The sequence below is a fragment of the Hippopotamus amphibius genome, chromosome 6, assembly GCF_030028045.1.
Source record: "Hippopotamus amphibius kiboko isolate mHipAmp2 chromosome 6, mHipAmp2.hap2, whole genome shotgun sequence".
Classification (NCBI taxonomy): Eukaryota; Metazoa; Chordata; class Mammalia; order Artiodactyla; family Hippopotamidae; genus Hippopotamus; species Hippopotamus amphibius.
In genome coordinates, this window is record NC_080191.1 from 82279506 (window position 1) to 83170000 (window position 890495).

An 890495-nucleotide genomic window follows, 5' to 3' on the forward strand; every position below is an offset into this window, starting at 1 on the left:
GGAACCTGCAGTTGATATCTGGCAAAACATAGAACACAGATGGCTGCCAACTGACATGAAAAGTAAATTTTATTAAACATGTTTACATACATGAGTTGGAAGTTCATTTAAAAGCACAGGGGAGTGTTAAGACAAGTGGTCAAAATAGAAAGATACTACCCAATTAGAATCAGTTGATCGTTGGCCACTAAGACAGAACGGAATCTAGTAGAAGTACACCAATGCTTCAGTCTTTCCTGCTCAGCATGGTGACCAGTGGTCAATCTGTGCCCTGGGAACAATGGGCAAGTCATTCTGGCGTGTGTAAATAATAAATAATTCACTTGGTGCAGGCAGTATGTCTATGGATTAAAACCTATGTGTACACAGTGTCTACATGTGTTACAGCCCCACAGGAGGAATCTACACCAAAATATTTATTAGAAGGAATTTGGTCCATACTACATCACATTTTCCAGAGGGTAAAAAATAAAGTCCATCTATAGACATTTCACCCCAGACTCACAGACTGAATCTGGCTGAAACCTGCAAAATGTCTATAACAAAAATGGATGGCTTAGATTTCTTGGTTATTTCAGTAGAGTAATTAACAAGCAAACTGTACAAGTACATGCAACATACAAGCTGGCTTATGTGGAACTAACATACATCATTAAATAACCTTTTGTTTCTTTTCTTTTCATTTTTCTTTTTCTTTATTCTTTCTTCTTTTTCTTATTTTTTTCTTATTTTTTACAAAACGTGCATGCAGCTTTGAACAGTTCCAAGTCATGCTGCTCTATTTGTGAAATCACAAAAGTGAAGGAACGCGTAAAAGGAGGGAGAAGGTCTCAATGCACCTGCAGAGTCTGCAGTTGGTAGCACATATACAGAAGGTCACAAGGGAATTCAAGGCCGAGAAAACTCAGATGAAGAAAATGCAAATTGAAATTGGACTTGGTTTCATTTTTGCCCCCCCAAAAGTAAAATACTTTGCATTAAAAAATCAAGCTTTGTGCTTGCATCAATCTCAAAGAAATGTAAACTAAATTTTGATAAAAACATTAGTTGAGTGCAGAATAGTTGGACTGGAATTTCCAGTGGAATATTCACAGTCCATACCATGCTCTTTCCAGGTCGGGTGGTGTGTCTACACCGAGACATGGCCGAGGAGCCCGGGCATGGCTCAAACTGTCTGAGGCTCAAATCCATTTCTAGTCACCACTCTGGGAAGTCAAACATATGGTTTATACACATGAGCATATACTTGTTTTTTTTTTTTTTTTTTTTTTTTTTTTTTGGTTTTTTGGGTTTTTTTTGGATGTCAGGAAGGAAAAGGCATTACAAGGAGTGTTTCCAAGGTATAATGATGCGGTTAGTTAAGTTCCCAGCACTAGCTGCAGACTTGGTTCTGTAAGAGTCCTCCATGCTAAACAGTGGAAAACATAAATTAATGTTTGAGAAAGCAAACAGATATGCGCTTCATTCAAAAAAGTGATTCTGTGGTTGTTTTTGGAAGATAACTTTTTTGTTTTCTGGGTTTCTGTGCATAAGAGCTTGAAGAGTTATACAGTGAAAGCCAGTGAAACCCTGCACTGGCCCCATCTTGTCTTTCTGTGCACGCTCTGTGGAGATGCTACAGAGACTGCTTCAGCCCTTTTTTTTTTTGGTGCTTTTGGAAAAAGAAAGGAAGGGTCTCTGTAAACATCATGAGGCCTGTCATGACACAGCTGAAAACGAATGGAAATAACAAATACAGTGAAAACCAACCAAAATGAAACAAATCAAGAAACCAAAATCAACAAACAACACAAATAAACAAAACTTCTCAAACACCAGGGAAATAACACTGCTTGTGGTTTGTGCAAAAAAACACGTAAAATACAGCTTTTCACAGAGTGAGAGTTTCCAGTTTGTTCAATTTGGGGTGTGTGTGTGTGTGTATGTGTGTGTGTGAATTTGCAGTTTCCTCTCTTTCAATTGTTAGAAGCATCAGTGATTCTCACTAGCACGTTGACTCTTCCTGTATTTGATAGACTGCCTTGTTCTGTCATGTGAAGCCAGGTTTTAAACAACAATTGGGACATATTATTGAAAAACGACTACAGGCAAAACACAAGTTGATTGTCTGTCTCCAACAATGCTTTTGATCATGAAATATCTGGTTCAGATTATTCTCCTGAAGTTAGAGTTTTACTGGTGTGAGTTCATTAGGACCGGATGCAGGGGGGCCCAGTGGAACTTTCCAGGGAAGATTGGGAAGCCCGGCGGGTCAAGGGGGTGAGTGTGGGGTCCACCAGTGATGACGGAGGGAACAGCTTGTACCAGCCGATGACCATGCTGGAAAGATCCAGTTCCTCCAACAAGATCTGGGCCACACCCATAAAGCATTTGTGGTCCATCCTGCCATAGTCCCCCCAGACGATCACCTGTAGAGACAGAGAAATGCAATAAAGCCTGAGCTTCTCTCCTTCATGTTTGAAGAGTTGAAAGCAAACTGTTGTGTAAAAGTGAGCCAGTGAGGGAAGCAGAGGAAGTGAATGTAACTAAGACCAAGGAGGCATAATAATAAGAAGAGACTAGCATTCAGGTACTCTCAGAGACACGTCACCATGATTTGTAGATGTGATGGAATGCAGATAATGTTTCCCTAGTCAATGAGGGGTACTGTCTACATAAACCGTGTTAAAAATAAATACACAAGTTTATTCATATATAAATTCAAAACTTTCTTTAACAACTACTATCTAGTAAGCAAAGTGCAGGGTCACAGAGATATACAGATGAAAATATGTGCAAGCTAGGAGGGCAAAGCACCCCAACTCCCTGTACCATGGTGTGCGTGGATGGTGGAGTATGTACAAAGAATGAGAATATTCATTAAATTTCTTTTACATTATAGACTTGTTAGTGAAGGCGCAGATTGAATGATAATTGTAAGCTGGTGCCTTTTGAGGATTTGTCTGACAATTTTGACTGGACCAGAAGGTTAATAAGTCAGTGGGCTTGCTGAAAATTACCACAATCTGGCTCCCTTTGGCATCAGATAAGATTTCCATTACACTTATTCCAGGTTCTGTTTCCAATCCACTAGTCACCTGTGGAGGTTCCCCAAGGAACTCACCTGCTTTACACAGGCTGTGGTGGTGAATCTTGGCTTTGCAACTTACTGAGTAACCTTGCCAAATTATTTAATCCCTGTGGTCCTAAGACATAATCCTTAAAATGGGGATAATGGTGGTCAAAACATCTAGAAAACATAGTATACAGAAGCACCTAATAATGCATCTGACCTTCAACCAGTCCTGAATATCTGCTGGTCCTTTCCTTTCTTCCTCTCTCTCTGTATCCCATATCTGGCTCAATATATTAGTATTAGCATCGGTCACCCTGATAATCTATCTATCTATCTACCTATCTATCTATCTATCTAATCTATCATCTATTTATCTATCATCTATCTATCTAATCTATCTATCGAGAAGAGGGAAGGGGTGGGAAATAGGGCAAAAGTAGAAAGAGAGGATGGAGAGAAGGAAGAAAAGGAGAATGAAAATAAAAATTTTGTTTTCCATTAGAACCAAAAGACATTTTAATACTATATATTACTTATATTGTAAATTAACAATTTGGACTTTACTCTCTTCCTGTTGGACCACCTCTTCAATGTCGATATGGATAATGGGCATATTACAGTGCAAAAAGTCAAACCAGCTATTACTGACCTGAAGGACTTTACCCTGTGGACTTTCGTCAAAAACCAGGGACTGTTGATACAAGGGGTCAAGGGTCTTTCGTGCAATTCTTGTCTTCTTCTTCGCTATGCAGGCCCCATTCTCCAAAAGATACACTTTGACATATGGAGCTGAACAAAGGTAACATTAAAAGATAAGAAGTTAGTTCTTGGATTGGAAGAATCAACACTGTGAAAATGACTATACTACCCGAAGCAATTTACAGATTCAATGCAATCCTTATCAAATTACCAATGGTCATTTTTCACAGAACTAGAACAAGACATTTTACAATTTATATAGAAACGCATAAGACCCTGAACAGCCAAAGCAATCCTGAGAAGGAAAGACAGAGTTGGAAGAATCAGGCTCCCTGACTTCAAACTATATTACAAGGCTACAGTGATCAAGACAGTATGGTACTGGCACAAAAACAGAAATATACATCAATGGAACAGAGTAAAGAGCCCAGAGATAAACCCACATACATATGGGCACCTTATCTTTGACAAAGGAGGCAAAAACATACAGTGGAGAAAAGATAGCCTCTTCAATAAGTGGTGCTGGGAAAATTGGACAGCAACATGTAAAAAAATGAAATTAACAACACTTCCTAACACCATACACAACAATAAACTCAAAATGGATCAAAGACCTTAATGTAAGGCCAGACACTATAAAACTCTTAGAGGAAAACATAGGCAGAACACTCTATGACATAAATCAAAGCAAGATCCTTTTTGACCCACCTCCGAGAATAATGGAAATAAAATCAGAAATAAACAAATGGGACTTAATAAAACTTAAAAGCTTTTGCACAGCAAAAGAAAACCATAAACAAGACAAGAAGACAACCCTCAGAATGGAAGAAATTATTTGTCAGCAAAGCAAGTGACAAAGGATTAATGTCCAAAATACACAAGCAGCTCATGCAGCTCATTATCAAAAAAGCAAATACCCCAATTCACAAATGGGCAGAAGACCTAAGCAAACATTTCTCCAAAGAAGATGTGCAGATGGCTAGCAAACACAGGAAAAAATGCTCAACATCACTAATCATTAGAGAAATGCAAGTCAAGCCACAATGAGGTATCAGCTCACACAGGTCAGAATTGTCATCATCAAAAAATCTAGAAACAATAAATACTGGAGAGGGTGTGGAGAAAAGGGAACCCTCCTGCACTTTTGGTGGGAATGTAAATTGGTACAGCCACTATGGAAAACAGTATGGAGGTTCCTTAAAAAACTAAAAATAGAACTACCACATGACCCAGCAATCCCACTCCTGGGCATATACCCTGAGAAAACCATAATTCAAAAAGAAACATGTACCACAATGTTCACTGCAGCACTATTTACAATAGCCGGGACATGGAAGCAACCTAAATGCCCATCAACAGATGAATGGATAAAGAAAATGTGCACATATGTACAATGGACTATTACTCAGCCATAAAAAGAAATGAAATTGAGTTATTTATAGTGAGGTGGATGGACCTTGAGTCTGTCATACAGGGTGAGGTAAGACAGAAAGAGAAAAACACATACTGTATGCTAACTCACATATATGGAATCTAAAAAAAAATGGTACTGATAAACCCAGTGACAGGGCAAGAATAAAGATGCAGATGTAGAGAATGGACTTGAGGACATGGGGTTGGGGGCGAAGGGGAAGCTGGGACAAAATGAGAGAGCAGCACTGACATATATACACTTATACACTACCAAATGTAAAATAGATAGCTGTAAAATAGGAAGCTGCTGCATAATACAGGGAGATCAACTCAAGGATGGGTGATGACTTAGAGGGCTGGGATAGAGAGGGTGGGAAGGAGTTGTGGGAGGGAGAGGATATGGGGATATATGTATAAATACAGCTGATTCACTTTATTGTGCAGCAGAAACTGGCACAACAGTGTAAAGCAATTACATTCCAATAAAGACCTTAAAAAAATTAACTTCAAAAAAGATAAGAAGTTAATCCTTCAAGTTAAATTGATTTTATTAGAGAATGCTTCCTTAGACAAATAGAGATGCTTGTTGAAAGTATCCCATTGATTATTTAAACCATTTAAAATTTTCAGTGCTCCATGAATTCTCTCTTAAAACCCATATATTGCCACTAACGCCATTTTCCTCATTTCAAGTAAATGTGTGCAAAGTTATCATAAGATTCTGACTTATTTGCTTTATGGCTGGCAATACAATACAGGTTTATATCTTAATGCTCATTTTATATCTAGAAGCTCATCCTTTTTATGATTAGAACTGAATTTTTATCCTGTATTAATAAATGGGCACAAAAAAATAACTGACACAAGCTAAGAAGCCATCATAACAAAACCTGTCTTAACATGACAAGACTCTAACGCTTTCTGACAGAATAATTGTGTAAGGAAAACCGACATCCACTTTTATAAAATCAAAGAACATAGAAAAGCTGCCTTTTTAATCAATCAGATAATGCAAAACAGAGCATGTGAAATTCAAGTGCAGCAAATGTTTCGAGGTTTTGCCCATGTAAGATTCTCTTGTCCAAACAGTAACACTGCTCCTTACCAGGTGTGGATTTGGAACCAGGCTTTTGCGTGAGGCTTCGTGCCCTAATCACTTCAACTTCTAATTGGCCCTTTTTATCTTCCATTCCAATTTGTATATCACCTGCAAATGGAGGAAGAAAAATATTTCAGCTGCTTTGTAGTTAAAAAAAATAGACATGAAGTAAAAAAAAAAAAAAAGAGGTCCATAACAGACTCCAAATTATGATTTTCATAATCTTCATAAAGAACAAATATTTAGAGCCCCCGACCCCACTTTTCTTTCCCTACCTGCAAATCAGATTTTGAAATATTTCTCCTCATTTTTCTGGTACTCATCTAACTTACGAGAGTCTCATACTAGTTTATAAATTGCTTAACTGCAAAATACTGAAATATTTAAGTGATTCTTGTACTCTAGTAAGACTTCTTATACTTTACGTCATCTAGAATATAATACTTCCTTTCTTTTAAGCTCTTTATTGGAATATAATTACTTTACATTGTTGTGCCAGTTTCTGCTGTACAACAGAGTGAATCAGCTGTATTTATATACATATCCCTATATCCCCTCCCTCCCGCGACTCCTTCCCACCCTCCCTAACCCACCCCTCTAGGTCATCACCCCTCATGGAGTTGATCTCCCCATGTTATGCAGCAGCTTCTCACTAGCTATCTATTTTACACTTGGTAGTGTATATATGTCAATGTTACTCTTTCATTTCGTCCCAGCTTTCCCTTTGCCCCTCACCTCATGTCTTCAAGTCCGTTCTCTACATCTGCATCTTTATAGAATATAAAAAGTTCAATTATCTGTATTTCCATTATCTAGAGAAAACCTCCATTAATGTTTTGGTAAATATCCTAGCAATTTCACAAGTTCGCTCCTTCCTTCCTTCCTTCCTTCCTCTCTCTCTGTCTATCCATCTATCTATCCCTCTATCTACATTGCTGTAGTCATAAACAGCACTAGAAAGGACAGCTTTAAAAAGGAATTTTTGAACCCGTCAATTATTTTTTGAGCATGAATTCCCAGATTTTTAATTATTAGGGGTAATTGAGTGTACATTTAAAAATTCCACACATATTGCTAACGATCCTTTAGAAAGTTTGTGCCAGTTTGCACTGTGACCAGAAGAATTTGTCTTCCCATTTTCCACAGCCCACTAATACTGCTATTAGCAATGTCTACTTTTTGCCAATCTGATGTTCAAAAGGTAATAATTAGCATTTCTTTGATTATTTGGGAGGTTGAACACATTTCTAAATATTTTCAGTTTGTATTCCTTCTTTTGTATTGCCTGTCCATGCCCTCTACCCATTTTTTATAAGATGTTCAACTTTTTTCTGAATGATATGATACTTTATCTCTGAAAATGTTAAATGTAATTATTTCTAAGTTATTTTTTGTTGGTTGAATCATCTCCATTTTCTCAGTTGTGAATTCCTTTTATTTGCCTGGCCCATTGATCAATGTTGTGATTCTGGATTGTTTATTAGTTTTATAATAATTCTTGTTTCAAACCTTAGCTCCTGGGGGCTCAGCTTTTTGTTTTTGTTTTAATCACATGCACACATAGTTTAAAGAGTCAAACTGTTTTCTAAGGTTTGTTATTAGTATACAATTTTCCCAGCTTCTCTCTCAACCTCTTGCCTTCCAAAGGTCGCTGCTTTAAAAATTCTCAATACTTTTACTGATTTATTTTTTACTTTTTGGTATTTACATCCCTATCTCTAAATACCATACATATATTCTATTCTTTTTTTTTTCAGTTTTAGATATTATTATTGACCCCTAATTTCACTCTCTCTCACTGCCTTTCTGCCCCCACCATACACCTGAATTTTCTATTTTGTTCTGCCAATATTAATATTTACGACTACATAACATTATTTGTAACTGAGCGAATAGAAATACTATGATTACTTCTCATTTCTTGGACACTCTTCCTTTTCCCTACACTCACTAACTCTCTTTAAAAAGCATTTGCTGACATTCTTATGGACTTATCACTAATTCAACCCCTCACTCTCTCCTGGTTGTCTACCTCTTCCATAAAATCAAACACATTAGGTTTTCTATAGATTTCATCCTACGAATCTGACATGCTACAATTTGGACAGGTTACTTTTAAAGCTCTCTGCAGCTGTTTTCTTACATCCATTTCTCCCTTGTTTTGAAGCATTTATTTACTGGATCTCATATTCCTCTTTGTTTAGTTCAAAATGTTTAAGTTCACTTAGTTCATTTTTGTTGAAGTATATCCTCCAATAGTTTTCCGATTGATGCTGGGGATAAGGAAAATCTTTTGAGACCCTGCCTGTCTGAATATGTATTTATTCTAGCCTCAAACTTACTTGATAATTTGGCTGCCTGTTGTACTCTTCACTGGAAATCAATTTATACTCAGAATTTTGAAGTAAGATGAGCAATGCTCATCTTCTGGATTCCAGTATTATTATTGAAGAGTCCAATGAGAATCAGATTTTTGATAGTTTGCATAAAGTTATTTTTCCTCTTAGCAAACTTGTCGGGTTTTCTATCAAGCTCTGGTGCTGTAAAATTGCACGACGATGTCTTTGTTTTGACCTGTTCTCATGCATTTTGCTGACTACTCCATGGGTCCTTTCAAGCTGGAATCTCATGTCCTCCAGGAAATATCTATTTCACATGTTACATATAATTTTCTCCATTTATGATCTTGTTTAACTTTATATATGGCATATTTTGCTAACAGAAGTTTTCGATTTATCTGACTTTGGTTTGGAAGTTCTTTCCTACTACAAGAGTGTAGAAACATTAACTTAAGGGTTTTTCAGTATTTTCTAGTGTCTTTCTCCACCCCCTGCTTCTATTTTACAATAAAGTCCAAAATATTATTTTTTTTAAGTTTTGAAGTAGGGAGGCAATTTCATTAAATTTTTTTGGCATAGTTAGACACTTATGCCAATCTCCTTTACTGAATAATCCATCGTTTTTTCCATGCTATAAAATGCTATCCTTCTCCTACATTTGGATCTACTGTAGGCTCTCTATCTTAACAGAATTTTGATAATTCAAAGATTAATGACTATTCATTTTGCATAATATCTGAAGTTAGAAAAATGCATTAGAAATTAGAAGTCATTTGAAACCAGCAACACCTGAGCTAAAACATTGCTTCTCACTAGTATTACTATTATGCTATTTTAAATGGTCTTATCAACCATGAAACATTAGTTTTCCTGCAGAAAAAAATTATTCTTACCCATCGCAGGGGTGGCGAGGGTTTGGCGTCCAACAAGCTGGGCCGGACCCAGTCCATCGAGAAAATCACTGAATTGACTATCTGCTCCTAGTCTCACTCCAGGAAATATTAAGCTATTAGCAAAAGGACAAACATCAAAACATTAGATCTTCTAGAATTCTTTTCATTAGTTTCCATTAGATGACTGGTTCTAGTCATGAATCAAACAGTACTTAGGCAACTGGTTTACTTACTGATTCTTTGCATTTCCCCTGAACCAAGCATATGAGGCTCAGCGCTGATTGAGAAAAGGTCTGAAGGTTCAAATGAAGACCTGATGTTGTTACATAATATTGAACAGACTTCCCTGTGCTATGCAGTAGGGTCCTTGTTGATTATCCATTTTAAATAAAGCAGTGTGTACATGTCAGTTCCAAGCTCCCTCACTATCCCTCCTCCTCCACCATTTCCCCCACTCCGAAACCATAAGTTCACCTGAAACTAACACAACATTGTTAATCAACTACACTCCAATATAAAATAAAAAGTTAAAAAAAAGACCTCATGCTCTATTCAGGAGGGCTCAGTCATAGTTTTTAATGTAGTAAGTTTCTTGCACACTTTATATGTACAAATCCCTACATAAATGTGTCACTGACATAAGATACAAGATGCAAAATTTCATGTCATGAACTACATAAATAATTGCTCATGAACATTAAGCAGCATTAATGCTAAGTGTTAAGAAATCGCTAATAATTTCTTGAATAACTATTATAGCATAGTACAAATTCTTATTTACAAATCAAAATGTTTAATTTCTTCATTTTTGAATGCGTTAAAATTTCATATTATCTGAGATTTTTATTTAATTCAAATGGAAGTGAATTGGTTAAAGTATGTTAATTTCTCACTACACCACAAAGGCCTGAAGCCCCAGGCTTCATGCTTCCCAAGAGCAGTGCCTGTGCTCTTATTTACTGATGTCTCCTGGGTAACAAGAACCAGGCTTGTTACATTGTTGGACTTCAATAAGTATTTTTTGGAATAAAAAGGTCCTATAAAGATTGGTGGTTTCCAATGTGCTTTCATACATATTATTTCTTCACAATCAAAGGAATTAGGGTGTCAATCATGATCCCATCCAGAGACTATAAAATAAATCTATGAGAGGTTAAGTGGCTCCTCCATGGTGGAGGTAAATATTATTAGATTTGTTAATTTTTATTTATTTTTTAAAATTTATTGGAGCATAGTTGATTTACAATGTTCTGTTAGTTTCAGGTGTACCGCAAAGAATCAGTTATACATAAACATATATCCACTCTTTTTTAGATTCTTCTCCCATATAGGTCATTATAGAGTACTGAGTAGAGTTCCCTGTGCTATACAGTAGGTCCTTATTAGTTATCTACTGTATATATAGTAGTGTGTATATGTCAATCCCAATCTAGATTTGTTAATTTTTATATCAGAAAATGTCTCCAGTTTTTTATTTGCACATTGCTTCATAATACTTCAGCAAATATTGGTATTTTGTCAGCAAGTTTAACTCCATGAAATCCCTGCTGACTTTTGTTCTTGGCTGTCTCTTGCTGGGAGTATGCACACCAATTCATTGGATCAAATAAAGTGACTCACTACTTTCAGGAATGGGAAAGCGTATTGTGAACATAAGTTGGCAGAATTTATTTCATTTTCTGAACAAAATGGAAAAATGCCAGTAAACTAAAATAAATTATTAATATTAGATTGGTAAAATATATTTGAATGGTAATAAATAATTATGGAAAACTTGTACATGGTCAATTCCCAAGTAACCCACTATAGGATAATAATTACTTATTAGTAATATCTATCACCTCAGTAAAAGTTCAATTTTATCAGAAAAATTCTCAAGCATAGGAAGATGCAGGTTTTGTGAAGGAGCTATATGAAATAGTAAAAATCACACCAAGTTAACAAAAAAATTAGTTATATTTTTCCAAAATTAATTAATTTCAGGATTAACTAAAACTCTTCCATCAGAAAAATAATGAAGTAGATAGATCCTGGGCTTTTTTCCTAAGGTAAAAATGAATTTGTGATGTTTTAAAAACAAAATTTAAGTTGTAATTATGAGAATGTTAGACTTACAACAACTTAGAGCCCAAAATAGTTTGGAGAAAAGTAGGAATACGGACAATTAGTTCCACACTTCGAAGTTTTAATTCAGATTTTGGCAACTGGGCCAGACAATGAATTTCCCATATGAAATAATTCATTAAATGTAGCATTTCTACAATAAGCCTCAGGTCATGGACTACTCTGAGCTTTTCTGGATGAAAGAAATCAGTTTATTCACATTAAGCCGCCATTTCGTCATCCCTTTGAAAGTTCTGGGTGACCAGGTGCAGAGGTGTGTCCCCCTGTGTGTGTCCTAAGAGGTCAGGCTGTTTTAAAACAGATGGCTGACCTCCTGGTTGTATAAAGAAGCTGCAGGATAACCCTGGGGGCCTTGTTATTTGCCTTGTGACCGCAGGGCCCTTGGCTCCGGGACACGCGGCTGTGCAGAGGCCACTTACTTTCCCTCGGAGCTGTAGCTGTTGATGCTGCCGTCCGTGGACTCCCGGCTCGGCTGCCTCACCATCTTCCGCATCTCGGCTGCCATTCCCGTCTCTGTGCTTCTCTGGATGGTGCTTTTTAACTTCTTGTGGCCTGACTCTGACAGGAGAGAGTAAAAGAAACTCTAAGTTTGTTTTAGACGGTTCCCCCCGAATACTGATTGATTCTGTAAGCACAATAGTTAATTATGCAAAAGTTTACTCAGAAAAATAATGCCTAGAAGAATATGTTGATTAATTAGATCTCTCTGCCAAAGGATGCTTTGGCCAAGGGGGTAGCAGCAGAAGGCAGACCACTGGCCAGTTCCACAGACTGTCTGAATCCCAATGAGCCAAAATGCACCCCTTGTATTACTGCTGCCAATGTTATCGACTTCAATGAAAAACTGGATTTTGCACTGAACTGTTCTGTGGAAACTATAGGTTTCTCCTAATCTGGAATGCTCCAACTGCATGGGGACAGACCTAAATGAATGGACCATGTCCTTTAAAGGAGAAGAAGCACTTGGAACCCAACATGAAAAATACCACTGTTTTGGAACTGCCAGCTATCTGCAATGCTTATAAAGAGAAACAGCAGTATTTTATTTAATGATTTTTGCAGCACCTTAACTTACATGATCTCATTTGACATGACACAGAGGTCTCTTGTCTAGGTAGAACAGGCACTATCCAACTCCAATGACTAATTCCAAGCTTCACAGCTATGCATGGCCTTTTGACTCAGCTGCAGCCCTCTGACCGCAGTATGGGGCTGGATATCTTTGCCCTGTGAATCATACTAGCTGATAATTTTCTTGATAAACTCTAAGTTCAGAGCAACCTCCTCGAGTCCCTTGGAAGTGCACTAGCCAGCATCCTAATGATATCAAGGTTATGGAATTCTAAAACATTTATTTGATTAGAGCAATATGGAAAGGTTAGACAAACTTTCAGACTTTTATAAAGTGCCATGCTTTTTCTACCTACACATTCTATATGCATTTCTATTTTTCTTTCTGTTTTTTTTTCACTTAGTATCATTTAACCCATAAACAATACATGAAAAATGCTCTATGTACATAACCATATACATAAAATACAGATATGTGTATATACACATAAACTTCTCGATCCTCATAAAACCCCTTTGAAGAAAATGCCTAAAAACACTCCTAAATAAACCATATGAAAACTGAACATTTTCCTCTCATTTTGGGTCACTGCGACTCATCAAAATTGTCTATAAAAGATGTCATGAGTTATGCTAATGCAGAATAGTCTCTATATAACAGCTATGCCGAGTTCTTAAAAGCGTAAATCAGAATATGTCACTCCCTTGAATGTTATCTTGTGATTTATCATCAAAATTAACAGAAATGATCATGGCTCCAAAATGCCACAGAATCTGGCCCCTGGCTGCCGCTCAGAACTACCCCCATCCTACGTGCTGGCTGCCCTCCCCTCACTCTGCCTTCCTTGCGTGTGCCTGGACACCCCAAGCACGCTGCTTCTGGGCCCTTTGCCGTCCCTTTCTGTCCTGTTTATTCGAGGCTCTGCCCTAACATCACCTCCGCAGAGAGTGTTTCCTGGTCCTCATCACTCTTTACCCCCTTGCCATGTTTTATATTTCTTCATGGCACTGCTCCATCCGCTACTAAAGCTTCATTTGTTTGTTTGTTGTCATTTCACCACTTTGAATTTAACTTCTATGAGGAGAGGGATGTGGGGAACATTCCTCTCCATCATCCTAGCATCTATCCATTATCCTAGCATCTGGATCAGGGGTGTGAATCACAGCTCTCATACAAATGTGCGTTTTCCTCATCCCACTTAACACAATTATAATACAATACAAACACATCTATGTTTATTCTTTTAAAGATTGTACTGTTTCATTGTATGGTCATGTGGTATCATGATTAAACCATCTCCTTACTGATGAGCATTTGGGATGTTTCCAGTTGTTACAGGAGTTTTTATAGAATAAATTTCTAAAAGTTGAAATGCTAGTGAAAGGGTAGGAATCTGTTTGATCTTATTAGCCGTTTCTACCTTGCCCTTTAGAAACCTTGTAGCAATTTGTACTCCTACCAGGCTTCACACGGATGCCGCTGTTTTGCCACCTACGGCTCCGGATTCTCCGCTTGCCATCTTTCTGGTCTCTGTCTCACCCACTGGACTTGTCATCGTAGAATGTATACACTTACTGCACCTATGGCCACTCTGGGTGCCGTTTAGTTTAGTTTGGGTGTTTATTTGTGTGTGTCCTGTGCCTCCTTCTTACATGTAGTTCCTGTATGAAGCCACTGTGTAGAGTAACATTCCATCCCTGCACGCATATTGGCCGCATTCCACCTGGGGGGAAGCGGCAAGCCCCCAGGGCATATTATTCAAGAGAGCCAACTGGAATCACAGCAAATGTTTATCCCAGGCAGCCTGAGTCAATAAATGAGGGTAGAACACCAAATGCTATTGAAAATAATGAGGTTCATAGCTAGAAAAGTGAGGGCAAGCTTTAAAATGGTGGAAGGATGTTGGAAACTGGAGAGAAACAGTTAAGAGGATCAACTGCAAGGAGTTCAGGTTAGAGTATCTGTTCATTCAGTTTTTAACTAATTCACTCATCTATCCAACCATCCATCCATCCATCCATCCATCCATCCATCCATTTCTCCATTCATCCATCCATTTCTCCATCCATCCATCCATCCATCCATTTCTCCATCCATCCATCCTTCCATACATTTGTCCATCCTTCCATCCATCCTTCCATCCATCCATGCATCCAACAAGTATTTACTAAGCACCAGGTGTCCCACACTGTTCCAGGTGCTGGAGATATACTGATGAGTAACAAATTTCCTGCCATCATGGAGCTTACATATCTTGTGTATACAAGAAAGGCAATGAACAAATCAACAAATATATAACAGGCCTGGTAATAAGTGCTATGGATAAAAGTAAGCAGGAGAAGGGGGATGGAGAGTGTCGGGGGCAGAGCAGCAATGATTTTATTAAAAAGGGGTCAGAGTGTCATCTGACATCCATCTGGAGGATGTGAGGGGACAGGACGGTGGCCCCCATGGCTGGGTTGGTCCTGGTGGTTATGCTGGGGAGGCTGTGAAGGCAGTCAGGAGGAGCCGCTGTCTGGTCAGCAGCCCCCAGTCCTCAGGTTTCCTCTGCAGTGTTTCCGGTGCTGATGCTGAGTCCGTCCAGGAGGCTCTGTGTGCCTGGCCATCCAGATGATGGGGAGGGGCTGTCAGAGCCTGGCTTCTCCTGCATTTTCTAACACCTGTTACACGTGGTCGTCATGACATATTTGTTTAATGAATGAAAAGAAAAAAATTAAAAATGAAGAGTTCTTTATCAGCTTATATTTTTAATGGTGATATCAAGTTTTCTCAAAGAAATGCATATCTACAGGGTGTCCCCAGATCATTACAGAAGTTTTAAACCTTCATAGCTTTCAAAATGTAAGTGCTACACACTTTGCAAAAACACCATTGAAGAGGTCGATTACTGAACTTTTATACTTATTTAATTTTGTGGATTTGAGTAATAGTTTTTAATTTTACAGTTTACGTTTTAGTCCTTCTGAAGATGGCAATCACTGACCGATATCTCTTGTTTTACTCTTGGTCATAAATATTCATCACCAAGAGTTTTGCTGCACTAAACGACTGTATAAAGGCCCAGGTAACAGCTGGATAAACAATTCCAGCCATGAATCTGTCTGACATATTCAAAGGGCTTGCGTATTATCCAGAATGTAAGGGTTGGAAGGAACGCGGAAACTGTACCTTGGGAGTAGTGAAACTCAAGAAGCAAGCATCTGTCCTGCGCTTGCACTGGTTCCCGCCTTTTCTGGATGCTGATGATACAGCAGTGAATGCAACCCACACAAACCTCTGCCCGATGGAGCTTACATTCTAGTGGGAACAAAGGCTTGTTCAGCATCCCCCTCGTCAGCCCAGACGCTGGATGAGAAACCTGACTTTCTGAATCACAGTCCTGGGATCATTCCATCATACCACAGTTTAGGAAAACACAGCATCTGATCTGATTGATTTTATAAACAGAGCAGTAGTTTAGCTACACAGATAGTTTCATGTATGCCTTTTCATATGGGCTTACAAGTTCATTTGAAAACATTGTTAAAATCACATATATTCTATACAAGTGTATATAATTATCTGTATTCATCTCTCTATGCTATATTTATAGCATAAATATGTAACATGTCATTTTAAATACTAATATAATGTATTAAACCATTAAATATTAGAAAATTCTATTATGTCTGTTAAAGATACCACCAGTTTTTAATAATTACTTGTATCCACTGAAGAATCATTACCAGATAAAGACATGAAGTTTACTATCAAATGATGTCATGAAAATTTTGACCTGAAACCACTGTCCCAAGTATCACACAAAGAACAAAAGGATTAGAAAACTAGCATATTTTAATATTCTACTTTCAGAAATACACAAAAATTAGTAAAATTCATATTATTGGGTGGGGAGGATATTTTGGAAGCATGAACTCTCACAGAATGTTCCAAAATGTGTCCTATTTATATATGAGCTCTCACTTTTCATATTTAGAGATGCTATATTTAGAAATAACCCATTGACTTATTAATTCATTCTGTAAATACTCAATAAGCACCAGGGGCCTATAATCTAATAGGCATCATTCTAGGTGTTGGAGCTACACTAGTAATAAAACAGGACAGCACATAAAGTAAACAACTAGAACAGGTCAGGTAACATGATAATTTTCGACAAATATCATGTGATATCGCTTATATGTAGACTCTGAAAAAGGATACAAATGAACTTATTTACAAAACAGAAACAGACTCATAGACACAGAAAACAAATTTAGGGTTACGAAAGGGAGAAGAGGGGAAGGCATAAATTAAGAGTTTGGGATTAACATATACACACTACTATAAAGTAGATAAATAGCAAGGACCTATTGTATAGCACAGGGAACTCTACTCCATTTCTTGTAATAATGTATAATGGAAAAGAATCTGAAAAATAACAGGTAGATAGATAGATATATGTATAACGGAATCACTCTGCTGTACACCTGAAACTAACATGACATTATAAATCAACTATGCTTCAATTAAAAAAATAAAGATAATATAAATTTTAAAAATGATAATTTTAGATACTGGTAATCATCATAAAAAATAAAGAAGAGCCTGTCTAAGTCGAGGAGTTCCTTTTGATCATCTGGGCAGGGCAGACCACCTGTAGAAAAGGAGGCCACCATGCAAGGGTCTGAAGGAAGGACATTCCAGGCAGAGGAGTAAGATGCAGATTCTGAGGAGGGCCTGACCTCCCCTGGTGAATGTGAGAGGATGCACAGGGAGAGGATGGAGGGGGAGAGGCTGGTGGGGCAGCCCTGCTGGGCAGCTGCCTGGACTCTGTGATGAGTGTGAAGAGAAACCAAGGGGAGGGTCACGATCTGATCTCCCCTCTCGAAGGGTTACTCGAGCTACTGTGTGGGAATGGACTGCAGGAGCAGAGGTGGAAGAGGAGAAGGACGGGGATGCTTTCCTCCCTAAGGAGAGAGAAACGGTGGCCGAGGTTAGGGGAGCAGCAGAGGCGATAAGGCCGGAGGGGCTTGTTTTGCAGTGGAACTGACAGCCTGCACTCTGGTTCAGAAAAAAAAGAGGGATCAGGAATCTTTAGGTTTTCAGTCAGCATAACTAGTTGGATGGCACTGTCATTTACTGGAAAGGGAGAAGAACTCGTGGGTGGTGGAAATTCTGAGTTCTCTGGTGGACATTTGAGGGGTACCTGAAATAGCCATGTAGAGAGTAAAGCAGGAAGAAGATGTATGAGTCAGGACATGAGGATAAGTCAGGGTCAGAGAGGTGGGAAGGTGGGTAGACAGACAGACAGACAGGACACTTGGGCATGCAGATGGGAAGAGGGAAGGGATATAGGGATCTATGTATAAATACAGCTGATTCACTTTGTTGCACAGCAGAAACTGGCACAACATTGTAAAGCAATTATATTCCAATAAAGATCTGAAGAAAAAAAAAGAACCCCCCCCCCGAAAAAGATCTATGGTACTAGTTTATTAACAGTGAGGGAGCACAGAGAGTAACCAGAATGGAGCTCAGGATATATCCATATTTAAAAGTCCAGAAGAAAATCAAGACTGTTAAGGTGTCTCCAAGGGAAGACCTTTCAAGTTTCAGAGAAAAAAGGGCAATTGTCATGGTGCAGAAATCAGAAGAATAAAATGTTTCAGGAAGTAAAATAATTAAGTGTTGATTACTACTTAGAATTTTAGTACAAAGCAGACACTTAGACATGATGACAGCGTCTGCCTTCATATAGGCATTGCTGATTTCGAGGGGGTATGGGGGTCTGAAAGGAATGACCAATCAGAAGAGAGAATGAGAGATGAGGATGCAGAGCAGCTCCAGGACCATTTCCAAAAGGTTTGCAGTGATTGAGAGAGAGTATCTGGAGAGTCACATAGGATGAGGGCAGGTTGTCTATTTTTTAAGATGTGTGATAGAGCTTGTTTCTATGCAGATGGGAATTAATAAATATATAGGGTGAAACACAACAGTTCCAGGGCTAATATTATTGGTTGGAGAGATGGATAAAGATAGATCATGTCTGATAAATCCTCTTTCAGTCCAAGCAGTCTCTATTGCCAAACGAAGAGTCAATTCCATTCATTAACTGGAAAAATCAGTAAAAGAACCTCACCTAATGGATTAAACAATTGGAGTCCAAAAGATAAATGTAATAATGTCCTATCAACTCACACAGAGAAACTACAGAGTAAGTGCAACCTTTTGGTTACCCTGAAAGTAACAACTGAGATCAGTGATGAGATTTATTTTTTATATGTACTGTGACAAAATTCAGTTATTTTTAAACAGAAAAGCTGTCGTGGTTAATCTGATATGTTTTGTCCATTCACTCCTTTACTGACTTATTCAAGGAACTATTTCCTGAGCGCTTTGGGCCAGTGCTGTGTATGTAAACATGGAAAGGAAAGAGGCGCTGATTCCTAGTAGCTCATAGCCTCGCAGGACACTGGCAAGGACATGTTTAATTGTGATTCAGTGTAAGTGCAACACGGAGGATTTATTTTATATGTATTTGGCTTTAGGCATTTATCTTACATAAACCCAATAATACAGAGAGAGAAGGCAAGAGAGAGAACAGTTTACACAGTGAGAGGTCTGCTGCCTGCTCTGCTACTGAATGAGCAGATAGCCTGGTGGAATCAGGAAGTGAGAAATGCAAAGTTTCTCGTCCTTCACTTTGTTTCAGTTCCTCAAGAAAATTCCAGAGTTTATGATGATCTCTAAAATCAGCTGCCTAAGCACAAGCCAACTACTTCATCTGGTGTACAAACAAAGCAGCAGCAAGGCAGCCCAACTGACAGTCTGGACACCCAGAGAGACTATACAGGTTGGAATCCAAGGGATTTTCTTTCTTTTTTTTTTTTTTTTTAATTTTATTTATTTATTTATTATTTTTTGGGGGGTACCAAGGGATTTTCAAAGGAAATTTTAACTCTATGCAGATGGTGAGAGGGGTGGGGATTTCTGTTTCAGGCCAAGAAAGCAGCATACATAAAGGTTCTGAGGCGATGGGGAGCATGGCCCCTTGAGACGGGTGCATTTCCAGGGTGACCCAAGTTCAGTGAGTGGTGGTGCAGACAGAGAGGCTCCCATGTGACCTCTGACCTGATGCTCTCAGGGCGCACAATTAGGTACCATTGGGGCTTTTGCTTTATTACTATTGATGCTGTTCTTATTGACCTCAAGGTCTTGGTTCTTCCAGTGCCAATATTAACCACACACAGCTGTGTGTACTCTGTATTATGTACAACACAGATCTCCAGTGACCATTCTTTACAAGAAAAGACCCAGCAGTTCTCCTGTTGGTGTCAGATGCTTTCAATGTTGTGGTGACCACACAGTCGGAATCTTTTATTAGGCAGTCGGTTCCAACAGTGCCACAGTGGGGTTTAGGGGTAATTTTTAAACAAACAAACAAAAATGTTCCTTTTGTGCTGGGCCAAGGTTCCTGAATATATTTCATTCCACGCCAGATAAGTACAACTTGTAAAAGTTTCATAGGTCTGAAGAATATTTTTAGAACATCGTATGAGGATTCTTGGACTTTTATGGTTTCCCTCATTCATTCTCCAGTTTAATCCTACAAGCCATAAAGTCTACTGTTTCCCTTTCCTTTTCCCATTTTCCAAAGAGGTTTATAATAAAAGATACACAGTGGTCGAGAAACTAAAAATAGGATCATTCAGAATCTTTTTGTGAGATGGATGGAGTAAGCACCCTTGATGATATTTTCAGAATTCTTCCAGTCTTTCCCAGTGATATAGCCAAGTTCTCTTATTCTATAACCCGAAAGAGGCAATGTGTGTCCTTTGATGCAATGCACCTTAAGTTCTCTGCAGATAGGGCTTTAGAAAAGGGGCTGGTCCGTGCTGATCACGGACTTTTGCTTTTCAGCTCGTCCGAGGCTAGTAGCGGTTCTCTGGTGAGAAGCTGGCATCATTCTGAGCGCCCTGAATGCCTGCCCTCAGACTGGCTCAGTCCATTCACCCACACTGAGCTTCCAGCAAAATGTTTGTTACTGTGACCTCAACATTTCCTCTTGCCCAGCTGGTGAAAATGAGAGCAAGAACAAGTCCAAGATGGGCTCTTAAATAATCTGCATGTTAAACTTAATAAGGCTGCCCCCAAAATATTTAGGTAAAGAGGTGGATGGTCACTAAATCACACCACTTGCCCCACATCCTGTTCTGGCCAAAACCCATCAGGGAGGGGCATTCACATGCTGGACACCTCGCTGCTGCAAACTGCTTGACTTCACAGCCTCCATGTGCCCAAAGTTTGCCGTGGCCTGGACTGAACTGTGTCCCCCCTGCCCCCCCAATTCATAGGTTGAAGCCCTAACCCTCAATACCTTACAATATGACTGTGTTAGGAGATAGGACTTTCAAAGAGATGATTAGGTTAAAATAAGCCCCCTAAGGAGGCCCTAATCCCATGTGACTGGTCCTTACAAGAAGAGGGGATCAGGGCACACAGAGAGAGACCACAATGTGAAGAGGCAGAGGGACAGCAGCCACCTGCAAGCCTAGGAGAGAGACCTCAGAGGAAACCACACCTTGATCTTTGACATCCAGCCCCTAGAACAGTGAGAGTATAAATTTCTGTTATTTGAACCATTCAGTATTTTGTTATGGCAGCCGGAACAAACCAATGCATCTAGGGAGTTGATACTGTAAAAAGTCATCTTGTTTAATAAATGAGATGACTGAAATACAAGTTAAAGTACCTGGGGATAAATAATCACCTAAGTAGTCTGAGGATGAGATCAAGCCCCCAATACTGGGATGGACTTATTTCACGTTGTCTTGATTGAAAACTTGTCTAAAGTGTTACATGGATATACCTATACTGCTTATTAACAACTTGATGTTCAGAAAATAGAGCCTCAAATTTATTGCAACTGACAAGGGATTAATCTTCAAAATATACAAACAGCTCATGCGGCTCAACATCAAACAAACAACCCAATAAAAAAAATGGGCAGAAGATCTAAACAGACATTTCTCCAAAGGAGACACACAGATGGCCATAAAGCACATGAAAAGATTCTCAACACCACTAATTTTTATAGAAATGCAAAGCAAAATTTCAATGAAGTATCACCTCATTGGACAGAATGGCCATCATCAAAAAGTCTACAAACAATAAATGCTGGAGAGAGTGTGCACCAATTTACATCCCTATACTGTGGGGATATAAATTGGTGCAGCCACTATAGAAAATAGTATGGAGGTTCCTTAAAAAAATAAAAATAGAGCTACCATATGATCCAAACAATCCCACTCCTGGGCATATACCCAGAGAAAACCATAATCCAAATGAAACATGTACCACAATGTTCATTGCAGCACTATTTACAATAGTCAGGACATGGAAGCAACCTAAATGTCCATCAACAGATGAATGGATAAAGAAGATGTGCTATCTATATATCTATCTGTCTATCATCTATCTATATCTATCTATCTATCTATCTATCTATCTATCTATATCTATCATCTATCAATCTAATGGAATATTACTCAGCCATAAAAAAGAATGAAATAATGCCATTTGCAGCAACATGGGTTGACCTAGAGGTTATCACACTAAGTGAAGTAAGCCAGACAGAGAAAGACAAATATCATATGATATCACTTAATTGTGGAATCTAAAAAAAGGTTACAAATGAACTTATATACAAAACAGAAAGAAAAAGACCCACAGACATAGAAAACAAACTTATGGTTACCAAGGGGGAAAGGTAGAGGAAGGCTTAAATTAGGAGGTTGGGATTAACATATACACACCACTATATATAAGATAGATAAACAACAAGGACCTACTGTATGGCACAGGAACCTCTACTCAATATTCTGTAATAACCTAAATGGGAAAAGAATCTGAAAAAGAATTGATACATGTATTTATATAACTGAATCAGTTTGCTGTAACCTGAAACTAACACAACATTGTAAATCAACTATACTCCAGCATAAAATAAAAACTAAAAAAAATTTAAAAATACAGTCAAAGTCATTCTAGCAAAACAAAACAAAACAAAAAACCAACCTCCGTCCCACCCCCAAAATAACCAAAAAGCAAAAACAAAAAACCTCTATATTCAGAAAATAAGACCTCAGATTTATTTGCCCAGGAGTAAAATATATCATATTTAGATCAAATATATTTTTTTAAACTCTTCTTTGTTCTAAATTAACACCTTATTTTAAGCTGGATTTCACTTGCTGAGCGTAAACCCTAGAATAGCTCCTTAACTATCTGGCATCCTGACTGTAAAAATAAAACAATACTTCAGACTGAAACCTACAGAAAAGCAAATGTTTCATTGCATGTTTCAGGTTTTCTCTTTTTAAAAAAAAAATTGTTTAAACTCAAAGTAATACTATTTAGGGGATCTTTCCTTTTTTTTTCAGTTTCAAAAGGCAGCCTAATACACTCAGTGTTGGCTGGGTAGGAAATGTTTTGAGGTGCAACTGTGGAATCGGACCATATGGCTTCAGGTCCCAGCCCCACCCCATACTAGCTCTGAGCCTGCAGGTGGCTTATTTAGCCTCTCAGTGCCTCGCTTTCCTGGTCTATGAAATGGGGGGATTGTCTTGAGCAGTGAATGAGCCGATCACGTAAAGCTCTCCTGTCCACGTCCAGCACTACTGAAGTTAGCTCCTCTTACATTGTAAGACATCAAGGTATTCTGCATAGGTTAGGTCTCCAAGCTGAATGCGCTAATTCCCCGTGCTCAACTCAAAGCCCATTTCCCTGTATCTGTCACATATTTAACTCAAAATGCTTCAGAATGAAGCTTAAGTAAGTGGCAACATGTCACAGAGACTATTCGTGTCCCAAATATCCATCTTTACCCTTCTCTCCAGGGATAGAACTTCCCCCATCCTCCCAGCTAAGGGCCGGCCGCATTTTCCTTGCCCTCTCCCCTCTGCCCTCCCGATGGCATGGGGACATGTTGGAGAGAGAGGGAGCAGCCGCTCTGGACCTCAGGATGGGAGCACGTGTTGAAGGTGGCAGAGCCTGGGCCCCTGACGTGATGGAGTTGCTATGCCAGCCCCAGACGCCAGCCCACCTGCGCTATTACGTGAGGGTCCTGATTAAACCACTCTGTTTGTGGGTGTCAAGTTACAGCAGCCCATCCTTACCATAGTACATAGTATTATAAACCAAATTCAGTGTGGATTAAAAAAAAATAAAACTAGTTTTGTGAATTCTCTACCTTTAGATCTGAGACTTGAGTTACTGAATTAATCTTCGACAGTCTAGAAAAATAAGGCTCCTCTTCTAACAACAGAGTGAGTAGGAATTTTTCCTCTCTGTGTGGTTTCAGAGAATGTGGGGTTAGAGGGGGAGAACCTAGCAATACATAATGTTAATATTATCATTGTGTCATGTACCCTGCAGGATACACTATATAGAGGGGTCCTTTCCTAGTAGCTTAACATTCTTAAACAAACATGCACAAACGAAGTTCCTAATTATTGTGTGGCGATGACTGTCCTGTACTGGTTATTATGGGCAGAAAAGAGAGTTTGAAATTACAGAGGACGTGAGAACTTTTTCCTATATTATGTAAAACGAAGTAGGTTCTCTGCTTCTGACCACGTTCCTTCAAACCAATTGGATAGATTTTCATCAAAATCAGGATAATCTGATTTGAAATATGAGCTACGTGGCACGTATGGAATTCTTGTTGGGAATTTCAGACACCAAGGAGGGCAACTTAAAGAGACAGGCGGGAATTCTTGAGAGAGTCTGAGTTAGGGGTCAGCTGATATTGGGGAGACTTGTCCTATGTAACGAGTTACACTGACAGAGAGGGCCCCACACTGAAACTCAAGGTGGGGCCCTCTCTGCCAGTGACTTATGACAGCATAAGTCTCCCTAAACAGAGGGTGATGGGGCAGTTGGGTTGTTTCTTACTGGGGGACTCAGTGTAGCTTGAACTGGCCACAGAGTGGGAATTCACTGCATTCAGGCTTAGGGTCTTCCCAACCCACAGAGGAGAGTCAGGTAGCACGTGTGTCTGTGCATCTCTGTACAGAAGGAAAGATGTATAAACTTAGAACAGCTGACATGGCAATTACTGTAAGGAGTGAGTAAATACTGTCCAGAGAAACAGGACAGAATACAAGGAGCTTGACTAGCTCTTAAAGGCAGAGTTCATGTGACGAGGAATCTGTGGTTCCCTCCCACCTTTTTAGTTATGCAGGCACATTTATCACATCAGCATTAGCTATGATTTCCTAACGAAAGGGATGGATATAAAGGGTCTGCATATAAAACAAAATTTAATAAAGATCAAATTACAAAATGAGTTAATCAATACAGTTAATAAGAATCTATGACAGTCTAGGCACTAAGAAAAGATCATCTCAGCAGGACCCTAAAGTCCTCCACTTGTGCCTTCCAGGACAGTGCTCAGTCCCTCCTATGGCCCTGCTTCTTCAGAGAGGATGGGGTCTCCCCTGACTGAAGATCAAGAGGATGTGGCCACCCACCTGCCCACATGTCCCCCCTACACTAAGCCTCCAGATCCTTGGGAGCCTAGAATTTCCCACGTGTATTTCTGGGGTCCGGCCTCCTGAGGATGGATAGCACCACTAATGTGGGTGTCCCAAAGTCCAGGAGGGCGCAGGGCAGGGCCAACGGGTGGGAACAGAAGCGGGTGGGTGGCAGGTCGCGCCCAGCAGGAGATGGGGGTGCGCCACGGTCAAGCACAGAACTCCGCACAGTCAGAATTCTAAGTTGAAACTTGACCTCCTCGGTTATTACAAAGATCCTTTTGTCAAAGTAGGAGACTAAAAGGCCTTTTATTTAGCACGTTGTTGACTTGGTTTTTAACCTTTACGTGACATAGGGTATGTGGGCTTCTGTTTCTTGGTCAGGCCCAAGCCTAGAGTCTCTCATGGATAAAACCGTCTCACGCTTCGTAATACAAGGAAAACCTTAGTTTGATCCACTGGAAGTATTATCATTAGAAAAAAATCTGCTGGCTATTTTTATACGGAGTTTTGATCAGACTCTGGAAAACCTGCAATAAATTTTGATGATAACCCCCCCAGGGAAGGACTACGGGTGTCACAACATCCTCTTCTCTTTCAAGGTTTTCTGTCCCATCGGTTCAGGAAACTTCGGGGGAAAGTAAGGAGGAGACGTGCATCACAACAGTTACTACAGTTAGCAATCACTGGGCGTGCGTCTCTCTGGAGACCCGCCACTCTGTCCCTCTGGCTGGTGATCTCCACGATGCTGGGACACTATAGACCTAGAGAGAACATTCCTCATGGAAACGGGTGGCATAAGAGCAGGGCAGCAGGACTTACACTTTGCAGAATAACAAGGGATGTGCCAGCACATACTGTAATGTCTGGTTTATGATCCTCATATACTCTGGTATTTCTCTATGGATTTTTAATAGTATGTGAGCGCATTATTCGCTAATATTTGACTAAGCAGAGAATCCAAAGAAAACTGGGGTACTGGGATCAATATTTTTGAAGCTATAAAATAGGAAATCATAGTCTTTTTTAACTCCAAAATTTTCAGGAGAAAGTTAATTCAGAGGTGCTAACAGCCATCTCTTTTCTTTTTCATTTATAAAATTAAGAGCTAAGAAATACAGGTGGTCAGAGAGACCTCTTTCCTACTAGTGGCTTTTAAAAATAATCCAGCTTCCATTTTATTAATAAGGATATTCAGAGCTTCATCGGTCCAAGGGATGCTTTCAATTCAGTAGCAAAGATTACAAACGTGTTCACTAGCAAACTTCCAGGGGGTCAGCGGCCAGAAAACACTGGAGGAATCTCACACAGGTGGTAACTTCACTACAAAACTATCTGTACTCACTGCTGTATCCTACCCGAGCCTTGCCCCACCACTGCAGAGACCTGCACACCAACATCGGAGGTTTTGTGTGTCATTGCAGAGGAAGGAAAACCAACTGTGAGAAAGTAAGAACTGCTCAAAGTGGCTGTAATTTCCTGAAATATTAGCCTCTGGAAATGTTTCAATTCAGTTTGTTATATCACAATTGGAGGTTTACTTGAATTTCTGTTTACTAACTATATTTGATTGTACAAATTAGTTTAACAGCTTAATTTCTAACACCTAGAGGATGGGAATAAAAATTTTTTAAAAAGTAGTTATATCTGTTTACTGAGTGATCAGAAAGGTAATTTATGTTTTAAGAGGAGGTAAAGTATATCAAGATTACAAATAGGTACAGAAAGAGTTAAGTTTGTTGATTCAAGAGAAAATTTTCAGATTCTGAGAGGAAAGAGGAGAGTGAATTATTCACTAAGAGAGGGCAGAGGGAGACAGAGAAGAGAGACCAATTTTCCTGGGGCAAAAAGGACCACACCAGTGAGGGTGGCCTTCAGCACAGTGGATTCCGAGCAGCTGGTCCTTGTAAAGCAAAGCACACTGACAACTTCATTTCAGGCTGGCAGGGAGATCAAATCACGCCTCAGAGGATGAACAAAACAAGCCGCAAAACGGGCAAGTTAAGTAAACAGTGGTAATTGGAGGCCTGGCCACACAGGTCCTGGGAGTAATTTGGGGGCTGGCTTTGCCCCAGTGATGCAGGGTCCATGAGTGACAGGGACATTGCTTATGTGCGAAAGGGTCAACGTGGGCCATTTGAGAACCTGCTGGCTGGCAGCTTCTCCACTGACTGTGGTTAGAATGTGTTAAATAAATACCATACGATATTACTTATATGTGGAATCTAAAATATGACACAAATGACCTTATCTACAAAACAGAAACAGATTCACAAACATAGAGAACAGACTTCTGGTTGCCAAGGGGGAGGGGGGAAGGGGGAGAGGGGTGGATTGAGAGGTTGGGATTAGCAGATGCAAACTATTCTATAGGAGAGATAGATAAACAACAAGGTCTTACTGTAGAGCACAGGGAACTATATTCAATATCCTGTGATAAAACATAATGGAAAAGAATATGAAAAATCATGTAAGTATGTATAACTGAATCACTTTGCTGTAACACAACACTGTAAATCAACTCTACTTCAATAAAAAAAGAATGTGTTAAGTAAAACACAAAGTTGCATATCCAAAGAGAAAAAGAAAACCCTTAGGAAATAAAAAGAAAATGTATGATGGTAAAAATTGGTAAAACAGAATACTAAAAATTTTGGATCTTCAATTTTCACCCTTCTACCATCCACCTTTAGAAAATTAGATGAACAAGAACTTGAAATACACAATACAATAAAAGCCTAAAATGTGTGCTGGTGATGGGAAACTCTGGTGACCAAGGTTCACCAATCTACAGCACAGTGTTTCCTATATCTTAGGGCAGATGAGGAGTTTACGGAACTATGTCAAGCACAGTATTTAAAGATTCTGTGGGTATATGTCAATGCTACTCTCTCACTACGTCCCAGCTTCTCCTTCCCGCCCCACACCCTGCCCTGGTGTCCTCAAGTCCGTTCTCTACGTCTGCATCTCTACTCCTGCCCTACCACTAGGTTCATCGTTACCATTCTTCTAGATTCCATATACATGCATTAGCACTGACATATACACACTACCAAATGTAAAATAGGTGGCTAGTGGGAAGCTGCTACAGAGCACAGGGAGATCAGCTCGATGCTTTGTGAAGACCTAAAGGGGTGGGATGGGGAGGGTGGAGGGAGGCTCAAGATGGAGGGGATATGGGAATATATGTATACACATAGCTGATTCACTTTGCTGTACAGCAGAAACTAACACAATATTGTAAAGCAATTATACTTCAATAAAGATTTAAAAAAATTAAAAAAAAAGAAAAAGATTCTGTGGGAAAATAACACATGTGCCTAAGCAGATATCTAAGCGTTAACAGAGTGAAACGTTAACCAGGTGAGGGATAGGAGCTATGCACATATTGTTGGTATTAATTTGACATCCTTAGCAAAGTCAACTACTATCTGCCTCTCATTTTTCCAAATATTGCTTATTATTCTCAAATCACTGTCCTGACTAACTTGATTGTAAAAGAATGACAGTCCTGAGAGTTTAAGCAGTTAGAGACGCGTTAGGTGTTAACGACACACAAATGTTTGATTTTGGTTAAGCTACACGCTGTAGACTGAATGTGTCTCCCCTCCCCCTCAATTCATATATTAAAATCTACAGTGTGGTGGGACTTGGAGATGGGGCTTTGGGGAGGTGATTAGGTCATGAGGTTGAAGCCCGCATGAATGGGGTCAGTACCCTTACAACAGATTCTCCAAAATGCTTGCTTGCTCCTTCTACCATGTGTGGTTACAGCAAAAAAAATGGTCATCTATGAACCTGGAAGCAGACCATGCTGGTGCTCTGACCTTGGACTTCTGGACTCCAGAACTGTGAGAAGTAAGTTTCTGTTGTTTACAAGCCACTCCATCTATGGTATTTTCGTTATAGCAGCTCAAATCGACCGAGACGTTACACCTTTTCGTGTGGGAGCAGATGAACACAGCCAAGATTGTAGAGCTGGTAACTCTTTTCCAGAAGGAAAACACCCTGATATAACTGAATACAAACCTGACATTTTTTTCATTAGAGCAAAAGTAATTTTATAAGAATATTAAATACTTTTCTTAATATATCATGAGGCTTATGTGATATGAAAGCTGTAAAACAATTTCATATTGGCAATACTTATTTTCAGTCCACAGAAATGAAGAGTAAAAGAATACTAAAAATAAACACTGAGCTGAAATCCTGAGATGGATATGATTCGTGGATTAAACTGGTACATTTTAGAATAGAATAGATCTGAAACTTAGCACCGGAACTTTAAAAATAAGTGATCTCATCTAAACTCTTTGTTCAAAGAACCCAAGGTATAGTAAGTAAATCCTTATCTGGTGGTCACACGGCTTCTAATGCCACAGGGAAGATTAAAGCCTGAATCTTTCTGCTGCAAACTCTCTCTTCTGGTCTTTCCTGTAGTTGAAACTTCAATTTCCATTTTGTAAAGAAAAAAAAAAAGGAGTCTCATCATGAAAGCAGTGAGGCAGTGAGTGGATTGTTTGTTTTAGAAAGAGCAGACACTGTCACACTCCATTTACTCACACTTTAACAGGCCAGGTCCAAACTCCAGAGACTTGAGCATCTCTCGTACAATAATTTGTTACCTAACAGGCAGTGCCACCTGGGTACAGCCGTATATAGTGGACAGGAACCAAATCACAGCGGATTAGACACGGTCCACAGAGATGGCTCTCAGTTCTGCAGTTCTCTTTAAGGCAGGAGGATTTTGTTTGCAAAGCTAATTCTGAAGTACTATAGTAAAAAGCTCTCAATAATGCTTCTCAAAATTGCCCCTAAAAGAAAGTACAGACGGAGAGAAGTACTGTATGTCCTTGGTACCCTAAACTTGTGGTAAGTTGATTTCTGCTGTATTCCTCTACAAACCAGTAAATTCACATTTTTTGAAAGAGAACAAGCAGTCAAGTTATAAATCCATCTGAGAAAAACACCATTTTTATAGATTTGAAAACTTCATCTACTTTTTGTTAAGTCAAAGGCAAAAACTTTGGTGAAGAGGTAAAGATAATTATCTCAAGAATAAATAAACAATTCTGATGATAAATGACACCTGCTTTTGTAAAAGTTAAATACTGCAGAAATAGAGACCAGCAATTTCAATTGTAGAATGAGATATTTCTCTTGAACATTTATATTCCCCTCAAGGGCACTGCAATATAACATTGACATGGAAAGTCATTTTTCCGGTTTTCTAGCAACCCACAGCATAATAATTATATTCACAATTCCACTATTTGCAAAATACTTTCAATTTGTTGATGAGGGAACCGTATTTTGACTTACCAGCATTTGTAACCAACACAATGATAGCGTACGGCTCAGGGGAAACACAGGTGAAATGTCAGTTAAACAGAGTGTGTAAGAACAACCTGTAATAGACTGTCAGATCTCACACACACACACACACACACATGGGATTAGCAGCTTTCATTGTTATAAGCCCTTTAAATGCTTTAGATCAAAGTAAAATTGACAAATCTAGTTTAAAAATTTCAAGTTTTTCACATCAGGAACAATGTCCTCTTCTTACTTAGAAGCAGGCACATTTCCCCTCACATTCAATTGCCTTTTATTTTTCTGGGAAGACAGATTTCTCCCATCCTTCCTCTCTTCTGACTCCATCCTGATCTCCGCCAAACCCCTCCTCCCACTTTTCCATGTTAGGACCAAGGTACCCACCCCGCCCTTTGCAGCATTCCTGCCATTCACTTTCCCTCCTCTGCTTCTCTATCTTATTCTCTCTCTCCTTTACTCGTTAAACCTCAGAACTCTCAAAGTTTCTGGTTCCATGAACAGTTTATAAACACATACAGGTCTGCTTCTACACACTCTTCTCCCATATACACGTATACCTGGTCATTCTTCATCTCCCAAATATACATCAACACTTAAATGGCATTATTATCAGACTGTGGACTCAAAATTGAAGGAAGCTTACCATATGGTAGGGAGGAAATCATATCAGCAACTCTAATTTGGCAGGATAAGAAGTGCGAATATGCCCATGTGAGTGACAGGACAAGGGATGGAGGTAACACCCCTGTTGGGGTGAGTTAAGGAACTTCCCGCAGAGGAGGAGACCCTGAGCTGTGCACTGAAGGTTAAAGAAACTGTTGCAGAGATGGGCAAGAGATAGGGTACTCAAAACTGTGGGGGCGAGGGTCTCCAGAAAGCCTCTCCGCTAAGTAACCAGAAGAACTGTGCCTTTAGTTCTTCATTACCTGGAATATGCATCTGATTCTTTACGTCTAATACCTGCCATCCAGAATGTTCTATGTTACTTCGATTGTACTTTCAAAGTTCACAGTTAAAAACACTGGCCTTTTCTCAGTGCAAATTCTGTTTGGATCACAGGCAGCAAGATCCCCCAATACAAGGCGGAAATCAGGGGACCACAGTGTTCCCTGCTCCTTTGGAAATCTTGGGAAATTAGTGAGAAAGTATAGCAAAGAGATGGACAGCCAGGGCCATACGCTACTATGGTTTTCTTCTTGGCTCTTTAATCTTTTTTGTTTTCTGGTATCTTTTAGGCACCTCTTCTTTCTTCTGCTCCTTAAAAATGGTTTCTCCCAAGAATTCATCTTTGATGTAGACGTCTCCAGCCTCCTCTGAGGCTCTCCCAAACTCTCTGGACTGACATGGATATATCATCTCTACGTGGATGACTCCCACAGTGGTTTCTCCAATCTCAGTACCTTTCCTGAATTTTGATTCTGAATTTCCAATATATTTCTGCCCATTCTCACCTAAGGAATCCCACTAGCCCCTTAGAGTTCATAACAGGTTGGAAGTTTCTGATGGTTTTATGATGTGTCCCCTTGGCTAGGCTAAGTCCCTGGTCATTCAATCACACACACGTAGGTGTTGCTGTGAAGGTATCTTGTGGGTGCGGTTAGAGTCCATAATTAGTTGCCTTAAATAAGGGAGATCATTTCAGATACTCTGGATGATTGAAAGGCTTTGGGAGCAGAAGTGAGGCTGCCCTGGCGGAGATGCCCCACGTGCAGGCTGCAGCTTCAGCCAGTGCCTGCAGCCCCGCTGCCCTTCCTCAGGGCTGCCCTGTGGATTTCACATCTGTCACCGCAAACACATAATATATACCAATTCCTGGTAATAAACCTCTCAATATATGTCTCCTACAGATTCTGCTCCTCTGGTTGAGCCCGGGCAGGTAGAGGTTTACAGATGCCAAGTGGCCTTCTCTCCTGATTTCCTGTTTCTGTTAAAGGGACTGCCATTTCCCCAAGATCAAACATGGTTATCTTTGTGCTTCTCACTCCCTTATCGCCTGTACCTGTTCCTTCCTTCTTGCTTCACTTAGTCTCCTCATGTTCAGATTTCAGTTGAGTTTGTACAACCACAGCAGAATAATTTTCATAAAGATGTCAGTCTCCTGCTCCCATGTGACTGGCCCATGTCCCCATATTTTATCACCACCAACTCTGCCTTATTTGCTTCTGTTGACTCCCAGGTAGCAACCTTCTGCTCCAACCAGGCTGGTTCCAGCCTGTTCCTGATTTATGAATCAACATTTTCTGCCTTCAAGCTTTTCCTTACACCACCCCACCTACCTGAGATGCCCCTCCTGGCTTCCCTGCCTGTCCTTTAAGACCACCTCAAGCATCTGCACTTACAACCAAGTCGGACCAGCTTAAGCTGCGGTGACACTGCTCTTTCGACTCCTGCATTGATGGTGTCCCCGTAAGCTGATTGGTGATTGACTGTGAGCTACTCTATGAAAACACTTAGATGAATGTGATAGACTTTTAATAAAATCTTTCACTTATATATAACTTTTCATCTGAATAGATACGCTTTCCTATCTCTCCCCTCAGCATTCTGCTGGTAAGAGTGCTTTGTGAGACATCGCTCTCTCGCAAAAATGTTTACCGAGTGAGTTGCGGACTGAATCTCAGTAACTAAAGCTTAGAGCACACCTTCACAGAAGCCCAAAGTGGTTCCTAATAACTGGCCAATCAGATAAAAAAATATTCCAGACCACATGGATTCTGTACTGCCGGTCTTATAGCGAGTTTAAAGTGTGAAGAAAAAAATACACTTTTTTACTTGGGTAGAAAAATAACTTCTTGTCGCCATTAATAATAAAGTACAGATAAGAAGCAAGAGTACATTTCACTCCGTTGGTTACACGTGAGGATGGCGTGAAACCAAACAAATGCTAAGATTCCTTTTGAGATAAATGACAAACTAAATTGGGAATTAGGGGAGGGAAAAATATAAATCGCAACGTATTCCAGCCATCCTAAGCATATTTATGCCTTCTTTCCAGGCATGAGCCCCGCTTCTGAAGTTAAGTGTGAAGTGTTAATTGAAACTACACTTAGAAATTAGTTCACACAAGTGTTCCTCAGAACATAAAATAAACATATAACAAAGACACAAGCAGTGTGTTGAAGACTTTGCTAGTATGTAAAACCCTTCATATGCCAGTGTCCGCCATCAGATTTTGATTTAGAAGTGTTTGTTTTTTTGGTTTTTTTTTTTAGCAAGAAGCAAGAGAGAAAGTTACAAGTGCTGATTTTCCCACACAGCTTATATACACTTAGTCTTTGGAGAGCAGCGCTGTTTTTGAATATATATATATAAATAAGACTCCCTTTTTCCAGAAGATTCTCAGAATGGCTTTGACACAAGCTCTCATAATGACAATACTACATTTCCAATTTCAGCCAGACCTTTTGTGACATCAGCATATGAGTGAATAAAAAAATAAATTAGGAAAAAAAATTAACAGATTACACTTCTCCACGTGAATTATCTGAAAGCAGAAATAAGTCTATTTTTGAATCTTCTTTAAACTCTTAACATGCATGTTTTCCTTTAATCTAAAGATAGTTAATACATACTTATCATTTGAGAATTTTAATTAGTTTCTCTGAAGTACTGCTGGGAAAGATCTTCATAAATAAGTAGTCTTAGAAAAAGTACAAACTACCTTAAATAACACAGTTATGAGTCCATCATAAGTTAGTCACACAAAAAAGTTGCATTTCTCTGGTCCTTGCCCGACTGTAACACACAGAAGGCAAAATTTTTGGAGCCTTATAGGATTTATAATTTCAAAAGGTAATGAAAATATACTTCAAAATTTCCAAAACAAACGTCCATATAAAAGTATTTGTATTTAAATGTGTGTAAAAGGGTTATGTGATATGAAAAACAGCTGATGCCATTTTAAATACAAATGAAATTGCTTTAAAGAAAAATATAATTTTGTGATCACATTAAGAGGTATGTTTGAGTTGAAGCACTGCTCAATTTCAAATCCAGCTTTAAAATCCTATAAGCCTAGGTTTAAAGTTAATCATATTTAGACATTATAATTTTATACATATACTTAGAGTAGCAACATCCTTCTAAAAGAACTTCATCCACTGCTTGATTTTTACATTTTTTCTTTTTCATTCAATTATTAGTAATCTCAAGTATAATACTACCTTTGTTTGCAAACTGTTCACACATTTTTAAAAGCTTCAGACAAACAAGAACTTGGCTTTTGGCTTTACTTTTATGAGATATTACACATTAACTAATAAACTCTTATTAGGACTTAGCAAACTCATATACAGAACATAGACTTACCTTGTGTGTCTTGAAAAAATGAAGAATCAGCATTAAGTTGTTCTCAGAGGAAAACTGAGGCCAAAGAAGCTCTGACCTGGTTTAAATAACTTGTGCTGCCTCGGGGAGTAATATCGGAGCTCTGGAAAGCCTTTACTTTCTCTCTCTCTCCCCCTCGCCTCCCCCCTCCCCCAGCTCCTCTTTCTCACACATACACACAGGATGATTAAATTGCTTCTGCCAACAGCATTTTTTTCTGGAGCCTATTATATCATACGACCATGAAGTGAAAAATCACTCAGTAAATTTGCTATGCATCATCTCATAAATTTGAAAAGCTGATAAATAGCCGCAATTGAAAGCTTCTACATAGTCACAAAATTTTAAACAAACTATATAATGAAGACATATTTAAGTCAAATGAAATGAAAATCTGTCGCTTACTTCATGAAATACTGTGTAGCTTCTCTGGTTATGTAAGAAATATTAGAGTAGTAAAGCTCAGGGCTAACAGATGATTTCCAGAGTAAACCTGTTCAAAGGGCTTTTACAGGGGCAAGAGGAAGGTCCCATCTGGATGTCTTCCCCTGCTCCCACCTGGCACTTGTGATACATGTATAATACACTCAAGCTGTCAAAATCATCACCTTCAAGGTGCACTCAGAGGTTTCCTCTGCTTCCTCTGCATCCCACCCCCTGCCAGGAGACAGTGCTAGGGCAAGGGAGGTGGTAAAGTGCAGAAAAGGAAAAGGGCCCAAATTTTGCTGAGTGTTTTTTACACACCAAGCCCGATGCTCAGTGCTTTACACACATTTCCATTAAGCTTCATCACGATTGGCCAGTATTGCTAGGGTTGCTGTATTTTAGAAGTATCAGAACCCAGGATCCAGACTTCAGTAGCATTTAGTATATGGGAAAACTACCACCAGCAGCAAAAACCAAACCCCCAAACAAAAGCAAATTCCAACTAAGTCCTGTGTCTTTTAAACATAAGTGGCTCTTTAAGCCTTTTTCTTGAAGAAGGAGAAATGGCAGCAACAACCATTTTACCATGACAATGTTGTTTGTTTGGTTGGTTTTGTTTTTTTGTTTTTTTTTTGGTAAGAAACAACAATTACTTGTAAAATATGACTTTTTTTAGCAGAACCATTTCAGAGTTGGAGATAAATTGTAAACAAAACAAACCCCCCCAGAACCCCCCAAATACCCCCCAAATTCTTTACAATGCTGTTATCACAATCTCCCCAATTGTATATTTCCTATAATATCTTAACACTATTTCATAGGCAGTAAATGTATTATCCTGGTCTATGAAATTGACTACATGTAGCTGCTTTATTTGTTTCCTTTCCCTTTTTCTTCTTTTCACCACGACTGTGTTTTTTCCTATGGTCCCTCCTCACTTCCAAAACGAGCGTGAATAGGTAAGAGGCAGCAGGGTGACTATACTCGCTGGTAACTCAGGACCATCCTTGTTTATGCCTGATGCTGTAGCATATTATTAATAATGCTCCCCTTTCACTCTCATGTATAAGAAGTAGAGCAATAACAAGTTAAATTAAACTAACTCCATCTGAAAACAGTTCCATGAGATATTCTGGAATTTCATTTCGACAGTTATTAAAATGACAAGGGATGGAAATGGAGAAGATCAGAAGCCCATGGAACTCCAGAGTTTAGCCTGGTGGCTCCGTGGTGGACCGTGCATCTGCCTCCTGCAACCTGCGGTGTTTACCTGGTCTCTTGCACGAGGAAACAGTGACTGCGCGTGACGGAGGCACCTTTGTTGGCACAACTGAAGCAGTTAACTTGGGGCCAGAGTAACTGAAAAGGGACAAGATCATAACAGAACTTTCAAAGATAAAATGGCACACGGACAGTCTGTCCTGACCAGCGTGGAACCCCGCAAGCTGCTATTTTCCTTCCTTGGATGTTCTTAAGGGGGTGCTGGGGGTGGCAGGCCATGCATGACCGCTGAAATCCCGCCATGAGAACTTGATCCCTTTGATCAAGTGCAGCTGCCCTCAAACGAATGATCCGAAGTCATTCAACTTTGGACAACGTAACATGTCTGTTTAGAGAATCTCCTTAATAAGAAGTGTTCCCTGTGAGAGCCAAGATGAGGAGTATACAGACAAGTGACCAAAGGGGTTTGGAGATGGGTTGGCACGAGCCTTATTGAAAACAGCATGCATCACGGTGGCACGTGGAGGGGGCCGACAGATGCTGGGAGGATTATCCGTGTGGAATGATCTGGCCAATGAAGGAACGTCAAGAGTGAAGTCGGGCCTGAGCCCAGCGGGGAATGGAAGGCACAGAGAGAGGAGGCAGAAAAGGGGCCTCCACGAGCAAACCCTGCATGTCTGGGAGAACCAGGACCAGTGGAAGTGACCTCACCAAGCGTGCAGCTGCCACGGTTGCCCGCCTCTGCCTGTGCCGGTGCTGCTGCGGGAACCCACAGGCTGGGTGCCCTTCCTGCAACTCTGGGGGGAGACCCACAGGAGCAGAGTCCATGGGGGCCCTGCCCGCATCCCCTTAGCAGTCCCTGTTTCTGTCTGCAAGGATGCTTTCTCCCTGCAGGACACGTGACTCTCTACTAGGGCTCTGGCTGCAGTCAGCTGGGCCCACCTGGAAAAGAGGCTTAAAGTTCCAGGAAGCTGAGGATCCTGGAAGCAGTGCCTTGCTGGATAAATGCCATTGGCTTCACCCTCAGGGGAGATGCCTCTAGGCTGTCTTCAAGAGAACCCCAAAGGGATGGAGCCCCAATTGCCTAAGGCACTCATCCGCTGAATAACACACCTCACACCAACTTCCTTTTCCTGTCTCATTGCCCTGGGGTCACCTCTCAATAAACTACTTGCACTCAAACCTTTGTCTCAGGGTCTGCTTGCAGGGAAACCCAACCCACACAGCTGCCAAAGAGAAGCTTACTTTATTTTTCAAGGCTGGAGAGATACGTGGTTTAGCCAATGTTTGAAATATGTGGAAAATTTTTTCTTAACCGATTGGTTAATATTTTATAAAGATCAGAATAACATGTTTTACCTGATGTAAACTATGAATGACAAACTTTCCACAGATAGCATGTGAGAAATGCACATACAGTTTCCATCAGATATTCTTCCTCTACAGCACGGACATTCTTGTAGGCTGTCCATCTTGACTGTTTCTAAAGGTGTAAGTATATTTCCGTCAACAGAGAAATATATGCCAATGGTCGATTTCCTTGTCATAATGTAGCAGACAGAAGTAGAAACTATATCAGAAGAGAAACTAGGGTGAGACAAAGTTAAAGATATGCACAAACCACACAGAAAACATAAACGATGCCTCTGGCAATCTTGGGGCAGAAAAATTGGGGCTCCAGGACTGAGGTATATTAATGGGAGCAGGGAGGGTGGTTGGCCTGTGGCCAGGCTTGAACCAGGAGGGGAGATGCTTGGAGGGGAGAAGTCAATGCCTGACTGACGACAAGGTGTGTTTCCTTGGAAGATGGTGGGGAGGTGCCGGGAGCTCCAGTGACCAGCAAGTCTCACAAGAACCGGGGCTGTAAGAGGAGCGTCCTCCCCACATTGACAACAACACAAGTCCGAAATCGGATAACCTTTACAATCAGCTAAAGAAGGCCTGGTCCCATTTGAGAAGGAACTTTCTAACTCTCCAGTTATCCCATTAACCAGTTCATTGATGCCCCAATTGCCTGTATTTAAGGAAACTGTGTTCATTACACAATTAGAAATAAAATGCAAACACCTGATCAAAGAAACCAGGTGTACATGCATCGCTCAGCATAAAAGCAATCAATCATACACTTTCTATCTTTTTTGTATGCCTTAAATAGTGCTTAATGAATAACATTTTTAAAAAGAAAGTCATTGTCAATGAAAAGGCATAGATGTCAGAAACCTTTTGAAGAGAAGATAGTTAATCAGTCTTCATTTCAGATCCAAATACTTGTCTTTAACCTATTTTCTTGTATCTACTCTTGCTTTTCCCCTCTTTCTGGTCCCATGTTCCAAACAAACAAGAAAAGCTTTCAATCTGTTAACTGGATCATTACGTATCTTTGTTTAAAATCCTTCCATGGTGTTCTGATGCATTTAAGTTGAAACCAAGGTCCTAAGTGTCGTCCTGGGGCCCCTTCGGACCTGGCCCCAACCTGCTCTCAGGAAGGGTCCCAAACCACTCTCTCCCTTCCTCCCTAGACTACAGGGTCCTGACCTTTCACCTCCTCTCTCAGCTTTCCCATCATAGGTCTTTACCCATAATATTTCTTTTGCTGAAATCTCCTTCCCCTGCCCCGCTCCCCTCTGCCTGGACCACCCTGTCTCATCCGGCAGGTCCTGGAGGAAACCTCACTGCCCCCAGCCCAGTCAGCCCCCTTGCAGGGCTCTCCTCGGGCCCTACAACCCTTCCTAACACCTGATGTGCTTGAGATGACCTTCTGTGTTTGTCTCTCAGTCTGTCACACTGTAAGATCCTGAGATATCCATCCTGCTTATTGAAGTCATAATTTTGGCAAGGAATCTACCTATTTATTTTTAATTCACCCCAAACAAAAGGAAATTTTGAATGAGGCATTTTTATCATGTAGCTGTTTTATCTGATATGTGGATATACAAAACAACTGAGGATAAAAATAGTATAGGTTAAGTTTGGGGCATATTTACGCAGTTTGCTTTTTTAAAAGGTTTGTATTTGGTGTCATTTTTTTCTCATTATATATAAGTAGGTGCTGTAGTGTCCAGTTTTGCACCTGTAATTTTGTTTGTTCATTTTCTTAAAAAAGGCTTTCCATAAAATTTGGACCCTATAAAATCTAAATATGCCTGTGATAAGTAGAATAATGCTCCTTCTCATCCCCCAAAAGATGTTTGCGTCCTAATCTCTAGAACATATGCCCCATTACATGGCGAGGTGGAATTATATTTGCAGACAAAATTAAGTTTGCTAATCAACTGACCTTAAAATAAGGAGATTATCCTGGATCTTCAGAGTGGAGGGCAGTATAATCCTAAGGGTCCTTATAAGAGGAAGATGCAGTTCAGAGTAAGAGTGACGTGATGGCTTTGAAGATGGAGGAGGGCTGCGAGTGAAGGAGTGACAGCAGCCCCTTGGTTCTCAGAGGCAAGAAAGTGGATTCTCCCCTGGAGCCTCCAGAAGGAACACAGCCAAGATAATACATTTCTGTTGTTTTAAGCCACTAAATTTGTGGCCATTTGCTACAGCAGTGAAAAGAAATTAATACACTGCCCCTACCAGGAGATTACTCAGAAAGTTATTACTCTGTAAAAGAGACCTCCTTAAAATTTTCTTTCATCTATAAGATGATCTCATCATCCAAATCCTGAAAGTAATTATAGAAGATTTCCAAATAATTTAGAAAACACTAACATTTATAAGGAGGATTTCTTAGGACAGGAAATATAATCTACTATAAATGCTATTAAGTTCACACTTATAGAAAGTAGAGTCATCTGTAATTAGAGCTCATTTAGTCAAATGTTTACTAAGTTCCTAAAAAGAACTGTACACAAATATAAAACACTGCCTTTTCTCCTATCTTTGGATACACACACACACACACACACACACACAATTTCCCCTTAAGACTACAGAAACCTACATTTAAATCCTAACACTAACACTGCTATAATTTTTGGTAAGTTGTTTATCTTGTTTCCTTTTGTGTAAAGCAGAAACAGCTTGGTTTTCTGGAAGAAGTAGAAATGATATATGTAAAGTACCTAGGGCAGGATGATATCTACAAGGCAAGCAGATATTATGTTAATAATAACTTGGTATTTACGGATTTTTCATGGAATAACATTGTACTGTCGACCCTCTGTATTTTCTCACAAACAAGGATTTTGACTAATAACATTCCCATGTATGCTTGAAAGCAGTTGTTAATAGGAAGACTATTGCATAAGGAAGATAAAGACATAGTGCTCAGGTCAGAGGCTAGGTGATAAAATATAGCATAAATGAACCTTACACAAAAGGGAACTTCAAATTAGCATTAATTGGTATTATGAAAGGATGTTACTAACCCATTATTCGACAAAAATTAAAATATTAGGAAGGCTAGATGCTATTTGTTGCTTTGAAGGGATGGTGAGGGGTGGGATGAAATATAGGAAAGTGACTAAGTAGGAACTACTAACCCTCTGTTTAGGAATCTTGAAGGGCTGTAACATTTGAATTTGAAAAGTCAATAAAACTCTGATGTGTAGATTGTTCTGCTTTAGCCAAGTCACTCCCATTAAAGCTAATATACCTGCTTGATAAATTTTATACAACTTCTGTAAAAACCCATGAAAATGATTACACATTAAAAGTCTCTTTGTAAGGTTGAATACAGAGAATACAAGATGCTTCCATAAAGTTTTTTTTTTTTTATGTTGGGTCATGATTTTTAACAATAATTTTTCAGATATGTACCTATGGGAATAAGGTTACTTTAAAAACACAAGGCAATATATGTGAAACTCAACCTTGGGAAGTATTTTGCCTTTGTAATTAATGTCTTAAGAGAATTATTAACTTCACGTGACCCTTGAAGGAAAATTCCTGTCACCTAGACAGGTAACCTTTGTTTTTCTACACGTAGATTAGAAGAAATACAAGTCAAAATATAATAACTTCCTTGTCCTAGAAAGGTTCGGGTGACTCCATGGGTGCTAAATGTTAATTTAATAAACTTTGCCATTTATGTTACTACTTGAAACACTCAATATTAAGGAGGGCCATTGAAGATGTGCTTAACTGGCCATGTGATATTTGGGAAAGTCATTTTTAGAAAAAAAAGTGAATTGCTTTCTAATGATGTAACAAAGTGGAGATGCAGCTCAGAGAACACAGATAGATGAGTGGTGGGGACCCCGACTTAGGTGGCTTCTTAAATGCGTTAAGCAACATATTAGGTTGAAGATGTATCATCTGGTCTGATATTAATGGCTGAGTCTGGGTTATGTACCTGGAGGGGCAGTTACCATGTTCTTTGACGATCCATTTATGGATGTAGATGGGATACAAGAGCGTGATAGAGCATGCTGGACCAGAAGCTCACGGGCCCCTCAACCTCCACGCTCACCTTTTCCTTCCTTCTCTCCTCCTCCTCTCCTCGCACAAGGCAAAGGTGTCTCCTCTTGTCTGATCAGATGCTGCTCCCTCCTGTCTTCTCCAGGACAAAGCTTCGTTAAGTACATTCTCTCTCCATCTTTTTATCTTAAAATTTTCCTTTCATTAGAATATAAGTATTTCAAAACCTATACTTTTCCCTGACAAACTTAACTAGCTTCTCTTCTGTGTTCACATCTCAGGAAGTTACATTTAAATGTTTCCTTTATCTATCTTCATATAATCTCTAGGTAAGTTTAATATCTTGCAAACAAGAATTTCTCCTGAATTTATCAAAGTAGCCTTGGCTAATCAGAAATTCTAGAATCTCAGCAACCACTTTGAGGTACTTCTTCCAGTTCTCATGCAAACATACAACATGGCTCTGCATTAGAAACACTCACTGGAAGGTTTCTGAGACAATGATGGTCACCCAGAATTGTAAAGATCTCTCCATCATTTTCATCACTCCACGTCACCTATGAGGCACTGTCTTTAATTATATTTTGTTGAATTATATTTTCTGAAGCCTACGTTTCATATCATCTGTATTAGCACTATTTTTCCCTGACCCTAACCCTAACCCTAGACCCTAACCCTAACTTCACTCACTTCTATGAAGGGCAAAAGAGCAGAACATATACCTATAATTGCACAAATCCCACTCTTGTTTTGGTAACTTACTGTGCTGTGCAGCCAAGGGGGTGACACCCCCGGAAATGAATCTCCCTCACAGGCAGCAGCTGTGTTTTGGGGAGTCAATGAACGACGTGTGAAGGTTAGGGCAGCGCAAGAGTGAACCACACAGGCATAAAAACCACTAATGGTTTGTTTTCTTCTTTTTTCAATCTCTGTAAATAATCTGATGCAATATATTTTTGTGCTTAGAAAAAATCAACAATACCTTTAGTGGAATGTCAATTATCAATTTCAGAAACATGGGATTATGCCTGAGATGGTTATTAGCATATTTAGTTCAAGGCTATAGAAATATTAAGTGTTGAATAGTACAAACCTGTAAAACTCAAGTAAAGCAGGTTGGAATTAAAGTCCTTGAGACTTCCTGAGAACCAGGAAGGCAAAGAGGAGTCTTTTCTCAGGAAGATTCGTGGAAAAGAAGCTTCAGTCTTTAGGCTACAGGCTAACCTGACTGAATGGGAATGACCGAATTAGCTTGGACAAGTGGCCTGTGGTGCTGGATGGTCCCCAGCTTGTCACCTCTGCTGTCCAGTTAGTTGTGCTTTACTTTACAGCCATGGACGGCACTGAAAACCTCTGCTGTTTAACCTGCAGTGTGGACGTCTGGCCTTCAGATTCTGGCCAGTGATCCTGGGGGGATGTAAGCAGCGTTTTAGAGGATATTTGAAGATAAAGAATAAGCATGGGATTTAGAGAAGCATCCTCTTCAACACTTACTAGAAGCTTGGGGTAAATTTTATCGTAAAATAAACATGAGTATGTAGTAAGTGGAAGGCTAAAGTCTCATGAATTTTGAAGCTAAAACTCAAGACTTCAAATAATCTTCCTCCTTTACTGCTGTTTCAGGCTCTGGCCTCTGTCCTTCTGAAGATGGCCACAGCTTTCCTTTGCCACTAGAGGCGTTTCCGGGAAGAGTTAGAGAAACGTGGACCATTTCTTTATCTGCCCCAGCAGTGCATTTCTGAATTCCTGATGGCATGTGATAGAATTTCAAATCTTCTTGGAGCTTAGTGATTTGGAATTAAAGTAGTTCTCAGTTCATGCATTCCACAGATAGGAAAGAATTATGTCCTGAAGATAGCAGTAAGGTCTGGAATCAGCACAAAATGGACATATCTTAGATATCAAGTCAACTCACTGAATGGAGAATGTCAACCCATCTCTGGGGTATCACAGGGCAGGTTAATACACTGGGCTGGGATCACCTTCCAGTTTATGTGGGAGAATTAGGTCGGTGATGATATCCAATCTCTTTTATGTGCGTTGAGAACCATCTAGTACATAGCAACCTAATCTTCTGGGAATCCACCAGGCGTTTATGTATATGATAAGAATGTCAAAAGTGTGTTTTAAAGCTAAAAACGCATTGCCTTATGACCCAGCAATTCCACTCCTGGGCATATATCTGGAGAAAACTCTAATTTGAAAAGATACATGCACCCCAATGTTCCCAGCAGCACTATTTACAATATCCAAGACATGGAAGTAACCTAAATGTCTACTGATGGAGGAATGGATAAAGAAGACGTAGCACATATATACGATGGAATACTACTCAGCTATAAAGAAGAGTGAAATAATGCTATTTGCAGCAACGTGGATGGACCTAGAGATGATCATACTAAGAGAAGTGTCAGACTCAGAAAGCGAAATATCATATATCACCCATATGCAGAATCCAATTAAAAATGATACAAATGAACTCACTTACAAAACAGAAGCAGACTTTTAGATATTGAAAACAAACTTATGGTTACCAAAGAGGAAACGTGGGGTGGGGGAGGGATGAATCAGGAACTTGGGATGAACACACACACACACATTACTATATATAAGATAGACAACCAACAAGGACCTACTGTATAGCACAGGGGCACAGGGAACAGTACCCAATATTCTGTGACAACCTATATGAGAGAAGAATCTAAAAGAGAATGAATATATGTATATATATGTAACTGAATCACTGCTGTACACCTGAAACTGATACAACTTTGTAAATCAACTATACTCCAATAAAATTAAAATATTAAAAAACATGATACCAATGAACTTATCTACAAAACAGACTCACAGACACAGAGAACAGACTTGTGGTTGCCAAGGGGGAGGGGTTGAGGGAGGGATGGACTGGGAGTTTGGGATTCCCAGAAGCAAACTATTATATATAGAATGGATCGACAACAAGGTCCTACTGTACAGCACAGGGAGCTATATTCAATATCCTGTGATAAACCATAATGGAAAAATTTATAAAAAAGAATATATATATATATGAATATATGAATCACTGTGCTGTAGAGCAGAAATTAATACAACATTGTAAATCAGCTCTACTTGAATAAAACACTGTGTTTTATCAGCAAACATGAGGGTACGCTCATTATGACTCAATTTTTGAGAGGGGGGAGGAGAAATGGATATAAATCATGGGTATAGAACTTGAGATATAAGAAAATTATAAACAGCCCAAAGATTCATTTAACTGTAGCAATCAACTACCAGGAAAGCACAGATGGTAGACATATATATTCACCAAAATGTCATGCAGTCTGAGAAGTGGGAATGTCCAGTGTCTTTTGACGTGGTGTTCTCTAACCTAGAACATCACTGCAGCACTGTTTATCAGTATGAAAAATGAACTGCTCATGAGAATGGTGGTTTCAGGCATCTTTATGCACGTAAAAGATGAGAGGCAGAATTAGGCTCTTGCATATACAGGAAAGAGAAACAACCAGGGGACAATAATTTTAAGAATTAAAAAATCTTTTCAAGCCCAAATCAATTATAATGGCATTGCTTTTCTGTTATTTTTGCTTTACGTACTTTAAGCATGAATACATATACTGTATTCTCTTGTTTTGAGGGTTAATTGTAATGGCTACACCAAGTGAAATCCTCTATAATAAACTAATGTTCAAAAAAGGACATGTAAACTGTAATCCTTAAAGGATCTATTCATAAGTGCATAACTGTGTAAACTTTATGAGGAGCACAAAATCCAGCATAGATTGGCTAGAAAAGAATCTCACTCTTCTTTACCCTTGTATCTGCATTCTGTCAAAATTATAAAGTGACACATAACTATCATTTAAGAATTTAAAAGAAAACTTTAGCTAAGCTTACAAAGGGAAAATATTCCTTCTTCTCTCCATACTGCACTATCTTGGGACTTAATGGTGATACTTCAGAGGTAGAATCACAACATATAATAGTTTTTTCCCTCCTAGTTGGTTATGTAGCTTTCCTTAGATGTTTACTATTTGAGCATGCCACTGAGCGCACAAAAAGTGGATTTTCAGAAAAAAGAACGAAAGCCAAAATTGGTAGCTGGGTTCTATGCACAAAGTAGCAGCAACAAAGACCTCGGATGGTGTCTGGACTCACTTCTGGTCCTTGACTGTGTGACAAGCCCCCAAAAGGTCTAAAGAACAAAAGGGTTTGCCAACTATGCAGGGTTATGGCTACATGCTTTACAGGGGGTACATACACAAGGTGCACAAAACTAAGCCCATCCATCAGAATCTTCATTCTAAACCGTAAAATAATACTAGGAAAATTGCAAAGAAACCCCGTATGGTTAAAAGGATCAATAGCAATCCTCACTCTTAGGAACTAACACTGAGCACCGGTTACAGAGCACATAAGGAACAAAGTGTAACAATATCCCTGCTGGCTGGCATAACACAGTTTCCTTTTTGGCTAAAGTGCAGGAAGTGCTATGTGGTCCTTACAATTACATTAACCACAGCAAGTGTTTAAGAGCTCAGTTAAAACTCAGCTTCATATCAGAAACAAAGTTAACAAAATAGAGTTCGACCTTAAGAGCTGGCACCAGAATGTTCCTTAGGGAGAAGCTGTCCCTGAAGACAGACAGAATAACCTTGTGGCCAAGAGGGCAGATTGTGCAGCCAAACAGTGGGGGTTCAAGTCCCAGCTTAACCACTTACTCCTGTATTGCAGTGTCCGCACTGGTAAACAGGAAAGATGATAACAAAGCCCACCTCATAGGCCTGTTTTAAAAATTAAATAGATATTGATATGATGAAGCAACTTGGAAGAGTGATATATAAATATACATGCTTGTTGTTTAGAGATATTGACTTGACAGATTCCAGGAGAAATAATGGAGGAGCAAAGCCAAGAGAGAGAAGACCAAGAGATAAAAGTGGCAAATCCTGTGTGTCTAGGGATCTGACCACTTCCCATCATCACCTCTCCTCCAATCCCTTCTCCCAGTAACATCTTCACCAAAGGATGCTAAACTCACGCATGCTGGCGTAGGCCAGTTTTCTGTTTTGTTTAGTTTTAAAAAGCAAAGAAATGGGATTAACATATACACACTACTCTATGTGAAACAGATAACCAACAAGGACCTACTGTATAGTACAGGGAACTCAATTCACTATTCTGTAAAAACCTATAAGGGAAAAGAATCTGAAAAAAGAATATATATATAATATACTATATATATTATACATATAAAATAAAAAGAATAAATAAAAAATATATATATTTGAATCACTATGCTGTATACCTGAAACTAACACAACATTGTAAATCAACTATACTCCAATAAAAACATAAAATTAAAAAAAAAAAAGGAAAGAATTGGCTGAGCTTTTCACATAGTGGTCTATGTAAAATAGGACAGAGGAAGCTGGACTCCAAGAGTCAGAAGAGGCCAAGAAAACGTAAAACTGAGGAAAGAACAGAAACGCTGGGACCTTTGAAGCTGGGAGAAGGAGGCTCCTGGATCATATGGGCTGTGCACAAATAATGTAAGAAAGCACCAATATTTCCAGACTCTACTTAAAAAAAAAATTAAACTCTCAAATGTTTTCACTGATTATAACGGAAGGTATCTGAAGACACGTGTGTGAGAGCCAGCTAGTGGCTGATCCCCTTCCACTGCATGAAACTGATGCTAAGGCCTCTTCAGCCAAAATCCTACTTCCCAGGACCCATCCCCTCTCAGGGAGGCATGGCCATGTGGTTTGTGACGTGTGGCCATTCTAGGGCGAGGCTTTTCAGAACAGATGTACTTTCTCCATCTGTTTTCATCCTTCTGCCATTTGGATTCAGACGACGCAATGGCATGAAATGGGAGGACACGGGTACCTGAGCCACTGTGTGGAAGAGAGTGATGTCAGTTCTGAGCACCTGCTCACGTTGTTGAATGAACAATAAACAGCATTTTATTGAATTTGAGGCTTTATGCCTTTTAGGGTCAATTTTTATAGCAAGTAGAATTATTTTAACTAATGTATCCAGTTATTTGAGGATGACAGCACAGTACAAGAGCTAAGAATGTAAATGTTAGCATCCTGAATGGACCAGTTATTGGCTATGTGACCCTGGGCAAATTATTTAGTCTTCCTGAGCTTGGGATTCCTCATCTAGAAAGTGGTGGTAAGAATGGTACCTGGTTTAAATGCTAGAATGTACCATAGTTGATGTATCCAGTAAACTCAGCCTTTATTAATATCTTATCCTTGTAGATAAATGAATCAGTTGAGTAAACAGAACAAAGGAATCCAGCTTTCCTGTAAGTACTCAGAGGCACTCGTCAAGGTGCAAATGATTTGCTTATAGTGCCTCCCATCTTCTCCAAACACAACGGTCTTGTTCTTGACTTACTCTGGTGGGGGACCTTGTAGATGATGACCTGATGCCTTATGGCCACACCCCTCCCCCATAGCAGCTTCGTCGCTTCTGCTGGAGCCTGACTGCAGGCAGGTTAGACATGGACCTCAGGGCACCCCCACACAGGACAGTCTGTGAACTCCCTTCTCCCTTCCCTTCCCTTTGTGAGCTCCTTCCCACTACCCCAAAGAAATCTTTTCTTCTTCACCCACCCCCATCAGTGCTCAGAAAGCAGTGACTGTCGAGAGAAAAGCCAGCACCATTCTGAATATGACTCACTGTTCTCAGAGAAGATTATATAATTTGAGATATGACCTCTTCTTCATATACTCCCCTCCCCACAGAAAAATCTCGTAGAATTTACTAAGTCTGAAGATGTCCAGCAAATTCATGTTTCTCTGAAATGAACAAGAAACAGGGTACCGTGTTGAACCTTGGCACATCTGAAGATAATACTATCTGGACGAGCCTGCCAGGTCACTGGTGGCCCTAGAGCCACCCAGCTGGCTGACACCATCCCCTCTGGGGAAGTCGGACCACAAGCCCCACCTAGAGCATGGACTCCTGCCTCCCTGCTGGGTTCAAGTCCACCTCTGCCCTTCCTAATGTAAATCTGGGCAAATTACTTAACCTATGTTTCCCTTTCCTCATGAGTAAAAAGGGACTAGTAACAAAGTAATATATATGAAAGTAAGAGTCGATGTACATTTTATAATTTTCTCCCTATAAAGGAAAATGAAATCAGAATGAAATATTTTTCCAGTTATACAAACTTCTATAGAAATGACAAAATGCTAGCCATTAACAGTGGGCATTCTGGATATTTATAGATAATTAAACACTTAACTAACCACTTAAAAATGCCCAGACCACGCAGTATAGTGGTTAAGCACTGTCTTAGTCCATTCAGGATGCTACAACAAAAATATCATAAACTAAGTGTCTTATAAACAACAGATGTTTATTTCTCACCATTCTGGGGGCTGTGAAGTCCAAGATCAAGGTGCAGGCAGATCTGGTCTCTGATGAGAGCCCACTTCCTTGAAGATGCTGTCTTCTTAACGGGGAAGGGGCCGTTAGTCTCTGGGGTCTCTGTTATATGGGCACCAATCTCACTCATGAGGCCTCCACCCTTATGAGCTAATTACCTCCCCAGAGCCCCATCTCCTAATACCATCACCTTGGGCATCAGCTTTCAACTCATGTGAATATTCATCCCATAGCAAGGACTGAGGCTCTGGGCACAAAGATTCAAATCCTCTCTGCCACTTACTAGCTGTGTGACTTGGGGCAAGTGACTTCACTTCTCTCAGCTTTTGTTTTTCCCTTGAAAATCCAGAAAGAGTCACCGTACTAAGTCACAGCAACCTCCCAGGATTGCTGAGAGAGTTCATTGTGATAATGCCCACCATGTGCGTTGCGCAGGACCAGTCATGGGACGTGGCCTGAACAAGTACTGCCATTCGTATTAGCTATTGATAACCTCGAGATAGATATCTGTGAAGTGAATGAAATATCTGTCCTCACACAGCACGACAGTGCTGAGGGGGGAATAAAAACGGTCGCCCCTTAAACTCACTGGGGAGCAATTGCTGGTTTCAGGCACTGCTGACCTAAAGATTTAATGGTGGGAAAAAAGGTAAAGCTTAACACACAAATGATGGTTTCATTTTACCCTGGGGAAGTTAGTATGGCGTAGCCAAGAATGAACAAGACAACTGTTAGGATGGTATGCTGCTAAAAACAGACTCTTCTACAGCTTAAAGAATCTGGCAAAGAATAGATACATGTATATGTATAACTGAATCACTTTGCTGTGCACCTGAAAGTAACACAACATTGTTAACCAACTATACTCCAATATAAAATAAAAATTTTGTAAAAAGAAAAAAATTCAGGTAATGGGTATGTAAGTTCAAAATATTTATGCTCCTTGCAATTGTATTTAATTCCCACAATTATTTTCTGAATGGAAAGAAAGGAAAATTATTATGAATTTGTTACGTCTTATGAAAAATTTGAGGGGTGAAGAACATATTTTTATTACATTTCACTTTAAAACTCATTTTATTCAGGAATCCTTCTTCAATTAATACATTTCTGATCTTTCCTCACACGATCAGGCTCTTATCCTAAAAGCTTTTGGAAACTTTGGGCTCATGAGACAATAAGCATGAAAGGCTTTATAAACTGTAAAATTTTATAAACAGATAGGACGGTCCCTTGTCTGTTGATATACTACTTAGTGAATGAGCTTGCAAACAACTCAAGGGCAAGGAAAGTGCTTTCCCTTTCTTGTGGACCAAGAAGAATACCCAGTGCAGAATTCTAAAGGGCTGAGGCTTTTCTCAAATGCTTAGCTGAAGGGCATGCAAGGAACGACAACTCTAAAAATACAAAAGCAGAACAAAAGAATAAGGCAACCGGCATTTACTTTGAATAGCGTTATGAAGCCATTTACAGAGTGAAAAGATGTGCACCTAATTGTCAGACTGTGCTATCTGGGCCAGAGAATCTAGGACGTGTGGAATATGAATTAAAAAGCCCAGGCAGGGGTCTCGGGGAGCAGAGGGAGTCATCAGACCCTGGTCTTCACTGAGTTATTACCACTGGGATCCAGGCACTTTCACCAAGGCACCCAGGATTCAGGCCACATACACCTTGAAATGGAAATCAATACTTGCAATTGCATTTAGGCTAAATTCAAGCACCTCTGGAAAAAAATGCTTTATCATCCTGGTCAATGCATTTAATGCAGCACTGAAGTCTATTTGAATTAAGCCTTTATTCCTTCATGTTCCTGTATATAAAATTCAGATTAAATTTTCAAGATTATTTACATAATGTATGTGAGTAGATGGGTATTCCCCACAAAAGTATAATGCTTTTGAGGTTTTACTTCAAAAGAAACAATAAAGAATAATCCATGAGAAGACATAATTATTATTAAGCATTATAGGAAGCTGAAGAATTCAAAGTAAATTTTTACTTTGGAGGTAAAAATTTCCTACTCCGATCTTGCTATAAGTCTCCAATATATGAGGGTGAGTCAAAAATTATTCTACAAACAGAGTGTGGATAATTTTTGACTCACCCTTATACATGTCAATGGTATTTTTTGGTCAATGATTTGCTGAAGATCTAAGAATCTCCATGAAATTTTATGTAATCTTTCTTAAAATGACTTTTTCTCTTTTTCTTTCTCTCCCTCCTTCCCTCCCTGCCCCCCAACCTCCCTCTCTCCCTCCCTCCTTTCCTTCCTTCCTTCTGTTTTCTTCTCCTTTTTTTTTCCCTTTTAAAAAACAACTGAATAATTGTTTTAGGGAACTTCCTGACATTTTTAGCAGCAGGTTGAATCGCCTAGTCAATTTAGGATCTCTTGGATGTATTTTCCTGTGGCTTCTAATCAATAGGTTTTTCTCTGAAGAACACTCTCTCATTAGCAGCTTTGCATCTATTTCCAGTTTCCAGAATACAGGGGTGCAGATCAAGGATTCTTTCTTACACTTTCAAACTCAGAGCCATAAAAATATTAAACTAACATCTTCATCAATTTGCCTGTATTTCCCAATTAACATACCTCTACTTCATCAGATAATAAATAGCATATTGTTTCAATGCACCTATATGCTTATCTAAAAACACAAATTTACTTAGTTATTACATACAATTTATAACCTTTTTCATTTGAAACTTTCCTAAGTATAATGTGATTATTTACTTACTATTTGATAAATTGTCAGAGGTTTTAGAGTTTCAAATTAAGAGCTAAAGAAATGTGCTGTTTCCATTTACAGAAACATCCCATGGTATTGAGTTTGAATCTGGAATATTGACTATTATTTCTCCTGCGGTCCTAGAATATGAAGTCTGTTAAGCCTCACTGCAACTATGACTAATCATTGCGTGTACACATTCTTTAGTTATAAGAAAAGAATCCTTACAATGTAAATGATTTTATAATAAGTATCACAATGTACTGGCCCAATATCAGAAGTTTTATTTTCCACGTAGGAATTCACTAGCTGACCTGCAAAGTAGTTATGGTAGGTCAATTATGCAGAAGGATCCTCTGTTTCCATCCCCAATAGATTTCTAAAAAAATTGGACATTTTTGTATTTCTCACCTAAGTATTTTCACAAGGTTAATAGGCAGACCTTTATTAAATGAAGTGATATACACAAGGGGGTGTTGAAAACTGTAGCATCATTACAAATTATCAATGCAAATTTCTGTCCCTCAGTAATTTTCTAATAAAATGCTACTTTATTTGACTTTTACAGTAAAGAAGTTACTATCACAACAATTCATTCACTGTCTCAAAACCTTCAAATGATAATTATCTATTGTTGTTTATAGAAGGGCTAAAACTTAAAAGTAAAAATGTGGAATTGCCCAGTAAAATGTATGCAGATCAATGTCCAGGTGCTTCTGAAGTGATGTACAAGCCAAGAAAAGAAAGAAAGGGGAAGGGAGGTAGAAAAATAATAGAAAAAGCACTTCTATTTATTAAAAAAAGATGTATGGATTTTCTAAAAATAACAAAACCCAACAAAGAGGAAAAATTGCGTTTGAAATTTACCCACTGAAAATGGCAGGTTGCAATGTTAAAGGATCCATTAGTCACCATCTGAACATGATGTTCTGGCTGAGAAAGTATCACGTCCATCCAATAAACGTCTACCAAGATCCTCCTGCATTAAAGGCAGGAGGTTGTGTGAGAGCAAAACATCCCTGCTGCATGATTACTGCACTGGGGCAGCTCTGAAGTTTTATTTTGTGATGAGACTTCCACAGACACATAAGGGGCAGAAAGTATTTAAACAGCAACACAGGAGAACCAAAAAAGTCTTGCAGGAGTTCAGAGATCACTTCTAGCCCTATAGGAAGTTGGGATTTGGGTAGGGCTTGAATGCTGAGAATTTTGACAGGCTGAAAAATTGGTACCAATGAACTTATTTACAAAACAGAAACAGAGTCACAGATGTAGAAAACAAACTTATGGGTACCAGGGGCGGAAAGCGGGGAGGGATACATTGGGAGATTGGGACTGACATATACACACTACTATATATAAAATAGATAACTAATAAGGACCTACTGTATAGCACAGGGAACTTTACTCAATACTCTGTAATAATTTACATGGGAAAAGAATCTAAAAATGAGTGGATATATGCACATGTATAACTGATTCACTTTGCTGTACAACAGAAACCAACACAACATTGTAAATCAACTATACTCCAATAAAAATTAATTAAAAAATAACTTTCCAGCTCCTGTAAAGGTGCAAAGGAGGAAGCTTTAAGGCATATTTCATGAACCCAAGGAAGGTGAGTCTGGCTGGAGCATGGCCAGAAATGAAGTGACACATGAGAGAATCATTTATTTGTGTCAAATAAAAAATAAATACCTTTACCAATATTTTTCTGTTATACACAACTCCTTGGTTTATATCTGCAGAATACCTGTGACCTATACTGTTAGTTACATTTTATCCAAATCAAATTCATGTCTATGGACTTTCCATGACCTTGTAGCAAGAACAGTTTGGGGAAACTGGGTGGGTGTAATTCAGACTGGTGTAGGAGGGGGACTCAGCAGCTTGTGAGGAAAGAGACAGAACAAAGAAAACTCTTTCCAAAGTTTCATTTACTCCAGACAATTCTGTGTACTCAGTCCAGGCCTTGTGCTAAATGTTGGGCATGTAATCACCAGTGAAATAAAAAAGTCCCTGAGCTCCCAACTGGGAAAATGAAGTGCTTTTGAGGGTAAGTGCTTTCACTACTCTGTGTCAACAGCTACATCAGGGATCGATTTTTAGGGCAAAGTTGAAGATCTGAAGATTCTTATCCTTGGTGCGGGGAGACAGGATACACCATCATTCTGGAGAGTCATTTTGCCTAATGAGAGATGTTATCGATGAGTCCATGGTATAAATGTAAACTCTACAGGCTTTATAAGGGAAAAAATCAAACTCATGGTAGTAGTGTAAATTAAGCCCTGCCTCTGAGATGAAGAGACAGTGTTTAGGGACCTATAGGACTGATCCCTGTTCTCTAATAGAAACATCTGCATTCTGCACTGCAGGCATGAAATTCTCAGGCCTGAACAAAAGTCACAAAACTTTCTCTTTAAATGATCAGAGAGTTAATATGTGGGCTGTGCGGGCCAAATGGTCTGGTCTCTGCCTTTGTAGCAACAAAGCCACCATGGACCACATATAGGTGAATGGGCCTGGCTGTATTTCAATAAAACTGTATTTATGGACACCAACATTGAATCATTTTCATGGGTCAGAAAATATCATGATTTTTCCCAATGGTTTGAAAAATCATAAAAAGCATGCTCGACAATCAGCGACAGAAAGACACTGGAACTCACCAAAAAAGACACCCCACATCCAGAGACAAAGGAGAAGCTGCAATGAGATGGTAGGAGGGGCACAATCATGTTAAAATCAAATCCCATAAATGCTGGGTGGGTGACTCACAAACTGGAGAACAGTTATATTGCAAAAGTCTACCCACTAAAGCAAGGGTTCTGAGCCCCACATCAGGCTTCCCAACCTGGGAGTCCAGCAACGGGAGGAGGAATCCCCAGAGAATCAGACTTTGAAAGCCAGCAGGATTTGATTGCAGGATCTCCACAGGACTGGTGGAAACAGAGACTCCACTCTTGGAGGGCACACAAAAAAGTGTGCTCACCAGGACCCAAGGGGAAGGAGCAGTGACCCCATAGGAGACTGAACCAGACCTACCTGCTGGTGTTGGAGGGTTGCCTGCAGAAGTGGGGGGGGGCAGCTGTGGCTCACTGAGGATGCAGGGGCACTGGCAGCAGGGGTTTTGGGAAGTGGTTATTGGCATGAGCCCTCCCAGAGTCCACCATCAGCCCCACCAAAGAGCCTGTGGGCTCCAGCACTAGGTGGCCTCAGGCCAAACAACCAACAAGGTGTGAACACAGCCCCATACATTAGCAGAAAAGCGGATTAAAGTTTTACTGAGCTCTACCCACCAAATCGGATTAAAGCTTTACTGAGCTCCGCCCACCCAGCCCTACCCACCATCAGTCCCTCCTATCAGGAAGTACACAGGAGGCTCCTAGATAGCTTCCTCCACAAGAGGGCAGACAGCAGTATCAGCAGTATTTTGTCTTGTGGAACTGAAAACCACAGCCACAGAAACACAGAGTAAATGAAAAAGCAGAGGACTTTGTACCAGATGAAGGGACAGGATAAAGCCCCAGAAAAACAACTAAATGAAGAGGAGATAGGCACCCTTACAGAAAAAGAATTCAGAATAATGATAGTGAAGATGATCCAGGACTTTGAAAAAAGACTGGATGCAAAGATCGAAAAGTTTACCAAAGACCTAGAAGAATTAAAGAACAAACAAACAGAGATATGCAACACAATAACTGAAATGAAAAATACACTAGAAGGAACCAATAGCAGATTAACCAAGGCAGAAGGGCGAATAAGTGACCTGGAAGACAGAATGGTGATAATCACTGATGCAGAAAAGAATAAAGAAAAAAGAATGAAAAGAACTCAAGACAGCCTAAGAGACCTTTGGGACAATGTTAAACGTACCAGCATTCGCATTATAGGGGTCCCGTGAGGAGACGAGAGAAAGAAAGGACCTGAGAAAACATGGGAAGAAATTATAGTTGAAAACTTCCCGAACATGGGAAAGGAAATAGCCACCCAAGTCCAGGAAGCGCAGAGAGTTCCAGGCAGGATAAATCCAAGGAGAAACATGCCAAGACATATAGTAGTCAAATTGACAAAAATTAAAGACAGAGAAATGTTATTAAAAGCAACAAGGGAAAAACGACAAATAACATACAAGGGAACTCCCATAAGGGTAACAGCTGATTTCTCAGCAGAAACTCTGCAAGCCAGAAGGGAGAGGCATGATATATTTCAAGTGATGAAAGGGAAGAACCTACATCCAAGAATACTCTACCCAGCAAGGATCTCATTCAGATTTGATGGAGAAATCAAAAGCTTTACAGACAAGCAACAGCTAAGAGAATTCAGCACCACCAAACCAGTCCTACAACAAATGCTAAAGGAACTTCTCTAAGTGGGAAACATAAGAGAAGAAAAGGACCTACAGAAACAAAAACAAAACAATTAAGAAAATGGTAATAGGAACATACATATCAATAATTACCCTGAATGTAAATGGACTAAATGCACCAACCAGAAGACACAGACTGGCTGAATGGATACAAAATCAACACCCATATATATGCTGTCTACAAGAGACCCACTTCAGACCTAGGGACACATACATACTGAAAGTGAGGGAGTGGAAAAAGATATTCCATTCAAATGGAAATCAAAAGAAAGCTGCAGTAGCAATAGTCATATCAGATAAAATAGACTTTAAAATAAAAAATATTCCAAGAGACAAGAAAGGACATTACATAAAGATCAAGGGATCTATCCAAGAAGAGGAGATAACAATTATAAATATATATGCACCCAATATAGGAGCACCTCAATACGTAAGGCAAATGCTAACAACTATGAAAGAGGAAATGCAAGGCAGAAATAGAGACACAGGTGTAGAGAACAAACACATGGACACCAAGTGGGGAAAGCGGGGAGGGTTGGGGGGGAATGAATTGGGAGACTGGGATACCAAATTGTACACTCTAAATATATGCTGTTTATTGTCTGTTAACTGTATCTCAACAAAAGTTCTTAAAAAAAAATAAAAAGCACATTTAGCTCATGGCTCATTAAAAAACAAGAGGCTTTGGGCCAGAGTTGCTGAACCCAGACCTTGTATAGAAAAGGCTGGGTAACAGGGCAGAGGGAAGAGGCCCTGCAGCAGGCCTTGTAGGTCAGGCCCACGAGGCTGGGATAGCTCAGGGAGCCTGCCCGCAGTTGTCTAGTGTGTGTACAGTGTGGTGGGCGTGTTCCCTGAGGCCAGGGCTGACAACATCACCGGGTCCTCAGAGGGGGACCTGCCAGGAGGAGCTTTAGAAGCACTGATTAGAAGAACTCAAGAGTTCAAGTCCCCTCACCACACCATGATCAGTGCCACTGACACCTATTCTCTGCCTACTGCCTTTTATTTGGTTTCTCAGAATTAATAAAATTGCTAATTATTATTATTGAGCCCTTTCTATATGCCAGGTCCTGTGCTCAACTGTTATTATAAATGTTCATCTAATCCTCACAACAGTCTTCTGAGGTCGGTACTGTTTGTTATTCCATTTCATAGTTGGGGAAACTGAGACTCAAAAAGGGCTTCCACTTTTTGTTTTCTTCCGTTTTCTAGATCATCTTTGCTTGTATTCTGCATCTCCTTGCTAGGCAAAGTCACTGACCCCAGTTGCCATTTATATGCTGATGATTCCCAATTGCCTTTAAATCCTTCCAACCACTATTCCCACCTCAACCGGGACAGAAGTGACAAATAACATCCTTTCTCGGCAACTGCTTCCTCAGTAAACAGCAACATCCCACACTCTCATGACTGACACCCCTCCCCACTGACCTCTGGATACGAAGCATTGTGATTCCTTTTATGTTCACCCACCTTTCTACAAATCCATCCCAGATAAGCCTTCTGCATTGATGTCCAAAGTGGTCATCCTAATGAATGTTTTTGTAAAATAAAAAAGCAGCATCTTACAGAAAAATCTGAACTTTCTGGCCAACCTAATATTATGAACCTATGACTGTTTTTAAAGAGCTACCTAAGAAAGGTATCTCTCCATGTGTCCATGCAGTTGAATGAGATTACAGTGAAGTGGTTACAAACACAAGTTCCACTTGAACTTCTAAGGGTTGTGTGGCCTCAGACAAGCCGTGGAACCTGTAAATCGACAATAATAAAGGTGTCTCATGGCTCCGTTTTGTGAACTGGATAAATTAATACATGCAAAGCAATTAAAACACCAGCTGGTAGCTTCAATTACTAATGATTTTATCAATAGTAGTAAAAAATGCATGAAAGATTAGCTAATAATATACTAATATTTTGCAGTGAATTTGCAATAAGTGGTGGTATTGCGGGAGTTTGATGGGAATTCTTTTTGTTTTTCTGTCTTTAAAGCTCTGAAGAAAATCATTAGTAAAATAAATCAACCAAAAAATGTTTATTGAAAACCAGTCTACATTAAATAAGGATGCACTGAAATTGGTCCTCTGCTGGAAAAAAAAATCAGACACATTTCTTATTACATGTGAGCTACCTGAAGTGTTTCATAACACTCATTCTGAGATTGATCTCATGCTTAAACATTATCTCAGTACAGTTAACAAGAATTATCACCATATATAATTATTTGAATTCTTAGTATAGTTCTTTGAAATTACTTAATAAACACGAGTTTCCTTTCTTCCTCCAAATCTTAAAATCCAAATTAATTATCAAAATTAATTCCACTCAAATAAATATTTTTTCCACCCTGCCAAGCTAAAAGTATATCTACATATTAGCCACACTCAAAATTTATAGTTCAGAGCAAGGAAAAGAGCAAAAATAGAGCAGCTGGCATATGTTTGAAAATACTAATCCTTATTAGGGCATCTCTTCAGCAGATGAGTTACTCTAGCTGCATTAAATCTCTATTAACAGTAGTGAATTCCTAAGTCAGACAGCAATGGTAAATAAAAGAAGCCGTGCTTACATTCATTTGATGGTTTTGCAGACTCGAGAATCATTTCTGGCACCACAATTGTGCGTTCAGGAAACAAAGAACATGAAACATGATGTTCCTCAGAATGTTTTCCTTGTGCTATTAAATGAATCAAATAAATGAGGCACAGACAAGGAATTTCGATTTCAGCAAGATTTTCATCCACAGTAGCTCTCAGTTTCTGAAACTTTTTTTCGGGGGGGGAGGGCGCCCATCCTTTGTGAAAATGTTTTGTTCTGTTGTTAAAATCAGTGGAGCCAACAAAACTTTTCTTAAAATGTTCAAAAAGACCCTCGTAGGCCCCCCTTCCCTGCAGCTGTATAATTACTTGTGCAAAGGAACAGGCAGAGAGCCTGCTCCAAGAAGCACTAGATTTAGAATACAAAGAATAGTTTGGTAAACTGGATTGGTTGAAAAGATTAAAAACAAGGCAAATTAAAACAATCATTTTCTCAAGGTAAATAAAGTACCCCATCCAAGCTGGTGCTCGCTTGCTTTATGTGAGAACTTGCCTTAACTGCGTGACTTTGAGGAAGAAAACTGAAAAAAAGATCAGCAGAAGAGGATTTAATAACAGTTAATAACTTGGACATTTTCTTGGAGTGGTTATTGCCTAAGGACAATGTAAATTTTAAAGTAATATCTTGAACTCATGGGAGAATTAGCTTATTCAAGCACCATCCATTTAGGTATAAAGTCAGAGTTTTATATATGTTATTCTTTTCTTGACAGTGGAACAAGGGCACTTTGGTTAGCTTCGATCTATGACTTCATCTTGAGACGTTAGTGATATGCCTTGGGAATTCGTTAACTCTTACTAAGCTATTTTGAAATCAAATATCCATAAGTGTAGCTAGAACTTCTTAAGAATACTTACGTTTTTGCCTATATAATCTTCTAGGATAATGGACTAAGTATTTTTAACACTCTATGGCCCTTCTGAAATGTGTCATTCCCATGATTAAAATGGAATAAAAAAATGTGTTTTAGACCCATGTTCTGAGCAAGAATAAGAAAAAGATCTGCTCTCTGCCTTGGGAAGGGGGAATAACAATAGATACGAGAAAAAGCAGGGCTTCCGTTTTCTGCAAAGAGACTAAATTTCACAATGGAAAGAGTCAAAGTGAGCAGATGCCAGCCCAGGACAGGTGAACTTCCAACATGAGCACAAGAGTCTAGATCTAACCAAATCTCATCTCAGAACCCATGATCTCAAAGACTTTGCAGTGATCTCAGAAATCCTGGGAGGACTTGGAGATGCAAAAACTCAGGGGATGACTTGAAGGACCTAAGATCAGCCAAGATGAACCAGACACCTGCAAGGGTGACGCTGATCCTGGCAGATGTTTCTAAAGCTACTTTCAGAGATTTTGCATCATCCAAATTCAGGTGAAATGCAGGCGTGGCTCAGCTATACTTTAATCCGCATGAATGAAAGTCTCACCACACTCTTCACCCCGCACCCTCTCTCCCCATCTGCATTCGCCCTGGACACAAGCTCCCTCGGCTCTCAGGACTCCCACTGCAATATTTCTTGGATCGCAACAGTTCCTCTTTTCTGTCAAACTCAGGGAAAAAGTCATCTTTCCCCCTCTCCAAGAATAACCTTGTGTCCTTGAATTAACTTCTTTGCTCTTTGGGATTTTGCTCCATCATTTAAGATTCTTTGCATCATTCCATCTCTTCACCTAGAAGTGCTCCTTCCACATGTCATCCTGGGAAAACACTCGGATTCCCTTTGTTCTGAGACACACACACATACCCCTTATTTATTTCTAATACTCCCTCAATTACAGAGTCTGATACATGAAATATACTTAATAAATGCTGGTAGAATGAATGAAAGACAGACTGTTCACATTGAGTTATTTTCTTCATCATGCTTTCTGAAGGAAAGTTCATAATAATTGCTTGTCTATCCATCTTTCCAGACCCATCCATCTGAATGGGTGGCGGCGGACCCCCTCCATCCCACTGTAGACCCTCCAGCCCCACCCTCTTGGGATCCTACCCAGGACAAGGGCCCCACCCCAAATCTATGAGACAATGGTCCCAGCTGGAATGAGGACAGAATGCAGAGAGGATCGGGCTCCACCCCCGGTGAGTAGTCCACACTGAGGCACGCCTGTCCTTCCTCACTGGTCCAAGCAGACTGAAGTCAGGAGCAACCATGCAGGCCCCAAATCCAGTGGCCTGTTCTCACTCCCTGGCCTCTTCCGTTTTTCTGGGGATTAAGCAGCCACTCTGGGAAATCCTCTCCCCGCTTGGATCTGTTTCTGCTCCTCTCTGCTCACTCCCTCTTTTCCTGGATCCTGCCCCTGCCTCCCCACCCACCCCCTTCCCTCACCAATTATTCCTGAATGTGGGCATCTCACCTTGTCCTCTCTTCATTCAGGCCCCCCTTTCTCTGAATAGGCGCATCCCTGTGCCTCTCCACGGCTCCGTCTCCATGCACATCTTCTCATTTCATCCAGCAGCTTCACCTGACCTTTCTGCTTCCTCCCTGATTGTGCACATCTCTCTTCCACTTAAGTTTCTGGGAACACAGCTTGGTTTCTCCTAGTCTCTCAATTCAAAGTTCTCCATCAAAGAGTGAGCAGAGTCCCTTACAGGGCTTTTAAGACCTGGCCCCAACCTTTTTTCCTCAACATATTTCCCACTACAGCCGTTCCACACACTTTTGCTTTAGCCAAACTATGTTCATAGGCTAGGTAATTTATTGAAATACCTATTTGTGTTTTTCTCCCACTATTTTTCCTTATCCTTTTCACAAAATTATTAGCCTCTTAATAATTTCCACAAAATTATTTTATGCTTCCTTGCTTCAGGGATTTTTGCAGGAAAACAGGGCAGCAGGAAGGCAGCAGGAAATCTTCAGTCTTGTAAATGCCTAAACCCTAGAACAGGTGATGCTAAGTGTGCAAGATCAGGTGGACAGAAGGACCTGGTGGAGCCTGTAGGGACCTGGGCCCTGCTTCACGCACCCTGGTGTAACATAGGGTTTGAGGAAGAATATACCAGAAACGTAACGTGGCTGGAAGGTATTTTTGTATATAGACTCAGATTCCTCTACTCAGAGGGCCTGTGAGTCACTTTCAGGTCATTGGATTTTTTTATTTGTTTATCTGTGTCCATGTGAGATATATTTCCTTAACCATTATATCTTTATTAATTTGCTCATGGCAGTGGCCCCAAAATGTCTGTGTTTGCAGCAAGTTGACAGTGAAGTCAGGATCTACAGGAATTCAGAGGAAAAAGAAACACTAGAAAATCTTGAAATAACAGGGGATGACAGAAGATTTTGAGCAGGTCTTGAAGGAAAGGATTTGCACAGGGGAAAAGAAATGTGAATAGTGGGAAATGTTGGAAAGGTACAAAATATCTACTCTTAAAGAAACACAGAAATTATTTTTTAGTATGTTCTTAGTACATGATAATTGACTCTATTTAACACAATCCTGCAACATTTTCCATAATTTAATCAATGCAAATCACTCAAACCCACCAGTATGCAGGAAAAAATATTAATCTAGTTAACAAAGTATCATCAGCTGTTAATAATATAATAATGACTATATTAAATGGTTAGGCTACAATTAGCTACCAGTTCTGCATGTGTTCTTATCCTGGGAAGTTTAGACCTTTGACCAATTTGTCTTTTGTCTTTTGTAACACACATAAATGGCACTGGGTTTTATTATGTTTGGCATTTGCTTTACATTTTTTCTTATTTAGTTCTTTGGTTCTTGTTTCTTTCAAGCGCAAATGATTTCCTCCCATTGGGGGTGACACTTCTAATTTTGAAACACCCACTGTTCTTAGTATAGTCCTGGAGATACAGTTATTCAACAATAGAAGATAAACGAAGTAATTTCTAGCCTATAAAGCTGATGATACTTTTATATTTATAGGTGTTTTCTTCAAAAAGTCTAAAAGTTCTAGTCAAAATTCTTTTGTGATCAATCATAGAGTGAAGTTATACACACACGTGTCATGTATAACTTAGGGGTGCTGAGAAAAAGCTCTGGAAATGCGAAAATATTGGCTTTGGTCACTTAGACACACGAATGCTTATCATTCTTATGATACTTATTATCATAATTGTTTTCACTTGCAGGTAATTACGAGGACGTATGTAGGGATGAGCCTTCTCAATAATGCTTTCCTTCATAGTGAGGAAAACCTCACACCATACAGGTTGGGCATCTACACCTACATGAGCTGGAACCTCCCTCACGTCCCAGAGCCTGGCCGTGCGTTCACCCAGAGCTTCCTTCAATCCCAAGACACTCCTGGATCAGGAGCCGCTTCTTAACACTTCCCTTTCCCTCCACACCTCACGCCCTTTTCCATCTAACTCAGCTGCTGTGGACGGAACAGGTTTTGAGTTCTGTGCCTGATTGCCTGAAGCCATTTACCAGCAGTAGCATTTTGGGAAACTCTCCTGTTTATGTCACTCTCCTAGTTAAAAAATATATGAAAAAATGTATTCCTACTTTCATTATGAATAAATAGTGTGGTAAAGGTGATTTTAAAATATTAATGTTATTTACACTTAAATATTCTACATAAATAATTATATATCATTGAAAAGCATAGTGAATATTTTGAAGCGCACAGTAAACTACATATAAGAGCAAAGCAAGTTTAATATATTTATATATCACATATATATTTATGTAATAACTGCCAGAGAAGCTCTTAAAGTCTTTTTTTACATTAACCACAAGTAAACCTTTACATTAAACACAATATTCTATTCTATAGAATACCCAGCTTGTTTTAATAGGTAAGCAATGTTGTCTTCTTCTTCCCATCTTTGATTACTTGATACCATTATAAAATCTGTATTAGACAAAAGGATAAAGAAGAGATGTGTGTGTGCATTATCTATATATGCACAACTGAATACTACTCAGCCATTAACAAGAATGAAATAATGCCATTTACAGCAACACAGATGGACCTAGAGATTATCCTAGTAAGTGAAGTAAGTCAGACAGAGAAAGACATATCATATGATATCGCTTATATGTGGAACCTGAAAAAATGATACAAATGAACTAATTTACAAAGTAGAAACAGACTCACAGACATAGAGAAGGCAACCTGTGGTTGCCAATGGGGAGGGAAGGACTGGGAGTTTGGGATTAGCAGACGCGAACTATTATATACAGGATGGATAAACAACAAGGACCTACTGTATTCAATATCCTGTGATAAACCATAGTGGAAAGGAATATGAAAAAGAATATGTATATATATGTATAACTGAATCATTTTGCTGTACAGCAGAAATTAACACAATATTGTAAATCAACTACACTTTAATAAAACAAATTTTTAAAAATCTGTCTTAATTATCTGTGCATTTAGAAGGCCCCCTGAAAAACCTCACCAATCAGAGACTAATGGATTCACTTCATACTAAAGACATTTAAATCAATTATACGAGTGTTTCTTAAAATTGGAATATCACATAGTTTTCTCTGGGATGATGGGCCTGGGGAAGAGAGAGTTTAGGGAGAATTTTAAAAAGTAGAAAACTCTTCTAAGGGTTTGTAACTATAAAAACTGTGGTATTACTGAAAAGAAGGGCTGGGATTTGTGGAAATGCTATGCTTGTTTAAAGTACACCATCCAAGAGGCTTTCTTATAGGAAATTAAAGTTAAGGAATATTTCTTGGGTGAGGATGAATCTGGAAACAAAGATTTGATGATAATATGCAGAAGCTGAAGCAATAAAAAATGATTTCTTAGAATGAGAATTCTAAATGTTGGTGACTCTTTATAGGAGAGAGAAATATAATCATTGATAAAGGGGAAAAAATCAGTTGTAGAAGAGGGAAGAGGGAGAAAAACCAGGCCATGCACTGAAACAAAGAGCAGTGATAACTGAAGTTTGTCACCATTGGTCACTTGCTTTGGGAAGATCAAGAAGGAGAAAGCAGGTCATCAAATAAAAGGTAGAGGGGCTTCCCTGGTGGTGCAGTGGTTTAGAATCTGCCTGCCAATGCAGGGGACACAGATTCGATCCCTGGTCCGGGAAGATCCCACATGCTGCGGAGCAACTAAGCTCGTGTGCCACAACTACTGAGTCTGTGCTCTAGAACCTGTGAGCCACAACCACTGAGCCTGCATGCCACAACTACTGAAGCTTGTGCACCTAGAGCCCATACTCCATAACAAGGGAAGCCACCACAATGAGAAACCAGCACAGCACAACGAAGAGTAGTCCCCCGCTCGCTGTAATTAGAGAATGCCTGTGCACAGCAATGAAGGCTCCCCGCCCCCCCCCCAAATAAATAAAATACAAAAATAATAAAAAAAATAAAATGAAAGGTACAATTATGATGCAGAAAGAGAAACATTAACTCTTATAGCTGGGAAGTTCAGAAGAGGGTGTTCAGTCCAATCCACCCATTAAACAGCAAACCGAGCCCCAGAGAGCAAGTCAAAGTTCATTCCTTGAGTCACTTTGGAATAGAACTATTTTGTGTTTTTGGCTCTGTCATCATTTTTGCCCCTACACATTGCAACCTGATCTCTGAAAGTAAGGTATTCTGTGGAAGTCACTAACAATGCAAATTTTGGGAAGGTGCATATTATTTGAAATTGAGCAATGACTATAGCTGGGATAAAACTGAAACTAATAAAGCAAGGGGCTGAGTGTTTCAATGACAAACATTTGAATCTCTTACCTACAAAGCTATGCCTCAGGTATAGTTCTTATGTTTAATTATTGCTGTGTTTTAAGAAAATGTAATTCTACTCAACCAGGAAATGACAGAGAGGGAACTAACTCTGCAGAAAATGAGAAGAGACAGACTGTGGTGGCTGAGGAAGAAGATAAGCCATCTCTGAACCTGCAGGAAACCCTGGTTCCCTAAAAGGACTTCAGAGAGAATTTCCATTTCATCCAAGAGATAAAGTAATCTGACATCTGGTGGTGAAAGCCTATCCACACCCCACACTGGAAAGCGTCATTTATTACATTAACACTACAAACAAGAAGCACCACTGTGAAAAGCAAGACAAGCAAAACAAATGAAAACCATCTTCTACTCCTAAGGAAGAACGCTGACCCCCAGGAGACAAAAGATTCCCCTTCAAGATGAACAGCTCATCCCCTGGGATGGCGGAGGAAGTACCACCAGAAATGCAGGCTAATCAAGGTCCATTCTAATCCTATGGTTTTCAGAAAGACAAACCTCTGTTTGATAAACAGCTGTGTGCACTAGTTCAATTTTTGAATGGCTCAAAATTTCCTACCTCTAATTTATTGGTCACTTTGTCCAGTAAAACGCATGATTTAAACATGTACTTTCCAGGATGCCAAGTTAACTATAAAAAGGATTTCATAAAAGTTTTTTAGTCTAAGTAAATTTTGTGACAAGACTTTTGCTTTTAGGGAACAATAAATGGAACTAAGATTACTCCAGGAGAAACAAGTGCGGACAATTGAAATCAGTTCAATATTTCACTTACCTTTGGTTTTCCTCAGTGCTGAACCTAGTAATGAATGATCTAACATGTATGATCAAATGTTATATAATTTTAGGCAGTTTCTCATATTTTGCAATATATAAATAACCATCCTCCCTTCTGTGTTTGCTTTTTTCTATATACCTTGAGGATATAAAGCTTTTAAGATTTATAAGCCGTAGAAAATATCTGAAACTCAAAATCGTTTTAAAATATTATTATTTGCATGAATCCACTGACCCATTTTTCTAAAGTAAAAATAACTGCTGGGTTTTTTACTTGCATTGAAAATACAACAATCACAGTTCAATTATTATATTCACACAGTCCCTTGAAGACTATATTTCAAGTTGCACAACTGACCTTCTTTTCTATAACCATACGGAGATAGCATCAATTAGAAGAAATTGTATTATGGAACATTTTGAAAAGGAGAATCCTGTTGCTTTTCTTGCATTTCATTTGGTTTTTCTTGCAATCAATTTGGTTCTTTATCACTTCTTTGCATTTCCTTGCATATTTGTAAACATGGCTTTAATTTTTTTTTCACTTAAAAGAAAATATCTGACCACTTTAGGGATTGACAAGTGATACCTTGTTAGACAGCTGTACAGAAAAAAAAAATTAACCCACACATGGAACAGGTTTCCAGAAACAGAGAGATAAACATTCTTTGCAAAGAAGAATCCATACCCTGTACCATCCCATCACAAGCCACAGCATGAAGGTCGACTTTTGTCTCCTCGGCAAGAACTTGAGATGTGTAAGTTGAATTCACTTCACTCACCTGTTTGGCTTAGTTGGGATGTGCTTCTGCTCCTTCGAGACACTATGGCAACCACTTTGGCGCTGAGGCTGGACCTCCTTTTCTTCCCACCTGCTCCGACGGTGCCCACAGCCGTGTCCGACTGACTGCCGTCATTATGCTCCAGTGTATACATCTCTCCACTGACACTTGTGCTCTTGGTGATGGCTCTTCCTGACGTCCCCATCCGTCTGCCTTGCATTTTAGGGGTAAATGAACTATATTTACAAAGTAAAAACATATATACATCCATAAATTACAGGTCAGCATAATTGAAACTTCAAATCTAACTTATTTTGAAATAATCCAGGCAACATTTTAGGGGGAAAAGCCAGTTGAGTAGTAGTCCCACAGCTATGAATACCCTAGGGTCACATCACCACCCCCAAATATACACCAGGTGTGCCTTGAAACAACAGCATTTCAAGGCAGCGTCATCTATAAACTCTTTGAAGATGGTTAAAAGAAATGCCACCGATGCTACAGATGGGGAGGTAAGTGTTATTGACCAATTTTGTAAATAACTCCTCTGTTACTTTCAGAGAAAAGCTAAAGCATTTCAGGCAGTGAGAAAAGTTCATATACATTCCTGAGAAAAAAATATTGTTAACAATGGATACTCACTCTGTAAAGCAATTATACTCCAATAAAGAGCTTCACAAAATGAATACTCTGAATTTGCCACATGACAAAGTTTAAAAGATGAAAACAGTGTTTGCTCTGGTTTCTCTTTGGGATTCCAACTAAGAGGCATCTCTTTTGCTACCTGAGGCTGAAGGAGTCTAGGAAACGCTGCTAATGAGGCAAAACCCCTGCATCTCCCTCCTCTTTCCTCACCCCTCCTGCTCTGTCTCCTCCACTCCAGTTTCCTCTCATTTCCATCTTTCAACTCTTCAAACTCACAGGCTCTTGGTCCAGATGTTCCTTTTTTTGGTGCTCTTTTCTGCAAAACTTACTTGTTTATGTTCTAAGATTGCATCAGTTTATCTGAATAGATCATTGTACTTCTCTTCCAAATGAATAAATTACTGGTGAAAATTTCAGGCACCGTAGAAGGTGGAGGGAAAATATTCTCTCTATTTGCCAAAGTAAATGTGTGTCTGTGAGTTGGACTTACAGGTAGGGCAGGCGAGAGGGGAGGGGGCCAGGGATGGTAGGATTCTTCCAGTCTTTTTGATTGCGCCGCCTCTGCAGTTATTATCCACCTAGACTATCTCCTTTTTGGTCCAATACAGATGTGGTTTGATATCTCTGAAATGACCCTCTTAATTTTATGTCCTTAAAATACTTGTAAAAACTGGCTTACATGACCTTCACCACCATCTTGATTTTCTATTTCTTGTTTGGAAATACGAAATATATCATCGAATATAGCATCTTTAAGAGATGACATTTCATACGCAAATCAGAATAAACCCTAATATGATTAGAAAAGATAAAACAGAAAGTCTTGGGATCACGTAACATGTTTGTGGCCACGTACACACTGTTTCAGTAGAAAGGAAAATTGGTGTGGGGGCTCAGGGTCCATGGAAAACAGAGGACTGTTTGGACCTCAGCATCTCTTCAGGGACAGTGAACAGAAACTGAGACCTGCTTTGACAGGAATAATTTGGAATGTTTCATCCCTAGCTGTGTTTCTTTAATAGGTCCACATTAATATTCACCTGACAATAATAAAGTATTCATATTCTTTGGATTTATTCTAGTCATCTTTTTGTTAACTCAAAAGCTTTTAAAGCCATTTGCAAATCTGGTAACTTTGCTATGCATTTTATGCAGTCTTTTTCCTAACATTAATGATGACAGTTTTACCTATGATCGATTCAACACTGATTCCTGTGGGGTTTATATTCCCAACTCTGGTGGACTTTTTTTCTGGATAAATATTACAATTAATTTCTTTCGTGTCCTCACCAATTTCTTTGAATGCGTTTCCTAACTCTACCACCCTCCTTAAATCTACTCTTAGTACCTGATTTTTCTACTACTTTACGTGCACAATTCTGCTGAAGCATATACAGAACCAAAAGGATTTGGTCAATTTCACCATCATCATGTCTGTCTTCAATCAAACACCTGGGGCTGAGAAATCCATAGTTTTTCATCTCTGATCAGTCTCCTTAGCACACTCCCCACAGTGGTTATTGAAAACCTCTCTTCTGGTGATTTGTTTTCACCTTTCCAGTAAAGTGTGGATAAACTAACACGTACTCTTTTTCTACACAATATTCCCATGAAAATAGAATTGCCTCACAACTCTCAATTTGTATTTTAAAAATCACTGCACACACACAAAATACTACTGTGAAATTTTAGACAGTGTTGTTTAGGTTATAGAGAACTTCAAAATAACAGGGAAATGTTTTCTATGCTAGTTCTATTATGAAATGTATTCAAGATGAGCTAGGAAGTTTCAAAAATTTTTTCATGGATATTTAATTACAGCAATGAAATGTTCCACAATATCAACAAACAAAAATTCTGAAAAAGAGCAATCTGTAGAGTAAATGATTATCATCTTGGGGGGCAGATTAAGAAATTATGTTAAAAGTAATTTTGTGAATAAGCAAGATACAGTTTTTCCTCAAAAAATAAAATATTTTGTTGAGAAGCTCAAAAGCATTATTACATGATCTGAGGGTTGCGCATAGCTTCCTGTAGAATCTAGAACACCGTATTTTAAGTGGAACATGTTAGGGTGTTTTCAATTCTTCTGTTACCAAATTGAGGGGAGAGGTTGGCGGGGGGGTGTTTAACCAGCCAGATTAATTACATTAATGTGAAGATCACAGTCTTTGCACAAATATATTTCTATTCTCCTATTTCTTAGCCTTTTATTAGTTCTGCTTCCATTGCCTGGAAGACTATTTCTGTCATTTAGATGTGCCTGAATCCTTTAAGATTCACTGTAAGGCTTTCTGTCCTATAAAGCTTTTCAGGTTCTCTCCAGAGTCATGACTGCCGCCTCCAAGTCCTCTGTTTTATATTTTATAACAGTTAACGTTAAGATTCAGAGAGTTTATACCAGCACACACCTTACGCATCATTAAATCTTTGCAGTGTCCCTCCCATTGCTGAGTGAATTGATGAAGTTAAAAAACTGATTCCTCACTACACAAATAGACTGTGATATAATCCATCTTTAAAGACCAAACAAAAACCCCACCTTTCTTCTTTGATATCCTCTCTCCTAACTACTTCCTTTTTGCTGAAAAACATGAGTTGTTTGTACCTCCTCTGTTCTCTTCTGGACTAATCATAATGGGGCTTTGACCCTGCCACCTCCCCCAAATCGCCTTTTCCATTCGTCAAAGTCACCAATGAGTCCTCTGAGCAAAATCCTGTCATTTCTCAGTCCTTATCCTCTTGACCTCTCAATACGTCACACATGTGACAAAGCACTTGATGCTTTTGACCTTGAGGCACTATGTTCTCACAGATTCTCCCACCCAGTGCCTCCTGGCAGGACCTTTGTTCTGTTTCACCACTAAACACTGGAGTTCTTCAGCCTCCCCAACCCTGACCTCTATTCCCCACATGAGATCTGCTCCCTTGATGCGTCACCTGGTCCTGAGCTTTACATTCTATGTGCTGCCGAATCCCAGGGCTTTTCTCCACCTTGTCTCAGCCCTCAACTCTAGATTTATGTATCTCCTTGTGAACTGCTTGGGTTTATCTGGTAAGGCTCTCAAAAATGCATTCAACCCAAGGGAAAAACTGCTCCTTCTCTAATCTTCGTATCACATTAAACACACTCCAATCACCCAGTTGCTCAGAGTAATAACTGCCTCGTTTCTGTTAAGAAGAAGGAAAAACAATCTAAACTTGGAATTGAGATTAAGAAAAAAATTGCCTTACCTGTTAACGCCATGTTTAAAGATTACATAATAAGCTCCCTAAGGGCCTAAGGACATTTGACTTTCTAGGAGAATGGAACATTTTTTTGACTTACTTTTTACTATTTACTCATAATAATTTGATCCAAAAATTTTACAACTCTGTAAAAGTTAGATATTAACTTGAAGATAACTGATAAGGCCCAAATAACCACTCCTTAGTAGTGAGGGTAGCCCCAAAGGTTAGGGTTTTATTGACCTAGAGAACATTATCCAGTTTTGAACTGAACTGAATAAAGTTTCAGCATTCCCTTTTTTTTTTTTCAGTGACTATATATGTGTGTTTATAAGTACGTCGTCTTAGGAACCAGTTTGTCATCCTGTCAGTTTTCTCACTGATGAGTTAAAAATTTGAAATATCCTATTTTTCTGGCAATAAGGTGTTAAGTTTGAAAATTACATTTTGAGAATATTGGAGGTCCCAACAAAATGCCCAGATGGTCTTCTGCTGGACCTTTGAGCAGGACACCCCATGAAGGCTCTGAGCCCAAGGATGCCTCTTCCTGGCTCCTGGATTTAATATCAAGAGGCAACAGAATATTACTTTCAGTCTCTGTTTCTCTGTTTTCTTTTTCTTTTTTTGACTCTGGTTTTGTTTGGTTTGCTGCTGGTTCTGGTCCTTGGTAAATTTGGCTCTTCACAATACATCTATGAATGAAATCTGTCAGATGGCAGACCTCAGGGATGTATTGAGAGCTGGGTGGCAGATGACAGAAAATCTGGTTTGTTTGTGTTTTTGCATGTCTGTTTGTTTGCATGTTACTAAAAGCTCACATCATTCAAGAAAATGTCTTGTCCACACTAAAGAACAGCCCTTTATATTCTGGGGTTAGGTTTCTGTGTCAACTTCTGTATATGTCAAAGTGATAAAACAGAAACTGCTAGTTCTCCTTCCCTGTTTAAAAAAATAGCCTTTCCAATTCGTGATAAAAATCTCTTACTCTCAGAGCACCCTAGGATAGTGGTTTGGGCAGATAGATATTAATTGAACAGAGCTCCTGTTCTAATTGATCTATGTAGACATAATTCTCATACAGTTAACTAAAGAATTCCCAGAGAAAAAAAGTAACTGAACTTCTAATACTTTGCATATGCTTGTCTTTCAAGAAATATCCATTTTCAAGAAATTGCTAACCCAAAGAATTTTAATATAAGAATCTAAATCCTCAATCAAAGTGAATCCTTTGACATATCAAACTAGTTTGATAAATTTGGCTTAAAAAGCTTTATGAAAACCACGAGAGGCCACTTTGTATGCACAGGATAGCTACAGTAACAAAGAGACACTAACAAGTACTGATGCTAATCTGAAGAAATTGGACTCTTCATAATACTGCTTGTGGGAGTGTGCAATAATGTAGCCACTTTGGAAACAGTTTGGCAGTTTAGTTAAACATAAACATAGTTAAATTAAACTTAGAGTTGCCATACTACTCAGTAATTTCTTTCCTAGGTACATACGCAAGAGAATTGAAGACATATATCCATGCAAACACTTACATAGGAGTGATCTGATCAGCATTTTTCATAACAGTTAAAAAGAGGAAACAACCCAAATGTCCATCAACTGATGAATGGAAACAAAGTGGGCTTTATCCACATGACGAGTACTGTCACCCATAAAAAGGAATGATTCATGTTACAAACATGGATGAAGTTGAAAACATTATACTACATGAAAGAAGCCAGATACCAAAGGCTGTATGATTCCATTTGAATCAAATGTCAAATCCAGAGACAAATGTAGATAAGTGATCACCAGGGGCTACAGGAGAGGAGAGGGGCATGGTGCTAAGGGTTATAGGTTTCTTTGGGGGGGAAGATAAAAATGTTCTTGAATTACACAGTGGTGATGGTTGCACAACTAATTGTGAAAATACAAAATGCCAGTGAACTGTACAGTTGAACAGGGTGAATTTTATGGCATGTGAATTTTATCTCAATTAAAAAAAAAACAGCTTTTATGTCTTCTTCCAGATTTTATCAGTGTGGTATGTAAGACAAGCACAGAATTTTATTTATTATATAAGATTTAGGTTGGTTTTCTTATGAAGAGCCTAGTTAATCTGAAATTCCTATATTTCCAATATTGATTTTACTTATTGGATAAGCTAACATCTCTCCAGTAACATTTAAGATTGTGAAAATGTAAAATTACATAATAACTAAATTGACCTCAAAAAACTCTGATATCAACAGTTACTAAGTTGGTTGGAGTGTCAGCTTAAACATAAACTGAGTGATTAATTAATTATACAGTGGCTTTGCCTTTGGATGATGCAAAGGTTTATCTTCATTTTTGAAACTTTACAGAAGTGGGTGTAGGACATTTTATTTTATTTTTTATTATTTATTATTTTAATTGAATTATAATTGATTTACAATGTTGTGCTAGTTTAAGGTGCACAGCAATGTGATTCAGTCATAGACACATATATTCTTTTTCATATTCTTTTCCCTCACAGGGTATTACAAAATATTAAATATAGTTTCCTGTCCTATACAGTAAGTCTTTGCTACCTATCTATTTTATATATATACTACTGTGTATACGTTAATCCCAAACTCCTAATTTTTCTCTCTCCCCCCTTTCCCCTTTGGTAACCATACATACGTGTTCTAAGTCTGTGAGTCTATTTCTGTTTTGTAAATAAGTTCAATTGTCTCATTTTTGTTAGACTCCACATGAGTGATATTATATGCTTTTTGTCTTTCTCTGTCTGACTTCCTTTACTTAAGTATGATAATCTCTAGGTCCATCCACGTTGCCACAAATGGAATTATTCCATTCTTTCTTATGGCTGAGTAACATTGTATTGTATATATGTACCACATCTTTATCCATTAATCTGTCAATGGACACTTAGGCTGTTTCCATGTCTTGGCTGTTGTAATAGTGCTGCTATGACATCAGGGTGCATGTATCTTTTTGAATTAGAGTTTTCTCTGGATAGATGCCCAGGACTGGAATTGCTAGATCTTATGTAGTTCTACGTTTAGTTTTTCAGGAGCCTCCATAATGTTCTCCACAGTGGTTGCACCAATTTACATTTCCACCAGTGGTGTAAGAGGGTTCCCTTTTCTCCATACCCTCTCCAGCATTTATTGTTTGTAGACTTTTTGATGATGGCCATTCTGACAGGTATGATGTGATACTTCATTGTAGTTTTGATTTGCATTTCTCTAATAATTAGTGATGCTGAGCATCTTTTCATGTGCTTTTTGGCCATCTGTATGTCTTCTTTGGAGAAATGTCTATTTAGATCTTCTGCCCAATTTTTTGATTGGGTTGTTTGTAGGATGTTTTATTATGTGTGCTGTGTATCTTGCTAGGCTGCTTCATTGCTTGCATATGACAGACAGCCTGTTATGCTCAATTATCCACCTCCAAGTTTTCTCTATGAAATAGAAGCTTATGATAAAAGTTGCAATTAATATGGATGGTTGATTCTAAACTAGAAACAAAAGTGACAAAAATATGTGACATTTTTGTCACACATGTGACGTGTTTTTACTTAAAGAAAAAGGACATAGTTTCTTACAGTAAAATACGTGGAATATGAATGAGGATAGCAAAGACAGAACTTGGGTGAATACTTTAAATTGTAGAAGGTTTGAGGAAAAGTGTATTAGTTACTCTGGTTTATTGTAGTTGTAAACAGTAAGTCTAAGGAGCAAAAAAACAGAACTTTGACTAACTGGTTCTATTTGATGCAAATATTCATAATATAATAGGAAAGGTCTATGAATCACTAACTGAGAAATATTACATTAATGCAAGATTAGAATTTGGTTTCCTGTTAAAAGGACTACTTGATCTTAAATATTTACCTGAGAACAAGTTTCATTTCATCAGGGATGGCAAGCTCACCATTAAGGGACAAGAGCTGTACTTCATTCACAGACCCCATATATACAAAGGCTGCATAGGGAACTGGTCTAGTATTTTTTCGATGGCTTACAGGATCCTAGAACTACAGGCAATAAGGAAGGTCATACCTTGACCTTGAGCAGAATTGGTAAGTACTGCAAATACAGCCTGGTGGTGATATCACTTTGGCTCACATTACAAATTACACATATAACTTGGTGGGACGAAACTCACCATAATATGGCAAAGGTGGGAGGAGAATCTATATGCACTGAATCAATTATGCCATCAATATCAAGATACAACATTATTTTATGTATTTTTAAGAAAGAAACATACTTTTAATTAAACTCTGCCATGCCAGCAATTGTAAAGTACATATGGTTTCATACATGGTAAAGTAAAGACCAGTGTGCATTGTAGGATCAGTGAAATTACAGTAATAGACAATTTAGAAACCCATTTCAAACTAGAATTCTTTTAAAGATTGATAAAATAAAATTGCAACATTGTGAGCTCACTTTCCCTAAAATAGACAAAAAAATACTTTGTATTACCCAGAGCGCACAAGGGATCAATCACATAGGCAATTAAATCTACATCTTTAATTGCCAGATTTTGGTTCCTTAGTCTAATGTAAAGTGACTGGCATGCGATTTTGGAATAGAATGAAAGAACATGGGCCTGAAATACCTTCTCATTTTCAGGAAGTAAGGATGCTTTCAGGAAAGGTCTATGAGGCACTCTGCAAAGATGACAAATTTAGCTTAAAACCAATTATAATCAATTTCTATATCTTCAACACACCAAAAGAACATAGACATCTACCACTACTCCACAGTAAGTCCAAAAAGGGACAGGTAATCTAAGGCATATGAAAAGAGGGCTGTAATACACAAACATTCACTGTACTGTTTTCAAAACTGCTATACGTCAACTCAAGTTATTTGAGTTCTACACTTAATTTGGAATCAATTCACAAGTTACTAATCACAAAAGGTCAATACAAAAGGAACTTGCTGATCAAGAGACCACCCCTAGGCATCTAGCTCATAATTAGTAGAAGTTAGTATTCAGGGCCTGATGACTGATAACCAAGATGGCAGCAAATTCCTCCTAAGGGCGTCTAGCAGACCTATTCTGATAGCAGCATCACTTAGAACCAAGGGATGTGTTCAAGTTAGATCACCATTTATATTCGATCCCCTCAAATAGCCAGACCTTCAGAAGTAGTTGCATCTGTGTAATTCTTATTGAATCTCACTCACACACAACTGTGGACTTACCTATGAGGCTGCACGTACTCTTCATATCGAGGACTTACATATTGTTAACTTATTCCTACTTATTTAGTTTACTTCTAAATAGTTTACCTACTTAGTTTAATTAGGTATTAGATTTATTCCTAGGTATTTCATGTTTCTGATTATACTATATTGATGTATTTTATAAATTTCATGTCCTAGTGTTTGTTGCTGGTACCTAAAAATACCATTGATTTCTGTATACTGACCTTGTATCTAGCGACTCTGCTAAATTCACTTATTAATTCTAATAATTACGTTGCAAATTCCTTTGAGTTTTTACTTGGACAATCATATAGACTGTGAAAAATGACTTCATATTCTTCATTTATAATCTTTATTGATTTAAAAAAATTTTTCTTGCTATATTGCCACACTGCCAGGTCCAACACCAGGAATCCAAATAGGACCAGCCAAATGATGTTGAACAGAAGTTGTGAAAGTGGCCTCAATGAACTCAGGGGAAAGTGTTCAGTATTTCACTATGAAATATGATGCTTGTTTTAAGATTAGTGTAGATTACTTGTATCATTTTAAGAGAATTCTCTTTTTACTCACTATTTTATCATATATGTGTAATGAACTTTATTAAAATTTTTTCTGTATCTATTGAGATGATAAGATCATAGGATTTCTTTCTTTCACTCTACAATGAATTACATAGAGATAATAGTAAACCAATCTTTCACGTACAGAACAAAACTGTTGTCTTCATAATGTATTCTCATTTTCTCTCTTAAGATTTCTCTCTCTCTCATAGAGATGGATAGAGACAGACAGACCGATAGACAGATCGCCCTGTGCCACAGACCAGTAGCCTCTCTTTAACCAGACACTGTAGTAGCTGCAACCACCTTAGTAACACTGGCCTGAGGTGACCAAGACCATGTCCAGCCTGGCTGGGTCCCACCCCACAGGGAGTCTCCGGAGAGGCCCCACCGAGGTAGAAGAAACCCTCGATGTTCAAACATGTCCAAAAATCCCACAGATGGAATTTCACAAAGTGATCTCTTTCTGCATCTGGATTCAATTTGCTAAAATTTTGCTTGAGGCCTTTTGTCTATTTTAATGAGAGATTTTGGCTTGCAATTTTCCTGTCTGGTCCTTACACATTTATCAGGTAGAGGCTTGCCTCACAGAGAGAGTTTGAAGTATTTCTCCTCTTTACTCTCTGGAAATACTGAGCAAGACTAAGAGCATTTATTCTTTAAATTTTTGAAATAATTTACTGGTGCATCTACCTGGGTCAGCAGTTTTCCTTGTGAAGAGGTTTGAAGCAATTATAGGATCATCTTTAAAAATTTGAGGGTGAGTCAAAAATTATCTGCACTCTGGTTATATTAACACTTCTGTTGGTTGCACTCTTACCAGTGCTTTCCGTTCAAGGCTACAGTCTCCCCAGTCACTGCTGTGCAGGTGTGAACATGTTATATCAGTTTATTTTTAACTGTGGTGAGAGCAAAAATGGATGTCCCACTTGTGATTTGCACAAAAGAAAAGCAGGGTGCAGTGATTCGTGATTCATTTTTTGTGGTCTGAGGGTGTACCTGGTGCTGTTACTTCTTAAAGACTTTGTGGGCAGTATGGAGAAAGTGTTTTGTCTCGAAGAAGTGTGTATGAATGGATAGAGATGCCTATTGAAGAGCCGAAGCCTAAACTTCAGAAAAAAGACAGAGGACTGCCATCCAAGGGCCTTGTGATCTTGCATGACAATGAATGTCCTCACACTTCTGCCCACACTGTCGACACTCTGCAAAAATTTTGTTTTGAGGTGTTACAGCATCCTGCCTATAGTCCTGATCTTGCTCCATCAGACTTTCACCTGTTTGGTCCCCTGAAAGCAGCCCTACAAGGACAAAGATTCACTTTTATTTATTTATTTTATTTTTTGGGGGGTACACCAGGTTCAATCATCTGTTTTTATACACATATCCCCGTATTCCCTCCCTTCCTTGACTCCCCCCTCCTCGAGTCCCCCCCACCCTCCCCGCCCCAGTCCTCTAAGGCATCTTCCATCCTCGAGTTGGACTCCCTTTGTTATACAACAACTTCCCACTGACTATTTTACAGTTGGTAGTATATATAAGAAGTGAAGAAAGCAGTGCATTTGTGGCTTGCAGTCCAGCCTAAAACATTTTTTAATGGGGGAAGACGAAAGCTTGTTGGCAGATGGACAAAGTGTATTGAAAAGCAAGGTGATTATGTCGAAAAATGATGTATTTGTCTTGTCTAAAAGTTAATTAAAATAAATTCTACAGTCAGAGTGTGGATAATTTTTGCCTCACCCTCGTAGATATAGGACTCTTCCAAGTTTTCATTCCTTCTTACATTAGTTTTAGTAAGTTGTGCTTTTCAAGGAATTTGTACGTTTCCTCTAAGTCAGGGTCAGGTAAATTTATTTTGTAAAGTGCCAAATAGTAAATATTTTAGGCTTTGTGGGCCATACAGTCTCAACTTTGCTATTGTGGTGGGAAAAAAGCCGCAGACTGTATATAAACAAATGGGCACAGATGTGTCCTAAATAAACCTTCATTCACAAAAGCAGGCAGTGGGCCAGATTTGGTCACAGTTCGCTGATGCTGATCTCAGGTATAAAACTTATTGGCATAAAATTGTTCATATCGCTTAAATATTTGGTTGCCTGCCCTGATATCTCCCCTTTTCACTCCATGATATTGGTGATACTCACTCATTCAGTCCACTTACATTTGAGGCAACTACTGACACGGCCAGAGTGAAGTCGACCCCTGGCTATTTATTTTTAATCATCACATCTGTTTGTTTTTTTCACCTCTCCTTTTCACCTAGCTAGATTAGTTAGGTATAGTTTCCTCCACTACTAGGATCTGATTTGTGTGTTCTTCTAGTATTTGTTAGTGGCTACTCTAAAGGTTAAAATATGTGCCTTATCAGAATTCTTCCTTAAGTTAGAAATGTTACCACTTTTAGAATAATGTAAGAACTTCACAGCAGCTTGGTTCCCTTGCTCCCCTGCCACCTTTCAGGTAGGGATTTTATAGGTTTTACTTCTACACACGTCTTAACCACCACTGGGTACTTTTGTTGTAAATGCTATTATTACTAACTTTCCCTGGTTGCCGTTGTTGTTACTTTTATTCTTACTAACTCTCCCTGGTGTCCTCTTTCTCTACCCCTTCCTCCAGCTCCGGGCTTCTGACTGGGGACGTTTTCCTTCCATGTGAAAAGCAGATCTGCTGGTGATGAATTCTTAGCTGTTTCATTCATGTGTCCATTCCCTGTTTGAAGGATTTTTTCTGCTGTGTAGCATGTACTAAGCACAAACAGTAAGTTGGATGCTGTTATTTTTTCCCGTAGCATTCTTGCTTTTGGTCATTCCATCCGTGTGGGGCTTGGATAATATCTGTTGAAATTTCAGCCAAAGTCCTGCTGTTGCTTCCCTGAAGATAATCTCCTTTTTTCCCCTTACGATTCTTTTCAGAAAAGTTTTTTTTTTTTTAATTTAGTTTTCAGTACTCTGATCATGATATTGCTAGACTTATTTTTCTCTTCGTGTTTGAAAGGAATTTCTTTCATATTTCTCGAAATTTGAAAGGTTGTTGGATTTATACTGTGATGTATTTCACCACTTTTGGAAAGTTCTCAGCCAGTCCTTCAGGATTCAAGTATTTTTTCTGTCATTTCCTCTCCTTCTAGGACTCAGTTACACACTCATACCTTTCCATCACATCCCATGTCTGTCCTGTTCTCCTGCAACTTTCCTCCTTTTTCCCTCTGTGCTTCAACTTACACACTTTCCACTGACCAGCTCACTAATTCTCTGTTCTGCTGTTTCTAATAAGCCATTAATTAATTAATCAAACCTACCTATTAAATGTGGTACTTTTTTCAGTATTTTTTAGTTTTAAAATTATCACTCAATTTATAAAAAATGGATGGCAGGTCTCTGCTGAAAGCATCCATACTTCTTTGTTTTCTAGAACATATTAATTATGGATATTTTAAGGTCCCTCTTTGATAACTCTGTTGTCAGTTTTTAGTTGGTTGGTCCTTTATGTATTAATTTAAAATTTTTAGCATGCCTTGTAAATTTAAATTAGATGCCAGATATTGTAGGTGAAAACCTAGCTACGGAGGCTCTGGGTGATATTATTTTCCTCCAATAAGGCTGAAATTGAGCTTCATACCAAAAAAGCAAATAACCCAATCCACAAATGGGCAGAAGACCTAAATAGACATTTCTCCAAAGAAGACATACAGATGGCCAACAAACACATGAAAAGATGCTCAACATCACTCATCATCAGAGAAATGCAAGTCAAAGCCACAATGAGGTATCACCTCACACCAATCAGAATGGCCATCATCACAAAGTCTGGAAACAACAAATGTTGGAGAGGGTGTGGAGAAAAGGGAACTCTCCTGCACTGGTGGTGGGACTGTAAGTTGGTACAGCCACTATGGAAAACAATTTGGAGGTTCCTTAAAAAACTACAAATAGAACTACCATATGATCCAGTCATCCCACTCCTGGGCATATACCCAAAGAAAACCATAATCCCAAAAGAAACTTGTACCATAATGTTTATTGCAGCACTCTTTACAATAGCCAGGACATGGAAGCAACCTAAATGCCCATCAACAAATGAATGGATACAGAAGATGTGGCACATATATACAATGGAATATTACTCAGCTATAAAAAGGGATGAGATGGAGCTATATGTAATGAGGTGGATAGAACTACAATCTGTCATACAGAGTGAAGTAAGTCAGAAAGAGAAGGACAAATATTGTATGCTAACTCACATATATGGAATCTAAAAATGGTACTGATGAACTCAGTGACAAGAACAAGGAAGCAGATACAGAGAATGGACTGGAGAACTCGAGGTATGGGAGGGGGCGGGGGGTGAAGGGGAAACTGAGAAGAAGCGAGAGAGTAGCACAGACATATATATACTACCAACTGTAAAATGGTCAGTGGGAAGTTGTTGTATAACAAAGGGAGTCCAACTCGAGGATGGAAGATGCCTTAGAGGACTGGGGCAGGGAGGGTGGGGGGGACTCGAGGGGGGGGGCGTCAAGGAAGGGAGGGAATATGGGGATATGTGTATAAAAACAGATGATTGAACCTGGTGTACCCCCCAAAAAAATAAAATAAAATAATAAGGCTGAAATTGTTTTTGGTTGGCAGAGAGAATTAATCCTGTTCCTGTTCAGAGCTGGGCTTGAAGGCATGCCATTACTTACAGAGCGTACCCGGTAGCTGCTGGAACCTCTGCTCAGAAGCTAATCTTCCAGCTGCTGCTGTTTGGTTAATTTCTTAGCTAATTTCCATGCAGGCACAGCTCAGCAGTCAACAAATTACTTTCTGGGAATCTGTAGCAAATTTCTGGACCCTCCACACACAGCTTCCAGCTTCTCTGCCTGTTCCTGAACTGTGACACCTGTCTCCTCAGCCTGGGAAGATGCTGCTCTCTGCTTTGCTCCCATATCTGTGTTACTGGATAGCAAAGTCACTTTGTGTCTTTCTCTTCCTCCAAGGGTTGCAGTCCCTCCAATTTCTCTGTCTGCTTTGTTGCTTCCAAGTGCCCTCAAACAGTTTTCTACTTGTTTGTTTTTTCTTGTTTAGCTTTTGTAGCTTTGCAGGTGGGATTGTCTATCTGATACAAGTTATCCTGTCACACCTGCAACTGGAAGGGCTGTGTCATTTTACTGCTTATTTTCAAATAAGATTAGCATCATCCCCGCCAGTGATGTTATCACAATCTCCACGATTAGTAATGAAGATGTATGTGTTATAAGGTGCTATAGCAATTTATCTCTTTGCAAACTACATTGAGTAGTGTTTCCCAAATTGATTCCTATTTACAGTCCAACAGCCTGGCCGACTGGCGAGCCTTCTTCTCTGAGCAGATGTCAGCTGCTTCTCTGAGGTATGAAATTGTTTCAGGATGTCCCAGGTCTAGAACTTTCCCTAGTTCTCACAGATCCTAGGTGCACATTGTTGGCTGGGCTTTTAAAGTTTGTGCCATTTTTTTTTTAGAGACTCTACATTACATCCAGTAGCTGAATAAGTCAGTGTCTACTCTTGGTATTTCTCCTCATTTTAGTCCAGATTTCACTGAATTTGAAGGCTGTTTTCTATAGTTTATAACTTAAGGATGTAGTTGTCTCCTAGTTTCATGTTAGATGAAATTTTTAATCTTTTTCTTATTTGGGTAGTTTTCAGTTGGCAACTAGAGAAGAATAAAAACATATGTTCTTTGTAATCTTTGGTCTGTGATCATGAGTTCTATGTAAATCAATACGATTGATGACTGATTTTAACACAAATGCTCAATGAGAGTGATAAGCCCCCAAAGGTGATCCCTGGTTCTTGGTGGAGGTGAGAGGGATGGAAAGATCTCAGATAATACAGTGGTTGTGGTCCTCTAAGGGGTCAGTGTACAGACACAGAGTAGCTGTGAGGTTAAAATGTCATGTGGGGAAGGCTTTAGGAAAAGAACAACCAAAGGTCTCCTTGGGGGCTGATAATGGTATGAGGATTGAGAAACAAGGTATTACAAGGAGGATTGGGGGGAGTTAAAACTAAGGTGGCTTCCAGCTTTTTGATTTGGAAATTAAGTGGAAAATGGGTTAGAAAAATATAATTACTCTGTTCAAATATTAAATAAGCCAACAATTTGCTTATATTTATTCTAAGAAATGTTTCAGGGACCTTAGTGGCTACAAATGATCAGTTAAAAATGTAGATCCATGTATTTCCGATCTGTTATAAATTCAATTAAACATATATGTTTACACACACACACACACACACATGATTCAACAAAAGCTGGTGTACAATATTCAGTAAGTACTGAAACATTAGAAAACCATCTCTCAAAAGGGACCCAAGGGATATCTCCTACACTGTCAGTGGAATGTAAATTGGTGCAGCCACTATGGAGAATGGCATGGAGGTTCCTTAAAAAACCAAAAATAGAACTACCACATGATCCAGTAATGCCACTCTGGGGCACATACCCAGAGAAAAACCATAATTTGAAAAGATACATGCACCGCAATATTCACTGCAGCACTGTTTACAACAGCCAGGTCATGGAAGCACCTAAATGTTCATTGACAGATGAATGGATAAAGAAGATGTGGTGAGATACACACACACACACACACACACACACACACACACAGAGGAATGTTACTCAGTCATAAAAAATGTAATAATGCCATCTGCAGCAACATGGATGGACTTAGAGATTGTCATACTAAGTGAAATAAGTCAGACAGAGAAGACAAATATCATATGACATCACTTATATGTGGAATCTAAAAAAATGACACACATGAAATTATTTACAAAACAGAAATAGACTCACAGACATAGAAAACAAATTTATGGTTACCAAAGGGGAAAGGGGGAGGAAGGCACAAATTAGGAGTTTGGGATTACACACTGCTATGTAAAAATAGATAAATAACAAGGACTACTATATAGCACAGGGAACTATATTCAATATCTTGTACTAACCTATAATGGAGAAGAATCTGAAAAAGAATAGATATATGTGTATATATAACTGAATCACTTTGCTGTACACCTGAAATGTTGTAAGTCAACTATACTTCAATAAAAATATATTAAAAAAGAAAATAATCTCTAATATCATGTCTGAACCATAAAATAGTATAAATGAGTCACACAATGATAAAGTCATAAAGCTGAAGACAGACACAAAGTGATTTCTTGATATATTTGTTGTTTTAGTTTACAAAGGAACAAAGAAGACCACTAATTATTTTGGATGATTCAGATAACTTAGAGAACATTTTCACTAATTATATGAAACTAGCATTTATGAGAATCTTTCAAGGTCTACGGTTTTTGATTCACTACGCTGGGTATGCTGTATGTATTCAATCAGTGAGCACTGATTTATACAAATTTGGTTATTGTGTCTATGCTTTTAGATGGTTTAGTTGAAAACAAGGTAATTGTATTTAAAATGAGTAAAGAAACATAGCTCTAAGTGATAATTTTCTAAAAATTAAAAATGGTGAAGTAAAAAAAATCCTTTAAATTTTTACTGTATTGTTTTAAATTTAACAGATACCAAGAGTGGTATGAAGTCTGTTGACGATGCGCAGTGAAGCAATGGATTTGAAAGCAAAATATATTCCTTTGGTTAGTCTGTTACAGACTGTGTAAAGCTAACGTGCTAAAAAGCAATCCCAAGTATTTCTTCTACTGCACACATCAAGTGTATGAGTAATAAACAAAATATGCAGTAGGAAAATAGATCAACTAAGCTCAATATAGACCAAATGTCTGCAAGTTTTCTTTTTTTCTTTGAAATTGAGTTTTTTCTTAAAGTATTATACACCAAAGACTTACAACATAATACACAAAGCTTTGGCCAAAATCATGATATAATCTGAATACAAAATACTTAATAGCTAAAGAATTAGAACCAGATATCACATTTTCATTTTCTTCCTGCAAATCACAGCACCAGCATTTATCGTGCCACACACTTTGGTTCACAGTATGCTTTTAAGGCAGCAATACTTCCTCTTTATTTTTTAATAATATACTTCATAGGTCTTGAATTAATGAAATAATTACTAGTAAAACAGCTCTTGTGGAAGGTAAAGCCTGGAGTCCTGCTATCTAAGTCTCCTCCTCATCCTTTAGTTCTTCTCCTGTTTCAAACATGTACTTGGCAATTTGCAGAGACAGTAATGTTCCTTAAGACACCAACAGTCCAAAGGCATGACTCCAAAAACCTCCACACTAATGAAACTGAACTTCACCAAGCCAACACACATTCATCCAGCTCATCGGAAATCACAGTCAAGTGGAAAAATCAAATATTAATAATCAAAATGCAGATTTTGAAAGGTGTTGTGTCATACCCTATGGTAGTCACCTGGGCTGTGAGACACGTAAGGATAACATTTTTTTAAATTAAAAAAAAATTATTTACTTTTTGGCTGCGTTGGGTGGGCTTTCTAAGGATAACTTTTAAAAGTACAAAGTAACTCATTGAAGCCTTTGCATCTTGTATGCAGTAGCTGAGCTATAATCATACAGCATAACTACCCTTCTGGAGTATCTGATATACACCATCATTTTATTCTCACACAGTCCTGTGAGGCAGGAGTGGCTGGTATAACTCCCATTTCTCATATGAATAAACACACACTCATATTACATATATATTAAGAGTCACTTAAAAGCACAGAGCTAGGGATCATGTCTGTTTTGGTACCTCCATATAAAAGGCACCAAATAAATGGTGAATGGATCAGTGAGAGAACGAATGACTAAACAGGAAAAAAAAATTAAGTTCTACAGAAGCGGTGTACTTGGTGAAGCTCTCAGTACTGGTTAGTGATAGAATAAAAGTAGATATAGATAGATGGATAGATAGATGATTGATAGATACTAGGTAGATAGATGGCTGGAAAGATAGGTAGATGGTAGATATATAGAGAGATGGATAAATAGGTAGATAGATAGATAGGTAGATAGCATTTTTTTTTTTTTTTTAAGAGGATAGGCTCAGTAGTTGTGGCGCACAGGCTTAGTTGCTCCGTGGCATGTGGGATCTTCCTGGAGCAGGGATCAAACCCGTGTTCCCTGCATTGGCAGGCGGATTCTCAACCACTGCGCCACCTAGGAAGACCAGTAGATAGATAAGTTGGCAGATGATAGAGAGATAGATGATAGATAGTGCCTGCATATATTTTCAGTTCTTTATTTACTTCTGCATATATATTCAATTTACTACTTTACTTCCTACTAAATAATCATATTAGTTTTCATATTTTTCACACCCTCTCGCATCCCTCAACTTCCTCACGCTTGCTCTGGCTATGTTCCCCAATGTTCTTTTTTCATATCTGATATTCAGACCTGGCCAATTTCCAGAACTAGAAACTTCAATTAGATAAAATTATGACATAAGTAACTATAGTTTAAACTAATGCTGTAAGTGTGATAATATTAATACAACTAAATCATTTTTATTATTTAACATACAGGAAACATAATCACTAAAATTAATATTTAGCATGTATTTTATATCACTTAAGTCAATGTAAATAGTAAGAATCTTTTATAGCTTTATTTTTTATACATCATGATAAAATCAAATCAAGAGTTTATGCACAGATAGAGAAACATATTTGGGCCAGATTTGGTTAAACGTTTTAGAAGGAAATAGTACTTGACAATGTTTTAAAAATAAGGGTAAATCTCTTTGCAATGATTTGGTTGATAATTAATGACCGATCAGAGTTCTCCTCAGAACTCTGGTTTCACAATGACATGATAGGTTCTGCAGGCACCTTCCCATCCATTCTAACCAGAGCCTGACACGCAAGGGTCTGTCAACCCTGTCCCACTCTAAAGGGGCCCGTAGAGAACTCTGCCTAGAAGAGTGATCTTTCCTAAGTTTGGTGTGCTCCAAGGGCGAAGAACAAGGCAGACACAAAGGGCCAATACTGCCGGAATAAAGAGTTACAGGACTCCTATAACTCTGTACAATGCAACAATTGCAATGTCCCAAACTTTCCCAAGCAGCATGCCATGTCCCTTGCCCATCCCATATAAGGAAAGATATTTGCCCCGTTCTTCTCCCGCTCAGCACACTAAAAGTGTACATACTCTGCCCAGTCAGCATATAACTGCAGGTTCCCTGGCTATAAAAACAGGCAAGCAACCCATGCTCAGGGTCAGCTTCCCCTGGCTTCCAAGAAGTCGACCCGCTGTTCTAAACAGCAACCTTCTGTCTAATAAACTCTATCTTCCCTGCATTCTGCCTTGTGTCTGGAAATTCTTTTCCAACCTGTGCTCCGGCCAGAACACTAAGGGTCTGTAAAACACACTCTTTCAGAGAATTCTTGAATCTGGATAAGGCCTCCTCTTCTTGATCATTTTCAGTGGTCATACATAACACCTCCTTATATACATCTACCCCGATCATAAATGAATAAGATCTATATGACCTGCTGTCCCCATCGGCTTTCCATCCCCGTTTCCAGCAAGGTTTTCTCCACACCTTAAATTTGCACTTCAGATCAAGGATCTAAGTGGCTGTCTCCAGGCTTCCATCCTGGGTTACAACAGGATGCACCTGACAAAGGGCCAGGCAGCCTTGATTGGCTCCTCTCTGGACAGACTGAAGTCTGGGTGATCTCTCACTCCAGTCAGGGGTTTGGGGGGAAAGGCTCACTTCAGTATTTCCTAGAACCTGTGGAAACAACTGGACACCTGCACAAATTCACACACTTACATCCAGGGTTTCTCAGCATCACTCACTGCAGAGTAGGGACCTTAGAGAGGGGAAGGCTATTGGACAAAACCTTCTGAAGACATGAAGCTCCAGCATTTGCTGGATTTCTCATCTGTCTGAAGAGATGTTGGAAGGGGAACTCTAAATACACCCTGGTTTCACAGGTCTTATCATTGAAGTCATTTCAGCACTGAACTTACTTTTTCTATTTCTGCCTTCAAAAACACCAGTTTTTAAAAATACGTGTGCAGAATAAAAAATAAAATTAACAACAGCAAATCTATGAGCTTTAAGATAAGAAAGACCTAGATTCCAGGGACAGAATCATTACCTGCTATTCACAGCCCTGGACACTTTCTTCAAATCTCAGATATCTCATTTTCTCATTTACAAAATAAACAAAAACATCTACTTTGTTGGACAATGGGAAATCGCCTTTGAAAACTACCTTCAATAGTAAAATAAATAGTAGCGTCCAGTATTATTATTACTGTCCTCAGTACCATACTCTCCACAAAATTCTAATTACTTTGGTGCAGTGATCATTCTTCTAGGTGCAGCAAAATGGTTGTGTATCAATCTATGGAGTGTGAAGTCCTGATATTAAAGGTTTGGGCTTTGTTGTTGTTGTTGTTTTGCTTTGTTGGTTTGTTTGCCTGTCAGCATCCTGCACGGGCCATGCTCCCTAGGCACACTGCTCCCATGTGAATAAAGGGGCCCCAGGCATTCATCACGCCCAGGTTCACGTGCTTGGTGTCCTGTCACCTTGGCCACAGCAGACGGAGCCAAAGATTAGCCTCTAAGTCCAAAGCAGCCTCTAAGGACCTCTTTATTCCAAGATCACTAACCTTGTCCTTAATCTACGGCCCACCCAGGCTCCCATCTTAAATTCCAACATCCCCAGAAACTCTGCCTCCATCTGGGCTGTTATTTGCCTTCACCTCCCACATCATTTATGCATTCCCAGCTTCTGTTTCTCCTTACCATTCAAGGGGCCTTTCTCTGCTGGAGCTCTCTCCCTCCTTCCTTCTTCCCTTCCTCCCTCTGTCCTTCCCTTCTTCCCTTCACTCATTGGTTCTTTCCTTCCTTCCCTTCCTTATTTCCTGGTCCTCAGCTCCCTCCACTTCCCCCCCACGCCCATCACTTTTCCTCCTGTGCCTGAGATCGCACCACCAGTTCAAGATGCAATTCTCTTTGCCCTGCCCTGGCATTCACCCTCTAACTTGGGATAAGGTCCCTGCCACAGTTCTTCTTGCTTTGTATACCTACAAATTCTTTATTATTATTTATTAATTTTGTTTTAAATGTTATCCTTTTAAGTGAGTATTTTTTTAAAAAACTAAGAAAATAGTAGCACACTGAATATGAACTTCTATTTCTAGCAAAGTGATAGATGATATATTCTGAAAAATCCTTTCTCTCCTCAATACGTAGAAATGATGGGAAAATGACAACAAATACCTGTTAAAATACAAACCTAAGTTCACAAGAAGGAAAGGCAAATCCTTGTGGCCTAAAGACCAAGAGAAGACTGAAAACAGGTTGCTAAGTGAGTTTTGAATGTCTTGGGAGGTTTTGCAGATGAGAAATTTAGAGCCTTGGGTCCAGGAACAGAGGGGAGTGAGAACTGAAACCCTTCCACAAGCCAAGACCCTTGGAGAACAAAGAAAAATGTGGGTCTGGGTCTAAGTCCTAAGGGACCTTCACTGGTGGCATTGACTTGCATAAGTAAATAAATGAATAAATAATTTAAAAATATAATGCATATATTTCTGGAAGATGGAAAATGCTCCCCAAAGATCTAAGATGAAAGAAAAACGGTTAGCAAAGGAACTAGAAAACATGTGGGTTACTCTAAAGCATTTAAAAAAATAACATCTTATAATGGGAGAAAGCAAACAACATATAATTAAAACATTGAACAAAAAAATATGTAAATGGTGGAGGGATGGTAGAGGAGCTTCCCTTGAGGAAGCCCTCACGTGCTGTGGAAATTACACAACATTGAAGCACAATTAGTCAACGTCTTAGCCAAGGAGTGCTTCTCTTACATCCAAGCCTGGTCTGAATCCAAAGCTGGTACTTGTGGGCATCGGTCATAACCTCAGGGTGAATGCACAGCTCCTGGCCTCTGTGTCGAAAGCCAAGATCACAGCTACAAACAGATCCCGTACAGTGAACAGGATTGGAAGCCCAAAGTTGAAATGTTTTTCTCTTTGAAAACTATTCCTAGGGAATGAATTGGTTGTATTTGAGAGCTGCCTTAATATCGTTAATTCACTATAGGATTTATCATCTATGCTATTCTCCTTGCACTTAAAAGATGTATAAACTTTATACCTTTCTAATAATCTATTACACTGAAGATGTGCTGTTAGCAGTATGTACGTTATCGATAATTTCTTGTATATTGTGGGGAAAATAATAACTAAGCAGGGAGAATTACCTTCTTATTTTACTTAACGACAGAATATTAAACTAAATGTGTAGCTTCTTTTAGAATAATTAAATAAAATTGGAAATTTATACTCATTTATACACCACCAGATATGATTTAGCCAACATCAAAAAGACTAACTTGTATTACAAGTAAAGTTATTAATATAGTTTGATTTTGAGCTTTCAAAGATTTTATTTCAGCTTGACTAAGATACATTTTTATAGACTCTTCCAAACACACACTAAGACTTATTTTTCTCATTAAAGAAAAGTTCCTAATTACCATTATCTACAATTTCCATTGAACATGCTCTTTAAAATATTTTATATGTTAAAAATGATCTAATTTAATCCTAAGAGAAGAAATAAAGCTACAGGGAAGTAGATTTCTACAATAACAAAAAGTTATGACAGACTTTAAAACTCCATGTACAGTGTAGTTACTTTTTCCCAAGAGACAGACATTGTCTCTAAGATATAGTTACAAATGATCATTTCAACAAATAACTCCCATCTTTATACGATATCCTGGGTTTCTATAAATTTTGAAAACTTCATTTATTATCACTGACCATTTTCATTGTCTATTATACAGGAAGCATTTCTCTAATATTCTGCTGACCGTCCCAGAATTTAACTAAACATATCTTAGTAAATCTAAAATGAATTGACAGAGTAGAACAGTAAGAACAAAGCAGGCTGGAGCTGTTCAAACCGGACCAATGCTGCTTGCCTTCAAACTGTCATCTTAAAGGTTGGCAAGGAAGGCCCTCACCAGGAGAATCTACTCACTTGCCCCGAGAGCTCTAACTGGCTACTCTAAGGACCATCATGTTACTTACAGTCATAGGTCAAGAGTAGTTTGTTCATGTCACGGACATGGCACGGGATAGCAATTCAGATGCATGGCGTGTTCAGTCATATGGTATACTAATAAGTATGGTTTAGTGATTTTACCATGAAGGTGGAGTGTTTTTAAAGGGCACGTGGCACAGTCTTTCCATCTCTCTACAGCTTTAGTCTAGTCACAGGAAATAATAATAGCCCACTCATCAGCCTTGGACAATCAAAATGAAGAAATGCCATAAAAGAAGCCACTAGAAGATCGCCCAAATATATTTCTTTCTCAGATATTCAATATCCAGTTTTTCACTGTGTCCAGTGAAAAAATCCAGATTATTTAAAAATGGTATCCTGTATTCCCTTGCTGAGTTGAAGGACTATCGTGAAAAGGGACATTTGAAATTTTCTGTAATATTTTTCAAGCATAATTGCAACATCAAGATTAATTTTCTGGAAGATATTGACCTAGGCACTCATTCTCTATCACAATTTAAAATATCAAATAATTTAACCTACAATGTTTTCAAATGGCCCAATAAATATAAGCAAGTGTCTTTCAGTATATGCTTACTAATTATTATGCTTAGTGACATCAGCTGCCAGATTTTAGTAAATTTACTGTTGCAAGATTATTTGGATAGAGAAGATAACTTCTCTTAAAAAGTTCTCAAATCTTTCAAACTGTGAATATAGAAAAACATAACTGCTTTTGAAAATATGCTTTCAAAAGGAGATAATAAAAAGACCGAAAACTATTTGCATCAAATCTGCTCTTCAAGTTTGTTTATCAAAATTCACTTAGATATAGAAAGGCAACCTTGTAGATTAAAGCGAACCTTTGTCACAAATGTGAATGCTGCTGGGAAATTGTTGGTTTTGACAGAACTTCTAAAATTGTATAACATCTGAGAGCAATTATAGGATTATGCTTGCGTTTGCTTTTATAGCTTGATTTTGTATAAAACATCTGAAATTTGTCTGCCTGGAAAGAAATTGTTATATGATACAGATGAAAAAAAATCAGACCTATATCATGAAAATTCAGCCTCTTTTGGGGATGAACTTCTTTGATGTTAAGAAAAGCATAGAGAACTCAGAAACTCAACATATTCCTTCTGGGCTTCCAGTTACGTGCATTTTATCATCAACTATGCCACCTCTACTAATATACTTTGCATATTTTGTGGTTGGATGAGAAAACACTCTTTGAGGAATATTTAAGCCAATACTAAATTAAACTTGTAACTCACACATAGAACAAATCTGAAAAACTAGGAACTTCAAATCTTTATTGACGCTTATTATTTTGAAGTAGTGTGTTGATTTTGTCCTGTAAGAATCATCCTAGAAATTACTGGGATTTTAAGTAGTTTTAACCCATAACAACAATTTTAGAATAACTTTTAATGATTTATATCTACAAAAGGTTAATTACCCTAATATAAACATTATAGTGTATGTTTTTCTACTATAATTCCCTTAGATATAGAAAGGCAACCTTGTAGATTAAGGCGAACCTTTGTCACAAATGTGAATGCTGAAAATAAACTTTGAAAATATGAAGTATGTTTTGGGCTATTTTGAATGAAGCATTTACAATGCATCTGGGGGGAGGGATGCCCTTTCTTCAATTCACACAGAAAAATATGGTTTAGCTAGTGCCATCCTTGAGCGATCAAGGTATTTTCTGCCTAATTATCATCTCAAACACAAAAGATTCAGAATACGGCCCATGAATTCCTAACATTCTGAAAATGATGATTTAGAGATTGCTAATCCAAATATATTTATATTTTTCAACCTATACACCTCTTATAAGTGTTTAATTTTATTCATCCCCCAAACAGGCATTTTTTTAAAGCTTTCTTTACAGCCTTTTATCTCTTAGGCAGAAGGATACTGATTGTCTAAATCAGAATTTTTCAAACTTCACTCAAAAACTATCTGGCACATGAATGGATGTCCCTGTGAAACAGGCACTCCAGAATGAAATAACTTTGGTACATACTGGAATAAACAAAGATAAACAAGTTGTTGCCAGAGAGAATTTCTCAAAACCTTAAAAACAATAATGTGTACTCAATTGTTAACAGGAAAGTGTAGCAAGCAGTGCTTGGGAAACACTGGCCTATATATCACACTGCGCAGACCACTGCTTATTTCAGAGGTGCTTATCTTGACATTTTCTTGGTTCACAGCATACTTGGATAGAAGGAATCAAAACCATACGTGATTGAGGATGGATGATGCCTTGGAGGACTGGGACGGGGAGGGTGGGGGGGAGTCGAGGGAGGGAGGGAATACGGGAATATGTGTATAAATACAGATGATTGAACTTGGTGTACCTCAAAAATCAATAAATAAATATATCTTACTATAGGTAGTATTCGGGCAATTACTTTGCTCAGTAAATGATAGTTTAACATTAAAAAAAAAAAAAGTATGTGGTATTTTAAGTGCCTACATACTATGGTTCTGTATGATACGTATAAGACCAAGTCAGTGGTTTCTCGCTATGGTCCTTCGGGAGGATACTGGACATTTGTTTGACTTTTAGATACTGAGCACTGTCTTCAGGGGCTGCAACAGTGTCTCCTAAATCCTTTTAATGACTTCCAGAATAAAACCCATCCAAGGCAATGTAAAGAGTATCATTCCTTGTGTCATAGGAAGATCTGAGCAAAGACATATATCCCTGAACAACGCGGGTTTGTACTGTGTAGGTCCACTTATGTAAGGATTTTTTTCAATATAGTACTTGTGTATTCATTCCATAGATCTGTAAAGTAACAGTGGGGAAAAAATTTGTGTTCAGTTAGAGATCAAAACATGTGGAATCAAAAGAACTAGGGTTTGAGTCTTGATTCTATCCTAACAGTTGTTCAACGGTCAGCTGTGCAGGGAACCAGGATATAAAAATACATTTTAAACTCTTAAATAAATTATAATCTCCTTGAGTATGCAGCCTAGATATTATACTTCCATGAAGTCTTGGGAAATTATTAATAAAGTCCTTATGTTTGATAGGAACTGAAAAGTTTGCTGGTACCTATTATGAAATGTAAATATATCTATTATCATAGTGACCACATTTTTCATCTTTTATCCATGAACTCGAATAAACAGAATGTTAAAACCTATGCAGGTGTTAGTTACTAAAAAAAAAAAAAGGAAATGCAAAGCAGTACTATATTAAGAAAAATCACTATTAACAATATTAAAAGAATTGGGACTGTTTAAGGCTGAAGAGCCTGAAACACTTTGATGTCATTTTGTTCCTTTTTTTTTTTTTCTTTCATTACAAACCCTCCTCTCAGGTTTTTACCACATGGCTGATGGTGGACACAAAGTCACTCTGTGTGTGTGTATATGTGTGTGTGTGAGAGAGTATGTGTGTGTATGTGTGTGTCCATGCACCTTTGAGGATATTCAGGGGTTAGAACACACATGAAAAGATAACTGGGCTCTGAGTGTCAGAAGGAAGACCTGCTCCTCCCATAGCTCATCTTACCTTCTTTATTTCTCCTAAAGTGTTCTAAGAAATCAAACATGCACCACATATGAAAAATCCCTGACCTAAAGTACGGGACTAAAAGAAAATACTTCTTCACATTAACTTCAGTTAAGCCATTAGCTTAACTGCCTGCATTGAAGTAATCCACTTACATAATAATAACTCAGCGCAAATGTGCTCTAAACCACTGAGAAGGGAAAGGGAAGCTTAAAACAGGCAACTGCCTGGAGAAAATGGATTTGTCACTAAGAAATTTATTTGCACTCTTTCTAGGTCTACCCCATTCCCACTCTCAATACATAAGAAAAGTCATATCAGTCAAGGAGGTAAAAAAAAATCCTCTATCTTCTGCTTCTTGTTGTGATATAGATACAGTGAGTGTGATTTGATAAACTGGTGTTTTCCCACAGAGTAACTTAACCTTGGCTCCAATCACTACAATGTGGTTCCTACTCATCGTTTGTATAAAATCTTAGTCCTTTGCTGTTGAGCGACCTAAAATTTCTCTTGTTCTTTGCTTTCTTCCTCAAAAATCATGCAGCCAAATTTTTCCGAAGATAATGTAAAAATAGGGATGTGTATTTTGTTATCACATCCACCTGAAGGCAGACCAACCGCTATGCAATTAAAGAGGAGATCAGCAAACCACAGCCTAGGGGAAAATGCAGCTTGCTCTCCATTGTTCTGTAAATAAAACTTTATTGGAATAGGTTCACTGTGTTCACTGGTTTGCAGAGCTTCTGTGCCTCAATGGCATTGTCACACATTGAGACAGAGGCTATCCTGCAAAGCCTGAAATATTTACTATGGGCCCTTTACAGAGAGAGCTTTCTGACACTGGATTAAAGAATGCTTTGTGGATTTAATGATATTAGAAGGAATTTTAGAGCAATCTCTGAAATACAACTCTGGTTACAAGCCCCATTTGATAGTAAGTACCAAAGAGTCCAGGTAAGGTTATACAACAGCCAATCAATGCTCAACCTACTCTAGTTCCAGTTGTTTCAATGAGATGTTTCTGCTACTTGACCTAAACTCTAAGCAAGAATATTCAGGAAGCAAGGCACACTTTTACATGGCTTGTACAAGTGGTGTCCACTCACCTGATCCTACCCCGGGGCCGCTCAGACTGCTCGGACAGGAAGCTGGTGCTGCTGAGGCGGGAGGCACTGCTGGTTCTGGAGACGGCGGACACGTCGCTGACATCACTGTCTGAGGACCTGGCGGAGACGTTGTCGCAGCTTCTGTACTGATCTGTATGTACGTTATACTAAGGATTAAAACAAGAGAGTGTGAGCTCTGTCATCGGATGGTGGGAAACAGAGACATACACGGTGAGGCTAAGGACTACTCAGCCCACATCAAGCAAAAGTGCACTTTCGTAAACATGGGTGTGGAATCTAAAACAACCCAAACACGAGCATGATATATGGTTTCCAATATAACAATCCTGCCTCCTTCGAATGGTAGGAAGTGACTTTTAAGGACTGAACCATAAAATAATCAAAAGTGTCAATGCTTGGGTGGAAAATTCATTCAAAACTCATTGAGTAAATGATTTGCACATACGTAAGACCTCAAAATCGTATTATTTATTTTTTCTAGTACATCTATCTCTCTTTTCTTGCCTGGGTTTTCATCGCTGCCTACAAATCCTACTCAGCTTCTACTCTATCCATGGAATAGACTGCTTCTGTCTGTCTGTGCTTCTTGAGTCCTTCTAAAACTTCTATTCAGCTTACCTACACATCTTCCTTGTTCTAAGACATCACATTCTTTCAAATTTCACCAAAAAATATAACTCTTTACAAAAAAGAGCTGACATGAAAGCAGAGGGATCGTGCCAAAGACAAGTAAAGCGATGAAGGCAGAGACTGCACTTTGACTTTCTTGCTATTATGGTTTAATTAGTCATTTTCAGGTTTAGGCTGTCAACTAAGTGTTGAAAGTAAAAAATGGAATCCTATTAAAATTTCAATATACACTACATCTCATATTTAAATGTGTCTTTATATTTGTCTTTAGTGTTTATTACCTAAGGTCTTAGAAATCATTAGATAAAAGATTAAAACTTGGGAAGGTGTCAAAGTGGTTACTCTTTTTGTTCTACTTTACTCCCTTCTTGCAACAAATCATACAGTGAATAGATTTTACAGTCTATATTTTTGTTTTTATATATGTTTTTAATCATAATAATTAGGTTATATAAGTATATACAATTTTAAAATAAGAAATATATAATAGATTTTCTACTGTTAGGTACTGGAAGGTAAGATAACTTCTTATATAAAATAAACAAACACATAAACTAAAGGGACGCATGACCAAACATTGAGTATGTTTAAGTTTCGGTCAAGCAATTTAATTTTGCATTTATGCGCTAAGGTGTGAAAATATCAAATGTTTGTAAAACTTGTAGAAAAATTCATCCATCTTCTGTGCTTCATATCAGATGAGTTTTAATGACTCCAAAATAATCCAAGCACTCAATCTCTAAAAATTTATATAAACAATTGTCTTGCTAAAAAATACTAAATAAAATTATGCTAAAATGTGGATCTGTATCAATAAAAAGAACTATAAGACAATAGCATATTTTTAAAATCTTCTAGTGTAAGGATCACATTTGTTTAACAATTGTTCAAATAAGAGTAGTTCAGGCCTAAGGTATTTAAATGTTAATTTTAATTTTCCACCTCTCATGTATGCATTGGGCAAAGAATTTCACATAAAGCATGAAAACAATTCCAAATTTATAGAATATCTATAAAATAATCTTTCCAAAGAATTTTTTCATAATTGCATGATTTGTGTTTGGAAGCCGTATGCTAAATTATAATCCAAAAGAAAATGCATATATGTAATTATGTTCAGAAAGGAGCTATTTATACAACTTTGTGTATAATCTAAAGTTAACAGGATTTATGACAATATATTCAAAGTAACTTGAGAATTTTTACCACCAACTTCTGTCATATCTGATAGCATGGCGTTGAGTGACAGGATTCATTTCAATCAGAACTGTGTTTTTATTTACAGAATAGACGTAAAAACTTAATATGCTCACATAGTGGAATCTGAATTTAATTCTGTGACTGGGGTATAAACATAATTCCTATATTACCTGTTTCTGAAGCTATTTTGCTATGTGACTATATTATGTAATTATTGTAATGTTTCCAAACATTGAAATGATAGCTTGTTCATGAGAGAATATGAATGAGTTGGCTTCTAATACAGTAAAAATTTACCCAGCGGTAGGAGATTTTCTGGTGTGACCCCAGAACAAATGCTCCCCTTATTTGGCAAATGCCAATAATGAGCAGGGTCAACTATAATATAAGGGTATGGGAGTGTGCTTGGAATTATTTCTCCAACTAAAGAAATCCTCCTTTTCTATCAGTCATGTCTTTTTCCCCTTTTTGTCTGTAGACTTTTTCTATTCCAGTCAAGAGATAAAACAAGGGGATTTTAAAATATTGTTTGTCATATTAAAAATCTTTTATATTGGAGTAAAGAATAATCTATCATTCTGACATGATATCACAGTTCTCTTCTTCACACTGGTTATTTGAAGGAAAGGAAAGGCTTTTATACTCACTTTATACTACTGTGTCTACTTATTTGCCAAATCTGTTAAAAGTTTAAATAATCATTTTGACATTTCATCATGCATGATTCTTGACATTTCCTATTTAACAATTAAATATTTTAACGGAAATATGTTAATTATATGTTGAGAAATGTAGCATCCTCAGGGAAAACTTACACAGATCACATCACAGGGAAAGACGTCCTTGATGTGAGGGGAAGCTCTAATAACAGGGCTGCTATTTTCATAAGTAATAACAAACCCTCAGCAGCTGCCTCCAAAACCCATCACGTCAACCCTGCAAGTCCCTCGGTTCCAGAAACATAAGCACTCTTTAAAATGGGAGGCCAACATGCAAATTCACTCTCAGGTTATGAATTTCACGCCATCACCAAGGCATGCGACTCTGCCTAACATCAGTGAGAAAAAAGCGCAGGGTCACATTTCAGGGGTCCTCATGCAGTTTTGTGTTTTCTCCAAAGCCAAGTTAGTACTCATTCCTTACTCAGGATGGAGTTAGGTTCATTTCACACTTTAAAGGAGGTGCCAGGTTTGAAACATCTTAGGAATTATATATACTACATCTGCCTGGCAATTCTTTGTCCTGAAGAACATCTAGTTCTGTTGGTGTTTGGTTATAATGTTTTGAAAGCAGTTAACCAATTTCTAATTTGCCCGAATCTCAACTAAGGTGCACTGCTTCATCCAAAATGCCAAAAGGATTAAAACACTAAAAATAAGTCAGTAAAGGAATAAAGTTCAAAATTTAATGTATAATTAAATTTATGAAAATACTGATTCTCAACTATATAAGTAAAAATAGATCTTTGTAAAGTAAATCGTAAAAAAAGATGAGGTAAAAAGATAAATTTAAGAAGAGAGAGGTTTAACTGAAATTACCACTGGAAACCATTTAAAAACTTTATTGTAAGCACTGGGAATACTAGAATTGCAGAGAGTATTTACCTTTTACTTACATAAAATTAAAAATAAGCTAATTATTTGTTATTTTATCATATATTTTTCCTGTCCTATAGTTTTATGTTTTTAAAGATACCATATCTTCGATCTCACACTTATTGATACAATTTATAATAATTTTATTTATGTAATATAGCAGTATCAATGTATGCAGTAAGAGCAATAGTAATATCTTTGAAAGTAATGGTTTTTAAATTAATATTGAAATGCAATGAGAGAGAAAAGGGAAAAGGATGCCTGTGCAAATAAGGAAGGAATGATAGAATATGATGATTTAACTACATGCAAATCAAAAGCCACAGAAGAAACTCTGATTCAAACTGGAGTCATGTGTACATTTCAGTGATGTCAGAAAAGGAACACAGGGCACTGAGCTTCCAGATCAGGAGCTGGCGGGCTCACGACTCCCCAGAAAGGGTTTGCTAATATTGGGAAAGCACCTCCTTCCTTCAGGGGGTGTAAATAAAGAGAGCTGGAATAGATCATTTTGAGGTATTTTCAAGTTTTAAATTTCTACCCATCAGAAAATTTGGAATCTCCCAATGAAGATAAGCCTACTTTTGATCCGTTATGAATATGCGTTAGTGGTGGTTTAGACTTCTAGGGTACTTCATTTTATAACTTTTTTGATCAACAGATTAATGATTAGAGGGCCTTGTTCAGAAAGGCTTTCGGTATTTTATGCTGATTCTTTATTTACCTCTTTCTTGTCTCCTACACTGGCTCTGCCTCTCCCTGCTGTTCTATTTGACCTCATCCTTTGACATAATGCTAAGACATGGAGAAAGCATTCCAGCTTTAAAGATCCTTTCCAAATAAGGACGGGCAACAGTGGAAGGAGAAAACCTAACTTGCTCTGCTTCCTAATTCTTACTGCATTTGTGGTAACACTAAGCAAAAATGGTGATGATAGCCATAAAGACAGACGAATAGCTGATTAAGTGATAACATCACAAAGAACAAACCGGAGGAACAAAATATGTGGAGCTGGAATCGGCAACTCTGTGCAACATCAAGATATTTTGCTCTCTGAGTTTTTTTCTTTATTGATTTTACTTTTTAAAATATTGTTTCAGACTCCTAGGGAGTTGAGCCCCACTGGATCACAGCGACCTTGGACATTGCCCAGTTGGAACCCTTCTGCAGCTAAACTAAGATATAAACTGATGAGTGGGCGTCCAACACACGTGGCTCTATGGTGGGCTGGTGACAAATCAGGTTTTATATTTTTGTATTAGTCTCTGAATATCTCGCTATATAATGAACAACATCCAATATTTAAAAATGAGGATTTTCTAGGTTCATATAATAAGCTAACAACATTGACTTAGTATAGTTTTAATTTTACTTTGAGTTCCTAAAAGGTCATTACTTCCAAAAGTATTCTTGACATCAAATTATAACACGGGTTGTCCTGTAGTGGCTGCTGCCACTTTCGTAGTATTTTAAAAAAAAGGTTTTAAAATAAACCAGGTAATATATTTAAAATTGCTTCATGCAGTATCAAATTCTATACATATTTTAATCAAAATGATCAGATTCTAGTTAGCAGTTTATAAACTCCTTATTGCATTCTTACAAAATAATATTGAAATGTAAATTAGATTTTATGCACTTGAAATTGTGTGAATTTCAGTTTCTAAGAGTTTGAAATAGTTATTTTCTCACTAAAGACAGATCAATAAGAAATCTCACATCACATAATTTCTGTCATTCACTAAAAAATCTCCATAGTAATATCAACCTCAAATGGCACTTAAGAGTATAAACCTATATCTTAATATTTAAAATCCAATATTAAATGATATTCAAGCAATAAAATGGCTTCACATATCTTGCTTATTTATGTGAATTTGACTACTGACAACTGATCATCAAGTGACTTTCATATCAGGTATTTCCATTTTCTTTTTAGATAAAACATTTAATCCAAGTTAATAAATAATATGTCACTAAACTTACATCTTATGAAAATATCAAGAGGAGAGAGGTCATGATGCAAGACCATCATCTGAAGGGTAACTTCTCTCCTGTAACTTGGTGCTCACTGGTTCTACCTGCTACACACACTGTACTATTTTTACCAGGGAAACTACTGGTTGGTTATTACTGGTTTTACCTTGGAATATTGCTCGCGATCAAGTTCTTGACTAGAACCAGACCCTGTTGTCTGCTTAAATCGATGCACTTTCATTTTCATCTGTCTCGTTCGCTCCTCCACTACTAAGCTTGCTGCAAAAACACACAACGGGAGTCTGTTAAAATACCGAAGCACCCCTGAGGAACCGAATGGTTTAAGACTGTAATGCTTCTGATATGACTTCAATCAAATAAAATTTCGAAAACACACGATTAACAAACAAAAGGCAGAAGATATCATGCTAGCAACTGTCGCTCTAAAGATGAACATGACAAATCACACAGAATGGGGGACACAAAGGTTAGTAACAAAAGCTAAGGACCCTACGTTTTTATCGGATATGAAATAATCTCATTCACCAGTGATTATGTGAAACCAAATTTAATTGTGAAAATATGCTTCCTGTTGAATGAACTGGTTGTTGCTTGTACATACAGAGAGAACACATAACACAGAGACACATGTGTTTATTTACACGCACGCACACCACGTAACATCCTCAGCTGCAGCCGTCACCTAAAAACTCTTGTGATGGAAGACTGTCTGCTTTTCTGAGGCATGTTTAGTAAATCCTTCATTTCTACCAGCCACTTTTCATGAATATTTGCCGGTCTTAGAAATGGACTTGCTAAGAGAAAAGATGTGTTTTCTATTTCTGACGGCTCTGTCTGACCACATAAATGAAATTCATACTGTTTGAAAATGTGACATAGAATTTTGGCTTTTTAATTTAAAGATGTAAATAAACAAATGTATTCCAGTTAAGCCTTTATTAATCTCCTAAGTAGCAGGTGTGATTGCTTAGATGGGAAAAACTACAGTTTTCAATAAGGTATGAGTTTTTTAAGTCAGAATCCATCATAAGCAGCTGAGCTTTAAGACCCTGCCTTAATTTTTGCATTCTTACAAATGAAGAGCTAAGAATGCAGTTGTATACATATACCTGTGTTGTATGAGACCTATGTTTATTTTTTACAGTTCATCTCTTGCAAACATCCCAGACTTTACAACCTCTGTAATCAGTGCTACAATTTATTTTTAAGTTGTGTATATACACATATCTCTGACCAAAACCCCACACTTTTGTAATTCATGTACTGGGGCTTCTGCCAAGAGGCCCTACGATTTAAAGGACAGTGGACATTTTGATACACCTGATTGATGTGACTTTTGATTTTCTCCCTTACAAGGAGTTTATGAAGACATTTGCTGACACATATTTTCCATTGCAATGATTAAACATGGCCTGTGATCCTTGATAAAAGATACTGACAGTCATTAGAAAAATTCAATAAATATGTAGCTTTTACTGTGTATTCAAATACAGGCTAATAGCCCATGAGATAAATTCATGGTGTGAAATGTGTGGGTGAATGTTTTAATCGTACTTTCCACACCAAGTTATTAGCTGTTTAGCTTTATTTAAATTCAGTAAATTAGACAGTTACATGAATGAAGCAATGACTCACACTTGCTTTGAAAATGTTGACTTGAGATCATAAATGATGGCTATTATGATTAAAGGATGCTTTCATAGAAATCTTGAGAAAAGCCGTTCAGAAATGTATTAATGATGACAATATATAGTCATAATAAGTATTATAAAGCAAAATGTTGCTCGAGAGTAATTAGGAATTGAGACAAGTTATTGAAAAATGTGAGTTGTATTTATAGAAGGTCATACACAAAACGAGAAAATGTACACCTGTCTGCTCTCTGCCATCTGCCTGTGATGTGTGGCATCTTTTGGGTTACCTACCTCGAGCTTTGAGGAAGCAAATGAACTGTGATCAGCTGTACGCTACAGTTAAAGCTTAAAGCAATTCCACATAATCTCTACTTGTGATAAAAACAGACAAATGATGTTAACTTAATATTCTCAGCAATGACATTAATTTTAAGAAATGTTTGACGTTGATTAGCCCAGAGCTTTGTGACTTTCACATTTAGCAACATGCAGTTCTTAGGGGGACAGTTACTTGACACTGAAAAGATGATCTCTCAAGAACTACTGCCTGAAGCAGTCTAAAGCAGTTCTGGTGATTTTACCTGGCCAGGGGACAGCACCTCATTTCTTTAAAGAGGATTACTTAGCTTATGACATGGTTGAATTTATCAAAACTAAATCATAAGAACACTGTGGTAGTCTAACTAAATGAATCCTAATTTTTTTTTCCTGAGCTTGGGAAAAAAAGCTTATTAAGGAAAGAAATGGGGTGAATTCCTGGGGTGAGCCTGAGGGACACAGCAGGTGGTGGCCAAGAAGCCAGGACAAAATTAAGGAAGAGGATTTAGATTCTTTTCAAGGCCCTGTATGATTAGCAAAGTACATGTGGGTTACAGCTGTCCCTTAGAGAAGACCATGTTTTTCATCTCCAAGAATTAAGGGTGGCTTTCCATCTAATGAACGTGGAAGACTCTCTTGGCAGCTTGTTTTGTCATAAACTAGTTACACTTTGCTTTTATTCTTTCCTAAAACCAACTCCATCCAGACTAGCAATTCTGAAGATGCTTCTAAAGATTACAAAAGCAAATGAGATTTCTTTTCTTTCTTACTCTCATTCCATTTCTTTCTTTCCCTTTATGTCTTTTTTTTAACTCTTGGACAAAGCGGCACTCTGTGTCGCATTGCTCTTAAGAAGACCTGCTGGTGGTGACAGCTGTCTGTCACTCTGCTTCCAGAGTAAACTCACTGGGTATTGAAGCACTGGCAGGACAGGACCAAGGCCAATACCAAAGACAAATGGCAGCAGTAGCAGATTTTTTAAAGCCTTAAAAATACTAACAACAAACTGAATCCTAAAATGGTTTTAAATGACTTCGCTTTTACCTTCCAAAAATGATTAATATACTATCTTTATTCCTAGACAAGTGAAAGTTGACATCTTCTAATCTGTCAAAGAAAGAAAATCTCCAAATTAATTTTTGTTTTTTTTTCAAAATCATGATGAGACACCCTTGAGTTGCCAGCAGAAATGTCCTTTCTCTGCTGTGTCCTCATTGCCTGCTTTCGGATTACAAGATCAGAAGCAAAATACAAACAGCTTATCATTGACTTACATCAAAAAGCCAAATAATTACATATAATTCACATTTTTAAACAACATTTCTCATTTCCTAGTGATGTGTACACTAGTGTATATTCTAAAATAATTGTTTATACATGTGATCATGTTTCAGTAAAATTGTTTTTCATAAACATCAGTGAAGAGGCTTCAGTGTGAATCTGGCAGTTTAACTTTTCTACAGATTTTGTTGTTTGCATTTTATTTCTCAAGTGTATATTGTGGAATAAAATGAAATAATTTCTGGATTATTGTTGTGTCAATTTAAATAGTAAGAAAAGTTTATGAGCTAAAATAGAATATTTATCACAAATTTGACCCAGAAGACATGATTATTAATGTACATGATTTATAGAGAAAATAATAGATACTTGGTAATGATTAGAAATGAATTGAATCCTTGAAATATGATTATCTGTTGAGTATCTGGCTAAAAGTAAAATTAATCACAGCCCAGAGAGCTCAAATATCTTACTTTGAAAAGAGTGATTACTAATCATGAAAAAATTTTATATTAACCATTTTAATGCCAATAGCAAAATTAAAATATGAAAAAAATATTTTCTAATTCTTCCACAAATCCTAGCATTAAATTCACATTTCAGAAGCATTCTGAATACTGGTTGCATTGGACAACAACAAAATCATTAAAGTACCAGTTACTATTGCTGTATAAAAAGATTTTAAATTTGGGGAACTATTTTTTTATTTCAAAATGGCCACATACTAGAGATTTAAATAAACCCTTTCATTTTCTATAACAAATATAATTATCATGTAAATTCACTGTCTTTTAATGAAAATATAGTTTACATATAGTAATTTCAGTTATAATTGCCCATAGAGTGACAGTATCATAATTAATTTCTCCTATCCACTAGAGTGTAATTAACATTGTAATTTTGTACAGAAGATTTTTTTTTAAAGCTGGAATTTTTCACTATGCTTTCTACAAGCTGACTGATGTATTTGATGAATAAATTGTGATTTTGAAAAAGCAGATATTAATTTACCTAAAAGATATTTATTGAACTTAATCCATTCTCTTTAGCTCAACCATACTCTATATCCACTGTTATTTTTAAACTCTGGCATTTTGATCCAATGAATGTACATATATCAAATATAACTCAACATTACAATTAAGAAAGTACAAAACTAGAACTTTCTTTAACAATACTTATGAAATAATTTCTTGTCTTCTAAACTCAACAAGAATAACTGGAGTACGCAAGGTGAGAAAAGTAGATATAATTTTAAAAGTAATTTATTAGAGTTTTCTAACGGAAAGTTTTAGATACTATTAAAAATAAAGATTTTAAAATAATTACTTCTCTTTTCATGCCCCATGTTTTGCTATAAATTTTTTATCTAGTAATTATAGATGATCTTTGGTGAAACTATGAAGAAGCTTGAATCATTTGCAAATATTGTGTCTATGCCTATATGTATTTTTCTAGATCGATCCCTTTCATAAGATTATTAAAAAGGCCTGTGACTTAAAAAAAAAAAAAGCATAAGAATCATTAATAAATCTCCCCTAACCCACCACTGAAAAAATTTCTATAGTATTTCCTCTTCTAAAGAGAAATGTGAATGTGATTTTCTGGGGAACCCCTTTGACTTAGCAGACATTCGTGACTTGCTTTAAAATATGAAAGTTATCTTTCTGTTTAAGATGATTATAATTTAAACACTAAATTTTCAAAGATGTATTTTAAATATTATTTACAAATTTACAATTATATAAATACAAATTTGCTCTGCTCTTTAAATTCGTTAAATCTTTCACTTTTCTCCCTATGCATCTAGAAATTAACATGAATCTGAAATTTCAAATGCTTGTGTTTATAGGCAAAAGAGGTAATCCATAAGACATATTGTTAAACCTATATTTTCAAGTTTTTTAGGTGAAATATGAGGGTAGAAGAGAAAAGGAATAATGAAAATTTCTATAGTATTAAGTATATTAAAGTAAAAAAAGATTACAAGTATTTTATTTTATAACAAGTTTAGCTGGTATATGCTTCAAAGTTGAAACACGGTAACATATGCACAGGATAACTAGGCTTGCCTAGTTAACTACAAAGTGCTATCACACTTTACGAATAGAAAACTTAATGCCTCCACGTCCTCGCTGTTAGTGATCCAATGCGAATTTGGCAACAGTCAAGCTCTAACCTTGGCCCAGCGCGTGTCTCAGAAAGAGCGATGATAAATGGCCACACACCTGGTAGCTGTCGGGTAGCACTAAACATATGAACGAAGCACCTGCAATGCCTCAGTTACTGACAGTGCTAACCAAATCCCTTCTCCGAAGCATCTTATTGTCAAAAGTCACTACTAGTGGGCACTCAAATACAAGAAACAATATAATAGGAAACGTGGAAATTATAAAGTAATAAAAGATGAAAAAAATTAGCTGATTGAATCTGTAACCATTAGAAGCTATGCACAGCCTGAAGAGAAAGAAAGATGGTTTTATGTTTGAAAATTCAAGACTGCAATGCTAGTCTCTATACACAGCTCTTTAGACTTTAGAGGAATACAGATTGTTAAGATATATGAACATTTTCCATACACCTGGAAGCAATGCAGGAAAATGGTCAGAACTCAGGACTGGGAAACACTCCGCAGAGATGACACCTTAGAGGCCTCAGCATCCATCACCGTGGGCTTGATCAGTCCTAAAATCCTCCATTACAGAGTTTCCATTTCTAAATGGAAGAGGAAGTAACTTAGAATAACTTCCCGCTGTTGTATCTATGACTGTATTTCAATAGGGTATTGATATTTTTTTCACATTTTCAAAAAAAAACTACAATTCTCTCTCTTGCTCAATTAACTAATTTCCAGCATTTTTACTTTTTTTATTCGCCAACTTACCAAGACCATAGACGTTAAGGGGAAAAATGTACTGGTTATATTTTGTTAATTTCTATCATTTTTTTTCCCGTTAAAAGATAATGTAGCCCTTTCATGTTCATCCTTATCTTTGGAATCATACAAGTATAATAAGCAACTTTGATACAATACTTACACATCATCTCCTCTCCCCCCACATATACAGTATGTATACTTAAAGATTAAATGTTTAAAATATGTTGACTATACAGAAATCCCCATCATCTTCCTAGAGTAAAATGCATTTCAATTTGCAAGGATAGAAATGTACAAAACTGTCTCCCTGCACCCTTGTATGATTCTCTTGGATGATAAGGATTATGCTACAGTAATATAATAAAATAAAAGATGACATTTATCCAGTATGAGAAACATAGAACAAAACAAGAAAATACCAGGTTAAGTGAAAAAACCACATCGCCTGTAAGAAACTTTAAAGAGCCTGTGTTTTAGTATAGATAATTGAAATGGAATATTGACATAGGGGAAACAGGTACTTTGTATCATTACTCAAATCTTACTGCAGCCCAAATCCCAAGGCTGTCTCTTGTTATAGCTGATTTTCACTTAACTGTCTAAAACAATGCTCAGGATTTCTAGCCCCAGATATCATTTTCAGTGTCACAGCTGCCGAGCGCCAAAGTAACACTAAAAATATTCATCGGATACTGGGCAGATAAGGAAGTCAGACGAAACTGTTATTTTACCTTGCCCTTTTGTGTTACACAGGGTTAAACAGCTTTTCATTTTTATTTATTTATTTTTTAAGCTCTTTATTGGAATATAATTGATTTATACTCGTTTACCAGTTTTTGAGGTACACCAAAGTGAATCAGCTGTATTTATACATATATCCCCATATCCCCTCCCTCTGGTGACTCCCATCCACCCTCCCTGTCCTGGCCCTCTAAGGCATCACCCATCATCGAGTTGATCTCCCTTTGTTATACAGCAACGTCCCACTGGCTATCTATTTTACAGTTGGTAGTATATATATGTCTATGCTAATCTCTCACTTCGTCCCAGCTTCCCCTTTGCCCCCCACCCCCCCCACCTCGTATCCTCCATTTTTATTTTTTTAATTTTTATTTTTAGACTTAAAGAGTTTTATGTTTTATACTATTTATTATTTTCCTATATCCTGTCTTTGAACTAAAGGTTCCTTTTCTAAAACAAAACTTTTGCTCATGGTGGTTTTAAACAGAACATAGGTGTTAAAAACTGGCTTTAAAATTTTTCTGTTTAAATCTTCACTGTAATATCTCTCTGCCCTTAACCGATGGCTGCTTTTAGGCACACGATTTTTTTTTTAACCTCATACCGCTTGTTTTTATTTTTATTTTTGTTCATTTAAAAATTTTTCTATTGGAGTATTTACAATACTGCGCTAGTTTCAGGTGCACAGCAAAGTGAATCAGTTATACATGCACATATATCCACTTTTTTTTAGATTCTTTTCCCATATAGGTCATTATAGAGTACTGAGTAGTGTTCCCTGTGCCGTACAGTAGGTCCTCATTACTTACCTATTTTATATATAGCAGTGTGTATGCATCAATCCCAATCTCCCAATTTATCCCTCCCCGAAATAATGCCATTTGCAACAACATGGATGGACCTAAAGATTGTCATACTGAGTAAAGTAAGTCAGACAGAGAAAGACAAATATCATGTGATATCACTTATATGTGGAATCCATAAAAAGGGTACACATTAACTTATCTACAAAACAGAAATAGCGTCACAGATGTAGTAAACTTCTTTTTAAATTTTATTCCATCTTGAGAGGGAGCACTGTCCTCCTTCTGGGGCATTGCTTAGAACACACCCTGCAGGCAGATTAGTCCATGGAATTAAGGCTTCTTTGGGGAATAACGATCGCTCCCCAAGGGGTCCTGTTTATTATCCCCAATGTCTTGAATATGTTTATCCATCATTTTTCATTATTCCAATTACACTGATGGCAACAGACTCTATCTTGAAAGGCTTGATGTGGCATAACCACTAAAGCCAATGTCTCTTTGTATTTTTCCTGTAGAAAGTGTTTACAAATTTTAGTTTGCAAAAAAATTTACAATATTTAGGGGAAATGTACAGCTTTAGAGCAGAAAAACCCAACAGTCTATTGATGTCTAGCCATCGGCCTTCTCTCAACACTCTCTCCTGCCCGACCCACAGACCCTGGGGATGAAGAGGTGATGCTGTTCTCCCTCAAGGGGGCACTGTTGGCAAGTTGATCCTTGGTTGATCTAAGTGTTAATTACATTGAAGTTTCAAAAGTCCTTAATACTATTATAAATAATCACATTTGAATTAGCAGAATGGCAAAAAAGGGTCAAAACCAAGAATCTGGAACCGTTTTACATGGGCGGCTTCACTAGGTCCCTAATGTTTAAAGAGAAGGCTAGAATGACAACTGCAGTTATGGGTTTGTGACAAAGAGAAATGGATCAATTAGACTTTTTTACTCATGCAGCTCTAAACATTTATGAATAAACATTCATGAATATTCATAATAATTGTTCAGGAAAAGCAAAGCCCTAGAAGATTAAGGAGCCTGAAATCTTAATACACAGTAACGAATAAATCACCTGGGTAATATACACCTACTCAATACGCATCTAAGAAAAATGTGGATAAACTTGAAATCCTTTTCTACTTAATGACACTGAAAATAATGCTGCCTCTAAAGCATATGCAAATTAGTTTACTTATTTTGACAAAAGTCAAGTTTTGTAATTTTTTTCTTTAACGTGTTTCACAACCACAATGTACTAGTAAGTGTACAACTACCTAAATAAATAGTGTAACAGAAAACTATTAAAATAATGTTTTTCACTTTTTAATATGAATTACACCTAATTAAGCTTCATGCTAATATTTCCATGAAAATTATATTTTGCATGACTTAGCATTCAAACCGCTTTTGTCAACATTTCAAAAAGATATAGGTAATTTATTTGAGCATTTTTTTAATAGAATCTTAAAAATTCAGTTGACTAGAGATAATTCTTAAATGGCTCCTATGACCTCGTTAAGATAATTATTATAAATTTTATTAGTGAAACAAGAAAACAAAATGCAACAGACGCTCTTTGCTCTTTATTCCTATTCAAACCATTTAGTCACTTGAACTCCAATCGCCTTTCATTCTGTATGTGTAGATTACACATTTTTTATGATAAAGGGAATTCATATTTGTAGAAAAACAGTATAATGTGTTTTGTTATGATTCCAAATTGCTTCCAAAAGGTGAAAAGTTAATGCACTTAAGAAATACTATCTTAAAAGCATATAAATTAGAAATGTATTATGATAATAACATTTTTTCTCACCTTGAAGTCATTTAATTTCTGGTTCTGTTTTGATCTTCTTATATCATTATTTCGATGCCCCCAAACTACATTCATGGGCTCTTTAAAACTGTCCAAGAAATGTAGCAGAGAGGGAAAAATTGGCTTACTTTTACAATGAATGATTTAAAATATGCCTATAAAACAGTTTGTGAATCCTAAAAAGATAGTCTCTCAGCTTCCAACATAAAAGGGGGAGTAAAAGGTAAGTAACCTGCTATGAACATTTACATTCCCTCAGTTAACTTTTCAACCCAAGATTGTGTTATCTTTATCCAAATATACTGGTTTCCTGTTCTCAAGGTACAGGGTTCATTTGAAGAGCAAGCCAAGGATTGGAAGATTTAGATGAGTGGCCCCAAATCAGGTCACTGGGGGAGTCAGGGCCCCTAAGTGGGCCTCCTGGTGCTGTGAGTGGAGGATGTGACAGCGGCACAAGGTCGTGGGGTCACTCTCCAGCTCGATCCTATAGCAGCTTTGCTACTGTGGGCATCCTCGTAACCCCTTTGCCATCTTTCTATAAAAGGAGACATTACACCTTCCTTAGGGGTGTGCCCGTGTTATTACCGTAATTACGTGGTGCTGAGGCACAACGGGTGCTCGGTAAATGCTGAATGTGGGAGAGGCCGCCGAGCAAAGTGGTTCAGAACCAGATCTCTGGAGTGAGGCTCGAGCCCAGTCCCCTGTCCTACCACTTCCCAAATGAACGACTGACACAGAACCAGGTTCTGCATCTCTATAAGCTTTAGCTTCCTCAGTTGGCAAATGAGGACGTGAACAGTTATGTCTCAGGTTGTAAAAATATGATGAGATGAATACATGACACCGTCAGTCAAGTCACTGACATACAGGAAGTGCCCTATAAATTCTATCCACAATTTAAAATGTTCATGGTATTTTATACCTCTCTGGATGTGCTTTGCAAAATACACTGGACAATTTATATGCTGGTTCCTTACAGTTAGGGTGACCAACCATCCCAGTTTGCCCAGAGCTGTCCTGGTTTTAGCACTGAAAATCTTGCATCTTGTGAAACTTCTTAATCCTTGAAAAACTGGGAACATCTTACAAATCTGTCTGCAATTCATCAAAAACCAACTCTCCCTAGCGGCCTGGTAGCCTGTGCTTTTAGTTCCACGTGGCTGAGCCAGGCCTCATCACCCAGGAAGCACTCAAGATAATCCAAATCTCCAATACGATCGACTCCAGAAAAGATCAGCTCACAACAGCTGGTTTCTATGCATACAAGACGTTTTCTTTCCTATGGGGCAGGTGAGCCTAAAATTTGACTCTAAAGAAATCCCTTGAATTTGCTTCTATCTTTTCCAGGCTTCTTGAGTTTTCCATGCTAAGCTGTACTCCCTTATATCCCAGGGGAGAGGTACAGCATCCTGTGCTGGTCTCTGCCTTCCTGGCGGCATTTTGGGATGCACCTCTTTGGTTGTTTTCAGCCCCGTGGTCCATCCCGTAAAGTTTATCCACATCTTGTGTCCAAGGAATACTCAGCAGAGTGACAGCACACCTCAGCCAGGACACAGTGACCTTGTTAAAACGTAACAATCTGACATGCTCTGTAGTGAGGCTGTAATGGTGCACACTTCACGCGCTTGAGGTTGTACAACCCATGAATTTTGTCTTGTTGTGATTAGCAAGTTATAGCTTTGGGCTAGTAATAATATAAATGGAAAAGCTCTGCAGACGAAGAATTATTACACTTTTCTTCCTTTTGGCTAAATGAATGAGGTCATGACCCATCTCCAACATAAAATCTTAATGCTTTCAGCAAACTAAAATTTATCTTGCAAATCTAAATAAATTCTTCTGAATATAAGTACAAATGCATTGGCCATTTTTGTACTACTGAACCTAAATTGTGCGTCTGATAGCTGAATTAAAAATGCAAGATGGCCAAAAATCTATGCAAAACCTAGGGACCAGAGCATCTTGATCTCACTGAATAACATTTTATTTTTATTAATATCTACTTATTGCCTAGTATGGCAGACACTTTGCCAGAATATGTTATGTGCCAGAATATAAATATATTTTTATAAATTCAAACGAACATAAGTAATTGAATATTACCTCCCATTTTCAGTCTAAGATATTGAGAGACAAAATACATACCTCAATGTACTTGGCGATAGGGGTATATATTTGGGATTTGTGCCTATTAAAACAGGATGCACTACAATATAGATAAAGGAGGCCCAAAGTAAGAGACCTGGGCTTGTAGTCTAGTTCACATCACCAGTGTGAACGGGTAAATCTCTTAATCTCTCTCAGTCTGAGTTTCATCTTTCATAAAATAAGGATGATGGTCCTCTCAGGACTAACTCTGAGGGTTACTTCAGACAACAAATTAATTCAATCGTGAATCTATAAATATTGAGTAAATACTTTTATTAAATTATACATTATATAATTTTAATATTGCTAATAATATTATTTCATTAAGCTGAAAACTCATATTCAAATAATTAATTATCAAGCCAACAGTAACACCAAATAGGGTGGCACATGACACTGGGAGGAGGTCTGTATCACCGTGTTTGGTTCAAAGACCCAACATCAAACGTGATCCACGGGACCACAAGACAGGTCAGCAAGGTGCTGACACAGCAGACTGAACGGTTTCTGTACTGTGTCTCCCAGGAAGAAAGAACTGATGGGTGTGCTAACCTTCCTGAGGCCAAGAGGAATAGCATCCTGGCAGCTACTTCCCGGATGCATGATTGCAAGGGGCCAAATAGTCCATAAGGTCACTGCTATGCAGAAGGAAAACCCAGGGCTCTTCTACTCCTTTACACCACAGAAAGGAAGACTTAGACCCTTTATCTATGAGAACAGGGGAATCCAAATAAACAAAAACATGTAATAAATATGCTATTCTTTTCCAAAGAGAATCGTTCTCTAGTTGTCAGTTCAGATAAAAGAATTCTGAAGTAAAAATATTCTTAATTTTAATCTTCTCCTCTTTGATACAATACAAATCAATACCAAATGCCCTACCAAATCACTGCAGAGAAAAAGCTATCTGTTAAATAATTTAGCTCATTATTTCAATAAGTACAGTTATATAACTCATATACTATGAGAGAAAAGGAACAATATTAAATTGTTAAAAACTTACATTAATATTTACCTTTTGTGGATGAGTTATACTTTTCTTGTTCTTCAATGAATTAAATGCACATAATGATGGAAACAAAAGAAAGAAATCAGCAAATTTACAGTTAGGCATGGGAATGTGAATAAACACAATGGCATGAATAATAAAAATATATAACATATAATGTGACGATAAATTGCAATGAGAAACCATGAGGAAGTCTCAAATATGGTATTAAAATCAATCAAAGAAAGAATGAATACAACAATTTAAAGATTTTAAATAAAAACAAACACTGGGAAATTAATATTGTATATTTGGCATTTGAAAAGTATATTTTGTGTTATTTTTTCTTGCCTTTGAAGAATTGCAAAATATATCAGCACTCACTTTACTAAGACATTTTAATCTTAATCCATTGTGATTTTGTTATTGTAAATGTATTTAAAAGCATATTTAATATTCATAATTGACATTTTCATTTCAAAAATGATAGCATTTCAGATAATTTGAAAAATTATATAATAAAAAAATAAATTCCATTTTTTGCTAGATAGTAGGCATTTTCTTTTCACTGTGGAAAATATTCTGGAACATTTTCCACCTGGAAAAAAACATTATAATTTAAGTAATCTTTTCTTCCTTCTCAAATTACTGTAATTATATTAAAATATCTCAAAGTGAAATTGTTCTTCGGAGACTGTATTTCTCAGACATTTCCTAAGCTTTTCTCTACCTCCTTGTTGGTAAACCATTTACTGAGAAATAATGGCCTATCTAGATATTTTAAGGGGAATGCCCTTACTTTTAAGTAGCAGAATAACAGAACACATAAAACGTAACTGGCACATCAAGTGTTAGTTTATCAATGATCTTTAAATACGTCTTCTTCAAAAGACAACCAAGTTGCACACACACAAGAATCACTTGGTTGATTTCAGAAAACCATACATTTTTATGCAACCGATTATATTGCTTTCAGTCTCACTCTACCTAAGGGCGACATTGTAATACAACATTGGAACATACCCAGAGGAACTTCCTGAAATTTTTGCTCTCAATTATCACGTACCATTACAGTTACCTAAATTTTAAGGCTACTTTTTCAGCTACTTTATCTCAAAATCTGAATTGTAATCACACCCCTTCTTTTCCCCTAACTATACTTTAATATAATCAGATTTCATGCAGCAAATAGGCTAGCATTCCTAATTTTTAAAAGAAACTGTAAAATACTTTTTCAAAAATTAAATGTATTTTTTCAAATTATATGTTAACTTTTAACATAATATATATTGTTTTATCGTACAGAGAAAGAGTAGTAAAACTGAATTATAAGAAAAAAACAAAAAGCAAACAAAAAAAGCATCCAAACAATCTACGGATCCCAAACAAAACAATGTAGATAATTGTATCCAGACTATGTATGAATACAATTATTTTATAAGTTCAGCAGCAAGTTATATCACTGTTCAGGAATCTAAACCATTTGAAATGTTTGTTCTTAACCAACAACTGCTTATAAACTCAGTTTTTTTTCTTTTTAGAGAAAATTATCCTTTGTTAAAAATAAGAAAACACAAACATAAAAGAAAACTGGAAAGAAAGAAGTCAAGTGCGGCAGAACTTTCATAGACTGCAAATAAACTGCATTCTGCATCAATCTTCAGAGAAGACAGAAGTCAATTTTAACATGTAATATGAAAAGAAAAACATGACATGATTCTACAGCCCTAAGAATATCAATGAAATCCATTTTAAACAGAACGAGCTAAATTCTGTCTAATTCCTGAATCAAATTAGAAGTTGACTTTTAAAAACACATTCTAGGACACACAAAGATGTGATGTAAACTGTTCAGTTTGAAATAGATTCATAATAAGATGAAGGAGGACAGTATCATCATTTACCAAACGTTCCAAAGCACATGGTAACATCATACAGTGAACAATATCCATTTTAATTATAGACGAATACATAGATACAATCATACGTTTGTTGTCATCTTTTTAAAAGATTGTATCTATATGACTCTTAAGGTGATAAACTTCAGGAACCTCAAGCAGCAAAAGTTTAGGAATGTATTTGTGACATTAACTATCAAAATAACTCCACCAATTTCATCCTCAGTCACTCCTTTCTTCCCACCTCAATTCAATCCTTACAAATTGGTGATTTCTCTGAAAGACAACTGTGAATATGAATATCAGTAATGTTGACTGATATAAATGGCAGAACATGAGCTTTTATAAGAACCAAAGTCCAGCACACAATCCATCTGACTTTGTAGAAGCAATTCTTATTTCCACAAAATAACAAAACTATAATCTCACTATATGAGCATTATATGCAATACCCTTATATACTTTTGAACCGGAAGTATTTTAGCAACTGGAGGAAATGCAAAGAATTTTAGGAACAAATGACTTTTTGGATATCAATCTTTAGCACACTATGGCCAGTAACACTGAGTTTATAGCTGAACACTAGAACCTGTAGTTCTTTTAGTTGTGCAACAGGAGTTTACAAATGGATAATTTAAATAAATACCACATTTAAAAAAATAAATTTTAAAACAATTTCATCTAGGCTACTGCTAATTACAGTCTTAATAACATTACTTATGAATTATCTTCTCAAAATGTTCCCAGATAAGAGAAAATTTGTTACACACATGAATTGAGGATTCCAATGAATTAATTGTTATTTTTAGAAAAGAAAGTCAGAGTTTCACATAGCCTCATATTTTCCTGATTAACTAAACGAACACCCTTATAATGTCTCAATACTAAAGCATGATATATCAACAGGATGTACGATTTTAAAAATTGATACAAATCCAGAATTTATTGTAGCAGCATTTTTCTGTCAATAAGCTAATATTTCTTAAAATCTACACTAATTTTTCTATCACCAAGTACTCTGTGTACAAACTCTGCCATATCAGCCTTTGAAACAATGTATTTATCTTCTTAGATGGCTAACATTTTGGTGGTACATTCAGTAAAGCGCTTTGAGTGAATAAAACACATACCCAGCACCCTCAACATAGATGGAAATATACAAGTTTTACATCAGCAACAACCAACACTGTTGAAAAAAATATTCAAAATGTTAACCTTTCAGTTGTTTCATAGGGATGGAGATTTTCAATACGTTTTAAATATAAGTCCACTGCATTCATATTCCACCCCCAAATTAAACATGATTTCAGTCAAATGCTTAACAAGTCTCTGGTAAGATTTATATGATAACATTTACTGATAACAAATCACTTCACTTACTGAGAAATGGGATAGCACCTTGGGTCATATGAAGAAAACAGTGACTCTTTTAACCGCGTATTTAAATCTTTTGGGCCAGGTAGCTTAGTGAATTTAATTTCCACTAGAAACCCGCCCCCCCAACCCCCCACCATCCCTGGCCCCGACCCTGACCCTCTGTCTTTCTAGGAAGGTAAAACACAATGTATATATGCTTAAAATAAGGGATATTTAAGTGATGTTAACTGTTAAAAACACTAAAATGTGTGTTCTCAGTTTTTCATTGTCAAACTTATATTAAAAATACAAGATATTGCAATACATTTAAATAAAAAAACCACTAGCAAAGCAAAGCCTTCAATATGATTGTTTCATCTAAAAATATTTTTAAAACAAGGTTAAATAAGTCTTCCTTTAACACATAAAATACCATATTGTACTGAGGTTTTTAAAGTTGTATTTTCTTCCTTTGCACCTTTGGAGAAAGCATCTCTAGAGCTCAATCTGTTCTTCCAACTGACCATCTAAAATTCATTCATTCACTCACTCATCAAAAACAGCATATAGGCCACACACTGTTGTAAGTCGGTGCTGGGAATAAAACCGAGAAACTTGAATTCTTAGGATTCATCAAACTACATATAATCAAAATAGGCCTCTTTTAATAGAAGGGGTCTAAAAAGAGGTGACTCTCAAACCCCAGATTTTGGCAATGCTCTCTCTGCAGATACCTTGTTCTATACTGCCGCTCCTCACTGGCACCTGTGGGAGCTGCCTTCCCCGGCGGCCGCCGAAGGCTGAGTCTGCGGGCGGGGACTGTGCCGGGCTGGCCTGCCGGTGCGTTCTGTGGGGAGAAAACAAAGTAGGGCCAATGAAACGGAGAAATCCCAAAGGGCCTGACACAATCCTCTTCCTTCTTCCTCCTACTATTAAAACGCACATAAAACCCCTAACTGGGCCTTTGGAAGCAAAATCAAATACTTTATATGACGTGTGTAAAAGGAATATTACAAAAAGGGGGCTAAAAGAGACAGGAAAATGTCTGCCACATATAGTTCCACAGTATGAATTCCTGAACTAGGCAGACTCAAATGTACTTTTTTTATTAACTTTCTATGAAGTTGTGACTTTCTGTTAAGTTATCCATTTTTGGTAGTGCTGGACCAAATACATCAACTCACAGCCTACGAATCTTAAAGATATGGGTAAAGTTATTTAAGAAAGGCTGTTGCCTAAATTGCTAAAATTAAATCCATATAAGTTATAAGAATAGCTCTAGCTGCAGACTTTCATAAATTATCACTCACTTGTACTTTATTTTTAAATAGGAAAAATCTGAAAAGATATTTATAAAAATAACCTTGCATGCATGCTATGAAATATACTGGTGAAGAGATCAAAATTACAAATACCAATAAGAAGTGTGCAGATACATTACTACTATACAGGACTAAGCTGCCCTCCATCTGCTGGCATTTAAACTTTTTTTTTTTAACTTAAGAACTTTAAAACACTCTCAGCTTTCACTGAACAAAGATGAAAGATTTTTTTTTCTAATTCCTCTTACACTTTTTAAAGCAAATACATATTTAATTCCAGGTCATTTCTTATAAAGAATTTCACATAATTTAAAAAATTATAAATGAATATGCCACAAACAGATGGAAGGACACAACACAAGCAAAGTTAATTATCAGTGATGGCTGGTTGGCAAGAAGTATAGAAGAGAATGCTACCAGCACAGTGAAGGTAGATGTAGGTAAGGGAGGATATGGGGAGGTTAAGTGTCACAAAGAAAGGATTAAGAACTATGGTGTTGTGATGAGTGACAGTGTCGAGAGCTTAGGAAGGCACAACACCACACCGACACCCGGAGGCAGACATGGAACAGCGACCTTGTCAGGAGCGGAGAAGGTGGCGCCGACCCTCCCGGGGCAAGGTGGTGCATAGAACACAGTGTTCTGACACTAGGGTGCTCACTCGAGCGGGAGCGAGCGGGATGTTTTCCCCTAAGGACTGGCTGATCAGTCGCTCTCGGGGCTGCGTATCCCCTTCTAGAAAGACATGGTGGGAGAACCCTAAAACATTAGGGTCAGAAAAGATCTTCAGTCAGCAGGTCACATCCACTTTGATACCAGCACATCTGTCCAAGGAAAACCTGGTTACTCTTACAAGACAGTGATTTTAAAACCCAGGAGCAAACCCATCACACAATTACTGAAATGGACTTCACAACAAATTGACGCATCATCGCAAATGTGCACGCCCAGTGGTCCTGAGCGGGCCCATCTAGGCTCCTCCAGCATAACAAGTCTCGCAAGTCCCACAGGGGCAGAGACTGCTGTCTCTTGTTTCTTACTGAGCTGTATCTCTGGTGCGTAGAACACAGCAGCACACAGAACAAGAGCTCAATAGAGAGAACTGGATTGAACGAGTGAACACAGTCGGGACATTGAACTCAGGGACACTTCAAGCACTTGCCTTCAAGAAGAAGCAATGCACCGGTGAGCTCTGTGTGTACTTTTACAATGTTCATACTTTATTTCTGTAACAAGGCAGTCCATACCAAATAGGTAGCAAAGGGAAGCTGTCTTCTGAGGTTAATTTAAGTAGACCAACAAATTAAAATGATGTGGTAAGATAGGGAATGCTTCATTTTTGAACTAAATGCAAATGGCTAATATATGAATAAAAATGTCCTCTAATGTATAAAAGGATCTGAAAGGATATTTGTCCATGTATTCAGCGTTATCTTAATATAATGTTCAAAATTATTACAAAGCTAATTTCTGAATTAAGGATTGATAATTAAAAACTGATGTTTATATGTGAATGTATACATATATATATGCATGCTTGTTTAAAACAGACACGTTTTTGTTTTAATCATTTTTCAGTATGTATTTTAAATAAAATGCACTTTTAAGATACCTAACCTGTATTACTTTTTACAGTGACAGAAACCACAAAACAACACTTCATCCTTTTGAAAACAATGCTGGAAAATTCATTTAAGTAATTTAAAGTGTGGGAGAGTCAAGAATCCATATTGATCACAGGAAGTACGTTAATTATTGAGTGCTTTATTCGACTTCTGTTCGGATTGACAATTTTTTGAAGCATAATGATTTTCGCAGCTATAATTATTTTGATTCAAGATATCTCCTCTATTTCCAAAAATAAAATGGGACAATGTCAGATTTTTAGAGCATAAAAAGGTATGCTTAGGTCTATTATTAATGTGCATCGTATCTTCTTGAGCTCTGGATTAATGTTTCATCAGACCTGAAGGCAGATCCTGAAATCTGGACGGTCACATCAATTTCCAAATTAAAAGAAGAAAGCACTGACAGTACACATCAAAACTGTTCATTCATTCTGGATTGACTTCTCACGTGAACTCAACTCTACAGAATTAATTTATATGAGAAAGACCAAAGTATGATCACATCCTTTCCAATGATAAAGAATGAGGTTTTATCTATTACTCTTTAAAGGCTATTATCATAAGAATAAATTTCAACACTCTTTGTACAAAAGACACTCTAAATGTGGTCTAAAAGTTGAATAATGCAGTTTTTACCCCGGTCCTGTGACATTTCATGGATCTTGCAATTTCACTAAAATCTTGCTTCATTTCTTAAATGCAATTCATAAGCACTGAAAAGACTTCTTAACCATGACTTGAAATGTGACTAACTTAGGTGGGCCATATGTGGCCCCCAAATGGCAAAAATATAAAAAGAAATTTCAGGGGTAAAAATGTGGCCTTCTAGATGCACGTTACACAGATCTTCTCAAGCCACAAACTTCCAGGGCCCGAGAACAGTGTGTCCTGTTGGGAGTTAGTCCTTTAGCACGAGGGCTGTTTTTCCTTTGATAGGAACTAAAAGTCCTTCAATAACAAAACAATTCCTGCCACCAGCCCAACTATGACCAGTATGAAAGCACGGACCCAGGGGGAGGCATAGAAATGTCTCTGCCTGAGGAAACTGCGAGGGGGGTGGCAGCCAGGCTGGACCACGGGAGGGGAAACGGAGGAGAGTGAAAATGCAGAGGCTGGAGTGAGACAAGCAAGCGTTGGAGAAAGAGATGGTGGGACCAAGCAGAGATTGTTTCAGGGGAGAAAAGAGGAGAGTTAGTCAAGAAATGCTGATGTCCAGGAGTGAAATGTGAGAGAATCCAGGCTTTCTGATGAAATGGGTTGTGCTAAGGATGTAGCAAGGGGGAGAGAGATCAAGAACGTTAGAGAATGGAACGGGGAGTGAGTGAGGGAGAAGGAGAACGAGGGTAACAAGTGTCCTCACTGGGCAACCACACGGTGCCATCTACACACGCCAGCCACTGGTGTGTGTGTGCGTGTATACACGTGTGCGTGCATGCTACACACATACATACGTGTCTTTTTTTTTTTTTGGCATGCTCACAACCGCTCTGAGAAGTGTTATTACTCCTATGTTATAGATGGAAAAATGGGGGTCACAGAGTGACTTGCAAAAAGATGAAGAGCTAACGTGATAAAGGCAGGACCCACGTGGGTCTATGAAGCTCCAACACTGCTCCCTTTTCTGCCTTTGAGACGGGATTGGTTTCTACATCTTGAGAGGAACATGGTAATTTCACATCCCCAGAGGCACTGTTAATCTTGTAAAGCAAAATATAAATATATGTCCAGGTATCAAATTGTTTGATGAGATTTAACAGAATTGTTTTCTGAGAGTTTATAGGCACAAAACATATGAAAAAGGGTATTTAATGATTATCTACTCTGCTTTATATGTCTATACGTAATATATTTTTGGAACAAAAATAATGAGGGTTCTAGAGAAAAACATGAATTCCAGCCTAACCACGAGTGACTCCAGTTCACAGCCAAACCCATTTCTAAATGTTTACCACTGAGTTCAACCTACACCTTCTCTCTTCACCTAAAGTCTTATGTGTTGTGACTCGAACTTACACATTTCCCACCAAAACCTTAGGTTGTTCTGTTGCTGCAAGAAGACTTGTAGTAAACTGCTTCTCTTGCAGCTTAAAAATAGAGTTCTGTTATTTTTTTTAATTACTTGTTAAAGGATAGACATGTATGTGATATTTAAGATCACCATGGTTCGTTCCATCGTGGCCATTTCAGGCATACACGGACTTTTTTCAGGAGCACAAGCACAAAATAAAATGCATATTCAAGCAATTCTAAATACCAGTCCTGACCCAACATCCCTCAGTTAGGATGCAGACAGCAGGTTCCACAAGAAGAAAAGTCCCCAGAGGAGGATGACACAGTGGTACTAGCAGTCCACAAAGCTCAACTCACGCGAGGGTTAAAAGTTACACTTTTATTTACTAAGAATCTTCTTCAGAGGGTCTGAAGCTCTATTTCAATGGCGAGGTACCAAAGTCAGAAGTAGTTCTGCCTTCCTTCTATCTAGAACTGGTCATCATATCTTTCAAAATATTTTCTTACAAGCCTATTTCTCAAAAGGTCAAAATTTTTGAGGCCAAACACCTCAAACTTTGATTATCACACAGCACATTTTGCCAGGGGTACCAAGGTGTGTCTGTGGACAGGGGCTCCTCTGGGGGAGGCTTCAGCTCCTGAAGGCCAAGAATCAGCAGGCAACGCATTGGTACTGTGGCCTCAGTTCACCTGTAGCTATACGTCAGCTCAAGGTATCTTCTAAAGAAATGAGAGCTAATGCAAGCCTAGAAAATCCAGGCCAATTATGCCTTTGTAACTAGCTATTCAACAAGTCACTCACAAGCTAAGCATGTGATTTACACGCTAATAAAAATCAACGAAGAGCTTTAATTATAATCAAACAAATCTGCACACTTAAAAGGTTTGCGTTTTCTACATTAAACCTACAAGCAAAGTAAGTAATGTTAACAGCCATGTGAATACGGTCCTTAGCAAACATTTGAAGCTGGGAGTCAGTTGAATCCCTGCTGTTCTTAGTGAGGGGAAGATTTGTGTTTATCTACAGACATGTTCAGTGTGGCAGGGGAAGTTGTTCAAATGTCTCTCATTTGGAGGGAAGCATGATCAGCTGATTCTAGAGTCATCTAACATTTTGTAAAACAGTACCTTACTGTCAAAAACCTTGTTCATTGAAACTGTTAAACTGCACCCAGTAGCCACTCAACTAGTAATTGTTAAATGAATTAAAGAAATCTGAATGGAATATAAAGAGTATGAAGCTTTGAGGAAAATTTTCAATCTTATCAAAATAATTGGAATGGTGTGTGCATACAACTGGAGGGTGTGAATGATGGCTGAAGATTTAAAATGTGTCTAAGGAACTTAAGTCATTTACATGCTGGTAAAGAGACTGCAATTAGCTGGGCTGACAGTAAGGAATATGTAAACAGTGACATAAGCAGTATTGTTTCATTACATGCTTCTCATCTAGCTGTCTAGCTGTCTATCTAGCTGTCATCTGTCTATCCATCTGTCTGTCCATGTATCTGTCCATCTATGTATGTATATGTGTGTGTGTATGTATGTACGTATCTATCCATCTATTACTATCTATCTATCTATCTATCTATCTATCTATCTATCTATCTATCATCTATCTATCCATCTCTCTCTCTCTCCATCTGTATCTATCCAAGTCCTCTGTAAAACTGAATTTCTACTCAACCCTTTTTTTGGTTCCCAGAATCCTTGTTCCCTTGTAAGTCAAGTTCCCTAAGTAGTCTATATCTCTATAAACCATTAGCCAGGAAGCAATCCATCTCCCCTTCACCCACAACCCTTGATGTGACTAATACCACGCCGTTTTCTGACCTCAGCTCAGAAGTAACATCCTCTGGGAACCTCCCCTATTTTTTGCTGCTCCCTATTTTATTCCTTGAACTTAACACATTAGCTGGGCACATATTTGTTAACTGCATGAATCACTGAATTGTACAGATTCCCTCTCGACCAACCCTATTGTGACAGCCTAGCTGGTGTCTCACATCTACACCTGGATCTTTCAAGCCCCCTTCCAAAGTGTTGTTAAAGGGAAACCCCTGGTGATCTAGTGGTTAAGACACCGCACTCCCAGTGCAGGGGGCACAGGTTCGATCCCTGGTCCAGGACTAAGATCCCACATTCCGTGAGGCACAGCCCCTCCCCCTTCCCCCCCAAAAAAGGTGTTGTTAAAGTGATCTATCTGGAACTCAAAGCCAATCATCCACCCCCACGTTTAAAGCCTGCCCGTGACTCATGGATAAATAAGGTAGAAGTTGAAATTCTACACCATGGCACACGAGGTCATTTATTACACTCTGTAAAGGTTTCTCCCATTTTGTTTTCAACCCTCTCTCCCATCTCCTGAGTCCTCCCCAAACGGGTATGGTTTCCCCAAACTCAAGAGGATATTTCAAACCTGTGTTCTCTCATACTACTCCTTTCTCATAAAACACACTACTCTTCACATGTATTTCACGCACCTGGACTAGCTCAAGTGCCACCCTTTATAACTATTTCCTAACCTCACCTGCAGACCCCTCTTCTCCCTGCGTTCTCACTGTACCTTGTGCGCGCCTCTATGGCAGCTCTGACACGTGAATGGATGCATTCGCTTACATCTACGCCACCCTGAGTACTCTCAATACTGGCTGGATGAGTGGGTACATGTTAATTGGATTTTTGGTGTTTCTTTACAGCTATGTAAAAAATCTGTCAGTATCTCATACCTAAAAGTATTTTAAAAGTTTGTGGAAATGAATGAATTGCAAACAAAAGATCAGTAATCCCTTGATTTCTACATTATCTCAGCAAATAGCTTAGGTAGTAATTACAAGTAAACTCTTAGATTATCCACTTGTAGAAAAGAGATTTTTAAGAAGATGGTGTCATTCAGATAAATAACAGATACTCAACATATTTGTGTATTTCAGGTAATATATTCATCACCAATATTTCAACAATCTCAGAAACAAAATATTAATGTCTTAATATGTATATTGGAATGCACTGAGTTTAATCCTCTTTAGTAATCAGAATGATCACTAAGAGAAATGCATGAGATTTTTCTTAGCCCAGACTTAAGAGCTGCCTTCAAATTACCCGTCTCTTGTTTTTCGAATGAGGCTCTACCCAACAGGAGATCTCTTTACATGAATGTCTTTAAGCATCACAATTGTGTTTCAGCAACAATCATATCAAATGAGAGCGAAGGTGCCCCAGAACATCTTAGTGAAACAGAAGATGCCGCACAGCACAACACCAAGCCTACCTTTCTGCATCAGAGGCAGTGCCTTTCCTAGTCTGTTTTTGGATGCTAGATCTTTCAGACTTTCTGGAGTGCCTGTGGAATGAAATGTTAAAGAAATACAAAATATATGATGAATCAAGCTACGGTCATCTCATACAATGATAAAGGCAATAGACATGAAAAATGGCAACTGTTTTACCTAAATGATTTTGTTAGTCTGTACTTTTAAAAATAAAACAAAAATAAAAACCAGAACTGGTGCTGTGTGGAAGACACAAGTTTCCCAACAGGAGACACAGAAGCTGACATCCCATCAGGGTAACGAGTGGTCTACAGTCCTGATGTCATGGGGACTCCTGCTGGCAACTGTGCCTCCCTGAGGAGGAAACAAACTCAATGGTGAAACACAGTGATGGTAAACGGGATGACAGTCGTGGTCCAGGCACTGAAAGACCACACACGGGGGAGTGCCCTCCGCTCTGACAGGCTGAAACTTGGTGCTACAAAGATGTTTTCCTTTGCCTTTTTTTCTCCCCCAAAATTATGAAGAAAAGAGAAGAAAAGTGCTCTAGGGAAACGTGTTTGGCATAGACAAAAGTATTAAAAAATCAACTACTCAAATTACTTTTAAAATTATTATAAAGATACTTTTACAATCACATAGCATTTTAAAAAGCTAATCATACATCACAAATCAAAGAACTACTAAAGTTCCCGATTTACTCTGTGTTCCAAAAATACGTGTGTACATCGAACATTTCAAACTTGAAATGCATTTTCCCATAGGAATAATGTTTATACCTAGAGTTTACCTCCCCAAGGCAGCTTACATATATCTATTCAACCTAAAATGTTTCTAGACTACAATATATTTGAAAGAAAATTAAAAAAAAAAAATACTGTGGTCAAGAAACTCATTTAACAAACAAAAAAACAGAGAAACCACAAAAAACAATATACTTTATCTTGATAACTGATTGTTTCTACAATTTATCCTCATTTTTATTTCTGGCATCCCTTCATTGCAACAATGTTAAGAAAACTGTCTTTTTTTGAGACATTATTGACATATACCATTATATTAGCTTCAGGTGTATGAGGTAATGATTCAATATTTGTAAATAAGGCAAAATGACCACCACAATAAGCCTAGTCAGCATGCTTCACCACTCGTTAGAAATGTTCTCTTCTTGTGATGAGAACTTTTAAGATCTAGTCTATCTCTACTGTTTTTACTTATTACTGCCAGGTGCTCTCATGTCCAGCAAAGCCGCAGTCCCTTCAAGCACAGGGACGCACATCAGAGCCAGGTCCGCGTCCCAGGGCGCACGCGCGTCTGGAGATGCTCACCCCGCCCCTCCTCTCTCACTACTGCCACACACTCAGCTCACACGAATTTGCCCTCAACCTCAGATTCCGGGTTTAGAATCTGGGTCCCAGCTGTGTGTCCTTGAGGCTTTCGTGACTCTGATGTCTCACTTCTGAGGAGGAGACAAAGGCACGTGACAGAAGAGGAGCATCTCTCGCTTACCACGTCCCTGGACTAGCCGGCAATCAGGCTCTTCTCCAGGAAAACGCTGTGCCAGGCGCTGAGCGAGGCACTGCTTTACTCACACATCACGACCATCTTTCGGGAAGGTGTCCGCCTCACAGAGGAGGAAACAGGCTCAGTGCAGGCCACACGGCGGGCGGCAGAGCTGAGGGATAGAATCTAAGTCCGGCTCCTAAGCGGCTTCTGTCACACGCTGTCCAGCAAAGAGGGTGCAGGGGCTGACTCTGACGCATGCCCTCGGGGTGCGCCCTTGTTCACAAAGGGAAGAGACCCTGACGCTCGGCACAGGCTGGGGCATGCAGGCACTTCCTCCGACACTAGGGGGTAGTTCTTAGCTACCTTGTTGACAGCATGGTTGGGAAAGGGGACCGCAGGGTGCAGGGGAGCAGAGGGGTCCTGAGCACACGCCTGCACGCAATGGGGGGAGAGAAGGGAAGCTGTTCCGGAAGCAAAGGGGCAAAGGGAAGGAGCAGGTGCAGGGCTGGAGGCACTGGGGGCGGGGGCGGCATGGGAAGAAGGTCTGCAGACCCAGGGGCCTGAGCTCAAAACAAAACGTCCCTGGAGCACCTGGGGAAATTTACGCTTGGCCCCAGGAGTGCCCAGGGATGGGGAGGGCCAGAGTCCCTTGTCCCCTCTCAGAAGAGCGAGAGCCACGTGAGAACCTGGAGTTTCAGGCCAATCAGGAAACTCACTGTCACTGAGGGTTTTCACTCACTCACTCACTCACTCATTCATCGACAAATATTTGCTGCGTGTGTGTATATGTCAGGCACTGCTCTAGCTGCTTGGAATATGTCTGTGCACAGAGCAGACAAAATTTCTGCCTTCAAGCAATTTGTGTTTTATTGGTAGGAGACAAACAAAAAGCAAAACAAAAACAAAAGCAAAAATCCCTGGAACAAGTAAACTGTATAACATGTCAGAAGGGGATCGATGCTAACTAACAACAGCAACAAGAAAAAGTCAGCCAGGGCAGGGGGTTCAGAGACGTGGGGGAGGGGTGGGGGGTCTGGGGACAGGTGCAGGCTACAGTTTGAAGGAAGATGCTCTGAAATGTTCAGGTGGCAGTAAGTGGACCACAAAGGAGAGTGCTGAGAGAGAAGCGTTTGTGGGTTGAGGGCAGGGACGAGAAGCACCTGTCGGCCTTTGTACCAACTGTCTACCTCCCTGTAGCAAAAAGGTGATAGGCATGCTTCAGAATTTCTCTCCTTTTCTTCCATCCCTAATAATTGCTATAAGTCTGTCTAGACCCAACTGAGATCTTATTTCTTCTATAAAACTTCCAACTCTTCCCCTTCTCATCCCTAAACTTACTGGGTTCAGATGCAAGCTTGGTCATCAGAGTGCCTGGTGACGGTGATGATGACACCCGTGATGATACGGACAGCATCTCACATTTAATAAGAACTTGCTGCACTATCTCACCTAAGCTCACCAATCCAACGAGGATGCACTACGCTTCCATCCTTTTTAAGAATAAGGAGACTGACACTTGGAGGGGTTCGGTCATTTGCTCTCACTCATGCAGTCCTTACACGTCAAACGATGAGGTAAACTAAGAGTCTATAATCTCAGTATCCATGAATATGGTGCATCTGTGGCATACACGACACCGGGTCATAGCAGCTAAAAGTACAGACTCCAGAGCCAAACTGGGTTTGATCTCCACTCTGTTTCTGAAGGGCTGGGTGATTTCAGGCAAGTTAATTAACCTCTCTGTGCCTTAGTTTTTTTCCACCTGCAAAATGGCAGTAATAATACTATCACCTTACAGACTTACTAATTCTAAATATTTCAGTATTACCGAGTATTTGTATTGTAGTATTTGTAGTTTTTTGTAGTATTACATAGAACAAGGATTTGAAGTGCTTTTAGCATTACTTAGAATAGGAAGAGATCAATGTTATAAAAGTATTATTTAAAATGATAATAATATATATTTGTTTCTTGAAGATAAAGACTCATTCATCCACGAGAGTATCAAACTCAGAGTCAATGCCCCATAACTGGATGTCAAATATTCAGGCAGAGGTGCATGCATCTAACTTTTATTTTTAGTTTTTAACCCTCTTGTCAAGGATGCCCTTTTCTTCTCTCTTCAAATGCCATAGAAACTTACTTTATTGAAGATACTTCTAAAGATTTCTATAAAGGACATGTCTTTATAATTCTTCTAACCACTTACAAGAATCCTCAAGTTGAGTTAAAATGACATACACTCGATTGCAATAATTCACTGTAAAGCAAGAATAGAGAAGAAAATAGAAAATCCTACTTTCTTTTCCACCCCAAATCCTAAGTCACAGCTGTGAATATATTGTATGTTTTAGACACAGCTTCTTCTTGGAAGAGAGTCCTGTAATATGTAAAAAGGAGAGGTTAAACCCATCTATTTATATTCATGTACTATTTTCCTGAAACTATTGAGCATGACTATAAAACGGACCACAGTAAGAGTGTAAAGCAATTATATTGCAATAAAGAGCTTAAAAAAAAAACAAAAAAACGGACCACAGTGAAAGGAACTATCTTTCACTACTCTTTCCTAAGTTCCTCCTGGGCAGGAACTGTGTCTGTTTGAGTTATTACTGTAACATCAACACCCAGGACATAATAGTTTCTCAATAAATATATGTTGAATAGGTGGTTAAAAAGTAATATTTTGAGTATTCTACTGGAATTTGAGAGTCTAAAAAGTTATAACAAGTAAAAACCTAACTAGGGTTATACAATTCAGTTTACATCAAATCAAATACATTCAGACATAAAACTTGGCATTGTTTTCTGATCTTTGGTAAAACATAGATACCATAAATAAGAAATGCCCCCTGGTTATTGACTTATGCATTACGAGGTGTCAGTCATCACTAGTGGCCCAATGCATGTTCATCAAGAGGCAACAGGCAGCATGGACTCAGTTTTAGAGTCTCGAGGGACATCACAATTCAGCTAGTCCATCTACAATGTCCTACATCTACAGATGAGGAAAATGAGTCCCAGGATGGTTAAGTGACTTGTCCAAGGGAATATGGGCCATAGCTGGTGAGGACACCACTGCCACGGCCCATGGCCCTGGGTTCCCACCCCCTCTGCCACCAGTGACTTTGAATGAGTTGATGTTCCTTGGAGGGATCCCTCAATAAAAGCAAACAAAACAGTGACAGTGTCTCCATCATGTCTTAGTTATTTGGGAGTTTTAACATGTGTTCTGTTGTATTAAAATTTGTTATCATTATTTTATTACTCGTAAAGAATGTTTCTTTGGGGACTTCCCTGGTGGTGCAGTGGTTAAGAATCCACCAGCCAAAGCAGGGGACATGGGTTCGATCCCTGGTCCGGGAAGATCCCACATGCCTCAGAGCAACTAAGCCCGTGAGCCACAACTACTGAAGCCCAAGTGCCCAGAGCCTGTGCTCCGCAACAAGAGAAGCCACCGTAATGAGAAACCTAAGCACCAAAACAGAGAGTAGCTCCCGCTCGCCACAACTAGAGAAAGCCTGCACGCAGCAACGAAGACCTATGCAGCCAATAAATTAATTAATTAATTTTAAAAAAGTTAATTTAAAAAAAAGAGTGTTTCTTTTCTTTGGTATAGATGTGCAAGAATCAGAGCTACTGAGTCTTTTTTGTTTTTTTTTTGTTTGTTTGTTTTTGTTTGTTTGTTTTACTTCACAACTTACAGTTGTATGATTTTGGCTTGATGTCTCCCAGTTCACAGGGCACAAATTAAGTTCCTTAAAAGCTATAAAGGTATATTCAAATGTAAGGTATAACAGTTCTTGTATTATTAAATGGAGGCAAAAGTAATAATCAAAAAGTGGGGGGTGATCCTAATTAAATCACTTTTCTGGAAGTTCCATTTTTAATTATTATTCTTTATTAGATTAAGTGTGAAGCATTATAAAATGTACTACTGAAAAGAAAGGCAATCGTTAAAATCTGTTTCTGTGACCCTTTCCTTTCCTCATCTATAACTAAATTCAGTTAGGGCAACTCCCTGAAGACATTAATAAATAGAACTTTTCTGAAGATATTACAATTCTATCAAAGTGTAAAATTAACATGTTAATAAAATGAAAATATAGTATGTTCCGTTTTGGGGAAAATGTAATAAACTCTACCATATAATGTTTTAATTATAATTAACACTGATATCATAAGAATATTTCTGTATATATTCTAGTTGACTACCCCGATGTTTTAATGTGAAATGCAAATCTCCATCATCTTGTTTCCTCATAATTTTGGGAATAAAAAATTAAATGTAAACAGAACCTACCTAAATAAGAAATGTTCACATGCAGTGAAGATGGATGCATACAACCAAAATATGTTTACCCCCCCCAAAAAAAAACATTTAAAAATTAAAAAAAATAAAAATATTTACCCTTTTGTTTACAGATATTTACATATATGACTATAATCATTAAATAACTCACTAAGTATTTCAGTACACGGGTATATTTCATTCATTTAAATGAAAGGCATTTTTGAAAAGCATAGATAATGAAGGCTGTTACACAGCAAACAAAATGATTAGTAACATTCTGAATTTATAAGAGGTTCTACAAAAACTCTGCATCTACGTGGCAAGTATCATGAATTTTGGAAGTGAAAAAGTGGGTAATTTATCTCAGAAATATTTTCAATGGAGAAAGAAGATTTGTCCACGTTGAGTAGAAGAAACCACTTGATATTTAAGGATAAAGATTCCTATAAGCAAGTAGCTGCTTCCAAGCTGCAAGTGTGGGAAACTATACAAATCTGATAACTTGCAAAAGAAATTAGAACTAGATTAGCAGAATAATTCAAGACAATTTTAAACACAGTGGGATACTTTACTTGCTCTAATAATTTAAACTCCTGGAAAATAATGTTATTTTATCAAATATTTTCCATTTTATTTGTCACATTGATACATTGTATCCTTAAAAATACAATGTACACTGATGCAAAAACATTCTTAATCAGAACACTGGAGTCAGTAACTTCAAGCTGATGAAGTATTAACATACATTTCAAAATGTATCAAGTAAGAACGATCACCTCACATTTACTAGAAATGGTCACTATCAATTTTTTTTAATTTAAAAAGAATATGTTGTGTTTTCTTGAAAAAACATTTACCAAAAATTTGAATTAGATGATGATAAAAATAGTAATAATAACGGTAACTTATACTTGCCTTTCATGCATAAGGATGATTGGTTCAATTGTAAGCACTAAACTCAGAACCTTGATGCTTCAGGGGTCTATTAAAATACATTTTTTCTAACTTGCTACTCACAAATTTTGGTTAACTTGAAGCCACAAGTAGCTCTCAATTTTATTAAGATTCATAACAGAATTATGCACACACAGGTTCATAAAAGTTACTATTTATATATTAAAATAATGCCATTTACAAAGAAATACTTTGTTATTGGAGTGATGATTCTTAAATTTTTCATTGTTTTTAGCAATAAAATTGCAAGAGAATTTTCACTAGAATTTTAAAGTCATAAACATGCCTTGGGAATATAAATTTACATATTTTTTCCTTGTCATTGTTTTAGAAAATCCTACAACTTCTTAGGAAAATTCTTCCATCAAGATAAACATGCTTCCATGTTAATTCCAAATAAATCTATTGTACCACTTGAGATGACATGAAGATTTCTTACTGTTGAAATTACATTATGGAGAAATGGTACATTAAAAATTGTGTGTGTGTGTGTGTGTGTGTACACATGTACTATGTGAAATGACTGCAACTCAATACTTTCCAACTTACTAGCGAGCTCTCTTAAGCAAATATTTACTTATTGTATTACTACGCTATTTTCAAAATAATCAAATATGACTTGATACAGGACATCCAAAGTCTGATCATATAAATTGTCATTGATTTTAAAGCATATTTTTAGCAACCAGTGACCTAGGGTAAAAGTCACCTGAAGGCAAAATTCTTATGAACATTCACTGTCTCCAAATCTGATGCCATGTTCACCTTACTTGTGAATTGGTAGAAACTTCCGAATGAGTAAATAAAGCTAATAGAAGCTGAAATTCAAGTGTTGTATTCCCCAGTGGTTGCCATGGTTACCTATGAATAGAGCATCAGCTGAGGCTAATTTCTCATTTTCATGGGCAAATATTACTCATATATTCTAATAACAGCTTATTGTAAATAATATTCTGTTCTTGACAGTAATAAATCATAGTAGTAAGCCATTTAAAATGTATTTCCTTTTGTTGAACACAGAATTTACTTACAAATAAATCATAACAAAAAGTACAATATATGTTTAGAATTATGTATTAGGAAGAGTTCCCTTTAATAATCTTATCTAAAAGGACTATTTCTGCTTCTAAAATCTACCTTTAAAATTATACATATAATCTATGAAATCAAATGATGTAATTAATTCACACATTATTAAAAGACAACTAATCTTCAACTAATCTTTATCTCACATATGTAAGAACTATTATTTGGATTTCCACGTTGCTTATTCTAAACCCAGAGAAACTTACGTTTATATTCACTACAAAGACCATCATACTTAATTATCTTATACTCTAGCAGTTATTACATACGATGAAATCCAGAACAGTCTTTCATAAAAGGAAATTCTAAGTTCCTTGATGGCCATGACACTATTTTTCTTAAACACTGTTGTGACTCTAGCCATTAGAATAGTGCACACGGTAAGTGCTCAATAAATTTTTGCTGAATGAATTAGTAGCAATGTGGTTGCACATTTTAAAATTTAATTTACACTATTATATTTTTCTTTGAAAAGACTTTAAGTTTATAATAATGTTTAGATTGGATATTTTACTAATTTTTCTAGTCCCGTAAAATCTATTCTAGAAACCAGTTAGCAGAAGAAGGAATTAAATTCCAAATATGTAAGTCATATTAAGAGGTAAAGGTCTTAAAGATTAAAACATAATAAAGTATTCAAAAAGCCTCCATAAAATACCACCTTGGGGTCCAACATTTGTAAGATGACATTAATTAATTTTTTCTGAGTGATGGGGTTTAGTTTTTCTTTCCAATTGAAATCCTGAAGATATCTTGACAATTTACAGACACAGAAAATCAGATTATATCACTCTTAACCTAGGGTACAATTCCTTTACACACACACTAAAAATTAAATTAATAAAAACCTGTATGCCGGCATGACTAGGTGCTCCATTTCTGAGATACTGCATCTAAATACTTATCTACTTAATAAATGTTATTCGCGTGTTGACTGAATTGCTGCTTCACCAGAAGAGAAGCAGCCAGAACACCCACTTTGGTGGCCAGGTGGGAGTATATACGGCCTGTATATAACCACCATCACAAAACAGGAGACCTGGGTGAACTATGCCCAAGAAGGAAAACGCAGCAATGGAAATACACATTGTAGCACTTCTCACATCACAGCACGAAGTGGATTCAAAGCACTGATATTATTTTTAAAAACCTACCTTGTTGACTGACCCTAGCCCTTGACAATATTTGGCTTAAAAACACAATATTCATTAAATAGATAATAACAAGGTATTCTATTGTAAATCAGGGAATATGCCCCAAAGCCTAAACTTCATTATTCACAAAACAAGATGACAAAGATCAAACCATCAACCAGTATAACAAAAGAATAAGCTCTGTGACAGATTTTAATATATTTTAAAGCACCTGAGAATTTTAATTTAGTCACGTGTAAACAAAATCAATAAAGATGTTTCTAGAAAATCAAAACCCTGAAACAAACGCTCAGTGAGAGAGAACTCTCCCATTGGACCCGACTTTACTGTTTAAACAATGCCCTGGGTATGCTGGCTTCACTTCAGGAAACATTCTGAGGTGCTTTATCAGAGGTGGATGCATTTAGTTTTGGAATCACCACCTCTTTGGCTCTGGCCCCTGAAAGGAAGGCGTCGTAACCACATGGCTCTTGGCTACCCTCCACTTGGTGGCCTGCCAGCCTCTGGAAGCCACTTGTCTGTGAGGAGGAGGTGACTAGTACCTGTCATTCTCCGGAGATGCATGCTGGATTTGAATCCTGGGGCTAGGAGGCCGTCTCCTATCTAGAGAGGGGGACCATCTACCCCTGTTTGCCCAATGAACAAGACAGGAAAAAACAGGACATTTAGTAACTCCTAAAATAAAAGAATATATGGAATAAGAGGACTGGAAAAGCACCCCAAAAAGGCAAAGTGTAGCTTCTTTGCTCCATAATTTACTCTTCATTTTTACAAGCCTTGGAAAGATAAGTGATAATATTGTAAGAAAATAAAACTTGTAGCCTTATATGTGAAGAGAGAAACAAATTATTTGGCAAGATGTTTGAAATATATTAAGTGTAATTTTATTCTTTGAAATGTGCTTGTGTGTGTCTGTATATGTATACATACACAAAAATACATTTATATTTATATATAACTTTACAAAGATGCATCCTTAAGAATCTGACAGATGTCTGAATAAAATAGATTTAAGAAGCTACCAATGATCATTTGATACAATATCTTGAAATTACTGGATAAAGTGTCAAGTATGAGGTGTGTGAATTTAATACAAAGGAAAAGCATAGTTTTAAGTGGAAGAAATAAAACTATTCTCTAGCGTGGAAACAATAATGTGAAGAAATAATTCATGGAAATGCTACCAGTGAAGTCTTAACAAGTTTTCTTGATGAAAACTGCAGGGTTAATAACTGAAATGAAAAAATATTGGGAGCAAAAGCCACTGATAGATAAAAGTGGAAAATACAGATAGCCATGGTAAAATAGCATTACCTTCCTTATCTTTACTTGCAAAAGTATCTCTCAATGGGTTAAACGGTTGTTTTCTTATTTCTGCACTTACAAGAATACTGTCTTACGATTGACAGTTAAATAAATGTTTGAAACTTGGTTCATTCTTTTGTTAAACTATCTCGAGATTCTATCTCTACATTAACCACAAATTACAAACATCCAGGCAAATCCTGAAAAGAGGCAGTAAGGGACTGAACAGCCCAAATTTTGAAATTTTAATACATTAGATATGAACATTTTAAGCAGAATGATTTCTCTGCATATTGGCTTTCTCACATGCAACAAAGGATCACTGAATGGTTTTTAAGAGTCATCTAACTATACGATTTTATAATAATCCAAAGAAGACCATCCTAACATCTTTTTAAAAGCCAGATTTTTTTTGCCATTAATAATTTGGCTTCATGGATTTATTAGACAACCTGGACAAAAGCATCAGAGGGCTATCAACATGTGACCAGAATACCTTTGGTCAGCAGTACTCATCTCTGGAAGCCCCTGGAAGCCTGTTGGCCATCACTCAGCCTTGGATGGATGGAAGGAGGGCTCTGAGGAAGCCATGAAGCAAACAAAGATACTTGAGAGAAGAATTTGGGCAGAAGAGAAAACTGTGGGGCATGTCCTCTGAAATGCATGACGTGTTTGTGAAATTAAAAACAATCTGCATTCACTTCAAATTATTTAATTATTTTAAATGATTATATAGTTGGTCCTTCCAATTGGAATGCTTGAAAATGTCATCTTGTCACTTTACCGGCTTTTGTTCTGCAGACACAATACAGAAAAATATTTCTAAAATAGTTGAAAACAATTAGAGCTACAGTGTTTTCTACATGAAATTGTACTAAGTTGTAAGAAAATATAAGGTGTTCTTTAAAAATACAAATAGAGTCGATATATTTTCCTTTAAACATTTTTGAAGAAATAAGGAATATTCACTTGACAAGATTATGAATAACCTTGCTTCCTGGGGCAAAATTCCAGTCCTTGTGTTTATTTAAACACAAAAATTAAAGAAAAATGCTATAAATATGAAACATGCAGTGAAAGCCATGAGAAAGAGAGGTGCACATTTAGCAACAAGGCACTGTGAACGCAAGCTATGAAAAGGTAAACGTTGAAGAAATATTTAGCATCATACATGTAGACCTGTGCACTCAAAGTCCTTCTAAATATGCTGATATGGAGTCCCAATAACAGAATTGTTTGCTTTCCCTCATATCTTGGATATGATGAGAGTAGGATCAACTTATACCCAATTTTTGTCCAAAGAACAGATTTTACCTGTTTTACTATCATGCATTTGTGAGCTTTAAATATACTAATGTTTTATGTTTTTAAAATGCGTGTGACTTCTTTCTCTGTTTCTCCTATCACACAGAAGAAAGGGACCAAAATTAGAATCTTTATTCTCTTATTACTGAGCAAAACACACACCTTGCACGTCCATTTCCATGCTAGAAACGGAACTAAAACAGCCCCTTCTTGATTGCTCTTTCCAAACCGTCTTGCCTGCAAGTTACATTCGTTGCATTATTAGTGCTTTAACCTCAGGTATTCGAAACTCATCAGTTCAGGAGCATCTATTTGTTGGGAGCCCACCCTATTAGCTGTTTCACTGTGCTCAGAGCAGGAGGGCAAAGGTCACTCTGGTGGCTCTGGGACTGAAGGCACAAGCTGGGGGGTCCCCAAATAAGGGGCTGCAGTGTCTTGTTTTGCTTTGTTTTGCTTTGTTTGGGCAGTTACATCAACGAAGCCCGGCACAGAATAAGTAATGAATAAATATTTGCAAATATTTAAGTAGATAATAAGAGGATACGATTTGAGGTTTGGGTGTAATACTGGTAAGACATCATGAGAAACTTAACTGAGAATTCAACAGTGGTGAGCGGACCCACTGAGAAGACACAAGGACTTACAACTGACAGTCCTCAATAAGCGATGAAGCAGTTCTTACGTTGGGGCTTTTCCCCCAGCAGGGATATACCTTACAACACATGTGCGTGTGTTTAAATGTGCAATTAGCATATATGCTTGCACAGGTACACGTCGTTCAATGGTGCACATCTCTTGGCAGCTTAATTATCTAAAAGAGAAATTATATGGAAATGTAAACCATTCGTTCCATAAATAGCACACATAAAAAAAATCTGTGAAGTCCTGTAATATTAGAAACCAAACCTGAACAGAGGAGAGAACTGATCATACAGTATGTATTTTTATTATCTATTCTCATTGTTGACTTAGTCATCTAAAACATTTTCCACAATACTATTTAAAATTAAAATTAATATAGGTACTTGTATTTTGGAATTGTCTTATTTCAATTCAAGTTACAGTTGTTAAGTTTTAAGTAGGAACTTCCTTTCTCTTAGGCCTCATGTTTCCATGTGGAGGGAAATTCCTTCAAGTCCTGCTTTGGGTCTCTCTCCACCCCAAAGAGGGAGGAGGGGTGACTTTGTGCTAAAGAATCAGGCACTGCTGACTCAGCCCTTTCTGCATTCCTCCTTCCAAATCAGTCTGCCTGCAAACAGCAGACACCACAACAAACAAACCCACACAGCAGCCTTCAGACTGCAAAGCCTCCAGTGGTTCAGAAAGCATGGCAGCCTCTTGGTGAGTCATCAGCAAGCCTTTAGCCTGAAGTCTAGCTCCTGAACTTGTTCACTGTATTTATGGTGATAATTAGATCTCCCACCTTGCCGTCCTTGGGTCTAGCTCACAATTTGACACAAGTTTGGGAGCAGAAAATAAGGAGTGTTTTTTAAGTTCCCCCAAGTCCCCAATTGGAACGTTTACTAAGTAAAAAATAATAATGCTATTGCAAGGGATGGCAAGGCCAAATATGATCCCTGCCCTCCAGAAGTACAATGTAGTGGAAGAAACAAAAACAGGACTAAGTGAAATAAGGGTGTATGTAATATTATGTGGGCTCAGAAAAGAGAGTTAATAATTCTGCCTGGCAAAGAAAGAGAAGCAGGTTGGGGGAGAGGGGGAGAGAAGTTTTACAGAAGAAATGGCTATCCAATCTCTTCTTTTGAAGAATGAGGAGAATTTTTAGGCAGCCAACAAAGGAAAAAGGCCATTTTAATTTTAATGGAAAGAAGTCTGGGGACAAAAACTAACAGAACAATTAATAGAGCTTATGAGAAATTAGCGGGGCAATAATGACATCGGAAGTGGGGAAGGGCTATAGTATAATGAAGGGGGGGAGCTATTTTGGGGATTCTCGGAGGAGAATGGATAGGATTTACTGTCTCATTGAATGAGACAAAGCAGCAGGAGAAGTATTTCCAGATTACGTGGCTGGTTATATGTCAAAGCCGCCAAAGTGTTTCGGAAGAAAAAGCATTTTGCTGGCAAAGGATGTGAGGGAGAGAGTGCATTTGATTTAGACTTTTGATGCACTCAAGGTCTGGCAAACACTGAGAAATTAGGGCTCGAATGCAGGGGAAGTCTGTCCTGACTAGTTACAGTGGAGTGTTGTCTTCACGTGTATTAATGTGGAAACTTTCGATAGAAGTATAATTTTAGGAATGAGAGGGATGGGGCAGAAGAGGAAAGCTGAGAGGGAGGCAGGGAGGAAAAGCAGCCTGTAAAGGAGACCGTCTTAGCACAGAGGCCTTAGGGAATTTGTAGAGGACACTGAGGAAAGCAGAGGTTCAAGGGGCAGGGCAGTGAATGTAAGACGTTGTAAAATGCTGCTGGACTAAGTAAGGACCGAGGTAACCCACAGTGGGGTTTCAGCACAGCGGCAGGATTGCAGAAGTCCCCCGGGGAGGTAAAAAAAAAGGAGATAAGTATAGACTATCCTCCGATGGCCTTTAGTAAGGCAATGACTTCTACAAAGTGTGGAGGAAGAAGATAAAACATCCAAGGAAAAGAATCATTCTCCAGTGGCTCTAAAAATCAGTGCAAGCAGCAGTCTTTTGTAAAACTCGGGAAAGGAAAGGTTAATGCAGACCTGTAAGTCACTCCTTCCAGATCAGGGAACAAGGGGGAACTGATGACCTCAAGCTGACCTTGACATAGATGAAGGAAAATACAGTGCCCTTGACCAGGCTTCCTTGTAAGCATGCAGTGAGTGGTATTTGCTACAGAAAAGATAAAAGAGAGTCCTTATCTACTTGACATCTTCAGCAGGATCTCTCTAGATCCTTCACTGTAAATAAACCACAAGTTTGTTGACTTATGGGTCATGACTGGATGGGGCAATGGGGTAACCTGTACGAATTTTTGCTAGTTGTGTAATCAACAGAATACATTATATAATGGAGGCTCAAACATGGAAATGACTTCCTTTGCAAACAATGTTTCCACATGCCTGTCTCAAAATTCCGTTAACCTGGGCCAAACCACCCTCATAAAGGAGAAAAGGTTGGCCTGATGGTTTTGGGGTCCTTCGGGAAAAGAACATACTAGCTGGGCCTGGTGCTCCTTTATCTTGCAATCATCAGTGAAGTGTGGTGTGGGATACTAAGTCTGCTTCAACAATTTCATCCTTTGTCCTAACACAGAACTTCCTTTGCTTTCAGGGTTAATGAGGATACTTCAGAAAAGGGCATTAAATAGATATAACAGTATATACATGTTCCTCAAGATGGTTTAGAATCAGCAAATTGTTTGACTTCAACAGGTTACAAGGCTGCGGAAATATTGATATGTCACTATCTCAAAAATATGAAGTATGTCTTTAACACCTTTTCGATAATATTTTATCTACTATGCATATATGAGGCAATAATCAGCTCTCTGGTCAATTACAAGAACTAAGCAACCTGGAAAACCCTCAAAGCTTCCCCAGTTCCCACTGTCCTCAAGTTCTGTCTGGGGACTCTAAGGTGCATCTTCCAAAAAGCACAAAGCCTCCACTGCTGGTCCTGTTCTGTGCTGTCTCAGAGCTGCTCAGAGGTCTGTGCACAGAAGCACAGCTGCCTCCACACAAAGATGCATCTACAGCATCTGTAGTTTTCCTGGGGAAAACTCATTTTATTTTATTCTTGACAAGAAGTTGACTCCAATAAATTAAAGATCATCTATAATACCAATTCCTGTCCCCTTTCATTTTTTTAATGGGTAATGCCCTTTTATTCAATAGATACAGAGAATGGAGGTTTCAATCATACTTTCTCTTCGTCTATCAAAAGTACTATAGTGAGTGCACTCAGATTTCACTATGATTTGTAAAAGAATCGTGGCCAGATTATTGGTCTACAGGTTGGCCTGTTCTAACAGTATAATCAGAGATTAAATTCACCAATACATGGATTTGTGAACTCTGCAGCTTCAGCACAACAAGAAAACATGTGCTAGACAGGCTCCAGCAAAAGAATAAAACTGCATTGTCCCATGCAGTCGCCACAAGTGGCCATGGAGCACTGTGAAAAAAGGAATGAAAAATATCTCACTAATAGTTTTTAGTTGATTCTATGTTAACATGATATTATTTCAGATATATACCAAAGTATTAAAGTTAATTTTACATTTTTCATATGGCAAGCAGAAAATTTTAAATTATGCACGTGGCTCAAGTTGTATTTCTATTAGACAGAACCAGTATAGATGATATCTAAGATGTTAGGGTGTTGTTGTAGTCAGAAGATTCCACTGACTTTATTCTCTCCTTGTTTTAACACTAACCAGAAACATGTGAGGAAATAATAATAAGTAAAGAATATAAAAATATTTTTCTTGCTACTCTTGTATTTATTTGGGGGGGTAATATATAACAAACAAGAATAATGCAACAATTTCAAATGTGATTTTAGAAGAGTCCACAGTCATTTCAACTAAAATTTCTTCTACAAATGTAAAGAAATACAAAAACTTAGATTCCATTGTTTTCTATTACAAATTTTGCAAATATAAAAGAATACAAAATTAAAATGTAGATTTTTTTAGTACAGTCTTATGAAGACACTAAAAAATGAATATATCTACCTATACCTATCATTCAATTCCAGAAATAAACATCTCATAAAGAAATGAATAGAATCAGACTAGAAAGATTGCTAAAGGAAGGCTTTAAGCAGCCTCTCAAGAGGAAAAGTGGGTTACATTAGCACAACTAAACATTTTTCTTCAGGATTCGTGAAGAGGTAGTATGAAAATTTCCAGTGAATGACCTCTAATTGAAAAGAGGTAACAAGTATAACCAAGACTATCAATTATAACCAAGTTTACTGGGGACAGTGTCATACATGATCACTGAATACCTTTAAGTTAAAATCAGAATTATTTATTAATCAATCAATTAAAAATGTTAAGCAGAATTACATGTGTGTATATAATGTGCCTTTATTTTTGTAAGCCACCAAGAAATCTGTGATAAACATACTATTTTTTGTTGAAATATAATTAATGCAAAACCATCTATATCAAAGACCAAGTTGATTTTAAAAAATGAATGTAGATGCACAAGGAAAGTATTCTATCTAAATAAGATTCTTGTTTTGCATTTATGGGAGATTGCTGTTGAACCTATAAACACTATTTATCAGCAGAAGTACTAGGAAGGTGACCTCCCCCTTCACATAACTCTCTGGCCCTCACAAGCATATCAGCGTACTGAAGACGCCCTGAGCAGGTGTAAAGAAAACCACTGAACAGCAACAAAAGGGGAAAAGCAGCAGCAAGAAGCGGTTACAAATCACATCACGCCATTTGCAACAACATTCACGGAAATATGTGTATGTGTGACCTCGGGCTCCACCACATACACACATCTCCACACAGACGTGTACAGAAGGGAGGGGAAATGCACACAGTCAGCAAGTGAACGTGGATGAATAACCTGTGAGACTCAATGACACAAAACAAAGTGATGGGGAAAGAAAATGACAGTACAAAATGATAGGAAATTAAGAAAGTCTTTACTGTATACCTTTCTCGTTCTGGTGAATGCAAACTAGCATCTGGTCTCAAGCAGTTGGTACTAGCACTCCTCGCCCTGTCAAGGGAGGGCTGCAGGTCACTAGTGCCAGTGCATTGCATCCAGGGTGGAGGAGAAAGACAGAGAAAACAGAGAGAGGAAGACCAGTTAGAGAAGAAAGCATCGAGTCCTGTCCCCTTTACACAAAGTGCAGAATCACTGCGCGTGGGTTTATAAGGGTGTGAGCGCTGACAGGATGGCCGTGCACAATTTTGTTTAGAAAATGACACTAAACAAAGATTATGCTTGAATTGCTTTGCATAATTTTTTTTAAGAAAAGGGTCTCAGACTGAAAACAAATGAGACTAAGTCACACCTACTCATGAAAAAACTGGATACAGAAAGCACTGAAACAAAATGCCTAACGCTTCGTTACCAAGGACAGATGCCACACCAAAACAAAATGAAGGACAGCAGAGGAGGAAAATTTTACAACTCAGCTATTTTGGTTCAAACACCAGACAAGGGAGGTGGAAGGTATGACGTCCAAACGTCCTTACCTAACCAGAATCTTATCAGTAAACCTCAGTGCTCTTGAGTGAAAGCATTCATGGTGAAGGGGTTTGGTTTTAGAACGTGCAGGCAGAATTGAGCTCCACAAAGTAAAATTATCCAAAAATAAAATAATGTAAAATTAATTCTCATAATGGAAATCAACAAGTAAAACAACAAATAAATGACAAAGAACACAATTAGAAATCTGACATTTGAGAAAGTAGATTTCATTTGAAGAAATATTCTAGCATCGGTTTCATAATTAAAGCTATTTTTATTTTTTTATTTGTAGTTTTAATTAGTTTTTATTGGAGTATAGTTGATTTACAATGTCGAGTTAGTTTCTGTTGTACAGCAAAGTGAATCAGTTATACATATACGTATATCCACTTTTTTAGATTCTATTCCCATGTAGATTATTGTAGAGTTCTTTGTGCTATACAGTAGGTCTTTATTAATTATACATTTTATATGTAGTAATGTGTATATGTCAATCTGAATCTCCCATTTTGTCCCTCCCCCCTCCCCCCCAAAGCTATTTTTAGATATGATGAGTTTTCTTTGTATATAATTAATTTTAAGAGGAAATGCTAGTGCTTTATTAGAAAGTAAGTTTGCTATTTTTAGTAAGCGAGGGATTAGGGATTAGTTTATAACTGAGACTCACTGCTATGACTCTTACCTGTAAATATTCCAGTGAGAACAGTTCTCTAACAAGGGCATCTTGGGTGGTAATGTTTTATAGTGCCTAACAAGATGTCTGGAACGTGGCAATGCAGACACACAGGAAACAGAAAAATATATATGAAGTGAATTTTATTAGGTTATGAAAAAAGTAGGAGGCCTAGAAAGCTACAAACACAGATGGATCCTTTGTTTTTCTCAGAAGAACCACAATAACTATTTGAAGGTATAAATAGAACTATTAAATATGGAGTCATAGACATCTGTCTTCATAATTAAGATAAAGGCTCGACATTATAGTTTAAAAGCCTTATTTGAAAAAGATTGGCAAACTACATTCTATGAAGTAACCAACATGAAACTTACTATTTAATCCCTGATTTAATGTTATACATGCTTCTATGGAAATAACAACTCATAGCTAAAAGTACTAATCAAATAATTTAGGAAATTTGGGAATTAATATGACTAAAAGTTAATATTCTAATAACAAGCAAACTGCTGATCAGCATTGCAGGGACAAGGCTGGTCACAGTACTGAAGGCAGTAAAGGAAAGAAGATCAAGAGGTGACTGCAGTGGGCAAGTCCTTTCCATTTATCAGCTTCTGGATACAAACCCAACCATAGGTTACATTTATGCCTGGAAATTGGGTTAGATGGGTATTAGCTACAACCAGAATATGAATTCTGATTTGGCAGAAAATTTGGCAGGAAGAAGGCCCAACATCATCTGAATTCCTTTAAAGCCTATGAGGGCTTCTGGACTGTCTATACCACCAAGGGCAAACTAGGTCCTGTCAATTAATTTTTTGATAATTTAATAATGTTTCTATAAATTTAACTGTTGCCTATGAAAATCTATTGTTCTTTTTGGCTTACATTAAAAATAATAAACCAGGAATGGAATAAACATTTGCTGAGGACATATTAAATATCAAACACCCCTATGGTGTTTATCCTAATGGTTGAATTAGGAAATCTCTTAAAGCATTGGTTTAAAGATGTATTAAAGTACCACATTCGAGCACAGATAGAGGACACTTTTACTGAAGCAAAGGATTCAGCCTGCTTCACAGACAATAGCATCTTCTTTTTGACTCCTAAACCTTAGGCGACTATCTTTAGTAACAGGTTACTATTTTCTAAGCAGTTGGTTCAAAAGTGATGTTTTGGGGGGTACACTCTAACAGGGGTCAGCAGAGAACGGAGACAGAATGAAAAGTGGCATACAGTTTTTAGTACGAAGGTCCACACTGGCTTTATTGGTGCAAGTGTGTTAAAAATACCCACATGTTGGGGCCCAGACACACACCACGTGCCTAATAAGTATGAAACTTTTGTTTTTGTGTTACAGTTGTAGTCACGTCAATGGAACTATGAGAAAACTTTCTGAATCTGTAAAGAAATCATTCCTATTAAACTATTTGCCAGGACAACCAACAGTAAGGCTGGAGACTTTCAAATTACAAAGAATTGGAGCTGATTTTTACAATAGTCATGATTTTACATTAAACAGAACTAACATCCCTCATTTTTCCCTGTGGCACTGCACACAGGCAGTAGTTATCACTAGGAGAGCTTTATACCTGTAAAAAGTTAGTTCTTATCCATATGATCATGTTCAATTCCTGAGTGGAAGCCCATGTCAACACAGACACAATAAACCCACATTTGTGCTTGCATCGTGGGTTTTCCAGGTATAGCTCTTTCCTTCTCTTTCCTATTTACTCTTTACTGGCCAAAATATTTGAAACAGTTTGTGTGTTGGTTTGTTTGTTTCACCTAGTTTTTACTTCTTTACCTTCTTTTAATTCCATATTGACAAGAAATAGGTACAGACTGTATTCTGTGAGTAATCTATAAGAGGATTTATTTGGGATATGAGATCTAAGATGTAATGAGAGGAAAATAAAGCACTAGGTTCCAAGCTCCAATTTAGAGGACAATACTATGTCCCCTTTTCTTCTCATCTTTAAAGAGGCATCATACCATTATGTGCCTTTATGGGAAAACTTGTAGTGTAGCATTTCTGACCTGGTGGGGGCATGAAGGAGGGGAGGGCTTAGAATTTAATAGGTCAAATATCCTCACTCTTTATCAAGAAGGAAACTGAAGCTCAGCTATTAAAAATGAACTGGTGAAGAGTTTATTAAAAGCAAACAGAAAGAAAACAATAGTAGAATCAAAAAATAAAAATAAAAATAAAAAAGGGCTAAAACAAAGTAAACTTACAATCATGAAAACAGTAACACTGCCACGCACAGCAGATCAGACCTCTGTATCTAGATGGGTGTGTGCGTGTGGCGGGGCTGGGCTCACAGCGAGGTTATAGAATTTTAATTGCAGAAATTGGTTCCTCAGTTTTAGAAATGAGTCCCACAGAGACTCAGCAGCCTCTGGATTTTGAATATTTTGATAAAAAAGCAGTTTGCCTGGATCAGAATTCAAATATCTTTGGAACCTTTTCCACAACCTCCATATAAAACAAAACCAATTTTGAATACTGGGGCAATTAATTTCATGTATTCGTAATAATACAACTGAGAGGGAGACGGAAGCAGAGTAGAATGGAAAGAGTCATCACACACAGTTACCGTCACCAAATTCCTGTATTTACCTGGTGGTGTGTAGGCATTCTGCACTTCGTCCTCGTTTTGCTCTGGGAAGCATGAGAAGCTCACTGCACAGACAGGATGGGTGGTGAGTGAAACAGATAAGTTATGAGGCATTAAATGACATGGGTTATGCCAATGGTATGCCGATGACAACACGAAAAGGGAAGAAACCAGATTGTCTGCACTAGCATATTTGCTCAAGAGATTAAACAAAAAATAAACATGACAGTATTTTAAAAAATTTAAACAATAAAGTACAAACATTATGGTCAAAGTCCTAGCTGTTGCTGATTTGCTATTGAATTTCAAAGTGCTTTCAAGGAGTATAGGGACAAAACTAAACTAAACTGAACTTTCCCCAAATAAGACATAGAAATCTACTTCCAATTCTAGACATTTGGGTATTTTAATAACTTTTAAAAGCCCTATAAATCCAGCTTTTCTGATACTAAATGTGAACACTAAGTTTTTTAATTCTTTGTAGCAACTCAAAGCATGACAGTTTTCTTAGCTTTCATAGCCACTATAAGTGCAATATCACATATTCTGTTTCTCCTTTACCAAATAAGAACGTTTTATCTTAAGAATTAGGAATATTTTATCTTCAAATTGATACTTTTTCTACACTCAAATTAATTTCACTCTATTGAGTGCCCTGGTCAAGAAGCCCTTTTTTCCCCCTCTTCACCTAAATTCATGGTGGCTCCAATCAATGTCGACAAAGGGCCCCTCACCCGACTCCACTCCATCTGAGCAGCAGGGACCCCACTCCTCTGAGCAGTGCTCTGTCCCAGTAAGTACCACGACCCCATCTTCTGAAGGTCATGGCTCCACCTCCCCTATGGCAGGATGACAGGGAGCTAAGAGGCTCTCCTTGAGTTCTGTGTCCTTGACTACACAGCAAAAATCAATCACTGAGTACCACCCTCATTCTTTACCCTTTCCTAAAAGTTCCTACACTTCGAAAAGCCAGAAGACACTATTGAACCAGCTGGGAGTTCTAACAGCCTAAATCAGATGCTGAGCTTGTGGGCAGGCACATCATACAGGAAGGGGGTTGGTCTGAAGGAGCGAGTTCGTGGGCACGTAGAACCATGGAGTCATAATGATTTTTAGTAACTGTCCAGGAAGTACCTTGTTCATAAATAAATTCAGAACTAAGCCTAGGTACACATCCATAGAAGAAAGAATCCATTCCAATATTTTATAATTTATAGACATTTTGGGTAACTACATTTTATGAGAAGTAGGTATACTAAAAAATATTACTACTGAAGTTTTTACAGAAACTCTGCGATAGTAACTGTCTTTCAGATGACCTGTACCCCAAAACTTTTTATTATAGAAGAAACATAATTTTATAATTACATATGTAATACCCCAAAGACTGCAACTCACAAAAAATAAAATATTTGGAAATTGCTTATGTTGGTTCCCTTCCATAATTTAGGTGAGTATCTAAGTTAATAACAAACTGTACATTTAAAACCGGCTTAACATAAATTCTGATTTTGTAAAAAGAATGCACATTTTATAACAATATATAAGTCAAATATTTCTTAGATTTGCATTCCTATTAGAATACCTTAAAAGACGTTCCTTGGGAGATCAGTTTTGAATGATGAAATACTTTTACTGTCTTTTGCACTATGCCAAGATATCTATCACATTCGAAAACAGAGCAAAGAAAACGTACAGTGTTGAGATCATAATGTGAACAAATACCTGTCTTGTTCTGATAGACACTGACTGTCCACATCTCTGGATCTGTGATCAATGGGGCTGCGAGAGGCATCGTGGTGTCTGGTTGGAGAACGTGACCTTCTTGTTGGATGAATTTCATCTAAACTCCTAAAATGATTACAAAAATTCATATACATCAAAATGCATCATCTTTCCCCAAATCGTGGACAGACTAACAGGCAAGAATTGACAGTAATTGGCAAACAACTGACATGCTTTGAAAAATGCTGCCCTCATCACCAAATACCTGTTTTAAATGTATTTATTCTCTACCATTGCTTTGCCTGAGCTGTATTTCTCCAATCTCCTTTTTTTCACTTCTATCAAAAAAGGACCACAATTTTCATCTGCATGAAATACAGAAGTGTATTTCAGGGTAAGATGAAATAGAGCATGACATTACAGATGTTTTATATGCTTTTCCAAACATTTAAAATGCTTCAAAGAGACAATCTTAAATTTCTAAAAAATACATTTTGGCCCTTGACCTTATCTTCTCTGTCTCTTCTCTCCACAAGCTGATTTATTACCACACAATTTCTCCAAACCGCAGAAAAAACTAGCAAACAAAATACAAGACAGTTATCCAAAAACTGTGCTTGCAACATAAACTTCTTACACTCCCTGGGAGATTTCCTGAGATTAGAAAACAGAATGATGCATAGGTTGGGTAATGAACAAAAAGGCATTTTGCCTACAAGGGATTCTGAAAAAAATAAGTTGACCAAACCGTTATTTCATTTCCGTTAAGAGTCTCGTGGCAGTTTGCACTGTATTATAATAAAGTACTGTCAAGGATGCTAACCTCTTCTGGAAGCCTACCTCTGTAATGGCACATTTGGTAAACGTGAACGTGGCCTTCCCTGATCATCGGCGCGATGAGGAGACACAGACCGTGAGCGGTGATGCGTTGTTCTCTGCTGCTCTGGCACAGTTAATGTTGAAGGTTTGCTTTCTCTAGCACTAGACCTATAACCTACTGGCAAGAGTACACACAAGGAACAAGTCAGTATTCTTCTATAGCATCAATGCCAATGTGGAGACATCAAATTATGCAGAAAGCAGACATTGACCTATGAGGACAACCGCCATGCAATCAGTATTACCAGCCTTATCTTCAAAACTACTCAATATATGTACAGAGGGTAACTAACATACACATGCATGAGGACTGGGTACAGTTTGGCTGAAAGGTTACCATGGAGATACTGACATGAATACAATAGCTGATGCCTCAGATATCAGGATGAGTTGGGATACTAGTTTACTTTGAAGAATGAATGAGTTAGTGATTTTTCAACAACACAAACCAAGCAGTTGACAGCGAACTGTTACTCATATACAAGTCAATGCTTAGAAATCTGGTGTCTCTTGAAATGGTATTTGAATTTTTCTTTCAAAGCATAAATTATATTATTGGGATTTCAGATGGCTTCGCTAATAAGAAAATAAAAATGGTATCATACCAATTTTAATTTTCAAAGAAGAGTAGAAGGTCTTTACTATTACAAATGCTGATTGTGAATTTTGAGAACCACAGATAATATTGCAATTTTCAAATGAAAATAAGGTATGGGTGGAGATAACTATGAAATAATGCAGAACAAATTAACCCTCCTAAAGAAACAATTATTGAACCTACCCCAAACATCTGAAACTATTCCACAAATGTGTTAGTGACCTAACATAATTAATAGTTAAATAAAATTAAAAATAAATTCTAAAAGTCATTCTACCTTGAAACCAAAAGGTCTCTATGATCTCTGATTTAGTTAAGATAAAACAGCACTCTCAAATCCACAGTAACAGCTAATTAAATTTTTTCACAAGGGTCACTGTTGCTATTATTGGAAGGAAAATAAAAAATTCTGCGGCCAAAGGAAAAATAATTATTTTTACAACTACATGAAATGTACATGAACCATGAAAACATTAAAGTTAATTGGGCTGCTTGAATTGTTGCTCATGTATTTACCTGAAAACTCCCACATTAGTTTTAAAATATGCCATGTAACATCATTAAAGGCAGACTAAGTTCCCATTTTATTTGTTGTGATTGTATAATCTTTCGACTAAGCTTCGAGTATACGGAAGGTCTTTAAACATTTCATAAAGGCCAATTTGACAATATTGACACCAAAGAAGCTCAGCCATTTTGTCACTCTCTAAAAGCATCAGTAAAGGACCAAACAATATTAAACATAAAGGTTATAATTTATAATTTCATTTTATGACCAAAATAAGAGCAATTCAGGTACTATTTTGAATTTCATGTAGAAAGGTTCTTTGTTGTTCAGACATACAAATTGTAATATTAAGTCTAGAAAGATACCAACTAAATTTACATGTAGTGAATTTATTTAATAGTTCAATATTAAAAAATGGTGGCTGTTTTTAAAGATAATTAATCCAAAGACTGAATTACTTAAAGATTTCAAATTACCATTTGGTATCATTTGAAAACATCTGGTATCAATTATATTATAATTATGGAAGATCAGTATTGAACTGGGAGCACCATTTCAAGATTTCAATGAATATTCAAGGTATATAAATGGAGCTTTTAGATTTGGAATAATTAGTTATCATGAAGCAACTTTTAGAGAATTTAGACATCTTCTGTAAAAGGGTATAATTATTTTTTTTCTTGGGGTTGTCTGTATTTACATAGAGATTAGTGTCTTTTTTATCCTATCCTAATATGCACTCATAGTCCTTTGTCTGCTTTTTCTAATTTGTTTTTTTCATATTACGTTTAATTTATTGTTGATAACATGCACTTTGCCTTCATAAAAAGGTAAGAGGGAGCTGCTATTTAATGCTCATTTCAATGTTTCAGTTAGCTCAAAGTTATAGGGTTGGTTTTGTTTTTGTTTTCATTTTCTGAATTTGCAGTAATGGCCTGAAAGCTGAGGTTGCCAGATGCCTGGCCTCAGATGAGGGCATTCTCTGTGTGGTTATTTTTATTCTTCTAAAGCAGCGGAGATTATTTATTTTAAATAACAATAAGGCTATGATAACCATAAAGGTAATAAGATGTAGCTCTGCAGGTCTCAGCTGCTTAAAGGTGGTAATACATTAATGAAGAACATAGAACCCCATGGTCCTAGAGAAGCCAAGTATTAGGAAGTTCAAGGCTCAGCTGCGATAGAACAACTAAATGACACTGTCCAGCTTCTTCAGGAAACATACAACCAGAAGCTTCACTGAGTGTGTTAAACATACGTAGAACTAACTGGTATCCATGGGTGAACAAAAGTCTTCTCCATACTGGATGCTAGGAATTCTGTAATGAGCCTCTTAGATTATACAGTAATGCATCAACACACTTGTTTATTAACTTATCCCCTCACTTTATTTTAGCTTCTTGCCCTTATTTTACTGTCTTTCCTCTTTATTTAAAAAGTATTGCTTATGACGGTGTGTCTTGCTATACTGTATTTGCCACACATATGTATCCTTAGAAGCTACCATATACACATTTTGGATCAATGAAGAGTACCCCTAAAATATAAGTCAATTCCATTATCTCCTTTATTAATTTATGAAGAAATCTCTGGAACATAAAATATTACTGATTGGCTTATGTACTTTATTAGTTCTATTCTATTAAACATTCATCTCATCACATTTTAAATGCTAAATGAAAATGGATATCATTTGAAATGACCATTTAGACACTGCTTCTGTATGGTAAAAGGGATTATATCTGTTTGCAAATACCAAGATATGGTATATATCAGGATGGAATATAGATATATCTAGAATTAGTGTTCTTGGGTGGTTCCAGGCACTATCACCACTGGGGGCGGTCCTATAACTCCCATTTTGGCTGTTATCCACATGAAGAACAATCAACTCATTGTGTATGTAAGTATTTATTGAATTAGCTGTTCATTCATTCATAAATTCATTCACTATCCTGCCACATCATAAAAGTATGAAATTTTAGGTGAATAAAATGTGAGAACCACCCACAGAAGTAAAATCTATTTAGATGAGCTAGAAATGACAACATGAAGGATAATTAACAGCCAAGACTCTTGTTAGAAAGGTTTGATGACAAGATCCCTTTCCTTATGAGGAATCATCTGAATTCTATTTAAATATGCCAATGGATACCATGTACCTTCCCCCTTTCAATTGATGAAAAAAATAATATTCTATTAAACTTTGTGTGAAAGTTTCTATGTAGAGTGGGTCTAATTATTCTGATCCTTTTAGAAATCAACAAACTCAGAAAAGAAAACATGAACTGTTATCCACAATTATCCACTATTATTTCAAACTCTCCCTGAGGGTCTGATATCAAGGAGTTATATCTAAGTACACAGATATGCACAGAACCAGATTTATTGTTTTTAAGGATGTCCACTACTTTCGTAAAGTGATCAAAGACTATATTTTCTCTGAGATACAGGGGGCAAATGAAGCCTAATTTTAGGGAATTCTCCATACTTTTCTCCCAGGTTTAATGAAGTCATATGTATCTCTCTAAATGGTGACCTCCGTCACTAGATTCGGTAAAGTCTATTAATTTTACCAAAATCATTGCCTTCAAATTAAGTGCATCCCCATCATATAAATTATGTAAATTAAGGGGACATCTGTCAATACTGTCCTCAAGAAATGTCTTTAATAACTCATATTTATATATCCCAAGATTTTTTCTTTAATTTCTTAACTGAGTATCTCCCTACTCTTCATTAGTAAATAAAAGGAACAGGATTAGTGACAACAAAATAAGTCTTTACTGCTTGGTTTTACTTGCTTTCTGACTAGAGTCAGATGAGAAACAATGTCAGTATTTTACAAATATTTACAAAGATTTTACTAATATATTCAATGAAAAACAGGCGCTGACTTACTAATATCGAATCTTTCTAAAGCATTTCCTTATTTTAAAACATACAGACACATTCTAGGTATAATCAGTGCTGCGTATTTCACAAAAGCATTAAAAGCTAAGCCATGCCACATGCAACTTTAAGCCCTGCCATGCACGTTTCTCGGTATATTCCATGGAAGGCTACATTATTTTCAGAAACAGAGGAAGGGAAGTCATAGACATACAATATAAAACATAGGACAGTGGAATTTTTTATTAAAACCTTTATATCCTTTCAAGATTCGTATTTTCACTTCTGCTCCAAGCATCGTGAAATGATGGTTTTAACCTCGCTAGCTTCTAAGGGGGACCCTGACTAATTTAAGTGGGGATGTTAATGAGTAGTTACTAGTCCATCTCAAACTTTCTTAATTTGGAAGACAAGTCACCATGGAATAGCATAACCCAGACTTCTCTGTGCTCTAAATCTCCAGCGTGGGACCCGAGGAAGTCTGGAAGCTGGCAGGAAAGCAAGCACGGAAGCACAGTGAAGCCGGCCCCGCCCTCCCCAACGCACCTGGAGGGACCACTCCAATGGCATCATCAACCTCATAGTCTGATATGTCACTGTCACTGATTCGCTGGGACCCTGCACGACAGGAAGGCAAACAGATACCTCTGTGTCCGCTCGGGTCAGGAAACGTGGAGGACACGGTCAATTTTTTTTAAAGCTAATTACTTTATTACTAAACACTTTCATTTTTAGTGAAGTATAGTTGATTTACAATGTTTCAGGTGTACAGCAAAGTGATTCAGTTATACATACATATACTACCAAGTGAATATAGAGCTGAGTTTTAAAGAAATACTTGTTCTCCAAGGATAACAATGTTCTCGGTATCCTTATAATCACCAAGACTCATAGAAAGAAGGGGATTTCATAGAAGAGTATTTTGACTTTTCAAATTATTTTTATAAGGTCTATAGCAAAGTGTATACTGTTTTCTACCCAATTACACGTGCTCCTCTGCAGTTCAGGGAGGATGGGGCTGAGTGGAAAGGTTCAAAGAGACCTTCCTTGGCTGGAACTTTATTGAGTTCATATTATTGAAAGGGCATCAGGGCCCTTTATAAAATAATTATGTTTAGCCTTCAAAATTAGCCATTATACTGCATGAAACATTAATTTTGAGGAAATGATTGATCAGAGAAGCAGTAACATGAAATATTTAATTATACGAGGAAAACAATTTGGTTCCAGGTTACCAAAATAAAGCTTCTAAGTTTCTCCTGTTCAATGAGAGATTTAGTCATAATTCAAAAATTAATGAATAATTACAGAAAAAATACTCTTTTCCCCAATCAACAGATGGACAACAGCAAACAAACTTTACAACACTTTTGAAAAAAAATGTTTTTTATGAATAATAATACTAAAAATATGCAGGAATTATACAGTTATTAAGATGTTCTATGTAGCAAATCACCATTAATGATGAAAATTACTCCATCAGTCATCCAACGAACAACTTCATCAGTATTGGGCAAAGAATTATACTTGAGAGTTTTTAAGCTTTCAGCTCTGGAATTATTCCACTATATTGTATATATTATTTTCATTGGGAATATGCAGAAAATGGTTTTGCCAAGTCTCTTTATATAGGTGATTAATTTTTCAATATTTTGATCTCTAACGAACATTTGAAAAAACACGTTGAATGTTAATCTCAGATTTGACCATGACGACACAATCACCTCTGTAACTGAAAAGAGCCTTAACCTACTTTGCAGTTTTTTGCTGGCGCTCTCCCCGTGCACGTGTCGCCGTGGCATGAAGGGTGATGGCTGAGGCAGAGGTAGTGAGGATTCATCGTGAGTCTGAAGTTTATACCAGTGCGGCTCATCATCTAGAAGTGCCGTCTCCAGCTCTATGAGGATCTGAAAGGGCAGCTCTCAGGTTAGATCAAGCGCCTTTCCCCAGATGTAATAAAATCAGTCACAAAAATACACATCACAGAAGTTTCACGAGGCGTCTGATTCAGATCTCTATGACAACCTTACCTCTCCAAGGAATTCACTCTCCTCTTCTTGCACCCTGGGCTGGTCCCACACGGTTATTTCCAACATCCGTTCTCTAAAATCTCTACGATGCACGTGTGAATAGACAAAAGTCTGATTCCATTTTGGTTCTAGTACTTTCTTTACTGTTTTGGTTCTTCTTTTACTTTTATCACTGAAAAATAAGTATGTTTTTTAAATGAAAAGCAAATGCAAGTACATGCTGCCACCTACTGTACTTACATGCAGTACTGCTCTTGGGATGTTCACTCTTTTTAATTCACAACTTTTAATATAAAAGTCTGAAAAAACTGTGGAGTTTAATACAATTCTAGTTTTAACTACAATGTAAGCAGTAGTTACGATTATAGAAACACAAACACAAAAGTACATTCTAAATGATGTAGCTGTCAAAGACCAATAGATGTACAAACAAGGTAATAAAACTTTTTTAATTGGCAGGTTATTTTAAAGAAATACAAGGCTTGAGGGAATTTTTGGGGGGATAATGTAGTTTATTCCCTCATAGAGAAGTATCTTTTTTTTTTAAGAACTTTTATTGAGATACAGTTAACAGACAATAAACAGCATATATTTAGAGTGTACAATTTGGTATCCCAATCTCCCAGTTAATTCCCCCCCCAATCCTCCCCGCTTTCCCCACTTGGTGTCCATATGTTTGTTCTCTACATCTGTGTCTCTATTTCTGCCTTGCAGACCAGTTGATTTATACCATTTTTCTATAGTCCACATATATGTGTTAATATACGATATTTGTTTTTCTCTTTCTGACTCATTTCACTCTGTATGACAGTCTCTAGGTCCATCCATGTCTCTACAAATGTCCCAGTTTGTCTACTAACTGGGTTTTGTTTGTTCTTCTTTCTCTAGTTTCTTGAGGTGTAAGGTTAGATTGTTTATTTGGGATTTTTCTTGTTTCTTGAGGTAGGATTGTATTGCTATAAACTTCCCTCTTAGAACTGCCTTTGTTGCATCCCATACATTTTGGATCATTGTGTTTTCATTGGCATTTGTCTCTAGGTGTTTTTTGATTTCCTCTTTGATTTCTTCAGTGATCTCTTGGTTACTTAATAGCGTATTGTTTAGCCTCCATGTGTTTGTGTTTTGTACAGTTCTCTTCAAGTAACTGATTTCTAATCTCATAGAGTTGTGGTCGGAAAAGATGCTTGATACAATTTCAATTTTCTTGAATTTACCAAGGCTTGATTTATGACCCAAAAATGTGATCTGTCCTGGAGAATGTCCCATGTGCACTTGAGAAGAATGTGTAATCTGCTGTTTTTGGATGTAATGTCCTATAGATATCTATTAAATCAAGCTGATTTATTGTGTCATTTAAAGCTTGTGTTTCCTTATTAATTTTCTGTGTGGATGATCTGTCTATTGGTGTAAGTGGGGTGATAAAGTCCCCCACTATGATTGTGTTACTGTCAATTTCCTCTTTCATAGTTGTTAGCATTTGCCTTATGTATTGAGGCGCTCCTATATTGGGTGCATACATATTTATAATTGTTATTTCCTCCTCTTGGATTGATCCCTTGATCTTTATGTAATGTCCTTTCTTGTCTCATTTTTCATTTTAAAGTCTATTTTATCTGATATGAGTGTTGCTACTCCAGCTTTCTTTTGATTTCCATTTGCATGGAATATCTTTTTCCATCCCCTCACTTTCAGTCTGTATGTGTCCCTAGGTCTGAAGTGGGTCTCTTTAGACAGCATATATATGGGTGTTGTTTTTGTATCCATTCAGCCAGTTTGTGTCTTTTGGTTGGTGCACTGAGTCCATTTACTTTCAAGGTAATTATTAATATGTATGTTCCTATTACCATTTTCTTAATTGTTTTGTTTTTGTTTTTGTAGGTCCTTTTCTGCTCTTATGTTTCCCACTTAGAGAAGTTCCTTTAGCATTTGTTGTGGGGCTGGATTGGTGGTGCTGAATTCTCTTAGCTGTTGTTTGTCTGTAAAGCTTTTGATTTCTCCATCCACTCTGAATGAGATCCTTGCTGGGTAGAGTGTTCTTGGTTGTAGGTTCTTTCCTTTCATCACTCTAAATATATCATGCCTCTCCCTTCTGGCTTGCAGAGTTTCTGCTGAGAAATCATCTGTTAAGCTTATGGGAGTTCCCTTGTATGTTATTTGTCGTTTTTCCCTTGTTGCTTTTAAAAACATTTCTCTGTCTTTAATTTTTGTCAATTTGACTACTATGTGTCTTGGCGTGTTTCTCCTTGGATTTATCCTGCCTGGGATTCTCTGCACTTCCTGGACTTGGGTGGCTATTTCCTTTCCCATGTTAGGGAAGTTTTCAACTATAATTTCTTCCAATATTTTCTCAGGTCCTTTCTCTTTCTCGTCTCGTTCTGGGACCCCTATAATGTGAATGTTGGTGCGTTTAATGTTGTCCCAGAGGTCTCTTAGGCTGTCTTGAGTTCTTTTCATTCTTTTTTCTTTATTCTTTTCTGCATCAGTGATTATCACCATTCTGTCTTCCAGGTCACTTATTCGCCCTTCTGCCTCTGTTAATCTGCTATTGGTTCCTTCTAGTGTATTTTTCATTTCAGTTATTGCGTTGCATATCTCTGTTTGTTTGCTCTTTAATTCTTCTAGGTCTTTGGTAAACTTTTCAATCTTTGCATCCAGTCTTTTTTCAAAGTCCTGGATCATCTTCACCATCATTATTCTGAATTCTTTTCCTGTAAGGGTGCCTATCTCCTCTTCATTTAGTTGTTTTTCTGGGGTTTTATCCTGTCCCTTCATCCGGTACAAAGTCCTCTGCTTTTTCATTTTCTCTATCTTTCTATGGCTATGGTTTTCAGTTCCACAAGATGAAATACTGCTGATACTGCTTGATTCTGCTGTCTGCCCTCTTGTGGAGGAAGCTATCTGGGAGGCTGGTACATGCTTCCTGATGGGAGGGATTGATGGTGGGTAGGGCTGGGTGGGCGGAGCTCAGTAAGACTTTAATCTGCTTGTTTGCCAATGGGTGGGGCTGTATTCCCACTCTGTTGGTCATTTGGCTTGAGGCCATGGAGCACTGGAGCCCACAGGCTCTTTGGTGGGGCTAATGGCATACTCTGGGAGGGCTCACGCCAATGAGCACTTCTCAGAACCCTTGCCACCAGTGCCCCTGTCTCCTCGGTGAGCCACAGCTGCCCTCCCCCTCTGCAGGCAACCATCCAACACCAGCAGGTAGGTCTGATTCAGTCTCCTATAGGGTCACTGCTCCTTCCCCCGGGTCCTGGTGAGCACACTGTTTTGTGTGCCCTCAAAGCGTGGAGTCTCTGCTTCCCCCAGTCCTGTGGAGATCCTGCAATCAAATCCCACTGGCTTTCAAAGTCTGATTCTCTGGGGATTCCTCCTCCTGTTGCTGGACTCCCAGGTTGGGAAGCCTGATGTGGGGCTCAGAACCCTCACTTTAGTGGGTGGAATTCTGCAGTATAACAGTTCTCTAGCTTGTGAGTCACTCACCCAGCAGTGATGGGATTTGATTTTAATGCGATTGTGCCCCTCCTACCATCTCATTGTGGCTTCTCCTTTGTCTCTGGCTGTGGGGTGTCCTTTTTGGTGAGTTCCAATGTCTTTCTGTCCTCCTCACAGAGGAGTATCTCTTAAAACTATGTCACAGGTGTATGCCTATGTGCCAGCTCCTCAAAATATATATATATATATATATATATGTCTGTTGAATTTTTGATATATCAATTATACCTCAATAAAGTTGTAAAGCATACATGAAACTATATCCCAGGAGAGGAAATTCTACTTTTTCTATTAGGAAAGATTTTTGCATATTGTTACTAAAATTATTCCATACCTTCTATCTGGAAGAAAATACATTTTTACATAGGGATTCCTGGGACGCCCATCTACTCTCAGGGGTAGATCTGTTGCTTGCAGGACATTTACAATCAGCTGGTGGCCCACTTTGTCATACCACAGCTTTACCTAAGAGCAATGGAGAAAGAAATTAGTGTTTGCAAAAATCATGAGGTCTTATAATTTCACAAAAAACACTAAATTAGTTTTGAAGAAGGAAATTTCAAATTGCAAAATACAACTGAATTATAGATACTATTTCTGCAAAGAATACCAACTTGAAAGCATTACCACTTTAGAACTTGACTTTTCGCGCGTTTTAAATGTGACTTGCAATAGGCAGGCCTGCAGCGTCGATTTATACCCTCTTATATCATGGGATGAAATAAAACGAATGATACAATTTTTAGAAAATATTAAGGGAAGAGGGGGGATATTGAAATAATTATCCTTGTTTTTAAATGCTACATGCAAGTGTTTGGTGATTATAAGTATCTTAAGAATGATTACAGCATGACTAAATGCACTCTGTAGTTCCACTTGCAGTTGAAACAAAATGCCTGGTGTTAGGAACAATATATTCAAGCAACTTGGAAGAGATCAGGAAACACATTTACTGCAGGCCTCCTCTATATCAGGTACTGCTGTTTTCTGCTATTTTTTTAATTTAATTTTTACAATTAACCTATTAAAGGTTAATTTTCATGAGAGACGGGGAAAGGAACAAAGGAAGGTACAGTGCATAAATGATGCCTTTAAACCAAGTGAAGACTGAATGATATTTCTATTAACTGATGGTGGTATGAATAAAGAAACCCAGGAAAATGGCACATGGAAATATTACAGGCGAACTCCTAATGCAGCCAGTGCAGTCTATGTGCTGGCAGGTGATGATATTAACTTAAATTTTTTTAATTTAGAATTCAGTTTGGGGTGTGTGGTTAAATAAGAATGCTGATCATGCACTGTTTAATAGGTACACATCAAAATATATTTGAGTCATAACAAAATAAACTAATTTAACATGGGAGTAGTAAGGGGCAATTAAGAATTCAAACCTAGATCTGTATCAATCCATCCCTCTGCTCCCAATTAATACCAGAGGTGCATTTTTCCTAAACCTGAAATGGATTTTTATCCCTCTTAAAACACAGGTGGAATGCATGAGTGAGTCCCACATACACTGAAATAAAAAAATGGCAGGGCAGATAAAATAGCACAGGGACGAGACTGAGATCTTCAACCTACTAAAAATAGAAGCTAAACCAGGGAAGGTTTTAATACCATTACCTTCTTTGTTTAATTAAAACTAAGAGAAGAGCAGCAAAAACAGACTATAGAAATCCACATGTTACCAAAGTAGCAAAAGATCAACTATTTACAGAATGATGTGAAGCAAGATTTTCTTTTACTTATTAATACACATCCTGTATTCTACCATAATCTGAAGAAATGTAGCTTTTCCTAATAATTAGCCATGTCTTCTTTACTCCACCTTTTCCCAGATCACACATACAACAACAGTGAAGAAAACTGTAGCTTTTTCACACTAATATCAGCAATGAAGAATTTCATCAAATGTCTTAAGAAGTTAAAAAATATTTTAAATTTAAATGTCTCAAGATCCAGGTTCATGAGGTTGTTAAGTAAACAGAAGACGACTCTCTGGGTTTGTTACATCTAACCAACTACTTACCTTAGAAACTTTTATACCGCACACAAAAAATAATTGATACTTTCTTTTCTTATGTTATTTATCATTTAGTGTTCAGCACACCTGGCACACTGTAGGCACTCAATAAATGTTTTCACATAAATATGAGTAAAGGAACAATCTAATAAATTAGTGAAAAACTGATGAAGTAGGTTATGCTTTTAAATGACTCTGACTGTATCACAGGCTTCAAAGAAAGCCACATATTTTAAAGACAGACTCAGAACAGGGAGCTGATACTAATGGTCTCCAACATGTACCAAAGACACATACAGAAAGTTGTCCTGGTAAGACTTGTGGGGCATCTTTGAGAGCTCCAGGGCTTGTTGGAGAAATTACAGAAATGGAAGGCCTTTCCATCTTCTGAGATTCAAAGGAACTGGAACCTAAAATGAGGAAAAATTCAAGTAATTTTTTAGTAACATATTTGTAACTTATGTGTGAAGAATACATATTTTTAATGAAATATTACATGCATCTGCTACTGGTATAAAACCATAATTTGGTACCATCCATAAATGTAGGACCCGCTCTCAGTGGGATAGTTCTAGAAAGCTACCATCGTGCTTTCTTTGGTTAATTGTCTATTTTAAAGATCTTTAAAAGTGATATAATAAAACACTATTTATTTACTTCACCCTGTAAGTATTGATTTTCTACATTTCTAGAGGCATTGCTCCCAGTATGCTCTTGTACAGCCTCACATACAGTTAAAGGCTTTTAGTGATAAGAAAGATGGTACCCGTTCTGTTAATTATCTTAGGAACATCTATGATGAACTGTCCTCACTGAAATTAAAATGAATGCATGTATCATATAATTTATGAGCTGCATCTAAGCCTAGATAGAATTCATCACTGTTTTAAAATACGATTTACATCTCTTTCTGTTTTGATCTTACAGACCAATCTCCTGTCTGAGGATGCTGTCTAGAGATTCACACATGGATGAGGGAGGCTGGTTCCCCACTCAGCCCCTCAGTGAGGCTCTTCTCCCCCCTTTTTAAATGGAAGTCTTTTCTTCCTGGGTCGCTGATAAAGTGTCCACAGCCAGCAGTATGGATATCTGTAGAACACTATTACCCCAGTAAGTATGACCTTGACCCCACAGCCATTCAAAATTTGGCTTTATTGAGAAAACACTATGTATGGACCATTTCCCAAGAGTATATCATCCACATTTTTTCCATACATGCAAATTATGTTTAAAAAATCACATAGCGTCATTCTGTACCCTCCAAAGACTTTTAACTATATAAAACAGTGCTATAAAATTTTCTGTTACTATGTCTCTTTTATGCAATATTCTTAGGATAATTTTTTCTTGGGTCTCAGTACAATGACACTAATGCTTCTGATAGTACATTTCTAATATTATACCTGTTTTTTTTTAATAACATCAACACTATAAATTATGCAATTGGTCCCATTTCTCTCTTTATATTAGAAAACTCAAAACCAAATCTGGGCTCATGTCTAGCAGGTATGCAGAATATGATGCTATGCATTTGATTTACTAACCTAATCTCCACTTCCCACCCATATACTTTCTACCTTCTTATAACCATCCCTTGTTTTCCCCTTAAATCACCTTGCATTTTTTTATTCCTAAACTAGGTTACATAATACCACTTGGTGATCAAGCCCAATTATAATTAATTTAACATCGATCCATTGCAAAGTAAATATCTGAGTCACTTCCACATTGTGCTTGGAAATGTCATTACACACATCATCATCTTCTTTCACCCGAGTCCCTTTAATGCCCATGTAGACAATTCAACCCTCCAGCCTCAGTCCTCTGACACTTTATTTCCACTGAAATCCCCCTCTACTCCACCCACCCTCTTCCATGATCATATTCAACACTGTTACACTGTATTAAAAATATTTATGTGCCTGTTTCCTTCACTGCTCATGACACTGAGCCAATTTCCCGTCAAAGGGAATAATCCAGTATCACAGCACACGTTTATGTACAGCAAATAGAACTGTTACTGGTATATTATTTTAGCTCGGGGCGCCCTGATTGCCATTAGACAGAAGGGTATTGCCAATAGACTTTTGAACTTTTGATACCCACCCTCCACAGACACAAAGAGAAAAATCTTAAAGCAGAATATCTTTGGATTTCCCATGCTTGCCAACTCATTTATATCAAATAACTAAAGAGGACAGTAAATCTTATACTTACTGGATTCCAGTGGAGGATGGGAGCTCTCAGGAATCCGTGGAATGTCACTAAAAGAAACAGGGTATGGTGAAAATCCCATTAGCTAAGCCACCCTGCCTGAGGCAATCACAGCCACCCTTTATCTCAGTGGTGTGAAAAATCCTTTTGGGTCTTTGCAGGTGTGGAAATGGACGGGAGTTACCATTAAGGCAATTTCTAATGTGCATGAATGTAAAACACCACACAAAAAAAACTGCAGTAAAAATAAGTTTTCATATATTTAATAGCAAAACACTTTAACATGACAACAATCAGAATAATATTGTGGCTAAAATCACCACAATATTTTTACTACCAAAACAGCAGGTTTTGGAAATAAAAAATGTTAAAGGCAATATTGTATTTCAATTCTAGAAAATCAAAATGACACATATTTTACAAATCAGTAATATGCTTTACAAACACATCTGAAAGAGTTTACTGAATGAAAGGGATGGAAACATCTCTTGATATAAAATAATATGGTGAATATCATGGGCAAAGTTAATAAAATGAAAAGGATGGATTGCTTTGGAAATTAAAAATGGTTCAAGCTTGCAACAAAAAAGCCAAAACATTTTATATATGTGAATATATAATTCATATACACATATATAACCCTATACAGAGATTCATATCGCTATGCTGAAGTTAGCTAAATATATGGCCACTTACTAAATGATTAGAAAGTGACTTGTGAGAACACCCACTCCTGACACACTCACAAATTATTCTGAATAAATATTTAATATGACCTCAGCTTCATCCATTACCCACTGTGGCCTTAGAACCCTGGACCAGCTTGGTTTGGGAATTATACTGTATTAAACTATTTAACCTTGGTTTCCCACGATATTTTAGTATCAATTTAGAAGATTAACAATATGCAAGTATTAACAGGACAAATTAAAGCAGACTGGAGTTAGCTAGTCCCAACAAAATTATCAGAATATTATTTAAGAATTTCTAACCACTTACCTTGTGAACTAACTTCACTTTGATTTTCTTTGCACTTTTGGGGAGGATTGAAACAAAAACAGTTTTCTGTTTGATAATTTTCCTGACTCTTCATTTTTACTTTTTTGTGCAAAGTAATTCTCCTAACCACCTACAATTTATACTTCTTACAAATGACAGTTCATCCTGTATTATGTATTTTATAAATACATTTTATTGTATATTTATGTACAACTAACAATTTGATTGAAATATACATTATGTGATAATTAGACTAATTTTCAATACCCAAGACACAAGAAACCAACTATTTATCTTCTGCTACCTTATTCTGAATTCATCAAGGCAAATAAAAGTCAATTCTTAAAAATCTAGAAACAATATTTTTTTAGATAGTACAACTTCTTTGAAAATCAGCCTCAAAGTCAGCTATGAAAATTAAATTTGGAACTCCAAAACCGGATACAAGCTTTGAATTTTATGCATCTGTGAAAGAAGAATTGTGGAGAAGTTGTAAAAGAAAATGTTTCAGTGATTTTGAATTAAAATGTATTTAATGTCAATTGCTTCAGTAATATTTTCCTGCATAAATGTCCTCTGACAAATACACAAGCCTTCTTATATTGTTCTGCTAACAAATAAGGTGGTAAAATAGTTTTAATAACAATTATAAGCATAAAGGTAAAGAATTTACATTTGGTAGGTTGACAAAAATGGGCAGTGCCTCAAGACAGCTGCTGTCTGTTCCACCAGGCTGGTCAATGTGCACATAAGTTACATTTGGAAGGATTCTTGGAATCTCTATCCCATGAAACTATGAATACATATCTGCTTTCTGCTTTAAAAATTATAGAACTACATTAAACAATTATTAAATATAGCTATAATTATTCTTCCAGGATTCTAATAATTTCCCTCTTAACTGGAAAGTTGATGACAGATTTGATTTTTATTTAAATACAATCTTTGTTTTCCCATATTCCTTTGAATTCCACAACCCATGACAGCTTAGGTGTGGCTATGCAAATAACAATTTAAAATTAATTTCTCACAAAAGTAAATACAATGAAAATGTTATTCCAGTCCACTTTAATTGTCTGTTAGTTTTTCTTTTTTTTTAGTCATCAAGAATCAATGGTATTTCAGCTGATTACTTTTAAAACCACTATATATTTGTAAGTATTTGGCAATGTGCACAATGCTTGATTTTAAATTTTGTTTTTTATACTTTTGATGCATTTTCCAATTTACTTACCTCTTTTCCAGCCTCATATTTACCTCAGCACTAGAACACGTCATGTAAAACTAGCATTATATAGTGTTGCTATTTTTAAAAAACTGCATGGAAATGTACAATACTTCTGCAAATGTCTGCAATATTTACTCTTAATAATCACCACTTAAAATTGGTTATAAGTTTGCCTTTATTTTAGAATTTTATATATATATATATATTATTCTATGGAATATATAATCATACAGTTTCAGTTCTTTGAGAATTAGGATAATTATATTTTCTTGTATGTTTTGCATTGACATATATTCATGAGAACAACAAAGATTTAAGGTTACTACTCTTCCAACATAAAAAGTCTTGAATTAATGGCTCTGTAATTTTTCAGAGAATACAAAAAAGGGAATAATTTCCAAAAATATATTCAAATATTATGCCAACTATAATGAGACAGTTCAAAATGCCTTCCAAAAAAATTACAGACAGGCAAAACGAATGTTCTGGACTTTGTGGATTTGTTAAGAAAATCTACCAATATGGGAACTCTATATACCATATGTAGATATTTTCTCAGATAAAGAAAATATCCCACTGGCTGTAAATAATTAAATTATGATGAAAACTTGAGTTTCAGAAATATCATACCAATTATTACGGCCAATTAAAATGTTTAAATATTTCACACTTGCTTGATTTTACATAAAATTTGGAACTACCCATGGGTAAAGACATAGAAAAAATATTCCATTCTTAGTAGAATAGTAAAAAGTTCATGTAGACGTATGAAATGATTATTATTTTAAATGTCACAAGAAGATGAGTTTGTTAGTGACTCCCTTTAAGGAAATACTATAATAATTTAGAATTAATAAAAATAAATAGTTCTACCATTAAAACAAAATATTTTTACTATATAGTCCACTTCTGAAAAATACATAGCAATGCTTTTTGATACTACAATTGTTAAATTGTGGAGCTTCTAAAATGTAGTGAAGAAAATTCAGTTTTCAAGTTTAAAAATTAAGAGATTTTAAAAATCTAAAATGTATGCCCATATTTGAAGAAAAAACTATCCATGTTAACATGTACTGTATGAATGTATAAACTTCTTTTAAAAAACCTTGCTAATACATGTAATTTACTAAACTTAAGAAGTAAGTTTTTTTAGCCTTACCCAATAGGCCTTGAAACAATAATTTCAACTTGAGGTTCTGATTTTGATTCTAAAATAATGTTGTAAACTTCTTCATTTGTAGCTCCCGGCAGGGGTTTACCATTCCATTCTAGAACTTCATCCCCTTGAATTTAAAAAAAAGGGTATTTTTTTACCTTATATATTCTGTTTATTTTTCTTATCTTTTCTTGCTTTTTTTTAACAAAGAAATGCAAAACATATACAAATAGTTTAATTGTCTAGGCTCTGCTCTCCAAAGCAAATTGATTGCCATATAATGTCAGCTAAATGGTTCTTCTAAACACTTTTTTCTTTTCTTCTTTTTTTTTTTTTTTCTTTTTCTTTCCCGAATAGAATATCACTGGTCACTGGAAACAGTACAATACAAACTACTTTTATCTTTTGAGAAATACCAGAAATAATGTAAAAATCATCTCATGCTATGGGATGGAATTAGCACAGCTCATTTGGAAACATTAAAAAATAATAATTAGCAGCATGCCCTCCACATAATAAATGTAGGCGGCTCTATACGTGAAAGATTATTAAACGCTGCATAAATCCTGCTTCATTTTTGGTAGAAAGAGCAATTCACATTTGTTAGCATGAATTTTCCAACTATAAGTCATGCTTCATTGCTTTCTCCAGATGCACAACAGAATAAAAATGCATGGAAGGATTTGAATTCACACCCAGAGGGGTAACGCGGGGAGCTATGGCGAAGTTACAAAGCAAGCAGATGTAAAACTGTTGCATGACAGTTAACCCACTTCCAGATGTTCATAACACACACGCTCTATACATAATACATACTGTGAGCATTAAAGTGAAATTAGAAAATAGTTTTAAAATAATAAAAAGTATAGTACTTATTAGGTTGTTCAATAACGGAAGATTCATCAAGAAGAGTAACGCGCTGTTAAATTACATGGGCTAACAATGTTACATGAACTTGAGTTTTCACCAAAGAACATTTGGGAAAACATTACTTATTTCCATAAATACTTAGAGCAGCTTTAAGTCTTAAATGCCTCTGCCCAGTACCCTTCACTTGACAACGGAGGCTCAGCTGAAATATCCCAGCCTCAGTGATACTTTGAGGTGTTTTAGATTTTTTTTAATGTTTCTGCTTATTTTGTTGTTCTCAGTGCCTATAAATAGTTTAGTAGCAAAACAAATATGTGTCGAACTAATGGATCAATATCATCATTAAACACTTTAAAGCTAACAATAAATATGGATTTTTTTAGTTTTTGGTTATGCCTTTAAAAAAAAGTAGAAAAGTTTTGTTGGAATTATTTAAAGTAATTCTTCCCCTCCCCAAGTGTTGTTTGCTTACTCAAAAGTAAAAAAAGCAAATATTTGAAAAGCATATAATGCTGCTTTGGTATGACAGAAAAGCATGGTTAGTACCAATAGTTAAATCACTTCTGATCCTGTGACCTAAGATGTTTCCTAGCAGGTTTTCAAACAGGCAATGAATACACTTCACTATATTAAAAAAATCATAATGCAAATTGAAAACATATTTGGAGTCTTTTAAATTTATTGACAAAGAAAAGAAATACAGTTTCCACCATGTGAATGTATACGTGTGTGTATGAAAAAATATTGTCTAAAACAACACTTACCCTGATATTTCCTATTCTATCATGTTCTATTTCATTTTTTTTAAATAATGGATGCAACTCATTAAATAAACTTTGCTACCCAGTAATGTGCAGCAATCAACATTTTGCAAAAACACTGCATTATAAAGAGACAGCAACCTGGAAGCGTAACTTTTAATATCAAATTAACTGAATGCAACGTAGTTACTTATTTACAAATCAAGAACTCAAACTAGAAGGTGGTCTCCTTAATGATATTTATTTATATTTGGGGATACTCTTTTCAGACAGGGATGTAGATTATGAGGATACAAAGATGAAAAGAGACTTTCTTCCTGTCCTTAAATTTGGTGGAGGAGAAATACAGAAATGGCTACCTTTAATAACATGTTATATGCAAGGATAGGAATTCATCTGAGGAACAGAAGAAGTGCCAGGGAGCTCCAGGGAGGATGTCATTAGTTACCACTCAGGGGAGATGTCAGGAAACACTTGAGAGCAAGGCAACTTTACATGAGCTTTGAAGGATGGCAATGACTTCAACAGGCAGAGTGCGGGAGCAGCAAAGCCACCGTGGACACGAGAGGCAGGTCCTGCAGGTGGAAAGAGCTTCCCAGAGACACCCAGGTGGACCACCACGGCTTGGGGTGAGGTGAATGGTAAGGCGGTGGCTGGAATTGTTAGGGGCAGACTACAGAGCTTTGGCCTGAGCAGATGATGCCTGAGACACACTGGTTTGATAATTAAGTCAGGTAGTGGGGCAGGGCATGGACTTAAGGGAACAGGCGTAGAAAAAAGCTACCACAAGATTAAAGCAAGACTGCAAATGCTGGACAAAGGTCACACTAATAAAAAACAAAACAAATGAATAAAAAAAAAACTGTAGTTTTGCAGGTCAATGCTGCTTATATGCAAGAGAAGGAAAATAGTTCCTAAATAATAATGTAAATCAAACAGAATATATTACCTAATTTTTAAAAATCTGTTTTTCAAGTACATCAATTGCTTATATGTTTAATAGTTATTTAAGTTGAGCTTCTAACATTTTAGTTTTAAGTTTATCAGTCTCTAGGCACATAAGGGTGTTAAATAAATGAAATTAATCACTAAGGTATATGTAATATAGAAAAACCCCGTCACTGACTTTAAGTAATCGTCTATTAAAACACATAGACAAAAATCAAAAGGTATCATGTTTATAATCTGATCTGCAAATTCAGATTTCTGTCGTTAAAGTCATCTTACACTTGAGTAAACAACAAGGGATTCTTATAATTTTCAAGGCTTCTTTTCAAGTCATTAAACAAGCAAAGACTCAGTTTATTGACATAGTTACTCCTGATAGTTATTTTTTTACGGAATCATAACTAGTCCCTGATAAGAAACAATAGCGTACAGTACACATTTTCAAAGCTGTGTGTATAGAAGATGGAGAAAAATCCCTCATTTGCTTTTTCTCCCCACACAATATCTGGAGAGCACGTCCCTATTAAAGAAAAAATCGAAATGACTTTGAACTAATATCTGATCATCAATTACAATAAAAATGTCCTTAACAGTCATAGAATATTTTTCTAAAGTTCTGAAAATTATAACCTTAAGGTATAAAGCCTGAAAACACAGTTTATTTTTCTTTCCACTTGCTAAGGGTTATTAATCCTCACTTTGACAAGTCAGCCTACTCTGTTTTCTCTATAATTGGCAAATGGGTAAGCAGACACTCTCACCAAAAGATTTCTACTAAACTCTGAAGTACAGCAAACTGAAAACAATATGTTAATGTGAGTTTTACTAAGAAGAAAAATAAGTAATTTATCAAAAATAAATTTTAAAGTATATTGCTACCATATAGCACATTTCAATATAGTAAACGATTTTACTATGTCATATTAAGGTTACAAAGTAACGTAATGTAAATTTCCAAATACCAAGAGCTAGCACATCTACAGGAATACAATATATGTCACATTTAAATTAACAAATAACAAATAATATACTACATAATCTGTGTACGAAATGAGATTATGATTATATTTTATTAAAAACACCAGTACTGAGTAAGTGTTTTGGGACCACTGTGAAAAACTTTCAACATTACTATGGCTTATAAAATAAACTAAAGGGCTAAACAGTGATTTTTTTCCACAGGCTAAACTGTTTTGGATTTTTGTAGCAACATTATGAAGCCATCTACAAAAATTATTAGTCCTTCATCATTTTGCATCTACTTATTTTTATATAAATACAAAGGTTCCTACTCATTCTCTCCAAATGGCTACCAATGTATAATCACCTATTTTTACAATCAGTTAAGTATCCACATCAGGAAAAATATCTTTATGCATGCATTAAAATTTACTGAATGGACTTATACGTAACTTACCCAAAACTGAAAATCACCAACTCACGCATAGAGCACACATCATTTAAATGTTAAAAGAGAAACTTTACCTGCTCTCAAGTGTCCAACTACATCTGCAAGGCTACCCTTCTTTACTTTGGTGATGAAGGCACCGAGGCGTCCTACGTCAGTCATTTTTCCTCCAACAACCTGGAAAATTATAAATTTATGAGTTCCAAGACTCACACTGAAACATAAGTTTCTTAGTTTGAGGAATTAACCCTACAGCTTTTGTGAAGTGTTTAGGATTGAGGGAAGGGACAAAAATGAAGTAAAATCCATTTTTGGTTAAGAAACCTGCGGTACAGTAGTGGTAAGAACACATCTCATTACATGTGAGATGATGTGTCCGAAGAAGTTTATGTATTTGTTCCTCACCCCAACCTCACACAGAAGGGGACCAAGGACAACATACACCAAAAAGACAAGGTCTTTCCCCCTCACCATCAGACAGCAGGTGTTTGATACTGTTTACTAATTGGGGTTTATTTTTCCTTACCCTCTAACTTCACTTGGACGTCTACATCCAGATCGTGCCCCACTGTGACAGGAGGTGCTGATCTCTTTGTATATTTTTAGTAGGATGTAGGTCTAACACAAAGACTGCACATTTAAACCAAGAACAGGTCACTTTGGGGAGGCAGTTCACCATGTTCTGGAGTAATAGCCTAAGTCTATCCCAGCTCCTGACCACCTGAAAGACCCCCTCCTCTGAAATATCAGTACATACAGGATTCAACCTAACTCTCCAATCTGAGTTAGATCGCTAAGTAATTAACATGCTCACCTGGATTTTCCTCCATACCTAAATGAAACACATCTGAAAGTTTCGAACTTTAATTTCTCTCAATGCAGGGGCTCAGTGTGTATAATTAAAAATGGGAGGGATGTTGTCAAAAGTTGAGGTTGATCTGTATTCTCAGGGACACCCAGTAGTGGAGGTGGTCAGAACTATTTCACAGCAAGAGCAACTAATGATAATAATCACCATGGTGGCATTAACTGAATAACAAAGTTTAGTTCGATTAATACAATCTCTTGGTAAATAATAATTTAAAGCAACATCTGTTTACGTTTACGAAAGCAAAACCACATGACGATACTCATACACACGCACACACATAATAAAACAGAACGTATATATGTTTTCCTCTTACCAAAATCATAATCTTTGTAATTTATTAGTTTTTTAAAAATTATATCTGCTTAAAAATTATATCTGTTAGAAGTCAGTTAATATTTTTAAAAGATACATGTTACTCTTTTGGTATCACCATAAATTCTATTGCACTTAGGAAACAGTCTCTTTAATGATGTTTGATGTTGCTTGTCAGGATATAATAAAATTGTAAGGTCCATGTTATTTAATTTTACTACTTTCCATTAAAGCCATTTTAAGGTAAAAATTGTCCTTGAACTTTATATTCAGAGAAAAATTCTTTAATTTTCCTATATTTTCGCTGCTTCCTAAGACACCTGTATGCCACTTTAGCAAAGTGATTTTAAAATACTACCCAGATAAAAGTACTAAATAGACTGTAAGAGATCAATATATTAACAAGACATATTCACTAGAAGAACTTTATTTGGAAGAGAAGATACTTAAAAATCATTGTCAAAACTGCATTTGTTGAATGCAGTCCACGCTGTAATTCAACTTTTAAGAAACATTATAAAGCAGTATACTTACTTTCAGACCCAGTAATGCACCTGATTCTTTGGGCATGGTTGTTCTCTTGTTAAGAATAACACGTCCAATTAATCGGTCCCCCTCTTTAGATGGCTGCCACGTTACAGGATGCTATTAAAACAGGAACAAAGTTAAAAAAGATAAACCAGCTGTTTTCTTTCCTACAGACACATAACTATTGGTTGAAGCAAGGTACGCTCTCCTCACTTAAGGACACTCTGAGGGAATTCTTCATTCTTGGTGGGTTCTATTCTTGACTTATAGCAATTTCCTTTTACACCTATATTTTCTTTGCAGTAGGTACTTACTATACTAAATCGTTCTAAAAGTAGTCAGCAACTAAGTACATCTCTAAAAGACGGTTCTGAAATGAAATGAATTGAAATTTTAAAATATATCTGCTTACATAAATCAATTCTATATTTTGAGTTGTCCTTAATGTCGACATCATTAACCAAATAACACCTCATTTACCTATAGCCATTATTTAACACTTGATTTTACTTACTTTAAAATTTGTAAATAGTTATTCAGTAATAACTTTTTTTTTCTTCAAAACTGTACTGTCTTAAATGAAATCAATATTTTCTCAGAAAACGTATAATGGAGCAGAATTAGATTCCTGTCTATCACATACCAGCAAAGGACGACAAACGGCACACGTACTCCCTGAAATCCCACATCTGCCTCCCAGGATGCTTACCGAGCTAATAGGTGATGTTTCCCTGCTATGCCACGTGGCGGGATCCAGCCAGTAATAATCCAAGTCACCTGCACAGAAGGCAGAGAAGGAAAAGCGTAATGGCTTTCACGTGGAGAAGGCGTACTTCACACGCCACTTCTTCAATCCACAAAGTAAAGGGTTATGAATATCATAATCTTGAGCGTGTACATCTCAGGATGATACAGACCTGCACTGCAAAGGCTGTGACCCGAACCCCCAGAATGAATGTGTGTCACAAATGCACGCCATACGAGGGTAGGGTTATCTTCTAGTCTAGAAACACACAAAGAGTACAGGAAGAACTAGGTTCTCCCACTCCCCACCCCTCAAAGGACTATCCATGCCAAGGCACAGACTGACATTAGTGATATTGGCTAAAATGATATTCACTGAACTAAGTATTAAAATTTTGTGCCTCCTCTTCGACTCTTCTGAACTTCATCATATCTTTCAAAATTATTCTCTGGTTTCTACAACTGGACACACATTTTTTAGGACATGGTGTTGAAAGTTAAATATCTAGAATAACGTTTAGCAAAAGAGGACATACAAGTGACAGAGTATTCACTTTTACTAAAGTCATAAAAAAAGACTTTAAAAATCCTAACTTTGTACACATCAGCTTATGAACCTTTTCTTTTCATTTTTTTGGCTTAAAAATATAATGCGAAAGAAAGCATTTGACAAAAAAAAAGAAAAAAGAAAAAAAAAAGGAAAGCAGCAGTGCTGTTAGTATTTGCATAGGAAGAAAGGCCAGAGTGGGTAACTGCATGAGAATAAATGACCTTTTACATTTTAAATATCAGATTAAATCAATGAAAAAAGTTCTCCCTGTGGATCTTGAAAGAGAAAGATATTAGGAGTGAGTAAAGCATGCCAGCTAACAGTGAGATGTCTAGCTCACTGTTAGGAAAATTGGTTTGGATGCTATCTGTGAAGGTCATAAGTAAAGAATTTTATACAGATGACAGGCATGGCAAATGCAGGCACCATAAAAGAAATATCATAGAAAATGAAAAAAAAAAGTTTAAAACCTGCAGGCACACAACAAAAAATCCATATACTTCAATTTCTTAGTAGAATGTTATATCTACTACAATAAATACTAAAATGCCCTTCAAATAAGGCATGTGGATAACAGCCGTATATTCTATAAAACCCTATTCTGTTAAAATTTACTCCACATGGACGCCATATCCGTCTCAAAATCACATACTTTAAAAGGTATATGTGGCTTTGCAACTATAGATTTCTAATCTTAGTTAATGGAACATAAGGAAAGTTGTAAAAGGAAAGGTTTTTTTTTCCTCCTTTATTTTTACTGTTTGTGAAACTTCATCTGCTTATTTTTAAAGCTGTTTCGTTTTTAATATTATGACACCATTCCTCTTGAAAGAAACATTTATAATAATAATAAAATTAAAATTACTACCCAGTAATAACTACAAATATTATTCAAAAGATTATCACAATTCATAAAGCTTTCTCCCTAAAATTTCAAATACCTAGTAATAAGGCTGATGACTCCTTCAATGTTGATTCATTCTGAAATACTGTAATGAATTAATAGACCCACTGCGATACTTGTGGGGCTTGAAGAAGAAAATTAGCCTTTAAGTTGGAAGCTTTTTTGAGAGTCTTTTTAAGGTTAAAGAAATGACAAAAATCCTTCCTATTTTAAAGGCTGCAAGGAGACAATTCATCGCGTCCTTCAGGAACTGACTTAGAAACTGGATTCTTTGGGGTCCTTCTCCTGCTTATCCTCCAACGGCTTGTTGGGGGTGCAACCTTGTTTCAGTCACCTTTTCCTGAGAAAATCGAGATATCGGTATCTGGTGAATGTCTGCTGTACAAAAAGGGCTCTTATATACAAAGAGCCAAAAGCTAGTGTTTCTGGTACAATTTGGTAGTGATACTGAGCATACTTTATTTTGAAAAGACTGCTTTCAGGCAATGGTATTCTATCATTGAGAAGCTGCGTAGGATAAAGATTGCGAATGGAGAGTCTAATTAAATTGGCTTAAGACAGGAGATACACATGTGTATGGGTATACACGCAGCTAGCCAGGCCATTCAGGCGTGCAGCCAAAACTATTTCTTACATTAGTGCTCATGTGGATGGAATAGATCTTGCAACTTTAAAAACTCTGTTTTGTGATTTTGGAAGTCTACTAAAAATGACTAATAAAAGTAAATCTAAAAAAGAAATTAAATACTTCAGCATACACTAATACTGGCATATATTTTAGTACATAATTACCCTTCCCTCACATTCTGAACAGTGTTTAACAGCTTTCTTAGTAGTTTCATCACCATCTATTAAAATATAACATTTTTGCTTAAAGATTACAAAAAATACACCCTAAAATCTAAATATGTAGTTCTAAACTATATGCGCTGTTTCTTTCCATGTACTATTAAGTTGTAAAGATATTGAGTTTTTAAGCGCTCTAATTTGTCTTTATAAGACACGTTTCTCTATTATTAATAGAAGTGATGCTCAACAAACTCCCTCCTAAAATATTCAGACTCTAATATTTCATTAATATGAAACATTTTCTTTGATTTCCTAATAAGTGATTAAAGATGTTGATTGCCAGGTGGCATAGCTACAAAATGATAAATTCACGGTCCTTGCTCATGGAATTGATGCAAAAGCGTGTTGGTTCTAATGTTCAATATAACCATAAAAGAGCAAAGTTACTACTATCATTAACTTAGATCCAGGAAATAGATGTTTCACTCTACTAAAATGGCTCAAGTTCATAAATATCCAAGTCCAATGAAGTGTTATCATTTGAGCATCATTTTTTGGGGGGAAACCATTAAAAAACAGACTTTTATCCTATCCCTCGTAAAAAAGCAGGTTAATGAAACTTCGTAAGTAAGCACACAGCGTTCATGGCACAAATAAAAGCCAGCTAATGACACATGAGCTTTCTGTAAAGAGAACTAGCTTTTCTTAAATCCAGGTGGCTATGGTAAGAATACGTATAACAATGCATAAACACGCATCTCTATGACTTAAGTTTTTGTACCTTGTGATGGCTAACATCAAAGCACACTGGATTCCAATAAGAGCAATCAAAGTAATGAACAAAAATACCTTCTAAAGAATACAGATGCATGGTTGAGTGTGTATGGGTATATTAAAACTGTAAGGAAAAAACCTGATTTCACACATTAAATATCTATTTAACAGTTTACATAACCACACTTGACCATGTGGAATGTATACCTAATGTGCAAGTAGTAAAGGAAAGGTTATGGACACCAAAGCCTTGAAGTATTAAAAAACCTGGACTTCTCCATCACCAGAAGACATATACAGTATACGAGGGTTAGTCAAAAATTGTCCGCACTCTGACTGTAGAATTCGTACAGCTGGAGTGTGGATAAGTTTTGACTCACCCTCGTATTTTTAATGTCATTATAATGATGATAAAAGATAGGACTCAAACCAATTCCAAGACCGATTCACAGTAACTCTGAATCATTTCTAATACTTATCCATAATATTGCAGCTTGTCATCTCAAAAAATAAATTTATCTTCCTACACAGAACAGATCATCATCATTCAGAACAGTTATAAAAGTTATGGACCCAAAATCAGAAGATTTACCCTTCCCAGAGGTTTTGTACACTTCTTTAAATTTTTATTCTTTTTTTTTTGTTGATAGCAGGATACAGGTTGAGACAATAAAATTAATGAATCCTAAGGTGTTTTATAAAAGCACGGCACTAGACAAATTAAAATATTGGGCAAAAAAAATGTTTATTGTATGTTTATACACAGTGCATACACTAAAGTGCTAAGAATGAGGTTTTAATTTGAGACAAAGTTGGGTATTGTTAACACCATGTACCATGGTCAGCGCACAAGTTAATAAACACCACTTTGGTTATAACATAAGAAAAACATTTATCCATTTTAATTCATTTAAATACTTTGCAAGGGCAGTCTTTTCACAGACAGGAAATAAAATGTGAAGTCTAAGACTGAGATAAAATCTTAACTTCTGATTGATATAATGAAAATACCATTTTGACATAGTTTCCTCATGTTTTAGAAGTTTATTTTAGAGAGTTCTATGTCTGCCAAAGGCAAGTGTCTTCACTCCCACCCCTAAAGTATGTCTAATAATGGAGCTGTATAATAATTAACCGAAGTTCATTTAACAGTCAGGGATAAGAAACACATAGTATTTAATAGGACTTAGTATCAAGGCATTAAAATAAAATGGGAACACACCCTTGTTAAATTTAATGATTATCCATGTAATCTGAGAAATAATAAATGCTATGTGTCTGGATGCAAACTCGGTAACTTGTCATTCACAATCGAACTCTGGTCAGTCTAAGTTCCTAGTAGAGTAAAAGCATTGGCCCTCAAATACTTTGTGGTGATTTCATTCAAAATCCACACCAGTGTCCACTCCACGATTTGATGGCAAATGCTGTGTAATTAAGTAGCAGATTTGTGTCCTTTGAACACAAAGCCTTAGGCAAGGCTGGGGGCATCTCCAATCTATTTGGTCTTCAGCAAAAACCTCTTCAATAATTCTAAGGAACTGAAATTCCAGTTTCTGGTGTTGGTCCAGGATAAACTGTCATTCCTTGGAATAATTACGGATACATTATCTCCAGCTTTGGAGTTCTTTAAAAGTGGCGGTTCTCCAAATGTACCTTAGAAATTTCGCTTTCAAAGCCCCCATTTGTTCACAGTGTGCTCTGTTGCTACCATAGAACCAATAGTACCACCTCTCTCTCTCTCTCTTTGGTTTATTAATTTGACAGTTCAAGTAAATGCATCAAGTATTAGTTATTAAGTTAATGAGGTGTGAAAGATGTTTGCATTCACAAATTATTTACACTCAATAGAACCTCCAGAGTTGAATTACCTCTAGAGAAAGATGAAATATTGGCTTGAGGCCCTGTGATGCTGTCTCTGTGATTTATAATCTTAGGGCACAGGCAAGAAGGCTGGTAGCTGATGTGGAAAAGGAGAATTTTGTAAGCATATTTGGTAGAGGTGGTACTTTTCTAGCTATATGTATTGCTTGGTGAATTTGAGAGCTAATTTTGGGAATGTCAACCTGACCACCACACAATTGTACAAAGCAGTTATGTGCAACTTTGGAATCAACATTTCTGGCTGAACTCTGAGCTGCATCATTTTGATTAATCCCTCAACTTTGGAGATAATAATTCCTGTAGATCCCAGTGTTCTTTCAAGGATAGGATGAGATAATGCACATGAAATGCTGTATAAACTGTAAAGCACCCAAAAATGCCACGGGTCATTAGAGTGTAAAAATATACACTGAAAAGTATTTCCAATAATAATCCTGGTAAGTATTTCTGTCGATTCTAACATCATATAATAATTTTTTTCTGCCCCAGAGTTTACTGTTTTGAAACCTTGACTCATCAGAGAACCTCCCTATATTTTAATTTCCCTGTTAACAGTATCATCTTACCTAATATTTAAAATTATGTTGTTTTTATAAAACATATAAAAACCAGCTGTGGTGTAAAAAGAACACTGCCCTCGAAGCTGGAGACCTGTGACTCTCATTTTAACTCTGGCATTTTAGGTGCAGTATCTTGATAGCATCCCTTCATTTCTATAATCTTTGTCCTCTTCTGTAAAATGGGGATGATGCCACTTCCTCACAAAAGTTCCATGGGGCTTACATGAGATATACCAGTTTTGTAAACTGTAAAGGACTTTAGAAATAGATTTTATTGTCTAATTACACAATCAAGATTAGGAATGTGAAATTACAGTGTTAGAGACCAGATTGATAGTTAGATAGTCATCATAGCTAAAATACATGTAATATCAGTAATCTTTCCAAAAGATGACTTGAAATGGGCTTAGAAGAATGTTAAAGTCACTCTGCTAATAAAAACTATTAATTGGCCTAGTATACAACAGGTACTCAATTGTCCTGAAGGAAGGAATATTTCTTTAACCGCGATTGCTACAGGGTAAGAAAAGGAATCAACACACACAGAACCAGTGGCATGAATCTTCCTGCTAATTTCCACAAAGCCAGTGGGAGCCCAGGGGATTGAGAAGATGGTTACTTTTTCAGTGAGGTTGTCTATATGTTGAGATGTATTTAGATTAACCTAAGCCCAAATATCTGAAGTAACTAATTTGGCCAGGTTGCACAATGGATCCTTAATCTGAAAATAAGCATTTTGTCATTTCTTCTTTGTATGATCATATTTTCATGTGAGGAAATAAAACACTTTTGGTGTATAAGCAACATATTTGTTACTGAAATCTTCCATATCACAAAACAAGCAGGCTATTTCATCCCTTCACATTTTTTTCTGATGACTCAAAGATATCCCTGAAAATGTTTTTTTTTTTAAACCAGCCTGTATTATTTAAAAATTATTTAGTACAGACATTAGTTATGGAATATATTTTAATATTTATATTCTAATAGGTTATAAGATTCCTAACTTTCTAATATTTCTTTTTTTTAAGCTTATATTCCTAACAAAATAATCTAAATCATAACAAGATTGATGACCTTAAGAAAAAAACCTGTAAATTTAAATCTGTAACAGGGTCACTCTGGATGCTGGGGCTTCGGGAAAGCATAGAAAATTTTGTGGTTTAATTTAAATGGGCTAAAAGGCATGGAGAAATAAAAAGCTATTTCAAATAGTAAGTGGTTTGATCTTCCTAGTTTTAAAAGTCACTTAAATTTATATTTTTGAGACTATGTGAAGTTTTAGGGCTCAGAAATACTCCCTCAACAGTATTATCTGTACCCTTGACCTCCACATAGGTCTGATGCCACAGGCCTCCAAAGAAGTCAGTAAATTAAATTTTCTGAAAGTTTTGAGCAACAACAACAACAGAAAACACAGAGACATACACACTTTGTGCCTTAGAATATTGATAATAAAATAAGGATGTTTACAGTCTTCAGGAAATCCAGAGCAGACTGTATTTATTATTCACATTGAATAAAAATAAAAATGTATCTGAAGAAAGGTCTGAGGTCACTGATGACAGGGCACAAAGATGTCCACACAGAATAGTTTAGAGAAGAATAAATTTCGTGTGTAAACATGGCTTGAGGCCCCAGGACTGAGCCACTTCTTCCCCAGAATCTACGCACAGAAAAATAGTGAAGCACCACTGGGGAGCAGATCCCCAAATTCACAACCGTAGGGACCCTGCTTCCCTTCTCCCAGTGCAAGGACACTTCACAGTTGGACGCGGTGGGGTGCTGCCTACGAGAGGGAGGTGTCCCTGCCACTTTCTAACTGACCAGGCTTCCTCTGTGACACTGAGCACTCCATTCACGGGCAGACCGGCTGTCACGTGCAAAGTCTCGGAATAACCAGCCAGGAAACCCTGTGGAAAAAATCGGGGTTTATTTGTTTTCATTGTCTGGGCACTGGGTGTTACCCGCAGGTTTCAGAAGCTGTAGCGCTGGGCGAGGTCATAGCACAGACGTTACAAGAAAGAACTCTGGATGCTAATGTCCCTGATCAAGGGAAACACTAGTCTTTATCCAGACCTCACACCCAGGCAACACTAGTAAAACAGTATTAACCTGCGATAACCCTGATTGCACAATCTATTTCCACCTGCCTTTACATCCCAAAGACTCAGAAATGAAAATTAGGGAGATCAATGGAGATCAATACACTATCCTGGTTTTAATGAAATAAGTAACAAGAATAATACTCAAACGATGACAGAAATGAATTTTGAGGGTGTGCAGAACAAACCAAAAGTTCTTATGAGGGTCTGATGCTGCTCACCGTTTAGAAATATATTGTGAAGCTATTTGCAAAGCAGAAATAGAGACACCACTGCAGAGAACCAATTTACGGACACCAAAGCGGGAAGGGAAGGTGGGATGAAGTGGGAGACTGGGATTGACATATACACTCGACTATGTATAAAGTAGATAACTAATGAAAACCTACTGTACAGCACAGGGAGCTCTACTCAGTGCTCGGTGGTGACCTAAATGGGAAGGAAATCCAAAAAAGAGGGGATATATGTACATGTATAACTGATTCAGTTGCTATACAGCAGAAACTAACACAACATGGTAAAGCAACTACACTCCAATAAATTTTTTTAAATAAAAATATATTGTGAAGCTATAAAAAAGTAGAAAATAAATTCACCCTAGTAAACATTTTGGTAATAGAAACAGATGTTTTGAAACCAGAGCTCCCTCCCGCCAAGTAAGTTACCATAAATATTGGGCTTTTTCCTACTTTTTTTCAAACTTTTATTAAGATATAATTGACATACAATAAACTGCCTATATTGAAAGTGTACAATTGGATATATTTTTTCTTATTATTAATGTATATATGGCAATCCCAATCTTCCAATTCATCTCACCCCCCGCCCCAACTTTCTCCCTTTGGTGTCCATATGTTTGTTCTCTACATTTATATCTCAATTTCTGCCTTGCTCCTCCTTTCTTTTTTTCTTTTCTTCTGTTGTTCGTTTGTTTGGTTTTTTGTTGTTTCTTGTTCTTTGTTTTTATTTTGGCTATGCAAGCAAATAACTTCTAGATCTATCTATGACAGGACTTTTCTTAAGTTGGAAATTTCTTGACTGGCAGTGGAAAATCACTAGGCATAGTAATTTGGAGAACATTTTATGCCTCCATGTTATTCTAGAGAAAACTGTTAAGTAACAACAGTCATACACTTTCAAAATTACAGCCACGAGAAACCAGCTTGCAAGACACTGCAAGGTCACTGGCTAGATCTCTGCTGCGGCGCCAAAGTGGTCAAGCTGTCCAAAGGCAAGACCTCTCACCTGGGCTCCCACTCCAGGTGGTAGGAGGAAGCAAGACAAGTAACAGAAAGCACAAAGCAAACGTAGGGAAGAGGCTACTCACAAAACAGGATACGTACTTCTAAGTACAGAGACAGCTCAGTTCAGGTTGGTCAGAGACAAACCCACTGACACAGGAAAGGAATTCTCTCCCAGAGGCCCTAAATACTTAAAGTCTGGATAAATGAGTCCAGAATTACATTTCCAACATAATAATTACAAAATATATTCCTCTTAGATTAAACCTTCATACCAAACCCTGTTACTTTAAAACATCAGGATGCCTCGCTGGCCTTTGAAGTGCTCAAGGTGGTTTCTTGGCTGCTTACAGGTCAGGTGCCGTCTTGAGGAGGACTGGGTCCCCCTCAGGACCCCAGGCAGCCTCTGCCCAGGGCGCTGGCTGTTTAAAGCCAGAACTCCGCAGCCACCCAGCTGCACGGACCCAAGCGCAGCTCAGGGAGGACATATTCTGGAACACCCCATTCTTGAATATTTCTGAAATGTTTAATTCAAAGCAATAATGTGGACAGAGGTCTTGGTGAGGGAAATCCATTTAGCTGTTCTAAAATCTAGCCGTGCTTTAACCCAGACCACCAGCCACGCGCCTGGGCTGCACTGATTCCCTCCTCGACCCCACTGTTCTTTTACCGTGCTGTCCTGCAACCTCTTATATATTCTACAGATTATCACCCAGACCGCACTGCTGCTACTGACCCTCTTCTCCATGAAACCACACGGAAGACCTGTCTCTCTCGTGTCCGTATCAGGACAGATCAGTGAGCACTTCAGCAACTAGTTTATTTTCCTGTTATGGATGCTGTACATTTTTAACTAATGACATTTTTCTCAAAGCACATGTTAGGCTTTTTATGGTTAAATCTACAGGTGAAATGTCTACCCTTACTCTCTCTCGCCAATTTTTTCTACATGCTTTTCACTGATTCCATGTGGCCATATTTTAACATTTGGTAGAAATGTCAAGTCACTTTTGGTACAAAGGTAGACTTTAAAGTGGGAATTAAAATAAAATTGAAAGAATATGCACAAAACATTATGTAATATATGTACTGTAAACCCTACTTTCATTAAAATATAGATTTTTCCATCCATCAATCTCAAAATATCTTTGCTGCCGTGAGAAATAACTAAAATGCAATTGATATACAGATGTTAGTTTATTCGGAGCTGAAACCACAGCATTCCGTAAACAGCAAATTATTGTACCTTACTTGGGGATCTTGCCAAAGAATGGAGAGCAAGTGAAAAAGGCTTCTCTTCTGGCAAAAACCAATGTCATAAATCTGAGCTCCTGGACTTAATACCTTCAAAAACCCAGTGCATCTTCACTCATAATTTTACAGTCACAATCATAAGACAGTTTCTCTGGCATTTGACCCCAAAGAACCACTGAAGATGCACCTTGTAAAAGAGTAAGAGGGTTGCTACAGATGAACACATGGGCAGCGAAAAGAATTCGCAGAGAAAGGGACAGAGAAACGTAAAAAAAAAAAGCACAAAAACAAATTAAACAAATTGGTAAACACTCAACACTTTGATAGTGTGGGGAGCTCTGAGAACACAACCGTATTATCAGGCAACATAATAAACCAATGCTAAAACAATATCCATTAGGCAGCAACTAAAAAATTTACTTTATGGTGTGTATAAACTTTTAGGAAAACAAGATGAAACCCTCTTTTCCAGCTTCCTGCTCTAAATCAACAAAAAGGACAGTAAGCTGCAATTCTGATGAGAAATATTTTAATTAAAATAATATAAATGAATAGCATCAATAACAAGGTGGCTGGCAAATAGTGAGCATATTTGAAAACTCAGCCATCCAGGGACTGGAGGCTAAGTTTCTACAATTTGAAAATTAAGTCATTACTCATCAATACCAGGAAAAACAGAAACATGTAGTAACTTTATCAAATACTATTTTAGACTTATGGTGTATTAAAGTAAGGATTCATGCACTATTAATATTATTTTTCTCTCTTTGAATGTTATATTTTGACATTTTGTGAATGTAGTACAAAAAAAAAAAACAAACTGGAAATACAGGATTAAATGCTTTTTGTATTATGTCCTATACCCAGAGTGGCTGAATCGTCCTCTGAAGCTTCTTACCAAAATTGATGTCTCTCAAGTAAGAACAAAGCAAAGCAAACAAAGCTATCTTTTCTTGGGGACTGATTAGGTAACAGAATTAAATTATGAAATTAACAGATATTTGGTGAAAAAATTGAAACTATATACTGTTAGCACTGATACCTAAAATTTTCAGTGATACCAAATCTGAAAATTGAAATTACCTTTAACACTTTCATAAAAATGGTTAAGTTGAATGTTACTTCAATGAGGTTAAAATTAATAATTTTTCACGTGTTTTCTAATGCAAATTTTATAAACCCATAAAAAATCTTTAAGTAATTTCTCCCAATAAATATGAGCCCATCTAAGATTGATCAGATAACTCAATGATCTTAACAACATAAGACCATTATACTGCACCTGATTTCTATATAAAGAAATCTAAATTTCAGCTAATATGCCTTACTGATCACAGCAAGAAGGAGCTGGAGAAATGAACAGAATCTACAAAAAATACCAAATTACTGTTTTGATTATAATACTTCCAGTGCTAAGAAAAAAATCAGAGTTTACCTTAAACTTTCCCCAAATATACAGATGTTTATTTTATACACACTTTAAATCAAATTAAAGGCTAATCTCCATTTTAAAATGAGTCAGTAGCATCTCCCAAATTCAACCTCATTTTCTTTCTACCTGACAAGACGGTAAGTTGCATTTAGTTTCAGGTTAAAAACGGCTTGTTATTCATATCTGAAATATATGTTTTAAAGAACTTGGATTCAGGTAGTTGTTGCAACTGTATTTTAATGGCTAAATACTTATTTTTCAAATGAGAAACTCTCTGTTAGTCTTGCTTGGCTAGTTTGCATCTTCTACTGTAGAAAGTGGCCAAAACATTTAAAGACAACAATTTGCTAGCATTTACAAGTTTACTTTTTACCAAGAATTTTTGCAGCTCTGTTTGTTTTCCAAAGCGATGTACTAACAGTTTCGATGACAAAAAATTACACACACACACACACACACACATCTTTGGGCTTGCTATCATCTCTGTTTGATGTAATTATCATTGCAATACATTTGAGATCAAATATCCAGGTGTGCTTTTAGTTTACAGACACAAAAAATGTACCCACTGCAAGTGACCTTTGTAAAAAGCAGCCAGCACTGGTGGAGACTAAACACAGTGTGTTCAGAGATTCTGTACAGCAAACTCAACAGGCACGACTTCAAGCAAAAAATCCAAAGAGGGATCCGTCTCAGGATAAAACATGGGTTTCTCATCAATCCTCTAAGGGCCTTTCAGATTAAACCGACATTTTGGAGACTTTTAGTTTGTGTTCAATTGTTGTATCATTTTCATGCCTTCACTGAATAGTTGATTACAGTAAAATCTCCTAGACCAAAGCAAACCTTACAGAGATTTCTGTAACTGTGTCTGAGCTAGAACAAGACTAGCCTCTCAAGTCGGGGCATCACAGCATATCGGTCAAAGAGACCTACTTGTCAGGAAAAAGTAGTCTCTGTCAAGTCATACTGAACAGAAACAAGCCCTGGCCAGCCCTCTAGGTACAGTGAAATAATGTTGGCACGCTTTGTTATAGTTGAATTTTCAGTCATTCCTAATCTATTTACCTACCTCAATGTATCTAATCATTTATTCACTTTTTAGAGTTGAGCTTGGGCAGGATTTTCTCACTATGACCTGCGATAACGTAGCTCACAAAAATATCAAATGGTAATTCAGTTTTTGTTTTTTGTTATTTTGCCTTGTTTTTTTTAAAGCAATAGCATTCTGAAGCAGGTCTTCCCAGGCGGCGCTTGGGGCCTGGCGCCCACCCCCAGCAGGTCAGGGTCTCTGCTCGCCCCAGCTAGCACCCATGGGTGGGGACCCTGCCCCCTTTCCCTGCTGCTCCACCATGGTTGGAGGACCTTGCGTTTAACTACTAATGGCATAACAGAAATGGGTGCACTTCACGTAGGCAGGACTTTTTCTACCACCAAACGTCAAGTACTTTGTTTTTGTGATCTTTAAGGCAAGGTGTATAACCTGGGTTTTGTGAGCCTTTTTACATGGTCTCTGATTAGACTCAGGGGGTCAATGTGCTCCCTAAGATTGTGTGTAAAATTTTGTGTGCAGCAGTATTTTTCTGGAGAGAGCCCGTCGCATCCTCTACTTCTCTGAAGGGCCCATGATCTGTATCCAAATTAAAAGTAAAGGATTCACGCGTCTGGATGAAGGAGTGACTCAGCCTGGGACCTGCTATACTGGCCGGGTGCCTCACCTCTAGCTCCTGGGATGATCCTCTCCTGCAGGGCCCCAGCCTCCGTGGGAGGCTTTCATCAAGATCCACATTTAAGCTAGACACTCAGGAAATCCAGAAACCGTACTCAGGGAAAATGAGCTTTGTGGTTACCTACAGAGGGCGAGGCAATTCACATCAGAAGGCACTTTTGTGAGCTATCAAGACTCTAATAGAACATATTTTAAAAACCTTCAATATTGACAGGCAGGAGAAATACTGTACACCGATAAGCCCTGATGAGTGCCTTGATTTCAAAGACATTTGCTAAAAGGGAAAGTACAGAAGAAATATTAAACTTTATATAATCTAAATGTTATTAGAAAACATAATCTGAAAATAAAAGTAAAACTTCAAAGTGGATAAAAATCATTCCAATTTGGACCTGCTTAGAAGTTAAGAGAAAACTTCAAGGACTAAGCATTCTTTAGAGAAAAAAAAAGAAAGAAAGAAAAATAACAATGCAAGGCTAACAGCTTCTTGCTACAAACAAACAAACAAACAAAAAAACACCATCTACAAGGGAGAGTCAAAAATTATCCACACCCAGTTATATTCAATCTTCAGTTGGCCATACAGCCAGAGTGAGGAAAATTTTTGACCCACACTCATATTACTATTAATATGCCCCCTTTTTCTGAAGTCAGCTTTAAAATTTGTTTAAAACCTTCTCTTAAACAACCAGTTTAAATTAACTAGGCATTCAAAATTCTTGGCTGCGTTTCTGCAACAAATTGACCAACTCATTATACAATTACAATTCCCTTCTTTATGGCCTGCTTGAAGCAGGCTGTCCAAAACCTACATCCATTTCATTAGCCTGCAATTTACAGGTAGGATCCTTTATTATTGATGTTTTTATACTTATAATTACAAATTATTTCATTGATTCCTCTGTGTAATAATTTGACATGTTTTCTTCCCAATCTCCCTGGCCTTAGAAAATTGAGAAGAACAGAAAGTATTTCTTTTACTTATTGAACGTGTCTGTGGATTACCTGGAGAAGTACAGCTAAGAATATATACTTGCTGTTCACTGAGATTTTCATCTTTGTTTCCCAAATGCCTTCCTTCACTCCTCTGACAGAGTTCTGCTCAGGAACAGTCCCAGACAGTACTTAAAAATGAGAACATCTCCTTCTCCTGAAGAGCTTTCCAACCACAAGCAATGGCTAACAGCCCAGGTAAAATCAAAAAGTCAGAAGAGACCTGAGTGGACCATCTTCTGCCTGATGGAGACTCACTTTACCATGAAAGGCACTGCCCTCCTGAGTGCACATGTAGAGATTATAGATCACACAGATGGGCTCCTCGGAGCTGGACAGAGGAGTCCACCACGCTGCTCACCCTTTATCACTCATGCACACATGTGGGAGCAGGAACCACCCCTGGCCTCAGCCCTCCCCTAAGGGTGACTGTCTGTCACGCAGACCCAGTAATGATGATCAGGAACACAGCATTCCCCATCCTCGTCAGCAAGGGATGATCAGCCACGCTGCACGCACGTGGCTCCATTTACAATCAAATCCTCCTGTTCTCCCCAGAGCAACACCGACTGTGTCTAGACGCATGGATGGGAGCCAGCCCTGGACAGGCAACAATCCGATTCACACTTTCTCAAGGCGGAGGTAGCTGGAAGCTTCTCTTCCAGTTGCCTCTGGTCTTTGGATCCTAAGCTTGCCCTCAGCGGAAGGGGGACCACTTGAAAGTCCTCTGCTGAGAAGAGCAGGTGGAAGCTGCCCTCAGCTGCCCTCCGAGCACGTGCTCTGCCAGGGGTGGGGGTGGGGGTGGGGGCCGCATCCCTGGCAGGCGTCCTGGGAACCAGCGCCTCTGCACCAGCGCCGCACTGCTGCAGTGGGTCCGCGGCGCCTCCTGCCCCTCCCCGGCAGCGGTCTGCCAGCAGGTACCCTCAGGACACCGCAAACCCCTCAACGCCTATTTGGCAAAAGACTTATTTTACAATGCAGCCGAGAGATTTACCAGTTCAATAGAAAAGAGCCAAATAAGCTCCCTTTCGGAAAAGCCTCCACCGCTAAAACACTGTGAAGGGAAGGAAAGACTCAAAGAGCTCTATGCCCGCCTTTATTATGAAAACTGTACACGTTTAAAAACTTTAGAGTAGGGTCTTTTTCTGCACAGACATCCCCATCAGACTATCTTGAGCACCTGCAAAATGTGATGCCATCCCTACAAAAGAGCAGCAGAGTCCTTATGAAACTGGCAGATGGAAACGGGCCAGGAGGGGTTACTCTGTCGTCCAAGGACACACACCCAAATGCCTGACCCAAAGCACTGCCTTGCCCTTTCCTTCTTTCTGTCTGGGCTCTCTGGTCCCCTTATCTAAGCAGGTTTCCCTTCAGTCCACAGTTTAACGTCACACAAAAACACGGCATTTCCATGATGTGCTCTAAAATCAGGGCTGTCAGTCACAGGAAACTCAACAGCCTTTGCCTAAATGCTTCAAAATAACAATCTATAGATAAACTGACACCTTTCTGCTTCAAGAAGATTAAGCTATGATGCCTTCTGATTTCAGTAAAAAGTAGGTAAACAGGGAAAACAACTGCCTCGGGTCAATCAGAAAAGGAAAATGCATACTTTCTGAATTAACTGTATATTATACATACATCAAGTTGAGAGTTAAACTGTAAATTGTAGACCTCTTAATGCACACTTCAGATATTCACTTAAAACATGAAACATGGAAATAACTTCATACAATGCAATCAGATGATTATCACTGCATTCCAAAATGATTATTTGGGTAATCTCCATGGTCAAAGCAACTATTCCTTATTCTCTACTGACAGAATCTAAATGAAGCATTTTAATATCTTAATTGGATAATTAAACAAATATTCCATTAATTTTACGTTTATGCATAAGATTAATATGAGAGCTTAGTTTACCTGTTCTTGAGTGCAACGTATGAAGGAAGACAAGCTGCAGAAACCCAGCAAACATACCAGCAGCATCAGAGGGGTTAAACAGAGGCTGCTGGCATCAGATCACTAAATTCTAGCTAGTAATGGCAGCAAATCCACAACACAATAAGAATCCACCAAAATGCAAAAGAAGTGCTAAATAACATCCCCTGAGGTCCTTGCATTCTAAACCAAAAAAAAAAAAAAAAAAACCTGCAGTGTCCAACATTACACAATGGTGACACTAAACAAGGCATAAGTATTGCTGTCATCAAAACAGATCTCTGCAGTGTACTGATTCTCATTGATTTCCTCATTACTGATCTATAGTGCTCTGTGCTATGCTAAAGAGGCCCCCACTGTAGCAAACACCAAAGCTCCGGTAGGTCTGTGATTAACTATTTCCTGAAACAATGCACAGAAGATGCTACCTTCCTGCAGGCAGACACTTGAAACGCTGTGGTCCCTTAAAGCCAGCACTGGAGAGAAGACTCAGGAAGGAGCTTGAAAAGCCCCTCCTCTCATCCCCCCAGGGACATTACACTGAGACACCCAGGAGCTAGGATGACAAAGGCCAGCAGCCCCTTGCTGGCTGGTGGACCCCGGAACACTCACCTGAGATGATGTGGTCCCATTCTCAATCCCTAGCTGTGGTCCTGCCAAGCCCAGTGGAATCCATCGTTTCCTCTGCAGTCTCCCTACCTGAGACCTTACTCAGCCCAAGGACAACTGGCAGGAGGAAGCGTAAACCAGGAGTGCCGGGAGCACAATGCAGCGCCTTGTCCCGCTGTGCCGGACGGACGGACGGCCAGCCAGGCGCTCCTGGGGCTCGTCTCCAGGGGGCAAAAGGGCAACCCAAACTGGTGTAGCCCGGAGTTCTGGGGGATGGGGTGGGCTCACAGCTCTGGTATTTTTAAAGATGCAGGTCTCTGAAGACTTCAGAGTCACAACTCATGGTCCACTAGACTTTTCTCACTGAGACAAGATCACCATATTCTCACTAAACCCCCTACATTTCTTGATCCCCCCAGACCATGTATTACAGAACCGCAATGATAACAACAAAACTAGCTGTGTTGAAATGATGTCACCCCTCCAATGTCATGTTTAATGTGGTATACCATTCAGTTTCCGGAAACAATGAACTTCTCTAATCTAATCTACTGGGGAATATTATTGAAAAGTCAGGGCAGATTGCTTCTAGTTTGTTTTAGAAAATGAAATGGTCAAATGATAATATAGGGAGAACCAAGGCCCAGGTTTCATTTATTTAAACTAAATGTACTGTGTTTACCTAAATTATAGATACTTGTCAAAAATACCGGATAAGTTAAAAGTCAATACTGAACTATGGCTCACGGATCATCACCAAAGTAAATGCAACATATCAGCCTGAAACAAATGGACTAATCTACATGTTGTTCTCTCCTCTTAAAAACAGATATTTTGGGTCTCTACTCAGAATCTTTATTTTTTTTCTTTGCCCCAAACTTCCAGGTATGCCTTAATAAACTGGCATGCATAAAAAATTGGCCACATGGTTGCTGATTGAAAAGAGAAAGGGAAATAAGCATTCGCTGAATGATTCTTTGTCAAATCTTGTGATAAATGGGCATGTTAATTGTATTTAATTCATTTATTGTTCACGGGCATACGGCAAAGTCAGTATTACTTACCCCATATTGCAGACGAGGCTCAGAGAAGCCAGTTAACTTGCCCAAGGTCACGTGGCTTATGACTAGCAGAGCTGGGATTTGAACTTGGCTTCCTGTGACCGGGAGGCCCGGCTTTTCATGACCCCTGGTAGGTAGGAGCTGCTGTGATTATTTCCACAGATCACCTCAAACTCGTGGCAGTTTCTGGTAAAGTGCCAGTGATTTGGTGTGGAAACTGGTGAGGCAGGAGGAGCCCACCTTGCTCCACCTCTGTGTCCCCCGTGTGGAACTGGGGATGTGGAGCTGGGGACAATTCTCCAGTCAGGTTTACGGGGCTAAACTTATGGGGCTTGGATTTGTTTCTTTCACCACGGCTCTGTAGAAAGACACACGACCATCAGGGTCTAGGGACAGAGCTGCTGGCCCCACAAGTATACCAAGGAGAACCAGTGGAAGGAGAGTCAAAACCTTCAACAGCCAACGTACTCACGTCCGCCAGCTGAGCCTGGTACCGCAGAGTTTGATTTGACCGAAATATAAGAGTCTGTGGATCTTATAGGCCTATGTAAGCTCAACCTACTGAATTCAAAACACTTTCCTACACCACACATGGCTATCATTGTGCCTGACTTTTGAGATATTCCTTTTTTATAGTTCTCTTCTTCTATTTCTTTTTTCCTCATTTAGCACTTGGAATGGGCTTGTTTCAAATAATAAGATCATTTCAATACTAGTCACCTAATATCTACCCCTCATTCCATCTTATAGGTTTATGTTAATTTCATGTAATGATCTTGAATTCCCTACATGGTAACAAATTGTATTTCTAACCAAAGACATTTGATAAATCAAGGGCGGTCTCTGAAATGGTACACACAGCTCAAAACAGAAAATCAACATTAGGAAGGGCTAAGGTTGACCTTATTTTAAAAGACCGTTTCACTCATATCTGGGTACCACATACTCCGAGATCTCACGAATGGTAACGAGTGTCCTTCATGGAGGCCACTGTCCACGTGTAAGGAGGAAAAAGAATCCTATTTTCATCTGTCAATTCAGAAATTTATGTCAACCATATTTACTTATTGAAAACATTTCTACCACTCTATCCACTTGGAGCCATGCGTATCCCTCTCTGGGGCTATGTGTTTCGTAGCCTCCCACTCAGCTGTGACACCACAGCCACTCCAAAGACCAGCAGACCGATTTCTCTTAGGAGAGAACACATAAGACCTAACATCAACTGCAATGTTGAACTTGCTTCACATTCACCATCGACTTATGGTACTGCAGTCAGCGTCCAGCCCTGTATTTGTGGAAAGGCTTCAGCTCTTTCACAACCACTCAGGATCCATTACTTGGAAAAAGTGACACAAACTTCCTATTTGGGGACTGATTTCCCACTAATAAGGACTCCAACTTATGTCTTTCTCATTCTTTGAACATGTGATCACAAAGCACAGAAAACATGGACTACAAACAAAACTCATGCACAATTAAACGACTAGCTATTGTTTTTCCTTATTTTCAGAGAACATTGACACATAATATTTACAAGTTTCTTGACTTAGCTATTACATAAGAAAACAAATCACAAATTTGATTAATCATCTTAAAATCTTTAGGGCTAGCCTGTAAGCCTCATCACGTCTTCAGAGAAAAAGACTGAGATCAAGTTGGTAGCTGGAAACTTTGCTCTGCTGAGAAAATGGAACAAAATCACATCTTACCTGACATACACTGGGAATATTTACACAGGAAAGACAGATATAGAGAGCTTGTTAAATACAGACTTGTGAACAACCAGAGGAAACAACGAGGTGGGATTCCCATGCCCCAGATTCGGGTCCAGCTTACCGGCACCTGGTCTCGGGGCCTCCCTGGTCCCCTCTTCGGGGTCTGCAGCCCTCACATCTGCCCACCCTTCTGAAGACACAGGTATCCCGGGAGCACACATGACAGCAACTTGTGGAGAAATCCAGCCTGGAGACTGTCAGCCTGGCTTTGAAACAAGTTCAAGATCTCATCCAAGAAGCGCACACGGTGGCCCCTCCAGCCCTCAGCTTAGGCCGCTGAACCACAAGGAGGTCAGGAGCAGCAGAAGATGGAAACGAAGGGATGTTGATGAGAGCAGGAGAAAGTCTCACTGCATGACTGACTCAGGTCATCGCAGGCACTGAGCAGCTATGCAGGCACTGCCTGGACAGGACGCCGCGCACGGCCTCGGTGGCCTGGTGGCCTGGAGCCTGGTAGCATTTACTGAGCAGAAGCATATTGGCATCTCTGTTGGGTTTTAACCAGATCTGCGGGATTCAGGAAATAAGCTCTCTGCCAGATGACACTCTGCTCCCAGCCATTCCTTCTGTTTACTTACCGCCCCCCATCACTCTAACTAGTGTCCTTTCTCCTGCTGTGCGCTTATTTGTGCAGAGGGCTAAATAAAGGGTTTTTATGAAAACCAAATGGCCTGTAGCCCATAGGATGACTTCTTACGGCATAATTCTTCTGCTTTTGGGCAGTACTATTAAAATTAATTAAATGAAAGCATTCCTTATTATCATAGCTCTGATTTGTGAAGAAAGATATTTTTCGTTTCTTCCTGAAGAAATATTTGTTAGGCTATTTTTGTATATATTATATATTCTTTATATAACGTTTTCCTCTTATTACATAAACTTTTAAAGCTAGATTCCCTCTTCCAATTCCTGTATTTTCCTAGCAGAGGCAAATATATATATGCGTGTGTGTGTCTCTTAGATAAGATGTAAACTCCTACTTTTGGGGGAAAAAAAGGAATTAAAGGATTATGTTTTCCTCTACCATAACCAGAACAACAGGGCCATACAATTTTAATTTCATCATACTAATGTGCAGGTAATCATTCCTTTTTTTGGATTTTAATATAGATAATGTTGTAAAACATGCAAAAACAATGTATAAGCAGGTATTTCATACTTCCTAAAGCATGGACACGGGCTGTAAAACAAATCTGAGAGGTGACCAGGATAGAGAGCATTACAAGAGGATCAGCCACTTATAGACACAGATATGGAACAAATACCAAGCCTGGTCTGCCCTGGAAACCAAACTTCTAAATCAGCGCCCCAATGCTTCCACTTCGCCAAACTTTTATATTCAGGCTAAACTTCAGTACTAATATAACAGCTAGAAAACAGAGACAAAAATTATTAGAATCAAATGCCAATATTGTTAGTGTTGAAATATTAATCATATACAGTACCCTGGAAATTAGGTGGTTTCTGCCCACCCCATCCCCGCCCCAAACACACACAGTCCTAGTAATTAATACAAAAAAAAGTGATTTCCAATCCAAACCTCTTACTAGTGCACCTGGAAGTAATACGTGTCATATGTATTGAATTTCTAAGTTCCTTGTAATACTAGCATATTAAGGAAAGGAGTACTGAAATACTGCACAGTAAATGTATATATTATTTCCCAACAGACTTGTCTATGCAACGTCCATGGCTGCTCACAATCATATCTTAGAGAAAAAACAAGGTATACTTCCACATACACAAATACAGAAAGTAATTTTAAATAATGAAGTTATAAACTACATTGCAACTGATGGGATGTAAGTAAAGCATCTACTTCTGTATGGGGTACAGACTGAAGACCATCCAGGTGATCTTGGCACTGGACCTTGGCACTCTCTCCATTCACCTGTTTTGTGAGCCACATGATATTGTTTTACTGCATCAGCACTTAGGAATCAATAGCAAGACAAACTTTGGGCATGAGAGGGTATATATATTGCCTGTAATGTCATTTATACATGCGTAAGCCCCATACCCTCTTAGTAACATGAAGCTTCTTAATCTTTACCAGCAGCAGAATACACTCTCTGTGAAAGGTTATGCCGTAAACACAAGTTCAGGCTCTGAGATATTTCCATCGACTAAACCGAATTCACATGGATCTCTTCGTTGTTTTTCATCTCCCTGTAGGTCTTAAAAGGAGAGTCTATGTTGGACTTTATCTTGTTATTCTTCCCAAGTTTCATTGATCCTTGCATGCATACATTCAGAATTTCTTCCATCCAGCAAAAATTCTGAACATTGAGTATACTAAGCACTAAAGTAAAGAGAAGAAATAAGCCAGGTCTTTGTCTTGAAAGGTGAATGCTATTATTGTTCCCATATTACAGAGGAGGAAACAGGTTTACATATGAGTGATTCATCTCATCAGTTGCAGAGTAAGAATTTGAATAACAATAATAATCAAATTTAATCTTGCCTTAGAACACAACATCCTTAAGTTTGGAAACTAACTTTCCCTAGCATCTTTCCCTAGTATCAAGACTGTGCTCTTGGTGGGTGGTTTGTGATTAAGGCCATTGAAGCTACCCCAGGTGAAAGGCACAGGATGCTATAGGCTGAGGTCCTTCACGAGGCCCTGGCCTTGTTCCATGCCTTGACCTCAGAACACCAGTTTATGGAGATGTTAACAGACGGTGCACGATGAAAGGGACCCCTATTAAATGTATTCAGGACACACCGCATCCTTGAAAGGGGGTGAGAAGTCCTACATGAAGGAAACTTTTATCCGAAGTGAGCACCTGCCATACTTCTTGATATTTGAGCACAAACACTTATTTTTGTCACCACACTTACAAAACCTGTCACTGCTTTGCAGAAATACTAGTTGGAGAAATGCTATGTTATAAATACTGCTTATTTTGATTTGTTAAGACACCCTAAGTAAAAAGCAAAGGAGGGAAGTGCTGGATTCTACTTTGTAGATTCAGAGCTCAGGTCCAGAACCATATAGATCTTTTGGGCAGTTTCTGCAGCGACAGGCACTGTCCCATGTCCTGCTTTGTCACCGGGATGTCTGTGACTCTGCTGTCACAAAGCACCAGCTCAGACACCTGCTTCTTGGCCCACGTGCATACACTACTGTATCAAGGTCTTCCATTTACTTAGATCTACATACCACAGGGAGACCACTGTCCTGGGGGAGTCTAAGCTACAATGAAACAAACAAACAAAACATAACACAAAGTTCAAACGATGTCTTCAGGGAAATCCTAATTGTATGTATAATAAATCAATAAATCAACACTCAGAATACAGCTAGGGGCCTTTGTGGAGTAACAGGAGCATCACAGCAGGCAAGGTTAGTTCTACAGCCATGAGAGTGAACAAAATGTTAGGATGTGGGGAAATCACATATCTAATTCAATTTTTTTCCAGGACTGAGAGCTTCTTTCATACTTGCCACTTCCTGAATCATAAGGCTGCAACCTATCTTGTATCAGGATTCATAGGTTTCCCACAAGGGTGTGTTGGATTCAAGAAGCAACTCTGTCTATAAACTGTCCAGCCTGAGAAAGTTTAAAAAGTAAAAAAAAAAAAAAAAAAAAAACACTGGAAGAATCTGATGCTAGTAAGGATCTCTGGATCCCAAATCGCTCTGAAATTCTGAAATGCAGGTATGGGAATTATTGTTTTCAAGTTGTTCTAATGAAACTATTTGCCATATAAATGAATCCGGGCCCCCTAGGAACATCACTGTTCTGTCACCGTGTGTGTGTGTGAAAGGGATCTTCCAGGGAGAACTGGTCACACAGCCTTCCCTGATCTGTGTTGTCTTCTAAGCTGGCAGTCTTAGGCCTCCCAGACCACCATCCATACCTTTATTTGGGCCTAGAACAAAGGGGACCAGAATAACAAATATGCCAATATGTCAGGTGGTGGCAGGAAATGGGCCAGCATGGCCTGGGAACACTTCAGAGAGGATCTCTTTAAGGAGACTAGGAGAAAAGATGACTGGGTTATAAAAGGGAGAGTCAAGAGGGAAAGAAAAGGTAAATCGATGTTATGGACAGTGATGACTTTGTAAGCCAAAGTCACCCACCACGGAATGCTTCTCCCATTCATACCCTCTGACCGATCCTACTCAATTCCTAGAGGAGACCTAGAAAAGTAGGACGATTGGAAATTGAGTGCTAATGCCATCTGCAGCAACATGGATGGACCTGGAGATTCTCATACTAAGTGAAGCAGGTCAGAGAGAGAAAGACAAACACCATACGATATTGCTTATATGTGGAATCTAAACTATGACATAAATGAACTTACCTATGAAACAGAAACAGACTCACAGACATAGAGAACAGACTTGTGGTTGCCAAGCAGGTGGGGGCTGGGGGAGGGTTGGATTGGGAGTTTGGGATTCCCTGATGAAAACTATTATATATAGGATGGATAAATAATAAGATGCTACTGTATAGCATAGGGAATTATATTCAATATCCTGTGATAAATCATAATGGAAAAGAACGTGAAAAAGAATGTATATATGTATATAACTCAATCACTTTGTTGTACAGCAAAAATTAACACAACATTGTAAATCAACCATACTTCAATAAAATACATTAACAAAATAAAAGGAAATTGAGTGTTTTTCATGGTGCTGAGATATTTTAAAGGATAATCAGAAGTTGACCATTTCAGCCTAAAGCCTGGCGTAGATGCTTTAGCCATTACTGCCTTGCTCTGCAAAAGACAGAAAACATGTCAAAAGAAAAAGAAATCCAAATGTTAAAGCCAAAATATTGGTTCTCTGAGGGCCATTTCTTAGCACTTGTCTGTTCTTCGGAACGTAAGCCATTGATTGCAAAGGAATGGAAGGCTTTTGAGCCTGAAGCTAAGCTATCACTGACAGGGCTAAATATACTGTTAATTTCTTGCCTTGAGATTAAATCACAATGTAGGTGATATCAACTCAGTCTACAAAATCCACCTCAGGAGCAGAATGAAATTTCTATTTCTTACAAGAGATTTACTGGTTTTTTATCTCGGGTTCAGACAAAAACAGGTTCCTCATTTATCTGAGCTGTGTGAAGTTTCATATTAATCTTCTTTTCATTGTGGGGGAAGCTCTCTGAGGGTCGTAGCCTCATGCAGAGACCCCAGTTCCAATTACCTACCTCCTGCAGGGCACCAGTGACCCTCAAGGCCCCAGGCTGCTCAAAGCCCCACACACCAGGAGGCTTCATTCAACCAGGGGCTTTGCTGAAGCATCACCCCACATTCTTATGTATATGGTTTTTTCATTTCATTTCTGGCATTTAGATGTTTCTCTTTTATGCAAACTCAGTGATGCCTTTTTAAATAAATGTTATCTAGATCCCCCATTTATAGGTTTTGCCAGTGCAGGTTGGTTCTGTTTGTTTTTAATTTATTTAGCTTAGGCAGCCTTGTGGCCAGAAATGAAATAGTTTCAAGTGGTGTGCTGTTTGGCTTTTTCACTTTGATGTGATGGCAGTTTAAAATCTGATTGGTAAGTTCAAGATTCATTAAGGGGGTATATTTATTTGTCTGTATAGGACTACAATTCAAGCAATGCTACCTGGTGAGTAATGATAGCTTTTTCTGTTAACCTGTGGCCCAAATACCTAGCTTCCTGCAGTCATGGACATGAGTTATTTCTCCAGTAAGAAAACAAGTAATGCAAAGGGCTGAGTAGAAATGTTAGGAATGACAAGACTTCATATGGCAAGTTATTAAAGAAAGCACATCATTAAGGAGAGGTTGCTAATTAACTAAATGCTTCTTAAAGCTAATTAACTAAATGTTGCTTAAAAACGTATAGTTTTACTTCATTATTCCTAAACCCCATTTCCTCTTCTGTTTATTTTTATTCCACTTGTTGTCCTTTTTCTATTTTTGTTAGAACTTTTCAAACCCTTTTAGGAACTAAACAAAACAAAACATTTCAGAACCAGTGATTTCCCAGAATAGGAGGTTCCTTAAGTTCTACTTCAGTTGAGTTTCTAACCAAATCACACAAAAGGCCAATATTTTCTCTGCTTTATACTATGCCTAAAGGGCCACAGAAATTTTGGTTTGTTTAGTTCTCCCTTGATTAATTAAAAAAAATTTCTTCTTAAAACATGTTATATGTGCTTCAGGTCAAGATAAAACACACTTATAATCCTCCCTTCTCTGCTGTAAATGTAATAAAATATTTACTCAAAAAATAAATAGTATTTTTACTACCTCTTATCTCTGTGGGAGAGAAAAAGCCTATGCTGTATGCCCAGCTGGGGCATCCTGCAAGAAATGATAAAAAACAAATGGCATTTTACCACTCCTAGACTCTTGCTGGAAGAATGAATAAAAGATGGGCTCTGACAAGAAGAAAAATGAAGGCGAGATGTAAAAGTTAATGATGAACATGAAATCAGTTAAACATGTTAAATGCACTGGTCAATCTAAATAAGCATTAACTACAAAAATAATATTAACATCTATTTATAAGAATGTGTAAGGACCATCTGAACCTATTTAGATAAAAATAACATCGACAATAGAAAAAACAGTAAATTTTAGAGGCAAGTGAAAGCGTGCTACAGTCATTTTTCATGAAGATAATTTAACTTTGCATTTTGCTAAAAAATATATAAAACTAAGTATTGCACAGAAAAGTTCAGCTTTGTATTAAAGAATACCAAAGGAATGCATGACGCCCTAAGCTCTAAAATAAGTGAAAAAAGCATATAAAACAACCTGATCAACCTAATGGAAGGCATAGAGAGAGAAAGCAAAGCAAAGGAATGAATGGTAAACAGAAAACTCAAATCAAGGTCATACAAAGGAATATATTTATGGTAGGAGTTTAAAAATACAAAGAAGGCAAAAGGAAAAACAAAGAATGTGTGCTGTTTCATCGTCTGGATATAAGTATACTCAACACTTTGATGTACATCCTTTCAGTTTTCTTTACACATACTATGTAAACTTTTTTCAAAAACATACCATATAGTATACATACAACCAGGAATGCCTTTCTCTCAACTATCATAAACATTTTATTCATCAATAAAAGAATATACGAGGATGAGTCAAAAATTGTCCGCACTCTGGCTGTAGAATTTACTTTAATTAACTTTTAGAAAAGACAAATACATCATTTTTCAACATAACCTCCTTGCTTTTCAATACACTTTGTCCATCTGTCAACAAGCTTTCATAGTCCCTCATTAAAAAATGTTTTAGGCTGAGCTGCAAGCTACAAATGCACCGCTGTCTTCACTTCTTCATCCGAAGTGAATCTTTGTCCTCGTAGGGCTGCTTTCAGGGGCCCAAATAGGTGTAAGTCTGATGGAGCAAGATCAGGACTATAGGGAGGATGCCTTAACACCTCAAAACAAAGTTTTTATAGAGTGTCGACAGTGTGGACAGAAGTGTGCGGACGTGCATACCGTCAGACCACAAAAAAACAAATCACTGCACACTGCTCTTCTTTGGTGCAAATCACAAGTGGGGCATCCATTTTTGCTTGCACCACCGTTACAAATGAACTGATGTAACACATTCACACCTGCACAGCAGTGACTTGGGAGACAGTAGCCTTGAACAGAAAGTGCTGATAAGACAGTGCAGTCAACACAAGTTTTAATATAACTGGAGTGCGGATAATTTTTGACTCACCCTTGTACAACATAATTTGTATGGTTACTAAGCATTCTTTTCATCAGTGCCTCTTAACCTGAAAATTGATGTGGCTTCCAATTTGTATATTATAAACAGGGTTATAATAAGAAATATTTACCCATATCTATCGTAAACTGTTTACTGTGCCAAGATACTTTTTGAGATGCAATCAGATTTTACAAACTAAACATAAAGTAAACATCCGGGGAATCCCCAGATTTCCCGGCTTGTGTAGCACTGCAGTGTGCTTTTAGTGAAAGAAATCTGTGTACAAATGGACCTGTACAGTTCAAACCTGTTATTCCAGGGTCAACTCTACCTCGGTTGAAGCTTCGAAGTACACCTGGACACAGCCAACTCTTTATTCCATCTCCTAAACATAAGTGGAGTCATTTTGGATGCTATTCCAGTCAATTGTGTCCCGGTATGAATAAGCAACTTTTTTCACGGGAAGCTCATGTGATACAAAATAACAATTTTCACGGAAGCACCAGCACTTCATCATTTATGAAGGGTCAGGTTTGAGACTTGGAAAGGTCCTTGAAGATGATGAGGCTCTGTAGTCATAACCTTGACCTCTCACTGGAATCACCAAAGAGAGGCTAAAAACAATGATGATGCTTGGGCCTCAGCCCAGAACCATCAAATCAGGAGCTCTGACTTGGGGACTGAACACTGGTATCTTTTGTAGGAAGCTCCTCAAGTGATTATAATGTGCTCTGAACTAATCCTACAGTTCTCAGTTCAGCTACATGCTTTAATAAAATAGATCAGGGCCCGGCCCCGCACTCACCAAATCAGAATCCCTTTCGGTGCTGCCTCAACACTTTGTTTTTCTTTACTGAAGTATAGTTGATTTACAGCATTGTATTAATTTCTACTGTACAGCCAAGTGATTCAGTTGTACATGTATATGCATTCTTTTTTCTATTCTTTTCCATTATGATTTATCCCAGGAGATTGGATACAGTTCCCTGTGCTATACAGTAGGACCTTGTTGTTTACCCATTCTATACAAAATAGTTTGCATCTGCTAATCCCAGACTCCCAATCCTTTCCTCCCCCGCTGCCTCCCCCTTGGTAACCACAAATCTGTTCTCTGTGTCTGTGAGTCTGTTTCTGTTTCATAGGCAAGTTCATCTGTGTCATATTTTAGATTCCACATATAAGTGATGTCATATGTCATTTGCCTTTCTCTGTCTGACTCATTTCACTTAGTATGACCATCTCTAAATTCCCCAGGAGATTCTAAAGTGCATCCAAGGATGAGGATACCTGATGTACTCTATCCCTCTCATTCTGCTGCCCAAGGTAATCCAGTCCTTAAAACTGGGATCAAAGCTGTTCCCCTGATAGGTGGCCTCTGGGCTCTTCCTTCCATGGGTCTGGAAGCTTGCTGCTCCCAGACATGGGTGTCTTCCCATCTCCCATTGCTAAGGCCCACCTCTCGGGCTCAAATGCCACATTAATTCTTCCTGACAAATTCTACCCCAGGTCCAACACAAAGCCTCGGCATCCCAGCTTTCCTCCTAGTTCCTGTAACATGTATTATCTACACATTCTATTTGGTGTCACGGAAGCAGAAACACTTATTGAGCACTTGCTGTGTATCAGGGACATAGAGCCATACACATCATCTCATTTAATCTTTACAAGGACTCCGTGGGATGTGTACAGTCACTTACTCCAAGTTCCTGAAAGGATGAACTTGAGGCTAACCGAGGCTAAGAAACAGGGCCAAGGGGGTTAGTCTCTGGTAGTGCCTCAGACTGACTGTGTCTTCCTGATCTTGGACAGCAATCCTCTTCACAAAGGAACTACCCACTAAGATTCTTGATGCTCTTCCATTTTTCAGAGATGGAAACCAAGGGAGACCGACACCAAACGTGAGTATTTACCATGCATGTACAGGCATGTGGATGCCTTGGTCTCTTCCCTCCTGCAAAAACTGTTACTACGAACTGAATCGTGTTCCCACTAAAATTCACAAGTTGAAGTTCTCACCCCAAGTACCTCACAGTGCAACCATATTTGGAGACAGGATCTTTAAAGAGATGATCAATTTAAAAGGATTTCATTAGGATGACCCCCAATCCAATATGCCTGCTCTCCTTGTAAGAAGAGGAAACATGGAAACACACAGAGAAAAGACAAGGTGAAGACTCAGGCAGAAGACAGACACACACAAGCCAACTACAGAGGCCTGGACAGGTCCTTCTACGGCCCTCGGAATGAACCAACCCTGCCAACACTTTAGACGCGGCAGTCCCAGACTCCAGAACTGGGAGAAAGCAAACTTCCGTTGTTTAGATCACCCAGTCTGTGGCGCCTTGTTACAGCATCCCTAGGAAACTGATATAACGATTATCTTGCACACGCCAGCCTCAGAAGAATTTATCAGAATTAAAATTAGATCTGCCCCCTGGTATGGAACAGGTGCTTTTAAAAAGGCCCAAATGAAGAAGTTCAGCTCAGGAGGTAGAACAAGACATTCAAAGAAGATGGCCACAGGCAGTAACTATTCAATGCAGAACAGCAGTAAGAGTCAGATAACCCGTAACATAGGAAGAAGAATCATACACAAGGTAACATCCGGGTTTCCAATCTGGAAGTTAGCATCGGGGAGTCAGCATCCGGGTATCCAGCTCCTAATTCCTAGAAGGGGATTGGTGAGGGCAAAGTGTTCGTTCCAGAGGGACTTGGGCAACAGATTTGGACTCAGCCACAAGGATCCAGGGATGTGGATCTAGTAACCAAATCTCGGCACAAACCGGGGGCCTGGTCTCAGGAGGACACTAGAAGCCAGATTGCTAGGGCTAGGCCTCCACTGAGGACAGCACAGCAGCAGGACTAACTGTTCGTCCTCAGAGGTCTGGCGGGATGGTACGGGGTAAGGAGGCATTCCAAGTTCTCCCAGCTGCTAATGGAAAATGGCACTAGGGGCAGGGATTCAAGTGACTTAACACCCACCACATCCACTTCTCTGTTCAGCAGTGTGTGAAAGGAGAGCTTTTCTTGTTTGATTGCTTCAGAAGTCTCTCCCAGGCCTAAGATTCTGTTATTCTGTGCAACTGAACCTAAAGTAAGGACAACCTTTTCATTTACCGGATAAAATGGGTCACAAACACTGCAGTATGATTCTGCGTTTTAAAAGGATACTGAAGCACAAATCTATGAGATACAATTTGTGGCACTGAAATCTTCAATATCAAATCTCTTCCTAAACACACTTTGAAGTAAAAATGTTTCCCCTTAAAATGTCCTTCAATTAGACATCCATTCAAACACTCCAATTTTAAAATTGCTAAGCATACATGTCAAATTTGTATGATTAGTTTCGAAAATGAGATGTAACCCAGATCTTAATTGAGTTGCTCCTGATTCCAGAATAGAAATCTCTTTCAGATGTAACTAAATGACTAATATTTCTAGGCATGGATAAATTTGGGTGAAACATTATTGAGTATTATCAGGTTAGATTTACAGACTTAATTTCTTTTCTTTTTATAGAACTTCTTTTTAGTCAGAGATCCTGTTTAAAATCAAGGAGTTTTTCCAGTCGTTTACATAGTTGGCAGAAGTTGTAACTCTGAAAAACCCAGCTCCTCACCCCATGATGCTTCCCCAAATTTTCTTATCGCATATTCTTAGACTATTAGGAATTAGCACGTTAGCTCAGATCCCCCAACACACAGTTTTCTGTGTCCCCTCAGTCTCTTTCTAAGATATAAAATTACACAGATAGTTAAAACAGCCAGTGTCCATTTCATACCCATTGTAAGAAGGAATGAGTTCTCAGACTCCCTCTAAGGCATCTAAACCGAAGCATCTAATGCTCTAAATCGTGGGGTTTTGGGCAGTTGAAAGAGAGAATTAAATTTCTCTTCCCCACTGCAACAGTAGGAATCAGGGAAAGATTAGTGTACCAAAGGTCAAAGAGAAGCCAAGGCTGTCAGAGTTCCACGTAGATCCACCACTGTTCTGAGGTTCTGGGGTAGAATTGTGAGAGGCCCCAGAAGACACCAAAACTGGTCATTTGCAACTTAACAAAGGGAGCGTTAGACAGCAATGTTCTGTTTTCCTGTTTTAATGGATATCAAGTGAATGCGTGTACATGATGAAAACTAAAATAAACAAGGCCTTGCGATGCAGCTACAATAACTCATTTTCCCTAGTGGTCTTTCTGTCCACACTGTCAACTCCACTTCCCAAGCTGATTTTAAAGTGTTTATTTTCTTAGTCTTTCTAATGGAAAGCACTCCAATTTTTAAATAATTTTCATCTATCCATTGACTGCTTTGTTTAGGATATTATCCATTTATTTCTAATTTTATGATATTATCTACAGTAAAAATCAATGAAAGAGACTTTAGCTCACGTTATACTGATACTGTTTTGCTTTCAAAAGTCAAGTTTTATTTCTCCTTATATATTTCTATATTTAAGTAGTCTTAATCCTCTATTTCTTGGCCTAAAATTTGAACAGGACCTTGAACATTTTAGATGAGAATATGCATACGCTTACCTCCAACTCTCTGCTCTCAAAATTCTTTCATCTCTCATATCTGTCAGTTTTACCTTTATTTTAACATGGACAAAATATTTAAAACAAACAAAAATATATATACATATATTCAATGTGGAAGAGGGTTTATTCTAAAAATTGAAAACCAGTAAGTGGCATTTACAATATTATTACATGTAAATACTCTAAGACCAAGTAAAACCAATAATAGGCAGAGGTTAAATTTCCTTTTCTACAGATAAACTGTCAGGCTTCCTGTTCACTCAGAGGAAACATTACCTAGGGTAACAGTCAAATGGGCTGTATGAATTAATAAAATAATGTCACATTCTTGTTTGCTCCGTGTTTGGACCATGATTTTCCTTACAGATTTTTTCCACTCAATTTTTGGTTGCTCCTCTTTATCGTTGAAAAAGAGACAGCCTTTCTTTATCGGGTCAATAACATCACATAACTCATTACTCATTAGATAGTTCTTGGAATCCATGATATTCTTCTCAATAAAGATATTCTTTTTGGAGCTTCCTGGAAATGATCTCCAATTTTAATTTCTACAGATTGCTCTCTGCGCGTAGCGCCATTCGGGGATTTCTTTGCATTGAGTTCCTGGGTCAGCTCCACTATTTCTTCTTTCTCATTTGCCCCACTGTCATGACTACTCTTCTTGGTTTTCTTGAGTGCATACATCTTTAAATAGTTTTCTCAGAATTCCTTTGAGATTGCAGAGTAGGTTTTCTGAGAATCGGGGGTTGATTGATGGTTTAGATATGAATAGAACTGTAGTCTCAAAATGGTTTTGCTCCAAACTTTGAAGGCATTGGTCAATCTAGAATCCATTACTGATGAGAAGTGTAAAGACAGGTTAACTCTTATTGTTTTGTATACAATCTGGTTTATTTTTTAATCTTTGAAAGTTTATAGATTTTCCCCTTTTTCCTTGGCATGTTTACTGTTGTTGAATTCCCTCTTATGTTTCACAACTGACGTCTGGACTCATTCTCTGAGCATCCCCAGGGTGTACGGGCTTCCCTACAGGTTCTTACAGATTTTATACCAGCTTTTATCTTAAGGTCTCAGATCAAGATATTGTACTTCCTGGTTAGAATTAACGCATAATTGCAGGCAAGCATCTTATTTTGAGTCTGGCTGCACAATCTTGTATTTTGTCCAAATATCTCTGTCCAAGTATGACAATGCAATGTGTTTGGGTACCCAGAGCTTCCTCTTTGAGTTTTGTTAATAATATTATTAATTTTTAAGTTAATTATTTATTAATTTATTTTTAATATCAAAAATATTTTTGCACAGAACATCTGTACGTCTGGGTAGGGATGTTGCCCTGGAGGTGGAGGCTGGGCATTTCAGGATGTACTGAACTTGACGGGTTCCATTTGGTTTTCAAGCACACCTCTGCTCTTCAGTTATCGCTTACTTCTAGGGTCAACTTGTCACCTTGTTTATCCTCATATCTCACAGCCTTTGGTGTTCCTTTGTGTAAGACAGAGTCCTGGGTAGACTTTCGTGGTGGGTGTCCATGCAGGTCTTTTCAGCTGGGCTGCTTCCGTGGACACTGATGCCGCCTCTGATTCTGTGAAGGATGGAGCCCGTGAGCTGGCAGCCCTCCCTCTACAGTGAATGAGGCGTGAGCTCAGCAGGACCTGGTAAGGGTGGAGGTCCCAGAATGGGGAGCACCTCCTCCAGGATCTCTGGTTTTGCTGGGACAGTTTCCTGAATTTCTTCTTGATTTTCCCTGGGAATTGGATGCTGGGCTGCTCTGGCTATGTGTCAGGGGGTAAGAGGAGGAGGGAACGGTAAGAAGGATAAAGAGTGTGTTGCAGGAGTTCTGTCAACAAATATTGAATAAGTCTATGATCTGAAGCTCTGCTTCTCACTCCCAGGTCCACTGACTCTCAGGTCTGAGCCTGAAGTCTCCGCAAGGGGGCCTTATGGCCGGTGGTCCTCCCTCCACCCCAACCCCTCTCGCCTCCTTGGTAAACTCCTCTGTCCCAAAGCAGGCTACTCTCTCTTCCCATCAACTCTTCATATTTCACTTCCTTCCTTCTTCACTGTTATCATGGGGTAAGAAAAATAAATGCTTACGTTTCAGCAGCCATTTAAAGAGGAAGCCCTTTTAGGTTGTAATTGTTTAAAGGTTATAATTTTTTTAGCGCCTATAGCCAAATTCTTACCACGGAACCTGATTTTATCTTGGGATGTCCTGTATGTAAAGTCCCCAATAAGAGTCCTCTGGATAGTGCATAAAAATGTCTTGGGGGAAGGAACGATGGCTATAACTACATGTATCCATGTTTATGTCTGTATTTATTTAATCACTGTACCTCTACAACCTAGCACTGTGTGCCTGGAATGTCGCAATTCCTTATACATAACTTGCTTAATATCAAACAAATCATGGAATATTTATGTAATGTCACATAGAAATTAAAGCATGATGAAATAAATGATGGCCACCTTCTTTAATTGCAGATCCCCTTAAAATTACATGAAAAAGCACTAGGAACATTAAAGGAATATAAAATGCATTTTCTGCTCTCAAGAAACCGAAGTAAACCTACAACTTCTGGGCAGAATTAAAAAGTGCTATGTGAACAGTAGGCATTATACTGCTGGTGCCCAAAGAGGAAACTCTCAATAGTTTTAGTTTAATGATTAAAGAATAATGTAAACTGTTGCATGAATTATTTACATTTAAATAAGTTAGTACCTGATTGTTGCAAAGGTTCTCAACTCTTGCTCCTGATTCCCCCATGTTCAACTTGTCAGGTACCCAAACTTAATAGTGAATAGTTCACACTGCCCACAACCTATGCCCTGGTCCCCTGAAACTGTCTTTGTCTTTGGGGGAAAATTCAACCCTGTGATTAAGGGTCTTCAGTCTCACTTGTCAACCACTCATTGTTTGCTATCCTTGCAGGTATCATTTCTTAAGAGTCACCCTGGTAACAAATCCTCCTACAAGGACTGCTAAAGGATGCTCAGCAGTAACAGTTACAAACAAACCATTTAGCCCTTTGTTACACAGGTTGACCTCAGAAGCCATTCACAGAGTGCTTTACAAGTTCAAAGGCAGCATTAATTTGGATTGTATTTCTCCCACTTACTCCAAGTCAGCAAGAAGGAGAGAATTAAAAGGGAAGGAAATCCTGTTATCCAATGCTAGGCTCTTCTTCCAAGAACTTATACTTCAAGTCCCTTGTAAGTTTAAGTGGATTAAACTGATCCAGGCAGCAATGCTCTGTTTATTCTCAGCACTGGTGCTGTTTCCTTCTCTCATCCACATCAGCACAGTCTAGGTCTCTTTCTTCTCCCTCAAGCCCCTTGACTCAATTCCTTAAGGGCACAGATCTTCACTAGACTTTGTCCCAATGGATCTTATTACATATTTCATGTAATTCAATTGCTATCTTATTACAAGTAAGATTTGGTTCACTGTTATTCTTCTATGTACAGAGATTTATATTAGGTAATACTTACAATCTAAGAAATGAGAAATGCCCAATTTTCCCAGTTGGCCAAGAGCAGTATGAACATTGAACAAAGAGCATTCACTTTGAAACATATGGTAGCTGACTTCAGTTTTAAAGAACCCCACCAGATAGAGCTCACTGCTAATCTGTGTGTGTGTGTGTGTGTGTGTGTGTGTGTGTGTGTGTGTATACTTACACTACACACAAAGCATCATATTGACTATCAATGCTGTGTTGTCTTTCAGATGCCATTTGTCCAGGGAACCTTTTTTGGTTGAATGTCTGGACACAAAGCAAAACCTTATCAATATATCTTGTTGATAAATCAGCATATCAACAAAGGAGTGTTCCTTTGAGGCATTTATTCAACTGTACTTCATTGTGTAATTATTCTTTATTGTTTATTTCTCTCAACAGAATGTAAGCTCCATAAGGGCATGAAGCATATTTCTTTATTTTTGACATCAGTACATCTACTGAAAGTGTTATTCCATATTTGCTAATAAACATGCAAACCAACTCAGCATAATAACAAGGATAAAAATATGAGTGGCAAGAACAGTATACATATGTTAAATAGATGTCTTGTGCCAGTGCTACAGTCTGAATGTTTGTATCCCCCCAAAATTCATATGTTTACATCTTAACCCCCCAAATGATCGCATTAAGAGGTGAGGCCTTTGAGAGGTGCTTAGGTCACACGGGTGAAGCCCTCATGAATGGGATTAGTGCTCTTATAAAAGAGAAGCTGCAGAGCTCCCCAGCCCTTCCCCCCTCCCCCCATGTGAGGGCACAGCAAGAAGGTGCTGACTTCACATGAGTCAGGAAGAGGGCCTTCACCAGAACAAGACCATGCTGGCATCTGGACTCTGGGCTTTCCAGCCTCTGAGACTGTGAGAAATTAAATTTGTGCCTTGTATAAGCTACCTAGTCTGTGGAATTTTGTTATAGCAGCCCAAGCAGATTAAGAGAGCCAGACATGTGTTAAATATTTACTTTATACGTGTAACTGATAAACTGAACAAGCAAATGCATGGGATATAGGTGAAATGCAGCTTTTGTCTCCTACTGCTCTGTACATTTACTCCATGGGGATAACCTTTTCTGACCCTGAAGATCACAGCACGGTGTCCACCCCCTCCTGGGAAGACAGCTCTACCCCGATCACTCTTCCTATCCTCACCCCACTGGAGCCTATAAGGTAGAAAATGGGTTCTTTTACCTCTTCCTTGTATATTTATATGTGGGTGATGATTTCACTTTCTCTGCAGTATTAGATCTACATATAGATGCCACAGGCACATCAACACAGCAAGAATGCTAACTTAGCATCCTGTTGTAGACACATGAGCTCATTCAGACCACTCAATAACCTGACAAAGTAGAAACTCCTATCTTCACTGTACCAATAAGAAAACTGAGACTTAAGGAGGTTAAAACACTTGTGCAGGGTCACAGGGTGCTGGAGATGATCATGGCTGGTCCCCAAGTGAGCCCTTGGTTGTCAATGGTGGGGCTTGGCAATAAAGTCTTTAGTTAATACTACAGATGATAGAATTTCTAATAAAGGCTGAAACAGGAAAACCTCTCTGGTACACTCATAGACATTAAGAATGAGACTGTGTATACATGAAGAGAAAACCGGGCAGTTTGTATCCGATGATGGCTCCTCTGTTTCCAGATGCGAAGACTGAACCCCAGCTTCAAAGGTATGTAATCCCCAAGTGGTCACTCAAGTGCCCAGAATGATAATTCCCGAGAAAGGCGGTAAGATCCTCACATCACACCAGCCCCATCCCTCCTCTCAGCAACACCACTGGTCCTGTTTCTTTCATAATCTGTTGCTACCATGAATAATTTTGAGTTTCAATTCTAATTCCATGCCGCTTGTGATTCATTACACATATTCAAGAGGAGCTGGGGTAGACCCTTCTTTTAAGGAGAGGAAAAATACACACATATAACTATATCTGTACCATTCCCATTGGGGGTTATCTGCACATCCATTAGGCATATCCATGTACATTTTTATTTTACACTTACCTTACGACTTAAGAGAAAAAACAATATGTGTTCACAAAACAATTCTAAGGCATGGAAGGCAGCAAGAGTCTACTCACCATCTGACTTTTAAAAAACCTGTAGACAATAGGCAACTTATAAACATCAGCGATGAGAAGCTGAGTTGAAAAAACCAAACTCATCCCAGACACACACACATTCTAAAGACATCTATTTCCACTTGAGTCATAATAATAATGGCGATGGAATGAGCTTTCTTAATTGTTCCCCAATATAGTATAAGATTGTTGGGGATATATACATATACACACATACACACATATTTATATATGTATGTATATAGAAGATGAGGAAATGATTGTTTTTTATAAAACATAATATTAATTATATAATTTACCACTTCTAAAGCAAGCCAAAAAACTGTAAAAATAGTCAGCTCAACATATAAACTCATTAAGAAAGACAAAAAGAACTCCAGCACTATAACCACAACCACTGAATTTACAGCAGTGGCCCTTTAAAATCTAAGTGAACAGCAGTAAAATGAGGAGAATCTTCAAAATAAACAATTCATTTTAACATTAAATTGAAACATTTTCTAGACCAGTGTCATCTAAGGACATTTTCTACAATGATCGCTCTTGAGCACTATTGGGAGTGGGGAATTGAATTTTTAACTTTAATTTTAATTAATTTAAATATCTACATATAGCTATGGTATTGCTCAGTGCAGGTTTAGACAGAAAAGAAAGTCAGCCCAACACGAAACGTTCCAAAATCTTTTGGACTGTAATAGGTAAAACGAAATTTGCACTCCAAAGTTACTACCAAAACACGATATATAACATCTGCATGATAGAAATTTGTAACTTCTTCAAAAAGTGTAAGAAAGATTCATTTGAAAGTTGAAAAATGCTACCTCTGTAACTGGAGCATCACACCACTGAAGCGTAAAAGAAAATACATTATCCTTTTGCCAGGCAAATAAACCCACCCTTGAATAATCACTTAAAAACACAAGACTGTGTACTGAATTTCCCAGAATGACAGGAACCAAAACCATGAAGAACTCTTGTAACCCCAATTTGGTGCATAATGGTTATGTTTTTAAATCCCACATCCAAAAAGAAAACAAAACAAGGGACAACCTTCCATCCCATGCGAGGCTAGCTGGAGCATTCAGGTCCTGCTCCCCACCCCACTTTTATTGAGACATAATTTACACAAAAGTCTGTGCAAGTTTAAGGTGTAGCCCTAACGACTTGACATACACAGCATGCCAAATGACTACCACAGTAAGTTTAGTTAACATCCACGGCATCATCCACTTACAAAAAAAAAAAGAAAGAAAGAAAAAGAAAAAAGAACCCCACCAAAAAAGCCTACCTAATTTTCTTTGACGAGGACTTTTGGGATTTACTTCCTTAGCGAGTTTTTAAAATACCGTAGAGCAGCGTTAGCTACAGTCAAAGTCACCGTGTTGGACATTACCAGCTGCGCTTCTAAATCCTGCACGCGCGCACCTGGCATCTCTGCGCACAAGCCTCCGAGCCCTGCACGCACACGTCGGATCCCGGCACACACGCCCCCGAGCCCCCCGCTCGAACCTAGGATCCCCACACTCTCTCCGCCCCGCGCGCGCGCCTCGGACCGCAGCACACGCGCCCCCGAGCCCCGCGTTCACACCGCGGGTCCCCACACGCGCGCTTCCAGCCCCGCGCGCGCGCGCCTCAGATGCCGGCACACGCGCCCCCGAGCCCCGCGCTCGCGCCTCGGATCCTGGCACACGCGCCCTCGGCCCTGCGCTCGCACCTCGGAGCCCCACACTCGCGCTTCCAGCCCCGCACGCACCCGAGCCCCAGCACCGCCGCTTACCCTTCTCGCTGACGCTCTCGCTCTCCAGCTCCACGTCCTCGCAGCTCGTGTACTCCGGCGTGGACACGCCCTCCTCCTCGGAGCTGCTCACCGACATCTGGCGCCGCTTGCCGCCCCTCTTGGCGCGGTGCGGCTTGGGCGGCGACGGCCGCACGGACTCGGACTGGTCTGAGCTGAGCGAGTCGTTGCGCAGCATGGTCTCCACCTTCTCACGCTTGGCCTTGCGCACGAGGACGGCCGCGCCGGGGTCCAGGCGGCTCTGCTTCCGAAGCTGCTCCGGGGCCCTGGGCTCCGGGGCGTCGGCGGGGCCCGGGCCGGGCCGGGGAGTCGGTGGGCTGGGCTCGGCGAGTGGCTGGGCGCCGGGCGCCCGGGCCTCCGCGGTCCTCTCTGCCGAGTAGGCGCGCGGCGAGGCGGGCGGCGAGCCCCGGGCGGCGTTGGGCGCGCGCGGGCCGGACCTGCCCTCGGGCCCCGCGGCCGCCTCGGTGCGCGGCAGGGCCACGTCGCTGTGGCGCCGCTCGTGCCTGGCGCGGGACACCCGCGCGTGCATGCGCATCTGCTGCTCCTCGGGCGGCGGTTTGACCGGGTACCGCGCCAGGTTCGGGTCGCTGCGGTACCGGGTCTGGTACTCCTCCTCCTTCCTCTGCTTCTCGCCCTCCGCCGCCGGGCCGCCCTCGCGTTTCTCCGGCACGTCTGGGTAGTCCTGGGACCGGCCTTTCTCGAGCCTTCGGCTTTCCCGCCTTTCCTTCCTCTCCCGTTCTTCCGCGGGGCCCTCCGCGGGCTGCACCGAGGACCTGGGCGCGCGTTTCCGCTCGCCCTTCGGGGCGCTTTTGCCATTCTGCTCCGGGAGCCCTGGGGTCTTCTTCCTGTGATGCACAAAGGAACGTTGAGAAGGACAGCAGTGTGTAAAGCGCAAGGCGAAGACCAGACCCTAGAAGCATCCTTGGAAATAGTTATACTTCGATGTCTAATTAAAAAGAGAGGTGATAAAGAACCACATCAAACCTGTATATCTGAGTAGCTTTCTAAATAAGGCTCCTTTGCATCACTGCATATTCAGGGCCTTCACAACTGGCTTTCAGATTTTAAATTCTCTATAAATTAACTAGATCATGTAAAAAATCAATTAACTCAGTAAATTAACAGATTTTATGCTAACCTCTGTTTGTGAATCAGACCTTAAAATGTTCTCGATACAAATAATATAGGTAATAATCGAGGAGCAAACGATAATATAAATAAAACTAAATATAATATCTGATGTATTTGGGCAAATATATATATCTGATGTATACGTATATCTCAAAACTAAATATGTATCTGATATATATTTGGGCAACGGTGTATTAATATCGTAAGTAAAACTTTTAAAGCAACATGCATACAGGTGTGTGCATTTCAGAAATCAACTATAAGAACATTTCTTCAATAGTAGAACGAAAGTACTTTTTATGAGATCATGTGCACCCCAACCCCAACGCTTTTTAGGGAATTGGTTAGGAAAAAATATGGCTGAACCTTAGCCTTCATTTTACCTTCCCTAGGCAAAAATAATAGAAATGTTGACATTTTTGAAATTATTATTCATTTTTCCTCCCTTCCCCCCTCCTGGGCTTTCTCCCCTCATTTCAGAAAACAGTCCAAAATGTATAGCACAGGGAACTATATTCCGTATCCTGTAATAAATCACACGGAAAGAAAAAAGAAAAAAAAAAAACAGTTTTGTGTTCTACTTTTCTCTCCATCCTGTGGGAGGCATTGGCAAAGGTAAAGTAAAGGGAAAGTGTTTTGCTGTGTGAATCTTTAAGACGTATTGTTTAAGATGTCCCTTCCAGCCCTTTCTGTATGTACACTGGAGTCCATCTGATTTGGGAACGTTCCAGCAACCACACCAGAAATTATAAGAAGAGGATGCCTCAGCTAAGCATTCAGACACTGTATCCTCTACTATACAATTAAAACGGGGGCAACCAAGGCTCTTTTTGGAGTCCCGAGGTCCATAGAAAGTGCTTTCCAGAGAGAACATCGTTTGATCGAAAGTCCAAAATCAGATATCATGAACAGACGTTGAGAGTAGTATGCAAGATGGGGAAAAGTAGGGCAGTTTCTATTGTGGTTTTCCAAAGTAGTAGTTGCTAAGATAAGTTGTGGGGTCAATTTGAGGAGAGTCTGGTGATGATGAAAAAGTAAAGGGTTTCCAGTGACGCAAAAATGCAAGATAGAAGCATGGCCGATTCTGATTGAGGCATTTAGATCACTGGGTCCTTTGAAGTGCAAGGGATTTTCAGGGAGGGAGGAACAGCAAAGGTAGCATTGCCGTGTTGCAATGTAAGGGATCTGCTATGAATACAACCTATCATCAGATAGAGTTTTCATAAGACTGATGAATGTACTGCAGACATTTAGTAGCTCATTAAGGCATAGTTGTATTTGTTGGAAGCTTCTATTGAGTCAATTTACTTTTTTTTTTTTTTTTGGAAATGCTGATAAATGATGCTTACCTTGCAGAGCTTGTGTGAGGATGAAAGGAGACACCATCTGTGAAAATGCTTTATGAAAGGATAGGGTATTATGCAGATGGGATTTCTCCAGTCTCTCTGAGTCTTTGCTTCACTGAACTGGCCTTTTCTCACCTCTACCTCAATTGTTCCATTCCTACTAGCTCCTGATGAGTGTTCAAAATAGGATCAAGAGTTCTTCAGTAGTTTAAACAGACAGCCATTCCTTCCATCTTCCTTCTCTCTCTGAAGAGGCCCAATCCTGACTGCTACCCGGCTCTCCTTTTTCCTTCTCCTCTACCTCCCAGAGTCTCATTGTTTTCTTAAGTATTTATATAATAAGTCATTTATATAATCAGAAAGCCTATTTGCCCTTATCAGTCTTTTTCAAATTTCATCAGAAACCTCTTACCAGTCCTTACTCCTGAATTCTTTGTAGTTTTTTTAAACAGGACTCATATTTTCTTTTTAGAAACTTTACAGCTCCACATTCTTTCTCTTCTTTAAAAGAGATCATTTTCTGACAATCCTTAACTGCCCCTTCGATATCTTTACCTCTTAAGTTGCAACAGTTTGTCACCAGTGCCGTGAGTCCTGCCACCACCGAGGTGGCTCTGGTGTTCTTCCTGTCATGGCCTCTCCTGTTCCATCTGCCCACCCCACAACTCCTGGATGTCCTATAAATTGAATTCAGAAGGCATTTCTCTTTTCTGTGGCTCCCAAAGGACTCATATTTGTATTTCCTAGTTCTGATCACATCAGCCTTCTGGGCCAGTTCACTGCCCAGGGCTCTGCCTTCCCTCGGAGATGGTGTGATCTCTTCCCCAGGATCTGTGAGAAAAGGGACCCTGTACAAAGCATGCTTATGCCGTATGGCTCCTGGGAGTGTTCGCAGATGGTAAACGCAGTAGCTACTGGCTGCATCCGCCAGAGGCCGCCCATGGGTCAGCTGCTGAGCACAGGTGCTCGTTCAATCCCTGCAGGGTGCTTGTAACAACTCCTGGTGGCAGAGCCAGGCCTGGAATCCAGATCTGTTCAGCTTCAATATCTTTTATCTTATTGAGTGGGTTTTGTTTGAAAAGGAGAGCAGAAGTCTTCCTTGGATCCTGCCTTTGGATCCTACCCTCGCATCCAGTGGAATACATAAAGGTCACACAGGCAAAAAGCAGCCACACCTAGTGCTAACCATCAGGTCCGCCAGACTCCCAGCCTTAGGAAGAAAAGAGCCACGCCCTCCTTGTTAGCACTGTCCCCTAGTGCACGGCATGCTGTCTGGCCATAAATACACTGTTTCAAATGAATGACTCAGTCAACAAGTTGAAATAAATAATCTGATCCTGTTAGCCCAGGCTTATAATCCTCTGTGGCCCTCCATTATTTCTAGGATAAAGTCTACAAAATTTAACCTGGCTAAAAGACCCAGTGTGACCCAGGCGCTCAAACCTCACTGATCACCTCTCCCTCACTCACTCCCCATCTCTGCTACTCACCCTCGAGCCCATAGCATCCTTTGGGTTGTCCCATGGCCTTGTTCCTTCCTGCCAGGTGCCAGTGCCCTTACCTGGAGCACGCATCCCACCCTTCACCTGGCTTATCCCTAGTCACCTTAAAAGCTCAGTGTTAAAGAAATGTCCTCCGGGAAGACTTCATTGATGCACCCACACACCCCCCCAGGGGTTGGTTCCCCATCCTCTTCTCCCAGAGCACACTTTCAATTCTAGGACTCACTCAAACAGTAAATAAATGGTCCCAGAGCTGTTCTCAGTTCAGGGTTGGAAGTTAGTGCAGTTGGGTGATGGATGAGTCAGATGCCTTGTTTACATCCGTGTACGATATGAAAGACAATCTTCTCAGCAAAGGTCTCCCAAGGAAGGATACATTCTAGACAGAGACAGCCCAGGCCCAATGTTGCCTTCCTCATGGGGCCTGAGAAGTACCCCTTCCACAGATCTTAGCAGGTAAATTCCTGAAGATGGATTTGCTCTCTGTTTAAGACTTTGCCTTTTGCTTATGGGCTGAAGACCTCTTACCTGTCTCTGGGAGGCTCACTTCTAGACCTGGAGGAAGCCTGCTTCTGCTCTGCACCCCCGCCTTGCTGAGAGGGCTCAGCCCCCTTGCTCCTGTCCAGCTGTGCACTGGGGGGAGCCTGGTCCTGGGAGGAGGCAGCGGCTGTGCTCAGTGGGGTCTGAGACCGCGATCGCTCCTGAAGCCGGGCTTTCTTTTCTCTCTGGACCTCAGAACCAGCACCTGTAGCTGTATCGCTGAGGGTTCCATCCTGACTTGGCTGCTGAGGGCCGCTTCCGAAGAACCATGCCCCAGATTTGGTTAAGATTTCTTGTTGCTTTCGGCACAAATTGCATACCCACATCACCTATTTGAAGAAGAGACAATGATATAAGTTTTCTGTGCTATTTGGAAGTAATATATTTTCATCACACTAAAATATACCTTAAGGAAAAAAGAACAGTTGTGATTTTCATATTTATCCTTGTACATCTATTATGAAAATTATCCTTGCACAAGTGCCTGTCAAGTATACAAATGCCTAAACTGAGACCCATCTGAAATCGTAGACTTCTGGTAACCGGAATAGAGTTTTGCTTGATATTTATAATTCTCTGATTCTGAGTTTCCTATGACCATGTATCCATCACATTTTGAATGACTGACTCTGAAGTTTCATTTAAAAAAGCTTAGTAAAAATGGTCTAAGCAGAGTAGCTGATTGATTAGGAAAATGTAGGGCACCAGAGAATTAATATTTATGTACATAAACCTCAGTGTGTCAGAGGATTTAGAAGATATCAGTCTTCTCAAAAACCATCCATCATTAAAATCAATATTACAACATATTCATGAGGAACAAACAATAAAATGTAGGTGCTAAAGAAAAGTTCAGGCTGTATATTTTATCTAGTTTACTAGCATCAACTAACTTCAGCTAGGAGAGCTATTTTGGAGCCATCATTTGGAAACACATCCGCTGATAAATTATAAGATATATCACCACTTAAAATAAATCTGTATAGCAGCTCTCCTCGTGGTGAAGCTTACAATGAATGTAATAATGGGGACATTATAATAAAAATAATGGATAATACACTAATAACAGCAATGCCTGCCTCAGTGACTTTTCTTGGAACGCACTTCAGTTTTTTCTTTGTATTTCAGAAACAGCACCTCCAGGAAAGGCTGATTACCTCATTTTCACTAATACTGACTCAGTCAACAAATTACTCAAACATATCACCTAAGGATGAATAAATCCTAGATACATTAAGTGAGAAACAATATAAGAGAGTAAAAGAAGAAGCATTGTTTAGTCGGCAAAAAGAAGAAAATGTACCACTGAAAACATTCAGATGGATACGAGGAAAACTATCACTTGTTCTTGTTTGTAAGAGAAAGTAAAAGCTAAAGTGAGAATAAGAAAAGGAGGGAGAAAAGGAATATATTTTAAAAAAAGGAAAATACTGCAGATGAACTGCTAAAACTGCTCCTTTCCAAGCAAAAAAAATCAAGTGAATTTTGAAAACTAAGAATTAGCAGAGATATTTGCTATAAAATGTTTAAGCTCGACGGTGCTTAACTCATTCCTCTACACTTTCTTGGGTCATAAAACGAAGAAAACTTGGTCCACAAAAGCAGTTAATTATAGCATCTGCACAATGTATTATATCACAGACTTCCCATCTACTAAGAAGCCAGAAAAGATGAACGATGCATTGTATAGGCCTGTATCAGAATAAAGGAACTATGGAATGGAACTTCAATTTAACATGCTTGCCAAATACGGCTATACTGTGCACAATGTATTAATACCACCATCTCTTAGATGTCATTAATAAAGTCCCTCAGAAGTCCAGATGGACTGAACGTGGACATATCAAAGATAGCAATACCCTCAGACAGGACATTCATCAGTAGTGACACTGAGTGTCCTCTGCCCAGACCCTGGATGGGGACAGGTGATGTGCTTTCTCTTTGGCTGTCTCTTTGGTTGACAAGACAGTGATGAGAAGGTCTGAATTCATGGAATTCAAGGAGATTGGTATGAAACTTTGACTATTTTATAACAATAGGTAGAAATTAAATTTGTATTTATCACGCTAATAATAAGCAAAATATTACTCATCATCTAATTAAGTCCTTTTCTACAAAAATACTAAGGTGGATAAATATGAATTTCCTTTAAAACCATACAGAACACAATAAAATTTACAATGATTACAAAAGTTCCAAAATGGAATTAAGCTGAATAGAGACTATCATACAGAATGAAGTAAGTCAGAAAGAGGAAAAGAAATATCATATATTAACACATATATGCGGAATATAGAAAAATGGTACAGATCAATAGGTTTGCAAGGCAGAAATAGAGACACAGATGTAGAGAACAAACATATGAACACCAAGTGGGGAAAAGGGAGGGGGGGTTGGGATGGGATGAATTCGGAGATTGGGATTGCCATATACACATTACTAATAAGAAAAAATATCAACTTGTACACTTTGAATATATCCAGTTTATTGTATGTCAATCATATCTCAATAAAAGTTCTTAAAAAAAAGAGGCTGAAAAAAGCAGAAAGGAGACTCTTCACTTCATTGCACATCTGCATATTTTCTAGAAAGTTGTTATCACAATCTTAGCTTGATTGTTTCACATTTTTAAGTGTTATAAAAATGGATCAGTAGAAAATAATTACCAGATTGGGGCAGTTTCCAAGTTTCGAATATGTGCAAAATTGCTACAGGATTGATAAAAACAAAATATATTTATAATGAATTTTAATAAGTTAAAATTACAATTAAATTGTAATTAAATTACATTAATTAAATTTGAGTTAAATTTTACAATTCACTAAATTTCATTTTTAATTTATTCAAAAGGTTACAATCAGTGGTTAAGTAGAAGCAGCTGCTTTAATTAATATTTTAATGTTATTCATTCTTTTAAATCTGTGATATTTCATTAATTGTTGTCAAATTTTAACAGTTAGGAAAACTATTGTTTAATTCCAAATTTTCCTGTGTCTTATTTTCTTGGGCACCACAGTATTTTTAGATTTGTATTTAAAAATTAATTGTAAGTGTGGTCAACCTATCCTCCAAGTTGAAAGCAAAATTAACTGTAAAAAAGTTAAAATATTTTTATTGAAGTACTATCTCCCAATATCCATTATTAGTTATAAAATTACTCTTTACAAATGAAAAAGAAATTGCTTATGAGTTGTAAAAAAATTATATGAGATTACAATAGAATATTAGGTATACCTTTCAATGGAGTTCATATAAAACATTGCAGATGTATATAAATGAGCCAATTAGTTGCTAAAAAGCAACACAGTTATGTGTGCTTAAAGATTCTGGTTTTGAATTTAATATTAAGTATTATGCTTGCTTGGAACTGTAGAAAATTCACAAGTAGATTGAGGAGCTTTCTTAACTTATTTTTTTCAAAGAGGATAAGACATACCTATTTCTACCAAAAAAATGCTATTTATTTAGTGCTATTTATTTACACATACCTTTTAGAGATTGCACCATACAGGATTACATCCCGATTAAATACCCAAGCTAATCTAAAGCAAGTCCATGTGTAATAATTTATCTTAACAACTTACAATGTTAAGCAACCAAATATGAACTAGAATGAAAGGTTATTGTGAAGTTACTTGGCTTCTGAAACTCCATACCATACATCAGATATATGAAGAATATTTGAAAATTGTATTCTGACCTGTTACTCTAATAGCATTTTACATTTCATCTCTTCCACTTAATGAAGCTTTAAGAAATACAGTAAGTAGGTCATTTTGTAAAACCCACAGGAATATTTTACCCAGAAAAATAAAAATTACAACACTCCCTACTATATGGGTAGTAGGGAGTGCTATAATTTACGTGAAATATATATATATAAACATTATAAGAAGAAATACTTTACATTTGCCTTCACATGAAATGTTTACAGACCCAGACACAGAGCAGAAGATATCTACCTTAGATTTACTTTGGATGGTATTACTAAGGTGATTCATGGCAATGAGGTATAGAATTCTTATATTAACACAAATGTTTCACTTATCCATCTGAGGTATTTAATATTTTAACATAAATAATAAATATAAGCATGAATAAAAAAAACAAAAAAGATATCTTGTGATTAAATTTCCATTCTGTATTTTTACAGTTAGTTTTGAAATTGACTTTCGTTTAATCCAGTACTGTTTCTCAAAAATTGTTATGCTACCATTTTGAAAAACATGACAAAGAAAATGGGAGATATTCCATTTCATTCTGCATTTTCTTAATACTTTTACTCATTTTCCTTACTTCCTCTATTCGGTAAAAGAACTCACTCTAGCAGAAACTGGGGACAAAATTAACAAGATGATATTTTAACTTTGATGACAATAGTAGATGAGGAAGTAGAAAACAGTTGCTAACAGAGGAGATGATAATGAATGTTTTCTTTGGTGCTTGTTTTGATGTGTGTGTGTGTGTGTCTGTGTGTGTGTGTGTGTGTGTGTGATGTGTATATGTTTCTTCTAGTCTTTTGTTACTGTTTTTGCTATTTCATAGGCTTATTTTTTCCTTTTGGAAGTTTATTAAATACATAATGTGGATTTATGAAATATAAAATATGATATAAATTGCTTCTTTTTAAAGAGTAAAGCACCCCAATCCTACTGTCCCACTATTAAGATTTCAGTTTAGTTTTTCTATGCATATTTAGAATAAATTCCACTAAATTGGCTTTCTATTTATGCAATTAATATTAGAGCACATATATTTTCCATGCATTCTAAATGTTTCTAAAACATTTTAATATTACAAAATATTTTATAGACAGTGTATATCATTAGTCTAACCCTTAAACTGGTTACATTCTTTCACATTAATACAGAACTCTGCAGTAAAACACTGTTGATGAAACTGTTTTCCTACGTAAAGTCATTTATTTTTTAGAATGTAACAGAAAAATCAAATTACTGAGTAATTTTAGAGCACATGTAAGGTTCTTCTGCTGTAAGCACTGTACAATAGTTAGGACACTTTATTTTGCAAAATTGCCTCCCAAAAGGGTTTTACCAAAAATTGTAACCAAAAACGTGACAATATCAGCTCTGGATTTTAAAATCTGATGATTTAATAATGCCCCCAGACCCTGTACTCTCACTCTCATCAGTGTTTCAGATTTCAGGCAACATAATGAGATCTCACCTAAATAATTGCCAAAAGGCATCTAACAGTCATAACTGTACACTCAAAAACACCCCCATGTAAGCATATACAAACACACACTAAGTCCCAATCACCCTTTCTGATGCCTTGTTTTCGTCTTTGTGCCTTTTCCCCCTTACAGATAGTTAATCATGGGGCACTAAATCATTAACAAAACAAAACAAAAGAAAGCCTAGAGCATTAAAGAGAAAGGCCTAGATAAATGTAAAGGAGAACTGATGCTAGAAAAGTAAGAGATAATTCCAAGAATAGAAAAGAAAGCTCAAAATAGTCTCTAATTAGTATTCAGATACCAGAACAAAAAGAGCTCTTGAAAAACAATAATCAGATTGTCACAATAAAAAAGGAATTTAAAAGAAGGGATTTATTAAAAAGTCAAGAGATAAAAAAAATATGAGACAAAGTCCAACTAGTTCCAAAAAGAGAGAACAGAACAGGGCAAAGAATGAATGTTACAAAAATAATAGAAGGCAAAATCCCAGAGTGGAAAAATTCACCTCATTTTTTATTTCCACTGTGCAATAAAGTGACTCAGCTGTATTTATACATATATCACCATATCCCCTCCCTCTTGAGCCTCCCTCCCACCTTCCCTATCCCACCCCTCTAGGTCATTACCAAGCATGGAGTTGATCTCCCTGTGTTATGCAGTTGCTTCCCACTAGCTATCCATTTCACATTTGGTAGTGTATAAATGTCAATACTACTCTTTCAGTTTGTCCCAGCTTCTCCTTCCCCCCTCCCCATGTCCTCAAATCTGTTTTTTACACCTGCGTTTTTATTCTTCCTCTGTCACTGTGTTCATCAGTACCACATTTTTAGATTCCATATATATGTGTGTTAACATATGGTATAGTCACTGCATTTTAACAAAAAGAATGGAAAAAGAAACCACAAAGACACAAAGTCTCTATAAAATTTCAATACACCAAAGATAAAGAGAAGATCATAAAAGATTCCAGAAAGAAAAAATCAGATCCCCTTCAAATATAACAGACCAGACTTCTCATCAGCAATACTGAATGTTTGAAGACAAGGAGAAATACCTTCAGTGTTCTTGCAGAAAACAGGGGAGCCTGCAATTCTGTAGAGAAGCAATTCATCAATCAAGTGTAAAAGCAGTAAGCCATATTTTCAGCATTTCGAAGATCTTGGAAAATGTACCACTCATATAGCCTTCCTTAGCAAAACAAAGTCTGCCAAGAAAGAGGAGGAAATGGGATCTAAGAGCAAATAGTCTTTTTCAGAAGAGCAGTTAAGGAAAGTCCCAGGATGGACAGCCTCTTCTGGGAGCTTAAAGATAAACTTGGAGCAAGAGGATGAAGCTCTAGGAATGGGATTCCAGGAGTAAGAATCAAATATATGAGAAAACAAGAGAACAACAACAAAGGAACCTCGTGGAATGCACAGTGTAGTTTAGACATAAAGAAACTTAGCTGGATAAAAGAAGAACCCATTTGCATTTGAAGGTAGGAACATTCTCCACCAAGTGGAACAACATTTTGGTCCCCTAGAATATCATGTATAATCTAAGCCCACCACTCAGCTCTATGGTGGGTAAGAACTGGATTATTTCAAGTCACAGAAGTGCCCTGTGGAGGAAATGAATTAATGATTGGGGTGGAAGGACAGAGAGGGGTCTAAATGAACCTTGTCCTTCTCTGTCACAGCAAGAGTATACAGCTGGGAGCAGTGTTTCCATGCCCTAAACTTGAATGCTTGGTCATGCTTTGTCTCTCATGAATAGACTTGCAGATGGGGAAGAATAGACTTGCAGAGAATTCTTATTTTTATTATTGATATAATACTTTCTTCTTTTTGTTTCATTTTTATCCACATATACATAGTTACATAGACAGTTACATGTGGTTTTATGTCTAGTGGTGTATTTACTCCTCAACTATGTTTATAACATATGATTAAAAGTAGAATGTCAAAAAAAGTAGAATGGCATACCATGACCATTTACTGTCATTTATTGATAATTTTATCACTTTTGTCCATTCCGGTTGTACTAATGAGAATGAATGTTTTCCCCAGTGTTTTCCACATATTCATTAGGATATTAAATGACCCAGCCTTTTGTGCATTTATCAATTGAATTAATAGTATTTTCCTACCCATTTTAATTGATCTCTTTGATAGAAAGAATTTTCATATTGTTACTTGTCATATCAGTTATTTTCCTCTTTGTCACAAAGATGGTTTTTCATTTTATATAGTCTAATTTATTGTTCTCTTCCTTTGCAATTCTTCTATTGTACTTTAGCTCAGAAAATGCTTTGAAAAATATCCATTTTTATTTCATTGACTATATGAATTTACTCTTGGTCCCTCAGAATTTATTTTGATGTGTGACAAGAGATAGGGATCCAAAGTGATTTTTTCCCTCATAGCTAACTATCTCAACATGATTTACTGGATAATCTTTCATCTCATCACCAACTTTCAAAGAAGACTATGGTATCTAGAGCTAAACAGCTTAGATCCACCACTTATTTGCTATTTACTCAGGCCACCTCCCTAACTCAGTGCCATCATCAGTAAACTGAGGATGCTAACAGTTCCAAAGTCACTGAGATGTTTTGGGCATTAATGACATAATTTATCTGAATCACTCGGCATAGAGCCTAACAGATAGGTAGTGCTTATGAGGCACTAATACCATGATAATGCCTAATTATTACTAATATCTAATCATTACCATCATCATTACTTTTTTAATCATACATATATAATTTTGGGGGAGGGCTCTCAGCTTCATACAAAGCTAGCAAGATAAATTTTGTTCCTACAGAGATAAAGACATATAAATGTGCACTTATTAATCCAACCACATCAGTCGCATTACATTACACAGTCCCTACATCTTGAGTTGCTTTCACATGGGCTAGTTGGTGGTGTGACTCTCACTGCTCTTGTCTATAAAAGTCAAACATTTTTATTATCTTGATTCTGTGTAGGTCATGGCATGTCATGAACATTGAACACCATGAAAAGAACAGAAGTGGAATAGCCAGATCATATGGCATTTCTATTCTTAATTTTTGGTGGGGAACTTCTATACTGTTCTCCACAATGGTTGCAACAATTTACATTGTCACTAGCAGTGTGCATGAGGGTTCCCTTTTGCCTACATGCTTTGATTTCTTTGTTGACCCAATAATTGTTCAGTAGCATGTTGTTTGGCCTGCATATTTTTGTGATTTTCCAGCTTTCTTCTTGTAGCTGATCTCTTTTCATACCCTTGTGATTAGAAAAGATTCTGGATATAGTTTGAATCTTCTTAAATGTATTGAGACTTGTTTTGTGTCCAAAAATATGGTCTATCCCTAAGAATGTTCCACGAGCTCATGAAAGAAATGTGAATTCTGTTCCATTTGAATGGAATGTTCTGTATACATCTATCAAGTCCATCCTGTCTAATGTTTCATTTTAGCCCTCTGTCTCCTTGTTAACTTTCTGTCTGGATGGTCTATCCACTGATGTACTGGTGATCCTATATTAGGTGCATATATATTAGTAACTGTTACATCTTCTTGGTGAACTGTCCCCTTTATCATTATGTAATGTCCATCTTTGTCTCTTCTTACATTTTTTGGCTTGAAGAGTATTTTCTCTGATGTGAGTGTGGCTTCACGCACTTTCTTTTGGCTACCATTTGCTTAGCATATAGTCTTTCATCCCTTCTCTTTAAGCTTATGTTTGTCTTTAGAGCTAAGATGAATCTCCTGGAGGCAATACATAGTTTGGTCTTGTTTTTGAATCCATCCAGCCACTCTGTGTCTTTTGACTGGTGAATTCAATCCATTTATATTTAGCATGACTATTGATAAGTGAGAACTTAGTACTGCCATTTTATTTTTTGTTTTCTGGTTACTCTATCTTCATTGATTCTTTTGCCTTCTGTTTTTGTCTGCCATTTTAATTTGGTGATTTTCTGTGTTTTTTTTTTTTTTTTTTGGTTTCCCCTTTTTCAATGTTTTCTCTCTGCTCTGGATGTATGTTTTGTGTAATAGATAAGATAGTAATTTTTTCTGCTGATAGCATCTTATTTTCATGTGCCTATATGGATTCCATACTTTCTTCCTCCTTTTTTATGTTTTTGTTGTCTCAAATTATCCCTTTATATGTTGTAAGTTTGTTAGCAAATTGAAGTAGCTATAGTTACATTTATTGTTTTTTCCCTTTAACCTTTATGCTATAATAAATTGTTTAACGACCTATACTGATATAGAGTTGTAATTTTCTGATTATATGTGTTGATTTATCATCTTACTCAAAGTTTTGTGTACTTTTGAATTTTGTTTCTGGTAGAGGAACTTCTTCCAACATTTCTTGTAAGGCAGGTCTGATGGTGATGAACTCCCTCAGCTTTTGTCGGTCTGGGAAAGCCTTTATTTCTCCTTCATATCTGAAGGGTAACTTTCCTCAATAGAGTATTCTTGGCTGACAGTTTTTATCTTTCAGTATTTTGAGAATGTCACTCCACTATTTTGGCCTGTAGAGTTTCTGCTGAGAAATCTGCTGGTAGCCTTGCAGGGAGGGTGTTCCTTTGTAGGTGACCATCCTTTTTTACCTGGCTGCTTTAAAATTCTTTCTTTGTTATTGACTGTCAATATTTTTAATATAATGTGTCTTGGAAAAGATCCTTTTACATTGAGATTATTAGTTGTTCTCTTAGATTCATGGACTTTATCCAATTCCTTCCTCCAGTTTGGGAAATTCTCAGCTATTATTTCTTTAAATAAGCTCTCTACTTGCTTTCCTTCTTTTCTTTCTTTCTTTCTTTCTTTCTTTCTTTCTTTTTTTCTTTCTTTCTTCTTTCTTTCTTCTCCTTGTGGGATACCCATTACCCTAATAATGCACTTTCTAATAGAGTTGGATAATTCTTGCAGAATTTCTTCTCTTTTAAAAATCTTAATTCTCTTTCCTCTTCTACACATATCATTTCTAGATTTCTATCTTTGAGCTTGCTAATTCTTCCATACGGTCTGCTCTATTTCTAATGCTTTTAATGCATTCTTTATTTCCTTTATTGAGGTCTTCAGCTCCCAAATTTCTGTTTGGTTCTTTTCTAAAGTTTCCATCTCTTTGGCAAAGTATTCTTTCTGTTTGTGAGTTTTATTCCTAAACTCATAGACCTGCCTGAATTCTTGCTCCTTTGCATCTCTTATTTCAATAGGCTCCATAAGAGATGTAAAAAGATCTCCATACATTCTGATCACAACTCCTTTAACAAAATATTTTTAAAGCCTGTACAGTAAATAGGTATTTGTTTAATAAATTGTACTCATGCATACTAGATTAACACAGGATTTGCATTATAAAACATGAAAAATATAAATTTAAATGAATGAGATAAAACTAAAATAGAATATAAAATTTATATTGTACAAAATTAGAAAATAATAAGAAAATAATAAAATTAGAAGTAATAACAAAAATTCTGGGAATAGCCTAATTTTGGAAATTAAGCAACATGTATTTAGATATGACAAGGTCAAAGAAGAAATCACAAGAGAAATTAAAATCCATTTTTTATCTGAATAATACTAAAATACAACTTAAGTTTCTGAGATGTGGCTAAACTACTTTCTAGAAAATTATAGCTTTATTTTTATTTTTATTTCTTTTGGCGCATGGGCTTAGTTGCTCCACGGCATGTGGGATCTTCCTGGAGCATGGATCAAACCCATGTCCTCTGCATTGGCAGGCGGATTCTTAACCACTGCACCACCTAGGAAGCCCTAGAAAATTATAGCTTTAAAAGATCTATTCCAAAAGAAACAATTATAAAATCAATGATCTGAGTTTACACATTGAAAAGAACAAAATTAATAAAGTTAACAAGAATAATGAAATATAGAATAAAGAAGAAAACAATAGAGACTGGAGTGGAAATCAGTTAAACATAAAATTTAAACATCAATAAAACCTAGAGAAAATCAATGAAATCAGAAACTGGCTTATGATATCACTTATATTCAGAATCTTTTTTAAAAATCATGCAAATGAACTTATTTACAAAACAGAAACAGACTCACAGACTTAGAGAATGAACTTATGGTTATCAGGGGGAAAAGTGTGGGGGGTAGGCTATACTGGGAGTTTGGGATTGATATGTACACACTGCTATATTTAAAATGGATAGCAAACAAGGATCTACTGTATAGAACAGGGAAATCTGCTCAATACTCTGTAAAAACCTAAATGGAAAGAGAATTTGAAAAATAATAGAAAAAAAAAACTTTTGAAATTAAATTAAATTAAATTTAAAAAAAAGAGGAAAGCTGTAACATTCATTTCAGGGACCAACTCCTATTTCAAATGTGTCTAAATGGATAGTTATGCATTTAAAATGTGGACTATTTTCATGTAAGGGAAACAAAATGAATTGTACTGAGACCCAGTTAAACACTTAAAAAAAAGAAACTGGCTCTTTGGAGGGACCAATAAAATTGATGAACATCCCACTTGACTAAGAAAAATAACAGTAAATAGAATTATGAAAGAAGGTAAAGTGCCACAGATCTTAGATTCATTAAGAAGATAAATAAGGAAATATTATGAACAACTTATGTCCATAAATTAATTAACTTGGATTGGAAAGAGAAATTTCATTAAAGATTCAAATTACTGAAGCTGACACATAAAGAAATAGAAAACCCGAATAGCTACATAACTAGTAAAAAGGTTGAATTCATAATTAATAGACAATTTACAATGAAAATGTCAAAACCAGATATCTTTACTGGAAAACTCTTTTAAACATATTTAAAGAGTAAATTATATCAACATAATATGGACTTTTTTTTTACTAAAAAAGAGGAAGATGGACCACTTGCACTTCTGAACTCATTTTATCAGGTCAGCTTAGCATTGAAATTAAATTCCTGATACAAGAAAACCTTCCTGTAGGAAAATAAAGTTAAAAACCACTATCACTCAAAAACATAGAAGCAAAAAATTTAAGAAAAAGTTTATCAAATATACAGAAAACCTACCACAAACAGTATATTTATTGCAAAAGTCAAATATTTCCTACCTAAGATCAGGAGCAAAGCAAGTATTTCTGTTCTAAACACCACTATTAACCATTGTAACAGAGATCATAGCAAATATAATAAGGCAACAAAAAGAAATAAGACATAAATTTAGAAAGGGAAAAGTAAATCTATCCTTATTGTCAGAAGTCATAATACTATATACAGGAATTCCTAAAGAATCTACAAAACACTACTAGAACTAATATCTTGTAACAGGACACAGATGCAATATACAAAAATAAATTTTAATACTTAAGAATAAATTTAGCAACAATATGTGTAAAAGCTCTACACTAAAATTTATAAAACATTGCTGAGAAAAATTTATGAAGACTGCTACGGGCTGGACTGTGTCCTCTCCCCATCCCTCTCAAACCATGTATTGAAGTCCTGACCCCTAATGTGACTGTATTTGATGATAGGGGCCTGTAAGAATGAGATCACAAGGGTGGGACCCTGATCCCCAAAGGCTAGGATTAGTGTCCTTATAAGAAAAGAGATCAGAGAGCTTCCCCCCAGCTCCTGCTCCTGGAAGCATAGAGAGAAGGCTAGAGGGGATATGGCAAGAAAGTGCTATCTGGAAGCCAGGAAGAGAGCTCTCACCAGACCCTGACCCTGCTGACAACTTAACCTTGGACTTCTCAGCCTCATGATAAATAAATATCTGCTGTTTAAGCCACCCAGTCTGTGGTAGTTTGTTATGATAGTTCAAGCAGACTAATAAGTGGAGACATACATCATATTAATGATTGAAAAACTCCACATTGTTAAGATGCTATCTCTCCCAAATAAGAAGCATGAGTGGGAGACCAGAGGTCAGGAGAGAGAAGTTTGGATATTTATTTTCTCTGGTAGTTTGGACAATGACTTCATCCCTCTTTGGGTCCCCATGGTGGCCCCCTCATTATACTCCCCTCCCAGGATCCTAGTAGCATCGTTTCTTCCCCTGACTCCTCTAGACATAAATGTGTTCATGGCTTTCCAACTTCAAGCCAGCTCAATATCTGATTGGATGAAAGCTATCTGCCTCTACCCTTACTTCCTGGAAGAAGCAAAAGTATTTGATTCTGATGTATTATAACATCATAAAAGCTTTAAATTTTATCTATAATTTTTTCATGAAAAATCTAAAGCATCTATCCAAAAATTACGACATATATCAGGAGAAAGAGATGAATTCAGAGACAGAGACAGGTAGAGAGAGAGAGAGAAGAAAAAGGAGAAACACATAATGGAAACACATAATGGAAACAGGAGATCTCAATACTGGAGTTTTAAGACAGATACTCCCATATGGTGTATATTATGTTCCATAAGTTAGATGACAAGATGAAGAATCTAAATAGAGAACTGGAAACTATACAAGAAGAAATGAATTTCTAGAACTGAAAAAATGTGAACTTAATTAAGAACTCAGTAGATTGGTATACTTTCAAATTAGAAAAATTAGAAAATAGGATTAGTGAACTCAAATTAGGATAAAATATGCAGGGTGAAATAGGGGAGAAGTAAAGATACTGAATTATAAAATAGGTATAATCATAAGAGAGATATGAACCATGGTAAAATGGTTTAGCATATGTGTAATTGGAGACCTAGAAGGAGGGAATATAAAGTATGGAGCAGAAGCAACACTTTAGACCATAATTTTCCAAAACCAACTGCTATGGACTGAGTGCCTGTGTTCCCTCTATATACATGTGTTGAAGCCCTAATCCCTAATGTGATGGTATTTGGAGGTAGGCACCTTGATTTTGAAATGTCCAGTCTCTAGAACTGTGAGAAATAATTGTCTGCTGTTTAAGCCACCCAGTCCATGGTATTTTGTTATAATAGCTGGAACTAAGACACCAATGAGAGACATCATGCCACAGAGTCAAGAACTGCTGCAAACCCTATGCAGAATAAACACAAAGAAAACAACACTTAAGCACATCATAACACTACTACAGAAAACAAAAGACAAACTTTTTAAAGCAGCTGGGGAAAAAAGAAATATTATTTTCAAAGGAGAATGTGTAAGATTGATAACTGACCTCTCAACAGAAGAGTTAGAAGGAAGTACAATTACATTTTGGTAATGAAAGAAAATAAATGACAAATGGAATTCTATAATAGTGGAAAATGTCCTTAAACGATAAAGCGATTCTTTTTTTTTTTTTACAGTGCATGCGGGATATTAGTTCCCCAATCAGGGATTGAACCCATGATGCCCCCACAGTGAAAGCATGGAGTCCTAACCACAGGATCTCTAGAGAATTCCCCAAAATAAAGCCATTCTGATTCTGTTAAAAGGGAATGTGTTACCAGCTGAAGAACAGAAAAGGAAATACTAAGGAGAGGTTTTTAGGAGAAGGAGAATGAGGCCGGATGAAAACCAAGATACGGGAAATAATGGAGAGCAACAAGTGCTAAATCTATATAAATATCGATGGCAAGCAAGAACCATTTAAAATATTTATCTTAGAATAAATCACAATAATAGCATAAATGTTGGAGGTGATACATTACATTAATGTGGTATAAGGTCTTTGTATTTTCCAGGAAGTGGTAAATATATTAATATACATTAAGCACTAATAATATAATAATAATATAAGATTTTATGGATAACAAATAAAAGAATAGCAAAAGAATATGCTACTAGCAAGCTAATGGAAGAATAAAATGCTAAATATAATTAATTTAAAAGTAGGTAATAATGAGGTAAATAGAAAATACAAATCAGGAGGGTAAGTTTAAACACAAATACAGTGCCACTACATAGAGTGTAAACAAATTAAATGTTCCAATTGAAAGAAGAAAATCATCAGATTAGATTTTGTAAACAAACTAATCCAACTATTTGCTAGTTAGAAGCAATACGGAGAGATTAAATGAAGAGAAAGTAAAAGAAATATCATGCAAACATTGACCAGAAGAGAGCTAGTGTAGTTATACTAACACCAGACAAAGTAGACTTGATGTAAGAAATCTTATTATAGATAAAAAAAGGTGCATTTCATTATAGTAAAAGATTAATCCATCCAAAGATACTAATCTCAAATTTTATATGTATTAACAATATAGTCTCAACATATAAAGCAGAACGTGACAAATAAAGAAAAATAGGCAAATCTCAAGTATAATGACAGAAATAAACACATCTCTAAGTAAGTGACAGAACACATAGAATAAAAATCAGTAAGGGTATAAAAAGTTGAACAAAATTTGGCCTCACTGTTACATACAAGCAGAAGTGTGCTCATTGACTGCAGAATCACAAATGCGTAAATGTGTAGGTCTAGAAATGCTCTATGTATCTGATACAATCCTATCCCTAGCACACAAAAACTCCCACCAAGTTTTTCTGGAAATGCATAAGGAGATTCTAAAATTATTGTAGACTACTAAAGGCCAAGAAGAACCAAGACAGTCCTGAAGAAGAAGAAAAATTTCAGATTTAGACTCTTTCTACTCCATTATCCCAAATATCAGGTGACTGCTTTTTTTTTTTTTTAAAGCATCAGTGTCATAAGGCCAATTGCAGGGTTCTTTCTTTACTATTTAGGCAGACGATTCTTACCTATTCAAAAAAAATCAATATAAGATACCTGTAGTGTAAGCCCCAACAGGTGTTTTAAAATTTTTTACAATGAAAATGCCTGAATTAAGCTTTGATTAAGGAGGCATCCACTTCAAAAGCAGCTGTCTCAAATAAACACCTAGCCAGCCACAAGGCAAGGTAAAAGAGCCAGGCCACCTCTTCCAACTAAGACTCCTCTGGTTTAGAGATCTTGGTTGATTTGATACCTGACCTTGTGGGCTCCTTGTTTTTTCTCTTCCCATGCTTCAAATTCTCCCTCTTCTGTTTTAAATTCACCAATAAAGAGCAGCTTGGGAAACCCTATGCCCCCACCCCAACCCCAATAAAATCAGAACCTGAGGCCAAGCAATCTTGCTGTCTACCTGTCTACCCGAGACCACACTGTGTGGCCCCAGGTGTGTCATGTAATTTCCAGGACCTGTAAGTAATAAACCTTTTTTTTTGTGTGTGTGTTTCCTGATGGTCATTTCCCAGGGCATCTTTCAATCATAATAAGAATCACAAGGACAGGTCCAGCCACCACACTGGGTATGGATTAGCTGAAACAGTTATATATAGCTGTTTCTGTAAAAGATTCACAATGACCGTATGTCTTGGATTTTCTGATAGTCTTGTATTCATGTACTTTAATGATTTCAGTAAAGGTAGATTAATAAAATGTTAATTACAAGTAGACAAATGATTATGCGTTTGTAAGAATTTTCACATTAGTCAATTGACCAGTTTTATTTTCCTTAACTTCTCACATGTTGTGGATACATTTTTGCATTCATACGACTCTAGCTTTTTGCTGTTATCATCTCTATTAAACTGCAGCTCCTTGAAAGCTGGGTCTTTTTTCTTTTCTTTTCATCCTATAGGGTGACCATCATATGCTCTAGGCAAAATTGATGCTCAATCAATTTCTGTTGAATTGTTTGCTTCCTTTTCATTCTACAAACTTGTACAATTGATACATCCATCCATCGGTCAGTTGTCAGTAAGCACAGTGACATGCTGCTGCTTAGTGGGAAACAAAAACTTCAAGCAAAAGAAAAAGATTCTGCTTTTTGTAAAAATGTGTAACTCTTTCCACATGTAATTATCCTCCCAGCTTGCAAATTTATAGCTGTTATAGAAATATATATGTATGTGTATATACATATATATTTCTTTCCGGGAATCAGGCAGTGTGCCAAGCAGAGATAACTCATCTCACCGAACAGCAAAGATATTATGAAGCAGTATAATCACTTGCATATTCAAGCTTATAATTAATTCTGTGCCTTCATTAGATAAGAGTTATGTTCTCAACAGTTTCCTCCTGCATCCTTCATGCCTATTGTTGCATGCAAATAAATTCTGTCCCTTTTATTATGCCTTGTACATTTAGAGATTTGATCATATTGAAATGAAAAAAAAAGTATCTGTAGCATTACAACCACCTGTACAAGCAAACACAAAAATGCAACAGCTTAACACAACATATTTCCCAAAACAATACATTTAAGGAGATAGCATCACAGATTGGCAGGACCCATCTATAATCCTCAGTAACCTCGTCACATAATAATATGACGTCAAAATAAGCGTCACATCAGATCAAAAAACAGGTCCATCACATTAGCTCTGTTTTCCCCACCCCCTCCTCAGGATCTTTCCTAAGTCTCCTCTAGAACTTTCTCTTTCAGGGCAGCAAATGTGTAAACCCAATTTTGTTTGACTGCAGGTGTGTTGCTGCTGGTTTTATCTGTTTGGTTATATAACAGTGTAAGTTTAGTTTTGTTACATATTTTTTTGTAATAAATGTGTAAGTTATTTATTTCAGTATTTTTAGAGCTAATAGAGACTAGAAAGTGGTCATGTAAAAATTTCACTTATTTTTTAGTATATTTTGTTATGAGAGTCAGATGCTATTGTGGTTTTTGCAAACTTAGGGTTTTATTGAGGTCTTGAGTTATTGTTCTTTCAAATGTCAAAATCAGCTCGATCCTGAAGAGAAATGTCCTTATTGGCTGCTTTAGAAATCAATACATATCCTGTTCCAGGTCTAGAATTTAAAGATAAAAAAAAAATCAAGTCCAAATCCCTTATTTTGCTAACGAGGAAACTGACTCAGAGTGGTTGCTCAAGGTCTCACAATGCAATTAGTTAGGAGTTTGTGTGTTTGAGGGGGAAGTTGTTATATATTCCTTGCTTCCTAATTTAAGGTTTCCCAGTGCCAGCATCTCCACAAGTGATGTGATGATAACAACACACAACCAACAAGTGCACACATGCCCACACTCCTGCACACATACAGCTGCACACACCCAGACTGAACCCGTGTACAAGCCCCTGTGTCCCTGTCCTTTGAAGTAAAAGGCTGTTGTCTTAGTATCCCAGGCCTCCCCTGAGTCTCTAAAGGCTGGTTCAAGAGTTAATGATTAGGGGGCTTCCTAGGTGGCTCAGTGGTTGAGAATCTGCCTGCCAATACAGGGGACACAAGTTCGATCCCTGCTCCAGGAAGATCCCACATGCCGCGGAACAACTAAGCCTGTGTGCCACAACTACTGAGAGTGCACTTTAGAGCCCGTGAGCCACAACTATTGAGCCCATGTGCTGCAACTACTGAAGCCCATGCACCTAGAGCTCATGCTCCGCAACAAGAGAAGCTGCGGCAATGAGTAGTCTGCACACCACAACGAAGAGTAGCCCCCACTCACCACAACTAAAAGCCCACGCACAGCCAAAAAGACCCAACACAGCCAATAAAATAAATAAATAAATAAATTTGCTTAAAAAAAGAGTTAATGATTAGGAACTTGAAGATGTAGACAGAAAGAATAGCTATTGGGCTGGGGAACTGGTAACAATTTAGACTATAAACCATCCACATAGCAGAATCGCCAAACTCCCAGCTCTCTGAAAGATATAAAGTCCTGACGTATTCCTAAGTTGTTGTCATAGGAAGCAGACCCCAACTGGATGAAAGCTGCTGACCGCAAGCACACAGACACTGGGCTAGTTGAAACCAGGAGGTTGATGATGCTTGAAACCTCACCTTGATGTCAACCAATCCATGAATGTGTACCAGCTGCTCAGACACCCTGCAGCCCCTTCCCTCCCACTGCCGTTAAAACCCCTTCCTGAAAGCTTTCGGGGAGTTTGAGACTTTTGAGCATCAGCTCCTTCCTTGGTGCCCTGCAGTAAATTCTACTTTCCTTCACCATAACCCGGTGTCAGTAGATTGGCTTTGCTGGGCGCCAGTGAGCAGACCCAAGTTTGGTTTGGTAACAAGGGCAGACACACACTGCGTGAGCACCTTAGGATATCGGTAGTAAGTGATACTGTTGGGGATAGAACACAGTCAACACACGAAAGATGTCAGAAAAAAATCACACAGAAGGTTTCACGGAGAGGAACACAGTACAGTGACTGAGAACCACCTTGGTCGCTTGTCAGTCCTTGTGACCCGGGCAGGCTACCCACCCACTCTGTGCCTCAGGTTCCTCGTCTGAATCATTGGCTCAGTAACGGTGCCTCCCCTTGGGCTTGTTGTGAGGGTAGTAAATGAATTAACATTTGTGAAGCACTAGGAGTAATGCCTGACATACAGCCAGTGTTATAAAAAATGTTTGGTAAACAAATAATTGTGGGGTTTAAAAAAGACCATTTGCCACCCAATTCACACTGTCTTCCCTTATACCTAGGGCCTGTCTTATATGTAATGTCATATTATGACACAGGAAAGAGAGAGAGAGGTAGGAGGAGAGAGAGAGATTGTGATGCTCTTCTTGGCTCCAGAAGAGGGCATTAGAGGCAACAAACACATATTGCGATGCCCAGGATTAGCATCTGATACAAGGGAGAATTTATTGACAGTAAGAGAAGCCAAATCTAGCCCAGATCATCAGGATGGCATGTTTTCTCCCCCATGAACATAGTTTCAGCTGCTAATCTGAGCAGGTTGTGATGAAGTCCAGAGAAAATTAGAAAACCTCAAGATCCCTTCTTTGTAATTTTTAAACTCTGATACCACTTCTTTCAACATTTATCCTGATTCAGCCGACTACTTTCTCAATTAAAATAGAATATATGCCTTTCCAACTTTAAGTTCATTCAGAAACCATAGCCCAGAGCGACTGTTCACTGCATTTATGACTGTCACCAAGGTCAACCTGAACCCAATATAACAATAATCCTGGCTGTCATTATGAGGTTGCAAAACCTTGGGAAGAAGAAAAAAAGTCTCGGAGGGCAACGATACAACCTGGACCCTGTGGCCTGTCACTGCAGAGCAGCTGTCATTAATTTGAGGGCCAAGGCCCCACATGGAAGCCTGAGAAGTAGAATGGAACAAAAACAAAAGTTCAGCCTTAGGAGAAGACGTATGAATGGTGAAGAGCAAACAAAACAAACAGAGAATTACCTCCTGTTTCTGTCTATGTCAATTCCTGCAAAACTATGGTGGAGACATTAGAATTCTTGTAAAGTGAACAATTCTGGCTATGCTAGCTTGAGAGATTTCTATGCAATAAGACATACTTGTGATTTGTGAGAAGGTCAAATAGTCTTTAATATCTTTACTCATAAATAAGAGAAAAATCTTCATGTCTCAGCTTCCAAAGTTTTATTATCTCACATCCCGACATGTGATTAGAACAGGAGGCATCTCCTTTAGAGGTAGAATCTCAAACTCCTTCTCTGCCCAGGAAAGAGTTCAGTAGAAGCACACTCTGCCTTGTTAATCCCGGGCAGAGAGCAATCAGCTCCTTTACTGGAATTCGGGACCATTACTGCACTGGCGAGAAGTCATTGAGTTATTAACCTTTGTAAGAACATACATGGCTTTAAACTAAACCATCATATTAATGGCCAACCACTTAAATAACACTTAATGAAGGCACGGTGGATGGTAATACAAGGAAGCTTTGTTAATTGTTTCTCAGCTAATGATTTGCAGCTTCAGGAACATCAGCAGGGGAAGACACCAGGCTCTCATGAATGTGTCCCCAGCCCACGTTTACTCTACTTTAAAAATTTATCTTATTGAAATATCGTTGATTTACAATGATGTGCTAATTTCTGCTGCAGAACAAAGTGATTCTTTTTCATAGTCTTTTCCACTATGGTTTATTACAGGATACTGAATATAGTTCTCTGTGCTATACGGTAGGACCTTGTTTAACCATTCTCTGTATGTATCATTTAGCTCACGTTTACTCTTAGTTATTTCTGACTTTTCCTTTCTTCACTTTCCCCATCCCTTTTTCACTCTTTCCGGGATCCATGCAATAATGTTTTCCTTTCATTGTCAAGCTGTGGATGGCTCAGAATCGTCATTTAAGTCATAGGGCCTTATCCAATGATGCTTCAGGTGTTGCTGAGGTGTCACACTTCTAGCAGGAAAGAAGTAGAAACGTGATCATGTAGAAGAGGTGTTTACTGCCTTGTAGAATCATTTATGTCCCTTTGTTATATTCTGGAGGCTTACGCTGCTCAAAACGGGATTTGGTCCTCACAGGCAGCCCTGCATATCAGCTGAGCATCCACACAGCCTGATGGAAGGAAGGCCAGGTCCTGGGATCATCACCCAGGTTTCAGTGTAATGCCTTGCTCCCCTGCGCCTAGAGTCATAACCCAAGTCCATGGAAGCTGTGAAGTTCTGCACACACATCTACAACCCAGTGTTGGCAGCCTCTGGACTCCATCCCTTCACTTTACACTCTCTAAAACTGGCCACTCTTCCCAAACACCAGGGCCTCACGGTAGAGGCTTTGTTAACCCAGTATTTTCCTCTGGAATCCCTTTGTGATTCCAATTTCCATGAAACAATTAAAACCAATTTCTCCCCCAAAACTATGCACTTAAATAATTCCCTATTTTGATATGCTTTATTCATTGAAAGTGAAACAGGACCAACTCTACTACCAGTTTTTCTAAATTATCTTCCTTCCTCTGAAAAACCACTACCGACCAGGAATTACAATTCTTTCTGCTCATTGTTTTGAGATAAACATATTCAAGAGCATTTTATGACTGGTCTACATATTAGAAACAGATTGAAACAGCTTCCAATAAAACAAAAAGAAAAACACAGATATACCAAGTCACCATGGAGAAAGCTGTTTGCATAAATTCTCTTATTTCTAATAATTAACATTGAACTAGTTTTCACCACGTATTTCATGTTCTAGGTGATTTTTGATCTCCTCCTAACTCTGTATGTATTATTCCTGGCGGCAACGTTTACCAAAAATGTCATCTACTTTCAAGGTTTTATAAAGTTCCTGTAAAGTGTTCTCCTGCTGTTTATTTCACACCTGCTAACATAATCCTTCCTTTATGATGCTCTGTTTAGTTACCTTGGAAATGATGTCATAACAGAGCAGAAACACCTGTCATTGCAAGATGATTCCTGCTTAATTTTAAGCTGGAGTTAACCTCATTTCTGTATACATAATGGAAAAATGTGACTTGACTCAGATTTCACATTGACAGACGTCTGCAACCACTCATTAAAAAGTGTTTTTCCTTATTATTTTATATGATCTTGGAGTAAATTCTGATGGATATTAGAAAAAAATACCAACAGTTATCCATTTTCATCAGTTAACGGAAAGATATATTACAGAGGAGGAATTTACTGTCTAACCTGTTAAAATACATACTGATTATTTTTAATGTTCTGCCACTTTCTGTTAGAAAATTACCCTTAAAATGATAACCAAGTATCTCATATTTTGTTCTGTGGAGTCAAGGAGGTGTTTTCATTTAAAATGTTACAGTGGGGGAATAAAAATCGTCTTTGGAGTTAGGTGTACCGGATATTGTGCTCTTTGAAATACAGGAAGTCAATTTTCATTTATAGACTTAAGTTTCCTCCCTTGTTAACTGAGGACAATAATACTCAACTTGCTAAATTTGGGGCGGGGGCTGGAAAAGAGAATTTCTGTAATGTGGCTAGCACAATGCTTGATATTAGAAGCAGGCTGAATTAAGTTCATTCCCTCTCACAAACTCAGTTTACAAATTTTAAGATAGTAATCTCTTATAAAACATCATAAAAATTTAAGAGACCCACTAACAAATAAGGCAAATGCAGAATTTCACTTTTAATAACTGTTTAAAAAGCATGATATATTTCCTCAAAAGAATGCAAACTGTAAATATTTTAGTACCCGATGTGAGAACTTGAAGGAAGTTTATAGGCCACCTAAGTCAACACCCAACACTTCCCAGGAAAGGAAACTACATTTAGACCACTTGCCCACAGTGATACATTTTGATTAACAGCTCAGCTGAGATGAGAACAGACCACTTTAATCAAAGTCTAGCGATTTATCATTTTTATCACCAGCCTTATGCCAGCAGTACTCTAAGCTCTAAGCACATTAAATTCTGAGATATATATATATATGTGTGTGTGTGTGTGTGTGTGTGTGTGTGTGTGTGTTTAAAATATAAGACCAAGAATCCTTATCCTTAAATGCCTATTGAAAAATTTAGAATGTCAGTCTTTACTCTGCCATGGGTTATTTAAATTGTGTGGTAAAATTTAAGTAACTTCATAAAATGTCAAAATGTGAGGAAAAATTAATTGGGACCCTCTTTAATCCCCTTCATTTGAAGGAAATTAATACAAAATTCCTTTTGAATACTAAGCTTACTGGTCCTCATTCAATATGATCATTATTTGAGAAAATGTAACTGTCTAATAATATTTTTGCCACAAAATACAGCCTCCAATTTACCAAGTGTAGCAATTATGGTTTCTAACAACTACTAGTCGTTTGACTTAAGCACACAAAGATTGAAAGTATATTTAAATACTTTTTTTGGAGGGGGGTGATTGGGAATCATTAATAGCATAAAAGTCCCAAAGGAGCTGGACGGCCGCCATGCACAGGTGACCTGCTGGACATCACTGGTCAGAGGAGGGATTAGCACTTCACTCACATCATTCCTGGCCTGTGTATCTTAGACCACATCGCTTCTCAGAGAATCATTATCCAAACTCCATAATTGTGTTATTTGATGGCTAACTTTATAACTGTTTCAAATAGTTTATTAAACTAATTTGGAAAACATCACTGAGAAATTATCTGTTCCTAGAGGTTGTGTAGAATGGTCCCATCAATATGGTGTTGGCAATATTGGAATTTGCATCAACCCCCGAGTATGAGACATTTGTAACTTACTGCTCAGCGACTGGGAAAATTAGTAAATTACTGTTTTTACTGCCGTCTTCAAGGAACAGCTCCACCCTAAGGAATGTCCCTTTTAGACTTGTTCCCAACTTTCTTTTCTCACCCCAACACCCTTGGGAGGAGTATTCGGTTTTACTGAAAGGTATACTTTTTCATCTATGTGACAATAGGAAAAACAAGCTCATGAAGTTTTTACTTTATATATTATATGTGTTGATGTCTCTTAAGGATGGGGATACACATATGAACTAAGATGGTGACTTAATCTTTGATACCATGAAGAAGGGAAATGCAACTCTAGATGCCTTAATTCTTGGTCTGAACTTCTCTGGTCTCTGAGGGGTCTGATAACACACACATATAACAGGAGTCTACTTTCCTGTTGGAGAAATGAGGGTGACTTTTCTCATAAACTCAAACAAAATAAAAATAATGATCGTAAGGAACTTAAGGCATTAATTTTTAAATATAATAAGCAGACCAGATGGAAATATTAAAGCATAAGGTATAATACTAGGTGAAAGGGATATGTCTTCTTCCCAATGCTCTTCTGCCAGGCAAAATAATAAAAAAATTCTTAAAAAATTCTAGGTGTGCTGAAATACTTTAAACTTGTTAGATTTCTACATTTCCTCGTTGCAGACTGCTCTGTCTTTGTTTATCCGCACTACCCACAGAATTTCTGATTCTTACTGTGTCACCATCAGGCAGGTAGGATTACACATAAACTAGAACAATAGTGTTTCTTGCTGCCTTTAAATTATAAATTTAAAGACAATAATATAAAGAGAAGAAAAAATCTTTTAAGAAGAAATGTTATGTCTACATGATTTTTTACGTCAGAATGTTGCATAATTATTATTTATTGTAGATCGATAAACATTACTGTAGAAATAATTATTGATTATTGTAGATCACAGATTAGAAGAGTTTGCTAAACCAATACAGCTCCATTTACTCTGCAATCGCCTGTCCATAAGAATGAGGAACATTTTTCTTCTAGCATAGAAAGAAGGGAAGCTGTCCCCAGACTGCCTGGACCAATGCCTTACTTAGTTCAATACAAAGTTAAATACAGACATGAACTTGCTGTGTTCTTCATGAATGTTCATGTAAAACCTTAACGTTCCAATTTCTTACCTTATTTAAAACAAAGGCCTTTAATTTATTTTAAGCTTGGACTTGTTTAGATAATTTGAAGAATGTAACTAAAAATACATTTCCTGGGTAAATTTGAAAGGGTGAGAGATTCGGAAAGGTGAGAGATTTAATCTGTAATTTTAAAAATAACTTAAGACAGCAGTGCACACACGAGGGAAATACATTCTTTCTAAAAAAAACACCACTAAAAATAAAGAATTAAAAGTAAAGATAAAGGTTATAATTGAGACTTGAAATTTTCCTTTCATACACTATCTGATAACTATTACAATCTAGGTCATTCATTCAACATTCAACACATATTTCAGTGTCTATCTTGTACCAGGTATTAGTCCAGCCTTAGGGGAGCAAGAAGTCCCCATCATCATGAGGCTTCTATGGAAGTAGGAAGAAGCAGAGGATAAAGGACACACTGACAGTACATGCCATGTGTCTAGGTGAGATAGATAGATAGATAGATAGATAGATAGATAGATAGATAGAGTGTGTATGTGTGTATACACACATACATGCATACACATATATGTTCCTGCATATAGGCATTTTTATTTAGCTATTACAAATTACAACAGTGCTCATATGCAATTTCCCTAGGATTGAAGGGGGAGGGGGCTAGGGAAGGGATGGATTGGGAGTTTGGAATTAGCAGATGCAAACTATTATATATGTATAGCTGAATCATTTGCTGTACACCAGAAACTAACACAACATTGTAAATCAACTCTATGTCAATAAAACAAATTAAAAAATAAAAATATAAAAGTAACTCATAGTAAATTTCTTTTAAATGTTCACAGATGCTAACAAATTGCCCTTCAAAACAGGCTGTACTAATTTACTTTCCCACCAGCAAAATATGAGAATGGCCATTGCTCAAAATCCCCAACAATACTGGGTGTCATCTGTTTAAGGATTATTTGTCAATCTAATAGCAAAAACAATAATTCAATGATTTTTCTTATTGTACTTCTATGTTATTTGTAATATGCCTTATGTGAATTTCATGTTTACATATATTTTGTTGGGTTGTACTTCTTTTTTTTTATTTATTATTTTTTGGGGGTTACACCAAGTTCTATCGTCTGTTTTTATACACATATCCCCGTATTCCCTCCCTCCCTGGGTTGTACTTCTTTTGTGTCAAAAATTGCTTATTTGGTTGTCTTTGTTCTGCCTCCCTTGCTCTCACCCCAAACCTCTGATTTTTAACAAATGTCAACACCCAGATGTGCATCACTTCTCAGCTTTCTCCCTGTTCGTATAAACATATGCAAGTCTACTTTCAAGCATATATAGTTGTTTGGTTTCATTTATTTGAAAAGACCAGAAAAGGCAATTTATGGAGACAAAAAGTAGATTAGTGGTTGGCTGGGACAGGGGTCAGGCACAGGGGTTAATTGCAAATGGGAATGAGGGATCTTATTGGGGGGATTAAAATGTTTAAAACTGATTTGTGATGATGGTTTCACCACTCAGTACGGGTACTAAGAATCATTCAGCTGTACATTTGAATGAGATGGGTTTTATATGTATGTAATTTTGCAGACATATTTGCACCTTACTTTTAGCACAGAAGAGCAAAACAACAAAGCCTTGAAAGCAAAACAAAATCAGTAAACAAGACATCAATTCAGAAAATAAATATACCTATATATATTTACACTGCGTTTAACAGATAGAGTGCTAATATCTTTAACACACAGAGTGCTAACAAACTGATAAGAAAAAGACACACCAAAATAAAAATAAGCAAAAGTTATGAATGAACAATTCTCAGAAAATCAAACCCAAATGGCCCAAAATATATGAAATAAATTGTAAGCTTAACAAAAGTCTAAGTAATACAAATAATTGAATTAATAATTAAATGATTACTTATATGCATTGTGTTGACAGGAATCAAGAAGAATGTCAACATTTATTACTGGTGGATATGTGGGGGAAATGTACTCTCAAACATTTCTTAATTATTAAAACATTTTTTGAAAGCAGTTTGTAAAACGAATTTTTTTGAATCTATCCCTAAAATATAAAACACTAAAAAGTAAGACTATATGCAAAAGGATATTCACTATAGTATTATTCTTAGTGTGAAAAAACTTTGAAACAATAAGAATATAGAATAAGTTATGATATATACATATTGTCTTGCATATTTATTTTACATTTAGGTACCTTACTGAATGTCTCATTTCCATTTTGGTATACAATCTAAGCCAAAAGATACCTCCTTACTTTTTTTCTTTTTATTTTTATACAAGTGATTTTATTTTCTTGTCTTATGATATTCACCAAAATGTCTAAGACTAAAATAACAATGGTAATTGTCCTGAGTTCTGACATTTATTGATATGGCTTTAATGTTTCATCTATAAAAATAATAATTGTTGTTAGTTTCTGGTAAAAATTCATATTCATATTTAGGAGACCTTATTATACTTCTAGCTTTCTTAGGGTTTAATTAGAAATGGTTGTCAATGTTATCAAATGCTTTTGAAGAATCTGTTGATATGATTATATGATTTTCTCCTTTACTTGTTTGATACACTGAGTTACGTTAGATTTCCTGATAGTAAGCCACTCTTCTATTCCTACAGTGGATGTTACCTGGTCATTTTGATACACCAAACCCTAGAGTGATTATTTTAGAACGTGTTTGTAAAAGGTAAACTTTCTGAATATTTTTATATCCCAAATGTGTTAATTTTATACTCACAATTAGTTATATATAGATTTCTAGGTTCAGAAAATTTGTTTCAGAACATTGAAGATATTGATGTCAAGTCAGATGACAATCTGATTATCATTTTTTTTGTATATAAACTTTTTCATTCTTTCCTGAATTCTTCTAGGATTTTTATCTTCATCTTTGGAGTAATGAAATTTCACCTGGGGTGTCTTTGTGTAAATCTTTTTTTCAATAATTTTGCTTAATACTTGATATTTATCCTTTCAATATCAAGATTCGAGTCTTCCAGTAATTTGGGAAGAGTTTCTTCAGTTTTCCTATTTATGTCCTCCATTTTCTCTTTTCTTATCTTCTGGAGCCCCTGTTAATTGTCATTAGACTTCCTTGATTAAGTACCTATGATTAACTCTTCTAACGTACTTTCTATTCGTCTTTCGCTCTTCATTAGGTGAAATATTACCTGGTTTATATTACAGGTCACTGATTCAGTCTTCAGCTCTGTCTGCTGTATTTATCAGCTTTATTGACTTTTTAAAATAAATTTATTTATTTATTTATTTTATTGGCTGCGTTGGGTCTTTGTTGCTGCACTTGGGCTTTCTTTAGTTGCGGCGAGTGGGGGCTGCTCTTCATTGCAGTGTGCGGGCTTCTCATTGCAGTGGCTTCTCTTGTTGTTGAGCACAGTCTCTAGGCACGCATGCTTCAGTAGTTGTGGCTCGTGGGCTCTAGAGTGCAGGCTCAGTTGTTGTGGCACATGGGCTTGGTTGCTCCACAGCATGTGGAATCTTCCTGGACCAGGGCTCGAACCCATGTCCCCTGCATTGGCAGGTGGATTCTTAACCACTGCGCTGCCAGGGAAGCCCTCTATTGACTTTTAAAAACAATGTTTCCAAACATGTTTTGATTCCTAACTCATTCTTTTCCACTTACAGCTCCTTTCCATGGCAAAGTGTTTTCATTCATGTACACAAATCTCTCTCTGAGTTTTATCAAATCTCACTTAATCCTCTCAGGTCCTTCTGGAGTGACATTCTTCTGTCATTGTGCAGGTCACAAGGTATTTCCCCATCTTCTAAACAGGAGAGTTCACTCTGGGTTTGGTGCAAGTGGGTGAGTGTGTTGATTGACTGGCTTGATTTTCATTACCTCAATACCTTCAATATTTCACTTATAAAAGGAAGTTGACTTTATTAATTTCCCTCTGCTGTAGATGCTCTACTCCTATTCATGTCAACTTTGTACACCAAGTTACTTCAGGCTCTGTCTGATTCCCTCTCAGACCCTGACACCTCTACTAGACATCTTCCTCAAATAAATAAATACATTTTCTTAGAGTGCTGACAAGTCCTCCCATATTAGAGGACTTGAGCTTAAGAGCCAGCGATGCCACTGCCTTGTTTTGTTAAGTGCACGTGTATAGGAGCAGAGCTAGGAGTTGAGGTAGACCCAAAAGTCCTGGACATTCTGAATGATAACCTCGACTAACTGCACTGATGTTTCCCCCATTTTTATATTTTTATTGGATACTATGGAACACAATAATTAACTCTCTGCTTTTTATGTTGGTAATAATTTTCTATTGCTTATGTTTTGGGCTGGCATATTGTTTGCTTCTGTTAATTAATTCTTTTGGGCTTCTGCTTCCAGACCACCACAACAAAGTGAATGTGGCAATAAGCAAGTCACATGAATGTTTTGGTTTCCCAATGCATATAAAAGTTATCTCTACACTATACTGTAATCTGTTATGTGTGCAATAGCATTATTATTATTATTTTTGTCAAGGAATTGTGTTTGTTGATGTGTCTTGGGAACTACAGGCAATGTGATGGATATTTGGGGGCCTGATAATATTGAACAGCACCCCCTTTTTTGAGGGAGCAGTCCTAACCTGGTAATTTAAGTTCAGAATTCATGGACCCAGATTCAGTCGCATTATATCTAAAAATATAATGCACATACCTAAATTGAAAACTACTTTACTGCTAAAAATGATTACCCTCATCTGAACCTTCATTGAATCATAATCGTTTTTGCAGGTGGAGGGTCTTGCCCAGATGTCTTGCTGCTGATTGATCAGGGTGGTGGTTGCTGAAGTCTGGGGCAGTTAGGGCAATTTCTTAAAATACAAAAACAATAACGTTTACCGCAGAAATTGACTCTTCCTTTCATGAACAATTTATCTGTAGCCTGCAATGTTATTTGATAGTACTTTACCCGCAGGATAATTTTTTTCAAAATTGGAGTCATTCCTCTCAAAACCTTGTGCTGCTTTATCAACTAAATTTATGTACTATTCTAAATCCTTTGCTGTCATCCAACGATCTTCACAGCATCCTCACCAGGAGTAGATTTCATTTCAAGAAACCACTGTCTGTTCATCCATAAGAAGTGACTTCTTATCCATTCAAGTTTTATCGTGAGATTGAAATAATTCAGTCACATCTTCAGGCTCCACTTTGCATCCTTTTTCTCTTCCTGTTTCTAGCACATCTGCAGTTACTTCCTCCATGGAAGTCTGAACCCCTCCAAGTCTTCCATGAGGACTGGAACCAACTTCTTCCAAACACCTGTTAATGGTGCTATTTTGATCTCTTCCCATGAATCACGAATATTCTTAATGCTATCTATTATGGTTAATCCTTTCCAGAAGGTTTTCAGCTGATTTCTTACCGATCCATCAGAGGAATCACTACCTATGGCAGCTATAGCCTTACAAAATGTATTTCTTAAATCATAAGACTTGAAAGTGTAAATTGCTCCTTGATCTATAGGCTGCAGAACGAATGCTGTGGCTGGTTTGATCTTCTCTCCAGACCAATAAAACTTCCTCCATATCAGCACTAAGGCTGTTTTGCTTTCTTATCATTCATGTGTTCACTGGGGCAGCACTTTTAATTTCCTTCAAGAACTTTTCCTTTGCATCCACAGCTCGCCTAAAAGTTTGGCACAAGAGGTCTAGTTTTCTGCCTCAGCTTTAAACGTGCCTTCGTCTCTAAGCTTACTCCTTTCTACCTCTTGATTTAAAGTGAGAGATGTGCAATCCTTCCCTTCACTTGAACACCTACGGGCCATGGTAGGAATATTAATTGGTCTAATTTCAGTATTATTTATGTCTCAGGGAACAAGGATGCTGGAGGAGAGGGAGAGAGACAGCTGGTCTGTGGAGCAATCAGAACTCACACAACATTACTGATTAAGTTCAGCATCTTATATGGTACTGTTCGTGGTACCCCAAAATCATTAAAATAGCACCATCACAGATGACTGCTCACAGATCATGAAATATAATATATTAAATATAACAATGACAAATTTGGAAATATTATCAGAATTACCAAAAAGTGAAACGGACACATGAAGTGAGCAAATGCTGTTGGAAAAAATGGCCTTGACAGACTTGCTCCACGCAGGGTTCCCATGGACCTTCAATTTTGTAAAAAAAAGCAATATCTGTGAAACACAATAAAGCAAAGTGAAATGAAATGAGGTTTTCCTGTACACAGACATATATTTATATATTTGTGTGTATACATATGTCATGAGAAAAATTCAAAATATTAAGTATGTATTTGTTTTCCTATGTGAAGGTAAAGCTTAAATATTAGCCTATCAAGTGAAACTATAAACAACCAGAACCTTAATGAATAAATTATGTTGAACTACTGATGATTTCTTCTTTGGATCATATTTGTTTTGTTTTTGTTAGTTACATATTAATGTTTGCCATGTAGGGTACAAGTTTTTCCAAATTGTCTAACCTACTTGCAATATTGTCTTAAAAGGAAGGTACTGAGAGAGAGACACATATAATTGTTATAATTATCATTTACTGAAGGTCTAATATAAGCAAAATGCTACATTGTTGATAATGCTTATACTACTCAAGAAAAAAAGACATTAGATGACTCTATTTTGCAAATGGGAAAACCGAGGCACTGAGAGTTCAAGTAGCCTGCCTGTCACCCAGCTGATCGATGGGCGGCCAGCATCTGAGCCCTGGTCTGCCTGGCCCCACCTCCTACTCACTCCATCCTTCATCCCCTTGGAGGATGGCAGAGCAAGGACCTAGGCCCCTACTGTTCACTAGGCATCCTGCTAGGAACTTGCCCATCTACTTTATGACTGCAGCTGGGGAGGCAGTTGCTATGACCGCCTCACAGATGAGAAAATCTGGTTGCAGAAAATTTAGTCTCATCCACAGCCAGGAAGTGAGGGAGCTGGGATTTGTAACTCCTCCATTTGACTCCAAACTCCATGTTCTTTCCTATCCTACAAGCTGTCACTATAAGGACAGGTGGACTTACTCGTGATGTAACCAGTGAGAATCATAGTCAAGTCCAATTGCAATGGGCAGGCCAGCTGGATTATGTTGTCCATTGGGATTCTTGTGTCTGTCATTCCAGTATTCAGTGACTGCTGAAGCTGCTACACACTTCTCACCAGGGCACCTGCTACACTGGAGTAGGCTTTCTTTTTCCTTCAAATCCAGTTTTGCAAACTTGAAGAGTAAAAAGCAAATACAGCTTTTAAGAGCTCTGAATAAACAAAGAGACGCTAAGTTCTCTTATGAATCCATAACATGGGTTTAATTGTTTGCACGTGGTAAAATCATTTGTGAAATTCCACATTACCTTGTTGCTTCCTCCCTGGTTCTTATCTGCTTTTCGGGAAGCTGAAGTTGTTAGAAGACTGAGATGTAGATGAACGAGGTGTTACTGTATTACTAAACCTCATGTTGTGTTTAGGATATAATATGATAGTGCACAGCAATGTTTATTTTTTATTTTTAATTAATTAATTTTTATTGGCTGTGTTGGGTCTTCATTGCTACACATGGGCTTTCTCTAGTTGCAGCAAGTGGGGGCTAGTCTTTGTTGTGGTGCGCAGACTTCTCATGGCTGCGGCTTCTCTTGTTGCGGAGCACAGGCTCTAGGCATGTGGGCTTCAGTAGTTGTCGCACACAGCCTCAGTAGTTGTGGCTCTCGGGCTCTGGAGTGCAGGCTCAGGAGTTGCTCCCCGGCATGTGGGATCTTCCCCCACCAGAGATCGAACCTGTGTCACCTGCGTTGGCAGGCAGATTCTTAACAACTGTGCCTCCAAGGAAGTCCCACAGCAATGCTTAACAGTGTTACCTGGACCAGTGCTACTCAAAGTCCACGGGTAGGTGTCTCCTGAGAGATGGTTAGAGATGCAGATTTGTGGTCCTCCTCCCAAACCTGCTGAATTAAAATGTCTGGGGATAGGGCCCAGAAATCTTCATTTAAGGCTGCTCCTTGAGTGATTCATTTGCTTAGATTTTTGCATTGGCCTAGATTTTATTTTTTTATTAAATGTTTTTCAATGTAATTTTTATTTTATATTATAGTTGATTTACAATGTTGTGTTAGTTTCAGGTATACAGCAAAGTGATTCAGTTATACAGTTTCTTTTCCCTCACAGGTTATTTCAAAATATTGAGTGTACTTTGTGCTACGCTGTAGGACCTTGTTGTTTATATACAGGGTAGTATGTATCCATTGATCCCAAATTCCTAATTTATCCCTCCCCTGACCTTTCCCCTTTGGTAACCATAAGTTTGTTTTTGAAGCATTGGCTTAGATTTTAAAGTCCACAGATTTGAGTAGCAGCCTTCTCCAGCTGAAGCATGGAGCAGGTAAGCATGACCTTGAGCTGTGATTCATCTTCCTTACCAGTCCCATGAAGATAGGACTAACATTGTCTAGATGATCAAATAAAATATATGAATGTAGTACACACACACACACACACACACACACCCCTGAGAACACCAGAACCCTGACTGCAACAATATGAACCCCAAATTAACCCCAAGTGTCTGCCTCTACAGCTGGTGATATTTTCAAATGCTATGTCCTGCAAATCAACTCTGATTATAATATTATTGCTGTCACTAATGCTAATTGGGTCACATTTGGGCCATCCTCTTCCTATTCTATCTTCAGGGAGAAACGGGTCACTTCCCTCAGTACAGGAGGATTCTAACCCCTGTCACATTTGAGAATGCAGATTGATGACACTCTCCCTGCTAATCACAGTTTGTGTAACCAGCAGATGTAGGGAACAGGTCTCTCTATTAGAAGAAAGCAACAGAGTCAAAAAGATGTATTGAGAACACGATAGGTAATTAATCAATGCCCGAGAGACCAAACTGATCAATTCCTATTTCCTTCTTAGAACCCTTTCTCCTTTTTAATTTTGTGCTTTCAGGACTGTCAAATTTCTCTGGAATAATGGTGTGGAAATGTTCATAATTTGGGGGAGTCCCGCAAGGTTATTTTTTAATATTTTGCCAATTTCCTTGTTTTAAAAAGAATTGCCTGGTCTTCTTTTCATGGATTAGCATGGGCTTGGAAATTCTTTTCCAGTGTTTTGGTGCATTTTCCTCAAGGAATATCAAAATTTCAATCCTTTGACCTTTTTTACAGCTTCCCATAGTCAATGGGACAGAATTTTGCCGCTTCAAGATAAATGGTATCAGGTACGTGGTCCAAAATATGTTTAAAAACAATGTGCTATCTGTGGAAGAATAAATGATCACTAAATAATAAAAACACTAGGATAAAAAAATGAATGTACAATAGCAGAATTATGTTGATGCTTCTGTTGGAGTACTTGGTAGATCAAACTACACAATATCCCCAAACACATGTCTCTAAGAAGATTATCCATCATTATGACTTACTTCCATAATCAGGCTCTACCTTGATATTTTACTTTAAAAATGGATGTGGAATATACACAATTTATGCTTAACTGCTGTAGCAGCATCGATCAAGTATTGACCTAAAAATAATCAAACCTCACAGCAAAGGAATGAATATATGAATAAAGTAAAATATGCTTTTATCTGGAAAATAAAGCTGGTGTACAAAATAAATTCAGAAAAATAAGTAGTTGGGAATAACTTATACCACATAAAAGGAAATGTTATCCAAGCATATTAAATAATAAAGTTACTGTGGTAATCACCTAGTCAGAGAATTTGGGCTGGCACACATAATTGACAAAGAGAGAGAAAAAAATAATTTTAAATTCAAAACAGCAAGCAAGAGAAAAAATGAATAAAAAAAATGGAATACTTTTGAGGACAACTGAAATAAAATGTGGGAAATTCCTAATAACTAAAACCAACTGGTTGAAATAGTTTTTCATTCTTTCTAATTATTTTGCAAGACTCAAAATGATCTTATCCTATAGGATAAGAAATAATGTGGGTAGAAGAGAAAACTTGTAATGGAGGGTCATGGAAAAGTCATATCTTAAAATATCTGAACAGGAACCATAGGTAACAAACAGTCTAGTTAAGGCTCTTCTAGCACGAACGGCCAGGCCATGTTTGATTTATAACGATTCATGGATGTTTCTTGAGACTGTGTGAGTAGGCACCTATAACGTAGAGATTGGATGCAGTTACCATTTTACTACAGACATCACAAGCAAATAGAGATAGACTTTTCAGCAGTTTGCAATGAGTAAAAGAAATATAGTTTAGATTCCGTATATGTGAGTTAGCATACAGTATTTGTCTTTCTCTTTCTGACTTACTTCACTCTGTATGACAGACTCTAGGTCTATCCACCTCATTACATATAGCTCCATCTCATCCCTTTTTATAGCTGAGTAATATTCCATTGTTATATATATGCCACATCTTCGGGGCAGGGAGGGTGGGGGGGTCGGGGGGGGAGTCAAGGAAGGGGGGGAATACAGGGATATGTGTATAAAAACAGTTGATTGAACTTCGTGTACCCCTAAAAAATAATAAATAAATAAATAAATAAAATAAAAAAAAGAAATATAGTTTAATTAATTTTGAGAGAAAAAAATCAAATAGAGACCCAACTGCATTTAATCAGCAGTAAACATGAATGCTCACCTAACTCTCTCTCTTCTATTTACAACCCATCTTATGTAAAAAACATGAATAAAAAAGACTTATACTTGTATAATTTTCCAATGCCAGAAGTTTCCTAGTATGTTTTTTATTCAATAGCTCTGAGCAGCAGGTAATGTGTAATAATATTATTTCCATATTACTAGCAGAAAACTAAAGCCAGAGAAGCTGTGATTTTTTTTCCAGGTCATAGGGCGGCAACTCAGACCAAGATGACCTGAATCCCAGTGGCCTCTGTTACTGTCACCCCAAACATGGCCATTTCTCACAAGGAATGAAAATCATTTGTTCTATCATACAGTGAATTCATAGGCCATTTGTGAATACATGTTCACATGTTACTGATTTATTTATGAAATACTGTGATGCTTCACAGATAACATATTATAATGGCACATCAATATAAATGGTTCCTTAACCACATGTGAACTTGCCATCGGTAAGTTTAATTCATCAAAGATCACTTTAGAGATTCTTGGAGTCAAGAGAGGGTGAGTGGAGAATAATGAATACAATTCTGGAGAAATTTTAAATGTGGAGGAAACATCCGTAAATTTTTTCAGTGGCAGTAATGAAATGGGAGCAACAATTATGCAATAGTACTGACCCTAATGAGTTACTTTAATGTCATAAGATGATTTGGAATTATCACATGCCATGTAGGAATGCTGAAGAGAGAACATTATACTCACAAAGGAAGTGATGACCTTGATTATGCGTAAGGTGCTAAGGCTAAAGAAGGGATGAATATTTACACCACACACACACACACACACACACACACACACACACACACATCTTGAGATCAATATAATCTGGTCAGTCCAGTTCACTTCAAAAAATAAGGAGTGAAAATGATGATAATAGCGTGATTATTCTGTGTTTTTGTCTCTGGATTTCATAGCCATCTTCAAATCAGGCTAACTCTTCTCTGTTTCCTTTTCTTGGGTTTTGTTTTGTTTTTTAATAAGATAAAGAAACACACTAGATTTTCAGAGAGGAATCCTGCAAGATTCCAGAAGACAGGAGGTTGCCTGGCAGCCATGGGGGTGGGTGTAGGGTAGCAGAGACTTACTCAGGGCTGGTTGACTAGTGAGGCCCTGGGCTGGGCATACGGCAAAACCTTTAAGGGGGTGGCTGTGTGTGGGTCCAGGGAGGATGTGTAAGGGCAAATATACATTTAGGAAAAAAAACAAACAAACAAACAAAAAGAGGCATAGTTCTTCCTGCTGAAAATAAGGGAAGAGACTTCCCCTCTTCTACTTTTTTTAAAGCAGTCAGAATTAAGGGAAGTTAAGATGATTCAAGTGACTCCATGTTCTTACTGCACAGTTAATATCACTAAAATTTGGGAAATCAAATGCAGTTGAGCAGAATATTTGCATGCAAGATAATACACACAAATTAAGGGGAAAGAAAACCTTCACAACATGTGCTGGTATTAGCCCAAGTGCATATATTAAATGTGGCCTGATGTCTTTTCTTTTTGTTGACAGGAAGCAAATATAAAGTATTAATGTTAATAATGCCATAAGCATCGAAATATCTGGGAAAAATATTTCTGGTCTAGGGGTGTTATGCATTGGGCTGTGTGCCTCCTCTCTGCGAGGAGGGCAGTTTCAAGACATGAAAGCAGAGAAGTTTTGAGAAGGAATTTTGGATCTTCATCCTCAAAATTATACAAGCTGGCAAAAAAGATCCAGAATCATGTTCCTATTAAATATCAGAATATTGCTTTAAGCAAGAAGGCTACATATAAATGAAACTTGTTAGAAAAAAGAAAATAAGGAAATCTGATTATTTATATACAGTTTTTATAATTTTCCACTATTGAAAAGCAACTCTCTCACACTTAGAAAAGGAAGAAGTGATCTTTAGCATTCATAGTTTCATAATGCTTGTAACTGTAAAAAGAAGATTCTTCCTAAATGCACCTGAGAACTCCGTCTTATCTTTTTTAACTTGATATGTCACAATTTATCAATTTTAATGCAATGTTAATAATTTAAGAGCAAAACCAGGGATATGCATTATAATGAGTATATTGTCAAGGAAATAGGTTTCTGTTTTGTTTTGTGATAAAATGTAGATATCTTACTTATCACAATAAAAAGTTTAAAATGCTAATCATACATTTAGTTTTAAAAATTTATACACCAAGCTTCTTAGGATAATTTCTATTACTAATAGAAAGGGATTCCAGTTGGCCCGTATATTCAAGAATCCATGATTTAACAAAAACAATCATAGATACATAGATATATATATATATACATACACATACATAAAATGCATTATATTAAAAATTACTGGAACTTCCTTGGAGGTCCAGTGGTTAAGACTCCACACTTCCAAGGCAGGGGACGTGGGTTCAATCCTTGGTTAGGGAACTAAGATCCCACATGCCTCGCGGTGTGACCAAAAAAAAATTTACTTAACTATATATTATACATCAATGTTATTTATTGTTATATGTGTGTAACATGTTATTAGTTTGTTAACATTTATTATTCACCAGATATTTTGCTAAATCTTTGACTTATAATCCTCTTATTTAATATTCATGAGCCAATGAAAAATGTATCTCTCTCTCTCACACACACATATACAAATACACCCTATTAGAAATAAGAGAAATAGTCGATAAAATTAATAATGCAGTGAAACTAATTGCTCCTTTTGGTCCACTCAGGGCTGGTCTGTAGTACTGATCAAAAGATGGTCCTAACCCAATGTCAGCAGCCTGCAGTTTGAATCCTGCCTGCTGCCTCTATTTGAATGTCCTGGGAGCCAAGAATAACAATTACATTTTTTAATGGCAAGAAAAAAAATCAAAATAAGAATATTTTGTGACATGTGACAACTATATAGTGTTTCAGAAAAGTTAGACCACATCAAGCCGCGTCGACTCACTTACATAGATTTGAGTCGCTGTGAGACACCTACAATGTTTACTATCTGGTCCTTTACAAAAAAAGTTCTCTGACCCTTATAGCATATGAAAATTCTGAGAATTAGGTAATTATCAAAAATGTAATTATAAGGAGGTTTTGAAACAAGAAATCCTGTGGCTATGAGTCCTTAGAAATGCATTCTGTGTTACCTCATCTGAGTACAACACAGTAAAACTGTCTTCAATCTACTTCCAGCTCTCTTGGTTCTGACAATGATCTCTTGATGGAATCCTCATTCCTCTGCTTTTAATGAAATTTCAGCCTACACTTCGGATTACAGATTCTGATGTGACACGGCCCTCATCAACATTCGTACTGACACATCTTGTTGACTCCTATTAGCAACCTAAGCAGGACTCCACAGTCCACGCTAAGCAGTGAGTGGACAGGTCCTGGGACAGCCCACTGCCTCCGTGAGTACTATACCTGAAGGCAGGTGGAGTTCAGGTGGTTGTACCTACTAGAAGATAGGTTGGATTTTTGCCTAAACTCAGACTCTCTAGCCTTCACTCTTGTGCTCCTCGCGCTAGTCCAGACTGCCCAGTGGTCTTCTCAGCAATGCCTCAGGAAATATATTAAGTGGGATTAGAAAAAGATTCATCTGCTCCCTAAACAAAAATATGAAGCAATTATATATTTACATTCTGTCATTAAGAATCACTCCTTTGCAGCAACATGGATGGACCTAGAGATTATGTTACTAAGTGAAGTAAACCAGACAAAGATAAATACCATATGATATTGCTTCTAGGTGGAATCTAAAATATGACACAAATGAACTTATCTACGAAACAGAAACAGACTCACAGACGCAGAGAACAGACTTGTGGTTGCTGAGGTTGGGGAAAAGGATGGAGTGGGAGTGTGGAAATCAGCAGATGTTTTGTTGGGAATGCAAACAAAAAATCAGGTACAGGAGAAAACATCTTAATACAATCAGTTAAGAATATGAATGATCTTCTTGCTGAAGTCATAGAAAGTTATTTGCGTTGCATAATATAAATTAAATGACACTGACGACACAGTTGACTAAAGAGGAGAAAATTAGCTATTTTCATAGCCAACTACTTAAGTAGTAGAATTAGTTACACAGTTTTAGCTTTCTGAAATAAAATTAAAAAGAAATAGCACCTACAAAAATTCTTAAAAATCATAAAAACATGCAGCAACTTATTATGGAGGGGTACTATATTAGCACAATACTCTATTTTTTGCTTAAATATTTCCCAATGCATTAACCAAAAATGTAAGTAGGGAAAAGCTTTTTCAGAACACTGACAAGTCTAAATAAAGACGATCTCAAATGTCTGGAATAAATATAAATCACTTTATAAATCTAACTTGATATTGTTTGTTTTAATTGGCTTATGAAGGATGACAAAAATACTATTTGCATTATGTATTTGGGTCACATACTTCTAAAAATAAGCTCCTTACAACAAAAGAGTAAATTTGGAGAACAGATGAAATCAGCTTCTAATAATACCATACTTTTCCAATAACATGTTATTTATTCTATGCATATCTAAGAAAATCAATGCCTATAGTAAGTATTTGACTTTCAACCAAATTCATATGCCTACCAAAGATACAAATCAAAGTAATTTATTCCAATTAATAATAAAGTACCAATCGAGAAATGCATGATTAAGAAGCATTCATGAGATGCAAACTAGATGACTTGCAAATTTTGAATGAATAGTCCAAAACAGAAAAATCTATCAGTGCCCATTCCTCATGCATGTACCTTTTACTACTGAGGTTGGTTCAGATTTGTACTTGGATAAGGCAAAAAGCTTATGGGGAGCCTCCTTTGATTTTTTTCAACTCAAGTATCTCCCAGAAAAATAAAATATGGTCCATGTCATCCAAGCAGTTAGAGCAAAGTGAAGGAGGTAAAACGTGTCCACGAATAAAATGTGAGATTTACTCTTCCCTTTAAAATCTGTTATAAACAGTAGAGACTGTTTATAACCAGAGAATTTGTCTTGGAAGAAATTAATCACGTCATCTTGCCATAAAAATCACGAGCTCTGAAGCAGGTACCTTGGACTTCCAACCACATCCTATCAACATTTTGATGTAGAGAAAAATCACTAAACTTTTTTGGCCACAGTTTTCATCTCTACCTGTAAAGAACTACTGTGACTATCAGTGTGGTCATAATTCCATGAAGTAATACAAGTTGGAGATTACTTTGCAGAACATTTGAATGAATGCTAAGCTAATTAAAAGACAAATTATAAAGTATATTTTGGTTCATTTGCATTTGCTAAATTGTGCAAAGTCAGATTCTAACTCTCTCATTTTTTCTAGCTATCACAATACTTTAATTAATGAGAAAGTTTCAGGTCAACAATGAGTTTACATAATCCAAACATTTTTCTTTTTAAAAGAATTTCAAGATACATCAGAGAACAATTACTTCAACTGTTCATATGATGTTTGATATAATAATATTTCATAAAATATTTTCATTATTACAAAAATACTACAGATTACATTATTTTGTGTCTGTATATGTGTTTTAGGGCACAGAATAAAATGATCAAAATGTGTCTTGCATTAAGCACTTATTTATATAGCATGAGCCACTTAAAATTTTTCTGTGATATTATAATATCATTGCACTTTTGATGTGTATCATCTCACTGCAGTAACTAGGACCCAAACACATTACTGGACTTCCCTAATGGGCCAATCAACCCAGTAAAAGTTGCAGGTGACAAGAATTCAAGAAGAAAAACTATTCAGGGTTATATAAGAAAAAAGTAAATGTACTAAATTTTTGAAAATATTCACCAAAAAGAGTATTTCAAAAATCTTTTCTGTTGACTATTCCAGAATAAAATTAACTTTAAACATTATTCATGTCAAATGTCAGCATAAAGACTCATAATTTATAAACTGGGTGAGCGTTTATGATTCTATTTAACTTCTTATCTTATTTATGTAAAAGTTCAGCCTTATCAAAATTACTAGATAAAATTTCAATTCTTGAAGATGATTACCTAAATCCTCCAAAGGCTATAAAAATACAAAAGTAAGAATGGCATCTGAATATGTTCTGTGACACAAGCATAGCTACCATGAACAGGTTAGAAACTTTGAGAAACTGTTGGAAGACACGGTCCAGATAAGAATCAAACTGAGTAGGACGTGGGTGAGCCGATAGAAACAAAGGGAAGGCTGGGATGTGGACAGGTTCCCAGAGGTGCCTAAGCTAAGGAGCACGTGGTTGCAGAGCAAGATGGGCCAGGGTGCAGCGGGAGAGGGCAGAAAAGGGCTCTCAGACTGTGTCATCACTTTGCACGCTGCCCTGGGGCTGCATATTTCACTCCCCACTTTACCAAGCAAACACAGCATACGAAGTACAGCGGGGCTTTGCCAGCGACATGCTCAAGGCAGGAAGGTGGTGCTGAGTGGAGAAGAGGTTCTCAGCTCTGCTGACATGCAGCTCGCACTACTCACTTCATCACTGCCGTGGGTAATGTTACCTGTCAACTTGACCAGGCCACAGGGTACCCAGATACTGGGTTAAGTATTATTTCTGGGTGTGTCTGTGAGTGTTTCCAGATGAGATGAGCATCTGAACTGGGAGACTGAGTAAAGAAGACAGCCCTCCCTGGTGTGGGTGGGTCGCATCTAATTCCTTGAGGGCCTAGATGGAACAAAAAGGTGGAGAAAGGGAGAATTGCCTTCTGCCTGACTGTTTGAGCTGGGGCTTCAGTCTCCTCCTCCACTGAGGTCAGGACTCAACTGCTGGCCTCTCTGGTTCTCAGGCCATCCAGCCTGACTGGAAGTAACCACCGGCTTTCTTGGGCCTCCCTAGGGCAGACAGCAGGTCCTGGAGCTTCTCAGCCTCTGTAGTTGCATAAGCCAATTCCTTATAATAAGTCATACATATTAGTTCTGTTTCTCTAAGAAACCCTACCACTATCACATGATTTGTAAGGTGCCTAGCTAAGTCAGGCACTGCTGTTGGCACTGGGAATACTACACAGAATGAAATAAAGCCCCCTCTTCACAGAGCTCATATTGAACAAAGAAACAGGAGGGAAAAGTACTGCAGAGAAAAATCAAACATGACAAATGGGAAAGGACAGTGTGATAGGAGAGGTGGGTGCAATTTTATATGGGGTGATTAGAGAGGTAGTATTGGAGCAAAGACCAGAACAGAGTTCAGGACTGAGGTATTGGAAGAGTGCTTCAGAAGTAGCAGCAAGCTATGCTAGGACCTAGGCAGGTTTTTGCTCCATGTGCAGTAGGGGCAGGAAGAAGGCAACCAGCAAAGGCAGTGGGCAGGTGGGAGATGGTGGGAGATAGTGCCTGTGTGTGTGGGTACACATCACATAGAGTTTGGGTACCACTCTGAGGGGCTTTGCTTTTACTTTGAATGAGATGAAAAGCCATCATGGGGTTTTGAGCAGAGATGTGACATGGTCTGCTCTACATCTTAATATCATCGTTCTAGCTAAGACTGGGCTTGGAGAGTGGCATTTTGGGGGCAGAAAGGAGAGGTCGGTTAGTAGACCAATGCAGTAACTCAGACGAGCTGGTGTCTTGGGGCAGGCTGGAGAAATGTAGGTGGTGAGAAGAGGTTGCATTCTGGATATATTTTGAAGACAGAGCCAACAGGATTTCCTGATAGGCTGGATATGAGATATGAGAGAGGAAAGGAAAAAAAAAAAAAAAAAAAAAAAAACAGGTCAGGAGGATTCCTGGGTCTTAGGTTTGTGCTCCTTCAATAATGGAGTTGCTGTGTCCTGCGGTGAAGACTGTGTGGTAAGCTAGTTTGGAAGTTGAAAACGGGAGCTGCATTTTGCCTGTGTTAGGTTTGAGATGCTTATTGAACATCTGCAGATGCACCTGACTGCCAAGGTGAGGCCTCCCCCACCTGGAGGCCTCCTCCCTGTTCATTAGGAACTCTGACCTGTCACAGACACTAGGAAGCTCAGAGGAGTCTACAGTGGTCGGAGACAAGTATGAGAAACAGAAGAATTGGAGAGAAAGAAATTCCATCTTGAACAATACTGAGGATACTACTAAAGGAAAGAGGGCCACCAGGTGCTCAAGTCTGAGTGGCAGAGAGTGGTGAGTGGAACCAAGGAACTTGCCCAAATTTCCTGCTGCACGGCTTCCCCCCACAGCACCACACTCACACCTTCCCCAAAACTGACAGATGGGACTCTTAGAAAATGAAAGCTTGCTTCTTCATCTAAAACTAAAATTTAGAAAAGGGCTCAATCTCAAATTTTGAGGGTGAAGCAATGGATGAAATTTTCATTTGAGAAAAGTGGGATTTTTGTGAGGAATTGGAGCAAATGTTTCCATAAGAAACCACCATATTATATATTGCAAGAGTTGGGGGGAACTGACATAAAAAAGAAAACCCACAATCCGTGTTGTTAAGGAGTTTTGAGAAACCATTTCTTGCATAGAAACAGGACAACCTGATACAGAAAATTTTGCTTTCAGATAATTTGAAATTCAGTGGAAGGATTATTATATAAGAAAAGCTTTCAGATTCTGAAAACAGTAACGGAAGGTGGTGAAGATGATGAGAAAAAGCAGGAGAAGATAGGTACAGGAAATTTAATATGCATATAACAGAAAAGAGAGGGCAAAGCAGATAGCTGAAAAACAATGACCAAGGAAGTAGTCAGTGTAATCAGCTGAAGAAAGACATACGCCTTAAGATCAAAAACACACATAAGGAACTAAGCAATATCAACAAGATACAAACAATTGTCCATGTCTTTGTAAAATTTTTGCTTTCATTTTGATGATAAAACGACTTAAGACATCATCAAAATTGTTTGTTTTTAAAGAATAATTTTGCGGTAGAAACACAAGATGTGTTCATTGTATAACTTGTTAATTTATTTTATACAATCCTTACTATCTTCTTTACACCATGTCCCATAATTCATCTTACCACCCCAACTTTACTTTTTACTAAAACCTGAAAATAAAGCAAAGACAGAGAAAACAAGTGAGTCAGACACAGGGCAAAATGAGACTTCTCCACTTTTACTTAACCCACAAGAAAAACAGAAGGATAGTCCTTTGTTCTTTAATCTCCAAGAGAATAGAGAACTCAAAGAAAAATAAGAAGAGAACCTACTATCCTGGTAAATAGAAAGAAAAGGCTGAATTGGGAGGCAGTGTTGATATGTTCACTAAAATAGTTCAGTGATTGTGATGATGCTGTGGTCCAAAGATGATTAATTAAAGACTGAACTCGGTTGACACCAAAAAACACTAACACTGCTGTGAAATGTCTGATATAAACTGCACAGGAATTAGGGCTGTGATCCAGCGTTTGAGAAAGACAGGTCCGGTAAGCACTAGTTAGTTTCTAGGAAGGATTTGCTGCAGCTACTGATACTAACATTTCAAAGAAACAGAAAATATCAGTGTTGAAGAGAAACTACCTGTTATCTCATTGAATTCATGTTTTTTCAACAAATATGAATTGGGTACCTAATGTGTGTCAAGCAGTGTCCACATCATTGAGTATTCAAAGCAGTATTTATTATGTTCATACCTACAAGAAACACAAATCAAAGCCGAATATATTATAATGAAGACGTGTAAAAACTGCAGAAGGAGCTGACTCTGCCTGAGACGATTGGTGTGTGTGTGTAGGGGGTTATGTGGGGGATGATATTTGAGTTGCTCCTGGCATTCGTCAATTAGATACATAAACTGCTCTTCCTCAAATAGAAAAATCGAGCAAGGTTATTTTGGTACTGAAAAAAACAAAGGTATAAAAATATAAAAGAGCAAGATATATAAAAATAAATTAACAGCATTGTTAACTAATACCTTAATCCAAACTGCATTTGACGGAGGAATCTTGACAAAACCCCCAATAAATGGTTCTTTGATATCTAGTAACAATTTAGGCATCTCTAACAACTCTAAATTTTAAGAACTAAAATATACAGATATAAGAAGATATATTCTTATGATACACCAACAAAATAATTGTAATGAGTAATAAAAATTTTAACCATGTCTAAAAGTAAACAACAAAAAACAAAACAAGGAAAACATCAAAGAATGTGAGTAAACAAGAAATCTTTGTGATCTATTCTAATCACCAATCTGAGGATTTACTTACTACCCCAAGTGCCCCATGTCCCTGAGGTGATCATATCTGGGACAGCTTGTACCAAAAAAACATAACTGTATACTCTACTTGGTGGCTGGCATGCTTGGTCTTCTGTGTTTATATGTCATTTAAAAGACACAGACATTTTCAAATTCCCTGGAAGTAACTGAAGAGTTCAAAGGTATAGTATTTTCCCCAAGGAAGATGAATCTTCTACTTTTACCCATATTCTTTGCTACAACAGTATTTTATTGGTCAGTAAAAACACTTGATTGATTTTTATGAAAATTAAATTTTTGACAACACGGATGTTTAGAAATTAAATGCACAAAGTTTTTTTTTACCCTCCATTATGAAACAATTCGAATGGAATTTTGGAAACAAAATGTTTTCTGTTGATATTTATGTTAAGTATCCATTGCATGTACATATTACATAGCAACAAAAATACTCAATGAATACATTTATTAAATGCCATAGTAAAGAAATGCATGAAAACAATGACTTCTTAAGATCAACGCTCCTAACTTCAATTATGACTACAAGATTTAGAATGTATTAAAAATTTTTAAGTGTCTGCAAAACTACTCTAATAAATTTAGAACATATTTTATAAACTTTTAAAGATCTCTCCAAAACTGCTCTAATAAATAGAATATGGGAAATGATCATAGTCTATTAGACTTGTGGCTTTTAAACAAACAGGCACAAGATATTTTGGCACTAAAAATTTTGAGTAGGGATGTTTACAGAATTACCAGATACTTGTCATCCTATACACTAAGAGGAAGCTTTTGTGAATCTTATTTTCTTTAATGTGGTGTTCCATAAATATTATTATGCACCAAAAACAACACACACACATTTTAATCTGAAACTATTAAATAATAAGCTCCCAGAAAGAATTTTATGTGAAATTAAACAGAAAAAGTGAATCTTGCCATGTATCACCATAAAAGTTGCATTTGTTGAGGCAATTAGTAGTTGGTTCTAAAAGAACAAAATTATATATAGACATCCTCATGGGGAAAACATAAAATAATGAATGAAAAAAATAAAAATGAATTAATAAGTGGATAGATGAACGTTAACATTGAACCATTGAGCCTCTGTTTGAAAGGCACTTCTAGAATAGTTATGTGAGGAGCTTTGTAGACTTCCACTCCATAACTGGTGAAAATTACTTTTTAAAAATAACCACTTAAAAAAAAAAGATGGCGGTGAAGTAGAGGGATGTGGAATGCATCCCTCTCCACAGATGCATTGGGAATGCACCGAAGGACACAATAATTCCCACAGAGAACCAGCAGAACACCAGCAGACGACCTCGGACACCAGAAAGGACCGCAAGGAGGCAGACATAACTAGTAGGGAGGTAGCTACAAGGGCTCAAAATGGGTGAAGCGGCGGAGCCGTGGCAGACGGGAGGGAGTGAGAAACATAGGGAGGGTCTGCACCGCAGCTCAGCGTTCCCAGACCGAGACGTCGATTCACAGCTGAACAGAGGGTCCGGGAGTGGGAGCGTGGGAACCGGAGAGCTGGTTCAGGGTGAGAAACATTGTTGCCAGTAAGGTGACGGACTGAGAGGACAGGAGAGAAGAGGTCCTGGGCGAGGAGTACCCACCCCTGAGAGCTGCCCGGCCATGATGATGGCTGGAGGCTGCAGGCTCAAGGGCGGGGGGGGGGGGAAGAGCTGCAGGCATAGCCTCTCTCTTTCGGCACCTCTGCAACAGGCAGTGGAGAGACACCCTGTGGGCCACTTAAGGCGCTCAGGGATAACAAGCACCCTCAGGCACTTGGGCGGGGCTAGATTAAAACCCCTTGGAACTCCAGCAGCAGAGAGGCTGCCAAGAAAAAAAAAAAAAAAAAAAAACCTGAGAGAGGCCCAACTTTGAGACTTTCTGTTTACACCTGAGCCACCAGCGTCCCTCTGCAACAGGCACCACCAAGCCCTACTGAAACAACAGTGCACCACTGCTCACTCACTCCCAGGGAAAGGAGCCACTGTTGTACCCTCTCCCTCCCCACACACCGTTGCTTACAGATGAACAATAAAGGAAGCTCTGCTGGTCACAGAATAATGCAAAAAAACCCAAGGCGAGTAGAAGGACACTTACAGCTGAGACTCTAAGGAAACAAAAATATTAGTATCAATCCTATTGAACTGATCCATTCTGGGATCAGTTCTGGATTTGTTTTTTCCTTTAATAATTATGATCTTAGTCCTAAGGGATCTACAAGTTTTATAACATAATTTTTAATGCTATTTTTTATTCTATTTTTTTTTTTGCCTTTTTATATACTTCTATTTCTAGCTAAGTTTTTGGTAGTACAGACAATATATCACTCATACTTTCCTTTCATCTCTATCTTTTATACATTTCTATTCCTTTCTTTTTATTTCCATATTTCCAATCACACTACACTCTTCTGTTCCCCTTTCTTCCATCCATTTTTAGTTTATTTTATCTTAACATAGTTATAAGCAACACTATCGATCTGCTCAGACTCCTTGCTCTATTCTCCAGATGATGCACTGCCTTGGTATTTAATATTAGGTTTTTGTCTTTATCTCAGTTTTTAGTACAATTGCCTAATTTCATTCTGATAATCTCCATTCTGTCTGGTGGTACTCTAGCTCTTTCCTATATTTGATTCTAGCTTATAAAATCTCCCTGGATTAGTGTTTATATGTGTAAGGTGTTATTTGTTTGTTTGTTTGTTTGCTTTTGTCTCTGATTTGTTCTGTTTCAGTTGTCAATTTCTGTTGGGTTTCTCTTTGAATATCTGATAGCATACTGGGGTTCTGCCAGGTCTTTCCAGAGCCTTATGTCCTAATGAATTCAGTAATTGTGTGTCTTATACATGTATGTGTTTCCTAGACTTAGTATCTGTTTAACCCAACACTTGGACATTAGTCTGAGGCTTGGACAGTCTTCTATAAACACCTCTATCACCAGGACAAGCAACCCCAAAAGTTTGGACAACCATGAGGAAACAAAGAAACACCATGCAGCCAAAGGAACAGGAAAAAAAAAAAAAAAAAAACCCACAAGACCAAATAAATGAGGAGGAAATGGGAAAAATGCCTGAAAAAGAATTCAGAGTAATGATAGTAAAAATGATACAAAATCTCGATAACAAAATAGAGAAAGTACAAGAAACAGTTCATAAGAACTCAGAAAAACAAACAGAAATGGATAACAAAATAACTGAAATTAAAAATACTCTAGATGCTATAACCAGCAGAATGACTGAGGCAGAAGAACGAATAAGTGAGTTGGAAGATAGAATGGGAGAAATAACTGCCACAGAGCATGAAAAAGAAAAAAGAATAAAAAGAATAGAAGACAGTCTCAGAGACTTCAGTGACAACATTAAACGTACCAACATTTGAATTATAGGCATCCCAGAAGAAGAAGAAAGCAAGAAAGGGTCTGAGAAAATATTTGAAGAGGTTCTAGTGGAAAACTTCCCCAACATGGGAAAGGAAATAATTCACCAAGTCCAAGAAGCACAGAGAGTCCCATACAGAATAAACCCAAGGAGAAATACACCAAGGCACATATTAATCAAACTAATGACAATTAAACACAAAGAAAAAATATTAAAAGCAGCAAGAGAAAAGCAGCAAATAATATATAAGGGAAAACCCATAAGGATAACAGCTGACCTTTCTGCAGAAACTCTGCAGGCCAGAAGGGACTGGCAGGATATACTGAAAGTCCTGAAAGAGAGAAACCTACAGCCAAGAATACTCTACCCAGCAAGAATCTCATTCAGATTTGAGGGAGAAATCAAAAGCTTTCCAGACAAGCAAAAGTGAAGAGAATTCAGCACCACCAAACCAGCCTTACAACAAGTGCTAAAGGAACTTCTCTAAGTAGGAAACACAAGAAAAGGAAAACACCTACAAATATAAACCCAAAACAATTCAGAAAATGGTAATTGGAACACACATGTCAATAATCACCTTAAATGTAAATGGATTCAATGCTCCAACCAAAAGACACAGACTGGCTGAATGGATACAAAAACAAGACCCTTCTATATGCTGCCTACAAGAAACCCACTTCAGACCAAGGGATACATATAGACTGAAAGGAAAGGGATGGAAAAAGATATTCCATGCACATGGAAGCCAAAAGAAAGCTGGAGTAACAATACTCATATCAGACAAATTAGACTTGAAAGTAAAGACTATTACAAGAGACAAGGAAGGACACTACATAATGATCAAGGGATCCATTCAAGAAGAACATATCACAATGGTAAATATCTATGCCCCAAACATAGGAGCACCTCAATACATAAGGCAAATGCTAACAGCTCTAAAAGGGGACATCGACAGCAACACAATAATAGTGGGAGACTTGAACACCCCACTTACATCAATGGACAGATCATCCAAACAGAAAATCAATAAAGACAAACAAGCTTTAAATGACACATTAGACCATCTTGACTTAATTGATATTTATAGGACATTCCATCCAAAAACGACAGACTACACTTTCTTCTTAAGTGCACACGGAACATTTTCTAGGATAGATCACATCTTGGGTCACAAATCAAACCTCAGCAAATTCAAGAAAATTGAAATCATATCAAGCATGTTCTGTGACCACAACACCATGAGACTAGATATCAATTACAGGAAAAAAAAAATGCAAAAAATACAAACACATGGAGGCTAAACAATTCACTCTTAAACAACCAAGAAATCACTAAAGAAATCAAAGAGGAAATCAAAAAATATCTAGAAACAAATGACAATGAAAACACAACAACCCAAAACCTATGGGACGCAGCAAAAGCAGTTTTAAGAGGGAAGTTTATAGCAATACAGTCCTACCTTAAGAAACAAGAAAATTATTGAATAAACAACCTAACCTTACACCTAAAACAATTAGAAAAAGAAGAACAAAGAAACCCCAAAGTGAGCAGAAGGAAAGAAATCATAAAGATCAGAGCAGAAATAAATGAAAAAGAAAGGAAGGAAGCAATAGCAAAAATAAATAAAAGTAAAAGCTGGTTCTTTGAGAAGATTAACAAAATTGATAAACCATTAGCCAGACTCATCAAGAAAAAAAGGGAGAAGATGCAAATCAACAGAATTAGAAATGAAAAAGGAGAAGTAACAATGGACACCTCAGAAATACAAAAGATCATGAGATACTACTACAAGCAACTATATGCCTATAAATTGGATAACCTGGAAGAAATGGATACATTCTTAGAAAAGTACAATCTTCCAAGACTGAACCAGGAAGAGAGAGAAATTATGAACAGACCAATCACAAGTACAGAAATTGAGGCAGTGATTAAAAATCTCCCAACACACAAAAGCCCAGGACCAGATGGGTTCACGGGCAAATTCTATCAAACATTTAGAGGAGAGCTAACACCTATCCTTCTCAAACTCTTCCAAAATATTGCAGAAAGTGGAACACTTCCAAACTCATTTTACGAGGCCACCATCACCCAGATACCAAAACCAGGCAAAGATGTCACAAAAAAAGAAAATTACAGACCAATATCACTGATGAATATAGATGCAAAAATCCTCAACAAAATACTAGCTAACAGAATCCAACAGCACATTAAAAAAATCATACACCATGATCAAGTGGGGTTTATCCCTGGGATGCAAGGATTCTTCAATATATGCAAATCAATCAACATGATACGTCATTTCAACAAATTGAAGGATAAAAACCATATGATCATCTCAATAGATGCAGAAAAAGCTTTTGACAAAGTTCAACATCCATTTATGATAAAAGCTCTCCAGAAAATGGGCATAGAAGGAAATTACCTCAACATAATAAAAGCCATATATGAGAAACCAAAAGCCAACATCATTCTAAATGGGGAAAAACTGAACGAATTCCCTCTAAGAACAGGAACAAGACAAGGGTGTCCACTCTCACCATTGTTGTTCAACCTAGTTTTGGAAGTTTTAGCCACAGCAATCAGAGAAGAAAAAGAAAGAAAAGCAATACAAATTGGAAAAGAAGAAGTAAAATTGTCACTCTTTGCAGATGACATGATATTATATATAGCAAACCCTATAGACTCTACCAGAAAACTGCTAGCACTCATTGATGAGTTTAGTAAAGTAGCAGGATACAAAATTAGTGCACAGAAATCTCTTGCATTCCTATACACTAACAATGGAAGAACAGAAAGACAAATTAAGGAAACTCTCCCATTCACCATTGCAACCAAAAGAATAAAATACCTAGGAATAAACCTGCCTAAGGAGGCAAAAGATCTGTATGCAGACAACTTTAAGACATTGATGAAAGAAATCAAAGACGACACAAACTGATGGAGGGACATACCATGTTCCTGGATTGGAAGAATCAACATCGTGAAAATGACTGTACTACCTAAAGCAATTTACAGATTCAATGCAATCCCGATCAAATTACCAATGGCATTTTTCAGAGAACTAGAGCAAGAAATCTTACGATTTGTATGGAAACGCAAAAGACCCCGAATAGCCAAAGCAATCTTGAGAAGGAAAAATGGAGTTGGTGGAATCAGGCTTCCTGACTTCAAACTATACTACCGGGCCATAGTGATCAAGATGGTATGTTACTGGCACAAAAACAGAAAGGAAGATCAATGGAACAGAATAGAGAACTCAGAAGTAAGCCCAAGCACCTATGGGCACCTTATCTTTGACAAAGGAGGCACGAATATACAATGGAAAAAAGACAGCCTCTTCAATAAGTGGTGCTGGGAAAATTGGACAGCAACATGTAAAAGAATGAAATTAGAACACTTCCTAACACCATACACAAAAATAAACTCCAAATGGATTAAAGACCTACATGTAAGGGCAGACACTATCACACTCCTAGAGGAAAACATAGGCAGAACACTCTATGACATCCATGAAAGCAAGATCCTTTTGGACCCACCTCCTAGAATCATGGAAATAAAACCAAGAATAAACAAATGGGACCTAATGAAACTTAAAAGCTTTTGCACAGCGAAAGAAACCGTAAACAAGACTAAAAGGCAACCCTCAGAATGGGAAAAAAGTAGTTGCCTATGAAACAACAGACAAAGGATTAACCTCCAAAGTATACAAGCAGCTCATGCAGCTTAATACCAAAAAAGCAAATAACTCAATCCACAAATGGGCTGAAGACCTAAATAGACATTTCTCCAAAGAAGACATACAGATGGCCAACACACACATGAAAAGATGCTCCACATCACTACTCATCAGAGAAATGCAAGTCAAAGCCACAATGAGGTATCACCTCACACCGATCAGAATGGCCATCATCACAAAATCTGGAAACAACAAATGTTGGAGAGGGTGTGGAGAAAAGGGAACTCTCCTGCACTGTTGGTGGGAATGTAAGCTGGTACAGCCACTATGGAAAACAATTTGCAGGTTCCTTCAAAAACTACAAATAGAACTACCATATGATCCAGTAATCCCACTACTGGGCATATACCCAAAGAAAACCATAATCCCAAAAGAAACATGCACCATAATGTTTATTGCGGCACTATTTACAATAGCCAGGACATGGAAGCAACCGAAATGCCCATCAACAAATGAATGGATACAGAAGATGTGGCATATATATACAATGGAATATTACTCAGCTATAAAAAGGGATGAGATGGAGCTATATGTAATGAGGTGGATAGACCTAGAGACTGTCATACAGAGTGAAGTAAGTCAGAAAGAGAAAGACAAATATTGTATGCTAACTCGCATATACGGAATCTAAAAATGGTACTGATGAACTCAGTGACAAAAACAAGGACTCAAATGCAGAGAATGGACTGGAGAACTCGAGGTTTGGGAGGAGGCAGGGGGTGAAGGGGAAGCTGAGACGAAGTGAGAGAGTAGCACAGACATATACATACTACCAACTGTAAAATAGATAGCCAGTGGGAAGTTGTTGTATAACAAAGGGTGTTCAACTCGAGGATGGAAGATGCCTTAGAGGACTGGGACAGGGAGTGTGGGGGGGACTCAAGGGAGGGTGGGTGGGGAGTCGAGAGAGGGAGGGAATACAGGGATATGTGTATAAAAACAGATGATTGAACTTGGTGTACCCCCCAAAAATAATAAATAAATAAATAAAATTAAAAAAAATATTAACCACTTAATGTCCCTAGAAGTTGTTCAAAGGGCATAGAGCAAATGCAGAAACATATACGCAAGAAACTTTACTAAATATCCAAAAGAACAGTGAGGGTCTGTGGCATTTGAGCAACAACTCACTCCCTTTCTTCTCCCTTCCAAGCTGAACAAGGTGAATGTTCCACCTGGGTGTATGAAGCTAAGCACATGGGCTCCCTCTTATCCCAACCGCCAGTCAAGGGTTATAGTATCTGCCCCATCTGGGAAGGCCAGCAGCACTTCTCATCCCCACTTCCAGCTCTAGGTTGTAGAAGTTCTATTCCAGGCAAGTGCTGTTGAGTCCTCAAGTTTCCCTTCATCCACCCATCTGCCAATCCTGGGTTAAAGCTCTACCCCTGCTGTGGCAGGCCCAGATTTCTGGACCCAAAGCACCCTTGTTCCAGCTTGCTCATAGGGTGGAAGTTCCACATCAGGAAAAGTACATCAAGAATACCAGGGATTACTGACCCCATCCAGTGCAACACTCGTGGAGCAGGAGTGTCTATCTGAGAGTAGCAGCTGCTGTCCCTAACCTCAGCTCCAGAGCAGTGGCACAGAGTTCCAACTAGGGGAAGAGACAGTCAGTCCTAGTAAGAAAGAGTTCTATATTTTTCTCTAAGGGAATTGATTTTATTGGGAACAGAGGCTGGGAGCACACAAGCATAGCAGCACTGTCAAAAACAATGCAGATTTTGGTGCTGAACCATAAGGAGAATACTGACAGTGCCATGAAAGTAACAAGAGAAACAAAAGACAGCAAGAATCTTAACAGAACCAGGGAAACAAGAAGAGCTTGGAATTGAAGCAGGCTTTAAAGACTGGCTTCAATACAAGCAGAATATTAAATCTTAACTAGGAGATCAAGAAAAGAGAGTGATGGTTAAAGACAGCCTGGTTAAAAACACCAGCATCCATGGTGGGGAGGCTAGAATGATGTGTATATGCCAAAGCTGTGCCCATGAGTAGCAACATCAGAGGCTTCACACTGCAGGGGAAATAGGTTTCACTGAAATAGTACAGCCAACTCACTAAACAAAAAAAGAAGCAAACAAGCAAAAACAGGCCCCAGGAGTGGGAACTGGGACCCATATCCAAATTTGTTAAATATATTATCTAAAATGGCCAGTATTCAATTACAAATTATGAGGCATGCAAAGAAACAGCAACATCTGATTTATTTACAGAAAAACAAACAAGCAAACAAAGAAAAACAAAAAAGCAAGAACCCATCTCAGAGAGGGCCCAGATGTTGGACATATTTGACAAAGACATTAAAAAAGTTGTAAATATTTTCAAAGAGCTGAAGGAACCATGTTCAAAGAATAAAGTGTTATGATAGCTTCTCATCAAATAGAGAAGATAAAGAGATATAACTTATTAAAGAAATAAAATGATTCTGGAATTGAACAAAACAGTAACCAAAATGAAAAATTCACTAGAGGAGCTTAACATTAGATTTGAGCTGGCAGAAGAAAGAATCCATGGACTTAAAGATAGATCAATAGTGATTATGTGACTTGATGAAAAGAGAGAAAAAAGAATGAAGAAAAATGAATAGAACCTGGGAGAAATACAGGAAACCAATAGCTTCACCAACATATGTTTAATAGGAGCTGTCATAGTGAGAAGAGAGAGAAAGACAGAAAAAAAAAAATCAAAGTGTTAAGTGCTGAAACCTTTCCAAATTTGATGGAAAACATTAATCTGCATGTCTAAGAAACTAAGTGAACCCAACTAGGAAGGACAGAGTAAACACAAAGCAAAAGGCAAAGAGAATTCTTGAAACAAGAGAAAATAGGCTCAACACGCACAGGAGCTTTTAGTAAGATTAAGAGTTGATGTCTCATCAAAGACAGTGGAGGTCAGAGGTCGTGGGATGATGTATTTGAAATGCTGAAAGAAGGAAACAGAAACCATTAATCAAGAATCCCGCAACCAGCAAAACTACCTTTCAAAAATGAAGATGAAATACATCCCTAGGTAAATAAAATCTGACAGAATTCATTGCTAGAAGACTCACCTTTAAGAAATACTAAAAGAAATTCTCTAGGCTAGACAGTAATATGAATTCACATTAAAAAAGAAAGAACTCTGATAAAGGTGATTATAGGGGTGATTATAAAAGCATTATTTCACATTTGTTCTTTGTTATATTAAATTATTTAAAACATAGTATAAAATAGTATTAATACACTAGTATTGTTAAGCCTATAACATAAAGAAATCACATATATTTGGCAATAACATCGCAAAAGAGATGGATGGAAGCAACTTTGAATTGGAGTTAGGAAATAACACCAGATGGTAACTTGAATCCACAGGAAGAAGTTAAGAGAACCAAAAATAGTAAATAAGAACGTTATATAACAGATTCTGTAAATATATACTTGCTCTTATTTCTTCTCTCAGCTTCACTAAAAGACAAAACTATATAAAGTGATAGTTACAACAATGTATTGTTGGACTTATATATGGATGTAAAATACATAAAAATAAAAGCACAAAAAATGGAGAATGGTGAATAGAGCTATGTAAAATTCACATTTATATCTTTCACTGGAATTAAGGTAGTATAAATGTGAAGTAAATTCTGACAAGATGGATGCAATAGATACATGGATTAAATCATCACATTGTATACCTTATATTTAAACAATATTACATGTCAATTGTATCTCAATAAAGCTGGAAAAAAAGATGTATACTGGAAACCCTAGAGTCACTGAGAAAATAAATCAGAAAATACAGTTAAAAAATCACTGAAATAATTAAAACATGCCTAGAAAATACTCATTTAATACAAAAGAAAGCAGTAAAGGAGGAACAGAGGGGGGAAAAAGAGATAAAAAGCAATATGTAAACTAGGAGACAAAAATACAATCATATCAATAATAACATTAAATATGAATGGATTAAAAATCTAATCAAAAGGCAGAGATTGTCAGGCTGGATTAAAAAAAAAAAAAACCCAAACCTAAGAATATGTTGTTTATATGAGACACACTTAAGATTCAAAAATAAATGTATGATTAAATTAAAAGAAATTGAAAAGGATATACTAAGTAAATAGGAACCATAACAAAGCTGGGATAGCTATAGTAATATCAGATAAAATAGGCTCTGTTTGAGACTAATAATTTATTCCCCACTAGTGGCAGCAATGATGGGAATCTACTTACTGCTAAAATCTATTGGAGGAAGACCTCAGGAAGGTACAGAAAGTTGGATGGCAGATGACAGAAAATCTGGTTGTTACTGAGTCTCAGTGTGGGTCTGTTTGTGTACTGCTGAAACCTCTCTTCACACAAGAAAATATCTTGCACACGTTTAAAAAGAAAGAATAGTCTTTTAAAATCTGGGCTTAAGTTTCTGTGTTAATTTTTGTCCTGTGGCTGAATGGTAAAACAGAAGCGGCTAGTTCTCTCTGCACGTTTAAAAAATAATCTTTTCATTTGGTACTGAAAGTCTCTTACTTTGTGTGCACCCTAGGGACAGCTGGTCTATACAGACAGATATTAGATTCCAAGTTACTCTAAACTCAACAGAGCTCCTGTCCTGATTAATTTACATAGATTAATAAGTACTTATGTAATTGTAACATGAGACATAAAGAATCACCAGAGAAGAAACCAAACTTCTAATGCTTTGAATATGATAGCTTTTTTTTTAAGCTCTTTATTGGAATATAATTGCTTCATACTCTTGTACCAATTTTTGAGGTACACCAAAGTCAATTCATTCTCAAGAAATCACTAACTTAGAAACATTTTCATATAAGAATATAAATCCACAAAAAGTGAATCCTTGGAGATATCAAACTGGTTTGATGATTTTGGTCTAAAAACAGCTTTGTGAAAAGCACAATGGGACACCACATCACTTCCCATGCAACATGTTGGCTCTAGTATAAACAAAACCAGGCAGTAATATTGATAAGAATGTGGAGAAATTGGAACCCATAATACTACTATGCAGCTGCTTGGGAAAACTTTCAGTTCCTCAAATTGTTAAATATAAGGCTATCACATGACCCAGTAATTCCACTCCTAGTTAAATGGACAAGAGATTTGACCACTTAGATTCATGAAAAACCAGGGAGTTTGCCATGGGTTACTCTTTAGCTTTGTGAAAGCTCTGCCTCCTGCAGTCTCTGTCCTTAAACTGGAACGGTTTTCACTACACCCTAAGATGCATCGGTATTGAACACTGGCTTGTGAAGTTGTAATTTCTGGAGGCAGATTATATAAAGGTTTGAAACAATAATTTGCAGACTGGGGAGTGGGGACAAAACCAGGACTATAAACTTCATAGAGATTATTAATATTAGCAAATGTTTCCAGAATAGTAATACTAAATTCAAAAGGTTAAAATTCCATGGCCCTGAAAGGAAAGTGTAGCAAATCCCTAAAACTGATTTGGAATAAAATTTTGATTATTTTATTATTTTCAGTGTCTAATGAAAGTTTTTACAACTTGATGTTTTACTCCTCTCTCAGATAAGCACAAGACAATTAGAGAAACCTTGAAAACTCTAGTTAATTAAATTGTCTAATAAATGTATCCTTTCAATGCACCTTACCATTTCCTTATTAATATGTTTATCTATATTTTTAAGCTTTTCTGCTTAGGCCCATACTCTCTCTCTGGGCAGAATCTCTAAGAGAACAGTCTTACAAAGAAATTCATCATCAAAGCATCTAGTTACAAGAGACAGAGAGAGAGAGAGAAACATGAAAGTGGGTCCAGGCAAACACTTACAGTCATTTTTTTCAAAAGATTGAAGTTTGAAAATTTTGATTAGATGACTCATCATACCATGGACTAAATATGGATAATTCTGAGAGATTTTTTCATAATGAGAATAAGTATTTAATGCAATCATGCAAATCATTTTTAAAAATGGATATGTTTCTACTAAATTGCCTATCTTTATCTAACCCTAGTGAGAGAAAAAAACAAAACAAAACAGTTTTAGTATTTACGAATAAAGTCTGTGACAGCAAAGTTCTTTATGCTGCCAAGAATCAGTCACCCCACAGATAACACCCTGGATTGAGGACAGTTCCAAACTCGGCGCTGTCCCATTTCACCCAACTCTTACATTTTGAGTTTTTCCTATACAAACATACTTTATCAGTATATCAGCATGATTTCTATAAACAAACACCAATGAAAATGTATGAGGAGCCAGTTTAAAAAAATCGTGACTTTGTACACGATGTTTAAAATGTAGATATGTGCAGATTTCACACTAAAAAAATAAGAAAATGTTCATTTTCTGTTTTTCAGAATATTGATGACATTTATTATAAAATACTCTTAACTTACAACACTGACCCTTTTTTTTTGCATGAGAATAAAGGTTAACTAGAAAGGTAGCAAGTTCATTTTTAGTTGCTTTATTCATCAGCTAATCACTCCCACGAAACAAGAAATACTGATGAAAATTTATGGGAAATTCCAAAGGAATTGAGTTTAGAGGAATCATTTCAGCTGACTTAGTAAGAGCAAGGTGTTAATTTAACAAATTAGTTATCTAAATTCAATACCCTGCCACCAAACAGGTGATAAAACAAAGACAAAACAATTTAAACAGGCTGTGGGGAAATCCGCAGTATCCCTATATATTTAGGCTTAAGAGAGGGTTTTCGATGTAGCAAAAGTTATCATTTGACCTCTGAGAGTGTGCACTTTGCACCTGATACATGTAACAGTTTATAATAAGAGATTACTTTATACACGTGTCAAGTGCAAAGTGATGCTACATGACAAGCCATTTTCTTTATAAGCAAGTACGCAATCTCCCAAATTACTAGAGGTGGTTTAGGCTAAGAGTGAAGTTTTAAAATAAAACATTGCCAGGCTGCAAAAAATATGATCATTAATACTTTTCACTGGACTCAATAAAGAAATATTCATGTCTTAGCCATCCTTAAGTTTTCATATCATATACACTAGTATTTGAGTCACTTTATTCACCAATTTAACAAACTAAGTAGATTTCATTATTATTCTATTGATCAAGATGCAGATGGCTTTTAGGAAAGTGTTATTCATCCTTACTACTCTTTGCTTTCCTCTCATACCAACCCCTCCCACACATACACATCTGTTAAATTATAATTTCTCTATGAAAAATAAATGATCTCAGAGGAATAGGGAATGAAAAAGCAATCGAGTGCTTTGCTTAATACTCAGCCATTCTCTTTAACACAACTAAGACAAACCCAACTTCATTTTCCTTGGATGAAAAAGGTAATTCATTGAACAACTCAATTGGCTAAGAAGGGTTTTAATGAATTTATGATAAGGTACTTAAAGATAAATTGTAGATACATGCATTCTAATCAAAGTGAAGAAAGTGATTGAAAGTGATTGTATTTTACAGGTCTTTTCATTCTATTTTTAGCCTGAGAACCACAAAATCCACCTGAATTCTTATTATGGAGTCAGTAATCATAACAAGCATTAATATCTTACTATTATGGGAACAATCAATCTGGCCAGTCCTATGGGAGTAGCCCAAGTCTGCACAATACCAGCATTATTTATGTACTTAAACTTTTATTCTTTAAAGGATTTTAAAATTATCTGCATTTCAAATGTGGACTCATCCAAAGGAATAGTATTCATGAAACCAAAGTGTTTTCTAATTATATTTTTTCTAATATGAAACATTATAGGTATCCCCCGCTTTTTGAAAGTTGACTTCACGTTACTTTTACGAAAGACCTATGCTAGTTCCTGTTTTCACTAAATGAAAGAAATGCAAAGAAGATTCTCACTTTTAAGGAAAAAAAAGGTGAGGTGTGAAAATAGCATTCTGTGTTTGTTTTGGAGTGAGCTCTTATAGAGGCAGTGCACACCCTTAGCAGAGAGAGGAACCCCACCAAGATCCTTCCCGGGAATCACACTCAGCATCTAGCCACCAAAGCTTTGAACCATGTCTGTGAGCATCTGTGTTTTATCTGACTTATTCTGTGCATTGGTTAGTAAGATATGTCCAGAAGTAATTGTTTCTTTCCTTTATGCATTTTGGACTTACAAAAGTTTTTGTAGAAAAGCTCTATTTTTAGATAGTGGGGGAAATCTGTATTGCATTAAAATAATAGCCCCTAAAATTATCTCACACACCACCAATAGTACAGGCAAACACACAGTGTAAATAACTACCTTATATGATTTTCAACCTGATTTCTTTTTCATAGAAAAACTGACAAATACTTGCATCGAGTTGAAAAACACAAATTAACATTCAATTTAATGTCGGCTTGCTACCTACACACTGCAGTACGTAATTTAAACTTTAAAACAGTTGAATAGAGGCAGCTGAGTTGCTATATTGAACCCGAGATACTCATTACCTCAGTCTTATATTGGGAAATGTCAATTTACACCAAATGAAAGTGTATAACATATCTATCTGCAAAAGACAGGCTGATGGAAGATTCCACTTGTCTCTGTGGTTTCTGAGGCCAAGAAGTGTTAAAGGTGACCTTCTACTCCCCTAGGGGGTGATTTCAATGCATGATGGAAAAGAAGAGAGCAAAACTGTGGTTCAATATGACAACTCTGCTAGCTGTGTTCTATAGAACAATTATTTTATCCTGAGCTTTTGATTTTAATTGGATCCATTCTTTCCACTAAATCAGTACATTCCATTCCTTCTGCCATGAAGTTTCAAACCATCTGCCCATGCATCCAATGGGAGATGAGAAGGGTAAGGCCCCTCAGACTTCATTATTCCTGAAGAAAGATGGGTCATCTTCAAAAGTCAGGGTGCTAAGAGGACAAATGAGTTTCGTAATAATTTAAATTATATTAAAGTATCACTATTCTCGTGAACTCAAACTACCCAGACTTGATCTATTAATACAAAACTCTGTAAAGCTCCTAGATGTTCATTTTATTTTTCCATAAGGACTGCGATTGGGCTCTTCCTAGCATGTAATTTCTTTGTGAAATATAGTGATTAACAACACTAGGTGAAACATTCACTTAACAAAGTTCACAACATTGTCATAACAAATGATAGAAAAGAAATCATGAATTCTAACCACTTTGTCCTCCTTTGGGCAAGCATCCAACGAAGCGGAGTAAAAAGAGAGGGAAAAGAAGAGAAAAACAAAAATAAGCCATATATTTATCAACAGATTTTAAGAAAACAATTATGTGTTACTTTAAAGTGTAAAAACACAGGTACTTTGAAAAGTAAATGTTTATTCTTACCAAAAAATAGTCATTGTTCAATCTTTCATTGAAAATGCACATATATTGATTCTGCTATATGCTAGGTACAAGAGTTGGGCACTATAAAATTCAGAATTTGTGAGAACTTGGATTATTAAATCTACATTTAAAACATTCTTCAGAAAGAAAATTTACTACCATATTTACTCCACCTATTATTGAAAAGACAAAATGCATAAAATTTGAATGAATAATTGTATGAAATTACTCTTAAAATATTTATAGTTACAAATTGGAAAAATCTAAAAATGGAAAGTGTTTTCAGTAAATAAAAATGAGAAAAGAAATGTGTTAACTATTTTAGCCATAAATCATTCCACAAGGAAGATCTATTTGTAACATGCATTTTAACATTTACATCACAGGAAAAACCAACCTTATACATTTTTTTTTGTATTTTGCCCAAGATTAAATATTGTAAGTTCTGCTTTCTTTTATTTTGTTTTCTGAATATTTTTTTTCCAAGATTGGATAGATTTAGTAAAGATGAATGACTGACATTAGGCTCAAAAGCATAGGTATGTCTTAGCTCAGTTTCCTTTAAACCTCTCTCCTGTTTAAAATATGAATTTGACCCTGTTATTGGCTTGCCTCAAACCTGTAATGTGAAGTTAAAATCATTCAACAGCTATGGACACTCTGCCCATTTGCGTCCTACCACTCAGGGCCAGCACCCTTTCAGATTGGACAGTACCCTTACTGCATGAGTGGTTAAATATTTTGAATATCATCACAGGTCTCATTTGTGAGAATACATTCCAACATAGTATGTTCAAGAACTAAAGAAGGGGAATTTAACAAATAGGTCCTGTGCACTGTTTACGTACCAGACACGCTCTCAATCCAAGGTTGTCCTAGAAAGGCTTTAAGGTGGCAGGTGAGGATTAAAGAACATAACTTTTAGGAGGAAAAAAGAAAACTTACGTGGCCATAAGAATGACCTCCCCCCAATTAAATGTGCATAGATTTCAATGGTTTTAATTCTCATAACAACCATATACAGTAATTATTACCATCCAGTTTCATAGATAAGAAGCCGTTGTTCAAAGAAGTTAAGGTTACAAAGATAATAGCAGGCCCATCTTAAATATAATGATGTATCTATTTTACAGAATGTCTTGATTCCCCTGGAAAAGATTTTTGAACAATACCCTACTTACAACTCAAATACACTATCAAAGAATACAATGTTGATTGGTAGGTTCACTTTAATTTTAACTGTGATTTTCCAAATTAGGAAAACATAAGTGTAACCTCCCCTCCACCTGAAATTAAAATTTTGACACACTTTAGCCAAACAATTTTCATGAGATAAAACTTAGCACTTTTTTTTTTTTAACACAATAGCAAATTTTAAGTTATTCTCACAGAGGCTAATTGTTGCTTTATTCATGATTGCATTGGGTTAAATTTACTGCCACACGATGTAACCTGATTGTAGGTTCATTCAATCTGAAACACATGTTGTAGAAACTAAAGGTAGGTTGTTTTGTTTTCTCTGTACAAGAAGAATTGGCAGTAACATGCTTCAAGAGTTTCATAATTCATGATACTAAATCTACATTCACTACCTTCTTCAGAAAATGAACTAACTCCCACAGGTAATCTGTTGGTTTTGAATGGGAATCATTTATCGAGATACACATACAGAGAGCATCTTTTATGAATTAGTTGCATCACTCGTCCCCCGCTCTGGTCACGGCAGGGGCAGGGCGCATCCACCTTGCGCACGGATGCTCACGGGTGGCTGTACTCACGTTGTTGGACCGCAGGGACACGCGGCCCCCGCAGCGCGCGCAGAACTTGGTGCGACAGTAAGAGCACAGGTGGCCGCAGCCGTCGGCGAACTTGGTCTTGTGGCAAATCCCGCAGGTCGGGGCATCGTCTTTGTGCTCACCCTGGTAACGCCGTGCTTCTTCTCCTATTTTTCTCACTTGTTCCTTATAGCTTTCGAATTGTTGATGCAATCTCCTGGGCAGAAGAGAAAATGGGAGCCAACTACGTAAATGATGGAGACGGGAACAAAAACACTTTTTCATAGCAGAAGAGACATCTAACTTTTGAACTAAAGCAAAACATACAAAGCCACTTTCCACACTAACCTTACCAACAGAGGTAAGAAATGTATTAACCTGTCTTCTTTTAGTTCCAGTGTTGTTTACTAGCACTGAACCATATATAAATAGACTCTATATAATCACTGTATATGATTTCCCAACAGTGGAATTCCTGTATATACTCTGAGCCTCTGCTTCGTTGACAGGTGATTTTCAAAGTATTTTACTGGGACGCAACATCTTACAACCACACTCATGTGTGTATATAACTAAGCAAAAGTTATACAAGATTCTTAGCCTAACTCTATAGAATGTGCTCTGATATTTTGTCTTATTCTGTTTGAAGTTTAAGATTGATTACTGCTTTAAAAAAAAACTGTGGCAGTAAATTGTGACAAATCCCATAACGGATGGTTGAAGCATGCTGCATACTTGGGAAATGACTATTTTAAACTGCATTGCTAGGTAAACTGTCTTCCACAAATTATCTCCCTTCACCTTCATTCCTGGAGGTGTTGTGTGGCATCCAGTATTCCATGCAGTCCAGTCTGCAGTACACAGACTGGACTCGTTACATATATGTAAACATATATATGTTTATGCTATAGTTGAGCTCACTTAGATCTGCCACATCACACTGCAAGTTCTAAACCATCCCTTGCCAATATTCAGATTTTTACATGCCCCGGTTTTGCTTGATCTCTCCCAGGTCACATGCCTGAGAGCTGCTGTTACTCTTTATTAATAAGTACTGGACATGGGGCAACTGCATTTGTTGAGGCAAAGCATTTCCTCAAGAACATTCACATTTAATATGATTGAGGTTTCCTCCCCTCCCCATCAGTCCAAACCCCTCTCTCTCAAACTGCTACAAGCAGAAATGGTTCCCTGTTCTGTACAGAGCACTGTGACACCTGGAGATTCTCCAGAGGAAGGATGCCTTCCTTCTGTAAATGAGAACTGAGAGAGTTATCCCAGACCTAATAGTCATTGGCTCTTACACCAAAAGAGAAACTCATGGGAAATGTCTAAAGAGATGTGCCTGTGTATCTGAGCTCGTTTGCTGCGTTTTCCCAGGATCAGAGAACCCACACGCTATTGTCAATTAAGGCAGTTAGCGTGATGCTACATGTCTATTGTAACTGTGGGGGAACTAGGACTCCCTGGAAAGTGAATCGAATAAATTAAGTCCAAGCACTGTAGTGTTTGACGTACTGGGATTTCATTATATTTTCCTTTTAACATCAGCAGCTATTGAGCAGAACTTTAATGATTACTTTAAAAATTCTGACATCGCTTTCTTGTTTGCCAACTGATACTTTTTCTATTTAATTCCCATAATTAAAGCAAACATAGTTGCACTAGCACATAAAGAGGTTTAGAATCTGAAACCTTTTGCAGTTTAAAGGCCAGCTAGTTTCAGTTCAGAGAAGAATATTGTGATATTTTATTTAATGAATGCAAGAATATCTGATCAATTTATTGAAGAGCTATTTGACCCATTCCAAAACGCTGAGCAGACAAGGAGTGCATGAATAAATATTGTGAGAACCACCAAGTCAGATATATTTAAATTACATATATATATATATATATATGAATTACATGTGTATATATATATATATATATATATATATGAGAAGGGGAAAGCTAGGTTAAGGAAAAAGCTTCTCTATAAACATATAATGATACAGAACATGTTTTAGTTTGGGTGCTGGCAAACTTTATGGTAAAAGGTCAGTTTGTAAATATTTCAGACTTTGTAGGCCAGATAATCTCAGTTGCAGCTGCTCAGCTCTACTGTTGTAGCAGGAAAGTAGCACAAACAATAGGTAACTTGTAAACATGGCTGTATTCCAATAAAACTCTATTTACAAAAAAAGATGGTAGGCCAGATTTAGCCAAGGTACTAGGTTGTCAACTCCTGATTTAGTGTACGATTTATACTAAGGCATGATGCTTTGAAAAATCAAAGTTTTTCCGACTTTTTAAAATTCAAACATAAAGGACGTTTATCCATCCTATAAGGGCCAATCAAGAGGCATCTGTTTCAGGAAAACTTTGTACAATATATTTGTGCAGGGCCTTGACCACTGAGATGAAACCTTACTCTACTGCAATCACATAGCATTTCCTTTGATCCCTCACAGGCTAATTGATATTATTTCTACCATATATTATTACTGTTTCTATACATGACACCTCTCTTCTACCAAACAGTAAATAGTGTTAGAAATGCATAATTCAGCCAGATAATAAAGACATACATCCCCTTAGTAGCAGCGAATACATCTTTGCTGAATGGAAAAGTCATTTTTTATGTATATATATATATATTAGTCCATTTAGAGAAAAAAAAAAAAAGCTTACAAACGAGTTTATCTGAAGACTAAATATCCTGGAAAATCTTACTGCCACAAAATGCTAGAAATGCTGGATAAAATATTTAAAAGGATAACTTTTAATTCACGTTCGAGCTGAGGAAAGAGTATGGAGATCCTCAAAGAAGAAACATGAAATGGGAGTAGTAATTGAGAGATAAGATAGCTTTGAACCAACAGCTGCCCTGGGGACATGGATGGAGGCTCTGTGACCAAGAACTTCAGTTTAGGGGATATACAAAAACAGGGAACGAAAAAAAGGTCAATCCAAAGAAGATAAGAACTGAAACAAACATAGACAATTAGAAATACCGGGAGGGATGGTAGAAACACTCTAACATGGCAGGAGTCACAGTAAGTGTAATGGACCACAGCCATATTAAAAGACAGAGATCACCACATAAGATTTTAAAAATTCAGCTAAATGAGCTTTATAAGAGAAATACCCAAACCATGAAAGCACAGAATGTTTGAAATAAGAAAATGGAAAAATACACCCGGTGAAAGATGAACAACACTAACAGCAACAAAAATAAAACAAAACTGGTCTCATACGTAAGGCCAAAAGCATTACTTAAGATACAGAGGCTCACCTGCTAGTAAAGAAGTGTTCATTCCATGCTGTAGGTGGCAATTCTAAACTTGATTGCATATAAAAACATGTAAAGCCAAAAAACTGATAAAAAACTATGAGGACAGAGAAATCTACTGTTCTAGTAGGATAATTTTACACACCTCTCTCTATGTAGTTGACAGATCAGACAAATCAAAAACAAATAATGATAGGGGAGATTTGAACCACACATGGAACAAGTTTATATATGTATATGCATATATCTGCCCAGTAAACTAAACTTGTATTAACTTGCTGAGTGCGGTAAATATACTCAACAATGTGTACTCAGCAAATAAATATTTTTTCATGGAGATATGAAAATTTTCCCACTCTGGGCCTCAGAAATATTGGAAATTTTTATATCTTAAGCTGCATGGTGGATGCATGATGTATGTTTTGTTCTTTTTCTTTATGCTTTACATATATGTTACATAATACTCCTGTATGTATGAAATATTTTATATTAAAAAAGGAAAAATTTAGTTATATATCGTTAGGTATCACTGACTAACAAGTGAGTGCTGTAAAGAACTGAAAAAGTGAATGTATTTGATAGCATTAAAATATACAAAATAATTGACTATTTATGGAATCTAATTAATTTTAAGAAGAAATGCATATATTCAACCACATAATGACTTTATTAAGCAGGCAGTATTATTAACCCCATTTTATTGATGAAGAAACTAATTCTTGTTTGGAGCCTTGCCTTTTTATTCTGCCTGAATCTATCATTCTAAGTTCGCAAAATTCATTAAAAAAGTAAAATTAGAACATTCTCTAACATCATATACAAAAATAAACCCAAAATGGATTAAAGACCTGAATGTAAGACCAAATACTATAAAACTCTTAGAGGAAAACATAGGCAGAATTCTCTTTGACATAAATCGAAGCAATATTTTTTTGGATCCATCTCCTAAAGTAACATAAATAAAAGCAAAAATAAACAAATGGGACCTAATTAAACTTAAAAGCTTTTGCACAACAAAGGAAACCATAGACAAAATGAAAAGACAACCTACTGGGTGGGAGAAAATACCTGCAAATGATATGACTGATAAGGGGTTATTATCCAAAGTATATAAACTCAACAGCAAACAAGCAAACAAACAACCCCATTAAAGAATGGGTAGAAGAACTGAAAAGACATTTTTCCAAAGAAGATATACAGCTGGCCAACAGTTACATGAAAAGGTCCTAAACATCTCTAACACCAGGGAAATGCAAATCAAAACCAGGTTGAGCTATTAGCTCACACCTGTCCAGATGGCCATAATCAAAAAGCACACAAATAACAAATGTTGTCAAGGAAATGCAGAAAAGGGAACCCTTGTTCAGTGTTGGTGGGAATGTAAATTGGTGCAGCCACTGTGGAGAACAGTATGAATGTCTCTCAAAAAACTAAAAATATAACTACCATGTGACCCAGCAATCCCACTTCTGGGTATATATCTGAAAAAAAAAAAAAAAAAAAAAAACAAAAACTAATTTGAAAAGATACATTCACCCCAATGTTCATTGCAGCATTATTTATAATAGCCAAGATATGGAAGCAACCTAAATGTCCATCAACAGATGAATGGGGAAAGAAAATGTGGTACATATATACAATGGAATATTAGTGATAAAAAAGGAATGAAATGTTGCCATTTGCAGCAATGTGAATGGACTTGGAGGCCATTATGATAAGTGAAATAAGTCAGACAAAGAAAGACAAATACTGTGTGATATAAGTTATATATGCAATCTAAGAAATAAAGCAAACTAGTGAATATGACATAAAAGAAGCAGATTCACAGATATAGAGAACAAACTAGTGTTTACCAGTGAGCAGGGGGAGGGGCAAATAGGGGTGGAGGAGTGGGAGGTACAGACTATTGGGTGCAAAATGGGCTACAAAGATGCACTGTACAGCACGGGGGATATAGCCAATATTTTGTAATTACTGTAAGTGGAAAGTAATCTTTAAAATTGTATGAGGATAAAAAAATAAAAAATCAATTAATGAATAACTTCACATACTTCAGATCTTATACTGAGGTCACACAAAGCATGAGAATAAATGTGGACTCAACCTGCAAATGGAAGGTTCCTGGACTTAGGAAAGTGTTCACGGGGAGGAAATGTCCACTTTTGATCTGGCTGATTGATGGTATGTGAACATATCTGACTATAGAAAAGCAAAAGTTCTGCTGAGGAGCTCAACCTTGATGCTTCTACAGACCCTATACTCCTGCTCAAGTCTACCTCCACTCCTTTCTCAAGTCCTCTATGGTATTTATTCCCAAAATTGACTTTGAGCGACTCTGTCCTTCTGAAAGACTCAAAAAGCTATTTTGGTGACTTGGGAATCCAGTGCTGGTCCCCCAAGTGCTGGTGCATCTTAGACTGAGGGGTCTTCCAGGCCATGCTAGGTGGGCAGGAAGCAATGATCCTTTCCCCAGAGGCCACAGCAGAGGGTTGGTAAGATGAGGCTTCTTGATTGGGGTCTGAGGATGAGGTCTCTGGGTTCTCATTTTCTCCATGGGATGCCTTAGAGGGCCTCTCTCTTCCAATCTCACCAAAAGTAGGGAAGAAAATCCAGCCCACAAAGTAGTTTCTATGGACAAGAGCCAACAGGGGGCAGAGCTCTTCTCCCAGAAGGACGTACCCAAGTGCCTCACCCCCAGTTATCACTCCAGATCTGGCCAGGACTCACACCCTCCTGGATACCACACCTTGGTGGCCTGGACACATGTGTGCCCTCTTCTTACGTGCATTTAAAATTCTTTCTTGGTTCCAGCAATGGGCCATGTTTACATGACTGGTTTGGGCATCACGACGGGGAGCAGAACGAAAGAAGCAAGGTCGTGCTGTTTCTCAGCACAGAACTCAGTTACATCCTCACATCTTTTTCTTCTTGGGCTTCTTCCTCTACTTACAGACAGGGCTCCTTTATTCTGCACTGAAAGAAAAATCCCAACCCAAGTCCCCATCAACCTCTCTGGCTAATTTTCCAGTGTACTCCTCCTTTTTTTACCAGCAGAAATTATAAAAGAAAAGCAGGAGAGAAGGCAGGCAGGGAGGGAGGGAGGAGCAGTCTTCATGATTCCCACTTCTTCAAAATCTACTTATTCCATAACCCTCTGCAATGCTCTACTAAACTGTCTCTTAAAAACCAACCTTAATGCCCTTTACTCAATTCTTATTCCCCTCACATCACTCTGATATCGCTCACTGTCAAGATGTTGTCCTCATAATAAAATATGCTTTTGGAATCAGGATACTGGTAGTGAAACCATAAACAGTATATTTATTTTTTGTATCTGATGTTTTAATGCTTTAATCCATATCAAATATGTGACAGTGTTCTATTATGAATAATGCATGTAAATTCGTATTTGATTATATGGTATTATAGTAAATGCAGGACTGCAAATGTAGAATCTTTTTGTGAAATTTATTTTTACATTTCAATTTTAGAATTAAACTATATTCTTATTGATTAGCAAGGTTGACAAAATATGTGACTACAAATCTCTGATATAAATTTTCTACAAAGAAACTGGAGAGTGTTCAAAAATATGCAATGCTATCAGAAGAAAAATAGTGATATAGAAACCTTGGTTTTCTCCCTGGATGTGATGTTTTCCATTGTTTCACTATGCAATAATCATTTCCTTATTTTATGTGCATCCAGTTCAAGAAACTCCAAGATTCCAGTTGTAAGCAAGTTGTTTGCATGATTGAAAGCACATATTTGAAGGAAATAAAGATGCATGCCTAAAAAAACCCCCTAAATATCATTCTCTATACATCTACAAAATAAATATCATCCCATGATGCAAAATAAATCATTTAAAGAGGAAGTTATTAATAACATCCTTACCAGTTAATGGGTGTTTGTTGATAGCTTACTATAAATAGGGCACATAGGCAGATGTTGAGAGACTGGTGATGAGGGGATGAAGAGGAATCTCTGTAATCAACATGGCGCCTGATTTACTCCTGTTGTGTGTTTCTCCTTCCTCCATCCCCGAAGTGACAGTCAGAAGCCACAGGACCACAATCCCACCTTTCTTCCTGGCTTTGCTTTGTGAAGTCTAGGCTAGATTTCCCCAGAGTAGGAGTGGATGGGAACCTGTGCTTTAGAGTTTCAAAAGCCAAGGTTACAGATCCTGAAGGAAAGTGAGGGCTTTCCCCAAGATGAAGGAAAGGACAGAGACCAGAGCAGCTTGCACATAGCATCCCAGATGGATAACTGCTTTGGGATGTACATACAGGTGTACTGAGAACAGCAAGCATGGTCTGTTCCCAACCCTGGCACAGAGCACATACAACAGGGTACCATCACGGCCCTGTGCTGGTAGTGACAGGGAGGTTAAATCCAGGAAAATTCTTTTGAGAATGCTGGATTGCTTAAGTGCCTCCGAAGACCTGGGCGATGTCTAGGAAGGAGCTCTGATGTAGACCAAAATTAAACATCTGCTAGTCTGATATGCTGAAGGCTTGCTTTAGACATTTTTGACATCAAAATCTATTGTCAAAAAACTCACACTAACCTCAACTCTAAAGCACATTTCTTGACTCCAAGGAATATATTCTATTTAGAAAGTAAGTTATACACAAATTGAAATTACCAGTGTATGGCAACATATACCAAGTGACAAAGAATGGAAGGACACTGTTCAGTAGAGAGTAATGATTCTAGGTGAAACGATCAGGAAGATTTATTTGGCTTAGTGAATCAAAAACATTTTCCTAGATGATTTGAAATTGGACTATTCTCTGAAACAAGAAAAATCTGGCTAATGGTGGTATGAATAGAAGTACTTAGGCAAAGAAATAGGAAAGCATGCTAAGATAATAATAAAGTCATTCTGAATGCTCTCAAACTTCTCAGAAGTGTAGTTGAAACCAAATCACCTTTCCGAGGCTTTGTGTATCAGCAAACAAGCATCAAGTACGTATGTTCTAATGAATGACAGCCCAGTAATAGTGCATAAGTGATCGTGAAGTCAAAACACAGGTGCAGCTAAAAAATGGTTTCTTGGCCACCAAACACTATTAACCCCCTTTTAGTGAAGCTGTCTCTTTGTTACTCATAACAGGGAGGCAGTATAATCCGACTGCATTTCTGTGGTGACTAATTAAAAAAAAAAACAAAAAGATGCTTGGAAATAATGGCCCTGTGTATCAAAGTTGATTTGAAAATAACAAACATCACAGTCTTTTAAGCAATAAGGTTAATTGTTGAAAGGGGGATAGAAGTGGGTTTTTGGCCTGATCTCCAGGAACGACCCCCCCCCCCAAAAAAAAAAAAAAAAAAAGCATAAAACCAGCTACTAAAAGTTCCACAGACAGGAAGATGTAGAATCAGAAAGCCACTGTCCAAATGGTTGGTGCTGGACCTCCCACATCCTCGGCTGAGATGCTCTTGTGCGGATTCCTCCACCAGAGCCACACTGAGCCACTAGAGAGACCAGCAAAATCAATGCCCAGGTGCCACATGGCCCTCCATCAACTCAGCTTCAGTTCAAGTCTCAGGCACCTACATCTGACTGGGGGAGCCTAAATCACATCTGAGATTCCAGCTGCTAGAGAATCTGTGGAATTTAGTTGTTAGGTTTCTGGCTTCTTCATAATACTCCCTGGAAGGATTCTGGAACAGATGTTGTGAGGGTCAGTCTTCTATTTTACCTAAAATCCTCTGATTTAGGTCAAGTTTCTTAATTCCTTCCCCTGCACCTGATGTGAGCAATAGCTGAGTCTAGGAATTCTCATTCATCTTCATCCTTTCTCTCTCTCTCTCTCTCTGTCTCTCTCTATCTGTCTTTCTCTCTCTCCCCATATACTAAGCATCTCTACTGCCTACTATGTGAAGCATTTACCCTCCACCAAGAATTTTCTTTTGATAGATGCTGTCCCCTAAGAAACTCACATACATAGATGTATACTTGTGTCTGTCCAGTGCGTTTCATATAGTAAACAAGCCACAAGGACTGCAAATCAAGGTGAAACTCAGACTTGAATAAAATCAAACAAATACACAAAACCTTCCTTCTGTGATGATGAGATGCACAGCCCAAACCTACCACCGGTGATGAAGACCTTCTCTATCTTTAGCTTGGATTATTTCATCAACTTTTTAACTAGGCTCTGGCCAATAGGATCCCTCACTCTGGTTCATCTTTCATACTGAATGATCTTCCTAATAAACTGAACCAATCACATCAATCCGTGGCTAAAATATCATTTCTAAGATAGTCCATTCCTTATCCTGGGGTCCAAGGTGATGCTCCCTAGTTCCGAGTATCTATCAACATCTCTCACAAACCCTTCTCATACACCTTACACCTACTATTACATCAGACGTTCTCCCTAGTCACCAAACACAGTAAAATCTTACAAACACAATTCAACAAACCTTTATTGAGCTCTAACTGTGCAACAAGCACTGCATGAGTCCCTGGGGGTACCAAAATACAAACAAACAAACAAACACAACATAAAACAACATAGGAAGATATGAGTTTCACTTATTTTCTTACCTTATTTAAGGCTTTTTGATAAATATCAGAAAATGGTTCTTTTCTTTTGTACAGGGAGCTCATCCTCCCTATATTAGAGATTATTTTTTTTCTCTTCAAAGCCTAATGTACACTGTTGGTGGGAATGTAAATTGGTGCAGCCACTGTGGAAAACAGTATGGAGGTTTCTCAGAAAACTAAAAATAAAGCTACCACATGATCCAGCAATCCCACTCATGGGTTTACATATCCAAAAAGTACAAAAACACTAATTTGAAAAGATACATACACCCAATGTTCATTGCTGCACTATTTGTAATAGCCAAGATATGGAAGCAACCTAGGTGTCCATCTGGATAAATAAGAAGTGATATATGTCACTTCTATCATCTGTCTATCTATCATCTATCCATCTATCATCTATCTAATGGAATATTAGTCATAAAAAAAGAATGAAATTCTGTCATTTGCAACAAGGTAGATGGACCTAGAGTGTATTATCCTTAATGAAATAAGTCAAAGACAAATACTATATGATATAACATATATGGAATCTGAAAAATAAAACAAATTAGTGAATATAACAAAACAGAAACAGACACAGATATAGAAAACAAACTAGTGGTAACCAGTGGGAGGAGAGATGGGGGAGGGGCAAGATACAAACTACCATGAATAAAATAAACAACCGACAAAGATATATTGTGCAGCACAGGGAAATATAGCCATTATTTTGTAAAAACTTTAAACGAAGTATAATCTATAAAAATATTTAGTCACTATGGTGTTCCCCTGAAATATCATATAAGTAAGCATAAAAATAATATTGTAAATCAACTATACTTCAGTTAAAAAAAGACATGCTGAAATCTGAAAAAATTATAATTTGATCATGAGAAGAAAATGATTTATTTTAACAAAATGTAAACTTTAGGCTCTATTCACAAAATTAAGAAAGGTTTATGGTTTGCTATTATTCTTGACTAAATTAAGTAGTTTTTTTGTTATTCAAAGGAAAAATTGGTCTTGGTTAAAATGTGTAAATGTATTTTTGCAAAGTTTTCAGATTGTATTAAACATATATAATGTAACAAGTTTACAGGTGTTTAGCACATACACATATATACATATAATATTCTTCAAAAGGAAATGATTACAATTGCAAATTCATATAATTCGAGAGATTACTTTTACAGCAGTGTATTTTCCTTCTAGCCTTGAACTTCCTTTTGCAACTTGAACCCTTACCAAGTATTATAAACCTTTAACTTATCAATAACTTGTTAATCTAAATTTACTTAGGTTAATTTTTCACTGATCTGTAGGAATACAATTTACTAATTTTCTATATGATCATGTTAGCTTTCTTTGATACAAATTTGAATTATTCTACATTTCACCTTTGTTTTCTTCTTCAACTCTTGTGAATTGTTCTTGATATTTAAAAAATCCAGTTGTGAGGAATTCCCTGGGGGTCCAGTGGTTAGGACTCCACACTTTCATTGCAGAGGGCCTGGGTTCAATCCCTGGTTGGGGAATTAAGATCCCACAAGCAACGTGGCATGGTCAAAAATAGCCCCCCCCAAAAAACAAGAAAAAAACCAATCGTACAAATTTGAACCAAGGCTCTTGCTTCTTAGCCAGGACTTGGGGTTCACAACTTTGGAATCATATAAACCCCATTTTCAGAGTGAGAAGAGATAAAGGAAAGATTTGAAAACTTGGTTTTAAGTGGAAATATTGATATTTAGGAAAATAGAGACATAGGAGGGACTCTGAAGATCTCTGGGGACAAGTTTCTCATTTTATGAATGGAAAATCTAGGCCCACACTTTGAGTTACTTGCATAAGGTCTCAAAACTGGTTTGTCATAATTAGGCCCTGTATTTCCAACTTTCCTCTACACTTTCCTATCTTCAGATGCTTATTTGAATTGGCTGAAGCAAAGGAAATTTATCAATTCATGAGGGACAAAACATCCTTGGTGTTTTCAAACATAGTAGGTATCAAAATTATCTAACGGGCTTATTAAAATGCACCTTAACCTCAGATGCTTCTGAGTCAGTAAGTGTGGGTTTTAACCCACACATTTATCCCAGGAAACCGCATTTTTGATTGTCAGACCCAGGTGATCCTGGTGCAGATTTTCTAAGGACTATAACATAGTAGAGATCCTTACATTAAGGTTAAATTAGAAAATGAAGGCATTTTTTCATACATCTGTCACATCACTTGTTAAAAATAATCATCACATAATTAAGTTTTAATTATAAATGCAAAACTTGGGGGACTGCCTGTGTGAAGATATACTGAAAATGTAAATATTATGTTATATAATTTAATGTGATACCCACCATTGTTTAAAACTTACAATTTTATGAGTAACAGATATGTACATATTAGGATTTGTACGTTTTAAAAATAATCATGGTAGAGGTTGTGGGGAGGAAGGGATGAATAGGCAGAGCATAGAGGATTTTTAGGGCAGTCAAACTACTCTGCATATTATAATGGTGGATACATATCTTCATACGTTTGTTCAAACCCATAGAACGAACAGCACTAAGGGTGAACCCTAAGGTAAACTGTGGACCCTGGATGTGTGATTGTAGGACATCGCTTGTGAAAAACACACCTGGTGGGGGATGTTGATGATGGGGGCGGAGGGAGTCTGTGCACGTGTAGGGGAAGGGGGTACATGGGAAATTTCTGCACCTTCCCCTTGATTTGCTGTCAATCTAAAACTGCTCTACAAAATACAATCTATAAAAAATTTACTATCAAAGAAAGGTTATAATAATCTGTATTATATATAAAATGAATCTATAATACATTTATATACATATAATACTATACATATTCTAAACATTTCAGTAATTCAGAAATTTATCCCACATATTGTTGAGTGATTTAACAAATTACTACAGGTGAAAAAAAATATTTTTCAGTTTGTGTTTAAAACCCTATTGTCTTGACAATGAGTATGCGTTTTACTTATTGCCAATGTCCAGCAGATGGCACTAAAGATTTTTATTTTTATCAATACATTTAATTCTTAGTTATTGAAACTGTTTTTCTTGAAAATATTTAACGTATTAAAATCAAACTAGACCAATCAGCAGGAGGTGTAAACTGTTAGGAAAAAAAATGTGTTTTCAGAGGTGGCTGAAAAAGAACAAAAGAGAAACGTATAAAGTGTGTCAATTTCTGCTTTTTCATGGAGGACCCTCATTCTACATGCCCTTCTAGAAATTATGTATTAAGGGTTTGTCCTATATTTTTCTTCCTTGTTTGTTTTGCTTTGTTTTGTTTGTTTGTCCTCCATTTAGCACTGTTAAAGATGTAGTTCACCTAATCAGCATCCCATGGGGTTCTGAAAGCCCAGAGATGACACTTAGGAGAAGGAAGAGCAGTGCTGCTGATGAGCTGTGAGTGTTTTATAGCCTGTAACTTCAGTCAAGCATTTATTTTTAATTCCGTTTTCAATTTACCACAGGAGGCCACTCCTGAGTAATCATTAAGTGAGCATCTCAGGACACAGAGGCCCCCTTACACACTTTAAAAATTTTGTTCCACTTCATCTCTCAAGAAACACCTCCCCCCTCACACCCCACCCCGTGGTTCCTGAATGTTGAGTCCCTGCATGTGTGGAAGCTTACGACTTAGATGGGATAATATCACTGCTTTCTAACACTTGAGATAGACCAGAGGCCTAAAGCTAAAAATCTGGCCCAAGAAGGAATCATTTTAATAATTTGATAAACAGGTTACTCATTCACAGCAGAGTTCAAGAGAAGAAAATCAAGTGAAACGGGGAAGAGGAACCCTAAAGTACTATAGTAACTGGGGATGAGACTAATTTTTAAGAAAATAATCAAATAGGTAACGTTGGTGCCATCTATGTGATAAAAATGTGATTGATCAATATTAAAGACATCTAATTACATTCCACGTGAATTTTCGGGACCATGTCATTTGATGCTAATCCACCTGAGACAGCAAGGGCAAACTCCACGTGTGGACAGTTCAGAAGGCGGGGGGTCTAACCTATGATAAAGCCCAAGTGCTGGGCCCTCCATTCACGCCTGCATCTCCCAGGAAGCACAGCCCCTTCAGCATTGCCTCTGCTGTGTCCTGACCATCTCCACCTGACTGGCTCTGGTTTACTAGTGTAGGGAGGGCAAAGATGAACCAACTTTACTCCGCAACTGAATGCTTTTTGGAAGGGATTCAGAATCACAGTTAAAGCATAAGTCTAAGGCTAGCCTGCTCAGGGTCAAACCTAGTCCTTAGCTTCCTGACCATGAAGAAGTTACATAAACTCTCTACTCCTCAGTTTTCTCATCTATGAACTGGCAATAATAACAACCTCATATGACCATGGGGAGGGTTAGTTGAGATCCTCCATATAAAGTGCTGAGCATGGTGTAGCAGGTGGTGTGAGCTCAGTAAATGTCAGCGGTTATTATTACACATAGACACGGGTCATACACAGGGAAGAAACCACCTCGCCCTGAAGTTTCTGAGCACACTTAGCTGATTGCTTTGGGAAGCAGCTATTTCCTGCAAGATTTCCTGTTACATGGGGACTAGTATGAGTGACTTAAGATCATCTATCCATATACCCACTAATAAGGGGCAAAAAGGTCATAAAAGTCAAAGAAAAAGGAGAGCCCACCAGTGTAACTTTTGTGTGTATGAAAAGTCCAGGATATACAACCACTGGAGAAAGCACACATAATTTTGCCTGAAATCTTTTTGAGCACTTTTTAAAAATGTTCATTGGTAACTCACACAAATAGGAAAAGAGAAAAGAGATTCTAAAATCTGATATTTTTAAAAAGGGCTATTACATGGGGCTATTGGAGCTGAGGAATACAGATTGTCCAGATCACAAGTATCTCCAATGCTCTGAAATGGTGAATGAATGAATGATACATAGAAAACTCCTAACACATCAAAAGTCATGTCCCCTTTTGTGCTTAATATCTGATAAATCTACGCACACTGGATGTATCCTTCTTATTAGTGAGTTAACCAAGCTTTGCTGCTTGTTCTTTTGAATGATAAAATATGATCTGAGATAGGATAACTAAGGACAACCTTTCAATGTAACTTGGTCAAATATTACCTTACATTTGTAATATGCGATCAGAATAATTCCTTTAAAATGTCAGTGGACCCACAAAGATCTGTAAACTTCTTTGTTTCCTAGAAACCAAAGAGCCACAGGAGTAAGTGAGATGGGCAGCATGCTCTGATTTGCAGACGTCTAATGAATGCCTCCGTGAGTAAGTCCTCCTGATGGTCAAGGTTAGAGCTCACCCACTGGTTACCAGGTCTCTGTTTGGCCACCAGTAACTCACCTTTCTTGTCTGGTCAGATGTTCTGTCTCATCCTAGAAAAGGGGTGATGAAGTCGTGCCAACCCTCCTCTGGGTCTAGAAGGGAAATGGATTCCCTGCTTCTTGCCTCAGGAAGTGAGGACACCAACATATTTCTCTGGCTTTGAATTTGGCACACGTGGGTGTGAGCTAATACCTGAGTAAACAGCAGAGCCCAGAGCTCCTGGGGCCACATTCCTGGGTGCAAATCTTTCCTGGTCTCTTCCTTTTACCAACTCTGTGGCCTGGTAAGTTATCTAACATGCTAAGACCTCACTTTTTCATCTATAACATGGGGTTGATAATGCCTACCTACTTATAGGGTTGAGGATTAAAACAGCTAACATATGTAGGGTACTTAGGGAGATATGGACATTAGCAAGTAAATACTCTGTAAAATATTGGCTTTTTTATTACGTACAGAAAAAATAGTGAACACAAATCAGATAAAACATCTGTTTTTGTTCTGTGACACCTAACACTATTTTTTAATGGACTGCAGCAGGTAAGCAGGATTTAGAATAATAAAATAAAGGATCTAGGATGGGTTCAGATTTTTAAAATCAGCACCAGCAAATACCCTACTTTTAGAGCTTAAGTGGAATATCTGAGGACTAAAACATTTATTCAAGAAAAGGCTTCCTTTTTTTGCACTTTTTTTAAAGCATGGAAATATCAATACAAGCTTCCTGGATTCTGTTTGCACAGTATACTGAATTAGTCAGCCATCATTGGGTACCATATTTTCTAAGCTATTCTGGAGTGCATTTCAAGACAAGTGACAAGATGTAATTTCCTCCCTATTATATTTGCTAATGGTGACATCTGTTTTCATCCTTTAATTAAAATACATTGTTAATATGCATTTAAGACTTAATGATCGTCTAAATAATATAACACGTGTTGTAAATAACTTAAGTTCTTTTATACCCATGAAATGAAGATCATAAAGTCGATTGTTCACATGATTTTGCAAATGCAGAAGCTAAAATTCCAGAGAATATCAGAAGAACTTTTAATCTATCCGAATGTATATAGGCTCTACATCTCTCCCACGTAACTTAGAACCCCGACCACTATTTAATCAACTCCAGACATCTACCCTCACCAGTCACTGCCTAGGAATAATCAAGTCTATTTTTAAAACTTACCATCTTATGTTATATTTAGAAGCTAAAAATGTGTCATAATCAGCTTTCATTAATCACAGTGCACACAAAGCTAGAAACAGTCCATTTTACCCTTCATAGTATTGCATTCCCTATGAAAAACTTCACATAGTATCAAGGTACTTTAAATTTGAACTGTATTTAACTCAAAAGAATATGGACAGAAAATCTTGCAGTTTTTGTCACTGCAGCTATCCATCAGATTAAGCATCATCTAACCAGCTCAACCACCACATCAATATTGCAGAGAATGCTTTGCTAGACTTCACTGATGAGTAACACCTTATTTTATACCTTTTTGGGTCATTCCTCTTGAGTATTTAATTTCCTCCAGTGAGCATCTCAAACTTAAAACCGGGGTCCCATGCTCTCTGACCTACACAGTAACCCCTGCATCAAGTCCCACAGAACCGAAAATCAGTAAATATTTAGAGTTTAACTGACCTGGGAGCTATTCAGTGGAGTGGGCCAGAATATCACCTTGTCATTCTACAGAGAAATCCACTCCTTTCCTTCTCTTTAAATTGTATTACCCTGTGCTCCCCTTAGGGGTAAACCCAGAGTCATAACTGAAAATATTGTAGCTCTGCACTGTGAAATTCATATTTTACCATCATCTGGTCTCTCAATGCTAAGTAGTGTTGGTTCCTGTTGATTCCCTGCATCTTAAAGTATAGATGGGGAAGTCGGGAAAGGCTTGACTGAGAGGGCGGACACTGTGTGAGGACCTGCAGGAGGTAAGGGGACATGTCCCAAAGGGTGGACATGGTGGAGGAACAGCAGGGAGCAGGCCTGAGGGGGAGGGAAAGCCAGCGAGCCAGTGAGGCTGGTGTGGCTGGAGGGCCCTGGGCAGCAGAGGGGGCTGGGCCGGGCCAGGCTGTGTCCATCGCCTGGGTCCCATAAGCAGCTGGAGTTTCCTCTGGGTGAAGGGAAACCCCTGGAGGCACCAGAGGAATGGACGTAGGTTTTCGCAGCACCTGGTGGCTCCTCTGTTCCTAATGAGGCCTCAGGGTCTGGGTTAGAGGCACGGAAGTCTGGGCCTCAGCTTGGGGAGTGGGCGTGGCTGAGCTCAGATGCTGCTTCTCCCTTTTGTCTGGCTTCAAATATTCCCAGAGCCCGTGCAGGGAGGCAGAGTTTGTTCTAATTTGCTTCAATTCTTTATTTATTGAAGTATAGTTGATTTACAGTGTTGCGTTAGTTTCAGGTGTCCGGCAAAGTGATTCAGTTACCTATATACATATAGATGTGTGTGTATGTATATATATATGCATAGATGTATATGTATATACACGTATATATAGATGTATATGTATGTAAAGAATATATATCTAAACATTTTTTTTAGATTCTTTTACCTTATAGATTATTACAAGATATTGAGAACAGTTCCCTGTGCTCTACAGCAGATCCTTTTTGCTTATTTATCTATTTTATATATAGAAGCGTATCTGTTAATCCCAAATTCCTAATTTATCCCTCCCCCATCCTCTTTGGTAACCATCAATTTGTTTTCTATGTCTGTGGGTCTATTTTTGTTTTGTAAATAACTCTAGAGTTACCATATAATCCAGTGATGCTACTCCTGAGCATATATCCAGAGAAAACTCTGATTTGAAAAGACACATGTCCCCCAACGTTTACTGCAGCGCTATTCACAATATCCAAGACATGGAGACAACCTAAATGTCCACTGACAGAGGAAGGGCTGAACAAGATGTGATACACATATACAATGGAATATTACTCAGCCATAAAAAGAATGAAATAATGCCATTTGCAGCAACACGAATGGACCTGAGATTATCACACTAAGTGAAGTAAGTCAGACAGAGAAAGACAATTATCACGTGATATTGCTTATATGTGAAATCTTAAAGGAAATGATACAAAGGTAGAGGTTATTTTCTTGACCATAAAGTAGTTTCTTTTTCTTTCAAAACTGGTTCTCGGGTTGCATTTTCTACTTTGTGCTGTACAGCTTTTCCCAGCATCGATGACAATTATTGCAGAATCACAAGTGGGGAGCGTTTGGCTTTCTGAGACTGAACTACACCCAAGGAAATTGTCTCTGAAGGAATTCCTGCATGCTCAGAAGGAGATGCAGAAGTATGATGACATATCATCTCACGATTACAAACACCCAACCTGATTAGATGCCCCGCTGGCATCAGGGGTGAAGGACGACCCAGCACCCAGCCAGCTTGTCAAACCTGGCAATTACTGAGGCATCTAGGTAGATCTGAATGGATACACTGACTCACTTTAAAATGACAAGAAATTTCACTTATTTTGTATGTGTTATTGGTATTGTGTAGGCAATGTCACTACACAGGAATCTCATGTCTGGAAATGTCATGTTAATACTGTTCCCTCAGTGTCCTTTCCGGGGTCAAGCCCCATGGTCCCAGCTTTCGTGTCCCTGGCACGAATGGAAGTCCATCTTATACTAAATCATCCTTAGAATGTAGGTTCCCTGTGGAAACAAAAGAAAAAACAGCTCTAATTTTAAACACTTTTTAAAATATGCTTTTTTTTTCTGGTTTTTGTAATGGATTCCACCTTCCCTTGGGTTATTTATAGAAACTTAAACTGTGGTGCTCTGAGAAAGTTAACTTCTTTAAACACTTTAAATGCCTCAGTATGCAGTGTGTGTGGGGGTGTATGTGTGTCGGGGGGTGTAGTGTGTGTGTGGTCACTCTTGTTAGATGACCCAGGAAATCACAGGTCTCAGGGTCTTCATTTTAATGAGTTCACCTCAGGTGATGCTGTAAATATAGACACAGGAGGAAGGAATGGGAAATTGGTTCAGATGCCAAGGAGATGCTTCTTCAAATAATTCCTCATATCAGCTTCTGTTTTGTTTTGGTTTTGGTTTGTTTCTTTTGTTGGTTTTGGTTTTGGTTTTATTTTGTTTTGCTCTGTTTTTGCTTTGGTTTCTCCTATGTCTAGGAGAAAGCTTCTAACAAAGGGAGGGTCTCAGCAGACAGGCAGTGAACTAAATAAACCGGTACAACCCCGAGCAGACACTAGTGAATCTAAACAAATGCCTTTAGTCCATCACAGACGGGGGAGCCGAGGTCCCCGGCGATGGCACCAAGGAAGCCACGGGGCCTCTGCATCGTGGGCTCTGGGCGTGGCTGCCATCACCACCACTGGTTTTACAAAAGAGCCATCCTTGCCAAGATGACAGAACATTTTCCTCAGTAACAGGGCAATCTGTGGGATGAACAGTACATGAGAAACCAAGCAAGGGACCTGGGAAGAGGGAGAGAGGAATCCAGCTCAGAGTGACTACAGGCAAAAAGGGAGGAAGCTTTTTATGTTGATTATTCACATCTAAAGCCCGGGGTGTACAGCATGTCTCCTGCCTAAAAATAATTTAAACAGCCTGGCTAGGAGCACTGCTAATTTGTCTCTGTGTGCACCTGTAGCTCACCTTTCCCTAGAATCTGTGTAAAATGACACTAGAAAGGCTGTTTTTACCACACCATCCCAGCTCGTCCAAGGGATCAGATCACAGCCTTCATGTGTAAATACTTTTGGCTTCAACAATACTTGGCATTTTACGTAGTTTTTTAACAGATTGCTTTCAAGACCCAGAGGTTTCTGGTTTTCGTTCGAGTTTTAAATACCCTCATGGCAAACAGAAGCATGAGGGTATGAGGCAAGGAGTTTGATAAATTCTAGAAAACGTGGCCATGATCTAAGGTGAAGCCGTCTTCTTTAAAACTGAGTTAATGAAGCCGGGAGAAGTGTTTCATCCAAGGTCCCTGAGCAGCATCTCCTGAGTAGGGGTTGAACCACCAGATCAGAGCCAGGGTTTGAGCAAAGGCTCTGCCAGAGACCTGCTGAGTGGTGTCAACCAGTGATAGAGTCTGTCTGTAAAGTGAGGCTACTGTTACCCCTCAGGATTGTAGAGGGATGACCTAGTGTATATCTTATGCAGACCCGACCCTCAGCGGATCCACAGTGCTTTTCCATGTCCCTCTTTCTCATCAGGACATTTGCTCCTTACTCTGTGCTCCTACAGGGAAGGGCAGGAGTGGGTGATGGAAGGACCAGTAAAGGAAGAAGATGTGGGTTTCAGACCCGGTTTGCTTCTCTCATCTGGGGGAATTTCCAGACACAGCCCTCAGAACCTCTGAGCCAGGCTTCTTTATCTTCATAGGAGCGATAAACTCGGACCACTTAGAGTCATCGTTCATTAATCTGTAAATTCAGCAAATCATGGGTATCTACTATGTGCCGGGTGGTGTTAGAGGTGCTGGTAGTTTAAATATAAAAATGACTACATCCCCGTTCACAGGAAACGTGAATTCAACTGAGGGAGGCAGGTATGAACACAGTTTGAGGGGTGTAATGTATGTGACTCCCCTAAATTCACATAGTGAAGCCCTACCTCCCCTGCGGTGGTGTTCGGAGGTAGGGCTTTGGGAGGTGGCGAAGTGTGGACGAGGTCGTGAGGGTGGGGGTCTCATGATGGGGTCAGTGCCCCCACAAGAAGGGGAAGAGGCCGGAGCTTGGGACCCTCCATCACGGGAAGGCACAGTGAGAAGCAGCCGTCTGCAGCTCCGGAAGGAGAGTCCTTGGAGGGAACGAATCCGTCAGCACCTTGATCTTGGACCTTCAGCCTCCAGACCTGTGAGGACTGAGCTCCTGTCAGGTAACCCACGTAGTCGATGGCATTTTGTTACGGCAGCCTGAGCTCACCTAGACACTGAGTGTCCTCATCTGTCAGTGGAGGGATAGCACTATCCGCTCTGTGGGGTGGCTGTGGCACCTCCGTGGAAGAAGCTGGGTAAAGCCTAATGTCTGGCCCATGTTAACATGCTTAGTCGATGTCAGCAATAATTAATGTGGTTTAAAATTTCCTCAAGTCATATCGTTCATATAAGGGTCAATGCCTAGGAATAATCATTTTGAAACCCCTTAAAGTGTCCCAGTGAATATTTAACACGACAAGAAACGTAGGTCACATGTAATCGCACATGAAAAAACAGGTCACATATTCAGAAGAAACTCAGATGTGTGACTGTAAAAGTTTATCTGCAGTTAAAACTTTGAGCATAAGCACGCTTAATTCTAATTTTTCAAACCATTGGTTACCTTTTCATAAAGAAATGTTTTACTTTTTTGCTTATTTGAGTGGATATTTTAAAAGACTAGTCTACGAAGAGACTTCAAGGTAGAATTCTGTTAAAAATCCTTATTAATTAAAAAAAAACTCATTCACCATTATTAGACAGGTATAAACTTATAATTTGTTTGGATCTTGTGCTTATTTAGACACTTGAGGAAAGGATTTCTAGAGAATTTGTAGATCTAGGGCTTGTAAACATCCTGTTTTTATTCTTCTATTATTAGTTAAGCAGAATAATAACATTTAACCTCATGAAGCATGAATGCCAGGATGAAATTCCTTCATGTCAGAGTCCATATAGATGTGAAAACTGAAACTCACCATCGCCAGCACATGACATAAAGTGGCATCTCTTGTTCCAAAGGACAGCCTGAGTTTTCTCTCAAGATCATTCCTGAATGGGTGGGCTTCACCCTTTGGAAAGATCCCCTCCCCTACACACACAGGCTTTCCCTTTATGAGAACAGAGGGGGGTTGCCTACAGCATCCCAGTGTCCACTAAGCTTCAAACCTGGTGTCTGCAGCATCAGTGATGGGCAGTCGGCTCATGCTATTTAGTGCCAGAACTCAGCTTGCTGCCTTGGAAAGTGCTGATTGGTTACACCTGGTAGCTATGGAAACTGCAGAAACTATATGCATATTTTTATTACCCCAGTTCAATCATCTTCGAGAGGCTGACCTGCCAGAAGACACAACATTTCACTTGAATGATGATTTTTAACAATAATTTTGTTTTTGATTTTGCCTAGATTTCAAGCAAAAGATATATGGTGCAAATAAAAATAACTATGAATACCAGCTATGTAAAGCAATCCATTTACATGAATGAGTATTGCTTTGTAGGTGCTTTTTCCCATGAATCTTTTTAGTAAACCTGGCTGGGGCCTTGCCTCTCTCTTACACAGACAACATAAGAAACCACGGGACTATACTTTCACAGCCAAGTACAGGACTTGGAGTTCTGCACCATTTGGGGGTTATGGACCTCATTGGCAATCTGTGGATCCCTTCTCAGTTTGATGCTTTTAAGCACAGACTGTAAAATAGGTAGAATTATAAAGGAAACTAATTATATTTAAAAAGTTATCTGAGTATTAAAAGAACACATTTACAATGTACTATGTGTGGTCACTTTAAGTTCTTGGACACATAAGGAAGAATATCTATAAAAATTAAAAAATAGAATAGAATATACTGATGTTTATTTTATGCGTCAAAGCCACTGCCTGGAGGGTGATAGCCACAGACTCACAGAGTTGACAGGTGAAAAGACCAGGAGCCAGGGAGGAAGCGAGTTACAGAGGAAAAGGCAGAACCTCTGTGCTCCCCAGTGGGTAGACACTGGGTTCTGCGTGGTGACCAGGGAAGCCACTACCTTTGGACAATCATTTGACCTGGGCCCCAGAGTTAATTCGCTTTCCTTTGTAAAATCTAATATGGCATTTTCAACAGTGAAAAGCAATCAGATACTCAACATTAAATTTCATGTGAAAGAGAAACAGCTGGGAAATAAGTGTGCTATTTGGCTTTGGATATCAAATTCCATCATTTGGTACGAGAAGTATTTTTATCTCTACTGAGTTTTTGGCTTGTCTTCTGAATTCATCTCAGAGGAAAATTCATGTTGCATTCAGTGTTTTTCTCTTTATTCTGCTAAGCAATGCATCTCAGTTTGAACCTTCAAATATTTGTTCTGATTTCATTGAGATAAGTGTTTAGCTCTGGCAAGGATACGATTTGCATTTTATTTGTATGAAGAGCCAATACGGATTCACCCAATGAGAGATGTTTAGAGTGACAAGAGCTGAGACATAAAGGATGAAATTTCCAGTTCAAATCTTGCAGGTGCTAAAAAACAAAACCCAAACCATAATGGAATGGATGACGAAAATACAAATGCTGTTCAAGAAAGAAGCATAGGTTTCAAGAGACACTGCTGAGTATTTCACAGACAGGGCTGTAAATATCCTTCTGAAAGCCCCAGAAGGTATTTCTCTATTGATTTTTCCTTCTCAAAGTTTGCAAAACAATAAATAATGTTATGTTTCTTGAAGGCCCAGAGAGTAACAAAAAATATGTTTAGCTTACACCCTGGTCACGAGGGTTCTGTCTGCTCTGTTCACCACTCCATCTCCAGCGGCTAGGATGATGCTGAAGTTCAACACGTATTTGTTCAATGAGCATCGGTGAGTGTTTTAAGCTGGAGGAAGCTTATCCAAGAAATCTCCAGTAACTTACCTTGTGGCTGAATCACCTAGGGATGAAGCTACTGTAGAGAGGTGTCGACATTGATTTTCCTGTTACTGGGCTGGGGGTTCCTTGAGGGCAGGAACCTTCACTGTCCTCAGCTTTGTAACCTCTTGCATTGTGGTTTCCCATACTGGGTGCTCCTTACATGTTGAATGAATAATTGCTCCAACAAACGTCTTTTCTCCCCACTATCCATATATCTTATGTTACCCTCCTTGACTCATATTTGCTCCTGCTGATCCCATCACCTACAGCCTCTGTGTTCTTACCACCACCTACACAAACTAAAACCAATCTTCAAAGCTCTGTTCAGAGCCCACTTCCTTCCTGAAATCTTCACTGCTCTTTGAACGACCATGGAATTTCAGCCTACGCATCACTCATCCTGACATTTGATGTGTTTATGTCTTATTTGCAAAGTTCCTTTGTCTCCCTTTGAATCCACATCATGGATTCCCTTTGTGTCATTCACAATTATAAACAGAATGTTCTGCAAACAGTCAATGCACAAGGAATACCAAAATGCATGCGTGACAATTACTCTCTGGGACGCTCAGTGTTGAGAGAGATCTTACATGTCATTTAATCTCAATTTCCTTCTGATCCTCTGATGCCATCAACAACACCCTGACTCAGAGTTCTTCCAGGCTCTGTCCACACCTCCCAGGGAGATGCCTTCTGAGGCATATAATCTCACATTTGAACAATAATTCGTGTGAGTATTTGCTTATATTGATCCTAAGATGCCTGCACTCTGCCCCTCCATCACTGGCTTTACCCCTTGGGCTCACACAGAAGAAACCTAATCCTTCCTCCACATGAAATTGGTCCAAATATTTGAAGTACATTGTCTGTGTAACCCCTCAGAGTCTTCTTTACCTCAGGCTAAATGACATCATTTGGTGTGATTTTGTATCCCTTTCCCATCCTAGTAGAGCCCCTGAAAATTCTTCAGAAGTCTCTTCCATTCTGAAAGTAGGGCACCCCGAACTCCAAACTGAAATAGATTATTTAGATGTAATCTTAGCATCCCTTGTTTTATATACTGAACTTCTATTTATAGGTCTACATCACATTCGATTTTTACTGGCCATCATCCCACAACTGACATCTATTTGAAGTTACATCAACTAAGGCTCTGATGTCATTTTTACATGTCCAAAAGTTAAATTGCTTGAAATTGCATGGTTGTTTTACTTAGGCCATTGTAGGACTTTACTATCTTATCTATTCTATTTTATTTTACTATACTTTGCCTAGGTCTCCATGGTGTCGAGAACCTTTTGGACTGTAAATGTCTAAGTTACTATTTCTTCCAGAATCATATCTTCTGAAATATATCGTGCATATTTTCTTCCCATTGCAGTTGTAGGCAAACCTTTTCTGTAAAGAGCAAAATACTGAATACAGATACAGCCTCTGTCTAGATAATGTAGTGCAGCAGTGAGAAAGTGGCAATTGACAATACAAAACAGATGAGGGCAACTGTGATCCAGTAAGACTTTATTTTTACACACTGGAACTCAACTTTCATGTAAGTGTCATGGGTTACAAAGTATTATTCTTATTTTGATTCTCTTCAATCTTTTAAAAATGTAAAGGCCATTTTTGCCTCACAAGCCGTTGGCTGATTCCTGAGCTAAACCATTACTAGAAGCGATGTGACTGACAGGGCCTCTGTCAGAGCCCAGTGACAGGCACCTAGGACCCTCTCTCCATGTGTGTCCTTCACGACTAGAGGTCAGTGGTGAAACCGAATGAAGAGTGGTTAGAAATACAAAAGCTGAGGTCCAGTTCCCCAAAGCTGAGGTTCTGAGGTTCAGGAGAGAAGCTCAGGGCTGTGTGTCCTGAAAATGCTCTGGATGTTTCTTCGTGCGGTACACATTCTAAACTGGATTCTGTTGTTGTTAACAAGAGGTTTTGATTTTCTTTTGAAGAGTACCTCTATTGATTTTTCTCACAAAGTACTTAAAATATAATGGTAAGCAAGATAGGCACAGTTGGACTTCCCTGGTGGCGTGGTGGTTAAGAATCTGCCTGCCATGCAGGGGACATGGGTTCGAGTCCTGGTCCGGGAAGATCCCACATGTCATGGAGCGACTAAGCCCGTGCACCACAACGGCTGAGCCTGCACTCTAGAGCCCATGAGCCACAACTATTGAGCCCACGTGCCACAACTACTGAAGCTGACACGCCTAGAGTCCATGCTCCACAACGAGAGAAGCCACCGCAATGAGAAGCTCACGCACCACAATGAAGAGTAGCCTTTGGTCCTTGCAACTAGGGAAAGGCCATGCGCAGCAACAAAGACCCATTGCAGCCAATAAAAATACATAAATAAATAAATAATTTAAAAGAAGAAAATTGTCAAATAGCAGTTTTTAAAAAAAAAGATAGGCACAGTACCTACCCTTATAGACTTCATTACAGAAGTATATTTTGTAGAAATCATTTATTACAATGCCTTTAACCCAGTCAACTAAAACCGCCTTAGGGCTGATAAGACTGTGTCATCAATAATCAGAGATCATTAAGAACTAATGAATAAAATGATATTAAAAATAATTCACATGCTCTTTCTTTTTGTCTTTTTTAAAGTGGCAGATTTCAATCTATTTTATAAAACGTCTGTGTGTATGAATTTTTCTGCACTATGTTGTTCACCACTATATTCCTAATACCTAGAACCTTGCCTAACACACAGTGGGTGTTCAAGTATGTGAACTGGATAAACGTAGAAAAAATTATATGTGAGGTGCTAAAGGAGAAAACAAACAGGAAGTTACGATAAACAAAAGGAACATGTCACATTAAAACTTATACCGAAAACGTAGAAAATAGAATCTAGGTGCGGTACAGATTTTCCAGGGGGGCAACAATTCATGTAATTACTCTCAGCCCCACATCTCCCTGCCCCCGCCGGCCCCCCCCCCCCCCCCGATTATGCCCCAACACACACAAATGAAACCAAACTAAACCAACTATGGGTCAAAAAACAAAAGCAAGTGTGCTTGGATGGCTGCTCTCCTGGTCTAAGATAAACTTTTCAATATCCTGCCTCAGTTTGCTGGTGAAAAATGGAAATCACGTGACGGGGGCCCAGGCTCAAATACACTGTGGGAATAATGAAAGAGCTTTTTCTCTCTGGAGCATCGGGAAGAAGGAAGGTTTACAGCAGCAGTCACAGGGTGCAGACGTCAGGGGGCAAGGGCTCAGGAAATAAAGATCGCTTTGCATATGCAAAAGAAACAGAAACAATGGCCTCTTTTTGAAAAATCCCCAAACATATATTTTTCATTTTCCCTTTGCAACCACACTAACCTGCAGAAATAGAGCTTCCTCAAATAATTTCAATCTGATATTTTTCACAAACACTTTTAATTTGTCCTACGGGCTCAACAAATCAGCAGAGACCTCAATCAGAGAACTGGGTCTGTGGGCTCTGGGTTGGGGGCTGCTTTCCCTGCCTGTACTGCCTTCAAGCAGAGGGAGCTGCCCTTGGTCCAGCTTCCCCTGGACAGCAGCCCTAAGAGCAGCGAGGCACCTGGGTGGCCTGGCATCACCTAGTGCGCTCACATCAGCAGCAGGGAAAGCTAGGTCTAGCCTCCTGTTTCTCCATCAACTCAGCCCAGTCTAAATCCCTGATGTCACACGAATATGCCAGTCTCATCCCGAGGGTCACAGCCAGTGTGAACCTCCGTGGTACTTCAGTCACTGCACCATTCCCAGACCCCTCGCCGTCCCCTAACCCTAACCCTAACCCTGGGCCACTCTCTGTATCTGTCTTCGATTCTGGTCTTTCTTCTTCCTCCGCTTGCTTCTGTTCTGTTCTCCTCCGCGCTCCCCTCCACGCCTGGAACCTCATAGGTTCACGCCCGGTTTACCTGTGCCGCAGATCTAGCCATCTCCCTTCAGTGTTTTCATTCCTCCCGACTGTTTCTCTCTCCTTTACTGTCCCCCAACCCCTTTACCTCTGCCAGCTTTATTGCCATCTGCTTTCTCTCCCACACCTGCCTTCTGCCTTTGAAGACAGTGAAGCAGACCCACAACTAGTGCCTAAGAATACAGCAAAGATTTTCTCCAGGGCTGAAGCATGGTGGACTTTTGTAAGCAAACCTGTTCCAAATTGGCTTGTGTAACAACCACCCTTGGTGTAGAGAATAAAAATTAGTTGAAAAAGTTTAGAGCCTACAAACAAAGGTCAAAAGAGAAAGAGTTGAAGGTGGTTTCTTGGCAGTGATCTGGGACGCAGATTGAAGGTATGTACCACAATGTTGGGGGTTAGGACAAGTCTGGCTCTAGAACCTTAGATACCATGAATCCAAAAATGGTCCCCAGTCTATCTTCTCCCAGGCATGAACATTCTGCGGTAAATGAAGACACCGCCCTGGCCCAGCAGTGACATTAGCCAAGCCAAATGCTATCAACAGTGGTGACCCTTCATTTAAACCACCTTCTGCTGCATGATCCCTGGACATAGAAATATGAGTTTGGGACAGCTCTGAACTTCTAATGATTATGTCATTCTGGGCCAGTTATCCACAGAACCCTCAGTTACCCCATCTGTGAAATGAAAACATTGACCTAACAGATTTCATGAGGAATAGCTAAGTAAATGTAAGTAAAAGTGCAGAACTCACATTAATGGAGAATAGAAGAGGTTCTGACATTGTAATGTGTCTCATTAGAAAAGGATAGAGGGATAACAGCTAACATTTAGGAGGATTCCATATGCTCCAGATTGCATGTGCTTTCTACTCCTTAACTGTTTTGTTTTCTTTTTTGACAAATCTATATTGAAAATGTACCAGCTGCCAGATCTGTTATGGGTGCTGGAAATATAGTGTTGAATAAGACAAGTTCCTGAACTCAAGGGGTTTTCATCCTAGATGAGAAACACATAGATGGATAAACATATCCCATGATAAACAAAAGGTGCCACGATTGCTGAGGAAGAGGTTAGAGAGTGACCAGGAAAGTAGGAGGGACATTTTAGATAAATTACCCTAAAAAGCCTTGACCCAGCCCCTCCATGAGAAAATGTAATTTGAATAGAGATTAAATAAGGTGGGGAAGCGATCATGTAAATATCTAAGGGAGAATATTCCAGATGGTAGGAAGATGAATGCAGGTCCAGGACCTGGGTCCTATCATCCCTGATAAATTGCATGGATTTTATTCCGAGTAGGATGGGAACGGACCTCAAGCAGGGGGGAGATATGTCCTATTTTAAAGGCTGACAGAATCACTCTGGCTCCTGTTGGGAGGGGAGAAATCTGTGTAGGGCCAGCACTGGAGGCAGGGAGTCCCGTCAGGAAGTTACTGCAATTGCTCTGGGGAGGAGGAGGATGGCTCATACTAGGATATTAGCAAGGAAGTTACTGAAGATGGACAGAGTCAGGGCTTCTTTTGAAGGAGGAGCTCACAGAATCTACTGGTAGATTGGCTGCAAGGTATGAATGAATAAGATTTAAGGGTGAGTCCTAAATTTAAGGCCTGAGGAACTGGGTCAATTACAAAGACTAGAAAGTCAGGGAAGGAGCTTATTTGAGGGAGAAACTTTAGTGTTTGTCATGTCAAGTTTGAGATGCCTCCTAGATATCTGAGTGAAGATGCTGAATGAGCAATTATATACGAAATTCTAGACCTCAGGAAAGTGGTTTAGGCTAGAGATGGAAACTATTATTATGATCTCATTTTATAGATGAGAATACAGGCTTCGAGAAACTACAGAATTTGCTTCTGAGCATAGAGAAAGATTACAATTGAAGAAAAAAGAGAAGGATCTAAATAGTTTATAAATAGCTGGGCTCATATCTGGGTTGGTTGAGGGGATAAATTAACTGTACTTGTTCAGAGAAAAAAATCAGAACATGTACGATATCAACACAAACTTGGTTACTGGCTGAGATGTAAGTACAGCATTAATTACAATACTGAATGACCTCAAAAAGAAGACTCCAGGTATACAGTCAGTGAAATGTAAGGACATTTCATTAAGTCGCAGATATAGAATAGGCCCAATTTGCCAAGTGTGTACCTGGAAAGCAATGAATAAAATTAAAGAAGCCAAATATTTTTATCTTGGCTCACTGCCGATTTAAAGGGAACATTGTAATCTATAAATATGTAAGAAGATGATGATGAGTCATTTATCACTTGTGTGTCTCTAAACTGCACCTAAATATCTCAAGAAAGGAGGTTGTCTAAGCCCTTAGAGTAATCTGAATTCTTCCATGCTCTTAACTTGCATATTCTCTTTGAAAAGGAGTTGAATCAAACAGAAAATCCACTTCTTCCTGTACATCAACTCGGTGTATTCCCAGCACAACATAAAGGCAGTTGCATGACTGGGATCCAACATTCCCCTTCCTCAGCTCCTAATTCTATTGTTTCTCTCTGGACATAGTTTCTGATCTGTGTTCAGTAAGCGATTATGTAGCAACTACTGCAGCTACAGCATGTTTGGTTAAAAGCATAGTTTCCAGAGAGCCTGGATTTAAATCTCAGCTCCGCCACTAACCAGGTATGCGGTCAAGGGCAAGTCCTATAACCTCTCTGTGCCTCACGGAAGCTCTTACCTGTCAAGCAGAGATGATAACTGAACCTACCTCAGCGGGTAACTCAGAGGATTAAATAAGATACTCTCAGTAAAATCCTTGATAAAGTACCTGGCGAAAGTAAGGAATCAATAAAGGTTTGCATTATTGTTGCTGTTATTTTTATTACTGCTATTATTTTTACATGTGCCCCTTATCCCCTTTTCTCTAGGAGAGGAAGAAACAATTAACAAAAGATAAATACTTCAAAAAAGTAACTACCAACAACAGTCACTTTTTCAATCGTTTTTAACATTAAAAAAATTTTTAGCAATCTTTTGCAATTTCCGTTAGTAAAATAAGGCAGAGTTATTCTTTCATATATGTCTTCTGGAGACCTCAGTGGGATATTATGATCCAACATGTCATAAAATAATTCCTTTTGCCAGTTCACAGTGATCCTGGGTACAGATGAGAGGCGCGCCTTGGCAAGAGTGCGGTATCCATTAGGTTCCACAGCCTTGCGGTCAGGCTTGGGTTTGGAGTGAGACCCATTCAGCCCCAAAGAGCTCTCTCTCTCCTTCGTGTTAATCCACAGAAGGCTTCCCTGGACCTTTTCACCAGGGTGTGTCTCTAATCACAGATGATGAATTACTGATGATACCAGCATAATTCAGATGAACAATACAAATATTTTAAACAGACTTCAGAGAAATACCTCCATAACTTTCATATATTGAACATCAATAACACTGATTATGCTGTTAAGAGGTGACTTTTGTATAACACACTCCATGTCTACGTTACAGCAAACACATGTCTCCCAGAGGCAGATGCTGGTACAAACAGCAACATAATGCAGGTGGTGAACATCTAAACCCTATCCCCAACTCAGATTCATCATTTTAACTTTCTTTCAAACAGAACCTCACACCTGTATTTATAGAAGAGACTCCTAGGTGGTCCTTCAGGGCCCGGTGCCTCCCAACACAGCTTAAACCCACTCACAGCTACTGAAAATAAAGTTCTTTAAACTTCATCATAAAGGAGATGAAGAAAATTAGCTGTTTTGTTTGCCAGATAAAGCCCAGTGAGGTTAAATTGCTTGAACAAGGTGACACACCTAGCTGTGATGGGAACCACGTTGTCACAGCCTGCATTCACAGCTTCCAATCAAGTGAGCTCATCTTCCCTTTAATCTTCTTTCTTCCTTCCTTCCTTTCTTCCTTTTTCTTTCTCCCTTCATTCCATCCTTCCTTCACTCTTTTTCTCTCTTCCTTTCTTTTCTCTCTCTCCCTTCCTTCCTTCTTTTTCTTTCTTTCTTTTTTTTTCTTTTTTTTCTTTCTTTCTCTTTCTTTCTTTCTTTCTTTCTTTCTTTCTTCCCTTTCTTTCTTTTTCTTTCTCTTTCTTCTTCCTTCCTTCCTTCCTTCCTTCCTTCCTTCCTTCCTTCCTTTCTTTCTTTCTTTCTCTCTCTCTTTCTCTTTCTTTCTTTCTTTCTTTCTTTCTTTTTCTTTCTTCCTTCTTTCTTTCCTTCCTTGCTCCCTCCATGCCTCTCTCTCTCCTCATTCCCCCCTCTTTCTTTTCACTAATTTACCAAGCTCTTCCTATGTTCCTAGCACCATTCCACAGCTCTAATGGTAAGTCAAATGCCTTGGGAACACTCCTTCCTCTTTTACAGGTTCTTGTCTTAGAGAGTGATGAGAGCGTTTAACCCTGAACTTGAGTGTGATGCATACCATCACAGGGGAAAACAGGACCCTGAAGGAAGAAGCAAGCAAGAGGGATCCTGATGGAAATGGAGGGCAGTCACCTGGGAGCAAATGCCAGGTAGGCATCTGCTTAATGGATGAACAGGGGAAAACAAAACAAAACAAACCTAAGAGAAGAGAATGAGTGCCCTGGGAAGAGGGAATAGTTTCACCCATGTCTAATTTAGGTGAGATTTAGGTGAGATTTAGGTAAGAGTTCATGTTTAGAATTGATGCTGGATGGGATTATGACTTTGCTGTTGCTGGGAGGGGGTAAATGTTTTTTTGCATGTGAGAAGGCATGAATTTGGGGGGGGGGCATGTGGACAAAGTGTCATGGGCTGAATTGTGTCCCCTCAGAAATTCATGTGTTGAAATCCTAAGTCTCAGTACCTCTGAATGTGACCATATGGGGTGAGAGGGTCTTTACAGAGGTAATTAAGTTAAAACGCAGCCATGAGGGGGAGCTGTAATCCAGTGTGATCGGTGTCCTTACAGAAAGAGAAAATGTGGACACAGACACGTACACAGGGAAGAAACAGTGAGAAGACAGCATCTACAAGCCCTGGATGGGACCTGGGACAGTCCTTTCTTAGAAGGAAACAAACCCGCCAACTCTTTGATCTGTAACTGGGATCCCAGCCTCCATAACTAAGAAGATACATTTCTCTTCTTGAAGCCACTCCACCTGCAGTACTTTGTTATGGCAGCCCTGGCAAACTGAAACAGAGTTTAGTTTTTATAGGTAAAACCGATACAAAATTACAGCTGGGCCAGCTCTGAGAAGCAGGCAGTGGCTGAGTCTTAGAAAGCACCGGATGAAATGTGGACTCTCCCCCTCTCCCAGCACAAGTGAGTCCCCGCCTGTGAGCAGGTACCACAGTGGGTGCGCGGTCCCTCCTCTGATCTGCTGCAAACAGATCCGCTCCTCCTTGATGGGGCCTTTGGGCTTTGCTGCATCCTTGGTCAGCTTCTCACCAGTGGACCCAGCGGATGACATTTATCAGTTCCTTCAGGGCCTGAAGATACGTCCCAAGTGCTGCCCTGGTTAACCTTGACTCCTGGTTTTTAACCTGCTTCATGAGTCCTTAGCACAGACTGGGCGACACGACCTCTCATTATTGTCACACAGGTGGAGGGTGCCCCCCCACGTGCCCCACCACAACCACTTTAGGGTGGCCACGATTTCCAACTCCAAGCACTTCATTCGTTGCCTGGGGGCTTCCTCTGCCCAGGTGAGGGGAGGAATGCCCCCGCCCCGTAACCAATGGGGGCTCCTGCTCCTCATTCCATTTAGGGAGAGAACCCTATGGCCTGTGTCTTCATACCTGTTGCCGTTGTTTCTTTACTAGAATTAATCTCGCCCTTTGTTTTTCTCCTCTTACTTGTTATGAGTTGTGTCCCCCAAGAAGTCCTGATGGAGTCCTGATCCTTGCGCCTCAGGAATAGGGCCTGACTTGGAAACAGGGCCTTTACAGAGTCATCCAGTGAAAATGATCTCATTTACCCTGGGGTCTAATCCAATGGGATGTATAAAAGGGGGGACCTGGCCACAGAGACAGACCCCGTAGGGAGGAAAGATGGCGTAAAGACAGAGGGCAGGGAAAGGCGTCTACAAGCCAAGAACACCTGAGGCTAGAGAGAAAGGCACGTGACGGTCCTCTCCCAGCATCGCCAGAGGGAGTGCAGCCCTGCCAGCACCTCCAGTCCTGATGTCTGCCCTCGGGTAATATGTTTCTGCAGCTCTGCACTGCTCAGGCTTTGGTGCTTTGTGATGGCAGCCCTAGGAAATGAGCACGCCTGTTTTCCCACTTCCACCTCCCCCACTGCTGGTGTCTTCCCCCCAAATAAATATTTGTACGTGAATTTTTATCTTAGGATCTGATTGGCTAAGGTGCATTTCCCTGATTAGATTGTGAGATACTTTAGAAAACATATTGACCATTCTACTCTTTCTAATTCTTCTGATAACTAGCAAAATATTCTCCAAAGACTTAGGGTTTAATAAAGGTTTGAAAAGGATGAGAGAAACAACCTAAGTGTTTATAGATGAATGGATAAAGAAAATGTGATATATATATATTATATATACATATATATAAATAATATATATAAATGTACGAGGATGAGTCAAAAGTTATCTGCATTCTGATTATATTAAAACTGTTGTTGGCCGCACTGTCTTATCAGCACTTTCCATTCAAGGCTACTGTCTCCCCAGTCACTGCTGTGCAGGTGTGAACGTGTTACATTAGTTTACTTGTAACTGCGGTGCGAGCAAAAATGGATGCCCCACTTGTGATTTGCATGAAAGAAGATCAGTGTGCAGTGATTCGTTTTTTGTGGTTTGAGGGTGTACCTGGTGCCATTATTTATCGAAGCCTTTGTGTGCAGTATGGAGAAAGTGTTTTGTCTTGAAGTGTGTATAAATGGATAAAGAAGGTCAAGGAAGTTTGCACAAGTGTTAGCCATCAAGAAGGAGCCGGATTCACTTCTGATGAAGAAGTGAAGACACCGTACATTCGTGGCTCACAGCTCAGCCTAAAACATTTTTTAATGAGGGAATGTGAAAACTTGCTGACAGATGCACAAAGTGTATTGAAAAGAAAGGAGATTACGTCAAAAAGTGATGCATTTGGCTTTTCTAAAAATTAGCTAAAGTAAATTCTACAGCTAGAGCGTGGATAATTTTTGACTCACCCTTGTGTGTGTGTTTGTGTGTGTGTGTGTGTATTTCAGCCATGAGAAAGAAGGACATCCTCCCAGTTGGGACAACATGGATGGACCTTGAGGGCATTATGCTAAATGCAATATCAGAGAAAGACAAATACTGTATGATCTCACTTATTTGAGAAATCTTAATGAACCAAACTCATAGACACAGAAACAAGACTGGTGGTTGTGACAGGTGAGGGGTGGAGGGGTAGGAAAAATAGGACATCAAAAATAAAGAACAAAAAAAAAAAAAAAGGAAAGGAAGAAGAGAATTAAGTAGAGGTTAAAGAAAGAAGGAAGGAGGAAGCAATAAAACAAAAGGGCTCTTAGGAAGCAAATGGTTTGTCGCATGTAAACACAGATAAGTGAAGAAATAATCAAACAAGTGGAATTACTGTTTGGAACAAGCTGGATCATGGTCACTTCAAAAGGACAGGATTGTCATAATTGGTCATCTCATTACTTATTTCCCTTTAATAAAATAAGAAATTAACAACAAAAAAAAGCTAAATCCTTGATAGAATAATGTCTGGGCATTTTCAGAGTCTTATTAGATATTGCATAAGTTTAAATGCCATTCATTGTGGGTGACTCCTCCACTGCAAAGGTCCACTGAGAAGTTTAAAGGGCCACCAAAAACTGATGACATTTCCACTCTGATTCAAGGTCAAGCACAAGTCATGCCTATAGCTCTGCTGACAGAGATGTGTGGAATAATTACATTTACGCACACTGTGGTGACTACATTTGTGAGAATGCAATTGTTTCTGTCTTTCAAGGTAAGGAAAGATTCCCTCTGGGGGAAATGTGAAAATGTTATTGTGTTGTGAATATTTTCTAAAATGATTTGTAACAGATTAAAATATTAAAATAAAAATACTTTCACTTGTTTATGAAGGTACACGTTGCCTGACATGGGCGGCTCTTCACTTTGCTGTTCTCTCTGAGATGCTGAGCCAGACTTGGGGCGACCCTGGGAGCCAAAGCTGGTCTCCACGATCTCCTTCTACCCCCCCTCCCCACTCCCTGTCTCATCTACACTTTCCTCACCATAGGAGGGCAGAAGTGGATGATTGCCAGGACCCAGCTTTAGGAAGAAAGAGAAGAAACTGAAAAGAAAATCAGAAGGCAGAGAGCTGGAAACATCTGGCTGCTAAGTAAGTTCTTAGAAATGGATGAGTCTATCAATGGACACAAAAGAAGCTGTCAGCATACACTCATATGTAACATATTCTAAGCATAAGCACACCCTTCCGAGTTAGTAACAGGGAGCAATGACTAGTCTAATAAACTGTGTAACCAAAAGGAATATTATAATATTTTGTTTTAAAGGACTTCCATGAGCCACAAATTCCCAGCCAAACTTCAAGCTTCATATTTAATCCCGCTAACCTAAAATTTAGTACCACACTACAGTTTAGGAGTAATAATTTTTCTTATAGTTTGGACATGATACTATTATACTGTCAAGAAAGATATACCATTGGTATTTCATAATTACTTCTGAATTATTTTCAGAGGAGAGAGCTATAAAGAATCAAGCTACATCATGGAAATAAAAGATTAAACAAGGTCAAATATTTGATTATACAAAAGGCTCTAGAGCTCCAACTATTCACATATCTCACAAAAATCAGTATTTTACATACACACATCTATCATCCACATAATGAGAATGCAAATATAAATATCAACATCTGCGCCTCATAGGATATTAGTTACATAGAGAATATTGGAACAAAGAAAACAATTTTCTCATTCAACAAATAACTACTGAGTCTCAAATAAGTGTAAGGAATTGTGCCAAGTATCTGTGGGATCAAACTGAACAAGATTTAGACCCTACCTAGTGGTTGAGATAAGTCTTGGTCACATGTAATTTCAACACAAAGTGGTACACATTTAGGAATTTGAAAGTCAGACAAATCTGTGCTGTGAGTGTAGAGGGAAAAGAATCATGACCCGGCTTGGCTACTCAGGGGGATACAATTTGAGACACAAACTTGTAACTGGATCAAAAACAATGGGTCTGGTTTTCATACATGAATATGGATGAGAAGGAATCCGAGGGAGAAGAAAAGCATCAAAAAAGTGAAGATGTGTAAAAGTACAAGCTGGCATCTGGGAACAGCCAGCCCCACTTGACCAGAACAATGGTACCCGGTGGTTAATATCAGAGTATTCAGCCAGAGTATAAATCGCAGTCCATGGAAGGAGCCTGGGAAAGATTGTAGTGGTATGTGGCACGTTTACTGTGCTGCACCCACAAGTTTCATCTGGAGGCAGAGAGTAGGCTGCACTGGACTGTGAGTGTCTCGGTCAGGGCTGGCCAACTCAGGTGCACATCAGGCCAAGCAGAGCCTGTGCAGGCAGCCTTGGGGAACTACGCGGTTCTAGCCCATGGGAAACTCCGCGGGTGCAAGTCTGCCAGAAACCCCGTTCCTTCAGAACAAGTGGAACCCCAGATTTTGATGTGAACTTTCCTAATTCCTGCTTGTCAAATAGTTAACAAAGGGATTTCTATTGACTGATAGATTGATTGATTGATTGACTGATGGTTGAAAGCTGAATTCAATCCCTGTGCTGACAGCTTTCAGTGGGTCCACAAGTAACAGGGTGTTAGAATGTCTCAGCATGAATTGCTAAGGCCTCAAAGCACAGGGTGGCGACATTATTACATGTGTAACCATTTTTCTTACAGTTTAATACATTGGTAAATTAGCTTTTAATACATAGTGGTTGACAAATTTAAGGCAACATGAGTTAGAAGGAATTTAAAATTACCCGATGGAAGCATGTCACGTCACATATAACTTTTGGTTAAAGGTTTTGGCTGCTGTAAAAACGTTACTTTAAATATATCCTGAATTATAAGAACTTTTTGTACTTTTTTCCCATTTAATTGGAATGGTTTCCAAGTTTCTTCAAATAAGGTAATTGTAAATTTAAAGCACTAAGCACTGTTGAGCAGTGTATATTTTCCTATTCTGAGAAACATAAGTGGGTCAAGTCTAAATAAAGTATTTAAAGTTTACTATAGGGCCAGTGGTTTCACAACTATTCTCTTGTATTTATTTGTCAACTGAGTCAAATAAAAATAATTAAAAAAAAAAGAAATTTACAGCTTGAGTGAAAAAAACCTAATGGAATCATGTCATAATTAGATCAAATCATAGATATGTCCCCAATGAAAATTATGAAGTTCAAATTTGAAACAAATTTGAGAAGTCAGTACGGGCAGTAGCTATGTGGTTCTGAATGAAGATTCACTTACTATTACTAGTAATATATTAAAATGATTGATTAAATTAAGACCTCTATTTTAATCCTTTAAACATCTAATCAGAAGGCTGCTTTTCTCCCACAGCTAGTGTTAATAATGCAAATATTTTCAACACTTATTACACAGACAAAGAGGGCAGTGGGTACTATTTTAATAGTATTTTCAGACTAATAGAATGCCTTCCATGGATTATATGAAGCCAAATCGTCTTCCTGTAACTCTCTGTGTCTCTTGTGCTCACATGAAGTTTTTAATAAGCAATGCTCATAGAATGAGGGACACATCTGGCAAGAATTAAGATAAAGGAGCCTCTGAATGTCCATGGTCTTGCTCTCAATTAGGTAGGAAAGAAGCTTTCAGGGAGAAACCTGAGCCTAGAGCGGGAGACCGACACTCTGCCCGCGTGTCTGGAGGTCACACACTCCAGAAAGCGCCTCTTCCTACGAGGCACAGCTGGAACAAGATGGGCTCTGCAGGTGGAGGTGTTCCAAGCCCCTGGCAGCCAGTCCAAGCCCAGAGGAGCTTCCAAAATGGTGAGTCAGTCCCACCCACCGTGTAAACCAGGTCACCAGGACGCTTGTCCCTGTGCATGTGCTACTCACCTGTCATCTCTGAGCCTTTTACAAAATTTTGTTCAAATGATAAAGATGGGAGTCCACTCTGAAAGGGGGGCTCCTGGGAAAAGTCTGCCTTCACAGAGCTTCTCTGAGGCCAGACTGAGGGTTTCAGTGTGGAAGAGTGAGAAATCCCCACTGAGGAGGGGACTCTCGGGAATCAGGACCAAGGTCAGAAAGTCATTTTACAAATTCAGGGTTTGATTTTTTAAATTTTAAAAAGAGAAACAGTGAATTTCCCTACTAACTTCTTATCCAAACTTCAGGAAAATCAAGCAAGTCCTTTAAAAGTCCATGAGGTTGTTGGACATATTTTGTAAAGGAATCTTGATTTATTTCTTAGGCATCCATGCAACCTCCTGAGTAGGTCGGCATCCGCACAGGGGAGGAGTAAAGTATGGTTCTCAGCTGTCACAGGAAGCACTCTGACTTAGGGCTGTTACTTGAGGCTACCACAGTTCCACATGCCTGGGATGGTCTCTGATGATGGTTCGTGTCTTGGTATAATGTGACCTGTTCTTTTTTTTTCTCTCTACCAAGTGCCCCAGTCTGGACAATAAATTATATAAACACAGAACCTTCAACAGCTGCGATTATCTGCATAACAGCCACGTGTCAAAGGATCTGAGCCTGAATTTCCTGGATTCAAGCACTGCTAAAGACTCTACACCAATTCAACAATGTTTTCAACAATCTTGTTGGTGGGTAATTTATGTTCCCCTGTATTTTGTTCGTCTATTGGTTCTATGGCCAGAGGGGCAGAAAACAGTGACCTCAAACCATGTCACCTCAGCAGCACCTGAAATCCACCAACTTAAGGGGCCATCCCTGAATCTGTGTATATGAATATTTGTTTCTCAAAAAAGCTTTAGGAAACTATTGACAGACTATTCTGCATGTTTTGTTATTAGGAAAGGTAATGTAGATTATAAACAGTATTTGCCTTGTTTTCACTGCCATCAAACTGAGAATAATTTTAGAATCTAGGTGTATAATCGACTTTTCTTAAGTATACTTTACCATCTACTCTATAATATTTTAGCTAATCTATTTACTTATTTAACATTTGTTTTCTTACTTTCTGTTATATTTAACTGAAAAGCCACTTCAACTTCTTTGTAAACTTAAAAATACTAACTAAATATAAAAATTAAGATTTCAAATAAATATTCTAAGTCCTCCTTTCACCCTAGAAATAACGACCATCTTTGTGTGCAGAGGACACAGTTAGAACTCAGAAGGCTGGCATGGTGGAATGAAGCTGATGGACAAAAGAGTCAGTCTTTTTCTGAAGTCAAAATATGAACGGAAAAAGTCACTTGTCATGCTGGTTCCGAGCAGAAAAGAATCACAGCAACTGTCTCAGTTTTGCACAATAATGCACAGAGATTCCCTTTACAGTTCTTTGGAAAATGACTTTGGGCTACTCATGGAAGAACAGACTGTGGGACTTTGGACAAGAAAATTTACTTCCCTGATTCTCAGATTCTTCATCTTTAAAATAGGGTTAGCATTTCCTTCATGTACCTTTTGTGAGAATGAAATATAATTATATAGAAGGAGCACCTAGGGGTGTGCCTGAGAGCAGATGCTCATTAAGTGGCAACTATTCTTCTTATTTTAAAGATGAAAGGAAAGCAGCTCCTTAACAATCACAAAAACTACATCCCAAGATCTCTGTGAATTCCCCAATTCTCAAATGCCCCTCTATTATATCATGCAGAAAGTAACACTTGGGGACTGGCTTCAATACTGAAATCCTTTCATGAATCACCAAGGATTCACTGCCTTTGCAGAAAGTAATACACTTATTCATATTGTGTATATCAACCACCATGAGATCTGGTATCTCCACTAAGTTTTGCAAACCTGGATTTCTTTCCTGGTTCAGAGGCATTATTTTCTTAGACCTCTTCCTGTTCTTTTCTCTTCCAACAGCAGACATTAGAGTTTGCTCAATTTCCAGGACTGTTCTTCACAAAGGAATGAAATTTACTTCCCTTTAGGAGACTAATTACAACGCCTCTATGAGCAAAATTCTTGAGTTTTCAGTGAGATGCTAAGAAGACTCAGGGTAGATGGTAAGGTTCCCTTATTGTTCAATCTTTATTCCTGCCCAGGTCTTCTCATTGTGTAAGCAACCCAAATCTGTGCTCACAAGGTGACAAGGTACCCCAGGGCTCGTTTGGTGACTCATAAAGACTGAAGCTAATAGGTATTAAACCACAAAATCCAAGGATCTACTGATCCTCTGGGTTTTTTCTTTCTTCGAAATATCATATACACAGAAAGGCAACAGATATCATATCTAGCACATCAGATCAAAGGAGAGGATGGGGCAAAGATTTTTGCGTGAAACAGAGTGACAAACAGGCGCGTGAGTCATGGGCAGAGAGGGGAGGAGTCCCGAGATCCTCTGCTCCTGCGAGGACCAAGGGATGGGGCTGCTCAGGGAGGGAAGCCAGACCTGATAAGGCTGGATGGGTTTCAGGCTCCATCTGCAAAGTAACGTGCAGACTAGAGCCCTGGTCCCTGGACTTAACTAAACCTGGAGCCTGCTCCTCGAAGTAGGCAGTGATCTTTCAGGAAGAGCCTAAGGTCATCTCGTCTTGTCTCTGCAGCCAGCTGGCCGTCTCAAGTGGGCTCATCAGATGTATCGCATGGTCTAGCCCAGCAGGTGGGGTAACCACAGCAGCAACCTCACAGAAGCCAATTCCTACCAGTTGGTGGATGCAACCTTGTGGTTTCCCTTTTCACAGCAAGGGTGAACATTTACAAATATCTAAGTAAATGAACTGTCATGCACGGCTACATTTGTGTTACATTATTAGTCAAGCGACCATGTAATCAACAGGGAAGAGAATAATACATGTTCAAAAAATACAGCTGCTTTACATAGAGCATCTATCCAGTCCTCATTGCCACCCGGTAGCTTGCACATTACTTTTACACTTGAGGAAACTGAGATTAAATGAGCCCTCCAAAGTGGCAGAACCATCGAGGGGCAAAAGTAAAATACGAAATCCAGGTAAGACGGATCTCAAAGTCGACTATCTGTGTAGTTTACCATGCTCACTCCCCAAAGAAATCTAAATGATGGATGTTTTCTCATTTGAATAGATGCAAAGGAAGTGAAAGCAGATCACTGAGTGGCCAGTAAAAGAAGCAGGTCTATAGAGAAGAGAGGCTAGAAGTGACATGTCCAGGGTTCCCTTGGGGACCGCAGACCCTATTTCTCACTGTTACTCTGGTTCTTCTTTATCCTTCTTCCCGAGATTCTGGAATACAATCCAGTATCTCTTAGGCAACCCAGATGGGGTTCTCTGACTCACACACACATACACAAACAGGCTGCTCCTCACGTGCGCCACTGCAGCAGCCACTGGGGGTGCTCGAAGGCTCTCTTGTTGTAAGGACCACACTGAGCCACACAGACCAAAATTCCACTTCAGAACATGCAGCTGGGCTGGAGGGCAATTCAACAGTTTTAACCACTTGAAGCTTTATGGGCATTGCTGTCCTCCTGATAAATAGCTGAAGAATTCTGGGAGATCTACTATAGATGGTAAAATTTTAGCAAAGCTGAATGTATCATGAAGAGTACATAAAAATGATTCCCCCCCCCCATCTTGCTTGTATGACCACTAGTCTGTCAGCATCATGTTTTTAAATTTCTTTGGTCATCTAAGAAATCTATTGTTGATCACCTTAGGGTGCATTCAATTTAAAAAAAAAAGAAAGCTAAATGGCTACTAAATTTTCTAACACTTTGCAAAATAACATGCTAATTAGACTATAAAAGGAGAGTGCACTAAAATAATTATAATTTGTTTCAATACGCTTTTTATTCTAAAGGAAAGTACATTTAAATTTACCAGGATCTAGGGGTCAGTGGCTGCTACTGTCTTGAAGCCGGCACCAAGCTCCACAGTGTTATGACTGGGGATTCTCAACTTCTCACCACAAGAGGAGTTTTCCCAGGCTTGTCCCCTACATTCACAGCCACTTTTCTCAGGATCCTGCCCCACAAACCCATAAGCATGGCCAGGCATCATGTCCTACAAGCCTTGAGAGGCAGTGGTTAGAACACAGCCTCTGTTGCAAGACTGCCCAGATTTAAATTCTGGCTTTGCCGCTTCTTAGCTTGGTGACCTTTGACAAGTCCCTTAACTTTCCTGGACCTCAGCTTCCAATGAGTTACAACAGTGCCCCAAGCACACAGTAAACTTTCAACACTGCTCAGAATGCCATGAAGTCCTTCCTTCTCTCCCCATCCCTTATAACACAGAGCAAGATTATTGCAAAGATGGAGCCTTGTCGAGAAAAGAAACTAAAATCTCCGGAGTCAAGTTCAAAGCAGGTCCTATGGTTCATACTCTCAAAGACCAAAGAAGGTCCACTGGCTTCTGGCCTTTGTCAGAGTGAGGTAGTGAAGAGGGCTGGGGGAAGAAAGAGGGGTCTTGTGGAGGAGTCGCTGAGCAGAGACGGTGGAGGCTTCCTCTTTACCCTCCTCTGCTAGTCACGTTCCATTCCTCCAAGATCAGGGAGCCTGAGGCTGCCACCCAGCAAGGTAGGGACTGGTAATCACCTCTGGGCCCCAAGGTGGACCCAATGCCACTGGCACCGAAGCTGCACGCCCATCACCTGGCAGGGAGAAGTGGCGAGAGTGAGGATAAACAGAGCCCTTCCTGATATCCCCACTGGAGCACTGTAAGTACGCAGCTTCCCTGAGAACCTTCCCACCACAGAAGCCCAGGGGAAGGCAGGCACTTGGACATCCATCCACAGCAGGGAGCCTGGGATGGGCAGTGGGAAGCGGAGACACCGTGATGGCTCGGGGGGAGGTCAGATGCATTCTGGAGGTCCTGAGGATGGCCTCTTCCCTCTCTCACTGCTAAGGCCCAGCACCAAAGTCCAGAGCAGGGAAGAGGGAGCAGGCATGTGAGTGCAGACCACACCCCACGCCCTAAAGCCCAGGCTACCCACTGCGGGAATGCACCCCAAGTTCTTGACCCCCAGGAGTGAGGGAAGAGAAGGCGTGGAAGGCAGCCACTGCATGTCAAAGGTGAGGCTGCCATATAAAAGAGGATGGACCATCTCACTTCGAACACCAGTTCACTCCTGTTAAGTGACTGTGACTGGACGTGACAGAATTGGACCAAGATGGCTTTAAGAGAGACTGATTCACAGCAGTGGCGCCTTGTGGAGAGGAGAGCCTTGTGGCGCCCCAAGGAGGTAGTTTCTACTGAAAAACGAGGAATCATTTGATGCCTACACCACTTGGGTTGAGAGTTCTCAATCAAAATATTTCTTTTAAAAAGCCAGCCATTGCCACTTTTGACACAGTCAAGTCACCACACACACAGCGGTGCTGTCCCTTCACAGAACCAGGGGAGTGTGCAAACTCCTGATCTCTAGTTAACCCATAGGCCTCTTAAAAATCGCTTTTCCTTTTTCTGGATTCTCTAAGTTTTTAACTTTTCTGTCCATGCCTTCAGCATGGATTCTTTGACTTCACACTGAAAAATGTGATTTGGCTCCAATAAGCAAGGTGATTGTCACATAAATGTACATATGTTTATGTACATCTATTGTATACATGTAACTACATCTAAGTTTATAGCTACAATAGTAAATGAGTGATTTCTCTTGGGAAAAAATTATAAAAGTATTAGAATAACCTTCTAAAAATAGGTAGCAAGGATCAATACCAGAAGTGTGAAGAAATGTTACACTTACTTTTTCCCTACGTTATCTATACTATCTCTCCCCAAAGAACATATGTCTACACAGAAAACTGATACCCAAAGCCCTATTAGGGGCTGTGGGTGAGGCCCCAGCATGTTTCATGCCATCTGGCTACCTGACCCTGTCCCTCAGTTTACGGGGACAAAGCCATCTGGGGCTTGTTCTTCCCTTGCTGGTTAAGTTGCACAATGACACTTACCTTCTCACTTCCTGACTTCCAGATGGGCAGTACATGCTATCCGAATGCCCACTGTCCTACTGCTATAGAACTTGGCTTTGTAATGACAATTAGAAGATCTAGACTCTATAAACTCCAATTAGATGTTGTAACTTGTGGATTCTTCTGCGTTAAAAGATTCTTAGTCATCTGCCTTCACTGCCAAATAGTCATAAGTGATGAGTTCCCTAATTCCAAGCTCTAAACTCTTGAGGCTGGTTCCTACCTCATCAGCAAACAGACAAGAAAAAACAAAACAAACAAACAAAAGTCCCCTCAGGGAAAGACTACAGTTTCCCAGTTCTTGTGTGCTTTCCCGGGGCCTCGGCTGCCAAGGTTCAGATACTCTTGCTTTCTCGATAGCTTGTCCTCAGCCCAGGTCCCCTGCACTTGGCCTTTGATGTTCCCACTGTCCTGCTCTTGGGCTCCTGGTCCTTCTGGCCTGCCCTGAACTCACCCACAGGGCAGCATCTCTCCATCTGCTCCCCTGGGTCTTGGGTCCATCTTTGCCTCATCTTTGCCTGCAGCCCTGCCTTCCTCTCCTGTTTCATCTGCCGACACCCAGATCACATGCACCTCCAGGGCAAGAAGCTGTCAGCAGGTCAAGGGCTAGAAGGTCACATATGCTGAGTTTATACAGACCACTGTCAGCCCTCCTTCAGTAGCTTAATTCCAGGCGAGTGTCATGAATGTATATTCCCTGTTCTCAATCTGTTTCTCATAATTAAAGTTTGAAGGTAAGGAAATAACTTTTTATGTGATAATCACCTTTTTCATTAACATTTTTATATTTAATCCTCTTTCCCAGCAGGCCGTGGATGAAACACTTCACCCACCAGGCCCAGATCCTCCATTATGATACTATTACCCGCTGCTATAAATATAGTTTGTTCCTTCTCAAACTTTTAATTTTATCTTTTGTTTTGTTTCTACATCCTGTAGACATAATCCAGCAAAATGTATCATGTAACTCTTGAGAAAGCAACACCGAGGACACATTTTGTTGCCAGTCCCCCATGAAAGGAAAAGCTTTCCTGCATCTTTACGGGACAACGGGGCTCAGGAGAAGGGCTGAGCAGGAGCACAGAGGCTATGTTAAATGAGCCCCATGTTTCTCTGGGAAACCCTCTTATTTTGGATGCAAGAGCCTCTGAACCATTCCCTGGTGCAGGGCTAGGTTTTTACACCGTGACCCAAAATAACTCCTGTTGTAATATGGCAAGTGAAGATATTTTTAATACTTATTTAGTGCTCCCTTGTCCACCATTCCTACTTAAAATCATTACCACACCTAAGGTTATGCATATATTTTCACCACTGTGGATGGATCATCACGGATTTTCGGTGTCTCAACAAATATGCTATTTTAACCAAAGGGTGGCAGACGGAAATTTAATGGCCAATCTTCCCTCACCTCACGAGGACCATAAGGCAAATCCAGAGGGAGCAATTCAGGCTACATTCAAGGCCAACATAAAGGATGATAATTCCTTTCTTTCTTTGGAATCCCTCTGATCCAAACAATATCCAAAAAAGAACTGCAGCTTCATTTAAGTAATGTAACAGTGAAATACAGGCTTTACATAACACTTTCCCCTTCAAGCTTAGAATGGCTTATAAGTCTAACTCTGAATTGTACCCTATTGCAGAGGAATATTAAAAGATTTGGCGAGTAAGGAAACCTTAATTTTTTGAAAAAAAAATCTTTTAAGTAAGATTAATACCACCTGTCTCTGAAAGATCTCATTTCTTTTTCCTACTTTCCTGATTTCTAAAACTAGAATTTGTATCCCGAGCAACAAAATACAGATCAAGATTTTTCCTTCAGCTTATGTTTTTCCATGTTACTCCTAATTTCCTAGGGCCTCAAAATTCACTCTTAAAACTAATATCTGGAAAGAAAATATTCTGAAATAGAACATTTAATGAAGTTTCTATTTGAGATTTGGGGTGGCTTTATCATGAGCTCCGCAGACCTTTCAGATGAGCAGAGGCTGAGGTGACTGGCAGCTTAGGATAACTGACATCCTGGGCTCTGAATAATGACTTGGAGGTCTTCCTGGCACCTGTGAGCCGGGGCTGTCCTGGGAGGCCCACTGTGAAGTGATAAAGGTATTACCAACAAGCGAGGATGCCATTCCTTTGTAGAGGAGAACTGAGGTAATCCTGGCAGCTCTCTTTCAGGCAGAAGCATCATCATGGGTCATCTGGGTGCTGCTTGGAAACTGCAGTCGAAAGGCACCTGTCATACCTGCCCTCCTTTTATAGACAGCTGATGACTTGTACTTACAGGTTAACTTCCACTAAAACATATAGATCTTGTCTGGTTCCAAGAACTGAACTGGACTCGGTGGCATTGGAAAGGATTAGAAGAACTCACACTGATGGGGATGAGACTACAGAAAGTGAAAGCCACTGTATTAAATATAAATGGCAAAAATTCAGATTGAGTTGTCTAAGTAATTTCACATTTTTATATGGTAACTTCTCTCATTTTCTAAAATGTGTGCTTTTACTGCCAACATTCTAATTTGACTGCTGAAAAAGCAGATCAGCCTTTCCAAAAGGGAAGCAAAACCCTAATTTTACAAAAATTTACCAGGGCTGCAAACCTTCCCCTACTCTGTTTGGCTCATGCTCACATCCTTCCCAAGTCCTTGCTCAAATGTCATTTTCTCATCAAGGCAGCCCCAACTATGCTATGCGAATATACAGATACAATCTGCCCTGTGAGACTTCCGATCCCTTCTCTCTCTCCTTTCTTTGCCATTTATCATCTTCTAATATAATACAAAATTCACTTATTTATTTTTGGTCTCTCCCCAATATAATATAAGCTCCACGAGAGAGAGTTTTGCTTGTATTATTCAGCCTGTATCCCCAAAACCTTGAAAAGTGGCAACCTCTCATAGTTGTTGAATGAATAAGTTGTTTTGCTAGTAGTAGTATTGGGTTTGAGTCCACCATAATTTGCTTGTAACCTGGGATAATGGAAATGGGAAGCAATTCAAAAGTAACTGCCCAATAAACTGAAAGGTTTTGGATAATAGTTCCATTCAGTATGCAGTTTTTTGTTGTTGTTGTTGTTGTTTTTTAGTACAACCTACATAAAAGAACACAGATTTAATGAATACTTCTTCATTAGGAAGACAATGTCAAAAGCCACCTAATACAACAATGTAATTAATACTAACATGTTTTTTTAGAGGCCTAGTGTGAACTTTATGGGAGGAGAATTTGGATTAAGTTTGTACTTCCTCTAGCTTACTCCCTCTGCATTGCCAGCTAGGTCAGAGTAGCTGTAAAGTAGCCTCCATAGCTTACGGACATGGCAGGTAAACTTTGAAAGCTGTTTTTTTGGTTCCATTAGCCTCCTGCCTCTCATATATTATGTTCATTTATTTATACTTGGAATTACAAAGCATTTAATTTAGGCAGATTAACAAACTGCTTAAAGCTGGTAGCTGGGATTTAAAATATGGTAGCCCGGCAACATCTTATGTGGTCATCATTTCCAGAATTACTCCAGCACAGAATCCCTCCTCTGTAGTATTTACCAGACTTTCAAAGAAATTGTGAAACTGAAAATTCCATGGTTTGCATTTAGATTTAATTTGGAATTGTGGACTGCCATAACGCTGCTTCTGAGAAATAAAGCTCTAGTAAGTAGTTAAGTCTGATAAGCTTATTCAAAGAATCTCAAAACTGCAATGAGGAGCACAAAGGGAAAATCAATCTCTGCAGTGTGCAGGGTCACACAAGAAAGCTGTAAACAGCTAAAAGGAGAAACCTGGAGTTGCTTTAAAAAAATATCTACTGCTTCTTTACAAGGGTCCCTTCCAATTACAAAGTGTATTATTTTATGCTAAAAAAATTTTTGGGGGGTAACTGCATATCGTAATCTTCCTATAATGAACAGAAATATTTGAGTAATTCATATAAATAGCATTTACTTTCTCAAGTCAGATGGCTTAAAAATTTATTTCCTAAATCTAAAGCTTTTTATAAAAGTATCTATTTTATGCAAAGACTCAAGTCACAGGAGGACAGCAGAATATTATAGCTTATAGTTAAAGAAGAGGGGAGGATAACTACCACAGCAGAAATTGTTAAAATGGTCTAAAATATCTATTTGATATTCCAGGCAAACATTCTACAAAAGTAAAATTCTACCAGAACTCCAAGTTTGCAAAAATGCAATCTAAAATTTCATTTCTCAGCATGACTTTTCTAAAGCATTCGTTTGCCACCGTTTCCATATCCCAATTTATAACACATAACCTTGCTAAGCATAATAAATAAAAATATGAATAAACACAATTGGGTAGGATTCCCCTCAAAGTCCTTCTGTCTTGTTTGTAAATATGCCTATTCCTGTTCTCATCCTTCCTTCTCACCCCTGTAGGTAATAACTTCTTCCTAAGCCAGGCTAATCTCTCTGAATATACTTGGATACCCTGCAGCATTCTCAGAAATCCTAGTTCATCAGCTGTCCTCCTTCTCTGTATCTTCACACTTTTCCAGAACTATGGATTCTAGCCTCTAAACATGGTCGTTTCTTTCCTGTCCACAGCCCCCCAACAATAGAACCTGCACCCTGTCTCACCCCCACCCCACTCCCTGACTCACAGACTCACAAAGACAGATGAGGACACCATCAGGACCACTTTTCAAACAGTCCTGATGGTTATGTAAACTCAGAACCTGAAATTAAGGATCATAGCACCCAGGCTGGTCCCCAGAGTTCAACAACTTCTTGAGAGTTCAACAGACACATAACCACCAATCAGTTACTATTGGTCCAATTATCAAACCACTTACCTGTGAACCAGAATATTTTGTTTTGCTTTCATATTAGCAGTAGTAATTTTTTTTAAGAAAGAAAGTAATCTATGTTTGCTTCTAATAATTTCCTAGTTCTACCTCTTACACTTAAGACTGTGATCCATTCTGAGTGAATTTTTGTATATATGTTGTGAGGTAAAGGTCTAAATCTTTTCATTTGCACATGTATTTCCAGCTATTTTAGCACTGTTTGTTGTTTCCCACTGAATTAACTTGTCACCTTTGAAAAGTTTCCCAGACTTTATTTAATGACAAAACATAATTATTTTTGAGCATTAATTATTATGTCACAGAAATACAGACTACCTTTTGGGTAAGGGCTTTTATAAAAGATTATTTGATAATATATTAAAATGACACATTGTTGTGTGAAAAAAAAAGCTGGAAAAGCGAAAGTATGTACGCATATCTGGAGCTTAATATGTCAAAATATATGCACAGAGGTTTGATTATATAATGGGTAATTTTACTTTTCTTTTTATGCTTAATTACATTTTCCTTTTTAAATGAACATGTAAATTATAAGAATTTTGAAAGTTTACTTATTAAAATTTTTGATTCAGAGATTCTTCAGAGTTATATCTTTCTTTAATGCTATAATTAGAAGCAATAATCACATCAATAAATCAAGTTGAGTTGTAGTAAATCAACAGGAAAGGGAAAATATTCTAATTAAAATACCTTACAATTTTCTAAAAGTAACGTCAGATTATATTTGACAGTTTCATGGTTAAATTGAATGTTCTCAAAGGAAAAGACTCAGAATTTTAGAGTTAAACCAAATGTTCCTAACAAAATATATCCTTAAAAAGAAAAATAAATCAATGAATGATTTAAACACAAAATTCCATTATGCAATCACACCCAATTTTAATGTTGACACTCCCTTCACACTCACTGACCATGAGGGAATTTCTGCTGGAACCAGAATGTATGCAAAACATAATGGTTTGATATTTTTTAAGACATTTTTTCCCCTAGATTTTAAGGTAGGAAGATAAAAATGACAACTATTAACACTTTTTTTTTTATCATTCCCCTTTCTTCTTTCATAAGAGATGGTTTTGGCAGAGCGGAACTTGCCTTTTCAGGAATTTCTTATTTTACATTCACAGTATCAGTGATGCAAATAATCCTGCAAGTGTGTGAGTGTGTGTGTATGAATATGTTCTATGACTATGGCATTAGACACCATGATTCTAAGAAAAACTGAAACATGGCAAAAATTATAATTAGTACCAAGTGGGTGTAGTGTAAGAGCTAAAAAAGCAAAGTAGGAAAGCTGAAATTCGTTTTCACATTTAATTCAGGTGCTGTCTGAAGCATGCTTGCAGGTGATTTCTGATTGTTCAAACACTTAAATTGTCTCCAAATTTTCCAAATGATTAACAATGCTTTATGAAACACTCCTGTGTGCCCTGTGTGCTGTGTTTCTTTGTTCCTTATTCCTAAACTGAGGTTAGTATGTTGTGTTTCAAGATTACAGATAAACAGTCCAATCTAGTGTATCTCAAAGAATATTTGTAATAGAGATACCTTTCTCTTTCACATTATAGTTTCTTAACATGCAGAATATAGTAAACTACTTAAAAATGGTTTCCCCCAGTGGTATTAGAGTAAGATATAAAGTGATGACCCAAAATAAACTTGGTCTGAAGGGTAATCTATGAGATTAATGAGTGGAAAAGGTAATATTCTTTTAATATTCAAATATTCAAAAGTAATACAGTTTTAACAATCAGGAATCACCTTAAGAATAAGCTTCAGACAACAGCTGAATTGGATATGAAAATCAATTTCAGCTTTCTACTTTGCTTCTTTAACCCTTCTACTACACTCACTTGGAGACTCCTGAACCCATTTTTAAGTATTTTACCATGTTCCACATGTTAAAACCTTTATAATGTGAAAAGGAAAGGCAACTCCATTAGAAATGTTCTTTGAGGTACTAGATTGGATTGTTATTTATCTGCAATCCCTAAGCATAGCATGCTAGCCTCAATTAAGGAAGAAGGAATCAAAAAATGCAGTAAAGGATGCACAAGAGTGTTTTACAGAGCATTGCTAATAATTTTGGGAAACTGGAGACAACTTAAGTGTCTGTTCATAAAAAATTATTGAAATAAATTACAGCACACCTGAATAGTGATATGCTCTCCAAATATTAACTATAAGGTGGTAGAAGAATACTCATTGACATAAAATATGTTTTATATACATTTTAACAATTGATTTATATATGGGTGGTGAGAACAGGAGTAATTTTTAAATTTTTTGTTTTATTTATTTAGATTAAAAAAATCTTTGTATATAACATTAGTAGAAACTCATCAGAACCTTAAGGCACAACTATTGGAATGAAAGATATTTTTGAAAAATACTTAAATGACAGAGGCTTTCTTCATCAGAGGGCAGCTCCTGCTAGCAGGATTTCCTGTTTAAATTATTAGAAATGTGCCGTGGAGACGACCCAAGTTTGACCTCTTTCTACTGTGTTAAGACTCTTTAGCTTTATATAGTATCTGCTCTGCATTGATAGGGTGAGAGTTTAGTAAAATTTTGATAAAACTAATAACAATATTGTATATGTCACTGTATTAAAACATGCTCATATGGAAAGGATTGTTTTAACCATTTTTAAAATTGTATAGTTGATTTACAATATTGTGTTAGTTTCAGGTGTACAGCAAAGTGGTTCAGTTATACATATATATTATATTTTATATTATATATATATTTATATTGTATATTTTTTATATTTTATATAAATATTTTATATTTTATAAAATATATATACACACACATATGTATATGCCACATTTTCTTTATCCATTCATCTGTCCATAGACACTTAGGTTCCTTCCATGTCTTGGCTATTCTAAATAGTGTTATGAACACTGAGGTGCATGCATCTTTTCAAATTAGAGTTTTCTCCAGAAGAAAGGAATTTTTATGATATCCCAAAACACTGTAACTATAGGAAGAGAAAAATATAATGTAAAGCAAATTTGGGAATTCCAGTTACAAGTGGCATGAATGAAATTTTCCTTTCATGGGTGGAGTAGACTGCCAGAATAGTTTAAAGCTGGACTTCAGGGTCAAGTAAGCCTTGGTGTGAGTCCTTGCTCTGCAATTATCAGTTTTGTTGATTTGGACAAATTGTTTAACTTACCAAGCCTTAGTTGCTTCATCTGTCACATCGAAATGATGAAAGGACCTACCCTACAAAGTCGTCATGAAGATTAAATGATGAAAAACAAAGGTGTGTGTTTTGTGCTGGTATAGTACACAGTGTGTGCTCAGTAAGTAATAAAAATACACACATGCTAGGTATCTCACTCCCTGATAATTCATGCACAGCCCCTAGTTATTTTTTCGGCCAATGTATTGAAGGGAAACCATGTTGCAGGGAGTGGGATTCTGCCTTATAAGACAAGAAAAATTAATAACAGTAACAATATACTTTAAAATGTGTTGCTTCATCAAACCATAAGCATTCTCCTTGCATTTTAAGTCATTAAGACAAAAACGATTACTTTTGATACTATTTGGAATGCATATCTTAACACTTTTGGGGATTTCATACCATACTACTTTATTTTTTTTAAACTCTTTATTGGGGTATATTTGCTTTACACTCTTGTGCCCATCTCTGAGGTACACCATAGTGAATCAGCTGCATCTACACACATATCCCCATATCCCCTCCCTCCCATGACTCCCCCCACCCTCCCCATCCTAGCTCTCCAAGGCATCTCCAGTGAAGTTGATCTCCTTTTGTTATACAGCAACCTCCCACTAGCTATCTATTTTACAGCTGGTAGTGTAAATGTGCCTATGCTACTCTCTCACCTCGTCCCAACTTCCCCTTTGCCCCTCACCCCAGCCCCGTGTCCTCAAGTCCATCCTCTACTTCTGTATCTCCACTCTTGCCTGTCACTGGTTTCATCAGTACCATTTCTTCAGATTCCATATATATGTGTTAGCATACAGTATTTGTTTTTCCCTTTCCGGCTTACTTCACTCTGTATGACAGACTCTAGGTCTATCCACCTCATGACATATAGTTCAATTTCATTCCTTTTTATGGCTGAGTAATATTCCATTATATATATGTGCCACATCTTCTTTATCCATTCATCTGTTGATGGGCATTTTTGTACATAGTGCTGCAATAAACATTATGGTACATGTTTCTTTTGGGATTATGGTTTTCTCTGGGTATATGCCCAGTAGTGGGATTACTGGATCATATGGTAGTTCTATTTTTAGGTTTTTAAGGAACCTCCAAACTGTTTTCCATAGTGGCTGTACCAGCTTACAATCCCACCAACAGTGCAGGAGAGTTCCCTTTTTTCCACATCCTCTCCAACATTTACTGTCTCTAGATTCTTTGATAATGGCCATTCTGACGGGTGTGAGGTGATACCTCATTGTGGCTTTGACCTGCATTTCTCTAATAATTAGTGATGTTGAGCATCTTTTCACGTGTTTGTTGGCCATCTGTATGTCTTCTTTGGAGAAATGTCTATTTAGGTCTTCTGCGCATTTGTGGATTGGGTTATTTGCTTCTTTGGTATTAAGCTGTATGAGCTGCTTGTATATTTTGGACATTAATCCTTTGTCCGTTGCTTCATTGGCAAGTATTTTCTCCCATTCTGAGGGTTTTCTTCTTGTCTTGATTATGGAGTCTTTCGCTGTGCAAAAGCTTTTAAGTTTCATTAGATCCCATTTGTTTAGTCTTGATTTGATTTCCATTATTCTAGGAGCCGGGTCAAAAAGGATCTTGCTTTGATGTATATCATAGAGTGTTCTGCCTATGTTTTCCTCTAGGAGTTTTATAGTGTCTGGCCTTACATGTAGGTCTTTAATCCGTGTTGAGTTTATTTTTGTGTATGTTGTTAGGAAGTGTTCTAATTTCATTCTTTTACATGTAGCTGTCCAATTTTCCCAGCACCACTTACTGAAGAGGCATACTACTTTCTTATGAAGCAAGATACATTTTCAAAACCTCTCTGAATTATCCAGAAATAAATAAAAATCTAGGAAGATTGGTTGATATCATACATAAAAAGAGGAATTAAATGTAAAGTGTGTGTCTGTGCACACACACATGCCTACCATGAAGGTAGTCAATGCACTCTAGAAAAGTGTGTTTGAGGTCTATTTGTACTGACTCTAAGGTGAGCAGGACAAAAAAGAACACATGGAGTGATCATTGGCCAACAAAATACAAATAGACATTCAAGAAGGGGGATAGTAGCATTTAAATATATATTATTAATAATAAAATTAATCCTACTTTTGCAATATCTAAAAAAACTTCTAAAAGTAAAGATTACATTTAAATTACTAATTTGGTTGGCAACATTAGGAGTGAATAAAGTAAGGTGAGACAATAAAATAGTCTTTTACTTAACAATCTTCTGATCTAGAGTTAAGAAAATGCTAAAATGTTTAGGTTCCAAAGCTGCACCTAAGTATTACTGGATACATAGTAAACTCCTTGGGACAGCATTGCCAACAGGCTGTGAGTAAGAGCCACGAAGAACAAGTCAAATCACCTATGTTTAAAAATACATAATTGAACCAAAATTATTATTTAATGGGATAAGTGGGTTAAAGCAATACCAAAAATAAAGAATGGATCAGTGGAAATTGGGAATATTTATTAAATTTATTTTAGCTTCCTGGAATGTGTTTGATGATTAGGCACTGATATTCTTTACTTGGTAGGTTCTGCAGCTTGCTGAGGCATCCCATCTCAAAAGGACCCATGTACTTCATAGGATAATAATAATAATAATAATTACAAATCTTATTTTTAAACTATTTACCTATTTCCCCCCAATATACTAGCCAAGAGCTCTACATTTTAGTTTGAGAAACTCTCTGACTTGTCTCCAAGTATACCTCTCAAGTTTGAGTACTTCTAACCTGCAAAACATGGGCATTGGCCTCGATGCTAGGATTCAAATTCTAGACAAGCATTTCCTAACATCACGTTATTGTCATGTTGCCCAGAAAAGTCTATTATTCATTAAGTCCTGTTATTGCTCTCACTTTGCTCCAAATAGCGGATGGTTGGAAACAGTAACCAGATACCAGGGTGCATCTTCACTCCTCTTCTGATGGAATAACCACATGAAAGGTAAACAAGGCATAGGAAGGGAATACAGTTTGTAGAACTGCAGAGATAACCTACTTCTACTCTTTATTTTGCAGATGAAAAACTAAAATTCATGGATATTGAGCACCTTCTATCCCACATCACAGAGCCTGTTTAGAAAATCCAAAATACTACTTCGAAATACTTCTCGTGTTAGCATCAAAGCTACGTGCTGTGAGCAATGCTAATTTGCAGCCTCTATGAATATAAAGTGACCAATTCTGGCTTATATTCTTTGGTTATGCAAAAAAGAATGGAAAAAAAATTAGGGGAAGGATGATGGTAATTGTATGAGCCAGTATTTATTTTTCCTTCCTTATTGGTGGGTTCATTAAGTTTGGCTATCAAAGAATATCTTTTTAGTTATACCAGTGTTTTTTAAAGTGTTGTGAATGCTTTGAACCACTGTATATATACAAATCTATTTGACACAATACACATTGGGTTAAAACTTCATTTGCGCTGTTAAGATGAGCCATAATCCACTGGTATTTTTAAATATAAATTAAAAATGCAAAATCTCTGCTCAAATCACAGAACCAGTTAGCATGCCTGATACAAAGATATATTGTTCTAAACTCTTTGAGAGGCTACAACACAGAGGGTCCTAGTGGCTGGGAGGGAGAGGCACTTTGGGGCACTTAGTAAAGGGGATCCTTATCCCAGAAGTAGAGAAGTGTTTCCATATTTTACCCACATGGCTGACTTGAATATGAAGTTATCAGCTCTGCTGAATACTGGAGATCATTTGAATCATTCAGAAACGTCAATATACTTTGATCAGACCATCAGCAGTTTCCCCATACTGTCAAAATGAACGTCAGGTAGAAAGGAAGATCCACTTTAGAAAAAGAAATTAACATTTTCTCTCCAAATTTGCCAGATTAAGAGAATTATGCTTTATAGCTTTTATGTTTTGTTTTGTTGCCAAAAACTATGTAAGAATCATTAAGCTGATCTCTCTATTACATACACTGATAAAAGTATAATGTTTCACAATAGACATTATTCAAAATAGGTAAGCTGCTAACACATGCTGTTACTTCTAAAATGTACCAACATTTCTCCCTATTGGAAAGCATTTCATGAATGGTGATTTCTGGGGAAGAAATGATGGCAAACAAAAGAGCTTTCCTAAACCATGTAGACACTGTTAGGAAAAGTTAAAAGAAGATGATTTTTATGTTGAAATCTCAGTGAAATGCTCTTTCAACTTACTTTTAGAATGTCATTGCTAATTAAAAGAAACCATTATTTCAAGTTATAAAATGTAAATATATGAGGAGACACCCAAGAGATAGGTAGAGCTTTAAACAATCATTGCATAAGAATTATCTTATACAGCAGCCAGTTCCAGGCAATAGGGAAACACCTCACTATGGGAACTTGAAGAAATCCCAACACAAATGATATCAGAGCCCTACATGCATCTCATTCCCAGGAGGTTCCTGCAAAACTCAGAGCAGTGAGAGATGCCCTCCTTATTTCCAACGCATTTGCACTCCCAACACTATTCCTCTGAGTAGCAAAATATGCAGCTCAGCCTCTCTCTCCCACCGTGGCTGCAACGCAACTGCTGACTTGCCCTCATCTGACCTCCATTCTCTCCCTTTGCAGGGCCGTGATTCACAAATGTTCAAAAACTAAACGCTTATTTTTAAATCCCCACTTTTTTTGTTTCAATGGGAGCTTACAAATGTACACTATTTCAACTTGAACTTATAATGTAGGTAAGCCCTATCAGGTCTTTAAAGGAGCATTTGAAGGATATTTTCTTTAAACATTATCCTGAATTATGAAAAACTGGTTTCGCAAAGGTTTTGGATACTGTCCTTTCTATGGTTCTGATGTGACAATGTTTACAAATGACCACAGCTTATTAAAAGCCTATTTGAAAAAGAGACCTACTATTCATTTTTAGAGCTATCTTTGTCATGTTATTGTGGTTCATGTACCAAGGTTTTCCCTGTCTCTCCTTTAACCTTATTTCCTGAAGGTTTCCAGAGTGTCTTTTTGGAAACTGGGAGGGGAGAAGGTAATATTTTATTTGTTCAACCGTGGACTGAATCAAAACATATTTGCTCCACCTCCCAGAAGAGGCTGGAATCACATTGTCACATCAATAACAGAAGGAGCTCTTCTATCATGGCAGAGAACCTGGATTTCTTAAGAGAAGAGCACCTCTGGGTGCAGCTCAGAACATGGATGTGCGTGAGGCCAAGGGTAAAGGTAACCAGTTGGCCATGTGGCTCCAATCAACATGCTGAAACAATTTCGTGTTAATTGAGGCAACTGAGGTCTCTCAAACCTACCCACCACAGAAATGCTGGGGTGAAAACTGTTTCCTCCCTCAGAAAAGAAGAACATGAAAAGGCCCACTGTTGACCTGCCAAAACATTGCCTCAAAACTCAAACTGTCACGCAGGCTTTGCTAATACACTATGTAAATAGGTTACTGCTCTTATTATGTTTAACTCTTGGGGCTCTTTTCCTCAAACTCTGCTCAGAGTGACAAATTAAACACTGCGCTTTAGAACGTCAGAAGCCCTGGATTACATTTCTCGTGACGAGAATATCAAAGTGTTTTTAGAATCCCTGACTCTTTTTTTATGCCTGCCTATACCCGCCTCCAAATGCCACCGAATCCTGACAGTCACTTCCTTCTCCCAATGCCACCTGCTCCCTGCACACCCACCCACAGGCTGCTAAAATCCTCCTGTCACCTCATCCACATGCCAACATAGAAGGCTGCCTGCATCCCCACCCTCTAACCTCTAAACTGCCTTTGGAATAAGGAAATAAAAACACACAGACCTCAGGCTACAAAGGGGCTTATGATGGTCTAGGATTATGGACCAAAAAGCTGGGAAGTACTTCATTGTCCTAATAGGCTGCTTCCTAAGAATCCCAGTCATTGTTTCAGGTCTGCACATGACACTTACTCAGAGACACTGGTTGCCAGGAGACAGTTAGGCTAAGATGGATTTATTGATCTAAAAGCAGACATGGAGGATACACCATTCCCTTACCCCATTAGAAATCCCCATGTTGGTTACTTCAATTTTTAGCCTGAGAAAAGCTTTTTACATGAGTGACATTTTCAGATAGTTTCAGCCTGTTTGTATCTACAAGACACAATGCTTTTGGAAGAGTATATCTAGGTATTACCTACTCTTTAAATGACTATTTACCTACTATACAGTCTGAACTGTGTTAAAGATGTGATCACTGCTAATAGGGAGACTATAATTTGCTCAGATGCCCAATTATCAAGTGATAGCATTGTCCATGGTTTCATTGGATTTCTTTCAGTCCCAGACTCACAGAACAGAAGCTGTAGGGAAACCTGATTGTAGGCTCTCATGTGAGTTGCAAACAGAGCCTTGAGCTCAAGAACCATGCTCACTTTTCTTTGTACCTTCCCATCTAGCAAAGAGCATGGTCTTCAGTTCAGGTGTAATCAGAAATGCATGTACAAGACACAAACACATCTGTGAGCAAATGAATGGGAAGGATTTCCCACAGCAGACACTCTTGGCATCACTGCGCACCAAGAAGCTGTTCCTTTCTCTATTGCTCCAGTCAACTCCTCTGTATCAACAAATTTTGATAAAAAACAAATTATCTAAATTCAAACTCTTGCATTGGCAACAAGTAATCAATAGGCTTTCCTAACTGTGAACTTGGGACTTCACATCTGAAACCACTTGTGACCCTCTGGCTTGGACCACAGGCCTCACAGAGGAACACAGCTATGCTCGAAGACCAACATGGAGGAAGTTCATCTGGAACTTGCTGTCATAAATTGTTAGCAGAATTTTGTGAATTTGGGTATTTCAGGAACACAAATGCAAGCTCTTCCTTGCCTCTTGGTGGATTATATTGGGTTTGAATGTACAGAATAACAGCTACCTACTTGTTTAGCTAACTCTCAAGGATGTGAAGTCTTACTTTATTTAAAAAATAACTTTTTCTACCCAAAAGTATGACTTTGTCTTTTCTACCCCAAAGTGTTACTGAACTAAATATAGTCGGTCTCTTCTGTGGCTCTTCTGGAATTTAACACACTGCAGCCACTAATTTTGGAAACTTACCCAAACTTTTCTGGTTATAAACCTCTAATTGGAATTATCAGGACCATAGTGGGAGGATACTTTTTCTCTCCTTCCCACAAGTGAATAATTGAGCCTCTTGGGACATCACTGAGGAACCTGAATGCTTACAATGCTTTTTCCTTTTCTTTTTTTTTTTTCTCGTTGAATCTCTAAAAGAATTATAAAACCTCATGAATTCAAATATTAATTTCCTAGTGAGGGGGCTCATTTTTCTAATTAATCTTGAAAAGAAAGAAAATTGGGGCTGAATCTCAGATGCGGTATCATGGAAAGCAATAGGAGAGGAATTTGGATCGTCTTTGGTTGGTGAAATTGAGGAGAGAGAACCATTGCTTTTTAAAAATTATTAAAGCAACAGCTTATAAAATGCTGAGCATTATACCCTTGAATCTCTTATAAAATCACTAAGAATCTACATCTAAACTGAAGCCTTTAATCCCATTCTTAACCACATCTACTCTGACAGGGGTTGGGACATTAACCTCACCATTTGTGGGTATCTGAGGAGCTAACAGTACCAACGACAATGTAACAAGTCAACAATAAGTAACCCTTACAAGACCCTGCCCTGGGTCAGGCACTGTTAGAAGTGCCCTACAGATATTCCCATGGAATTCCCACCCCAGTTTTTGATAGCACTATCATCACCATGACCCCTTTCTACAAATGAAGACACCAAGGCACAGAGAGGTTGCCTGTCTAAAGTAAACGAGCCAGTTGATGGTGAGACAAGGATTTAAACTAGGCAGCATGGCTCTTGACTCTTAACAACTGGCAAAGGATGACTGGTTAGATACAGTAACTAATTAGTGCTATTGGAAGTTGTTAGTTATGGTCGATAACATCTAAGCTGTGCATTAAAAAAAATATTGCATTCAATTAATTTTCTCCTCTTAATTACTTAACAGTTATGCATCTTAATTGCCTCATAGGAGAGAAAGCATATACCCTCATATTCACACATGTCTTAGTATAGGGCCAAGAGCTGGAAGACTTGAGATCGGTTTCAGCTCATTAATTTGTTAACTTTTTAACTTATCAGTAAGTCACTTAACATTAAAAGTCACTTAACATTCCTTAACTATAACAAAGATTATTTAACTAAGCGATCTTTAATATCCCTTGAGCTCCAAATTCCTAGAATTCTGCAATCTCTTGATATTTGTTCTATCTGATAGTAAAGAATAATTTTACAAAGAGAGTTTCCCAGTATTAAAGGGGCTTTTTAAAAAAAATACATCTATATTGGAGTATAATTGCTTTACAATGTTGTGTTAGTTTCTGCTGTACAACAGTGTGAATCAGCTATATGTATACATATATCCTCATATCCCCTCCCTCTTGAGCCTCCCTCCCATGTTTCCTATCCCACCCCTCTAGATTGTCACAAAGCACCAAGCTAATCTCTCTGTGTTATGCAGCAGCTTCCCACTAGCCATCTATTTTACATTTGGTAGTGTACACATGTCAATGTTAATCTCTCACTATGTCCTAGTCTCCCCTTCCCCTCCCCCACCCCAAGTAAAGGAGCTTTTTAAAAACCTGAATAAGGAATAGACACTCGTTCAAGGAAAATGTTATAGCCGAGAACCAACAAAAATATTTCCACAATTACCCAGTCTGAGAAACACTGATTCAAAAAACTCGTTTTGTACTATAAAAATCTTTAATTGTGAATCATCTCTGAAGAAGGGAAATTTAATCTTTATTACTAATAAACAGACCTATCAGATTTAGCAAATATAGAGGACAACCACCCATTTCAATTGGAATTTTGTTTATTTATTTTTCCAGATCTTTATCGGAGAATAATTGCTTTACACTGTTGTGCTAGTTTCGGCTGCACAGCAAAGTGAATCAGTTGTATTTATACATATATCCCCATATTTCCTCCCTCTTGAGCTTCCCTCCCAGCCTCCCTATCCCACCCTTCTAGGTCATCACCAATCATTGAGTTGATCTCCCTGTGTTACGTAGTTGCTTCCCACTAGCCATAGATAAACAATGGCTAACCTTTTAGTATATCCTATTGAGGGACATGAATTTTAATATAAAGATGAATTATACTAAAATGTTTGGGGAAGTACTAAAATCTAGAGGCATACTAACAAATTATTTGTTGTGATTTTGGATGCAGGCAGCAGTAACTGGCAGCCTGTAGAAGGCAGCAGCGAGCAGTTGCTAGAAGCAAGATCTTGATTCTTAGTTCCCAGACCAGGAGTCCTAACCACTGGGCCACAAGGGCCAGTGGCTAGGGCCTGGGTCTCTAGTTCTTGCCTGCCTTGTCAAGAATGAATTCAGGGAGGAGGCAGAAGGTAAAGAGAAAAGTAAAAAAGTTTATTGGAAAAGCAAAGTACATGTGGAAAGACGAACGGGCAAGCTCAGGGAGAGAGTCCCCAGAGTCGCACCTTTGGGGGTTTAAATTCTTTATAAAGGGGTAGTCTTCTGGGTCTTTGCCTTCTTCTTGGCCAATCATGTTGTTTCAACCCCAGGGTTTATTTGCCTCTGGACCCTTCCCTGGGTGCGCACGCACCCCTCAATTAAGATGGATCCTATCGCAAAGGCCTCTGGGAGAGAGATAGCAAGACTTATTATGGTCTGGCATCCCCTGCCTTTTTGACCCCATGAAGGCTTTTATGCATGTGTAGTGTCTCCCTTGTTCCCAAGATGGGGAGGGTATGACCTCTTGATCTCTTAATAGGGTTTAGCCACTCTCTGTCCCTACCATAAAAGTGTCCAAATGTCCAGTTATTTACCCTATTTCTGTTGTTGTTTCTTATATCGAGGTACAATCTCAAATTATAGACAAGAGTCCAGTCATAAATATGTAATCCAGAGCCCAGTTGTCTCTTGCCTTAGGAAATGTAAACAGGGAGCTGGTAATGGATGTCCAGCCTGCAGCTCATCTTCTTCTCACTCCATAGGTGTGAACAGGCCAGTTGTAAATGCCTAGCCTGAAGCCCATCTATCTCCTACCTCAGTTGTTTATCTGAAATTTGAATTAAACTGGGCACCTGTATTTTATCTGGCAACTCTACTGGTATATGACTTGCTTAATTGAGGTGAAAACATGAAACCCAAAGAAAATAATTAGAACTTATGAACCACTAGTGTGCATCTGAGTGAGAAATTCTAGCCTAAGGTACCAGACTATTTTTCTCGTTCCTTGAATTTCCGTGCCTACCCAATACCAAATTATCATTTACATAGAGAAAGACTAAATTGCATTTCTGGTTACTATTCAAACATGCTACAGGCAGTAGAATCTTCTAAAAAATCATTTTCTATAAATCAGCCCTCACAGAGTTGCTGTTCTTTAATGCCCTGAGTGGTTTTCTTTAATGATGAGAATACTAGTAGAAAGGAAGTGTCCATGAAAGGCAAAATCAAAAGCATCTGGCTGTTTTGGGGGAAAGAGACAGCCCATGGGATTTGTTATTGAAAAGAGACATTTGATACAAGGACCAAAGCACTAAGTCTAGGCTTGAAAGATAGTTAAGAATCCAGCTCATATAACTAGGTAATTAACACATTACATTCCTGGGGTAAGGGGAGCAACAGGCATTTGGGGGAAAAGGAAACTGGTGTCCACGCAAAGCCCCATCTTGCCTGCTGAATGCAGCATAATACACACAACTTTAATCTGAATAGTTGGTTACTGGAGGGTAGCTAGGCACCAGTGACAAAAAAAGCTGTGAATCTACATTGAATGAGGTAAAAAGTAGCAGCCTGGAAAAAGCAAGAGCCAGTTACCAAGAAACAGGAAGTTAAGCCTGCTTGGAATGTTCCTTTTCTTCATTTAAAAAAAAATTCATCTTGATTGAAGTATAGTTGATGTACAATAATGTATGTTACAGGTGTACAACACAGTGAAGCACAATGTTTAAAGGTTATAGTCCATTTACAGCTATAAAATATTGGCTATATTCTCCCTGTTGTACAAAATATCCTTGTAGCTTATTTTGTACATAATAGTTTGTATCTCTTTATCTCCTGTCCCTATCCTGCCGCTCCCCCCTTTCCCTCTCTCCACTGGTAACCACTAATTTGTTCCCTATATCTGTGAGCATGTTTCTGTTTTGTTATATTCACTAATTTGTTTTATTTTTTAAATTCCACATGTAAGTGATATCATAGAGTATTTGTCTTTCTCTGACTTATTTCACTAAGCATAATATTCTGTAGGTCAATCTACATTGTTTCAAATGACAGAATCTCATTCTTTTTTATGACTAATATTCCATTATATATATACACCACATCTTATTTATCCATTCATCTGTCAATGGACACTTAGGTTGTTTCCATATCTTGGCTATTGTAAGTAGTGCTGCTATGAACACTGGGGTACATGTATCTTTTCAAATTAGAGTTTTTGTTTTTTTTCAGATATATACTCATGGGTGGAATTCCTGGGTCATGTGGTAGTTTTATTTTCAGTTTTCTGAGAAACTTCCATGCTGTTTTCCATAGTGGCTACACCAATTTACATTTCCAACAGCAGTACACTAGGGTCTTTTCCTGCTTTACTTCCTGGAAAATGCCCACTTATCTCATAGGACCCAAACCCCATGTCTCTCTGGAAATCTCTCTTAGCCTTTTGTCTGTCTATCTGCACAGATTCCCACAGTCCTGGACAGCTGGTTCTTCGTTAGGACTCCATAGGACTTTTTATTTACCCAACAATGAGCCCAAATAGCTTGTGTTGTATCATCAGATGGAGTTGGGAATTGACATGCCTGTTTTCCCCTAAAAGGTAAGAACGATTTGAGAAAAGGAGCTATGCCCCTCATGAGCATCCCTAGACCCTTCTGAACGAATGCATGAGAATATAAGTGGTCATATGAGAGAGGAAAGAAATAATCTAAGACATGGATCACAGAAACTGATACACAAGATGCTTATTTCAGATTCACCTCTCCTCCACTCTGCTGCTTCACATTAGGAATCTATTTTGCACATTTCATCTTTAAAAATTCTAATTTTATTCTTAAGGAGTTGGGATGAAATCTAACAAAAATGCGATAAAGCATTTCTACTCACAGAGGATTTATACCAATAGAACTCCTCTCAAACAAACCCTCATGAATAAATGTAAACCCACGATGTTCCAGGGATATCCTGTCTTCTCTTTCCAGATATCATTTCGAGCTAAAATGAAAGAGGACAAGCAGACTCCAAACCCATACCTGCGGGGACAACATGGGTTCTCCAGGGAGAACTCTGGGGAGCTGGGGTCCACTGGAGGGTCTCGATACACACCCATGAAACAGCCGAGGAAGATCCTGAGTCAGTCATCACATACTCTGAGTGACAGTCAGTTCTGTGCTTTACTCTTAGTTTCCCATATAGTCTGTTCTTTCTGCTTAATTCAGGATGATTAGTTGCTTTTTAAGACCATACAGAAATACCCTAACAAACTTCCAATGAACACACACCACTGTACAACCCCATCCTTTCCCTCCCCCTTTCCTTCCCTTTTCCTCTCCCTGACCCGCCCTCTCTCTACCTCCTCCCCCTCCCTCTGACATAACTCTACACCTGTGCTTGCACTGCTCTCTAGACCTAGGGTTCTTCTCACTTCCTCTACTCCAATACGCATGGTCTCCAATGGACCCCTTACAGAAGATTTCCTTGAACACATCCCTCAACGTTTTCTCTGGAAGCCGATACTTTCAATAGTATCATCAAACATTTGCTCATGGATTCTCATTATTGTATAAGTGCTATTCTTCTTTCTGTCTTTACTGTTATAACTTCAAAGGCAAAGCCTTTCTCTTCTATGCTGCTTTTTTTCCCACCTTTAATAACAAATCAAATTGCTGTGTAACTAGTAAATGCTCAAGTAGTAAGCATTTGAGTAATGAATGACTGAAGTGAAATAAGTACTGTTAAAGTTTAAAGATTTCAGGATTTCACCACAAGTGCTTCATCTTGGTCTTTAAAGCAGGTTTCACCTCTGCCTGGCAATAACCACCACATACCTCGAAGCTAGACCATCAGGAGGCAGATTTGTGTTTATTGCTTCCTGAATGTTTACCCATATGAAGCTTTTGCCTGTCCAGTTATTTCCCTCAGATTTTAGTTTACATCATTTCAAGAGAATCTGAATTCTATAATTACTTTTCCATATTGGAGAAGATTTTCTCTATTTTTAATCTCAGTTTCAAGAATAACACTTCCTTATTTAGAATCGCTGGAAAATTATACTCACATATAGATAGACTGCTATTCTAGGCCATAAATGAAAATACTTTGTTGGGAGGATGAGCTGGGGAATAAAGAATATTTGGTCTCTGACAGAAGCAGAATTTAATCATTTATATACTGCTAAATATATGGAGGAAGCAGTGGACACCTCCACCAGACAGAAAATGTGCAGTGAGACCTCTCCTTTTAGCACTTCTTTTAATGTAGCTTCAAGCTGTCATCTTGTAGTTTGTTCTTATTTCTGTTTAGGCCATCTGTGTAATCTTTGGTCACATGGAGTGATCACAGATAACCTAAAGGTTTGCAAGGAAAGGTTGCATGATCACAAGATATAAAATTACTAAAATGATCACGCAATGACATATTTATTTTACTTATTTGTTTCAATTCAAACAAGATCTCAAAGACTTCATGTGAGATTTGTTAGAAAAGAATAGTAGATAAATACTAGATCCAAAGTTACAAATCCACAGGAATTATATTTAAACTGTTTCTGTGCTTTTTCCTATCTCAACAATAGAAGAGTTAGATAAGGAGAGTTTGAATCAAATCTCCTTTCTTTGATCGGTGATCTACTTTGGTGAAAATAAGGATAGAACAGAGGTAAGCAATTGAAAGCAACATCTCTTTAATTTTGCTTTTCTAGCTATATGGTGTAGTTGTGTTTAAATCAATCATATGTATTTTGAATTCGAAGGCTTTTTCTACATCACGGAATATGTTAAGAAAAATAAATAAACCATATTAAAATTTTCATTTAAAAACTGAATCACACATTTATTGAAATAACTCAAATATAACTGTGTCTTTTAAAATTCATAGTATTTTACAATTATAGAAATGATGGCCCAATATCTGCAAATTATAGCAAAAAAAGATTGTGGAAAAATGTCATTACAGTTGTAAACATTTACAGAGCATGCATAACTTACACTTCTTCCACTACATTTTCATAGGTTAGTTTCAAGCATCCACTATGCTAATACTAACAGCATAACAGTTTAGGTAAAAATAAAAAAGTCACAAGTATATTCTGTGGAAGTCACAGTCAAAGTCTCTTTAGTAACCAATAGAGAGAAAGATCTTTTGGGGTCAAGTAAAATAATGTTAGTAAACTAACCACTCATTGTCGGTTTCCTTCACGTGGCACCTTGGGTGGGTCCTGCTGATTCTCGCAGAGGGGCAGATACAAGAAGCTGGACACTAAGTGGATATTTACTGAATCTCCATTTTTACTTAGACCCTTCTTTCAGAATTCAGATAACTCTAAAGAGTCTGTATGTCTGATGAAAGAAATATGTATCCCGAATACTTTTAATCACTAAAATATTTTGAGAAATATCCTATTTTAATACATGCAAACTCAAATAAAATAACTGAAAAATATTCATGCTTTCATTTGGCTTGTTAGGAGGGGATTTGACAAAGAGTTGTGTTGACTCATGACCAGTATGACAATGAAGCTAAGAGAGAAAGCATTTCATTTTCCATCACATTGAAAACGGTATTGATTTAGGACAAGCCTGTGAAACATTACTCAGCTTCCACTGTTGGCCCGTATAGAAGACTGTATCGAATCCCCAATTGTATATGAAGTTCCAAATCACAAATTATATTTTCAACATTCTATGAAGGTGCAATATGAAAATAAGACATTTCAAAGAAATTGTTGCATGATTAAGGTAAAGCAATCAAATAACTTTATGTGCATATATATACATAGTCAGTATATTTAATAGTTCAACAAGTGTGTTTAAATGTACTTCTTATTAAATGTCCTTTTAGAAACATTACAGTAGAAATGTCACAGCCAAGAGATTAAAGAATTGCACTAGGCTGTAAGTTTGTTTACTAAATTGAAATTGCGGGACTAGATAAGATCAACAAGTGGTGACTACTTAGCTACATTAAATGATTATTGCAATTAACACATCCAGGCGGAATCCAGAATATGTTTTCCTTTGTTTTATAACAGTTTGACAGCCTATACAACCTGATCTGATGTGCATCTGTTTGATTATTTAACCTCTTCTTTAATCTGAATTCTAAAGGTAAATAATTCTGCATATTGTTCTCACTAAGCAAAGACAAATACACATGGAAATGAAAATTAATGTCTCCGGCCTACTTACTGCTTCAATAGCACAGCAAGAGATAAAAATCAAGACAACTTGTATCGATACTACCTTGAGCATCTGTGAAATAAGTATCTCAAAATCTAAACTGTGCATATTACTCAGCCATAAAAAGGAATGAAATTGGGTCATTTGTAGAGACATGGAAGGACCTAAAGACTGTCATAGAGAGTGAAGTAAGTCCGAAAGAGGAAAACAAATATTGTATATTAACACATACATGTAGAATCTGAAAAAATTGGTATAGATGATCTTATTTACAAAGCAGAAATAGAGACACAGATGTAGAGAACAAACATATGGACACCAAGGGGGGAAAGTGGGGGTGAGATGAATTGGGAGATTGGGATTGACATATATACACTACTATGTATAAAAAAGATAACTAATGAGAACATACTGTATGGCACAGGGAACTCTACTCAGTATTTTATAATAACCTGTAACAGGAAAATATTTGAAAAAGAATATATATCTATCTCTAGCTATATCTATATATAAAACTGAATCACTTTGCTGTACACTTGAAACTAACACAACATTGTAAATCAAATATACTTCAATACAAATTAAATTAAATTAAAAAAGAAAGAAATGCTAAAATAAATCCACCAAATACTGTATTGTTTTTTGAGGAGTAGGGTGGAGTGAGGGTGGGAATGATCTTTCCATGGATTAGATAAGATTTTATGTAGAATTTGTCATTTAAAATATTCTTGGAAGGAAGGAACAGTAGAAAATCTGGGCAAATTTCTCTGCAAAAGCAAAATGCATGTATACTACTATGTACACTATTTTACATAATTTCTGAGGTTTGAGGACTTCCTGAAACCTATAGTTACCCTCAAATGGGTAGATTATTCCTTAGATAAAAAGAACAGTGGAAAATACAGGGAGCAAAGAAGATTAGGGACAGAATTTTCATGAGCTTCTAATGCCAAGCCCAGGTGTTTGTACTTTGTTTAGCTGTCAATGAAGAGTCATCACAGTTTTGTAAAAGAGGTCCTATCAGAGCATATCTGTGCCTTTTCACACACAATACACTGCCGCTCTATTTTGGATAATAAGAAAACACTGCTTTTTTCCATGAAAAATGTGGTAGCCAGCCTCCAAGATGACCACCAAAAATCAGGTATTCAGGCCCTACGTAGTCCCTTGCACATTGGATCTGAGGGCTGGCCTGTGTGGCCTGAAGAAGAGGAAGGAATTGATTTCCAAGTCTAGGTCCTAGAGGCACTGTGGCACCTATCTAGATTTCTCAGATCGCCTGCCCAGGTGGAGGCTGGCTGCCATGTTGGGAGGATAGTCACACAGCCCTGTGGACAGAGCATCTGCAGAGAAACCAACGCTCAGCACCAACTTGCCAGCATGGAAAGAAGCCACAACACTAGTGGGTCTTACGGCTGCAGTCAAGCCATAGTTGAATGTCTCACAGCTGGCGATGTCCCATTACGACTCCACGAGAGAATCCAAGCCTGAACCACTCTCATATTGCTGCTCCCCTGTTGCACACACCCTCTCACTCTGACCCCAGACCCCAGAGGCAGAGGAGCCCGGAGAGATCACAACTAATTATAGCCGTTTCAAGTCACTCTGTTTTGGGGAATTTATGTGAGTGAAGTAATAGGCAACTAATACAAAGAGGTCCTAGCCACCCACTCAAGGGGAACTTCTACTGGACACAATATTGTTTTAGAAAATGAAAGCAGCTATGTCTCTATGTATAGGTAAGGTCATGATGTAGGACAGAGTACTTGCACCACATTTTAGTTGGACTATCATCTGAAGATATAGAAAAAAAATTATCAGAAAATATTAGCTTTGCTTTAGAGAAGTAGCAGCCTCAGGACATAAAAGTTCATTAAGCTGTTTTTGAATATCAACCCTGCCGTCTATATGGGTAAGTTGTGTCACTTCTGTACACTGGGGGTGGATGATACAGCTGCCCTACGTACCATCATACTAGATCCCTGGCTGTAACCAAATTTAAGGGTGGAAGTATGCATAAAAGCCTAAAATAAATGTAAAGAGGATACACTGAAAAGAACAGGGAATTTAAGAAACCGGGGTTCAAATCTTAGCTCTGCTACTTACTATATTTATGTGACATGGGGGATTCACTCTTTTGAAATTTTAGTTTATTTTTTCTCTCTTCAGAGAAATGGGGAATGGTTGTCAGGCTTAAAGGAGACAGTGTACGTGATGGTGACCAGCACACTGCCTGGTGCAGAGCAGCCTTTCAGAGCCTGTCATTTGACTCCAAGCTACTTTCCTTCTCTGAAGCTGGAAGCCGGTGGAGGCATCCACTACCAGGGAGAGGGGACCAGCAGACCATGGAAAGTGAGTATGTTTGAGGAACCCATTTCTGATTGGATATACTGACAAAGACAGCTGAAGTCACAGGAATTAAAACATTAATACAAAAAACAAATGCCATTTGACATTCAACATCAGGCATTTTACATGCATCATTTCATGTATATGAATTGATGTCTTTTGTTTCGCAATTACCCTAAGAGGTCAAGCTCAGCGTGTGTTTCTGAGACTGAACAGGATGTCCAAATTGGGATAAAAACCCAAGTCTGATGAACTCAGAATCGGGAGTGCATTTTACTAGACAAAACTGCTAGAACACAGGTAAAAAGAAGTTGTAAAGAAATCACATGAAACAGAAGAGGACGGACCTACACTGAAATGAGGACAAAGTCGTCAAGAAGGAAGATAAAAAATCAGAAATGATGGATGGACTTAGTATTACTATACTAAGTGCAAAAAGACAGAGAAAAATAAATATCATATAATATCACTTACACGTGGAACCTAAAATATGAAACAAAATAACTTATCTACAAAACAGAAATATACTCACAGACATAGAAAACAAACTTATGGCTACCAGAGGGGAAGAAAACCACCAAGGGCCTGCTGTAGAGCACAGGGCACTGTACTCAACATCTTGTAATGACCTATAATAGAAGAGAATGTAAAGAAGTATATATATACACATATATATGTATGTATATATATATATATATATATATATGTATGTGTGTGTGTGTATAGCTAAATCACTTTGCTTGTTTTGCAACTAACACAACATTGTAAATTAACTATACCTCAAAATTTTTTTAAAAAGTCATCAGAAATGTGCAGGGAGAAAGAGAGACATAGCAAGAGAAACAACTGAGAGGCAATTTAAGGAAATCTCCACAAACTTACCAATACATTTCCTTTAAAGCTGATTAATACATAAAAATCTTGTTTTATATCCTGATTTTTGTGATAAGTAACCTACTGAAACTTCTAAGATGTGTCATTGAACAAGTAGCTTAGCCGCACTAAGACAGTTTTCTCATCAGTAAAATGGAGATCTATGAAGGGTTCCACCTTTAACAAGTTACCTAAAACTTTCAGTATAGGGCCTGAAACTTGTTTCTTATTAAATACAACTTTAGGTGTATTTATTTCAGTATATCTATGCAGTAAATTTACATATATAATTATTTACATATACATACACATATATATGTAAAAATTTCACACAAATAATTTTGGTTTCAGAATTTCACACAAACAAGATACCTACAAAGTATGCAATATAACAATTCTATCTGAGACAAATCACTGAAATCCTTGACTCACTAAGATACAAATAGCAAGGAAATGAAAAGCTTTATAAAATAAAAAAATTGCAAAGTTTTATCTATATCTACATATTTAAATAACAATATATATTTTAAATAACGTAATCATCACTGGAAGTGTTTCTGTTCTGCTTTTTTAAAACAACAACTAGAAAAGATATTTCATCAAACCACATCGTATTTTCCTACAGAAAACATATTCTACATTTAGGTTTTTTAAAGTGCTAATTCTAGCCACATTAACATAATAACAAAAAACCCCCACAACTACAAAAGACTGCAATAAGAGTGACTGAAATTATACATGATTATATAAAACTATAAAATGCTTGAAAAACTTTGATTACATTAGAAACACATTGTGCTAATGTATGTGTTAAATACAGCACATAAATATTAGGCTGATCTATATTATAAATTAGACCTAAAATTCATGTCAGCTATCAACACCAAGCATGCAATAACACTGGCTCACTCTTTTAGGATGTAAGAGTCTTTTAAATGATTTAGATAACTGAAATAACACTGGAAACTCTCTAAATAGGACTAAACTACTGTTTTCTGTTTTTGTTGCTGAATTTTTCTGCTAAAAGCAAAATACCAATTCAAAAGCACTCCAAACTCAGAGCTGTGCTTTTAAGAAACAGCCTGTGACCAGCCCCCACCCTGTTCTCACAGAGGGAGAACTCATGATGGATGTAGGAGCTAACATTTACACACTTACATGTGTCTGGGTGTGTGTGTGTTTGTCTCTCAGTGGTTCCTATTACACTGGGAACAGATTATTGAAAAAGAAGTCTCTGCCCTCCTAGTCATTTCCTTTCCACTCTGGTTTCCTGTTTTAAGGATTTGTTGATTAGAGGTATTCCTCTTTATGTGCACCTAATACGTGCCTTAAGATGCGATGGGTTGTGACCTTCCAGTATGAACCTATCTTCCAATATTTTAAATGGGAAAAAGTAATAAAGCATTCCTATCCCTCCAAAAAACCTAACCAACTTCACCAAATATGAGTAAACCCCTCTTAAACATACTAAAAAACAAAAAAAAAACAAAAAAAAAAACAAAAAAAAAACAAAAAAAAAACCTGCCAAGGATGCCCGCATAGTGTAAAGCATTCAGGATGCTACCTAACTTTTTAATGCTTACTGAACTCATTACTACTAATGAGTATTTTGCTTGAAGTTAGCAACACTCACTAAAGCATCGAGTGCTTAGTTTTCTTCTAAATATATTGCAAAAAATATGTGCTGTAATGTAGATGTACATAAAATATTGGAATATATTAGAAAGACAGATGGCCTACTTTCCTCCCAAGCTTTCCCATTTTCACGTAAGCATTTTCATGTGTAATTTGGAGACAGTCATCATGATAAGGCCCTGCAAGATTGAACAAGGTAAGTGTGGACTCCATCCTCCTGGGAGAACGCTAACCTACACATACAGCACACTCCATACCCTTCCATCTTCACTTGCAAACAACTTAAACCTTTTGCTGTCAATGGATGCGAATTGGTTACAGTAGGTTTTCAATTAGACTGTGAATTTTCTGTAAATGTTTTTTTGAAAGTCAATATAGCTTATAAGTTAAAATGTCAGGTGCTAATAATATTATTTTATTAATAACACTTGACAGTTTCCTCTACTCCCACTCCTAGCTGGGTTGGGTTTTACGGCAGAATTGCTACTTGTTCCCTAATAGCCATTCTTTCTATCTTACATTGTAAGAAAAAATAATTTGTCCTTTCACCTGGGTACAGGATGGCTTGGAGTAAAGATTATATTTACAAACTCCCTTTGTACACACTCCATTTTCTGGTCAAGGGGATGCATGCAGATGTCCTTCCTTTTTCCTGCTGGCTCAGTGCAGATACAATAACTGTATATCAGCAGCCAACTTGGACCATGAGGGATGTAGGGAAAGAAGGCTGGACATAGAAGAGTAACAGGAAAGGAGAAGCCTGAACTCCTGACATTGCAAGGCACTGTACACCTCCTAGATTGATTACTGCACCCTTTTTGAACTTGAGAGAGAAATAAACTTTGATCTTGTTATTTGGGGTATTTTGTTTTTATTAATACTCTTAGGCAATTCTAATCCCAAATGACACTGTGTCCTTTCTTTGTGCACCAGACATCCTGGGTTTAAGCTTAGCATAGAGCTTATTGCAGGCTATTGTGCTTATCTATTAGTCTGGATAAGTACCTCAAAGGTAGACACTATGCCATCTTTGTATTCTCCAAGGACCTGGAAAATAGTATAGACTTAAGGAATGTTTAAAAAGCCTCCTTATACACTATATTGAGTATATCAGTAGCAAGTCCTGTTCATCAAAACTTGTCAGTTTCAATCCTAAATGCCCCATAACAACAAATTTTTATTAAAAAAGATTTTCTTTAGACATACATATTTGAGTGCTTTCATTTCAGTAGAAGAAAACACAGTTCTTAAGGTTATTTTAAAAGATGGTCTCACATTTAGAGCCTTCCTGGGTGAAGAATGAAGAGACATTTCCAACCCAACATGAGCCAGCTGTTTAAGATGTGAAAAGGGGGAAGATCATTAACTTCTATGTATCTATGGACATGTTTTTACAAGTGTAGCCAAATTAGGGGGGACTAAATCACCTACTCTGTCATACTCACTACCACTTTAATTAGAAAGTGGATCTGGAATAGCTTGGAATGAGACAAAAAGAGCTTCTGTCCCTAGAACAGCCATACACGTACATGGGGTCCTCGGCAACAGCACACTGAAAGAGTGGTTCTTCATCTAATAGGTCTGACTTTTAGAGAAGAATGGATTGTGTGAAAAAAGAAGCTATGTGAGGATGCTGCTTCACTGCTTCTGCTTCTGATAATGATAGCAATCAATGTTACATATACTGCTTATTCAGTGCTCATCCCATGTCTCGCATCACCCCTGGAGCTTTACATAAAACCGTCTCCTCTCATCTCACCAAGAGCTACAGGACATTTGCAGGGTTATCATGGGATGAGGACAATGGGATGTGAGATTGTGTACCTGTGCACAAGTCCGTCCTGTTACTAGTGTGCTTTTGAGCACTCCCTGGGTGCTAAGCAGTCTGCTGAGTGTATAAACATCACACCACTGCTTCTAACTAGAGAGGGTTAGTATCCTCCCTTCACAGGTGTTGACAAAGAGAGGTGGTGAAGGTAATTCACTTGTCCAGCATCAATGGCCAATGAGTGGCACAGCTGGGATTAAAACAACACAAGGTAGGAATCCAGAGCTCCACTCCTGACCACTGGGCCATGTTGTCACTCATGGGAACGGCTGGAGCAGGAGGTGTAACTGACCCAGCCCATCTTCAGTGCTCTAAAAACCCATCACTGCTGCTTGGAGACCACACCCTCAAGGGCTGCTCCCAGGCCATCATTCCCCCAGGCAGGAATGCAAAGGCTAATTTTGTTCCCAGGAGAAAAGGTACTCACTCACCTCATCACTGATGTTGGTTTAAAATACTCTCAGAGCCTGTGGAACCTTCCTTAAACCACACAGCAATCTAGGACATTTCCATCTAACCTCCCCTCCCTCCTCTTTCCACACTTCACCAGGGTGGAATTTGCATTCAATGAGTCTCCCAGCCTTTTCTGACTCTATCTTTTCTCACCCTGGGCATTTCCCCTAATAGAATCCGTGCATCCCTTTCGGCATCTGCTTCTTCAGGAATGGAAAAGTTAGTTCTTCTCTATTCCAATCAGTTGGTTTTGATAAGTTAGTTCTTTTGGGAGTTCTTGGGGAGAGGAGTCAGACTAATTCCCTGGTGATAAGGGAGAGCACTTCTGCCATTCCCAGGATGCCCAGGGAGAAGAGGAAGCCTGAGAGAAAAGCTGGGGTACTTCAGGACCCACTGCATCACCATTGGCGGGATGAGCTCAGAATGTGGGCATTGGTTCAACTTGTCTAATGGAGAGAAGAGTAGGAACCTTCAAGGGGACTTAACCTCTTGAAGACTTCCATAAGCTGTGTTGACACCTGCTCCTCTGAGAGACAGTAAGATTTATATAGCAAGGCCTGCTGAATAAGCAGACAGATTCCAGTGTTTGGGGAAGCAGGGGAGCAGGAGATTTCCATTAGGGTGGTGGAAGGAAGAGAAAAATGTCTGCCTGTCTACCTATCCTCTTTATCATTAGATTATAAAAGAGGAAATTTGAAACCAATAGCTTCATTGTATGGCACTGATCAGGTCCCATGCACAAAGAATCTCTCACCTTATTGCTTTAAGTATTTTTGGCAACTCTGGTGGGACTTTTATTTTTGTTTTGTTTTGTTTTTATTTTTATTTTTTTATTGTTTGGTTTTATGTTTTACTTTGACCTCACTTCAGCCCAGTGAATAAACTCTAGTGAGAGATCTGTCATATATGATGAGAAGTTAAGAGGTCAGAATCCCTGAGGCTCTTATTTCTTTTGGAGGGATGGATAAACTGAGTCAGAATCCCTACTGGAGTCTGGGATCTTACTTCCACTGTCTTTTTTCATCTAACTCATGTTCTGCAACTTGCATTATCAATGTCCTTTTGGGGGGTACCCAGAACTAGCCCACTAAAGGGAATGAAGTCCTTGGTCATGTCTTATTGATGCTTGGGAAATTCATGAGAAAAGGATTCCAGCATTCCTGACTTCCCCATTCCTGACATCCCATCAAGCACTGTTTAAGTGTCAAGTGCACACTTTGCCTGCAAAGAAAAGTTGGAGTTGACAATTGTATGGAGACTGGAGAGGATTGTGACAGGGTCCCTAGTGGTGCTATAGCCCCAGAGGCAGGAAGGAATCAGCTTATTAAGGCAGCAGAGGGAAGGCTAGAGCATTGAGGAGGCTGAGCAGGTCAAGGCCAGGGTTTGTAGACTGTCTTATAGACTATCTGAACAACTGAAGGATTTTCCCCTAAAGAAACCACTGATAGGTTTTAAGCAATGAAAACTTAGTTTTGTGATTTTAAAAGTTTACTCTGGCTATTGTACAGACAATTTAAGAAGGACTTTGCCATACAGACATTTTATTATTTCCAGTGCCTCCAAAGAAATCAGGATGATACTTTCTATCATCCATCGACTTGGTCTTCTGAGAGCACAACTTGCATCACAGAATATCACTATATTAGTAGTAGTAATTATTAACTGATTGGCATATTATATTAAAAAGTGTTATAATTATATACTGAACTTACTTTGAAACAGTGTTTCAAATAAATATAATTACTGTTATTTTCAAGTAAGAACACAGGCTCTGAAAAGTGAAGAGACTTGTCATGGAAGTGATGAAGCCAGAATGTGAACACTAGTTTTCAGTCTCTAAAGCCTAAGCTCTTTAGGAGTTTGTTTCATCAGCTCTCAAATTTACAGTCGATCTTGTACAGCTCAGCACACAGAGTACATGAAAGAACAAATCGAACTAGGTCAAGCCCCCGACTTCAACAACCTTATAAGACAATGGGTAGCATCACATCAGGACCAAGATCCTGGGAAATACAGTACATGCAAATTTGCATATCTATGTGGGAAAAACTTCAACAAATGTGATTTAAAAGACTAACCTGATAAAATGCCACCATTCTCATCTACGTACAAAGACATAAAACTTATACTCTTCCAGAGAGCCAGGAACACAGAAACCAATGAGAACAAGAAAAGGAAGGTAGATTTAAGTAAATGCTCAGCTTCTTTGTCAAATTATTAAGATGAAATAACTTTCCAGAATATTAGATTTAAAGCCATTCAAATTACATTACAAAATCCAAAATTAACATTTTGATTATTCCCTGTTTTGCATTACCTATATCACAGATTCCCTCAAATAAAAAAAAATGTAAAAGGGTTTTCTGTAATAATCGACCTAACATGTGCACAGGTATTTACATATGACATAATAATTTCATCTGTTTTTCCTCTTTTCAATTTTTATCTGATCCATACTTTTTAAAGAAATGTTAAGTAAAAATAGTAAATATTTACATTAGTGATTTCATTTGTTGACCAAAGTTTGTGTAGACTGCAAATTATAAAGAAATTTCCAATATAATAATAGTTTAATATGTAAATCAAATTCTAAATTAAAGGCCAAGAATATTTTTCTGAGTGAACATATGTACTGCACAAACACTCATAAATCCGATCTACTCCAAATTTATAAATATTTTCATTCTATGAGTTCAAAGAATTCTCACACCTCAAAGATGAATGAATCCAACAAATAGAACTTTTGACATGAGATTATAAGAGCCACGAAGTTTGTACATCTCACCCCAGAGCTCCACAGTGTATCCACACAGGGCATGACTCAGGCTGATACTTCTAGCTACCATCTCATCTCATCAGGTAGGTCACCTAATGATCCAGCAGAGGACTTAATGCCCAAAGACTGTGACTGTGACACTTTCTATCATCCATTGACTCATTTACCAGCATTCTGAAATTCAGAGCAGAATTCCTGTTGAAATGATAAACTCTTCATTTGGGAGACTGAACAATGATCTCTATATTGCTAAACCAAATGGTCAGTTTTCAGTTCTTATCTGCTCACTGTCTTCCTTGAGACACACTTTACTTGGATTCTAGGATACCACACTCTGTTTCCTCATTGTTTTCTAGGCTCCAAATAGTGGAGTGCCCTAAGGCTTACACCTGGGATCCTACTCTTTTCTACCAGGGTTCTTATCCTTTAAATGCCATCTGTACACTTGTAACTCTCAAAATATATCTCCAGCTCCGACGTCTCCTTAAACTCTAGATCTGTGTAAATAGCTGCTTAACCTATATCTCCATCTAGGATGCCTAAAAAGCATCTCAGAGTTTGAAAGTCTAACAAGAAGCTCCTGATATTCCAACCTCCCCCCACAACATACAAAATCTGTCCCTTTAAAAGATTCCCCTACCTCAGTAAAAGAAAACTTAATTTTACATTTGTTCAAGCCAAACAAAAACAAAACAGAAAAAAAAAAATTCATCGGCATTGACTCTTTCTGTTCTCATGCTCTATATTTTATCTGTAAGGGCATCCTTTCAGCTCTACTTGTGAGATAAAGAATCCAACAGGTTTTTAAAACCTAGACTGCTCCCATTACCAAAGTCATTGCTTCTCTGGGATGTTACTGCAATAGGGCCCTGGTGATGCCCTTGTTCCCATCACTGCACCCCGTATGGTCATGCTCAGTACAGCAGCCAGAGTGATCTGGTTAAAATGCACCTCTGGTCATGTCCCTTCTGGATTTTTCACACATGATTGAAAAGGTGGAAAGAATTGCATCTAGAGAGGCACTATGTATCATCTCAAGAAGCAAAGCACAGTTAGCAGAACACCATAATGGCAACCGTACATTGCCCAATCACAAAAACCAAATGATTACCACCAAGACTGTTCTGACCGGAAATATATCTCAGCCTTAATGTGACTGTATTAGAATGAAATTAGGTGTTAATAATTTAATCAAATATTTGAATACTAATACTGAGCAGGGCTAAGAATGAGTGATAAACACTAACAGAAGGAGAAGACTCTTACCACAGTCATGGTGACTGCGTGCACATCACTGCTCAGGTCTAGAAACTGGGCCATCGTGACTACACTCTAGAGGGTGTGTTGCCATGTGCACTTTTCTCAAAGGGCAAATTGTTAAGATTTAATGGACTCAACTCAGTTAATAAAACCAAATATTTTACTTAAGTCCATGAACACCTTAGCATTTCCTCACCAGAGGAGAAATAATCAGGACTCCTAGTGTACGACAACTGTCAGGGTCCCATGTCATCGGCACATACTTGCCAAGTGACAGTCAAGCATTTTTATTTTCCCCATAATAAGCATTTGAGAAGGATTTTAATTATCATCCACATCATATCATCTACTTTGTGTTCACACTTGTACAACTAATGCCTCTCCAAAACTTTGAGGACCATTCTCCTTTCAAATATGGTTAAATAACTGTGGAGAGAATCATTTCCAGAAGGGGAGAGTTAGGACCTCCCCAAATCCTATCCTCCATAAAATGAGGACACTGGCAAAACTTGTCAAAATCAATTTTTTTCAGAACTCTGGAAATTAAGACAGCTTGCAACAATCCAGGGAGCACTTATTCAAGAAAAAATGACTGAATCTTGGTAAGGACAGTGTGCTTTATAACATTTTCACTTGCCCTATTCCCATCCATCTCCATCTAGCTTCACAGTAGCCTCCAAAACCAACTGCCCTGGAACCAAGGTATCCATGAAAATCAGGAGCCTAGGACTTAGTTTCTTAACTAGAAAAAGAAAAGCAAATGAAACTGAAAATAAACAGAAGGAAGGAAATAATGAAAATAAGGCTGGAAATAGAGACCAGAAAGATAATATTGCCCTGATATCAACAACAAATATTACCCAAAGAGAAAACTACAAACCAAAATCCCTTATGAATATTAATGCAAAAGTCACTGACAAATTACTAACAAAGTGAATCCAAGCAACATAGCAAAAAGATTATATACCAAGACTAAGTGTAACATCACAGGAATATAAGGTTGGTTTAATGTTGGTAAGTCAATTAATGTAATATACCATATAAATATAACAAAGGACAAAAAACACATGGTCATCCAAAAAGATGCAGATATAGCATTTGACAGAATTCAAAAAATTTCATTGTAAAAAATCACTCAATAAATTTGAAATAGAAGATAACTTTCTCAATCTGATAAATGCCATCTGTGAAAAACTCACAACTAATACCATATTTCAAGAATGAAGACTGAGCTCTTCCCTCAAGATATGAAGACAAGGATGTCTTCTCTTAACATATCTGTTCAAAATTGTGTTGGAGGATCTGGTCTGGGCAATTAGGGAAGAAAAAGAAATAAATAACATTCAAAAAGGATGAAAAGAATATGTAAAACTAATTCTATTAGCAGAGATATGATCTTCTATACATAAAATCCTGAGAAAGCCATAAAAAAATCACTGGCACTAATAAATGATCTGAACAATGGGGCAGGATGCAAAATCAATATACAAAAGTCAATTGTATTTCTGTACTGTAGCAATAAAACATCAGGTTCAAAAACAACAACAGAAAAAGAAATAACCCAATATAAAAATGGGCAGATAGTTTGATTAGACTTTTTTTCCAAAGAAGATATACAATGGCCAATGAGCACATGAGGCTCAATTTAATTATTCTTTAGAGATTTGCCCACCAAAACCACAAGGCTATAACACTCCATACCAACTAGGATACATAAAAAAATAAAAAGATGTACAATCATAAGGCAAGCATGTGGAGAAACCAGAAAGCTCATTCATTGCCTGTGGGATTAAAAAATGGTGAAAACATTTTGGAAAACAGTTTGCTATCAAACAGCATTGCACGCTACAGAGAAATTGCTGCTGAAAGGAAACGTCTGCTAATGTGGCAAACTTCATTGTCATCTTAGTTTCGAAATTGTCACAGACACCCCAACCTTCAGCAACCACCACTCTGGTCAGTCAACCTCAAGGCAAAAACCTCCACCAACAAAAATATTCCAACTCACTGAAGGCAGTGGTAGTTAGCATTTTTTAGCAATAACAGATTTTTAAATTAAAGTACGTACAGTGTATTTTTAGAAATAATGCTATTGTATACTTAGTAAACTATAGTGTAAACACAGCTTTTTGACACACTGGGAAACCAGAAATTTGTGTTGCTTTATTGTAGCACTCACTTTATTGCAGTGGTCTGGAATTGAACCTGTGCAGTCTCTCTGAAGTGTTGTCTGTACATCAAATAGACAAGCTTCCTCTCAGGTCCTGGCTCTTCCATTCCTCAGAATGTGCAGCTACATTGCTTCCTTTTCCTCAAGGCTCCACTTCTGTCTTTTTTAAACAGCTAGTTATTCACCTTTCAAATCTCAATGTAAGTGTTTCCTTCTCAAATAGGTGTGAACTGACCAGCTTCACTCCATCCTCCCATTTACTATATCCTGTGTTCTTCACAGAACTGAATTTCTAAAAATTTCTCATTTACTGTTTTCCTATTTTTTTTTGCCTTCCACTAATCTACCTGTTACATGTCAGCAGAGACCAAATCTATCTATCCAGCTCACTTTTGTATCCCCAGTATGAAGCTCAGAGCAGAGAGTCAATAAATGTTTTTTAGATGAATAATGAGTAAGTAAATGTTGCTCAGAAGAGCTTTGTTCATGAACACAGCAGGCTTTGAATTTCAGAGGTACTTGTAACAGAGGCCAGTCAGAGAAATGTATTACTCACTGGCTTTTCTGTAGCAGATGATTGTTCTAAGTCCACTTACTTACTTGAATCTAAGGAAAAGAAAACTAATTTCTCAGATGATAAATGATTTTTTGAAAAGCTGGAAGCAATAAACTACTTCCTAGCAATTGATTCATCAGCAAAACTCACTGCTGAGTTCAGTATTAGTTCCTCCAGGGCAGGAAAAGGAGGAGCTGTGGACCTAGTCTTCAAATTACTGAGAGTCTAATTGAAGAAGGAGAAACACCATGGTGGACAGTTCATTCAAAGTACAAGCCTGTCCATAGTCAGCTGATATAGCGAATTGATATTTGACCTCTTTGTTTCAGACACCCACGTGGGACACAGCTGTGGAGCAATGATAACTTAGGTAGAGAACCCAGATGAATTCTGATGACATATATACTATACATTTATACCCACAAGCAAAATGGCATATCTCATCATTTTAAGTAAGTGTAATATCAGGAGTCAGTGGAAATAGAAGGAGATAGTCAGGGAGGGGGCTGAAAAGCTTCATTCATTATCCACTTATGCACCCACTCGAGCAGGCAAGCAGGGAAGTGTTCTAGAAAGTGCTGAGAGAGGACTATGAACACTGCCCTTAGGGAACTTATGATTTGATGCCATAGAAGATAGGACAGGAATTATCTAGGTACGGGGGCCGAGAGCTACAGAAATACTCAGGAAACTGAGACACTCTAAAGGCTTCAAGGTCTGACAGTGAAAAGTTCCCTGAGAACATCGTGTGGTGACGGATGGTCCCCCGCACATCCAGCCTACCATACGGGCACCCCCATCATCACCTCCCGAGCTATTTTTGAGTCCTCCCTCATCTCTGCCCCTACTTCAGTCACTGAGTCGTGATAAGTCGCTTGTGATCTGCCCACCCTGTAGGCTGACTGCTGTGGAGACAGCATAAAAGCAGATGCCTCATTAGGGGCTAGAAAGCACACCTGTGACCCTGAGGATGGGGATGTGGAGACCAGCATCCTGAGGCTCGTGGGCTCGGCTATGAACAAGGACAATTACTCCACGGGTCGTTCTCCCTTTATGGGAGTCCTGACATGGATTTAGCTATCTTCTTTCAGCAGATGAAAGGGTAAACAGCACCCTAGGTGACTTCCATTTTTTCCTGTGTTCTTGAGTTTCAACTTCTTCATCTGCTAACCACTCTTATCCCGCTCAATCCTATTTTTGTTGCATCCTGCCTGATTCTGCCCTGGTTATCTGTTTACACTAGGGTCCACGGGCATTACTGGTGATCTTTTTTCTGGATACACAAGCGGTTTTCCTTTGCTTAGTGAAATCTGACTCCATCACTGCCCCTCCTCAGCCCTCCATGCATGTTCCCTGCCTGCAAAGCTGTGCCTCTGTGGCCTCTGGGACTTTCTGTGCCCTGCCACCCCATGCAACTTTGGTTCTTTGTTCTCACCAGTCCTACTGAGATGTTTTTAAACATTTACCTTTAGGATACTATTTTCAACCTTTTTTTAAAAAATTATCTTCCCAGATGTTGAGGGTATTAGTGCTAAGTCTGACTATAATGATGCCAGAGGTGGTATATCACTCTTCATATTCTATATGTTTTAGAACATCTCTTTGCTAATAACAGTATTTATCCTCCAGCTGCAGCCTTAGCAGCAGCTTCTCTCAGTAGGGAGTTCAAGCAGCTTTTTAAAATGTACACATTTCTTGAAAATGTTCTTCTCTGTGTTCTTAACCCACTGCCCCTTCTGGGAAAATTGACAAGTGAAACTATGTGTAGCAGCAAGATGGACTGAAGGGCAGAACAGAGCATCGTGCTAACTCTCAGGTCTCTTGCTGACACATTGGTAAAATTTAACAAAATTCTCCCCTACTGTGTCTTTAGTTTTAACTTTAAATTATTTTTAAAAGTCATTTGACTCGGTTACATAATAGGGATGTGAAGATAATAAAATGAGCATTTTGAGCTCTTTTGAGAATGGCCATGTCCTCATCATCCATTCCTCTATTTTGCGGAATTTTCTGCACCACATTTTGGGCAGAATAAGACCGTTTTTACTACCCAAATACCAACAAGATGTCTCTTGTAACTGACAGCCGTGAACTCTCAAGAAATACAAATTTATAATAATGTAGCCCTAGAAAACCATTTATTTGGGTGTAGACAAACATAATGTCTAGAATTTGTATCCAAATATACAATAGAAATGAGTATTAAGTTAGTCAAAGTTTTAGACTGTATCTATCTGAAGTCCGTGAAATCCGTCTAGGGAAACAGATTCGTGATCTCCATGGGAATGAAAGCTTGCCTCTTTCCCTATCCTTTATTGAGCTCTTATTATTTAGCAACACTTTGTTCTTTATGTAATATAATAACATAGGATATTACTCCTACCTTTAAGAACATAGGTGGGTGAGGGTAGGGAGAGGATAAACAGTCATAAATAACAATAAATACTAATAAAAATGGCTCTAAAATAGCAAATTAACCCAGTACTATGATCGTAGAGCAAGAAGTGCTCATTATGGGGCTGAGACTGTATTTGAACTGTGTTCGGATGTTTGAGTAATTCTTTTTCAGACACAGAGGATGGAAAACGTTTTTCAGGACAAGAGAAGTGAAGTGAAATGTACAGACACGCAAGACAGCATGATGTTTAAGCCCAAAAGAGCACAAAAAGGTGTGGAGTGAGGCTGGGTGGTGGACTGACTAGAAATGGAGCATGCGGTCAGCCTGCCAGGGGTCTTCATGGTCAGCTAGGGAGGCCGAGATTCCTCCTTCAGGTTGAATGAAATGTCTGGCTTCAGTGAAAGAGTGGAATTGATGACATAAATGGACATTGGGAAATGCACTGATCGTAAGCAGAGTACTTGCGTTTTGTTTGGGTGTTTTACATTTGGGATGACTGAGGAATATACAGATAGCGATATTCAGTCGATAGAACACACAACATAACCTGTCTCTCATGTGTGTCTGTATGTGTGTGCATCACAGTGGTGGTTGAAAATCAGTAAAGAAATGGTAGAGGGGAGTTGATGAAAGAAGCCCTTGAAAGGACTGCTGAAGAGGATATGGGTAGATTAGTACCTGTGCAAGTAAAGTGGAGAGAATTTCATAGAGGAGAGAGGTAGCAACAGTGCCAAATGCACAAAGGTGAACAAGCAGTTCAAAAATGAAAGCAAAACAATTGAATTTGGCAGTTGGAAATTATCTGTGGCCAAAGTGGGCAGGTTCCAACCTATTGGCAAGGGCAGCAGCCGAACTACTATAGCTTAGAAAAAGCCATTTCCTTTGATGACGTTCAGTAGTAAAGAGGAAGGAGAAGACGGAGCAGTGGTGTAAGCCCAGTAGATGCATTAGGGGAAGGTTTGTTGTTTGTTTGCTTGTGGAGGGATTATTTAGTTGGGTCAACTTTAAGTGTGACTATAAGCTGAAGAAAAGAAGACCTGCAAAGATGAGAAACTGAAAATAAATAAAGAATGTAATGGAAACCATTATACCAAGTCTCAGAAGCAATGGACTCATTAAGCATCAGTTTTCCAAATTATATTTATGTAGTGTTATTAATACAATACAATTTTGTAACTTGAAAATTTTCTGTATCTTGAACTCCAGCAATGAAAAATAAATGATTTATAGCATAAAGTTTGGATTGTTATTTCAAATTATATCCTAAGAATTTTGGTGTTTTGCTTTACTTATGAGTCAGGACATTTTTGTCCCTTGACTTATAAGAAGCCATGTGATGTATTGATATCCAAGATGAAGACAGAAAAAAAGTGCAAGTTCACACTGCTCCTTTTTCACCTCCTTCCCCAGTTCTCAGAAACTCCATTGAAATGAAAAAAAAAAAGACAAATAGGTTCAAAAAACTTTATCAATGCTAAAAATAGTGACTTACTATCTCAAATTTGAGAAGTGTCTGCCAGATACAGTATTTCAATCCAAATTGTAATGAGATACTGAAAGTTGACATTCAACTATCCTTTTTTATAGTAGTAACAAGTCACAGGTAGTGGAGAAAATTATTATTTTTAAATCACAACATCAATTATGAAAAAGGAAGCCTGGAAGTCCCAACTAACTATGAAAGACAGAAATATTCCACCAAAATCATCTTATCCCACTACTGACGGACAGCAGTGTTGAGGCTGGCAGAAAATTCTGGCAGCCCTGCTTGCTTGATGCCATGCTAGTAAATATCATGTTTTACTAGCATTAATTTAAAAGAGGTATAATGCTTAAACATATTAATAAACGTGGAGAAATTTTAAGTTACCAAAAACTACGCTTCTGTGTCTCAAAATGCCAGACTCAGATTGTTTTAAGCTGTCAAAATGTTTCTACATGATTAAACCATCCAAGGGGGTTGAGATTCTTGCCAATTTATTTTACAGAAGAACAGAATCTTACTAGCAAAATTTAACAAAGGTAGCATAGAACTTACATACAATTTATATAACAAAAGATATACATATTTTAACCATATTTCTGTCTGAATCTCTGTGTCTCTATTTGTCCTTTTCACCACTAACAGCCAGGGCCACCCATATTGTAAAATTAGTAGTGTAGCATTCAAGTCAGGAGTAAACCAAAGATCATCAGCATCATTATTACTATCTGGTATTGTTCTGGAAGTCCTTTCCAGTGGATTTCAATAAGGAATAAGAGATCTAAAACTTAAAGAGGAAATAAAGTTACTGACATTTGCCATGATTGTCTTGAAATCACACCAAATTAAAATGAAATTACATATCTAAATTAGATTTTGATTAGGTGATCAGTTATAAGATATAAAAAATTGAAAGCATTTTTATGGTCAGGGAAAAATATTGTAAAAAGGGTCCTATTGAAAATGGGGAGAAAAAGACCACAAATAACTTAAATTGTTAAGGATGTATATTTTTAAAAAAACTGTAGAACTAATTCAATACATATTAAATAAATAAGAATTGAGTGGAATGCTATCCTTGATATGGAATTAAAAAGCCTCAATATTTAAAGAGGTGAATTCACTTACAAATTTAGTATTAATCTAATGGTATTTTCACTGGAATCTGATAGAAGTGTTCTAAAGCTCACCCTAGAAAAATACATGTACAATCGTCAGAATATATTTGAAACAGTAAAGGAGTGAGAGAGTGTTTGCTTTTTTAAGTAGGAAAGTATATTTTAAAGTTATAGTAATGAAAACAATATGGTACACACAGAAAATAGACCCAAAATGGAAAGAGACTCTAAAGTATATCAACATACAACTAGATACGTGATAAAAATGTGGACTTCCAAAGCAATGGGAAAATATTGATTGATTGATTTGGCTTTCCCTTGAGCAAGGGCTGTTTCCCATGTATGATGTTGATGGCTATGAGGGAAGCAGCAGTAAAGAGCTCCGAGCCCCCTGCTCTCTCGGAGTTTGCATCCTATTGGCAGAGACAGGCATAAACACATCACAAATACATACACCACTTAGTGAGGTTAGGGATGTGTCCTGTGCCCTTAAGGAGAATAAAACAGCACAGGGAGGAAGGCACCAGGAGAGAGCTTGTTAAGCAAGTGACGAAAGCACAGAACGCTGGAGTCCCAGTGATAGCCCCCATCCAGGGGGCAGTAAACAAAAGGCCACTGAAGCCTGGATCACAGTAAATATTCCAAATTTAAGGAACAAAAATATTAAAACCCCAAACAATGTAGGTGAACATCTCTAAATAACATAGTAGAAGAATGCTCAACGTATGGATGTCAAATTGAAAAGGGGAGCCCAGGGCACCAAGAGATCTCATGCTGAGAGCTGCCCCTCTCAATTTTCTCAGCAATCATTCCACACTGTAGATGTCCTATTTTCCACAGATAATTCTGGACATCAACAAGTGGCATCTTCTTTCAATCCCTATACATTTTTTTCTTACATTATAGTATTATTTCACCATTAGAAGTTTCTGGGAAGAGCCAGTTATTTTACATGTATTCTAGAGTAGAGTGGCACACTACTAACCATCAATGTTTGGATATTTTACTCATTTTGATTTCCTATCAAGTTTGATTTAGCATTAGAAAAAGACTGTTTCTAGAATAGTAGCCTACATTAGCTAGTCTCTCTCCTGCATATTGTAAGAGTGCTGATGCCCATAATTATGATAAAATTTCCTTCTTTTCACCCATCCCACATAGGAAACACACCTTGATTTCTGGGATGAGATAAAATTATTTTCATGTTTGCAGTTCTTATGCAATAACGCCTCCTTCAAAACATCTTATTCCCAGAAGTGCTATTTAAGTTTTGCAATGATTCTAACATTCCAGCCTAATTGTTGGGGTTTTAAAGAGGAAATTAATGAAAGGGACATGCATTTAAAGCACAAGAGCTTTGTTCACACTTCATTAAATATTTTAAATGGCTATTTTATTTTATGGCTTTTGCATTCCCTCTGAATTTTAGGTGGCTTGCTTTTTATAACCAGGAATTTTGACTCTTTCTCCAAAGAAACCTTGCTACACATAAGTATCACCTGGCTTATACGTATATTATTCTTTTTTTCTATTTTCTATTATTCTAAAATGAAGCTAAATTTGAAAACTCATGTCAAGGTTTAATCATTTTAGGGGCAGGTAATGGAACTCCTCATTAATATGAAAAAGTATATTTCATCTATTTTCTAAAATTATATGAAAGTGAACTCTGCCTCCCTCCAAAAGTAATTAATTTATTTCAGTATCATACTTTCTATGCCGAACAGTCACTGGGAAAATGTTGCTCTTTCAGACAAAATGTTGCTATTGTACTAAGGAAAAAGTGATTTATCAAAACAAATGTAAAATTCCAATAAAACTACATTGAAGCAAGTTGATCTGTCATTCCACATGCAAACTTTAACTTTATTTGTGGGAACTGACCAGTTGGTACCTCTGATTGGTTACTGCCTAGCAAATATTAGATTGACACATTAATTTCATTATTAATTTGAACTCTGTATAACTATCAAACCCAGTGCAATTTTACTAGGCAGATTATGAAGTAGCTTTGCACAGACATTCATTTTCTCCTGAGAATCTCCCTCCAAAAGCATGGAGGTCAGTTCATACTATTTTATTTCTTCTCTGTCCACACAGAGCTTTGTGATAGGCTGGGCCCTTGTTAAGTACCTTCACAGGTGCTCTGTACAAGCCAGGTGATCAGAGGCACTATGGCTGGGAGGTACTATGTATCACGGATGAGTTTGCCACTTTCTGCCATAGTTACTCACAGCAGTGGAGAAAACACAGCCAGTGAAAGAGAAGAGAGTGAAGCACAGATTACGAAGACGAGCCTTAGAATCTGATGGTACTTCTTGAGCTATTCCTGAACCCCCAAGCCCAGTATATTTTTTCTTAAACCATTCTAATTCTGCCAACTGTAAATTTGAAAAACATAATAATGAAAGCATATAGAACCTAAAGGTATAAAATAAAAGCCCTTTGCATTCGTTGGGAGGCAAGGTTTTAATATTTTTAATATAGCTTTGAATTTACTCATGATGTTCTTTAGAACTGACCTCGTTAAATGGGGCTGACAACATAATAGTATATATTGAAGACAAAATTTTAGGTTTGAAGGTGTTATGAACTGTATGTATCCCCCCAAATTCATATGTTAAAGCTCTAATTCCCAGTGTGGTTATAACTGGAGGTAGGGCCTCCAAAGATTAAGATTAAGTAAATTCATAAGATTGGGGCCCTGATCCGATAGGATTAGTGTCCTTATAAGAAGAGACATCAGAGAGCTTGTTTTCTCTCTCCATCCTCCAGGACCAAGGGGAGGCCATTTAGCACACGGTGAGAATACAGCCATCTACAAGCCAGGAAAAGAGACCTTGCTGGAAACCGACCATGCTGGAACCCTAACCTAGGACTCCCGGCCTCCAAAACTGCTAGAAAATAAATTCCTGCTACACCCTCCTCAGTCTATGCCATTTTATTATGCCAATACAAGCAAATGAATACAGGCAGACCTCGTTTTATTGTATTTTGCTTTATTATGTTTCACAGATATTGCTTTTTATTTTAAAAATTGAAGATCCCTGGCAACCTTGCGTTTGAGCAAGTCTATCATTGCCATTTTTCCAACAGCATTCTCTCACTTTGTGTCTCTTGTCACGTTTTGGTAATTCTTGCCATATTTCAAATGTTTTCATTATTATTTGTTATGGTGAGCTGTGATCAGTGGTCTTTGATGTTAGTATTGTAAATGTTTTGGCATTTTTTATCAATAAAGTATTTTTTAAATTAAGGTATGTTCATTTTTTTAGACATAATGCTATTGTACACTTAATAGACTATAGTACAGTATAAACATAACTTCTATATGCACCAAAAAGTTCAATGGACTTTCTTTATTACAATATTTATTTTATTGCAGTGGTCTGGAGGTGAAATCACAATATCTCTGAGGTGTGTCTGTACACAAGGGATCATGTAGTACACCCTGCACACACTCACATGCACACATTACGTTACAAATCAAAAAACTTAAAATCAGAGATAGACAACTTAGAGTTCTTTAAGTTCATATTGCATTACTGTAAAACGGAGTAGGATTTTATAATTTTATACTTTCATCCTTTGAAGCACAGAGAAAATGTAGTCTGAGGCAGAAATGGTGAAGGAACTAATTTAAACTTGGAAATTCTATTTAGAAGCAGTCATTTCTAAATTATTTTATTTTAATTTCCAACAGTGCCTTTTAGGTAGCTCAGTCTTACAGAGTTCTGGCTCATCTTCTCTCTCTTTTTATAAGAAATATAATAGAGCCTGCATGCCACAACTAAAGTTCCTGCATGCTGCAACTAAAAATCCTGCAATGAAAACCCTGCATGCTGCAACTAAGACCTGGCACAGCCAAATAAATAAATAAATAAATAAATATTAAAAAATTAAAAAAGAAAGAACACCAGGGGAATGGTTCATTGGGCTTCCCCTACATCACATGAACTTTCATCCAAGGAGCAGAGAACCATGGCTCAGCTTGCATGGCAGAAAGAGCATCAGTTCTTTACTATGAAGAATTCTGTGACCTTAGCCTAGTTCTTGGTATGTTAATGGATCTAACACAATTCAGAAAATCGACTTCTTTCTCACAAAGTCTATATTTCAGAATCACTTCTTTTCTGTTGAGACACAGGAGCAGAATGATGAAATTTTCGTAGCAGCAGTATACACACCTTTCCTGAGCACTAAGTATCGCAGCTCAGCTTTGGAGAAGGAAGCACGCCAAATAAAACAGTTTAAGGGAGAAATTATCATACATCATTTAAATATGTTTAAAACACAGTCTCCATCCATTCCACTGACAAAATTAGGACTGTTGCTTCCGGTTCATTTTATTTTCCTTTCTTGAAAGCATGGCTGGTGACACCAACGAGCCTTTTGGGTGGAGCATTACGATATAGCTAAGTCCAAAACACACCATTGGGATAAAGCTCAGGGATGGCGGGAGACTCAGAGAGTGAGTGAAGGAATGGTTAAGCCCATTCCTTGAGTGATTAAAAATCTCTATTTATACCATGACCAAAAGTTCCCATGACATTGTCAACTGACTTGTCCAGAGTCCATCGGAATGTTTTATCCATGGAGCATCTTGTATTTGATGCTTCTCAGAGGCAGCCACTCACTACCAGCACATTTATCCTTCCAGCCATTACTTGAACAGTTGATTTATTGGCATGTCCACAAATGGCAGGGTAAAGAAGCAGAGAGTTTCTACTACATGTATTTGATGGAAACATTTTCTCTTTCTCTCTAATAAAATGTTTTACTAAACCCCAAATGGTTTGAGTTTATCTTTTTTGAAGATCAAGTTTAAAGTAATAACACTGAATTCCCCACATAAATCCTCTACATTAGAAATGACAAGGGAGGAAAAAATAAACAAAAGGAGCTGGGGAATTCCAGTTACTATCTTCCAGAAGCTGTCTGGATAAAACAGAGTAACTAATCATTCTCCACTCTCACTGCCTTAGGGTTTAATGCCCTTGAAATGCAGTCATGAGGACCATTTTCAGAAAATAAAGCACTTTCAAAACTCACATAAAGATGTTTCAAAATTTCTTGAACACTCTTCATTCAATCCACGATGATGTAAAAAAGTCAGTTTGTGACTATTTAACTGAAATAATATGTAATGTGCATATTTTAGCCATAATTTTCCAATGAAATCCAATTTTTAAAATTCTAAGGAAATATCCTCCACCACCCACCCCGATTATGTGAAAATTTAGATAGAATTCCTTATGAACCAGTGTAAAGTTTATAATTTGAAAATAATGATAATTTGAAACTAATGATAAATGATAATGTCCATATGGGTTCAACCTGCAACTTATAAAAAACTTTCACTCTTTAGAAGTTCTAAGTGGACATGGTTGGCTGGACTCATTTGTGATTGTTTTGTCCTTATACACCAAAGACAGGAAGTAGAAGAAGAGGTCTTTTACACCATGATTGACTTCTACCCAGGAAGTCTTCCCATTTAAAAACTATTCAACAATTAGTCAAGATGCCAATCACACCAAAATAGCAAAGTTCCTGTTTATGTTTCTATTCTGCTGTCATGCACTTTGGGCTTAAAAACAGACAGATGTCAGCAGATTCCACCTGGAACTTTCCTTCTCTTTCCTCATAGCACTGGAAACAACAAAATAAAGTCACAGAAAAAAGAGGTCCTGACAGACCTTGTGACAAGTTAATATCTGAGAACCGTAGGCAAAATCGTCTTCTTTCTTCTTTAAAATGTTGGGTCTAAGACTCAAAAGCCTTTCTCTACAGAGCATGCTCGTGTGGTGACCACCTGAACATCAAGAAGCAGCTTCACCTATGACTAATCGACACCTCAACTGATTTTATTAAATCCAATTTCTCCTTAACTGTCTTCCGTGTATTTAGATAAGAATCTGATTGAAATGCACTTGCTCATTTAAATTCCAATTAGCAGTCCACTCAAAATAAAATGTGATTATTTGAAAATAAAACAAACAAACAAAAAAACAGAACTCTTCAGCACATTCTGGGGATAAGCCTTGCTCCTTGGCATCACATTCCACTGGAAAACTGGTACCTTTCTCCCCCTTGGTGGAAAGCAGGCAGCCTGGCCTCTGGGGAACCACCCGGCTTTACCCCCATCTCCCTGGGTGATATTGGGCAGTGTGCTCATTTGACCTTTGAACCTGAGTGTCTTGTCTCAAGCAAGCATGTAGATTGGATGATCCTGTAAACCCCTTTCAGCTCTAAAATCTGATTTTTCTACTTGATATGATTTTCAGAGTAAAGGAGAAACAGACAGGTTAGCACACCTGTGCGTGAGTTCTGGTGTCTGGAAATAATTACTTAAACTCTGTAAACTCCTCTTATCATGTATTTGTAGTTTCCACTCCATCTGTGACTTCCCTAAATTCCTACAGTACTTTCTTGTCCCTTTTTTGGCATGTAACATATAATATGCTCTACTTTTTACCTGAGTGTTAAACTGTAACTCTGCTACTAAATGGAATATCCTTGAAGGTAGGGAGCAGATCTGAATTCAACTCTGGTTCCTTCATGTAAGTACGTTGTGTACACAGCACATGCTTACGTTTGGTGAGTAAATAAATGCTGAGTAAACTACACTCAACTTTGGGGGTATTTGTTAAAGATATAGCCATTTATATAACCTTAAAAAAATACGAAGGATCTGGGTTTTAGGACATGGTTAAGCAAATGGTAAAATAAATGCACAACGTTAGACACTTTAAAAAACACATTTAGATGATCTGAGTAAATTGACATAAAATGCTGTTAAAAGTTGAATGTTTCTTTAATATAAAAAGACAAGTGACTCACAGAGTCTTAGGCAATTTCAAAAATAAAGTCTGCAATTTAAAGGAAGTCATTTATAAAAATAAAGCAGTTACTATATTCCTTTCAGTGTAGCTTAGAGAATGGAGCTCTAAATAAAAGGAATAGAATTGAGTCGAAGCTGGTAATTTTCACCCTGTAAGAGATTCACTGGTTTTTCTATATTCATTTTAGTTCTTTAAATATTATTTATAATCAACATCTAACATTATACCCAGAAAAATACCTTATAGTATTCTGAGATACACTTTCTTAAATATGACAACACTGTTATTAACTATTTAAAATATGTTTCATGAATATTTCTAAGAATATGGCCTGATATTATTAATAGATGCTATTATTTTAGAATGTTAACATCAAAGTTGGAATAAGCCCAGTCCTTATTGTGCCCTCACTGAGGTCTGCTCCTCCAACAGCACTCAGGCTACTCCAGCCATCCTGGGCCAGAGAATACAGTCCTTCGCATCTGGGAACTTGTGCACGTCTTCCAGGGGACACACAGGTCCCAGTTTCTCACATGCTGCTTCTCATTTGTGGGTCTCTACAGAGGCCATCTCTGACTGCTCTGTTAATGTATCTCCTTCTGTTATCCTCTATGACAGCACCCTACTCATTAAATCCCTAGCTCCTATCGCAATCTCTAATTGTTTGATCTATTTATTTATACCTATTTGCAAACCTATATTGATATGAGTTTATTGGAGTGTCTCCGCAACTAGAATACAAATTCCATGGCAGAAGGGCCCTCATCTGTCCTGTTCACTGTTGTCTTCCTGGACCTAACAAAGGTGGCTGGTCTACAGCAGATGCTCACATATCCCTGTTGAATGAGTGAATCCATCAATGATCACCACCAACTAAGGCTCATATGAGCCTGTGGCTCATAAATGCTTTTTCATTTAGAAAAACCAATTGCAATTACGTGTCAATATTTTGTTTGCAATTGAGTATTCTGATACTACATGATAAAGTAAGCTAAGCATAAAAGGTGTCTCCACCTTAAAAATACTCTTCTTGGAACAAAACAAAGCTTCCATACCGGGAAGGCCATAGGGAATGAAGCCTTGTCCATGCAATGACATGTATGATAAACAAACAGTGCACACCAGTGTTTCCACGGCCCAAACTTGGAGAGGATAAATGTTGTTTCTAGAGTTTACTGACCACAATAGTTACCAAATAGTGAGCTATGTGTTATGCACCGGTCTCTGTACTAGAAAAGCACTACTTTAAACTTCAGTCGTTTTAATGACAAAAGTAATACTTGTTTATTAGGACAATTCAAACAGGAACAGTGTTCAAGTAGGACAGCCTGCCCCTGCTCCAGTCCCACCTGTGTAAAGAACCACTATCAACCTTGGTGTGCAGCCCTGCATACATCTTCCACTGCTTGTACACACCCTGAGGTACGGGGCTTATGCTGAGCTGGTTACAAGCTGGCCAGCCATTTAGCTGCTCAGAGCCAAGACCCCTTTTGCTAGGCTTGTGCCTGTGCTTTACAAGTTGTTTAATGATTGTGTAATTGTTAGAATCGGTTCAGTTTAGGCACAGACATGTGACATTGCTATTGTATTAACAACTGGACTCCACACACAGCACTGTAATTTATTTCGTCATTTTCCTATCAGTGGGTCTTCAAGTTAATCCAGTTTGTTGCATTAAATATCTTTGAAGATATATCCCTATATACAGGCACGGTATTTCTGTCAGAAATATTCCCATAAATGGGATCACCAGGTCAAGACCAGGGTATACACCGTTGTTTCAAAGTTTTTCCTAACAAGCGATTCTGGGATATATGAACTTAGGTCTCATAGAGCCCAAACAGCTTAGATAGGTAAAGCAGAAATTGGATGGAATTTTGAAGAAAGAAATAAAATAAAGATACGGCAGCAGGAGACAACCTGATCTACCCATGTGACAATCAGGGACTCAGAGCCTTGAAAGTAAAGCTGGTGGTATAATTTGAGGGCACTCAGATGTGGGAGGGGGTTACTGCAGGTAGACTAGCCTAGATCTTGATCTCAGCTGGAAACATTTAGGTTTGCCACTCTAGGAAACAAAGGAATTTATAATTATTATGGTAACATTTGCAATAACAAGACAAATGATTAAGCAACCTTTCAGAACTGTAAGGAAAAAACCCTAGCAGTCTGCTGACCCACACGCATTTGAGCCTAAGCATGGTGTTCTTTTCCAGACCATATGGACTCTGGCAGCCCTGGTTTCCTCAGGAACTCCTTGGATAACAGAGCTAGAACAACTCACTGTTCAGATGCAAATGGTTTCGCATCATCTCAAAATTTCTCCTATTATCAAGTTTGAGAAACATCTCAACAGCAAAAGCGCGCTGAGGACACAATCAGTGACACACCACAGGCCATTTCTCATTCCCAGCCCTTTCTCCCGTCACTGGCTGGAGCCAGAGAGCCTGCTGGGCAGTCACCTTTGAGACCCTGCCTGATAGCCCCTCTCCCCTCCTTGTCTGAAGACCTTTGTTTTCAGTCCTAGTAGGTTCTCCTGGAGGGATAATGATATTCTGCAACCCTGGTCCACCAATCGGTCCAACTCAGGGGTGGTCTTCCCACTACACAAAAGGTCAAGCCTCCAATCTCTGCAGTGCTTGGTATCATACAGAAGCCCTTTGGTTTACATAACTTCACGTCTAATATAACAATTGGTCCATCAGAAAAAAATGCAGAGTCAAAGCAGAAGCAAGATAACGCATCATTTCCGCCATACACAAAATCTAACCACTCCATCTTTTTCTTCTGTACTATTTTTACTTCTGCTTGTCTAGTAAATATTAATATACTCTATGGATGTATCATTTACCCTGTTTTTCAAATACTCTGTAGATGATCTCACCTACTCCCAGAGCATCAGTATCACCTCTGAGTCAAGGACTCTGAAATCTTCAGATCTAAATTCTCTCCTGAGTCCCAGACCCAGAATTATGGGTTGAGCATCATTGCTGAGTTGAAAGCACTGTCACCCAGCACTGTCAATGCCTGACGGTAATGGCTATTGTCCATTGATTCCATTGATTGGTATCTCACTTTAATTGTCAGTGCCCATACTGTAGTGGTGCCTAAATGTTTTTCATGTTACCCTTGGCCACAGCACATCAAAGTAAACATGCACCATACGGACCTCCGCAGTTATTCTCGCTCCTCCCAGACTGCTGTACATCGTACATTTCTTCCCCAGCTAACGACATCACCATCAGCTCCACTGCCCAAGCAAGAAACTTCAGAGTCACTGCTACTTTTTCCTTATTTAGCATCTGTATCGAGTGACCACATCTGGCTATTCTCTCTCTAGATTCTCCCCATTGCCAGGCACTGTAAAGTCCTAGGTTCACATGTTGTCATCACTCATCTGGCCTCTTGCCTTGGTCTCCTCTCTGGTTGCTCTTATTCCACCATCTCCAGTTTCTAAACCATTTCTCATCTAAAATCTAAAGTTGTCTTCAGAAGACACAAGCCTTATTATATAATTTCAAATCCCACAAAAATATATGCTAGATAAGGAATAAGTACAGATATCATTTTTAAAAAACCTTCTTATTATGAGCCATTCTCTGTGTTAGACATTATGAACACTGTGAAAAAAAGACCTAACACCACTCAGTGAGGAGGATGAAACACTAAAAAACCTAACTGTAGTAAAATGTAAGACACTCCATTAAAGTTGAATGTTTTTCCCCTGGGTCAGACTATTTTTATTAATAAGAATTGCTAAAGCTTCAGTGAACATAAAACCCTAAACTTATACAAGTTATATTGGAAAATAAAATAAAAAAGAAATTTCTCAATGTCCCTGTAGATGCTATTATAATCTTTTGTGTGTGTGAGTCTGTATGTGTGTGTGTGTAATTTCTTTTCTTTTATTTTTTTAATTTTCTTTTCTAAGCTTTGGAAAAGGTAGTCTTTTTAACAACTGCTTTTATCACCAGGCTAAGTCATGCAGTTACAAAGTAGTTAGATATTTCTGAAAGGTTTTTATTGTTGAAAAAAGAAAAGCTCATTCTTATATAAATAATATCTAGCACCTCATTGGGCCACTACTGTTCAAAAGGCCCTGGCCAAACAACTCCCAAACAAAACACAACCCCAGATCATTTCCAGTCCACTGGTAATGAAGCCGTGTGCAGAAGACCAGGTTTCTAAATGAGCACACAAAGTCAGGGTGAGTCCGGGCCACTGGCTATACTCAGAGCTGCCAGCCAGACTCCAAAGAGGGAGCCCAAGTGCTTTTTCTCTGGGACACTGTACTTGAATTATTGTTCAATTAGTCGACACAATAGCTCTCCAAAAGAGAACAATTAATTAACATGATAAGGAGGTTACTGCATTCTTTGGACCATATGTCATAATTGTGGTTAGAAAATTCCAACAGTCTTAACAAAAATAGCCTCCATCATTTGCAGGTAGGAAGATAACTTAATTCTCTACTGGGCTTTTTATTTTTGCTGGATGACAATAGGCAACTGACAAGCTATAAATGATACTGTTTTATGTTATAAAAACGCTAGTTTTGTTCACTTATGTTTACAGGCATTCACTGCTTGAGTCAAAGTTAGGCTTGTTAAGTGATTAAAAGCAATTTTATTACAGCAGCATGTACTTCTTTTATTCTAAAAGAATAAAATGCAAAAAGTTTTTTGTTTGTAACCTGTAAAGTTATTTTGCTGATGTAAAATACCAATAACTCACTTGAGGACCATGCTATCTCCTGAAAAATGCCATATATCTGCTTCTTAACTGTGTCAAAGCACCTGATGGGTTTGTCCAGAGCTGAAGCAGCAAGTGACTGACTGCTCTTGGTCAACAGGTGCTTTCCGGAGCTAGGTTTTTGTTTTAATTGAAGTGTAGTTGATTTACCATGCTTCTGTTGTATAGCAAAGTGATTCAGTTATATACGTATACATAAGTTTTTTCAGATTATTTTCTCTTATAGATTATTATAAGGTATTGAATATAGTTCTAGGTGTTATATAGTAGGTCCTGTTGTTTATTTTATATTCAGTAGTATGCATATATTAATCCTAAATCCCTAATTTATCCCTCCCCTGCCTTTCCCCTTTGGTAATCATAAGGTGAAACATTAAAAATACCTAATCGTAGTAGTTAGTGTTACCAGATAAAAGATGTCCCATTAATGTTGAATTTTTGATGAACAATGAATAATCTTTTATTGTAAGTACATTCCAAGTATTGCATGGGGCATACTTACAGTAAAAATATTGTTTACCTGAAATTCAAAATTTTATTTTCTAAATCTAGAAACCCTAAGTGCACTAACTCATGATGTATGCTATAGTAAAGTTAGCCAAAAAACAGATCTACTACAAAGGAGAAAAACGAACTCTGTCTGGAGGGCCTGAGAAGTCTTTAGAAAGGAGTGCACCAGTTGAAGTGAAGAGAAGTGGTTAATTGGGTGTCTAATGTGTGTGTATGTGTGTGTGTGTGTGTCCATGCACATACATACGTGTGTCAGACAGCATGAGGGATATTTCAGGTAGAGGAGATAGCATCTACAAAGGCAGGAAAGGGAGATTTGACAGAGTGTGTTTGCAACAAAGAAAAGAGCTGATTTATAAAGTTTGTCAGTTTCCATGGTGTAAATTCTCCCCCCAGGGCAGATTCCAAGCAAACAAATGTGTGTCACTTTGCCATTGAGTTGGTAAAGGATGTACTCCTGCCATATCTCCATCACATAGTATTTCCATCCTGTGGATACAATGGATGTGAGCAACTCAAGAGCACGAAGAGTCACAGGTAGCAACATAATTAGGAATTGTGAATTTTGAGTATTTACTACCTTTGCTTTAATGTAATTTTCCCAATTGAAAATTTATATAATTTAACTTTTAATACTAGCTCTCTTTAAACAACCAGCTTGTGAAATTTTGGAACATGTAACAGGTGGCTCTCATGAGCTAGTGAGGCATCTCTAAGCACAGCCCTGTGTGTTGTGAGCTGCAGGTAAAGTCTCTACTGGTGGAGTATAAGGTGTCCATGTGAAGGAGGATGAGGGCGGGAACGAAGACGAACGGAGCAGGGGAATGCTGGCAGTGTCCATTGTCAGAGATGCCTTTTATACAACCCCATCAAGCTGTATATGGACAGATAGGTGATAGAAACAGAAAGATGATGATGATGATGGTGATGATATTGATAGATGATAGTTAGATATGGATAGATAGATGATAGATAGATGATAAATAGATAGATAGATGATAGATAGATAGATAGATGATAGATAGATATAGATAGACAGACAGACAGAATACTGAAGGTTTACGACCTCAACTTACAGGACTCAACTTGCAGAGTGTCCTACACACCCCTGTGCAATGAAATAAAAGGAGGACGGGAGTCAGTGGTCTGAATAGTAACTCCATCCTTTACTCGCAGGCAGCTTCAGCATCAGTTTTCTCAAAGCACAAAAGTTGAAAATAATGCCTTCCTCCAAGGAGAGAGAAAATAAATGGAGCTCTAATGTGGCAAGGGCTCTGTAAACCAAAAATTGCCAGAAGAAAGTCCAAGTTACTATCACTGTGGATCCCACGTATCTTTCCAAGTGAATATACATTTGCTGCTTCTGTATAAGGTAGAGACACACCCTTCTTTCTTACAGTGTGGCTGCAGCGGTATAGCTTTTCTTTCTTTTTCCCTTCTTATTCTCTCAAAGATCATCCTCTTATTGCTTGGAGTCCTCCTGGGCATGTTTGAAACCTTTACCTCTCATTTTTCCATCTGGGTCTCCCTCTATGTCATCCAAGAATTACTTAGAGTTTCAGAGTAGAGAGATGTTTCTCAAGCCTTTTGTCTTCTCAATCTCAGATGTAAACACAATGCAGAAATCAGATTATAAACAGTCTCCTTATTTCTAGTATATTCTGGTGACAGCTGTTAAAATGATCAACAATAGAAACATAATAAATCAATGAATAAGTAAAAAAATAACATATTTTATGAGTTTTGGCATGTTGCTGAAAGTATGCAGAAACATGTGAGCAAGAAAAACATAACAGAAATGAATAAAGATAAGGAAAGCCAGGAAATCCAGACAGGATTTTATGCTGAACTTGATAGGCAACAGCAAACCAAAATACATTTTTGAAATCAGAAAGTAATATGATGAAAGTGGGATTTAGGAAAGAATATCTTAAAAGCGTACATAGGATGTTTTGCTATGTAAATAGTGGCTTCATATTGGTACTTTAAATTGATATACAATCTACTGCCCCCAAATTTTGTTGAGTTCATAAAATATAAAATTTGTGCAGTAAAAATATAAATCAGTTCATTTGGCCCAAATCTGAACATTCAAAATAGAGTCTAGGAAGAAAATACGAAGTACCTAGCAAGTAGCCATTTTTCTTGTATATTTTGCAACTTCACTCGTCTGGTAACCATATCCAAAACATTGTTTACTTGTAACTGAGTATTTTTTGAGCTAGCCTTACAATTTGCAGAGTAATCAAAATAAAAATCACAGTTCCTATGCCGATGTTGAAAGAAAAAATCAAGTTCATGTCAATAACAACAAAATTTATTTTGTCCTGTTAATACAATACGGAGCCTTTCCCTGTATAATATAACCCCCAAATTTCATATTTTAATGTCAGATTAGGTACTGAAACCAGTAGGGGTAAAGGCTAGGGCGAAGACAGGCATCGAGAGCATCTTCAGTGAGGAGGGAATAATGCAATTTTGTGAAATATCTGAATGGGAGAAGGCCTCGTGGGAGGAGAGCGAGCCAGGCACTGGGTGGGGCAGGAGTTGGGCTTATTCACAGGGCAGCTGCTCTGTCCAAAGCTGGGTGGGATGGTGTAGATTGGAGAAAGGATAAGAGACAGAAAGGTCAAGTAGGTTTCCAAGTCCACGTAAAAGAGAAGGAGAGCCTGGAATCAGAGGATGGAGGTGAGGATGGAAAGAAGGAGAAAATGTGAGAGCCGATTCAGAACAGGAGCTGACGGGACCTAGTAACAGACCACACCAGGGATCCTAAGGTAGGGGGATTGAAAATGACTGGGGGTTCCTGTCCAGATGACTTGGAGGATGGCAAGAAGAGAAGAGGGAAGGTGGAGAAGGATGCTCATGTAAGGTGGGGGAGACAATGTGGAAGGAGATGTGGAGCTCGGTTTTGTTTTACTCAAACCAAATAATATGGTATTTGAGTGCCCTTATGTGTAAGGTGCTGTGTTGGCTGCTGCAGAGAGTACATGAGATCCCCATTAACCATAATTGCAAAGAAAAATCTAAATTTAATCTACACATAGAGAGATATACACACACAAACACACAATTAAATATAACGCAAAGTCACAATTTTTTCAAGTGTGAAATTTTCTCATAAATATGGCCCAAAACTATCCCCTGAGCTCTCATAGTAAATTACACTGCAAAGGACCACCTCAAGTATTTTAACGCTCTTAATGCTTCAAAGGATAACAGATGGTGGAAATAGTTCTCTAGCATCGCATGGAAAGGCAGAGCTAGAAAAATCAAAGGAAGAAATGAAAGAGATTTTCATCCTCCTCCCCAATTCTCCATATGTATCCTCTAATTTTTCATGTTTATCAGCTCAGTTTACTGTTCACAATAAGGGGGAGAATGGGATTATTTTGGAATCATTTGTCAATTGAAACCCACTATTCAAATCAAACCAAATCATAGTTCAAATGAAAAGAAAGCAACTTATATCAAGTTGCAATGGTATAGCACAGTATTACACATCAGAGTAGACCAAGGACTTTCATAAAATACAAATTCCACCTTCAAGAAGTGAACACTGCAGGTGGGGAGACAAAATAAAAAAAAAAATTATAAAAGTTAATGAAGAATTTTTTTGAAAATCAACTAAGGCAACCCAAGAAAACATGTCCCAAGGCAGCACAGAATTTATCAACAAATGACTGGTGTACTTTTAAAATACTGCAGAAGCTCATCTTTAATTTAATTTCAACCTTCCTTTCTGCAAGCAAAACAAATGAGTCCGCTTACTTCATCTATGAGGAAACTTAGGTGCAAAAACTCAGGAGAGCAATTCTGTTCATTTTTCTAGATCTATCAAATTTTATAACCTCCATCAATTTGGGGTGAATGCCACGCAAAATGTGACTTACTAACTGATTATATATATATATACATATATATATCTATATATATATATATATATATATATATATATATTATGCCCACCACACTCCCAACTAGTGTGAATTCTCTGAATCAGGAACACTGACATCACAGCAAAGGAAACCATCAACAAAAGGAAAAGACAATTTATGTAATGGGAGAAAATATTTGCAAATGATGAGACCGACACAGAGATAATATCCAAAACATATGAACAGCTAATACAACTCAATATCAAACAAACAACTCAATTAAAAATGGGCAGAAGAACTGAATAGACATTTCTCTAAAGAAGGCATATAGATGACCAACAGGCACATGAAAAGATGCTCAACATCACTAATTATTAGAGAAATGCAAATCAAAACTACAATGAGGTATCACCTCACACCAGTAAGAATTACCATCATTAAAATGTCTACAAATAACAAATGCTGGAGATGGTGTGGAGAAAAGGGAGCCCTCCTACACTGGTGGGAATGTAAACTGGTGCAGCCACTATGAAGAACACTATGGAGGTTCCTCAAAAAACTAAAAATAGAACTACCATATGATGCAGCAATTCTACTCCTGGGTATATATCTTGGAAAAACAAAAACTTTAATTCAAAAAGATATATGCACCCCAATGTTCACAGCAGCACTATTTATAGTAGCCAAAACATGGAAACAACCTAAGTCTCCATCAACAGATGAATGGATAAAGAAAATGTGGTACATGTATACAATGGAATATTACTCAGCCATGAGAAAGAATGCAATAGTGCCATTTGCAGCAATGTGGGTGGTCCTAGAGAATATTATGCTTAGTGAAATGTCAGAAAAGAAAGATTTACTATTTGATATCACTTATATGTGAAATCTAAAAAATAATACAAATGAATGTATATACAAAACAAACACAGACTCACAGACATAGAAAACAAATGTATGGTTGCCAAAGGAGGGGGACAAATTAGGAGTTTGGGATTAACATATACAAACTGCTCTACATAAAATAGATAAGCAGCAAGGATATATTGTACAGCACAGGGAATTACACCCAATATCTTGCAATAACCTATAATGGAAAAGAATTGTAAAAAAACCTGAATCACTATGCCATACACCTGAAACTAACACAATATTGTACATGAACTATGCTTCAGTTTTAAAAAAAGGACACTATGGCATTCTTGTCTTCTAACCTCCTAGAGCACAGCCCACAATTGAGCAGGAAAGGGGCCATCAAAGGATTTTCATGTGCATCCTGAAATGAATTACCAGCTGTGCCTGCCTCTGAGCAAGCCTGGAGCTTGGGCTCTGGCATCCAACTGCCTGGCTTCAAATCCTGCTTCCCTCTCAGTGGGTGTAGGTGTACAAGTAAGTCATTTACATCTCTGCACTTCAGTTTCCTCTTTATGAAATGAAGATAATCATAGAACTTTATAAAATTTTGCAAGGGTTAAGTGCACATGAAGCGCCTAAGACAGAAGACTATACGATTGCAGTTATTGTTACCCCAGTGGATAGAGAACCAGCCAAGAGCTAAAAGTAGACTTTCTTCTGCCCTAACCTTATGCATAACTTAGGTTGATGAGAGGTTCTGAAAATTACATGTGTATTTTTTCCTTTCTGATGCTACCATATAAAATAGTTCTCTCTATTGTGCCAGAGAGACTTCTTTCCAATGGATCTCCCTAAGTCATTAGAAAAAAAGTGCTTATTTTAGGGAATGCAATTCCCTAGAGCTACATGCCTTTTCCATTCCCTTGGTTTTTCATTAACTTTCCTAAGGAACTCCCAGGCTCAAGTTCTTAGACATTTTTTGAGTCTTTCCTCTCCCTGTTCCACCAAAGCTGCTGCATTTTCCTTCCAGATGCCTCTCTCTCTCTCTCATCCATTTCTTCTTAACCGCGATCATGGTCCTTACTATTATTAACTATGTCTGGTCTATTTTAATCATCTACTAATTGGTCTCCTTCTCTCCAGGAATGCCCTATTGTCATCCATCATGCATACTTCTGAAAAATTCATTATGCTGAAACTTTCCTTTCGACTGGGTAGCTCCACAGTCAGATATTTTCATGTCTTCCTTCAGAGTAAAACCATGTTCCTGATCCAGGATTGTAAGGATGTTTGTAAATTGGCCCAGACTTCCTTTACAGGTTTATATCCCCAACTCCTTTGCCAAACATGCTTCTTGAACCTAATTATATAGTCAATGCCCCCTTTGCCTGACTGCTTCATTCACACTCTGAACTGTTACCCAAGTCATTTTCTTGGTCTGAGATGTGCTAAACTCTCCTTTCTATCTAATTACTACTCATTGTTGATGGAAAGCTAAAGTACTTCCTTTCCCCCTGTAGCTTTTCCTGATGCCACATCACGTTAGCTACAATTATATGTATACACACACACACACACACACACACATATATATATATATATATCCCCCTTTTGAAAAAATTCCATACACATTTTAAGTATTTCACTTGATTTTTGTAGGGTATCTTTTATACTACATAGCTGCCAACTTATCCATCCACCTGTCCATCCATCCATCCATCCATCCATCCATCCATCCATCCACTCATCCATCCATCTATCCATCTGTCCATCCGTCCATCCCTCCCTCATCTCCTACAATTAAATTATAAACTACTTGAGGGCAGATCCTATTACCTGACTATTTTGGGATGCTTCCTCCCTCATCCTCTAATTTAGTACTGTATTTAGAACATAGCTTGGGCTCAATAAACATTTTTTAAAGAATTACAGAAAACTATCAGATAGCATGTAATTAAATATTAGTATAAATAAGATAAAATGCTAAGTATTACTGATTCTAAAAATTTTTCCTCACTTCCCGTTTTGAGTTAGGATCCTCTGTGCTCTCATGGCAATCTGTAAGCCTTTTCAAAGTCTTATCCTCATACTTCTTTGAAATTATTTGTCTACCTGTCTGTCAGCCTAACAAAGTTATATCTTCTTAATAGCTGTATGAGTCTCTCATATTTGTTGAATAAATGAGTAAAATGAATGAATTAATGTCAAAATACATGCTATGTATTTGGGTCATCTGAACTGATGAAAATCTTATTTAACATTACCCAGAGTTAAATAAGATTTAAAAGGTTTGCTTCAGCCTGTCATGTTCTGAATTTGTCTACCAATGACCTCAATTATAGGTCACTAGTGATGCTACCTGAAATCATTAAAGATAGCTAGACACATTCACCAGGTTTAATATTTGTTACATGAATAATCAATGAGTGTATTTATTTATTTACCCAAATCATTTTCCCTAAATAAACACTCATTTGTTGTGCAGATTGCCAAGTTCTAGGCATAATCTTTTCCTTTTATTTAATACCTTCCTTCTAATACCAGCAGAAGTAGCCACAGGTACAAATTCTCCTTTGGCTGTAAGCTCCCTGTTTTTGCACAACGACCATCTATTTTCTTGGCACAGGCAGACCGTTCTCATCCCAGACAAAAGTCTCTGTAGAAGAGCAGAGGAAATAGCAGTGATTCACAAAGTAACCAGGCTGGCCCCTGAGGCACAGAGACCTTCTAATAATAATATTGCCAGTATTTATTTCCTCTCTACATGAATTTTAGAAGAGAGGTATAATTCAGTGATATTCACATTAATTTTAATTTATGAAATGATCACTCATCCTAGCTAATGCTCATTTTTACTGAGCATCTCAGTGGTACATACCAGTGGTTTTCAATCCAGAGCATACATCAGGGTAACTTGGGTAAAGGACCCAAATATACATTTCCTGGCCTCCCTACTCATGCACAGCAGGGAGCATTGGATACATGATGGGGTGGTGTGTATGGTTTTTAAAAGTCCCCAGATGCCTTCTCTCAATAAGAAACAGTAATAGATAAGAAAAGACACAGTATATGTTTTGACAGGATTAGCCTATATAATACATTTTCCAAATCATGTCAACATGGGCACACTGTAAGGACTTAGTGACTATTTGTTAAATGGATAAAGTAGTGAATAACGTAGAGGTTATTGACTTCTACTTTCATAGAAGAATATTTATATAGTACTTTATACACCACTCTCTTATGTACTTTATCTCATTTCATCCTCAAAAACTCCCAATGAGATAACTAGGAACAATTTTCTTCATATTTCCAGATGAGAAAACTAAGGATTTAGGAAGTTAAAACAAGTGGGCCAATGTCATCCAGCAAATGAGTAGCAGAGCAAGGACTAAAAATACACAGAATTTACTCATTATTCCTCGAAGAACAGTGAAATTCTTCTCCTTGGTAGTAATGCGGATTACATGCCTATTTTGAATCCATCCTCTACTATGAACCCAGATAGCCTGAATTCTAGACTTAGACACGCCCCTTCCCTGCTAAATCATGCAGGGCAAGCCACTTGCCAGGTCTGTGAGGTGTCTGCCATGTGCAGGTCAAGTCCACGCACCCTACGGGCTTGGTTGTTGCCCACATCACGTGGCTCCACATAAAGCTGGCATTACTGGGGCTTGTACAACCTTGGTTTCCTCAGGACATCTTTTAAAAATAATTCTTTGCTCTTATGGACAAATATCACTTAGCCCAAGAAAGTGGAAGGGAGGAAGATCCACTGAGCTGGCAGCCTGGGGCTGGCCGTAGGCTTAAGGTAAACACGACCTTTGGGCCTCCAGATAGAATCAACAAGATGATAAAGAATAGGATTCAAGTCAGATGCTCTGCACAGGAGGCAAAAAGATTGCATTTAGCTCAAACATACTCTATTTACAGGAACAAAGGACAGGAAGAGTGTACAAGGGACAAGGTCCTCCAACATCAGGGTCATCAACATAGGAACTGCTCAGAGTATCAATAAACGAGCACCTAGTTCAGTCAACAAGGGATAACTGGTGAAAGTAATCAATGACTAGTAAAGTTTCATAAAACATAACTTACGTGTAAAACTACTACAGCCCTACTCCTAAAGAACTAAACTCTTTTAATTCCCGAGAAGTTGAAGATGGCATCTTTTCCTCTGAGCATTCAGACAGAGATAAACGCAATATCATCTTAAAATAGTTATAGCAGAAAGAGGAGCTTTGTAAGACTTTGTAAACTAGCATAGAATGACTTGCAGAAACCAGCAAATCATACAAAGAGAATGAAGTCTATAAAAGACCACACAATTAAAAGAAAAAATTCTGTCACTTCCTAATTATAACCATGCATTGGAAATGTCAGTGTTCCCAGTATTCTCTATTTTCAAGTTACTGGCTGTACTGACTTTATTCTAGAAGACAAAAGCATGTTTTTTAGTTGGAACTTTTTTCTGTTTTCACCTGCTCAATACGATCCCTACTACAGTAATAGAACTACAGACTATGACATTGAACACCTCTTATAATATAAGAAAAAAATATGAATTTAGCAAAAAATAAAACATCACATTTTGATGTAAACATGTGGTTAAAAATAGTACAGAAATGGCTGCTTGCCTCTGAATAGTACCTTCATTCATTATAAAATACATAGCTAAAAGATCCTTTGCAAATGAAAACATGTTCCCTTTCTTCTTGGCTGAATTTTACTCAGGAAAATGAGACACTTTTCCAAAAAGGAGCAATATTTGTAAAGGGAATATGTATTTTTAAGTACTCATTTCCTCTAGGGTATCCAAACACCTCAAAATGTTCATTTCCTCTAGTGTATCCAAACACCTATCCCAACAGAATATCAGAGAGGAAAAAATCACACAAAAACAAATTTATTTAAAATGGTAAAGTCTAATCATGTTTCAATTATTACTCAATTTTACTTTTCATCATTTTTTACCTTCAATACTTGAAGGTCTTTGTAAATTTACCTAAAGTGATAAAGACAGAGATTTCTAAATTTGTCACTTATATACGCCATAGAAGATACATTGAAGATAGGTAACTGGATGCTTAAGACTTTATCAGAAAATGTTCCTACCCACTATGCATGTAATGAACACAGGACCGATCAAGTATACTGGGGATTATACACATGACTTGAAGCTCCCTCCCACCAGTACCCACCAGAAATTCCTCTTCTCTTTCATTGCTTCCAAAACTTTCTTAAATTACACTAAACTTCACTGAATTCCATTTGCTCCACATCTATGGCCAACAGCAGAGTCCACAGCCCTGTTATGTTTTGCCAAAACCATCACAACTGCCTCCCAAGGTCCCTCATCTTCTTCCCACCCACTGGCCACACTACATTGGATCATGGTCCTCCCTACTTTGAAAGGTTTCAAGGGCTTCTCCACAGTCTTACATAAAATCCAAAGACCTGGATAGAACCTTTGCTTATCTTCTCCACTATCCACCTCCTCTTTACTTTTTTCTGCCCTTCTTTTTGTTCCCCAACCACACTACACTGGTTTCCTGATAAAATCCACTGCATGTAGCATCCTGTCTGCCTTCTGCTGGCTCTTCTCCAGGCTGACTGCTTATTTTTCAAATCTCTCCTTAAACATTGTCTCTTCCCAGAACCTTCCTTGACCTTGAGTCTGCTCCCTGAAGAGCTTCCCCTATGATCTCCATCCCTGCACTTCATCTAGGCCCTGATTGAAAAGGAAGATTTTTAACATATACATTAGTTTGTTGTTTAGGTCTTCTCCTCTCACATGCTAAGTTTTACAAAGACAAAAACTGGTTTGTTTTTCATCACTTCCAGTGCCAGGCTCTGTGCATGGCACAGAGTAAATAAATATTTATTGAAGGAAGAAGGACTAGCTGCACTCACTGCAGAGCCCACAGCACACTGCTTCCCCACCACACACTCTTCCACCAGCTGAAGCTGTTCAAGTCCCCTTTGCTCAATGGCACCTTCTCATCCAAAGCTGATTTGACAGCAGACTAGATTCCAGCATCCACAGGGTCTCTCCCAGGCTACTGAGAGGAACCCTTGGATTCATAACGGAGGTGTGTCTGAGGTGGTGATGGTCTGCCAGGGGGTTGACAATTTTCTCCGTTAGCCGTGGACCTTCTTCCATGTTGCAACACACAAAGTTCTGATCATCAGTACATACAGCCTGAAGATCACATGTGGTAAGCGGACCTTAAAAGCACAGTGATACAATGACAAGGGCTGCTGTCCAACCGTTTACAACTTCAAAGATATTTTTGTTCAATCTGTTATCTACTATAATATTGGTATATAATTTTCTGTTAGATATGTGGTTTTAAATGAAAAAAGCATATTTTTAAGTATAAACATATATGCAGATTTCCCATACTGTTATGGGAAAAGTAAATATATTAATACATATTTTTCTCAGTTATATTTTTGGTCCTCAAGGTTGACTATTTTAAAATTAGGTTAACTATAAGTTGCCACATTTCTATGATTAAATTCATTCTAGTCCCATACATGTTGATCCTTAGAAGTCACTGTGTTATAATCTAATGAGAGCAAAGATTGTTTTTGCTGAAAAAAGTCATGCCCTTGAGATCTGAAAAAGTATGTCTATCAAAAGAAAAATATGGATGCAGTCTCCCTGTCAATTCAAGGCTGACTCATCTGAAGCTGTGAGAAGGGAAAAGAACAGTGCGTGTGACACACATGCCCATGTCAAAAGCCTCAATGCAGATGTTATCCAAGATCCTGTTAAGGATGTGAGTTACCATTGAACAGAGAGATTAGTTCTGGAAAAGTGGAAGTAGAGAGGACAAAGACAGAGTGGCCAAATAACATCCTGAGACTAAATAATCTGAATTTTTACTCAGATCCTACATTCATTTTGTGTTAAATGAATGAAATTGATAATTAATTACAGGACTTACAAACATCTAATAAAACAAAGGAAAAACAAGTAAAAATAAAAATTAAAAAAAACAGTATATCAAAACCAGTTTCTCAATTTTTCCAAAGGTAATCAGAGAAACTCAAACCAAAGAATCTCAAAAGTATTCAATAACTTATAACTACAAGGTCTTTTAGATACTAATTGATTCTGACAGGTCTTTAACTACACTTAACCCAGACCCTGAGGTTACACTCATAATTTTTATATGATTAAATCAGTCCTAGACACACACACACACACACACACACACACACACAGAGTTAAGTTTATTTTCTGCAAATTAGAAATAACCCTGAGTCATGAAAGTTTCAAGAGATAAATAGAACTGACTTTTGAATGTAAGTTGTTCTGAAGATGTGGGGATTACATACGATATATTTACCTACACATACATACACATTTATGCAGAACCATTACAAATGTTCAAATGAGAAGGAACTTAATAAGCAATAAAAGAAATTACTACAAAGAAAAGCTGATGGTACCATTGGTAAAGTCTACCAAACATCTGATGAAAAACTTACAGTAATTTTTCACACACTTTTCCTAAATAGAATAGTAGGGAATACTTCCAAATTCATTCTATGAAGCCAGTATTACCCTGATACCAAAATCAAAGACATCACAGGAAAACTACAGACCAATACCCCTTATAAATACATACCCCAACATCATCAAAAACACTAGCAAATCAAATAAATCAACAAATAAAATGGATAGCCAAGTGGGGTTTATCCCAGGAATACAAAATTGTCTCAACATATGAAAATAAAGCAAAGCAGTACACCATATTAATAGGGTAAAAGACAAAAAGCACATCATCAATAGGTGCAGAAAAATCATTTGAGAAAATTCAACATCCTTTCATGATATGAACACGCAACACACCAAAAATGGAAGGAAACTTCCTAAACTTGATAAAGAACATATACTAAAACCCCACAACTAAGATCATATTTAATGGGGATAGACTGAAAGCTTTCCCTGTAGTATCAGCAGCAAGACAGTTATGTGTGCAATCACCACTTTTTGACAACTGGATGTCCACATGCAAAGCAATGAAATTGGATCCCTACCTCACACCATATGTGGAAAGTAACTCAAAATGGATCAAATACCTAAATGTAGGAGCTAAAACTATAAAACTCTTAAAAGAAAACCTAGGGGTAAGTCTTTATGACCTTGAATTTGACAATAATTTCTTAGATAAAACACTAAGACTACAAGTAACCAATGGAAAATATAACTATTCAACTTCATCAAAACTAAAAATTGTACTTCAAGATACTATCTAGAAAATGTAAGCACAATTCAATAAAGAGAAATATTTGCAATCATTTATCTGGCAAGGATATAGTATCCATTATACACAAAAAATTCTTACAACTCAACAATAAAGACAAGTAAACCAATTTAAAATGGACAAAACATTCAATCAATATTTCTCCAAAGAAACTATATGAATAGCCAAAGCGCACATGAAAAGATGCTAAACATCATTATTCATTAGAGAAATACAAATCAAAACCACAATAACTATCCACACACTTCACACTTACAAAGATGGTTATAACTAAAAAGACTGACTATAACAAGTGTTGATGAGGATGTAGAGAAACTGGAATCCTCTCACATTGCTGGTAAAAATGTAAAATGTTGGAGTATTTTGAAACAGTTTGACAGTTCCTAAAAAATATAAACATATAGTTACCAAATGACCCAGAAATTTCATTCCTGGGTTTATATTAAAGAGAACTGAGAACATATGTCCACTCAAAACCTTGTACATAAATGTTAAAAGCTGCTTTATACAGCATAAATATTGGAAACAATCTAAATGTCCATTAACAGATGGACAAACAAAAAAGTGGCATATACATACAATGGAATACTATTTGGCAATATAAGAAATGATGTACTGATACATGCTACAACATAGATGAATCCTGAAAACATGCTAAATGATTAAAAAACAGACATAAATAATCACATATTATGTGATTCCATTTATATGAAATGTCCAGAAAAGGCAAATCCATAGAGACAGAAAACAGGTTAGTGATTTCTAGAAGCTGGGTTTTGAGGGGAATAGGGAATAATGCTAATGGATATTAGGTTTCCTTCTGGAGTGATCAAAATGTTCTGAAATTACATAGTGGTGTCATTTGCACAACTCTGTAAAATCTACTAAGATTTACAATTTGAAAAGTTGAACTGTATGTATGGCATGTTAATTTTTTCTTAATTTTGAAAAGCAGTCAATCAACTGTCAGTCAATTCCAACAAAAACAAAGGAAAACAAAAAGGCTGAACTGAAATACAAGCTGTGTACCTCTCTGGATTTGAGTTATTCCAGATCATGTCACCATCCACAGGAATGTAAACATTGCTTGTCTAAACAGAGTTTTTCCTTGGCTGTATGCTCTTTTTTTGCATTTCTACTTTCACATTCCAATTTTACTGGTTCTAATGTGACCAACCATCCCAGTTTTCCCAGGACCAAGCAGAGTTCCTGGGACATGAGACTTTCAGCACTAAAACATGGAAAGTTCCAGGAAAACTGAGACAAGTTTGTTCCTGCCTGATTTTGTATAGTTTACATAATTCCTCTTCTCTTAGTCTAAGTCCTGCGATGTTCTCCATCCTGCCCTTCCCTTTCTTTCCTTCAAACTGAAACCTTCTCCTGTGCTATTTCTTTTTTTAAATCTTGAAGTACTTTAATAATGAAGTTATTTCTAAAATTCACTTTTTAGTGATATAAAATTAGTCTTATAAAAGCCGTACATTTTAAGCTCTGTAAAACAACTTTGAAATTAAATTTATCATAAACTATTTTCTATTAAATAATGTTTTTTAATTTTATTTTCTATTGAAGTATACTTGATTCACAATGTTGTGTTAGTTTCAGGTGTACAGAAAAATGATTCATATATATATATATATATATATATATATATATACACACACACACACATAATATATACATATATTAGGTTTCTTTTCCCTTACAGGTTATTAAAAATATTGAGTATAGTTCTCTGTGTTATTTCATTTGTGTTAATGGTTTTATTATAAAGTAATTGTTCACAAATTAGTATAACTCATCTAAGTCTCTTCTGAGTTTGAGATATGAATAGCCAACCATCTTCTGGATGTTTCAATCAGAGATATCTTTGACCACTAATACATACATGTAATGCTAAATCTAAACTTGTTTTAGTGCCTAAATTAACTCTTCTTGATATAATCACATTCACTTAATGTCTTGAGACAAAGTGAGTTATTTCCTCTTCACTTTGCTGATGAAACATTTTACTCTAATTACACCACCCAGGAAACATTCTCAAATCTGCCCTACCTCCTATCTCTCCTGCTTGGACCTGCTTCCATCCATGGCTGGAACTAATGAATAAACAAATGTTTCTCAGGGTTCTAAAATCCATTATCACTTTGAAAAACTCAAAAACCCCATAATCTTACGTCAACTTTCAAACACGGTAAACAGTTCTTTGCTCAAAAAGATAAAAAGTTTTGGGAAGATGGAATTATGAAGTTGCCTGAAAAATGGCACAAGGTAGTGAAACAAAATGGTGGATACATTTTTCAATAAAGTTCTTGGTAAAATTGAAAATAAATAAATAAATAAATAAATAAATAAATAAATAAATAAAACCATAGACAAGACCCAACATGTAGCTTATGTCCTCCAAGTTAGACCAGTGCCCTCTTCTTTAGAGATGCAGATGCTGCACCTCCTGAATCCTTTCTTTCTCTTTCTCACACATATACACTTTCACCCATGTAATCACACAACACACAGATACACACAAGTGTACACTCACAGTCTCCAGCAATGAGTACATGTTTTAAATTACCCCCCACAATCTGATGTTTTGGGGCCTCTGGGCAACTGTTTCCCCCTTCTGGAGACCGTATTCTAAAACTGCTCTCTACTCAACTACTCATCCTTCAAAATTCATATAAACGGTTCCAGCCTCTGAAAGTCCTTCTCTGACCCCACCAACCCCAAAGAGAATGAATGTTTTTCTCTTTTTCAAACATACTTCTAGTGTTGCAGTTATCATGTAGTAATACAATCAACTGGGTTATGCAAATACCACCCCCAACTTGAGAGGGAACTCCTATATCTATATATCTTATACCTGAGGAATAGCAGCCAACAGACTCAATTTGTTGAACTCCACTAATGTTTTTGATATAGTTATTACTTTGATTAAGTGATGACAACTTAGGCAGCGTGCTTAAAATGTGACTGAGTGACATTTTAATAATAACAGAAAAAAGAATTTTTAGATAGTTTACATACAGAGTTGTCAAAATATAGACTATGTTGACATGTGCAGCCATCAACCTAAACTTGCAAAATAGAAGGTACCAAGTGATATGAGTACAACTATCCTACTCCCTATCCACCTACTAATAACCTATCTCTTTTCCCCTACTCTCTATGCACTATTGCCATCTCCTGTTCCTGACTCCTCATTTTCTGTTCACACCTATAGAAATAGAGTATTTCCAACCACTTATATACTAAAACTTTTATGGCAAATGCCACCAATGACCCCTATGTGGTCAAATCCAGTGCACATTTTTTAATCTCTTAAATTATTGATTTTCTGCAGCATTTGCTTCTGTTGGGCATCCCTCCTGAGTCCTTGTACCACCTTGGGTTCTCCTGCTTCTTTGACCATTATTTCTCAGTTAAGTCAGGGGAGCCTCTTATTCTACCCAATCCTTAAGCATTGGTTTTACCCAGGGTGCTCTGTTGTTTTTTTCTAAATCTATACCTTCTGGTGATGTCATCTACTTCCCCAGCTGACTGCTTCAGGTTTGTGTACCCAACTCTTTCTTGCATAGGTACTCTTGGGTAATGCACAGGTGCCCCAAATCATCATATCACAATGGGAACTCCTTACTGCCCAGCGACCCTTAGGTCCAATTTGCTTCTTTATCTTCCCATCTCAGCTGGTGGTCCTCAATCACCCAGACCATTGATATGAGAGTCCCCCTAAACTCTTTCCTTACAAACCATATTCAATTGACAACCAAGCACTGGCCATTTGCCTTCTTACTAAGTTCTTGAAATGTTTCCTTCCCACACCCTCTGCTACTCCCGTAGGTCAAGACCTTCTCATCCTTCTCTGGACTGTTGCAGTAATCTATTAATTGACTTGCTTGTCTCCAGCTTTGTCCATATCCAGTTCATATTCCATTATCTCTATTTTTGCCAAAGTAAGTACTTTTGTACACACACACACACACTCACACACACACACACACAGTGCAAATCTGACTAATTAGAATCCATCAATGTATCATTATAAGTGAATGTTGTATTTATTAAATTTTATATTTTAACCCAATTATCATATACAGAAATCTAAGCTCATCCTACAATATTAACCTGGGATGCATTCTTATATTTTCTATTCTTTTCTATTCCATTCAAAATTTGAAAACAATCCTCCTCCCACCCCCCAGAAAAACCTAGCCTTTATTGATTCTCAGACCCACTGATAAGTTATAACTCACATATTTAAAATCACTGATCTAAGGGCTAAAGACCATCCTTAGTATCCTCCTCCCCAAATTACTGTTCCTCTTTTCACATCAGCATAGAATGGTACTCATATGGGGAGTTCAATGTACAAGCAACACTCTCTAGAGAGAATCAGTAGAAATAAGGAATGAACTGCAAACTTTAAATTCTCACGTCACCTAAAGAGAGGTTCACTACTGTGATTAGAAAAGTATGGAGTGAGCGAAGGGATTGTCAAAAAAGAGGACCCAACGATATGACAGCTGCTGCTTCTCAGCCACTCTTCTCAGAGGGGCCACCAGGAAAGTTCTACCAGGTGCACGGTACATTACAACAGATTTCCACAGCTACAAGTCCATGGAAAGCAAAATCAAAGTAAGAAAAAAAGTTATCTAAAGTCTTGTTGGCAAGGATGCCAATTGCTGTTTCATACCTAATAATTCCAATTTTAAGTGGACATTGGAATAAGTGGGGGGAGCAATTAAAATGGGACCTCAGTATATGGAATATAACACACCTTAAAATCAATGTTAATTCCTCAAAGAACTTTCCCCAAATTTGCTCGAATCCTAATATAAGTAAAATGTTTTTTAATGCCTCAAACATAAGATGGGAAGTGGGGATAATTCTATGAGTTATCCAGAAAAGTTCCACTGTCAGGAAAACAGCTTTACAGCTAGAACATGTATAGAAAAAAATGGCAACATCGTTAAGAGTACTTCTTCCAGTGAGAGAGTAGCATAGACATAGATACACTACCAACTGTAAAATAGATAGCTAGTGGGAAGTTGCTGTATAACAAAGGGAGATCAACTCGATGATGGGTGATGCCTTAGAGGGCCAGGACAGGGAGGGTGGGCGGGAGTCACGGGAGGGAGGGGATATGGGGGTAGATGTATAAATACAGCTGATTCACTTTGGTGTACCTCAAAAGCTGGTACAAGAGTATAAAGTAATTATATTCCAACAAAAAGCTTTAAAAAAAGAGTGCTTCTTCCAACTTAGAACTTTTAAAAATGTAAATATAAATCATTTTTACTATGGTTAAATCAGAGTTATTTGTATTCCTTGAAAATACTGACCAAATGTAGAAGACAATATTTGAGTATACTTATTGAGATAAAATCTATAACCCACCTATGGAGCCTCTTGAAAGTTTTTTACTAAAATTTTATATCCTAAAACATATATAATTTTGAATGTGTAACTGTATGTAGCGTACAAAGTATAACCATTTAAACATTTTGTTTAATTTCAGTCTTTGCCAGTGGGAATAAAAACTTGACATAGCAAAAGAATTACCAGAATTTCCTTTTTTTCTCATAGCTTTTTGACAATCTTATTACTTTAAATTGGTTTCAATTCAAGGAATTCTCAGATAGCTAAAGAAACCTATAGAAAATCACTCTCAAGACATATTTCTTCAATGGCTTTTGCAAAAAAAAAAAAAAAAAAAAAAGAAAACTTGGAAGGAGGCATTTCCCTGGTAGAAACTACTTGGCTGGAATGGTTTTGCTGACAGTATTGCCACTGCTGAGACATTTTAAGGAAATGTTTAATTTTTCTTACCAGGAGCATAATTCTATTCAGAAGATTGAGTATATCTTGCTACTCTGCAGAATTTTAAATCTCTTTACATTTCATTTCATCAAAATCCACATTTGCAGCAGAGTTTACTTATTTGGTTTCTCCTCTAGTACCCTTTGGTTGGTGCTATAACCCTTCAGGAGTATCCACAGTTACAAAATAAATCCGATGGGTTACAGTTACAAAAATAAATCCGATGGGCCATGCCTCTTTTAGATTGTCCCTTACCTTTAAATGACACAGTGCGAGGGTGGTCATGAACTACCTATGCACTTCCCTTATTCACAACAAGGAAAGCACCCCTTCTCTGTATCTTTTCTCCACTTTCCTAGATTCTTAGGCTCCAACCCACATACATTCTAAATCCAAAATGTACAGAATTTCTGACACCCTAGAGCCCTAAAAAATGTCTCTTTCTTCTAATTAGCTTTATATTTCACATACGACATTAGAAACATCAGTTAGTAAAGATGCTTGGTACACAGAGCTCCTGTTTCCAGATCATTTTATCTAATTCAGTAGTAGCCTTTTTATCCCAGAGACCCCAGAGGAGCCAGAGTTTGTACTCCCGCATGCAGTGTGAATTAATACATCTGTAACCAGTGATCTGTGTAAGAGACGACATTTTCAGTCAATAAAACCAATGCCATACTCACGGTGAAGGCTGGTGGGGCTGGTGTTCAACATTTCTTGGGGGTTTGCAGGCAGCAGGCTTCACCATGTCCCTGACCACACACCTGGGGCGCATGATAGACAGCACAACGCACTATTAATTATAAAACGGGGAGAAACATCTGGAAATTAAACACGGTACTGAAAACAAGTCTAAGGGAAACTCTTTGCAAACCCCTTAACATTAACCTGGAGACCCTGGAAAGTTCTGGGGGTTGGGAACCTTCAACTCAGGCTTCCAAGAGCTCAGCTGCACCCAAATGAAGTCCGTGCTGGCCTCGGTATTGGATTTCCCTTTTAGTACCAATAAAATGATCGTCTGCGGCCTTCCCTACATGAGCAAGGCTGCCAAAAGCTTTGGCCTCACAGATGAGGACATCTGAAAGCTTAAACATAGGAGCAGTCATTGTGTTTAAAATGAGCAGGACTTTCCGTGGCTTTGGTTATTTCACTAAAAGACACGGACTCTTGTTTCACACCCTTTATCACATACAGGTCTTTCTCTTTTCGCAAAAAGAGATCTGGAAGCCTTCAAGACATCCCCATGTTCAAAGTTCCTTCAAGCTAAGAAAAGAGGAAGAGTCAGAAAGAAATGTGCATACATAAAGTGTGTAAAATAAATAGAGAAGATACCTGCACAGTGTGAAAATAAGCAGGAAAACATCTTTGTGTCTTAAATTCTCCATCACATAAATAAATAAATAAATGCAGAGGATGGATCACAGCTCCAAAGGGCAGCAGGGGGAGATGCCTTTAGCCTTGCGTCAACAAGGCTTACAGAGCATTGGATTCATTGGCATAAACCAGAAAACATCCCCCTCTGAGGCTGTCCTTGGATGGCTCAGATATTCCTTCACCTCAAAAGCCTTGAAACAAGCCTTGCTTTGAATAGGGAAGCCCTGGTTATAAAGCTAAGGCCCCACATCTCAGACTTTGCTACGTGGAAAAGCCCCTTAGGACCCAGGATTCTCAACCATGAATCTGGTTCTTAACTTTCATGGCAGCTTTGATTGCCCTTAGAGGTTTGACTACGCTGCTGATATTTAAGGCCAGTCATGCTATTCCAGAAGCTGATCAGTGGTGAGGCAGTGGCAGATAAATTGCTTTCCCAGAGCTCTAAGCTGCATGGCAAAATTCTCCACTTCTGAAGAGATGATACAGGGAAACGTGGACACAACACACAGAAACGTGCACACACACACACACACACACACACACACACACAGATCATTCCAAACAAGATCAAGTGAGACTTAGAAATCAATGTGTAACGTGATGAGAAAAGAAAACGGTGCCACTTCAAAGCCTTCCCTCCTGGGCTCAAAGGAAAGATGTGCAGTGTTTGTCTAGAGCAAATGCTAAACTCTTAATGGACTGGTCACCAGTCAGCGGAGAAGGCCACTCAGGCAGCAGGGTTCAGAGAACACTCAAGGAAGCAGTTGCCAGGGAGAAATAATACCCCAGGGTTTCTGAGCTCTGATATGTGAATATAACTTATACCCAGTATAGCGCTCAGGAAGTTACATTTCACAGCACTGGGGAATCTTTAGTAAGTCTCACTCAACTAAAAATAGCCCACGCGGCATATTGAATCTACATGCACTGGTTTGTGAAAATATCGGAAATATCACCAACTTTGGAAAAATTTTTGAAGAATTGTATCTATGAGAAACCATATGCAACCTTCTGTCTTAGTTCTATTCTTGTTTTTTTCCCCCCTAAAGATTCAGGTAATTAGTCAAAGCTTTGGGAAAAAAACAAATCTCTCACTTAGAGTTTTCCTTCACTGTGCTTTTAAGTAACTCTTTTCTACCAAGTGTGGGGTAGCAGCCAGCACAAAGGGTAGGTATCTAAGCAAAACACGTGTGTGTGTGTGTGTGTGTGTGTGTGTGTGTGTGTGTGTGTAAAATCACGTCTTTGTAAGGAAATTTTCACCTAATCTCAAGTACTTAGTGCTTTTGGTTTAAAACTATAATAACTGGCATACTTCATGTGTTTGTTTGCATATGCTATAGAATCTTTTAAGTAAAAACTTCATCTGAATTTCTGAACTTTCAAGTTTTATTGGATAATGAGAATAAACACAGCAATACTCAAAAACAATATATTTAGAATTTAAATATACTTAATTAATTTTAAATATACTTACTTAAATTAATTGATATACTTTATTTAAAAAAATAAGGAAACATATTTTTCATACTAACCTATAATCCTAACCTCAGGTCTAGAGTGAAGTAGCTAGCTATTGAATCTGTTTTAAGGGAGAAAACTATTTGTTTCAGATTGCTAGTTATTCAACCAATTTGAGGGACCTCTAAACAATGGTAATATGTACTCCTACATCTTCTAATTTGACTTCTTTTAGCTGAAATTGCTTCTAGAGACAGAGAAAAGAAACCTTACACTCAGAACAAGATACGTAAAATAATACAATGCACTCCTGAGATTTTTGTCAGTGTGAATGGAGTAGCATTTCTTTAAAGTAATAATTGAATTGTTGTGTCTGGCCTATTGCAGTTTGAGGGATAAACCAGAACGGTGTTGCCAGTTGTAATGTGTGGAAACTGTTCAGCCCCAGCACCTTCCATTTTCTCCCAAGTGTTAGACTTGTTATAATAACATGAACCCCTCATACTTTAAGAAAAACAACAGTGATATGTCAGCAGGTTGCAGCGATCAAGAGTCTCCCTTACATGTGATTTATTCCTCCAGCCAGACACAGGAGGCCACAGACAGGCCACAATGCTGACTTCCCAGAACTGCTATGGATAGAGAGACCAGCAGCCCAAGGGGTGTGACCTCTTATTCCTGCAAACTCTTCATTTACTCAGGGGGCTATCAGAGGTGGACTCTTCACGGTCTCAGAAGTGCTTGCGAGCATCCCTCACCACTCAAGCACCACTGAGGATGTATGCAAATGAGGCATCCTGCAAGCATCTCAGGGAAGCTCCCCCTGACTCCGCCCTCCGAGCGGCTGGGTTTTATGAATGACTGCAATCAATGCTGAACTGCTGCCAACTGCCCACTCTTCCCTGCATGTACACACAGAGAACCGCCCGGCCGCAAGCCCGCAGATGAGGCTGTGGTAAGGCTTTCATCACCCCAAACAGGAACTAAATGTGCTTCCAGAGACTTAGAGTATGTGAATGAAAAATTCTCAATGCCTTCAAAAAGCACAATTTACATAATTACTTTCTCTCTTTTGAGTTTCCATTTTGGTGCCTGCAGTCACCAGGCCCCCTTCTGCCTCCCCCTCCCTGCAAAAAAAACTAAAAAACAAAAAATTATCTCATTCTTTTATGAAATTTTAACTTAGCTGAACTTGATGACAATGTCAGGAGTCTAGTGACTAGGCAATGAGCTGTCACATAGATGATGCCACCTTTGCATTTCTGTTCTCAATCTTTTGCCTTTTGGATTTTGTGCAGGTTTCTCCTGTCATTGATGGAGACAATAAACAGTGTTGGGGGAACGTGTGTCTGTGCATGGTCCCCAGGTGGGATTGCACTCGTCTGCATGTGTCCTGAGAGACCTTAGAGGCAGTGAAAATGACATTACATTGAGAAAATGAAACACTTTTCAAATACACAATCTTCTAATTTGCTGATCACTGATCAAAAATACACAGGAACAAGGAAAAACAGGCAAGAAAGTGGCTCTGTAACCAGCCACTTTCTTCTAAACCTCCCATTCAGCACTTCCGACCTGTCTTCCATGAGACATTAGCCAAAAGGACCCAAATAAATGCAAAATTCCTGTCTCCAGCTTGACCCTCTCTTAACTCCAGATATCCAACCGCCTCCCCAACACTTTTGCTTGAGTTTCCAGTAGGCCTCTCAAAATCAACATTTCCAACTGGAATCCACTTTTCCCCACACAGCTGACCCTCCACGGCCAGTGACATCTTGGCTGATTTAAATAGGGTCCTCTAGCTGTTCAGGCCAAAAGCTTTAGACCCAAAGCCCTGTTTCTCTCACACCTGTGTCCAATCCATCATATTGGTAATCCTTTCAAAATATGTGCAGAGTCTGTCCATTCCCCCTCCCTCCCCTAGAGCCACCCCGATGGGGCCAATATGGTATTTTCCTTAGATTCCCACAATGGACTTCTCCCTGACTGCCTGGCAGATATGCTTTGGAAAGATAAATCAGATTGTGACTCCTCTGCTCAAGGTCTTGCAACGGTGTCCCATTTACTCACAAAAAATGCCAGAGTCCTTGGAATGTAACCTGGCCTCACATAACTCCCAGAGCCCTCCTATTGTCCCCTCCCCAGCACCCCCATCCCATTCACTCTACCCCAGCTGCAGTGGCCTTCTTCCTGGTCTTCCTGAGAGGCAGCAGGCTTGGTGGTGGTCTTGCTCAGGGTCTTTGCAGCAATCATTCCTTCCATCGGGGATGCTCCTCCCTGATACGGGTAAGACTAACCCCCTCACCTCTTTCCAGCCTTGGCTCAAACATTAGTGTTTGGTGGTTCCTATTCTGATTATCCTCTTATGACTAAAGTCTGCCCTCACCAGACTCCCAGTGGCCTTCACCTTGCTCCACTACGTACTAAATATGCCCCGCACCCCACTGCCCCCACCCGGGCTGAAATACTAGCCACTCAGGAGGACAATCTCTGCTTCACTGACAAATGTCCAGAGCCTAGAACTGGGCAAGACATAATAGTCACTCACTACATATGTGTTAAATGAATGAATAAAATAAAAAGATAATAAGCTGTAGAGTTCCAGCTTGAGTAACTAATATGCTAAAACTCAGTGGTTTACAATAGATTTAGATAATGCTTTTGTTGCAAGATTATAGCATATGTCCATAAAATATCTTCAAAATATAAATTAATTCACAGCCAACAAATTTTATGATTTTATGATTTGAATAATCCACTAAACTTGTTTTTATATGGTTTGACTAAGGTTCATTCTCTTTCCAAACATGAAAAAAAGTGACTTATTTAGTGGAAAAGACTCTTCAGTGTTACATTGTTGCTTTGAACTAATGAGACACTATCTAACATCTAGTATACTGCTATTTTAACAATAAAACTTTAAACTAATAGTATGAGATAATTCCTTAATAGTAAAGATAGAAAATTATTCCCGTCTTCTGATTTTTCTAAACAGGGTAGAAAAATAAGAAAAGTTTCTTTTACTGTCATCTATTATATACTAAAATGTCCACATATATTTAAGTAATATCTTTTTTAATCTTCACACTGCCCTGCAAGGAGATACAACTGTCTCATTTAACAGATGAAGAAACTGCAGATCTAAGGGACTAAATTTATTTTTCCAATGATAATTGGCAAATGTTGATATTTTAAGAAGCCAAGATTTGTATCCAGATTTGTTTCGGACCAAAGCTAATGTCCTTCCCATCATTCCAAGTAGTCTTCTGACATTAATACTTAAAAGATAAATGGAAACTAATAAAAATCAATCATGAAGTTACAGAGTCCAGTATCCTCTGATACATTTCAATATCACTGATTTCATGATATAGGTACATTATTGAAACTATTCAAATAATCTCACGTAATTGAGTGTTCTTGAAATAGTATTCTAGTTTTCCAAGACCATATTCTCCAAATATATCAGCAGAACAATGGTGATAGCAGAGTGTCAAGTTGGCTAAATTAGAAACATAGAGTGACCTTGAGACCAAATGGAATGTAAAATGCAAGGTAGGTCGTCTGGTATAGAGAAAATAGTTTATATAACGAAAAGAATCAAGAAAGCGAAAAAGATTTAAAAAATCATTTGCAAGACAGATATAATTCAATTGATAAAATGACTTCAAAAATATTTTTTCAAAGGAGGTCTTCAAAAGTGATCTTCGCAACTCCATTTTACAAAATACTAAAAGAAGAAAAACTGAATAATATTATCTTACAAAATGAAGTTTTAAAATTGCATACTCATGTCAACTTCGTAGTGAACTGATCAGTATGATGACTGTTACACTTAGCATGAAGATGAGACACTGAAAATTCTACACCAGGAGGGAAAGTGGATGTCAGTATTTTGAAAAGCCAGATGTACTAATCACAGATCATCAGGGCCTGGTCTACCTCTGATGTACATTCAGGGAACCCTCAGGAGCTATGTGAGAATGATTTTTATTTTAAAAAAGACATGGAGGAGAGGCAAGGGAGATTTCTAATTATTAGAAAAGGGAACCCTGCTGGCCATTTTTCACAGTGAGTGGTGAGAGCTGTTAAAACTTCCTTTACCAGGCCAGGAGGTTATTCACAAAACCAGACAAAAAAGTATAGGATTCTAAAATAAAGGTGATAACAAGATACAGATTCACTACGAAATTAATGAGTGATTTTAAAGTTCAGAAAAACAAAATTTTCAAAGACTGATAAGAAGGAAAGTAATAGGTAAGAAGACAAGTCCTTGGTTTTCTGGCTTATTCACACCTGTCTGTTTATCATCCCTATGTCTCCAGAATGCTAACAGGCTTGGTTCTACAAGGTCTTAATATTGTCTCCAACATGGCAGCAATAGGGCAATTAACCTCTTTTTACCCAAGCTACTATTTTCTGTTAACACAATCAGTTTCTTTCTCTATTCACCAATTCTGGAAGTGTTACACAGACCTTTGGATTTATATCTGCTACCACCCCCCACCTGCCGTCCAGCTGACATTGTCCTACTTACTAATTTGTGTGCATTCTCCAAAAGCCCCCCACTGCCTGCAAAACACAACATAACTTTAGAAAAATAAAGATTACGGGAAAATTCCTGCCACTAAACCTGCAAGAGAGAACAACTTTTGTGCATTCCATGGCGGGGGGCAGGGGGGCGGACTCTGTATCTAAGTAAATCTAGTAAGAAGTAAGGGACTTCCAGAGGGAAGAAGCTATCCACAGAGTCAAGGCAGCAAAGCATCAATCAGGTGAGGCCTGAGCCCCGTTCTGAACCCTCCAAGACTAAAGAGAGACGGAAAGGTGGGTGGCTGAGGGGAAAGAGGGTGATGCGAAAATAGAGAGTGAAGATGACTGCTCAAATGTAGACAAAAGGCGGGTTGAGAAAAGAGGTGTTGGGAAGGGAAGATATTTTTAATACCTATGGGCACAGTTCTAGGTGAGGGAACTTGATCTGGGAAAGAGAAGTTAAAGGGATTGGGGGGAGGGGCAGAGGAGAAGGTAGGAGGGATTGGGGGGAGGGGGAGCAGGCAGAGGTTTAGAGAGGAAGCAAAGTTGCCTGGAGAAGGAGAGGGATGGCAACCAAACAGGTAGGGGATGTGTTTCCAGACTGTCACCTTGCATTGGACCATAACTGCCATCTCCGTTTCCTTCCAAAATGATTTCTCCCAAAAGGATAAACTCCATGAGATTCATTTTGAAAAGGTTCTAGAGAGCGAAAACCATCTGTCTCTCCACCTCTCCTCCTATTTTTAACTCTTTGCCTAGAGGCAGAAACTTCTGCTCAGAACTCTGTCCTCACCCCTACCTATGCCAGGGGTGGGAGGAAGTCTCAAGGGAGCACCCTTCTCTGAGCAACCAGGCACCAGCATTTACGTTTTCACTAGTGAGAAGGGATACCATGTTTTCCAAGCAGGAATAAGTTGGCCGTTTCCTCCTCCAGTTGTTGAGTGGAGCCTGGAGGGACCTCCTTTCACTTCTCCCTGAGAGTCCAGCCATCCTGTAAGAAGCAGCCTGGTCTGGGAGGGGCAGGCTAACTTCATCCATCCATGTGTTTCTAACTCCATCTGCTTCTCTTTCCCGCTAAGCCAGGTCTACTCAAACTATTTAGGTAAACACATCTGAAGCCTGCTCAGAAAACTTAGTCCTTTAGATTTTAGAGTGAGTTAAAAAAGCAGAAGCAAAACAACAACCACCGCCTCAACTGGGAATGACAATTCACAGTAATTAGAGAGAACACCAGAAAAACTCAATGATGTCTGATTTTCTCTAGCAAGAGAGGCAGCATCATTTGAATCAGGAAATGCAGCCTGTTTTGCTTCTCTTGCCCCCGTGATGGTGCTTCTGTCCAGTTTGGACAAACAAGAGCCCCACACATTTCTTTTCCATTAAAGAAAGCATATTCGTCTAAAAGTGAGTGAGAATGATAGTGTTAAGGGAAAATCTTGGAACTAACATAAGGTTATCTTAAAGGGGAAATTGTTTACTGCTCTTAGCACTTTAATTCCATTCATAAATAGGTCCTAATACCCGTCACAGCCAACTCCTGTGCCTTACAGTCCAGTTGGGGACCACTGCTCTGAACTGTGGCTCCATCCCAAGCCTGGATGAGGGTGGTCCCTCCACCTAAACAAACAGCCACTGACTTCAACGCCTGAGATGAGAAAGACTGTCGGATCAGCAGTAACACCAAGTTGAACGGGAATGGTAACACTCAGGGAGAGTCAGGTAAGTGAACAGTGTCTTCATTAAATTAAAAAAACAATTCAGTAAAACAAGATGAATTTCAAGAAATGGAAACCTAAACAGAAATGAAAATTCTACAATAACGGAACAGGAAAAGGACGCTGAGTCATATCAGCTAACATTTCTGAGTGGCTGCCTTGGGCCAGGAGCTGAGGTAAGCATTCCACATGCCTTTAGTCCTGTCATCTGGTCACAGGTCATATATGGCACTTGGTGTTACCCAAGTTACACATTTACTTGTACAATATCATTTCTTCTTAAAAACACAACTCATCATTTCAAACACCACATGCTACCTCTGCAATACTTTGTTTTGAGCAAATAAATGATTTCGTTGTCATTCATGTTTTAGCACGAGGCACACGATTATAATTGAATACTTCAAGTTTTAAGCACCTCACACCCCCTTGCTACATTTCAGAGTCCTAGAAGAATAGAGGGCTGTCTGATCATGGTCATGTATAGTTAAATGTCCAGGGTAAAGACAGCAGAGGGATGAATGGTATTTGCAAGGATTATCTCCAGAGCTTCCTTACAACTAATGATTTTTCTGCTTTTTATCTGTAATACCAAACCATAGCTCTATAGATAACGATTTTAGGGTTGTTCCGTGTATCCCTTTTCTCCACAAGCATACATTCTCCTTGCTCATGGGGAGCCAAATAGCTAAATAAATATCTACTAAGAGGTCCATAATAGTTCCTTGGTGGGGTTTAAGTGGATTTTAAATACATAAAATAAAATGGGAAAATGAAACTTGGAAAAGCATTAATGAAATATTCCAGGTATTGCTTTCAATTAATTATAACTACTTTCTCAACTGATTCACCTGCCTGGAAAGTTAGAGAGAAGCTGGAGTCAATCAGACATGAAAATATATTGTCCATGGACTATTATAAATATGAAAGTTCTATATAAGAAATATGTACTATTCCTTTCCTATTGTAAATGAATGTTTCTTTATTTTGTCAAGAGGCCATGATGCTTCTTTTACCTAAAATATGACAAAAGGATGAGACCAAATCATTCTGGACACATCAACGGAAACTTGAATACCTGAATATGACAGCTTCTTTTTTTTTCATTGGTTTTATTTAATTTTTAATTGGAGTATAGTTGCTTCACAATATTGTGTTAGTTTATACTGTACAGCAAAGTGAATCAGTCATACGTATACATATATCCCCTCTTTTTTGGATTTCCTTCTCATTAAGGTTACCACAGAGCTTTGAGAAGAGTTCCCTGTGTTATACAGTATGCTCTCGTCAGTTATCTATTTTATACATAGTATCAATAGTGTATATGTGTCGATCCAATCTCCCAATTCATCTCACCCCTCTTTGGTATCTATACCTTTGTTCTCTATGTCTGTGTCCCTATTTCTGCTTTGTAAATAAGATGGTCTATACCAATTTTTTTCAGATTCCACATATATGTGTTGATATATGATATTTGTTTTTATCTTTCTGACTTACTTCATTGCTTCTTGGTCTAAATATTTTTGGCATTTAGAGTGAAAACATAAAAAAAATTTATAAATAAACTTTTCCTCCCAATTATCACTGACAAGGGTGAACATCCTCCCAGCCTTTTTGACTTGATAGGACTGTATTCTTGCAGCTACAAGTGTGCTGATGGTTCCTGAATTGTCATTTCCAGACTTCACTTCCCACTATCTATCAAGTCTGAAATCTGTATCTACCTAAAAACCTTCCTAACAACTGAGCCAGATCAAACTAAAACACTAAACTCAATATTCCCCCTCCTCTCAGACTGAAACACCTCCCAAAGTCTACCTGGTAGTCAGTTAAATCTTCCCATTACTGATGGTCACAATCTTGGAGCCCTATGACTGCTTAGTTTCCCTAAATGCCAATAAGGCATTGAGTCCTCTGACTATTCCTTTGAAGCGTATCTAGAAATTGCCCGTTCTTATGTACGTCTACTGCTTCCAAAGTCATTTTCTCTCTTGAATGAACTAATTAATGAAGACACTTTTCACTTGACTTTTCCTGACTCGGAGAATGTTACTATTCCCATTTAACTTGGTGTTATCGCTTGAGACAATCTTCCTCAAGTGCCATTTTCTCCTGCTCACAGATTCTACAAAGGGCTTCCCATCCCCAACCACATCAAATACACACACCACCATCTACTTCCAGGGTCCCTCATTCACATGCCATCGTTCACTAATCTCTTCCTCTTAATTCCTAACAGAGCCTGTTTCTCAAGTCAGGCACGTCTATCTCAATATTCTGGAACATCATTTTGTCACTTACTTCTCCACTCCACATGCCACACTTCTTACTTAAAATGATCTGCTTCCTTTTTCCTCTCCATTCATTTTTAGTTCTTTCAAAATTCAACTCAGATGTGCTGAACACTAGGAAGCCTTCAAGGCTAAGGACTCTCATTAATGCTTCACCAGCATTTTTCTAGAAAAATTGGTTCTTATGTAGGGATGAGAAATATTGTTTAATAGCTGCAGCCTAAGTGCTGGGAAGACATTCAGGAAATGTGTGCTTTAGAAATAGGACACAGCATGGAAGCATGTTCCATAGACCTGGCTGGGAAGCTCTAATGATCATGATGCCTTTGCAATCAATGAAGAAACACCGGACACCTGCTCTATGCAATGAACTGTACCCAATGCTACACCATAACCTGAAAGCAAGTCAGTCTGTTCATCAATAACAGCAGTAATAATAATAATAACTTACATTTATTGAGCATTTATTGCATGGGCTCTTTTAATCTCCTTATGTGCATGAACTCATATCGTCCTCAGAACAACTCCACGTGGTGGGCAGGTTAAATGACCACCTGACGTAGCATTTACAAAACCTTGCCATGTGTAAGTCGCAACAAGATGCATTCTACAGCTGAATTCTATTAGTATGCCATTTTAATTCTTTGAAATTGCTTAAGGGCTTCCCTGGTGGCGCAGTGGTTAAGAATCCACCTGCCGAGGAAAAAAAGATGGCGGCGAAGTAGAGAGACGTGGAGTGCATCCCTCTCCACAGATGCATTGGGAATGCACGGAAGGACACAGTCATTCCCACAGAGAACCAGCTGAACACCAGCAGACGGCCTCGGACACCGGAAAGGGCTGCGGAGAACCTGACATAGCCGACTGAATATTCGTCTACTCCAATACTTGGACATTAGTCTGAGGCTTGGACAGTCTTCTATAAACACCTCTATCACCAGGACAAGCAACCCCAAAAGCTTGGACAACCATGAGGAAACAAAGAAACACCATGCAGGCAAAGGAGCAGGAAAAAAACCCACAAGACCAAATAAATGAGGAGGAAATAGGAAAAATGCCTGAAAAAGAATTTAGAGTAATGATAGTAAAAATGATACAAAATCTCGATAACAAATTAGAGAAAGTACAAGAAACAGTTCATAAGAACTCAGAAAAACAAACAGCAATGGATAACAAAATAACTGAAATTAAAAATACTCTAGATGCTCTAACCAGCAGAATGACGGAGGCAGAAGAACGAATAAGTGAGTTGGAAGATAGAATGGAAGAAATAAATGCCACAGAGCAGGAAAAAGATAAAAAAATAAAAAGACTAGAAGACAGCCTCAGAGACCTCAGTGATAACCTTAAACGTACCAACATTCGAATTATAGGCATCCCAGAAGAAGAAGAAAACAAGAAAGGGTCTGTGAAAATATTTGAAGAGGTTCTAGTGGAAAACTTCCCCAACATGGGAAAGGAAATAATGAACCAAGTCCAAGAAGCACAGAGAGTCCCATACAGAATAAACCCAAGGAGAAATACACCAAGACACATATTAATCAAACTAACAACAATTCAACACAAAGAAAAAATATTAAAAGCAGCAAGAGAAAAGCAACAAACAACATATAAGGGAAAACCCATCAGGATAACAGCTGACCTTTCTACAGAAACTCTGCAGGCCAGAAGGGAATGGCAGGATATACTGAAAGTCCTGAAAGAGAGAAACCTACAGCCAAGAATACTTTACCCAGCAAGAATCTCATTCAGATTTGAGGGAGAAATCAAAAGCTTTCCAGACAAGCAAAAGTTAAGAGAATTCAGCACCACCAAACCAGCCTTACAACAAGTGCTAAAGGAACTTCTCTAAGTAGGAAACACAAGAAAAGGAAAACACCTACAAATACAAACCCAAAACAATTAAGAAAATGGTCATTGGAACACACATGTCAATAATCACTTTAAATGTAAATGGATTAAATGCTCCAACCAAAAGACACAGACTGGCTGAATGGATACAAAAACAAGACCCTTCTATATGCTGCCTACAAGAAACCCACTTCAGACCAAGGGATACATATAGACTGAAAGTGAAGGGATGGAAAAAGATATTCCATGCAAATGGAAGTCAAAAGAAAGCTGGAGTAGCAATACTCATATCAGACAAATTAGACTTGAAAGTAAAGACTATTACAAGAGACAAGGAAGGACACTACATAATGATCAAGGGATCCATTCAAGAAGAACATATCACAATGGTAAATATCTATGCCCCCAATATAGGAGCGCCTCAATACATAAGGCAAATGCTAACAGCTATAAAAAGGGACATCGACAGTAACACAATTATAGTGGGAGACTTGAACACCCCACTTACATCAATGGACAGATCATCCAAACAGAAAATAAATAAAGATACACAAGCTTTAAATGACACATTAGACCATCTCGACTTAATTGATATTTATAGGACATTCCATCCAAAAACGACAGACTACACTTTCTTCTCAAGTGCACATGGAACATTTTCCAGGATAGATCACATCTTGGGTCACAAATCAAACCTCAGCAAATTCAAGAAAATTGAAATCATATCAAGCATCTTCTCAGACCACAACGCCATGAGACTAGATATCAATTACAGGAAAAAAACTGCAAAAAATACAAACACATGGAGGCTAAACAATTCACTCTTAAACAACCAAGGAATCACTAAAGAAATCAAAGAGGAAATCAAAAAATATCTAGAAACAAATGACAACGAAAACACAACAACCCAAAACCTATGGGACGCAGCAAAAGCAGTTCTAAGAGGGAAGTTGATAGCAATACAGTTCTACCTTAAGAAACAAGAAAATGATCGAATAAACAACCTAACCTTACACCTAAAACAACTAGAGAAAGAAGAACAAAGAAACCCCAAAGTGAGCAGAAGGAAAGAAATCGTAAAGATCAGAGCAGACATAAATGAAAAAGAAAGGAAAGAAACCATAAGAAAAATAAATAAAACTAAAAGCTGGTTCTTTGAGAAGATTAACAAAATTGATAAACCATTAGCCAGACTCATCAAGAAAAAAAGGGAGAAGATGCAAATCAACAGAATTAGAAATGAAAAAGGAGAAGTCACAACGGACACCTCAGAAATACAAAACATCATGAGAGACTACTACAAGCAACTATATGCCAATCAATTGGATAACCTGGAAGAAATGGATACATTCTTAGAAAAATACAATCTTCCAAGACTGAACCAGGAAGAAATAGAAACCATGAACAGACCAATCACAAGTACAGAAATTGAGGCAGTGATTAAAAATCTCCCAACACACAAAAGCCCAGGACCAGATGGATTCACAGGCGAATTCTATCAAACATTTCGAGAAGAGTTAACACCTATCCTTCTCAAACTCTTCCAAAATATTGCAGAAGGCGGAGCACTCCCAAACTCATTCTATGAGGCTACCATCACCCTGATACCAAAACCAGGCAAAGATGTCAAAAAAAAGAAAACTACAGACCAATATCACTGATGAATATAGATGCAAAAATCCTCAACAAAATACTAGCTAACAGACTGCAACAGCACATTAAAAAAATCATACACCACGATCAAGTGGGGTTTATCCCTGGGATGCAAGGATTCTTCAATATACGCAAATCAATCAACGTGATACATCATATCAACAAATGGAAGGATAAAAACCATATGATCATTTCAATAGATGCAGAAAAAGCTTTTGACAAAGTTCAACATCCATTTATGATAAAAGCTCTCCAGAAAATGGGCATAGAAGGAAATTACCTCAACATCATAAAAGCCATATATGACAAACCAAAAGCCAACATTGTTCTCAATGGAGAAAAACTGGAAGAATTCCCTCTAAGAACAGGAACAAGACAAGGGTGTCCACTCTCACCACTGTTATTCAACATAGTTTTGGAAGTGTTAGCCACAGCAATCAGAGAAGAAAAAGAAATTAAAGGAATCCAAATTGGAAAAGAAGAAGTAAAATTATCACTCTTTGCAGATGACATGATACTATATATAGAAAACCCTAAAGTCTCGACCAGAAAACTGCTAGCACTCATTGATGAGTTTAGTAAAGTAGCAGGATACAAAATTAATGCACAGAAATCTCTTGCATTCCTATACACTAACAGCGGAAGAGCAGAAAGAGAAATTAAGGAAACTCTCCCATTCACCATTGCAACCAAAAGAATAAAATACCTAGGAATAAACCTGCCTAAGGAGGCAAAAGATCTGTATGCAGAAAACTTTAAGACATTGATGAAAGAAATCAAAGATGACATAAACAGATGGAGGGATATACCATGTTCCTGGATTGGAAGAATCAACATCGTGAAAATGACTGTACTACCCAAAGCAATTTACAGATTTAATGCAATCCCGATCAGATTACCAATGGCATTTTTCACAGAACTAGAGCAAGAAATCTTAAGATTTGTATGGAATCGCAAAAGACCCCGAATAGCCAAAGCAATCTTGAGAAGGAAAAATGGAGTTGGTGGAATCAGGCTTCCTGACTTCAAACTATACTACAAGGCCATAGTGATCAAGACAGTATGGTACTGGCACAAAAATAGAAAGGAAGATCAATGGAACAGAATAGAGAACTCAGAAGTAAGCCCAAACACATATGGGCACCTTATCTTTGACAAAGGAGGCACGAGTATACAATGGAAAAAAGACAGCCTCTTCAATAAGTTGTGCTGGGAAAACTGGACAGCAACATGTAAAAGAATGAAATTCGAACACTTCCTAACACCATACACAAAAATAAACTCCAAATGGATTAAAGACCTACATATAAGGCCAGACACTATCAAACTCCTCGAGGAAAACATAGGCAGAACACTCTTTGACATACATCAAAGCAACATCCTTTTTGACCCACCTCCTAGAATCATGGAAATAAAATCAAGAATAAACGAATGGGACCTCATGAAACTTAAAAGCTTTTGCACAGCAAAAGAAACCATAAACAAGACTAAAAGGCAACCCTCAGAATGGGAAAAAATAATTGCCTATGAAACAACGGACAAAGGATTAACCTCCAAAATATACAAGCAGCTCATGCAGCTTCATACCAAAAAAGCAAATAACCCAATCCACAAATGGGCAGAAGACCTAAATAGACATTTCTCCAAAGAAGACATACAGATGGCCAACAAACACATGAAAAGATGCTCAACATCACTCATCATCAGAGAAATGCAAGTGAAAGCCACAATGAGGTATCACCTCACACCAATCAGAATGGCCATCATCACAAAGTCTGGAAACAACAAATGTTGGAGAGGGTGTGGAGAAAAGGGAACTCTCCTGCACTGTTGGTGGGACTGTAAGTTGGTACAGCCACTATGGAAAACAATTTGGAGGTTCCTTAAAAAACTACAAATAGAACTACCATATGATCCAGTCATCCCACTCCTGGGCATATACCCAAAGAAAACCATAATCCCAAAAGAAACTTGTACCATAATGTTTATTGCAGCACTCTTTACAATAGCCAGGACATGGAAGCAACCTAAATGCCCATCAACAAATGAATGGATACAGAAGATGTGGCATATATATACAATGGAATATTACTCAGCTATAAAAAGGGATGAGATGGAGCTATATGTAATGAGGTGGATAGAACTACAATCTGTCATACAGAGTGAAGTGAGTCAGAAAGAGAAAGACAAATATTGTATGCTAACTCACATATACGGAATCTAAAAATGGTACTGATGAACTCAGTGACAAGAACAGGGAAGCAGATACAGGGAATGGACTGGAGAACTCGAGGTATGGGAGGGGGCGGGGGGTGAAGGGGAAACTGAGAAGAAGCGGGAGAGTAGTACAGACATATATATACTACCAACTGTAAAATAGTCAGTGGGAAGTTGTTGTATAACAAAGGGAGTCCAACTCGAGGATGGAAGATGCCTTAGAGGACTGGGGCAGGGAGGGTGGGGGGAAAAAAAAAAAAAAAAAAGAATCCACCTGCCAATGCGGGGGACACAGGTTCGATCCCTGCTCCAGGAAGATCCCACATGCCGCGGAATAACTAAGCCTGTGTGCCACAGCTACTGAGCCAGTGCTTTAGAGCCCGTGAGTCACAACTATTGAGCCCATGTGCTGCAACGACTGAATCCCACATGCCTAGAGCCTGTGCTCTGCAACAAGAGAAGCCACTGCAATGAGAAGCCCGTGCATTGCAGCAAAGAGTATCCCCCGGTCTCTGCAACTAGAGAAAGCCTGCATGCAGCAACGAAGACCCAACACAGCCAATAAATAAATTAATTAATTTAAAAAAGAAATTGCTTAAATTCCTCCTCTTATTAAAATTTTTATTAAATAAAATATTACCTTCAAGTAAGTAAAAACAAGATCGTGTAGGAATGCAGACTAATAATGCAATAAAGCCTGCCTCTTCCCCCCCAAAATGTTAAATATAAAGTATATTTATTTTGAAGAATAAAACTGTAGTCTATTATACTTTTAACATATATGTATACTGTCATGTCACTTAGTGTTCTCAAAGGTCATAAAATAATTTTAATTCCATTATCACATATAAGTAATGTTCACCTAGCTCTTCTGCCACTGCTCTTCCAGAGTCCCAGCTACTCACTCCTGGAGTTTCCTCGTAATACACCTCTTATTTACAAATCCATGGGTCAAGAAAAACATTAGAGGGTCTCAAACTCTAAGACTGAAATTTGTCACCCCTTCCATCCAAGTCACTGATTTCCTCTATAGCTCTTATGCTTCTGTTGCAGGCAAACCTGAAGCCGTAGAGAACTCACTAGCCTTGAGGTAGCTAACTCTATTGTTAAAGATTTCTGACTATTGGAGTATTCTTTTTAAAATGTTTATTGCAATCCACCCCTGTTAGCTTCCACACATCAGTCCTAACCCAGCCCTTGAAAAGCTGTGTGGAACAAGTTTGCTGCCTTCAAAAAGACCATCTCTCCATGTATTTGAACTCAATCTCTTCACTTCTTTCTCATCAGCCCCTCAATTACCTCTCCTGAGGCATGAGCTCTGGGGACCTGCCCACTCTAGCTGTACTCCTTTTGGTTAACAACTCTCTTCAAAGTTGGCTCCCTTTTTTGTGCAATATTTTCACTCTAGGGCCACAGGAAGGAACACAAACTCTAATTTTATAACCCCCTCTAATAAGCAGGTCCTGCACAAAGTCCAGCTGACAGAAGTGAGATTCAGGGGAAATTATCAGTGTGTGGCTTCCGACAGCTGGTCATGCATTAGAACCATTTAAAGAGGTTTCTAAAGAGATGAATTCTTTGAGTCCCAGCCAAGGGCTACAGAGCTGAAGTTTGGGTCCAGGGATCGGCAAGCGATTAGCTTCCCTGGGTGATTCTAACACATCCAGACAGGCGTTGGGAAACTGCTGATGAATGAGCCATTCAGTTGCTGCACTGGAGGGAGCCCTTACCTTACGTGGAGCTAACCCACAAGTCCTCTCCATAACCTGGACCACGTTATCACAGTCCCTCATAAAATGGCTTTTCCTGAACTACATTTTAATGTTATACCCTCAGTTTTATGACAGGTCGATACGAGAAATAGCTGTATGAAGTCAGTTTCTGCCTTTACTGTAAAATACTGGTGAGGTCAATGTCTGTTACATCGGTTTAAGTCCTTTTCATAAAACTCTACATTCATCCCACATTCTTGTTTTTTTCCCCAAAATTTAGCACCAAGAAAGATATCATTTCTTGTTTTTCACAAATACCTATCATAATTTCTTTTGGTCAGGGTTACAAGGAAGTTCAGAGAAAAACTTAAAACTTATCATAGCAACTCTGTTGTCATGGTAAGCGTATTTACAACCTCCTTTTTTTCCTTGTAAAGTTTCAATTTCTATATCACTAATGTTTTATGTTGAAATCCTTTTGAGAAAAGCAAAAAGGAATCAGAGACAGAAAAAAGGTTAAAACTTTTACAGGAAAAATTAAAATTTCAATTTTTTTAAAATTTGAAAACTCTAATATATCTTAAAGAGCATACCTGGCATCTAATATATATATATACACACATATGCATATATGTATATATGTGTATATAAATCTAATATGTATAACACATATACAATCATAATCATGATGATGACACCACACTAAAATTGACTTGTTATACAAAATTAGCATTTCAGAAAGTTTTTTGCTTCAGGGAAACATTCCCTAGGAATCGAGTGTTACCACACAGAAAGGAAATGGTTTCGTGGTCAAATAAATTAGGGAAACATTAAGTTAAACAAGTTGAGCAGATTTTCTTATTCCATAAATTTTCAGAATCTTCAAAACGCTAGTGCTCATTGTTTTCTGAAAACAGGAACGTGATGTGTAGTATTTTCCAAGAAATAGTATCCAGGTTGGGAAGTGATGAAGTGACACTTAGTAATTGCAACCTGAGAAATAAGTATTCACCAAGGGGTAGGATCAATGCCTGGTAAGTTGTTTCAGATGGAACACAGAATAATAATACATGGCACTGAACTTCAGTAGGGAATATTTTCAGTGGGGCCACTTCTTAGCCTAAAAGCATTGCTAAGTCTACCTGAACATAGGCAATGGCCTCATATTTTGGTTCACTGAATAAATGTATTACCCAACTCTTAGAAAGTTCATCTTCCAAGTAAGACAACATAGAATTGTTTTAGAGGGCATATTTTTCTCTATTCTTATTAATTTCACAGAGAGATGAGATCAGAAGTTATGTAATAAATTATTTCATGATTAAGTATTCAATATCAACTCATTGAAGGGACAGATTTTGACCTAAAACAGCAATTCTTTGTGCAAAGCCTAGAGTTTTTATATGTGAGTTGGTTGGTTTTTTACACAGGTAGCAACCAATATAGTTATGTAAACTTCAAAATAAATAACTAAAAAGGTATACAAATCCTAACATACTTCTTTGCAATTCCTAAGTAAGATGTGTGGGGAATAAAAATGTAATCATTTGGGGCTTCCCTGGTGGTGCAGTGGTTAAGAATGTGCCTGCCAATGCAGGGGACATGGGTTCGAGCCCTGCTCTGGGAAGATCCCACATACCTCAGAGCAACAAAGCCCGTGTTTAGTTGCCGCAACTACTGAAGCCCACATGTCTAGAGCCTGTGCTCCGCAACAAGAGAAGCCACCACAATAAGAAACCCATGCACGGCAATGAAGAGTAGCCCCCTGCTCTCCGCAACTACAGAAAGCCTGCACACAGCAGCCAGCAAATAAAATATAAATAAATAAATAAGTAAATAAATAAATAAATAAATTTAAAAATAAATTTAAAAAGTACAACTAATTTTAAAACAATGTAATCATTTCAGTAGGTAAGGAATATCTATCGCCCTATTAGAAGAGAAGAAATATTACAAACTCTTAACATTTTTACTGTTCATACATGCATTTTAAACATCTACTTTTCAGGCAAATTAACTGTATATCTTATTTTACCTGTGGAGAAATTTCAAGGTACGACGAGACATTTTTTCTAAAACCACACTTATTGAAAAATTTTCCATTTTTTTCTCTTATGTATAAAATTGGGTAGTACATTAATCCCAAAGATGTGACATTGGTAAGACTGACTTCATGTATTCAAATTACCCATAATTTTATTGTTCTGTAACTCAGAATGACTTTGGAATAAACATTATAGGTTTTGACACTAAGTAAAAATTACTGATGCTTCACCAATGATAACAATCTTAATATTTGACTTCATTAATACTAAAAAATCTGTCTCCCAAAAGACACTCTTAAAATAATAAATATGCAAATCACAGACTGAGAGAAAATAGTCACATTATATACCTTACTTATATACTAAGTGTATATACATATACATGACTTGTATCTAGAATACATATTCTTATAAATCAATAGAAAAGCAACCTATTCTATGACCCAGAGATCTATTCTGAGGTATGACAACATATGTCTACAAATGACAACTCAAGAGAAATGACAACATATGTCTACAAAATGACCTGTACAAGAATATTCATAGCCTAAAACGAAACGACCCATCAATAGAAGAATTTATTGACAAGAATGTTGGTATATTCATACAAAGGAAGCTACTCCTGATGTGTGCAACACTGTGGATAAATCTCAAAAATATTTTGTTGAGCAAAGAAGCCATAAGAGGTAAAATTTCTTACCATAGGATTCAATTTTTATAAAGTTCAAGAAGAGGTGAAAAGTACTTCATGGTGACAAGAATACAAAAGAAGTTGCCCCTGGGTGGGGTGTGTGGAGTAATGGGAATGCTTTATTCCTTGTTTTACCATGTTGTGACACGGATGTATACAAATGTCATCATTCATCCAAACGAATACTTCAGATCTCAATGTTTCATTGTATGTAATTTACACCTTAATTTAAAAAGTAACAAATAAATAATAAAAATAACCAATAGCCCAAAGAAAGAAGGCAAAAGTCTCATAATTTAAGGATATGTCACTTTTCATGTAAGTAGAATATAATTTAAGGTGCTTTGGAAAACAGTATTCCAATAAATGACTATGGAAGTCAAACAATACGCTTTTTCAAAGTAAACAGTTTATTCCTTTATAACTTGACAGAATCAGAATGATAGATATAAATATAGTTAAAGCTAAGGAATCTGTTTTTTGTGCAGCAATAGTTTTCATCAAGATCAATTATTACATATATTTGAAGAACTTAAAGGAGCTTTTAAAATAGAATTCAGGAAAAGGACAAACATGGTACCATGGTTTTAAAACCATATTCAGAACATTACCTGGCATACATTATATGTAAATTATTTAAAAGGTAAATTTGCTCCCAGTATTTCATACAAAATATTACTTAAGACTGTACAAGAACTTATGGCTAGAAAAAAATCCTAAAATTGGTATCTTGGAAGACTCAGCCTACATTTTATGTAGAACTGAAAATGTCTTATGCCATATGCCTGATGATAAGGCAAATGACATTTCTTTTCTAAGCAATTCTGAGTATTAGCTGCAATTTCTAAGAGTAACATCTTATACCAAATGTGTAGACCATATTTTTTGTTAGAAAAATACTGAAAAATGCAAAAAGTCATGAAAATCTCATCAATTCCTATTACTTTAAGGTTATATAAATAAGCAAAAGTCAGCCATCACTATATTCCAAAACTCTTTCACGATCTCTTCTATAGACGTGCCTCTAAAGGCAATACTGTGAACAGAGCAATCCTATAACTCCAGTATGTTTGGTGGAGGAGAAGCATGAGATGGTCTCAGAGCTGGAATTCTTGGGTCTTATTAGAGCTGCTGCAAGTCAATCATCTCAATAGAAGAGCAGGTGCATTTGCTTTGCTTTCTTCCTACTGAAAACTCAGCTCTAAGTGGTTTGAGAATGCAGGAGAGTCAGCTGGCAGTCACTATGTTAAGCTACTTCAATGTACCTTTATTCTAAGAGAATGCTTTTTCTATGTTTTTTTTATTAAAGGAATAAACTGATTTTGAAATGGAAAAGAACAGTGGTAATGGGAGGGTATGAAATAATGGAAAAAATAATGAGAAATAAGTCAGAATGTTCTCATGATTTCATAGACAATTTTGCATCAGTGGATTTACTCCTTCACTCTTAAAGTTCTTTTCTCCTCTGTGATTGATTAAATTACTGTTCTCCCTCTCACTCCCATAGCCCTTCCACACTTCCTTTTATTGGGTTTAGCTATGCCACTTGCTTCAGCACCATGGCAGATGAAGTGTACTTCCTGTCCCTTGGTTTTGGGCATGGCCATGTGACTAGCTTTGGCCACACAATGTTGGTGGATAGGCAAGATATGTCAAAAAGGGCTCCAAATCTGCTTGTGCATCCAAACACTGGGGCTTGCCCTCTGGAACACCATTATGATCAGATAAGTCTGAGACATGTGGAGGAAATCTGGAGCTTGAAGCCAGCCCCTTATCAAGCCCACCTAGGTTGCTTCCATCCAGACAACCTGCAGAAGCATTACTGGCTGTGGCACTCCAGCCATCCCACAGACATTTGAGAGATAAGTGCTCAGGCCCTGAGGGTTCTATGGCTGGTTTCTCCTCTTTCCTCCAGAATGACTGCCAGTCCCCATGGGAGATGCCCATGTACACAGTTTCCAGATAGATTCCTGTCTTTCCCTACTGTGGTAGGTCCAACTTCTGCCTGGAACATTCTCACGATACCCAGGTGTCAGGGTGTTTCCTAGTAGAGCCCACCCAGAGGCCTATTCTCTAGGGATAGGGCCCCATCTTCCCCATCAACCACTGACAACTCATTCAATATGGTTTCCCAATGTCCTCAAAAATGTCCTGATTTTAGCTGAAGCTAACTCATAATAACACCCATGAGAATAATCAAAATCTCCATGAAGGTCAGGACTTTGTTCATTTTATGCATTGTTGCATCTCTTGACCCTAGAAAACTGTCTGGCACATGACTGATAGGTGCTCAAGACATATCTGTTGAATAAATTAATAAATCCTTTGGAACTTTTTTCTACTTGGATGATGACTATAGTAAAGCTTTAGTACATTCACTCAAAGGACAGAATTAGAGAATTCTGGAAAGCAAGGGGGGAAAAGCTGGTATGGTCACAATGCTTTTCCTGGAGGTTTATAAATATCCCACTAAGTTCTCCCATCAACTCCATGTAATAGCCCGTGACACTGTGCATTGTCACGACTCTGTGTAAGTCAGGGTCAGGCCTGGGCGTGGAAGAACTGCACTTGGCCACCAATCTGGACCTCCATCAGCTCTCATCCCACGAGACCTGGGTGGAAAAACAACAACTACACACCTAAATCCAGTTGCCCAATTTGTATTTTATGAGGGAGGAAGAAGGTTATTGTAGAAAGGCAGTATGGTAGAGCATCAGGGCAAGAAGTCAGAACAACTGAGTTCTAGGTGTGCTGGCTACTTACGGACTAGAAAATGTTAGGTGAACAACTTTCTGTGTCTCCTTATTGTTGGACACAGTGAGCATAATAACATTTCTGGACTGCATCTGAGGGTCTATAGGAGCAGCAAATGAAGTACTGTGTCTAAATTGCCTTAAAGAAACTCAAGCATTAGCAAATTGTACAGTTTTGTCTTAAAAAGCATTCTTTTACCCCAGTTGAGATATTACATTGCAAATAGAGGCACTCCAAAATTGTTGTATGTGAGACTGTAGTTGAATACATGTCATCATGTTTACTAATAACATTACAAATAGAGTTGTGTGGTCAGTGACAGGTGGTTCTGAGATCAAGGAAAGAAAGAAAGAGAAAGAAAGAAAGAAAAAAAAGAAAGAAAGATGAAAGAAAGAAAAAAGAAAGAAAGAAAGAAAGAAAGAAAGAAAGAAAGAAAGAAAGAAAGAAAGGAAGAAAGAAAGAAAGGGAGAAACCTCCTGCAATAAGGAGCTAACCAAGCTGAAGCTAAAATAGGACCAAGGTAGGAAAAAAAAGGAAAAATCTGCACTTACCATGTTATCAATCCACTAAAGGAAACACAATCTAAACAACCCATCAAAAATCAGGCTGGGGAACAGAGTACAAAAGCAGTGTCCTAATCTTTGTGTGTGCTTATTTTGATTTCTCATGTTTTCCAATCTTCCCAGTCAACTAACCAACAGTATATTTCAGTCTTGCACGCTGATTTTATGAACAAATTTAAATGCCAAGTATTATAGCTACTTACAGTATGATTTCACACTTTAAATATTACCTTGTCTTAGATTTCTGGCTTTCTGGGTAAAGGCAGCCCAATTAAATATGTAAACATGAAAAACAAGCATGCACAAAAGGCATGCTTCAGGCATTCTTTCTTTTGAGTTTTCTTCCTTTTTTTTTTTTAAAGAGGAAGTTTATACTATTTCATCATTCTGGATAAAGTGCATCAGACTATAGCACTTAAAAACTGGCTTTAAAGGTAGAAGATTTCTCTTAGTAGGAAAAAAAATGTTTTTGGAAGAAAGCTTAAATAGCAAGTTATTTTTCAAAATAAATCTTGAAACTCTTGGACAAGTCATAGTTCTCAAACACTCATACACAAATTTTGTCAGGGACTTCGAAAATTATTCTAATAAACTTGCAACTGCAGGTTTTCTAAGAAGTTACTGTTTTTGAATTCACATTTTGACTCAGTTCACTATCACCAGATCCTAATTAGAGACTCAAATGTACAAGTCTCCACTGTCAGGGAGGTTGAATGTCCAATATTCAAGCTCTTGATTTCTCATTTCTAGAATGATTTCTTGGGTTGCAAATTCATGACTAGTATGTGATGTTCTCCCTCTTCAGGAATTTCCATGATAACTACTTCCTTAAGTTTTAAAAATTGACATATAGCCTACATACAATAAAATTCACTCAAAGTTTAAGGTTATATATGCTTTGACAAATGTGCACAACCTTCTGCCAACCACCATAGTCAAAACGGAACAGCTCTATCCCCCCCAAAAGTTCTTTCCTATATCCTATTGTCTATCTCCTCCCCTGGTTTCCTCTCTGCTCCCCTCTACTCCATGACAGCCATGGATGTCTTTTTTATCTCTAGTTTTGCCATTTCTAGAATCATCCAATATGTAATCTTCTTTGCCTGACTTTGCTTAGCGTGAGGTTTCTGAGATCCACTGTGCTATTCCATGCATCACTATTTGGGTCCTTTGTAGAGTTTTGTAGACCTGAGAAGTGTTCCTTATATTATGGGTATAACACAGCTTGCCTAATCACTCAGCTGTTGATGGTCATTTTATTGTGTCCAGTTTTTCTTTTATGAATAAAACTGCTATGATTTTGAGAAGGTTTATTTCTTCATTTATCCTAGGGATACACCTAGGAGTGTAACTGGAGGATTATGTGGCAAGTGTATGTTAAATTTGGAGGAAACTGCTACGCTGTTCTCCAAAGTGGCTACACTATTTTATATTCCTGCCAGCAGCACAGGACAGTTCCATTTCCTTAACCATTGAATGGAAACATTATAATTAATCATTGTGTATAAGACCACAGGATGACTTGACAATTCATGGCCATTTGAGTTAGGTTAGTCTAACATTTATGGAGGTTATGAGTTTGCCTGTCTCATTTCATTATCTTCTTGTATCACCATGAGGAGACAATATTTAGTATCTTCATTTTTCAGGTGAGAACACTGAAGCTTAGAGTGGCTAATTTACCCATGAAACAAGAGACAGATTTGGAATGTTATCCGATTCCAAAGACCATTGCAGTGTGTAGCAAACACCTGGAGGTTGCCTATAACAATATATTTAATGATACAGGGAAATGAGAGCATAGAGTTTTTTTCTCTCACTGTTTTCCTCCTGACTTTTGGACAAAAAAGAAAGCATACTACATGACATAAAGGGCCCTGCTATGTCCAGACCCAGGATCTAGGAGGTGACATTCCCAAAGAAGCTTACATCCTAATAAAGAATACTGACATCACATTTGCAAGTCATGTCTGCTCCTATTCCATATACACCCTGAATCTGCATTAAAATATTGCATTGAAAGGCATAAAAATACACCCATAAGCACTTAGAGGGACCAATTCTCATACTACAAAAATGTCCTCAGCACAGTTTGAAATACACTTGTCGAATCATCAGGGACCAGATGATGGGTGTACTCAGTGCCCTGCTAATTGCCCCCTGCCTCTGCTTTGCAGGCCTGAATTAGCTATGCCCTCACACTATTTATAGGTTTGATGAGTAAACTTAGACTCTTTTAATGCATAAAGACTAAACACAGAAGTGGATATGATTTGGCTAGGTCAGCACTCTAGCATCTTTACACGTCCCCAGGGCATCCCTGCTCTGAGCGCCCAGAGAAGTTCCCAGGTCACCTCAGCCTTCAGTGTTCTTTCCCACCTTCCCTCAGGCCAGCACTGCCCATCCCTCCTACCCTGCCTTCTCCCATCTCCATTCGTGAAACTATTATGGCCCATAAAATATTACTAGTAATAATTATGAAACATATTTTGCACACTTATTACATGTCAAGCACTTCATTAAATGCATCAAAAATCACCTTTATAGCATCCTTCCTGTCTCTAATTTACACTGGGGGAAAGTGAGTCTTAGGAAGCTATGCAGCATGCCAAAATGACACCAATACCAAAGTAGGATTCAAATCCAGGTAACGTTACTCCAGAAGCCATGCTTTCCCCCACTTCACTAAGCTGTGTCCAAGGCTCTAGAGTTGGTCCAAGTGTCTGTTGTGGGTATAAACATGTGTCCCAAATCAGGGCATGGGCTGGTCCTCACCTTGCAATGCTCCTCTAACTCTTTCCTGCCTGAGGACCCTTTATATTTTCATCAAGCCCAAATTCTGTGTCACCTCCTGAATTCTTTCCTAACTCATGTAGAAGTCTCATGTTCTGTGTTCCTGTGTCTCTGATACCTCCTGCTAGAACTTTCTGAGATGCTTTATTGTAACTTGCTCTTAAGACTATCTCCTTCATCAAACCATGAAATCCTTGAGAGCCGAAAACCACTCTCATTTGCCTTGCTGTATGATTCCACAGCAACCAAGTTATGCTGAATGACAAGCAGCTCCCAAATGTTAGTGGTTGGAGATCATGAAGACTGATGTCCCACAGATTTTGCCTTATCTCAGGCAGGTGGGGCTCTGTTCCATGTCCATGTTGTTCTCATTCCTGGAGGCTGCAAGGCACTTGGAGGGAAAGCAGCAAACTGAACACGGGCTCTGAAGTACCTGTGCTCAGAAGTACAGAATGTCACTTTCCTTCCTATTTCATTGGCCAAAGCAAGTGTCATGAGCATCCCTAGCTTAGGGGAGTGAAGTATAATCCCAGCAAGTGCCTAGAAGAAGGCAAACCGGACATAGCTGATGAACAGTCACGACGACCTCATTTGATATTCTCAGGACTTAGCAATATATATGTAGCCTAGTTGATGAATACTGAATAAATGAACTAAATGGGTATTTTTAACCTATTATGTATAAAAAAAAATCACCTATTGTGACCATATGCTGATAATATTGGTTTCAACTGATGTCATGAAATTAATCTCATTATTTTCTATAATATCTTGAATACATTCATTAATCCATCTTGAATACATATACTTATACTTCTTTAATAAGTTTTTAATGAGGCTACTTTATGGTGTTAGATATTATTTACACTTAAACTGTTATAAAACATAATGTCTCTCTAATAAGAGTATTTACACAAACATGCAAACTATACATATATATAATTAACATATGTATATCTATTATATACATAATATATGTGTGTACACCTGTGAATGTACGTGTTTAATACATCTCCCCTTTATTCAGTCAAGAAATTATTGAGCGCCCATGGTAAACAATGCACTGCTCTAAGAACTGGAGGTAGAGGGAGAGCAAGGTATATGAAGTCCTTGCTCTTGTGAGCAGAGAGAAAGGATAGAAAATAAGCATCAGATACATAAATAAATTAGATTATTCTAAGTAATAAATACTCAGAAAAAATGATAAAGCCGGTTTTGTGAAGAGTGACTGGCAGGTTGGGGATGCGTGTGGCTGGACACCTTTTGTCTTGCTCTTCAGATCCTCCCTGTCCTCACTGCTCACATAGGTAAAGTCCGCATACAATGTGAGGGATAGTTCTTATTGCTATTTTTGCAAAACCTTTAGCCTACGACTCAGAAAAACTTTCCAGCCTCATTTTCCACTATTTCCTCCACATAAAGCCCTTCTAACTGTCTCATTGATCTTTCTGCCTGCACAAAGGGGCCTCCCTTTCCCCTCTTCCCTCTGACATCTACCTCAATCCAACTGCACATTTTCTAATACCACTCCATTCTTCACAGCATCTTCAAACCCTACCCTCCCTCATGTTCAAAATAAGCCAGGCTCCCAGCACAGCTGAGCAGGCTGCCTGCCTGCCTGAAGCACCAGTCATGGGGTGAGAGCTGGCTCCCCCCACGCCACGCCCCCCATGCCTTCCACATTCCCAGGAGTAAGAGGTGCCTCTTTGTAGCAGCACAGTTCTATATTTATACATCAACTTTCTAGCAACCTTTTCTTTTAAAAAATATGTACACAGTATTCACTTAAAACTCAATGCAGACTCACATTTATAACCTATTTTAAGTATTAAATATTTGCCTAATGCAAATATTTTTGTAATAAGACATTGTAAACATGAAAATAAATCCAAATGTCTCTATGGATTTATATTAATCATAATATGATTTTGCAAAGTAATATAAAGAATGCCTAAAGGATTGAGTGGCATCATTTATTTTATGCATTGTATTTTATGAAAGCAGGTGTTTCAAGAAAATTAAGAAAAACATTTTAATTAAAAATGCTTTAGAGAAATTCACTTTCCTTTATTGTACATTAAAACGAGTCACAAAATAGTCTATTTTCATGTGTTGAACAATATAAAATATTTTGAGTCTACCAGTTTGCAACTTCCTACCACTTAATAGGTTTAAGCCATTTTAAAACTTGGATTGGCAATTTTACATTTGAGGGTTGCAACTCAAAGAATGGGTCACAACTTTGGCATTCAAATACTCCATCGGAAGGTTGATACGCTCAAACAGTCTGGGAGGGAACTAACCATGACAGCTACAATTTTGACATTTATAATAATTAGGTGTTGCTTTCGAGAAGGAGAAATTGCTTATTGCCTATGTTACATGGTATGTGCTGCACAGAGTTGAGCTGCCCTGAAATAACCAGCCTCTATTGTGCTACATCCACATTACCAGTCAGGCTTTGAAAGTGCACAGAATCAGTGCACGATTAGAAAGCAGGACCAATTTTGAGCACAGGTTAAATTCAACAAATTAAAGGGGAAGTTTTGTCCTTTTCAAAGAGTGGCTGGCTCCTAACCCTTGTGAAACAAATTTTTTTCCCACAGAAATTGCAAACTCTTACCCCTCCAAGAGTGCTGAGTCTGTGGGCAAAAAAATGTCTGGAGACATCCAGTGGGAAATGTATAAAGTGATCCCTGCTACGTGAATATAAGTCAACAGCATCGTTCCTAAAGAATCTCGTTCAGCTTGGCCACAAATATCACAGGTTTCAAATAGCTAAGCATAGCCAGAAAATAAAACCAAATTCAGAATTTATAGTTGAAATTTGAGGGTGAAATTTCACCTCTAAATAGCTCAAGCTAGAAATGAATATTAATTATTTACAGCTCAGTAGTAGATAAAGTTTTTGTTTTGTTTTGTTTAATAAAGACATCAATACTATCTTAGGAGTAACTACAGGATGTAAGAACATGTACAAGTAACCTAGACTTTATGGTGACTCTTTCAAATATTAGTTATATTTATTTTTTGAGTCAAGATTTGAACTTGCCTCTGATTTTAACACATCTTTTCCTTTTAGTACACATTTTCCATTTTTTTTTCCTTTATCTTTTTGCTGTGTCAGGTCTCAGCCAGGGCACGCAGGATCTTTGTTGAGGCACGTGGGATATTTTCATTGCAGCGTACGGACTCTTCGTTGTGGTCCTCAGGCTTCTCTCTAGTTGTGGCGTGCCGGTTTTCTCTCTGCAGTTGTGCAGTGTAGGCTCCAGAGCGCCTGAGCTCTGTAGTTTGTGGCACGTAGTCTCTCTTGTTGAGGCACACAAGCTCCTCAGGCTTACTCGGCACACAGTCTTACTTGCCCATGTGGGATCTTAGTTCCCAGACCAGGGGTTGAACCCATGTCCCCTGCGTTGGAAGGCAGATTCTTTACCACTGGACCACCAGGGAAGTCCCCACATTTTCCATTTTAATACATGTCTTTAAATACCTATGGTTAGTTTTAATATTTACCTAAATTTACATTTAATATTTGCACATCTTTCTCATTTGAAAGTGGTGCTCTAAATTAGTGCAAGTACATTTAGTTAAATTGTGCATGAATAATTGTTAATATTCATACAGAGACTCAGAAAAATTATAGTATATAAACATCTAATTTTTATTTCTAGTACTGTTTAGAATCTTTGATTTCAAGTTATATTTTTGTCACTTTTAATGTTATTTCATAAAATACCAAGCAATTTCTGGTGATATAGCAACAGATAATACATTCAAAAAATTCCTCCAGGGCTCTAAGAAAGCTACCTGTACCTGTTTGTTGTTTGATAAATTTGTTTGTTACAAATAAATTTAGCACAAAACTAAAACGTTAAAATACATAATATAAAAAAATACGTTGCAGAAAAGTAACAAGTATTTTACTATACAAGTTTGAACCCTTTGACATCCAAATAAAAAATGCAGAATATATGTATTATGTATTTAAACTAAGGAAAGTGACACCTATTAAAAAAATAGGTAACGACATCTAGAGTGATCAATTTTACGCGTCATTTACGACCTGCTTGTGGAGTCTAGCCACAAGGGAGGATTTATGGGTTTACTTTTAATCCTCATATTAATAACAGAGCAATAAACACAGAATTGTTTGCCTGTCTGACTCAGCTCTGAGTGGATGTGGAGGTACCTGAGTAGGCCTTACACACAGGTGGAGTAGGACATGGCCCTGTGCTGTGACGATAGCTATGACAGGGATGCCACAAAGACCTGCTACCAGGAAACCTCATCCACCTGACACCATGGCGGTGAGGCCGTCCCTCCACAGCACCTAAAGCACTGTCCCAGCAAGGACCCAAGGAAAGGAAGGAAAGAGAACTCAAGGAATCAGTGCCCACACATAATCTACCAAGGATTCATTTTTCAAAGGTTAGGTGTCAGTGGTAGAAAAGGTGGTCCTGTGGAACTGGCATCACACTTAGGAGAGTAGTGGCCGGAAATGCCTGTGGATTTCCTCCCTGGACACAGGGCCCCTGTTCTGGATCCGAATGCCTGGCCTGGCCTCAGATTCAGGCAGCACCAGGTCAAATGCATGAAGCACAAGATACAAAAGACAGTGCAATATCCCTCAAAAGCCAAGCAGACAGCTCAACCAAGGTTTTTCATTTGTTTGTTCATTTTTGTTTTTAAATAATGATACATAGAGCTCTTTTAAATTTTTATTTATTTATTTACTTATTTTATTGGCTACATTGGGTCTGTTGCTCCGTGCGGGCTTTCTCTACTTGCAGCAAGTGGGGGCTGCTCTTCGTTGTGGTGCACAGGCTTCTTATTACAGTGGCCTCTCTTGTTGTGGAGAATGGGCTCTAGGTGTGGGGGCTTCAGTAGTTGCATCACACGGGCTCAATACTTGTGGCTCATGGGCTCTAGAGCACAGGATCAGTAGTTGTGGCTCATGGGCTTGGTTGCTCCGTGGCATGTGGGATCTTCCCAGACCAGGGCTTGAACCCATGTCCCCTGCATTGGCAGGCAGATTCTTAACCACTGTGCCACCAGGAAAGCCCTCAACCCAGGTTTTAATCAGAAGAGTCTGGGCAGAGAAGCAACAATTTGGGGTGTGGAAAATGGAGTCAGCACAGATATATAATATGGAGCAAAAAGGCTCCATCCATGGGTAAGAGACAGTGAAGAAGCAGGAAACCAAAGGGCTGACTTCTATGTTACAAGAAACAGAGACAAGAAGGAGGGAGCTCAAGAGAGGACTTTAAAAACCCCTACAAATCAGACCCCCTCACAAAAATTCAAATTTGTCTGTGTTCCCAGCATGAGGATTTACCTTAAATTTGAAAGTCTATGGAGCCGTACCCACCATCAGTCCCTCCCAACAGGAAGCACACAGGAGGCTCCTAGATAGCTTCCTCCATAAGAGGGCAGACAGCAGTATCAGCAGTATTTCATCTTGTGGAACTGAAAACCACAGCCACAGAAAGATAGAGAAAATGAAAAAGCAGAGGACTTTGTACCAGATGGAGGGACAGGATAAAGCCCCAGAAAAACAACTAAATGAAGAGGAGATAGGCACCCTTACAGAAAAAGAATTCAAAATAATGATAGTGAAGATGATCCAGGACTTTGAAAAAAGACTGGATGCAAAGATCAAAAAGTTTACCAAAGACCTAGAAGAATTAAAGAGCAAACAAACAGAGATATGCAACATCATAACTGAAATGAAAAATACACTAGAAGGAACCAAAGCAGATTAACTGAGGCAGAAGGGCGAATAAGTGACCTAGAAGACAGAATGGTGATAATCACGGATGCAGAAAAGAATAAAGAAAAAAGAATGAAAAGAACTGAAGACAGCCTAAGAGACCTCTGGGACAATGTTAAACACACCAACATTCACATTATAGGGGTCCCAGAAGGAGAAGAGAGAGAGAGAAAGGACCCAAGAAAATATTGGAAGAGATTCTAGTTGAAAACTTCCCTACCATGGGAAAGGAAATAGCTACCCAAGTCCAGGAAGTGCAGAGAGTCCCAGGCAGGATAAACCCAAGGAGAAACACACCAAGACATAGAGTAGTCAAATTGACAAAAATTAAAGGCAGAGAAATGTTATTAAAAGCAACAAGGGAAAAATGACAAATAACATACAAGGGAACTCCCATAAGGGTAACAGCTGATTTCTCAGCAGAAACTCTGCAAGCCAGAAGGGAGTGGCATGATATATTTCAAGTGATGAAAGGGAAGAAACTACAACCAAGAATACGTTACCCAGCAAGGATCTCATTCAGATTTGATGGAGAAATCAAAAGCTTTACAGACAAGCAACAGCTAATAGAATTCAGCACTATCAAACCAGCCCTACAACAAATGCTAAAGGAACTTCTCTAAGCGGGAAACATAAGAGAAGAAAAGGACCTACAAAAACAAAAACAAAACAATTAAGAAAATGGTAATAGGAACATACATATCAACAATTACCTTGAATGTAAATGGACTAAATGCCTCAACCAGAAGACACAGACTGGCTGAATGGATACAAAAACAAGACCCATATATATGCTGTCTACAAGAGACCCACTTCAGACCTAGGGACACCACAGACTGAAAGTGAGGGGATGGAAAAAGATATTCCATGCAAATGAAAATCAAAAGAAAGCTGGAGTAGCAACACTCATATCAGATAAAATAGACTTTAAAATAAAAAATGTTACTAGAGACAAGAAAGGACATTACATAAAGATCAAGGGATCAATCCAAGAAGAGGAAATAACAATTATAAATATATATGCACCCAATATAGGAGCACCTCAATACATAAGGCAAATGCTAACAACTATGAAAGAGGAAATGCAAGGCAGAAATAGAGACACAGGTGTAGAGAACAAACACATGGACACCAAGTGGGGAAAGTGGGGAGGGTTGGGGGGTGATGAATTGGGAGATTGGGACACCAAATTGTACACTCTAAATATATTCTGTTCATTGTCTGTTAACTGTATCTCAATAAAAGTTCTTAAAGAAAAAAAAAAAGAAAAAAAAAAAAAGAAAGTCTATGGTCTATAACCTGTAGACAGACCACACAAATGCTCTGGGTTAAACCCCTAGAGGGTACTTTGCAAGACGTCCAGGTAAACTCTGGTTTATAGGATACCCCCACCCCTGCCACATACACATTTATAAAAATAGTGGGTAATGACAAAGATTTTCTGCTTGATAAAACTCTACTCAGGCTCTCCTGAATCCTCTCCCAACTTGGCCCAGACTTTTGGACTTCTGTGTTCGTTTCTGCATTATCCAAATTCAGCCAGAATCCTACTATGTCAATATAGCCAAAATCTCCCATTCTCCACATCCAATCATCACTCATATTCAGTGGAGTTCCCCAACCTCCACATCTCCAAATGATGTCGGGGCCCCCTGGCCCATCTTCAGCAAGAATCCTGTTAGGTCAGTTTATCCAGAACCTACATCACCCCTGAGGTTTCCTCTTAGTAATTTTCCTTTCATCAACCCCCATGCGGTTCCTTGGCTCTAAATTCCCATTTGTCTGTGCTGTAATAGGACTTGAGCCCAATCTCTCTCCCCCACTGCAAGCCTCCATAAAAACCCCAAAGGACGGTGTTCCGAGCGTTTCAGGGTTGGTGAACGCGTGGAGGTTTGGGACACTGATGTGCTTGGAGAGGACATGGAGCCTCTGAACCCTTGCCCTGTGCCTTGCCCTGTGCTCCTCTTCTCTCTGGCTGTTCGTGGGTTACATGTTTGCAACTGTGATCTAGGAAATACAGATACAACTCATTTTGTTGAGTTTCACAGATATTGCATTTTTTCCTTTTGCAAATTGAAGTTTTGTGGCAACCCTGCGTTCCACCATTTTTCCAAGAGTTTACTCACTTCGCATCATTGTGTCACATTTTGGCAATTCTTGCCATATTTCAAACTTTTAAATTATTATTATATTTGTCATGGTTCATCTGTGATCAGTGATGTTCCTATTGTAATTATTTTGGGGCACCACGAATTGGCGCCCACATAAGGTGGCAAACTGAACTGATTGTTGAAATGACAGCAAAGGATTTAGATTATTACAAAAACTTAGTTGATAAAGCAGTGGTAGTATTTGAGAGGGGTGACTCCAATTTTGAAATAAGTTCTACTGTGGGTAAAATCCAACAGCACTGCAGGCTGCAGAGAAATGGTGCATGAAAGAAAGAGTCAGTCCATGTGGCAAACTTCATGGCTTTCTCATTTTAAGAAATTGCTGCAGCCACCCCAACCTTTAGCAGACGTCGGCATGGAGGCAAGACCCTCCACCAGCACAAAGATCATAACTCACTGAAGGCTCGGGATGGTTAGCATTTCTTAGTAGTCAAGTAATTTTAAATTAAGGTATGTACCTTTTCTTTTTAGACATAATGCTATTTCATACTTCATAGACCATGGCATAGTGTAAACATAGCTTTTATATGCCCTGGGAGACCACAAAAGCTGTGTGGCTAGCTTTATTGCAGTATTTGCTTTATTGTAGTGGTCTGGAATCCCACCTGCAATAGCTCTGAGGTGTGCCTGCAAAATCCTTCTCTGAGTTCTGTAAGCTGCTCTAGAAAATTAATTGAGCCCAAGGAGGGGGTCACTGGGACCTCTGAGCTATAGCTATAAAACCTTATAGCATTGGAACCTTACAACTGTAGGGCTGGTCAGAAGCCTAAGTGACAACCTAGACTTGGGACTGAGCCCTTGACCTGTGGGATGTGACCTGCCCCCAGGTCCACAGTGTCAGAGCTGAGTTGACAGCAGGACACCCAGCTGGTGCGGAAGCATTGCTTGGATGTGTGTAGAAAACCCTCCCACACGGGCTTGGGAGCCAACACTTGGGGACCAAGTTCAGCTGAGAGTCAAAGAAGTGAAAGGGGTTTAAGCAGTCGCTTCTGATTCTGCTGAACACACAGCAGCTCCTCTTCAGCAAAGGGGGGCTCTCCGAGTCTTCCTATTCTGAGTCAGTCTTGTGACATGGACACATCACTGGCAAAAGAAGGGTAGCCCTGAAGGGCCTTTTATTCCCCAAAGTCAAAGACACCATTTCACAACTTCTAGCATCTGCCAGAAAATTCTCTAAATTCAGCTGTCCGTGTGCTTAAACCGAAGTGCACAACCTAGGGCAGGGTCCACAGAGGAAGATCTACTCTCCTTCTCAGGGTAACTCAGCTCATGGTTTTAGCTCACTGTTGCCAAATGGGAGAAGCGAACTCAGGTGGGCATTGTACCACCTTCCTTGTTGACTATATCTGCCTCTGGCGGTGCAGGTAGGCAGCTGGCTCATTCATTCCTGCAGAATCCGTCCACACACTTTTGCAGTTTTAGCCTCCCATCACCATCCCTCACAATTTTCTTTCCTGCAAGTGCGGGATTGTGTTCCATCAGAGCCCATATTCTCCATATTTCCTTCCTGAGATGAGAGTTGGAGATGTTGCCAGGTTGGCCTCTAGCTTCAACAACCATGATTCATTATTCAGTTTATTTCCCACTTTACATCTTGATTTCTTGATGCTCACAAAGAAAAAGCACTTCACAAGAAACTCACATCTGCCGTATTTCAGACAGGAGGGCAAAAATCATGAGAGGGAGATTTCAAAGTCATGTTCATGGAATCTACGTTAAATTTTAGGAATCCTGGCTTTGACAGGGCAGCAGAAAGTCCAGCCAGTCCCTGTGGCCCCAGGTACAATGTGAACATTCACATTTTTAAAGGCATATCGGGCTGGGCTCAGGCAGAAAGGATGCTGAGAGCAATGAACTGGGAAAAAGTCAAAAAGCAAATGGGCCGCAAGGCAACCTGTGCTCTCCTGACAGCCTCTTCTTTCCCAGGATGAGCAGGCTACTTTGCTCCCATCGTTCACCCACTTACCATGTATGTCTAGACCAAAGTGCATGTCACAGAAAGAAACTTCTGCTGTTTAAAAAATTTTTTTTCCAAAGGCTAATTATGTGACTACACATTTTTATTGATTTTTTCTTATTACAATAATGACAGCACATATGTGAAAATATATGGTTTTAAAAATGTAATCCATAGCACTTAAATCAGGTAAGATTTGTTCTGACACATTTTAAATTGGTACATAAATTATCTTTTCTAGTTTACAGAATAAAAGGTGGAGTTGGCAGAGAGGAAATCCATTTGACTTAATAAAATATTCATCCCTCACCTGTGTTTGAATTCAAGAGCCTTCAGTATAATACTAAATTAAGTGTTTATCTAAAAGTGAGGCGAAAGAGTTAATTCTCCCAATTATTCTCTTGTCTCACCCAGAACTGCATGGAAACCTCCCAGGAAACCAAACCATCTGGCTATCTTCTGCTTCTTTCTTGCTATATATTCTTTTCTTTTCTTTTTTTCTCCCTACCTTAGCTGCATTTACTTTACTTTCTCTTTTTTATTCAATATGCTTGCTTTATCACTGGTCTTAATGTTATAACAGTTGAATTTTATAAACCTTTAATTTTGAGTTCCATCTCATCCCTTTTTTGAGGGGAAAACACAGACACATCAATTCTAGAGGAAAAGGTGGTCTTTCTACAAATTCAAGGCTGTTGTGGATAAGCATAATAATGGCAGAGGTTTTCTGAGCTCCAATAATCAAACAGGGGGGCTAGTAAACAGCCCCATGTTTGAGATCTTTAATAATAAGCAGTAGGAATCTGACATCATGTGACACCTTCCCCTATAGCTCAGAGTCCAGGATCAAAGTCTTCAGTAAGTTTTTGTGGTGGTTGTTTTTCTCTTCAATTAGCAGTACTGATATAATCCAGCTGACATCGACACCCCCTCCTCCAGCAGTGACTAATCTTTAAATCCCAGTAATGCTACCAATGCCCACCCACAACTAGTGTGATTAGTGAGCTGCTATATGTATCTCAAAAGATGAATATATGGCAATTAAAAGATAATTGGTAAGTAAAAAATATTGAAGAGTGCTAACATTACAACCTGAAAGCAAACATATAACGGCTCTCGTTTTTCAAGTGGCAAACAGCGTAAACAGTAGGGAAGGGGACAGGGTACAGTAGGGTATTTTAAGGTAGATAATTGTAATACTTGAAAGCTGACAAACTGTGATTCATCACTACCTATGTTCAGTGTTAATATGTTCCATTTTCATCTTTGACTTCTAGGTTCAGTGCCAATGGATCTCAAACCGCTCTGGCTATAAACTTGAAACCAAAGACAACAGTTATGTGTTTCACACGGTTTGCTGAAGCAAATATCAGAGGTAATGCTGGGTCAGGTCGATAGACAGTTCTTCTAAGGAACTCTTGGAATTTAATTTTAACTGTGTCAACTAAGCACGCACCGATGCTCACGCTTTTACTCCCACAGCCCAGAGCTCCTGCGCAGTTTCGAGAGAGAACCTAAAACAGTACTCCTCATGGACACTTGAGGAGGTGGGGGTGGGGGTGGGGGTGGTGCTCCCCAGGCGCTAATTCAAGTACATTTTCACTTGCCATTTTCGCTGGAAGGCATGGGTTTCCCTGTAGCATCCACTAAGGCCCACTTACTGGATGGGGGTTGGGTTGGGTTTTTGTTTCACAGATTATCTTTATAACATTATTAAACAGTTATTTGAAATGACGTCTAATAGCCAGCAACATGACGGAAGCAGCTCTGGAATCACCACGTTGGAGTGGAAATCCGATTGGAACATAGAGCTATGGCACTGTTCTGAGGGTAAATTCCTACCTTTCTTTAAATCCAGTTGTGTCTACTTGTGATTGAGGAAGAGCTGACAGACATTATTTGGAGAAAGTAGGGCAGCTAAAATCGTCTCCCCCGACAGACCTCTCTTCCCCGCCGCTGGTATTTGGCCTTAGAAAAATTCAAAGGGAAAGATATTTCCAATCATTATTTTCCAGTCAAAAAAGTCCATTTGTTTCCAAGGTAGCGCAGGCAGTCAAACACAGGGATGCTCTTTCTTCCCCACTGAACACTTTGTCAGATAACTGGTATCATATGTATTAAGCAAACGCCACAGAGCACCCGCCCTGCTCCAGGCATCAGGGCTGGATCTCGGATGCTAGGCTTCATGGCTCAAAGCACCTCAGAGTCAAGAGGTGAGAAAAGGCAGGAAAACATAGAGGTGAACAGAGTGAGACAATTACTGCAGAGGTGGAAACAGACAGACCTACTAGGGTCCACGAGAGGACCCCACGCAGAGGCTGCATCAGAGGTGGCTCTACAATGGATGCAGCCCTAGAACTCAGCCTACTTCCTTCCCACTGTGTTTATGCTCTTCAAGGATCCCTGTTCTATCCACCTTCTCTCCATCCTCCAACTTATCCCCCAGCATCCCCTTTTTTGTAAGCATTCAAAGCACTGATGATACGCCTTTGACAGTAAAAAGCATGCATCACTAGGGCGGATTATGGTCCATTTGAGGATCCTTGTTATACACTCCAATGAGTAGAACAGTGCCTACCACGTAAGTATGTGCTCCATAAATATTTTTTAAAAAAGGATTAGGAGCCCAATAAAGACCCGTTGATTTATGTTCCCTTCCTCTGTCCTTTTCATAATTTTATTCAGATATGTCACTTCTATCAAGTGTATTCCCCTAAATTTATATACTTCCCCGATCACACTCCATAACAGCTTATTTGTGGATCTTCCCATCCATAAAAATGAAAAAAATCCAAGATATGTTGTAGAACATTTGTATATCAAGATACGTATCCTAGAATGGCATCCACTAATCACCACTAGTGATAAATTCACCATTATCAGAAGAGGACAGATTTTCTAATTTGTCTACGAATGGCTATCCTTAAATTCCTTTACACATGGTAGAGCCTACTCATTGCAAAGTAAGGTTATATTTCTTTGGGTCAGTTCTTAAGATATTCCCATCAGACTTTCTTTCTGCTCTTTCTTTTACATTTCATAAGCATATTTAAATTAGTCTTGATATAAATGTCTTGTGTTTAAATACAAAACATTATGTAAGTATTTTTCCTGAGGTCTTACATGACCCTCTTAAATGACCCTCATAATAACTTCCTGATGAAATTATTCAGAAAGTCCTATTTTTGAACTGAGAGAATTAAGTTCCTTAGGGTCAATGGATTTGAGTTTGCTGTTTTCAATCAGAGTTATGCACAAATACATGAAATTATAATTATAAAAATCTATTCCAAAGTCAAAAAAATTAGTGTCAACACTACATAATTATTTATATAAGGATCTATTTATATTTTTAGTGGCTTCATAATAAAAAAGGGTCAACGTGTTGCCAATCTTTGCTTTATATTTTTAGTGGATACTGGTCTTAGTGCTCAGGCTGATTTTGCCCTTAATCCATGCTGATTTTTCCAACCTGACCTTTTACTTAATATAATCTAAACACTTAGACCAGATATCTTCCGGTTCCGGCTCTGCTAACATCATTTCCATTTGTGCATCTTCAGGCAAGCTTTAAAGTGAAGGAAGAGGATAATTTATATTTTATTTGTGACAAAAAGGAATGCAAATGAAAAGGGGGGTTGCAGAGGACAAATACTTGGGCCTGATTCACTTAAAAATCAGTAAAATGTGACACAGAAAAGCAGTAAACTAGGAATCAAGGTAGTTAGGATTGTACTCATGGCTCATCATTACCTAAGTAACTACCTTTTGGGCCTTGGTTTTTCATTTGCAAGACAGGGTAATGGACTGACTAATCTCTAGGGTCTGTTCACCTCCAATATAATTCTGATTCTATAAAATGTTCATACATCCTAAAATCTGGGATACTATCATAGTTAATGTGGTACCAAGTTTCACTGGGTTTCAGGTTTTATTATAATAACCTTGTCATGTGGTAAACATACACGTTCTCTTTATTTGCAAAATACTCTAAAATAAATTAAGATGGAAGATATATTTAAGTAGTCTCAAAATATATCTCTAAGTAGTAACTAGAACTTTTCTTAATGCCATCACTTAATATTATTAAAACCTACACCTTAGTCCTCAGCAGACACAAAGTGAGAAATAGTGTTAATAGAAATGAAAATACTACAAAATAATGAATTACATACATTTCCACAGTCCATCGAGTTTATTTTCTTTTATTAAGACAATTAGTTTTAACAAGCCAGTGTTGCCCTAAAATTCTGTTTTAAAGTGGCCACTTGAAGCCACAAATACTAGATCCCTCTATGTGTGTGAATTAGATCCCTTTATGTGTGTGAATTAGAGACATTCTTAGTGAGGCCTATAACTAACACCGTTAATGATAAAAATATAACACAGGGATGACTTAAGATGTTCAGGACAAAATAATAAACTGGAGAATAAAAACTGTATGAAGTGGCCTGGCTTTATCTTTCGGGACAAAAGATCATGGTAAAAGTATAAAAACAAACTCATTTCACCCTTACATTTCTTATGATGACAAATTTAAAACTGTTTTGGAAGTATGGATATAAAAGTTTAAGATGTAAATACACAGAAATTATTTATTGAAGATTATTATGATTGTAAGCGTGACAAAAATATTTTCCCTTTTCACACATCCATGTCTTCATCTACTCACACCTTTATTCCCACATACTTGGGACTTTCCTATTTCTGAATTTACACAGTAGTGACATCAAGTCTATCCTAATCTGACAATGTCTGTCATCAGCTACATCATGTCTTGCGCCATTAAAATATTATTTTTAAGTTCGACATATATAAAAACACAAATTTGCAAAGATATCCTGAAATATTCTTTTCTTTCTCCTGTAATTGAGTTGAATGTTTCACACTCTGTTCTTTCTCCTGCAATTGAGTTGGATGTTTCACACCAAGGTCTTAGAGTCCTGGAGGATGGCAGAATCATTCTTATTCTTTCCTGAACCATGCCTGTCCCAGTAACTTTAATATTAGACAATAAACACAATAATGTTCATATCTTTAGCTCAGTTGAACTTTTAGAATATTTTCTTATAGTTTTCTTATAGTTTCCAAACCTCCTTCCAGAGCTGATCTGACCCTTCCAGTTTCCTTTAGAAGCCATCTTCACTCCATAGGAAACTACTCCATTCTCATGAAAATGGACTTTCACAGAAGCAAGTTTCCTTAAAATTATTCCCTGCTTAAATACAAGAACATAATAGTTCTCTGCCTTCCTGAAGAATGTACTTACTACCATTTAAATAAAATCTTTTTTCTTCCTAGTAATCTTCTTTACTATCTTTTTCTCACACTTCCCCCATTTGTATATGATGCAAAATCAGAAAATCCATTCGGAAGTGAAATACATTCTGATGTCTCTCCAAATTAAATGTGCTTTGGTCTCAATTTGGCTTACAAGGATTTTACAAAGAGTGAAAACAAAACCAATCTGTTCTCATGGTGGTCACCTCTATTCTCTAACTACCCTTTACCTTCCTTTGAAGGACAAAGGTCATTCATTCACCAGCCAATGCTGATCAAGTACCAGCTGTGTCAGCTCTACCCTTGAACCTGGGGAGGGGACCCTGCTCTCAAGGAGAGAGAAGGACCAGTTGAAGACAATAAATAGAAAAAAGAATTGCAACCCAGACAAATGCTATGGAGGAGGGGTGCGATGTGTAATTACAGCTGGTAACAAGCTCAGTTCTGGGCCCGGCGAGATGCTGCAATTTCTCACTTTACTTCCACTAAGCTGATTAAACCAGAAAAAGGAGACTTTCAGTCTTGTGCAAAAAAATAACATTATGTGGACACATTTTTCACATATATCAAATGTTTGATGATAGACTAGTTTATTGGAATATTTTTCTTGCTTCCTCTCTGTTTCTTTCCAGGAAGCATCTCATTCAAAACAGGCTACTCTTTCTAAGTCAGTGGTCTTCAACATCGGCTCACACTGGGATCATCTGGAGGACTTTGCAAAAACTCACCCGCTAGAGATTTAATTGATACAGCCTGGGAATCATGATTTTAAAAATCTAATGCACAGCCAAGACTAATAAGTATGGCTGTATGCAGTGCTTTCTACAAATGCAACGACCTGGTGAAGGAAAAAATTATATTAGCTAGTTCATTATATATATGATTGGTAAACAAAGAATATACAGATATAAACATTATTCATGGGTGAAGTTTTAGTTTACACGTTTTCTTTCTCCTAATTTTCTGTAATTGAGTGATTCATACTGATTTCAATATATATAAATATGATTATGTTATAGTACATATAATCATATTTATATAATATAATCATATTTAAGTTGGAGAAAACAATTCAAATTTAATTACTTTAGGGAATAGATGTTGAAAGATATTCTTTGAGCATTACTTGAAATAATGAAAAGGAGATGCTATTAATGAAGAATTGGTTAAATAAATATTGTTACATGATACAGTGGGATAACAGTAAAATTAACAAGGTCATTCCACACATTCTGAAGGAAAAGACGTCCAGGATACACTGTTAAATGAATAAAAAAAAAAAAAACAGATTTCAGAACTGTTTGAATGAAAGCATTTCTCTTTTGTGTTGTATGTGTATATAGGGGTGCCCATATAAATCTCGATAAATCTATTTATAAATACAAAGAGTGACATCTGGAATCACACACTGCAGAAAGTGGTTACAGCTGAGTGAAGAGTTTCCCTTTTCTTTGTTACACTTACACATGGCTCAGCTTCTTAAAGGAATAAGCATGCATTCATCGGAAAACACTAGGTTTTGATTTCCATAATTTCTACAGAGCACAATAACAAGCTTATAAAGAACATGAAGAATCTTCATATTGTTATAAAACCACTGTAGAATTTTATATAAAAGCGTGTAGTTTCAGAAGAAAATTGGCCAAATGGCAATTTACAAATGCCTTCTACTTACCTGGAAATTTAATATATCATTCTTCAGATGTTATAAATTGGTGTATAACTTTTATTTTATGATGTGAGGTTTTGTGATAGTGATGCCAAGATATTCCTCGATTATCCCCCAAATAAGAGTTAACCATTACTTGGTATATGGCCAGAATATTATGGAGTGTAGATTTCTCTAGCAATTAAACAATATCCTTTAATAGCATTCAATAATATGTTCCCCTACTATGTAATCAAAGAGAAAAACCTACCAGATATCCACACACCCAAATTCACAGTCGTATATGTCAACTGCGGGTCCTTAAGAACTTTGCTGAATTTTGTCTAGTCAATTAATAACACCTGCCTTTATTTGGCCAAAACTAGTCTTTCAATTCTAATTCACTGTGACTGTCTATTCATCACAGGACACACTAATACATATTCGGCATTGTTTGAGTTTATTATGTTATGCGGTTAGCCGCAGTAATGTTACAAACCACTGCACAGAACTGCACAATAACAAGTATGAAACCTATGAGTCAGTCAGGTCTAAATATGCCAGATGTTTTTATCCGACAGGACAACTCTGCTTGGCTTATACAGAAGAGCCAGGCTCCACAGGTGTAAAGGGCATGGTTGATGACGGTCAGGGTTGAGCCGTGCACAGGGGTTAAGGGGTATTCTCATCTTCCCCCATTGCTCTATCTTAGAGTAAAAATGTGTGAGGAAAAGAAATTAGTAATTGCCATTCATTCATTTTCACATTTCTTCTGCTTTCTTTCTCCACCTTAATCAGTTCAGATAAGGGTCATCCTTTTTTTTTTTTTTTTTTTTTTTTGGTCTGTGTTGGGCTGCTTGTGGAATCTTAGTTCCCTGACCATAGATTGAACCCAGACCTTTAGCAGTGAAAGTGTGGAGTCCTAACCACTGGACTGCCAGGGAATTCCCTAAATTTCATCTTGAAATGGCAGCAACTTGAAGTGGCAATATCGCCAAAAAAAAAGACAGCCTTAGGATATACCTTGGTTTTCCAGTTAGTGGGTGTATGTGCTTCCCTCAGTTTTCTAATATGTGAAGTGAATTTAATAATACCTTCCTCACCATGTTCCAGCATGGTGCCTATGATCTGTGGGGATCCCAGTGGTAAGTAATTAACACTAATACACTGCTTTTGTAAAGTCATGCCATGAAATGTATCTTTGTAGTTAAAGTTCATGTTATTACTAAGATCAAAGTTACCAGGCTGATGTTAACAAGGAAAAGGACTTGGGCTACTGTTGTACTGATATCTTGAATTCTGTAAAAGTTGACTCATTAACTTAGTTGAGGGACATCAACTATCCCATTCACATGCTGGCAATATTTGGTCTTTGATTCCACTGATGACATGAGAAAATGTTTAAGGTTGGTTCAATGCTAAGCAGAGATGGATGGGCACATGTAAAGACTGCAGTAGTGTCATGTATGCATTCTGTGATTGTGTTTTGAACATGTGTTATATCCTTTCATACATGATAATATCGAATCTTTAAACTCATGTCTACATTATCAATGTGAAATTGAGCTAGAAGACACCTGTATCAATATATATGGAAAAGTTCCTTAGAGAAGTATATTTTGATTTGAATATCCTAAAGTTAATGTCTAAACTGACTGAATCAATTAAAATTTACCAGTTTTCCATCTGATTAAACATATAACAGCATCTCTGGCTACTATAAAGAAGCACCAGAAACATCAGCTTGAAAATCACAGGAATAAAATCTGTAAAATAATATGGTAGGTAAGATGAAAGCATGGCTATCTGAGGTCATAACCACTCAGACTAATGCTAATTCTCAATTTTGAGTGTTTTTACAAAGACCTAACCTTATTTTGGCATCTAAATTTTTCTCCATTTCTTCAAATTAGATTAAGTAGAAAAGCAGTTATTATCTGCAACAACTGGACTATTTCGTGCCTTTGCATCACTCACAAATTCTGTTGTAGGATGTTATAACTTATAACATCAGCCGACATTGTTAAGTGTTTCACCTAAGTAGTCATTTTTCACAAACCATATCAAACAAATATTCCAACTTAACAGGACACCAGTTGTCTATTTTTAAGGACTTTTATTGAGATATAATTGACATACAATAAACTGCATATATTTAAAGTGTACAATTTGATTTTTTTCTTAGTACTGTATATGTTCGCTATTAAATCATTTTTCTCAACTGCATTTATACTTAAATTCCTGCTTTGCAGCCTTTTGACAACTATTTGTCCCATCTGTCTTCCCCCACAACTCTTGATTCAAACACGAGAGAAAGGAAATAACATTAAATAACATCAGATGCCTGACCTTTTCTTAACTTTTCTCGTAAGTACTCTATGAAGTCATATTATCTCTATTTTACAAATGATGAGTGGAGCTGTGACTTAGACATCATCACATTGCTTTCACCCTCTTACAGCTAGAGAGGCAAGGCAAGGCGTGGACTCGTTCAAAAAGAGGGCCTTTCAGTTGCCCAAATTGACAAATCTAGTTGTTGAAAGGTATTTTCACATCCAAATGAGTGATGACAGGAAAAAACCTCAAAAGTGGAATTAATACTCTTCCAAAATTATTCCCAATTACCCATTAGCACTGTAAAAAACATATTGCATGTTGCCATCTTCTATAAGCAGTTATCATGTATTGATAAACACACACAAGAGTATTCAGGAAGCATCCACCAGGTTTCACCTGCCAAGACTGCCCTGCACAGTCCCTGTCACTTAGACCCTCAGGCTGTTACAGAATATCCTTCAACAGGAGGATACCAAACATCTAAAAATAAGAGGTGGTGTATCACTGATGAAGGCAACACACTCAAAAGACATTTCTCACAATATTTTCTTGTGTATAAGACAAATGAAGGGAGAGGGTAATGCAGAGACAGGAACAAACCTTTATATTTTATTGACTTCTAATAAAGTTCCCTCATGGGAACTCTTTGGTATTCTGGTGCAAATGTATTTATATATCAGTACGTGCAATGGTAAGGGTGGTATTTTCCCACGTTGATACTATGTAAGTTGTAGAGCTTGGTGTTTGTCTAATTTACAGACCATATGTCAACAAGTTAAACAAGGTGTTTCAACAACAACAACAAAAAATACACCTTTGAAGATGATGTTACCCAACTGGTTACTGGATCAGCAGGGCCTGTTTCCCTTAGAGCGTGGGGAGCAGTACAAGCTGGGACTTGGTAATATGCCTTCTTTCAAAATGGATTTGAGAGAATATTATCCCGCCACAAAAAGGAATGACATTTTAATACATGCTACAATGTGAATGGTCCTGAAATAAGCCAGACAACGAAGGACTGATATTGTAGGATTCTACTTATAGGAGGTGCCTAAAATTGGCAAATTCGTAGAGACAAAAAACTAGAACAGAGGTTACCAGGGGATGGAAGGAAGGGGTAAAGGGGAGAGTTATTGTTTAATGGATACAGAGTTTTTGTTAGGGGTGAAGAAAAAGCTCTGGATGTAGACAGTGGTGATGATTACTTCAACTTTGTAAAGGTATTTAATGCCATTGAATTGTACACTTATGAATGGTTAAAATGATAAAGGGTAAAGATGGATATGTGTATTTTACCACAAGTAAAAGAATTTGAGGGAGAAGTGAGCTGCATACAACAACACGTGTGTGTGTGTGTGCATGTATAAGAAAAGTGGAACTAAGTAAAAATAAGACAAGAAAATAGGTGAAAATGGCTAAGTACACATGCTATATGCCAACATAGTGGTTAAAGATAAGATGCAAATTTTGTTCTGATTTTCTTAATAACCAAAACAAAAATTTACAATATCCATAACATAACAAACAAAGCAGCTGTTTGGGGAAAGTACTGGTAAAGAAACCAGAGAAAAGTCACCAGGGATTCTCATAAAGGAAATACCTTGTGATTGTGGTGGCTGGTTTTTTTAACTGCATTTGCATAATAGAAACCAAAATAGGTTCCTTTTTTGTTGGTATTTGTATAAAATGACTATTTTTTATATTCATGGGTCCCTCTAGAGAAAATGTATTATGCAAGCAATTTTTTTTAGATTTTGAATGATTCAATAACTGTGTAGGAAAAAGCTTTCTATAATTTGCCATTTCTTTCTCATGAGCAGTTTTGGTTTCTACGCTTGCCAACGTAGCAGGCAGACTTCTTTTATGGTCAAAATGCAGGACAATGAATGGGACTCTACCACAGCCCCACATTGTAGAGTCCACATTTGCATGTAACTATGCTCAGCCAAGTCATAGCACAAAAACGGGTGTAAAGGTGGTTGGTATAACCTGGAAATTTTTTTGAGTGTTTTTATTTTTATTTATTTTTTATTTAATTTTATTTTTTTCTTCAGATCTTTATTGGAGTATAATTGCTTTACAGTGTTGTTCCAGTTTCCACTGTACAACAAAGTGAATCAGCTGTATTTACACATATATCCCCATATCCCCTCCCTCCCGCTATTCCCTCCCACACTCCCCACCCCACCCCTCTAGGTCATCACCAAGCATTGAGTCGATCTCCCTGTGCTATGCAGTAGCTTTCCACTAGCTATCTAATTATCTGGGAAGTTTAATGCACCGTATTAAAAAATAAAAGTTGGAAATGTGAACTTCCCTTTGCAAGCAAGTGGCTGAAGAACAGTAAATATTCCAGACCAGGGGTTTGGTTACAACCTCACTGGCTTCAATGAGGCCAGAAGGAGTTGCTTATGCATAGGCTTCAGGGATGGACATTTCTCCAGGACCAGAAGGAGGATGGCTGTGCTTTGGGCTACTGTGGATTATACACACATCATCACCCACTAAGCTGAATTATGTCTCAGAGAAAGCAAATAAGTCCTTTTTTTAGTTAGAACACTTCACAATTGACCCTTGAACAACTCAGGGGGTAGGGGATGTGGTTAATCTGTGTGTAACTCATAGTCAACCCTCCCATCTGAGGTTCTGCATCCGTGGGTTTAACCATCCACAGATTAGTAAATAGGAAATACTAGTAAATAGTAATTACTATTGTATTTACTATTGAAAAAGACCCACATACAAGTGGACCCCGGCAGTTTAAATCCCTGGTTTAAGGGTCAACGGTATTTATTTATTTGTAAACAGCAGCCATGTCTCTTTCCGATCTTAGTTTTTAGCTAGGAAAAACATAAATATGAATTATTTTTATGAAGAAATACCAAATACAAATACAAAACTACAGTTGATTTCATTGTGTTTTAATGTTTTTGTGGGAGACAGTGAGCTCCATGACCTGCTCTCTGCCATCTGGATCTGGCATCCAATTTCATGGTGTAAATAGGCTAGTGTGGTGCTGGCTATTTAGGCGATAGATCAAAAAGTCAGCTGGAGAAAGGAGGTGACCTGAAGGATATTTTATTCAGTTCTACTATTTAGTAATTTTGTATAAATGAGGCATTGTTTTGAGACTGAGTTAATTCTCAAAAATAAAATTTCCATTAACTAAAATTTACCTGTGTAAGTACCAAGGGTTTATTCATTTAACTATTTGGGTTAAAAAATCTTTATATTACACACACCTATAAATTTGGGGGTCATATGTTTTACAATAAACTTTTAAATTTGGAACAACTTTAGGTTTACAGAAAAGTTTCAAAGATGGTAAAGAGTTTTCATTATGCTTCACTCAGCCTCCCTCAGTGCTCTACTGTACACGGAATATTATACTCAGAAATTAGCGCTGGTGCATGACTATTAACTAAACTGCAGACTCGATTTGCATTTCACCAGTATTTCCACTAGGATTCTTTTACTATTCCAAGAGCCAATTTGGGGTCCAGAGTGCATTCAGCATCCCTGATTTTGAAACCAATATTTTTAATGTGAATTGATCTTTTCTTAAAGACTCATGTTTCAATATTATAAACATCGATTATACTATACCGTAATTTACTGATTCCTTCAGGGTTTGCTGAAATGAGTTATACTCTTTGAATATCACACTAACTGGCCCCAGTCACCAATAAATTTGAGTACCTTCTCATTTTATGGTGTTTGGACTGTTTGTTTTCTCCGCTGGTGATAAAATGCTGCTGTTGAATTGTTTGCAAAGTTGAAGCTGTTTTGACGGTTGTTACCGTCACTGATGTTTTGCAATCGTCTGTCAATTGTGATTTCTTAGTTATAAAAACCTAAGAATTTTCAATTCTTGTTTATAACCTCTTTGGATCCTTTGATGTAATTAAACATCACTTTTATTTTTTTTAAAAATGTTTTTTCCTTGGATTCAGGGACATTACAGCCTCCTGCGCTTGCTCTGTGGTGACCTCACTACTCATTATTTCCCTTAATCTCGGGGTGTTTTCCCTAATTCTTCCCCCACAATAAAAGAGTGCCATGAAGACCTTCACTGGTATTATTTATTTCTTTCTCACACCCACCCTTTCCTCGACATCCTCACCTGGGCTCACAACTCCTACCATCAGCACTGGTGACCACCATGCATCAGACTTACACTTCAGATTGTCTACTGGATACACTGAAACCGGTCTGATCTTCCTGCCCATCCTTGGACCTTTTCTTCCTCCGTCCTCTATTTATGATATCATAAATATCACCAACTTCATCATTTTCTGACTTTCCTTTTTCTTCTTCTCAATACTATGTGCATCCAATCAGGTGTCAACATTTATTGACTGAATCTCTGCTAGATTTTATCAATTTGTCCCCACCAATCCTTTTCCAATGCCACTATTACTATTTCCCAACCAAGGTGGGTTTTGTAAGTTATGAAATGAATATAAATTGACGTCTGTCTGTGCTATTAATTTGTTTCCTTCCTAGACTCTTCCTCCTCTCCCTTGGACCCAGAGCTGCATCATTTCTCTTTCCAAAGCCCACACCAATGGAGTTATCTATGTGCCTTGAAGTCTCTCTTCCCTTCTTGCTGCTTACAGAATCAAAGGCTTTTGTTTGGCATTAGAATTCTTTCATCAGGTCCCATTCAGACCCTCCAACTCTCCCTTTTTCATCCCCCTCAAGCACCCTGGAAGCAAATGGACCACCTGCTGCTTCCCTGTAATTCCTTATTTCCATGCCTTTGCTTCCACTCTCCCTTGTGTGTGAAGCTCCCTCTTTCCTTTGTCTGTGCTCAAATCCTTTCCAGCCTTCAAAGTCCTCCTGAAAGGCACTTCTTCCAAAAAGCTCCCCCTGGATTCCTCCTCATCTGAGAGGAGAGGCTCCTTCTAACCCCCTCCGTGTTTTAGCTAGACCGCTATGGTTTCTTGTATCAGATTTTGCCCTGCTTCTAAATCACTCATGCAGGGTTCTCATCTTGCCTACAAAATGACTTTAAACTCCTTAAGATGATTATCTGATGCATCTTTTGATCTCCCTAAGTGCCTGCATATCATAGGTACTAAACTGTCTCATCCCTAGAAAAGACCCTAAAAAAGGCAAAGCACATGACATGAACCTATAGAAACACCAATCTCCTTTGTAGCTTCCTGGAAACAAAGCCCGGGTCACCTAAGATTTTTGCAGTGTGACTTATTGTCTTTTTCTTTATCACTACTGTCACCAGTTGTAACAGACTGATCATTTGTGTCCCCCCCTCCAAATTCTTACATTGAAATCCTCATCCCCAGTGTGATGGGGGTAATTAGATGGTGTCCCCATGAATAGGATTAGTGCCCTTATCAAAGGGACCTCAGGGAGCTCTCTAGTCCTCTCTACCATGTAAGGATGCAAAGAACAGGTGGATGTCTGCAGCCAGGAAGAGGGCTCCCACCAAGACCTGACCATGCTGGCACCCTAATCTTGGGCTTGTAGCCTCCAGAACTGGGAGAAATACATTTCTGTTGTTTATAAACTACTCAGTCTATGGTGCTTTGTTAAAGCAGCTTGAACTAAGACCTGAGTCTTAGTCATTCAAGGCCCAGGTAGATAATTCATCCAACCACTGGCCTCTCAGGGGCTAAGCCTCTTTCCAGTGACCTGGTTCCCTGCCGTGACTCAGCTGCCCACTGACACAATCACATGCTGGACCTTGCTAGGACCAGTTCTCGACACCAAACACTCTGTTCTCTCAAGATCATTTTCTCCTCTTCTGCCTACTCATGTTAGAAATCCCTCTTCACAGTTCTCTAGCCCAGAGGTACCTACAATTCATGAACTCTACTCCCTTATCCACACAGATTTCACAGGCTATGATCTCCTATAACCACACTGTGACATACACCCTCAGAGCATCTGCCCTTTCACTGAGTGTTCAGACTCATTTGATGAAACTCTAACCCTGGCTAAATCCAGCTCTCCACTCACCCCCTGCTTACATCCAAACAGCTGAACATGACTGGAGAAAACCCACACAGCATGTTAACTGAATTCAAATTAAATTTATGATCTGAAACCTTCAATAAATTCTCAGGACTGCTTGCAACTCTGCATTTTTCTGATGATTTTATTCACCTACTTTCCAAGGCTACTGTTTTGCCTTTTTTCCTTTCTCCCTGAACATCCTTACCTTCTCATTGTTCTCAGTTGATCCTTATATTTCAGAGAAGAGAAGTGGTCAAGTGAGAATTTCCACATTTTCGTGTAACTTTCACGTCTGTCGCCTTCTGGGTCTGTGCCCATTTAATGCTCCTCTGCTCAGTTACTTCTTTCCCCCACCTGCCCCTCCTCCTTTCCTGCCTATTCAAGGACTTCGACCCTTCAATTATCCCCTCTCTTCTCTGCACCATCAAGATTTTTTCTTTTAAACCCCTGACTGGCCCATTCTCAACAGCACATACACTTGCGATAACATCTCCTTTTAAAAAAGAAAAGGATACCTCTGCATCTTCTCCAAACTATACCACATCTCTCTTCTCCTTTTAGTCAAAACTCTTCAAAAGGGTTATCCAGTCCTTGAATGAGTTATCCACTTCTCATTCTCTCTTGAATCTACTCAAATTATGTTTTAGTCTTAAGTATTCCAAGATGCCTGCTCTTGACAAGGGCACCAGTGACCTTCATATTGACTAATCCAATAAGAGTCTTTTTTATTCTTCTCATTTTTACTCTGTTCCTCAGGAACACATGGCAGGATTTGGTCACTCTCCCCTTCCTAAAACCATTTCTTCACTTAGCTTCCATGATTCCACACTTTGTTAGCCTTCTCCCTATTTCACCGCTCACCTCTTTTCTGTCTCCTTTACTGTCTCTGTCTCCTCTTCTCTACATCTAAAAACTAGCAACCCCACAGCTCAGTCCTCAGCCCTCCTCTCTTCTCTGCCTATCCTTGGTCTTGGTGATCAAATCCAAGTTCCAGGCTTTCCAAAATATCTATAACCTAGCCACTCTGAATTCATATCCCCACCCCAACACCTCCCAGTACCCCAAATATGAATACTCAACTACATACTCAGTATCTCCAACTGTGTATCTAATCAGCATCTCAGTGTTATCATGTCCCAAACTGGACTTTAGGTCCAATTAGACCTCATCTCCGAATATACACCAACTCAGTCAATGGCACCTACATCATTCCGGTGGTCAGGCACAAAACTGGAATCATTTTTGATGCCTCTCTTTTACACATACCCAATAAAATCTACACAAAATCCTTGTCAACTCCACCTTTGGTAGATACCTCACACTCAGTCTACTCAGCAACCCATCCTCTAGTTCAAGCTGTAATCATCTTATCAGAATTCCTGCAGTAGACTGCTGGATGGTCTCTTTTACCCAGTTCATCTCCACCATTTACGTCCTTCTTTGATACATGTTATATAACTTCTTAATAATAGTAGCTAATGTTTACATAGCACTTATGGCGTGTCTGGCATTGTTTTAAGCACTTTACATTTATTAACTCATTTAATCTTCAAAACAACCCTAAGAAGTAATTGATTTTATTATTCTCACTTCACATATAGAGACATTGAGTTAGAGAGAGGTTGAAACTCTTGGCATGGTCATATAGTAAGTAGCACTTTTAACAAACACTGGAATATAAGTGGTTCCTACTCCACCACATCAGTATTTGCTCCACTAGAAGGTAAACTCCACGAGGGCAGGGACTTTGTCTGGTTTTCACTGTATCATAATAGTCCCTGGACTGTAGGCAGTCTGTAGCTAAGTACTGAATGGGTGAAAAAATGGTTGTCTCCCTTCCCCTTCTAATTGGCAAGAAGTAACTAATTAACTAATTAAATTAATTCATTTAATTACTACCAAAACAAGTTAAAATAAAAAGGCTAAGTATGAGACTAGGAGGGTTTGCTTGTGAGTAAAGTCCTTGAGACACAATTTGCTGAGTAACACCGCTTTTGGATCCTCAAGACATTAAAAGAACATGTGGCTTATTCCTTACGGTGCTCAAAAGGGATGACTTCCAGATTGGCGAATTAATATTGCACTCAGAAATCTAGAGCAATAATAATCTTATAAGGTTAACTTAAAAATCAATTTAGAATCCTCAAAGATAGGGTGAATTCTCACCAATGCAAATACGAGTTGGTGCAGGTAAGTCATCAACCTCTGAAAGAGGAACAGACAGCGAATTTTTAGAGGGAATTATAGAAAAGTAAAATTTCATCATTGCTCAGTGGGACAATGGATTTAGCTAAGGAGTCTGCTGAAAATGCTCTGTAACCTTGGAAACTGTTATAAGCTCTCCCTCAAACACACTAATCCATAAAACGATCTTCTTGAATGCCAGCGGCTTTAGGTGGCTTTTACTGGAGTGACTTTGACCCATCAGGTTGCAAAGCTCTTCCTGGTGTTCATTCCAGCTTCTCTAACCACCAAGCCACAGAACTTGGAAACCGTCTGCATTGGAAGTAAGGAATTCCTACTTCCCAAATACCAGTTGTTCTCACCACCAGTTTTCCTCCATGCCCATTTTCATTTATTTTATTTACCAAATGATTCAATGTTTACTCCGTGCTTGGCTGCTTTAAGTGCTTCACAAATATTATCTGATTGATTCCTCCAAATAACCCCCGTGAGAACAGGACAGAGAGCTGAGTGACTTACCGAGGCTCCACCATCCTCCATGAGCACCCCCTGTTCTGGGATGTGAGGGAGACAGAGCCAAGGACAGCAAGGGAGACACAGCTGTTTGAAGATGAGGCATGTGGACAATTGGAAAATAGCTTGACCACCTACACAGAGCAAACGTATCCTATGCTGCTGGCCTTTTACTTTCAGAACTGTTGTTTAAAGAAAGGCAGATGACCTCATAGGCCACTAGACGATTTCTTCTGGAGCAGCCTGGCCATTAGCTGGAGAGAAAGTTGAGGCAAAGATGAAAAGCCTATGTGACAAGACCTGGGAAGGGAAAAAGTAGGTCCATATAGATAACATTAGTCAGGATATTTTGTAAGTAGAAAAGTTGTCTATCTATAGGTGGACAGGTGTTCAGATGATAGGGAAAAACCAAATAATCCACTCATAGAACAGGAAGCCTTGGGTCTGTAGGCATAATTTAGCAATATTTCTGTAACTGGTATTATGATTATGAAAACCAAGCTTCTCAAACAGGATTAAATCAAAGCAGTGTAGATGCTCAGATACTTAAATTCACTAGAACAGGAACGACTTGCTGAGTGTCACTGTATTTTAGGTGCTCCAGGTACGCTGCAGGAAACACAAAGGTCATCAAATTAGGATGACCCTGACCTTCATAAAACCTAAATCCAGCAAAAGAGGGCCTATATTTGTGGCATGTTTTATATTTACTAATATTGGATTTGTTTGGACTTGAGAGGTTAGCAATCAGAGGTCATTTCTCCCTAAAGAGTTATGTTTGCTCAATAAAGAGTAAAAAATGAATTACGGTGCCTTGGATAGATCTCAAAGTTGTTTGGCAAAATGAGACAGAGACTGTAACAATTTCCAACCTGATTTTGGTCCTTGTATAGAGTGAGCAATCTATATTTTATAATCAATATATATCAGCCAGCATTGGTATATGAACACATCTATGTAGCTCTTACTTTAAATAGAAATATCTAAAAACAAATTGACACCTTTATTATTTAAGGTTCATATTTAATCTCAGCTTAGTTCCACCTTTAGTCTTGGGGAACTAATTCATCCTAACCTTTTCACTTAGAACTTTTTCACTATATTCTTTGCTCTAAAACCTCTGGCCAGGTTTTGATTTTTAAAAAGCCCCTATATCCACTCTTAAATGTTTCGTGGGCTACAAGAGCTCTAACTTTCTGTTTGTCGGAAGAAATGTTTAGTTGGCATTCAAAGTTCCTTCTGAACATTTGAAACAGGCCAAAAAAAAAAGACCATGTTTATAGTAGAAACACACTCCACCTGGACTATGGTGAGCCCTGGAGTTCATATCTGCCCACTCTGCACTGTGTGAACCTGTGTGCCCTCAGGGAATCCTCAGGAGTCCAGGGGATCAGCAGATAAGGGAAGGCTTAGGGCTCAGTGGAAGGCCTGGAGCTTCACAGACTGGGAAAGGAGTCCTACATCCTGATACCAGAAACCACAGGACGCAAACCCATATTTCAGAATTCTTTCTATAAGTGTTCTTTTCTTTACTTTTTCTCCTTTACTCCTTAAAGGGAGACCTGGAGTCATTTCTAAGCTCTTTTGAATAGTCCCTTAGCAACCATTTTAAATAGGATTAGATGCAACTGTTCTCTATTTAAGGGTGCTACATTATAAAAATCCCAGTATAAATAGAAGCACACTGGGTAGGTATATAGAATATATTCTTCAAACACATTTAAAGAAAATTATAAAATTTATAAAAAGATAAACTGATTTCCCCAAGACAACGTTGTAGTCTAAAAAACAGCACTGTCTGTCAAAATCTACTTGGTGGTCTACCAACCAGCCTGTCCTTCCAGCCTCCCCCACCCCACCCACAAGCATTCATGAAAATTTGTCCTATTGATGGATAAACCAATCAGAACTACCTCCCAGGAACATTTTACCATAAGACCCTGTTTACAAATATTCTGAAATACAAAATTACATTCCTAATCATTTAAACGACATAAAATATATTACCTATTTCAAATAAGTATAATAAGTCTTTTAATGCAAACCACACAACTTAGAATTCCAAAATGCTGTGACTATGTTAAGGCATTAGCACACAGATTTAATAATCAGATCAAAGTGGCTTTTGGTTAAATAAAAAAAATAAGTCTGAGTTCGGTTCCTCTAAAGTTCAAACTGTATCTGATTTCAGTTAGCTGTTTTCAGAGCAAAAGACAGTGCATGAAATTCAAGAAGCTTGCACGAAGTCTGTTTTTCTCATTTATTTTTACCAAGGATTTTGTAATAAAGGTATTTGTCTTTTGTTTACAAAATAATAACCAAAACACCACCTCCTTCTTTCTCATGCCACTGGGTTCACAGAAAACAGCAAATCCTTCTCTCCCTTAAAGTTCTATTTATTTTAATAATAGATTTTTCAGTTAGGCAGTATGATTCAGTACCTGACACATAATACTTACTCAATAAATATTTGTTCAATTAAATTGAATGTTTAAGCTTGTGTTCATTTCTAACGGCTAATATTTGACAAGACCTCTGAGCACCATTTTTTTTTTTTTTTCATTAAAAAGGTTCCCTGTCATTACAAGAAGTCATTGTTTGGGGAAGACTATGGAACCAGCCTTGGGAATAATGCTGTGAAATTTTAAATACATATGTTAGCATAGGAAAGAAGGTCATTAAAGCTAAGAGTCATAAAAATAAATATATTTCTAATAAATTAATAGAAATTATGATAAACAACAACAATAAAAAGGTAGGGTATTTAAATTCCATTCAGTATTTTATGTACCAGTCTTTTACAGAAGACACAATGTTCCAAGAAATAAAGAACCCAGGGAAGGAATGAATGGTAAGAAGTAATTAATTTGAGGGTCAGAGATTTTGTTTCCAAATGTTTCATAACAAAACATATTTTGACTAAGTGAAAAACCTATTACCTAAAACAACAAAAGAACTGGCCCTGGCTCTTTGAAAAATGTTCTTGTACTCCCTTCTGATATAAGTTCATAGACTACAAAAAATGCAAGGCTGAGTGCCAGTTTTTAAGCCTATTTCCTCATCCTCAGATTTTTTTCTATACCTAATTCCAAATTCTCCTGTGGACTTGAATGACTAGTTTCAGTATATGAACTTGAAGATTTAATAAAAAATCTTCTTTGGGGGAGGGGGGGCAGCAGGAATTTGAGAATGTAAGGTCACTCCAACAATGAGTACGCCTGCTGGCCCTGGTGAGGAGAAACTGTTTCTTCCATTCGGGAGATGCACTACTGAGAGGAGTCCACCCTCCGAGGTCTTAAAAGGAGATGTGATGCGGTCAAGTGTAAGAGAAACAGCAAGGCCAAGTTCAAATGGAAGCCCTATAAGGGCTGCAATATGTGTTTCTTCCATATACTGATGCTTCAGGGCCAGATGATACCTCAAACTTTGCAAGCACCACCAGATTTTTGACAAATAAATGCCCTTCAATCCTCCACCATTAGACTGATGTGTGGTAAGGAGGCAAAGGTTTCAAAAGTTTTGCATGTTTCAAGTCTCTGGCGAACACAATTTAGTGAGAACAAATCTGGCCAGTTTCTCTAGAGGTGATCCATCCAATGGACACACAAGAGAGGAATCTTTACCAATGGACATTTTTATTTCCGGGGCTAAACCCACCAAGAGACAGTATGAGGACCTGGGGGAAGTGTCTTTCCTTTGCTGTGGCCAGTTGACTACAAAAAAAAAAAAAAAAAAAGTGCATTTGCATCCTACAAGCATTTAACTTATGAGAATTTAATCACATGTATGTGACAGAGATTTAGACAAGAGTTGTTTAAATAGTGGAGAAGAATCCCTTCACTGTTCCAATTCTCTCCATAAGTATTTACCCTGAGTGAGCATGAGAGTTTTCCACCCAAGGGCAGGCTCAGCTCCTAGGTGGCTCTCATTCACAAAAGATCTCTCCAACTGAGTGACACTAGTGGTCAATGAATTCAGCGACACAAAGACATATTTTATCCAACATGGACCTTAAAGCATAAGCCAACTACATCATCTGGTGCTTGACAGAACTGCCTCCTCCAGGGCCGGAGGGTGAACACCTGTGTGGATGTGACAGACAGGATGTGTCTGCCTTCAATGTGGCTCCTTCTGGAGGAATTTTCAAAAGTAATTTCAACCATACAATAAGTCCCCTACATACACACCTTCAAGTTGCAAATTTTCAAAGATGAAAACATGCGTTTGCATGTCCAGTCATGTAAGGTAGTTCACACGTCTGACATACGTTGTCACGTGCGTGCATACTCTACAAGTGGTTGTGCTCTTGTATACATTACTGTACAGTACTGCATAGAGTACAGTAGTACTCTACCATCTCCCACCTCCTCTTCCTACTCCAGTCAGTAACACTTCTTTCCCGTTCACTCAATGCCAGCCCCTTTATGCCAGTTGTTGTACTGTACTGCTGTACCCTTCAAGGTACTGTACTGTAAGATTAAAAATGTTTTCTTTATTTTTTGTGTTTGTTTTTTATATATTATTTGTGTGAAAAGTATTGGTATTACAAACCTATTACAGTACAGTGTTATATAGCTGATTGTGTTAGTGGGGTACCTAGGCTAACTTTGTTTGACTTATGAACAAATTGGACTTATGAATACATTCTTGGAACAGAACTTGTTTGTATGTAGGGGACTTACTCTACTCAAGCTTGGCCTGACCTACTGCATTGCCTTGGGAACCGAAGCCCCAAATTAGATTTGACTGCACCATCATTGTCACACTTGCAATCTCTTCTAAACCAGTCTCCCTCCTGGAGCCAGACTCACAGACGCCTCTCATTCTTTGGAGCTGTAAGTCCTCTCAGGTTCTTTTTGTTGTTTACTAGAATGAAGGATTGGAAAACATTATTTAACCTTTGGCTTGGAGCAAACTTTGGAGCTATCGGATGGTACCGTTTACACACTTTCCTTGGAATGTCCAAATTTACTTAGAAATAACCCCCAGTAACTTCCTTTGTCCCCTGTGTCTTCACTCTACCGAAGGCACAGGGCATACATGCAAAGGTACCCCCCAAATGACATTGTGTGTACCACACATCACCCAAAACATGTATGAAGTATGTCTAAAAGTAATCCTGGATCACAAAGGATACAGAACAGAGCAAGGGGCCATGTTCCTTGATGAGACCAAGAAAGTGAGCAGGAAAAAATAAATTCAAGTCATACAATCTGGACAATTATTCAGAGTAGCAGAAGCAGGCATTTAGTCAACTTCTGCCAGTATGGCCCTCAGAAATATAAATCTCTCACTTCATAGTCTTCAAAATCTGTTTTATAAAACACCCAAATGTGTATGAAAATTACAAAACATTGGTAATTGCAAATTATCAATATAGAATATGAGATTTCATGCCTGGTTAAAAAATCATATTATTCCAAGGGTTTGGTAAGCATAATGTGGCCCAGTGTGTAACCATGGACTGGGTGTCATGTACCAACTAGCCACCAGCAGCTATGCCAGACCCTGAGGTCAGTCCAGGGACCTCACAGACAGCATAGCCACCAAAGTATGTCCAGTCCAAAAATATATAATATTTCCCTGTGTGCCAAAGCTTCCATAGTCAGATAAATACACTGAAACCTTTGTTTTCCTTTGTTCTCCATCCTCCTAAAGTTACATGTATTAAAAATATGGACTATTCTGATATCACCCTGAAGCCTTGGACTGTCAGCTTAGCTGAGAGTCTAACAAATGGGCAGTTATCCTTCATTTTCTCCTGATCTGGGAACAAGTGTGTGCAGAGAAATGCCTCTCTCTCTGTCTGATTTCCAGAGCTTTTCCAGACCGTCTAGCACTAAAAAGCTCTTTCCCATGTGTAAATTAACTCTCCTCTGCTGCAGCTTAGATCTCTCAACAGAAACCTGAAGGGAAGTCTCAGACCACCCCGCTCAGAGCAAATAATCAATGTTGAGAAAGAGGTGGGCTGACTCCACATCCAGGTGGCTTTTGTGTTCTGTGAGAGGAGGGCAGAGGGCAGGATGCCTACAACATGGGGGTGGGGGGGGTGTCAGGAAGTACAGTTTAGAGTTCAAACTGCATTGACTCAAAGGCTGAGTCCATACAATTTTTTTCTGATCCGAACAGCATACGTTCTATGATCACCATTACCTATAATTACAAACCACTTCAGATAAATTAAAAAATCACTCTGACATGTATGTAAAAAACAGAGCTTCCTGAAAGTTTATTAAGATTGGCAGTAACTTACAATGTAATTTTTGTTCATTTTAGTACATCTATGTAAGCCAGAGCTGGAACATTATTTTAATTAAGCAATTAATGAATTAAAATGAATGAAACAATCTTGAAAAATCAGAGACCCTGGAGGGTTAGATTAGAGATAGTGGAATCAGGTCTGGAACTCAGGATTTCCTGAGCTTAGCTGTGACGGAGCTGTGGGCTTCCCCACAGATTTCACAAAGTCAGAGTCAGGCTTTTGTGTTTGTCAAGGTGAAGGTCCTCAAATGGAGGCCACTAAACTCACTCGTGGTTGTTTCAGTCACGTCATGTTAGGAAAAGACAAATTCAGAAACATGTTTAGTGAATGTAAATAAGACATAAACCCCAAAGACAGTAGGATCAAAATATTGGTATATAGGGCAATCAAGGAAGTGGAGATTAAATGAGTTTTAACTTTCTCATTTTACCCTCTAATCATCTCGTTCGGGTTTAATACATACTCTGCAAAACAAACACTGACTCTGGCTCTGGGTCTTAATTTTCTAAACAAAAATATATGGTGGTAGGAGAAACACTGTAAAAATGTTAATTACCAGATAAAAAGTTCATTTAGGCTTGAACAAAACATATTGTAACATCACGCTGAAGGCAAAATAATAGGGGGTTGCCCAAACTTCACCAACAACTGTGCAGCCAACACAGCATCCTCTTCCTTTCTAAATGTGCCCTTCTACCTCATCCTCAGTTTCTGTTTTGGCTACCAGTAAATTAAGTACCCCACAGGCAGCCGCCCATAGAGCCAAAGATGCTGATTTCACCCTGGGAGGCTGACTCTCCCAGAAGGAGCTCACTCCTATCTGCCAGCTTCTCTCCAAAAAAGGCCTCCCTTCCAGCAGCCCTGAAAGGAAGGCTCAAAGAGTTGGATTTACCCAGCAGGGGAGAGCCCAAGGGCCAAACAAGTAAACTCACTCCTCCCCGGATATGACTGGCATTAGAGGGGAACAGATACTTCATCTCTCTCTTCTGGGAAAACTCCCCACTGAGGCTCTCAGATTTCTGTCTCCTGTAATGAGGAGGAGGAGAGAGCAAAGAAAGGAAGAGGGAGATAGTGCCTAAGTTCCTGCCCAAATTACCCATTATTTCTTCCCTAAAGCAATAAAAACAGAAACCGAAAGCCCAAGAATGCCCTCTTTGGGGGTGGAGGGGCAGGAATACCAGCCCACTGGAATCAAGAGTCCATAGGGTAAATGGACACAGAATCGTCCGCCTTCACATTGCCCACTGCTCCTATCAACCTGCAGTGTGAAAGATTTAGTGATGCCTGGTGGGATAAAGGTAGACACATTAGCCTCTTAATTTCAAATTTGAAGGAGACAAAAGTAAGGATTAATTCTCAAACTTACACTGATTCTTTTAAGTCACTGCTATATTAAGTATAAAGAAAATTCTAGAAAGAGCTTTATCTTTGAGAAAATTTGCACTAAATTCAAATTACCAGAGTTTCACCAACAAAACACAGGCCATTATTATGTGCACTTGATTTTCTCATGAGCTAAAAGCATGCATTTGATGTATGTGGTGTTATATATGTATATATATATAAATATATATATATATGTACACACACATGCTATGAGCTAGAACTTGGTAGTGATGGTTAGATGTTTTATTATATATAAATCTCAGCAAAGGTGCAGAAAATATTAGAAAATTATTCCATTACTCCTAATTTTGTAGAAAAATATAACATTATTCCAATTATTCACCAGTATAAGCTCATACTACCTTTCATTTAAACAATGTTTTTGAAGACCATTTCTTATATTTTATTCAGATTTTATTATGAGTGTTTACTCAGGAATAACTTTGATTCAATGTGGAAATCTGTTAATTTTTGAAATAAGGCAGTCTTGTACAAAGATTATTTCCTGTTGGAAATAGGATATATGAGTTTCAAACTGTCTCACTGGATACAGACCATATGAATTATGTATGTAAATCCCTAGGCATTCATCTGAGATTATAAACTAAATAGGTGAATCAAAATGTCTATTTAGTGAAACAACAAAAGGGAAGAATTAAACCTGTGGGCATAACACTCGGTAAACCTATTCCAAACTGCTGCTAAAATAAGGATATTACCCTAGTTGGACAGAAAAAAGCACCCACCTTCTTCTGTGTGTTCCTAAAGCTCAGGTAACTGCATTGTGCTAAAACCACACCAATGTATAGGGGTACTGGGCTCAGCACACAGTCTGAACTGGGGCTCCAATTGTGATTTAACATTCCTTTATACAGCATCAACACAGCAAGTTTTGTACTTCTGAGCTGAAATAGGGCTCACACAGCACATTTGCACCTGTCTTTATATTCAAAGAGATGTGAATACTGGGTGCATAGGACTATTTACATTGACGCTATTATAAATAACAATTATTATAGCCCAAAGTTGTTAACGCTGCCCATGGATGAAGGGCTGTACTAAGTGCACTACATAACCACTATTCTCTTGGTTACTCCTCCACCCAGCCCTGTACCACAGATGATACCCTGGAGGGATACAGGATTGATTCGGATCACACAGTGAATCCTGGAGCTGAGGATGCACACCCAGGCTTCTTTGATTCTGAAATTCACACATTCAGGCTTTCCCTCCCCTGCACCCCATAATAATTCCTACTACTAGTAGTGGTAAGAGTGCACATCAGAGAGCCTCTTCTTTATGACCTGCATTCAGCATCTTTCTGTAATAACATAACAATGAAGTTTATTGCCCAGTTCCTGGAGCATTCACTGCTCATGCTGTGTAATCTTGACCTAAATCATTTTTCCTCTATTTTCTTTTATGTAAGCAGGGATATAGTAATAACTGTCTTACTTGCTGACTTCACAGAGCCAGAGTAAGAACAAACAAGGAGTGTGCATGCAAGCACTTTCTGCTCGAGGTGCAAATGTTAGTTGTTGATAATAATACTTGGTCATAAAAGAAGCATACTGGACTCTGAGAGGGAAATTTCTTGGCCAACTAGATATTAGAGTTGAGAAAAAAGGAAGTCCCAACAATGCCCATATCTTGGATTTAAAAAAAAACTTCAAGGAGGTTAATGTTCTTTTTTCCAAGACAGAAGCCATGTTCCATGGGAAGTGTGGACACTCCCAAGCTAGTCATGCCCACTCCTGGATTTTCTAGATGTCTTCAGAATGTTCTCAGTTCACAGTCGCATTGTCATCTCAGGCAGGGCAGAGAGTTAGGGAAATGGGTTCTAGAGTTTACTTGGATGCTGAGGAGGCACTGGTGCTCTCTGGGATACACCAAAGTGTCCTCTTGAGCAGCACAGGGGCTTTGTCCCCACAGCCTACGTCAGGGGCTGATGCATAGGAAGTGCTCAAACATATTGTTTAAGTGGCTGAATAAACCTCCAGAGCTACAAAAGGGGTGTACTGGAAAGGGGGAGGAGTTTTCAGATATTTCCTTTTGCTGCAGAACTCTTTTTATCTTCAGTGAGATCCCCAAATCGCAAAACATAAAGCAGCTAAGGCCAGGATCTGGGGATGAAGCAGCAGCTATAGCACTATAGTACCTATGTGTCCATATCCTGCCCCCCACCCTTCTCCCTGTCTGGTCACTATCACTGCCCAAAACTCTGGGGAAAACCCACCAGACACAGTGTGAAAACCAGTGATTTGGACACTGAAGCCCCTTTTGACTCCATGAGTCTACATGTTGATTTCTATCTTCAATGGGTTAATATTTCTATACCAAAAGGAAAGTAAACTATTTCCTTTTTAGAATCAAGTAGCTTAATTGATAAAATATTGATGTTTAAATCATTCTAAATTGTTTACCCAACATCCACATGCTCTCCCACATTTCCTCTCCTCTTGCAGCTGCCTGGCCCTGGCCAGTGGTAGTGAGCAGTAGTGACATGTGTTCAATCAATCTCCCCCATCCACCCCTTCCCTGGCTGTGGCCATGTGTTGTAGAGCTCACTACCTCCTGATGGAAGAGACCACCCAACCCACAAGGAGCTGCCCAAGTGAGAAAGAAAGTTCTACTGTGTTAAGCCATGAACATTTGAAAGTTGCTTGCATTATTTTTTTCTCACAAATACATAATTTTAATTTAATGGGGATATGTAGACTGAACACTGAACAGATCTTCTAAAATTCACTTCTCTGTTCTCCTATATAACAAGGAGTTCACAGAGTGGAGTGCTTATGGAAGGCAAAGATGGTTGGGGAACAATGGTCTGAAGAGGAGGAGGGGATTTTCCAAGAACTATGTGCCATAGTTGACCCCAAACTTATGTCACTGATTGAAAATCCCATCATTGCATACCTTCCATATTGTTTGAGGTTCCAGGCAGATTGCCTTGTTTACAGAAAATTGGTGGGAAGAAATATTATAGAGCTAAAGGTTTCATGAAGGCACACCTTTCCAACTAAATACAGAAAAACAACAACAACAACAGAGAAATCAGTTCCCAAATGAAGTCACCACCCTCCATTTGTATTCATTGCCTCACAGGCATTCCCAAATATTCTAGATAGAGTTATAATTTAAGATTTGGGTGATATTGTAAATGCCCCAAAAGACTCGTACAATCTGGACACTCTTAACGATTGGTTTAAATATTCAATTTTGCTCATAAATCATAGGTTTATCTTACTAATGGACTTCATATTTAACCTTTGGCTTCTTTAAGTTTTTAGGCAGTTAAGAAATATTTAACGTTACCAAATTTCTTATTTTCATTTTCAGCTAAAATTATTAAGTGATGCTGGTCAAAGCTGCTCAGATGCCCTGTTCAAGGTGGGGGAAGGACTTACTGCCCAACATGGAGGGGATGCTCTTAGCCCTCAACTCTCCCTTTGAATTGTCCTCTGCTAATGAGAGCCAGCTTTCCCAAGGCCAGGTCCTATGCCCCAGGCAGCATGAATCTGGTGGCCGGTCAATGCAAGAATATTATAACTATTTTCACAGATCCCAAGGCACTGACCAAGGTCTTATTGGAACTGCACTGCAGCCCAGCTTCTCCCACTTTCCAACTTGCTGCTTGCTGCCCTTGCCTCATAGATGTTAATCCTGAAAGCACTGCCTAAGGAACTTCTTGCACAAGAATCTCCATCTCAGTTTGTTTCTAGGGAACCTGACCGACAGCAAATCTAAATTACTCTCTAACCACGAGGATGGGAAACAAGTCAAACTGGAGTGGTCAGAGCTTTTCCCATCACATCGTGTGTCCCAGGCTGTCCCTCACAGTAAAGGATGTGAAGCAAATCATGTCATTCTCTATTCTATATCCCCAAATGCTTTCAAGTCAAAATAAACAGGAGCATCCCGAGAGAGAGGACAGAACTTGAACTGAAGAGAAGTGTGTGAAAAAGGAGGAGGACAACGTATCTTGATAATGCAGTGTTAATTTACAGAGACTTCATATGCATTTGCATATCTGCACTCACATATATACATACCAATATGAATACATGTACTTATTAATTGAAAAATATTCTTTCTGAACATGAAAACAGAAGATGCAGACTTGAGACTATCTAGTATCTCTAGTGTAGAGAAAAACAAGAACTACAAAGTCCTAATCAAGGCTCTCTTTCGGCTGGAAGAATCAGAAACCCACTCAAACTCAATCAAGATGACACAGCCAAGTGTTCAGACAGCCTCACTGTGACTCAGCCCAGAGGTCAGGATCAAAATCCCTTTGCTTGGTGTATTAAGGGCAAAAAGGCCTCTCTTATCTGCATGTCTCTTATCTGAAAATCTCCCTCCCGCGGACTCCTCTTGCATGTGGCTTTGTCTAGAATCCTCTAGTACAACCACACTCCTGCTTCCCACCTCAGCGATTTCAGACTTTCTTCCTCATCCTCAACTCTCCAATTCCCATCCCTCTCAGAAGATGGCTCAAATCCTACTTCCCAGAAAAAAGGAAACCATCAGACATGAGGTCCCTTATCTTCCCAGTCACAAATGTGTGCCCTGGGTTTTATTCAAACTATCTTGTTTGCTATATTCTCTGCACCAACTTTTAAATACTCTTATTCTATTTAAATACCATTTAAAAGAGTCCCACCTTGGAGCTACCTCCTATACCTCTCCTGCTATCTCCCCATGTCCCTCTTCCCAAGCTTCTGGAAAGATCTGCCCATTTTAATTACATGCATTTATCAACTATGTGTATTTTGGGGGGGGGGCACATAAGCTTAGTTGCTCTGCGGCATGTGGGATCTTCCTAGAGCAGGGATCGAACCCATGTCCTCTGCATTGGCAGGCCGATTCTTAACCACTGCACCACCTAGGAAGCCCTATGTGTATGTATTTTTATGAAGTCACTAGTGATATCTCCTTGTTACTGAATCCCATAGCTATTTACAGTTCTCCTCTCATCGGATGCTTCAGCAGAATCCATTTTTTATTAATTCAGATATAATTTACACACAGTGAAATGCACAGATCTTAAATGTACAGTTTGATCAGTTTTGAGAAATGCATACACATGTATAATATACAGTCCTATCAAAATATAGAACATTTCTATCCCTCCAGAAAATTCCTTGCCTGTCAACCCCTCACCCCTCCTACCATAAAGCAGAAAACCAGTCTGGTTTCTAACACCATGGATTGGAGATTCATGTATGTGTTCACGTACCTCCGGTTTACTCCTGTTCATCACTAGATAGTATTTCATTGTATGAATATACCAGTTTTTTAGTTCATTCTTCGGCTGACGTACACCGGGGCTATTTCCAACTTAGAGCTATTATGAAGAAGGCTGCTATAAACATTCTTGTATAAGAATGTTTTCGTTTCTCTTCTATAAACCTCTATAAATAGAATTGCTAGGTCATAATGTAGAAACATGTTTCACTTTTAAAGAAATCACCAAACGGTTTTCTAAGGTGGTTGCACCATACTCTGCTCCCATAGACAAGGTACAAGAATTCTAGTTACTCATTACTTTCCCCCACATTTGATGCTGCCAGTCTTTTTTATTTTAAGCATCCTAGTGAAAATGCCTTATCCTTCTTGAAATACTCTCTTCCCTTTTATTTGGTGTAACAAGATGTCGCCAGGGTTTTATCCTACCTTCCGTTCTCTTTAATGTCTTTGCAAGGTTACTGTCCTCTTTCAACTTTGAAAAGTGAAGTTTCCTTAAGGCTCTTTCCTGGGCTTTCACTTTCCCTGGATCTAATCACTCATCCTCACCTGTAACCTCATTGCCACCTGTGCAGAGATGACTCACTGGGAGTGTACACTTCCAACCATCCTCTCTTCTGAGTTCCTATCCTATAGCCTGCAGATGCCAAATGACCAAGATGAGACTTAGGATCTCTCTTCCTTTCCTCCAGATACTCTCCAAATTTGGTGGCACAAATCAGAAGTCAACTTATATTTAACCCGTTACAAGGAAAAACGTGTGGCTTTTGTTTCCCAAATCTCTCTCCAATCCTAACATTTTGCCAGCCCCACGGAAGCCCTTGCTCCTAGCATCTCTCACCTGGATTTTCTGCAATAGCCTCCCCCTGGTCTGTACACACACCTGTACCTTCATCCAACCAGTTCTTGATAGTGGAGCCAGAATGGTCTTTTAAAAATACTAGGGACTTCCCTGGTGGCACAGTGTTTAAGACTCCACGCTCCCAATGCAGGGGGCCTGGGTTTAATCCCTGGTCAGGGAACTAGATCCCACATGTGTGCCACAACTAAGAGTTCACATACCACAACTAAGGAGCTGATGAGCCACGACTAAGGAGCCCACCAACCACAACTAAGACCCAGTGCAACCAAATAGATAAATAAATAAATATTTTTAAAAATACTAATAGGCTTATATCACATCTCTCTTCCAAAACTTTTCGTTCTTTGGATAAAAATAAAACTCTATTACATGACCTGGAAGAACTCACATTGTCAGGCTTCTGCCTATCTCTCCAAGACACTCTCAAGCCATCTCCCTTTCTGCTCTTCCACAACACTGGCTTCTGTCCATGTTCTCAGACTCACGCTTTCCTCTCCCACCACAGACCCCTTGTTCTCCCCACCTGCCGGGTACCTCAGTCCTTATTTGCCTAACTCCTCCTCATCCTCAGACCTTAGCTCAATCCCACTGCTGTTTCCATGGGGAGCCACTCCTGGCCAGCCTGATCTCAATCAGAATTCCTGGTTTATATTATCATATCAAAGGATAATATACTGTCCCGTATTGCATTTATCATAGATATTAATTTCACATTTAACTTTAACTTTGTATAAGTAAAATGCACCTCCTCCTGCAAAGGGCAGGAGCTATGGATAATTCTACTAACTTCATCACAATACCTGACACATCATAAATGCTCAATCCATTTTTGTTCCAAGGAAAAAATGAATGGGTATCATTCACTCTCCTGACCCCCGATTGTTTCTCATTTTCATTTTGGAAGAGAACCTTACTAGTCTTTGGCTGGCCAATGGATCATCTGGACTTAGATCGTGTCCATCTTTAGTCCAATCAGCATGGCCAGGTGGGCATCTATGGATATAGGGCTGCTTCTTCCAGAACAGCCACGGGGGCAAAATTCACAGAAAGGGTTGAGGTTACAAAAAGTGAGGCATGTCTAGATCACACAAATTCTCTACATGAGATAAAATTAACTTCCTTAAAAAAGACTTTATAGAAAGAATACTTTAAGTTTTCAGGTGTGTGGGTGTAAGATTTATATGTGCAGGTGGGTGGGTGAGATGGGAGTGTTCATAGATCTGTATGTGGGGTGCCATTGCCTCCCCATCCCACTTATTCTTTCTTTGGGTCACTGACCAACAGTCTAGCTGAAGTCAAACCTCCAAATGAGGGACAACCAAGGAAAGCTCTTCTCACAATGAACAAAGATCAACTGGCTTTTCTAAGTGAAAAAACAAAACAAGATTTTAATCTGCACATAATTCAAATGCATAGTAGTGAGGTAGGAGATAGATGGGCCCCTGGGCTGGACAGCTGGTGTTTGTCAAGTGGAGTAAAACTGAAGCTTTGTTCTCACCCAGACACTGCAAGCACAAAGCTAGTGGCAGAAGCTGAGCTCTGCTAAAGTAAAGAGACAAGGTGCCCACTCCTGAGGTCAAGGAAAACTTCTCTGTCTGCACATGTGTAGGAAGGCTCCTTGGGGGTCACAAAGGGAAGGGGTGCCACGCCATAATAAGTGTGGACATGCACCCACAGGCCTCAGTGGTGGGATCCATCTTAGCAAAAGTTGCACACCCATCTAGGGAGGGTCCTAAGACCACTCAGTTGTGAAAAAAGAGACAAGATAATTGGCCAAAGGTAAACAAAGACCCCAAAGGACTGTCCTATAAAAGTGACTTACTGTGCCCCTCCCTGAGGACTCCCACACTCCTCTAGGTGTGTATCTCTGCCTAGTTCCTGACTTGCTGTACTCTTCCTCATTAGAGAGGACGCCCATACCCTTTCTCTCTGGGTGTATATTTCTGCCTCCTTTTGTCTTATATAAATAAACTGTTTCTCTGTGTGCTCTTCCATGCACTGTGCTGTGTCTCTAATCATAAACTTTGTACCTGTTTTTACGGTTTTTGCCTCCTTTAAACATTCTTTGCTTTCCAATGAGGAGGAAAGAGCTAGGGCCACTTTGCTTCTAGCCCCTGGACCCTGGTGGACTAGTGGTTAGGATTCCTGGCTTTCATCCAAGCTACCCAGGTTCAATTCCTGGTCAGGGAACTAAGATCTCTCTTCAGGACCGCTCACTGCTGTCTCTCCGAGATGAGTAGGAAAAGCTATTTGTAATCATAAATAAATTACTGCATATAGAAAACACTGTCTCTTTCAGAGATGTATTAAAAATTAAAAATAAAATGACCACAGTTAAGAGGTATTGATACAACTTAGATATAATTGCAACAAATAACATTGCAAATGGAATCTTTAAATAAAGGATTTCTTGGTCCCTGTAAGTGACCTACTTACTTTGAATAACATTAAATATAACCAAATTCAGAATCAACAAAATAATTAGAGGTTCCCTTTGAGTTTTCTGTAACAGGATGTAATCTTATAGAGCAGGCAAATCAAGCCAAAATTGAAAACAAATTAATTGTTTGAATTTGATGCTAGTTAAAATAAAACCATGAGGAAAGAGTGTGACCGTGGAAAAAACACTGGACCAGGAGAAAGAAGACCCCAAGTCTTACACCTAGCTCTCTCACTAATTAATAAAGAAAAGCTGAAGGACCTCTGGGCTTCAGTTTTCTCTTCTATCAGTATGTTTATAGAGTTTATAGAGTTGGAATAAGTCTCCAGTGTCTTAAAAGTGGTTTCTTGATTGCAGCTCTCGTCAGTTGATGGCCTGGAGCACTCCATTCAGAAAGATTCTTAGGCATCTGGCATTTATCAGCAATGCTATTCCAGCTTGAGGAAGTCACCCGTGCATTCTGAGTATTTGCCAGCCCTGGACCAGGCAGCCTCCAAGCTCCCATCCCCATCTCAACTCGGTCCAGCTCTCTTGTGTCAAAGACCAGTGCTTCTGTGTCCTGGGCATGCAGACTGTGCAGCTCAGCTCAGCCAGCCCTTACTGAGGCCCCACTGTGTATCAGCCCAGGTTAGGCCATGGAAATTCAAAGATGAGTAAGAGAAGACACATGATTCAAGGAGTTTAAGTTTGGAAGAAGATGGATAAAGATGATGTGGTACATATATACAATGGAATATTACTCGGCCGTAAGAAGAATGAAATAATGCCATTTGCAGCAACACGGAGAGACCTAGAGATTATCATACTAAGTGAAGTAAGTCAGACACAGAAAGACAAGTATCATATGATATCACTTATATGTGGAAAATCTAAAAATTAATATAAATGAACTTATTTCCAAAAAAAATTGATCCACAGACATAGAAAACAAACTTATTGTTACCAAAGGGAAGGGGGGGATGTATTACGAGTCTGGGTTTAACATATACACACTACTATATATATATAAAATAGATAAACAATAAAGACCTAGTGTATAGCACAGGGAACTATACTCAATACTTTGTAATAACCTATAAGGGAAAAGAATCTGAAAAAGAATGGATAGATGTAACTGAATCACTTTGCTGTACACCTGAAACTAACACAACATTGTAAATCAACTATACTTCAATTAAAAAAATGTTTAGAAGATTACTTAACTAGAGAGCATTTTTTAATTAAAAATATAATCAGTGCAATACTTTATGGTCATAAGCATCTGATCTAATTCTAAATATGAAATCAGAGAACACATATTATGCTTTGAACTCTTACTGAAGTCACTGATGTTTTAATTCAAAGGAAATGTTTCCATTAAGCTTGTCCATCTAAAGGATTACTATTTAAAATGTATTGTTTACATCCTCTGACACTGACATTCAAATACTTTCAGAATGCTGTCCTTCAAAAAGTCATGAATGATAAATTAAGAGTACAGCAGATCACCTGAGAATCCTATTTCAATTTCACCTTGTAATATCTAACAACCAGTATGTTCTCTTCATAAATTCTGGCCAACATGTTTCTCTCAATAGCCAAAACGCTCAGCTCATTTTTTGCTTTCAGAATCTGCTGATAGAACTCTCCTGGTTGGAATAAACTTCCCACTCCAGCCACCTACTCATACCCTGTGAGTCCATCCAGCAGCCTCAGATGACTGCTCTGCTCCACGGCCTCTGGATGGAGTCATTCATTCACACACACAGTTTATAAAATCCAGGCACCTATCACATGGCAAGCACTGTGCTTATGTGAGAGATACAAATGAGTATGACCCTGCTTTCAGGGGCTGATGCTGAGGTGATAGTGTCAGGGGAGCACGGTTACAGGAAAGATGTGCACAGAGGACAAATATAAAACTTAATCGGGGAAGTCGGGGAAGATATGCCAGGTGAAGGGGTTAATGAGCTAATTTGAAAGGCTACGTAAACATAAGGTAGATGAAGAAGAAGGAAATTCCTGACAGAGCAACAAGCACAAGTAGAGCCACCAAGATGTGAGGCAGTGGTGGTGCTGGCAGGAGGCTGTGCGTGGACCTCTGAGAGGAGATGCAGGGTGCAGTGAAAGTTTAAGCTTTACACTGAAAGCAAAGGGCTTTTCCTGATGGGACGTGATCACATGGATTTTAGAAAGGTTCCCCTGACAGCAGCGTGGAGATGGGAGGAGGTCTGGCTGGCGTCAGGGAAGGAAATTAGAAGGTTATTGCAGTCATCCAGGGGAGCAGGCATGAGAGTCTGCTTGAAAGTAAAGGCAATGGAATTGGGAAAGAAAGGAGAAATTCAAAGGAGATGGAATCTGAAGGATTTGACAGCAGAATGAATAAGGGGTTGCAATGGTGATCTACCCACAGAAACAGGGATTCCAGAAAAGCATCGTGTTTAGGCAGAAAGTCATGAAATGGATGATGGCTAACACTCAGTTTGAAGCACCTATGGGACCTCCAGAAGGAGATATGACCTCCTGGTCAGGTACAGGAACCCAGAAATTGGTAGAGAATTCCAATGTAGTAATAGAGTCTTGGGATCATTATTACATAAGTGTGACGGAGTCCGTGACCAGAAACCACATAGAAAAAGGCAAATCAAAAGGAAATGGAATTACAGAAAGAAGGGCAAGAAGAGCTTCAAAAAGTCCTCCAGCTCTTATTATAATCACCACTCATTTTTCTTGCTAACTAGTCTTTTCCAAAGTACATTTTCTAAATATTTTCTAAAATGTGCACTACCTTACCATATCTGCCTCTTATGGCCAGGACTGCACTTTTCTTTTTTCACTTTTTTAAAAATATTTATTTTATTGAAATATAGTTGATTTACAATGTTGTGTTAATTTCTACTGTATGTACGCGCGTGTGTGTGTGTGTGTGTGTGTGTGTGTGTATTTACATACATTCTTTTTCGTACCCTTTTCCATTATGGTTTATTACAGGATATTGAATATAGTTCCCTGTGCTATACAGTAGGACCTTATTGTTTAACCATCTGGCCTGTGTTTTTTTTCACTGCACATTAAAGGAACAAAGGAAACTTCCACCTTGCTGTCTTTATAGAGGGCAGGACTAGAAAGCCATCCGACTGATTGTCTATCATAGTTCTACTCAACAGTGACTATTACAGCTCAGGCTTTTGAAGCTCCAAATACCACAAAATCCCTTTCTAACACCTGTGTCTGGAACAATACTCAGAGGATACTATCTTTTTCAGACTAGCATCAAGTTTTTACTCCAGGTTGCTATATAATAGGTCACTGTATTTGGCCTAGGGGACACAGACATCTGTAAATTAAAATATTCAGCCTAATTATAAGATTTTCTGTTATTTTATTTTCCCAAATTACATTTGATGACAACTGTTATGATCATTGTGAAGAATATCAAAGGAAACTCTTTTTATAATTTTTACTCTTACCAAAAATGTAATATCTAAAATATTTCAGCCAGCTCATATCTATATCCCTTTATTTCAGATACCAGGATATAAAATATATCTTTTTTTTCTCCATAAAAATAGGGTTAGGAAAGAAGACTTAAGCTCCAATATATTACAAGATAGAGATAGCTAAGGCAGATAAATCTGCTAAGCTGTGTGAAAAAAAAAGGAAAGCCATTGGGTTACTTTACTTTTGTTTTCATCTCTTTCTACTAAAAGACTAACTAATCTTTCTGACCTGGATAGAACTTCTGAATGTGGATATATATACACTATCCTATATTTGAAGAAACCTGTTACATTGATTTATGCATTCCTCAGATATTTTGTATACCATCTGCCTATTTTTTCTCAAATGTAAACCCCATACATCGAAAACAGAACAGCTAGCCACCCAGATAAAGAGCTTCTCCTTGCATGTTAAGAACTATGTTTAAATGACAAGAACAATAATGTGTCACGTGACATGTGCACTGATCACTTATAACTTTAAAATAACTTGATATTCTTGAGATTAAGAACACAACTCACATATCGATCAAGAATTCTTTGTGTGCAGAAACGTAATTTGGGAGCTAATCAAATAGATTACATAAAGTCAAGCAAGTACAGACAGAAAACTCCATCAATAACCACTACTACACTAGTTCCCATTTGTGGATATTCAGATCATAAATGAGAGCCCATGAAAAGAAGGTAAGCTATGTAAGACAGTTACATGATAGCACAGATATATTAACTGGTTTTCAATTCAAATCCCTTCTCTATGTAAACATAACAGCATCTCCCAAACAATAATTATATGATGTGATGACAGGAAATATAAAAAATATACACTAAATAGGATGTAAATCATCAGCAAGGTATTATCTTTTATATTACATAAATATATCTTAGTTCATTACGATTCCTTAATATCTAATTAAGCACTTTCAAACTGCATGAAATTACTTTCTATAATATTATCTTATTTTACTACCTAAACTTTAGAAGAATGATCAAAATATTGCATCCTAAAATCCAGTTAAATGTCTTCTCTAAACCACAGCTGCTCTTTTGCAAGGCCTGAAGAAAAATCTTAATAGAGAGAGTGCTGCACGCGGTTGCAATCCTAGTTACTGTTATTTGAAGTGTTTTGAACTTTTAAATTCAACTTTGCCATAAAAGGTAGGATTCCACTGAGAATCGATTAAAGATAACACCTGATTCTCAGCAAAAGCCCTTCCATTTGCCAAACAATGATTTTCAAGATTCTACATCTACAACTTGTTTGTGTTACTTATCGATAATTATTTATTGCTATATTTTATGATGATTAATTATTTGACTTTCTGAAGTTTTGAATGAATAATTTCATTCAGGGAAAGCAAAATTTATAAAGAGGGAGATAATTTAATTTATCATCTTGATTGAAATTCAAAATTGAGGGAAAGGGGTACTAGCCATAATTATAGCATGAATTTGGCATCAACAGATACTGTTCTGGGCAAACCAACATGTACAGTCACTTTCCTTTTAACCATTCTATTTTATATTTAAATAAATGTTTATGTGTATGAAAAGATTTTACAAGTTAGCAGTAGATGAAGGAATATCTAAAGTCAATTCTGCAGACCTAAGTGGACATTTCTCCAAAAAAGACATACAGATGCCCAATAGGAACACGGAAAGATGTTTGACATCACCAATTATTAGAGCAATGTAATTCGAAACCACAATGAGGTATCACCTCACACTGGTCAGAATGGCCATCATTTTAAAGTCTACAAATAATAAATGCTGGAGAGGGTGTGGGGAAAAATGAACCCTCATTCACTGTTGGTGGGAATGGAAATTAATGCAGCCACTATGGATCACAGTATAGAGGTTCCTCAAAAAACTAAAAACAGAGCTACCACATGATCCAGCAATCCCACTCATGGGCATATATCCAGATAAAACACTAATTCAAAAAGATACATACACCCCAATATTCATAGCAGCATTATTTACAATAGCCAAGACATGGAAACAACCTAAATGTCCACTAACAGAGGAATGAATAAAGAAGATGTGGTACATATATACAGTGGAATATTACTCAGCCATAAAAAGGAATGAAATTGGGTCATTTATAGAGACACGGATGGACCTAAACGTTATCATACTAAGTAAAGTAAGTCAGAAGGAGAAAGACATATCATATGGTATTACTTATGTGTTAAATCTAAAATATTATATAAATGAACTATTCACAAAGCAGAAGCAGACTCAAAGACAGAGAGAACAGACTTTGTGGTTGCCAAGGGGAAGGAGGGTGGGGGAGGGATGGATTGGGAGTTTGGGAGTCACAGACATAAACTATTATATATACAATGGACAAACAACAAGGTCCTACTGTATAGCACAGGGAGCTATATTCAATATCCTGTGATAAATCATAATAGAAAAGAATATGAAAAAGAACTTAATCACTTTGCTGTACAACATTAACTAACACAACACTGTAAATCAACTGTACTTCAATAAGATAAATTTTAAAAAATTAAAGTCAATTCTGCAGTATATTCCCCCTCACCATCCACAGAACACTGATCAAATAATTGTACATAAACCTGATGTAAAAATGTAAGAATATATATACAGAAAACCTGAGACATCCAGCACAGAATCTTAAAAAGTTCTTCAACACATACAATCTATTCAATCTGTCCCATACCCAACAGTAGACTGACATGAAAGAGGAACTACTACTTGACAAATATATGGCCCCTTATTCAACGAATTTAAAGTGAATAATTTATTAAATCCAGTAACATTAAAACCATCAGTCTATTTCTTCAAAATTTTTTCTAGCAAAAGATGACGGAATGACCATAAGCTAATTTTTCTCATTTTTGAATTAAGGTTGCATTTTAACTATTTCAAACTTTACCATTTTGCCCACATTGCTCTTTGTGCTAAAGACATTTATGTGCTATTTAATGAGAAAGAAAGAAGAATAGAAGGAAGGTAAATATAACCTCAGGTCAAACTCTGGACTCATTTTACCTTTGATCTCTTTGCAAATTCTCACCCTGGAGGCTGCAGCCCTGGCCACCCCCTCCTTGTTAGCATGAAAGGATGCATGGATTCTTCCACAAGAACCCACCTCCATGGGACCTCTGGTAGCTGCAATCATCACAGGAATAGATGCTCTTGGGATTCTTCTATAGTTTTAAAGAGTAAAGATAAAAATATCACCTTTTTGTGGTGCAGCAATTGGAAGTTTAGGGTTGCCTGTACTATCATGTTAAAGCCTCATAAGTTAGAAGGGCAGACATTATCACTTACACTTTACACAGGAAGAAACTGGGGCTCAGATGAGTTAACTTAGTGATGCTGACACCTACAGAAAGTGACAGTGTTAAGAGCAGAATCTAGTCTACTGCTCTAACTATCTGATGCTCACCTCCCTTTCTGGCCAGGGCAGTTTTGAAACGATAGGAACTAAGCCAACATCAGGCTAAAACAGACTTTCTCTTTACTCTACCCAACAGCCCAATGCCTGACCCAACTCTCATACCTTACACAATGGTCTTATTGTTGAATTGAATATCACATGATACTTTGTTAGAAAGAGCCTACTTAACACATAAAATTCAGAACAACAGTGGGAAGAAGAGAGGACCTTGTAGTTGAGGAACATGGTGGGAAAAGGGAAGGCATTTGAGGACACTGTGAGAAGACAAGCTAGACCAGAGAGCCCAGGTGTTCTCGAGGTTAGCCAGTCACACATGGCCAGATCCAGAGCTCAGAGACAGGAGGCCTCAGAAAAGGCTAAGAAATGCCACGAGTCACATGGCATCTTTCTTGCCCCTTTTAAGTTTATTTTCCGATCAAATGTGAAGGCATAGAGCTAGTTCTGGGAATTTCACTAACAGAAATGAATAATATAGTCACAGAGTAGACCTCTTAAGAGGTCAGCATGAGGCAGAGTAAAGTATGTAATGTATCCAACCACATGCCAAATTTTAAGCTCCTTCCCCAACAGAAGAGGGAAACAAACCCCACAAGACCCACAGCCTGATGCACTTTTGAAAAGACTTACAAGGACACTATAGATCTGGAGTCCATGTGGGTGGGTTCTGGGCTCTTATTACTTTAGTTGCCATGTGCCTCGGGCCAACTAAGTTCAACTCTCAGCACCAGCTCTAAGATATCCAACTCCCATCACAGGGCAAAATGTAGAAAGTTGTTTAAAAATATAAAATAGTCCATAAAGATTAATGAAATGCATTACAATGGACTTTATAATCCATGGTACAGCAAGCTTACCTACCTGGGTATTACAGATGTAGGAAGACAGTAATGTTATTGCAGGAATTGCTACTTGATATCTTAGCAGGAAGCTGGCTCTTACTGCACAGGTTAAACTCAGACCACTTCCTCATCTAACCAGTTGAGCAAGTAACACTCCCAAGATGCTGTGTTTCTATTCAAGTCTGCAAGGGTGCCTAGAGCCCACACTGGTTTCCATATTCTACTCCAGACTTAGCAATCTATTTACTTTCAGCAATGGTGCCCCTCACTTCTGGTTAACAAGAAATACACAGAGGTAAAAGAGAGTCAAGAAAGGTTGGCGAAAATGTGAACTAAATGTTATGTTTCTTACCCTTTATTTTCTTTGGATAATGGCTTACTTCTTTCAGTTTTTTAGGCCTTCCGTTTCTAAATTTTCTCCATGAGCTTTTGGGCATGCACATATACTAAGATAGATTTTTGTTGAAGCAGAAAACTGCAATAGTTCAGGGATAACCTTCCCTAAATTTCACCTTCTCCACCAGGGATGTGAAGGAGACTAGACTCTGGGTGATAGGGTACATTTCCTCTCCTAGACTTTCCTACTTAACACAGCATCTGGGATCATGTAGACATCTGCTCATGCTTTAGCAGCTTTCTCAAATTACTATCTCCTTTTTTTCTTGTTCCTTCTTACTAATATCTGCCTCAGCAAAATGAGAGAATATTTTGGGGTGTAAGATATGAAAATCTTTGCAAACCTCAATGAAAACATGACACCTGCATTCCTGGGGACTCTGTCCTCACTTCACCCAAGCTACCCCCGGCTACCTTTCCTTCTTTTCCCAGTTGCTAATTGAGCTTTCTGGATACATTTTGGGTCACAATATTGGTTGGAAGGAGAAAAAAGAGAAAGAAAAGCTGAAGGTACAAGGTTTCTACCCCTCTACTTTGTCTCTCCTCTCACAAAGGAAGTAGATATTACATTTGTTTGAAGAATTAGTGGGTGTAAGTCCAAAGTCAATATTCTTTATAAATCAATTCACACAATGAATTGCAGGATTTATAAGAAAAATAGAACTTCCTAGAATACCAATTTAATTTTCTTGCCCACATTTATACAATTTAAGAGACAGAACTAGATTTGAACTCCAAATGCTTGGATCCAATGTTAATGGACTTTCCATCATGCTTTTTATTATCTTCAAACTGGAGACAATGCCCTTGCCCTCCATTTGCTGGGAAACTCTATTAAGAGTGTGGGTGCAGCTCCAGGGTCTCCTATAATCAGTAGCTGATCTTCTGAGTCAGCCTAACCCGCCAACCCCCTTTTCTGAAACTGAGGGAAGAACTGACATTAATTTAAGGAAGCAGTAGATGAAATACAGGCTTCTTCTTGGTAGAAGGAGAGTGCAGCATGTGGAGAAGATACTTAGACTTAGAATAAAAGGTCTGGGTTTGAATCCTGGTTGGGCCATATTATGTGAGTAGGTTCAAGGTATTATAGGAACCCTCTGAGTGCAGGATGAGGACATTATACGACCCTGTTTACCTTTTGCACAGGTCGTTTGTGAGAATCTAAATATACATATATTGAACTTGAACACAGTTCAACTTTTTGGCATTTGATTCAATAACCACTTAGAATAATGGCCAGCATGGGGTAAATGCTCAATAAATGTTAGTAGTTCTATTAAATATTCCCACACAGTTCTCAGTTCCCAGCCTCTAGCCATCGTTTTCACTCTCTGCTTCAATATTGTTTCTCTTGCCTTGCTTCTCTGTCGCTCCTTCCTCTGTGAAGCTTTTATAAAAAGGGAATAAGATTTTAGATCTAATGAAATCTTCTCTGATTTAGGTCCCAGATAAAGCAGTTCTCAACCCATGTAATATATTGGCTCTTGGTGTCTGGTGACAGTTACTTGAAGGAGTATTCATTGAGGAAGTTAGCTTTCAAAAAACTTCTAGAACACACACTCACACCCACATCCACATACACTTACACACACACCCCAAAACCCTACTAAGATTAAGAAAGACCTTCTATTGGCAGGGAATTAAATCAACCATTAGAAATTATTTGCAGGAGTCAACTGTTTCTAGTTCTATGGCAATGGTATTTAAAGTTAGTGCACATTGCCAACAAAATGAATTATTTGTATGGCAAAGTTCTTATAATTTCAAGGAAAAAATTTTCTGAACCCTTGAAGTGAAAGTAGTTTCATTATTCTTTTCCATTTAAACATCTTTAAAGACATCATCAAGACCAAATTCAAGCAGTAATATACAGTCAAGGGTGATGAAACTACACAAATATATTTTAATTGGTATTTTATAATGTTTCTTTGGCGTAGTCACCCATTGGTTTTCACCCTTCTCTCTACTAATGCCTGTTTTTACAAAGCGTGAACAGAGAGCACACACAGTAGGTAGGGAACTCAAGGCAGGGACTCTGCAGTAATGACCAAAGTGAATTTTAAGCCTGAATTCTGTGTTACCAGGTAGCTTAGTAGGGCCTGTTGTGATACTAATTTCTCAGAAATGTGCAATGATGACCTCGAATTAGTACAAAAACTTATCTCCAATTTGACAACTATTTCAAAGCCTTGTGAAAAGCCTCCTGTTTTCCAATCTATTTTTATGCAAAGTTTAGAAAGGGACACCACCTATGACTCTGTGTCATTAAGTTGCCATACAGGTGTGTCATCTGAATAACCCCTAAGATCCTCAGTTTTTAAGACATAAAGTGCCCTCAAGAAAAAAGTACAGCTCTGTTCCACTAATTTGTGGACAACATGACAGACTTACATGGCAGCAAACTGGGGTTCCAAAACCTCCCTAGTCTGCCACTGCTCGGAAGGCCAAGACCTTAGCAGCAGAGGCTGATTGATAAAGTTATGACCGAAGCCGGGATTATAGAGGCTGTGGTGTGACAGCATCGCACACTGCGATATTTAGAGCATCTTTGCAATAAAGGAACACCACGTGCATGCCAGGGAGAGCAGTCATGGGTACGGCAGTGTGAAAGATGCTTTCGCCGTGAGGACTTGGAAGGTGTCCTTCATTTTTATTTGTCCATAGAAGCCCATAGGGTCTGACTGCTCCCAGAACTCACCCTTCCCCAGTTAGAACCCCTCTCTCTACCAGCTCTGAAGCAGCCAATGAAGAGGTGTGATGCCCTGTGCCTTCCCTTCCCGGTCGGACCGGTCAGGCAGCAGCCCGTGTTTTCCACTGGCTGTTGGAGGCCTCCATCCACCTGCTGTCTGCAGTGAACACTGAAAGGAACGGGAGCAAAACTGTGCATCTTGACCAGCAGAAGAGGTGTCCGGGGACAGGTGGCAGGGGCTGAAATCAGTGAGGACAGACGGACTGACAACCAGACAGACAGACAGCAGCACCAGCAGACACCATCCATTACTTCCAGTCTCAGAAGAGGGGAAGCCTGCAGCGCCAGGGACCTTCCACCAGGGACAGGCAGCAGATTAACAAGGTTCTGCCTCCCGCAAGCCGGCAGGCTTAAAGGCTTTGTTTTTTGGATAAGAAGGAGCAGGGAATTCAGAAACCTGCTGCTCTTCATAGAATCAGGCCAGCTCTGGCCTTCCAAGTTAATGGCCCCTCTCGGAGTCTACAATAAAAAGCCAGGGATGACTGAATTTCTCCTCTTGTGCTGTGACCGGCCCTCACAGTGCTCCCTCAACTTCCCCTTCTCCCATCTGGGCGGCAGCTGTGCTAGCGGAGACCCAGCAGGCTGGGGCTACAGCCCCCTCCAGTTCTCTCCTGCACTGAGCGGGGAGGAGGGGAACCCTCCCTCCTGTGGCAGCATCTTCCCTTCAGGAAGCCATCCCTGGGGTGGGGGAGAGGCTGGTGGGTGTGCCCTGGGCCCTGGGAGGGGTTGGCAGGGTGTCGTCCCTTTGCCACCCTCCTTTGCTCTCTGATAACTCCACATGCAACAGGCTACCTTTGGCTCTTCACGCCAACCTTCTGCCCCAGATACACCTTTTGGCTTTAACACGGGGTGCCAGGGAACTAGTCCCCATCAGGGTCTCTGGATTCCCTCACTGCCAAGTTGAAAACTTTCCCAAATGCTGGAAGACCTCTTGGGGAAGGCAGGGTTCACGTTGCCCTCAGTGCCACTGCACAGTGATGGGAAAGAAGTACTGGAGGCCAGCACCTTGTGAGTGGTTTCGCCTGAGACTAAGGCAAGCATCAGGGCAGTGTCACACACTCCTGCCTCTCCAGCCAGCAGACCCGTTCCCTCCCTAGACCCAGGAAAACCAGGCGCTGGATCGGCATCCCTTGAAGGGTTGATGGGCTTCAAAGTAGGAGGAACGTGTGCAAATATTCAGTCCCCTACTGTATGGCTTGCACCAGGAACCGAGCAGGCCCTGGAGGTCCCTTGGAAACCAGTAAAGAGGAATCTCTATTTTATTCAGACCAGAGTCCCCATCAGCTTCTCCCATTATGGAAAACTTTGCATTGCCAATGGCATTATATACGGGTAGGAACATGTGTCTTCACACAAGTCTTCCGTGTAGAAGACCGTGAATCAAAGGTTAAAGAGAAGCCAGGGAAGCAGGTTACCAAAGATGGCAACTGCCCAAAAAAAGACCCAACCTCGAGCTGTGAGATGAATGAGTAACAAAATGAACACTCAAAATAAGCATTTTTCTTACATAAATACTGGCACCATTGACTGGGGTAACCCCAACCTGCTCGACAACTCCAAGGAAAGAAGAGCTCTTGTCAGCAGCTCTTCGCCCACCTCCCCTGCCTGCCGCTCAGCCCCTGCCCAACACCTGCCCCGGGTCCAGGGCCCTTCCTTCCCCTTGGGCGGAATCGGCTCTTCGCAGCCTTGCACATCCCACCCCTCGGTGGCCCCGTGCACCCAGTCTTCCCCTGCACCTCGGTCCCCAGCCAACCTCTCAGGACTCCTCGGCTCAGGGCTCAGCGCATCCCGCCTGCCACCTGTCCCCCACCCTTCTGCCTGCCCCGGCCCCGTGCCCCCGGCCCCCCGGCGGGCGCCTCCGCCCGCACCCAGCACCCGGCCCGCCCCTCCCCCACACTCAGCCGGGAGGACCGGGTGACAGCGGTGAATGGCCCGCTGGAGGCACGGATGGCGCGGCCGCGCTGGCTTACTTGAGCATGGCTTCTTCTTTCTCCTCCTCCTCCTTCTGCCGGTCCATCACTGCCATGATGATGTTCCTCTCCTCCTCTGTCAGGTGGCTCAGGTCGGGCAGCTCGGGCATCGGGGGAGGCACGGTGGGCGGGCGGGGACCGCGGGGCCCCACGGCCGAGGACATCTTCGCGGCCTGCCCGCCCCTCGGCTGGCCTGGGCTGGGCGCGGGCGCACCTTCCGATCCACGCCCGGCGGCTGCGCCCCTGCTCGGCTCACCGCGGAGCCCTCCCGGCGGCGGCGGCGGCGGCGGCGGCGGCGGCGGCGGCGGCGGGGCCAGGGAGAGCGCGAGCCGGGGCTGTCATGGTCCTCCGCCTCCACCCAGCCCCGGATGCTGCCTTTGTTTTGGTGGCCCTGGCGGGGCGCGGGTGCCCGGCCGCCTCCCGCAGCCCAGCCTCCCGGGCGGGGGCGGGGGCGCGAGCGCGCGGGGGGCGAGGATGCTCGCGGCTCGCCGAGGATGCTCCGGCTCTGCCGCCTCCGTCCGCGGCGCGGGAGGAGAGTTTGGGTGTCAGTTAGGCGGAGTCTCCGCGGCTTGGCTCCGGTGATGCTGCTGCGCTCGCAGACACGGCCGGCAGCCGCTTGGCCCGGAGCCGCTCCGCCCACGGCGCCCACCCGCCCACTCCCGGTCCCAGCCCCGCGCCCTGTCGCCGCCCCCCACTCCGCGCTCCAGCCCAGGTACTCTCACCCGTGACTCATCCTGCCTCTCCCCGTCCCTGGTCTCTGCGATCCTCTCCAGCCCTGTTTTTCCACGGCTTGCATTAAGCATCATCATATCCTCGCTCCATCTTCATCGTGGAACGTTAGTATTAGCGGAGCAACCACGGTGTTCTGAACAGGACAGAACACCCTCGGCATGCGTTTTTCCCCTTCCACCGTATCTTTCTCATTTACTGGTCCAGGGTTCATGGCCGCAACAATGTGGTTTTTAAGATAATTTTGATACACCCCGCCCCCCCGCCCCCAACAGCCTGGACTATCTGGGTCCATTTTACCCAGTCTTTCTTGACCCATCCTCAGTAGGACTGTTCTGCAATGTATCTGAATTGTTCCTCCAAAGGCCCCACACCATGGCACATCTTTAATTGCTGACTTTGGGCTCTGAGTCACCCATCCCATCACAGAACCGCGCATCTCCGCGGCTTGCAAATGGGCTATCTACTCTGAGTCCTCCAATGGTGCTTGCTGTCACCAGGCACTCACTTCTTAGCCTTTGAAGGTGCTTCTCAAGAAACACGGATCCCAGATAAGGAAAACACCCCACCACAGCCTACTCTAAGAAGCTTCTGCTCAATGCCTGGCCCACTGATAATTATTAATGACGATGCCTCTTGCTGATAAAGGCAAAAATAAATAGACAAGCCCTTCAAAAACAGTTAATGTTATTGGCTTTCAAACCTGGACACTGAATTTTGCTAATATATTTATTAAAGAATCAATATAGAGAAGAGTTCAAACTGAACAACAATTTCTCTTCGCCACGGTGATGAGAAGAATTGATATGTTTCTCACGTGCGGAATTCCTTCTATAGTTCCAGAAGGGATCTAGCATTATTTTATTTTCCTCAAAACCTAACTTTGTTAATAAAGAAGATAAGGGTGATGATATTTATGACCTAAGATTTCCTCAAATCTTCAAATTTAAGAAATTTAAGAGTTTAATTACTTGATCTCCTCATGAATGTGGGTGTTGCTTCTACCTGGACACACCCATTTGAATAATGTCAGTAATGGAAGGCTCACTATCTCTTAATTTCATCCTTATGTCTAAATCCCCTTCTACCTGAAAATCTTTCAACTCCTTGAAACGGCCATCACATCATCTTCAATTTTCTCCAGAGTAAACCTTCCCAGTTTTCCCAACCAGTAACCTTGTGGCATGATTTCAAATTCTGGTCATTCTTGTCACCTGCCTTTAGATACATTGGTGTTTTTTCACTAGCTTTCCTGAATAGTGTTATCAAGAATACAGGGAGAGAACAGAGAACAGTGCCTGGCACTTAGTAACTGCCTTATAATCATTATTTTTATTTGCACAACTTAACATTGGCTTAGCTTTTCGGTAGCCATGTGGGTTATGAGGATGTCACTGAAATAAACACATAGTCCACTGAAATTTCCAGTCCTTTTTCTTAAGTGCTGCTGCCTAGCCAGATTTCCTTTTCCCTCTAATTAAGCAATTGATAAAAACACTCTAATCAGCATCTTTTCTTCATTTAAAAAAAAAAATTGTCCTTATTTCTCTCAGACCAGCATATTTTCAGGAGGGAAAAGTGAGTTTGAATTCTGGCTCTAACCAGTGATTTCATGTTCTTGGCCAAATCATTTATCCTCTTTGAACTTCTGTCTCTTCATCTAAAAAGAGTGGGCAGTTTTATTACCTCAATATAGAAGAGGGATATTGAATGAGAAGGCATATTTGAAGTATCTAGCTATGTGCTTCATACTTTCTAATTCTCTTTTTCTTTTTTTCTTGCTCTCTCTAAGGGATGCTTCAGGCCATCTCTCCTTGATTAATGCCCAGAGGGGAGGAGAAATGCAGATGATACATTCATTCTATCAGACACCTGCATCTCTGCTGGTCAATGTGGTGACACAACAAAGGCCTTGTCCTCACAAGGCAGACAATCAAGTTGTTCCTCGTGAAATTCCTCTACGATGCAAATAAAGTAACGAGAAACCCTCAGTAGACATTAGAACTACATGAATAAAGTTCTTGAAGGCAGGGGCTTAATGAACAATTAACAGTGTTGTTTTCTTCTGCTGGGGCTGCTGTACCACAGTCTGGGTGGCTTAAACGATAGAAATGTATTTTCTCACAGGCTTGGAGCCTAGAAATCCACCATCAAGGTGCTGGCAGGATTGATTTTTCCTGAGGCCTCTCTCCTTAGCCACCTTCTTGCTGTGTCCTCACATGGCCTGTTCTCTGTGCATGCCCATCCCTGGCATCTCTCCCTCTGCTTATAAAGACATCATTCCTGTTGGGTTAGAGCCCCCACTCTTACAACCTTATTTAACCCCAATCACCTCTTCAAAGGTCCTGCCTCCAAATACAGTCACCTAATCCCTAGGTACTAGGGATTAGGGCTTTGACCTATGAATTTTAGGGGGGCACACAATTCAGTCAGTTACAAGTGGTTTCCATTTATTAGATCTGCTTTGGGAAACGGTGCTTGATGTGTATTATCTAGATGATTTAATGAAACGAAGTCTGGTCTCAATCATCTATATGTTTATAACTCCTTCCTTGCTGCTTGATAGTTATGTATGAAATCGGTGAGTAAATGCATAAAATAGTGAATGAATTGACCAATAAATTAGTAGATGCCATGGTGCATCCATCGGTGTCTCCCCTTCTGTCAGGGATCTCATCCATTATGCAGGGGTTCAAATCTAAGAGAAGTATACTTCTACACACTTGCCTCCAGAAAGCAAAACTTATGTGCACTTAAGTAAGCAAATAAACACCCAAAGTAGAGGCACCAAAGTGTGTGGCACAGATGATTAGTTCCTGAAGATATTCTACAAAAAATACCCAAGAAACTTAGAAAAATGTGCACAATGCTTCCCTCTTAGAAACTTACAAGTCACCTTAACAAATAAAAGGTTCGAAGAAGCAATTATGGACTGAAGTAATGAAATGTGTTTTACTTGGTTCAGCCTGGCATTTCCTAAATGTATTTGGATGGTCATAAAACTGCCCACTCCCCTAAGGGAGGAAACATGCTTTAGACAAGTATTGGGAGAAACCTCAACTTGAACTTGGTATCCAGAGATATTGACTCCAGAGACCCTAAAACTTCTCCTGTGATGTCCCTTGCACAACCATTGAAGTCTACGTAAAAATATCTTAAATCTATTTTCATAAGATACGTATCGGATGCCCTCAGATCAACACTAACCTTATTTTATGTTCAGGGTACAAGGCAGAAGTGATGACTTAGACAAAGCTCCTCTCAGGTAAAATTCTTAGTTCTCTTTTCTACTGATATTCTCAAATCAGCTCTCAAAATATGTCTACGATTGGACATCATTGTTAACTGCTAATTTAACTTAATAGCTAAGATTACAACTTCAAAGTAGAAAATTATTGAAATGGGGTCACATTCAAATCCTTACTCTACCATTTGACAGATGTAGTGGCTTAAAACTGTGCCTCCTCCCCAAAAAGTTCACGTCCACTCAGAACCTCAGAATGTGACTGTATTTGTAAATGGGTCTTTACAGACAAAATTAGTTAAAATTGATTATATTGTATTAGGATGGGTGCTAAATCCAATGACTCTTGTCCTTATAAGAGGAGAGAGGCACAAACGCAGAGAGGGAGAGCATACAGAGACACAGACACACAGAGGGGAAGGCCTTGTGGAAACAGAGGCAGAGGAGGAAGCGAGGCACCCCCAGAGCGAGGAACCCCAGGAGCCACGGAAGCTGGAAGAGGGAGGAAGGATTCTCCTCTGGAGACTTCAGGGAAAGTGTGGGCCTGCGGACACCTAGATTTTGCACTTCTAGCCTCCACAGCTGTGGGAGACTGAATCTCTGTTGTTTCAAGCAGTTTTGTAACTTGTGGTACAATGTTACAGAAGCCCTAGAAAGCTGATATAATATTTACCTGAGTTTGAACAAAGTACCCCTTCCTGAGCCTTATTTGATCATCTATAAAATGGAAATAACACCATCGACCCTCCAGGGTTTTGGTAAGGTTGAAAGCTGGGCACTGAGGCTGTGGGAGTGAATGTCAAATATAAGATAATGGCCCTAGAGGGACTTACAAAGTACCACCCAAAGCCTGTTTTTTGTTTGTTTGTTTGTTTGTTTGTTTTTTATTTAAAAACTCATTTTTTAAAAATTTTATTTATTTATTATTTTTGGGGGGGTACATCAAATTCAATCAACTGTTTTTATACACATATTCCCGTATTCCCTCCCTCTCTTGACTCCCCCCCACCCTCCCTCGAGTCCCCCCACCCTCCCCACCCCAGTCCTCTAAGGCATCTTCCATCCTCGAGTTGGACTCCCTTTGTTATACAACAACTTCCCACTGACTATTTACCAAAGCCTGTTTTTATGAATAAAGTTTTATTGGAACACAGCCACATCCATTGATTGATGTATTATCTGTAGCTGTCTTCATGCTATGATGGTAGAGTGGAAGCCACGGAGAACATATGTCCAGCAAAGCCTAAAATATTTACTATCTGTTCTTGTTGCAGAAAGAGATTTGTTGACCTCTGCTCCAGCTGCTAACAATGTGGTTGGAGGAGAGAGGCATAAATTAATAAACACACAAGAACAGTTGGACTTTGATAATTGTTCTAGAAAATAACTTGCTGGATAGAATAAACTGTGGGGAGTGGGCAGTCATGGTGTCCTAAGGAGGGGTCCTGTAAGCAGAGATTTGAAGAAGAAGAAGGAATTGCCCAAGGAGGGCTATTCCAAGGTGAGGAAGGCAGTTGACACACAGCCCTGAGTCAGGAATGGGCAGAGCCCTGGAGAAACAGGAGGTGGAGAGGGGAGGCTGGATCACTGCGAGGAGAGGAGAAAACACAGGAGATGAGCTCCTACAGTGAATTTCTACTCCAAGGAATAAGCAAGTGGGTCTTTTGTGATGTCAGGATTCTGGGTAACTCCAGTTATAATTATTGAAGGGCTTTAATTTCTGGAAAATTTTGAAATAAATTAGGAATATCTTCAACACCTATTGAGATGCAGTCTTGCGTAACCAGTGAACTGCAACGTTGAATTTTGATATAAGTGATCACCACCTCCACCTATGTAATATTCACACCATTGTCATGGGCACCACCATAATCTATCACATGAGAACAGTTTCTGTAAGAAGTGATCATGTGTCCAGGTTTATTCAAGACCATCTGAGACAATGCTTCCTGTACTGGCATTATTATCAACAGCATCTTCTTTCAGTTAAAAGTGTCCTAGTTTGGATGACAAATTATATGGTCACCCTATTTATACATGGTTATAATAATCTGCAAAAATGTCATCTTTCTGGCTTCAAAGAACATTTGGCTCTCAAGTGATTTCACTCAAAGTATTTGACTGAAATTAGATACCAGATTTTGTCTCAAATTCAGCCAAATACCTATTTTAATCTGACTTTTGGTAAGCTTCCACTATTGTCATTTACTTCACAAGGAATTGAGTATGTGGGAATGTCTTTGTCCTTGGACCTAGAAGAAGGGACATCATTCTATTCTCTCCTGGTGGGTCATACCAGCCTTGGACATATTCCTTTAAAGCAGTTAAAATTCTTAACTGTTCTTTCTTTGAGTTATTTCAATGCTTGTCTCCTGATTTAAAAAAATCAGAGTTCATGGACTCTTTTGCATTCTTCTGAAATGGATCATCTTCCATATTAGTCAAACTTAGAATGTTTAACTGACACTGTTGAAGAATAATTTCTCTACCTTCTGTTCTCTTCCGATGTTCTCCTTTGCGTTGAGTAATTTCTTGAGAATTCTTCCATTGTGATTGTATGTGATATGAAGAGTGTCCGTCTCAGATGCCTTAACTATTTATTAGCTTTGTTTTCTGAGAGTGCCTTCTGAGAGTCCATACCAGTTGAATTGAAGCGCCAAAATCTTAGTGCCATCCTACCTGCTGTGTGAGTGAATTCCTCCACTATATACGATCAATCTCTTTATTGGAAAGAATGACAAATTGCATTGTCTGAAAAGGAATGTTAACTTTAACCTACCTACAAAGCTAAAAACATCTTAAGTGGAAAATGGACTTGGGAAATAATTCCAACTCTTTCTTCCCTTCTCCACGCACACAGATATTTGTGGGTTTATCAGTCTTCATCAAAATAATGGGAGGAGCCAAAGCAAATCACAAAGTATAAGGGAAGGAATTAAACCTAATGCTATATATGATTTTATTTTAGTTCAAGAGAAAAACTATCAAGCAGTTAAATTCTTCCCGGTTCATTTCCTCATGGGAGTATCCATTTCATTTCTAAACGTGTTCTCTTGCCCTTGTGTATGTGTCTCTCCACTTCTCTCTCCTTCTTCTTAGCAGCTCAGATCTCCACCCACCTTTCTACCAACTGAATTTTGTATCTACTTTTATTCATCCCTCGTCATCCCAGCTATGACCACCCCTTCAACTGCACATGTCCCAAGGAATCCAGCTAGATAGACCTTGTGATGCTTTGTGAAGTTAAAGATGAATACGTAACATTTGATTATCCTCTGCTTAAGGGTACCAGAAGGTCAGGGTGCTAGAGAAAGTAGTAAACCTAAAAGCATTCATCAACCACACACACATGCAAGCACATACCCATCACTACAGTGAAGAATTTAACTGGAGTAAAAAATCAAGCAAGATCTGGGTATTCAAAAGATAGTCATATGACCAGAAACAGGTTTGAAAAATGGAGCTGGATGAGAGACGCTTGTAACTCTCAGTCTATTAATAAACAAATAACCGTATTTTGAGGGCTTGCTATGTTCAAGGGAATATGCTTGATGAAGAAGGAGGTGAAAAGAAACACATGCACGTGCCCGCACGCACCCCTTCCTGGCCAATACACACATCTGGTTCAGTGGGGAGATCAAACATCAAGATATAATGGTATCAAAAAAGGGGCTGAACCAAGACACTGTTCACCTGGATTCTGGTTCCAGCTCTGATCATGCAATCTTGAACAAACTACTTAATATTTCTAGACCTGAGTTTCCTACTATGTAAAATTGAGGATTCTACCAGTATTTTTAAGGGTAGCTATCTCTAACATTACAAAGCACAAAAAGGCAGTAAAGAATATATAGCAGGCAATATTTAATTAATAGTTGAAGAATTTTTCGTGAAATAGGAATATCATTATGATGGAAAAATGTATGCAAGAAAGTTAGAAACATTAACCTAGAGAAATTACTTGTCATACCTATCAATTTATCAACCTCATTAGCTATTAGATAAATGCAAATTAAAGGCATGATGAGCTATCACTATATATTTATTAGTACATCTAAAATAAAAAGTGATAATACCAAATGCTGGCAAGGATGTAGAGAAAATAGATCTCTCACACATTGCTGGTGGAAATGTAAAATATTGCAGTCACTTTAGAAAACATTTTGGATGTTTGTTCTAAAACTAAACATACACTCACCATAAGACCCAGCAATCACAATCTTGAGAGTTATTCCCAGAGAAATAAAGACATATGTTCATACAAAAAACTGCATGCAAATGTTTATTGAGGCTTTATTAATAATAACAAAAAGTTGGGAGAAACCCAAAAGTTTTTCTCTGGGTGAATGGTTAAAGAAACTGGTACGTCCTTTCTTATGGAATACTAAGCAATAAAAAGGAGTTAACTGTTAATACATGCAACAACTCAGATGGATCTTGGGGGAGTTACGGTAAGGGAAGAGATAATTCCAGAATGGTCACATGTGGTATGGTTCCATTTAATAACATTCTAGAAATGATAAAATTATAGAGATGGAGAATAGTTTAGTGGTTTCCAGGGGGTAAGGATGAGGGAGTAGGCTCGGTGTGAAACATACACATACAAACATACATGAACGTATATTTTGTTTTATTTTTTTTTAATTTTTATTGGGGTATAGTTGCTTTACACTGCTGTGCCAGTTTCTTCTGTACAGCAAAATGAATCAGTCATATGTATACATATATCCCCTCTCTTTTGTATTTCCTTCCTTTTAGGTCATCGCAGAGCATTGAGTAGGGTTCCTTGTGCTATAGAGCATGTTCTCATTAGTTATCCATTTTATACATAGTAGTGTATATATGTCAATCCCAATCTCCCACTTCATCCCACCCTCCCTTCCCTCCTTGGTACCCATATGTTTGTTCTCTACATATGTCTCTATTTCTGCTTTGCAAATAAGTTCATCTGTACCATTTTTCTAGATTCCACATATAAGCATTTACATATGGTATTTGTTTTCCTCTTTCTGACTTGCTTCACCCTGTATGACAGTCTCTAAGTCCATCCACGTCTCTTGAAAATGGATTAAGGTCCAGTTAATATTGTACCAATGTCAATTTCCTGGCTTTGATAATTCACTACAGTTATATAAGATGTTACCATTGAGAGAAGACGGATGAGGTACATGAGACTCTATCTACTATTTCTGTGATCCTCTGTGACTCCATAAATATTTCAAAATAAAACCTAAGAAAGCTGGTGACAATGTTTATCTTATCTATCTCAAATGGTGTTCCCATCTGCATCTATTATTTCACTCCTACAAAACTATGGCTTTAGGGATTGATCCCAGCTTCAGAGTTGGGGCTAAGTTACCTAAACCAAGGGGCAAACTTCCTTTCTCTTTGCCACAGGGCATAGCATTACTTTGGCCACAGGGACTGACTCAGGAGTTGGCATGTGATCCTTGATAGGTAGACAAATTTTATGGAGTTATGTTGAAAATAGTACATGAAAAAGGATCACTGTATTTAGACTATAGTCCTTCCATATGTTGTAGTACTGTAACAGAGAAGGGATAAACTATACAACTATGTTGGAAAATATTTCCTCCACACAATGTTTAAAGATAGTGATCCTTTTTCATGGTCAAGGTGGGCATAAAAGAATTATGGAATCATTGAGTTGTGACATCACTGGTCCCCTTACATCCTGGGGAATTCTAATATCCATGATGACAATGTCCTCCCCATTTCCTTAAAGACTTAAGTTCCTACATGTTTTCTTCAATTCACCAAGTTATTCTTCAACAGACTCTACTTCAGACAACTTGAATATAGTACTCCCTGTTTTGGGAACTGGAATCTGTACTCTAGTGGATATTGTCAAGTTTCACTGAAATCCTCCTTCAGAACTGAGGCACTTATTACCCCTCATGCTGGGAGTGTGGTTGCTAACAGATACTTAGATTAAGAAAGCTGCCTCACCTTATATTCCCTTCTTAGAGGAAGCCCTCATTCAATAACTGGAATGCTGCAGTGTACAAAGATCCAACCTGTTTACTTGATATAAAAAAGGGGACATCTTTAGAGATCCCTGTGTAATTGGTAGCGTTCACTTTTGCACCTGTGTGGCTGGTCAAAATTTTCTTCCCACCCAAACCACTCTCCCTTGCTCCCTCACAGGTATTCTCAAAACTACAGCACGATAAACCTCTTGCATGCTAATCCTGGAGTTTTTGAGCTTGTTTCCCTGAGAACCTGAACCATAGCATTTGCTATAAGGAGTGGGCCAGGGAAGCAGACTTTAAAATGGGATTTTGACCCTGACTCACCTGCTGGCCAGCTGGCGATAAAGACCCATCAGTGGCAGGTAGAATGCATATAGTCTCCATTAACAGCAATACAATATACAATTGTTCAAACTTTCACAGGGCGTGAGCTGGGCTGGGACACCAATGCACAAGATGACTCTGACAAGTGCGATATCCCTGACATTTGAGAGACATGAAAAAATTATAATTACAAAGACTGTGGAATTGGATGGCTGCTGCTGGGTGCAATTGATTCACTGGATAAAGACGTTAAATGACTGAGGGTGATTAATCATCAATTAAAGATCAGGTGTGAAAGTCAAAGGCTTCCTTGGAAGCATATAAAAGGAGTCGCATCTCCTGCTGCTAGAAAATAGGAAAAGATGATATTCAGACCCAAGACTTAATCATGAGAGTAGCAGAACTCCCTAAGCGGTTAAATTCTCAAATTCAATAAGTCCACTACACAAAATTCAGAGCCTGAATTGGGAAAGCTTGGGTCTCTGAGACATGAGATGAAAACATCTGGGTCTATGCACTCAGAAAGATTGAATGCCCAGAGAACCTTAAACTCTCTGAGCCAGCCAAAGTGACTTAGTCCCTTGTGTTAAGTGCTAGAGCTACCTCTTACCTGAAGACACATGTAGTATCTCCTGTAAGATGTTACTTAGCCTCCCTTCTTGGCCACCAGACCAATAACAGTCACTACATAACCCAGCTGGTCATGCTGGGCCCACTCAGAGAGAACAGGGACCACAACCTGAAGGAGCTACCGGACTGGCAACTAGGCACCAGGAAGAGCCAGGGAAGTCTATAGGGGGCTGAACCCTGACTCTGCTGGATCAAGTGGGGCTGGAATAAAGTCAGAAAACAGAGAGCTTATTGACATGGATACAGACACACTTTCTCATTATACAGGACAAAACACCCTGGCAAGTGGGTTTTGGGGGCAGTACTGACATAGTCCTGGATGGCTTTTTGAAACATTGAGAAAGTGAAAGTCCACAATAAGTGGGTTAGAAACACCAGAATTGCTGGGGCAGATGGTGGATCAAAAGACACAGAGAAAGGGAGCTTGCTAGTGTGGGTATACCATATAAAGTCATAAAAACCAACAGCCAAATATCTTCTGAACAAGACCCTAGAGGACAGTCCATTTATCAAAACAATAACCAACTTACTTCACTCTGTATGGCAGACTCTAGGTCTATCCACCTCATGACATATAGCTCCATCTCATCCCTTTTTACAGCTGAGTAATATTCCATTGTATATATATGCCACAAAGGGAGTTCAACTCAAGGATGGAAGAAGTCTTAGAGGACTAGGATGGGGAGGATGCAGGGGACTCGAGGGAGGGTGGGGGGGGGAGTCAAGGGAGGGAGGGAATATGGGGTATGTGTATAAAAACAGATGATTGAACTTGGTGTACCCCCCAAAAAATTAATTAATTAATTAATTTAAAAAAAACAATAACCAATAAGGTGGTGGAAAGGGTGCTAGTATCTATAAAAAAACTTGATGGTGGCTGTCTTCCCCAGGCCAGAGGTGAGGGTAGGAGATGTATCATAGGTCTAGGCTCCCTGACAGAAATGAGAGGATCCCAAAATTATAGAGGTCAGGTGGTGTTTCACCATCAGAAACAAAGTAGATACTCATTAAAAGAAGCAACATGGTTGGAGAGGCAGCGCTATGGAGATGGCTTTTTGCTCCATCTATATGAATACATAAAATAAGGATTTTCTCCATCTATATAATCACAAGAAATAAAAGACAATCAGGAGACAAAGGGTAGCTTCCCTGGGTGAGTTTTAAAACTTGGAATCCATTGGTTAAAAAAGCCCACATCCACAGGTTTGAAGACTGCAAAACCCTGACAAGTCTATAATGGTAATAATTCTCCAAATGTCCTATGCTCATCTTCTCAGGTACTTGTGCACAAAAACTATAATTTTTCAGAACTTTTAAGTATCTTAATGGCCTCTTTTTAAAAGTAGGGATGTAGAGATCTTCCTTGGTGGTCCAGCTCTTAAGACTTTGCCTTCCAATGCAGGGGGTGTGGGTTCTATCCCTGGTCAAGGAGATAAGACCCCACATGTTTTGTGGAAAAAATAAATACCAAAACATAAAACAGAAGCAATATTGTAACAAATTCATAAAGACTTTTAAAATGGTCCACATCAAAATAAATCTTTAAAAAATTAAAAAAATAAAATTTAAATTAAAGTAGGGATGCATAAAGTCTTTTTTTTTCCTTTTTAAAAAAAATTATTGAAGTATAGTTGATCTACAATGTCGGGTGTACAGAATATACACATATATATTCTTTTTCAGCTTCTTTTTCCTTATAGGTTATTACAGAATATTGAGTATAGTTCCCTGTACTATGCAGTGGGTCCTTGTTGGTTATCTGTCTTATATATACTAGTGTGTATATGTTAATCCCAACCTCCTAATTTATCCCTCCCCTCCACTAGGATTCTTGACAGCAGAGGTGTTAATTTTCCTTCTTCCATCTTCCCCTGCTCCCTACCTCCCCCTCTCCCCCTCGAATCCTGCCTAATGTAGGACCTGCATATGGCAGTCTAGATGTTTGGCAGAAATTCCAGTTTTGCTAGGAAATCTTGCCCTTTCTGTCCCTAGTTCCTTTTTTTTAAATAAATAAATCTATTTATTTATTTATTGCATAAAGTCTTAATTTAAAAGAAGAAGTCCTGACACAGGTCTGGCTTATATTCCATCCACTGGAGCTGGCTTACTGTGGTTCCCCTTAGTCATTTCCTTGGTTTCTGAATATAATTAAAATAGACATAATTGGTAGTTGGCAGAATCCCCACTTAGTTCCTTGGTCTGTGAGATAAGAGCTACTGTAGTAGAGAAAGTCAAGTGGAAACTTCTTCAACAGTCTCCCACTAGACCCAGATAGTGAATGAAAACAATATTGCACAGTGAGGAAGAATGGCACAGAGTGGCTCTATAAAATGTTAAAGGCAAACTATTATGTATAGGATGGATAAACAACAAGGTCCTACTGTACAGCACAGGAAATTATATTCAATATCCTGTAATAAACCATAATGGAAAAGAAAAAAAAAAACACTTAAGGATATGAGATTGATTGGTCCTCTCATGTACTCATTTAATTCACAAAATCCTAGAGAATGACTGTGGTCTTGCCCAAACTAAATCAAAAAGTAGCACCAATTTTAGCTGCTTTGTCAGATACAGTAACTTTGCTAGAACAAGTTAACATAACTTCAAGTTCATTGTCTGTGGACATTGATCTAGTGAATATATTCTTTTCCATTACTCTTCTGGGAAGGAAGAGTTTATCTCCAAAGAAGACATACACATGGCCAAAAGGCACATACAAAGATTCTCAAATTGCTACTTATCAGAAAAATGCAAATCAAAACTACAGTGAGGTCAGAATGGCCATCATTGAAAAGCCTGCGAATAATGAATGCTGGGGAGCATGTGGAGAAAAGGGAATTTTCTTACACTGTTGGTGGGAATGTAAATTGGCAAAGCCACTATGGAGAAGAGTATGGCGGTTCCTTAAAAAACTAAAAATACAGTTACCATGTGATCCTGCAATCCCACTTCTGGGTACATATCCAGACAAAACTATAATTAAAAAAGATAAATGCACCCCAATGTTCATAGCAGAACTATTTACAATTACCAAGAATCGGAAACAAACTAAATGTCCATCAATGGATGAATGGATAAAGAAGATGTGGTGCATATGTATGTGGAATATTAGTCAGCCATAAAAATAATGAAATAATGCCATTTGCACCAACATGGATGGATCTAGAGATTATCATACCAAGTGAAGTAAGTTGGACAGGGAAAGACAAATACCATATGATATCACATACGTAGAATCTGAAAAAAATGATATAAATGAACTTATTTACAAAACAGAAATAGACCCACAGACATAGAAAACAAACTTATGGTTACCAATGGGGAAAGAAGGGAGGGATAAATTAGGAGTTTGCGATTAACATATACACACTACCATATATAAAATAGGTAACTAACAAGGCCCTACTGTATAGCAGAAGGAACTATATTCAATATCTTGTAAGAACAAATAATGGTAAAGAGGCTGAAAAAGAATATAGTTTCATATGTATATTCAGATATACATATCAGATATATCATTATACATATATCACATATATCATATCATATATCATATATGCATATCACTTAGATATTCAGGTTTACATATTAATATAGATATTAAGATATACATATATCATTTTGCTGTACACCTGAAACTAACACAACGTTGTAAATCAAGTCTACCTCAATAAAAAATGTACAAAAAATGCAGTGGACAAGAGTATCCATTTACACCACACAACAGGGTTGTGTTGACTCCACTCACCTCTCTCATAATAGGTTTCAAAGATGCCCTGACTGTGAAGCCATCCCATAGAACATCACATCTGTCCATGACATTGGTAACATCATGCTGATCAAACTGAATGAGCAAGAAATCACAAATACATTGGAACCCATTGTAAAACACATGTGCTTCAGAGTTTGGAAGATACACTAAACTCTACTAAGGTTCTGGGACTTGACACACCAGTGAAGTTTTTAGGGTCTCGTGGTCCAGAGAAAGCTAGAACACTCCAATCTATGTAAAGGAAAATTTACAGCATCTTTCATCTTCCACAACTGATGGGCCTCTTTAGGTCCTGGAGACAACTTGTTCCAAACTTGGAACTACTGCTCCAAGTCAAATACTAGATGACACAAAAAGTTTTGAGAGAGGATTAAAGCAGGAGAATTCTGTCGATTAAGTTTAGGTTATGGCTCAGTATTCTTTCCATTTGGGCCACATGACCCTGCAGACCCTAGGATTAGTGTATCTAGTGAACGGTACAGTATCTTCAGGGAAAGGATGCCATGTCTCACCCTCCAACAGGAGAATCACGGTATGGATCTCTGGTGCTTGACTAAGGCCATCCTATCTGAAGCAGCAAATTATACACTATTTGAAAATAAGCCAGCAAAAAACAACTCTTTGCATGGCTCAGGGCCCTGGTAGAAATGGAGCACATTGACCATGGGATACTAAGTGACCATGCACGAACTGGGTTAAACTAGTCCTATTGGGTCATAAGATCAGAGGGTCCAGAAGTAATACTTCTAAGACATAAACTCTCTATCTGTTATTAGACATATGCAGGACCCAAGGGCATAAATATGCTGCATGAGCAAATGGCCCCAGATACCATGTCATCTATGAGTTCATGAACATGGCTGCATGAAAAGTCCCTTATGGCCAGCTGAACAAGGAATAAAAAGGCTGGACAGGCTCAAATGTAGGTCTTCCTTGCATCCTTGTAGGTCTCAAGAGTGACCTTGAAAGATTGCATTAAGGGAAAAACCTCTTAGTAGTCAGAGATTTGGGTAGTGCATTATTTGTTGACTCTATGTGGAAAAAGATTGGCTCAAGGTAAGAAAATATAGAGTATCATGGGAAGTTGAATGGCTTGGTATTTTGGTTAGTTGCCTGGAAGGAGAAATATTGGAATACTGGGGAAAAGGAGATCTGGATAAGATATATGTAGATTGAACTGTGAAGGCTGGCACAGATATGAAGGTGTTTGTGTCTCATGTTCATGACCACCAGAGAGCACCCATCAGTACTAAATAGCTGAGTAGCCAGAGTGATTGAGGTGGTTGGTGTCTGTCATCCTGTGTTGTTGATGATCCCAAGGCTGGCACAATAGGCCCAGGAACAGAGCAATCATGGGGTTGAGATGACAGGTATGCATGGACCCAAATGTATTTTTCCCACTCAGCAGGTCTGATCTGGCCTCCTGCTGCCAAATATCCAATCTACCAGAAACAGAGGTAAGTGCTGAGCCTCCAATATAGCACCATCTTTTGAGAATAACAGCCAGCCACTTGGATGCAAGTTGATGGTATTGAACTCTTTGCATCCTGGAATGGGCAGCAATTCACTGGGATGGGATCAACATATATTCTGGTTATGGGTTTGTCTTTCCTGCTCACCAAAGTCCAGCAAGTACACCAACCGATAGCTTATAGAGTTTCTGAACCACTGACACAGGATCCCACATACATCCAAATAGACTAAGAGATCCACTTTATAGCAAAGAGAATGGACATATGGTCTTGGGATCTACTGGTCCTGTTACATACTGTACCACCTCTGAACTACAGCCCTGATAGAATGACAGAAGAGCCATTTGTATGTGCTTCTAAGACTCCAGTGTGGAAATAACACAATAAAGAATGGAGTGCAATATTCCAAAATACAATATGCACCCTAAAGTCAATGACTATAAAATCTTAAGAGATCATGAAGTATCTCTTATAATCAGAATATGAGTCTAGACACCAAGAGGTCCAAGTGACCACCCCCACTCAATTCTAGTGGCCCCCATGGAGAATTTGTGCTTCCTGTCCCCCTATGTCTAGGCCCTGCATGTTTAGAGGTTCAAGATTTCCTTTCAGGGACACAGAAATATTCCCACCAAACTTTAGGCTATGGGTGCCTCTTGGTTACTTCCAACTCTTTGTGCCAAGAAACCAGCAAAGAAAGGAATCTATGCTAGCAGGTATCATTAACTCTGGTCATAAGCAGGAAAGTACACAGTAGGGGTCAGGAATCATAGTGACATTTTTGACACTAAGATGGTGTGCTGGAATGTCTCTTCGGACTCTCCTGTCCATTTTAATGGAAAATTGGCAAGGTCATTAGCCAAAGCCTCAGAAAGGTATGGTGATCAAGAGACCAGAACTTTTAGGGATAATGGTCTAAGTCATCCTACCAGATCAGCTGCTAGACAAGCAGAGGTGCTCACTCACCAAGGATGATGTGAACTGAGTAGTAGAAGAAGGAGATGATGAGTATCAGTTATAGCTTCTAGATCACTAACCTTACTCTTGTAAACTCACCCTTGTAGACTAACCAGGATGTTAATTCCCAAGTGGAACAAACACACTATACAAAACAAGTGGATTCAAGCAGCAAAAGAAGTTGATTGGAGTGGATTCCAGGGTGTCCCCCTAGGTCTCACTTCTGGACTGAGGCACACATGTCCCATTTGCCGGGATTATTGGCTGCCGATGGCTCACAGCAGCATCTCTCACTTGGAATTGCCATTGACCTAAGGATTCTGCCTCACCCAAGATCATACTATCTCCTTGGGGGAGCTCACACCCAATAACTGTCCAATGTAGGCATTCAAGGGTCTGTTCCTCTTGCTTCTACTAGTGACATTTCTGAGGGCCCTTCTTAGTTTTGGAGTCCCTTCTGGGCATCCACTGAAAACTCTGTTAGAATTCCTTCCGTCACTGTTCAACTTTGCACGCTGCCCAGTCCTCTTTCCTGTATTCTATTCCAGTGATAATCCCAAGAACACTTCATGACAAACTCTTTCTGCACAAAAATATCAGAGTTCACCATATTTCCTGGAGGACCTGACCGAGAACACATGTGCATCACAGTCCCAAAGTCTCATGCCCATTCACTCCCATCAGCCTCTTCAGTCTCTGGATCCCTCCACCTCCCCAAGAGCCCCATCTACTCCTCCCTCTGTGGATGGAATGACAGCTGACCAGCCTGGGCTCCAGGATCTTTTGCTTGGATGAAGTCCTCACACATAGACTATTTTGCCACCTTTTCCTCCTACAGTGTTAACTGTGTATGCCTAACCCTGGTTGACTTTGACTTTCTTTAGCAGGATATTGAATGAGGAGATTTGTATTTGGATGGGCCTGTTATAAGACATTGCTGGCTGCCCTCCTTCCACAGCCCAACTTCCTGAACTTCCATGACATTAGACAATTTGGAGCTCTTTCAGTCTCACTGGCTTTCTTTTGCCTGGTTTAACCAATAATTTATCTTCTCTCTTCTCATCCGTGGGTGGCATGATTTATCACGTGGTCTCTGCCTATACTATTTTACAGATCTCACTGACTGCCAAGACTTCAACTCTTGTGTTCCTGCAGATGACTCTCACATTTCCTCTCCCAGCCTCAGTTCCATATTTCCAATGGCCAAATGGCCATAGCTCACCATCATCTCAAAGGTGATTTGTCTAATATTAAAATAATAATAAACTTTTTACCAAAACTATCTTCCTTTCTTGACTCCCCCATTCAAGCATTTCCTTAATGGGAATATTTTTAGTCCCACAGAGTTATCTTTCCTTTACTCACTTATTTATTAATGTCTCTTTTACTAAATAAACTTTTAAAGAGCACCCACTAAGTGTCAGACTACATGCAGAAATGGGAGCACAAATACAATGTCTGTCATAATAAAGATTACAACCTGGCAAGAGAGAATCAACAAATCAATCATTAATTACAATTATTAACAGCTCTATGAATGAGAGATAGTACACAAGAATCTAACCTAGGTTGTGTTTTAAGTCTCCTTCCAAATGAAATAAGACAAAGAAACGTAAGAAATTATAACAAACAGCTAGGCAGAGAGATGGGAACAGAGGGGATGTCGGAAAAGCTTTCAAGTGAGAAAGTATTTAAAGGAACTGAAGTAAGGCCAGTCTATGCTGACCAGCACTGCCCCAAAGAACCTCATGTCTTGATAGAAACATTCTGTATCTGAACTGCCCATCACAGTAGTGACAGGCCACACGTGGTTGTGGAGCACTTTAAATGTGTCTAGTGTAACTGGGGGATTAACTTTTACATTTTGTTTAACATTAATTAAATTTAATGGTGACAAGTGACTAGTGTGTTAGATACCAAAGATATAGATATTGAAATGGCCATTGTCACAGAGAGTTCTGTTGGACATTGCTTCTCTAAAGAATAGTAAGTGTGAGATAAGACAGGAAGATAGTTACGGTCAGATCATGTGAGCACCTTGCAGGTATCATGAAGAATTCTGGCCGTTATCATAAGGGGAGAGGAAATCATAGAGAATTTTAGGCAAGGATGACGTGGTCAGAGTGCACTGTACAGATTACTCTATGCAGTTTGGGCAGAGGCAGCTGGACCACGTGGATGGATTGATAAAAGTTGTCACATGCTTAGTGAAGCAGACTGAGGCAGCAAAATGGGTTCAGATGTTTATCCCAGAATGAACTGTTCTGGGGTAATTTGTCAACATTTCAGTCATTGTCATCACTGTCTTTGGCTGAATAGGCATCTTCTAAAGTCTGAGATGACTTTACTTCTCTTTGACTCCCAAATACTAGTGTTGAGACTCCTCACTCCTCACCATGACCCTTAAATTATTTTCATATTTTCCCTTTTTTATTTTATGAGGGTTGGCACCAAACTCTTGAGTTGCCAGAATGAATTGGGCAGATGAGGAAGCTGACCAACCTCATCAAGTTGTCTGGCCACATTGAGGAAAAGGAGGGAAAATGAGCTGGTAAAAGCAAACTTGGATTTAGTTGTGGTGTCTCTGCCCTCTAGGCCCTTGTACTTGCTTCAACAGTCTCATTGGTCTGGCTTACCTGAGGGACTTCCTAAGCCTTTGGCTTCTACTTATTCCCTGGGTCTAAGCAACAGCCTGGTATTGACTCACTGCTGTGGATCTCTAGCCTCTAAGTGTCACCTGTGTTCAGGTGACCTTCTCAACATAATTGTATATTACAAAGCTTCCACTTTTTGATATCTCACCTTTTCTCTATGATCCAAAATTTCCCAAAACATCTCTCTCTCTCCTTTCTCTCCCCTCCCTCCTTTATGCTCAGTTTCTGCCTCAAATTTGCATATTTTTCTATTTGTAAACTCTAATTATAATAATGCCTTTACTTCCTAAAATAGGAATTAACTACTTGGATATCAGAACCCATCACTGATATTTTTCAAATAAATACATCACCTCGAGTTGTTACACTTAAATTACAAAAAATACATTTTGTAGAATATTTACTTGTATCAAGGAAAATTCTTAAACCATCTGTCTAGACAACAAAAGCCTAAATATTACTTTTTTGGTAATGTGTTCAGACCCAGCAATTGAAAAATATGGTAGAATTTACTTAAATATCATTATTTCCAAGAAAATAACTGACATTTTTCTTTCATATATTTATAATAATAGAATAGACTTTTTTTTCTCAAACTAGGAGATGAATCACCCCTGTTGTGATCCAAATATTTTCTAGGAACTATAAAGAAACTCATATTTTAATGTCAAGATGAGTTTAGGCAATTTTCCCCTTTTCCTCTTTGATCATCCTTATATAGGACTTCATCAAAGTAGAATCATATATTGAAACAAATGCTGATAAATGTGACCATTTTGACAAAGGTCAACTTGACCTGATGCACTGAAAATGAAAACAGTTCCTTGTCATGGTGCCGTGTTCATGAGGAAAAATTGGGGTACTATGCAACTGTGTGGATAAGCATCACCATTTTAACTGCAGAAGTAATCAGTAGTCCCTGGCTTGATTGGATCACTATGTACTGAGACCCTGGTGGTCACTGGGCAGATAATTTATGGTGGTAGGAAATGAAAGATTAAAAACTACATGGGAACATCCAAATTCAGCTTTGCCATGTAAAGAACTTGGAAGTTGTCACTCCCAACCTCACAACAAGGAAAATAAAAAAGAACAAATTGAATGATAACAAATCTTCTTAGATCCATCAGAGAATTGAGGTCACAGAGCAAACTGCCACGCCAAAATCTGGAGATACAGGAAGATACAGAGACTCACAGCTGAGACCACAGCTCACTGGGAGCATAACCAGTAACTGGTAGGAACACTTAAATGGTAATTTTGAGAAACTGCTGGAGATGAGTGTAGGCTAGTGTGAGAATGAGAATCTCCTGGGAGCTGCAGTCTTAAGGGAATCCCCCATGCTTCACCAACATTACTTTAAGGAACCCACTGGGTTCTCACAGTGAGGAGATGAGAAAAATCCTCTCTTGGCTCTAGAAGAGGAGAAAGAAAGGCCATTTTGAAATACATCCTGAGTGTTCTCCATTACAAAGGGCTACACTCCAAGAAAAAGATTTTACCATAGCCTTATCCCACCTAGGGAGAAGCATATTTGCTCAACTGTAGAATCTTTTATCCTTGCTGTCTCACTGAAGGGGAAGGGAAAAGTTAAAAAAAAAAAACTTGTTAGGGTCACTGCCTAGGGAAACCGACTCAGTAAAAGAATGAGTTTAATCAAGATTATAGAGTACCCCCTCCTCCACAATTTATCACCAAATTAACAGAGTTTCAATATAATAAGAGTGGATTACTGATGCAAGAGCTGCAAGAAAATACATTATTTAAGGAGGAGTTTCTAGGGGAGCCCAGACACAAAAGCAGAAATTAAAACAAGGGCCCCAGAGGAATTTGAAACTTCTGACAGCTTCAGCTACAGAAAGCATTAAACACAGTCCACCTCCTAGTCAGATGAACACAAAACCTCACACTAAAGGTCTTTCATTTTGTTTCCTATTACAAATATGTCATATCTGCTTTTAACAAAAAGTTACAAATCATCGTAAAAGGCAAGAAAGGAAGAAAATAAAAGCAACAAAGAACAAATGCAACCAGTGGAAAACGGATATGGTATCTGTTTTCTATTAATATGGTAGATATTAATATAACTCTACCAAAAATCTTTTAAAATGTGAATGACCCTGATATACCAAATTAGGTCAGAAGATTGTCAGAGTGAATAAAAACAACACCTATGTTCTCTATAAGAAATTCACTTTAAATACAGAGTTACTAGGTTAAAGTAAAAGAAATGAAAAAGCTATACCATGCTAACACTAATCAATCAAAAGAAAGCTGGAATAGCCATATTAATTTCAGGCAAAGGGGACTTCAGATCAGGGAAATTTATCAGGGATAAAGAGGGGCAACAATAAAAGGTCAATTTTCCAAGACATAACAATTCTTAACTGCATGAATCTAACATCAGAGCATCAAAATTCACTACAAAAAACTGGTAGAACTTCAAGGAGACATAGACCTTCTGCTATTATATTTGGAGACTTAAACACCCTCTTTCAGTAATTGATAGATCCAGGAGGCAGAAAATGAGTAAGGATAGAGTTAACCTGAACAGCACTACCAATCAACTTGATAAAACTAGCATTTAAAGACCACATCTTCAGTTTTTTGGAATGGTCTGAAAAGGCTAGGTATTAGCTCTTTTTATATGTTGGTAGAACACCCCTTTAAAGCTGTCCAGTCCAGGACCTAGTTAAAGATAAAAGCTTTCACACAGCAAAGGAAAACATAGACAAAACAAAAGCACAACCTAAGGAATAAGAGAAAATATTTGCAAATTATATGACTGTTAAGATGTTGATATTCAAAATATATAAACAGCTCATCCAAATCAATATAAAAAAAGCAAACAGCATAATCAAAAAATGGCAAAAAGATCTAAATAGACATTTTTCCAAAGAAGACACACAAATGGCTAACAGGCACAAGAAAAGATGCTCAACATTGTTAATTATTAGAAAAATGCAAATCAAAACAAGAATTAAATATCACCTCACACCTTCAGAATGCCCATCATCAAAAAGCATACAGTAACAAATGTTAAATTGGCAAGATATGGAGAAATTGTAATCTCTGTACACTGTTGGTAGGAATGTAAATTGGTACAACCACTATGGAAGACAGTATGGAGCTTTCTCAAAAAACTAAAAGTAGAACTACCATATGATCCAGCAATTCCATTCTTGGGCATACATCTGGAAAAAATGAAAACACTAATTCAAAAAGATACACACACCTTAATGTTCATAATAGCACTATTTACAATAGCCAAGTTTGAAAGTAACCTAAGTGTCTACCGACAAATGAATGGATAAAGAAAATGGATAAAGAAAATACACAATGGAATATTACTCAGCCATTAAAATGAATAAAATTCTGTCATTTGCAGCAATGTAGGTGGACCCAGGGATTATTATGCTTAGTGAAATGTCAGACACAGAAAGATGAATACTGTATGGTATCACTTATGTGTGGATTCTAAAAAATAAAAGAAACAAATGTATTTAGCAAAACAGAAACAGACTCACAGATATAGAAAACAAACTAGACATTACCACTAGAGAGAGGGAAGGGGTGAGGGGTAAAATGGGGTGTGGGATTAAGAGATACAAAGTACTCTGTATAAAGTAAATAAGCAAAACGGATATATTGTACAGCACAGAAAATCATAGCCATTATTTTCTAATAGCTTTTAGTGGAGTATAATTTGTAAAAATACTGATTAGTGTGCTGTACACCCAAAACTAATATAATACTATAAATCAACTATGCTTACATAAAAAGTAAAAATTAAAATGCAAAATCCATCTTAAATAAAAAATAACAGCTTGGTGTGGTATTGATTGGAATTGAATTAAATCTATAGATCAATTTGGGAAGAGTTGACATCTTGACAATATTGAGTCCACCTATGAACGTGGAATATCTCTCTTTTATATTTTGACTTTTATCAGTATTTTGTGATTTTCTGCATATAGATTCTGGAAGTATTTTGTAAGATTTATACCGAAGTATTTCATTTTTTTGTAGCGCTATTGTAAATAGTGCTGTGTTTTCAAATTTCAGGTTCCAATTATTTATTGCTTGTATACAGGAAGGAATTGGATCCTGTGATCTCAGTATTATCACTTATTAGTTTCAGTGGTTCTCAGCCTGTTCTTTGAGATTTTCCACACAGACAATCATGTCATCCACGAGTAAAGACAGTTGTTTCTTACTTCCTAATCTGTATATGTTTTATTTTATGTTCTAGCCTTATTTCACAAGTTAGGACTGCCAGTGTGAGATTGGGTAGGAATGGTGTGTAAGTATACCCTTGCCTTGGTCCCAATCTTAGAGTGAAGGAAAGTGTCCTGCTTTTCATCATTAAGTAGGTTTTTTTGTAGACATTCTTTATGAAGTTGAGTAGGTTCCCCTTTATTTCTAATTTTGTCAGAGTTTTTAATCACAAGATTTTTAAAAAGTCCAACTTATCAGTATTTCTTTCATAGATTAAGCTTTTGGTATTGTTAAAATTCCAAAAGCATTTATAGTATTTTTTTTTCTGCATTACTTGATACAGTCATATCACTGATCCTTTTTGTTTTGTTGATGTGATAGATTCATTATCTGATTTTTGGGTATTGATTCAGCTCACATACCTAGAATGAATCTCACTTAGTATAATTCTTTTTATGCATTAAACTTAATTTGCTGATATTTTCTTGAGGATCTTTGCATCTGTGTACATAAGAGATACTGGTCTGCAGTTTTCCTTTCTTGTAATGCCTTGTCTAGTTTTGGTATTAGGGTAATGCTGGCTTCATTGAGTGAGTTAGGAAGCAGTCCCTTAGCTTCTTTTTTTCTGAAATAAAATGTAAAGAATTGGTATGATACAACATCTTTCTCAAATGTTCGATAGAATTGAAATCAGTAAAATCATTTGGGCCTGGTGCTTTCTTTCTTGGAAGGTGATTAATTATTGATTCATTTCATTTAATAGGTATAGGCCTATCTACATTATGAATCCCTCTTTGTATGAGTTTTAGCAGTTTTTGACTCTCATTGAATTGGTCCATTTCATTTAAGGTATCAAATTTGTGAGCATGAATTTATTCATATCATTCACTATCCTTTTAAGTTTTATGACTTAAGTAATGATGACTATTTCATTTATGATGTTGGTCATCTTTGTCCTCTCTCTCTCTCTCTCTCTCTCTTAATTTTGATTAGCTTGCATAGAGCCTTTATCAACTTTGTTGACCATCTCTAAGAATAAAAATTTGGAGTTCCTTGATTTTCTCTACTATTTCTTTACTGTTTTCTCCACTATTTAATATTTTATTGATTCCTGTTCTAATTTTTATTTCTTTTGTTCTGCTTGATTTAGGCTTAAATTACTCTTCCTTCTCTAGTTTCATAAAGTAAAGGCTTAGATTATTGACATTAGATCTTTCTTCTTTTCTAATATATAAATGTAATGCTATAATTTTCCTCTAAGCGCTGTTTTGTTGCATTCTCCACAAATTCTAATAAGGTATATTTTCATTTTTATCATGTACAAAATATTTCTTAATCTTCCTTGAGACTTCTTTTTGGATCCATGTGATATTTAGTAGTGTTAATGCTCAAATAACGAGGGATTTTCCAGTTCTCTGCATAGTATTGGTTTCTCATTTAATTCCATCATTATATGAGGACTTTCTTTGTATTATTTCTACTCACTTGAAATCATTAAGATGTGTTTTTTGCAAAAGAATATACTCTTTAGTTTTCAGTGTTCCATATGAGCCTGAGAAGAATGTGTATTCTTCTGCTGTTGAACGCGGGCTTTATTTTTATTTTATTGAAGTATTCTTGATTTACAATATGATATTAGTTTTGGGTGTACAGCCTAGTGATTCAATATTTTTACAAATTATACTCTACTAAAAGTTATTACAAAATAATGGTCATAATTTCCTGTATCTTTGTCACTTATCTGTTTTATACAGAGTGCTTTGTATCTCTTATCTCATACCTCTTTCTTGTCTCTTCCCCATTCCTTCTCCCCACTGGTAACAACTAATTTGTTTTCTATATCTGTGAGTCTGTTTCTGGTTTGCTATCTACATTCATTTGTTTAATTTCTTAGATTCCACATGTAAATGGTATAATACAGTATTTTCCTTTCTCTGTCTTATTTCACTAAGCGTAATATTCTCTAGATTCATCTACATTGTTGCAAATGACACCATTTCATTATTTTTAATGGCTGAGTAATATCCCATTATATAATGGAATATTTTATATATATATATATATATATAAATACATATATATATATGTATATAATCACATTCTCTTTGTGTATTCATCTGTTGATGGAAACTTAGGTTGTTTCCATATCTTGGCTATTGTAGATAGTGCTGCTGTGAACATTGGGGTGTCTGTATCTTTTCGTATTAGTGATTTTGACTTTTCCAGATATATACTCAAGAGTGGAATTGCTGGATCATATTGTAGCTCTATTTTTAGTTTTTTGAGGCATCACCATACTATTTGCCATAGTGGCTGCACCAGTTTACACTCTTACAAAAAATAGGAGGGCTCTGTTTTCTCCACATTTTCACCACCATTTGTTATTGTAGACTTTTTGATAATAGCCATTATTAAGGTGAGGTGAGCTCTTGATCCTAGAGGTCTTGAGTCCCCCGGTCCCATCTTTCTCTTCAGTCTGTGTCTGTGTGTTCTTCAAGCTTGCGGCACCCGTCACTCACCTCGAGTCGCCAAGTTGATCCCGGCAGACCTGCATGGGTTATTACTAGATATTGAGTACAGTTTCCTGTGCTATAAAATAGATGCATTGGGAATGCACGGAAGGACACAGTCATTCCCACAGAGAACCAGCTGAACACCAGCAGACTGCCTCGGACACCGGAAAGGGCTGCGGAGAACCTGACATAGCCGGTAGGGAGGCATCTACGAGGGCTCAAAGAGGGTGAAGCGGCGGAGCTGTGGCAGACGGGAGGGAGTGAGAAACATACGGAGGGTCCGCAGCGCAGCTCAGCGTTCCCGGACCGAGACATCGATCCGCGGCTGAACGGAGGGTCCAGGAGCAGGAGCGTGGGAACCGGAGAGCTGGTTCAGGGGGAGAAACATTGTTGCCGGTGGGGTGACGGACCGAGAGGACAGGAGGGAGGAGGTCCGCGGAGAGGAGTGCCGATCCCTGAGAGCTGCCCGGCCATGATGGCGGCTGGAGGCTGCAGGCTCCCGGGCGGGGGGGAGGAGCCGCGCGCATAGCCTCTCTCTCTCTTTCTGCGCCTCTGCAACAGGCAGCGGAGAGACGCCCTGCGGGGCCACATAAGGCGCTCAGGGATAACAAGCACCCTCAGGCGCTCGGGCGGGGCTAGATTAAAACTCCTTGCAACTCCAGCAGCAGGGAGGCTGCCGAGAGAAAAAAAAAAAAAAAAAACCAGCATCAAAAAGAAAAAACCCCGAGAGAGGCCCAACTCTAAGACTTTCTGTGTACGCCTGAGCCACCATCGCCCTCTGCAACAGGCACCTCCAAGCCTGACTGAAGCAACAGTGCGCCACTGCTCACTCCCTCCCAGGAGAAGGAGCCACTATTGCACCCTCTCCCTCCCCACACACCGAGGCTTACAGACGAACAATAAAGGAACCTCTGCTGGTCACAGAATAACGCAAAAAAAAAAAAAAAAAAAACCCAAGGCAAGGAAAAGGACACTTACAGCTGAGACGCTAAGGAAACAGAAATAGTAGTATCAATACCTATTGAACTGGTCCATTCGGGGATCAGTTCTGGATTTTTTTTTTTTTTTTTCCTTTCTCTCTTTTTTTTTTTTTTTTTTTTTTTGATTTATTAAATACGATCTTAACCCTAAGGGATCTACAAGTTTTACAACATAATTTTATAAGGATATTTTTTACTCTTTTTTTTTTTTTTTTTTCCCTTTTAAAATACTTCTATATCTAGCTAAGTTTTTGGTAGTACGGACAAAATATCTTTCATACTTTCCTTTCATCCCTTTCTTTTATACACTTCTATTCCTTTCTTTTTCTTTGCATATTTCCAACCACATTACGCTCTTCTGTTCCCCTTTCTTCCAGCCATTTTAAGTGTATTTTATCTTAACATACTTATAAGCAACACTATCGGTCTGCTCAGACTCCTTGCTCTATTCTCCAGATGACGCACTGCCTTGGTATTAATATTAGGCTTTTGTCTTTATCTTAGTTCTTAGTACAGTTGTCTAATTACATTCTGAGAATCTCCATTCTCTCTGGTGGTACTCCAGCTCATTTCTATATTTGATCCTAGCTTACAAAATCTCCCTGGATTGATGTTTGTATGTGTAGGGTGTTATTTGTTGTTTGTTTGCTTTTGCTTTTGTCTCTGATTTGTTCTGTTTCAGTTGTCAATTTCTGCTGGGTTTCTCTCTGAATATCTGATAGCACACTGGTGTTCTGTCAGGTCTTTCTAGAGCCTTATGTCCTAACGGATTCAATAATTGTGTGTCTTATACATGTATGTGTTTCCTAGACTGAATATTCGTCTAATCCAATACTTGGACATTAGTCTGAGGCTTGGACAGTCTTCTATAAACACCTCTATCACCAGGACAAGCAACCCCAAAAGCTTGGACAACCATGAGGAAACAAAGAAACCCCATGCAGGCAAAGGAGCAGGAAAAAAACCCACAAGACCAAATAAATGAGGAGGAAATAGGAAAAATGCCTGAAAAAGAATTTAGAGTAATGATAGTAAAAATGATACAAAATCTCGATAACAAATTAGAGAAAGTACAAGAAACAGTTCATAAGAACTCAGAAAAACAAACAGCCATGGATAACAAAATAACTGAAATTAAAAATACTCTAGATGCTCTAACCAGCAGAATGACTGAGGCAGAAGAACGAATAAGTGAGTTGGAAGATAGAATGGAAGAAATAAACGCCACAGAGCAGGAAAAAGATAAAAAAATAAAAAGACTAGAAGACAGCCTCAGAGACCTCAGTGATAACCTTAAACGTACCAATATTCGAATTATAGGCATCCCAGAAGAAGCAGAAAACAAGAAAGGGTCTGTGAAAATATTTGAAGAGGTTCTAGTGGAAAACTTCCCCAACATGGGAAAGGAAATAATGAACCAAGTCCAAGAAGCACAGAGAGTCCCATACAGAATAAACCCAAGGAGAAATACACCAAGACACATATTAATCAAACTAACGACAATTCAACACAAAGAAAAAATATTAAAAGCAGCAAGAGAAAAGCAACAAACAACATATAAGGGAAAACCCATCAGGATAACAGCTGACCTTTCTACAGAAACTCTGCAGGCCAGAAGGGAATGGCAGGATATACTGAAAGTCCTGAAAGAGAGAAACCTACAGCCAAGAATACTCTACCAGCAAGAATCTCATTCAGATTTGAGGGAGAAATCAAAAGCTTTCCAGACAAGCAAAAGTTAAGAGAATTCAGCACCACCAAACCAGCCTTACAACAAGTGCTAAAGGAACTTCTCTAAGTAGGAAACACAAGAAAAGGAAAACACATACAAATACAAACCCAAAACAATTCAGAAAATGGTAATTGGAACACACATGTCAATAATCACTTTAAATGTAAATGGACTAAATGCTCCAACCAAAAGACATAGACTGGCTGAATGGATACAAAAACAAGACCCTTCTATATGCTGCCTACAAGAAACCCACTTCAGACCAAGGGATACATATAGACTGAAAGTGAAGGGATGGAAAAAGATATTCCATGCAAATGGAAGTCAAAAGAAAGCTGGAGTAGCAATACTCATATCAGACAAATTAGACTTGAAAGTAAAGACTATTAAAAGAGACAAGGAAGGGCACTACATAATGATCAAGGGATCCATCCAAGAAGAACATATCACAATGGTAAATATCTATGCCCCCAATATAGGAGCACCTCAATACATAAGGCAAATGCTAACAGCTATAAAAGGGGACATCGACAGGAACACAATTATAGTGGGAGACTTGAACACCCCACTTACATCAATGGACAGATCATCCAAACAGAAAATAAATAAAGACACACAAGCTTTAAATGACACATTAGACCATCTCGACTTAATTGATATTTATAGGACATTCCATCCAAAAACGACAGACTACACTTTCTTCTCAAGTGCACACGGAACATTTTCCAGGATAGATCACATCTTGGGTCACAAATCAAACCTCAGCAAATTCAAGAAAATTGAAATCATATCAAGCATCTTCTCAGACCACAACGCCATGAGACTAGATATCAATTACAGGAAAAAAACTGCAAAAAATACAAACACATGGAGGCTAAACAATTCACTCTTAAACAACCAAGGAATCACTACAGAAATCAAAGAGGAAATCAAAAAATATCTAGAAACAAATGACAACGGAAACACAACAACCCAAAACCTATGGGACGCAGCAAAAGCAGTTCTAAGAGGGAAGTTTATAGCAATACAGTCCTACCTTAAGAAACAAGAAAATGATCGAATAAACAACCTAACCTTACACCTCAAACAACTAGAGAAAGAAGAACAAAGAAACCCCAAAGTGAGCAGAAGGAAAGAAATCATAAAGATCAGAGCAGAAATAAATGAAAAAGAAAGGAAAGAAACCATAAGAAAAATAAATAAAACTAAAAGCTGGTTCTTTGAGAAGATTAACAAAATTGATAAACCATTAGCCAGACTCATCAAGAAAAAAAGGGAGAAGATGCAAATCAACAGAATTAGAAATGAAAAAGGAGAAGTCACAACGGACACCTCAGAAATACAAAACATCATGAGAGACTACTACAAGCAACTATATGCCAATCAATTGGATAACCTGGAAGAAATGGATACATTCTTAGAAAAATACAATCTTCCAAGACTGAACCAGGAAGAAATAGAAACCATGAACAGACCAATCACAAGTACAGAAATTGAGGCAGTGATTAAAAATCTCCCAACACACAAAAGCCCAGGACCAGATGGATTCACGGGCGAATTCTATCAAACATTTCGAGAAGAGTTAACACCTATCCTTCTCAAACTCTTCCAAAATATTGCAGAAGGCGGAGCACTCCCAAACTCATTCTATGAGGCTACCATCACCCTGATACCAAAACCAGGCAAAGATGTCACAAAAAAAGAAAACTACAGACCAATATCACTGATGAATATAGATGCAAAAATCCTCAACAAAATACTAGCTAACAGACTGCAACAGCACATTAAAAAAATCATACACCACAATCAAGTGGGGTTTATCCCTGGGATGCAAGGATTCTTCAATATACGCAAATCAATCAACGTGATACATCATATCAACAAATGGAAGGATAAAAACCATATGATCATTTCAATAGATGCAGAAAAAGCTTTTGACAAAGTTCAACATCCATTTATGATAAAAGCTCTCCAGAAAATGGGCATAGAAGGAAATTACCTCAACATCATAAAAGCCATATATGAAAAACCAAAAGCCAACATTGTTCTCAATGGAGAAAAACTGGAAGAATTCCCTCTAAGAACAGGAACAAGACAAGGGTGTCCACTCTCACCATTATTATTCAACATAGTTTTGGAAGTGTTAGCCACAGCAATCAGAGAAGAAAAAGAAATTAAAGGAATCCAAATTGGAAAAGAAGAAGTAAAATTGTCACTCTTTGCAGATGACATGATACTATATATAGAAAACCCTAAAGACTCTACCAGAAAACTGCTAGCACTCATTGATGAGTTTAGTAAAGTAGCAGGATACAAAATTAATGCACAGAAATCTCTTGCATTCCTATACACTAACAATGGAAGAGCAGAAAGAGAAATTAAGGAAACTCTCCCATTCACCATTGCAACCAAAAGAATAAAATACCTAGGAATAAACCTGCCTAAGGAGGCAAAAGATCTGTATGCAGAAAACTTTAAGACATTGATGAAAGAAATCAAAGATGACATAAACAGATGGAGGGATATACCATGTTCCTGGATTGGAAGAATCAACATCGTGAAAATGACTGTACTACCCAAAGCAATTTACAGATTTAATGCAATCCCGATCAAATTACCAATGGCATTTTTCACAGAACTAGAGCAAGAAATCTTACGATTTGTATGGAAACGCAAAAGACCCCGAATAGCCAAAGCAATCTTGAGAAGGAAAAATGGAGTTGGTGGAATCAGGCTTCCTGACTTCAAACTATACTACAAGGCCATAGTGATCAAGACAGTATGGTACTGGCACAAAAATAGAAAGGAAGATCAATGGAACAGAATAGAGAACTCAGAAGTAAGCCCAAACACATATGGGCACCTTATCTTTGACAAAGGAGGCACGAGTATACAATGGAAAAAAGACAGCCTCTTCAATAAGTTGTGCTGGGAAAACTGGACAGCAACATGTAAAAGAATGAAATTCGAACACTTCCTAACACCATACACAAAAATAAACTCCAAATGGATTAAAGACCTACATATAAGGCCAGACACTATCAAACTCCTCGAGGAAAACATAGGCAGAACACTCTTTGACATACATCAAAGCAACATCCTTTTTGACCCACCTCCTAGAATCATGGAAATAAAATCAAGAATAAACGAATGGGACCTCATGAAACTTAAAAGCTTTTGCACAGCAAAAGAAACCATAAACAAGACTAAAAGGCAACCCTCAGAATGGGAAAAAATAATTGCCTATGAAACAACGGACAAAGGATTAACCTCCAAAATATACAAGCAGCTCATGCAGCTACATACCAAAAAAGCAAATAACCCAATCCACAAATGGGCAGAAGACCTAAATAGACATTTCTCCAAAGAAGACATACAGATGGCCAACAAACACATGAAAAGATGCTCAACATCACTCATCATCAGAGAAATGCAAGTCAAAGCCACAATGAGGTATCACCTCACACCAATCAGAATGGCCATCATCACAAAGTCTGGAAACAACAAATGTTGGAGAGGGTGTGGAGAAAAGGGAACTCTCCTGCACTGTTGGTGGGACTGTAAGTTGGTACAGCCACTATGGAAAACAATTTGGAGGTTCCTTAAAAAACTACAAATAGAACTACCATATGATCCAGTAATCCCACTCCTGGGCATATACCCAAAGAAAACCATAATCCCAAAAGAAACTTGTACCATAATGTTTATTGCAGCACTCTTTACAATAGCCAGGACATGGAAGCAACCTAAATGCCCATCAACAAATGAATGGATACAGAAGATGTGACATATATATACAATGGAATATTACTCAGCTATAAAAAGGGATGAGATGGAGCTATATGTAATGAGGTGGATAGAACTACAATCTGTCATACAGAGTGAAGTAAGTCAGAAAGAGAAAGACAAATATTGTATGCTAACTCACATATACGGAATCTAAAAATGGTACTGATGAACTCAGTGACAAGAACAGGGAAGCAGATACAGGGAATGGACTGGAGAACTCGAGGTATGGGAGGGGGCTGGGGGTGAAGGGGAAACTGAGAAGAAGCGGGAGAGTAGTACAGACATATATATACTACCAACTGTATAATAGTCAGTGGGAAGTTGTTGTATAACAAAGGGAGTCCAACTCGAGGATGGAAGATGCCTTAGAGGACTGGGGCAGGGAGGGTGGGGGGGAATCGGGGGGGGCGTCAAGGAAGGGAGGGAATATGGGGATATGTGTATAAAAACAGTTGATTGAACCTGGTGTACCCCCCCAAAAAATAAAATAAAATAATAATAATAAAAAAAAAAAATAAGAAGAATGCAAAAAAAAAAAAAAAAAAAAAAAAAGGTGAGGTAATATCTTATTGTTGTTTTGGTTTGCATTTCTCTAATAATTAGCAATTTTGAGCATCTTTTCTTGTGCCTGTTAGACATCTGTGTGTCTTATTTGAAAAAAATGTCTGTTTAGGTCTTCTGCTCATTTTTTGATTGGGTTGTTTGCTTTTTTGATATTGAGTTGGATGAGCTGTTTACTTATTTTGGGTATAAACCCCTTTGGATACCATTAAAAAGCCTTTAGATAGCCAGTAAAAAACTATTAGAACTAAGAAATGAATTCAGTAAAGTTTCAGGATATGAGGTTAATATACAGAAATATGTTACTGTTCTATCCACTAGTAATGAACTTTCAGAAAAAGAAAATTTAAATCCCATCAAAAAGAATAAAATACCTAAGAATAAACCTAACCAAAGAGATGAAAGACCTATACTCTGAAAACTATAAAACATTGACAAAGGAAATTGAAGATGATACAAAGAAATGGAAAGACACACCAAACGCTTGGTTTACAAGAATTAGTATTGTTAAAATGGCCACACTACCCAAAGAAATCTACAGATTTAATCCAAATCCCTGTCAAAATACCCACAACATTTTTCACAAAACAGAAAAACATAATCCTAAAATGTTTATGAAACCAGGAAAGACCAGAAATTGTCAAAGTAATTTTGATATAAAAGAACAGAGAAGGAGATATCACCTGCCCAGGCTTCAGACTATACTGCAAAGCTACAGTAATTAAAACAGCATAGTACTGACACAGAAACAGGTACTCAGATCAATGGGACAGAAGAGAGAGCCCAGAAATAAACACACATACCTCTCATCGATTAATCCACAAAAAAGGAGTCAAGAATATACAATGGAGAGGAGAAAGTCTCTTCAACAAATGGTGTGGGGAAAACTGGACAGCTAGATGTTAAAAAGTGAAATTAGAACATTTCTTCACATCTTATACAAAAATAAATTCAAAACAGATTAAAGAATGTAAGACCTAAAACCATAAATCTCCTAGAAGAGAACATATGCAGCACACTCTTTGACATGAATCTTAGCAATATTTTTTAGATGTCTCCTATAACAAAAGAAATAAAAGCAAAAATAAACAAATGGAACTTAATTAAACTTAAAAGATTTTTTTCACAGCAAAGGAAACTATTGACAAAATGAAAGGCAACCTATGGGATGGGAGAAAATGTTTGTAAGTGATATGACCAACAAGGAATTGATATTCATCAAGGTGTTTTATAGATATCTACAAACTGATTCTGAAGTTTATATGGAAAGGCAAAAGACCTAGAAGAGCCAAAACAGTACTGAAAAGAAAAATCTGCAAGACCCAGACTACCCAACTTTAAGACTTACTAGAAAGCTACAGTAATCAAGCCAGCATGGTATTGCAAAAAGAATAGAAACGTAAATAGAAGAAAATGAACATGGGGCCCAGCTAATGTTTGACAAACCTAATGTTTCACAATACAGCCAGCTAATCTTTGACAAAGGAGCAAAGTCAATTCAATAAAGGAGGAAGAGTCATAAAGAAATAGTTCTGGAACACTTGGACATTCATATAAAAAAATGAACTAGATATTAATCTTACTTTTCAAACATATTAACTCAAGGTGGATAAATGCTCAATGCAAAACTATAAAACTTCTAGAATAACACATACAAGAAAATCTTAGACTCTTGGGTTTGATGATGAGTGTTTAGATATCATTAAAAGCATGATCAATGAAAGAAAATATTAATGTTAGACCTTTTCAAAATGAAAAACTTACTTGCAATGAAAGACACTGCTAAGAGAATGAAAAGACACAGGCTGGGAGAAAATATTTGCAAAACATATCTGATAAATGAATTGTATCCAAAACACATGTACAACTCTTAAAACTCATCAATAAGAAAACAACAACCCAATTAAAAAATGGGCAGAGGCTTAAAACAGACACCTCATCAAAGAAGATATGCAGATAACAAAACAGCATGTGACTAACATGATGAATCATTAAGGAATAATAACTTAAAACAACAATGAGATACACTGCAGAGCTATGAGAAAGGCTGCAATCCAAAAACAAAAACAAACAAACAAAAACCTTGAAAATGATGGCAAGAGTGCAGAACAACCAGAATTCTCATCCTTTGGTGGTGGAAATAAAAAGAAGTGCAGCCATTTTGGAAGATAGTTTGATAGTTTCTTACAAAGCTAAATAAACATAGCCATCTGAAATGACACCTTGTTAATTAACAATTCAGGATGACTGGGTAAGAAGTAGAAAAGTGCTCTCTACTTCTGGTAGGGAAATCTTCTGAAGTAGGTGCATCACAGCTTGCAATTGGATCAGGGCACGAGGCATCACTAGGTTTGTTTTTACTCAGGTTGTGGAAGACCCTGAAAATGCTTTGTTTATGGATAGCTTGGGTGCACAGTTCTCTCGGGTAGAGTAGGAAAAAAGACATAAGTGGTCATTTGTCCACTTCCCTATAGTGGTGCTGAAAGTCTCCTCACTAGCGATCCGGATCTACTTTATTATGAAGGGGGGGTGGGGGGTCCCCAAGCAAGGGGCTGATCTCTATGCCTGACTACTGTCTCACCTGGGCTTCACCCTGCCTGCCATACAGACCATTGGGACATATTTGTTACAGGTGAAGACCCTTCAGAGGGAGGGCATATAGAACAGTGTCTATGAATCAAATTCATTCTACATTCTCCTACACCTGAGCTGAGGGGGCCCAACAAAAACATTGTCCCCCAAATCCCTGACAGCAACCTGTGATCTTTAACATTTTAGGATGACAAGGAGTATGTCCTAACTCCAGAACCAGGCTTTCTCTTATAACCTTCTGCAAGATGCACTAAATATGTCAAAAAGATTTGAGTACTCGGCAGTTGTACTTCACCCTACTAGAAACAGAGCAAGACATCGTGCAACCACAGTCATTAATGTGTTCATCAATTAATGAAATGTTTCTTGAATGCAATTTGGCTGGCACTGTTATAGAGGCTGGTGACATGGAAGTAAACAAAACAGGCAAAAATCATGCCTTCATGGAGTATATTTAGAGAGATGAGACAGAAAGTAAACACACAAGTACAAGTATGTCAGAGATTGTATCTCTGAGAAAAATGCTCTGAAGAGTAGAGAGTGAATATTGAAAAAAGGAAGAGTGAGTAGTGAAATGTTAAAGTGGTTGTTAGATAATAAGTCTTCCTGAGAAGATGCTTCTGAACAGGATCTGAAGGAGGGAACGGAGGGAGCTGTGTAGACAAACATGACAAGTGCATTACGAACTTTCTGAGGGAGCAGGCTCTGGCTCTTGCCACCAAGTCAAATGATTACACCAATGCATCTACTCTGGAAAGTGCGCTGACATTGTCCTGTGGAAAAGTTATTTGCCGCTGCATATACGATATTGAAGATATACACTACTGTGGCAAATGAAGTGTAAGTGCACAATATAATATGACTGTGTATATTAATAAGAAACAAAATATAAGTAACATGGGAAAATACAGAGACATTTTACAGGGAAAAAAGCTATGCACAGGCATATAATTTTTGGTTTATTTGCAGAGCAATTTTTTTTCTTAAAATTTTCCGTAATTACAAAGATAGAAGGCAGGAAGAGAGAAAGCATTAAATTATCATTAATTCCATTAAGTAAACTCCAGAAGTGCTGTCTAAAATTGTCACACTTCATTTAAAGCTGGTAGAGTAAGTTGTACAGCTATAAGCAGGTTGGAATACTCTGTGTTTATCTTTTATCTGTCACAGAAAATCTGCAAAAACGTTAAGCCAATCATCAGTAAGTCTGTGACGTCATGGAGTTTGTCTTCAGAATCACCTGTTTCCAGGCCCTGCCTGATTTCTGATTTGTTTTTATTTACATACAAACACTTATACGACTTATTGTGCACCAGGTGCTAGTGATGGTCCCTGATGAGACAGTGGTGGTAACAGTAATGTCTCCCAATATTGATGGCTGTCGAGAACGAGATATTGTGCTTCATTTGATCTGTTCAGAGACTCAGGAGGTTAGCTGGCAACATTTCCTCATTTATTTCAATAGGTCCTGTTACTTGCCCACCATGACCACTGGAAAGTAGGAGAAGCCATATGCAAAACTGGATATGTCTCGTCATTGCAATTTTAATCACATAGCAGAAGACAAAATTAAAACATAGCTGGAGGACCAAGGGCCACTTATATTTTAGATGAGCCCTGAATTGAAGGTAAACTGGAATTAGCCATTATGGGGTAATCTGTTCATTGGGGGAAAAGACAATACAAGGATGTGAGATGCTCCAGTTCAGAGCTTGCAGAGGACAAGTCAGGCCCTAGTCCGGGGTCAGTGCTGGGGCTGGGGAGGAAGGGTGGTAACAAGGATAAATGGGAGAAGCTGTTCCACTCGGGGCTGGCCCACCTTCCTCCCTGGCCTCATGTTTCCCATCCTGGGAGTGGGTCGGACTCCCATCTCTTTATTGTTATGGCAAGCTTCTGTATATTAGTTTCGCACTGATGTTGGAGCAAAGTGCCAAAAACTTAGTGGCTTCAAACAACAGACATATTCTCTCACAGTTCAGAAGCATGGAAACCCCAAATGGCTTGCCCTTAGCTGAAATCAAAGTGTCAGCAGTGTGTGTTCCCTCTGGAGGCTCTGGAGTAGAATTTGTCCCCCTGTCCGTCTGTCCAGCTTCTGGAGGCCTTCTCATCCCTTGGTCCATGTTTCTTACAACTCCAGCATCTGCTTCCATTATTATATTTTCTTCTCTTACTCTCTCATCTCCTTCTTTCCATTATAAGGACACTTGTGATTACGTTGGGTTTACCTAGATAATCATCTCAAGATCCTTAACGTAATCATGTCTGCCAAATTCATCCTGCCAAGGAATGTAACAGAGTCACAGATTTGTGGGATCACACCTCTTAGGGGAGGCATGATTCTGCCTACCACAGTCTGCCTTAGTTGTAGTCTTAGTGTTTGTTTTTGGAAACATTTTACATTTAATTTGACATTTAATAATATTTCCCCAAATTATCTTTTCCCTCAGACATCTTAGGACACATCCTGGGCCATCTTACTGTTTCCCTACTCTTGGTTATAAACTTTTAGTCAACTGTCCTCCAATAAGTTTGTGTGTAAGCACTCTTGAGTGTTGGCTTTTTAAAAATGATTTCTTTAAAACATATGTCTCTTGGTGTATTAGCCTGGAAAATCACATCCATGGCTAATTACCATCAAAGTGACTTTAGTTAGTTTAAAGTTGCATTTTATCTTTTGTCTTTTGATCGGTCATGTTTACACCTAGCACAACCATATTATGCCCGAAATACTCATCTAGAAAAAAGGAATGTAGGAAATAATTGTGTGTATTCCAACTGGGAAGAACGGAGAAATTCTTTGGCCCTAACCTGTATCTAGATGTTAAAATAAAGGTCACTCACCACACATCCTGGTCCCTAAGGAGCTTGTGTGCACTCGGCCAAGACCCTCCATCAACCCTGCACACTGGATGATGAGACACATCAGAAGCTTCTCAGTCTAATTACCTGGAAATGTGTAGATGCTTTTGGTGGATAAGAGTCCACTGTGGCTTGAAGTATGGACATACTAGGTGGCATGGACGGACCTTGAAAGCATTAGGATTAGTGAAAGAAGTCAGACCCAAAAGAACACATACTGTATAATTCTATTTACATGCAATGTCCAAAAAAAGGTTAAATTTATACAGAGAGAAAATATATTAACATTTGCTTAAGGCTGGGGGTGGGAGTGGGAATGATGGCACAAGAATTCCTTTTGGAGTCATGAAAATGTTCTAAAATTAGATTGTGGTGATGACTGCCCAGCTCTATAAATACACTAAAAATCACTGAATTGCATATTTTAAATGGGTGAAGTTTATAATTTATAAATTATACTTCAATAAAGCTGTTATTAACAGAAAATCCCAATGGATTGCTTATCTACCCAACACTGATATCTAAATACACTTCATCAAAAAAAAAATTGTAGAATGATGATTGGTGTGAAGTGCTCTATAAGAGAGAAGAGTAATAAGTAGCTTAAATATTCAACAATAGGAATTAGTTAAATTATGGTAGAGCTATGTGAGGAGTCCTGTGTATAGAAGATGATAAAATCATGTTTAGAAGATTAATGAAATGAGAGAGTGCTCGTGGCATATTGCCAAATGAAAAAATGGATAGTGACATCTCTATGCCATATAACTCCAAGCTTTTAAATGGTGTAATTATAACACATGTCTTCACACATACTGTGCATTGTTCACCCCTTGGATTATTCCCGTTATTCCTCTCGCGGATCTGGACAGTAGGAAGAGTCTGCGCTAATGATGGTTTCCATTGTACTAATTCTAAGAAAATTGACACTGGGCACCAAGAGAAAACACCCTGCCATTTCCTAGTACAAAGTCTTCTAGGCATCAATGGCAGTGAATATAACAGATAAAATATGTGAATTTTTCATTGCTGGGGTAATTGGCTGCCATTGAGACAGCCACTGGGAGAAACTAGTGCATGCCATACACCAAAGTTCTCTGACAGGCAGGTCTAGTCAAACCAACCTATACACAATGAAAAATCTTCCCCCAAAGATCTCAGACTCTGACCAGCACAGATGCCTCCCTGCCAGCCAAGATGCTGTCTGCTTCTACTATTTATTTCACTTGCAAGTGGTTGTTTTGTTCTGTTTTCATCTTCTCGTTGAACACAGTTATAAGATCCTAGATCCATTGCTAGGGCCTCAGGAAGTGGGGGAGTATGTTTTAGTCACTACAGAGGCTTCCCTACTTCATTCAAAGTATGGTCTTGGTTTCCTTGTTTGTCTCTTCCTAAGTTCTCATTAACCTGTACATTTCTCCTTTACATTCACTAACTTCTCTCATGTTATTTCTACCAATTAACCTTCATAGCTTACCTTCTCCAGTGCTACAGATTCCCCATCTGATTCATCGTGATTTTCCAACCTATTTGCACACAAATTACTAGGAAAACATTAAAAGTTAAACAGTGGTTACCTCTGGATGGCAGGACAAGTGAATTTTATTACTTTCTTTATATTGTTTTGCATATGCCAAATAAATTTCCCACACTGTACAGCTTCTAAAACTATGTTTTGCATTTGTAATCTAGAAAGTAATGCCAATTCATTTCTTACCCATATTTCTTTTGCTTCTTAACATTCAAAAGAAATCTGCCATCAATAATGGTCTAGTGCAGAGTTTCTGAATCTCAGTAAGATTGACATTTGGGGCTGGATAATTCTATTTGCGGGTCTGTCCTTTGCATTGCACGATGTTTAGCAGCATTCTTGGCCTCTACCTGCTAAATGCCAGTAGCCTCCTTCACTCGTGACAATTAAAAATATCTCCAGACATTGCCAAATACTCCCTGGGGTGGGAGTAGGGGGAAGAAAATCACCTCTGTTTGGAACCAGCATTCTGGTGTTTCCTTCTACATCCCTTCTACACTATTTCCCTTGTACATCTTTGTCTCTTTCATTTCCTTGTAGATGTGGGATATGACAGGGCCTGGAGACCCCGGTATGTAAAGGTCTCTGTAGGCACCACAGTGGGCTCCTTCAGAGCCTTATAATCTGCAAACAATGGTCCACATAAATTCTTAGAGCACAGAAATGCTCACCATTTCTAGGTGTTTCCTGTGCCTTCTCCCAGCCCACGTATTTGCCACACTTGGTCAGTGATGAATATTAAATCATATCAATAATGTCAACAATCAGTAAGGAATGCAGTTCTTGTCACAAATTACAATTCACTACATGCAACTTTGAAATTTATATATGTACATATATATCAACTGCTGTACATAGTACTTGCCTCGGCTACTTTGGACTTCTGTAGTAAAATGACATAAACAGTGTGGCTTATAAACAACAGAAACTTATTTCTCACATTTCTGAAGGCTGGGAAGTCCAAGATCAGGGACAAGCAGATATATGGTGCTTTCTTTCTGTGTCCTCATATGGTGCACGGGGCAAGGGAGCCCTCTCAGGCCTCTTCTATAAGGGCACTAATCCCACTCATGAGGGCAGAGCCCACATGATCTAATCATCTCCCAAAGACCCTGCCTCCTAATGCTATCACCTTGGGTGTTAGGATTTCAGCCTATGAATTCAGCAGGACAAAACATTCAAACCATAGCAATATTTACCCTTAAACCCAGAATATGTCATTGGCCACTTTTCCTCACTGTCTTTCCAATCCATTTTCATAGTAAGAATTTCACCTTAAGTTCTTAAATCATTATGAACTTTAGGGCAATTGATGGAGCACTTTCCTGTCTTATTTGAACATTTGATTGATAACAATATTTGTTTTTCTTCCAAATATAAATAACTGGCTTGTATACTCAGATGCATAGATCATAAAAAATAAAATGCTTATAAGTTTAGTTTTAGCAGTTTTAAAATTCAATTGCTTGCTAATTCAATAATTCACAGTACATCTGTAATAATCACTGCATAACGATCCACAAAAAAAAAAAATCTCTCTTCAGGTTATGCACTGATTTTAAAAATACTTCCATCATCCAACAATACAAATGTTAGGCTAAATTCACTTCCTCTGTAAATACTGAAATACCAGATGCTTTCTATAACTAAACAAAAGCATAAAATTTGAATAATTTATCACATGAGCTACCTAATTTCCATCGTTGTATTTGAGTATTGCAGAATGTTAATGATAACTTCAGAGCCATGATTCTCTCTGCCCCACACAACCTTCCCCCTCATCTCTGCCTGGAAGAACTCTTCTCTCCTAGGATGCAGCTTTATTTCTCCTCTGCCTTTGTGAAATTCTCCAGGACTCCCTGGAGCAGAGTCAGTGGTCCCTCTGATGTTTCTAAAGCTTTTTGCAACTGTAATAACTCATTGCATTTTTCACCACTTCTTCCTATATTCCTTTTCCCACTTTAAATCTATATTATATCAGAGGGCAGATACCCCTAATATTTTCATCCTTTAATAAGCTTTTATTAAACACCTAATTTGATGCAGGCACCATGCTAATAGCTAGAGATACAGAAAAAAAGAGAAAGAAAAAAATTTCCACTTACAAGTCGCTTACCATGCAGGAAAGAGACAGTAAAATGGTTACAATACAACCAGAAGAGGGTCGTGATTCAGCAGAGCATATAGATTGAGCAAATCCTCCCAGACAGGGATTCAGGGGAGCCTCACTGAAAGAAGCAGCATCTAAATTGAGTTGTGACAAATGAGAAGGCATCATCTGAACTGGGGGAGAGTGGTTCCTAAGAAAGTTTGGGGAGGAATCAGGGACAAGGCTTAGGGGCAGGTGGTTCAGGCAGGAAGGCTGGAGATAGGAAGCAAAGTTGGTGGTCTTCAACCTCCTTCTGTTCCATCTATGCCTCCTGACTACTTGTATCTTTGAAATTTTGAGAAAGTTGTATCTTACCTCTTGACAAGAGCGCAATTTTGATTGGACAGTGTGATCGTCTGTGGTATCCCAAAGTTGAAGAAAAGAATGTAATAACTGATTTAGAGGTTTAGTTCATCTTGGAGCTGGACATTGAGGAAATTCCTGTTTGATAACAGAGGAGGTGAAGGTACTCTCTTGAGAGTAATTCATGAGAGAAGAAAAGTCATGACATTACATGACTCTTGTGGGAATGGGAAATGGTTATGGTGGAGATGTGGGCAAGGATCCTGGAAAAGCTTGGCCAAAGTTACAGGCCATGAGGGTCTGGTGCCCAAATTTGAAGTGAGTTTCTTCCAATAGCACTAAGCAGGATGGTTGCAGGAGCAGCATATGTAGAGGATTGCACTGACCCAAGGCTGAGATGTTCTACCTCAGTGTAGTGCATCTGTATTTTGTAAAGATAAGGGGCAAGAAAGTAGTGGGTATTGACAAATGTTAAAAACCAAGGTCACTTTATTCTTTGCACTGCACCCACCATTCCATTGATATGAAATGTAAACACAGGTTTCTGCTTAAGGACAAACAGTTCTATCTTTAACATATAGAGAGAATAGAAGGGTGATCCATCTTCTCCCATCACTTAATAGAATACTAGCCAATGACCTTCTTCATAGAAAGGAAACAACAAAGCCTGAAAGTGTGGGTGGATCTTCCCATAAATAACAGATGTATTCCCAAGAAATTATAAGCAAGCTTCATTTTATCCAGAAAAACCCCTAATTCATCCAAAATGCCTATTATTGAAAACACTTTTACTAGAATACCTAAGCCAGAGATGGGCAAACTGTTTATGTCAAGATCTGGATGGTAAAATCTTTAGGCTTTGAAGGCCTTGTTGTCTCTGTTGCAACTACTTAATTCTGCCCTTGTATTAGGAAAGCAGCCGCAGACAAAATGCAAATGAATGGACATGACTGTGTTCCAATAAAACTTTATTTACAAAAACAGGTGGTGGGCTGGACTTAGTCTATGGTGATAGTTTAGCAACCCCCTATCTAAGCTAAGGTTTTGTTTATTTCTTCTCTATAAAATGAGTAGTCACACTCCAATTTATTCTTATATAAATCTTTATTTTTATGTTGCTTGCTTAAATCAAGACTCACCTGTATTTAAGTAATATATTAATCCAAGTAATTACAAGATTAAAAGATAGAGACGGCACGATTCAACAACACATAATGAAGACAAATGTTCACAGTTAATCACTAGCAAAATGCTTTTTGGAATCTCTAAAACTATATCTGGAAGGTCTATACCATAATGATTAGCAGATACACTGAATGTGAAATGACTAGGTTTCCAGATGGAGTACAACTTCTTGGATCTATGGAGAAATGTTTTGTGGAAGCCGCATAATTACAGACAAGCAGCACAGCATTCACCCAATTTTTAGGGAAATGGTCCTTAGCATATAATGACAGCTTGAATATGCTCCTTTTCAGAAGAAACTGGAAATTATTATGCCTTACAGTTAACTGCCATAGTTTTTGTATTTGATGTAGGAATAATTTAAACAACAGTTCAGTAATAGTTATACTATTATAGTTTATTTTTAAATTCATGCTTATTAGCATGTTTTATCTTGATTTATTTCATGATATAGTCACAGCAAGATAACCAAATGTCAAGACAGGAAAGGGGCTTATTCCTTAAAAAGGTGGCACAGCTCCAATTCTGGCAAGCCTGGTGCTGAAGGTAAGGGTGAGTTCCTTAGGCAGTGAGAGGCCCAGAGCCCTGCAAGCAAAACATAAGGCCCCTGAGACTGAAGGCATCATCAGGATCGGAGAAGGTGGAGTAGGAGAGGGGCCTCCTTGGGGAAGCCTTTGGAGGCAATATTCTCAGAAGACCTAGTACCAAGATTCAGTTGCTTAAATATGTACCCTGAGGTGTTAGTTGAAAGGTTAGCTGTTCTAAGACTTCAACTCAGAATAGTCTTTTTTTTTTTTCATTTTTTTTATTTTTTGGGGGTACACCAGTTTCAATCATCTGTTTTTATACACATACCCCCGTATTCCCCCCCTTCCTTGACTCCCCCCCCTTCGAGTCCCCCCCACCTTCCCCACACCAGTCCTCTAAGGCTTCTTCCTTCCTCGAGTTGGACTCCCTTTGTTATAAAACAACTTCCCACTGACTATCTATTTTACAGTTGGTAGTATATATATGTCTGTGCTACTCTCTCGCTTCGTCTCAGCTTCCCCTTCACCCCCTGCCCCCTCCCATACCTCGAGTTCTCCAGTCCATTCTCTGTATCTGCGTCCTTGTTCTTGTCACTGAGTTCATCAGTACCATTTGTAGATTCTGTATATGTGAGTTAGCATACAATATTTGTCCTTCTCTTTCTGACTTACTTCACTCTGTATGACAGATTGTAGTTCTATCCACCTCATTACATATAGCTCCATCTCATCCCTTTTTATAGCTGAGTAATATTCCATTGTATATATATGCCACATCTTCTTTATCCATTCATTTGTTGATGGGCATTTAGGTTGCTTCCATGTCCTGGCTATTGTAAATAGTGCTGCAATCAACATTATGGTACATGTGTCTCTTGGGATTATGGTTTTCTTTGGGTATATGCCCAGTAGTGGGATTACTGGATCATATGGAAGTTCTATTTGTAGTTTTTTAAGGAACCTCCAAATTGTTTTCCATAGTGGCTGTACTAAACTACAGTCCCACCAACAGTGCAGGAGAGCTCCCTTTTCTCCACACCCTCTCCAACATTTGTTGTTTCCAGATTTTGTGATGATGGCCATTCTGATCGGTGTGAGGTGATACCTCATTGTGGCTTTCACTTGCATTTCTCTGATGATGAGTGATGTTGAGCATCTTTTCATGTGACTGTTGGCCATCTGTATGTCTTCTTTGGAGAAATGTCTATTTAGGTCTTCTGCCCATTTGTGGATTGGGTTATTTGCTTTTTTGGTATTAAGCTTCATGAGCTGCTTGTATATTTTGGAGGTTAATCCTTTGTCCGTTGTTTCATAGGCAATTATTTTTTCCCATTCTGAGGGTTGCCTTTTAGTCTTGTTTATGGTTTCTTTTGCTGTGCAAAAGCTTTTAAGTTTCATGAGGTCCCATTTGTTTATTCTTGATTTGATTTCCATGATTCTAGGAGGTGGGTCCAAAAGGATCTTGCTTTGATGTATGTCAAAGAGTGTTCTGCCTATGTTTTCCTCTAGGAGTTTTATAGTGTCTGGCCTTACATGTAGGTCTTTATCCATTTGGAGTTTATTTTTGTGTATGGTGTTACGAAGTGTTCTAATTTCATTCTTATACATGTATCTGTCCAATTTTCCCAGCACCACTTATTGAAGAGGCTGTCTTTTTTCCATTGTATACTCGTGCCTCCTTTGTCAAAGATAAGGTGCCCATATGTGTTTGGGCTTACTTCTGAGTTCTCTATTCTATTCCATTGATCTTGCTTTCTATTTTTGTGCCAGCACCATACTGTCTTGATCACTATGGCCTTGTAGTATAGTTTGAAGTCAGGAAGCCTGATTCCACCAACTCCATTTTTCCTTCTCAAGATTGCTTTGGCCATTCGGGGTCTTTTGCGTTTCCATACAAATCGTAAGATTTCTTGCTCTAGTTCTCTGAAAAATGCCATTGGTAATTTGATCGGAATTGAATTGAATCTGTAAATTGCTTTGAGTAGCACACTCATTTTCACGATGTTGATTTTTCCAGTCCAGGAACGTGGTATGTCCCTCCATCTGTTTGTGTCGTCTTTGATTTCTTTATCAATGTCTTAAAGTTTTCTGCATACAGATCTTTTGCCTCCTTAGGCAGGTTTATTCCTAGGTATTTTAGTCTTTGGGTTGCAGTGGTGAATGGGAGAGTTTCCTTAATTTCTCTTTCTGCTCTTCTGTTGTTAGTGTATAGGAATGCAAGAGATTTCTGTGCATTAATTTTGTATCCTGCTACTTTACTAAACTCTTCAATTAGTGCTAGCAGTTTTCTGGTAGAGTCTTTAGGGTTTTCAATATATAATATCATGTCATCTGCAAAGAGTGACAATTTTACTTCTTCTTTTCCAATTTGGATTCCTTTGATTTCTTTTTCTTGTCTGATTGCTGTGGCTAAAACTTCTAAAACTAGGTTGAATAATAGTGGTGAGAGTGGACACCCTTGTCTTGTTCCTGTTCCTAGAGGGAATTCTTTCAGTTTTTCCCCATTGAGAACGATGTTGGCTTTTGGTTTCTCATACATGGCTTTTATTATGTTGAGGTAATTTCCCTCTATGCCCATTTTGTGGAGAGCTTTTATCATAAATGGATGTTGAACTTTGTCAAAAGCTTTTTCTGCATCTATTGAGATGATCATATGGTTTTTATCCTTCAATTTGTTGATATGATGTATCACATTGATTGATTTGTGTATATTGAAGAATCCTTGCATCCCAGGGATAAACCCCACTTGATCACGGTGTATGATTTTTTCATGTGCTGTTGGAGTCTGTTAGCTAGTATTTTGTTGAGGATTTTTGCATCTATATTCATCAGTGATATTGGTCTGTAATTTTCTTTTTTTGTGATATCTTTGCTTGGTTTTGGTATCAGGGTGATGGTGGCCTCATAGAATGGGTTTGGGAGTGTTCCTCCTTCTGCAATATTTTGGAAGAGTTTGAGAAGGATAGGTGTTAACTCTTCTCGAAATGTTTGATAGAATTCGCCCATGAACCCATCTGGTCCTGGGCTTTTGTGTGTTGGGAGATTTTTAATCACTGCCTCAATTTCCGTACTTGTGATTGGTCTGTTCATGGTTTCTATTTCTTCCTGATTCAGTCTTGGAAGATTGTATTTTTCTAAGAATGTATCCATTTCTTCCAGGTTATCCAATTTATTGGCATATAGCTGCTTGTAGTAGTCTCTCATGATGTTTTGTATTTCTGAGGTGTCCGTTGTTACTTCTTTTTCATTTCTAATTCTGTTGATTTGTATCTTCTCCCTTTTTTTCTTGATGAGTCTGGCTAATGGTTTATCAATTTTGTTAATCTTCTCAAAGAACCAGCTTTTAATTTTATTTATTTTTGCTATGGTTTCCTTCCTTTCTTTTTCATTTATTTCTGCTCTGATCTTTATGATTTCTTTCCTTCTGCTCACTTTGGGGTTTCTTTGTTCTTCTTTCTCTAGTTGTTTGAGGTGTAAGGTTAGGTTGTTTATTCGATACTTTTCTTGTTTCTTAAGGTAGGACTGTATTGCTATAAACTTCCCTCTTAGAACTGCTTTTGCTGCGTCCCAAAAGTTTTGGGTTGTTGTGTTTTCGTTGTTATTTGTTTCTAGATATTTTTTGATTTCCTCTTTGATTTCTTTAGTGATTCCTTGGTTGCTTAAGAGTGAATTGTTTAGCCTCCATGTGTTTGTGTTTTTTGCAGTTTTTTTCCTGTAATTGATATCTAGTCTCATGGCGTTGTGGTCTGAGAAGATGCTTGATATGATTTCAATTTTCTGGAATTTGCCGAGGTTTGATTTGTGACCCAAGATGCCATCTATCCTGGAAAATGTTCCGTGTGCACTTGAGAAGAAAGTGTAGTCTGTCGTTTTTGGATGGAATGTCCTATAAATATCAATTAAGTCGAGATGGTCTAATGTGTCATTTAAAGCTCATGTGTCTTTGTTTATTTTCTCTTTGGATGATGTGTCCATTGATGTAAGTGGGGTGTTCAAGTCTCCCACTATTATTGTGCTCCTGTCGATGTCCCCTTTTATAGCTGTTAGCATTTGCGTTATGTATTATGGTGCTCCTATATTGGGGGCATAGATATTTACCATTGTGATATGTTCTTCTTGAATGGATCCCTTGATCATTATGTAGTGTCCTTCCTTGTCTCTTGTAATAGTCTTTACTTTCAAGTCTAATTTGTCTGATATGAGTATTGCTACTCCAGCTTTCTTTTGGCTTCCATGTGCATGGAATATCTTTTTCCATCCCTTTCCTTTCAGTCTATATGTATCCCTTGGTCTGAAGTAGGTTTCTTGTAGGCAGCATACAGAAGGATCTTGTTTTTGTATCCATTCAGCCCGTCTGTGTCTTTTGGTTGGAGCATTGAATCCATTTACATTTAAGGTGATTATTGACATGTGTGTTCCAATTACCATTTTCTTAATTGTTTTGGGTTTGTATTTGTATGTGTTTTCCTTTTCTTGTGTTTCCTACTTAGAGAAGTTCCTTTAGCACTTGTTGTAAGGCTGGTTTGGTGGTGCTGAATTCTCTTAACTTTTGCTTGTCTGGAAAGCTTTTGATTTCTCCATCAAATCTGAATGAGATTCTTGCTGGTAGAGTATTCTTGGCTGTAGGTTTCTCTCTTTCAGGACTTTCAGTATATCCTGCCACTCCCTTCTGGCCTGCAGAGTTTCTGTAGAAAGGTCAGCTGTTATCCTTATGGGTTTTCCCTTATATGTTGTTTGTTGCTTTTCTCTTGCTGCCTTTAATATTTTTTCTTTGTGTTTAATTGTCATTAGTTTGATTAATATGTGTCTTGGTGTATTTCTCCTTGGGTTTATTGTGTATGGGACTCTCTGTGCTTCTTGGACTTGGTGAATTATTTCCTTTCCCATGTTGGGGAAGTTTTCCACTATAACCTCTTCAAATATTTTCTCAGACCCTTTCTTGTTTTCTTCTTCTTCTGGGATGCCTATAATTCGAATGTTGGTACACTTAATGTTATCACTGAGGTCTCTGAGACTGTCTTCTATTCTTTTTATTCTTTTTTCTCTTTCCTGCTCTGTGGCATTTATTTCCCCCATTCTATCTTCCAACTCATTTATTCGTCCTTCTGCCTCAGTCATTCTGCTGGTTATAGCATCTAGAGTATTTTTAATTTCAGTTATTTTGTTATCCATGGCTGTTTGTTTTTCTGAGTTCTTATGAACTTTTTCTTGTACTTTCTCTATTTTGTTATCGAGATTTTGTATCATTTTTACTATCATTACTCTACATTCTTTTTCATGCATTTTTCCTATTTCCTCCTCATTTATTTGGTCTTGTGGGTTTTTTTCGTGCTCCTTTGCCTGCATGGTGTTTCTTTGTTTCCTCGTGGTTGTCCAAACTTTTGGGGTTGCTTGTCTTGAGGTTAGTGACCATCAATTTAAAGAGAGACCAGTCAGCATGGATATGGTTCTCTTTACTTCTGTTCAGCTGGGTGGTGTGTTCCCAATATTTCCCTCTCGCAGCTCTCTGCAGGCCCCGCTCAGAATAGTCTTGATGCCAAACCATTTACTATGAGCCTTGTCATCATGGAATTTAATGCATTAATATAATTCTCACATTTCTTTCACGTACTGATTTTTTATTCTCAATTATGATCTTTTTTTTTCTTACATGCTATACCTATAAAAAAAAGCAGGCAAATACTCATTCTTTAAAACGGGAAAAGAGATAAAGAGACACTAAGACCATGTCATACATGACTATGTTTCCTCTCTTTTGCAACTTAGCCATTTATTTCTCTTATACTCTGATATACACATTATAATTATGCTGGCTCAAAAAAAAATCCCACTCTTCTGAGATTGTCATGCACAAACACGAACAGGTGTTTTGCAGCACTGCTTGAAATTCTGAATGAGGCCAATAGATCTGACACCTAAAATCTGCTTTTTTCCCAATGAGTACACCACTGCCAATGCAGGTGAAGTGTTGCTGTTTGCATGGGATGTTGGTGTTCACGAATAATAATTGTTTTAACATACTGCAAGCTTGTAAGCTTTAATAAGTCAGATACTCTAAAGAAAACATTAGTGTGACAATTTACTCTCAGGGAGATGGGGGTTTGGTTACAAGGAAACAGAAAGTCAGGATAAACTTGTTGGAAGGGACACCCTGGTATTATTCCATGGAACAGTGAGGAGAGAATAGGCAGTTGGGGGCAGGGCTGGTAGGAATCTGGTTTTTTAATAGCAAACCACACCTCAAAGTTATTTGTAATACTACTGAATAGACAAAAATAGTCTTAGAATAAACGTGACTGTAAAAAACTTACTGGGTTTATTTTTAAAGTATGAAATGAATAACTTCAGATATCTAACAAGAACATCTATAAATAAAACTTACAGCAAACGTTATACTTAATTTTGAGAAATTAGAAGCTTTCCCTCTAAGACCAGGAACAAAGCAAAGAAGTCCCATCTCACCACTCCCTTTCAATATCACACTGTTAGTCCTAGCTAATGTGATAAGATAAGAAAACAAAATAGAGGATATATAGGTTGGGAAGAAAGATATAAAATTTCTCTGAAGATGACATAGTCATCTATGTAGAAAATCTGAAAGAACTGACCAAAACAAACAAACAACAACAAAAAAACCAAATCAATCCAAACCAAATCAAACCAAAATGAAATGAAAACTCCTGAAACTAATTAGCAATTATATAGCAAGGTTTCAGGATACAGAGTTAATATACAAAAATCAATCATTTTCCTATACACCATCAATGAACAAGTGGAATTTGAAATACAAATACAAAATCATTTACATTAAGCATCCTCCAAAATGAAATGTTAACAAAATACATGTAAGATCTATATGAACTTGTGTGGATGCAAAATGGTACAGCCACTTTAGAAGACCAAACATGCTCTGATCATATGATCCAGCAATTGTGCTTCTTGGTATTTACCCGAAAGAGTATGTCCTCATGAAAAGAAGCACACGGATGGAACTTTATTGATAATTGCTAAAATCTGGAAGCAACCAAGTTGTCCTTCAGTAGGTGAATGGGTAAATAATCTGCATACATCCAGGCAATCAAATCCTCTGTGCTAAAAGGAAATGAGCTATCAACTTATGAAAAGGCTTGGATGAACATTTAATGCATGTTACTAAGTGAAAGAAACCAATCTGATATCACATAGTATGATTCCAATTATATGACATTCTGGGAAAGGCAAAACTCTGGGGACAATAAAAATATCTGTGGTTGTTAGGGGAAAGGGATCAATAGGCAAAGCGCAGAGGATTTTAAGGGCAGTAAAACTATTCTGTATGATACTACATGCCATTGTACATTTATCAAAACCCATAAAATGTAGATCACCAAGTATGAACCCTCATGTAAACTATGTTCTTTGAGTAGTAACGATGAATGTTGGTCCACTGACTATAATGGATGCACCCCTCTGCTGTGAAATTTGATAATGGGGAAGAGTGTGTGTATGTGGGTGTGATGGGCTTATGGGAAATCTCTGTACCTTCCTCTCAATTTTCCTCTTAACCGAAAACCACTCTAACTAATAAAATCTGTTGTCACTTTTTTTTTTATCGGCCAAAGACTTGAATAGACATTTTTTCAAAGAAGAAATACAAATAGCTAATAAACACATGAAAAGATGCTCAACATCATTAATCATTAGTGAAATGCAAATCAAACCACAAGATACCACTTCACACCTACCGGAATAAAATAGAACAAAACAAAAAAAAAGGAAAATAAGTGTTGGCAAGGATGTGAAGAAATTGGAACCCTTGTGCATTGCTGGTGGAAATGTAAAATTGTACAGATACTATGGAAAATAATTTGGCAGTTCCACAAAAAGTTCAACATACAACTAGCATGTGATCCAGCAATTTTGCTCCTGGGTGGATATCCCAAAGAATGGAGATCTCTGCCTCTTCCTGACCACCTCAGGCAGTTCTCTATCCTTCAATAATTTGCATGTAGCTCTCACCTGACTCTGAAAGCTGACGTCAGTGGTTTTCACTAATGTGTATGTACGGAAAGTTTGCCCGAAGAAAAATTGTCAGGGATGGACACATCTTCCGATTTTCAGCAAAGGATTTCAGAATACCATCTTAATCATGAAAGTTCAGTGTTTGATGGGGAAATAAATTAAGCCCAACCTTTTTTTTTTAAACCCCTGAGGAGGGAGTAAAGCTTTCTGATTGAGGATTATAATTTTAGTTGCTAAAATATCAAAGATAGATGGAAAATACTTGCTTTTATGATATTTCCCTATTATATCCTTTATATGTTTAGTGATTTTATAAGTTGATTAAACTCTTAAAAATACAATTTGGGTTCTTTTTCTCTTTAATAGTTATAGACACAGTTACCATATGGGCAAAACTCAATTTTTGACACAAAATTTTACATTATATATGTAAAGAACTGAAGATTTTCACTCACAATATTCTTCAAAATAAAGCAGTAGTTTATGATTAAAATGTAAACTCTGGAATCACAAATTATTATGATTATACCCAACAAAGCTTTAATGTTTTGTAAGACATAGAAATTCAGGGAATTTTCTCTCTGTGCCCAGTTATTTTGTTGGACATGAGAAGTTTATTGTGATAAAATTTAATAGTGGCATGGGTTAAAATCATCTCAAAAAAAATTTTTTAAGCACAAGTGTACTTGATGGATTCATCAAATATATTGTAAAAAAAAAGAGAGAGAATGCTGTGGAGTCATTAGGAAACAAGTAGAAGAATAGTTAGTGGAAACGTGGCAATTGTGTTCCAATAAACCTTTATTTATGATACTTGCACTTGAATTTTACATAATTTTTAAGGGTCATAAAATACTATTTTTTTCATTTTTTCAACCATTTAAACATGTAAAAACCCTTCTTAGCTCACCAGCGTACAAAAGTCTGGTGGGCTGGATTTGACCTTCAGGCCTGATTTTATTGACTCTTGCTTCAAAGATTGAACCTCAGGACTTGGATAAACATCTTATTTTGTAAATCTTTTACCATTTCCTTTCCAACCACAGCCTGGGTCCCTGGATCAGCCTAAACCAGACTGGCCATTCCTGCCAAGCCAGCACCACTGTGCCCTGTCACAAGCACTGTTCCCTTTAAAGAGCAATTCCTTAATAGAGACAGACTTATTAGATGAATAAGCAAAATGAAAAGGAAAAAGAAGCAATGTTCTCAGCCTGCCTGTCAGTATGAACTAATGCTAAAAGCAGTGACTAGATAGTTTTTAAGCTCCAAATTAATTTAGGTATATGCTCTAGGATTGATTTTTTATTAGTTCAATGTAGAATTTTATGTTATTTTGCTGAGATATTTTAACTCATTATTTCTATTTATTGCATTTTCCTAAATTTCTGATTTTGCCACTTAACATGTTAACCACCCTCCAAATTCTACTGCGTTCTGATGTGCTAAACATGGCATGTTTATCTTCAATTAAGTTGATGAAATAGTAAATACACAGATCTCAAGACAGAGTTACCTGAACCCTCTAATCAAGGCCAGGAACCATCTTCACAATTTATTTCCTTATGTCCACAATGTATTCCTAAGAGAACTTTCCAAATGCTTCAAAATACACTACATTTTCAATTTTTTAAGAGGAAATACAGTTAATTTGGTTAATATGACTTGCTCTTGGAAAATTCATGATAGTTCTAGTGAATACTTTTTACCAATATTCACAAGCCATCTGCCCAATAAACAGTTCTAGAATTTTATTGAGAATTTATGTTTTACATTATTTTGGAATTCACTGTCTTCCTAAATTTTTTTTCATCTCATATTCCACCAATTCTTCCCTGATCTGTAACTCCATAGAATTACCAGCATTGATTATATAATTATATCTGCAATTATTTTTAGTACCTTGGAATGAAAGTCATCAAAGCCTGAAAACTTGAACTCATTTAAAGCAGCTAAACATGTTTTTTTTGTTTGTTTTTAATAAAATCAACTAATAGAATGCAAAATTATTCCCAATTTTCCTGTAGTTCTCAATGTTTCTTCTTGGTCTTTAGTCAGACTGTCTCTTCCCTTTGCGGTCCCTAGAAAATGGCCTCCCCCATTTCCCAGAAAGATCTCAAAATTTAAAAGGTCAGAACCCTTAAAATTTCCACCAGATAACAAGTGTTGGAGAGGGTGTGGAGAAATGGGAACCGTTGTTCGCCGTTGGTGGGAATGTAAATTTATGTAGCCACTGTGGAAAACACTGTGGAGGGTTCTCAAAAAGTAATGAAAAAAAAATTAGAACTACCATATGATCCAGCAATTCCACTTCTGGGTATATATCCAAAGGATATTAAATCATTATCTCAAAGAGATATGTAACCACTGCCCCCACCCATATTCATTGTAGCATTATTTACAATTGCCAAGCTATGGGAACAACCTCAATGTCCATCAACAGATGAATGGATAAAGAAATGTGTACACACACACAGCCACAAAAAAAGAAAGAAATCTTGCCATTTTTGACAACATGGATAAATTTGGAGGGTATAATACTTAGTGAAATAAGCCAGACACAGAAAGACAATTACTCTATGATCTCACTTATATGTGGAATCTAAAAAAGTCAAAATCACAGAAACAGGGAGTAGATTGGTGGTTGCCAGAGGCTGGTGGATGGGGAAATGGGGAGAAGTTGGTCAAAGGGTACAAAGTTTCAGTCATGCAGAATGAATAAGTTCTGGAGACCTAATGTACAGCATGTTGACTATAGTTAATAATACCCTGTTGTAGACTTGATATTTGCTGAGAGAGTAGATCATAAGTGTTCTCACCACACACACAAATGGTGGCTATGTGAGGTGATGGATGAAATAATTGACTTGACTGTGATCATCATTTGACCATGTATACATATATTAAATCATAACACTGTGCATCCTACAAAAGAAAAATTAAAAGTTAGTAAAAGTTTTTCCTTTATGTGCTGTGTCAAATAGAAAACAGTAGCCATAAAGAAAATTTCTCATTTTAGTAGATTTACAAAGTAATTTTATTAAAAATTGGACTTTGACAAGGTGAACATACAGTAGATGAATCTCTGCTTGATGTATGGGGACTCTGTAATATTCTCTCTGTATCCCACAGTATGCAAACATCACTTCTGGTGGTTTTTAAGCTCAAAATGTTGGCATGCATTACACTTTTCTGTTTCTGGGCTGCTGTGAGCATCTGGAGTTCCTGATATGGCTCCTGACAGACTGTGGTTCAAGGAAGTGACCAAAATAGAAACAAGAAAATTTCATAAATTTAGACTAACCTCAATCAGCATAGTCTCATAAAAACGTGTGATCTTTAAGATCAAGATGTAGGGTTTTTAATCCACATTTTTGGAGACAGATCTGCTAAATGAATTATTAATACTATGTATAAACACTATGCAAGAGAACCTATGTTAATGACTTGGAACCAATTTCAGAAGCATTCTATAAGCACTCAATTAGAAAAATGTTGATGTTCTAATTGTAAAAAATTCTTATTTAATAAGGTAGGTCAGTTTAGTTCAATTTCATATATGCACTTGAAATTAATGAATTATATTTTCAAAATATTTTTTGGGATTTAGGTTTCCACAAAACCCCAGCTCTTGTCAAATGTATCAGACCTAGAAAATATCGATATTGCACTTGGACAACTCACTTTCACTAATACCTATATTTCCAATCCTTGATACACTCTCTTTTTCTCAAAAGCACGTCACAAACCCTATGACTCCTCCCTAGAATTCTAAGCTTGCTGACCTGTTGGTTCTATTAGCCTTGCAGCCCTTCACTTCCTATGCTCTGACCCCAAACACAGCACCTTGGGCAGTAAAGGCTTAGCCATTTATAAACATATATGGACTTAATTCTGATCACTTTACCTTTATAGCAGTCACTTTTACTCTCTATTTCCTTATATTGCTTCTTTCTCCTTATTGAAACCTGCAATTATGTTATACACCCGACTAAATTATTGTATATTATCTGTTTTGTCCCTAAGAACGTGAGCATGGTGAAGACAAGGTCCTTGTCTTATTCACTATATTACTTTCAGGGCACAGAACAAAGCCTAGCATATAGTAGGCACTGAGTAAATATCTGTTAAAAAACAAATTACTGAATTGAAGACGTACAGCAGGAAGCTGAATTGAGCCAATTGTTCTGGGTAAAATATTCTCAGCAGATAGTTTCTCTTTTAAGTGCTTTGGTTCAGACTATCCCAGGGGAGGTAAGATATACCAACAGACTTCTAAATATCCAACCACCTCATTTCCTCACCAAGCATGTAGTTCTGAAGTCTCACCTTAGTCAATCTGGATCCTGCCAGGGAGGTATACACTGAAACAATGCCCCTCCCATGACATCCTAGAACACTGAAGGCCTTAAAAGTCCTCAGGTGTGTAGGGATGGGCTTGTAGGATGAAGCAGCCTGTCCTTAATGTGTTATTCATGATTCAGCTAAAGATATCCTGTCTCCAAGGTTTTCTACTTAAGAAAGCATCCAGAATCCTGCTTCCACTTCAGATATAGAAAACCTTAAGAAAACATTGCTCCGAGCCTAGGAAAGAAAAAAAAAAATGAATATATTTCAAAATCATCATTAAAAACCCCTCTTTTACTTATCTTGTTTTCTCACTTTTTTTCTCTCTCTCTGAGCTTAGGTCAAAAAAAAAAAAAAAAAAAAAAAAAAAACAGATGAACTGAATTCCAAAAGGATTCTGGGGAGAGATGGCAAACATGTTTTCCAACAATAGAACATAGGAGGAGAAGGTGACATCCCTCAGAACAGGTAAGAAGAAAACAACTACATTGTTCACAATTCTTAAAGGCTAAAAGTGGGCTAGCATCATACTTCAGAATCGTTGGGAGCTTCAGACAAAGGAGACTTCTTACCCACTTTCTGTCTCTTTTGCACAGGCCTCCACCTGGGGGGAAATACCTGAAAAATCTCACACGGGTTCAGGTGCTCAGGGTCAGGCAATGGTGGAGGGGCAGCAGCAACTCCCGGAGGAGCCCATCCATGTCCCAGGCACACATGAGTACGTGGTGGCCAGCTTCAGACTCTTCACCGGCACAAGCCAAAAGATGCCAGCCACTGTGGGAAGATCAGAAAAGCCTCCAATTGTCTCATAGGAAAGATGCAAAGGTAGGCTATGGCTGGGGGAAAAGCAGCAATGCTGCTCTGACCCACTATTCATTGACACCAGGCAAAAGCCATATGCTATTGGGGAAAAGTAAGACATTTGTGACCCCAAATGACACAGACAGAGTTTGGTTGCCACGGCAAAATGTGAGAGTAGGAAACCAACCACACTCTAAACCTTGTGCTGAGTAGGAGAGAAAGGTTATCTGCTACTGATGGAGAGGCAGGAACACTGAGACACCTACCTGTGAAGCCCAGGTACAAGGACTTCTAAGGCTGGAGTGCAGGAGTCAACACCCCTACTGTCCACTCACACAGAGAGCCCCTACCTGATAACAGCAGCAGCAGTCCACTACAGGAGGGTGGACAGAACAGGCTTTGGGGGCACACGTGTGCGGGGCCTGATGACCTCTGAGGTTGGGGGCCACACTGATGAACATCTGCTGGTAGCCCCGGTCTCTCTTGAAGCGTAAGATGTCAGCAGCTTACCAGTGGAGGGACTGAAGATTGTGGGTCATAGCGGTAACAATGCAACTTTATGCTAATAAGCTTGAAAAATGAAGTGAATTCCTTGAAATACATATATTAACTAAGTTCATACTAGAAGAAATGGATGACCCGAACACGCTATATTTATTAAAGAAATAGAATTCATTAAAAACCTTCCCTCCAAGGAAACTCCAGACGCAGATGGCTTCACTAGCAAATTCTACCAAACATGTAAGGAAGAGATCATACCAATTCTACAGAAATTCTTCCAGAAAGTAGAAGAGATAAAACATGTCCAGTACATTTTTTTGAGGCCAGTATTATCCTGATACAAAAACAGGATAAAAAGCTACAGAGCACATCTCTCAGATGTAAACATCCTCAACAAAATGTTAACATATTGAACCCAATAATACACTAAAACAATAATATATCAAGACCAAGTGGCATTTTTCCTCCAAATGTGAAGACGTTTCAACAGTCTAAAATCAACCAACGTAATTCACCAAATCAATAGAATAAAAAAAAAACAACATATTTCAACAGATCCAGAGAAGGCATCTGACAAAAATTCAATATCAACTCATGATCGAATCTCTTAGCAAACTAGTAATGAAGAGAACTTGTCCAAAAAGTCGATTAAAGAAACCTAGTATAAACCTACAGCCTACATCGTATGAAATGGTAATAGACCGAACACTTTCCTATTCTAAATTCAGCATTGTGATAGAGTTCTTAGCTAGTACAACAAGACAGAAAAATGAAGATAGGGCATATGAATGGGAAAGGAAGAACTACCTATAAAATTCTTAGAACCTACAAAAAGTTATCTTAACTAATAAATAACTTTAGCAAGGTTATGGAAATCAAGGTTATTATACCACGATGAATTCAATTTCTAATATATGTGATGGATTTTGCTTTTCTTTTTCCTCACCACCCTGTCTATTTTTTTGGTTTGTTACTTCACTTATTTAAGATTTCCTTTACAATTATTTTTCCTTCTTTTTCTGGTTTCTTAATTTGATCACTTAGTACATTTGTTTTAAAGCTTTCTGGTACAGGCATTTAAAGATTTAAATTTTCATTTGAATTTGGTTTATATGGATGCCATAGGCTTTTTTTTAAGAACTTTTATTGAGATACAGTTAACAGACAATAAACTGCATATATTTAGAGTGTACTATTTGGTATCCCAGTCTCCGAATTCATTCCCCCCAGCCCTCCCCACTTTCCCCACTTGGTGTCCATGTGTTTGTTCTCTACACCTGTGTCTCTATTTCTGCCTTGCATTTCCTCTTTCATGGCTGTTAGTATTTGCCTCATGTATGGAGGTGCTCCTATATTGGGTCCATATATATTTATAATTGTTATCTCTTCTTCTTGGATTTATCCCTCGATCTTGATATAGTGTCCTTTCTTGTCTCTTGTAACATTTTTTATTTTAAAGTCTATTTTATCTGATATGAGTATTGCTACTCCAGCTTACTTTTGATTTCCATTTGCATGGAATATCTTTTTCCATCCCCTCACTTTCAGTCTGTATGTGTCCCTAGGTCTGAAGTGGGTCTCTTGTAGACAGCATATATATGGGTCCTGTTTTTGTATCCATTCAGCCAGTCTGTGTCTTTTGGCTGGGGCATTTAGTCCATTTACATTCAAGGTAATTATTGATATGTATGTTCCTATAACCATTTTCTTAATTGTTTTGTTGTTGTTTTTGTAGGTCCTTTTCTTCTCTTATGTTTCCCACTTAGAGAAGTTCCTTTAGCATTTGTTGTAGGGCTGGTTTGGTGGTGCTGAATTCTCTTAAATTTTGCTTGTCTGTAAAGCTTTTGATTTCTCCATCGAATCTGAATGAGATCCTTGCTGGGTAGAGTATTCTTGGTTGTAGGTTCTTCCCTTTCATCACCTTAAATATATTATGCCACTCTCTTCTGGTTTGCAGAGTTTCTGCTGAGAAATCAGCTGTTAACCTACGGGAGTTCCCTTGTATGTTATTTCTCATTTTTCCCTTGTTGCTTTTAATAAGTTTTCTCTGTCTTTAATTTTTGTCAATTTGACTACTATATGTCTTGGCATGTTTCTCCTTGGGTTTATCCTGCCTGGAACTCTCTGCGCTTCCTGGACTTGGGTGGGTATTTCCTTTTCCATGTTAGACAAGTTTTCAACTATAATCTCTTCCAATATTTTCTTGGGTCCTTTCTCTCCCTCTTCTCCTTCTGGGACCCCTATAATGTGAATGTTGGTGCATTTAACATTGTCCCAGAGGTCTCTTAGGCTGTCTTCAGTTCTTTTCATTCTTTTTTTTTTATTCTTTTCTGCATCAGTGATTATCACCATTCTGTCCTCCAGCTCACTTATTCACCCTTCTGCCTCAGTTAATCTGCTATTGGTTCCTTCTAGTGTATTTTTCATTTCAGTTATTGTGTTGCATATCTTTGTTTGTTTGTTCTTTAATTCTTCTAGGTCTTTGGTAAACTTTTCTTGCAACTTTTTGATCTTTGCATCCAGTGGAGTGGAGTCTCCATTTCCCCCAGTCCTGTGGAGGTCCTACAATCAAATCCTGCTGGCTTTCAAAGTCTTATTCTCTGGGGATTCCTCCTCCCATTGCTGGACCCCCAGATTGTGAAGCCTGACATGGGGCTCAGAACCCTCACTTTAGTGGGTGGACTTTTGCAGTATAACTGTTCTCCAGCTTGTGAGTCACCCATCCAGTATTTATGGGATTTGATTTTAATGCACTTGTACCCCTCCTACCATCTCATTGTGTCTTCTCCTTTGTTTCTGGATGTAGGGTGTTTTTTTTGTGGTGAGTTCCAGTGTCTTTCTGTCAATGATTGTTCAGCAGTTAGTTGTAATTCCAGTGTTCTTGCAAGAGTGAATGAGTGCATGTCCTCCTATTCCACCATCTTAATTCCACTCATGGACGCCATAGGCTTTTATGTTGTGTCCTCTTAAATTTTTAGCTATCCTGTATATCCTGCAACGTTAGTGTCGATTGTTAGTTTTCAAAAGGCTAACTTTTTTGCAGGGGAAGACCACCTTTTTATTGTTTGTTTTTTGTCTTATAGGTCGTTATCTATAAAATTTATGTTTTAAAAAATTACCAATTATTAAATTGAACCATATGAAATTACTGACATTTGATTCTTTTTGATCTATAAAAATGATTATTTCATATCACACAATCTAATATGTGATCAGCTTTGTGAACTGGTTCATGGATACAATAAAAATGTTCTGAGTATAGGTACACACACATATATATGTGTACATACATATTCATGTATATATACACATGAATACACACACACACACACATATGTTAATAAAATTGAACTTGCTTACTGAATCTCCAAATCCCTATGTTTTTTCTTTTTGTCTGATTTTTAAGTTCTGAAAAAGATGTATTAAAATCTGACACCATGTTTGTCATTTTTTAGTTTATTATGAATTTCTAGAAGAATTTGCTTTATATGTTAAACCACCATGATGGTACATAAAATATTAATGACTATTATTCAATTAGGTGAGGCTCTTAATAATGAGATTAATGAACTATCCTGTGAATGCTAGTCACTCTTTACTCAGCTGACTGCTGCTTCCTAAGTGGACTATATACAGCGGCTGTGAGGGCAGTGATGGAGGTTGTGCATGGGCTGAACAGCAGGGACTCCTCCTCACCATGTGTGATGTAGCCACCACAACTGCTAAGGGCCCCACCCACATGCATCAAAAGCCAGTCCTAAGTCTGCAATAAGTTATCACACCCTGGGGGTCCAGCTGTCCCCTGGTATCCCCACTGTAATCAGTAGATGACATTGGATACCTTTGATCATAGAAGAGCAAAGATTTGTCTTCTTCATAGTCATCAACTGATGTTCTTGACATGCATTTGTCTTTCTTGGCTACCCCATTTTTCTGTTAGCACCTCCATTCGTGGACTTTCCAAATGTCCAATGCACTTTTTCCATTATTCTACTGAACATTGTTCTACTCAAGGGATTCATTTCACTACAAGAAAAGTGTAACAATTGAGCCAACAGTCTTGAATTTCAGTGATCTCACTTCTCATTCTACTTCTCAGTCCAGCAGAAAGATGGAATGACCCGAAGAAGACTCAGTTATACTCCCAGCTGGGACATCACACCCTGCAGAGTTGTCATGCCTTACCATCAAATATGGTATAATCCTTGAATCAATAACAAGTTAATCCTCTGTTCCTCAATGGCCAGAATAAACACACCCAGGAACCAAAGTGGAAGTATTATTACTCCTAGTAATAATCTACAAGCAGAGGTTTTGCCCCCTGTTTTTGCATTCTTGGTCTCTGTTGGTTTACAGGGTTTTATTTCTGAGAAGCACTTGCATTAGCAGATACAGTAAAGGTCCCAGCAAACTGGAAGCAAATAGGAATGCAAAACAACATAATAACACCTTTTTGATGCAATATGATTGGCAGTGGGGCAGTGCTCACAAGTAAATTTTCTTACTATCTCTATTTATTCTCTTAAAAGTTCATGTACATTGGAATGTGTTTTAAGGTTAACTTAATACGTGTCCTGCAAAGAGATTGTACCTTCTTTTTTCCATTACATTAGGTGCAGACAAATACTGTTTGATTCCACTTATACACAGTGCCTAGCATAGTCAAATTCATAGAGTCAGAAAGTACATTGGTAGATGCCAGGGGCTAGGGGGTGGGGGGGTCGGGAGGGGGAATGGGGAGTTAGAGTTTAATGGAGACAGAGTTTCAGTCTAAGCAGGTGAAAAATTTCGGAGGTGGATGATGATGAGAGTTGAACACCAATGTGTATGTACATAGTGCCACTGCACTGTACAGTTAAATATGGTTATAAATAGTATGCTTTATATTATGTTACTTTTGCCACAATAAAAAATATTTTTTCCAAAGTTCATGATTTAGGTTAGTGGTCCGTAAAGGATGACTTGCAGCCTAACCCTGGCTCCTCTACGTGTTTCTGCAACACTGTGAGCTGCAAGTCGCTCTGCCCCATTCCTTTCTCATTTTGAGCACCTGTCCTCTTCCCCAGATGGCAGCCCCCCACCCTCTGCCATTGCTGAAATTTTCAAGCAGCAGAATCTCAGTCCACGGTCTGCAGCTCAACTACCTCATTTTCCTCCAGCTATTCACTCATCAGATATGTCCTATTCCTTTAGAGCCCAAGACAGTTTCCTCCAAACTGAAAACTCAGTAAATAAGCCCCTGGGATTTTTCAGTTATAGAGGTTTGGTACCTAAGTTAGACAAGAAAGACTAAGAGCAAGATGTAAGCTCTAAACTTTGCATTGGAATAATTTGGAATTTCACCTCAAACTCTCAGAGCTGGACGTTATATTAGGGGCATGAAGTTCTGCTGCTTTAATTCCACGATACTGTGTAGATTCTTCCTTTCCTTTAGGACTCAGTGTTCTTCCAACCTGACTTGCCCGATAGGCAGTTTTCCATGATCCTGAGTTTCCATTCACAATTACCAACTCAAGATCAGCCTAGACATAATTAACGCAGCCTCTCACCTAAGCCTTTCCCTTTGGGATAACAGTGGCATCGCTCATCCTGTGAGCTGCTTCTTGGTAGCTTTTCACAGCAGTAAGCTAATCCAAAGTTGGTTTTTAGGGGTCTAGGTAGTTTGGTTCTCAGACACTGAAAAATGAACAGAATTTTGGTTGACATTGTAAGAGGACTTCAGAGAACAGGGTTCTTGAACCATATGTGTCTTCTTGGGAGACCAGAAGGTGTATTGGTACACTTCGAGTCCCATTACAGGAGCTCAAGTGACACTGACTCATGCATACTTGGGCTTTAATACAGCTATTTTCTCTATAAGTCATCTGTCCTTTTTTATGTGCTTCCAAATTCCTTGTTTCATTCTGAATGTTTAAAATTGAAGTCTGACTCCTAGGTTATTGGTAACATGACTACAAATAATTAAGTACTGAACTGAGTCTTGTAGATTAGAATTATCTAGTACTTTAAAATAGGGAATGGCCCCTGAAAACTTCCTGTGGAGGTGAAACTTTAGCCCTGCCTTGACTAAGATGAGGGGGAGGGAAGGAAGGAATTCAGGGAGGAAGATACAACATGAACAAAGGCAAAAAAGGAGAAGGCAGCAAATCCCAATTGGTGGGCACCAATCAGCTAAGGCTGTGTGTAGGGGAGGGTATATTTTAGAAAATATTAATGTGAAACACAGAATTAAATAGGCACAGAATGTGATAGGACTTGAATTCCTGTCAATTTTTTTGCTGTTCTTCTACTTGGTTCTCCAAGTTCACTACACCTGAAAGTATTTTTAGCTTTATTTTTGTTTTCCTCTCTCAACTCTTGATATTTCCTTTCTCTGTGACCTATTTCTTAACATCCTGCCCTCTGATGATATGATTTCTACTAGTCTTTCCTTGTTCTCCTCTTTTATCCATAGTACTGTACTGTTTAGTTTTGCATGTTTGCTTAATTAATATAATATTTATTGTTCTCTGGATTGCACTTTTGGTCTCAATATTATATTCCTGAGATTTCTCATTGTTAGTCGATATAACTGTAATTGTCAATCTTAAATACCCTATAGTACTTTGTTGTATGAATATACTACAATTTGTCCATTTTACTTGCAAAGCCATTCGTGTTGTTTGTACCTTTTAAAAATTTAACACCTTTTTTATCACAGAGAGTATTTCTATGAATATTCCTTCACTGTTTATTACTAAGTGCAGTTTCAATAGTTTCTATATTATAGCTACCTAGGGTTGTAGGGTATGTGCATCTTTAACTACAGCAGATTTGCCAAATTATACTCCCTACTTCATGTAACACTTGCACGTGTAGTACATAAGCGCTCTAACCTGAGCACCACATTCTCCTTGATACTTGATATTTTTAGGCTTTTTTTCAACTTTTAAAAAACATTTTTTACAAACTTTTTGTTTTATAGTTTCTCTCTATTGTATTTCCTATAACGTTAACTTCTGCCTTTATCTGTATTATTTCCTTCTATTTCCTTTGGATTTATTGTATTTTTCTTTATTAACTTCTTGTATTAGATGTTTAAGTTCATTCATTTACATCATTTCTTCATTTTTAATGTATGCAATATAAATGTCTCTAAATACTATACTATTTTAGCAGGACACACACATTTAGCTATTTAATAGTTGCTATCACTTTCAGTATTTTCTATTTTCACTGGCTTCTTCTTTGATCTATGAGTTATTTAAAAGCGTATTTCTTAAGGTCATAACATATAGAGCTTTTCCAGTTATATTTATCTAATTTATTACTACTATGGTTGTGTTTTAGTCAGAGAAATGGCCTGTAGGATATCAATTCTCTGAAATGCGTTCTGACTTTCTTTGGAGCCAAGAAAGTATAAAGTTTTCCTAAATATTCTATGTAATATTCTATGTGTGCTGGGATAGAATATGTGTTACACAATTGTTAGAGTCCAAGATTCCTTTATATTCCACCCCCCACCCATGTGTGTCCAAAAGGAGAAAGTTTTAAATTATACTATTCAGTCTTCAAATCCTTACTTATTTTTTATTTACCTGATCTATCAATTCCTGAGAAAGTTGTATTAAAATCTCTACTGTGATTGTGGAATTAACTGTTTCCTCTTGCTTTTTGTAAATTTTACTTTATTCATTTAGGAGTTATGTTATTAGGTGCATAGAGATTTAACTTTTTATAGCTTCCATAAGAGTTGAAGTTTCTTTTGTTTTTTAAAAAAATTTCATTAAAGTATAGTTGGTTAACAATGTTGTGTTAGGTTTTAGTGTACTGCAAAGTGATTCAGATACATGTATACACACACACACGCACACACATATATATACATATGTGTATATATATATTTTCAGATTCTTTTCCATTATAGGTTATTATAAAATATTGAATATAGTTCCCTGTGCTATACTGTAGGATCTTGTTGTTTATCTATTTTATATATAGTAGTTTATATCTACTACTCAAGCTCCTAATTTATCCCTCCCCCTTTTCCCCTTTAGTAAAATAAGTTTTTTTTCTATACCTGTGAGTCTGTTTCTGTTCTGTAAAGAAGTTCATTTGTATTATTTTTTAGATTCCACATATAAGCAATACCACATGATATTTGTTTTTCTCTGTCTGACAACTTCACATAGTATAATACTCTCTAGGTCCATCCATGTTACTGCAAATGACATTATTTCCTTCTTTTTTATGGCTGAGTAATGTCCTATTATATTGTATATATTTTATTATATATATAATGTTCTACTATATATATATGGTATATATTAACACCACATCTTCTTTATCCATTCATTTGTTGATGGATGTTTAGGTTGCTTCCATGTCTTGGTTATTATAAATAATGCTGCTATGAACATTGCATGTACCTTTTCAAGTTAGAGTTTGCATTTTTTCTGGATATATGAATTTTCAATAAGGGCTTAGGTTTTAGCTATGCTTTTTGTTTATACTTGACTGTTCTTAATTGAAAGACAATTCTCTTTTACAATAGAGACACAGAAAGTAATCATTAAGTATTTTAATAGATATTCAGTTTATGAAATATAGTTAAATATATTGAAAATATATGGCAAAACAGAAGCTAAAATTTAAAAAATATATTGAAGGTATTTCATGTTTGAAGATTATCAGAGGACACAATGACATTTCCTTATTGCATTATTATTTTACCTATAAACATTTACATACAAATTTTAAACTATTTGCTTACTACTTAACAGTAATAGACAAAATATATGCAATAGAGAAATTTCTTCATACATTCATTCAGCAATTATTTATCTAATGACTTTTGAGCTCCATGTTGGAGGAATACAGCAGTTAATCAAAGAGGCCAAGTCACTGCTTTTCTGCAGTTTTGATTTTGTTTTTCTAGCAGGCAATTAGAAACAATAATAAAATTGATAGATTTGCAAATATATGTCTATATTATCCAGTATTTATTGTCATCCCCAGACAAGAAGGGGAAGGCTTCACAATCAGATCACCCATAATATTATAACCCAGTGCCAGGTACCATTTGTAATATTACGATGCTGTCATGTCCCAGTTGTGAGGATCTTGCTAGAGGTTGATCAGTTCTCCTTCTTCAGCAGCCAGTTAATTTCACAGCCCCACCCACTCCCCTTTCAGGGCTCATGCATTTCAGGACATGCTACACTCATCCCCAAAGCCCAGTCAGGGCCATGTACCCAAGCTCCTGCTGAAATGTGTCAAACTAGCCAATGCTAAGCCTGTTTCCCCTGTGGCATCCTGTTCTTCCCATAGAAACTGCAATAAAAGTGCATTCCCACAGATCCCTCTCCCTCTGCCTGTGACCAACCCCAGTGGTCTGCAACCTGAGAAGCTGTGCTCTCCTAGGCAATGTGAGTAACAGAACTGTGACATTCTCCTGGCTTCTCTCTTGATCTGGGTCTGGACCCTCCATACCTCACTTAAGGTAATATGGTCAAAACACTATGCTATGTGGCATTTTCATGTTGTATGGAAGCCTTTTGTCTCTTTGTTCTTCCCCTCAGATGAAATCCATATTCTCATAACAGATTAGCATCTCACGTAATTGGACTTAAAAATTAGTGCACAGGGGCTTCCCTGGTGGCTCACTGGTTAAGAATCCGTCTGCCAGTGCAGGGGACATGTGTTCGATCCCTGCTCTAAGAGGATCCCACATGCCGCAGAGCAACTAAGCCTGGGCTACAACTATTGAACCTGGACTCTAAAGCCCATGAGCCACAACTATTGAGCCCACATATCACAACTACTGAAGCCTGTGTGCCTAGAGCTCCTGCTCTGCAACAAGAGAACCTGCTGCAATGAGAAGACTGTGCACCACAATGAAGTGTAGGCCCCCACTCACCGCAACTAGAGAAAGCCCGGGCACAGCAGAGAAGACCCAACGCAGCCAAAAAATAAAAAAATAAATAGATTTATTAAAAAAAATTAGTGCACAAAGAATTTTAACTTAAAAGAACTCTTATCAGTATTTAAAAATACGTGCAATTTTGGCTCAAAGAAAAAGGAATTGGTTTGATCATAATCAATAAAAGCATAGGGCTATAAAACAGAAAAGTATTTTGAAAAGAAAACAATAATAAAATGAACACACTCTGTGTAAGTTTCCCCACAGAGTGATATGAGCAGAGCTAGAGTAACTCCCTGTATATTTTCCCTGCTAACCAGTGACCCTACGCTCCTTCCAGCTCCCAGCATCCCAAGGTTACTTTTGAAAGTTGAAGATGCCACCTCTTCAGATAGTTTCTCCCTATTTAGCCTCCTTCAATTTCTATAAATTCTTTCCTATCCTTGTGAACCAAGACAACGGTTGTATAATTGGCATTGTTTTGAAATGTATATTTTTTTAATACTGAAAACTAACTTTCCACATATCTGACTTTCAGCTTCACTTCATTTTGTGTTCCTTTTAATATATTTTTTAAATATTCACTTATCTCTTTGAATGATATATTTCAGGGTTAGATTTAGGAATGCTAAAAATTCAGGGAATTATTGTAATCCAAGCCTATAATATTCTGATTTAGGATTTCTAAATCTGTCTTCATATCTGAGGACGTGGTAAATTAATGTCAGGATTTACTTTAAGGTGAGTAATTCAGATAGAGAGGGGATAAACTTTAAAATAAACTGAGTTGGAGTCATGTTTAAATTTGTGGTATTCCTGGCCCAGAGTTTCTATCCTTGGTGGTGGATGCCCAAAGAGAGTTAATCCACAAAATGATTGAGGAGGAGTCAGGGGCCCCCAAAACTTCCCCTTCTTTCAATGCCCACATGTCTTCTTTTGCTTCTGGAAAACTTTCACAGCATGAATTGTGGACACGGATGGTCCAGAAACCTGAAGGTCACCTCAAGGATGGTTTGCAACATACTAATTCATGTTTAGAAAGCAAGAAATGCCAGGTACGTAGTGTTGGTGGCTGTGGATGGACCACCTCCCTGGGTTCCCTAAGTGGATGTCAGTATTTTCTGATCTGTCAGAGCTGTTTGAATAAAGGGCAGGAACAGTAAATTTCTTCTAAGATGGGGATTCTGTGTTACGATGAATTCTTCATAAAGGATTTAAAGGACTTTTTTCTAGACCAGTCCTGCTCCATATGACAACATTAGGAGCCTTGAGGTGAATGAGTCATTGTTTTTTCCCAAAGAGGCTTAAAAAATGTGTCATATATATTTTATCAATAAGTCACTGGAGTTGCAGAGGTAATTTTTGTTTTCTGTTGTAAACTTGGGTAAGCACCGTGCCTTATACTTTTCTATAATTATCTCTCTTCCCATTCTTTTCCCAGCACCATGGTTGACACATATTAGGTTTTTTAACATGCAATTGTTGAAGAAATCGTGGTTTCAGAAAATACACTGAAGCCTTTGAGTAGCAATATTTTAGAATACTGAGCTTCTGTTCTAGCTTAAAAATTGTTCCGTTTCTCAACAATTAGTTCTTCACCTTTCGGAAGTTGAAAGGAAAAGACTACCTCACAATCAATTCTAATTTTCAATCTTTTACCATAATTTAACATGTGAAATTCAGTTGACAGTTGGTTCATGTTTTATATCCTGTTCATTGCAAGCTCTCTAAAAGGTGATATCCAAAAATATAAAATTCAATAAAAGATGTGTGAAAAATAAATGCCACTTGATTTTGGTATTTACTTTGTGATGGAATTCTCACTTCTTATTTCTTGAAGCAGATTCCACTTTTCTAAATGTTGCCTTCCCAAAATAAACATGTAAACAATGAAATTAAGATGACAAATGTGCAGCCTGAGAGTTGGAGAAACCTTAAAAAATGAATGCTACAGTTTAGACACAAAGGACTCAGTCTTGAGCACACATAGGTGTGTGTATCCTCAAGACTTATTTCTAATGTGTCGTCTTTCATTATAGATCTGTACAGATATATTCTCTCAAAATGAAGACATTGCAAATATGCTAAAAATAAACTGGAAATTTGAATGTCTCCAGGTAAAAAGCACAAAGCAAAACCTTTTGGTCATTTAAGACATACATATAATGTAGAAAAAACCTGTGTGTCTGCACACACTCACACACACACACACACACACACACACACACACACACATTCAAGCTGTGTCTTTACCAAAAAATGAAAAGAAATGTCATTTCTGGGATGCATGTCTATGCAGAAAATATATATTTTGACCCCACTATCTCATCTGGCTACTTTATTTTCCATCCTCTGTTTAAACAGTATATTTGCCTAAATATTTTATCCTAATACTACCTCCTTGGAGTCCTGTCCTATCCATTAACATTATTCTTCCCCTTTCACTCAAAGTATTTGGGAAGAACATTCAAACAATTGTCCAGGACATGGGCAGGGTTGGGTATAGGGAGTGAGGCAGCTCTGTGAGGTGAGGAGACCATCTTCCAATATACTTTTCAGTCTTTCATAATTTTCTAGAGCACTCACTCCAGACCCCATAATTTTCCTAACTTCATATTAGCATGTAAGAAAATTATCTGAAGTAAAACCTATCTGCAAAGTACCTAGGATAGTGACTGCTCCATAGTAGACATTCAATGAGTGTTTATTAAATGACAAGTATTTTTGGAGTAGACAAGTGAACAAAAAGCATATCCTAATGGAAACTGCTTTTATTTGGATGGCCCAGAATGATGGTGTAACAAAAATAATGAAGCTCTAATTCCCATGTTCTCAACACTTGACACATCCATTTCAAGTACACAGGTGTCCATCCCCCCTTATTCATGGGGGTTGTGTTCTAAGACCCCCACTGGATGCCTGAAACCAAACCCCACATATACCATGTATTTCCCTATACATACATATCTATGGTAAACTTCAATTTACAAATTAAGCACAGAAAGAGATTAACAACAATAATAAAATAGAACAATTATAACAGTATATTGTAATAAAAGTTAGGTGAACGTGGTCTCTTTCTCAAAATATCTCATTGTACTTTTCTTACTGTTCTCCTTGTGATGGTGTGAGAGGATAAAATGCCAATACAATGAGATAAGGTGAATGAATGGCATAGGTGTTGTGACCCAGTGTTACTCTAACACTGACTTTCTGATGATATATCTGGAGGACCTTCTGCTTTGGGTGGTCCTGGGTCCTGGAACCATAATGATGTCAGTGGTTGAGGATCTCAAGGGGGATGACATGAGGTTTACTCATGCTACTATTCAGAATGGCACACAATTTAAAACTTATGAATGGTTTATTTCTGGAATTTTCCATTTAATATTTTCAGACTGCAGTTGACTGCCAGTAACCAACACTGCAGAGTGAAACCATGTGTAAGGGGGAACTCTTGTATTTCTCTTTTAGATACAATTTTTTCCAGAATTTGTGGACAAATGTCACTAACATTTCATGTGAACATAAGTCCTTTCCTCCATGATAGAGAGCTTAATATTCCAGAACTTGGGAGCTGTAAAGAACTTTACAAATCATACTGCTCAAACTCCCCATTTTACACAAAAGGAAGCTGACACCCGAGGTCTCAGTGCTTAGTTCTAGAACAAATACTAACATGCACATCTCCTAAGTAACAGTCCTAAAATTCTTTATGTTATCTTAAATCAACATGAAAATTCAGATACCATGATTAGAGGACATATTTAAAGGAAAAAGAAAACAAAAATGGGATTCTGGAGTTTGCCATGTACATTTTATCACCTACTAAGTTTTATTCAAGATTTGCACTGAAATATACAAGTCCAGTTTTTGGTTGGCAGGGGATCCAATTTGACAAAAAGATGGGTGTGAATTAGTGCAATAGTGATTTTATACCTATGAATAACTAGGAGGGAAGAAAAGATGTTATGGCAAAACAGTGATGTTATCTTTGGGTCACAAATTATACCACATGGTCACCACTAGATTATCTTTTCATAAGGTTAGTTGGTTATGCATTGAGCAGTGATAAACATTAAAACATACCTTTTCCAATCTGTTCAAATGATCACCTCATATTGGATGCTGACGTGCCACTTCATCCTCTCCTTTTATAAAGAATGAAGATATTGAAACTTAAGATAAACTCAGTGTTCAAGCCAAACGACATAGGTGTTCTCACTCCCTTAAACATTTTTTTAACAATATTAGGCTCCTAATTGATGCTCAGAAATAGTGGGGTAAATGAATATAGATAGCAAAGTTGAAACCACAAGGATGATTGTTGAAAGCTTCCACCTGGCAGCCAGAATGCTCATATTCTATAAGACAATGTGAAGAGACAGGAGTCAGCTCTCTAATCACGATTCTGAGAGCTTAGTCTATGCCAACTCTGGAGTGGGCTCAGACTTTAAACACTGTCTTTCTCAGAAAATGCATAATGCCTTACCTAAAATTTGATAACACTAAAAGATATCAATGAAAGAATACAAAAGGGATAAATGCCTCCTGGACTGTTACACATCTGCTGGATGAGTGTTTTCAAGGTGCCAGTAGCCCAAAGATGCAAAATCTGTTTTCATCTGTTTTCACATTGGGTTTCTAAGTAAGAATTTACTGAAACAATGAGTCTGCATCAAAAAAAGTAAAAATAAAGGTAAGAAGTGTTATTAGGGCTTCTCTCCAATAAACATCAATGAAGAGAAAAGCTCTAAATGTGACAAAAATCAGACTCACCTATCACATATCTCCTTATAAATATGATTTTGACTGTTGCCAAGAAGGATATTGATAGCCTGCTGCAGGGAAGATCCTTCCTGAGTCATGTTTGCCTGAGCAAAGCAAAACACTTTATTTAAATAACTGTTTTCATAAATAGATAATATAAGCCATGGTGTGTTTTTGCTTGGAGCACATAGATATGTATATGTTACATTTTAAAAATCTCTGCACCTGCATTAAAATTACAATTTATTCATGAAAAAATTCACTTTGTTACAACTTATAAAGATAAAATCCTAACTCGAACACATATAGAAATCAATGGTCACTGCTATTTTTAACTAGTACTCAGCATCTTTTTTTATTACAATGTTATATTGGTTTTAAGAAAAGTTAAAAGCAATAAAAGGTGTTATAAAATTGAGAAAAGGAGTATGTCTAAAACTATTTTTAAAAATGTGGGTAATGTAGATAATTCTAAGGAAATTTCATGCCAAAATGATCATTGACATAAACACTTTTCTGTGAATCAGAAATCTATCTGACTGGGAAGTCTAAATACAAGAGTACAGGGAAGTAACAAGAGAAAAACATCACATCAATGATTTACAAAGCATAAATTGAACCTGCTATTATCTACTATAAAAATACACTGAAAGCTAAAATGATATACCTGAGAAAAAGTGTGTAGAAGCAAAGACCGAGTCGTCCTATCATTTAAAAGCAAGCTTCAAAAATAAATGAATCAGGTATTTTATTTCTAGTCAAGATGGAATAAAAAGGACTGGACTTATCCTCCCACCTGAAATGACTCCAACACCAGCCAAAATATCTGAGAAACAGTTCTCAATTTGATACCAGACATCAAACAACAAAGAGAAATGGTCCCTGAGAGACAGGAAGCAACTGGGAAGAGTCCTATAATTCCCTAGGCTCACTTTCTTGAAAGAGTTTTCAGGACGCAGTGAAGGGAGGGTTAGCACAGGTGGAGTCAGACAGATGCTCTGAGTTGAAGAATTGGGACTGAGAGTCCAGGGAGACCAACACAGAGCATGCAGAAATACAGGAAAGGAGAAGACTACACACAGAGAAAACTCGAGATCTGCAGAGGGTCCCCTTCAAATATTCAGCTGAGTACTGGCCCATATATGTATGTAAGGAAACAATATCTGTGTTCACACAGGGCTGAGAATTGCCTGTTCTCAGCAGCAGACTGGATTACTTCCTAATTCTTGGGGCATTGAGTCAAGAACTCAGAATGGTCTTGTGTAGTAGTGGAAAATAATTTGCTTGAGACTAACCATTGACATCTTCACATCTAATGATGTTATAAATACAGCATTAAAGGATACATCTATTTGCAAGAAACTTAGCTGCATCCCAGCACAAAGCTTAAGAATATTTATAAGTATACAAAAGTGCCCTGCACCCAACCATGTAGAACTCACTATCTCTGGCATTCAATTTCAAGTTAATAGATATACAAAGAAGCAGGAGACTATAACCCATAATGAGGGGAAAAGTCAATCAACTGAAACTGATTCAAAACTGACATAGATGTTTGACTGCCAGAAAAGGACAGGAAAAGACATTAAAACATATTTCATATGTTCTAAAAGTTAAGTACGGATATGGATGATGAAAAAATGCAAGTAAAACTTGTAGTAATAAAACTACAATGTCTGAGATGAAAAGTACATTAATGGAAAATTAGACATTGTAAAAGAAATGATTATTAAACATAAATACCTAGCAAAAGAAACTATCCAAAATGAAACATGGTGAGAGGAAAAAAGAATTACAAAATGAAAAGAGCATCAGTGAGCTATGGGGCAACTTAAAGCAGAGCAATATATGTGTAATTGGAGTCTCCAAAGGAGAAGAGAGAGAAAGAGGAACAGAAAAAATACTCCAGGATATAACGGCCAAAAATTTTCCATAGTTGATAAAAATTATAAATCCATATGTATAGGAAACTGAACGATCCTAAGGACAGGCAAGATGAAGAAGATTGCACCAACGCCCATCTAATCAAACTGCTCAAAACCAGTAATAACATGGACACACTGTGTACAGATGAATGAAGATAAAGATCACAGCAGATTTCTTTTTGGAAATAATTCAAGTTGATAGGACAGTGGAGCAATAATTTAAAAATACTGAAAAAATCAGTAGTTGCCTGGGAACAAATAGAAAATATTAATAATGACTAGACATTGGACTTTCTCATTGCCAGCGTGTAAAGCTGATTAAGATTTAGGGTTGTACAGTTGATTACATATCAGATCCAGGCAAGAATAGGCAAGCATAGCAGATGTGACCAGGAACTCCCTTAGGAGGAAAAGTGAACATACCAATTGAAGATGCTTAGAGCTATGAACACTCCCCATCACCACCACCACCACTGCCAAGACTAGTTTAGTGATGGTCACATTCTCCTAAGTTTTAATGAAATAGGAAGCAACTCCCTCTAACACCAGAAGATCATCTTAAAGGCATTGTATCATGATTGTGGGAGAAACCAACCTTGGCACCTTGACACATCATTTTGTCCGGGCACTGTGACCAGGGCACAGTTCATGATCTGTCCCTTGCCTACCTTTTCAGTCACGACTCAAACCATATTTTATCCACCCCCAAGAACCATACTTGTTCACAATTCCATGGCTTCATATAAAGTCTCTGACAGATGCTAAGGCATTTGGATTTCCGTCTGAAGGCAATGAGAGTCTTTGAAGAAAGTCAAGCTGGACAGGGACATAGTTCATTTGCATTTTGTAAAGATGAGTCTAGGCTTGAGAGGAGTTTGTTTGGCCAAGTGCATGTCCATAAAAACATTTTATAAATTGCCTGTGGTCTCCTCTGTGGTGGCAGTTAGGTGATAAATATACCACAGCATCCCTTATGAGAGGAAGGAAAGGACAGTTAGACAGGACTGTATATTTGGACAGGTGGAGAAGTGGCGTTCCTCCTGCTCTGTGGGCTCAGAATTCTCCTGTGGCAGCAAGCAGAGTGATACCCTGTTAGTATCACATTTTACTGAGAATCTGAGAGGGTTGAAATGATTCTGAGAAATTATGAGAAGGTAAATAGTTATTCAAGATTTCCAGGCTGCAATAGGGCTGATGACCATCAATTTTTACTGGAAACAAACCACACAATTATGCACATTTAATTACATTATTTAACAGCTTGGGTCTAAAAGCAGAAAAGACAGAGGATGTATTGATTTAGGCTTAGGGATTGGCTGGGTAATGCAGTAGAAATGCCAGAATTTTTATGAACATGGAGATGACACCAGAAATGTATGGATAAGTTTGGAGGAGCAGGGGTGGGGAGGGGTGGGGAACAGATAGGACTAATGAATTGAGTTTTGGGGGAAAGTTTCACACAGTTGGTGTTAGACCCACTTCACCCGCTCTGGTTTCCTTCAAGTCACAGCAATCTGCCTTCTCTCTTACACCAAACTATTATAACTGCTTCACCAAGGTGCCTGATCCCCTTTATCACAGAAACCCTTTTCTTCTCAATCCTAATTTTCCTTCTCCTAAGCCTGAGACCCACATACAAAATTTCTTTAAGAATGCTTCATTTTGGATGTTTGGGAGGGAACTCAAATTCTCCAACACTTTTCCTGCCTAACCTGGCCATCACCTTGGGATTTTAATCTCAGGAAACAGAATCATCGTTAATGCAGGCACCCAGGCCAAAAACTTAGGAGATTTTCCTCACCCTGCACATCCAGTCAGTCCCTAATTTTTGGCAGTTTTAACTCATAAATATCCCTCAATCTTAAATTGACAAGCATGTCTTTCACAGTGGACACTCTTGACCATTCCCCCTAAAAGGCAAATTATTCTTGACCTCTATGGCAGATACTCTACTGGTTTACCTCCTTCCCTCCTAAGCTCTCCTTCTCAGACTTCTCTGAGACTGCTCTTTCTGTCTTTCCCTCAAATGATGACACTCAGGCTTTCTGCTCTTCCCTTTTTTACACATCCAATCTGACTACTCATTAGCCTCCTTGTCTTCTACACCTAAAAGTTCCTCTGGCTTCCTGAGCTTCAGACTACCTGCCTGCTGGTCATATTGGACTCACAGGCCCTGGAAACTCAGTACTTCCATAACTGACAAGATCAACACATTCTCCAAACACACTTCTCTTTCAATACTTATTTTATGACCATTTCTTTCCTACTCTCCTGATGCAACTTCTTGCCTCTAGTCTTTCCATACTACAGCCAGAATTGCTTTTCTAAAACACAAATTTGATCTGGTCACTACCCTCCTTAGAAAGACAAGGATGGCTCCTTATTCTACTTAGATTAAAATTCCAAATTATTAGTGTGTCTTAAGAGGTTACCTCTGACCACCCTGCAATTCTCTCCAACAGCATCCCTCTCCACTAACCCCATCCATTCTGTGCTCCAAATTGTGAAACCTCTCAATTATGGACTCTTTTCATCTTGTGCCTTTCACACCTTGTTCTCTTTTTCCCTGCAGGTTTCTACTTATTTTCCTCTTATTTAGGACATGGCATGTGGGAAGACATTCAGGAACCTTTCTGAAACCTTGAAAATGTTAAAGTATGTGGGCCGAGCGATGGGATTCAGAATGTCCTGCTTGAGCAGTGGAGGAGCTGAGAGTGCGGGGCGTGGAGATTAATATCACCCTGTTTGGCCCTGAAGGATGGCTGGTTATCCAAAGACGGGTAAGATTCCTCAGAGGAGGAACAACCTAAGACAGGCACAGCCACAGAGGGGCCAACAGGGGTGGTGCATAGAGCCTTCCTTATATCACCCTGTTTGGCCCTGGAGGATGACTGGTTAGCCAGAGACGGGTAAGATTCCTCAAGGGAGGAACAACCTAAGACAGGCACAGTCGCAGAGGGGCCAACACGGGTGGGGCACAGACCCCTAATATCTGAGAGAGGTCTCCTGCCCCCAGGGCTGTTTTTCTCTCCACCCCCAGCTCAAATCCACACCTGCTCAACTCCGACCCAGGAAGTAAACAAAGATAATTGCCTCAGTCATGTGAGGCCTTTGATTGTTTATGGGTGTAACCTGAGAATGTTAGCCCACGAACTCAATAAAAGCAACCTGGGATGAGTCAGCAGAGCTCTTGATCTGAGAGGTCTTGAGCCCCCCCCCCCCCCCCCCCCCCCCGTCCCACTTTTCTCTTCAGTCTGTGTCTGTGTCTTCTTCAAGCTTGCAGCACCCGTCACTCACCTCGAGTCGCCGAGCTGGTCTCGGTAATGGCACATAGTAGAATGTAAGGCACATATTGCATTTTGTATGATGAATAAGTGCCTGATACTGACCACCTTAACTCATGAGTTTATATTGAGACAATCCTAGATGAACCAGGCAAATCACACATGTCTTTATCCCTGCTTAAAAATAAACCTCCCCTTGATTGTCAGTAGAGTATTAAAATAGTAATACAAAACATTTCCTGAACATGAGCCTAGAGTCAATGGGTTAAAATGGTCTACCAAAGCCAAGCCAAGCATGAGAAAGAAAGAGAGAGAGAGAGAAGAAAGAAAGGGAGGAAGAGAAAAAGAAAGACAGGAAATAGGGAGGAAAGAAGGAAGGAAGGAATAAAGGAAGGAAGGAAGGAAAAGACACCAAGGCAGTGTATCGTGAATTTCACAACACAAAGGGTAAAGAAATTTATCCTCAAAAATCTCCAGTGTATAACAAACATGGGTTACATAAAAAAGGAATACAAATTAGAATGACATCAGTTTTTTGAATCCACATTGAGAAGCAAAAGGCTTTTAAAATTCTGAGTGAAGTAATTTTCACACTAGATTACTGTACACAATCAGAATATTAATTAAAGGATGTCAAAGAAGAATAAAAACACTTTTCAACGTGTGAGATATCAAGATCTTATCTCCCATGAATCCTTTCTCAGGAATATCTCGGAGCGGGGGGTGTGAGCTATCAACATAAGGAAGTTAACCAAGAAAAGAAGACCCAGGATCCAGGTGTCTAGAGGTTCCACACAGAATCCAGGTAGAGGGGTGCTCTGGGTGCTGGTTGAGAGACATACCAGAGTGACAGCTGTGAGTAGGCCTGGACAGCCACCCATCCACACTGAGGCCGATGACTCAGACCTCCAGGAGGGGAAGTCTCTAGAAAAACAATTTTAAATGCAGCATTCAATTTTATGGCAAATTGCATTGAGAAGTTGTTAGAAGGTACGAAAGAATGAGTGATCGTTACAAGACTAATCAAATCAAACAAGGTAAGTATTCAGAATTAACAAAAATGGGTACAAGAAAAGAAACCCTTATGAAATATTTGGCTGAGTACAAACAGCATGTGCATAGACAGAGTGATTTAAACACAGAATATTAATTTACCCTTATTGGGAAAGCAGGATGCAGGCAAGAGGTTGTGAGAAACTTATATCCTCTTCTCTTTTCAAATAAATAGGTCATAGCTAAACATCACTAATGAATAAAAAAAGCAGAAATATGAAGGTAAGTGTCAGAGGAAGAGCTACAAGAGTTGAGTGTGGTTACTTCTGACCATCAGAACCAGGACACAAGGCAAGGGTGGACCACCAGCCTGCTGTCTCGGAAACAGTGTTTTGTGAAGCTACATGTAGGTATTCATTTGGCAAACATCGAAAAACTGTTTTGTTTTTCTTTTTCATTTAAAATCCATTTTTTAATTTAAAGTATAGTTAATTTACAATGCTGTGATAGTTTCAAGCAAAGTGATTCAGTTATATATATATATATATATATATATATTTCTAATATCTCTAAGTATCACATTTTCCCTCTCATTCTTTTTTAAATGACTTTCAGTTTTAAAAAAGGTTTTCTAGATATTACTCAGACATAAAAAAGAATGAAATAATGCCATTTGCAGCAACAAGAGATTATCATACTAAGTGAAGTCAGACAGAGAAAGACATATGATATTATATGATATCACTTATACGTGGAATTAAAAAAAAGATACAAATGAATTTATTTACAAAACAGAAACAGTCTCACAGACATAGAAAACAAATGTATGGTTACCAAAGGGGAAAGGAGGGGCCAGGAGGGATAAATTAGGAATAAATTAGGAGTTTGGCATTTCATGTACACATTACTATATATAAAAATAGATAAACCACAAGGACCTACTGTATAGCACAAGGAACACTACTCGATGTCTTGTCATAACATATAAGGGAAAAGAATCTGGAATATTATATTTTATATATATATATATATATATCTGAATCACTTTGCCGTACACCTGAAACTAACACAACATCGTAAATCAACTATACTCCAATTAAAAAAAAGCTTAATTGAATGAGTTAAACCTCTCTGTGTCACCTGCTTTGATAAGATCATCCTGGGTGAGGTCATCTCTGGGAGGGGGATGGGTGTTCTGTGTGGCAGATAGGAGGAGGGGAGAGGGAGGAAAAGGAAGATTTTTGTTCTCAGAGAAGTCACCTCATTTTGCCTACACTCAATTGTCTTTCTTTCATTTCAAATATTGATTACAGGGCCCTCAAGGATACTGAGAGTTTCCTCCATGGTGACCCACTGATATTTCATACAGAATTTGAATTTATCACAATTGCTAAATCAAAAAGCCCACTAGCCACATGGTCCCTGAAGACTTAGTCTGAGGAACACTTGGAGATCTTGTCTTTTCTAACTAAACTCGAACAAAGCTGCTTGTTGAGATTTTCTGTTGTACATCAGGGAACCCACACCAATAGTCTGACCCACAGGTTTGGGGCTGGGCTGCAGGAGGCTGGGGCTCACCGGCACCTCAACTGAAAAGCATGACCTAGTTTCAAATGTGTAGAAATGGAGAGCAGGGTTTGATACAAATAATCTTGCTCCGTAAGCATCCTGACTGGAGATAGAAGGATACCACAAAGACCTTCTTACCATCACACAAAGTAATGGGGAGGCAGGTCATGAGAGCAAGGGCCCAGACGGTGGCAGTTATTCTGCCCCACATAAATGATATGATAACAATATTTCTTGAGAGTCAGGAATTCACTATTTTCAGCTCTTTGCTTTTCTTTCCAAAAAGAGAATATTTTTGAGTGTGTGACACACTTCTCTCCTCTCTTTGGGAACTGGCTGTCTGAAGAGAAGCCTTGCAGAGAGGGTCACTGACCAGCTCCTCACCTGGCTCTGGTGTCTGCAGATGTTGTAGGCTCCACACAGATGGTCAGCACTGCCCTACAATTACAGCCCATTCTCCTTGAAAGCATCCTTTGCTTTCTCCAGACCCTTCCTTTTGAAGTGCTGAGTAAACCTATCACCTCCAAATGTTAATGACATATTCTGTTGTCACCTCACTCAGGGTGGAATGTTTAATTTAGAACAAGAGAGGTGGCCAAGGATGACTGGATTTCCTGTCCTGATTTATGGGAGTGTTGTTTGGGGTCAGAAGGTCCTACCCAGTCCCCATCAAATCGGAGATTTTTATATTATGATGATACCAGCAAATGTGGATATAAAATTCACTACTGTGCTGCTTGTCTTGTAGAGGGCATTTAAATATTTCTTTTAATTTAATAGAAATAATTATCTTTGAAAAATTAAGAAAAGTGCTTAACATGGTAAAGTGGTGGGCTTTTCACATCAACTCAGACAGGATTTCTTGAAGATCCAAGGTTAGAGTTTAGAATCAAGCTGAGACACAAGTAAAACTTACTGAAGGAGCAGGGAGCAACAAATCTAGTTGTAGGGAATATTTTGAGCAAAAATTCTGAAGCAAGATAGGTGACCCATGTAATATTACCACCACAGAATACCCAGGGCCAACATTTTACAACCTCAAAAAGGATGTCATAAATACTGATGATTTGGCAGCAAGAGCAGGCCCAAGTGGCCTCTTCAAGGTCTGTGGGACTTCACATCTCCCTCTCTCGCCACTTGCTGCCTTACTCCTTCAATTTATAGGCAGCCGTAAATCACTCCTCACCCCTCTCCACCCCCAAGTAAGTTGCCCTATGACCTTCTTAGGGGTGGAAATCTAGATCAGAGAGATGAATTTTAAAAAGCAGAACTAAGTACATTTTTAGTTAGGTATCAGGTTGATAGCTTTATGCTATTTAAATAGATTTCCATCTTGGAAATAGATCATGGCGATCACTCAAAAATAAAAGAGCACATGAAAGACTCAAGAAATCTCATTCCCTAGCATAAGATGAAAAGAAAATAGCTCTTATGGTTGTGCTGGAAAGAATATGCAATAAAAATAAGTGATTTGATCATCCTACAAGTGGCATTGAGACAGATTTTCTTTAATATATGGATATGGGACTCGATGAAGAGGCTCATAAAGCTGAGACTACAAATCAGTGTGCAGCACAATGTGAGGTGTGTGTCTTTGTCTCTGGGAGCCCCTCTAATCACCTTCAGAACTAAAGGTGAGAATTGGGTAAAAATAAAATTGAAAGAAAATAGAATTTTTGTTATCCTTGCTAAGGTTAACCATCAGCTCTTAGTGACCGACTCACAGCTGCTATCTGCCCTTGTCTGAGACACAAGATGACCCCCCCCCCCCAACCCTGCCCTGCCTCCTGCCAGCAGCAGTGCCCTGGAAAAAAAAAAAAAAAAAAAAAAACTTGGTCCACAAAAGCCAGCCTGGTCATTTAAAGCATCTCTTCTCTCAAAAAGAATACATACAAAGACTGTTTTATGGTTAAATATATATTTTTATAAACAGCAGGATATTTAAACCTGACCCATTTTTTTCCTGATATAACGAATTGTCAGGAATGGCTATACTAGTAGAGACAAGTTACTTTTATTCCTTGTTGTGTAAGAAAAATAATCAAATGATTTGGTCTTTTGCTTTGTTTTTGCATTTCAACAACCTTGAGAGTTCACAGGTTGGCAGTGCATTAGTTCTATTAAACAAAATAGGACCTATAAAACACAAGTGTATTGACCTTTTTTTGAAGCCAGATAATATTGGCTCCTAAGTGAAGAAGTTTTTTTATTTCCTTAAAGGAAAGAAGAGAGGAATTGTGATGATAGCAAAAAGAATACCCAGTTCAGTTTAATAAGCCCAGAATTTAGAGTCTTAGAATGAAGGGAGATTGTAGAGATCACCTGGTGCTAAGCAAACCTCACGTTTTACAAGTAAGGAAACTGAAAATCCAGAGATCAAAATGGGAGAGATGGAGCTGGAACGTTGCCTCTCAGGTTTTCTGTCCATGTAGAACTGTTTCTGTTACCAGACTCAGGTCTGGCTGCTCACTGCTTAAAAGCCAATAATCGAGGCACAAGTTTTGGTAGAAAGGAAAGATGCTTTATTCAGAAAAGCTAGCAACCGAAGGTGGACTTGTGTCTAGAGACCAACTCTGAAGATTTTGCTCAGTCATGACAAATTTTAAAGGGAAAAAGTGGAAAAAATCTCAGTTAACTATTAAGGCAGATCAATCCTTCATTCCTCCACTGTGTGCAGACCTGCTGACTTCTCCTGATCTTCCTTAGGATGCTATCTTGCCCACATGATCTCCTTGCACCTGTGGGGTCCACCTGCAAATTTGCTTAGGAGAAGCTAGGAGTAAAAAGTCAGTCCTTAGTCATTCTTTAGCTACTTAATTCTCCATTCTTACTCCTTCTAATCCAAGAAAAGAATCAACAGGTTAGGCAAGGCACTGTGTATACTCAGTAAAGCAAAACAGGAGCTAGGTTAAATGTTACATATGATCTCATCTTTAAGATGAAGGTCTGAGGAAAACAGGGGTGAACAAACAGAAAAGGGGCAAAGGAGTTGCTTACATTCCCCTGGTCCAGTCTCTTACTTTTCTTGACAACCTGCTGTGGACAGAGGTAGGGGGGGACGGTGACTCAGATGCAGTCAGGGATTAACACACAGCAACTTGCATATTGTGTGATATACCAAGTTAAATACGACAATGAGGAGGAATGCCCTGCATATGGGGAATTGAATTTAATTTAAAGCAACAACAATGTCAACAGTAAACCTATGTGTTGTCATTCTTCCAAACTTGTCCCCACTACACGGTGGGCATCCACAGGCCATACTTCCCTCTGGAGCTGCAGTGCCTAGATATGCCAAGGTACCTTCAAGATCCACACATATGGCTGTTATGAAAAATATCCAGTTACCAAAAATTCTGTGATGCCATACTGTAAAAACATCTCTCTGGTTTACATTGTCCCTTATCATTGCTTTGTGCTTCTATTTATTTCTTTAAAAAGTAGCAAATAAACAAAAGAGCAGACAATTTATCCTTATGCTGTTAAAAGTGAAAACCAAATAAATGAGGCTTTACAGACCTTTGACTCAGTGGCAGATACATGTTTTTGGATTGGAAGAATCAACATTGTGAAAATGACTATCCTACCCAAAGCAATTTACAGATTCAACGCAATCCCGATCAAATTACCAATGGCATTTTTCACAGAACTAGAGCAAGAAATTTTACAATTTGTATGGAAATGAAAAAGACTTCGAATAGCCAAAGCAATCTTGAGAAGGAAAGACCGAGTTGGTGGAATTAGGCTTCCTGACTTCAAACTATACTACAACACTACAGTGATCAAGACAGTATGGTACTGGCACAAAAACAGAAATATAGATCAATGGAACAGGATAGAAAGCCCAGAGATAAACTATGGTCAACTAATCTATGACAAAGGAGGCAAGGATATACAATGGAGAAAAGGCAGCCTCTTCAATAAGTGGTGCTGGGAAAACTGGACAGCTACATGCAAAAGAATGAAATTAGAACACTCCCTAACACCATACACAACAATAAACTCAAAATGGATTAAAGAGCTAAATGTAAGGCCAGACAGTATAAAACTCCTAGAGGAAAACACAGGAAGAATATTCTTCGATATAAATCACAGTGAGATCTTTTTTGATCCACCTCCTAGAGTAATGGAAATAAAAACAAAAATAAACAATTGGGACCTAATGAAACTTCAAAGCTTCTGCACAGCAAAGGAAACTATAAGTAAAATGAAAAGACAACCCTCAGAATGGGAGAAAATATTTGCAAATGAATCAACAGACAAAGGATTAATCTCCAAAATATATAAACAGTTCATCCAGCTCAATATCAGAAAAACAAACAACCCAATTAAAAAATGGGCAGAAGACCTAAAGAGGCATTTCTCCAAAGAGGACATGTGGGTGTCCAAGAGGCACATGAAGAGCTGCTCAACTTCACTAATTATTAGAGAAATGCAAATCAAAACTACAATGAGGTATTGCCTCACACCAGTGAGAATGGGCATCATTAGAAAATCTACAAACAGTAAATGCTGGAGAGGGTGTGGAGAAAAGGGAACGCTCTTGCCCTGTTGGTGGGAATGTAAATTGATACAACCACTATGGAGAACAATATGGAGGTTCTTTGAAAAACTAAAAATAGAGTTACCATATGACCCAGCAATCCCACTACTGGGCATATACCCAGAGAACACCATAATTCAAAAAGACACACGCACTCCAATGTTCATTGCAGCACTATTCACAATAGTCAGGACATGGAAGCAACAAATGTCCATCAACAGACGAATGGATAAAAAAGATGTGGTACATATATACAACGGAATATTATTCAGCTGTAAAAATGAATGAAACGGGGACATTTGTAGAGACATGGATGGCCCTAGAGACTGTCATACAGAGTGAAGTGAGTCAGAAAGAGAAGAACAAATATCGTATATTAACACATATATGCAGAATATAGAAAAATGGTACAAATCAACCTGTTTGCAAGGCAGAAATAGAGACACAGATATAGAGAACAAACATATAGAGACCAAATGGGGAAAGTGGGGAGGGTTGGGGTGAGATGAATTGGGATATTGGGATTGCCATATATACATTACCAGTAAGAAAAAAAAAAATTGTACACTCTAAATATATGCAGTTTATTGTATGTTAACTGTATCTCCATTAAAGTTCTTAATAAAAAAACAGTTTTGCATATATGCTCTCAATGAATTTTCACAATAGTTGTGTGAAGTAGGCTCATCACGTTGTCTAGCAGGTGAGGAAACTAAATTGCAGAATGGTAGAGAAACTTCCTCAAATTTATTTACCTCAAAAATGAAGTTCAGTTTGAAACCCAGATCTCCTGTGTTTTAGCTCACAGATTTCTTACTAAATCATAGTTGATTTCTTCCTAGTAAGAGCAGATGAATTCCACCCCTATGGAAACCCATTTCATACATTGAAGTGAATTCTCCTACTCTTGTTTGCTTCCACAATGTTGGACATAAGTGTAAGATTTAAATTGGGAAATCAAAAATACTGGTATTTCCATTATGTCAGACTGAATGATACAGATTTAGTATTTCATTACTTGGCAGACAGTACACCAGCATACAAACTTATGTGATGTATTAGTTTCTGAAGTTGTTCATAATTGCTTTTGTAATATATTAAGAAATATTCTTCTCTGAATGATTTTAGTGAGTCAGTCTTCTTTCTGTTGACATGAGAGATCTGACTGGAAAACTTGGTAAATCTTCACCCAGGAGGTGAAATTTGATCTGGGATTAAAAGAATGTTCAGTTGCTTGTAGTCTCCAATCTGTTACATTAAATTTTCTGGCCCTTTCTCCAGGAAAACCTCTGTTAGCCAGAATTTATACCAAAACAAAAACAAAAACAAAAAACCAATAAGATCTTTTAGTGGAATCAAATAATACATTATTTGCAATGTCAACACTTTAAATATTTCTTTCATAATTGAAATAATTATTCTCACTTTTCATCCTGAAAATATGAATCCTTGCATGTTTGCTGTAATGAAAGTGGGGCACATCTGTATAATTGGAGAATGAATATAAATAGAACATTCAGATAAGGAATGAGACACTGAAGAGACTCTATCAAAGCTGTACACCTACTTTGAAGATGGTCTCATTGTAATTAGTTGAGTGTCTAACTATTTCTATGTTTATTTATTTTGTCCTCAACTTATAACTTAATCAGCTTCCTTAATAAAAGCTGGTCAAGGCACACAGACTATAATCTGCAAAAAATGAATAAAAGGGATCTAAAGGTAAACAGAAACAACAATGTTAGATTTCACCACGTTTAAAATCCCTGAAAGGTTCTTTCCTGATGATGATCTGATTTTCCAGCCCATCCTGTTTCAACAAGGGCTAAACCAAATTACCTCTGCTCCACACCTTATCCATTCTCTGGCTTATGCTATTTATTTATTTTTCTTTCTTGTTCCTTTGCTCCCAAATCTCCCTGCCTTTGATTATTGAACCCAGGATGGTAATCAAATTTCAAATCCCAGTTGCATCTTCTGTACAGTAAATTGATTTGAGGAGTCTTCATTTTGGCCTATTCCTAGACTCATTAACTCAATCCCAGTGATTCATCAGAAAAGATACCTCTCTTTTCCTGATTTCTCCAATTCAAGTCAGTATCAGTTTTCCAATCCTAGAGGCAATTAGGCACAGCTTTATGCATTTTCTTCTTTGATTGAAACACATGTTGTATTATGAATTGGATGTAAAATATAATAGGTATTCAATAAAAACTGTTTAGAATTTTTTCCAAAAATTTGATGTTTCATTATTAGGTAATACCACTATGGTCAATGTGGTGATTACTTTGACTTTCAATTAAATTATTCTCTAAACCTATTTATTGAATAACTGTAATAGGGAAGAACAAACCGGACTTGATATTGGAGTTGCTTCTTTTACTTTAACCTTTGTATTCTATTGCTTTTGCTTCCAATTAAGAATGTTGCCTTTGTAGCCTGAAATATACAAAACAGCCCATTCTCGGGGCTCTGACCTTAAGGATAACAACACTTTTCCATTCAAATAGAGATAAAAAGTTGCAGAACAGAAAATAACATTTGTCTTGTTGGAGATTTACAGGAACATCCTGACCTGAGTTATGGGATAGCTGCAAGAACAAAGGATTCTGACACCAAGAAATTTGCAATCATGCCCTCCCTCACCTGGCCTTTAAAAAATGTTTTTCTGAAAACTGTCAGAAAGTTCAGGGTTTTAGGGGGAATGATCCACCCATCTCCTTGCATGGGCCTGCAATAAAACTTTCTCTGCTCCAAACTCTGATGTTTTGGTTTGTTTTGACTCACTGTGGGTAGGGCACATGAACTTGCATTCAGTAACATAACTGAGGAAATTTTTTTTAGATGTGTTTCTTTAACACTGAAGAGAAGAGCAGGTATAGACCATTAACTTCAAAGAGGGCAACGGTAGTGAAAATAAGTCAATTACAATTCAAAATTAAATAAAAAATGACAAAGGAAGTGGAATCAGAGTGTCATGAGTAGGCAGATGAAAACGAAGTTAACTTTAGGGGTTTAGGAACATTTAATCAAGGAAGTGGCATTTGAGCTCTAACTTAGAAAATGCACATCATTTAACAGCAAGGTATGACAATGTTGAAATATAATGCGTGTTGCATTTGGTAAGGAGTCACTGGAGCTGAGGCTATAGTAGTAGAGGTGCCAGAATTGAATGTCACCTCTCTGCAGATTCTTGCAGACACCAAGCAACCAGAATGAATGGTCTCCTTGTGGGGAACGTAGCACACCAGGGAGTATCTGTTACCTTGAACCAAGCTCTGTCCTTTTCCTGGCACACCATAAATTTCAAACACTTGTAGAATATGGTTGTATCCTAGGAGCTACTTTGGGGCCCCTTGCTCCCTTTTCAAAAGTGCCAGATTTCCTAACCGACAAGGAAATCAGAAGTTTGGTCCCCATCTTTGGCCTAGGATCTCTCTGGAACACCTTGGCCAATGTGGAAGGTCTCCCCTGTGGGTAACCTCCTGCAGGGCTTGTGTCAGAACCACAATGCATTTGCTGATCCACTATCCAGCCTGTCTGTAATCAGAAGCCCAGGATAAAAGGAAAGGGTCAGAAAATACCCCTTTCTTCCCACCAAACCCTTTTGATCTCCAATAGTTAATACTCCAAGTGCACATTCACATACACAGTCCTTAATGATGGGGTACAGGAATTTCAGAAAGGAATTTTAATATTAAAAAAAATGAGGTAAAACCCTAGTTACTGCAGACTTGCCCTTAAATCTCAAATTCTAAACCTTTTGGAACAATGGCTTCAAAAGAAGAGGACTTCAAAAAAACCCTTTGGAGACATTGATTAAGAATGGTGTTTACATACAAAATAGAGAGACTGGTTTATTTTAGTCCTTTGATTAATAACAAGCTATATATTTGATACACAGAATGGGTCATTTTTTAACATCCCATGATCATAACATAAAATAATAATATTAGCCAGAAACATAAAGTTATGCTGTGAAAATTTTTATTGAGCTTCACATGCATAATCATGCCAGTAAAGAATAAATTAAAAATAAAATTAATATTATAGTACAAAAAGAAAAATACAGTCAATTAACAACTTTAAATTAATGTATATTTTGAGATATTTATTTTGCAAAACATATCTACATATCTGTCACAGTAATGAATTACATTACTATTAGCACAAATAAATAACAAATAAGAAGAAAAGCAATATTAAAAGAATACATTTCAATTTTAAAAGTATTATTAAAAGTCAGTAAAGCATTTCATATGTGAACTAAAATTTGTACTTACCAAACAAAGATATTAACCCCTTGCAACTTATACCTGTTTCACTGTTTTACATTTTAAACACAGAAAACATTAAATGATCACAACGAATGACAGAATTAAAGTAACGTGTTCTGTTCCTTTGTCATTATGATCATTGTGTTATTGTTTATTTCTGAATCTTGAAGTTTTGAATTTTGTAGAACTATTCAGTTCTACAAAAGTTGGAGACACAAGAAGTTGGAGACACAAACCACACTTGAAATAAACTCAAACTTCTCGAAACTATTATGACGTTACTCTCAAAGTGAATCAATGCATCTGAATCTATGTCTGGGCAGGGGCTACTGTATATACATGGGAATTCCCCAAATGAATGTCCTTATAGAATATAATGTTTGCTAAAGCATAAGTAATAACGGTGTGCTATTCTGAAGCCTACCAATGAATTATTAATACTCAGAAGGAACTGCAGGTATTATTTAGAATTTAAACCAACAAAAGCTTTCTTTCACAAGGAATATTTTATCATATTTTATTTTAGTTATCATGTGATAATTAAAAACAGACATTTGGTCAGTTATATTATTGTTTTAAACTTCCTACACAGAGTGCTCTTCCTTATCATCTACTTCCAGGGCAGAAGCCCCCACTGCCACAATCCCAACTCAAGGGCAACTGAGCTGTGAAAATGGGATGTTCATTCTGCTGACCTGTTTGGATGGGGCACAAGGGGTACTGGGCGCCATTGACATCCACACCCTGGAATAATAAGCCTACATATATAGATAGGGACAGGGCTCTGATTTCCACTTACAGTGCATGAGTTTTCTGAGGCTCAAGTGGATGCCATAGCATTTAATTTGACTCAAGTCATTTGGAATGACTCACCCAGGAAACCCTGTTGTGTCAGAGAAAGGACTTCAATAGAAAAGGTCAAGATGAAGGTGAAAGATTAGGCAACTAGCTGCAGAGAAGCCATCCACACAGGAGAAGGATGAGGTGTAGGGGTTCCCAGAAGGGAAGTCTAGAAAGATGCCCCATGGAAGAACCTGTCATGACATACTGGTCCCCAAGAATTTCAAGCTGCAGTTGCTAAATAAAAGTCATTACTCCTTTCCTTTTTTTTTTTTTTCTGTTTCTTGCAGGTCCTCCTCCTTCAAAATCTAGAAAGTCAGGGAAAGAGCCTAGTGCATGGGAGAGAGAAGAGTAGGATGAAGGCTGAAATTAATTGTAATAATACACTCAATTTTAATTATATTTTATTATTTGAGAGCATTAATTTGCTTCCAAATGTTTTGTTTTTGTAAAGAATACTGCAATGAACATCTTTGCACATAAATGTTTATTAAATACTGCTTATTTAGAATAAATTTATTAAAGACAAATTATTAGGTTAAAATATGTAGTTTTTCCAAGACTCTTCAATAAATGTATATTGTAAAATGATTTTTGAAGACTTTGGGCAGTACACATTCTCAGTAACTGTATAAGAATGGCAGTTTCCCTGAACCCTTGCCAAAAATGTACATTTTGGGTTTTGTTGTTTTTTGATATTTACAAAATAATTATTTGATAAATGAAAATAGTATCTCAGTGTTTTAATTTTTCTTGATTATTAATGAACATGAATATATTTTATTTGGCTATTAGCCAAGTGTGTTTCTTCTTTTAAGCATTGTGTATAACAAGCCACGTGGTTAATATAAAGGCTGAAATATGTGGAGGCTTGTTTGTTACCCTTTCCAGCTGGTGTAAAGCTGGCAGGTGGGCATCTTCCACATGGTTATGGAGAGACCAGGCTCCTCCTTTGCTCTTCTGTCTCTGCCGCCCCCGAAAGCTGTACTTGTGAGGCTGGGTCCTGCCACACAGGCTTCAGCGGGCAGAGTGGGGACAGGGCAGGGGCAGGCACACTCACTTTCAGAGATGTCCTGCTCCTCAAAGGGGCCCATCATTTCTGCTCCTGGTCCACCTGCAAGAACTTAGCTACGTGGCTACGAAGCAGGCTGGGAATGAGTTCCGCTGTACAATTCTGGCACTATCAAAGAGAGGATGGATTTTGTTGGACAGCTGGCCGTCTTTGCCATGATGTCCTTTGCCCACCTCAGTTGTGAAATTTAGTGAGTTTTCTCTACAAAATCTTCATATATGAAAAATTTGCTGTGTGTGTTACAAACATGTTTTCCAATTTATCATGTTTTTGCCTTCAAATTGTAATAATGCACAGAATCCTTTACTTCTTATAAAAATATAAATTATTTCCTTTGAGTGTTCTTGCATTGCCTTTGTATATAGAATTTAATTTCCCACCTCAAGATCAGCAAAATAAACTTCCATGATATTTTCCTTTTTTAAATAGTTTCATTTCTCCCATTTAACTTTTTAATACCTCTGGAATTAATTTTGATGGAGGAGAGTTGATGAGGAGTGGTCATTCAACTACATACATTTGTCCCCAATGTCATTTATTGAATAATGTTTCCTCCAAATATTTTGTGATGTCATCTTTATGATACACTGAATTCCTATACATTCCTTGTCTATTTCAGGGCTATCAAGTCTGCTCTCTTTGAGGTGCTAAGTTTTTTCTCAGAACTACATGTTTCTAATTATTGCAGCTTTTTATTTTTACATCTGGTAGCACATTTCCCATTCATAATAATTTTTTCCAAAATTTATTAGCTGTTTTTGTCAGAATAAACTTGAATAAATTCATCTTCTAAGTTTCAAAAACATATTGATATCTCTATTTATCTGTATCTATATATCTACTTACCTATCATCTATTTTCTCATTGAGATTTTTATTGAATTGCATTAAATGTAAATTAACTTTGGAAGAATAACATTAAAATATTCAATCTCTCCAAATTGTAAGCATAATATGTCATTCATTTATTCAAGTTTTTAGGTTTTTTTTAATATTCCTTGGTAAAGACTTTGTGTTTTTCTTTTAATTTTGTATGGGAGAAGGGCCATTTGCTTGCATCAAGGGTAAATAGTCATAAGTAGCCAGATAAAACAAGGCACATTTATTTAGCTCCTCTGATGTTTCTGGTATTGTGCTAGTTATTGAGATTAAAAAAACTGAAAAAGATGTGGTCAGTATCCTGAAAAGATTTTCAGGTCCAGTAGTTGAGGGAAAAATATAAATATATTATTGTTATATAACAAATGTAGGATTACATAAAAGAAGATAAATTTAGAAAACTCTTTATAGAATATCTCTTTATAAACTTTCCTTCTCACTTCTTTACATACACACTAGTCCATTCAGCAGGCACCTGTAATATGTTTACAAGAGACTAGCATTACATTCCTTCTTTGATGGTCAGTGAAGGAGATCATGGCCTCTGACCTTGGGAATCACACAACCAGTGAATGGACAAGATCAAGACATCCACAGGGACGCTAGCTCCTTTGCAGATGGTACAAATGCCTCAACATTCGATGATTACAAAGCTATCCATAACAAATATAAATTGGATAAATGCTGAATAACTCAAATGAAGAGAGAAGTTAAAGGTGGAAATTATCCTTTAGTGACACTATTTACCCTATTTTGTTCTGAATCTCCACACTTTTTTCAATTATTTTTCTGTATCCGTTGATTTTTCCAACTTAATTTTTAAATCTTCATTTTACCCAATCATTTCCCTATTTGTTATAAGCAAGTGCTGATTTTCTCCTTTTTGATAAACCTGGTATATCACAACAGAGAAAATTAAAGCAAATACCTGAGAATAGTATGAGGCGGGGTAAAGAAAATAAAAGGACTCTGGAAGCAGGAATGTTGGAGTGGCTGGCAGCATCGACCCCGCCCCTGTCCCTGAGGATCACTTCTGGTTGCTCACCTGCTCCCTGGAGGGGAGTTTCATCTCTGCTCTCACTCCCTGCTCCAGCTTCAAACCTAAAACTTTGACTGAAAAGATGTGATTAGGTAAAGTCTCAAGAAACTAAGTTGCCTCCTTTTTGAGATTCCCCCATCCTGAGCTTTTTTTCTGAGTGTGTATTGATAGCCACTGGTCATTTCCATAACTTGTCTCTATAATGTTGCTTTACAGCCTCAGAAAACTAGAGCTCATTATTTTATTCAAAGAGGCTAGCCTGGTTATAACCAGTGTCAAAATCTGCACCTCTGTAGCCAAAAATAAACAAACATCTCCACATTTTAAAAGGAGGTAGTTTTATTCACAGCTTTTATTTAGAATTATTTTTTCAATTGTTTTTTCCTACCTAAAATATTAGAATTACTTTCTGAGAAACTCATCCTGATGATCAATTTTTTTAGTTATATTATGGCTTCAAAAGGGCAAGTCCTGTGTCTTAATTGATCTCTGATCCCAGCACTGACACCCAGGTTGGAACCCAGTGTGTGCTCAGTAAGCACAGAATGGTGTTTAATTAAACCTAGTCTCTTTCCCTTAGGAGGGAAAGTTAACTCTGTATACCAGGGAATAAGAAAACATTTTCGACTTGGTTTCATAAAAGTAATTTTTAAAACTTTAATGGTCGCAGTGGAATTTCAGTCTAAATTATAATTTTTGGAACTTTAATATCAACTATCAATCTTATAACATCTGTATGATGACAAAATGTCTGCGGGTAATATGTTCTCTAGCATCTACGGCATTAATATAATCTCTCTAGCCTCTATCAGGGTACATTTAGCATCTCCTCCAGGGAGAAGATGTAAATGTTTTCTGTTTCCCACTCCATCTCCCTAAGAACATGTCAGTGCCTAATAATGATAGTGTTAGTACTTGTGATACAGTCATCAGCTCTAAAGGGATTAGTAACCAGGGAAAAGTAGCCCCTAAATGAACTGTAATAGAGATCGCAAACAATAAATGAAAATAAAGACAGGGGAACAAGCAAAAGCCTTTTATAATAAGATCTAGAGTTGGGAAAGTGTGAGGAACTAACTTTAATTGATTTTTCTCTTTAAATGTTCAGACTTAAAAAAAGTACTCCAAAGTGAAAAGAAATAGAGAAATGAGATATGATGCAATTTATACTAATACTATCCCTGCAGATTTCAGATCTGGGGCAGCATCTTAGGATGTGGAGGAGAACATATGTCTCAAAGCTGGTTAAAAGGGCGGGGGATAAGACCAAGTTCAACAGGTTGCTGTAGTGCTGCCTCTTCTAAGCCAGCCTTCAGTTACTTCATCTTCATCTGCCACCACTTGTCCATAATTTCTGTCCTCTGCCTCTCAGGATGTGACATTTCCTGGTTAGGCACTCACATTAGACTCTAGCTGCATCCCTTTCAGGAAGCCACTGCCTACTCTACCACTTGGCCACTCTTTGTCTCTCTGCATGGCTTTCGAATGGTTATGGTTTTGTCCTGACATGCCCTCTTGTCACCAGGGCAACACATAGATGACCTAAGGATCATGAAGATAACATTTAAAAACTAGAGCATTCTGTGTATAACCCCATCTAAGAAACAAAGAAATCCTCCATATTCCTTTTTTTCTAATGTTACTACTTTCCTTTGCATTTTTAGCAGATTCATTTATCTACAAAATATTTGTAACAGAGTTGTGTCATGCACTGAGATTTTACCCTACTTGCAAGATAACAAAATAGCCTGCCACAGTTTTCTGGATGCTGGCAGAGGACAACCTGGTTCAGAGACAAATGACTTTATTATTCATAGCAATAGCAGTAGCCAGAATACCAGCATTAGGCCAGTTTCCAGAGCTCCAATTCCACAGTGTGATGTGAAGAAAACCAGGTGATGCTGCTGGGTTATATTATAGAAAAGAACCCAAGGTTAGGGAACTCCAAATTTTTATAATTGAGAATAAGCGTATCTGCCCTTTGCCCTGGAGAAGGAAACTATCTTTATTATAGTGGACAGTAAACTAATCTGCCCTTTGATTTGGAGGAAGACACTACCTTTTTCTTCTAAGACCATTCTCAATGCAAACATTTTTGGGAAAATAATCTAGAACAAAGGCAATCAGTACCTTAGCTCACAAAACAGTCAGAAATATGAGATACCATAAAAAAAAATGTCTCCTAACAGTGAAGTACCAAGAGCAGGACAGATGGGAGAGGTCTGACCTGTAGCATTCAGTAAAGGTAACCAGCAATTCTAAATAGTATCGTTGATAAAATGTTCTTTCCTGAAACTACTTGCTGCAATTACAGTTGAGAGTTGAATTTTAATCATATAACACTCTAATTAGCACATATTATTATTTATCCTTAAATAAAAATTATATATATCAAAGTTAATTTGAGGAAATTCCAGTTATACAACTAATCTCCCAACACATAGGGACTCAGTTATATGTCTATATTTAAAAAGTAATTTTGCAACAGTTTAGAATAGTTTGATCTCGTTCAGGCTGCAGTTGTATTTCCAGGCCATTAAGGACTATGTATCTCAGTGTTTACATAGTTAATAGCACAATGATGGTAAAAGATGGAGAAACAGAACTTGAATTACTCCAGTTCTGCCTTCCTATGTGACTATTTACAGTTAATTGTGTTTAAATTATTTTCCACTGCTAAAATCAATCCTTGGGAGAAAAATGTTGATAATTCTAAAATTTACTCTGAAGTGAGGTTTTACAATTTGCTGTCAATGTATCCTTATGTATAAAACTTTTCCTAATAAATTATCTGTCACTTTATGAGAAAGAAGTTTTTTAAAATTAAAATTAATAAAAAGTGTTCTTTGATGAACTGTAAGTGAAGATTGATTGACAAATCTACCTATACCATTTGTTTAAAATGAATTTGCAAAAAATCAATTGTCACAAGATCATTGACAAATTTGCAAAAGATAAGTCTTGAAACAGAAATTGTAATGTTGTTACTCATTACTGCGACAGGCCACTATGTAAGTACAAGTTTAACCCTCTGTTTCAAAACAATTGCTATTGTAATTGAAGAGTATTAAACAATTTGTTTTTCCCTTTCTGTACTTTACAGTTATTTTATTTTTCATTACATAATTTTACTGGAATATTATATATATGAAACTGAGTAAAAGAAAAATGTCACTGTCTACATTTCTTTTCTGGCCATTAATATGATTTAATTTTATGTTTATTACTGAACACTTTCATTGTATAGAGGAGAGAAATAATAAAATATACATATTTCTTCTCTGGATGTCAAAAATCTTGGGGCCATCAACAAGGAGCATCACGGAGATTATGACCAACCACTTCTCTAAATAAACAGAACTGAGTCTTGTGTCTAAAAGAACAAAATTAAAAGTGACTGAAAATCATAGGGTTGGTATGTTCATAGCAGCACTATTTATAATAACCAAGACATGGAAACACCTAAATGTCCATTGACAGATGAATGGAAAAAGAAGATGTGGTGTGTGTATATATATATATAGTGCAATATTAACCATTAAAAAGAATGAAATAATGCCATTTGCAGCATCATGGATGGACCTAGAGATTATCATACTAAATGAAGTCTGACAGAAAAACAAATACCATATGATATCATTTATAAGTGAAATCTAAAATATGACACAAATCAACTTATCTATGAACAGAAACAGACTCACAGACATAGAGAACAGACTTGTGGTTGCCAAGGGGGAGTGATGAATTGGGAGTTTGGGATTAGCAGATACAAACTAGTACATACAGGGTGGATAAACAACAAGGACCTACTGTAGAGCACAGGGAACTATAGTCAATATCCTGTGATAAACCATAATGGAAAAGAATATGAAAAATAATATATATATATGAATCATTGTTGTACAGCAGAAATTGACACATTGTAAATCAACTATACTTCAATAAAATAAATTTTAAAAAATAATAGGGGAGGAAGAAAGATGGTGGTGAAGTAGAAGGATGTAGAATGCATCCCTCTCCACAGATACATCAGGAATACACCAAAAGATGCAATAATTCCCACAGAGAATAGCTGAACACCAGCAAATGACCTCAGACACCAGAAAGGACTGCAAAGATCCGGACATAACCAGGTAAGACAGAGGGAAAAAAAAAAAAAAAGGAGAAAGAGGAGGAGAAGAAAGGAAAGGTACAGGCCCCACACCCTAGGACAGGGGGATCTGAAACAGAGGGGAGATTGCCGAATTCAGGGAAACATCTTATCTGACGGGGAAACTCCTTCTTCAAGGGGGAATTTTCCTGGGTCAGAAGGGAGGCATTTGGGACTGTTTAAAGAGGATGAAGCAGCTGAGCTGTGGCAGACAGGAGTGAGTGAAAAACACACAGAGGGTCCGCACCACAGCTCAGCGTGTCCAGACAGAGGTGTCGATTCACAACTGAACCGGGGTTCTGGGAGCTGGAACATAGGAACCGGAGAATTGATTCAGGGTGAGAAACATTGTTGGCAGTGGGGAGATGGACTGAGAGGACAGGAGGGAAGAAATCCACAGCAGAGAGTGCCTACTGCAGAAAGCTGTGTGGCCGTAGTGGCAGCTAGATACTGCTGACTCACAAGCAGCAGGGAAGAGCCACGGGGGTAGCCTCTCTCTCGGCACCTGCAATGGACAAAGGAAGGACCCCTGTGGGCCTAGCTAATGCACTCAGGGATAACAAAGGCCCCCAGTCAGGGCTGGCCTAGAGTTCCTGCATCTGACAGCCAAAAGCCCTCAGAGTGGCCCAGCTCTGGAGACATTCTGTTTACACCTGAGTCGCCAGTGTCCCTCTGCAACAGGCACTGCCATGGCTGACTGAGCTGCCGCGACCCAGGCAGGGTGCCCCAGCAGAGTCATAGCAAGGGATAGAAGCCATGGTTTGAGTCATTCTCTCGGCCTGAGCCGCCCAAGCCACTGTGACCCAGGCAGGGTGCCACTGCTCACTCACTCCCAGGGGAAGGAGCCACTATTGTACCCCCTCTCTCCCCACATACTAGCACTTACAAATGAACAATAAAGGAAGCTTTGCTGGTCGCAGAATAATACAAAAAGCCCAAGGCAGGTAGAAGGACACTTACAACTGAGACCCCAAGGAAACAGAAATATTAGTATTAACTTTATTGATCTGGTCCATTCTGGGGTCAATTCTAGCTTTTTTGTTTTTTTTTTTTAATTAATTATGATGTTAGTCCTAAGGGATCTATGCATTTTATAACATATTATTGTATTCTATTTTTATTCTATTTTCATTTTTAGCCTTTTTATATTTATCTTTTCTAACTAAGTTTTTTATAGTGCTGACTGTATCTCTCCTACCTTCCTTTCATCCCTATCTTTTATACATTTCTGTTTCTTTCTTTTTCTTTGTATATTTCCAGTCACACTATGCTCTTCTGTTGCCCTGTCTTCTATCCTTTTTTAGTTTATTTTATCTTAATATACTTATAAGCAATATTATCCATCTGCTCTGTTTCCTTGCTTTATTGTCCAGATGACACACTGCTTTGGTATTTATTATTAGGTTTTGTCTTTATCTTAGTTCTAAGTATAATTGTCTGATTCCATTCTGAGAATCTTCAGTCTGCCTGGTGGTACTCTTGCTCTTTATTATATTTGACCCTAGCTTTCAAAATCTCCCTGGATTTGTGTTTGTGAGTGTGTGGTGCTTTTTTGTTTCTTTGTTTTTTTATGTTTATGTTTTTGTTTTTATTTTTGTTTTGTTATGTTTTGGTTTTGAATTTCTGTTGGTTTTCTCTTTGTCTGATAACATACTGGGGTTCATCTGTCAGGTCTACATAGTGCCTTATGTTCTATTGGATTCGATATTTGTGTGTCTTATACATGTGTGTGTTTCCTTGACTTAGTATTTGTTTGACTCAACATTGTACCATGAGGCTGGGGCTTGGACAGTCTTCTTTAAACTGCTTTATTGCCGGGACAAGCAACCTCTGAAGTTTGGACTACTATGAGAAAACAAACAAACACCATGCAAGCAAAGGAGCAGGAAAAAACCCCACAAGACCAAATAAATGAAGAGGAAATAGGAAAATAGCCTGAAAAAGAATTCAGAGTAATGATAGTAAACATGATCCAAAATCTCAACAACAAAACACAGAAAATACAAGAAACAGTTAATAAGGACTCAGAAGAAATAAAGAGCAAAGAAACAGTAATGGATAACAAAATAACTGAAGTTAAAAATACTCTAGATGGTATAAAAAGCAAAATAACTGAGGCAGAAGAACGAATAAATGAGTTGGAGGATAGAATGGGGGAAATAACTGCCACAGAGCAGGAAAGAGAAAAAAGAATAAAAAGAATGGAAGACAGTCTCAGAGACCTTGGTAACAACATTAAGGGCACCAACATTCAAATCATAGGCATCCCAGAAGAAGAAGAAAACAAGAAAGGGTCTGAGAAAATATTCGAAGAGGTTATAGTGGAAAACTTCCCCAACATGGGAAAGGAAATAATTAAGCAAGTCCAGGAAGCACAGAGAGTCCCATACAGAATAAACCCAAGGAGAAATACACCAAGGTACATATTAATCAAACTAATGACAATTAAACACAAAGAAAAAATATTAAAAGCAGCAAAAGAAAAGCAACAAATAACATATAAGGGAAAACCCATAAGGATAATAGCTGATCTTTCTGCAGAAACTCTGCAGGCCAGAAGGGAATGGCAGGATATACTGAAAGTCATGGAAGAGAAAAACCTACAGCCAAGAATACTCTACCCAGCAAGAATCTCATTCAGATTCGATGGAGAAATCAAAAGCTTTCCAGACAAGCAAAAGTTAAGAGAAATCAGCACCACCAAACAAGCCTTACAACAAGTGCTAAAGGAACTTCTCTAAGTAGGAAACACAAGAGAAGCAAAACACCTACAAAAACAAACTCAAAACAATTAAGAAAATGGTGATAGGAACACACACGTGAATAGTCACCTTAAATGTAAATGGATTCAATGCTCCAACCAAAAGACACAGACTGGCTGAATGCATACAAAAACAAGATCCTTCTATATGCTGCCTACAAGAAACCCACTTCAGACCAAGGGATACATATAGACTGAAAGAAAGGGGATGGGAAAAGATATTCCATGCAAATAGAAGTCAAAAGAAAGCTGGAGTAGCAATACTCATATCAGACAACTTAGACTTTAAAGTAAAGGCTATTATAAGAGACAAGAAAGGACACTACATAATGATCAAGGTATTAACCCAAGAAGAACATATCACAATGGTAAATATCTATGCCCCCAACATAGGAGCACCTCAATACATAAGGCAAATGCTAACAGCCATAAAAAGGGACATCAACAGTAACACAATAATTGTAGAAGACTTTAATACCCCACTTACATCAATGGACAGATCATCCAAACAGAAATAAATAATGACACAAGCTTTAAATGACAGATTAGACCATCCTGATTTCATTGATATTTATAGGATATTCCATCCAAAAACTACAGAATACACTTTCTTCTCAAGTGCATATGGAACATTTTCCAGGATAGATCATATCTTCAGTCACGAATCAAGCCTTGTAAATTCAAGAAAATAGAAATCATATCAAGCATCTTCTCTGACCACAATGCCATGAGACTAGATATCAATTAAGAGAAAAAAACTGTAAAAAATACAAACACATGGAGGCTAAACAATATGTTATTAAAACCAAGAAATCACTAAAGAAATCAAAGAGGATGTCAAAAAAATCTAGAAACAAATGACAAAGAAAACACAACAACCCAAAACCTATGGGATGCAGCAAAAAGCAGTTCTAAGAGGGAAGGTTATGGCAATATAGTCCTACCTTAAGAAACAAGAAAAATATCAAATAAACAACCTAAATTTACACCTAAAATAATTAGAAAAACAAGAACAAAGAAACCCCAAAATGAGCCAAAGGAAAGAAATCAGAAAGATCAGACCAGAAAAAAAATGAAAAAGAAAGGAAGGAAACAATAGCAAAGATCAATGAAACTAAAAGCTAGTTCTTTGAGAAGATTAACAAAATTGATAAACCATTAGCCAGACTCATCAAGAAAAAAAAGGAAAAGATGCAAATTAACAGAATTAGAAATGAAAAAGGAGAAGTAACAGCGGACACCTCAGAAATACAAAACATCATGAGAGACTACTACAAGCAACTATGTGCCAATAAATTGGATAACCTGGAAGAAATGGATAGATTCTTAGAAAAATACAATCTTCCAAGACTGAACCAGGAAGAAATAGAAACCATGAACAGACCAATCATAAGTACGGAGATTGAAACTGTGATTAAAAATCTTCCAACAAACAAAAGCCAAGGGCCAGATGGATTCACAGGCAAATTCTATCAAACATTTAGAGGAGAGCTAACACCTATCCTTCTCAAACTCTTCCAAAATATAGTAGAAGGAGGAACACTCCCAATCCCATTCTATGAGGCTACCATCACGCTGATATCAAACCCAGGCACAGATGTCACAAAACAAGAAAATTACAGGCCAATATCGCTGATGAATATAGACGCAAAAATCCTCAACAAAATACTAGCTAACAGACTCCAACAGCACATTCAAAAATCATACACCATGAGCAAGTGGGGTTTATCCCTGGGATGCAAGGATTCTTCAATATATGCAAATCCATCAACGTGATACATCATATCAACAAATTGAAGGATAAAAACCATATGATCATCTCAATAGATGCAGAAAAAGCTTTTGACAAAGTTCAACATCCATTTATGATAAAAGCTCTCCAGAAAATGAGCATAGAAGGAAATTACCTCAACATAATAAAAGCTGTATGTGAGAAACCAAAATCCAACTGCATTCTAAATGGGGAAAGCTGAATGAATTCCCTCTAAGAACAGGAACAAGACAAGGATGTCCACTCTCACCATTATTATTCAACATAGTTTTGGAAGTTTTAGCCACAGCAATCAGAGAAGAAAAAAGAAATAAAAGGAATCCAAATGGGAAAAGAAGTAAAATTGTCACTATTTGCAGATGACATGATATTATACATAAAACCCTAAAGACTCTACCAGAGAACTGCTAGCAATAATTGATGAATTTAGTAAAGTAGCAGGATACAAATTAACACACAGAAATCTCTTGCATTCCTATACACTAATAACAAAAAAGCAGAAAGAGAAATTAAGGAAACTCTCCTATTTACCACTGCAACCAAAAGAATAAAATACCTAGGAATAAACCTGCCTAAGGAGGCAAACGGCCTGTATGCAGAAAACTATTAGACACTGATGAAAGAAATCAAAGATGCAACAACAGATGGAGAGACATACCATGTTCTTGGATTGGAAGAGTCAACATTGTGAAAATGACTGTACTACCCAAAGCAATTTACAGATTCAATGAAATTCCGATCAAATTACCGATGGCATTTTTCACAGAACCAGAACAAGAAATCTTACGATTTGTATGGAAATGCAAAAGACCCTGAATAGCCAAAGCAATCTTGAGAAGGCAAAATGGAGTTGGTGGAATCAGGCTTCCTGACTTCAAACTATACTACAAGGTCACAGTGATCAAGACAGTATCATACTGGCACAAAAATAGAAAGGACGATCAATGCAACAGAATAGAGAACTCAGAGGTAAACCCAAGCACATATGGGTACCTTATCTTTGACAAAGGAGGCAAGGATACACAATGGTAAAAAGATAGCCTCTTCAATAAATGGTGCTGGGAAAATTGGACAGCAACATGTAAAAGAATGAAATTAGAACACTTTCTAACACCATACACAAAAATAATCTCAAAATGGATGAAAGACCTAAATGTAAGACCAGACACTAAAACTGCTAGAGGAAAACACAGGCAGAACATGCTATGACATACATCAAAGCAAGATACTTTTTGACCCACCTCCTAGAATAATGGAAATAAAATTAAGAATAAACAAATGGGACCTAATGAAACATAAAAGCTTTTTCGCAGCAAGAAACCATAAACAAGGCAAGAAGGCAACCCTCAGAATCGGAGGAAATACTTGCCAATGAAGCAACAGACAAAGGATTAATCTCCAAAATATACAAGCAGCTCATGCAGCTTAATACCAAAAAACAAATAACCTAATCCACAAATGGGCGGAAGACCTAAATAGACATTTCTCCAAAGAAGACATAGAGATGGCCAACAAACACATGAAAAGATGCTCAACATCACTAATCATCAGAGAAATGCAAATCAGAGCCACAATGAGGTATCACCTCACACTGGTCAGAATGGCCATCATAACAAAATCTGGAAACAACAAATGTTGGAGAGGGTGTGGAGAAAAGGGAACTATCCTGCACTGTTGGTGCAAATGTAAGTTGATACAGCCACTGTGGAAAACAGTTTGAAGGTTCCTTAAAAAAATGAAAATAGAACTACCATATGATCCAGTAATCCCACTCCTGGGCATATACCCAGAGAAAACCATAATCCCAAAGGAAACATTTATTGTAACATTTATTGCAGCACTATTTACAATAGCCAGGACATGGAAGCAACCTAAATGCCCATCAACAAATGAATGGATAAAGAAGATGTGGCACATATATACAATGGAATATTACTCAGCCATAAAAAGGAATGAAATGGAGCTATATGTAATGAGGTGGATAGACCTAGAGTCTGTCATATAGAGTGAAGTAAGCCAGAAAGAAAAAATCAAATATTGTATGCTAACTCATATATACGGAATCTAAAAAAAAAAAAAAAAAAAAAAAAATGTATTGATGAACCCAGTGACAGGACAAGAACATGGATGCAGATGCAGAGAATGGACTGGAGGACACAAGGTTGGGGGGGCGGGGGGTGAAGGGGAAGCTGGGACGAAGTGAGAGAGTGGCATAGACATATATATACTACCAACTGTAAAATAGATAGCTAGTGGGAAGTTTCTTTATAACAAAGGGAGATCAGCTCAATGATGGGTGATGACTTAGAGGGCCAGGACGGGGAGGGTGGGGGGGAGTCATGGGAGGGAGGGTATATGGGGATATGTGTATAAATACAACTGATTCACTTTGGTGTACCTCAAAAGCTGCTACAAGACTGTAAAGCAATTATATTCCAATAAAGAGCTTAAAAAAAAGAGAGAAAGCAAAAAACCAAAAAAAAAAAAAAAAAAAAAACAATAGGGCTAGCAGGGGCTGTGGTTGAGAGGTCTACCCTGCAGAGGGTAAGTGGAATTTTGCAGGGCACAGATATACTGGAATGATAAGGCTGTTTGCTGCAATGCCACCAGAAGCCTAGGCTCCTTCTTACTTTAGTTACATTCTATTTCCCTGTTTAGCTCTCCTTTAGGAGTCCTGAAACAATCTTTCTCTATACTCTAATATTATATCAGTTAGCAAGCCTTTATTGTGTTGTACATGTTTTATTAGTACATGACTTATTTCACTTAATTGTCACAACAATCTCAAGATGCAGTTGTTACACCCATTTTACAGCCCAAATCATTTTACCAAACATCCTCCTGTTGTGACACTGAGCCAGAAGTGAAATTGTTCTCTAAAGAGCCCCAGAAAATGCGCTATAGCTTCTAATCACATATTAAAACAGATGAGGCAGAATTTGCTAAACTAGTGACTAAAATATACAAGTAAATGGTACATAAAACTGGTATATCATCTGCCTTCACTGGACCTCTATTTGTTGTTAAAGAAATATACATTACAGAGGAAGTGAAATTGTACTTATTGTACAGTAAGGTAAATTATTGTTATGTAGGTTGGATTTAGACAGAAAAACAAGATCACACAAACACTAGTTTTCTTCTCTAATCAATTTTCCTAAGCAGGATGTTGTTTTATGCAGTCTTTAGCTTAAATATCTTTATTGCTTTTTGGTCACATAGACATTCATGAAATATTATATATAACCAACTAAATTTTCTTAAATATGACAGTTTTAAGATCCTTAGTGGGGCAGTGGTTAAGAATCCACCTGCCAATGCTGGGTACACAGGATTGATCCCTGGTCTCTGGGAAGATCCCACATGCTGCAGAGCAACTAAGCCTGGGTGCCACAACTACTGAGCCTGCGCTCTAGAGCCTTCAAGTCACAACTACTGAGCCTGTGCACCAAAACTAATGAACCCCATGGCCCTAAAGCCTGTGCTCTGCAACAAAAGAAACCACTGAGATGAGAAGCCTGTGCACCGCAATGAAGAGTAGCCTCTGCTCACCACAACTAAAGAAAGCCTGCGTACAGCAACAAAGACCCAATGCAGCCAAATAAATAAATAAGTAAATAATTTTTTTAAAAAGATCCTAGGAAATAAATTCAGTAATTGTGCTATATCAAATTTAATGAAGCATTGCAATTGCCATCTCTTTATTGTGGCATGAAGTTTAGTCCAACATGGTGGGATGAGGAAATGGGCTGATTTTTGCCTCCTCCACCCCTTATCAGTGAAAAAAAAAAGATACAGGTATTTTTCTTCAAGTGACTGAAAATTACAGAATAAAATGTAAAATACCTGCTAATATTTATAGGTCCTAGATCACTTAATCCCATGAAAAGAGGACATTAAGAATTTAGCATGTTTTCCCAATGTACAGAAATATAAATACATAAGGAAAGAATTATTCCAAATATTATTCTAACACATTTCCCTTATAGTCTATCTTCAACTGCATTACTTAAAATAGAAACAATGGTAAAAAACAAAAAAAGTCAGTAATAGAAAGGATTAGAAACCTTATTATGTGAGTAAACACTACTGGAACTCTTCGATAAGTAAACAGTAGGTCTCTATATAATTGGGTATTATAGATAGTCTCTACTTTGTAAGGAATTTATCACAGTGTTTTAAAACTCTTCTTGCCTAATTTAATGTGAATTTTAACTCTCTCTAATGATATAAATAATCAATATTAAGAGAGAAATATATCTGTTCTCAATCTTGGGGCTAGATAACTATTGGCCAGGCATCTCCCAAAACCCTTTGAACGGTTCTGAACTCTCAGGCAAAGATGTAGACCCCCAAGAAAACTAAACAGAAGAGGAGAAAGATGATCAGTCTCTTACCCTCATTAAGACCTTGTACAGGGCTTGCCTGGTAGAATATTCCTCATAGCCTGACATTTAGAACTCTCTCTCTCTCTCTCTCTCACACACACACACAGATACACACCCCAGAAAACACTGATATGGAGGAAGAAAAAAAGTTTGCTAGATCCACAAAAGTTCAGGCTGGAGAAAGAATTCAGGACTCAAGATAATTTGTAGGCAGTCCCAAATCTGTAGACCACTTGGAAATACACTTGTCTGTAGAGTGTTACAGGCTAGGTTGTGTTCCTCCCGCCAGATTCATGTGTTGAGGTCCTATTCCCAGGCCCTCAGGATGTGAGTGTATTTGTAAGTAGCATCTTTAAGGAGGCAATTGGGGTGGGCCCTAATGCAATATGACTGGTGCTCTTATATAAGTAGGAGGTTAAGACACAGATAAGCACAGAAAGAAAACCATGTAAAGACACACGGAGAAGAACCATCTACCAGCCAAGGAGAAAGGCCTTAGGAGAAACCAGCTCAGCTAACACTTGATCCTTTATTCAACAAATGTTTTCTAAGGCTTTGACATGCACCTTGCTGAGTTTTCAGGCTACATAGGTGAACATGAGAACAAGCCCTTCAATGTTACCATCCTTGTAATTTTTGTGCAATTTTCACGTGATGCCATGCTGATGGCAGTGGAACCCCAAGGGCTCTGCTTCCAGTGACCGGGTCCCAGAACGCTGCCTTCCCTCTCCTGCTTATTCTGGAGCTTCTTCCCCTAATCCCTTGTTTGAATTATCCACAACCACAAACAGAAACCCAGAAAGCTTTCTGAGTTTTAAATAAACATCTGCACAGATGTTCACCCCACTAATAAACAAGGAAATGCAAATGGGAAAAAAGAAAACAATGAGATACAATCTTTTAACCCTTCAGATTTGCCTAGTTGGAAGGTGCAGGTTATGTCTACTTTATCAACATAAGTATTTTCAGAATATAACAGCATTATAGTAGTGTCCCTTGTTTGTTTGTTTGTTTTTTTGGCGCACGGGCTTAGTTGCTCCGTGGCATGTGGGATCCTCCCGGAGCAGGGATCGAACCCGTGTCCCCTGCATTGGCAGGTGGATTCTTAACCACTGCGCCACCTAGGAAGCCCATTGTGTCCCTTGAAATATTAAAAATGATTCACAACCACACGAAATTTTATTTTGCAAACTATAAATTATACAAAGAAAACAGGTATTTTTACTGCACTGCTTCTCAGAGTTTTTATCCACTAGTGGGCTTTAAGCATCTCTAAAGCAGTGGTTATCAGTATTAACTACACATTAAAATCACTCAGGGAGGGGGGAAAAAAGATGGCGGCGAAGTAGAGAGACGTGGAGTGCATCCCTCTCCACAGATGCATTGGGAATGCACGGAAGGACGCAGTAATTCCCACAGAGAACCAGCTGAACACCAGCAGACGGCCTCAGACACCAGAAAGGACTGCGGGGAGCCCGACATAGCCGGTAGGGAGGCATCTACGAGGGCTCAAAGAGGGTGAAGCGGTGGAGCTGTGGCAGACGGGAGGGAGTGAGAAACATACGGAGGGTCCACAGTGCAGCTCAGCGTTCCCGGACCGAGACATCGATCTGCGGCTGAACGGAGGGTCCGGGAGCGGGAGCGTGGGAACCGGAGAGCTGGTTCAGGGTGAGAAACATTGTTGCCGGTAGGGTGACGGACTGAGAGGACAGGAGGGAGGAGGTCCGCGGAGAGGAGTGCCCGTCCCTGAGAGCTTCCCGGCCATGATGGCGGCTGGAGGCTGCAGGCTCTCAGGCGGGGGGGGAGGAGCTGCGCGCATAGCCTCTCTCTCTCTTTTGGCGCCTCTGCAACAGGCAGTGGAGAGACGCCCTGCTGGCCACCTAAGGTGCTCAGGAATAACAAGCACCCTCAGGCACTCGGGCGGGGCTAGATTAAAACCCCTTGCAATGCCAGCATCAGGGAGGCTGCCGAGAGAAAAAAAATAACAACAACAGCAATAACAAAAAAAAACCGAGAGAGGCCCAACTCTAAGACTTTCTGTTTACGCCTGAGCCACCAGCGTCCCTCTGCAACAGGCACCTCCAAGCCCGACTGAAACAACAGTGCGCCACTGCTCACTCACTCCCAGAAGAAGGAGCCACTATTGTACCCTCTCCCTCCCCACACACCGACGCTTACAGACGAACAATAAAGGAACCTCTGCTGGTCACAGAATAATGCAAAAAAACCCAAGGCAAGGAGAAGGACACTTACAGCTGAGATGCTAAGGAAACAGAAATAGTAGTATTAATATCTATTGAACTGGTCCATTCTGGGATCAGTTCTAGATTTTTTTTTTCTTTTTCTTTTTCTTTTTCTCTTTTTTTTTTTTTTCTCTTTATTAAATACGATCTTAGCCCTAAGGGATCTACAAGTTTTATAACATAACTTTTTAATGATATTTCTTATTCTTTTTTTTTTTTTGCCTTTTTATATACTTCTATATCTAGCTAAGTTTTTGGTAGTATGGACAATATATCTCTCATACTTTCCTTTCATCCCTATCTTTTATACATTTCTATTCTTTTCTTTTTATTTGCATATTTCCAACCACATTACGCTCTTCTGTTCCCCTTTCTTCCAGACATTTTAAGTTGATTTTATCTTAACATACTTATAAGCAACACTATCGGTCTGCTCAGACTCCTTGATCTATTCTGCAGATGATGCACTGCCTTGGTATTTAATATTAGGCTTTTGTCTTTATCTTAGTTCTTAGTACAGTTGTCTAATTACATTCTGAGAATCTCCATTCTCTCTGGTGGTACTCTGGCTCTTTTCTATATTTGATCCTAGCTTACAAAATCTCCCTGGATTAATGTTTGTATGTGTAAGGGCTTATTTGTTTGTGTGTTTGCTTTTGCTTTTGTCTCTGATTTGTTCTGTTTCAGTTGTCAATTTCTGTTGGGTTTCTCTTTGAATATCTGATAGCACACTGGGGTTCTGTCAGGTCTTTCTAGAGCCTTATGTCCTAACGGATTCAGTAATTGTGTGTCTTGTACATGTATGTGTTTCCTAGACTTAATATTCGTTTAATCCAATACTTGGACATTAGTCTGAGGCTTGGACAGTCTTCTATAAACACCTCTATCGCCAGGACAAGCAACCCCAAAAGTTTGGACAACCATGAGGAAACAAAGAAACACCATGCAGGCAAAGGAGCAGGAAAAAAACCCACAAGACCAAATAAATGAGGAGGAAATAGGAAAAATGCCTGAAAAAGAATTTAGAGTAATGATAGTAAAAATGATACAAAATCTCAATAACAAAATAGAGAAAGTACAAGAAAAAGTTCATAAGAACTCAGAAAAACAAACAGCCATGGATAACAAAATAACTGAAATTAAAAATACTCTAGATGCTATAACCAGCAGAATGACTGAGGCAGAAGAACGAATAAGTGAGTTGGAAGATAGAATGGGGGAAATAAACGCCACAGAGCAGGAAAAAGAAAAAAGAATAAAAAGATTAGAAGACAGTCTCAGAGACCTCAGTGATAACATTAAGTGTACCAACATTCGAATTATAGGCATCCCAGAAGAAGAAGAAAACAAGAAAGGGTCTGAGAAAATATTTGAAGAGGTTATAGTGGAAAACTTCCCCAATATGGGAAAGGAAATAATTCACCAAGTCCAAGAAGCACAGAGAGTCCCATACAGAATAAACCCAAGGAGAAATACACCAAGACACATATTAATCAAACTAATGACAATTAAACACAAAGAAAAAATATTAAAAGCAGCAAGAGAAAAGCAACAAACAACATATAAGGGAAAACCCATAAGGATAATAGCTGATCTTTCTACAGAAACTCTGAAGGCCAGAAGGGAATGGCAGGATATACTGAAAGTCCTGAAAGAGAGAAACCTACAGCCAAGAATACTCTACCAGCAAGAATCTCATTCAGATTTGAGGGAGAAATCAAAAGCTTTCCAGACAAGCAAAAGTTAAGAGAATTCAACACCACCAAACCAGCCTTACAACAAGTGCTAAAGGAACTTCTCTAAGTAGGACACACAAGAAAAGGAAAACACATACAAATACAAACCCAAAACAATTAAGAAAATGGTAATTGGAACACACATGTCAATAATCACTTTAAATGTAAATGGATTCAATGCTCCAACCAAAAGACATAGACTGGCTGAATGCATACAAAAACAAGATCCTTTTATATGCTGCCTACAAGAAACCCACTTCAGACCAAGGGATACATATAGACTGAAAGTAAAGGGATGGAAAAAGATATTCCATGCAAATGGAAGTCAAAAGAAAGTTGGAGTAGCAATACTCATATTGGACAAATTAGACTTGAAAGTAAAGAATATTACAAGAGACAAGGAATGACACTACATAATGATCAAGGGATCCATTCAAGAAGAACATATCACAATGGTAAATATCTATGCCCCCAATATAGGAGCACCTCAATACATAAGGCAAATGCTAACAGCTATAAAAGGGGACATCAACAGTAACACAATAATAGTGGGAGACTTGAACACCCCACTTACATCAATGGACACATCATCCAAACAGAAAATTAACAAAGACACACAAGCTTTAAATGACAAATCAGACAGTCTCGAATTAATTGATATTTATAGGACATTCCATCCAAAAACGACAGACTGCACTTTCTTCTCAAGTGCACACGGAACATTTTCCAGGATAGATCACATCTTGGGTCACAAATCAAACCTCAGCAAATTCAAGAAAATTGAAATCATATCAAGCATCTTCTCAGACCACAATGCCATGAGACTAGATATCAATTACAGGAAAAAAACTGTAAAAAATACAAACACATGGAGGCTAAACAATTCACTCCTAAACAACCAAGGAATCACTACAGAAATCAAAGAGGAAATCAAAAAATATCTAGAAACAAATGACAACGAAAACACAACAACCCAAAACCTATGGGACGCAGCAAAAGCAGTTCTAAGAGGGAAGTTTATAGCAATACAGTCCTACCTTAAGAAACAAGAAAATGATCGAATAAACAACCTAACCTTACACCTCAAACAACTAGAGAAAGAAGAACAAAGAAACCCCAAAGTGAGCAGAAGGAAAGAAATCATAAAGATCAGAACAGAAATAAATGAAAAAGAAAGGAAAGAAACCATAAGAAAAATAAATAAAACTAAAAGCTGGTTCTTTGAGAAGATTAACAAAATTGATAAACCATTAGCCAGACTCATCAAGAAAAAAAGGGAGAAGATGCAAATCAACAGAATTAGAAATGAAAAAGGAGAAGTCACAACAGACACCTCAGAAATACAAAACATCATGAGAGACTACTACAAGCAACTATATGCCAATCAATTGGATAACCTGGAAGAAATGGATACATTCTTAGAAAAATACAATCTTCCAAGACCGAACCAGGAAGAAAGAGAAACCATGAACAGACCAATCACAAGTATGGAAATTGAGGCAGTGATTAAAAATCTCCCAACACACAAAAGCCCAGGACCAGATGGGTTCACGGGCGAATTCTATCAAACATTTCGAGAAGAGTTAACACCTATCCTTCTCAAACTCTTCCAAAATATTGCAGAAGGCGGAACACTCCCAAACTCATTCTACGAGGCTACCATCACCCTGATACCAAAACCAGGCAAAGATGTCACAAAAAAAGAAAACTACAGACCAATATCACTGATGAATATAGATGCAAAAATCCTCAACAAAATACTAGCTAACAGACTCCAACAGCACATTAAAAAGGTCATACACCATGATCAAGTGGGGTTTATCCCTGGGATGCAAGGATTCTTCAATATACGCAAATCAATCAACGTGATACATCATATCAACAAATTGAAGGATAAATACCATATGATAATTTCAATAGATGCAGAAAAAGCTTTGGACAAAGTTCAACATCCATTTATGATAAAAGCTCTCCAGAAAATGGGCATAGAGGGAAATTACCTCAACATCATAAAAGCCATATATGAAAAACCAAAAGCCAACATCATTCTCAATGGGGAAAAACTGGAAGAATTCCCTCTAAGAACAGGAACAAGACAAGGGTGGCCACTCTCACCACTATTATTCAACCTAGTTTTGGAAGTTTTAGCCACAGCAATCAGAGAAGAAAAAGAAATCAAAGGAATCCAAATTGGAAAAGAAGAAGTCAAATTGTCACTCTTTGCAGATGACATGATATTATATATAGAAAACCCTAAAGACTCTACCAGAAAACTGCTAGCACTAATTGAAGAGTTTAGTAAAGTAGCAGGATACAAAATTAATGCACAGAAATCTCTTGCATTCCTATACACTAACAACGGAAGAGCAGAAAGAGAAATTAAGGAAACTCTCCCATTCCCCATTGCAACCAAAAGAATAAAATACCTAGGAATAAACCTGCCTAAGGAGGCAAAAGATCTGTATGCAGAAAACTTTAAGACATTGATGAAAGAAATCAAAGACGACACAAACAGATGGAGGGACATACCATGTTCCTGGATTGGAAGAATCAACATCGTGAAAATGTCTGTACTACCCAAAGCAATTTACAGATTCAATGCCATCCCGATCAAATTACCAATGGCATTTTTCACAGAACCAGAACAAGAAAGCTTACGATTTGTATGGAAACGCAAAAGACCCTGAATAGCCAAAGCAATCTTGAGAAGGAGAAATGGAGTTGGTGGAATCAGGCTTCCTGACTTCAAACTATACTACAAGGCCATAGTGATCAAGACAGTATGGTATTGGCACAAAAATAGAAAGGAAGACCAATGGAATAGATTAGAGAACTCAGAAGTAAGCCGAAACACATATGGGCACCTTATCTTTGACAAAGGAGGCACAAATATACAATGGAAAAAGACAGCCTCTTCAATAAGTGGTGCTGGGAAAATTGGACAGCAACATGTAAAAGAATGAAATTAGAACACTTCCTAACACCATACACAAAAATAAACTCCAAATGGATTAAAGATCTACATGTAAGGCCAGACAATATAAAACTCCTAGAGGAAAACATAGGCAGAACACTCTTTGACATCCATCAAAGCAAGATCCTTTTTGACCCACCTCCTAGAATCATGGAAATAAAATCAAGAATAAACAAATGGGACCTCATGAAACTTAAAAGCTTTTGCACAGTGAAAGAAACCATAAACAAAACTAAAAGGCAACCCTCAGAATGGGGAAAAATAATTGCCTATGAAACAACGGACAAAGGATTAACCTCCAAAATATACAAGCAGCTCATGAAGCTTCATACCAAAAAAGCAAATAACCCAATCCACAAATGGGCAGAAGACCTAAATAGACATTTCTCCAAAGAAGACATACAGATGGCCAACAAACACATGAAAAGATGCTCAGCATCACTCATCATCAGAGAAATGCAAGTCAAAGCCACAATGAGGTATCACCTCACACCAGTCAGAATGGCCATCATCACAAAATCTGGAAACAACAAATGTTGGAGAGGGTGTGGAGAAAAGGGAACTCTCCTGCACTGTTGGTGGGACTGTAAGTTGGTACAGCCACTATGGAAAACAATTTGGAGGTTCCTTCAAAAACTACAAATAGAACTTCCATATGATCCAGTAATCCCACTCCTGGGCATATACCCAAAGAAAACCATAATCCCAAAAGAAACTTGTACCATAATGTTGATTGCAGCACTCTTTACAATAGCCAGGACATGGAAGCAACCTAAATGCCCATCAACAAATGAATGGATAAAGAAGATGTGGCATATATATACAATGGAATATTACTCAGCTATAAAAAGGGATGAGATGGAGCTATCTGTAATGAGGTGGATAGAACTACAATCTGTCATACAGAGTGAAGTAAGTCAGAAAGAGAAGGACAAATATTGTATGCTAACTCACATATACGGAATCTAAAAATGGTACTGATGAACTCAGTGACAAGAACAAGGATGCAGATACAGAGAATGGACTGGAGAACTTGAGGTATGGGAGGGGGCGGGGGGTGAAGGGGAAACTGAGATGAAGCGAGAGAGTAGCACAGACATATATATACTACCAAATGTAAAATAGTCAGTGGGAAGTTATTGTATAACAAAGGGTGTCCAACTCGAGGATGGAAGATGCCTTAGAGGACTGGGGCGGGGAGGGTGGGGGGGACTCGAGGTGGGGGGAGTCAAGGAAGGGAGGGAATACGGGGATATGTGTATAGAAACAGATGATTGAACCTGGTATACCCCCAAAAAATAAAAAAAATTTAAAAAAATTTAAAAGAAAATCACTCAGGGATTTTTTTAGGAATTCTGATGCCAGGGTCTGACCCCCAGATATTCTGACTTAATTGGTATGATATGTGGCACAGACATCAGGATTTTTAAAGTCTCCCTATGTGACTGATATGCAGGCAAAGTTGAGAACCTCTGCACTCTGCAGAAGGAAGGAGATGGGGTTTTGTTGTTGTTGCTGCTGAGGCTGTGTGAACAATCACCTTGCAGCATCTTTGAGAATACCATTATGTTTCATGACATGAGTTATAAAAGGGTTTCTCTAGTTTGGAAAGGAGAACACTGCAATTTCAACAATTGATGACACTCTTTCTAGTGGCCTGCACTGGATGCCACTTCTCTTATATTTAGACCTATCAGATGCATTTAATATTGTTGATAATGGGATTTTGATAGTTTGATTGATTCCTGCTACACTTTCATGTCTAAAGCCATATAGCATTCAAAACCTGCAGATGATCCAGGAGTTTTATTGCTTGAGGGACCAACATGCTTGAGTATAAATCCATCACACTGCTACAAAAGACAGAGATTGGATTATTAACAGATATTCACTGACCAGTGCAGCTCAGAGATTCAATAAGGTCACAGAAATAGCAACAAGTGGTCATTCTATCATTCACCTCTCTAGTTAAGCCACTGAAATTAAGAATCCCCACCTCCCCTACTCCCTTACCCAATATTCCAACATTTTAATAACCAAGCAGGGCACTAAAGAATGAGGACTCATAAATTCTGCTTAAGAAGTCCTTCATGCTCAAGTTCATTTCCTCAAGTCTTGTAATTCCCAATCTACTGTGAGCACAAAAACAGAGGTGCCACTTCCCTGTCCTTTTATGGAGACAACTTCTCCAGCCACATCTATGAACTGCAAACCTTCTCTTCCTCTGATCTCTCCCATCTCTGTGGATAATGTCAACAGCTACTCAGCGGCTGAAGTCATCCTTGATTTCTTTCTCTCAGATATAATTCCAACACCCAATTCATCACCACGTTCTCTACTCTCAAATGTAACTGAAATGAGCAAAGGTGTCTTTTTCTCCACCATTAAGCTTCAGTCCATGCTACCACCTTCTCTCATGTGGACCACTGCTCCAGGCTTTCACCTTGCCCATCTCTTCCCAAGCCCATAAACTGCTGACTGGCCACAAAGTTCGTTCAGGTTTTATGTACAGAAAAACCCAAACAAACTTTGTGGCCAACCCAATACATAACAACCATTTTCACATTTATTCATCCATTTAATACATATTTATGTTGAATGTACTATGTGATAGCAATAAGTACTCTCTGTTCTTGGGGCTGCGCTAATGACCAAAACAAATACAAATCCTTTCCTAGAGGAGCTTACGTTTTAGTCAGGAGCTGGACAACACACCAGATAAAGAAGTAACGTATACAGTGCTTTAGTGATAAGCATTAAGAAGAAAATAAAGCAGAGAAAGAGGGATATAAAATACTGGAAAAGGTGGAGAGAAATAAGGGTGAAGTTTTAGATAGGATCTCAGGGATATACCCTTTACAACAGACAAATTTCCCCTTCTACCATCACCTACTATATTTCTACCATCAACTACTCTATTTCAGTACCCTTTTATGATTTGTATCATCTTCTAAAATTATTTTATTTCATTGTTTGTTTACATGTTTATTATCCATACCCCCTTAATATTGAAATCAATTATAAGCCTGAAATTAGTGGCCTCCATAGGTCAGCTTCCCTAGGAAACAGACTACGAAACTCTGAGATTTGTATACAGAGGGCTTACTGAGGGTTGCCCTTTGGAACATCTATGGGAACCAAAGAAAGCAAAATTTGGCAGAGGGAGAACTTGAACTATGGTGCAGTTGATCCCATGCAGTTGGGTTGACCTTCAAAAATGTCTCAAATGAAGGCAAGAGGACCAGAACTTCATATTTGCATTGATCAGTGATTGGATAACCTTGGGTGAGGACAAAGGCAGTTCTCATACAGGAAAACAGCTGAGGAAGCCTCAGCAGCCAACATCCCAGAAGTCAGGGGGATGAGCTCCCCCATCCAAAGGGGATCTAGATAGTACTCTCCACTGGAGTCCACTGGAGTTCACTCCTTGTGGTACACAAATTCCTTATTTCAAATACTATGCTTACTGCACCTGAAAAAAAGACTTCCGGTATTCTAATTGGTCTCTTCCAGTAAAAACTTAAAAAAAGAAAGTTAGTAGGACATGCTAACAGTCCCTCGCACAGCAGCTGACCTCAGGGTTACAACTGATGTTCAACATTCACCATTTTCACTACCTATTTCTAGGTTCTGTTCACCTATGGCCAGTGCTGCTACTGAGCTACATGGTAAGGTGATCCACACCTCATCCCTGAGGGGTCTGAGCCCTTAACCAACAGGCCCTAAGGAGTTTCTGGTTGCTGCATTTTTCCATTTGTCAACAAAACTGGTCAGAGGACTACCAAGATCATTGCCAGTGAAATACCCCAGTGTCAAACACATCATTCACTGGCCCGGTTGTCAAACAAAAGCCTTATTTCATCCTAACTATGAAGGTCTACTCTCCCTAACATGATGGTGACTCCTGGCCTCGATTGCTAGCTTATTGACCCGAGGTACCTGAAGCGATTGGGTGGCTGTACTGGCTTAAAGTTTAAAATACCTCTTGCTGTGTCCTTAGAAGAAGAATTCCTCCTATGAGCACCACAACCTCTAGGCCTTTGGTGCCCAGGATTGCAGAGTGAGGAGGCAGAGAGTTTCCAAAATGGTTAAAGAGAAATGGCAAGTGGAGCCCCATCTCACCCCTTGGGTCTCAGACCCATGTATTCTACACACGGGGAACACAGCACCATTAGATGCTCAATGATTTAGAGTGGTTACTCCATCTTGGGGGATGGAGCCCCATTTTTTTTAAATTTTATTTTTGTTTTATATTTGTAAGACATTTTATTTATTTATTATTTCCATTTTATTTATTCATTTAGTATATTTTTGGGGGTACACCAAGTTCAATCATCTGTTTTTATACACATATCCCCGTATTCCCTCCCTCCCTGGACTCCTCCCCAGCCTCTCCGTCCCAGCCCTCTAAGGCATCATCCATCCTCGAGTTGATCTCCCTTTGTTATACAGCATCTTCCCACTGGCTATCTATTTTACAGTTGGTAATATATATACATGTCTATGCTTGCTCCATCCTATAGTCACTAAGCTGGAACCTCGGCCACACTTTCGAAAGCCATCACTCTGTCAGGCCAGCAGCTTCTGCACCGTGCACCATGTAATGGAGCTAGTGGACCCCATGGTCATTTGCCCATGTTCACCCTCTTTGTTATAAAGTGGGTCTTATGGTCTCATGCAATGTCAAGCAATTTCCCATATTGTTAGACAGAACACTGTAATCTTGGTGCTATCTGCACCTGGAAGGCAAGAAAGGCAAACGGATATCTGATATACCCATCAATTTTAGTCATGATGAATTGCTGCCTGTAGAAGGACAAAAGGGGTTCAATGTCATCAACTTTCCACCAGGTGGCTAGTTGGTGTTCTCAAGGGATGATGCTCCCATCAGGTGCCCAGTGGTCAGTGCTGTTGGCTTAGCATCAGAAATGCTGTGTCAGCTTCAGTGTGAAAGTCCGCGAGGTTGAGTAGCCTCTACGCCTGTACCAGGGTACTCTCTTCATGTTCCTGTGGTGCTAATACCAGGGTGAGAGAGGCTGTGCAATGACGACAAACTGAGTCATTCTGTCTTTTTAGAGATTAAGTGTCTTTGATGTTTATTAATATGTGATACAAAGAGCTTCACACTCTGTACTCTCTTACCTTATTTATGCCCAATAATAGATACAATGCTTCTGTTTTTGACTGATTGCTGCTAGGCACACACAACCTTACAGAACCCAATGCATAGCTATGATCACATGGTCACTGGTCCCAGGGTCAGGCACTCTGCTTCTGTCAGGATGCAACAGCATGCTAAGAGCTGTTTTTTGAATGCTTTGAAATTTTCTACTGGAGATAGCATGGTATTTCTCTAAAACCCTAGGGGTCTATGTTAGGATCCTACTATCTGGGGCCTGACATAAACTCCTCATGGCATCCTTCCCACAAAGGTATCTCTAACAGAATGGAGTCTGCTGGGTCCCGTGGTTCCAGTGACAGAGGTCTTTTCCTCCTCTGGGCCCACTAAAGCTGTAAACTTTCCATGTCACTCAATAAATGGGTCTGAACACCATTCCTAAATGAGAAATCTGCTCCCTCCAGAGTTTGAGAACCCAAGGAAACCTACTGCATGTTATCCTACTGTCTTAGGTATGGGAAGTGAAAAGTTCAACAATATGTTTTTTTTTTTAGCTCTTTATTGGAATATAATTGCTTTACACTCTTGTACCAGCTTTTGAGGTACACCAAAGTCAATCAGCTGTATTTATACATAACAATATGTTTTTAATTTGTAGGCGAAAGTCTCTGCATGCCACAGACCACGGAAGACCATACATTTCACTGATACCGTGGGCTTCTGACACTTTGAAGACTTTATCTCCAACAAGTCTTATCAATGCCTTCAACATACTTGCCAGTTCTGGTTCATCTGTTTTCACTGACATGAGGTCATCAATGTAATGGACTGGCAGACATTCAATGGGATGTCCAGATGGTCCAGGTGCCCTTGAACTGTATTTTGACAGAGGATGGGAGAAGTAACAAGGGCAAGACTGTAGGTGTAAGTGTATATTCTTTTCTATGACACGTGAATGTGAGCTGCCCCTGGCCTTCCCTCCTGATAGAGATGGGAAAAAATGCACTCACTAAGTCACGGGTTTCCAGTTTTGGCACTACTGACATTTTGGACCAGACATCCCATCTTCATTGTGGATGTCTGTACTGTACTTTACATGATGCTACCAGTACCTTTAGCTTCTACCTACTAGATGCCCATAGCTCCACCCCAGTCCTGACAATAAAAATGTCACCCACCCCCAGCTGAGGACCACTGTTCTAATCCAACTGCCATATTTAAAACTGAAGCTGTAGATGTAGGCTGTTATATATAGATTAGATAAACAACAAGGTCCTACTGTATAGCATGGGGAACTATATACAATATCCTATGATAAACCATAATGGAAAAGAATATTTTTAAAAAGAGTATATATGTATATGTATAACTGAATCATTTTGCTGTACAGCAGAAATTAACACGATATTGTAAATCAAGTGTACTTCGATAAAAGATATATATAAATAAATAAATGGGCTAAATAAATAGATAGATAAAACTGAAGCTGTGTTAACCTGTTGTAGCAAAGACATCGTAACTGGCACAGCAGCTATAAATGGGTCTGCTATTTACTTAGCTAGGTTTGTGGTAATTCACTGTTGCCCTCCAGGATCTGTGTGATGTATACAGGGTTGAGATAATGAATGAAATGAAGATGTTGTGGCAACTCCCTGCCCCTTGCATTTTAAGGTCCTTACAAGTTGCACGGATTTCTGCCATTTTTTTCGGGATGCAATATTATGTTTGATACACTGTCTTAACTTGTAGATGGGGTGGGTTGGTGGTGTGATCAGAAGTTTCTACTTGACTTCCATGGTAGCTCTTACTCCACAGGTCAAGGAATCAATGTGGGGGTTTCTGGAAAACACAAAATCTGTGCCTTCTAACTATACATTGAGAAACCAAGGAAATGATTGTTGGGTGGATGAGGGGACACATGGAGCCCATGGTGAGCTGGACTTGAGACAATATTCCGTTCATTACCTGTTGTCCATGCACCTCCTACGCTAACAGGAGAAACAGGATGACGAAGTTTGGGCAGGTCTCTGAAAATAAGTGTCAAATCAAATCCACTATTCAATAGTCCTCCAGATGATAACAGTATCTCTTCATTAATCTGTGGTAACTTGAGTACAGGGCTGCAGGTCTTCTGGGGAAAAGGAAAACAGGAATAATTACTATGCACAGTGGCCATGGTATTGGCAGGGTTTTTCCTTCTATAAACCCAGCCTCTCCTTCAGGTGTGGCATCTATATCTGAAAACTGGATCAAGTCCAGAAACTGGCCATGGGATTGTAATGTTTTATTGGGTGGCTGGCTTGGCCCTTAAACATCTGTCCTGGATTCCTTTGGTTTGCTTAGATTAAACAAAATCCTTGTTTGGTTCCTGTCTATCTTATTTCTGGGATTATCGTATTTTCTTAAACATCTCCATAGCTTTGTGTAAATCAGACTCTCTTGATGGCACTCTGTGCTTGTGCTTATTACAGTGATTGTGCAATTGTGCTTACCTTGCTTTTGAAAGGTAAGAACCACTACCTGGACTCTAGTATTCCAGACCCTATTTTCCCCTCTGCTATCCAGGGTCACAGTTCTGTCGATCCTAGGGTCAGACCTGGCCACAGGAAGCATGCTCCCTTGAGCTCTCAGTGACGCCCATGACTCTCACCAATGGGTCCCTTATCACTTAGGTGAGCAGGTTGTCTGAGCTTCCTGCACTGCACAGCCAGCTTGCAGGTGTTTAGCCCCCAAGCATGCCCACTTCAACAAGCCTTTTGATTTCCATTCCTGCCATGGCAATTCCTGTATTTCTAATTCTGTTAGCATAGATATTTGCTTTCTCCAGGCTTCCAGGATTTCCATCCTATAACATGACAGCACCAACTCCTGAGGTCCTCCCTAGAGTGTTAAATCCCGTGTAGTGCGCGATTACCTCCATATGAGTCAACTCACTCTCATCCAACTTCTGTTCTGTCTCTTCTAATTTACAATGCACAGAATCCAGGCACCTATATACTCTCCAGCTTCTTCTAGGATATGCTGGCTGAGTCCTGCTGTCCTCTCAGGATGTAATGTTTTTTCCTCTATTACCAGACTTAGCACTTTCCCAGCTACGTATACGTTGTGACTTAGTTATTGCTCTGGTAGTTAGTAGGGGAAGTGGGGGTACATCTTGAGAGGGCATGGATGCCCTGCAAGGCAGAGACCTTTGGATTGTCTTCAAGAAATGGCTGAGGAGTGGACCGTCTCAACAAAGAGTGTAGAAACATCCCAATGGGTTCAGGGATTTAATATTTTCAAGTACTTATAGCCAATTGTCCCTTTCGATGGCTCAGATTCCCACCTCATTTAAATCGGGACCTTCGCTTTCATGTAACAGATTTGTTGAAGTTGACGATTCAACATCTTTTTGATTGTTACTACCCTCATAATTAAGTTTTGGACATGATGTCTCTCAGCTTTTTTTCTGCTTTCAGACTGCAATTGATGAAAATATAGGCTGCCAAAGAGGCCCTTTGGCTTTCACACTTTGCATTAAATGTTTGGTTAATTGTAATGATCCTTTCTTTGTCTTTCTCCAATACATTTATTGACCACGAGCCATAGATATTTAATTCTATAGTCCTTATAATTGCTGTTTATCCTTTACCTCTCAAACACTTGAGAAGCTGCACCTGCAGTGCAGTCCCCCACACTGGTACCTCATCGCAGGTCTCCACTGGAGGAATGTTGAACTGCATGTGTGGGGCTATCCATCATCATCACTAGGGGTAAGGTCTTCCTTGCCAGTCAGACTGCTGATTACCAACTCCAAAATCAGCTAACTAGGATTCCAACTGACATTTCTCAAGTCCCCAGGAAACTGGCTCTGAGGTTTTGAAATACTTACTCAGGGGGAGCTTATTGTGAGTGCTCTGTGGAGTAATACGTGGAGGGAGAAAGGGAAGCAGAACTAGGCAGGAAGAGACCCTGGGCTGCACTGCAGTGACAGCACCTCGCAGTTAATCCTACATGAAGCTCCAAGATGGAATGACTGTTCACAGATGTCCCAAGTCAGGGCAAGGCAGGTGGGCCTTTGTGCCCCTTTATCCCCTGTGTCTACTAGTCATTGAATGTGGGATGTTTGGGGGGAGTAGTTGCAACTTTAGGCGAAGCTGCTTCTGCTGACAGAAACTTCTGGAAAATGACACAGCTGTGAGCTGTCTGCAGCTAACATTTCCAGCAGCTCAGGAAATGAGTTCCTCAGTCTTGAAAAGCATCTGGGCATCAATACAGCATCTGCTAGCATGAATTTCTCATATTCACTATTGTATCTCTTACAAGAATAAAGATCATTATGGTAGAAAGACCAAAGTGGAACTTCCTAGAAATGGCCCCTCTTTATCAGCATATTAAACGGTAATGTTCATAGCCCTAGAAAAAAATGCAAATTAGTGCCACCATCAAAGACTTGCAAATGCAAGTGTGGTGATATCCATCCCATTCTCATTTAACGCCCCTGTTTTGCCCATGCAGAAAGTGGGTGGGTTTTGGAGAGTGACTGTGGATTATCATAAAATTAATCAATTGCTGACTCCAGTTGCATCTGGTATCCCAGATGCAGTATATGTTTCAGAGCAAATCAACACAGACTCTGGCATCTATTATGCAGACATGACCTAGAAAAATGTTTTTCTTCCATACATATATTTGAGGAAGACCAGAAGCAGTTTGCTTTACCCTTCACAGTCTGACACCGGGAGTGAGTTCATTCACATACTGTAATGTAACATACAGGAGATCTTGACCCTCTTGACGTTACAGCCAATATTTCATTAGCTCCCTCCAGGATTAAAATATGCCAATTGGACCCTATTAGCTGATGTAAAAAAGTATTTTAAATGCTTTAATATAACATACTTGAAGCATCAGAGTTAAATCACACACAAATTTAGGCACGAACCACCTCATTGTAGTGATCTAGAACATGTTGAGATATTTCTTCTAACATGAAAGACAAGCTGTATCATCTTGCACTGCCCACCAAAGAAGGGAAGCATGATGCTTAATGTACTTTTTTGAGCTGGGGAGGCAACGCATTCCGTGTTCAAATGTGCCAACTTGACACATCTATCAAGTAACTCATGAGTCTTCCAATTTGGAGTGAAAAGTAGAGCAAGAGAAACTTTGTAGTAAGTCTAAAAGGCAGTGCAAGCACCTGGGCCTCATGACACAGCAAATCCGATGATATTCAAAATGCATGGTAAATAGGGGTGCTGTACAGACCCTCTCACAAGCAGCTATAAAAGAATCAGATCTCTAGGGGGGCTTATCAAATCTGGGCTCTCTTCTGCATCTAACCATTCTTTTTGGGAAACAACTTCCACCTTACTATTTGGTTCTCATAGTGACAGAGCACCTAATCATGTGACATCAATTGACTATTCTACACTGAACGTTATCTGACCCTCCAAGCCTAATCATGACCATATACAGCTAAAATACACCACCAAATGCCTTGGTATGACATGTGAAGCATTGGAGATAAACCACACACAAATGTGGGCATGAACCAAATCAGTGAGCTCATTGAAATGTGCCTTCTCATGTAGAAGATCGGCTGTAGCATCTTGCACAGGCTTGGGCAAGTCCAGAAGACACAAGTAGGTTGTATAAGCACAAGTCTCTGATTCCTGCTTCATTGAATCCCTCCTACAACTGACACTTATGTTCCATTGGGGGCAGTTTCTTATGACCACTTAATGGAGGAGGAAAATTAATGGGACTGGTTTCCAGATGGTTGTTCTTTAAATGCTGGCACCAAATAAGAATGGATATCTTTATCATTAAAACCCCACTCACAGATGGTCTGAGGGAGAACACTGAAGGGAAATCTTTCAGCGGGAGGAACTTTGAGCATGCATTTGGTTTTCCACTATGTCTGGAAATGAATGATCATGAGTACATACCTGCATGGATTTATGGGTATCAACTACTGAGTTGGCTGCATGGTCAGGAATTTGGAAAGAGCAGCATCAAAACGTGGTAAACGAGAAAATCCTGGGAAGAGACAAGTAGAGGGACATCTCAGAACAGGCACAGGAGGTGAGGACTTTTCTGTTCCATACGAATCTTCACTAAAGGGCATTTACTACAGAGAAAGCTTTCCATGATAAGACAGACAAAAAATATGTTTTGTGTAAGCCATTCCCTTTCCACACTCAGTCCTTTTCCAGTGGGTCATGTATAAAGTGACCCTCATTAAGCCTGACCTGGCTCCCACTGTGGGGAGAGCACCCTACCCACCAACAGCAGGAACAAACACTGAGACCCTAATACGTTCCAGTACCCTGGTAACCAGGCAGCCCCTTGATGGCAAGTAGGTTATATTTCACCTGTTCCATCACGGAAGGGGAAACAATCTTCGCGGAAACCTGTTCTGGATTCGGTTCTGCCTCCGTTGTCCATTGTGCATGTGGCAGCACTACAATCTGTAGGGTAATAGGATGTCTTACTTACCAATAGGGCATTCCAGACAACGTTGCTCCTGATCAAGAGACCCGCACAGCTTCCTAGTGGTCCTTCTCCTAAGGTTTGTGTCTCACCCTCACAAGGTCACTCTCTAAGCTCAGTGGCGTCACCATCAGGACCACCACAACTCCTCAGAGGTATGAGTTGCAGCTTTGTGGAACTTCTCAAAGTTTCTAAGTTTTAGTTATTCTAACCTTTTCCCTTGTTCCTTCAGCCCAAGGGATGGTAGTTACTCTCTACAGCTGCTGTTACCATGGTACTCAAAATTTTGCTTTGACCCTTTTCAGTAAAATATTATCATTTCATCCTCTAGCTAATGATTCTTCACACTAAATCCTTTCTGTTCATATAACCGATGTAACTTCTGTCTCCAGACCAGGCTTTGGTTGATGCACATAATAAATATTTGTTGAATGGATAGGTAAATGTGTTCCTACCAGGACTCTCCCATACACTTTTCAGAACAAATGCCCACAGGACTCTTAGTCTGGAAACTCTTATCATCCGGAGTCTTGTTTCATTTTTAGATCTAACTCGGTGACCATAATCTCACGGATTCACTTCCTTATTATTCTTATTTTTGATTATCTCTATGTTGGAGGAAAGTATTATGCTGTCTTCTTAACTACAGTTGCTTACCTAAACTAAATGGGAGTTTCTGTTCCATACAAAGTCAGCACCACAGTCTAGAACCAATAACAGAAATACACTTCTTATCCTTGTGACACCACTGCTACACAGATAAGCCACTATGTTCAGTATCACTTTCTATATCAATGACCACAAATACAGAATAAATTTTGTTACTTAGTGGTAATCATATAGCCTGCTGATAAATAAATTAGCAGAGAGAATTTAGCGCTTAAGCTCTTCAGAACCTTCCACACACCTAAGCATGAGTTTTCCCTTTTTTTAATCTTTCATTAAATGTGATATTGAGAATAATCCAAGAACAATTTGAACATAAAAGTTAATATTACCCAAATGATTTCATTTGGGTTCAAAAAAAAAAAAAATTGCTTCCGAACAGTCTAACAACACATTGCTGAATTAAATGTGGCATCTCCCTGGCATATTTACCAGTTTTTAAATCAGAACAAACTGGAATTTAAAGCAACACCATACAAAGTAAGAGAGAGCCCCACACTGCTCTGATTTCTAACCTGTAAAAATAAATTAAATAGAAGTTGGCATTTATGTAAAGCTTAATTGGACTTTTAATTTGCTTCTAAACATCAGATGAAGTCTTTGATATGTGAAACCTAAGAAGGGGAATCAGAGTTAATGCTTCTTAATCCTGTGCAAATTGTTCACAAAGATACTGAGGTGGGAAAGTAGTCTGCAGGGGAAAACACGCCATCTTCCTCTTTGCAGGTGCAGAATTTCTGCAAAATAAATGCATCAGTCAACTTAAACACATTTCCCTGCTTATCTTTTGTGCAAAAGAATTTTTCTTCATTTTGTAATGTATTTTGCACTAATCTTGAATTAAGAATGAGCTTCTCAATAATCATCGACTTTTATTTGCTGGGTCTGGTGATCCTTGTGAAATTGGAGAGGGAGCAAATAAATATTTGGTGATTTAAACCAGGAAACCCAGTTCAGAATATATCATTCTCTCGAATGCTCCCTACCCTCCTCTATCTCCATGCCTATTCCTGGTGAACTATTTAAATGAGGTGGCCTCTCACAGAGGAGGATGCTCATGTAGGGACAGACTACAAGGTGAAGATTTAGGGAGGACTCCATCATCCCATGATTTTGATGATCGCCTTTCCAGATCTTTATTCTCACCTATTTGGACTCGTCTTGCCCTTCCTGGGTTTAACCACCCTCCTTGGGCTTGCACCACTGTCTCCATGGCTCCATGTGATCAAAGGACAATCTTGGCTCAGAGAAGTAACCCCATCACTCATTCACAGCTGCAATACGGATGCCAACCCACTGGCAGTTCCAGTCTTAATATCCCTCAGTACACAGAGAATTGCAAAATTTTTTTCTCCCAGCTTTTAAAAATTTTCCATAGGAGGAGAGGCATGATATTGGTTAAACAGGTCACTTGAAACACATCTTCATTAAAACAGGGTTATCGCTGCAATCCCATTTCAAAGTTAATAAAATACAAAGCAAGAAATGTGCAGAAATAACAGTAGGTTTGGATTCTGCTCAATAAAAACAAATTAAACCCAAATTTAGGTCTTAGCCACGTCATTAGCCAAGCTCCAGTGGTTCCTAGATATTGATGCACATATGGTCTGTGAGATCACCCACCATCTTCAGGCCCCCTGTTAGATGACCAGATGGACTGGCTGAAATCCCAGGAAGCAAGAGGGTGACGTTGGCCTTCCACTGCCCAGCATCGCAAAGCATCTCTGCTTCATGTATTTACCAAGGTGTGTTTCCCCTAATTACAATTCACTTAGACCAATAATTTGGTATATTATTTTAAAACATTTTAGTTTTCAAAATACATTTAAGCTCTTCCCCTGAATATACCCAATGCCATTACTTTGAACAGCAAAAATAGAAACAATATATGGCCTTGAATAAAGTTTTATTATCAAAATAAAGTTTTATAATTTTAATAATATTAATTTAAAATTTTTAGGCTTGATCAAACTGTGATGTGTCTCCTCATTTAAGTGTTCAGTTAGGTATTTTTTATGAGAATTTATTCTACAATTCTTTTGCATCTATTAATCCCCCCAAAAAAAAACCAGTGCAAAATTGCTCAAATATTTTATCTATGGCTTTTATAGTTTTATAGTACCAATGAAATTATATATCTTATATAAAGGTATATATGTATTACATGAGAGATGTGTATATGTATGTGTATATATATATATACACACACACATATGTGTATATGTATATATATTCTGAGCTTATAGGGAAAGAAATAAGTAAAATGGCTTAAAAGTCTACTATGGGCAAGGCCTATGTCTTGCACTATTAATATATTACCTTATTTAACCCCTGAAAGATAAGAGAATTTAACACAGGACAATAAGGACTCAGAAAATTGACTGTATTTCAGTCTGTTATATTTTGATTTGCCCTTTCATCCTTCAAATAATATATGAAGTTACAAATAATGCATGAGGCTCAAAAATATATTATGAATTTTATAGTTGTTCAAATTGATCTTCAAACAGATACAATTACGAGGAAAGACCGAAGATGGAAATTACAACAGCATTTATATCAGGTCAGAACTGAGTTCTAATCTTGCTGTGCAATCCTGCGCAAATGACTTACCTTTCTCATCAATAACATACACATTAACAAGACATTGATATTAATGTCTTGAAGATTATTTCAAAGAATTTATGAAAAGCTCCTGACCCATGATGATCACTCATCCAATAAATACAGACCACTTCCTCTTATTAGCTGTATTACTTGGCAATATACACATACTCTTGCAGAGTTGGAGAGTCAGTTTCCCGTAAGTATGGGATAAAATTTCTATCCTCAGAGTGACTGTAAAAATTAAAAACCATTATATGTGTAAATCAAATTTAATATACAATAAATTGTTATTTCTGCTACTGCATAGGAAACAATAGAACAAGCATTTCCAACTACGAATCTATGTTTTTGAGTAAAAGTTATTATTATTGTAGATATTCTAGAGTGAATTGAAAGCACTTATTTATTTTGAGGGTCCCTTTCCTGACCCTCAAAATAAATGTCCTCAGCCGTGTTTATACTGTGACCTGGAATGACAAATCCAGAGGCTCTAAGCAGGGAGAGGCTCTCCTCTCAGGAATATTTTTTGGTTGAGGAATTCCCAGTGCATATCTCCAAGTGTCTCGAAGAGAGACCTCGCCTTGTACTAATACTGCCTGATCGTTAACAAGTTGAAACAAGACCATTCTGCACACAGATTCTGGCAAATCACCGCTGCCCTCATGATTGGGCTTGCAGAATTTAATTACAATTTAGATGTGCGGACAGAGGTAACCGTTCATTCACGTAAGATTAGATATTCTTCACAAGTGCTTGCTTACTGGCTCTCCGATTTAGCCATGCTGTCTCAGGGGATCATGTGTCTTATTCAGCTACTTGTCACCTGTGGTCATTCATGGCTGGTGGAATTCATGACTGGTGGGAGGTATAGTCTGGCCTTGGCTTGGTCAGAGCTGGGTGCAGCTGCTTGGTTGTCTGGGTCTCTTCTCAACTCTACTGCCTGAAGACCTTTGACTCTGCACATGTCCTCCTTTCAGTGTCCTGTACTGTTCAGTTACCTTCAGGCTCTGTTGCCACAGAGGACCTGATGGCTAACCCTCCACAGCTCAACTCAGGATCTATGTTCCATGGTAATTCTGGGCAGCTTGGAGAAGTTAAAACAACTCATGCCTTTAATTGCTCACTGAGTCTTCAAGTTGACACTGCCAAGCCCCAGGTTGTTTAATAGAAGCTAAAGAAACTATTCCTTTTCAGGGTCCAAAACTAAGAGCACAGGCAAAAATTCCTCCCCACCCCACCACCTATCTTGAGACCCTTGCTGATCAACTTTTAGTAAGATAAACCCATAGGGAAAAAACCTCAGACATATACAACTGGTCAGCTCCCTCCTCCGTGTGCCATGATCCCCAGGCATTGGGAAGAGCCTGAGTTTCCTTTTACTTCCCCCATATGAAATCCTCCTCCTGTCTGCCTCCAAAGCCAACTTATATCCTTAATGCGCTAAATAGGAGTGAAAGGAATTTGGAAAATCCTTTTCCAGAAAAATAGTATAGCTCGAAAAGTTATTTTCCTACTTTGTCCAAAATTGTATATTACCTGTATTTTCTCTTTATATTTATCTTGTTTTAGTGTCTCGATCCCATTTCCTTCCCCCAAAAGATGGCTCTGGGCCAATGTGGGTGACATTCACAGTCATGAAAGCAGAGTAAAATAGACGTGTCAATCATTGCTTTTCGTAAACACGGTAGATCTCAGATTAATAAGAAGGAAGGCTGGGAGCCGTTTCCTCTGTTATTTTAATCCAGCAGGCCCAGCACAACCAGGTCAACAGAAGGAACTACACAGAAATGTATTAGCATTAGATACTATTTCTTTTCCTATTACAAAATAAAATTAATCATTTTCTCTATAAACACTCTATGGTCCCTGATGTTCCTGGCACTGTGCTACCTGATGGTAATAGAGATAGGCAGGGGCCTGCCCGCAGACTCCAGGAACTTGCAGTCTGACAGAGAGGAGAAAGCGTCACAGTGAGGTTAAATGTGAGTCCTCTTGGAGAAGCCTGATGTTGGTGTTCCGTGATTTGAACTCAGTGAGCAGAAAAAACACGGTCTTCCTTAATTTTTGTGTCCTCCACTATCTTTATTATGTGCTTTCAACTCAATTCTGTTGAACTCATTTGAATGCTCCCAAGTGTGACTGAGAAAGAAATTTCTTAGAATTGAAAAACAGATTACTAGGAACTTCTCTTACCATTTCTAAGATTTTGAGATTCTATCCAAGGGAATAGGAACCATATCTCCTTAGGTTTTCTCTTCATTGGAGACATTAACAAAGTACACCCTATTGCATCTAAAACATCCAAACAAGTCATTTTCAAAATGTATAAGCTACTGAATATCTTCACATCCACTTCTCTAAATTTTTTTATACTGTGACAATGTGGTTTTGCTTGTCGATTGACCTCACTTGAAGAAAAAGTGGATTTCACTATTTACCTAGCATGAAACTTTAACTGAAGCAAAAGGTCTCAGGAAACAGATTCACAGAGAGAAGAATCTACTTGCCAATCAGCAAGTGGGGAATCTGCTTGGTGATATTAAAACACACGCACTTTTGTGAAAAAAAAATAGAAATCTATTGCTCCCTAATTCTTCCCTATTAGAAAAAATTTTACAAAACTAAGGAGTGCTCTTGCAATTTTTCAGCCCCAGAGTCACAACAATACTCCCAAATAAGAAATTTGCTTAGGATACTATTTGTTTTCACACTTTCCTAATTAAAAACCTATCCATGTACTGCAGCTAAATTTAGATGATAAACACTAATCAGGGGTATTTTAAAGTTTTAATTTTCAGTTTGAGGGTTTTATGTTTTGGTCTTGATACAGGGAGAAGTTCTTTGGGAGCCTTACAGCACAGAATTTTAGAACATTTTTCTTCTTTCCATCAGGGAGATAAAAACAACAGGCAGCAGCAGGTTTGTGTGTTCATGTGTTATTGTTGAAAATCTTTTCACTCCCAAATTTTCTGGTACAGAGTTTTCATAAGGAATAAGAATGAATCAAAATTGTCAGAACACACAGTACATAATCACAGAACCCAGGCAGAGGCATGTGGCACTTCATGAAAAAAATGTAATGGAAGTTTTGGTATTTCACACAGTTGTTCCTCTGACAAGAAAAATGACTAAGCTGAAAGGAATCAATTTGAGCTGAAACTAGGTGACAAATCTTTGCATCTGCAGATATATAAGTATAAACAAGTATGCTTCTCCTTTAGATACTAAGTAAATTTGGAGCTTTGGAACCTGATAACTAACAGTATATTTATTTATTTATTTATTTTTATTGAAGTGCAAGTGGCTTACAATATTATATTAGTTTCAGGTATGCAACATAGTGAGTTGATGTTTTCATATGTTACAAAATGATCACCATGTGGTAGAGTTACCATCTGCCACCATATAATTATTGATTTTATTCCCTGTACATCACATCCCTGTGACTTTATTTCATAACTGGAAGTTGGTTTGCATCTCTTAATCTTTCTCATCTATTTCACTCATCACCCCAACCCCCTCCTCTCTGTCAACTGCCTGTTTGTTCTCTGTGTCTATGAGTCTGCTTCTGTTTTATGTTTGTTAGTTTTTTAGATTGCACATATAAGTGAAATCATATGGTATTTATCTCTTTCCGCTTGACATTGTGCTTAGTGTAATATCCTATAACTCCATCCACGTTGCTGCAAATGGCAAGATTTCACTTTTTATGGCTGAGTAATATTCCATTAGATATAGATGGATAGATAGACAGATAGATGGATGTTGAATTTTGTCACAATATTTTTCCACACCTTATTAAGATGATCATATGATTTTTATTCTTTAATTTGTTAATGTGATGTATCACGTTGATTGATTTGCAGATGTTGAAACATCCTTTTGATTGTTGAATTCAACTTGCTAATTTTTTGAGGATTTTTTTCATGTATCTTCATCAAGGATATTGGCCTGTAATTTTCTTTTTGTAGTGTCTTTGTCTAGTTTTGGTATCAAGGTGAGGCTGGCTTCATAGAATGAGTTTGGTAGCATTCCTTCAGCTGAAATACTTTTGGAATCATTTTAGAAGGATGGGTGTTAACTCTTAAATGTTTGGTAGAATTCACCTATAAAGCTGTTTGGTCCTGACTTTTCTTTGTTGGGGGTTTTTCTCTTTATTGCTGATTCAATTTCATTACTGATAATTGTCCCTTTCATTTTTTTCTATTTTTTCCTGACTCAGTCTTGGGAGATTGTACATTTCTAGGAATTTATCTTTTTCTTCTAGCTTTTCCATTTTATTGACCTATCATTGTTCATAGTAATCTCTTATATTCTTTTCTATTTCTGTGGTGTCAGTTGCAAATTCTCCTCTTTCACTTCTGATTTTATTCATTTGTGCCTTCTCTGTTTTTTCTGGATGAATCTGGTTAAACAATTTTGTTTATCTTTTCAAAAAACCAGCTCTTATTTTCATTGGTATTTTCTTTCTTTCTTTTTTTTTTTTTTTTGTCTCCATTTCATTTATTTCTGCCTTGATCTACATAATTTCTTTCCTTCTACTCACTTTGGGTTTTATTTGTTTTACTTTTTCTAGTTCCTCTAGATGTAAGATTACATTGTTTATTTAAATTTTATTGTTTTCTGAAGCATTTCTCTTAGAACTGCTTTTGCTCTATCCTATAAATTTTTGGCTTATTGTATGTTTCCATTTTCATTTGTCTCCTGGTATTTTTTTTATTTCCTTTTTGATTTCTTCAGTGACCCATTGGCTGTTTAGTAGCATATTGTTTAGCTTCCATGTGTTTCTGGTTTTTCCAGAATATTTTCTTATATGTGACTTTTAGTCTCACAACATTGTGGTCAGAAAAAATGCTTGATATGATTCCAGTCTTTTTAAATTTATTGAGACTTGTTTTATGGCCTAGGATGTGATCTATCCTGGAGAATATTCTATGTGCACTTGAAAAGAATATGGTCTGCTGCTCTTGGATAAAATATTCTGTATATATCTATTAAGTTCACCTGATCTAACACGTCATTTAAGGAAAGTGTTTCCTTATAACTTGTAGTTGAAAGCAAGAAAGAATAATTAGCTTGTTACTGGATGGGATTATCTTTCCTGAGGTTTGTATCTCTGTACCACAGACTCTGCAGCATTTTAATAGTTCAACTTCTCAAACTTCTAGTCTGCCTTTTAAACATAAATATAAAAGTTAATGTTAAATTCCATTTTAATATTTTATTGAATTGTTTTTATCATTAGGTATGGTCCAGTATGATTGAATTTGTTCACAATTCTTCTTACATCAATATGTCTTTAAACATTTTCTTTTTGAGAATTTCTTAATATAGTCTTTTTGGCAATAAGTAAATATGGGTTGTTAAAAATAGAAAAGAAATCTATACTCCAAGAAAGGCCTCATGTATATCCCCTTCTCAAAGGAATTGCATTGGTAAACTATTAAGAAACAAACAAAAAAGGCAGAAAATGTTATTAGTATGCCTGGTTGATTAAATGTAGTGAGACTAGGAAATAATTGGTAAAAATCTCAAAATGATTTGTGAAATCTAATTCATTACAACACATTTACTTGTTAGCTTGGTATCTTTAAAGGACCTGATTTTTTTTTTTTTTTTAGCAAGTCGTTTTTCACTCTTGTTCTAGAATTACAAACAATATTGAAGCAGACAGATGCAGCAATTTGTCTAATTATCTAAAAATCAAGAAGGACGTGGTAAGTTTAGAATTCAAAATATCTTCCTCCCAAGGCACTTCTAGCATTCACCTCTGTAACTGTCACTTCCTTTCACAGGCTGTGCACATGGAGTCTCTCCTGTTCTGCACTTGTCTCCAGAGATGCCACAGTCTCTCCCTCATCTCTGATGTCATCCCAATGCCTCCAGGATGTGAGAGAGGAATGTGGGTCATCCAATGGGCTCCTGAAAGGAAACCAAAGCCACAAAGCCACAGAGAGAGGGAGGCAGCAGAACTGGGAGGAGAATAGGTGGAAAGAATTGTCAGGAGAAATATTCACATTATTTTGGTGCATAGAGCTCATTCTCTCACCTCCTGATCTTTGCATTATTAACTTTACTAGGATGTGAGTATCATGGAAAGAGTTCGCTGGCTTTCTTTTGAGTCTCAGCTCTGGAACATACCCACTGACAGAACTTTGACAAACCAACTGACCTTTCTTTTCCTTTTCTATATAACGCAGTGATAAAAAATCTCTATTTTCTTGACCTCACGAGGATTGGATCCAGATACCACAAGTTTATGTGAAATTTCAAGTATTTTACAAGTGGAATGTTTTGGTAGAAGTCCTTAGCTTGAGAACTGAAACTCACTTACTATGCAGGGCATTTCCTGGTAATAGGCAAGGCTGGTGAAGGGAACAAATTCAAAATCAGAGGATCACTAAATAAAATAGCATCAGAACAAAGTGGGAAAGGATAATCACAAAGTGTCTGAGAAATAACCCACCTTATGTAGGAGGGATGTTTCTGTTGAAATCAAGAATGGGTAAATGGGTATCAGAACATTCTGTTCCTGAACAGTGAGTCAGGATTACAAAATTCCTGTTCTTTGGCTTTCTTTTTCATAGAATTCATACAGATCACTCACTCCCTGGTAGCAAATTGCCAACCAGATCCTCTGACTATTACCTGTGTCACTATCAGTTACCACTAGCACAACTTATCAGTACTTGATATTAGTCATGCAGTCCAATACAGTTGTAGGTAACAATCTCATCATATTTGTTAAAGTGAAACCACCCTACTTGAAAATATATTCTATCCTGTCAAATGGAGATACAAATTGTCACCACTGTCACCATTCAGTACAGTGAGTTCCTTCTGCAAAAGGGTAACCTCATCCATTACTGCTTTCAACTTCAGAGTCACCTTTCCTGAGCTTGTTCCTACATTACTGTGCCCATGCACTGATAAAGGGCGAAGGTCTTCTATCTTCAGGCCAATTGAAATGCTAGCATGGTTGAGAGTCACATGACTTCTGCTGTGCAGGACAAGGAATATATGGCAGAAGCTGTCGATAAAGCCTGTGTGAGTGAGGCAGAGCCCGTTATCCGTGAACATAGGGAATGTAAAAGCATGAGAAGTTTGAAGTGTGCATTAATCAGTAAGATTCTCAATGCCCTGGCACTTAAGTCCTCTCATGGACCAAAAGCCTGCATGGACATTGGCACGGCCACTGTAACAACCACTGTGTAGGCAACTACTATGCAATTGGCAAAGTATCTCATGATTCTGACCTGGTACCTGCCTCTTCTCCAAGCCTCATCTTTAGGGGAACTTCCTCAGATGTGGTAGGGGGAAATAAAAGGGAAGGAGGCTCTCAGTCCCACTGAAAGTCCCTGAGGCTTTCCAATCTTGTGTAGATTCACCTGGAGTTGGAGATATGAGATGCTCATGCTGTACTTTTAAGCACTTCTCTCCAGTTTTGATGTGCCATTTCTCCTTCCACCAATGGCTCCTTTCTGCTTTTGTAACTGTTAGGTCTGCCTGAAGCCTAACTTCCTCCTCAAACCCTTCCCACCTGCTCCATGTCACCCTGAGTGCACTCTTCCCTCAAATCCTGCAGGATTTATGACTATATCATAATTTAGGGCACAATTTTACTATTTTGAAACTTTCTCAAATTTTCTGTATGCATCCCCAACTAGACCAAGATAATTTTTTTAAATTTACATTATAGTTGATTTACAATGTTAGGTTAGTTTCAGGTGCAAAAGAAAGTGAATCAGTTACACATACACATGCATCCACTCTTTTTTAGATTATTTTCCCATATAGGTTATTACAGAGTATTGAGAAGAGTTCCCTGTGCTATATAGTAGGTCCTTATTAGCTATCTATTTTATATATAGTAGTGTGTATACATGCAACATAATCTAATCTGGGGTTTCTCAACTGTGGCACGATTGACATTTAGGGCTAGATATTTTTTTGGAGGTGGGGCATTTAGCATCATTCTTGGGTCTACACCCTAGATCTAGTAGCATCCTCCAGTTATGATGATCAATAACGTCCCCAGACACTGCCAAATATCTGCCGGTGTGGGGGTGAGGGCAACCTTACCCTTGGTTGAGAACCACTGATCTACACTGATGTTGGAATATATTTTTACACTTATTATTAAAAAGTAAATTTAGATGTGACACTTGATTTCATGGACCACACTTCCCATACTGAAATGATACAGGCTGGTCATTTGCATGTGTCTGAAGATGATCACACCCTTTGGGGGCCTGGAGCCTCTGAGAAGGCCACCAGAGTTGATCCCAAATTTCTTCCTGCTCAGAAGGCCCTAACTGTAAGGAAGGACAAACAGAGATGATAAATGCTCCTTAAAATCCAGAGTGGACAGCTAAGCAACTTTGCTCTTGCTGCATTGGCTTGAAAAGTTAGATGAAGCCTTTGGAACTCTTGGTGCCACAAGCTTCAGCTGGATGTTTCTACTGCTGACCCCAGGAATTCTTCTCTATCAGTGCTTCTGCTGGGGAAACCTCTCCTTCCCCCACCCCTGCTTCAGAGTGCAGCCTCAGCCTTGGTCACTGGTGATAGGTAACCTACTAGGCCCTAGTACATAAGATGAGGTAGTCCTCAGTTAGCTCTGTTGGCTGCAGGGCTCAGGTGGCTGGGCCCTCAGACTGCACATTCCAGAACTGAAACCTAGCACTGACTTTAACGGTGTATCGCTCACTGATGAGCTGGTTAATGGCTGAGGCTCAGGAAATTTGTTAGATCTTTTGTGAAGACCATATGTCCCTGGTTGATCATTAAGGTCAGAGTCAGCGGGCTATTTGTTTTATCCCACTCCTGAGCTGCAGGCTTTTGAAGCCCCAGAATTTCTTTCCAGATTCTATTCATAGCACTCTTCTGTCTGGACACTTAAAACTAAAGAAATATCTGTTCATTCCACTTCCTGAATACCCTTAAAAAAGTAGGTCGGCTTGCTGTGTTTTAATTATAAGGCATCCTGTGAGTCTTCAGAAAAGAAGCCAAGTAAATGCTTGTTGTTGTTAGGGTAATTATTTGCTAAAGAATGCACACACTTTGGCTTTGCCAACCAAATCACTCCACAAGACATGTAATTTAAACCTCCATTTTTTCTTATTTGTTGAAATTAAATCACAAGAGGAGAGATTATTTTAAATGCTTCTTTAAAAACAGGCTGAAAAAGGAAGTCCAGAACTTTTACATAAAATTCCCACACATGAAAGTTTGCCTTACAATTATATTCATTTCAAATTATTATTGTCCTATTAAAATCAAGGCACGCATGAAAGTAGAATGCTGAGTGACACTGTAAGAGCTTATTTGTATTTCTTTTAATGTGTTTTTCTCATTTAATTTTATTGATGCTATTGTCATCTCAAGACAGAAATAAAGAGATATCAAAACCAGACTCAAGGAAAAAGTACCAAAGTATTTCCCCAACACGAGTGAAACAATCATAAAGTTTCACTGGTCATTTCTATGTAGTCACACATGTCCAAGTCAGGAATCACATGGAGTGTTTCTCTAGAGGGTCAGATTTCTTCCATGTATGGCCTGTGTTAAGTGGGTTCTTTCCAGCAGGGAGTGAAGCACATGGTCTATGTCATGACTTTAGGGGTCTCCTTCAAGGACAGCCCAGGAATGAGAAGGACAAAGAAAAGAAAGAATGTATTGATTAGCTTGATGCAAATCATCTGGAGAAAGCAATCCACCAAGTAATTGAAAACAGAAGTTATTGGCTTTTAATTTTATGAACATTTTTGGTTTTATAGACAAATGTGGTAAGAAAAGAATTTTTTAAATTACCCACAAAGATTTTCTTTTTTTTTCTTTTAAAGGTCTCTGAAGACTTTGTGTAGCCCTGACAGTAACAGCTTTCTTGTCCTAAGCTTCACTTACTTTTTGGACGTTCCGCCACCCTTATGTCAACTGCTTCTTGCCTACAAAATTTTAGACCAGTTTCTGTCAATTGCTCCCTTGATCTGTTCGCATTGAGCTGATAGGAAGTGATCGGAAACAGACCCATGGACACAGAAACAAACTTATGGTTACCAAAGGTGAAAGGGGGTGGGATAAATTAGGAGATCGGAATTAACATATACACACCACTATATATAAAATAGATAGACAAGGACCTACTGTATAGCACAGGGATCTCTATTCAATATTTTGTAATAACCTATAAGGGAAAAAGAATCTAAAAGATGTTTTATATATATATATATATCTGAGTCACTTTGCTGTACACCTGAAATGAACACAACATTGTAAATCTACTGTATTTCAATTAGAAAAAAACGGAAGAAAAAAAGGAGGTGATCAGATGTGGGGCTGGACTGAAAGGCAGAACTTTTAAACACTGGTTCTCCCAGGTTAATGTCAACCAGAAGTCCATCCCAGCCATTAGGAAACCCTCAGGAGTATAGACCATTTTGTAATCATTCAGGCTTAGAGGGGAAGCAAAAATTAGGGGCCATTTCTTAAATATCCTCTCTTATTTGGACACTTCCTAGACAAAACAGAAGCAATATGATCTTGCTTGAACACATGATTATTAACTGACTTTTGAGGCTTTCCTTTTTTGGAGTAAAAGGACAAAGATTTGTGGATTTTCTCTTTAGTTAACTATCAAAAAATGTGATTACTTTTCAATCAATGTAACACCTTTTACAAAAAACTTGAATGTGCTAACATCTATAGTGTTTGTGTGCCAGAATCTCTGATAAGATGTAAGTAAGTATTGAAACTAGGAGCTGTGTTAAAAGAGGTCTTTCTAGAGTTGCCAGCTAAGATGCTGAATGGCTGGTTAAATTTGCATTTCAGATGAACAATGAATACTTTTTATATTGCATGGGACATACTTATATCAATACTAAAAAATATTGTTAATTATGATTTCTCTGAAATTCAAATTTAACTGGGCTTTCTACATATTTATTTACTAGATCTGGCAATTCTAAATATTGGACTTTATAGGTTAAATTTACTATGTGGTAGAATTAGGTCCACAGACTTTCAGAGACAGAAACCAGACATATTGGATATGGGATCACATTAACTAAATTGATCAAAGCCTATTCACTTACATTAAAAAACAAATAAAAAAACAAAAACAAACAAACAAAACAAATAAGAGGTCACTGAACACCCAAATTAGGATGATAGGTTTACAGGATCTCTACAAGTGCGTTGATTGACACCATGTTTGTTCAGGTTAAATTGATTTTCAGGCATAAAGTGCACATTAGAGTAAGTGAATGCCTTATGGTTTAAGACTAAGACAGGCTTAGTTGGGAGCTTGGCTATAGGACCTTAATACTTTAAAAAATCTACTGGCTTAAATTCCTTGTTTCCTGAAAGTGCCCAGGTGCTGTTGACATTTGTCTTTGTGATAGCCCCCTGAGCTGTCTAATCCCATGTGTGACGCATCTTTCCGTGAGCTGTGTTAATAGTTCCAATCATATTACATCAATTCCTGCTTCTAAAAGAGACAATTTTTATCCATTATGTGATGATTGTGAAGCTTAATTCACAAAAGGAAATTGTGTTTCTCTTACATCTGAATTCTTGAAGAACACTCTGGTCCTCATATATTTACTAAATTTACTAGTAAATATGTTGTAGAATCGCTACAATACCATTCACTTTAAATAAGGGCAATGCTGATAATGTTTTGTTTTAAGCCAAAATTTTTAAAATTTTTTATTGGAGTATAGTTGATTTACAGTGTTGTGTTAGTTTCAGGTGTACAGCAAAGTGATTCAGTTATATGCATATCCACATACACTCTCTTTCTTTAAAAATTTTTTTTAATTTTTATTTTTTTTATGGAATTCAGCCTTTAATCATTTAAAAAGAAAAGCAGTAAAGACAAAAATAAGTCAATGAAAACTGTAAATGCCTAGAAGTGTCACGTTCACTAAATGGGTTGACAGCTTAGACAGCATTATGTAATCCACTCTCTTTTAAATTATTTTCCCATATATGCCATTACAGAGTATTGAGTAGAGTTCCCTGTGCTATACAGTAGGTCCTTATTAGTTATCTATTTTATATATAGTGGTGAGTATATGTCAATCCCAATCTTGCAGTTTATCCCTCGCCCCCCTCACCCTCTGGTAAATGTAAGTTTGTTTTCTACATCTGTAACTCTATTTCTGTTTTATAGGTAAGTTCATTTGTACCCTATTTTTTTTAGATTCCGCATATAAGTGATATAATATGATATTTGTCTTTGTGACTTACTTCACTCAGTATGATAATCTATATGTCCATCCATGTTGCTGCAAATGGCATTATTTCATTCTTTTTTATGGCTAATATTCCTTTCTTATATGTACATATCTTCATCCATTAATCTGTCATTGGACATTTAAGTTGTTTCCCTGTCTTGGCTATTGTAAATATTACTGCAATGAACAATGGCATGTATGTATCTTTTTGAATTATGTTTTATTTCCAGATATATACCCAGGAGTGTGATTGCTGGATCATATGGTAGCTCTTCTTTTAGTTTTTTAAGGGACATCCATATTGTTCTCTATAGTGGTTGTACCAGTTTACGTCCCCACCAACAGTGCAAGAGGGTGCCCTTTTCTCCATACCCTCTCCAGCACTTTCTGTTTCTAGATTTTTTGATAATGTCCTGTCTGACTGGTATGAGATGATAACTCATTGTAGTTTTGATTTGCATTTCTCTAATAATTAGTGATGTTGAACATATTTTTATGTGCTTTTTGGCTATCTGTGTGTCTTTTTTGGAGATATGCCTATTTAGATATTCCATCCATTTTTTGATTAGGTTGTTTGTTTTTTTTTGATATTGAGCTGCATGAGCTGTTTGTATATTTTGGAGATTAATCCCTTGTCAGCTGCTTTGTTTGCAAACATTTTCTCCCATCCTGGAGGTCGTCTTTTCATTTTGTTTATTGTTTCCTTTGCTGTGCAAAAGCTTTTAAGTTTAATTAGGTCCCATTTGTTTATTTTTGTTTTTATTTTTATTACTCTAGGAGGTGGGTCAAAAAAAGATCTTGCTGCAATTTATGTCAAAGTGCGTTCTGCCTATGTTTTCCTCTAAAGGTTTTATAGTTTCCAAACTTACGTTTAGGTTTTTAATCCATTTTGAGTTTATTTTTGTGTATGATGTTAGGGAGTGTTCTAATTTCATTTTTTTGCATGTAGCTGTCCAGTTTTCCCAGTACCACTTATCGAAGAGACTCTCTTTTCTCCAATGTATATTCTTTCCTCCTTTGTCATAGATTAGTTGACCATAGGCATGTGGGTTTATCTCTGGACTTTCTATGTTGTACCACTGATCTATATTTCTGTTTTTGTGCCAATATTATACTGTCTTGATTACTGTAGCTTTGTAGTATAGTCTGAAGTCAGGGAACCTGATTCCTCCAGCTTTGTTTTTCTTTCTCAAGATTGCTTTGCCTTTTGTGTTTCCACACAAATTGTAAAATTTTTTGTTCTAATTCTATGAAAAATGCCATTGGTAATTTGATAGGGATTGCATTGAATCTGCAGATTACTTTGGGTAGTACAGTCATTTTGACAATATTGATTCTTCCCATCCAAGAACGTGATATATCTCTCCATCTGTTTGTGCCATCTTTGATTTCTTTCATCAGTATAGTATAGTTTTCTGAGTACCAGTCTTTTGCCTCCTTATGTATGTTTATTCCTAGGTATTTCATTCTTTTTGATGTGGTGGTGAATGGGATCATTTCCTTGATTTCTCTTTATAATCTTTCATTGTTAATGTCAAGCCAAGTTTTTCTTGGTGTAATCTCTTTTAACGTTCCTTATAATCTTACGAAGAAGGTTGCACAGTTCTAGAGTAGAAGAATAAATACCTAAATTTAAGTGTGTCTGATTAGAATCTATTGTACCAATATAGCACTAACTCCCACTTCTAAGTATTCACTTATGAATATTCATATGCAGTTTGTATTTGATATTCACTATTTATTAATATACTAAAATTTTTAAAGCTGGATGAATTCAGCTTGCACTGATTGAAGCATCATGGGAGTCATAAATAAACCATGGCTAGCGATCCTGCTGATACTATAAAGAAATTAACATAGGCTTTGGAGTAATATAGACCTGGATTAGAATCAGTCCTCAATCACTGGGGCAGGGGTAAGGGGCTGGGAGACCAACTTAGACACTTTTATGGGCTGAATTGTGGCCCCTTCCAAATTCAAATGTTGATTTCCTAACTCTCAGTGCCTTAGAATGTAACTGTACTTGGAGGTATGGTCTTTAAAGAGGTCATTAATTTAAATTAAGGTCATTTGGTGGCCCTGATCCAATCTAGGTGTCCTTATAAGAAGAGGAAATTGAGACACAGAGACACACAAAAGGAGATGATGTGAGGACACACGGAGAAGTCTATGAGCCAAAGAGGGAGGCCTCAGGAGGAACCAACCTGCTGGCACCCTGATCTTGGACTTGTAGCCTCAATAACTGAGAGAAAATAACTTGCTATTGTTTGAGCCACTCAGTCTGTGGGACTTTGTTACAGCAGCCCTAGCAAGCTAGTATGGACATGTTTCTAAACAGCTTAGATCCTGATATTATGGTTATTTTATCTGTTATCCTCAACTGACACTCTACATACTGTTTTATGTTCATTCTATAATGCACGTTTTTTTATCTCTGAAATTGGTACAACGAGTAACATCTTACAATGATTATTAGAAGCTTTTTTTTGCTTTAGTCGTATGCAAAATAGTAATGTGCCTTTCAATCAATGGCATCTTAGATTAAATCAATTTAATTGCTGAGCAATAATGAACAAGTTTCCAGGGTATTCTTTTCCATTTTGAGCACTGTTGCCCAGTTGAGCTTTGAAATTTTACAGGGTCATTTCTTCAGAGGTTGTTGTTGTTTACTATTTTCTATTTGCTGTACACACATTAGTTTTTCTCTCTATTGGTTATTCAAATGAACAGTCATTCATCTAAGACAAAGAATTTGTACCCAGATATGAGGTTATCAGCAATAGTCATTTCTTTATTTTTTCAGCTATTTTTTATGATTTAAGTGCTCTTAACTTCCTAATGTCAATTCTAAGGCCATTCTTTGAGAGGCAAAACTGTGTATGATTAGAACAGTGATAAATACGATATATTTTATTATTCTGGTCACTTCCATTTCAGACATAATTTCAGTGTGGCTGGGGGATTTCAATTTGCTTATAGTAAAATTTCATTGTTTCATATCACTTGAAAACATGAAGATGCATTACTTTGCTGGGCTTAATGTTGAATCTCAGTTATTTTAAGTTTCTTCATTCATTTACTAACACATCTATTGAGCACCATTTATGCGTCTTGCTCTGGACTTATAGGTTTCTGTGCTTGGCCCTTAAGAAACTAATGCAAACTGAACTGGCATTCAGAGATTTTTTAGGGAAGAGTTATTTAATTACATTTTTTAACAAATACAAAATATTTTAATATATTGCCTCTGAAAATTATAGTAAATAACAGATTGGTGAAAATTTGAGTGGTCTATTTTAGTCTTTCTTAAATAGCCTCCCAGAGGAAAGTTTTATAAGATGAGGTGAACTGAATTTTGCAACACCAATTAACCTTTTCAATACCTCTATTAAGCAATATATAAATCTTCACATTATGTATAGGAAATTGAGGCTTAGAAAGATGAAATATATATTAGTAGCAGACCAGCAATCAATATGTCCAGCTCTGATACACTAATAAAACATACATAAACTGGGTCATTTGCTGATATTCTATGTACACCAACAATGTAGGAACAGCATATAAGCAAACAAATCACCCACCATATGCAATGCTTTTAAAATGACAAAGATGATGTGCACTTTTTCATAGTATTAAAGTTTGTCATCAAACACATTTAAAAACACTTCTTATGGAAGCTAGTAGTTACTGAAGGCTTACCCTTCAAACATGCATGACAAAAGTTTACTAAAATTGAAATCTTTAGGATAGAAGACCCCATCAATATTCAATCATATTGTGCCTTTGCAAAAATACAATTCAACAAAGGAAAACGGAATTTTAGTCTAATGCAACAATTAGATCTTTTTGTTGAGTAACAAAGGACTTTTTTTTTTTTAGTACTTAAATAGCATATTAAATTGCCAAAGCACTTTATATTCATTAATTATTCCTGTAAAAACCCAACAAGAGAGATGTTTTGAGCAATTTTCAATCATGTTGGTTGGTTTCAAATTTGGGGATAAGGGGCAAGGATCAAAGTAATTTGGCTCCTGCAAGGAGTAAGGAGATTTGCAAAACACACACCTGAAAGGACAGCAGTCTGTTGTTAGTATTACTAATATTTTCGCCACATTAGAATCCCCCATATGGTTCATTCCAGAATAAGTTTCTGTCAGAAATCAATTTTTCATGTTATACTTCTTGATTGCTATGCTATATATGAAAAGTTCAGTCAGCTGCATGCCCCTAACAATTATCTAATTAGATTGCAAAAGATATATGGTACTAAATTGATTCTGATAATGGAGGTAGAAATCAATGTAACCCAAATAGCACACACAGAGGCTTTATTTTCTTTTAACGATTTTAGCTAACCAAATTGCATTTTGGTATGTGATATTGATTGAGGTCAATGATACTCTAATACTATGTAGAGGGTTTGAAATGTTTGCTATGATTTTACTGGGCAATTCGCATTGTTGCTATGCAATATTGATTGACAGCATCCCACAGAACGAAGAGACACATTTCAGTCTGTAAGAGATTTTTGAACACAAAAGATCAGTGTGAGTTTACATGTGTTATTGGTGTAGGTCTCAAATCAGTTTTTATTGGTTTGCTTAAGGAAATCCTAAAAATTAAAAACATACTTGAGACAGCTTTTATAAATAATATATACTTCTAGAGAGAAATCTGGATTAATTATTCAACACAACTATTTATACATAATCTCCTCTCCCTGTGCGTATTTAAGGCAGTACATTTTAAAATTGCTTTAATAAGCATTTTGGCAATAAAGTACAAGTTATTATTAGATGTGAAGACATATTGTCTATGAATATTCTTGTCTTTGGAGGAACATGCTTTAAATTAGTGAAATTTTCAGCTAATAGAACTTTGTACATAGCTTATAACTTACTTGACATGCACAGTGAATATTCCCTTAGGGAAAAAAAATCACATTTCACCATATATCTTATCATTATAGGTAACAGATTTGCTTTCTGAATGAACAACTGGAGACATTGGGCAGTTTTCAAACAATTCTGTGTCTAAGAATTACCCAGGAGGCATGGTAAAAAATCAGATTTAAGAGCAAAACGGCACAGCCTCTTGGGAAAACAATTTGTCAGTTTCTCATAAAATTAGACATACGCTGTCCATATAACCCAGTAATCCAACCCTTAGGTATTTATCCTGGGGACATAAAAATTTATGTTCGTATGGAAACCTGTACACAAACATATACAGTGAATTTGTTCATAAATACCAAAACCTGGAAACAACCTAAATGCCCTGTAATGAGTGAATGGATAAGCTAACCCTGTTGCATCCAGACGGTGGAGGACTGCTCAGCAGTGAGAGGGCAGAACTGTAGATTGGTGCAACAATGGTATGAATCTCAAAGCCATTGTGAGGAGATAAAGGACACAGTCTCAAAACATAGCATGCTAAATTCTCCCATTTATTTACAGTCTTGACAAAAAGCAAAACAATAGCAATAGAGACTAGACCAGCGGTTGCAGGGGTACAGGTGGCAATGCAACCACAAAAGGCATGAGGGGCATTTTGGGGGTGATAGAACTGTTTTTTGTAGTTATGCTTATATGAATCTATACATGTGTTAAAATTTACAGCACTCTACACCCAAGAAAACCCTATGTTATTGCATATTTTTAAAAATTCCAGAACCTCAAAGCATTTTATTCCAGAGGTCTGAGGTGGAACCTAGGAAGCTGCATTTTAGCACATACACATATACATGAATTTTAGTGGTTCTGACAAAGATGGTCCATATTTTTAAGAAACACCATTTTAGCAGAAAATGTGTTGGGCTGAAAGTTAGAAAATCAGAGTACAGAATCCTGCCAACTGATGGCTGTGTGTCTTTGCAGCTTTGCACGCTGTTATAGGTTGAATAGTGCCCCCTCCCTCCCAAAAAAACGCTGTCAAAACCTATGTTGGAGCCCTAACCCCCAGTAACTCAGCATGTGACCTTACTCGTTTTATTTAACTTTTTATTTTATATTGGAGTATAGTTGATTAACAATGTTGTGTTAGTTTGTGTACAACAAAGTGATTCAGTTATGCATATTCATGTGTCTATTCTTTTTCAAATTATTTTCCCATTTAGGTTATTACATAATCTTGAGGAGAGTCCCGTGTTCTATACAGCAGGTCCTTGTTGGTTAACCGCTTTAAATATAGCAGTGCTTACATGTCAATCCCATACTCCCTGACTATCCCTCCCCCTCCCCCTTCCCCCCGGAAACCCTAAGTTCCTTCTCTGAGTCTGTGAGTCTGCTTCCGTTTCATAAATAAGTTCATTTGTATCATTTTTTAAAGATTCCTCATATAAGAAGTATTATATGACATTTGTCTTTCTCTGTCTGACTTCCTTCAGTCAGTATGACAATCTCTAAGAATGTGACCTTGTTTGGAGACTGAATTTTTATAGAAATGATCAAGTAAAAATGAGATCATATGGTTGGGTCTTAATTCAATACGAATGGTGTCCATTACTTTTAAGATCATGTTTCGAAGCAGTTTTAGATTTATAACAAAATTGAGAGGCAGGTATAGAGATTTCCCATATAGCCCCTACCCCCACACGGGCATAGCCTCCCCCATTATCAACATGACTCACCAAATGGTACATTTTTTACCAAGGATGAGCCTGCATTGACACAGCAGGGCTCACTCTTGATGTTGTACATTCCATGGGTTTGAACAAATGTATAATGACAAATACCCATCATCACAATATCAATAAAGACCCTGAAAGGGTTTCAGGGATCTCCAGTGAGGGCTGAGAATGATTGCTTTAAATAAATGGATATCCACTTTGAAGTTTGTTACTAAAATTCTGCACCTAGTAGTTTAGACGCTGAAAAAGTGATAAAGCTCCTCGTTTTATAGATGAGGATGCAGGCATAGAGAGGCTTTACCCGGTTACAGCGCGAGTTTGTTCATTCATTCGTTCAATTATTTATGGAACACGGTATGCACAGAACTAGGAAAAGAAACAGTTTCTCACCTAGTGCTCCTTCCAGATATGCATGTGCTCTGCTGTCTCCTAACGAAACCTCAGATCTACTTTTACATTTATTAGTAATTTCTTGCTTTACTACATTGTGATTGAGATTTTTAAAAAAATGACTGATATCCAATTGTTTATGCAGCCAACCTAAGTGGTACCTATGACAAAGTACACCTGAAAGCATTTGTTGTCCTTAAACTTCCACTGGAAATTTCTCCTTTCATATAAGCTTCTTTGTAAAATTAGATATTAGGATTTGGGGTTCTGTGGTAGAGACATTTACTTCTCACTGAATACACATGTAATCCTCCCGATTTCCCAGCTCCAGTGAAATTAGGGGCCATGCGACTGCTATATAAGGAGATACGACAAGTGTTACTTTAAACCAAGGCATTTTTTTTGACATTTCAAAAATGATACAACTTTACTTTTTTATTGAAGTATAGTTGATTTACAATGTTGTATTAACTACTGCTGTATACCAAAGTGATAGTTATACACACACATATATATGCATTCTTTTTTTTAAATATATTCTTTAGATCATCATACTAAAGTGAAGTACATCAGAAAGAGAAAGACAAATAAACCAAGGCCTCCTAAGAATTGGTGCATTCAAATAACAAAACTCCCTTCTGCTGCCGGGCACGCTTAGAGACCCCAAAGTGAAAGATTAGCCACACTTCAGAACAAATCTATACATAGGAACCTGGTGATGGAAGGTTGCAGACATTGATGAGAAATACACTTCACTGTGTTTAGCCCCTGAGTCTTTATTTATTACTACAACATAGCCTAGCCTTTCCTGACTAATATAAGGGCAAAACTAAGGAGATTCATTCAACATGATTAGAAGTAACCAAATGTATTGTTTAATTAAATGTTTTGAGACTGATAACAGTTCTAATTCCCTGAAGGGCTGCTTTCTCTTTTCCTGTAGAGGGAGGAGGGAAATGAGATGAATCATAAACTTCTATAAGGAATGAGAGGAAGCAACAGTAACCCCCACATAGTCTCAAAAATAAACAAGAAGTTAACTAAAAACAAGCAGACTCATGACAACAGAGGTTGTGTTTAAAATGCTTGCTTCACCTATTAATAGCTTGAGAATTCTAAATTTTCATTAACTGTCCCAAATTCACAATAAGGACAACACTAGCTAATCCTATCAGGAACAAGACAAAACAAATAATAGGCAAAACCTGTGACTAGCATCAAAGCCATAACATCCTCAAGAAATTTTGTCTCTCACTATCTGACAGAGGGAAAATCAATCAGGTTCTATTTGCGAAAGAGGAGTTAATATTATTCAACCAAATTGCACAATAGTCCCTGAAACAGCAGAGCCCACTAATGTTCACGGAATGAGTATGATTTTACTCACGGGGCTGTTGTAAAGATTAAATGATATCATGAATACAAAGTGGCTAGAATCATACATGGCTTAAAACTGCATTCAATAAATAATGGCTGCTCTACATGTTTTTATTTCTCCTGCTTTACTGTATTGACCAGTCTTCCCAACGGGCTGATGCCCTTACATCTCTCAGTTCTTCCGCATTCGTTCTCCAAGAATTCATTGAGCATCTATTTATCCTCTGCAAGGTACTAGGGATATAAAAGGAAGAAAACAGACACAGTGCCTCCTTAGTGGAGCTTACATTCTAGTAGGGGGAGGTAGACAAAAAGGAACAGACGAAAAACAAAAACACAAGCCTCACAAGCATCCTATTCTATTAAAACACTTCTTATCCAGAAAAAGAAAAAGAAAAAAAGAAAAATGAGCACACATAAATAAACACTATTATTTTAGATTGTAATTAGTGCTCTGAAGGAAATAAGGCAGTGTGACAATGAGTAGTTGGTGGCCAAGGTGGGCAGCTAAGGAGTCACATTTCAGCTGTCACCTAAAGAATTGCTCTGAGCCAGACAAGTGTACAGCAAAGGTAAACAAACCAAGGCAGGACAGAGCATGGCATCCTTGAGAAACGGAAAGGCATCTTCTTGAGCACAGACTGGGATGCAACGGGGCAGGTGGTATGAGATGATGCTGAAGATGGGGGCAGGGGACCTCTGGACCCTGTGTCAACACCAAGGGTGTTACTCTAAAAACAGCAAGGAAACATTAAATCATAGCATTCAAAGATAACTTGTTTTATAAACATCTTTTATAAGATGATGGCTGCAAGGGAATAGATTTGGGTCTAGAAGCTAAGAAAGGATGGGTTGGCAAAAGTAAAGTCAGAGGGACTGTAAGATTATTTCACATCCTGGGGAGAGATTGGAGGATAAATCCAGGATGAGAGGAATGGCTGACAGCTTAAAGATACACATTCTTCCTAGAATACTAAGACTTGCATAAGATTGAAGAGATGACATGAAATTTCTCCTCAAAGGAGAACTTTCAAGGATGCCTCCTAGATTTTCTGATCAAGGGTTGAGGTGGATGGAGGTGCCACTTACTCCACTAGATGGTAAAAAATGAGAGAGGAATTTGGTTTGGAGGCTGTTGGAAGATAGAGATGCTGAGCTCCATTTGGGTGTATTTTTGAGCTGCCTATTAGACCTGATATCAACATGCTCCAAGTTCACAGAAGTTTTCCAAGTGGGAATGACAGTCAATTCCTCCCAAGTTTGTGTGTCTTCCTTTTTACGCCAGTAGCATCTTGGGTATATTCATCACCCATCACCCTGTCCTGTGATGAGTGCACAAATTACTCAGGCCCCACTAATCTGGGTGAGGTCCTGGAGAACATCTTTGTATCCCTAGGAAAGACTCAATGCCCAGCCGGAAGTAGTAGCCCAAAAACTACTCAGTGATTCAATGAATGTTTTGGTGCTTTGCCCTTTAGCTTATCATATCTCTATCTGAAGATTCCATTCTCTATTAGAAAAGCATCTTCTCTGAAGATATCTGTGGTCTTCTCCAACGTCCCCAATAATTTATTGTTGATTGCTTTTTCCTGTCATGTATGTATAATGTTAATAGTAACGTTATCAAGAAATTCAAATTTCAAATATGATAATAAGAAGAACAGCTATTTCCCTGTGGTCCAGGAAAAAGATGATTAAGTAGAGTGAAGTGCAGGGAGGAGGCTTAGAAAGACAAATTTTCCACTTGACTCATGCAATTGGATGGGATGCTATGCTTCATCAGGCCAGGAATGTGGGTAGTGGAAGGGCAGGAACCACCCTTATAGTGGATGGTCTAACAGAGGATTCTCATAATACATTGCTCTGCATATTAACTGAGAAGAAGGGAGGCTGCTTGAAATAAGGGATTCATAGTAAAATCAGGACAGAAGACCTTGCCTGAATGCAACCTCTTTGATGGAGATTCTTAATGCCTATTAAACACTTTGGAAGACTTTTGTTTAACTCTGATTGACACTGAATTCCCCAGTTTTATTTGACCTCACAATCCTTATTTTAAAAAAAATTTTTGTCCATATGATTTGCAGGATCTGAGTTTCCCAACCTGGGATTGAACCCAGGCCACAGCAGTGAAAGCCTAGAATCCTAACCACTAGGCAACCAGGGAATTCCTAATACTTTTTATTTTTAATGACACTTTTTAAAGTGCCTGAGAACTAGTGTTTTGGGAACATCTGTAGCTGTCACAATAGCTTCAGTGATTGATGAAAAGGTATACCCAGGCCCAGAATATGAGTGCTTTAAGAGAAAGACATAATAGATATCTCCACAGAACAGGGATACAGCCATATAAAAGGGCCAGGTATCAATAATTCCACCTGATTGGAATGAGGGTTTCAGGAAGCCCTGAGAGGCTCCCTCCTCAACCTTTCTGCACACTGACTCTATGTCTGCCTGCTTCTCAGGTGAGGGGCACATACCTGGAGATATTTGTGGCTCAGTCCTGAAGGTTCGGTACCCAGGTGTCCATCCTTCTGCTATGCCACTTTTGCAACCCAGCCACTCTCCTCAAATCAATATCCCACAGTATTAACTTAGCAGGCTCATCTCTCCTTGTCACAGTAAGACATTCCTCACATCTCAGCCAAAGTAGAACCAGCGCCCCTCACCAATGCTTCAAAGCTTCAATAACTACTTGAATGACTCACTGAGAGGATTGTTCTAATTAAACCAAAGTAGTCCATTTTCCTTTAAATTAGATGACTTCATCCCTTCTTCCATCTGGGAGAACTGGGCTCATGTTAAATTAACTCACATGGATGTATACAATCTTCTCTAGCAACTTACATCAATTTACTCTTTTAGAGCATTTTTATGGACTCATGTCCTTTCCCAAGCTCCCTTGGTTCAAATGAACTATAGTCATTGTTTTCCTTTAGATGCTCAGAAGTTCAGTTTAGGCAACTAGCAGCATTCCCTCCCTGTGCATCACTTTACCTTGTCTAACAGGGACACCCACTTGTCCCTCCATCCAGCTGAAAGTTTCTTGCTTTCTGCTAATGACACCACTGCTCATCTGGACTTTTTTATGTCCCAAGATATGGAATCAGGTACTCTTTTTTTTATTTGTTTGTTTTGGTTTTTGGTTTGTAATGGAGAATAATATTCTCCACCAAATTCTTCAGCTAGAGGTGAACAAGTGCACATGTACAGGTTAGGTGGGGCAGGGGACAGCGGGGCTGTTAGAACTCTCATAACAAAGCACACAAGTAACTACTTTCTCAAAAATTATGAGTCATGTTGATGTTTTAAATTGATATCTTTTCTTGAAGTTTCTGTATATTTACAAAAGTATTTTGCCATACGTATGAGATATGGAGAATATGTCCTTTTTAAGCAATCAAACATTCCAGGGCTTTTAAATCTTCTTGTGTGACCTTTCCTGATCTTCCCCAACATCTGAGTCAGCCACTATCCTACAGTATCTGTAAAAGAGTTCTACTGTGTATCCCGAGCCATGCATCTCTAAACAATACATTGTTTAGCTTTATCTATTTATAAGCTTTAGAGAACACATATATATTCTTCTGCAGCGTGGTTTTCGCTCAGCACAGTTCTTGAAAATTATTCTCATTGACACACGCAGCTGAAGGTCATCCGTTTTCACTGCTATACAGATTTTTTATTGTCTGACATACTATGGTTTATTTATTCCCTGGTGGATGGAAATTTGGGTCCTTACCAACGTTTTGTTCTTATAAATGTTGCTGTTATGAACGTTGTTGTATTTCTCTCTGGGTATATATATCAAACAGCTTCTTTAGGACATACATCTCAAAAATGGAATTTCTACAGTAAAAACGTGTTCATTTTAAACGTTTTGGGGGAATACAACTAAATGCTTTAGAATATATTTTTAAATTTAATATTCCCACCAGTAAGGTATAAAGTGTCCACTTGCTTTCTATTTATGGCAATACTTGTCCATCTTTATGATTTTTGCTAACTACATAAATGTGAAATGGTATCCTGAGTGATTGAGCTTCTTTTTCTGTGCTTATTAACCATTCAGATTTTCTCTTCTGCCATTTTTTTTGTGATTCATGGGCCACGTGCTCCAATCTCGCTCTTACTCCTTCAGGAATGATTTGATTCTTCTATGTAGATTTTAGACTCAGCATTGCAATTTCCAGTGCAATGACCTGTTGGGATTTTGAATGGAATCATTCTGGACCTATAATTCAACCTGTTACATTTCATAACTGTGTGTCTTTTTATCCATAAACATCTCTCTCCATTTATTAGATCTTCTTTAATATCTTTCAATAAAATATAAAATTTATAATTTTCTCTGTAAATGCCTTGAATGTTTTGGTTCAAGATTTTCTAGATATTTCACACTTTATTATATTTTTGTGGCAGGTTTTTTTTTTTTTTTGTCTTTATTGGAGTGTAATTGCTTTACAGTATTGTGTCAATTTCTGTTATACAACAAAGTGAATCAGCCAGATGTGTGCATATATCCCCATATCCCCTCCCTCTGGAGCCTCCCTCCCAACCTCCCTATCCCACCCCTTTAAGTCTTCACAGAGCATCAAGCTGATCTCCCTGTGCTCTGCAGTAGCTTCCCACTAGCCATGCATTTTACATTTGGTAGTGTATATATGTCAATGCTACTCTCTCACTATGTCCCAGCTACCTCTCCCCCCGGTGTCCTCAAGTCCGTTCTCTACATCTGCGTCTCTAGTCCTACCCTACCACTAGGTTCATCGGTACCATTTTTTTAGATTCCATATATATGTGTTAGTATACGGTATTTGTTTTTCTCTTTCTGATTTACCTCATTCTGTATGACAGACTCTAGGTTCATCCACCTCACTATGAATAGCTCAGTTTCATTCCTTTTTATGGCTGAGTAATATTCCAATGTATATATGTGCCACATCTTTATCCATTCATCTGTTGATGGACATTCAGGTTGCTTCCGTGTCCTGACTATTGTAAATAATACTTCAGTGAACATTGTGGTACATGTATCTTTTTGAATTATGGTTTTCTCTGCGTATATGCCTAGTAGTGGGATTGCTGGGTCATGTGGTAGTTCTAGTTTTAGTTTTTTAAGGAACCTCCATGCTGCTTTCCATAGTGGCTGTATCAATTTACATTCCCACCAACAGTGCAGGATTATTCCCTTTTTTCCACACCCTCTCAATCATTTATTGTTTCTAGATTTTTTGATGATGACCATTCTGACTGGTGTAAGGTGATACCTCACTGTGGTTTTGATTTGCATTTCTCTAATGACTAGTAATGTTGAGCATCTTTTCATGTGTCTGTTGGCCAAAGCAATCTTGAGAAGGAAAAATGGAGCTGGAGGAATCAGGCTCCCCAGTTTCAGACTATACTGCAAGGCTACAGTAATCAGTCTGGTACTGGCACAAAAACAGAAATATAGATCAATGGTACAGGATAGAAAGCCCAGAGATAAACCCACACACATACGGTCACCTAAAATATGACAAAGGAGATAAGAACATACAATAGAGCAAAGAAGCCTCTTCAATAAGTGGTGCTGGGAAAACTGGACAGCTACATGTAAGAGAATGAAACTAGAACACAACCTAACATCATACACAAAAATAAACTCAAAATGGATTAAAGACCTAAATGTAAGACTGGACATTATAAAACGCTTAGCGGAAAATATAGGCAGAACACTCTACGACACAAATCATAGCAAGATCCTTCTTGACCCATCTCCCAGAATAACGGAAATAAAAAAATAAATAAACAAATGGGACCTAATGAAACAAAAGCTTTTGCACAGCAAAAGAAACCATAAACAAGAGAAAAAGACAACCCTCAGAATGGGAGAAAATATTTGTAAATGGAGCAACTGACAAAGGATTAATCTCCAAAATACACAAGCAGCTCACACAGCTCAATAGCAAAAAACAAACAACCCAATCCAAAAATGGGCAGAAGACCTAAATAGACGTTTCTCCAAGGAAGACATGAGTATTTTTATAAATTATATTTTTTGGTGTTTAGAAATGCAGTTATCTTTAATTTTGTAACCAGGAACACTGTTGAACTATCTCAGTAGTTCTAATATGTTAATTATGGGATTCTTTTGATTTTTCTACAATCACGTTAACTGTGAGTAATGGTGGTTTTGTTTCTTCCTTCCCAACCCTTTTACTTTTCATTTACTTTCATGCCTCACTTCACTAGCTAGGGCATTTAATTCAATGTTGAATAAAAGTAATGATGGCGGTTATTCTTTCCGTGTTTCTAATCTAAAATTGTTTAAAGAATACTTTAAACAATTCTTTATTAATTTGATATGTCTGCAGATTTATTTAGAGATACGATTTATCTGGCTAAGGAAGTTCCTTATGCACAAAAAAGACAATTTAGAATAAAAAAGATTTTACAATGGCCCTTAAACATATGAAAGTACTTTTAACCTTCCTCACGATTAGAGAAATGAAAATTAGAACATTTCTTATCTATCAGATGCATGAATATTAAAAAAATGTTACAATGTAATTTGTAGTGAGCCTATTGGGAAACAGGAATTGCCATGCATTGCTGCTGAGAATGCAAACCCTTTTTGGAGGCGTGTTGGGCAGGAAGTGTCTTCCCCAGATTCATATGGGAAACTCTGACCCCTAGTGTGATGGTGTTAGGCGGCAGGGCTTTGGGAGGTGATTAGGTCATGAGGGCAGGGCACTCATGGAAGGATTGATGTCCTTATCAAAGGGACCCCAGAGAGCTCTCTCGCTCTCTTTTCTACCACTTGAGGGTACGAAATGGTGGCCATCTGCAACCAGAAGAAGGCTCCCACCAGGACCTGATGACACCCTGATCTCAGGCTTCCAGCCTCCAGAACTGGGAGAAATAAATGTTTGTTGTGTAAGTTGCCCAGCCTATGATAATTTGTTATAGCAGCCTGAACAGACTAAGGCAGAGGGGAATTTGCAAATACCAACAATATTATTTATACACTGAATTTACCCTGAAGATCAACTTTCAAGGAAACAAAAATATGTATGCAGCACTGTTTGAAATTGCACGTTATGAGTAACAATCTAAATATCCATATATATGAGAATGGATGGATAAATGATAGCCAATCCACAGAGTGGAGTTCTATGAAGCTGTAAGAAAATGAAATGATCTCTAGGAATGGATACAGATATATTTCCAAGATACATTGTTAAATTTAAAAAGCAAAGTGCAAAAGATTATCTAATATATGCTATCTTTTGCCTAAAAAAAGGAAGAGAAATAAGAAAAAGGTATATGTATTTGTCCATTTGTGAAAAAAAATCACAGGAAAGATTAACTGGACACTAGTGACAGTGGTTACTGCGGGAAGCTGTGAAGGGGTCCAGAAAATGTGTCCATGTCCTGCTCCCCAGGTCCTGTGAATGTTACCTTATTTGGAAGAAGGGTCTTACAGATGGGAGAAGAATCCTGAGGTGGGCAGATGATCCTGGATTATTCAGGTGTGCCCTAAATGCGACCACAAGGGTCTCTCTAAGAGAGAGGCAAAGGGAGGTTTAACACAGGCACACAGAGGACAGGACAAGGGGGAGACAGAGGCATTGCTTGGAGGGATGCAGTACAAGTCAAGTAACTCTAAGGATGCTGGCAGCCAATGAAGCTGGAAGCAGCAAGGAAAGGAAGTTCAAAATCTCACAGATCCTCCAGAGGAAGTGCAGTCCTGCTGACATCTTGACTTTGGACTTCTGGCCCCTAGAGCTGGGAAAGAGTAAGTTTCTGCTGTGTTAAACCATTACCAAAATTGTGGTCATTTCCTACAGTAGCACAAGGAAACAGATACAGTTACCTACAGAGGTGGGTTGGAATGAGGTGGAAAGAAAAGAAAATGGGAATGGGGTAGAAGGGATGAGGAGAAGTGAGCAGACCTCCTGTGAGCACATCTTTTTCTATAATTCTGACTTTTTGAAATATGTTTCAAAAATAATATATGATTAAAATCAAGTGGGATGCATGAGGAAACCCAAGTGGAAAATAAATATTTACAAATCGAATATACCTGTATTGCAAAAGGATAACATAATGACACTGAAATGGTGGGAAAAAAAGAACAAACATAAGTAACTATGGGGAAAGCATGTTGGCAACATATTCTAAGGCTGAAACCAAAAGAGTTGTACACAAATATGATGCTGCAGCTAGTGAACTTGTTTCTCACAGAGGTAGGAGTTAGCAGTTCTGAGACTAATTGATGTGCATCCCGGGGCTGAGTAATAAGTAAAGGTGTGTGGATGACAAGAACCACGCTACTCATTGTCAAAGAAGGGCATTTACAAGTAGGAAAGACAGAAGCTAGATGGATTCTGAAGTGGGATCAAAATCTGTGGTGTCACTGTGAATTCATTATTTGTTATATACATTTATAAATAGATGTGTGTATGTATGAATATTTATTAACCTTATGTCAATATTGATATTTCCTAGCTTTGTTTGCTGATGGGGTCTAAAAGCAATAATACCCAGTAGCAGTGAGCACATCCAACACCCAGATTTTCATTTTCAAGGCTTGTTCTTCAACAGAAAGAACCAGAGCCCCTTGGAGAAATGTCTGATTCTGGGGCTAGAACAGGGCAAGTACAAAATAAGCTTGAAACATCTTTTCAATTCAGAAAACAAGAAACTATTCAAAAAGTGATGGGGATGTGTCAGAGTAGAAGCAAACTGGAAGTGGCTCCCAGTGGCCAAAGCTAGGACAGTGTGAACAATAGAAGAAATAATAAGAGTGATGAGTTATAACTCAGAGTAAAACAATTATTCATAAGTTCTTGGTGATATAAATAAATAATTGAAGAAATGAAAGAGGGAGAAAGGAGAGCTCTTCCTCGCAGTAGAAATTCAATGATTAAAAAAGAAAGAATTGTACAAATACATCACCATTTTAGCAAAAAACATAGTAATAAATCTTGCAGTAAAACATCATCAATGATATTAAAATTAGTGTGAAATTTGGGATATTTACACAGTGACAAAGAATCTCTCCACAAGATAACTATTTATTCACAAAGGGGAAAAAATAGGATCTTTGCAAAGGAAGGACCAAGCAGACACCACCTTAACAAGCTGGTAAAGGAGAGCATCCTCATCAATGAGATGTAGTGATAGCAAACCTTTCCTGAGATGACGCACAGGGATCGCACATCACTTCTCTGCTATTCCTGCCAAAAATGTATAACTCAAATTTAATCATTAGCGGACATAAAACAAACATAAATTAAAGAATATAATGCAAAATAACTTGCTAGTACTCTTCAAGAGTATTATGAACCAAAAAAAAAAAAAGGTGAAAAATTATCTGAGATTAAAAGAGACTAAGGAGATATGACTATTAATTCAACATCTAATCTTGATTGAATTCTGGTTCAGAAAAAGTAAATTAGTGGGAAAATTAATGAAATTTGGATAAGGTCTGTAGATAATCTAATAGTGCTATGTTCATGGTAATTTCTGGGTTTTGATATCTGTGCTCTTATTAGGTTAGACCTTAACACCTGGGTAAGCTGAGAAAGTGTATATAGGTTTCTCTGTATTATTTTTGTCAGATTTTGTAAGTCTGAGCTTGTTTCAGAATGAAGTAAATTTTTAAAAAATTTAGAAATTTCCATGTATTCTACACTTGCTAATAATGTTTTATTAAAATATTGAATATTGGATTTTTTAAGATTTTTTTATGTGGGCCATTTTTTAAGTTTTTATTGAATTTTGTTACAATATTGCTTCTGTTTTATGTTTTGGTTTTTTGTCCCTGAGGCATGCTGGGATCTTAGCTCCCTGACCCGGGATCAAACCCGTACCCCCTGCATTGGAAGACGAAGTCTTAACTACCGGACCACTAGGGAAGTGCCTGAATGTTGGATTTTTTTTTCTTTAAGAGCTTTTATTGAGATACAATTGACATACAATAAACTGAATATATTTGAAGTGTACATTTGATTTTTTTCTCATTAGTAATGTATATATGGCAATCCCAATCTCCCAATTCATCCCACCTGAAGAACAAATATATGGACACCAAGTGCGATGAATATTGGATTTTATTCAATGATTCTTTACATTTATTATGATGATATTTTTCTTGAATAAGTGAATATGTTATACTACATTATTTGATTTTTCCAATGCAAGTGCAAATTAAAACCTGCACTCATGGGATAAAATAACCTTGACAGTAAATATATTTTTAAACACTGCTGATTTGTTTATTTTCTTGTTTGGAACTTTTGGATCTGCATTCTTGAGTGGTATTGGCTATCATTTTTCTTTCTCATACTGCTCTAACTTGCTTTTCGGTTCTGATTTTGTAATATTTTCTTAAAATGAGTTGAAGGGTTTTCATTCTCCTTTCTACACTGAGCTTCTGTAAAGATTGGGATTTACTATATATAGCATATTATTCTATTATTCACAAATATGTCTGCTCCCAAAGCCTATACTTTCTGGAAGCAGTGTACTTTCTGATCCCATTGATGTAGACTTGGCCACGTGACCTGGTTCAGCTATGGAATGTGATCATGATACATGCCACAGCCAGGCAGAAGCCATCGTGCAATTGGATGCTTATGCAGGGTCTTTCTTGCTCTTGTTTCCCCTCTGGTGAGAAAGGCACATCCAGGAAAGGAGTAGCCATTTCCATCTGAGTCCCAGAATTAGGAGGCATGAATTAGAAAACGTGATCCCAACGCACATCTGGAGAAGAGCTACAGAAAAGTTAAGGCAAGAAAAAAGAATATAACATAATGTGAACAGCAAATACATGTACACTATGTATGGCAAAGCTATAGCATAACCTTTCAAAAATCAGTGTGTATTCTAAGCCTTAAATATTTTGTAGAATTTACTGATAAAACCAGTCCAGGTATTTTCTTTGTGGCAAGATTTTTTTAAAGTACTGATTAAATGTCCTGAATGGTTATAAGACAATTCAGAAGTTCTATCTTTTCTTAAGTCAATTTGATAAGTTATAGAATGCTTAGAATTTCATATATATTTTTAAACTATTGATGTAATTTTTTATACTAGTTTCTTTTTATCTTTCTAATTCCACAGAACTTATGCCCCATTTTCTATTCTCTCATATTACAGATTTGGGTCTTCTTTCTTTCTCAATGTTTTTCCTCTTTTGGGGAGGGACAGGGGTAAGTCTACCTAGACATTTTTAAATACTATTAAGTTTTCAAAGAACCATACTTTGACTTTATTGATTTTATCAGGTAGGGTTAGTTTTAGATGACAGTAACAGGGAAATTCCAAATCACTGTGGTTTAATAAATATAGAATTTTTTCTATCTCACATAGTGCTCTCCAGGTCACAGAGCAGCTCTGCTCAAGAAGATCTTAAGGAATCAAGATCTTTCCAGTACATCATTTCACCTTGTCCTCAGGGCCCAAAATAGGAGATAGATAAGTAAAATAGGAGATAAATAAGTAATCAAAGAACATCTAGTAGCTTTAAGGAAGATTCCCAAAAGCTTCCCCAAAACATGCTCACTAACTTATATTGAACAAAACCTATTCCCACAGCTGCACCCAGCTGCAACTGTAGTTATTATGCTGGGCCCCCATGTGCCCACATGAATATTGGCTGCTACAAAGATAAAAGGAGAAAGAAAATAGAATAAAAGAATAGAATAGAATAGAATAGAATAGAATAGAACAGAACAGAACAGAATAGAACAAGGAAAGCAAATAGTCCCTGCAACATTGATTTCATTATCACATGTGAATTTTCTGATTTTGCTCCATATTCATTGTCTTTCCAGCTACACAAATTGAGATTATTCTTGTTTCTCACTTGTTTAGTTGTAAACGTAGCCAATCAGTATTCAAAATAAGGGGGTTGACACAAATTTTTATTTGTATCTTATAGTTAAAATATATGATTACTCTACTAATTTAAGTTCTCTTAATTGAACGTGAAAATAAAATAAATGCTCTACAACACCTAAATTCATCCTTTCTCTTTCAAGTATTATAGGATGATAATTTATTATGTATAGGATAAAATACTGCTAAAAATAAAAGTCTTTGGATGTTCAGGAATTCTGATTTTCACGTTCATGCTTTTTTGCATTTTCCAAATTTCTACAATAAAAATCTGTTTCCTTTTAATGAAAAAATTTAATCAAAGATAATGAAAATCATAAGTAATGGAAAGGACCAGACCAGAACCACAAACAAAATGAGCAAGCCAATCAAATAAGCTTGAGAAATGTATTAGAAAAACAAAATAAAAATTAGGAAATACTAGAAATTGGCATGATTAGCATCAAATAAAAATATATTCAATTCAAAATTTTAACTATCTCCTTATATTAATAAGAGAATCAAAGTAATAATGATACTGCTGATTGTAAAAGACAGCAGATTGGGTTGAGCTGTCTAATATACTCTTACTGCTTCCTACTGAGGTTGAGTCATGCCAAGTGTATCCTGTTAAGAGCCCAGTCATGGGGCCATACTGCGTGTATTGGAGGCTTACAGTCACAGCCAAATCAGTGTGTCTCAGGCACATCAGTAACAGAAATGCTGACTGACAACCACCTAACTGAGGCTCCTTTTTCGTATATTTACTCAAGACAGAAAATTAACAACTCCCACTTACCCAAGTCATTACTACATTCATCCAACACCTAATCAATGATCATCTTCTCTTCCTATAGGAGGTACTGCATCTTTTAAGTTAGAATTCCATTTCCTTGAGTATCCCACATCCTTTGTCATTGTTGACCAATTTAAACATTTGGTATCATTACTTGTAGAACACCCTGGGAACTGTACACAGAGAATTCTGGGACTCTATAAACAGGTGATGTGTTTTCTAGAGACCACAAATCCAGCAGCAACTAACTGTTAGAAAAGTAAAGATAGACAAACCTGGAAATTACAAAAAATGTGAATTTAATTTCATATCTTGGAAAATACCAGGGAACTTATTAAAAGTAATGTGTGAAATAAGGTATTGTAACAATTGGCGTGATTTTATATAGACTGTGTCTTAGCATATAAACAGGAAAAATTCTTTCCCAGGACATTAGACCAGTTAGACCTGCATGCCTTGATGTTTCCATTTTTCATACAGATACATCAGCTACAAAAATATACTCTTGCAAATCCCCTTTGTTTCGTGACTTCTGCCTACTGCTGTGCTGTCTTTCCAGCACCTGCTTCTACTCCTAACATCCTCAGTTTTCTCTAATATCTTTCATTTAAACTTCCTGAGATAATCCAAGGGTCACCTGGCCTCAAAGCTCCTTGTCCATCCTATTACTATATGTTTCTTAACATTAATAACCCCACCCAATTCCATCACATGTGATCAAAGCTGAGCTCACGCAGTACCACTTGGGCAACTTATGATTTAGGACCTGCCTGGGAATGGTGCCCTTGTTGGCAAAAGTGCAGGTATCCCCAGAAGGGAGCCATGAGCATCACAGCCACCGTGGGGCTGGTCCTGTCTACCGTGAATTGGGAGATTGGGATATCAAATTGTACACTCTAAATATACGCAGTTTATTGTAAAAAAATCAAAAATCAAAAAAAAAGACCCAATGCAGCCAAAAATAAAAATTAAATAAATAAATACATAATAAAATCTTAAAAAAGAATTAACCACCCCATATTAAAAAAAAGGCAAAAGAAAAGCTAGGAGATTATGTCAAAAAATGATGTATTTGTCTTTTCTAAAAATTAATTAAAATAAATTCTACAGTCAGAGTGTGGATAATTTTTGACTCATCCTGGTACATGTCCAATTAAATATCCTATTTAGTAATTGTACATGAATTGGGGTATTAGTTGCTGTGAATATATGGAGATGTTCTATTTTTTTCTGTGCTGTGTCCATATCTATGTGTTTCTCACAACCTATGTAAGCAGTGCAGGTGAACAAGGAGAATTGGTATAACTCCAGGAAACAAGACTTTCACTAAGAAAAAGGAAGAGTAATTAACCCTGATAATCACACAAAATTACTGGGTGGAAAGAGAGTCCAATAGCATGTTGCGGAGTAACTGAAAATATCAAGAGGGTCTCCTTCTTTCTGGAAGATAAAGGCTTTGCTTGACCCCACAATTAGAATGAGGGGATGAAGACACATTAACAAGGAAAGGAGTAAACTAGGAAGGGACATCTGACTGTAGGGGGACAATGGGGCACAGCAGGAAAGAAGGGAAATGCAGGAGCAAGTGGAGGCCCTCCTCCTAACTCAGTCCTGGGAGCCTTGACCCTGGGAGGACGACATTGCAGGATCTAATCCCAACTGGGCTAATAGTCACTTGTGCCACCTCAAGGAAGTTATCATCCTCCCTGTGCTCAGATTCTCATCTGTCAAAATGCAAAACCTAGTAGTACATGTCACACTGGGTTAAATGAAGTAATATAAGTAAGATGTTTTGAACAGTCTTTGGATCATAGTAATCGCTATATGTGTTAGTTATTACTATTATCAATAGATTTATAGCCCTTTAGATAAAAACACCAAAATGGGAATAAAAGGTGATAGTGAGAAATCTAAGGTGCTTTCACCTGTGATTTCTAGTGATCAATTAAAATCAAAAGTATATCAGAAATATTTCCAGCTGCAAGTAACAGCATACCTGAATAACCAAGGCTTAATTAATAAAGACATTTAATTGTATTATATATGATAAGAATAGTGATAAAGGGTTACTGATTTGATGCAGGAGGTCAAAATATTATAAAAAAACAAGGATATTCTTATCCTTCTTATCTGCTATCCTCAGCTTATTGCCTCATGATCACAGCAGGGCTGCCATAGCCACACACATAAAATCCCCTGGCTGAGGGGAGTGAAGTGTTATTGGTAAGAGCTAAATAGGCCTCTGGACTATATACAAAACTGGAATTCTATTAAAAAGGAAGAAGGGGTCTGGCTCCTGGGCAGGCAGCTAACAGTGTCTGACAGAATTTTCATGTTTTAAAAATGTTCTATCATTTTGAAGGCAATTAAAATCACTACCTGCAGCAAGCTGAAAGCATATAAGAATATATGCACTTATAATATTTAGATACAAAGATCATGACGCATTTGGATGAAAGAAGGTAGGAATAATGTCGGTGCTTTGGGCAAGTTTTCCACAGTGAATTTTAAGTATAATTGTGTGCGTAAAAACATAAATTTATTTTCAGAAATGCAAATGAAACAGCTGTAATAACTGAAAATAATACCGCTGTGTTTCTTCTATTACCACTCCCCACCGTCTGTATTATCTGAATGATGAAAAGTGTTTTGAACTGTTATTTAAACCTAGGTTCTTAAAAATCTGCTCTCCTTTTTCTGCCTTTGTATGCAGCAAAACTCTGGAAAGAGTTGACTTTGCTTTCTCTCTGCACTTCTGTCCTCCCTTGAACACTCTTCAGTAAGTCACTTGTCCCCATTGCTCTGTCTAATCTCCTCTTGTCAATGTCTGCAATTACCCCCATGCTGCCAAATGCAATGGTCACTCAGTATCTGGTAGAGGTCACCACTTACACCTTAACCGACTCTCTTCACCTCCCGACATTCTGGCTGTTCCCACTTGTTCCCCTCTACTCGATCCTCCTTACCTTCCTGACTTTTAACTGCTGGAGATCCTCTTTGGGATCATGTGTATCTTTGAGACCTCTTACCTTCTTCAACCACACATCACTAGAAGGTACACCCAGTTCCATGGCTTTAAATACCATCTCTAATGCCAAATACTCCAAAAATTAGCTCTCTATTCAAAACATTTTACCTGAAGTCTAGAGTCACATATGCCCAGCAGGCATCTCAAACTTAGTACATCCCGAACTATACTCTCAACCCCCTCATCAGTGACACCACCACCCCAAAACTTGCTTCTTACATGGGTTTTTCCTAGATCAGTATTTGATCCTACACTTTACCAGTTCCTCAGCCTCTAAACGTTGAAATTGTCCTTGACCCTTCTCTTTCTTTCCTGCCCCTTAGCCAATCAATTTGGAAATCCCATAGGCTCTATGTCCAAAACATATCTTGACTAGGACCACTTATTATCACATTTATGCTACCCTCCTACTCCAAACCACCATTTTCTACTTGTAGCTACACTGGTCTCCTTACTTCCACCTTCTCCCCTGCAGTCTGTTCTACACACAAGAGACAAAATAATCTCTTTTAAAACATAAGTCAGGTCACATCACTCCTCTGCTTAGAACCCTCCAATAGCATCTGGTCTCCCTCTGAGTGAGTCTTAAGCCCCTGCAGTTGTCTGTAAGCCCCTACCTGATCTAGCCCACCAAAAACTCTCCACCACCTTTTCCACCCCACACTGTGTTCCACTTTCTCTGTCCCCTACACGTCCCAAAAGTTCCATGCACGCCCTTCTCCCTCTGGCTGGCGTGATCCCCGCCGGATGACCATGTGGCTTGTCTCTCTTTTCCTTCATGCTCCTCTTCAAATTCCTCCCATCAGAGAGGCTTCCCCAACCACCTGTTTAAAATGCTACTTCCCACTCCTATCCTTCTTTTTGCTGCTGAACTTCCCACAGTCACCATAGCCACCAACATATGTGTGTGTGTGTGTGTGTGTGTGTGTGTTGTCTGTGTCCTCCACCAGCATGTTTGCAACACAAGACCAGTGATGGAGTCTGTTTTGTCCACTGCTTGGCCAGGATGTGGACCAGTGCCTGATCCCAGGAGATGCTTCGGTCCATGTGCATTAAAGTTAGGAGTGAATCAGTGAATGGCTGTTTGCCAGTAACCACTTTATCTTTTTAATAACTATACAAATTTCATAGTTTTTGACTGTGTTCACTCTTGATTGAAAATCAATGTTTTCAATAGGCTCCTTTGTTTCAAGCAGGTAATGAGATTAATATTTTGTTATAGTATTTAACAAAATATAGAAATTAAGGTTGTTTTCAGCATGAGCCACTTGTTATCCTTGCTTGGTCCTGCAATAAACCTTTCACTGCTCAAAATAAAACAAAACAAACAAACAAAAAGAACAAAGTATGGAGTTCATCTTGTAAATTCCATTACCTTTTGTTTTGTTTTTACCAACATTATGTTTCATATATTAATGTCTTCTAGAAACTTAACTGTTGGTATAAATGTTTTATATTGAAATAGATAATCTTTGCTATTTGGGAGCCATTTTCCTGTAGGTCAGTTTTTAATAATCTAATTGGAAATTATCCCGAAATTAAATGCTGTGATTTTTCTGAATATATCAATTAACACCTTGAAAACACAAGGCACTTCTTATTTCCATTAGGCCTGACACTATTTAATAATCTGTTTCTATTTTATGTAAAATATTTTGATGAACTTGTTTTAGCACATTCTTGTTAATATTGTAGCCCTTATACAAATGTTAATAGTGTTAGAGATACCCTCACATAAACACACAGGGTAATGTTTAAATATATTCAAAAGATACCTTTAGAAGATGATGGGAAAATAATTGCAGACAAAACTTTTGTTTTCTGGGTATTAGTAATTTCTCACACATACTAATAAATATTACCCAAATTAACCAAATGGAAGAGAATTTTAAAACCTGTCTTGGAATGTCTTTTACATCCTGCTCCCCTGCCTTGTTTGTATCTGCTTTCCAATGAGAACCTTCTTTCTGATTTTAAATTGAAACAGTTCTACAAACTATCTACATTTCTACTCTTGGAACATGTTGTCCATACATAGTGCATCTTTCTCTCACCTCCTCTCACTTGGCCCGTTTCTTCTTCTTCCTTTAATCCTTCAGCTTCCACACTCCTGCTATGACCCTGGATTTAGTGGTCACGTTATCTGCTGATTCCCTTCTCACATATCTCATTATTGTTTGGAAATAACATTGATGTTTCTTTTCCTCAGTCTCTGCCCTTTGTTACTCTCCTTACTTTCTCTTAAGGTGATTTCATCTTAATCACATTTTGAATATTTACATCATGCTGTAAATAATCACAACATTTTGGATCTCAATATTAAACTGACTTCATCCTAGTGACTAATGAAAAACTCAAGTTCAACATCACAAGATTAGGGACATCATTTGTCCTTTTTTATACTCATTTTTCTGATCTGTGTTACTCATTCACTCTGTGCTTACGTGTGGTATAATTTTACCATTTTACCCCTTCTTTGTCTTCAAAACTATAAGCTTAAATCAAATATACTTCAATAAACTTTTTAAAAAGTTAAACTATTAGCTTACAGATAAATTATGAATTAGTGCTTATATATAACAAATTTCTTTCAAATAGGTTAATTTTTAATTATAAGTGGTGCTGTTGTGTTCAAACCAAAACAATGCGATTTAGAAGACCATAAGTGCAAATAAAACAGCATAAAACTACAAAAAAATTTAGTCTAAATCATTCCACTAGCAAGGTAGGTCAGGCTAAAATAAAATTTCCAAATTCTATTGATACATTTTTTCCCCTTAGCTCTAAAATCTACGCTTTCCTTTCATCTTGTTAACAAAAATGTGCTTTCATATAAAATTTCATAATTTCCTGCCACCCACTGGGTTTTTAAGCTTGTTCAGTAATCCCCCTTAGTTGTGTAGTGTTTAGAGCTTGAAATCTACGTTTACAACCCTAAAAATGGTGAACTTCACCACAACAACAGGAGATAAACATCATCTTTCTCTATCCATAGATGAGGACGGAAAGTACAGAAAGGGGCTCAGAAAGGCTGGTTTTCTTATTCATGTCATGTATCCTAGAAGGGGCAGCAGAACTAAAGGCAAATGTTCTAAGGCCTGGACAATGGCTGTCTTTGCCCATCCCACAGATGTCTGTAGAGCAGGACTTTCGCAACAATGAACTTGGAAATGTTCCCTCAGCCTTCAGGGATTAGGGTTCCAAGGTGACATGACAAATGTGACAAATAAACACTATGTACAGCTTCTTTCTCTGCATTCCAGCAGGCGTTTGCTCCATTTTGCATCCTGGGAGGTGTTATTTGGATTTGCCCCCTGTGGGTGTTTAGTGGTCTCATCCTTATGTTTCTGGAGAGATGGATGTAAGGAATGTTGGAGACCCCAGTGTCCAGATTGCATTTCTTATTGCTATTGAATAATCAGATTAGAGTCTATAAATGTAACAATTTAGGAATAGAAAGATAAGCTAGAGTACCTTAGTCTTATCATTTTACTTTGCTGGAGCTCAACATTCTCATCTAATAAAATGAAAGAGATCGACTCAATAATAATAATCATAGAATGATAAAAATGAAACCAACCTCTGTCGAATTCAGCACTGACTTCAGGCCAGTGGTAAATCTTCATGTTCATGATCTCAGTTACCATTCATGAGAATCCCTCGAGGGGGAGACATTGTCTCCATTTTACAGATGGAGAAACAGAATCTCAGAGAGTTAGTTCCTAAGATGCCAGGGCTGATGAGGGACAGAGGGACCAAGTCTATACACATAACTCCCAGGCCACGAAGCCCCTCGCTGCTGCAACACCTCCATTTTCCTAAGGATTTGGGGATTAACAAATTCTCACTGCTGTATATAAAATAGATAATCAACAAGGACCTGCTGTATAGCACAGAGAACTCTGATCAATATCTTGTAATAACCTATAAGGGAAGAGAATGTAAAAAAAGAATATATATATGTGTATATATGCGTGTGTGTGTGTGTATATACATATAACTGAATCACTTTGCTGTACATCTGAAACTAACACATTATAAATCAACTGTATTTGAATAACAATTTTTAAAAGAAAGAAAAAAGAATATTTCCTTACTGTTTTCTATTAAACAGACAAGGAATTATTTCCTGTTTTCTCATTACCCATTGAAACATTCGGAACTTGTTTCCTTAATTATAAATCAATATTTGTTGTTTAACTTAAAGAACAAGGCAAAGGACTGATAAATGGAAAGTCATTGGAAGTTCTTAAATTGAGGTTGGATGTTGCTAAATTAAGAAATCTCATCATCCAGGGAGAACTTTGTTAATAAAATTTCAATTAAAACAAGATTGCATAGTTCTATTAACTTCAACAATGAAAAATATACTCCAGCAGCTTCTTCCCCAGGAGAGCGTTATGTTTGAATAACATTTAATTATAGATGTTTTTAATGCATGCAATGACAAGTTCTAGATTTCTCTCCACAAACATTTAAAATATATACATTTATTATTTCAGTTAAAGAATATTAATGTTACATTAAACACTTTAATCTTAAAGATATCACAAATAATAAACCAGAGCAAACACTTTTCAATATGGTGTTTGAATTGAAAGAAAACTTTGTTTTCAAAAGTTTTTGGGACTGTTATTTTTCTTGCTGGAAGTGACACAGGGAAGTAATACCTATCTTGAGAGTCTTCTGTTTATAAACACTAAAAATTAGATTCACAGGGCCACTAATTTTAGCCTCAATGCTAAAGTCACTTCTTATCCTAAATGTAATCTTTATTTTCATGCACTTTGATGTCTTTACTATTAAAATTCTGCTACTGAGGAAAGAGAAATATATTCAAGGAAATAATTTAATCTGTCTAGATAGACTATTTAAATTTTTTCTTTAAAGTAAAATTTGACTATGTATACGTATATATTACAGAGAAAAAAGAAACAGTGGAGAAATTAAAAAAAACTAATGTGCATCACAAGTTGGAATTTGGGAATATTTCAATTATTTTAATTAATTGTTTTAATTTTAATTCAAACATTTTCAATATTTTAAAGTAAAAAAGGGTCAGACAATTCACATTAAGAACTTAAGAGTTTCAGCTTACAAATCAAGAAAGCACAAAATCATGAAAATATTGACCAAATCTTCTGGGTAATAATTTAGGATTTGAACTTATTTTTATTTACAATGTCTTTTGAAGAACTTCTGTCATATTGGTACTTAAGGATAATATTCAATAGTAAATAGAAGATAACTTGTCCCATAAATACATATTGGTCTTAAACATGTTCCATGTCATAACCTCCTTAAGCCCAGTGCAAAGTGCTGCCAACATCCTCAGGTCAAGAAAGTGACATAATTGCTTATAGCAAAGGTTAATCATGTTCAGGAGGAAGAGATCATCCTCTTTTCAGAAATCTAGGTCTTCAACAGCTTCCTTGTATGGCCAAAGCCCCATGCATTAGGTTGTGAAGTCACTGTTTATCACTATTTTAGGCCTGGCTCCAAATCTCCATCTGGTTTCCTGTTTTTTGTTGTTTTTTTTTTTTTTTTTCAAAAAGCCCACACATGAACCTCTGAGATCTTTGGCTGTTTTAGTGCCAGGCTCAAACCAGACCCAGAAGTCCTTGCCCTGAGCCCCTAGGTGCTACTCTAATTACTTTCTCCTTGTTAGGACCCAAGTCCTGCAATTCCAAGTCATATCTACAGAGAAGTTCCACCCACCCTCCCTTTAGCCTTCATCCCTGCACTGGAAGGATGGTTTCAGGAAAAGATCCAGGACCAAAAAGATGATGAGCCGAAACTGGAAAAAGGAACGTTACCCAGAAAACCCAGAGGCTCACTACTTGGAAATTTTAATCCAAAAGAGTATTTGTCACAGCCTCGGGCGAGCAGGCTGGGAAAACACCCAAGCAGCTACTGCAGGTCAGAAACCTTAGAGAAGCATACCTAAGGGAGGAAATGTGAAAATAAGGGAAAATTCAAAGTGGGAAGCAAGAAATACAGATTTCAGGAATATCAGAGGATGAGGCAGAGGAAGAGACCAGGGTCCAGGGACATGGAACTTGATGGCCGAGGAAGGAGAAGACTCAGCAGAGATTCTCAACTGGAACAAAGTCTTCACCTGGCTTTTGTTGAAGGACTTTTTAGTCTTTACTTCCACCATTTTGATGTAACCCCAATCCTACTTTCCACAAATTTAATTCTTATTAAAAATAAAAATGGATTCCAAATAAGAAGGCATTTCTACAACTGCAAAAAGGTGAATTCTGTCCTTGAAATATTATGTTCTGCTTGGTCTACTCAAAGACTGAATAAAATCTTTTGAAAGCAAACCACAGCAACAGTCTTTTTTTTTTTTTTTTTCCTTCACAAAAGGGAATTCATTCCATCAGCTCTGATTCATTAAAACAGATTGGAATTGTGTCTTCTTTGTCTCTGTTGACCTTCTTCTTTGAATGAGGCTTCTTAAGCTCTTAAAAAATTTCTCCTGAGATTTTCGGCATCAGTTGCGTTTTCCAGGAATTAATTTTTAAAAAAGGATTCTTTGAGACAATCATAAATAGAAATTGAGAAAGCTTTATTTCTCTTTTTTCAGGGTATTTGATACAATGGAATAGGCACTGGATGAGAACCAGAATTTGGAATGAATTCCCCTGTCTGCAACTTCCTAGGTGTTTGACCCCCAGAAAGTCACCCCAGAAGATTTCTGAGTCTCAGCTTCCTCACCTGGAAGATGAAAAAAAGATCCCAATTCAAAAGATAAACAACATAAAAATGGCTAATAAACACAAAAATGTGTAACTTAATGGGTCATCAAATAAATAAAATACCTGTCAAATGAGGAAATGATCTCCCACATACCTAGTGTTGGTGATGGTTAAATGAGAGAGGCACTTTCATACTCTGTTGGAAACAGTGTGTCAGCCTGCACCCCGAACCTTAAAAAGGCGGGTGGATTTGACTCAGCAAATCTCTTTCTAGGAATCTATCTCAAGGAAATCATTTGAAAATCACAGACAACACTTTATTCCCAAAGATAATTATAAAAATTATTTATAACAGGAGAAAGTCTGAATCTTCCTATCTGGAAGAAATTCCACAATGAAACTGACCGTGAGGTGTACACCACAAAGCAGCCTTAGAATATAATACATGCATATTCATAAATGGGGGTTAGAAATCAGACATAAGTTATCTCAGTGGCCTCCCAAGCTGCTGAATGGGAAATGAGCTTATATTTCCCTCTAAGTTCTATCTTAACTCTGGTCCCTACGGGTGCATTTGTCAGAAGGCTGCCATGCTTGCAGCCTCGCTGGCAGCTGTTCTGGGAGTTTCTGAGGCCACCAGCTCACACATGCTCCAGGCCATCCCCTCGGCTTCCTCCCAGGCCCTCTCAGAGCTGCAGGCGGCCCTCCCCCGACTGGTGTTGACCGTGGAGGAGTCCTCTCTGGCCTCAAGGAGGAGACGCTGCCTCTTCTATCCCTCCAACCAACTCAGAACTGTGACAGTGATCAAGTCGCTTCCCGAGCTGGGAAAGAAGGGAAGCTCAGCCCAGAAGGCAGCGGATTGCAACTGCCAGACGGGGCCAAGCCGAGTGTCCCAACCCAGGTCTCAGACCTTCCAGGCCCCCAACGGAATCGCACATGGTGGTCCTGCACCCTTACCCACAAGACACTTCACGCCTCAGAAATGAGGTAGGACCCCAGCGCACCACCCGTGGGCTCACAGCCCAAGAGACAAGACACTGGCCTCCATGCCCAGGCTGACTGGGAAAAAATCCATGACATGTTTGGTGATCTTATCCCTTCCAATGTGTTTGTCGGACTGCTATACCTGGGACCAGAGCTCACCGCCCACGTCGCACAGTTTGGGTTAGTTCATCTTAGATAACACCAGCTGTCCAGTTCACATACTGTTACACAAGCTCCCTCCAGTACCCTGTTTGGAGAGACAAACAGAAGATTAGGCTTAAATATCCCTCACACCTTAATCCAAATCCTGATTTCCAATGAGCAGATTCTTAGATAAAAAGAGGGGTGCAGCACCATCTGAAGCAGGTGTTGGCAAACTAGGCTCATTGGCAAATTCTGGCCAGCTGCTTAGTTTGTTTTTCTTTTTGTTTTTAATTGAAATATACTTGATTTATACTGTTGTGTCAGTTTCAGGTGCACAGCAAAGTGATTCAGATATATATGTATGTGTATTTGTGTGTATATATATATATTCTGTTCCATTATAGGTTATTGCAAGATATTGAATTTAGTTCCCTATGCTATACAGTATGTTCTTGTTGTTTATTTTATATATAATAGTGTGTGTTTGTTAATCGCAAACTCCTAATTTATCCCTTCTCCCACTTTCCCGTTTGGTAACTATAATTTTGTTTTCTATGTCTGTGAGTCTGTTTCCGTTATGTAAATAAGTTCATTTGTATCATTTTTTTAGATTCCACATGTAAGTAATATCATGTGATGTTTGTCTTTCTCTGTCTGACTTACTTCACTTAGTATGATAATCTCTATGTCCATTCATGGTGCTGCAAATGGCATTATTTCATTCTTTTTATGGCTGAGTAGTATTCCACTGTATATATGTACCACATCTTCTTTATCCATTCCCCTGTCAATGGACACTTAAGTTGCTTCCGTGTCTTGGTTACTGTAAATAGTGCTGCTATGAACATTGGGGTGCATGTATCTTTTGGAATTAGTTTTCCTCTTTTCCGTATGTGTACCCAGGAGTGGGATTGCTGGATCATATGGTAGCTCTATTTTTAGTTTTTTAGGGAACCTCCATACTGTTCTCCATAGTGGCTGCGCCTATTTACATTCCCACCAACAGCTGGGAGGGCTCCCTTTCCTCCACACCCTCTCCAGCGTTTGTTATTTGTAGGCTTTCGGGGGATGGCCATTATGACCAGTTGCTTGCTCTGTAAGGTTTTACGGGCACGCAGCCATGCCCACTGCTTACTCTTACGTAGTGGATGGCTGCTTTTGTGCTGCAGTAGCCAAGTTGAGTAGTTGCAATGGAGACCATCCAGCCTGCAGAGCTTTAAAATATTTACTGTCTGGCCCTTTGAAAAAAATGTTTGCCAACGCTCCATCTGATGTTATAAAATGTAGCCTGAGCTTAGAAACTGGAAAGCTAGCCTGCTGGTGAAAAAGCCAAGGCTTTTTCTTGAATTCAAATTGAATCTGCCCTGTAGAATTACAGACCCGATAAAAAGACACTCAAGAAGATGAGCAAGTTAAAGGAAAGGGGAGGAAGAGACTGACCCAGAAGCTCACCTGCGAAGATCACCACCTGCTGGGGACTGGCAGAACCTGACTGCAGGGAGTGATGCCACCTGTCCTGCCAACCTCGGTCTCCTCTGCCACCCTGCTCATCCAGATAAGGATGGGGCTCTCCCAGTGCCACTGATGCCACTCTGTCCATAGGCTGGAATGATCCAGAGCAAAGGCAAGTGTCCCAGGTTCCAGAGCATTTCTCAGACACAGCACACTTGTCTGCACCTGCCTGGCTGTGGCCTTTGTCCAGAGCAGCCATGGAGAGAGGATACTTACATTTCCCTTAAACAATGGATAGATCTCCACGGTGGCGCCTCACCAGGGCATACACTGCACAGGATGGGCATGCTCAAAGGGTACCTTGCTCTGTTTTTTAGAAACCAATTTAATTCACATTAAATTGGTTTCTGCCTCCTTCTGCCTTTTCCCTGAGATCACATCTGCATCCAACCAGAGCATCCAGTGCACATAGATAAGAAATGGGGTCAAGGGAGTGCAGAGGACTAAGTTCCCCACTATTGGTTCCCACAGGTAGCCGCTGAGTCACTTCTTATTCCATCTGCAAATTCCCTACAGTCTCTCTATTTTCCTCAATTCTTGGGCATAAAGAATTCATTCTGTCTCCCCACCATGCTGGAGAACTAGAAACTTTACGAGGCCATCTGGGTTCTGGGTTAAATCATATTGTTTCCTGGGACTTGCCACACCCCAGGAAACTACTGAGGGATCCACCAGGAAGTGGGGGCAGGTTCCCTCTTTTCCCAGGGCCCACACACCCTTCAGGGTCTGTTCCCATACATATACCTTGGGGAGGAAGGGAAGAAGCCCACCCCTCACAGGGGGCCTCCTGCTCTCTCAGAGCCCATCGATTTCCTCCCTCTGGTCAAAGGAACATTGTTTTTCCCCTAAAATTCCAAGAAAGACTTGGACTGACATCATATTTTTCTCTCAAGCCTATTGTTTGCTCCCCTTTATCTATTAATCACAGAGTCTGAGCTCTTCGAATTTAAAAGCCAGAAGTAATACCTCCTCTGCTGTTTTTTGCCCAAATATCTTTTCCCTAAAGCAATGAGTCCAGAATAACCTGTTGCCTTGAATTGGGAATAGAGGAACAAAGTGGAACAGGAAATGCAGGTGATATTGCTTAAAATTTGGTTACTATTTCGAACACATAATGCCACTGAAAACAATTACTTAAGCTATCCGTCTCTTATCAGTGGAACACACCGAAGATCACGGTACCAAGAATCGGTGTGCATTATGGTACACATTGCTTATTCTACACACACCCCCAGCACGCAAACACAGTTAAAATGCCAACAGCACAAGGGAACATTTGTGTAATACCCATAAGAGATCAAAGTTTCTATCTATCTAGATCAAGATAGATACCTAGTAAGATACATGTCAAATATTTATATATACAAGAACATATCAGGATTTGTTATAAAGCAGTAATAAAAATAGTAATGGAAAACATTGGCAAAGGACACAATGTAGCAATCTACAAAATACAAGTATATAAATGTACACCAAAAATACTAACAGTAACTAAAGATAAAATCACCTAGGGATATTAACAGGAACACAGCTTCCGAAGCCCCACTCTGGTATACCAACAGGGGATTTTGAAGGGGAAGCTTGGGAATCAGCATTTTCAGTTAAACACTCCCAAAATATTTCTAGAGCCTACTAAAGTTTGGGTCCCCCAGTATTTAGGAATTTATACTTGCTCAGAGTCTAACTAAATTAAGATAACAAATAATCCTACGCAGGAAGCTAAACTTTAAATTCTCTGTAGTAGGAACCAATATACTGTCGACTAAAAGAGATGCACAAAGTGAGAGCTCTGAGTTAAGTTTTATTTGGGGAAAAATGAGGACCAGAGCCCCGGAGACAGCCCCTCAGGTAACTCTGAGGAACTGCTCCAAAGAGGTAGGGGAAGGGCAGCATGTACGTGATTTTAGTGGAGGGGGTACCCGCGGTCAGGCCCACGTTTTGGCAGAGGTTTGCTGCTAGTCAGGAGGAGCAGACGCCACCGTTGATGATGTTAGTGCTTTTCTAGAGATGAGGAGATGCAAGAATCGGGCTCATAACATCTTCTCCTGAAAATATCGAACTATCTGAAAACCTGTTCTGCCGGTTTTTCCCAGAGCACAGAGGGCCTCGCTCCTGATCTCCACCCTGAACTCCTTTCAGGGGGTGTTGAAGGTCAGCAGCTGCAGTGGCCAGTGACTTCATCCTTATAAAGACAGATGGCAAGTGCCAGTGTTTAGTAGGCACTACCTTCAGAAAGCAAACATCACCACCACACCAATAATAAAAACACCACCAAAAAACCAACCACACGTGGAGATGGAGTCCTACTGAGAGGACAGTCCCCTCTTTATCCCTTGTCTTGGATCCAAGATTCCTTGTATGTTCCAGTAGTAGGTGTCTTCTAACCTACGTACGCCACCATCTTCCCTAAACCTTTTTTCTAAATAAAAATGTTAACTACTACTATTAAATTTCAAATCTTTGCCTCACTGTGCATCCCCCTTACCTAAGAAGATTTCCTCTGTCTCAAGTGAGAAAGGAGAGCTATTACTACTGGTTTTCAGGTTTGGGGGTTTGTACACGCTGCCTTGATTACTTTACAGACTTCCGCTGATAGCACAGAAGCTATCTGAGAGCGTCATGGCTGCCTAAATGAACATATGCCTCATGTAAAACTCAAATATGTGCTCAGTGGGTCCTGTTACTCAGTGCTACCTAAATGCACTCAGAGTAGGTAACACAAGGATGGCATTCCGTAGACAAACGTGGCTCAGCATAGCCTCAATGAAATTGTCTGGAAACATAACTTCTTCAAAGTGGCCTGCTCTATGGTTGCAACTGCATTTGCGTTTATTAACCAACTGTAAACAAGACAGGCTACAAAGGAAAGGAAAATGGAAAACAGGTCTACCATCACAAAATGATTCTATCTAGAACACTGCCATCATCTCTTGGCAGACATATCTTGTTGGCTTCATTTTGGAGCAGATTGCTTTGATTTTTTTCCCCCATTCCAAAATGTGGGTGCCAGGCTCTATAACTAGCACATTAATGCCAATGTTTGTTAACTGACCAGAAAACAAAAAAAAGTCACATTCTAGTAAACTATATCTGTGTTTTTAGAACAGCTCTCATTTCTAACCCATAATTGGAGAGCCCTCATAATGGTCCATAGGAAAGTTCTATAGTGGAAGATACTAGTGAGGCAGGAGACAGATGGGCCCCCAAGGCAAACTGTCTGAGTTCTTTCCCTGTGGACCGATACTCTGAGACAGAAATAACAGGATAATTGGGAAAGGAGGCTGGGGCTTGCCCAGGTAGAAGATAAAAGACCACATATTCCTCATTCCCAAAGTCAGGAGACCTCCTCTGACTACACATGTGCAGAAAGCCTCCTTGGAGGTCAAAAGTGGAGTGATGCCAAGTGGCCAAATCTACCCATAGGCCTCTTTGGTGGAATGCATCTTGGCTAAGAGATGCGTGCACACGCATGGGAAAATCCTGAGATACACCAAATATGGACTTTGAACCAGGCAAATCAAAACGATTGGTCAAAGGAAACATGGAAGAAATGCCCCATATAAGTGATTTAAACTGCCACGAGTGCACGACTCTTTCTCTGAGCACACCCATGTGTCTAACTACACATATTCTGCTTTTTTTTTTTTTTCCTAATAAATACTTTACTTGTTTCACTACTTTCCGTCTTTGTGGGAATTCTTTTCTGCAAAGCTGTAGGGCCAGGGCCTTGTCACTGACAACTAGTCCAGTGGCTAGGATTCGGTACTCTCACTGCCATGACCCGACCTTAATCACTGGCTGGGAACGGAAACCCTGCTTCAAGCTGCTGCAGGCCAAGGCCACCTGAGAACACTAGAAAATGCAGGTACTCTGTCTAGCATCTTTCTTCACCTGCTCTGCATCGGATATTATTGACTCCTTCTCCATGCTTAAATAACCTTTTAAAAATTCCTCTATTATTGCGTAGGTTATGTTATGTCATAATCATCTGTTTAGACATCTGTTTTAGCTCCTCAGTCACAAGTAACTTGAGAAAGCCATCTCTGGTGTTGTTGCCTCTAGAATAATACAGTCTAGTAAATGCTAGCTAAGGAAATGAGTAATTCCACAACAAAGGAATAATAAAACCAGGCTTACATAGTTAAGTCTAGCCACGCTGTATAAAAGCAATGAAACAAACCATCTTACTCAATGTGTAAGATGGGCAATGTTAATAGTATATGTTAATTCTCATCAGACATAAAATTCAGTTAACATTTTAGTGCAAGATCCACACAGTGTGAGTGTTCATTAAACATCACCAGTTGATTTGCTCTTCCATTTGCACATGAAGGAGTTTTGCATAAAGTCTCCTAGAGGTAACCTTGATGGGGCTGAGCCTGATGGGCCCCAAATGAGCCTATTTGATGCCAATGTTAGTCTCTCTCTATTCACTATAAAGAATCCTCTCTCATCAAAAGCAACAGCAAGAAAACAGATTGGTCCCAAAGATTGTTTTCAACAGGTTTACTGGGGATTTGGAGGGAAAATAGAGACAGTTATGCACACACCACATCAATCACTTAACTTATTGATACTTGACATTCCATGTGTCTGTCCCTCCGCCAGTCATTCTTCTGCCCCACTACTACCCAGGATTCATACCACCTCCTCTGACCTTCCATCAGCCCAATGGCCTTGTGCTCTGCCAACCAGCACCTTCCAGACACTTTGCACACAGATGCCCTTGACTCCCAAATGCATAGCCCTACATCTGGTCCACACTTAGCTAGCCTCTCCTGTCTGAATGGACCACAGCAGACAGGTCACCTTCAAGTAAATAAAAATACCGTCATCTCCATTTGTCTAAAATTTCTCATGAAGTAGCAATTAGTTAAAATAAGGCTGATGACAGGTAGAAAATAATTCACTTCTGATATTTGGAGATTCTAAATAAAAAATAGTTTTTAAAATTCAGTGTAAACTTTTAACAAAGTCTAAATATTCTAAAAAGGATGGATTCATGTTATTTAAGAGCTATTTTCTAATTTTAATAATCCCATTATTCCTGTCCTAGACTTGTAAGACTAAGACTTCTTCTTTAATAGACTATAGAATAACTGTGTCACAGGAAGAAATGGGGTATGTTTACTATTTAATGAACTTATTCAACTTAATTCCCTTCTTGAGGGCAGCTGTATATGCAAAAAATGTGATCCAATGTTCACTGATGGTAATCTTGAGTGGTAAAAGCATGCATGGCTGTCTTATTTCCCTTCATGTTTCTTTTCAAAATTCTTTATTTTCTTAACCATTTTGGGGTAAATCAAAGATCCCTTCCACCAACCCATCATTTTCTTCTGTGACATGCAATAACTTTCTTCCTTCCACTTTCCAGGCTCTCCTTTGCCAAATCTCTCCTTCCTCTTCCTGCCCCTCATCTGTGAGAGGTCCTCCAGGCCAGTCCTTGAAAATTCCAGTACAAGGGGACCACCTGCAGGGGCCAGGTGCCTGGGGAGGTGAGCAGAGCTGGGAGGCAAGCGAAGAGCATTTGATACCAAACAGGGTCCTGTGGGGCCCTGGGCACAAAGCCTTTCTGTGTCCCCTATTTCTTTGATTATAGGAAAACAGACTTCTTTCAGCCTCCAAGACCTTCCCTGAGTTCTAGTGGGCAGATTCAAGTAGTTGTTAATTAACGAAGGGAGGGGTTGTGCACAAGACCTGGGAGAAACAGTCAAGAGCAGCCTTGGGGCAGGTCCTGTTTCCTCAGCAACAATACACACAACAATATCTTTGAACTATTTTGCAGAAGTTGAAACCCCCTCCAGGTGCGAGAAGTTAATGATTAACGATGATATGCTGCCCACAAACATGCAGACCCCAGACCAGTTGGACTTGAAGGTGGATGATGCTGACTCCTACTTAGCTCACCACCGACCCATCAGAAGAGTACAAGACTGTTACTGCCTTGATCCTTATTGCCTACCCTGAACTATATGACCTCTCCCTATTCCCCAGAGAGGGGAGCACAGTTCTTGAGGCGCTAGCCACTGTGTTCCCCCTTTGCCTGGCAAAGTAATAAAGTGATTCCTTTCTACCCCTCCAAAGCTCTGTCTCTGTATTTCTATTTGGCATCGGTGAACAGAGGTCAGGTTTTTCTCGGCAACACACTGAAAGCAGTTCAGTTATTTACCTGGCATTTGTTCTCTAACATGAGTGTGCTTACCCGAAAAGATGCTCTTGCCAAAGCAGGGGAAATAATTGACACAAGCTGGAAATGTCTGTTATCAAGAGTTATTATAGCACTAAGCATTAGGAGGAAAGTGTTAGAAGCAGTAAATATCAGAAAGCTTGGAAAGGCAACCTTCAATAGGAAAACCCTTACTTATTACAAAAGTAATCTCTCTAAGTGCACCCTGAGTCTTGGAAGTGAATGACTCCAGAATCTCCAGACTCCTCAGAATTAACAGGGAGTTGGGGCAATCTACCCCACCCCACCCCACGCAACTGAACACAAAAAAATATTTTCTCTGACAGTTCCTGATGCAAAGTCTACCAGCATCTCCTAATTTAAGGGCAATCTATCATTATTTTATGAATAAAATGTGTAGAGCAATTAACTACCTTGACATCAAATTCATGTCATTACTGGTAGTTTCCTAGCGCTACAGCAGGCAGGTAGCTAGATATGAGCAGAGAAAGAGGGCCAGGGTCCAGGCGACAGGAAATCATGCATCTTGTAAACAGTGGGGGTCCATGGGCAGACAAAGGAAAGCAGGAACCTCCAGACTGACAGGAAACCACATATTTTGGGTGATAAGTGTCCTGGAGACAGAAAAAGAAAGGTGACTAAAGGTGGGAATCTCCTGCTTCTGAACTTAACCCATTGCTCATTAAGCTCTCATTACAATAAAATTAGTCTTACAGATAAGAAGTACCCATCATGCGCCGGATGCCATGACACTTCTGATAAAAGCTAAATAAGGACAGAAATCCCTCCTCCCCTCGGGAAGATGGAGCTGGGATGAAAAATCAGGGAATATGACCCCCAAGTCCTTCATTTTATAAATACTACTGAGGGAAATTACCTTTTTTTTTCTTTTATGGAAACAGTCATAGCAAAACTTCACCACACTGTTAAACAGAAAATAAGACTATTCAAGACTATTGCAGTAAGAGAGAGAGATTAGAACTCCACCTAAACTCTGCTGTAAACCAGTGGCTGGAGAGTTTTTGCCTTACTTTCTCAAATCTTCATGCCAGGAGGTAGTTTTATAACTTGGAGTTAAGCACCTAAGGAAGTGAGATCCTCCCTTCCCAGGGTCCTGGGAGATTGCTGCTATCTGATGCCAATAATACCAGCACTATCTTCCTTATGATTATGCTTCAAAGGGATGGCTCCCAGGTCCTTGAGAAAGACATTCCTGGGGTGTAATTCAGGCAAGAGGCCAGGGAAGGATTTATATACATTTCAAGGGGGCAGGGAAAGAATTTGCAATTACAATTTTCCAAAGTAAATGCTCTAAGAAAAGGGAGGTCTGCGGCTTAGAGTTGAGCTACCTCAGTCACAGTATTTACAGGGTTTCTTTGACTTTCATTATTTAAAGAGGATAATTCTTGCACTATTTAAAAGAAGGGTCATTACAGCAATGCCAACCCTACAGCTAAGCTCCTTTTAGTGAAAATTTTAAGATTATTGTCAATGAAATCCCATTTGGAATCCATTGTCTTCAAATTAATTAAAAAGAAACAGTTTTTTTTTAAATGATAATACTGTTTGTTTGTTTTTTAATTAATTAATTCATTCATTTTTATTGGCCATGTTGTGTCTTTGTTGCTGTGCTTGGGTTTTCTCTAGTTGTGGCAAATGGGGGCTACTCTCCGTTGTGGTTTGTGGGCTTCTCATTGTGGTGGCTTCTCTTGTTGCAGAGCACAGTCTCTAAGCACACAGGCTTCAGTAGTTTCAGCACACAGGCTCAGTAGTTGTGGCACACAGGCTTAATTGCTCTGTGGCATGTGGGATCTTTCCAGACCAGGGATTGAACCCATGTCTCCTGCAGTGGCAGGTAGATTCTTAACCACTGCACCACCAGGGAAGTCCCAGGTTTGTTTTTTAAAAGAACCTACTTAATCTCCAAAAATTTGCAAAAACTGTAGAATGGCATTTGTTGTGATTTTGAAGGGTGACAATGTTGTTTAGTGCTGAAAAGGATTGAATTGTATTAAATAATTGAGAATAAACTAAATGAGTTTTATTTGGGTATAGCTTCATTCAGTGATTGAAGGTATTCATAAAATGCCTAAAATAAACATTTATTTTGGATGGGTGAAAATTTTCGTTTTCTCTTTTTCATGCTATAGTTCCCTCTCAACAAATATTTCCAGTTCCTAATATAGGCAAAGGATAACACTTCATGATTTAATAGATTTAAAAATGAATAAGGCTAATCCTTGCTCTTAAACTCACACTAATAAAGTAGCTTATGCAAGTCACCAAGCTGCTCTAATACAAGGCAGATTGAAATTAGTGTCATAAAATAATGTGAATTGCTGTGGCATTACCAAAAAAGGAAAACTTAAATCCTATCAAGTAAGTCTCTTTTAGTTCACAAGTAAAAGCATTAGGAAGTCAAGTATTAGGAAGATGCAAGTAACATATGAATTTCATGGAACCCTAGGCCAACCCTCTGGAGAAAATGGATCCAGAAACTGGATAATAAAAACACGAGAATTACTCTCTGTGTCTCTCTGGATTGGTATGGTCTCTTATTCCTGCTTCTCTCCCTTTATTTTTCTCTTTCTCTGCCAAATTGCTGTCTCTACTTTGGCATGCACCAGGCTAATCATGGCTGGCCCAGTTCCTAGTTTGCATCCTTTTTCAGTTCACAAGCTAATATAGAATGACCCATGACTCAGAGACCCAAATCCAAACACCCTAAAGGGGGTGTCTAAGGGCCCAGCTTAGGCCAGGAGTCTATCCTAGTCAACAGATAGCTAGAGGTTAAGGATACTGAGGTGCAAAGAGGTTCACCCAATGAGGGGGAGAAGCATTCCTAGATGATGGAAACATGAGTTAGGCCATAAATGCAAAATATATCTAAGACAGCAAGAAACATTCTAGACCAAGAAGTAGTTACCAACTTTCATCAATAGGCATATTCTGTGAAGTTGTCCCTTAGCAGGGCTGAAGCTCTAAACTTAGCACAAGTTGAAAAACCACTTAGGGACAAAATTATCTTTGAAATATCTTAAAAAGCCCTAAATCCTTCATACAGTGGTTTTTTTGTATATAACCCTAGTATACTATGGAATGCTTTGGTTGCAAACAGTGAATAACCTTGATTCAATTGGCTTAAACCACAAGGACATAAACTTGTCATCTCACAAACAAATGGTCCAGGGTTTATAAACTCAGTTGTCCAATGACATTATGACACTAAAGTCTTTCCATCTTTCCTTTCTGCCATCTTTAGTGGGCCTAACTCTCCCAAGCTAGCACCCTTCATACACATGAATGGCCACAGCACACCATGGAACCAATCCACAAAAAAATCAATCAACACACGAAGTCTCTTCCTTGTTCATCTAACTCAAGGAGTGATGTAAACTCTTTCCCAAAGCCCCCTACTCTTAGTAGAACTTCCCAAGTCTCAGTCAGACATGGGGCAGATCTCACACTAAACTAACCTCTAGAAGAAGAGTAGGAACACTGAGCAAGTTTATAACAATCAGAATTTACTCAGAAGCCACTCTGGGCAAAGCTGGACACACACAAATGCAGGGTTCTCTCAACCTGAAAGAGGAAAATGAATAAAACTCACAAGACTCTTGGTTCCAAGCATGTTTATTTTAGATCTAATTAATGAAAAAGAAAAGAGTGAAAACAAACCTTAGACTTCACCAGGTCCAGTGAATTCCAAGATTGACAGTTGTATGTGTATATGTCTATTGACATCCTGTGACCTGGCGATATTCTTTCTGAATATTCTGGAATATCCTAGAGTATTCTTTGGGAACTTCTTGTCCAGGCTGCAAGGTGACACTCTCAGGCCTAAGTGATGTTTAAAAAGTGAAGTAAAATTGCTATTTTATTCCAAAGGTAAATAAAATGAATACACTTAGCAACTTGTGAAGAATCCATGTGGATAGGACAGGAGACCTATTTTCACTGGCCTGGTTGTTTTGTTGTTTATCCCACAGGGGTTCATGTTCCCCTGAGGCCCTGTAGGGGACTCCCCAGTGAAGACTGAGGAGTTACACATCATCCTCTTCTGTAGGACACCAACAGGGTCACAGTGTGGCTAATTGAAAGTAGCCACACCATTTTGCATCTATTTGCACTAAATTCCAAGTCAGTTCCGGGAAATGCTGCACTATCCTGTAGAAATTTGTGTTCAGGCAGCAAAAAATGTTTTATTTTAAATTCTTGCCCACATATCTGACTGCAGATTTGCTCTCTTTTTAAGTACTTTTTTTTTTTTGTCATGCTCAATTATAACCTTCCTGAGAACAAGTCTTTAACACTCAAAGCATCAAGTTTAAGGCCAGGATCACACTGATCAGAAAGTGTCCAATGAATGAAGGAACACATTTTTACCCAGTTCTGCACCTTTACCCAAGTCACAATACTCTGCCCATTGCCTTATGAATTACTAAGTGTCTTCAGTAACTGAACATGCATCTCCCTTGTAGAAGATACACAGCAACAGATACACGTATCAAAGCCTTAACGTTAGAACCAAAAAGACTATACAGTTGGTCCTCAAGGAGAGCACCACTCCCCAGTCCCTAAGTGTGTGCTGTGCACAAGGACCTTCTCCCAAGTAATTATCAGGGAAAGGGGACAGAAAGAGCAACTTTTCAGTGGAGACACTTGACAGACGCTACCTCAGCCAGGTGGCCAAGATCAACAGCAATGGTGAAAAGTCACTTTGGTTATATGTCCCTGTATATGACATGATAATAATGGCACCTCACCTCTGTGATCCTCCTCCCAAAACATAGCCCCGGTCATGAGAGAAATATAAGCAAACTCCACTGAGAGACATTCTACAAACTACCTGACCAGGACTCCTCAGAACTGCCAAGGTCATCAAAACCACGGAAAGTTTGAGAAAATGTCAGAGCCAAGAGGAGCCTAAGGATAAGTGATGACTACATGTCATGTGGTGTCCTGAACAGGATCCCAGAACAGAAAAAAAGGAAATTGGATTAAAAGTATGGAAATATGAATCAAGTATACACTTCATTTAATAACAATGTATCATTATTAGTTAATTGTAACAGGTGTACAGATGTACAGATATGCTAAAATAAGAAGACAATAATAGGGGAAACTGGATGTAGGGTATGTGGGAACTCTCTGTACTATTGCAATTTTTCTATAAATCTAAAACTGTTTCACAAAGTTTATTTTTAAAAATTGAACAGGGTCACATATCTCCCACTTCTCAATAGGAATTTGTAATTTCTGTAGAGGTATTGAGATTGGTCACTTGAGGACACGTATGAGTCAGCAAAGCAGACCCAGGATCTTCACCTCGCATGAGTCTGGAGTGGAGAGGGAAGAAGAGAAAGGCAATTGCCAAAGGATGGCTATTCAGTAGATTATCACATCCCCTCCCCCCCCACAGTGGAGGAATGGATCAACGTCTGTGACCCAGCAAAGAGAGAACATATGCCTTCCTCGTGGGAAAGAATGAGTAAAGGGTGCAGGTAGAGGACAGGACTGTCAACCTCATGGAGGCCACTGCACACAGTGTCAAAGGAGCACTCCCCAGCAGCTGCCCTCCCCACACTGCCTCCTGTCCTACTATGGGAAGGAGGTGCTTGGAAGGAAGACCACTAGCCCTGATTTAAGACCTGGCAGAATTGACCCAAAAGTCCCATGAAATTTTATCTTCTCCCAGTAAAGAATAAACCAAAAAAGACCATCCTTTCTTGAATGAAAAAAAGTATAATACAGTAACATACTTCCCAAATACATTTTTTTTTTAATTTTGAATAAGTTCTACCCAAAACAAGCAAATAAAAACACATGATATAGAGGGTAAGGTTGCTCAGAGCTGACTCAACTATACATGTGCTGGTTATAGTAAAAGGACATTCTAATTTTTTACCTATAGACTGCAAACATGGAAAGACTGAAAGCCTTGGCTGTGTCAACTGAAAGGAAAATGTGCAATGTAAGGGTTATGAGTTTAGGCTTCATTCAGGAACCTTCCTGAGGACTAGAGTCTGGGAGACAGCCTCTCAGTGGCTCTGTGGGAGCTACTCTGAAGACATAGGGGAAACACCAGTTTATATATGATTTTGGCTGGGGATACGCATAGTCAAACATACATCTCAGTAAAACATCACTGCTAGTCACAAGGAATGGATTTCTCAAGGTAATGACTTTAGTGATTTCCTATGTATGGAAGATGCAAGGATGTGGGTTCATTAAAGATCTAAGGAGCCTGCCTGTCCACAGCACAGAGCATCCTTTTATTGTCTTTATTTCCTCTCCAAGTGCACCGTTGGTCATGACTGCACTGAGTTATGACTTAATCCTTCTAGATCTGGGTGGTGAGCAGCACTTCTTTTGTTTACAGCTGTGTGGTACTAATCTAGATGCCTGATTTTACTTGAGAAGTCCTCTTATACAGAAACCTATTCAACTTTGCTTAACACAGACTTTTTCAACATTAGTTAAACAGAGAATCTATTTCTATAGTTATCTCACAATGATTAGTGTCTGCAGAACATATTCTATGGAAATCATTTTAAATCAAAAGTTGTAAGAAAACTAGAGTTGGGTCATGGCTGTAAATCAATGAGCATATACATTTTACTCTGTAGGTAATTACCAGTAAATAAAAAGGTATGGTGTCTCCCTGACTGTTTCACGTGTTCCAGATAAAAATTCCCATCCTGTATAACAATTGTAAATATCTATGCTCCCAACATAGGAGCACCTCAATACATTAGGCAAACACTAACAGCCATAAAAGGGAAAATCTACAGTAACACAATAATAGTAGGAGACTTTAACAGCCCACTTACATCAATGGACAGATAATCCAAACAGAAAATAAATAAGGACATACAAGCTTTAAATGACACATTAGACCATCTCAACTTCATTGATATTTATAGGACATTCCATCCAAAAATGACAGAATACACTTTCTTCTCAAGAGCACATGGAACATTCTCCAGGATAGGTTATATCTTGGGTCACAAATCAAGCCTCGGTAAGTTCAAGAAAATTGAAATCATATCAAGCATGTTCTCTGACCACAACACCATGAGATTAGATATCAATTAAGAGAAAAAAACTGCAAAAAATACAAACACACGGAGGCTAAACAATATGCTATTAAACAACCAAGAAATCACGGAAGAAATCAAAGAAGAAATAAAAAAATACCTAGAAACAAATGACAATGAAAACACAGCAACCCAAAACCTATGGGATGCAGCAAAAGCAGTTTTAAGAGGGAAGTATATAGCAATACAGTCCTACCTCAAGAAACAAGAAAAATATCGAATAAACAACCTAACCTTACACCTAAAACAATTAGAAAACGAAGAACAAAAAAACCCCAAAGTGAGCAGAAGGAAAGAAATCATAAAGATCAGAGCAGAAATAAATGAAAAAGAAATGAAGGAAGCAATAGCAAAGATCAATAAAACTAAAAGCTGCTTCTTTGAGAAATTAACAAAATTGATAAACCGTTAGCCAGATTTATCAGGAAAAAAAGGGAGAAGATGCAAATCAACAGAATTAGAAATCAAAAAGGAGAAGTAACAACTGACACCGCAGAAATACAAAAGATCATGAGAGACTACCACAAGCAACTATATGTCAATAAATTGGATAACCTGGGAGAAATGGATAAATTCTTAGAGAAGTACAATCTTCCAAGACTGAACCAGGAAGAAATAGAAACTATGAACAGCCCAATCACAAGTACAGAAATTGAGACTGTGATTAAAAATCTCCCAACAAAAAAAAAAAACACTGGGCCAGATGGACTCACAGGCGAATTCTATCAAACATTTAGAGAAGAGCTAAAAACTATCCTCAAACTCTTTCAAAATATAGCAGAAGGAGGAACACTCCGAAACTCATTCTACGAGGCCACCATCACCCTGATACCAAAACCAGGCAAAGATGTCACAAAAAAAGAACATTACAGACCAATATCACTGATGAATATAGTTGCAAAAATCCTCAATAAAATACTAGCTAACAGAATCTAACAGCACATTCAAAAGATCATATGCCATGATCAAGTGGAGTTTATGCCTGGAATGCAAGGATTCTTCAATATATGCAAATCAATCAATGTGATATATCATATGAACAAATTGAAGGATAAAAACCATATGATCATCTCAATAGATGCAGAAAAAGCTTTTGACAAAATTCAACATCCATTTATGATAAAAACTCTCTAGAAAATGGGCATAGAAGCAAATTACCTCAACATAGTAAAAGCCATATATGAGAAACCAAAAGCCAACATCATTCTAAATGGTGAAAAACTGAAAGAATTCCCTCTAAAGACAGGAACAAGACAAGGGTGTCCACTCTCACCACTATTATTCAACCTAGTTTTGGAAGTTTTAGCCACAGCAATCAGAGAAGAAAATGAAATAAAAGGAATCCAGAATGGAAAAGAAGTAAAATTGTCATTCTTTGCAGATGACATGATATTATACATAGAAAACTCTAAAGACTCTACCAGAAAACTGCTAGCACTAATCGATGAATTTAGTCAAGTAGCAAGATACAAAATTAGAAATCTCTTGCATTCCTATACACTAGCAATGAAAGAGCAGAAAGAGACATTAAGTAAACTCTCCTATTTATCATTGCAACAAAAAGAATAAAATACCTAGGAATAAACCTGCCTAAGGAGGCAAAAGACCTGTATGCAGAAAACTATAAGACACTGATGAAAGAAATCAAAGATGATACAAACAGATGGAGAGACATACCATGTTCTTGGATTGGAAGAATCAACATTGTGAAAATGACTGTACTACCCAAAGCTATTTACAGATTCAACGCAATCCCTATCAAATTACCAAAGGCGTTTTTCACAGAACCAGAACAAGAAATTTTACGATTTGTATGGAAACGCAAAAGACCCCAAATAGCCAAAGCAATCTTGAGAAGGAAAGATGGAGTTGGTGGAATCAGGCTTCCTGACTTCAAACTATACTATAAGGCCACAGTGATCAAGACAGTATGGTACTGGCACAAAAATAGTAAGGACAATCAATGGAACAGTATAGAGAACTCAGAGATAAACCCAAGCACATATGGGCACCTTATCTTTGACAAAGGAGGCAAGAATATACAATGGAAAAAGACAGCCTCTTCAATAAGTGGTGCTGGGAAAATTGGACAGCTACATGTGAAAGAATGAAATTAGAACACTTTCTAACACCATACACAAAAATAAACTCAAAATGGATGAAACACCTAAATGTAAGGCCAGACACTATAAAACTCCTAGAGGAGAACATGGGCAGAACATGCTATGACATACATCAAAGCAAGATACTTTTTGACCCGCCTCCTTGAATAATGGAAATAAAATCAAGAATAAACAAATGGGACCTAATGAAACTTAAAAGCTTTTGCACAGCAGAGAAAACCATAAACAATACAAGAAGACAACACTCCGAATGGGAGAAAATACTTGCCAATGAAGCAATGGATAAAGGATTAATCTCCAAAATATACAAGCAGCTCATGCAGCTTAATACCAAAAAAACAAATAACCTAATCCACAAATGGGCAGAAGGCCTAAATAGACATTTCTCCAAAGAAGACATACAGATGGCCAACAAACACATGGAAAGATGCTCAACATCACTAATCATTAGAGAAATGCAAGTCAAAGCCACAATGAGGTATCACCTCACACCAGTCAGAATGGCCATCATCAAAAAATCTAGAAACAACAAATGTTGGAGAGGGTGTGGAGAAAAGGGAACTCTCCTGCACTGTTGGTGGGAATGTAAGTTGGTACAGCCACTATGGAAAACAATTTGGAGGTTCCTTAAAAAACTAAAAATAGAACTATCATATGATCCAGCAATCCCACTACTGGGCATATACCCAGAGAAAACCATAATCCGAAAAGAAACATGTACCATAATGTTTATTGCAGCACTATTTACAATAGCCAGGACATGGAAGGAACCTAAATACCCATAAACAGATGAATGGATAAAGATGTGGCACATATATACAATGGAATATTACTCAGCTATAAAAAGGAATGAAATGGAGCTATATGTAATAAGGTGGATAGACTTAGAGACTGTCATGCAGAGTGAAGTAAGCCAGAAAGAGAAAAACAAATACTGTATGCTAACTCATATATAAGAAATCTAAAAAAATGGTGCTAATGAACCCAGTGACAGGACAAGAATAAGGATGCAGATGCAGAGAATGGACTGGAGGACATGGGGTTTGGTGGGGGGGTGGGGCGCAAAGGGGAAGCTGGGACGAAGTGAGAGAGTAGCATAGACATATTTACACTACCAACTGTAAAATAGATAGCTAGTGGGAAGTTGCTGTATAACAAAAGGAGATTAACCCGATGATGGGTGATGCCTTAGAGGGCCAGGACAGGGAGGGTGGGAGGGAGTCATGGGAGGGAGGGGTTATGGGAGTATATGTATAAATACAGTTGATTCACTTTGGTGTACCTCAAAAGCTGGTACAAGTGTGTAAAGCAATTATATTCCTATAAAGAGCTTTAAAAAAATTCCCATCCTGGATTTGCAACAACTCAAAGAAAAAGGAGAGCTTTTTCTCCCTACCAGAGACCCTATTCTTTAAAAGGGAAAGATTTGCAGTGTGCGTATGTATGTGTTTGTGTGTGTGTGTATCTGTGATTGTGTGTGTGTGCCTGTGTGTGTGTAGTTATCTACCTACCTCTTTAAAGGTTTGGGGATTGCTTGATCTTTGGGGCTATCTGTGTCACTGCTGCTTCCAGTCATTCACTGATCCTTTGTTTTTAACTGTCTGCCCTTGCTGAACCATTCTGCATCTTTCCTGCAGCATCAGTTATAGAGGCAAGCAGACAAACATGGCCCCACTTCCATCCTCTGTAAGTTCTCATGCCTAACCAGGTGAGTTTCCTCATTTATAAAATTTATTTTATGGAAGTTCTAAAACTTTAATTGTAAAGAATCAATATATATTTTCATTTATCATTCATTCACTTGAGAAATATTTTCTTGAGGACACACCGTATTCCAAGCACAGTTTCAGGTACTAGAGATACAGTGATGAATCCAAGTCTATGCCCTCAACCTAAGGGGGAGATAAAGGGAAGCAAATAAGCAAATAAGTGTTCGAGACCTTAAATGCCACAAAAATGAAGCAAGGTAGAGGGGATAGAAATCGATAAAGAGGGTACTATTTTATATAGTGATATCAGGGAGAACACCTGGATAAAGTGACTTTTGAACAGACAAGAAGGCAGTAAGAGAGCTGGCCATGCAAAAACTACAGGTAGGGAAAAAAAGACCAGGTCCAGCATGAGGACACAGAAGGTGCAAAATCTCTGAGATGGGAGGGTGCTTGGCATGTCCTAGGAATAGCAGGGGAAGCCAATATAGTCAAGGCAATGAGGGAAGTAAGGGGGGGGGCGTTGCTCAGGAGATAACCTTGTTGATAAACCTCAACTTTGGTAGCTGAGCAGAGCCAAATCATGTTGAGGTTTTTATCTGCAGAAAAAACTGAATTTTACTTTGATGCAAAATGGGAAGCCATTTTAGAAATTATTGTAAAAATCCTATATTGGGGGAGATGATGTTAATTTCTCTGGTTTAATCAGTTTTCTTTTGCATAAAAACACCAAGGCACAACAATCAGCAAGTTTACAATGACACAACAAACTCTTTAAAATTAAATTCTGAAAAGTACTTCCTCTTGTTCAATATTCTCCCTTTATTTTAGCATCACCAAAATACTACTACCTTCTTTGAGTGTTATGATAATTTCCCACAGATTTTAACCCAAATAAAGATTACATTTTCCTAACTTCATCAGTGACTTCAAATTTAGCCACTCTGGCTAGTTGTTTTTTGTTTTTTGTTTTTTTTTTAATTATTTTATGATTAACCATTCAGAAAGGGTGTATCCTTTGTTTTACATTTTTATTTCAAATCTCAGATCCTCAAATACTTGGGTTCATCCTGCCTGACCTGCTCAAGTTTTGTATTGGTATGGTACAAGAGTCTTTCTTCCCTACAATACTCCATTTCTTCATTGTGTTATCTTCGGTCCTCAAAAACTACTTGTCCTTGACTAATGTAAATTATGAAAGTGATTCACAGCATTTCAATGCAGTCTTCTTCCACCAGCCAAAGTTGGTCACCTTGGGGCAACCAAGTTGCCTACTAAATCTTGATGAAGATTGGAGAGGTTCTAGAAGTTGCTTCCTTCTGTTGGGCAACACTAAGGTAGCAATTATACTGTGTATCCCCAATTCATTACCAATTATGGGTATATCAGATATTTTGTTTTGGAATGTATCATTTGTCAATTCACAGAAAAAGAATTCCAAACCCTGCCACTAAACTCTAAACCCTGCCACTAAATTCCTTCGCGTCACTTGAAAATGAGGCACTAAAATAATTACACCTCCTGGATACATCAAACCATACATTTTATATAGAAATTGAGAGTTTCAAAAGCAGTTACATTTGCCAGTCTTGAAAAAGTTAAAAATAAATGGTTGCTTAAATTCTCAACCAAAATCATAATTTTGATTGGAGAAAGGCCACATAATAAATTCAATCTGTGACCTTAACTTAAAGGAACCCATCTGTTGTCAATATAAAGTAGCATAAAAGGACATTGTTTTTTGTGAATAGACAAGCCCAGATTACTTATTTGTAATAGATTTCTAATCTTTCTTTAAAAATTTCTTTATTTTTAATTAGCAACAAAGATATATAAAATATAACTGTGGCAATTTCCAATTTCTGATCTTTTGGCTTTTGAAAATTGATTTTAGATAGAGGAGAGAGATTGACTCCTTGAGGGTCTTTTCTATGCTGTCCACCTTTTAACCTCTCAATACAGGCTCTCTCCCAAGTAGATACTCAATATTTACATTTAAATATGGTAGATGTTAATAATGTCTAGAGGAATCTCAATGCATGGCTTAAAGAAAGAATTTTAGCCAAGGTTGCAGAAAAAGAAAAGAGCATAAAAGGGGATAATGAGGAAAACATGAGCATGATGTGCCTTCATTCATTTATTCAAAGACACTCTTTGCTGGTTCTCTGCTAGGCACCAGGCGGGTGGTGGAATAAACCACAGGGTTCTGGACTTCAAGTAGCTTCTCAACAATTAAAGATATATGGTGTACATGTGAGGTGTACTATACACAAAGTAGGAAGTGAAAGGTGTAGTGAGTGCCAATGGAGACATCTGGGACTTAAGAGGAGGTAGAGATGGTTTCCACTTGAGAATGTTCTAGAGGCTGCTTGTAAATAGACTGATGATAATTAGCATAGCTAAGCTAATAATTACCCCAACGGATTGAAGGGAAAATAGAGTGACAGTGATCAAAACTGATTCTCCAGATCCTGTCAGAATCTTACTAAAATAGTGTCAGGAAAAATATAACAGGAAGCCCATGACTAAAAGGCACCTAGCTTGTGTGGCTGTGATTTGCAAATTAATCAATCTGATAATCTAATCAATGTGATCCCTAAGAGTTTTATATTAGTTTTACTTAGAAATTGTGTTATAGATTGTCAATCTTTTTCATTTTTAAAGAAGCTGTTTATCTCTAAACTATGCAAACTTTATGCCAAAAATTTTGCAACATTCATGGTTGCTCAGTCATGGCTAGAAAATATCTAGCATGAAATCTAAGGGTTGCAGTAAAATATTTAGTCAGACATTTTAAAAGCCTAGTTAATATTTAACTGGAATCATATGATAAAAATGACCATAGGGAATGTGACTCATGATAACCTTTAGACTGGTATAAAAATCAAATTAATGATGGTTTTAGAACATGAAATGATCATTTCAAGGGAAGAAAATTAGTTTTGTGTGACCATATGCTACAAATTCTGAATAGAGTTAGAAACCATCAAGAAGCACCAAGGTTAGAGAGAAAAAAAGTTCTTCTTGGATTTGACTCACTTGGAGATTCCCCACTGCCTAAGGGTGATCCCCTCTCCACATTTCTCAGCGTGGGGTACAAGTCCCCCAACACTCTTGTCCCTGCCTCTTTTCTAATGTCCAGCTCACCCACCCCCGGTTTTAGCAAAAGGTAATTTGCTTTTCTGGAAAACAACCCGGGGATTCCTTCATCATGACCTTTGCTGCTGGAGTACACACCCTTCTCCACATCTCTGAATGGAGCAAACCCATCAAGTCCCAATGGGCCCCTGCTTCTTCATGATGTGACACAATCTCAGCTTGCACAGGCTTCAGCTTGACTAGGCATTGTGCAGACATGCTCTACAATTCCTGAGGAGTGCTGGAGAGAGTGTGGACAACATCTCAAACCAAAGAACCCTTAAAGGACTCAACTGCCAGGTGTGCAATGCCTCCCAGAATAGTGGACCAGGGGGAAAGGAAGGAATTGGGGACCATGCAGAATAAGGAAGATCAGAGAAAATGAGCTAGCTCAGACTGTGTGTGTGTGTGTGTGTGTGTGTGTGTATGTGTGTGTGTGTGTAGCAGGGCATGGAGAGGGGAGAACAAAGGTGCAAGGGTTTATTAGGAATCCCATGAAGGAGTGTTGCAATTTCAGACTTAGTTCATATAGAGGCCAATATATTTTCCATGTTTGCTTGTTCTTGATTATTTTATTTTGTATTGCAGCTTTATTGAGGTATAATTCACATATCTCACAATTCACCCATTTGAATTGCACAACTCAATAGTTTTTAGCATATTCACAGACATGTGGAACAGTCAATTTTAGGACATTTTCATCATCTCAGAAAGAAATTCCTTATCCTTTAGCCATCATCTCCCGCCCTGCACCCCTATCCCAACAGCCCTAAACAAGCACTACTCTGCTTTCTATCTCTGTAGATTTGCCTTTTAAGGACATTCACATGAACAAAACTCTATACTTCTTGGTCTTGTGTGCCTGGCTTCTTTCACTTAGCATCATGCTTTCAAGGTTAACCCACGCTTTAGCAGGGTCAATATTTCAGCAGGTAGAATCATCCGTTGGAAGTGGTGGGCAAGAGACCAGTCCTTAAAACAGTCCACCCTCCCACAGTAACCTTGTGAGAGTTAAGCAAGGTGTGAGGAGCAGATCTCGCTGTCCAGGGAGGACTTCAACTTTCTAGAAAGAATAAACAAATCCAAACCTAGTTACATCGCCTAGGCCAGTAAAGACAGACGTGCAGGAGTCTCTCCTGACCTCCAAACACGAGGTCTCTGGCAACAAAACATGCTATAGACCCAGCTCAGTTATTCCAGTCCCTTCCCTCCTCCTTGTTTTCACATGATGGACAATAATACCAATTACCAACAGCAAAAACAAAAATCAGGAACCACGCAGCAGGCTTGTTTTGATTAATACAATCTATCAATATGATTATCACCATGAGAAATAGAATTACCTCAGCACAAGGCTTTTTAATGAGGCAACAATAGTTCATCCAATTTGGAATAGATGTATGCATTTTTCATAGCATCTGTTCATTGCTTATGTATTACTGAACTTTCATAACACTTTGTCCGCCCTTGCCAAAAAAAGACACTCAAACTTCTTAATTGAAAATTTGAAATAATAATACCTTTTGACCTACCAGATTCTCATTGATATTAAAAAGATAGAATACCTACATTGTTCAGAATTTTTATGATTAGTTTACAGTTAATTTGAGAATTTGAAAATCATACGTAAATAAGACATGTTCCAAATTCATAATGCTTTCACTTTACTATAAAGTATTAAAAACTAAAGTCAGTAGCAATTGTTTGATTAATCTAAACAGAACTTTGTATTAGTTAATGTGTCTAATTCAAAGTTTTCAGTCATATAATTCAACAACCTATGTCTTTTCTCTACTGTGGAGAAATTAGAAGTGGAAGGGTCTCAAATCCCGGCAGCTCATGTCAGTCTTTTCACTAATACATGTAAGTAAAATTTTTTAATTTGACAATTTTTAAAGGCATGATATGTCTGAGTTTATTATTATTATTTTAATGAAACTTTTGTGATATAATTAACATGTCAAAGTTCACCCTGTTAAATTGTCAATTTTAGTGGTTTTTAGTATAGTCACAAAGTTGTACAACCCTCACTGCTGTGTAATTCCAGAACATTTTCACCACTCTGAGATGAAACCTCCTTTCAGTCAGCAGTCACCCACATCTTCCTGTACCCCTAGTCCCTAGCATCCACTAATCTACTCTCTGCCTCCATTGATTCGCCACTCCTAGACATTTAATATGAAAGGAATTGTATGACATGTGGCCTTTTATTTCATGGTTCATCCATGTTGTAACTTGTCTCAATGCTTCATTTATTTTCATGAACAAATAATATTCCTTTATATGAACATACCACATTTGTTTATCCATGCATTACTTGATGGACATTGGGGTTGTTTCCATGTATGGCTCTCATGAATAATGCTATTATAAATATTGTGTACAAATTTTTGCATGAGTGTATGTTTTAAATTCTCTAGGGTATATATATAGGAGTGCAATTGGTGGGTCTATGTTTCACTTTTTGAAGAACTGCTGAACCATTTTCCTAAGTGGCTCCACCATTTTACATTCCCACCAGCAGTGTTTAAGAGTTCCAGTTTCTCATTGGCACTTTCTCAACATCGCTAATTATTAGAGAAACACAAATCAAAATTACAGTGAGGTACCTCCTCATCGCAATTGCCATTATTAGAAAGTCTACAAATAATAAATCCTGGAGAAGGCATGGAGAGAAGGAAACCCACCTACTCTCTTGGTGGGAATGTAAACTGGTGCAGCCACTACAGAAAACAGTATGGAGGTTCCTTAAAAAATTAAAAATAGAGCTATCATATGACCCAGCAATCCCATTACTGGGCATATATCTGGAGAAAACTATTATTTGAAAAAATACATGCATTCCAATGCTCATAGCAGCACTATTTATAGTAGCCAAGACATGGGAGAAACCTAAATGTCTGTCAACAGATGAATGGATAAAGAAGATGTGGAACATACATACAATGGATATTACTCAGCTAAAAAAAAAAAAAAAAAACACAGAATGAAATAATGCCATTTGCAGCAACATGTATGGAACTAGAGATTATTATGCTAAGTGAGTTAAGTCAGACAAAGACAAATATCATGTGACAACATTTGCATGTGGAATCTAAAAAATGATACAAATGAACTTATTTACAAAAGAGAAACAGACTCATATAGGAAACAAACTCATGGTTACCAAAAGGGAAAGTGGATTAGGGATAAATTAGGAGTTTGGGATTAACAGATACACACTACTATATATAAAATTGATAAACAAAAATGTCCTATTGTATAGCACAGGGAAATATATTCAATATCTTGGAATAAACTATAATGTAAAAACAGCATTCCAATTTATCCATATCCTTCAATATTTCTTATTGTCCATCTTTTTTTTAAGCTCTTTATTGGAATATAATTGCTTTACACTGTTGTGTCAGGTTTTTTTCTGTACACCAAAGTGAATCAGCTGTATTTAGACATATATCCCCATATGCCCTCCCTCCCGTGACTTCCTCCTTCCCTCCCTATCCCAGCCCTCTAAGTCGTCACCCATCATCAAATTGATCTCCCTATGTTCTGCAGCAACTTCCCACTAGCTATCTATTTTACATTTGGTAGTATATATATGTCAATGCTACTCTCTCACTTTGTCCCAGCTTCCCCTTTGCTTCTCCGTCCCACCCACCCCGTGTTCTCAAGTCCGTTCTCTACATCTCCATCTTTATTCTTGCCCTGTCACTGGGTTCATCAGAACCATTTCTTTTAGGTTCCATATATATGAGTTAGCATACACAATGAGGTATCACCTCACACTTGTCAGAATGGCCATCATCAAAAAATCTAGAAAAAGTAAATTTTGGAAAGGGTATGGAGAAAAGGAAACCCTCCTTCACTGCTGGTGGGAATGTAAATTGGTATAGCCACTATAGAAAACAGTATGGAGGTTCCTTAAAAAACTAAAAATGGGGGGGAGTTGAGGGAGGGAGGGAATACGGGGATATGTGTATAAAAACAGATGATTGAACTTGGTGTACCCCCAAAAAATAATAAATAAATAAATAAATAAATAAATAAATAAATAAATAAATAAACTAAAAATGGAACTACCTTATGACCCAGCAATCCCACAACTGGGCATACACCCAGAGAAAACCATAAGCCAAAAAGAAGTATGTACCACAATGTTCATTGCATCACTATTTACAATAGCCAGAACATGGAAACAACATAAATGCCCATCAACAGATGAATGGATAAAGAAGATGTCGCACATATATACAATGGACTATTACTCAGCCATAAAAAGGAATGAAACTGAGTTATTTGTAGTGAGGTGGATGGATCTAGAGACTGTCATATGGAGTGAAGTAAGCCAGAAAGAGAAAAACAAACACCATATGCTAACTCATACAAATGTCCATCTTTTTTATTATAGCTATCTTAGAGGGTGTGCAGTAGTGTTTCATTGTAGTTTTGATTTGCTTTTCTCTAAAAATTAATGATGCTAAGGATTTTTTCATGTGTTTGTTAGCCATTTGTATGTTTTGTTTGAAGAAATTTCTGTTCTAAACTTTGGCCCATTTATTAGTTGGGTTAATTTTTTTTTTACTTTTGAGTTGTAAGAGTTCTTTATGCATTTTGGATACTAGTCCCTTATCAGAAATATGATTTGTATATATTTTCTCCCATTATGTTTTTTTCAATTACTTCATTGTATCCTTTGAATCAGAAACATTTTGATTTTTATTTATTTCAATTTATCTATTTTTTCTTTTGTCATTGATGCTCTTAGTATTATATCCATGAAACTATTGCCTAATCCAAGGTCACAAGATTTCTTTCTATGCTTTCTTCAAATGACTTAGTTTTATCTCATATATTTTGAGTTAATCTTTGTATATGATGTGAAGTAGGAGTACAAATTCATACTTTTGCATATGTATACCATAACCTGAGGTCCTAACACCATTTGTTGAAAAGACTATTTTTTTTCACATTAAATTATCTTGACACTTTCAAGGAAAATTCTATACTCTAAAATCTGTTCTATTGATCTATATTTCTATCTTTATGCTAGTACCACACTGGCTTGATTACTGTAGCTTTGTAATAAGGTTCAAAATGGGAAGTGTGAGTCCTCCAACTTTGTTCTTTTTCAAGATTGTATTGACCATTCTGAGTACTTTGCATATCTATATGAATTTTTACAGTTACAGCCAAGATTTAGGAGCTTTTTGTGCATTCTTTGTGATTTCCTATATAGATAATCATGCTATCTGGAAATAGGGACAGTTTTCTTTCTTTTTTTTCTGATTTGTATATCTTCTATTTAATTTTCTTAAGTTATTGCACTGGCCATATCTGCTAGTATTATGTTGAATAAGGGTGTAACATGAACACCTTGCCTTCTTCTTGATTGTAGGGGGAAAACATTCAGTCTTTCACCATTAAGTAGGTGTTAACTGCAGGGTTTTATAGATGTTCTGTGTCAAACTGAGGAAATTCTCCTCTATGGCTATTTTATTGAGAGTTTTGTCTCATATTTGTGTTGAATTTTGTCAGATGTTTTTACTGAATTTTATTGATTTGTATGATCATGTGATTTTTCTTCTTTAGCCTGTTGATATGATAGATTACATTGATTGGTCAATTCTTTGATACTGGAGCAATCTTGCATACCTTTGATAAACCTCTCTTGTTTGTGGTAAATAATTCTCATTACAGACTATATTATTAATATTATATACTATATATTATATGGTGCTGAACTCTATTTGTTAATATTTGAGAACTTTTACCTCTCTATTCATGAATGATATTGATCTTCAGTTTTCCTATTTTTCAATGTGTCTGTCTGGTTTTGATATCAGGGTAAATGCTACCTTTATAACATGAGTTAGGATATGCCCCCTCCTCATATTTTCTGAAACAGATTGTGTAGAACTGGTATTAATTCCTTTTTAAACATTGATAGAATTCACCAGTAAAATGGTCTGGGCCTGGAAGTTTCTCTATTGGGAGTTTTTAAATTAGAAATTCAATTTCCTTCATATTACAGAATTATTACTATTTTGATATTTTTAGTTTATTTTTTATTTTTATTAAATGTATGTAATTTTTTTTTTAATTTTTTACACTTTTTTAAAAATTTAAAATAAGAAAGTTCAATTTCTGACCCCCAACTACCTTCTCCAGTAGACTTGGCAGTTCTTGGTCTGTCTCTGCCTGGTTACTCACTCTCCTTTCCTTGGAAAGTCTCAGAGTTCTGGGTTTCTACCTTCACCTCTCTATGAATATGGCCTTTCTCATCCAAATTTTTATTTTACCTCAAATCACCACTCCCTCTGCTAGAATGTCTTCTCTCCTCTGAAAGTCACACACCTATTCCAAAGAGGAAATATCAAGTGTTGGGTCTGTCTCTTTTGGCGGGCTTCATGTTTTGGTCAGAAACCTTCTCTATTTGTTTGCTGAAAAGGAGGAGAGCTCTAAGGAGATATCAAAGGTCTTTTCTAGCTTTAAGTTTATGTTATTCCATGTTTCTAAATACAAAAGCACCATCTTTCCTTTAGAATCAACACCTTTCATTCCATAATTAGAAGCTAGAAATCTTTCAATTGTTTTATTTTTTCCATTCTTTTTGCCATCATTCTCAAATGTGTCACCATCATTTCCAGACACTTTTTGAAGTGCTCACTGGTCTCTTCCCTGAGGTTGGACCCATCATTTAGTTCCTTCCTCTATTTTCTTTTTTCATTTTTTCTCTGTATCAGGAATGCCCTGTCCCTTCCTTCTGCTATCCAGATTGCATTCATCTGAGATCCCATAGCAGTGTACACTGTCATGTAAATCTGCACATATTGTATAAATAAATGTGCATTTTATGCAAATATTGTAAATTTGCATTAAACAAATACACAAGTCATCAGTGTCTTCACTTTTAAGACACTGATTTGTCACCTTTAAAAATCATACATTTTTTGTTGAAGTAACTCTTGGCAATGTCTTTATTGAAATGGCTCTCAGGTGCTTGGACAGATATAAAATTGTAATGTTCTCAGGGTGAGAAATGTAATTTCAAAACATCAAAAGTTAGCGAAACTTGTCCATCAAACTGGCCAATAGCATTTTCAGGGTTTATTAAAAAGTGTGTCAATAAGAGATAGTTATTCTTATATTTTTGTAACTCACTGTGAAAGCAAATTCAAATGACAACATTCCAAAATTATAATGCTGTGGCAATGTCAACAAACTTAGTTTGCCAAAGTAGTCCTTTGAATGACAATATTCTTTTGAATCTATAAATTATATTTTGTACTTTAATGACCACAACCTGCCACATATTATTCAAAAATTATTTTATACATTATCTTAAAATCACAGATTATAAGCTCCTCAAGGACACACTTTTCTGCCTCATGTGTTCATATCTTTTGCAATGCATAACATCTTTATTCTTTATGAGAGGACTGGTGTGGACTCCCTGACAAAAGTCAGTGCAATGTGTACAGTGCTTCAGTGTATAATTCAAGAATCAGAGAGATGGCCCTTGTATTGAAAATGACTCGACTTTGTTACAAGATTTACATAATGATTTTGCATTATCAAAGATAAAAGTCCCCAAGGACAAAGCCAAAAGCAATTAAAAAAAAAAATGAAATGGTAAACTGCATTTGTGGAATTGTTTTTGGAGACTGGAATATGTATATGAAATAAATTAATGGATGATACTGAAGTGACAGGTTTAATATTATGGTTCCAAGAGCTGTTATGATATATGCAAAACTAATCAATTTATATTATTCCATTTAGTTATTATTTTCTCTTCAGGGGAATTCCTGAATCATTAAACTTAGTAATTTCTATAGCTACAATGGGTATCTGATTACACGCTCACCTAATGAAGCAGTAAACAGGTTATCAAATTAAAAGGCCCCAAGGGGGGGAAAAGGCTAAAAGCTTCATCTGTTCAAATTTCAAATGTTTAATCATGAATATTAGCTACCTAAGGTAGGCTTAATGAAGTTTCCTCATGTAAATAAATTCAAGTACAGAGCATGAATTCTTTTTAATATTTTATTTTCAAAAACACTACATAAGACAGTTTTGTGATATTTAGAAGTGAAGGTTTACATGAACATAAGACTTGATGTGTGCATTTATAGAGACAAGGCATTAGTTCTTGAATTTCAAGGAAAAAGCTGAAACTATAATTGTACAATAAATGGGTGCTTTCCCAATCTTATCACATTTATGCCCAGTTCCCTTTAAGCAAGTAAACATATAACATGAGTGCATTCTGGAGGTGTCAGTCACTCCATGAATCCTTCTTACAGAAGGGGTGCCCCTCCCTTAATAAGCCTTTTGACCAGGACTGCATGATGAGACTGGGTGGAAACTCACCCCATCAGAGTCCTTCTCCTCCAAAGCATTGTTACTGAATCAGGTCTACCTACTCGCCCCTTAAAAAATTCAACACTCGCAAATGTTGGTAGAAAGGAAAGTTGCTTTTAATCAGAATGCTGGCAATCTGGGGAGATGATGGATTCAGCATTCCCTAAAAACAACCTCCAAAGATTCTGTATGGCCATGAAAGTCTTTAAAGAGAAAAAGGGAAGTAATTTCAGTTAATCATTGAGATAGGGAGTCAGAGTTGTAACCATCCCCCACTGTGTGCAGGCTTGTGTGCAGGCTTGTCAATTTCTTGTGATTTTTCTGTAAATACTATTTTTATTTTAAATTATATGAGATTATATTTATTGATATGAAAATATGGCATGCCAACAAAATTGTATTAAATGAAAAAAGAAAAAGAATATGGTTTTGTATATTGACATTAAGTGGGCACTGCAGGGAAAGACCTGGATTAAAAAATTTTGTTTACATGTTTGTACTTTCTTGTTTTTGTTTTGTTTTGTTTTGTTTGTTTGTTTTGTTTTAATTTTTATTGGAGTATAGTTGATTTACAATGTTGTGTTAGTTTCAGATGTACAGCAAAGTGAATCAGTTATACATATACAAATACCCACTCTTTTTTTAGATTCTTTTCCCATATAGGCCATTACAGAGTATTGAATAGAGTTCCCCATGCTATACAGCAGGTTCTTATTAATTATCTATTTTACATATAGTCATATATATATAGTTAACTATTTTATATATAGTACTCTGTATTATGTCAATCCCAATCTCCCAGTCTCCCAGTTTATCCCTCCCCACCTCATCCCCTTGTAACCATAAGTTTGTTTTCTACATCTGCAAATCTACTTTTGTTTTGTAAATAAGTTCATTTGTAACATCTTTTTAGATTCCACATATAAGCAATACCATATGATATTTGTCTTTCTGTGTCTGACTTACTTCATTCAGTATGACAATCTCTAGATCCATCCATGTTGCTGCAAATGGCATTATTTTGTTCTTTTTTATTGCTGAATAATATTCCATTGTTTATGTGTACCACATCTTCTTTATCCATTCCTCTATTGATGGATATTTAGGCTGCTTCCATGTCTTAGCTATTGTAAATAGTGCTGCAATGAATATTGGGCTGAATGTGTTCTTTTGACTTATGTTTTTTTCTGGGTATATGCCCAAGAGTAGGATTGCTGGATCATATGGTAGCTCTATTTTTAGTTTTTTTAAGGAACATCTATACTGTTCTCCATAGTGGATGTATCAATTTATATTCCCACCAAAAATGTAGGAAGGTTCCCTTTTCTCCACACCCTCTCCAGCATTTGTTGTTTGTAGATTTTTTGATGATGGCCATTCTGACCAGTGTGAGGTGATACTTCATTGTAGTTTTGATTTGCATTTTTCTAATAGTGATGTTAAGCATCTTTTCATGTGATTTCTGGCCATCTGTATGTCTTCTTTGGAGATATGCCTCTTTAGATCTTCTGCTCATTTTTTGATTAGGTTGTTTATTTTTTTGATATTGAGCCATATGAGCTGTTTGTATATTTTGGAAAAAATCCCTTATTGGTTGCTTCATTTGCAAGTATTTTCTCCCATTCTGAGGGTTGTCTTTGTTTTGTTTATTGTTTCCTTTGCTGTAAAAAAGCTTTCAAGTGTAATTAGATCCCATTTGTTTATTTTTGGTTTTGTTTTTACTACTTATTGTTTTGGAAGTCCTAGCCATGACGATCAGAGAAGAAAAATATATAAAAGAGATCCAAATTGGAAGAGAAGTAAAACTGTCACTATTTGCAGATGACATGATGCTATGCATAGAAAATCCTAAAGATGCTACCAGAAAGCTACTAGAGCTCATCAATGAACTTGCCAAAGTTGGAGGATACAAAATTAATACATAGAAATCTCTTGCATTCCTATACACTGACAATGAAAGATCAGAAAGAGAAATTAAGAGAAGTTAATTTCTTAAGATATTAAAAAAGAGGATTTACCATCTCATCAAAGGAATAAGTATCTAGGAATAAACCTGCCTAAGGAGGCAAAAGACTTGTACTCAGAAAACTATAAGATACTGATGAAAGAAATCAAAGATGTCACATGGAGAGATATGCCATGTTCTTGGATTGGAAGAATCAATATTGTCAAAATGACTATATTACCTAAAGAAATCTGCAGATTCAATACAATCCTTATCAAATTACTAAGGGCATTTTCACAGAATTAGAAGAAAAAATTTTACAATATGTATGAAAACACAAAAGGCCCTGAATAGCAAAGCAATCTTGAGAAAGAAAAATGGAGCTGGAAGAATAAGGGTCTCTGACTTCAGACTATACTACAAAGCTATGGTCATCAAAACAGTATGGTACTGACACAAAAACAGAAATATAGATCAATGGGACAGGATAGAAAGCCCAGAGATAAACCCACGCACCTATGGTCAACTAATCTATGACAAAGAAGACAATAATATGAAGAAAGACAGTCTCTTCAATAACTGGTACTGGGAAAACTGGAGAGCTACATGTTAAAAAAAAATGAAATTAGAACACTCCCTAAAACCATACACAAAAATAAACTCAAAATGGATTAAAGGCCTCAACATAAGGCTGGATATTATAAAACTCTTAAAGGAAAACATAGACAGAACATTCTTTGACATAAATCACAGCAAGATCTGTTTTGATCCACCTCCTAAATGCTACCTTGTTCACAGTTTGTTCATGAGATTACTGAAGGGGAAGCTAGGAAAGAGATCTGGTCATCTGTTAATTAGTTATTCTTCATTTCTATTTCTTTGATATACTGAAAGGACCAACAAGTTAGGCAAGGTATTGTGTGATCAAAAGATTTGAAATGTATGCTAGGGCCAGGCCAGAGATGATTAGAACATGCGGGTACCTGGTTTAAAGTTAGTGACAGGATGAAAGGGGCCTCTTGTAGAGAGCTCTTTTTTGCCAAGAGCTGCTTACAGTGCATCTTTTAAGTCTGGTAGTTGGTTAAGTGGGAGGTGAATTTTCCTGTATACAGAAGTTGACTTGTGAATTTTAAGGTACAAGAATGAGGGTACTCTTCAGTTTGCAAAAGCATATCTAATAATAAAGTGTTACACTTGAGAAACAAATAAAAGGAGCTTGAGCTCTTAATGCCAGCTGCAGGAAGTTAAGCTGTATAAAATCCATTTAGTCCTGTGGGGCATGGTTTTTAAAAGGTTAAGCCATTTAGAATGAAGTTTCTTAACTCTAGTCAGGGTTGCCTATTCTTTGACCACACTGATCACTTCTATCTACTCTGTTTTTTTAAAACTCTCAAACGTGAAATACTTGTACAAATAATCCATATATTTTTTCTTTAGTCTGTTAACATTTAAAAATTATTCTGAAAATGAAAATATTGCATACAATGCTCTTCATCCCTTTCTGCATTAAGGACTTATGCTGCTTTATTTTAAAAGAGGCATCCCTAAAATACTCTTGTAAAGGAAAGAACACTGTGAATTAGATGAATGAACAGACTCTCAGTGAATTTATGAGAAACACTTGCTCTGTTCCTGCTCTTATCTTTGCTCTGAGAGTCTACACTGCATTCCTTTGGGGGACCACAGAGTCTGGCAGTTGCACACACTGAAAACCCAGACTTTCTCTGTAGTTCAGCCACTTCTATTTGATATTTATGTATAAAATAATACAGTGGCCCCTCCGCTTTTTAAATCACTTAAGTTAAGCCTATGATAGGATGCAATAATATTGCCAGTGAATTAGGCATCTTGAATGACTATATTTACATGCAAAAATTTCAGGCTCCCCTGATCTTTTTCATTAAACAAATCCTATTCTTTATTCTTGCTCTAACTCCACAAAGAGCAAAAATATAAAAAAGAGCATATCCGAAGCCAAACTAAAGCAAATTGTTTTCCAATGTTTGTCTCATTTTAAGTAGATATTTGATTCCTCCCAAGGACACCAGCTTCCCCCCTTGTGTCTGGTATCCTAGGAGATGCCGGTCTATAGACTGACTCAGGGCTTCAGTTTATATTATAAACCACTGCATGAGATCCATTTGGTGCACATGTTTCACTTCATCTGAAGCAAAATTTTTTTTAAAATTTTATTGGAGTACAGTTGATTTACGATGTTGTATATATGTGATGTGTATGTGCTAATCCCAAACTCTTAATTTATCCCTGCCCCTTTTTCCCCTTTGGTAACCATAAGTTTGTTTTCCCTATCTGTGAGTCTGTTTCTGTCTTGTAAATAAGTTCATTTGTATCATATTTTAGATTTCACATATAAGGGATATCACATGATATTTGTCTTTTGTCTTTCTGTGTCTGACACTTCACTTAGTATGATCAACTCTAGGTCCACCCATGTTGCTGCAAATGGCATTATTTCACTCTTTTTCTAATGGCTGAGTGGTATTCCATTGTATGTACACACCACATGAAGCAAAATCTTCTTTCAAAAACTTTAGCTTACAATATTGTCTATTGAAGCCCCATTTTTTGATAAACAGTATTTCTATTTTCCTTTGAGAAATAGGACTCCATGAGGACTTTGCAGTGTAAGTTCAATAAATATTTGAAGTTGAATTGATTCTAAATTAATTATTCTTTTGCAGGGAAAGTGGTCATCCAGAATCCTTCACCTCTCTGAACCAAGGAAGGTAAGACTCTAGATATTTCCAGAGAACCTAACTTAACCTTTGCCTCTTTCTTTGTATTCAGTATTTATTACTGTCTGGTATGTGCTGCTGGGCAAGAGAGGTTACCAAGGAGGCCACAGTCCAGTCAGAGAGGATTCAAGTAAACAAAATAATCTCTCCGCAGGATGTGTGCTGAAAGTGGTCAAGATGGAAGGCTAGAGCAACCAAGAAAGAACACAAAATTTGGGAGAAAACAAAGGTAATCAATCAGAGGGGGCTTCTGAGAGGAGGTTACTCTGACGTCACTGAATTTTGGAACATAGATGTGGCATAAAGGATAAATCAAGTGAGGGAGAAAGTGCCTGCCAGAAGCAGGAGCACATGCAGCACCTTAGAGACGTGGGCAAGGAAGGGTTATCAAGCGACCCCAGATAACTCGGTTCAGGTGGAATAGGTGATGGGGTGGGGAAAAGGGAGAGGAGTAGGGAAAGGTAAGAAGTTACTTTGCTACTTTAGGGAGTTTGGAATTAAGCCTTCAGGTGATGGAAAATTGTAAAGGTTTGTGAGCAGACCTGCTCTGATTGCAGTCTGAGGAGTGCTCTAAATCCTTCCCAGCCTTGAACAGGGCACAAGAGAGGCCTGAAAGCCCCAGGCCAGCTGGAAAGCAGAGCAGTGTAGAGCTTTACTGTGGGGTCTTCAGAGTTAGCTTTGAGCCTAAGGAACTTGGCTCATGTTAGAATTGTGAGTTGAATTTAAACACTAGGCCTCTTTCCCAGCACCATCCTCCAGGGCCCCACCATCATTCTCTGCCCTTCTTCCTACTGTGTTGACCTCTAATATGGAGTAGGATGTGCCCATTTCTCCACTGAGCTGCTGTGAAGGCTGTGGCAAAGTTCTTCCTGGAGGAAGAGCCTGACTGATGGGGCCAGGTCATCTATAATCAAACCTTGGCTTTGTCAGCTTTAGCTGTGTGGCTTTGGAAACCTTTTAAACTCTCTGAGCCTTGGTTTTCTCACCTTAAAGATAGAAACCAAAAGAGACATCTGGGAAGTTTGCAAGAATTGAAAACCGTTTATCTAAGGCCTGTAGCATGGAGAGAGCCCTCTCTGGGCAAGGTTGGCCTTGGGGACTGTAGGATGCAATTACCCTTCTCACTCCCATTTGTAGATGCTCCAGAGAATCAGCTGCCTTGTCTCAGGATAAATGTGGTTCTGGTTCCCTGAGTGTGGTCCTGATCAGAATCCCTTCCAGGGAACAGAGATCACAAAATAGAGACCGTCGGAGGCTCTCACTCTCCCAGCTGAGCTTTCAGAAATTTCAGAGAATGCAAGCGAGCAGAGTGGTTTAGAAGGGGAGCTGGCACTTCTCTCCTATATTCACATGACTCTAAGGATGCAGCCCACACTGTTTCTGAGTATAATGAGTATGTGATCCATAGTTTAAGCAGAAAAACCTGGTTAAAGGATAAATGGGGGAAATCTACTCTGAGCAGAGAGCTTGGGCAGTTTTAGGCAGAAAGTATGGAAACAGACAGAAGAACTTTTATGGAATTGGCTCCCAATGCACTTTCACTGAGGACTTTTTCTTCCTTCCGTCCCTAAAGGGAAGAATATCAGAAAAATCTTTCCCTCTGTCTCTACAGCTGGCATTTTTGCAGTGATCATTAGTAGAACATGTTGGCAGTGGAAAACAGGTTCAGCTTTGCCAGAACTGGCTGTCATTTGTGCCAAAAGCAAATAGGAATAGAAATAATAACACCAATATTGTAGTTACCATACCAGGAGTCAGCCAGATCTTCTGGGCCCACAGCTTCCATAAGGGCAGCCTGGCATCCTCATGTGGCCTGACCCCTGGGCATCACTGCGCGTGTGTGATGGGAGAGCAGAGTGGGCAGGGCAGAAGGTGCAAAGCTGTCACCAAATGCGACCCACCAGCAGACTCAGCAGCCCAGGACTGCCTCTTCCCAAGGGTTTTACCTCCTTTAATTGCAGGAAATCTTGAAAATTAAGCTCATAATGGAAGTATTAATTATTAGAAAACTTGCTGAAAGCAATTTAGCAAATTGCGCTATTTTATCAATAGCCTTTGAAAAAATGTCATGTGTTTGATCCAGAATGTCATCATATATACCCTGATATAATCCTTTAAAATGCACACAAAGATGTTTTAAGTACAAAAATGCATTTTATAGAGATTTTAATAAAAAGGCAAACATTTTGAATAGCAATAAACTGTTAAGTAAATTGACATTATTCATATTGAATATATTCAACTTTAAAGGAGCTTTACGGGACTTTAAGTGAAAATATTTACTGCTCAAATTTTCTCTTTTTCTCACTTCAAAGAAAGGAGATCCACTCAAATTACCTAGTAAGGGGGACTTTTTCCCCTTTACACATGATACATATGAAGTGAAATTAGCATGGAATAAAAAAATAGTCATTAGGAACAGAGGTGACTTTTGGAAAAGAGAGAGATAAAATCAAAACCACTGTCATGAAGATGGTTAATGACACAACACTAGAAAATCATAAGAGATGCCTGCTGTCTTTACTATTTCGTAATATTGTTCCAGGAGTATTAACCACTGCAGTTAAACAAGGGGAAAAAATCAGGCAGAATACATATTGTAAAGTAGGTAACACAATTGTTATTATTTAAAAATGCTACAATTTTATATTTGAAAATTATAGGACATCAGTTCTAGAAAGTAGCAAGACAATAAAAGCATTTGGGAAATTAAAAAATTAAAAAATAATTAGAATGTAGAATTAAAAAATTAGAAAAGATAAACTAGCTAAGAATAACCATTTGAGGAAAGCACGGGAAGTTAAGTGGCATGTTTGCTTAGGTCCTGATCATAGCAGAGGGAATGAGGGCCCTGGAAACCATGATTCGGATTATTTTGCCTCCATTCTTAAAGATGTGAAAAATTTCTGAGCTTTCAAAAGGATACCTTAAGATGATATTTGCCCACTAAAGTGGTATTCTAGCTGCAAATGTGGAAGTCATTTTGAGGTGAGCCACATAGATATGGAGAGAGAAATTTTAGGTAGAGACTTATTACAATAATGTCTACAATATAAGATATACAGACAAGGGATACTAGTATTATTTACACCAGGGTGATGGTAGTAGAGACAGGAAAAACTGTAATAACCTCGTGAAGTTTAGGAAATATAATTAATAGAACTCTATAATGAATGAGATACAAGAATGAGCTTGAACAAGCTGCTCAGCTGACCTCTGGGTTTCTGAGTCACACAAATGTGTAGATTGGGACACCACTTAGGTGAAATAGAAAACCCTGGAAGAGGTCATACCTTGTTTTACTGCTCTTCACTTTATTATACTTCTCAGATATTGCATTTTTTTACAAATTGAAGATTTGAGGCCACCCTGCATTGTCTGATAGTGGTTAGCATTTTTTAGCAATAAAGTACTTTGTATTAAGGTATGTACATTGTTTTGTAGGCATAGTGTTGCACACAATAGACCACAGTATAGTGTAAACATAATTTTATATGCACTGGGAAACCAAAAAATTCTCATGACTTTATTGTGATTCTCACTTTATTGCAGTGGTCTGGAGGTGAATCTGCAATTTCTCCAAAGTATTGCAATTCAAATAACTCAAATAGTATAACTGTAACTCAAATAGCATAACTCAAAACTCAAAAACTCATTTTCTCAAAATAATTTCTCTAACATGAGTTTCAAAAGTCTATTCAGAAACAGAAAACTGGTGAATCATTTTTTTAATCCTCGTCTTTACTCTCTTAAGACATGGGATGGCTCAATTTTCTGTAATAACCTAAATGGGAAAAGAAATTTAAAAAGAATGGACACTTGTATGGGTATAACTGATCACTTTGCTGTACACCTGTAACTAACACATCATTGTGGTTTTTTGTGTTTTGTTTTTAAAGGTTTATTTGGTTTCTTTTTTTAGTTAATTAATTAATTTCCAGGGAAGAACCAGAAAGGACTGCATCATAGGAGTAAGAATATACTTGAAATAGAATAGATCTCACAGAACTGGACTGATTCCAATCCAGGTTGCTGAATTCTAACTGCCTGTGAGAAAGTAAAAGAAATGCTCTCAGAGGATTAAAACAGCAGCCAAAGCCTCGAAATATCCCTAATATTATTCATACACATTAGTCAACTTTCAATCAAATACCTTTGGGAATGCCAAGACGCAAGACAAAATAATCAAAAGCCAAGACAAAAGAAAGGCAGTAATATATGCCCAAACAGTCAATATATTGAAGTTAAGTGACAAGGATGTTGAGAAAAGTCTAAAAATAGTTGAAAAGATGGAGAATTTTATCCTAACGGAATCTTTTATGTAATCCAATCTATAAAAAATATAAAATTAATCAAATGCAAAATCCAAGAACTGATTTTTAGAAAAAATTAAATAAATTTAAAGACACATTAGATACAGCAGAAGAGAGGAATAACAAACTGTAAGACAGGTCAATAGAAAATGTCCAGACTGAAGGAAAGTAAAAAATATTGCAAACACAAAAAACAACTTGAGAAACATGAGGGACACATACTTTTTGTGTATGTACAATTGAAGTCCCAGAAGAACAGGAGACAGAGAATCATAGAAGAAGCAATATACATAGAGGTAATGACCCAAGCTGAAGATTCAATTATCTCTACAACTCCAAAGATGGACGGATGGATAGAGCAATAGATGATAGATAGATAGATGATAGATAGATAGATAGATAGATAGATAGATAGATAGATAGATGATAGATAGATAGATATAGATAGATAGATAGAGATAGATAGAGAGAGAGATAGATAGATAGATAGATAGATAGATGATAGATAGGTGATAGATGATAGATTAGATAGATAGATGATAGATAAATGATAGATAGAGATAGAGATACATACACACACAGATACATACATAGATATGACACATAGGTGATATCACACATAGTGTACACAGGAACATTATGATTAAGCTGCTGAAAGTCAGATAAAAAGAATCTTTAAAGCAGCCAGTGAGAAATGGCATATTATCTTCCAATGAGCAACAGCAGTGTAGAAACTAACTTCTCAACAGCAATGACATAAGCCAGAAGATAGAATGATATCTTTAAAGGGATAAAAGAAAGTAACTGAAAGTTTGGAATTTTATATCCTACAAAAATGTTACGAAAAATAAAAGCTAAACTAAAAAGAACTGAGAAAGTTCTTCTACAACAGAACTCCTCTAACAGACATGAAAGTCAGTTCTTCACTCAGAAGAGAAATGGACCCAAGTGAAAGCTTGGTTCAGCGTAGGAGGGAACTAAAAACAATGGAGAAGTGAAATGTGTGAGTGAGTCTAAATCCATATATTGTCTGTGTAACAAGGTCGGTAAGAGCTGTGTGATTTAAATGGCATGTGGAATGAAAATACATGACAAACAGCCCAAAAGGTAGGAGGGGGTTAGAAAGAGTTAAAATGATCTAATTTTTTTCTTGTTCAGAAAGCAATAAAATATTAATTTTTATTATACTCTGATCATTTTAAAAATCTCTAAGTAACCACTAAAAGAAAATGAAAGAATGTATGACTAACGAGCTTAGAAATTGGAAAACATTGAATGATAAAAATATTTGACTCAAAGAAGAAAAATAAGAAGAAAAAGAAAAGGAGAAAGAAAAAAGACAAGAAGAAAAAGAAAGTGGGTAAAAAAGAACAGTGGTTTAAATGGAAAACAAATGGTAAGATAGTAGATTTAAATTCATATATAACCATGAGCATGTTTAAATTAAGGAGGCTAAATATTCTAAATATATTACCAAGTGTGCCTGACTAATTTTTCAATGAGGCATACATTACTATGACAGTAATCAAATTTTGTTAGAAAAAAAGATGCAAACACTAAGCAAAAGAAAACTGGTATATCTCTATTACTTTCAGACTAAGGAGGTTTTAAGGCAAGAGCTTTAGTAGACATAAGAAATACATTTCAAGATGATAAAAGCTTTAATCCATAAAGAAGATGTAATCATTATAAACTTAGATGCATATTATAGTCTAGCTTCAATATAAATAATGGAAATTTGACTAAATGCTAAAAGAGAAAAAATAGACAAAGTCAAAATCATAGTTGGAGGATTTAACACATCTCTCTCAGTAATGATGAAACAGGCAAATCCAAAAGATATAGAAAACTTGAACAACAAAATTAATAAATTTGTTTCAATTGAGATTATGTAGAACACTGTCTTCAACACTGACATTTTTCTCAAGCATGCATGGTATATTGACTCCAAAATTAACTGTATATTTGAACCATAGAACAAGTTTCCAAAAATATCAAAGAATTGACATCATACAGAGTATACCCGCTCTTGCCATTTTTTCCAGTATTATACTTAAGGTCCCTGGTCAGTGCAATAAGGTTAGGGAAAAAAATTTAAATTCTAAGAATTTGAAAAAAAATTATTTATTATTCCTAGATATTTTGCATATGTAGAAAACTCAAAATAATCTACAAACTATTTTAATTTGCAAGAGAATTTAGCAACAAGGCTAGGTATTAAATTATTTCTATCTCTACATGCCAGCAACATTTAGAAAATGAAATTAAATGAACAAGATAATGTGAACATACAAAATTAATTGATAAAAGAGAAGGAAGAAATAAAAGAAAATCTTATAATTAGATATTGAGAAAATGGGTAATTTGAGAACAAAAGCAGCATACTCAGAAAAAATGAAGATATAAAACTGTCTTTAATAAACATATTTTCAGTGAAACTAAAAAAAAAATCAAATGATAGCAAAACAAGTTCTGCTAAGGACTAATACCATTTGCTAACTTTTAATATATTTTTCTATATTCTTTTATCCTTCATTGGTTTCATATTTTCTTTGAATTTAAGTTTTATTTCATAGTGTATAATTCTGCTTTCAATTCATTTTCCCTAGTTTTAGCCTTTTAAATTCTCAATTTAAATTTTATTTATTTAAAGATTTTATACTTTTCTGTTTTGCCTTAAAATGTATGCAAACATTTTATCTCACACCCTCATATAGTTGTTTGATTTTCTATGTGATATTATGTAATAACATAAATATGTATCCTATAGATTAATGAATCTATAATTTAATTAACGTTTAGCCTCCTCCTCTAAAAGTAAAGTTGATGCTCTACCAGATTGCCCCCTGAAATCTCAAAAGCCCAGGAATTACATGTAGCTGAGCTTGTGGAACTGGGCCTTATTTGATCCCCCAGTTTGAAAGTTGGCTGGGAAACGTGTAAGCCCAAGGAGGCTAGAGTTTGGTAAGACAAGTCTAATGACGACGGTCAAGTTGACTTGGATGCTTGTTCCAAAAAAGGGATGTGCCTGCAGACACTTCCTGTATGCACTAAAGAACACCAAGGCCCAGAGGTGAGGTGCTTCTGGGGACAGGCTGATACTGTTACATCAGAGGTGGTGATGGGCCTCCTGAGGGTAGAAGACAGTGAGGATTCCAAGCATCACCTTTTTAGCACTGGTCATTCCATGTTTCTTCTTACTACTCCACTCAACCTTACAAACCCATCTACCCTTTCATCCTGGACACCCCCTCCCTGTATGACTCCCCACATTTTCCCACCATATCTTGCCTCCAAGATGTCAGTGCTGTTGTCTTGGTGTTTGCGTTATCAGGAGACTTGACCTACTGCAAACTTGAACCTGAGACTGTACATCCAAGAAGATACATGTGTGACCTCCTGGATCATATGATTAGGCCCTTGAAGTGAGTGAAAAATAGGGACCAGGGAGGGCACCTGGGTGAATGAGTGTGCTCCAGAATACACTCAGGTGAAATGACCTTGCTCATTATTTAAGGAATGAAGAAGTGGAAATCGCTCAGGAAGATGATGCACTGTTTAAGGTAGACTAGTGTTACCTATATCTTCCGTCAGCCCATTTCTTCACTTACCATCTGTGTAAGCTGTACAGAGAAATACAAATATGTGATAGTTAAACGCCTACATGCAATGCGGTAACATATTAGTAAGACATGAAAATAAAATGCATTTGTGATTATGAAAATTTCATTTTTTATTTTATACTGTATTTCCTTATGAGATCTCGAAGTCATTTAGAAAGACACTTCTATTTTTTTATAAGCTTCTCTCTCAAGTCATTGTACTGTGGTCTGCTCTGTTGATACAGGAAATGAAAGTTTTCATTGTGAAAGGAAGCTTGATGTTCTATAACCCACAGGCCATGACAGAATGTTCTAGAAAGTGTGTCATGTCCTTTTTTAACCTTTTTTGATAGCTAATAAATTTCCTCCAGCTTACAAGTATCGCACAAATACAATATTATACAAAGAAATATACTGAGAAAGAATTCATTTTCATGTTTAAACATGTGCATCTCTTAAGAGTAAGTAAAGGGAGTCAAGAATTCTTAATTTTTGTGAATTTTAAAAATTTTTATTATTGATTTGTACTTACTCATTATTTTGGGGAGGAGCTCTAAAATACTGAAAAAAGCCAATTCTAACAAAGAACTACTACACAATCAACAACAATTTTAACTCATCTCACTTTCTTTACGAAGTATGAATAAACTTTGTTAAATTAATATATGAATCAATTTTCATGTAATTATTGTGAAATCCAAAATACAAAGGACTAAAGTCACTTTAAGACAGTCCTGAAGCCTAAGAACTCTCCCTTTAAGTAGAGAAATTGAGCAATCAGTAGTCAACTGTGACAGTTCCTAGGGTCCCTGAAGTCTGCTGTGTCCATCTCATAGTGGGGGCCCCCTTCTCCACAAAGAGTTGTGGTAATCAAGAGACAGTAATCTTGTGACCCTTCCCTCTCTTAACTCCCAAGTGTCTGTGTCAATCATTTCAAATGTACAAATCTCTTAAATTTTCCCTCTGCTTAGTTGTAGTTCCAATTCAAAGCTACAGATTTAAGACTAGTCCTGCCACTTCAGATCTAGATTTCTACAAAGAATAGGCCTCAGATAATAATCATTGCAAAGATCTAATTATTATCCCATCACATCTTATGGAAAAACCTGAACATACTTCTTGGCCAACCGGATACCATGACTATGTCTTCTTCCTTGGAAAATTAAATCCTTGCATTTAACTAACTGAAACTGTCATGATTAATAACTTTTGACTATACAACTTGACTAATCTTTCCTTTCCCTAAATTACATCAATAAAACTGAAGAAATAAATATGAATTATGAGGAGAGAGCAGGAATTTTGAAAAGTCACTTTATTGTGCTGCACCATGATTCACCCAGAAGAGAATTCTACTCATTTTACACTTCACAAGCAGAAAGGAACCCTCAGGTATCCTCTAATATTTAGCTCAGTGGTTTTGGTGTGGAGCTCAGGGATGTTTATTCAACAAACTCTTCGAGTGATTCTGATATCAACGAAGTTTAAGAATAATTAAAGGAGTCAAAATGGCTGGATATAGCAGAATTTTTAAAACATCTGCTTTGAATGAATATGTCTTTTTCCTTAAAAATCTTCCACCTGCTTTTTTCTTTTGGCTGTATCTTCAAAGAAAAGTTATTTTTGAGGCCTCTGACTATTCACAGAACAAGTAAAGTGAGAAGTCCCTGGGAATTCTGCTGTATCCTGAGAGTCTATCATTCATAACAGCTTGGCAGGCAATGTAGAGCTATAATTATTCTTGGGGCACAACTTGGAGAAATAGTTCACCAATTTTTCTTCTTTTGGACTATTTTCAAGAATATCACTTTTTGCAATAGAGTAACTATTATTACTCAGGAAGATGCTTAATACCATCTGCAGAAATTCAGTCTTAGCTCTTAAAGCTCCAGATTGATCTTCACTCTTGCATACTTGTCTGAGTCCCGGAAGCACTGATCAATAGAAGACAATTTGCCATTCCAAATATAGCAGTAGTACAATTTCCTTGTAGGATTTTAAATCCAAGGTATATCTATAGTCATCATTTTATGTATGAAAAATGTAAGAGAAATACACATTTGTCCATAATATCAACTACTTCTGATCCTCTAGTTTTCAAACATTGGCTGGATTCTCAATCCTCTATTGTTTTAGAATCCTAGGGTTCTCTTTAACAAACAGAAATCTATTCAGATAAAAACCTTCAATCATGTGGTCCAAATATACCGATGCGACATAAACTTAGTGACCCACCCCCCATCTGTCAACCTTGATCACACACTGCCCCATGCCATGGGTTTCCAGTATATTTTTCATGAATTCACCTTTGTTGGTTTTTTCCAAAACACCTTTTTAATCCTCTTTTCTGAATTGTACAGTTAATTACATTTTATAATGATTTTCTTCTTGAATACTTACTTTTTTTCATCATTTGATTACCTACCCTTACCTTGGGAACTTGAAATGCATGTCTAGAATCTGAAGTCTCAAAATCTTCAGATGCTATTCAGGTAAACAAAATTATAAAACATGAGAAAATTACGTTGTGAGAACTGGAGCCCACAGGCTCCTTGGCCGGGCTGGTGGCAGACTCCAAGGGGGCTCGTGCCAGTGAGCGGCAGCTGCACCCCACCTCTGTGGGAAGGCCTCCAACACCAGTAGGAATCAGAGATTGACAATGTCTACTTGCCCCCTTTCAAGCAAAACTTACCTAGAGAACAGCTTTTCAGAAGAAGACCTATGGGAACTTACCTGCTGGTGCAATGCTTAATGCTGCCAATGCAGGGGACACAGGTTCGAGCCCTAGTCCAGGAAGATCCCACATGCTGCAGAGCAACTAAGCCCATGTGCTGCAACTACTGAAGCCCAGTGCTCCAAAACAAGAGAAGATACCGCAATGATAAGCCCATGAACTGCAATGAAGAGTAGCCCCTGCTTGCCATAACTAATAGCTAGAGATGAATTTAGTAAAGTAGCAGGATACAAAATTAATGTGCAGAAATCTCTTGCATTCCTGCACAAGAGGGCAGACAGCAGTATCAAGCAGTATCAGCAGTATTTCATCTTGTGGAACTGAAAACCACAGCCACAGAAAGATAGAGAAAATGAAAAAGCAGAGGACTTTGTACCAGATGAAGGGACAGGATAAAACCCCAGAAAAACAACTAAACAAAGAGGAGAAAGGCACCCTTACAGAAAAAGAATTCAGAATAATGATGGTGAAGATGATCCAGGACTTTGAAAAAAGACTGGAAGCAAAGATCAAAAAGTTTACCAAAGACCTAGAAGAATTAAAGAGCAAACAAACAGAGATATACAACACAATAACGGAAATGAAAAATATACTAGAAGCAACAAACAGCAGATTAACTGAGGCAGAAGGACGAATAAGTGACCTGGAAGACAGAATGGTAATAATCACTGATGCAGAAAAGAATAAGGAAAAAAGAATGAAAAGAACTGAAGACAGCCTAAGAGACCTCTGGGACAATGTTAAACACACCAACATTTGCATTATAGGGGTCCCAGAAGGAGCAGAGAGAGAGAAAGGACCCAAGAAAATATTGGAAGAGATTATAGTTGAAAACTTCCCTACCATGGGAAAGGAAATAGCTACCCAAGTCCAGGAAGTGCAGAAAGCCCCAGGCAGGATAAACCCAAGGAGAAACACGCCAAGACATAGAGTAGTCAAACTGACAAAAATTAAAGACAGATAAATGTTATTAAAAGCAACAAGGGAAAAATTACAAATAGCATACAAGGGAACTCCCATAAGATTAACAGCTGATTTCTTAGCAGAAACTCTGCAAGCCAGAAGGGAGTGGCATGATATATTTCAAGTGATGAAAGGGAAGAAACTACAACCAAGAATACTCTACCCAGCAAGGATCTCACTCAGATTCAAGGGAGAAATCAAAAGCTTTTCAGACAAGCAACAGCTAATAGAATTCAGCACCACCAAACCAGCACTCCAACAAATGCTAAAGGAACTTCTCTAAGCAGGAAACGTAAGAGAAGGAAAGGACCTACAAAAACAAAAACAAAACAATTAAGAAAATGGTACTAGGAACATGCATATCAATAATTACCTTGAATGTAAATGGACTAAATACCCCAACCAAAGGACACAGACTGGCTGAATGGATACAAAAAAAAGACCCATATATATGCTGTCTCCAAGAGACCCACTTCAAACCTAGGGACACATACAGACTGAAAGTGAGGGGATGGAAAAAGATATTCCATGCAAATGGAAATCAAAAGAAAGCTAGAGTAGCAATAGTCACATCAGATAAAATAGACTTTAAAATAAAAAAATGTTACAAAAGACAAGAAAGGATATTACATAAAGATCAAGGGATCCATCCAAGAAGAGGAGATAACAATTATAATTATATATGCACCCAATATAGGAGCACCTCAATACATAAGGCAAATGCTAACAACTATGAAAGCAGAAATGCAAGGCAGAAATAGAGACACAGATATAGAGAACAAACACATGGACACCAAGTGGGAAAGTGGGGAGGGTTGGGAGAGGATGAATTGGGAGATTGGGATACCAGATTGTACACTCCAAATATATGCTGTTTATTGTCTGTTAACTGTATCTCAATAAAAGTTCTCAAAAAAAAAAAAAAAAAAAGAAATCTCTTGCATTCCTATACACTAACAATGAAAGAGCAGAAAGAAATTAAGGAAACTCTCCTATTTACCACTGCAACAAAAGGAATAAAATACCTAGGAATAAACCTGCCTAAGGAGGCAAAAGACCTGTATGCAGAAAACTATAAGACACTGATGAAAGAAATCAAAGGCAACACAAACAGATGCAGGGACATACCATGTTCTTGGATTGGAAGAATCAACATTGTGAAAACGACCGTACTACCCAAAGCAAATTACAGATTCAACGCAATCCCTATCAAATTACCAATGGCAGTTTTCATAGAACTAGAACAAGAAATTTTACGATTTGTATGGAAATGCAAAAGACCCCGAATGGCCAAAGCAATCTTGAGAAGGAAAGATGGAGTTGGTGGAATCAGGCTTCCTGACTTCAAACTGTACTACAAGGCCGTAGTGATCAAGACAGCATGGTACTAGCGCAAAAATAGAAAGGACGATCAATGAAACAGAATAGAGAACTCAGAGGTAAGCCCAAGCACATATGGGCAGCTTATCTTTGACAAAGGAGGCAAGAATATACAATGGAAAAAAGACAGCCTCTTCAATAAGTGGTGCTGGGAAAATTGGACAGCAACATGTAAAAGAATGAAATTAGAACACTTTCTAACACCATACACAAAAATAAACTCTAAATGGATGAAAGACCTAAATGTAAGGCCAGGCACTATTAAACTCCTAGAGGAAAACATAGGTAGGACAATCTATGGCCTACATCAAAGCAGGATCCTTTTTGATCCACCTCCTTGAATAATGGAAATAAAATTAAGAATAAACAAATGGGACCTCATGAAACTTAAAAGCTTTTGCACAGTGAAAGAAACCATAAACAAAACAAGAAGGCAACCCTCAGAATGGGAGAAAATACTTGCCAATGAAGCAATGGACAAAGGATTAACCTCCAAAATATACAAGCAGCTCATGAAGCTTAATACCAAAAAAGCAAATAACCCAATCCACAAATGGGCAGAAGGCCTAAATAGACATTTCTCCAAAGAAGACATACAGATGGCTAACAAACACATGAAAAGATGCTCAACATCACTAATCATTAGAAAAATGTAAGTGAAAGGCACAATGACCTCACACTGGTCAGAATGGCCATCATCACAAAATCTGGAAACCACAAATGTTGGAGAGGGTGTGGAGAAAAGGGAACTCTCCTGCACTCTTGGTGGGAATGTAAGTTGGTACAGCTATTATGGAAAACAGTTTGGAGGTTCCTTAAAAAACTAAAAATGGAGCTACCATATGACCCAGCAATCCCACTGCCAGGCATATACCCAGAGCAAACCATAATCCCAAAAGAAACATGTATCATAATGTTGATTGCAGCACTATTTACAATAGCCAGGACACGGAAGCAACCTAAATGCCCATCAACAAAAGAATGGATAAAGAAGATGTGGCACATATATACAATGGAATATTTCTCAGCTATAAAAAGGAATGAAATGGAGCTATATGTAATGAGGTGTATAGACCAAGAGTCTGTCATACAGAGTGAAGTAAGCCGGAAAGAGAAAAACAAATATTGTATGCTAACTCATATATACAGAATCTAAAAAAAAAAAAAAAAAATGGTACTGATGAACCCAGTGACAAGACAAGAATAAGGATGCAGATGCAGAGAATGGACTGGAGGACACGAGGTTGGGGGGGGGGCAGGGGGCGAAGGGGAAGCTGGGACGAAGTGAGAGAGTGGCATAGACATATATATACTACCAACTGTAAAATAGGTAGCTAGTGGGAAGTTGCTGTATAATAAAGGGAGATCAACTCGCTGATGGGTGATACCTTAGAGTGCTGGGATGGGGAGAGTGGTGGGAGGAGTGGCGGGAGGGAGGGAATATGGGGATATATGTATCAATACAGCTGATTGACGTTGGTGTACCTCAAAAACTGGTACAAGAGTTTAAAGCAATTATATTCCAATAAAGAACCTAAAAAAAAAAAAAAATAACTAGAGAAAGCCCACGTGTAGCAATGAAGATCCAACTCAGTCAATAAATTAATTAATTAATTAATTAAAAAAAAAGAAAATTGCGTTGTGTTCTATTCCTGTACAGTTTGTTGTTATTCATTTGTATTGTCATTGCTTCATTCATGAATACATGAATTAGATTGATATTTGCTTCATAGGATAAATTGGACTAAAGATAATTAAATAAGATACTTCCGGTCTTCTGGTCTTTAATCCTGCCTTCATCCAATAGCCAGTATACCCGGTTAAATGCAGATGTAATCATGACATTCCTTTAATGACTCCCTCATTGTGTACTTACATAAAGTCTGAGCACCTTGACATGACATACAGGATGCTTTGTATCTTGGTCATATTCGTCTGCACTCTTTACCTTGTAGTTATGCGTTAGCAGGACATACACTTGATTGTAGTCAAATCAAGCACACACACACACACACACACACACACACACCCCTCCAAAGGGTCCTCCTCCTTTGTCTACAGTCTACAGTTACATTGATCCCACTGCCTGAAATGTTTCTTCATCCTGTAAGACATCTTAAGCCCAATTCTAGAAAGCCCTTCTTGATTCCACCTTTAGATTGAATTAGATGATGCATCTTGTGCTTCGATAACTCTATGTCTATTTTCTATTTGTGCATTTAACTCCATCGTGTTCTCATTTTCTATCAGGACATCTTCTTGCCCAGTAGGAGCAAACTCCTTGAGGACAGGGATTCCCCTTTATTTGCATTTTAGTCTTCTGGCTGATATCAACAGATGCTCATAAATGTTTATTAAATGATTGAATAAAAAAATCAGTCAGTCATTGTTGTAACCTATTGGAGGAAATGTCCTTAAATAAAATAAGTCCCCTTGTTGGTAAATAGGCACATATACTTGATATTCAAAGGACATAAAGACAAGATTTATTTGTTTCTTATAGTTCTATAAAAATTTTGTAAGATTCTTTTCATAATTAGTGATTCTTTTAATCATCCATTCTTTTTTATTTTTAAAAGCTTAATTATAAAATAATGAATAAAATATTCTGTCTTCTTTTTTCAGTGGTAGCATGGAGGGTACGAGAGAACGTAGTATGTGGATTAATGCTGGAATGCCTGATTGGTGTCCAATCTTTTCATGTCTCAACTGTGAATTTGGTTAAGGCTTCTTAGCTCCTCAGGGTTTCAGTTTCTATGTGTAAAATGATTACTCAAACTACTCATGAGATGTCATTGCGGATCAAATGAGATAGCTGTGTGAGAAGATCAATAAGAAGTACTTTTTATTCTTCTTTGCTAAATAAATCTCTTGGTTCTACATGTCCCCATGTCAGTGAGGAGTTACATTTAAAGAAACAGTCCAACAACCCAAATATTTTTTTTAATAAATTTATTTATTTATTTGCTGTGTTGGGTCTTCGTTGCTGCATGCAGGCTTTTTCTAGTTGAGGCAAGCGGGGGGCTACTCTTCATCGTGGTGCATGGGCTTCTTATTGTGGTGGCTTCTCTTGTTGTAGGGCATGGGCTCTAGGCATGCGGGCTTCTGTAGTTGCAGCACATGGGATCAATATTTTGTGGCTCTCGGGCTCTAGAGTGCAGGCTCATTCATTGTGGTGCATGGGCTTAGTTGCTCCTCGGCATGTGGAATCTTCCCAGCCCAGGGATCGAACCTGAGTCCCCTGCATTGGCAGGCAGATTCTTAACCAATGCACCACCAGGGAAGTCCCAAAGTAAGTATTTTTTGAAACCATCATTTGTGTTCTTTCCTCACTGATCATGAATTTATTATCCACAACTTAAAATTTGTTCCTTCATCCCTATTCTTCTTTCATTTGTCTTTTATTCACATCTATCTCAAAGCTTCTGTCCTCGCACCTCATTCTCAATGCTCTATTAAAACTCATACTCTTATTCAGACAATGCAGGCTTTCTCTTCACTCCCAATTTCTCCATCAATATCTTTTCTCAGAGGAACAGAAAAAACCTGGACCATGACTGGTCAGACATGTGTAGTTGTAGTCCCTGTTTTATGTATGTAATGCTCAGAGCTCTAGAAAAGATGCCTGTTCCTGCCCACGCAGAGTTGATGGCTCTTGGGACTCTCTGTGCACCAGCATCTCCCTGATCCCACTGAACTGTTACATCCCAGCTCTCAGCACAGGGACCAAGCTCAGACGCCCCGTTGCTAATTCACTCATTCACTCATTCACTCAGTGCTTTTAGACACCAATTCTGTGCCAGCTACTATGCTAGGAATCAAAGTCTTGGCCTATGATTTCAAGGATTTCAAAGTATAGTGGAAGAAAGATACATGAAAAGAATGTTTATGTCACTGTCTAATAAGTAAAATAATTCAAGTAATTATCCTCTGTTGTTCTCCTTTGTGCTAGGCAGTATGCAAAGATCTGGTGATATAACGGTGGACAGTATAGGCACTAAAGGTATAAACTCAGTACAAGAAACACGTTAGGTGGAAATATAGCTTAGGAGACTAGGCAGACATCCCTGAAGAAATGATCATTAAGAGTTTATCTGAAGAATGACTGGGATTTTGCCAGATCTGAGGCAAAAGACTTGGCATGTGTGGAGGCCTAGAGGCTAGATAGGGTTTGCACATAGCAAAGCTAATAAAAATTTATTATCTCAGAAACCTACACTGATGATAGGAAGAGGGAAGACTGGAGGGGTATGAATGCGCAGGCCCTGAGCAGCCAAATAAAATCAGGGCAGTGGGAAATCACTGAAGAGCTTTACACAGATCAGATTTGCATTTTTGGAATTTCATCCTCTTGGTTCAGGATGGATCACAGATTACTCTGTATGTTTTTTCTTAATTTATTTGATTGAAGTATAGTTGATTTACAATGTTGTGTTAATTTCTGCTATACAGCACAGTGATTCAGTTACACATATATATACATTCTTTTTCATATTATTTTCCATTACGGTTTATCACAGGTATTGAATATAGTCCCCTGTGCTATACAGTAGGACCTTGTTTATCCACCCTATACATAATAGTTTGCATCTGCTATTCCCAAACTCCCAATCCATCCCTCCCCCCTCCTCCCTCCCCCTTGGCAACCACAAGTCTGTTCTCTATGGCCACAGACTACTTTGAATGCTAGGGGACCAGTTCAGAGGTGAATTCTCTGGTCCAGAGAGAGACGCTGGTAGTCAAGAGGCTAGGAGGTGGCCATCAAGATGCGAGAAGATTGATGTATATAGAAAGTTACAGAGATAGAGAGTATAGAGTTGTAGGTACATAGAGAGTTATGGGGATAGAATGAATAGTACTTCAAATTGATTGGATGAAGGATATGGGGGGAAACTGAGATTTCTGGCTCTGATGAGGACAAGCAGTGAGCCAGGGACACAGACTCCTCCCATCTCGTGGTCCCACCATTTTCAATACATGGTCTCTGGAGTCAGAAGGGCAAGTAAGAGGGGAGTTTCACAGGTGAGAGCTTTCTATGACGCACACATAGGACACTGACTCTTCCATCCATACGCATTTGGCCTTAAAATCAAAAGGTCAAGAGCTTAACTGAAAGGAGGTAGGAAATGGTTTAGTGGGCACCCAGGAAGAGGGAGAGAAGTGTGGAAGTTGGTGAGCTTCAGCATTTCCTGCTCAGCACGTGATGGTGATCAGCTTTGGTGGAAAGTGAGCAGAAAGGGGAAAACAGAGAGGACAAACACTCAACCTGAGCCTTGAAGGAGTCACAGGGAAATCAGGGCAGCCTTCCAGGCCTCAAGAAGAGAGTATGTCAAGGGCGCAGCTTAGCCTACGTGCGTGTATCAGTGATGGGGGGAGATGTGGTCCACAGGGTGCAGTCAGAAGTGTTATCCGAAATACGAAGAAGAGCTCCTTTCCTATATCGTTGTCAGTACATCATCTCAATGGTCTTTCCAGACAAGTTGGCAATTCATCTCCAACACTTGCTCTAGGTGCAAATAATAAAAAGATAGGAAAAAAAATAAAACCTTATATTTATTTTGTTAGTTTCCCCTCCTTTGACCCATGCTTATTACATTCCACTGCATTTGGGAGTCTAACACATGGAAATGCTACTCACGGACTTTGTCCTTAAGTTTTGTTTACTTTCTTATTGCTTGCCTGGTTCTCCCCTAACTTTGTTTTTAATCCTCAGTGAAGAGTAAACTGGATAGTTCATCTCTGAGTCTCAGGAAACTTTGTCACCACTTTCCTATCAGAATTTCATAAAAATTATGATCTTACTGAAATGTGTTTCGATTGCAGCTCTTTTTAATATTTTTTCCTAAATAAATTTTAAATATTTAAGTAGGTGGAGAACCTGTAAAGGGCATATAAGGACAGCATTTCTTGTTTCGTTAAGAAGTGACAACAACAAAATGTGCTCTGTGGTGCTAATCGGGTTAATTGGAAGTATAATTATTTCAGAGTTTTGGATTTTAATTGTCACTTCACTGCATATTTATTAAAATACCTGCCAATCTCTCTCCAAAGATGTCAAAATCAATGGCAAAAATAATGTTTGATGAATTGATCTAAGTGGTATATCTTAAAATTAACATGTGACCCAGTATATGCCATAATTTTATTTACAGATTTTATATATTTCAACTATTCCAGGACACATTGAATTGATTGTAATTGAAAGTTATTAGCTATACATTTTTGTTGTTTTGTTTTCTTTTTTTTAATTTTATGACCTTTTTTAATGGCCATTTTTTATTGAAGTATATTTGATTTACAATGTTGTATTAGTTTCTGGTATATAGCAAAGTGATTCAGTTATACACACACACACACACACACACACACACACATATACTCTCTTTCAGATTCTAATCTCTTCAACTATACATTTTTAAAATTATTTTCTATGATATTTTCTATTGTATGGCTTTGAGATTATGGTCAGTTAGACTTTAATATTCCTGTTTCCAAAATGGAAAGTTAAATACATTTTAGTTTAAACAGATTCAGTAGATGAGTTTCAAACAAATGCAATATAGAAAATTTTTTACAATTATTCCCCAGCAGTAGAAAACTTTAAATAAAGAAATGAAATGGAATAATCACGAATAGACATACAAATTTACAAGGTGAAAAGAGTTCCAGGCTATCACCTCCACAGGTTAAGAATCTCAATTACTCTGTTGGTGTTTTCCATGTCATTTGAAAATTCTCCTTCCTAACATTCCATCCACAGAGACAGAAAGTCCACATTGCCTCAGGGTGTATCTATTTGTGGTACATCTGGAGGAAACACAAAAATTCAGCAATAATTCCAAGTATTCTACCCCTTGTCATGAAGACGCTGCCGAAAAAGACAGAGCGCCACCTAGTGGTCCCCTCGAGGAACCTCTCCTACTGTCAGTCATCCAATCAACACACTTGGATGGGGCATCTTCTCTGCGCTGCCTGCTGGGGGACACTTCCTTGAAACCATTCGCGCTAATATGTCAGCACATTGAAGTCCCCCGCCAGGCTTTTCAGTGCCTCGCCCTTGCAACTCAAAGTCCTGCTAAAATTCTACTCAGTCTCCAAGACACTCTTTAAATGGTGCCTCCTCATAAGACTTCCAAACGCCCCCTCGCCACCAGAGTTGCTTTCTGTCCGTCCTGTTCTTCTGTCGCAGTATCTATTGTCTTCCTCTATCACATGTGTGTGTGTAGTATATTCAGTTACTATTCTTTTACATGTGGGATATCCCACTCTACTATGTTTTTAAAAGCAGAGACAATTTCTGCCATGTGATAAACACTTGATAATAATAAAAGATCATGTTCCTTTTGAAATATGATTAACGTTTACCCTGCCTGAGCAATCCAGATTCTAGAATATATTATGATATTATCAAGGATGTCGATGACCACTACTGTTGTGTGTTTTTATTGGCAGTAGGCTACCTGAGTCCCAGAAAATTATCAACCTCCCCTGGCTTCTAGCTGAAAATGCTGTAGCAACCATCAACTTTGATTACTTTATGGAACTAAAAATAGACTCCCAAGGCACTCAGTGAATGTTTATTAATTAATTAATAAATTGGTAATTTTAAGAACTCTGTTGGTGTAAAGAGCTGCATCAAAAGGAGAGGCGTCCAGAGATGGTCATTTCCAGTCCTGGGGATGCCCTGGTGAGAAGTTCCACACACTCCCTGCCCCGCAGTGAACCCTACAGATGCCCCACCTCAAAGCTATGCCACAGTGTAGGGAAAGCTCAGTGTCAGAGGCAAGAACTAGGAGAGATGAAGTGAGTCCAGCAAAGCTTAACAGCACAAGGCGTAGGAGAGACCCAGACAGGTGGTTGGAGGCCGGATCACAAAAGAGCCACAGGTGGGGGATCAGGGCTTAGTCCACGTGAGAGCTGAGAAGGGGTGCTCCCTGGAGGGGTAGGTCCCAATGTAGAGAAGGAAGCACGATCCTCAAATGGAAAGGAGGCAGTGGAGGGAAGTCCCAACAGTAGGGGAATAGAGGTGAGATGGAAAATGTGTTCTCAATCAGAGTTGAGCAAAAACTCTTTGTAAAAGGGAAGGGCACCAGCAAAAAAGAAAACAGTTTAATCTTGTCCTAAAGGCCTTCATGGACAGAATCTGTCTCCTATGAAGAGCAGCTTGGACTTCAGAGCAGAAACAGGGCACGTATGGCAGTGTTTCTCAAACTTGGCTGAGATGAAAATTCTCTCAGCCGAATTCTAACCATGCTCATCAGAGCCCTGTTCTCCACTAGCCCCCAACCTTGCTATAAAGACTGGCACAAAACACTAACTTGTTTCTAGCAGTTCAAGCCACATCCCTAGGATGACCCAAGCTCCCCTTAAAGTGCCTGCCTGAGAAAACTCAAGGCTGCTGGTGGAATTTTGTTCCAGCCCAACCTGAAGATGGGGTCTGTCTCCCAGCCTCTGTGGGAAGGCTGGAACCTAACTTCCAGAAGTGCCTGTTAACCAACCTGGATGGGTTTGCAGGGGACCAGTCCCTCCCCACATCTTGTGATTTTCCCTTGCCTGACTCTACCAGGCCCTCACTCACCCCCACCCTAGCCCCTCATTCTCATGTACAGTCACCTCTGCACAGCTGGGCTCAGCTCAGGCTGGACTCTTTTCTGCATTGCAGTTGTGTATTCCTGATTTACATCTGCCCTTACTTCAGTGTCCAGCTTTGTTTTTCTTTGACAGCTGCACACATTTAAAAAATCCCCATATCTAGACCACACCCCATATCAAATAACTCAGAATCCCTGGGGTTGGGGCCAGAACTTTTAGAAGTATCCTGTGTGGGAGATCAGCTTAGTGCTTTGTGACGACCTATAGGGGTGGGGTGGGGAGAGTGGGAGGGAGGCTCAAGAGGGAGGGGATATGGGGATATATGTATACATATGCTGATTCACTTTGTTGTACAGCAGAAACTAACACAACATTGTAAAGCATTTATACTCCAATAAGTATGTATAAAAATAAATGGAGAGATAAAAAAATAAATAATAATCACCCTCCATGGTGCCCGTGTGACAGCCATGCAAAATAAATTTCCTGTGTCATCTCTGAAGGAAACCAAACATCCAGAACTAACAACCAACCAGCAGCCTCCAGGGCAAGAGGAGGGCTGATGCAGCCTGAGGGCCAACATCAGGGTGATCCAGGGTGTGGGCTGAGGATGCTTGGTGAAGACAGAGGGAACTTCAGATTAGAGGAAGAGGACTGCTATCCAAGGGCGTTGTGATCTTGGATGGCAATACGTGTCCCCACACTTCTGTGCACATTGTCGACACTCTGCAAAAACTTCATTTTGAGGTATTAAAGCATCCCTCCTATAGTCCTGATCTTACTCATTGGACTCTCACTAGTTTGGTCCCCTGAAAGCAGCCCTACGAGGATGAAGGTTCACTTCTGATGAAGAAGTGAAGACAGCAGTGCATTCACGGCTTGCAGCTCAGCCTGAAACATTTTTTAATGAGGGAATACGAAATCTTGCTGACAGATGGACAAAGCGTATTGAAAAGCAAGGAGATTATGTCAAAAAATGATGTGTTTGTGTTTTCCATGTTGCTGCAAATGGCATTATTTCATTCTTTTTTATGGCTGATTAATAGTACATTGTGTATATGCACCACATCTTCTTTATCCATTTATCTGTCAATGAACATTTAGGTTGCTTCCATGTCTTGGCTATTATAAATAATGCTGCTATGAACATTGGGGTGCATGTATCTTTTCCAATTAGAGTTTTTTCTGAATATATGCCCAGGAGTGGGATTGCTGGCTCATGTGGTAGCTCTATATTTAATTATCTGAGGATCTCCATACAGTTTTCCATAGTGGATGCACCAATTTACTAAAATGTTATTTTTAAAAATCCCACAAGCAGAGCCTCCACATGCCCACTTTTTAACATAATGGGTTAAACCAGAAGCATGTGGAAGAGCAGTTACAGGATTTTGGATCTGGAGTCTGGTGGCCTGTATATGAGCCCTGCTTCTATCAATTATCAGCTGTGTGGCCTTTGGAAATGACCCAAGCTGTCCAGAACCCAGGAGCCTGATTGATAATGTGGGGATGATCAAAGCCCCACCCCAATGAGTTATCGATAGGCATCAATCAGGTGATTGTAAGGGTGCCGTGTGCAGCACACAGCTCTGTAAATGCAAGCTGCGGCTGGATTGTACATTTCTTGCACTTATAGGGAACCTTAAAGCAGTTCCCAACATCTACTAGGATTATAGCTGCATGTCTTTTCTTGATTTCTATTCTGCTCACCCCTCCCCCAACACTAAAATAAACTCACTAAAGGCAGGGAGGTTGCCTCCTCATGGAAATAGAGAGTTCAAACGATTAAAGGTTTCAGGAAGGTAACATGAATGTGAGTCTCCAGGTGATAGTGAGGGAGCCGTGGGCCTGGAGCAGACCCCCTCAGAGACATGCAAGTGACATGTAAATATACGTAAACACTCAGGCACCCAAGCAGAACACCTGTGCAAAGGAGGATCCAGTCCTTTGGCTTCTGACCCCACCTTAGAGACCATACTCTATCAAGGCCATTGCAGTCAAGGCGTCCCAGTTACAGCCTAGCTTTACCTCTCTCTAGCTGTTTCACCTTGGGCAACTTATTCTACCTTTCCAGGCCTCATTGTCTTAATTTGTGAAATGGAGTTTATAATATCTTACATGCTGCATCATGAAGATTAAGTGAAATTGCTCTGCCCATGCCTGGCACATGGCTATGTTGAGAAATAATAGTCATCTTTTCTACCTTCCAGCCCCTTGATCAAGGAGCAGCACTGAAAACCAGGAAGCTAAAGTGACACAAAGAACAAAACCAAATACAAAAAAAAGCCCCATGATTTGACTGGTTACCGGATCAAGCAACAATGAAGTTCCACTCTGTGTATTAGAAAAGTGATGTGCATTTTATTCAACTCAATTTCTAATGAAATTGCAGACTACTCATAGGACTTTTTTAAACACCTGATTTTGATTTACTTTGCCATAACTTGTGATTAAGTTTTGTCAAGGTGTGCATATTTGTTACCCATTTGGGACTTTGATTCAGAGAATGCAAAAACGTGACACCCCAGACCTGACCGTGGTTGTGACATAGGATGATGCTCTCCAGTCCCTGACCTTGGCTTCCGCAGGATCCGTTAATTCAACTTGAACAATACGAAGCATCTAGGGTACAGATGCACATTGATTGGCATAGAAGAAGATATAAAGGTTATTAAAGCTCAGCTCCTCTTGAAAAGAGTCTTAGAGTGAAGTAAAGGAAATAAGTTATGTTTAGAACTAACCACCATGAGGCAGACTTGACTTGATCAAGTGCAATCTTCTAAGTACAAATTCCTTTGGGATCACAATAAAGGCAATAAAGTCGTCATCCATGCAGGTGTGGAAGAGTGAAATATGTGGAAGAGAGAAATTTAGGGGAGTAATCTATGTTTCTGGGATGGAAAAAGAAAAATGACCCAGAAAGAAGATATAAAAACAGTAAACACAGAGGTAGGAGGAAAATCATGAAAATAATTCATTCTTTGAAAGTCCCTGGAAAATAAGTGTTTTAAGAAAAGTTGGACAATGTCTTCACACGTGGCAGGGATGGTAGGGCAGAGCACAGACCGTTAGATGTGCTCTGACTTGGTCTTTGGGGTCACTGGTGAGCTTCCTGTAAGCAGGCTCTGTGGGATGCAGGAGGGAAAGGAGCAGTGCAGGGGAGGAAGGAAGTTGGATTGTGGAGCTTTTTCTTTGAAGAAGCTGCATTATCACAGAAAGGAGAGGACAGTGTAGAACTGTCAATGGAAGACAGGTCAGGGGAGAAGAGTCACAGAGACTGATCGTGTGAAAGTTTTAATGTATCCCGAGCCTCGAAAAGGGTTGAAGAGAGGCACAGGGGAGGGAAAAACAGACACATGGCTGATTGTGTTTGAGAAAAGCTCTCCTGCCACTCAGGAGAGAAGATGGTGGGATTTTGTTTGGTTTCTGGTTTGGGTTTAGTTTATTTACTTATTTTGTACAATGTCCCTCCAAATTTGGGAAGAGGTATCCAGGTGGTAAGAGAGTGACTGAGACTGGAAGAAAACAATAAAAAAAGAGAAGAGAGTCAAATCATAGGCAATGGCTTCTGCTGAGATCTTAGGCCATGAAGAGAGGAGAGAATACAGAGGGATGCACTTGTGTGTGTGTGCATGTGTGTGTGTGTGTGTGTGTGTGATCTTATTTCATGTGGAAGAAAGAAATTGAGGTATTGGTGATCCTTATGCCCTTGTGAGGTAAAAGCTCTTGTGACATTTTCAGAAATGTTAGGAGTGGAAGTGGGCCCTTAAGAGGAAGGAGAAGAGTCCCTGTGAGAAAAGGATGCTGCAGTGACTTAGGGGGTGAGCCAACCAGCACTGAGCAGCACATACACCCCAGGTAATGGTAGATGCCCCTCTGCAGTGGGAGTGCCCTGGGCACAAGTTCCGTTGGGCCTCTCGACAGGACTGTTCACCAGCACAGAGCTGGGGAGATGAATGGTGAACACGGGTGCAGACAAGGGTGGGGTTAATTGTGGGGCCATCCAAGTAGCCAAGTCCATCCAGGAGGGAAGATGGACATGGGAACTAGGAAAGGGCGTGGTTAGTAGACAGGTGGCAAGATATGGGCAAGGAGAGGAATTTCCAGATTCCAGGATTTGACCTAGAGTAGTTTTAAGAAGAAGAATGTCCTAATCAATTAGCAAATAAAAGTGAGTTTCTGGAGGGAGGAGAACAATGGCAGAGGAGTAGGACATGGCAGTCACCCTCCTCCACACAAATACTTGAAAAACACAACTACTTACGGAGTGGCTCCTGGAGAACACCTCCAGCCAGCAAGAGACCCCAGACTGCCAAAAAGATCTCAGCAAGACTACCATACCTTTCCCTACCTCCAACCTGAAGTTTCAAGTGAGACCCAAGCACCCTCTTTTGCCCCCTCTTGCCTGGGTGAGGAGGCAACTCCTGAGAGCAACCCACAAGCAAAGTAGGGTTCAAAACCAAAACTGATCCCCAGGGTCTGCAGGACCAAAGAAAAGAAAGAGAAATAGCCACAGGAGGAGTAGATTTAATACCCACAATAGGATTGAAAGAACCTGCATCTGTGAATTACCTAATTAGACGAGTGTTTCTACAATAGAGACTGCAGACATAGGGTTCAACTGGGGACAGTGGAAACAAATACACACAGGACTAATACCACATCACAGTATGAATTCCCCACAGTCCTCTCCACAGCAGGGGCAGAGCCATACCTAGAAATATTAGAGTACTTTTTGGTATACTTATTTTATTTCTGGTTTTAGGTAATTGTTAGTTAAATATTTATGGTACATATGTGCATGTGGATTTGCTTGTAATTGTTATGAGCATTCTCTCCTTTCTTTTTTTGTTCTCCCATTTTCTCTTCTCATTGATTTCTTTTCCATGTCTCTTTCTGCAAGTGCAACTGTGCACATCTCCTTGTGTGATTTTTTTTTGAGGTTTTTTTTTTTTGGGGGGGTACACCAAGTTCAATCATCTGTTTTTATATACATATCCCCGTATTCCTTCCCTTCCTTGACTCCCCTCCCGAGTCCCCCCCACCCTCCCTGCCCCAGTCCTCTAAGGCATCTTCCATCCTCGAGTTGGACTCCTTTTGTTATACAACAACTTCCCACTGACTATCTATTTTACAGTTGGTACTATATACATATCTGTGTTACTCTCTCGCTTCGTCTCAGTTTCCCCTTCACCCCCTGCCCCCTCCCATACCTCGAGTTCTCCAGTCCATTCTCTGTATCTGCGTCCTTGCTCTTGTCACTGAGTTCATCAGTACCATTTTTAGATTCCGTATATGTGAGTTAGCATACAATATTTGTCCTTCTCTTTCTGACTTACTTCACTCTGTATGACAGACTGTAGTTCTATCCACCTCATTATATATAGCTCCATCTCATTCCTTTTTATAGCTGAGTAATATTCCATTGTGTATATATGCCACATCTTCTGTACCCATTCATTTGTTGATGGGCATTTAGGTTGCTTCCATGTCCTGGCTATTGTAAATCATGCTGCAATAAACATTATGGTACAAGTTTCTTTTGGGATTATGGTTTTCTTTGGGTATATGCCCAGGAGTGGGATTACTGGATCATATGGAAGTTCTATTTGTAGTTTTTTAAGGAACCTCCAAATTGTTTTCCATAGTGGCTGTACCAACTTACATTCCCACCAACAGTGCAGGAGAGTTCCCTTTTCTCCACACCCTCTCCAACATTTGTGGTTTCCAGATTTTGTGATGATGGCCATTCTGATCGGTGTGAGGTGACACCTCATTGTGGCTTTGACTTGCATTTCTCTGATGAGTAGTGATGTTGAGCATCTTTTCATGTGTTTGTTGGCCATCTGTATGTCTTCTTTGGAGAAATGTCTATTTAGGTCTTCTGCCCATTTGTGGATTGGGTTATTTGCTTTTTTGGTATTAAGCTTCATGAGCTGCTTGTATATTTTGGAGGTTAATCTTTTGTCCGTTGTTTCATAGGCAATTATTTTTTCCCATTCTGAGGGTTGCCTTTTAGTCTTGTTTATGGTTTCTTTCGCTGTGCAAAAGCTTTTAAGTTTCATGAGGTCCCATTTGTTTATTATTGATTTTATTTCCATGATTCTAGGAGGTGGGTCAAAAAGGATCTTGCTTTGATGGATGTCATAGAGTGTTCTGCCTATGTTTTCCTCTAGCAGTTTTATAGTGTCTGGCCTTACATGTAGGTCTTTAATCCATTTGGAGTTTATTTTTGTGTATGGTGTTAGGAAGTGTTCTAATTTCATTCTTTTACATGTTGCTGTCCAATTTTCCCAGCACCACTTATTGAAGAGGCTGTCTTTTTTCCATTGTATACTCGTGCCTCCTTTGTCAAAGATAAGGTGCCCATATGTGTTTGTGCTTACTTCTTAGTTCTCTAATCTATTCCATTGATCTTCCTTTCTATTTTTGTGCCAGTACCATACTGTCTTGATCACTATGGCCTTGTAGTATAGTTTGAATTCAGGAAGCCTGATTCCACCAACTCCATCTTTCCTTCTCAAGATGGCTTTGGCTATTCGGGGTCTTTTGCGTTTCCATACAAATTGTAAGATTTCTTGCTCTAGTTCTGTGAAAAATGCCATTGGTAATTTGATCGGGATTGCATTGAATCTGTAAATTGCTTTGGGTAGTACAGTCATTTTCACGATGTTGATTCTTCCAATCCAGGAACATGGTATGTCCCTCCATCTGTTTGTGTCGTCTTTGATTTCTTTCATCAATGTCTTAAAGTTTTCTGCATACAGATCTTTTGCCTCCTTAGGCAGGTTTCTTCCTAGGTATTTTATTCTTTTGGTTGCAATGGGGAATGGGAGAGTTTCCTTAATTTCTCTTTCTGCTCTTCCGTTGTTAGTGTATAGGAATGCAAGAGATTTCTGTGCATTAATTTTGTATCCTGCTACTTTACTAAACTCATCAATGAGTGCTAGCAGTTTTCTGGTAGAGTCTTTAGGGTTTTCTATATATAATATCATGTCATCTGCAAAGAGTGACAATTTGACTTCTTCTTTTCCAATTTGGATTCCTTTTATTTCTTTTTCTTCTCTGATTGCTGTGGCTAAAACTTCCAAAACTAGGTTGAATAATAGTGGTGAGAGTGGACACCCTTGTCTTGTTCCTGTTCTAAGAGGGAATTCTTCCAGTTTTTCCCCATTGAGAATGATGTTGGCTTTTGGTTTTTCATATATGGCTTTTATTATATTGAGGTAATTTCCTTCTATGCCCATTTTCTGGAGAGCTTTTATCATAAATGGATGTTGAGCTTTGTCAAAAGCTTTTTCTGCATCTATTGAAATGATCATATGGTTTTTATCCTTCAATTTGTTGATATGATGTATCACATTGATTGATTTGCGTATATTGAAGAATCCTTGCATCCCAGGGATAAACCCCACTTGATCATGGTGTGTGATTTTTTAAATGTGCTGTTGGAGTCTGTTAGCTAGTATTTTGTTGAGGATTTTTGCATGTATATTCATCAGTGATATTGGTCTGTAGTTTTCTTTTTTTGTGACATCTTTGCCTGGTTTTGGTATCAGGGTGATGGTAGCCTCGTAGAATGAGTTTGGGAGTGCTCCACCTTCTGCAATATTTTGGAAGAGTTTGAGAAGGATAGGTGTTAACTCTTCTCGAAATGTTTGATAGAATTCGCCCATGAACCCATCTGGTCCTGGGCTTTTGTGTGTTGGGAGATTTTTAATCACTGCCTCAATTTCCGTACTTGTGATTGGTCTGTTCATGGTTTCTATTTCTTCCTGGTTCAGTCTTGGAAGATTGTATTTTTCTAAGAATGTATCCATTTCTTCCAGGTTATCCAATTGATTGGCATATAGTTGCTTGTAGTAGTCTCTCATGATCTTTTGTATTTCTGAGGTGTCCATTGTTCCTTCTCCTTTTTCATTTCTAACTCTGCTGATTTGCATCTTCTCCCTTTTTTTCTTGATGAGTCTGGCTAATGGTTTATCAATTTTGTTAATCTTCTCAAAGAACCAGCTTTTAGTTTTATTTATTTTTGCTATGGTTTCTTTCCTTTCTTTTTCATTTATTTCTGCTCTGATCTTTATGATTTCTTTCCTTCTGCTCACTTTGGGGTTTCTTTGTTCTTCTTTCTCTAGTTGTTTTAGGTGTAAGGTTAGGTTGTTTATTCGATACTTTTCTTGTTTCTTAAGGTAGGACTGTATTGCTATAAACTTCCCTCTTAGAACTGCTTTTGCTGCGTCCCATAGGTTTTGGGTTGTTGTGTTTTCATTGTCATTTGTTTCTAGATATTTTTTGATTTCCTCTTTGATTTCTTTAGTGATTCCTTGGTTGTTTAAGAGTGAATTGTTTAGCCTCCATGTGTTTGTCTTTTTTGCAGTTTTTTTCCTGTAATTGATATCTAGTCTCATGACGTTGTGGTCTGAGAAGATGCTTGATATGATTTCAATTTTCTTGAATTTGCTGAGGTTTGATTTGTGACCCAAGATGTGATCTATCCTGGAAAATGTTCCATGTGCACTTGAGAAGAAAGTGTAGTCTGTCGTTTTTGGATGGAATGTCCTATAAATATCAATGAAGTTGGGATGGTCTAATCTGTCATTTAAAGCTTGTGTCATTATTTATTTCTGTTTGGATGATCTGTCCATTGATGTAAGTGGGGTGTTCAAGTCTCCCACTATTATTGTATTACTCTCGATGTCCCCTTTTATAGCTGTTAGCATTTGCCTTATGTACTGAGGTGCTCCTATATTGGGGGCATAGATATTTACCATTGTGATATGTTCTTCTTGAATGGATCCCTTGATCATTATGTAGTGTCCTTCTTTGTCTCTTGTAATAGTCTTTACTTTAAGGTCTAATTTGTCTGATATGACTGTTGCTACTCCAGCTTTCTTTTGACTTCAATTTTCATGGAATATCTTTTTTCATCCCTTTCCTTTCAGTCTATATGTATCCCTTGGTCTGAAGTGGGTTTCTTGTAGGCAGCATATAAAAGGATCTTGTTTTTGTATGCATTCAGCCAGTCTGTGTCTTTTGGTTGGAGCATTTAATCCATTTACATTTAAAGTGATTATTGACATGTGTGTTCCAATGACCATTTTCTTCATTGTTTTGGGTTTGCATTTGTAGGTGTTTTCCTTTTTTTGTGTGTCCTACTTAGAGAAGTTCCTTTAGCACTTGTTGTAAGGCTGGTTTAGTGGTGCTGAATTCTCTTAACTTTTGCTTGTCTGGAAAGCTTTTGATTTCTCCATCAAATCTGAATGAGATTCTTGCTGGGTAGAGTATTCTTGGCTGTAGGTTTCTCTCTTTCAGGACTTTCAGTATATCCTGCCATTCCCTTCTGGCCTGCAGAGTTTCTGTAGAAAGGTCAGCTGTTATCCTGATGGATTTTCCCTTATATGTTGTTTGTTGTTTTTCTCTTGCTGCTTTTAATATTTTTTCTTTGTGTTTAATTGTCATTAGTTTGATTAATATGTGTCTTGGTGTATTTCTCCTTGGGTTTATTCTGTATGGGACTCTCTGTGCTTCTTGTACTTGGTTAATTATTTCCTTTCCCATGTTGGGGAAGTTTTCCACTGTAACCTCTTCAAATATTTTCTCAGACCCTTTCTTGTTTTCTTCTTCTTCTGGGATGCCTATAATTCGAATGTTGGTACGCTTAATGTTATCACTGAGGTCTCTGAGACTGCTCTAATCTTCTTATTCTTTTTATTCTTTTTTCTTTTTCCTGCTCTGTGGTGTTTATTTCCCCCATTCTATCTTCCAACTCACTTATTCGTTCTTCTGCCTCAGTCATTCTGCTGGTTATAGCATCTAGAGTATTTTTAATTTCAGTTATTTTGTTATCCATTGCTGTTTGCTTTTCTGCGTTCTTATGAACTGTTTCTTGTACTTTATTTTGTTATCGAGACTTTGTATCATTTTTACTATCATTACTCTGAAATCTTTTTCAGGCATTTTTTCCTATTTCCTCCTCATTTATTTGGTCTTGTGGGTTTTTTTCCTGCTCCTTTGCCTGCATGGTGTTTCTTTGTTTCCTCATGGTTGTCCAGACTTTTGGGGTTGCTTGTCCTGGCGATAGAGGTTTTTATAGAAGACTGTCCAAGCCTCAGACTAATGTCCAAGTATTGGATTAAACAAATATTAAGTCTAGGAAACACATACATGTATAAGACACACAATTACTGAATCCATTAGGACATTAGGCTCTAGAAAGACCTGACAGAACCCCAGTGTGCTATCAGATATTCAAAGAGAAACCCAACAGAAATTGACAACTGAAACAGAACAAATCAGAGACAAAAGCAAAAGCAAACAAACAAACAAATAACACCTTACACATACAAACATTAATCCATGGAGATTTTGTAAGCTAGGATCAAATATAGAAAAGAGCCAGAGTACCACCAGAGAGAATGGAGATTCTCAGAATGTAATTAGACAACTGTACTAAGAACTAAGATAAAGACAAAAGCCTAATATTAAATACCAAGGCAGTGCATCATCTGGAGAATAGAGCAAGGAGTCTGAGCAGACAGATAGTGTTGTTTATAAGTATGTTAAGATAAAATAAACTTAAAAAGGCTGGAAGAAAGGGGAACAGAAGAGCATAATGTGGTTGGAAATATGCAAATAAAAAGAAAGGAATAGAAATGTATAAAAGATAGGGATGAAAGGAAAGTATGAGAGATATATTGTCTGTACTACCAAAAACTTAGCTAGATATAGAAGTATATAAGAAGGCAAAAAAAAAAAAAAGAATAAAAATATCATTAAAAAATTATGTTATAAAACTTGTAGATCCCTCAGGGCTAAGATCGTATTTAATAAAAAAAAAAAAAAAAAATCCAGAACTGATCCCAGAATCGACCAGTTCAATAGGTATTGATACTACTATTTCTGTTTCCTTAGGGTCTCAGCTGTAAGTGTCCTTCTCCTTGCCTTGGGTTTTTTTGCATTATTCTGTGACCAGCAGAGGTTCCTTTATTGTTCATCTGTAAGTGTAGGTGTGTGGGGGGGGAGAGGGTACAATAGTGGCTCCTTCTCCTGGGAGTGAGTGAGCAGTGGCGCACTGTTGTTTCAGTTGGGCTTGGAGGTGCCTGTTGCAGAGGGACGCTGGTGGCTCAGGCGTAAACAGAAAGTCTTATAGTTGGGCCTCTCTAGGGGTTTTGTTGTTGTTGTTGCTCTTTTTTTTTTTTTTTTTTTTCTCTTGGCAGCCTCCCTGCTGCTGGCATTGCAAGGGGTTTTAATCTAGCCCCGCCAGAGTGCCTGAGGGTGCTTGTTATCCCTGAGCGCCTTAGGTGGCCCATGGTCGTCTCTCCACTGCCTGTTGCAGAGACACTGAAAGAGAGAGAAAGGCTACGCGTGCGGCTCCTCCCCCCCACACGTGAGCCTGCAGCCTCCAGCCGCCATCATGGCCGGGCAGCTCTCAGGGGCAGGCACTCCTCTCCACGGACCTCCTCCCTCCTGTCCTCTCGGTCCGTCACCCTACCGGCAACAATGTTTCTCACCCTGAACCAGCTCTCCAGTTCCCACGCTCCCGCTCCCGGACCCTCTGTTCAGCCGCGGATCGACTTCTCAGTTCGGGAACACTGAGCTGCGCTGCAGACCCTCCGTATGTTTCTCACTCCCTCTGGTCTGCCACAGCTCCACCGCTTCACCCTCTTTGAGCCTTCATGGATGCCTCCCTACCGGCTATGTCGGGCTCCCCGTGGTCCTTTCTGGTGTCCGAGGCCGTCTGCTCTCCTTGTGTGATTTTGAGTGATTAGAGTTGTTTTCACCACCAATCTTGGGGAACTGTCTGCCCTTTCCCTTTCTTCCCTTTTTTCTTCCTTTTCATCTTTGCTCTCCTTCTACCTCCTTTTCCTACATGCCGCGCAGCTTCAAGGGTCTTGGTGCTCTGGCCAAGGTGAAATCTGGATATTTGAGACAGCAGAGTGGAGTCTAGGACATTGGACTACCAGATAACTCCTGACCCCATGGAATATTACTCAGCAAGTGCTCCCCCAGAGTTCTCATTTTCAACAACAAGTTCCACATCCAACCAAAGGCCAGCAATGTCCAGTGCTTGACACCTCAAGGCAAACAGAACAGAGATAAGAGGAATTTCTACTAAGCAGAATAGGGAAAGGAGACAGCAAACATGATAAATAAGACAAATTAGAAAACAAAGAAACACCTTGCAGGCAAAGGAGCAAGATAAAAATCCACAAGACCAAATAAATGAAGAAGAAATTGGAAAATTGCCTGAAAAAGAATTCAGAGTAATGATAGTAAAGATGATCCAAAATCTCAATAACAAAATAGAGAAAATACAAAAAAAAGTTAAGGACCTAAGGGAACTAAAGAGCAAACAAACAGTAATGTACAACACAATAACTGAAATTAAAAATACTCTAGATGGTATAAACAGCAAATTAAATGAGGCAGAAGAACGAGTAAGTGAGCTGGAAGATAGAATGGGGGAAATAACTTTCACAGAGCAAGAAAAAGAAAAAAGAATGGAAGACAGTCTCAGAGACCTCAGGGATAATATTAAGCATACCAACATTCAAATAATAGATGTCCCAGAAGAAGAAGAAAAAAAAGAAAGTGTCTGAGAAAATATTTGAGGAGGTTACAGTGGAAAACTCCCCTCACATGGGAAAGGAAATAGTAAATGAAATCCAAGAAGTGCAGAGAGTCTCATACAGAATAAACCCAAGGAGAAACACGCCGAGGCACATGTTAATCAAACTAATGAAAATTAAACACAAAGAAAAAATATTAAAAGCAGCAAGAGAAAAGCAATAAATAACATATAAGGGAAAACCCATAAGGATAACAGCTGATCTCTCTGCAGAAAATCTGCAGGCCAGAAGAGAGTAATAGGAGATAATTGAAGATTGAAAGAAAAAAGCCTACAGCCAAGAATACTCTACACAGCAATAATTCATTCAGAATTGACAGAAAAATCAAAAACTTTCCAGACAAGCAAAAGTTAAGATAATTCATCACCACTAAACCAGCCTTACAACAACTGCTAAAGGAACTTCTCTAGGCAGTAACACAAGACAAGAAAAAGACCTACAAAAAGACAGCCAAAACAGTTAAGAAAATGGTAATAGGGACATACATGTCAATAATTACCTCAAATGTGAATGGATTAAACACTCCAACCAAAAGACACAGACTGGCTGAATGGATATAAAAACAAGACCCTTCTATATGCTGCCTACAAGAAACCCACTTCAGACCTAGGGACACATGCAGACTGAAAGTAAGGTGATGGAAAAAGATATTCCATGCAAATGGAAGTCAAAATGAAGATGCAGTAGCAACAGTCATATCAGACAAATTAGACCTTAAAGTAAAGACTATTACAAGAGACAAGGAAGGACACTACATAATGATCAAGGGATCAATCCAAGAAGAAGCTATAACAATTTTAAATATCTATGCACCCAACACAGGAGCACCTCAATACATAAGGCAAATGCTAACAGCCATAAAAGGAGAAATCAATAGAAACAAAATAATAGTAGGAGACTTTAACACCCCACTCTCACCAATGTACAAACAATCCAAACAGAAAATAAACACAAGCTCTAAATGAGATGTTAGACCAGCTTGACTTAATTGATATTTATAGGACATTCCATCCAAAAATGACAGAATACACTTTCTTCTCAAGTGCACATGGAACATTCTCCAGGATAGATCACATCTTGGGGCATAAATCAAGCCTCAGTAAGTTCAAGAAAATTGAAATCATATCAAGCATCTTCTCTGACCACAATGCCATAAGACTAGATGTCAATTACAGGAAAAAAACTGTAAAAAATACAAACACATGGAGGCTAAACAATACACTATTAAACAACCAAGAAATCATTGAAGAAATCAAAGAGGAAATCAAAAAATACCTAGAAACAAATGACAATGAAAACACGATGACACAAAACCTATGGGATACAGCAAAAGCAGTTCTAAGAGGGAAGTTTATAGTAATAAAATCCTACCTAAAGGAACAAGAAAAATTTCAAATAAACAACCTAACCTTACACCTAAAACAATTAGAAAAAGAAGAACAAAAAATCCCCAAAGTGAGCGGAAGGAAAGAAATTATAAAGATCAGATCAGAAATAAATGAAAAATAAATGAATGAAACAATAGCAAAGATCAATAAAACTAAAAGCTAGTTCCTTGAGAAATTAACAAAATTGCTAAACCATTAGCCAGACTGATCAACAAAAAAAGGGAGAAGATGCAAATCAACAGAATTAGAAATGAAGAAGTAACAACTGACACTGCAAAAATACAAAAGATCATGAGAGACTACTACAAGCAACTATATGCCAATAAATTGGATAACCTGGGAGAAATGCATAAATTCTTAGAAAAGTACAATCTTCCAAGACTGAACCAGGAAGAAAAAGAAAATATGAACAGCCCAATCACAAGTACAGAAACAGTGATTAAAAATCTCCCAACAAAAAAAAGCCCAGGGCCAGATGGTTTCACAAGCAAATTCTATCAAACATTTCGAGAAGAGCTAATACCTATCCTTCTCAAACTCTTCCAAAATATTGCAGAAGGCGGAACACTCCCAAACTCATTCTACGAGGCCACCATCATCCTGATACCAAAGCCAGAAAAAAGATGTCACTAAAAAAGAAAATTACAGGCCAATATCACTAATGAAAATAGATGCAAAAATCCTCAACAAAATACTAGCTAACAGAATCCAACAGCACATTCAAAACATCATACACCATGATCAAGTGGGGTTTATCCCTGGGATGCAAAGATTCTTCAATATATGCAAATCAATTAACGTGATACATCATATCAACAAATTGAAGGATAAAAACCATATGATCATCTCAATAGATGCAGAAAAATCTTTTGACAAAATTCAACATCTTTTTATGATAAAATCTCTCTAGAAAGTGGGCCTAGAAGGAAGTTACCTCAACATGATAAAAGCCATATATGACAAACCAACAGCCAACATCATTCTACATGGTTAAAAATTGAATGCATTCCCTCTAAAGACAGGAACAAGACAAGGGTGCCCACTCTCATCACTATTATTCAACATAGTTTTGGAAGTGTTAGCCACAGCAATCAGAAAAGAAAATGAAATAAAAGGAATCCAAATTGGAAAAGAAGTAAAACTGTCAGTCTTTGCAGATGACATGATATTATATGTAGAAAACCCTAAAGATTCTATGAGAAAACTGCTAGCACTAATCGATGAATTTAGTCAAGTAGCAGGATACGAAATTAATGCACAGAAATCTACTGCATACACTAACAATGAAAGAGCAGAAAGAGAAATTAAGGAAACTCTCTCACTCACCATTGCAACAAAGAGTATAAAATACCTAGGAATAAACCTGCCTAAGGAGGCAAAAGATCTGTATGCAGAAAACTATAAGACACTGATGAAAGAAATCAAAGACAATACAAACAGATGGAGAGACATACCATGTTCCTAGATTGGAAGAATCAACATTATGAAAATGACTATAATACCCAAAGCAATTTACAGATTCAATGCCATCCCAATCAAATTACCAATGGCATTTTTCACAGAACTAGAGCAAGAAATTTTACTATTTGTATGGAAATGCAAAAGACCTCGAATAGCCAAAGCCATCTTGAGAAGGAAAGAGGCAGCTGGAGGAATCAGACTCCCTGACTTTAAACAATACTACAGGGCTATAATGATCAAGACAGTATGGTACTCACACAAAAACAGAAATATAGATCAATGGAACACAATAGAGAGCCCAGAGATAAACCCAAGCACATATGGGCACCTTATCTTTGACAAAGGAGGCAAGAATATACAATGGAAAAAAGACAGCCTCTTCAATAAGTGGTGCTGGGAAAATTGGAAAGCTACATGAAAAAGAATGAAATTAGAACACTTTCTAACACCATACACAAAAATAAACTCTAAATGGATGAAAGACCTAAATGTAAGGCCAGACACTATTAAACTCCTAGAGGAAAACATAGGTAGGACACTCTATGGCATACATCAAAGCAGGATCCTTTTTGATCCACCTCCTAGAATCATGGAAATAAAATCAAGAATAAACAAATGGGACCTAATGAAACTTAAAAGCTTTTGCATAGCGAAAGAAACTACAAACAAGACAAGAAGACAACCCTCAGACTGGGAGAAAAAATATTTGCCAATGAAGTAATGGACAAAAGATTAATCTCCAAAATATATAAGCAACACATGCAGCTTAATACCAAAAAAGCAAATAACTCAATCCACAAATGGGCCGAAGACCTGAATAGACATTTCTCCAAAGAAGACATACAGATGACCAAAAAACACATGAAAAGATGCTCAACATCACTAATCATTAGAGAAATGCAAGTCAAAGCCACAATGAGGTATCACCTCGCACCAATCAGAATGGCCATCATTAAAAAAATCTAGAAACAATAAATGTTGGAGAGGGTGTGGAGAAAAGGGAACTCTCTTGCACTGTTGGTGGGAAAGTAAGCTGGTACAGCCACTATGGAAAACAGGTTGGAGTTTCCTTAAAAAACTAAAAATGGAACTACCATATGACCCAGCAATCCCACTACTGGGCACATACCCAGAGAAACCATAATCCTAAAAGAAACATGTACCACAATGTTCATAGCAGCACTGTTTACAATAGCCAGGATATGGAAGCAATCTAAATGACCATCAACAGATGAATGAATAAAGAAGATGTGGCACATATATACAATGGAATATTTCTCAGCCATAAAAAAGAATGAAATTGAGTTATTTGTTATGAGGTGGATAGACCTAGAGTTGGTCATATGGAGCAAAGTAAGTCAGAAAGAGAAAAACAAATACCGTATGCTCACTCATATATATGGAATCTAAAAAAAAAAAAAATGGTACTGATGAACCCAGTGACAGTGCAAGAATAAAGATGCAGATGTAGAGAACGAACTTGAGGACACATGGTTGGGGTAGGGGGAGCAATGGGGAAGCTGGGACAAAGTGAGAGAATAGCTTTGACATATATACACCACCAAATGTAAAATAGATATCTCCTGGGAAGTTCCTGCATGACATAAGGAGACAAACTCGATAATGGGTGATGGCTTAGAGGGCCAGGATACAGAGGGTGGGAGGGAGTCACAGGAGGGTGGGAATATGCGTATAAATACAGCTGATTCACTTTGGTGTACCTTAAAAATTGGCACAGCATTGTAAAGCAATTATATTCCAATAAAGAACTTAAATTTTAAAAAAATGAGTTTTTGCTTTGTTTTTTAAGAAAAGTGAGTCTTTCACATAAATTTACTTACCTACAAAACAGAAACAGACTTACAGACATAGAGAACAGACTTGTGGTTGCCAAGGGGGAGGGGGTGGGGAGGGATTGATTGGGAATTGGGGATTAGCAGATGCCAACTATTGATATTATATATAGGATGGATAAATAGCAAGGTCCTACTGTAGAGCACAGGGAACTATATTCAATATCCTGTGATAAACCATAATGGAAAAGAATATTAAAAAAGAATGTATATATGTGTATAACTGAGTCACTTTGCTGCACAGCAGAAATTAACACAACATTGTAAATTGACTATACTTCAATAAAATCAACTTTACTCTGGAGAAAATGAAACTGTAAAAGAGTGATCAGGAACCCAGCAGCAGCATGGGAGGAGGGCTATTTTATATCTGCTGGTCATGGAAGGTCTTGCTGATGAAATGATATTTGAAAAGAGGGCAGAAGAGGCCATGGAGTTATCTGCAGAGAGAACGTTCCAGCCACAGTGGTCAGGAAATACCCCAGCCCTCAGCTGAGCATGGGTTCTGGGTGCTCAAGCACAGCCAGGAGTTTGGGAGGCTGCTGGAACAGCATAAAAAAGGCAGAAACAGAAGGATATGAGGCCAGGGAAGTAGCAAGGTTCTAGAAAGCAGTAACCACAGAACCTAGAAGCTGGATTAACAGTCATTGGGTCGTGGCATAAGGCTATAGTTTTTTACCTTGGTAGACTTCTAAAAAATAAAGACATATTCTTTGTCCCCAAATTTTAGTGATTCTGGCTCAGTGGGTCTGAAGTGAGTCCCAGGAAGCTGCATCACTTTTTAGGCCCCTTAAGTGATACTGATGCAATTGGTCTGTGGCCTGTAATTTGGGAACTCCTAGTAAAACAAGGCCATGTATTAAATAACCTCATGACTTCCATCACAATTATAATTCATTTGGATTTTCAGTGAGTAACATGTTTTAACAGTGTGAAAGTACTAAGCGGCTCACTGGTTTTGTATATTTTATTATTGTCTGTCAATTGTGTGTTACCCATCTTGATGTCAGCATTATTTACAATGAATATTTCTTAAACCTTCCTGCCTGCTTTGTGAAGACCAGATAATGTGTATGTGTGTGTATCTGTGTGTGTGTTGGGGTGGGAGAGGAAGGGGAAAAGCAGAGACCACTTAAGAGGTGATTATAATAATCCGGGTGAGAGGTAGTAACAATAACAGTGGTCAGGGTGGTCGGACTGTCAGTATGTTTCGAAGGTTTGACCGAAAAGATTTATTGATGTATCTGATGTTGGATGTCATGAAAACAGAAGTCAGGGAAAGGTCTAAGGCTTTTGGCCTGAGCAACTAGAGGAAAGGAATTGCTATTTGCAAGGATGAGAAGTACTGGAGGAGAAGCAGGAGGACTGGAGTCCAGGATTTGGTCTTGATCAGGGACTTTTGAGATCGCTGTTTGACATGCAAGAATAGTGACTAATTACATATGCCATTGAACACAGGGGCCTGGAGTTCAGGGGAGAGTTCTGGACTGGAGACCCAAAATTAGAAGTTATCACCACACAGGTGTCCTCAGCCAGAGTCTAGGTGAGGCTCACTCAGATACAAGGGTAGATGTTAAAGAAAAGAGGTCCATGGAGGGAGGCATGTAGCACCTCAATATTGAGAGCTTGGGGGGATGAGAGGAATCAGCAATGGAGTCTAAGAATAGAGGTTAGAGGAAAACTTAGAACCAGTGTGTTGGAAGGCAAGTGAAGAAGATGTTTCAAGGAGAAGGAAGAGCTCAGCTCTCTCAAATGCAGCTCATAAGTTAAGGCTGAGAATTGAGTGTTGAATGTTGCAATGCAGAAATCAACAGGGGCCTCAACAAAAGCTAGTTCTGTGCAGGGGAATATCAGGGCAAGAGAGCTTGCTGTTGTTTTTCTTTAAGATGAGATATATTACCAAAACTGTTTGCCAGATTGTGGGAATAATTAAATTTAAAACATTAACTGATTGTTCAGAGAAAAATTTTGTTCTTGAAGCAGGCAATGGTAGAATCTTTTGCACAAGTAGAGGCATTGGCCTTAAGTAGGAGCAGAGCCAGCTCTTCACTGGAAGGTAGCAGAGTATATAGACTGTGATATTGTAGGTCAGCAGTGTAGAATCTCTGGAAGTTTTCTCTTGATAGCTTCTCTTTTCTCTGTGAAATAGGAACTAAATTTAATGACTAAACATGGAGTAGGGAAGAGAAGTTGGAGAGTTCAGGAGAGCGAAGATAGTACCAGAACGACTGGTATAGATGCTGTTAGCAAAATTCATTCATATTTTTAGAATAAGATGTATCTAATTTTCTCACATTTTACAAAGAGGGGTCTCTGGTTTTGTTTATGATATATTTGTATATTATGTTTGTAACATTTTTGTTTAAAAAAAAATGTGTGTTGGAGTGTTAGAGCCAGTGGAAAGAGGCATTGAAAATACAGCAAAAGACTGAAGAATGGATCCAGGAGGCCGGAAGGGAATGAGAGGATTTGGGATTTGGGACACAAGTACTTGGATTAGCCTCAGGCAGGAGAGAAGAAGGTGAAGACTTGAGCAAGCGCAGATGTGTGTGTAGGAAGGGGGTTCCACCTGGTGGAATCATTTTCTCGCGGGAGACCCCTGCCAGTCCCTGGTGGAAAAGAGGACAAGTTAAAGGAAACAACTTAAGGAACCACTGTGGAAACGTGGCACCTGCTGGAAAGGCATGTGCCCAGGACCCCTGAGTGCGTGGAGCATCCAGTTGGGATTGGAGCGTGTACCTTTTTGGGTTCAGGAGCCCTGTGGCTGAGTGATTTTCTCCAGATTTTCCCTGATGTTCAAGGACACATATGTGCATGTGTGGAGGTTCCCCCCACCCCATGCTGCCTGAACAAGAAGCACCGGGAGGAGAAAATGTGCTCTTCCCTCGAAACGCACCTTTTGTGGAGCATCAAATACACCTTCATTGACTCAGTCACGCACCAAGAGGTTACTGAGCAAGGACTATGCCCTGAGCAAGGACCAGAGCCTGCAGTCTGATGGAAACCAGACATTCATCACGTTAGCTCACAAATAACTGGAAAGCCGCAATAGTGAGCCCCCTGGGAGGGAAAAAAGGGAGGGGCAGTCACAGCAGATAATGGTGGAATTTTCCCCAAAGCAGGACCCAGTCTTCCCAGAGGGAGGAACTGGAGATTGGGCAGAGCTCTGAAGACTGAGTAGGACTTCCTTAGAAAAAAGGGTGAGAGAAGGGTACCCTGAGCAGAGAAAACCACAGATGTACAAACCCTGGGCATGGGAGGGAGGACAAGGTGAGGAGCTGGGGTTGAAACCAGCAAGAGCTAGTCAGTTAGGGAACAAAAGTCACACCCTTAGAGCAAAGGAAACCACTGAACTCCTCATCGGGAGAGTCTAGGGGCAGGATCTGTATTTCCCAAAGACCATTTTGGGTGCAGGGGTGGATGTCTGAAGTGCTGTAGGGGCCCCAGTGAGAAGATGAGGTTGGGATTCCTGGGGGAGGGGGCGGGAGTGATGGAGGCAGAGAAGTGGATGAATTCAAGGTTCCCTGAGAGGTATTACTGCTGGGCCCTCATGGTGGATCAGATGAAAAGGGTGAGGGAGAAGGTAGGGGCAGAACAACCACCCTGCATCCAGCTTGCTCAACAGGCTAGATGGTGCAGGTTTGGGGGCTGGGAGGGAAGACCAGGAACTCATTTTTTGTCATGTTCAAGTTGCCACAATCATGGTAGATACCCTTACATCATTTGTTTGGCATTAAAATAATCAGATCAATAAATCTGTTGATGGTGCTAAATATCACCTCCATCCTAGCATTGGTCCCAATCTTGCATATGCCTGTTTCCTGGTTTTGCCTTTTCTATAGTCATTTGTGAGATACACTGAATGAATGGCCTCTCATCTGCAGAGAAGTCATGATGTGACAGCATGCTTTGTATTAGGGACCTGAAAGCTTGTGGGTTGAAAGTTTTGGAGGAGAGAAGAGCAGGAGCAGTGTCTGTAGAAGAACGCTGCTGTGCTGGACAGCTCCACAGTGACCTGAACTTTGGACTCCACCCACTTTGCCCCTCCAAACCTCAGTTTATTCGTTTTTGAATACAAGATAGAAAAGTGAGAATAAATGGATTGGACCATGATCTCCAAAATGTCTCCTAGCCATAACACTGAAAAGAATTGCTTGTGAACATAAAGGTACACAGTAAATAGCTGAGGTTTAGTCTTAGATTATAGATTCTTAGATTTCTGAGATACATGTGAATCCATAGTTATTTCCTCCCAAAAATAAGTACAAAAAGTAAAATAAGCAGAAAGAGACATGCCCTAAAGTGAAAAACTTAAAGGCGACAAATGCCAAGATTTTTAGGAAAGAAGAGGAAAAATATAATAACATTATCAAGAGATATTATTGAAGGAATGAGTTATATGTATTTAAATGTCAGGAAAAAGACCACTAAATAAATAAGCAGTAAAAGGATAATAGGAGAAATAAAAAACAGTAGAAGGATGGTAACAATTAGCAATTGACAATATCAACAGCAAAAAACATCTGCAGTTTATTAGGACTTGCTGTGCTCTATTAGAGCAAACCAGAGTTTTCTGACTGTTGCTATTATAAATCTGAACAGGTTTTGCAACATTTATGATTTTTTTCTGATTTTCAAAATAATTCATATAACTTTTAAAATTATACAGAATGCAATATCAAAATTAAACAAAATGTAAAGACATAATACTCCTAACTCCATTCACTTCAGAAATGAACATTTTATTATATTTCCTTTTACTTTTTAAAAAACCATTTGCATATGGGAATATGTGTATAAATACAGATGATTGAACTTGGTGTACCTCAAAAAAACTTAAAAAAAAATTTAAAAAAACCATTTGAATGTCAATATTTTTTATAAATATAAGATTGACATAATACATAGCACATACAATTCTATGTACTGCTTAAATATTTTAAAATGTTTATATTAAATGTATCATTGTAAATGTTTCTTTTTTCTAAATATTTTTCAGGACATTATTTTTTATACATGCTTAGTAAATAATTAGTAGATATTTCATAATTTATTAAACTAATACTCTAGGACTTAAGTTTTCAAACTTTTCACTCCTGTGAATAATATAATGTAACAAAAATCTTTAAACATAATTTTTTAAAAATTTATCTTTATTTTTATTGGCTATGTTGGGTCTTCATTGCTGTGCATGGGCTTTCTCTAGTTGCGGAGAGCAGGGGCTACTCTTCATTGTGGTGTGCGGGCTTCTCATTGTGGTGTCTTGTTGTGTAGCACAGCTCTAGGCATGCGTGCTTCAGTAGTTGTGGCACATAGACTCAGTAGTTGTGGCTCATGGGTCTAGTTGCCCCAAGGAATGTGGGATCTTCCTGGACCAGGGCTCGAACCCATGTCCCCTAAATTGGCAGGCAGATTCTTAACCACTGCAACACCAGGGAAGCCCTAAACATAAATTTTTTTGTCCTTTTTAATTATGTGAAGCCAACCTACTATAAAGATGTTGCATCAAATGACATGAACTGGTTTTACATTTTTTTACATATTTAAATTTTTTGATTTAAACTTTACCAAGGAATAATTGACAAATAAAATTGTGCTTATTTAAGGTGTACAATGTGATGATGATATACATATGAATTGTGGGATGGTTACCAAAATCAGGATAATTATGACATCTATCACCCCACATAGTTAATTATTTTTCATATGTGTGATGAGAACCCTTAAGATCTACTCTCAGCAACTTTTGAGTGTATTCTACCCTATTATTAACTATAGTCACCATGCTGTGTATCAGATATTCAGGACTTATTTTCCTTTTAACTGAAAATTTCTACCTTTTGACCTATATTTCCCTATTTCCTTCCCCCACCCCCAGCCCCAGCAACCACCATTCTACTCTCTATTTCTATAAATAGGTTTTTTTTTATTTTTCATTTTATTTTATTTAGATTCCACATGTAAGTGATACCATATAGTATTTCTCTTTCTCTCTCTGTCTTATTTCACTTGGCAAAATGCCCCCCAGATTCATCCATGTTGTCACAAACAGCAAGATTTCCTTCTTTTGTATACATGAATACTAGTTAATTATATATATATATATATATAACATCTTCTTTATCCATTCATCTGTCAAAGGACATTTAGGTTGTTTCTGTATCTTGGTTACTGTGAATAATATGGCCATGAACTTGGGAATGAGGTTATCTCTTCAAGATACTGATTTTATTTCCTTTGGATAAATACCCATTAGTAGAATTTCTGGATCATATGGTAGCTCTATTTGTAATTTTTTGAGGAAGCTCCATACTGTTTTCCATAGTGCCTGCACCAAATTGCATTCTTACCAACAGTGATAAGCATTCCCTTTTCTCCACATCCTCACCAACATTTTGTATCTCTTATCTTTTTCATGATTGCCATTGAACAGATATGATTTTGATTTAATTTTGATTTAATTTCTCTGGTGATCAGAGTTGTTGAGCACCTTTTTATGTAGTTGTTGGCTATTTGTATATCTTCTTTGAAAAAAAAGTCTATTCAGGTCTTTTGCCCATTTTTGTTTGTTTGTTTATCTTTTCTTCTTTCCCCATTTTTAAAATTGGACTATTTGCTTTTTTGCTATTGAGTTGTATGAGTTCTTTATCTATTTTGGACATTAACCCCTTATCAGTTATATGGTTTGAAACTATTTTCTCCTATTCTGTAGGTTGCCTTTTCAATTGATTATTTCCTTTGCTGCTCAGAAGCTCTTTACTTGCCTATATCTCATTTGTTTATTTTAGCTTCTGTTGCCTGTGCTTTTGGTGTCTTACCCAAGACATAATTGCCAAGACCAATGTCAAGGAGCTTTTCCCCTATATTTTCTTCTAGGAGTGTTATGGTTTTCACATCTATGCTTAAGCTGTTAATCCATTTCAAGTTAACTTTTGTGAATGGTGTAAGATAGAGGTCCAGTTTCATTTGTGTATGTCAATTTTATATTCTGCAACTTTATAGAATTTGTTTATTAGTTGTAACAGTTTCTTTGGTGAAGTGTTTAGGGTTTTCTATATATAAGATCATGTTATCTGTAGAGATAGTTTTACTTCTTCCTTTCTGATTTGGGTACTTTTTCTATAATTTTCTTGCCTAATTGCTGTGGCTAGGGTTTCCAGTACTATGTTGAGTAGAGGTGGCAAGAGTGAGCATCATTGTCTTGTTCCTTGTCTTGGGGGAAAGGCTTTTAACGTTTCACTAAGTATGATGTTAGCTGTGGACTTGTCATATATGGCCTTTATTATTTGTGAAATACATTCCTTCTATGCCAAATTTGTTGAGAATTTTTATCATGAAATGATGTTGAATTTTATCAAATACTTTTTTTGCTTCTATTTAAATGGTCATATGATTTTCATCCTTCAGTCTATTAATGTGGTGTATCACATTTGTCGATTTGCATATGTTAAACCCTCCCTGCATCCCAGGGATAAATCCCACTTTATCATAGTGTATGATCCTGTTAATGCACTCTTTTGTTCTGTTTGCTAGCATTTGCTAAAGATATTTGAATCTATGTTCATCAGGGATACTGGCTTGTAATTTTCTTTTCTTGTGGTGTCTTTGTTGAGCTTCAGTATGAGGTTAGTTTTGTGTTTCTATTACTTCATGATCAGTCCTGGTAAGTTGTTTGTTTCTAGGAGTTTATCCATTTCTTTTAAGTTATGTAATTTATTGGCATATAATTGTTAATTGTGGTCTTATGATCATTTGTATTTCTGTGGGATCTACTGTAATGTCATCTCTTTCATTTACAATTTTGTCATCTCTCTTTTTTCTTAATCTAGCTAAATTTTCAATTTTGCTTATCTTTTAAAAAAAACAACTTTTAGTTTCTTTGATCTTTTCTCTTGTATTTCTAGTCTCTATTTCATGTATTTCTGCTGTAATCTTTATGATTTCCTTCCTTAAGCTAACTTTGGGGTTAACTTCTTCTTTTTCTAGTTCATTGAGCTTTAAGGTTAGGTTGTGTGATATCTTTCTTGTTTCTTTCTAATGCAGGCATTTATCACTGGAACTTCCCTCTTTTGCTGCATCCCATAAGTTTTGGTATGTTGTTTCAATTTTCGTTTGTGTCAAAATATTTTTAGATTTTCTTTTGATTTCTCCTTTGATCCATTGGTTGTTCAGAAGCATGTTGTTTTATTTCCACATATTTATAGATTTTCCTGCTTTCCTCCTGTTATTGATTTCTAGTTTCATACCATTGTGGTTAAAAAAAAAAAAAATACTTGCTATGATTTCTGTCTTCTTAAATTTGTGAAGACTTGTTTTGTGACTTAACATGTGATCTATCCTGGAGAATGGTCTGTGTGCACGTTAGAAGAATGTGTGTTCTGCTGCTGTTGGATGGAATGTTCTGTATATGTGTTTTAGGTTGATTGGTCTAAACTGTTGTTCAAGTCCTTTATTTCCTTGTGGATTTTCTTTCTGGATGATCTATTCATTGTTGAAAGTGGAGTATAAAGTTCCCTGCTATCTTTGCTGTCCATTTCTGCCTTCAGATCTGTTAATAATTGTTTAATATATTTAGGTGATCTAATATTGGGTGCATATATACTTATAATTGCTATATCTTTTTAAAGAATTGATCCCTTTATCATTATATAATGGCCTCTCTTTCTCTAGTAATATCTTTGACATGAAGTCTGTTTTCTTTGACATAATCATAACTGTGCCTGCTCTCCCCTGGTTTGCATTTGCATAGGATATTTTTTGCCATCTCTTCACCTTCAGCCTGTGAGTGTTCTTAAAACTTGAGTCAGTGCATTGTAGGCAGCATAGAGTTGGGTTTTGCTTTTTTAATCCATTCAGCCACTCTAATTTCTTTTAATTGGAGAATTTAAACCATTTATATTTAGAGTAATTATTGATAGGTAAGGCTTTACTATTTTCATTTTGTTCATTGTTTTCTTTTTTTTTTTTTTTTGCATTTCCTTTCTTCCCTTCTGCCTCTCTTGCTGTCTTCTTTGTGAATTGATTTTTTTGTAGTGTTAGCTTTGATAGTTTTCTCTTTATCATCTTTATGTCCATATAGGTTTTTGCATTGTCATTGCCATGAGGCTTTCATATTATATATTATAGTTATAACTGTCTATATTAAGTTGATAATTTAAGTTCAAGTTCTACACATTTACTTGCTGGGGATGGGGAGAAAGAAAGAGAGAGAGAAAGAGAGAAGAGTGAAAGGGATGAGTTGATGGGGGGCATGGCAGAGGGCAGCCCCACTGCCCTACCTTTTGCCTGCTAAACTAGCCTCCTGTGTTTTTCTCAGCCATAAAACTCATCATCAGTCTCACTTTGTGGAAACTGTTATTCACCAATAAGTAACTACAATATAAGGATCCTATTTTTTTCTTCCAGTTTTATTGAGAAAAGGATTCTATTTGAATAATTTGTAGTGAATAAAATGTAGGAAAAGCAGGAACACCTTTCTTTACATAAATGAAATAAAAATCATAATATTAAAAATTAGCTAATCTTACTTTGTTACCCAGAAAAACAAACATAAAGGTAAATATATTAAAATCCTGAAGAATAATTTTAAAAACAACAACTTTTATTTGCTTTACTTCAAAAGCCCAGGGCTTATATATGTACTACATAAATACAGATTTAAAAAAAATCACTTTAAAAGCAAATAACCCAATCCACAAATGGGCAGAAGACCTAAATAGACATTTCTCCAAAGAAGACATACAGATGGCCAACAAACACATGAAAAGATGCTCAACATCACTACTCATCAGAGAAATGCAAGTCAAAGCCACAATGAGGTATCACCTCACACCGGTCAGAATGGCCATCATCACAAAATCTGGAAACAACAAATGTTGGAGAGGGTGTGGAGAAAAGGGAACTCTCCTGCACTGTTGGTGGGAATGTAAGTTGGTACAGCCACTATGGAAAACAATTTGGAGGTTCCTTAAAAAACTACAAATAGAACTACCATATGATCCAGTAATCCCACTCCTGGGCATATACCCAAAGAAAACCATAATCCCAAAAGAAACTTGTACCATAATGTTTATTGCAGCATGATTTACAATAGCCAGGACATGGAAGCAACCTAAATGCCCATCAACAAATGAATGGATACAGAAGATGTGGCATATATACACAATGGAATATTACTCAGCTATAAAAAGGGATGAGATGGATCTATATGTAATGAGGTGGATAGAACTACAATCTGTCATACAGAGTGAAGTAAGTCAGAAAGAGAAGGACAAATATTGTATGCTAACTCACATATACGGAATCTAAAAATGGTACTGATGAACTCAGTGACAAGAGCAAGGACGCAGATACAGAGAATGGACTGGAGAACTCGAGGTATGGGAGGGGGCAGGGGGTGAAGGGGAAACTGAGACGAAGCGAGAGAGTAACACAGACATGTATATAGTACCAACTGTAAAATAGATAGTCAGTGGGAAGTTGTTGTATAACAAAGGGAGTCCAACTCGAGGATGGAAGATGCCTTAGAGGACTGGGGTGGGAAGGGTGGGGGGGACTCGGGAGGGGAGTCAAGGAAGGGAGGGAATACGGGGATATGTGTATAAAAACAGATGATTGAACTTGGTGTACCCCCCCAAAAAATAAATTAATTAAGTAATTTAAAAAAAATCACTTTAGGTATATGTGTATCTCTTTAAAGTTTCATACTTTAGGCAGCTACAAAAATCTCTTTCCTTCCTCCAGATCCCTTCACTCCCTGTGTGCTCCCTCTTCAGATCTGCCCTCCACATCACCAGTCCTCTTGGGGCCCTCGCTCTACTCTTGGCCCTGAATGTGGATTCTGGTCTGCCAGTGCTGAGGATCTTTCCTTACAGAGAACAGCTCTCTGGAATTCTGGTGAAGAACTCTTCCACTTTGTGAAACAGAACTGTTAGTTCAGGATCTAACTTTCCTGCCAGAGTAGATGCTCCATGTGAGCCAGCAAGTTGTTTATCCATTACTCTATAATCCATCATCTAATAGGGCAGAGAACATAGTCAAACCCAATAAAAACTTGTTGAGTGAATGTCTAGAGTTTCCTAGTGTGCAGTGAGAAAGGAGCTGTGAAAGGATATGGCCAGGATAGAACAGAAAAACGATGTAAGGCAAGGAAAGGGAAAGGCGTGAGGCAGAGTAGAGAATTCAAAACATAGACAGCACCTTCGGTCATGTGAGAGAATTTCTGTTTTATAACCCACCCCTTTCTCATCATCCTGGAGTTCCATCCATCAGTTGTTCAGTGAAAAGTGGCAGGGACCAAGAAGAGGTCCAGATTCTCAGGGATAAGAAACTCCTCCCTACTGTGCTGCTAGGTACCCCCCAATCTCTCACTAACTGCTGATACTTTCCTGCAGAAAAAGTTATTTCCAGATGTTAGTGAAAGTCCTGATTGAGACTTTCCATCTGAAATCACAGGAATTAAAAGAGATTCGAAATAGCCCTTTAGAGATAAAGATGGCAGATGTCCAGGGTGTTTGTGTGTCATGAACAAAATGCTCATGCTTTATCCTTTATTGTGGTTTTTTGAATCTTTTGTGCATGGGGAGAGGATTCTGAGTTTTTCTTGTCAGAAAGCATATATAGGAAGAATTGATGATATTCAAAATCATCTAAATGTCAGAAATTTATTTTTAAAAATGTAGGACAGAGACTTCCGTAGCACTCCAGTGGTTAAGAATCCACCTTCCAATGCAAGGGACACAGCTTCAATTCCTGGTTGGGAAACTAAGATCCCACATGCCGAGGAGCAACTAAGCTTGTGCACCACAGCTAGAGAGCCCAAGTGTCACAACTAGACAGAAGCCTGTGCACTGCAATGAAGAGCCTGCACACCACAACAGAAAATCCCACATGCCACAACAAAGATCCCACGTGCCACAACTGAGACCCGATGCAGCCTAATACAGTAATTAATTTAAAAAAAATAATAGCTTCAATGCAAAGATTTAAAAAAAATAAAAAATGTAAGACGTGGAGAACAGACTTGTGGTTGCTAAGGGGCAGGGGCGGCGGGGCAGGAAAGGGATGGATTGGGTGTTTGGGGTTAGTACATGCAAACTATTATATAGAGAATGGATAAACAACAAGGTCCTACTGTATAGCACTATATACAGTAGGGAACTATATTCAGTATCCTGTGATAAACCATATGTATGTATACATATACACACATACATATACATATATATATATATATACATCTTTTTTCATATATATCTGAGTCACTTTGCCATACAGTAGAAATTAACATAACATTGTAAATCAACTATATTTCTTTTTTAAGGACTTTTATTGAAATACAATTGGCATACAATAAACTGCATATATTTAAAGTGTACAATTTGATATTTTTTCTTATTAGTAATGTATATATGGCAATCCCAACCTCCCAATTCATGCCACCCCAAACTCCCCCCTCCCCCCTTGGTGTCCACATGTTTTTTCTCTCCATCTGTATCTCTATTTCTGACTTGCAAACCAGTTATCTGTACCATTTTTCTATATTCTGCATATATGCTTTAATATATGATATTTGTTTTTCTCTTTCTGACCTACTTCACTCTGCATGACGTCTCTAGGTCCCTCCATGTCTCAATTATATTTCAATGAAATACATTTTTTAAAATGTAGGGAATTCCACTTTCCAGAAGGCAGGTTTAGTTTAGGTTTTTTTTACCCCCCTTTGGCTGTTTCAAGAAAAAAAAAACAACTTATTGTGTTTTGACATTGTTTGCAAATATAATCATCTGAATTTAGTTTTCAGTCAATTCAGCTTAATTTGTATCTTAAAAGACCTAAAATTGGCTTAGAAAAACTCATCACCCCTGACGTATCCCAAAATAGTAAAGAACAAATGTGGGAGAAGAGATAGGCACTAATAAATTTTTTTAAGGTCATAGCCCTGTATAAGCAACCACCAGCACCAGTAAGCAGTGTAACACAATGACCTAGTAGAGGCACAATTTCATGGAGTTGTATCCAGCTTGGGTGGTGGGAGGGGATTCCCTGCATGCATTCCCAAATGTTCACATTCCAGAATCAATTAGCAGTAATAGGGGAATTCTCCCGACTCTAATGCATATCTTCTAACCAACTCCCTGTGTGAGAATCATTTTCCTCTCTCTTTCACAACCATAGCACATATCCTTCCCACTCAGGCAGCGCCTATGGTTATGCTCAAACTAAATCTCATTTAAGTAAATGAATATTAAAAACACTTCTACCTAAATGCGATTAATAAGAGGTGGCATATGAGGAAGGAAAGGGGGAAAAGCTATGGAACGTAGGAGAAAATCTCCTACAGCATGTCCATTTAACCCGCACAGAAGTGGTGCGTTACGTTTGAACATCTGAAGGAATTTTGTGGTTAAACCTCCACTGAATGCAGCCCACAGATTTCTCCATGTAATCACTGACCCAACATCCTTCCTAGATGTCACGATACCTCATACACATTCTCAGAGATTCAGGTCTATTCTCTAAGCTTACCCAGCCTCAGATATTAGTGCAATGAGGCACGCACCTGACTATGTGGTGAAAATATTACCTTAGAGTACGTTACATTGTGTCATTGCCAGCCTGTAGCCTCAGCATGTTGGGACATGAAACAGTTGGTTATAATGCATAACAGACTAAATGTTTCCCAAGTGAAGTTCACATGACTGTTGTTACAAAATCTAAGGAAATCACTTTAGTAAGTAATATGCTTATGGAATAAATAACTATTGGAAAAAAACATTTGTGGGTTTATTAACTAAGCTAATAGAGTAATATGTCATGGCGCCTTAGGAATCTAAATTTATTTAAAAACAAATAAACACACCAATCACTGTAGTGAGCTGAATGGTGGCCACAGAAAGGGTACATCTCTGTCCTAATCCCTGGAGTCTGTGACTATTACTTAATTTGGGAAAAGAGTCTTTTCAGATGTAATCAAGTTAAGGATCTTGAGATGAGGAGATGATTTTGGATTATCCAGGTGGGCCCTAAATCCAATGACAAGTGTCCTTATAAGAAACATGAAGAGGAAAAATCAGCCAACAGAAGAAGTCAGTCTGAAGATGGAGGCAGTGGTGCAGCACCAAGCCCAGGCATGCAGATGGCCACCAGCATCTGAGACGGGCAAAGAGCAGTGCTCTCCTCAGCTCCCGGAGGACACAGCCCTGCCAGATTTTGAGCTTCTGGTCTGCAGAACTGTGGTGCAATAAATTTTTGTTCGAAGCCACCTGGCTTGAGGTGATTTGGTTATAACAGCTCTGGGAAACTAATACGGCTGTTCAGATAATTCTGTATTTTAAACTTATACAAAGATTGAATTCCCACTGTATAGAAAACTCTGGACTTATCCTCGGGATTTTGGCTTCTTATAAAAGTTTCCATCCAGAACTAACTGTGTAACCCTGAGCAAGAATTCTAGCCTTCCTGTTAATTGATGTTTTTATGAACAGTTACACTAGAGTAACTGAGAGCTTCCTTCCACCTCTCATATCTACATTTCTACATTAATACAAATCTACATAATAAGTGACAGAGTAGAAAACTAAACAAGGAGAAGCACAGCTAGCATTGTGTAAACACAGAGTCTCACACACACGCAGCTCTCAAATATACACACATACACACACATTCTTTCTTTTTTAACTTTTTATTTTATATTGGGGTATAGTTGATTAACAATGTTGTGTTAGATTCAGGGGTACAGCAAAGTGATTCAGTTGTACATATACATGTATCCATTCTTTTTCAAATATTTTCCCACTTAGGTTGTTGCATAATACTGAGCAGAGCACACACACATTCTTATCGGCAAAGTTTAGGGTTTATGGTAGAAGGAGAGAGGGGAGAAGAAACAAGATTAGATTTCATCAGTCTAATTTACTATACCAAATGTTGTTCCATGTAATCCTTATGAAAAATTTGCTGTTGTAGCCATCTGGGTCCAATCAGGAGACAGAAACCACACATGGTGATTTAAACGGGAAATTAATATAAAGAATAATTAAACTAAGATTTAAGAAAGCAACTCTAAGATAAGAGGATACCCTGTATAGAATCCCAGGGCTGAGAGAGTCCATAAGGAAGGACAAACATGAAGGGAGGTCAGATGTCACTGGAGAAGGTGTGTTTCAGCCACAGGACAGTGGAGAAGTGTACTGATTTGGCCAGGCTGGAGAGGGTCTGGAATTGCTGGGCAAACAGAAGGCACCCTCCAGAGTGCAGGCTCTGAACCCAGGATCAGCAACCCATGGGCTGGGTTTGCAGGAGGGGCCTGGGTGCTGGCTGGAGCAGAGGTCTTCAGAGCACAAAGGCTGCCACAGAGTTTGCAGAAGGAACAACCACCTGTTATGTGATGTTCTAACCGTGGCAGCTGCAGACAGGCTGCACGGAGCTCTATGTTGAAAGCATTGCAGGCAAAGCTGCAAAATCACAGAGGGACCACGTCTGAGGCCTGTGACCAGAGCAGGCTCCACCAGATGGCCTGACACACTCACTGCCCATCTCACTAGCCCTCACCAAAAACTGCAGGAAGCCTCTTCTTTCCCAGAGTTCCTTCCAGATACTCTATTAAGAAAACTTAACACTGTACTTAATTTAAAAGAGAAATGCTCAAAGAAATTCCATTATTACAGAATACATTAAAGAATGCATTTGGAACTGAGAGGAAATAAATTGATAACTGACACACTTGCATGGTAACTCTCATCTATTGTATAATCACACATGGGGACACCAAGGCTAAGAGGTGATACAGCCACCAAATCACAGGGCTGGAAATTATGTCCAGAGCCATAAATGATTGATAATTCCTGAAACGAGGCTCTGAGCATGCCCTAAGAGCAGTATGATGAAAATTGCCCACAAAGTATTTTGTAGATAGCTCCATATTTTGAGTCCATTATTATACTTATTATGATCTTATGGTAAAACTTCATCTGATGAGAAATTTTCTGAAGACTTTTTAAAAAATAAAAAAGCAAATGACAAGACTACTCACTGCTCATACTTTCTAACCTTCCCTTCACCCCCAGGTGGGGTTAATGTCTCCTTCCTTGGTTAGGTGGCCCCCTCCTCTTAGCAAAGCCACCACGGATTTCTTCACAACACTCATCACACTCTGATGTAATTAATTAATGTCTATATGTTTCTCACACTGTGAAGGCTGAGCTTTACTCACTCATCTTTGTAGCTAGACCAGTGCCCTGGCTCGTGAGAGATGTTTAATATCAGAGAATTGAATTCAATCAAAAAGAGCAGATTCATTTCAGGGATTCATTCAAACAAGTCATTTCTAGGCTATAACTCAGGATCAAGACTGTTGATCAAGCAGTTAAAGGAACACAACAGTCAGTCCCTGGGGACCCTTGTTGGCATAGAAGTTCTACTGCATGGATCAGATCAGTGAATTTTAGGATCAGAGAGTGAATTTCCAAAGCCACGACCTGGAGAGAGTCTCAGCATACCTGGAAACAGTCCAAACAAGAACTAGTCCAGGACTTCCCTGGTAAGGCAGTGGTTAAGAATCCACCAATGTAGGAGACATGGGTTTGATCCCTGGTTCAGGAAGATCCCACATGCCATGGGACAGCTAAGCCCATGAGCCACAACTACTGAACCCACCAGCCACAAATACTGAGCCTGCCTGCTGCAACTACTGAAGCCCGTGTACCAACAGCCCATGCTCACAACAAGAGAAGCCCATGCACCACAACAAAGAGTGGCCCCCACTTGCCACTATAGAAAAAACCCATGCACAGCAACGAAGACACAACACAGCCAAAAAAAAAAACAAAAAAAAAAACTAGTCCAAACAAGAACAATAATCAAACCTGTACTCAGAAAACTATAAGACACTGATAAAAGAAACCAAAGATGGCACAAACAAATGGAGATATACCATGTTCTTGGATTGGAAGAATCAATAATGTCAAAATGACTATACTACCCAAAGATATCTACAGATTCAGTGCAATTCCTATCAAATTACCAATGGCATTTTTTCACAGAACTAGAACAAAAAATCCTAAAATTTGTATGGAGACAAAAAAGACCCCAAATAGCCAGAGCAATTATAAGAGAGAGAAAAAAAAAAAAAAGGAGATGGAAGAATCAGACTCCCTGACTTCAGACTATACTACAAAGCTACAGTAATCAAGACAATATGGTACTGGCACAAAAAAAGAAATATAGATCAATGGAACAGGATAGAAAGCCCAGAAATAAACCCACACACCTATAGTCAACTAATCTATGACAAAGGAGGCAAGGACATACAGTAGTGAAAAGACGGCCTCTTCAACAAATGGTGCTGGGAAAACTGGGCAACTACATGTAAAAGAATGAAATTAGAACACTTCCTAACACTATACACAAAACTAAACTCAAAATGGATAAAAGAGCTAAATGTAAGGCCAGACACTATAAAACTCCTATATGAAAACATAGGAAGAACACTCTTCGACATAATTCACAGCAAGATCTCTTTTGACTCACCTCCCAGAGTATTGGAAATAAAATCAAAAATAAACAAATGGGACCTAATGAAACTTAAAAGCTTTTGCACAGCAAAGGAGACTATAAACAAGATGAAAAGACAACCTACAGAATGGGAGAAAATATGTGCAACAAAGCAACAGACAAAGGATTAATCTCCAAAATATATAAACAATTCATTCAGCTCAATATCAAAAAACAAACAACCAATCAAAAAATGGACAGAAGATCTAAATAGTCATTTCTCCAAAGAAGACATACAGATGGCCAAGGGGCACTTGAAAATTTGCTCAATATCACTAATTATTAGAGAAATGAAAATCAAAAGTACAATGAGGTAACACCAGTTAGAATGGGCAGCATCAGAAAATCTACAAGCAATAAATGCTGGAGAGGGTATGGAGAAAAGGGAACCCTCTTGCACTGTTGGTGGGAATGTAAATTGATACAGCCACTATGAAGGACAGTATGGAGGTTCCTTAAAAAACCAAAAATAGAATTACCATGTGACCCAGCAGTCCCACTACTAGGCATATACCCAGAGAAAACCATAATTCAAAAAGACACATGCACCCCAATGTTCATTGCAGCACATGGAAGCAACCTAAATATCCATCAACAGATGAATGGATAAAGATGTGGTACATATATACAATGAAATATTGCTCAGCTGTAAAAAGAAATGAAATTGGGACATTCGTAGAGACGTGGATGGACCTAAAGGGTGTCATACAGAGTGAAGTAAGTCAGAAATAGAAAAACAAATATCTTATATTAATGCATATATGTGGAATATGGAAAAATGTTACAGATCAACTGGTTTGCATGGCAGAAATAGAGACACAGATGTAGAGAACAAACTTATGGACACCAAGTGGGGAAAGTGAGGGGTGGAGTTGGGGGGAATGAATTGGGAGATTGGGATTGCCACATATACATTACTAATAAGAAAAAATATCAAATTATACACTTTAAAAAAATTATCAAATTTTATACTTTAAATACATGCAGTCTATTTTATGTCAATTATATCTCAATAAAATTCTTAAAAAAATAAAATGAAAACAACAGGCCAAAAAAGAAAAAAAAAAAAAAAGAACAACAATCAAAGTCAAGGCAGCAAACACCAAAAGAGGAAAATCTGGATGTTTGTATTTGAAGGACTAGAAGTCTGGAGACAAGAAGACATAATGTTACCGAGTCCAAGCTCATACTGCTCACCACAGGACAGACCAACAAATCAAGAGACAAGATGCTGGAGCAAGGAAGAGTGACTTTATTTGAAAATCCTGCAGACCAAGAAAATGGTGGACTAATGTCCCAAAGAACCATCTTCTTGAGTTAGAATTCAGGCTGCTTTTTTACTAAAAGGGGAGGGAGTAAAGTCAAACACTTCCTGGTTCCCATTAACTTCCAGAAGGAATGTGTTAATTTCTTCCTTCCTGTAGTCATTCACAGGTGGGCCTGGTTAGGATGTTTCCTGCGAGTTACACAAAGGTATTTTAGCTTAATGCTCATTACTAGGGAGGCAGGGTTCCCAGAGGTGAGCCATTATGTATTATTTAAGGTTATAGGCAACCTCCCTTTTGTGGTTAACTTGTAATAGGATACAAAAGGTTCTTCCCTATTACATTTTTATAGAAGAATGTTGTGAGCAGGTTAGTGGATTAATCCCAGAGTGATATATTTCTGACATCTTTTTAATGACCTCTTAGTGTATGTTTGTGGAGTTACATTGAGTTGATTTAAAGGCTTCAGACTGGTATAGTCAGCACATTTTCAACATTATAAAAATCTGCTTACTGCCTCTGAAGACTCTCACAATGGGGTCTAAAGTTATTTCCATATTTAGGTTTGAATCCACTTAAAACTCAGTGAGTCACGCTACAGCCTTCGGCAAGGTGTTGGCAAAAAGCACATCCTCAACCCTGTAGCAAGTACTTCTTGCAACAAGTAACTTCCTAACACTACTAGGTATTTTGACTTTTATTCTAATGAAGATATAACTGACATATCAGTATATTTCAGTGTACAACAAAATGACTTGATTATATATATATATATATATATATATATATATATATTTTGCCAAATGATCACCACAATAAGTTCAGTTAACATCCATAACACATAATATTTTTTCCTGTGATGAGGACTTTTAAGGCTACACTCCCAGCCATTTTCAAGTATGCAATACATTCTTGTTAACTATAGTCATCATGCTATACATTACATCCCCAGAACTTACTTATCTCATAACTGGAAGTTTGTACCTTTGATCCCCTTTGCCCATTTCCTGCACATGCCCCACCCCCACCTCTGGCAAACATCAATTTGTTCTCTGTATTTATGAGGTTTTTTGTGTGTTTTTTTAGATTCCATATAGAAATGAAATCATATAGAATTTCTTTCTCTGACATTTCACTGAGCATAACGCCCTCAAGGTCCACCTTTGTCTTTGCAAATGGCACTGTTTCCTTCTTCACAGCTGAATAATCTTCCATTGACTACACATACCACATTTTCATTATTCATTCATCCATTCATTGCTATTAGGTTGTTTCCAGGGGCTGGCTGTTGTAAATAATGCTGCAATGGACATGGGGGTACAGATAATATGTTTGAGTTAGTGTTCCTGTTTCCTTTGGATAAATACCCAGAGGTGGAATGTTGGATCATATGGTAGTTCTATTTTTAATTATTTGAGGAACCTACATACTGATTTGCATTGTGGCTACACCAATTTACTTTCCCACCAATAGTGCTCAAGGATTCACTTTTCTCCACATTCTCCCCAGCACTTGTTATTTCCTGTCTTTTTTATGACAGCCATTCTGACAGGTCTGAGGTGGAATTTACTGTGGTTTTGATTTGCATTTCGCTGATAATTAGGGATGTTGAGCATCCTTTTACGTATCTGTTAGACAATTGTATATCTTATTTAGAAAAATGTCTGTGCAGATCCTCTGCCCACTTTTTAATCCTATTGTTTGAGTTTTTTCCCACTGAGTTATATGAGTTCTTATATATTTTGGATTTTAACCCCTCCTTTTTTTTTTTAATCTCCTTCTCCTCTTCTCTTCCCCCCACTTCCTTGAAGAATGAGGCCTTGCCTGTCCCTACTCTGTCTTCTTCAGAGACTAAAGTTCTAATTTCTGTGTGTCTACCCATATTATTCACACTGAGATTTCCCAAAGAACACTTATTCCTGCACCTGGAACATCCTTCTATTTTGCTGCCACATTTCCTTTTGTTGGATTCTTGGTATCAAACCCCCACTAGCCAGGACCCTTCCTACTGCCTCTCCTTTCCTTGACTACATGCCAGGCTTCATTTAGGAATATGTCTGTGCCCAGTCTCCTAGATGCCAAATATCTTTTATATGATCAATGTATTGACCGCAGAGCCACATTTACACTACGTTGGCCACATCTACAGTAGTATAAAGTGATTACTGATGTTCAACACTTTGACCTGGAAATACTGCTAGAATCACAGATACATGAGAAATACTAAAGTACATTGAATTTTCTCTATTACCAGGTACATACATAATGTATTGGAAAGATATGCAACACAAGGCATGAAATAAGACATATCAAATGTTAATTTAATCAAGAACCCAATTTATCATAAGATGTATTACACCCAAATATTATTAGTTATATAACACCATTCAAACAAATGTGTACATGGTCATATGGACATAAACATACATGTCACAATGGTTTTTGTCCCAAATGCAGTTAATAGTCTTCCACACCTGCTGGTCCTGAGATTCTTTTTTTGGCTCATTGCTCCTCACAAAAAATTGTACGGATGACAGGACTTTGGAACATTCATTTTTGCAGTGGAAACATACAGTGAGGATATGGAAGAGATCCCAGTTCTGCTCACAGGGCTCACAGAACATCTGTATTCCAGATTTGGTTTCGAGGACAAGGAAGTCTCTTGTAATTTATTATAACCACCGAAAGTTTTCAAAGTTTTATCTTATTTTTGGCATATCTAACATTTGAATACCTGAACTTTCTCTTCCAACCAAGATAGGTAATCAGAGGCAGATTTACTCTCCATCCTTAGATAACTGAAAAAAAAATAGTCTAAATATATGTAGAGCAACAGCTTTTAGACACTGAACAACAGACAGAACAAGAAACAAGCAAGGTGAGCCCCAGGGTTTCCCCAGCTCGCTGTTGCCGGCCGCACAGTGTTTCAGGCCACGATGGCCCTCCTGAGCCAGGAGACAGAGGTGAGGGTTCCAGGAGGCAAAGGTGGCAGGATCTGCAGGCCAAAGTGTGGGTAGGAAGGAGTTCCACGAATAGGGGAGAAACAAACACATACACAGGTTGGCCGAGGGTTCTTTTTGAGTCATCAGCTGGGTGCTGACAGACACCTGTGTATGAAGAAACCAGAAAGCAGGGAAAGAGCCACAAGACAGGAGTAGAACAATGCACTAAGCTCACACAGAGCAGAAAATATAGTTTATATTCCCACTGGCCAGAGTAGAAAAACACTCAGAATACAGAAGGCATAAGGTCAAGCATTTAGAAGAGCATGACTTCATCAGTTGGGAATATTTATCCCTACATTTAAAGGCTACTCTGATCTCACTTAACTAAACTTTTAAAAGGAACACAAACTCTTTCAAACTCTTTCTAAATAATTTAAGTGCAACCCATACTAAAGCTCAAGAATATTTAAAAGAAGACAAAAATGTTGACACTCATCAATGTAAAATTCATATGTAGCATCCACTCAAAAATTAAAAATATGTGAAGTGGGAAAATATACCCAAAATGAAAGAAAAGAAAATCAGTCAATAGAAACAGCCACCAAAATGGCACAAATGATAGAATTTGTAGAAAAAGAACATTAAAGCAGTTATTATAACTATATTCCATATGGTCGAAATCTGAATAACTTAATTACTCTTGGCAATGGTACTGCTCACTCAATATTAGGTTTCAGCTATACATACAACAAAAGCATGCTGATTTTGTTGTTATTCTTGTTACAGAAGATTTTGGAAAGGGTAGCACCTAAACAGAAGGGCTATATATGTTTTTTTAACAAGAATATGCCTCTCTGTATTGGGTTAACTAAGAAGTTGGTAAACTATTTCTGTCTGCCACAATAAAAAAAATGCATTTTTCTTTGGACTAATTTCTCGACTTATTTCATTGATTTGTGGAACTACTGGTGTCAAAGCATATTGGCATCATTGGGAAAAATTAAAAGCATGAATCATTCAAAATGGCCATCGGTGTACATCGAAGTTCAGTAAGAGCCAAGATGTGAGTGGAAGAAGAAAACAGATCATCAGAAGTCAGATCCTACTGTGGTACTGAGCAGACAGGACAAGTCCATGCTCCTGGTGTGTGTTCACAAAAAGGATGGCTTATCCTGAATTACAGCCAGGACCATTGAGCCTCAAGGTGGGTAAGATGCATGTTTAAGCAACAAATTATATCTCTTCCAGGTATCAAGGGTATTATTCATTTGCTTTCCTGGCTCACAAAATAATCTCCTCCCAGCTGACCAAATTACCCAAACCTCTTAATGTGCCCACAGATGGGACCCAGTCAAGATCCTTCCACTGAATCAGAGTGAGTTCCAAGGGGAAGTGGGTAGCACTGGGGTGAGGGCTGTTTATACTACTCCACTTTTCACCATACCCAAAATAGGTCCGTAGTAGAGCTAAAAAATGCAGAGAGAGGTAAAGAAATGGTGATACTTTTATTGATGACTTGTCCTCAGTTTCATCCCCTTCTCCCCACTGATTCCATGAGCTCATCCCAAATCCTTCTGTGTACCTGTAATGCTGCTTCTCCTTAGATACTGCTTTCATCATGTTGCCTGAAGAGCTATAATGGCCTTCTGTCACCTTAAGGCAGCAAGTCAGAACTCCTGTTTCTTATGATGAAGCCTCTGGCAAGTGGCCTGATGGTCTTGTAGAAGGAGCCTAGACTCAGTAGCCCAGCTTTCTAGGTCCCCACCCTGACTCCACTATTCACTGTCTGTGTGACCTCAAGCATTAAGCCTCAGCTTCCTCTTTAAAACGGGAATGAAAACAGTGGTACCTACTTCACAGGTCTCTGGTTAAGACTGGAATGAGATAATTTATGCAGGGCACTTAGCATTGGAAGCACTTTATAATCAGTAGCTATTTTTACCTATTCAAAGATATTTACCTGCATTTCATCATAGGAACAGCCCCTGCTCCACAAGACTTCTTATAACCTGCCCTTCAACAAAACAGGCATACACAGCACACACACAAAACCCACATTCCCACCTCCACTTTCTCTAAACTTTCTTTCTCTAAAATCTCCTTTCTGTCACCATGTGATTAACATATCCATTATTTAAGATTCATCACAAGTCCCACCTTTATCATTAAACCTTAACTTTTCTAAATCCTTATTATAATTGTTCTTCTAAATTTATGAGTGATTGTATTCTCTAGTAAAACAACTTGTAGATGTTGATCTTTAATAAAAAAAAATATGTGATTTTCTTCATGCATCTTATCTTCCCAACTATGTTTTATGTTTGTTTGTTTGGTTGCTTTTTTTGTTTGTTTTTTTGTTTTTTTTTTAACAGATAACTCTTTGTCCCATATGGTAGATACTACATTGCTGGATGCAGCAAGTCATTATTGACTTATGATTAAAGTAAGGCAAAAATTCAAAAGGCATGGAAAATATCCAGGGAGCTTATATGGCAAGAGAGTACTTGGAGGAGTTAAGAAGGTCCAGGTGAGGATTTGACCTGAGTTTCACACTGAGGAAGAAAGAATCAAGAAATGAAAATATAGTGCACTTGGGGTTTCTCTTCTGCTTCTGAAGTTGGTAAATGAAGTGTAGTCATATTTTTATAATACTTGGTTTTTATCATTCAGCTTTAATCCTAATACTCCCATCCTCTCCACTCATCAGGGATACATGTTCCAGCAGTTCCCTTACCGTCTGGCCCCAGAAGTACACTTAAAGTCTATAATTAGTAAGCAGTGTCACCAAAAACTAAAACTAAAACAAACAAAACAAAACACCCCTAAAACCCTGGATTAAAAAATAAAGGAAAAAGTTATCCTTTGAAATCTAACAAATGATGGATCATATTGGCAGCCCAGGGGTAATTTACAATGGGAAAGGTTTTACCTTATCTTTTGTGAAGAAAACAAGAAACCCCCACACCCACTCAAGAAGACCACAGTGTTTCTTTAATACAACATTCATGATTGTGGGTCTAGTGTTAAAGAAATCTGTGTCCGAGTCAATCATAATGTAACATAGCCAGTCTGAGATAAGGATATGTTAAAATAAGCCCACAATCTTGCACAAATTCTACAACCAGGAAGCCATGAAGCAGTGAATTATCAGATTTTATTCAGTTGTCTCCAGATGAGGAAGCTTCTTCTCACCCTCAAGGATCAATATGTGTCACTGAGGTAGAGATATTTGCAGATTGAAAACAATAGTGGGGAAGTCACTAGTCTAGGTTGTTAGAAATGCCCCCCAAGAATGACAATGACTAATCTGATCTCTTAATTTGATTTCCTAAATGGATTTGACCAACAAGGTGGGGATCAGAGGCACAGTAAGCATGTGGTCGGTTGGCTATTGTGCAAGATTTAGAGTTTGGTGTATATTTCTAATATGACCTCTGGTTGAAAACCAGCTGCTTATGAGTCTGGCTATTATGTGTCAACCTGAAACCCATTTCACCTGTGGGAGAAGTGATGAAATTGTATTCTGAATATTAGAGCTTGGGTGCAGCCCCAGAACCTAGAGTGACCTGTCAGGATACAGCCAGCCCAAAGAATCCAGACTCCACGCACAGGACCAAGAGCACCCAGCTTCCACCCACGCAACCCAGCCTCCACCCACAGGACCCACCATCCCTTTTTAGCTTCCTAGCTCTTGAAATACAATATTGCACTACCTAGAGAGATCACTTGTAAAAAGAGTTAGCAAAAAAGGTTGTGTCCTCAGAATCACAGAGCTCCCTCTTCTTTCTCAGGCTCCAGTGATGCTGGGCGTATGACTTGCTTTGTTCCCTGAACCACAATGTCATTTCTGTCCCTTCATTCAGGAATGCCCTTTCCCTCTTCATAGCCTGAACGCCTTACACTCACCACTCCAGGGGGTTTTCTTTGACCTAATTCCTCGCCCCCTCCCCACCCACACACAAACACAGAATAAGGAACTTTCTTAAATTCCTAATGTTTCTGGTGCTCCTTAGAAACATTCTTGTTACTGCATCTCCACATTGCTTTAAAATGATCCACTTATTGGTCTGCTAACTGCAATGCTCCTTAAGCGAAACTTAGCCCTTGTTCATCTTTACATTCCTAGCACCTTGCATTATGCTTAATATCCAGGAAGCCCTCAATACATTTTTTATGAAAAAATGCTCTGCTAATTTATTGTAGGAGGAGATGAGAGCCTTTCCTATGCAAGTTCTTTCACAGACACTTCAATTACATTTCCCACTAGAACTCAACCTTCATAACATCTGCACAAAATGACAGTTCCCGACATGGGGTGATTCTTGGGTCAGCAAATGGTTATATTTCTCAGTAAATATATTTTAAAATGCATATTTTGTAAGACACTTGTATATATTGCACTTTCTATGCACCAGGAATTATTCTAAGTGCTACATAAATATTAATTTGAATTATCTTCATATCAAATCTCTAAAAGAGGTGGCATGACTACCCCCACTTACAGTTGGGGAAACAGAGATACAGTGAAATTATGTAACATGGTGATGATGACTCAGCCAGTAAGGGGAAGAAGCAGGATTTGAATCCAGGCAGACTGGCAGAGAGCCCAGGACCTTCCCTGCTGGCCTAATGGATCTGCCAGTAAGTCTTCATCCACAGAATGAGTGGGCATGCTTGTATGTAAAAGCCTAGACGTATAAATAATTTCCTCTCTTTCCCCCTTGCCTTGCCTTCTTAAACAGATGTCTTTTAAACCTCACACTTTAGACAAGCATTTTATTGAATTACTTTCCTCTAAGGAGCCTGGCCTATTTTACACAAAGAAAAAATGAAAAACAAAAACAGGAGCTCAATAATCCTCATGAAATCCATTGAGGAATGTACACTGTAAGAAAAGGAAATATTTTAAAATGGGTATTTAGCTAAATTTTTATCCCCTTAAGATAAGACTGAATAATGATTTCATTCTGTCCTGGGAAAAAATGTTCTTGTTAGTCTTGGAAAGAAAGCAAAAGGATATAAGGGATCTTCATGAAAACCTTCTATTTCCATTTTTTTGAAGTTCAAATCCTGCAGTGATTAGCTGCAGCTGACCTTGACTTTCTACACTGCTTTGGGAGGCATATGCTATCACAGAGATCAGAAATCAAACGAATTAGGCTCTCTCTTCAGCTCAACACTTAAAATGCAGCTGGAAGAAGCCATCTTTAGGACAGTCGGCCCCAAAAACATTTCTTCAGAGGTTTCTTTGCCAGAAGGAATGGGACTTCTTTGCTGGCAGTGCAATTGAGTCATAAGGGAGAAAAACATTGAGAAGGAAGCTGCCAGGACTAATTAAAAACTGTGTAATAAAATGAATGTCATCAATTAAATTGTTATGTTCTTAAAAGGATCATTACAGGTTAAAATAAAGATGCTTTGCCACTGTTTAGAAAACTGACCAAGAAGACTCCTCAAGATTAACTTGGAAAATCATGTCTTTAGCAAGCCAACATGTAAGGTGCAAATTGTATGCCCTTATGCTGTCTATTGGAAAATAAGGAAATTTTTAACATGAAGGAAGATTGAGAGGGACTTATGTTTTGCAAAGTTAGGGTATGAGGGACTGGATTTACCTTGCAATCAAAAGAAAAGCAAAATATATAAAATGTTTTTCAAAGGACTAGACCTCAGGCAACAAAATACAGGGACCATTGAGAGACAGGAAGTAAATGAGATGAACTTATGTGGTCCTAGTTTACTTCTGGGAGCTGGAAGCCAGTCAGAGACAGCTGACTTTCTAAGCTGGGGAGACCAGGCCAGTTAGTTCTTGGGAGAGAATACTGGAAAGCAGAGAGATAAACAAAGAATTCTAGATATTTGCAAAGGGTCCCCTAAAGTATTCAGTTGAGTACTGATTGGTCCATGAATGTGAGGTAATTACTCTAGTCTAGAGTAAGAATTACCCAAAACGATTAAAGGGAACAGTACATGTGGCTCACATCAGAATAAAAATCATGTTTTCTCATAGCAGCCAGACTGGACATTCTCAGAACTCACAGGGCACCAGATGGGTCTCAGTTCCTTCAGTGGTGAACAGCTAGCCTTGGACTAAACCTGCTCTTGTTCCACATAACAAATCTGAAAAACAAGGCCTGAGAGGATCAGACTTTTCACAAGTAATTTAACTGGGTCATAGAATAAACGTAAGTAATACTTTTAGAAATCCAAAAATATCCAGCAACAAACCAGATAAAATTCACAATGCTTGTGAAGTAATAAAAAACTTCTAGTCATGGAAAGAAGCAAGAAAGTAGGATCTATGAGGAGAAAAAAAAATCAATTAACCAAAACTGATCCAAAACTGATACAGATGTTAAAATTGTCAGACATAAACACTAAAACAGTCCTGAGATATCTGTATTCCAGATATTTAAAAGTTAAGAAGAAACATGGAAAATGTCTTTAAAAGACCCAAATCAAACTTCCAGAGAAGGAAAATGCAATGTGTGAGAAAATAATGCACTGTATGGTGATTAATGGCAGATGGAATGTTGTGTAAGAAAAGATCTGTGAACTTGAAGACATAGCAATGGAAACTAACCAAAATGAAATATAAAAAAAAAAAATTCTAAAAAATTATTAGAGTATCAGTGAGTATGGGGCAATTTCAAACAGAATCCCTGAATGGAAGGAAAACAGAGGGAAAAGAAAAAGTAGTTGAAGAAATAATTTCTAAAAAGTTTCCAAATTTGTTTAAAACTATAAGCCCACGTATCCAAGAAGCTCAATAAACTCCAAGCACACGAAACATAAAGAAAACTACACCAAGGCTCTCATCATAATCAAAATGCTCAAAGCCAATGATGAAAGGAAATCTCAAAAGCAACCAGAGAATAGACACATTACCTGCAGCAGAGTAAATGTAAGAATGACATCAATTTCTCATCAGAAACAATGCAAGTGAGAAGCAAGCAGAGCAACATCTTTAAAATACTAAGAGGCAATAAAAAGGAACTCATAACCTAAAATTATATGCCCAGAACTCAACAGGAAGATAAAATAAAGTCCTTTTCAAACATACAAAAGGTAAAAGTATTTGTCATCAGTTTCTATCTTAAGAAACTAGAAAGAGAAGATCAAATTAAGCCCAACATAGGCAGACCAAAGGTGATAATAAATTTACAGTGAAAAGTAATTAAGTAGAAGACAGAAAAGCAATAGAGAAAATCAATGAAACCAAAAGCTAGGTGTTTGAGAAAATACACTAAAATTAATAAACCTCTAGCCAGACTGATGAGAAAAAAAAACAAAACAGTGGATACAATGACCAATATAAGATCAATAAAGGGGTAGTAACTATAGACTCTATAGATATTACAAAGATAATATATGAATATTAATATATGAATACCATAAACAACTTTATAACAATGAAATCTACAGCTTAGATGGAACTGATGAATTCCTTGAATGATACAAACTCCCAATGTTCAACCAAGAAGAAAAAGATAACATGAATAATCACATAATTTTAAAGTAATTGAACTTGTAGTGTAAAATCTTCCCGTAATGAAAACTCTGGACCCAAATAGCTTACTAGTGTATATTGACAATTTTTAAGAAGAATTAACACCAATTCTACATGAACTCTCTCAAGAAAATTGAAAAGGAGGGAATACTTCCCAACTCATACTATATCCTGCTACCCAAACCAAACAATTATAAGAAAAGATAACTATAGACCAGTATCCTTCATAACCATAGACTGAATTTCTATCAAAATTTTAGCATAGTAATTCTGACAGTATCTAAAAAGCATAATACATCATAACCAAGAGTTATGTATCCTAAGAGAGCAAAGTTCGTCTAACATTCGAACATTGGTCAATGTAATTCGCCATATTAAAAAACAAGGAAGAAAAAAGGCCACAATGATCATTTTAATAGATGCAGAGAAGACATTTAATAAAATTACAGTCATTCCTGATAAAAACCCTTGACAAATGGGATAGCAGGGAATTCTCTTAGTCTGATAAAGGACATCAATGAAAAGCCTATGGTTAACATCATATGATATTTAATGGTGAAAGAGTAAGTGCTTTTCTCCTTAGATTAAGAACAAGACAGGGACATCTGCTCTCACTACTTTTATACGACATTTAACTGGATGTTTTAGCCAGTGCAAAAAGGAAATATGAAGAAATATAAGGCATCCACACTGGAAAGGGAGAATTAAAATTTCTTATTCATAGGCATGATCATCAATGTAGAATATCTGATGAAATCTCAAAACAAGCTATTAAAATAGCAAGTAAGTTTACCTAAATTTCAGGATTCAACCTGAATATTTAAAAACCAATTATATTTAGATATTTTAGCAACATACTATCAGAAATTGATATTTTAAAAATCATGCCATTAGCAATAATATTTTAAAAATATGAAATTGTTAGCAATTAAATTTGACAAGAGATGTGAAAGACTGGTACACTGAAACTACGAAATATTGTTGAGAGAAATTAAAGACCTAAACACGTGTAGAATATACCGCATTAACCAGAAGACTCAATATTAAGAAACCAGTTATTTCCAAATTGATTTATAGATTCAACATAATCCCTATCAAAAGGCCCAGAACACTTGTTATAAATGGACAAGTTGATATTAATTCATATGGAAATGCAAAGGACATTGAATAGCCAAAGCAAACTTGACGAAGAGCAACATAAGAGGACTTCCATTACCTCATTTCAAACTTTCTGTGTGGCTACTGTTATCAAGCAGTGTGCTATTAGAATAAAGAAAGACAAATTGATCAGTGGAACATGATAGACTGTCCAGAAATAGATTCAATTACTTATGGACAACTGATTTTAACAAAAGTGCAAAACTGTGAGTGGAGAAAGCATAGATTTTTTTTTCAACAAATGGTGCTGGGACAATTGGATTTCCATATGAAAAAAAAAAGAATAAGAAAAATGAAAAAAAAACACTTATGGCATATTTTATGCCAAAATTAACTCAAAATGGAACACAGACCTAAATGTGAAACCTAAAACTATAAAATAACTTAAAAGAAAACACAAGAAATCATTGATACCTAGAGTCAGGCAAAGATTGATTAGAGACAACAGAAGCACACTCCCTAAAACTAAAAGTGTTACATTGGACTTCATGAAAATTAAAAACTCCTCCTCATCAAAAGTCCCGGTTAAAAAATTAAAGGACAAGCCACAGCTTGGAAGAAAATATTATCAAATGATATATCAGATAAAGAATTGTATTCAGAATACAGAAACAAGTTCTTCAATTCAATAATAAGAACATAAACAACTCAATTTAAAAAAGAACAACTGATTTGAATAAATATTTTGCCAAAGAAAATATACAAATGGCCAATAAGTATTGCAAAGATGGTCAGTATTATTTGTCACTAGGAAAATGAAAATTAAAACCACAATTAGGTGCGACTACACATCAACCAGGATCAATATAACCAAAAAAACCAACAAGGCCAAGTGTTGGTAGGATGTGGAGAAACTAGGACTCTCGTGCCTTGCTGGTGGGAATGTATCAGGTACAGCCACTTTGAAAAATGGTACGGCAGTTTCTTAAATATTAAACCTAAACAGACCATACATTTCAGTACTTACATTCTTAGATAATAACCTACTTGAAAGAAATGGCCACAAAAAGACTTGCACGTGAATGTTCATAGCACCATTATTCATAATAGTCCAAAACTGGAAACAATCCAAATGTCCACAAAATGAGGGATGTAGCAACAAAATGTGAATATCCATACCATGGAGTATCATTCAGCAATAAAAAGGAGTGAAATACTAATGCGTGCTGTAACACAGGTGATCCTCTACCTGCGCTCTCAAGCCTAGACTGCAGGATTCCCCATATCCGAAATTTCTAATAAGAATACACCTCTACAAACAGGAAGTAAATCACTGGTTCCCTCAGTGTGTTTTCAAAAAGACTAAATGAATGTCTATTCTCACATTCCTTCCAGATTGCCTTAAGCAAACTAATTAAAAAAGAAAATGCAATGACATATTAATGATATTTTCAGTAAGAAATTTTATAAAGAAATAGCCAATCTGGGTTTTTATTTTAATTTGGATAACTATATAAACTACTGCTTTTCTTCTCTAGAAAACTATAAGCAAGCAAAAAAATTGCAAAATAAATTACTCATCTTCAGCAATTTTACACCAGTCTATATTTGCCAAACTCTTTAGAAGCTATCAAAATCCTACAGTGTAGATAGATGGAACATTTTGGATCATCTCAAAAGAAACTTAAGGCAGCACTGAATGTCAAAAGTCAATGAATGTCAGAATTGAAAGAATGGCAACTCACTGATGTCTAAACACCCCTCTTGACCACTTTCATAGAAGCAGAGAACTTGTTGTGCCGTAGAGGAAAAATTTTCATCTTTGCAAAGCACTGACAACCAGAAAACCAACAATGGACTTTCTGTAGCTTCCATCCACAAGTGAAGCTGATAGGAGGCAAGAGATGTACACCAATCTCCAGATACCCTGGCCTCCATACTTCACATGTGTGCGCCACACAAGTAGTGTATGTAAAACCTGTGGTTGGAAACAACCCAAATCTTAAGACTCCCGAATCTCCATTGGATACAAGTTCCTTGAGAGGAGGGACAGGGTGCATCATATTCACGAGGTGTCCATAGAGCCCATCAGTGTGTCTGACAATTTAGGCACTCAATCAATAATTTCCACCTAAACTTACAATTTTATAACACAAAACAAGCATCTGTAAATCCCCTGAATAATTTTCCCACCTCTCTACTCCATAAACATTTATTTCATGCTACTGTTTTGCAGAAAGTAATATCTTTTTGTTACATGTGATATATAAACAAAACATGGGGAAGCATTAGAATAGGTTGTTAGGGACGAGGTGAAGAAGTTAGTAATTTTATTGATATGACTAAAAATGACTCTGAAACTTGCCACATGATGGAAAGTGAACTTTATTTTACAACTACTTTTATTAATAGAAAACAATGTTGTGACAGTGTTTATCACCAACTTATCAGAGGGTGTAAATCATGAGTTTTTTTAATTTTAATATTGGAGTATAGTTAATTTACAATGTTCTGTTAGTTTCAGACATACAGCAAAGTGATTCAGTTGTACATACACAGATATATATTCTTTTTCAGATTCTTTTCCCATATAGTTTATTACAGAATACTGAGTAGAGTTCCCTGTGTGATACAGTTGGTCCTTGTTGATTATCTATTTTAAGTATAATTTCCCTCCTCCCATCCACCTTTGCCCTTTGGTAACCATAAGTTTGTTTTCTATGTCTGTGAGTCAGTTTGTGTTTTGTAAATAAGTTCATTTGTACGGTTTTTTTTATATTCCACATATAAATGACATTATGTGATATTTGTCTTTGTCTGACTTCCTTCACTTAGTATAATCTCTAGGTTCATCCATGTTGCTGCAAATGGCATTATTCATTCTTTTTTATGGCTGAATAGTATTCAATTGGACATTTAGGTTGCTTCCATTTCAATGGATATTTACATTGCTTCCATGTCTTGGCTATTGTAAATAATGCTGTTATGAACATTGGAGTGCATACATCTTTTCAAATTATGATTTTATCTAGATATATGCCCAGGAGTGGGCTTGTTGGATCATATTGTAGATCTATTTTTAATTTTTTAAGGAACCCTCCATACTGTTTTCCATAATGGTTGTACCAATTCACGTTCCCACCAACAGTGAAGGAGGGTTCCCTTTTCTCCACACCCTTGCCGGCATTTATTGTTTGCAGATTTTTTAATGATGGCCATGCTGACCAGTATGAGGTGATACCTCATTGTAGATTTGTTTTGCATTTCTCTAATAATTAGCAAAGTTGAGCATCTTTTCATGTGTTTTTCGCCATCTGTATATCTTCTTTAGAGAAATGTCTATTTGGATCTTCGGCCCATTTTTGATTTAGTTGTCTTAGTTTTTGTTTCGTTTTGTTTTGATACTGAGCTGCATGAACTCTTTGTATATTTTGAATATTAATCCCTTGTTGGCTGCATTGTTTGAAAATATTTTCTCCCATTCTGTAGGTTGTCTTTTCATTTTGTTTATGGTTTCCTTTGCTGTGCAAAAGCTTTTAAGTTTCATTAGGTCCAATTGGTTTATTTTTATTTCTATTTTCATTACTCTAGGAGATGGATCAATAAAGATCTTGCTTTGGTTTATGTCAAAGGGTATCCTGCCTATGTTTTACTTTTTTTTTTCAGATTACTTTATTTATTTATTTTTAAGCTCTTTATTAGAATATAATTGCTTTACACTCTTGTATCAGCTTATGAGGTACACCAGAGTGAATCAGCTGTATTTATACATATATTCCCATATTCCCTCCCTCCCACTACTCCCTCCCACCTTCCCTGTCCTGGCCCTCTAAGGCATCACCCATCATCGGGTTTATCTCCCTATGTTATGCAGCAACTTCCCACTAGCTATCTATTTTACATTTGGTGGTGTATATGTCTATGCTACTCTCTTACTTTCTCCCAGTTTCCCCTTCACCTCCCCCCCAATCCTGTGTCCTCAAGTCCATTCTCTGCATCTGCATGTTTATTCTTGCCCTGTCACTGGGTTCATCAGTACCATATTTTTTAGATTCCATATATAAGAATTAGCATACAATATTTGTTTTTCTCCTTCTGGCTTACTTCCCTCTGTATGACAGACTCTAGGTCTATCCACCTCATTACATACAGCTCCATTTCTTCCCTTTTTATGGCTGAGTAATATTCCATTGTATATATGTGCCACATTTTCTTTATCCATTCATCTGTTGATGGGCATTTAGGTTGCTTCCATGTCCTGGCTATTGTAAATAGTGCTGCAATAAACATTATGGTACATGTGTCTTTTTGGATTATGGTTTTCTCAGGGTATATGCCCAGGAGTGGGATTACTGGATTATATGGTAGTTCCATTTTTAGTTTTTTAAGGAAACTCCAACCTCTTTTCCATAGTAGCTGTACCAACTTACATTCCCACCAACAGTGCAGGAGAATTCCCTTTTCTCCACACCCTCTCCAACATTTATTGTTTCTAGATTTTTTGATGATGGCCATTCTGACCAGTGTGAGGTGATACCTCATTGTGGTTTTGACTTACATTTTTCTAATGATTAGTGATGTTGAGCATCTTTTCATGTGTTTGTTAGCCATCTGTATGTCTTCTTTGGAGTAATGTCTATTTAGGTCTTCCCCCCATTTGCGGATTGGGTTATTTGCTTTTCAGAGAACTAGAAAAGAAATCTTACAATTTGTATGGAAACGCAAAAGACCCCAAATAGCCAAAGCCATCTTGAGAAGGAAAGATGGAGTTGGTGGAATCAGGCTTCCTGACTTCAAACTATACTACAAGTGATCAAGATAGTATGGTAGTGGCACAAAAACAGAAAGGTAGACCTCTGAGTAGAGATCCCAGAGGTAAACCCAAGCACATATGGGCAACTTATCTTTGACAAAGGAGGCAAGAATATACAATGGAAAAAAGACAGCCTCTTCAATAAGTGGTGCTGAGAAAATTGGACAGCTATGTGAAAAAGAATGAAATTAGAACACTTCCTAATACCATACACAAAAATAAACTCAAAATGTATCAAAGACCTACATGTAAGGCCAGACACTATAAAATTCTTAGAGGAAATCATAGGCAGAACACTCTATGACATCCATCAAAGCAAGATCCTTTTTGACCCACCTCCTAGAATCATGGAAATAAAATCAAGAATAAACAAATGGGACCTAAAGAAACTTAAAAGCTTTTGCATAGTGAAAGAAACCATAAACAAGACAAGAAGGCAACCCTCAGAAAGGAAGAAAATATTTGCCAACAAAGGATTAATCTCCAAAATATATAAGCAGCTCAATACCTGTTTTTCTATAAGAGTCTTATAGTGTCTGGTCTTACATTTAGGTCTATGAGCCATTTCGAGTTTATTTTTGTGTATGGTGTTAGGGAGTGTTCTAATTTTATTATTTTATGTAGTTGTCCAATTTTCGCAGCACTACTTATTGAGGAGGTTGTCTTTGCTCCATCGTATATTCTGGCCTCCTTTTTCATAGATTAGGTGACCATAGCTGTGTGGGTTTATCTCTGGGCTTTCTATCCTGTCTCATTGATCTGTATTTCTGTTTTTGTGGCAGTACCATACTCTTTGGTTACTGTAGCTTCATATATAGTCTGAAGTCAGGAAGCCTGATTCCTCCAGCTTTGTTTTGTTTTGTTTTGTTCTCAAGATTGCTTTGGCTATTTGGGGTGTGTAGTGTTTCCATACAAATTTTAGGATTTTTGGTTCTAAATCTACTTAAAATGCTGTTGGTAATTTGATAAGGATTGCATTGAATCTGTAGATTGCCTTCAGTAGTATAGTCATTTTCACAATATTGACCCTTCCAATCCAGAAACATAGTTTATCTTTCCATCTATTTGTGTTGCCTTTGATTTCTTTCATCACCATCACATAGTTTTCTAAGTACAGGTCTTTTGCCTCCTTAGGTAGGTTTATTGCTAGGTATTTTATTTTATTTTATTTATTTTATTTTATGTGATGGTAAATTGATTAGCTCTAGCAGTTTTCTCGTAGCACCTTTAGGATTTTCTATGTACAGTATCTGTCATCTGAAAACAGTGACAGTTTTACTTTTTCTTTTCTAATTTGGATTCCTTTTATTTCTTTTTCTCGTCTGATTGCTGTGGCAAGGGCTTCCAAAACTATGTTGAATATTAGTGGCAAGAGTGGACATCTTTGTCTTGTTCCTGATCTTACAGGAAATGCTTTCAGGTTTTCACCACTGAGTATAATATTTGCTGTAGATTTGTCATATATGGCCTTTACTATGTTGAGGTAGGTTCCCTTTGTGCCCACTTTCTGGAGAGTTTTTATCACAAATGGGTGTTAAATTTTGCCAAAAGTTTTTTCTGCATCTATTGAGATGATCATATGGGTTTATTCTTCAATTCATTAATGTGGTGTATCACACTTATTGATTTATGGATATTGAAAAATCATTGCATCCCTGGGATAAATCCTACTTGATCATGGTTTATGATCCTTTTAACATATTTCTGGATTTTATTTGCTAGTACTTTGTTAAGGATATTTATGTCCATGATCATAAGTGATGTTGGCCTATAATTTTCTCATTTTGTGATGTCTTTGTCTGCTTTTAGTATCAGGGTGATGGTGGCCTCATAGAGTGAGTTCTGGAGTGTTCCTTCCACTATAATTTTTTGGAATATTTTCAGAAGGATAGGTGTTAACTCTTCTGTAAATATTTGTTAGAATTCACCTGTGAAACCATCTGGTCCTGGACTTCTATTTATCAGGAGTTTTTTAACCACACTTTCAATTTCAGTACTTGTGATTGGTCTATTCATATTGTCTATTACTTCCTGGTTTGGTCTAGGGAGATTGTACGTTTCTAAGAATTTGTGTATTTCTTCTAGGTTGTCCATTTTATTGGCATATAGTTGCTTGAAGTGATCTCTTATGATCCTTGTATTTCTGTAGTGTCTGAAATGTACAGTGATAACAGCAGTCATTGAAATCACAAACCTGTGCTCCTGAGAGTGCTCTCTGAATTATCAATTATAAAGTAATAATACCTGTTCCTGTTCCACACAGAGAAGCAACACTTGCAGTAAATAAAAACACATAATTTTAGAAGTCAAAGTCCCACATTCGTAAATGAAAAACCATAGGCAGTTCTTTCACAAAGAAGTAATTCTTTCAACTTAAAGACATTTGCTGAAATTAAAAGTTACTTTCCTGCATGGTATATCTTCTTCGAAAGCATTAAGTCCACTCTGCCTCACTGTCTCTTACACTTTGATTGGAAGATTTAATAAAGAATATCTTCTGTAGGAGGTAACTTCTTTTCATGGCCAGCAATTCTGGATTAAATAACCTTGTCAAGGGCTCCATATATTCGAAGATGGAATTTTTAGACTTTAAGTTTATATTCTTAGTCTTTTTTCAACCAGTGTGTCTCCTGAACTAGCTCAGTGTAAATAGGCTATATAAAGTCTTAGAAATTGTTGAAAAATTTGATTATAAAAGAATAGCAGAATTACATTTCCTAATGTTTAAAAAAAGTTGGTTAATTGCTTTTGTTTCTCTTTGAGGAACAGAACCAGGGAGATTACATCTAAAAATCAGTGTGTGAATTTTAACATTGACCTAGAATGCAGCATGAAGTTGCCCTTTTTGTTTTCAACTTCCTTTTATGCATGTGGTTTGTGCAACTGAGATGAAAAAGGAGAAAGGAATCATTTTTATTTTGACACTGTGACAGTTTTGGTAACTAGTTTTCAAAAGGGGGGAAGTGTTTTCCTCTTTTATTTCCACTAACAGGATTCAGTGAGGTCATTAAGATGATGGTCACATAGCTTCAACTGCGATATGCCAGATATTACATCATTAGAGATGTTGGAAGTCCAGAGGCTTTTAGTATGTAATAAAAGCAGAACTTTTGAAACTCTGAGTACAAAGCAGCCTGATTGGCATAATCTACAATCTGAACAGTAAAAGCTTCTCTTGCAACACTATCAGTACTATGCTGAATTTATTATGTGTATTATTTCTAACATCCAAAACTAAATACTTGATTTTTATGGTATTTGTCTATTTAATGATATTACTATTAATTTTTTTTTTTTCTACCTGAAAAAAAAAGAATCTACATTCAAGTCTGGTTCATATTAGCTGCGACCAAGTCATGCAACAACTTCACTTTGTTTGTCTCTGACCATAGCATTATAAATCCTGCCACAAGTATATCAAAAGACAATTGTGGGGACTTTCCTGGTCGTTCAGTGGTAAAGAATCCACCTTCCAATGTGGGGACAAAGTTTCAATCCCTGGTCAGGGAACTAAGATCCCACGTGCCTCAGGGCAACTAAACACACACACCACAACTACTGAGCTCATGAGCCTCAACTAGAGAAACTGCATGCCCCAAACTACAGAGCCCATATGTGATGGAGCCCATGCACCACAGTTAGAGAAAAGAAAACCTGTGCACCACAACTAGAGAGAAGCCCAGGCACTGCAGTGAAGAGCTTGTGCACCACAACTAAAGATCCCACATGCCTCGACGAAGATCCCAAAGATCCCACGTGCCACAACTAAAACCCCATGCAGCCATAAAAATAAATAAATAAATAAATAAATAAATAAATAAATAAATAAAGTACCTTAAAAAAAAAGACAATTGTGACGACCAAACAAGATAGTGGACATTAAAGTGTCTGGGAAGCTCTGAAGTGCTGAACAAAAGTGAGAGAGGAACATTGCATTAAATTGCTCGAAATGCGCTAATCTATGTTTATTAAATAATGTAAGATAATTCTTTGATGACCAAAATATTCAATTCCCTGTGAAATAGCAGACTTGTTCTATTTTTTTCATGCCTTCAATTTTACAAATAACTGTCATTATTCAATGGGACAAAGTCCATGCCTTATGTACTAGAATGAGTACTTTATACCAATAAAGTACAGAGCATCCTTTGCTTGTAATAAACACTCAATAAATACATTTATTTGAAGAGATGGTCTCAAACATTCTTAACCTGTCATTTGGGAGGAAATTCATTCTAGGACAACTTTTGCAAATGATATGTATGTTCATTTATTTTTATTTAAAATTTACTATGCATAATTCCTAAATGTTTTTTTAATCTTGAACACTTTTGGGAATCTCAAAGAGTGAGAAAAGCTGTATGTAGTAAACAGTATATATGCACACACATTTGAAATTTTGCTTACAACATCAGTAGATTCACAGACTCCGTGCAGCCTAAGAATTGGCCTATAGTCTACAGATCCCAAGATAGGAATTCCTGCTTTAAATTTTTATGAAAATTCTTAATTAACACAACTAGAGTCCACAGAATAAATTAAACCCCTCCACATTGGGGGAGGGGAGTGTTTAAACAGAACATCTTTACACTCTCAAATTTGCATTTCTTATTCTGGCTGGAATATTATATCCAGCAAACAAGCACAAAGTCATTATTCAATATGAGATAGCATTTGTAAACAGTAATGAGGTAGAAAATTAATTAAATGTGGCTGAAAATTATACATTAGTTAACATTACCTCAAAATTCTGTTAGTTAATAGATGCTGCAGGATGGGGTAAGGATGAGGAGTCTTTCTGAAAGCCCTTTACCTTTTGCAAAAACATCCCTGGAATTCAAAACAGCAGGCACACAAATGTTCAGGGTACTCCAGTCAAAGCCTTTCTTTTCTTTCTTTGGAAATTAATAATAGTCCTGGTACCAAATAATCTGTATAATTCCTATAAACATTATGATGTGCTTTAAATTAAATCTAAGTTTATTAATGCATCTAAGGACCCCAGCTCTTTCTGCCAGGCTCTGCCAGGAATTTGACTCTCTGCTACATAGCACTAATTAAAATCTTGCCTACAGACATCCAAATACAGCATACACTAGATTATTTTCCATGAACAGAAAACCTTAATTTTAACAAGAAAAAGTGTTTTAATTCTCAACCATTTCTATAAAGATATAATCACCAGCATAAGTGAGACCTATTAATCAGGTAACTAAGCCATATATACCTGTTTGCTTTTGCTTTCTGTTTCAGAAAAAAAATACTCTATGGAAACCAGGTTAAGTTCTTTACCTGAATCAATCTCTTTTATAGTTCTCTGCAGCTAAAATATTTCACAATTAACTACAATCAGATTTTTTCTTTCATTTGGAAAGAGATTTTATACATGGCCTACTCGGAAAATCCCTTTTGAGCTTCAAATTGATATGCGCTTATGTTATAACAGATTGTGTAATCACTGGATCTGAAACACTCAGCACCCTGCTGTGTTCAGGAAGTAATATTCATATCGTACAGGCAGGTTTCTTGTTAGGTTTTTCCAGGGAATTAGTCTTTATTTCCATCCTTCCTTATCCTAAAAAAAAAAAAAAAGAAAGAAAGAAAGAAAGAAAGAAAGAAAGAATAGAAAAGAAAAAAGAAAAAGATTTTTCCTGAAACTAAATCTGTTGCAAGATTTTTTTTCAGACACCTGCAAAGTCAAAATATATTGTTTTAAACCAAAAACAATGGTCACTAATACAAAAAAATCTAACACTATACTCTGCTTTCAATCTTTAGAAAAACCATCAATTTTAGTAAAAATAGTAAGTTGAACCAAGAATTTGGCAGTCAAGGAGATTTCACATCTAAATATTTTTAAAATATTTAAAAATTTGTAGTAGAAACACATTCTTTCTCATCCTCACCCCCCGTTGCCCCCTCATGCCCTCAGGTCAAATCAACAGTTTTGATAACATTTCAAAACAGCTACAGAGAGAAACATGTCATCTTAAGAGCAAGAAGCAGCCTTTGCCAAATGGAAGGGTGTTTCTTTCCTCTGGCCACAGATTAAGACTGAGCCTTGCCTCCTAAAGTGTGGTAGATATTTCCATGTCACCAGGAAACTTGAGGAAAGTGGCAGAAGGCAAAGTGTCTCTCAGGCCCCACCTGGAGCTTAAGCAGCCAGTTGTCATAACCCAGCAAAGGACTTCCCTGGTGGTGCAGTGGTTAAGACTTCACCTGCTAATGCAGGGGACATGGGTTCGATCCCTGGCCTGAGAAGATCCCACATGCCTCAGAGCAAATAAGCCTGAGAGCCACAACTACTGAGCCTACGTGCCGCAACTACCAAAGCCCTCATGCCTAGAGCCCTATGCTACAACAAGAGAAGCTACTGCAATGAGAAGCCCACACAACTCAGGGCAGATTAGCCCCCACTCACCACAACTAGAGAAAGCCCAGGCACAGCAACGAAGACCCAATGCAGCCAAAAAAAATAAATAAATAACAATAAACAAATGAAATAAAAGCTATTTCCTCAAAAAAACACACAAAAACAATAAAAACAGCAATAGGAAAACATACAGAAAGACCTATTTGGTATCATTCTTTCACTCCACTCATCTAGTTGGCCTTGCCTTCCTGACTTCAGGAAAATCCAGCTACTAGGTCATCTGTGCCCACAGTACCACAAAATCTGCACAACAAATGCTGACAAATGACAGGAATTATGCATGTGATGTCTGCAAAGAGAGGGGTGACCCACCATTCTGCTCTGTTCGTCTCTGCATCTCTGGACTCCAGCACCCTACCTTCCTCATCACAGATGCTCAGTCAATCCTGATGAAGAAGTGGATGAATATGGAGTGAAGACAACTTGAAAGTACCTATCCTCGCCAAGGGCTTGTGGGATGCACAGCGGAGCTTCAAGCTGAAGTGATAAAGACTAGAAGGTGGATTCCAATGACCAGTCAGCATGGTGGGAGATGTACAGGTGCCCCAGGAGACCACCAAAGGCCCAGGATCACCTCCTGAATGTACACCTTGGAAGGTTCTGCCTCTTGCAGGGGGTGCCCTCTGATGTCTTAATCCTCCATTGGGGATAGAAGAACCCCTGGCCCTACCTCCATTACTATCTCCCGCAAGTCACAGAATGAGCTGGTAGGGCATGTAGACTGAATGTCTGTGTCCCCTCAAAGTTCCTGTGCTGAAGCTGGCCCCAGTGTGATGGTATGAGGAGGTGGAGGCTTTGGGAGGTGATTAGGGCATGAGGGTGGAGCCCCCAGGAGTGGGATGGGTGCCTGTATCAAAGAGGCCCCACAGAGTTCCCTGGCCTTCTTACTCTTGTGAGGTTATAGTGAAAAGAGGGCCATCTATAAACCAGTAAGTGGGCTCACCAGAACCTGACCATGCTGGCATCTCCGCCTTCCCAGCCTCCAGAACTGTGAGAACTAGATGTTTGTTGTCAAAGCCACCCAGTCGATGACATTTTTGTTATAGCAACCGGAGTAGATTAAGACATATGGCAAAGCCTGGAAGGTGGGCCGGGAGCAGACAGTGGTACAGGAGGAGAGAGTGCCTGGGGAACTTGCATGTTTGAAGACAAGACAGAAGAAGCTGGCATCTTCATGACTTTTATGCTCTAGGAAACCTGGGAAAACATTCCTGCTTGATCACAGGCCCTGTGGTGCACCAGGGAGGGGAGGGCACAGCCCTATGCCGCTGGAGACGAGGAGATGTTCCTTAGAATCCTACATCCCCTGGAAGGGGAGGACCCCTTGGCCACCCCCAAAGATGGGCAGGCACTGGACAACTTCTGCCAACTTTGCTTTAGTGGGAGAGGAAGCCCTTCATTCCAGCGTCTCACCCTGGCCCTCCATCTCCTATGTGTGTATTTCCATCTCTGGGCACACCCCACTCATGCCCTTTCTCCCCCATTATGTTTCAGCATTTTGTGTCACTATTAGTTTGCTAGGGCACTGAACCAAATCGAATCAGCAACCTTTTTCACTGGTGTGCCCCACCTCTCGTAGTCACACAATTTTGAAGTGTTACTCCCTAACCGCAGAGACCTGAACATGAAGGAGGAGAACATGTCTCGGCTTAGGAAAGGTGTGCGCCTCTGCTTGTTTCTACCACTCGGCAGTGTTCACGTGATCGTGACTCACAGAAGTGACAGGGAAATATGTGAATTAACAAGGTGACAGTTCCCGAGCTCTGTTCCCAGTGTGATTCATGCCGTGAACTGCAGTGTTTGGAAGCGGTGGGAGGTGAGGGGGGTGGAGGGGAAGCCGAATGAAAAACAGTAATTTCCACGGTGTGGGAACTGTTGCACTTTGACACTAAGTCAGACACACGGTTACTAGAAAGGCAGATGCCCCACATCCTCAGAGAGCCGCAGTGTTTTTTGAGGATTTTTGAGCACCCGGGATTATAGGACACTGTAAAGAAGGACTGAGGGGTAGGTGGTTGTGAAGGTTTGGACCAAAACTTTGATGCAACATTCCACAGACAGGTTACTTATTTAGGAGTGCCAATGCTGGGAAAGTCATTGCTGAGTGTTTGAAAGAGAAGATTAGTGAATCCTCATGGTAAATGGAGGGACCTAGCGCGGGTCTTGGAAGTGATTAGAATTCTGCGGACCTGGACTCCGGTGGCGAGCGGAACGGACCCCTGGTACCTGCTACATCGGGCTCCATGGTCCACTGGGGCAGGTCCGACTACCCCGGACTCTGGCCTCCAAGTGGACTCGCCCTATTCCTCTCCTGCTCCTGGAGCAGCCACCGCACAGGGGCTTCCCGGGCGCAAGTGCCTCCGTGAACTTGGCGGGAAGGAAGGATGCGCGCCTGGCTCCCCACAGTGCAAGCAATGCACAGAGCGCAGAGGATGCCCCCGGTCCACCTGTGCGCCCCGCCTGCAAGTTGGCGGCTGCGTGAGTTGCTGTGTGCGCATCACGGTGCGCAGTCGTTGTGCAAGGGTCACTGTGTGTTTCAATTGCTGTTTGCTGCCAAAAGAGCCCTTTGGAAAGAAGTCACCAGATTTTCCCCGTTTGTTTCTTTTTGTTGGTTAGTTTGTTTTTATATATAACTGACTCACTGTGCTGTAGACCTGAAACTAACACAACTTCGTAAATCAACTATACATATATATATATATATATATATATATATATATATACACACACACACATGGCTCATTACATATGGAAATTAATTTTGGCCATCCCTATGATTGAGAGGAAATAATTTGAAAGACTTGAAGATGTGTGGCTCAGGATATATGTTTTATTGTTTGTTGTTTCCTAACACCTTGAACACAGTACTAAAGGCCACACTTTTGTATGTAAATACACCATACTGAAAGATAAAAACAAGAACTGCACAAAAATTCTTGACAGTATGATTGCGGTCCAAAAGAGGCAAGAAGAACTCTTAAGAAATGGCATGTTATGTGATTGTAGCAGTTTGCAATGCAGAATTGTTTCTAAAATTCTCCTGGAATTCCTGCCCAGTTTGTTTAGCACCCAGACAGCCCGCTGTGTTTTCATATGATCAGCGCAGCTTAAGGCTTGAGAATCCTGTCACCAAGATCACTGAGCTAACTGGGGGCTTCACAAAAGACACCCGACAGGAAACCAGGCATAAAGAGAAGACAGCCTCTCCCACATTTCCATATTGAACCTCATGAATGTGAAAACTTATTTATTATCAATTTTAAGGAGAAAGTTTTTATGGAGCTGAGCACCAAAATAACACTGATTTATGGCAAAACTATACCAATTCCATTAAAATGGACACAATAATTTCAGACGCCAATGAGTCATTAGGATGCTAGGTAATAAGGCAGTTCCCTTCAAGAACTGCTTTATAACAGAGTGGCTGACTGGGTTCCTTCAGCTTTCCTGGCATTAAGGTCTATGCTGACAAAAAAGCATAGAGGAGATACTCGTTTATGGACTAGAGCATGTAACTTCTTAAAGTTAAGTTTGAAAGAATGTAAACTAAGCAAGCCAGAGTATTCAGAGAGGAAAACCTAAGTCAACGATGCCAGTGTTGCAGGTGGAAGATGGTCCCTTGTGGGCTCTTCCCGGCAGTGTTAGCAGAGAGGAAAGTCCACAAAATCTAAATCAGCCCCTGGATTAGCAAAGACATGCCTCGTATATTGAAATAAGGCTATTAAAATTTGTCTTCCTCAAGTTCAGCGCTCTACACATGGGTAGGAATATCTCAAGATCGGTGGCATAAATGAGTTCTCAGTGTTGTGATCTGGTGTAGGGGCTATGGGGGCTTCGATGCCGGTCAGGTCTCCACTAAGAACCACGTCTGTGACTTTGGCCTCCTAGCACCTTCTTGATGCCTCAGATTCCTTTCTTGGAGACTGGAGGAGCAAAGAAGATTCCATGGGCTTGTCCATATCTGAAATTCTATCCTTCTACACGTGTGCCCTGGAGCAGTGGAAGGCTGGAAAGGGAGACTCACTAGATGGCTGGGGGACCAGCTGGGAAAGAGTAGCCAGGTTCTGCCAAGAAGTAAAGGGGGGAAGATGTGAGACAGCCTATTTCTAAGACAGGGAATAGACTCAGCATAAGTCACAAACAAGAGAAGTTTGAGGTAGATAGTAAGGAAACTGTGCTTTCATATCCATTCAACAAATTTATTGTGTCTATTCACCTGGCCAGGTGCATGGAACACAAAGTAGGATAAAGGCAGATGGATTCCCTGCTCTCACCTTTCTGACAGTGTAATAGATACAGACATTTCAGTAATGTAATGAAACCTATTACAGATTCAGGTGGACAGTCATGAGTGATGTTTACGGCTCTATGATTCATTCTCTGTGTTTTCTAAGTTATCTACAATGAATAGGAATTGGTTTTATAATGAGAATATATGCTTACAAAAAAAATCATAAGACATCAGATTTTTTTCTTTATCAGGGTGATTTTATGTAATTACTTTATGAAAGAGCAGACTGTTTCCCAGATGAGCAAGCTGGGGTTCAGGATAAATGGCTTAATAAGATCATAAAACCGTAATGAAAAAAACTAGAAGAAAGACACAGTGCTGTGCACATAACTGCATCTTCCTAAACCTTTGGTTTTTTTAAACAGGGGAGCTAAGCTTAAAACCTGAGTTCTCTAAATCTCCAAATCCCAGGCCCTTTTCACCACCAGACAGTGACTGTTAATAACCCCAATATGCGATCTTGAGGATCAATGTAAGAACTGCAATATATTCAGTCATAAAAATGAAATGAAAGAAACCTACATAAGAAAAACATCTTCAAAAATTTGTCTCACTTCCTTGATTTCACCTTCCTATGACACTCTTCCTTTTAATTTTTAAAAATTTTTCCTTTTAATTTTTTTCTATTTCCATTAAAGATATATCCTTAAATAATATTTAGGAAAGAAATAAAGGGAAAAAATTACATATTTGTTTTATGCTAAAAGACTGCTGCTGATAACAGAATAATTCACTTTCCTTTTTTCTCTAGAGCTAGGTTTTTTAATTATAATTATACTGAATAACCCATTATAAGTTTTTAGTGGATTTTTGCTGTAATTACCCAGTTATTATGAAAAATTGAGTCAACAATAAGAAAACAGCATGAAACTAAAAAGTTAATTAATATATCATATAAGCAAACTTAGATCAACATTTCCTTGGGTGTGGGCCATAAACACTAGACCCATGAATGTTCATTAAGAAAAAATTGTAGTGGTAAAATAAGTTTGGGCAATATTTCCTATTCTCATCCCACTTTGGAGATTCACAATGTACTTTACAAAAATCTGAGAGGCAAAAAGTGTTTAAAAAAAAAAAGGAAAATTTTGTTTAAACTTTAGCTCATTTCCTAAATGTAGTTGTACGTAACATTTTTTCAAAATATTTTATGCTTGTTAATGTCCTCTGGAATAGGAACACACCTTGGGACACACTTCGTTTGCTTCTTCCCCAGAGCTATTTCCATGCTGGATTTTTAAACTATCATGTTCTCAGGCAGGGCTGCCCTTGCCATGCAGGGGTCAACAGGGAGAGACCCTAGAAGACAAGGAGCTTCCAGGTGGGCTGGGCCAGAGTGGGGACAGCCAGGGGCTCGGCAGGCTTGGAAACGGCATCTAGGTATGTGGCATGGGCACTCAGGCCTCCCCATGTCCTCAAAGTCTTTGTTTAACATAACATTTCAAGGGCTTCCTAGGTGGCACAGTGGTTGGGAATCTGCCTGCCAATACAGAGGACATGAGTTCAATCCCTGCTCCAGGAAGATCCCACATGCCGCAGAGCAACTAAGCCCGTGCGCCAAAAAAAAAAAAAAAAACATAACATTTCAAGATCCTACACTTTCCTCATCACAAGTGTCAGCCATGAAAGAAGAAGTCCAAAGAAATCACTAGTGGAAAATGAACCACGGGCACTGTTTGATGATTCTTCCTTTTTACCTGCTTCCTTCTTCACCTTGAAACCTCAAAAGCACTCTTGCTTAGTTTCACCCTACTCCTCCCTCCACATTCAAGCACAAAGGTCTGCAGCAGGACTAGCCTTCCTGTCCCCTCTCCTCCCATCTTTTCTCTCATTCATTTCATAACTCTTCAGGGGGCACCTATTCTGTTCTCAGTAGACATTAGCCAGAGCTGTGGTCTCCCGTGGAGAAGCCCAGCCCTGATGGGGGAGACACGGCCCCCACCCTCCACCCCCACCCACCTCCCGCCTAGCTCTGGCGTTAACGTCTCTCACCAAGACCACTGGATTAGGTCTCCCTGCCTCTAGGATCCTGTACTCCAGTGCATCTTCTGACCTTACCATGATAACACATTCCAATTTTTAAAAATTGGCAGGTATAAGATGAAAATAATCAGCCGTATGGAAATATAGCATTGTGTCCCAGATCTGATACAAAGCCAAGAAATGCCTGCCCAAAGTGTCTGTATACAGTTACGTTGAATTATCTGAAATTGTCAATATTCCTACAAAGATGACGGTTTCATGTGGCTCAACACATAAGATGAAGTCTCCGCTTTTCTGTTTGTTGATCACCATATTATATAAAAATCCTGAGATGGATTTTTTCCAAATTTGAAAGGCATGTTAGGGATGGTCAGACTTGGACCGTGAGGCATGTATAAAATCCACTTCATGAGCCCGAATCCAAAGCCACTGGGCACACGCTTCAGCTGCTGGCAGAGATCAAAGATCCAGATGCTTCTCATACAGGCATCTCCACGCGGTTTGCTCTGTGGATCTCAAATCCAATACATTTCCTGAACCTTCCAGCTTTTTGTTCTTATTCTATTTCCTCTTTGGGTTATTGTGAGAATTAAAAGACATAAAAGAAACAATCTATGTAAAGTGGGTGAAAAATTACATTTGCCATTAGCAACAGGCCTGACGACTTCTCACTTTTTTAAGAAATCTTCATTTCCAACCCTCTGGGAAGTAACCTCGCCCCCCTGACTGTTCTCCTAGCATTTTCTTTGTAACTCAAATAAATCACATATCAGGGCCTGTCTTGAGTGGGAATTATTTATGCATGTGTCTATTTTCTCCCCTGGATTATGGACCCTTCTGAGCAGGGATCATGTTTTATTCACATGTCTCACCCACATTGGGCAGGGGCCTGTCACTGTGAAAAAGCAACTTGCCAGGCGTAAAGCACGATCATGGATGGTGATTTCCATCAAGCAGATTCTGAATTGTGTTTCATTCTTTGCTAGTGTTAAGGTCAGGACCACTCCTCTCTGGGAGCAACTTTCATGAAGTTACAAGTTAGGAAATGCTCCTTTCCACCAGAAGCTTGGATGGTAGGGACATGGAGCCCGGATGCATCTTTGAACTGTTCTCCCTGGAGCAATTCCACTTTCCTAAAGATGAAATTGTCTTTTTGCCTTAGTCATGGTGTAAACAAATACAAGTCAGCTTTCCTTAATGACTCATTTCCTCTTTTATGGTTTCTTAGGCAAAGGTATGAATGCATAAAACTTCCAATTATCTGACAAACTGGACAGTGAAGAGTTAAGGAAATATCCAAGAAAATGCATAGTCTGTGACTTCTTTTTCAGGGTTTTAGGAAGCTATCAAGAAGAACAAACCGTAGAAGCTATTCCTGTGAATGGGTTCCACACTCAGTCCAAGCCTTCCATTCACAATTAGGGAAAAGAAAATCCAGAGAAGTGAAGAAACATGCTTAAAACTCTTGCGCGAGGAAGAAACATTTCTGTTCTGAGGCCAACCTACATGAAAAGCAAGGGGTCGATTTTAGGTACTTTCAGAATCTTCTAATTTTAGGCATCATTCCTTACTAATCCCAAGAGTTCTCTGGCTCTTGTGGTAAAAAAAAGCTGGCAGAAGGAGTAGCCAGGATAAACAGGAGAGTAAAATAGTAGCTTTAAACACTGCTGTATGAAATGCTATTCTTGGTGGTGTCCAGCCAACCAAGATGAGACTGCTGAGGAGAGGGTCACACTGACACTCAAGTTTTTGAGAGCATCATATGCTCTTTTAGGCCTTAGCGAAGATCATATTTGTTACCTTACAGAACGTGGTGCTCATAGGACCAACTGCAAGATGCCAGGCAACCTTGACTCACCTGACATGGAGCCAGAGGAGCCACAGGTGTGAAAACATCATTTTATGCCCTTGCTCTTCACCACACATATTTGTTCATTATATCAGCTGCGCAGGGCTCAAACCTCCTTCACCACACTGCTTTCTCCATTTTGTCACCTCCCCATCCCAATCTTCTGCCCCCATCCCTGTGCCAACACTTTCCCTCTCATTTCCTCGGTCAGCCTCCTGTCCCTCCCTCCCTGGATCCAGCCTTGTCCAGATGGATTTCAACCCTCCCCCTTACCTGTTCCAAAATGAAAGGAGCCAAAAAAAAAAAAAACTCCTTGACCTCCATGCCTAAATCACAAATGGCAAAAAATCACTCATGTGAAAATTAAGTACAAATATATATATGATGCTTTCTCAGAGGCAGTAGAGGGCTGTGGTTAAGATGGAAGATTCTGGAGGCAGATGGTGGTTCAGATCCTGGCTCTATCACTGCATAACTTAACCTCTGTGTGCCTCAGCTACCCAACTTCAAAGTGAGACACAAACTACATCAGTTAGGATAGTGGTTTGGCTGAATAAGTAAGAGCAAAAATAACAGTCCCTTAAATGAAATGGAATTTTGTTTCTCTCTGGTGGAGGTATGCGGGGTTGCTAAGGGGGCTCCGTGATCTGTGGGATTAGGCTCCTCTGTTTTCTCTTTAGCTCTTCTCAAACTGTGGCCTCCATCCCATGGACCATGATGGCTAGCCCAGCTGCCACCATGGTGTCCACCCTCTAGCTAGCAGGAGAGGAGTAAGAGAAAGAGGAAGATGCCCTCATTTCCTTTAAAAGTGTGACCCAGAAATTCCCCCTCATATCCCATTGACCAGAATCCAGTGAATGGTCACATCTAGTTTCAAAGGATGCCATCTTCTTTGCAAAACCCTGTATTATTGTGTCAGAAGGTGAGACTAGAAATTGAAGGGAAACCCAGTAAACTGGTCACATCGATGCCATAGCGTTCTAGAGATTAAATGAATTACACACCTAAAGCACTTAAAACAATGCCTAGAACATACTAAATCCTTGATGGTTGTTAGCTATTAACACAATTTCAATATTAATAGTTAGTTATTACGGCTGTTTCCTCTCCCTGTTTTTGTATTATATGTTCACAGACTGTGAGAATCATGTGACATATTTAGACCCTTTAATTTTAAAAATAGCCACTTATTTATTAATATGAAATTATGTTAATTTTTTAAAACTAAAATAAGTCCAAGTGAAAAGAAAAAAATACAACTCACCTACAAACCTTTCAGTTATAAAAAGCTGCATAATTATAATAGGAACAGTTTTGAACAATAGAAGTTTTAAGTTATTTTCAGAAAATCTATATGTATACATCAAAGTATTAACTACTTTGAAATAAGAAAACTGTGGAATTCAGAAAAACCAGTGTTTGCTTTGGTATATATTTGAAAGGAACTGAATTTCTTAACAAAAAGAGTTGACAATTATAGAGTATTTTCTTTACAAAAGATCAAAAGATTCATTTTGTTGGCCCAGTACCTCTTTAATCCAGGAATATACCCAGCAGAGTTCACTAAGGCCTCTGGGTACTTCTCAGAGGATAAAGACCCCCTGATGGGAATGTGGAAACAGAAGAAACATAAATGAAGTCAATCTTTTAATGCAAAAAGTGGCAAAACGTTGGACAGATCAGGTTTGCATAAAGTGGAGCTTTTGTTGTACACCAAATCCTCAGGTTAAAGGGTTCACAGCTCTTTTTAACAGCGCAGAAGGCTGATTTTTCTATCCAATGGATAAACTTATCCTTTTTGTATTGTTTATTACCATGGAGCTTTAGTGAGTCTTGGAGACTTAGGTAGGACAGGGTACTGGTTTTAGAGCCAGATCCCCTGGGTTGAAATCCTAACTTTACTTATTGGCTGTGTGACCTTGAACAAGTTATATAACCTCTGCATACATTAGGTTTGTCATCAGAAAATAGAAAGGATAATAGTACATACCCCATAGAGTAATTATGATGACTAGTTAAAATAATATGCATAACATTTTACAGCAGAATCATTCAGGAAGTATTAACTACTTAACTATTAATATTACCCAAGTCTTACAAACATTAACTTCTTACGCTTACAGGGCTCTGCCAATCACAAAACCCTTCTATATCTGATTTCTTATTTGAGGTCACTATAGATCTCAGTAAAGGTTGATAACCCCATTTCTTTCTTCCAGTTTTACTGTGATGTAATCGACATATAGCACTGTATAAGCTCAAGGTGCACAGAATAATGTTCTGACTTGCACACATCATGAAATGATAATCACAATAAGTTTAGTGACAACCCATCATCTCATATAGATACAAAAAAAAAAGAAAAAGAAAAAAAATATTTTTCCTTGGGATGAGACTCTTAGGATCTACTCTCTTAACAACTTTCATGTAAACATACAGCAGTTATATATTTATCACATTGTACATTACATCCTACTAAGTCTTTATATTGTAGCTGGAAGTTTGTACCTTTCGACCACCTTCATCCAATTCTCCCTTCCCCACTCTGCCTCTGGTAACAACAAAGCTGATCTCTTTTTCTATGAGCTTGTTTGTTTTTTTTGAGGTAGAACTGACCTAAACAACACTTTGTTAGTTCCTGGTACACAACGTACTGTATAGAAATTTCTATACATTTCAAAATGTTCACCATGATAAATCTAGTTACCATCTGTCACCATATAAAGCTATTACATTTATTTGATATATTCCCTACACTGTACATAGATATTATATATATAAATATATATAAAGGATTATTTTAAGTTGATGATCTCTTAGGTTCAAACGTGTTTTAACAACCCTTGCATTTTTACTACCCACTCCCATGTTTACTATTTTTGACATCATGTTTTACATCTTTTCTGTACATCCCTTAACTACTTACTGTGGATATAGATGGTTATTGTCCTTTAATCTTCCTACTGGCTGATTTATTACACTTTACTGTATATTTGCCTTTACCAATGAGTTTTATCCTTTCATAATTTTCAAGTTTCTACTTGTGACCTTTTCTCTTTCACTTGGAGAAGTTCCTTTAGCTATTTGTTGTAAAGCTGGTTTGGTGGTGCTGAATTCTTTTTGCTTTCACTTATCTGTAAAACTTTGATTTCTCCATCAAATCTGAATGAGAGCCTTGCTGGGTAGAGTATACTTGGTTATAGGCTTTTTTCCCTTTCATCACTTTAAGTATCATGCCATTCCCTTTCGGCCTGCAGAGTTTCTGCTGAAAATACATCTAGTAGCCTTATGGACATTCCCTTGTACATAATATGTTGCTTTTCCCTGGCTGCTTCTAATATTCTCTCTGTATCTTTCATTTGGCCATTTTAAGTACAATGTGTCTTGGTGTGGTCCTCTTTGGGTTGATTCTGTTTGGGACTTTCTGCTTCCTGAAACTGGATGTCTGTTTCCTTTCCCAGGTTAGGAAATTTATAGCTATTATATCTTCAGATATGTCCTCTGCCCCTTTCTCTCTTCTCCTTCTAGGACCCCTATAACATGAATATTAGTTTCCTTGATGTTGTCCCAGAGATGTCTTAGACTGTCCTCATTTTTTTGTAATTCTTTTTTTCTTTTTTCTGTTCCGTTTCAGTGATTTCAATTTCTCTGTGTCATGTAATCTACTATTGATTTCTTCTAGTGTATTTTTCCTTTCAGTTATTGTAGTCTTCATGTCTGATTGGTTGTTCTTTATATTTTCTAACTCTTTGTTAAAGACATAACTTCTCACTCTGTTCCTCCATTCTCCTCCCAAGTTCTTTGAGCATCTTTATGATCACTAACCTTGAACTCTTTATTGGGTAGATTGTTTATCTCTACTTCACTTAGTACTTCTGGGGTTTTATCTTGTTCCTTTGTTTGGAAGATATTCCTCTCTCACCTCACTTTGCCTAATTTGCTGTTTATATTTGTGTGTATCTAGTAGGTTGGTACATTTCCTGACCTTGGAGAAATATCCTATGTGTCTCTCCACTGTGGTCACCAGAGCTATATGCTCCAGGGGTGCCCCCTATGTGGTCTACATGATTCCTTCTGTTGTGGCAGGGTCAACTACTGTGGGTGGTCTGGTTGGCGTGGCTGGTCTCTGGTTGGTTTCCAGGCTCTGCCTTGTGCAGAGGCTTCTGGCCACTGGTGGACAGGGCCAGGTCATAAGGCTGCCAGTTGCAGAGCCCCAGGGGGCCTGTGACTAGTGCTGACCCACTCGTGGGCAGAGCTGAGTTTCGAAGTGGGTGGTCATGGGCCTGGGGGTCCTAGATCTAGGGTCAGTCTGCTGATGGGTGAGGCCAATTCCTGATAAGGCCAGCTGTGGGGTCCAAGGTGTCTCAGAGCTAGTATTAACTTGCTGGTGGGTGGGGCTGGAGCCCAAGGAGTCCCAGGGCTGGTACAAGCTCACTGGTAGGTGGAGCCAGGTTCCTGGGTCTCAGGTTATAGGGCCATGGGTGTCCTGGGGCTGGTGCCAGACTGCTGGTGGATGGACTGGGTCTTGACTGGGAGACTGCAGGGCTATAGTGGTCCTGCAGCTGATGTCCACCTACTTGTGGGGAGGGCCAGGGCCCAGGGAAAGAGGCTCACTCCTCGCCCATAATCTTTATCACTCTCCACTTCAATTTCTAAAATGGACATTTTTTAAAATAATGAAATCACTATTTTAAGGACCCTCTGCAAACCTGTTTGCTGCCCCTAAGTCCCACCTATACAGAAATTCTAGAAATGTTACTAGAAGGAGGCTTGAAAAGTTCTTACTAGGAGCAGAGCCGAGAGGCACGTAGAGGGGGCTGGGTGCCCAGAGGAGGGCGTGTTCTCCATAAGTCTGCCTAGTGGTGACTTGGTCACTGTGGGTACACAGGGCAGCTCTGGAAGCAAGTTTCTGAATCCTGATAAAGGCAAAAGACCAAAAAATCTTACTTGCTAGAGGCAAGAGTTGACCTAGTTCCAGTTTGTGTCTTAGTGTTGAAGCCTGACCATCTGGAAGCCCATGATTCTTTCTTAAGGTCCGTGGGGTCATGTTTGTTATTACACGAGTGTCTCTAAATAATGTGATGGCATCTCTGTTAACTGCAACCAAAGACTCTGACAAGGAGATATGTAAGTTATCAACTAAGACCTCTGCTAGGGTTTTGAAACAAAAACATCCTCTACTTCACCTATGAAACCACATGAACAGAGACACAGAGACAGCAGATCTATGAGGAGAGGGGAGTCAGGCAGAGGCTCAGAGAGAAGCAGGAAAAGGCATGAAGTCAGGATCTCTCCACCTGGCTCTCCCTTCCCTGCCATTTTCTGAGACACCCAGTGGCCTTAGAACAAATCCTGCTTTTTGGCCCAAGCCAACTCAAGTCAGATTTCTATAGTTTGCAGCCAAATGTACAGCTAATGCGTTTATTTCTTATCCTAGAATTCTGTGGGAAATCAACTGGATTGACTCTAGATGTATGATTCAAATATGAATGTATATGTATACAAATATATAGAGCCACAAACAGGCTGCCTGATAAATCTAGAAAAGCATTAAGTCACATTGAAAATCCAGAACTTAACCTTAACTGCCTAGCTGATGCCTTACACGAAAATATCAGTGTAAAAAATGGGGAGGTGCTGAGCTGTAAACCTGCAGAATATACTAGTGTGCATAGCTAAGCAGTCAACCCCTGCTCTTGCCTAGTAACCAGTTTCTTTTCATCCAGTCCACTAACACTTTAGTAATATTCACTGGTTTTACACAGTGAAGTACAAAATAGAAATAACAGTCAAGACTGTTCTACAAAAATTTATTGTCTATTTACATAAGAAGAAAAACATGCATATCATTAAACAAAACAAATAACGTGCTTTTTCTAAAAAGAAAAGTCATGGGCACCAGTGATATTCAACCAGGTAACATAATTGTTGGTAGAAAATATTGAATGTCATAATGATATCAATATGATATCATAAATATCACAAAGAGCTCTGGCATCCCAGGTAAAGGACACCTGAATAGCCACTCTAAAGTCAGAGCCCCCCAGAGCCTGCAGGGATTTGTCTTCCTGGAGGTTTTTGTTTACATTCTTGGAATGGGTGGGTAGGGGTGGAGCCAGTGAGTCCAGAAGGCCCCTCCCCGGGGAGGGTTGGTCTACATCCAGAGCAAAGGCCTCTCTCCTCTCTCTCTTCCCCCCCCCACCCCCCCTCACTCTGCAAGTAGAGCCATAGCTCAAATTCTGCCCAGTTTCAGACTTCACGCTGTACACCAGATCACCCAGGACAGCCCTGCTTTATACCTGTTATACAGAATGATTAAGAATATACTTCATTTCATTCTTAAAAATTGTCCCCAATTGGAAGGTAAATTATGACATGACCCACGTGATCTCAAGAGCTATCCTCAAGGAAGGGCAATATTACCCAATTTTTGGTTGATTTTTATAACTCTAGTTACTCTGGTTGTATTGCCATTGCAATAGTCAAATTGCCCCTTGATGCTTCTCTCCTCAATTCTCCTAGAACTCAGCACCAGTGCTGGAGCACACACGACCTTCTGCTTTGTTATAGAGCATATTTATGGACACCTTGTGTCCCCTGCATTTGTCCATTTCTCTTCATGTGTGTCAGTGCCCACTGACATTCCTCGTCTGGAATTAAATCAATGAGTGAAATAGCTCTTGGATAAACCCCATGATTACCCCTAAATGCAGCGGCTTAAAGATTCAGATTGTTTCCAGGTTTACTAGGAATATGGTCTGCCTACACCCACGTTGTACAAGCAACAATACTCGTGTTGCAATTTAAACAGTGTTGATATTGGTTTTCTGCTACAAGTGGAAGATTGAGACTCAACATTAGATTGTTTATCCCAGGTTAATGGTAAGGGGGAAACAAAATCTCAGAACATAGCCAGCCACTGGTTTTCCTGTTGGCCATTCTATCCTCAGTATGAAATGGGGCAGGACCCTATGGTCATTGTCCCCCATGTCCTCAGCCTGCCTTTTGTCTGTGGAAAAACTTTAGCCAAAGAATGTTTAATCAGAGAAGTAAGAAAATGCAGAAACAAAGGAAAATAGTCAAAGGAGACCAAATAATAATAGTTTAGTCATTAAACAAAGTCAAGGACCTTTAGTTCCTCTTCAAGGGCTGTAGAGAATATCCTGAGCTGTATCCTGTGAGATGTCTTGTAGATACTGAAACCCCACGAGGTAGAAGTTAACCACACGATGACCACACTGTAGCCATGATATAAGCTGCCACAATTCTGAGAACTGGCCGCAAAGAAATGCAAACAAACCAACACTGGAACTAAAGATTAACTGTACTTAAAACAATCAAGATGGTGCTGATCAGACCATCACATGACCAATTTCAAGATGCCAATCAGAGCCAACAGCTGTCTCTGCATGTTGCCCCCTCCCCCCGCCTATAAAACCTCTTGCCCATAGATTGTCAGTTGGGGGGAGTCAGCTTTTGGACAGTAGTCTGCCCTGCTGCCACACCAGTTGCAGGCATCCAAAATAAAAGGCAAACTTTCCTTTCCACCAATCTTGCCTCTTTATTGGCTTTGGAGCCGTGAGCAGCTGGACCCCCACTTTCGGTTACAAGTATGACTGTGTGATTCCATTTTGCATATTTGCTTTGCTCCTGTATTTTGTTCATTACAAGATGTGTTTCTGATATATTGGTCCTGCCTTCAGTCTAAAAATACATTAATAATAATTCATTCTTAAGGACCATGTTTTATTTACAAAAGATAGAAGAAATAAAACTGAAAGAGATAGAGCTAAAAAAAAGTAAGGAGGTAAGACAGCTGGAGACTTTTGGTAAAATTAAATCACAAACTGGAAAAAAAAAAAAAGAGTAAAGATATCACTGCTGATGCATATCATATATCCTGGAACTAAGCAGACAAATAGATCCAGCATGAGAAATTTTTGCTTACCCTAGGATGAGGGTGCATTTAATTATATTACAAATTTTTCTACCACTGGCTTCAAATTACAAAACTAATATATATTAAAGTAAATATAATTTAATTTAAATGACAAATTTTTACAACTAGAAAAGAATCTAGGTTAATGCTCTTAAATTACAAAAATAATGTTTTCTCTTTGCCATTTCATTACCAAACAAAATAAGCTCATCCCAGACAACCATATAGTGTCCAGTGCCCCGCTTATATTTATGCGAGAAGCTACCTATTGGTAAGGGTTACTCTAACTCCTTCAACTCCTACTTTTAACTCAATTCTTTTTTTTTTAACTCAATTCTTAACCACCACCACCTCCTACCCAATACTTCCCCCACCCCTCATCTTGATCCCTTGACATCTGTTTTTCTTGCAGTGGCAATCCTGTTCCTTGTCCTTCATTGGTCATGAATTCTGTAGGCTCTTGCCTACTGCCATCTGCTGGACCCTATGTCTCCTCCAAAGATCCTTCCCCCAACTCTTTATGTTCCAACCTAAGCCGCCAACCAGCCATATGAACCTCATCAGAAAATTCAACACCTTATCACTTTTTCCTCCAGAGTAATTTCATCTCTGTCTCCCACCCAAATTGGTCATAGGGTCTTTTATGTGATTATTTTTTATGTTAAAAGAAACTATAAGTTGTCTTCCCAAACGTGAAGGGCAATTATGTTCAGGGGTAGTATTTCAACTTTTTAGCAGAAAAAATGACAATGGCACCAAGCTACCAGAACTGTCTGCAGCGGGGCTGCAACTCTGAAAGACAAGCCAGCGGAAGGAGAGTCCTCTGACCTCTTAAAGCAGTGATTTGCAAACCTGTTGCATGTTAGACTCACCTGGGGAGCTTTTCAGGCCCATCAGCAATTGGCCCCAGTCTCCATCCAATTCAACCAGAACCTCCGGGGGCAGGTCCAGGTGTTGGGATGTCTTACAACCTTCGCAGCTGAAGTTAGCAGGCAGACAGGGTAACAGCTGCGGGCTTGGATGAATAAGATGAGCACCCACGGCTGTCACTGCTCAAACGGTAGCCAGTTTTTGAAATGTTTTTTCTTCTGTGCTTCCAAGGCCCAAAGGGGTGACGTGAATTTAACAAGTTCCACACAAGAATCAGTGGCTAAGTAGAAACTCTGTCTTGACACTCTGACTCCCTGGGCAGAATTCTTTCCACTGCACAGATTCCTACAGGACACACTCGGCATATCCGTGTTGTACAACCACGTTGTATACACATTTTGTCAGAGTAAGCATCTGTTATCATTGTCACATGATTCGGTGTAGATCTCATTGACCTACTTTCCTGCGTGTTCATCAAAGGCAGTTACTGAGGATGAGGAGGCTACAGCCCAGTTAAAGACCCACCATGCAATGTCTTTCAATAAACAGACCATTGTCATTACAAGCTGACAAAAACCAAAAAACGGAGCAGAGGGGAAGCCCCCTGTAACTCTGATCTCATTGCAGGATCCAAATGGTGTCTTGTACCAGGAGGATTCTGTGGGGATGCAGGTGAGCCGTATTACAGCATCTGTACAAGAGGGTAGCTGAGCTGGTAACACAGATTCAGAATGACTAGAGAAAAGTTTTGTTCGGTTTATTCCCTTATTGTGTAGATGAAGACAAACTCATGCAGTGCTGGGATGCAGAGTTAGAATTAGAAATCGGGTAGCCTGATCATCACTGGAATGCTGCACCAACTCGACTGTGATGTAGAGGAGAGTGCTCCTTACAATATTCCTTACAAAGGAAGGGAGAAGCGGGCAGGAAGGGAGAGAGAGAGTGACAAAGAGAGACAGAGAAACAGAGAGACCGAGAGAAATCATCTGTATTCGCTGTGATTACTGCATCAAGTTTGCTTGGCCCTGATACCTGAAGTCAAACACAAGCAGTCTGAAAAAAAGAACTCAGACTTTTTCATTCTTATACTAAACTGCCTCCCAAAAAGTATTTAATAATTGTAATAAATAATCTATGTACTGCTTTTCAATCTGTCCATTTCATGTAAATATTTTATAATATCAATTTGGTACAATGTATGGCCACTGGTCTATCAGGGTTGGAAATATAACCCTTCCATGATACTATTTAGATCAGAGAGACTGTGAGATAGGATTAGGGTAAGGGGTTTCTGGTTGCTTTCTCCCCTTTTCCCAGAGGTATGGGGAGAATTACTGCATTACAATATAAATGTATAACCGCTTTGTATGTGAAAAAGGAACAGAAATTCGAGGAGCACTAGTAACTAAAACAACTCTGAATTTTGAGGGTAAAAATCTGCACTCTAATTCCTCCAAATCAGTCTTGGATATTAAAAAAATGCCACCCAATTACCAAATGTTTCATTACAGCAATTGAGCAATTTCGTTTGCCCCACACCCAGCAGTGTGCAGAGCTTTCCTCCGGCTGTAAAGCAGAGATCCTGTAACCAATGAGCAGGAATGTTAACAGCCCCCCGCTGTGGTATTTAATTTATAGGGAAAAAAAGAAAGAAAGGAAATTCAAACTGCAGCCTTGGGCTGGCAGTCTGTGGCTCAGACACGCTACATTTTACCCAGCCTAAAATATTAAATGTTTAAGCTCTGGGGATTTGTGATCGTTTAGACCCAGCTGTAATATCGGTTTAACAATCAGAAAAAAATATCTTTCCACTTCAGGAGCAAAATTAAACTAACAATCATTAAACAATGTAATTGACTGAGTGTTGTAACTTTGAGCTGTGACTCAAATAGAGGTGTGCATTTTCCCATTGTCTCAAATTGTCAATAATTACAGTCACCGTTTAATATAATTTGTCTAGCAAGCGCTAAATAACCCAAGAATGGGAAAACCTAATAAACTGTATAAATGTTTTTATTGATACACAGTATTTTACATAACTCTATGTGTACATATAAATATACCTCATTAATTCAGACACCACTCATTTAGAAAGTGAAGTAATACAGACATTGAATATTTCTCACTCTGTTCAGACGTAAGATCTCTGTTAGCATTAATGATGAGGTATTTAAGGGATGTGAGTGCTGAAAGAGAAACAGGAGAGAGCTCCATGTCTTAGAGATCCTTTTAGGTTAGATTTTTATAACTGGATTATTATTTTGAAATTAAAGCATTCATCATAGGGCATGTTGAGATTCACTGAATGAGAGTATTTGGGAAGCAGAAGACACGGGTGTTAAGCTGAACGTAAAGGGTTTGAATCCTAGTTCTGCCACTTACCTTGCTGGGGAGGTTATATTTAATGAAATGCTGCCTTCAATGAACAGAAGAGGGAAAGTGCTTGCAACTGAGTCTGCACAAGAAAATCTTGATCAGATAGTTACTGCATGTATGTCCTTATCCAAACTCTGACTCAAGGAGACACTGATTCTTTAATTAACAGAACCCAAAAATATCCTGATACTCAGACATTTATTCCACAAATAAGCCCATCAGTGGTCCAAAGCTATCCTACAACAAGGCTGCCTGTGGGGTAGAAAGGCAAGATTTGGGGGTCCACAAAGGCTGGTAGGACTGTGCAATTTTGATAAGTCATTGAACATCTCTGAGCTTCATCAGCCTTCATTGGTAAAATGGAAATAATACCAACTTATAAGATTGTTGAGAGGATTCAATTAAATGAAAGAATAATTCAATACATGGTAACTTTTATCAATAGGTAAAGTAATGATATTAGCATCATTTTTAAAACATTCTGTCTAACAAAGAGAAAATGTTTTAATAGTAGTTATTGAACATAACTAGGGTATTGAAAATCAGATGATCAATTTTTCTAAGCTGTAAGCAGCATCACCTCTTGGCATATTCTCGGGTCATTCAGTGGTTGCTAGATGTGAGCTACATTACTCTTAATCTCTGCAGTTCCAAATACAAAATATAAATAATTTGCTCAAACCACATAGCTAGATAACATCCCAAGTGTATTAGTCAGTGTTCTCCAAAGAAACAGAAGCAATAGAAGATATACACACATATAAATACATGTGTGTGTAGAGAGACTTATTGTAAGGTGTGGTTTCAAGTGATTATGGACACAGAAATCCCAGGACCTGCCTTCTGTGAGCTGGAGACCCCGGGAAGTGCTGGTGTAGTCTGAAGGCCTGAAAGTCCAAGAGTCCATGTGTAGATTCCAGCCCAAGTCTGAAGCCCTGAAATACAGGCGCACCAAGGGTGCAGAAGTTGGATGCTCAAACAATTAGGGGAATTCAAACTTCCTCTGCCTTTTTGTTCTACTCAGACCGTCAACAGATTGGATGAAGTGCATCCAGACTGGAGAGAGCAATCTGCGTTACTCAGTCTGCGATTCCAATGCTAATCTCTTCCAGAAACACCCTCACCTGGCAAACATGTTAACCAGGTAGCTAGTTATCCCCTGGCCCAGTCAAGCTGATACGTAGAACTAACCATCACGCCAACGTCTTGTTTCCTGTAGGTGATTGTACTGTTGTAAAGGTGGCTTTTACTCCCCCTCTTCTTTTTGTTCTCTTTATTTTTTCCAATAGCAGAACAATATTTCATTTTTCCAAATGAAATCTTACTTGGAATCACCGAAAAAGTGGGAAGGGATCTTTAGCCCTCCACCAACCCTCCCAGACCCCACACCCTTGAGACACCTTTTGGGGGAACCCTAAGGCTCTGTGGAATCCAAATTGAAACCCACTCTGTTCCACAGTAATGCACTGTCTCTACAGCCTATTGGGGAAGGGGAATTAAAGAACTGAATATTCTCATGCACATTTGAAAGTAATAAATCTATTTAGACATTATGCTAAGTTTAGCAAGGCTTCTTCTTTTATGAATTATTAAAGGAATGTCAGATTCATGTATTAAACTGACGAAAAGGCCTTTTCTTTAAGGAGATTGTGTGATAAAATATGATAAAATGTGACAAAAATCTAACCAATTTAGAGGTGAGTACACTTTCACGTGACTTTCTAGTGTTGCTGTGGAATCCGTCTAGGGGTGTGGATTCCTGATCTCCGGAAGAAAAGAATTTCTCCTGGGATCAATAACAAGCCGCTGCTCAGGTTTAAGTAGCAGAGTAACAGTTTTTTAAGGAGAGAAGGTACAATAGCTTCTGGCACAGACACCAGGAAGGGTTGAGAGACCCAGGATGGAGTCGGACCTGTGTCTCAAATACCCTAAAAATAGAGGAGTTAATCATAACCTCCACCTAGTTACCTCTAACAATAGGAATTTACAACAGCAATGGATTGATTACTAAAAACAATGACTTTAGTCCAGGGATTAAGGATTGACCAGTCGCCGGGAGGGTCATGATACTCATCAGAATTTAAAATTACTTGACTCAGCCCTTAGCTTACAATCAAGATTACAAAGGGGAGTTGCAAGAATCAATCTTAAAGGAAGAAGGAGTTTTAAGCTTTAAATCACATTCTCAAGTCTTCCTCCCTTCCCCCGGCCGGTCAGGCCCAGGAGCTCTCACTGAAGCTCTCACTAGTACCTTTAATGTCGCTTATGCTATTCTATTTCTGCTGAAAAAAATGCCAATTAGAATATGATAATATGGGGCTTCCCTGGTGGCGCAGTGGTTAAGAATCTGCCTGCCAATGCAGGGGACATGGTTTTAGCCCTGGTCCAGGAAGATCACACACGCCAAGGAGCAACTAAGCCCATGTGCCACAACTATTGTGCCTGCACTCTAGAGTTCTCAAGCCACAACTACTGAGCTCACACACCACAACTACTGAAGCCCATGTGCCTAGAGCCCATGCTCCACAACAAAAGAAGCCACCACAGTAAGAAGCCTGCACATCACAATGAAGAGTAGCCCCTGCTCTTCACAACTACAGAAAGCCCAAGTGCAGCAACAAAGACCCAATGCAGCCAATAAATAATAAAATAAATATATTAATAAAAAAGAATATTATAATATGAGAATATACATATGTATATGTGTATATGTCTTGCTCTTATGTATGTATAAAGAGCAAGCAAGAAAGAAAAAGGCTAATACCAAGCCTTTTTCATCTATTTTCTCACTTGAACCTTGACTACATCCGGGTCTCAAATGTCCATGGCTACGAATGAAGCCATGTTATGCTAATATTCAATCCTGTTTGCTATTCTTACCTGTTCAGCACAGACTTCCCAGTCTCTTGCAGACCTGCACTCATGGACTTCTGGGTGCACAGTATGCAGCACATGTGTTCACAAACCCACCTAAGTGATCACCTGTTACTGGCTTCTGCCCCTTGACCCTCCCAGCTCTCCTGGCCTCTGCACTCCCCTCAGCCTCCTCTGTCTCCAAAAAGAGCAGAGCCCTTCCGGTTCTCCTTTTGGTGAGAAGAATCCTTCTCAAGTGAATTGCCTTGGCACCCTTGCCAAGCATGTGCTGTCCAGGCATGTTGGATCCATTTCTGGATTCTGTCTCACTATTCTACTTGCCCACCTTCATGCCAGCACCACAGTGGCTTGGGTGCTGTTATGCTAGAAGCAGTCTTAAAATCTGGTAATTTTAGTCTTCCAACTTTGTTCCTCTTTTTCAGTTGTTTGGTCTATTCTCGACCCTTCACATCTCCATATAAATTTTAGAGGCAGTTTTACAACTGCTACAAAAACAACAACAGCAACAACAACCACCCTTCTGGTATTTTGTTTGGGATTGAATTGAATCTATGCATCAATTTGAGACAGTTGCCATCTTGACTATACTGAGTATTTGGACCCATAATACCTTATATTTCTCCATTGATTTGGGTCTTGAATTTCTCTCAGCTAGGTTTTGTAGCTTTCGGTAAATAAGTCTTGGGCATCTTTCATCAGATTTATACTCAGGTATTAAATATTTTTAATGCTAAGTTGTATTTTTTTTCAATTTGAGATTGTTCATTGCTAGTATGTAAAAATAAATTGCTTTTTAAAAATAGATCTTGTATCCTGCAACCTCTTTTGTCTTATTGTTTTTGTATATTCCACCTATCAGTTTTTGCTTCCTATATTTTAAAGCTCTGCTACTAAATGCATAAATATTGAGGCTCACTATGGCCTTCTGATCGGTTGACTCTTTATCATCGTGAAATGACCTTCTTTACCTATGGTCATAACTGTTGCTCTGAAATCTAGTTTTTCTGATACTAATATACCCAATCCAGCTCTCTATTTGATTAGTGTTTGTATGGTATATGTTTTCCATGCTTTTATTTTTAACTTCTTTGTGTCTTTATATTTAAAGTAGTTTCTGTAGGCAGCATTGAGTTGAGTCTTAATTTGTTATTCAATCTGATAATCTCTGATTTAATTAAAGTATTAACATAATCTACATTAAATGTGGTTACTAATAGGATTAGATTTAAATCTATCTATCTTACTATTTGTTTTATATTTGTGTCATCTTTTTCTTGTAGTTTCCTCTTTTTCTGTCCTTTTTAAATGAATTGGATATTTTAGATGATTCTATTGCATCTTGTTTGTTGGCTTATGAGAGTTCACTCTTTGTTTCGCTATTTCAATGATGGCTAAAGGGTTTATAGTACACACCTTATCATACAACAGTTCACTTTCAAGTGATATTATGTCACTTTACTATATATAGCGTGAAAATCTGAAAATAGTACACTGCCATTTCTCCCATTCCTGCTTTTGAGCAATTATTGTGATTGTGTTATATTTGTGGAGGCTATAAAGTCCACAATACATTGCTATTATTTTTGTTTAAACAGTCAACTGGTATTTAGAGAGATTTTTAAAATAAGAAAAAAATGCTCACATTCCTCTCTATGTAACTACAGTTACCACTATCAATAATCCTGTCTGTGTAAATCCCTATTTTGAACTGGCATCCTTCTCCCTCTGCCTGAAGGATTTTCTTCAGTACTCCCTGTACTGTCAATAGATCTGCTGGTGTTGAATCTTTCAGCCTGTTTATGTCTTTAAAAATTTCTATTTCACTTTTGTTTTGAAAAATATTTTCAGTAGTTATAGATTTGAGGGTTAATTTTTTTTTTCTTTTAGTACTTGAAAATGTTGTTTCACAGTTGTTCTCACTTGCATTGCTTATAAGAAGAAATCTATTATCTTTATCTTTACTTCCCCTTATATTATGTGTTCTTTCTCTGACTGATGTAGAATTGTCTATTAGCACTGGTTTTGGCAATCTGATAATGCTGTGCCTTCATATGGTTTTCTTTGTATTTTCTTGTGCTTGGACTTGAACTTCTTGACTATGTGGGTTTATTGTTTTCATCAAATTTGGAAACTTTTGGCCATTATTTCTTTATTTTTTTATTTCCCCTCCCTGAAAGAGCTCCTATTGTACACAAGCTAGTCCACTTAATATTTTCCTACAAGTCATCAATGCTCTGTTCATTTTCCTTTGATTCTCTTTTCCCTCTGTGTTTCTCCTTGGATAATTTCTATTGCTTTGACTTCAAGTTTACTAACCTTTCCTTCTGCAATGTCTGATCTGTCATTGGTTCTATCCAGTGTTCTTTTCATCTCACACTTTGTGGTTTTCATCTCTAGAAATTCAATTTGGATCTTTTTATATTTTCCATGTATTCATTCACTTAGCTTTTTGAACATATGAAATATAACCATAATAATTTTTGATATGCTCTTCTGCTAATACTATTGTCTGTGTCGGTTCTTGGTTAGTTTCAATTGATTAATGATTCTTCTCATTATAGATCATAATTTCCTGATTCTTTGTGCACACTAAATTTTTTAATTGGATGCCAGACATCCATCATGAGTTTTACCTTGTTGAGTACTGGATATTTTTGTATTACTACAAATATTCTTAGCTTTTATTCTAGGATGCAGTAAAGTTACTTGCAAGCAATATGACTTTTTCAAGTCTTGCTTTCAAGATATTTTTAGGTAGTCCAAATTATCAAAATTCCAATGGCATTTTTCACAGAGATAGAACAAATGATCCTAAAATTTGTATGGAGCAACAAAAGATCCTGAACAGTCAAAGCAATCTTGAGAAAGAAGAACAAATCAGAAGTCATCACGCTCCCTGATTTCAATCTTTATTACAAAGCTATACTAATTAAAATGTTATGATGAGGTTGCCATAAAAACAGACACATAAATGAATGGAATAGAACAGAGAGCTGAGAAATAAACCTACACATGTATGGTCAATTTATTTACAACAAAAGAGCCAAGAATACACAACAGGGAAAGGATACTCTCTTCAATAAATGGTGTTGGGAAAATTGGAAAGACACATGCAAAACAATGAAACTGGACCACTCTCTCTCTCTCTCTCACACATACACATGCACACACACACACACAAATTAACTCAAAATTGATTAAAGACTTGAACATAAGACCTGAAATCATGAAACTCCTAGAAGAAGACATAGACAGTAAGCTCCTTGACATACATCTTGGTGATGATTTTTTGAATCTAACATCAAAAACAAAAGCAAGAAAAACAAAAATAAACAAGTGGGACTATAACAAACTAAAAAGCTTCTGAACCGCATAGGAAACCATCAATAAAATGAAAAGGCAACCTACTGAATGGGAGACAATATTTGCAAATCACATATGTGATAAGGAGCTAATATCAAAATATATAAAGAACTCATAACAACGCAAAGCAAGAAACCAAACAATCCAATTTAAAAATGGGTAGAAGACCTGAATAGACATTTTCCAAAGAAGACATACGATGGCCAACAGGTAAATGAAAAGATGCTCAACATCATTATTCATCAGGGAAATGCACATCAAAACTGCAGTGAGGGCCTTCCCTGTTGGCACAGTGGTTAAGAATCCGCCTTCTAATGCAAGGTTTGAACACTGGGCCAGGAAGATCCCACATACCTCAGAGCAACTAAGCCTGTGCACCACAGCTACTGAGCCTGTGCTCTAGAGCCCACAAACCACAACTACTGAGCCCACATGCCACAGCTTCTGAAGCCCGTGCACCTAGAGCCCATGCTCTGCAACAAGAGAAGCCACCACAATGAGAAGCCTGAGCACTGCAAGAAGAGTAGTCCCCACTCTCCACAACTAGAGAAAGCCCATACACAACAATGAAGACCCAACCAGCCAGTAAATAAATAAATACATAAATTTATTAAAAAAAAAAAAACTGCAGTGAGATATGACCTCATACCTGTTACATGGCTACTATTGAAAGGACAAGAAATAGTGTTACCTGAAATCCTTTTGTGAAGTTTTTCTGGACCTGGAGTACTTTGGGTATACTAATCAGGACTCTCCTAAGTAGTAAAAGGGCACATTCTGTAGTTCTTTACCATTCTTTCTCAGTACAGACCTGTCTCATGTTCTGTCCAGCAAACTCTGGACACCTTCTCTTGGACTCTCAGCACTGGGCCCTCAATTCAGGGAGTTCACGGGGATCTCCTCCCTGCGCCACAGCCTGGAGACCCTCCCGGGCCCTAGTATGTGGTAGTTACATAGATCACCAGGTTTATTTGCTCTCTCTCAGGGATCACTGTGTATCATTGCCCAATGTCCAACACTTTGGAAACCATTATTTCATACATTTGGTACATTTTTTGGTTTCAGGCCAGAGGGTAAGTCCAGTCCCTATTACTACAGTCTTGATAAAAAATTTAACTTCCTCCTAATTTTTAAAAATTGCAAATCTGGCTCCTTCAGATATGCTGGAGTAAGAAAAAAATTGCCAAACATAAAGACAAATCTGGATAAGGTCCACTTTGGAGAATCCAGGGGCAATATGAAGATACAGGGGGTGGATAAGAATATGAGAGAGAGTAGGTTATGAGTGATTCTACATTCACCAAACACAAAGGTTTTTCCTTTTAAACCATCCCATTGCACAGCCCAAGCTGCCCCACCCGGTCACAGCACAGGTTATATAAGGCTGACCTGCCTTAAAATGCGTGAACCAACATTTATTTAGAATTAATTTTTGATCCTTTGACCTTTTATAAATTCTTAGCTTCAAAATGTCAAAAAGCTTCAAAAGTTTAAATCAAAATAATATCATTCCTTCTCACGGTCAGATTCTGCACCCTACCTTTTAACAGTGGCTATGATTATTACATCTAATGGTTTTCACTTTCATTAACTCTCTTGTATTTCTTATACAGTATAAATTGAGGAGACAAAAAAAAGTGATCATGCATTGATTAAATGTACCAATGTCACATCTAAACAAATCATCACATTATTTTGGAACTGAAGTCAGAAAAAATATATATATAGGCCCACGATAAAATCTGTCCAATTGTTTTGCCCTTTCTTTCCTGCCTACACTCTTTCTTTCCTGCCTACACTCTTCCTTCTACTCAGTTTTGTTCTCAACTTTGCCGGGGGAAGTGTGAGCAAACAGCAGAACCCAAGGAAGGGGCTTCTGGTATTCACTTCTAAGGACTGTGCCAGGCAGGTGCCAGAGGTCACAGGGGCTCTGTGAACTGGGCCAATGAAGCCCATCAAGAACTAAGATGACTCAGAATGATTTGTGTTCTAGCTGCCTAATGCAGTGATGTCGGTGGTAACACAGGAATAAATTCCTGAGCGTCATGAGTATGAATCATTGAACTTGAGCGGCAGGAAGATACAGAATCACCATATGCCATAGAAATCCGAGAACCCAGGGCACTGCAGAAGTAATACCAGAGTCTGACCCAGACCTTTGCAGCCGAACAATCACAGACAAGTTCTCCATGAATTATACGTAAAACACAAATAGTAGCTATGAAAGGCTTATCAGGTATCCGACACTGTATTCACAACCTGACACACATCTTGTTCGAGCCTCACAGCAGCTATGGAACTGTGAGAAATTGTGTGCACCGTGGTCCATCTTTCACAGATGAGAAAACTGAGGCACCTACTTTGTGGTGGAACTGGTATTTGCATCCAGAACTAATTCCAAAGGCCTCTTCCTTTTTTTTAATTTATTCATTTTTTGAAAAGGTAAAAAAACGTGATAAAGTAAAAGGTAAGCCTCTCCTACCTCAATCCCCAGACACACACTTCCCCTCCCAAGGGGCAGCTACTTTGTTAGTTTGTAAACACTTCCAGAGATGTTTGCCAGCTCCAGGAGTGAACTGGTCTGTTTCTTCTTTCAGTTCTCTTAGTTTTTGCTTCATGTATTTTGATTATTGTTTAGGTCATAAGAGTTTAGGATGGTTATATCTTCTTAGAGGATGGACTTGTGTATCATTATGTAATGCTCTTCTTTCTCACTAATAATCTTCCTTGTTCTGAAATCTACTTTGTATGATGTTAATGTAGATCGTCCCTCTTTTTTTGATTAGTATCAGGCTGGTTTACCTTCCCCTCTCTCTTTCTTTGCTTTTAACTTACCTGAGTCTTTATGTTTAAAATACATTTCTGGCCTTGCCACCTCAAGTCTCTAGTGGGACTAAGAAAGGCATTTATTTTCAGTTGTCCAACTTTCTTGTTTAAGGTTGGAAACAATGACTTCCAAGCTGTTTACAGGTCAGAGCAGAGTCCAGAAGTTTTTCTTAGCCCAATTATTTTTAAAGATAATTCTCTCTTAGAGACAATGAACATATATTTTAATAGAGAAATTTTCACCTATTTATTGATTAAAGCAGTAGTAGGTGCATTGAATTGGCTTGGGTTATATGCATTGTTTCAAAGCAAGATAAAAAAGGAGAGAAAATAGGATTGGGCTCTATATATCATTTAAGATTGGACTTACATTTGTCACAAGACCATTCTTACTAGCTATACTAACTCCAACTATGTAGTACTTACTACTACTATACTTACTAACTATGATAATTCTGTGAAAGCACTAAAATCCAAGGAGCCTAAGTTAAACAATCTGACCTGTATTCTACTTTTTTTCTTTTGGAAAAGAAAATGCCTAAGATTAACTTGGGAAATGCTGCAGACAGTCTTAAAATGACCTTAACTGCTTCCTTGACCATAATTTTCCTTGGATTTGCATCCTCTTGTAGGTTTGGTACCATAATATTTTTGTTCTAAAAAAATGTAATGTTATAATTTAATAAAGATAAACCATCTATACATTTTATAGAAAAGTTCCTGAATCTAACCATCCTCCATCATTACTCTTGGACCTCCCTTCCCAAGTGGGAAATCATAAATAGTGGCTATTCCCAGGGATGAAGAGGGTCTAAACAATTGAGGTAATAATAAAGTATCTTTTAGGATACTCTCTTGTTCCCTTTTAACTGATAACTCAGATCTCTGTGAGTAGGTAGAGTTCCTAACCATCAAAAAACAAGATTTCTGAAACCTGCAGACCTGACATACTTCATGGGAGTTTTGTAACTATCAAATTTCAGTCATAGATGTAAGTTTGTGATAGCTTTTGCATACTTCATACAGTTGGAAAAGATATCATGCCTAAGCTATGATGATTCTTTCCCTTTAAAGCAGTTTGGGTGAACTTTTTATATTGAATATAGCATATTATTTCAGTCATGTGTTGCTGATTAACTTAATGTTATATATTGCTAAAACCTAATGACTTAAACCACAGCAGTTTATTTCTCCTTGAGATCCTGTGGGCAGACTAGCTGACACTTCTGCTGTCTGGTCTGAGCTTACCTGGGGGCTCTCTTCAGCTGTGGGAGTTTGGATGGTTCGACTGTAAGACATGGAGTTGCTGGGCCATGATTTCCAAGTGATCCTCCATCTTGGGCACCATGTTTGCTGGTGTGCCATTGGCCAGAAGTCATACAGCCAGTCTCAGAGCCAATTGCCAGGGGAATTCATAAGCGTCTGGAACCTGGGAGACTTGATTCATTGGAAGCCATTATTGTAAAAATCTATCCTAGTCCTTTTGGTTCCATGTGTTCACATATTTCCCACACACAAAATACACTCCCTCCCTCTCAAGAACCCCAAGACCTCATCTAATCATGCATAAAGCTCAAAGTCCAGAATCTATTAATAATTATTTCTAATGAGGATCTAGTAGTAAGTATCTAGTAAATTGGACCGGGTCCTGATGCAAATGAGACTTCATAAGTGAATTTCCACAGCTCCTTGGGAGTGACTCCTCCTAAAAATGAATCTGTGAATTAAATAGCTACTTTAGTTTTACCCCCCTTCCATGCATCCAACATACAATGGTAAGAGAAGGAGAAGATAACTTCAACTAGACATTCACATTCCAAAAAGAGAGGAACAGAGACACAGAGCTTCACTGGTCCATAATGATTATGCAATCCTTCCAGGCACATGCTCTCCAGACCCACAACTCTAAGAATAAGAAATGTTCCTTGTTCCCTGACAGAAAGCAGGTCTGTTTAGTGCTTCCCTGAACTTTTTTTTCCTCAGCCCTCTATTTGACTTTTAGCCATTTTAATGTGGCATGAATTTGCCTGGATCTAGTAGCTCCTCTTTTGGAGAAGTCACTGGTGTTATGTCCATAGATATTCTTTCCACCTCATCCTCTCTCTCCAGCCTTTCTGAAATGTCAGTTATATACACATTAGAACATCTCACTGAGTCTCACACATCGTTTGTGTTTTCACTTCTTTTTCAGGACTTGCAACTTCCGCATGAACCTTGCTAAAAATAAGAGCTGGAGCAAACACTCAGGTGAGCTGCGATGGAGCAGAACGTCCATCACCTGTTCCACATGAGTCTGTAGGCTCCTCGGACTATTTGTCTGGGGATGAGAGATTGGATTTACTGGTGGGTAGCAGCTAATGATATTCTGTGGCTAAAGAGAGAGAAATTAGATGGATATCAAACAAAATGCAAGGCTTTTAACCGGAAAAAACAATGGAGAAAAAAGGGCGCTTTTGGAGGGGCATATATCATGTGCAGAACCTGGGTTAAGAAGAGTACTAGCACCCCTATTCTATATGTAATAGTTTGCATCAATACAAGGTCCTGCTGTACAGCAGAGGACTCTATTCAATATCCTATGATAAACCATAATAGAAAAGAATATGAAAAAGAACACATATATGTATAATTGAGTCACTTTGCTGTACAGCAGAAATTAGCACATTGCAAATCAACTATACTCCAGTTACAAAATAAATTAAACGAAGAAGAATGTTAGCACTCCTATGTCCATTCTAGCATCCTTAGTCCAGACCATCTTTTTCTAGACATTCTAGTTCAACACAGCATCTTATCATCCCGGGCTTATCACTGTCCAACTAGGAGAGAAAAGAAGAAAAGACAGATAAAGAAAGAATGCACACGTGGCACTTTATCAGTCTTCAATAATTTAGGACTGTAAAGCTTTCCTAAGATTTCCTGACTCCCAGCTTCTCTACAACATATGCCCCAAGAACATGCTGGATTTTCGGCACAGCACCCCCCCCCCCAACTATGCATCATTTAAATGAGAGCTTTAGTTGGTAAGGGGATGGAATGAGTATGTGTAAGCCAGCTATTGATACTTCCTAGGTACCACTCTCTTCTCATAAAAAGATGATGAGGCAGATCAGCATCTTGTAGGAGCCAGATCTGGTAGGAAAGTAAATTGATTCTCTCCTTCACTTGAATGGAAACAAAGGAGTTCTCCTGCATTCACCAGAGAAAGAAGACTTTCTTAGCATAAAGAAGATATTAAAGTCTGATGCTTTAAAACAAATAAAATAGATAAATGAGCATCCAAGAAAAGAAAACAACCCTTGAAATTGTCTATAGCTGAAAAGGCATTTCACTTAAGTCCCCAAATCTGCCAGGTAAGTCACTTACTAGTTTTTGGCCAAATACTTAAACACATTAAGTCTCAAACTGTACAAATGTAAAACAGGTCAGGAGATGCATGCAGACTCTACCTCTGTTACTATTTTGTTAGGATGGGAAAGATGAGATAATGCACATGAAAGCATTTTTTAAAGCCTTCAGCATAGTGCTGATGTAAGACATTATTTTTGTACTGATACCTATTATGAGAGAAATAAAAGATTAACTCAAGAACATGCTGTATGGTTATGAAAAACACTGTGCTTTACAACATTAGGTTATTTTTTAGGATCCTCATTGCCATAGGCATCAACATTTAATCAGTCACTGAAAGCAAAAAGTACCCCAAAAGTCTTTGCCTAAAAAAAGCTGATAAAACACAGTCATGCCCTGTTTTTTTCTTAATTTTCCTTCAGCATCTTCCCACCCTTCCTGGCTGCATACTTTGCATACTTAAGAGTTTAAGGCCATTGAGAACAGATTTGTGTATATATATATATATATACACACACACATACACATACACACATTTAATGGCAATGGTGTAACAGAAATTGCTGTTATTATCATTGTTGGTAAAAATCTAGCTTCAGGGCCAGAATCTGCACTGAAATGTGCACCCAGCCCAGTGAAGCTTGGTTCTCTCTGTGATAGAAAAGACTGCTAAATTGGCATGAGAGTCAAGAACATTCTCTCCCTCTGGACTCTTCACTTCTGCTGATACACCTCACTGGTTTGATCATGCAGTTAGAATCTTTAAAACAGGAGAAATAGGAAATCATTGGTACAAGAATAGAAAACATGGAGGCTACCATAAAAGAGACTTAATATTGCAGCTAGTTCACAGTATTGCTAATGTAGGCATGAAACACACACACACACACATTTCTTGCTTACTTAGCAATGTCCTATTTTCTTTAGCTACTCTGAAAGACTGAATAAAGACACCTTTTTACATCCTTCTCCTTCCTGATTCTAAAAATACTGGGCTGAAGTAAAGTGATAGTGATAATATAAAAATAGGTACCATTTATTGAGTATCTGCTCTGGACCAGGTATTTCACATACATTGTCCTAGTACATTATGACTCTTTGGGATCATTTCAATTGATATCATAATTCTCACTTCCAGACCAGGAAACTAAGTCTCTGAAAGGTTAAGCAATTTGATCAGGTAACACAACTAGTAACAGGCAAAGCAGCAAAAAGAGATCTTTTTTAAAAAAAAGAATTATTTTTTCAGATTCTTTTCTGTTATAGGTTATTACAAGATTTCGAATATAGTTCCCTGTGCTCTACAGTAGGTCCTTGTTGATTATCTATTTTGTATATCGTTGTATGTATCTGTTAATCCCAAGTCCTAGTATATCCCTCCCAGCCTTTTCCCCTTTGGTAACCATGAGTTTGTTCTCTATGTCAGTAGGTCTGTTTCTGTTTTGTAAATAGGTTCGTTCATATCATTTTTTTTGATTCCACATATAGCTGACATCATATGATATTTGTCTCTCTCTGCCTGACTTACTTCACTTAGTAAGATAATATCTAGGTTCATCCATGTTGCTGCAAATGGCATGATTTCATTAAAAGAGATCTTTTGGAATGACTTTCCATTTGCTAGTAAAATCTATTAGCTAGGTAGCAGAGCATTTGGGAGATGGGAATACTGCTTTCTTTAATTTTCTTTATAACTAAAGAATACCAGAAAATGTATTGTTATAACTGTTGACACTGAACATCTCATAATGTCCACTTTTGTGCCTTTCTGTGTCGTGGATGTCTTTTGAAATAAAGACAGGAGTTAGAGCAGAGGGAAGAAGGGAAGGAAAGAGAGAAGAAGGAAGAGGGGAAAGAAACCTAAGCAGAATTGATTTTCCTTTATTATTCCCAAGCATCAAGCTATCATTTTATGCACCAATTCTAGTTGTAATTTAGATGCAGAATATATGGGTTTTTCTATTGTGGAAAGTTACTTTATTGGTCAGGACTTGTTTAGCAGCAAGAGAAATAAAATTCAAAAATCAAACCAGCTTGGGGAACAAAAGAGAGGAAGAGAGAAAATTTATTTGACTCATATAATTGAAGCTCTATTTCTAGGTGTCTGGAAACTTTAGTTTGAATACAATATTGGAAATTTGGTACATTTCAAAGGTTTATGGGCACTAGGATACTGGTAGTTTATAGGGTGTCATGAAATGTTCCCACCTCCTCAAAAACTGGGATCTAAGATCACTTTCAACAGAAAACAGAGTCATGCAAAATCACAGTAAAGATACTGGCTGCAGGTCTGCCAGGATTGCCTGTCAGATATTGAGTCTTCTCAATATAAGGAAAGAATATGTCAGATGGAACTGGTCAGCTGTGGAAGCAAAATCAGAAAGGAGAATGTTACCATCATTCATCTAAGGAGTCTCTGGGTAAGGGGTGTCCTTGAACAGATACTCAGTTGTTGAGATGCTACTCATACAGTGGAAGGACCATGGGCTTCCAGTCAAAGAAACCATTCATCATACAGACACACACACACCCCCCCCCCCCAGTACTTTTTCTGGCCAATTAGGATGTGTCCATGAACAAGACAAAAATCCCTGCCCAAGGGATTTCCCAGCGGTCCAGTGGTTAAGATTTCACCACCTGCAGGGGGTGCGGGTTCTATCCTTGGTCGGGTAGCTAAGATCCCACATGCCTCATGGCCAAAAAACCAAAACATAGAACAGAACCAATACTGTAACAAATTCAAAAAGGACTTTTTTTTAAAAAATGGGCCACATCAAAAAATCTTAAAAAAAATAAAAAATCCCTGCCCAATATCATAGACAGACAATAGACACGAAACATAATAAATAAGTAAATCATATAGTATGTTAGAAACCAAATAAAAATGAAAATGAAAACATAAAAAGGTATGAGGAGTCAGGCTCTGGAGGACGGATGTGGTGTGATGTGAATTTGAATGGTCGGGGAGTCCTCATGGAGACAGGATGTTTGAGTGATGAATGGAAAGTGGTGAGGGAGTTTGCAAGTGGACATTCAGGGAAAACAGTCCACGCACACAGAGCAACTGTCCCAAGATAGAAGCATTCCTGGCACATTTGAGGAATGTCAAGGAGGCCAGGATGGGAGGAGTTAAGTGAACACAAAGCAAAGTAAAAAGAGATAAAGTCAAAGGGAGATCACCATAGGCCATATATGGTCAGCTGGAAGAATTTAAGTGAGATGATGTGGCAAGGTCTGGGTGGTAGTAATGAGGCTGTGAGGCTATTAAGTGAGACACTGTTTGTGAAGCATTTCAGTCATGGCACACACCATCATTATAAGACACATCCCTTTTATGATTCTCCACTCATCAAGCCAACATCAGGATATGATTTAGTCTACTATCATGTTTACTTCCAGAGGAAGCCTGCCTCAGCCACAAAAAACAAGAATCTAGTCATCTTGTACACTTGGCTGTTACAGTTTTCATTACAAATGCATTGTTATTCCAGTTGTATGCTTGAGTCTTTCCGAGTCCCCATTCTGCCAGTATAACTGAGAGATTGAGCAGTCCTTAGTGGTCTGAGGTTGATCCAGGGGGGCCCACACTGGTATGTAGAATATCCCCCAAATCCTGCCATTTCTGAAGCCCTGTGAGTGGACAGTCTCTCCTGGGTGTATCCTGACTTTACTAAGCGTTTTTCTTTAATCAAATCACAGTAAACTCTAGAATTGGGAGTCACCTAGAGATCTTGGGGAGTTTAGCAACTTTATTACTTTAATTCCAGCAAATTAGATTGAGAGACACTGATTGTGCCCTACAGTATAAAAACCTGAGGAAATTAATTTTTCCAGGACATTATATCAAAAAAGAACAGTTTGTATTATGGTTGTATTAACATCATAAGAACGTTACTGTTTTTTGGAAACTTACCATGTAATAGGCACCGTATTAGGCATTTTACACTGTGTAATCTCCCAGCCTCAACACAACCCCTCAAGGCAAGTTAATTTAGCTGGACGGGCAAGGACCCTGCCACCCTGAAGGTCCAGTCTTGGTGCCTGCACGTGGTCCATCAGCAGAAATACACCTGTGAAGCCAGGTCCCTCTATTGCTTTGGTCCATGTTGTTGTTTCCATTTATTAGCTTGTTTGGTGGAAAGGAAAGGAGCTTGTTTCATTTCGCCTGGCTTTGTTTTGACTATTTTTTACCATCACACGAATGATGGCTCTTGTTTACTTTTAAGTTTGTTTGTTTGTTTGTTTACTGATCCCCTCTTTGTCCTTAACTAGACCTCCCAGCACTGGGAGTAAGAAAGACACCCAAAGTAGCCACAGCTCCCAAAATATGTTCTGCAGAGCCCTGGGCTTAAAGTGGCCACCCTATAAATGGTTCCTTAGCCAAATAAAGTCTTATAGTAAAGAAAATATTTTTAATCATGTTTCATCTCTTAGTTGCCAAAATTATTTGCCCACACAGCCCTTGTACTGGAAAATAACTATTAAAACTCTAAGACTAGTTCTTAGAGGCAAACTTGGGGGCTGTGGAGATTAGGAACAAGAAAAGTCATCTGCCTGCTTTCTCAGAGGGCTCAAGAAAGAAAAGTTAAAATTTTCCCCATGAAAATAAAGTTATTGAAATAGCGAAGAAACAGAAGGCATTTCCTTGTTACTCAATTCAAACTTCTGAAAATCTCTGCAATCCATACCAAAAAGGTGAGTAATGATGCTGTGTATGTCAGATGACAGATCAAGCATTAAAGTTAGAATGTGAATTGAAAAGCTGCTCCTGCAGGATACAGGGCAGCTTCCGGGTGTGCCATGAAGTCCCGCCGACAGAGCCATCCTGCAGTCAGGGAACAGGCCCTGGCTGAGCGCTGACTCCAATTCTCACCCCAGACCAGCCCACTGCCCTTCCCAGACCCATCAAAACCATGTGGAAGAAACCAGAAATAAATGAACATGTAAAGGGAAGCCAGGCTCCCCTCTCTGTTGCACATCTTCAAGAAGAGTTCGAAATGATCTTTTTGGAAAAGAGGAAGATGCCCTCACATCACATCTCACCCGCCCCCCTCCACCCTGGACCAACAGTGGACAGAGCATCTCTGCCCATCAGGCCACTGCCTGGTTTCACCCCAGACCTGAGGCTTCGCTGGGGATGCCCCGTCAGCCACTCATGAGAGCCAGCCCCACTTCAAACAAGGGTAGTCCTTGTTCCCTAGTGTTGGAATTAAATCAGGGATTTAAAGTACTGATTTTATTAATTTAATGATTAAATTAATTAATATCTAGAAAGATTTTTCAGTGCTTTGAAAGGAATATCATTGTCATTTTTATTTTATTTAATGTTCAACACATTAAATTTACATCTAATTACCAAAATTATGAAAATTAAATTTTCTTAAACAGTTTAACATTGATTGTAGTCAATTAAAATCGTTTAAATGATTTAAACAATAATTATAAATTTACTATGACTAATTCTTTCGAATATTTTAAAATATTAACTAACCAAATATTTAAATAACTCCAAAAACAACAAAAAATGTATAATGAGAATAAAATTTATTTCTACATTTACAGTATTTTGTAAAAATCAAGACCTAGGGTTTATTTATTTATTTTTATTTTTTTATAAATTTTATTTACTTATTTATTTATTTATTTACTTATTGGCTATGTTGGGTCTTCATTGCTGCACATGGGCTTTATCTAGTTGCGACCAGTGGGGGCTACTCTTTGTTGTGGTGCATGGGCTCCTCATTGCCATGGTTTCTCTTGTTGTGGAGCACAGGCTCTAGGCATGTGAGCTTCAGTAGTTGCTGCATATGGGCTCAATAGTTGTGGCACACGGGCTTAGTTGCTCCGTGGCATGTAAGATCTTCCTGGAGCGGGGATCGAACCTGTGTCCCCTGCATTGGCAGGCGGACTCCCAACTACTGCGCCACCTAGGAAGCCCCCAGGGTTTATTTTTTGTCTGTATTTCTTCATTATTTTTTCTCATTATTGTTTATACACCTTCTTTTGTTATAACATTTTCTGAAACCTAACCTGCTTCCTCCTTCTCGAAATTAACATCTCAGATTAGTTGAGGTTCCAGGATTTGGGTGACCAAACCAGTTCATTTTTGGCGAGAGTAAGAAATCCAGTTTCTTCTCTCAAAGTAAGTTACATGTGAACTGGTAGTCATTTGTCTGAGCTTTTTGTTTGTTTGGCTTTTTATACTTCATTTTTGTTTTTTAGTCACTAAGACCTTTAGTTTTTTTTTTTTTTTTTTTAGTTTTTTTTTTAATTTTATTTATTTATTTATTATTTTTTTGGGGGGTACACCAAGTTCAATCATCTGTTTTTATACACATATCCCCGTATTCCCTCCCTCCCCTGACTCACCCCCCCACCCTTCCCCCGAGAGGCCCCCACCCTCCCCGTCCCAGTCCTCCAAGGCATCTTCCATCCTCGAGCTGAACTCCCTTCGTTATACAACAACTTCCCACTGGCTATCTATTTTACAGTTGGTACTATATATATGTCTGTGCTACTCTCTCGCTTCGTCTCAGTTTCCCCTTCACCCCCCGCCCCCTCCCACTAAGACCTTTAAATTCATGTTTTCACCTAGGTTTTTGCAACCTGGCATCTCACCTCACTTATGTATTTTTTTTTAACACCTGCATGGCCAGTGCAGCCCATCCCATCACAGTTCTTGTCATGTGGTGTAGATAGAGCTGGTCCTTCAGTGTTATGAGAACCTCACCTATGCTTTGTTATATCATAACAGATGCACCACTGAGTTTTCATCTCCCAGACACAAGCCACAGGATTTGCCCCGTTATAGAGTCTTCGTGTCTTATCAGCTAGTTAGTTCATTATCTTAGTACCCCCGACCTTTATTCTTTTCTCCCAGATTGTTTTGTGACACTGCCCTTCTGATATGTAGGAAATCTCTCTACCTGGTTGTTCAATGTACTCATAGCACCCGAAAGTTTTATTCAGTACTGACATTTCCCCCCCAAAAAGCGTCTATACTTTCTAAATGTAAATTTAACAAAAACTAAATATAAATTTAACAACAAACCTGTATGTCCATGTATAAATATTTGTCTCTTTATTAAAATCAATAAAATAACTATACCATCATATTTTTCCTTCTTTTCTATGAATTACTGTGCCCTTTGTATTAACTTTTCTTGAATTTTCAAAGACTTTAAAAAAAACAGAGTTATTTCCATTAATTCTGATCAAATTGTCACAACTTGGCCAAAAGGAGTTTTCTTCTGTTGCCCCTAAATTCTTTAGCACTACCCCCAACATCCTCGAAAAGATCCCTTGCTTCCCAGCAGCAATAAGGTGATTTTTGCTCATTTTGAATTTTCCCTTGTCCATGATATGGAATCAGCCCCCCCCCCCCGGGAATCTGGCTGTTTCTCCATGGAGACAAGTACACGAGACCAAATCTATGCACAGCGGTGTGTAGACTTAGGGAGTCAGCCGTGTGCACATGCACTGCTGCTCCTTTTAGCCGCTTTCCATACAGAGTTGGAGATGATACTTATTTCTTTTCTAGTTATATTTTTAATTTCAGGTTTTTTTATTGAAGTATAGTTGGTTTACAATGTCGTGTTAGTTTCAGGTGTACAGCACAGTGATTCAGATGATAGATGATAGAGAGATAGAGAGATAAATAGATGATAGATGATAGGTTTAAGTATAGATATATTCAGATATATATAGATATTCTTTTTCAGATTCATTTACCTTGTGGGTTATTACAAAATATATAGTTCCCTGTGCTATACAGCAGGTCCTTGTTTATCTGTTTTATATATAGTGGTGTGTATATGTTAATCCCAAACTCCTAATTTATCCCTCCCCGCCTTCCCCTTTGGTGACCATAAATTTGCCTTCTGTGTCTGTGGGTCTATTTCTGTTTTGTAAACAAGTTCATTTGTGTTATAGTTTAGATTCCACATATAAGTAATATCATATGATATTTATCTTTGTCTGACTTCACATAGTATGATCATCTCTAGGTCCATCCATGTTGCTGCAAATGGCATGATTTCATTCCTTTTTATGGCTGAGTAATATTCCATTGTATAAATATACCACATCTTCTTTATCTATTCCTCTGTTGATGGACATTTAGGATGCTTCCATGTCTTGGCTATTGTGAATAGTGCTGCAATGAACATAGGGGTGCATGTATCATTTTGAATTAGAGTTTTCTTTAGATATATGCCCATGAGTGGAATTGCACAATCATATAGTATTCTTTTTTAAGAACATAAGTTTACTTTGGTTTTCTCAATGAGACCCATAAATTGCTGCTCCCTTACATTTCTTAGAAACTGACTTCAAACCACATTAACACACCCCAGATTCTTAACCCGCTGAGAAGTACCAGGGCCTCTGCCTGGTTCTGGCTCACACGCTCTCCATGACTGGAGTTGCTGGGGTCCCACCGTGCCAAGACCCATCACTTGCCATCTCATTACTTGCTATCCATAGCACATCATCAGTTCAGAATTAAGTGTGATGTTCCCACTCATTCTTCTGTTTCTTCTACCAGCTGAACAATGAAGATATCCTCATGGAAAAGTCAAGCATTTTCAGACCTTTTGCGTTTAGCAGAATTATATTTCTGGCAGATCATTATATCTGTGTATCTCTTTTTTCTCTGAAACTAAAATGTCCTTATCAGTGACGTGCCGTCTTAAGAATCAGACCCTTTCCCAGGTCACAAGGTTTCAGAGAGGGGCAGTGGGAGGTCCCCATGTCCACTCCCCCTGGTTCCTCCAGCAACCTTTCAGCTCATGAACAGGAGCTTGGCCCAGGGGTGAACCACTTAGTAAGTGTATGTTCTGGGAGGCAGCAGCTCTCCCCCTTTTAGTGTTTCCCCAGGGGACTTCATTCCCTGAATGGAATACTTTTTCCTGCCATATCAAGAGGCACTTAGTCCTTTGGCAAATCTTAGCCATTTGCTATTTTCTTGCCTAAGTAACTAGGATAAACCTGTCTCCTTCTCTGAGATGCCATCCGAGTGTCTCCTGGAACAAACAGCCTGGAGGATATTAATATTATACGTTATTACTGTCATTAGCTTTTGGAGTATATATCATAAGTTGAGCACGGTGGTTCCACATCATCTCAATTAATTCCAACTAATCCCAACTAATCACTTGCAATAGTATCACTTTTATTCCATTTTCCAGATGAGAGAACACAGAGTGTTGAATTAACCCCGCTTGGAAGTCACAGTGCAGGGATGAGAACTCATGGCTCCCCTGGAGTCTGGGTTCTTAGCCACTAGCTCTGCTTCCTCATTCCTTTCCATCCTTGCTTGCAGCCTGATTTCACATCTAGAGAATGTGCCCCCAAAGCAGATTTTATATTCCATTAGCCTAACCCCCGCACAATTCAATTTAGATACCCTCCTAGCAACAGGCACCGTTCCTTATTTTTAAATTGTAATTGACAGTAACCTAGGGACCACATGCTGCTTCCAAACTATGCCCATTAAGTGTACAGACCATCCACACTCAACCTATCCTATTGTTCATCTGCAGCTTCCCTCCTGGCCCCTTATCAGTGAAATCAATTACAGCCTCACGTCCTTGCCTTTCACATGCTGTCAAATCCATTCTCACACTACACATTCGGGCTAATTGTGCGAATGCCTTTTCCCCGAGTTACTGGGTTTGAACGGTTGCTGAGCCCTGTCACTCCCTGACCCCAGTGCTCACAATCTTCCCACAGTGATGTGTTGGCTTCATTTTGGATGAGTCCTTTGGTGCCACTTTGGGGGTATCTCTTCTTCTCTCCGCTCCTATTTTCCCTTCACCAGACTTTAGGTTCAGATATGGAACCAATGCTGATTTGTCCAGAGTATGTGAACAGAAAATAAAGTTGAAACTATATAAATCAACTTCTTGGAACACAGATATTTGTTAAGTATGAAAAATGAGCAGGAAAAGAAGGGTACAGCAGCACTAAGTGTATATATAACATGTAACTTGCATTCTCTTGAACCAGCTCACTCATCATTTTGAAATGGTCCATGTTTAGACATTCAGTGGACTTTTGTAATAGATACCATTAAGAGGCTTTTGTATCTCTCCTCTGTATCTTTCTGTCTTCTTCCCTAATGCAGGCTTTAAATTCTTATGTATGACATCAGTGTTGACTACCACAATTACGAATATCAAAAATAATGCAGTATCAAAGTATGCCTCCTAAGTAGCAGAGTGGAATTTAAATGGTACTTTTAAAACATTCCCAGAATACATTAGAGATTTCTAAATTTGGAACAGGTCTAGAACTATCCCTTCATTTTTCACATAAGAAATTTAGGTGTTTGTTTATAGAAAATAAAAGGAACAGCTTTTTATTAACAAGAATATATTCAATTAATAATTCTGGAATCCTTGACCAAATTTGGAAGCAAATATAAAACTCCTAGGTTGAGAGAGTGGGAAAATGTGAAAATGCCAGGATCCTTTCCATTTCTGAAATAATACTAGCTCCATCTAGTGGCCAAAGTAATAATTCCCAGCTAATAGCATCTGCATTTATGATTAATGAACTGTGCTTTTTTGAATTGGAATCTTCCAATTAAGTCCAAATATTTGAACAATTTAGACTATAAAAGTAGTAAATGTTACCATTTCTACCTGTGATTAGCCTCTTTCAAAGAGCATAATGATTAGTAAATTGTTCTTTAAACTGAAATTGAGAAAGAGGCAAAATCCAATACAGAAAAATTAAGGTATTTCCTGAACTATCTTCCAAGAAAAGTTTGTGTTCATCTAAAAATCCATTGATATATTTGTTATTGAAAAACAGTAACAAAATTCATTACTATATTTAACCAAGGCACTACAATTGGTACCAATTTTTTATTTAATATATATTGCCGACCAAAATGTAAAACATGTAATTTATTTAGTGATTCTAAAAACCTGTGGGATTAGTACTTTATTATCATCTTTTCCTGTTCTTTGGACTAATAAACTAAAGCATAATGAGTAGATTGTCGTATTTGTGTAGGGAGGGAAAATCCGTTTCGTGTTTATCTAGCGCAAGTGCTGTTACCTAGGATTCCGTGAAAACTTTGACATTTCAAGCTAAACTTTTTGTGCTTGTGGGTATTTGAGAAGAAGAAACCTAAACTTTCTTCAGATTCTCAAAGGAGTTTCTGTTAATGAAATCTTAACTGTTTATGAAACCCAGAGCACTGGTTACACAAGTGGGTTCAGTTTGTGAAAATCCATGAAGTTGCGTACTTAAGGTATGTTAAACTTTAAAATAAATTTTAGAACATTAGGAGCCATTGTTTTTGTTTTCCCAGACTTAAATAATAAACCCTCACCATGTCCTGAGATAAATTTATGGTAAAGATTATTAAACCCTTTTGAGGATCAATCTCTCTAATGGTAAAGTATGAGGAACTTCCCTTGGGTTGTTGAGAAAACTACTATAAAAACTACTATAAAATTACAATTTTCTGAAACTTGATCTCTGCTTCCAAAATCCACCCATGCTGTTTCTTAATAGTTCTTTCTGCACAGCTGGTCAAGCGATGTTTGACATCTTTGATGTGCCGCCTAGGGAAGTGTTTATTCTCACTATCCCATAAGAAAGGAAAAGGAACTTGGGAAAATAAAGAACGTGAAAGATGTGCACTCTATAGATTTGCATTATAGCACCAAAATCAAAATACCACTCTGCACTGCCCCTGTGCTGGTTATCTACTTCTTGTCTCAGCTTCAGATTTCGCCTGTTTTTCTGCTTTGTGAAAGGAAATCTGGGCCCCTGAAATATTTTTTCTCTGTCACTTGAGCTTGAAGCTTTGTGAGTAGAAGGTGCTAGGGAGACATTCCAGGAGGAAAAGAGTTTTGTTTCCTGGTTCCAGGGTGCTCATGCGGCAGGGTCCTGCTGGTTTGGGGCTTCTCGGGTCCCAGGCTGCTGCAGCGTCCAGCCTGGGCCGTGCCCCAGGGTAAGCGCACTCAGTGGCCAGCATCTTCCTCTAGCACCACCCCTGTGGCGAATGCGCCTACAAACACACACACACGCGCGGTGATTGTGTAGCAGAGTACCTCAACAGCTGAGCACCTGACTCATCAGGGTTCAGCTCCTGCTGGTGGTGGTCTGTAGCACCCAGCAGCCAGCTGCCTCCCGGACGGCCCCCCATGGGGTTCTGGGTGGAGGGCCTCCTCTGAGATGCCTCCCCGTGAACAGCTCTCCCTGGTTCTCTGGAGAGTGGGTGGGCAGCAAGTCCTGCCCATGGGACACCACAGGGACCTCTCTGCTACCCATGAGCCAGGATAATGAGCCCTTCCAAGAGGGTCTGGATCTGAGTCTGGGGTCTCCTCTTGGGGTGCTCCATCCAGCCCCAGGGGCACTGACTGGTCCTTATGCTGCTATTCCTCTGTTCTTCAGAGTTCTTTCCAAGTCTTACTACCCAATCCCTCATGTTCTAATCCCCTGGTGTCATGAATAATTCTTTGTATTAAACTTTCACTGTTCAACTTACTGTCCCCCTCAGTGGACCCGGCTGTTACAGCCTCTTACTCTCCACCCAGCTAAGATGTGCTAAAGGAATCTATCCATACGTGAAGAGAATAGTAACTACATCACATGAATTCCACAGAACAGTTGATCTGGTTAAACACAGTTGTGTGGCTTGCTACCTTTTCGTCACAAAGATTTCAAATATATGAAGAGTAGAGACAAATCCTTAATTGACAGGATTTATGCAAACAGGACCAATTTTTGTACACATAATTCACAGAAGCTTGTACATCAGATATTTGTACAATGGAGTAGCAGTAAAAGGTGTAAAGATTACAACCATGGGACATTGGAGGATTCTTATTTAACCAGTCAAATAACTCAAATATGGTTCTTTTCCCTTAAAGTTGGGAGGCATCTTAAAACAAAGAGCACTCGTGGTATTGGGGACGGTAAGGCTGGGTTATGGTAGGGGTCATTTTCCACCGGTCCGCCACTCCCTCTCCACCTGCTGTTTGTGTGGGTCTGACCGCCCCACACCTCCATCCTCCTCCGCCCCTTCCAAGCCCCACTCTGTGTATGTTATGAGCCTGGTGATCAGCTCTCCCACCCTCTGACAATGCAAAATGGGCAAGAATACAAATCCATCTAATAAACGTGAACCTGAGAACCTGACTGGAACGTTTTACAAAGAGAAGATCTCTCCCTGCTGGGTTTGCTCAACTGCTAGGATGTAAGCCTGGATTTTCTGGTCCCCATGGCAGCCAGTCCACAGGCGAAGCCTGTCTGATAAAGAGGGAAACAGGAAATCAGAACCAAATGATGCAAAAAAAAAAAAAAATGAGAGACTGCTGATAACATCATTTGATGACCTAGATACTCCAGCTGCAGGTATTTGAAGTTTTCAAAAACAGGAGACAATGAAAGCTGGTCAGTGTGGGTTGAGTTCTGTCACCTGTGGTCAATATAGTCCTGACTGCTGCCGTTACTGCCAGTGGTTTGTCTGCTGGAGGCCGGGAGTGAGTGAGGTTCGGCCGTGTTTGTATTAAGCACCTACTGTGTACACAGCTCTCTGTGCTAGAGAACGAGCACCGGGATGATGAAATCTGACCAGTGTCTCAGGGGTGGCTGGCGTCATCACCAGAGCAGAGGCTGCCCCCCTCAATGTTCAGTAACAAAGTGTCACACTCTGGGTCAGACAGGCTTCCTTGGAGTATTTGGAAAAAAAACACTCGGCAAAATGGCCAAACACACCTTTTATGCTGCAATTCTTTTTTCTTCTTCTTTTTTTTTTTTTTTTTTGTGCAATCTCTGATCTATTTTTTTTCTCACTCTTTTATCAGTTGATGATGGTGGAAATATTGAGATAGAAGTAAACCACACAAATCCAGGCCTGACTTCAGACAGCTCCGAACCAGAACAGGGAGCTGGCGAGAGGCTGCAGTCTCCTGCTTCCCCATCTCCCTCGTAGTCACATTGGCTCCCTGCCCTCGTGTGATTGATTAAGGGATATGTTTAAAATTTTCACCATGGTCTTTGTTTTTATTTTTTTATTTTCAAGACTGCTTGTCACACGCCCCAGATCCATGAGAGGTTTGTATAAAATATAAAAGCAAATTTTAAAAGAAATACAATATGTGACATGTTGACAAAAGCCAGAAAATAGTGCGTTCCGACGGACCTGCCACTCTTCCTCGGGGTCCTGCTTCGTCTTCTCCAGCTGGGGGGTGACAGCGTGACGGCCTGGCGTTTGTCAGCATTTGTCACAACTGTGATATTTAAACACAGGCCTCTTTGTAGCGATTTTCTTCCACGCAAAGTCTTTTTTGGAAATGTGCCAAATCGACATTTACTCAAATAAATACAAAAGGTCAAGTTTTCTCCCCTACCTTCCATTTAAAGCAAAATATTTTTTCTTTATTTTATTTATGGAAGGGTTAAGTTCATTATTTTTATCATGTCGTGCTAGGTTGCTTAGTTACAATCCATAACTAATGTCAGTTTTTTATAGTCTAATCTGTTTTCAGATGTTGAAATTTTCTCCTAGATGCTTACCCCTATTTGTTAAATTTCCTTTTTCTTTTTTTCTTCTGTACTTAAAATTCAAAACTCAATGCCAATCTTTTTTGAAACTCTGTACTTTTTAAATTTGTTTTGCTGTGGATGTTTTCTAAGAGGGACATATTCTTAGAGTGGTGGTTACATGACAATCTGGGATTAAATTAATGCAATTTGCTATATAATCTTATCTTCTAAATGTATTATTTTAAACAAATCTATCAAAAGATAGACTCATATGACATTATTCTAGAACATTACTCATTGTGTTGCAACGTACTGTATGTTAGCAGTAAATTGTCAGCTCTAAGAAGTACAGTCTCTAAATGATCTAATCATAAAGTAACATACATTGGGTGCTGTTTATTGGCACTTTGTCCTAGAATTAACATTTACTCTTTGTCTTGAAATGAACATTAGACTTTACAAAAGTAGAACCTGTTTTTCAAATATTCTTAGTAAGATAACTTAATACCTATCACTCAGAAGTGAACAGAACAAATCTCTCCTGTTTACAATCTCTTCTCTCTTCAAAGGATGGCTTTGTTGACTGACCAGGTGTGGCCACTTTGGACAAGAACATCAAGATTTCCGTAATTCCTAGGGATATACCATAGGCTCAATGTGTGCCTTCCCCAAAACGCTGTTAAGGGAGAATTTAAGCAATATTTTCACCTGCTGGAAGTTTAAATGTTCGTAAATAGTTAAAAATGTAAATATCTAACAAAATTGAGTTATGGTTGTTCTACAGTTAGTTACACATTATTATTTAGAGCATGTTAATTTTAATTCCCATGCTTTCTGTTGCCCAAAGGGTTTGAAAGTGTTCACAATAAAATATACGCCTTTACAACGAGGTCCTACCATAGAGCACAGGGAACTATATTCAATATCTTGAAATAACCTATAATGAAAAAGAATAGATATACATATATGTATAACTGAATCACTTTGCTGTGCACCTGAAACATTGTAAATCAACTATACTTCAATAAAAAAAAAACAAAAATAAAAAAATCCATTCATATCATAAATTAAAAAAATTAAATAAAAGCCATTAAAGTTATCAGGATAAAGCATCATAATCCAAGTAAAGAGATATTAACATAATTGTACCAGGGGAAAAAGGCTAAGAACAACTCAAATACATTTTTCCAGGCAAGACAAGAAACAAAGCATAATATACTATATAATGATCAGCCAACAAACAGAAATGCAATCATTCAAAAGACACAAATATTTTCCAAGCACTAATCTCTACAGGTTGATTGTTCGAAGTCTATAGAAGAAAAAATTAAGTATATTACAACCTACGAAAGTTTTACGAAATATCTATCCTATGACCAGTTTTACTTATTAATTATAAATGATAGTCAAGAAATAAGTGTTAAGCCTTCCTCTTGGGAAAAAGTGTTTTTGAAGCACTAGCATATATTTTTAGCTAAATGACATCAGTTGATATGTAGGTCATACATAGAAAAGATCAGGATAAAATAGTTTTCAAGTTGTTCTGGGTGAAGCTCTAGAAATTCCATGCTGGGGCCTCCAGGCTGAGTTAGTTATGCTCTGCAGAACCCCCCATTTCCCCCACCCTCCCCTGTTTCCACAAAAGCAGTTCCACCTTTATACCTGTAAAGGCTTTTGCAGGAGACCACACTGGGGGCACAGTTTCCAAGCTAAACAGGACCATCAGGATTCTAGTTCAGGTAGCCTTTATGCAACACGTTTCTTCAACATCACTTACTAATTCATACAACAACCCTAAGAGGAAGTCATTAGCATATCTCTTTTACTGACAAGAGGAAACTAAGACTTTATAAAGGGCATTTTATGAGTGGAGAAGAGGGAGGTGAGTTTCCCTGAAAGGCCAGGTCATTGGGATTTTGACGTCATCAGGGAGAATGACAGGCTTGGTTCTGGAGAGTGACCGTCTTCAAGAAAGGAGGAGAGTGACCCACTGGTGGGTCAATGACAGTAGCGAGGAGTGGGCAGCAGAGTCAGGAGGAAATTCAGCACAGGAGATTTCTAGGAAACAGAGAGGGCCAGTGAGGAGCGAGAAGGACATCCGTTCTCCCTCCCAGATCAGGGGCATGAGGAAGATGGAAGAAAACATGTCCTGGGGGACCAACCAGGTGTCAGGACAACATTAAGGAAACATTCTGGAAGTGGGTTGGGACCATGGATTTGCACTGATGGCTAACCACGAGCTCCAGTGGGCTTGGCCCACGGGTCTTAGATATGGAGGGGAGGTGGGAGATGGAGTCAGAAGTGGGAGGGGCAGAGCCATGGGAGATTCTGCCCATAGATGACGCAAACAGAAATACAGGCCATGGTGAGATTAGTCTTGATGCACCCATCAAGGGGGTGGGTATTTAGAAAGATAAGGGTCTTAAAGGAGAACCCAGATAATCAGGGCTTCCGCTTGACCCTTGCCAAAGGGGCATGGACTCTATGGAAGGGTGGGCTTGCACTGAGTAGCTGGGTTCACCCTGGCAACCAGGCCCCATGTTAGATACTTTCCAAAAGTCACCTCGTTGACATAAGCTCAGCTGTAGTTGAAAGAGGTTTGTTATAAATATCAAGACACCTTTATTTCTCTTATCACTTAGGAAATTCCAAGTGTTTCAGAAGCTCATTGCCAGAAATGAGGACGAAAACCAAATACATCTTTCATATTATAGATCACAATATCACATACCCCAAGGGTGAGAGTCTCCTGTTTGACCCTTTCTAGTAGAGGTATGGAGGCCAGATGGGGGTGTCCTTACTCGGAGTACCATGAGTGGTTCTTCTTGACATCTGCCAGGGCAAGCAGTTTTTGAGCTTAAAAGTTATAGATCCAGCTGGCAAGACAGTCCTATTTCAAAAATTCCCTGGAAGCAGATTCCTGTTGGTCCAGTTTGAGTTTGGGTCTAATGGTCTGTGGCCAGGGCGTGTGTGATTCTGTCATATAAAACGGCTTCCAAGAGTCCAGGAGTGTGACAGAGGGAGGCAAACGTGGGCGTCCTTGTGTGCTGCTGGCCAGCCACCCCCAATAGATATCCTCTGGGAGTTCAGTCAATAATAGAGTTTAAGAAGACTTTTCGACTTCAGGGCTGAGATCGGTTGACAGTAGGTGACAGAAACAGGGAATGTTAAATGGCAAAATTTACATACTCCTGTGCCCAGCTGTCTGCCTGCTCCTACATGATCGAGATAGTTTTGGCCAAATGCTCAGGCTCTCTCCCTTCCACATCATCCAGAAAGGGATATTTTATGGCTAAAGAGAAATTTCGCCTTTTGCAATGCAGAATTAAGAGAGGAGAGACGGATGAGTGACCTAAATCTGCTGGAGAATTAGCAGCTTCTTGGGAAAAGAAATCCTTGAGAGTAGCCAGACGGGGTGGAGGTAAAGTAAATGGGAGAGGAAAACAGGATTTTAAGAAGCATTTGTGAGGACCACATACCACTTCATTATGTTTAATGACCAAAAGAAAATAATTTCAATGTTTTGAAAATACTTTTGGCCAGTGGAATGTGTTCCTTTCTCATAACACCAGGCTCAGGTCAGACCACATGGGTGGAGGGTTAGTGCTAGGCTTCTTTAAACAGGGGCTTTGTGCTGTGACCACTGGACACCGAGGCAAGGACATCTTATTCAGATGGAGATACAGACGCGGAGTTCAAATGAGAGGTCGAGCTGGAGTAATAAATTTGGAATTTCTGTACGCAGAGCTAAAAGTAAACCTTGAGACTGAGTTATGCACATACGGAAGGAAAAACAGACAACAAGAGACCACACCTCATAAAAGACTCACAACTGAGAAGCACGGAATGAAGGAGAAAACATAAAAAGTAGAAATATCAAGAACTAGGAGGCTTACAATGAAAGATGTCAGAGGAAAATGTCCAGGAACAAGGAATAAGCCATATAATATGTTTCAAAGAATGCAAGAAGTTACCTGGTCCAGCCTCCTGAATGGAAAGCATCCACTGAAGCATCTTTGGCATGTGTCCTTCTGGCCTCTGGGTGAACATCTCCTGTCACGGGATCTCCTCTCAAAGGAAATCCCCACCATTGCTGAACCACGTGATAGATTGATTCAACAGCGATGATATTGCCCCCCACAGGGGGAAATTAATTCTAAAGGGGGAGCTAAAAAAAAATCATACTCTTCTGAAATTTATGGTGTTAAGGTAACATTGTTGGGGGTGGGAGATGGTGGACAATGATTGGGAAAAAAAATTCTTGAAAGTCTTCCTTGAGGCAAAATAGTTAAGAAACACAATTTATACTAATCTGCAAGTTAAACCCTAGCGGCTTAAAGGAACAACATGTATGTGGCTACGAGTCCTTCACTGGTGAGGGATGTGATGGTAGCAGTTTCAGGAGTGTCTGCTCACACAGTCACTCTCGGATACAGGCTGACAAGGCTACACAATTGTGGGACTGGTGCCATTATGGATCACTTCCTCGATGGGGAGGAGACAGACTGGAGAACTATGGGCATTTTCTGTCTCAGCCCAGAAGTCACAGCATTTCTGCTGCATTATGTTTCATTGGCCAGAACAAGACACAGGCACTGTCTAAACTCGGAAGGACTGGGCAACACTTCTAGGGGAGGAACTGACTCTTTGGCCAGCATCACTATGTCTGCACAGAGCTGCCTCTCTGTAAGGACCCCTCAGCTCCCTTGTTTGGCATCTTTGAGCAACACATTGCCATTTTATTCCCTCTTCTACAAAAGAGAAAATTAATTTTCTCTAAATTCCTCTCACCATTTCTGGCATGAGAAAATTAGCAACACATTTACCAACGGTCTTTCCTCCTCAAGACTCTGTAATTTGTCAATGACTATTTTAAAAGCATCCAATGGAATTGCAGTCCTTAGTGGGGGCGCATGTAGCAGTGACCGCAGAGCCAAGTATGACCTCTTCGATGCAGTCTAATTTTTTTTTTTTTTTTATCTTGCCACACCATTCTGTGCACTGATATAAGCTCATAGTCAGCCAAAATCCTGGGCTGTTTTTTACATAGTCTGCAGGAAAGCAAGAAAGTCTTTTCTTGTTTGTTTGTTTTATCAAGGATTAGAAACTGATGATAAAGTTAATCAATGTGTCATCTAAACAATGCACTTCCAATAATAGATTTTTTTTGTTTGCTCTTTTGTGTAAGAGAAGTTGAAAATAAGGATAATATATACATTACTAATAAGATTGTACATTTTAAATACATGTAGTTTATTGTATGTCAATAAAAGTTCTTAAAGAACTGGAAAAAAAGAGAAAATAAGGGTAGCGAAGCAATGGCTATTTAAAACAGTTATAATTTACGGTTCTTAAAAATATCAGTTACATAAGCATTGACCTGTGGTTTAGTATTTGTTTTGTTGGGTTTTGTTGTAAGTGAAATGCTTTCACTTGGAGCTGTTGAGGTTGACCCAAGTACAATGGCTAATCAAGGAGGTTGGAATCTGGTGGCTGAGGTTCTCAGCAGCTTTTATTCTCAAGACAGTCTCAAGTTTCCTCCTGATTTTAGCGACAATTATGATTGTACTTCCTGTCCCTTTTTATACCTTTTCCTCACATCTCCCACAGAAATTACAACTCACACAGCAAAATGGATCACTGTGAAAGATAGACAGCTGATAAAAATAATTACCTTCTAATATTTTACATTAAAAAAATACTTATGTCCTAGAGATTATCATAGGTGAAGTCAGATGGAGAAAAACAAACATCATATGCTATCACTTATATATGGAATCTTTTAAAATGATATAAATGAACTTATTTACAAAACAGAAAAAGACTCACAGACATAGCAAACAAATTTATATTGTATGCTAACTCATATATACGGAATCTAAAAATGGTACTGATGAACTCAGTGACAAGACAAGAACAAGGACATAGATGCAGAGAATGTACTGGAGAACTCGAGGTTTGGGGGGGCAGGGGGTGAAGGGGAAGCTGAGACGAAGTGAGAGAGTAGCATGGACATATATATACTACCAACTGTAAAATAGATAGCCAGTGGGAAGTTGCTGTATAACAAAGGGAGTTCAGCTCCAGGATGGATGATGCCTTAGAGGACTGGGATGGGGAGGGTGGGGGGGGAGTCGAGGGAGGGAGGGAATACGGGGATATGTGTATAAATATAGATGATTGAATTTGGTGTACCTCAAAAAAATAAATAAATGAATAAATAAAATGAAAAAAATAAAATAAAATAAACAAATTTATGGTTACCAGTGGGGATAGTGTGAGGGGAGGGGTAAATTAGGAGTTTGAGATTAACATATATACACACTACTATGTATCAAATAGATAAACAACAATATAGCACAGGGAACTGCTGATATATTCAATATCTTGTAATAATGGAAAAGAATGTGAAAAAGAATATATATACACATATATATGTGTGTGTATATATATATGTATGATTGAATCACTTTGCTGTACACGTGAAGCTAACACAACGTAGTAAATTAACTATACTTCAATTTTGAAATGGTTTAAAAAATACTTATGTGAAAGATACTTTGCAATTATGAAAAACAAACTTTACAAATAAAAAAAAAACTTCCCCATACAATAAAGTTCCTTACCTCTTTTTGGCCTCAAGGAACTTACATACAGAGAAAAAGAGCGAGAGAAAGAGAAACCAAGACAAGAATCGAAAGATTTGCAGAGGCAAACAATAGACTTTACACCTTGGACTAGAATCACAGAAAGGAATCCGTGGAAGGAGAGAGCCTTCAACGCTGTCTGAAAGAAAGAATATTACTTGGAAAAGTGTGTTGATTGGGACAAGGCCTTCCATATTTTTCCATGTGTGGGGTCCAGTATGAACAAAGGTGAAGTGATAATGAAAGGAAGTTGCATAACTAAGAAGGCATTGAGTAGGGAAACTTCACCAGAAAACCAGAGTATGCGCTGGGAGTCCTGACCGATTCTAAAAGATGTGTGTGTCATGTTACACTGGCGAGAGTTTAGACTTGGCGTTGAAGAGCCACTGAAGGCTTTCATAAGAGCAGCGATGTGATCAAAGCCAATTCTTATGACAAATATTGTGACAGCAGTATCTCAGACGGATTGGGTAGAGACAGGGTGGCAATGAGGAGAGGAATTAGAAACCAAATGCACTTATCCACTGTGACACAGCTAGAGGCTGCACTGGGGACTAGAACAGTAGTGAGAACAAAATGAAACACTGGATAGGAGAAAAGTGACAAAGGGAGGAATAAAGGTCAGACCTCACCAACTGACTGCATGCAGTTGGTGAAAAGAACAGAAAAAGGCCTCCAGTCAACACGGCAGAGTAAGATGCTGAGTGCAATACCCCCTCCCAATTTAACCCCTAGAGAATACACTGCAACCACAAAATCAAATCCATAGCTGAGCTGAGCTAAAAGGCTGAGTGGTAACAGAGAGGTGAATCTGAAGGCTTAGGAAAGAATTGGGATGGATGTTAACACTTGCCCTGGGAAGGTCACTGGAAGCTGAAGCTGAACTGGTGAGAAGAGCCTAGAATCAGGAAGGGCTGCCCTGTAGGTGAAACAGATACGAGAAAATCTGCACTCACCAGCCCTGGAAGGATCTAGGTAGCTTGCCAACCTCCTAGAGCCATGGGTAGAAAACATTTATCTGTGAGAAACAGAAAACACAGGCCTGTAATGCACACATGTGTAGTCTGAGTTAAAGCAACCCACGTGGTATAGAAACTCCTTTCTGAGAAATTAGCTTTAAAACTATCCGAGACCAGTGAAAATCCATGTCTCCTTCAGAGGCAAACACAAATCATTCTCTACATTTTCTCATACAACCTATGGTAGAAATGACAACTCATACAGTGAAAAGGGTCACTTTGAGAGATATTCAGCTGATGGAAAAAAGCAAACAATGAGATTCTGTACTCGTGAAACATAAGGTAATAAATTTTTTAAAAAGAGGCAGAGTCAGCAATGATTGGACAATCAAACTTGAGCAGCTAGAAAAATGGCTAAAATTCCTGTGGAAGCATTCCTCATCTTCCTTACACCAGAGGAAGAGGACTCAGAGCAACCCAGGCTGCTGGAGAGTAGGAAGGAAACCAAGAAAGGGGAGGAGCAAGACCCCAAATCCTGTGCTTAACTTCAGCTCTAGTCTCTGGCTGATCTCTGAACTACACATTCTACACATTCTCGGGACAAACAGAAAGTAGCTTGCTACTCAGACTGAACTGTTAGCTGAGCTGTCAACCAGTATAGACATGAAAATGTGCAGTTGGAGCCTAGCCATGTCAATTTCATACTAAAACAGAATCTTCAACAGTCTGTGATGCAATATAACAGAATCCAGGGTCTATACAATGTGATATTCACAGTATCCATGATACAATCCAAATGCATTCAACATAGAGTCAAGAAAGTGTGACCGCTTGCCAGTGAAAAAGACAACTAAGAAATGCCAACTCTGAGAACAAACATATGGACACCAAGAGGGGAAAGGGGTGGGGCGAGGGGAAGGGGTTGGGAGGGGATGAATTGGGAGACTGGGATTGCCTTATATACATTACTAATAAGAAAAAAATATCAAATTGTACACTTTGAGTATATGCAGTTTATTGTATGTCAATTATAACTCAGTAAATGTTAAAGAAAAAAAAAAGAAAGAAAAGAAATGCCAACTCTGAAATGACCCAGATGTTGGAATTATCAGGTAAGGACTACAAAACAGCATTTATAATTTTCCTCAGTGAGATAAAGGAACATATTCTAGTAAGTAAAAAATAGAAAAGCTAAAAAATGAATTAGAAAGTAAGAAAAAGAGCTAAATGGAAATTTTTAAGACTGAAAAATAAAATAGCTGAAATTTAAAATATAGTTGAAGACCTTAATGACATAATGGAAATAACATGGAAAGAGTCTGCAAACTTGTAGATAGATCAATAATAACCATTCAGTTAGAAAAAGAAGAGGAAGAAGCAGAAGGGGTGGGGGAGGGGAGAGAAAGGAGGAGAGGGGAAGGTGGAGGAGAAGGGAAGGGGGAGCAAGTAGAGGAGGAGAGAAAACAGAGCAAAGAGAAAGAGAGAGAGGAAGATTATACTACGGAAAAACAGAGCTTTAGAGACCTGTGGGATAATTTCTAAAGATCTATGACTATATATCAGTAGTTGGAGTCCTGGAAGGAGACAAGATAGAAAATACCGCTGAACAAAACATTAGTAAAAATAATGCCTGATAGCATTTTTAAAAAATTGGTGAAAATCATAAACTTACATACTCCAGAAGCTCAGTAAACTCCAAACAGGATTAGTGAGAAGAAAACCATACCTCAGCGCGTCATGGTCATACTGATGAAAACAAAAGATATCATGGTCAAACTGTTGAAAACAACAGAAAAATGACACATTACATACAGGAAAATAATGGTTCAAATGGCCACACACTTCTCAGTATGAATGTGTACAACTGTCAAAACTCATCGAGCTGTGCACCTAATGAATGTATTTATTGTTCACAATAATGTACAATAAGAAACTGCTAAGAAATAAGAAAAATAGAGTACCTTTAATCTGAGAAGAGCATGAATTGTATGATCCAATTTTTCTAACATTTTAAAATTTATCTATTGTTTTATGCAGAGTTTTCCTGAGTGATACTCCTCAATGTGTGCAACAGTGATCTTGAGATGGAAGGCTGAGAGTGAGATTTATTTTTTTTTACTTTTCTATATTGCTTACGTTTCTTTCTATAATGGCCATATATCATTTTTACTAAATCAACAAATTAATTTTTGAAAATGAATTGTTCATTGTTAATGAAGAAATGAAAACGTGATGGTAGAATACTTTTTTCTAAGATTGACAGCAAATAGAAACAAAAAATTATAATCACGAGGCATGTTAAAAGAGGGGAAGAGCTTTCTCAGAAGGGAAGTATCTACAAATAGGTGAAACAGGGTTGTGGAGGAGCGCTGTGATTTTTCCTTTCAGCCCTTTCCTTTCACCCCGAACTCTGTGTTCCCTGATAGCAGCTACTCAAAATGTGAAATAAATTCATGATGGCATGCAAATAGGTACAAAGATTTTCCATCAGCCTGTGTCAAATTTCCTCTTAGCTGAAGCCAAGGGGACCCAATGCCTTCGTCCATAAGAGGGACAGTAATGTTGCAAAATAGATGACTTGAGAATACAAAATATGGCATGAAATAAATGCTCAATAGATTTAATTTAAGTCAACAAGTGAGTATATGAATGAAGACAGGAGAGATTTCCAAGATCACTTAATTTATGTTCTACCAATAGCTGCACACGGCACAGTCTGGTCCACCTTTCAAGGCGTTTAAATTTGTGGTGATTATTGACAAGATCAGTTTCTCAAATGATAGGTCCTTATAAAGCACTTCATTATACCGTAGGTGAGATTTTATATTGCAGTGATATCATAATACCTGTTTGTGTACTGAAGGACCTACATACTATAACCATTGTTGGAAACTCGGAATCAGATTCTAGTTTCTCAGCAGTTTCTGAAACTACATTATAAGATCCAACCGTAGTAGCTAGGCTCCCATGAAACACATCATGAACTAGGATAGTTTGCCTTTCAAAGTATCTAAACATCCCCTCATCAGATTTTACCATTTTATACATAACACAGAAATATAAATTAGTGATAGGAAATTTGAAGCCTGACATCCAAGAAAGGATGAAGAGTTCAATGAAATTTTTTAATATTATGCTTATAAGTAGTCACAAATATCCAGATATTTAAATAAATGAGATGTTTTAACTGCATTTTTTTTTCAGCTTTATCTAGGAACTGGTCATTCTTAAAAGCCCCCTGTAGGCATGTATTTGTGAGTTTTCCCAAAATTATCTATTTTCGTGACATTATTTTTGGCCAAAGCTTGAAACAGTAGGTGCTGTTGCCATTAGCAACAAAAAGAATACACAACTCAAGTCATATGCACACTACAAACCTGACAACATGATGAGTCACACTTATGACCTAGGAATCCTCATTTCATATTCAAAGCTGTGAAGATCAAACCAATCCGGGGCCACAGCTTAGCTGCTACAGGGATCTAATAGTAAATCTCGTGGGATGGATCTACCTCCAAGAGGAAAGAAAAACAGTGTGGCTCTGAATTGTCATAATATCAAGAGATATTTGGCTGCATAACTAGTACATTAAAAATAAAAACAAAAGCTTAGGGCTGGGTCCCATTCCTAGGTTTTCTGGTATGCGATGTGCCCAGTCATGCGAACCTTTAAAGACTCTCCAATGGTTCTAATATACAGCCAATTATGGAACTCCTGACCTTAGTGCCCTGAAATCTCCCTGTCCAACAGCTGACTTTTCTGGCATGAACACAAAGGAAATCTGCTTTTTCTAATAGTTATAAGGAATTTTAACTTTATCCCGAGGTAGCTGTTCAGCTGGCAAGAAAGAAAGGTTTGGGGATAAAGTGCAAGACTCCATAAAGTTTGGAGAGTAAGAAAGTCAATGAAAAGTTTAAGAAATTATGTTTTTCCTTACAAAGAGCACAAAGCATCAACTTGACATGTACACCATGCATATCTGAGCTAAAAGCTTTAAACTTTACTATTTTAAATTGCAAAACTAAAAAGTATCTTTCCGAAGTCAAAATATGCAAATGTGTGTATGTGATAAATATGTGTGTATGTATCATCTAACACATTCTATCCTCAAGAAAAATGCTTAGGGACTTCCTAGGTGGCACAGTGGTTAAGAATCCACCTGCCAATGAGGGGACACGGGTTCAATCCTTGGTCCAAGAAGATACCACATACCGCGAAGCAACTAAGCCCATGTCCCACAACTATAGGCCCTACAATCTAAAGCCTGTGAGCCACAACTATAGAACCCGTGTGCAGCAACTACTGAACCCTAGAATGTGCCCATGTGCCTAGAGCCTGTGCTCTGCAACAAGAGAAGCCACCACAATAAGGAGCCTACACACCGCAATGAAGAGTAGCCGCCACTTGCTGCAACTAGAGAAAAGTCTATGTGTAGCAACAAAGACCCAACACAGCCAATCAATCAAAGTTAAAAAAAAGAGAAATACATTTATAAAGAAAAAAAAAAGAAATAACACTTAGAATGTATCCTCAGCTTTTTGAGAAGTAAATTTTCATTTTCCAATCTCTACATATTTGTATTTAATATAACAGTAATGCACACACATGAAATAAAAGTTTTGAAATGACCTAGAACTGTTACACTGCATTTTATCATTATCAGATTTTTCAAACATTCATTAATGTCCAAAAAATAACTTTTAAAATGTAACCACCGTCTAGATTTAACATCCTTTTTTACTTAATAACTTCACCTAGAAGTTTTAGGTTCACAGCAAAATTGAGGAGAATGTATAGAGTTCCCGTAAACCCTTAAAATAAATCCATCAACAAGCCCAACCAGAGTGATATGTTTGTTACAATCAATGAAGCTACACTGATGCATCCTTGTCACCCAGAGTTCATATTTCACGTTATCGTTCACTTTTGGTGTTGCATATTCTTAAAATATTATTTTGCCATATTTGCTCAACTTTTTTTTCATTTTAAGAAATAGAACTTTATATATCCAGTGGAAGCACTTTTCTACCTTCCCACCCCCTTCTTTTTGCACGACTGTACCTGTGTATACTCTCTCACACACACACACACACACACACACAAACACACACACACAGAGCTGCCTATTTCCCTCACGATCTTTGTAGAGGTAAACAACATTTTAAGATTAATGGGTGTCATTTCACCCCATGCTTTAAACAATAAATTTACTACATCTGTATAGATGTGTAGTAATAAGCATTACGATTTCTTAAACTTTTAGTTGCCTTTCTCAACTGAATACATTTAAATTTGTCATAAAAGGAATCATACGACACATAATTTTGTAATTTGTTTTTTTTTTAACCTGACATGTTTCCATGATAAATCCATGCTAATAAATGTAAATCTAGCTTACTGATTTAAACTGCCATGCAGTATTCAATTCTCTGACTATATTAAGATTTATTGATTTTTCTGCTGATGGATATTTACATTTTGTGTTCCTTGCATTTGTAAACAATACTACAAATAATAGCTATTTCTTGTGCAAACATATGTTCACATCAGAATTTTACTAGGTTACATATACTTAAAACGAAATTTTAAGGTTTTAAGGTATTCACATCAGTTTTTCTGCATATAGATAGGCAAATTGTCCTCCAGTGTGATTAAACCAATTTATGCTCTCATCAACAGCTGGCATTTCTGAATTGCTGGCATTATTAAACTTTACATTTTGGTCTTTCTGATAGTTTGAAAAGTGAACCTTGTTTTAACTTGTGTATTTCTACAAGTTAAGCTGGACTTCTTGTCACATGATTACTAGCCATTCAAGTATCCTCTTCCAAGAACTGCCCAGTTAACATTTGCTTGTTTGCCAGTTGGGTTTTATTAAATAAATAAATAGTTTAATCGAAGTATAGTTAATTTGCAATGTTGTGTTAATTTCAAGTGTACAGCAAAGTGACTCAGTGATACATATATATAACTTTCCATTATAGGTTATTACAGGATATTGAATATAGTTCCCTATGCTATACAGCAGGTCCTTGTTGCTTACCTATTTTATATATAGTAATGTGTATATGTTAATCCCAAACTCCTAATTTATCCCTCTGCCCCCACCCCTGCTACCCCCTTAAGTAACCATAAAGAAGATGTGGTGTATATATACAATGGAATATTACTAAGCCATAGAAATGAAATAATGCCATTTGCAGCAAATGGATGGACCTAGAGATGATCATACTAAGTGAAGTAAGTCAGAGAAAAACAAATATCATATGGCATCACTTACATGTGGAATCTAAAAAATGATACAAATGAACGTATTTACAAAACAGAAATAGACTTACAAACATTCAACTGGGTTTTAAATATTTTTTCATTGATTGTGGGAGTTCAGGGGTTCATATATTTTGGCTACTAATCTTTTGTCCACTGCAAGTATTCCAAATATCTTTCCTGGTTGATAGCTTGTTTCTGACTTTGTTTATGGTGTCTTATGCCACAAAAAAAATTTTAATATGTCACATATATCAATCTTTTCCGCTACAGTTTCTGCTCTTTGTGTCTGCATTTAGATTTATTTCCATAAGGCGGAAATGTATTTATTTGGTAAAAATGACTCTAAACATTTTGAAGTTCTCAATAAAATGGTTAAAGTACTTTCCAAAATTGTTGAAGAGTTAATACACCCACTGTAGATGCATGGAGTAAACAATTTACTATGTTCTTGTGAGGGTTAAATTTATGTGTCAACCTGCCTAGGTCAGGGCACCCAGATAGTTGGCCAAACACATCCGGATATTACTGGGAAGGTATTTTTTACATGCAATTAACATTTAAATCAGTAGACTTTGAGTAAGTAGATTACTTTCCATAATGTGGGAGGACCTCATCCAGTTAAAGTTCTTATGAAAAAGACTGGGGACTTTCCTGGTGGCACAGTGGTTAAGAATCCACCTGCCAGTGCAGGGGACACAGGAATCCCTAGTCTGGGAAGATCCCACATGCCGTGGAGCAGCTAAGCCCATGAGCCACAATTACTGAGCCTGCACTCTAGAGCCCTCCAGCCACAACTGCTGAAGCCGGCATGCCTAGAGCCTGTGCTCCGCAACAAGAGAAGCCACTGCAATGAGAAGCCCATGCACCTCAACAAAGAGTAGCCCCTGCTCACTGCAACTAGAGAAAGCCCATGCACAGTAATGAAGATCCAACACAACCAATTAATTAATTAATTAATTAAAAAAGAAAAAAGACTGGCCCCTGGAAGAGGCAATTCTCCCAGCAGACAGCCTTCAGCCTCCAACTGCAACATCAGCTCTTCGCTAGGTCCCCAGCCTGCCTGCCCACCCTGCAGACCTTGGACTTGCCAGACTCCACCACCACATTGAACCAGTTCCTTAAAATAAATCTCCCTATATACATATATCCTATTGGCCTGTGTTTCCCGAGAACTCTGGCTAATGCAGTTCTTCACATGAGTTTTATTTTTTGTGTAAATAAGGCAGATATATGTCAAGTGTCATGCATTTTAGGATCATTTTTTACTTCAAATGTAGTAGTCACTTCCTTCTGCTCTTTTTATCACCATATTTGTCTTTGCCTTGACTTGGTTGGCATTTCACTTGGATGGACATCGTATAAAACTATGTACCTATTCATAGTTTTTGTACTTGGAAATTTTATTTCCACCTATCAAATCTCCTTACATTCCTCTGAATTATCTTTTATTTATTTATTTATTTATTGCTTTTTAAAATATTGATCTGAATTATCCAATCACTTGACTTATGCAATCAATTTGCTGAAGTACATTTATGTTTTCTTATTTTCCAGCAATCTAATGGTGGTGTTGAAACAAAATAGTACCTTAGGAAAGAAAAAAACATTTCTAATTATTTAATTTAAACTGGTTGAATATTGTTTAAGAAGAAATTTGTACATCAATAAAGACAGCAATATCTTTACTTTCAGATGTAGGAAATGTTTCCGAACAAGGTATTTTTAAAAAGCAACTTCTGTAACATGTTTTATACGGCTATATCCACGAGAATGTGTACAACAGAATCATTTCCTGAACTATATAAACCAGTTTCTACTTGAATTTGATGCTTTCTTTAAAATATGGTTTGAAAAGCATAAGGACCTTTCTAGTACAAAATCTCAGGGACTGAAAAAGGGAAACTTGCCATTGTTTCGGCTTCCACAGTAACCAAACCAGCCTTATTCACATTCTACACCAATAGCCAAATGCCATTCAGGAGACAAAATAATTGCTGATAGCAACAGAAATATTTTTAAACTCCCCTCTTCTTTTTACTCACATCTGTTCAGTGTTTGAATGAATTTTCGTCTTGTTTTAGAACATGTGCTTAACTGTGTATTAAGTAGCTGTGGTCTGTGTGTGTGAATGAGCTGAGAACAGCTAACGCAAAGTGAATCACGGGACTGAAACATAATATGGCCCCAGTGACCCACGATGGTCTTTGCCTTGAGGGATCAAGTGTAAGAGAATTCTTTATTACTTTTCCAAACATAAACAGTCCACATATTTGTGTGCCTTATCATTTTTGAATCATAATATTATTCTTAGAAATACATGTGGGCATTAAAAAAAAAAAAAGGTACTGAATTCCTAAGCACAGGGCTTGATTGTACAAGAGTGAAAACTGCCTTTTGATTTTACTGTTTACGAGAACCAAATTTCCTAGGTGGAAAGAATGTGACAATTGAGAAATGAGCTGCTTTTTCCTGGTGTCTTCATGAAGCAGTAACCACAACCAATGCCCAGAAAATCTTAAAGTCCTCATAAAACACAAACATTTAAGAGAAAATAGCTCCTCTATAATTGTAACTCTAAGCATATTTCTTCCTGTGAAGGAAAGAAATGTCTTTCTCTGAAAATCAGTTTCTCCTTTAAGGACTCTGGTTGGACTCAGTCTCCCCTAGTCTATTTCCCCAGGGACAATGTCCTTTGCAGCTCTTAGCAGGGACCCCTCCTCCTGAATCACGAGTTCATGCCACCAGCCAGGTGTATGCCAGCATCTGCTGTCTTTCTCCCCCAGAAAAGCTCTTATGAACTTGAGTGAGGACATTAGATCTCTTAAAGCTACAGAGTGCTGAACACTTTTTAAAGAGATTGCTTCTGGGGTGTGTAATTTCACAAAAATGGACTCAGTTATTACTTTTTTTCTTTCTTTTTTTCTTTTTCCAGGTGAAAAATTGAAGCCAGTGGTGGTTTCTCAACTGAGGGTCTCATGGCTCTGGGTTTTCCCTGATTCCACTTTCCTTCCTACTCCAAACCCAACACATAAGCGAGTCTTGCCAGCCTGCCTTCAAAATGCACCCCCAATCCATCCACTTCCGCCACCGCCACCCTAGTTCACATGGTGACTGCCTCGCTCCAGCACAACCGCGTCAGCCTCTAACCGGGTGCGTCCACAGCCTGTGACCACCCAGTGTCCACACAGCAGCCAGAGATCTTTCTGCAGTGCGGATCAGATCCACGGCCTCCTCTGTTAACAAATCCACCATGGTTTCCCATGCGGCATTTGGTGATTTGGCCCTGCCTGTGAATCTTCCTTCATCTTCCTCAACTTTCTCCCTAATTCACGGCACTCCAGCCGAATTGGCTTTCTTTCTGTCCTTCAGCCATGCCCAGCTTTCTCCTGGATCAGGGCCTTTGCTCTCACTGCGGCTTGTTTGGGGTTCCTCTCCCCCACCCCAGACCTCTCCATGATTGCATCTTCATGAACAGTGATGTCTCACCTCAAGACAAAAGCAAAGCAGCTCCCCCACCATCCCTCTATCATAGCATCCTATGTGATGTCTTCCTAACACTATGCTTAAAATTTTTCTATTTATTCACGTGCATGTTTATTTGACCCCTCCCTCTGTGTTACCAATTGCTGCACCATAAATTACCCCAAACTTAGCAACTTTAAAACAGACAAACATTTACTATCTCACACCGTTTTTATGAGTTAGGCCTTTGGGAATGGCTTCACTGGCTGGTTCTAAGTCTCATGTGAGGTTGTCCTTGGACGTCAGCCAGGCCACAGACCTCTACAGGCCTGACTCGAGCTAGAAAACGTGATTTCAAGGCAGCTGACGTACCTGATCGGCAAGTGTCTGCTGGCTATTGGGCAGAGGTCCCAGTTCCTGTATGGACTTCTCCCCAGGGCTCCTGGGGTGTCCATACAACATGGCAGCTGAACCCTGGGAGCGAGACAGAAACTGCAGTGTGTCTTAGGACCTAGACTGAGAGGTAACACACGGTGGTCCAGCGATATCCTACTGATTACACAGGTCACCCCTATTCTGTATGAGAAACGGACAAGGGCATGATGACCAGGAGACAGCAGTCCGTGGGGTCCATCTGGAGAATGGCTGCCACACCCTGGATGTCACCGACTCTGTCCTGTTCAACGGCATCCCTGTGACTAGGAAAGCACCTGAGACCCAACGACTGTCTGATTAGCAGTAGACAAAATGGGGAGGGCAGAATTGTGTCTCAGTTTCTGAGTTTGGGTCCATGCACTTGTGTTTGTAAAGAAATTCTAACTGGAAGGTAAGGTACTGGGTTCCTTTCTAGCTCTGTCCCTACTTGGTCATGTGACCTCGGAAAAATCACCTAACCTCCATCATCTTTAACAGCTCTATCTACGAAATAGAAATAATGTCTATGTTGACACATTCACCTATTTGTTGTAAACATTAGGTAAATGAAACAATTCAGCCGGAGTTCAGAAAACCGGCTCTAGATTCAAATCTTACAGTTTTTTTAAATTACGTTACATTGGTCCCAACCTCCATTCCCTCTTTGATAGAATGAATAGATTAAATTACAACATCTGTAATGTTCTCCCAAACCTCAGATTCTGCAGTTTTTATGGCTAAAGCCACAATGACATGATGTTAATTTGAAGGCACTTTAAGAAACACTGTTGTGTAGCTTAGCTAAGGAACGTTATTATTATTGGCAAAAACAAAAACAAAAACAAACAAACAAAAAAGCCAAAATGTAAGCACCCTGTCATTGAAGCAGTTGCCTTGATGGAGGAGGTGGGGCCGGCTGACATGGGAATGGCAAACACGTTTAGAAAGGGCCCAGGGCCAGTTGGAGGTGGGATTGGCAGTTACTGGCAAACCTGACTTCAATTCTGCAGCTGCTGTTACCACTCAGGCCCCAGTTCAGCTGCTAAAAACCTTACCTTTGGCCTCTGTGATTCCTGACTTGAGGGCCCAGAGAATTCAAGAAAGTATGTGGAAAGCTTTTGCACCAAGGCCCAAGAGGGCACCCTTGCTCCTTTCTAGAAACGAAGGGGAAACAGCACCAACTACAGGTCAGCCTTGATACGCAGTATTGTGTGTCCCATAAATACACACTTTTATTCTGAAATTCCCTGCATATACACACGGATCTCAACCAAGAACAAACTGGCCCCATAAAATTGTAAGGCATTTTCTAGCAGCCACCAAATCACTAAATGCTGAGACTTCTAGGCCACAGGATTTCATCAAAGTCCTCACTGCTTTGTTTTTAAATTGTTGAGCAGAAGTCAGCGGGAAGTCAGGCAGTAACACTGACCGTATTTGCACTGAAGTCATGTTTGTTTCCTCAGTACCATTTTGAAAACTAAGTCTTGTAGCCTTTATAAAAAAAAAAAAACAAAAACAATTTGTGATTTGGCATGGAGATAGTTAAACTTTTTGATCTCTCATTGATTGCTTTTTTTTACCAAAAACAGCTTCAATTTGGAGCATTCATTACCTGTTCAATCCTCATAGTAGACAATACAATTACCAGCCTGTGTGTGCCTGTGTGTGTGTGTCTGTGTGTACTTGTATGTATGTGTGTATATATACACATTGGTTTTGGTTTATATTGTGATAGAAACAGAAATGCCTGAAGGAATTTTAATGTTTGTATCTTATAAGAATACCACATTTCATGCTTCTAAGAACTCAGAAATGTCTTTCATTTGTGTTTAGAATAAAATCTGGGATGTAAAGTTCTGAACGATGATGTAACTGATATAGTTGAACTAACATCTGTAAGGCAAGCCCAAGTGTCATTGATTTGTTTGTGGAACTGAACCATTTAAAGTCAAGTATGAAGGTCTTAGTGGCTCATTTACCAGCATTCTTACCAGTTAGTTCGTTTGTAATAAGCTTAGCACATCCAAGCACATTAGCACAGCTCTGAGCCTAGGACCCAAAAGAAAACATTAGGATTCGAAGCCATACAAAACAATGCTACCAATTGCACTGCATTACACGGCTTAAGTGTTTGATGCTTAATCCCTCAAAGCCACCTTGAACCACACACTGCAGCCATCAAGAGAGTAGAAGGAAAAAATCTCAGGGATTAAGGAGTCATTGCCATGAGAGGGAAACACATTTTCTCAGCTGTTCTGGTTTCAATGAAAAGGGATTTTCCCTAAACCCTCCTGCCCTCTTCCCTTTCCTTTACTCCCTCTTCCTCAGGGGAAGGAGAGTAATTTATCAGGTTGCGAATTTAAAATAAATTTGGCATGCAGAACCCAGTTTCACCAACTATGGGAGAGAGGCCATTTGATCCTTCCATCCTACCTGGTGGGCCCGTAGCCGGAAGACCCACCTGGCTCCAGCATTGCAAAGAGGGTGGGTGAGTCTCTCTGAGGGGCAGTTAAGCGAACCATTTTAGCTCTCATGAAGTACAACCTTTAACTTTGCCAATATTGTGAGTTTCCACCTGTCAATCATTATCTTCCTTCCCAAGATCCCAACAGTTTCTAACAAACCACTGAATAACCTAATTAACAGAAAGGACCTAGCAAAGTCTCCACACTCTTTCACATCCCCTTTACCAAGCCCATACTCGCCACTGTGTCCTGGGTTTGAAGCATACGTGCCACAAAATAACGTAAGGTTAAGACAAGAAAATGGTCTCGGCACCACATTAAGAGGAAGGAGTAATGTAAAAATTTCTATGTTTTAAAAACTGCTTTAAGTTCTATGGAAGTCAATTTTTCTGCATATTCAAGAGTATTTCTATTGGCTTTTTGAATTTGAATTTTTATTTATTTTTTTACCTTTCATCTAAATTCTTATCAATTGGCTTTTATAAAATTTTGTTATGTTTTAATCAGCTCTCTGTCTATGGACATATGCTGTATCATATTTTCAAACCAATAGGTATCCTAAGCAGAGACCCCCTGCCTGGCACACAACCACAGCAACTTTGCTATAAAATACATAGCTCTTTTCTATAATTACTTGATTTTAAGTTATTAAATGGAAACTTAGAAGAGAGGAGGAAATTTTATTTAGCCCAAGAATCAATTCGGGGGAAAAAGTATTTATAGACAGCAAAATAGTTGTTTTAGGATCAGCGAAGGTGTTGAGTCATGCATTATTTGTTTCATCCAATCTCCATGGAGGTAGGGAGCCTGAAGTCTTCCTTCCCCATCTGTGCTTCTTTCACGTCTTTGCCCCATGCTTTGAAATCATGGTCAAAAGTTCCACTTCCCCAGTGATGGCTACTGTCGGGGACCCCCCCCACTCCTGCATTGGACAGAAGTTGGCCGGGGGTCACTTACATCCCTGAGAGCTTCCTCAGTTCAAGCACACAAACACACATGCACCCAAGTCCACGAGAATGCCACAGTGTGACCTGAACCCTTCTGTTTTCTATCCCTGTGATTAGACTGATATCTGTATCATGAAGCTGGAAAATCCCATACACCTCATTGATGGTGGATGGTCCTGGTATGACCTTGAAACTACAGAAACCCCTTATTTTTTAACTACAGAAAAATGTTATCTCACTAGCCACTGAAGTGTCTCTATGAAGGTCTGAATTTATTAATAAGTTTACATTGTAGCCTATACACTGTCCACAGTCTAGTTAGAAGCATTCTGTGTGTGTGTGTGCGCGCACGCACATGCGAGTGCAAAGTGTGAGTTGGGGATGCTCTAATTCATGCTTAGCTTAAATTCCTATATCAGAGCCTGTTCAGCTTCTCCCATCACCCACCTGGCTTTGGTGCCTCCCATCACCCACCTGGGTATCTAAATCTACTTTCTCAGGCTTTAGTTGAGAATCATGAAACTCATCATTTGCTTTCAAAGCACTCCTGGTTTTGAGGTCCTCAAATAACAACAGCTCTCTTGTCCTACATTTTCAGGATATAGCAAGAAAGGGTGATCTACTACTTTGTTTAGTATTCTTCCTCTGAAACTACTTAAGGATTCTGAAATTACAACAGAGACCAAGAGGAAATCCTTACTCTGACTTGTTCCATGGGGGAGTGAGCCGGATGTGGCAGGACCCAGCATGAATGGAAAGGAGGGGAAATGGCCAAACAGAAGGCACTCTCTGGATTCAGCAAGGAAAGTCGAAATGAGGTGATGGAGACCTTTTGTCAGCATTAAATGACTTTTGATTTACTTAGACTCTAAGAAAACATGAAAGCAGCTCCCCATTTGGCTCACTGTGCCAAGATATTCATTTCTTTCCTTTTATGATTATTATTTATTATGAAAGGAGTATTAAAACAACCTTAAAGGAATTCCTAAATATGAAGAACCCTGTATCCCACTGTCCTCACATACTGCCACTCCATCCGTTCTCCTCCTCCCTCAGACCATACTGGGTGCCCGTTTAAAGCTCTCTGCATTTGCTTTCACAGATTTAGTCTGGCAGAGCTTAAATGCTTTACCCTCTACTGTATGCTAAGCATCTAGCAAAGAGCATAGCACTTAGTAGGTATTCACTACATATTTTTGAATAAAAATGGATGAATGAATAAATATTCCCCTTAATCATTCACCCTTGAAACCCACATGTCTTCCTGTCTCCCCAGTTTGTAGCTACAAATGACAATGTTTAAACTGATTTTCATTTGCTCTAAGACTCCACCGGCTCATGCAGGAGGTCCTGGGTCGTAACAAGTTTCCCCTAAACATTTAAATTTCCAAGATTTTCCCTGGCCCCTGCTGGTCCACAGGGCAGTTCTCTGTCAATTATACCAGCCCCAAGGCTCTGAATGCCACCCGGGTGGAGACAATAGCCCCCTCCCCTCCTCTTTCCGCCCTCCCCTCTTTGCCCACAACAGGACCACTTGGGCTCGGAAAATCACAGAGCTTCAGGGACACACAGCCCACCTTCTCCCCACGGTAGACATGTGTTGGCAAATATGAGTCAATTGACCAGGGCCGCATAAGCCAGTCAATGCAAACAGATTCTAAAAGGAAAGTGACATCTTCTTCCCCACCTGCAGCCTTTACACCTATGTGTTTAGGAAACCAGTTCGTGCCACGGGCTGGTCTTGAGACGGAAGTACATGACATGTTGGAGGTTTTTTGTTGTTGTTTTTCCCTATCACCATATTTAACCGTAAACTGTGGGATTTACTTTTTCAGTCCCTTCTTATCTCTGAACGATCCCGTAGCTTCCCAGTCCCTTTCAAATATGAGCCCAGCATCATTCAATTCTTCTCATTTTAAGTTCTGCTCTATTTTCCCCTCCCCACAATTCAGCCTTGAACTTTAGCCTGTATGACGTCTAGTTCCTAAGAGGCATGGTCTGTTCCTTTCCTCCTCCCATCCCTCCTCCTGTGAGCTGTCACGTAGAAAAAAGATACTGAACAATGGTAGGGGTCTGATACAGCTGGCTGCCTGCTGATGGGAGAAGATAACCCTGCAGTCAACTCCTTGGGGTCTCCACAATAAGGTGGCCTCGAGTAGATGTAGTGTGTGATTTTTCAGGGACTCCCTTCAGTTTCTCCTTGACCCTCTCCTTGCCTGAGGATCCCTTCAGAGAGGGGCAACCACATCCAGGGATCGCTGTCTCCAAACACCTCTCCGAGCACAGCATCCTCTTGCCGGGTCAGCAGCGGCCTGAAGACCTGTGTATCTTCTCTGACTTTACGTACCTCCTTGCAGAGCCTCGGGGTCCTTTGTGGGCCCTCTGGTGGATCCTGTCTCCATTTTCTTCCTGTGTATCCAAAATCAGGGTTGTCACATGCTGTGTGATTCAGCTGCTCTGATGGGGCTTCTGCCTGATGAAACCACAGGTGAGAAGTAGCTTTCGTCTCCGTGCTCATGTCTGGCCCCCTAACGTTGGAGACACACATCAACATCTCCCAAGACTCCCCTCACCTTCTGTCCCAGGGGTCACTCCAGGATGGCGCTGCAGCTCCGCAACTCATTAAGCATTTAGTCCAGAATGAGATGCTTGAGGTCCCCTTCTCACAATTCAACCTCTGTCCCTCTGCCCTTCTTGCAAGGAGAGGTCCCTGTCTCTGAAAATGCTGCTCCCCCTCTCATGTCTCTGGTAGACCAGGACCCAGAGGAGGACACCGGCATGTAGGTAGGACTGCAGGACTCAGACGGATCAGCAGAAAGACAAGGGAGGTCATGTGTCACCTCCAGGCATCGGCTTTGAAGAAGCTAGTGCTTCTTCCTTTCTCTTCCCCATTCCGTCAGTTCAGTGCAGAGGACTGTTATGCCCGGAGAGATGAAAAGAACAGAGTATGCAAGGAGCTGTGTCTCCTAAAGGCCTGCACAGAGGAAAGCCACCCTCTGACCAATAGCACATGCATAGATTTCGTGTGTTTTGCCGATCCTGCATCCTGTTACAGTACCCAGAACTACCCAGCCTAACATCTAATGTCTGTGAGGGAAGGCAAAGAGTTTTGAGGTGTTTGCTGGAGTTGACAAGGCCAGTTCTGCCACCTGTAAATGAGATCTAGAGATGCCTTTATCCCATTGTTGAGGATTTTCTTTAAAAATTGGATCAAGAACTGGCTCCCTTTTACTCAGCTTTGAGCCCTAATTTTTATCATCGTAATAATCATCATCACCATCCTCATAGCTGAACTTCATAGGCTAGAAACTGTGCTGATCCTCTTCTAGGTATTAGCTCATTTCATCCTCACAAAACCACATTTTGCAGGTGAAGAAATTAAAGCATAAAGTTTAAAGAATCCACTGAAGGTTATATACCAGGAGGTGAGGCCACCAGGATGCAAACCCAGGCACTCTTCCTCTAAAGCCCAAGGTTTTAATACATAAAATACACAGCCTCCAATTTCAATGCCTTCTCCCTGGTTCCAGGACTTTGAGAAAAGTCTATTCAACATCTTCTATGCACCTTTTATGTGGTTATATGACTCTTGTTTCCCCAGACCTCACGGAGGGAAGATGCAGAGCAGAGATGAGTTTTGTCCCATTTAGTTCAGGAGCCATGTGCTTCCAAATGGCCATCATACTCCTCTCTCTCTGCTGTCGAATTCCATCCATGCTGGCCACAGCTGGAAGGCCCGTGATGGGTGTGATTCTGGTGTCACTTCAACACAAACCATCGCTGCTCTGAATAGGAAAAAACAGTCCTCCTCTTGACATCATTAAAACTCCCAACACAGAAGAGGAAATTGTTACCTTTTTATATTACACCCCTACACACAGGTGCACACACACACACATTGTTCAGCGCATTCTCATACTTCATTTCAGTTCTTAATTTTACTCCAAATTTGGCACAAGTGTTGGGGAATGGGAGAAAAAAGCTATAGAAGAAGTCGTGTTTGAAGAAAATACCAAATGGTAGTTGTTGAATATTGTGCTTAAAATGGAGCCCAGAATCAGCCCCGCCCTTGCCCTCTCATCCCCATCCCCCACCTTCCCAAACTTTCATCAGTGTCTCTACACAGAGCTGCTGTATCAAGACTCTCTCCTCTGTCTGGTAAACTTCCCAGTGGCAACTGCAGCCCCTGCACCCTCTCCATCCCCTCTTCTCCATATTTATTGAGAGGTTCCAGGATTGAGATCAACCTTGAACTCCTTGTGTTCAACTACTGCCTCCCTGGGAAAGCTATTCAAGTTCTCCTAGAAATAAAATCCCCAACAGCACCCGCCTTTGAAAGTGCATCCAAACATGAAGAATATTCATTGACTATTCAACCAGAATTCAAAACAGCTACACAACTGAATTCCCTACTTAGGGGCCATGGGTGGGATTTTTAACCTTAAGGAAAAGACCATGTTCTGCTCTTTCTCGTACCATTATTTCATGCTAATTTTCCACACACCAATCTTGTCTTTCTAGTTTTTTATTTTCATAGTTGCATGAGATTACATTACACAGATAAAAAAAAATCACGTGACTATTCTTTAGTTGATGAACATTTAGGATTTATTTTTGTCAGTTTATTTTCACTAAGGAAAAAATTACTACCATGGTATCTTCAAAAGACAAGTTCTTGAAATATAATTAGTCCTAGCTCTCTAGAAAAAATAGCTCTATGGAGTAACGATTTCCTGCAGGATCTCAGAGTATCAGCGGGCGGCTTCTGGACACAATAACCAAGTCTGTAAAATTAGGTGTGCTATGTTAAAAGTTACTTGCTTGTTAATAATGAACTTATTAACAAGAATTTTTCAAGCTTTGTTCACTTGGGAATTCAGGACCCATGAAAAGTCCAACAAGTGTGCAAGTTACTTAATAATCCAAGTATTCATAGAATTTTCACAAAGTATTATGATGTTGGATTATTAACCTTGACTTTGGGAAAGAAGGTCTGATGATGGCTTTCCCACTCTAGCTATTAGCACTGAAGGGTGTTGACCTTCTCCCTGACCCCACCGCTGAGGTTTTCAGGTTAAATGACCAAATAAACACAGCAGGAGACTCGGTGAGAGGTTTCACTCCGTGCAGAGGCACTGGGGCCCTGAGTCCAAGGCTGAAGCCTGAAAGGAGAAGCTGAATCGTTCACAGATCAGTTTGGGAACGGTGCTCGAGGGATCCAAAATTAATAGTGGGAAAGCGAAGCTGAGGACCACGCCCCAGGGGAGAAGTGAGGGGGAAAACAGAAGAACATGGAACCATGAAACCAGGTCAGAATTCCAAAGGACGGGGTGCTGGTCAGGACAGGACGTTCAGAACAGGTATGCGAAGTAGATTTCAGGTGGGTACAGCATCTTATCAGGACCATGGCCTGGCACTCCATTAACAAGTGTAATTACAGGTGAGTGATGACCTATTTGCATAACAACTACCTGAAATAACTGATATAAGATCTAAAAAGTGCTTCCAAATGATCCAAAATATTTCATCCGATTGAGGATGCTGTTTTGTGCAAGATGCATCTGAACGCTTTATGTGAAACTTTAATGTGAACAAAATGTAAAAACTAAACGTAAAAACAAAGACAAAAGAATATATAGAAGAATATTTGTATGATTTTGGTCAAGGGAGAGATCTTAAGTTTGATAGGAAATAGAAAGAAAATGAGTTATATCTAACTGCATATGATTATATATTATATACATTGCATATATGTTACACATATTCACTGTATATGATATGTATATATTCTATATATATATATATTGTGCATATATATATATATATTCTGTTGTATATTATATAGAGAGAATATATATGTTCTATCGTCCCTAAAAAGTACTATCTGTATTGTTGTTTTAGTTAGGTTGGGCTAGAGCACACAGATCTCAGTGTGTGACCCAGTAAAGGCTTCCTTTTCGCTCACATCCAGTCCGATGCCATCAGGAAGCTTCCTCCATCCACACCATCCGCAACACCAGCCTCCCTGGCCACTGTAGTGAGGAAGGGACGGAGGAGGCAGACTGAGGCCATGAGCAGCCTTGGCCTAGAGCCATTCCTGTTCCTTCTGCCCCTAGTCCACTGGCAAAGTGGTCATCTAGGCAAACTGAATGCTACTGCATAAGACAAATTATTCAGCTGGTTAATATCAACTTACATTTTTAGAAATACATAAGGACATATACCTTCTTTTTTTGCTTTTTTTAAAAATTTTATTGAAGTGTAGTTGATTTACAATGTCGTGTTAGTTTCAGATGTACAGCACAGTGATTCACTTACATATACATATTCTTTTTCAGATTCTTTTTCATTATAGGTTATTACAAAATATTGAATATAGTTCCCTATACTTAACAGTAGGTCCTTGTTATTTATCTATTTTGTATATATAGTAGTGTGTATGTTTTAATCCCAACCTCCTAATTTATCCTTCTCCCCTTTCCCTCTTTTCTATATCTGTGGGTCTATTTCTATTTTTATGTAAGTTCATTTTATCTTTTTTTTTTGGATTCCACATATAAGTGATATCATATGATATTTGTCTTTCTCTATTGGGACATACAACATTAATAATGGATACGATTTCACTTTACCATACACACAGTTCTGAAAGATGCTTTGCTAAAATGTTCTGAGCCCATACAGCTAGCATTAATGTTATTAGCAGGTACTATTCACCAGAAATCATTGTGAAGTCTACCATATTCATTCAAGAAATTCACACCCCCTGCAGCTGAGTAGCCAGCCTGTTTCACTGTAGTTGGATGATGTTACTTGTTTGTTTGTTGCTTATGTGATAAGTTAAAATTTTCATCTGGTTTTTGTATACTTTGTACTTCTGATTCACTAGTGAGGAAGAAAATGTTTGTGTCCTTTTTTTTTTTCCGTTTATAACTTGTTTTTTCTTTTAGCAGCCATTCGTATATTAGGAATAGCAACTTATTATGTCTTCTGATAGTATTCTAATGGCATATATTTTTCCCAGTTCATTGTTTTGTATAAGGTATGTATTAAATATAAACATGCATGCAAATATATGTGCATGTATATATTTCTATAGAGAGACAGGTTAAATATAACTGTTTTCTTTGTAAGTTTCCTACCTACTACCCTAAAATCTTCTCCTTGAGAAAATTTTATAAATATTCTTCTAAATATTAGTTTATCTTTATTTTTTTTAGTTTCTAAATTTTATTCATATTAAAATTTCATGTAAAGACAGAGTCAGGAAGGAACCTCTAGAAGCCAGTAACCCTTTTAAGTTCCAGGATTTTCTACCATGTCTTTATGTCACTCCTCTCTCCCAGGTCATTTCTTTCTAATCAAAATACATCCTGTGTTTCCATCAGTATATTTGGAAATAGTAAACTACTTTTATTTTATAATAGTCTATAGAAATTTTTCTTGACTTTCCTCAAGTTAACTTAAAAAGTATAATTGGACAGGCACTTACTGTCCACTGCTGTCTTCTATGTGTCCAGTGTTGGGGAAACATTGCCTGAAACACAAAAACGTGTTTATGTGATTTCCGCAGGCCCTTCCAAACTTGTTAGATGAGATGTGACTCCTGAAGCCAAGACTCCACAGAGTTTACAGAGTTCAGCTTTATATGAAGGGGCCAATGTTTCATACTCTAATCATCATTTGGAATTTGGTAGTGGGCAGGGAAATGGCAAAAGAATGTCATATGGGGCGGTGGAGGGATTGTCTTTTCTGTCTTCTTGTAGGGAAAAAAAATAAAATAAAATCTAATTTTCACTTCCTTTTTTTTCAGTCTGTATGTGGTTTAGAGGAAGGAAGTGTTTAGGGGAGAAATCAGTTTCCTAAAGTTTTTAGAACCAAAACACTTAGGAGACTGGCTTTTTCTTTTGCTAAAACAACAACTGCAAACGGATATTTATATAAAGAGTTCGGACAAACCTAACAACTTAAGAGTTTATTTTTAGATTTCTGCTCGGCCAAGGGGGAAACATGATAAATGAAGCTTATGTTCTTAAATGGGCATGCAGTTGAACTTAAAATATTTCAGCAATCTGACAGAAGTCACCGAAGAACACAGCTTCCTTAGGCATTGTTAGAAATCCCCAAACGGTGACCCTATTACCACTGCTTTCTTTTCTTCCTTTCTTTTAAAACTTACTTTCAGTTTTAGTACTCGGGATCTTTATAATAGTTTTAAAGATGCCAAAACAAAAAGAATAAAGATTATGTAGAAATAGGGACATAAATAGAGAATCCAGTAACTCCGGCTGAGCGGGCACAGGTCTATGCTCTCCAGTGTGGACGCCACCAGCCAACGGGTGGCTCGCAACCACGTGAAAGGTCCTAATGGAGCCATGCAGAAGTGCTAAGTCATGAAGTATGAAAAAAAGACTATTTTCTGTGATTACATATTGAATGGTAACATTTTAAACATGATTGGTTAACTTAAATATATGATTAAAATTAATTGCACCTTTGGGGGAGGGACTGGTTGGGAGTTTGGGGTTAGCAGATGCAAACTATTATATATAGTGTGGGTAAACAACAAGATCCTACTGAATAGCACAGGGAACTATATTGAGTATCCTGTGATAAACCATAATGGAAGAGAATATGAAAAAGAATGTATATATATATATATATATATATATATATATATATATATAACTGAATCACTTTGCTGTACAGCAGAAATTAACACAACATTGGAAATCAACTATACTTCAGTAAAATAAATTTTTAAAAATTGCACCTGTTTCTTTTTTTTTTTTTTTTTTTGAAATGTGACTAGGAGAACATTTTAATTGTGTATGTGACTCACAAACTCTACTATGCAGCCATGTAGTAGGACAGTGGAATTAAGAGCTGGGCTCTGAATGGACTGGAGAACTCGAGGTATGGGAGGGGGCGGGGGTGAAAGGGAAACTGAGAAGAAGCGAGAGAGTAGCACAGACATATATATACTACCAACTGTAAAATAGTCAGTGGGAAGTTGTTGTATAACAAAGGGAGTCCAACTCGAGGATGGAAGATGCCTTAGAGGACTGGGGCGGGGAGGGTGGGGGGGGACTCGAGGGGGGGGGACTCAAGGAAGGGAGGGAACACGGGGATATGTGTATAAAAACAGATAAAAAAATAAAAAAAAAAGAAAAGAAATTAAACACCATCATACCAAAAAAAAAAAAAAAGAGCTGGGCTCTGAACTAAACCTACCTAGATTTAAACCAGACCACCGATGCCCCAGCCGTATAACCTTGGGCAAGTTAGGTGGGCAAGCTGTGCTTCAAGTTGTCTGTTATGTAAATTGTGAATGATAAAATATCCCCTCTCCTAGGGCTGTGTGAAGATTAAGTGATCAGAGCCTGGTGTAAAGCAAGAGCTCATTAAGGCACGGTTCTTTATTCTTACTTCAGAATCCAAAAGAGTGGAAGAGATTTTTCTGCGTGATGAAGCTCTCAAAAGGAATGGAAAAAATAAGTTAAAATTAGGAAATTGATAAAGTGATGCTTCCCTTCTCTCCCTTCCCCATCCTCCTGCTGCCAGTTTATTGTATTGAGAAGAAACCAAACCATTCTTCTAAAAATGGCACTTACTCGAGATTTGTAGATTCTCTAATTAGGTATGTTTGACCCTCCATAGATTGGCCAAGTTCTCTGAGGAGGCCAAAGCAGTTAGACAATCTGCAGATGTTTCCTTTCGGCAGGCACATCTTATATACATATATACATGGATCTGACTTTAAAAAACTTAAGAGCATGTATCTGATGGCCCTGAAATAATGAGTTGTAGCCTGAAAATAGCAATAATTGTTACTTCTGTTTAGCTTTTGCTACATACTAAGCATCACCACTAAAGGTTTCCTTTTTTTTCATTTAAATTTACATAACAGTTTATTGAAGTGGGTATTGTTACTTTCTCCATCTCATGGTGAAAGGTATCTCAATTAGGTTAAGTAATTGCCCGAAGTCACATAGTCAATGGCAGGCAAGGATTGATTCTCACCCAGGTCTACCTATGGACAGATATTGCCAGGTAGAAATACTGTCTTTTTAGTTCTCAGACAACTGTCAATAGGTCTGCATAGCACAGATCACAGCCTTGTGGAGAAAAAGAAACGCTCTCATTTTACAGCAAAGATATCACATTAGTGAAAAAGGAATACTTCTTAGGGTCATCACATCGTTTCTGCCTGAGCATGAACACAGAAATTATAATCAAAATTTCCTGGAGTCCACTCAGCATGATGTTTTTGAGGGAAAGTCCATATCTCACTTATCTCTGCTGTCACACCACCTAACCCAACACTGAGCACGTGGTTAGTGCTTATTTAATGATTGTTGAATGAATAAGCATGTGATTACGTGTGCCGCTAACCAGGGCTTGTCACCTGAACCTCAGAACACAAAAATCTTTTGAGTGAGTATTTACTCAATTCTCCCAAGTATGTGCATAGCAAATACCATTCTAAATCTGCAGAAGATAAACTGAGTCATTACATCCAATGGATTCTTTAGGACATTAGGGCTTAATTCCCTCTTGGAACCCCATGGAGAACCACACTCAGATTAAGCCGTAGGCTTTGGGGGCCACCTTAACTTCGGTCAGGGGTGACAAACTACAGCCTGGAACAAATGTGACTCATAGCCTGTTTTTATAAGACCTCTGAGCTAAGAATGCTTTTACATATTTAATGCTCTTTTTTTAAATAAAGGAATATGCGACAGACCAAATGTGGCCTGCAATGCCTAACACATTTACTCTATGACTCTTTGCAGAAAAATATTGACCTCTGCTTGAGGTCAAAGTAGCTCTATATTCAACTGGAGTAAGATTAACTTACCTGGAAATATTTAGGAAGCCCTCTGTGATCTGTGGTCCCCAAACTCTTCCCTACCAATCCATCTTCAGATATAAAATTCTTATCTGCATTCATTTGTACAAGGGCACCAAACAAAACAACAGCCTTCATCCCTCACCAAAGGCCCCTATGAAAAGGCACATGCCCTCCAGCAGCACAGACTAGAGGGTGATGCCTTGGGCTTTGAGTGACCTGAGTTCCAATCTCAGCTCTTGTTAGGCGTTGCTTGTTGGATGAGAAAGTGGAGCATGTCTGTTGTTTTCCTCATTCACCAGCCATAAGGACAGTAGACTCCAACAATAACACTTCTGACTATACAGCATGTGTATTGGTCATCTCCTGCTGTGGAACAAATGACCCCCAAAAGTAGTGGTTTAAAAAAAACAGCAACAACACTTATTATCTCACCATTTTGTGGTTCAGGAATCCAGGCACAGCTTAGCTGAGTTCTCCAGCCCAAGGTCTCTCACGATATATATCAAGGTGTCTGCTGAATCTGCAGCCTCTCAAGACGTCAGTGAGTCTGCTGTTTAACTGGAGCTCAGTCCAGTTAAACAGCAGACTAACTCCAAGCTCTTCACAGGTTGTTAGCAGGATTCAGGTCCTTGACAACTACTGGTTAGAAGCTGCTCTCAGTTCCCGCCATGGGGCCTTTCCATGGAGCAGCTCACAGTATGGCAGCTGGTTTCATCAGGCTGAACAAGAGGGAGCAGGAGAATGCCAGCAAGACAGAAGCCACAGGCTTTTGTAAACTAATTTCAGGAGTGATGTTACATCACCTGTGTTGTAATCTATTCATTAGACGCAAGACTCCAAGTCCGGCCCAAACTCAAGGGGGAGAGCTTACACCAGGGCATGACCATCAGGACGGAGGGCTACCCTACACCATGACTGCCATGGAGAGGGGAGAACAAAGCGTGAATCCAGTTTGTCTGGTGGTACCTGAGAAAAGGCAAAGCCCAGTGGCGTATCTCAGGATCTCTAGGAGGACATGTGATGAGCATCACGGATCTGAAATAAAACAGAAGTAAACACACTCTCTTGTTCTGTGACTTAGAAACTGCGCATCCCTGGACAAGCTACTTTATGTCCCTGAGCCTTTGTTTCCTCAACTGTAAAATGAAGATCATAATACCTACCCCACAGAGCAGATGTAAAGATTAGATTAGATAATGAATAGAAAGCACCCAGCCCAGGATTTGGCATACGGTGTATGGTCAATAGCAATGGTTATCATTATTTTCCTTCTTACCTACTAGTCTATCAAAGTAGCAGTCAATACTTTTCAAATCACAAAGCTCTAGATGAAGAAAATGACACCCAAGAAGGATGCTTCAGAGAAAACCACAATGCAATAAAAATAAGACCTTACATGAGTTTTGCACTTTGCACTTAAAGTGTTTTCCCACGTTTATTTTACTTTCTTTTCACAAGCCCTCAATGGGCAGCTTGCAGCTTACCTAGACTCATATTTGTAAAATGGGAAAACTAGGAAACAGAAATCTTCATGACTTGCCTAGGCTTGTACACTAAAACAGTATATCAGTAAAGGCACTCTGAAAATATGGGGATAGGATCAGGGGTGTCTGGTGGTGCCAGGAGTCCTGGTGAGGCAGGGGGCCACATGGTCAGGAATCCAGAGTGGCCCCCATGCTAAAGGACAGAGCAGACCAAAGAGTCAGCAGACAGGAAGTAAGTGTCGATCAGGGCTTGCCCTGGTCAGAGCTCAGAGCAAATTCGTATGAGAAAAAAATGCAGTCAGGAAATAACCATGCAGCGAATGCAGAAGAGCGAGGCCGGAAAAGGCCAGGAGGTGCAGAGTCAGGGGGGGCTGGATGGAGAACAAACAAAGGGGACTTGGCAGCTGAGAGAACTTCAAGTGGAACTTTGAGTGCCAAGCAGCAGCCAGGAGGGTGCTGGGACGGACGGTGGTATGAGTGTAGGCGAGGGGCATCCCTGGGGTGACCGGCATGGAGAGGTCGTGACCGCAGGCTTGGGGAGGCTATAGGGCAGGACCCTTTGCTGATGGTAACCCAGTTCTGGAGCTGACTCACCTGATGACACCATCAGATTTGTATTTTAGAAAAATCAGTTGGTGTCAGAAAAAAAAGGTGGAATCATGGGGGAAAAGCTTCAAACAAAATAATTTATTCCCAGAGAAAGATCTGAGATAAGGCTGTACCAAATCAAAACCATCTAATTGCATGCACGTTTTTCCACTAGACGCTTTCTATCTGTTTCCACTGTTAATGCATTGTTAGTGATTCCTGTCTATTTTAGGCTAGAAACTGCTTTCATGGGTACCCCGGATTATGAATCCTCTTCTGAGTGTGAGGTACTGTGGTTCACTTCACTTATTCACTACTAGACACACACTGAGCAGGGGTGTGACAGCCACTGTAGCTTTTTTTTTGTCATTTAGAATTGGGTTTATATTCTATTTCAGAAATGATAACTGAAAAAGAGTTTGTTTTTATGGAAATAATGAACCAGAGGAGAATTTTTTACCATTTGTTAGTGGCATCTGCCAGTCTGCTTGGCAATACATGATGGCAAATCTCTTTCTTGCTTTAAAGAAATGATAAATTTAAATATGACTTCATTTTAAAGTGCATTGGGAAGGGAAGGAGATGTATTTCACGAGTCTCACAAGCACAATAAAGCAGAAGAGGGTTACATCTGACTCTTTTTACACAGCCTCTGCAGCCTTCTTTCACAGTAAGAAAGAGAAGGTATGGAAATTACCAAATGACACACAACAGCCAGCTGCCATTCACAGAGCTGAATACGTAATTATGTGGCATTAGAGAGAGGGATGTGTGTGTGTGTGTCTGTGTGTGTTGGGAAAAATAGTGGCAAGGTGTTCAGAAAACAAAAATAGCATCACGGACCCACCATTTATGCCACAGATGATCCTGAATTTTTGTTTTTCCCCAATTAGTTTCTTAACTCCCAGAATGAAATACCAACTGTTGAGAACTGATGCTGAATAGCAATCGTGAGTGCTGTTCACCAAGAATTTCTAGTCTCTTCCCCAAGCACAAGATACAATAGTAGTTTCCTGTCCCCTTAAAGTTAAAAAAAGCACCCACGTGACACACTTGGACAGCAAACTGCCACTAGAGACCAGAACGATAGTCATCCATGTAATAGGGGTATTTTACCAAAACTGTTGCCTGTGATAACACAGCAGGCAGAAAATGTAGCTCTAGAGGAAATGATTAGAAAGCAGTGTTAGTGCCATGTATTGATTACCAATTGGCTGTATTTCACAAGGCACCGTAGAAAGAGACATCCTCAAAAACAATCCAGAAGTTTACAAACGCTCATAAAAGAGAAACAGGAAGTGTCCAGAAATCTGGGAATCTTCAGAGTTAGAAGAGGCAACTTCCTTTCTCCAGCAGAGGAAGGATGAAACTAATGGCTTTGATGGCCAAAAGCAGATTGGAATTCTGCCTGTGATAGGAGTGTATCGAGGATATTATGGGCTGGATTGTGTCACCCCACCCCACAAATTCATATGCTAAAGTCCCAACCCCAAGACCTCAGAATGCAACCCTAGTTTGAGATGGAGCTTTAAAAAGGTGATTAGGCTGGGACTTCCTAGGTGGCTCAGTGGTTAAGAATCTGCCAGCCAATGTAGGGGACACGGGTTCAATCCCTTCTCCAGGAAGATCCCACATGCCTCAGAGCAACTAAGCCTGAGCACTACAACTACTGAGCCTGTGCTCTAGAACCTGTGATCCACAACTATTGAGCCTGTGTGCTGCAACTACTGAAGCCATGCATCTAGAGCCCATGCTCTGCCACAGGAGAAGCCACCACAATGAGGAGCCTGCACACCACAATAAAGAGTAGCCCTCGCTTGCCGCAACTAGAGAAAGTCCATGTGCAGCAACGAAGACCCAACACAGCCAATAAATAAATAAATAAATAAATAAACAAATAAATTTATTAAAAATACAAAATAAAAATAAATTTTAAAAATTGTTTAAAAAAGGTAATTAGGCTAAAATGAAACCATTAGGGTTGGGCTCTAATCCAGTAAAACTGGTGTCCTTATAAGAAGGGGGAGACACAGAGGCCAAAGGCACTGAGAGAAGAGGCCAAGTGGGGGCCTGATGAGAAGGCAGCCTCTGTGAGCCAAGGAGAGAGGCCAGGCTGCAGGAGAAGCACACCTGCTGGCACCTTGATCTGGGACTTCCAGCCTGCAGATTGTGAGGAAATAAAGTTCTGTTGTTTAAGCCCCATGGTCTGAGGTGCGTTTGTTAGGACCGCCCAAGCCAACAAATACAAAGCAAATGGCAGGCACTCTACTGAATGAAATAAGGTGTTTTGACAAAAATCAGTAAATGTTTTCAATTGGACCAGCTATCACAGATCCCAAAGTTCTAACAGTTGTCACCTACAAATTGGCACTGGCCATCTACCTCTATAAGGATTAAATTATGAGCTGCTGCAGTCACTGACCTTCAACACCCCCTAAAGGAGTGCAGGGTGGAGATCAGGAATGAGGCACTCTGTGCTCTGGGAAAAACTGGCAGAACAGGTCTTCAGATAGTTAGATATTTTCAGGAGCCAATTTTATGAGCCTAATTCTTGCATCTCCTCTTATCTAGAAAAGCAATAAACTCCTTCATGGTGATGACTGCTCCTCATGACTAGCAGTAACCTTCATGAGACCTTCTGCAAAAAATATGTGCTTGATTGCCTGTATTCCCCTATCACCAAAATCACATATATACTGAGCTTCCCCCCACCTCTTTGGAGCAGTTTCTCAGAGCTATCTGAGATGCTGCCTCCTGGGTTATAGTCCTCATTTTGTCCCAAATAAAACTTAACTCACAACTCTCACATTGTGCTTTTTTTTTTTTTTTTTTCCCTCAACACAGTGAAGAGAGAGCCATGGGAGTAAGAAAGCAGAGAAATAAGGCACATCTGAAAAATATGTCAAGAAAAGAACAGTGGGTGGGAATACATATAGCTGTTTGGAATCCAATAGGTAAGATGCTGTATTAGTCAGTTTGGCAAGGAGCAGATGACAGACACAAAGTCTTTAATGAGAGGGAAGGGAATAAAGAGGAGGTTTAAGGTGACATGTCAGAGTGAAGATATCAGTTAGAGATGACCTGGTTCTCAGGGACCAGCACCAACAGGAAACCTCCACCACCAGGGCCCAAAGGACTGAGGGAAGGTGCAGCTGGCAGGATCCTGGTGGGGTCTGGAGTCATGGAGGAAAGGGTTCAAGACAGAACCTGGGACCACAGAGCTAGGAGCCCTTGCAAGGATGCCAACAAGGTCAGGGACAGAGCTTCAGGCTGGAGGCAATTACCCTAACCTCTCTCAAATCCTGTCCTTCAACTTCCTACCTGTGTGATATGGTCTCAAGGTTTATGTAGTCCCCCCCAAAAAATTCATATATTGAAATCCTAACTCCCAAAGGTGATGGTGTCTTTGGGAAATGCTTAAGTCATGAGATTAGTGCCTTATAAAAGAGACTGCACAGGGCACCTGGCCCCTTCTGCAGTGTGAGGACACAAGGAGAAGCTGGAGACCTGAAGAAGCATCACCTGTCCCCCTGGCTCCCTGATCTCAAACTTCCCACCTCTAGACCTGTGAGTCATACATTTCTCAGTAGTTTATAAGCTACTGTTACCAATATATTGGCTCCCTGTGCACTGACGCTGAACAGAAATACACAGACAGAGTTTTGCAGGAAAGAGAATAGTTTTATTCTTTGCCAGGCAAAGAGGGAACACAGCAGGCTAGCACCTCAAGAACTCTGCCCCCCTTCCAGAGTAGTGAGAAGTTTTATTGTAATGTTTCAAAGAAGGCATGATAAGCTAATGGACATTTTTTCAGATTGGTTGGTGGTGATGTAGGTGGGACTCAGCATCATCAACCTTCAGGTTCCAACTGATCTGGGGTCTACCTGCTTGTGGGCAGCATACATCTCATTAATCTTTAACTTCTGCCACCTGGGGGGGTGGGTTTCAGCATCTACAAGATAGCTCAAAGATATTGTGTGTATCTGTTGATGGTGAACCAGAGCCCTGCCCCAAGGCTGCACTATTGTTTCTCTTGACTATTTGTTTCTCCCTGGTCTCATATCCCCTCCCTTCCCTAATTAGCAACTGCTTGAATCTGCCTGTTGGAACTCAGAAAAGGTCATGGAAGCTGAATGAAGACTGTTTCCTGTAATCAAAGAAATGGGGGACACAGAAAGGCCCTCGTGCCCAAGAGCCCCACAGGGTCCTGCCGGGTATCACTATCCAGTCTGTGATATTTTGTGACAGCAGCCTGAGAAGACTAAGACACTGTGCTTCCCACTCAGCAAATCAACAAAAAGCCAGAGGGTCAGAGAGTTTGGGTTATGCACCCCTAGAGGGCAGATCCTGGCTGTAGAGCAAGGCAGGAAAGGGAGCATATTTGTTGTGGCAAACAGAGAATAGCCAACAGAGAAACTGATGACATCTGAAGGGAGACATACAGATGGCCAAGAAAAAACAGCCTTGAATGAAGAAGTGAATTCTGAGATGTAAAATGACCTTGGGCCCCCAGTCTTCTATTGACCAGAAGTAGAAAGCTACTCCTCACTTCCTCCTTGAATAATTTGGGCTCATCAAATCCTGCTGCCCACCACCCGGGGCATAGCTTCTGCCCTCAGGTTCTAGTGGTTTTCTGGATCAGGGACTACCTTGTGTCTCCTTTTCTCCCCTTCCTGATGACCCAGGACCAACATCATTGCTATCCTGCTTCTCTTTGCACTTCTCCATCTGGTGATGTGACTTGCTCTCACCAATAAAATGGGAGTGAGGTGACACAACCAGTGGAGACAATTCATCCCACTCCTGCCCTTCCCTTCCCCCTAGCACAGCCACCCATTGGCAATTTCCAAAGCATAAGTCCTACATCTGATTTGGTCCCGGAGGCCCCACAACAAGCAGAAATAATGAACCTGTGTTACAAGCAAGAAATCAGTTTTAATCATGTCAAGTCACTGAGATATTTGGGGGTTGTGTGTTCTGATCCCACCTTAACACAGCCAATCCTGGATGATTGGTGTAAACAGTAACTTAACGGCTATAGTTTAGACTGTGTCATAGTGAGTGCTAAGGTGGAAACAATTGCATCAGAACCCTTAGTATCAACATCCCAGTCAGACATCATTCTTTACGGTCACATTAATTGTGAACTAGAAGGAACTGGATTCAATTCTCTCTATCCCCCACCCAGCCCATCCCCTGCCCTAGCCTCCTCCGAGCGTCAGCTTAGGGTGTGGCCATAATCTGATCTGAACTGAATAATAACAGCTAATAACAAGGCCCTGCTTCAGATCCTCCTAAGGACATCAGCACAGTTCTTGGCCTCTGGTATAACAGTGGATGGGACAGAAAAGACCTTGCCTTCCTGAAGCCCACCTTCTAGCAGGAGGCAACCTCCCCACTAAAACTCAGCCACTTTGGTCAAGAGGTTGGAGAAATCTCTGAAGAGGTTATATTGAAAGTAAAATCAGAATGACAGGAAGCCAGCCACTTGGAGACAAGGAAAGAGAGAATTCCAGGAAGGAGAACAACCCTTGAGGAGGCCCTGGAGCAGCAGGAGCTGGGTGTATCCAAGGAATCATCAAAAGGCCACAGTCAGGGCTGGACAGGGTGGTTGAAGGCACAGTAATAGGAGGAGCCTTTCAAGGGATGGGCAGGTCCAGGTCACGTGTGGCTTTATAAGTCATGGTAGGAGTCTGGGGTTTATCCTCAACAGAATGGGAAGGCACAAAAGGATTTTAAGCAGATGTATGTCTTTTTATCCCTCTAACTGATGTGCAGAGAAGGAGTTCAGAGGAGACAGGATGGGAGCAGCTGGACAGGTGAGAGTCATATAAAGTCCAAGCTCGCTCTGCTTGTTGCATGACAGGCTAATAAATCAGGAGATGAGAGTTTGAGGCAAGGAATATGACTTTATACGGGAAGCAGCCAGACCAAGAAGATGGTGGACTAGTGTCTCAAAAAACCATCTTCTCAGGGTTTGGATGCCAGTTTCTTTTATAGAACAGAGAAGGGGAGGAGATGAGGAAGTAAAGTAAAAAGGCCATAAGTTTTGCAAAAATCCCCTGGAATGCCCAGCCTTGGGGAGGGGATGTGTTAATTTCTTCTTTCTTGAAGCCATTCACAGGTGGACAGGGTCAGGATACTTCCCAGAACAAAGGCACTTTGGTTTAACATTCAGGCAGAGGGGCAGGGTTCCCTGAGGCAGGCCATTGTGTTTAGACGGTATCCTTTAATAGAACAAAGACAATGGGATGCCACGGTTAAAGTAAAAGGAACAGATCCAACATGGAGTCAGATCTGGCTCTTCCTTGTTACAAGAGATCGCTGTGATGCAGAGAAGAGGGCAGATTCAGTATGTTTTCACATGGATTTTGGCACCTCTGAAGAAATGAGAGACTCAAGAATAAAATTTGTCTTCAGCAACAGGATGGAGTTTGGTGACATTTCACTGAGCTGGGCTAGATGTCACTTGAGGTGCTTTGTTAACATCTGCATTTAATTGTGGCCATTACCGCTTTAACCCAGTATGGTGAAGGCCTGGGGGTGGCAGAACTAGTAGGGGAAATGCTGTGAGACAGTGCCTCCTTCTTAAAAAAAGGAAAGAAAGGAAGGAAAGTAAGGGAAAGAGAGGGAAGGGAAGGGAAGGGAAGGGAAGGGAAGGGAAGGGAAGGGAAGGGAAGGGAAGGGAAGGGAAGGGAAGGAGAAGGAAGGAAGGAAGGAGAGAAAGAAAGAAAAAGAAGGAAGGAAGGGAGGAAGGGAGGGAGGGAGGAAGGGAGACAGAAAGACAGATTTTCTCACTTTGGCATGAAAGAAGGATCTCTTTATGTTGTGAAGTGATCTGACCTCAAAGTTTTAGTCTTCCTGATAGGTTCACACTGTACCCTTGGTGTAATTTTACCGTTTGGCCAAAAGAGTAAGAAGCCAGGGGAAATCCCTATTTCCCTTTAAGGTTAGATCCAAACTAGTAAAAAATGATTCAAGAAGACAATTCGGTGATACTAACAAATTTGAACACTTGGTGAAGCTATAGGCTCCTTTTGGGGATGTGCAGCACAAGGCACAAGGCAGGAAGCTTTTGTAAGATAAAGAACAAGGAAGAGAAAAAGATTGGCTGGGGCCACAGACTCCACCTTGCTTGAGGTGAGAAGGCCTGGTATTTGGGATTGGCTGCCTAGATGTCCTGCATTGCTCGTCCAGCAGAGCATTTACAGGGAAAGCAACCTTAGTTTCAGTTTGCTGACGTAGCACCCAGGGCCTCTAAAATTATTTCAACACAGCAGCTGCAGGACCCTTTCCTTAGCAGCCTTCGAGCATCTTTTGGACAGAGGGAACATTCCAAGGTGACTTTACTAAGAGAAATGAATGGAGGGTAGAGTGTGAAACTTGCTTTTCCAGTTGAACAAGACCTAACTTATCTTCTACATCTTATTGCCCACAACAGGTCAGATCCTTTGCAAATTCCTAGTCTGTCCCCTGGAGGCCGGGATGGGGGAAGCACTACCCAACGACTCACACCAAGTGGCTACTCTCATGAGTCTGCTGCTCAAACCTTCCCTTTTTTTCTTCCATGAGACCTCCTCTTTCCTGGGCGAACAATGCTGGCAATGACCCACTTCCTACCCAGAGGACTGTGGTACCTGGACTTTAAGATAAAAAAAAAGCCAGGCATGAACTCTGCATAGATACTTGCTGGGCTGGAATCGGGGAGGTCTTTTCCTTTAATCTTTTGGCATCTTAAACCAGTCCATGTCAAAGACTTTCTTTCTATAAACACCTGCTCTAGTAGTTAAGAGCTCAGACTCTGGGGGGACACTACCAGTGTTTACATCTTAGCCCTGCTGCTTGCTAAATGAGTGAACTTGAGCATTTCCTTAATCTTCCCATGAAGATTTCCTTGATCTTCATGGGAAGATCAAGGGTAATAATAGCACCAAGCTCACAGGGCTGTTGTGAGGATTAAATGATATAGTTTAAATAGCATGCTTACCCCTGTGACTGGTACTTATTAAATTCTCAATATACATTAGCTATTTCTATTATTATTACTACCATTATCATAGCCATCACCATCCTTTTTGAAACCAAAGCATGTTTACAATTTTTTTAAGAGTGTCAACTTAGAGTTAGAGAGCTTTAGAGCAATTTCTGGAGTGTGTGCATAGGTAATAACTAAATAAGCATCTTTCTGTATTTTTTCTGTCAATCCAAAAATATTTAGCTTTCTTAGGTGCTAAAAATAAGAATTAAATTTGATTTCAAAAGCAACACATTTGACCCAATTTGTTCCTTTTTATGGCTGAGTAATATTCCATTGTATATATGTACCACATCTTCTTTATCTGTTCATCTGTCATCGGACCTGTAGGTTGCTTCCATGTCCTGGCTATTGTAAATAGTGCTGCAGTGAACACTGGGGTACGTGTGTGTTGTGGATGGACCTAGAGTCTGTCACACAGAGTGAAATAAGCCAGAAAGAGAAAAACAAATACCGTATGTTAACGTATGTATGTGGAATCTAGAAAAATGGTACAGATAAACCTATTTGTAGGGCAGGAATGGAAATGCAGATGTAGAGAACAGATGTGTGGACACGGGGGGAAGGGGAGGGTGGGGTGAACTGGGAGATTAAGTTTGACATAAATGCACTAACATTTGTGAAATAAATAGCTACTCGGAACCTGCTGCATAGCACAGGGAGCTCAGCTCCGTGCTTTGTGGTGACCCAGATGGGTGGAATGGGGGAGGGGGTGGGAGGGAGGTGCAAGAGGAAGGGATACATGTATACACATTACTGAGTCACTTCATTGCACAGCAGAAATTAACACAGCAGTGTAAAGTAAGTATACTCCAATAAAAAGAAAAAAAGCAACAAACATTTGAAATTTTTAAGGTACCCACTTGATGCTAACTCTATTGTTTGCTGGTGTTAAAATTCTCAAATGCTCAGCTCATGCTACGCTTTATTATGACTGAGTGTCCTCTTTCGTAATTGCCGCCATGCAATACCAAAGGAGTGCCCTTCCTCTGTAAGTTCCCTACAGAGTAGCTGTTTGCAGATTGCTCTCAATAGCAGTGCAGTTGAGCTGAACCTATGATTCGTGAATAAGGTTGAGAACTAAAAGGCAGAAGATAAACCGTAAATCCTGGTACTAGAAGAGAGACCCAGGGTACTCAAACAGATGGACCCCAGACATCTACGATTTGGGATCTTCTGGGTCTTAATCATTCTCAGAAGCAGAGAGAGTTAAAAATAGTTGGAAGTCTATGATGAACAAAGAGGTAGTTTACACAAGATCTTTCTATTTGGGTTAAAAATAGAAATATAAATAAAAGCAAAGCAACCACCAAATAGTTAAGGTCCACTAGAGCAAAAATAGCCACTTCTGAGTTCAGCTGTATTTGCAATAAAGCCCATGATAGCCACAGTCATTCTAAAATATCCCTTCATTTTATTCTTTTTTTCCTCCTTAAAAGAAAAAATGAAGGCAAAACAAAGCAAAAAAAAAAAAAAAAAAAAAAAAAACGCAAAAATCAGAGGAGACAAGTTACATAACCTAACACTGGAAGACTAACCATTTTTATTTCTTATTGCAGTTTGAATTGGAAAGGAACATTCAGTGCTAGAACATGGTAATTCACCTCCTGTTTCTTTGTCCACAGCTACAAGTAGGAGATAGTTCAGAGCCATCACCATCAGAAAACACAACAAAGCTGATTGGCTTCTCATTTGCTTACTGGCCATCACAGGCCCCCTCCTCCAATCTCAGACATCCTGTTCAATGCTGGAGGCTCCACCCAGTCATACCTGCACTTCAGAAGAAAAGAAAGGGCATCTGAAAAGGCTCCTCTTTTTGTTCTGTGAACACGTCATAGTTGAGTTGAGTTCAGTTGAGTTTTTAAAATACTCTCCACCCTTGTTTGTTTCTTAATGCAGCAACAAAATGTAATTTGTATGGAAGCCAAAACTGCAGACATGCTGAATCTGTGAATACCGAGGAAGTGGTTTCCTTAGCAATAACTGGCATGTGAAAGTCAAAACTTCCTCTCCTTCTCATGTGACCTTTTTTCAAAGCAATTCAGCTTGAGGACAATGGAATTGAATTCCAGGCACCCACAGTGTTCATGAATTGCTAAGCAGTGATTCACCAAGGACCCAAATTACCCTAGACAGGCTTGAGCATTTTATTAGTGAAATTTCTTTGTATTTAAATTGTCTTTCCTCACTTGTACATCAGTTTTTCTCATTTCTACAGGCCACTTACTCCCTACTCTGCAACAATGTAGATAAACGGAGTGGCCCAATAGTGATTAACATACGGACTTTAGAATATTAAAAGTAGGACATTATGTTACCGACAGTATTCATAACTGTTTGCTCCCTTTGGATAATTTGGGTATTAGATAGTTATAGAAAGGTTTGGTTGATAATTAAAGTCTATTATTTGCTCAGAATAAGTAATATAATTTAATTTTTTGCCAACCCCTTGAACGATATTTTAGATGCACTGAGGTTTTCTCTCATTCCAATGACCAATTTATCTTGATTCACTCATCCTTAGAAAAGGGCTTCATTTGGCTTACAAATTGCACGTTCAGGTTAGTCCTCAGAGGTTAAATGATGGTAACTTATTTAACAATATCCCAGTGAGCTGGGACCTGAGGGTATCATGCTCTTTTGCCTTTAATTAAATTGCACTGTTCTTGAGGAACATAATAAACAAGGCTGTCCTAGGAATTCTTGATTTCTCTTTCTAGCCTCCGAATCATGAATTTCAAAATCACTAACGTGACTCAACTTCCTGCCACCATCATTCTGTGAAGTGACTTAGCAGTGATATTGCCAGACAGACCCAGGACCCAGGAGGCGGGAACCTTTCCTCTGTGACCCTTGTGTGCCCTAGGGCTGACGGTGACTCTCATGTTGGGTTATTTTACTCACAAAGTGCACAGAAAGGATCAAGCAAAGTGAGTGTTGCATAACAGTTGGTCAATAAACATGAGTTTGCTTCTGTCCTCTACGCAGCCTCTCCATTCTGACATTTTTCACTCAGTTTATGCCAATCTGCTCCTGGTTTAATAGTGCTCCTGGAGTCAGAAGAGATCAGGCCTAGAACCTTCATGTTCCAGTGGGCCCCAACTGTTATCTTCCTTGACAGTAAATAAGGGATGAATCCTAATAACAGTGTAAGGCTCTCCAGATAATTCACTCCACCATGCTTGTGAGATTGTTTATCAAAGACAATCTGAGCTGCCCAAGCAAGCAGGGTAGTTTTCCACACCCTCCGACAGAGACAGTGGACAGTGCAAGTCTGCAGTGTTCTCATGGGTCCAGCAAACTCTGCACTTTGGCGGTGAGACAGCTAGGGCTTTGGGTAATTTGTTTCGCCACCTGGATATGTGTCCCACAGTGTGTGTGCACCGGGTACCCTCTGTGAGAACCGGGTCTCATTTTTAGGGCCATCAATGCTATTGAGGCAGGAGATAAATGGGCCACTGAGGCAAAGAGTTAGAGTTCTTTTCTTGTGGACTGATACTCTGAGACAAGAATAGCAGGACAATTGAGAGGGAAGGATGGACCCTGCCCAGATAGAAGATAAGAGACCACATATTTCTCATCCTTGAAGTCAAGGAGACCTTCCTGACTAAAAAGCTCCTTGGAGGCCAAAAGGGGAGTGATGCTAAGTCTACCCATAGGCCTCTTCAGTGGAATCCGTCTTGGCTAAGAGATGCAGGTGCACATGGGAGGACCCTGAGATACACCAGATACGGACTCAGGACCATGCAAATCAAAATGATTGGCCAAAGAAAACCCAGAAGAAATGCTCCACATAAGTGAGTTAAACTGCCATGAGGTTGCGACTCTGTCTCTGAGCCCACCCATGTGTCTATCCACAGGTACCGTACTCTTTTTTTCCTAATAAATACTTTACTTGTTTCATTACTTTCTGTCTTTGTGAGAATTCTTTTTCTGCAAAGCCGTAGGGCCAGGGCCTTGTCCCTGACCACTGGTCTAGTGGCTAGGATTTGGTGCTCTCAGCGCTGCGACCTGCCCTCAATCACTGGCCAGGAACTGAAACCCTGCTTCAAGCCACTGCAGGCCGAGGGCACCTATGAGCATCCTCTTCCTTTCCTGACCAGGGCTGGCTCGCGGGTGGGCAGTGGCTCACACCACCAATTTGACTAGTCCTGCTGCCACTGGACCCAAAGTCACTAGGACAGTACTTGGTTGTCTTTTGGCATAGAATATCCAGGTGAAGACAGTGGAAAAAATTAATACAGTGATAAGGAATTGTGTGCCGAAATACATTTAGTGTTTCTTTGCGGTTGACTCAGCCTGTCAGAGAAAGGTGACTCCAAGAGTCAGGAGTGACCTTCGCTAAAACCCTTTATTTCTCTAGGCTTTGGAACCTTGGATTAAACCACAAGTATTCAAACTGTATTCCGTGGAGGCTTGGAGTTTTGCTCTGCTGGGAGCCGGGGCAGGTGATAAAAGAAACACTTAGCAGGCGGGATTCTGGGTGTCTGGGCTCAGAGAAGCTTCACTTTTATCTGATTTTATATTCTGATTTAACTTGTGAAAAAGGGTCCTTTGGCAAAAAGAAAAAGGGACAGATATAGACTAGATATTTTTCTAATTTCCTTTCAGCCTTGACATTCTACAATTGTACAACTGCACTTACACATTGTAACTCATAATCGAACGAATAGGAAATCCAAAACAACCACAGAAACATGAACCACAAACTCTGTTTCATGACCAAAGTCTATTCGAATCTTAGTCAGAATCTTATTAATGTCCATTTTGGTCCAGAATGTTGAGAAAGATGTCATCGATAATTCACAGTAAATCTATGGCAATTAGCAGAAGGAAAGAATAAAAAAGCAGCACAAACGTGGGGTTAACGTGGTTGGAATTCAGTGCAGTTTTCCCTATTACTCAGAGGGGGAAAAGTCTCTAACACAGCAAGGCATTTGGGGCTGTCTCACATTGACCGATTTTACTAATTCTTTTCGACATTTGAAAATGTCAGGGGCACTGCTGGATCTTCAAAGTGAAGGTCTGAACAGTAGATGGTACTTTGTCCACGTGGTGAGGCAACCCAGGAAGCATGACGGCCACAGGGAGTGGAGGCAGCCCTCGTTCTGGCCACGTGGTGGTTGATTCTCTCAGTGACAGAGTTGGGTCACTCTCTGCACAGCCAAATTTTTAGGAAGTGAATTGCTTGATACCTGTTCTCTATTATTCGGTGTCTTCCAAAAAGGCTGCGGGTGAAGCAGCCACCCTCTCTGACGTGGTTTTACCCTGATGACAAAGGCTATTGTTGAACCGTTCCAATCGGGATGCTTTGATTGTTAGTAGGTTCAGCAGGCTGTGATTACAGTAATTACAGACCTGTGAAGGTCAAATTGACAAAACTGAATATAAACTGGGACAACCCACTGCACTGTTTTTTTCTGCGCTCTTTAGGATTTGGTGGTGGTTGTTGTTGGAAGATTTGCCAAGTGGTAAATCTGTAATAAAAAATAAAAAGGCAAGTCGTTGATTTCACAATTTGGCTTGGACTCCTTCGAATCACTATTCTAAGTCCCAACATGAAGGCTATGTTGTCCTTTCAGATCCAGGTATATTTTTGGCTGCATCACCTTCCTCCCTATTCACGACCTTGAGTTTGTGTGCTGTATCTGGGTATGTCTTAAAGCATGTCATGAGTCTTCAATGTTTTTCCCCCTCATTTTTCTCTTTGCATGAGTCTGATGCTGAATAGAAATGAATGGATACATTTTTTTTTTTGGTTTGTCTGTGTATTGTTTTGTGGAATATTTAGCAGAAACAGCTCTCATGGAAAGAGAACCCACATAATTCTACGAAAATAAATGAAATGATCTTCCTATAATTGCCTAGCTAGAGACTAGAATAAATTAACTTCTCAGGGACACTAAATATAAACAAGTCTTTATTTTCCTTTGTCCTTATTGATGGCTACCAGCAATAGTTTAAGTAGTAATTAAGTAAAAATAGAGTTTATTATCAGGTATAGTATATGGAGGAGTGGAGAAAATCCTCTCTGTACAACAGATGACAGTGTTTGTGTAGTGCTAGGAAAAGCTAAGGGTTCAGCACAAAGGCTGTGGCTGGATGAAGCCAAAAGAGCAGAGGCAAGTAGAAATTAATCAGTTCACAGAAATCCAGGTGTTCTACATACTCAGAGCCAAGTCTCTGAATCTTGGCTGCTGGAGATTTTCATGTTTCCTCCAGATGTTTGCTTTCAGGTAGATATTGTCATCTCACATGCCTGACTTCATTATAATTTACCACATTGTTCAAAATTTAAGGTGGCTATGACAAGAACAAGGATAGAACAGTGCAAGCAGTTGTTCGTATTTCCGTAGATATAACATCGTTACAGGACACTTTTTTAAAAAAATGGATAAAACCATGCCTTTCATACAAATGTCAAATGAACACATGTCACAGATTGTATTTAACTCATCGATTAACGAGCAAAATAGTAAAATGTTACAGCCAGTTCAAAGAAGAATTCTTAGAAACTTATTTGGGTGGATGGAGAAACAGAGATAAAGATATAGATGTAGATATACATATAGATATTTAAGGGAATTTTGAAGGGAAATTACAAAGAGATGTAAAGTGGGTCTATCCACAAGGCAATAGTCAATCTTGTTTTACTAAACACAATTATTTTTATCCCTATGGACAAGAGTCTTCTGCATCATTATCAGTTCCTACACGTACGGAGCTGTAAAATATCTCAAAGACAATGAAAGCTGGAGACAACCCAGAAGAGTATGCACTAAACAGGACACTGACTACTCTTTTTTATTCTAATTTCAAAGTCTTTACTGCAATTTTTCATAAAAGACTTTGTTTACTAACTTAAAATTATTTATGTCTACAAATATTTCCAAACTCCCACAGGACTTTTACCTAATATCACCTAATTGACCACTTTCTTATACATTTCCAATTATATTATTGATTCTTGTATATGTTTTGCTTTGCTGCAGCTCCTTGTTTTAATTGCCTCATATCCACCCCGTTGGTGAGGGGGTGGAATTCCCGCCCCGTAACCCTGGGGGACGGCCAAACACACAACCCCAACATTGGGCAGATGGCTCAACAGCAATTTCTTAGTCACATATGCTCACAGCCAGGGGAGGGGACATTATGCCATGCAAGGCCACACAGGGCTGCATTTGGGAACTGAGTAAACAGCCAGGGCCAGGGGAGACAGGCTTTGAAGTATCAAGAGGATGAGATGTCCCCTGGTTCCCACAAGAGGCTATGATTCGTTTGTTTGACTAAATCCACAGGCTAGAAAGGAAAAGAAACCCACTACCCATGGACCAGAAGAGCTGCCTCTGGTCTGTTCGATCAGGAAGGTTGATCAACTAGGGGACCATCTCTGCTCGAGTGAGTGGGGAGGGAAACTGGTGTTAGCCCATTCAAGGTCATCCCTCTTTTACCCACGTAACAGGGTACCTTCATCTCAGGCCTGATGTGCTGCTTCTCGAGAGTAATGACTAATCTTTCCATTGAATAAACAATTTCCTGAACTCCTACTATGTGCTGGATGTGGTTCCAGACTCTGAACGTGCAGCAGTGGAAAATAAAGATCCTTGTCTTACATTCCAGGGAGAGTCAATAAGCAAATGTAAAAGAGTGTGACAGAGTGAAAAGGACAATGAAGAAATTGTAAGCAGGGTCTGGAGAAAGGAAGGCCAGAGGGATGGGGTGGGGGCGCTGCTTGGAAATTTTAAATGTGGTGATGGGAGCCCTCACAGTGAAGATGACACTTGAGAAAAGAACTTGTGAGCCAGGAGGATGCCTGGTGCGAGAGCCTGGAGACGGAGAGACCAGCAGGTATCAGAGCCGTGTAGCAAGCAGGAAGATGCCCTAGGGTTCAAGGGTTCAAGGGTCCAGGATGGATGACTTGAGGAGTGAGCTGGGGGAGGAGTGGAAGGAAATGGGGTCCCACTGAGACACAGGTCAGAGCTTGAACTGGGCAGGACTTTCTAGCCTTTGATTTTTACTGAAAGTGTTGGGAACCTATTGATGGGATGAGGGCCATCATTTGACCAGTTTTTCTCTTTCATCTTTCAGAAGAAGTGCTGATAATATAAAGGCTACTCAACAGATTGTTATCAGTTAATTGCAAAGGAGGCACAGTCTTCCTTTACTGCTTTCCTCAATTTTCTACCATGATCACAATTAGATGTAGGTGCTGTCTCCCCTAAAATATAGGCTCACTGCAGAGAAACGGACACTCAGGAAATTCAGCTTACATACAGTTGAGTTTTTGAGGCAATACTTATTTCTCCCCTGATCACATCCCCTAGCATATCTGGGCCTTCCTGCCACAGAAAGTGGAGGAAAAGGAGAAACTAATACACTTATATGCAGTGACGGGATATAGTCTTTCCCTTCCCGTGCAAATTCCAGAATTTCCCGCAGCCCTCTCCTACAGGACAAGGAATGTTTGAACTTTAATGCATTAAACATATCTCAACTAGCTTTTCTTCTCCATAAATTTTGTTTATGTGAAGGAAATATATTTCAGGCTACACAGCAGTTATAAATTTATACCAGGATGGACTCATCTTTTTTCTTTCTATGAACAAGTTCACGTATAAAAACAGTACGTTATAAATTCTGAGATCAGTAACTTGACTATATACGGTGCAGTCTGACAGACCGGACTCATAATTTTGTCCTCTCATGGCTTTCCTGAGTAAATATATATCTACCACTGACACAATTTCCCCAACTTCTTGTTCCTTCTTCTTGGCCATGGGTTTGGTGTTCTCACCATGAGCATTTAGAGAGAGTGGTTGGTACAAACAATATTATACAGAATTGGTGATGACAGGAGAAAATTGGCGGGATCACTTCAGCTGCTGTAGGAATGTTGTTCTGAGCCCTGAAGCTGATTGTTTGGTTTTAATGGGGTTAAACAGCACTTACCATCAAGACTCAACTGAAGCATAATTTGATCCTGAGAACCTTCTTCCTCCTCTCATCCCTCCCAGAACCTACCATGCCTTCACTGGGCTTTATCGTCAATTTCATCATTCTGTATAAGGCACTCTGTACCTGTAAGTCTGTTTCTCCTATTAGACTAGAAGCATTTTAAGGGCAGAGACCACAGCTTCATCATCCTTTTATCCTGAACACTGAGCCTGATGCCTCGCATGTGAAGGAATCAAAAAATATTGACGGTCCAATATTGTCATACTCACGAGGTGCAATGCTATACCATGTGAGAATGGAGCCTAGTTCAGCTTTATGATTTGAAGAAGGTCATTCTTCTTTTTCAGAGGCAGCATCATTACACAATGAAGGCACCAAGGGCAGCGGAGTTGGACATATAATAAGGAGAAATGGGATCTCTAGTCTTTAAATAATTCTCTTTTTCAGCATTACGTTATAAGGTATTTATTTAACTAGAGATTTTTTCGTTTTTTTCTCCAGTGGCATCATCAAGGAAAAACCCACTTTCAGTGGCTCTAAGGGTTCAGCTGATATTTGCCTTTCATGCAAACTCTTGCTTCGTGTGTGAGAAACCAGTTTGCTGACCTTTTTTTAGTGATATTCATGTAACCACGGTATGTAACCACGGTTCTTGGAAAAGCCCTGTCTGGTGAAACATCCAAGTGGCCATACCGCAGAACAAAATTTATGCATACTCCATTTTATTTTTTTTAAAGTTATTGGATGCCTTTTTGGAAGGTAACATGACACTGCTGGGATTATCATGATATTCGATATTCTATAATGTTTTTTGCTTCCTCACACAGGCCCGCGGGTGGGGAGCTGAGGCTTCATGTTCTGGAGAAGAGGCCTAAGGAAGAGTAGTCCAGGGCAGCACATGTGGCAGCTTCAGGGACAAGGGGGAAAGGTGGACACAGGGCCCTTTGAAAGACCTAAAGAGACTCTGACAGCAGTCCTTTAAAGGTTTTCCCACCCTGTGTTATAAATGCCCTCCTGTACCCTCCAAGGCTTCCCTGATTCTGCCAAACACCACAGCTTCGGGTTCGGGGAAGAGATGACTCTGGGTACCAGCCTGGGAAAGAACGCAGGTGGCTGGTGGGCTGTGGCTCTGCAGCAGCGGTCCCCAGTGGGAAGTGACCAGCAGAAGCCAGAAGAGCTTTGTGTGAAATTGGGACCCTCCAAGGGATGCTCATTCACGTTGGATAACAGCCCTGGGCTGCCTTCTTCAGGCAGGCTGGGGACCAGCTGGTTGTTGTTTGTCCAAAGAAAGGAGGCACCCTGGCACACAGGAGAAACTGGGGCACTGGGGTTACAAACATGGCTTTTCTCAAAGAAAGTTTCAGGTAAGACTGAAATAGGTACACTGTCTCTCCTGAGGGGCAAAGGTTTCAGGGAGGGTCCTATAACTTTACTCCTAGACCAGAATCAAGGGCCTCCTGGACCACTGGTGGCCCTGCAGGCCTGCAGATGCTCAGAGAAGCCACACGTCTAGTCCGAAGAGCAGGTGAACGAGATAGGCATGGGGACACGGGGACATGGGAGGAGGGGGAATGGGGACAGAGGTGGATGGACAGTCCCCTGGGGGAGGAGGTGAGAGGCGCGGATTAAGGTCAGGGTGATGGTTGAGCCAGCAGGTGCCACAGTCCTGATGCCCATTAAGGGGGACAGAGGACCGCACCACTGAGGGGCCAGGCTGGCTGGACCTGTGGCTGGTTTTGTGTAAGCTGGCGGCCACCAGCCAGCCCTATGCATTGGCCCCGATGCCACAGCGCCAATAAGGGGGGATCAAAGGTTGTGTCTCATCACAGGACAACAAGAAAGCCCGGGGGGAGGGGCTTTTCTAAAGTTGGAATTCTGCATCTCAGGTGAGGAACTCCCCCACTTGGACAGCCTTCTTCCCCTATATGCCCTTTTGCCTCCCCGCACCCCCCAGCAACACACACACACACTTTGCTGGGCTCAAGTCGGAGCTGTTTCCTCTGGCCTCACTTTCCAATGTGTACTGGCGAGCAGTCAGCTCTTTGGAATTCTGTGGGTAGCAGGGGTTTTCTCTTCCATCTCATGTGCTCAGCGACTGGAAAGCGAAGAACTATGAACTCTGACACCTTCTTATGTGAGCATTTTGATGAAAGGACAAGTGAGAGTCACAAATTTTCAGGCAGGTGGCAGAGGAGATGTGGAAACACCTTATTTATCACCAGCTGCAGCTCCTTTCTGGACCATCCCAGAAGGCTGGCATGGGCCCAACAGCCCAATGTGGAGAGAATCCTATTTATTCAAGCCCTGGATAGAATAAGCCAGGCAGTGGGTCATTGCATAAATAGCCCATGCTTTCCCTTCGCTAAGCCCTAGATCTGTCCCTCTTGTACCCGCTTCATCTTTGCTATTTCTCTCTTTCATTAAACGCCTTTGAAGCAGTGGATTATTTTTTCTGTCTTTGAAAATTCCTTCTGGCTAGTGGATTTCAGAAGTGCAAGTGCTTTAAACTGTTCCCTTCTCTTTTGAATTAACACTGTACTCCACATTTTTTTCCTTTCCATTTTGGGGGACCAACTACTGTGTTGTTTTATATTACATTTTCATTTCAGAACTGTTTGAAAATGGAACTCATGCCATGCACGTGAATATTTTGCCTCCTCTTGGTTGATTTAATCAGCATGGAGACCATTATTCATGCAATTGCATGAATAATTTATTTCACTGTTGTAAAAGTTTAATAAAAGTTTTCTTGTCTTTATCAAATTCCATGTTACTCTTTGTTCATTTTATAGCAGCAGCATAATCAGAATATAAAGCAGTGAATGGCTTACACTGATGCATTGAAACTCTTGGGTCTATTTTATTGCAATTTTACCTATGATTAAATAAGATTTCATACATGGAGAAAATATAGTAGCTCTATAGATGTAAGCATGACCAGCACTAACCTATCAGTGCCACTTATAAGTTAGAAAAAATGTGGAATCACATTGTTACAACTGAGATGCCAGCCTCAATTGTATTATCTGACAGAAAACATGGTTCTTGTGCATGCATGCATGCATGTGTGTGTGTGTGTGTGTGTGTGTGTGTGTGTGACTGTGTGTGTGTGATCTTCTACCCAACATGTAACACTATACTGGTGATGAATTCCTAATTCAGGATGAGTGTTATTTCTTACATGAATAGCAACACTAAAAACAAATATTTGTTCAGAGTGAATCTTTCTCGGACTTCCCTGGTGCCACAGTGGTTAAGAGTCTGCTTGCCGGTGCAGAAGACACGGGTTCGAGCCCTGGTCTGGGAAGATTCCACATCCTGTGGAGCCACTAAGCCCATGAGCCACAAGTACTGAGGCCTGCACACCACAACTACTAAGGCCTCCACACCTAGAGACTGTTTTCCACAACAAAGAGAAGCCACCGCAATGAGAAGTCCATGCACCACAATGAAGAGTAGCCCCCACTCGTCACAACTAGAGAAAGCCCACACACAGCAATAAAGACCCAACACAGCCAAAAATAAATAAATAAATTTACAAAAAAAAAAAAAACCAAAGAGAATCTTTCTCCTAAACCTCCATTAGCCACTTTCACACCGTGGAATTACTCTCTAGGTTAAAAGCATCTTACTATTTACGTGTGTTTCTTTAATTCTAGTGTGTCAGCCCTTATAAATAAGAGCCACCAACATTTATATCTACACATGAGTAAAGTCACATTATTATAAAACTTTGGATACCGAAATTGCAAGCACACTCTTTTCATGCAGTCAGGTGCTACATAGTTGAAAGGTAGAAATTAACCCAAGATGGCTGTGAGGAATCCAAGAAGGCATTTATCTGGTAAAGGATGGAAGCTTGTATGACATATTACGTAACTCAGAGGAAAAAGGGTTTGTCACAGTCCAGAACGTGTTCATTTGCTGACACAGATCCACAATTGCTTATCTCAAACTCTTGGAGCCAGGATGTGTCTTATGTATAAATCAGAATTTGGGGGATTTTAGAGAAGCAATATAATAATCTACCATGTATCATGAAACATCACCTGTGGAGCCAAGAGCAGCCCCCTAGAATAAAATGTTTAGTATACCTGCAGCCAAAATTATAAATGTTTATTATATGTGAATTAACCACTAGAAATACGTTTGTATCAGTTCAGATCAGGTTTTGTTGCCAAATGAGCTCAGAGCAGGTTAGGTTTTCCTGTGAGTTGGCCTCTTTGGCTCTTTGGGATTGTGGGTTGGTACGTACATCTCAGGAAACATCTATGAGTGCCTGCCTGATCTGGGTTCTATTTGAGATGCCTTGCTTAAGTCAAATATAGCACAGTTCCCTCTCCCTAGCAGTCTAGTTGATGAGACACTTAAGCAAATCAGTATTTACGTGTTTATGTTGGACACCAAAGGGGAAAAGAGAATGAATGTCTAGATAAGTTGCCATCTCTAATCTCATAAGAAATATTTTTCATGAATGAACACATATAAATATTTTACATACTTCCAGAAGATGTGTACTTTTATACTTTCCTTAGGGACCAAGCCATCAACACAGCATAAAATTCTAAACCTCCAAAATCCCCTGTGGGTAAAAGTGAACTTTTACTAGATCATACCACGGTAAGAAACCATTTCTAGATTTCAGTGGTTTACAACATATATGGCTGATTTCTTGTTCATGTTACATATAGCTTGTTCCATGTGTTGGAATGAGATTCAGCCTGAAGGATCAGTTCTTACCTAAGACATTGCTATTTGTAGAGAAAAGAGAACCATGCAATGGTTCTAAACACGTCTGCTCAGAACTGGCAAGTGAGTGCTATTCATATTTCACTGGCCAAAGCAAGTCATATCGTAAAACCTGATATCAGGGAAGCGTAATCTTCCAACATGGATGTCACATAGTAGTGTCCCATAAAAAACAGGCAGCAAATGCTGACATTAATATGTCATTAATATTATATATATATGTAATATTATCAATATAACATTAATACAGTCTACCAAATGGCTTCTTCATTCTATGGTCCGTGTCCTTCATTGACCAGCTGCCCTGTCTCCCCAAATCAGTAGCAAGTCTCTCTTTATTGAACAAGTGGTGAATCAATTCCCTTGACTAGTAAGAGAGCCATTCCTATCAAATGGAAAATGTGTCTTGTGTAGTGAAAATGGGAGTTTAGCATGATAGAGGTTGATGGATATACTAAAGAGCACAAGAATTAGCAGCTTAAGAAGAGATATGGTAAACAAAAAACAACAGGGTCTTTGGAAATGGGTAAAAAGTTCAACGACAACAACATGACTACAGTAGCAAAAGAGACCAAAAATTTCTGGAATCACATATTAAACTCTTTCAACCATTTAACTAAAAAATAAAACACTTCTGCATAGAGCTGTCATTGGATGAATGCACTGTGATCATTCAGAAAGATTCAAGCTGGAAAATTCATATGTGTGTTTGACAACCTGGAAACATTTGTTTCCAATCATGTGTCTGCTGGATAAGGAGTATAAAATAAGATGCAAGGATGGAAGACAGAGGATTAAGCATCTGTTTCCAAGATCAACACATGATAATTTAATGACATTTTGTCTGTGGAATATACAGTGATCCCTGGAGGAAAGAGGAGCAGCTTTATAAAAGATAATAAAACAAGTAAGTATACTGCACACTGTCTCTCTCACTCTCTTAAACACAATATATTGTTTTGGTCTTCATATGATCATAGAGTTATAAGAAATTGTAGAGGTCCCAGAAAAGAGGAAGAAAAAAGGCATCAAAATGTATGTGTATATAAAATACTATATATACATATTATATATACATTATATATAGTAAGTGAAAGGCCGAGATTATATAAAAGAGATAATATTCCTATATTTATGAAGAAAGCTGTCTATAAGTTATAATTTTTTTAAAAATCTTGCTTCAGGAAAGAACCAAAAGGAATGAAACTTAGTTGAATCAACAGTTTTAAGATTTTGAAACATTAGTCATACATATATGTATTTGGTTATAGTAATTTCCTATAAATATTACTTAAATATTACCTGAAATTAAATAATCTCATAATTCAATGTATAATTGTTACAGATTTCTGTTTTTTAATATTTGATCAATAATATCAATTCTGGCCCTTGTTTGCAAACATCGGAAATAACTGACAATTCAAAGCAGAAAAGGAACTTATCATAACTGCATAGGTGCTTCTGGTTTAGATGTGTAAAGTCATGAGACCACTGTTTCCATTCTAACAAACAGAACAAGGCAGATAAATTATAAAAGTATGGTTTTTGTTTTTTCCCATTAGATAGCAAAAGATAAAAGATATATAAATGAATTAAATTCCAGAAAAGGAAGAACCTTCCTTAAGAGGTATGAAGCCCAAGCCATGGAGGAGGAGTACCAGAGACACAGTAAAGAGAAACTAGCCAAAATTTTCATAAACCCTGACAGGTGGCTGTCATGATGGGTGGGAACCCCAAGGAGGTCCTATGAAAGTGTGTTCATCCGTGATCATCAACCTTACCCCACAGGGCCTTCCCTGAACACTTGCACGGTCAGCTGGAAGCAGAGCAGAGGGACAGAGAGAGATCCTGCCCCTGAGGCCTTACAGCTGTCCAGGGCAGTGCTCTAAAGCCTGGGGACAGAGAAGAAGGGAGAGAGATTTCCTGGAAGGCGCATAAGTGCAGAGCGACTGCAAGCCGGAGACATGACAGCAGAGCTAAGAAATATCATCCCTCACGGCCTTTATCCCAGTGCAAGACAGTAGCAGGCCAAAAGCTAAGGGCAAAGCAGCAAAATAAAAATTGATTTTGTGAAGCTCAGAAAGTCAGAAGCAGGGTGCAAAGCCAGGAGAACCTCCCAAAATGGGTGGTGTGGAAAGAGAGACGTTGGGCTGTAAAACATAAAAAATTATATTGGTGCTCAGGTCAACTAGTCCTGATCCTGTTCATAAAACATTTGAAACCTCTGGTGAAATGACAGATCTAACAAAAGCTACAACAAACCTCAGACCCACTCAATACAGATTGGATTGATTCTGTTTCATCACCTGCACCTGCCACAGGCAGAGGAATTCCTGCTTCTTGAGTCAATAATATTGACAGTTCTTTTACCCACAGTTTCTGAAATGAAATAAAAAATTGTGTGGTATACAAGCAAGCAGTACAATATGATCCATCAACACAGTAACTAGTCAGTAGAAGGAAACCCGAGTGTTCCAACATGTTGGAATGTGCAAATAAGAATTTCAATATTAATATATTTTAAAAACTTATGGAAAATCCAGCTGACATAGAGATAGATGGGGAATTTCATTTCAGTCTAGTAGTAGGTGCTCTTACCAAATTTTTTTTCAAAAAGGAAGAAATTCTATGATGTATAAATACAATATCATAAATACTGAGTTCATTCAATTTATTTTACAGGAGCCTAGAAAAGCAGAAGAAAGCATCAGTAAATTCAGAATCAAATTAATTGGAATTATCCAAACTAAAATGAAAGGGAAAAAAAGTTTCAATCACTGAGAAAAGCATCCAAAATCATCAAATGTACATGTATTAGATTCCAAGAAGTATATTAGGAAGAAAATGGAGCCAAAGGGATATTCGAAGAGATGGCCAAGAAATGTCCAAAACTGATGAAAGATACCATCTCACAAATTCAAGATAAACAATGTAGTGGATCTCAAACAGGATAAATACAAATTCAAACATCTGAACACCAAAGATAAAGAGAAAGCTGCACATACACAATACATTCAGGTGAAAAAATCGATAATAATTGTGGTAGACTTCTCATCAGAGATAAAAGCCATATGACAATGGCATAACTCTTTAAAATGCTGAAGAAAAGGAATATGATTAATTTAGATTTCTATACCTTATGAGAATAGCCTTCAAAAAATAAGGTGACACAAAAGTCTTTGCAGACAGATGAAATGAGAGAATTTGGCTCTAGCAGAAGTGCATTTAAAAAATGCCATAGGCCATTCTTTAGTCTACGTGGATCAGGTAACACCCAGTGAAAAATAGGTTACACAGCTCAGGTCACGTGGTCATCTCTTATTCTATGTTCAGGTGCTCAGTTTCTGCAAAGTCTCAGTAGCAAACCAAGAGTTATTTTTCAAAAGAAGAGGAGTACACTGAGGAAGAGGGTGTGACTTTTCCCCAGCCTCTCTGTTCTGATTTCTCTGTGAGATCTTTACACAAGCTCCATGTCTCATCCTTGTCTGCCACAAATATTTCAAGCATCACTGGATCCACTAGCCATAAAAGTCAAATGGTGGAGCTGCTTTCAATGAAGCCTGACTTAGATAAAGACTCTTTTCTTTGCTCTGGAACATATTTCTTGCAACAATATCTCAAAATATATGATGAAAATTATAGTTGAAGCAAATAAAATATGTATGATGAGTTATAGCATCCTCTGAAATAATATAGTAATTCACTTGCTAAACATCTTGCTCTGATCATTTATCAAACCACCCCAAAATTTAGTGGTTTAAAACTGCAGCCATCATTTATTTTACTCACAAATCTACAATTTTTCATGAAAGCTAATCTTTGCTCCATACAGTGTCAGCTGGAGTAGCTTATTTAGTGCTAAATAATGTATGAGGGTGAATCAAAAATTATCCTCACTCAGGCCGTAGTTTTAACAGAAGTTTTAAAATAACCTAAGTGCAGATAATTTTTGACTAACTCTCATGCTTCCAAGATGGTTCAAGATCACGACTGTTCAGTTGGTGACAGCTGTTGGCTGGAGACTTAGTTAAGGCAGTTGGTTGGGGGCCACAGTTCCTCTCCTGTGAGCCTCTCCGTGTGGCTGCTTGGGCTTCCTCACAGTCTAGGAACTCAATTCCAAGAGCATGCATTCCCATAATACAGAATATGGAAGTTTCCCATCTCCTAAAATCTGGTCCTGGAAACAGTTTCAGCATCACCTGCACTGTGTTCTATTGCTCAAAAATCACGGAATCCACCCAGAGTCAAGGGACAGGGCAAAGTTTCTACATTTTAATGGGAAAAGGGTCAAAGAAACCCAAGTCTATCTTTAATCCACCCTGCATCCTCTACCCCTTGACATCTTCATAGCATTTGATAGTTTACAAAACACTTTCTCATACATTTCTCATTTGATTTTCACAACTGCTATTCATGTAGAAAGGATAGAAATATTTATCCCCAGTTTACATAAGAAACTGAGATTCAGAGATGTCAATTACCTCAGCTTATCCTGTGAAGTCAGAACATGACTTTAAGTTTTCTAATACCAAATCTAGACTTGTTATTATTTTCATTTTAATGGGCAAAAGACTTCTATTTCACGCTCAGTGTGTACTAGGAACCCCGAATCTCTATTTTTTATGGATAATGAATTTGTCATGTAATCCCAGAATCATGTCATTCTAAAATTGGATGAGAATGCCTCAACATCACTACTACAATCATAGGAGGGTCTGGAGACCCTCCAGCCATAAATCATTTTGCTTTGTTTTGTTGGCTTTGGCTATTTATGTTCAACTTGTCTCAATACACCAAATCTTTCCTTTTATCAAGTTGCGTCTCAAGTCTTGCCTTCACTGCTAAACCTCCTCTAATTGCTGCAGCTAGAGGCTTGGTATCCCTTCTCTGGACTATGTCCCTGCATCACTTACTGCTCTACAACTCTTGATCTTTATCATCTGTTATTTCATGTGATGTATTTGAGGACATCTTGCCTCTAAAATTTAAGAACTTGGAGGACAGAGGCTGTAAGATAGTGACTCCTATTTTTTTCTCATTGCTTACAGGGTCCAGCGAGGTAGTTTATACATGGCAATGACTCAATAAATACCTGTTAGGAGAAATAGAGAAATTTCAAGAAAATGTGGTGCAAATTGTGTCCATAACTATTGAAACTCCTTCATTTTATTGGTTCTAAATTAGGCTTTCTCCAGCTTCACTAGGCGAGCCCTGTCCTTGGTTATCTAGGATTTAGTACACCATGCAGGATACCCATCCCAATGATAACTTTCAAAATTGTATACACTTTATTCAAATCTCCCATCTCTGTTTTTAAGACTAAGTTTAGGTTTAAATAATTAAATAAGCAAATATTCACTAGAAACAGATCACTGAGATACCATTTAATAAGTAAATGTTGTCTTTATTTTGCTTTAATGGAAAATAAAAAATAGAATTCCATTACCTAAATATAGTGTGTTTTCAGTTGTAAAAACTCAGGAGTGGGTTATGTGGGGATAACTTTCATGAATATATGGCAAATATTTCCTGCTTTTCTCTGACATACATGAATTAGAGCTGCAGAAAATTATATATTTAAGCTAAAAACACATTTAAAAAGATCATTACTGGGACAATGGGTGAGAGATGGCAGCTTACCCTCTAGCATTGTGTTACTTTAGGTAACACTAGCTACAGTCACAGATTAACCACCAACGCTTAGGGGTGTAATGCAGTTTATTTCTCATTCATCCAACAGCTCAATGTGGATGTTTTTAGTCTCAGTGAGCCAGGGACTCCGCCTCCTTCTACCTTCAACATATGACTCTCAAGGTTCATCTGAAAATCAGGATGAGAACAAAAATGATTACAAAAAGCTATCAAATCCAACCTTTAAAAAAATGGATTATCAATTATTTTGTTCCCTCAGCCAATAAGCAATAAACTAACAGCTGGACATTAACCATTAGGGCTCTAAATTTAAAGATTTTGGGATGAAATGAAAAACTATTAATGGATACTGATGGACGCGTAGTTCATGAGCTGCCATATACTTGCCATATACTTTGCATCTCTGCCTCGAAGAAAAACTTACAGCTCTCCTAAGTAACGGGTAGTATTTTTCTTTTGTCATTTTCAAAGGCAAAAATTAAGATTCTCTGTTGAAATCAATTTTTATTGCGTTCTATGAAATGTTATTTTCTACTGAATTAAAGATCTGATTTACTTTTTAATAATTCCATTTAAAACTTAGAGTCTCCAAAATGTGATGTATCCCATGAGAAAATCAACTTGAATTATGTCTTATAATAACACAATCACTCAGGTAACTTCATTTTAATTCAATGCTTATGACTTTAATTACAAATAAACAGATACTATTATATTATTGCCTAAAATATATATAATGGAGATTTTCGGTGAACTTAGTGTCATAAGTTTATGCTCTGCTCCAAACACATGCTAATAATATGCTTTTTAAAATTTTAAATAAAGCCAAAAAATAATACCCAGGTTTAAAAATTTGATATGATAAACAATTCTTTGGTTCATAAACAGCAGAAATACAAATCAATGAGCAGGACAAAGCTACAGGCCTGCTGGTTTCCTGGGTTAGAACCAGGCAATATTCAGGAAGAGCTTGCTCCTGAATGATATCAGGGATCTGAACCAGGTATAAAATGAAGCTAGTTGGTCTGCCTTCTTCTCTGATAAAATAGAGGCTCAGAACATACTACTAATCTCTATCTGCAGCTAAGCGTTAACACCATGAGTCTATTAGAAAAACTATTTTTCTGGTTTGTGTCTGGGGGCACAAGCATCCAACAGTCACCAGGATGGAAAGAATCATCAGCCTAGACTGCACTGTAAGACTGGTTTCTGAACAGCAGAGCTGGGCCCCAACGTTGGTAACAAGTAAACAGCTGGAAGGGAGGGGAGGTGGTGAGAAAAAGAAAAAAAGGAAGAACAACACTTATCAAACTCATTTCCACTCAAAATGAGCCTGTAGTCCACAGTTTGAAAATATATGAAGAAATACAATTCTAAGAAAGCCTTCCTGATGAAATTAATGTTGTAAAACAGTCTGACAAAGACTTTTTAAAAGTATGTTTAAGATGAGCCAAAGGAAAAAAATGAGGTCCTATTATTCATTTAAAGCAGGGGTCTGCAAACTATTTCGGTAAAGTGCCAGCTAGTAAATATTTTTTGGCTTCACTCGCTATACTGTCTCTTCTGTAACCACTCAACTCTTTTGTTACAGCAAGAAAACAGCCATACATAATACATAAATGAATGGGTAAGGCAGTGTTCCAATAAGACTGCATTTATAGAAATGGCAGTGAGCCAGACAAGGACTGAACAATGGTTGCAGACTCCTGATTTAAAGAAGCATAAAATTACAAAACAAAAACAGGCGGAACTGTGATAGGAACTGGTAGATATTAAAAAAATATGATCATTAATATAAAACAATGGTCAAAAAGAGAATTGACAAATTGCTTTTTTAAAAACAAACTTACATTAAGGTTTCTGTTGAACTTGTGTGGAAGATAAAAATATCAAATGCATTTTATTATTATTATTATTTTTTTAGAGAAAAGGAAGCTTTTTAAAAATTTATTTATTTAATTTATTTATTTTGGGTGTGTTGGGTCTTTATTGCTATGGGCAGGCTTTCTCTAGTTGTGGCAAGCAGGGGCTGCTCTTCATTGCAGTGCACAGGCTTCTCATTGTGGTGGCTTCTCTTGCTGCAGAGCACAGGGTCTAGACAAGCGGGCTTCAGTACTTGCAGCACACAGGCTCAGTAGTTGTGGCTCGTTGGCTCTAGAGTGCAATCTCTGTAATTGTGGCGCACGGGCTTAGTTGCTCCTAGGCATATGGGATCTTCCCGGACCAGTGCTTGAACCCGTGTCCCCTGCATTGGCAGGTGGATTCTTAACCACTGAGCCACCAGGGAAATACCTCAAATACATTTTAGAGTTTATTAGGAAAATAAGTATAATTAAGTGGGTATGTTTAAAACATATTTAAGGAAAACCATTAAAATAATAAGAATATATTTTATAGCTTCCAATCCGACAGAGGGGGATAAAAGGTATTGAGTCAATAGGATCACGTACAAACATCTTGTTCTATGTAGACACATGATAGTATTGTGTTTCCCTGTCCATTTGAATTCAAAAATGACCAACTCCTTTTGGCCAGTGAGATGGGGGTGGAAGTGGCCAGTGTCATTTGCAGGTGGCAGCCTGAAGAGCTATGGTGTTGGGCATATTCTCTTTTCTCTGCCTCTTCTCCAGAAGCACGTGTCCGGATGGAGCCTGCATCGGTTTGAGTTTCTGTGAATAAATGAGACAGCCCATCATGATCTTGTAGAACGAATGAGAAATAAACTTGATTTGAAGCCACAAAAGTTTTGGTTTTACTATTCCAGCATCCCAAGCTTTTTCTGATTGATAAGTTTTAGCAGTCCAGTTGAAACCATGAAAGGGGAAAGTTCAAGGCAAAAGAAAATGGCTGGCAAACAGAAAACTAAATATATTATAAATCACAATAAATCTAAGTAGATTAAACTCATCTATTAAAAGGAAGATTTGGACAGAATTTAAACTTATATGCTTCTTAATAACAGACTTTAAAAGCACACACATACACTGTGCATTAGCTCAAGTTTTCTAAGCAGACACAAAGTCAGGATTTGATGTATAGGAAGTTTATTGAATTAACACCTGTGCAGATAAAAGGGGAAGGTGCAGAATTCAAGGAGCCTCTGTCTGTGATAAAGGTCTGAACACTGTGCAGGAAAGGAGGCAGGAAGGACCCAGTAGGAGAGTCTGGAATGCAGTCCAGTTCCAGGAAATTTGTGACACTAATTGAGAGTCCCTGAGTCAAAGTCACCTAGTTAGAGAGCCCTGTCTGTCCGAGAAATACACCTGCATTAGTTCTCCTGATCTGCTCAGTCTTCAACTGGGAGTGGCCAGTGGAAACCTGGCTCATCATGAACATGGTGGTGGATCCAGAGGAGCAGCGGCTGGGGCACCTGGTCAATTACACTTCCTGATCAGGGACCTGAGCCATACGTTTCCATGGCTACCAAAGCCAGAAAGTTACATATGAAGGGAAGGGAAACTTCTGTCAAACAAAACCTTAACAAAAGAAAGCCGCATAAGAATATTGATAATAGACAAAATAGTTAAAGGCTAAAGCATTTAAAGGGCTAAAAAAAGAAATTAAATAAGAGTGTTGCAAGAAAAAAAATGGGGCAAGAGAGGATAGTCATGTCCAGGTCTCCGGTGAGTCCCTGGGACAGGATGCCAAGTGAGGGTCCTTGGCTTTGCACAGGAAAGAATTCAAGATCCAGCCATAGTAAAGTGAAAGCTGATTATTTAGAGAGATATGCACTCCACAGACAGAATGCTGTCTGACTCAGAAAGTGAGAAAGGCCCAAAAGGTGTGGCAGTGGTTAGTTTTTATGGGCTGGGTAATTTCATAGGTTAATGAGTAGGAGAATTATTCCAACTATTTTGGAGGATTTCCAGGAATTGGACCTCTGCCCATTTTTGACCTTTTATGGTGGACCTTGGAACTGTCATGTTACTGGTGGGTGTGTCATTTAGCTAATGTATTACAATGAGTGTATAATGAGGCTCAAGGTCCACTGGAAGGTGTATCTTCTGCCATCTTGGACCTAGTTGATTCTAACCAGTTTATGTCATAACCAATGGCTCTGTCATTCTTTTAAATGTTGTGCCCTGCCACCTTCCCTCCTGTCTCAGTAGTTCCAAAAGTAGCCCCGCCATGATCGCTTAGCACTGTGTCAGCCCAGCTAAACTGGAGCTAGGCTTCTCAGAATTCCTTTCTGTGTTTGTTTCCAGATGAGGGTTGATGCCAAAAGAAATTTGCATGAAATTGGGAAGGCAGAAGTTGTAATAGTTACCTTTGTGCTCTGCAGCTCAGCTGCTACAGTGCCTGGGACAGCTCTCGGGCCCAGAACTCTTCTGACTTCTGCACTTACGTCTACAGTTCTGGGGCAAAGAGCAACAGCTTCTTCTGCAGGTCATCTGTGTCACCCAAGGTCAAGGCTTGGAGGCAGTGAGATACAGACAAGGGTTCCAGCTTGTACCCACTGGGTTCCAACATATCCTTGCTCTGTCCACTTCATGGCCATTTCCTTCCTGGCTCTTGCCCCATTGCCCTCAGGCCCAGCACCAGAGGAGAATAAGCAGAGACACTTTAACCAGAGTCCGCAGTCACATTCAGTCTAATCCCTGCACTAAATCCCTCCTTCAACATTCTTCACAGTGGTTCTGATTCTCTGATGTCGCCCTAATAGAGAAGAATCAGCAAAGACAATGGGACGATTAAGAGGGATAGCAAAGAGAAACCCAAAAAATCATAGTCGTGGTAGAATTTAACACACTTCCATTAGAAACTGAGAAATCAGACAGACAAAAAAATACTAAATATATAAAAGACTTGAACAATATTAACAATATTCATCTAATATATACTTATAATATAAAAATATATTTATATGTCTATTAGGTATATATATGCCCAGAAAATGGAAAAAGAATTTTTCTGTACGTTAGGGAAGAATATTGTCCACAAAGCAAGTTTCAATAAACTATAAAGAAATTATATTATATATGACATGTTTTCAGATCATAATTAAACTGTTATAAATTATCAATAAAAATATAGTAAAATATGTGTGAGTGGAAACTAAAAACTTCTAAATAATCTTTGAACAAAAATGAAACAGCAATGGAAATTACAAAATATCTAGAGTGATTTTTCTACATGCCATGTAAGTGTGGTAAAGCTAAAGTATGTTTACAGTAAGTTTATAAACTTAAGTACGTGTTGAAAACAAAACAAAATGAAAATGAATTTTAAAATATGCACCAAGTTTTCAGCTCAAAAAAACTAAAAAATAATGGTTTACTTTTTATACTAAAGAAAGTAGAAGAAAGGAAATAAAAAATAAGGGACAATTAATAAATGCAAAACTAAGAAGTAATAGAGTGGATCAAGAAAACCAGGTCGAATCTCCATAAATAGTATTCAAGAAACAAAGAAAGAGAGATGATAGGACAGACAATGTTAAATTAAAAAAGGCCTAACCACAGATACTGGAAAGATTCTAAAAAGGCATAGGACGTACTAGGACAACTTTTTGGCAAATAAAATTTACGATTTTGATGAAATGGGTAATATTTAGTAAAATACAAATCACTAAAACTCAAGATGAAATGGAAAACCACAATAAGACAATGAACCTTACAGAAATTGGATTATTAATAGTTAGATTATTTGTTAGTTTCCACAAAGGACCCAAGGCCAAGCTGGCTTTCAAGGTAACCTTGACTCCAAGGGAAAAAATTATTGTTTTATATAAACTGTTAGAGAAAACCACAAGAATAATAACAAGAAAGCAACAGTCAACACCACCAAGGAACATACAAGAAAAGTATTGACCAATCTCACATATAAACATAGACGTTAAAACACTAAACAAAATGCAAGCAAGTATAAGTAAGCTATTAAAAATTAATATATCGTGAACAAGAAAAGTTTACCTCAGATGTCAAGATGATTCAACATCAGAAAATCTATTATTTATACACCATAGTAAAAAGTAAAGGAGAAAAATAATACAATCATCAAAGCAAGTGCTGAAAATATTGTTTAAATAAAATTACATTTATAATTTAAAATTTTTAGTAAACAGATAAGAAGGCTATTTCCTTAGTCAATGAAGAATATCTGTGGAAAAACCTAAAACAAGCATTATCTTTAATTATAAAGACTTAAAGACTTTATTTTAAATCAAAAATAGGATAAGATGACTTTCATTACCATTTTGTTTGACATTTTATTGGAAATTCTAGTTATTTCACTAAAGTAAGTAAAATAAATAAAGATAAATGTATTAAAAAGACATAACTCTCTTTATTTAGAGATGACCCAATTGAAAAATCCATAGAAATATACAAATTATTTAAAATATTGGCAAGTCCAGAAAGTTCACTAGTTGTGATATCAGTGCACAAAATCAATAGCAGTTCAATACTCTAACAATAACCACTTAGAAAATATGAAAGAAAACAAGATTCCATTCAAAATAGCTTCAAAATCTGAAGACGCTAGGGTTCTACCCAGCAAAATATGGATAGGGAGACTCAAAAATTTGAAATTTCAATTTCCCCCAAATTCATCTGTAAAGTCAATGTTATTACAGTAAAAACTCTAAGATATTTTTAAGGAATTTGATGCGGTTATCTAAAAATTTACTTGGAAAATTAAAAGGCCATGAATAGTCTAGACAATTCTGAAAATGAGCATTAAACAGGGACTTGTCCTATGAGATAGAACTTCCTACATTATTGTAATTAAAACAGAGATGTATTAGGCTAAGGACAGGCAAATTGACAAAGGATACAGAATACAAAGATCAAAAATAGACCCAGACATATATCAAAAGTATTGTGTAATACAGGTGTTCCTACAAGTTAGTCAGAAACAATGAATTATCCAACAAATGGTACAGGGACAGTTGGTTTTCCTTACATGGGAAATATCAGATATTCATCCCCATTATACACACAAATAAATACCAAATTCAATAAATACCTAAAAGTGAAAATTAAAACTTTTAGAGGAAAAAATGTAAAAACAAAAACAAAAACTTTATGAGTTTGAAGAGGTAGAGAATTTCTTAAATGGCACTCAATGAAACAAAATCTGTACAAGAAAAGCTTGATAAACATGACTACATTAAAATTAGAAACAAATACATTATTCACACCCCAAGACCCTGCAAACAGAATGAAAAGCAAAGTCCAGACTGGAATATGAAGTTTGCAAATGCTTTGAAATGTGGTTTTTAGTTTACATAAAATCAATTCATAACATATTTGAACTCTTTTATTTAAATGAATAGCTGTATTTGACCAGTGGACACTGCATCTCTACATGACTAATTTTCTAATTTTTCTAGTTTCTGAGCCTAATAAACATTCAAAAAACTTAAAATTCTAATTATATTTATGTCAAAGATATTTGTTGCCATGCTTCCACAGTTGAAGATGTTTATACAGTGTTACCCGGAGTAACTCCTGTTGCTTCTGAAGTACACAGTAAATGTAAATGAAATGCAGTACCAGGGCTTAGCCCTTAAGGTGTCAGTGCATCAGTGACAGCCCGGGAGCTCTTTTCAACACAGAATCAAGTCAAACAGAGTCCTCACGGGAGTTCAGTGTGTGTTCTGTGAACTACAGTCTCAGCCCAGGCCCACTTCATCCAAAATGTACCTTCCAGTTACATTTTCTTTCCTAACCCTGCTCCTTAATTATCTGGCATACATAACATTTCCAGGCGAGTAGTAAGGAGTTTTTAATCAGCTGGGGAATGGTGGTTTTGGGAGCGTGGGGAGTCTAAATTACTAGCGCTGTTACCTTTCCATTCCTAGTACCATACGGTTGAAATATGCTGAAGGGAAAAGCAGCATATGGTTTATTTCTCTCCCTAGAAATTTCCATTTAGTAGTGACATACTTGGTAGCAGTTTGAAATGGATAGATAGCACTTGAAGAAGCCTGCATTAAGTTGTTCTATTAAATTCCAGGGACACACCAGTGCAAAAGAGGGATCTTCAAGTACCCCCCACTGTCACTGTAGGAAGAAACATAGAAACGGGAGCATGGAGACAAGGGAATCCCTCAGAGTGGAGAGCGTCACAGCACCCAGTGACATTTACAAAGAAAGAGGTAAATGAAAAGAAGCATCAACTCTAAAACTTCTCACTTTCCACTGTGCTTCAATTACAACCCGAGTCTATGGAGTGACTACATTCAGTTAAGTGATTAGAAGAATAAACCATGTCCTGTGCAATCAGAAAATGTTTCTGTTGCATTTTGATTGCCTATATAATTATTATAGCACCTGTATGCTTTTGATGCCATCACAAGATTTTGGATTAGGATAGAGGGGGAGAAATTCGCTACTTGTGTGTGTGTGTGTGTGTGTGTGTGTGTGTTCAATCATCTGGCTGTCTCTACAGACAGGATTCACAGTAGAAACCAAGCAGATTTTGGAATCAGATGATCCTAGGTTGAATCCTGCTTTGTCCAAGTATGTGTTGTGACCTGGACAAGTTACTTAGTGATCTCATTTTCTTACCTGTAAAATAGAAATTATAATACCTACCAGATAATAATTAAGAGAATTAAGGATTGCTTAAGTGTGTAAAGTATAATAATAATATAACATAATAAAAAATTGTCTTCTCTACTGGTGGGACAAATTGATAATGGACTGTCAATTCTTCAGTATTCTTACCAGCCTTTTACACCTTTTGGGAAATGCTTTTTTGTGAAAGAACAGAAATACATCTACAATTAGACATTAACCACATGAAAGAAAATTCCTTAAAATATGATTAACTATTTTGTTCTCATTACACTTAAAGTTTGTGCTCATCATAATTAAAATTTACTGAAGCTATAAAACTGGTTCAAATGCTGTTTATATAAATTTCTACCTACGTATATCCACATCTGTCAACTAGAACATACTATTGCACTTCACAGGGATCTTCTGAGTCTTGTGAAATATTAAGCATATTCTTGATTGAAAATCTAGAATCTAGAAAATAAAAGCTTCTTCATTTTAATTTCAGAAGTCTTAATCTAAAATTCACGCACAGTAGATTAGACTATAAGATCTTCATCAATGTATCGAAAGCCTTTGCTTTAGACGACCCCGTTTCTTCCATCCATTCATTTATTTATTCATTCATTCAACCAAGAAATTATTACCAAGAGACAACCAGATTGTAATTACTCTTCCATTTGGTTATTAAGGAAGCAAGTAGCTCACACTACAGTAGTCTTCCGTCTCCATAGCTGTTCATCACTCAACTGCCTTCTTCCATTTGAGCCTCTTCAGAATTACCAATTCCTCCCAGAAGTCAAACTTCATGCAAACCTGCAAACCTTCCTTGACACTCATGTATCTAATCACACAACCCTTGGGAATCCCCAAAGCCACTCATTTTCTGGATATCTGTGTTATTTGCATTGATATCAATGGTGTTTTTAGAAAGGAAAGAGATTACTGATTAACTTGTGTCTTGTAAGATAAACAAGGCTGTCACATGACAGTTATCTAGTTCCTTTGTGATCATAAATACTAACTCCTTAGCTATGTTTCTTTTCCTGTTGAAGGCAATAGTAATTACAAGAATATAGAATGACTATGGGTTGGACAGGGATCACTGTGCTTTTAGACCCCTAAGAGCAAGAACAAGTCAGGGGAGGCAATTTCAGGAGAGAAGGGAGACTTAACTGCGAGACCTGGGGGGGGGGGGGGTGGCGGGGGGGATGACAGTACTGTGTGGGGATAACGGGATGACCTAGAAGGAAATTGTGATGGGATGACCCCTTCTCCAGGACCATTAAACCACTCAAACTCGTGTTAACTAACATTAAAATATTCGAAAGAAATAAAAGTGATACAAATTTGAGATGGCCACAAAGGAGTGAAAGAAAATTTAACTATTGGGTCAACTAGAGATTTTCTTATAATTCAGCAGCCAAACTTCTTGCAAATCTTTCTTTGGTTGGTTCTCACCACCAGCAGGTGAGATTGAAAATCTAGATACTCCAAAGGTTTTACAGATTATCATTCTAGCTGCTTTCCTAGTTGATATATTAATCACTCGTCATTTACTAACTCATTATTACAACAGGTTCTACTTTTATTTCACTATCACATCATTTTTGGAACTTTTTATTGAAGTGCAATACTCATACAGAAAGCACAAGTATCCTAAATGTACTACCTGATGGATTTTCACACAATGAACACAGCTGGGTAAGCAGAGCCCAGGCAAAGAGTCAGAACACTGCCAGAACCCCAGATGCCTTCTGTAGAGGAGGGTAACAATTATCCTGACTTCTAACAGTCCAGATTAGTTTTGCCAGTTTTTCTACTTTATATAAATGTAGTCAGACAGTATGTATTCTTTTGTGTGTCTGGCTTTTTTCACTTAATATAACATTTGTGAGTTTCATCCATACCATTGCAAGTAAAGGTAGGTCTTTTGTTTTCATTGTGAAATGGCATGATGTTATGTGAATGCACCACAATTTGTTTTTCTGTTCTAATGTTAAGGCCATTTGAGCACTTTTCAGTTTGGAGCTACTATGATAAGTAATACTATGAACATTCTAGTGCTATAAAACCATAGTGAGCTACCACATAAAGCAATGTTTCTTGCAAAACAACGTTTACATTTTCAATTTACTAAATGCTTATTTGTTATTTGCTACATACTAGCTCATGTTCTCAGTACTTTATGAGTATTTATTTTATGATGCTCTTGACCATCTTTTGAGATTGCTTTTATTATTATTCCAATTTAACCTCTGAGGAATTAAGATAGCACAAGATTTTGGAAAACCGGAATTTTAATCCAGGCAGCCTGGCACTGAAGTTTGAGATTGACTTTTGAAAATATATCTAATAAACACTAGTAGGTATTGAATAATTATCAGTTGCCCTCATTTCTTGGCACCTGGGCAGACAATGAGGGGCAGAGTGTTAGTGTCCAGGGCGTCCACCTTGAATGAAACTCTGGGCTATTTCCTAGTCAGAAGAAATTTTCATTTCTCTTTCCCTGGCTCCTGGGTATTGGCCTAACTTTTTTCCCTTCCATAGAAACCGAGCTTCTAAGGAGGTTCTCTATGCTCCCCACCCACTGGTTTCACCATTTCTTCCTGCATTCTCATAGGCATTGGGGGATTCTGTGCCAGCAGAATCGGGAGGTCTACATGTTCTTCCTTCCTAGAACAGCGCACCCACAGCTGTTTTCCCTTCTCACGGCAAGATAAGAAGTGTATAAGTATATTCTCCCAGTATTTGTCACTCTCTTATTCATATCACAAATTTACTTAGCACTTACTATGGGCCCAGAAAGTCCCAGGCATTATGGTAAATATAAAATGGAATAGGACAGAATCAGTGATCTTAAGAAGCATACAGTATAGGAGAAGAAATAGGATTTCATCTTGAAAGGTATGGTATATGTATGAACCATATGTGAAAAAGGGTGAGTTAAAAAGGTTTAACACCTATGAAGGCATAAACACTGGCCAACTAGGACGAATGTCATGTGCAGACAACAGCATGGCTGATAAGTCGGGTAGCCCCTGAATAACAGCCTGAAGTGTCTGAGGAATGGGACCGGATGGGAGGCTGTGGCCAGAGCAGGGAACACCTCATATGCCAAGTGACGTGCCTTGACTTTATCCCATAAGCCCCATGGAGCCACAGAGCAGCCCTGCTCACGCTTAAGCTACAGCAGAGCTATGTGTAGGGCCTTATTTCTCATCCCTTTAGCCTACTGGAGACCAAGGGCCACAGAATAAATAGGATTGTTCTTTCCTATTCTTGTGACTTTATTTCTCAACAACCCATGACCTTATAATTTTTCCACTCATTACAGCTTGCTCAAAGTCCACACAGAGAAGATCTGGCGAGCTGTGTTTGGATATTTGGAATACTGCAGAGCTGTCATCCCTTGAGAAGCCAACAGCCAGCTGAGGCTTTGACTCGTGTATGTCAAAGAACAACTAAAATGAAAAGAACACAAGCGGACACACAAGGCGACTGGAATGTCCCTCTGCCAGCTGGCCATTCTGACACTTGTGCTCCTTTTCACAACGTTTCCCACTTTTGAAGCTACTAAGTAAACCAAGGAAGCAAAGGTTAAACTGGGGGCTGGGCCAGTCCCAGTGGAGTGAAACAAAGGAAGGAGTGGGGAAAGAGATCTCCAAGAGACACTTCTTTTGAATTAACCTCCATAAGCATGTCCCCTTTAGCACTCATTTTTTCTTGAATGTATCCTTTTGGGAAATGGTTTGCTAATTCCTCCCATATGAACTGAATGCTGTTTCATCCACCAAGGATTAGTTGCCCAAGTGCAACAAACAGCTTGGTTTATAAAACAGGGTTGGAAAATCTCTTGGCCAGCTCTGCAGGGAGGAAGGCCTGGTGGGGA

General features: G+C 38.3%; 1 protein-coding gene across 50 annotated transcripts; it reads right to left on the reverse strand.

Annotated features, from left to right (window-relative positions):
* Positions 1 to 2189: 2189 nt before the first annotated feature.
* On the reverse strand, positions 2190 to 482674 carry RIMS1 (regulating synaptic membrane exocytosis 1). 50 transcript variants are annotated; one of them, XM_057738945.1, is made up of 34 exons: positions 482511 to 482674; positions 398639 to 398719; positions 280047 to 280260; positions 278097 to 278108; positions 216011 to 216351; positions 211486 to 212348; positions 172263 to 172330; positions 171560 to 171670; positions 169920 to 170019; positions 165859 to 165982; positions 162476 to 162522; positions 160556 to 160668; positions 158567 to 158697; positions 154738 to 154909; positions 154461 to 154614; positions 153254 to 153325; positions 148671 to 148827; positions 147831 to 147956; positions 146108 to 146170; positions 143488 to 143565; positions 142811 to 142903; positions 142263 to 142352; positions 134587 to 134670; positions 125050 to 125121; positions 118717 to 118899; positions 117553 to 117665; positions 101104 to 101216; positions 95515 to 95681; positions 67239 to 67474; positions 12042 to 12180; positions 9499 to 9611; positions 6273 to 6374; positions 3705 to 3844; positions 2190 to 2408 (listed from the first exon to the last, which is right to left on the reverse strand). In XM_057738945.1, exons 1-34 carry the CDS (start codon positions 482672 to 482674, stop codon positions 2190 to 2192), a joined length of 5055 nt encoding a protein of 1684 aa, XP_057594928.1. The 50 variants fall into 50 exon arrangements, with proteins under 50 accessions (XP_057594928.1, XP_057594929.1, XP_057594930.1 ...); XM_057738946.1 differs by lacking the exons at positions 142811 to 142903; positions 143488 to 143565; positions 278097 to 278108 and adding an exon at positions 113592 to 113621; XM_057738947.1 differs by lacking the exons at positions 142811 to 142903; positions 482511 to 482674 and having other exon boundaries at positions 398639 to 398730.
* Positions 482675 to 890495: the final 407821 nt, after the last annotated feature.

Coding starts and splice junctions, on each gene's coding strand:
- RIMS1 (XM_057738945.1), bottom strand. CDS start 482,674: ATGTCCTCGGCCGTGGGGCCCCGCGGTCCCCGCCCGCCCACCGTGCCT. Junction 158,698..160,555: donor TCTTACCAGGACAACTTTCT/GTATGTGTCTTT, acceptor CATTGCTCTTAG/GTAAAGCTGTGGTATGACAA. Junction 101,217..117,552: donor GAGCGGCAGTATAGAACAAG/GTATCTGCAGAG, acceptor GTGTTTTTGCAG/CAAGCTTAGTAGTGGAGGAG.